Raw genomic sequence first — 1,016,290 nt, forward strand, 5'->3', positions numbered from 1 at the left:
TCCCTGGAGGAACACACAATTAGCAAAAGTGGAGCCCAGGAATAGACGTTACCAGGCATAAGTGATTTTTCCAGACACTGGGAACTTGTGTTTTGAAACACCAAAGTATTTTTAGGAAGCAGAAAAGTTAGCTCTTTCATTGAACTGCTATGTGGTTTTGAAGAAAATGTCCTAATATCCATAAAACTCAAAGCTTTAATCTGCAAGAAGGAAAAAATGTCATGTGCCTCCTACTAAGTTTTTTTTTTCTAAGTAAGTTTTTTGTGTGTGTGTATGTATGAAATAATATATGTGAAAATTTTTTTTTGAGACAGAGTCTCGCTGTGTCACCTAGGCTGGAGTGCAGTGGCACAATCTTGGCTGTCTGCAGCCTCTGCCTCCCAGTCTCAAGCAATTCTCTGCCTCAGCCTCCCGAGTATCCAGGATTACAGGCACCTGCCACCATGCCTGGCTAATTTTTTTTTTGTATTTTTAGTAGAGACGGGGTTTCACCATCTTGGCCAGGCTGGTCTTGAACTCCTGACCTCGTGATCCACCTGCCTCAGTCTTCCAAGTGCTGGCATTACAGGCGTGAGCCACTGTGCCTGGCTGAAAATATTTTTAAAACTATAAAGCAACTATACAATTACACAGCATAAATGATTTTCATTTTTCTTTTTTTTTGAGAAGGAGTTTCACTCTTATTGCCCAGGCTGGAGTGCAGTGGCATGATCTCGGCTCACCACCACCTCCGCCTCCCGGGTTCAAGTGATTCTCCTGCCTCAGCCTCCCGAGTACCTGGGATTACAGGCATGTGCCACCACGCCTGGCTAATTTTTGTTTGTTTGTTTGTTTTGTTTTGTTTTGTTTAGTAGAGACGGGGTTTCTCCATGTTGGTCAGGCTGGTCTCCAACTCCCAACCTTAGGTGATCTGCCCGCCTCGGCCTCCCAAAGTGCTGGGATTACAGGTGTAAGCCACCGTGCCCAGCCCAGCATAAGTAATTTTCCTTGCACAAATCTTTCTAGTATTTTTTCTGGCTTCTTAGGGTGCAGTGAACATAATTTGATCTTTTTTGAGGACTTGGTATCATTATTATGAGCATTTATCATAATACTTTCTATTGCTATTGCATTATCACTCTATTTCCAATGCCAGTGAGGTGTGGAGCTTTGTTTGCCCCTGTCCTAAATGGCTTCAGACTGCTCTGCTTGTATGTATTTTTATATAATTTTTCTGTCCCTTCCTATGCAGTTCACTTGTCATTCTGGGTAGGTCTAAATTCCAGCAATCCTCTCCCTCTAATGCTTTACTTCTTGTGGTCTAGGGACTGAAGAACAAGATACTCCAACAGTACCAGTGAGAGCCCCTTCAATTGCTCTATGAGTTGGGGCATATTCACAAGTGCATGGATGGATTCTCAATTAGAGATTGCAGGCTGAACACATGAATTAACCTTAGTTCCTCTCCAAAACCTGCACTAAAATGACAGTGGGGAAAAAAATTAAGCATATATTCACAAGGTTGAAGAAAGCAAGAAAGGAGAAAATAGCAAAAAAAAACTTGGAAGATGGAAGGTACATAAACAAGTGCTAATAATTTAGAAGACAAAAAAACAAACAAACAAACAAAAAAAACAAACACTGAATCTGAAACCAGCAGTGACGAAAGAAACCTCGGATACCTGTGAAAGTGAGGCTGAAGGTAAGTCCAAAGCAGGAGAAATGGAGGAATGGCTGGAAAGCCTTTTTAACAAAAACCTAGAGCCACAGACATTCCTCCCACTCCCTCTTCAGCAGAGCAGTGAAGATTTGTTTTCAGGGAAAGGTAAAACAGAGTTTCTGGCCTAGTTAAGGATGGGGTTATCATACTAAAAATGAAGACTTTTTTTAAATTTTGCATATTGAACACTGAGTCTTCCAAGCCTTTCTCCCCTATTAGTCTCCCAAACATCAGCAACTTATATCCACAGTCAAGAAGAGGGAAAAGCCTTCTCTAGGGCTTTATCCAGCCTCACTGGAAAGACCTAATGATATTTAAAGGGATGTACCAGGTCACGATCTAGTAAAACTCATGGCAACATAGCTTCCTCCCTCCCTGCCCTTCCCACATACAAAGAGCTTATAACATCCTTTTAGTACCCTACTCTTAAATATAAGTAGACAGCCAAGAGTTACTACCTTTGAGAAATACTATTTTATGACAGAGAAAGAGCATCTCAGAAGAAAAAGAATAAGAGGGAGAAGAAAACTTTATCTAAGATTATTAGCCTTAGAGATATAAAAGATGTTATGCCCACAAAACAACAACAGGATTCTATAGAAAAGGAATAGGCAAAGAATGAAAAAGATGCTCTGGGGCCAGGCGCGGTGGCTCACACCTGTAATCCCAGCACTTTGGGAGGCTGAGGCGGGTGGATCACAGGGTCAGGAGATCAAGACCATCCTGGCTAACACGGTGAAACCCCGTCTCTACTAAAAACACAAAAAATTAGCCAGGCGTGGTGGCGGGCGCCTGTAGTCCCAGCTACCTGGGAGGCTGAGGCAGGAGAATGGCATGAACCCGGGAGGTGGAGCTTGCAGTGAGCTGAGATTATGCCACTGCACTCCAGCCTGGGCGACAGAGCGAGACTCTGTCTCAAAAAAAAAGAATGAAAAAGATGTTCTGGAAACAACAATAAGAGACTAAAAACGAAAAACAACAAAAGAGTTGAATGGTGGCTGGGCGCAGTGGCTCACACCTGTAATCCCAGCACTTGGGGAGGCCGAGGCAGGCTGATCAACTGGGGTAGGGAGTTCGAGGCCAGGCTGACCAACGTGGAGAAACCCCGTCTCTACTAAAAATACAAAAATTAGCCAGGCGTGGTGGCGCATACCTGTAATCCCAGCTACTTGGGAGGCTGAGGCAGGAGAATCGCTTGAACCCGGGAGGTGGAGGTTGTAGTGAGCCGAGATCATGCCATTGCACTTCAGCCTGGGCAACAAGCGTGAAACTCCATCTCAAAAAAAAAAAAAGGGTAGCCGGGCGCCGTGGCTCACGCCTGTAATCCCAACACTTTGGGAGGCCAAAGCGGGCAGATGACCTGAGGTCGGCAGTTTGAGATAGGCCTGGCCAATATGGTGACACCCCGTCTCTACCAAAAGTACAAAAATTAGCCGGGCGTGGTGGCTCGTGCCTGTAGTCTCAGCTACTCGGGAGACTGAGGCAGAAGAATCGCTTGAACCCAGGAGGTAGAGGTTGCAGTGAGCCAAGATGGTGCCACTGCACTCTAGCCTGGGTGACAGAGCAAGACTCTGTCTCAAAAAAAAAAGAGTTCAATGACACAGGTAAGGATATCTCCCAGAAAGTAGAGTGAAAGAACAAAGAAAATAAAATGAAAGGAAAAGATTTTTTAAAAGGATGAACAGTTCAAGAAATCCAATATATGAACACTCTGGCTAGTGTGGTGGCTCACACCTGTAATCCCAGTACTTTGGGAGGCCAAGGCGGGTGGACCACCTGAGGTCACAAGTTTGAGACCAGCCTGGCCAACATGGTGAAACCCTGTATCTACTAAAAATACAAAAATTAGCCAGGCATGGTGGCCCACACCTGTACTCCCAGCTACTCAGGAGGCTGAGAAGGAGAATCGTTGGAACCCGGGAGGCAGGAGGTTGCAGTGAGCTGAGATCGTGCCACTGCACTCCAGCCTGGGCAACAGAGTGAGACTCCATCTCAAAAAAAAAAAAGCGCTGGACGCAGTGGCTTACGCCTGTAATCCCAACACTTTGGGAGGCCAAAGTGGGCGGATCACAAGGTCAGGAGCTTGAGAGCAGCCTGGCCAATATGGTGATACCCTGTCTCTACTAAAAATACAAAAATTAGCTAAGTGTGGTGGTAGCTGGCCTGTAGTCCCAGCTACTCGAGAGGCTGAGGCAGGAGAATCATTTGAACCCGGGAGATGGAGGTCATAGTGAGCCGAGATCGCCCACTGCACTCCAGCCTGGGCGACAAAGCGAGACTCCTGTTTCAAAAAAAAAAGAAAAGAAAAGAAAAGAAAGAAAGAAAATTCCATGTTCCAGAAAGAGAAGACAGACTGGAGAAAATCATCAAATAAATGATTCAGGCCGGGCGCAGTGGCTTACGCGTGTAATCCCAGCACTTTGGGAGGCCAAGGTGGGTGGATCACATGAGGTCGGCAGTTTGAGAGCAGCCTGACCAACATGGAGAAACCTCATCTCTACTAAAAATACAAAATCAGCCAGGCATGGTGGTACATGCCTGTAATCCCACCTACTTCAGGAAGCTGAGGCAGGAGAACTGCTTGAACCTGGGAGGCGGAGGTTGCAGGGTGAGCTGAGATCGCGCCATTGTACTCCAGCCTGGGCAACAAGAGCAAAATTCTGTCTCAAAAAAAAAAAAAGAAAAGTCATTCAAAATAAGATGGTAAACCCGGAAAAAGGAATTTAGGGATCCAGGAAACAGAGGATCCCAGCTACTTGGGTGGCAGAGGCAGGAGGATCTCTGAGCCCAGGAGTTTGAGACCAGCCTAGGCAACAGAGTGAGAAACCATCTTAGGGCCAGGCGTGGTGGCTCACGCCTGTAATCCCAGCACTTTGGGAGGCCGAGGTGGGGGGATCACGAGGTCAGTACATTGAGACCATCCTGGCTAACATGGTGAAACCCCATCTCTACTGAAAATACCAAAAATTAGCTGAGCGTAGTGGCGGGCGCCTGTAGTCCCAGCTACTTGGGAGGCTGAGGCAGGAGAATGGTGTGAACCCGGGAGGCGGAGCTTGCAGTGAGCCAAGATCATGCCACTGCACTCCAGCCTGGGTGACAGAGCGAGACTCCGTCTCAGAAGAAAAAAAAAAAAAAGCCATCTTAGAAATAAATCAATAAATATAAATCAGGCTGGGTGCAGTGGCTCACGCCTGTAATCCCAGCACTTTGGGAGGCCAAAGTGGGCGGATCACCCGAGGTCAGAAGTTCGAGACCAGCCTGGCAAACATGGTGAAACCCCATCTCTACTAAAAATACAAAAAATTAGCCAAGCGTGGTGGTGTACACCTGCGGTCCCAGCTACTCGGGAGGCTGAGGCACGAGAATCACTTGAACCCGGGAGGCAGAGGTTGTAGTGAGCCAAGATCGTGCCACTGCACTCCAGCCTGGGCAACAGTGAGACTCTGTCTCAAAAAAAAAAAAAATTAAAGAAATAAATATAAATCAAAAGAAAAGGCAAAGGAAATTCCCAGATTGGTGATAAAGGAAGATCTGAAGTCCAGAGCTGTCCACCAGACCTAAGAACAATTGGTCCTTGATCAGCTGGAGATGGTAAAAACCCTCAGGAAGAAAAGTTTTTCAAGATGAAATTGGCATAATACCTAAGGTGTTTGATTGTATTCATTATTCATAAGAGTTTCACATAACCAAGGGAGAGTTTGAATAAATGAAGAAGACATAGAAAACAAAGTAAAAGAAAAAATATGACAACTGTTAATTCTATGAAATACAGAGAATTGTGCAGGAAAGCAGAAGTTATCCTTAACTCAGTGGTGTCTACACAGGCACATGAAGATAACCAATGAATATAGAGCTCACAAAATTATGACAAATAGACTGGGATGATAGAGAGTCAGAAAATGTGTTTGTGCTGGTCGGGGTAGGAAGAGGATCTTCATTTCTACAGTTGGAAGCCAGCAGATAATGCCTAAAATGGAAAAAAAATCAAGAATAGCAATATAAAGTTACTGATGATACGGAGGGAGATTGAGTTGAAAGATTCAACTCAAGAACTTGAAAATCACTGCCTCTAAGAAGCTAACAATGTTTGGTATTGGGGTCGACCCTTGGGAACCTGACTCTTTAAACCATGGACGTGAGTGCACAGCCCCAGTTAGGGGCCTTCTTCCTGCTTTTTGGCTGATAAGGAGCAGAATGGAGAAATGAACGGTGTTATACACAAACCACAGATGCTACACCCGAGCAGAACCCAACAGACCATCACTAACCCAGGAGGGGAGAACTCCTGACTTCATGACTCTAAGGGGCAAACTGAAAAGTAAGACTGAGGCCTGCAGCAACTTGTGACTCTTGAAGCTATTTGCTCCCTGTCCAGCTTCCCCATTCGATTGCAACACTCGTTAAATATTTGCTCAAAAGTTGCTCACAGTTAGTGGGCACTTACTATGTGCTGGGCACTGGACTAAAGGTCGTGGTCTACGCCATCTCATGCGGTCCTCAGGACAATTCTGTGAGGTAGGTGATCTGCCCATTTTACAGATGCAGAAGTCCAGGACCCACTAAGTAAAATATTGGAACTGGGGAGGCAGTCTTGGGGCCATGCTGCCCATGGCTCTGTTCCAGTCTTCCTTGTTGCTTCTCCCTGCTGAATTCCCAGAAACTGCCCAATAAATATTTGTTTTGATTGTCCTTTTTTTGGGAATGCAAATGCTCAAACATATACTCAGTGAGAGAGGAGCTGGTGAGTTTGTCTCTGTCCTCATATTGTGACAGTGAATAGGCCAACACTGAGATCTCAAACTCAACTTGGCCCATATTGACTTTTCCATTTTCCCTCCCCACAAAAGCTGTTCTTCTTCCAACTTTCCCCTTCCCAGTGAGTGGCACCTCCATCCACCCAGTTGTTTCTGCCAGAAACCTGATTTCCACTCTAGAAAATGAGGAGGAGTTAGCGGATATCTTCCACATCTCCCACCCCAAATCTCCACCAGGCCCCCATGTTTACCCTTCAACCTGCCCACTCCTTCCATCTCCACAGTTGCAACCCAATGCAAGGCCCCATCATCCCTCAGCTGCTCACTTCAGCAGCTTCTACTTTTGTCCCCTTTCCATTAATTTTCCACTCTGCAGATCTAAAAACACAAATTTCAGCATGCCCCTCATGTTCCTTCCTGCTGAAAACCTTTCAAAGTCTACCCACTACACAGTGAGCAAAATGCAAGCTCTTTTTCTTGGCCTGCTGGGCCAGCCTTATCTGGCCTGGAGACCATGTCTCCACCCTCTCCCCCAGCTCCCGACCTGCTGGCCAGCCTTCCTGTGGCCTCTCAAGTGAGGGGGCCCTTCACTTCCAAGGCGCTGCTGTGCAATCCCCTTTACGGGGGAGCTCCTTCCCCTCCTTGACTAGTGCAGCTCCCACCCATCCTTGAGATCCCGATGGAAATGTGTCTTCCTGGGGAGGGCTTCAGGGAACACCCCTATAGGAAGTTAGCCCCGGTTCCACTCTTCACAATACCCTTTTATCTTCTTCCACAACATGTATCACAGCTTGTGATTTTGTATTCATAGATTTCTATGACTGTTCGTTTCATATATATTCGCATAGCAGATGGAAAGCTGTTGTTTACCTTGGGGTCTTCATAGTGCCAGGCTCAGAGGAAGGACCCAAACGTCTGCTGCGGGAAGGCACGCATGATTGAAAGTATGGAGGAAAAGAGCGGGTGTTTGGGTGTATGAGTGTTTGTTAGACATTTAGGTCTCCTCAACCTGGTGTAACACAGAAGAGGCAAATGACACCAGGGTGCCTTGCAAGGAGTGGCCAATCAGCCCAGCCATTCGCTGTGTGGCTTCTTGTGTGCCATTGGCCAAAACTTGTCATAAATAGATGAGCCTACAATGCCAGCAGTGTACACAGTGCCTCCTGGAATCGGGCAGCACTCTACTTGTGCAATCATACCACAATCTTAGAGATCATGATAAATGCCAACAGCAAATGGATAAGCCTGGGCAAGTTCTTCTTGTTTGTTTGCATTTAGCTCTTCATTTTCTTTTTTTTCTTTTCTTTTCTTTTTTTTTTTTTTGAGACAAAGTTTCACTCTTGTTGCCCAGGCTGGAGTGTAATGGCACGATCTCAGCTCACTGCAACCTCCGTCTCCTGGGTTCAAAGCAATTCTCCTGCCTCGGCCTCCCGCGTAGCTGGTATTATAGCCATGCGCCACCACGCCTGGCTAATTTTGCATTTTCAGTAGAGATGGGGTTTCTCCATGTTGGTCAGGCTGGTCTCGAACTCCCGACCTCAGGTGATCTGCCCGCCTCGGCCTCCCAAAGTGCTGGGATTATAGGCATGAGTCACCGCACCCGGCTTTTTAAATTTTTTTATTTTTTACTTTTATTTTTTAGATGGAGTCTCACTCTGTCGCCCAGGCTGGAGTGCAATGGCGCAATCTCGGCTCACTGCAACCTCTGCCTTCCGGGTTCAAGCAATTCTCTGACTCAGCCTCCCAAGTAGCTGGGATTATAGGCACCCACCACCACACCGGGCTAATTTTTCTATTTTTTAGTAGAGATGGGGTTTCATCATCTTGGCCAGGCTGGTCTTGAACTCCTGACCTTGTGATCCACCCACCTTGGCCTCCCAAAGTGCTGGGATTACAGGCATGAGCCACCGCGCCCGGCCTAGCTCCTCATTTTCAGTGCAACACTGAAACATCCCGAGGGATCAAGCCCAAGCCACTTGCCTCCCATCTTTCTGTTTCTCATCTCCCACACACTCTTTTTTTGTTTTTTTTGAGACGGGAATCTCGCTCTGTCACCCAGGCTGGAGTGCAGTGGTGCCACCTCCATTCACCACAACCTCCACCTCCCGGGTTCAAGTGGTTCTCATGCCTCAGCCTCCTGAGTAGCTGAGATTACAGGCACCCGCCACTAATTTAAAAATTAAATATAAAAATTAGCCTGCTGGCTAATTTTTGTATTTTTAGTAGAGAGGAGGTTTCACCATGTTGACCAGGCTGGTCTCGAACGTCTGATCTCAACTGATCCGCCCGCCTCAGCCTCTGAAAGTGCTGGGATTACAGGCGTGAGCCACCACGCCCAGACTCCCATACTTTGTAAGCACCGACATTTATCTTTACAACTCTCCGTAGTTTTCTTTCTTCCATTCCTATTTTTCATTTTCTTTTCTGCGGGGAAAAGGGAGTGGCTTTTTCTTTATCACTGCTGTCATGCCTGGTGAGACTGTCTGTATTTTGGTCCTTTCCTTTGGCTGCCCCAGGAATCATCATCAATTATGCCAACATCTGTGACTTGCCACCTTCAAAGTGGGCTCTGAATCCAAAGACAAAAGATGGCCCTCTGGGCCAGACGTGGTGGCTCACACCTGTAATCCCAGCACTTTGGGAGGCTGAAGCAGAAGAATTGCTTGAGCGCAGAAGTTTGAGGCTGCAGTGAGCCATAATCACACCACTGCACTCCAGTCCAGGCGACAGAGCAAGACCATATCTCTAAAAAATAATAATAATAAAAACTTAAAAAAAAAAAGTAGGAAAAAAAAGGCCTCTCGTGTGATTGTGCATGTTTTGGCCAGCCTTTTCTATACGTCAGACGTGGGGTCCGTGGCCTTGTTGGGGTGAAGGACTTTTATTTCCACCTGTTGACAGGACAGCAGGAGGACTGCCTGCCCTTCCTGGTCTGACGGTTGCTGTGTTGTTCTCAAGAGCCTTCCTCCAGCAGCAGGGAGGGGAGGACTGGCTGTCTCAGAATCTTTTAAAAGCCCTGCTGTCTGAGGACCTGCATCACCCAGGATTCCGTTTCATTTCTCCAGCCACAATCCCTGCCAGTGTTCTCTGCACTCTGGATGAGAGACCTTAGGAAAGCAAATCAGATCGTATCACTTCCCTTCTGAAAATTCCAAAAGCTCCCCCCGCCCCCGCCGCACCGGCCTCTCTTTATTGGCCCCCTGCACAGCCTCCAGCTCCTCGTACTGACCTCTTTGCAGTTCTCCAAACCGGCCAGGCTCGTGCTTTGCAGAGGCCTTTGCACAGGTGCACACACCCGCTGGGCCTGGAAGACCTTTCCCTTCCCGCTTCACGAAGGCCAGGTGGCCTCCCTGGGCTGAGCCCCTGTCTCAGCATGTGGCGCACTGTGTTGAAATGCTCCAGGACTTGAGTGCGTCTATCACTGGGATACACCTCCCAATGGCAGAGGCAGTCTCGTCACCAAATACTGTGGGTGCCGCTCTCTATATAACTGCTCGGTCAATGTTTGCCCAGTGGTTGAATGAATGGATGCGAGAAGCTGCTTAGTTCCCTTCTCTCCCTGGGGCTCCAGTCCTGCCACGGAGGGAGCATTAGGAACAAGCACTCACAACTGTTCTTTGACAGGTCTTTGTGACTGATTAAGCAGGTCCTTTATCTCTAATGTGCATTTCCTTATCGCTGTTCTACATCTCCTGGCCTCCTCTTTAAACCAAAAGCTCCATCCAGAGCCTCCAAATGGATGACTATTCAGCAGGACCGCAAGAGGAGCGCTGTTGAGGGGAAAGAGTAGTGGGGGGGATGGCGCTGAGACAGAGGGAGGAAGGGCAGAGGAACCCAACTTCTCAGCTGCCTCTTTTGTGCTCTGTCCTTTCCCTTCTAACTCCCTCCCCACTCTGTGCACCACCTATTACTGTCCCTATTGTAGAAGATGTGGAAACGCGGGCCTCACGGGTTCAATAGCCAACAGACACTCAGTTCCGCAGCCATCAAGAGGAAGACCAGGTAAAAACAACAGCCACAGCTGAGCTCCACAGATGACCTGGTGTAAGCCTCAGTCGCCTTATGAGGTGGGCAAGCACTTTCCCCCCATTCAACAGATGAAAAACCTGACTTCAGAGAAGCTAATACCCTGGATCCAGGTTCCAGCAAGTGGCTGAGCCAGGCCCATGACACTAAACCTGTCCTTCGCTTACAGCCTCCTAGGGGAGGAGAGAGAAAACAGAAGCGGGAAAAGGCCAATTGAGAGGGAGAAAGTTCTGGAGCAGGACTGCAAGGCGACCTTGGCTTCCTGGCCCCTGATGGCTGTATTTGCAGGTGCATCACACACCCTTCTCAGCCTCTGCTCCCTGCACTGAACATGCTGGAACTCCAACCACACCTCACCTGCCACCTTCCTACCAGACACTTCTATTTGCCCTTCTCCCACTTTTGCCCAGGGGCCAGTTTCAGCTGCTCACTTTCCAAAGGATCACTTGAGCAGCACCTCCATCTACACAGACTGCAGAAGGCCCAACTGAATGCAGGCTGGATGCAGCCTGGGCTGCACCTTAGAATCACCTGGGAAACTTTTACAAGCCACAGGTGTCTAGGCCCCGCCCCAGGCCCATTAAGTCACATTCCTTGGACTTGGGCTCTGGTATATTTAGGGGTGCAGGGGAGTGGTCTGGTATATTTTAAAAGCTTCCCTAGTGATTATTCTGCACAGAGGACTCAAAGCCACCCCATTTCCGGAGACAGGTTCACATGAAAAAGTTGAATAGCAACATTCGGCATCATCTACACACATTAAGATTCAGATTCCTCGAGAGTCACACCTGGGCGCTGGCGACTCCCTCCTGAAGGCCACCCCGAGGGAGTCCAGGAGAAAGAGGAAGGAGACTCCAGAGGAGGAGAGGATGGGAAGGATGGAGAGCAGCCCCTCCCACCTCTTCCCAGTGGCTCCACCCCTCTTCCTCAAAGAGCATGGGTGTTCCCTGCCCGCCTCCAAGAAGCTCCTGCTTTCACCACCGCGAGAAATCCCTCCGTCTAGCGCATCCAACTGGGAACTGCACTCCGGAGGACAATGCTTGGCTCCCCTTGGCACGGGTATTGTGCCTGTACCCCTGGGCCGGCCTTGATGCACAGTGAACCTCTGTCTTGGGAGACCCACGCTCTCTTTCCTCCCCTCTCCTTGTGATGATGAAAGTGTGCCTTCAGGCCAATGGTGGCTCGAGCCTGTAATCCCAGCACTTTGAGAGGTAGAGGCAAGAGGATCGCTTGAGCCCCGGAGTCCAAGACCAGCGCGGCCAACATAGCGAGACCCCATCTCTACAAAAAAATTAAAAGTGTGCCTTTACCTCCTCCCATGTGAAGAGCAGGTAAGGGGTAGACTTTTGGCCCCGTTTTATAGAGAGAAACTGAGGCTCACAAGGAAAAACAATCTGTGGACAGGGATACACCAGGAAGTTCCAAGCTGAGGGTAAATTACCCTAGAGATCTGCAAAAGTTCAACTGATGGCTGCCATGGAGGAAGTGGGTCCAGATGGGGAACAGGGCCATCTCCGCCTTCAAAACAACCCCAAACAGGGCTTGGAATAAGATCGACCATAGGCCAGGCTCGGTGGCTCACACCTGTAATCCTAGCACTTTGGAAGTCCGAGGCAGGCAAATCACAAGGTCAGGAGTTCGAGACCAGCTTGGCCAACATGGTGAAACCCTGTCTCTAAAAAAAAAAAAAAAAAAAAAAAATCGACCAAAGACCCCCCCTGATATTTCCCCAGCTTCTTGGCCAAGCAGGGGATGAGGTCAGGGTCTGTCTCTGTGGGACGAAGATTAAGGACTGGGGTCTGTGCATGCCTGTGCGTATGGCCCTTGCCACCCCCATTCAACCAAGAACATCAATTTGCATCTGAAACTGTTCTATAGGTATGCCAGAGCAGCCTCCTAGGCGGCATCTCTTCACCCCCAGCGCAAATGGTGAGATTTGGGTGACTCCATCCCCCAAACACAGAACCTGGCGAGGTCTGTGTTAAAATGTAAATTCAGGAGTCATAAATATTTTTAAAGTTGTAATACAAGAAACAGATTGTCCGGGGGCCAAAAGGATGACCTTTTACATGCAAATGAAAATAATGGATCTTTAAACGCAGTTATTGTCAGGATGATGAGCTGACTAAGACTGGAGGAAAAGAGGCCTCCTGGGTGGGCGCCAGCGTGGGATAAAGAAAAGACAACCAGAGCAGAGATGAAAAAGACCGAAAGGGGATGCAAGCACCCAGGAGAGTGGACTGAGAAGTTCTAGGGGCAAGCCGGCGTGCAGAAAGAGGACCAGATTCCTGGGGTCAGTAACTAAGGATGACAATGGAGGACCCCAAGGGGCCCTCTGGGACAAAAATAGGACTGGGATGCACTATCTCAGAAACTGGATGCAGGAGCTCAAGGAAAACACCTTAGCACCGGGGTTTCCATGTCCCCAGCACTTCTCACGCTCAGTGTTTTAACTCTCATTTCCAGACAATGTAATAACATAGCGGGTACTGGGGGTGTGGTCCCTGTCCTCATGACGTTTACAAACAGAACATGAATAAATGATGGATTAAATAAATTACATGGAAATACATTTAGGATATGGAAGGAAAGGAACAACACAGGAGGGAGACCCAACCCAGGGCAGGGGGTGCAGGATTGTTTCCCACCAGAAATGACATTCACAAAGGATGGATAGGAGTTGGCCAGCAGGAGAAGCAGACTTTCAGGCCCAGGGAGAAAGTGTGTTCAAAGGTCCTGAGGTGAAAAGCTTAAGAAACTGAAAGAGGGATGGGGGGATAGCAAAGAAAAGTGGTGTGCTGGGCATGGTAGCTCACACCTACAACCCCAGCACTTTGGGAGGCCCAGGCAGGAGGATCACGTGAGGACTGGAGTTTAAGACCAGGCTGGGCACCACAGGGAGACCACATCTCTACAAACAAATTAAAAAATTAGCCAGGCATGGTGGCACGCATCTATAGTCCCAGGTACTCCCAGCTACTCAGGAGGCTGAGGTGGGAGGATCCCTTGAGCCCAGGAGTTCAAGGCTGTGGGGAGCCATGATCGCACACTGCACTACAGCCTGGGTGACAGAGTGAGACCCCATCTCAAAAAAAAAAAAAAAAAAGGAAAGTGAGTAAAGAATATGCGATGCCAAGTGAGAAGTGACAGCTCATATTAACCCCCATCTGGAAGCTCTGCTCCATCTGATGCAGAGAGAATAGAAAGAAATCCGTCCCAGTGGATTGAAACAGCTCCTTTTTTTTTTTTTTTTTGAGAGGGAGTTTCACTCATTGCCCAGGCTGGAGTGCGATGGCGTGATCTTAGCTCACCGCAACCTCCGCCTCCCAGCTTTAAGCGATTCTCCTGCCTCAGCCTCCTAAGTAGCTGGGATTACAGGCATGCTCCACCACATCCAGCTAATTTTGTATTTTTAGTAGAGACGGGGTTTCTCCATGTTGGTCAGGCTGGTCTCAAACTCCCGACCTCAGGCGATCCGCCCCCCTTTGGCCTCCCAAAGTGCTGGAATTTCAGGTGTGAGCCACCACGCCCGGCCAGAAATAGCTCTTAAATCTATTTTATTGTTTATTAAAGCCATGGTTTGTGCTTTCCTGGTCTTCCCAGAGTTCTAGGCCCTGCCTTGGCTTCTCAGTTTGCTTCTCCCCAGCCCCTGAACCCAGCCTGGGGGACAGCCCTGGTTCTCTGGATGGATGGATGTCTGTCTGCTGATGAATGTGCAGTCACTGCCCACTGTGAGTTTTTTGCAGTGGTGATAGAAGGCTTGGAGGGGTGGGTACTTATCCCCAGTCAGTCATCAGAGAGCCCTTCAGGAGACGTCACTCATTTCTGTCTCATAATGAAACTGAAAGTTGAGACCTCTACGGAATAAAATAGGAAGGACAGAAAACTTCTGGTCCTGGGGCTGAGGTTGGGTGGTGGGGAGGGGGCAGGAAATTGGCTGCAGCCAAGACCCTTATTGTGCATGCCTTGAGAGGCCAAGCCCTGCAGTCAGCTGAGCTTGCTATTTTAGGTGAGGAGATCAGCCTTCAGAATCAGCTTATGAATCTTCAGACACCTGACGACAACCCAGAAAACAGGAGAGGAGGAGGGACTGGCCAGGGAGCCGGAGGCCTCCAAAGGGCCAAAGGAAAGGGCCCTTGTGGGCAAGAGCATAAACACCACCCAGAAGATGAGCGGGGATGACAGTTCAGGCCCCGCAAGAGGAATGTCCTCTGGTCAGAGTGTCAAGGCCGGTGGGTGCAGGGGCTTGGGGCCGAGTGGCAGCTTGCCCATCTGGTGGCTGCACCTGACAGGCACCGTTCACATGGACTGGGTTGGTGTGCACTGGGGCTGACCAGTGTCCTACAGAAAAGCTGAGAATGCTTTGGCAGCACTGAGACAACATTTAGGTTCGGCAATGACACAGATTCACAGATTTAAGCAAAAGCCTCCATTTTGTGGGCCATCAAACTGCCCATGGACAAGTTGTGTACCCACAAGAGACTGTTACCACCCCAACTTGCCTCTAGCCTTAGAGATGTTAGAGTAAAAAACAAAAATCAGTGGTCACATGTAAGCAATGTGTGTGTATGAAGTTAGCACAGGTGGCTACAGAGTGTATGGCAGAATATCAGGAATAGACCAATAGTCTGTGAATAAGAGGCCGGTTAAGTAAATTACGGTACCCATGTACCGAGTCCTATGTTTTATAAAGATAGATGAAGAACTTTTTCTATGCACTATAAAAAAACCTTCGCCGGGCACGGTGGCTCACACCTGTAATCCCAGCACTTTGGGAGGCCAAGGCGGGTGGATCACGAGGTCAGGAGTTCGAGACCAGCCTGGCCAACAGTGAAACCTCGTCTCTACTAAAAATATAAAAATTAGCCGGGCATGGTGACAGGCGCCTGTAGTCCCAGCTACTACTGGGGAGGCTGAGGCAAGAGAATTGCTTGAACCCAGGAGGCAGAGATTGCAGTGAGCTGAAATTGTGCCCCTGCACTCCAGCCTGGGCCACAGAGCAAGACTCTGTCTCCAAAAAAAAAAAAAAAAAAAAAAAGGCGGCCGGGCGCGGTGGCTCGTGCCTGTAATCCCAGCACTTTGGGAGGCCGAGGCGGGTGGATCACCTGAGGTCTGGAGTGCGAGACCAGCCTGAGCAACATGGTAAAACCCCATCTCTACTAAAAATACAAAAAAATAGCCAGGCGTGGTGGCAGACGCCTGTAACCCCAGCTACTTGGGAGGCTGAGGCAGGAGAATCACTTGAACCCTGGGGGGGCGGAGGTTACGGTGAGCCGAGATTGCGCCATTGCACTCCAGCCTGGGCAACAAGAGTGAAACTCCATCTCAAAAAAAAAAAAAAAAAAATAGTAGACACCGGGTTTCACCATGTTGGCCAGGCTGGTCTCCAACCCCTGACTTCAGGTAATCCACTCGCCTCAGCCTCCCAAAGTGCTGAATTACAGGTGTAAGCCACCGCGCCTGGCCTTAATTTTATTTATTCATTTATGTATTGTTTTTGTAGAGGTGGGATTTCACCATGTTACTGGTCTCGAACTCCTGGGCTCAAGCGATCCGCCTGCCTCTGCCTCCCAAACTGCTGGGATTACAGGCATGAGCCACCGCATCTAGGCTATTCATGGCTATGTTTTCAAAAAAGAAACTCTGGAAGGATACACAAGAGACTAATACAAGTGGCAAGCTGTTCAGATGGGTGAAGAATCAGGCAGAAAGGACAGGGAGTTGGAATAAGACTTCACTGTCATCACTTAGATGGTATTCTCATTTTTTTTTCAACCGTGTTACCTATTTGTGACAGGCAGAATATCTTCCTAAAGATCTCCGTGCCCTAATCCTGAAAATATGTTGTATTATATACAGCACAGAGAACTTTGTAGATCTAATTAAGGTCATGGACCTTTAAATGAGGAGATTAGCCGGAATTATCCAGGTGAACCCAATCTAATCCCATGATCCCTTAAAAGCACAGAGCTGTATATGGCTGGAGCCTGAGAGATTCAACATAAAAAGCCAGAGATTTGAAGGGTGGGAGGGACTCACGGCTGACAGAAAGCATGTCAGGGAGAGCAGGCACCCTCCAGGAGCAGAGACTTTTCCCCAGCTGACAGCCAGCAAGGAAAGAGGGGTCCCAGTCCCACAACCTCCAGGAGCTGACGTTAGCCCACAACCTGCATGAGTGTAGGAGAAGACTCCTCCAGAGCCTCCGGTCAGGAATGCAGCCCTGCCAGCACCTTGATCTCAGCCTGCAAGATCTTAAACAGAGAACTCAGCTGAGCCTCCCTGGACTTCTTATTTTTTAATTTAGAGACAGGGCCTTGCTCTGCCCCACCAGGCTGGAGTGCAATGGTGCAAACATTCATAGCTCACTGGAGCCTGGACCTCTCAGGCTGAAGGGATCCCCTCACCTCAGTCTCCCTCCTGAGCAGCTGGGACCACAGGCACGTGCCACCATGCCTGGCTAATTTTTGAAAAAATTTTTTGTAGAAATGAGGTCTCGCTATGTTGCCTAGGCTGATCTTGAACTCCTGGGCTCAAGCGATCCTCCTGCCTTGGCCTCCCAAAGTGCTGGGATTGCCGGCATGAGCCACTGCACCTGCTTTATTGTGATTTATTCTCTACAGTATTTTGTTAGAGTTTGGCTGGGTGTGGTGGCTAACACCTCTAATCCCAGCACTTTGGGAGGCGGGAGGATCACTTGAGCCCAGGAGGTCAACGCTACAGTGAGCTATGATTGTGCCACTGCACTCCAGCCTGGGCAACAGAGCAAGCCCTTGTCTCAAAGAAAGAATAAATCACACTGGATTAAAAAAAAATTTTCAAACATGAGTCAAGAAGCAGCCTGTGAAATATCAGGCTCAGCCCCAACTACATTTCAGGGCTAACTAGGCCCAGAGACCCACTGTTGGTGCTATTTCGTCAGCTCTTATCCAGGACCCTGATCCAGGCTCTCCTCAACATTCGCAAGAGAGTGTTTGAGAAAGAATGGTTAAAAGCAAGTGTTCAGTCGCACACACTCAGAGAGATGGCACAGTTTGTAATCCTAGCTCTGTGGGTCTCAGAGTATGGCCCCTGGCCAGACTCAGCAGCCTCACCTTCCCAGACCTCCCGACTCAGAAACTCCAGGGCGGGGACTCAGGAATCTGCTTTAACCACCCCTCCAGTGATCCTCGTGCATGGTCAAGTTTGAGAAGCATTGTATATCCTAGCTGAATCTTTCTTTAGGATGGATATCTTCCTTGAGGATGGATAATGCCATCTTTCTAGGATGAGTGATGGAGCTGCAGAGGCATTTCAGAAGGTCGGTCACTAGGTTTCAAGGGCTTAAGGTGACACAGAAACTGCAGTGTTGTAGAAGCAAACCAAGGACAACAGTGCACCCAGCTAGGTTAGATCAAAGTGGCGGGTAGCGAAGGGGAGTGGCAGCCTCCCTTTCACAGAAGGTTTGCTATCACACCCCACCCGCAGACAAAGCCCCCTGGGTATCACACTGAGGGGCCATGCACGGAAGGTGGGCACCATGCAATGAGGCAATCCACACCAGCCTCAAAGGTGCTACTCTCTGCTAGTCAAAGTCTACCTAGAAGACACTTCCAGACAAAGGCCAGCCTCAGTAACCAAGACGTGCCTGCAATGATTAACTGAACAGTTTTTTAAAACCTGGAAGGTGTTTGTGTGCTCAGATCACATCCTACGTGGTTGGGCAAAAGCTGGCAAAGTGTGACACATAGCTGACACTGGAAAACGGGAATCCAGGTGAAAAACAGTTTTCTAGGTGCAGGTAGGAGAAAGGGGGCAAACAAAATCTGACAGATACACGAGAGAGAACTCCAGGGTGTTGGCCAGGCGCAGTGGCTCACGCCTGTAATCCCAGCACTTTGGGAGGCTGAGGCGGGCAAATCATGAGGTCAGGAATTTGAGACCAGCCTGGCCTACATGGTGAAACTCTGTCTCTACTAAAAATACAAAAAAATTAGCTGGACATGGTGGCGGGCGCCTGTAATCCCAGCTACTTCAGAGGCTGAGGCAGGAGTATCGCTTGAACCTGGGAGGTGGAGGTTGCAGTGAACTGAGATCATGCCACCACACTCCAGCCCGGGCAACAGAGTGAGACTCTGTCTCAAAAGAAAAAAAAAAAAGAACTCCAGGGCATAAACTGCATGGGAGTCCCCTACCCTCTGCCCCTTGGGCCCAGGTCTCTCAATTCCATACACTCAGAGTTGGATCTCTTAAACAAACAGGCAATTGCCCAGATGGCCCGACCAGGCCTCCACTCATTGGTTTCTTTCTGGTCCTCTGACTGTTGTGCCTCGCCTGTCTTTCTCCCAGACGTTGTTGGAATTCCCACCTCCACATGCCCACCCCTAGATCCAGCTTCCTGGCTGGTGCCTGGGAGCGTGGCTTCTGCCCGCCCACTGGCCTGGCCTCAGAGGTCTGCCCTACCCTGACGCTAGCAACTGCTCAGACTAGGCAGCCCGTGGATGGAACTGCCTGATGCTGTCCTCCCATGCAAAGAGAATGGAGCCCTGGAAGAAGGCTCTCTGGAGTCACCCCAACAAAACACCATGTGAGCCTTGCACTTCCTTGCAGTGTGGCAGGGCACATCTCACATGGGTGCTTGCAGGGATGTGGAGGTGGGAATGTGAGAGGGTGGGGAGGGGTGTGGAGTGGCCAGGATCCAGGGGAGAATGCCCCACGGAGACAGAGACCCTTGGCTTGGTATGAAGGGAGCACAAGAAGGAGTAAATCCAGGACACGGCTAGACTGTGGCACCCCTGTGGGAGTGCCCGCACTTAGGGACACATGACCTTGGGGGAATTCTGGACAGCTTAGAGGCTTACTCCATGACAGAAGATACTTCCCTTCTGGAGACCTCAACTTCTCTCTGTGTTAGTTGGCTGAGGCTGCCATCACACAATATCACAATCTTGGTGACTCAAAAAACAGAAACTTATTTCCTCACAGTTCCCTGGGCTGGAAGTCCAAGATCAAAGTGTTGACAAGCTTGGTTTCTTCTGAGGCCTCAGTGTGCCAACAAGGACCCTTGCTGTCTCTTCCCACTCCGAATTTCCTGTTCCTATAAGGACGCCAGTCAGATTAGATTAGGCCCACCCTAAGGGCCTCCTTTTAATTTAATCACCTCTTTAAAGGTCCTATCTCCAAGTACAGTCACCTTTTGAGGTACTGAGCATTAAGGCTTCAACACACGAGTTTTGGGCCAGGAGTGGTGGCTCACAACTATAACCCCAACACATTGGGAGGCTGAGATGGGAGGATCCCTTGAGCCCAGGAGGTCGAGGCTCAGTGAGCTATGATCGTGTCACTGCACTCCAGCCTGGGCAACAGAGCAAGACTCTGTCTCAAAACAAAACAAAACAAAACAAAACAAACCCATGAATTTTGGGGGAGACACCACTCAGCCAGCAACACTGTAAGTATGGAATACTAATACCAACCTATTTCACTAGTTGAGGGAAGTGATTTCAGAAGAGGGGGCTGAGATTTGTCATAATCAGCAGACCAAGTTTAGATGTAAGTACCTCCTGCAAAATTTCAGAAAGATCTGTCTTGTCCTTTGTCAACAGAAAAAATCACTCCTTCATGCAAGCATTTATTGAGTGCCTCTCTGTGCCAAGTTGGCTCACTGCAATGCAGATATTATCTGATCTAATCAAGGGGTATTTATTGAGTGGCGTTGGAGGTTAAAGGAGTATCAAACAAACTTGATCCCAGTCCTGAAGGAGCTTGTAATTCTTGCTGGAAAGGCAAGACCAACTCATAGGAAACAACAGGAACAGCAGCAGGTGATATACAACTGAGTTCTAAATTGTGTGGTGCAGACTTCAATTGCTGCTGGAATTGGGAATGAGGAAGATCAATGAGGGAGCGGGTCAGCACCAGCTAAATCACTTAGACTGAGGCATTCATCAGCCTGAGCCATTGTTCACGCTGCAGACTTTCTGTTCAAAATGGTAAAAGCCAGTCCGAGGCTGGGCACGGTGGCTCACGCCTGTAATCCCAACATTTTGGGAGGCCGAGGCGGGCGGATCACATGAGGTTGGGAGTTCGAGACCAGCCTGACCAACATGGAGAAACCCTGTCTCTACTAAAAATACAAAATTAGCCGGGCGTGGTGACGCGTGCCTGTAATCCCAGCTACTCAGGAAGGCTGAGGAAGGAAAATCTCTTGAACCCAGGAGGCAGAGGTTGCAATGAGCTGAGATCACGCCATTGCACTCTAGCATGGTCAACAAGAGCTAAACTCCGTCTCAAAAAAAAAAAAAAAAAAAAGCCAGTCCAAAAGCCTCAGTCACAGGGATGACTCAGGACCTTGAGTTTCATTTCATGTTTCTAATGTCATGAGACAACCGTGGGCCTCGCCCTGCTCAGCAGAGTCCTACCCCCCACTTTCTCCACACAGCTTCCCCTACTCAGGGTACATGAAAAAGGGGTTCCCCACCACAACTCTATGGCCACACCCCAGGGGGCAAGTTCAACCAACAGGCCAGGCGAATGAGCCCCATCTGTGCCCCATTCCCACCTGATCGGACCCCACAGCCCTTTGGGAGCACTCAGATACTGGTGAGAATGCCCCTGTTTGCTTGGGGGGCCCGTGGCTACTTATTGACGGCACAGGGCATCTGTTGAGAAGATGCAGGCAGGGGAGGGAAGGAGAGAAAGACAAGAGGAGCCTATGCAATTGGCGAGAGACACAGAGGACAGAGAACATGGGGAACTGAGGACTAGAACGGATTTCTGGCCTGACCCGTTCTGGGGGACTCCTTTTAGACCAGGGGTCTGTGTTGGCCCGTGAGTGCAGCTGGGCTCTCTCCACCTCTTTTCAGCCTCCTCTGCCACTCTGAAAGGCCCCAGGTTTTATTCCCGGTTCACATTGCCGCACCCATAACCCAGGGAATGTGGCAGCCCCTGCTGGGGTTTCACAGGCGTGCAGAGGGTGCCTCTGGGTAGGGCTTCATTCCTCTATGGGCAGGAGTCCCTGGGCACTGACCACGCCCTAGTGACAGCCAGAGTGCCTTCATTCCAAGTGCTATATTAGCAGTATCTTAAAAACCTGTCTGAGCCGGGCGCGGTGGCTCACACCTGTAATCCCAGCACTTTGGGAGGCTGAGGTGGGCGGATCACGAGGTCAGGAGATCGAGACCATCCTGGCTAACACGGTGAAACCCCATCTCTACTAAAAGTGCAAAAAATTAGCTGGGCGTGGTGGCAGGCGCCTGTAGTCCCAGCTACTTGGGAGGCTGAGGCAGGAGAATGGCGTGAACCCGGGAGGCGGAGCTTGCAGTGAGCCGAGATCGCGCCACTTCACTCCAGCCTGGGCAACAGAGCAAGACTCCGTCTCAACAAAAAAAAAAACCTGTCTGAAACAAGTACGTGAGAATTCACTTCTTCTTCTTTTTTTTTTTTTTGAGATGGAGTTTCGCTCTTGTTGCCCAGGCTGGAGTGCAATGGCACGATCTCAGCTCAACACAACCTCTGACACCCAGGTTCAAGTGATTCTCCTGCCTCAGCCTCCTGACTAGCTGGGATTATAGGTATGCATCACCATGCTGGGCTAATTTTGTACTTTTAGTAGAGACGGGGTTTCTCCATGTTAGTCAGGCTGTTCTTGAACTCCCACCTTCAGATGATCCACCCGCCTTGGCCTCCCAAAGTGCTGGGATTACAGGCGTGGCTACCTCGCCCAGCCGAGAATTCACTTTTGCTGAGAAAGTAATGGAGGTCCCACGGCCATTTTAGGAGCAACATTTGTTGGGGTGGAGTGGAGATCGGTAGTGCAAAATTGACCCTCCTAGATTACCCAAGAAAAATGAGCCCAAATCTGAACTTCTGAAGACACAACTTGAATTCACCACCTTTTTAAAATCTTTTTTTTTTTTGAGACAGAGTCTAGCTCTGTCGCCCAGACTGGAGTGCAGTGGCGCGACCTCGGCTCACTGCAAGCTCCACCTCATTTAGTTCAGGTACTAAACGGGTCACTGGGCTTAGTGGCAAGAGTTCCTAATGAGAAATACTACTTGAGGACTTACATTGTGCCAGATGCTTTACATGTGTGGCATCATTTAATCTTCCAGATATTATAACCATTGTCATTGTAGAGATGAGAAAACTGAGTCCTGAAAAGCTGACTAGTCTGGGGACATCACTTGTTCAAGGTCACATGGCTAGTCGTTGAGGAAAGCAGAATTGAACTCAGGTGACTCCATGGCCCATGTATGAACCACTGGGCCACACTCCCTCACTTATAAGCTGATGTTGTCAGTTCTCACTATCAGCAGGGTTGGTGCCTCTACAAAACCACAATCAGGAAGGGAGAAAGGCCTTAGGAATAATATTCTAGGCCTTCGACTACAAACTACAGCCTGCAGGACAAATTTTTTTCAACTTTATTGAGGCATTTTTTTTTTTTTTTGAGATGGAGTCTCGCTCTGTCGCCCAGGCTGGAGTGCAGTGGCGCGATCTTGGCTCACTGCAACCTCCGCCTCCCAGGTTCAAGCAATTCTCCTGCCTCAGCCTCCCGAGTAGCTGGGACTACAGGCACGCACCACCACACCCGGCTAATTTTTGTATTTTTAGTAGAGATGGGGTTTCACCATTTTGGTCAGGCTGGTCTCGAACTCCTGACCTTGTGATCCGCCTGCCTCGGCCTCCCAAAGTGCTGGGATTATAGGCATGAGCCACCGCGCCTGGCTGAGGCATATTTTATATATATAATTCATCCCTTTCAAGTGTACAATTCAATAATTTTAGTCAATTTACCAAACTGCACAGCCATTACCTTAATACATTTTAGAACATTACCAGTAAGACCATACTTTCAGGGATATCACTTCTAGAGTTTATTATAGAACACTGTCAGTATCCCAAAAGGATCCCTCATGCACACCTACCTGGAGGTCAAAATAGAACCTTCAGATGTTGTGCTTGGTCCACCATATTTAGAATATTCTTTTGATGGCTGGGAGGAGTGGCTCAAATCTGTAATCCCAGCACTTTGGGAGGCCGAAGCAGGCGGATCACATGAGGTCGGGAGTTCGAGACCAGCCTGACCAACGTGGTGAAACCCCATCTCTACTAAAAATACAAAAATTAGCCAGGTGTGGTGGCACATGTCTGTAATCCCAGCTACTCTGGAGGCTGAGGCAGGAGAATCACTTGAACCCGGGAGGCTGAGATTACAGTGAGCCGAGATCACGCCACTGCACTCCAGCCTGGGTGACACAGCAAAACCCCGTCTCAAAATAAAATAAAATATTATTTTGAATTTTTTGCTAGCTTTAAAAAAAGGAGACAACATCACATAGTATTAAAATTTTTAAATTCTCCTAGAAAAAAAAATCAGAATATTGGGCAAAAGGGGACTCTTCTTCATACAAGGCAAAACCAGTAGCTGCCCCCTTTAGACAGAGCTGGTGCTCTCGGGTCCACTCCATAAAATCAGTAAGAGGGTGCAAGTGGGGTCCCCAGAACCATGGCCTTCTAGCCTCCAGCCCAGACCCTTGGTTCCACAGCTCTTGGCAGATGGCAGAGCAGTCACGGCACTTTGTTATTAGAAAAAGCAAGTGCTGCCGGGTGCCGTGGCTCACGCCTGTAATCCCACCACTTTGGGAGGCCGAGGCGGGTGGATCACAAGGTCAGGAGATCAAGACCATCTTGGCTAACACGGTGAAACCCCGTCTCTACTAAAAATACAGAAAAATTAGCCGGGAGTGGTGGCAGGTGCCTGTAGTCCCAGCTACTTGGGAGGCTAAGGAAGAAGAATGGCGTGAACCCTGGAGGCGGAGCTTATAGTGAGCCGAGATGGCGCCACTGCACTCCGGCCTGGGTGACAGAGCTAGACTCTGTCTCAAAAAAAAAAAAAAAGAAAAAGAAAAGAAAAAAAAGAAAAAGAAAAAGCAAAAGCAAGTGCTAGGCCAGGCACAGTGGCTCACGCCTATAATCCTAGCACATTGGGAGGCTGAGGCGGGCGGATCATCTGAAGTCAGAAGTTCGAGACCAGCCTGACCAATATGGTGAAACCCCGTCTCCACTAAAAATACAAAAGTTAGCCAGGCATGGCGGCGTGCACCTGTAGTCCCAGCTACTCAGGAGGCTGAGACAGGAGAATTGCTTGAACCCGGGCGGCAGAGGTTGCGGTGAGCCGAGATCCCGCCATTGCACTCCAGCATGGACGACAGAGGGAGACTCCGTCTAAAAAAAAAAAAGCAAGTGCTTCATCCTCACCAAAAAGGAGCTATTCTTTTTACTTGGGCAACCTTCTCTGAAAGCAAAGTCACCTGTCTTGTAATGAAGCTTCGCAATTAGGGTTTACACACGATGTGGCAAAGGAACGCTCACAGTTTGCTGTCTCTTTGGCATCAACTTCTCCCTGCACATAAAGCGGGCATTTCTCGAGCCTGGCTTTTTGGCTTTCCTTTGCTAGGCTCCATGTAGACACACTGCCCTTTGGGGAGCTGTTGACAGGGTTGATTAGAGAATGACTATCTTCGGTTACTATGGGAGACACTGCTGGTTGTCCACCCAGTTCCTCCTTTGTTCCTTACTATTTTGTTCACAGTGGCAATATTTTCAGGGAAGGTGAACCCAGCCCTAAGGAGTGAACTATGATTGGATAGCTCACTCTGCGGATTCCAGGTTTCCTTGTGATTGGATAGAACGCTGCGGATTCCAGGCTTCGTTGTGATTGGATAGAACTTAGCGGATTCCAGGCTTCCTTGTGATTGGCTAGAACTCTGCGGATTCCAGGCTTCCTTGTGATTGGATAGCTCACTCTGTGGATTCCAGGCTTCCTTGACAGTAACTGGCTTAGGAGTAGGCATATGACCCATTCTACTCAAAGAGGCATAAGCGGACACTGACGTTTGCTGGCAGGGGATGAGGAGCTTGGAAAAGATCCTCCTCCCGTTTTGCCATCTTTGTTTCTTGCCACAATAGGATGTAACCATTGGCGCTGCAGCAGCCACCCTGCGACCATGAATGGAGAGCCAAGAGAATGGCAGAGGGTAAAACACAGCTTTCCCATTGTTTTGTTTTCTTTTGTTTTGTTTTGTTTTTTGTTTTGTGACAGTCTCAAACCGTGAGACGAATAAAACCTCTTTTTTTTTTTTTTTTTTTTTTTTTTTTGAGATGGGGTCTCGCTCTGTCACCCAGGCTGGAGTGCAGTGGCATGGTCTCGGCTCACTGCAAGCTCTGCCTCCCGGGTTCACGCCATTCTCCTGCCTCAGCCTCCCGGGTAGCTGGGACTACAGGCGCCCGCCACCACGCCCGGCTAATTTTTGTATTTTTAGTAGAGACGAGGTTTCACCATGTTAGGCAGGATGGTCTCGATCTCTTGACCTCGTGATCTGCCCACCCCGGCCTCCCAAAGTGCTGGGATTACAGGCGTGAGCCACCGCGCCCAGCCAGAACCTCTTTTCTTTATAAATTACCCAGGTATTCCACTATAGCAGTGCAAACACATTGCTCGCCACTAACACAACCCTGTGCCTTTCTTTTTCCTTTTGAGACGGAGTCTTGCTCTGTCACCCAGGCTGGAGTGCAGTGGCACAATCTCGGCTCACTGCAACTTCTGCCTCCCGAGTTCAAGTAATTCTCATGCCTCAGCCTCCCAAGTAGCCGGGACTACAGTTGTGTGCCACCAGGACTGGCTAATTTTTGTATTTTTAGTAGAGACAGGGTTTCACCATGTTGCTCAGGCTGGTCTTGAACTCCTGACCTCAAGTGATCCGCCTGCCTCGGCCTCCCAAAGGGCTGGGATTACAAGTGTAAACCACCACACCCAGCCAAGCCTGTGCCATTTTAAAGGTAGGGAAACCAAGGCTCAGGATCTTAAGTGACTTGTCCAAGATCAAAAAGCCGAAAAATTGGCTGGATGTGGTAGCTCACCCCTATAATCCAGTACTTTGGGAGTCTGAGGTGGGAGGATCACTTGAGACCAGGAGTTCCAGACCAGCCTGGACAACATAAGGAGACTTCATCTCCATAAAAATTTTTTAAAAATTAAGCTGAACATGATGGCAAATCCCTGCAGTCCCAGCTACTAAGGAGGCTGAGGCAGGAGGATGGCTTGAGCCCAGCAGTTTGAGGCTGCAGTGATTCATGATTGCATAACTGCACTCCAGCCTGGGAAAAAGAGCAAGACCCTGTTTCTAAATAGATAAATACTGAATAAATAAAATGAAATGTTTTAAAAGCTGAAAAATTAGGCTGGGCACAGTGGCTCACGCCTGTAATCCCAGCACTTTGGGAGGCCAAGGCAAGTGGATCACTTGAGGCTAGGAGTTCAAGACCAGCCTGGCCAACATGGTGAAATCCCATCTCTACTAAAAATACAAAAATTAGCCAGGCATGGTGGCGTGTGCCTGTAGTCTCAGCTACTTGGGAGGTTGAGGCAGGAGAATCGCTTGAACCCGGGAGGTAGAGGTTGCAGTGAGCCGAGATGGCACCACTGCACTCCAGCCTGGGGGACAGTGTGAGACTCCGTCTCAAAAAATATTGAGACTCTGTCTCAATAAAAAATAAAAATATTGGCCGGGTGGCTCACGCTTGTAATCCCAGCACTTTGGGAGGCTGAGGCAAGTGGATCACCTAAGGTCAGGAGTTCAAGACCAGCCTGGCCAATATGGTGAAATCCCATCTCTATTAAAAATACAAAAATTAGCCGGGCATGGTGGTGCGTGCCTGTAGTCTCAGCTACTTGGGAGGCTGAGGCAGGAGAATCACTTGAACCTGGAAGGTAGAGGTTGCAGTGAGCCGAGATGGCACCACTGCACTCCAGCCTGGGCAACAGTGCGACACTCCGTCTCAAAAAATAAAATAAAATAAAATAAAATAAAATAAAATAAAATAAAATAAAATAAAGCTGAGGCCAAGTGTGGTGGCTCACGCCTGTAATCCCAACATTTTGTGGATTACCTGAGGTCAGGAGTTTGAGACCAGCCTGACCAACATAGCGAAACCCCATCCCTACTAAAAATACTAAAAATACAAAAAATTAGCTGGGCATGGTGGCAGATGCCTGTAATTCCAGCTACTTGGGAGGCTGAGGCAGGAGAATCGCTTGAACCCAGGAGGTGGAGGTTGCAATGAGCTGAGATCGCATCACTGCACTCCAGCCTGGGTGACAGAATGAGACTCTTTCTCAAATAAAATTAAAATAAAATAAAAATAAAATAAAATAAAATAAAATGATAAAATAAAATAAAATATAAAATAAAATAAAATAAAAAATAAATAAAATAAATAAAATAAATAAATAAAATAAAATAAAATAAATAAAATAAAATAAAATAAAATAAATAAAATAAATAAATAAAAAGCTGAAAAACTGCAGAGCTTAGTCTGTGTCCAAAGTCTGTTGTTTCCTTATGTGATGCCACATCACCGCTACTCAGTTCCAGGACAAGGAGACCAGAGCTGTTGTCAAGCTCCTGGTAGGTCCTTCAGCTGCAGCCCATGCTCTCTGGGTGACTGATTTCTGGCTGTGGGTTCTTGCCCCAGAATCTGAGCCTGAGCCGGCCTCCTGAGCATGGTGGGGAAGTGGGACTCCCTGCTTTGGTGCACATCCAGAGATTAGTTATAGGAGCTTGCCGAGGGAAGTCTCCAGGCTCCACCTACTGCCACTTCTGTCTCTCTTTTGCCTTTTCTCCACCTAGGAGTGGAAGCCTGACCCAAGCCTCCACCCTGGAAATGGCCTGCCAGTGACAGCCTCCAGTGGAACGGCAGAACCACAGGCAACATCCAGGATGTGTTCTTGCCAAAAATGTTTTATCAGCATCAAATCAAGCATCTTAGATCTAAATTTCAGTTTGCAGGAAATATGCAGATAAAGAAACAAGTTAAATAACATGGCAGGGAAATAATTAGACAAATTCACAATGTGGATCATTAAAACAGCTCTTTCTTCAAAAGTCTATAGGTGAAGGGATTGTTCTAGATTAAAATAGATTTAAGAAAAATAACAATAAAATGCAACGTGTGATCCTTGATTAGGTCCTGGCTTAAGTAAACCAGCTACAAGAGATATTTAGGGGTAAACGGGGAAACTTGAATATGGCCTTGTTATTCGATTTAATTAAATAATTATTTTGGGCCCAGCCACGCCTGTAATCCCAACACTTTGGGAGGCTGAGGAAGGTGGATCACTGGAGCCCAAGAGTTTGAGAAGAGCCTGGGCAACATGGCAAAACCCTATCTCTACAAAAAAAAAAAAATCAAAAATTAGTGGGTTGTGGTGGCGCATGCACCGGCCTGAGCAACATAGCAAGACCCGATCTCTAAAAATATAAAAATTAAAATATAGGCCAGGCATGGTGGCTCACGCTTGTAATCCCAGCACTTTGGGAGGCCAAGGCAGATGGATCAAGAGATCAGGAGTTTGAGACCAGTCTGACCAACATGGTGAAACCCTGTCTTTGCTAAAAATACAAAAATTAGCCAGGCGTGGTGGCATGCACCTGTAATCCCAGCTACTCAGGAGGCTGAGGCAGAAGAATCACTTGAACCCAGGAGGTAAAGGTTGCTGTGAGTAGAGATCGGGCCACTGCACTCCAGCTTGGGTGACAGAGCGAGATTCTGTCTCAAAAAAAAAAAAAAAAAGAAAAGAAAAGAAAAAAAGAAAAAATTAAAATATAAAAATAAAAAAATTAGCCAGGTGTGGTGGCACACACCCATAGTTCTAGGTATTTGGGAGGCTGAGGCGGAAGGATCTCTTTAACTTAGGAGTTCAAAGCTGCAGTGAGCTATGATCACACCACTGCACTCTATCCTGGGCAACAGAACAAGACTCTATCTCTAAAAAATATTTAAAAATAGGCCAGGCACGGTGGCTCACACCTGTAATCCCAGCACTTTGGGAGGCTGACGTGGGTGGATCACCTGAGGCTGGGAGTTTGAGACTGGCCTGACCAACATGGAGAAATTCCGTCTCTACTAAAAATACAAAATTAGCCAGGCATGGTGGTGTGTACCTGTGATCCCAGCTACTCGGGAGGTTGAGGCAGGAGAATCGCTTGAACCTGGGAGGCAGAGGCAAAGGTTGTGGTGAGCCTGGGCAACAAGAGTGAAACTCCGTCTCAAAAAAAAAAAAAAGAAAGAAAACAAAAATTAAAAAATAAATAAAATAAAATAAAATGGCTAATATGGTCAATTTAAAAAATAAATATTTTGGCCAGGCGCGGTGGCTAACGCCTGTAGTCCCATCACTTTGGGAAGCCGAGGCAGGCGGATCACATAAGGTCAGGAGTTCAAGACCACCCTGGCCAACCTGGTGAAACCCAGTCTCTACTAACAATTCAAAAATTAGCCGGACATGGTAGCACGCCTCTATAGTCCCAACTACTCAGGAGGCTGAGGCAGGAGAATTGCTTGAACCCGGGAGATGGAGGTTGCAGTGAGCCAAAATCCCGCCACTGCACTCCAGCCTGGATGCCAGAGCGAGACTCTTTCAAAAAATAAAATAAAATAAAATAACAGAGAGAAAGAGAGAGGCCAAATAGGCAAATATTGTAAAAAGTTTATCTTTGTTGAATCTAGGTGGTCAATTATGTGCATATTCTTTCTAACTTTCTCTATGTTTGAAATTTGCCGTAATAATAAGTTTGAAAACTAGATGGAGATGTAAAGACAGGGCCTCTCAGCTGATGGTGTTTGCCTACCTGGTTCCCTCTCTTGGTCTTCTGCCCAGATATTGGCCCCACTGCTATTCCAGCCTGGATCCCCTGAGGCTTGAATGAGTTTAGGGACTTGCTGGGCCCCTAGAATCAGACCAGGAAACACTCGATCTGGGGCTGGACAACTAAGGCAGGATTCTTAATTGGTATATTAGAGATGAAGACAAACATGTCTCCCATAAGGGCAGCCTTTGGGAGACACAGCCCCTACACAGAAAAGCGAGAGTCCCTCCTGGGCATTTCTCCCAGTGTGAAGAGGAACACAGTAAAAGGATTAGCAGCAAGGATGGACCCAGAATTTAGAGCCATTTACAAGGGTACAAAATCATTCCTGGCTACAAAGGGTAAAAATGAGAAAAGAGGGTAAAATGAGAAATGAACACGGTGGCTCACGCCTGTAATCCCAACACTTTGGAAGACCAAGGCGGGCGGATCTCTTGAGGTCAGGAGTTCAAGACCAGCCTGGCCAACATGGTGAAACCCCTGTCTCTACTAAAAATACAAAAATTAGCTGGGCGTGGTGGCACGCGCCTATAATCCCAGCTACCAGGGAGGCTGAAGCAGGAAAATCACTTGAACAAAGGAGGCAGAGGTTGCAATAAGCCGAGATTGTGCCACTGCACTCCAGCCTGGGTGACAGAGTGAGACTGTCTCAAAAAAAAAAAAAAAAAGAGAGAGAGAGAAAGAGAGATAAAAGAATAAAAGTTTAGGACGGGCGCAGTGGTTCACGCCTGTAATACTAGCACTTTGGGAGGCCAAGGCAGGCAGATCACCAGGTCAGGAGATCGAGACCATCCTGGCTAACATGGTAAAACCCCATCTTTACTAAAAATAAAAAATAAAAAAAATTAGCTGGGCGTGGTGGCGGGCGCCTGTAGTCCCAGCTACTTGGGAGGCTGAGGCAGGAGAATGGTGTGAACCTGGGAGGCAGAGCTTGCAGTGAGCTGAGATCGCGTCACTGCACTCAAGCCTGGAGAACAGAGCGAGACTCCGTCTCAAAAAAAAAAAAGAATAAAAGGTTAGCCGGGTGTGGTGGTTCACGTCTGTAATCCCAGCACTTTGGGAGCCCAACACGGGCTGATCACCTGAGGTCTGGAGTTCCAGACCAGCCTGACCAACGTGGCAAAACGCCATCTCTACTAAAAATACAAAAATTAGCCAGGCATGGTGGTGGGCGCCTGTAATCCCAATTACTTGGGAGGCTGAGGCAGGAGAATCGCTTGAACCTGGGAGTCGGAGGTTGCAGTGAGCTAAGATCGTGACATTGCACTCCAGCATGGGTAACGGAGTGAGACCCTGTTCCAAAAAAAACCAAAAAAAGTGGCAAAAATAGACTTAAAGAATTTTTTTTTTCCTTGAGATGGAGTCTCTCTCAGGCGTGATCTCGGCTCACTGCAACCTCCGCCTCCCGGGTTCACACCATTCTCCTGCCTCAGCCTCCCGAGTAGCTGGGATTACAGGTGGCCGCCACCATGCCCGGCTAATTTTTGTATTTTTTAGTAGAGACAGGGTTTCACCATATTGGCCAGGCTGATCTCGAACTCCTGACCTTGTGATCCACCCACCTCAGCCTCCCAAAGTGCTGGAATTACAGGCATGAGCCACCGTGCCCAGCCAAGAATATTTTTTGAGGATTGTAAGCTCCTTTAGGAGGAGAACCACGCCTGGCTTGCTATCTCCCCACCAGAACCCCCATCTCTATCACAGGGTCTTACACAAAACAGGTACTCCAAAAAAAAAAACTTTAAAAATTCATCAGTTCTTGATTCTCTCATCTAACCTGGTGTAAATGGCTGAAGTAGAGATGGGTGGGATCTAGGCCTTTGGACATTTGACTGCATCACAGATGCTGAGGCAAAACCCACCCGCCAGGAGACTGCTTGAATTTTCACTAGAATGCCAGTCCTAGCCTTGGAGTTATGGCTTGAGCCTAGGAGTTCAAGCCTAGCCTGGGCAACATAGGGAGACCCCGTCTCTAGAAAAAATTTAAAAAATTAATTGGGTGTAGTGGTGCATATCTGTAGTCCCAGGCAGCCAGGAGGCTTGCCTAAGCCCAGGGGTTTAAGACTGCAATGAGCTATGATTGTGCTATTGCACTCCAGCCTGGGAAAAAGAGCCAGATCCTGTCTTAAAAAAAAAAAAATGGTTAGGGCCAAGTGGGGTGGCTCACGCCTGTAATCCCAGCACTTTGGGAGGCTAAGGCAGGTGGATTGCCTGAGGTCAGGAGTTCAAGACCAGCCTGGCCAACATGGTGAAACCCCGTCTCTACCCAAAATACAAAAATTAGCCAGGCATGCTGGCGCGCGCCTGTAGTCCCAGCTACTTGGGAGGCTGAGGCAGGAGAATCGCTTGAACTCAGGAGGCGGAGGTTGCAGTGAGCTGAGCATCACGCCACTGCACTCCAGCCTGGGCAACAGAGTAAGACTGTCTCAAAAAAAAAAAAAAACAGGTTAAAACATAATAAAAATGGAGATTTTAATAGCGCCTCCCTCACTAAATAATCCCATAGGATAAAGGATGTAAAACTTCTGCCACAATGCATGATACATATATAGCAGGCACTCAAGAAAGAATAGCTGGTATTATTCTTGTTATTATTGCAACTATAGTCGATAAAGCCTTTGTAAGTACAATCTACCAGAATACATTTCTTAAGGCTAAGTTTCTTAAATGTAACAAATAAATTCCACTATCACCTTTGAAATCCATTTATCAGTCCGCTTGGTTTATTTTCCCATGTTCTTTAGGTTGAAGGGAGAAATGGGAGATGTTTGACAGAATTTTTTTTTTTTTGATGGAGTCTCGCACTGTAGCCAGGCTGGAGTGCAGTGGCACGATCTCAGCTCACTGCAACCTCTACCTCCCAGGTTCAAGCGATTCTCCTGCCTCAGCCTCTCAAGTAGCTGGGACTACAGGCACGCACCACCACGCCCAGCTAATTTTTGTATTTTTAGTAGAGACGGGGTTTCATCATATTGGCCAGGATGGTCTCAATCTCCTGACCTCGTGATCCATCCGCCTCAGCCTCCCAAAGTGCTGGGATTATAGGCACGAGCCACCGTGCCCAACCTTGACAGAATTGTTTTCGGAGAGTTCCATTAAATTTGGCCTCACCAATAGGTGGGTCCACTCTATTCGGATAAGGACTAAGTCAACCGTTATCTCTGTATTCCTTTGGGTCCAGCAATGTCAGTCACAGAGTAAGTGCTCAAAGAAACGTTTGATAAATGAAATGGAATCCATCTGAAGCCCAAGAGCACTTACCTTATATAAAGCAGAGCTCAGGGAGCCTCCCTGGGAGGTAGAAGGTGCAGGAGCCATTAATCCCATAGAAATCTGAACCGGAAATGCTCAAGAAGATGGTATGCTGGAGCTTCTGCCCTTTGGAACCCCTGACCTGCAAGAGGCAACTCCCAGAGCTTCCCTAAGATAAAAGTTTTAACTGGTGCCTCAGCCAGGGAATCTGGGTTTGGGAAAAAGACAGCAATTCAAGCTGGCTGTCTGACCAACCAACCACCATTAAGGGGTAATTTTTCGTTGTTGTTGTTTTTGTTTTATACAGAGTCTCGCTCTGTCGTCCAGGCTGGAGTGCAGTGGCATGATCTCAGCTCATTGCAACCTCTGCCTCCCAGGTTCAAGTAATTCTCCTGTCTCAGCCTCCCAAGTAGCTGGGACTACAGGCACCTACCACCACGCCCTGCTAATTTTTCTATTTTTAGTAGACATGGGGCTTCAACTTGTTGGTCAGGCTGGTCTCAAACTGCTGACCTCAGGTGATCCACCTGCCTCAGCCTTCCAAAGTGCTGGGATTACAGGCTACAGGTGTGAGCCAACACACCCCACCTAAGGGGCGATTTTATTGGGTTATCCTGTCTCTGGAGAAGGAAACAGGCCACAGTCAATGAAATTAGCATTCTAAAAGCAAGAGAATCTGTAAAGTAGAAAAGGACCTTGAGATGGGAGCATGCGTTTTACACAGGAAGGCCCAGATTTGGCCCAGTCTGCCCCAAGACCACCTAACTTGTCAGTAGCAAAGCTGGGATGAATAAAAGCTCAGCTTCCTGACTCCCTGTCCCCAGTTCTTTCCACCACTCCAGCTGGCCACTCCCAATCCCCCTGCTAAGCCAACCCACCTACAGTGTCACTGTCCCTCATTCCCAAATCCCTTACTCAATCCCCCACAGCCTTTTCCATCCTTCCTGCCTTCCTAGCGCTATAGGGTTGGCGGGGCAGAGTGCTCAGAGACCAGCAAGCTGGGATGTGGGGTCTTCCCGAGGTGGTGCAGGATGTTTTGGCTGCTTAGAGGAGGAGCAGGGCAGGCATCTGCAAAAGGCATCTGCATTTCTTACACACTCCCTAACTGCCAGGCCCAGTGCCAGATCGCAGACCCTTTGTCAACAGAGATGCCCTGGCTTTGTAAACCAAGAGGGAGGCAGAAAAAGTCCTCTAGCAACACAGACTGGCCTCTGGGGGAGGCGGGAGAGGGAATTGTCTACGAAAGTTCTCATTTAAACAAACAAACAACAAGATGAAAATAATAAGCTAGGCAAAGAGCCAAGGGGGAACAGCAAGCAAACTCCTGAAATTGCACTGTAATTAAAGCATAGCTGCCTTCCAGATTCTCAAGTGCTGAGATGGGCTGGAGGGATGTTTACTAACCTGGTCAAAAGACATCAGGGCAAATTAAGCTCATCCCAGCCTTGCCTCCAAACACTTTAGAATGCAAATGAGACATGCCAAATTTGCATCTGGGGCATGAAGGGGACCAATAAGTAACCTGTACAGGTCTTGAGCGTTTGGTGAGAAGAATCCAAACTGGCCACTGTGAAGGGAGGCACTGGGGAATGCTGAGCAGGGGGTGGGGTGGCTATCCTGTTTCACCAGAGATGATTTTTTTTTTGGTTTGGTCCAGGCCGATCTCGAGGCTAGGAGCTAGCTGACTAGCCCTCCAGGACCATGCCAATTCACATATGAGAGTACACCAGACTTAGGCCCAGGAAGATTTACATGAGTTTGTGCCAGTATTAACCCCCGGAGATGCCTACCCAATCAGAGCCATTGCGCCAAGGCAAGGAAGGCATTGCCAGGGCGTTTGCATGACAGAAACTAGCATATGGGCTCAAGAGAAACCTTTCTGGGCAGGGGGAGGGAGGGCCATACCCACATGAATCACTCTCTGGTGGTTTTGCTTTGGTTTCAGAACCTGTGGCTAAGGCAGAAGGACCAGTAGGGCCCCTGGCCGCGTTGATTTTTCTCCTCCCAGCTGCTTCTGTCTCTCTCTCAGGCTCCTGGAAACAAAACAGCTGAGCAGATAAACAAGTCACCACCTGCACCCTCCTCCCCCGTGACACCGCCCCTGTCCCCAAGTCCCACCCCTTCTTCTTGCACTCTCTCCCTCCATTCCTCCCTGAAGCCAAACTTCCGGCAGCAGCTGCAGCTGCTCTCTCCCCTCCCATGCCTGCCTCCCCAGCACAGTCCCCTGCCGCAGCCCCTGCCCCACCAATGGCAAATGAGGAACATGTGTATAGAGCCCTGGGCTCTCCCTCCTCCTGAGGCCATTTCCAACAAAACACTTGTGCTTTCTGAAAGTAAGATGTGGAGCTCTGGAGTCCCCAAGGAAAACGGGTTTATGGCATCCGCCAGCCCTGGAGCCAGTGAGTGTCTGGCCCCTTGGCCCAGAGCCCCACTGCCAGGCACAGGCAAACTGGGAGGAAGGGGTTAATCTGAGCAGAGGAGGCCAGGAGGGGCCCAGTTCCATTCCCGACTGCAGGGGATGCTCATCCCCGGGATGGAGGTCAGCAGGAAGCAGCTCAAAGAGGCCAGGAGGCCAAGGCCCAGTTTAAACACTGAATGAAGGCCACCTTTTCAGTAGCATGCACATGTGTGCATGCACACACACGTACACACTCATACACACATGTTACCATGCACATAGTATCCTCTTATTAACAACGTTAAGGTTGTCACGACAGACTCTGGGTTTGGTGTCGGAAGCCCTGCATCAGGGCTGTTTAATAAGTCCCCAGCGCCAATGGTAGGCACTATGGAGGCCCAAACTGTTGGGGAGGGGAACCTCAGAGTGCCTTCTCCCAGGGAGGGGTGTGTGTGCCAGGAGCTGGGTGATGGAGCTCCTCCAGAGCTTTTCTTGGAAGTTCAGAGTTTAACTCTGGGTTAGTAGGGCTCACCTTAGTTCTGAGGCATGTAGGTGAAGACACTGCAATTAGGAAGGTGATGGGGCAGGGGACTAGCCTGTCTTCACCCCCAGGCTTATGTCTGTCTTTCTTCCTTTCTTCCTTTTCTTTCCTTCCTTCTTCCTTCCTTTCTTCCTTTCCTTCTTTCCTTCTTCTTTCTTTTTTTTTTTTGAGATGGAGTCTAGCTCTGTCACCCAGGCTGGAGTGCAATGGTGCGATCTCAGCCCACTGCAACCTCCGCCTCCCGGGTTCAAGTGATTCCCCTGCCTCAGCCTCCCAAGTAGCTGGGATTACAGACACCCACCACCACGCCCAGCTAATTTTTGTATTTTTAATAGAGACGGGGTTTCACCATGTTGGCCAGGCTGGTCTTGAACTCCTGACCTCAAGTGATCCACCTGCCTTGGCCTCTCAAAGTGTTGGGATTACAGGCGTGAGCCACCGTGGCTGGCCCTTTTCTTTTTTCTTTTTTTTTTTTAAGAAGCAGAGTCGGCCGGGCGCAGTGGCTCACACCTATAATCCCAGCACTCTGGGAGGCCCAGGTGGGTGGGTCACGAGGTCAGGAGTTCAAGACTAGTCTGGCCAACATAGTGAAACCCTGTCTCTACTAAAATACAAAAAATTAGCCAGGCATGGTGGCGTGTGCCTGTAGTCCCAGCTACTCAGGAGGCTGAGGCAGGAGAATCGCTTGAACCCAGGAGGCGGAGGCTGCAGTGAGCCAAGATCGCACCACTGCACTCCAGCCTGGGCGACAGACAGAGTGAGACTCCATTTCAAACAAACAAACAAAAAGAAAAAAAGAAAGAAAGAAAGAAAAAGTAAGAGTCTCGCTCTGTCTCCCAGGCTGGAGTGCAGTGGGGTGACCTTTCCTCACTGCAGCATTGAACTCCTGGGCTCAAGGAATCCTCCCGCTTTAGCCTCCTGAGTCTATAGGTGCACACCACCACACCCAGCTAATTTTTAAGTGTTTTGTAGAGACAGGGTCTCCCTATGTTGCCCAAGCTGGTCTCAAACTCCTGGCCTGAAGCGATCCTCCTGACTTGGCCTCTCAAAGTGCTGAGATTACAGTTGTGAGCCACCATGCCCAGACCACATTTCCCCAGAACTCTATCTTTCCTGCTTGTGGACAAGGCAGGGGATGGATTTGGCGTCTGAGAAAGACAAACACAACCTTTAATTTGCTGACTGTCTCATACCTGTCTGCACAGCCTGCTGCTGTTTCGTGTGGAAAGTAACAGTAGCCTGGATAGCTCACAGCTGGGTTTGAAACAGTTAATGGCTGAGTGACCTTGAACAAATTACTTGACCTCCCTGAGCCTGTCTTCTCATTGGTAAAATGTTAACAATATCTGGCTCTGACTCAGAGTTAAATTACTCTTTTGTTTTTCAGGTGGAATTAAGTGACAAGGCAAAGCTAATGTAAGATACATAAAACACCAAAAACACCAAGCATTCTGCCGTGAACCCATTTGGTGCTCAATAAAATCATTGCCCTTTTTTTGGTGTTTTGTTGGAGACAAAACGGAAACACCAAATGGCTGGTGGAAGTGGTAGGAAAAAAGGAGACCAAAAACCCAGTGGCTCTGAAGAGGTACCTGCAGACCCACTGGGCAGGGTAGAGAGGAGCCCAGTGGGAACTTTTCTGCCAGGAGGAATCAGCGGGCAGAGCTCTTCTTCCCATTTGTCCAGCAGGGCTTCTCATCCTCAGCACTGCTGACATTTGCGCCAGATATTTCTTTGTTTTGGAGGCTGTCCTGTGCACTGTCGGATGTTTAGCAGCATCGTCAGCCTCTACTCTCCAGGTGAAGTAGCAAGTTGTCTGCCTCCCGCAGTTATGACAATCAGAATGTCCTGGTGGAGGGGGGCAGAATCACCCTGTGAGCTCCGCTATAGAGCTCAGAGCCCCACCTCCTTTAGGAGTCTGAGCCAAGGCTGCGTCCACAGGAGGGAGTCACTGACGGTTGGAGGACTGATATTCACCAATACCTTTCCCACAAACAAGAGATGCCTGAGAAAGACCTGGTCATGCAGGAGGTGGTGAGTGGCTACTGGAAGAAATATGGTGGCTGGGGGAGGGGCAAGGGAGAAGTCTGCCTGCGGTTGAGCAGGCTGGCTGGAGAGCCAAGGCCAGTGCCCACTAGTGACTCTCCCGAGGGGTGTTGCCTTGGTGGGCTTCCCCGCTCTGGCCTTTTGTCACCTTGTTTGCTGAATCCAGGTAAAATTTTTGACCAAATTGGAAAGCAATTCCGGGGAGTTGGAGTCAGATCTGTCCCTACCCTTGCTGTTGCTAATGAGCTGTATGACCTTAGTTGAGCCATTTGATCTCTCTGCAACTGTTTCTTGGGCTGTGAAACATGGGGGTTGGAGTCTCTGATTTCTAAGGTCCTTTTCAGCTGTAAGTTCTAAGGCCTGTGAATACCACAGTGTGATGAAGCCAACTGGGTGGTGGTGAGGGCCTTGTAAGTTTCAGTCTTACTGCAAGCCGGCGATAGAATTCTCCCCATGTCTTTGTTAAGAACTCTTGGCCGGGCACAGTGGCTCATGCCTGTAATCCCAGCATTTTGGGAGGCCGAGGCAGGTGGATCACCTGAGGTCAGGAGTTTGAGACCAGCCTAGCCAAGATGGTGAAACCCCGTCTCTACTAAAAATACAAAAACTAGCTGGGCGTGGTGGCTAGCGCCTGTAATCCCAGCTACTCGGGAGGCTGAGGCAGGAGAATCATTTGAACCCAGGAGACGGAGGTTGCAGTGAGCCGAGATTGCGCCACTACACTCTAACCTGGGCGACAAGAGCAAGACTTCGTCTAAAAAAAAAAAAGAACTCTTGTTGCTGAGAAATACTTCAGGAGTTCCTACTGTGTGCGAAGCAACGTGCTCTCTGCTGTGCATGTGGGGAGGTCTTTCCCCCTTTCCTCTGAGGGCTCATAATCTAATAACAGATAAAAATAATTCCAATAAAAGGCCATAAATGCAAAATGTCTCATCCTTTCCACCGGCTTCAAAGTCAGGAAGATCTGAGTTTGAGGCTAGGTCCACCATTAGGAGTCCTTGGGTTACTCGGCTCATTTAATCTCAGTTTCTTTACCTGTAAAATGGTCATAATAACAACTGTGTCACAGGGTTATTTTAAGAGTTAAATGAGATTATATATGGGCTGGGTGCGGTGGCTCACGCCTGTAATCCCAGCACTTTGGGAGGCCAAGGCGGGTGGATCACGAGGTCAGGAGTTCGAGACCAGCCTGGCCAACATGGTGAAACCCCATCTCTACTAAAAATACAAAAATTAGCCAGGCGTGGTGGTGCACGCCTGTAATCCCAGCTACTCAGAGTACTGCTTGAACTTGGGAGGCGGAGATTTCAGTGAGCCAAGATTGCGCCACTGCGCTCCAGCCTGGGCGACAGAGCAAGACTCCATCTCAGGGGAAAAAGAAAAAAGAGTTAAATGGGCCTGGTGCAATGGTTCACACCTGTAATCCCAGTACTTTGGGAGGCCAAGGCGGGCAGATCACTTGAGGTCAGGAGTTGGAGACCAGCCTGGCCAACGCAGCGAAACTCAGTCTCTATCAAAAATACAAAAAGTAACAGGGCTTGGTGGTGCACACCTGTAATCCCAGCTACTTGGGAGGCTGAGGCAAGAGAGTTGCTTGAACCCAGGAGGAAGAGGTTGCAGTGAGCTCTGGCCTGGGCAATAGAGTGAGACCCTGCCACAAGGAAAAAAGAAAAGATAATATTTGTAAGACAATTACCATGGTGGTTGTCACATCATTAAGTGCAAAATAATTGTTAGTGGCAAGTATTTATTGGCTATAGTGCAGCAGGCACTGTGCTAGGCCCTGAGATAGTGGAGATGAGGGACAGGACTCCTGGTCTGCAGCAACTCACCAGCAGGTAGGGAAAGAAGCAGGGAGCAATGACAGTACCCTGAGAGGGCCGTGACAGAGCCAGGTGGGAGAGGCATCGACACGGGGAGGGCAGCAGGCGCTGACTGCGGGCTCAGGCAGGCATGTGAAGTAGTGACCGCACTGCCTGTTGAAGCAGGGCCAGTGGTGTTCACCGGAGTTAAGCAGACAGAGCAGTGGGGAGGTGGGAGAAGCTCAGGTGCCAATGAGCCCGACCCTCAGTGCTTCTGCAGAAGTGAATGCAGTCAAGCAAGGTGGAGTGTGCATGGGATGATGGTAAGAAATGAGCCTGAAGGTTGGCGTCAGAAAGAAGGGACGTACACAAGAAATGTTTCCTTTATATTAGACACACTATTTCCCTTTTTGACCTAACCACCAGGCAGCTCGGAACCAACTTTTAGGTTCAAATGTTGCAGCACTTCCTTGAATCCTACTTTTCTGATGGGCTTATTCCTTAGCCCCAGCTTTCTCTAGACCCTGGATCTCAACCTTTAATCTGGTTTTGGGGTTTCTGGCACTTGTGCCATTAATGATAAACTGCCTTGAATCTTTTTGGATACACTGAACATATGTGGTGTGTAAATAAACAAATGAACTATAAAATACAAACATGCACAGATAAGAGTGAAGTCAGAGCCTTTAGAGTGCGCTACGCCAGGGCGGCAGCATCCCTGGTGCCCGGTCAGCGCCTGGCACATCATAGGAGCGCAATCAACAGCGGGTGACACAGAATGGCGGCAGAGAACATTTCACCTAAAAGAAGGCTTCTCCACAGAGCACACCAGGACGGACCCCCAGAACCACTGGCTGGCTGTATCCCACCTTCAGGTTCTTGATTGGAGACTCCTTCATGTATCGTTCACTGATCCTTGTGGCTGAAAGTCTTGTTGCTCCAGCCAGATGGCAAACTACACCTCAAGGACAGACACTTGTCATACATGCCTGTGTCCCCCAGAGCTGCACCCAGCACAGAGCTGGTCACAAAGTGGCCTCCCCAAATTTCTGTGGCTTTAGCCTAACAAACACCTGCAATTCCTTATAGCTGAACAAAGATGAATGACCCTAACCCGTTCAAGTCAGGCTGGACTCCTTCCACTCTGATCATACATTTGGTTTTACAAAGCGCTGAGCGACAGGAAGAAAGAATGGCTCTTACTGGCCGAGTTGAAGGGCTTCGAGCACATTTTTCTCAACAGCACAATCTGGCTCCCTGACACAAAAGGCAGGGAAAGGAAGGGGCAGCGGCTCCCAATGAACAGAGACGGATGGCGGCCGGGCCTCTGCCGCCACTGCTGTGCCCACTGGGCAGACCAGCCACATCTCCTGGCTCAGGCCAAAGACTAGGGCAGATGACACATGGGGTACTCACAGGAGAGCTGTGCTCAGGGCTTCCTGCTGGCCCCGGAACCTTCCAGAATGGCCTCTCACACACTCCCCGCCCTCCCTCCTTCTCTCTGTCTCTCCCGGAACCTTCCAGAGTGGGCTCTCACACACTCCCCTCCCTCCCTCCTTCTCTGTCTCTCTCTCTCTCTCAGTGAAAGGACTTCCTTGGCAAGAGTGTCAGGTTTCAGTTGTCTGTGTCCTGGGAAATTACAAGATCTTTCCCCTTTCTCTTTTTAGCTAGGATTACACATGCAGAGCCATTTGGCTCCCCTGGCCTGCGCAGCTGCTGCCGGCCGGGCCGGGGGATCATGCCAGGCAGCCCAGCCAGAGGTGAGCTGGGTCACAGGGGTGAGCTGCCAGGCCTGCTCACCCCTCTTCTTGGTGTGATCCCCTCAAGTCCAATCCCCAGGGACCTTCCCCAGGAATGCTGAGAGCACCAGCTGTCCCGGCCATGTCAGGCATCTGGCCACCAGGTCTCCTTCCACTCCAGGGGCAACCACCGCCAGAGGGAAAAACGGAAACACCAGGTTATTTGTGATCTGCATACTCACTCCTCGTTTAGAGAGACAAGCAGGAGGCCAGGGGAATAGATGGGACTGTGGGAACAGCCAAGGGCAGAGGGTGAAGGGCGGCGATCAGAAGGAAAGACGGAATGCCCACACATTCCCTGCCGCTCCCGGCTCCAGCCGTGGAGGAAGCGGGGCTCGGAGGACATTGCACCAGACAGGTCTTGTTTAGAAAATTGGAAAAGAACAAATATTGATTACAAGAGTGCAGGAGAATGGGCCCTTCCATCATCAAAAACAGGTATTCAGCCAGGCGAAGTGACTCACGCTTGTAATCCCAGCACTTTGGGAGGCAAAGGCAGGAGGATCGCTTGGGCCCAAGAGTTTGAGACCAGCCTGGGCAGCATGGTGAAACCCAGTCTCTACAAAAAATACCAAAAATTAGCTGGGTGTGGTGACGTGTCTGTGGTCCCAGCCATTCGGGTGGCTGAGGTGGGAGGATTGCTTGGGCCCGGGAGGTCGAACCATGTTCACACCATGGCATTCCAGCCTGGATGACAGAATGAGACCCTGTTTCTAATAATAACAGTAATAATAATAATAAAATACATACTCACTAGCTATGACTCTGCTTTACAGGATAATTGGGGCAAAAATGTTCTTGGGTGAAACTGGGTAACCTAATTTGAAAGGTCTGGGAAACATGGCCCAATTTCAGCCTCGCTCGCCACTCACAGGCCAAGTGGAGGTTGCGGTTCATAACATACTGGACACTAGACATCACTAATGCCTTCATTCTACAAATGGGAAAACCATGGCTGAGAGGTCACCTGATCTCCCAAGTTCACTCAGAGACGTGGGGATGGGCCGAGCTCCAGAGCCTGGGCCTTGCCCTGCTCCACCCCATACAGCACGAAGTTCCCTGGCCAACTAAGGAAGGAGTGCAAGGTGACTGAAGAAAACAAAAACAAACAGAACTGACACAAAAAACAAACAAACAAAACTGAGTGCCAAAGAAGGAGAATTTGGGGGCTGAGGCTGTGGCTGCAGAGTGGGAGTGGGGATAATCAACGCTGGGCTCCTGAGTGTCTCTGGAAGGGCGGGCCCTGGTGTCCAGAGCGCCTGGTGCCCACCTTCCCCTTTCCCCCAGGGCCCCTGTCTGAGAGCTCTTCTACCCACTCCTGGCTGCTGGGGCACCTGATATTTTCCAAAACACAATTTTCACACCCTTAATAGTGGGCTGCGGAGGAGTCAGGATCAGAGCCTCTAGCTCAGATTTCCTTCCCTGAAAGGATACGGTCTTAGAAACTGCATGCTGTGCAGAGTCCTATCATTCAGAAGAAACACAAAACCCAAGCCCTGGGGAGTCACGTGGCCACCACGGATGCCCCGGCCTCGGACTAAGCTAAGGGCATTAGCCCGGGTGGCCTGTAGCTGCTCTGCAGCTCTGATCAGTCCTACAGACACATGGCACCCCCCACCTGTCACCTTTAGGACCCTCCAGTCAGGCCCCCTTAAGATGCAGTGTTCCCCATGCTCACCTTTGAGGCTTACTCTGCTGCTAAGGAAACAGCATGCAACTTCCCAGGGTTATGAGAAATAATTTTCCTAGGAATGTCACCAGCTGCAGACGCCCCTGTCATAAACTGTCCCAGCTCTAAGCCGCCTAGGGCTTTTATCCCCTCCTCTTAGCTACTCATTACCCAGCTTAATTAGGCCAGGAAATGCTGGCGCTGAAGACACTCTCGGCAGGAGGCAGGGCTGGAGGAGAGATTCTCAGCAGCGCCACTTCCTGAGGCTTGATCTGGGGGCTGGGGAAGGCTGTGGAGGAGGTCGGCTGGGGATGGCAGGCTGCGTCCTCCAGTGAACAGCTGCTGGGAACGAAGCAGGGATGCACGCATTTGCTCCCCAGGCCCTCCAGGGAGCTGAGGGTTGCACTTGTTTACGGTAACAGCACCGGATCTGAAGGCCTTGGAAGGCTCTGCCTGCCCCCACCCCAACCCTCCCATCTCAATTAACCAGCTTCACCACCCCACCCCCACTCTTTCCTAGGGAAGAGGTTGAAACCTCAGTTACCACTCACAATATTTCAGCCCCAACCCTGACATAATCACAGTCAAAGACCCAGCCTGAGATGCCTTCCATTTTCAGCCAGCCCCTGACCTTCACCCTGAACCACCTTGGTCATGCACAACCTCCTGGTTCTTCACTAGGTGGAACACAGGAATGGGGTTGCCTGCTATAGAGCTGTATGTGCTTCACCCAGTTTTGGAGCTTTCTGCTCCAGTGGCGTTGGAAGGGGAGTAGCAATGTTGAGGGTTCATAGAATGGGGTTTATATCAGACAGATGGGGGTCTAGACTGTAGCTCTGCCCCAGGTCATTCTGTGACCTTGAATATGCTATTTCATTTTTCTGCACCTAAGTTTCTTTAGCTGCAAAAATGGGGGTGCTAATATCGGCTTCTTGGGAGGTTGAGATGATCTTATATCCTTATAGTAGACACAGGCAAATGTTCAGTAAGAAGTGGCCGGTATCTCCGATGTGGGGCACTAGTTCAGAGGCCTGCAGTTACCAACTTTTCTTTGCTGGGAGGTATGGAAAGGGGAAAACTAGTATTAATGAGATCCCGCTATCTGTGGAAGGTATTCATACTTACACGATTTTCCTTTCATTTCCCAATTATCTGTGGAGGCTTTGAGATTTAAATGAGTAAACTGAGGCTCGGAGAGGGTAGGAGGGTGAGTCATGCCTCATGAGTGGCAGAGCAGATCATACAACAGGGCTACGGCAGATGCCCAGGGCTGCTGAGTCTGGGACTGCTTCGTGGCCTGGAAATGTCAGAATGACACCAGTCTAGGCCAGGCGCAGTGGCTCAGGTCTGTAGTCCCAGGACTTGGGGAGGCCGAGGTGGGCGGATCACTTGAGGTCAGGAGTTCGAAACCAGCCTGGCCAATATGGTGAAACCCGTCTCTACTAAAAATTCAAAAATTAGCCAGTTGTGTTGTTGGGCGCCTATAGTCCCAGTACTCAGGAGCCTGAGGCACAAGAATCGCTTGGACCCGGAAGGCAGAGGCTGCAGTGAGCTGAGATCAAACCATTGCATTCCAGCCTGGGCGTCAGAGCGAGACTTATCTCAAACAAACAAACAAACAAAAGAATCACACCAGCCTAGAGCGAGTAGGATGACTAGAATCTCAGCAGCCACAGCACCAGGTGGATCATCGCCCTGGAGAGGGGAATATGAGGGCTGAGTCACAGTGTCATCCAAAAAGGACTTGTCAGCCTCTGCAGAGGCTGCCTCTCACCTGCGGAACACGTACCCACTGTGCTGTAAGTCCTGGAGCAATTTGCTTCAGCCTTCTCAGGTGTATGGTTTTATGCCTTGGCTTTTCCATTGTGTCCACATTTTCTCAGAAAATGCAAACTTCTTGAGAAGTGACCTCATTTCCCTCACCTGCAGCAAGACAAACGTAATTCTTGGCACTCAGATATGCAATAGTGCTGTGATTTTAACTTTTCTATGTAACTGTAACTTTGAAAAGTACTCTCCCATTCCACCAAGCAAAAAAAGAAAAAAAAAAAAAAGCCCCAGGGCAGGGGTGGAGGGATTGGGGCGTAAGGGGAACCTCCAATTCCATCCAGAGGAGGGCACTAGTCCATCTGCTCAGGCCCTCCACACATCGAGGTGCTCCTAGGTCCCCAAGAAAATCTCTTGATCCACCCAAAGAATCCCAAACTACTGACCATTGGTTTCCAAGGTCCATGAGTCATGACACTCTTAGACTTACTTAGCTGGTAAGATGCTTCTCATTTGAAAAACACAAAATCAAGAAAGCTCCTGGCTGAGCAGCTAGAGGCATAAGAAACCTTGGAATCCTAAACCATCAGGGTCTCTGGCTTTGTCAGTCTCTGTTGGGATCCTAGATAAGTGAAGTCAGGGGTAAAGAAAATAAATCGGCAGCTTCCCAGGGTGCTGGAAAGGCTGTCAGGCAGAACTTCCTTCCATGTGGCTCCAGGGAGCAGAACTTGGGTAAAGCTTCAGAAAGGCCGCTGTGGGCTTCACATGCAGCTGTTCCTAACCCCTGGGGCTGTCAGGAATTCTGTCTTGCTAAGGAAGGAAGGCCAGGCAGTGCAGGTGCAGGTGGGGGTTCTGGGGAGGTGGGTGCTGGGGGACTGTGCACCGAGGAAGATGTGGGGCCCTCAGGGTCACACCTCCCACCCCCAGAATTCTACAGACAAAGATGCTGTGATGTATAACTAGGAAAGGTGAAGGTGGGGGGACAGCCACTGAAACAGAGCCAGGATGTTGAGCTCTAACCCAGGGATTTTCCTCTCAACACCATCTGGGGCACGCTTTTAGAGCATCTCCCCTCCCCATTCACTCTACACCTCCTTTCCACCCACCGGGAGGCTCCATCTTCCTCAGTTGACTCCCACACAGAGGCAGAAGAAGGAGAAGCTGCCTCCACCCTGAGGAGCTTGGGGGCAAACATCTGCTCCCTACCATTGTTTCCCCTTATTTAGTGGGTGGGAAGGACCTGGCAGAGCTCTTCAGCCAAATCACACACCCAGGTGGCAGTTTGGTGAACCCTCCTCCAGGGTAACTGGGGAAAGCTGAAAATGCCTGTTGGCCTGACAGGGGTTTTCAGAGTGTCACTCCCATGCTGAGTGGGTGGGGCGGAGAGGTGACATTCACCCTCCTCGGCAGCACCCCTTATGTCCCTCGTGTGTTCTCCGGCTGCAGAGCCCAGTGAGGCTATGCAGTGACAGATAGTCACTTGTGCCTCTCTCTCCCTTCTGCTCCCCCCCGCCCCTGCCACTTCTACCCACCCAGGCTTGCAGCAGAGGGCCTGGAGTCTTGGGTGTGGGCAGGTGTTTATCTCATCAGACAACTAAAGTTTTGCCAGGGCTGGGCTGCGGGTTCACGCATTCACCTGCTGACCTGCTTAGGAAACACAGGGCAGGGTTTTGTTCCAGTGCCTTCCTGGCAGCCACACCCACTTAACACCAAATTCCCAATGCCAGGTCTGAGACAGAGGGGATCGCAGTGGAGACTGCACTCGCTTCAGCAGTTACCAGCTCTGGTAATATCTGTTGAGCAACTGCTCCATGGCAGGGCTGGGGAGGTGGCCCGTGAACAAATTGGCCAGGGCAGGTCCCTGCTCCGACCTGTGGTGCTTGCAGTCACCGTCTGGGGAGGGACTGCAAAACCACACAGACAGTACGACAGACGGTGCACCATGAGGAGAAGGTCTGGCTTCCATGAACATGTGCCACAGCGGGAGCAAAGTAAATGAGATTGGAGGGGGCCAGGAGGAAATGACATTGAAGCTCAGAGGAAGAGAATTTAACCAGGACTGGACTGTCTTCCGGGGGCGATCAGAGCAAAGGCGCTAAGATGACAGGAGCCACTATGCGTCTGAAGAAGCCAGGTGGGTGCTGACTCACAGTTCTTATTCTGGTCTTTCTCATGACTTACCTGTGGCCTGACCCACAGCCCTTCATTTCTCCCTGGACAACGTGGCTGTCCAGAGGAGAGGAGACTGGGCGTCCAAAGTACTGCCAGCCCCTGCGTTGTTATTATCGATTACAACGTGTTATTTCCAGCTTCTACCCTCTCCACAAAAAAAAGAGCCTTCTGGGAGAGGACACCTGCCCAGACATAGCCTGGACTCCGCAGGGGTTCCCACAAGCACATCCAGGCTCTGTCATTCCCTCCTTGTAGATGATCTGGCAAATTTGGAGTTTGACTCCTAATTCTGCTGCCTCAATCCCTGCCCCTCCCCTCACATGAGCACTGTGGACGGTCGCATGTGCGCTTCCCCTGTTGAACTCAGACACGCATGCATGCCAAAGGGAATCATACATTTCTTCTAGAATTTATTTTTCTTTTCTTTTTTTTTTTTTTTGAGACAGAGTCTCGCTCTGTCGCCAGGCTGGAGTGCAGTGGCTCAATCTCAGTTCACTGCAGCCTCCGCCTCCTGGGTTCAAGCAATTCTCTGCCTCAGCCTCCCAAGTAGCTGGGATTACAGACACCCACCACCATGCCCGGCTAATTTTTGTATTTTTAGTAGAGACAGGGTTTCACCATCTTGGCCAGGCTGGTCTTGAACTCCTGACCTCGTGATCCACCCACCTCAGCCTCCCAAAGTGCTGGGATTGCAGGCATGAGCTACTGCACCTGGCCTAGAATTTCTTTTAACTGAATAATTTATCTTCCATTAATACATGTGCTTCTATCCTTGTTTGTTTTTCGTTTTTGTTTTTTTGTTTTTTTGAGACAGAATCTCGCTCTGTCGCCTAGCCTGGAGTGCAGTGGCGCCATCTCGGCTCACTGCAAGCTCCGCCTCCCGGGTTTACACCATTCTCCTGCCTCAGCCTCCTGAGTAGCTGGGACTACAGGTGCCCGCCACCACGCCCGGCTAATTTTTTGTATTTTTTTTAGTAGAGACAGGGTTTCACTGTGTTAGCCAGGATGGTCTCAATCTCCTGACCTCGTGATCCACCCCTCTCGGCCTCCGAAAGTGCTGGGATTACAGGCGTGAGCCACTGCGCCCGGCCCTCTCTTTGTTTTTATTTTTATTATTTTTATTTATTTATTTATTTTTGAGACAGAGTTTCGTTCTTGTCGCCCAAGCTGGAGCGCAATGGCGCTCTCTCAGCCCACTGCAACCTCTGCCTCCCTCATTCAAGCTATTCTCCTGCCTCAGCCTCCAGAGCAGCTGGGATTACAGGCATGCACGACCATGCCTGGCTAATTTTGCAGTTTTAGTAGAGATGGGGTTTCTCCATGTTGGTGAGGCTGGTCTCGAACTCCCAATCTCAGGTGATCCGCCCGCCTCTGCCTCCCAAAGTGTTGGGGTTACAGGCGTGAGCCACCGTGCCTGGCCTCTCTCTTTGTTTTTAACTGCTTCATTGTTTTACTTAGTCTGGATGTCATAATTTATTTACTTGTTTGTTTGTTTATGTTTTTAGAGTCAGGGTCTTGCTCTGTTGTCCAAGCTGGAGTGCAGTGGTGTGATCATGGCTCACTGCAGCCTCGACCTCCCAGGCTCAAGAGATCCTCCTGCCTCAGCCTCCTAAGTGGCTGGGACTACAGGCATGCACCACCATGCCACCAAATTTTATATTTTTGGTAGAGAGGGCCTTGCTGCTTTGCCCAGGCTGGTCTCAAACCCTCAACCTCAAGCTATTCTCCCACCTTGGCCTCCCAAAGTTGCAATTACAGTTCTTATCCACCAGGATGTGATGATTTATTTAATGATTTCCTTATTGATAGATATTTTGGGTCCCCCTTACCTTTTATTTATTTCTCTCTTTTTTTTGTGTGCTATTTTACCTAGGGTTACTTTTTAATAAGGTGAACTTAAGGTGGGTTGGAGTTCAGATTTTTTTTTTTTTTTAGAAAACTTACAACAGATAAAGATGAGGAACCCACCACTAACGATGTTGAATTTGTTTTTGTTTTTCTTGTAATAAGTCCTATTTGGAACCTTGGCCCATTTGCTACTGGGCCAGCCCCCTCCTGCTAGGATGACCTTAGCCCCCTGGGCCAGCCCTGCTTCCCCAGTCCCTACCCCCTGGTGCAGTGGTGATGAGACACCTCCCTCTGCTTCCTCTGAGCCCTCCTTCGACACTGATAGGCCGGGCTCACCCTTGCAGGGCTGGAATTTGCCAAGCTTGCCTCCCTCCCTCTGGGAATGAGCACTCCCCACCCCTCCCCCTTCATTTTCTCTGGAGCCTTTGGGACAAACAACTCTCTAGGACGGAGCTACCTCCTAAGGGAGGCCCCTCTGGCCTCTTCCCTGGCATCTGTGACCACCTGCGTCTGCCACAGCTTCTCTGGTCCAGCCTGACCTGATGAGTCTATTTGTACTTCCTCACTGTCTTCTTTGAACCTTGATTTCTGAGGAAGTTTCCAATCCCACCCCCAGCCAGAGTCCTTCCTGTTCTCTCATGATGTTTCTCCCCAGCTCAGGGCCTTTTGTTTTCCACCCCAACCCTCCCTGCAAGTTTGTCCCCCTTTGCCAGGAGCTCTCCAGCCCAGCAGCCTCTCTTCTTACTAATCTCTTTTCCAAACGCTGTCTTCTGTAGCCAGGTCTACCCAACAGAAAGTGAAGAAGGTTGGCAATTATCTAATGAGTCCACACAATGTAGACAGCCAATTAAAATATCCTTGACACAACCAATCCCCTCCGCTTTGTTGAAAGCTGAACTCCAGTGAGGCCTGCCCCTGACAAAATCTGTCACACAATCTAGATGATTGGGGTGACAAGAACCGATGTTTATCTAACTAGCAAGTGAGAATTTCAGCTTTCTCTAGGTCTGGCTGCCATCTCTCCAAATAAAGGATAGTCCAATGTACCCACAAACAAATAAACGAAACAAAAGAGAAAACACACACCACAAAAACTGCTTTCTTAGAGTTGGTGTCTAATTGTGAACTGAAGTCCACCCTCAAAATAGGAATTTCTGTGGAAGGTACTGTTTTTGTGGTGACTCGAATCCCAGCGTTCTATCTGTAGGTGCACCCTGGTGCAAAACACAGTGCACAGTGGAGTGCTGTAGCTTTCGCGTCTCCAGGGACTTTGACGTCCCTCCCTCTTGCCTTGTTGAAAAATTCAAACTAGAAGAATCCTATGAAATAAAATGCAATTAATAAGCACTCTTTAGGTGTTTAGGGTTGGTTAAAGACAGAAGCCAGGGCCGGACGCGGTGGCTCACACCTGTAATCCCAGCATTTTGGGAGACCAAGGCAGGCAGATCACCTGAGGTCAGGAGTTCGAGACCAGCCTGATCAACATGGAGAAACCCTGTCTCTACTAAAAGCAGAAAATTAGCTGGGCGTGGTGGTGCATGCCTGTAATTCCAGCAACTTGGGAGGCTGAGGCAAGAGAATCACTTGAACCTGGGAGGCGGAGGTTGCGGTGAGCCAAGATCACACCATTGCACTCCAGCCTGGGAAAGACAAGAACAAAACTCTGTCTCGAAAAAAAAAATAGCTGGGCGTGGTGGCGGGAGCCTGCAGTCCCAGCTACTTGGGAGGCTGAGGCAGGAGAATGGTGTGAACCCGGGAGGCAGAGCTTGCAATGAGCTGAGGTTGCGCCACTGTACTCCAGCCTGGGTGACAATGCGAGACTCCGTCTCAAAAAAAAAAAAAAAAAAAAGAAAGAAGCTACTTCTCTGACTGCACAGTTATCTTCTATTTGACAATTTGAGTCAGAACATTTAATCTTCCACTTCAATTATTTACAAAACACTTAAATTATTTTAGTTATTTTCTTTCTTTCTTTTTTTTTTTTTTTTTAGTAGAGACAGGGTTTCACCGTGTTAACCAGGATGGTCTCGATCTCCTGACCAAGGATGGTCTCCATCTCCTGACCTCGTGATCCGCCCACCTCAGCCTCCCAAAGTGCTGGGATTACAGGCATGAGTCACCGCGCCCGGCCTATTTTAGTTATTTTATTAAACTGACACTAGATGTATTATTATTATTATTTTTTTTTCAGATGGAGTTTCACTCTTGCCCAGGCTGGAGTGCAATGGCCCGATCTCAGCTCACTGCAACCTTCGTCTCCCGGGTTCAAGTGATTCTCCTGCCTCAACCTCCCAAGTAGCTGGGATTACAAGCACCCGCCACCATGGCTGGCTAATTTTTGTATTTTTAGTAGAGACCATGTTTCGCCATGCTGGCCAGGCTGGTCTCGAACTCCTGACCTCAGGTGATCTGCCCGCCTCGGCCTCCCAAAGTGCTGGGATTACAGGCATGAGCCACCGTGCCTGACCTCATTATTATTATTATTTCCTTTTATTATTATTATTATTTTTTTATTGAGACAGAGTATTGCCCAGGGTGGAGTGCAGTGGCACAACCTCAGCTCACTGCAACCTTCATCTCCCAGGTTCAAGTGATTCTCCTGCCTCAGCCTCCCCAGTAGCAGGGATTACAGGCATGTGCCACCACACCAAGGTAATTTTTGTATTTTTAGTAGAGACGGGGTTTCACCATATTGGCCAGACTGATCTCGAACTCCTGCCTCAAGTGATCCATCGGCCTTGGCCTCTCAAAGTGCTGGGATTACAGGAGTGAGCCACCGCGCCAGCTATTTTTTTTTTTTTTTTTTTTTGAGACGGAGTCTAGCTCTGTCGCCCAGGCTGGAGTGCAGTAGCACCATCTCAGCTCACTGCAACCTCTGCCTCCTGGGCTCAAGGGATTCTCCTGCCTCAGCCTCCAGAGTAGCTGGGATTACAGGCCAGCACCACCACGCCCAACTAATTTTTGTATTTTTAGTAGAGACGGGGTTTCACTATGTTGGCCAGGATGGTCTCCATCTCTTGACCTCATGATCCACCTGCCTCAGCCTCCCAAAGTGCTGGGATTACAGGCGTGAGCCACTCTGCCCAGCCTTTCTTCCTTTTTTTTTTTTTTTTTTTTCAAGACGGAGTCTCGCTCTGTCGCCCAGGCTGGAGTGCAGTGGTGCGATCTCAGCTCACTGCAACCTCCGCCCCCACGCCGCCCTCCCCGCCCCGCCCCGCCCCGCCCAGGTTAAAGCGCTTCTCCCGCCTCGGCCTCCTGAGTAGCTCGGATTACAGGCACCTGCCATCATGCCTAGCTAATTTTTTTTTTTTTTTTGTATTTTTGTAGCGGCGGGGTTTCACCATGTTGGCCAGGCTGGTCTCTAGCTCCTGACCTCAGGTAATCCGCCCGCCTCGGCCACCCAAAGTGCTGGGACTACAGGACTGAGTCACCGCGCCCGGCCTTATTTTGTCTTGTTTTAGAAAATAAACCAATAGGCCAGGCGCGGTGGCTCATGCCTGTAATCCCAGCACTTTGGGAGGCCGAGGCGGGTGGATCACGAGGTCAGGAGCTCGAGACCAGCCTGACCAACATGGTGAAACCCCATATCTGCTAAAACTACAAAAATTAGCTGGGCATGGTGACACATGCCTGTAATCCCAGCTACTCAGGAGGTTGAGGCAGGAGAATTGCTTGAACCCGGGAGGCAGATGTTGCAGTGAGCCGAGATCATGCCACTGTACTCCAGCCTGGGTGACAAAGCGAGACTCCGTCTCAAAAAAAAAAAAAAAAAAAAAAAAAAAAAGAAAGGAAGAAAGAAAGAAGATAAACCAATACAATAATACAATAGCTGGGTGCAGTGGCGCATGCCTGTAATCCCAGGACTTTGGGAGGCCGAGATGGGTGGATCACTTGAGGTCAGGAGTTCGAGACCGGCCTGGCCAAATTGGTGAAACCCGGTCTCTACTAAAAACACAAAAATTGGCTGGGCATGGTGGCACGCGTATGTAGTCCTAGCTACTCTGGAGGCTGAGACAGGAGAATCACTTGAACCCCAGAGGAGGAGATTGCAGTGAGCCGAGACATGCAACTGCTCTCTAGCCTGGATGACAGAGCGAATTCCGTCTCAAAAAAGAAAAGAGAAGAGGGGAGGGGAGGGGAGGAGAAGGGAGGGGAGAAAAGAAGAGAAGAGAAAAGAAAAGAAACCAGTAGTCTACCAGGCACAGCAGCTCATGCTTGTAATCCCAGCACTTTGGGAGGCTGAGGCGGGAAGATCACGAGGTCAGGAGTTTGAGACCAGCCTGGCCAACATGGTGAAACCTCATGTCTACTAAAAATACAAAAATTAGGCAGGCATGGTGGCATGCACCTGTAATTCCCACTACTCAGGAGGCTGAGGCAGGAGAATAGCTTGAACCTAGGAGGTGGAGGTTGAAGTGAGCCGAGATGGTGCCACTGCACTCCAGTCTGGGACAGAGTGAGACTCTGTCTCAAAGAAAAAAAAGAAAAGAAAAGAAAAGAAACCGATAGTCAAAACCTTCTGATAATTTTTAAAGATTTGACCATTAATTTTTTTTTTTTTTTTTTGAGACAGAGTCTCACTCCGTTGCCCAGCCTGGAGTGCAGTGCCATGATCTTGGCTCACTGCAACCTCCACCTCCTGGGTTCAAGCGATTCTCCTGCCTTAGCCTCCAGAGTAGCTGGGATTACAGGTATGCACCATCACGCTTGGCTAATTTTTTCTTTTTCTTTTTTTTTTTTTTGAGACAGAATCTCTCTGTGTCACCAGGCTGGAGTGCAGTGGCTCAATCTCGGCTCACTGCAACCTCTGCTTCCTGATTCAAGCAATTCTCCTGCCTCCGCCTCCCCAGTAGCTGGGACTACAGGCACATGCCACCACGCCCAGTTAATTTTTGTATTTTTAGTAGAGACAGGATTTCACCATATTGGCCAGGCTTATCTCAAACTCCCGACCTCAGGTGATCTGCCCGCTTTGGCCTCCCAAAGTGTTGGGATTACAGGCATGAGCCACCGCGCCCGGCCGCTCAGCTAATTTTTGTAGTTTTAGTAGAGACCGGCTTTCACCATGTTGGCGGGGCTGGTCTCAAACTCCTGACCTCTGGTGATCCACCCGCCTCAGCCTCCCAAAATGCTGGGATGATAGGCATGAGCCACCTTGCCTGATCTTGACCGTTAATATTGAACTGGATTTAAAATACCTTTTGTGGCCAGGTACTCATGCCTGTCATCCCAGCACTTTGGGAGGCCAAGGAAGGAGGATTGCTTGAGCCTAGGAGTTCAAGACCACTCTGGACAATAGAGTGAGAACTTGCCTCTACAAAGAAAAAAGAAAAGGCTAGTGTGGTGGAGCAAGCCCATTGTCCCAGCTACTCAGGAGGCTGAAGTGTGAGGATCACCTGAGCCTGGGAGGTTGAGACTGCAGTAAGCCATGATCACCACTGCCTTCCGGCCTAGGCAACAGAGAGAGACCCTGTGTCTAATATATATAGGGGGCTTAGGGAGAAAGAAAGTATTTGCTTTGCTTTCAGGATGTTTGTGTTATATCCCATTCCCAGGCCGAGCACCATCAGGGGAGGGGAGGGACTGGAAGAAAGAAGGCACTGTTTAGAGAATGCTTTTCAGAGAAACCCCAAATGTATTTTTATTTGTTTTAATTATTCAAAACAAGAGTGCACTGTGGGCTGGGCGCGGTGGCTTACGCCTGTAATCCCAGCAATTTGGGAGGCTGAAGCAGGTGGATCACCTGAGGCCAGGAGTTCGAGACCAGCCTGGCCAACATGGTGATTTTATATATATATGTATATATACATATCCTTTGGGAAAATATTAATTTAAAAACCACAATGCACTCTTTTTTTTTTTTTCTTGAGACGGAGTCTCACTCTGTCGCCCAGGCTGGAGTGCAATGGCGTGATCTCAGCTCACTGCAATCTCTGCCTCTTGGGTTCAAGTGATTCTCCTGCCTCAGCCTCCCAAGTAGCTGGAAGTACAGGTGCCCACCACCATGCCAGGCTGATTTTTTTTTTTTTAATTTTTAGTAGAGACAAGGTTTCACTATGTTGGCCAGGCAGGTCTGGAACTCCTAACCTCATGATCGGCCTGCTTGGCTTCCCAAAGTGCTGGGATTACAGGCGTGAGCCACTGCACCCGGCCCGGCCCTTTTTTGTTTTTTTGAGACAGAGTCTCGCTCTGTCACCAAGGCTGGAGTGCAGTGGCGCAATCTTGGCTCACTGTAGCTTCCACCTTCTGGGTTCAAACAATTCTTCTGCCTCAGTAGGAGGCAGGAGATCCTGAGTAGCTGGGATTATAGGCATGTGCCACCACACCCGGCTGATTTCTGTATTTTTAATGGAAATGGGTTTCACCTTGTTGGCCAGGTTGTTCTCAAACCCGTGACCTCAGGTGACCCGCCCGCCTCGGCCTTCCAAAGGGGTGGGATTGCAGGCTTCAGCCACCAAGCCCAGTCTTACTCTGCTTTCTTTCTTTCTTTTTTTTTTTTTTGAGATGGAGTTTTGCTCTCGTTGCCCAGGCTGGAGTGCAATGGCACGATCTTGGCTCACTGCAACCTCCACCTCCTGGGTTCAAGCAATTCTTCTGCCTCAGCCTCCTGAGTAGCTGGGATTACAGGCACGCGCCACCACGCCCGGCTAATTTTGTATTTTTAGTAGAGACAGGAGTTTCTCCATGTTGGTCACGCTGGTCTCGAACTTGCAACCTCAGGTGATCCGCCTGCCTCAGCCTCCTAAAGTGCTGGGATTACAGACGTGACCCACTGCGCCTGGCTTACTCTGCTTTCTTTAGCTCCTTTCCCTTCCCTTGCTCTTTGCACTGGTCCTGAGGAAATTTTCCGGAATGGAGGCTGCTTACGCTGTAGCATTTTTCCTAACTGACCTCCTTTATGGCTTCCCTAGGCCGTCAGTTAAATCATCACTCCATCAGAAGCCAGTTTTCCCAAACAGCTTCTTTTTCTACTGACACTTCTCTTTGAGAACCCTTCTTTTTCTCCTTTTTTCCTTCCTGCAACTCCAGGCCTCTCCCTTTGCCTTCCCTGTCCCTTGTTCTCTCCATCATCCTCCCTGAGGACATCAGCTCTGGGAACCTTCCCTTTCTCTCCATCATCCTCCCTGAGGACATCAGCTCTGGGAACCTTCCCACAAGCGTAGTATTTGTAGTATTCCTGTTTCTAACACTCACTTTACATTCCATGATTCGTTTCTGAGCACATGAAAGTAGCAATCCAAGGCAGTACAGTCTCATTTTAAAGGAAAGATGGGGATGGATTTCTCCAGCAGTCCTTGTCCTCATGGTTGCAAAAAGAATCAGCATTGTTTGGAAAAGAGCAGATTGCCAACCCCCCCACTCCTCCTCTCATACCATCAGGCCACTTCTGGCCGGGCACGGTGGCTCACATCTGTCACATCTGTAATCCTAGCACTTTTGGAAGCTGAAGTGGGAGGACCAATTGAGGCCAGGAGTTTGAGACCAGCCCTGGCAACATGGTGAAACCTTGTCTCTACTAAAAATACAAAAATCAGCTGGTCATGGTGGCGTTTGTCTGTGATCCCAGCTACCAGGGAGGCCGAGGTGGGAGGATAGCTTGAGCCTGGGAGGTTGAGGCTGCAGTGAGCCATAATTGTACTCCACCCTGGGTGACAGAGTGAGACCCTGTATCAAAACAAACAAACAAACAAAAACCCCCACTTCCTTTTTTTTTTTTTTTTTTGAGACAGTCTCGCTCTGTCTCCCAGGCTGGAGTGCAGTGGCATGGAGAAGGACCCAGGAAATGGAAGAAAGAAAAAAAGAAAACTCTTCTTTGTCCGGGTGCAGTGGCTCACGCCTGTAATCCTAGCACTTTGGGAGGCCGAGGCGGGTGGATCACCTGAGGTCAGGAGTTCGAGACCAGCCTGGCCAACATGATGAAACCCTGTCTCTACTAAAAAATACAAAAAATTAGCTGGGCATGGTGGTGGGCACCTGTAATTCCACTTACTCGGGAGGTTGAGGCAGGAGACTCACTTGAACCTGGGAGGCAGAGGTTGCAGTGAGCTGAGATCATGCCACTGCACTCCAGCCTAGGGGACAAAAGGGAAACTCCGTTTCAAAAAAAAAAAAAAATCTTCTTCAATGGAATTTTTTTTTTAAGAAACTTGGTTTCATTTTCCATTAAGGTGAAAGCTAACATCTGGGTTCAATTCAGTTCTTAACCTACACATTCTTGCTTTCTTTCTGTCTTGCCTGCTGTTTTGAGGTGTTTTAGACATTGATGAGTTTAAGTGCAAGGTGCAATGTAGACACATGTTGGCTAAGTTTGGGTTGCTTATTACTAAAAAGATTTTCTTTTCATGTCTTAAAAGTTTTGCTTCTTCTCTACCCTCACTGTTATTTTTACAGCATGTATTCTAGCTCCTAAGCAATCAAAACATGTAGTGCTTCAGAAAGGAGGGAAAGTCATGTGTGGTCTGAATCGTAACACCAGAAGGAGAATTGGCATTTGTGCATCCTTCCCCATGGTGCCAGTCAGAGATGTTGGCTGAAAGCAATACCATCAACTGTGGGTAACTCGAGCAGAGAAGGAATTGACAAAAAGGTAATTTCCAGGAAGCCTGGAGAACCAGGCTTGGACAGAACCAGGCTTGGACAACAGGCTAAACACCAAGGCTGTCCAGGCACACAGGACACCAGCCAGGACCAGTGTCAGGAACAGCCTGGCTGATAAGCCCCTATGGGTACTGCCTCTAGGGACCCTTGCCTGTGTTTCTGTGCATCAGCTTTAACCATCTTTACCTTTGTGGGTCTCCCTCCAGAACTGAAGGCTTGGGAGGAGTTTCCAATGGGTAAACTGGGCTATTTGTCCATGCCCATACTACCTGGGGGAAGAGGGAATGCGTTCAGCCTTTCGTGAAGATGCAGCCCTTCCCCACACCCGGGCGTCCTCACTGAGGAAGACTCACAAATAGGATGAGGGGTTGGGGAGAGGGCAACCAAAGCAATGGCCCAAGTCCACTCTAGCCCACTTTTTCATTCCCAGTACCCACGTGCAACCCTCTTCCAGGAGGAGCTCCCAGAAGCCATGCACCTCCCTGTCCATATTGCCTGTCAGAACTTTTGGTAATTGGGATCAGTTAATCACCCGAGCCAACACTTCAGCTCTCCTCTTTCTGTTTGCCTGATGGCACAAGGAGACAACATACCAGGTGTCTCTATTCACTTCCCTTCACCATGACTCCTTGCGCAAGCACTTCCCGCTTCGGTACTGAAGCCTCAAAACCAGCTGAGAACAGATTCGTGAAGACAGGAAGCAAAAAACTCGAATGGATCATTCAGTATAACTTTATCCACTTCCACCTCCCGCTTCTTAGCTCTGTGTATTCTGGCTATGGGAGGGGCCAAACCTTGTGTTCTTTACTGATTCAGAGCATACACTACATCCTGCCACCTAGCACGCCAATCTCTGAAAGTGTTATCATTGTGTCTTTGGAAACTCATGCCATGTCACTGTTCTATGACTTCTGGATAATGGGGTATGTGACGAGATGATTGAAACCCATGACAGTAAGTCCATTGCCTGCTTCTTCTTTTCTTTTTTTTCTTTTTTTTTTTTTTTTTGATACAGAGTCTCGAAGGCTCTGTTGCCCAGACTGGAGTGCAGTGGTGCGATCTCAACTCATTGCAACCTCCAGCTCCCGGGGTTCACGCCATTCTCCTGCCTCAGCCTTCTGAGTAGCTGAGACTACAGGCACGTGCCACCACGCCCAGCTAATTTTTGTATTTTTAGTAGAGACAGGGTTTTGCCATGTTGGCCAAGCTGGTCTTGAACTCCTGACCTCAGGTGACCTGCCCGCCTTGGCCTCCCAAAGTGCTAGGATTACAGGTGTGAGCCACTGCGCCCGGCCATTGCCTGCTTTTTTCACTGTAAAATAATGTTTGTAAGACACCTTGGTGATCTTTAAGGCACTCTTTTTTTTTTGGTGGGGGGGGACGGGGTCTGCTCTGTCACCCAGAGTAGAGTGCGGTGGCACAATCACGGCTCAATGCAGCCTCCAACTCCTGAACTCAGGTGATCCTTCCACCTCAGCCTCTTGAGTAGCTGGAACTACAAGCACACACCACAGTGCCTGGCTAATTTTCTTTTTTTTTTTTTTTTGTATTTTTTTTTAGTAGAGATGGGGTTTCACCATGTTAGCCAGGATGGTCTTGATCTCCTGACCTCGTGATCCCCCCGCTTCGGCCTCCCAAAGTGCTGGGATTACAGGCGTGAGCCACCACGCCCAGCCCCTAATTTTCAAATTTTTAATAAAGACAGGATCTCACTATGTTGTCCAGGCTGGTCTTGAATTCCTGGCCTGAAGCAATCCTCCTGCCTTGGCTTCCCATAGTGGTGGGATTACAGGTGCAGTTTTGTTTGTTTGTTTTTGAGACAGAGTTTCACCCAGGCTGGAGTGCAGTGGCGCGGATCTCAACTCACTGCAACATCCGCCTCCCAGGTTCAAGCAATTCTCCTGCCTCACCCTCCTGAGTAGCTGGGATTACAGGTGCCCACCACCATGCCTGGCTAATTTTTTTATTTTTAGTAGAGACGGGGTTTCACCATGTTGGCCAGGATGGTCTCAAACTCCTGACCTCGGGTGATCCACCCACCTCGGCCTCCCAAAGTGCTGGGAATACAGGTGTGGGCCAACATGCCCAGCACAGGTGTGGGTTTTTTTTGTTGTTGTTTTGTTGTTTTTGTTTTTGTTTTTTGAGACAGAGTCTCACTCTGGAGCCCAGGCTGGAGTGTAGTGGCACAATCTCGGCTCACTGCAACCTCTGCCTCCTGGGTCCAAGCGATTCTCCTGTCTCAGCCTCCCAAATAGCTGGGATTACAGGCACCCGCCACCATGCCTGGCTAATTTTTTGTATTTTTAGTAGAGTTGAAGTTTCACCATGTTGGCCAGACTGGTCTCAAACTCCTGACCTCAGGTGATCCACCCGCCTTGGCCTCCCAAAATGCTGGGATTACAGGCGTGAGCCACCACACGCAGCCACAGGTGTGTTTTTAGTAGAGACGGTGTTTCGCCATGTTGACCAGACTGGTCTGGAATTCCTGACCTCAAGTGATCCACCTGCCTTGACCTCCCAAAGTGCTGGGATTACATGAGCCACTGCGCCCAGCCCAAGGCATTCATTAATTTCACATTTCATGTGTAGCAGAATCAAAGAAAGCAAACACAAATCCAGGTTAAGTGTCTATTCCAGTGAAGACACAGAGGCATCCCTTTCCTGGTGGGAGGGGTCTAATGTTTAATCTAAGGTGTAATGTAATAAACCTGCCACCAGGTAGCTGGCTAGTCTCCTCAATGACTAGAACCATAACAGAGACTGAGAGCCCGCATGCTGTGAATTAGGCTCACAACAGTGGCGGTCGTCAGGTCCACTTTGATAAGAGAAGGTTTGTGTTGTTGACAAAGCACAAGATCTCTATTCCTGCCACTATGACCTTTTGCACAAGGCCTGGGGTGTTGGAGAAGGAGGCCCCTGACATCCGCAGGGCAGGTCATCTCACCCACTCACCTTTTATGAAGTGGAGGTCTTTTGATAAGAATTCATATGGGACACAAACATACGACCCAGAAACGTCTACCTCCCGTGGTTATTGAGAAGCATCAGTGAGCCAATATATCGGACATGTATGCCACACAATTTGTTTTCAATAACTGACAGTTACTTTTTTTTCTCTGAGAGGGACTCTCGCTCTGTTGCCCAGGCTGGAGTGCAGTGGTGTGATCACGGCTCACTGCAAGCTCCGCCTCCCAGGTTCACACCATTCTCCTGCTTCAGCCTCCCCAGCAGCTGGGACTATAGGCACCTGCCACCACACCTGGCTACTTTTTTTGTATTTTTAGTAAAGACAGGGTTTGACCGTGTTAGCCAGGATGGTCTCGATCTCCCGACCTAGTGATCCACCTGCCTCAGCCTCCCAAAGTGCTGGGATTACAGGCGTGAGCCACCGCGCCCGGCCGACAGTTACTAAATAACACAGTATGTGCAATGTAAAAATATAACCTAAAATCACATTGAAAAAAACACAATAAAGAGAAAATATAAAGTATACCATTTGTACAGTGCATAAAGCAACACTGAAAACAGGCCCTGGCACCCAAAGAAACCGTGTTTATTTTCTAAGAAAGACTTTATTGACTTTGGTCAAATTCAATACTAGTTACTCTAATCAGGAAAAAAAAAGATGGTATTTTTATTTAAAATCAAAGTTACAATGTCAGGTTCAGTTGCTGTAGTTGCCTAGAACTTTATGGATACCTGGTATTTATGGGTCTGCGTACCTTGGATTGAAGTGGATTCATGTGACACAGAAAACCACAGAAGGGAAAGTATTTACAGTTTTTTTTGTAAAGGGAAGTGTTTTGTAAGTTAATGCTTTACTTTTATGTGACTTTCTCCCCCTAATGATCTAAAACTGCATGGTAGGCAACTGTGGTCACCACTTCGCAAAATGGGCCATAAATTTCATTAATAATCCAATTGATATTATGTGGGTCCAGGGTAGGAAAAAAGATTGCTCCAGGTTTTGTGGAGCTACCATCCCATGTGGATGAAACAGCGTATTGCTGACAGAGGCACACGTACGGAGCCACAGGGTAAAACACAGAGCTGCAAGACGCCCATGTTACATGATGGGTGAGCATCTGTAGTTTCCTTCCTCTTAGTCCCTGTGGAAACAGCCTCGATCCAGAAGGAGAAGGACTGCTCTTGGTGCATGGGTGGGTGAAGGCTGAACTCTGAGGAAGCAGCTGAGGCTTGAAGGAGAGGCTCTGCGGCCAGGGCGCACGCAGGAAATGAAGGGACTCAGATAGGATGAAGGGTTTCAGGTGACTTTTCATGTTGAGCACAGAGCTGGTCAAGAAAACTACAAATCAACACTCCTAGTCTCCTAACATTACTGGGAGACCCGCCTCCTTGATATCTCATGAATCGCAGAATTTCCCAGATAAAGTAGCTCATTTAATTATCCTCTTTGCTGCTATCACTAAACCAGTTCATTTTCCCACAGTTTCCTAGTCTTATCACAGATAGTAGAGATGGAAAACCTAAATTACACTCTAATGGATGAAATGTCAGTTCGAAAATCCCATGATTTGCAGCACTTTTCTCTAGCATTACAGAATTTCCCCTACAAAGCTTCACAGCCATCAGACTTTCATCTTAACTCTGGCTTGACACTTCCCTGCAGTTCCCGTTCTACCATTTCGTGTGTGTGTGTGTGTGTGTGTGTGTGTGTGTGCACGCTATTGCAAATGCCTTGGTTGTCCAAGATTTGTATGTTTCACCGCCCCCCCACCATGTATGTTATTATGGTAGCAGTCACATAATTGGCTCCCAATAAACATTTACTTGCAATTTGAGAAAAATTTATGGGTGAAGATATTCAAGTGCTATTCGTTTGTTCTCTGCTTCTGGGTGACCTGCAGGGACATCCCTTGCTCTCAATGTTAATGTTCCCAGTACTTTCTGTTCAGTGTGAAAAGGATCCATGAATTGTCTCCCACACAAACCAGCCATGCAGGGCAAGATTTACTTCTAAGTGTTTCTTGTCGCCTTTGAAGTGTGATTGGAGGAGCTAGGCTTTTGTCTCCCTCCGCTGATGCCTAAACTTTAACCACTGGACATTCATTCACCTGTACTGAGTATGTCATTTTGCCTATGCCCTTTTAAAATGGCCTTTCCATGAGCAGTAAAGAATCCTAAGTGAAGAACCCAGATGACTATGTTGCCCAGGCTGGTCTTGAACTCCTGGGCACAAGCAATCCTCCTGTCTCAGCCTCCCAAAATGCTGAGATTACAGATATGAGCCACTGCGCCCAGCCTAGATTTGCTATATGTATATATATATATATTTTTTTTTTTTTTGAAAGGGAGTCTTGCTCTTGTCTCCAAGGCTGGAGTGCAGTGGTGCAATCCCAGCTCACCGCAACCTCTGCCTCCCAGGTGATTCTCTTGCCTCAGCCTCCCGAGTAGCTGGGATTACAGGTGCCTGCCACCACGCCTGGCTAATTTTTGTATTTTTTTAGTAGAGACTGAAAAATACAACATCACATTGTATTTCATCGCATTGGCCAGGCTGGTCTCAAACTCCTGACTTGAGGTGATCCGCCTGACTTGGCCTCTCAAAATGCTGGGATACAGGCGTGAGCCACCGTGTCCGGCCTAGATTTGCATTTTTGAAAGAGCTCCGTGGTGGCTGCATGGAAGATTCACCATCAAACCGGGGAGTGACTGCGCTGAGCCAGACCCTGTCTGAAGGTGGGTGGGAGCACACTGGAAAAGTCAGAGCTGTGATTAGCGCCAATGTGAAAGGATATAGAGCTGTGAGAAATCACAGAGGCAGAGACTTTGAGGACGGGAATGACCTGGGGAAAGGGCATGATGGATTCACAGGCTCCTGTGCTCACACTGTATCTGCTATGTGTTCTGGGTGCCTGAAGAGCAGATCGCAGGTGGTGGGTAGTGCATGCTCATGGAAGGAGTTGTCTGGGGTTGGTAAAGACTTGGGCGTACTTCACTGCCAAAAAGGGAGCACCGGTGGAGAGAATCTGAACATGGTTTTGAATAATGCACAGGAGCCAGGGAGGCAGAGGAGAGGAAGTGATCCCAGTGAAACAAGTATTAACAAAGTCTTTGGGACTAAAACTCTTTGGAACAAATTTATGCCTGGGTAGGGAAGTTCTGGACTCAGGCTGGCTTCATGGCACAGTCTCTGTGGAGCAGGTACTTGCAAAGTCTCAGGTATGGCCTTCTCAGCAAGTGGCAAGCTGGACACCTAGGTCCTACAAAGCCCTATCTACTTTTAGCCACATTTTACTTTTGCTCACTAGATCCAAAAGAGGCAAGGATGCCCTGTCCCAGGCTTGGGGGACAAAGCTGGCATCCCATGGAAGGAAAGGAGATGAGGAGATGAGAGCTGTGGCTCTCAGTGGGAAACCTCCTCCTGGAAGAGTCCTGGTAGCTCTGACCCCCATGGCCATTTGTTCTCACCTGTCTTCTAGCACCTGTCACACTGCAGTGTCATCCTTTATTTACTTAACAAATAATAATCTGCCTTCCTCAGTGCAGAAGTAGAGCTCGTCATCTCAGCTCCCTCCAGGGCTATGGCCGTGCTCAAGAAAATTGACCAAGATTGGAAATGAATGAGTGCGTGCTGCTTCCCCATCTCCAGACGCCACAGTCTGTCACCTAGCTCAAGGCGCTAACTAATAACTGGGAGCCCACCTGGACTCTTACCTCCCTCCCTGCTGTTTGCCACACTGGGGAGAGACCAGAGCCACCTTTCTAATGCGCAAATCCTTTCACGTCTCTCCCTGCCCCAAACCCTTCAAATGCTCACCATTGTGACTTCCAAATGACTTCCAAACTCTTTATTTATTCTTTATATTCTTTATTTTATTTTATTTCTTGAGACAGGGTCTCACTCTGTTGTTTAGGCTAGAGTGCAGTGGTGTGATCGTGACTTACCGCAGCCTCAACCTCCCAGGCTCAAGCCTCCCAACTAGCTGGGACTGCAGGCATGCGCCACCACAAATTTTTTGTTTTTATTATTTTATTTATTTATTTATCTATTTATTTTGAGACAGGGTCTTGCTCTGTCACCCAAGCTGGAGTCCAGTGGTACGATCACAGCTCACTGCAGCCTCAACCTCCTGGGTTCAAGCCATCCTCTTGCCTGAGCCTCCTGAGTAGGGGAAACTACAGGTGTGTGCCACCACCACACCCAACTAATTTTAAAATTATTTGTAGAGAGAGGGCTTCCCTGTGTTGCTCAGGCTGGTCTCAAACTCCTGGACTCAAGTGATCCTTCTGCCTTGACCTACCAAAGTGCTGGGATAAGAGGCCCCAGATGCTTTAAACTGACAGGTAAGGTCATTTGTGGTCTGGCCAACTCATGCCTGCTCCCCACCTGCAGCTCCAAACTCTGGTCCTCACAAGTGCCTTTAGCTCACCCAATGTTTCCTGCTGTCTTGATTGCCTTTAGTCCTTCACACAACGAGGCAATGTCCTTAGTTTCTCTGATCCCCATTTCACCTAGGTCATTCCTTCAGGTCTCAGCTGACTGTCTTCATCTTGCCGTCGCCAACCTCCCCAGAGAAGGCTGGATGCCCCTGTGCTGGCCCCTGCCTAGGTCATTGCGACGCGCTTTGAGCCCAGCACAACACACAGCACTCAGTGCACTGGTGAACACAGGGGTCCAGAAGAGATGAAAGGACCTAACAGCAGCCAGCAGAAAAGCAGAGGAAGGAGGAGAGAGAAAGCCTGAGAGTCAGAGAGGGGTGAAAGGGTGTGATCCTGAGTAGATGACAGGGCACAGATGGGAGCTATGAGCTGTGTGTGACACACGCTGGGTCCCTGTGGCAGATGCAAGTGATCCATCTGTAGCTTATTCTTAGGAAGTGTGAAATCAGTGTCAGGAGAGAAGGGAGCTGAAGCTAGCAACTGAAGAGTCAGCCTGGGAGAGGACGGAGAGAGAACATGCAGAGGAGAGGGAGCAAGCAGGAGGGGTTACAGGACCAGGACAAGGGCAGCAGTTTTGAGGGCAAGGAGGTCTTGAGCATCCGATAGGGCCATGGACAAGCCATGGATAGACAGAGGGAAACATCAGGGACAGGAGGGAACTCCTGGAGCAAGGCCCCAGATGGGTGGCCCCAGAGGGGCTGGGCGACCGGCACAGGTGGCAAGATTAGCTCTGGAAAGGGGTAAGGACACCCCTTCTTCCTCTGAGATAGCAGGAAGAAAGAACAAAGACACATATCATGGATGTCCCATGGAGGAAAGCTGAGGGAGTTGATACCTGACAGCCTCTACTCTGCGTGAAGTTGAAGTTTAAAGATTCAGGGAGTCTAGTTCCAGCCCTACCAGTAACTGCGTGGCCTCAGGCTATTCATGGAATCAATCTCCCCAGGCCTCAGAGTGCTCTGAAAACAACCTCATCTATCCTGGTAATTCAACAATCTGGTTTATAGACACTTCTTCGTTTCCATAAAAGCACTTAATTTGACACACAACACACATTTCAGCTAAGCTTGCTAAACCTTGAAAGGACTGCCTTCTTGTTGAAGCAGAGTGAGTTTAGGGGACAATAAAAAAAGGCCACCAAAGAAAAGAGGAGGGCACAGCAGTTTGCCAGCTTTGCCATTTGTGTCCTGGTCTTGATATTTCGAGAAGGGTTTATTCCTTGTACATGCTGGGGTTACAGGTTTGCTCTTCGTACATAAACATGTGGCATGTGTATATTGCATGCCTATGCTACATGCAGCATAAACGTTGCTTTGAATAAATGTGGTCATTTATTAATTTGCCCACAAAAATTTATTGAGCACCTGCTCTGTGCAAGGCACTGACAAGTGTTCAGGGGAGACAAAATGGATAAAAAACAGACCTGCACTCTGAAGCAACACTAGGGTATTAGAGTGCAGCTCTTCAGGAGACGTAGAATGTGAACCACACAAGTAATTTTTAAAAAATCAAGTTGTTTGTTAGAGACGGAGTCTCGCTCTGTCGTCCAGGCTGGAGTGCAGTAGCGCAATCATAGCTCACAGCAGCCTCAGACTCCTGGACTCTGTGATCCTCCCCACTCAGACTTCCTAGTAGCTGGGATGCCAGGTCTGCACCACCACACTCAGCTAATTTAAAATTTTGTTTTGTAGAGGCAGAGTCTTGCTATGTTGCCTCGTCTGGTCTCGAACTTCTGGGCTCAAGTGATCCTCCTGCCTCTGTCTCCAAAAGTGCTGACATTACAGCTATGAGCCACCACGCTCAGCTGATTTTTAAAAATTATTAAGATATGTTATGTGTGTTTATTTTTCTCCAGTAAGCCTTCAAAATCCTATGTGCATTTCATACCTACAGCACATCTCAGTTTGGACTAGCCACATTGCAAGTGGCTTGTGACTTCTGTATTGGACAACACAATTTTAAAGTGTGCCTCTAAGCGTCAAGGTTAATGTCAAAGGGACTTCTGGGCAACCTCCACCCCACTGCCTCCCTTGGCTCCAGTCAGAGGCTGGTTGAAGCAGGGCTATGCCCAGGAGGCCAGCGTTTGTTCTGAGCTGCTCGTGACCCAGGAAGGCTGGCCATTCCCCATTCCCCTGATCCTGTGCCCAGCCAGAGGCTGCTGCAACCTCTAGCTGTGCAGCCTCAACAAACGCCCAATCAAACTTCCTCCCCAGGGGAAAGAAGCAAAAAGAGCCATTGCCTTTCTTCTTGGGTCCTGCAAGCTCACACAAAGTGGTAAGGCTGTTTGTTTCTTACCTTGGAAGTTCAGTTACAAATGACTTGCAGCTGTGAGTTGTTTTCAGGCTTTCTCTGGTGCCGTTGCCCCCGACACCCTCCACCCTCACTGTTGCTGTGTTTACTCACAGTAGTGGGCATCTGAGCCTTTTTTTTTTCTTTGTCCGGCATCCTTTCTTTTGGGAAATAGCCCCATCCCATAGACCACATTTCATGTAATTCTGGCGGGGGTGTCAGTCTTAGGGGCCAGCCCCACTCCTACCATGAAGGCGGACACTTGACCCATCCCACACCAATCAGAAGGGCTTTCCCTGGAATTTAAATATGGAGCAGGAGGTCAGGAGTGATGGCTCACACCTGTAGTCCTAGCACTTTGGGAGACCAAGGCGGGAGGAGCACTTGAGCCCAGGAGTTCGAGACCAGCTCTGGGCAACATAGTGAGACCCCGTCTCTACAAAAATACAAAAATTAGCTGGATGTGGTGGCACTCGCCTGCAGTCCCAGCTGTTTGGGAGGCCGAAGTGGGAGGATTGCCTGAGCTCAGGAGGTCAAGGCTGCAGTGAGCCAAAGTCACACCACTGTACTCCAGCCTGTGTGACAAGGGGAGACCCTGTCTCTCAAAAAAAAAAAAACCTTAAAAATGAAAATAAACAAATAAATAAAGATTGAGCAGAAACAGAGGGGCTGAAGACAATGTGGGGCCAGAGCCCAAGATCCATCTAAGTTGAGGCCTGTCCTTTTAAAGCCTGGTCGCTGAACTCTGCCTTTGATTCTACGAGCCCTCCTTCCTGTGCTCCCTCCTTTGCCCTCCTCCTTCCCAGTCAAGTTAGCCAGAATCCATTCCGGTTGCTTATAATAGAAGAATCCTGATAACAAATTTTTTTTTTTTTTGAGACTGACTTTCACTCCTGTTGCCCAGGCTAGAGTGCAATGGCACAATCTCGGCTCACTGCAACCTCCACCTCCCAGGTTCAAGTGATTCTCCTGCCTCAGCCTCCCCAGTAGCTGGGATTACAGGTGTGCACCACCACACCCAGCTACTTTTTGTATTTTTATTAGAGATGGGGTTTCACCATGTTGGCCAGGCTGGTCTCGATCTCCTGACCTCAGATGATCTGCCCGCCTTGGCGTGTCAAAGTGCTGGGATTATAGGTGAGAGCTACCACTACCCGGACCTGGTAACAAAATTTTAATCTCAGTTTTACCAAAGAGAAAAAAGATACAGCAGTTAAATATATATATGAATATGGATATTACATTTATAATTTCTCTCTTTTTTTTAATTTCTCTCTCTCTTTTTTTTTTTTAGACAAGAGTCTCGCTCTGTCGCCCAGGCTGGAATGCAATGGCACGATCTTGGCTCACTACAACCTCCGCCTCCCGGGTTCAAGCAATTCTCCTGCCTCAGCCTCCTGAGTAGCTGGGACTACAGGCGAGCGCCACCACACCCAACTAATTTTTGTACTTTTAGTAGAGACCGGGTTTCACCATGTTGGCCAGAATGGTCTCCATCTCTTGACCTCATGATCCACCCGCCTCGGCCTCCCAAAATGCTGGGATTACAGGCATGAGCCACCGCACCCGCCCTAGTTTTTTTTTTTTTTTTTTGAGACGGAGTCTCACTCTGTCGCCCAGGCTGGAGTGCAGTGGCGCGATCTCGGCTCACTTCAAGCTCCACCTCCCGGGTTCACACCATTCTCCTGCCTCAGCCTCCGAGTAGCTGGGACTACAGGCATTCGCCACCACGCCCAACTAATTTTTTGTAGTTTTAGTAGAGACGGGGTTTCACCGTGTTAGCCAGGATGTCTCAATCTCCTGACCTGGTGATCCACCTGCCTCGGCCTCCCAAAATGCTGGGATTACAGGCATGAGCCACTGCACCTGGCCTTTTTTTTTTTTTTTTTTTTTTTTTTTTAATAAACAAGGAGCATTAGAAGTTTCCTATGCCTTACCATACTCTGAAGTCAGTATGTGTCCAGGTAAGATCACATCACCCGCCACCTCTGGCTCAGCAGCCAAGTGGCCAGCAGGATCCAGGAAAGAAGCAGGCAAACTTTTCTCTTGGCTGCTAAAGGAGAGGCTGCCCCTCGGGTAACTTCTTATGAGGCCAGCAGTGAGTTGCCCTTTTCCTCCTATTGAGGGACTGGATTTTGAATACTTCAGCACGGTGGCTCATGCTTATAATCCCAGCACTTTGGGAGGCCAAGGCAGGTGGATCGCTTGAGTCCAGGAATGGGAGGCCAGCCTGGGCAATGTGGCAAAACATTGTCTCTGCAATGGGCATGGTGGCCCACACATCTGTAGTCCCACCTACCTGGGTGGCTGAGGCAGGAGGATCGCTTGAGTCAGGGGGGTTGAGGCTGCAGTGAGCCATGATCACACCATTGCACTCCAGCCTGGGAGACAGAGCGAGATCCCATCTCAAAAAAAAAAAAATTGGTCTGTGATATTTTGATCAACTATGTAAAAACCAAAAAATAAGAGAATATTCTTCTGAAGTGTGATAATACATGACATCACAGCAGCTAACAATATAGGGGACAAGATCACTTGGCTTACAATGATTTTCACACAGAAAACCAGAAAGTAGTTTGAATCTTAAGGAAGAGAGCTGCATTTTAAAGTTTAACAGCAAGTTGGGGGTCAGGAGACCTGATTTTTTCCCCAGTTTGTGTGCTGCCACTTTACCAGTAGCGAGTCCTTGGGGATGCTACTAAAACTTTTTTTTTTTAATTATACTTTAAGTTCTAGGATACATGTGCACAACGTGCAGGTTTGTTACATATGTATACATGTGACATGTTGGTTTGATGCACCCATTAACTCGTCATTTACATTACCTATTTCTCCTAATGCTAACCCTCCCCCCAACCCCCCACCCCACAACAGGCCCTGGTGTGTGATGTTCCCCGCCCTGTGTCCAAGTGTTCTCATTGTTCAATTCCCACCTATGAGTGAGAACATGCGGTGTGTGGTTTTCTGTTCTTGTGACAGTTTGCTGAGAATGATGGTTTCCAGCTTTATCCATGTCCCTACAAAGGATATTAACTCATCTTTTTTTACGGCTGCATAGTATTCCGTGGTGTATATGTGCCACATTTTCTTAATCCAGTCTATCATTGGTGGACATTTGGGTTGGTTCCAAGTCTTTGCTATTGTGAATAGTGCCGCAATAAACATACGTGTGCATGTGTCTTTATAGCAGCATGATTTATAATCCTTTGGGTATATACCCAGTAATGGGATGGCTGGATCAAATGGTATTTCTAGTTCTAGATCCTTGAGGAATCGCCACACTGTCTTCCACAATGGTTGAACTAGTTTACAGTCCCACCAACAGTGTAAAAGTGTTCCTATTTCTCCACATCCTCTCCAGCACCTGTTGTTTCCTGACTTTTTAATGATCATCATTCTAACTGGTGTGAGATGGTATCTCACTGTAGTTTTGATTTGCATTTCTCTGATGACCAGTGATGATGAACATTTTTTCATGTGTCTTTTGGCTGCATAAATGTCTTCTTTTGAGAAGTGTCTGTTCATATCCTTCGCCCACTCTTTGATGGGGTTGTTTGATTTTTTTCTTGTAAATTTGTTTAAGTTCTTTGTAGATTCTGGATATTAGCCCTTTGTCAGATGGGTAGATTGTAAAAATTTTCTCCCATTCTGTAAGTTGCCCGTTCACTCTGATGGTAGTTTCTTTTGCTGTGCAGAAGCTCTTTAGTTTAATTAGATCCCATTTGTCTATTTTGGCTTTTGTTGCCATTGCCTTTGGTGTTTTAGTCATGAAGTCCTTGCCCATGCCTGTGTCTTGAATGGTATTGCCTAGGTTTTCTTCTAGGGTTTTTACGGTTTTAGGTCTAACATTAAGTCTTTAATCCATCTTGAATTAATTTTTGTATAAGGTATAAAGAAGGGATCCAGTTTCAGCTTTCTACATGTGGCTGGCCAGTTTTCCCAGCACCATTTGTTAAATAGGGAATCCTTTCCCTATTTCTTTTTTTTGTCAGGTTTGTCAAAGGTCAGATGGTTGTAGATGTGTGGTGTTATTTCTGAGGGATCTTTTCTGTTCCATTGGTCTACATCTCTGTTTTGGTACCAGTACCATGCTGTTTTGGTTACTGTAGCCTTGCAGTATAGTTTGAAGTCAGGTAGCGTGATGCCTCCAGCTTTGTTCTTTTGGCTTAGGATTGTCTTGGCAATGCGGGCTATTTTTTGGTTCCATATGAACTTTAAAGTAGTTTTTTTTCCAGTTCTGTGAAGAAAGTCATTGGTAGCTTGATGGGGATGGCATTGAATGTATAAATTACCTTGGGCAGTATGGCCACTTTCACAATATTGATTCTTCCTATCCATGAGCATGGGATGTTCTTCCATTTGTGTGTGTCCTCTTTTATTTCGTTGAGCAGTGGTTTGTAGTTCTCCTTGAAGAGGTCCTTCACATCCCTTGTAAGTTGGGTTCCTAGGTATTTTAATCTCTTTGTAGCAATTGTGAATGGGAGTTCACTCATGATTTGGCTCTCTGTCTGTTATTGGTGTATAGGAATCCTTGTGATTTTTGCACATTGATTTTGTATCCTGAGACTTTGCTGAAGTTGCTTATCAGCTTAAGGAGATTTGGGGCTGAGACGATGGGGTTTTCTAAATATACAATCATGTCATCTGCAAACAGGGACAATTTGACTTCTTCATTTCCTAATTGAATACCCTTTATTTCTTTCTCTTGCCTGATTGCCTTGGCCATAACTTCCAACACTATGTTGAATAGGAGTGGTGAGAGAGGGCATCCCTGTCTTGTGCCAGTTTTCAAAGGGAATGCTTCCAGTTTTTGCCCATTCAGCATGATATTGGCTGTGGGTTTTTCATAAATAGCTCTTACTATTTTGAGATATGTTCCATCAATACCTAGTTTATTGAGAGTTTTTAGGATGAAGGGCTGTTGAATTTTTTCAAAGGCCTTTTCTGCGTCTATTGAGATAATCATGTGGTTTTTGTCATTGGTTCTGTTTATGTGATGGATTACGTTTATTGATTTGCATATATTGAACCAGCCTTGCATCCCAGGGATGAAGCCGACTTGATCTTGGTGGATAAGCTTTTTGATGTGCTGCTGGATTTGGTTTGCCAATATTTTATTGAGGATTTTCGCATTGATGTTCATCAGGGATATTGGTCTAAAATTCTCTTTCTTTGTTGTGTCTCTGCCAGGTTTTGGTATCAGGATGATGCTGGCCTCATAAAATGAGTTAGGGAGGATTCCCTCTTTTTCTATTGATTGTAATAGTTTCAGAAGGAATGGTACCAGCTCTTCTTTGTACCTCTGGTAGAATTTGGCTGTGAATCCATCTGGTCCTGGACTTTATTTTGGTTGGTAGGCTATGAATTATTGCCTCAATTTCAGAGCCTGTTATTCGTCTATTCAGGGATTCAACCTCTTCCTGGTTTAGTCTTGGGTGGGTATATGTGTCCAGGAATTTATCCATTTCTTCTAAATTTTCTAGTTTATTTGCATAGAGGTGTTTATAGTATTCTCTGATGGTAATTTGTATTCCTGCGGGATTGGTGGTGATATCCCCTTTATCGTTTTTTATTGTGTCTATTTGATTCTTCTCTCTTTTCTTCTTTATTAGTCTTGCTAGTGGTATATCAATTTTGTTGATCTTTTGAAAAAACCAGCTCCTGGATTCATTGATTTTTTTGAAGGGTTTTTTGTGTCTCTATCTCCTTCAGTTCTGCTCTGATCTTAGTTATTTCTTGCCTTCTGCTAGCTTTTGAATTTGTTTGCTCTTGCTTCTCTAGTTCTTTTAATTGTGATGTTAAGGTGTCGATTTTAGATCTTTCCTGCTTTCTCTTGTGGGCACTTAGTGCTATAAATTTCCCTCTACACACTGCTTTAAATGTGTCCCAGAGATTCTGGTACGTTGTGTCTTTGTTCTCATTGGTTTCAAAGAACATCTTTTCTTTTTTTTTTTTTTGAGACAGATTCTTGCTCTGTTGCCCAGGCTGGAGTGCAATGCTGTGATCTTGGCTCACTGAAACCTCCGCCTCCCAAGTTCAAGTGATTCTCCTGCCTCAGCCTCCCGAGTAGCTGGGATTACAGGCACCCACCACTATGCCCGGCTAATTTTTTTTGTATTTTTAGTAGAGACGGGGGTCTCACCATGTTGGCCAGGCTGGTCTTGAACTCCTGACCTCAGGTGATCTGCCCGTCTTAGCCTCCCAAAGTGCTGGGATTACAGGCATGAGCCACCACCCCCAGCCTCAAAGAACATCTTTATTTCTGCCTTCATTTCGTTATTTACCCAGTAGTCATTCAGGAGCAGGTTGTTCAGTTTCCATGTAGTTGTGCAGTTTTGAGTGATTTTCTTAATCCTGAGTTCTAATTTGATTGCACTGTAGTCTGAGAGACAGGTTGTTGTGATTTCTGTCCTTTTACATTTGCTGAGGAGTGCTTTACTTCCAATTATGTGGTCAGTTTTAGAATAAGTGCAATGTGGTGCTGAGAAGAATGTATATTCTGTTGATGTGGAGAGTTCTGTAGATGTCTGTTAGGTCTGCTTGGTGCAGAGCTGAATTCAAGTCCTGGATATCCTTGTTAACCTTCTGTCTTGTTGATCTGTCTAATATTGACAGTGGGGTGTTAAAGTCTCCCATTATTATTGTGTGGGATTCTAAGTCTCTTTGTAGGTCTCTAAGGACTTGCTTTATGAATCTGGGTGCTCCTGTATTAGGTGCATATATATTTAGGATAGTTAGCTCTTCTCATTGAATTGATCCCTTTACCATTGTGTAATGGCCTTCTTTGTCTCTTTTGATCTTTGTTGGTTTAAATTCTGTTTTATCAAAGACTGGGATTGCAACCCCTGCTTTTTTATGTTTTCCATTTGCTTGGTAGATCTTCCTCCATCCCTTTATTTTGGGCCTATGTGTGTCTCTGCGTGTGAGATGGGTCTCCTGAATACAGCATACTGATGAGTTTTGACTCTTTGTCCAATTTGCCAGTCTGTGTCTTTTAATTGGGGCATTTAGCTCATTTACATTTAAGGTTAATATTGTTGTGTGTGAATTTGATCCTGTCATTATGATGTCAGCTGGTTATTTTTCCTGTTAGTTGATACAGTTTCTTCCTAGCATCGATGATCTTTACAATTTGGCATCTTTTTGCAGTGGCTGGTACCAGTCATTCCTTTCCATGTTTAGTGCTTCCTTCAGGAGCTGTTGTAAGGCAGGTCTGGTGGTGACAAATATCAGCATTTGCTTGTCTGTAAAGGATTTTATTTCTCCTTCACTTATGAAGCTTAGTTTGGCTGGATATGAAATTCTGGGTTGAAAATTCTTTTCATTAAGAATGTTGAATATTGGCCCCCACCCTCTTCTGGCTTGTAGAGTTTCTGCTGAGACATCCGCCGTTAGTCTGATGGGCTTCCCTTTGTGGGTAACCTGGCCTTTCTCTCTGGCTGCCTTTAACACTTTTTCCTTCATTTCAACCTTGGTGAATCTGACAATTATGGGTCTTGTGGTTGCTCTTCTCGCGGAGTATCTTTGTGGCATTCTCTGTATTTCCTGAATTTGAATGTTGGCCTGCCTTGCTAGGTTGGCGAAGTTCTCCTGGATAATATCCTGAAGAGCTTTTTCCAACTTGGTTCCATTCTCCCCGTCACTTTCAGGTACACCAATCAAACATAGATTTGGTCTTTTCACGTAGTCCCATATTTCTTGGAGGCTTTGTTCTTTCCTTTTTATTCTTTTTTCTCTAAACTTCTCTTCTCACTTTATTTCATTAATTTGATCTTCAGTCACTGATCCCCTTTCTTCCAGTTGATCGAATCAGCTACTGAAGCTTGTGCATGTGTCACGTAGTACTCGTGCCATGGTTTTCAGCTCCATCATGTCATTTAAGGTCTTCTCTATACTGTTTATTCTAGTTAGCCATTCATCTAATCTTTTTCCAAGGTTTTTAGCTTCCTTGTGATGGGTTCAAACATCCTCCTTTAGCCTGGAGAATTTTATTACCGACCTTCTGAAGCCTACTTCTCTCAACTCATCAAAGTCATTCTCCATCCAGCTTTGTTCCATTGCTGACTAGGAGCTGCGATCCTTTGGAGGAGAAGAGGCGCTCTGGTTTTTAGAATTTTCAGCTTTTCTGCTCTGGTTTCTCCCCATCTTTGTGGTTTTATCTACCTTTGGTCTTTGATGATGGTGACCTAGAGATGAGGTTTCGGTGCGGATGTCCTTTTTGTTGATTTTGATGCTATTCCTTTCTGTTTGTGAGTTTTCCTTCTAACAGTCAGGTCCCTCAGCTGCAGGTCTGTTGGAGTTTTCTGGAGGTGCACTCCAGACCATGTTTGCCAGGGTATTACCAGTGGAGGCTGCAGAACAGCAAATATTGCAGAACAGCAAATATTGCTGCCTGATCCTTCCTCTGTAAGCTTTGTCCCAGAGGGGCACCCGGCTGTATGAGGTGTCAGTTGGCCCCTACTGGGAGGTGTCTCCCAGTTAGGCTACATGAGGGTCAGGGACCCACTTGAAGAGGAAGTCTGTCTGTTCTCAGAGCTCAAACACTGTGCTGGGAGAACCACTACTCTCTTCAGAGCTGTCAGACAGGGATGTTTAAGTCTACAGAGGTTTCTGCTGCTGGCTTTTGTTCAGCTGTGCCCTGCCCCCAGAGGTGGAGTCTACAGAGGCAGGCAGGCCTTGTTGAGCTATGGTGCGCTCCATCCAGTTCGAGCTTCCCCTCTGCTTTGTTTACCTACTCAAGCCTCTGCAAGGGCAGACGCCCTTCCCCCAGCCAGGCTGCCGCCTCCCAGTTTGATCTCAGACTGCTGCGCTAGCAGTGAGCAAAGCTCTGTGGGTGTGGGACCCACTGAGCCAGGCGTAGGATATAATCTCCTGGTGTGCTGTTTGCTAAGACCCTTGGAAAAGGGCAGTGTTAGGGTGGGAGTGTCCCGATTTTCCAGGTACAGTCTGTCATGGCTTCCCTTGGCTAGGAAAGGGAAATCCCCTGATCCCTTGCACTTCCTGGGTGAGGCGATGCCCCACCCTGCTTTGGCTCACCCTCCATGGGCTGCACCCACTGTCCAACCAGTCCCAATGAGATGAATAGGTACCTCAGTTGGAAATGCAGAAATCACCTGTCTTCTGTGTCAATCACGCTGGGAGCTGCAGACTGGAGCTGTTCCTATTCGGCCATCTTGGATCCGGACCATCACCACAAAAACTTTTTTAAGTCCATCAAGGAAACAGAAGTGATCTGTTGTTCCAGATTTGGGATAATAAAAGAACACGGGCTCTGACTTGGATCATGCTGTCCTCCTGTCCCGGCTCTGCTCCCCGCTTGCCTGTCACCCTCCTGGACCTCAGTGTCTTCAGCTGTCAGACAGCAGTAATGTCTCTTAGCATTATAGGCATTATTAGATAAAGGCAACATAAGTAAGACACCTAGCATGGTGTTCATGCTTAACAAATGCTTCTTGCTCTTGTCACCCCACACCTTTTGTTGGTTAAAACATGAAATCCACATATTTTACTTTACCCAACTTGATTTAAAGGTATAAAAGACAAAATGAATGTCGAAAATGAAATCAGGCTGGGTATGGTGGCTCGCACCTGTAATCCCAGCATGTTGGGAGGCCTTGGCGGGAGGATGGCTTGAGGCCAGGAGTTTGAGACCAGCCAGGGCAACAAAGTGAGACCTCATCTTTACAAAAAATAAAAATAAAAATAGCTGGGCATGATGATGCACACCTGTAGTCCCAGCTACTTGAGAGGCTGAGGTGGGAGGGTCGCATGAGCCCAGGAAATTGAGGTTGCACTGAGCCAAGATCGCACCACTGCACTGCAGCCTAGGTGACAGAGCAAGACCCTGTCTGAAACAAAGTGTAGCATTTGACCCTTGCTGTTTTACTAGAGGGACTGTTTGATAATAAAATATTGCTGGGGTGTGGAGTTCCTATGTGATATGGGAAGTTTCTATGTGATATGAGAAGACCCTCCCTAAATCTGGGCAGCCCTGTAAAACCCCTTGTACTCTATAGCTTCATACCAAACACATTTGCATTACAGAGTTCTCTAGCATTTCTACAATAGAAATTTGGAACAGGAATGGTGGAAATAGAAACATAATTAATGGAGGCAGAAAATCCATAAACAATTATGTCTCTGCAATAAACACCAATAGCGAGAAGCAACCAGACCAGTATGGGCTGTGGCTGTATCAAAACGACTGTACTGGGCCAGAGACCTAGCCCTAGTCATCCCTGGTTAAGGTAATTAATCTTCCAGTGAGAAGATAACATTATCTCTACATTGTGTTTATGACTTTATATTATTTTCAATTCGGTTTATTTTCCCAAAACAGTGACTTTGGTTAATTTCATTTAGGGATTCAAGGTATTCTTCTGTTTGCTTTCTAAAGTTCTGAATTAAAAGAACCCTACCAAAATAGTTAAGGAGGGAACTGTGTTTCTCAACAAGACTGAAAGCTCTTGTTTGTTGTAGCGTCAGAGGCCAGGGCTATGCCTGAAGGTAAGCACTCTCTTTGCTGGGAACGATTGATTGGCTTGAAAGAGATGGACCCAGACAGAGGTGTGGCAATGACCTTGTGCCCAGAGCAAGCAGACATGTGACCTGCCCCCTATAGGATAGTGCCTGAGAGGATCTTTCCTTGTTTGGTTGGTTGATTGGTTGTTTTTTTTTTTTGAGAGACAGGGTCTCACTCTGTTGCCCAGGCTGGAGTGCAGTGGTGCAATGACAGCTCACTGCAGCCTCAAACTCCTTGGCTCAAGCCATCTTCCCACCTCAGCCTCCTGAGTAGCTGGGACCACTGGCATTCACCACCTCCCCCAGCTAAGTTATATATTTTTTGTAGAGTTGAGGGCTCTCTATGTTGCCCAGGCTGGCCTGAAACTCCTGGCCTCAAGCGATCATTCTGCCCCATCCTTCCCAAGCACTGTGGTTACAAGCATGAACCACCGTGCCTGGACGTCCCTGTTTGGGGTACTGCTCCTTACAGCAGGAGCTAGCCAGAGCAGGGAAGAAGGGTAGAGAAAAAAACTGGAGAAGAATGAGAAAAGAATATCCAATAGTCCCGTTCCTGGCCCAGCCTAGCCTACCAGATTGTTGCCCAAACAACTCCTCCTCTAAACGCCCCTCCTCCTGGCTCATTCCTGTTCTGCCACCTCTACACCCCAATAAACCTTTCTCTTCCCAGGGTTCTGCTCTTTGTGTAGCAATTTGCTAAACAAGTATTTTGCTAATGGGCAAACAGGAGAATGCTAGACTGGATACTCTTGGGCTCTTGGTAACAATTTCATATTTAGTAGTGGTTTCTGGGTAGACAATGGCTTTGCTCATCAGAATTGTAAAAGGCCTGGAAACCTAGGAATGATCTTTTTTTTTTTTTTTTTGAGATGGAGTCTCATTCTGTCACCCAGGCTGGAGTGCAGTGGCTCAATCTCAGTTCACCGCAAACTTTGCCACCTGGGTTCAAGCAATTCTCCTGCCCCACCCTCCCGAGTAGCTGGGATTACAGGCATGCACCACCGCATCTGGCTAATTTTTATAGTTTTAGTAGAGACAGAGTTTCACCATCTGGGCCGGCTGATCTTGAACTGCTGACCTTGTGATCCACCCACCTTGGGCTCCCAAAGTGCTGGGATTACAGGCATGAGCCACCGCACGTGGCCAGAATGATCATCTTTATCATGAAAATGAGTTATCTGCAGTTCTGCCCAAAGATGACCAGGGTGGTCTTATAGACTGAAGTGGGCTTCTCCAGCCCACAAATTCAAATGTTGAAGCCCTGGCCCTCAATGTGACTGCATTTGGAGAAGGGACTTTTAAGGAGATGATTAAAATGAAACGAAGTCAGCCGGGCGAGGTGGCTCACGCCTATAATCCCAGCACTTTGGGAGGCTGAGGTGGGTGGATCACCTGAGGTCAGGAATTTGAGACCAGCGTGGCCAACATGGGGAAACCCCGTCTCTACTAAAAATACAAAAATTAGCCAGGCATGGTGGTGGGTGCCTGTAATCATAACTACTCGGGAGGCTGAGGCAGAAGAATCACTTGAATCTGGGAGGTGGGAGCTGCAGTGAGCCAAGATCATGTCATTGTACTCCAGCCTAGGGACAAGAGCAAAACTCCATCTCCAAAAAAAAAAAAAAAAAAAAAAAGGATTAAATGAGGTTCTAAGGATGGAGCCCTAATCTAATACAATGGGTGTCTTTGTAAGAAGAAGAGAAGAGACAGCAGGAGTGCACACAAAGAGGAAAGGCCATGTGAGGACACAGCCAGAGGCGGCCTTCTGCACACCAAGGAGAGAGGCCTCAGGAGAAACCAACCTTGCCAACATCTTGATCTTGGACTTCCAGCCTCCAGAACTTTGAGCAAATACATTTCTGTTGTTTAAGCCCCCAGGTCTGTGGTATTTTATGATAGCAGCCCCAGTTGATTAGTACCGATAGTCAATGGCTACAGGGGACGATTCTGTCAGTACACTAAGCTGTGGGCAATGGTGCCACAGAACACATGGGGGCACCTTTAGAGAGCTTCAAATTCATGCCAAGATTTGCAGGGAACATTGTTTTCATGTTGGGACAAATACAGATAATTTATGGGATACAATGCACAATTCACTTGACTTTTTTTTTTTTTTGAGATGGAATTTCCCTCTTATTGCCCAGGCTGGAGTGCAATGGCATGATCTTGGCTCACCACAACCTCTGCCTCCCAGGTTCAAGTGATTCTCCTGCCTCAGCCTCCTGAGTAGCTGTGATTACAGGCATGCGCCACAACGCCCGGCTAATTTTGTATTTTTAGTAGAGATGGGGTTTCTCCATGTTGGTCAGGCTGGTCTTGAACTCCCGGCCTCAGGTGATCCACCCGCCTTGGCCTCCCAAAGTGCTGGGATTAGAGGCGTGAGCCACCACACGCGGCCCGCTTGACTTTTTAAGCAAAGAATAATATGACAAAGACACGCCTCCCGCAGCAGTATTCTCCATCGTATCAGTTTGTGTTCAGCCAGGAAAATCGGCACTCCAGTGCAGCAAGCTGGTTCCACAGGTGCTGAGGGACTTACAGCGCAGGAAGCCGTTGCTACTCCTAGGGTTAGGAAGACACAGTAGGAGATGACGTTGCCGGGCTCCTGAAGACAGGGTTCCGTGTTAGTGGGTGGAGGTGATGAGGGAAGCTGGGACCAGGAAGGGAGATGATGTCCAACTAGAGATGGAACTGTGCAGGAGACACTGCCTTTGCACGACATGGGGCCCTTGCAGGAGGAGGAACACCCTGCCTTCCTCCTGGCTCCCACACTCCAGTCTTCTGCAGTGCCCCCAACAGCCAGAAAGCATGGGAGATGGGGAAATGTGGTTCCCGACCAAACAGGCTGGAGCAGAGCATGGGGTAGTGAGGACAAGTGGGCCCGCAGGCTGCAGGTGGGTACATTGTGGTGAGAATGGAACCACAGGAAGCATCGGCGTAAGGGACTTTCCTAGTGCTGACGCCTACGTTAGGGGTGAAGGGTATTTCATCATGAGTAGATGAGGTTTCTTCTTCAGCCTCTTTCCCTTCGACATGGAGAAACTGTGATCTCTCTGTGTGCTTGGCTCTGACTTCATGATCATGGGAGAGCCTGGCTGCTCTGGCTGTGGCCATTTCCAGCTCCCATCCCCCCTTGTCCCAGCAGGACAGGAGGGTTCTTCGTTACCCAGGAACGGCCGTGATGGTCACCTGTCCTAATCGTCCTCTCGTCCCCAGGCCGCTGCTGACTCCTGGAGGCTCCCGGGCTTCTCTGGCACTCTGTGCCTTTGTGGCTGTTCCCCAGCGGATCCCCCAGCCACTCCTGCCTGCCTACATCCTACTTATGCTTCCAAGCCTGGTAGTGGACATGGCCCTTCCTTCCTCCAGGCTGCTTCGGTGTGCTGTTTTACCCTGTGCTTGGCACTGACTGACATTCATCCTCTTGCTATTGGACTGCGTCACTGACAAGGCTGTTTAATCCACTGACCTGAAAGCCCTGGAGGCAAGGGCTGTGCCTGTCTTTATCCCAGTAGCCTCCACCAGGCCAAGGAGTGCCCTGCACTAGCACACAACCCGAGTCTATCAAAACGAAACTGGGGGCATTTTGTATGATTTTTCAGAGAGTGGGTCATTTTCGCAAATCTTTGTGCCAAGCCAGAAAGACCCAAGTGTAGAATGTACCACGGTTGTAGGTAGTAGCTGCAGCTGTCACAGTATCTTGAACCTAAATACCTTGCCTTTCTTTTTTTTTTTTTTTTTTGAGGTGGGGTGAACAGAGTCTGGCTCTGTCGCCCAGGCTGGAGTGCAGTGCTGCAATCTCGGCTCACTGCAGCCTCTGCCTCCCGGGTTCAAGCGATTCTCATGCCTCAGCCTCCTGGGAAGCTGGGATTACAGGCACGCACCACCACGCCTGGCTAATTTTTGTATTTTTAGTAGAGACAGGTTTCACCATGTCAGTCAGGCTGGTCTCAAGTGATCCACCTGCCTCGGCCTCCCGAAGTGCTGGGATTACAGGTGTGAGCCACCACACCTGACAGCTTAATATTTTTATAATAATTGCATTACTTTTTAAGATTGTTGAGCTCAATTCTAAGGAAAATGCTTACTGAACTACCTGAGAGGCACAGTGCATCATGGTCCCCTGGAGGCCTCTCCAGTCCCCACTGCGGAGCCCAGTGCTCAAGTGCACAGCTCTCAGGCCCTCCCAGCACCACCCTGCCAAGGCAAGCTGGCATGCTACTTTCGGAGAACAGGAGAAGCTAGGGAGAATGAGGCAGCCAGGGAGGCTCCCCTTTTCTCTGACTTAAGTTTCTTCTACCCTGTCAGGTTGATCTCTTCCCTGCTCCTAGCATTTGATCATCCCCTTGGAACCACGTTAATTGTTTTTGGGGCTTTTTGCTTGTTCAGATAACAGTCTGGTATCATCTTCAAAGGCCAAATGTCTGGAAGAGAAACAAGATGACTTCTAATAATTTACCAGCCTCTGCCTCTGATTAAGAATTCTGGACACTTTAACTTATGGGGCCTATTATTAGGAAGCTCAAAGTTTTAATTAGAAAGGGTGAGGAGATTTGTGCATTAAGAAGGGTTTAGCAGTTACTCTTAGTTTTCTCGGGGAACACTCTAGTATGTAAGAAAAGAAAAAATATATAAAAGGGGCTGAGAAGTGTCTGACCCAATGGGTATTTTATTTGTTTGTTTGCATTTTAAGTTGTTGTTGTTGTTGAGACAGAGTCTCACTCTGTCACCCAGGCTGGAGTGTAGTGGCACAGTCTTGGCTCACTGCAACCTCTGACTCCCGGGTTCAAGTGATTCTCGTGCCTCAGCCTCCCAAGGAGCTGGGACTACAGGTGCCCGCCATCACACCCAGCTATTTTTTTTTTTTTTTTGTATTTTTTGGTAGAGATGGAGTTTCGCCATGTTGGCCAGACTGGTCTCAAACTCCTGACCTCAAGTGATCCTCCTGACTAGGCCTCCAAAAGTGCTGGGATTACAGGTGTGAGCCACCGTGCCCAGACCTGAAGTTTTTGTTTGTTGTTTGTTTGTTTTCTAACTTTGAAGTGAAAGAGCAGTTTCTGGGTGACAGTCTCATTACTCTTCATTTTTGTTGTTGTTGTTGTTTTTGAGACAGAGTCTCACTTTGTCGCCCAGGCTGGAGTACAGTGGCGTGATCTCAGCTCACTGCAACCTCTGCCTCCCAGGTTCAAGCGATTCTCCTGCCTCAGCCTCCCGAGTAGCTGGGATTACAGGTGCGTGCCACCATGCCCAGCTAATTTTTGTATTTTTAGTAGCGATGGGGTTTCACCATGCTGGCCAGGCTGATCTCGAACTCCTGACCTCAAGTGATCCACCTGCCTCGGCCTCCCAAAGTGCTGGGATTACAGGCGTGAGCCACTGCACCCGGACCCCATTACTCCCTTTTAAGAGTTCCCTTATCAGCAAAGAAACACCAAACTCACCAAGATAGTGTAGGAAGCTGGTTCGAGATCAATTGTCTTTGTGTGTTGATCTGGAAAATATATCAGAAAACTTAGCTGGAGAATGAAGGTAGTATTTTCTACTGTTTTCTCTGGGATGTTCTAGACACTGGCACTGGAAATAGCTCTGGTGGCCTGAAGAGCCTTGCACAGTAGGGAGCCCTAATGTTTGCTGATAAACAAATCCCACTGTGATTTGTTGGGGGTATATTTCCTGTCTTCTTTACTCTGCAATCAGCCAAAAGTATGCCGGTGATGGTTGTTGACTAGCAGTAGCTAACAGTGCCTAAGACTTTTTCTCTGGAATCAGACTGCCTGGTTTGAATCCTGGGTCCACCAATGAGGAGCTGCAGGACCTGGGGCAAGTTGCTCTTGACGCTTATTTCCTCTCCTGTGTGTTCTAATATTTTGAATAGAGAGTACTAACTAACAGGAAGAGAGCACATCAGACCTTCCCCACCATGGCCCAAGAATGTGGAATCACATTCTTGTCAATATTGTCAGCTCACAGAGTATTATCAGTTATCTATTGCTGTGTAATAGATGATTAGAAATTGAGCTGCAAGGCCAGGCGCAGTGGCTCACTCCTGTAATCCCAACACTTTGGGAGGCCAAGGCCGGCAGAGCACCTGAGGTCGGGAGTTTGAGACCAGCCTGGCCTACATGGTGAAACCCCGTCCCTATTAAAAATACAAAAATTAGCCAAGCGTGGTGGTGGATGCCTGTAATCCCAGCTACTAGCGAGGCTGAGGCAGGAGAATCGCTTGAACCCGGGAGGCGGGGTTTCAGTGAGCCGAGATTGTGCCATTGCACACCAGCCTGGGCGACGAAGCGAGGCTCCGTCTCAAAAAAGAAAGAAAGAAAGAAAGAGAGAGAGAGAGAGGGAGGGAGAGGGAGAGAGAGAGAGAGAAAGAAAGAAAGAAAGAAAGAAAGAAAGAAAGAGAGCTGCTTAAAACAATAATTATTCATTTTTTCTCTGTTTCTAAGGGTCAGGAATCCAGGCATGGCTTAGGTGGCCTCTCCTTAGGTTGCAGTCAAGATGTGAGCTAGAGTTTTAGTCCAGTCTGGGAAGTGAAATCCCATCACTTTCGCCCCTCTCGTCAGTGAGGCGTTTGAGTCCCAGAAAGATGAGGTAATTCGCCTAATCACCGCCATCTTCTCCTTGCAAAGCTGACCTGACCATTTTCTGAAGACTGTTCTGTAGGGTAGGGATAAGGTTTCAGGTGCCTGGGGTGCAGCAGAAGGAAGAAGGCAAGGGGAATGTCGTTTTGCAACTGAGCTGTGGCCCAGAGCTGGGCGAGACAGCGAGCTCTGTCTCAAAAAAAAGAAAACACAGGTATCTTACAGGGGCCGGGGCAGGCAGGTAATATAAATGTTTGAGGGCTGGCTGGGAACTCTCATGAACCAGAGCCCATGTCCCATCCAGTGCAATGGCCGACCACAGCTGCATGTGGGGAAAGGACAGCTACAATGCTGCCAGATTTCTCAATTTTCTCAGAGAGGCAAAAAATCGGGATATTGTGTAAAGTACTCTAATTTTTAAAGTTCAGTAATGGATCAGAAGAACTTTAGCAATAAGTGAGAAGTAGGAAATTAGGGTTCAAATCCTGTCTCTTTTTTTTTTTAATTTTTTATTTTTTTGAGTCAGGGTTTTGGCTGTGTTGCCCAAGCTAGAGAGCAGTGGAGATTGTAGCTCACTGCAGCCTCCAATTCCTGGGCTCAAACAGGAGCCCCACTATATATATAGATATATCTATCTATCTATCTATATCTATCTATCTATCTAGATCTATCTATCTATCTATATATAGATTTTTTTTTCTTTTTGTAGAGACAGGTCTCACCATGTTGCCCAGGTTGGTTTTGAACTCCTAGGCTCAAATGATCTTCCTGCCTTGGCCTCCCAAAATGCTGGGATTACAGGCATGAGTCACCACGCCTGGTCCAAATCCTGGCTCTTATTAGCTGTGTCCTTGGGCAAATTACTTAACTTCTCTGTGCCTAAATTTTCTCATCAGTAAAAGAAGCTATTAATAGTGCCTACTTTATGATGCTATTATGAGGATTAAATGAATTCATAGTAAATGCTACATGTGTTTGTTAAATAAATAATATTTAAAAATTTAAATACAGGCCGAGCACTGTGGCTTACGCCTGTAATCACAGCATTTTGGGAGGCCGAGGTGGGTGGATCACTTGAGGTCATGACTTTGAGACCAGCCTGGCCAACATGGTGAAACTCTATCTCTACTAAAAATACAACAATTAGCTGGGTGTGGTGGCTCATGCCTGTAGTCCCAGCTACTCAAGAGGCTGAGACATGAGAATCGTTTGGACCCGGGAGGTGGAGGTTGCAGTGAGCCGAAATCAAGCCACTGCACTCCAGCCTGGGTGACAGGACAAGATTCTGTCTCAAAAAGGAAAAAAAAAATTTAATGTAGACCAAAGAAAACACATCTGGGCCAATATCCAGCTCTTAGGGCACCAGTGTGCAATCTCTGGCTTAAATACATGTGTATGTATGCATGTATACATGTGCCTGCATGCATGTATATGTATACATGTGTATGTATCCATATGTATGTACATGTGTGTATGCACGCACACATGCACATATATGTACACGTGTATGGACGTGTATGCATATGCGCACACATACATATGTATATGCATGTGTGTGTACTTATTTATGCATGCACATGTATGCATATGTACACACTGGCCTTACTCTTGAACACAAGCCCAAGTTTCAGCTCTTTACAGTCTAAAGTGCAGGCCCTCTCCTGACAAGGCTGTCTGCACTCAGGCATTCCCACGCTCTTCTCCCCTTCACTCTTACTCCTACCTCACCCCTACCTCGTGCCTGCCTCCTACAAAGCCCCACAATACCCATGGCCAGGACAATTGGCTGGACCCCTGCTCAGAGAACCTCACACACCAGTCTCCGTGAACATGAAAAGCTGGTTGGAAAAGGGACAGACTTGGGGACATGTTCTTCTGTTGGACCACGCTTCAAGGATGTGATGGAGCTTGAGGAGACACCTGTGCAGTCACGTTGTCTCAAACCAACAGCTTTGCGGAAACTCAGTAATGACAACCAGACAGTGTGGCAGAGTGGCAGGAGCAGGCAGTTTGGATTCAAGCATGTGTGGGCTCAACTCCAGGCTCTAGTACCTACTGTCTGTGTGGCCTTAGTCACCTCATCCATAAACAGGGGACAACAGAATCTACCTTACTGTGCAGATAATATTTTCATGAAGTGCCTCTAACCTAGAATGGCATCAGTAATCGTGGCAGGGACTATGACAGACCCACTTCTACCATTTCTTCGTCTGAAATCTCTCTTGGATTTTTCCTTCTCATTACTCCCAGGCCTGGCCTCACCTGCGGGTGCCTGAGTCTCTGACCCTGTCTTCTGGCAGCTCTCGTGCCAGAAGTGGGCTCTGCCCCACTCAACACCACTTTCCCCTGTCTTTCAGCTCTGTCCGTGTGCAGCCAGACCAACCTTCCTTGGTCGCCTCTCTATTTCGCCAAGCCACTTTCCGGTTGTCATGCTGCCTCCCAGTTGCCTGTGGCACTGGGCACAATGCCTCTGTGCAGAGCCTCTCACAGCCTTAGCCTCCTCCTCAGCATCCCTGGCTCACACATTCCCATCTGGACAACCTACCTCTTCTCTGCCCTCCAGTTCCTGGGCTCCTGTCTTTTTTTTTTGAGACGGAGTCTCGCTCTGTCCCAGACTAGAATGCAGTGGCACGATCTCGGCTCACTGCAATCTCTGCCTCCCGGGTTCAAGCGATTCTTGTGCCTCAGCCTCTGGAGTAGCTGGGATTACAGGCACCAGCCACCATGCTCAGCTAATTTTTTTGTATTTTTAGTAGAGACGGGGTTTCACTATGTTGGCCAGGATGGTCTCAATCTCTTGACCTCGTGATCCGCGCGCCTCGGCCTCCTAAATGCTGGGATTACAGGTGAGAGCCACCGCCCCCAGCGGCTCCTGCTTATTATCCCTGCTGGCTGCGATGTGGTGCTCCACCCTCCTTGATGGAAATCACATCGCCTGTTAAGGCCGGGGCTGGATCCCACCCACAAAGCCTTCTTTTACCACTGTAGCTCAACTCAGTGCAACCTATGTTTACTGAGCAACTGTTATGTTCAAGGAACTGTGATCAGGAAGGTCATAAAGTGGGACAGCTGGGGGTGGTGGCTCACGCTTGTAATCCCAGCACTTTGGGAGGCTAAGGCAGGTGGATCACCTGAGGTCAGAAGTTCAAGACCAGCCTGGTCAACATGGTAAAACCCTGTCTCTACTAAATATACAAAAATTAGCTGGGTGTGGTGGCGGGCACCTGTAATCCCAGCTACTTGGGAGGCTGAGGCAGGAGAATCGCTTGAACCCGGGAGGCAGAGATTGCAGTGAGCCGAGATCGTGCCATTGTGCTCCAGCCTGGGCAACAAGAGCGAAACTTCGTTCCAAAAAATAAATAAATAAATAAAGTGGGACAGAATACAACTTTTTGTCTTCCTAAGGAAGGAAAAAGATATTTTTAAAGTGGCACTTGAGCTGGGATTAGAAGGAGGGTCAGGATCGGCTGGGCACAGTGGCTCACGGCTGTAATCCCAGCACTTTGGGAGGCCGAGGAGGGCGGATCACCTGAGGTCAGGAGTTTGAGACCAGCCTGACCAACATGGAGAAACCCCGTCTCTACTAAAAATACAAAATTATCTGGGCGTGGTGGTGTATGCCTGTAATCCCAGATACTTCAGGAGGCTGAGGCAGGAGAATCGCTTGAACCCGGGGGCCAGAGGTTGCAGTGAGCCGAGATCGCGCCATTGCACTCCAGCCTGGGCAACATGAGCGAAACTCTGTCTCAAAAAGAAAAAAAAAAGAAAGAGGGTCAGGATTTTTCTAGGGTGAGGTGGGAAAGGTAGAATGAACGCAGTGGGCCTGTTTGGTTGGATTAATCTTCAGCTGCCTTTTACAAGAAATGCACCCCTCCACGTGCCCCTGTGCACAGGGAAGGGCTGCAACCGCCATGTCTGTGCTAAAACTCCGTCCTCCCTGGCCGTAAGTGACACCAGGCACAAGCTGCTACTCAGATCTTCTTACTTGTGAACTTGGAATTGGGGTTCATGGGTGCTGGTTACTCTCTACAACTGAAGATTTAAACTTGGGGATCTAGGACGGGAGCCTCCACCATGTGCCAAGCATGCGGGAGAGGGAGAACGGAACCCAGGCTCACAGTAGAGAAGAGCAGGCCATCGCCCCATGGAGACTGTGAGCGTTTCTCGGGTTCCGATTTGTTCCTTGTGAAGCCTGACCAGATGTTCCACCATTGGTTTTATGAGATTTACTCATATCCTTATAATGAGCTTTCCCCTTTTTTTGTTTTATCCGTGTGTGTTTCAGTTACTAAAAACCAAAAGTGTTTGACCAAGACCCAGAGCCCTAAACATCGGAATTTATGAAAAGAGGGGGCTCTGAGACACCCCTTTAACCACAGTACAGTGTGGGAAGTACCTGGACATCAGGCTGGAAGGGCAGGTTGTAGACACGTTGTGGAGGCCCTTAAATGCCTTCTGTTCAAAGTGGGATAGTATTGCTCACTGTGAACTAAGAACTATGGAGGTTTTGTGCAGATGAGTAATTCACAGCTTCAGAGGTGGGCTGCAGAGAGCGAAGTCTGGATGGGGGGCCTCAGAGCTTGGATTCGAAACCCATCTGGTAAATGGCAGCATTTTCCAGCTACGTTTCTAGACCTTGGTCAAATTACCTAACCTCTTTACCTTAAGTTTCTGCATTTATAAAATGAGAATATTAATGCTTAGCTCATAAGATTTGAGGGGAAATTATATGAAATAATAAGTTGGCAAATACTAAGCACTCAAATGTTAACTATTATTATTTTTATTTCTCTAAATTCCTGTGACACTTACTGCCAACACCTACACATTAGCCTTACTTATTTTTGAATAATTTCAAGTATGCTGATCTTGTCTCACAATCAGACCAAAAGCCTCTATGCAAGGATAATGTCTTAAAGTCCTTTCTATCTCTCCTAATTCCTATATGAGCTTCTGGGCGCAGAGATGAAGAACTCAATATCATTGATTGGTTGTTGGGGAGCAGCAAAACCACTCTGTCTAAGACAGTAGTTAGTGGCTGGTAAACATTTCCACATGTTGTCTCCTCATGAACTGATGGTCTAGGTTTGGGGCTTAGCAGGAAAATGACCACATTACTGAAGCCACTTCCCAAATTACAAGATTTAATGAGCCAAGGAAATTAAATTATTCTCTAAAGTGTACTTTCTGGTTTAGATTATGACTTGATTGCCACATTTGTTACCACCAAATCTTTAGGGAAAATTCCACACAGATACAAATAGACGTGGGCTGAAAACACTATCATTTTATTTATTCATTCACATTTATTAAGAATTTGCTATATGAAAGGTAAGTCTGATGCAAAGATGTACACAGACTATGATCCTTGCCCATAAATAGTTTGCTATCTATCAGGAAAGCAAAACTGCAGAAACAAATAATTACAATACAAGGCAGTATGTGATATGTATAATTAGAATGGCAGAATGTCTAAATGAACTAAAAGGAGTGAGAAGTCAGAAAAGGCCTCCTGAAAGAAGTATGTACACGGGGCTTTGAAGGATGAGCAGGATTCTCGTCTCTAGAGCTGGGTGAAGAGCTGTTTAAACTGGATGATATATGCAAAGACAGAGCTCACAGAAGTCCAGGTGGTTAGAACACGAGGTGTGCAGAGGGGTGCAGGAGGAGGAGACAGTTGAAAACCAGAGCCAGGAAAGCCTTCGACGCTAAGTTATGAGCTTGAATTTTGTATGTTAGACAAGTGGGGGATCTTAAGGTTTCAGAGTAAAAGAACGATGTGGCCTTTACTGTGTGATTTGTGATTAGTCGGTGGTTAAGTGTGGGTAGGAGACGCTAGAAGTCATGGGAATAGCCCAGCCGTGAAGTAAGGAGGCTGAAATTAGGCAGTAGCGTTAGAAATGGAAAGGGTATAGGTAAGCAAAGGATTCATTAACTATTTGGTCATGGAAGCCTGGCGAAGCATTAAATAATGCGTTTTCCTGAGGTGATGCGTTGGGATGTAGCTGTGTTGATTTGGTGCTGTCAGGACCACCCAGTAAACATCTGGCAGGCGCTCAAAATATGGCTGGAGCTCTGAAGGAAAGTCAGAACCAGCAGAGTCCTTCCCGTACAAGCCCTTCCCCTGTGCGCCAGCTGAGTGAGCTGGGGGAGGGTCACGTACCAAAAGAAAGAAAACACCTAGGCCAGGTGCAGTGGCTCACGCCTGTAATCCTAGCACTTTGGGAGGCCGAGGCGGGCAGATCACGACGTCGGGAGTTCAAGACCAGCCTGACCAACATGATGAAACCCTGTCTCTACCAAAAATGCAAAAAATTAGCCTGGCGTAGTGGTGTGCGCCTGTAATCCCAGCTACTCAGGAGGCTGAAGCAGGAGAATCACTTGAACCCAGGTTGCTGGAGGTTGCAGTGAGCTGAGATCGCACCATCGCACTCCAGCTTGGGCAGCAAGAGTGAAACTCTGTCTCAAAAAAAAGAAAAGAAAAGAAAAGAAAAGAAAACACCTAGAGGAAAGAAGATAAGAGGCAAATCTGGGGTCATAGTCAGGGAACTGGAAAACGAGCCAGAGAGAGAATTCAAAGACAAAATAATTATTACTTATGTTGGTGAGTGTTTATGACCCCAGCACTATCCTCCTAAGTGCTGTCCATGCATTCATGCACTTGATCCTCACCACATAATGAGGAAAGTACCATTACCTGAAGAAAGTGAGAGCCAGAGAGCTTAAGCCTCTTGCCCAAGCTCGCGCGGCAAGGCTCAGAGCCCGGAGTCCTACACAGGCAGCATGAGTCCAGCCCATTCTGCCTCTAAAGTCAGGGTAGAGGGCTGAGCCACTGAAATCAAGGGATAAAAAAGTTCAGGGGAGGTTGAAATTGTCAGTGCTGATGACCGGTTACCACGAACTGAGACCTGGAAGGGATATTCTAAAATGAGCCTCTGCTGTCACAAGCGTGTGTGTGTGCACAAGCGCATACTTGGCACTGGACTTCACACCTGCCCGGCTCCCTCTAACAAGGCTGGTCAAGCATGACAAGAAGGTTTTCACTCAAATTATTGTCCTGGAAACAAGATGGCTAAATGCATTCAGCACCAGCCTTCCCTCTCATCATCTTAGATCCATTAAACCCATTCAACCTGCCAGTCAGGTGGTTCGAAAAGAACGTAATCCAAACCCCAACTGTCCGCAGAGCGATCCTTTAATGAAAGGTCAGAGTAATCTAATGAAAGCTTCAGGCTCCTCTTTAGCTGAGGCCAAAGAAAGGTAGGGAAAGGGATATTACAATCAAGGGAATTTAAACAGGGCTTAAGCAGCACTGAGAGTTCTACTTCCCATTTATTAGGATAACAGAACATTATCCTCCAAGAACATTTGAGGGCTATTGAGTTTTAAGGTAAATTTATATCAGGGGCACTGGTATTCAACTGCCTTGGCTTGAATTGTTGATCCTACTCAGTGACCTGAGTACAGAATCAAGGTGTACATTCTTTCTGTTGGGCAGACCCATCTGGCCCTCTAGGAGCTGTTTAAGGATTCTTCCTGGACAATGTGAAGCCCACGGGAGACCTCAGATCTCGATGTCATTGTGACAGTTTTCTGGCCTTCCCATCTCAAGTTCATGCGTGTGATCACGGCTTCTTCAAGTCTGCATGTCTTCATCTCATTTGACCGTGTGTTTTGTTTACACCATCCCCTACAGTCTGGAATGCCGCAGCCTCTCCGTTCTTTTGCACTTCTTCATTTATTCACTTGACAAACATGTACTGAGAGCCCACTATGGGGCAGGTGCTGTTCTAGTGGGAGAGGAGGCACATTAATCAAGTAAATGTGTCATCTGTCAGATAGTGAGGAGGGACATAAAGAGAAATGAATGAGCGTAAGGGGACGGAGAGAGGGCAGAAAGGGGATCCATTTTAGAGAGGGTATCAGTGTATGAGGAGACGTCTGAGCAAAGGCTTATTAAGCCAAGTGAAGGGTTGAGGCATGGGGGCACATGCTCTGAGTAGAGCAGAGAGCTGTCTTGTTCATTTCAGTGTCTCAAAGAATCTGCTGCTGCGTCCTCGAGTAACTTCCCAGTAAACACTGGGGGAATGTGGAGAGGAATGGCTACTTGAAGGTATAATTGATAAAGAAGAAAGGAGCAACTTACTGACCATTACATCAGACTAGCCAAGACACTTGTTGCACAGAGACTTTCTTAGAGCGAACTTTATTACAACCAAATAAATTCAGTATTTTCACATGGGACATGAATGTGCATGGGTTTGGAAAAGGTTTTATTATATTTTAATATGTACTCTTCTTTGTAGTAATAATTATTGTAATGAAATTCTATCTGCTGACTTAACTATTAGTTAGAATTTTGTATACTTTATTATATGTAAATTCCATTACAATGTTCTGCCTTTCTTATAAAAAAATTACTTCAAATAGGCAATACATTTGTAAGATTTAAAAATCAGATTGTATTGGCTGTGTGCAGTGGCCCACTCCTGTAATTCTAGCACTTTAGGAAGCAGAGGTGGGAGGATTGCTTGAGCCCAGAAGTTCAAGACCAGCCTGGACAACATAGTGAGACACTGTCTGAATAAAATTTAAAAATTTAAAAAAAAAGAAGGTATACACAGATGCATGGTGAAAAGTCTTCCTCCCACCCTTTGTCCTTTTGTTGCCCAGATGGCATCTGGAGCCTCAGCACACTTGCACACACAAAACTGCTATTATTAGTACCTTAGATATCCCCCCTGAGTTTCTTCATGCATATACAAACAAGTTGTATTAGGCCATTCTCACACTGCTGTACAGAAATACCTGAGACTGGGTAATTCATAAAGAAAGAGGTTTGACTGGGCGCAGTGGCTCACCCTTCTAAACCCAGCACTTTGGGAAGCCGGGGTGGGTGGATCATTTGAGGTCAGGAGTTCGAGACCAGCCTGGCCAACATGGTGAAACCTCATCTTTACTAAAAATACAAAAATTAGCTGGGCGTGGTGGCTCACGCCTGTAATCCCAGCTACTCGGGAGGCTGAGGCAGGAAAATCGCTTGAGCCTGGGAGATGGAGGTCGCGGTGAGCTGAGATCGCGCCATTGCATTCCAGCCTGGGTGACAGAGTGAGACCCTGTCTCCAAAACTTAAAAAAAAAAAAAAAAAGGTTTAATTGCCTCACGGTTCGGCAGGCTGTGAAGCATGGCAGCCTCCTCTTCTGGGGAGGCCTCAAGGAGCTTTTACTCATGGCGGAAGGCTAAGCGGGGGCAGGCATCTTACATGGCAGGAGCAGGAGCAAGAGAGATGGGGAAGATGCTACACATGTTTAGACAACCAGATCTCAGCTCTCACGAGAACTCACTCACTATCAGGAGAACAGCACCAAGGGGAAATCTGTCCCCACAGACCCAATCACCTCTCACAGGCCCCACCTCCAACATTGGGGATTACAATTCCACATGAGATTTGGGCAGGGACGCAGATCCAAATCATATTAAGTATAAATATACCACCAGGTGCAGTGGCTCACACCTGTAATCTCAGCACTTTGGAAGGCCAAGGCAGGCAGACTGTCTGTGCTCAGGAGTTCGAGACCAGCCTGGGCAACATGGCAAAACCCCTCTCTACTAAAAATACAAAAACTAGCCGGGCATGGTGGCGGGCACCTGTAGTCCCAGATACTTGGGAGGCTGAGGCAGGAGACTCACTTGAACCTGGGAGTCAGAGGTTGCAGTGAGCCCTGTGATTGCACCACTGCACTCCAGCCTGGGCAACAGAGGGAGGCTCTATCTCAAAAAAAAAGTATAAATATATATTCTTATCTTGTCCCCTCTCATACAAATGGTAGCATACTCTTTACAACATTTTGCATTTTGCTTTTAAAATTTTCTTGGGGCCAGATGTGATGGCTCATGCCTGTAATCCCAGCACTTTGGGAGGCTGAGGCAGGCGGATCACCTGAGGTCAGGAGTTCGAGACCAGCCTAGCCAACATGGTGAAACCCCGTCTCTATTAAAAATTAGCTGGGCATGGCGGCACATGCCTGTAATCCCAGCTACTCAGGAGGCTGAGGCAGGAGAATTGCTTGAACTCCGGAGGCGAAGGTTGCGGTAAGCCGAGATTGCACCATTGCACTCCAGCCTGGGCGACAAGAGCAAAACTCTGTCTCAAAAAAAAAAATTTTTTTTTTCTTGGAGGTTTCCTTATCAGAAATAGAGGGTTTCTCATTCCATTTTATGGTTGCATAGCATTCTACTGTATGAAAGACCATGATTTGTTTAAAGTCCCCCTCTGGGCAGAGGTTGCAGTGAGCTGAGATCACGCCACTGCACTCCAGCCTGGGTGACAGAGCAAGCCTCTGTCTCAAAAAAGAAAAAAAGTCTCCTTCTGATGGACTAGTAGGCTTCCAGATTTTTGTTATTCAAACAACACTTTAATAAATAACTTGGGGCCGGGCACGGTGCCTCATGTCTGTAATCCCAGCACTTCGGGAGGCCAAGCTGGGTAGATCACGAGGTCAGGAGTTCGAGCCCACCCTGGCTAACACGGTGAAACTCCGTCTCTACTAAAAATACAAAAAATTAGCCAGGCACGGTGGCGAGCGCCTGTAGTCCCAGCTACTCGGGAGGCTGAGGCAGGAGAATGGCGTGAACCCGGGAGGCAGAGCTTGTAGTGAGCCAAGATGGCGCCACTGCACTCCAGACTGGGCGACAGAGCGAGACTCCGTCTCAAGATAAAATAAAATAGTAAAATAAATAACTTGGAACATTTATCATTTTGCCTGTGTATGAGTCTAGCTGTAGAATAAACTCCTAGAAGAAGAATTGGTAGATCAAAGGGTGTACTCATTAGTGATTTTTTTAGATATCACTAAACAGCCTTCCCTAGAGGTGGTACCATTGAACTGTATTTCTTCTCTCTTTCTCTCATGACATACAATTTATTGAATGTCTAGTGCCTGTTAGGCGCCATGAGAAGTACTGGGGATGTGAATCAAATAAGATTTGGTTTCTGTCTCATTGGAACTCACAGTCTGGTGCAGTGGTTTTCAACTGGGATGATTTTACTCTCCAGGGACATTTGGCAATGTCTACAGACATGTTTTGGAGGGAGGTTGCTAATGGCATACTGGCACGTAGTAGGTAGAAGCCAGGGATCCTGCTAAACATCCTGCAATGCACAGGGAAGTCCTCACTACAAGGAAGTTTAAGCCCAAAATGTCAATAGTGCTGGGTTGACAAGCCCTGGGCTCATGGGAGAGAGAGACGGACACTCAAATGTGCTACGGAAAAGGTGTGTTCTTGAAACTTAGAGGAGTGGCTTCCAAAGGGCTTTTTCAGAAGGTGCAAGTGGATTCTGGAGGGAGGAGGGGGTGCGAGGAGAAAGGGAACAGTAAGTGCAGTGGTGTGGAGGTGTGAACAGCTTGACCCAGGAGGAAGGACAAGTGGTTTTGAATGGCTGGACTACTAAAAGCTATGTGAGTGTGGAGCAAGGCCAGACAGACAGGCATGGATGGTGCTGACTGACAAGGGTCCTAGCTGCTAAGCTAATGAGGGGAGTCAATGAAGGGTTTTAAGCATGGGAGTGAGTTACTTAGATGTGCATTTTAAAGAAACTCACATTGGGTGTGGGAAGGAGGGCAGCCTGGATGGGATCAGATTGGCCACAGGCAGAAGAATTAAGAGGCTGCAGCAATAATCCAGGTTGGATGTGACAAGAGCCATCACCAAGTGAGAGTGGGAACAGAGGGGAGAGGACAGGCTCAGGAGATATAAAAGAAGGTAGATTCAGAAGGTCATGGAGCTAGGAAGGAGATCTATAGGATAATTCCTAGGTTTTGATATGTAAGCAATAGGGTGGACAGAGAGGTCGTTCTGTAAAATAGAGAACACAGGAGAGCAGATGGGGGCAGGGGAGAAATGCAAACAGACATGTTGTGTCTGAGCGCCGTGGGGCCCGTCAGTGAACAGGGGAATGTTCAGACCCCTGGTCAGCAGAAAGCCCAGGGCCAGCATGCACATTCAAGAGGCATCAGCCAGGAGCTGTCCTTTGAGGCCCTGGGTGTGGATAAATAAGCTCATCCAGGCGGAATGAAGAAAGAGGAGTGGGTGGAGAGCCCAGCCCTGAGGAGCAGCTGTTGATTGGCCTCTGTGGAAATTGCAGGAGGAGCTGCTCAGGTCTTTTATGAATTTCTGTTGTCATTTCTTCTAGCTTTGCCAACTGTGGGGCTCTCTATTTTCTTCTGTGCAAACGTCCTAATTCTTGGCAATTTAAAGGGCTATGCCAATCTAACTTATTGTTACTAATACTGTTATTGTTATTATCCCAACTGTTCATCTGGTACCCAAAAGCCTTCCTCAGCTTACAATTTGCCACCTCCTACAATCATCCTTGGTTTTCTGCTTGCTTCATAAGGAACTCTGTGCAAACACCTACCATGGAAATGAAAAGCTCCATTGTAATGGTCTGTTGTTTGATTCCCCAGCTATACTAAAAGCTCCTTAGAGCAAGAATTACAGTTTATTTGTCTTAGAGTCTCCAGCACCTGTAACAGTGCTTAGCACTTAGGTATTTGAAAAATGGCTGTTAATGAATGATTTTGGTTGAGTTCTAAGAGGTTTATTGACAGGCCCACCATCGATCCCAGGGCAGGCTGGTTTATACCTGTTGTCCTGGCAGAGTTATAAACAATATTAATAATAACCCCTTTCAGCTGGGCGTGGTGGCTCATGCCTGCACTTTGGGAGGCTGAGGTGGATGGATCACTTGAGGTCAGGAGTTCAAGACCAACCTGGTCAACATGGTGAAACTTCATCTCTACTAAAAATACAAAAATTAGCCGGGCATGGTGGCACATGCCTGTAATCCCAGCTACCCAGGAGGCTGAGACAGGAGAGTCACTTGAATCCAGGAGGCGGAGGTTGCAGTGAGCCACTGAACTCCAGCTGGGTGACAGAGCAAGACTCTCTCTCAAAATAATAATAATAACAACGTCTTTCAATCACAAATCTGCCCTAGTTTAACGGATAAAGTATATGGTGACCCTATTTGCAGAACACTAAACTGTCATAGCCGGTCCTAACATTAGGTAGGTTTCTCTGTTTACAAAACATTCCTGCCAGAGAAACGGGTGGACACAGCAGGGTGGGTTACCAGCTCAAGTCAACATTAAAAAAGGGAGCCATTCTTCTGAGATAAGATAACAGAGTTATGGGGAAAAGGGAATTCAGGCAGATCCTCACATTAATAAAACTTGTTTTAAAACCAGCAAGCTATCAAATCAGTATAAAAAATAATTGGCACAAATAGAGTGGTTGAGTATTAAGAACCAAGAATCATGGGATTTTTTTTTTTTTTTTGTGAGGTCTTGGATAGGAGAATCAAGAAATTTTTAATTTTTTTTTTTTTTTTTTTTTTTGAGATGGAGTTTCACTCTTGTTTCCCAGGCTGGAGTGCAATGGCACAATCTCGGCTCACTGCAACCTCTACCTCCTGGGTTCAAGCAATTCTCCTGCCTCGGCCTACTGAGTAGCTGGGATTACAGGCACCCACCACAACACCTGGCTAATTTCTGTATTTTTAGTAGAGATGGGGTTTCTCCATGTTGGCCAGGCTGGTCTCGAACTCCTGATCTCAGAGGATCTGCCCGCCTCGGCCTCCCAAAGTGCTGGAAGCCACCACGCCCAGCCGAGAGTCACAGAATTTTATAGGTATAATAATTCATTGTGTGAGTGGGGAAAGTGAGGCATAGAGAAGTTATGTTGAGCTGGCCAATATATAACTTGTGTAAAAATTGGGCCTAGACATAAGAGTAATCAGATCAATGAAAGATAACAGAGAACTAAGAAAGAGACCCACACTGCAATCATTTGATTTTCAACAAACGTAACAAGAAATCTAGTGGGGAAAGGAAAGTTTTTTCAACCAATGGTGCTGGAACAACTAAATACCCATATCGGGGAAAAGACCAGGCATGGAGATGCCTGTAATCCCAGCACTTTAGGAGTCTGAGGCAAGAAGATCACTTGAACCTAGGAGTTCGAGACCAGTCTGGGCAACATAGTGAGACCCTGTCTCTACAAAAATAAAAATAAAAATTAGTTAAGTGTGGTGACGTGTGCCTGTGGTCCCAGATACTCCAGAGGCTGAGGCAGGAGGATCACCTGAGCTCAGGGAGGTCGAAGCTGAAGTGAGCTGTGATTGTGTCACTGCACTTCAATGTAGGCAACAGAATAAGACCTTGTCTCAAAAAAAAAAAAAAAATCAAACTAACATATGGGGAAAAAGTGAACTTTGACCACTTACCCCACACCATTCACAAAGATTAATTTGAGATGGATTAGAGACCTAAAACTATTCAGTTTTAGTACTATGACAGTAAAACATCTGGAGAAAACCATAAGAAAATGTCTTTGTGATTTAAGGGTACGCAAATATATCTTACAGAAGACAGGGAAAGCAATAATTACCAAAAAAAAAAAAAAAAACTTGTCAATTTAGACTTCCACAAAATAAAAAACTTCCACTCATCAAAAGATACTGTTAAGAAAAGAATAAGTGGCCTGGGCGAGGTGGCTCACGCCTGTAACCCCAGCACTTTGGGAGGCCAAAGCAGGTGGATTACCTGAGGTCAGGAGTTTGAGACCAGCCTGACCAACATCGTGAAACCCCATCTCTACCGAAAATACAAAAATTAGCCGGACGTGGTGGTGGGCACCTGTAAATCCCAGCTACTTGGAAGACTGAGGGAGAAGAATTGCTAGAACCCAGCAGGCGGAGGTTTCAGTGAGCCAAGATCGCACCACTGCACTCCAGCCTGAGGGACAGAGTGAGACTCCATCTCAAAAAAAAAAAAAAAAAAAAGAAAAAGAAAAGAAAAAATAAGCAAGCCACAGACTGAAAAAAATTTGCAAAACATATGTCTAATAGATGCCTATTAGTTAGAAAGAGAAAAATAGGAACTTCACAGTGGAGAAATCTGGCAGATTCCACTTTTAACCGTGTGACCTAAATTAACATCACCGGTAATGAGACCAATGGACATCACATACATCATGACAGGCTGCACTGAGAAAGACCCAATCTCCCTTCTGTGGTATTCCGGCAAAAAAAAAAAAAAAAAAAAAAAAAAAAATGCATATCATCAATCTAATCCTGCAGAAAGATCAGACAAACACAAAACGAGGGAAATTCTGCAAAACAGCTGGCCTATTCCCTTCAAAAATATCAAGGTTGTAAAGGACAAAGAAATATGAAAAACTGTTCCAGATTACAGGAGACTAAAGAGACATAATAACTGAATGCAGCATGTGATCCCAGATAGTACCACAGAACACCGATGAGACAGCTGGTGAAATATGAAGAAGGTCAAAGTTTAGATAAATACTATTATATTAATGTTAGTTTCCTGATGTGCATAATTGTATCGCTGTTATGAAGAGAATGTACTTTTTAATTATTTAAAAAATTGTTATTTTATTTCATTTTTTTAGAGACAGGGTCTTGCTATATTGCCCAGGCTGGACTCCTCTACTGAAGCCATCCTCCTGCCTCAGCCCCCTGAGTAGCTGGGGCTACAGATGTACACCACTATGCCCAGCTAGGATACATATTTTAAAAAGGAAATACACTCTGAAGAATTTAGAGGTAAAAGGGCATCCTGTCTGCAATTTACTCTCAAACATATTAAAAAATATGTTTGTATATATGTGCACATATATAAGTATGTACATATTTATAGACAGAATAAATGATAAAGCAAATAGGATAAAACATTAACATTTGGGGAATATGGGTAAAGGGACTATGGGAATTCCTACTACCATTTTGCAATATTTTGGAAGTCTAAAATTACTTCAAAATAAAAAATGTGTAGAGATAGATATCTGACAAAGGACTTGTATTCAGAATATATAAAGAATGCCATACCTATAATTCTATAAAAACAAACAACCCAATTAAAACCTGGATCCTAGCACTTTGGAAGGCTGAGGTGGGAGGATTGCTTGTGCACAGGACTTCAAGACTAGCCTGGGCAACATAGCGAGACCCCTGCCTCTACAAAATATTAAAAAAGTAGTCAGGTGTGGTGGCATGCACCTGTGATCCTGGCTCCTTGGGAGGCTGAGACAGGAGGATCGCTTAAGCCCAGGAGTTCGAGGCTACAGTGAGCTATAATCGTGCCACTGCACTCCAGCCTGGGTGACAGAGCGAGACCCTGTCTCTAAATTAATTAATTAATTTAATTTAATTAAAACAGCTTCTTAAAAAACTGGACAAAATATTTGAAGGGACACTTCACAAAGAAACATACATGAAAGGGAAATAAATACATGAAAAGATGCTAAAAATTAGAAACCATTATTGAAATGCCAATTAAAACCACAATGCAATACCATCAAATGAAAAAGATTGACAGCACTAAATATTAGCAAAGATATGGAGCAACTGGAACTTTCATATATTGTTGGTGGGAGTGTTAACTGCAAAGAAGTTTTTTTTCTTTTTTTTTTTGGCTTTTTTTGAGACAAGATCTGGCTCTCTCATCCAGGTTGGAGTGCAGTGGTGCAGTCTCGGCTCACTGCAACCTCCACCTCTTGGGTTCAAGTGACCTCTCACTTCAGCCTCCCAAGCAGCGGGGACTACAGGTGCGCACCACCATGTCTGGCTAATTTTTGTATTTTTGTAGAGATGGAGTTTTGCCATGTTGCCCAGTCTGGTCTTGAACTCCTGGCCTCATGTGATCTGCCCACTTCAGCCTCCCAAAATGCTAGGATTACAGGTGTGAGCCACTGTGCCCAGCCTGCCAACACAATATTGAAGGAGAAGGAGAAAGTCAGAGGATTGACACTACCCAATTTAGAGACTCACTATAAGGCAGTGTGATATCGCTAAAAGAACAGAAAAACAAGTGTGGTATTGCTAAGAGAACAGAAAAACAGATAGCTGGAACAGAATAGACAGCCCAGACAGACAAGCATAGATACAGTTAATGGATCTTTTTCAAAGGAGCAAAGGCAATACAATGGAGAGAGTTCTTTTCTTTTCTTTTCTTTTTTTTTTTTTTTTGAGACAGAGTCTCACTCTGTCATCCAGGCTGCAGTCTAGTGGCACAGTCACGACTCACTGCAGCCTCAATCTCCTGGGCTCAAGCGATTCTCTCACCTTAGTCTCCCAAGTAGCTGGGACCAGAGGTGCACACCACCAAGCCTGGGTAATTTTTAAAATTTTTTGTAGAGATGGGGTCTCACAAATTGCCCAGGCTGGCCTTGAACCCAGGATGGCTCAAGTGATCCTCCTGCCACATCCTCCCAAAGTTTTGGGATTACAGGCATGAGCCACTGTGCCCGGCAGTGTTTTCAATAAATGGTTCTGGAACAACTGGACATCCACATGCAAAAAAAATGAATCTAGACACAGACCTTACATCCTATACAAAAAATAAACTCAAAATGGATCGCAGACCTAACTATGCAGAACTATAAAACATAGACGACAACAGACCAGGTGCAGTCGCTCATACCTGTAATCCCAGCACTTTGGGAGGCCGAGGCAGGTGGACATGAGGTCAGGAGTTCGACACTAGCCTGACCAACATGGTGAAACCCTGTCTCTACTAAAAATACAAAAAAATTAGCTGGGCATGATGGCGCACACCTGAAATCCCAGCTACTCAGGAGGCGGAGGCAGGAGAATTGCTTGAACCCAGGAGGCAGAGGTTGCAGTGAGCCGAGATCGCGCCACTGCACTCCAGCCTGGGCAACAGAGCAAGACCCCATTTCAAAACAACAACAAAAAAGAAGAATATAACATAGGAGAAAATCTAGATGACCTTGGGTTTGACAATGACTTTTTAGTCATTGACACCAAAGTCATGGTTCATGAAAGACATAATTGATCATTATGAAGATTTAAAAACTTCATGAAAATTAGAAACTTCTGCTCTGAGAAAGATACCATCAAAAGAATGAGAAGACAAGCCACAGACTGAAAAAAAAAATTTACAAAAGACATGTCTGATAAAGGACTGTTATTCAAAATATGCAAGGAGCTCTTAAAACTCAATGATTAGTAAACAAACAGCCCAATTTAAAAATGGACCAAAGACCGTAACAAATACCTCACCAAAGAAGGTATACAGATGGCTAATTATCATATGACTAGATGCGCTACATCAAATGTCATTAGGGAAATGCAAATTAAACAACAAGAAGATACCACTACACACCTTTTAGGGTGGCCAGAGTCCACTGACAACACCAAATGCTGACAGAATGTGGAGCAGCAAGAACTACTGCTGCTGCGGATACAAAATGGCACCACCATGTTGGAAAACAGTCCGGCAGTCTCCTACAAAAGGAAACATATCTTACCATTTGGGCTGGGCGCGGTGGCTCACGCCTGTAATTCTAACACTTTGGGAGACCGAGGTGGGTTGATTGCGTGAGCTCAGGAGTTCAAGACCACCCTGGGCAACACAGTGAAACCCCATCTTTACTCAAAATACAAAAATGTAGCTGGGTGTGGTGGCGGGTGCCTGTAATCCCAGCTACTCGGGAGGCTGAGGCAGGAGAATCTTTTGAACCCAGGAGGCGGAGGTTGCAGTGAGCTGAGGTCACGCCACTGCACTCCAGCCTGGGCAACAGAGCAAGACTCCATTTGAAAAAAAAAAAGAAATATTATCTTATTATTTGATCCTGTGATCCACCTCCATTGTATTTACCCAAAGGAGCTGAAAACTTCTGTCCATGCAAAAACCTGCACAGGGATGTTTATAGTAGCTTTGCTCATAAATGCCAAAACTTGGAAGCAACCAAGATGTCCTTCAGTAGGGGAATGGAAAAATAAACTGTGGTACATCCACACAACAGAATATTACTCAGTTCTAAAAAGAAAGGAGCTATCAAACCATGAAAAGAAATGGAGGAAATTTAAATATCATTTCAATGGCAAAAACCGCAATAACCTTTGCATCAACCTAATAAGTGAAAAGAACCCAATCTATAAAGACTCCAAACTGTGTGCTTCTGACCATATGATGTACTACAAAAAAGAAAAACTGGGGCTGGGTGCGGCGGCTCATGCCTGTAATCCCAGCACTTTGAGAGGCCAAGGCAGGTGGATCACAAGTTCAGGAGATCGAGACCATCCTGGCTAACATGGTGAAACTCCGTCTCTGCTAAAAATACAAAAAAATAAGCTGAGTGTGGTGGCGGGCGCCTGTACTCCCAGCTACTCGGGAGGCGGAGGCAGGAGAATCACTTGAACCTGGGAGGCAGAGGTTGCAGTGAGCCAAGTCATGCCATTGCACTCCAGCCTGGGTGACAGAACGAGATTCTGTCTCAAAAAAAAAAAAGAAAGAAAGAAAGAAATAAAAACTAAGGCTGGGTGTGGTGGCTCACACCTGTAATCCCAGCACTTTGGGAGGCTGAGGCCAGCGGGTTGCTTGAGCTCAGGAGTTGAAGACCAGCCTGGGCAACATAGTGAGACCCCCATCTCTATAAAAAAAAAAATACAAAAACTAGCCAGGCGTGGTGGCATGCACTGTAGTCCCAGCTAGTCAGGAGGCTGAGGTGGGAGGATCTTGAGCCCAGGAGGCAGAGGCTGCAGTGGGCTGAGATCGCACCACTGCACTCCAGCCTGGGCAGCAGAGTGAGGCCCTGTCACAAAAAATTAAAAATAAAATAAAAATTTTGAGAAAGTGAAACTACTTAATATGATATTATAATGGTGTATAGATGTTATTATACATTTTTCCAAACCCATAGAATGTACGTCAAGAATGAACCCTAACGGAGGCCAGGCATGGTAGCTCACACCTGTAATCCCAGCACTTTGGGAGGCCAAGGTGAGCAGATCACTTGAGGTCAGGAGTTCGAGACCAGCCTGGCCAACATGGTGAAACCCCGTCTCTATTAAAAATAAAAAAATGGGCCCGGTGCAGTGGCCCATGCCTGTAATCCCAGCACTTTGGGAGGCAGAGGCAGGCAGATCACAAGGTCAGGAGTTTGAGACCAGCCTGGCCAATATGGTGAAACCCCGTCTCTACTAAAAATACAAAAATTAGCTGGGCATGGTGGCACGCGCCTGCAGTCCCAGCTACTCGGGAGGCTAAGGCAGAAGAATCGCTTGAACCCGGGAGGTGGAGGTTGCAATGAGCCAAGATCACAGCACTGCACTCCAGCCTGGGCAACAGAGCAAGACTCTGTCTCAAACAAACAAACAAACAAACATATATATACACACACACACACACACACACACACAGACACACACACAAATTAGCCAGGTGTGGTGGCATGTGCTTGTAATCCCATCTACTCACGAGGCTGAGGCAGGAAAATTGCTTGAACCCTGGGTGGCAGAGGTTACAGTGACCTGAGATCATGCCACTGCACTACAGCCTGGGAGACAGAGCGAGACTCTGTCCCCAAAAAAACCAACAAAAAAAGAGTGAACCTTAATGGAAACCATGGACTCTGTGTGGTAGAGATGTGTCAATGCCAGTTAATTGATGGTAACAAATGCACCCCTCTGGTGGAAGAAGTTGATGACATGGGAGGCTACAGATACGCATGCAGGGGATGAGGGTATATAGGAAATCACTGTAGCTTCTGCTCGACTTTGCTGTGAACTTAAAACTGTTTTTAAAAAATAAAGTCTGAAAAATAACTGCTCCAAAAAAATAAAGTCTATTTTAAAAAAATGTAGGAGACATGACAAGATATGCCAGGAAAAATCCATAAAGCCAAGGACAATCGTGAGCAAGCAATACAGATTTGAAAAACAGTCCCTGAACTTAATTAGGGCCCAGGCATACACCAAAGACCTAGGTAGAAAACAGTCTGAGGAAGGACCAGGTTGTCTTTGGGGGAGCTGGCAGAGATACAGTATGCATGGTGTCAACATAGCTGACATATAATTTCAGACTATGTTAAAGATCCATAGAGCCCAGATAAGGGTTTTCTGTTTTGTTTTGCTTTGTTTTGTTTGCTTGTGTTTGTTTTTGTTTTTCTGAGACAGAGTCTCACCCTGTTGCCCAGGCTGGAGTGAAGTGGCGGGATCTCGGCTCACTGCAACCTCCACCTCCTGGGTTCAAGTGATTCTCCTGCCTCAGTCTCCCGAGTAGCTGGGATTACAGGCACAGACCACCACGCCTGGCTAATTTTTGCATTTTTAGTAGAGATGAGGTTTCACCGTTTTGGCCAGGGTGGTCTCAAACTCCTGACCTTGTGATCCACCTGCCTTGGCCTCCCAAAGTGCTGGGATTACAGGCGTGAGCCACCTCGCCCAGCCCAGATAAGGTTTTATGTTTTTATGACTTCTGCCTTCCCTGGACCTCATATCTAATTTCTCTAACAGCTTCATCAACTTCATTCCTGAGTCATACTTACTTAATAAACAAGACAAGATCAACAACAAGAAAGGTGGAAGAACACAGCTGGTTTACCTGCACAGGAGCTAAATACTTTGCAATTCCATTGGCTGAGCGCAACACCAAGAGGCTGACTAAGAGGAGCACACATGCACAACTGCTGCGTGGGAAACAGGATGGCAGCGAGTGGGTTGTCCCTAGAAGCTCAGCTTCAAGCAATGTTCTGTACCACTGAGTAACAGCAGCCGCTGACAAACCTGCTCAGCCTGTTGACACACTTCAGGGTAGCTCTGTCCAGTGCAGGGCAGATGGCTGTGTACAAATAACTAGCAACGTGATGCAAGCTTCCCATGGTGAAATCAAAACACCAAAGGGTAGCCAGTCTTGACTTGTTCCTACCCTTCAAAAAATGGTCAAGCTTCTGGGTGGTACTTAGTGACTCTGAATATGCAGGACACACAGAGATAACCAGAGAGATGCTCACCTAGCAGAGGAGACACCATGATCACCTAATCAGGGAGTACACAGGGACAGCTAATAGACGCAAAACCCTTCCTTCATGTTTGAAATTCAAATTTATAGAAGGCTTAAATATAATACATGCTTATATATAAAAATTTAAAAAGTAGCTGGGCACAGTGGCTCACACCTGTAATCCCAGCCCTTTGGGAGGCCAAGGCGGATGGATCACCTGAGGTCAGGAGTTCGAGACCAGCCTGGCCAACATGGTGAAGCCCCTTCTCTACTAAAAATACAAAAATTAGCCGGGCGTGATGGTAGGCGCCTGTAATCCCAGCTACTCAGGAGGCTGAAGCAGGATAATCTCTTGAACCCGGGAGGCGGAGGTTGCAGTGAGCCAAGATCATGCCATCGCACTCCAGCCTGAGGGACAAGAGGGAGACTTCGTCTCAAAAAGAAAAAAAAAAGAAAAGAAAAGTAGAAAATTGAAAAATAATAAAAGGAGTTGTTATTTTAATTAAGTTTAAAATAATATTTCCCTGTTGTAAAAGTTATTCATGCTTATTGTGAATAATTTGGAAAATAAAAAGTGTAACTCAGGAAGCTAAGGCAGGAGAATCGCTTGCACCAGGGAGGTGGAGGTTGCAGTGAGCCAAGATCGCACCACAGCACTCCAGCCTGGGCGACAGAGTGAGATTCTGTCTCAAAAAAATAAAAAGAAAATAAAAAGTGTAAATACAATACATTTTCAGTGCTGATTATTCTCATCAAAACAATTTATTGCAGTACTTCTTTACATGTTAGCATCTGCTTTTCTCAAATGTTTAAATTCATACAATGATTTAACTCGTACAATTCTTTCAAACTTCTTTTTTTGTATGTATGTAAGGTACCTTAAACAAAAAGACCAGGCATGGTGGCTCATACCTGTAATCCCAGCACAGTTTGAGGCTGGAGAATTGCTTGAGCCCAGGAGTTTGAGACCAGCCTGGGCAGAAGAAAAAGAAAATAAAAAGTGTAAATTGGGAGGCCGAGGCAGGCAGATCACGAGGCCAGGAGATCGAGACCATCCTGGCTAACACGGTGAAACCCCGTCTCTACTAAAAATACAAAAAAATTAGCCGGGCATGGTGGCGGCACCTGTAGTCCCAGCTACTCGGGAGGCTGAGGCAGGAGAATGGCGTGAACCCGGGAGGCGGAGCTTGCAGTGAACGGAGATCCCACCACTGCACTCCAGCCTGGGCGACAGAGCAAGACTCTGTCTCAAAAAAAAAAAAAAAAAAAGTGTAAGTACAATACATTTTCAGTGGTGATTCTTCTCATCAAAACAATTCATTGCAGCACTTCTTTACATGTTAACATCTGTTTTACATAGCAAAACCACCATCTGTATTTATATATATTTTTTAAAATTAGCCAGGCGTGGTGGCTCACGCCTGTAATCCCAGCACTTTGAGATGCTGAGTGGGGAGGATCCCTTGAGCTCAGGAGTTTAAGACCAGCCTGAGCAACATAGTGAGACTCTGTCTCTACAAAAAATAATAATAATAATTTAAAAATTAACCGGGTGTGCTGGCACATGCCTGTAGTCCCAGCTACTCAGGAGCCTGAAGCTGGAGGATCACTGGAGCCCATGAGGTTGAGGTTGGCGTTGTGCCACCACTGCACTCCAGCCTGGGCAACAGAGCAAGATTCTGTTCAAAAAAATAATAATAATAGGCCAGGCACGGTGGCTGACGCCTGTAAGCTCAGCGCTTTTTTTTTTAAATAATGTTTTTCTTTACTTTATTATTTATTTTATTTATTTTTGAGACAGAGTCTCGCTCTGTTGCCCAGGCTGGAGTGCAGTGGTGCGATCTCCGCTCAGTGCAACCTCCGCCTCCAGAAGCCCAGCACTTTGGGAGACCAAGGTGAGTGGATCACTTGAGGTCAAGAGTTCGAGACCAGCCTGGCCAACAGAGTGAAACCCTGTCTCTACTAAAAATACAAAAATTAGCCGGGTGTGGTGGTGCACACCTGTAATCCCAGTTACTCAGGAGGCTGAGGCAAAGAATCACTTGAACTGGGGAGGTGGAAGTTGTAGTGAGTCGAGATTGTGCCACTGCACTCCAGCCTGAGATTGTGCCACTACACTCCAGCCTGGGCAACAGAGTGAGATTCTGTCTCAAAAAAAAAAAAAAAAAATGAAAATAATGAAAACAAAAAAGAGGCAAATTATAAATTAAATAAACTACTAAATAGGCCAGGCGCGGTGGCTCATGCCCGTAATTCCAGCACTTTGGGAGGCCAAGGGGGGCGGATCACCTGAGGTCAGGAGTTGGAGACCTGCCTGGCCAACATGATGAAACCCAGTCTCTACTAAAAATACGAAAATTAGACAGGCGTGGCGGTGCCAGTGAACAGAGATTGCGCCACTGCACTCCAACCTGGGCAACAGAGACTGTCTCAAAAAACAAAAGCAAAATAAACAAACAAACAAAAAGTCAGGAATAGTATATAAAGTGCCAGTATTGTTAGTTTTGGCTTAAACATAATACTAACTTCCAAATTCTCTCTCCTTGGCCAAATAAATCGAATAAAACTGGGCTAAAGGAATGAATTTGCCAATGCAACAAAGATGACTGCCATTCTGCCCTGCCTCCGGAATCATGAAAGGGGTGGTCTTCTGACGTCCTCCCTTTTCACAGGGGCCTGCAGAGGGAGGCAGCCGCTGTTGGGAGGTCACAGAGCGTCTGCAGCTGACTGGGAAGCCCTCCTAACTGGCGCACCTGAGGGGCTGGGTGCCCGTCTGCTGCTTCTGGCTGCCCTGGCCCGCAGTAGTAGTAAGTCTCCTCCTCACCTCCCTCTGGCCCAAGCATGGAAAACACCAAGTCTTCCTGTCTCCTGAACACAGTTGGGACTAGTGGGAATGTACCAAAGGAACTTTCCTAAAAGTTAAGGAAAGCCAAAAAGAAAATAAACAAGAGAAATAAAAATCACAGAGGCGACAGGCGGTGTCCAGGTTTCTGAGCTTACAATAGCTCACTCGCGAGCCACTCCATTTCTAGTTTGCTGGGCCCCTCCCAGGAAACCCTCCTTTACAACGCAGGGCTGTTCCCCACAGAGGCGGGACTGGGTGAGGCCCACTCTCCTGGCTATTCTTAAGAAAGCCATGAGCCACAAAAGGCTGATGGCTCACAGACTTCATCTCCTGAGGCCCCTAAGCATCTTCTTTAACCGCCCATCTCTAGGATGGAGGACGATTTTTCTGCGTAGTGTCTCCTGGAGAGGGTTCCCATGCTCCAATCTCTGTGAGAGGGACAGGAATGAAAAGCGCCCAGGCCTGGCCCTAGTCTGAATCCAGGCTTTGATGCCTCCTGGCTGGGGACTTTTTCTTATTCAACCACTTTATTTTATTTTATTATTTTTGAGACAGGATCTTGCTCTGTCGCCCAGGCTAGAGTGCAGTGGCGCAATCTCAACTCACTGCAAACTCCATCTCCCCAGTTCAAGCGATTCTCCTGCTTCAGCCTCCTGATTAGCTGGGATTACAGGCGCCCGCCACCATGCCCAGCTGTTTTTTGTATTTTTAGTAGAGACAGGGTTTCACCATGTTGGCCAGGCTGGTCTCAAACTCCTGACCTCAAGTGATCTGCCCGCCTCAGCCTCCCAATAAACCACTTTATTATTCACAAACCATATAATTCACCCATATAAAGTATAAAATTACATGGTTTTTAGTATATTCAGAGTTGTGCGACCATCACCACAATCCATTTTATAACATTTTCCTCTTCCCTAGAAAAGAATCCCATACCTGTTAATGTCACTCCCGCTTTCCCCAAACCTCCCCAACTAGTTCCCTCAGCCCCCACCCTAGGGGCTTTTGTCGCTATAGACTTGCCAATGCTGCTGGCTACGTATGCTTGAAAAACCTCTTTGGTTCTCAATTTCTTCCTATGTAAAAAGGAGCTAGCCTTTTTACATAGCCCCTCCCCACATATGCAGCCCATGGGAGACAGTCTATAGAAATTAGTTCTCCGGCCCGGCGCGGTGGCTCACGCCTGTAATCCCAGCACTTTGGGAGCCCGAGACGGGTGGATGACAAGGTCAGGAGTTCGAGACCAGCCTGGCCAAGGTGGTGAAACCCTGTCTCTACTAAAAATACAAAAATTAGCCAGGCATGGTGGCACGCGCCTGTAGTCCCAGCTATTCGGGAGGCTGGGGCGGGAGAATCGCTTGAACCCAGGAGGTGGAGGTTGCAGTGAGCTGAGATCGCACCTTGCACTCCAGCCTCGTCAACAGAGCAAAACTCCATCTAAAAAACAACAAAAAAAAATTAGTTCTCATTATATACCACGTGCTATATACCCACAAAAATTAAAAATTTAAAATGAGTTAAATGAGTTCTCTCCTTCCCTTTCTTCAGGGCCTTAGCACATTGAAGTTTGTTTGTTTTGGTTTTATGTTGTTTTGCCTTAATTACACCTGTGCTGAAGCAGAGGCCTTATCGCCTGTATTTTATAAGAATAGGGCTCATGTCACTGAGGTAAAGACCACCCATTTTCCTCCTCTGGGCCCAGGGTATGAGCAAGCTTCTCAGCACCAAGCGCACCAGCAATAACAATAATCCCTGTCCTTTGTTGAGAGCTCACTGTGTGCTAAGCATTGCTCCAGGTGTTGTGTATGTAATAATTAATAATCCTCACCAACCCCATGAGACAAGTTGCTGCTGCTATTCCTGTTCTATAGATGAGGAACTGGAAGTGTTCAGGATGAAGTAATCGGCCTCAGTTACACAGCTAGCAGGAGCGCTGGAGCCAAGCTACAACCCAGGCAGGCTGCTCAGAGCCTGCACGAATGACTGGGCCACCTGTGCCTCTCCAGTGCAAACCCCCCGTTTGTCATCAACAACAGGAGGGACTGACTGGAGGTCCGCTGCAGCTCAGAGAGTTTGTCCATTTCTGGGCTATTATTGATTAACCTGTTTATATTCCACCGTATCAGAGCCTGGATCACCTGGAAGGCATTCCTTTCTAGACGCAGCAATGCAGGAGAGTCGGCGACTTCAGGGACTGAGGCTGGAGGTCTGCAAAAGCAGATCAGGAGGTGTGGAGGCATTTGTTTCTATATCATATCACCAACCGCAATACCACTCTAGGATGGAAAGACTCTGTATTTCCAAACAGTGTGCAACTGGGCCGAGCTGGTGGCAAAATCTTACCTTAGTGAAATGTCTATGTTACTTATCAAGCTCATTTCCTGGGATCACATCATGCCCTCCACTTACCTTAATATTGAGAACGCTTAATCGTTCATTTCAATTATTTATGTCTCCCCCCGATTCTCTAGGCTATATGGGGACAATGTCTTACCAGATACATCTCTAGATTACTTAAGTTAATACTGGTAGGCCAGATGCTGTGGCTCACACCTGTAATCCCAGCACTTTGGGAGGCCGAGGCGGGCGAATTGCTTGAGCTCAGAAGTTCCAGACCAGCCTGGGGAACATGTGGAAATCCTGTCTCTACTAATATATATATATATATTAGCTGGATGTGGTGGCACACGCCTGTAATCCCAGCTACTTGGAAGGCTGAGGCAGGAGAGTCGCTTGAACCCAGGTCAGGGAGTGGTGGGGGGTGCGGCATCGAGGTTGCAGTGAGCTGAGATCATGCCACTGCACTTCAGCCTGGGTGACAGAGCGAGGCTCTGTCTCAAAAGCAAACAAACAAACAAAAAAGAAAGTTTGCTCCAGGTCAGCTCTGGGTATAAACAGGAGGAACCCAGTTTGAATAGGAAATAATATCTAACAGATACTCTTACTAACTTCTATTCTCTTATTAGTCAACTAATTTTTTTTTTTTTTTGAGACAGGGTCTGATTCTGTCGCCCAGCTTGGAGTGCAGTCGTGCAATCTCGGTTCACTGCAATCTCCTGGGCTTAGCCAGTGATCCTCCCACCTCAGCTTCCTGAGTAGCTGGAACTACAGGCGTCCACCACTGCACCTGGCCAGATGGTCAACTCATTTTTAAGAAGGACTGCTTGTTGGCTGGGCACGGTGGCTCACGCCTGTAATCCCAGCACTTTGGGACGGTGAGGCAGGTGGATAACCTGAGGTCAGGAGTTTGAGACCAGCCTGGTCAACATGGTAAAACCCCGTCTCTACTAAAAAATACAAAAATTAGCTGGGCGTGGCAGGCGACTTAATCCTAGCTACTTGGGAGGCAGAGGCAGGAGAATCGTTTGAACCCGGGAGGCAGAGGTTTCAGTGAACCAAGATTGAGCAATTGCACTCAAACCTGGGGGACAAGAGCGAGACTTCTCTTAAAAAAAAAAAAAAAAAGAAGGACTGCTTGTTAAACTATCAATGTAGTGTCTACATTTTTACTTCATTCTGAAAAATTCAGTATAATTTTCAAATTTTTCCACTAGAAATATTTTGAGAACACATACATACAATTTTTTTTTCATTTGGGTGTGTATACATTCCCAAAATATTATAATTGGAATGTTTCTAGACTTTTTGAGGACCTTTCAGAGCAGCAAAGAACCAAAAAAAAAAAAAAAAAAACTAAACCTGTATCATTTAAATTGATTATATTAACACGGCAACTCAAGGTTTTTCACCTTGAACTGACTATAATCTTATTATTTTACAGCGTCTGTGAATCTTGGTATTAGCATAGAGAAAACATTTTTTTTTGGCAAACACAGAAAGGGGAACCTTTAAAGAGACAGACTTGCTCATTTTACAGATGAGGAAATCGAGATGCAGAAAGTGAACTGATTTGCTTAAGGTCCCTTGCTTAGTAAATAACAAACGGGGAACTAGAACTCAGCATTTCTGATTCCTGATTCTTCAACTTTCCCATAATACCTATTGCCTTGTCAACGGAAAAATGATTTTCCATTTGTATTAAGTAATCTTCTAGTATTTATTTATTTATTTATTTATTTAATTTTTGAGACAGAGTCTCTCTCTGTCACCCAGGCTGGAGTGCAGTGGCACGATGTCAGCTCACTACAACCTCCGCCTCCTGGGTTCAAGTGATTCTCCTGCCTCAGCCTCCTGAGTAGCTGGGATTACAGGCACGTGCCGCCACGCCCAGCTAATTTTTGTATTTTTAGTAGAGACCGGGTTTCACCATGCTGGTTGGGCTGGTCTTGAACTCCTGACCTCAAGCAATCCACCCTCCTCGATCTCCCAAAGTGCTGGGGTTACAGGCATGAGACACGGCACTTGGCCTTTGTTTATTTATTTACTTTTTTTTTTTTTTTAGACAAGGTCTCGCTCTGTTGCTCAGGCTGGAGTGCAGTGGCGTGATCATAGCTCACTGCAGCCTCAATCCCCTGGGCTCAAGCAATTCTCCCACCTTAGCCTCCCTAGTACTGAGGACCACAGGCGTGCATCACTATGCCCAGCTATTTAAAAGAGAAGTTTTGCAGAAACACTGTCCTGCTATGTTGCCCAGAGTGGTTTCAAACTCCTGGGCTCAAACAATCCTCCTGCCTCGGCCTCCCAAAGTGCTGAGATTACAGGTGTGAGCCACTGCGCCTGGTTCTAGTTTACTTTAAATGGTTAACCATCTGAGGCAAGGCATCTGTTTGGAATCACTCCACCTTTACCCCTTCCTTTGGCAGAAATTGTGAATTATCTTCCAACATCCATCCTCTCCTTCTTCCCTCAGAATAGAAGCCCTGATTTTCAACTGGGCATGAAACTGCTCCTTCTCCTTCCTGCTAATGGGACACAAGGGCTGATGGCATCGGGAGGTAGAAACTGTGTGTTGAGGACAGTAGAGCAGTAGGGCTCTTAGAAGGAGCCTGGCCTCTCCCTACTGTAGAGCTCCACACCTGTCTTCCTTGGTGACAACACATTTTATATTGTTTAAGTAACTTCTGCTGTTGTTGTTACCTGTAGCCAAGTTAATCCTGAACCTGGCAAGTGCTCCATCCCTCCACCCTTGTGTCTGTCTCTGCTCACAAAAGCGGTTTCCAGAGCTGTGCCTAGGTCCCATCTCTAGCAGCCTGGTCCCTCTCTGGCAGGGTCTTCTGACTTTCTGTCCTCTCTGCCTTTGTCATAGAATAGTACATTGTTGAGCTGGTTATTCTCTGGCCCTTGCCATCCTTTCTCTGCCTCTTCTCCATCGCAACAGACTGATCCCTGCGGACCTATCACTCGGGCTCCCTTGCCAGTTGGCTGGGTGCTAAGTGGCTGGGCCACTTGGAGGGACCACTGAGGGCTCAGAAGGCAGGAGGAGAGAGGGATGGGATGTTTCCTGCTCTGCTGTGTTCCTGGTATTTAGCTCTGGCACTGACTACATTTCTCCATGACTCTCGCACTGGCAGGGCAGTCCCTTCTCCTATCTCTCTCTAGGGTGCCATTCACACTGTCCGCACCCGTGCCCCTTCAGGCCTGGCGGTGACAGTGGCTCCGTGTCTTTTCTGGTTCCTGAGTGCCTCAACATCCCACATCGGTTCCTTTAACCTTGCTCCCCCGCTGTAAAAAGTCCTTCGTTTCCTTCTCCTCTGAATTCCATCGGAGTGTGCCTCTGTATCTTGCTGGACCGTGACTAATAAAATTACAGCATAGTTGTTCGCTTACTTCTGTCTCCCTTCCTGGAGTATAAGTTTCCTGAAGGTAACAAACATTGCCTTTTTTCTTGTTTGTTTTTTGCAGCTTATAGCATCATAGCATAATTTTTGACCCAGGAGTATTTGTTGAAGAATGAATACATGTAAATTAATAAATGTAATAAACCAACAAGGTATTTCTTTTAGCCAGGTGTGGTGACATGCACCTGTAGTCCCAGCTACTCAGGAGGCTGAGGAGGAAGGATTGCTTGAGCCTGTGAGTTCAAGACCAGCCTGAGCAGCATAGCGGGATCTGATCTCAGAAAAAACAAAAAGATATTTCTCTTCAGTATGCTTTCATAGTTTAGATTTTTATTTTAAGTATTCTATATTCTATTGGGAATCAGTAATACATCTTCCTTTCACCTCTAGCCAATAGCAACCCAGATCACCTTCCTGAAGCAAACACGCCAGCAATGTTATTTTAACAAAATCCATCCATATAAAACCAATGTTTGTCTTCCTCGGATCTTTACATTTGGATATTACTAATTTAATACACCTTTTAATTTCTAAAGAGACTAGAGGAAATCATATGAGTTCCTTGATTAAGTTAAATTTGAAACTTTCAAAATATATTACAAGCTCAGAGAATTTTAAAGTACACTAGAAAATCTTATTAAAAAATAAAAAATGAGTTGGGCACTGTGGCACACACCTGTAGCCCCAGCTACTCAGCAGGCTGACATGAGAGGAACTCTTGAGGGGAGGAGTTCAAGTCTGCAGTGAGCTATGATCACTCCTGTGAATAGCCACTGCTGTCCAACCTGGGCGACATAGAGAGACCCTGTGTCTAAAAACAAAAACTAAATTAACATAGTCTCTAAAAGGTTTTTTGCAGGAGTCCTCGGGAGTGTGGCGTATGGAAGAGCTTCAGTAGTCTTCACTCCTACTGCTGGGGAATCCCATTCTGTCTCCTGGAGGCAAGGGAACCTGGGTCAGAACCTGATCTGTGCACTTTCTCTGGTCTAAAACTTAAGAGGTGTTTTTGACTAATTTCCTCTCCTGCAGCCTGTATGGCCAAGCCAGGTTCCTGATGCTATCTTTGCAGCTTCTCATCACCCATTGCTCTGACTTCCCACTGGTGCAAAGCTAATCTTTGCCCTCGTTACCTCATTCCTGGCTTTTGCAAGTATCCTAAAATAGCTTCACTGCTTTCAATATGTCTCTCTTAAGTCCTTCCTGGCCCTAGGCAACCTACCCGAGCTGTTTCCCAATCTTCTCTAACAAACATTCTCCACTGAAGATAGCCTTGTTTAGTCCACCCCACAAGCACGCCTGCCCAATCCTGTCTCTGCCTGTCCCTTTGTTGATGTTGTTCCCCATATCTGAAATGCCTTTCCGCCTCCTCTCCTGGCTATCCGGACCTCACCTCTAGTTTAAGTTCAGCTCAGATTTCACCTTCACCATGAGCTTTCCTCCAGCAACTCTAAGCCACGGTCATTGCTCCCTTTCGGTATCCCATAGCACTTACTTATAGAATCAAAGAGCTGAGAGGAATCTCAGTAGGCAATAAAATCAAAACATTGATTTTACCAAATGAGATTAAGCGATCTCTCCAAGGTTACCTTGTTCGGGTAGCAAGTGATAAGCAGGAACCAAGCCTCCCAGCTCCTGGTCCAGTGTTCTGTCACAGACATTATGCCATCTCTCCTCCACTTGCCTTTACATTTCACAGGAATTTGCTTGTATTATTTACATTCATTCCATGGAACAAAGTTGTATCTCCCTATACAATAGATTGAAAGCCTCTCTTGAGATTAAAAACCATGCCTTTTACTTCTTTAATATTCTCACAGCAAATATTACACACTCAAAAAATCTTTGTTGTATTAATTTTTTAAAAAATTTTGGAGGCCGGGCACAGTGGTTCACATCTGTAGTCCCAGCACTTTGGGAGTCTGAGGTGGGAGGGTTGCTTGAGCCCAGGAGTTCAAACCCACCCTGGGCAACATAGTGAGATCCCATCTCTAAAATAAATAAATAAATAAACAAAATTAGCTAGGTGTGATGGCACACACCTCTAGTCCCAGCTACTCAGGAGGTAGAAGTGGGAGAATCACTTGAGCCCAAGAGGTTACGGCTTCAGTGAGCTGTGATTGTGCCACTGCACTCCAGCCTGGGCAACAGAGTGAGAGGTTGTCTCAAAAAAAAAAAAAAAAAAAAAAAAAAAGGCCGGGCCTGGTGGCTCACGCCTGTGATCCCAGCACTTTGGGAGGCTGAGGCGGGTGGATCATGAGGTCAGGAGTTCGAGACCAGCCTGACCAACATAGTGAAACCCCGTCTCTACTAAAAATACAAAAATTAGCTGGGCATGGTGGCACGCACCTGTAATCCCAGCTACTCAGGAGGCTGAGGCAGGAGAATCGCTTGAACCTGGGAGGCGGAGGTTGCAGTGAGCTGAGATTGCACCACTGCACTCCAGCCTGGGCTACAGAGCTAGACTCCGTCTCAAAAAAAAAAAAAAAAAGAAAGAAAAAAAGAACAAAAAAGAAAAAAATAAATGAATAAAAATTTTAAAAAATATGTTGAGGCTGGGCACAGCGGCTCATCCTGCATGTGGGAAGATTACTTGAGGCCAGGAGTTCAAAACCAAGCAACATGGTGAGACCTCACCTCTACAAAAGAATGTTAAGACCGGGTGCAGTGGCTCATACCTATAATCCCAGGTCTCTGAGAGGCTGGGAGTCAGGAGGATCTCTTGAGCCCAGGAGTTCAAGACCAGCCTGGGCAACATGGCAAAACCCCATTTCTACATACCAAAAAAATACAAAAATTAGTTTCAGCTACTTAGGGGGCTGAGGTGGGAGAATCACTTGAGCCCAGGAGGTGGAGGCTGCAGTAAGCGGTGTTCATGCCACTGTACTCCAGCCTGGTCAACAAAGTGAGACCTGATTTTTTTTTTTTTTATGGAGTTTTGTTCTTGTCACCCAGGCTGGAGTGCAATGGCACAATCTTGGCTCACTGCAACCTCTGCCTCCCGGATTCAAGCGATTCTTCTGCCTCAGCCCCTGAGTAGCTGGGATTAAAGGTGCCCACCACCAAGCCCGGCTAATTTTTGTGTTTTTAATGGAGACAGGGTTTCACCTGTTGGCCAGCCTGGTCTTGAACACCTGACCTCAGGTGATCTGCCCGCCTCAGCCTCCCAAAGTGCTGGGATTTCAGGCATGAGTCACTGCACCTGGCTGAGAGACCCAGTCTGAAAGAAAGAAAGAAAGAAAGAAAGAAAGAAAGAAAGAAAGAAAGAAAGAAAGAAAGAAAGAAAGAAAGGAAGGAAGGAAGGAAGGAAGGAAGGAAGGAAGGAAGGAAGGAAGGAAGGATTTTAAAAATTATCCACGTGTGGTGATGACCGCCAGTAGTCCCAGCTAATTGGGAGGCTGAAACACAAGGATCCCTTAAGCTCAGGAATTAGAAGCTACAGTAAGCCACTGCACTCCACCCTGGACAATGTGACAGAGCAAGGCCCTATCTCTAAAATAAGTTTAATTTAATATTTAATTTAATTTGAAAATTAAAAAGTGTTGAGTCTTTTGACAGTTCTACAGTCTTGCACATGCTGAGCACATGGTAAATACTTCAGAAATGCTAGTTGCTTGATTAGCTGAGTGAAAGACAAACATACAGATGTTCCTTTCTGCATTCAGCTAAAGGCTATCATGCATCAGGCACCATTTAGGTGCGAGAAGTGCACAGATTATTACATGAGATTGCGCTCTGGTAGGAGGTGACACACAAAGTTTTAGGGAAGGTGAATATGCACACAGCACTGCCATGCAATAAAATAACTCTTCCAGAGGAGTACTGGGAGGGTGGCCCAAAGAGGTCTCCTTTGAGATGAATCTTTTTTTTTTTTTTGAGGTGGAGTCTTGCTCTGTCGCCAGGCTGGAGTTCAGTGGCTGGATCTCGGCTCACTGCAAACTTCGCCTCCTGGGTTCAAGCAATTCCCCTGCCTCAGCCTCCCCAGTAGCTGGGACTACAGGTGCGTGCCACCATGCCCAGCTAATTTTTTGTATTTTTACTAGAGACGGGGTTTCACCATGTTGGCCAGGATGGTCTCGATCTCCTGACCTCGTGATCCACCCACCTCAGCCTCCCAAAGTGCTGGGATTACAGGCGTGAGCCACCGGGCCCAGCCTGAGATGCATCTTGAAGGACAAGTACAATTTCCTCAAGTATGTGTAGGAAAAGAACTTCCGGAATCAGGGTCAGCAGACACACGGAGGTGGGAAAGTGTGTATTGTTCAGAGGAGAGTAGGGGCCTGGCCTATGTTTGTGTTGGAGAAGTTGAGGTGGAGGCAGGTAGGTGGGATCGAGTGCAGAGAATCTTGCATGCAGAGCTAAGGAGTTTGGAACTTATCCTGTAAGCAATGCAGAGACAGGAAATGTTTTCAAGCAGAGAAGTGACAGGATCAGATACTTGGAAACAGTGTGCAGGGTGGCCTGGAAAGAAGAGCCTGCAGGCAAGGACACCAGTCAGGACACAATTCCAGGCTTCCACCGAGGGAGGACAAGCAGCAGGCAGGGGCCAGGAGGGGCGGAGCAGAGACCATGGAGTGTAGATTTTTGTCTTCCAAATATAAAAGTTATACATGAGAGACATGTATAACGACGTACAACAGTGTTAATAGTAAGTACAACAATGTTAATGGTAACATATGTACGTAATGGTATTACATGCAGTTTTTCTTGTTTTGAATTTTTTATGTTTTTTTTTTTTTTTTTTTAGTTGTTGAGACAGGGTCTCCCTCTCTGTCTCTCAGGCTGGGGTGCAGTGGCTCAATCACAGCTCACTGCAATCTCAACTTCTTAGGCTCAAGTGATCCTCCTGCCTCAGCCTCCCGAGTCTCTAGGACCACAGGTGTTTGCCACTACACCCAGCTAATTTTTGTATGTTATGTAGTGATGGGGTTTCGCCATTTTGCCCAGGCTGGTCTCAAATTCCTGGCCTCATGTGATGCTCCCACATCGGCCTCCCAAAGTGCTGGGATTACAGGGATGAACCACTGTACCCGCTATGGCCTTAAAATCCGTTTTTTTTTTTTTTGAGACGGAGTCTCACTCTGTCACCACATAGGCTGGAGTGCTGTGGCACAATCTTGGCTCACAGCAAACTCTGCCGCCCAGGTTCAAATGATTCTCCTGCCGCAGCCTCCCTAGTAGCTGGGATTACAGGTGCTTAATTATTGTACTTTTAGTAGAGATGGGGTTTCACCGTCTTGGCCAGGCTGGTCTTGAACTCCTGATCTTGTGATCCACCCGCCTTGGCCTCCCAAAGTGCTGGGATTACAGGCGTGAGCCACCACGCCCGGCATTTTTTTTTTTTTTTTGAGACAGAGTCTAGCTCTGTTGCCCAGGCTGGAGTGCAGTGTTGAGATCTCAGCTCACTACAACTTCCACCTCCCAGGTTCAAGTGATTCTTCTGCCTCAGCCTCCCAAGTAGCTGGGATTACAGGTGCATTCAACCATGCCTAGCTAATTTTTGTATTTTTAGTAGAGACAGAGTTTCACCATGTTGGCCAGGCTGGTCTCAAACTCCTGACCTCAAGTGATCCACCCACCTTGGTCTCCCAAAGCGTTGAGATTCCAGGCGTGAGCCACCATGCCTGGCCATGGCCTTAAAATTATTTTGTAGAGGTGAGGTCTCCCTGTGATACCTGGTTTTGACCTCCTGGCCTCAAGCAATTCTCCCACCTTGGCCCTTGGCCTCCCCAAGTGCTGGGTATTACAGGCATGAGCCATTGTGCCCAGCCTCAACAATTTTTTTTATTCATTTCTTTTTTTATTTTTATTTTTCTTACTTCCTTTTTTTTTTTTTTTTGAGACAGCGCCTCACTTCACTGCCCAGGCTGGAGTGCAGTGGTGCAACTGCAGCTCACTGGAGCTTCGACCTCTTGGGCTCAAGCAATTTTCCCACCTTCACCTCCTGAGTAGCTGGGACTACAGGTGCACACCACCACACCTAGCTAATTTTTATTTTATTTTATTTTTTCAGACAGAGTCTCACTCTGTCACCAGGGCTGGAGTGCAGAGGTGCAATCTTGGGTCACTGCAACCACTGCCTTCTGGGTTCAAGCGATTTTTCCACATCAATCCCCTAAGTATGTGGGACTGCAGGCTCGCGCCACCACGCCTATCTAATTTTTGTATTTTTTGTAGAGACAGGGTTTCACCATGTTGGCCAGGGTGGTCTCAAACTCCTGGGCTCAAGCAGTGCACCCCCTCAGCCTCTCAAAGTGTTGGATTTACAGGCATGAACCCCTGAGCCCGGCTACTTTTTCTTTATGTGATGTGGATTTTTCTGTAGTTTTGTTTTACACATTGAGCATGTATTATATATTATTCTACTATATTATTCATTATATGACATACATTACTATGATTAGTAAAAGTGAATACTATTTTTAAAATAACACGTGGTCATTATGAGAGACTTCAGAAATACAGAAATGTATGAACAAGAAAAATTTTGAAATCACCCATAAAAATGCTCATGTCATTACATTAAGGGGAAAAGGATACAAAATTATATATATAATTTCATTTTCATTAAAAAATATTTATGTGGCCGGGCTGCGGTGGCTCAAGCCTGTAATCCCAGCACTTTGGGAGGCTGAGGCGGGCAGATTGCCTGAGGTCAGGAGTTCGAGACCAGCCTGGCTAACATGGTGAAACCCCATCTCTACTAAAAATACAAAAATTAGTCCAGGCGCGGTGGCTCACACCTGTAATCCTAACACTTTGGGAGGCCGAAGCAGGTGGGTCACCTGAGGTCAGGAGTTCGAGACCAGCCTGACTAACATGGAGAAACCCAGTCTCTACTAAAAATACGATATTAGCTGGGCGTAGTGGCGCATGCCTGTAATCCCAGCTACTCAGAAGGCTGAGGCAGGAGAATCGCTTGAACCCAGGAGGCGGAGGTGAGCTGAGATGGCGCCATTGCACTCCAGCCTGGGTAACAAGAGTGAAACTCCGTCTCAAAAAAGAAAAAAAATTCAAAAATTAGCCGGGCATAGTGGCACACACTTGTAGTCCTAGCTACTCAGGAGGCTGAGACAGGAGAATTGCTTCAACCTAGGAGGTGGAGGTTGCAGTAGCAGAGATCACGCCCCACTGCACCCTAGCATGGGTGACAGAGCAAGACTCCATCTCTAAAAAAAAAATTTATGTAAGGCAGGGCACGTTGGCTCACGCCTGTAATCCCAGCACTTCGGGAGGCCGAGGTGGGTGGATCACCTGAGGTCAGGAGTTCCAGACCAGCCTGACCAACATAGTGAAATGCCATCTCTACTAAAATTACAAAACTTAGCCGGGCATAGTGGCATGTGCCTGTAATCCCAGCTACTCACGAGGCAGAGACAGGAGAATCGCTTGAACCCAGGAGGTGGAGGTTGCAATGAGTCAAGATCGCGCCACTGCACTCCAGCCTGGGGGACAGAGCAAGACTCCGTCTCAAACAAACAAACAAACAAAATATATATATATCCTGACCCCAAGTGATCCACCCACCTTGGCCGCCCAAAGTGCTGGGATTACAGGCGTGAGCCACTGTGCCCAGCTGGCAATTTTGTTTTCTACAATACTGTGTTTTAGTTTATTTCTATATCTCTACAATTAGTATGTATTGTTTTTCCATTAAAATTTATCTTTTTCCATATAAAGGTAACACATAATCGTAATAGAATATTTGAGAAATGCACAAAAATAGAAAGAAGGTTGAGGAGGTGGCCATCGTTGTCATATAGCCCAAAGACAAACAATATTTTTACTATATTTCCTTAATAATAGTTACTTAAAAAAATTTACTGTGTGCCAGGAATACTTTGCTTATTTAATCCTCACAACACTATGAAGAAGTATTATTTTACCTATTTTAAAGATTAGTGCTCTGCCTTGCATAATTTTTTTTTTTTGGAGATGGAGTCTTGCTCCATCGCCCAAGCTAGGATGCAGTAGCGTGGTCTCTGCTACTGCAATTTCCACCTCCCAGGTTCAAGCAATTCTCCTGCCTCAGCCTCCTGAGTTGCTGGGACTAGAGGAGTGTGCCACTACGCCTGGCTAATTTTTGTATGTTTAGTAGAGACGGGGTTTCACCATGTTAGCCAGGCTGGTCTCGAACTCCTGACTGCAATCTGCCCACCTCAGCCTCCCAAAGTGCTGGGATTACAGGCTTGAGCCACCGTGCCCGGCCACACAAATATTTTTTAATAAAAATAAAATTATATATATAATTTTGTATTCTTTTCCCCTTAATGTAATGACATGAGCATTTTTATGGGTGATTTCAAAATTTTTCTTGTTTATACATTTCTGTATTTCTAAAGTCTCTCATATGAGACTGAAAAATCATAATTGTTTTTGGCAGAGCCAATTAGCACATTTAACATGACTTTTCTCCAGCGACAACAATGCAGCATCATCTCATCAGCCTCTTCCTGTAGGTGCTATTTTCCAGTGCTTTTCTGAAGCTTCTTTACATTCTCTACATGATACTGGCATGTGGCACCTTTATTCTGACAGCAGTGAAGGCCTGTTTAATGCAGGCTGAAAGGGTCATCTTCTAGTAGGCAAATATAAAATTGTGTAATCAAATCCCAAAAACCAATTACAGAAAAGTAGTTGAAGGAGATCTTGGCCTGACCATTTATTTATTTATTTATTTATTTATCTGAGTCAGAGTCTTGATCTATTGCCAAGGCTGACGTGCAATGGCACGATCTCAGCTCACTGCAACCTCCGCCTCCCCAGTTCAAGCAATTCTCCAGCTTCAGCGTCCTCAGTAGCTGGGATTACAGGTGCCCACCACCATGCCTGGCTAATTTTTGTATTCTTAGTAGAGTTTCACCATGTTGGCCAGGCTGGTCTTGACCTCCTGACCTCAAGTGATCCATTCGCCTCTGCCTCCCAAAGTGCTGGTTTGATTACAGGTGTGAGCTACCATGCCCAGCCAGCCTGACTGTTTATTTTTAAATTGGGGGGTTTCTGTTGTCTCTGGACTCAATATGAACCAATGGTGTGATGAGCTGCCAAAACCCTAATGCTAGCTTGGTTGTCTTAAGATAAACATGCTTATCAGCTCAAGGGAAGGAAGCAACACTGTCATACTGGGCGTTGGTGAAATAACTTTTGCTTTGTTTTGTTAGGTACAATCCCAAGAAGAACCTTGAGAAGGCTCAACAGGACTTTAAGAAGTCTTGGAATCGCGCCACTGCACTCCAGCCTGGTGGCAGAACAAGACTCCATCTCAAAAAAAAAAAAAAAAAAAAAAAAGAAGTCTTGGGCCAGGCTCCGTGGCTCATGCGTGTAATCCCAGCACTTTGGAAGGCTGAGGCAGGCGGATCACCTGAGGTCAGGAGTTTGAGACCAGCCTGGCCAACATAGTGAAACCCTGTCTCTACTAAAAATACAGAAATTAGTCGTGCGTGGTGGAACGCTCCTGTAGTCCCAGCTACTTGGGAGGCTGAGGCAGGAGAATCACTTGAACCTGGGAGGCGGAGGTTGCAGTGAGCCGAGATTGCGCCACTGCACTCCAGCCTGGGGGACAGAGCGAGACTCTGTCTCAACAACAACAACAACAACAACAAAAGTCTTGAATCCACGCTATGCGAGGAAGGAACGAGGGAAGGACCACAGCTCTGTCCTTAGTTCTTGGCCCCCCTCCCTTCCCATGTCCTCCCTGGGGAGCCTCCCGAAGGGCTTGCTACACCCTGCTGGCTCCCGCACCACGTCCACTGGGACCTCCCTGCTGGTCCTGTGCATCCGGCTGGTCATCAGCTCATCGTGCCTCAGGGTTACAACGTGTATACCTGCTTGCTTCAACTTTCTCTGAAGAGCCATAGTCTGGATTTCAGGCAGTGAGGTCATCCCTCGCCCAGTCACGCGAGTGTGGGATATGATGAGGTTTCTCTTCAAATAGCCCTATCAATCCTTTATTCTTTAATTCATATACCCTTAAACCCCTTTTTCCTTTCTCTCTTTTTTTCCTTTCTGCCTTTGTTACATGCCCAGACACGCCACAGTACCAGGCTTATCAGTACCAGCTCACATTCTTTCCTTATTTAAAAAAAAAGATGACCGGGCGCGGTGGCTCACGACTGTAATCCCAGCACTTTGGGAGGCCGAGGCGGGCGGATCACGAGGTCAGGAGATCGAGACTATCCTGGCTAAAACGGTGAAACCCCGTCTATACTAAAAATACAAAAAAATTAGCCGGGCGTGGTGGCGGGCGCCTGTAGTCCCGGCTACTCGGGAGGCTGAGGCAGGAGAATGGCGTGAACCCGGGAGGCGGAGCTTGCAGTGAGCCGAGATCGCGCCGCTGCTCTCCAGCCTGGGCGACAGAGCGAGACTCCGTCTCAAAAAATAAAAAAATAAAAAAATAAAAAAGACTAGCTCGCTAACTCATTACAGATACCCTTTCCCCTTTTCCCCTCTCTCCCTTACGTGTCCACCTTATCTAAAAAGAGTTCAAATGTCTAGCCAACCGGGATTAGTTCAGTTTGTGCGACCCGACCCTGGCCAATGGGGAAAGGGTACAGGGGCAGGACTTGGCATCAGGAATAAAGGCTCTCGTGCGCCTTTGTTCAGGTGTGCTCTCATGGTGACCGGCCAAGGAAAAGCACCCCTCTGCGCAAAAGTAAAATTGCTTTGCTAAGAATCCTTTGTTTGAGTGTTCAATCTCCTTAAGATTTTAAGTGTTATTCCCAACACAAGTAATCTAGGACACGTATTTCTCAAGCAGAACACACATCAGTCACCAAAGCCTGTAGGTTCTAGCTGCACAATATTGTCCTGACTCCTCCTTTTCTTCATGCCCTCTGCTGTTGCCTTCGGTTAGGACCTCACTGCTTCCTGCCTGAATTACTGACTTCAGCCTTTGTGACTTCAGTCTATTTTCTAACTCGTCTTTCTGACTACAACCTATTTGTTCCCTTTGCTTCTTCAAGCCATTCTCCATCATTGTGCCAATGTTCTAAACGTAAACAGTTTCTATCATTTTCTTGCTTAAACTCTTTCAGTGGCTTCTCCAAATGTGTCAGCATGAAGCTTTAACTGTGAGCTGAGCACAAAAGGACTTTCCTCACCTGAATCCTGTTTACATCTGTAGCCTCATTCTTCTTCCACAACCAACAAACATGCTTTGCCCCAGACACTCCGAGTGACGCGACTATTTTATGCCACTGCGCCTCTTAGCTTCCCCCTTGTCCACCCAAAGGACACATGTCCTTCAAGCTGCACTGAAGCATCTCCGTGTCCAGGAAGCGTCCTCTGGTGTCCTAGCTTAGTGTGGATGTTCTTTGTCCGTGCTCCCCATAACATATTGTGCCTACATGCAGATCTCTAATCTCTGATTTATTTGTTTGCCTTCCTCTCTAGACTTTAATTGCTGAACTGCATGGACCCTGGTTTACTGAACTTCGTAAATCTAAATCTACAGTTGGATACCGTGCGTGGCACAGAAAAGACCTTCAATAAATGATTTCTGGTTTCGTTTTGGTTTTGTTTTATTTACTGCTTACTACAACCAAGTACTGCTCTAGTTGCTGGATATGCAATAATGAACAATTCACACCTGGGTCCTGCTCTGAATAAATGAACAAATAAATATTAAATAAATGAAGTGGGAGTATTTACTTGCAGAAGAGAGAAATCTTAGAGTGGCACTGACTAGCGTCTTCAAGGGGCTATTATTACGTGGAAGAGAAAGTAATACTTTTTTTTTTTTTTGAGATGGAGTCTCATTCTGTCACCCAGGATGGAGTGCAGTGGCATGATTTCAGCTCACTGCAACCTCCACCTCCCAGGTTCAAGCAATTCTCCTGCTTCAGCCTCCCAAGTAGCTGGGATTATAGGTACCTGCCACCAAGCCTGGCTAATTTTTTTTTTTTTTTGAGATGGAATTTCACTCTTGTTGCCCAGGCTGGAGTGCAATGGCACAATCTTGGCTCACTGCAACCTCCCCCTCCCAAGTTCAAGCTATTCTCTTGCCTCAGCCTCCCAAGTAGCTGGTATTACAGGCACCCACCACCATACCTGGCTAATTTTTTGTATTTTCAGTAGAGAACGGGGTTTCACCATGTTGCCCAGACTGGTCTCGAACTCCTGACCTCAGGTGATTCACCCACATTGGCTTCCCAAAGTGTTGGGATTACAGGCGTGAGCCACTGCATCCGGCCAAGTAATACATTTTAATCTTGCTCTTCAATCATCAAGTTAAATTTACAGAAAGGCAGATTTCACTTCACTGTAAAAGAAGATTCTTTGAATAGTTAGAATTGACCAAAACTAGAGTCGTCTGCCTCCCGATGCAGTGACTCCCAATGCTGTAAATGGAAAGTGATCAAATGCAGGCTGACGTGTCCTCAGAGATGTCAGGAGGCATTCCTCAGTGGGTGGGAGGTTGACCCACATGCCCCTTAAGGCATCTCTGGACCATGAAATCACAATGCACTTTTGACTTTCATTCTTCTCAGGCTCCATCTTGCTAAACACCCTTTGCACAATGGGAGTCTTTATCTCACTAACACCTTAATTTCAAAGAGTTAATGCATATCATTTTTTTTCCTTTCCACTTAATTTTCCTTCATAACCTATCCCTATTATGCACCAGCATATCTGGAAACTCGTTTATCCTCTTTGCACCCCTATGCAGCCTCTCTGATGCTGTTCCCCTTGGCTCATCACTACCAATCCAAGCAGAGTCTTTCTCTCAGATGAAGACGATGAAAGAGCTGAAAAAACACAGCTGGATGTTTCACATCCTGGTTGGATTGACAGGGGTGCCAGCAGCTGGGAGTCACCCTTTCACGTCAACGGAGTCAATTAGATTGGGAAGCCAATGAGGAAGAAATTAATCTAGTATCCCACAGTATCATTTTTATAGTTACCATAGTTACCTTAAGACAGAGCAACCCAGAACAGCTACCCGCTTAATGCTTAAGTGACTACAACCTGCAGGTACAGGCTAGTTTATGCCAATGCTCCAGATACCAGTGCAGTGTCAAGCAGTCAACCAGCATAAGTTTGCTTTTTATTTGCTGGAGTTAATGAACTCTTGTATATCAAGAAAAAAAACAATAGGATGGGAGACCTGGAAATACCAAGTCCTTGCTTTTCCACACAAGAGGGCAAGAAACGCTTAGCGGTTGTACAGACCTTTTCCACTCACCCAGGCAATGAGCAAGTCCTAAGTCAGAGTAATAAAATAACACTTTTTCATTTATATACACTCTTTCTTTCTTTCTTTCTTTCTTTTTTTTTTTTGAGACAGCATCTCACTCTGTTGCCCAGGCTGGAATGCCCTCACCGCAACCTCCGCTTCCCACGCTCAAGCGATTCTCCTGCCCCAGCCTCCCCAGTAGCTGAGATTACAGGCACGTGCAAGTACTGCCCGGCTAATTCTTGTATTTCTAGTAGAGATGTGGTTTCACCACATTGGCCAGGCTGGTCTTGAACTCCTGACCTCAAATGATCCACCCGCCTTGGCCTCCCAAAGTGCTGGGATTCAGGTGTGAGCCACCGCACCCGGCCCCTTTTTTTTTTTTTTTTTTTTGAGATGGAGTCTTGCTCTGTCACCCAGGCTAGAGTGCAGTGGCATGATCTCGGCTCACTGCAACCTCCACCTCCCGGGTTCAAGCAATTCTCCTGCCTCAGCCTCCTGAGTAGCTGGGACTACAGGCACACGCCACTAAGCCCGGCTAATATATATATATATATTTTTTTTTTTTTTGAGATGGAGTCTCACTCTGTAGCCCAAGCTGGAGTGCAGTGGTGTGATCTCAGGTCACTGCAACCTCCACCTCCAGGGCTCACATGATTCTCATGCCTCAGCCTCCCGAGTAGCTGGGATTACAGCGCATGCCACCGTGCCCAGCTAATTTTTTGTATTTCTAGTAGAGACGTGGTTTCACCACGTTGGCCAGGCTGGTCTTGAACTCCTGACCTCAAATGATCCACCCACCTCGACCTCCCAAAGTGCTGGGATCATAGGCGTGAGCCACTGCCTGGCCTATATACAATCTTTCATTCTTCAACCACTGTTGACCAATCACTGACCATCCCCCCAGAACTCCCCCCACTTTGATGGTTCTGTCATCTCCATTTTGGCCTCAGTCCCAACCGCCAACAAGAAATGCTACTCTGGGCCGGACTTGGTGGCTTACACCTGTAATCCCAACACTTTGGGAGGCCGAGGCGGGTGGATCACGAGGTCAGGAGTTTGAGACCAGTCTGACTAACATGGTGAAACCCTGTCTCTACTGAAAATACAAAAATTAGCCAGGCATGGTGGTGTGCGCCTGTAATCCCAGCTACTCAGGAGGCTGAGAATGAGAGTCGCTTGAACCCAGGGGCAGAGGTTGCAGTGAGGCGAGATCACGCCACTGCACTCCAGTCTGGGTGACAAAGTGAGACTCCGTCTCAAAAAAAAAAAAAAAAGAAATGCTACTCTGTGCCATTTGTTATGAATTTTAAGGTGAAGACACTATTTTTTACACTTCACCATCCAGCCTTTAGCCAGGAAATTTGATTGCAGTTGAGTTTCAAATGGGCACATGAGATGCGCTCACAAGGCCAGGGGACTAATTTGGGGCCTGTAACTATTAGAGACATTTCCACAGTTCCCAACCTTTGCAATAGATTGTTTCTGGAGATTTGTCTTTTCTACCATTAATTAAGAAGCTTGCTAACTCCTGTTATTTAGTCTGGCAGGGATGGGCCATTAGATCAGAGTGTTTTTATTTTTATTTATTTATTTACTACTTTTTAGAGATGAGGTCTTGCTATGTTGCCCAGGCAGAGTGCAGTGGCTATTCACAGGCAGAATGCCATTGCTGATCAGCATAGGACCTTTGACTCTTCTGTTTCTGACCTGAACCCATTCACCCCTCGTTGGGCAACCTCCTGGTTCTCTGCTCCCAGGAGGTCACCATACTGATGTTGAACCTAGTGTGAATACCCAGTTGGCATAGTGAACTATAGCCCAGAACTCCCAAGCTAAACTGATCCTCCCGCCTCAGCCCCCCATGTAGCTGAGGCCGCAGGCATGTACTATCACACCTGGCTATGTTTTTTTTTTCCGTAGAGACAGGGTCTCACTATTTTGCTCAGGCTGTTCTTGAAACCCTGGGCTCAATCAATCCTCCTGCCTCGGCCTCCCAAAGTGCTGAGATTATAGACATGAGCCACTGCAGCCAGAATATTTTTGTTGTTGTTGTCGTTTTGTTTTGTTTTTTGATTTTTTTAATTATACTTTTAAGTTCCAGGGTACAAGCGCACAACGTGCAGGTTTGTTACATATGTATACGTGTTCCATGTTGGTGTGTGCAGCCAGAATTTTTTTTTTTTTTTGAGATGGAGTCTCGCTCTGTCACCCAGGCTAGAGTGCAGTGGCGCGATCTCGGCTCACTGCCAGCTCTGCCTCCCGGGTTCATGCCATTCTCCTGCCTCAGCCTCCCGAGTAGCTGGGATTACAGGCGTCTGCCACCACACCCGGCTAAATTTTTGTATTTTTAGTAGAGATGGGGTTTCACCGTGTTAGCCAGGATGGTCCCGATCTCCTGACCTCGTGATCTGCCCACCTCGGCCTCCCAAAGTGCTGGGATTACAGGCGTGAGCCACCGCGCCCAGCGCAGCCAGAATGTTTTTAGAGGTCATCACACATTAGCTAATGTTTCTGTGGTTTAGGAGGGCACGTCAGAAGCTGTCTTCTGGACTGACTGCGATTTACCAGGAATGCCATGTTTTTTAGCATGATTAAACCTAACAGCATAATCATATCCATCTCTATGCAAGAATAACCACAGTTGTCACAGGGTGCCCCCCATCCTTTTCCTTTTTCACCAACAGGTCTCTTCCTACTAAATGTCCAAAAACCTTTTAGTTTTTCAGCCACGCAAAGACAAGAATCTCACAGACTCTGCTTCAGTTGTCGTTAATGAAGATAGAAGGTGATAGGGAAACCTGATTAACTTTAAAAATAATGAAAGTATACACATAATAGATTTGAAGTTCATAGGAATTTCTAGGTCTTCAACTCTTACAACAATGCTTAAAACATAGTAACTGTTTAGTAAATATTTATGGGGGAATAATATGAAAATTATTATTCATATTATTATTCCCCAAAATATGGGGAAAAATATGATTGGGGAAATCAAATTGGAAAACAATGTCAATCCCACAGTTGTATTCATAAAAAGGAAAATTTTTTTCTTTCCTTCTTTTTTTTTATTTTTATTTTTTGTGAGACAGAGTCTCACTCTCTCACCCCCATTGGAGTGCAGTTGTGTGATCTCACTGCAACCTCTGCCTCCTGGGTTCAATGATTCTCCTGCTTCAACCTCCTGAGTAGCTGGGATTACAGGTGCACGCCACCATGCCGGCTACTTTTTGTATTTTTAGTAGAGACAGGATTTCACCATGTTGGCCAGGCTGGTCTCAAACTCCTGGCCTCAAGTGATCTGCCCACCTCAGCCTCCCAAAGTGCTGAGATTACAGGCGTGAGCCACCGGGCCTGACCAAATTTTTTCTTTTTGGGGTAAAATAATGAGTATAGCTTATACAGACTAGGACTTTGTGTATTGTAATAAATAAGACAAATAGTTTTTACTGTAATTGGTGCAGGTAGCTTTAGGCTATATAATTATTTACTCCTCATCTTAAGTTAAAAGCAAGGGAAGTTAATTTCCATGTTCCTCTTTTTATTTTTTTTTTTTTTGAGACGGAGTCTCACTCTCTAAGCCCAGGTTAGAGTGCAGTGGCACCACTCAGTGCAACCTCTGCCTCCTGGGTTCAAGTAATTCTCCACTAAAAACACAAAAATAAGCCGAATTAGCCGGCCGTGTGGTAGGCGCCTATAATCCCAGCTACTCAGGAGGCTGAGGCAGGAGAATTGCTTGAACCCGGGAGGCGGAGGATGCAGTGAGCGGAAATCATGCCATTGCACTCCAGCCTGGGTGACAGAGTGAGACTCCATCTCAAAAAAAAATTAAAAAGATAGGCGGGACGCAGTGGCTCATGCCTGTAGTCTCAGGACTTTGGGAGGCCAAGGAGTGGATCACCTGAGGTCAGGAGTTTGAGACCAGCCTGGTCAAGACGGTGAAATCCCGTCTCTACTAATAATACAAAAATTAGCCTAGTGTGGTGGTGCATGCCTGTAATTCCAGCTACTCGGGAGGCTGAGGCAGGAGAATCAATTGAACCTGGGAGGCAGAGGTTGCAGTGAGCCGAGACTGCATTGCTCTCCAGCAACAAGAGTGAAACTCTGTCTCCAAAAATAAACATAAAAAATAAAAAAAGGGCCGGGCGCGGTGGCTCACGCCTGTAATCCCAGCACTTTGGGAGGCCGAGGCGGGTGGATCATGAGGTCAGGAGATCGAGACCATCCTGGCTAACAAGGTGAAACCCCGTCTCTACTAAAAATACAAAAAATTAGCCAGGCGCGGTGGCGGGCGCCTGTAGTCCCAGCTACTCGGGAGGCTGAGGCAGGAGAATGGCGTGAACCTGGGAAGCGGAGCTTGCAGTGAGCCGAGATTGCGCCACTGCAGTCCACAGTCCCGCCTGGGCAACAGAGCGAGACTCCGTCTCAAAAATAAATAAATAAATAAATAAAAATAAAAAAAGTGGCCAGGCGTGGTGGCTCACGCCTGTAATCCCATCACTTTGGGAGGCCGAGGCGGGTGGATCATGAGGTCAGGAGTTCATGACAATCCTGGCCAAGATGATGAAACCCCATCTCTACTAAAAATACAAAAATTAGCCGGGTGTGGTGGCAGGTGCCTGTAATCCCAGCTACTTGGGAGGCTGAGGCAGGAGAACCGCTTGAACACGGGAGGCGGAGGTGGCAGTGAGCCAAAATCGCACCACTACACTCCAGCCTGGGCAACAGAGCAAGACTCCATCTCAAAATAAAATAAAATAAAATAAAATAAAATAAAATAAAATAAAATAAAAAAAGTAAAGATAGAGATGGGGTCGCTGGGGTCTCGCTATGTTGACCAGGCTGGTCTCAAACTCCTGGCCTCAAGCGATCCTCCCATCTTGGCCTCCTAAAGTGTTGAGATTACAGGTGACAGCCACTGTGCCCGGCCCGCAGATTTTTCGTTTGTTTTTTGAGACAGACTCTCGCTCTGTTGATCAGGCTAGAGGAGTGCAGTGGCATGATCTTGGTTCACTGCAACCTCCACCTCCTGGGTTCAAATGATTCTCATGCCTCACCTTCCGGAGTAGCTGGGACTACAGACACGTGCCACCATGCCCAGTTAATTTTTTTGTACTTTTAGTAGAGACGGGGTTTTGCCATGTTGGACAGGCTGGTCTTGAACTCCTGACCCCAAGTGATCCTTTCACCTTGGTCTCCCAAAGTGCTGGGATTACAGGCATGAGCCACCACAGCGAGCCTAGAATGCCAGATCTTTTGAATGAATCCTACAAGACTGCTCTTGCCTTTTCACTATATTGCCTTCTCTACTACATATCACTTCATTATTTTTATTATTTTTCTGAGATGGAGTCTCGCTCTGTTGCTCAGGCTGGAGTGCAGTGGCACAGTCTTGGCTCACTGCAACCTCCACCTTCCGGGTTCAAGCAATTCTCCTGCCTCAGCCTCCCACGTAGCTGGGATTACAAGCACATGCCACCATGCCCAGCTAATTTTTGTATTTTTAGTAGAGACAGGGTTTCACCATATTGACCAGGCTGGTCTCAAACTTCAGACCTCAAGTAATCTGCCCTCTTCAGCCTCCCAAAGTTCTGGGATTACAGGCGTGAGCCACTGCACCCAGCCTAAATATCACTTTAAGTTTAAAAATTATTTCTAAACTAATTGCTTTTGAATTTAATAAAATCTTTATTTATTTATTTATTTATTTTTGAGATGGAGTCTCGCCCTGTGGCCCAGGCTAGAGTGCAATGGTGTGATCTGTGCTCACTGCAACCTCTGCCTCTTGGGTTCAAACGATTCTCCTGCCTCAGCCTCCCGAGTAGCTGGGACTACAGGCACCCAACACCACACCCAGCTACTTTTCGTATTTTTAGTAGAGACAGGATTTCACCATATTGGCCAGGGTGGTCTCGAACTCCTGACCTCGTGATCCGCCCGCCTCGGCCTCCCAAAGTGCTGGGATTATAGGCGTGAGCCACTGCACTGCACTCAGCCTACAATTTTATTGAAGTTTTTATATCCTGGATAAAGATAGCTAACTGTGTTTCTCACCAATTCAAGCCCCGTCTTCCTCATGAAGCATTTCCCAAACATTCTAGCTCACACTAAAAATTTTCTTCTTTGAGTTCCTTCCTCTAAAAGGAGCAATTGACTAGATTATTTCTAACACTTTATAACTTTAACACTATGTAGTATACTTATAGTCTATACTACACAGACAATCTTACTATTTTACCAATTGCATTAAAAACTCCCTGAGACCAGAGACTCAATTTTCTACCCAAATGTGTATTTCCATGTTGAATGAAATGAACTGAAGAAATAACTCAGGCCCAGCTAAAGAGTTTGAGTCCAGATGTGTACAACCCTGGGCACTTTGTCCACCAAAATAATGCGACCTTTAAACTGAGTAGGGATGGTTGGAGGCCAAAGGAATGACACAAGGACCTAAAATAATTAAAAAGAAAGAGAAATTTGGATTGTAGCCCTTTTGAAAAGAGATTAAGGAAGAACGCATTAAGATTCACCACCTTCTGAATGGCACTGAGAATTGAGATGCTACAAAGCTGTTTGACCTGGTGTCAAGCACAAGGGAAGATGCCACAATGAGATAGGCCAGAGCTGGACACTCCAGGAATTCAAAGAGGAATTCTGGAACAGAGCAGCATGAACAGGGACTAAGCAACCCAGGAGCAGCAAGAGAGCTGATTCTTAGAGTTTTTAGACTAGAATTGAACAAAAGCCCTTCAGCAGGACATAAAATCTGGTGAGGACTTTGGTCCTGAATCAAAGTGGATGCCCACGGTAGAAAGGACTCCCTCAGCCCCATTTTATTCCCACCACTGGGTACTGAGTGAACTAACATTTGTACTAATTTCCTCCATGGCTGCGTGTAGTGTGAGAACATATTTGTTTTTTGTTTTTGTTTTTTAGTTTTTTGTTTTTTGGTTTTTTTTTTGAGACAGGTTTTCACTCTTGTTCCCCATGCTGGAGTGCAATGGCGTGATCTCGGCTCACCACAACCTCCGCCTCCTGGGTTCAAGCGATTCTCCTGCCTCAGACTCCGGAGTAGCTGGGATTACAGGCATGCACCACCACGCCCAGCTAATTTTGTATTTTTAGCAGAGACAGGTTTTCTCCATGTTGGTCAGGCTGGTCTCCAACTCCCGACCTCAGGTGATCCGCTGTTCCCGGCCTCCCAAAGTGCTGAGATTACAGGCATGAGCCACTGCGCCCGGCTGTGAAAACATATTTGTTAGGATACAGCCCCCAGCTCTGATGCAGGCTGGCTTGAGCCAGAGCACAGAAGCAATACTCCAGAAAGCAGCAGCCTCCTTTCTCCGGGCTGAACTTCTTTCTCAACCAGGGTCAGGAGGCTTTCAAGCTTGACACTTGGGTTTCACGGCAATAACAAATTACCAATCTTAAGGGCCAAAATAAAGAGAGCTGCTCACGTAGGCTTGGTCTCAGGCAGCCTTGCAGCTGTTACTAAAGCACCAGGGAAGGACGTTGAGGCTTGCAAGCCCCACAAATCCACAGTAATGAAAGTCTCTGTTCTAAGGAGTGCTGAGAGTGCTGTGGCCAGGTAGAAAGAAGAGCCACAGTACGTTAGGCATGTTTCCACTTCAACCTGGGCTTTAGGAAAGGTAATTAACTGGAAAAATGCTTATAGAAATTTCTAGAAATGGGAGGACATTGATACAGAGCACAGTGTGATTAGCCAAATAATTTCTGACAGATTCTCTATTCGCAGTGAATGATCTTTTCTTTTTTCTTTTTGTTTTTCCTTCTTTCTTTTCTTTTTTTTTTTTTTTTAGATGGGGTCTCCCCATGTTGGCCAGGCTGGTCATGACCTCCTGAGCCCAAGGGATCTACCTGCCTAGGCCTCCCAAAGTGTGTGCTAGGATTACAGGTGGGAGCCATCTTTTTTTTTCTTTTCTTTTTTTTTTTTTTAGATAGGGTCTGGCTCTGTCCCCAGGCTAGAGTGCAGCGCGGTAATCATGGCTCACTGTAGCCTTGGCCTCCTGGGCTCAGGTGATCCTCCCACCTCAGCCTCCTGCACAGCTGGGATTACAGGCACGCAGCACCATGCCCGGCAAATTTTCGTATTTTTAGCAGAGACTGGGTTTCACCATGTTGGCCAGGCTGGTCTTGAACTCCTGGACTCAAGGGATCCACCTGCCTCGGCCTCCCAAAGTGCTGGGATTACAGGCGTGAGCCACCACGTCCCATCCATGGTGAATTCTTATAGTGACTGGCTACTTTTCCCAACATGCTTTTTTAAAAAAAACAAAAAACAAAAAACTTTCTGCCATTTTCTCTCTCCAGTAGTCTCTGTTATCTTCTTTCCCAGCTGGTGGCCTGTCAATCTTTTTGGAACCTCCCCGCAGTGAATCACTTTTCAAACTTGCTTCACAGAACATTCAACGCTGACAAACCTCCCATGGAAGGGGAAGTAATAGAGTGTAAGAACCACAGGGTCCATGGCAGCTTGGAGGGAGAGCAGGACAGAAGCTGGGAGGCTGTGCAACAGGAAGGAGACCTGAAGATGAGCTCAGATAGCATCTGTGACACGATAAAGGAAAATTTTGTTGAATTCCTTATGACTTACCCTTTGTTCCTTTACAGCCCATGTTTGCCCTAGATGCCAGGGCAGTGCTGTTGGCCTTAAAGGAAAAAGGATGAACAAATGCCTGTGTGGTTTCACTTATATAGTACTCAGCTTGACGCCATGTGAAATGAAGAGGTATGTGGAACTTGGTGATATGAAAATAGAAACCAAAAGCCTGATAACAATACAAGGGAAAAATCAGGATCAGGAAACAATCCCAAAAAGGATTATGGAAATCACTGAAAAGTGGAGAAACTAAGTGGAAATAGAAAATCAAGTATACATGAAAGGCTTAAACATAATCTTAAAATGCGGTGATTAGTTACGCAGAGCTGGGTGCAGTGGCACGTCTGCAGTCCCATCTACTTGGGATGCTGTTACCGGAGGATCCCTTGTGCCCGAGGAATTCAAGGACACAGCAAGCTATGATTGCTTCTCTGAATAACCACTGTACTCCAGCTTGTACAACATCGTGAGACACCATTTGAAAAACAAACAAAACAAAACACTAGGCCGGGTGAAGTGGCTCACGCCTATAATCCCAGCACTTTGAGAGGCCGAGGCCGGCAGATCAGTTCAGGTCAGGAGTTCGAGACCAGCCTGACCAATATGGTGAAACCCCGTATCTACTAAAAATACAAAAATTTAGCCAAGCATGGTGGCTCGTAATCCCAGCTACTCAGGAGGCTAAGACAGGAGAATCACTTTAACCTGGAAGGCAGAGGTTGCAGTGAACCAAGATTGTGCCATTGCACTCCAGCCTGGGCAACAAAGCTAGACTCCATCTCGGAAAAAAAAAAAAAAAATTAGTCCAAGCATGGTGACATGTGCCTGTAATCCCAGCTATGAGGGAGGCTGAGGCAGAAGAATCACTTGAACCCAGGAGGTGGAGGTTGCCATGAGCCAAGATCTGCCATTGCACTCCAGCCTGGGCAATAAAGTGAGACCCTGTCTCAAACAAACAAACAAACAAACAAACAAAAAACCCACTAGGCTAGGTACAGTGGCTCATGCCTATAATCCCAGCACTTTGGGAGGCTGAGGCGGGTAGATTGCTTTAGCCCAGGAATTCAAGATGAGTCTGGGCAACATGGTGAAACCCCATCTCTACAAAAAATAAAAAAATTAGCCAGGCATCGTGGTGTGTGCATGTGGTCCCAGCTACTTGGCAGGCTGAGGTGAGAGGATCACTTGAGCCCACGAGGTGGAGGTTGCAGTGAGCTGAGATTGTGCCCCTGCTCTCCAGCCTCGGTGCCAGAGGGAGACCCTGTCTCAAACAAAGCAAAACAAAACAAAGCAAAACAAAACAAAAGAACAGGCCAGGTGCAGTGGCTCACGTCTATAATCCCAGCATTTTGGGAGGCCGAGGTGGGCATATCATTGAGGTCAGGAGTTTGAGACCAGCCTGGCCAACATGGCAAAACCCCATCTCTGCTAAAAATACAAAAATTAGCCGGGCTGGTGGCGGACACCTGTAATCTCAGCTACTCAGGAGGCTGAGGCAGGAGAACTGTTTGAACCCTGGAGGCGGACGTTGCAGTGCACCATTGCACTCCAGCCTGGACGACAGAGTGAGAGTCCATCTCAAACAAAACAAAAAACAAACAACACCCCCCACCCAAAAAAAAAACAACCTAGGTTACATAGTAATAGCAAGGGTGTTGACACTTTACAAAGTATAATCTGCTAAAAATATAAAAATTAGCCGGGCATGGTGGCGGGCACCCATAATTCTAGCTACTCGGGAGGCTGAGGCAGGAGAATCACTTGAACCCGGGGGCTGGGGGGAGGTTGCAGTGAGCCGAGATTGAGCCACTTCACTCCAGCCTGGGCAAAAGAGCAAGACTCTATCTCAAATTAAAAAAAAAAAAAAGAGAGAGAGAGTGACTGGTGTTTTCTGTGAATGCTAAAGATTAGTAATGTACTACACATCTATTCCACAAGCATTTATTATGATCAATTATTTGTAGACTGCTCTAAGGGGGCAGGGAGAAAACAGAAGCATAGCAGCCCTATAGGCTCTTCTCAGTGGAAGAGCTGTGATTTAGTTAGAGAAAGAGGTGGAAGGGGTGAGTTGGGAGACACTGCAGTAGGCCATAGTGGTTAGGGAATCCTCGCCTGGAGTCTTTAAAAGCCAATAACTGATCATTTATTTTATTTATTTATTTTTTAGTGACAGAGTCCCTCTCTGTCGCCCAGGCTGGAGTGCAGTGGCACAATCTCAGCTCACTGCAACCTCTGTCTCCAGAGTTCAAGCAATTATCGTGCCTCAGCCTCCCAAGTAGCTGGGATTACAGGCACACCGCCACCACACCTGGCTAATTTTTGTATTTTCAGTAAAGATGAGGTTTCACCATGTTGGCCAGGCTGGTCTCAAACTCCCCACCTCAGGTGATCCACCTGCCTCGGCCTCCGAAAGTGCTAGGATTACAGGCATGAGCCACCATGTCCAGCCCCAAGAATCAATAATTTAGAGGGGCCAAGTGAGTACTGATTATTTAGGTTACTATAGACCAGCACTGCCCAATACAGTAGCCACTAACCACAGTGGTGAATTGAACTGCAAAATGTAACTAGTCCCAACCGAGATGTCCTGTAAATATACAATATAGTATACACCAGATTTCAAAGACTTGGCATGAAAAAATAATTTTTTAGTTCATTTTTTTTGTGTGTGTTGATTACATGTTGAAATAATAATATTTTAGATAGATTGGATTTAAGAATATATCTGGCTGGGCTCGGTGGCTCACGCCTGTAATCCCAGTACTTTGGGAGGCCAACAGGGGTGGATCATGAGTTCAGGAGTTCAAGACCAGCCTGGCCAAGATGGTGAAACCCTGTCTCTATGAAAAATACAAAAATTAGCTGGGCACAGCAGTGGGTGCCTGTAATCCCAGCTACTCGGGAGGCTGAGGCAGGAAAATTGCTTGAACCTGGGAGGCAGAGGTTGCAGTGAGCCGAGATTGTGCCACTGAACTCTAGCCTGGGCGACAGAGCGAAACTCCGTCTCAAAAAAAAAAAAAAAAAAAAAGAATACGTCCAAGAATTGTTGTTTCTTCCTTTAGGTGCCTCTTACCTTCCATTTCCTTTTGATAACCCTGGTCTCCATCCTGTGTCACGTCCTTTGCATCCCACTATTTTAGCCATTTCCTTCTTCTTTTTTTTTTTGTTTTTTTGAGACAGAGTCTTGCTCTGTTGCCTAGGCTAGAGTGCAGCGGCACCATCTTAGCTCACTGCAACCTCTGCCTCCAGGGTTCAAGCGATTCTTCTGCCTTGACTTACCGAGTAGCTGGGACTACAGGCGCACCCTACCACACCTGGCTAATTTTTTTTTTTTTGAGTTGGGGTCTCGCTTTCGCCAGGCTGGAGTGCAGTGGCGCGATCACAGCTCACTGCAACCTCCGCCTCCTGGGTTCAAGCAATTCTGCCTCAGCCTCCTGAGTAGCTAGGACTACAGGTGCCCACCACCATGCCCAGCTAATTTTTTTGTATTTTTAGTAGACACGGACATTCACCATATCGAGACCAGGCTGGTCTCGAACTCCTGACCTTATGATCCGCCTGCCTTGGCCTCCCAAAGTGGTGGAATTACAGGCGTGAGCCACCGTGCCAGGCCAATTTTTGTATTTTAAGCAAAGACAGGGTTTCACTATGTTGGCCAGGCTGGGCTCGAACTCCTGACCTCAGGTGATCTGCCTGCCTTGGCCTCCCAAAATGCTGGAATTACAGGCATGAGCCACCATACCTGGCCTATTTATTTTTGAGGCAGGGTCTTACTCTGTTGCTCAGGCTGGAGTGCAGTAGCATGATCTCAGCTCCCTCCAACCTTCACCTCTTGGGTTCAAGCAATCCTCCCACCTCAGCATCTGGAGTAACTGGGACTACAGTGTGTACCAACATGCCTGGCTAAATTTTGTATTTTTTGAAAAGATGAAGTTTTGCCATGTTGCTCAGACTGGTCTTGAACTCCTGGGTTCAAGTGATCCACCCACTGCAGCCTCTCAAAGTGTTGGGATTACAGGTGTGAACCACTATGCCCAGCCTAATTTCTAAAAATTTTAAATTAGCTTGGTGTATAGCCCTCTTTGGGAATAGGGAGTTATGGAATGCAGCTCCTTAATGAGAAAAGCTGAGCTGTTCATGAAGGGTTGTCAAGAATTTGTGCCATACTCCCGGGCGCGGTGGCTCATACCTGTAATCCCAGCACTTTGGGAGGCCGAGGCGGGCAGATCACGAGGTCAGAAGATCTAGACCATCCTGGCTAACACGGTGAAACCCCGTCTCTACTAAAAATACAAAAAATTAGCTGGGTGTGGTGGCAGGCGCCTGTAGTCCCAGCTACTCCGGAGGCTGAGGCAGGAGAATGGCGTGAACCTGGGAGGCGGAGCTTGCAGTGAGCTGAGATCACGCCACTGCTCTCTAGCCTGGACGACAGAGCAAGACTCTGTCTCAAAAAAAAAAAAAAAAAAAAGAATTTGTGCCATACTTGGGCTTAGTTATACACAGTTGACTAAAGTGCTAACATAATGTTTATACTACACTCTCCTGGTCCAATTTGATTCTGGCACTGAAACAAGAAGTATCCAGGTCAGGTTGGCAAACAAAGGTAGAGAAAGGGCAATTTAAATAGAAGAGAGAGGCAGCGCACAGTGGCTCACGCCTTGTAACCCTGCTCACTTTGGGATTACAAAGTGCTGTGATCCCAGCACTTTGGGAGGCCGAGGTGGGTGGATCACAAGGTTCGGAGTTCCAGACCAGCCTGGCCAATATGGTGAAACGCCATCTCTACTAAAAATACAAAAATTAGCTGGGAGTGGTGCCACGCACCTATAGGCTGAGACAGGAGAACCGCCTGAACGCAGAAGGCAGAGGTTGCAGTGAGCTGAGATCACACCACTGCACTCCAGCCTCGGCAACAGAGGGAGATTCCGTCTCAAAAAACAAAAAACAAAACAAACAAACAAAAAAACAAAAAATAAGAAGAAGAAGAAGAGAGAAGTAGCATGATTCCAAAGAGAGAAAACTGGCTGAACAGTTAGATTTGGATGCTTGGCTGGGCGCAGTGGCTCACGCCTATAATCCCAGCACTCTGGGAGGCTGAGGCAGGTGGATCACCTGAGGTCGGGAGTTTGAGACCAACCTGACCAACATGAAGAAACCCTATCTCTACTAAAAATACAAAACTAGCCAGGCGTGGTGGTGCGTGCCTGTAAACCTAGCTACTCGGGAGGCTGAGGCAGGAGAATTGCTTGAACCCAGGAGGCAGAGGTTGCAGTGAGCCAAGATCATGCCACTGCACTCCAGCCTGGGCAACAAGAGTGAAACTCTGTCTAAAAAAAAGGAAAAAGAAAAAGATTTGGATGCTTGTCCTGGTTAACGACGGTTATGAAGAAGCCACACTTTCCTTTGTTCATCTCTTCCAAGGTTCAGTAATAATAAAGCAGAGCACACATTTTTAAATTAATCCTTTGGAAATAACAGTGTATTTCCCAAAGAAACAATGTCATAAAAAAGGTGGTTAGGCCAGACTCAGTGGCTCACGCCTGTAATCCTAGTACTTTGGGAGGCCAAGGTGGGCGGATCACGAGGTCAGGAGATCGAGACCAGCCTGGCTAACACGGTGAAACCCCGTCTCTACTAAAAATACAAAAAAAATCAGCCAGGCGTGGTGGTGGGTGCCTGTACACCCAGCTACTCGGGAGGCTGAGGCAGGAAAATGGTGTGAACCGGGGAGGCGGAGCTTGCAGTGAGCCAAGATGGCACCACTGCACTCCAGCCTGGGTGACAGATCAAGACTGTCTCGGAAAAACAAACAAACAAACAAAAACAAACAAAAAAATGTGGTTAGCCTGGCCTGTAGTGCCAGCTATCTGGGAGGCTGAGGCAGGAGGATTGCTCAGTAAGGTGGCAGTGAGCTATGACTGCACCACTCCACTGCAGCCTGGACAACAAAGGGAGACCCCCTATGTAAAAAAAAAAAAAGGGTGGTTCATTTCCCAGATTATCCTCCAGGAACCTATATAAATCCCAACATAGCTAACATTACTTCATATTTTGCAATGGGAAACATAAATATTTTTGCAATATTAATGAATAAGCAAAACAGAAAAACCAAACGAATTATTGTGGGATTTTTAAATAGAAAACATTTGATTCAAAGGGGATTATGGAACTCAGGGTCAGAGAATATGAAAGAATTACTTCTTGCTACTTTTAATACTATCTGAAGTTAATGGCACTGGCTCACAAACAGAAAACAGCACGAATGAGAAGGGGAAAGAAAATATGAGCTGTGTTTTTTCTTTTTTCTTTTTTTGAGATTGAGTCTCACTCTGTCGCTAGGCTGGAGTACAGTGGCACGATCTCCGCTCACTGCAACCTCTGCCTCCCGGGTTCAACCAATCATCCTGCCTCAGCCTCCGAGTAGCTGGGAGTACAGGGGCGTGCCACCACGCCCAGCTAATTTTTTGTATTTTTAGCAGAGACGGAGTTTCACCATGTTGGCTAGGATGGTCTCGATCTCTTTACCTCGTGATCCGCCTGCCTGGGCCTCCCAAAGTGCTGAGATTACAGGCGTCACCTACCGCCCCGGCAAACTGTGTGTTTTTAAGGAAGATGATTCAACTAGTGTTTCGAGGGTGAAAGAATGGGCCAGGCTGGAGAAGTACAATAGCACTCCGAATCAAAGGGAGAAGGGAAGAAGGGTGAGTGGCCAGCCTATTGGTAGGGGGTCATTAATCTAGATTCTAGGAGGTTAGGCTGGAAGTTAGTCCAGAAAATAGATCCGAGGCAGTTAAGTCCAAGGGGAGGCGTGGCACAGATGTTCAAAGCAGGGTCAAAGATTCAGGGTATCAATCCTAACAGGGCCAGAGAAGGTCCAAATGGAAAAGCTCTGGTTGGAGCCCAAACTCGGGGAACTCAAGATTGAGATTTACTGTTGATTCCAAGACACTTGAGACCCCTCAGCTCCTGGGGCCAGGATCCGTTCCAGAGGGTAGTTGAGGCCAGAGTAGCAGGGTAGGTGGAGGAACTAGGGAAAAAACTGTAGAGACAAACAGAGTTAGAGAATGGTGGGAGGAAATGGGTCTAAAGTTGGTGTGCTGGGCCACAGAACAGAGAAGACCCTCAGAAGGAAAGGGCAGCAGAAGGGAGGAGGAGCCCTGAGAGACAGGGCGGATCTCCGAGCAGCACCAGGGGGCGCGTGCCGTTCCCGGACAGTCTTGTTGATTTCCGGGGCTTGGCAGTAGGCGGAGGAGGCAGGAAGACAATGGCTCAGCCTTTAAATTGGGGCTGGGGTGGTGTTTGTAAACGACATTAAACACACTACCGTACTAAAAGGTAGCCAAATCATCTCATCCCTCTGCTTGCTGGTGTCATTAATATCCTAGGCACTAATATTACTAGGCTGGCTAGTGGTGACAACTGAGAGGCGAGGGAAGAAGCTTAAACGATGACAAAAGATAAAGGCAGGGAAACGCAGTAACACTTTTTTTTTTTAATTTTTATTTTTTGAGACGGAGTCTCACTCTTACTGCTCAGGCTGGAGTGCAATGGCGAGATCTCGGCTCATTGCAATCTCTGCCTCCCGAGTTCAGGCGATTCTCCTGCCTCAGTCTCCCGAGTAGCTGGGACTACGGGCGCCTGCCACCACACCCATCTAATTTTATGTATTTTTAGTAGAGACGAGGTTTCACAATGTTGGCCAGGCTGGTCTCGAACTCCTGACCTAAGGTGAACCACCCGCCTCGGCCTCCCAAAGTGCTGGGATTACAGGCGTAAGCCACCGCGCCCGGCCAACTCACACAGAGGAAAAAGTGTGCAAAGTCAAACTGTGAGGAAATAAAAGACGGAGAAGCAAGTCCAGAAAGCACCTCGTTCAGGTTACGTGACAATTCCGGGGTGGCCTGTGTCCCTCTCCCATCTCCCTTGCTAATGCAATACTCACGGGGTAGCTGTGCTTCACCAACACACACAAACGTAGGCTTGGCTTTTTGGGAGCAGTCACATGTGAGCTCATTTTTGCCAAACATTAAATAAAAAGCATGGTAGAATTTGAGGATGCACTTTAAATCATCAAATAGTTCCAGGGAATGAAAGAGCAGAACTTTGGGTTGTTTTTCTGTGCCAGGAGAGAGTGGTGGGGGGCGGAGGAGACCCTTGTTAGAAGATGATGTATTTTGAGATTACTAGATTCACAGAAGATGCACGTGAATATACTCTAACCATTTAAAATTATGTTTCTGAATGCTGCCTTAAAAAATACAACAAGTTATTATCATAATAAAGTGAGGGAGAGTGGAGGGGTAATTATCCAGACAGCCCATTCCAAAATCTATCATATAAATTATCTCCAGATTGTACACTACTTAAAGGTAGAAGAGGATCTTTGAGTTTAACCCTTGTACACTTTGTGATTGTGCCTGTCACTCAATAAATAGTTGATTAATTTGGGGGACGCACCAGGAGCAGTGTTTCCTATCTGAAAGGTGGACCACCGAACTCAGAGGCGGCCCTCTGAGACCAGCAGGATGCAAGTGCGACGACCAATACAAATATCTGAGCATTCAATGGAGTTTTTCCAAACTTCTAGCCTGTTTCTGGGGTGATTTTTTTTCTTAGGATTTAGCAGTACTCCACCGCGCTACAGCAGTTAGCATTTCTAAAGCACACACTCCAACACCCTTCGGCCGTAGCACATTCAATCCCTCCGCCGGGGCGTGGGGGTCTCCTCCCCTCCGAGCACAGTCCCCGGCTTCCCGATCTCCTCTGCCCCATCCCCCCGCCTTCCAAGCACATTGTGCTCACTCTTCCAGGCAGCTCTTTCAGCGGCCGGGCAGTAGCAGGGTTCCGAGCCCGTCTTCTCCGGGGCGGTCACACGTGTCCATTCCCTGGGGTTGGGGATCGCTCTTCCCGCTTGGCTGCTGATTGGTGCCTCCCCCTACCCCACCCTTCCCGCCGCTCTCCAGCCTCCATCCTACTTCGTTCCAGCTCAATCAGCCCCACCGCCTTCTTCCCTCGGAGAAAAAAGCCACTTCAGAGCTCCTTGGGCGCCGTTCTCGGCTGGAATAAAAGCGTTAAGAAACAGGTGGAAAGCACTTCACTTCTCTAGGCTTCATATTTCTAGGGTGGACAGCCCGCTCCTGCTCCGGCTCTGCCCTCGGCATCAATAATAACTGAACTCCCACACGTGCACGTTTCTGTCTCTAGCCCGACCGAAAGGACCACCCCGCGGGCCCTTTAAAAGGACGCGACCACTCAGGCCAAGTGGGGGTGGGAGAGCTCCTGGCCGTCCTCCCTTGGGAAAGTGCTTCAACTCCCCAGTCCCAAAGTCCTGGAGGGCGGAGGGCGCCTCGTGAGAGTTCTCGGGGGTGCGGCCCGCGCCCCCTGGGTCCTGCGGATCTGGGCCCGGGGGCGCGCGCCCCGCCCCTCCCCCTCCCTGGCGGTGCAGCTGTCCGGGCGGGGGTGGGGCGGGGGCGGGGGTTGTTGTTGTGGCGCGGGCAGCCCCGCCCCCTCCTCGTGGGCGGCCCCTCCCCCAGGCCCCGCGTCCGGCCCCTCCGCCCCTAGCCCCATCTGTTTCTCCGGCGGGGACTCGATTATATTGTAGGGGACTGGGGGCGGCCGCCGCCGCAGCCGCGGGATGGGGCGAGCGCGCGGACCCCGCGGGCAGCCGCAGCCGCAGCCGCCTCAGTAGTTCGGGCCCCCGCGCCGCCGCCCCCCGCCCGGCGCCCGCCCTCGGCTCCTGCACTCGCCGAGCGGCGGCAGCAGCGGGAGGAGCGCCCCGCCGCCCCCGCCGAGGACCGCGCGGAGGCTGCGGCGCTGCCGCGGCGGGAGTCCCAGGTCGGCGGGCAGAGCGCGGGCAGCGAGGGGCCGCCGCCTGTGCCGCAGCGGGGAGATGTGCCCAGAGGAGGGCGGCGCGGCCGGGCTGGGCGAGCTCCGCTCCTGGTGGGAGGTCCCGGCCATCGCGCACTTCTGCTCGCTCTTTCGCACCGCGTTCCGCCTGCCCGACTTCGAGATCGAGGTGAGTGGCCGCGCGGGCGGGAGGCGGCGCGCTGCGCCCCCTGCTCCCCCTGCCCCGCGCGGGGTGTCCCGGGCCGTCGCGCAGAGGGGCCGGGGCCCGAGGGACTTCGGCCGGGAGTCGGGGGCCAGGAGGAGGGCGCAAAAGGGCAGGAGGGCGGGCGGGGGCCGCCGGGCTGTGCCCGGGTGCCGAGGGGCGTCGGGCCGGGGACGCCGGATCCTGGGGTGGAGGAGCAGGCACCGCGAGGGCGGGGCGGGCCCGTGCTTTTGTGGGAGAGGGAGCGGGAGCGGGACCCGGCGACCCTCCCGGGACTTCTCCGGTGGGCTGGGGCTGGGTGTGGGCGCGAGGGCTGCGCGCGCTCGCCGCCCGGTGCCATTGAGGCGCGAGCCAGCTGCTCCGGCGGGGCCGGGCGCGGGGGGGGGGCCCGCGCGGGATTAACTCGGACCGGGGCGGGAGTCGGCCGCGGCCGGCGGGGAGGGCTAGCCCCGCTCTGGCGGGCGGGCGCGTGGCAGGGGCTCCCGGAGGCCCCAAGCTCCCGGGAGGCGCTCCGGCCAACTTCGGGCCGGTGGGGACCGGGCCTGGGCGCGGGGCTCTGGAGGTGTGGAAGGAAAGTTTGGGACTCCGTTATTCTTCCACAGCGTCCTTCCTCCCGTAATATCCAGCCTCTTTATCGCGGGGCTCGGGAGCCCTTGGAGTTGATCTCGCCACCATTATCCCCCCGGGCGAGCGCGGAGGACGGGCTGGCCATTCTGGCCAGGCCGGAGGTGTTTTCCAGCCCGGGGCTTTGTGATAACTGGGCCGAAACCCGAGGGTCCTGGAGCGCGGCGGGTGGCGGGAGCTTGCGGAGCGCGGCGCACTCGGCGGCCAGGCATCGGCCAGCCCAGCGGCAGCCCCCTTTCTCCTATTTTTATTTTTATTTTTGGAAGGAGCTGAGAATTAGTCGATTGGTTGGCAGGTTGAATTGCCTTCTCTTCTATGGCAATATGTGTCGTGACTTTTCACCTTTTGCCTTTGGACAAAGGTGAATGGCAACTGCGTTGGTCAGTTTTTGTTTTCTGTTCTGCGGATGGGTTCGCCGACGCAGTAATCAAAATTAGAGCCACTCTTTTGGAAGAGCAAATCGTTGTTGTTGCCTCCCCAGCCCCACGGATCTTACTTTGTGCCATTTTCGGGTTGATTTTAACTCGTTTATTTCAGAGCTCTTTGCCTCACCTTTATTTTTAGATTTAGTCGTGTTTGCTGAAATATCAGTTGCTTCTTCTGTGAATGAAGTGTGGGAACTTGCTCTCGTCGCAGTTAATGAAATCAGGAAAATAAAAAGATCAAAAGGGTTGGGGATGGGAGAATGAAGAGGAATGTAGACAGATAGTCTAGGGCCACTCACTGGCTTTTGGCGATTCTTAGTTCCTTAAGCTGATTAAAACAATGTGAGGAAATGTGGGCTTCTCCACTTTTTAGGAAGAGGTAATAACGGGCATTTTACGTGGCGCCACAGCGTTTGTTTTCAAAGTTTGAACGTGAATGTAGCAAGCATAATTTTATTAATGAAAATATTCTTTAGACAACTGTTAATATTGACGAAAGAAGAGAAACAGAGACACGGAAGCTAAAGAGTTGGGAATCCTAAAGGTCAAAGGATGTTTCTCAGTTACTCTGATGTCCTGTGTTTTCTTTCAGTTGGTACAAAATCGTGAGTAGTTTAATTATATCCTGCAGTCAAAATGGTGGCTGTGGTGGGAGGTGCCGCCTGTGACAGGGCCATCTTGGGTGCTGGTAAACTTGCACCTAGTCCCTTTTCTTCCTTGCGAGATAAAGTTGAGGTGGTGCTGGGATTATGAGTTCAGAGTTTAAAGACCCATCCTAAAAATATTGTTGGAAAAACTTTATGTCTCAAAATCCATGTATTCCCATTTTGTTGATGAAAAGCTAGAGGTAACTCATTTTGCCTTAAGTACTCGCAGCATATTTAGAGTAACCTGTAAATAACTTGTCTTCTGTTATAAGCAATAAACTTGTGGTTTCTGAGAATTAGCTGGTTTAATTCCTAAAGGAAATGTAAACTGATTAAAGAGGTCAAATTTATATGTATAACATGAAAAATCACTGTAGTTTACATGGTGAATAATCAAGGCTATTTGATATGACTGTCCTCTCTTTTGACTCCAGTGTTTCTTGGAAATGACACTTTTTTGGGGCTAAAATACATGCTGTTTGAAATACATGCAACAGAAATGAATATTTGGCTTCAAACATGCAGGTTTTAAGAACTATCCACACTCGTTTTTATTTGGAGATGTTCAGTCAGTGGATAACAAAGTGACTTTTCTCACCTGCAGTTTTTGTCTAATCCATCTCAGGTATGTTTTGATATGGCTAATGGAAATTTTAACTTACGCTTTTTAGTAGTTATCAAAAATTAGAATTTTATTGGGAATGATTATATGTGAGATTTAAAAATTAAGATTTAAGAATGTATTTTCTCGACTCGGTGGCTCACCCCTGTAATCCCAGCACTTTGGGAGGCCGAGGTGGGTCGATCACCTGAAGTCAGGAGTTCGAGACGAGACTGGCTAACATGATGAAACCCCGTTTCTACTAAAAATATAAAAAGTTAGCCAGGCATGGTGGCGCGCTCCTGTAATCCCAGTTACATCCGTAGGCTGAGGCAGGATGATCGCTTGAACCCGGTAGGCGGAGGTGGCAGCGAGCCGAGATCGTGCCATTGCACTGCAGCCTGGGCGACAGGGCGAGACTCTGTCTCAAAATAAATATATTAATTAATTAAAAGATAAAAAATTCAAATGCCGAGCCGTACCTGTTAGGCCATGTGGAAGGGCCCTACAGTCTTAATTTTCTGCAACTTTAAAAGGTAAAAATGATAAATAATAGCAAGTAGTAGAAGTTGGGTATCAGTTATTTCAGGAAACCAGTTTTCAGCTGTGGGAAAGATCTCACCAGGCTGAACTCATGGATTTATAGAAAATTGAGGAAGCAGAGTCTTCAAGGACTCGGCTTCCATTTATCTAAAGTGAAGCAATCTCTAAGACAGGTGAAGGGCTGGCAGGATTCATGCCCCACTTCTCCAAGAGATTAAGACCTTCCACTTAGAAAACTGTCCCCAAAACGTGGATATTTTTATTTTTGTGTGTATTAAATAAATTTTTTGTTTTTTCTGAGACGGAGTCTCACTCTGTTGCCCAGGCTGGAGTACAGTGGCGCGACCTCGGCTCACTGCAACCTCCACTTCCCAGGTTCAGGTGATTCTCCCGCCTCAGCCTCCGGAGTAGCTGGGACTACAGGCATGTACCAGCACACCCGGCTAATTTTTGTATTATAAAAAAACTTTTTACTCTATTAATCAACCTTGAATATACAGGATTGCTTTAGAAGAGTCAACGAATACTTGGTTCTTAGTTTTAGATAAGAAACCTGCCAAGTATATAATAGTAATGCCTTATCTCAGTTCAAAATTCCTAGTTGTAAAAATACTAAAAAAAAATTATATAAACGTGAAAATTATCATAAAATACAGGTAAAAATTAAAACCACCCATGGTCACCAATCAGGGATAAAAGTTAACTGTTAACATTGTATCCTTCCACTCAGGGATAAAAGTGATTCACTGTTAACATACTTAGAAATTCCTAAATATGCCCGCAGTGTAATTGTTCTGTAGGTTAGATGTTTTTGCTTTTCAGATGAGATTGAGGTATAGCTGGAAAACAGATGAATGACACTGAATTCAGTAGTTGATATAAACAGATGAATGACACTGAATTCAGTAGTTGATATAAACAGATGAATGACACTGAATTCAGTAGTTGATATCATTAAGCCCCTACTTTGTGCTTAACATGGAACTTGGAAATTTACCAAAGAAGCTCTTACCTGGCCTCCTTTGCCTCAGAAGATTATCTGTTAATATTTCAGAACCAGCAATTTTATACCACTTCAGTTAAATCAAGTATTTTATAATTGTTTAACATTCTAGTGGCTTAGGTTGGCTAAGTTTTGTCCTGATTCAAGAAAAGAAGAAAGGCTAATTGACCTCTCCAAGATTTACTACTGTTTTCCCCCTAGCCAAATGCGCTGTACAGTAAATACAGTGTCTCACTTGAGTAAGGTAAGGGAGGACAGAATGATTTTCAGTAATCATGATGGATGTGGGGCTGCATTGGTGTCTGTAGGTGGCCGTTGCAAAATGGTCGTGTAGAATTATTTGAATGGTTTGTATAGTAGCAGCATGATGAAAATAATCTGTCCTGTCTACCTTTTTTCCTGAGTGTCCTGCCTTTGAGTACTTAATCCTTTGCCTTCCTTGTGTCTCCTTCCTGGTTGTGTTTGTACGTGGGTAAGATCTCTTACCTAATCAGCATGAGATCTAGGGGCAATATTCAGATTCTTGAATTCCACCCTTGGTGCATCCTTGAAGAATCCAGCCCCTTAATCAAGTGCTGAATGCATGGATTGTTAAACATTAAGTAATAGAAATAGCTAAAAGAAACTTGTAAGTACATCCATCATATCAGTGGTTCCTAAACCTGGCACCAGGGTAGGAGACTTTGTTTTGGTGTACGTGTGTGCACTTTGCTGGAGGAGAGGGCCTATTGCTCTCATCACATTCTGGAAGCAGCCCCCAACCCATACGAGGTTAAGAAGCCCTGAACTAGTTGAAAGAGTAAGTTGGCCCCAATTAGGGGTTCAGAAGCCTACTTTTGTGACACAAGATGTGCCGCACTAGGAGTTAGGAAACTTGTATTCTGATTGTGCTGCTGTAACTGACTGTGATTTTGGGCAGGTCAAAATAACGTGATGATAAATGACACTGCGTAGTACTTGGTACATTTTCAAAATGTTATCCCATTTTCTCCTTAGCCGGCCTTAACCATCACCATGAGGCAGGGGTATTCTCATTTCACAGATGTGGAAGTTGAAAGTCTACAGAGGCTAATGCTTGCACAGGGACTCTCACCTGGATCTCAGGTTCTTTGAGGCCAAATTCTGCCTGTTTCTACCACATCGCACTGCTTCTGCAGGTCTTATTATCTTTAAAATGACGGGCCAGACCCATATGGAATGGCCAGATTCCACAGTGCACCTCTAGAGTTCTTTGGCTCTTAATAGTGTGGGGTACAGAAGATCTTTTTAAAAAACTTCTGAACTAAGTGCAAAGGGACAAATTCAAGTATTCATTCATTTATTTCAGCAAATATATATATATTTTTGAGTCAGAGTCTCACTCTGTCGCCCAGGCTAGAGTGCAGTGGTGTGATCTCGGCTCACTGCAACCTCCACCTCCTGGGTTCAAGCGATTCTCCTGCCTCAGCCTCCCAAGTAGCTGGGATTACAGGCATGCACCACCATGCCTGGCTAATTTTTGTGTTTTTAGTACAGACGGGGGTTTCTCGATGTTGGTCAGGCTGGCCTCGAACTCCCGACCTCAGGTGATCCACCTGCCTCAGCCTCCCAAAGTGCTGGGATTACAGGCATGAGCCACTACACCCAGCCAGCAAATGTTTATTAAGCATCTACTACATTAGGCAGTGTACTAGGTGCCGATATGGTTGTGAACATAATAGAGAAATACCTGCTTGCTTTTTAGTGCAATGAGACAGACAATGTATATAATGTCAAAAGGCCCCAAGTAGAGTGGGGTGGAGGCTTGCACAGGGCCATGGTGAGGTGTAGATTGTTGCTGTTTAAAACAGGGTGATTAGTAGGGCCTGCCTGAGGAGGTGAGTGATTTAAAGTGATTTTTAAAATAGTGCTTTGTCGCTGGTGGCTCACGCCTGTAATCCCAGCACTTTTGGGAGGCCGAGGCGGGCGGATCATGAGGTCAGGAGTTCAGGACCAGCCTGACCAATATGATGAAACCCCGTCTCTACTAAAAGTACAAAAATTAGCCAGGTATGGTGGTGCATGCCTGTAATCCCAGCTACTTGGGAGGCTGAGGCAGGAGAATTCATTGGAGCCGGGAGACGGAGGTTGCGGTGAGCTGAGATCGCGCCATTGCACTCCAGCCTGGGCAACAGAGCGAGAGGGAGACTCTTATCTAAAAAAAAAAAAAAATAGTCCTTTGTCACACTAATCTATTTAATGTAACATACTAGAGGATAAAATGCCTTCTAAAGATTCAGGATCTGCACCCTCACCAAGGAGGAAAGCCAAAGAACAGGATGTGAATTACAGAAGGACAGATCTGTGCAGGCTAAGATCCTGAAAGGGGAGAATGTGCTATCATAATGTAACTCTTTAAAAGTGAATACCAGGTCCCCTTTCTATTTATACCCACGCTTTGAAAGGAAAGGCTTGCTGCTTTGGTGTGTGTGTGTGTGCCCACCATGTGAAGCTTCAAAGGCTTCACAGTTGGGATCTTCTGCAGTTTAGAAGGGGCAGCGCCTTCTCATCTCTGAAGGGCGGCCTGCGTTAGCACATGGCTCGCTTTGCAACGGAAGTTAAGTTGCTTAATGTTCTGGAATACACTTAGGAAAGCCTAAAATACACCTTGGCAGCATTCAGTACTACCGATCATCTGCCCCTTTGATCAAGGGAGCTCAGTGTGGGATTCCATGGTGTGCTGGGGCTCGCACAATGCAGTGCGCTTGGCAGAGTGCGGAAAACTGCAGTGCAAAGGTGGTTTAGGTAAAAATGTGGTGTGTGGACAGAGCCAAAGGGGAGCTTCTAAGTACATGGTCTTAGATGTAGTTGATGTGACTAAACACATTTTCTTTTTTTTTGTTTTTTTTTTTTGAGATGGAGTCTTGCTTTGTCGCCCAGGCTGGAGTGCAGTGGCGTGATCTCAGCTCACTGCAACCTCTGCCTCCTGGGTTCAGGTGATTCTCCTGCCTCAGCCTCCCGAGTAGCTGGGATTTCAGACATGTGCCATCTGCCTGGCTAATTTTTGTATTTTTAGGAGAGATGGGGTTTCGCTGTGTTGGCCAGGCTGGTCTCAAACTCCTGACCTCGTGATCCACCCTCCTCGGCCTCCCAAAGTACTGGGATTAAAGGCATGAGCCACCGCTCCCAGCCCCTAAACACATTTTCAAAAGGCAGCAATCAGAAAGCTGGATTGTGGGCCCACCTGTCTTTAAGTTGTGTTCTTAGGCAGATGACTGTGGGTTTCAGGTGCCCCATCTATAGACTCAGTGATTCCTAGGTGTTCCTATGTCTAAAGTTCTGTGATTCTAGAAATGTTTCTCAGCATGCATAACACTCTTAACTAATCTAGAAAATTGCTGACTCACCAGTTAGGGTCAAGGTTAGGATCCACATCTTACAAATTAATTACGTACCAAGTGAAAACTGCAAATCCATACTTGGTGTGTTTGCAAATTATAGGAATTTTTTCTTTCTCTTTCTCTGGCATCTTGTCTGCAAATAAGCTACTTTGAAAGTAGCTTTTGAGACTTGAAGATTGACATGTTCACTATCTCTAGTGTTCTTAAAGTGACCTAAGATTTTGTGCTTTGAGATTTTGAGGAATTCTGGAGGCTGAAGGCATTGAATTATGTGATTCTTACTTCATTTTTTTTTTTTTTTAAAGACAGTATCTCACTATGTTACCCAGGCTGGATTTGAACCCCTGAGCTCAAGTGATCCTCCTGCCTCAGCCTCCCCAGTAGCTGGGACTCCAGGCACATGCCACTGCCTTTGGCTTCCTTTCACTTAGTCTGTTTCTTATATCTCATGTCATCAATAGCTAGAACTCTGAATAAGATCCACTTACAGCTTCTGGCTTGTGGTTTGCCTTTCATTTGCTATTATAACCTTTTCAGATGGCTGCTACCCTTCCTCCATATTTGCATATTTCATGGGATGCTATCCCTTGGATGCTTTTATTATATCTTTATATTAGCCTCTAACAAATATCAGTCAATTTATATTGGAAAACTTGGGGACAGTCATTTTTCAGCAGCTCTTAGGATTGAGAAAGGAATGAATGATTGGAAAGTAAGAGTGAGCTCCAGATTGTGTTCCTTTAATCCTCTGGGTTTCTCAGCCTCAGCACTATTGATAGTTTGATCTGAAAATCTGTTGTGGGAAGCTGTTATATGAGGAATGTTATATGCGTTTTGTTTTGTTTTGTTTTGTTTTTGAGACGGAGGCTTGCTCTGTTGCCCAGGCTGGAGTGCAGTGGCGCTATCTTGGCTCACTGCAACCTCCGCCCCCCGGGTTCACGCCATTCTCCTGCCTCAGCCTCCTGAGTAGCTGGGACTACAGGTGCCCACCACCACGCCCGGCTAATTTTTTGTGTTTTTAGTAGAGACGGGGTTTCACCGTGTTAGCCAGGATGGTCTGGATCTCCTAACCTTGTGATCCGCCCGCCTTGGCCTCCCAAAGTGCTGGGATTACAGGTGTGAGCCACCGCGCTGGGCTGTTTTTTTGTTTTTTTGTTTTTTTGTTTTTGGGAGACGGAGTTTTGCTCTGTTGTCCAGGCTGGAGTGCAGTGGCACGATCTCGGCTCACTGCAACCTCTGCCTCCCGGGTTCACACCATTCTCCTGCTTCAGCCTCCTGAGTAGCTGGGACTACAGGTGCCCACCACCACGCCTGGCTAATTTTTTGTATTTTTAGTAGAGACGGGGTTTCACCGTGTTAGCCAGGATGGTCGCAATCTCCTGACCCCCTCCTCGGCCTCCCAAAGTGTTGGGATTACAGGTGTGAGCCGGCCCACCTGGCCCTCGTTTTAAGATGTTTAGCAGTATTGTTGGCCTCTATGCTCCAGGTGCCAATAGCACCCCCAGTCATGACAAATATAAATGTCTCCAGACATTGCCAAATATGTCCGGCGGGGTGAAATTGTCCTGCTTTTGAGAATCATTACTTTAGTGTGTGAGGTAGAGATGACTTTTCAGTGTTGGTCATTGTATAGAAGGTACACCCTATGTGAGATAGATGAGTTTTTCCTTGTGATGGGCATTTTTTCCCCTAAATGCAAACCTTTAGTATTTTTGTTTATGGAAATTTAAGGAAGTTAAAGTTGCTCCCAGATGTGAATGTCATCAGCAATTGTACATGTCACAAACCTGGGAAACAGATGTTTTGTTAATTTTTTTCTTTCTTTGAGACAGAGTTTTGCTTTTGTGGCCCACCCAGGCTGGAGTGCAGTGGTGCGATCTCGGCTCACTGCAATGTCTGCTTCCCAGGTTCAAGCAATTCTCCTGCCTCAGCCTCTCAAGAAGCTGGTATTACAGGCGTGTGCCACCACACCCGGCTAATTTTTGTATTTTTAGTAGAGACAGGGTTTCACCATCTTGGTCAGGCTGGTTTCGAACTCCTGACCTCCAGTGATCAGCCCACCTCAGCCTCCCAAAGTGCTGGGATTACAGGCCTGAGCCCCCCGCGCCTGGCATTGTTAATTTTTTTCTCTTTCCTAGAACGTCATTTAAGGAAAGAAGAGAGTTTGGGGCTAGTAGGGAGGGAACTGTGAAGCTAACTGAGGCTGATAAAGAAAGGCCTTCCCCTACAAAAGGCCTCCCTGAAGCAGGGCCTGGCTGCCTAGTGCCGCAGGGAGGAGGGGTGAGGGGTGTTTGTGCTGCAGCCTGGGGCTGGAGCGGCTGCCATTGCCTGTCAGGGCACAAGGCTCTTGACAGATCTCTTGAGCATTGAGCAGTGGTGTACTGGGGAGGGCGTTATCCATGACCAGGTCAAAAGTTCAGTGGGACCTACGTTGAAGGTGTGTGTGTGTGTGTGTGTGTGTGTGTGTGTGTGTGTGTGTGTTTGCGATATATGCATATGTAAAGTTCATTATTCCGTCAGAATTTTCAGTGTAGAACACAGCGACCACATGAGCTTGAAGCTGCTCTAAATGTTTTTTAATGATTTTTCATGTTTAATTTTGCTCTCAGCAAGCATGGTGAAATATTTTATGGATTCAAATAGATTTTTATTTTGGTTTGGGGAGCAAACGGTATTGTGAGTGTGACTCAAGCAGTCTAGTGCACTGTGAAGGGCTTTGAGCTTCTTGGAAGAAAGATACCATAGAACTTCAAGGAAATGAGATCACATTATCTGTGGCTTTTGAAGATGTTTTTCATTGAATGTCCATCTCCAAGTCCTTCTTTTCCATCTTGGGGTATTCAATCCCCACAGAGACCCTGTGTCTTGTTTTTTATTCTTTATCTCTTTGGCTGGGAACTAAGGTCTGACCATTGTTTTTTTTTGTTTTCTCTTCTACTCCCTTGTGCTCTACTCATGCCCTAGGGTTTGTTCTGGGCATCAGTGGAGGAGGGGTAGAATTTCTGGCTTGCAGCAAGGTGTTAAATCCGAGAATTTGTGTAAATAAGTTGGTGTGAAGTCAATCAGTTCTACAGCCAAAAGCAGTTTTCTCCTCTTTAGAGGGCAGATGACCCCTCTGAATAATTCTCTCATGTGTTCTTTTTTGTACTTCGTTAGCCATACACTCATTTAAACTGTAATATGGTTTATGCAAAAATATATAGAAGATAGTATTTCATTCTCCTTTTTAAAGTCCCTGACCTCATGTGGCCTTTACAAAAGACATTGGCCGGTTTAAATGATGTCATATGCGTATAAGTTTCACACTGGAATGGTCAGCTTTTAGCTTTGGTTCTACAGCCCAGACTCTTTATGAGCTAAATCAGGTCTACTTTTTCCCTAGGGTGGGTTTGCTGGAGTGACGTGTGACTTGGCATTGTGTCACTGAGGCATGTGGCCACCTGAATTGAATGTGTGAGTGGCTGTCAGAACAGACTGTGTGTACCCTCCCTTGCTCCTCCCCACCCATCACCTCCAAAAGTAAGTGATGAAAATAGAGGAAGCCGTGGGGCCACAATTAAGCTCACTGCTTCACGTTTTCAATGTTGAACTTTAAATCACACCCAATTAATAATTCCTGAGAATGGATAAGTTCTTAGAATTGAAAAATGCTGTTCAGCAGTCTTGTTGACTGCAAGAGTGTTTTCTTCTCCTGGCCGGTTCCTTTTAATGAACAGCCCTACCCTGAGTGTTCATTGTCTCAGCAACAATGGCACTGAGGACAGTTGATTTGCTTGACAGAAAATGTGTTAAATTAACAGATCTACTTCTTTAGCAAATCCTTTCTCTTCTCCATTCCCCATTATGTCTCTCTGTCTTCCTGAAAGGTTGTTTGTGAATTCTTTTAGGTGTGGGGACAATTTTTATAGCAGAGGCCTGGAGTTCTTTGTTCAGGGAACATTGTTGTACACGGGGGTGGGCGGGGGGGAAGGTGCTTTAAAGAAAAAATTTCACCTGTTGTCATAATAAAGGAATTTAATTTTGGATTATTTTCCACTCTTACACTGGCATTGATTTGGGTTAGTATCCACACGAATGTACTGATGCTTTTCACATTGGTTCTGAAAGACTTTCCCCCCATTTTCCTTTGTGGTGTTAAAGCAGCCCCCCAGCCCTCCTTACAGGAATGTTGAAGATTGGGAGGGGGATGCTTGGTTGAGGATGCTTGTGACACGTAACTCTAGACTTTTTTTTTAACACGGAACACTTCACGACTCTGCGTGTCATCTTGCATAGGCCAGTTTTAGTGCAAGTGCTGCTGGAGTGAGTGCATAACCCTGGATTTTCATCGCTTTCAGCAATGGAACCCATCTTCCTTACCCCTGACTCCGCTTGGATTTCTGTAACATGCACATTTTTAAGGTTAAAGTGAAATGTTTTTAAAAAAGGGAAAATCTCAAAACCCAATCAGCCTTCCCTGTGTTATTGTCATCATTATTAATACTGAGGTTGCAGAGGTATGTGGCAGAGTCCCTGTTGTGCTGCTGCCCTGGGGGAATTTGTCTGTCGAAAAGGGGCAGGGCAGCAGTGGTATTGTGAAACCTATGTTGTTTGCCCAGTGAGCGATAGGGAATATAATTGCTGTAAGAGTTCAGAGGAAGGCAGAGATGGCGAGTGAAACGCTTCCTGGAGGAAGCATCATGCTTCTGGGGGTCATGCTGAGTAAGTCAGTGTAGTTAGCTAGGTCAGAGAGCCCCCACATTTTTTTTTTTTGTTTTTTTTGAGACGGAGTCTCACTCTGTCACCCAGGCTGGAGTGCAGTGGCACAATCTTGGCTCACTGCGAGCTCCGCCTCCTGGGTTCACCCCATTCTCCTGCCTCAGTCTCCCTAGTAGCTGGGACTACAGGCGCCTGCCACCACGCCCTGCTAATTTTTTTTTTTTTTTTTAGTAGGGACGAGGTTTCGCCGTGTTAGCCAGGATGGTCTTGATCTCCTGACCTTGTGATCCGCCCGCCTTGGCCTCCCAAAGTGCTGGGATTACAGGCGTGAGCCACTGTGCCCGGCCAGAGAGCCCCTTCCTCATAGAGACTAATAGAAAAAGAGGTTGAGAGAGAGAGATCATAGAGGCAACATTGCAACAAGCCTTGAAGACTGGCCTCACTGGTGATCATTTTTCTTCAGGCAGTGGAGAAACCAAGTTTTAGAGTAAGAAGTCCTGTATACTAAGTGTTTTAGGTTAAATCTGGTTTTGGTAGCTGGAATAGAACAGACTGGAAGAAGAAAGACTAGTTTTAGCTACAGGCACACCTCAGAGATATTTTGGGGTCAGTTCCAGACTATTGCCATAAGGTGAATATTGCAGTAAAGTGAGTCACATGAAATTTTTGGTTTCACAGGGCATATAAAAGTTATGTTCACAGTATACTATAGCCTGTTAAGTGTGCAGTAGCATTATGTCTTAAAAAATAATGTATATACCTTAATTAAAAAATATTTTAGGCTGGGCACAGTGGCTCACGCCTGTAATCCCAACACTTTGGGAGGCTGAGGCTGGCGAATGGCTTGAGCCCAGGAGTTTGAGACCAGCCTGGCCAACATGGTGAAACGCTTTCTCTACTAAAAATACAAAAATCAGTTGGGTGTGGTGGTGTGCACCTGTTGTCCCAGCTATATGGGAGGCTGAGATGGGAGGATCGCTTGAGTCCAGGAGGCGGAGGTTGCAAGTCAAGTTTGCAACACTGCACTCCCCCCTGGGCAGCAGTGAGACCTTGTCTCAAAACAAACACAACAAAACAACTATTACTTAAAAATCCTAGTGATTGGCCAGGCGCGGTGGCTCACGCCTGTAATCCCACCACTTTGGGAGGCCGAGGCGGGTGGATCATGAGGTCAGGAGTTCGAGACCGCCTGGCCAAGGTGGTGAAACCCCATCTCTACTAAAAAATACAAAAATTAGCCGGGCACGGTGGCGGGCACCTGTAATCCCAGCTGCTCAGAGGCTGAGGCAGGAGAATCTCTTGAACCCGGGAGGCGGAGTTTGCAGTGAGCCAAGATCATGTCACTGCACTCTAGCCTGGGAAACAGAGCAAGACTCCGTCTCCAAAAAAATAAAAAAAATCCTAATGATCATCTGAGCCTTCAACGAGTCATAGTCTTTTTGCCAGTGCAGGGTCATGTCTGAATATTCCTTTCATGAAAGATTTCTCCATAGCATGCCATGCCATTTGATAGCATTTAACCCACAGTAAAACTTCTTTCAAAATTGAAGTTGGTCCTCTCAAACCCTGCCACTGCTTTATCAGCTTGGTTTAGAATATTCTAAATCTTTTGTTGTCATTTGAACAATGTTGACAGCATCTTCACCAGGAATAATACATTGTGCCTCAACAAACTACTTTTTTTGTTCATCCATAAGAACCAACTCCTTTTAATCTAGTGTTCAGACCAGGTTAAAAAAGAAAAGAAAAGAAAAAACTCCTCCATTCCAGTTTCATCATGAGGTTGCAGTAATTTAGTCACATCTTCAGGTCCACTTTTTTTTTTTTTTTTTTTTTTGAAGTGGAGTCTTGCTCTATTGCCCAGGCTGGAGCGCAGTGGCAGTACGCTCTCAGCTCACTGCAAACTCCGCTTCCTGGGTTCAAGCAATTCTCCTCCCTCAGCCTCCCGAGTAGCTGGGATTACAGACATGCACCACCACGTCTGGCTAATTTTCTTTTTTTTGGATTTTTACTATAGACAGGGTTTCACTATGTTGGCCAGGCTGGTCTCAGACTCCTGACCTCAGGTGATCCACCTACCTCGGCCTCCCAAAGTGCTGGGATTACAGGTGTGAGCTACTGTGCCTGGCCCAGGTCCACTTCTAATTCTATTTCTTTTGCTGTATCTATCGCATCTGTATTTCTTTCCTCCACTGAAGTCTTGAACCCCTCAAAGTCATCCACGAAGGTTGGAATCAGCTTCTTCCAAACTCCTGTTAATATGGATATTTGGACCTCCTCCCATGAATTATGAATGTTCTTAATGGCATCTAGAATCATGAATCCTTTCTGAGAGGTTCTAAATTTGCTTTGCCCAGATTCATCAGAAGAATCACTATCTATGGCAGCTATTGCCTTACAAAATGTATTTATTTTATTTTTTGTAGAGATGGGGTCTCGCTGTGTTGCCCAGACTGGTCTTGACTTCCTGGCCTCACGCAGTTCTCCCATCTTGGCCTCCTAAAGTGTTAGGATTACAGGTGTGAGCCACTGCTCCCAGCCACAAAATGTATTTCTTAAATAATAAGACTTGAAAGTTGAAATTACTTCTTGATCCATGGGCTTGCAGAATGGATGTTGTGTCAGCAGACATGAAAACCACATTAATCTCCTTGTATATCTCCATCAGAGCTCTTGGGTGACAAAGTATATTGTCAGTTAGCAGTAATATTTTGAAAGTAGTGACTTTTTTCTGAGCAGTAGGTCTCAAAAGTAGGCTTAAAATACTGACTAAACCATGCTGTAAACAGATGTGCTGTTATCCAGGTTTTGTTTTCCCATTTAGAGAGCACAGGCAGAATACATTAGCACAGTTTTCAAGGGCCGTAGGATTTTCAGAATGGTGAGTGAGCACTGGCTTCCAGTAAGTCACCAGCCCCTAAGAGAATCAGCCTGTCCTTTGAAGCTTTGAAGTGGGGCATTGACTTCTCCTCTCTAGCTATTAAAGTCCTAGGTGGCATTTTCTTTCAATAAAAGGCTGTTTCACCTACAGTGAAAATCTGTTGTGTATTCATCCTCGTTAATGATCTTAGCTAGATCTTCTGGATAACTTGCTGCAGCTTCTGTATCCACACTTGAGGCCTTGTCTTGCATGTTTACGTTACATTTCCTAAAGCTTCACGAACCAACCTCTGCTAGCCTCCAACTTTTCTTCTGCAGTTTCCTCACCTTTCTAAGCCTTCGTAGAATTGAAGCGTAAGGGCCTTGCTCTGGATTAGGCTTTGGCTTCAGGGAATGTTGTGGCTGCTTTGATCTGTTCTCCAGGCCACTCAGACTTTCTCCTTATCAGTAATAAGGCTGTTTTGCCTTCTCATTACTGTGTTCACTGGAGCAGTGCTTTTTATTTCCTTCAATAACTTTTCCTTTGCATTCACAACTTGGCTAACTGGCTCAAGAGGCCTAGCTTTTGGCCTGTTTCAGCTTTCAGCACGCCTTCTTCATGAAGCTTAATCATTTCTAGCTTTTGATTTAAAGTGAGAGACATGGTGCTCTTCCTTACACTTGAACACTTAAAGGCCATTGTAGGATTATTAATTGGCCTGGTTTAAATGTGCTTCTGGGAATAGGGAAGCCCAAGGAGAGGGAGACAGGGAACTGGCCAGTCTGTGGAGCAGACAGAACACACGCATTTATCAATTGAGTTTGCTGTTTTATGTGGGCACAATCCTTGGTGCCCCAAAACATTTACAGTTGTAATATCCAAGATCACTAGTCACAGATCAACATAACAGATTTAATAATAATCATGAAAATGTTTGAAATATTGTGAGAATTACCAAAATGCAACACAGAGACATGAAGTGAGCACATACTGTTGGAAAAATGGCCCTGATAGACTTGCTACTCGCAGGGTCGGCACGAAATCTTCAGTTTGTAAGAAATGCAATATCTGCACGTTCAGTAAAGGGAAACACAGTACAACGAGGTGGGCCTGTATTAGAGCGGAAGGGGCATGAACCGCTGATGGTAGTGGTAACAGGAAAGGACATTTCTCACTGGTGCTATTGAAGAAAGAGTAGGTGGGACTGGATGACCCCCAGGGTGGGAGCATGTGATGAAGGTTGCGTCGCTTAGGATATTTTTGGCTGCGAATGATGGAATAACAGTGCCTTCAGCACTGCGGATTACCCTACATCATGTAAGCCGGAGGAATGGGGCTCCTGGCAGGCCAGGCAGCCCCATGGTAGGTGTCATTGAGCCCTCATACGGTGGTACCACTCATGGTCACAGGACAGACTCCGCAGCGACAAGGTCTGCATTGCTGAATGATGCAGAGAAGTATTAGGAAAATGACAACGGAAAAGAGCCTTTGAGTTGGTGATTTGAAGGGGTCAAAGATGACTTCGGAGAAGGGATTTGAGTTACTCTGACCGGAGAGGGAGAGGCTGAGACTTAAAAAAACTTCATTCTGCTGGAAGGAGAGAGGATAAGACCTGTCAAACAGAGAAGCTTAAGAGCATGGTGAGAAAGGAAGGGCGTTTTAAAAAAAAACTTTTTTCACAAAGAATATATAGCGATTGTAACAAGAAGAAGTTAAATTAATCTCAGTTCCTTCATTTGGTGTTGTATTGAAGAGGTCAGTTGTAGGGCCCCCTTTCTCAGCCTGTTTCCAAACTCTGCGCCATGTTTTATACCAGTAATCAATCCCCTTCTTTGTGCCACCGCTCTCTAATTGTTGGGATGTGGTTATGTCACCCTAGGACTGTCAGTTGCTCAGTATTTTAGCTTTCTGTTGAGTAAAATGGAAATGAAAATCCAGCCACAGAAATGTGCCTTTTTTTTTTTTTTTGAGACGGAGTTTCACTCTTGTCCAGGCTCGAGTGCAATGGCGGGATCTCAGCTCACTGCAACCTCCACCTCCTGGGTTCAAGCCATTGCCCTGTCTCAGCCTCCCAAGTAGCTGGGATTACAGGCGCATGCCACCACGCCCAGCTAATTTTTGTAATTGTAGTAGAGACAGGGTTTCATCATATTGGTCAGGCTGGTCTCGAACTCCTGAACTCAGGTGATCCACCCGCCTCAGCCTCCTACAGTGCTGGGATTACAGGTGTGAGCCACTGTACCTGGTCAGAGATGTGCCTTTCTTTCATTAGAATTTTAGATTTATTCTTGTTTGACTGTTGATTGTTTGGAATACTTCAGTTTTTAGTTTCTCTCTGTTACATGTTTAATGTTTTGTAGGACTACTAAATGTTACTTTGTGATCCTTTTGTAATGATAATTTGTATACAAATAAGCTATTCAGGTATTTATGTTCTGTGTTATGTTTAATAACAGGTTCCCCATGCCAGAGGGAGTTACAGCTCAACAGAAAGCCTTCTTTTGTCTCATTTCTCCACTGGTTCTACAGAAATTTTCAGAGGTTATCTGGCAGCTGTACCTGCCCCTCCTTGCCCTTGTCAAGCAAATCTATATCTTGGCCAGTAATCTATAACACATCTCGCAAGAAAAGATGAACTGGGCCAATGAAATTTCCATTCTTGGGAGCGTAACCTAGGAAATACAAGGATTATCGAGTTAGCGTGGAAAAGAAGCTGAAAGGTCATGGTGAGCAGCCACGACACAGCCAGAATCTTACAGATGAGGAAGCAAGCCTGGGAGAGACCCAGCCATAGAGGAATTAACGAGAAGGCCCCGGCTCCAGCCTGCTGGCGTGTGTCCAGCAGGAGCCACCACACCTGAGGGAGTCTTCCATGCCCTGCCCCTCAAAGAGCCTAACACTTCCTCACTTTTGTCTGTGTGCACATAACATGTTAAGTATCTTGTAAACACAAGATCGTACTTTTCTATATGCTTCTGAATCCTGTTCTATTCTGTTGACAGTGTTATATAACAGAATGCCCTTTCAATCACAGCACGCCATGATTTCCAGTAGCTGCAGAATACTCATCGGGTAGAGGGACTCTCATTTAGCCAAGGGGCGTTTGGGTTATCTGTAGTTGTTTACTATCATGACAACCAAGAACCAGAACAATTTTTTTTTCTAAGATAGGATTAGTGTTTTTAATCATTAGACTTCTGTTAGTATTACATTCTATATTTGAGGTTTTAAGTTTTGAGTTTTTTTTTTGTTTGTTTTTTGTTTTGTCCCGAGAGGGAGTCTGTCTCTGTCGCCCAGGCTGGAGTGCAGTGGTGCCATCTGGGCTCGCTGTAACCTCTGCCTCCCAGGTTCAAGTAATTCTCCTGCTTCAGCCTCCCAAGTAGCTGGAACTACAGGCACGCTCCACCATGCCTGGCTGATGTTTATATTTTTAGTAGAGACGGGTTTCACCAAGTTGGCCAGGCTGGTCTCAAACTCCTGACCTCAGGTGATCCGCCCGCCTCAGCCTCCCAACGTGCTGGGATTACAGGCATGAGCCACCGCGCCTGGCCAAGTTTTCTTCATAGTTACTTTTTGTTTTATATTTTATCATAAAAGTTACATGAATTTTGGTGCCATGCACTGTCTCAAGTGTTTCTCATGCCCGAACTGACCCATCTGTTTAATTCCCCCATGAGGCAGGCATCACCATGACAGCACTGTAGGAAACAGGCTCAGAGTGAAGCGATTTACCCAAGGCCGCATGCCCAGCGGGTGGCAGAACCCATACCGGCAGACTTCAGGAAAATGCGGAGGCATTTTTTGGTAAATGAATTGAACAGTACTGCTAGTGAGACAGGAAAACTGACATCCAGTGCGGGTTCTTGAGAGTATATGGGAAGGTGGGTGAGATTAAATTTTAGCTAGTGTCGTGGTATTAGAAAGGAATCTTTTACGCAATTTACGGAGAACACTGAGTCAGGAGACATTTTAGAAGTGAAAGCAATTCAGTTTTTTCTTCACTTGCTTAAATTACTTACAAAATATGTTAATAACTGTTAAGAGCTCCTTTTATCATTTTTCCACTCTACTGTAACTCTGGGTTGGGTTTTTTAAAAACTTTGTTTATTTTATTTTAGTATTTTTTTTTGAGGTGGAGTCTCACTCTGTCGCCCAGGCTGGAGTGCAGTGGCACGATCTCAGCTCACTGCAGCCTCAGCCTCCGGGTTCAAGCAGTTCTCCTGCTTCAGCCTCTCGAGTAGCTGGAACTACAGGCACACTCCACCATGCCCGGATAACTTTTGTATTTTTAGTAGAGACGGGGTTTCACCATGTTGGCCAGGCTGGTCTCGAACTCCCTGAATTCAAGTGATCCACCCTCCTTGGCCTCCCAAAGTGCTGGGATTACAGGTGTGAGCCACTGCGCCCGGCCTTAAAAACTTTATTTTTAAGTAATGTCAGACTTAACGGAAACTTAGAAGGCTGGTACACAGAATTCCTAAGCTCCCTACCCAGATTCCCCACGTGTTCAGTTTTACACCATGTGCTTTACTGCCATCTCCCTCTTTCTCCCCACCAAGCTATCTTCATAGTTACTTTTTGTTTTATATTTTATCATAAAAGTTACATGAATTTTGGTACCATTCTCTTCTGTCTCCCAACTGCCTGCCTGCCTGTCCGGCTAGCTAGCTAGGCATCTCTAGCTGTGTAATTACTGTTTTTCTACACTGAGAATAAGTTGAAGACGTGATACCTTTCACTCCTTGACATTTTAGTGTTTTTATGACTTAAAAACATTGTTTTTTTCTTTTGAGGTGGGGTCTCACGCTGTGTTGCCCAGGTTGGTCTTGAACTCCTGGGCTCAAGCAATCCTTCTGACTCAGCCTCCCAAGTAGCTAGGACTACAAGCATGAGCCGCCACGCCCAGCTCGGGGATATTCTTTTTTATTTATTTATTTATTTTTGAGATGGAGTCTCACTCTGTTGCCCAGGCTGGAGTTCAGTGGCACGATCTTGGCTCACTGCAACCTCCGCCTCCTGGGTTAGAGCAGTTCTCCTGCCTCAGCCTCCCAAGTAGCTGGGACTACAGGCATGCGCCACAACGCCCGGCTAATTTTTGTGTTTTTAGTAGAGACGGGGTTTTGCCATGTTAGCCAGGCTGGTCTTGAACTCCTGACCTCAGATGATCCGCCCACCTCGGCGTCCCAAAATGCTGGGATTACAGGCATGAGCCACTGTGCCTGGCCGGAATATTCTCTTATACATATAAGTACAATTATTAAAATCAGGAACTTAATACTGAGTAAGATCTGTAGATAATAGTATATCAAATGTTGCCAATTGAGCCAATAATATATATAATTTGTACATTATTTTTATGAATTTTAAATATATTATTATTTTAGAAATTGTTTCTGGTTCAGGTTTTCAGTCTAGGATCAGGCATTCCATTAGTTGTTGAGTCTCTTTAGTCTCCTTTAAAATAGAGCCGTTTTTCAGTGTTTGTCTTTCTTGAGCTTGACCTTTTTGGAAGACTAAAAGCCATTCATTCTATTGACGGTCCCTCCACTTGGGCTTGTTGGAAGTCCTCTCAGGATAACTTGGGTCATGTGTTTTTGGCGGGAGTGCTGAAGAGGGCCGTGCCCTTGGTGCATAGTATCAGCAGTTACATCACTTTCATTGTGCCCTTTATTGGTGGTGGTTACTAACTTTGATCACTTGGTTAGGGTGATGTCTGCTTTCCACTGCAAAGTTACTGTTTTTCTCTTATAATTAACAAGTACGTTGTGGGGAGATACTTTGCAAACATCCTGTTTCTTCTCCAAATTAACCCGTTAGGAATTGCCTGAATCAGTGATTACATCACAGTTGCCAGATTCCTTTTTACAAGTTGGCGTGCAGTTTTCATCCATAAAGTTTAAGCGTTTGATTCTAAACCAGGTGTTTTTATTTTGTTTTGTTTTGTTTTGTTTTTTGAGACAGGTCTTGGTCTGTTGCCGAAAGTGGAGTGCAGTGGCACCATCATAGCTCAGCAGCCTCAACCTCGCCGGTCCCAAAGTGCTTGAATGACAGGCGTGAGCCACCACTCCTGACCCAAAACCATTTGTTTTTAATATCTGATAAAAATATAATTTATAAAAAGACTTTGATTTTTTTAACTTTGAAAATTAATCTAAAGGAGATGAACACTGATAAACAATGTTCAGAAAGTGAAATTACTTTTTAAAGCTTCAGCTTTTTAAAGCTTTTCCTATTTTATTTTGAGAATTTTCAGATGTTCGGTGAAGTTCAAAGATAAGTGAACCCCTGCGTACCCTTTACTCTAGATGTACCAATTGTTAACACTTTTGCCACATTGGCTGAACCATTTGAAAGTAAGTCGACTGTGTCATGAGAGTCTACCCCTTCATAGTTTCACATGTACATGTACTTCCTATGAATAAGGACTTTCTCTTGTATGACCACAATGTTATACTCACATTTAGGAAAATTAACAGTAATTCTGTAATAACATCCAGTAAACAGTTCACACTGAAATATCCTCAGTTGTCCCCACAGTGTCTTTTATAGATGTACCACACCTCCATCCTGGTTTACACACTGGTTGGTTGGTAGGGGAATTGTTTTTAGGCAGGCTGAAGCCAACCCAGTTATCCTAGATGTAGGGAAACCGGGAAACATTGGTAAAATGATTTAAATTTCAAGCTGCAGGGCTACTAGTGAAGTAATTACAACAGAGAGTTGATTGGAATCACTCTGGCTCCGGTCCAGGCTTTGCCCAAGGTCTGGACCTGTCACTTAGCCCTGTTGAGCCTCAGCTTGTTCATCTGCATCTTGGTTGTCTCGTGTTCCATAGGGCTGTGGTGAGGTTCGAATGAGCCAAGCATGTGAGGGCCTGGCCCAAATAGATCTCAGCAACTGGTAATTATTGTTACATTTTCTTTCATTTTAGATTTTGATTATGGTAATAATATGGAAATTATAATCATTTGGGAGAAAGGAATTAACTGACAAATAAATTGAATGATCACATATTATTTTGAAATCAAAGTATAATGAAATAAAATTGTAAAAATATACCAATATAGTGTGCTTATGTGGATTAAAGTGATTGTTGAATACAGATGCTTTTGTTTGTTTGAGACGGAGTCTCACACTCTTACAGGCGGGAGTACAGTGGCGCAATCTCCGCTCACTGTAACTTCCGTCTCCCAGGTTCAAGCAATTCCCCCGTCTCAGCTTCCCGAGTAACTGGGATTACAGGCATGCGCCACCACACCCAGCTAATTTTTGTATTTTTAGTAGAGACGGGGTTTCACCATGTTAGCCAGGCTGGTCTCGAACTCTCGAACTCCCAAACTCAGGTGATCCACCTGCTTCGGCCTCCCAAAGTGCTCGGATTACAAGTGTGAGCCACCGCGTCTGGCCGAATACAAATGTTTTTTGTTTAAAAAAATAAGCGTGGCTTGGTAGCTCATGCCTGTAATCCCAGTCCTTTGGGAGGCTGAGATGGGAGGATTGCTTGAGGTTAGGACTTGGAGACCAGCCTGGGAACATAGTAAGACCGTGTCTCAACAACAAAAAAAATTTTTAATTGGCCAGGCGCAGTGGCCAGCCTGGCCAACATGGCGAAACCCTGTCTCTACTAAAAATACAAAATTACAGGCATGGTGGTGCATGCCTGTAATCCCAGCTACTCAGGAGGCTGAGGCAGGAGAATCGCTTGAACCTGGGAGGCGGAGGTTGCAGTGAGCCAAGATCGTGCCATTGCACTCCAGCCTGGGCGACAGTGAGACTCCGTCTCAAAAATAGAATAATAAAATAAAACAAAACCAGGCATGGTGTTGCATACCTGTAGTCTCAGCTACTTGGGAAGCTGGGCTGGGAAGATTGCTTGAGCCAGGGAGGTGGAAGTTGTTGAGTCAGGGAGATGGAGGTTGCAGTGAGCCGAAATTATACCACTGCACTCCAGCCTGAGTGACAGAGCAAGACCTTGTCTCAAAGAAAAAAAAAAACAGCTTTATTGAGATATTATTTACATACTATACAACTCATTCATTTAAAGTGTTCAACAAGTAGGCCGGGCACGGTGGCTCACACCTGTAGTCCCAGCACTTTGGGAGGCCGAGGTGGGCAGATCACAAGGTCAGGAGTTCAAGACCAGCCTGGCCAACATGGTGAAACCCCGTCTCTACTAAAAATACAAAAATTAGCCAGGTGTGGTGACACCCGCCTGTAATTCCAGCTACTCGTGAGGCTGAGGCAGGAGAATGGCTTGAGCCCAGAAGGTGGAGGTTGCAGTCAGTTGAGATCACGCCACTGCACTGCAGCCTGGGTGACAGAGTGAGACTCTGTCTCAGAAAATAGTGTTCCAGTTAGTGGGTTTTAGTATATTTACAAATAGTTACAACTGTTGCCACCGTAACCATACCTTTATAAGGTTTTCATCACCTCAAAAAGAAACCCTGTACCCTTGAGCTCCCTGCCTCCCCAGCTCTCCCTACCTCTTGTTTCCCCAGCCTAAGCAAATTACTCTCTGCTTTTATAGATTTTCCTTTTTGGGCCTTCATAATGAGTAGAATCATGTAGTATGTGCCCCTTTGTGATTGGATTTTTCATTTAGCATAATGTTTTTAGGTTTCATCCAAGTTGTAGAAAGTATCAGTATATAATTCCTTTTTATAGCTATATTTAAAGCTATACATTGTATATAATAATTTTTATTTTATTTACCCATTGGTGGACATTTAGGTTATTTCCCCCTTTTGGCTATTATAAATAATGCTGCTCTAAACATTTGTGTGCAGGTTTTTGTGAGGACATGTGTTTTCAGTTCTGTTAGGTATGTACTAAGAAGTGGAATTGGTGGGTCATACAGTAACGAGGCTTCACCTGTGAACTGCCTGGTTATAGAGTGGCAGCACTATTTTATGTGCCCATCAGCAGTATATGAGTGTTCCAGTTTCTCCACATCCTTGCCAACACTTATTATCTGACTGGTTCTAGCCATCCTAGTTGGTGTGAAGTGGTTTCTCCACCTGGTCTTGATTTGTACTTCCCTCATGCTTAATGATGTTGAGCACCTTTTCATGTGTTGCCATTTGTTATATATTGTGTGGAGAAATGTCTGTTCACATCCTTTGCCAGTTTTAAAAAATGGGCTGTTTGTATTTTCATTATTGAGGTGTAAGAGTTCTTTTTTATTCATTTTTTTTTTTTTTTTGAGACGGAGTTTTGCTCTTGTTGCCCAGGCTGGAGTGCAATGGCGCGATCTCAGCTCACTGCAACCTCTGCCTCCCGGGTTCAAGCAATTCTCCTGCCTCAGCCTCCCGAGTAGCTGGGATTACAGGCATGCAGCACCAGGCCTGGCTAATTTTGTATTTTTAGCAGAGACAGGGTTTCACCATGTTGGTCAGGCTGGTCTTGAACTCCCGACCTCAGGTGATCCACCTGCCTCAGCCTCCCAAAGTGCTGGGATTACAGGCGTGAGCCACCGCGCCCAGCTGCTGCCGCTGCTTTTTTTTTTTTTTTTTTTTTTTTTTAAGACGGTTTCTGGTTCTGTCGTCCAGGCCAAAGCAGTGGCATGACCATAGCTCACTGCAGCCTTAAACCCTGGGCTCAAACAGTCTTCCCACCTCAGCCTCCTGAGTGGGTGGGAGTACAGATGTGTGCCACCATGCCCAGCTAAGTTTTTTTCTATTTTTTTTTGTAGAGACAGGGTCTTACTATGCTATCCAGGCTGGCCTTGAACTCTTGGCCTTAAGTGATGCTCCTGCGTAGGTTTTCTAAAGCTTTGAGCGTGAACCACCACACCCAGCCTAGGTTCTTAGTTCTGTTCCATTGATCTATATATCTGTCCCTGTGCCAGTACCACTATGTCTTGATTAATGCTGTCTTGTGAGTTTTGAAATTGGGAAGTGTGAGTCCTCCTCCTTTTTCAGGATTATTTTGGCTGTTTGGGGTCCCTTTGGAATCAGTTTTGTCAATTTCTGCAAAGACATCCACTGGGATTTTGATAGGGATTACATTGACTCTGTAGTTGAGTTTGGACAGTGTTACCAATTTATCAATGCTAAGTGTTCCAATCCATGAGCATGAGATGTTTTTCCATTTATTTAGATCTTTGATTTCTTTCAACAATGTTTTATACTTCTCCAAGTATAGGTTTTTTTGCTGTTTTTGTTAAATTTATTATTTTGATCTTGTTGTGAATAGAATTGTCTTATTTCATTTTCAGATTGTTCATTGAAAATTGTTTTTTAAAAATCAATTTTATTGAGCTATAATTTAAATACATCAAATGCATTCCTTTTAAGTATGTAGTGTGAGTTTTGGAAAATGCATGGATCCTTGTACCTACCATCAATCAAGATACAGAGCATTTGTATCTAACCCCAGTGTTGCCTTGTGTCCCTTGGCGGTTGACCCCATCCCTACTCTGGTCTCAGGCAATCACTTATGTACTTTTTGTCACTGTAGATTAGTTTACCTTTTCTAGAATTTGCTATCCATAGAATCTCTTTTTTGGCAGAGACGAGGTCTCACTCTATTTCCCAGGCTGGTTTCAAACTCCTGAGCTCAAGGAATCCACCCACCTCTGCCTCCCAAAGTGCTAGAATTACAGGTGTGAGCCTCCGCACCCGGCTCGAATAGAATCTTACATATTCTCTCTTTTTTTTTTGAGATGGAGTCTCGCTCTGTCGCCCAGGCTGGAGTGCAGTGGCACAATCTCAGCTCACTGCAACCTCCACCTCTTGAGTTCAAGTGGTTCTCATGCCTTAGCCTCTCAAGTAGCCGCGATTACAGGCACACGCCACCATGCTGGGCTAATTTTTGTATTTTTAGTAGAGACAAGGTTTCACCATCTTGGCCAGGCTGGTTTCTAACTCCTGATCTCAAGTGATATGCCCGCCTCAGCCCTCCCAAAGTGCTGGGATTACAGGGGTGAGCCACCGTGCCCAGCTGACATTTGACTCTTAAATACTTAAGCACGCATTGAGTAGGAATATTATCCTGTACGACCACTTAACATTCATATTTCTACAGAAAAAAAATTTTGTAATATTGTCTAATGCAAGTCCAATTCCAGATTTTTTTCCCTTATCACAAAAAGTTCATCATGGTTTTTATTTTGTTGTAAAAGGGTAATAAGTTGTTTATTTTTATATTATTGATTAGAAATAATTTATTTGCATTAATAAAAGTATCATGAATATTCTTTCTCATTCCTGGGTTCTTTCACTTTCTAAAAACATTTTTAATTAAAAATATTTTGAGACCAGGCGTTTTGGCTCATGCCTGTAATCCCAGCACTTTGGGAGGCTGAAGTAGGTGGATCACTTGAGTTTAGGAGTTGGAGACCAGTCGGGGCAATATATCGAGACCTCGTCTCTACGAAAATAAAAAAAAAAACAACTGGCTGTGGTGGTGCGTTACTGCAGTGCCAGCTACTTGAGAGGGTGAGGTGGGAGGATTGCTTGAGCCCAGGAGGTTGAGGCTGTAGTAAGCCATGATCATACCACTGCACTCTAGCCTGGGCGACAAGAGTGAGACCCTTTCTCAAAAAAAAAAAAAAAAACAAGGCCAGGCGCTGTGGCTCACGCCTGTAATCCCAGCACTTTGGGAGGCCAAGGCGGGTGGATCACCTGAGTTCAGGAGTTTGAGACCAGCCTGGCCAATGTGGCAAAACCCCGTCTCTACTACGAAATACAAAAATTAGCTGGGTGTGGTGGTGGGTGCCTGTAATCCCAGCTACTTGGGAGGCTGAGGCAGGGAGAATCGCTTGAACCCGGGAGGCGGAGGTTGCGGTGAGCCGGGATTGCACCATTGCACTCCAGCCTGGCGACAGAGCGAGACTCTTGTCTCAAAAAACAAACAAACTGTGCATCACTTTGTTAAAAGGAAATTTTATGTAGAAACTGAACATATAAAATGGGTAAGAGTGAAGCACTGTTTGAAAATTGCTGTGGTAATGGCAGTTAAAGTTTAAGCAGGGCTGAGTGATGTGGTTGAGTGTTTAGAACATTCCTGGTATATAACCTGTGTGCAATAAATATTTGCTGAGTGAATGGAGAAGTAATCTCTGCAGAGTAGAAAGATCACTTCACTGTTAGTATAGAATGAACAGCCCAGAACCAGAAGGACAAGTTATGAGGGTAGGTGAGAGATGACAGGACGTGAAGTAGAAAGGATAACACATCTAATGAGAGCATGGATTTGAGAGTAGGAGACAGAATTAACTGCATGTGGTTGGACAATGGCTTGTGAGAGAGGAAAAGCCTAGCACAGTGCATCTTCAGGGCAGTGTCATCCCGAGGCAGTGTTGTGGGAATCTGTGGCAGTTAGTGGGTGGGACCTGCATGCTAGGTGTTATACAGTGTTACATACAATGCATGGGACATTCTCCACAGTGAAGAATTTGCTCCCTCCTAAAGAGCTTTTTTTTTTTATTTATTTTATTTATTTATTTTTGTGAGACAGATTCTGGCTCTGTCGCCCAGGCTGGGTTGCAGTGGCGTGATCTCAGCTCACTGCAACCTCCACCTCCCAGGTTCAAGCGATGATTCTCCTGCCTCAGCCTCTCGAGTAGCTAGGATTACAGGCACACACCACCACACCTGGCTAATTTTTTGTATTTTAGTAGAGGCGTGGTTTCAGCCAGGCTGGTCTCGAACTCCTGACCTTAGGTGATCCACCCGCCTTCGCCTCCCAAAGGGCTGGGATTACAGGCATGAGCCACTGCATCCAGCCTTGAGCTTTTATATAGGTTAAAAATTTGTATTTGAATCTAAATCCAAACCCTACGTATAAACACAAATTATTATTATTTTTTTTAAGACGGAGTCTCACTCTTTTGCCCAGGTCAGACTGCAGTGGCGCTATCTCTGCTCACTGCCATCTCCGCCTCCCGGGTTCACCCCATTCTCCTGCCTCAGCCTCCCGAGTAGCTGGAACTACAGGCGCCCGCCACCACGCTCGGCTAATTTTTTGTACTTTTAGTAGAAACGGGGTTTCACTGTGTTAGCCAGGATGGTCTCGATCTCCTGACCTCGTGATCCGCCCGCCTCGGCCTCCCAAAGTGCTGGGATTACAGGTGTGAGTCACCGTGCCCGGCTAACACAAATTAATTTCTGTGGTGTTTTAAAATAAATGGAAACTTTTAGTAATGCAGCTGTGGTGTGCATGTAGGAAAGATGATGCTTAGTATTGTTTGGAACATTAGCACGAGTTTCCACCGTTTTGGGAAATTCTGTACCATGTCATCATCTTTGTCAGTGGTCCTGTTGGATTGTTCATGCAACACTGTGTCTGTCGGCCTCTGTACTCTTAGCTTGCATGGGGAGGAACAAGCCCCTCTTTCATCTTCTGCTGAGGTCATGCTTAAGCATTTTCATTTTGACATTTATTTTATTATATATTTCATGGTATGTCTGCTTCTGATTACAGTTGAGGAATACATTGATTATATTTATGAATGTAGGAATTTGTATCATCTGTTAATTGCATTTTGGTATAACAAAGTGGGGGGGGGTATTATAAAATATAAAATACGTGTTATAAAGAGGGAGCGTTGGGCCCAAGAAAGCTGGACTGCCGGCCTGGTATGACTCGTCCGATCTGGCTCAGTGACTGCTCAGATGTTGCTTACTCTTCACTGAGATGGGAAAATTAAATGAGGGTTGAGTCTGGGGTGATGAGTATGTGAGGTCGTAAGTGTGGGACATGTTGAATTTGAGGTCTGTGTGAAACATTTAATTTGAGTTATGCAGTAGACAGTTGAGTGGAGATGTGGCCTTCAGAAGGGAGTTTTTGTCTGGGAGAAAATAACAGGAAACATTTATTGAGAGAAGTGGTGGTGAAGAATGCAGATTCTGGAGCCAGACGGGGTCTGTTTCCTGGTGCCATCCACAGTGCTTCTGTGACACTGGACAATTTACTTAACAGCCCTTACACTCAGTTTTCTCATCTTTAGAAATGGGAATAAACAGTACTGCTTGTGGAGTTAACGTGAGAATTAAATACCTTCAAGTTTGTAAAATACCCAAATTGTGCCAACTTATAAATTGTGCTCAAATTAGCTGTTACTATTCACTAAACATTCAGTATGTGCCAAGGATGGTTAATACAGAATTATCTCATTTGGTAGTTACATTACAAAACAATATTTTTATGAGATAATTGAGGCTCAGGGAGGCTTAGTATAGACTTGGGAGTCATAAGTAGTAAAGTAATGCTAAATTGGACAGGTTGAATCAGGTGATATTGGGCTCCCTCTGAGGTCCTCAGACCAGCATGGTGAGCACCTCCTGGGAATGTGTTAGAAATGCAGAATCTCAGGCCTTACCCTGGATCTGTCTACTCAATCAGATTCAGCATTTGAGCAAGGTTCCCAGGTGATTATTATGCACATTAAAGTGTGAGAAGCACTGGCTCAGAGATCTGAGTTGGTCAAGTTCAGCAGGGACAGAAAACTTGAAGGCCTCATTAATGGTATAGTAAAAGGCTCAGGAGGTGGGACGCCAGATGCCCATCCTGGCTTTAGCTCCAAGTTTTAGCTTTTGGACCTTGCAGTCTTTTTCTTTCTGTAGACCTCAGTTTTCTCATATTTTGGTGAGGCAAGTTCTCTTTTAGCTCTCACATTTTATGGTTCTCAGTCCAAAGTCTTCTCCTGGGAAGATGCTTCTTTTGAAGGGTGCTTAGGGTTTGGATTAGTGGAGGAGTTGAAGTAATGGTGATTTTTTTTTTTTTTTTTTTGGAGATGGAGTCTCCTTCTGTCTCCAGGCTGGAGTGCCGTGGCGTGATCTCGGCTCACTGCAACCTCTGCCTCCTGGGTTCAAGCGATTCTCCTGCCTCAGCCTCCTGAGTAGCTGGGATTACAGGCACGCGCCACCATGCCCAGCTAATTTTTGTATTTTTAGTAGAGACGGGGTTTCACTGTGTTGGTCAGGATGGTCTTGATCTCATGATCTGCCTGCCTTGGCCTCCCAAAGTGCTGGGATTACAGGCGTGAGCCACCGCACCCAACCTGTAATGGTGATTTTTATATGGGAGGATGAGCACAAGTACACTCAGATGCGACTATACCATGAGTGTAAAATTGTGGATTTTACTACAGTAAAAATTTTAGTGTAATTTCATCATTTCCCAACTTTCAGTATTTGAATTTAAGGGAAAATTTGTCTAGAAATCTTGAAATTTAAGAAATACATTCTTTTGGCATCTCTTTGAATTTTGGACCTCACATTTAATGATGACATGCTAATGCTCACATGATATGGTTTTTCATTATTATGCTTATTGTAATTCTGCAGTTAGCATTTTATTTATATATCATAGTTGGATGTATTTTATAATATATTAAGTTCTAAAGCACCATTACTTTTTAAAAAATCTGAAGTGCAGATTTGGCTTCCCCATTAGTCTTAGTTTCCTCATTTTCCTTCCTTTTGCCTGCAGGGACAATGTCCAAAGTACACATTAGTGTGACTTAGGAATTGGGTAATATGTTTTATATATAAGTGTTTTATTTACATTATATTTCCTGTAGTTTCAAAGTAATCTTTAGGATTACCCTCAACTGTTATATGCCAAAATCAGATGAAGTGACTGAAGAAGAGGAGTTTGTATTTTAAAAACAAAGCTGTCTGGGAAGGGCAGAACTTAGTGGCAGCCAGTCACTGAGGTGTGTGGAGTAGATGAGGAGGTCTGGAATGGATAGCAGGGTACAAAGTCACTCAGTGAAGATGCTTGCTGGGTGTTGAATAAGGTTAGAGAAGCTAGGCACACCTGCCAACTCTCTTTATCCTTAGGAGGCTCTTGAGAAATGTCCTTTTTCTCGTGAGTGATTTCATTTCTGAAGTCTTTGTTTTATGGCGGAGCTGCATTCTGACTCCCAGGCTGGCTGACATCTTCATTTCTCCCAGGCTTAAGAGCGAAGGGAAAGACAGAAAGTCTGAGAAGGGCAGAGAAGAGGGAGGTCAGAGGGTTTGTTCTGTAAATACCTTGCTGCTTATCCAGGTAATTGGGATCTCACTTGCCTGTGTATAGTTTGTTGGCAGGATCCCAGGAGAGTCTTTTTTGTTTGTTTTGAGACAGGGTCTCCCTCTGTTGCAGGCTGGAGTGCAGTGGCATAATCTCTTGCTCACTGCAGCCTCAACCTCATGGGCTCAAGCAGTCCTCTGGCCTCAGCCTCCTTAGTAGCTGGGACTACAGGCGCATGCCACCGTGGCTGGCTAATTTTTTGACTTTTGTTGTTGTTGTTGTTTGGTAGAGATGAGATCTCACTATGTTGCTCAGACTGGTCTTGAACTCCTGGGCTCAGGAGATTCTCCTGCCTTGGCCTTCCAAAGTGCTGGGATTACAGGTGTGAGCCACCGCGACCAGTCCCCAGGGGAGTCTTATTCTTGCAGGATTTTCTAAAGACTTCTTCTAGAACAAGTGTGACTACAATTCAGAATCTTCATCTCCCCTAAAGAAAGAGTGTTCCAGAGGTGAGGAGGGACGGGTGACAGAAACTGGTAGCTGAAGAGGTTTGTTGATGGATTAGTCTATTTATTCATAATGCTTGATATCAGAAGACCAGAAGAATATTTTTGCAACTTATTTTAAAAAACAGCTTTACTGAGGTATAACTGACATAATCTACTGCAAATATTTATGTGTACAATTTGGCAAGTTTTGACATATATATACACACTAGTGAAACCATTACCACGTCAAGACGAACATGTCCGCCAACGCCACGCGAGGGTGTGATATCCTTGTGTCCCTTTGTAATCTCTTTGCCCCCGTCTCACCCCAACCTGTGTTTCTCTCAGGGTGACCCCCCCAATCTGCTTTCTGTTACTGTATGTTAGTTTACATTTCCTAGACTTTTACATGAGATATACGCTCTTTTGATGTTGTTCCTGTTCGTTCTACTCAGTGTAAATGGAGATTCATTCATTCTGTAGCATGCGTCAGTAGTTGATTCCTTTTTATTGTTGAGTACTATGCCAGTTGAGGGATAGATAGTACTATAGTTTGTTTATTGAGTGCACCTATTGGCAAAAATTTGTGTACCATTCTTTAGACACATGCCTCCGTTTCTCTTGGGTAAGTACCTGTAAGTAGAATGACTGGGTCATATGGTAGGTGAATATTTAACACCCCCCCCCGCCCCCGCTGCCTTTTTTTTAACAGATGGGGTCTCACTGTGTTGCCCAGTCTGGTCTTGAACTCCTGGATACAACAAGCACTCCTCCCACTTCAGCCTGCTGAGTAGCTGGGGCTACAGGTGCTCAATACCATACCCAGCTCAACATTTTAACTTTTTTTATTGGAGACAGAGTCTCGCTCTTTTGCCCAGGCTAGAGTGCAGTAGCGCAGTCTCAGCTCACTGCAAGCTCCGCCTCCCAGATTCAAGTGATTCTCTTGCCTCAGCCTCCCGAGTAGCTGGGATTACAGGTGCCCACCACCATGCCCAGCTAATTTCTTGTATTTTTAGTAGAGACGGGATTTCACCATGTTGCCCAGGCTGGTTTCGAACTCCCGAGCTCAGGCAGTTCACCTGCCTCGGCCTCCCAAAGTGCTGGGATGACAGGCGTGAGCCACTGTGCCTGGCCAACATTTTAACTTTTTAAAAAAATAAATTTACTTTAGAATCATTTTAGATTTATAGAATAGTTACAATGACAGCACAGAGAAAGACTTCATGTATATCAGGGCTCAGCAAACTTTTCCTGTCAAGAGCCAGATAATAAATATTTTACACCAAATGGTCTTTCTTAAGACTACTGTGCTGATGTAGGGCAGAGGCTGCCATAAGACAGTGAGTAAATGAATGGATGTGTTCCAGTCAAACATTATTTATAAAAACAGGTGGTAGGCTAGATTTGGCCCTTGGATTGTAGTTTGCTGATCTCTTCTATAAACCCTCCACCCAGCTTCCTCTCATGTTTAATCTCTTATAATCATGGTAAATTTGTTAAAACTAAGACATTCACATTGGTGCAGTACTATGAACTAAACTTCAGACTGTTTAGATTCCAACAGTTTCCCAATCTTTTCTTTTCTTTCTTTCTTTCTTTTCTTCTTTTTTTTTTTTTTTTTTTGGAGACGTAGTTTCACTCTTGTTGCCCAGGCTGGAGTGCAGTGGCGCAATCTCGGCTCACTGCAACCTCCGCCTCCCGGGTTCAAGCAGTTCTCCTGCCTCAGCCTCCTGAGTGGCTGGGATTACAGGCATGTGCCACCACGCCCAGCTAATTTTGTATTTTTAGTAGAGACGGGGTTTCTCCATGTTGAGGCTGGTCTCGAACTCCTGACCTCAGGCGATCCACCCGCCTCGGCCTCCCTAAGTGCTGGGATTACAGGCGTGAGCCAGCGCACCCGGCAGTTTCCCCATCTTTTCATTTCAAGATTTGTTCCTGCATTCCACCTGACATCGCATGTCTCCTTAAGTCTGTTGTCATCAGCGTGGACTCATTGATACTTATCCTTTGGGTTTGAATCTAATACTGTTTACTTAGCTGCTCAAATTATTTCAAGCTTTGGCCATTGGAAATTCTTTCAGGTTGACTCCTTTCTCCTTTAGACATGTCCTCATTTTTTTCTTTTGGTACTGCCATTGTTTGGCTATACCCACTTTTTATCCATTCACCAGATGATGTATTGTTTTTGCTTTTGGATTGTTTTTGTTTGGGGCTATTATAGATAATAGCTGCACGTATTTGCTTGTAAGTGTGTGCTTTCTTTTTTTCTTGGACAAATACTTAGTAGTAGAATTGGAGTTATGTTTTAACTTCTAAAGAAACTGGCAAACTTGTTTTCCAAAGTAAACACACCAGTTTGTTTTCAACAGTAGTGAATAAGGGGCTCTAGTTTTTTCACATCATCAATACTTGTTATTTCCTGTCCTTTTGCTTATCACTATTCAGTAGTGGGGGGCGAAGGGCTATTTTAATGTGGTTTTGATCTGCATCTCCCTTATCATTAATAATGTTCACCTTTTTCTGTGTTAGCTATTTATATCTTTGGTGATCTTCTAGTTAAGGTATTCTGCTCATTTTAAAATTGGACTCTTTGTCTATTGAGCTGTTATATATTCTGGTTTTGCTTTTTCCTAATCTAAGGTCACAAAGGTTTGTTTCTTACATTTTCTTCTAGAAGTTTTATTGTTTTAGATTTACCATTTAAGTCTGTGCTTCATTTTGAATTGATAATTTGCATATGATATAAAGTACTGATCGAAGTTGGTGGGGTTTTTTTTGAGTGGGGAGGGGGCATGTGTTTAGTAGCATTTGTAGATAAGACCACCCTGGCCGGGCACAGTGGCTCACACCTGCAATCCTAGCACTTTGGGAGATGGAGTCAGGAGGATCACGAGGTCAGGAGTTTGAGACTAGTCCAGCCAATGTGGTGAAACCCCGTCTCTGCTAAAAATAACAAAAATTAGCCGGGCGTCATGTTGCACGTCTGTACTCCCAGCTACTTGGGAGGCCGAGGCAGAAGAATCTCTTGAACCCAGGAGGTGGAGGTTGCAGTGAGCCGAGATCGTGCCACTGCACTCCGGCCTGGATGACAGTGCGAGACTCTGTCCCCATCCCCCCGACCCCCCTGCCAAAAAAAAAAAAAAAAAGACTATCCTTTATTAGTTGCCCAAGTCAGTTTTCCATATACATGTGGGTTCATTTCTGGACCCTGTTCTTTCTTTTTTTTTTTTTTTTTTTTTTTGAGACGGAGTCTCGCTCTGTCGCCCAGGCTGGAGTGCAGTGGCGGGATCTCGGCTCACTGCAAGCTCCGCCTCTCGGGTTCACGCCATTCTCCTGCCTCAGCCTCCCCAGTAGCTGGGACTACAGGCGCCCGCCACTACGCCCGGCTAATTTTTTGTATTTTTAGTAGAGACGGGGTTTCACCGTTTTAGCCGGGATGGTCTCGATCTCCTGACCTCGTGATCCACCCGCCTCGGCCTCCCAAAGTGCTGGGATTACAGGCGTGAACCACCGCGCCTGGCCCTGGACCCTGTTCTATGTCATTGTTCACTCTGTTCTGTTTTCAAGACAATATCACAGTATCTTAATTAGTGCAGCTTTTAATAAGTAGTGAAATCAAATAATGTTAGTCCTCTCACTTTGTTCATTTTCAAAGTTGCTTTGGCTATTTTATATTTTTTATATTTCCATATGAATTTTAGAATTAGCTTATCAGTTTCTACAAAAAAAGCCTGCTAGCATTTAGATTGGAGTTGTATTGAATATCTAGGTCAATTTGTAGAAAATGGGCCTCTTAACACTATTGAGTCTTCTGACCCATGATGATGGTACCTCTCTCTCTCTAGGTTTTCTTTGATTTCTGACAGAAAAGTTTTATATTCAAATTCTCAACTCTTTAGGTATCTCCCATCTTTTGTCAGATTTATCCCAAAGTATTTCATTCTTTTTGATGCTATTATACATTTTTGAAAGTTTTAGGCCAGGCATGGTGACTCACACCTGTAATCCCAGCACTTTGGGAAGCTGAGGCAGGCGGATCACCTGAGGTCAGGAGTTCAAGACCAGCCTGGCCAACATAGTGAAACCTTGTCTCTACTAAAAAATACAAACAATTAGCTGGGCATGGTGGTGGACGCCTGTAATCCCAGCTACTCAGGAGGCTGAGGCAGGAGAACCGCTTGAACCTGGGAGGTGGAGGTTGCAGTGAGCCGAGATTGCGCCATGGCACTCCAGCATGGGCAACGAGAGCGAAACTCCGTCTCAAATAAAATAAGATAAGATAAGATAAAATAAGATAAAATAAAAAATATAAAATAAAATAAAATATAAAATAAAATAAATTAGACGGGTGTGGTGGCTGCCGCCTGTGATCCCAGCTACTCCAGAGGCTGAGGCAGGAGAATCGCTTGAACCTAGGAGGCAGAGGTTGCAGTGAGCCGAGATCGTGCCACTGCATTCCAGCCTGGGCAAAAGAGTGAGACTCCATCTCAAAAAAAAAAAAAAAAAAAAAAAAAAATTTTCAATTGTTTGCTAGTATTAGAAATAGCGTTGAGTTATATTACTCTTGTATCTGTAACCTTCCTAAACTCCCCCCTTTTAGCAACCTGTTTGTAGATTCCATTGGATTTTCTGCATAGATGATCATGTTGTCTGTAAATAAAAATAGTTTTGCATCTTTTTGCAATGTGGAAGCCACTACTTCTTTTTCTTACCTTAGTGCACTGTCTAGAGCCAACCATAAAATGTAGAGGCCAGAGTAGACATCCTGGTCTTGTTCCTCATCTTAGAGAAAAAGCATTCAGGTCTTCCCCTTTTCCCTTTCTATTTCTTCCTGCAGCCATGGGTTATTTAGAAATACGAATATATTAGAAGTGTATTAGTTATTAGAAGTGTGAAGAATATTAGTTTTCAAATATTTGGGAATTTTCCAGAGAGCTTTCTATTAATGATATCTAATTTAACCCACTTTAGTCAGACAAGACATTTTGTATGACTTGCATCCTTTTAAATGTATTGAGACTTGTTTTATGGCCCAGAATATGGTGTCTTTTGGTAAATGTTTCATTTTCACTTGAAAAGAATGTGTAGGACCGGGCATGGTGGCTCACGCCTGTAATCCCAGCACTTTGGGAGGCCAAGGCGGGAGGACCACCTGAAGTCAGGAGTTCGAGACCAGCCTGGCCAACATGACGAAACCCCGTCTCTACTAAAAAAATGCAAAAATTAGCCAGGCGTGGTGGCACACGCCTGTAATCCCAGCTACTGAGGAGGCTGAAGCATGAGAATCACTTGAACCCAGGAGGCGGAGGTTGCAGTGAGTCGAGATTATACCACTGCACTCCACCCTGGGGGGTGACAGAACAGGATTCTGTTCCTCCCCCCACCCCTCCCTCCAAAAAAAAGAAAAGAATGTGTATTCTGCTGTTCTTGGCTAGAGTATCTTATAAATGTCAATTCAGAGACTTCTTTATCTTTTAATACAATAGGGGTGAAATATGAAATGATTCATTTCCCTTCCCCAGATTCTTAGCATGAGTCTGGAAATCCTGCCAGCTCTTTCTTCTAGCTGAAGAGCTGTCTCCTGATTGCAGTGACAGCTTTGAACTGGAAGACATTATTTCATTAGTGCACTAATCAACCACAGAGATTACCTGATTGGCTGCTTAATAATTACATGAAGTTGCTTGTAATTCTTTGAGCATACACAGAACTAATTAAATTAACCCTTTACTGCCTGGCATGCCTGGGGTATTCTCGTGCGAAAATGGAGGAACCTAAAATCCTTCTTGAACACTGGTGAGGTAAACAAGCAGATGTGTCAGTGAGTTTCAAAGGGAAGCACCTTGTATAAGAAGCATTTAAGTACAAATCAAAAAATGCAGATTCAGAAACTACCAGTCCTTTGATAACTTGAGTATTAGCTTATTAGCCGTGTTCTTGAAGTTTAATGGGAAGCTTTTATACCAATACTTTCTTTGGATAGAAACTTAAGATAAACTCTTTTCATAGCCACTTACTGACTTTGAGGAGTTTGTTGTTGTTTTAAGGATCATTCAGTGTAAAATCATTTCCTTAGTTATTTCAGTATAAGCTTGCATCATCCTAGTGAGATATAGAGCAAGGCTGGTGAATGAGAATACCGTACTGGGCTATAATTGAAAGAGGCCGGGTGCGGTGGCTCACGCCTGTAATCCCAGCACTTTGGGAGGCCAAGGCGGGTGGATCACCTGAGGTCAGGAGTTCGAGACCACCCTGGCCAACATAGTGAAACCCCATCTCTACTGAAAACACAAAATTCGCCAGGCACGGTGGCGGGCGCGTGTAATCCCAGCTACTGGGGAGGCTGAGGCATGAGAATCGCTTGAACCTGGGAGGCGGAGATTGCAGTGAGCTGAGATCGCATCACTGCACACCAGCCTGGGCAATAGAGTGAGACTCTGTCTCAAAAAAAAAAAAGCCATGAATTAGAGGGCCTTATTTTAGCCTCAGGTTTTAGGTGGATGATTAAGGAAATTAAGATAGGAGAAGTTAGGCACCCTGTCTAACAGTGGTTCTCAACGGGGTGATTTGCCCTCTTAGAGGACTTTGGCGGTGTCTGGAGACAGTTTTGGTTGCCACAACTCAGGGGAAGAGGGGTGTGGGTAGAGGTCAGGAATATTGTCAAATAGCCTACAGTGCGTAAGACAGCTCTTGAGAACAACAGCAAACATCATCTAGTCCAAAATGTCAGTACTGCTGAGATTGAGAAACGCTGGTCTGAAGCCAGCTTATCTTGAGTTTTCATTAGAACATGGGTGTCCGAAACTGTACCTTTGGTGACTAATAATCTTGTCATCAGTTGTTGGTGATCCCCTCTAAATTATTATTTTTATTTTTTCAAGTTCATTTGTTAAACTGAAGCAAAATTTACATAACGTAAAATTAACTATTAACCATTTTAAAGTGTATGATTCAGTCACATTTAGTGAATTCAATATGTTGTGCAGCTGTCGTTTCTATCTAGTTCCAAGACGTTTTTATCACCTCAAAAGGAGAGACCCTGTACCCCCCTCAGCCCCCTCACCCCCCAGCCCCTGGCAATCACTCGTCTGCTTTCTGTCTGTGGATTCTAAATTATTTTTATATTTGCTTTTTTGTGGTGCTCTGGAAAGAACCCTGGTCAGGAAGTCAGGAGAGTGGACTTCACATCCCAACGTCTCCATTCTTCCTCTTGCTAGCTGTGTGATTTGGGCAAGTCATTCATCTGTTGTATGCCTCAGTTTCCTTTTCATTTATGTGGCAGCTGTCATGGTAGCCAGAATGCCATTTTTTTCTAAGTAAGATCTTTAAAGTCTGAAATTCTAGCCCACATGTTGTTTGCTCAGCATTTTTGTTGGACATCCGTAACAACATTTTTAATCCTACACTGATTGCTTTCTCACCCAAGATGTTTCCGAAACACCATTCCAGGTCCTGCATTAGTGTCCTGGGATTGGTGTGCTTGGAATGAGAAGTTAATGCTACTATCAGTTCACATAAAAGGTTAGCGAGGTAAAGATGCCACCAACATGTTAGTTCATCCCATAGCTAAACATGAATATATTTTGGGTTACCTGATTTAGCACCTACCTTGTATTACCTTGTATTCATGAAACAAAAGCAAGCATAGTATCTTTCTCTCTTCCCATTGTTGCATAAAGCCCTCCAGTGGCTTTCTCTTGCATTTAGAATAGTCTAAGTCCCTTACCATTGCTTAGTGGGGCCCACGAAACTTTCTGCATCTTCTACCTTCCTTACCTCGTACCATTCTCTCCTAGCTTTAGCTGTATCAGCTTTCTTTTCTTTTCATAAAGGCTCTGAACTCCATAGGGCCTTTGCACCTGCTCATGGTTTCCAGCTTTCAGCTCAGATTCATCTCAATGAATGAAACATGCCCTGATCAGCCTATCTATAGCTTGTTCTGTTTTATTAATTTTAAATGTTGTTGTTTTCTTGTTTTTTTTTGTTTGTTTGTTTGTTTTTGAGACGGAGTCTCACTCTGTCACCAGGCTGGAGTGCAGTGGCATGATCTTGGCTCACTGCAACCTCCACCTCGCGGGTTCAAGCGATTCGCGTGCCTCAGCCTTCTGAGTAACTGGGATTACAGGCGCCCGCCACCACACCCAGCTAATTTTTGTATTTTTAATAGAGACGGGGTTTCACCATGTTGGCCAGGATGGTCTCAGTCTCTTGACCTCGTGATCTGCCTGCCTCCCACCACACCCAGCTAATTTTTGTATTTTTAGTAGAGATGGGGTTTCACCATGTTGGCCAGGATGGTCTCAATCTCTTGACCTCGTGATCCGCCTGCCTCGGCCTCCCAAAGTGCTGGGATTACAGGCATGAGCCACTGTGCCTGGCCTAATTTTAAGTAAGTTTTATAAAGAGAGTAACACAATGAATTCCTGTCAGTGTCAGTGATTATTAATATTTTGTGTTCATGATCACCCAGTGAAAAGTATATCCTCGCCTCTCTTCCCAACCCAGTCAATCTCTGTCATATAACTCTTTTCTGTTTTCTTCTTCTGGGGTGACCTTTTTGGTTTACTTTAGTCTGTTTTCTCCCTAAGAATGTGAGTTATATCAGAGCAGGGATCTTCTCTATCCTATGCATTCTTGTATTTACAGTACCTAGAATTGTCCTATACATAGTAGATGTACTCAATAAATATTTACTGAGTGAGTGAATGAATGAAATAAAATTTCCAAAAGCAGGGACTGTGTTTTATCCATATTTGTGTTCTGAACTGTGTCTAGTAAAGGGCTTCACACATATTCAATCAAGTGTTTGCTGTCTATTTATTTATTTATTTATTTATTTATTTATTTTTGAGACAGAGTCTCACTCTGTCACCCAGGCTGGAGTGCAGTGGCAGTATCTCGGCTCACTGCAATCTCCACCTCCTGGGTTCAAGCGATTCTCCTGCCTCAGCCTCCCGAGTAGCTGAGATTACAGGCACGCACCACCACACCCAGCTAGTTTTTGTATTTTTAGTAAAGATGGGTTTTCACCATGTTGGCCAGGGTCTTGCACTCCTGACCTCAAGTGATCTGCCCACCTCGGCCTCCCAGAGTGCTGGGATTACAGACGTGAGCCACCGCGCCCGGCCCTGTCAACTATTTTTTTTGTTGTCACTGCCCCACTCTACTGACAGTAGATTTGTTTATATAGCGTAAGCCTTGTCAGGATTTTTCTAATGGGAGGAGAATGGTATAGTTTTCTTTCATTTACTTTCTGATCCCCCTGTTTGTATAATAAAAACAAGCGTTTTTTTGTTTTGTTTTGTTTTTTGTTTTTTGAGACAGTCTCTCTCTGTCGCCCAGGCTGGAGTGCAGTGGTGCAGTCTCGGCTCACTGCAACCTCCACCTCCTGAATTCAAACGATTCTCCTGCCTCAGCCTCCTGAGTAGCTGGGACTACAGGCGCACGCCACCACACCCAACTAATTTTTGTATTTTTAGCAGAGATGGGGTTTCACTATGTTGGCCAGGCTGGTCTCGAACTCCTGACCTTGTGACCTGCCTCAGCCTCCCAAACTGCTGGGTAATATTACAGGCATGAGTCACCACGCCTGGCCAAAACAAGCTTTAATTGAATAGAAATGTTTTTCCTTGCCAGATTCACTTGGTGGTTGTCTCTGCCTAGGTAATTTATAACACATTCTAGAAGCCCACATTTGTCTTTCTTTTCTCTGATTCATTGTTTCTAGAGCTACAGAAGGTAAAAGCTGGAAAGGATGTTAGAGATAATTTAGGTTTAACTCATAGTTTTACAGATGAGGATGTTGCCCAAGGTCATATAATAGGTAGTGAGTTGAATTGGGATTAGAACCGGTAGAGCCAAGCCTAGCAGTTAATAGGAAGCCCAAGACTTAATCATTTTCTCATTGTTTCATATTTACGAGTTCTGTTTTATCAGTTGGATTCTAAAGTTCTTTGTCATGACTGGCCGTGTATTATATTATGCTCTTTTAGTACTTTGCATGGCCTTTAGCGTTAGGCACAGGGTAATGTTTTTGGATTGAGAGAGTCATGTGAAGGCATTGCTTTAGTTGAAAATAATTTAATTTCATATATTTCTACCTGCCTTATGGGAAGAGACACCTGGAGGGCAAATCTTGATTACTTGTACAATGGGTATGTAAAAAGAATTGGGAATGGGACAGATGAGATGGAGAAAATTAACAGAAGGCTGCAGATGGTGGCTTAGCACTTTGGAACGAGTCCATCAGTTCCTGCTGTCCAATCCAGTGTGAAAGATCCATCTGGGCCTCCCTTGAGTGCAAGAATGTGATGTAATGGGCCTGGGATGTGCAAGCTGGGTTTCACTGAAAGTAATTATCGGGCTGGGTCGGATAGATTTGGCAATGTTAGATATAAGATACAAGATGGGAAGAACTCAAGACTTGGGTTAGGCAGATCCTTAATATAGGACCTATCTTCCCATTTATCTGGTAAAATCCAGACCCTTGGCACCTTGGTCCTTGTTTTTGTTTTTTATTAAAATATCTTACATAAATCTCAGAATTTAAAACAGCACCTTTCTCTTTCAAAAAAATTATTGTAAACATTTTAGGAAATTGAGAGAAGCAAAAAGAAAATAATTATAATTACTTCGAGCCTATATAGGTCTACCTATGTATATATACAGATACATGTAAAATGTATCATATGATATATATTTTTATGGCTTTTTAAAGGTAATATATAATAAATGTTTTTCATGTTAATATGTAGATCTGATGTCACTGTAATTCAGATATGGCCATGCTGTCACTTATGCCCTGTTGTCGGACGTCAAGGTTTTTTCCAATCTTAAATGGACTAACAGTGCTAAGATGACATCTCTGTGTAAGTGTATACATGACTCTTTCCTTAGGATGTAACTTTATAGTGGAGTGTGTAATCTCAAAGTCACGTACTGGTAAATTTCTAAAATATTCTAATGGCGAGTATTCTCTAATATCATGGCTAATATTCTCAAAACTTGCCTTATTTCTTCTGCATGTCAAATAAACAATGATCCTTAGCTGTGGCTGCAGTTCTGTTTACTATAACTAGAAAAGACTGGGGAAGGGTCATTTCTATTTGTTGAGTCTGGTTCGCAAAATACAGTAATAGAAGTTGTCACCATTGATAATGTGATTCAGTCCAGTTGGTAAAGTCATTCTGCTGCTTACAGTTGCGCGTCATTTTCAGTTTCTAGCTCTTCTTTCCTTGTTCATTCCCCGCCCCACCCCCACACTCTTCACTACTTTGTGTGCCCAAAGCATGCCTGGATTTGGCTTGGCTCCCATTCTTAGGGCTAAAGAGGCCTTTGGCTCCCAGCTCCTAATTCGATAGCATTTGCTGATTTTCACATTCTGGGGAGACATAAGGGCTGTCTCCGCCCTCCTACCTTCACCAGAGGTAAGTGATGGAAGGGTATTGCTATGGGATCAGAGACAAGGTGGAGAACCCTCTTTCCAGAGGCTCTTGCTAAAGGAAAATTAGGACTTCGGAGGCTGAGGAAACTGTCCCTCAGCCTGCCTGGAAAGCTCTTTGAAGCCATTCTTGAGTCTCCATCCGCCTTGTATTGTGTCTTTGTGTGGAGACAGGTGGCGGGCGGCCTTCTGGGTGAGGGGGATGGAACCATGACCACCTTTGGCAGGCATCGTGCAGAGCCGCCCCTTTCCTTTCTCGTGGCAGTGCGGGTGCGGCCAGTCTGTGTATCTGTGCCTCCACATTCTGTTCTTTGAAGACGATGCTGCTTTTTTTGCGGCTAGGCTGCAGTCGGACTTCTGATTAGACGTTGTTAAGTTTTCCTCAGGAGATGCCTGACATCCTCTTTAAAACTGGTCTGAGGTTGAGAGTGCCTGGCCCTGTCCTCCACCCTCTCTTGGGGCGCACATGCCTTTCTTTGGCCTTGTTGGGAATACTCCTTTTGCAGAGCCTTTTGTCTTCCTGGAGTCAGTGGTGAGGCTGGTGATGGATGAGGGTTATCTGATGGGGAATGGACCTCCCATAAGGGAAGTAGTATCAGAAAAGTATTCTTGTGAGGAAAACACAGAGGAGAACAAAGAGAGCAGGTTGATGGTTCTAACCTTGGAGAGTGTGGAGGAAAACAGGGCACTGACAGCAGCAGAGGGCATGACATACTCCTTTGCAGGATTTCTTCGTTTCCAAGCAAATACCCTGTAAGATCTGCAGTCTGTTTTGGTTGCTTTTAATTGTTTTGAGGCACGTTCTTAATGTATTGCTGTGTCTTGGCCGTGATTACCTCACTTCCTTAAGCTCACTATTCTGCAGCTGCCTGGCTTGTGGACTCCATTAACATTGTTCAGACCTGGGGATCTTAGCAGCAGGGAAAATAGGTAGAGTCCTTCACTGCAGGACTCTACCTGTAGTCTTTCATTTAGTATTCAGTATGACATTTTGGGCCTGCTCGCCAAACTATTCTGTAAGCTAGATGTGTGGTCTAAAGATAGTCCAAATTTCATGTGCATTTGGAAGGAGGATTATTATTATTATTATTATTATTATTTTTTGAGATGGAGTCTTGCTCTGTCGCCCAGGCTGGAGTACAGTGGCGCGATCTCAGCTCACTGCAAGCTCCGCCTCCCATGTTCACGCCATTCTCCTGCCTCAGCTTCCCGAGTAGCTGGGACTACAAGTGCCTGCCACCACGGCCGGCTAATTTTTTTTTTTTTTTAGTAGAGACAGGGTTTCACCATGGTAGCCAGGATGGTCTCGATCACCTGACCTTGTGATCCGCCCACCTCGGCCTCCCAAAGTGCTGGGATTACAGGCGTGAACCACCGCGCCCGGCCTATTATTATTTTTTGAGACGGAGTCTTGCTCTGTCACCCAGGCTGGAGTGTGGTGGTGCAATCTCCGCTCACTGCAAGCTCCGCCTCCCAGGTTCACGCCATTCTCCTGCCTCAGCCTTCTGAGTAGCTGGGACTACAGGTGCCTGCCACCACGCCTGGCTAATTTTTTGTATTTTTAGTAGAGATGGGATTTCACTGTGTTAGCCAGGATGGTCTCGATCGCCTGACCTCGTGATCCGCCCGCCTTGGCCTCCCAAAGTGCTGGGATTACAGGCGTGAGCCACTGCGCCCGGCGGAAGGAGGATTATTAATCACTCTAGATCCCTAGGAGACAGATTCTCAGTGTTGACAGAGTTTTGAAGTGTATTGCAGGTACTTTATTACTGATTGTGAATTCCCTAAGTTGGCAAATTATATACCTAAAAAGTTAGAGTAGATTTAAAGTTATTTTTGTAATTTTCTCACTCAGTTTCTTTTTTCTTTTTTTTTTTTTTAGAACGAAACCCATTTATTATATCAGTTTTCTTTTTTTTTTCCTGATTTTTTTTTATTATTATACTTTAAGTTCTAGGGTACATGTGCACAACGTGCAGGTTTGTTACATATGTATACGTGTGCCATGTTGGTGTGCTGCACCCATTAACTTGTCATTTACATTAGGTATGTCTCCTAATGGTATCCCTCCCCCTCCCCCCACCCCACGACTGGCCCTGGTGTGTGATGTTCCCTTTCCTGTGTCCAAGTGTTCTCATTGTTCATTTCCCACCTGTGCTCACTCACATTTTCACATGCTCTCTAGGACGGGAGAAAAATGGTTGGGGTGAGGCGTTAGGGGCAGTGGGAGTGGATTATAGCTAGTACCCCCCAGAGCCTGTGTGTGATTTATCTTGAGCCTTTCTTAGTGGTGTACCTGTTTGGGGGCATGCTTACATGTTTAAGGCATCTGTTGGTCTCCAGTGATTAATTTCTGAGGTGTGGTTTTTAAAGTGAGAATCAATTTTAGACAGTGTAAAATATATGATATACATGTTTACTAAATTGTCTCTTACTTGGGGCATAGGAGTATGTGTAAGATGAATGGTTAATTCACTTAGAAGCCATTCGTGTTGGTGCCTTCAGTGCCTAGCGGTGGGCACTATAAAGTCATTACATGAGTGAATATGAACCTTACCTGTTAACAGACATATGGCTTGTAGTCTCAGTTATTGACTTTTCTTTATTTTTTCAGCTGAAATGAAGCTTCTCTTCTTCTCCTTCTTTGTTCTTCTTTTTTTCTTCTTCTTGAGACAGGGTCTCTGTCGCCCAGGCTGGAATGCAGTGGCACAATCTCAGCTCACTGCAACCTCCACCTCCCAGGCTCAAGCCATCCTTCCACCTTAGCCTCCCAAGTAGCTGGGATCACAGACAGGGGCGCGCCACCGTGCCTGGCTAATTTTTGTATTTTTTGTAGAGATGAAGTTTCGCCATATTGCCCAGACTGGTCTCAAACTCCTGGGCTCAAGCGATCTTCCTGCCTTGGCCTCCCAAAGTGCTGGGATTACAGGCGTGAGCCACGATGTCTGGCCTACTGTTTTTTAATGGTTCATTTAAATTACTGTGCCTTCTACAGTTGGTATTTACACCATGCATTGGATAAAATGGGGAGATGTCTTAAAGTAGTGTAGGGAAGCCTCCGACAGGAAAACCTGGGCCTGGGTGGATCAGGACTTATACTTACTTTTGCCTTAGGCTATCTTCGTGAAATGGAAGGTTTGTGTTTTTAAGTGGGTCAGAAATTGGAACTTTAAAATGTTGGTTTCAGCAATTTTGGTTTATCTGTTCTTTACTTTCATCTACAAATAATTTGAAACTTTTATCTCTCTGTTGTTTGTTCATCATCCCATCAATCCGTCGGTCCATTGTGTAGCATCCACTGCAACACACCTTTCTCTTAGATTTAATTTTTTGTTCACTGGAGATTTGAGGGCTCATCACCAAATCCAGAGGTCCAGGTTTCCCAGTACACTCACGATTTCTGGGAAGAAACTGTTTTTAGGATTGCCATTAATGTTTCCAGGCCCTTCCCATTTTTGTGTTGGATTAAAATGGTGACAACATGAAGCCTGCAGTCAATGTGAAGGGAGTTGGGTGCCTTTCTTAGTGAGATACCTTAAAGGGAACCTTTGAATATGGCTCTCTAAATAGTGACAGATCTCTTATAAAATATGTTCGCATATATAGAGTTCAAAGGTAAGCTAGAGACATGAAGAAAGGAGCAGTGATTTATATTTATCACTTCCTTAAAATGATTACTAATATGGAATTTGGAATTTCTTTTTGCTTTGTGAGTCAAGAAGATGGAATATATATATGTTTAGTTTTTTTCTATACCTTTATTGTCACTGACCTTTTTTTGTATTTGTTTCCTTTGCCCTCAGATATTGACAAATTGCATCCTCCTCATTAATGCTCTGAATGATAAAATGGGCAAAACCAAATAGGGTATGTTGGTTAGGATTTTGGTCCCACAATCTAGGCTATAGGAGTTCAAATCTTGATCATACTGTTATTATTATATTGTTATTTTGAGACAGAGTCTTGCTCTGGTCGCCCAGACTGGAGTACAGTGGCACTGTCTTGGGTTCAAGCAATTCCCATGCCTCAGCCTCCCTAGTAGCCGGGATTACAGGCACGTGCCATCATGCCCAGCTAATTTTTGTATTTTTAGTAGAGACACGGTTTCATGATGTTGGCCGAGCTGGTCTGGAACTGCTGGCCTCAAGTGATCTGCCTGCCTCAGTCTCCCAAAGTGCTGGGATTACAGGTGCGACCCACCACGCCTGGCATTGATCATACTATTATAGATGGATCATGGTTCTTCCAATTTGGAACCTTAGATTGTGTCAGTAGCTTTACTTTTTCTCTTTCTAAATAAATAAAGCACCATTGGATACCAAATGTGCACATTTATGATTATTTCCATATAGTAACTCCTTAAAAGTGTCACAGTATGAATCTTTTTAAAGTCTCTTGATACGTATATCACATCAACATTGTCAGATTCTTTTTTTTTTTTTTTTACGACAAAGGGACTTTAAAAAAAATCTAAGAATTTAACTTTATCACATACAGTGGTAGATGTTTTACCCTCGTTAATTCTTGAAGAAACTTATTTTTTGATTGCCTTTACTCCATGCGTTTCAGAAGTTTCTGTTGTAGGCATTTGAATAGAAATGGCATTTAGATAAATTTAAATGTAGGCCTACCAACAACCATTGAGTGGCACTATCTTTATAACAACTTAAAAAGCTGTACTTAGTGAAACTAATATTAATCACTGTCAAGTTTTGACAAGTCTTGTAAAAAGGGAGAAAAAATAATTAGGTTAAAGGTGTTATTGCTACGATTTCTGCTTAGGATGAAAAGTAAAATTGTGGCTCTCTGGAATTTACTTGGAAGCAGATCTTCTGGATAGCTGAGATTTCCATATAATGGAGTTTACTACAGTTTACTACTTGTGGCCTGAAAAAAAATTTTTTTTAAATTGATACAGGATCTCGCTATGTTGCCTCAGGCTGCCCTCCAACTCATAGCCTCAAGCCATTCACACGAGCAGCTGGGACTATAGGCAGCATTCCACAACACCCAGTCTGGCCTCTTATTTTATTTTAGTATTTTTTTGAGACAGACCCTTGTTTTTTCAGCCAGGCTGGAGTGCAGTAGCGTGATCTTGGCTCACTGCAACCTCTGCCTCCCGGGTTCAAGGGATTCTCATGCCTCAGCCTCCCTAGTAGCTGGGACTATAGACACGTGCCACCATGCCCGGCTAATTTTTTTGTATTTTTAGTAGAGACAGGATTTCACCATGTTGGTCAGGCTGGTCCTGAACTCCTGACCTCAAGTGATCCACCTGCCTTGGCCTCCCAAAGTGCTGATACTACAGGTGTGAGTCACTGTGCCCGGCCCTCAATTTTAAATTTTCCGCTTTTGAGAAGAATCTTGATAGAACGTATTATACTTCTTAGCCTTAAAAAAAAACATAAAAACCAATCATCTTTGAGGTATAATTTGTATACAATTAATTACACAGATTGTAAGTATACAGTTGAGTTTTGACAGCTGTATACAAGTGTATAACCACCACCCCCCAAAAAATATAAATCATTTTCATTCCCCAAGAAAGTTCTCTCATGCTGCGTGCAGTCAAATCTGCCCCACCACACATACCCTGCCCCAGGCAATGGCTGATCTGATTTCTCTCACTACAGATAAATTTGTCTGTCCTGGAAAATAAGTGCAATCATAACATATGCCGTTTTACTTGTCCTTCCCAGGCTAATGTATGGGATATACTTTTATCTAGTCCCAGTAATTGTGCATCCTCAAGCCTATGTGTTACTGCACTGCGCTGTAGCTTAGTGGTTCATTTTCGTTCTGTTGAGCTGTGTCTGTCTTTGCCCGGAACTGTAGTAGCCCCACAGGTACTGGGAGAGGGAGGTTTCTATTGCACCTCTTGTCAGAAACCAACTCCCTTTTACTTGTATCCGTTCACATACTTTCCTAATAGTTTTCTGTTTCTGTTATAATTAGCTGTGAGCTGTGCAATCATGTAACTAACTTTGTTTAAGTATTGTTTAGTCTTTCTGGTCTCCAGATGAGCTATATAAAAATGAGGTTAGGTCAGTCTCGCTGTGTGCCAGACACTCGCGAGGGGCAGCTCCTCTAGTGCCCGGCGTCAGACATGGCGGAGGCGATGGATTTGGGCAAAGACCCCAATGGACCCATCCATTCCTCGACTCTGTTGGAGAGAGGGAGGACGGGAGAGGGAGGACAGCAGCTCTGTGTTCTTCCACGTGGGGCCCAGCCCGGCCGAGCTCATCCTGCAGGGTGACCGCACTGTCAGGTCCAGGAGCCCGGGAGGCGCGGGCCGAAGCCCTGGGCCACTTCATTTCCACAGGTACATCCTGGACTGGTGGAGCCAGCGAGAGGCTGGAGCTGGAGCCTATCGGCTGGGCCCCGCCTCGCCTCAGGGGACACTGCTCGGAGACAAAGCCCGGGGCCCTGGCCAAGGGCACCGCGGAGGCGCCTTCCCAGACGCGGATGACGTGGCTGTCCTGACTGACGGGAAGGAAAATGGCTGCTCGCCCAGCTCCATCACCAGCAGCGGCTTGTGGACAACTCGCCCACGCATCCCTGGTGGCGGTCCCTGAAGCCCCCGCGGGGTCAGGAGCACGAGCACTTGCCAGGGGACGCCTGGGGCGCCCCTCCTCCCAGAAGCTCCCGCGGAAGACTGGAGCAGGCCACCTGGCTGCGGATAATGGGAACCACAGAGTGAGAGAACTCCACATCGGCCTGAAGGAAGAGCATGTGAAGGTAGAAATCCAGGAGAGTGAAGAAGCACTGTAAAAGATGCTTGCAGAAGCCACCTGGGGATTGGAGGAGGTTGTGGTGGATGAGAGCCCTGATTTGGAAATACATTTAACAATGTGTGATGAGGATCCCCCACGCCTGAGGAAGACTCAGAAACAGAGCCTCATCAGGAAGAGGAAGAGGAGGAAGAAGAAGAAGAAGAAGAGGAAGAGGAAGAGGAAGAGGAGGAGGAGGAGGAGGAAGAAAAGAAGAAGAAGAAGAAACAGTTTCTCCACTGGAGGTGGGAGCTGCCATTATGATGATTCCGCAGTTAATGGAGAAGTTTAACTTGGATCTATCAACAGTTACACAGGCCTTCCTAAAAAATAGTGGCGAGCTGGAGCTAGAGAGCTGATGGATAAATTTGGTCCCAACAAGATGACATAGGTTTGTAAAAAGATGATGGGGATAACAGAGAGGCATTGGTCAAAAAATTTGGTGCTCAGAATATAGCTCAGAGGATTAGAGGATTGAGTTTCGAAAGAAATAATTGGCAAGATAATGAGAAAAGAAAAAAGTCATGGCAGATGAGGTGGTTAAAAAAAATTGTGACCATTTAACTTTAGAGAGTTCTTGCATTGGAACTGGCACTTATCTTCTGACCATTGCTGCTGTTGCTCTGTGAGTCCTAGATTTTGTAGCCAAGCAGAGTTGTAGAGGGGAGGATAAAAAGAAAACAAATTGGATGTATTTACAGCTGTCCTTGAACAAGTTTCAATACTTACGAAAGGAAGATTTAAACCAGAGGGGGGTTGGTCTACATAGTAGTAATCCTTTGTTGGAATGGAACCCTTGCTATATTAGTGACAAAGTCAAAGGAAATTTAGGAGGCATAGGCCATTTCAGGCAGCATAAGTAATCTCCTATCCTTTGGCAGAAGCTCCTTTAGATTGCGATGGATTCCAAATAAAGAATTTAGAAATATGGGAAGATTTAATTATGAGGCCTTGAACACGGATTATCCCCAGACCCTTGTCATTTCTCTCAGTGAGCTCTGAGTTCTAGACTGCTTTGAAAATGCCATATTCATTTTGCTAACTTAGTATTTGGGGACCCTGTTCCTTGGCTGTTCTTTTCTTGGAACCCTTCTCAGTCAAGCCTGTAGGGTATCTTTCTTTACCCACCACTCATTCAATTTTGTTTAAAACATGCACGCAACCCTAAGGAGTCTCAAGAATAAGCTTACTTGGTTAGTGTGTTATTTATTGAGCATAGCTTGTCCCAACCACTGTGTTAGATTATAAAAATTAGTGGATTGAGTCCACTTTGTTGTGTTGTTTTCATTATTGAAAATAAATATAACTTTGTATTTGAAAAAAAAATGAGGTTGTGTTATGGCATGATAAAACAGTAAAGTTGTACCTCAGCATTTTGATGTAGGGATTTTCTGCTTATCTTATTTATACTTTTATCACTTTAATGTTTATCCGTATGCATTTATCACTTATTATCTTAAATAAACTCTTAATTTCTCGAAAAGTTTTAGATTTGCAGCAAAAGTGGAGAGGAAGGTACAGAGATTACATAACTTATATCACCCCTGTCCCTCACCCACATTGAGAGGTATTATGAGGACCTCGTAATAACTATAGTCCTAATTCTTCCTCCCATCCCTGTATCGTTGCTGTCCGTCATTTTACTTAGAGACATGTATAAGTACACATCAATGTATATAATAGAATACATTGTTGCCATTCCTATTTTGAACACACCCATTAGCTAAGAATTTTTTTTTTAAGTTTTTATTTTAGCCTCATTCATTCTCCAGTGCTGTTTCTTTATGTGGATCGGAGTTTTTGACCTGTATCATTTCCATTCTCTCAAGATTTTTTCTTGGCTGGGCACGGTGGCTCACACCTGTGATCCCAGCACGTTGGGAGGCCGAGGTGGCGGATCACAATTCGGACCAGCCTGGCCAACATAGTGAAACCCCGTCTCTACTAAAAATACAAAAAAATTAGCCAGGCAAGGCCGGGCGCGGTGGCTCATGCCTGTAATCCCAGCACTTTGGGAGGCCGAGGCGGGCGGATCACGAGGTCAGGAGATCGAGACCATCCCGGCTAAAATGGTGAAACCCCGTCTCTACTAAAAATACAAAAAATTAGTCGGGTGTAGTGGCGGGCGCCTGTAGTCCCAGCTACTTGGGAGGCTGAGGCAGGAGAATGGCGTGAACCCGGGAGGCGGAGCTTGCAGTGAGCCGAGATCCCGCCACTGCACTCCAGCCTGGGCGACAGAGCGAGACTCCGTCTCAAAAAAAAAAAAAAAAAAAAAAAAAAAAATTAGCCAGGCATGGTGGCAGGCGCCTGTTATCCCAGCTACTCAGGAGGCTGAGGCAGAAGAATTGCTTGAACCCGGGAGGCAGAGGTTGCAGTGAGCCGAGATCCCACCATTACACTCCAGCCTGGGTGACAGAGCGAGACTCCGTCTTGCACTGGGTGTTCCCTTCCCTTGGGTCAGTTAGGCTCTGATAAAACCGCATCTCTACTAAAAAAAAAAACAAAAAAAACTTTTTTTTTTTTTTAAATTTCTTACAAGGCAGGTCTACACATCTCCTCAATTGTTGTTGCAGAAAGTCTTTATTCTCCTTCACTACACAAGGATTCTTTGTCAGGGTACAGAATTCTAGGTTGGTGGGTTTTTTCTCATCACTTTATTTCACTCCCCTCGTCTTGCTTGTCTGGTTTCTGAGAAGTCAGATATATTGTAATTCTTATCGTCTATAGAGAAGGTGTTTTTTTTTCCCCCCTCTGGCCTCTTGCAGGATGTTTTCTTTCTTTTCTTTATGTGTATTTTTCTGTAGTTTGAATGTGACATGCTTAGAGTAGTTTTGTTTTGTTTTTGTTTTTGTTTTGAGACGGAGTCTCACTCTGTGGCCTAGGCTGGAGTGCAGTGGCGCGATCTCGGCTCACTGCAACCTCCACCTCCTGGGTTCAAGCAGTTCTTCTGCCTCAGTCCCCCGAGTAGCTGGGATTACAGGCGCGCGCCACCAGGCCCAGCTAATTTTTTGTACTTGTAGTAGAGATGGGGTTTCACTATGTTGGCCAGGCTGATCTCGAACTCCTGACCTCACTCAGGTGATCCGCCTGCCTCAGCCTCCCAAAGTGCTGGGATCCCATGCCTGGCCTTAGAGTAGTTTTTTGAGCATTTATTGTGCTTGGTGTTCTCTGAACTTCCTTAGATCTGTGGTTTGGTGTCTGACATTAATTTGGATAAATTTTCAGTCATTGTTGTTTTAAATATTTCTTCTCTTCCTTTCTTCTCCTCTTGGTACTTTCATGTGTTTATATTACACCTTTTGTACCTGTCCCAGAGTTCTTGGGTATTATCTTCTGTTTTTTTGGTCTTTTTTTTTTCCCTTTGGTTTTCAGTTTGTATTGATACATCCTTAAGCTCAGAGATTATTCTTTTTTTCAGCGGTGTCCACTCTCCTAATGAGCCCATCAGTGGCATTCTTCATTTCTGTCACCATGCTTTGCTCTCTGGCACTTCTTTTCATTTTTTCTTAGAATTCCTATCTCCCTGCTCATGCTGCCCACCTGTTCCTGCAAGCTGCCTACTTTCTCCATTAGAGTCCTTCACATTAATCAGAGTTGGTTTCAATTTCCTGCCTCATAATTCCACTTCCCTGCCCTCTCTCAGTCTGCTTCCGATGAGTCTGGTCTGATGCTTGTTCTGCCTCTTCACACTACTTTTTGCCTTTTAGTGTGCCTTGCAGTTTTTCTTGGTAGTTGGACAGGATATACTGGGTGAAGTAGGCCTTTAGCAATGTGGTGGTGAGGGGTGGGAAAGCAGGAAGCGTTCTTTAGTCTTAGGATTAGGTCTCAGCCTTTTAGTGAGCACCTGCCTCTGGATGGCGAACTTCACACATGCTTCTCTGTTATCCCCCCACCCTTCATGGGACAAGATGGCTAGACTGGACTGGAGTTGGGTGTTCCCTTCCCCTGCGTCAGTTAGGCTCTGATAAAACCCTCTCTCTACTAAAAATACAAAAAATTAGTTGTGTGTGGTGGCACACGCCTATAGTCCCAGCTACTCAGGAGGCTGAGGCAGGAGAATCGCTTGAACCCAGGAGGTGGAAGCTGCAGTGAGCCAAGATCGCGCCACTGCACTCCAGCCTGGGCGACTGAGCGAGACTCTGTCTCAAAAAAAAAAAAAAGAAGAAGAATTAAGTGCTCTGGCCTGTTTCAGAATGGCTCCTTTCCAGAGTGGTCTCCTGCTTCTGGCAAGAGAGGATTTTTCTGATACTCACCATGATAACCTGGTAGAACTCCAGAGGTAAATCTTAGAAGAATTGCCCCCTATACACCATGAGTGGGTTCCCCTGGAGTTTTTAGCTCTCAGATTTGTTCACCCTGAGGCACTGGTTCCCTTGTAGGTTTCTTCTCTGGTCAGTTGTGATGCTTGGTATTCCCGGCTGTCTCCAGTTTGGGGCACTGTGATTTGCCTTGTGACGTCATCTCTTTGAGGAATCTGAGAAGACTTGTTTCGTCTTCAGTGTGTTTACCTTTTTACTTGTTAAGTCGGACTTCCAAACTCCTCACATGCTGAACCGGAATCCCATTTAGCATCGTTTTAAAGCCTCAATATGCATAAATAATAATTTGCCTTTTCCACCTTAATATTTTCCATTCTTTTTGTTTTTTGTCACTCTGCATCTTCTATTCAGAGCCTATAGCTCTTGAGATTCTGTCATTGTAAGCACATCTTAAAATATTTTTATATTATGTTATCAGAATATGCTAAGGAATTAAATGAACTTTGAGAAGATAATTGTTACCTACCAGGCTAGTCTTGAACTCCTGGGTTCAAGCAATCCTCCTGCCTCAGCCTCCCCAAGTGCTGGGCTTACAGGTGTGAGCCACCACACCCGGCCATGGTTACTTTTTTTTTTTAAGTTTGGTAAAGTTTTAATGACCAAGTCTAAGGGTTGGAGTGAGTAGGGATTACTCTGTTAGCAGGCTCTGGGAATCTCATGGTCATGTAGAAAAAGGGATTCCTCCACAATGGGGAGTGTGGTCATCTCCCTCAATTGCAGACACACCTTGAGTTCAGGGAGACATCTCTCCACACTTGGACCATCTTCACAGACCCTGGCAGCAGTCGATGGGCAAAGCTGTGTAACAGTGATGGCCGTTTACCATTGCCTGGTATTCATTGTCCAGCACGATGATGTGGAGCTCAAATACTCTGCCATCCTCAGCGGGCATATTGTTGGATCTCTCCTCACACTTCCAGGCCCACACTCATGGCTGTTCATGATCACCCAATGGCCAAAGTACACTCAGAAATGGAAGGCGATGTCTGAGTGCTCATCGTCCCCCTGTGGAAATGCACCTGCAGCTGTGGGTTGTTGATGAAAGGGAGGATTGGTGTCCCTCTCTCATGCAAGAACCAGTAGACAAAGACACAGGCCATGTGTGGGGCATGGGCAACAGTGATACTGTTGTCTCCCTCTGGGCAGCTCCTATGAATTGTGACCAGTCTTCTCCATGGTTACTTCTAAAGCCATGTTTTTGCCCTAGACATTAATGTAAGAAATATTGATTGCTTGCTTTTTACTAGGTGTTTTGCCAGACAACAGAGAGGTCGAAGACAAGGCGGAGTCCTTGTGTTTCAGAATGATATAATCTAATATCTAAAATTAAGGCTTCTTTCTTTACAGTGTCTATTCTTGAAGCTTGGCTTTTACGTTAACTATGCATTTACTTGCCTTTTGAAAAATGCTAAGAAAGTGTCTTGTGCTTGTTCTCACTACTTTTGGTTTGTTATTTTGTTTAGTAAATTTGTTTGGAAAGATGAATGTGGTTGCTTCTCCTTTTAGCGTCCAAGTGTAGTGTGGTATGGTCTTCAGAGGTTATAAATTGCATCTAGTATCTGAGGAAGAGGATCTTAATCTCATGTATGTGAACACAGGTGAATATGTATGTAGCAGCACCCTGGAATGATTTTTGGTGTGAGAACAACTGTGCTTAGAGCCGTCAAACTGCCTTCTGTTCTGGACCTATTTGGTCCTGGTTTTTCTTGTGCTTTGTAATTCTTACTTTCAATACATATTTATTGAGGGCCTATAACATGTCAGGTTTTAGGTGCTGAGTATAGGAAGTCAAATAAGTTAAAGATAACTAAACTACTATATGGGCTCTGATAGGAATAGGACTATGCAAAAGGATACCTTGGGCACACTGAGCAAATACATCTAAATGAGACTTGGGATTGAGAACAGCTTCCCAGGACAGCAGAGCTTGAGTTAAATGTTGAAGAAGCAAGTGTAGGAATTAGCTTGGGCAGAGTTGATGGGTCTTAGAGGAGAAGCAGCATTCTAGACAGTGGAAACTATTTTGACTCTTGGTTTCTAGTCTAGGCGGATAGACCAAGGGTCTAATCTAGAGATAAACCAGATAGGAGGTTAACACTTAATTAAATGAGAGATGATGATGACTCTGAACTAGACTGATGGTGGTGAGAATAAAGAATAGGGGCCATAAAAGCGATGTTAAAGAGAAAGGAAAGGAGATAAGATCTACAGAAATTGGTGAATAGTTCAAAATGGGACTGTGGGAAAGGCGTCTGTGCTCCTTCCCAGAATTCTGCTTTGGGTGGCTGAGATACAGAGGAATTTCCTTTTTAACCATATATCAAGCTAAGAGATTAGGAAATAAACCCTCAGGTACCCATCATATGTATAGCTTCAGCAGTTACCAACTGAAGGACAGTCTTGTTTTATCTGTTTCCCCCCACCCAGATTATTTGAAGCAAATCCCAGACATCATATCATTTCATCCATGAATGTATCCATTTGTCCATCCAAAAGACACTGGTCTTTAAAAAAACAAAAACCCACAATACATTATCACACAAAAAAAGATTAAAAAGAATTCCTTAATGTTGTCAAATTTCAGATTTCCATAGTAGGAAAAAATCCTACTTTTTACAATTTGTTTAAAGTCACATTCAAATAAAGTCCATATGTTGTAAATGGTTCTATTCTTTTAATTTTTTTTTTTCTTCCCTGAGACGAGTCTCTCTCTGTCTCCCAGGCTGGAGTGCAGTGGCGCGATTTCAGCTCACTGCAACCTCCGCCTCCCAAGTTCAAGGGATTCTCCTGCTTCAGCCTCCCAAGTAGCTGCGACTGCAGGCATGCACCACCACGCCCAGCTAATTTTTGTATTTTTGGTAGAGACGGGGTTTTGCCATATTGGCCAGGCTGGTCTCAAACTCCTGACCTCAGGTGATCCGCCCGCCTCAGCCTCCCAAAGTGTTGGGATTACAGGCGTGAGCCACTATGCCCGGCCTAAATATTTTTTTATTCTATAGCTTTCCCCTTTTTCTTGCAGTTTATGTTTTGGAGAAACCAGGTTTCTCTTTTTCTGTAGATTTTCCCAGTTTGGAAGTTGCTGATTTTATCTCCATTGAATCATTTAACATGTCTTCGGTTCTCTCTGTGTCCTATAAATTGGTGGTTAAATTTGATCAAATTCAGATTTATGTTGGGGGAACACAAATTTTTTTTTTAAATTATACTTTAAGTTCTAGGGCACATGTGCACAACATGCAGGTTTGTTATATAGGTATACATGTGCCATGTTGGTTTGCTGCACCCATCATCATTTACATTAGGTATTTCTCCTAATGCTATTCCTCCCCCAGCCCCCCACCCCACGACAGGCCCTGGTGTGTGATGTTCCCCACCCTGTGTCCAAGTGTTCTCATTGTTCAATTCCAACCTAAGAGTGAGAATATGCAGTGTTTGGTTTTCTGTCCTTGTGATAGTTTGATGAGAATGATGGTTTCCAGCTTCATCCATGTCCCTGCAAAGGACATGAACTCACCCTTTTTTTAATGGCTGCATATTATTCCATAGTGTATATGTGCCACATTTTCTTTATGCAGTCTACCATTGATAGACATTTGGGTTGATTCCAAGTCTTTGCTATTGTGAATAGTGCCACAATAAACATATGTGTGCCTGTGTCTTTATAGTATCATGATTTATAATCCTTTGGGTATATACCCAGTAATGGGATCACTGAGTCAAATGGTATTGTGTTCAGAATTGATTCCTTCTGGTGGGTTCTTGGTCTCGCTGACTTCAAGAACGAAGCCGTGGACCTCATGGTGAGTGTTACAGCTCTTAAAGGTGGCGCGTCCAGGGTTTGTTCCTTCCGGTGGGTTTGTGGTCTCGCTGACTTTAGGAGTGAAGCCGCAGACCCTTGCAGTGAGTGTTACAGCTTTTAAAGGTGGTGTGGACCAAAAGAGTGAGCAGCAGCAAGATTTATTATGAAGAGCAAAAGAACAAAGCTTCCACAGTGTGGAAGGGGACCAGGGCAGGTTGCGGCTGCTGGCTTGGATGGCCAGCTTTTATTCCCTTATTTGGCCCTGCCCATGTCATGCTGATTGGTCCATTTTTACAGAATGCTGATTGGTGCATTTACAATCCTCTAGCTAGACAGAAGTTTTCCAAGTCCCCACCTGACCCAGAAGCCCAGCTGGCTTCATCTCTCAGTATTTCTCGTTCTAGATCCTTGAGAAATCGCCACACTGTCTTCCAAAATGGTCAGACTAATTTACACTCCCACCAATGGTGTAAAAGCTTTCCTATTTCTCCACATCCTCTCCAGCAGTTGTTGTTTCCTGACTTTTTAATGATCGCCATTCTAACTGGCGTGAGATGGTATCTCATTGTGGTTTTGATTTGCATTTCTCTGATGACCAGTGATGAAGAGCATGTTTTCATGTGTCTGTAGGCTGCATAAATGTCTTCTTTTGCGACGTGTCTGTTCATATCCCTTGCCCACTTTTTGATGGGGTTGTTTTTTTCTTGTAAATTTAAGTTGTTTGTAGATTCTGGATATTAGCCCTTTGTCAGATGGTTAGATTGCAAAAGTGGGGGAACACAAATTGTTAATGGATGGTGATGGGAGTAGTCACATAATGTCTGCTGTCTCTGAGATGTGAGCAGACATTGATTGTTACTGCCTAGATCCTAGATCCATTATTTTTTAGGGCTTGTACAGTGGCGATTTTTTTCTTTTTAGCGTTAGTACCTTCAGAGTGCACAGTACTTACACAATGGCGGTAATTTAATTTTTGGTCATTCATTCTTCAAAGATAACTGGAATATCTTCATAAAGAGAAACTTATCAAACATTTGGTTATCCTGGATACAGTTCAAACAGGTAAGATAAAAGCATGATTATTTCCCCCCATATTTCACAATAAAAGTTTTCAAAATATTGAGTTTATTCCTAGTGAAAAATACTGTTTCTTTTTCTTTCTTTTTTAAATTTAAATTAAATAGAGACATGGTCTCCCTATGTTGCCTGGGCTGGTCTCGAACTCCTGGGCTCGAATGATCCTCTTGACTCAGCCTCTGAAAGTGCTGGGATTACAGGTGTGAGCTACTGCACCCAGATGAGAAAAATAATGTTTTTATTTGTGTGTGTGTGTGTGTGTGTGTGTGTGTATATAAAGGCAGCAGAGTCATCTGGGAATGCTCAGGGAATAGGCGTGGTGGGGTAATGTGCTCAAGAGAGACAAATGTTTGGAGTGGCCTCTAGGAGAACAGGAGAGGGGTTGTGGAGCTTGGTTGATGATGGAGATAGCTTATAGTGGTACCAGTGTACATGTGTGAGTCTATTGTTTTTCATTTTTCCAGTGCTCAGATAACTGCCTAGGAGAACATGTAAATGCAATCATTGTTCATCAGGGTTGGGATTTTGCATGGAGGCGTAAAAGAAGGATTGGTGGGATAGGGGAGAGTCTGGAATCATGGGGAGAATGACTGAAGTGACTGATCATGGTGGTGGGGGGATGGTCTAGGGTGGATATGGAGAGAAATGCACAGTGATTGGTACAAAGAAGGTCCTCAGTAAATATGTGGTAGAATTAATAGATGAAGGGAACTAATAGATTGGAAGAAAATATAGTATTACAAGGACTAGAGATTCCAATGTAGTCAGAATAGGTATTTTGGATATGAATGACATGTGACATAGTAAGATAAAAGACAGGAGGTGAGGATTTGAGAGCAGGGCATATGAAGATCTCACAAGGGAGACCGGGCGCGGTGGCTCACACCTGTAATCCCAGCACTTTGGGAAGCCGAGGTAGTCGGATCGCTTGAGCCCAGGAGTTCAAGACCAGCCTGGCCAGTAGGGCACAACCCCATCTCTACCAAAAACAAAAACAAAAACAAAGAAAAGAAAAGAAAAAAGAGATCTCACAGGACAGCATCTCTGGATTAGCTTATACAGAGTAAGTTATATCAATGGGGGTTGACTTATGGAAGATAAAAAGGAACTATACAGCGTTGGATGAGTTCTAAGTAAGGATTTCACAACCATTTAGGTTGATGGTGGGAGGGACAGAAGGAGATTACAGCTTATTATAAGGAAATGGGTAGGTTAGTGAATAACAGGGAGAAGCAGAGAACTAGAGCTTGATTGCATGAGCCTCAAAAGATGTTTTCATTCATGGTCAGAGTGGCAGTAAGAAGTCCTATATGGCTGGTGGAAGACTAAGCCACCATTAGTGCAGTCTCTAGGGAAGGACTTTCTCCTTAGGAGAAAAAATAGTTTAGTTACGACAAAGAGGAGAATATTGCCAAATTGCTATGCATAGAGGTTAAACCAGTTTAGACCCCCCACCAACAGTGTATGAGAGTATTCGTTTCCTATATGGGGCATTCTTTATTTACCACAGGGTTGATGATAGTTTTCCTTTTTATTAGATTTATAATTGGTACATTGGAACTTGATTCACATCATCCTGTATTCAGTGATGTCTGGCTTCTGAAATGCTGCTGTTATCATTTTATCTGCATTACTTCTTTCATAGGTCAGGCCTCTTACAGTTGTCAAACTTCAGTACAGTTCTATATGAAAAATGCACATAACCTATACCCGCATTTGTTTAGCAAAATGGTGTGCACGGGTTCCTGATGAACATTGCAAATGTGTATCTATAGAAAGGGCCCTACCTTTCTGCACCCTCCCTCTCTTCCCACATGTCCTTTGGCCATCCTTCCATCTGGCACACTTATTCTACCCCCTAATTCTTCAAGATGCTCTATCAGCCAATTTATTCTCCATCAGCCCTTGTAGTTCATCACACTCAATTATCTCTAACCCTCTCCCACCTCCACTCCCACCACACACCCCAGTGCTCCTGCCTCTCAGGATGTGATTGATTTTCCTTCTCCTTCTGCCAGCTTTCTCTCTGGGTTAGACTGCCCTGTCAGATTGTAGTGCTGAGGAAAGAAGGGTTCATCCTAAGCCTGACTTGTACTCTGTACAGCTGGAGTTGTTTCTCAGCATCCAGCCAAGGCTTCTTTGAAAACACTCACTGGGGAAAAGAACAAGGTTGCATCATCCCTTTGGGTCATGGCTGCAGTGTCTCTTGGTGGTTTTAAAAACAGCTCACTCCTTGGCTCTCAAATGACCCTGGAAAACAATTGCATTGGCTACGTAAGTCATAATAGTTATAGTCAAATCATTGCCTACTATTTATATATATATAATTATTTACCATGATTATGCTAATGCACATCATTAAACCAGATTAACTCTGTTAGTTTTATTTGATCACAACAGTGCCTCGTCTGTGAGTGCCCTGTCTCTATAGTTCTTGTGCATGCTGCATGGTCGAGTGCTCACAACTTAAAGGGAATCTTGGTGAACCTGACAGTGTTGATGTTTGAGTATTGATCATAACCCTGTTCATCCATACACATTTTGCTAGCTTCTGAATGCTGTATCTGTTTTTGCTAAAGCTGGGGTAAAAAAGAAAACTCTGAAATTTGAGTGCCCATTTAATCAGGCATTTAATATATCTTATTTCATTTAGCTCTTACAACTCTGATGTATGTAGGATTGCTGTTTCTTTTACAGGTCAAGAAACTGAAACTTACAGTAATTAATTGAACTGGTCTTGAGGATATTTGGTTTTGAGCTATTTCAAATGAAGACAATACTACTCACCTCACAAGGTTGATGGGAGGATTATAGTGTCTGTGCAAAACATGAGTCATAGTGCCTGACACAGAAGTTATTGTACATACATGTTTCCTGTTCTCAGTAAATTTATGGTCTAGAACACTCTTCAAAACATATATTTTGTTTGAACTTCATCGGCTCTAAAAGTGATCCATTCCATCTGGAGCTATGGCATAAAATTATTTGCATGTAGATCTTGAATAACTACCAGCAGTTCCTTGCTTTTATATACTACTGTTTCACCTGAATTCAATAAATTAAAATAGGAGCAAAGAAAACTATATTTATATTTTGAATTTATATTTTGAACAGTATCATTGGAGCATGACTTAAAATGGAAAAAAAAAGACTAAAGTGGTAATTCTTATTGATGCGTGTTGTAACATCAAACACGTTTTCTAGTATCCCTCGTATTTTTTTTTTGGGAGGGGCGCGGCTTATTGAGATATTCACAAACCGTACAATTAACTCATTTGAAGTATACAGTTCAGTGGTTTTAGTATATTTAGAGTGCGCAGCCATGACCACAGTCAATTTTAGAACATTTTCAACACCCCAAACCTTTCAGCAGGCACACTCCACTCACGTTTTTCCCCATCCTCTGGAAACCACTGAGCTTTGTGCCTGTATGGATTTTGCCCACTCTTGACATTTCCTGTAAGTGGAATCACACAGCCCCACTTTGTGCCTGTATGGATTTGCCCACTCTGGACATTTCCTGTAAGTGGAATCACACAGCCCCACTTTGTGCCTGTATGGATTTGCCCACTCTGGACATTTCCTGTAAGTGGAATCACACAGCCCCACTTTGTGCCTGTATGGATTTGCCCACTCTGGACATTTCCTGTAAGTGGAATCACACAGCCCTACTGTGGCCCTTTGTGCCTGGCTTTTTCACTTAGCAGAATGTTTTTATGGTTTATTTATGTTGTGGCAGGCATTAGTACTTCATTCCTTTATTGCCAGATACCATTCCACTGTGTGGGTAATACCACATTTGGTTCATCTGTTCATCAGTTGTTGGACATTTGGGTTGTTTCTACTTTTTGGTTATTATCCATAATACTGCTATGAATATTCCTGTAAAAGTTCTTTGTGTGCTCCTAGGTTTTTATTTCTCTTGGGTCTATAGCTAGTTGAATTTCTGGGTCATATGATTACTGTGTTTAACCTTTTGAAGAACTGCCAGACTTTTCCAAAGTCACTGCATTACTTTACATTCTCACCAGCAGTGTATGAGGATTCCAGTGTTTCCACATCCTCGCCAACACTTGTTTTTTATTTTTATTTTTTTAAGAGACAGAGTTTTGCTCTGTTGCACAGGCTAGAATGTCATGACATGATCAAAGGTCACTGCAGCCTCAAACTCCTGAGCTCAAGCAACCCTCCTACCTCAGCCTCCTGAGTACCTAGGACTGTAGGCGCCACCATGCCCTGCTAATTTTTATTTTTGTATAGGCAGGGTCTCACTGTGATCCTCCCACCTCACCCTGTGATTACAGGTGTGAGCCAGCTCACCCAGCTCTATCTGTCTGAGTGTGGCTTTAACAGAGACTTGTTCATGTCAGTATTGATGACAGTCAGATGCTTTATTGTTACCCATAAATATAACACATTCTGTATGGTGTTTTTCCTGGTACATTTCTAAGCATGCACTCTTATCACCGAGCTACATCCCCACCTCGTGTGTTACATTTCTGGTTGCCTAAGTACTGCACTGATTTTTGGGTGGAATCCTTTATCGCTTATATCGTTGGCAAACTGGAGAGTTAATTCTTTGAACTGATACGAACAATATCACTTTCTGGTTAAAGTCAGTATGTGTGTGAAGGCCTCATATTGCTGTATTTAAAAAATCTTTAGAAACACTTTTCACATGTAGTCTGTCTCAATAATAGTGTGTAGATTTTAAAGGAATGCTGTTAATATAATACCCAGTTTGGGGAAAGTTTATGTGTAGAACTGATAAAGGTATTTTAAAGGTTGTCAGTAACACATGTCAACTCAAACCATGTGTTGATTTGCTCAAAGAAGTTAAAATTAACATTTTAGAGTTACATTCTCCCCTGTCATCACATTGTTTTTGTCTTCCTTATTGTTGTTCTTTAAACAGACTCTGGCTCTGTTGCCCAGGCTGGAGTACAGTGCCTCGATCACTGCTCACTGCAGCCTTGACCTCCTGGGCTCAAGTAGTCCTCCCACCTCAGCCTCCCAAGTAGGTGGGACTACAGGTGCGCACTGCCATGCCCGGCTAATTTTTGTGTTCTTTGTAGAGACAGGGTTTTTCTGTGTTCCCCAGGGGTGGTCTTGAACTTTGGAACTCAAGCGATCCACCCACCTCGCCCTCCCAAAGTACTGGAATTACAGGCATGAGTCACTGTACGTGGCCTCCTATCTTCACAGTGTTACTGTGAATATCCAAATACAGTTGAATGCATTATCAAGGAGGAGCTATTGCTGAAAATTGGTTCTTTTAGGGGGAGGTGATGAAGAAAGCTTAGCTATTATGATGGTTTTTGCAATACACAACCTGTTTCTGTCATACTAAAATTTCATGGTTTGGGGACAATGGGGAGCGAATCTAAAAAGATTCCTTAAAAGGGCGGTAATGAAAAATAGGTTAAGAAATAGTTCCCTGGGCATAAAACAGTTGCTAGAATATAACTAAGGTCACTAGAGATCATTTAGTCAGACCTTTTCCCCCAGTGTTTTAAAGTAAGGCACAGAGTGAAATAACGTATTTCACTTACTTACTCTGTGTCAGGCCACTTTTTCTGTCCATGAGGGTAAAAAAAAATGAAGAGGCCTTTTGCTTCTCTTGGGAGAATGAACAGTTAAAGCATGGTGTGACTATTGTTCTGTCAAGGTGAGTGGGAACACAGAGGAAAGGCCACTCACGTTAAGTCAGCTTGAACGAAGGCGAGGAAGGATCCAGGAGAGGTCATGCTCTGAGTCCAGACCCATCCTTCTAGGCAGCTGTAGTGGAATTTAGTTGTTTTCCAAACTTGAGTGTTTGAGAACCTTGGATTGTTTAATTTGAAATGCAGCTTCTGAGGCCGGATTCTGGAGACTCTGATGCAGGCAGTGCAAGAATCTTGCTTTAGGATTCACCGCTTTACATGGTGGCAGTACAGTAGGCCTTCTTCACGGGCAACTTAAGTTAGTAGTCTAACTTTTCTTTTTGGACACTAACCCTTTAGGCTGCTGCCTTAATCACTTTCCGAGCAGTCTAGAAATAAGTTCACCCCCACCATGGATTAGAACCCCCCACTCTTTTTATGCCCGCACCCCCCCTGCTGCTCCCCGTAGCTAAGCTGTCACTCCTGTCTTGTTTTATGTTCTGTTTGTGTGTATTTTCTTGAGCACTTTCTTTTGTGGTCATTTTGGGTGTGGGATACCTTTACCTACTGCTGTTCAGAATAAAGGCAGTGAGTCTCATCTTTTTACCTAGTCAGAGAGTATTTTGTTGAATCCTGGGTGTTACAGTGAAAGGATAGTGTCAAGTCAAGGGGGACTTGAGAGCAGCCAGCATTATCTGGCACTGATGGAAAGAAAGGAAGGAACACACATGGGGTATTGTTGAAGTACGAGCTAACCTGCTCCTCATTGATGTAGGGCTAATGTCGAAACTCAGAAGCCTGCAGGGCCAGACAGGTAACTTAATGGAGGGGATGGGGCCGGATGTGCAGTTAATGAGTTGGAGGATCCATGTCCAGTCTAAGAGGCAGCCCCCTGTTAGTGCCAGCTGAGTCATGAAGAACTGTGAATCAGTCAGACTTGATTTTTCAAGCAAAGGGAGATACCCAGATTTTTGTGTAAGCTCCTCCAAAGTTTTTTCTTTCTTTCTTTCTTTTTTTTTAATGTTGGACAACCAGTGAAAAGCAAAACAAAACTACAGACCAAAACAAACGTTGCTGCCTGCTACCAGTTTGCAATTTCTTATGCATTCCATGAAACTGACTAGTTGACAGTCTTTTCAGATTGACAGTCCATGAACAGGAATTTGCTAATATTTCTAAGACTCAGACCTTGGCAGAAAGATCGGAAAGCAAGGTAGAATTTGGAGACCGGGTTTTATAATTGTAAGATCTCACTTTTGTGAATTGCTGATTAGAATTCACAAAAGTTAGATCCATGGTGCAGTGCCTCTTCTCTCATCTCTAAGTTTAGGAAGCCCTCAGCACCTTTTGAACTGTGTAACCTGACAAGAAAGATGTCTGGGGAATTAGCAAGTTCTATTTTTGTTTGGTCCAGTGAAAATTCTGGACAGGCCACAAACACATTCTAGGGAGTCTAGAATAGACTCCCTTGAGCTCTTTTAATTCTTAAAAAAAAAAAAAAAAAAAAAAAAAACAGGAGCAGGACCATCCAACTTAATCCAGTGAAACGGTGATTTTTTCTCATAGTCATCCCATCCCTTATACAGTGTCTCTCTGGCCAAATTAATTAATACATCAGATGTTCTGAAACACACTGTACTAAATTAGATTTGGGGTCATAGCTATGAATTATCAGTCATCCTCCAAGGGTGCTGGGCAAAGCAAAGGTAAATTTTTTGAAACTTTAGTTTCTTTCTTTTCTTTTCTTTACCTTCTTTCTTTCCCTTCCTCCCTCCCTCCCTCTGTCTGTCTCGCTCTGTCACCCAGGCTGGAGTGCAGTGGCACCATCTCAGCTCACTGCAACCTCCGCCTCCTGAGTTCAAGAGATTCTCCTGCCTCAGCCTCCTGGGTGGCTGGGACTACAGGTGCGTGTCACCACGCTCAGTTAATTTTTTATATTTTTAGTAGAGACGGGGTTTCACGGTGTTAGCCAGGATGGTCTTGATCTCCTGATCTCGTGATCTGCCCGCCTCGGCTTCCCAAAGTGCTGGGATTGCAGGTGTGAGCCACTGCACCCGGCCTTTAGTTTCTTGATGTACCATTTGCTGTTAGCTTAAATTATGCCAACTACAGCCCAAGCTTAATTCAACATTTAAATAAAGTTCTATGCACAATAATACAACACAGCACTTCTATTATAGCAACAACATTAGCTGTCTCTAGTTCCTAAAATAAGAAACTGGAGTGACGGAAGAAAGACTTGGGTTGCTTGTTCCCACCTTTGACTTGTAAACTTCCTTAATGGTCTTTCATCAGATGCTTAAGCTGCCAGAGTATCCCTTATGAATTAACCAGCTACTCTGTGGGAAACTGCTTTTGTACTACTTCCAATTCTGACAACCTTTTTCTCAAGTTGAGCTGCCTCTGTTCCTACTTCTGAAATGCCTGTGCAATGCTGACTGAGTTTGTCACCAGTAAGTTCTCCCCAGACAGGGAAGTCCTGCGGGACCAGTATCAGTCCTCAGTCAGGAAGAGGTTGTATAAATAGCGGGTGCTCACACTCTAGAAAAAGGGGCGGAGGAGAAGGTAAGTGTTGAGCCCCAGATGTGAACTCCTATTTTTGTTTCAGGGTAATTAATGTTTCCTTAAGTGAGCTAAGCCTTGGGCTCTTGCGCCTCTGGCTTTCAGGCCTGAATCAGCAATCTTTAGGCAGGAACTGGGGGTGGGGAAAAGGATTTTGTATTTCATGTCATCCCCAAATGAATGAAGTAATATGAGAGCAGCACTTTCTGAAGCTTGGCCTTGAGGCTGGAGAATGGGTTGTGGAAGGTGAAAACTTTCCTTTTAAAATCCTAGTGACTTGGGGAGAACTGGCCTCTGACAAGTCTCTTGCTGCAGTCTGATGACTGCAGCTCTCAGAGATGCTGTTGGGTTGTCTGGTGTTTGTTTCTAGTTCTCTGCTCGAGTGTTAGTGCCATTAGATGGTCTTGCCCCTGTCTGCGGTTCTGCCTTCCATGTCTTCCCCTTCCCCCTTGGCCTCCTAAATTAGATACATTCCCCCTCTGCTCCCAGACGTCTCCATCTCCTCATCCCCTGACAGAGCAATCATTTATCAAGTTGTTTCACGCGTTGTCGGGAGGGGGGCCCTGGGGACTCAGTTTGTTTCGTCCCTTTGTTGAAGCTCCACAGGATCGGCCAGCTTAGTCTCCAGCCAACTGCTGAGAGTTGCTGGACTCCAGGAGCAAATGTTAAAGGGGCCGCCTTTCATCTACTTGCTGTGACTTCAACCTTTCTATTTAAATTCCAGCTTATTGGAACTCACATACGTACACTTCCTCGACATGTTTTTGATCATATGATATTTCTTTTTCATTATGTACCTCCCCATCCATACCATCACTGAGGACCTGAAATAGATTTTTCATAGTATATTACTGTAGACATACTTTGTAAGTAGGAGTTCCTGCTTTTTTATGACTTCTTTTTATGTATGCTTTGACTTATCAAGGTGTCACACTGTTGACCATAGAAATTTCTAAATAGTATAGGGATTAAAAAAAATTTTAAAGTTTGTCAGACTTTAAAATGCAAGGTGAGCATCACTGCTTCTTAGCAGGAGTGATGAAGGTTTTCCATAGTGTCTACAAAGATAAAAGGAAAAATTTCCTTCGACTTCAAGGATGTATAGTGTGAATGTTAACCAATGTTGACCATGAATTTGAAAGATGGATGTTACTCACTGTAACTTAATAGTTTAAAAGGACAAAGTTTCTTTTGTGGAGTAATAGAAATGAGACTTTAATGTTAATGAAAATTTTTTTCTGTGATCTAGGAATATTTCCTCCCAGTATTTTATTATGAAAACTTCCAAATGAACAGAAAAGTTGAAAGAATTGTACATTATATTTGGGGTTTTAAAAATGCATTTCTTTAGCAAGCTGAATATTACATGCAGTAGTATCATAATGCATTGTAAAGTTATGCTTGGAAGCAAAGTAACAACAAAAATGCCCCAGATGACATGCGTTACAAACAGAACATTTCAAAAATGAGTCCCTTTCAACCTGAACAGGGCTTATCTTGTGTTTATTGTAGACAAGCTGAGCCCAGAACCTAAAGTTGTATAGTATTGAGAAGTTTAGTGGGGAAAATGTTTTCCTTTCTCATCACATGTTTTGGGTTGAAAATATTTAATCACTTTGATGAGACTTGTCGACTGACAAGTAGTTTATAATGAGAGTAAATTGTCCTTAGTACCGTGATTTGGTTCCTGTATATGGAGTCTCTTAAAACAACTTACTCAATTTAACATCAAAATGAGCCCAAAATGTTTTCCCATAAGGCAAGCTTGTCCAACCCACCTGCCCGCAGGCCGCCTGCAGCCCAGGACGGCTTTGAATGAGGCCAACACAAATTCGTAAACTTTCTTAAAACATTATGAGATTTTTTTTTTTTGCAATTTTTTTTAAAGCTCATCAGGTATCATTAGTGTTAGCATATTTTATGTGTGGCCCAAAACAATTCTTCTTCAAGTGTGGGCCAGGGAAGCCAAAAGATTGAACAACCCTGTCATAAGGTATGTCATTATTGGGATGATTTCCAGCTGAAAAACTTCAGTGTGTTATTTCTTATTGATTTTTCACAGTGAAACTTAATAAAATTGTAATCGCTAAGAAAAAAAAGTTGTTTTCTTTTTTTCTTATATTAATACTGTTTGGCTGGACATGGTGGCTCATGCATGGAATTCCACACTTTGGGGGAGGTCAAGTTGGGAGGATCACTTGAGGCCAGGACTTAGAGACCAGCCTGGGCAACAGAGTGAGACCTCATCTCTACACATTTTTTTTAAAGTATGTATATATAAAAGCAAGAAGACCTAGCATTAATTCTGAAAATTAATGTGTACTACTTGCTAGATATTTTTTCTAGCAGTGAATAAGACACATAAAAATCCTTTTGGAACATGAATTCTATGGGAGAAGAAACACTCCCTTTTTTTTTTTTTTGGATGTTCCGTATAGCTAGTATTGGCAATTTTTTTTCTGTAAAGGGTCAGATATTAAATATTTTAGGCTCTGAGTGCCAGATAATTTCTGTTCCAGTTACCAAATTTACTACAAAAATGAATGGGCAAGGAAGGCTGTGTTTCAGTAAAGCTTTATTTATACTAATGGGTGGTAGACCATAGCTTACTAACCTCCTGTTCTAAGGCATAAAAAAACATGGACAAGCAACAGATTTAAGAAAAAAGTATTTGCAAAGCAGATGACAGACGGTTAATATTATAATATACAAACAGCCCAGTGGAACAATGGACAAAGGATATGAGTAGGTTTCAAGTCACAAAAGAATAAATCTTAATGACAAAAAAAAATATCTGAAAAGATCTGACTGGCAAAAATTATTAAGTAATATCTGTATTGGAAAGGAAAAGGAATACTCATACTTTACTAACAAAAAAATTAGACTGATCAGCCTTTTTGAAAAACAATCTGGTAGTACCTATTAAAATTTAAAATACATAAATATATGTACTCTCATTGCTCCAGTAATGCCAGTCCTGGAATTTTAATCAATGGGTACAAAACAACTGCCGTGCAATGGACAAGGAATGTCATTGCAGCGTGGTTCTGTGTGGCCTAAAATGGAGAACAGAGTGAAAGCCCGTCATTAGCGGGGTGGCTGAATAGGATGTTACCTGCGTACCGTGGAGTATTAGCCCACCTTTTAATAGAATGAAATGGACCTACACTATACCACTTGACTTGGAGAGATTTGCACAAGATAGAAAATGTGCAGGCAAGCATGGGTAGTATCAGTCTATTAGAAAAGGCCTACGCCCATACATTGATGCATGTGTCTGCATGTATGTATATATGAATATGATTACATTGAAAAAAAAAACAAAAAAAGTATACTTGTTTGTATATGAGGGGAGTTACTGAAGTAGGGAGTAAAAAAAGGAAAGAAAATTGTATACAAACAACCCCCAGAATGAATAGTATGATTGTTTTTTGAATTTATATAAAACTGTGTGTGTGTGTGTTGTGGGGGGTATCTGTATTTATTCACATCATTTTTTAAAAGGAAAAACTAAAATAGTCATTAGTCATTCAGGCTCCATCAGCTTAAAGATTTGTCAGAGGGCTTCCTAGCTCCCACTCGATGTTGTAAAATAGGCTCACCTTTATTACATTCCCAATTACTTGGCCTCTTTTTTGCCTTGTTGATTGAAAAATGGAACTCTTTCTCTGTCTGTTATGGCATAAAAACTTTATGGAAAAGACAAAGTGCCTCAGAGAAATGACTCTCTGTAGGTCTCACTAGTAACTAAGGAACTAAAATTTGAGTGGAATTCAGGTCTGTCCTTACACTTATTATGATATCCCACACTGTCTATTCCCTGTCTCTTGAAGTGAAGCTGGGACTTTTATTGATTTATTGATCTGATATCTGACTTGAAGTAATGAGAGGGAAGGTTGTATAGCATTATATAGCAAAGTGATGTAAGAAAACAAGAAAAACTTGATTTCAAGTCTCCGAACAGATTTATTAGAAACAGAAATTTGACTACCACCCTCTGATCCCTACCCCTCCACTCCTTTCTCAACATGATGATTATACAATCATTACAGACATCCCCTGTGTTTTCTGGGACTTTTTTTTAGTAACCAAATGTTCAAGAAAGTGTAGTGCCTTGTATCTGTTGATGATTATATTTCTAATTTCATGGGTATTCAGCTGACTGTCAGGTCTTATTAACACTGTTTTTGGGGGGGAGGGGCAGGGGGCAGGGGGCGGGATGGAGTCTCACTCTGTCACCCAGACTGGAGTGCAGTGGAGTGATCTCAGCTTACCACAACCCGGGTTCAAGTGATTGTCCTGCCACAGCCTCCAGAGTAGTTGGGATTACAGGTGCATGCCACCACGCCCGGCTAATTTTTATATTTTTAATAGAGATGGGGTTTCACCATGTTGGCCAGGCTGGTCTCGAACTCCTGACCTCAGGTGATCCGCCTGCCTTGGCTTCTCAAAAGTGCTGGGATTACAGGCGTGAGCCACCATGCCTGGCCTATTAACACATTAAAATGATGCGTGTTGAGGGAGCAAGTATACTGGTTGTTGTTGGGAATCTGGGATGGCCCTAGATAGATCTTTCCTGCTGCCAGATATAGGAGGAATATGATGGAACGCACAGCTGTGATACTGTACTAGGCTGATAATCTTAACACAGAGCCCTTCAATTTTATTTTAGTTTAGCAAATAATATTTGTATTGTAGTATGGTAATTTTAAATCACTCACCATGATTTGTATAGAATAGTGCGTCATTTATTCTAACGTGATGAAAGCTTTCTTTTAAAAAGTAGCCGGGGGAGATTGACTAGGGGTTAAATGCTTTCCCTGTGTCTTACTCTGTGGACCCCACCCCCCGTTACTTGAATGAATGAATGAATCCTTCTTTTTTGAGGATATTGCCAGAGGATAATAAGTTATCTAGATGTCTCAGTCCTGGATCTATGAATAGATTGTTTTTCCAGTCTTGATAGATTATTTCTGGTTTGAAGAATTTTACATGGAAACAAGATTAAGAAAGATGATAAATAATTGTTTGGCTAAAGTCCTTTATGAAACAGAATTTACAGAAATGTGATTAAGATGTATAACTCACCTTGTAAGAATTTCATGGAACATGTTGAAGTATAAAATAAAGTTCCATAGGGAGGTGATATCACACACCATACTCTGTCTTACAATTTTTGTCTCTCACAAGGAAAGGATTTGGATGTTCTGAACATATTTCTCTGCAGGAAGCGGGTGGCAGACCTGTTGACTTCATTTTCATTGACCATCTTCTACTAGAATCAAACTCTGGTCTCTTTGAAATTATACAAAGTTGGGAAGCTGTTTACATTATCAACAGCTTTACCTATTTTGAATTCAGAAGAAGATTCAAGGTGGGAAAGACAGAAAAAACCGCAAAACAAGAGCATGTCATACTAGAAGAGTTCCGTGTGAAATTCAGAATTTGGTCCCCTTAACACTATTCACTTTGGAGCTCATGGGAATCCATGGTGAGGGAAGCTTATTAAAAAATGCAGATCAGGCCAGGTGTGGTGGCTCACACCTATAATCCCAGAACTTCAGGAGGCCAAGATGGGAGAGGATAGCTTGAGGCTAGGAGTTCTGGAGCAGCCTGAGCAACATAGCGAGACCCCCATTTCTACAAATACATATATATTTTTAAATTAGTTGGGCGTAGTTGATGCACATCTTGTAGTCCTAGCTACTAGGGAGGCCGAGGCAGGAGGATCACTGGAGCCCAGGAGTTCAAGGCTTGCAGTGAGCTTTGATCACACCACAGGTTTTTTTGTTTGTTTTGTGTTTTTTGAGATGGAATCTCACTCTGTCGCCCAGGCTGGAGTGCAGTGGTGCGGTCTCAGCTCACTGCAGCCTCCACCTCCCGGATTCAAGCAGTTCTCTGCCTCAGCCTCCCGAGTAGCTGGGATTACAGGCGCCCGCCACCACCGCCTGGCTAATTTTTGTATTTTTAGTAGAGACGGGGTTTCACCATCTTGGCCAGGCTGGTCTTGAACTCCTGACCTCATGATCCACCCTCCTCGGCCTCCCAAAGTGCTGGGATTACAGGAGTGAGCCACCGCGCCTGGCCAATCACTAGATGATAGTAGTAATTCACAGGCTTCCCTAGAATCATTCACATTTTTGCTTCATGACTGAATGAGTCATAGGTGTTAATGGCATTTTGCATTTGCAGTTGTTTTATTTTTTAAACTTTATCTTGGAAGAAAACCCTTTCTTCTATTGGAATAGTGGAACCTTTTTCTATTCTTTCATCAGGCTCCATTTACTTGCTGTCCAGTCTGCCAGTGGTATGTCCTGGTGTGTTTCTTTGTACTGTTTGCTTCTGAGCGTCTCTTCCTGCCCTCTAGCTCGTTTTCTTAAAGGACAAACGAAACTTCTCAGCAGCCATTCTACAAATCCTTAAATCCATAATGCCCAGGAAAGCAAGGCAGGTAGAATGTTGGGCATCCAGTTAGAGCTGATGTGCTTTAAAGGTAAGTTTCCCGTTTTTAGTTTTAACAGTCAATAATGTTGCTCTGGGCGATTTCTCTATTAAAATTCTGTTTGGCTGTAACTTGTTGGTAATTGTAATAATATTTTACATAGTTTTATTATCTGTGGAATTAATCTTAGAATATTCAGAAAGGAAAAAAGGGCAGAATCCCTTTAAGCAGCAGGAGTCTTAGAGACTCCCTGGGAGCCAAGGGCAGATGGTGGAAAGGCACCAGCAGGGAGGAGACAAGATCATATTCAGTCCCAGGAGTTTACTCATCTCTAATTCTGACCCAGAAGAAGAGATGGAAAAAAAGTTACTGCTTAAAATTGACTCCGGCTTAGCAGCTTCAGTTGTCTGAAGTAGGCAGCGAGGACGGGCCTTTCTCTGCCGCAGCACCCCGCACCTTCACATCGCCTGTTCTGTGCACCACTGTTGTCTTTAGAGCGACTTCCGGGTGACTCCCCACTCCTCGTAATCTGCTTCCTGGTTTAGCCTACTTTATCTTTTTAGGTTACTTACCAGATTCCAGGAGGCATTGAGGGGTGTCAGCTCTTAAGATCAGCCTGACAAGCTGAGGGGAGACATAAAAGTTGATAGAGGCACGGAGATTCAGACTGGGAAAACATTTTGAAATGTAGGACGGAAGAGAACAAAAGTAATTTAGCCGTACCGTAAACAAGCAGAATGAGATGACTAAAGGCAAGGTTGTTTAGATAGTTCACCACCTTTTTTGGTCCACTAAAACATTAATTAAACTCTCTAGGCTTCACCCTTCCTCCCAGGTATTTGCATGTGCAGGCACACATACGCACTTGGCTGGTCGGACTGGCAGTGCACCCGGCCTCTGGTTAGTCGGTCTGTGGTCTCCCCTGGAGCTTAGTACAGCTCAGTCATCTTGTCACCCTCTCTTTCAGGCCCTGGTGGTTTCTTTTCACAGTATACTTCCATAGTTGATTGCAGACAGTGAAGCGTTTGCTGGCTAATACAGTTCGTGTTAATTCCTCAGCTGGCATCTGAAGCACCAGGTGACATATGAATAAGCAACTCTTTTAGGTTGTCAGGCTGGTAAGGAGTAATTAAAAATAGCCTTGGCCAGGTGCAGTGGCTCATGCCTGTAATCCCAGCACTTTGGGAGACCAAGACGGGCAGATCAGTTAAGGTCAGGAGTCCGAGACCAGCCTGGCTAACATGGCAAAACCCCATTTCTACTAAAGATACACAATATTAGGCGACGTGGTGGTGCACACCTGTAGTCCCAGCTACTCGGGAGACTGAGGCACGAGAATCGCTTGAACCCGGGAGGAGGTTGCAGTGAGATCATGCCACTGCACTCTAGCCTGGGCGACAAAGTGAGACTCCACCTAAAAAAAAAAAACTTGAACTACCACCATCAAGATTTCTCATGGGAGAAGTCATACAAAATGAGAAATTGCAATAGCGTCCTTTTCACACCAAACTGAACCCAGCCTAGAACTAATCCTGAAAGAACTAGTCAGGGCAAGCTAAGGCTTAAACAGAAGTAAATATTTTTCTTCTACTCAAAATCAAAGGGTTAGTAAAAGCTTTCAGTAGGAGCACCGTTGGGTTTACTGTGTTAATTACATCAGGATAGTAGCAGTACTTTTCCAGGAAGGTGATACAGATAATAATCTGATCGCTAAACCAAAAAGAATATTCCACAAAAAAACCAAGTATCCTTACTATGAAAAATAATGTGCTGATTTCTCTTTGAAGAACTGATTTGATCTTTGACTTCTCAAACAGCTATAATTTTATTTTTCTCTTTATTTTGCTACTTTTATATCCTTAAATGCTTTTGAATACTATAGTACATATTCACAATTTGGATTTGTTAGACTATTCATATACCTCATATTAAGTTATAAGTCTAATTGTTGTATGTAAGGGAAGCATTATACTTTATGACCTAAGATCTATAGGTTTTCATTTCCTTGAGAAGAATTTGATGCAGCCAGGTGTGGTAGCTCATTGCGTGTAACCTCAGCACTTTGGGAGGCTGAGGTCAGAGGATTGCTTGAGGCCAGGAGACCAGTCTAGGTGACAGAGCGAGACCCTGCCTCTAGAAAATAATAAATGAACTCATGAATTGGATGCCATAACAGTTTAATTGGTTCAAGAGCCTTGCTGTTCAAAGTGCAGTCATCTCTAAGTTTCCATGGGGGATTGATTTCAGGACCCCTGTGGATACCAAAATTCGTGGATGCTCAATTTCCTTATATAAAATGGTATAGTATTTACATATAACCTATGCACATTCTGCTCTATACTTTATTATTATTATTATTATTATTATTATTATTATTATTATTATTATTATTTGAGGCAGAGGCTCACCCTGTCGCCCAGGCTGGAGTGCAGTGGTGCAATCTTGGCTGACTGCAATCTTGGCTGACTGCAACCTCTGCCTCCCAGGTTCGGGCAGTTCTCCTGTCTCAGCCTCCTGAGTAGCTAGGATTACAGGCGGGCACCACCATGCCTGGCTAATTTTTGTATTTTTAGTAGAGATGGGGTTTTGCCATGTTGGCCAGGCTGGTCTCGAACTCCTGACCTCAAGTGATCCTCCTGCCTCAGCCTCCCAAAGTGCTGGGACCCTGCACCTGGCCACTGCTGTATACTTTAAACCATCTCTAGATTACACAATGTAAATGCTATAATGCTATATGCATAGCTGTTACACCATGTTGGTTTTTTATTTGTATTATTCCCGAATGTTTTCTGTTCATGGTTGGTTGAATCTGCCAGCATGGGCCCTGTGGATGTGGAGGGTGAACTGCACAGTCCTTGGATCAATGGTGCCAGCATCACCTAGGAGCTTGTTTACAGATACCTCACTCCAGACCTAGATGAATCAAAATAGCCATTAAAAAAAACTCAGGAGGTGCTTTCTGTGCACACTGAAAAACACTGTTCTGGAGCAGTAGTTGTTTTATTTTAGCTACACTTAAAAATCCCAAGTCAGGTGTTGCGGCACATGCCTATAGTCCCAGCTGTTCAGGAGGCTGGGGCAGGAGGATTGAGTGAGCCTAGGAGCTATGATTAGCTATGATTGTGCTGTGTCCAGAGTTGGTTCCTTCCGGTGGGTTCTTGGTCTCACTGACATCAAGAACGAAGCCACGGAACTTAGCGGTGAGTGTTACAGCTCTTAAAGGTGGTGTGGACCCCCAGGGCGCGGTGGCTCTTGCCTGTAATCCCAGCACTTTGGGAGGCCGAGGCGGGCGGATCACGAGGTCAGGGGATCGAGACCATCCTGGCTAACACGGTGAAACCCCGTCTCTACTAAAAATACAAAAAATTAGCCGGGTGTGGTGGCGGGCGCCTGTAGTCCCAGCTACTCAGGAGGTTAGGAAGGAGAATGATGTGAACCTGGGAGGTGGAGCTTACAGTGAGCTGAGATCCTGCCACTGCACTCCAGCCTGGGTGACAGAGCGAGACTTTGTCTCAAAAACAAAACAAAACAAAAAGGTGGTGCAGACACAAAAGAGTGAGCAGCAGCAAGATTTATTATGAAGACCGAAAGAACAAAGCTTCCACAAAGGGGATGCGAGCAGGTTGCCGCTGTGAGGTGGCCAGCTTTATTCCCTTATTTGGCCCCGCCCACATCCTGCTGATTGGTCCATTTTACAGAGCGCTGATTGGTCCATTTTACAGAACACTGGTGCATTTTTACACAGTGCTGATTGGTGTGTTTACAGTTCTTTAGCTAGACACAGTGCCGATTGGTGCATTTTTACAGAGTGCTGAGTGGTGCGTTTACAATCTTTTTTTTTTTTTTTTTTTGAGACAGAGTCTCGCTGTCTTGCCCAGGCTGGAGTGCAGTGACGGGATCTCTGCTCACTGTAAGCTCCGCCTCCCGGGTTCACGCCATTCTCCTGCCTCAGCCTCCCGAGTAGCTGGGACTACAGGTGCTGGCCACCATGCCCGGCTAATTTTTTGTGTTTTTTAGTAGACGGGACTGCAAGCTCCGCCTCCTGGGTTCTCGCCATTCTCCTGCCTCAGCCTCCCGAGTAGCTGGGACTACAGGCACCTGCCACCACGCCCAGCTAATTTTTTGTATTTTTTAGTAGACACGGGGTTTCATCGTGTTATCCAGGATGGTCTCGATATCCTGACCTCGTGATCCACCCACCTCGGCCTCCCAAAGTGCTGGGATTACAGGCGTGAGCCACCGTGCCCGGCTGTTTACAATCCTTTAGCTAGACACAGAGTGCTGATTGGTGCGTTTACAGTACCACTGCACTCCAGCCTGGGCAACAGAGCAAGAACTTGTCATTCATTCATTAGTTCATTCATAAATAGTAATTAATAAAATAAAATCACATAGGAGTAATAAATAAAATAAAATCACATATTATGCCTGAGTCCCATGCCCAGAGACTTAAAAAAAAAAAAGAAAAGCCGGGGGTCGGGGGCGGTGGGGGGCTTTAGTTTACTCATTAGGATCTAAAAAGTTCTCCGTGGCAGTTTTAGTGTGCAGCCAGGATTGAGAACAATTGTTCAGAGCCCTGTTGTCCAATGTATTAGCCACTGGCAGCTGTGTAAGTTTACCTTAAATAAAATGTAAAGATTAGTTCTCTAGCCATGGTAGCCACATTTCAAGTGTTTTTTTTTTGTTTGTTTGTTTTTGTTTTTAAGTGGCTATGTGGCTCGTGGCTGCTGTGTTGGACAGTGCAAATAGAGAACAGGTACAGGTCCATTAGAGCAATTTCCATCTTAATACTTTGAGATAATGTTGGGTAACAATTTTTTAGAGAGTTTTAAGGAATGGATTTACACTATTTTTAAATAGTTTTCCGGAGAAAATACAAATAGATATTTAGGTACTGGGAGATGAATAGACTGCCGGTAACGTCTGTATTTTAAATTCCTTTTCATGTCAGATAATAATCACTATACTTTTACCACATGTAATTAGCTCAAACGAGAAGGATGTGAGATGTGTGTACTACACATCCATGACTAAAAACTGGTTGGATATGACTACTTTCAGCAAATTAAACAGGTGGGCTAGTAGGAACAATCAGGGCAGATTAGTTGATATAAATAGTCTAGTTTCAACTTTGTTGTGTTATAATTCTTTTATCATTAAGTTTTTGTAAATATAATTAATATAATTTATCGTATATGATGCATGGAAAGAAGTAATGTAATGGAAGATAACTTTGACATCAACTAGCAGTAGTTGCCTCCATTTGTTATGTGACCTTTGGTTTTTCCTGATGAATTCCCATTTTTGCATTTATCTCATAGTATTGCTGAGGATTAATGAAATTGTTTACATAAAGCCCTAAGTCACTGCTTTCTACACGGTTGATTTTCCATAAGAGACAGCCCACATTATCAGCAGTGTATTTATACTTTGGGACCTAAATAGTGATCCTCTGGCCCCATCCGTTGCTGTTTTCCTTTGTCCAGCTTAAGTCTACGGTCTTTTGTGTTGATTCCTTATTGCCAAATCAGTCACCTTTCATCTTGAACTCTGTAGCACTTAAATGTAATAGTGGATCCTTCCCTCCATCCTGGATTCCCAGATGCCGTCCTCCTAATACTGTCAGGCCTTCTGTTCTTCTTTCTCCTTTTCAGATTCCTCTTTTTTATTTATTTATTATTTATTTATTTTTTTTGGAGATGGAGTCTCGCTCTGTCGCCCAGGCTGAGGTACCGTGGCACGGTCTGGCTCACTGCAGCCTCTGCCTCCTGGATTCAAGTGATTCTTTTGCCTCAGCCTCCCGAGTAGCTGGGACCACAGGCGGCAACTACCATGCCCGGCTAATTTTTGTATTTTTAGTAGAGATGGGGTTTCACCATGTTGGCCAAGCTGATCCTGAACTACTGACCTCAAGGGATCTGCCTGCCTCTGCCTCCCAAAGTGCTGGAATTACAGGTGTGAACCACCACGTCCCACCTCTTTTATCCCCCATTTAAATGATAATGTTCTTTTTTCGGCCCAGAGTGGTAAAACCTCTGAAACTGTAGCAGAGGACCGTGGCTTGAATACAAACTCTGCCTCCCGTGCTTTATACTTCTTACTGGATGCTGTCACCTGTTTGTCTGTTTCTCGGACACTTAGGGAAAACCCAGACTCACACACCAGCTGTTCCACCTGTCTGTACTGTCTTGGTAATTGGCACCACTATTCACCTAACTAAGACAGGGTCTCAGGAGTTCTCCCATTTTTTTCAGCTCCGCACATCTAATTGGTAACCAGTTCTTTTTTTTTTTTTTTTTTTTTTTTGAGACAGAGTCTTGCTCTGTCGCCCAGGCTGGAGTGCAGTGGCATGATGTTGGCTCACTGCAAGCTCTGCCTCCCAGGTTCACGCCATTCTCCTGCCTCAGCTTCCCGAGTAGCTGGGACTACAGGCGCCCGCCACCACGCCCGGCTAATTTTTTGTATTTTTAGTGGCGACGGGGTTTCACTGTGTTAGTCAGGATGGTCTCGATCTCCTGACCTCGTGATCTGCCCGCCTCGGCCTCCCAAAGTGCTGGGATTACAGGCGTGAGCCACCACGCCCAGCCCAACCAATTCTTATTTCTTAACATTTTTGACCTGTTCTGTACTTCAGTGTCTGGACACTTGCAATGGTCTGATAAGTTTTTCCCCCGGAAATGTCAGTCACTCCAGTCTAGGCCCACAGGGCACTGAGTGATGCTTCCTTTCACACATGTAGCCACAATCCTATCAGGTGTGGTTCCTTGAGGACAAGGATCTTGTCCAGGCTGCAGCATGCCAGCTAAATGAATGAGTAAACTGATGGTATCCCCAAACGCAGCAGTTTGGTAATAAACAGATTATTCTGGGTTTAAGGAATGAGAACAGTAAATAGCAAGTGGGAGTAGTTGAACTTGCCCTTTTAGCCTTCTGAATGTCCTCTCCTTTTCTAACAGGGAATCTGAACAGTCTTAAGTTTTGAATATATATGGAAATAGTTTAGATTCATTTGAGGAAAAGTAATTTGTTGTCATTTAAAATTAGGTTTTAATGGGAAAAAGTAATATATTAACTTTTTGTTGTTGTTTTAGATGGAGTCTCACTCTGTCGCCAGGCTGGAGTGCAGTGGCGCAACATCGGCTCACTGCAACCTCTGCCTCCCGTGTTCAAGCGATTCTCCTGCCTCAGCCTCCTGAGTAGCTGGGGCTATAGGTGCATGCCACCATGCCCGGCTAATTTTTGTATTTTTAGTAGAAACAGGTTTTTGCTATATTGGCCAGGCTGGTTTCAAATTCCTGACCTCGTGATTCTCCTGCCTCGGCCTCCCAAAGTGCTGGGATTACAGGCGTGAGCCCACCTCACTTAAAACATTGAAACAGTATAAAACCTATGCAGTGAAAAGATCTCCTGGTTAACCTATCTTTCCACAAATAATGTGTGCGTATACAACCATTATCTGTGTGGATGTACTTCCTTCTATTTAATAATAGTACATTACTCCATCAGTCTGGTTTCCCCAACCTCTAATCCAGTTTTATCCATTATCATAAATGGCATCTTTCAACTGAAATTTTGCCCACACAAAAACCTTAGTCTTCCTAGCTTTCTGCTTTTCTTTCACCTTGCTCCTTACCACTTACTGTTGATTTTGCTGTCAGCACAGATCTTGTATCTCATCCCTGCTGCTACTCTAGTCCAGACCATCCTCATCTCATACCTGGATTATTACAGTTCTCTACTCACTGGTCCCTCTGCTTTTCGTTGCACCTTCTATTCCATGCACTAGCAGCAGCTAGAGTAATGAACGTGTCAGAGCCTGACCTGCTTATAAGCGTTCCCACTCCGTGTCAAAGAGGACAGACTTGGTGCCATGGTTTACACATCCACCTCTGTGATTTGCCCCCTGCCAGCTTCATCTACCTGAAAGAAAGAAGCTGAGACAAAATTGATTTAAGTAGAGAGTTCAGGTGGGCCAGGCTTGAGGCTGGCAGCCTAGGGGCATAGACTCAAGTTGCCTTGAATCTTCACTTCAATTGGCAGCCATTACAGGTAGATTTTTAAAGGTGAAAAGGGAGACAGGGAGTGGGACTGATACAAAGTGGTTTGTCAGGAATTCTTTTTGGCTTACAAAAATAACTGATTAGGGATTGGTTGTACATTGTGTGGTGAAGGTAGCATTACTAGGTTAATTTATATGAATACCTACTTGTGGCTATGGCAAGCAGTTTCGAGATGAATGCATAGCTCAAGGGGAAGCTAGGACGAGATTGCAATCTCATTTTAGTGCCTCTCTGGGCCTGAAAATTTAGAAGGACTCACATTCCTCAGATAAGAGTTCTTTTCTTTTCTCAGTTCCATGGGGCTTGCTCCATTCCAACCTCACAGGATTCTTCCGTTCCTCCGAGCACCAGAGCCCAGGGCTTTTCAACGGTGGTTTCCTTTGCCTGGAAAGTTCTTTCCAGTGTATGGCTGGCTGCTTCACATCCTGAAGGTCTCAAATTAAATATCATTGCAGCAAAGCATCCTTCACCAGTTACAACTCAAATTACCCAAATTATTTGCATTAAAATCCATTAGGGATATAGCAGTGAGCCAGAGTTCCTACCTTTGGTGTATATGAACTCCATGGCATTCCATAGCTATTTTTTACTTCAAAGAAAAAGAGTAAGATAAATCATACAACTGTCTCAAAATAATGGGAGTTTTAGCTTGACAAAACAAACGTGAAGGACTTGAGGCCTGTTAGTGGACTGACAGGAAGTTCAGTGGGCCTGATGTAAGTCAAGGGAAATAGTAGGAATTAGTACCCTAAGTTGTGGGACGTCAGATCGCTTAGGACCTTCCAAGCTATGATAGAAGTTTGAATGTTATTTTTATTTATTTATTTTTGAGACAGGGTCTGGCTCTTTCGCCCAGCCTGGAGTGCAGTGGCACAATCTCTGCTCACTGCAACCTCCACCTCCTGGGTTCAAGTGATTCTCCTGTCTCAGCCTCTGGAATAGCTGGGATTACACGTGTGAGCCACCACGCCAGACTAATTTTTGTATTTTTCGTAGAGACAGGGTTTCACCATGTTCTTCAGGGCTGGTCTCGAGCTCCTGGCCTCAAGTGATCCACCCGCCTTGGCCTCCCAAAGTGCTGGGATTACAGGCGTGAGCTGCCACTCCAGGCTGAATTTTATTCTGAGTAGTGGCAGTCTTTTTTAAAAGGATCCCTCTGGTATGTGTGGAGAGAATAGACCATCAAGTATAAGAGGGAGAATAGGGGAAAAAATGTGGTAGTGGAGGTAGAGGTAGTGAAAATCAGTCTCTTGAAGGTGGATTTGCTGGACTGGGATATGGCGTGAGAGAGAAGAGTTAAGGTGATACCAAAGCTTTTGAGCTGAGTAGCTGAAAGAATGGAGGTGCAGGTACCATTGACCGAGATGGGGAAGACTAAGGGAGGAATACTTGTGGAGTGAGTGATATCTGTATTCGGGTTTTGGAAATAGTAAATTTTATATTTTTATTAGGCATTGGTCATTGAGTAGGAAGCTGGGTATATACAGTCTAGAGTTCTAAGCAGGGAAGGTAATTTTTGGAGCCTTCAGAGTATAGCTGGTTCTTCAAGCGCTGAAGAAGGGTGAGATCACTAGGGAGGGAGGAAGGAGCTATAAAAGAAAGAGGTCACTCATCACATCTTACACACTTTTTAAAACCTTGGTTTTTTAATGTCCGTGTTCCTCATTAGCAGTAAGCCCTGTGGAAGCAGGAGTCTTTCTCATTGACCACCATGACAAGACCCTATTTATGAAACATAATAGACACACAAATGTTTATCGGATATTTATTGAAATATAGGAATTTTTCCCCTCACACCTCATGACCACATTCTGGTACATTGTATGAATGAATATACCATAATTTTACCTATGGCTGTATATTTAGGTCTTTTCGTGCAGGCTATAAAAATATGTATGGGCCGGTCACAGTGACTTACGCCCGTAGTCCCAGAACTTTGGGAGGCCGAGGCGGGTGGATCACCTGAGGTCGGGAGTTCAAAACCAGCCTGACCAACATGGAGAAACCCCGTCTCTGCTAAAAATACAAAAATTAACTGGACACGGTGGCGTATGCCTGTAATCCCAGCTACTCGGGAAGCTGAGGCAGGAGAACTGCTTGAACCCAGGAGGCGGAGGTTGTGGTGAGTCGAGATTGCGCCATTGCACTCCAGCCTGGGCAACAAGAGCGAAATTCCATCTCAAAAAAAAGAAAAAAGTATGACTGTATTTAGAGTAGTATGTGGATTTGAAAAATTAATAAGTGTTGCCAACTTACCTTAGGGTTTATACCATTTATGAGGGTGTCGGTTTCCTTAAAATTTGGCCAGTACATGATGATCTAATTTACATCTAGAATAGTTTATTACTGTATATAAAAAGGATACATCAACCCTAAATTCTCCTTCCCATTAATGATACCAACATGACTGGCACAAGAATTATATTTTGGTTTTAGAAACTTTTCCTTGATAGGAATTTTATACTTTGATAAGTTTTGTCTGAAATTTCACATTCCTGAAAACTTTAAATGAGTGAAGGTCATGTAAGAGTTGTGTCTGGGCTTCATGGCAGAACTGCTGACGAGCGTACCCTTTCTGCAGAAAGTATAAAAATGGCCTTGCTGAGGAAATTAAATTTATGTTCAAGTGCTATTTCTTTATGGCACCGGGAAACAAGCATTTCAAACAGCTGGAAATGGTCAGAGTGGTCATAAAGAGTTTGTGTTAAGAATGGTTACTTAGGTGCCAGGTGTCAGCCTGTCCAAGTGCTGGCTTTGCCACTTACCAGCACTGTACACTCAGAAGTGCACCTCTGTCTTTTTTTACCTTATTTGTAAAATGGACCAGTGCATGTAAAGAGTTTAGCACAGTGTGTAGCACATAAGAGCTCAATACAAATTAGTTAGTATTAGCCAGGTGTGGTGGCCCATGACTGCAGTCCCAGCTACTCAGGAGGCTGAAGTGGGAGGATTTCTTGAGTCCAGGATTTTGAGGCTGCAATGAGCCATGATCGCACCACTGCACCCCAGCCTGGATGACAGAGTGAGACCCTGTCACAAAAACCTGCAGCTGGCCAGGCGTGGTGGCTCATACCTGTAATCTCAGCAGGTATGAGGGATTTGGGAGGCTGAGGCGGGTGGATCCACGAGGTCAGGAGATCAAGACCATCCTGGCTAACACAGTGAAACCCCATCTCTACCAAAAATACAAAAAATTAGCCAGGTGTGGTGGCGGGCACCTGTAGTCCCAGCTACTCGGAAAGCTGAGGCAGGAGAATGGCATGAACCTGGGAGGCGGAGCTTGCAGTGAGCTGAGATCGCACCACTGCACTCCAGCCTGGGCGACACAGCGAGACTCCGTCTCAAAAAAAAAAAAAAAACCCTGCAGCTGGGCAGGTCTGAGTCAGCAGGGAGAAAACAGGTCTGTTGCCCTTGATGAGCCTGTACAAATACATATTAGTATCTTATGAATGTGACACAAAGAGAAAAAGCCTAGGCCTTGTTATTTACAAACTGCAGATTCCACAAAGTTTTAATTTTAAGCATACCAATCTGACCATTTCCAGCTGTTTGAAATGCTTGTTTCCTGGTGCCATAAAGAAATAGCACTTGAACATAAATTTAATTTCCTCAGCAAGGCCATTTTTATACTTTCTGCAGAAAGGGTACACTCACCAGCAGTTGTGCCATGAGAGTACACCGAACAAAGGAGACAGGGTCATTTATAACCTGACACGTCCACCCTACTGCTGTGTCCGGTTTCCATTGGCTGGAACAGGACCTCACATTCTGTATTTGTCCCGATTGGCTAGCAACTTAGAACTTTTAAAAAGAGGCAAAGGCAGAGGAGAACAAAGGAAGGAGGAAGTAACTTGTGGAATGCTGAGAAAGGTAAAAACACCTTCAAATAAGGAAGAGGAACAGGCTATGACCTAATGCTTGCTTGGACCAGTATAAGCATGCCAGGGCAAATAATTAGGCTAAGTTGTGGGAGCTAAGAACATAAAGTACATTGATTTCTTTATTACGGCTAGCAGATATTTAAGAATGTTAGCACAAGTGTTTGAATAAATTTTGCTTCTAAGAGAAGTTACTATTTATTCCTCCTAATTAGATGGGGAGGAAAGTCTTTGAAGAGGAACCTCTACTTTACTTTTTAAACACAGCTCATCCTAGAACCTTGTCTCTGGCAATCTTCATCTTCCCAGGATTTACACATATTGATCGTTCATCTTTTCTCCTCCCTACTCTCCTGACCCACTTTATAGTTCATGGTCTATCATTATAATGTCTTTCTTGCATATGGCTTGTATTAGGTATCCATTGATGTGTATGGTGTACGCAACTTGGCAGCTTAAAACAGCACACTGTTTTTTGTTTTGTTTTGTTTGTAAGACAGAGTCCCCTCTGTTGCCCATGCAGGAGTGCAGTGGCGCAATCTCGGCTCACTGCAACCTCCATCTCCTGGGTTCAAGCAATTCTCCTGCCTCGCTTTCCCCTCGGGAAACTACAGGCGCACACCAGCACGCCCGGCTAATTTTTGTATTTTTAGTAGAGACGGGGTTTCACCATGTTAGTCAGGCTGGTCTCGAACTTCTGACCTCAGGTGATCCGCCTGGGATTATAGGTGTGAGCCACGGTGCCCAGCCCCAAACAGCACACATTTATGACCTCACACTTTCTGTGGCTCAGCTGCAGTGAAGGTATTAGCTGAGGCTGTGGTCTCATATCAGGGCTCAACTGAGGAGGGATCAGCAGATCCAAAATCATGTGGGTTGTGATACCCACATTTTCTTCTAGTTTTCACCATTGTATTTTAAATATTTAACTATTTAATCCCTGTGATGCATGGTAGAATCAAAACCTCACCCCTACATGTTTAGTCAATTATTATTATTATTATTATTGCAACACACTGAATAGTCTACTGTTGTACCATTGATAAAAATACTATATTCTAAAATGTTATGTATAGTTGAGTTTGCTTTTGGATTTTCCATTCTCTTCCATTTTATTTAATCCCAACATCATAGTTTTAAATCACACTTTTATTATATTTTATAATATGCCGTATTTTCTGGCCATCTTGGTTCCTCTTAGTTTGCAAATTCCTCACAGCCATTCTTCTAAGAGGTGAAAAGGCAATATAGAACATTAAATTTGTTGGAATCAATTTTGTTTTTCTCAAAGTGATCTACTTTTCAGTGCCCTAATAATTTTGTCATTTGTAATTTGAAACAATTTACATTTTTATCTGCAAAAAGCCCTTCAAGTTGGTCACAGTAGTAACTGTTTATTCCACAATTAAAACTGTAATTTTTTTATGGTTTCAGAAAATATGGTAGATATTGTACATCACAAAGTATAATTGAGAAATTCCTGTTTTCCTCAGAAAATTTTCAGAAACATCCCTTTTTTAAAAAAAGAGTAACAACCTTCCTCAAGCACTGGTTTTATATAAGGACAACCAGCTTGTTCTGTCTTGGCCTTGGGGTAAAAGTGCCTTCATTTATTACAGCATCACGATATGGAGATGGACTAAAATAAATTCAGATCTTAGAATAAACAGGTAACAAAAATGTCATTGTGTTGTAGATATATTGTTACTCTTCTACATCTGGGGCCTCATGTGCACTCTTCCATATTAAAAAGAAAGATGAGCAAAAATGTTTTCACACATTTAGAATAAGGGTAGAGTTTCATGTAGTACATGTTTATGTCTCTAATCCTTGTTAATCTCATTTGCTCCCTATCTGGTCAGGTTATTTAATTGGAATTTATATTTACTAGTTTGTTTGTTTGAGACAGAATTTCTCGCTCTTGTTGCCCAGGCTGGAGTGCAGTGGCACTATCTCTGTTCATCACAACCTCCGCCCCCGCGGGTTCAAGCGATTCTCCTGTCTCAACCTCCTGAGTAGCTGGAATTACAGACATACGCCACCACGCCTGGCTAATTTTGTATTTTTACTAGAGACGGGGTTTCTCCACGTTGGTCAGGCTGGTCTGGAACTGCTGACCTCAGGTGATCCACCCGCCTCGGCCTCCCAAAGTACTGGGATTACAGGCGTGAGCCACTGCGCCTGGCCTATATTTACTAGTTTTGTCTTGCTCTCTGTCTAGGCCTTTCTGAACTAATAGGGTCTTGGAATCTAGCTCAATTCTATTTTCTTGTGTGTGATATTTTTGCAATTCATTCATAATACCTTTCGTTAATAAAATTCTATCATTTTGTAAAATTTTTTGAGCTATAGCCTATTTCTTGTCAGGAACTCTTCACTGAGGCATAAGCTCCCCAAGGGCAGGGAGCTTTCTCCATTTTGTCCACTGTATCCCCAACAGCTAGACGGTTGCCTTGCACATGAGTGCTCAGTAAACATTTGTTAAGTATAAACATCCATTTACCATATGACCCAGCGGTTACACTTTTGGGGCATTTATGCCAAAGGAAAAACCTGTAGATGAATACACATAGCGATTTTATTTGCTGTACCTCTCAAGTTGCAAAAACCCAGATGTCCTTCAGTTGGTGAATGCTTAACAAAAGCATGGTACAGCCATTCCATAGACTACTCCTCAGCAATAAAAAGAGATGAAGTATTGATTCATGCAAAAACTGGGAGACATTTCAAGGAAATTGTGCTGAGTGAAAGAAAGCTAATCTTAAAAGCTTATATATGATATTATTTCATTTACATATAACATCATTGAAATAATAACATTATAGAGACAGAGAACAGATTAGTGGTTGCCAAGGATTAGAGATAAGGTGAGAGGAGAGTGGACATAGCTATAAAGAAGTAACACAAGGGAGCCCTGTGGTGATAGCACTGTTCTTCATCTTAATTGTGGGGGTGGCTGCATGACTCAATACATATGATAAAACTGCGTAGAACTGGCCGGGTGCAGTGGCTTACACCTGTAATCCCAGCACTTGGGGAGGCTGAGGCGGGTGGATCACGAGATCAGGAGTTCCAGACCAGCCTGGCCAAGATGGTGAAACCCCATCTCTACTAAAAATACAAAAATTAGCCAGGTGTGGTGGCGGGCGCCTGTAATCCCACCTGCTTGAGAGGCTAAGGCAGAGAATTGCTTGAACCCAAGAGTTGGAGGTTGCAGTGAGCTGAGATTGCACCAATGCACTACAACCTGGGCGACAGAGCAAGTCTCTGTCTCCAAAAAAAAAAAAAAAGCATAGAACCACATAACACACACATGACTGCATGTAAAACTGGTGCAGTTTTAATACGGTGGGTAAAATGGTGCCATTGTGAGTTTTTTTTTTCTTTTTAATATTATAGTTATGTAAGATGTTACCATTGGGGAAATTCTGATGAAGATCACATGGGATTTCCGTATACAGTGTTTATATAACCTATAATTATTTCCAAGTAAAAAGTGTTATTTTTTAAAACAGAATGAATAGTAAAATCTAACAGAAAACACTTAGGTACATATGGATCATGCAAGGAAGAATTAAAGCTACAGGGTTATTATTACCAAATATTCTTGGAAAGCACTGATTTAAAAACAGAGAGTACTTTGCTGACTTTTTTTGTTATGAAGGAGCAGGTTTCTTGAGTTTACTGTTTGTATTACTCTGTGTGTCTAACCTAAGTCTAGGTACTTAGTTTTAAAATACCTTTAAAAGGAGCAAAAAAATCTCACTTCAGGAGCTTTAAAAATTGTGAAGTTAGCACATTTAAATAATAGTGACCTATAGCTTTGTGAAAATGAGTCATTATGAATTACTGTCTACATCAGTTTGAGAAGAAAGCAACTTATACTTGGAAAAAGTAAAAGCGAATCATCCCTTCTTACCCTAAGCACTTCTCTCCCTTCTGATTATTGAGTTACACAAAAGTATTTCAAGGACAGACCAAGGAAGCCTAGATTCCAAAGGATTGATTTTAGTTGTCCGTTGCATATTCCAGTTACAGTAAGAACCTGCAGGGTGATATACTCAGGGCCTAAGGACCCCCAGGGTCATTCTAGGGCTTATATTTTAGAAAAAAGATCCAGAGCAAAGATGCAGTTTCTTTCTTTCTTCCTCTTTTCCTTTGCCCTGCCCGGCCCTGCATCCCAGCCCTGTGTCCCAGCCTAGAGCATAGTGGCATGACCACAGCTCACTGCCTCTGCAACTTCCCGGGTTCAAGCTATCCTCCCATCTCAGCCACCCGAGTAGCTGGGACTACGGTTGAGCGCCACAACGCCCAGCCAATTTTTTGTGTGTGTTTTTTTTTGTTTTTGGTTTTTGTAAAGACAGAGTTTCACCACATTGCCCAGGCTGGTCTTGAACTCCTGAGTTCAAGGGACTCCCCCGGCGTCGGCCTCACAAAGTGTTGGGATTACAGGTGTGAGCCACAGCACCTGCCCAAAGATGCAATTTCATACTACCAAAAATACAGAGAAATAGAAAAAGAGAACAATGAAAGCCACATGCCAAAATTATTATAGTTGCTTCTTTGTAGCCACTTTGCAAACTCCTGAACTTCTTTGTGATGGAAGTCTGTTGTGCATCCTTCACTCTTTGAAAATCTTCAACACAGGAAACCTGGCTTTTCACATGGGTTTTCCAAATATGCAACCTAAAGCAACTGTCTTGAAACAAATTCTTCAGAAGCCTCTTATCCTTTTAACTCCTTAAGCTGAGCATGTAACTTTGTAAGCTGGGTTTATGAAGGGCCACATGTATTTATACCAGTAGCAGCTTAGTATGTGCTGTGCGGGTGTTTCTCAGGGTATTTATTCTACTCCATTGATCTATTTCTTCTCTTCCTCTTCCTTTCTCCAGCTTTCTGAGTAGTTGGGACTACATATTCGTGTAACCATGCCTGGACTTCTTTATTTTTATAACTTCCTCTTCCAGCCCAGAAGGCAGTTTGGTGTCTTTGATAGCCCCTCACCTATGACACCTCTCTGTATACACTTGCAACTTTGAAGTCTTCTCTGAGGTTTCTTCTTTGGAAAAAATTTAGATTTAATTTTCTGAGACAGAGTTTTGCTCTGTCACCCAGAATGGAGGACAATGGCATGATCTTGGTTCACTACAACCTCTGTCTCCTGGGTTCAAGCAATTCTCCCGCCTCAGCCTCCCGACTAGCTGGGATTACAGGTGCGTGCCACCATGCCCGGCTAAGTTTTCTATTTTCAGTAGAGACAGGATTTCGCCATGTTGGCCAGGCTGGTCACTAACTCCTGACCTCAGGTGATCCGCCCGTCTCGGCCTCCCAAAGTGCAGGGATTGCAGGCGTGAGCCACCGCGCCCAGCCTCGATTTGGATTCTTTAGAGGGATTGAAGGTTATTCACATGTGATTCCTGTACTCCCCAGTGACCCAGGTGTCTTGATTCTGGGGCTTCAGTTTCTTGCCCCATCAGTTTTCTCTTCCCCTCTCATTTTAGTTCAGACCTTCAGGTTGACAAGTCTTAGATTGTATGGAGAGTCTCTGCCTCTAGCCAGTGCCTGTCATCCCCGGTATCCTTATGTCCCAGTCGTTGAATCACATTAATAAACACTATCTACACAGCTGCAGCCTATCTTTTCACATCACAGCTTTCTCTCCCACAAAGTGAAACTTCATTTTTGGGGTGTAGGGGAAGGAAATCTCTTATGTTTATATCAAATCTTTATTTTCTTGCCTAGGACTTCATCCTTTCTAGGTCTCTTCTGGGGTTAGCAGCAGTGTTTCATCCCCACAAAAACTAACCAAGTTTGGCTTAGTCTTAGCTGGCCTTTAGTTCCATCCTGGAGACCTGTTTGGGGGTGCTGTGTGTCTCTTTGTAGACCTGTCAATCCTGTGGTTGCTTCCCTAATTCGCAGCATCAGGGAATCACCCATTACCGCGATGGGTTTCCCCGGTCGTGCTGCTCTGCCAGCAGCTGTAGCAGCTCTTATTTGTAGAAATGGGACGTTCTGTTTATTGTAGGTCCTAGTCAATCTGATATGAGGAAAGCTTCTCTTCTCTTTCTCTGTTGGTTCAGAGTTTATTCTTTTTTATCCAAAGCAACTGCTGATACACAACTTACTGATATTAAGTTTGATTCCCACCAGTCTCCTAAAACAATGGTGATTTTTTTTAAGAAAGTTATTTCCTTTATCCTCTTTTAAATATTCTGTTTGTGAGACAGTATTTTTCAAGTCCCATTCTCTTTCAAGTATTCAAAGATGGTGGATGCCTCAGGCAGAAAAATAGATACAACAAACTCCCTATATTTCCCACCCCATCTGTACTTCCTGTTGGGGTTAGGACTCATTTAGAATTTACCATCATTTGCTAGGCACTTTCTCCTGAAACTCCTGGCGAGGAGTTTGATGGCTTTCGTTATCAGTAGACCAATTTATCCAGGTAAAAGCAATTAGCATTCTCCAGTGAGCCCAAGTGTGTGAGCCCTTCTCATGGGCAAGCCTTTGTGCACCAGAATACACAGAAGTCAGTCTTCGTTCCAGATGTTTCCCATGTTTTTCCTCTGCGATGGGATTGGGTGGGAGTGAAGAAACCATGCCTATGACAACAGAAGAAACAACATGAGTCAAGACTGGGAAGTACCCGTTACTTTTTTTTTTTTTTTTTTGAAATGGAGTCTCGCTCTGTCGCCCAGGCTGGAGTGCAATGGCACAACCTTGGCTCACTGCAACCTCCGTCTCCAGGGTTCAAGTGATTCTCCTCCCTCAGACTCCTCAGCAGCTGGGACTACAGGTGCGCACCACCAAACCCGGCTAATTTTTTTATTTTTAGTAGAGACAGGGTTTCACCATGTTGGTCAGGCTGATCTCGAACTCCTGACCTCGTGGTCCACCCGCCTTGGCCTCCCAAAGTGCTGGGACTACAGGCATGAGCCACCATGCTCGGCAGTACCTGTTACTTTTTTAAAGATAAAGATCTTGACCGGGCGCGGTGGCTCACACCTGTAATCCCAGCATTTTGGGAGGCCGAGGCAGGCGGATCACGAGGTCAGGAGATCGAGACCATCCTGGCTAATACGGTGAAACCCTGTCTCTACTAAAAATACAGAAAATTAGCTGGGCATGGTGGCGGGCGCCTGTAGTCCCAGGCAGAGCTTGCAGTGAGCAAAGATCGTGCCACTGCACTCCAGGCTGGGCAACTGAGCGAGACTCCATCTGAAATAATAATAAAAAAAAAAGATAAAGATCTTAAGATAATACTGAGAAGGTGTAGGTTGAGGTCATTTGGGGAGGCTTTGAATGTTAAGTTCAGGATACAGACTTAATCTGATGAATTGCGAGGAGTCTTTGGAGGCTTCTACACGAAAGCAATATTGTCAGAATTGAATTTAAGCAAATTTAATTGGGCAGAGGTTTAGTCTGTATTGGATATGGGGAACCAGTTTGGAAGTCCCGGTGAGAAGTTTAGGTCATCAAAACCTGCCTGTCCTAGGCCAGCTGCAGTGGCTCACGCCTGTAATCCCAGCACTTTGGGAGGCCGAGGCGGGTGGATCACGAGGTCAGGAGTTCAAGACCAGCCTGGCCAAGATGGTGAAACCCCATCTCTACTAAAAATCAAAAATCAGCTGGGTGTGGTGGCGAGCACCTGTAATCCCATCTACTCAGAAGGCCGAGGCAGAGAATTGCTTGAACCTGGGAGGTGGAGGTTGCAGTGAGCCAAGATCGTGTCACTGCCCTCCAGCCTGGGCAACAGATCGAGACTCCGTCTCAAAAAAATTTATTAAATACTCACTGTGGGCAAATACAATTTTGGGGAAACAGCCACAAACCCAAAGCAGACAAAGCTCCTCAAGGGGTTTGCTTAATAATGGTGGAAGACAGAAAATAAATGCATATAATCAATAGCTGGTAGGTTAGTTAGAAAAATAAAGCAGAGTAGAGGGACGAGACAGTGACTGGACCTATAGAAAGTGAGGGAGAGGCTATTCCAGGCAGAACCTAGTGCAGATGCCCCAGCCGGGAGTGCTGAGTGTATCTGAGGAGCAGGTAAGAGGCCAGTATGAGTTAGGGAGGTGATCAAGGATGAGAGTAGTGAGAAGCGATGTTAGCGTGTCAGCAGGAGGCTGACAGGTGAGGTCTTAGAGGTCATATAAACTTTGGATTTAGTTCTAAAGGAGACATTGGTACAAAGGGGTGGAATGCTCTGACTCACGTTTCGAAGGCTCACTAGCTGTTGATATGAGGAGCAGACAGAGAGAAGCAGGGAGTTTGGTGAGGAAGCTTTTAAATGGATGAAGCTCAGACAAATGGGCCATGGAGATGGTGTGAGAAGAGAGGGGTTTCTGAATCTCTTTTGAATATAGTCATCAGGATTTGTTAATTGACTAGATGTGAAAAGAGAGAAAAAGGGAAGAGTCAAGGATGCCTCAATTTTTTGCTGGAGAAATATGCCATTTACTGAGACTGGGGAGTTAGAGGGAATCAGGTTTGAAGAGGTGAGATCCAAAGCTCGGTTTGGTTCTGTTAAGTTTGCGCTGCCTGTTTGACATTCATTGCTGACGTCGGGGACGGGCACTGGGATAAGGGGACTCCGGAGTTGAGGAGAGGTGGGGGGGTGTAATGAGAGCCAGCCTAATCGATGGGATTTTGAGCCATGATGCTGAAAGAGCTATCAAGAGTCAGTGGGTGTAGAGCAGAAAGGGAAGCAAGAGCAGGGAAAAGAAGAGGTCCAAGGGGTGGTTCTCCAGCAGTAGAGTTGGAGGGCTAGGGTGAGGAAAACAGCAAAGATGGAAAAGAAATAGCAGTGCGGTGGTGGGTGGGTGTGTCCTGAAAGCCAGAGAAGAAATTATTTTAAGATAGAATCAACTTAAATGCTGCTTTTAAACTTAGTATGATGGAGGCTGAGAACCATTTGTTAAATTTGGCTTGGTTGCAGTACAATGGTGGGAATGAAAATTTGTTTGCATCACTAATACTGGCATTAAGATTTTGTATAGAAGTTTTTGTTACCATCTCTGAGGCTTCAGTCATTTTAATGAAGTTTCACTAGTGAACTGCTTCATCAGTTGAGACAGGTAATTGCTTAGGCAGGAATTTCTTCTCTTTAGGCCAACTGATGAAATTTCTTACTAGTATCAAGTTTAAAAAGGTGTCCACATAATTAAAAGAAAACTCCTAGTTCTTAAATTGTCAAAGAAGTGGCCATATTCTCCCTGCTGCTTATCTCTGACGAGTAGGGGTTTGACAGAGGGCATCTTTGCTCTGCCACCCCTCACTGTCTTGGCCCAATTCAGTTAATATTGGCAGCTACCAACATTTGTTATGCTTATTACATTTTTAAGGAATAAAAGTCTTTTTTTTCTTTTGAGGCAAGGTCTCTCTCTTCTCTGCTTGGTCGTTCAGACTGGAGTACAGCGGCATGCTCATAGCTCACTGCAGCCACAAACTCCTGGGCTCCAGCAGTCCTCCCTCTGCAGCCTCCTGAATAGCTTGGACTGCAGGCACGCACCACCATACCTAGCTAATTAAAAAAATTTCTTTGTAGAGATGAGATCTCACAAAGTTGCCAGGCTGGTCTTAAACTCCTCGACTCAAGCAGTCCTCCCACTTCAGTCCCCCAAAGCACTAGGATTACATCCATGAGCCATTGTGCCCAGTCCAGAACTTCCTTTTGAAGGAAAGTATTGATGTGCAGTTTTCGAGAGCACGTCAGCCTCTCTATTAAGTTTTTCAATGTACTTCTGATAGTATTTTCTGAAAATTTTTCTAAGTCACAATTTCTAATTCACTTGACAGTTGGGTATTTGACCTATAGGTAGGTGCACATTCATGATCATTAAAACATCAATATTTAAATTTTTTTTTTTTTTTTTGAGACGAAGTCTCGCTTTGTCGCCCAGGCTGGAGTGCAGTGGCGCGATCTCAGCTCACTGCAAGCCCCGCCTCCTGGGTTCACGCCATTCTCCTGCCTCAGCCTCCCGAGCAGCTGGGACTACAGGCGCCCACCACCACGCCCGGCTAAGTTTTTGTATTTTTAGTAAAGACGGGGTTTCACCGTGTTAGCCAGGATGGTCTTGATCTCCTGACCTCGTGATCCGCCCGCCTCGGCCTCCCAAAGTGCCGGGATTACAGGTGTGAGCCACTGCACCTGGCCAAATATTTCTATTTAAACTGTTTTTGTGTTTTATTTTGTTTTTTGTTTTTTTGAGACCTAGTCTCACTCTGTCTCCCAGGCTGGAGTACAGTGGCACAGTCTTGGCTTGCTGCAATCTCCACCTCCTGAGTTCAAGTGATTCTCATGCCTCAGCCTCCCTAGTAGCTGGGATTACAGGCATTCACCACCTGTTTTTTTCCTTTTTTTGAGACAGAGTCTTGCTCTGTCACCCAGGCTGGAATGCAGTAGTGCATTCTTGGCTCACTGCAACTTCCACCTCCTGGGTTCAAACGATTCTCCTGGCTCAACCTCCTGAGTAGCTGGGATTACAGGTGCGTGCCACCATGCCTGGCTAATTTTTGTATTTTTAGTAGAGACGGGGTTTCACCGTCTTGGCCAGGCTGGTCATGAACTCCTGACCTCGTGATCCCCCCGCCTCAGCCTCCCAAAGTGCCAGGATTACAGGCGTGAGCCATCACGCCCAGCCTAATTTTTGTATTCTTAGTAGAGACAGGGTTTTGCCATGTTGGTCAGGCAGGTCTTGAACTCCTGTCCTCAAGCAATCCACCTACCTCGTCCTCCCAAATTGCTGGGATTACAGGCATGAGCCACTGCACCCTGCCTAAAGTGATTTTAATAATGAGAATACAACACGTGTTATTGAATCCTCAGAGCATTTATTGAACATGGTAAAGTAACTACCCCCCGCTCCTTTATTTATTTATTTATTTATATTATTATTTTGAGACAGAGTCTTGCGCCATCACGCAGGCTGGAGCGCAGTGGTATGATCTCGTCGGCTCACTGCAACCTCCGCCTCCAGGGTTTAAATTTTTAGTAGAGACAGGGTTTCGCTATGTTGGCCAGGCTGGTCTTGAACTCCTGGTCTCCCAAAGTGGGAATACAGACATGAGCCAGAGCGCCTGGCCTTCCGCTCCTTTTAAAATGGATTCAATCAAGTGACCTCTGTAAAAATCCATAACCTGTATTGATTGAGGTTGGTTTCAGGCTATTTATTGTCGTTTCCCTCATTTCTTTAAGCAAATTTCTGTTACTCAAAATTAAAACAATTGAATGAGCATCTTAGAAGAAACTTTCTAAGCATTTGGATTCAAGGTAACTCTATTTTGTGAGAGAGAATTACACTGAAAACCCTTTATGTCAGCCCATAGTTTAGTTATCTGTAAAATGATGCCATTAATACCTACTTTGAAGAGTTTTGTGCAGAGTAAATAAGCCAAAGAATGGAAACCTGGTATCTGTCCCCAAGATGGTAACCACTATTGTTACTTAAAACCTTGCCTTTTTTTTTTTTTTGAGAAGGAGTCTTGCTCTGTTGCTCAGGCTGGAGTGCAGTGGCACTATCTCAGCTCACTTCAGCCTGCACCTCCCGGGTTCAAGCAATTCTCCTGCCTCAGCCTCCTGAGTAGATGGGATTACAGGCGCGTGCCACCATGCCTGGCTAATTTTTGTATTTTTAGTAGAGACAGGGTTTCACATGTTGGTCAGGCTGGTCTCGAACTCCTGACCTTGTGATCCTCCCGCCCCGGCCTTCCAAAGTGCAGGAATTACAGGCGTGAGCCACTGCACTTGGCCAAAACCTTTCATTTTTTTCCTTTACATTCAGTGTTTCTCTCTTCCTCGTTCCCGTATGTGCTTTTGCATGGCTATGCTGCAGTAACAAGCAGTCCTAGAAGCTCAGTACTTAGCAGCCACAGAAACATCGGGGGAGTGTTCATAAAGTTTTTCCAGATCAGCTGTTGACTCTGCGCTTTCTGTCTTCCTTCCGCTGTCTAGATTAAAGGAGCAGTTCCTATTTGGGATAAGGGGAAAATAGCTATACTTGAACAGTGTGATAATCTTTTAAGCTTCTGCTCAGAGGTGGCATATGTCACTTCACTCATATTTCATTGACCAGAACATTTTCATAAGCAAGCCATAGGAACAAGTCTGATGTCAGTGATGATGGGCAGCATAATCCTCTTATGAGAAGCCAGTGAACAATCGGAACACGTGTGAGATCTCTCTCAGCTGGGTGACTCGCTTTGAGGAACGTATCTGTAGATGCCATGAAACCCTTAGGACAGGACTTGGGTGAGCATCACAGTGATAACAAAGGGGAGGGACTGAGATCCAGTGCTTACTTCCCGAGCAGATTCCTCAATCTGGCTGATAATCAGATTCACCTGGGGCACTTTTTAAAAGGTCCCGGGTGCGGTGGCTCACACCTGTAATCCCAGCACTTTGGGAGGCCGAGGCTGGCAGATCACAAGGTCAGGAGTTCAAGACCAGCCTGGCCAACATGGTGAAACCCCGTCTCTACTAAAAATACAAAAATTAGTCGGGCATGGTGGCAGGTACCTGTAATCCCAGCTACTTGGGAGGCTGAGGCAGGAGAATCATTTGAACCTGGGAGGCGGAGGTTGCAGTGAGCTGAGATCATGCCATTGCACTCCAGCCTGCACAACAAAAGCAAAACTCAGTCTCAAAAAAAAGAAAGAAAGAGAGAGAGAGTGGAGACTAAACCAGTCCAAGGGAGCTGGCTTCTGCTTTCTCTTCTACACTACCCCATGGGTCATCAGAAAGAGAACTGCTGAGAATTCACACGATCTTTTGAGACCATGAGCTGATGTGAAATGTGTTCTGTTTTTGCATATATGGTCTGTATACTGTCCCAGAAACAGTTTCCTAGAAGACAGTCATTAGTTAGGTCCTTCTTGGTAGAAGGAGAGGGCAGTCGTCTTTTGTAGCCCCTTAAACGGGGCTTGTCTTTTGTTTTTGCTATGGAGGTACTTAAAATACAAAAGGTTTGTGGAAGATAACAGCAGGTGCCTGTGTTAAGAAAAAGGGATTTGTGGAAGAAAGGGGAGTATGCCCTTTGTTGTTGTTTAAGCATCTTACTGAAAATAAGTAATATGTGGGCTCATGTTTTGGGCTCTTTCAAGGTGTCTAAAAGGAAATGGGGATACTAGGGAATAAAAGAAAGTTGTTTCAGTCCCTGCCCCCTCATTTCTGTGTAATCTGTGTCTTGCTCTGTTGTGATTGTGTTCAAGTCACCAAGTCTGGCCCTCACCTTTGTAGGTTTAAGATGTTAACTATATTGCCCAGGTGTGGTGGCTCACGCCTGTAATCCCAGCACTTTGGGAGGCTGAGGCAGGAGGATTGTTTGAGGCCAGGAGTTGAAGACCAGCCTGAGCAACATAGTGAGATCCTGTCTCTACAAAAGATTTTTTTTTAATTAGCAGAGTTTGTTGGTGCATGCCTGTAGTCCCAGCTACTCAGAGGTTGATGTGGATCACTTGAACCTGGGAGGTCTAGGCTGCAATGAGATCATACCACTGCATTTCAGCCTGAGCGACAGAGCAAGAACCCTGTCTCTCCAAAAAACCAGCAACCCCCCGCCCCATGATGACCATAGGTCCCAAGTCTCAGAATTATATTTCATGTATTTAAAATTGGATATGTAACCGTCTTAGTCCATACTGTTTTGCCGTAACAAAATATCACAGACTGAGTAATTTATAAAGAAATGTATTTCTCGTAGTTCTTCAGACTGGGAAATTCAGTATCAGAGTGCCAGCATCTGGTGAGGGCTGTTGTGTGGCACCTTGTCATCCCATGGCGGGAGGCAGGAGGACAAGAGAAGGTGAGAGAAGTGGGCAAGATGGCAAAACTCACTTTCATAAGGAAATCACTTTCTTGATAACTACCCCACTCCCCAGATGGCATTAATCCATTCAGAGCCCTCCTGACCCAATCACCTCTTGTTAGTGATTATACAGAAAATTTTATGTACAATTTCAGTGTGTGTGTGTGTCTGTGAGTGTGGTAGGTTCCTGTGATTGAATCAATTCAATCAGCTCAGCATCTTATGGACCTGTGATAGTGGGAAGCTACACAAGCAGAAAGGCAGCTGTGGCATCTGAAGGCATACCATGTGCCAGGCTCTGTGTTATGTGCTGACCTCACCTCCCTACACTGTTGCATTGGGGATTAGTTTTCTAGTATTTGAATTTTGGGGGACACACTGAGACCAGCAGTACTTTTCATGGTCCTCACGTTTACCTGCCATTCAACACACACCACCCTTCTAATACTAGGAGTTGAGAATTAGAAGGGGAAGAATTAGTTTCGACGGGGTCATTTCTCCCAGGGCTGATAAAGTATTCTTGGCCCGCGACAGCGCGTCATCACTGTCTCTCCCCAAGCAGGGGGGATGATTACTGCCAGTTTTTATCTTGGGACCTCTTTCCCATGATGGACAGCATACAGCGCATCCTCTTTTGATGATAACATTGTTTTTTTTTTTTTTTTCCAGTAAGAATCCAGTTCTCTTTTCTTCATTATAATCCTACCCAGGCTGTTCCTAATTGTCCTACCTTTCCAGATTTCTTCTTGATTGGATTTCAAGCATATCTGGAAATCTTCATTCACACGTTCACCTTAGCATTTCTTCCTTGGCGGTGACCTGCATGTTGCTGGAGTCCTGTGCTGTTGCCCTCTTCTCTTGCATGCCTGCTGGCATTTCAGCTGGCCTTTCAGCTATTGCTGTCCTCATAGCAGCATGCCTCTGCCGTGGCGTCCATCACATTGCATGGAAAAGGTTACTGGTTTTTTGCCTGTCCTCCCTCCTAGATCTTTGCTATTTGAGGGCAGGGTCCTCTTTTTCTTCTTTGTGTCCCCAGCACATAACAGAGCCTGGCACATAGTATGCCTTCAGATGCCACAGCTGCCTTTCTGCTCGTGTGGCTTCCCACTATCACAGGTCCTAAGATGCTGAGCTGATTGAATTGATTCAATCACAGGAACCTACCACACTCAAAGACACACACACTGAAATTATATATAAAATTTTCTGTGGGCCAGGCATGGTGGCTCACGCATGTAATCCCAACACTTTGGGAGGCTGAGGCAGGCAGATCATTTGAGGTCAGGAGTTTGAAACCAGCCTGACCAACATGGTGAAACCCCATCTCTACTAAAAATAAAAAAAATAGCTGGGCATGGTGGTGCACGACTGTAGTCCCAGCTACTCGGGTGGCTGAAGCTGGAGAATTGCTTGAACTTAAGAGGTGGAGGTTGCAGAGACTCCGTCTCAAAAAAAAAAAAAAAAGAAAAAAAAATTCTGTCTATGCACATTTTCATTATTCTTACACAGGAGACCAGGACACAATCATGTAAGAGCAACCAGACCTAGAACATCGAAAGATGAAGTCCCACGTTAAACTTCTAGGACCTTATCTCTGGCATCACTCACCATCCCCCTACCTTTTATCTCCCCTATTTCTGTTTATCCGTTAAAGATACTATAATCTTTTCTTTTCCTGGACAGGATTAAAACTTAACTAAAATTTTCCTTGTCCGTTTTTCTCCACCTGCAGTTAGTTGCAAAACCCTTACTGACTGTGTGTCTGAAACTGTTCTTTCATAATTTCTTTCCATTTCCACTGTCATTTCTAGCACTGGCCCCGTCACCTCTTCCCAGACTAGACCAGGGTTCTTCTCACCCTCCAGTCTCTCTCCCTAACTAACAGTGTGTTCTGCAGACCACATCCAAATTAACCTTCCAAGTTTGATTATTCTTTCTTTTCTTTGTTCAAAAGTCTTTGGTGACTCCCCAGTACTTAACACAATTTCCAACTAATTCAGCAGTGATCTCCTAGTAGCAAGAGAATGATGACTCCAAACCTCAGAGGCCTGGAGCTGTATTCCAAAGCAGCTCTGAACATAAATTCTCTAATGACATCTCCCATTTTATCTGTAAGAGTCATGCAAGTATTTAAGGTAAAAATATCATCCCAAACAACAAGCAACAGCAATACAAAGTCAAAGTAAAACTCTAGGAACCTGTGCCATTTTTACCCTGTGGCTTTTTATATTCCAGCCACACACCGTGGAACCCAGGGAACACTCACATCCTAATTGGAAAATTGGGTCTAAGCGATGAAGTCCAGATGATTCCATCTGGTATCTGAGGCTGTCTGTGGTCAGCTGCGAACCTGCTTTTCCAGATTTTGTCTCTGGCCATGCTTGTCCAGTATACTAGTCACCTAGTATAATTGTTCTAGTCACCTAGGAAATTGTGTTAGGTACTGGAAGACACCAAAGACTTTTGAACAAAGAAAGGATAATCAAAATGGATTAAACAAACCTAGAGCATGTTGCATAGTTTCCAACTTTCGCAGTGCTCAGGAATTGTTAATATGAGTGTGGGGTTTTTTATTGTTGTTGTTGTTTGTTTGTTTGTTTGATTGTTTCTGAGACACTCTGGCTCTGTCGCCCAGGTTAGAATGCAGTGGGTGTGATCTCGGCTCACTGCAACCTCTGCCTCCCGGGTTCAGGCGATTCTCCTGCCTCAGCCTCCCCGGTAGTTGGGATTACAGGCACCCGCCACCACTCCTGGCTAATATTTGCATTTTAGTAGAGACAGGGTTTCACCATGTTGGCCAGGTGGGTCTCGAACTCCTGACCTCAGGTGATCCACCTGCCTCAGCCTCCCAAAGTGCTGGGATTACAGGTGTGAGCCACCACGCCTGGCCATATGGACATTTTTTATGGGAGAAGACTCATGGAACTTCTTCTTAGCCTTTTTTAACTTCTGGAGACAGTTTTAGTAATTCACACATTTTCAGAAAACCCTATTCTAGATTTACACATATATTGGTATAATTAGTATTTTCCAGTTAACCTAATATTTAGAGTTGTAGTCATATTTGAGGGGAGGAGCTATTTTGGTTTCCTTTCTGTGTTACTCAGCATCGAGCCAGTGACACAGCTGTTTGATGCAAGGCTGAGAGGAATGACATGGTTCCAGCAAAGCAGCAACACGGACCTGGCCAGCCTTTGGGGACTCCTGGGATCCATCTCTTGGCCAACTGAAAGTGTTATGTAGCTGGTTTCAGGTCCCTCACCATTATACCCACTTGAGCTGATTTATACTTTACAGTGTAAATTGGCATGGGGCATGCCTTTGGGATTAAATTAATTTATACCAAGTTAGAAAGCATCAGCTGTCAAAGTCAGGGGAGCCTTCTGGAGGCCAGTGTGCTTTTTTTCTTTCTGTATTCTGAGCCCACACTCCAGGCATTCTCTCTTGGATAGCAGCTGGGACAGTCCTTCAAGAGGCCTGCTTTGCATCTCCTTTGTGTCCTTGCGGTTCCGGGTCCTATACAGAAGATCTCTGTCCTTTGACAGAGATACTACGTAGTAGTTGGTCCCCGTGCAAATTAGGAAGATTTGTAACCCTCTTACATAAAATACAACAAACACGATTTTTTTTTCTTTAAACATTTTCCCCCTCCTTAAATACACTCAAAGGAATTACAGTGACCGAATGGCAGTAGTACAGATCTGTGATCTCGATCCTTAATCAGAAGTTGAAGAAAAGAGTTTCTCTTTACTACCTCTTTAGCAAAAGATTAATGAAAATTTATACAGGGATTAGAAACACATCAAACAAGAAAAGGTACCTGTAATGTTATTTAAGAAAAGTTGTGTTAAATGGGTTGGTAGGGTTACAATAAAGGCATTTAGCAATATCCTGCATATGTCACTTGACTGTCTCCAGTCTGGAAATTATCTTCGTGTATTAGGCAGGCAGGACTTGCCGAAGTGCAGAATGGTAAACTGCTTTTCTTAAGAGGTATGTAAAGGCCCTGTTTCTTCTGCTTGTTCCCGCTGCTGTGAGAGGTTGGGGCTAGTCCCCTTGCTCACTTCTGAGTTGTTTTCCCAGCAGCCACTGCACGGCTCGAAGGATTTGTCGTTGAGGGTGGAGAAGGTGGAAGGATGTTGAACAGACTTTTCCCTAATGAGCTGTGATGCCAGCTGCAAAGGCGGCAAATCCTGTTACTCCCTTCAGCTACTCTCTGAAGCTGCAGAGGGGCAGTGGTAACTGGTCTCCCTGCCCTATGCTGATTAGCTGCCTTTTCTGCTGTTTTTCCCCCCTTCCTCTTCTGTCCCAGAGCATCTTGGCAAAGTTCAGATTTCTGTGCTCACAGCTCAATGCTCACAGTGAAAAGGAAATACAAAAGAGGAGGAGAGAAAGTGAGAAGAAAAGAGAGAAAAGGTTGGGGTGGAGGTTTTTAGTAGAGTCCCTTATTGCCTTAGTCTAAGACTTAAGCTCTGGGTTGAAACCTTAAGTGGTAAAGCTTTGTAAGTAGTAACCTGGATTTCCAAATAGTTCTTGCAGATAGTTTTATTGGCACATGAACACAGCAGGCCATATATTAAAAGCATTTGAATTTCTATCGTTTAGAAACCTCCGAATTTTGAAAAGGACACTTCGCAGTTTTTCCACAAACTATCATTGTGAGGAAGATGAAATAATTGTAAGATAAATGTTTTCATGTGGCATTTACTGTGTGCCACTGCTTCATTTAATCATTACAACCCTTGAAAATAGACACTTTTAATGTGAAAAATAATTTATTGTAGTAAACACATTTTAAAGTGGTCAGTTCAGTAATATTAAGTAGATTCACATTGTTGTCAAAGAGATATCCAAAACTGTTTCGTCTTCCAAATGCCAGCCGCATATCTGAAACACCATACCCATTAAAATAATGGGGAAACATTTTAACTGATCAGCCAGCATTTTAACTGTTTGGCCATTTCTTTTGTTCTGCAGGATTAAAAATAGCTCTCCTGTTTCTTTCCTTGGCTGTTTTGATAGAACATTCTTCCTCTGTATTTCATCACAGGATGGTGAGACCAGGGCTTGTATTTACTGTGCCTTGGTTTATCCATTTGGTACTAACTGGGGGGGGTTTATAGTTACTAAAGGGAAAGAGAAAAGGCTTTACTCTCCAGGGGTTCGTCACCTATTCTTGGTTCTCATCTTTACTGATTCTGCATTTTAAGTTCTGCTGAGCTCCAGGGGTAAGTTCAGCAATGTCTTCATCACCTCACAAGTTAGCTTGGACCTGCAAATTTTTGGGTGGGTTTTCTGGGTGGCTTCTGACACAGTAAACATAATATCATAGAATTATATTTAAAAAGCAATTTTACATGTTGAACCCTGTTTTTAATGACTTCATGAGTTAGTTACTATATTCCAGGGATGGTGAAATGGGGAATATGGTAGGTAAGGGAGAAGAGTTGGAATATTTAATAAGTGACGCAGAGTTCCTCTCCCTATGTGTGTCCTTTGAGGGACCATTTAAGCCTATTCGATTCTCCTTGGAAGAGCTAGTCCAGCATCCCTGATATTCTACTTTCTATTGTGTTAGAAGAAAAGGCACTCCTGACATTATTGCTACAATGTAGAAAACTTGTCTTGCCTCCTTGGAGGATAGTATTCTAGCTAGAACCTAGGCAGCGCTGGTGAAAATGGCCATGATAAAGGCGGAAGCCAGAAGAGGATGTCTGTGTGCCGAAGGCGGAGATGGAGAAAAAGGTAATTAAATTTCTTGGAAACCACATAGTAAAAGTGATCCTCTAAGGAGATGCCACATGAACCATACGGCAAACTTTATGCAGTCACCTCCTTGAAAACACCCTCCCAGTTCTTAGCTTATCTTCTCAAATGTGGCCTTTGTTATTTATTTATTTCTGTAGAGATGGGGTCTCGCTATGTTCCTCAGGCTGGTCTTGAACTCCTGGCTTTAAGCAATCCTCCCATCTCAGCCTCCAGTGTTGCCTTTATTATTTAATTTGGTACTTCCATGCTTAAAAAAATCTTAGGAGAAATTAGTTAGTACAGACTGTAGCACCTTTAATCACGATCCGATTGTGCTCTTAGTTTATGATGGCAGGGAAGGGAACAGAACAGGACGTGTAGAAACCTGGGGATGCATGGACGCCACAGTGACAGTGAGCACTGGTGGGAGCAGCGTGGGGGAGCTTGGCTGGGAAGACTTTGCAGATAAAGTTTCTCCCGTAAAGAACTGCAGTACAGTTCAGCAGAGGGACGGGATTTCCACCTAGGGAGAATGGTACATGTGAGGGCTCTTAGAGAAAAGACACAGTGGTTGGGGCGGTCACTGTAATTGTAGAAACCATCAGGCCTTTCTAGAATGGAGAACATTGGCCGGGGGGAGCAGCTTGGTTTTGGGAAGAACACTGTACTCGGTGACCTGGGTTTCCACTCAGCTCTGTCACTGATTTGCTTAGTGCCCTTGGAGAAGCCAGTTAACCTTTCTGGACCTAGTTTATCTTGCTGTTGTTGTTTTTTCTCCCTTAAAAGAGACAGGGTCTTGCTGTGTGGCCCAGGCTGGTCTCAAACTCCTGGGCTCAGTGATCCTCCTACCTCAGCCTCCCAAGTGTCTGGGACTGTAGGCATGCACCACCACACCCGGCTAGTTTCTACATCTTTAAATTGAGAGAATGGAAATACGTGATCTGTAGTTTCATTTCCGGCTCTAGCTGATTCTGACTTACCTATCAAATGAGATTGGCCTGGGAGTTTTGGCTTTGAAGATTTTGCTTCTGTTGTAAGTCACTGGGAGGCTTGCCCAGTGCCCAGCTTAAAACATGAGCCATTCAAGTCTTCCCTCGCCTCGGCTGGCCTTTACTTGTGGCAGATCTTGAATTCCTATTTCTCCGTTCTCTCATTTAGTAAGTCCTTTAGAACCTTCCTCTTGTGCTGTTGCTTGGGCTAACATCTCCCCTCCCACCCTCTACCACTAGAATTCCTTGTATATACACAGCAGCTAGATTAGTCTCACTTTGCCTCTCTATAGAAATAAACTGAGGTAGATCTCCATTGTCTCCCGAAGAAAGGCCAAACTCATTAGCTGGGTATTCAGGATCGCCTGTCAATCTCAGCTCACATTACTCCCCTTCACATAATCTAAAGAATAGTTAAACTGAACCTAATATCCTCCTGCACCTGGTCATGCCCTGCCTCTCTCCATTGTCACTCGGTCACAATTACCATCTCACGAAATCTCCCAGGCTTCCACAGCAGAAGTAACCCTTTTCTTCTCAGCTCCCATAGCGTGTTTTCTGTACCTGCTAGTACTGATTGATTTGTGTTTTTTGTTTGTTTGAGACAGTGTCTCACTCTGTCGCCCAGGCTGGAGTACGCTGGCACGATCTCATTTCACTGCAATCTCTGCCTCCTGGTTTCAAGCGATTCTTGTGTCTCAGCCTTAGTAGCTGGGATCACAGGTGCGTGCCACCATGCCTGGCTAATTTTTGTATTTGTAGTAGAGACAGGGTATGACCATGTTGGCTAGACTGGTCTCAATCTCTTGACCTCAAGTGAGCCACCATGCCTGGCCAGAGCCGTATTATTTCTATATAAGAAGGAAACCCCACCCCGTTTTGTGTCTGCTATCATGTAATTGCTGTTAAGATCACAACTTGCATCTTATGCACATCTCGTACTTTTCAGAACCGTTAATAAGATTGTCAGAAGTTTGGTTTTTCTGGGGATTACTGATCTGGTTATGAGCAAGTCAAACCATAGGGAGCAGACTCTTGGGAAATGGTTTGCATGCAGAAGATTGCATCCTGGTTGAAAGAATGTGGGCAAACTTTTCTAGTAGGAGACTTGATGGCCTAGAAAACATTCTGTCATCTAAGAAAATACCTGCTTATTTTGGGGGTGTTGGGAAGGGAAATAGGATCTCCTAAAGTTCCCCACCACCACTTTTTGTCCAGTGGTCCCTTTCCAAACAATTGCTTGTTGGAATACCGTGTCGAGGCAAGCTGAACCCCAAGGAAAGCAAAGACATTCACAGAGACGTTACCTCATTCTGTTTAGATGATGTAAGATTAGCCTTGGATCTCGCAATCACCTTTCATCAGCCATGTAGGTGTGGCATCCCAAAATAAAAATTGTCATTATCACTTACTAACAAATGCCATTCAAAATACAGTGGTTCTTTAAAGCTGTTGCAGATGGTTTATCTCTTGAGAAGGTTGAGTAAATGACAAATGTTTCATAAACAATTACATGAGCACTCCTTTCCTCTCTTTTGCGATTAAAATAGCAGTACAGCACATTTGTATTTATACTCGATTATATATAATCAAAGAGTTAAGCTCTTTAATTATGCAGCTAGCATTGATTTATCAAAAAGAGTTATGTGTGTTTCTTCTCATGTGCCGGTAAGAGGAATGGGGTTGGGGAGGGAGTAGTGAGAGAAATAAAACCCTGGGAAAAAGAAAACGCGGAATCCGGTTGCTCTTCTCACAGTAGCCAGAAGGAAGGGCAGAGCTGATCTCTGGCAAGTCCTTCCGCTGCTGGGACCATTCAGTTCTTGGGGCTTGTGCTGGCGGTAGGAAGGGGTGTGTATTTTAAGAAATCTCTGTTTGATTTCTCAACTTCCCTCTCTCCCTCCCTCAGGAGTTAGAAGCCGCTCTTCACAGAGATGACGTGGAGTTTATCAGTGACCTGATTGCCTGCCTGCTTCAGGGCTGCTATCAACGAAGAGATATCACGTGAGTAATTCTGATCTTTCTAAGCATTTCTTGCGCCAAGAACTAATTAACCAACCATAGTGATGTTTCCTGTCTCCTGTGACAAACCAGAACCGATCATTAGGCATCACGGGACACTGTAGATGGAGGACGTACACGTAAATTTCCAGGCTGTGTTTGGCTTATTCTGCAGTTGGGTTTTTATTCCATCATAATCTTTGAGTTTATTTCATTCTCACAAATCCATATCACTTACTCTTGGATACCCCAGCTAACATATTTTAGTGTAGAATTTCTTCTTATATTTGCCATTTTCTGATTTTGCAGTATTGGTAAAGTATTGCCTAAGAAATCAAAACTAGTTTTTATTACCTTTCTGTCATTTGAGTATCTTCTGTTGTTTACATAGCCAGCAGCACTGATGTAATAAAAAAAAAAGAGAGATGTGTAGAGACATTGAGCAAAATGTGATGTATGGAGACAAATAAAGGAGAGTCCTGATAGGACCTCTTGTTTTGATCTTTACTTAATACACGTTTCTTTGCTATGTGTCTATATAGGACAGAACTACAGGGCAAACTCACAAAAAGGTGAGATGCAATGGGTTTCCTGGTCTCTTGCCTTCTGATGCCATGTAGGGGGTTTGAGTTGTTATGGTTTGCCTTTCTCAGATAGGTAAAATGGTATCAAATTTTTTTTTTTTTTTTTTTTTGAGACGGAGTCTCACTCTGTCGCCCAGGCTGGAGTGCAGTGGCGCAATCCCGGCTCACTGCAAGCTTCACCTCCCAGGTTCACGCCATTCTCCTGCCTCAGCCTCTCGAGTAGCTGGGACTACAGGCACTCGCCACCACGCCCGGCTAATTTTTTGTATTTTTAGTGGAAATGGGGTTTCACCGTGTTAGCCAGGATGGTCTCGATCTCCCGACCTCGTGATCTGCCCGCCTCGACCTCACAAAGTGCTGGGATTACAGGCGTGAGCCACCGCGCCTGGCCAAGTATCAGATATTTTTGTTCTAACGAATTCAGTCTGTTAGGGCTGGGAAACGATGCTTGTTGTTAATGTGCAATAAAGTTGTAGACAAGGTAAGAAGGAGATGTAAATGCTGTTTTTCTCAGGGTGGAAGTCTGCATTCTCTAGGGGAGAGTTATTGCTCGTGCACTAAGTATAATGACTTTTCCCCCTAGAATACCCAGGTTGTATTTGTAAATAAAAATAAACATAAAATATACCTTAGAATATTTTCTTCCGTTCTCTATTTAGGATGTAGACTTGGGAGTTTGTAATTTTTAAGCACTGTTGTATTCGTACCTTGTGTTTAATTCCACATTTTCATAACCTGGAATTTTTTTTCATTATAGCAATCAGTTTTCTTATAACCACATTTTCTAAATGTCATTGTCAAATAATCCAGTCTGGTAGCTGACAAGTTATGTCTAGCTTTTAGCTGTTATAAACATATATAATGCATAGCTTTGTACAAAATTCACCAGGTTCCTGGAAGTACATCACTCAGTCAAAAGATATGCCCATTTAAGATCTTCATTTTAAGCAAGGCTTAAAGGCTTTTGCCAGGTTTCCCGTCACAGAGGTGGTTGTATTTTAGCCTTAAATGATCAGTGCGTGAGAGTGTCTGCTTGGATGATCCTTGTGAGCCCTCTGTACACAGACTAGTAGGTACTGGCAGCACAAACACTCACCAGATCTCTTAGAGTTCACAGTTGTGACAGGGAGGTCCATGAATCATTACAGTAATGATTATATAGTTGCCAGTTATGTAATTACAACAGTAAGTGCTTAGAAATAAAAATACAACATATTAACAGAGCATACAACCTGGGGTAAGAAAGTGACTTGTGAACTGAGCCTTCACATATGGGCTGTTTTCTCTCATAGGATATTCCTCCGTGGCTGAGTTCATCCTCTAATTTGTCCTTCTGTTTAAAATTGATCTTAACTAATTCTGCTTGTTTGTTCTTCCAGATAGTGGTTACAAAGTTATGTCCTGTTCTTTAAGAACTCCCCTTATCTAATCATTCTAACTAGAATCAAATAAACCTATGAAGAAATGTGGGCAAAATTGACATCCCTACAATGTGGTCTTTCTTTTTTTTTTTTTTTTTTTTGGGACAGGGTCTTGCTGTTTCACCCAGGCTGGAGTGCAGTGGCAGGATCCTGTCTCACTGTAGCCTCAACCTGGGCTCTAGCAGTCTTCCCACCTCAGCCTCCTGAGTAGCTCAGGACAGGACTGTGCCACCATCCCCAGCTGATTTTTAACAATTTTTTGTAGAGACAAGGTCTGTGTTCCCTGGCTGGTCTTGAACTCCTGGTCTCAAGCGATCCTGCTGCCTTGGCCTCTCAAAGTGCTGGGATTACAGGTGTGAGCCACTGTGCCTTGCCCCTACAAGTATTTATTAAATAATAGAATACCGTATCCCTGTATCTGTCTTTAATTTGCAGAGTTTATTGGCCTTGATTTTTTTCTTGAGTTAGTATTCTTTTGACTCTCTAGGATTATTATCTATCTCTTTTTTCAGTGTTAATACTGATGTCTGCTTCAAGCTGTATTATCCATTGTTAAGTAACAAATTACCCTAAAACTTAGCAACTTAAAACCACAAAAAGTGTAATCTTACAGTTTCTGTGGGTCAGGAACCTGGACAAACCACTACTGGTGTGTTTAGCTCGAGTTAGCTTACAGGTCTGTGATCAAGGTACCAGTGACAGCAGTCATCTTGAAACTTACTACTCATGTATAATACACACACACACACACACACACACACACACACACACACACAGAGAAAAGTGCTCATTTCCTAATTCTAAAGCTCAATGAATTTTCACAAACTGAACACACCTGTGTAACAGAGAACCTGGACAAGAAAGAACACTACAATCTACTTTACTTTTTTCCCTGAAGGGAATTGCCTAAAATGATGGTTCCACATGCGGTTACTGTGAATGTACACTCGTTCTTGTCTGAAGTTCTACTTTGATCTCATTCTAAAGAAAGAGAAATTTGGATAAGTAAATGTTTACCTGTTATGCCTCCAAGACTAAACTGTTCTATGCAGCTTAAAAAGTTACTTAATTTCGGCCGGGCGCAGTGGCTCATGCCTATAATCTCAGCACTTTGGGAGGCCGAGACGGGCAGATCACTTGAGGTCGGGAGTTCAAGAGCAGTCTGGCCAATGTGATGAAACCCGGTCTCTACTAAAAATACAAAAATTAGCCAGGCGTGGTGGTGCACGCCTGTAGTCCCAGCTACTCAGGAGGCTGAGATGGGAGAATTGCTTCAACCCGGGAGGCGGAGGTTGCAGTGAGCCAAGATCGCACCATTGCACTCCAGCGTGGGCGAAAGAGTGAGACTCCATCTCTTTTTTTTTTAAAAAAAAAAAAGGCCGGGCACGGTGCCTCACGCCTGTAATCCCAGCACTTTGGGAGGTGGAGGCGGGCAGATCACGAGGTCAGGAAATCAAGACCATCCTGGCTAACACGGTGAAACCCCGTCTCTACTAAAAATACAAAAAATTAGCCGGGCGTGGTGGTGGGCGCCTGTAGTCCCAGCTACTTGGGAGGCTGAGGCATGAGAATGGCGTGAACCCGGGAGGTGGAGGTTGCAGTGAGCCAAGATCGTGTCATTGCACTCCAGCCTGGGTGACAGAGCGAGACTCTGTCTCAAAAAAAAAAAAAAAAAAAAAGTAACTTCATTTAGTTGTGCATAATTCGCCTCATCTATAAAATGGAATTAGTGACAATATTCAGTAAAGTTATTATGAGGATTAAACGAAATGATGAGTGAGAGTAATCATCATGAAACACTATGCCTAGTTCCTCCAAAGGCTCAGCAGAAAACAGATTTTGACTCAACCAAGTGTCTGTATCCTTTTCCGTTGTGGTTTGCATGTTTTAGAACAGGGGCCAGCAAATGTTTTTTGTAAAGGGCCAGATAGTCAATACAGGCATGCATCACATACTGTCATTTTGTTCAGTGGCAGACCTCATGTACGACAGTGGTCACACGAGGTTGTGATAGACACAAAAATTTTTATCCCCTAGAGATATTATTGCCCTTGTAACATGCTTGCACATGCATTACTCATGTGGTTATGGTGATGCTGGTGTAAACAAACCTAGTGCGCTACCAGTCATATAAAGACCTAGCACTTACAGGCCAGGCGTGGTGGCTCACGCCTGTAATCCTAGCACTTTGGGAGGCCGAGGCGGGCGGATCACCAGGTCAGGAGATCAAGACCATCCTGGCTAACACAGTGAAACCCCATCTCTACTAAAGATACAAAAAAGTAGCCGGGCGTGGTGGCGGCACCTGTAGTCCCAGCTACTCGGGAGACTGAGGCAGGAGAATGGCATGAACCTGGGAGGCGGAGCTTGCAGGAAGCCGAGATCACGCCACTGCTCTCCAGCCTGGGTGACAGATCGAGACTCTGTCTCCAAAAAAAAAAAAAAAAAAAAAAAAAAGGGCGTGGCATGGTGACTCACGCCTGCAATCCCAGCACTTTGGGAGGCTGAGGCAGGTGGATCACAAGGTCAGAAGATCGAGACCATCCTGGCTAACATGGTGAAACCCCGTCTCTACTAAAAATACAAAAAATTAGCCGGGCGTGGTGGCAGGTGCCTGTAGTCCCAGCTACTCGGGAGGCTGAGGCAGGAGAATGGCGTGAACCCAGGAGGCAGAGCTTGCAGTGAGCCAAGATCATGCCACCGTACTCCAGCCTGGGCGACAGAGCGAGACAAGACATAGCATATACCGTCATGTACACTACATAATAGTTGATAGTAAACAACTCTTACTGGTTTCTGTATTTACTGTGCCGTACTTTAAATCATTATTTTAGAGTGTATTCCTTCTAGTTTTGTTTAGTTTTTTTGACACGGGGTCTCACTCTGGCACCCAGGCTGGAGTGCAGTGGTGCAGTCTTGGCTCCCTGCAATCTCCACCTCCTGGTCTCAAACGATCTTCCCACTTCAGCCTCCCAAGTAGCTGGGACTCCAGGCGTGCACCACCAGGCCCATCTAATTTCTTTATTTTGGGGTAGAGGTAGGGTTTCATCATGTTGGCCATGATGGTTTTGAACTCCTTTTTTTTTTTTTTTTTTGAGACGGTGTCCTGCCTCAGCCTCCCCAGCAGCTGGGACTACAGGTGCCCACCACCACACCTTGCTACTTTTTTTGTATTTTTAGTAGAGACGGAGTTTCACCGCATTAGCCAGGATGGTCTCGATCTCCTGACCTCGTGATCCTCCCACCTTGGCCTCCCAAAGTGCTGGGATTACAGGCGTGAGCCACCGCGCCCAGCCTAGTTATTTTTAAAAAGTTAACTATAATATACAACAGCCTCAGGCGGTCCTTCAGAAGAGATTCCAGAAGAAGGCATTGTTACAGGAGATGACAGCACCGTGCATGTTACTGCCTTGAAGACGTTCCAGTGGGACAAGATGTCGAGGTGGAAGACAGTAATATTGATGATCCTGACCCTGTGTCGGCCTAGGCCGATGTGTGTGTTTTTGTCTTCCTTTTGAACAAAACAGATCAAATGTAAAAAACAAAAAATTTCAACAATAGAAAACAGCTTATAGAATAAGGATATAAAGAAGGCCGCCACACAGTGGCTCATGCCTGTAATCCCAGCACTCTGGGAGGATGAGGTGAGAGGACGGTTTGAGGCCAGGAGTTCGAGACCAGCCTGGGCAACATAGCAAGACTCCGTCTCTACTAAAAAATAAAAATAAATGAATTAGCTGGGCAATATAGCAAGACCCCTGTCTCTACTAAAAAAATTAAAATAATTATCTGGACATGGTGGTGCATGCATGTAGTCTAAGCTACTAGGGAGGTTGAGGTGGGAGGATCAGGAGTTGGAGGCTGCAGTGAGCTACGGTCCCTACTGCACTCTAGCTGTGGCTACAGAGCAGAAAAAAAAAGAAAAAAATATTTTTGTATAGCTCTAAAAAGTGTTTTAGGCTGTTATTACAAAAGAATCAAAAAGTTAAAAGTTTGTGAATTTTTAAATGTCATAGTAAGCTAAATTTATTATTGAAGGAAAGGTTTTTTTTAAAATAAACATAGTATAGCCTAAGTTTACAGCATTTAGAAAGTTTACAGTGATGTACAGTCATGTGCCAAGCCTTCACATTCATTTACTACTCAGTTACTGATTCACCCAGAGCAACTTTAGTTCTGCAAGCTGCACTCATGACAAGTGCTTTATACAGATACACCATTTTAAAAATCTTTTGTACCATGTCCTTACTATACCTTTTCTATGTTTAGATGTGTCTGGATCCACAAATCCTTAACATTCCATTACAGTGGCTTACAGTATTCAGTACAGTCAGGTGCAGTATAGGTTTGTAGCCTAGGAGCAGTGGGCTATGCCATATAGTCTAGGTGTGTAGTAGGCTCTACCATCTAGGTTTATGTAAATACACTATGATGTTTCCACAGCAACAGAATCACCTAACCATGCCTTTCTTAGAACATATCCTTTATGTTAAGCAATGCGTGGCTATTTTAGGCCCTCACTTGCAACAGAGTCTCACTCTGTTCCCCAGGCTGGAGTGCATTCGACCAATCCTAACCCATTGCAGCCTCAAACTTCTAGATTCAAGCAATCTTCCTGCCTCAGCCTCCTGATCCTGAGGAACTAGTGTTACAGGTGCACACCCACCTTGTATTTTAGGCTCTGTGTTGCAGGTAATCAGCTCTGTCACTATGAAAGCAGCCATAGGCAATACAGAAAAACCAATAGTGACTGTGTCTTATTAGAACTTTCTAATCACTGAGGTTTGACTTTTGTATCATTTTCACCTGCCAGGAAAGACTGTTTTTCTGTTGTTGTTTTTTTTAATTTTTTTTCCCCACCATTAAAAAATATAAAAACCATTATTATAGACTGTTTTTTGTTTGTTTGTTTGTTTTGTTTTGTTTTTAAAGGAGGTCTGGCGCAACGTCTCAAGCCTGTAATCCCAGCACTTTGGGAGGCCAAGGTGGGCGGATCACTTGAGGTCAGGAGTTCGAGACCACGTCTCTACTAAAAATTCAAAAATTAGCCGGGTGTATTGGCACACGCCTGTAGTCCCAGCTACTCTGTAGGCTGAGGCATGAGAATTGCTTGAACCTGGAAGGCAGAGGTTGCAGTGAGCCGAGATCATGCCACAGCACTCCAGCCTCTGCGACAGAGCGAAAGTGTGTCTCAACAAAAAAGGACATCAGGCCAGATTTGGCCCTCGGGCTATAATTTTCCGACTCCTGTATTTAGGAAGCTAGTTAACTATTCCAGTTCCACTGACTCAATCTAATCTTTAAAATTGAAATATAGAAGCCACATTTCCTTTCAACCGTACTCTCCAACCTGAGGTTTTTGCACTTACAGGACAGCATAACACTGTCTACTCATGGAAATGATACTGGCCAGCATGTCCTATGTCCTGGACGCTGCCAACTGCTTCTCAAGAACACTCATTTAATCCTTCCGACAGCCCTCTAATAGAAAGTCCTCTCCCATCCTTCCATCAGGGATGAGGAATTTGAGGCACAGAGAAGTTAAATAAATTGCCCAAGGTTACACAGCTGGTAATTGAGACAGTACAGATCTGTTTCCTAGACCTCCGACTCCTAACTGCAGCCCCGTGCTGTCAATGAGAAGTACAGGAGAAAAGTGTTAAGTAAAACAGTTTTCCTTGAAAACAGGATTTTTAACTCTTTGACATACTAAGGAAGCCTGTGAACCCCATCTAAAAATAATGTTTTGAAATCATAAGATTACACCCGAACCCAATTATACTGAAAAGTAGTGAAGTATTGGCCGGGCGTGGTGGCTCACGCCTGTAATCTCAACACTCTTGGGAGGCCGAGGCAGGCCGCTCACATGAACTCAGGAGTTCGAGACCAGCCTGGGCAACATGGTGAAACCCCGGCTCTACAAAAAGTATTATACAAAAATTAGTGGGGTACAGTGGCGCACACCTGTAGTCCCAGGTACTCGGGAGGCTGAGGCAGGAGAATCAGTGGAGCCCAGGAGGCGGAGGTTGCAGTGGAGATGGTGCCACTGCACTCCAGCCTGGGTAGCAGAGTGAGACCCTGTCTCCAAAAAAGAAAAGAAAGTAAAGTATTGAAGAATGAAATTTTTGATATAGTTAGTGTTGTATTCATCTAACAGCAGAGCTAATTTCCCAAAATTACTGTCTTCAGATCTCAGTGAGCATAAGTGCTATTTGGAAATATCTGCAGTATCTATATGATTTCAGTAGAAATCAGTTATTTCTGTGGACCTCTGCTTTAAAACGTGGGTTTTGTTTGTTCTGTTTTTGTTTTGAAGACGAGATCTCACTCTTCAGCGCAGTCTTGAGTGCTGTGGCGCAGTCATAGCTGACTGCAGCCTCCAACTCCTGGGCTCAAGCCATCTTCTCACCTCAGCCTCCTAAGTAGCTGAGATGACAGGCAGGCACCACCGTGCCCATCTAAAAGGGTTTTTAAATCCTAGATTGATCTGCAGTTCATAGTCAACAACTTAGACGTAAAAGGAACCTCATCATCAAGTACAGTTTATTTTTTTACCTGAGGAAGCGAAGGCAAAACAAAACTGGTATAAGCCTGAGAGACATCGAGAATAAAGTCTCAATTCAAATGATTTTTTCAGGAATTTGTTCATTTTGTTGCCAAAATAAAGTGGTATAAAGTGGTATTTTCCTGGGTGTAAGGCGTGGGGCTGGACTCCGAGGAGGCCCCCGTGATGCTGTGGAACCCTGTGTGCCTGTATGTGACACGCCACTGGGGGCGTGTCAGTCACATGCTAGTGTTCACTGTCACACTCTGGGGACGCCCCTTGCGGCTTGGATGAAGCGTCAGCCACTGGGAAAGCCCACATGGCTGGGAACGCGGGTGGCCTTGAGGAGCTGAGGGCAAGCCTTACTACAGCTGTGCATTCTCCCCAGGAAAAACTAGGCCATTAGAAAGAATGTTAGGCAAATAATGCAAGTCACAGAAGCATACACACCAGTGACTTATTAAGTGTAAGGCAAGGAGAACCAAATAAGGATACATATATATGGAAAACTTACGAAGAAGATCAAGTGAAAGCTTATCGCAATTCAGGAAAGTTATCATACCTGGTGAGCAGGGAGAAGACAGAAGGTATGAATAAGCGCGAGTGGTGATTCTCCAGCCTTACCACACAATCACCTAAGGGTGGTTACAACACAAATCGCTGGGCCTCACCAGCGTTTCATTCCGTAGGCTTGGGCTGGGGCCTGGGAACCTGCATGCTGTGCAAGTTCTGGGTGGTGCTGATGCTGCACGCTGCTGGTCCAGGACTTCGCTGGAAGGTCACTAATCTAAGGCATTGCTCACTTTCTGTTTTTCAGCTCGATGGTGAAATGTGGATTCTTCATTTTTGACAATTCTTTGCCTTTCTCTTTCAATATAAAACTTAAGCAGAGTTTTGATTTGATGCTAACACGTTCTTTGCAACACTACATACTTTTTCTTCTATATTCTCCCTGGAATTGCAAATCTGGTCAGTGGGTTTTATGGTCCTGTATCAATAAAAATACTTTAGGAATTTAACTAGTGGCTCTTTCAGCACTTTTGTTTTCCACTGGGAAGTAACCTGGCAAATTGAGCACTGGGTGGAAAATAGGAACTTCTGATTTGCTCTTCACTGTCAAAGTAAAGCTACGATTGAATCAAACTGTGTTTTGAGCTACGGTTTAAGCAGCGTAAAAATATTTTTCATTGGTTGGGCGCGGTGGCTCATGCCTGTAATCCCAGCACTTTGGGAGGCCGAGGCGGGTGGATCACTAGGTCAGGAGATAGAGACCATCCTGGCTAACGCGGTGAAACCCCGTCTGTACTTAAAAAATATAAAAAATCAGCCGGGTTTGGTAGCGAGCGCCTGTAGTCCCAGCTACTGAGGCAGGAGAGTGGTGTGAACCCGGGAGGCAGAGCTTGCAGTGAGCCGAGATCGCGCCATGCACAAGCCTGGGTGTCTCAAAAAAATTTTTTTCATTAAATACTCATGATGATAATACTTACTGCTAAAATGTTTTTCCTTTTGTCCGTACATCTTTAGTAGAGTGCTCTTTATAGAACGCAGACTGATTTGTGCTTCAGTATGGTCTTCACCCACTGTCCTGTGGCTTACACTCTTAAACGGTAATTCATCAACATTGTATATTCAATTTTTCATGTATTTATTTATTTATTTATTTATTTATTTTGAGAGAAGTCTCGCTCTTGTCCCCCAGGTTTGAGTGCAATGGCCTGATCTCGACTCACTGCAACCTCCACCTCCTGGGTTCAAATGATTCTTCTGCCTCTGCCTCCCAAGTAGCTGGGATTAAGGCACCCACCATCATGCCCGGCTAATTTTTGTATTTTTAGTAGAGACAGCGTTTCACCATGTTGACCAGGCTGGTCTCAAACTCCTGACCTCAGGTGATCTGCCCCCCCTTGGCCTCCCAAAGTGCTGGGATTACAGGCGTGAGCCACCGCACCCGGCCTCATTTAATTTTTAATTATGGATCTAGCATTGCGTAATAGATTCCCTAATTTAGATCCCTTATAAACAAACATTTAGTGTTTTGGGTTCTCTTTACAGAAATATCTGTCATCTTTTTGGAAATGACAATACTTCTGTTAAGTACGTTCATCGTGTCTTTTTTAACATAGGCCAGTGTTTTGTAACAAATGAGGGCACCACATAGTCACTATCCTACTGAAGAAAATAGACATTTCTGTCTTCCCAGAAAGTTTCCTTTGTAGTCAGTCTTCCCCATACCTACATTGTACACCTGGCAACCACTGACGACATTTTTATCACTATAGTTGGAGCCTAACCTGTTCTAGAACTGTATGAATGGGATCACACAGTGTGAAATGAACTCACATCAGCTTCTTTCATTCACATAGTGCCTGTATGATATTCACCCATGCCATTGTTTGTATCAGTGGTTTATTCCTTTGAGGGGGGTGGGGGACTAAATTGTATCTAGTGAAAAATATATCACAATTTATTGAATCTGTTCTTGGGATGAGCACTTAGGTTGCTTCCAGTTGGAGCCTATTATGAATGAAGCTGCTGTGAACATTTGCATACAAATGCTTGTGTGCACTTAATTTCATTTCTCTTGGGAATTGCTGGCGGGTCACATGGTAAAAGTATGTTTGACTTAAACTGTGAAATTATTTTCCAAACACTTGCAACATTTACGTTTCCACCAGCAATATCTGAACAGTCCAGTTGCTTCATATCTTTTTAAATTTTTATTTACTTATTTATTTGTTTGAGACAAGAGTTTTGCTCTTTTTGCCCAGGCTGGAGTGCAATGGTGCTATCTCTGCTCACTGCAACCTCCACCTCAAGTGATTCTCCTGCCTCAGCCTCCCAAGTAGCTGGGATTACAGGCATGCGCCAGCTAATTTTTTGTATTTAGTAGAGACGGGGTTTCACCATGTTAATCAAGCTGGTCTTGAACTCCTGACCTCAGGTGATCACCCGCCTCGGCCTCCCAAAGTACTGGGATTACAGGCATGAGCCACCTCGCCCGGCCTAGTTACTTCCTATCTTTGCCAACATCTGCTGTTTTTAATTTTACTAATCCTATTGTGTTGAAAGTGGCAGCTCATTGTGGGTTTAATTTGCATTTCCCCGATGACTAGTAATGTGGAGTGGTTATTCATGTGCTTACCATAAATTTGTATATGTCTTTTTTGGTGAAATATTTGGCCAAGTGTTTTACTTATTTCTTTTAAATTAGGGATGCTTATTTAATTTATTTATTGACTTTTTTGAGACAGGGTTCCCACTCTGTTACCCAGGCTGGAGTGCAGTGCTGTGATCATAGCCCACTGCAGCCTCGACCTCCTGGGCTCAAACAGTCCTCCGGCTTCAGCCTCCTGAGTAGCTGGGACTATAGGTATGCTCCATCACACCCTGCTTATTTAAAGCATATTTGTTGTAGAGACAGGTCTTGATATATTGCCCAGGCTGGTCTTGAACTCATGGCCTCAAGTTGTCCTCCAGCCTCAGCCTCCCAAAGTGCTGGAATTACAGGCGTGAGCAGCCATTCCAGGCCTTATCAACTTTTTAAATGTTTACTAAGGAACTGTTTTATATTATTAATTTTCTTTACTCTTTGCTTTTTTATTTTATTGATTTCTCTTTTTTATTTCCTCTGTTTACTTTGGCTTTAGCTTGCTCTTTTTTTTTTTTTGCTTCTTTGGAGTACTGTTTTTGAGCCTTTTTTCAAAAAACAGGCATTTAAAGCTATAAATTTTCCCTAAAAAACTTGTAAATTTCCTTCTAACCCATAGTTGGCTGCATCCTGCGAATTTTGATGTTTATATTATTGTTTAAAACATGCTCTCCTTTATTTCTTCTGTGACCCAAAAGTGTATTATTTAAATTCGTGATTTAGTATGTTAGTGGTAATACTGTTGAGATCTGTTCCTTACTGTTTTTTTTTTGTGTGTGTGTGTGTGTGTGTTTGGTCTATTAATGAGAAGCCAGTATTAAAATCTCTCTGATTGTGGATCTATTTCTCCCATTAGTTGTGCCCATTTTGTCTCATGGGTTGTGGTGTCCTGTTATTGGATGTGTAGCGGTAGCTTTGTTATATAGTCCTGGGAAGTTGTTCCATTTCTTCTTATGTGACACTCTGTCTCCACATCTGCTTTGTCTCATATTAATCCTCAGCTTTCTCATGCTTACTGTGCCTGGTAGATCATTTTCTATCCTTTTAATCTTTGTATTTTTATTTATTTATTTTTTGAGATGGCGTCTTGCTCTGTCACCCAGGCTGGAGTGCAGTGGTGTGATCTCAGCTCACTGCAACCTCCGCCTCCTGAGTGCAAGCAATTCTCCTGCATCAGCCTCCCGAGTAGCTGGGATTACAGGTGCATGCCACCACGCCCGGCTAATTTTTTTTTTATTTTTATTTTTTATTTTTAGTAGAGACAGGGTTTCACCATATTGGCCAGGCTGGTCTCAAACTCCTGACTTCATGATCTGTCCACCTCAGCCTCCCAAAGTGCTAGGATTACAGGCATGAGCCACCATGCCAGGCCTCCTTGTGTTTTTTTAAAGTGTACAATTCATTGGTTTTTATGTATTAACAAAATTGTGCAACCATCACCACTATCTAATTGCAGAATACTTCTATTACCCTACAGAAGACACTTTGTACCATTAGCAATCATTCCCTGTTTCCTCCCACCCACTTCCCAGCGTCACTATTCTTACTGTCTCCACAGGTTTGAGTGTTGTAGGCCCATCTTATAACTGGAGCCATATGGGAAGTGTCCTTTTGTATCTGGCTTTTTTCACTTAGAGTTATTTTTCAAGTTTTAACCATGTTGTAGCATGAATCAGTACTTCATTCATTTTTATGGTAAAATAATACTTCATTGTGTGGATACACACTTAATCCTTCAGTTCATGGGTATGTACGCAGATTTTAGCTTTTGGCTGTTAGGAATTCTGCCGCTTTGAACATTTGTGCGCAAGTCTTTGTGTGGATGTGTTTTCCTTTTCTCTGGGGTGTACACCTAGGAGTTGGAGTGGCTGGGTTGGTAGTTCAGTGCAACTTGGCGAAACTTCCACAGCAGCTGCACACTTAGCCTTCCCACCGGCCGTGTGTGAGGATTCCGTGTCTCTGCATCCTGGTCAGCACTTGTTACTGTGTGTTTTTTGACGTCCTCCATTATAGTGGACATGAGGTGGTACCTCATTATGGTTTTGACTTGCATTTCCCAAGTGGCTAAGGTTGAGAAACTTCTCTGCTGCCTTCTGCTTTTTGTTCCTTTGTTGGTCCTTTAATGCTTTCTTTTAGGCACATGAATTTGTTTTAAGTGTATCACTTTATTTCCACTATTGGCTTCTTATTCTGTGTGTGTGTGTGTGGGGGGGTGGGTGTTTAGCAGTCGTAGGGCAAACAATATATATCCTTAAATTTTATCCAGAGCTATTCAGAATTTTTATTGTACCTCTTCATGCCTTATACATGATACTTGAGACTTCTCACTTCATCTGTACAGTATTTAGGTTCCATTAAAAAAATAGCCTTTATCATTTTAAAGATACATTTGGGGTTTATTCACTTTCTTGGTTACCCAACATAAACATTCATAAACACATGTAAAAATCTGTATTATGTACATGTTTCTCTAGGCAAAGATGTTTTGCAGATTCTGCCTTAACCATATTTTCCTTTAATTTGAAATAACCATGATTTTAACTTATCTTGGCTGTCATGTTGATTTTAGTATGTGGGATATAGTAGCTATTCTACAGCCCTAGAGAAGAAGAACTGTTATTTTAATTATTTTGGCCTGGTCTTTTTATAAGCTTCGAGAATAAATGCTTTATCAAGTATTCATACAGAATCTTTTACTTGTTGCTTTACTACTAGAACCAGAATATTTATCTCAATTCAGTACTTATGTTAAACGTGGCCTGTGTGTACATGTATTTCATTTGCTTCACAAATTGTTGTAGCAAATGGGAGAATGCAATTTGATTTTTCATCTTATCTCCATTCTGGGAAGCCTGGTGCCAAACCTTTATTGCTCCCCTGTAGAGAGACCATGGCTGCCCTTTCATGTCCCTAACACATGCCTCAAAGAACTTAAGAGTCTTCTTCTTGTGATCTCCCCAAACAGGGTGCAGATATTAACAATGTGTTGTCCTACACAGTGAAGAATTCTGCCAGTTCCAGCCGGCAGAGGCTTGTGCTGGAACACTTGAATCAGGTCGTGCCGTCCTTGGTCTCAGCAGTAGAAGCATGTTCTGTCTGGAGCAAGCTGAGAAATTCTCTGCTGGGCCTCTAAGAAATGGCTAACTTTAAGAGTTTGGAAAGGTTGTTGACTCATTCTTATTTTCACTCTTTCTTGCTCTTTCACTCATAGAGGGAAAAAAAGAGGTAATTAAGAGCCAGTCTCTTACTGCTGTTTTGTAGGATGGAAAATGAATGCGAAAATGGGTCATTTAAGAGTATTTGGAACTTTTCCTAGACAAGAAATAAAATAGACCTTGTTGTTCTGAGAAATTCCGTTTGGTTTGATCTTTGCATTACTATTTTTAAATGAAATGTTTTATTATAGTTCAAGATAATTTCAGAATGATGAGAATTACTAAGTCATTAAGAGGGAATTGCAAGGAGATGAATGGATGAGTAAGTGAATGAATGTTCCAGGTAATCTAAACTTGAGAAGCTTAAAAATATGTACACATTAGTTTTTAGCAGCACAGTGCCACTGTTCTTTTTCCTTTATTTTATTTTACTTTATATTTTATTTTATTTTATTTTTGAGACAGAGTCTGGCTCTGTCGCCCAGGCTGGAGTGCAGTGGTGCAATCTCAGCTCACTGCAACCTCCTCCTCCTGAGTTCAAGTGATTCTCCTGCCTCAGCCTCCCGAGTGGCTGGGATTACAGGCACGTACCACCATGCCTGGCTAATTTCTGTATTTTTAGTAGAGACAGGCTTTCTCTGTGTTGGCCAGGCTGGTCTCAAACTCCTGTCCTCAAGTGATCTGCCCATCTCGGCCTCCCAAAGTGCTGGGATTACCGGCGTGAGCTACTGCGCCCGGCCTCTTTTTCCTTTAAATAGTAAAACCTGAAAGTACATGCAAAATTGTGTGCTCATTTTTCTGGGGGAGAAAGTATGTAGTCTTTATCAAATTATTAAGTGTTTTCTGTCCTATAGAAGATGAAGAACCAGTAAGTCAAAAGAATTAGCCTGATTTTTAGCTTCCTGAAGCCTTTTTATTTCAAATCACCCTTAGCCAGTGCCTTTGCCCTCAAGAGATTTTTCCCCATTCACTCTCTGATGTTTAAAAGGAGATGTAGATTTCTAGGAGAAGGTTGATCTACATACAAGGAAATGGAATTGTCTTGGATTGTAGGCCCTCAGGTGTCTCCTAGTTAAGGTGGCATGGAGATAGATGCCTTAAGAAAGCTTTTAGCAAAAGTGATGTAATTTAAACTGAGTAGGACAATAGGCCTGTTGGGAAGGAATCTGAAACATGGAATTGTTTGAGACAAGTAAGGGCTTCCAGACAGACTGTTGTCTAAAGGAGCAGCACTGCGGATGCACACGCAGTGTTTGTGGGCTGGTATGCCTGTACTTTCTCAACCTCACATTGGAATAAGAAAGGTCTCGCTCCCTGGCCCAGCATCTTCTGCACATCCTCCAGTGAAGCTGCTATTCTGGTGAAATGATACAGATTTCACTGATTCCATGTTTTATTTTATTGCAGGAAAAAACAGACTTTAGTGTTTGTGGAACTTGGTGTACATTAGAAATTCTCGAAAGCATGCGGTAGATAAAGAGATTTATTGCCAAAGGATGATTGTCTTCTACACACTTCTGGCTACTAAAAAAGCAGTTTTTAAAAAAACACTTTTTCATTTTCTTTCTTTCTTTCTTTCTTTTTGGAGACGGCGTTTCTTCTTGCCCAGGCTGGAGCGCAATGGCGCGATCTTGGCTCACCACAACCTCTGCCTCCCGGGTTCAAGCGATTCTCCTGCTTCAGCCTTCCAGAGTAGCTGGGATTACAGGCATATGCCACCACAACCGGCTAATTTTGTATTTACTTTAGTAGAGACGGGGTTTCTCCATGTCGGCCTCCCAAAGTGCTGGGATTACAGGCGTGAGCCACCATGCCTGGCCAAACTTTTTCATTTTCAAATTCACCGTTACGACACTGTCTGCATTTTAATGTGAGTTTGAACTACTCTTTGCCCGGCTCCTCACTCTGGAAGGGTTGGTAGCAACTTCACAGACAATGGAGAGGCAGCCAGTCCAAACCCTGCAAGGTTCAAGCACTCAGTAATGGCCGGTGCTCGTGTGCTGAATGTGAATGCTGTAGTCCAGTGAGATTTGTGAGAGCCCTGATTGTTAGAACTGTTACGCTGCATTTTGATAAAGCTGCCATACTCATGTTTTCCCCAGTGAGATAGTAAGAGTAGGGGAAAGATGTTTCTTCTCTCTTTGAAAAAGCAAACTGTTTAAGTGTTTTTTTGTTTTTTTTGAGACAGCATCTCACTCTGTTGCCCAGGCTACAGTGCAGGGGCACAATCTCGGCTCACGGCAAACTCTGCCTCCCAGGTTCAAGCAATTCTCCTGCCTCAGCCTCCTGAGTAGCTGGGACTACAGGCACACGCCACCACGCCCGGCTAATTTTTGTATTTATAGTAGAGATGGGATTTCACCATATTGGCCAGGCTGGTCTCAAACTCCTGACCTCGTGATCCGCCCACCTCGGCCTCCCACAGTGCTGGGATTACAGGCGTGAGCCACCGCGCCCGGCAAACTGTTTAATTTCTTATTTGCCTAAGCCTTCTTAATTTTTTCCACAAATATTTCCTTTCACTTTGCTGCAAATATAACTACCATAGATTATAAGTCAACATAGTAGTTGCCTAATTTTAAAATGATACCAATAACTTCTTTAGGCCTCTTTGCTTATTAATAAGAAAAAACTTTTCACATCAAGCATGAGGTAAATTAGATCTTGATTCTTAATAGTTGAGATGTAAAATAACCATCTAACAAACAGCACATTATTACATGGAAGGCATATTTAGGTACTAATCAAAATACGTGGCTGGGCACAGTGGCTCACATCTGTAATCCCAGCACTCTGGGAGGCTAAGGCAAGCGGATCACCTGAGGTCAGGAGTTCAAGACTAGCCTGGCCAACGTGGTGAAACCCTGTCTTTACTAAAAATACAAAAATTAGCCGGTCATGGTGGTGGGCATCTGTAATCCTAGCTACTCAGGAGACTGAGGCAGGAGAATCACTTGCACCCAGGAGGCAGAGGTTGCAGTGAGCCAAGATCACGCCATTGTACTCCAGCCTGGGCTACAAGAGCAAAACTCCATTAAAAAAAAAAAAAAAACGGGTGTGGTGGCTCACGCCTGTAATCCCAGCACTTCGGGAGGCCGAGGCGGGTGGATCATGAGGTCAGGAAATCGAGACCATCCTGGCTAACACAGTGAAACCCTGTCTCTACTAAAAATACAAAAAATTAGCTGGGCGTGGTGGCAGGCGCCTGTAGTCCCAGCTACTCGGGAGGCTGAGGCAGGAGAATGGCGTGAACCTGGGAGGCGGAGCTTGCAGTGAGCCAAGATCGCACCACTGCACTCCAGCCTGGGTGACAGAGCAAGACTCTGTCTCAAAAAAAAAAAAAAAAAAAAAAAAGGTATTTACACCTGGATGTGGTAAGACGCACTTATAGTCCAGATGCTCTGGAGACCAAGGTGGGAGGATTGCTTGAGCTCAGGAGTTTGAGTCCAGCCTGGACAATATAGTGAGACCCCATATGGGAAAAAATATATTTAACACAATTATAGGGTTTCCAGACTGTACTGAAGAAAAAATTTAAATTGCCATCTAGGTGTCTTAAATGTTCTCTGCAGAAAAACTATCTTCAAATTTTAATATACAGACATGGGAGGATTGCTTGAGCCCTGGAGTTCAAGACCAGCCTGGGCAACATGCTGAGACCCCATCTCTGAAAAATCAAAGAAAGGACGGGCACGGTGGCTCACGCCTGTAATCCCAGCACTTTGTGAGGACGAGGCGGGTGGATCACGAGGTCAGGAGATCGAGACCATCCTGGTTAACACAGTGAAACCCGGTCTCTACTAAAATTACAAAAAGAAATTAGCCGGGCATGGTGGTGGGCGCCTCTAGTCCCAGCTACTCGGGAGGCTGAGGCAGGAGAATGGCATGAACCCGGGAGGTGGAGCTTGCAGTGAGCTGACATCGAGCCACTGCACTCCAGCCTGGGTGACAGAGCGAGACTCTGTCTCAAAAAAAAAAAGAAAGAAAGAAAAATCAAAGAAAAAAAATTTAGAATGCAGTGTTCATGCCTTAAAGTTCATGTATAATAGAATATGAAATTATAGTTGCATATCAGTGTAGCCATTTGTATTCTGGAGGACTTTCTGCCTTTGTATCTTAACCTGAAATATAAATTAGGTTAGGCCAACTATGCGTTTCTTTTTTCCTTTTTTCTCGCCACCTAAGTCATGAACCCAACTTTGTACTGTCTGAACCGCAGGGTGTCTTCAGTTGTACGCGTAGCGGGTGAGACTTTTGCCTCAGCTTCATAACCTACACATTTGATTATGCTTTTACCCATTCCACCAGAATGTGCTATTCGGGCTTTAAAGTCAACCTATTCTGTGAAAAACCCTCTTTATATATTTATCTTCCTTGATAGTTGACAAAACACAATATCCATGTAAGTAGGCTGAAACTTCATGAGGGACTTCCTGTTACTGTTTTTCATTTCTGCTTTCTGTGTAAAATTTGTCAACTGGGCCAAGCGTGTTACCTCACCCCTGTAATCCCAGCACTTTGGGAAGCCAAGGCGGGCGGATCGTGTGAGCCTGGGAGCTTGAGAACAGCCTGGGCAACATAGGGAGACCCCTGTCTCTACAAAAAATACAAAGATTAGCTGGGTGTGGTGGTGCATGCCTGTGGTCCCAGGTACCTGGGAGGTTGAGGTGGGAAAATCTTTTGAGCCCAGGAGAGCTGCAGTGAGCTGAGATCTTGCCACTGTGCTCTAGCCTGGATGACAGAGCGAGACCCTGTCTGTATAAAAACAAAAATCTGTTAGCTGTCAGATCATGAGTTCTCTCTCTCTCTCCTTCTCCCAACCAACCTATATTTTATATTAATGTATTTTTGTGTTTGGGGCCCTGGTCTAGGCCTCAGACATTCCACAGCTACCTAGAGGACATCATCAACTACCGCTGGGAGCTCGAAGAAGGGAAGCCCAACCCTCTGAGGGAAGCCAGTTTCCAGGACCTGCCTCTTCGCACACGGGTGGAGATCCTGCACCGACTCTGTGATTACCGGCTGGATGCAGACGATGTCTTCGATCTTCTAAAGGTATGCTTAACTGGCGAACCTTTCCCTGTAGCTGTGAAAAGCCAGCAATCAGAAATGTAGTCAGAACGTAAAACCCAAAGATACTAAGCCAGAGTTTGGCTTGTGGTACTAGTCTTGGTACTATTCATTGCCAATAACACTGTATGGAAAACCATGACTGCTGTAGCCACGGAGATGCAAGATGTACATCCCTATGGAAGTACGTTATTTTGGTCTAATTTCTAGTCTGGTTTCATCTTCCTTTACGTGCACTGAGTCCTATCTGCAATAGGTACAACCAGAGGACCCTGTTTGTTCTGTCATCAGCCAAACCTGCAACTAAATCCGCCACTGAGTTTTATTTTTCAGGGTGTAAATTTGATTGAAATATTTACTGAAATCTCCAAGAACTTGAAACCGTATATGTTAGTGAAGGTCATCCTCTACACACATCCACGTTACAAAAAATGTGTTGAAGGAAGCTGTGGCCATCTCTCTGTCCCCCTTGGTGTGGTTATCTGTTTAGAAGTATATCCTAGAGGGGGCCGGGTGCTGTGGCTCACGCCTGTAATCCCAGCACTTTGGGAGGCCAAGGCAGGCAGATCACGAAGTCAGGAGATCGAGACCATCCTGGCTAACACGGTGAAATCCCGTCTCCACTAAAAGTAAAAAAAAATTAGCCGGGCGTGGTGGCAGGCGCCTGTAGTCCCAGCTACTCGGGAGGCTGAGGCAGGAGAATGGCATGAACCCGGGAGGCGGAGCTTGCAGTGAGCCGAGATTGCGCCACTGCACTCCAGCCTGGGTGACAGAGCGAGACTCCGTCTTTAAAAAAAAAAAAAAGTATATCCTCAAGGGAGAGTGTGGGTTATTGCTTTCACTCATAGGGAAGTCAGTTTCTAATCCTGTTCCATCATCAGTGATTAAATGTGGTGATGACTTCTCAGTTGAGCTCTGGTTATGGGCACATTATAAAAAAATCATTGTGTAATTTAGCACGGTCTTTGCTGAGGACTCAAGGACTTCAGTAGCAGTGAGAAGGCCAGTACAGGTCAGCCCCCGAGGTAAATTGGGAGCCCTGTCACTGGAACTCAGCTGGAGTGAGAGGTCACAGGAGGTTATGCCGGAACTGCCACAGAGGATCCCATGGGGCAAAGCTTGCCCCGTGCCTGATCCACCCGGTTGTACTTGTCTTTCTTTTCGTGTGTGCTCACATAAAACAACCGCTCCCAGCCAAATCTGTAAACTGTTCATCAGGATTGCTGTTGGATTCTCTCTTTTTTGAAAAGGGAACAATGGTGGGGATAGGGAGCATTGTAATATTTCCATCTCTTGTTCCTCAAAGTAGGTACCACCTTCCCATTATATCCGTGTTTCTTATGCTGATTGAAAATTACATAAGATACTTGGACATTTTTATTTATTTATTTATTTATTTATTGTTTGAGACAGAGTCTCTCTCTGTCGCCCAGGCTGGAGTGCAGTGGCATGATCTTGGCTCACTGCGACCTCCACCTCCCAGGTTCAAGCGATTCTCCTGCCTCAGCCTCCCGAGTAGCTGGGATTACAGGCGCGCGCCACCACGCCCAGCTGATTTTTTGTATTTTTAGTAGAGGTGGGGTTTCACCATGTTGGCCAGGCTGGTCTTGAACTCCTGACCCCATGATTTGCCCGCCTCAGCCTCCCAAAGTGCTGGGATTACAGGCGTGAGCCACCACGCCCAGCGATACTTGGGCATTTTTAGATTTGAGTTATGCTTACGTGTAAATTTGGAATCCTCGTTCTGGTTTTTTCCTGGTGCGTTTTGTTCCCCATTTCCCCAAACCCCTTTTCCGTGCTCTGTGTAGGGCCTGGATGCAGACAGTCTCCGTGTGGAGCCATTGGGTGAAGACAATTCTGGGGCACTATATTGGTATTTCTATGGAACACGAATGTACAAAGAGGACCCGGTGCAAGGAAAATCCAATGGAGAACTCTCTTTGAGCAGGTATGTTCTTCAGTGTTAGGGCATGATAGCTACTGTATTAAAATGTCATTAAGATTAAATGCATCAGAATTCTACAGCACAATTTTTTTTTCCTAATGAAGGAATTCTCTAAGCATGCCTGCAAAGAGATGGTAAGGAGATACTTCATGCAAAAACAAAAAGGAATTAATTCTCTGCTACCAGAGGGGTTAAATATACTTTTTTAATCTGAAGTTCTTGATAGGAGGTTTCTGAGAAATGCCACTCCTCTTGCCACAGGCTATTTTAATATAGCAGGTTTCTTCTCAGCAGCACAATCATTTCACTGCAGTAACAATTTCATCTTGCATCATCAGTCCTTGAGATCTCCTTATTTCGACTAGAATTAATGATGTAGTTTATGCCAGGCGCAGTGGCTCATGCCTGTAATCCCAGCACTCTGGGAGGCCGAGGCGGGCGGATCACGAGGTCAGGAGATCGAGACCATCCTGGCTAATACGGTGAAACCCTGTCTCTACTAAAAATACAAAAAATTAGCCAGGCGTGGTGGCGGGCACCTGTAGTCCCAGCTACTCGGGAGGCTGAGGCAGGAGAATGGTGTGAACCCGGGAGGCTGATCTTGCAGTGAGCCGAGATCGCACCACTGCACTCCAGCCTGGGCGACAGAGCGAGACTCCATCAAAAAAAAAAAAAAAAAAAGAATTTAATGATGTAGTTTATGAACGTTAGTATCCATCAGTTTAAGAACAGAAGGAATTTAAATGATGCCTGAAACATAAGCTTTACTAAGTAAGGAAGAGGCCGCATTTCCATAGCATCCCAAAACAATGCTAACCTCTTATTTAGGCTTTCTTACTGCTAGGAGAATGCTTACTCTTCGGAAGGTGTTAGTTAGATCTTAAGCACATTTTAGTATTGCAAAATGTTAGTTTTCCTCAGATCCACAGTCTAATAATGAAGACTGGAAGTTGCTGTTCCCTTTTCCTTTCACTGCTACATTTAATCCTTTTTGGTAATCTCATGGCCAGAAATACTGTTTTAAAATCATATGTAGCAATGCCAATCCTGTGCCAGAACATTTCTATTTAATATTATTTATTAGGGAAAGTGAAGGACAAAAAAATGTCTCAAGTATTCCTGGAAAAACGGGAAAAAGAAGAGGAAGACCCCCAAAACGGAAGAAACTGCAGGAGGAGATTCTGTTGAGGTAAGAAAATCTTGTTAGTTGTGGTCATAGACCATGGCAGAAGGGACCTTAATTCATTTATTCCTTTTTCTTTATTTTGCCTGTGCCATGGGAAGCACATTATTATAGCAACCTGAAACTGAGTCCTTATGAAATTACCACATGTGCAGTACAGTCAGGAAGCCCTTAGTGTGTGACATCTGGCAAGTCACCTCCCCTCTCTAAGCGAGTCCTCTTACTAGACGATGGATGTGCACTTAATGAGGATTATATTGAACAAGACAGTTTTTTTCATTCTTCAATTTTATATTTAATTTTAGCAAAGAAAGATACTTGGGGGATTTTCTTTTATATGTCATTATCTTCTAGGAAATTTCACCATGTGAATCTTGCTATAGGACTTTTCAAAATCTGACCTATGCTGTGTAAATACACTTTTTACTTAAGGATCAGCTCTATCACTAAGCCTATTGAAGTGAGGCTGTATTCTTAAAAATTCTGATAACTCAGGACAAGTGGCTTCTTCCCTTCCTACTTAATCTAAATGCTTGAGTTAGGCTGAATTTCACCCTGTCACTTTTTAACCACTAAGAAATATTTCTGGGAAATCAGATTAAGAATATAGATCACTCAGGAGATCGAGACCATCCTGGCTAACACGGTGAAACCCCGTCTCTACTAAAAATACAAAAAATTAGCCAGTCGTGGTGGCGGGTGCCTGTAGTCCCAGCTACTCGGGAGGCTGAGGCAGGAGAATGACGTGAACCTGGGAGGCAGAGCTTGCAGTGAGCCGAGATTATGCCACTGCACTCCAGCCTGGGCGACACAGCGATACTCCATCTCAAAAAAAAAAAGAATGTAGATCACTCAGATCCTGATTTTAACTCAATCAGCATCCACTTAACTTTACAGAAGTTCAGCTTCAGATTGCAGCTGCCTATTTCTTGCTTATCCGTTTCTGTGACAAATGTCCTGTAATTACTTAACGTTTTATGTATCAACACCTGTTTCCGGGTTTGTTAGGATTTCACACGTCCTTCGATATTCAGAAAGCTGCATGATACCTGTCTCCGTTTCCCCATAAGTATCAAGAATCACAGTAGCTTAGGGTTGGGACTGTAGAATCATTTTAACAAGCATCCATGGACTTGTGCTACCCTCTACTGGTGACTTTTTTCCTTTAGAGCTGTGTGTGTAAGCCAGTATTTAAATATTTTTTCATTAAATTTAAAATTCAGTTTCTGGTTCACGCTGGCCACGTTTCAGATGCTCAGCAGCCACATGGTTTATTGGATAATGCCAATATAGAACATTTTCATTCTCATAGAAACTTTAATCGAAAACAAGCGAAAAGTCCACAGAGTGTCCTTTCTGTTTCAGGGATACAAGTGAAAATGATACTTCATCCTAATGCGTTATACACTTTGCATTTTGTCATTTAATCTCCAACGTCCCTGTGAGGTAGGCACTATTAATAGCTCCATTTTGGGGGAAAGTTAATTAACTTTCCTGAGGTCACATTGTAAGTGGCACAGCTTGAATAGAGGCATTCCCCCTTCGGAGCCCATGCTCTTAACCCTCTGCCTTAGGTAAGGATCAATTATAATAAATACACCTGTCTTCAGTGCGGCCCTGAATCAGGGAGGAGGACATTGGAATCCCTACAGTTCTTTTTTCTTGGCATTTAATTATTAACAGTTGCATCTCTCTCTTGACTGGAGCAGTGATAAAAAACAAGAACAAACAAACAAAAAAAACAGTGCATCTGTTTGATTTCCAAAAAAAGCTTTAAAAGTTACTGTTTTCTGGCTGGGCACGGTGGCTCACGCCTGTAATCCCAACACTTTGGGAGGCCAAGGCAGGCAGATCATGAGGTCAGGAGTTCAAGACCAGCCTGGCCAACATGGTGAAATCCCGTCTCTACTAAAAAATACAAAAATTAGCTGCACCTGGTGGCGGGTGCCTATAGTCCCAGCTACTCAGGAGGCTGAGGCAGGAGAATCATTTGAACCTGGGAGGCGGAGGTTGCAGTGAGCTGAAATCGCGCCATTGCACTCCAGCCTAAGTGACAGGGCAAGACTCCGTCTCAAAAAAATAAAAATAAAAAATAAAAGTTACTGTTTTCTTATGCATTGATACTGTTGCCATAACATAGGGTAGCTGTATGTCAGTACTTCCCTCCTAGACCAGCATGCCTGCATCTTAGTGTTCATTTATTCAGCGTTCCGCCTCCAAGCCTTGTCCCCTTAACACACACACATACACTCTCTTTGTGTTAAATTAATGGGTTCTACCATCCTGGGGTGGCACAGAACAATTTTGGACCTGTCTTTGTTTTAATTGGCACCTCTTTTTCCTGTGTTTCAGTGAAAAGCAGGAAGAAAATTCCTTGGCATCCGAGCCACAGACAAGACATGGTAATGTTCTTTACTGGCATTTAGAAAGAATTAAATAAATATGATTCATTTATGCTAGGGTGTTGACTCTTTTTCTAGAGTCATACAAAGTAAAGGTTATTGCAATAGCCTTTTACCTACCCCCTGTACTCTTCTTCAGTTCTCCTCCTCACACCTTATCCTGTGCCCAGCTCATCATCTGACTAAGGATTAAGATCAGAACTAGATCTTTTCACTAGTGCCCTGTTTACTGGGGACAGTGTAATAGACACCTTAACGTTGGAGTGAATAACCAGCTTCTCAAAGAGAGGTCTTTTTAATGTCAGTGCTTCATGACACAATGGTTTCCTTATAGGTTTACTACATACTGGTTTCCTACCTAGATTTTAATTTTGTAATCCAAATAACATAAAAATGGGAGGCACATACCAGTTTGCACAGTGTAGTTGAGGCAGGGTAGACTCAGCAAAGACTCAAAATCAAAACCATTTCTGTCAATATATTTAATCATTTCTAGACTGTGAATATCTATCTTGTTAAATTCACAGTAGTTATATTTGTATTGCCTTTAGACATTACATTTTTTTTTAGTTGTTAACAATGACTTTAACAGGAAAACCAGAAGTATACATTGTCAACTTTAAAGTCAAAAAGAGGCCATTGTGGCGGCTCATGCCTGTAATCCCAGCACTTTGGGAGGTCGAGGTGGATGGATCACTTGAGGTCGGGAGTTCGAGACCAGCCTGGCCAACATTGTGAAACCCCATCTCTACTAAAAATACAAAAATTACCTGGGCGTGGTGGCAGGCACCTGTAATCCCAACTACTCGGGAGGCTGAGGCAGGAGAATCACTTGAATCCAGGAGGCGGAGGCTGCAGTGAGCTGAGATGGTGCCCCTGAACTCCGGCCTGGACAACAGAGCAGGACTCTGCCTCTAAATAAATAAATAAATAAATAAATAAATAAAATTTAAAAGTAGGCCAGGTGCAGTGGCTCACACCTGTAATCCCAGCACTTTGGGAGTTCGAAGCAGGCAGATCACTTGAGCTCAGGAATTAGAGCCCAGCCTGGACAACATGGCAAAACCCTGTCTCTACGAAAAATACAAAAGTTTAGCTGGATGTGCTGGTACACACCTGTAGTCCCAGCTACTTGGGGGGTGCTGAGATGGGAAGATGGCTTGAGCCCAGGAGGTGTAGGTTACAGTGAGCTGAGATGGCACCACTGCACTCCAGCCTGGACAATAGAGCCAGACGTTGTCTCAAAAAAAATAAAATTAAGTAATAGGTCTCTTTTTTGAGTTCCTTATTTTATTTTTTTTATTTTTATTTATTTATTTATTTGAGACGGAGTCTCACTCTGTCGCCCAGGCTGGAGTGCAGTGGCGTGATCTCGGCTCACTGCAAGCTCCGCCTCCCGGGTTCACGCCATTCTCCTGCCTCAGCCTCCCGAGTAGCTAGGATCACAGGCGCCCGCCACCGCGCCCGGCTAATTTTTTTTTTTCTATTTTTAGTAGAGACGGGGTTTCACCGTGTTAGCCAGGATGGTCTCGATCTCCTGACCTCGTGATCCGCCCGCCTCGGCCTCCCAAAGTGCTGGGATTACAGGCTTGAGCCACCGCGCCCGGCCGAGTTCCTTATTTTAGTCATGACCCACAGTAGAAACAAAATTGAGAATAAATAAGGAAAGGTCCTCATGGGATCTCCTGTAGTGAATCCGTTCCTTTATTTTCTAGGGTCCCAAGGGCCAGGCCAAGGTACTTGGTGGCTCCTGTGCCAGACAGAAGAGGAATGGAGACAGGTCACCGAGAGTTTTCGCGAGAGGACCTCCCTTCGAGAACGGCAGCTCTACAAGCTCCTCAGTGAGGACTTCCTGCCTGAGATCTGCAACATGATCGCCCAGAAGGTGCGCCACACTCTCTGCTCTGTCCTCCTCAGTGTTAGGCCTGATGCTGCATTATTTAAGGATTATTCATGAGACCTTCCCCATACACCCCACTGTCCTGGAAATAGTGCAGTCTTCCATCCTGTCTGAACTCCAGTGTTAGAATGGGACCTCATGCCACCCCCTCTCCTTCACTGTGGGTCCTATCATGTTCTCCTTCCCCCAGAAAGTCCTCAGTGTCTACCACCCACCAATAGTGACGGTGGCTTTTCACAGCCTGGAACCAACTTTCCTTCTCCCATACACTCCTCAGGAAACATTCCTTGAGTCCCTGTGTAATGCTTTAAAAAAAAAAAAAATCTTGTGGGTTTGTCTTTGTCCTTGTAGCTCCATTGCCAGCCCTTTGCCTGGCTCTACCTGATTGTGTCCTCTTCACCAAATTCAGGGCAAGCTATAGTCTCATAAACCATATGCCCCATATTATCATGCATGTACACCCTACTTCATGCATTTTCAAACATCCTTCATCCTCTTTTTCCTTTTTTTTTTTTTTTTTTTTTTTGAGTCTCTCTCTGTCTCCCAGGCTGCAGTGCAGCGGTGCAATCTGAGTTCACTGCAACCTCTGCCTTCCAAGTTCAAGCGATTCTCCTGCCTCAGCCTCCTGAGTAGCTGGGATTATAGGCTCACACCACCACCACGCCCAGCTAATTTTTTGTGTTTTTAGTAGAGACAGGGTTTCACCATTTTGACCAGGCTGGTCTAGAACTCCTGACCTCAAGTGATATACCGCCTCAGCCTCCCAAAGTGCTGGGATTACAGGTGTGAGCCACTGCACCCGGCTTTTTTTTTTTTTTTTTTTTTTTTAAGGACAAGCTCTCTCACTTTGTCGCCCAGACTGGAATGCAGTAGTGTGGTCACAGCTCACTGTAGCCTCGATTTGCCAGGCTCATGTGATCCTCTCATCTCAACCTCCCAAGTAGCTGGGGACACAGGCTCGTGCCACCACACCCAGCTAATTATTTTTTATTTTTTGTAGAGACGAGGTCTTGCTCTGCTGCCTAGGCTTGTCCCAAACTCCTAGCCTCAATCTATCCTTCTGTCTTGGCTTCCCAAAGTGCTGGGATTATAGGCATGAGCCACTGTGCCCAGCTTTTATTGCTTTAAGACAGGGTCTTGCTCTATTTCCCAAGCTGGAGTACAGTGGTGCAGTCATAGCTCACTGCAGCCTCAATCTCCCAGGCCGAAGTGATCCTCTCGAGTAGCTGGGCCTGCAGGCACATGCCACCACGCCTGGCTAATCTTTTAATTTTATCTGTGCGTAGGGTTTCCCTATGTTGCCTGGGCTGGTCCTGAACTCCTGGGCTGAAGCACTCTTCCTGTCTTGGCCTCCCAAAGTGCTGGGATTACAGGTGTGAGCCACCACACCTGGCCCCCTCTCTACTTCCTTACCCATTTAAATACTACTCTCTCAAAAGCCTTACTTAAATGTCACTACGTCCATGAACTGTCCTTGTTTCCCCCAGCCTTTTGTCGCTTAACATGTTTCTTTATGCTTATTTTATATCTTTGTGAGTTCAGGCTTCTTCATCTCAAGGACCATGTCTTATCTTTTTAACAGCCACGACACTTAATGTCATTTCTTTTCATGTTTTTTTGTTTGTTTGTTTGTTTGTTTTGAGACAGAGACTCGCTCTGTCACTCAGGGTGGAGTGCAGTGGCACAATCTTGGCCCCCCGCAGCCTCCACCTCCTGGGTTCAAGCGATTCTCATGCCTCAGCCTCCCAAGTAGCTGGGACTATAGGCGTGCGCCACCATGCCTGGCTAATGTTTTTATATTTTTAGTAGAGATGGGGTTTCGCTGTGTTGGCCAGGCTGGTCTTGACTCCTGGCCACAAGTGATCCACCCACCTTGGCCTCCCAAGTGTTATGATTACAGGCGTGAGCTACCACGTTTAGCCTGCCTTGCCTTTTCTATGGTGGTTGGTTGATAATTATTCAGTTTGCTTATTTCATATCGATAATAATATTTCTGATTATTGATACATGTTAATAGAGGACCAGAAATATTTGACCACTTGCCAGTGAAATATGAAGAGAAAGTATTTGTAAATCATCACTGCAGTACCTACAGGGAGGCAAACATGTCAAATGTATTATTTAATTTATTGTAGATCTGGTGCTGTGTCTAACCCTTAAGCAGGTTGATGCTTTAGGGAAAGTCCTAGAAATTACCTTTCTCTAATAACGGGAACTTACAAACAGTGCTTCAAGACTTCCGCCGTCCTGGATGATCCAGAAAACCTCCGTTTCACCATCGGTGTACTTAAGTTCATGTACGATAATTGCATTCTGTTTTTGTGATCAGCAATTCACTGCAACAATTTTTCTAGGAATTAAAATATATAATCTAATTTTCTTAAAGTAACAATGATGTAAAGAGATAGTTTTTATGACTTTGTGTAACCTTGCATATGACTTTATTGATATCATCAGTCATGGCACATTAAATTATCTGGAAATATACCCAGTCACCTTAAGCCTTCTTTTATCATTTCTGCTTTTTTACTGCTATATTCAGCCTAACATTTTGGGGGATAGAAGAATTAAGGGGAAAAAAAACTTAAAGCATAAAACTGATGATTTTGATTAAAAATTTCAAGCATTGATTCTTTTCAAAAGGAGAAAAATTCAAATAAGGTAACCCTTAAATAGGGTAATCTTTAAATACAATTTTCAAGAACCATGGAGTTGCAGACCAGAAAGAAATAATGGATTTGATATTTTCAAAGAAATAGATAGTGCTTTTAAGTTCAAAAACCTCAATGAAGTCCTATTAACCAGAAGAATAGTATAGTAAGAAAAATCTAAATTGGGAAGTAGAAAATCTTAGCAGACTAATAATTAGGGAGTTCTCACAGAAGGATCGATTTATTCACAGGTAAAGTTTTCTAAACCTTCAAGGAAAAGATAACTTCCAAACATTTCCAAAATGAAAGAAATAACTGGAAGCTACTCTGTTCGTTCTGATATAGATATCTTTGAACGCCATACCTGATAAAATTAAACATACTCTCCTCATTCCATAGTATATACAATAATGCCCCAAGTAACCATGTTTTGGTCAATGACAAACCATTTATACCACTGTGGTCCCATAAGATTATAATTGAGCTGAAAATTTCCTATCGTCATAGCCTTTATGACACTGTAGCACAATTCCATTTCTTTTTATAAATTGAGTGCAGCCTGAATGCATTGTGTTTACAAGGTCTACAGCAGTGTACTGTAATGTCCTAACCTTCACATTCACACCACTCAGTCACGGACTCAGCAGAGCAACTGCCAGTCCTGCAAGCTCCATTCATGATAAGTGCCCTATCTCGGTGTGTCAGTTCTTAAATCTTTTATACTGTATTTTTACTGCACCTTTTCTATTTATGTATGTTTAGATACACAAATACTTTACCATTGTGTGTCTGGGATTGTAAGTAGTAGGCTACACCACCTAGGAGCAATAGGCTATATATCCTGTAGTCTGGGTGTGTAGTCGGCCCTACCATCTAGGGTTGTATATAGTAGACTACACCATCTAGGAGTAATAGGCTATACCCCATAACCTAGGTGTGTAGCACACTACATCGTCTAGGGTTGTAGTAGGCTATACCATCTAGGACCCTCAGGCTGTACCCCATAGCCTAGCTGTGTAGTAGGCTATGCCATCTAGTCCCTGAATTCTATATTGTTGAAAACATAACAAAATCACCTAAGAATGTGGTTTCTCAAAATATATCCTCATTGTTAAGTATAACACATGACTGCGTGTCAGATTGTTAATAGCGAGAAGTAAAAGCTGTCTTGTTACCAAAAGAGTAATGTTTGAGACTATCTTACTGGTAATACTGTTTTGCAGTCTTATCCAGTGTAACACAATAAAGAATAGTAAGATGCAACATTTAAAAATGTTGACCTGGGGCCAGGGACGTGGTGGCTCATGCCTGTAATCCCAGCACTTTGGGAGGCCGAGGCGGGTGGATCACCTGAGGTCTAGAGTTCAAGACCAGCCTGGCCAACATGGCAAAACCCCATCTCTACTAAAAATGCACAAATTAGTCAGGCATGGTGATGGGTGCCTGTAATTCCAGCCACTCAGGAAGCTGAGGCAGAAGCATTGCTTGAACTCAGGAGGCAGAGGTTGCAGTGAGATGAGATCGCACCACTGCACTCCAGCCTGGGCGACAGATGGAGAAAAAAAAAGAAAAGAAAATGCAGTGTGTAATGGAGGCACAAGAAACGGGGCAGTGGAAGAGGGGTTAATGTGGTATGTGGAAGAGTCAGGAGCTTTTCTTTCAAACCTGCTTAAATTATGACACTCCCCTGTCCTGTCCCTTGGATAAGTTTCTTGATACCATTCCATTTCACCTTGTTTCTTTTCTTTTTTTTTTTTTTAAACAGAGACAGGGACCTTACTCTGTTACCCAGGCTGGAGTGCAGTAGCGTGATCATAGCTCATTGTAACCTTGAATTCCTGGGCTCAAACGATTCTCCTCCCTCAGCCTCCTGAGTACCTGGACTATAGGCACACACCACCACGCCCAGTTAATTTTTTAATTTTTTGTAGAAGTGGGGTCCATTTCAGTTTTCTTATTAGTAAAATGAAATGCTATCACTTGACAGAAGTTTTTGTTTAATTACAAAGAACCCATGTCAATGTACAGAGCATAGTATTTGGCAATCAAAAGACACTACTCGGTCCTCTCCCATTGTTTATGGTAGTGGATAATTGATGAGAAACCTTGATAGAAAACTAAACCCACATTTTATAGTAACATAAAGGCAATAATGGATGACGTTAATCCTTCTCTGTCCGCCATCAGAAGATTTGATACATCTTTGTTGAGGTATTATATGATCGTCCTCTAAACTTTGAAATAATTAACAGAAGGTAAGTCCTGCTGTGATGGCCATATAAAAGTTTACTTAAACCTTTTTTTTGTTTGTTTAAATAAAAGGCGATGTAGATACTGGTAGAGCTTGTTGCTCATGTTACAGAATATACAGCTTTATAAACTTTAATTTCTCAACAAATAAATTGACTAAGGGTATAGATGGTTTACAGATGCGGCGATGGGAAAGTGCGTAGGGAAACATTCACGTTCTGTATCAAGAATAGCATTTTTCTCATTCGTAGCTTTTATCTGATTTGGCAGGGTTGAAGTGAAGCTGGCATTGTCATTTTTGCAACTATCATGGTAAACTGGCATAATCCCTTTGGAAGGCAGTTCCCTGATAAGTTTTTACTGTACTTAAAGTTGAAGAGATCTTGTTAGAGTCTTGAGGCTTATAAAATAATCGCTATCTCAGTGCTTTGGGAGTCCAAGGTGGTACGATTGTTTGAGGCCAGTAGTTTGAGGCTGCAGTGAGTTATGATTGCACCACTGCACTCCATCCTCGGCGACAGAACAAGAACCTATGAAAAAAAAAAAGAGCTTATAGGTATATTTCAGGAAACTGCTGGGCTAGGTTTTTCGGGACAAGTACTTAAAGAAGGTCATGACAGCGTTTGATAATTGGGCTTGCATTTGCATTAGGCACTAGTCATTCTCTTTTTCTTTCTTTCTTTTTTTGAGATGGAGTCTCGCTCTGTCGCCCAGGCTGGAGTGCAGTGGCATGATGTCGGCTCACTGCAAGCTCCGCCTGCCAGGTTCAAGCAATTCTCCTGTCTCAGCCTCCTGAGTAGCTGGGACTACAGGCACGCACCACCATGCCTGGCTAATTTTTTGTGTGTGTGTTTAGTAGAGATGGGGTTTCACCATGTTGGTCAGGATGGTCTTGATCTCCTGACTTCGTGATCCGCTCACCTCGGCCTCCCAAAGTGCTGGGATTACAGGCGTGAGCCACCCCACCCAGCCCGAAACAGAAAAGCTTTCTAAAGTTGCTGACTCACTAAATGTACCCCCGTGGCTTTGCGGTATGTTTAAGTTGTATAAACCACCCCTTCTTGTCATTTTCTATCCTATAATTCCTTACCTAATGGATTAAGTGGTGCCAGAACTGACCCTGGAGAATGCAGATTTTTGATGCGGAAGTCACGGAAGTTATGTTATCTTAAGGGAAGGCCTTTGCTTGTTACCTTTTAGTAGTAGGTTACAGTTGGTGATGCCATGGGGCTCATTCCTCACAAATTGCAAAACTTACATGTGCTAATAAACCTTGGCCTTCAAAAGTAGTAACCTAGATACAAGTAGTTCTCCATGCTCTTTCTTTGAAATTTCCTATAAGGACTGCTTTCCAGCCTGGTGCATTTCCTTGGCACTCACCGCATTCTGCTCGCTGAGCCCTTTTCCCACCCCTGCTCTCTCCCTGGCTTCCCCTCCTGGGCAACTGCTCTCACTTCTCACTGCTGCCACTGTGCTGCCTTTGCCCGGCGGCCCACCTCCGGCTGCTCCTGATGCCCCCTCCCAGAGCCGCCCCTTCAGCTGAAGGTGATAAAGCATGGCTTTCCCTTTGTAATTTGGGAAGATAATTTTTTTTTTTTTTTTACTGTTTAAACTGTTAAGGGAGTTTTTTGCCAGTGATACATATTATAAAAGACACTTGTTTGTCTCCAAGTTTTTGTTTTTATTTTTTCAAGAGAATAAACTGGCTTCTGTCCCTACACAGCTGAGCAGTGGTTCCTGATTGTCCTAAGGAAGCCTTTGGCCCTAACCTGTGTGCCTCATTGGCCACTTTTTTACTGGCGGCAGCAGCAGCAGCAGCATCAGTAGTTGAGAACACCCTAATCTATCTTTTCCTTTCTCTTCTTCACTTCTAACTATAGGGAAAACGTCCACAGCGCACAAAGGCAGAGTTGCATCCTAGGTGGATGTCTGACCACCTGTCCATCAAACCCGTCAAGCAAGAGGTGAGTGTGGGTGAGAGTAGCGAGGAGGAGCTTTCCTGATGAAAGAGACGGATCCTTTTCATGTACTTCCATTCCTGCCTTTTTATTTTCCTTCATTTTTTTTCCTAAACCCCAAATGTTTATTTAGCAATCTTATGCTTAAGATACATTTCTAGAAAGAGAAAGAATTAGAAGACGTGAGGCCACACTCTGGTTCTGACAATCTCCTGGGATGGTAGGCATGTCCACATTTAATAAGAATACGTACTGCAATAGGTGCATGTATAGGAGCAGTTCACAAATGCAAAGATGGGAGGATGTAGAGCTGGGCAACGGAAGGAGAATTTGAGTAGGCAGAGCCATATTTGACCTGAATCCTGAGATGGCTGGGATTGATGGAAGGGGAGCAAAGAGGGTGGGAGAGGTGGGGCAGAAGGCATCCCACACTACAGGAGTAGTAGAAACAAAAGCACAGAGACAGGAAATTATATAAATTTATATAAAATGATATAAATATATATGGTCAAAAAACAGTATATATTAGAGCCAAGCACAGGTAGCTCATGCCTGTAATCCGAGCACTTTAAGAGGCCAAGGCAGGTGGATTTCTTGTACTCACGAGTTCAAGACCAGCCTGGCCAACATGGCAAAACCCCATCTCTACTAAAAATACAAAAATTAGCTGGGTGTGGTGGCGGGCACCTGTAATCCCAGCTACTCGGGAGGCTGAAGCAGGAGAATTGCTTGAACCCAGAAGGCGGAGGTTGCAGTGAGCTACGATCGCACCACTGCACTCCAGCCTGGGCAACTTCAGAGTTTCACTCTGTCTCAGAAAAAAAAAAAAAAAAAGAAAGAAAGAAAAGAAAACCTGAGAGTTTGTGGCAAGTTTGTTGTTTTGTTTCTAATTGGAGATGTAGCATGGACCTGAAAAGGGTCCAGGAATGAGAGAGCGTGGATCTGGCTGATCTGTGGGGAGATGAAATTCTTAGGTGTCAAGACCTCGCCATGGAGGGTAGATAATCACATTTCTTCTAAGACACAAAGCAAAACAACATAAATGGGAGGGCAGGGAAATGTTTAGGTCACATGAAAGAGAGAGGGCATCATGTGGGAGTTTGAGATATAATGTTAGGTGAAGAAAGAATATTTGGTGCAACCACTAATTAAAAGAGTTGTCCAAGGAGCATTCTGGAGCTGACTGTGTTTCGGCATTTTCATTCTGTAGTGTAGCTCAGGAGCCTGAAGCAGGAGATTTACTTGAGCCTAGGAGTTTGAGACCAGCCTGGGCAACATAGCAAGACCCCACCTCTGAAAAAAAATAGTTAAATTACTTTATCACATCACATCACACTGTAGGAAGGGACAACACTTTTTAACCGTTTATCCTTTGGGCACTCTTTCATCGAATATTTAAACAGTTCAGTGATCGTAGAGAGTTTTGAGTTAAGGGACAGTAGTTTTACTCTGGACCATGTCTTTGAATTGTTACGTTACGGAGCCTTCCTTTTGCCTTTCAGTAACATTTTCATGGATCTTAAATTTGAGTGACGACACGATGTTCTATTACAGAGATCTTGTCAGTAACTAAACACATTCTACCTTGAGCCCTGAAAAGGGAAAGCTAATTTATAAATTTGTATTTACTTCAGTATATTTTGATTTCACATCTGTCTCTTTTTAACTCAGAGATGTGTCTTGCCCGATGTTTAATTACCTGGGGGTTGACAATTCTATTCATGATTGACCTCCCTTCTCCAGTATCCTCTTCCTCCTAGCAGTCACTAATTTCAGAGTGGCCTTTGGTCCCTGGTATTCAGCCATGTTCTCAAATGGTTTTCTAGCCTGGCCTTGTTGGGCTCTCTCTGCTGTCTTTATTACCTTGACAGTTCACACCTCCTTGCAAGCTCCCTTTTCTGTTTACTGTTCACTGCTCTGAGTATTCCTAGATGCCATAACTTAACACTTCAGACTGCATAGCAGGCTGAATAGACTGAAACGTCCTTCATTGCTCCAAGCAAAACTTTGGCATCAAACACTAAAATTTCTTCTTTTATTCTTGGCAGTGTTTGAGCTTTCTTTTATTCTACTCTTCAGTTCGAACAAAAAGAAACCACAGTATTACAGAGACTGTAAACTATCTGTTGTGGTCCCCGATATCCTGGAGAAACCCTTAGTGGTGACATGACTTTTTAAGCATGGAGGCAGGGTTTCTGGCCTCTATTGGTCACTCAGCAGTCCAAACTTATTGCCTGATAAAAGACTTTGAGTTGTGACTTCTTGGGGAAAATATCAGTGAGGGGAGACTGTCTCGCTGAACTCAGGGATTCGGGATGCAGTGGTTATTTTTGTCCGGACACTTTGGTCATTGCTGTTGCTAGGGAGCTGTTTGTTGGGTGTTCGTCTCAAATGTGCTGCTAACGGGAGCAAGGGTGCCAGCAAGTCTGATACCTGCCCTCAGAGAGGGGAGCGTGTAAGGGCACAGCATGTTGGGCATTGCTTAAACCAGGGGTTCTGTTGAATCGTCCTTGACTGGATTTTAAAGTGTTGTTTCTCATTAGCTTCTCATTAAAAACCCCCTTGATTCTAGCAGGACTCTTATCTGTAAAGCATTCCTACACCAACATCTCTACCATTTGCAACTGACCCCACCTTTTAAAGAAAAAAATTGCAGCCTAAGACAGTATCACATTTTTGTAACTGTGCAGGTTTATTTTTGCTTGGCCAGTTGTCATTCATTTGGTTGTACTGGTTCTTTAATAGTTAAAACACTACAAAAAGTGAGTCCTGTTTTTTAGTGGTGTTTTCATCAAGACTTGCTTTACCTTGCATCAGCCTAGTGCTGAAAATCAGCAGAGGAATTTTAAAACAGACTTGTGGGCCAGGCGCGGTGGCTCACGCCTGTAATCCCAGCACTTTGGGAGGCCGAGTTGGGCAGATCACAAGGTCAGGAGATCGAGACCATCCTGGCTAACACGATGAAACCCCGTCTCTACTAAAAATACAAAAAATTAGCTGGGCGTGGTGGTGGGCGCCTGTAGTCCCAGCTACTTGGGAGGAGAATGGCGTGAACCCGGGAGGCAGAGTTTGCAGTGAGCCAAGATCGCACCACTGCACTCCAGCCTGGGCGACAGAGCAAGACTCCGTCTCAAAAAAAAAAAAAAAGAAAAGCAGATTTGTTGTTCACAACATAGATTTTTTTTTTCTCATATGTGTGTAATGTCATTTAGGTAAAATTGTAATTGTTGAGAATTCACATCAGATGGGAAACTGCTAAAATGGTAAAATGGTAACCCATGCTGATGAAAGAAAAAAGGCCCAGAGAAATGTGAGGCAGACATATTCAGCTAAGCAGGAGGTGTTTACAAGTGCAGGGCCGTGCTGGAGGAGGGGGCAGATTGTGGAGAAAGTGGTCTGAGACAGGTGGAGCAATAACTAGGGGGACAGATGGCATCCGCAAGGGCAGGAGCCACAGCTGGGCGTGGCCGGTGCAGGCTCCCACCTGCCCACCATGTCTTTATAGAAAATGTGGAGACTACATGTAGAAAACTGTAAAAGACCTGGTAATCCCACAACTCAGGAATCATTACTATTTACGTTTTTACGTATTTGCTTCAGGCTTTTCCTCTATGCATTTATTGCATATTGAGCATTATATTTAAGATACTTTGTGATCAGTATATTGAGACATTCATACATTTCAAGAATTGTTTAAATTCTGATACCCAGATTTAAGCGTGTGAACATGTGATGAGATTTTTAAGCATACAATAAAAGCTGTTTATAATTTGCTGCACTACCAACCTTTTTTTTTTTTTTTTGAGACGGAGTCTCGCTCTGTCACCCAGGCTGGAGTGCAGTGGCACAATCTGGGCTCACTGCAAGCTCCACCTCCCAGGTTCAAGCCATTCTCCTGCCTCAGCCTCCCAAGTAGCTGGGACTACAGGCGCCCGCCACCACGCCCGGCTAATTCTCTGTATTTTTAGTAGAAATGGGGTTTCACCGTGTTAGCCAGGATGGTCTCGATCTCCTGACCTCGTGATCCACCCGCCTTAGCCTCCCAAAGTGCTGGGATTACAGGCGTGAGCCACCACGCCCGGCCAGTACCAGCCTTAAATTAGTTACTTTGGGGGGCGTAAGTCAAATGGTTTAAACTGTGAGCCTGTTGAACATACCTAAGGAATACCTTCCTATATTATATATGTATGTGACTTCTTCGTGTAAAGGTTTTTTCACTTGAATTTCTATGTTACCTGGCTCTGGAAGTCACTACTCAGGAGCTTATGGTCCAAAGAGGAGAGGGACAGATAACCAGGATTGATCAAAATATAGAGATATATATATATGGATATATATCCATACACACACACATATTTACAGTTATGTACATACATATACACATTTATTATATTATATGTGTATACATTTTATATGTATATATACATATATACATGTATGTACATGCACCTGTGTGTACACATGGATGGCACAGCAGAAGGGAACACAAATCTCGAAGTGCAAGCCCTCAAGAAGCAGCATATTACGATAAATCCCTTCTTTAGAAAAGTATTGATATGGTTTGGCTCTGTGTCCCCACCCAGAGCTCATCTCAAATTGCAATCCCCACATGTCAGGAGAGGGGCCTGGTAGGAGGTGATGAATCATGGGATGGACTTCCCCCTTGCTGTTCTTGTGATGGTGTGTGAGTTCTCAGGAGATCTGGCTGGTGTTTTGTTTTGTTTTGTTTTGAGACGGAGTTTTGCCCAGACTGGAGTGCAATGGCACCATCTCGGCTCACTGCAACCTCCGTGTCCTGGGTTCAAGCTATTCCCCTGCCTCAGCCTCACGAGTAGCTGGGATTACATGCACCTGCCACCACGCCTGGCTAATTTTGTATTTTTAGTAGAGATGGGGTTTCTCCATGTTGGTCAGGCTGGTCTTGAACACCCGACCTCAGGTGAAATGCCCGCCTCGTCCTCCCAAAGTGCTGGGATTACAGGTGTGAGCCACTGCGCCCAGCTGATCTGGTTGTTTATTGTTTTTTCGGGGTTTTTTTGAGACGGAGTCTCACTCTGTCGCCCAGGCTGGAGTGCAGTGGCGTGATCTCAGCTCACTGCAACCTCTGCCTCCCGAGTAGCTGGGATTATAGGCGCCTGCCACCACGCCTGGCTAATTTTTGTATTTTTAGTGGAGTCGGGGTTTCACCATCTTGGCCAGGCTGGTCTCGAACTCCTGACCTCGTGATCCACCCTCCTCAGCCTCCCAAAGTGCTGGGATTACAGGCGTGAGCCACCGCGCCTGGCCAAGATCTGGGTGTTTTAAAGTGTGTGGCACATCCCCCATCGCACATGCGCACTTGCGCTTTCTGGCTCTATCTCTCTTGCTTCGCTGTGCTAAGACGTGCTTCCTTTCCCCTCACCTTCCGCCACGATTATAAGTTTCCTGAGGCCTCCCAGTCATCCTTTCTATACAGCCTGTGGAATTGTGAGTCAATTAAGCCTCTTTGCTTCATATATCCCAGTCTCATGTAGTTCTTTATAGCAGTGTGAGAACGGAGGAATACCGGTATCATTTCTACCACTGATACCACAGGTTAAGTTATATATTATGCCATCTTCGAGTAACACTTGAAGCCACACAATAAATGCAAAGGCATTACAATGAATCCCACTTAATACAAATAACTATATAGACCAACACTGCTCTACAAATTTAGCTTGGGTCTTTTTCTAATGGCCGGTTAAATACAGTTTTAATTTCGTAGGTTAATGGTGAAGGTTCATACACTGAAGCCAGTACGTATACCTAGCATTGCTTTTCAGCCTAAACTTATCCACGTACACAACTCAGTTACAAGGCTTGGCCTTAAAATGCTAGGAGAGCTTCTTAAAGTAGTTTTTACAGGTATTAAATTTCGTCTTGCACACCGAAGTCATCGTACATAACAGGGCAAAGTCAGAGTTTTTATCATTGCGTTTATTCTTCATTTACCTTTAAAACACTTCTCTAGCTGAATATTTAAAACAATAGGAAGCAGTGAGCATATTATGGTTACAGGCCTTCACTCAGTCACTGTTGCAGATAAAATGCCAGCAGTGAGTGTTACTCACTGGCCCAGTTAAGGGCTTTGACACTGACCACCTCTTCTGGGGAGATGGTGTTCCTTGCCCTCATATGCTTCTCCATTGTAATGCTGCCATCTTTGCTGATTTGCCTCAGAGCCCACCAGTTCTTTTTGATCATCCCATCAGTCTCTTCTACTTCCTTTCTACCAGGTAGAAGTTTTTCCAGCAAAGAGAGTTTATTAGGAGAGAGAGCCATTCTGAGGAGCGTTTACATAAATTAAGTGATTAGGCGACGCTTTGCATACGGTGTGCAGTAAATTGGCATTCCTTCATTTAGCACACACTTGATGTCCCCGTGCTTGACATTCTGACCTGGACCATGGTTCAGTCTTGAAAGCAGATGTTAGCGTTTGGGAGTCACACAGTGTTTCAGCCAGCTGTGTGTCTGTACACAGGAAAAGGTCTTCTCCCTGTCAAGTAAAAACAGCATGGTCTTTCTGTTCTACCCCAGTGGTAATGTTTCCTGGCTCCAGTTCTGGTCTTGGTATCCTTCACCACGGAATGTTATCTTCTGGCCATCTTTCATGCCTTTGTCAATATGGACTTCTAGAATCTCCTTCTCTGCAACTGTCTTCCTTCCATTGCAGCTGTCACGTCTATCTTTAGGACGGATGGTTTCCCCATGGGCTTGGCACTCCATGCACACAGATTGAATTTGCTGAACCATTCCAGGTCTTATTGATGAATTACTGTTTGCATTCAAGCACCTCAGCAGTTGGCACAGCAGGATCCTGCTCCCTTCTTAACACCTCTGCCTTCACATTTGTCACAAATCATATTCTTTTGCAGAGCCAGTTTTCTTTTTTCACCATTGGATAGATCTCCTAAGGCTACTGAGAGCTGATGTAGGAGTTTTTACCTCTCCTTTCTCTTAGTATCCTTCCTTCTCCCCCAAAAAAACTTAGCAGAGATGTCCATGGGGGAATGAGAACTGCCACCAGCCCCACCCTCTTTAATTGCCTGTCCTCCTTTGTCATAGAATTCCCTATTCTCTGCATCAGAGAGAACTTCTCAAGATTGAGAAATCCATTTAACTTCTCTCCTTCATTTAGATTCTTACCAGGGTATTACTTCAAAGCCATTTTTAAGCCTTTGTCAGTTCTTCGTGGGTAGCATTAGGTTTGACCCCCAAGATGTCATAGTAAGTGGTTTCTTTCACAATTTTCTGTAGCCAGTGAGTGGGCTGAGGCTGGTGGTGGGGAGTGGGGAGGGGCCTGTAGCTCTGTGCAGTCCGTGCAGCCACTGCTCCTCCACCTCACACCAAGCATCTGGAAAGTTCCCTCAGGTGTTTTGTGTTTTTTTTTTTTTTTTTGAGACGGAGTCTCATTCTGTCACCCAGGCTGGAGTGCAGTGGCACAATCTCAGCTTACTGCAACCTCTGCCTCCCGAGTAGCTGGGACTACAGGCGCCCGCCACCATGCCCAGCTAATTTTTTGTATTGTTAGTAGAGACAGGGTTCACCACATTAGCCAGGAAGGTCTTGATCTCCTGACCTCGTGAACCACCCACCTCGGCCTCCCACAGTGCTGGGATTACAGGCATGGGCCACCATGCCCGGCCCCTCGTGTGCTTTATATATTGTTTGTGAGTTTTGTGTTCGTGTTCCATTTGTTTGAGGGGAGCACTGTTAACTGATTGTGAGATATTACATATTAAGAATAATAAGTCATACTCATTACAGAAAAAGAATTATATATTAGTAAGATTTAGGTTATTGGCTTTTGGGTTTTTTCTCTTTCTCCCTCTCCACTGACTTAACACATGAACACTTCCTATGTTGGTTTAGATTATCAAGTCTTTTTTTTTTTTTTTGAGACATAATCTCACTCTGTTGCCAGGCTGGAGTGCAGTGGCACAATCTTGGTTCACTGCAACCTCCGCCTCCCAGGTTCAAGCGATTTTCCTGCCTCAGCCCCCCAAGTAGCTGGGACTACAGGCACACACCACCGTGCCCAGCTAATTTTTGTATTTTTAGTAAAGACAGAGTTTCACCATGTTTACCAGGATGGTCTCAATCTCTTAACCTCATGATCCACCCACCTTGGCCTCCCAAGGTGCTGAGATTACAGGCGTGAGCCACCGTGCCTGGCCAGATTATCAAGTCTTGAGTGACTTAACATTACAATTTCATGAGTAATTGGCTTGCATTTGCTCAGTCCTTATTAAAATGTTAGATTCTATTTAATGTACCCTGTACTGATGAAAGAAGAATATTTCACAGGTTTACACCTATTGTCTTTTGTTGTGGGGGAGAGTGGCCAGAATACACATAGGTAATTCTGTAAATAACTTTCATGTTTGATATATAGATATACCTGTTTTCCTCTCATTTTGGGGTCTGACATACATAAAGCATCACAATTCTCTTTCAATGAAATCTTCCCTTTGACAAGGCTCAGGTTTTTTTTTTATTGTAAGTAGGATTTTTAAATTATTATTATACTTTAAGTTCTAGAGTACATGTGCAGAATGTGCAGGTTTGTTACATAGGTATACATACATGTGCCATGTTGGTTTGCTGCACCCATCAACTCATCATTTACATTAGGTATTTCTCCTAATGCTATCCCTCCCCCAGTCCCCCACCCTCTGACAGACCCCGGTGTGTGATGTTCCCCGCCCTGTGCCCAAGTGTTCTCATTGTTCAGTTCCCACCTATGAGTGAGAACATGCGGTGTTTGGTTTTCTGTCTTGTGATAGTTTGCTGAGAATGATGGTTTCCAGCTTCATTCATGTCCCTGCAAAGGACATGAACTCGTCTTTTTGGGTTTTTTGGGCTGCATAGTATTCCATGGTGTATATGTGCCTCATTTTCTTATTCCAGTCTATCATTGATGTCCATTGATGGACAATTTGGGTTGGTTCCAAGTCTTTGCTATTGTGAATAGCGCCGCAATAAACATACGTGTGCATGTGTCTTTATAGTAGCATGATTTACAATCCTTTGGGTATATACCCAGTAATGGGATCACTGGGTCAAATGGTATTTCTAGTTCTAGATCCTTGAGGAATTGTCACACTGTCTTCCCCAATGGTTGAACCAGTTTACACTCCCACCAACAGCGTAAAAGCGTTCCTATTTCTCCACATCCTCTCCAGCATCTGTTGTTTCCTGACTTTTTAATGATCGCCATTCTAACTGGCGTGAGATGGTATCTCATTGTGGTTTTGATTTGCATTTCTCTGATGACCAGTGATGATGAGCATTTTTTCATGTGTCTTTTGGCTGCATAAATGTCTTCTTTTGAGAAGCATCTGTTCGGCCGGGCGCAGTGGCTCACGCCTGTAATCCCAGCACTTTGGGAGGCCAAGGCAGGAGGATCACGAGGTCAGGAGATCGAGACCATCCTGGCTAACACAGTGATACCCCGTCTCTACTAAAAATACAAAAAATTAGCCAGGCGTGGTGGCGGGCGCCTGTAGTCCCAGCTACTCAGGAGGCTGACGCAGGAGAATGGTGGAGCTTGCAGTGAGCCGAGATGGCGCCACTGCACTCCAGCCTGGGTGACAGAGCGAGACTCCATCTCAAAAAAAAAAAAAAGAGAGAGAGAGAGAAGTGTCTGTTCATATCCTTTGCCCACTTTTTCATGGGGTTGTTTGATTTTTTTTGTTGTTGTTAATTTCTTTAAGTTCTTTGTACATTCTGGATATCAGCCCTTTGTCAGATGAGTAGATTGTAAAAATTTTCTCCCATTCTGTAGGTTGCCTGTTCACTCTGATGGTAGTTTCTTTTGCTGTGCAGAAGCTCTTTAGTTTAATTAGATCCCATTTGTCTGTTTTGGCTTTTGTTGCCATTGCTTTTGGTGTTTTAGTCATGAAGTCCTTGCCCATGCCTATGTCCTGAATGGTAATGCCTAGGTTTTCTTCTAGGGTTTTTATGGTTTTAGGTTTTACATTTAAGTCTTTAATGCATCTTGAATTAATTTTTGTATAAGGTATAAGGAAGGGATCCAGTTTCAGCTTTCTACATATGGCTAGCCAGTTTTCCCAGCACCATTTATTAAATACGGAATCCTTTCCCTGTTACTGGTTTTTGTCAGGTTTGTCAAAGATCATATGGTTGTAGATGTGTGGTGTTATTTCTGAGGCCTCTGTTCTGTTCCATTGGTCTATATCTCTGTTTTGGTACCAGTACCATGCTGTTTTGGTTACTGTAGTGACAAGGCTCAGTATTATCTCCTCTCTTTCCCCTGCCCATGTGAGTCAACTGATACCTTATGGTGTTTTTTTGGCATCAGTATACATCTGAAAAGAGCAAAGGCAAATAGTTTTGTTTTACTTTGCTTTGTTAACTGCAGTTTCATCATATCTCAGCTGGGTAAAGATGTTGCTGGAACAATTAAGAACCTTGGAAGTGGGGTGGAAGTGAGAGCAGGGATTATGGCAAAATTTAGGGAAGGTGCTTGACAGACATTTATTCGGGAAGCAGTGGCCAGAGTTGCAGTCTTCGGGACAGTCGTCCTTGCCAAGTGTCCATAGCATCCCCTTTTCAGAATCAACATCCACCATATTGAAACTGGCCTGCTCTGGCTATAGGATAAAGATTTTATGGTTGTTATTTAATTCTGTTTGTTACACTGAGACACCTTATGGGTACAGTGTTAACGTATGCAGTTTTTATTTTTGTCCCTCCTGTTCATTCCAGATTTTTACCTGTAAACTCTTCTAAAGTCAGGCTCATAGATTTTTGAATGGTGAAAATGACATTGAGAAGTCAACTAACTGGGCCACGCGCCATGGCTCACGCCTGTAATCCCAGCACTTTGGGAGGCTGAGGTGGGCGGATCACCTGAGGTCAGGAGTTCTAGTCCAGCCTGGTCAACATGGTGAAATCCCATCTCTACTAAAAATACAAAAATTAGCTAGGCGTGGTGGTACACACCTGTAATCTCAGCTACTCGAGAGGCTAAGGCAGGAGAATCACTTGAACCCAGGAGGCAGTGTCTGCAGTAAGCCAAAATCGTGCCACTGCACTCCAGCCTTGGTGACAAAGCAAGACTCCATCTCGGGGGGAAAAAAAAAAGCCTGCTATCTAGGCAAGATCGTCTCTAAATTTGGAGTCAAATGAGAATCTAAACCAGTTTGTTTTGTTTTGTTTTGTGTTTTTGAGATAGGGTCTATCTCCCAGGTTGGAGTATTACGCCTGTAATCTCAGCACTTTGGGAGGCTGAGGTCAGAAGTTCGAGACCAGCCTGGCCAACATGGCGAAACCCCATCTCTATTAAAAATACAAAAATTAGCTGGGCGTGGTCGCAGGTACCCTGTAACTCCAGTTACTTGGGAGGCTGAGGCGAGAGAATCACTTGAACTGGGAGGCAGAGGTTGTAGTGAGCCAAGATCATACCATTGCACTCCAGTCTCACAGAGTGAGATTCCATCTCAAAAAAAAAAAAGGAACTGTGTTCTGTTGAGTGACTGTCTTTCATCCTAGTATACTTTTTAAAACTTCCTAGCGCTTTTTAAAACTTACCTTTATCGGCTGGGCACGGTGGCTCACACCTATAATCCCTCCACTTTGGGAGGCTGAGGCAGGTGGATCACGTGGTCAGGAGATCAAGACCATCCTGGCTAACATGGTGAAACCCCATCTCAAGTGAAAATACAAAAAATTAGCCGGGCGTGGTGGCAGGCGCCTGTAGTTCCAGTTACTTGGGAGTCGGAGGCAGGAGAATGGCGTGAACCCGGGAGGCAGAGCTTGCAGTGAGCCAAGATCGCACCACTGCACTCCAGCCTAGGCGACAGAGCGAGACTCTATCTCAAAAAAAAAAAAAAAAAAAAGAAAAAAAAGCTTCCCTTTATCAGATGTTAACTCTAAAGAAACACATCTCTGAACTGCCCCAGTTTCTCTTCTCTCCAGTAAATTATCCATAAGATTGTCTCCTAAATACCACAAATTATATAAATTGTTGGACACAAAAGTTTTACCATTTTGAATCTCCCTTATGTTTTAACATTTATGTATATCCATGTGTATTTTACAGATAACAAAATCAGCTTTTCGTGATATAAAGTCCCTAGCTAATATTATTTGTTGAAAATACTGAATTCAATGAACTGAGAGCAAAGAGCTTATCTTGCATGATTGTGTACTGACCGGATGTGCTCATTGGCTCCTCACAGGAGACTCCTGTGCTGACCAGAATAGAAAAACAAAAGCGCAAAGAGGAGGAAGAAGAGCGTCAGATTCTTCTAGCAGTGCAGAAGAAGGAGCAGGAGCAGATGCTAAAGGAAGAGAGGAAACGCGAGTTGGAGGAGAAGGTCAAGGCAGTGGAAGGTATGTGCAGTGTCCGCGTGGTCTGGAGAGGTGCATGTCTGTCGACCAGCCGTCCTGTAGCCAGAGCCAACTCAAGCTAAGTCCTGCCATGCATCCAAGTTGTTTCCGGCAATTTCTTTTTTTTTTTTTTTTTTTTTTTGAGACGGAGTCTCGCTGTGTCGCCCAGGCTGGAGTGCAGTGGCGTGATCTCAGCTCACTGCAAGCTTCACCTCCCGGGTTCATGCCATTCTCCTGCCTCAGCCTCCCAAGTAGCTGGGACTACAGGTGCCCACCACCACGCCCGGCTAATTTTTTGTATTTTTAGTTGAGACGGGGTTTCACTGTGTTAGCCAGGATGGTCTCGATATCTTGACCTCGTAATCTGCCCGCCTTGGCCTCCCAAAGTGCTGGGATTACAGGCATGAGCCACCATGCCTGGCCCTTTTTTTTTTTTTTTTTTTTTTTTGATACATAGTCTCACTCTGTGGCCCACCTGGAGTGCAGTGGCACAATCTTCACTTACTGCAACCTCTGCCTCAGCCTCCCGAGTAGCTAGGACTATAGGCGTGCCACCACACCCAGCTAATGTTTGTATTTTTAGAGATGGGGTTTTACCATGTTGGGCAGGTTGGTCTCAAACTGCTGACCTCAAATGATCTTGCCGCCTCGGCCTCCCAAAGTGCTGGGATTACAGGCGTGAGCCACTGTGCCTGCCCACATTAAGGATTTTAGAATTAATAAAGAAATGAGGGGTCAGGCACAGTGACTCATGCCTGTAATCCCAGCACTTTGGGAGGCCAAGGGGGGCGGATCACATGAGGTTGGGTTTTCGAGACCAGCCTGACCAACATGGAGAAACCCCATCTCTACTAAAAATACAAAAAATTAGCTGGGCGTGGTGGGGCATGCCTGTAATGCCAGCTACTCAGGAGGCTGAGGCAGGAGAATCGCTTGAACCCAGGAAGTGGAGGTTGCGGTGAGCCAAGATCGTGCCATTGTACTCCAGCCTGGGCAACAAGAGTGAAACTCCATCTCCAAAAAAAAAAAAAAAAAAAAAAAAAAAAAGAAAGGAAGGGAGGGAGGGAAAAGAAAAGAAAGAAAGAAATGATGGCTGGGCACAGTGGCTCACGCCTGTAATCCCAGCACTTTGGGAAGCCAAAGTGGCCGAATCACTTGAGGTCAGGAGTTTGAGACAGCCTGGCCAACATGGCCAAACGTGGTAGCTCACGCCTGTAATCCCAGCTACTCAGGAGGATGAGGTGGGAGAATTGCTTGAACCCCGGAGGTGGAAGTTGCAGTGAGCCGAGATCGTGCTACTGCACTCCAGCCTGGGCGACAGAGCAAGACTCTGTCTCAATAAAAAAAACAACCCTTAGTGCATATAATCTACAGGTTTAGCCTGTGTCATACTATGTAGTATATCTCACTTGTAAGATCTTCCATAATTGGCTATGTCCAGTGCCACATTTAAATTCCTCAGGACATAATAACTGGCTTTTATTTGTTTATATTTTTTAGTGGAATTGTGTTTTTTTATTTAATAGGGTCCTTATTGGGTACACCTGTCATTTTAATTTATATAGGCAGGTCCAAAACTCATTTTTATGGCTCAGTTTCTGTAATGTAAGATTAATAATGCCTGTATTGTAGTCCCATCTACAGAAGTCACAAATAAAATTAAATCCTAGGAATTAACCAAAGAAGTGAAAGAGCTCTATAATGAAAACTATAAAACATGGAGGAAACAAATTGAAAAGAACACCCAAAAACTGGAAAGCTTTCTACGTTCATGGATAACAAGAATCAGTATTCTTAAAATGTCCATAGTACTCAAAGTAATCTACAGATTCAATGCAATGTCTACCAGAATACCAATGACATTCTTCACAAAAATAGAAAAAAAAATCCTTTAATTTATATGGACCCACAAAAGACCCAGAATAGGCAAAGCTATCCTAAGCAAAAATAACAAACCTGGAGGAATTACCTGACTTCAAATTGTATTTCAGACCTGTGGGGACCAAAACAATATGGGGATCTGGCATAAAAACCAACACACAGACAAATGGAACAGAATAGAGAATCCAGAAACAAGTCCACACACGTACAGCGAACTCATTTTCAACACACGTGCTAAGAACATACACTGGGGAAAAGAGTCTCTTCTACAAGTGGTGCTGGGGAAACTGGATATCCATAAGCAGAAGAATGAAACTAGACCCCTATCTCCTGCCACATACAAAAATAAAATCAAAGTGGATTAAATAATTATATCTAAGGCCGGGCGTGACGACTTATGCCTGTAATCCCAGCACTTTGGGAGGCCAAGGCGGGTGAATTACAAGGTCAAGAGTTCAAGGCCAGCCTGGCCAAGGTGTTGAAACCCCGTCTCTACTAAAAATACAAAAATTAGCCGGGCACGGTGGCAGGCACCGGTAATCCCAGCTACTCAGGAGGCTGAGGCAAGAAAATCGCTTGAACCTGGGCAGCAGAGGTTGCAGTGAGCTAAGATTGCATCACTGCACTCCAACCTGTGTGACAGAGTAAGACTCCATCTCAAAAAAAAAAAAAAAAAAAAAAGAATTATATCTAAGACCTCAAATTATGAAACTCTACAAGAAAAAACGTTGGAGAAACCCTCTAGGACATTGATTTCAAGCACAGGCACCCAAAGCAAAAATGGACAAATGGGATCACATCAAGTTAAAAAGCTTCTGCACAGCAAAGGAAACAACCAGCAAAGTGAAGAGACAACCCACAGAATGGGAGAAAACATTTGCAAACTGCCCAGTTGACAAAGGATGAATAACCAGAATGTAGAAGGAGCTGAAATAACTCTTAGGAAAAAGTCTAATAATCGGATATTAAAATGGGCAAAATATTTGAATAGAGATTTCTCAAAAGAAGTCATACAAATGCAGACGAGGCCAGGCATGTTGAGTCATGCTTGTAAGCTCAGCACTTTGGGAGGCCAAGGCTGGCAGATTGTTTTAGCACAGGAGTTCAAGACCAGCCTCGGCAACACGGTAAAACCCCATCTCTACAAAAAATACAAAAATTAACCGAGCATGGTTGTTCATACCTGTAGTGCCAGCTACTTGGGAAGCTGAGATGGGCAGATAGCTTGAGCCTGGGAGGTCCAGGCTCCAGTGAGCTGAGATCATGCCACTGCACTCCATCCTGGGCAATAGAGCGAGACCCTGTCTCAAAAAAATAAAAATAAATTAAAAAACAAGCCAGGTGTGGTGGCTCATGCTTGTAATCCCAGCACTTTGGGAGGCCGAGGCGGGCAGATGACTTGAGATCAGGAGTTCAAGACCAACCTGGCCAACATGGCAAAACCCTGCCTCTACTAAAAATACTAAAATTAGCTAGGCATGGTGGCACACGCCTGTAATCCCAGCTACTCAGGAGGCTGAGGCAGGAGAATTGCTTGAACCTGGGAGACAGAGGTGGCAGTGAGCAGAGATCAAGCCAAGACTTCATTCCAGCCTGGGCAATACAGCAAGATTCTGTCTCAAAAAAAAAAAAAAAAAGCAAACAAGCTTATGAAAAAAGTGCTCAGTATCATTGATCATCAGAGAAATGGAAATCCAAAACTATTATGAGATATCATCTTACACAGTTAAAATGGTTTATACCCAAAGGACAGGCAATAACAAATACTGGTGAGAATGAGAAGAGGAAATCCTCATATACTGTTGGTAGGAACATAAATTAGTCCCCCGCTATGGAGAACAGCTTAGATGTTCCTTAGAAAACTAAAAAGAGAGCTACCATAAAATCTATTAATCCCACTGCTGGGTATACACCCAAAAGAAAGGAAATCAATATATTGAAGAGATAACTACACTCCCATATTTTTTGCAGCTCTGTTCACAATAGCCAAGATTTGGAAGCAACCTAAGTGTCCGTCAGCAAATGAATGGATAAAGAAAATGTGGTACTGATACACAAGGGAGTACTATTCAGCCATAAAAACAGAAAGATGCAGTCGTTTGCAACAACATGGATAGAACTGGAGGTTATTATTTTAAATGAAATAAGACAGGCACAGAAAGACAAACATTGGATATTCTCACTTACTTGTGGGATCTAAAAATCAAAATAATTGAACCCGTGGAGATAGAGGGGAAAAGGATGGTTACCAGAGGCTGGGAACGATAGTGGAGGGTTGGGGAGAGGTAGGATGGTTAATGGGTACAAAAAAAATAGTTATTATGAATGAATATGATCTGGCATTTGATAGCACAGCAGAGAAGTATGGCTTTTTTTTTCTTTTCTTTTCTTTTTTGTTATTTTTGAGACAGAGTCTCACTCTTTTGCCCAGGCTAGAGTGCAGTGGCATGATCTGGTCTCACTGCAACCTCCACTTCTCAGGTTCAAGTGATTACCATGCCTCAGCCTCCCAAGTAGCTGTGATTACAGGTGTACACTACCACACCCGGCTAATTTTTGTATTTTTAGTAGAGATGGGGTTTTGCCGTGTTGGCCAGGCTGGTCTTGAACTCCTGGCCTCAAGTGATCCATCTGCCTCAGCCTCCCAAAGTGCTGGGAATACAAGCGTGAGCACACACCCAGCCAGAAGTACTATTTTCATTCCAGTGGTGAGAAGGTGGAGAGTAGACAAATATTGTGGGATAATAGTGGTGAGTGATCTGAAGTAAAATTAGGCAGGTTTACAGGTAAAGAGTGACATGGCTGGGCGTGGTGGCTCCATCTGTGGTCCCAGCTACTTGGGAGGCTGTGGCAGGAGGACCCCTTGAGCGCAGGAGATCGAGGCTGCAGTGAGCGCTGATTTCCCCTGCTGAACACAGCCTGGGTGATAGAGCAAAACCCTGTCTCAGACAAAAAAGAAAGCCCTCTCTGAAGATTTGACATTTAAATAAAGTGAATGAGGTTGACCCGTGAGTGCCTGAAGCGGAAGGCGCAGTGCAGACAAGAGCAGAGGCACGGAGGCAGGGATATGCAGCAGGAAGTCCAGGGCGAGGCTGCAGCGGAGGGGAGCAAAGCAAGCACAGGAAGGCTGGCTGGAAGTCCCGGCGCGGCTGGAGCGGAGCAGAGCAGAGCAAGCACAGGAAGGCTGGCTGGGCATGAATTGAGTCCTACCAGGTAGCCCAGGGTCGCATTGGGATGGGCTGTGCAGACCTTGTTAGAAGGGTTAAATGGGCTGGGCGCCGTGGCTCACGGTTGTAATCCCAGCACTTTGGAAGGCCGAAGTGGGCGAATCACGAGGTCAGGAGATCAAGACCATCGTGACTAACACGGTGAAACCCCGTCTCTACTAAAAATACAAAAAATTAGCCAGGCGTGGTGGCACATGCCTGTAGTCCCAGCTACTCGGGAGGCTGAGGCGGGAGAATGGCGTGAACCCGGGAGGCGGAGCTTCCAGTGAGCCGAGATCGCCCCACCGCACTCCAGCCTGGGCGACAGAGCAAGATTCCGTCTCAAAAAAAAAAAAAAAGGAAGGATTAAATGAAAACAGGACAGTCTCTGACACACATTTAAAGTCACAAATGATAGTTTTCTTTGTTTGAGACAAAGTCTCGCTCTGCCTCCCATGATAGTTCTTATGGAAGGAATTTTTGTAAGCCATAAGATACTTACAATAACCTTTTCCAGACTTTTTAGTAGCTTCCAACTACAAAAAAAGAGAAATAATCAATTATGTACTAATCAGACACTTTTAAAAATTACAACAGTTTATTCAGAGAAACAAGCTTTGTGTGACATTCTAAGCGGATTTTATTCTGCAGGTCCTTTTAACATAATGAGTAATATTTGTGTTGGGAATGACTGAGAAGAAATTTCATAATGATGTGAAGATCTACCTGTAAATAGTTCCTCTGTCGTATGCTGGTATTTATATTCTAGCATCTCAACAGTGCTGATGGTCACTCATCTTGGAGTTCCCTGAATTTTTTTTTTTTTTCAAAACTCCTGTAATGTTACATTACCCATACTTTTGTTGTTGCTGCTGTTGTTGTTGTTTTGAGACGGAGTGTCGCTCTGTCGCCCAGGCTGGAGTGCAGTGGTGCCGCGCCCGGCACATGACTGCATACTTTCAAGGAGAGGACTCAGAGCTTTTATTTATTTAAAGAAACTTGAAAGGAGGAAAGTGGATTAAGAAAAAAAAAATAAGGCCAGGCGCGGTGGCTCACGCCTGTAATCCCAGCACTTTGGGAGGCTGAGGCAGGCAGATCACGAGGTCAGGAGATTGACACCATCCTGGCCAACATGGTGAAACCCCGTCTCTACTAAAAATACAAAAAAAAAATTAGCCGGGCATGGTGGCGTGCACCTGTAGTCCCAACTACTCGGGAGGCTGAGACAGGAGAATTGCTTGAATTCGGGAGGCAGAGGCTGCAGTGAGCTGAGATCATGCCACTGCATTCCAGCCTGGGCAACAGAGCGAGACTCTGTCCCCCTCAAAAAAGAAAAAAAAAAACAACAGAAGGCAAAAAGTGAAACAGCCAAGTGTCCACCAGTGGATAAAAGGAGAACCTGAATGCAGTATACACTTAGAATGGGGTGTTATTCAGCCTTAAGAGGGAAGGAAATTCTGAAACATGCTACAACATGGATGAACCTTGAAGGTATTACACGAAGTGATATCAGCAGGACACACGTGGACAAATGTTTTGTACTAGAGGCTGAGGTGAGAGGGAAATGGGGAGTCAGTGTTTAACGTTACAGACTGGAGTGATGAAAAGATACTAGAAATGGATACCGGTGATGGCGCCACAACATTACTTACACACTTAATGCTACTGAATTGTATGCTCATTTGGGTGATATGTCTGGGTAACTAGAATGAGATGAAGCCGGCCATGACGAAAGAAGTAACTTGTAGTTAATCAGTTGGGGTCCAGCCTTGAAAACCAAAACTACACTAGCTACTTCAGCAGGGAAAACATCACATGACTCTTTGGTAAAATGGGAGTTAGAAAACAAAAAAAAAGGTTAAAGGGATCCCCGTGGTGACACAGACGGAGGAATCGGGATTGTCAGAGGTGGGGGGCTGCAGCCCCACTGCTAGCACTATGAAGGCAGGCAAACTCCCGCTGCCAAGTGCGGCTTCGCAGATGCAGGACCATCCATCCTAGGATGAGTTGAACGGCATCAGCAAGCAAATGGAAGGAAATCGCTGTCTTCCTCAGCGTGCCTCCCGTGGTCCCTCTGATGCTCCCTTTGGTAGAATATAAAACCAGCAGAGAAGGGAGTTGTATGTGCAGGATCCCAGCCCCATTATCACAAAGCAGAACATGAAAATTGGATTTGCAACCATCAGAAAAGGCTTCATAACAGATGCAGGTGGCAGAAAACATGAAAGGTCCTGTATGTGTTCACTGTAAGTTCTAGAAGGAAAGAATCAGTATAGTAAGGCCAAGAGAATGTTCAGAAACAATGATTGAGTAGTTTTTTGGTTTGATGAAAAACCCTGATCCTCAGATACAGAAAGCAAGAAGAGATATAAACTGGATATAAATTATATGTGGGCATATGGAACTGAATTATAGAACATTCTGTTCCCTAAAACAACCAATGTGGAAAAGGTGGATTACCCTGAGAGGATGTTCTTAATAGTGATAGCAGATAGGAGCAACAGCAGACCTCAGGGGACGATGGGATTGATGGCCAGGTGCAGTGGCTCATGCCTGTAATCCCAGCAGTTTGGGAAGCCAAGGCAGGAGAATTACTTGAGTCCTGGAGTTCAAGACCAGCCTGGGCAACATAATGAGGCCCCATCTCTACAGAAAATCTTAAAAATTAGCCAGACATGGTGGTGCATGCCTGTAGTCCCAGCTACTCGGGAGGCTGAGGTAGGAGGATCACTTGAGCCCAGGAGGTCAAGGCTGCAGTGAGCCGTGGTTGTGCACAGCACTCCAGCCTGGGCAACAGCAAGACCCTGTCTCAAAAAAAGGAAGGGGTGGGTAGTGGGTTGCATTTTGAATTTTTTTATTAGTTCCTTAGGGCTACCATAACAACCTACATTAACCAGGTGGCATAAAATAGCAGAAATTTATTCTCTCATAGTCCTGGAAGTTAGAAATCCAAAATCTAGTTATTGACAGGGTTTCACTCTCTAAAGACTGTAGGTGAGAGTCTGTGGCCTTTCCAGCTTCTAGTAGTTTCAGGCCTTCCTGGGGTTTTCTGCAAACTTAGAATAATAGAATGAAACTTCCTCAGCCAATATCTTAATAATCTAGGCAGACCTTCTACTTGATGGGGAAACATTAGAAGTGTTCCCTTTAAAGTCAGGATAAACACAAGGATTTCCTCTATTGTTTCCATTTAATATTGTATTGTAAGGATTTAGTGTCTACAACGAAAAATACATAGGTATGTATACATATTTGAGGTGGTGTATGACTTGAAACTCCAAGAAAATCACCCAGGAAACTATTATAGCTAAGAAATTCACCAAGTAGGTATATTCATTATTATTCTTTTTTTTTTTTTTTTTTTTTTTTTTTTTTTTTTTGAGATGGAGTCTCACTCTATTACTCAGGCTGGAGTGCAGTGGTGCGATCTCGGCTCACTGCAACTTCCGCCTCCCGGGTTCAAATAATTCTCCTGCCTCAGCCTCCAAAGTAGCTGGGATTACAGGCATGTGCCACCACGCCTGGCAATTTTTTTTGTTATTTTTAGTAGAGATGGAGTCTCACCATGTTGGTCAGGCTGTTCTTGAACTCCTGACCTCAGGTGATCCACTGCGCCTAGCCGCTCATTATTATTCTATAAATGTCAACATGAACAATTTTATTAAAAGATAGCATGACCCGGCCAGGCGCGGTGGCTCACACCTGTAATCCCAGCACTTTGGGAGGCCGAGGCGGGCAGATCACGAGGTCAGAAGATCAAGACCATCCTGGCCAACTTGGTGAAACCCCGTCTCTACTAAAAATAGAAAAATTAGCTGGACATGTTGGTGCACTTCTGTAATCCCAGCTAGCTACTTGAGAGGCTGAGGCATGAGAATCGCTTGTACCCAGGAGGCAGAGGTTGCAGTGTGTTAACATAGCGCCACCGCAGCACTCCAGCCTGAGCAACAGAGTGAGACTCTATCTCCAAAAAAAAAAAAAAAAATTATGATAGCTGGGCACAGTGGCTCACACCTACAATCCCAGCACCGTGGGAGGCCGAGGTGGACGGATCACTTGAGCTAAGGAGTTGAAGATCAGCCTAGCTAACATGATGAAACCCCGTCTCTACTAAAAATACAATAATTACCCAGGCATAGTGGCATATACCTGTAATCCCAGCTACCCGGGAGGCTGAGGCACGAGAATTGCTTGAACCTGAGAGGCAGAGGCTACAGTGACCTGAAATCACACCATTGCACTCCAGCCTGGGTGATAGAGTGAGGCTCTGTCTCCTAAAAAAAAAGAATCTGTGGATCTCAACACACTGTTCCTAAAATTCATATAAAAGAGCAAAGGGCCTTTTTTTGTTTGTTTGTTTGTTTGTTTGTTTGTTTTTGAGATGACGTTTCACCCTTGTTGCCCAGGCTGGAGTGCAATGGTGTGATCTCGGCTCACCGCAACCTCCGCCTCTGGGGTTCAAGCAATTCTCCTGCCTCAGCCTCCCAAGTAGCTGGGATTACAGGCATGCACCACCACGCCTGGCTAATTTTGTATTTTTAGTAGACAGGGTTTCTCCATGTTGGTCAGGCTGGTCTCGAACTCCCGACCTCTGATGATCTGCCTGCCTCCGCCTCCCAAAGTGCTAGGATTACAGATGTGAGCCACCATGCCCGGCCGAGCAAAGGGCATGAAAACTTGCAAAAACAATACGATAGGGTCAATCATTATGCCACATAATGAGATCAAATCTGCAGTGATTGAGAGAGAATGGTATTGGCATAGAGATAGACAATGAGACCAGAAACAGACCTTGAGAGAAAACATGGGTTTTTCAGAAACAGTGCCAGGCGTGGTGGTGTGTGCCTGTAGTCCCAGCCACTCAGGAGTCTGATGTGGGAGGATCCGTTATGCACAGGAGTTCAAGGTTGCAGTGACCTATGATCCCAACAGAGCGAGACCCCTGTCTCTTGGGAGAGAACAGTGGTACCAGGACACTTGTTCATTTATAGGGAAAAAATTTACATCCCTGCTCCTTATATAAGTTCCAGATACACTAAAGGCCAGAACCTTTCTGAAGAAGTTGTAGATGGGATAGAAAAGAATTTTTAAGTACAAAAAGCAAAAACCATAAGGAAAGAGAGAGAACTGACATATTTGATTACTTTATTTATTTATTTATTTATTTTTTGAGACGGAGTCTCACTCTGTCGCCCAGGCTGGAGTGCAGTGGCACAATCTCAGCTCACTGCAAGCCCCGCCTCCCGGGTTCACACCATTCTCTTGCCTCAGCCTCCCGAGTAGCTGGGACTACAGGCACCTGCCACCACGCCTGGCTAATTTTTTTTTCTTTTTTTTTTCTTTTTTTTTGTATTTTTAGTAGAGACAGGGTTTCACTGTGTTAGCCAGGTGGGTCTCCATCTCCTGACCTCGTGATCCACCTGCCTCAGCCTCCCAAAGTGCGGGGAGCTGAGATCATGCCATTGCACTCCAGCCTGGGCAACAAGAGTGAAACTCTGTCTCAAAAAAAAAAATGCCAGGTGCGGTGGCTCATGTCTGTAATCCCAGCACTTTGGGAGGTCGAGGCAGGTGGATCACAAGGTCAGGAGATCAAGACCATCCTGGCTAACACAGTGAAACCCCGTCTCTACTAAAAAATACAAAAAGTTAGCCAGGCGTGGTGGCGGGTGCCTGTAGTCCCAGCTATTCGGGAGGCTGAGGCAGGAGAATGACGTGAACCCAGGAGGCGGAGCTCGCAGTGAGGCGAGATCGCACCACTGCACTCCAGCCTGAGCGACAGAGTGAGACTCCATCTCAAAACAAAACAAAAAAAATTAGCCAGGCGTGGTGACAGACCCCTGTAGTCCCAACTACTCAGGAGGCTGAGGCAGGAGAATCGCTTGAACCTGGGAGGCGGAGGTTGCAGTGAGCTGAGATCGCACCACTACACTTTAGCCTGGGCAACAGAGTGAGACTCCATCTCAAAAAAAAAAAAATTCTGTAACCTCTTTGGAAATGATGGACACCCCTTTGACAGTGCCTGATGAAGTTTACATATATACTTTTTACTCCTATCTGGTCATTCTGCTGCTGGGTTCACATCTTAGAGAATCCTTACACACATGCTTGAGAAGACATGTTTTAAAATAACTTTGTTGATACTATTGTTTACAAACTTCTAAAACTGGAATCAAGGAGAATAATGGATTGTTAAGCTGTGGAATAATCATACCATGAAATACTATATTAACATTAATAAGACAAAATGTTTAAAGTTTGACAGGTTGGGTGATACATGCGTATTCATTAATTTACAGTTTTCTTTATGGTTGAAATTTTTCTTTTTTTTCCAGAAAAAAAAAAAATAGTTGGTTTAGAGAACTTTCTTAGAAGTCGAAAAAAAAAATAATTTTTAAAAATTTAAAATTTTTCTTAAAATTTGGTGATAGCAAACTTCTTTTCATTGATTAAAGGAGATATAGATTAGCATCACAAATGAAAATAATTTAGGAACAAAAACTCAAGTCAAATGCAACCCAACAGGGATCGTGTCTTGCTCACAGCAGTAGTCAGGCAAAGATCCTATCCCTTGTGGAACAGAAGCTAGAATTGGGGAAGAAAGTAGAGGCTCAGGCCAGGCACCATGGCTCACTCCTGTAATCCCAGCACTTTGGGAGGCTGAGGTGGGCAGTTCACCTGAGGTCACGAGTTCGAGACCAGCCTGACCAACATGGAGAAACCCCATCCCTACTAAAAATACAAAATTAGCTGGGCGTGGTGGTGCATGCCTGTAATCCCAGCTACTCGGGAGGCTGAGGCAGGGGAATCGCTTGAACCCAGGGGGCAGAGGTTGTGGTGAGCCGAGGTGGCGCCATTACACTCCAGCCTGGGCAACAAGAGCAAAACTCCGTCTCAAAAATAAAAATAAAAAAGAAAAGAAAATAGAGGCTCTTGCTGGCTTCTCCTCCCTTCCATCTTTGTGCCTTGCTGTCTGGCAGTCTCATTTTTCTCCTTGCCTCTTTTCTTTGGCCCCTACCTCCTTGTTCCCTGCAAGTGGTAAGTGCCCCATCAGGCTGGGAATGGAATGCCAAGTGTGCTTCTCATGGCTGTGGCTGGGAGCCAGGAAGAAAATCATCATCCCTGCCTTCCAGCTCCTTGCCAATCCCAGCTGGCATCTTTCCCCTCTTCCCAGCCAAAATCCCACTGGCGGCAGGGCCTGCTGCCTGATCTGGGGGTGGGGTGGGGAGCAGACCATTGCTTGCATGGATGCCTTCATAAACGCAGAACGGCAAGAGCTGGGACGTGCGTTTAAAATCCTGTGTGTGTATGGACTGAGAGTCTGGTCCTAAAAAAGGATTTGCGGATGTTGCTTTTTTTAAGTAAAAGATCAGAATGGCCTCAAGTAATCCGAGAAGATAGTCCTCATTCAACCTTGTACTTTTTCCTTTTTCTTCGACTGCCATTCTTCTGTTTTCTTCTGCCTTACTCCCTCCCCTCCTGCCCACCCTGTGCCTGCCCTGCCACCTTCATCTCCCACCTTGAGCTCAGTGTGAGTGAGGAAACAGGTTCAATTAGTTTACCCTTGTCTTAAAGCATTCCATCTGTAGAAACATCCTAATTACCAAAAAGAGGGTGGCACAGGGAGCAGAAGTTGCTTCATAATCCTGCTTTGGTGGCCTGGTTCTTCCTTCTCTCACAGTGATGAAGGAACACGCCATGTCAGTGTCTGGAGTGTGCTTAGCTCACTCAGCCTTTGTGTTCATTGTAGATCGAGCGAAGAGGAGAAAGCTCAGGGAAGAAAGGGCATGGCTGCTGGCTCAAGGAAAGGAGCTCCCTCCAGAACTTTCCCATCTGGACCCCAATTCCCCCATGAGAGAGGAAAAAAAGACTAAAGACCTGTGAGTATTTAGTAACAACAACAACAGCAGTAGCAACTGGTAGCATTTATGAAGCATTCAGGCACTTGCCCCATGTCATCCTTAGAACAGCCCTGTTGGGTAACATGGTCACCATGTGTGAGTGAACAGGGCGGGCCCTGCACACACAGACACGCCTAGCTACCCTGGCCTCTGACACTCTTGCTGCCACACTCTGTGATACTTAACACTAAGCTCTTCTTTCTTCATCCCCTCAATTTAATGAAATCAGAATCTGATTATTATGTAAATTAGCTCCTTGGAAATGTGAATAGAAGTTTATTCTTTTTAAAGTAATTACTTCCCGTGACAGTACTAGGTACCATTTGTCTTGACTCCTTACTAAACTCAAGAGGCAGATACACATTCAGTGTTCCTGAGCTCATTTATCATATGATTTTTTGGATTATTCTTTAGATCACAAAAATATTCATAACTAAAATAAACCCTAGTTGAAAATGTGCTATAGGCCGGGCTCACGCCTGTAATCCCAGCACTTTGGGAGGCTGAGGTGGGCAGATCACCTGAGGTCAGGAGTTCGAGACCAGCCTGGCCAATATGGTGAAACCCCCGTCTCTAATAAAAATTTTAAAAAAAATTAGGTGAGGTGGCACATGCCTGTAGTCCCAGCTACTCGGGAGGCTGAGGCAGGAGAATCACTTGAACTCAGGAGGTGGGGGTTGCAGTGAGCTGAGATCGTGCCACTGCACTCCAGCCTGGGTGACAGAGTGAGACTCCGTCCAAAAAAAAAAAAAAAAGATTGTGCTATAAAGCCTGGGCAACATGGTGAAACCTCACCTCTACCCAAAATACAAAAACTCGCCAGGCATGGTAGCACACACCCGTAGTCCCAACTATTCAGGAGGCTAAGGTGACAGGATTGCTGGAGCCCAGGAAATGGAGGCTGCAGTGAGCTGTGATCACACCACTTCACTCCAGCCTAGGCAACAGAGCAAGATCCTGTCTCAAAATAAGTAAATAAAGAATGTGCAATTAAATAACTAACATTCTAGAACCATAAAGTTCTGGATCATCCAGGCCAACCCCACATTTTATAGATGAGGAAAGTGACATTCCCAGTTTTGCTAAGGTCCACTGTCCCTCATTGTATTTCCAGGGAGTGTTATCAGTGTCACAGGCTCATCTAAACCACACTATTAGGACTATTCCAAATCTTAGTTCAGTCAGGTGTGTCTGCGATAGACCTGAGAGAGCTCAGGAGAGAAGGTGGTCAGAGTTACTATTAATTTCTTATTTTGTGATTTACAGCTTTGAGTTGGATGATGATTTCACTGCTATGTATAAAGGTTAGTTCCCATTCTCCACTGTTCTGTTTGTGATAGAAGTTTTCCTCTGTGAGTGTGTTAAGATCTCTTCTCTGGCTTTCAGTTCTAGACGTGGTAAAGGCTCACAAGGATTCCTGGCCCTTCTTGGAACCTGTGGATGAATCTTATGCCCCTAACTATTATCAGATTATTAAGGTAGAAGTTGTCTTTGCAGTAATGCCTACTATAGTGTGTATATCTTTCTTGGGTTTTGTTGTTTGTTTGTTGTTAAATATATATATATTTTGATACGTTTTTCTTTTCAACTGTCAAAAGTTCATGTGATGTTTCTCGTTTTATCTGTTATTCATTACAGATCAGCATTGCTGAATTCTCATTATCTCTCTGTCTCTCTCTCTCTATGGAATGTTTGCTCTCAGCATATTTTAACTATAAAGAGTTATGTGTCTCGTTTAGGCCCCCATGGATATTTCCAGCATGGAGAAGAAACTGAATGGAGGTTTATACTGTACCAAGGAGGAATTTGTAAATGACATGAAGACCATGTTCAGGAATTGTCGAAAGTATAATGGGGAAAGTAGTGGTAAGCAGGGAAGGAGTTTGTGCTAGATACATATCTGTAATCAAGAATAAAATGCCTTCTCTTTTACAAATACACATCCTAGTGCCTTTTCTGTAGGACAGTGAACAGAATGTGTATGAAAAGTCATGGGATTGACCATTCCAGCCACTTATACAGTGTCTGCCAGGGATTCTCTCCTGCCCCACAGGACAATAGAGTGCAGCTGGCAGCTAACTGGCTCATCCTGGAGACCAGTCTGGGTCTGGATTATACTGTGTGTGCCTCTTTAACCACCGAGGGGACTGACCCTACATAGAGCTGACTCTTCAACCATCTGGGGAAGCTGGCGTAGTAGATCTGCAATATCAAAGTAGAAATGGCTCTTTCTGAACATCACACTCCGGGGCCTGTTGTGAGGTGGGGGAAGAGGGGAGGGATAGCATTAGGAGATACATATACCTAATGTAAATGACGAGTTAATGGGTGCAGCACACCAGCATGGCACATGTATACATATGTAACAAACCTGCACGTTGTGCACATGTACCCTAGAACTTAAAGTATAATAAAAATATATATCTATATATATAAAAAAAAGGAAATGGCTCTTTCTACTTTGGGTCATTTATGCATTAACTAAAAATGCCCTGCTTAAAAACAGCAGATTCAGCCATTTTTTATTTAGTATTTCTGCAGTTTAGCCTTAAAGAATTAAATTTTTACTGGCATTTTTTTTCTTTATTTACTAACCTCGAGGCAGGATTTCACTCTGTCACCCAAGCAGGAGTGCAGTAGGGCAAACATGGCTCACTGCAACCTCAAATTCTTGGGCTCAAGGGATCCTCCTCCCTCAGTCCCAAGTAGCTGGGACTATCGGCATGTGCGACCATACCTGGCTAATGTTTTCTTTTTGGTAGGGACGGGTGTCTCACTTTCTTGCCCAGTCCAGTCTTGGAACTCCTGGGCTCAAGTGATCCTCCTGCCTTGGCCTCCCAAAGTGCTGGGATCACAGGCATAAGTTACTGTGCTCAGCCTGGTTTGACTTAATAGTCCTAGAGGCCCTGTCCCAACCATACAACCTTGGGCATCTTACAGATAGAAACCACGTCTTCTTCATCTTGCATCCATAGCTCTACAATATAATGTGCCCTAAAGGTGAATTAAACTCATAGATTACCCAGGTTGCATCTTCTATTTATTAGAATTGTCTTTTGTGACCTATAGTTCTGTTTCTATAGTTTCTATAAACTATAGTTTCTATAAACAATTTCTGTAAACTATACCTAGAAGTCAATCCTCCTGTCTTCCTATAGAGTATACCAAGATGTCTGATAATTTAGAGAGGTGTTTCCATCGGGCAATGATGAAACATTTTCCTGGAGAAGATGGAGACACAGATGAAGAATTTTGGATTCGAGAGGATGAAAAGCGGGAGAAAAGACGGAGTCGGGCTGGGCGAAGTGGTGGGAGCCATGTTTGGACCCGCTCCAGGGACCCAGAAGGGTCCAGCAGGAAACAGCAGCCCATGGAGAATGGAGGAAAGTCGTTGCCCCCCACACGCCGAGCGCCCTCTTCTGGGGACGATCAGAGCAGCAGCTCCACACAGCCCCCGCGGGAGGTGGGCACTTCCAATGGCCGAGGTTTTTCTCATCCCCTGCATTGTGGTGGGACACCCAGCCAGGCACCCTTTTTAAACCAGATGGTAAGGAATAGAGTGGAGACTGTTGCGGTTTCTCCTAGTTTGTGAGTTCATAGTAATGTAGAGGCCATTCAGTTAGTACTTCCTGCAAAATACTTACGTGTATGTATGGAATCTTTTTCCCTGTGAGTCCTTTGTTCATGTGATTTTATTTTGTTTACTTTTTAGTAGAGACACAGTGTTGCTATGTTGCCTAGGCTGGTCTCAAACTCTTGGCCTCAAACAGTCCTTCTGCCTCAGCCTCCCAAAGTGCTGGGATTATAGGCATGAGCCACTGTGTCTAGCCATTCCTTTATTCTAAATCCTCCTTTTTCTCAATCACTTGAATTAGGTATTCTCAATGTGGGCAAAAATTGGGATTAAAAAATATGTAATCTGGCTGGGCGCAGTGGCCCACTCTTGCAATCCCAGCACTTTGGGAGGCTGAGGTGGGCGATCACGAGGTCAGGAGTTCAAGACCAGCCTAGCTAACATGGTGAAACCCTGTCTCTACTAAAAATACAAAAATTAGTCAGGTGTGGTGGCGCTACTCAGCTACTCAGGAGGCTGAGGCAAAAGAATTGCTTGAACCCAGGAGGCAGAGTTTGCAGTGAGCTGAGATCGTGCCACTGCACCTTAGCCTGGGCAACACTGTGAGACTCCGTCTCAAAAAAAGAAAAAAAAATGTAATCTTTATTGTATAAAGCACAGGTATACATGTAGTACATGAATGTACAGTATATCTGCAACATTATAAGATTTCATGGTAGCAGGCAACTGGGGAGAAACGGCTAAAATGGATCCTTGGGAGGAGGAGTAATAAAAAAGAGATTGAGAAACACTGATTTAATCTTGTATCTCCTGGAGAGGGAAGTTGCTTCAGGCTCATAGGCAAGCCCTGATGCGGGTGAGCACGTGTGTTCACAGTCTCCCTGTCTCCAGCCGAGGTTTAGTCGTCTGTTTTATTTTAGTAGAACGTTCATCTTCAGGAAAACCCTTGTTGTCAACCTAAAGTCTGTGCCTTTCCTTTTTCCTCTTCTTGCTTTGTTCAATGTGCTGCAGAGGCCAGCAGTACCAGGAACATTTGGCCCTCTGCGAGGATCAGATCCTGCCACCTTGTATGGCTCCTCTGGAGTCCCGGAGCCACACCCCGGGGAGCCTGTGCAGCAGCGTCAGCCTTTCACCATGCAGGTAAGCAGCCTACTCTGGAGGTGCAGGTGCAGGGGGTCCCACAGGTACGTTTCAGAGAAAAAGTCTCTTTCCAGGTTAAATGTTGTTCATTGCGTCCTTTCCCAAAGAGTCTGTTCCCATAGAGAAGCATGGCACAAAGTGTGCCTTATTCTGTGAGTCTGTAACTGTGCTGCCTTTTCTCGTTGCCAGCCTCCAGTTGGAATTAACAGCCTCCGAGGACCCAGGCTAGGCACACCAGAGGAGAAGCAAATGTGCGGGGGGCTGACACACCTTTCTAACATGGGCCCACACCCTGGATCCTTGCAGCTTGGGCAGATAAGTGGCCCAAGTCAGGATGGAAGCATGTATGCTCCAGCTCAGTTCCAGCCAGGATTCATTCCTCCCCGGCATGGGGGGGCTCCAGCCCGGCCACCAGACTTTCCTGAAAGCTCAGAAATTCCTCCCAGCCATATGTATCGATCGTACAAGTACCTGAATCGAGTACACTCTGCCGTCTGGAATGGGAACCATGGTGCTACGAACCAAGGACCCTTGGGCCCAGATGAGAAGCCCCACCTGGGGCCAGGACCCTCTCACCAGCCTCGCACTCTCGGTCACGTGATGGATTCCCGAGTCATGAGACCACCTGTCCCCCCCAACCAGTGGACTGAACAATCAGGCTTCCTACCTCATGGAGTTCCTTCCTCAGGGTACATGCGACCGCCCTGCAAGTCTGCCGGACATCGGTTACAGCCACCTCCAGTGCCAGCACCCAGTTCTTTGTTTGGAGCACCTGCCCAGGCTCTTCGGGGGGTGCAGGGAGGGGACTCCATGATGGACAGCCCAGAGATGATTGCGATGCAGCAGCTCTCCTCCCGCGTCTGCCCCCCAGGTGTGCCTTACCACCCCCACCAGCCTGCACACCCCCGTTTACCTGGCCCTTTTCCGCAGGTAGCTCACCCAATGTCAGTCACTGTGTCAGCCCCCAAGCCTGCCCTGGGCAACCCTGGGAGGGCACCGGAGAACAGTGAAGCACAAGAGCCTGAGAATGACCAAGGTAATTTACACTGTCACTTTGGGCTCTTTAAGCTCTTGTTTCATGAGTAATCTTTTTACACAGCATATCAAACCAAGTGTAATCTGGTTCCCAGCCTCTCTTTCTTTGTTTATTTTTTGGTTTTGTTTTGTTCTGTTTTGTTTTTTTGAGACAGAGTCTTGCTCTGTCGCCCAGGCTGGAGTGCAGTGGTGTGATTTCGGCTCACTGCAAGTTCCACCTCCCGGGTTCATGCCATTCTTCGGCCTCAGCCTCCCGAGTGTCTGGGACTACAGGCACCCGCCACCACGCCCGGCTAATTTTTTTGGTATTTTTAGTAGCAACGGGGTTTCACCGTGTTAGCCAGGATGGTCTCAATCTCGTGACCTTGTGACCTGCCCCCGTCGGCCTCCCAAAGTACTGGGATTACAGGCCCACCGCGCCCGGCCTTCCCAGCTTCTCTTTCTTGAACTTCTCAGATTTGGGCCAATCACAGTCCTTCTCTTGGTCCGTCGATCCCATTTCTGGTCATAATTTTGACTCTGCGCAGGTGGGCGCTTGCTGTGCCAGGCACTCCTCCTGAGACTTTTTTTTTTTTTTGAGACAGAGTCCCACTCTTGCCCAGGCTGGAGTGGAGTGGCACAATCTCGGTTGACTGCAACTTCTGCCTCCCAGGTTCAAGCAATTCTCCTGCCTCAGCCTCCTGAGTAGCTGGGATTACAGATGCATGCCACCACACCCGGCTAATTTTTATATTTTTAGTACAGACAAGGTTTCACCGTGTTGGCCAGGATGGTCTTGAACGTCTGACCTCAGGTGATCGCCTGCCTTGGCCTCCCAAAGTGCTAGGATTACAGGCATGAGCCTTCCAGAGACTTTTATACATTAATTCATTTATTCTCAGAACAAGCCTTCGAGATAGCTACTGTTACTATCCTTGTTTTTACAGATGAAAAATCCAAGGCATGGAAATGTTAGATTATTTGCTCTCAGCCAGCTAGTAAGTAGCAGAGCTGAGATTTGGGCCCAGACAGACTAGATCCAGCATCTGTGCTTTACCCACTGCATCATCATAGTTCCTCTAAAAAAGTACTGTCAGCCGGGCAGTAGTTTTGGTGGCTCATGCCTGCAGTCCCAGAATTTTGGGAGGCCAAGGCCAATGGATCAGTTGAGCCCAGGAGTTCGAGACCAGCCTGGGCAAGAGAGTAAGACTGTCTCTACTAAAACATTAAAAAATGGCCAGGCGCGGTGGCTGACGCCTGTAATCCCAGCACTTTGGGAGGCCAAGGCAGGCAGATTACAAGGTCAGGAGATTGAGACCATCCTGGCCAACATGGTGAAACCCCATCTCTACTAAAAATACAAAAAATTAGCCGAGCGTGGTGGCAGGCGCCTGTAGTCCCAGCTACTCCGGAGGCTGAGGCAGGAGAATGGTGTGAACCTGGGAGGGAGAGGTTGCAGTGAGCCGAGATTGTGCCACTGCACTCCGGCCTGGGCGACAGAGCGAGACTCCATCTCAAAAAAAAAAAAAAAAAAAAGTTAAAAAATTAGCCAGGCGTGGTGGCTCATGCCTGTAATTCCAGCACTTTAGGAGGCCAAGGCAGGCAGATCACCTGAGGTCAGGAGTTCAAGACCAGCCTGCCCAACATGGCAAAACCCCATTCTACTTAAAATACAAAAATTAGCCAAGCATAGTGGCAGGTGCCTGTAGTCCCAGCTACTCAGGGAGCTGAGGCGGGAGAATCACTTGAACCCGGGAGGCGGAGGTTGCAGTGAACCAAGATTACACCACTGCACTCCAGCCTGGGCCACAAAGTGAGACTCTGTCTCAAAAAAAAAAAAAAAAAAAAAAAAAAAGGTTCATGCCTATAGTCCCAGCTACTTGGGAGGCTGAGGTGGGAGGATCACCTGAACCCAGGGAGGTCAAGGCTACAATGAGCTATGATTGCACCACTGTACTCCATCCTGGGCAACAGAGCAAAACCATGTCTCAATACCATCTTGAAAGTTATCAAGTGAATTTCTGTTCCTTGGATACATACCTGGATTTATTAAGAATGGCCAATAGTGAGATCTAGCAAATCTTGAAGCAGTTTCTTAGAAATACCATTTAGGCCAGGCGCAGTGGCTCACATCTGTAATACCAGCACTTTGGGAGGCTGACGCGGGTGGATCACCTGAGGTTGGGAGTTTGAGACCAGCCTGGCCAACATGGTGAAATCTTTTCCCTACTAAAAATACAAAAATTAGCCGGACGTGATGGTAGAGGCCTGTAAGTTCAGCTACTTGGGAGGCTGGGTCATGAGAATCACTTGAACCCGGGAGGCGGAGCTTGCAGTGAGCCGAGATCACGCCACTGCACTCCAGCCTGGGCGAAACAGCGAGACTCCGTCTCAAAAAAAAAAAAAAAAAAAAAAAGAAATGCCGTTTAAGAGGAATAAACATTAAACTAGGGGAGAAAATGGAAAAAAAAATACTTTCCAATTAATGCTTATTTCTAGGATAAATATCTAGCATGCATGTAATTTTCTTCAGTACCTGGCAGGAGAATGGACACACTTGGACTTAAGATAATAGATTCCTGGCTGAGCACGGTGGCTCACATCTGTAATTGCAGCACTTTGGGAGGCCACAGTGGGTGGATCATGAGGTTAGGAGTTCAAAACTAGCCTGGCCAACATGGTGAAACTCTGTCTCTACTAAAAATACAAAAATCAGCCGGGAACAGTGGTGGGTGCCTGTAATCCCAGCTCCTCGGGAGGCTGAGGCAGGAGAATCGCTTGAACCCGGGAGGCTGAGGTTGCAGTGAGCCGAGATCACATCACTGCACTCCAGCCTGGGCAACAGAGCAAGACTCCGTCTCAAAAAAAAAAAAAAAAAGATAATAGATTCCACATTAAATTGATGGTAGGGTTAGAACTCATTTAAATTTTTGTGTTTCTCATACCTGTAATCGCAACTACTTGGGAGTCTGAAGTGGAAGGATTGCTTGAACCCTGGAGTTCGAGGTTTCAGTGAGACACAATCACACCACTACACTCCAGCCTGGGCGACAGAGTTGAAACTCCGACTCTTTTAAAAAAAGAAAAAAAATGGTTAGGGGAAAAAAACCTTTTAGTATTTCTTTTGTGGAAAGTCCTACTTTGTTAACACCACCTCTAGCAGAATTTTCTAATATTGATTTCAAGTGAGTTCTGGAATTCAGAGCTTTACAAGAATCCTGTTTAGGCCGGCGCGATGGCTCACGCCTGTAATCCCAGCACTTTGGGAGGCCGAGGCGGGTGGATCACGAGGTCAGGAAATCGAGATCATCCTGGCTAACACGGTGAAACCCCATCTGTACTAAAAATACAAAAAATTAGCCAGCATGGTGTCGGGCGCCTGTAGTCCCAGCTACTCCGGAGGCTGAGGTGGGAGAATGGCGTGAACCCGGGAGGCGGAGCTTGCAGTGAGCCGAGATCGCGCCACTGCACTCCAACCTGGGCGACAGAGCGAGACTCTGTCTCAAAAAAAAAAAAAAAAAAAAAATCCTGTTTAGTTAAGTCTAGTTGCTAAGTTTAATGTTGGCTGAATAATGAAAAGTACGGTTTTTCACTTTCATTGTGTAATTTGTACCATTGACCTTTAGGGCCAGCTTCAAGTAGCCTGAGCTATGTTAATAGCTCTTTAAAAGTTGTTAAGAATCTCTAACCTTGTGCTTCAGATCTGTTACCAGGATGGTAATTTCATCACACCTGGACAACTGTCCTCCTAGAAAGATAATAAAAAGATTATTTTGGCTGGGCGCGGTGGCTCACACCTGTAATCCCAGCACTTTGGGAGGCTGAGGCGGGTGGATCACCTGAGGTCGGGAGTTTGAGACCAGCCTGGCCAACATGGTGAAATCTTGTCTCTACTAAAAATACAAAAATTAGCCGGGCATGGTGGTGCAGGCCTGTAAGTTCAGCCACTTGGGAGTCTGGGTCATGAGAGTCACTTGAACCCAGGAGGCGGAGGTTGCAGTGAGCCAAGATCACGCCACTGCACTCCAGCCTGGGCATCAGAGTGAGACTCTGCCTCAAAAAAAAAAAAAAAAAAAAAGATTATTTTATATAGATATATACACACACTTACACACTATTGTATATTGTAGTCTTAGTTAAGACCTTATTTTTAGGTCGAATAGTAAGTTAAAGAATTCTGAGAATGTAAACAAGCATAGGAGTCTAATTAATTTGATTGGGCTTAGTAAATTTCCATAATATGTTAAAAATGCCTCTTTTTTTTTTGAGATGGAGTCTCACTCTGTCGCCCAGGCTGGAGTACAGTGGCACAATCTTGGCTCACTACAATCTCCGCCTCCTGGGTTCACGCCATTCTCCTGCCTCAGCCTCCCGAATAGCTGGGACTGCAGGTGCCGGCCACCACACCCAGCTAATTTTTTATATTTTTTAGTAGAGACGGGGTTTCACCGTGTTAGCCAGGATGGTCTCAATCTCCTGACCTCGTGATCTGCCCGCCTCGGCCTCCCAAAATGCTGGGATTACAGGCGTGAGCCACCGTGCCCGGCCCCTAAAGATGCCTTTTGAGTTTCATGTTGTAGGCGTCTTGTCTTCAAGACATGCAGACAAAATGAATGTATTCATTCAACAAAGTGATTGAGTCTGTGTGCATGAACTGAGAGGACAGTGAGACGGAGAAGTCCCTCCTGTGGAGCTTTTATTCTCGTGGAGCAGAAACCAGGCATTTGGCCTTCCTGAGCGCCCGTCATGCCCTGTTCTTTCTGGTTGCATCCCATTTTAGAGCTTCCCAGCATGGCCAGTGATTCTGATGACAACCATCCCCTCCCAGTGTGTTTCACGTGCATCTGCCTAGAGTCCGTGAGCCACAAGCCGTCTCTCAGCCTCTTACGAATCGGGCAACCCACGGTTAAGGACATTTCCATTCTCCGGCCCACTGTAAGAGTGAATGTAGAGGTGCTAGGTTTTACCTTTGTGTCCGTGAAAGGGGTGAAAGGAAGTGTACAGGGACCCCAATGTCCTGCCCTCTTTCAGGGACTCAAACAATTTCCAGGTGGGGCTTGAATCACCACACATCCACCTTAATCTGACTCAGGCATGTTCTTCACATTAATACTGTCATTTCAGCTACTGAGTTATTTTTTCTCCTCTTTTTTTTTTTTTTTGCAGCAGAGCCGTTGCCTGGCCTTGAAGAGAAACCACCAGGTGTTGGTACTTCAGAGGGGGTCTACCTCACACAACTACCTCACCCCACACCTCCCCTGCAGACTGACTGCACCAGGCAGAGCTCACCACAAGAAAGGGAAACAGTGGGCCCGGAGCTCAAAAGCAGCTCCTCCGAATCTGCGGACAACTGTAAAGCAATGAAGGGCAAGAATCCCTGGCCCTCGGATAGCAGCTACCCCGGCCCAGCCGCCCAAGGGTGCGTGAGAGACCTCTCCACGGTGGCAGACAGGGGCGCTCTATCCGAGAACGGAGTCATTGGGGAAGCATCTCCTTGTGGATCGGAGGGGAAGGGCCTTGGTAGCAGTGGTTCCGAAAAGCTGCTCTGCCCCAGAGGCAGAACGTTGCAGGAAACCATGCCATGCACGGGACAGAACGCAGCGACACCGCCCAGCACAGACCCCGGTTTGACGGGAGGCACTGTGAGCCAGTTTCCCCCGCTGTATATGCCTGGCCTAGAGTACCCGAATTCAGCTGCCCATTACCACATCAGTCCAGGCCTGCAGGGTGTGGGCCCTGTGATGGGAGGGAAGTCCCCAGCATCCCATCCCCAGCATTTTCCCCCAAGGGGCTTTCAGTCTAACCACCCACATTCTGGAGGCTTTCCCCGGTATCGCCCCCCACAAGGAATGAGGTATTCCTACCACCCACCGCCACAGCCTTCCTACCACCACTATCAGCGAACTCCTTACTATGCCTGTCCACAGAGCTTTTCTGACTGGCAGAGACCTCTCCATCCCCAGGGAAGCCCAAGCGGACCCCCAGCCAGTCAGCCTCCCCCACCAAGGTCCCTCTTCTCAGATAAGAATGCCATGGCCAGTCTGCAAGGCTGTGAGACACTGAATGCTGCCTTAACTTCTCCAACCCGTATGGATGCAGTGGCTGCTAAAGTCCCAAATGACGGGCAGAATCCTGGTCCAGAGGAAGAGAAGCTGGATGAATCTATGGAGAGGCCAGAGAGTCCCAAAGAATTTTTAGACCTGGACAACCATAACGCAGCTACCAAGCGGCAGAGCTCGTTGTCAGCCAGCGAGTATCTCTATGGAACTCCTCCGCCTCTGAGTTCAGGAATGGGATTTGGTTCATCTGCATTTCCACCCCACAGTGTGATGCTGCAGACGGGGCCTCCCTATACCCCTCAGCGGCCGGCCAGTCACTTTCAGCCCAGGGCTTACTCTTCCCCTGTGGCTGCCCTCCCACCTCACCACCCAGGGGCCACCCAGCCCAACGGCCTCTCTCAGGAGGGTCCCATCTATCGCTGCCAGGAAGAAGGCCTGGGTCACTTTCAAGCTGTGATGATGGAACAAATTGGCACTAGAAGTGGAATAAGAGGACCTTTCCAGGAAATGTACAGACCATCAGGGTAAGATTGCATTCAGGCTTTTCCCCCTAAAGAGAGAACAGATGTTTATTTTATGTATTTATTTTTGAGACAGAGTCTCACTTTGTCACCCAGGCTGGAGTGCAGTGGTGTGATCATGGCTCACGGCGGCATCGACCTCCCAGGCTCAAGGATCCTCCTGCATCAGCTGTTTAAGTAACTGGGACTACACACATGCCACCACACCCAGCTAACTTTTTGGTTTTTTTTTTTTTTTTTTTTTGGTGGAGGTAGGGTTTCACCGTGTTGCCCAGGCTGGTCCTAGTCTCCTGAGCGCAAGTCATCCTCCTGCCTCAGCCTGTCAAAGTGCTGAGATTACAGGCATGAGCCAGCACACCTGGCCTGGATGTTCATTTTAAACAGAAAAATGGCCTTAGAGATGAAGATAACAGTTCATGGTCTAGGAACAAAAAAAATATGTGAATTATTGATGTTGTACACTCTGTAGGAAGGTATTAAACTTAGAGCCCAACTTTATCTTTGAAATTTTTTCCACTCATGAAAATGAACTGGCATTTAAATGACTGACTTAGATTTTGATATTGTAAACTTTATTTATTTATTTATTTATTTATTTATTTTTGAGATTAAGTCTCACTCTGTGGCCCAGGGTGGAGTGCAGTGGTACGATCTCTGCTCACTGCAATCTCTGCCTCCCAGGTTCAAGCGATTCTCCTGCCTCATCCTCCCAAGTAGCTGGGATTACAGGTGCCCGCCACCACACCTGGCTGAGTTTTGTATGATACTATAAACTTAATAACCACAGTTTGAGAGCTGTAAGCAAGCCTGTGTCAACATTGCTGCCATGTGGAGACACTCTGACCAAGGTAAAAAAAAAAAAAAAAATAGGCCTACCCAGGAGTAGAAGAGGAGATCATGTAGTATTGAAGTTTTACTACATACCTCTCATTTCTTACCCTATCATTGAATGAGAAAACCAGGTTTATCCAGAATGCAAACAAGTCCCCATGAGACTTCTTTCACACATGCTTGTGTAGTGTTGTTCTCCAGATCCAGTTAGGTGATCTGCCATCCAGGAAGTTTTCAAATCGATAGATACAAATGAAAGTTATGAAGCGGCCAGGCGCGGTGGCTCACACCTGTAATCCCAGCACTTCGGGAGGCCGAGGCGGGCAGATCACGAGGTCAGGAGATTGAGACCATCCTGGCTAACACGGTGAAACCCCGTCTCTACTAAAAATACAAAAAATTAGCCGGGCGTGGTGGTGGGCACCTGTAGTCCCAGCTACTCGGGAGGCTGAGGCAGGAGAATGGCGTGAACCTGGGAGGCGGAGCTTGCAGTGAGCCAAGATCATGCCACTGCACTCCAGCCTGGGCAACAGAGCAAGACTCTGTCTCAAAAAAAAAAAGTTATGAAGCATAGTCTTGAAACCAGTACCATTCAGCATAAAAACCAGTGTTCCCCTCCTCAGTGCCATCCTGTCATCTTATTGCTAGACCCTCTCTACTATTTAACATTTTGTCGTGTTTGCTTTATATGTCTCTAAATACCTGTTTTCTTTGCTTTGCTTTTTTTCCTAAGCTGTTGGAAAGTAAATTGTAGACATCATGGCCCTTAACCCCTCAATACTTGAGCATGCATCTCCTAAGAATGGACATGCCTTGGAGCACCATTTCAAAACGATTACCACACTCAAGGCAAATAACAGTATCTAATAGAGTTTTTGTTTCTGTTTCCTCAGTTGTCCCCAGAGTGTCTTTTAGAGTCGTTTCTTTGTGTTCTATTTTTATTGTTTTTTTCTGATAAAGGATCCAATGAAGGCTCATGGATTTGCATTTGGCTGCCGTGTCTGTTTAGTCTCTTAATTTATAGCAGTTGTCATATCTTTGTTTTGTTTTCCAAAGAGTCCAGGCCAGTTATCATGGAGAGTGTTCCAGATTCCAGATTCATCACACAGTCTCCTTGTGTGTAGATGAAACTCTTGTGCCAGGTGCAGTGGTTCATACCTATAATCCCAGCACTTTCGGGGGCTGAGGCAGGAGGATTGCTTAAGCTCAGGAGTTCGAGACCAGCCTCGGCAACATAGTGAGATCCTGTCTCTAGTGAAAATAAAGAACTTAGCCAGGCATGGTAGCACACACTACTCAGGAGGGTGAGGCAGGAGGAGCACTTGAGCCCAGAAGATTGAGGCTGCAGTAAACCATGATCCTGCCACTACATTCTAACAGGGTGACAGAGCAAGACCCTGTCTCTAAAAGAAAAAAAAAAATAGATTAAACACTTTTGTCAGGAGTGCAGTAGGTGGTGCGTGTGCGTGCCACTTACTGCCCCAGGGGGCACAGAATGTCGAGTTGTCCCAGTATGGATGATTCCAGGCCTGATCACCGGGGTGATGAAGGCAGTACCCTCGTGACTACAGTGTCTTGTTTCTTCTGTCGTTAACACGTCTTCATTAATTCTTCATTGCTTCTTTCTCGTGGCTGTAGAATGCAGATGCACCCGGTCCAGTCGCAGGCCTCGTTCCCAAAGACCCCCACAGCAGCAACATCACAGGAGGAGGTGCCGCCTCATAAGCCTCCAACACTTCCCCTGGATCAGGTAAGGATCACTAAAAATTAGAGCTGTTCTTCTTCCTCCAGGTGGTAGGAAGTAAGTATATGACAACCTTGCTGTTCTGAAAAAATGTTTTAAGGTATCCTGTGGATACAGGAACTTTGCCTGTATCGTGCTTCCTTGGCACTTGGAAAAAGAGCAAGAGGCCTCGGAAGTCACCTCTCACATGTCTCTTTTTCTTATTGTGATATGGAATGCATACCTATTTGGTGAGTATTTAAACCTCATTTTTTCCAAGCCATCTGCAAACATTTTTTCTGCCATGATCCCTTGTCTGTTTTATGCTTCCCACCTTTCTCATTGGAGAGAGACTAGTTGGTGGGTTTTAAAGTAGTAATAGCTGCCTCTGAGTGCTGCTTCTCTCCCATGCGTTGTCTCGTGCAGTGCTTCTCTCCCATGCAGTCTTTCCCTTGACCCCCACAAAGTAGTTCTCATTGGCTGCATCATCATCATTTCCCAGTGTGCAAGTCCTACTACTGTTAAGCACTGGGACTGGGATCTGAATTGAGAAGTCCAGGACTCTAGAACCTACCCTCTGGAAGTAAACTGTAACTGATGAAACAGAATCAAGCCATTTTCACACATGAGGAGCTTGGACATTCTTTGGCTTACTTAAGTTTTTTTTTTTTTAACAACCCAATTTTTATTTTTGTTTAAAATGTCTTTGTTTCTTTCAGAGCTAGTCCAAGGAGGAAATGAGCCCCAAGCAATGGAAAGCTGCACACGAAGACTGGAATGTGGAGAACTGGGGAGTGCCCTGTCAGCTCTATTCCCATCACCTGCTCCACCCCTTCACGGCGACCCACTCGTGCCATACTTGAGCTGGAGCCAGTCACGGGCCCTAAAAGGACACTCCTTAGATGACTGACACACAGATTGCAAAGGTCCTCGGCCAGGGATCTCTTGCACAGCTGATGTAGACAGTCAGGCAAAACTAATGAACGTGGAGTTAATGATGACTTTTCCAAATCCTGAGACACTTTTCAGGGAAAATCACTTTAAACTTGGGGGAGGGGGTATACTCAAGAATGGAGTGGTGCTTTTAAACTTTGATGAGCAGCTAAACTCAGGTATATATTTGGGGAAGGGACTACTCTTAGTATTAATGGTTTTGGAGCTGGGTCCAGTTTACAGAATTTTCATGTTGCCTTTTAAAATAATTTTTGTTGGTGGTGAATGTATTGTACATAAAGTGGGAAGGGTGGGTGGGGATGCGGAAGAAATGGGGGTCCTAACTGGTGGGCACACAGCACTGGAGTGATTTTTATCTGTTTACAATCATGTCACACTGAATACTTATGGGAGCCGGAGATGAGGGTAGGAAAGGTTTGATCTTGTAATATGTCACTGTGTTTCCTTAGTGGCCAGCCAGCCTTCAGAATAGCTAAAGGCCTTCCTTCCTTCCAGTCAGCCTGAGAGAGAACACCTGTCCCCTAAGCACCTGGTGTCTCCATTGGAGGCAGACTGCTCTCAGGAGACTACTAGAAGCTTCAGCCCGGAAGACAGGCTGCTCTCTCATGCTGGTGGCCCAAATTGAGAAAGTGGTGTCCCTTCCTGATTTTGCCACCAGCCCTACCGAATAGTTGTAAACCAGTATCAGGAATTGGGATCGCTAGAGTGTTTCACGTATTAGAAGATGAATCGTCCTCATCACAGACCTCCCTGTCAGGACTGTGATCTAGAAGGCATCACACACAGCTTTCTGGCACGAATCACATTTTGTGGAAGTGACTACTCAGGTTTGTATATTTTAGTATCAATAAAGAATTGCACAGGTTTGAATAGGAAAAATGTATTCTATAGATTTACAGTTTGAATTTAGGAATATTTCAGTATATATAGTTTTTATTCGTTTTAAGTGAATCATAGTAAAATCAGTCATGGTGATTTAAAATAGCTATCAAGAACAAGTTCTTGGAATTATCTGTTGTATCTGTGATAGGAAACCATTTTACAGTATTAAATTACTTTATTACAGTTGTAGAGTTGAATTACACTGGATTCTCCCTCGTTAGCATTCTGTATTTGATTTTAGCTGAAAGGTCACCAAAGTTAGGACCCATGTTTTAAACTTTTGAATATTCCACAAAAGAAAAAACTAAGGAAAATACTGAAATTACAGGTCTTTGTAAAGAATAGCATATTTTTAAGCATGCTTTTGGGATAGTAGAAGAGTCTCTATGAAATATTAATCTGCCCTAGTTTCTTATAAATTCAGCTGTGGGAGGGGCCAGTAGAGTGTTTCCCTCCAATTCCAGGATTCCTAGTGAAGCATGGAACTGTCGTGTTTACAGTTTGCTAAACATATGCTGTCCGTGGAAAAGGAAGCTAATCGGAAGCATCCATGATACAGAGAAATGAAAGCCAAGACACCAGTTCCAGGATGATGGAAGTTCATATCCGTACGCAAATGCTGAACCTGGTGCTGCTGCCTAGGGCTCAGGCAGATTTGAGAGTTGAGTAGGGAACACAGGTGCCTCTAAGGTATAATGCACAAAAATACAGATTTTCTCTCAGAGAGGTTTTAATTTTAAATTTGATGTATTTGCAAGTGGATTGAGTTTTGAGCCTGTGTTCTCACTGGATCCTAATTCTTGTTAGAAACCTATCACTGGCATAACCTGGTTTAGAAGAGTGAAGAGGACAGAAGGATTGTGGATGGGTCTGCCCTTTAGCTAGTATCCGCTAACATGGGGCATTACTACTTCAGTTTCTGTGTTTGTGCAGAAGCAGGGAGGAGGTAAAAAGCTAGTTTGGAGCTGGTTAGACCTGGTCTAGGCCCAGAGAATTTGGCCACTGACAGCCTTTCTCTTTTCCTGGTAATGCTGGTTTGAATCAGAGGCCTCTCACTTCTCCTTAACAGGAGCACTGACACTGTGGGCCTCTCCCCATGACTACCCCAGGGGCCTGGGTGGGAGTGGCTGTAAGCAGCAGTTGGGCCATTGCCCCCTTTCCTTCTGCCCTCGTGGTCCTTGAGCAGTTGTGTGCACACTCTTCCAGGTAATCCTGTCTCCTCTCTCTCCCAGTGACCGCCCCAATCAGCTGTTGCTAGAGCGATGCTGTGAACGATACAGGAAAAGTCAGTAAATCCCTTTATCCTTAATCTCCCTTCTTGGTTTTCGACAGAAAATATTAAGGAAGAGCAATAGGAAATAGAACTACTGTATTATAACACTGTGAACAAGAACATCAGCAGCAGCAGAATTGTCAGCCTTCCTGCGTCCTGTGTGGGAATGTGTCCATGCCTTATAGGTACTAGTGCTTCGTCCATTGTCCAGGGAGTGTCCTGAGCTTTCACTGGTCTTTGAAGTGCAGATCTGCTATAAGCTGTCTGGAGCTGCAAGGTTGCAGGAATCCACAGGAGCGTGAGCTGCTGTGAACCCCTAGCCCACCCATCCCCAAGCAGGATCTTCTTCTCACCTTTTCTTCCTCCTCTAGCACTTCTCTTTCCAAGTGTCTTAAGCAGATGCAATGTCTTAAAGCAGATGCAAATGCATTTGCCATCTTCTCCATTAGGAAAATGATGGTTATGTGATATGTTATATTTAGGAAGTAGTGTGTAAGGTATCCTGAAAAGGTTTGCTCTCAAGCTAGAAGGACATTTCACCCTGTGGGTCACTGTCACCTTGTCAGCGTGCCGGCTCTCAGTGGTCCCCAGGAGGATGGGGATAGCTGAGATCGTGGAGAATGGGAAATACCATTGCATCTCTTTGATTTAACACTCATGGCTCACCTTTAGTAGAGTTGTTAATAAGTTAGAAACTTGTGTCCCTAAGGCCCAAGAGAAAAGATGAGCTTCTTGGGAGGATTCTGGGTTTGTTTTCCCCTCAGAATTAAAAAATAGTTTTTAATTCAGCTACTTTTTCCCCTCAGTTAAAAGGTAGCAGGAGCTATTGGCTGAAATTTGTTACAGTGAATGAATGTGGAGAATAAATAAGAACAAACCCTGTAGGATTCTTGTTGACGTAACTTTCCATCCCACCTCTCCGCCTCTCCTTCATCACCAGCCTTCATCAGGTTGGTTTAGTTTACCTGGCCGTACACACGAGCTGCTCATCAACAGTTCGTATCTTCTCACTGAGCCCGGGCCAGATGCTCTCAGAAGGCCTTCTCATGCTCCTCTTCGTTAGGCTTAGTGAAAACCTTAAGACCTGCAGTTTGTGCCCCTCAGTTCAGTCAGACCTCAGCTTTAAATGTCGATTTACTCTGTCTTGTTCCCTGAAAGTGTTTCTTGTGACTAAGCATTTGGTGTCATTATCCCATGCCATTTATCTGCTGTATAGTTACTATATTATTTTTGCTGATTCCTACTGCTGGCAGATGCCATCCCAGGCCCACAAAATCCCAGTGTTGCAGTCACCACAGCTGTCAGAAACAAGTTTGCAATCCATACTTCTTGGTTCAATTTTTTTTTTTAATGGACATTCAAATCTGTAAATACTACACTGCTCTTAAGACCTGATTTGAAATTTCACAGGAAGGCCTAATCCTATAGTCACAAGGTAAGGACAGTTGAGTAGTGTAAGAACCCCAACCTGCTTGCAGAGAACCTTGGTTTTCATAGAAAGGAAAGGCTGAAGGTTTTCTAGCATTGTTGCCCTTCTTTGTCTGTCAGTCAGTTCACCCTCTGTGATTCTCCATGGACCCGCATTGCAGAAAATCAGTCCCATATATTAGTGAGCCATGTACTGCCCAATCCGGGGGCTCCTGGGGTGTGGTGTGTCCACCAGTGACTCTCCGGACACTAGCTTCAGTAAGGATACTTCTTATTTCGGTTGAGAATGCAGAGGCTTTTATTCGTGGACTCACATCACTGCATAGCACAAAGAATGTGATTGCCATTTGCTGCGTGAGAAAAAGCTGGGCTCCCTATTTCTTTTTTGGGTTGGACTCTGCCGTGCAGCCATAGGACACCAAGCCTCACGCACTTTCCCCTTGGGACAGTAGTGTTTGGGTGAATGTTACTGCATCCCGTTTTTTTTCTTTTCTTTTTTTTTTTTTTTTTTTTGAGACGAAATCTTGCTCTTGTCCCCCAGACTGGAGTGCAATGGCACGATCTCGGCTCACTGCAACCTCCACCTCCCAGGTTCAAGGGATTCGTCTGCCTCGGCCTCCCAAGTAGCTGGGACTACAAGCGCGCACCACCACTCCCAGCTAATTTTTGTATTTTTAGTAGAGGCGGGGTTTCACCATGTTGGCCAGGCTGGTCTCAAACTCCTGACCTCAGGTGATCCACCCGCCTTGGCCTCCCAACATGCTGGGATTACAGGCGTGAGCCAACACACCGGACCTTCATTTTTTAAATTAAGCTGGGACACAAGTTTTGCCTCCAGGCTGGATGTTGATCCTGCTCTGTGCTAGACAGATGTGCGGAGGGACTGTTCCGGGCTCGGCTTGACCTTTTCCTACCTAGTTTCTCCCTCTTGTCCTGCACAAGAGGACTAACTGAACTCTAACGTCAGAACGGCTGACGAGCAGTTGATTGTCCTTGCTTGTGTTGTTGACAGGGGTGGGTGGGGTGGGAGCAGGGGTATGGATATTGCATAAGTTATTGAAATGCTGACCCCCGTTCAGGAAACCATGCAGCCCCTTCCCTTCCCTTCCCTTCCCTTCCTTTCCCTTCCCTAGCCAGGGCTCAGGTACCTCACTCTCCTGCCTTGTGCGTAGCTCCTGGGGCCCCGGTCAGTCCCCAGCAGCCTTGGCACACAGTGTCTGGAGCCTCTGCTCCTGCTGCAAAAGCAGAAACCATGTGAACCTTCTGGCCAGTACTGGAAAGGGGAATGCTATTTATTTTTATATTGTGTATATTTTGTCGTGGTCTGCTGATTCCCTGTTTCACTGAGAGCGACACTTACCTCAATAGTTAGTTCAATATTGTGTGTTGGATAATTTTTTAAAAGAACTTTTTAAAAAGCTTTTTGATCCTTGGAGGTCTGTAGATTTATTTCCATATGAACTGGTTATTTTGTATAAAGTACATGCTTAAAATAGCAAGGCTCCTCTGTGTGTGTGGTGTGTCTGTCCATGTGTCATTTCCATATCAGGGCAAACCCAGACTTCCATCAGGACGAAGGCGTGAACTAGGCCACAAGGCCACCAGCTGAAATGCCACCCCTCGTCCATTCTCATGCATCCAGAATCCACGGAGGCGGGGCACGGGTCCTGTGCATGAGACAGAGGAATATGGTTCCAGAGAACTTCAAAACAGTCATGTACTGACTGGCAGTTCTAAACCATGTCAGGGATAAAACGCTCCTCACAGCCGATCCTTGCGAAGCTGGCCCGGCCGTCAGCATCTCACTGGTAAAGGCGTCCGCCTTCAGAAGGTTACTACACCTGAGGTGCACGACTTCTCTCCTTGCAGGCTTTAGGGTGCCTGGGATGGGAAAGGAGTATAACAGTGGGGCAGCGGGGCAGCTCCAGCCTGGAGCCCGCTGTGCACACACATGGCCAGAAGTGGGAGCTCCAGCCTAAGCAAGCGGGCAATCTTATACCTGCCAAGGTCATTTATGTTTTATTTCCAGTTACTGGGAGAACAGTTTGAAAGTAGCTTCATTCAGCCAGGCGCGGTGGTTCACGTCTGTAATCCCAGCACTTTGGGAGGCTGAGGCGGGCGGATCACGAGGTCAGGAGATCGAGACCATCCTGGCTAACACGGTGAAACCCCGTCTCTACTAAAAATACAAAAAATTAGCCGCGCGTGGCGGCACACACCTGTAGCCCCAGCTACTCGGGAGGCTGAGGCGGGAGAATGGCGTGAACCCGGGAGGCGGAGCTTGCAGTGAGCCGAGATCGCACCACTGCATTCCAGCCTGGGTGACAGAGTGAGACTGTGTCCCAAAAAAAGAAAGTAGCTACATTCTTAGAAATCAGCTACAGTCTTAAGACACCAGAACTCCTGTTTTGTCCTTAAATGCAGACTGTCCCAGTTTAATGATCATTCAACTTAGGAGTTTTTGAAAATGAGACACATTCTGCAGAAACTGTACTTGAAGTCCTCGTGCAACAATTCTCTTTCACCTTCTGTACGGTATTCAATAAACTCCATGACATATTCAACACTGTGTGATAAAGGAGGCTCAGCCAGGTGTGCTGGCTCACACCTGTAATCCCAGCACTCTGGGAGGCCAAGGCAAGTAGATCATATGAGCTCAGGAGTTCGAGACCAGCCTGGCCAACATGGCAAAAGCCTGCCTCTACTAAAAACACAAAAATTAGCGGGGCGTGGTGGCGGGTGCCTGTAATCCTGGCTACTTGGGAGGCTGAGGCAGGACAATCGCTGGAAGCTGGGATGCGGAGGTTGCAGTGAGCCAAGATCGCGCCACTGCATTCCAGCCTGAGCGACAGGAAGACTCCGTCTCAAAAATAAAAATAAAAAAGGAGGCTCAACTGTGGGCTAGCATAAGTTTGCTGAGCATGCTTGAGGCAGGCTAAGCTGTGATATTTGGTGGGTTAGGTGGATTCAGTGCATTTCCAGCTGACAATATTTTCAACTCATGATGGGTTTATCCGGAGGTGACCCCACTGGAAGCTGAGGAGCATCTGTAATTGGCTGTGGAAGTAATCCTCATTCCATAAAAATTTCACCACAATTAGTACCCGTTTCCAAACCCATGCTTGGGGCTGTCCCTTTCTAGGCAGTGATCTGTTCACTCTCCTTTTAACCTCCAGTTGTTTGGTGTCTGATTGTCCCCACTGATACTCTGTTGTTACTGGCTAACAAATTTTTGAGCCTTTTATCCTGGTATTATTTTAAAACTGTTCAGTTATTCTCCCATGAAAAGTGTTTCTATGATAAAACATTTTATGCCAACCGTACTTTCTTGTTTAGTAGTTGCATTTCAGTGTAATTTCTGAAACAAAACAAAAATCAACTTTAAAGTGAAAAATCAGGCTGGGCACGGTGGCTCACTTGATGTCAGGAGTTTGAGATCAGCCTGGCCAGCATGGTGAAACCGTCTCTACCAAAAATACAAAAATTAGCCGGGCATGGTGGCACACGCTTGTGATCTCAGCTACTTAGGAAGCTGAAGCAGGAGAATTGCTTAAACCCTGCAGGCAGAGGTTGCAGTGAGCAGAGATCGCACCACTGCACTCCAGCCTGGGCAAGAGTGTGAGATCCTGTCTTAAAAAATCACTAGTAAACCCCAGATCAGACATGATGCTACTCAAATTGTGCATCTCGATGGATTCTCCCAGTGGGTGGGGGGAGCACCACTCTGGCCTGGCTTCCTTCACTGTTCTGTCAGCTTTCCTAGAGCCCAGTCCAGCTGCATCAGTGGCTGGGATGGCGTTAGCAAACCCACTCCCTGTGCATATCAGCAGCACACCCTTAAAATGCATGCAAACTTTGATTCCTAACTTTCAGATTTCCTCCTACCGTGACATGAATTCTCACCAAACAAAGGCCAGAATGTTTTTTGACATATTTAGCTATTGATAGGCTTTAGCTCTCCCTCTCCCTCTCCCTCTCCCTCTCCTCACGGTCTCCCTCTCTTTCCACGGTCTCCCTCTCATGCGGAGCCGAAGCTGGACTGTACTGCTGCCATCTCGGCTCACTGCAACCTCCCTGCCTGATTCTCCTGCCTCAGCCTGCCGAGTGCCTGCGATTGCAGGCACGCGCCGCCACGCCTGACTGGTTTTGGTGGAGACGGGGTTTCGCTGTGTTGGCCGGGCTGGTCTCCAGCTCCTAACCGCGAGTGATCCGCCAGCCTCGGCCTCCCGAAGTGCCGGGATTGCAGACGGAGTCTCGTTCACTCAGTGCTCAATGGTGCCCAGGCTGGAGTGCAGTGGCGTGATCTCGGCTCGCTACAACCTCCACCTCCCAGCCGCTTGCCTTGGCCTCCCAAAGTGCTGAGATTGCAGCCTCTGCCCGGCTGCCACCCCGTCTGGGAAGTGAGGAGCGTCTCTGCCTGGCCGCCCATCGTCTGGGATGTGAGGAGCCCCTCTGCCTGGCTGCCCAGTCTGGAAAGTGAGGAGCGTCTCCGCCCGGCCGCCATCCCATCTAGGAAGTGAGGAGCGTCTCTGCCCGGCCGCCCATCGTCTGAGATGTGGGGAGCGCCTCTGCCCCGCCGCCCCGTCTGGGATGTGAGGAGCGCCTCTGCCCGGCCGCGACCCCGTCTGGGAGGTGAGGAGCGTCTCTGCCCAGCCGGCCCGTCTGAGAAGTGAGGAGACCCTCTGCCTGGCAACCACCCCGTCTGAGAAGTGAGGAGCCCCTCCGCCCGGCAGCCACCCCGTCCGGGAGGGAGGTGGGGGGTCAGCCCCCCGCCCGGCCAGCCACCCCGTCCGGGAGGTGAGGGGCGCCTCTGCCCGGCCGCCCCTACTGGGAAGTGAGGAGCCCCTCTGCCCGGCCACCACCCCGTCTGGGAGGTGTGCCCAACAGCTCATTGAGAACGGGCCATGATGACAGTGGCAGTTTTGTGGAATAGAAAGGCGGGAAAGGTGGGGAAAAGATTGAGAAATCGGATGGTTGCCGTGTCTGTGTAGAAAGAAGTAGACATGGGAGACTTTTCATTTTGTTCTGCACTAAGAAAAATTCTTCTGCCTTGGGATCCTGTTGATCGGTGACCTTACCCCCAACCCTGTGCTCTCTGAAACATGTGCTGTGTCCACTCAGGGTTAAATGGATTAAGGGCGGTGCAAGATGTGCTTTGTTAAACAGACGCTTGAAGGCAGCATGCTCGTTAAGTGTCATCACCACTCCCTAATCTCAAGTACCCAGGGACACAAACACTGCGGAAGGCCGCAGGGTCCTCTGCCTAGGAAAACCAGAGACCTTTGTTCACTTGTTTATCTGCTGACCTTCCCTCCACTATTGTCCCATGACCCTGCCAAATCCCCCTCTGTGAGAAACACCCAAGAATTATCAATAAAAAAATAAATTAAAAAAAAAAAAAGAATAACAAGAAACATCTATTCTCTGTTTTCCATACCCTAAGCTTGGTTCTAAGCACCTTATGTTCATTGACTTATTAAATTCTCACAACATGAAAAAAAAAAAAAAAGATAGGCTTTAATTTTTCTTGAGACAGGGTTTCACTCTGTTGCCCAGGCTAGGTACAGTGGCATGGTCTCAGCTCACTGCAGCCTCAATCTCCCGGGCTCAAGCAGTCCTCTCACCACAGCCTCCCAAGCAGCTGGGACTACAGGGGCACCCCACCACACCCAGCTAATTTTTTGTCTCACGATGTTGCCCAGGCTGGTCTAGAACTGAGCTCAAGTGATCTGTCTGCCTCAGCCTCCCGAAGTGCTAGGAATTACAGGCGTGAGCCACTGTGCCCGGCCTTTATTTTTTATAAGGAACTTAGCCATTTAGAGTGCTTCCAGATTTATCTTCTTCGGGCCAAAACCAGCAACAAATATATGTACCAAAAGTTAGCATCTTCCACTGGTTAACTGTTTCAAAACAGTGCAGTAGGCAGTGTAAATGTGGCTCTATTTTTGGAACTGTTACTGTTTAACGCTTGTTAAGCATCCTGGGTAAATATATCTTACACAGATAATCCTACACAGTGAGCTTCTTAAAATAAGAGCATAAAAGCTACTCGGGCAAGATTTAGGGAGACAGGAAGCTATACATTGTTACTGTAGATTAGTCTCAAAAGTTCTGATCAACTTTCTATTTTGACATTTGGAGACATCCATAGGTGCTTCTCTTGTTAAAGATTAATGTCTCTTGTCTCTAAACCAATTCGTGTTACTGGAAGGAAAGGCAACGCAAGTTTTATAAATCAGCCCCTTTGTGGGCTCCATTTTGCTATACTCTATGTTCTCTGAGAGTGCTACCAACGGAATTGAGAAAATAACCATCCAGACGGGCTATTTGGGGGCTGATCTTTACCCTGGAATCTTCCTGGAAGGTGAACGGCCTATGTCATGCAGTTGTTATGCAAGAGGTATCATGGGACCTTTCCTTCTGGGCGCTCATGGAGCCGCGGCAGAGCCCTGGGTGACCCAGCAGCAGCTGCCTGCTGTGTGGCTGCCTTCACTGTCCTCCCCCACAACTGCTGTTGATTTCTCTGCATTGACCCTGCAGATGTTTCCCTGGCCTCGTGGTGTTCCTTTGGACTTTTAAGGGACCTCTGTGCATCTATTTTAGTCCCCTTTCTGCTAGCAATGCTCACTCCCCTAGTTTCCTTAAGCAGTTTTATAAAAAACCTTCAGTGAAAAATACTAGCCAAGAAGGCGAAGGCATCTGGAAAATCCCCAGATTTGGCTATTGTGTGCTGCAATGCCAGCCCCCTTCTACAGCCATGACATGCATATCAATGCAGGTGCCCTTGAGACTCCTGCAGGTTCGAGAAAGCATGACATGCTCCCAGAATCCTGGATTTGGACTTCATTCTGGACAGCATATGACAAGGACGAGGACCCCTATTCTAGCCAGTTAAAGCTGGACAGAATTTTTAAAAGCAATGAAGCCAGTTCCTTGGATATATCCACGGGCTTTGCTTTGAGAAGGAACTGAGTAGGCAGTGAGAAGAGTCGAGTGAAGCCTGGCCCGTGAGTGCCTCAACAACTGAGATGAACGTCGACTCGCTTGCAGGCAAGTTGTCAGTAAGTATTTATTAAATACCCACCGTGAGCCTTGTACTTTGCCTAGTTACTAAGAAACCAAAAGGGGGAAAAATAGCCTCATCTGCTCAGAGTTCATAATAAACCTGTATTGTGAATACAGAATACAGAAAAACTGGACTCTAGTGAGGTGCTAGAAAGAGTGTACTGCTTAGCTGAGATAGCAGATGAAGGAAAAATATTTTTGGTTCCTCCCTGCCATGCAATCGTACCGGGAGGGTGGAGTGTTGGTGTTCTCAGCCCATTTAATTTGGATGGAGCTGCGGGCTCATCAGTTTGGGGACTGGCTTCATCGCTTGTTCTGTCCAGCAGTCGCGTCTTCTCGGACTCCTTGTTCCAGCTTGAATTCCTCTTTTGCCCTGGCTCCACTCTAAGACGAAGACTGTGTAATTCAGAAAATGCAGCGCAAGTAATTATGTCCAGTGTGATGCTAAACATTTCCCAAAGGCAGCGTAGATCTGCAGAAACTGCAGCTTGGGAGAAGTGATGGTGTTCCTCTCCCCACCACCTCAGCCTGCCCTGATCATTCTCACTCACATGATCTATTGTGATGTTCTCACAATGTAGCCTGGCCATCATCTGGGAACTTGCTGGAAATGCAGATTTTGGCATCCCGCCTAAGACCTTAAACTGAAGAAGGGCCTAGCTCTCTCTTGTAACTAGCAACAGATGCAACCTGCATGGTTCTGATGCAAACTGACCTGGAAGAATGGCCCTGGCATTTACATTTTGGTCCTTAGATGCAGGTAATCTGAGCTGAACATCTTCAAACCTGAGGCATAGCATAGAAAAAAGAATACAAACAGTTTATATAAAGTAAAAAAAATTTTTAGAAAGGACTTAAGTTGGCTGGGGCGCGGTGGCTCACACCTGTAATCCCAGCACTTTGGGAGGCCAAGGCGGGCGGATCACGAGGTCAAGAGATGGAGACCATCCTGGCTAACGTGAAACCCCATCTATACTAAAAATACAAAAAATTAGCCAGGCGTGGTAGCAGGTGTGGTAGTCCCAGCTACTCGGGAGGCTGAGGCAGGAAACTCACTTGAACCTGGGAGATGGACGTTGTAGTGAGCCAAGATTGAGCCAGTGCACTCCAGCCTGGGGGACAGAGCAAGACTCTGTCTCCAAAAAAAAAAAATCAGGCCCAGGCAACATAATGAGGCCCCACCTCTACAAAAAAATAATTGTTTTAATTAGCCAGGTTGATGGTGTGCACCTGTGATCCCAGCTACTCAGGAGGGTGAGGTGGGTGGATCGCTTGAGCCCAGGAGCCCTCCCTCGGGATGCTCTTATTTCTGCCTGCAGCCTCATTTGTCACTCTGTGCAGACTCATTCTGTTTTTGTTTTGTTTTGTTTTGTTTTGTTTTTGAGACAGTCTTGCTCTGTCACCCAGGCTGGAGTACAGTGGCACAATCTCGGTTCACTGTAAACTCCGCCCCCCCGGGTTCACGCCATTCTCCTGCCTCAGCCTCCCGAGTAGCTGGGACTACAGGTGCCTGCCACTATACCCAGCTAATTTTTTGTATTTTTTAGTAGAGACGGGGTTTTGCCATGTTGGCCAGGATGGTCTCGATCTCCTGACCTCGTGATCCACCCACCTCGGGCTCCCAAAGTGCTGGGATTACAGGCGTGAGCCACCACGCCCTGCCAAATTTTCTATTTTTTAATAGAGATAGGGTCTTGCCAAGTTGAAGTGCAGTGGTATGATCATAGCTCACTGCAGCCTCCAACCCCAGGGCTCAAATGATCCTCCTTCCTCGACCTCCCAAGTAGCTAGAACTACAGACACACACCGCAGCGCCTGGCTAATTTTTTGTTTGGGGTTTTTTTGAGTAATTTTTTAAAAAAATTTTTGGACAGGTGTGTTGGCTCACGCCTGTAATACCAGCACTTTGGGAGGCCGAGGCAGGCAGATCACCTGAGGTGGGGAGTTCAAGACCAGCCTGACAAACATGGAGAAACCCCGTCTCTACTAAAAACACAAAATTAGCCGGGCATGATGGGGCATGCCTGTAATCCCAGCTTCTCCGGAGGCTGAGGCAGGAGAATCACTTGAACCCAGGAGGTAGAGGTTTCAGTGAGCCGAGATCGTGCCATTGCACTCCAGCCTGGGCAACAAGAGTGAAGCTCCGTCTCAAAAAATAAAGAGATGGGGTCTTGGATGTTTCCCAGGCTGGTCTCAAACTCCCAGGCTCTAGTGATCCTCCCACCTCAGCCTCCCAAAGCACAAGGATTACAGGCGTGAGCCACCGCACCTGGCCTCTGTGTTTACTTTTTTGAGGACCTGCCATACTGTCTTCCACCATGGCTGCCGTGTTTTACATTCTCACCAGCAAGGGTTCCAATTCTCTACATCCGCACCAATGCCGATCTCTATTTTTTTGAACCATGCTTGTGGGTGTGACACGGCACTGCACCGCTGTTTCTGGTGCCTGCTGTCACCCCCTCATCTGCAACTGCTACTTTAAGCTCATGTCAGCTGCCAAACTTCTCTTCCCTCCCCGTCTCCTTACCTACCCCCTGCTTCTAACACTCTCAGTGGGGGGATAATGTATCTTCCTCCTGCTGATGCGTGTTTCAAATCTGATACCTGCCTCTGGCGTGTTTAATCACCCACCAAGCCCTGTATAATCTTCACAGAAACCATTCACATCTCTTCCCTCCTGTGAGCAGGCTGTCATTTTCTTTTTTTTTTTTCCAACTGGAGCCTCGCTCTTGTTGCCCAAGCTGGAGTGCAATGGCGCAATCTCGGCTCACTACAACCTCCGCCTCACGGGTTCAAGCGGTTCTCCCGCTTAAGCCTTCCAAATAGCTGGGATTACAGGCATGTGCCACCATGCCCAGTTAATTTTGTATTTTTAGTAGAGACGGGGTTTCTCCACGTTGGTCAGGCTGGTCTCGAACTCCCAACCTCAGGTGATCCGCCCACCTCAGCCTCCCAAAGTGCTGGGATTACAGGCCCGAGCCACCGTGCCTGGCCCAGCCTGTCATTTTCTCTTTTGCCTAGCTTACTGTGTAATCTCCCTGACTTGTCCAAACCACTTGGCACTGCCAGAGACCTGAACTGTCCCGTCGGGTCCCTACTCCATAGCATCCTCTATCAGCTTTCCATTGCCCACCAGAAAAGGTGGGAAGAAAATTAGCATGGGCCGGCCGTGATGGCTCACACCTGTAATCTCAGCACTTTGATAGGCTGAGGCAGGCAGATGGCTTGAGGTCAGGAGTTGTACACCTGCCTAGGGCAACATGGCAAAACCGCGTCTCTACAAAGAAATAACAAAAATTAGCCAGGCATAGTGGCATGCCTGTAATCGCAGCTACTTGGGAGGCTGAGGTGAGAGGATGGCTTGAGCTCAGAAGGTCAAGGCTGCAGTGAGCCATGATCACGACACTGCGCTCCAGCCTGGGCGACAGAGCAAGACACTGTCTCAAAAATAATGTATATTTTACAAAGAATTAGCATGTGAATACCTTTTATGTGCCAGGCACTGTACTAAGTGCACTACATCTAGATATGAGTCCCATCTCATAGATGAACAGGCAACACAGACAACTTAAGTAACTTGTTTAAGGTCACACAGCTAGTAAGCAGTAAACTAAGATTCAAACTGTTTCAAAAGCAATCCTATTTTCAAGTCCACTCTACAGCCTCATTTCAGATTAATTACAATCCTGTTACATGGATGTCCCATTCCCCTTTTATGAAAAAAGCACTAAAGTAGCTTCCCTAAAGTGTATTACTTCATAATTTAGGAGCTGGAATCTGAACGTGCATCTGACTTCAAAGTATCCAGTGCTGATTCTTCACCTCTCCCAGATCCTTCGCCTGGCAGCAGGGCCCTGTTTCATCTAGACCCAACGTGGTTTAACAGCCTTTTGCCCCAAATTAGACAATTTGCCAGTGGATCTCCATTTTACCTCTCTATCCTTGCTTTTATAATTCCATCAACATCTTTGCCTTTCCTCCAACCCAAAATCAATTGCCACTTTCTTCCTGAAACCTTTCCATGTCTCCAAAACTCCAAGAAACCTTCCTTAACTCAAGCAGCATTGAGTTCACAACTCACTTGTAGGAATGCTTGTTCCTTGGTGCCGTAAAGAAATAGCACTTGAATATAAATTTAATTTTTTTAGTAAGGCCATTTTTATACTTTCTGCAGAAAGGGTACACTTGCTAGCAGTTTTGTCACGAGAGTATACTGAACAAAGGAGACAGGGTCGTTTATAACCTGATGGGTCTACTTTATTGCTGTCTGGTTTTTTTGGCTGGAATGGGACTTTATATTTTGTATTTGTTTTGATTGGCTAGTAACTTACAACTTTTTAAAAGAGGCAAAGGCAGAGGAGAATAGGCCAGGTGCGATGGCTCACACCTATAATCCCAGCACTTTGGGAGGCTGAGGCGGGCGGATCACGAGGTCAGGAGATCAAGACCATCCTGGCTAACATGGTGAAACCCCGTCTCTACTAAAAAAATACAAAAAAGTTAGCCGGGTGTGGTGGTGGGCACCTGTAGTCCCAGCTACTCGGGAGGCTGAGGCAGGAGAATGGCGTGAACGTGGGAGGCTGAGCTTGCAGTGAGCCGAGATGGCACCACTGCCCTCCAGCCTGGGTGACAGAGCAAGACTCCATCTCAAAAAAAAAAAAAAAGGCAGATGAGAATAAAGGAAGGAGGAAGGAACTTGTGGAATATCGAGAAAGGTAAAAACACCTTTAAATAAGGAAGAGGAACAGGCTATGACCTAATGTTTGTTTGGACCAGTATAAGTATGGCAGGGCAAATATTGAGGCTAAACTGTGGGAGCCGAGAATATAAAGTACATCTTTTTTTTTTTTTTTTTTTTTTTTTTGAGACAGTCTCACTCTGTCACCCAGGCTGGAGTGCAGTGGTGCGATCTCGGCTCACTGCAAGCTCTGCGTCCCGGATTCACGCCATTCTCCTGCCTCAGCCTCCCGAGTAGCTGGGACTACACGCGCCTGCCACCACGCCTGACTAATTTTTTGTATTTTTAGTAGAAACAGGGTTTCACCGTGTTAGCCAGGATGGTCTCAGTCTCCTGACCTTGTGATCCACCTGCTTCGGCCTCCCAAAGTTCTGGGATTACAGGCGTGAGCAACCGTGCCCGGCCTGTATAAAGTACATTGATTTTTTTTATTATGGCTGGTAGATATTTAAGAATGTTAGCACAGGTCTTTGAATAAATTTTGCTTTTAAGAGAAATTACTACTTATTTTTAATTAGATGGGGAGGAAAGTCTTTTAAGAGGAACCTCTTCTTTACTTTTTTTTTTTTTGAGATGGAGTCGCCCAGCCTGTAGCCAGGCTGGAGGGCAGTGGCGCGATCCCAGGTCACTGCAAGCTCCGCCTCCTGGGTTCACGCCATTCTCCTGCCTCCGCATCCCGAGTAGCTGGGACTACAGGCGCCCGCCACCACGCCCAGCTAATTTTTTGTATTTTTAGTAGACACGGGGTTTTACCATGTTAGCCAGGATGGTCTCCATCTCCCGACCTCGTGATCCGCCCGCCTCGGCCTCCCAAAGTGCTGGGATTACAGGCGTGAGCCACCGCGCCCAGCCCTCTTCTTTGCTTTTTACACTTGTAACATTCTTAAGCATTGAGAATGTGCCAAAACTACATTGCAGCCCTCCTGCAGCTGAGCACGTGATAGCCCCCAACAAATACATGCAAAGTGAAAGGAAAATGTGTTCCTGCAGGGAGGATGCCTCCCAGGATCATTGAAATAGCCGGTTATCAGCAGTAAGAAAAGTGCATGAGACTGAGAAGCAGAGATTTGCTTCTGGCACCAAATGTCTTGCAAAAGTGTTTGCGTTGCATTGATTTTCAGTGTTTGTCCTCCTCCCTGGCTTCCAGGTCTCTGAGTGGGCGGTGAATCTCCCCTCACCCCCAAGCTGCCTTGTTAAAATCTTTTCCCAGCCTGGACTTTTTGTCCGAGTCATACTAGCCACCAAGTAAACAGCAACCTACTTGCCACCTGGGGAGGTGCAGCGTGGCTTGACTGGATAGTAGCCTCTTTGGGTTTTGCTTCAAACCCAACCTATTTGAAGGTGCAGTGTGCGGTGAGAGTCTGGAACCCTGCAGTGGTGATGAGGGGGAGGCAGAGGGAGGGAAACTGACCACAGAAGGGAAAACCAGTCCAAGCTGGCTGACACTGAAAGCCACCTCTCCCTGCAGCTCAGCAGCGATCTGAACTATATCCTGGGTTCCAGAAAAGGCAGAGGTTCTTACCGAAAGCAGGTAAGTGTCTTGTCTGTCTGCATCAAGCTCAGAGTTGGTAGGAAAAGACTCTTCTAGCAAATAAACCATTGGGGGAAAGGGGAAGAGCAGCCAGTGGGACAGGGACACTCATCCCATTTGTTGGATAGAGTCAGAAGGGGTGGGCACGAGGAAGTGGCCGCCCCTGACCATGGGGTATCCCAGGCAACATCCAAGCCAGGAAGCAAGTGATTTTCTTGGCAATAAGTCAAGAACTGGCTCCTGGCTACTAGTGTGAGGGGCTCATTCCTGGGAACACTCACCCTTGCTCTGCTAATAAGAGGAAGTAGGCGGGGACGTGGTCATCACCCTGAGGCCCCCAACCCAGCTCCTCACAGTGGGAATAAATGAGCACAGCTCTACAGTGGAGCCAGCAGTCTCGTGACAAGTCTGACAGCAAAGTCAGATGGGGAGTCATTGTGGCTTCTTGATTTGAGGATGCTTACTGGATGCCTCTGCGCCGTGGCCAGGATACTGCCCCAAGACTTTTTGTTGTTGTTGAGACAGTTTTACTCTGTCGCCCAGGCTGGAGTGCTGTGGCATGATGGCGGCTCACCGCAACCTCCGCCTCCTGGGTTCAAGCAATTCTCCTGCCTCAGCCTCCCGAGTAGCTGGGACTACAGGTGCATGCCACTATGCCTGGCTAATTTTTTTTTCTATTAGTAGAGATGGGGCTTCAGCATGTTGGCCAGGCTGGTCTCGAACTCCTAACCTCAGGTGATCTGCCCGCCTTGGCCTCCCAAAGTGCTAGGATTACAGGCGTGAGCCACCGTGCCCAGCCTCAAGACCGTCTTAACTCACAAATAACTGGTAATTTTCATGGGGAAGCAAGTCAGTGTCAATGTAATGCAGTAAGTGCTGCAACTGAATATTCAATGGGTTAACAGGAGAGGGCTCCTAGCCAAGAATGGGGTGACTCCAGAAAGGCATGTGGGAGGAGGTGACGTCTGAGCTGAAGCCCAAAGAACAGTTTGTAAATCACTGGGTTTGGATGCGGAAAGAGTGTCCTGGGTGAAGGGGACAGTATGTGCAAGACTCGGAAGCAAGACTGACGTGTTCCGAAAGCAAAAGTTGAAAGCAGGGGGTGAGGGAGAGGAAAACCAGGGCAGGTTGTGCGGGAGTGGGAGCCTGTCCCGAGAGCCGTGGGAAGGCAGCCCCCGCGCCCTTTCACCCACTTGGCCGTTTGGAAGGTGGATTTGAAGGCAACAAGGCTGAAGGCAAGGAGCTGAGTTAGGAGCCCTCAGGCATCCGGAGGGACAATCTGTGGTGATCTAGCAGTGGCTGCACAGAAGGGGAAGCCAGAGGAGTCAAGCCAAGGGAATGGGACGTTTTTAAACAGGAAGAACGAAAAGCTATGTGATCTGAGGAGCTTGGAAAACTCCAGCACGCTCCTCCCTGCAGCTCAGCAGCTAGTATCATTTCTCTAAATAGTGTGTCTTGTTCACAATATGACCCTCAGTTACAATGTATTAAGAATCACTTCTCCAGCCGGGGCGCAGTGGCTCAGGCCTGTAATTCCAGCACTTTGGGGAGCTGATGTGGGCAGATCACTTGAGGCTGACGAGTTCAAGACCAGCCTGGACAACAGGGTAAAAATGCACAAATTAGCCGGGCGTGATGGAGCACGCCTGTAATCCTAGCTACTTGGGAGGCTGAGGCAGAACTGTTTGAACCCAGAAGGCAGAGGTTGCAGTGAGCCAAGGTCACACCACCGCACTCCAGCCTGGGCAATGCAGTGAGACTGTCTCAAAAAGAAAAAAAAAAAAAAAAGTCTGGGCCCAAGGCAGACGGATCAGTTGAGGTGAGGAGTTTGAGACCACCCTGGCCAACATGGTGAAACCCCGTATTTACTAAAATACAAAAATTAGCCGGGCATGGTGGCTCGTGCCTGTAATCGCAGCTACTGGGAGGCTGAGGCAGGAGAATCGCTTGAACCTAGGAGGCGGAGGTTGCAGTGAACCGAGATCATGCCCCTGCACTCTAGCCTGGGCAACAGAGCAAGACTCCCGTCTCAGAAAAAAAAAACAAAAAACTTTGCCAGGTGTGGTGGTGCGTGCCTGTAATCCCAGCTACTCAGGAAGCTGAGGCAGGAGAATCACTGGAACCTGGGAGGCAGGGGTTGCAGCGAGCCGAGATCACGCCACTGCACTCCAGCCTGGGCAACAGAGTGAGACTCCATCTCAAAAAAAGGAGAATCGGCTGGGCACAGTGGCTCACCCCTGTAATCCCAGCACTTTGGGAGGCCAAGGTGGGCGGATCACCTGAGATCGGGAGTTCAAGACCAGCCTGACCAACATGGAGAAACCACATCTCTACTAAAAATACAGAAATATAGGTGGGCATGCTGGCGCATGCCTGTAATCTCAGCTACTCAGGAGGCTGAGGCAGGAGAATTGCTTGAACTCTGGAGGTGAAGGTTGCAGTGAGCCGAGATCGTGCCATTGCACTCCAGCCTGGGCAACAAGAGCAAAACTCCATCTCAAAAAAAAAAAAAAGAATCACTTTTCCACTGGGTGTGGTGTCTCACGCCTGTAATCCCAGCACTTTGAGTGGTTGAGGTGGGATTACTGTTTGAGCCCAGGCATTCATGACCAGCCTTAGCAACATGGCGAGACCCCATCTCTACAAATAAATTTTTTTTTTTTTTTTTTTTTTGAGACGGAGTCTCGCTTTGTCGCCCAGGCTGGAGTGCAGTGGCGCGATCTCGGCTCACTGCAAGCTCCGCCTCCCGGGTTCACACCATTCTCCTGCCTCAGCCTCCCGAGTAGCTGGGACTACAGGCGCCCGCCACCACGCCCGGCTAATTTTTTGTATTTTTAGTAGAGACGGGGTTTCACCGTGTTAGCCAGGATGGTCTCAATCTCCTGACCTCGTGATCCGCCCGCCTCGGCCTCCCGAAGTGCTGGGATTACAGGCATGAGCCATGGCGCCCAGCCCTCTACAAATAATTTTTTAAAAATTAACCGGGCGTGATGGTGCACACCTGTAGTCTCAACAACCCAGGAGGCTGAGGCGGGAGGATCCCTTGAGTCAAGGAAGTTGAGGCTGCAGTGAGCCAAGATCACGCCACTGCACTCTAGCCTGGGCAACAGAGTGAGACCTTTTACAGTTTTCTGTACCTTCTGGATTTTCTACTATTTTTTCTATTACTTTAAGCACTTTAAGAAAGGGAGCAGATGTTCATTAGTAACAAAAAGTCATGGATCATTCCTGTTAGCTCATTATTTTCTAGCAAAACAGACAGGGTGGGCCACAGGTTAGTTCTGGTGGTGGGATTCAGGCAGGGGTGGCCGGAGTAGCCTCTGAATGCTGCTGAGTGGTGAGATCAGTTGACAGTGCTGCACCTCCTCTCTGACTTCCTCCCCACTTCCCCCCAAAACCTGTCTGCTTCTGACTCTACACCAGAACCATCCTTAGCCACCTCCACGTTTGAAAAATAGAGTCTGGAGTGGTGAGGAGGTAGGACTCAGTATCTGGAAATACTCCTGGAAATGGGGCACCTGGGGGCTGGAGGACTAGCCCAAGGCCAGCCACGGCAGCATGGTGTCTACAGCTGAGGTGTTCTTTCTGTCAAGCCGGTGTGCCTGCTGGCTGACTTCCTTCCCACAGTGCTGAGGAGAGAGTTCCCGAAGCCCCACTGACCCCATCTCTCTCCTTCCCTGCAGGCAGCTTCGGTTCCTAACTTGCATCCTTCATTCCTCACCTCAGAGCTGAGACAGCTCCATGGTTCTCTGCGGTTCAGCCCTGGACAGTCACCAAGGCTCTCTACAAAGTTCTCTCCCAGTAACCCTTGTTCTCTACCCCTTCTCCCTAATCCCTCCCTCTCCACTTCATTGTTTTACTCTGAAGGGTCTCCTAATTGGCCTCTCACTGACTCCCCTCAACCCATTCTTCCAGAATAACTGTCCTCATACTACATTCAATGTGGTATTTTCCCCCTTAAAAGCATTCAGTGTGGCTCACGCCTGTAATCCCGACACTTCGGGAGGTGGAGGTGTGCGGATCAGCTGAGCTCAGGAGTTCAAGACCAGTCTGGGCAACATGGCAAAACCCATCTCTACAAAAATTTTTTTTAAAAAAATAGCCTGACATGGTGTCATACACCTATGGTCCCAACTCCTTGGGAGGCTGAGGTGGGAGGATCGCTTGAGCCTGGGAAGCAGAGGTTGCAGTGAGCTGAGATTGCGCCACGGCGCTCCACCCTGGGCAACAGAGCCAGATCTTGTCCCCTGAAAAAAAGAAGTATTCAGTGTTTTGTTACTGCCTACAGGATCACATTTAAAAATTCACTTTTCATGTTGTGAAAATGCCAATCAAAAAGAAAACAAAAAAATTCCCTTTTAGGAGGGCACATGCTGTCTCTAGCCACCCAGGCTCCCCACGTGTGGCCTAACCTGCCTTTGCAGCCTCCTTCCCACAGTTCTGTTCCCTGAACCCTCTGCTCACACCAAGCCCACATCCAGGGTCTGCACGCCCCACCTTCTGCTTTTAAATGCTTCCTTATTCTTTTTTTTTTTTATTTTTTTTTTTGAGATGGAGTCTTGCTCTGTCGCCCAGGCTAGAGTGCAATGGCGTCGTTTCGGCTCACTGCAATCACCACCTCCCGGGTTCAAGCGATTCTCCTGCGTCAGCCTCCCGAGCAGTTGGGATTACAGGCACGTGCCATCACGTCTCGCCTGACTGATTTTTGTGTTTTTAGTAGAGACGGAGTTTCACTATGTTGGCCAGGCTGGTCTCGAACTCCTGACCTCCTGATCCACCCACCCTCGGCCTCCCAGAATGCTGGTATCACAGGCGTGAGCCACTGTGCCTGGCCAATGTTCCCTTTATTATTATTATTATTATTATTTATATATGTATTTTTTGAGATGGAGTCTCGCTCTGTCGCCCAGGCTAGAGTGCAGTGGTGCGATCTCAACTCACTGCAACCTCCGCCTCCCAGGTTCAAGCGATTCTCCTGCCTCAGCCTTCTGAGTACCTGGGATTACAGACATGCATCACCACGCCCAGCTAATTGTTACATTTTTAGTAGAGACCGGGTTTCACCACATTGGCCAGGCTAGTCTCAAACTCGTGACCTCAGGTGATCCACCTGCCTCGGCCTCCCACAGTGCTGGGATTACAGGTGTGAGCCACTGTGCCCCGTGCTCTCTTATTCTTTAAGTCCCACTTCTCCAAGCCAGCCCTTAGTGACTCTGCACACCTCTGAGCCTTTCAGCACGCACTGTCTAAGCCGCTCAGTTGCCATTAAATGGAATGTGAGGGTTTTAAAAATGTATTTATTAAGCACTCTTTGGTTACCAAGTTACAGAACTCTACTATCTTAAGACAATAAGTCACCTCATTAGAAGCATAGTGGGAGACCCTTTTTGTGGTCAAGGTCAGGAATAAAGTGGATCGCTGTGCAGTAATAAGGCAGAAGTCTCTCCCGCCTTGCATCATCTCTGCGGGTCTGCTTTATTTATCTCTGTTTCCTCAATCATGTGACAAGTTTGCTGATGGGCCCCAAGTTTTATCTGTTACAGGTAAAATGCCCCTAAAAGAGGCTGCATACACTTTAAAAATTCCTATGGAAGGGGTTGAATCATTCAGCTTAAGTCAGGTCTCCATCCTTACACAGTGAACAGTAGCCAGGGGATGGAGTTCCAGGGACGTGGCAGTTCCCAGTGCAACTAACCCGGAATAGCAAGGGGGAAAGGGCAAGTCCTAGAATGGGGTATGCTCACCCACTGCATTCCACCTTTTGACACTAAGAACATGCAAACATGCTATTTCCCGTGTATCAAATTTCTTCTTCTCAATATGATTCAGTTATCACATGTAAATTGTGAATGCACTTGTCTTCCCAGTGCACAGTGACACAATGTCATGGCCAGATGCTGCATCCCAAGGCGGTGACAGGGAGCCTCTGTCTTCCAGCTGGCTGCTTTTCTAGTCCTTTCCCACTTTGTTTCCAAAGAGTTCCAGATGTGTTTTCTCATTGTTCTGCATCCCAGCACTTAGATGATCTTTTCTACCCCAATACCCCCTACACCCTCTAAATTCCTTCAGAAAAGAAGGTAGAGGAGGCCGGGCATGGTGGCTCATGCCTGTAATCCCAGCACTTTGGGAGGCTGAGGCGGGCAGATCAGGAGGTGAGGAGATGGAGACCATCTTGGCCAACATGGTGAAACCCCATCTCTACTAAAAATACAAAAATTAGCCATTCGTGGTGGTGTGAGCCTGTAGTCCCAGCTACTCAGGAGGCTGAGGCAGGAGAATAGCTTGAACCCAGGAGGCGGAGGTTACACAGTGAGCCAAGATCGCACCACTGCACTCCAGCCTGGACGACAGAGTGAGACTCCGTCTCAAAAAAAAAAAGAAAAAAAAAAGAAGTCTATTCCCATCAGTGCCGGAACCAGTAGGAATTCAATTCTGTGGAGGGCAAGGCCTTGCTTTGTTCCCCAGCTGTGTCCCTGCTGCTTAGAACTGCAAATGGCATACAGTAATCACTCAACAAATATCTGTAGCGTGACTAACACTTAGGCTTGTGGGTTGCCTTGGGGGGCAGTTATCGGCCCTGGTGCCAGGTTTGGGGTTTTCATGGTGCTATGACTCCTTTCATACCTTGCCTGGCTAATGGTTTCGCCTTTGTTGCCTGTTACTAATGCATTTACTGCTGCCAGGAATCTTGTCAAGTCATAGGCTTTGATTAGCATAGGCCTGCGAAAGGGAACTTCCGGGGCTGGAACTGCAGCAGCTTGGTACAGCCTCAGGGTAGGGAGGCTCACCCTCCAGCCAAGTGCTCTCCGTGGGTGGAAACATTATCACATCTGTTAGCTATGCTATGGAGTGGCCCTGGGATTAGGGTGTCCCTAATTTCTCTGGCATCTGTTAAATACCCCTATTCCAGTAGCCCAGGCTGGAGTGCAGTGGCGTGATCTTGGCTCACTGCAACCTCCGCCTCCTGGGTTCAAGCGATTCTCCTGCCTCAGCCTCCCAGGTAGCTGGGATTATAGGTGCCCATCACCGCACCTGGCTAATTTTTTTGGGGTGGGGGACAGAGTCTCACTGTGTCACCCAGGCTGGAGTGCAGTGGCACCATCTCGGCTCACTGCAAGCTCCGCCTCCCGGGTTCACGCCATTCTCCTACCTCAGACTCCCAAGTAGCTGGGACGACAGGCGCCCACCACCACACCCGGCCAATTTTTTGTATTTTTAGTAGAGACGGGGTTTCACCATGTTAGCCAGGATGGTCTCGATCTCCTGGCCCTGTGATCCGCCCGCCTCAGCCTCCCAAAGTGCTGGGATTATAGGCGTGAGCCTCCAAGCCCAGCTAATTTTTTGTATTTTTAGTAGAGATGGGGTTTCTCCATGTTGGTCAGGCTGTTCTCAAACTCCTGACGTCAGGTGATCCGCCCGCCTCAGCCTCCCAAAGTGCTGAGATTATAGGTGTGAGCCACCGCACCCGGCCCACAGTTTCTAAAGTAGTAATTTAGTTCTAGAAACAGCAGGGAATATGATTATAAGAGCAGTCACAATGTTCTCAATTATTGGACTCCCTGGCTTCAGACAGAAACAGTTGTGTCCTGTCTATTTTTTTTTTTTTTTTTTTGAGATGGAGGCTCGCTGTGTCACCCAGGCTGGAGTGCAGTGGTGCGATCTCGGCTCCCTGCAAGTTCTGCCTCCCAGGTTCATGCCATTCTCCTGCCTCAGCCTCCTGAGTAGCTGGGACTACATGCGCACACCACCATTCCCCGCTAATTTTTGTGTTTTTAGTAGAGATGGAGTTTCACTATGTTGGCCAGGCTGGTCTCGAACTCCTGACCTTGTGATCCTCCCGCCACCATGCCCAGCCAATTTTTATATTTTTAGTAGAGACGGGGTTTCACCATGTTGCCCAGACTGGTCTCGAACTCCTGACCTCAGGTGATCTGCCGTCCTCAGCCTTCCAAAGTGTTGGGATTACAGGCATGAGCCACTGCGCCCTGCTTCTTTTTTTTTTTTTCTTCTTTGGGGGGCATAGGGTTTCGCTCTGTTGCCCAGGCTGGAGTGTAGTGGTGTGATCTTGACTCACTGCAACCTCCACCTCCTGGCCTCAAATAATCCTCCCATCTCAGCCTCCTGAGTAGCTGGGCCACCATGGCCAGCTAATTTTTTGTATTTTTGTAAAGACGGGGTTTCACTATGTTGCCCAGGCTGGTCTTGAACTCCTGGGCTCAGGCGATCCACCCGCCTCAGCCTCCCAAAGTGTTGGAATTACAGGCGTGAGCCACTGTTCCCGGCCAAACTTAAGTCCTTGAGAACTAGAATGTGTATTTTGTTCACTACTATGTCACCAGACCTGGAGCAGTGCCCAGCACTCAGCAAATGTCTTCCTGAATGGATTAGTGTAGCACCAAGAGAAAGACTAATGTCTCCCCCACCCCTCCTCTCTTTTCTTACCCAAAACAAAATAGCTGGAGACAGCAAAGAATTGCTGGCAACCAGTCTCTCAATTGCTGGAGAGCAGTGAGGAGTGCAGGAGAGCTGGGGACCCTAAAGCAGCTTCAGGGCACCGGAGAGAAGAGGCTCCTCAGAGCCTGGGCCAGCCTGTGCCCAAGCAGAGAGCGTCCGGAGAGCTGCTCCTGACACCACTCCTCTGGGGTTAAAGCAGCCTCACTCTGGCCAGGCATGGTGGCTCACACCTGTAATCCCAGCACTTTGGGAGCCTGAGGCGAGTGGATCACCTGAGGTCGGAAAAAATACAAAAATAAAAATACAAAAATTCGCCCGGTGTGGTGGCACATGCCTGTAATCCTAGCTACTCCAGAGGCTAAGGCAGGAGACTGGTGTGAACCTGGGAGGCAGAGGTTGCAGTGAGCTGAGATCGTGCCATTGCACTCCAGCCTGGGCAACAAGAGCGAAACTCCATCTCAAAAAAATAGCAGGCCCCCTCCTCAGAAGCTGTCATAATTGTTGTAGCTTCCACTTGTCAATTAGGAATATAATGTAGTTTGGTTTCTCAACAAGATCACATGAATTTCAGAAAACACAGTTTAATAGCCAAAAAGTAACTATGGAGCATCTTAAGTGGGTTTTTTGTTTGTTTGTTTGTTTGTTTGTTTGTTTGTTTGTTTGTTTTTGAGACAGTCTTGATCTGTCGCCCAGGCTGGAGTGCAGTGGTGTGATCTCGGCTCCACCACAACCTCTGTCTCCTGGATTCAAGCAATCTCCTACCTCAGCCCCCCAGGTAGCTGGGATTACTAGCCCACCACCACACCCAGCTAATTTTTGCATTTTTAGTAGAGATGGAGTTTCACCACGTTGCCCAGGCTGGTCTCGAACTCCTGAGCTCAGGCAATCCGCCCGCCTCGGCCTCCCAAAGTGTTAGGATTACAGGCATGAGCCACCACGCCCGGCCATCTTAAGTATTTTATTGTAGTCCTTGGACACCAAGAGAGGGATTCCTAGTTCATAGCAACTCCTCTTAAAATCCTTTCCATCCCTTCTGCTTCCTCCAGTGCCACTCCCATGCCTCTGTCCAAAATGCCCCAGACATCCTTTCCTCCAGCCTCAGCAGGCTGCTGTATCCTTCTCTCTCATTCCCCTTCCTTCTTATCTGATCCCCAGAGTCCAAAAGTTCGAGGATTCTGATTTGAATCCCAAAGTCCAAAAGGTTTAGGAAGGGAAAAAAGTGGAGCAAGCGGGCCGCATGAATCCACTAGTGACGTGCGTCCTCGCCCATCTGTGAGGTGAGTGTTTCTCTGACTACTTTGCAGGGGAGGAAGCCGCAGCCCAAGGAGGTCGTCACTTGCCGGGAAGGTGGCTCGGGCCAGGCTGCACTCAAAACCCGTGCTCTGTCCACACTGCTACGGGGCCAGAGCCAAGGAAGCTTCCACTTCTTCCCCCAGACAGCCCCAACAGCGGCTACCCCAAGGAGCCAGCAGCCTTGTGTCCTGGGATCCCCAGCCCCTGCAGAATGACCCACCAGGATCTGAGGTGAGCTCGGCTGGGGCAGCCTGAGGCCCTGGGCCCTGGGCCTGGCGGAGAGTCGCTGTGGTGATAGCACATCCAGGTTTCTGAAGAACAAGCTGAGTCCTAGGGAAGAGCAAGACCCCTGTCCCCCATATAACATATACACTACATCTACTGTGGCAAATACGTACACACAAGCATCTGTGCACATATATGTTATTGTTCAACATAGTTTAATTGTTTGGGTTCATCTTCTCTAACTACAAAATTAAGTTTACAGTTCTCTTTATCGTCCCAAGTTTCTTCCTTTGTGAAAGGCCCACTATCATCTACTCTTACCACTTCCAGGTAAATCCATCTCCAAATATTTTGTTCACAGTCTGCCTCCCGCCTGAAAGATAAGAAAAGTTGAGTGGGTTCCAAGGAGTCTGAGAAAGCTTTGTTTTCTATTTCCCGTCTTCCAAAGCTCCTATACCCAGCAGGGTGGGGGGCCATGTTATCTAAACTGTGGCTTTACTTTTGGCTGGAACTAGGTCACCTCAAGGGCTGACCGACTTGAAGCCTTCACTGTGGGAAGTGCCTGCTCTCTTATTATGAACAATAGCTGGCATTCCCCCCCAGGCACGGTTTCCATAGTCCTCAGCAACCCTGGAGTGAGTTCGACGGGAATGCAGGCCCAGAGAGGAGAGGTCACAGTCAGGATGCAAACTCAGTTCTGCCTGACCTTCAGTCCGTTTGTGTGAGAACTGCACACGTGGCTCCAGGCCTGCGGAGGAGCCAGAGGACGGGCCGGGGAAGCTTGGGGCAGAGCGGTGCCCTGGTGGCGGCCCATGGGGGCAGAGCTGGGCTCCTCCCAGAAGCCCCTGCAGGTCCCAGCTCCAGGGACTTCCCGGGTTGCAGCAAGATGCCTCACCCGGGTGAGTGCGGCTGTCCTGTCTGGACCAGACCTGGGCCAGGGAGGCTGAAGAGGGTCTCTGGACACCTGTGGGGCTGGGGTTCCCCACTGTCTGTGCCCCTGCCCATTCCTGGCTGCATCCGCTCCCTAACCTGCCCCTCCCTCTGCCTCTCTCCTCCCCCTGTCCTCCCCCTGTCCTAGCATCACAGCCAAACTCATCAATGGAGGTGTAGCAGGGCTCGTGGGGGTGACCTGCGTGTTCCCCATCGACTTGGCCAAGACTCGCCTGCAGAACCAGCATGGGAAAGCCATGTACAAAGGAATGTAGGTGCTGGCAGGCGAGCGTGGAGGGCAGAGGCGCCCGGGGGAGGGATGGGGCCCCCTTCCCTCCAGTCTCCAGGCAGCGCGCGTGAGCCTGGGGGCTGGGGATCTGATCAGCTGGGATGTGCCCGCGGGAGCAGGGCATGGAGGCGGCTGGGAGGCCCGCTGCACACTTACTCCTACTCTGGCCTCTGCTTCCAGGATCGACTGCCTGATGAAGACGGCTCGGGCGGAGGGCTTCTTCGGCATGTACCGAGGTGGGCTTCTCAGGTCCCCTGGGAGGCTGGGCAGCAGGTGTGAGCGTATGGGACATGGGGAACTGGTGTTCCTTCCGTTGCTGCGGGGATGGGGCCAGGGCTGCCAGGGGGTCCTTCCTGATGAGCCTCTGTGCTCTTGGGTGGAGACAGAGGCAGCTCTGGGTCCTGGTAAGGCTTCCGGAGACCCACAGAGCACACCCCCCGCCACCGCCTCAGTAAGAGCAGGCGAGCCCTCCCTACCTGCCTGCCTCTCTCTGCCTGGCTAGAAGCGAAGAGAGAGAGGCTGAAAGGGACTGAGGGACGGGGCCTGAGCTCCTGGCAAGGAGTTCTGGGTGGCTCCTCCCCAGCTCGGTCCAGCGTTGCTGCGGTCCCTGCGGGGTCCCCAGCCAGGAGGTACCTTGGACAATGGATCCCAAGCTGGAGTTGAGCCGGAGCTCGTATGCTTGTGCCGCCGAGAAGCAAAACACAAACCCTAGACAGCCCCGAGCTAGCAGCCAATGGGACTGGCTTGTGCGGCACAGAGGAGCGGAACCCCAGTCCCTGCGCCTGGCGCCTGTCACTGGAACTGCTGTTTTATCATCAGCGACCCCACCAGCAGCAACAAAAATAAAATGGCTTCCTGATAACCAAACTGAGGAGTCCGTAAGAAAAAAATACGTAAAAAGGGGAGAATGTGGGGCCGGGCGCGGTGGCTCACGCCTGTAATCCCAGCACTTTGGGAGGCCGAGGCGGGCGGATCACGAGGTCAGGAGATCGAGACCATCCTGGCTAACACGGTGAAACCCCGTCTCTACTAAAAAATACAAAAAAAATTTAGCCGGGCGTGGTGGCGGGCGCCTGTAGTCCCAGCTACTAGGGAGGCCGAGGCAGGAGAATGGCGCGAACCCGGGAGGCGGAGCTTTCAGTGCGCCGAGATCGCGCCACTGCACTCCAGCCTGGGCGACAGAGCGAGACTCCATCTAAAAAAAAAGGAGAATGTGGTAGGGAGTGGGAATGGAAAGTTATTTCAGTGAATTAGGCTCAGGAGCCCCACCTGGCCCCAAAAATGCCCTTCACTCAGGGACTGGCCTGGCTAGGGCTGAAGGGCAGACCTGGGGCACTGTTATTTCTGGGATGGCCTTGACTCCCCATCTTGTCCTTCACTTCCAGGGGCTGCAGTGAACCTCACTCTGGTCACTCCAGAGAAGGCCATCAAGCTGGCGGCCAACGACTTTTTCCGGCGGCTGCTCATGGAAGATGGGTATGGCCAGGTGGGGTGGGGTTGGATCCTTCACTGTGTGTTTTTTGGGAGAGATGGCAGGAAGAAGATTTCAAATGTGCCTCAGTATACCTGCCTGCATGCATATAAATATGTGCACACATGGCTGAGGGCTGGTGTGTGTTTGGGCTGCTGGAGAGTGAAGGGAGAGAATGAGCTGGTATACTTTGGAAGTGTGACAGATAATATAGAGAACATATAGCATATACAGACAAATCCATCAACTAGCCAATAAATTTTTAAAAATCAGCCACCAAGCTGGCTGCAGTGGCTCATGCCTGTAATCCCAGCACTTTAGGAGGTTGAGGAAGGAGGATCGCTTGGGCCCAGGCGGTCGAGGTTGCAGTGAGCCATGTTGGCTCCACTGCACTTCGGCGTGGGTCACAGAGCGAGACCTCGTCTCAGGAAAAACAAATCAGCCCCCAAACACTTTCTAGCTCTCTCTGTGCCTCACATTGCCCAGTGATGTTCCTGAAGGGATCAAGGACAACGCCTGGTCTGGGTAGTTTTCTCTGTCACTGTTTTCAGCTTCCATGCGGTGCTACCTCCCTAGCAGGCTTTGTTTTAAACTTAGTCCCCTGTCCGTACAGAGACCACACCTAAGGGCTAGCTGATGACTTGACCAGCTGGGTGAGTGGCAGCCACGGGTGCCATCCAGGGAAAGTCCCCCTCTCACAAGAGGGCAGCTGCACCAGGGCAGGCCTGTGGCCTGCGGCTGAAGGAGCCTGACGCCTGTTCCCATAGGATGCAGCGGAACCTGAAGATGGAGATGCTTGCCGGGTGTGGGGCTGGGATGTGCCAGGTCGTGGTGACCTGTCCCATGGAAATGCTCAAGATTCAGCTGCAGGATGCTGGACGCCTGGGTGAGGCCTGTCCCCACCTCCTATGGGAACAGTAAAGGGCTGGGATTGGAACCAGGCACATCCCACATCCCAACCTCATTTGCTAGGCTGTGTGACCAGTCAACTTTCCAAGCAGGTAGAAGTTTTTGGCCAGGCATGGTGGCTCATGCCTGTAATCCCAGCACTTTGGGAGGCCGAGGCAGGTGGATCATTTGAGGTCAGGAGTTCGAGACCAGCCTGCCCAACATGGTAAAACCCCATCTCTTCTAAAGATACAAAAATTAGCCGGGCGTGGTGGTGCATGCCTATAATCCCAGCTACTCGGGAGGCTGAGGCAGGAGAATCACTTGAGCCTGGGAGGCAGAGGTTGCTGTGAGCTGAGATTGCACCACTGCACTCCAGCCTGGGCAACAGAGTGAGACTCTGTCTCAAAAAAAAAAAAGTCTTCATTTATGGTTACCCATTTCATCAATGCTGCCAGCTCTAGAACAAATAGCAGAAATGAGAATGTTGATTCAGAGGGTCAGAAAATACTTAAGGCTTCTGTCACATTTTCTTCACAATTAGACTTGATCTCCTAAAGATTTTAAGAAATGCCAGCTGGGTGCCGTGGCTCACGCCTGTAATCCCAGCACTTTGGGAGGCCGAGGCGGGCGGATTATGAGGTCAGAAGATTGAGACCATCCTGGCTAACACGGTGAAACCCCATCTTTACTAAAAATACAAAAAATTAGCTGGGCGTGGTGGCGGGCACCTGTAGTCTCAGCTATCCGGGAGGCTGAGGCAGGAGAATGGCGTGAACCTGGAAGGCAGAGCTTGCAGTGAGTGGAGCTTGCGCCACTGCACTCCAGCCTGGGAGACAGAGCAAGACTCCATCTCAAAAAGAAAAGAAAGAAAGAAAGAAAGAAAGAAGGAAGGAAGGAAGGAAGGAAGGAGAGAGAGAGAGAGAGAGAGAGAGAAAGAAAGAAAGAAAGAAAGAAATGCCGCCCAGCGTGGTGGCTCACGCCTGTAATCCCAGCACTTTGGGAGGCCGAGGCAGGCGGATCACCTGAGGTCAGGGGTTCAAGACCAGCCTGGCCAACACAGTGAAACCCCGTCTCTACTAAAAATACAAAAATTAGCCAGGCGTGGTGGTGTGTGCCTATAATCTCAGCTACTCGGGAGGCTGAGGCAGGAGAATCGCTTGAACACAGGAGGCAGAGGTTGCAGTGAGCTGAGATCACGCCATTTGCACTCCAGCCTGGAGGACAAAAGCGAGAATTCATCTCAAAAAAAAAAAAAAAAAAAAAAAAAAAGAAATGCCAATGACTGGCTCACTGAAACCTCCAGTCAGTATTTTATGCTATAGAAGCTGGCTTTTGGTAGAAAGGCATAAAAAGGGAGAAGAGAATCATTCCCATTCTTTTGTTTTTTTCTTGGAAGAGAAATTTGGCCCTTTCCTAAATCCTGGTCCTCTCAGAATGATGGAGTGGTGTTGGTTCAGCGTGGTACACTCCTGTAATCTCAGCTACTCAGGAGGCTGAGGCAGGAGGATCCAGAGTTTGAGCCCAGCCTGGGCAACATAGCAAGAACTAGTCTCCAGTAAAAAAAAAAGCAGCTGGGCGTAGTGGCTCATGCCTGTAATCCCAGCACTTTGGGAGGCTGAGGCAGGCAGATTACCTGAGGTCAGTAGTTCGAAACCAGCCTGGCAAACATGGCGAAACCCCATCTCTACTAAAAATACAAAATTAGCCGGGCGTGGTGGTACATGCCTGTAATCTCAGCTACTCGGGAGGCTGAGGCAGGAGAATCACTTGAACCCGGGAGGCAGAGGTTGCAGCGAGCGGAGATCGCACCATTGCACTCCAGCCTAGGTGACAGAGCGAGACTCCATCTCGAGAAAAAAAAAACAGAAAGAAAATGTGCGGATAACTAGATTCCTAGTATGAAATATTTTCCTGCTGGATACCAATCAAATCTGGGACATGACATTGGGAATAGCTTCCTTTTGGCAAGGACTTATAATCTAAGCAAAGCTTCTCAGACACTGAGATTTAGGAAAAGAAATACAGAATTTCAGTGTCACAAATCCCATGGTTATTAATGGGGCTCACAACATTTTATTTTATTATTATTTATTTTATTATTATTATTATTATTTTTTTTTTTTTTTTGAGGCAGAGTTTCACTCTGTTGCCCAGGCTGGAGTCCAATGGCACTGTCTTGGCTCACTACAACCTCTGCCTCCCAGGTTCAAGTGATTCTCCTGCCTCAGCCTCCTGAGTAGCTGGGATTACAAGCATGCACTACCACGTCCAGCTAATTTTTTTTTGTATTTTTAGTAGAGACAAGGTTTCTCCATGTTGGTCAGGCTGGTCTTGAACTCCCGACCTCAGGTGATACGCCTGCCTTGGCCTCCCTAAGTACTGGGATTACAGGTGTGAGCCACCGTGCCCGGCCACCTCACAACATTTTAAATGTGGTATAACTCCATTCTAATGAGTAATATTGAACTTATCAAATGATAGGCTCTGAATGATTTAAAGAATCAAATTCTACCAAATAGGGAAGAGTGGGAAGGACCTGCTCACCTTATCTTGGAGGACGAGCAGGAGGAGGTGACCTGGAAGCCTGAGGGAGACCATTCCATCCTATTAGCATTTTAGGACACGGGAATTTCATGTATGTTCTGCCTAATGGTGGAAAGCCACAAATTCTTTTTGTGTCTAGAAATCACCTAGGCTGGGTGCGGTGGCTCACGCCTGTAATCCCAGCACTTTGGGAGGCAGGTGGATCACCTGAGGTCAGGAGTTTGAGACCAGCCTGACCAACATGGTAAGACACCTTCTCTACTAAAAATACAAAAATCAGCCAGGTATGGTGGCACATGCCTGTAATCCCAGCACTTTGGGAGGCCAAGGCAGGTGGATCACCTGAGGTCAGGAGTTTGAGACCAGCCTGACCAACATGGTAAGACACCTTCTCTACTAAAAATACAAAAATCAGCCAGGTATGGTGGCACATGCCTGTAATCCCAGCACTTTGGGAGGCCAAGGCAGGTGGATCACCTGAGGTCAGGAGTTTTGAGACCAGCCTGACCAACATGGTGAAACACCATCTCTACTAAAAATACAAAAATCAGCCAGGTGTGGTGCATGTGCCTATAACCCCAGCTACTAGGGAGGCTGAGGCAGGAGAATCACTTGAACCCAGGAGGCAGAGGTTGCAGTGAGCCGAGATCGCACCACTGCAAAAAAATAAATAAAATAACTAAAAATAAAAATGACCTACATAGGCTGAGAAATGGTTTAGAAATGGAAGCCAGATCAAAACCAGTTTTAATGGGAGGGTAAGGAATGGAGCCCTAAGGAACGTGGCGGAGAAGCAAGCGGGCCAGGCTGTGGCTGTGCTCTTGGGAAGTGTTCTCAGCATTGGGATAGCTCCTGAGATACTGTAGACCTTAGGAAGACGTCCTCAGAGCCAAAAATTAACATTCTAAAATTAGGACATTCTTCTGGATGCCAGCTGAGGTGTCAGCCTGGCCTCTGAACTGTCCCAGGGGCAGGGATTGAGAGCCACACTCAGGAGTGTTTCGTAGCATCTGTTGGGGACCAGGTACTGATGTCTGTCCTTTCCCTTCCAGCCGTCCATCATCAGGGCTCGGCCTCAGCACCCTCCACCTCCAGGTCCTACACAACTGGTTCGGCTTCCACCCACAGGCGCCCCTCTGCCACCCTCATTGCCTGGGAGCTGCTCCGCACTCAGGGCCTGGCTGGGCTCTACAGGGGCCTGGGTGCCACTCTCCTCAGGTGAGCCTTTCTTCCGGTTCCCTAGGACAAGTGCACGGGGGAGGGCACGAGGGCCAGAGAGCTGGTTGTCCCTATCTGCCTCTGTGTCCTTCCCAGAATATCCAAACCCAGGTGAGCAAACGATTTCCATGCTTCCTGTTTTGTCTGGAACTGGCCAGGGTGGCACAGAATGGGTACCTAGAAGACTAAAGTTTTAGGCCGCTTGCATAGTGATGACCAGGCCCACAGGAAGGCTGGGTGTTTTGTGGCCCAAAGGCACCTAAGAAAGCCCTGTCTACAGAGGACCGCAGAGTTCATAGTAATGAGTGGCCAGGCCCCTCATCTTCCCTTAGCCTGCCTGCCCCTGTACAGAACGCATTTCCCGCCTCGGACTTGCCTCTGGCAGTCAAGAGGCTGCAGGTGCTGCAGGGCAGAGGAAGGAGCTGGGACGGCGGAACAGATGGCAACAGCTCTTTTGTCCCCTGCTGTCCCTCACCCACGCTCACGGGGCACAAAAGAAGGGATGAGTCCCCGTGGCTCCTCTCACTGTAAGCCCCACAGCTCACAGCAAAGCTCATTGTCTCACCTTGGGTGGCAGCCCCAGGGCAGCTCGGAGCTCAGTGTTTCTCCTTCCTCTTCTGCAGAGACATTCCTTTCTCCATCATCTACTTCCCACTGTTTGCCAACCTTAACAACCTGGGGTTCAACGAGCTCGCCGGTAAGGCGTCCTTTGCACATTCCTTCGTGTCAGGCTGTGTGGCAGGTTCCATAGCTGCGGTCGCAGTGACGCCTCTAGATGGTAAGGAGTTGGGAGACGTGTCCTTTCTATGGGATAAACAGTAATTTTGCACTTATAGATAAAACAGCCTGACCCTGGAAGCCATACTGGGTTGCAATCTGGCTGCTGGCGGAGGCTCACTAGAGGCCCTCATGGAGAAAGTGGGTCCCAAGAGACCTTCCTTCTGTTTCTCATCCCTGACACATCCCTCGCCTTCAAGATGCTGATTGCTTTAGCTTTTCATCCCCTCAGAAGAGTTGTGAGCCCCAGCTATAAATTATTGCTGATGTGTTAAAATTTGGGGCTGGCTGGGTGTGGTGGCTCACGCTTGCAATCCCAGCACTTTGGGAGCCCAGCACTTTTGGATCACCTGAGGTCAGGAGTTTCAGACCATCCTGGCCAACATGGTGAAACCCCGTCTCTACTAAAAATGCAAAAAAAATTAGCAGAGTGTGGTGGCGGATGCCTGTAGTCCCAGCTACTTGGGAGGCTGAGGTAGGAGAATCATTTGAACCCAGGAGGTGGAGGTTGCAGTGAGCCAAGACCACACCACTGCACTCCAGCCTGGGCGACAGCACAAGACTTCATCTCAAAAAGTAAATAAATACATAAAATTTGCGGCTAATGGTGGGAGCTAAACCTGGCATGAGAAGACAATGCTTCCCTCCGTGTTAGGGCTGCCTCCAGCTCCCTAAACTTGCGGGTAGACTTCCTATACCAACAGTAACCTGGCCAGGTGCGGCGGCTCACGCCTGTAATCCCGAAACTTTGGGAGACCGAGACAGGAGCCCAGGAATTTGAGACCAGCCTGGGCAACAAAGTGAGACCCTGTCTCTAAAAAAAAAAAATGAAAACATTAGCTGGGTGTGGTGGTGCGTGCCTGTAGTCCCAGCTACTCGGGAGGCTGAGGTGGCAAGATCACTTGAGCCCAGATGGTTGAGGCTGCAGTGAGCTGATTGTGCCACTGCACTCCAGCCTGGGCAACAGAGCGAGACCCTGTCTCAACAAAACCAAACAAAGCCACAGTAACATGACTCATTTATTTTATAGCTGAGGCCCAAAGAAGAAGACCTCCACTTACAGATCACACAATGGCAGAACTGGCCTCATGACCGTTTTTTTTTTTCTTTTTTTGTTTTTGAGATGGAGTCTTGCTCTGTTGCCCAGGCTGGAGTGCAGTGGTACAATCTCGGCTCACTGCAAGCTCCACCTCCCTGGTTCAAGCGATTCTCCTGCCCCAGCCTCATGAGTAGCTGGGACTACAGGAACGCGCCACGCCCGGCTCATTTTTGTATTTTTAGTAGAGATGGGGTTTCACTATGTTGGCCAGGCTGGTCTCAAACTCCTGACCTTGTGATCTGCCCACCTCAGCCTCCCAAAGTGCTGGGATTACAGGCGTGAGCCACTGCGCCCGGCCTATGAGTCAGTTTTATATGTGGTGGCTCTACAGGAGGGCCCAGCCCCTTAGTGTTGAGGGGAGGACACCGAAAGTAAGCTGTTCACTACTTACTTTAACTTTTACTTGATTTAGTTCTGAAAACTCGAATCCAAACCCTCAAGAAAGGCCTGGGCGAGGACATGTACAGTGGGATCACCGACTGTGCCAGGTGAGAGCCAGTGTCCCCTCAAATGGTGGCTGGGACAGGTTCCTCTGCGTGGGTGTCTGCCTAGACCAGATTTAGAGACCAACTTGAATTGCTGGGCTCTGGGTTTCTTTGAAGTCTGTCTTTCCCTCACCTCTCAAAGAAAACAGAATGTACTGGGAGCCTTTTTCTTCTTCCTGGCATCCCTACAGCATCTCTCACCAAAGATTCTAGCCACATCAAGCCTGTTTCCAAGGCCTTGACCCAACTGCATAAGTAACCAACCTGCATGCACCTAGCGGGCGAGGCACAGCTCCCACACCGTTGGCCTCTTGCTCTTGTTGTGGAAGGCACTATTCTAAAATGAGAGGTGCACAAATGGAGAGGCTGCCACTGAGGGCTGCTTGCAGAATGCCCCTGCCCATCAGCTCACTGGCTCTTCTTTCTCCCCAGGAAACTCTGGATTCAGGAGGGACCATCTGCCTTCATGAAAGGCGCTGGCTGCCGGGCACTGGTCATAGCACCTCTCTTTGGGATTGCTCAAGGGGTCTATTTTATTGGGATTGGAGAGCGCATCTTAAAGTGTTTTGACTAGACAGAGCTGGAGGTCAAGTCCCTGCGCTTGCCGCCCTCTCTCTAGCTGTTTCACTTAGCCTAGAGGGGGCAAGGGCAGGTGGGGCCACTCTGGCCTGCCTGGTCCTCTGCGTTGTAGTGCTACCTCAATCTCGGGAGAAACAGCCCTATATTCTAACAAGTTGAGCACAGCCTTCTTCCCCTTCGTGTCTACACTCGTTTTCCTTTGTGGGCACAGCTACCAGGGGCTTTTGGAAGCCCCTAACCACCTACTTTTCAACAAAAATGGTACTTTCGTTGTATTAATTGCAGGACCTTAACAGGTAGTCACAATAGAAGGGTTGTTTCTGTATTTTAACATTTCTATTTCACAGTCAAACTCGGCATTCTTCAGTCAGCTTGAGGATTTAGCATTGTTAATCTTGGACTCCATAACTTATGAGTCCTAGCACTGATTTTGAGGAAAAGGAGGATCAGAAGTTCAAGGGACCGTGAAAGCCCTCAGAGTCAGCACCTAGTTTGAGACCAAGCACCCTTTCGAATCCCTGGATGGCTGAGGGGGCTGAGGCCGGCTCTGACTGGGCAGCTCAGCCCCTCCCCCAGAGCCCAGGGTCTTGCACACCCCTCCCTGTAACCAAGGAACACTCTGAAATAAAGGTGAATGGCTAAAATCTCATCTGTTCATCAGTGGGTACAGCAGATAGGCTGCAGTGAATGCTATCACCATCTACTTTTCTACGTCCATTTCAAAACCAAACATTAAAAAGGGCATAGAAGCAGACCCCCGTCACTCTTCAAACTGTTACTTGTGGGGGTGGAGGAACACAGCCATAGGGAAATATCTGCTTGTTAGTGACACTGGGTTTTAAGCCTTGATTCTATCCCTTCATAAGTGAATCGTCTTGAGGAGCTGAGTTTGCTGTGAGAGCCCTCCTCACGCACCTCGATTCCTCCCCCAAAGGCTGCTACAGGAGAGATAATGTCACAGCAGCAGGGCCAAGTCCTAAGAAAATCAGCACCTGCTGCAGGAGCTGGTGTTTACAATAGTCCCATCTACTGTGAAACCTGGGCTAACAAGGAAGAGGATGGTGCTAACATGGTCAGCCCTGGGGGCCTCACTCTCTGTTATGAGAACTGCATTTGAGTATGGGCCCTGGAGACAGACCTCAGTTCAAGTCCCAGCTCCACCATGTACTAGCTGCAAGGCCCTGGGCAGCTCTTAGTCGTCACCTACGGAAAAATAAAACATGGGACAGGGAAGGAAGAACAGGGCCTCTGTGAAAGGATCTGGTTCCAGCACACAGTGACCTGCTCCAAAATAACTCGGTTTTTTGGGTCTGGCGCCGTGGCTTACGCCTGTAATCCCAGCACTTTGGGAGGCCGAGGCAGGCGGATCCGAGGTCAGGAGATCGAGACCATCCTGGCTAACACGGTGAAACCCCGTCTCTACCAAAAAATACAAAAAATTAGCCAGGCGTGGTGGCGGGCGCCTGTAGTCCCGGCTACTCCGGAAGCTGAGGCAGGAGAATGGCACGAACCCGGGAGGCGGAGCTTGCAGTGAGCCGAGATGGCACCACTGCACCCCAGCCTGGGCAACAGAGCGAGACTCCGTCTCAAAAAAAAAAGAAAAAGAAAAAACAAACAACTTGGTTTTTCTCATTCGGGCAACACTAATAAAACTATTTCCTCAATAAAGTTGTGCACGTCACGCTGAAGAGCCATGTGGGGTGTGTGGAAGATTGCAAGGGTGGAAAGAATGCTCCTGGTGATGGGCTGGGAACAACGGGCAACAGCCCAGGGGACCCCCAGAGGGTTAACGGGTCCAGGTGCTGACAGCTGTCACCATCAAGTGCCACGGGGATTGGGAAAATACTTCTTTTCTAGGTGCCTCAGTAAGAATTTGACTCTGTCAAAACCTAAATTTGTAGTGCCTTACACTAGAAATCACATTAAATCCGCATAACTCTTTTAATAAATAAAGCATATTCATGGCTTAGATTTTAAATCACATTTACAGATGAGGGAAAACTTCTAGGCCTAAACAGGTAACAGTAAAGCGACTACTGCTGGAAGGAGTGGTGTGCCACATGCGCCTTAAGCCTCAAGAGTGGGGACTGCAGGGCCAAACACCAAATACATCACCTTTAGGCCAGACGGAGAGTGGAGACCCAGGAAGCCCATGCAACCACCATCTGCCCCCTCCCCTAGTGCTGCAGAACCGGCTGGACACTGTCACACTTTCAGAAGAACTGGAGGTGGGTCCTGATCATATTACATGAAGCTTTCCACCATTGTGAACAATTAGGCAAGGCATGAGTGACAGAGGGGCATCGCTGATAAATACAGAGCAATACTGGGGCAGTGAAGAGGAAGCTACAGAGACATTCGTGTTTCTTCAAATATCAGAAGCTTCCACATCACAGCAGGAGAGCTGACGACGAGCTCCACCTCCTGAAGGCTTAGTCCAAAAACTTCCTGTTGGCATTTGCACCAAACAAGGCTCCCCGGACTTCTGGCATCATCTGTGGAGAGAAAGTGTAATAAATACGCAATGTCAGCTGAAGAAGTTGTAGAGCGCTGCACATCTTTTTTTTTTTTTTTTTTTTGAGACGGAGTCTCGCTCTGTCGCCCAGGCTGGAGTGCAGTGGCGCATCTCCGCTCATTGCAAGCTCACGCCATTCTCCTGCCTCAGCCTCCCAAGTAGATGGGACTACAGGTGCTTGCCACCATGCCTGGCTAATTTTTTTGTATTTTTAGTAGAGACGGGGTTTCACCATGTTAGCCGGGATGGTCTCGATCTCCTGACCTCGTGATCCACCCGCCTCGGCCTCCCACAGTGCTGGGATTACAGGCGTGAGCCACCAAGCCTGGCCAGAGTGCTGCACATCTTAACCACAGGTGGAAAGCCATGAACCTCTATGTGGCTGGGAAGGACTCACAAAGCCACGCACATCAAAGCCACCCTCTCCTTCCCTGAAGCAAGTAACACATTCCTTGGTGAGAAACTTAACTCATCCCAAATCTGGGGTTCAGACTGCTTACAAAAGGGACACATTAAAAAAAAACAAAACAAAAAAAAACCTAAAGTCACTACTATCTCAGACTTAACTCATCATAATCATCTCACCACAATATGCTGGGTCACCTACACTCTTTCTTCAACAAACATTTACTGAGTGCCTACTATGGCCACAGCAGCTGCAAAGAACACTTCCAATGCCAGCTTAGGCTGGAAGCACTTGCTACAGCCACTGATGAATCCTTAGGAGAACTTAACCCTGGACTTCCAAGGCTCGGCTGTCCAACAGGGCAGTCCTAGCTACAGATGGTTATTGTGTGCTGAGAAACTGAATTTTTCGGTTTAATTAAATATCCGTAAGTGAGTAGTGGCTATGATACTGGATGGGACAGTGGCTACTAGGAAACAATGTTCTGAGGTTTAAGTTACCAGAATATGAAAAAATCAAGGTGAAAGTGCTTTAGTTATAAGACAAGTATCTGCATAAACAGTAAACTGCATATCTAGGTCAGGGAATAACTAGGTTGGCAGCCACAGCAATAGACTCCCACTAGAAGTCTAGAAGATGCCCAGCATTTTAGAACAAATGGAATTTTCCTGGCTTGTTTCCTAGAGTTCCTGTGTACAAATCTGGAAACATCTGAAAAGCCAGCAGCTTTATGATAATTCCTTTAAATAAGTATTTGTGTCTGAGCACGGTGGCTCACACCTGTAATCCCAGCACTTTGGGAGGCCAAGGCGGGTGGATCACCTGAGGTCAGGAATTTGATAACAGCCTGGCCAACATGGTGAAACCCCGTCTCTACTAAAAATACAAAATTAGCCGGGTGTGGTGGCAGGTGCCTGTAATCCCAGCTACTCGGGAGGCTGAAGCAGGAGAATCGCTTGAACCTGGGAGGTGGAAGTTGCAGTGAGCCAAGACTGCACTCCAGCCTGCGCAAAAAAGAGTGAAACTCCATCTCAAAAAAGCAAAACAAAACAAAAAAACACAAGTATTTGCTTTAGTTCCCATCACTCCTGTTAGAGAAAGAACTTGTCAGCACCTTACATGTAGTAAAATGTACATATTCGAATCCTAGGTCAACAAAACACTTGTTCTGACCCCAAATTCACCCTCATGTAAATGTTACCACCTCAGCAAATGCTACTACATGCCCAATTCTCATTCTTTTTGAGAAAATGTCCAAAACTGGAAAGACAGCAACAAATCCCAAATACCAGTGAATGGACACGTGTTCTCTGTCCCACTTCAAAGTAACAGCAGACCAACTACCAAGAAGTACCCCCACACTCACCTGCTGGGCTATGAGATCCAGCCGGCTTTCCAGGGTGTTGGAAACCTTTATTTTACGATCTCCATTATAGATCTCAACTCCACCAGCTCTGCAAAAAAAAAAGCACAGGAAATAATCATTTTCAAAGACTTGAGAAAGATACATGGTACCCTTTACTCCCGCAGAGGAATGCCCTTGTCTTGGTGTGTAGACTGCGCAACCTAAGCAACAGGCTTGAAAGGAACTGAAAAAGCTTCTGAAGATGTAACGCACAGTTGGTTTCAGGAAACCCCAGTCCCCGCCTAGATGTCCATTATATGAAACAGCGTAGTATTTGCATACAACCATCACACATCCTCCCCTATATTGCAAATCATGTCTACAGCACTTAAAATAGCTAATACGATGTAAATGGTTGTTATACCGTAGTGTTTAGGGAGTGAAAAGAAAAAGTTGGTTGAATTCACAGGTGTGGACCCCAAAGATACAGAGAACTGACTGTATTCATCTCAATAACTGTCATTTACCAAGTGACACTATGTGTCAATTTGTTTTGTTTTTTTTGAGACTCGCTCTGTTGCCCAGGCAGGAGTGCAATGGTGCGATCTTGGCTCACTGCAACCTCTGCCTCCCGAGTTCAAGCAATTCTCCTGCGTCAGCCTCCCCAGTAGCTGGGATTACAGGCACCTGCCATCACGCCTGGCTAATTTTTGTATTGTTGTAGAGACGGGGTTTCACCATGTTGGCCAGGCTGGTCTTGAACTCCTGACCTCAGGTGATCCGCCCACCTCTGCCTCCACAAGTGTTGGGATTACAGGAGTGAGTCACCGCGCCCAGCCTGTGTCAATTTGATTTTATGTTACAAAACCTGTTTTAATTATCACAGCCAGCCCTCCCCAACAAAATGAAAAAGAGAGGATTTCATCTCAGTTTGCAAATCACTCAATCCTCATCTGAATGTTTTCTTAAGCCCAATCCTGCTCATTACTGATGAGGCCCTATCACGACTGCATGTGTGTCTGATAAAAGATGCCACTGCTGGCCGGGCGTGGTAGCTCACCCCTGTAATCCCAGCACTTTGGGAGGCCGAGGTGCTCCCAAACTCAAGTTTGAGGCCAGCCTGGCCAACATGGCGAAAGCCTGTCTCCACTAAAAATACAAAAATTAGCTGGGCATGGTGGGGCGTGCCTGTAGTCCCAGCTACTTGAGAGACTGAGGCAGGAGAATTGCTTGAACCCAGGAGGCAGAGGTTGCAGCAAGCCGAGATCACACCACTGCACTCCAGCTTGGGTGACAGAAAGAGACCCTTACTCAAAATACAACAACAACAACAAAAAAAGAGGCTGGGTGCGGTGGCTCACGCCTGTAATCCCAGCTCTTTGAGAGGCCGAGGTGGGCAGATCACGACATCAGGAGATTGAGACAATCCTGGCTAACAAGGTGAAACCCCGTCTCTACTAAAAATACAAAAAAAATTAGCGAGGCATGGTGGCGGGTGCCTGTAGTCCCAGCTAATCGGGAGGCTAAGGCAGGAGAATGGTGTGAACCTGGGAGGTGGAGCTTGCAGTGAGCCGAGGTCGTGCCACTGCACTCCAGCCTGGGTGAGAGTGAGACTCTGTCTCAAAAAATAAATAAATAAATAAATAAGATAAAAAATGCTATGAGGTTAGTGCTAATACGTCAATTTACAGATAAGGGAATCAGGGCTCACTACTATGGTTTGAGTCTGTTCCCTCAGAAACTAATGGTGAAATTTGATTCTCAATGTGGCAGTGTTGGGAGGTGGAGCATAGTAGGAGGTGTTCAGGGCTCAAGGGCAGATCCCGAGGCAATGAACTGTGGCGAGGGCCTGGATTCTAGCTCCGGCAGGACTCGACTGTGAGCAGAGGGTGGGCTGGTATGATAGGGAGTCTGGTTCCCTAGGCTCTCTGGCCTCCTCTCTCGCCATGTGGTCTCTATGCACACACCCACTCCCCTTCCACCTTCTGCCATGAGTGGAAGCAGCCTGAGGCCCTCACCAGATGCAGCTGTCCAATCTTGAACTTTCCAGCCATGAGAATCATGAACCAAATAAACCTCTTTTCTCCATGAATTACCCAGCCTCGGGTATTCTGTTATAGCAACACTAAATGGACGACACCACTCAATGAAACTGAATAAACGAGTCCAAGATTACCCAGGTAGTAAGTGGCAGAATCAGGAATCTAACCCAACTCTGACAGCATATCTTATGAGTTTATATACTTTTTCCATTTACAGAGCATTTTCACATGTACTATCTCATCTTTTTTTCTTCACTGCATGAAACAAAAAAGCAAAAAGCAATGATCCTATTTTACATATGATGAATTCAGTCTCCAGGTCCCATAGTAGCAAAAGGCCAAGATAGGACTCAAATCTAGGTCTTACATTCCTAAGTGTGATAATCAGCTAACTTCAAAATGTGTCCAAGGCACCAGGCATGGTGGCTCACGCCTGTAATCCCAGCACTTTGGGAGGCCGAGCGGGCAGATCACGAGGTCAGGAGATCGAGACCATCCTGGCTAACACAGTGAAACCCCATCTCTACTAAAAATACAAAAAAATTAGCTGGGCGTGGTGGCAGGCGCCTGTAGTCCCAGCTACTCAGGAGGCTAAGGCAGGAAAATCGCTTGAACCTGGGAGGCAGAGGTTGCAGTGAGCCAAGATCATGCCACTGTACTCCAGCCTGGGTGACAGAGTGAGACTGCCTGTCTTAAAAAAAAAAAAAAAGTGTCCAAGGTACTTTCTTCAATGTTAGTCAGTAGTGTGGCTAGGTGGCCTCAGACAGGCCAGTGAAATCGAGAAAATGACACTGGCTCTCCCCTTGTCAGGAGTTTCTACTGCCTACCCCAGCTACACAAAGCTTGTTAGGAACACTGATCCCAGAAATGTTCTGTCATTTCCTCACAGTCATAAAAATACCACTCATACTTGCAATTCTATCTCTAAGGAACCTAACTACCAGGCATACACAATTCTTGTTTTGATAACTATTACTTAGAAGAAGGGAGTATCTACCTCAGCATCCAATACAGAGATCTGGTCCTAGCTTTCATTCTGGGGGCCACCTCCCCGCAGAAGGAAAGCAGTGACCATAAACCAGACTTTTTTTTTTCTGAGATGCAGTCTTGCTCTGTCGCCATACTGGAGTCCAGTGAGTGGCGTGTTCTTGGCTCGCTACAACCTCCACCTCCTGGATTCAAGCAATTCTCCTGCCTCAGCCTCCTGGGTAGCTGGGACTACAGGCGTGCGCCACCACGCTCAGCTAATTTTTGTATTTTTAGTAGAGACAGGACTGGACTATGAGCAGAGGGTGGACTGGTATGATAGGGAGTCTAGCTCCCTAGGCCATGTTGGTAAGGATGGTCTCGATCTCTTGACCTTGTGATCCACCTGCCTCAGCCTCCCAAAGTGTTGGGATTACAGGCGTGAGCCACCGCACCTGGCCAAACTAGACTTTTAGAGTATATTTAGCCAGCCAACAAGGGAGAGCAAGAGAGCACTGCGAGAACAACAGGAACGGCTGCAAGTAGAATACACCACAGCTCTAGCCTTGTGTCTAAGAGTGCGTTTAAATGGTGAAAATACCATTTAAAAAAGGCCTGGTATAAAGGCCACTCTCCCAGGGAGAGAAGGTAGCTGTTAGCAGCAGGAATACTCCTTACATGTCTTCAGGCAGGTAGGACTCCTGGTCAATTTGGACATCAACATCGTTTTTGGTGGCAATTTTGTACATAGGAATTGCCTTCTGCACTGCAGCCTGGAAGTATAGAACACAATGAGAGGTGTCACTAGGAACTATGAAGCAAGTATCCAAAAACTCAACAGACTATACAAGCAAGGATACCTCCATTTATCCCAGGTAAAAGAACAGAGGCACCGCTGGTGGGAATGTAAAACGGCACGGCCACTGAGGAGAAATGACAGTCTGCACACAGGAGGGAAGAGATGCGAATGGTTTCTGTCAAGATTTAACAGGGCTTGGCAGGTGATTAAACACACCAGAGGCAGTTATTACATTTGAAACATGGATCAGCAGGAGGAAGATACATTATTCCCCCAGCTGAGAGTGTTAGAAGCTGGGGGTAGGTAAGGAGAGAAGGGAGGGAAGAGAAGTTTGGCTGCTGGCATGAGCTTCAACTGGCAGTTGCAGATGAGGGGGAGACAGCAGGCACCAGAAACAGCAGTGCCATGCCATACCCATAAGGATGGTTCTTATCAAAGTAACAGTATAATAGGTCCTCAAAAAATGAAGTACACAATTACCACATGATCCAGCAATTCTACTTCTGGGTATACAGACAAACGGATAGAAAGCAGGACAGATATCCGTATACCCATGTTTGCAGCAGCATTATTCACAACAGCCAAAAGGTGGGAGTAACCCAAGTGTCCAGTGACAGATGAACGGATAAACACAACGTGGGGCATCCATACCGTGGAATATTATTCAGCCTTACAAAGGAAGGCCATTCTGACCCACCCTACAGGGACCTTGAAGGCATTATGCTAAGTGAAATGAAACAGTCACAAAAAGACAAATACTGAATGTTTCCACTTATATGAGGTGAATGGGGGAGAAGAGAAGAGAAGAGAAATAATGGAGAGTTAGTGTTTAATGAGCACAAAGTTTCAGTACGGGAAAATGGAAAAGTTCTGAAGATGGATGGTGGTGATGGCTGCACAATATTGTAAATGTACTTAATGGCACAATGTATGGTTAAAATGGTATGTGTATTTTACCACCATTAAAAAAAAAAAAGAAAGGCAGGGCACGGTGGCTCGCACCTGTAATCCCAACACTTTGGGAGGCTGAGACAGGCAGGTCACAAGGTCAGGAGTTTGAGACCAGCCTGGCCAACACGGTGAAACCCTGTCTCTACTAAAGATACAAAAAATTAGCCAGGCATGGTGGTGCATGCCTGTAATCCCAGCTACTTGGGAGGCTGAGGCAGGAGAATTGCTTGAACCCGGGGGGGCAGAGGTTGCAGTGAGCCGAGATCGCACCATTGCACTCCAGCCTGGGAAATGAGAGCGAAACTCCATCTCAAAAAAAAAAAAAAAAAGGAAACTAGATCCCTGGAATAAAAGATAGAAGTGGGTTTTTACGGCCAGGCGCGGTGGCTCATGCCTGTAATCCCAGCACTTTGGGAGGACGAGGCGGGTGGATCACCTGAGGTCAGGAGTTCGAGACCAGCCTGGCCAACATGGTGAAACCCTCCCTCTACTAAAAATACAAAAATTAGTCAGGCATGGTGGCACACGCTTGTAATTCCAGCTAGTCTACTCGGGAGGCTGAGGCAGGAGAATCGCTTGAACCCGGCAGGCAGAGGTTACAGGTGAGTGGAGATCCCGCCATTGCACTCCATCCTGGACAACAGAGTGAGACTCCACCAAAAAAAAAAGAAAAGGAAGGAAGGAAGGAAAAGAAAGAGAGAGGGGAAGGAAGAAAGGGAGGGGGGAGGGAGGGAGGGAAAAAATTATCCTAAGTTCTTTACCTTTACCAGAGGGAAATCTTGTTTCCTGCAACGAACAATCATTCGGGGCTCCAGCAACTGGTACAAACCCTGGAAGAAATAGTAGATACAGTCAGTAGAAAATGCAAACTATAAAATAAAGAAACAGGTCGGGCACAGTGGCTCAGGTCTGTAATCCTAACACTTTGGAAGGCCAAGGCGGGCGGATTGCCTGAGCTCAGAAGTTCGAGACCAGCCTAGGCAACAAGGCAAAACCCCATCTCTACTAAAAATACAAAAAATTAGCCTGGAATGATGGTATGTGCCTATAATCCCAGATTACTCAGGAGGCTGAGGCAAGAGAATGGCTTGAACCCAGGAGACGGAGGTTGAAGTAAACAGAGATGATGTCAATGCACTCCTGCCTGGCTGACAGAGTGAGACTCTGTCTCCAAAAATAAAAATAAAATAAAATAAAGCAACAGTAAAATAAGATGCTTCTACAGTTCTTTCATTTAGGTTGGAAAAATTTCCCCTGGTAAGTTCCACTAACAGATGGCATATATCACATAAGACCATGGAAAGATCTATCTATCCCAAACCAGATAAATGAACCCAAACCTTTGGTGATAGAAACAAAATTCATGCAGACATCTTATATTACATCAACCAAGCTGAGGACAAATATTATTGTAATTAACATAAGTAAAATAAGGATTCACAGCTCAGCAGTAAACAATTAAAACATATACAGTGTTTGGTCTGAATCCTAAATCTAAAGCAAGTATTTTAGTGGCAAAATCAAATTAAGGGAATTTAAAGCTAGCCATTGCAAGCAAATTTGACCCTTAAGTCATGTAAGACTACATAATTGAGTAGTAGGCCTGGAAGTCTTATCCAAGCAGACAGATTTACTATTTTCCTATGCAGCACACATTTTAGATATGGTCAAGAGTGAAAGTAAAAAAGCTAAAAGAAAAAAAAAGGGTGAAAGGAAAAAAACTAGAGAAATGAGAAAGCAGGAAAAAATAGAGCTGGTCTCTAATAGGCATTCTAAATTTTCTCAGAACTGTGGCTATCAACAGTAGATCTGGTCTATGAGGGTACCTGGAGAACCAGTCCATCCAGCAGCACTTGGTACCTGGTTGTATCTTTTACCACCTTGCTGAGTCTCTGTTTTGCTTCATTTAGTAGGTCCTACAAAGATTAGAAAAGATAAAAGTTATCTACACATCTGGGCAGTCGGCTCAGAACCCACTGTGAGGCTGATCCTGGCTCATGCCCAGCTGCCTCACATTTTATTGCTGGATTTTCATTCAACACACATTCCCTGAGATCTGAGATAAAGCAGGGGCTGTGCTGGGTACAAGGAAGCATGTAACACCGTCTCTGCTCCCAGGGAGTCCACGGCCTAGCAGAGAATAGCTCAGGTAACCATCAGTTCAGAAACCGACACAAGTGACTGACATGGAAAGATGCGCGCGATGTAACTTTGAAAAGCAAGCTATTAAACGGTTATACAAGATTACCCCATTTTTTTTAAGGAAAAAAACCAGATGTCTGGCTATGGATCGAAATACGAACAGTCTACCTTTGGAAGGCCAGATTACGAATAATTTCAATTTTGTTTGTTTGTTTTTGAGATGGAGTTTCACTCTTCTAACCCAGGCTGGAGTGCAATGGTGCAATCTCGGCTCACTGCAACCTCCACCCATGGGTTCAAGCAATTCTCCTGCCTCAGCCTCCTGAGTAGATGAGACTACAGGCGCCCACCACCACGCCCAGCTAATTCTTGTATTTTTAGTAGAGACAAGGTTTCACCATGTTGGCCAGGCTCGTCTCTAACTCCTGACCTCAGGTGATCCGCCTGCCTTGGCCTCCCAAAGTGCTGGGATTACAGGCATGAGCCACCGCCCTCAGCCCTCTTTGTTTGTTTTTGAGACAGGGTCTTGCTCTGTTGCCCAGGCTGCAGTGCAGTGATACAATCATGGCTCTCTACAGCCTTGACCATCCAGGCTCAAGTGATCTTCCCGCTTCAACCTCCTCAATATCTGGGACCACAGGCGTGTACCACTATACCCAGCTCATATTATTTTATTTTTTATAGAGATGGAGTCTTGCTATATTACCCAGGCTGCTCTTGAACTCCTGGCCTCAAGCAATCTTCCCACCTCGATCTCCCAAAGTGCTGGGATTACAGGAGTGTGCCAACATATCCAGCCTCAATTTTCTTGGTTAGTTTGTATTTTCTAATCTGTCTCCAATAAACACTGGCTTCTATAATAAAAATAACTAAAATAGGAATACTATCAGGAAACAAATCTCATATGGCTGAGAACACACTGGATATCATTTGTTAAGTAATAAGGCTTAAGGGCTAAAAGAAAACTCAAGGCTTTTTTTTTTCTTTGAGACAGTCTCGCTCTGTTGCCCAGGCTGGAGTGCAGTGGCACGATCTCAGCTCACTGTAACCTCTGCCTCCCGGGTTCAAGCAATTCTTCTGCCTCAGCCTCCCAAGTGGCTGGGACTACAGGCGCACGCCACCACACCCAGTTAATTTTTTTGTATTTTTAGTAGAGATGGGGTTGCACCGTGTTAGCCAGGATGGTCTCAATCTCCTAACCTCGTGATCCGCCTGCCTCAGCCTCCCAAAGTGCTGGGATTACAGGCGTGAGCCACCACGCCTGGCCATTTGACTTTCTTAAGCTCCAAATGCAAAGATTCCAAATACCAAGTGATAAATATAGTTTCTGTCTTTAGAAACTTTTAACACTTAAACATTATTTATTTATTCTAAGATTTTGGTTTATAATACATACTCTGTCCCTAAAACAAACAAGATTTAATGCCATTCATTGGTCAATGAATCATACTTTCACTCATTTATAATTGTAAATAAAGTTAAACAGAGCACACCACTTGTTAAATGGAGAAAAAGTAATCATACTGTATGATAGTTATTTTAAAGAAACATTATTATTATTATTTTGAAGACGGAGTCTCGCTCTGTTGCCCAGGCTGGAGTGCAGTGGCCTGATCTTAACTCACTGCAACCTCCACCTCCCGGGTTCAAGCGATTCTCCCACCTCAGCCTCCTGAGTGTTACAGGCGTGCGCCACCTCACCCAGCTAATTTTTGTATTTTTAGTAGAGACGGAGTTTCACCATGTTGGCCGGGCTGGTCTTGAACTCCTGACCTCAAGTGATCTGCCTGCCTCGGCCTCCCAAAGTGCTGGGATTACAGGTGTGAGCCACCATGCCCAGACTTAAAGAAACTTTAAAATGCAGTCTTTAATGGGAGGCATAGGTGGCAGGACTGCTTGAGCCCAGCAGTTTGAGACCAGCCGGGGCAACAGAGTGAGACCTCGTCTCTGTAAAATTAAAAAAAAAAATCAGGTGGTGAGCACCTGTAGTCCCAGGTACTAGGGAGGCTGAGGTGCAAGAATCCCTTGAGTCCAGGAGTTTGAGGCTGTCGTGAATGATAATCATACCACTGCACTCCAACCTGGGAAACTGTGTTTTTAAGGCTCAAGAGAAAGCACAGCCTCAGCCATGTGCAGTGGCTCACACCTCTGATCCCAGCACTTTGAGAGACCAAGGCGGGCTGATTACTTAAACCCAGAGTTTGAGGCCAGCCTGGGCAACAGAGTGAAACTCCATCTCTACTAAAAATGAATTTCGTATTTAGGCTTGGGTCCCATCTCCAAAATATCTTATTATGTGTAGGCAAATATTCCAAAATCCAAAAAATCTGAAATCCAAAAAACTTCTGGTCCCAAACATTTCAGATAAGGGATACACACCCTGTCTATAAGACATCTGGCTGAAAGAACTCTTAGCTCCTCCCCACCAAAAGAGCCCTCTAACATTTTTCCTCTCTGTGCTGGAATCACCCTATCCACACTGGTCACACAGACAGGGATAGACAGCCTGAGTATGGAGACGAGGCTACTCCAGTAAATTAAGTAATGTCAACTTGTGGAGCGTGCTACTAGCCATTTGCATAAGGAATCTACTATGGAAAACAGGGAAACGGTAATTAAGGAGTTTTAAAAGGCCAATTCGTTGAGTCTAAATAAACTAAACTCTAGCTAAGCAGGCTAGAACCTAATTGACATAAACTGTGTTATCCCTTGTCTGAAGCATGCCTGTCCACTATGTCACCACGGGAGAGAAAGGTAAATTATGATCAATAATTACCATCCGTGTGATAAGCTCCTAACATCCCAGTGACACCCTCTGGTGTGACTCTAACTTCAATTAACTTTCTGGTTATAATCTGGCTCCTCATGTAGCTTTTCCACAGCAACATGTGTCTCTCACTGTAAACTACTGCAGTTCACATGTGGGCTTATTTGTATTTTATGAGTTTGGAAGGGAAAATCTGCCCAACTGAACCTAACTGCCCTGAGGATTCTGAAAATATTTCCTGCTCCTCAAAAGCAGGAAACCAAAACCTGATTATGATGTCAACATCAAAACCATATCTCCCTGGCCCTGCCTAGTCTGAAGAGTCAGTGGGCATTTATTTCTTTGTTTTCTCTTTTTTTTTTTGAGACGGAGTCTCGCTTTGTCGCCCAGGCTGGAGTGCAGTGGTACGATCTCGGCTCACTGCAACCTCCGCCCCCTGGGTTCAAGCGATTCTCCTGCCTCAGCCTCCTGAGTAGCTGAGATTACAGGTGCACACCACCATGCCTGCTAATTTTTTTATTTTTAGTAGAGACAGGGCTTCACCATGTTGATCAGGCTGGTCTCGAACCCCGGACCTCATGATCCGCCCTCCTCGGCCTCCCAAAGTGTTGGGATTACAAGCATGAGCCACCAAACCCGGCCAAAGACATTTATTTCTATTTCATCTCTAACCACAGCAATAGAAATCTCCACTTCAGTACCAATGTCTCAGAATTTAAATGTTAATGCTTATTTATTCTCGTTTAAAAAAGAAAACTTGGCTGGGTGCGGTTGCTCACGCCTGTAATCTCAGCACTTTGGGAGGCTGAAGCAGGTGCATCACCTGAGGTCAGGAGTTTGAGACCGGCTTGGCCAACATGGTGAAACCCTGTCTCTACCTAAAATACAAAAAATTAGTAGGGCATGGTGAATCCCAGCTACTGGGGAGGCTGAGGCAGGAGAATCGCTTGAACCCGGGTGGCGGAGGCTGCAGTGAGTTGAGATCACGCCATTGCACTCCAGCCTGGGGGACAAGAGTGAGACTTCATCTCAAAAAAAAAAAAAAAAAAGAAAAGAAAAGAAAAGAAAACTTATGGCTAGGCATGGTGGCTCACGCCTGTAATCCCAGCACTTTGGCAGGCCGAGGCAGGCAGATCACCTGAGGTCGGGAGTTTGAGACCGGCCTGGCCAACATGGAAAAACCCCATCTCTTCTAAAAATACAAAATTAGCCTGGCATGGTGGCACATGCCTGTAATCCCAGCTACTCGGGAGGCTGAGGCAGGAGAATCACTTGAACCCAGGAGGCGGGGGGTGCAGTGAGCCGAGATTGCACCATTGCACTCCAGGCTGGGCAACAAGAGCGAAACTCCGTCTCAAAAAGAAAAAGAAAAAAGAAAACTTGTAAGTTTTGCGGTTTGGGGAAATGATAATAAAGAACTATCATTCACTCAACACTCATTTTGTTTTAGGCATTATACTAGTCACTCTACCTAGGTGATCTAATTTTTTTCTAAATAAGCTTTAGGTAGATGTTTCTCTTTTTTTTTTTTTTTTTTTTTTGAGACAGGGCATTGCTCTGTCATCCAGGCTGAAGTACAGTGGCACAATCATAGCTCAATCCTCCTGCCTCTGCCTCCAGAGTAGCTGGGACACCACCACGCCTGGCTACATTTTTTTAATTTTTAGTAGAGACAAGGTCTTACTGTGTTGCCTGGGCTGGTCTTGAATGCCTGGGCTCAAGCTATCCTCCTGCCTCAGCCTCCCAAAGTGTGGGGATTATAGGCATGGGGGATGGTGCCTGGCCTTCTCCTACTTTTTATAAGAAATGAAGGGTTCAAAGGAGTAAAGTGGGGTTTAAAAATCTGCCTACTGAGCAGCTGGGAATGGTAAAAACGGAACTTAAACCTCAAAGGAATTCCAAAGCCTGCACTCTTAATCCTGGAAAACACCTGGGCAGGCAAGGAAAAAGGATCAACACAGACAAATATCTATAAAGGATTATGCAACTTAGACCAAAGCACCACACAACTTGCCTATTTTCTTTTAATTTTTACCCCAGTTCTGTATTTTTCCCCTTCCTTCCATCTTTTGTCAATATCCTTTTCTAACTGCATGACAACTTCCTTTCCTTTCACAGCTTCTTATTCTATGGATAAAACTAGAAGTAAAAAGTTTAGAAATAGCAAAATCCACTCAAAGCATGTATGTGTGCTTTTATGCAGATTGAATCCTGTTTGATCGGTATCATTTCACAGTCTGTTTCCTCAACTCTCCACATCTCTTATTTACAGGGTTCAATGACGGCAAGAAGTTAAGACTGTAAGCGGTTAAAAAAGAAACAAGTATCTTTAGAATAACTGAAATTACATAAATGTTTATCTTCTCAAAATTCTCATTATAAGTCAGAGAAATAATATAAAAGCTCAAGCTATATACTGAATTCAAGTTGCATGCAACAGTATACTTGGATTTGTTCCAAAAGAGATTAAAACACACAGCCCAGCTTGTGAACAGGCCACGCACGCTGCCTTCAGCTCCTCACCTCACACGCACTTCTCCCTTCTCATGCCATAACAATCTGGCTTTCTGCCTTCATCAGTCCAATGAAACTGCTCTGGCAAATGTGAAAAACGACATCTTGACTGCCAAATCCAAAGACCACCATGCTCTTCCCACTGTCATTCTCTCAAACATTGAACACTGTATTAGAGACCATTTTGAGTTTGCCGTTCCCTTGGCTTCTCTGTATTCTCCAACATAACTGCTTTCCCCCACATTTCCTTAGCAATTTATTTTCTATTAAATCTGATGCTTCTCAGTTTTTTTGGCCCGCTTCTCTTCTAATTCTCCATCCAAAACCACAGCTCCAGCAGGGACTTCTGTGTTGTCTCCACATAAGCTCCTCTTCTCTCCTAACAGACTCATAGAGCTTCACCTGGAATCCTAAGGCAATTCAAACACAATGATTTTTTTCACCATTCTTTACCTGTTCTTCCTATATTTCTTTTTTTTTTTATTTTTGACATGAAGTCTCACTCTGTCGCCAGGCTGGAGTGCAGTGGCGTGATCCTGGCTCACTGCAACATCTGACTCCCTGGTTCAAGCAATTCTCCTGCCTCAGCCTCCCAAGTAGCTGGGATTACAGGCACCCCCCACCAGGCCCAGCTAATTTTTGTATTTTTAGTAGAGATGGGGTTTCACCATGTTTGCCAGGATGATCTCGATCTCCTGACCTCACGATCTGCCTGCCTCGGCCTCCCAAAGTGCTGGGATTATCTTCCCATATTTCTAATCTTCATTCCATCTACCAGTTGCCTAGACTACAAACTCTTATGTCATTCTTGACTCCTTTGCATTCACTCATCACAACTGTAAGTCACCAAGTCCTACAGATTCCTACCTTTTTAGGATCTCTGGAATAGGCCTGTCTTCTCTTTCTGCTGCCACCATTCTACTTCTCGACCTGGAAGGTAAGCCATACCCTCCTTGTTTCTACTCCACATGGTCACCAGTGGGGTTCCTCTAACACAAATGTAACCATTAAACACTATTTCTCAAAGTGTGGTTCTCAGACTACCTGCACCAAGATTACCCTGAGCTGCTGGTTTAAATGCTGACTCCTGACTAGAATATAAAAGTCTCTGGAAATGGGAATGAACATCTGCATTTTAACAAGGTCCCCCAGGTGATTTTTATGCCCATTAAAGTTAGAGAATTAGCCAAAAGGATGAAGTCCATATTCTTCAGCAGACACTCAAGGCCCTTCTAATTAGACCCTAATATGTGGCCTGTTCTCTGCCCACTCCCCACTCTGCCAGACTACCTCTGTTTCCCGCACATGTCAAATTCAGGTCTCGGTTTTTCACTCACACTGCTCTCTCCATTCTGTATCCTATCCCATGACTAATACTTCAAGTCATGCTCAAACAGCTGTAGTGGAGATGTATTATCTTGTCCAGGTCCTATTAGACTGCAGACTCCTAGAGGGGCCAGCACGATACAGGACACATGGGATAAATGTACTGTTAAATTCAAACAGCTTAGTGCCTCAAGGGAACCCAACTGAGTTATGACATGAAAACAGAAGAGTGACAACTGAGGGATAACATGAGTACCAAAACCAGAATTTTGTTTGCAACAATTTTAAAGTCAGCAGACAAACTCAGAGTGACTAAATCCGGGAAAGACATGTGGTATGAACTGAATGACTGCTTTGTCTTTCAAGGTCATAAAAAGAATTATTTTTCTCTAGCCCATTTCTTTTTGTTTCTATTATTTATTATTTTTAGAGACAGGGTCTCCCTGTGTCATTTATGCTGGAATGCAGTGGCATAATCACAGCTCACTGGAGCCTCAAACTCTTGGGCTCAAGTGATTCTCCCATCTCAGCCTCCAGAGTAGCTGGGACCACAGGCATGCGCTACCACACCTTGCTAATTTTTAAAAATTTTTTGTACAGACAGGGTCTCCCTATATTTATCAGACTGGTCTCAAACTCTTGGCCTCAAGCCACACTCCCACCTTGGCCTCATAAAGTGCTGTGACCACAGGCATGAGCCATGGCACCTGGCTAGCCCATCTCTGAAAGAATATGATGGATTACTGTATTTTGGAAAACTATCCTAAGTTGAAATTAAAACACATTCATTGGCCGGGAGCAGTGGCTCACGCCTGTAATCCCAGCACTTTGGGAGGCCGAGGCGGGCAGATCACGAGGTCAGGAAATCGAGACCATCCTGGCTAACACGGTGAAACCCTGTCTGTACTAAAAATACAAAAAATTAGCCGGGCGCAGTGGCGGGCGTCTGTAGTCCCAGCTACTCAAGGAGGCTGAGGCAGGAGACTGGCGTGAACCCGGGAGGCAGAGTCTGCAGTGAGCTGATATCGCGCCACTGCCACTGCACTCCAGCCTGGGCGATAGAGCGAGACTCCGTCTCAAAAAACAAAACAAAACAAAACAAACAAACAAACAAACAAACAAAAATTCATTCCATACAACTGCACTTCCTTTTTTTTCCTTTTTTGAGCGGAGTCTCACTCTGTCGCCCAGGCTGGAGTGCAATGACGGGATCTCAGCTCATTGCAACCTCCGCCTCCCGGGTTCAAGCAATTCTCCTGCCTCAGCCTCTCGAGTAGCTGGGACTATAGGCGCCCGCCACCACACCCAGCTAATTTTTTTGTATTTTTAGTAGAGACAGGGCACCACATTGGCCGGGCTGGTCTCAAACTCCTGACCTCAAGTGATCCATCCGCCTCATCCTCCCAAAGTGCTGGGATTACAGGCGTGAGCCACCATGCCCATCCTGCTCTTTTTTTTTTTTTTTTTTTTTTGAGACGGAGTCTGGCTCTGTCACCCAGGCTGGAGTGCAGTGGTGCGATCTCAGCTCACTGCAAGCTCGGCCTCCTGGGTTCACGCCTTTCTCCTGCCTCAGCCTCCCGAGTAGCTGGGACTACAGGCGCCCACCACCACGCCCGGCTAATTTTTTGTATTTTTAGTGGAGACGTGGTTTCACCGTTGTTAGCCAGGATGGTCTCAATCTCCTGACCTCGTGATCCGCCCGCCTCGGCCTCCCAAAGTGCTGGGATTACAGGTCTGAGCCACCACGCCCAGCCCCACACTTTCTTTTAATATCCTCCACCTCAAAATTTGAAAACCACTGTGTGTCATGAGAGATGTTACTAAAATGTAAAATAACTGTATGAATATTCCAGAGAGAAGGGAAAAAAGTTGAGAAGCACCGATATTGAAGTATTTGATAAATGAATGAATGATCTGAATTTTAGGTGTCAAGTTTTCTTATCTATGCCACTTCAAATTTTCCCTCTGAGGCCAGGCATGGTGGCTCTTGCCTGTTATCCCAGCTACATAGGAGGCTGAGGTGGGAAGGACTGCTTGAGCCCAGGAGTTTGTGAGCTATGACTGCACCATTGCATTCCAGCCTGGGCAACATAGCCAGACCATGCCTCTTAAAAAAAAATTCCTTCTAAAAGCCAACTAGTAATTATTTATATATTCTAATAGATTTAAGGCAGCTTACAGAAGTATATCTAATGAAAACGTTAATTACGTTTTTTAAAAAGCAAATTAGAAAAAATAACTAATAAAATATAAACAAGTGGATTAAAAAATTAAAGCAAAGAGAAAATAAGGGCAATAAATAACAAGTTAAAATTACAAGTCAAGTCAAATCCACTAGACCTATGGGTTGTTTACATCCAGTTATGAAAGGTCGGTATACCATCTAAGGCAGGACAGCATCAGAGAATGTATCATCAAAACCATTTCTATAATATGTTAGATGATCTTTCTCAGAATCTTTTCCACTCTTAATATTATTAACCTTCAAAAAGGTGGCATAAAAAACAAACCAAATAAAAAACCTAATTATAAAGCCTATTAACTAGCTAAGACTATAATCTTTTGCTATAACCTTGTGTGTTATAGCCCTTGCTACTTATATTTAGGAATGCTGCCAAGACATTAACATTACATGCCTCTAAACTTTTTTGAATTGTACAAATAATAATATCTATGCAGTAGATGTCACAGTTGTCATTTTTTACTTTGGGCATAAATAATGAAAAGACTATAGTCAAGAGGCTTTCTGGGCATTAGCACCCAATAAGCTAAGAATATTTTATCTACACAGGCCTATTATTAGAAGGAAGGGTTATCACTGGTGGAGACGGAGATGGGGTTGGAGAAAGGGAACTAACATTTTTTAAACACGATATGACAAATGTTACATGCCAGAGGACTTAAATGTGTTCTCTCATTCGATTCTCATAAGCACTCTGAACCAAACATCATAATGAATATACATAACATAGATAATGAATACAAGAGAAAACCGAGGGTCAGAAACAGTAATTTAGACAAACGAATATGGCAGAGTTGACATTTAAACTCATAGCTGACTGACTCTTAAGCCCCAAGCCCTTCTACAACAAACTACCTTCCCTAAGACATTATTATTGTAAAAGCCTGTTATAAATTAATTCAGTCAATCCAAGTTGCTAAAGGAATTTGAATCCCCTGGAAGGAAATCAACTCCTGATTATTGACACTTTAGTGAAGACGCAAAATAACAGTTGTCCTGAGCTAGTAACATTTTGCAGGCAACATTTCCCCAGGAAACTCTTGACTCTTTCTTTTGTATTTTAAAGGGGATGAACTAATCCCATGTGGCAAGATAAACTGGCAACAGATTTTGTATTTTCCCACATTCCTGGAGTTTCAAAGCAGATAAAGCACTTAAATTTGGGGCAACTTTTATTATTTGAAGTAATATAGGAGTTATATTAGTAAATCATCTCTATGGTGTCCTAAATATCAGTCCTTTACACTTAACATCCTCACTGACACTTACATCTGGAGGTTTCTTGGTCCCTCAAACATGTCCAAAAGTCCAGCCCACCCAGGGATGCCAAAACAAACAAACAGAAAAAAGAACTAGTTATTTTTCTTAACGAAACATTTCAGCATCTTGACTTCCCATTTTTGTTAATGGATCCACCATTCTCCTAGTCTATCCACACCTGATACTCAGAATTTAGTGATGGACTTGGAAGAAAAGGCAGAGTCAATGAATGTCTGGAAAGTCTTCCTGTAAAATCCATCAACACTAACACTGCTACTCAGTTCTCACTGCCACCATCGATTAATAAGAACTGACAACTTGGAATACTGGTTTGTGTTTCTTTCTCATCTAAGAAAACAGTATGTCTTCCATTTTTTCAAGTTCTATATTTTTAGTTTTATAGCTGTTTTCATATAGGACTTACTCCTAGTAATTTAATAATTTTAGTAGCTATTATAGAGAGATCTACTTTTTATTTTACTTGCAAACTGGTTATTGTTGGCATACAGGAAAACTATTCATTTCCTATTGTGTTTGTAGCCAGTCACATTGCTGGATTAGTTATAGGATCTTATGTTTTTTGAACCTTATATTTTCTGCTTGAATAACCGTATCTGCAAAGATGGTAATTTCGTTTCTTCTATCCCAATATTTATGTAACTCTCATTTCTCCAACTCATAAGGAATCTAGGGCCTCCACAGTCACAATGAGTAACAGTGGAAACAGCAGGCATCCCTGTTTGGCTTATGAATATAATCCAAATAGCTCTACACTTTCTCAATGAAGTGGTATGCTTCTGAAGGTTTCTGCCCTCTTCCTTAGAGGACTATAATACTTTCCATATGGTTTTCTTTTTTCCAGCCTCTTCCCTGTTAAATTTAGCCTGCACGCTTATATCATGAGCCTTATTTATGATATTCTCCACAAAATAATACAAAAGTTTCCACAGCTTTCTGTTGAAAACAGGTGAAGCTCTTCAGCCTCACACTCATGGCCTCTGTATTAACCATCCTATGGTTCTGGTCTCACTGGTCCCTGTACCCTCATGTACTACTGTGCGGTCCACCCATAGTGTGTGCTATAATCCAGGAGAGTCTTACATGCTCTTTAGATCAGAAGGTCCTTCAATACAGGCCTTGGCTCTTATTCACTTTTGTATTTATTATAATAATTGGAATGTTTTCTCTCTAAAGATTATTCAATCAACTCCTTAATTAATGTTAACTAGTAATTTACAACAGGGAAATGAATAAACATGTAATAATTTTATAACTAATAGGGGCTAATTACTCACTGTGATAAGGTCATCTCTTGCTCTGAGGACTTTGAGTCTCGCTTGATTCATCAAATTGGACATCTGACTGCAAAACGGTATTGAAAAATAGCATTAGTAACAACTTAAAACTGTAGAGAAAGAATTCGAACTCCTGGGCTCAAGCAATCCTCCTCCCTTGGCCTCCCCAAAGCACCAGGATTACAAGCGTGAGCCACCTTGCCCAGCCTGCAGTTTAATCTTTGAATAATCCTGTCAGGCTTTAATTTTCACAAATGAAGAAAGAGAAGTTAAACAATTTGTCAGATTAGTAGTAGGTGGTCGAGTTAAGACCTGAATTTATATATGCCTGACTCCAAAGCGCCTGCTCATGACTTCAGAAAACTTCTTAGCTTAATACTGCAACCAGGATCTACTTACATTTTCTTCTGCTGCTCAATCTGTTTCTCTTTCTTCTCATAATATTCCATAATCTTTAGTCTTTGGGTTTGCACAAGCCGACCTTTCTCTATGTTGAACTCTTCTTCTGCCTAGAGGGAAATTAGTCAATATTAATTCATTACATCAAGTTTTGATTAACAGTTTTAAACAGCTGGTGACCTGCGTTACTTGCTTATGAACACTAATTTCATATATAAAACAGAAAATTTATTGTGATTCATTTTCAAGGATTCTAATTTATTCAAAAGGAAAGATCAGCAATTTTCATTATAAATGACGTACTAGGAAACTAAAAATTTCGTCAAGGGTAACAGTAACCGACAAGTTACTAAAGGATATAATTGGGTAGAATATTCTGCTCATGAAAAAAATTACCACACGTTCGAAACTTAATCCATTAGCTTACTGGTGGGCCAATAAATATGACACAGAACTTGAAAGTTTAGAAGATCCTGGCCGGGTGCGGTGGCTCACGCCTATAATCCCAATACTTTGGGAGGCCGAGGCGGGTGGATCACGAGGTCAGGAGATCGAGATCATCCTGGCTAACACGGTGAAACCCTGTCTCTACTAAAAATACAAAAAATTAGCCAGGCGCGGTGGCAGGCGCCTGTAGTCCCAGCTACTCAGGAGGCTGAGGCAGGACAATGGCGTGAACCCGGGAGGCAGAGCTTGCAGCGAGTGGAGATCGTGCCACTGCACTCTAGCCTGGGCGACAGAGCAGAACTCTGTCTCAAAAAAAAACAAAGATCCAGATTACTGCCCATAAAATGTGGTCGAGTAACCTCAGGCTTAGTGTCCTCTCTTGTAAAATGAACTTAAAAAAATTAAAAAGTTGGCTGGGCGCAGTGGCTCACGCCTGTAATCCCAGCACTTTGGGAGGCCAAGGCAGACAGATCACCTAAGGTCAGGAGTTTGAGATCGGCCTGATCAACATAGAGAAACCTCGTCTCTACTAAAAATATAAAACTGGCCAGGCGTGGCGGCGCATGCCTGTAATCCCAGCTAGTCGGAAGGCTGAGGGAGGAGAATCGCTTGAACCTGGGAGGCGGAGGTTGCAGTGAGCCGAGATCGTGCCACTGCACTCTAGCTTAGGGAAGAAGAGGGAAACTCCATCTAAAAAAATAAAAATAAAAAATAAAGGCTAGGCATGGTGGCCTAACGCCTGCCATCCCAGCACTTTGGGGGGCTGAGGCGGGCAGATCACCTGAGGTCGGGAGTTCGAGACCAGCCTGACCAACATGGAGAAATCCCATCTCTACTAAAAATACACACACACACACACAAAAATTAGCCGCGCATGGTGGGCACATGCCTGTAATCCCAGATACTCAAGAGGGAGAGGTAGGAGAAATGCTTGAACCCAGGAGGTGGAGGTTGCAGTGAGCTGAGATCACGCCATTGCACTCCAGCCTGGGCAACAAAAGCGAACTCTTAAAAAAAAAAAAAAAAGTTGCCTGGGCACGGTGGCTCACACCTGTAATCCCAGCACTTTGGGAGGCAGAGGCAGGCGGATCATGAGGTCAGGAGATCGAGACCATCCTGGCTAACATGGTGAAACCCCGTCTCTACTAAAAAATACAAAAAATTAGGCGGGCGTGGTGGCAGTCGCCTGTAGTCCCAGCTACTCGGGAGGCTGAGGCAGGAGAATGGCATGAACCCGGGAGGCGGAACTTGCAGTGAACCGAGATCGCGCCTGGGCAGCAGAGCGAGACACCGTTTCAAAAAAAAAAAAAATTTTTTTTCCCTCATGGGTAAGTGTCGCATATATTTAAAAATATAAATTATGGGCTGGGCGCCATGGCTCACGCCTATAATCTCAGCAGTTTCGGAGGCTGAGGCAGGCGGATCACAAGGTCGGGAGTTCAAGACCAGCCTGGCCAACATAGTGAAACCCCATCTCTACTAAAAATACAAAAATTAGCCAGGCGTGGTGGCGGGCGCCTGTAGTTCAAGATACTTGGGAGGCTGAGGCAGGAGAATTGCTTGAAGCCAGGAGGCAGAGATTACAGTGAGCCGAGATCATGCCACTGCACTCTAGCCTGGGTGACAGAGCAAGACTCCATCCAAAAAAAATATTAATTTTTTTATACATAAATTTTATTATACATTATTTTATTATACGTAAACAGGCCAGGTAGAGTGGCTCAGGCCTATAATCCCAGCACTTTGGGAGGCCGAGGTAGGCGGATCACTTGAGGTCAGGAGTTCCAAGACGAGCCTGGCCAACATGGTGAAAGCCCGTCTCTACTAAAAACACAAAAATTACCTGGGCCTGGGTAGGCGCCTGTAATCCCAGCTACCCAGAAGCTAAGGCAGGAGAATCGCTTGAACCCAGGAGGCAGAGGTTAGAGTGAGCAGAGATTACACTGCTGCACTCCAGCCTGGGCGATAGAGGTGGCTCACGCCTGCAATCCCAGCACTTTGAAAGGCCAAGGCGGGTGGATCATGAGGTCAAGAGTTCGAGACCAGTCTGGCCAACATGGTGAAACCCCATCTCTACTAAGAATACAAAAATTGGCCTGGCGCGGTAGCTAACGCCTGTAATCCCAACACTTTGGGAGGCTGAGGTGGGCAGATCGTGAGGTCAGGAGATCAAGATCACCCTGGCTAACACGGTGAAACCCCATCTCTACTAAAAATACAAAAAATTAGCTGGGCGTGGTGGCAGGTGCCTGTAGTCCCAGGTACTCAGGAGGCTGAGGCAGGAGAATCACTTGAACCTGGGAGGCAGAGGTTGCGGTGTGCTGAGATCGTGCCATTGCACTCCAGCCCGGGCGACAGTGCAAGACTCCATCTCAAAAAACAAACAAACAAACAAACAAACAAACAAAAGCCGGGCGTGGTGGCTCACGCCTGTAATCCCAGCACTTTGGGAGGCTGAAGCTGGAGGATCATGAGGTCAGGAGTTCCACAGCAGCCTGGCCAATATGGTGAAACCCCATCGCTATTAAAAATATAAAAAATTTAGCTGGGCATGGTGGCAGGGACCTGTAATCCCAGCTACTCAGGAGGCTAAAGCAAGAGAATTGCTTGAACCCAGGAGGTGGGGGTTGTGGTGAGCCGACATTGCACCACTGCACTCCAGCCTGGGCAATAGAGGGAGACTCCGTCTCAAAACTAAATAAAATAAATAAATATTTGAGACAGAAATGCATTTACTGAGGCCAGGCGTGGTGGCTCACGCCAGTAATCCTAGCACTTTGGGAGGCCAAGGCAGGTGGACTGCCTGAGTTCAGGAGTTCAAGACCAGCCTGGGCAACACAGTAAAACCCCATCTCTACTAAAATACAAAAAATTAGCTGGGCGTGATGGCATGCGCCTGTAGTCCCAGCTACTTGGGAGGCTGAGGCAGGAGAATCGCTTGAACTCGGGAGGCGGAGGTTGTGGTGAGCTGAGATCGCGCCACTGCACTCCAGTCTGGGCAACAAGAATGAAACTCCGGCTCAAAAAAAAAAAAAAAAAAGAAATGCATTTCCTGAAATAATAGCTGAAATAGGACTTCTGTATTTGATCCAGAAAGAGTCATACAAGAGGCCAGGCGCGGTGGCTCAAGCCTGTAATCCCAGCACTTTGGGAGGCCGAGGCGGGCGGATCACGAGGTCAGGAGATCGAGACCATCCCGGCTAAAACGGTGAAACCCCGTCTCTACTAAAAATACAAAAAATTAGCCGGGTGTAGTGGCGGGCGCCTGTAGTCCCAGCTACTTGGGAGGCTGAGGCAGGAGAATGGCGTGAACCCGGGAGGCGGAGCTTGCAGTGAGCCGAGATCCCGCCACTGCACTCCAGCCTGGGCGACAGAGCGAGACTCCGTCTCAAAAAAAAAAAAAAAAGAGTCATACAAGAAACTATCACCATCAAAACAATATTAAGCAATATCCTATCAGCTGTTATGTATTAGTGAGAGGGAAAATAGTCTTTTCTTCTTCAAATGATAAACTAGTCAAATAGCCCAAGGTTTCAGAGAGTTTTATTTCTAGAGTACCAGGCACATAAAAATTTAAGGCTGTACTAAAAGGACAATGAAAATATTAAACAATATATCTTGGTCATATTTTATTTACTGATTTTTTTCTTGAGACAGAGTCTTACTCTGTCACCCAGGCTAGATGGAGTGCAGTGGTGCGATCTCAGCTCACTGCAACCTCCACCTCCCGGGTTCAAGTGATTCTCCTGCCTCAGCCTCCTGAGTAGCTGAGACTGCAGGCGTGCACCACCACACCCAACCAATTTTTGTATTTTTTGTAGAGATGGGGTTTCAACATGTTGGCCAGGCTGGTCTTGAACTCCTGACCTCAGGTGATCCACTTGTGTCGGCCTCCCAAAGTGCTGGGATTACAGGTGTGAGCCACCGCCCCGGCCATATTTTGGTAATATTTTTAAGGCAAGCTTTAAAAAATGCGTGTTATGATTATACCTTGGGAAAAGAACATTTTGACATACTGTTAAGGAATATAAATTGGCATAAGCAATGTACAACTGGAAATATATATAAAACTTCTAAATGCTGATGGAAGGTCACCTTTGTAATGGGTGGGGTTTTCATTTTATACCCTATATACTTCCAAACTTTTTATTTTTTATTTTTTAATTTTTTGAGACAAGGTCTCACTCTGTCGTCCAGGCTGGAGTGCAGTGGCACGATCTCTGCTGACTGCAACCTCTGCATTCTGGGATCAAGCGATTCTCCCGCCTCAGCCTCCCGAGGAGCTGGGATGACAGGCACACACCACCATGCCCAGCTAATTTTTGTATTTTTAGTAGACACGGGGTTTCACCATGTTGGCCAGGCTGGTCTTGAACTCCTGACCTCAGGTGATCCGCCTGCCTTGGCCTCCCAAAGTGCTGGGATTACAGGCGTGAGCCACCAATCCCAGCCCAAACTTTACTTTTTTGCAATGAGCACAGATTAACAAAAAAGCTAAACAATGAAACACTACAACCTTCTCTAGTCACCTATCACAGTTCGCCACGGTTGTTAAATATCTGAATTTTGGTTTCCATGAGAAAATGAATCATACATTACTTTTCTACCCTCTAACATAAAATTTCAGGACACTTATTGGCATCACAACCATTAGAAAGGAAAATTTATTTTTTAATGTTAAAGATACAGACATTTCCAATGAGGAATTTATTAAGGTAAAATTTAAATTAAAAAGTAAATAAAGGCCGGGTGTGGTGGCTCATGCCTGTAATCCCAGCACTTTGGGAGGCCGAGGCAGGCAGATCACGAGGTCAGGAGATCGAGACCATCCTGGCTAATGTGGTGAAACCTTGTCTCTACTAAAAATACAAAAAATTAGCCAGGCGTGGTGGCGGGTGTCTGTAATCCCAGCTACTCGGGAGGCTCAGGCAAGAGAACGGTGTGAACCTGGGAGGTGGAGCTTGCAGTGAGCCAAGATCTGGCCACTGCACTCCAGCCTGGGCGACAGAGCGAGACTCCATCTCAAAAAAAAAAAAAAAAAAAAAAAAGTAAATAAATAGGGCTGGGCACGGTGTTTCACACCTGTAATCCCAGCACTTTGGGAGGCCCAAGCGGGTGGATCATCTGAGGTCAGGAGTTCAAGACCAGCCTGGCCAACATGGTGAAACCCTGTCTCTACTAAAAATACAAAAATTAGACAGGTGTGACGGTGCCTGCCTGTAGTCCCAGCTACTTGGGAGGCTGAGGCAGGAGAATCACTTGAACCCGGGAGGCAGAGGTTGCAGTGAGCTGAGATCAGGCCACTGCACTGCAGTCCCAGTGACGAAGCGAGACTGTCTCAAAATGAAAGAAGGGGCCAGGCACTGTGGCTCATACCTGTAATCCCAGCACTTGGGGAGGACGAGGTAGGCGGATCACAAGGTCAAGAGATTGAGACCATCCTGGCCAACACGGTGAAACCCCGTCTCTACTAAAAATACAAATATTAGCTGGGTTTGGTGGCACATGCCTGTAATCTCAGCTACTCGGGAGGCTGAGGTAGGAGAATCACTTGAACCTGGGAGGCGGAGTTTGCAGTGAGCCGAGATCGCGCCATTGCACTTCAGCCTGGGCGACAAGAGTGAAACTCGGTCTCCAAAAAAAAAAAAATGAAGGAAGGAAGGAGGGGAAGGAGGGAAGGAAGAGACATTTTTATCAGTCCGATGCAATCTGTTGTTAAGCAGTTTTACTAACAATATTATTTAGCAAAGCAAAACAATATGGAAACCTTGATAACTTCTTAAAACTAGAAAATGAATCTCACCTTTGCATCTATTTCTTCTGCTTTCTCATTGGCTTCTTGTTCAATGAAAGCCATCATATGCTTTATCTATAAGGAAAAAAAGTTTTATTTTTTAGTTCAAAAATATGGAAATATCTTTTCTGATTCATTGAACAAGTAATCATAGGTAGGTGCAGTGGCTCACGCCCGTAATCCTACCACTCTGGGGGGCCAAGGAGGGAGGATTGCTTTAGGCCAGGAGGTGGAGACTAGTCTGGACAACACAGATACCCCGTCTCTACTAAAAATTTAAAAAAGTCAATCACTTACTGAATGCATATTGTGCTAGGCTCTGAGTACAAGGATAAGTGAGATCATTCCTATTCTCAGGAAACTTAGGATCTAAAATTTGTTCAAGAAAATAGACCAGATACAATACTCAATAACACAGATAAATAGGACCTTCATCCTCCTCTCAAGGAACTTGGAATACAAGTTAGCCAGCACCCTCCCTTTCTCTTCTCCACCTGTAAGAAAGTATGCTGAAGAGCTATCTATACTTACTCTTTCAACTTTACTACCTTTCTCTCAACACTGCAGTCTCACTTGCACCCTTCTCTGTACTCCACTGACAGTTCTCTCATAAAGTGACCATCTCCTCGCCCCTTGATCTTGGCCTTTTCTTACTTGATCTTTCAGCATCAGTTGATGTGTTCAGCAACCTTCCCTTTGTTTTTTTTTTTTTTTGAGACAGAGTCTCGCTCTGCCACCCAGGCTGGAGTGCAGTGGCATGATCTCGGCTCACTGCAAGCTCTGCCTCCCAGGTTCAGGCCATTCTCCTGCCTCAGCCTCCCGAGTAGCTGGGACTACAGGCGCCCGCCACCATGCCTGGCTAATTTTTTGTATTTTTAGTAGAGACGGGGTTTCACCATCTTAGCCAGGATGGTCTCGATCTCCTGGCCCTGTGATCCGCCCGCCTCAGCCTCCCAAAGTACTGGGATTACAGACGTGAGCCACCGCGCACGGCGAGCAACCTTCCCTTCTTTAACAATCTTCCCTTTGCGTCCGTGACTTCCTCCTGTTCTCCTTTCCAGTCTCCTTTGGGGCCATACTCTTCCACTCTTTTGGGGCCATACTCTTCCACTCTGCCTCCTAGACAGCTCTTTTTGAACATCCTACTCATAGTAATTTAAATTCAACACATTCAATACTGAACTGCTCACCACTCCTCTCCCCACTTCTCACTTTGAGCTCTCTCTCAGGGATTAGCACCAACACCCAACTGTGACTATTCCTCCTACCTCAGTCCTTATATCCAAGCAATCACCAAGTTCTATTAATTCTCTCTTAATAGTTCTTTACCGGCCGGGCATGGTGGCTCACGCCTGTAATCCCAGAACTTTGGGAGGCCGAGGCGGGCGGATCACGAGGTCAGGAGATCCAGACCATCCTGGCTAACAGGGTGAAACCCCATCTCTACTAAAAATACAAAAAATTAGCCGGCGTGGTGGCGGGCGCCTGTAGTTCCAGCTACTTGGGAGGCTGAGGCAGGAGAATGGCGTGAACCCGGGAGGCGAAGCTTGCAGTGAGCCGAGATCGCGCCACTGCACACCAGCCTGGGCGACAGAGCGAGACTCTGTCTCAAAAAAAAAAATAGTTCTTTACCTTGCCCACCTCGCTCCATCATCGGAGGGACTACCATAGTCCTTGCCATCATCTCCTCTCAGCTAAACTACTACAACAGCTTCCAAATTTGTCTTCCTGCCGCTATTCTTGTTGTTTCTAATCGACTCTACATTGCCACCAGAGAGATGCTTTCAAAATGCCTATCTTATCATGTAACACTCTACCCCCGCTTAAGATAAAGATTTTAGAAGGTACAGGATCTTATCACTGCTTATCTGTCTTTTTTTGAGACAGGGTCTCTGTCTCCCAGGCTAGAGTGCAATGGCACAATCCCGCCTCATTTTGACCTCCGCCTTCTACAGCTCAAGCGATCCCCCCGTAGCTGGGACCATAGGTGCGTGTCACCACGTCCAGCTTAATTTTGTATTTTTTGTAGAGAGGGGTTTTGCCATGTTGCCCAGGCTGGTCTTGAACTACTGGGCTCAAGCGATCCTCCTGCCTTGGCTTCCCGAAGTGCTGGGATTTCAGGTGTGAGTCACCGTACTCAGCCCACTGCTTACCTTTCAAGCATCATATGAAACAACAAACCCTTCACTACTCACCATCTTCAGACTCTTAGTTCCTACCATACTAAACTTATTTCAGTTCCTTGAGCTCACCATTCTTTCTCATCTCCAAGATTTCAAACATGCTGTTCCTTCCATTTGGAACATTCTTCCTTCTAACTTTTTGGGCCTCAGCTTGTATAACTATCACCTCCTTAGGGAAATCTTTCCTGTACCTAGAGTACTTTGTACTTCCTCTATCACGGCACCTAAACTTGTAATTGTTGCTTATTTGTCCCTATCCTCAACTGAACTATGAGGCTAGGAACTTGTTAAAGGTTCCTAGATCACCGGCTACAATTGGAGAATAAAGTCCAATGAAGGCTTCCGAATGGGGCTTGGGGAATAATCCAACTTAGACTCATAAATGAAGTATCATCTCTTGTGGCAGATATAAAATATACCCAAGTAAAAATCCAACCGACACAGCTCATCAAACTCACTGGTTGTGGGATGCAATGGTAGCTTCATTTCCTAAGGGAGTGATGAAATCCAAAAAGGAAAAAAAAGCTAAAAATTGACGTAGGATCTTTAGGTCATTAATTCATTTTGTTTATTAATTATCCCACTAAAAGGTAAGCACCACTGAGTACAGGGATCTTGTCTTTTATGCCAGTGTGAACCCAGAACATGGAACAACCACCACCATAGGAGATGCTCAAAAAAATTTGTGAATGAATGCAAATCTGTTGGGAGTTTCAAGACTTCTAAGGAATACAAGGTATCCCAGGTACTTTTTAGGGTTTAACAATCTGTAAACAATCCCCATAGCAGCTTCTCCATATAACACAAGATATCATAAATCTTAAGTATACATAGGTGTACCAAAACGAATTAAGAAAGCACTACTGGGTGGGGAGCTAGGGGAGGGATAGCATTAGGAGAAATACCTAATGTAGATGATGGGTTGATGGGTGCAGCAAACCACCATGGCACGCGTATCACTATGTAACAAACCTGTGCACATTCTGCACATGTATCTCAGAACTTAAAGTATAATGAAACAAAAAAAAGAAAGAAAAGAAAACACTACTGCCTGGGTATGGTGGCTCATGCCTGTAATCCCAAGACCCTGGGAGGCCAAGGTGGGTAGATCTCCTGAGGTTGGGAGTTTGAGACCAGCCTGGCCAAGATGGAGAAACCCCATCTCTACTAAAAATACAAAAAATTAGCCAGGCGTGGTGGTGCATGCCTGTAATCCCAGTTACTCAGGAGGCTGAGGCAGGAGAATCACTTGAACCTGGAGGCGGAGGTTGTGGTAGGCATAGATTGTGCCACTGCACTCCAGCCTGGGCAAGAAGAGCGAAACTCCGTCTCAAAAAAAACAAAACAAAATGAAACAAAAAACATATAGGAGGATTTTAGAAGGGACAGTTTTTTTGTTTTATCAAAAATCTTGGAGCCACCCTACTTTTCTTTTTTTTCTTATTTTGGCAGGTGAGTTGTTACACACTCAGTGGATTCCAACTTCTGTGGCCACCATCGTGTTTCCAATCCTACTTTTAAGGAGACAAAAAGTTATGATGATCAAACCTATGTTATAGATAACATGGTACTTACAATATCTTGAGCCTTGAAATACTTGGGGTACCTAATCCAGACCTAGATGTGTGGGAAATCACTGACCTTGCTTAAAAGATCAGCTCCACAAATTTGGGAGTATGGAGAGGGGTCATGGTAATGGTGTCTACAAGTTTAGTTTGAAGTCTCACTGAACTTATTCTATCTGGAATTTTAAGTCATTTAACTAGCCGGGCTCACGCCTGTAATCCCAGCACTTTGGGAGGCCAATCCGGGTGGATCACGAGGTCAGGAGTTCAAGACCAGCCTGACCAACATGGTGAAACCTGGTCTCTACTAAAAATACAAAAATTAGCCAGGCGTGGTGGCGGGTGCCTGCAATCCTAGCTACTCAGGAGGCTGATGGAGGAGAATCACTTGAACCTGGGAGGTGGAGGTTGCAGCAAGCCAAGATCACGCCTGGGTGACAGAGCAAGACTCTGTCTCAAAAAAAAAAAAAAAGTCATTTAACTAAATACAGTAATCAAAACCGGTGTTTATAAATGCTACAAGTTTGGCCTCTAAAGGTGAACCCTGATTCGGACCTGGATTATCTGCCTTTAGCACTCTGCTGCACCCTTGGCTACCAGATTTGACCAGACCAGCACAGCCTAGAGCAAACTGCGCTAATTCTAACCCAGGTCAGAAGCCTATTTACAGTTAACATGATCATATTCTTTTAAGAGTTCCAAGAAGAGATATAGTCAACCCTTTAAGGACATTTAACTCCACCCCTAAGGCAGAAAATTTGACCTTTAAAAAAACAGTTTCTTCTTCCTGCTCAGTAATTAAGGTTTTTAGAGTCAGGTTTCTTTGTAAATTTGATGAAATAAATTACCATACTCCCCAGGAAAAAAGCAAATATACACAAATATTTTCATGCAATGGAGAAGTCAGAAAATTCAGGATTTATTAAGCATCTACTATGGGCTTGGTGCTTCATCTATTTACTTATGAGAATACAGTAAACAACACACACTGTCCTCATCGAGCTTTCATGTAGCATGAAGGATTATAGGAAATAGACAAGATTCCTTCTTTCAATTTTACATAAATAAAAAATAGGCCGGGTGCAGTGGCTGACACCTGTAATCCCAATACTTTGGGAGGCTGAGGCGGGCAGATCACGAGGTCAGGAGTTCGAGACCAGCCTGGCCAACATGGTGAAACCCCATCTCTACTAAAAATACAAAAATTAGCTGGGTGTGGTGGCGGGCACCAGTAATCCCAGGTACTCAGGAGGCTGATGCAGGAGGATCGCTTGAACCCGGGAGGCAGAGGCTGCAGTGAGCTGAGATCACGCCATGGCACTCCAGCCTGGGCAAGAGAGCGAGACTGTCTCAAAAAAAAGAAAAAATAACTCATGCGCAGTGGCTCACGCCTATAATCCCACCACTTCGGAGGTTCAAGACCAGCCTGGCCAACGTGGCGAATTCCCATGTGTACTAAAAATACAAAAAAATTATCCGGGTGTGGTGACATACGCCTGTAGTCCCAGCTACTGGAGAGGCTGAGACAGGAGAATCGCTTGAACCCAGGAGGCAGAGGTTGCAGCAAGCTGAGATCGCGCCACTGCACTCCAGCCTAGGCGACAAAGCAAGACTCCATCTCAAAAAAAAAAAATCATTTTGATCTAGATTCCAAGGAACTATAGCTTTATCTTTATACTAGCTTTTCCTATGGAAGCCTTAGTCTTCAATATATTATGACAAGGAGGGAAGAAAGGGAACAAGAGGGAGAGAATTAGCACTGTGGCCACTAAGAGTATATGGAGGGCATTTTACTTTTCCACTGCATCAAGCTTTTCCTATATTGAAAGAAGCAGAAGAAGCAGTGAACAGAAGAAGCAGTGAAAAAGGTTTAAAAAAACCCTTTGGTTCTGTAAGAATATTGTATGATTTCTTAAACTTCTCCATAGATACTAATTTTGTCATCTCTATTTACCCTTTGGCATTAGCAGAACCACAAAATGAAGAAGAAATACCCACTCGTCTTAGTGCATATTAGGTTAAGAATAAAATGAAAAGACACTTTCAAGGAAATGGAAACATCCAACGAAAAACTTTTTTTTTTGAGACCGAGTTTCACTCTTGTTGCCCAGGCTGGAGTACAATGGCATGATCTCGGCTTGCTGCAACCTCTGGGTTCAAGCGATTCTCCTGTCTCAGGCTCCCAAGTTGCTGAGATTACAGGCATGCACCACCTCGCCCGGCTAATTTTGAATTTTAGTAGAGACAGGGTTTCTCCATGTTGGTCAGGCTGGTCTCAAACTCCCAACCTCAGGTGATCTCAAACTCCCAACCTCAGGTGATCTGCCCGCCTCGGCCTCCCAAAGTGCTGGGATTACAGGCGTGAGCCGGCCAGGAAAAAATTTTATTGCTCATCTCAGAAGATTCATAAGACAGTGAGTGTGCTTTAGTAAGAGAATTTTCCTAGCACAGTACTTCAGAAAAAAAAGGACTTAGTTCTCTAAACTATGTGCAAATTAAAACTGCAGCCTTAAACTTCCTTCTCTGAAAAATCTATCGGCAATATGATTACTAAATGCAAGGATTCTGATTTGTTAGTTATAGGCTTATAAACTGCTACTATATTCCCCTGAGAGTCTTTTGCATGACAAAATTCTTAATACCTACAGACTTGAAGGTATGGCACTTAAAAAAAAAAAAAAAGTTTCCCAGGACTGATTACACTTTGAAAACTGATGTGGGTTCACGACTTCCACAACAATTTTTTCCCATAAACTCTGATACATCTACTTGGTGCCAAACACCGTTAGGCATTGAGGCTCCTAAATGTAAGCAAAAGGGGTCCTGGCCAGGCGCGGTAGCTCATGCCTGTAATCCCAGCACTTTGGGAGGCCGAGGTGGGCAGATTACGAGGTCAGGAGATCAAGACCATCCTGGCTAATACAGTGAAACCCCATCTCTAATAAAAAATAGAAAAAATTAGCCAGGCGTGGTGGCGGGCGCCTGTAAGTCCCAGCTTCTCGGGAGGCTGGGGCAGGAGAATGGCATGAACCCAGGAGGTGGAGCTTGCAGTGAGCGGAGACCATGCCACTGCACTCCAGCCTGGGCAACAGAGCGAGACTTCGTCTCAAAAAAAAAAAAAAAAAAAAAGAAAGAAAAGAAAAAGCGGTCTTCCATTTGACACAATTTTGTTTATTTATTTAATATTTTTAGAGACAGGGTCTTTTGCTCTCTCACCCAGGATGGAGCACAGTGGCATGATCATAGCTCACTGCAGCCTCGACCCCTTGGGCTCAAATGATTCTCCCACATCAGCCTCCCTAAGTAGCTAGGAGCACATGTGTGCCCCACCACACCTGGCAATTTTTTTTTTTTTTTGAGACAGTCTCGCTCTGTTGCCCAGGCAGCAATGGTGTGATCTCGCCTCACCATAACCTCCACCTCCCGGGTTCAAGAAATTCTCCTGCCTCAGCCTCCTAGTAGTTGGGATTACAGGCATATGCCAGCACGCCCCACTAATTTTGTATTTTTAGTAGAGACAGGGTTTTGCCACGTTGGCCAGGCTGGTCTGGAACTCCTGACCGCAGGTGATATGCCCACCTCGGCCTTCCAAAGTGCTGGGATTACAGGCATGAGCAACCATGCCCAGACAGCCTGGCTTATTTTTTAAGAAAAAATTTTTTAGAGATAAGGTCTATGTTGCCCAGGCTGGTCTTGAACTCCTGGGATCAAGCGATCCTCCCACCTCAGCCTCCCAAAGTGCTGGGGGCTACAGGTGTGAGCCACCACACCTGGCGTGTATTTGTGTTTATTAATATTAAAATTTTTTGAGATGGAGTCTCACTCTGTCACCCAGGCTGGAGTGCAGTGGCACAATCTTGGCTCACTGCAACCTCCGCCTGCCGGGTTCAAGCGATTCTCCTGCCTCTGCCTCCTGAGTAGCTGGGACTACAGGCGCACCCCACTAGGCCCAGACAATCTTTTTTTTTTTATTTTTTTGAGAGGGAGTCTCGCTCTGCCGCCCAGGGTCGCTCGGCCTCCCGGGTTCACGCCATTCTCCTGCCTCAGCCTCCCGAGTAGCTGGGACTACAGGCGCCCGCCACCATGCCCGGCTAATTTTTTGTATTTTTAATAGAGATGGGGTTTCACCATGCTGGCCAGGCTCGTCTCGAACTCCTGACCTCAGGTGATCCGCCCTCCTCAGCCTCCCAAAGTGCTGGTATTACAGACGTGAGCCACCATGCCCGGCCCCAGCCTGTATCTCACAAATGTTAACACACACATTAGTGGGAGACCAATCATTACAATCCATTATGATAGAGGGGACTTCCCCAAAATGAAGATTAACAGTACATACAGGCCTGGCGCGTTGGCTCATGCCTGTAATCCCAGCACTTTGGGAGGCCCAGGTGGGAAGATCACCTGAGGTCAGGAGTTCAAGACCAGCCAGGCCAATATGGTGAGACCCTGCCTCTACTAAAAAAAATACAAAAATTAGCCGGGCTTGGGGCGCGAGTCTGTAATCCCAGCTTCTAGGGAGGCTGAGGCAGGAGAATCACTTGAACCCGGGGCGGAGGTTGCAGTGAGCCGAGATCGCGCCCTTGCACTCCAGCCTGGGCGACAGAGTGAGACTCCGTCTCAAAAAAAAAAAAAAGAAAAAAAGAAAAAAACACAGTTCATAAAGTGAACGACCTTGTCAAAACACTGGTTGGAAGCAGGTCTCTTCCCTCCGCACTGTTTCCTATCATATAGCCTTAAGCATTTCCCTCAGGGTTAAAAAAAAAAAAAGTGACAAGGCTGGTTTGTTTTTTTTTTTTCTTTTTCCAGAGGGAGTCTCGCCCTGTCGCCCATGCTGGAGTGCAAAGGCGCGATCTCGGCTAACTGCAACCTCCGCCTCCGGGTTCAGCTTCCCGAGTAGCTGGGATTACAGGCGCGCGCCACCACGTCCGGCTAATTTTCTATTTTTAGTAGAGACCGGGGTTTCACCATTTTGGCCAGGCTAGTCTCGGACTCCTGACCTCAGGTGATCCGGCCGCCTCGGCCTCCCAAAATACTGGGATTACAGGCGTGAGCCACTGCCCCTGGCCACAAGGCTGTTTTCAATCCTTGCACAGATCTCTGTCCGACTAGGCACAGTGAATACCCTTGGAAAACAGGGAATGCTGAGGTGGGAGGCAAAGAGCCAGGGCGTTCAAGAAGGCAGCGCGCAGGCAAGCGGGCAGTGCCCAAGACCCGAGCAAAAGTCACATGAGCTGCGGGGCAAATCTCCGTCCTCAGGCCGACCTCTTGGATCTGGTGACTTGGAGCAAGGGACCTTCCTGCGGCATCTGGGCGGCTCAAGGCCCGCGGCCTTCCCTAGGCGGGCTCCAGCCCACTCCCCGGGACTGCCGCCGCGGCTTCGTAAGACCCAACCAAGCCCCTCACCTGCTTTTGCACGTCAGCATCGCTGAGAGCCATGGCGAGAGCAATGCTAGGCCGGTGAACAGTAGGCTCGAGTTTAGGTTTGAAAGGTGAGGTGAGAGAAATCGGCAAAGGGAACCCCTGCGCAGATCTCGGGTTCCTTTACTTTATAACCGCGGGTTCCGGTTCCTGCCAGGTGACTGCACAGTTCATCCTCATGACCCTTCTCAGCCAATGGGAAGAGAGCGACGCCCAGGAAGTCCCGCCCTGTCCCGGCCTGTGGGCGCGTCCTCGGGTCCTTCTACGTCGCTGACTCGTGACCTGACCGGTATTTTTTTCCTAAACTGGGATCTTGGGTAGGAGGAAGAAAAGATAAGGAGTTCCTCTATCTGAAATTAGTCGGGCTGTTTTGAGGAGTACTGGTTAGGTATATTGGAGAATGTGCCTTTATTGGAATTTTTCGCATAATTACACAGGGTTATGGGCTTAGGGGTACATGATTGTTGGCCGGGCGTGGTGGCTCACGCCTGCAATCCGGAGACTTTGGGAGACCAAGGCGGGTGTATCGCTTGACCTCAAGTTCGAGACCAGGCTGGACAACATAGAGGAACCCCGTCTCTACCAAAAGAAAAAAAAAAGGGGGATACATGATTTCTGACTATTCATGTCAACCTTGATTACCTGAATAAAGTGTAGGGTTTGTAGGTTTCTCCACTCTGAAGTTACCTTTTTTAACCCCCTTTCCATACTGTAGTCTTAGGAAGGAAGCCACTATACAAAGCCCACACCTAGGGAGTGGGAAGCTATGCTCAACTTCCTTATTAGGGTGGAGCAGCTACATAATTTATTTGGAACTTTTCTGAGATAGCCTATATATTTTTCAAAAGCCTTCCCAGGTCCCATTTAGAGGAATATTAGGACAGAAATCCCCCCAGGCTCATTTGTTTTTATTTGGATTTACCTCAAGCCCGTTTTTTTCCCCAAAATCCCAAAGGCAAAAACTTTTGAAAATTCCTTTATCTTTAGGATAGACTGACTCCTAATAGTAGAATAAGAGGTCAAATGGTACACCCACTTTTTTCTTTTTACTGTGCTATGGTTACCCACCATTTTTATTAGCTTTTTATCTTGAAGAAATTTGAGATATAGTAACTTGTAAGAATACTGCATTGACCTCCCTTCACCTAGATTCAACAATTGTTAACATTTTGCTACATGTACATTAACACTTTATTTTCATACACACACACACACACACACACACACACACTTCCTATTTTAGTGTGTCATAAGAACGAGGATGTAGCAAATTCAGGAAATTTAGTTTACTAGGCTGAACATTAATTTCCTTTGTCCCGGGCCAGGCGCGGTGTCTCACGCCTGTAATCCCACCACTTTGGGAGGCTGAGGTGGGCAGATCACCTGAGGTCGGGATTTCGAGACCAGCCTGACCAACATGGAGAAACCCCAGTCTCTACTAAAAATACAAAATTAACAGGCGTGGTGGTGTGTGCCTGTAATCCCAGCCACTGGAGAGGCTGAGGCAGGAGAATTGCTTCAACCCAGGAGCAGAGGTTGCGGTGAGCCAAGATCGTGCCACTGCACTCCAGCCTGGGCAATAAGAGTGAGACTCCGTCTCAAAAAAACAAAAAAAAAAAAAACAAATTCCTTTGTCCCATCAATCCATCAATGTACTTTATAACCCTTTCTTTTTTTTTTGAGACAGAGTCTCACTCTGTCGCCCAGGCTGCAGTGCAACGGCATGGTGTCAGCTCACTACAACCTCTGCCTCCCGGGATCAAGTGATTCTCCTCCCTCAGCCTCCCAAGCAGCTGGGATTACAGGTGCCTGCCACCATGCATGGCTAATTTTTGTATTTTTAGTAGAGATGAGGTTTCACTGTGTTGGCCAGGCTGGTCTTGAACTGCTGACCTCGTGATCCACCTGCCTCGGCCTCCGAGAGTGCTGGGATTACAGGTGTGAGCCACTGCACCCGGCCTTCTTTTTCTTTTCTTTTTTTTTTTTTTTTTGAGATGGAGTCTCGCTCTGTTGCCCAGGCTAGAGTGCAGTGGCAGAATCTCGGCTCACCACAACCTCCGCCTCCCGGGTTCAATTGATTCTCCTGCCTCAGCCTCCCCAGTAGCTGAGATTACAGGCATCTGCCACCACGCCCAGCTAATTTTTGCATTTTTAGTAGAGATGGGGTTTCAACACATTGGCCAGGGTGGTCTTGAACTCCCGACCTCAGGTGATCTGCCTGCCTCCACCTCCCAAAGTGCTGGGATTACAGACGTGAGCCACCGCGCCCAGCCATAACCTTTTTTTAATAACCTTACTTTTTAACCTTTTATAACCTTCTTATAACCTTACTTTATAACCTTTATAACCTGGATTGGATCCAGGGTCACTTACTGCATTAGTGATCATGTCTTTTTAGTCTCCTTTAATATGGAAGAGTTTCCTCAGACTTATCTTTCTTGATAGTGACATTTTGAAGAATATAGGCCAGTTGTAGAAAATCACTCAATTTTTTTTTTTTTTGAGACAGAAGAGTGTCGCTCATGCTGGAGTGCAGTGGTGCAAACTCGGCTCACTGCAACCTCCACCTCCTGGGTTCAAGAGATTTTCCTGCCTCAGCCTCTCCAGTAGCTGGGATTACAAGCGCCCGCCACCACGCCCCGCTAATTTTTTCTTTTTGGTAGAAACAGGGTTTTGCCACATTGGCCAGGCTGTTCTTGGAACTCCTGAGCTCAGATGATCTGCCTGCCTTGGCATCCCAAAGTGCTGGGATGACAGGTGTGAGCCACCACGCCCAGCCTCAATTGGGTTTTGACAGTTTCCTCATAATTAGATTCAGGTTACGCATTATAGCAGGAGTACTACATGTGTGATATTGTGTCCTCTTTGCAACACATCAGAAAGTACATGATGTCCGTTTGTCCCTTTTTTTCAATTTTATTTTTAAAATTGAGACAGAGTCCTACAGTGTTTGTCAGGCTAGTCTCGAACTCCTGGGCTCAGGGGATCCTCCCACCTCAGCTCTTTGTCCTTTTAGTAGGAATGGTACGTGTGTGTATGTATGTGTGTGTGTGTATATATATATATATATATATATATATATATATATATTTTTTTTTTTTTTTTTTTTTTTTTTTTTTTTGAGATGGAGTTTCGCTATTGTTGCCCAGGCTGGAGTGCAGTGGCGCAGTCTCAGCTCACTGCAACTTCCACCTCCCGGGTTCAAGTGATTCTTCTGCCTCAGCCTCCTGTGTAGCTGGGACTATAGGCGCGTGCCACCACACTCAGCTAATTTTTGTATTTTTAGTAGAGATGGGGTTTCACCATATTGGCCAGGCTGATCTCGAACTCCTGACCTCGTGATCTGCCCGCCTTGGCATCCCAAAGTCTTGGGATTACAGGCGTGAGCCACGGCGCCTGGCCGGTACACATATTTTGAAGGCTGTTAATACATGCTGCCATTTTTTCCCCATTTGTACTAGTGTACAATGTTCCTTGTACTGTATGACAGATTGGTATACATATTTGGTATACATATTTGAGAATACTGATAATGCTGGATAAAGGAAAGATTTACCCACAGGACAATAAACGTTGCCATTTATTAATATATTTATTAATACATGCTGCCATTTTTTCCATTTGTACTAGTGCACAGTGTTCCTTGTAGGACAGATTGGTGTACATATTGGTATATATATTTGAGAGTACTGATAATGCTGGATAAAGGAAGGATTTAGTCACAGAACAATAACACAGGGCAAGAGAAACTGATGCAATTGACCTTAACTTGATCACTATTGAGCTAAACTAGATTGGATTATTTGTCTAATTTTGTTCATCTTTTGCATTAATAGCCTCATTCTTCATTGTCCTAAAAAACAGATTGCAGGAGTATGGAATATGCTAGAGGACTATTCTACCCTCTAGCATCCCTAGGTCAGGTTGAGGTGGAATTAACACATTTTGATTACAATCTCTCCTGTATTTTTACAGTGTTCTGCAAATGACAGGATTTGGGGAGTAGAAACAGCAGTCTAATTCTACATGTCAAATTGTTTCTGAAATTAATATCTGGAATGGATGTAGCACTGTCTAGATCAACCGTGCTTTTGTTTTTTGGAAAACAGTGTGATAATCTTTATGATTCTTCTTCTTTTTTTTTTTTTTTTTTGGAGATGGGAGTCTTGCTCTGTCACCAGGCTGGAGTGCAGTGGTGCAATCTTGGCTCACTGCAACCTCTGCCTCCCGGGTTCAAGCAATTCTCCTGCCTCAGCCTCCCGAGTAGCTGAGACTACAGGCATGTGCCACCATGCCCAGCTAATTTTTGTATTTTTAGTAGAGACAAGGTTTCACCATGTTGGCCAGGTTGGTCTCGAACTCCTGGCCTCAGGTGATCCACCCGCCTCAGCCTCCCAGAGTGCTAGGATTACAGGCATGAGCCACTGCGCCTGACCACGATTTACTTATTTTTATTTTGAGACATTAGAAAATACAAAAAAGTACAAAGAATAATTTATTCCCATACCATGCACCACTACCCAAAATTAACAATTAACATTTGTCACATTTACTTCAAGACTTCACTTGAAAAACAAATCGTAGGTATAGTTACTATCCCCTTTTGCAGCACCCACTTCTCCCCCATGTTAGTTTCTCTTTAAAACTCAATTTTCTTCAGTTTTGCTGATTCACCAAGGAACAGGCCAGGTCCTGTCTGAAAAGAATGTAAGCTTTACAGAGATAACCTCTGAAGGGAAAAAGTTGTTATGAATACATGCAAAGATGAGCCAGTTGGTAGTTTTCCAAATGTAATTTTCTCCTACATTCTTAGGCCTTGTGGAGACACTTTAAAACATATTTTCAGACAAGTTTCAAAAAACTCCCTCCTAGATAAGCCTATTTGTGGCTTCACCAAAGTCACTGGCCTAGATTCCTGTCAGGTTAGTCAGAAAGGGACGGTTCATGTGCTCTCACCTACTCCCAGGCAGGTTTACTAGATACTGAATCAGCAGGATAAATAAGCTAACTCTGGAGTTTGCTCAGGAGGACAAAGCGCGAAAGACTAGAAGTAAATGTAAATCATCTGTCTTTAAATGTTGAGCAAATAATTTGAAAAGGAAAAAACAAAGTGTAGCCAAAAAATAGTAACTCTAACTTAGGTGTCTGCACTTTTTGCCTCTTTCCAGCCAAATTTCTATGCTACAGTGATTTAAAACCTAGATGGCAGATGGCATCAAGTCACTCCCCAATTTACAACTCTGTCATGGCTTCTGCTTGCTCCTGAAGCCTTCCGCTGGCTCTAGTAGATGAGACCACTGGATCTGGCCCTGTATGCTTGCCTGCCCTCATTACCCCTCCTCCCTTTGCACACCACCTCAAAGCTTTACTGGTTGCCTTTCAGTTTTTTTGAAAACATCTATTTTTCTGCTTGAGAAGTTATTTTCCTCCACTTACCACTTAACTTGTTTTTCATCCTTTAGGTCTCAAAATCTCTTTGAGGAGAGCTTATCCTGGTCACTCTCTCACCTTCTTCTCTATTCCAGTCCCTTGTCTGTTTCAGGACATGCCACCACCTTTTTTTTGTTTGTCTTGTTTTGTTTTTTTGAGACGGAGTCTCACTCTGTTGCCCAGGCTGGAGTGCAGTGGAGTGATCTCGGCTCAACACAACCTCCACCTCCCAGGTTCAAGCCATTCACCTGCCTCAGTCTCCCGAGTAGCTGGGACCACAGGCATGAGCCACCATGCCCGGCTAATTTTTTGTATTTTTAGTAGAGACGAGGTTTCACTATGTTAGCCAGGCTGGTCTGGAACTTCTGACCTTATGATCCACCTGCCTCAGGCTCCCAAAGTGTTGGGACTACAGGCGTGAGCCATCGCACCCAGCCCATGCCATCATCTTAAATTATTTTTACTTTTTTCTGTTTCAATGTTTTTCTTTTCTGGTTTTCCAACTAAGATGTTAGCTTCACAAGAGGGACCGCGTCTGATGTACTCATCATTGCTTTTGCTAGCACCCAGCACCCTGCCTGGTTAATGGCAGGGATTCAATAAACAATTGATTGGCCAGGCGTGGTGGCTGGCACCTGTAATCCTAGCACTTTGGGAGGCTGAGGCAGGCGGATCACTTGAGCCCAGGAGTTTGAGACCAGCCTGGGCAACATAGTGGGACACCTGCCTCTACAAAAAAAAATTAAATAAATTAGCCAGGCTTTCTGGTGCATGCCTGTAGTCCTTGCTACTTGGGAGGATGAGGCCAGAGGATTGCTTGAGCCTGGGAAGTCAAGGCTAGAGTAAGTCATGATCACATCACTGTACTCTAGCCTGGGTAACAGAGTGGAAGTGGAGACTCTGTCTCAAAAGGAAAAAAAAAAAAAAAGCAACAAACAACTGATGAATGCAAATGAATAAAATGAGTAGAGTCTAGTTTAGAGTCGATAACCACATTAGCCTGTAGGCTAGAGATCTGTAGCGCCTATTAAAATCTGTCCAAAACTCCCCCGAAAACTGACCAGGTGCAGTGGCTCATGCCTATAATCCCAGCACTTCAGGAGGCCAAGGCAGGTGGATCACTTGAGGCCACAAGTTCAAGACCAGCCTGGACAACACAGCAAGACGCTATCTCTACAAAAAAAAAACTAAAAAATTAAATAAAAAAGGGCCGGGTGTGGTAGCTCACACCTGTAATCCCAGCACTTTGGGAGACTCAGGCGGGCGGATCACAAGGTCAGGAGTTTGAGACCAGCCTAGCCAACATGGTGAAACCCCATCTCTACTAAAACAAAAGCAAATTAAATAAAAAAACTCCAAATACCATAAACTGCTGTGATTAAAGTCAAATGATTTCTATAAAAGGGCTATATTATTTTATGCAATTTGCTGAAAAGACAATCTCTTTCCTCATTGAAATGCCTTAGCACTTCTGTTGAAAATTAGTTAACAATTCTAGGTTTTCTGTTCTGTTCCATTGACCTGTATGTCTAGTCTCAAAATATATATTCAAAAAATAAAATTAAAAAGGGAAGGCCAGGAACTTTAGGAGGCCAAGATGGGAGAATTGCTTGAGGCTAGGAGTTTCTGAGCAGCCTGGGGAACATACCCATTTCCACAAAAACAATCTTTTTTTTTTTTTAGACAGAGTCTCACTCTGTCGCCCAGGCTGGAGTGCAGTGGTGCGATCTCGGCTCACTGCAACCTCCGCCTCCCGGGTTCAAGTGATTCTTCTGCCTCAGCCTCCCCAGTAGCTGGGACTGAAGGTGCGCGCCACCATGCCCAGCTAATTTTTTGTATTTTTAGTAGAGACGGGGTTTCACTGTGTTGGCCAGGATGGTCTCCATCTCCTGACCTCGTGATCCGTCCCCCTTGGCCTCCCAAAGTGCTGGGATTATAGGCGTGAACCACCACGCCCGGCCTACAAAAACATCTTTTAAAAAGTAGCCATGTGTGGCCTGGGGCGGTGGCTCACGCCTGTAATCCCACCACTTTGGGAGTCTGAGGTGGGTGGATCACTTGGGGTCAGGAGTTCGAGAGCAGCCTGGCCAACACACTGAAACCCCGTCTCTACTAAAAATACAAAATGTAGCCAGGCATAGTGGTGCACACCTGTAGTCCCAGCTACTTTGGAGGCTGAGGCAGGAGAATCACTTGAGCCCAGGAGGCTGAGGTTGCAGTGAGCCAAGATCTGCCACTGCACTCCAGCCCAGGCAACAGAGGGAGACTCCGTCTCAAAAAAAAGAAAAAAAAAAAAAAAAGCTACATGTGGTGGCACAAGCCTGTGGTCCTTGATACTTGGGAGGCTGAGGTGGAACAATTGTGAGCCCAGGAGGTCCATGATGCAGTGAGGTATGATTGTACCACTGCACTCCAGGCTGGGTAACAGAAGCGACACCTTGTCTCTAAAAAAATAAATAAGACCAGGCATGGTGGCTCACGACTGTAATCCCAGCACTTTGGGAGGCCGAGAGGGGTGATCACCCAAGGCCAAGAGTTGGAGACCAGCCTGGCCAACATGGCGAAACCCTATCTCTACTAAGAATACAAAAAAAAAATATTAGCCAGGTGTGGTGGTGGGTGCCTGTAATCCCAGCTACTCAGGAGGCTGAAGCAGGAGAATCGCTTGAACCCAGGAGGTGAGGTTCAGTGAGCTGAGATCGCGCCATTGCACTACAGCCTGGGTGACAGAGCAAGACTCTGTCTCGAGAAAATAATAATAAAAAATAAATAAATAAATAAAGGAAAAGACTGAGAGCAATGTGAAAGAAATGAACTTAAGTATGTACCAAATTGGTAACATAAGTACCTCCCAAAATAAATTATTGCATGTTACATTTTTGAAAGTTTTTTTAGGTAAAGTGTACATACAGTGAACTGCACAGACCTTAAAAGTAAAATTAGGGCCGGGCGCGGTGGCGCACCCCTGTAATCCCAGCACTTTGGGAGGCTGAGGCAGGCGGATCTCTTGAGGTCAGGAGTAGGAGACTAGCCTGGCCAACATGGTGAGACCCCGTCTCTATTAAAAATTTTTAAAAAGCCAGGCACGGTGGCTCACGTCTGTAATCCCAGCACTTTGGGAGGCCAAGGCGAGTGGATCACCTGAAGTCAGGAGTTCAAGACCAGCCTAACCAACGTGGAGAAACTCTGCCTCTACTAAAAATACAAAAATTAGCTGGGCATGGTGGTGGGTGCCTGTAATCCCAGCTACTTGGGAGGCTGAGGCAGGAGAATCGCTTGAACCCGAAAGGCAGAGGTTGCAGTGAGCTGAGATCGCGCCCCTGCACTCCAGCCTGGGCGACAGAGTGAGACTCTGCCTCAAAAAAAAAAAAAAAAAGTCTTCATTTTTGGTTACCCATTTCACTGCAACCTTTGCCTCCCAGGCTCAAGCGATTCTCCTGCATCGGCCTCCCAAGTAGCTGGGATTACAGGCGCGTGACACCATACCTGGCTAATTTTTTGTGTTTTTAGTACAGATGGGGAGTTTCACCATGTTGGCCAGGCAGGTCTGAAACTCCTGACCTCAAGTGATCCGCCCACCTTGGCTTCTCAAAGTGCTGGGATTACAGGAGTGATCCACCACACCCGGCCTGTACTATTAGTTTTCCAAGGTCACTAAGCCTTTCCTTTGCAAAACTTTATGTCCCTATTAATGGCACCATCCTTTCCTCAGTCACTCGGGCTTAAAAAGCATCCTGTGGCACCAGCCCCACAATAGCAGTTCAACTCTTTTATCACTTCCTTTAGAATAGCCTTGTTGAGATATAGATCTCATAACATAGAATTCACCTATAGTGTACAATTCAGTAGTTTTCAGTATTTCAAAGAGTCGTGCCACCATCACCCCAAAAAGAAACTCTGTATCCACTGGCAGTCACTCCCCATCAGGATTTTATCACTTCTGATCTGGCTCAGTCTTCTAACTCCTTATTGTCAATGCCCTCCTTGTTCCAATTCAGTACACACACCACGGGCAATTTGATCTCCCTAAAACACACTGTATCCTCTCTCCTAGATACCTTCCGATACTCCTCCAAAGAACTCTCGGATTCAAGTAAACAAACATCCATTAATACAAGTTAAGTATGTTCCAGGCGCTGTGTGTTCCAGGTACTGTTAACAAAAGCGGGTTACTAGTTAAGACTTCCTTCATGCCCTGGCGCCTCTGCTCAGCCAGTTCCCTTCGCCTAGGAGGACCTCTCTACACCACCCCGCTATATTCCCTCCCCGGAATTCCTTCCCAACCTTCAAGGACCATCTGCCCCAACTAGTGGCGAACATCGAGGCTGTCGTGACTGTGTAGATACTTATTTGACCTGCTCCCTTGGCAAACACTTGAAACGCAATACATGTTTGTGGAACTGAACATAGCCTGTGCATGCAGCAAGGCTTCTTTCCCTGGAATCGCCTGCCCTTCCTCCAACACAGCGACCAGCCGGTCAGAATCCCAACCCCTCGACTCCGGAAATGATCTGAGAGACGGAACTTCCGAACGTCGCAATCAGATTTGGGCGGGCTAGGAGGGTTTGGGTCTTCAGGTCACATCTGGACGGAGAGACCTCCGGGGCCTCCGTTGGTCGGTCCTTCCGCTCCGGATACCGTTCCGGATGTCAGGTAGTTCAGGTCCCGCCCCGACGCCGGCCGTGACGAAGGCACGCCGGGGTGACCTCACCCTCCAACATGGCGGCGGCGGTAGATTAGGGCCGCGGGTCGGAGCACTCACCGCCGCTGGGGGACCCTGTCGGAAGCAACTGCCGCCGCCGCCTCTTTCATCTCTTCTGGGGCAGGGGCCAGGGCCAGGTGAGGGGAGTGGGGTTCCGGGAAGGCTGAGCTGGGTGAGGAGGTGGTTTTCACCTGGGTAGGAAAGTGCCCAGAGACCGTATCGAGCCACCGACTCCCCAGTGGTTCCGACGACGCGTGAGTTTGAGTGTGTGTGTCTACACCGGCGCTCCTTCGCCCGAAGGTGCTCGGAGCTTAGGGGTCCGCTTCACCGTGACCGGACCTGGCCGCGCGGCCCCGCCGCTGAGCAGGCTTCTTCCGGCGTGGGGTGCCGGAGGCGGAGGAGCTCGGCCCTGGCTCCACGCCGCTGTCCTTCCCCACAGACAGCTTCACGTGGAAAACCCGGGTCCATTTTTAGGGCTAAACTGGGGAACGGCGACTTCTTTTTGGTTGAGGGAAAGGTTTTCCTGCGATTCACTTAGAACACTGGAAGATTAGCTTTGCCAGTCTTAGTCGTTTCTTCTCAGAGATTGTTAGAAGTCTTGTTTCTTAACCTTAATTCACTGCTGTTCTGACACCTATTTTTTCAGAAAAAAACTGCCTTCTTGCCCTTGGAGGCAGTACAGTTCACACGGAGTCATTTTCCCCCTTTGATTTATCCTCCCAACATTCTGTAAAGATCCTATTTCTTGCCTTCATAACCGACTTTCTGAGTGGAGGCTCTAACCTAGCGTTGAAAATCGGACGGATCTGGCCAGTTGTTCACATGCTGTTGACTGCTGGCTTTGGTTAGCTCTTAGCCACTCCCTGCACAAGTGTTTGTTTATTCAAAATAGCTATCTCACTGTCTCTGTTTAGAAGTTTGAACTAAGCTGAGAGCCCTCCCTCCTTACTTTTATTTTTTTGTTGTTGTTGCGTAAAACAAAACAAAAACTTCTTTGGCGAAATTATAAGATTTCCTCTGGAGGTTTAGTATAAAGCAGAATGTTGCTCTCTGCCCTGACTAGTGTGACCTTGGATGAGTTGCCACACCCTTCAGATACCTTCTTTCTTTTTTTTTTTTTTTGAGACAGAGTTTCCCTCTTGTTGCCTAGGCTGGAGTGCAATGGCGCGATCTCAGCTTACCGCAACCTCCGCCTCCTGGGTTCAAGCCATTCTCCTGCCTCAGCCTCCCGAGTAGCTGGGATTACAGGCATGCGCCACCACGCGGGGCTAATTTTGTATTTTTAGTAGAGACGGGGTTTCATCATGTTGGTCAGGATGGTCTCGAACTCCCAATCTCTGGTCATCCCCCCGCCTCAGCCTCCCAAAGTGTTGGGATTACAGGCGTGAGCCACCGCGCACGGTGATACCTTTTTTTCAACCACCCCCGCGCCACCGCATGAAGTATTATTTTCATTTTTAACACCCTCTCTCCCCCAAGTGAAGTATTCTTCATTTGGTAATAGGCAGTTAAGGGTATTGAAAATCTTTTTACTAGGAATGGTCAGGTACTGTTCTGTATTTTTTTTCCAATGGCTCATTTTTTATGTGGAAGAGTATATTCAGTAGTTGGATTCACTTTTTATTTTATTTTTAGTTGTCTCCTACAGCAAGGACCAGTAGTTGAATTCAATTGAAAGATGCCTAAGGCTATATCTAACCAGTCTTGTAAAAAAACAGACTTGTGTTTACTAGCACATAATCTAATCAACATGTATTAAATATCACACACATTAAGCTTTTAGGACAAGTGGTTTGCAACAGTAATAATCATTAACAACATTTCATTTGGCTGTTTGCGATGGCTCACTGTAATCCCAGCACTTTGGGAGGCTCAGGCAGGAGCATTGCTTGAGCCCGGGAGTTCGAGACCAGCCTGGGCAACATAAGGAGACCTTGTCTTCACAAAAAATTAAAAAAAAAAAAAATTAGCCAGGCATAGGTCCCAGCTACTTGGAAGACTGAGGCGAGAGGGAGGACTGCTTGAGCCCGGGAGATCAAGGCTGCTGTGAGCTGTGATTGCTCCACTGTACTTCAGTCTGGATGACAGAGACCCTGACTCAAAAAATATATATATGTTTGTTTATTAATTTTTTATATATATATATATATTTTTTTTTTGAGGCGGAGTGTCGCTCTGTCGCCCAGGCTGGAGTGCAATGACACGATCTCGGCTCACTGCAAGCTCTGCCTCCTGAGTTCACACCATTCTCCTGCCTCAGCCTCCCGAGTAGCTGGGACTACAGGTGCCCGCCACCGCGACAGGCTAATTTTTTGTATTTTTAGTAGAGACGGGGTTTCACCGTGTTAGCCAGGATGGTCTCGATCTCCTGACCTCGCGATCTGCCCGCCTCGGCCTCCCAAAGTGCTGGGATTACAGGCATGAGCCACTGCGCCCGGCCTAAATAGATATGTATTTTATTGTGAAATACTTCAGGCATACAAAACACAAGTGTTAAACATTCACTTAGTTCCAGTCTGCATTTATCATTTTTTAGACAGGATTTTGATTTGTATCTTATTCCAAATAAATGTTCACCAAGAGTTCTTGTTTAATATATATACAAAGTGGGGGTGGGTGGTATTTTCAGATTGGTTTATTTTTTTTTCTTGTTCTTCCTCAGACGGTAATGTGCCAATAAGCCCATGAGGCAACATGATTTGAGGGAGGCACATGTCATGCATTAGCATGAAACCCAGTCATCTTGGTTCTTTATGAACCGCAAAAGGATTGGAGTAGCTGATTTTTTTTAACAACTTTATTGACATATAATTAACGTACCATACAACTCACCATTGTACAATTCAGTACTTTTTAGTATATTCACAGAGTTGTGCACCCACCACCACAATCATTTTCATCACCTCAAAAAGAGACTCCCATACCCATTAGCAGTCATTCTTTATTACTGGTCCTCCTACCCCCACCCTTGGGCAACCACTGATCTACTTTCTGTCTATGGATTTGCCTATTCTGGAGATTTCACAAAAATGGGATCACATAATATGTGTTTTTTTTTTTTTTTTTTTGAGAATGAGTCTCACTCTGTCGCCCAGGCTGGAGTGCAGTGGTGCCATCTCGACTCACTGCAAGCTCCGCCTCCCGGGTTGACGCCATTCTCTTGCCTCAGCCTCCTGAGTAGCTGGGACTACAGGCGCCCGCCACCACGCCCGGCTGATTTTTTGTATTTTTAGTAAAGACGGGGTTTCACTGTGTTAGCCAGGATGGTCTCCATCTCCTGACCTTATTATCTGCCCATGTCGGCCTCCCAAAGTGCTGGGATTACAGGTGTGTGCCACCGCGCCTGACCAATATGTGGTCTTTTGTGTCTGGCTTCTCTCTTTTTTTTTTTTTTTTTTTTTGAGACGGAGTCTCACTGTCGCCAGGCTGGAGTGCAGTGGCATGATCCCACTGCAACCTCGGACTCCCAGGTTGAACCTAACTCAGTCCCAAAGTAGACTGAGACTGTAACTCAGTCTCAGTAACTGTAACTCAGAGTAGCTGGGATTACAGGTGCGTGCCACCACACCCAGCTAATTTTTGTATTTTTAGTAGAGACGGGGTTTTGCCATGTTGGCTAGGCTGGTCTCCAGCTCCTGATCTCAGGTGATCCACCTACCTTGGCCTCCCAAAGTGCTGGGATTACTGGCGTGAGCCACCACGCCCGGCCTGTCTGGCTTCTTTCACTTAGCATAATGTTTTCAGAGTTTATCCAAGATGTAGTGTGTATCAGTACTTTATTCCTTTTTATTGCTGCATTCTATTCCATTGTGTGGACATACCACATTTTAAAAATAAGTTGATGGGCATTTTTTTTTTTTTGAGATGGCATTTCACTCTTGTTGCCCAGGCTGGAGTGCAATAGTGCCATCTCAGCTCACCTCAACCTCTGCCTCCTGGGTTTAAGCGATTCTCCTGCCTCAGCCTTCCAAGTAGCTGGGATTATGGGCACACACCACCATACCCAGCTAATTTTTTTTGTATTTTTTGTAGAGATGGGGTTTTTCCATGTTGCTGAGGCTGGTCTCAAATTCTTTGACTCAAGTGATCCTCTTGCCTCTGCCTCCCAAAGTGCTGGGATTATAGGCATGAACCACCACACCTGGTCTGTAATGCTGCTTTGAGCATTCATGTGCAAATTTTTGTGCAGATGCGTTTTCATTTTTCTCTGGTATATATCTGGAAGTGGAACAGAGTAACTGAATTTTATGTCCTCCATTTACACAAGCCATATACAGGAAGCCTAATTATTGTGAAAGTCAGATTATCTAGGACGGGATGAAAGTAAGGCAGTTCTCTGAATTATCTGCAAATGCCAACTGCTGAGTGAAAATATTTTTGGGTAGCTCTAACACAAGATTGAACAATTAGGCCTGTTTTAATTGGAAAGGGGGTAGTGTCTACACTAGAGTTTTAGTGTCTGCTGAGTTTTAAAAATGATACTTGTCCAGTTGCATTTTTCAGATGGGTGGGGTGAATTTTTTACCATTTGATAATTTTTTTTTTTGAGATGCAGTTTCACTCTTGTGAGGTCTTCACTCCCGACCTCAGGTGATCCGCCCGCCTTAGCCTCCCAAAGTGCTGGGATTACAGGTGTGAGCCACCGCGCCCGGCCATTTCATAATTTTTATTAGAATTATTTTACTCTCTTTCAGAGAAAGTCTTACAATTCAATAGGAGCTGGCAAAGCATGGATTAGAAAATAGCTTTGGACTCCATGTTAACTTGTGGAACTTAAAAAAAATTCCCTGTTCAAGCCACCAGTGAGTCATGAGACTAAAGAGCTGATAGCCAAGAAACTTAATGTTTTGTTGTTGTTGTTTGCTTTTTTATTTTTATTTTATTTATTTATTTTTTGAGATGGAGTCTCACTCTGTCGCCCAGACTGGAGTGCAGTGGTGCGATCTCGGCTCACTGCACGCCCCGCCTCCTGGGTTCATGCCAGGAGGTGTGTAGCTGGGACTACAGGCACTCGCCACCATGCCCGGCTAATTTTTTGTATTTTTAGTAGAGATGGGGTTTCACCGTGTTAGCCAGGATGGTCTCGATCTCCTGATCTTGTGATCCGCCCTCCTTGGCTTCCCAAAGTGCTGGGATTACAGGCGTGAGCCACGGCGCCCGGCCAACTTTTTTATTTTGAGACAGAATCTCACTCTGTTGTCCAGGCTGGAGTGCAGTGGTGCAATCTCGGCTCACTGCAAACTCCGCTTCCTGGGCTCAAGCCTGATTCTCCTGGCTCAGCCTCCTGAGTAGCTGGGAATACAGATGCACACCGCCACACCCAGCTAATTTTTGTATTTTTGGTAGAGATGGGATTTCACCATGTTGGCCAGGCTGGTCTCGAACTCCCGACCTTAGGTGATCTGCCCATCTGGTCTCCCAAAGTGCTAGGATTACAGGCATGAGCAACTTTGCCTGGTCTTTTAATGTTTAAAATTACAGCTTTTTGATTTGTGATGGATTTATCTGTGAATTTTTATTTTTCTCTTTATAAACTGGGATTATAGTTGTGTTCAACTCTGTATTACTGGAGCATTTAATAATTCTTTTTTTTTTTTTTTGAGACAGATTCTTGCTCTGTCACAAGGCTGAAGTGCAGTGGCACTATCTCGGCTCACTGCAATCTTTGCCTCCTGGGTTCACGCCATTCTCCTCTCTCAGCCCCCTGAAGTAACTGGGACTACAAGTGCGTGCCACCACGCCCAGCTAATTTTTGTATTTTTAGTAGAGACAGGGTTTCACCACGTTGGCCAGGATGGTCTCAATCTCTTGACCTCGTGATCCGCCTGCCTTGGCCTTCCAAAGTGCTGGGATTATAGGTATGAGCCACCACGCCCGACTGCATTTAATAATCTTATAATATTTTAGTGGAAGGAAATTTAGAAACAGGTTTTTGAAATAATTTATTAAAATGTGTTAAACTATAGGGTGTTTTGGTTTTCGTTCTGTGAGGTTAGAGAATACAGTATAAGTGTGATACTCTAAATTAGTATATCTAATGTGAGTGCTAGGAATTTCTTTTTTTTTTTTTTTTCTTTTTGAGACGGAGTCTTGCTCTGTCATCAGGCTGGAGTGCAGTGGCACAATCTCAGCTCACTGCAACCTCTGACTCCCTGGTTCAAGGGATTCTCCCACCTCAGCCTCCTGAGTAGCTGGGATTATAGGCACACGCCACCATGCCTGGCTAATTTTTTGTATTTTTAGTAGAGACGAGGTTTCACCATGTTGGCCAGGATGGTCTCGATCTCCTAACCTCGTGATCCACCCACCTCGGCTTCCCAAAGTGCTGGGATTACAGGCATGAGTCACCACACCCAGCCTAGGAATTTCTTTTTAAATAGGCATCCAAAGTAATTTGATGGGACAAGTTTGGGAAACAAATACAAAAGACTGTCATGTTGCTGCATATTTGCTTTACATAAGAACTAATAGTAGGATTTTTTTTTTTTTTTTTTTTTGGAGGCAGAGTCTCACTCTGTCACACAGGCTGGAGTGCAATCTAGGCTCACCGCAACCTCTGCTTTCTCGGTTCAAGCGATTCTCATGCCTCAGCCTCCTGAGTAGCTGGGATTACAGGCACACACCATCACGCCTGGCTAATTTTTTTATTTTTAGTAGAGACAGGGTTTCACCATGTTGGCCAGGCTGGTCTCTAACTCCTGGCCTCAAGTAATCCACCCACCTTGGCTTCCCAAAGTGCTGGGAAGTATAGGCGTGAGCCACCATGCCTGGTTTATAGTAGGATTTAATAGCTGCTGTGTACCTTCTGATTATGTTTCATAAAATGTGTCTAATTCCTACAATATAATCAGCACTGGTAGCATTCTGGAACTTGGACTGGTACTTGTAATAGAAATCTGGTTTAGAAAAGAAAATGAACCATATATTGTAGAATTGTGGATATACATTTGTTGTTAAAGGTTCATGGATGTTTTATTTGTGGCTGGTTTTGGAGATGACACCAAATGAATACATAAACACAGCATGAAGTTAGTCTAGGTTTCCTTAGGCTGTTTGGCTAGCAACCACAGTTGGCCCTCTTTATCCAGTTTCCATATCTCTGCAGATTCCACCAGTCTTGATTGGAGAATATTTAGGGAAAAAAACACAAATAACAATAAAAACAATACAAATGATACCAATACAGTATAACAGCTATTTAATGGCATTTACATTGTCTTAGGTATTATAAGTAATCTAGAAATGACTTAAAAGTATATGAGAGGGAGGAAGTGAGTAGGTTATATACAAATACCACACCATTTTGTATAAGGAACTTGAGCATCTGAGGATTTTGGTATCCACAGGTATCCTGGAACCAATCCCACATGGGTACCAAGGGACAATTCTACTTGAAACTTAATAGAGGAACAAAGTAAAAAGATTAAGGCACAGAAAGAAACAGGTGGGTTACATATTATGTTTAATAGTTTGAATCGTACAAATTATAGCAGGTTTTTTGTTTGTTTGTTTGAGACAGAGTTTCTCGCTCTTGTTGCCCAGGCTGGAGTGCAATGGCACGATCTCAGCTCACTGCAACCTCCACCTCCTGGGTTCAGGCGATTCACCTGTCTCAGCCTCCTGAGTAGCTGGGATTACAGGTGTGCATGCCACCACGCCAGGCTAATTTTTGTATTTTTAGTAGTGACGGTGTTTCATCATATTGGTCAAGCTGGTCTCAAACTCCTGACCTCAGGTGATCCGCCCACCGCACCCTCCCAAAGTGCTGGGATTACAGGCATGAGCCACTGCGCCTGGCCAAGATAGCAATTTTTATAGTTAAGATCATCTATGTATTTACTCACTTCTGGATACCAAGAACACTTGTACTAACTTGAATTTTAAGAGGTCCTATTAGATAAAATTCAATGAGTAAAGGTAACTATATGTCCCTCTCATCATTTGAAAAGAATCTTGAAATATCTGTCTTTTTTTTTTTTTTTTTTTTTGAGATAGAGTCTAGCTCTGTCGCCTAGGCTGGAGTGCAGTTGTGCAATCTCAGCTCACTGCAGCCTCTGCCTCCCAGGTTCAAGTGATTCTCCTGCCTCAGCCTCCAGAGTAGATGGGATTACAGGTGCCTGCCACCACGCCCAGCTAATTTGTGTGTGTGTGTGTGTGTGTGTGTGTGTGTGTGTATAAACTACATATATATATATATATATATATATTTTTTTTTTTTTTTTTTTTTTTTCTTTTTCTTTTTGGGATGGAGTCTTGCTCTGTCACCCAGGCTGGAATGCAGTGGCACAATCTTGGCTAACTGCAAGCTCCGCCTCCCGGGTTCACACCATTCTCCTGTCTCAGCCTCCCAAGTAGCTGGGACTACAGGCACCTGCCACCACGCCTGGCTAATTTTTTTGTATTTCTAGTAGAGACGGGGTTTCACCGTGTTAGCCAGGCTGGTTTCGATCTCCTGACCTTGTGATCCGCTCGCCTTGGCCTCCCAAAGTTCTGGGGTTACAGGCATGAGCCACTGCACCTGGCCTAATTTTTGTATTTTTAGTGGAGACGGGGTTTCACTGTGTTGGCCAGACTGGTCTCGAACTCCTGACCTCGTGATCCGCCTGCCTTGGCCTCCCAAAGTGCTTCTACAAAAGCTTTAGGTGATGGTCCCGCGTCATAATTACCTTTCATCCAATCTAGCTTTTTTTTCCCCCCGTCCATTCTCAAAACTGACAAATTTGCTTCTTTCAGTACTCTGGATCTGTGATACTACAAAAACCACCTTGTTTTGCTACCGTATCCTTCCGTATTACTAGTGTTAGTGTTTTCACCTCTGCATTCCTCTCACCTAGTACATTACCTGGCATATAGTAAATATGTGTTGAATAAATACAGTTAAGGTCTAAGAGGAAGTGAAGACGGTGTACCCAATTAAGTGGTTGTGCTGTTACCTAGCTGTATGATTTTAGGCAAATAAATTGTTCTTGTTTCTCCATCTATAAAATTTTCATTCAAGTATAGAGGATTACTGTGACAACACATAGAAAAATGCTTTAGAAACAGATGTCACGAAGATGTAATTTATATATGATGTTTATTAGAAATGCCAAAGTCCCTCCGGGCGCAGTGGCTCACGCCTGTAATCCTAGCACTTTGGGAGGCCAAGGTGGGCGGATCGGGAGATAAGGAGATCGAGACCATCCTGGCTAACACGGTGAAACCCCCGTCTCTACTAAAAAATACAAAAAATTATCCGGGCTTGGTGGCACACCCCTGTAGTCCGAGCTGCTTGGGAGGCTGAGGTAGGAGAATCGCTTGAACCCAGGAGGCGAAGGTTGCAGTGAGCCGAGGTCATGCCACTGCACTCCTGGCGACAGAGACTCTGTCTCAAAAAAAAAAAAAGAAATGCAAAAGTTCATTGTGCAATATACTTATTAGACACTGCAGAATGTTGCAAAGGAAGTGGGTGTCCTCTCCCATTTTGTGCTTAGAGACATAACCCTGTAGTAGTGCTGTGGAGTTTACACTTGGCCTGTTATCAATACCTTTGTCCTATAATTTAATATAAATGTGCTAGTTACATAATAGTGTTCTTGGGATCTGACTTTTCCCCATTTAACCATAGTCCTGAAGGAGCTGCTGCATTGCTACACAACTGGAAGCTCAAGCTAAATTAGAAGTTGGGGCCAGATATGGTGGCTCACGCTTGTAATCCCAGCAATTTGGGACGCCAAGGTTGGAGGATCACTTGGGGCCTGGAGTTTGACACCAGCTGGGGCAACATAGTGAGACTCCATCGCTACAAAAAATTTAAAAATTAAAAAAAAAAGTTGCATGGCTGTTTTATACTGTAGGTCTGTTATGTTTATAACCAGAATAACAAATATGCATTTAAAGTCTGAAAACTGTATACTAGATTTAAATGAATAAATATAATCCTTCACCAAATATATAGATATATGGGCTTTAGCATATATACTAGAGTTAAAGGTGGAAGATGATGAAATTCATGATTAAGATTGCATTTATAATTACACAATCAGGTTTTATAAGAAAATTTGAGGAACATTAGGCTAAAAATCAAATTTGGAAACTTAGTGATTTGTAGTTTGTCTCTGGCTTTTGGGTTGGCAAACGACTTCAGTGATGTGGATTCTTGATAAATACAACAAATTTGAATACAACAAATTAGAGAATATCAATTTTTTTTTCTTTTAATTAGAGGCAGGGTGTTACCCTGTCGCTCAGGCTGGAGTGCAGTGGTATTATCACAGGCTCACTGCAGCCTCAATCTCCTGGGGTCAAGCTTGCTTCCTGCCTCAGCCCCCCACATTGTTGGGATTATGGGCATGAACTTGTGCCCGGCTCAATTTTTTTTTTTTTTGGGAGACGGAGTCTAGCTCTGTCACGCAGGCTGGAGTGCAGGTATGATTTCGGCTCACTGCAACTTCTGCCTCCCAGGCTCAATCAATTCTCTTGCCTCAGCCTCCGGAGTGGCTGGTATTATAGGCGCACGCCACCATGCCTGGCTAATTTTTGTATTTTAGTAGGGACGGGGTTTCACCAGGTTGCCCAGGCTGGTCTGGAACTCCTGACCTCAGGTGATCCGCCTGCCTCGGCCTCCCAAAGTGTTGGGATTACAGGCGTGAGCCATCACGCCGGGCCAATTTTTTAATTTAAAGCATTTATTCAAAATGTAAATACTTTCTTCTTCCTGCTACCAAAGAAATACTGAGACTTTTTTATTTTCTAGCAAAAGAGGGTTGTTGCTAAAGAGACTTTTTTTTTTGAGACGAAGTCTTGCTCTGTCGCCCAGGCTGTAGGGCAGTGGCACGATCTTGGCTCACTGCAACCTCTGCCTCCCGGGTTCAAGTGATTCTCCTGCCTCAGCCTCCTGAGTAGCTGGGATTACAGGCACCTGCCACCATGTCTGGCTAATTTTTGTATTTTTAGTAGAGACCGGGTTTCACCATGTTGGCCAGGCTGGTCTTAAACTCCTGACCTTAGGTGATGCACCCGCCTCGGCCTCCCAAAGTGCTGGGATTACAGGCGTGAGCCACTGTGCCTGGCCGCTGAAGAGACTTCCAAAAGCTTAGATTGTTATTAATTTTATCTATTCTCCCCTCTTTTTTTTCTTTTCTTTTTTTTTTTTTTTTTTGAGATGGAGCTTTGCTCTGTCGTCCAAGTTGGAGTGCAATGCGTAATCTTGGCCCACTGCAGCCTCCGCCTCCCTGCTCTGAGCGATTCTCCTGCCTCAGCCTCCTGAGTAGCTGGGATTACAGGCGCCTGCCATCATGCCCAGCTAATTTTCATAGTTTTGAAGAGATGGGGTTTCACCATGTTGGCCAGGCTGGTCTCGAACTCCTGACCTCAGGTGATCTGCCCGTCTCAGCCTCCCAAAGTGCTGGGATTACAGGCATGAGCCACTGCGCCCGGCTGACTCTTCTTATTTTCATTCTTCTTGACATGTTACTACGTTTGACACAGTTGTTCACTGCCTTCTTATTGAAGTGCCTCCCTGACTTCTGTGATTACAGTCTTTCCTGGTTTTCTTTCTACCTTTCTGTTTCAATCTGGACTGAAAGGGTTCCTCTTCCAGCTTCTCATCTTTTGACTACCCCTTAAATGTTAGTGGATTCTAATGTGTTCTTTTTAAGATTATACCAGTATTTTTGAACATGTTTTGTAGCCTATGTCTCCTTTATTAAAAATAAGGTAAATAAAAATTTCTGTGGCTCCTATTCTGGTGGCATTGGCGGTGGGAGGCACGTTATTTTTCCTTCTTGTCCCAGCACTGAGAATCACTGCTGCAAAGAAGACTGAAAATTTACTGAGCCTTACCTTCTATAGTCTGTAGTCTAAAAATAATAGGTGATTTTCCTTTTCCAAGTCTGAAAGTATATTGAATATTCTTTTACAAACTATAGTCCCTCTGACATTTTGACACACCCCTCCCATTGAAAATCACTGTTCATTCACATTGGTTTTTTTTAAAAGATAGGATCTTGCTCTGTCACCCAGGCTGGAGTGCAGTGGTGCAGTCCAGGCTCACTGCAGCCTCAACTTCCTGGGCTCAAGCTATCCTCCCATCTCGGCCTCCCAAGTAACTGGGACTACAGGCATGTGCCACCATGCCCAGTTAATTTTATTTTCTTTCAGGCTATCTTGAACCCCTGGCCTCAAGCAGTCCTCTTGCCTCTGCTTCCCAAAGTGTTGGGATTACAGGTGTGAGCCACCGCACCTCGTCGTCCATTCACTCCTTTTTTTTTTTTTTTTTTTTGAGACGGAGTCTTGCTCTGTAACTCAGGCTGGAGTGCAGTGGCGCGATCTCGGCTCACTGCAACCTCTGCCTCCCAAGTCCCGGTTCAAGCAATTCTCCTGCCTCAGTCTTCCGAGTAGCTGGGATTACAGGCATGCGCTACCATGCCCAGCTAATTTTTGTATTTTTAGTAGAGACAGGGTTTCACCATGTTGGCCAGGATGGTCTTGAACTCCTGACCTCGTGATCTACCCGCCTTGGCCTCCCAAAGTGCTAGGATTATAGGCGTGAGCCATGGCGCTGGGCCATTCAGTCTTCTTAGGTAATTTGATTGACTTATACAGAATACTTAGAATTTTGTATCTCCAGCCTAGACCTATTTATTTATTTATTTATTTATTTATTTATTTGAGACGGAGTCTTACTCTGTTGCCCAGGCTGGAGTGCAATGACCGATCTCAGCTTACTGCAAGCTCCGCCTCCCAGGTTCAATTGATTTTCCTGCCTCCGCCTCCCGAGTAGCTGGGATTACAGGTGCCTGCCACTGTGCCCGGCTAATTTTTGTATTTTTAGTAGAGACGGGTTTTCACCATGTTGGCCAGGCTGGTCTCGAACTCCTGACCTCATATGATCTACCTGCCTCAGGCTCCCCAAAGTGCTGGGATTACAGGCGTGAGCCACTGCGTCCAGCCTAGACCTTTCTTAAAGACTTTTTTTTGAGACGGAGTCTCACTCTGTCGCCCAGGCTGGAGTGCAGTGGCGCGATCTCGGCTCACTGCAAGCTCCGCCTCCCGGGTTCAAGTGATTCTCCTGCCTCAGCCTCCTGAGCAGCTGGGACTACAGGCGCCTGCCACCACGCCCGGCTAATTTTTTCTGTTTTTAGTAGAGACAGGGCTTCACTGTGCTAGCCAGGATGGTCTGGATTTCCTGATTGCGTGATCCACCTGCCTTGGCCTCCCAAAATGCTGGGATTACAGGTGTGAGCCACCACCCCTGACTTCTTAAAGACCTTTATATCCAACTGCTTGTTCTGTATCACTACCTGGATGACCTGTAGGTACTTGAAAATTCAGTGCAGATGCTCCTCAACTTATGGTGGGGTTACATTCTGAGAAACTCATCATAGGTGGAAAATATCATATGTTGAAAATGCATTTAATACACCTACCAAACATAGCTTAGCCTGTGCTTAAAACACATTAAGCAAAAAATTTTTTTTAAATTTTTTGTAGAAATGGGATTTCGCCATGTTGCCCAGGCTTGTCTCAAACTCCTAAGCTCAAGTGATCCCTCTGCCTTGACCTCCCAAAGTGCTAGGATTACAGATGTGAACCACTGTTCCCAGCCACACATTAAGCACATTTAAGTGTGCTTAAAACACATTAGCCTGCAGTTGTGTAAAATCATGAAATATAACAACTATTTTATGTAAAGTGTTGACTATCTTATCAAATTTCTTTTTTTTGAGACTGAGTCTTGTTCTTGTTGCCCAAGCTGGAGTGCAGTGGTGTGATCTCGGCTCATTTCAACCTCTTCCTCCTGGGTTCAAGCAATTCTCCTGTCTCAGCCTCCCAAGTAGCTGGGACTACAGGTGCATGTCACCATGACTGGCTAATTTTTGTATTTTTAGTAGAGATGGGGTTTTGCCATGTTGGCCAGGCTGATCTTGAACTCCTGGCCTCAGGTAATCCACCCGCCTCAGCCTCCAAAAGTGTGGAGTTACAGACATGAGCCATCGTGCCCGGCCATCAGATTTCTTGAATACCATATTGAAAGTGAAAAAACAGAGTGAGGCCAGGCGCGGTGGCTCAAGCCTGTAATCCCAGCACTTTGGGAGGCCGAGGTGGGTGAATCACGAGGTCAGGAGATCGAGACCATCCTGGCTAACACGGTGAAACCCTGTCTCTACTAAAAAATACAAAAAATTAGCCGGGCGTGGTGGCGGGCACCTGTAGTCCCAGCTACTCGGGAGGCTGAGGCAGGAGAATGGCGTGAACCCAGGAGGCGGAGCTTGCAGTGAGCCGAGATCGCGCCACTGCACTCCAGCCTGGGGGACAGAGTGAGACTCAGTCTCAAAAAAAAGAGAAAAAACAGAGTGGTCGTATGGATACTTGAAGTTCAGTTTCTACTGAATGCATATTCTGTTTGCACTGCCATCATAAAGTGAAAAAATTGTAAGCCAAACTGTCGTTAAGTCGGGGACTGTCTGTATACCCTAAAGTGATTTCCTTATCCTTCCCAAAACCGACTCTTCCTATATTATCTGATTTAAGAAATAGGAGTAATACCACTTACCTTACAGCTTCCTGGGTCACTCTCTCATTGAGTTAACCAATAGATCTTTGAATTCCTAACCTTTTTCCTATCCATCCTTCCCTTTTCAGTGTTCTGTTCCTATGCTAGTTCATGCCTTCTTACATCTCTTGCTGAGGTTTTTCCATATTCTCGTAACTTGTCTCCTTGCGTCTACTCTTCAGTCTGTCTTCCTTACCACCTCCAGTATGATTTTTTTTTTTTTTTTTTTTTTGAGACAGGGTCTTGCTTTGTCACTCAGGCTGCAGTGCATTGGTATGTGATCATAGCTCCTTGTAACCTCAAGCTCCTGGGCTCAAGTGATCCTCCTGCCTTATCAGCCTCCCAAGTAACTAGGACTACAGGCGCATGCCACCACACCCAGGGCTAATTTCATTTTTTGTAGAGACAGGGTCTCACTGTGTTGTCCAGTCTGGTCTTGAATTCCTGGTGTCAAGTGATCCTCCTCCCTTGTCCTTCCAAAGTGTTGGAATTATAAGCATGAGCCACTGTGCCAACCACTTATATCTATAGCCATTTTATTTTGTATATTTGAAATTCTTTTTCTATTTTTAAAAATTGTTTATCATTCTAGGATATTTATCTTAGTTTGCTTATCACAGATGTTAAATTTTGCCGACATTGCCTCTTTTTCCAGTCTGTATTTTTGTTATAAGTATTTTTGGTTTCCTATGAAAACTCCTGAGGTCTGGTGATTTATCATGTTTGTCTTCATGTCTAATGCCTATAGAGTACCTTGCAGCTTAATAAATGTGTGTTGAATGAACACAAAAAAATTATCAGAAAACTTTATCTTCTATTTCTTTTTGTTTTTGTTATTGAGACAGGGTCTTGCTCTGTCACCCAGGCTGGAGTGCAGTGGCGTGATCATGGCTCACTGCAGCCTCTACCTCCTGGGCTCAAGCAGTTATCCCATCTCAGCTTCTGAGTAGCTGGCATTATAGGTGTGCACCAGATGCCTGGCTAATTTTTAACATTTATTTAGAGACAAGGTTTTACCATGTTACCATGTTGTCAGGCCGGTTTCAAGCAATCAACCTGCCTCTGCCTCCGCCTCCCAAAGTGCTGGGATTATGGGTATGAGCCAGCACACCTAGCTTTTTGTCTTCTCTCTTTTTTTTTCTTCTGTTTTTTTTTGAGATGGAGTCTCGCTCTGTCGCCCAGGCTGGAGTGCAGTGGCGTGATCTCGGCTCATTGTAAACTCCGCCTTCCGGGTTTATGCCATTCTCCTGCCTCAGCCTCCCGAGTAGCTGGGACTACAGGTGCCCGCCATCACGCCCGGCTAATTTTTTTTGTATTTTTAGTAGAGACGGGGTTTCACTCTGTTAGCCAGGATGGTCTCGATCTCCTGACCTCGTGATCCGCCCGCCTCGGCCTCCCAAAGTGCTAGGATTACAGGTGTGAGCCACCGCACCTGGCCTGTCTTCTCTTTTTTTAAGACAGGGTCTTGCCCTGTTTCCCAGGCTGGTGTGCAGTGGTGCAATTATAACTCACTGCAGTCTTGACCTCCTGGGCTCAAGCAATCCTCCCGCCTCAGCTTCCTGAGTAACTGGGACCATAGGCAGGCCCTACCACGCCCAGCTAATGTTTTAAATTTTTTTGTAGAGATGGAGTCTTGCTATATTGCCCAGGCTGGTCTTGAACTGCTGGACTCAAGCAGTCCTCCCACCTCGGCCTTCTAAAGTTCTGGGATTACATGCGTGAGCCACCATGCATTGCCTGTATCCTTATTTTATAAGCTTTTTTCTGTTTTTAAATTTTCTTTTTTTTTTCCTTTTCCTTTTAAACTGTTTTCCTAAAAACTAAGACACAAACAGACTCATTAGCCCAGGCCTACACAGAGTCAGGATTATTAATATCACTGTCTTCTACCTCCACATCTTGTCCCACTGGACAGTCTTCAGAGGCAGTAACACCCATGGAGTTGACATTTCCAGTAACAATGCCTTCTGGAATCCCTCCTGGAGGACCACCTGCCCTGAGGCTTTACAGTTCACTTTTTTTTTTTTTTTAAATAAGCAGGAGTATACTCTAACAATAAAAAGTGTAGTAAATACATAAACCAGTAAGTCATCTAGTATTATCAAGTATTATGTACTGCATGTAATTGTATGTGCAGTACTTTTTTTTTTTTTTCTTTGAGAGGGAGTCTTGCTCTGTCGCCAGGCTGGAGTGCAGTGGCTTGAACCCAGGAGGCAGAGGTTGTGGTGAGCTGAGATTGCGCCACTGCACTCCTGCCTGAGCGACAAGAGCAAGACTCTACCTCAAAAGAGTTGCACAAGACATTTTGGTGTGAAACAACTGTTAAAGTGGCATGTAATAAACTTTAAACTGAAAAAATTACTTTTTTGTTCTTAGGTTTTACACATCCATAAGTAGACCTTTTTGGAGCCTCACCAGCCAATTCAATGGCGTCCTCTTCTACTGTGCCTCTGGGATTTCACTATGAAACAAAGTATGTTGTTCTCAGCTACTTGGGACTCCTCTCTCAAGAGAAGCTGCAAGAGCAACATCTTTCCTCACCCCAAGGTATTATCTTTGGCTTATGGTGGTTATAGTAAATTGTAATAAGGACTTTATATATAAAAGTATATGTATCTAATTTATATGTGTGGTTATCAAATAGTACTAATAAGCCTGTAAGAATAACCTGTTAGGGCTGGGCGCGGTGGCTCACACCTGTTATGCCAGCACTTTGGGAGGCTGATGTGAGCAGATCACGAAGTCAGGAGTTCGAGACTAGCCTGGCCAACATGGTGAAACCCTGCCTCTACTAATAATACAAAAATTATTTGGGCATGGTGGCATGCGCCTGTAGTCCAGCTACTCAGGAGGCTGAGGCAGGAGAATCGCTTGAACCCGGGAGGCAGAGGTTGCAGTGAGCTGAGATCGCACCACTGCGCTCCAGCTTGGGCAATAGAGTGAGACTCCATCTCAAAAAAAAAAAAATATACACAAAAAAGAATAACCCGTTATGCCATTCTTTCCATTTCCAGAAGCAAAAAACAAAAGTATTTTTTTTCATTTTATTCTTTTTTTTTTTTTTTTTTTTTTTTTTTTTTTTTGGGACAGAGTCTCACTCTCTCTCTAAGGCTGGAGTGCAGTGGCATGATCTTGGCTCACTGCAACCTCCACCTTCCCGGTTCAAGCGATTCTGCCTCAGCCTCCCGAGTAGCTGGGATTACAGGTGCACACCACCATGCCCGGCTAATTTTTGTATTTTTAGTAGAGATGAGGTTTTGCCGTGTTGGCCAGGCTGGTCTCAAACTCTGGACCTCAGGTGATCGCCCGCCTCGGCCTCCCAAAGTGCTGGGATTATGGGTGTGAGCCACGGCGCCCAACTCATTTTATTCTATTTGAAAGATATTTCCAAAGCACCTGCAGCCCTCTATTGGCAGTTACATTTTTTCGATACTTCACAAATATTAGTCTATTGTGTTATACTTTCACTTACAATTGTTGAGCAGTCTGTTGTCATTCTACTAAGTGTTCCATCATAATGATACAGTTTATTTTGGCTGCCTTATTTTTTTGAGATGGAGTCTCACTCTGTTGCCCAGGCTGGAGTGTAATGGCATGATTTTGGCTCACTGTAACCTCTGCCTCCCGGGTTCAAGCAATTCTCCTGCCTCAGCCTCTCAAGGAGCTGGGACTATAGGCGCACGCTGCCACGCCCGGCTAGTTTTTTGTATTTTAGTAGAGACGGGGTTTCACCCTGTTTCCCAGGCTGATCTCAAACTCCTGAGCTCAGGCAATCTGCCCGCCTTGGCCTCTCAAAGTGCTGGGATTACAGGCGTGAGCCCCAGGCCGGCTTGGCTGCTTTTTAGAGATTCTCCGTCTTTGGTGGTGTTTCAAACTTAAACACATCTTAGTGAAACAGCCACCAAGCCAGAGAAATTCTAAAAAGCAGCCAAAATAAGTGTTTTGCACATCCAAAACAAATAAAATTTATGTTTTACACATCCACAATGGGGATTGTTTGGCTTCCTGAATTTAATAATTCATTTGTTTACTCTGGAAAAATTATTTAATATTTTATCTTTGAATACTCTCCTCATCTTCTCTACTTAACTCTACTTTGTGCTACAATCAATTGCACATTATGCTGTTTATAGAAGACGTACATGATCCTGTCTGTTCCTCCATATCTCACTATCATTTTCCTAGTTTATCTCCATTTATCTGTCTGTGAAGCCCTCTGTGACATTTCTTTTTTTCTTTTTTTTTTTTGAGACGGAGTCTCGCTCTGTCCAGGCTAGAGTGCAGCGGCACGATCTCGGCTACTGCAACCTCCGCCTCCTGGGTTCAAGCGATTCTTCTGTCTCAGCCTTCCGAGTAGCTGGGACTAGAGGCACGTGCCACCATGCCTGGCTAACTTTTTTTTTCGTATTTTTAGTAGAGATGGGGTTTCACTCTGTTAGCCAGGATGGTCTTGATCATCTGACCTCATGATCCGCCTGCCTCGGCCTCCCAAAGTGCTAGGATTACAGGCGTGAGCCACCACACCTGGTTGACATTTCTTTTTTTTTTTTTTTTTTTTTGAGATGAGTCTTGTTCTGTCACCAGGCTGGAGTTCAATGGCGATCTTGGCTCACTGCAACCTCCGACTGCCGGGTTCAAGCAATTCTTCTGCTTCAGCCTCCCGAGTAGCTGGGATTACAGGCGCATGCCACCAGCCCGGCTAATTTTTGAAATTTTAGTAGAGACAGGGTTTCACCATGTTGGCCAGGATGGTCTCGATCTCCTGACCTCGTGATCCGCCCTCCTCAGCCTCCCAAAGTGCTGGGATTACGGGCATGAGCCACCACGCCCGGCCGACATTTCTTTATCGTCCAATTCACCCTTTCTTCATCTCTCTTTAAGCTGCTAAATAAACTTTTCACCAGATAGCAAATTTTAATTCATTTTTTATCTGTGTATATTCTGTTTTTTAATTTTCAACAACTGGCAAATGTGAAAGAATACATGAATATGTATGTATGTATTATATACACATAGACATTAACAAAAGCCTTCAGTGTATTTCATATTTGTATTGGTAATGGTCGTTTTCTTAGAGGTCTATAATTACCAGAGGTTTTTCTTAGCTTTAAGATTTAATATTCCTGGCTGGGTGGGGTGCCTCATGCCTGTAATCCCAGCACTTTGGGAAGCCAAGGCGGGCGGATCGCCTGAGGTCAGGAGTTGGAGACCATTCTGGCCAACATGATGAAACCCTGTCTCTGCTAAAAAATACAAAAATTAGCCGGGCATGGTGGCACACGCCTGTAATCCCAGCTACTTGGGAGACTGAGGCAGGAGCATTGCTTGAACCCAGGAGGCGGAGGTTGCAGTGAGCAGAGATTCCACCATTTGCACTCCAGCTCTGGGCAACAGAGCAAGACTCTGTCACCAAAAAAAAAAAAAAAAAATATTTTCTATTCTTAATTTATAATAAAGATAACTATAATGCTTGTATAAAAAACATTAATTGGGCCAGGCACGGTGGCTCACACCTGTAATCCCAGCACTTTGGGAGGCTGAGGCAGTTCACTCACAAGGTCAGAAGTTCAAGACCAGCCTGGCCAAGATGGTGAAACCCCATCTCTACTAAAAATACAAAAAAATTAGTTGGGCATGGTGGCAGGCACCTGTAATCCCAGCTACTTGGGAGGCTGAGGCAGAGAATTGCTTGAACCCAGGAGGCGGAGGTTGCAGTGAGCTGGGATCGCCCCGCTGCACTCCAGCCTGGACGACAGAGCAAGACTCCATCTAAAAAAAAAAAAAAAAAAAAAAAAAAAGGCCAGGCACGGTGGCTCACGCCTGTAATCCCAGCACTTTGGAAGGCCAAGGTGGGTGGATCATGAGGTCAGGAGTTCAAGATCAGCCTGACCAATATGGTGAAACCCTGGTTCTACTAAAAATACAAAAATTAGCTAGGTATGTTGGCGGATGCCTGTAGTCCCAGCTACTCTGGAGGCTGAGGTGGCAGAATTGCTTGAACCTGGGAAGCAGAGGTTGCAGTGAGCCGAGATTGTGCCATTGCACTTCAGCCTGGGTGACAGAGCGAGACTTCGTCTCAAAAAACAAACAAACTGGCTGGGTTGGGTGGCTCACGTCTGTAATCCCAGCATTTCGGGAGGCTGAGGCGGGTGGATCACGAGGTCAGGAGATCGAGCCCATCCTGGCTAACATGGTGAAACCCCATCTCTGCTAAAAATACAAAATATTAGCTGGGTGTGGTGGCGGGTGCCTGTAGTCCCAGCTACTTAGGAGGCTGAGGCAGGGGAATGGCGTGAACTCAGGAGGTGGAGCTTGCAGTGAACCGAGATCATGCCACTGCACTCCAGCCTGGGCGACAGAACGAGACTCCGTCAAAAAACAAAACAAAACAAAACAAAAAAACAAGAAACAAACCTGAAATGATGACAAGCAACAACAAAGTGGATTTCCAGTCTAGTTCTGAGAAGAGGTGAGCATGATAATAATGATACTCCACTACAGCTTTATATGAAAATTAAAATCCCTTAGATATCTTCATTTATACAAACATTTAATTTATTTATTCTTATTTTTATTTATTTATTTTTGAGACAAGAATCTTGCTGTGTCACCCAGGCTGGAGTGTAGTGGTCCCATTTTGGCTCACTGCATCCTCCACCTCCTGGGTTCAAGCATTTCTTGAGTCTCAGCCTCCCGAGTAGCTGGGACTACAGGCACGCGCCACTGCGCCGAGCTCATTTTTATACTTTTAGTGGAGATGGGTTTTCACCATGTTGGCCAGGCTGGTCTCGAACTCTTGTTCTCAGGTGATCCACCCCACCTTGGCCTCCCAAAGTGCTGGGATTACAGGCACGAGCCATGGCGCCTGGCCTATATATAAACATTTTAAAGGAACTGTTAAGTGAAGATCCACTAGTTGTGGGATGGAAAATACTGTTTTTTTAACAGTGGTTTATTTCCGGATTTTTTTCCCCAAAGAAATGTGCAGTTATGCATTTTCAAGAATGTTCGAAGAAACAAGAATTGATTTTTTGATAAACTGACTAAAGACAATCCATTGTACCAGTTGAGGAACTTATTTTTGGAATGTATTTTTATAAATTGATCAGATTGGTTTATTTCTACACTTACTGATTGATTGATTGATTGATTGAGGCAGAGCCTTGCTCTTCTGCCCAGGCTGGAGTGTAGTGATATGATCTTGGCTCACTGCAACCTTCACCTTCTGGGCTCAGTCGATTCTCCTGCCTCAGCCTCCGAGGAGCTGGAAGTACTCGAACAGGCCCGCGCCACCATACCTGGCTAATTTTTTTATTTTTCGTAGAGATCAGGATTTGCCACATTGGCCAGGCTGGTCTTGAACTCCGGACCTCAAGTGATCCGCTCACCTTGGCCTCCCAAAGTGTTGGGATTACAGGTGTGAGCCACCACACCCAGTCTACACCTCATTTATTTAATTTAACTATTTCAACTTTTGTAATGTTTTTTATTATTCCATTTCTTTATTTGTTTGCTTTTCTTTGAGACAGTCTCGCTCTCGTCAGGTGGGAGTGCAGTGGCACCATCTTGGCTCATTGCAACCTCCACCTCCTGGGTTCAAGCAATTCTCCTGCCTCAGCCTCCCAAGTAGCTGGGACTACAGACGCATGCCACCACACCCAGCTAATTTTTTTAGTAGAGACGGGGCTTCACCATGTTGCCCAGGCTGGTCTTGAACTCCTGAGCTCAGGCAATCTGCCTGCTTTGGCCTCCCAAGTGCTAAGATTACAGGCATGAGCTTCTGCACCTGGCTCCATTTCTTTTTTCTTAACTTCTCTGGAGATAATGCTGGACATTTCATTTTGTCACCCAGGTTAGAGTGCAGTGGCACGTTCTCAGCTCACTGCAACCTCTGCCTCCCGGGTTCAAGCAATTCTCCTGCCTCAGCCTCCCAAGTAGCTGGGATTACAGGCGCCCGCCACTGCCCCTGGCTAATTTTTGTATTTTTAGTAGAGACAGGGTTTCACTGTCTTGGCCAGGCTGGTCTCGAACTCCTAACCTCGTGTTCCACCTGCCTCAGCCTCCCAAAGTGCTGGGATTACAGGTGTGAGCCACCGTGCCTGGCCAACATTTTATTTTTTAAGTGGTACTTTTTAAAAAACTTTAAGCTAGTGTTGTAAACTTTTCTTTTTATAATAAAATTTCTCTAGGTGAAGGATAAAGGTTGAACCTCTGTCCCGGAGGTTCTTGAAGTGGCTGACAGTCAAAGGGCTGAACTTTTCCCATCAGAAGCAATTGCTTTTAATGCTTTTTGAGAGCTTGCTATTTTAAATGATTGCCATTAGTACAAGTAAAAATGTACTGTGTACACGTAAATAAATAGAAATCCATCTGTCCTTAGAGATTTCACACTTACTATGACATGATTAGAATTGCATAATTATGTGCCGGGTGTGGTGGCTCACACCTGTGATCCCAGCACTTTGGGAGGCCAAGGCAGCCAGACCACCTGAGGTCGGGAGTTAGAGACCAGCTTGACCCACATGGAGAAACCCTGTCTCTACTAAAAATACAAAATTAGGTGGGTGTGGTGGCGCACACCTGTAATCCCAGCTACTGGGGAGGCTGAGGCAGGAGAATCTCTTGAACCCGGGAGGTGGAGGTTGTGGTGAGCCAAAATTGCACCATTGCACTCCAGCCTGGGCAACGAGAGTGAAACTCCATCTCAAAAAAAAAAAAAAATTGCATAATTATTTTAAAATTTACAGTATAATTGTTACTTTAATTGACATTTTTTCAGGGATATTAGATTTACACAATGAATTTATATTTCTGATAGAGTTTTTAGCACAATTCTTTGTATTGTGAAGTTGTATATTTCCTTTAAACAAATAATTTGCTTCCTAAATCATGCTTAAAACAGTTACTGAGGGGCTGCGCGTGGTGGCTCACGCCTGTAATCCCAGCATTTTGGGAGGCCAAGGCGGGCGGATCACGAGGTCAGGAGATCGAGACCATCCTGGCTAACACAGTGAAACCTCGTCTCTACTGAAAAAAACAAAAATTAGCCAGGCATGGTGGCAGGTGCCTGTAGTCCCAGCTACTTGAGAGGCTGAGGCAGGAGAATGGCGTGAACCCGGGAGGCAGAGGTTGCAGTGAGCTGAGATCGTGCCACTGCACTCCAGCCTAGGCGACAGAGTGAGACTCCATCTCAAAAAACAAACAAAAAATTTACTGAAACCTGAATTAGTCTTCTTCATTAAAATATAACGTCAGGCTGGGTGTCATGGCTCACACCTGTAATCCCAACACTTTAGGAGGCCGAGGTGGGCCAATCACTTGAGCCCAGGAATTCGAGACCAGCCTACATGGCGAAACCCCGCCTCTACAAAAAATAAAAATAAATTAGCTGGGTATGGTAGTGCGCACCCATAATCCCAGCTACTCAGGAGGCTGAGGTGGAAGGATTACTTGAGCCCAGTCTGCTGAGGCTGCAGTGAACTGAGATCATGCCACTGTACTCCTAGGCGACAGAGCGAGACTTTCAAAAAAAATAAAAATAAAAATAAAATAAATAAAATGTAATATCACCTTGTTAAATATTCTTTTCATTTGTTTTTGTTTTTTGACACAGAGTCTCTCTCTTGCCCAGGCTGGTGTGCAGTGTTGAGAACACAGCTCCCTACAGCCTCTACCTGTTGGGCTCAAGCAATTCTCCCATCTCAGCTTCCTGAGTAGCTGGACCACAGGTGCGCACCACCATGCCCAGCTAATTTTTAAACTTTTTGTAAAGACAGGGTCTTGCAGTGTTGCCCAGGCTGGTCTCAAACTCGTGGGCTCAAGTGATCTTCCTGCCTTGGCCTTTCAAAGTGCTGGGATTACAGGCGTGAGGTATTGCATCTGTCCTTCTTAAATGTTCTTATCCATAAATTTCTACCACAGCAATGGAGGTATCTATTATTTGTCTGCTGCCATTCTAGCTTAAGAGTGAGTAGTAGTAAGAATTCAGAAATGATGGAATTCAGTAGTATGGATTACAGATGGTGTCCTAAGAAAGCTAGTGTAAATAATTAAATGTAACTAGTTGGTGTGTCCTACTTTTGAAAATTGAATCATATTTTAATGCCCTGACATAGGTGGCTATCTAAACAAAATTATATCAAAATGACTAAAAGGTCATAAAACATCATGCGATACCAAATATTTATAATCTCATCAAACTCCCAGAGGAACTGTTTTTCTTTTATTGTTTTCTAATCTTTATCAGTATATACAGTTTTATGTAGTTGTAATCAATTGTGATTTTTACTTTTCATTCAATTTTAATTTGGAACATTTCATATTTACATGTTCTATATTTCATCTTCCTTATTGTGTGTTTGAATGATTTCCTTTTATTATTATCTTTTACATTTTTCCTTTTTTTTTTTTTTTTTTGAGATGGAGTCTCGCTCTGTTGCCCAGGCTGGAGTGGTGCAGTGGTGCGATCTTGGCTCACTGCAACCTCCACCCGCCTAGTTCAAGCGATTCTCCTGCCTCAGCCTCCTGAGTAGCTGGGATTACAGATGCTTGCCACCACGCCTGGCTAATTTTTTTTTTTTTGAGATGGAGTCTCGCTCTGTTGCCCAGGCTGGAGTGCAGTGGCACGATCTTGGCTCACTGCAACCTCCGCCTCCCGGGTCCAAGTGATCCTCCTGGCTCAGCTCCTTTAGTAGGTGGGATTACAGGCACGCGCCACCATGCCTGGCTAATTTTTGTATTTTTAGTAGAGACAGGGTTTTGCCATGTTGGCCAGCCTGGTCTTGGACTCCTGACCTCAGGTGACCCACCTGTCTCAGCCTCCTGAAGTGCTGGGATTACAGGTGTGAGCCACCGCGCCCAGCCATTTTTTTGTGTTTTTAGTAGAGTTGGGGGTTTCACCATCTTGGCCGGCTGGTCTCGAACTCCTGACCTCAGGTGATCCAGCTGCCTCGGCCTCCCAAAGTGCTGGGATTACAGGTGTGAGCCACCGTGCCCAGCTGGCAGTCAAATCTTAAAGCTCCAAAATGACCTTTGACTCCATGTCTCACATCCAGGTTGTGCTGATGCAAGAGGTGGGTTCCCATGGCCTTGGAGAGCTCCACCTGTGTGGCTTTGCAGCATATATAGCCACCCCCCCCCGGCTCCTTTCACAGACTGGCATTGAGTGTCTGTGGCTCTTCCCGGTGCACAGTGCAAGCTGTCAGTGGATCTACCATTCTGGGGTCTGGCGAACAGTGGCCTTCTTCTCACAGCTCCACTAGGCAGTGCCTCAGTGGGGACTCTGTGTGTGGGTTCCCACCCCACATTTCCCTTCTGCACTGCCCTAGCAGAGGTTTTCCATGAGGGCTCCACCCCTATAGCACACCTCTGCCTGGACATCCAGGCATTTCCATACATCTTCTGAAATCTAGGCAGAGGTTCCCAAACCTCGGTTCTTGACTTGTGTGCACCTGCAGGCCCAACACCATGTGGAAGCTGCCAAGGCTTAGGACTTTCACCCCCTGAAGCCATTTCCCGAGCTGTACCTTGGCCCCTTTAGCCACGACTGGAGTGGCTGGGATGCAGGGCACCAAGTCCAGAGGCTGCACACAGCAGGAGGGGGCCCTGGCCCTGGTCCAGGAAACTATGTTTCCCTCCTAGGACTGTGATGGGAGGAGCTGCTTGGAAGGTTTCTGACATGCTTTGGAGACATTTTCTCCATTGTTTTGGCAATTAGCATTTGGCTTCTTGTTACTGGTGCAAATTTCTGTATCAGGCTTGAATTTCTCCCTAGAAAATGGAGTTTTCTTTTCTACTGCATCATCAGACTGCACATTTTTCAAACTTTTATGCTTTGCTTCCTCTTGAAGCTTTGTTGCTCAGAGATTTCTTCTGCCAGATACCCTAAATCATCTGTCTCAGGTTTAAAGTTCCACAGATCTCTAGGGCAGGGGCAAAACGCCACCAGTCTCTTTGCTAAAACATAGCAAGAGTCACCTTTGTTCCAGTTCCCAATAAGTTCCTTATCTCCATCTGAGACCACCTCAACTTGGACTTTATCGCCCATATCACTGTCAGCATTTTGGTCAAAACCATTCAATAAGTCTCTAGGAAGTTCCAGACTCTCCCACATTTTTCCTGTTGTTTCCTGAGCCTTCCACACTGTTCCAACTTCTGCCTGTTTGTTACCCATTTCCAAAGTTGCTTCACATTTTCGGGTATGTTTAAGCAGTGCCCCACTCCCAGTACCAATTTTCTGTATGAGAACAGTATGGGGGAAATCACCCCCATGATTTGTTTCCACCTGGCCCCGCCCTTGACACATGGGGATTATTACAATTCAAGGTGAGATTTGGGTTGGGACACAGCCAAACCATATTTGCACAATGTTTTCAAGATTCATCTATGTTATAGCATAAATAATCTTCCTATCACCAGTGTACAGAGGTTCTGATTTCTCCATATTCTTACCAACATTTGTTTTCTGTTTTTTTAATATTAACCATCCTAAAGGTTGTGAAGTGGTGCCTTATTGTGGTAGCTTATTTCTTTTTATTGTTGAATAATATGCCGTTGTATGAATATACCATAGTTTGTTTATCGAGTCACCTTTCAAGAACATCTCAGTTCCTTCCAAATTTTGGCAATTATGAATAAACGTTTGTGTGTAGGTTTTTGTGTGTATGTAAGTTTTTAACTCATTTGGGTTAATACCAGGGAGCACAGCTGCTGGGTCGTATGGTGAAAAGAATATATTTTGTTTTATAAGGAATTGCTAAACTGTCTTATGAAGTGATTATGTCATTTTGCTTCCTGCCAACAATATGTAAGAGTTTCTCCATCTCTTTGCCAACATAGCTATTCTAGGGGATGTGCTGTAATCTCATTGAGTGTATCTCATTGTGGTTTTATTTTTAATTTTAATTTTTAAATGTATTTTTATTTTTTATTTTTTTAAATTTTTTGAGTACATAGTAGGTGTATATATATATTTATGGGGTACATAAGATGTTTTAATACAGGCATGCAATGACAAATAAACACATCATAGGGAATGGGGTATCCGTCCCCTCAACATTTATCCTTTGAATTACAAACAATTCAGTTACTCTTTAAGTTATTTTAAAATGTACAATTAATGGGCTGTTGAATAGTAGGTCTTAGTCATTATTTATTTATTTATTTATTTTAACCCATTAACCATCCCCACCTCCTGCTGTCCCCAGACCCCCATTACCCTTCTTAGTTCTGGTAACCATCCTTATATTCTCTGTGTCCATGAGTTCAGTTGTTTCTTTACATCTCAGAAATAAGTGAGAATATGCAATGTTTGTCTTTCTGTGCCTGGCTTATTTAACTTAACACAATGACTTCCAGTTCTATCCATGTTGTTGCAAATGACAGGACCTCATTCTTTTTTTTTTTTTTTTTTTTTAAGACAGGGTCTTGCTTTGTAGCACAGGCTGGAGTGCAGTGGCATGACCTCAGCTCACTGAAACCTTTGCCTCCCGGGTCCCGGTTCAAACAATTCTCCTGCCTCAGCCTCCTGAGTAGCTGGGTTTACAGGCATGCGCCACCATGCCCAGCTAATTTTTGTATATTTAGTAGAGACGGGGTTTCACCAGTTGGCCAGGCTGGTCTTGAACTCCTGACCTAGTGATCCTCCTGCCTCAGCCTCCCAAAGTGCTGGGATTACAGGTGATCTCATTGTTTTTATGCCTGAATAGTACTCCGTTGTCTATATGTACCACATTTTCTTTATCCATTCATCTGTTCATGGACACTTAGGTTGCTTCCAAACCTTGGCTGTTGTAAACAGTGTGCAGCAAACATAGGAGTGCAGATAGCTCTTTGATATACTGATTCCTTTTTTTGGGTATATACCTAGCAGTGGGATTGCTGGATCATATGGTAGCTCAATTTTTAGTTAGTTTCCCCCCCAACCCCACCAGGGTGGAGTGCAATGGCACAGTCTTGGCTCACTGCAACCTACGCCTCCTGGGTTCAAGCGATTCTCCTGCCTAAGCCTCCTGAGTAGTTGGGATTACAGGTGCCCACCACTACGCCTGGCTAATTTTTGTATTTTTAGTACAGATGGGTTTCGCCATGTTGGTCAGGCTAGTCTCGAACTCCTGACCTCATGTGATCTGCCCGCCTTGGCCTCCCAAAGTGCTGGAATTACAGGCGTGAGCCACCGCACTTGGCCTACTTGAGTTTTTTTAAATTGAGTTGTAAGAAGTCTTTGTTGTTATTGTTGTTTTTGAGACAGAGTCTATCTCTGTTGCCCAGGCTGGAATATAGTGGTGTGGTCTCAGCTCACTGCAACCTCAGCCTCCCAGGTTCAAGCGATTCTCCTGCCCCCACCTCCTGAGTAGCCGGGATTATGGGTGTCTGCCACCATACCTGGCTAATTTTTGTATTTTTAGTAGAGACGGAGTTTTACCATGTTGGCGAGGCTGGTCTGGAACTCCTGACCTCTAGTGATCTGCCCGCCTTGGCCTCCCAAAGTGTTGGGATTACAGGCGTGAGCCACCGCGGGCAGTTGTAAGAATTCTTTATATGTTTTGGTCACCAGATTCTTATCAGATACATGATTGCTAGATATTTTCATTCATGCTATAGTTTGTCTTTTTACTTACTTTCTTGGCAGTATCCTTTGACATACAAACATTTTTAATTTTGGTGAATTCCAGTTTGTCTTTTTTTTTTTTTTTTTTTTTGAGAGCATGAGGAAGGGCTTGTAGTTGCCTATTCTTTTTTTTTTTTGAGACAGTCTCGCTCTGTCGCCCAGGCTGGAGTGCAGTGGCACTATCTTGGCTCATTGTAACCTCCGTCTCCCAGCTTCAAGCAATTCTTCCACCTCACCCTCCCAAGTAGCTGGGATTACAGGCGCACACCACGATGCCAGGCTAATTTTTTGTGTTTTTAGTAGAGATGGGGGTCTCACCATGTTGGCCAGACTGGTCTTGAACTCCTGACCTCAGATGATTTGCCCACCTCAGCCTCCCAAAGTGCTGGGATTACAGGCGTGAGCCACCGTGCCCTACCTGTCTTAACGTTTTTTTATTATGCTTTGAGTGTCTTATCTAAGAAACCATTGGCTAATACAAGGTCATGTACATTTTCACCTGTGTTTCCTTCTGAGAATTTTATAGTTTTAGCTTTTAAATTTAGGTCTTTGATCTGTGTTTTTTTTTTTTTCTCCTGAGATGGAGTCTCGCTCTGTCGCCCAGGCTGGAGTGCAGTGGTGCTGTCTCAGCTCACTGCAACCTCCACCTTCCTGGGTTCAAGCAATTCTCCTGCCTCAGCCTCCCAAGTAGCTGGGATTACAGGCATGCACCACAGGCGTGCACCACGATGCCTGGCTAATTTTTGTATTTTTAGTAGAGATGGGGTTTCACCATGTTGGCCAGGCTGGTCTCGAACTCCTGACCTCGTGATCCACCTGCCTTGGCCTCCCAAAGTGCTGGGATTACAGACGTGAGCCACTGCGCTTGGCCTGATCTGTTTTGAGTTAATTTTTACATATGGTTTGAAGTAGGGATTCAGATAAGTTCTTCTGCATAGTACTGTGGTTTCAGTGTCCCCTCAAATTCATATTGTAACTTAGCTCCCAATGTGGCAGTATTAGGAGATGAGGGCTTTTAGAGGTAATTGCATCTTGAGCACGTTGTCCTTGTCTTAGTTCATTTATATTGCTATAAAGGTACACCCGAGGCTGGGTAATTTATAAAGAAAAGAAGTTTATTTGGCTCCTGTTTCTTTCTTTTTTTTTTTTTTTTTTTTGAGACGGAGTCTCGCTCTGTCGCCCAGGCTGGAGTGCAGTGGTGCGATCTCAGCTCACTGCAAGCTCCGCCTCCCAGGTTCACGCCTTTCTCCTGCCTCAGCCTCCTGAGTAGCTGGGACTACAGGTGCTTGCCACCACACCCGGCTAGTTTTTTGTATTTTTAGTAGAGACGGGGTTTCACCATGTTAGCCAGGATGGTCTCAATCTCCTGACCTCGTGATCTGCCCGCCTCGGCCTCCCACAGTGCTGGGATTACAGGCGTGAGCCACCGCACCTGGCCTGGCTCTTGGTTCTTCAGGCTGTTTAAGAAGCATGGCACTGGCGTCTGCATCTGGTGAGGGCCTCAAACTGCTTCCACTCATGGTGAAAAGGGGAAGCTCATGTGTGCAGAGATCACATGACAAGAACAGAGGCCAGTGAGAATAGGAAGGGAGGTGCCATGCTCTTTTTAACAACTAGTTCTGGCAGAAAGGAACTGAGCAAGAACTCACTGAGAACCTTGAAGATGGTACCAGGTCATCCATGAGGGATGCACTCCCGTGACCCAAACACCTCCCATTAATCCCCACTTCCAGCATTTGGGATCAACTCTCAACATGAGATTTGGAGGGTTTAAACAAAGCAAAATATAGTAGCCGTTACAAATGGATTAATCCATTCGTGGGTTAATGGATTAATGAGTTATGTGAGTGGAACCAGTGGCTTTATTAGAAGAGGAAGAGAGACCTGGAGCTCACACATTAGCATGCTCAGCCCCCTCGCCATGTAATACTCTGTGCTGCCTCGGGACTCTGTTTGAGGTCAAAGGCAGCCCCTCAACCTTGGACTTCTCAGCCTCCAGAACTGTGAGAAATAAATTCCTTTTCTTTATAAACTATCCAGTTTCAGGTATTCTTTCATAAACAAAAGAAAATGGACTAATACACATGGGGATCTCTTGTTGTTGTCTCAGCACCATTTGTTGAAAAGTTATTCTTTCTCCCATTGGTTGACCTTGGTACCTTTCTCAAAAATCAATTGACCATATATGTATGGATTTATTTTTCCCTTCTCAATTCAATTCCATTGGTCTGTATACCTGTTGTTATACCATACTATTTTTATTGCTGTAGCTTTGTAGTAAATTTTGAAATTATGAAGTGTGAGCCCTTCAACTTTGTTCTTCCTTTTCCAAGATTGCTTTGACTATTCTGTGTCTCTTGCATTTCCATATTAATTTTAGGATTGGCTTGTCTATTTCTGGAAAAAACAGAGTTGGAATTTTGATGGGGATTACATTAATGTGTAGATCAATTTGGGGAGTCCTGCTATCTCAAATCAGCTTTTTTTTTTTTTTTTTTAAGACAGAGTTTCGCTCTTGTTGCCCAGGTTGGAGTGCAATGGCGTGATCTTGGCTCACCGCAACCTCTGCCTCCCAGGTTCAAGTGATTCTCCTGCCTCAGCCTCCCAAGTAGCTGGGATTACAGGCATGCGCCATCATGCCTGGCTTATTTTGTGTTCTTAGTAGAGATGGGGTTTCTCCATGTTGGTCAGGCTGGTCTCAAGCCCCCGACCTCGGCTGCTTCGGCCTCCCAAAGTGCTGGGATTACAGGCATGAGCCACTGCGCCCGGCTTACATCAGCTTTTCAAGGCAGATTTGTATAACCCAATTTGAAATTGAGCCATAATATATTATTTCCAGAGATGTGTACTGTTTCATTCTTATCTTAGCTTTTCTATCAGGAACAGAAGATGGTTGATCTCGACCACTGTGAAGCCAGACCTTGGGTGGTGCATGGTGGAATTCTGCATTCTTTTCCCTCAGATCTGTCCTCCATCAGTCTGTCTCCCAATCTGCAAGATGCTTAGGGGGTATGATAACGCTAGAACCTGAAAACTGCAATCATGATTGGCTGTCTGGAATTTGGTTGTTTAAAACAAAACAAAAGACTGGGCATAGTGGCTCACACCTGTAATGCCAGCACTTTGGGAGGCCGAGGTGGGCAGATCATGAGGTCAAGAGATCGAGACCATCCTGGCTAACATGGTGAAACCCTGTCTCTATTAAAAATACAAAAAATTGGCCGGGCACGGTGGTTCACACCTGTAATGCCAACACTTTGGGAGGCCGAGGTGGGTAGATCATGAGGTCAAGAGATCGAGACCATCCTGGCTAAGACGGTGAAACCCCTTCTCTACTAAAAATACAAAAAATTAGGTGGGTGTGATGGTGGGTGCCTGTAGTCCCAGCTACTGGGAAGGCCGAGGCAGGAGAATGGCGTGTACCCGGGAGACAGAGCTTGCAGTGAGCCAAGATCACGCCACTGCACTCCAGCCTGGGTGACAGAGCGAGACTCCATCTCAAAAAAAAAAAAAAAAAAAAAAAATTAGCCAGGAGTTGTGGCGGGCGCCTGTAGTCCCAGCTACTCAGGAGGCTGAGGCAGGGGAATCGCTTGAACCTGGGCAGCAGAGGTTGAAGTGAGTTGAGATCGCGCCATGCACTCCATTCTGGGCAACAGAGTGAGGCTACATCTCAAAAAAAAAAAAAAATCTTGCTCCTTTATTTATTTATTTTTTTTGTAGAGACATTTGTTTCGCCATGTTCCTCAGGCTGGTCTCAAACTTCTGAGCTCAGGCGATCTTTATGCCTTAGCCTCCCAAAGTGCCACTCTGCCCCAAACATCTGTTTTCTTTTTCAGACAGAGTCTCACACTCTTTCCCAGGCTGGAGTGGAGTGCAGTGGTGCAATCTCTGCTCACTGCAACCTCTGCCTTCTGGGTTCAAGCAATTCTCATGCCTCAGCCTCCTGAGTAGCTGGGATTAAAGGAGCGCGCCATCACGCCCAGCCAATTTTTGTATTTTTAGTAGAGATGTCATTTCACCATGTTGGCCAGGCTGGTGTCAAACTCCTGACCTCAGGTGATCCGCTCGCCTTGGCCTCCCAGAATGCTGGGATTACAGGCATGAGCCACTGTGCCCGGCCAACATCTGGTTTCTTAATTGCTGGTCCAGTAAGGTATATTTTGAGGTATTTGTTTTTGCTATTTAATGAACAATTGAACCATTCTGTCTATATGTTCAATGGACCTTTTTGATTTGATTGTAATTATTTGGACTGCCTAGAGTGTTATCGCAAGGCTAATTGCCTGAATACTTGCTAAAACAAAGATCATGGAGCTCTACCCTAGACCTACAGGACCAGATACTGCATGCTAGGACTTGGGAATCTATAATTTAATGTGTTTTATAGGTAATTTAAATGTGTTTCCAGTTTGGGGAACCATAGATTTCGAAAGTATTTTGCTCTGGGAGCTCTAGTCCATTCAACTTGGCTAAACTTGTTAATCTTCTATTCACTTTGATAGCTCTGAATGAATTTTAGGGCTGGAATATAATGATTACTGACTCACTTGACTTCATTTGAAACAAGTGGGTGGGACTTAGTGTGCTAAAGTCTGTTTATCTTTGAAATATTTGTATCTTGGTTTATAGTCCAGAATTTATGCAGCATTGGCCCCACTGCGTAGCTCTGTGCTTTAGAAAAACTAGGTGGAGAGGATTAATTAAATGCAAATCACTGAATCTCTCTGTGTCACTGGTCAGCTAAATAAATAGCCTTTGTGTCCTAACAGCAGCAGACATTTTCTGGTTTAGGTTTTCCACATGGTTTATTATGAAGTATGACAACTTGTCATGTGTAATCAGCATCACATTAGTCTCAAGAGAATAAGCTCTCCTTTAATCAGCTGCTTTTCTTTAATCTGGTGGGGTGAGGCATATGGTAACCATGACATTTTTGTCATTTGCTTTGTGGGATGGTGGTGGTATTGATGGTGGTGTGATTGGATGTGTGTGGGTGTATGTATGTTTTGGGTATGTAGATTTTCCAAAAAGGGGCAGATGACAGATGGCAGATAAAGCATTCATGTATTCCTTGTCACTGTGCGTCAAAAATTATAGTCGTATGTCCTGGGAGTCAATAATAATTCTATTTACCAGAATATGTAGTTTCTAATGTTATTTCTCTGTTATTTATTAGAACTTGGGCTAGTCATTAAATTCTCTGAAGTCTCATATTCTTTATGTAATGAGGATAGACTTGACAGCCTTTACAGACTATAAACCTGTAAAGTTCTATGATTCAGTCACTGATTAAACTCTCATAAGTATGCAAGTAATAGTGGAGGTCTTATTCTTTCCATTCCTAGTTCTCAGTATCTCCATCGTGACTCATCGCCATAAATAAATGCTCTATTTATCTTCCTATCTATGCAGTTGGTCTGTTGTCATATTTGCCTGATGCAATATGACTTCTCATTTTCTTTTCTTTCTTTTTTTTTTTTTTTTTTGAGACAGAGCCTCACTCCGTCACTGTCACCCAGGCTGGAGTGCAGTGGTGCGATCTCGGCTCACTGCAAGCTCTGCCTCCCAGATTCATGCCATTCACCTGCCTCAGGCTCCTGAGTAGCTGGAACTACAGTCGCCCACTACCATGCCTGGCAATTTTTTTTTTTTTTTTTGTATTTTTAGTAGAGATGGGGTTTCACTGTGTTAGCCAGACTGGTCTCGATCTCCTGACCTCGTGATCCGCCTGCCTCGGCCTCCCAAAGTGCTGGGATTACAGGCATGAGCCACTGCGCCCGGCCTTATTTCTTTTACCTTTTGTCATTTGAGCTGTCCTCAAAATATACTGATAACTTTGTATTTTTTATTTATTTGTATTTTTAAGCTACACCTGCTGGAATGGGAACTTTGTATTTTTTTAATTCCTTTGAATTTATTTATAATTCTTATTTTATTGTGTTTTTTTAAGTGTCTCCTCTCCCTAGCGAGGTTGCCATGTATACATAGAGAATACAGTGAGCTTTTCATCTGTACATATAAATCTTTACGTTGTAACTCTAAGTTTTTATCATAGTAGATAGTGGTAGCTGTCAAGTATTTGAATATTTTTTTAGTCCATATTTCACACAAGTCTAGGACAAAGGAAGTATATCCCAAAGTGTTTGTAATCTGTTTAGAATGATGATAATAAAGTACAAAATCATCAAACAGCATAGGATAGTGTATTTTTAAGTGTTAAACTTTGTGACACAGACTAAATGTATAAATGTTTAAGGTCAGTGATAGACCTGTAAACATAATAGTCAGTGAAGACATTTTGAAGTAGAGAGTTACATTGGTTTTTCAAGGATAGACAGAATTTGAATTATCAGGAAACAGAAGGACAGTTTATGTTGAGCAAAAATGTAGAATAATATGTTTGAGGTTTTTGTTTGTTTTGTTTTTTAGAGATAGGTTCTTGCTGGCGGGGCACAGTGGCTTACGCACTTTGGGAGGCTGAGGCGGGCGGATCACAAGGTCAGGAGTTCAAGACCAGCCTGGCCAACATAGTGAAACCCTGTCTCTACTAAAAATATAGGAAATTAGCCAGGCATGGTTCCGGGCGCCTGTAATCCCAGCTACTAGGGAGGCTGAGGTGGGAAAATCATTTGAACCCAGGAGGCGGAGGTTGCAGTGAGTAGAGATCGTGCCACTGCACTCCAGCCTGGGCAACCGTGTGAGACTCTGTCTCAAAAAAAAAAAAAAAAAGAAAGAAAGAAATGAGTTCTTGCTATGTTGCCCAGGCTGGAGTGCAGTGGCTACTCACAGGCATGATTATAGCACACTATGGCCTCAAACTCCTGAGCTCAAGGGGTCTTCCTGCCTAGGCCTCCCAAGTAGCTGGGACTGTAACATGCTACTGCATCTGGCTTGTTTTGTTAGATAGTGAGAAATTGGCAGTGAGTTCATACTGGATGCAAATAGTAATACTTTTTTAAAAAATTCCTTACCACATATAATTTAATGTGGCTTATGATGCATAATGGAAAAATCCAAATAGTAAATAAAAAAATCAGGAGTAGGAAAATTGTACATGTCTATAGTAGGAATAACAGATCATAGATAGGTAAGTAGTCTGTGAGATCCTCTACAATTATACTAGTGCTGAGCTGTGAATTTGGTTCTTGGGAAAGCCAAATACATACATACATACATATGTATACACACACACACACACATATATATACTATAAAACAGAGGGTATATTTAGTTCCAGGAATCTTTTACCCCTATAATTTAGAAGCTATACTAGTTCCTTTTGGTTGGAAAATAGTTTTTTAAAAGATTTCTTTTTTCCCACTAAGAGCTTTATAACATAGGACACAGAAATGCAGTAGAAAATGTTGTCAATATCGGCCAGACGCGGTGGCTCACTCCTGTAATCCCAGCACTTTGGGAGACCAGGGTGGGCAAATCATGAGGTCTACAATTCAAACCTTGTAGAAAAATGGATCCAATAGGTTATATTATCTGCAAGAAGTCTAAAACGTGTAGGTGTTCTGAGTTTCTGATTAAGGGGAGGTCAAGAGTAGAATGATAGATATTAAGTTAGAAATGTTTTTGTGGAATAGAGGGCTAACTTTTTTCAGCCTGGTTGTTATTTCTGTTTCTGTCATTGAAGTATGTTTGAAGGAGTGTTAGTAGCTACAAGAAGGATTGATTTCTCTTAAAAGCACGTTCATTCACTGTAGCTTATGACAGTGATTGATCAAAATTCTTACATTGTTGAGTATGACAGAGATTACCTTAGCCTGGAAAAAAATTGAAGGCAAGTCCATTAGAGGCAAGCCACCCTTGGAAACAGGTTGCAGAACATCTGGTATTCAGGAATACAGCTTTTTAGTAAAACTTCCCCAATCAATTTGTTGTGCAATGTCCAACAAATTTAAGCAACACATATTAAGCCATTCTCTCTAGCAGCAATTGAAGAGCAAGAATAACTGCCTGTCAAGATTTCTCCTAGTTTGTGTTAAAACAGCCTTATTTTATATTACATGGCATTATCTAAACTGACAGAGGTTGTCCTGCTATTCCTACCTTTCACAGTGTGGAAAGCAGGTTCTGTATAAGCATCTTTGATTAAAAATCTGTGATGAGCTAATTTCTGTTCACAGAGATAAGGGGCCAGGAAAGATAATTATCTAATAATACAATTTTAGAGCATGAAAAGAATTGGTGAGTGGGAGCACCTGTCGATTGGGCATTTATCTCATTACTCTTCACAACTACCCTTTGTGGTGGGTATTATTTTCCCATTTTATATAAGAGGAGAGACGGTGGCTCACGCCTGTAATCCCAGCACTTCGGGAGGCTGAGGCAGGCGGATCACTTCAGGTCAGGAGTTCGAGACCAGCCTGGCCAACATGGCAGAACCCTATCTCTACTAAAAACAAAAAAAAATAGGCAGGTGTGGTGGCACACGCCTGTACTCCCAGCTACTTGGGAGGCTGAGGTGGGAGAATTGCTTGAACCCAGGAGGTGGAGGTTGCAGTGAGCCGAGACTGCACCACTGCACTCCAGCCTGGGTGACAGAGCGAGACTCTGTCTCAATTAAAAAAATAATCATAAAGAGGAGAGGGTCAAGAAGATTATTTTCCTTGCCCAAGTGAAGAGTTAGAAGGCCTGACTCCAAAGCTTATCAACCACTTTACGGCTGTTTTCCAGGAAGCTGGAAGGGAAAGAGAGAATTTTATTGCAAGAAATAGCATGGGCCGTGAATTAATTTCTGAGCTTGTGTTTGATTTCACTTAATAATGTCATGATGTATTCTGGAGATCACTGTATCTTGTGCAGTTATATTAATCAGTGCTGTTGCAGAGCCATCTAACACTACAAATTACTTCTAAAGGGAAAACCTGTTATAATTATAAACAGTAATGGAGATTTAGTAGAAGCTTATCTGTAAAGGTAGACTTTTATGCTTTATGAGAATTTATAAAGATTAGGATAAATTGGCATAGGATCTTTCTAGGATAAATTGGCCTCAAATTTTTGCATAATAGATTGTTTTATGTAACATTTTCAAGTTTTTATGAATGTAGTTTATCAAAGTTATTTACTTAGGCAGAAGTAAGTGAAATGTCATTAAGCAAAGTATATGCTATTGGTGACATTGAGGAGATCCTTTGTGTTACATTTCAACTTTTAAGGATTCTGGCACTTAGGGAGGCAGAGGCAGGAGGATGGCTTGAGCCCAGGAGTTTGAGACCTGCCTAGGCAATATAGTGAGACCCTATTCTCAAAAAATAAAAAAATAAAAAAATAAAAGGATTTGAATTTTATTTTGGTTAGTCTCATCTCATAAGGAAAGTGTTTTATGTCGCTTAAAGCCATGTTATTTTTGTCAGCTTTAAAAGTAGAAAATGAATCAGAATCTGTGATACGTAAAAATGTTTAACCTTTTGTTTTTTAAAGGTATTTTAAATACCTGTGGATGATAGAATAATCAAGTTTCTTGACCTTAATAGAATTAATTAATTCAAAGCCCATCTGAGAATTTGGGATTCTTTAATTTGGTTGCAAAAAATGAAAACATAGGCAGAGCCTGGTGGCTCATGCCTGTAATCCCAGCGTGAGGGAGGCCAAGGTGGGCGGCCTGCTTGAGCCCAGGAATTTGAGACCAGCCTGGCCAACAAGGCAAAACTTTGTCTCTACCAAAAAAAAGAAAAACCCCACACAGCTGGGCGCGGTGGCTCACACCTGTAATCCCAGCACTTTGGGAGTCTGAGGCAGGTGGATCATGAGGTCAGGAGATCGAGACCATCCTGGCCAACATGGTGAAACCCTGTCTCTACCAAAAATACAAAAATTAGCTGGGTGTGGTGGTGTGCACCTGTAGTTCTAGCTACTCAGGAGGCTGAGGCAGGAGAATCACTTGAACCCAGGAGGCAGAGGTTGCAGTGAGGCGAGATCGCGCCATTGCATGATCTGGCGACAGAGCGAGACTCTGTCTCAAAAAAAAAACAAAAAAACCCCACAAAAATTAGCTGGGCATGGTGGTGTGTACCTGTAGTGCCAGCTACTTGAGAGGCTGAGGTGGGAAGATCGCTTGAGCCTAAGAGGTTGAGGCTCTTGTGAGCCATGATAGTGCCACTGCACTCCAGCCTGGGCAACAGGGTGAGACCCTGTCTAGAAACATAAAATATATAGAAGTGCTGAAGTGCAGTGGTGCAGTCATGGCTCACAGCAGCCTCGACCTCCCAGGCTCAAGTGATCTTCACACATCAGGCTCCCGAGTATCTTGGACGATGGGAACATGCCACTGTGCTCAGCTAGTTTTTTTTATTTTTCGTAGAAACAAGGTCTAGCTATGTTGCGCAGGCTGTTCTTGAACTCCTAAACTTAAACAATCCTTCTGCCTCGGCCTCCCAAAGTGCTGAGATTACAGGCATGAGCACCACACCCAACTGAAGTGAAGATTAAATAAGGGGACATGAAAGTCCCTGTCAGAAGACAGTATCACCGATATAGACAGCCTTTCTGCTCTCTGTTAACTATTTAATCATGTCAGAAATGTTTCTGAGATCTTTCATTCCTAGCCACCCAACCAGAAGATGACGAGAGCACAGCCTGGATTAACGATTTTGTAGTCAGACTCACCAGAGTTCCAATTATAACTTCTTTATGGTAGTGGTAGAACCTATCCAAGCTTCAGTTTCCTCATCTTCAAATGGAACTATTATTTCATCCCTCATAAGGTTGACTTGGAAATTAAATGAAATAACACATAGGAAATGTTTACTACCGTGCCTGTTAAGTAACAGGTACTTTGTAAATGCTTGCTGTTGTCCTGCCCTTCCTGAACTTCCCCAGTCTATATAAATAGTTTCATGTGCTGGACAAATCTTACTCATTTTTGTGCTGCGTAGATGCTTCAGGACATACCTGATAAATAGCAGGTAGTCAATGTTTCTTCAGTGGATAAATGAATAGTAGGTAGACCTGCAACTTAGTGGCCCAGTTCATGCTGCTTTTTGTTAGCTTGTTTGGTTTTTCTGCTGAAATTCTTGCATGGTGGAGTATAGTTGATTGCAGGGCCCTTCCCCCACACCCAGGTAGGGGCTTCATTGTCCCCACAAGTTACTTATCTCAAGTCTTTAGGGAAATGAAAAACCACTCTCCTCTAACAGAAGGTTAGTTGCTAAGTATACAATTCAGCATCCTCTGGGTGTTCAGGTAAGTCTGAATTTAAGTTCCAGAAATGAGTGAGATTCCTAGGATGACTCTGAATTATCTTGACTTCCCTGAATGCTTCTGGCTAAAAACCAAGCTGGGATTATTGATGTGATTGTGAATCTGGCCCATGTCCTGGGAATGTGGATTCTGCTGCATATGTCAATTGGTTTGGCTCTTTTTTTTTTTTTTTTTTTTTTTTGAGACAGTTTCACCCTTGTGGCCCAGGCTGGAGTGCAATGGTGCGATCTCTGCTCACCACAGCCTCCAACTCCTGGGTTCAAGTGATTCTCCCACCTCAGCCTACCGAGTAGCTGTGATTACAGGCGCCTGCCACCATGCCTAGCAAATTTTTGTATTTTTAGTAGAGACGGGATTTCACCATGTTGGCCAGGCTGGTCTTGAACTCCTGACCTCAGGTGATCCGCCCGCCTTGGCCTCCTGAAGTGCTGGGATTACAGGCGTGAGCCACTGTGCCTGGCTGGTTTGGCTCTTTTTATCCTAAATTTTTTGTTTAAATGTTCTGTAGTACTGAAATCACCTGAAAGTAGAAGAAAAAAAAATTATTCAAGAAAGAATATTTTTGCAATGTAGGGAGAGCTTGAGCTTTTTATATAAGCTTTTAAAGCTTTAAAAGGAACTGTGCTGTTTTACCCCCAAATTTGCCCACTTTGAATTCAGGAGAAACGTTTTGGTCTCCTTTATGTTCTAGTCTCTGGATACAAATGTTTTCTTTGTTCGTTTTTTCCCCTTATTACCAACCACAGGTTCTTAGGCTCCTGTGTAATAGAAATTGACACAAGGCCAAGCAAGTTTCCCAGACAAGGCTATATTAAGACTTATGGGCCAGGCACGGTGGCTCACGCCTGTAATCCCAGCACTTTGGGAGGCTGGGGCGGGCGGATTACCTGAGGTCAGGAGTTCGAGATCAGCCTGGCCAACATGATGAAGCACCATCTCTACTAAAAATACAAAAAATTAGCCGGGCGTGTTGGCAGGCACTTGTAATTCCAGCTACTCGGGAGGGTGAGGCAGGAGAATTGCTTGAACCCCGGGGGGCGGAGGTTGCAGTCAGCCGAGATTGTGCTATTGCACTCCAGCCTGGGCAGCAAGGGCGTAACTCTCTCTCAAAAAAAAAAAAAAGCTGGGCACGGTGGCTCACGCCTGTAATCCCAACACTTTGGGAGGCCGAGGTGGGCGCATCACGAGGTCAGGAGATCAAGACCATCCTGGCTAACACGGTGAAACCCCATCTCTACTAAAAATACAAAAAATTAGCGGGGAATGGTGTCGGGCGCCTTAGTCCCAGCTACTCGGGAGGTTGAGGCAGGAGAATGGCATGAACCTGGGAGGTGGAGCTTGCAGTGAGCCGAGATCAAGCCACTGCACTGCACTCCAGCCTGGGAGAGAGCGAGACTCTGTCTCAAAAAAAAAAAAAAAAAAAAAAAAAAAAAAGAAAAAAAGACTCATACCTAGAAAGGTTGGACATAAGGGAGACAGCACAGGAGGAAGGGTTCTCCAGCTGGCTCTCCGAGGGGAGTGCATTGCGGTGTCTTAAGGAGGGTGGCATGCATGATTCACGAGGTAAGTGAGCATCACTACGTGTGTGGGGTGGAGTGCAGACACGGTAAGGAATCGTGCTAACACATGATCAGAAAGTGGCAGATAAGCGTCTTTCTGGGTGGTGATTTTAGTATTATAATGAGGCTGGTGATTAGGATTGGTCATTGTCCTTGAGCTCGTGTGAGTGGTAGAGCTCACTCCCTTGAGTAAGATTTATGGCAGGCTGCTGCCTATAGTTTCTTCATACCATACCTGCGAGGTCTGGTCAGCAGGTATGGTGCCAGTTGGGATGGCGCTGTAGGGTGTGGCGGTCACTGAGAACGTATGGAAAAACACATTAGTGGGGTGGGGCCAAGTCCCATTTCCTACTCTGTCGCACCTCCATGCCCCGCGATTACTCGTCTTGATCTGTCTCCTGGAGCCTTTTAGTGGTTGGTGATCATTGGCCCTGCTCATTAAGTCAGGTTACCCAATAGTACAAAACTGTAGTACATTAGCCAAATGAAAGAGGACTATATTATGCAGTGGGTGTGAGTATGTGAATTCAGGGACGGGGAAAGAAGGAGAATTAGATGGGCTGGGCGCAGTGGCTCACACCTGTAATCCCAGCACTTTGGGAGGCCGAGGCAGGTGGATCACGGGGCCAGGAGATCGAGACCATCCTGGCTAACACGCTGAAACCCTGTCTCTACTAAAAATACAAAAAATTAGGCGGGTGTGGTGGCGGGCGCCTGTAGTCCCAGCTACTTGGGAGCAGGAGAATGGCGTGAACCTGGGAGGCGGAGCTTACAGTGAGCAGAGCTTGCGCCACTGTACTCCAGCCTGGGGGACAGAGCGAGACTCCGTCTGAAAAAAAAAAAAAGGAAAATTAGATGGTAATTAGTAAAGAGTTTAAACCAAGGCTTATAGAGGTCCTGAGAGGGTCCATGAATGCCCTAAAATTGCTTGCCAAACATTGTGGGAGGAGGGGCCATTATTTTATTGACATTCTCTTAAGAGCCTGAAATCTCAAAAAGCCCAAGAACAAGAACTGCTGTGCTGTGATCACTGTCATAGAGGCAGGCTTGGACTTTGGGGTGTTTGATTTAATATAGTCCATGCTTGCAAGAATGGCGAGAGGCGACATTGTGCAGGGGTTAGGGCCCAGACCCTGAAAGTTGACTGCCTGGGTTTGTATCTGAGCTCTGCTGTTGGTGCACCCTTGGTCACATTTCTTCCCTGTGTCTTGGTTTTTCACCTGCAAACTGAGGATAATAGTAATACCTATCTCAAAGGGTTGTTATGAGCATTTTATGAGCATATGTGTATATACACATACATACATACGTACGTACATGTACATACAAAGTGCTTAGTATAGTGCCCCCAGCACTTGATATTAGCCATTATTGTGTATTGTTATCACTAAAACTAACTTGGGTGAAATTGGACTGTCAAATGACAGAGGTACTGCTTTCAGGCTTCAGCAGTATCTTTTTTTGTACCTTAGTACTTGCAAAGATATATAATTATCTTGCTGTATTTAGAAAACTTAGTAGCAAAATAGAATTAACCAGTAATAAGCATGAGAGACTGGTGATGAGCATAACTCATAAATCTAATGTGATTGGTACAAAGAAATCGTTATGCCCACAGTGGTGGAATTTTAGCCTCAGTTGTGTGCTTTGTGGACTTAAGCAGCAGTCAACTAACTGTTGTGGGCAGGGTTGGGGGAAGAAAAGAAAGAAAATTACAAAGCATGTATAAAATGCTAGAAGTATATCATCTAAAAATGTGTCCAAAAGTGAGATACAATTAGGGATCTATATAATTTGAAGTGGGGGGAATGGACATCTCCCACCACCACTGAAATATTAATAGCATGAATTCTTTTTGTTTTTATCATATTCCATCTTCATACTTTTTAAAAAGGATACATTGTCTACAAAAAGAGAGGACTGGCCCGACTTATTGATACATCTTTCCCAACCTCCTCTTGAGTTAATGTGTTTCTGAAGATTCAGCTCAATTTCCCTGTTTCTGGCAGAAACATCTGGAAAGGTGGAGACTTACTCACTCTCAATCCATAGGCCCAAATATTTCTACTAAAGGTTGTTTTTGATTTTTGTTTTTTAATTATTGCAAAAAGGATTTCCTCCCGTCCCTAATTTTGATAATGAATTTTGATTTTGCATTTTTTGGCTTAACAAATTGCTATTGTAGGGCTGGGTGCAGTGGCTTACGCCTGAAATCCCAGCACTTTGGGAGGCCGAGGCAGGCGGATCACAAGGTCAGGAGTTCGAGACCAGCCTGGCCAACATAGTGAAACCTGTCTCTACTAAAAATACAAAAAAATTAGCCAGGCGTGGTGGCAGGCGCCTATAATCCCAGTTACTTGGGAGGCTGAGGCAGGAGAATCGCTTGAACCTAGGAGGCAGAGGTTGCAGTGAGCGGAGATCATGCCATTGCACTCCAGCCCCAGTGACAGTGCGAGACTCCGTCTCAAAAAAAAAAAAAAAAGTGCTATTATATTCTAATGGTTTCTCTCTCCCTCTTTCAATAATAACCTTTTTTGTTGCTTTCAGGGGTTCAACTAGATATAGCTTCACAATCTCTGGATCAAGAAATTTTATTAAAAGTTAAAACTGAAATTGAAGAAGAGCTAAAATCTCTGGACAAAGAAATTTCTGAAGGTCTGTTTATTCTTATTTTTCTAGTTAATAAGCAGATTGTGTTTGTTATGGTTTACTGTTGGTTTAATTTGATTTTTACAGTGGGGTATTCTCAACAGTTAACAACTTACACCAATTATACATTGGTAGAAGTTTATAAGGGTAAAACTAGAAGGTAGCCTTTTTTCTTTCCTGGAGGATATGTTGATGGAAGTTCCCCAACTATACCTAACAGGTTAGATGTAGCAGTTTCTCATGTTAAGTATCGGATAAATGATCATGTTAAGGTTCTTTCCATTCACTATGGTTTGATTTGTATTTAGTATTACCTTTATAAGTAATAACGACATAAAAAGGAAAAAGTAAGCATACGCTTTTATTTTTGCATACATATATACTATAGATAACTGTAATTATAATGTACATTCAACTTTATAGCCATTTTATTTTGCACTTAACATTACAACATAAACTTTAAAAATAGTTACTCTACTAACTGCGTGAAATTTCATTCACTGAATAAATGTTTTTACTCAGTCATTCCATTATTATTATTATTATTATTATTATTATTATTATTATTACTATTTCAGAGACAGGGTCTTGCTCTGTTGCCCAGGCTGGAGTGCAGTAGTGAGCACTGGGATTACAGGTGTAAGCCACCATGCCTGGCCTGTTCCCTTGTTATTGAGGGGAGCATTTGGATTATTATTCCTTTTTTCACTGGACGACGACTACACAGCATTTGCATTATTTCCGGTTTTGTCTTCCATAGGTAATGCTGCACTGAACATCTTACCCAATGATATAAATATATTTTTACAGCTTTATTGAGATATATTTTACATACCATAAAATTCACCCATTTAAAAGGTCCAGTTCAGTCTGGGCACAGGGACTCATGCCTGTAATTCTAGCACTGTGGGAGGCCAAGGCCTCAGGAGGGTTGCTTGAGCCCCTGAGTTCAAAACCACACTGGGCAACATAGGGAGACCATGTCTCTATTTATTAAATAAATAATAATAATAATAAAGTACAATTCAGTGGTTGTAGTGTATTCACAGAATTTATCACCATGATCTAAATTTAGAACACTTTCGGTTCTCCTTAAAGAAACACAATACACATTAGCAGCCACTTCCCATTCCCACTAGCCCCAGGCCCCAACCCCACCCCACACCAGGCACCCACTGATCTCCATTCTGTTTTTATTGATTTGCCTATTCTGGAAATATACATAAATAGAATAGTTCACTATGTGGTGGTGGTGGTGGTGTTTTGAGATGCAGTTTCGCTCTCATTGCCCAGGCTGGAGTGCAGTGGCACCATCTCGGCCCACCACAACCTCCATCTCCCAGGTTCAAATGATTCTCCTGTCTCAGCCTCCTGAGTAGCCAGGATTACAGGTATGTGCCACCAAACCTGGCTAATTTTTTGTATTTTTTTTTTTTTTGACAGAGTCTGGCTCTTTGCCCAGGCTGGAGTGCGGTGGCGGGATCTTGGCTCACTGCAAGCTCCGCCTCCTGGGTTCAGGCCATTCTCCTGCCTCAGCCTCCCGAGTAGCTGGGACTACAGGCGCCTGCCACCACACCCGACTAATTTTTTGTATTTTTAGTAGAGACGGGGTTTCAGCGTGTTAGCCAGGATGGTCTCGTTGATCTCCTGACCTTGTTTTCTGCCCGCCTTGGCCTCCCAAAGTGCTGGGATTACAGGCATGAGCCACCACGCCCGGCCTGTAATTTTTTGTACGTTTAATAGAGACAAGGTTTCTCCATGTTGCTCAGGCTGGTCTTGAACTCCTGACCTCAGGTGATCCGCCCACCTCGGTCTCCCAAAGTGCTGGGATTAAAGGCGTGATCCACTGCGCCTGGCCACTATGTGGTCTTTTGTGACTGGCATTTTTTACTTAGCATAATGTATTTTTGTTGTTGTTGCTGTTTTTTAAGACATCGCCTTGCTCTGTTGCACAGGCTGGCATGCAGTGGCATGATCTGGGCTCACTGCAACCTCCGACTTTAAGGTTCAAGCAATTCTCCAGCCTCAGCCTCTTGAATAGCTGGGATTACAGGTACCCACCACCACGCCCAGCTAATTTTTGTTTTTAGTAGAGACGGGGTTTCACCATATTGGCCAGGCTGGTCTCCAACTCCTGACCTCAAATGATCCACCTGTCTCGGCCTCCCAGAGTGCTGGGATTACAGGCGTGAACAACTGCACCTGGCCGACTTAGCATAATGTTTTCAAGGGTCATCCATGTTGTAGCATGTATCAGTACTTCATTACTTTTTACAGTCAAATAATATTCCACTGTGTGGATGTGTCATATTTTGTTTATTCATTCATTAGTTAATGGAAATTTAGGTTGTTTCTACTTGTTTACTATTATGTATAATGCTGCTGTGAATATTCTTGTGCAAGTTTTTGTGTGGACATATATTGCCCAATAATTTTTTCTTTTTCTTTTTTTTTTTTTTTTTTTTTTTTTTTTTGAGACAAAGTCTCGCTCTGTTGCCCAGGCTGGAGTGCAGTGGCGGGATCTCGACTCACTGCAAGCTCCGCCTCCCAGCTTCACGCCATTCTCCTGCCTCAGCCTCCTGAGTAGCTGGAGCTACAGTGCCCACCACCACACCCAGCTACTCTTTTGGTAATTTTTAGTAGAGACGGGGTTTCACCGTGTTAGCCAGGATGTTCTTGATCTCCTGACCTCATGACCCGCCCACCTCAGCCTCCCAAAGTGCTGGGATTACAGGCGTGAGCCACCGTACCCAGCCTGCCCAATAATTTTTAATGATCAAAATTATAAATTATGTTCATAACTCATGTTCCTCGTTAGTAGAGAAAAAACACAGATAGAAATGTACAAATAATCCCGAGACCAGGTGCGGTGCCTGTAGTCCCAGCACTTTGGGAGGCTGAAGTGGGTGGATCACTTGAGGCCAGGAGTTTGAGATGACCCCAGCCAACATGGTGAAACCCTGCCTCTATAAAAATACAAAAAAATTAGCCAGGCATGGTGGTGCACACCTGTAATTCCAGCTACCTCGGAGGCTAAGGCATGAGAATCTCTTGAACCCAGGAAGCATAGGTTGTAGTGAGCCAAGATCATGCCACTGTACTCCAGGCTGGGTGACAGAGTGAGACCATTTAAAAAAAATGAAATGTACAAATAATCCTGAAACCTAATGTTAGTCTTGTCTTTTATATTTCTTTTTTTTTCTTTTTTTTTTTGAGACAGAGTCTCGCTCTGTCACCCAGGCTGGAGTGCAGTGGTGCGATCTCAGTTCACTGCAACCTCCGCCTCCCGAGTTTAAGTGATTCTCCTGCCTCAGCCTCCTGAGTAGCTGGGATTATAGGCGCCCGCCACCATGCCTGGCTAATTTTTGTATTTTTAGTAGAGGTGGGGTTTCACCACGTTGGTCAGGCTGGTCTCGATCTCCTGACCTTGTGATCTACCCGCCTCGGCCTCCCAAAGTGCTGGGATTACCGGTGTGAAACACTGTGCCCGACCATTATATTTCTTTATCAACATTTTGAAATGATTAAATTTCTGATTCTCTTCATGTATATTCTGGTAACAGCACTGCTGCATAGTAAAATGGGCAAAAGGTAGAAAGAAGAAGAGAGTAACAAAAGGTTTAAAATACGTTCACTTATTGAACCCCATATTATCTAAGTTAGACCATTAAAATGGATGCTCTCCAGCTTGCTCAAACAACAAAGTATTTGTGAACTTTGCAGCCATTTGCATCTTTCTCGGAGGCAAGCACTTTATAAAGAAACACATACTTTATAGTAAAATTTGCAGCCTTATAGGAGTAAGCGTTAGATTAATGCAATAAATACTTAATGCAGATGACGGCTAAATCTTGGGAGTGGGTGCAAGCGGCCTGCTTTCCTGGTAGCTGATGCCTTGCATCGCATTTGTACTCTGGAACAAGTTACTCTGCTTGCTCTTCCTGCAGTTAGGGAATGGTTAAGTGTCTACAACAAGTTATGACTGCTTTTTCTGGATTCAAGTTTTATTTTATTTTTATTTAATTAATTTGGTTATTTTTTGGGGAGACAGAGTCTCACTTTGTTGCCCAGGTTGGAGTGTAGTGTCATGATCAGGGCTCACTGCAGTCTTGACTTCCTGGACTCAAGTGATCCTCCTACTTCAGCCCCCCAGTAGCTGGGACTATAGGCGTGTGCCACAGCACCCAGCTATTATTATTATTATTATTTTCTTTTTTTTGAGCCAGAGTCTCGCTCTGTCACCCAGGCTGGAGTGCAGTGTCGCAGTCTCGGCCTACTGCAAGTTCTGCCTCCTGGGTTCACACCATTCTCCTGCCTCAGCCTCTCAAGTAGCTGGGATTACAGGCGCCCGCCACCAGGCCCAGCTAATTTTTTTGTATTTTTAGTAGAGACGGGGTTTCACCGTGTTAGCCAGGATGGTCTCGATCTCCTGACCTCGTGATCTGCCCGCTTCAGCCTCCCAAAGTGCTGGGATTACAGGCGTGAGCCACCGCACCCGGCCCCTTTTTTTTTTTTTTTTGAGAAGGAGTTTCACTCTTGTTGCCCAGGCTAGAGTGCAATGGCACAATCTTGGCTCGCTGCAACCTCTATCTCCCAGGTTCAAGCGATTCTCCTGCCTCAGGCTCCTGAGTAGCTGGGGTTACAGGCATGCACCATCACGCCCGGCTAATTTTTGTATTTTTAGTAGAGACGGGGTTTCCCCATGTTGGTCAAGCTGGTCTCGAACTCCTGACCTCAGGTGATCTGCCCAGCCTTGGCCTCCCAAAGTGCTGGGATTACAGGCATGCGCCACCGCGCCCGGCCTTAATATTTTGTATTTTTAGTAGAGATGTGGTTTTGCCATGATGCCCAGGCTGGTCTCGAACTCCTGGACTCAAACCATCTGCACACCTCAGCCTCCCAAAATGCTGGGATTACAGGCATGAGTCACTGTGCTCGGCTTCTGGTTCAACTTTTATACTTGTTTGTATAATCTTCATATAATAGTTTGAAAATTTATCCATGTGTAGTAATATTAAGGTTGAAAGTTCATTTTAATAAGGAAATGAAAGCAATGGACTCATCCTCTGAGGATGATTAGAATCTGATATAAGTGCCAGTTTTATAAATGTAAAACAAAATCTTAAAAACAGAATTTTAAGAGAAGGATAATAGAGCCAGGAATTGCTTCTCATTTATCATTATTATACTTGTTGGTCAGTAATCATAAACTAAATTGATTAGCTTATTATAACATGTCAGTTTAGTTGTTTCTTTTCTCTTAAATCTAAGCTTTTTCATTAAAACCTAAAAGAACCTCTAAATTTATGACCTATCAATGTTTACGTGCCAACAAAGATTAATGTCCACAATGATTATCTGACCTTTTTAAGTGGCTTGTAATGATTAGCTTGTTCCTAATAGTGGGTGTCTTAATCCTGTGGCCTTTTATAGCGCAACTTTTGATATTGTTGTTTTTTTTTTTTTTTTGAGACGGAGTTTCCCTCTTGTTGCCCAGGCTGGAGTGCAGTGGCGTGATCTTGGCTCACCACAACCTCTGCCTCCTGGGTTCAAGTGATTCTCCTGCCTCAGCCTCCTGAGTAGCTGGGATTACAGGCATGTGCCACCACACCCAGCTAATTTTATAGATATTGTTTATTATATTAGGTTTTTCTTTTGTCCTATCTTCAGCCTTCACCAGCACAGGCTTTGACCGTCACACTTCTCCAGTGTTCAGCCCTGCCAATCCAGAAAGCTCAATGGAAGACTGCTTGGCCCATCTTGGAGAAAAAGTGTCCCAGGAACTGAAAGAGCCTCTCCATAAAGCATTGCAAATGCTCCTGAGCCAGTGAGTTACACTGCTGAGTGGGATGTGCTTCTTTAAGTAGTCTCTGGATCTCTCATGCAGCACTGGATTGGTTAGGGCTGTGTTTTAGGTGAACAGTGTCACTTCTTTTCTCACTTTTCTTTACATTTTCTTCATTTTCTTTCCCAAAGCATCTCTGTGTTTTGAATGACAGCTTTGCTTTAAAGGAGTGATTTAGCTATTCCAACATAGATTTGTTAATTTGTATTTATATGTTGAGCTGTCAGGTTTCACCGAATGCTTTTACCAAGTAGTAAATACAAGCTATTTCACTTCCCCAGACCACTTTTTACTGCCATTTCCTCTAGTCGTGACATGAATATAATGGCTAGCGTTTTGTGCGTTGTAATGTGGGATTAACATTATATCTGTATTTTAGAATTCTGTATTTAACATTTTATTGACCGGGCGCGGTGGCTCACGCCTGTAATCCCAGCACTTTGGGAGGCCGAGGTGGGCGGATTATGAGGTCAGGAGTTCAAGACCAGCCTGGCCAATATGGTGAAACCTCGTCTCTACTAAAAATATAAAACTTAGCCGGGCATGGTGGCGCATGCCTCTAGTCCCAGCTACTCGAGAGACTGAGGGAGGACAATCACTTGAACCCGGGAGGCAGAGGTTGCAGTGAGCCGAGATCCTGCCACTGCACTGCAGCCTGGGTGACAGAGCGAGACTCCATCTCAAAAAAAAAAAAAAAAAACCCAAAAAACCGTTATATCTGTATCCCAGAAGTTGCTCAACTTTAGGGTTGCACATCTGCCAATGGAACTGCTTCTACATTCTTATAGAAGGAACTTCTCTCCTAGCTATGGTTCTGACCATATTAAAGCTAAAGGCAAGAAGCTAGTAATAAGGAAAGTATTAAAATAGAACCAAATCATTTATTATAAATATTAAAAATCAGCCTGTAATCCCAGCACTTTGGGAGGACGAGGTGGAGGTATCACTGGAAGTCAGGAGTTGGAGACCAGCCTGGCCAACATGGTGAAACCCCATCTCTAGTAAAAATACAAAAATTAGCTGAGCATGGTGGCAGGTGCCTATAATCCCAGCTACTCGGGAGGCTGAGGCAGGAGTATCGCTTGAACCCAGGAGGCGGAGGTTGCAGTGAGCTGAGATCATGCCATTGCACTCCAGCCTGCATGACAGAGGGAGACTCCATCTGAAAGAAAAAAATTTTTTTTTTATTTTCCTGTAAGCAAAGTATATATCGATTACCGTTTGTTAGAAGAAAGTAATTTGGGTTTTAGGAGAATTTGATTTTTTGTTGCGTAGTATTGTGAAATGAGCAAATGTAAAAATACTAATTATGCTTAAACAGTGAAATGAAATCGTATTTGGTAATCTCAGTACTTTGGGAGGTCCAGGCGGGAGGATTGCTTGAGGCCAGGAGTTAAAGACCAGCCTGGGCAATATAGCCAGACCCTGTCTCTACAAAAAAAATGTTTAGAAAATTAGCCAGTGTGATGGCATGTTCCTGTAGTCCCAGCCACTTGGGAGGCTGAGGTGGGAGGATCACTTGAGCCCAATAGTTTGAGGCTGCAGTAAGCTATGATCACACCACTGTGGCACTCCAACCTGGGCAACAGAGCAAGACCTTGTCTCTAAAAATAAAAATTAAAAAAGTCGTATTTGGATTTTCTTAACCTAATATATAGTAAAATTTAAATATAAATATGGAGAGAAGTATATGGGTGTTGGGAAATAAAACTTACACAGGAAATTTGGATTTACAGCAGTTGTTTTCAAAAAGTGTTCTATGGAGCCTTAGGCATAGAGGTGCTGCAGGGGTCCTGAAGAAGTGAGGGATAGTAAGTGGGTTAAGCTCATTAGGGCCTCTCCACTCTTCTTTCTTTTTTATTTATTTATTTATTTTAAATTTTTTGTAGAGACAGGGTCTCACTATGTTACCCAGACTAGTCTTATAACTCCTGGCCTCAAGCAACTCTCCCACCTCAGCCTCCCCAAAGTGCTAAGATTACAGGTGTGAGCCATTGTACCTAGCCTTATTTATTTATTTTCCCACTTTTCTTAACCAGAGCACGTGTACTTTCATATATTTTATATTCTGAGGTTACATCTAAGACTTGAAGAAAGAAATTTGCTGCTTCACTCCTCTCTCCACAAAAATGTAAAAGTTATCTGGACCAGGAGTAAAATAATGAAGTGAAAGGTGCAGACTTTTAAAATAATCTTTTTGTCCTGGCTGGGCGCGGTGGCTCACGCCTGTAATCCCAGCACTTGGGGAGGCCGAGGCGGGCGTATCACGAGGTCAGGAGATTGAGACCATCCTGGCTAACACAGTGAAACCCCGTCTCTACTAAAAATACAAAAAATTAGCCCAGCATGGTGGTGGGTGCCTGTAGTCCCAGCCACTCAGGAGGCTGAGGCAGGAGAATGGTGTGAACCTGGGAGGCGGAGCTTGCAGTGAGCCGAGATTGCACCACTGCACTCCAGCCTGGGTGACAGAGCAAGACTCTGTCTCAAAAACAAAAAAAAAAGAATCTTTTTCCAAATTTGATACAGACTTTGGCTTGGAGCAAACCATGTCACCCTTAATATTTCAGTTCTCCATGTGTTAATTTTAACTTTATGGTGTAGTATAAGCTCTTCAAAAAACAGTGTTATGTAAGTTTTTAAAAGTATTGTTTCTGAAGTCCTTTTTATGATCTACAGGAAAAATTGATGTCTTCTCACAGCAAATTCTATTTAAAGGAGAATTGGCTTGGACAAATGTTTATTTTTTTCCCAAATCTTGATAGAATTATTTTTGAAATTGGTTATGTATCAAAGTCAGGTCTCTTTCTTTTTTCAGAAATCTGTTTTTAGAAGTTTTAAGCTCTGTTACTAGTACTTTGAAAATAACTAATGGATGATAAACTACATAAACTAGAAGTATTATAAACGTTGAAGGCAGTATCGTAAGGTAGAAAATACCACTGATTCCTCCAAAAGGTTTTGTTAATGTAGGAAGTTATTGCTGAACCCTTCTTACAGAAGAACAACAGCTGTTTCAAAAAGGTATCCTGCCCCGCTCTTTTCTTCTTTGCTCTATTCTAATAGCTCACTAGGTAGGATTGGTTATTTAGCTACTTACTTTTCTATGTATTTGATTTCCTTTGAATGTTTTAATCTGCTGCATTTTTTGTGCATGTATGTCTGTGTATATGATGTTTCAAATCATGTTTCATTCAGAACGATGCTAAAATACTTTAGCCTGGTAGACAAACAACCAGTAAGGACTACTGTGACCCCCAGCAGCACCAAACAGTTCAGGAAAGGAAGTGAGGGGACTGATATATGCAAGTAAAGCTTCAGGGAAACTATAGGTAGGTAGACTGTGTAGTATCTGCTGAAGTTCAAGGTTTACACGAATCTGCTACTTAGCCCAAGGCATCTGAAAAGTACTAGGCTCACTTTAATGGGAAGGTGATGCCAGGAAGATAGCATATGCTGTATACATTTCATCATTACAGAGGCCATCTCTGGTATCTCATTTCCTTTCAGCATCACTGTAGTATTGATTTGATACAGACTTAGGTGAAAGAATGATGCCTGTGTCATCAGGATTCTTTTCTGAAATATCTAGACCAGTGCGATTCAATGCAAGTCACATATAATGTGGTTTTAAAATGTAATTAAAAACTAGCAGCCAAGTAAAAAATAAAATGAAATGTAAAATTTTTAATATTTTATTTAGCCCAGTACATCTAAAATATTTCAACATGTATTCAGTACAAAAAATTATCGAGCTATTTTGGATTGTTTTTTCTTCCTCATTGAAATCTAGTGTGTATATTATACTTTCAGCACACTGGCCACGTTTCTAATGCTCATTAGCCACATGTGACATCGAGACATTGTCATGGCATGTGTCAGAATCTTAACTTGAAATGGGAGTAGTATAATGGCCTTTGATACCAGATCTGAGTGTGAATTCCTGCCTTGCTGCTTTCCGGCTATGTGGGTTTGGGATAATTTCTTAGCTTTTCTGAGCTTTGGTTTCCAAATATGTGATATAATAATATGTAATATAAAATATAAATATATGAAATATTAAAACCTAACATAATAAGCTACCAGTAAGTGGTAGCTATTATCAATCTTAAATATTCTTAAACTAAGGAAGTCATAGGTCACAGTGGACAGAGCAGAAAAATGCCTTTGGGGTAGTTTATTTATTTATTTATTTATTTATTTATTTAGTGTTTGTTTTTTTTTTTTTTTTTTTTTTTTGGAGACGGAGTCTCGCTCTGTCACCCAGGCTGGAGTGCAGTGGTGCAATCTCGGCTCACTACAACTTCCGCCTCCCGGGTTCAAGCAATTCTCCAGCCTCAGTCTCCTGAGTAGCTGGGATTACAGGCATGCGCCAACACGCGCAGCTAATTTTTGTATTTTTAGTAGAGACATGGTTTCACCAGGTTGGCCAGGCTGGTCTTGAACTCCTGACCTCAGGTGATCCACCCACCTCAGCCTCCCAAAGTGCTGGGATTACAGGCGTGAGCCACAGCACCTGGCTGGGGTGGGATTTTAAAACTCTGCAAAAGCAAGACTCCTTCTCTTCTTTCTTTCCTTTTTCTTTTTTTTTAATTTGAGATGGAGTTTCGCTCTTGTTGCCCAGACTGAAGTGCAGTGGCGCAGTCTCGGCTCAACTGCAACCTCCACCTCCTGGGTTCAAGCCATTCTCCTGCCTCAGCCTCCTGAGCAGCTGGGATTAGAGGCGAGTGCCACCACACCAGGCTAATTTTTGTATTTTTTTTTCTAATTTTTGTATTTTTAGTAGAGACGGGTTTCACCATGTTGGTCAGGCTGATCTTGAATTCCTGACTTCAAGCGATCCACCTGCCTTGGCCTCCCAAAGTGTTGGGATTACAGGCGTGAGCCACTGCACCCAGCCCATTCTTTCTTAACATGTTTGTTAATACTTTGCCCAAAAGGAGGGAAGGTAAATTTTTAATCTATTAATTTTTAATTAATAGATTTTTTTAATTTTAAATCTGTTATCTGAACAATTGATGCCTTCATATGTTACTTGGTCCCCAAGTCTTTTGTTTTTAAAATTTATGCATGAAACCGTGCTTTAAATAAAGTACTTGAAGTCACTCAACAAATGAGTGAGTGTTGTTAATGATTCGAGTTTTTGGTATGACTAGGACTTACATAGAAATAATCAGAAAGGCTTATCTCTCTACCCTTGTATCATAACACTCCAAGTTAAAAATAGGACTCCAGCTAGGGGTGGTGGGACAGGCCTGTAATCCCAGCTAGCACTGAGGCTGAGGTAGGAGGCATCAGTTGGGCCCAAGGAGTTTGAGACCATCCTGGGCAACATAGGTGACTCCATTTAAAAAAAAAAATTTTTTTTTAATTTTTAGTCTTGCACTGTCTTGCACTGTCACCAGTGCAAATATTTCAACATGTATTCAGTACAAAAAATTATTGAGCTATTTTAGATTGTTTTTTCTTCCTCATTGAAATCTAGTGTGTATATTATACTTTCAGCACACTGGCTACGTTTCTAATGCTCATTAGCTACATGTGACATCGAGACATTGTCATGGCATGTGTCAGAATCTTAACATCCAACAGGCCAACAACTGTGGTGAGGTGCCATTGATTATCAGATGAAACCTGATTTCAAAATGTTAAAATGCAGGTGGTGGGGAAAATGTGTGTCCCTGAATCTACAACCGTCTTCCCTGATTCTGTTTTCAGTCTGTGGTCAGAGAGATCTGAGTTCAAATCCCAGCCACACCACTTCCCAGCTGTAGGATGTATTAATTGAGGTAGGCTGAGATTTGCTGCAATCCCTCAATCTCAGTGACTTCACGAGAGAAAAGTTCCTTTGGCGTCATGCAAATCTGCTACAGGTGTGGCCACGTAGCAATGCGAGGAACCACTTGGAACTTATGGTTCCAGGACCTCAACACAGCCTCGTCTACCACCATCAGGGCAAGAAAGAGAAAGAGACTGGATAATTACAGAAAGTCTCTTCCTGCTTCAGCCAGGAAGTGGCACCCATCACTTCCACCCACATTTCATTGGCTGGGCTAACCACATGGCCCTGCTTAACTGCAAGGGGCTGGAAAATATACTTTCCTGGATACTCAGGAAGAAGGAAAGACCAAAATATTCATGCCAATAGTTAAATCTAGCATGGTAACGTTCAGCCTTCCCTGAGCCTTCGTTTCTTGTAAACTCCCAACACTGGAGTTCAGTGGTGCGATCTCGGCTCACTGCAATCTCCGCCTCCCTGGTTCAAGCGATTCCCCTGCCTTAGCCTCCCGAGTTGCTGGGACTACAGGCACACACCATCATGCCTGGCTAATTTTTTGTATTTTAGTAGAGACGGGGTTTCACCATGTTGGCCAGGATAGTCTTGATCTCCTGACTTCGTGATCCACCTGCCTCGGCCTCTCAAAGTGCTGGGATTACAGGCATGAGCCACCATGCCCAGCCAAAAAAAATTTTTTTAATTAAAAATTTAAAAAGTGGACTCAATTTATTGCGATATTTATTTCAACTCTTGTCTCCTCAATATGAAAAGTCTTCCAGTGACATGTCTCTTTAGTTTTAAAATATTTTAGATTTTTTACCTTTAAAAAAAGTTAAAATTCTGGTTTTCATTGTGCTAATGAGATCATTTTTGTTATTATTTTATCCTGTATTAATAATTCAGGTATTTCTTTGCAGCATAAAAATCCTATCCTGTAAGTTCCAAGCAGTTACAAAAAAATTACTAGAATATACATTTATCTTGCTATGTTATTAACTATTTCCCAGGCATGCATCACAGCTTATAGAATGCTTGAAAAAAGTGCATACTAGTGTGAAAAGCCACGTCTTGTACAAAACAGTATGTTGAATAATCTTTGTCAGTTTAGCAAAAAGTTCAACAGAGTAGTGACTGTATATGTATTCATCTGGAAATACAGAATTTTCCTTCTTTGTGACACAGACTTTTAAAAAAATCTCTACAGGCCAGTGACATATCAGGCATTTCGGGAATGTACACTGGAGACCACAGTTCATGCCAGCGGCTGGAATAAGGTATCATCACAATGATCTTTTCTCTTAAAAGATTTTAGTGTGTTAATGATAAGACGTAGGAGGAATTGCTAGCATCATCAGCAGAAAACTGTTAGAGCTCATTCTTTAATGCACAAATCTATGTTAAGGGGATATTTTTGGTTAAACTGGTTTTTCGATTAATGCTGCAAGGTCCTGCTTGGCTCAAAATTATGTGTCCTATAGTATGGCCCCTTCCTTTCTGTCCCAATTTTCCCATCATTTCTTCATTTCTCTGTGTTAGACATAACATTTATCTCCAGATGGTTATATATTTATTAACATGTGAGTGTGTCTTGGGGAAAAAGAATACAGACTTTACTTGGGAGGTAGCCTCTTCCTGTTCTCTTAGATGAATAATACCATTTATGTTTTATAACTTACACAGTGTCTCGTGTCACATACCATTTGAGCATCCCAACCATCCTTTGCAGAAGACAGAATGGATTTTATTAGGTCTTCTTTATTACTTAGCTAGTTAGGTAGGTAATCAGAAAGAAAAGTTAAATGACTTGCCTAGAATCCCTTGACCAGTCAATATTGGAACCAACACTAGAGCTAAGATCTGATTCTAGCGTCTGTTTTTTCCACTGTACATGTTGCTTATCTATTATCTTAGACTGTATTATTTACTTAGCACCTTGAGAAGGCAGGGTATAGGGGGATGCAGTATAGGGTGGCTTAGTGCAGTGTGAGAAAGAAGGGCAGCCCTGAGGGATACAGTGCTAGAGATGAGAAAATTCAGGACAGTTACTTTTATAGACACCTACCTCTATTTGGAATTGTTTGTCATGAGTCAGACATGTGACCTTATGTACCTAATTGATGTATATTAGGTACATAACCAAACTTGTTTCAGATTTTAGCTTTGCCATGGACTGGATATATGTCTGTGGGCAGGTTCTCTTTAAAAAAAAAAAAAAATTTCGGCCGGGTGCAGTGGCTCATGCCTGTAATCCCATCACTTTGGGAGGCCGAGGTGGGCGGATCACCTGAGGTTGAGAGTTTGCAACCAGCCTGACCAACGTGGAGAATCGCCGTCTCTACTAAAAATACAAAATTAGCTGGGCATGGTGGCGCATGCCTGTAGTCTCAGCTACTCAGGAGGCTGAGGCAGGAGAATTGCTTAAACCCGGGAGTTGGAGGTTGTGGTGAGCCAAGATTGCGCCATTGCATTCCAGCCTAGGCAACAAAAGTGAAACTCCGTCTCAAAAAAAAATAAAATTTCAACTTTTATTTTAGATTCGGGGGACATGTATGTGCAGGTTTGTTATAGGAAGCTCTCTGAGTCTTAGTTTTCTCATTTGTGAAATGGGAAACAATAATACTAGTCTCATAAGTTTTATTAGAATTAAATGAGATAATACATGTTCAGTACTTATTAAGCATATTATCAGGCACCATAGTAAAGCTCAGTAAACAGCAGCTATTATATTAGCTTTAACACATGGGACCTTATTCTCAAATAGTCACTATTAACAGAGTATTAGTATGTTACCTATCGGTACATAATTTGTTAAGATATCTATTTGCCTCGTTTGTTTTTTTGGAATAAGAGAAAATATTCTCTCTGATATAGACATTTGAAATAGACTTATTTTATTTATTTATTTATTTTGAGACAGAGTCTAACTCTGTCGCCCAGGCCAGAGTGCAGTGGCTTGATCTTGGCTCACTGCAACCTCCGCCTCCCAGGTTCAAGCGATTCTCCCAAATAGCTGGAATTATAGGCACCTGCCACCTTGCCCAGCTAATTTTTGTATTCTTAGTAGAGATGGGGTTTCACTGTGTTGGCCAGGCTGGTCTCCAACCCTGACCTCATGATCCGCTGCTCACCTCAATCTCCCAAATTGCTGGGATTACAAGTGTGAGCCACTGTGCCTGGCCTTTTTTTTTTTCAAGTTGGAGTCTCGCTTTGTTGTCCAGGCCTGGAGTGCATTGGTGCAATCTCGGCTCACTCACTGCAGCCTTTCCCTTCCGGGTTCAAGCAATTCTCCTGCCTCAACCTCCCAAGTAGCTGGGCTTGCAGGTGCCCACCACTATGCCCAGCTAATTTTTGTACTTTTAGTAGAGACAGGGTCTTGCCATGTTGGCCAGGCTGGTCTCAAACTCCTGACCTCAGGTGATCTGCCTCTGTTGGCCTCCCAAAGTGATGGGATTACAGGCATGAGCCACCCTACCTGGCCTGAAATAGATTTTATAAAGGGCTGGATGCAGTACAGTAGCTCACACCTGTAATCCCAGCACTTTAGAAGGCCAAGGCGGGAGGATCACTTACGCCCAGGAGTTTGAGACCAGGCTGGGCAACATAGCAAGACCCTGTCTCTTAAAAAAAAAAAAAAAAAAAAAGCCATACATGGTGGTGTGCACCTGTATTCTGAGCCGAGCTATTTGGGAGGCTGAGGTGAGAGGATGGCTTGAGCCTGGGAGGTGGAGGTTGCAGTGAGCCGAGATCATGCCACTGTATTCCAGCCTGGGCAACAGAGCCAGACTGTCTCAGAAAAAAAAGAAAAGAAAGCCCATACCTATTAGTAGTCACTCCACCTGTTAGTAGTTACTCCCCATTTTCTTTCCTGCTCCTCCCAGCCCCCGACAACAATGACTACTTTCTGTCTTAATGAATTTGTCTTTTCTGGACATTTCAAATAAATGGAGTAATATAATATGTGATTGAAGTCTCTTTTAATATGTAGACTTATCCTCCCTCTTTTTTCCTCTCTTTAATTCAGTTACAAGTTATTTTTCCTGTAAAATGTTCTCATTTCTGGGTTTTATTGACTATATCACTGAGATGTCACTTAACATGTTCTTCTGTGTCTGTATTTCCTTCCTGATCAGATTCAGGTTCAATCTTTTTGGCAAGAATACCTAATGAGTGGTTTTATCTATTTCCTATTGCATCACACTGGGTGACATATAATATCTGGTTGTCTCTTACATTGTATTTTGAAGCACACAAATCAAAGACAAACCTAATCAATGAATTCAGTACAGATAAAATTTGTAGAATATGATTTTTATTAGGACTGTTAAGTCACAGAAGGGTTAAATAGATTGGTAGAGCAAAATATGTCACTGTTATCATAAATATTCATTGTAATGAAAGGGACTCTCAGAACTATAAATTAGTACGCTTCATTTCTACACCAAGCAAGCTCATATATTATTTAATAAAAGGATAATGTCCCTAAATTTAAGTAGGTCTAACCTGTTAAACAAAGAGACCACATAGTGTACGAAGAGATGTCAGGAGATTAAATAAGTGTGTGGATAAAGGTAAGCCAGTGGAGGTAATCTGTTTTGATGGTCAAAAATACTTTAGCATTTCATTGCAAAAACAATTGAAGAAAAAAAATTATATATGATGTGGGGATTACTGTTATCCAGTAAGGAAATGACTTTTGAGAAAGAATCAAAGATAAAACTATTTGCTGACTTTTTAGACCTAGACATGTGAATCGTGGGTTCTTCTAGGAGTGGATGCCTGGGGATCTAGTTTTGTTTTAACATTTAAAAAAAGTAATGTGGGAGATGAGAGTCCAAAAAAAATCAGTTGTGCAGATTATGTAAAATTCTTGTGGATAGTAAAATGTCAAGTTGATGGAGGTCAGTTGTAGAATTAACTCATGGAGCTTTGTGTGTAGGATTATGTGTAAATCCTCTTAGGATTTAGCTGCTTAAAGACAATCTAAACGGTACAGTGGCCTTGGACGTCATCATACAGGTCCCTGAAGATAGCATGCCAAATAGGTAAGCCTGGTATATGGTAGTCATTTAATAACTGTATGAGGAATGAAGGGAAAAAAACGAATCATCTGACATAGCATGTACCACCAAGAAGCGTATTACCAACCGCATAGAAAATGTCCGTCCTGAAAAATGACATTTCTGCTCTGTGGTTACTGCGTTTCAAGAAAGATACTGGAATAGGGAAGATCCAGAAAAGGGAACTTAAGTGATCAAATGGATCACTTTGCATTGCAATGGAGCAATGGCCATATGAAAAACAGAATAAGAGAATAGTGGATTTCAGACTGGAAGTCTAGTGAATGAGGCTTTTCACTCCTCTTCCAGGAGTGAAAGAGAATTGCAGATTTATCACTAGATTCTTACATAGTAAAACTAGGGTGTCTGCTTTTCGATATATGAAAGAGTTAAATTTGGAACAAATAAAACTAAGTGGTATTTTATATAACAAGCATAAAATATTTACAACTCATTTCCCCAAGAGGTAATAGAGCTTAAACATGAATAACTTTAAAATGTTACATTATTGTGGATTATTATGGGAAATTAGAATGTTTTGAAGTCCAGAACATCCCGGGCCTTTAAGTTGATACACAGGTTAGCACCACTGGTTCATAAGCCACTCCTTACCTGCTTCTACCCGAGGCAAAATATAAACAGTTTTTTGTTTGTTTGTTTAATAGTGTAAGTTTTCTTATTGAGGAAATGCCTAATGGATTCTTCTTTATAGCCCTATACTACTCCATCATTGTTAAGAAGGAGTTTTCAATATATTTTGGGCTGGAGTGCCTTTAGAATGTCAAGAAGTAAAGATATTATGTGTTCATTGCATGCTTCCTTTCAGATTTTGATAGAGATTCCCCCAGGGCTGCTTTCTCTTCGTTTCTTTAGAAGCCAAGGAATATTAGTTTGAAATATAAACTCATTGTTTTTTGTTTGTCCTCCTGCAGAAGTATTTTGTCGTCCCTCAGTTATTTCCTTGGCAGTCTACTAACAAGCAAATGGAATTGGTTTCATTTCCTTTTGCATTCCTTTTGCAGGCATATGGACCTCTTGATGTTTTAAACAAAAGAGATTGCATGCAGATGGCTACCTGAATACTTAGTTTTTTTCAATATGCATTTTTTTTTAAGGGAAGACAGGGACTCTAGTTAGTTTCTGTTGTAATTTTTGACGACTTTTAAGTATTGAGCCACATGGTTATTAGGTATAGATTGTAATGGCATCTTTTATGTTTGACTTTTGATGAGTTTTACAAGATAGCTCTTAGTTTTTAAAAGTTCTTATTTTCAAATAATAAAAGCACATGGTACAAAATGCAAAAAAGTACAGAAAGATATGCTTTGAAAAATAAAAGTTTTCTCTCATCCTTGTTGCCAGTCACCTAGTTCCCTTCCTTTTAGGCAACCACTATTACCAATTTCTTGCGTATTTTTCTGGAGACCCTGTAGGATTATATAGACATATATATATGTGTATATGTTTTTATTACACAAATGGTACTGTATGTATTCTTCTATAACTTGCCTTTTTTCACTTAAAGTAAATTGTGGTGATTGGGTAGTAAGCAATTTAACAACTATATATTTTACTGGATGACAATAATTTATTTAACTAGTCCCTGTTGGGTTGTTTTTCTAGTTTTCTGCTGTTATAAATAATGCTTCAGGCTGGGCGTGGTGGCACACGCCTATAATCCCAGCACTTTGGGAGACTGAGGTGGGCAGATCACTTGAGGCCAGGAGTTTGAGACCAGCCTGGCCAACATGGTGAAACCCCGTCTCTACTAAAAATACAAAAATTAGCCAGGCGTCATGGCGTACACTTGTAATCCCAGCTACTCAGGAGGCTGAGCAGAGAATCGCTTGAACCTGGGAGGCGGAGGCTGCAGTGAGCCAAGACTGTGCCACTGCCTGGATGAAAGAGCGAGACTCCATCTCAAAAAAAAAAAAAAAAAAGGAAAAAGAAATTAATTAATTAATAATGCATCAGTGAATTTCCTTCTATATATGTTATTTCTGTCACACACATACATGCACACACATGCCTAATTATTTTCAATAACTATTTCTACCTGCCTATTGTATAAAACCTACATGCAGTATTCAGAAAAATCCTAATAGAAGTTACTGTTTTATTTCCTTTATATAATGAAAATAAAAATACCTTAATGATGCATTTAAATATAATTTTCTAGTAGTTGAACATATAAAACACATTATAAGAATTTCAGTGTGGTTTTTTATTCTCTCATCTTTGCATTGAAGATTTTGGTGCCTCTGGTTTTGCTACGACAAATGCTTTTGGAATTGACAAGACGTGGTCAAGAACCTTTGAGCGCACTGCTGCAGTTTGGCGTGACATACCTGGAGGACTATTCGGCAGAGTACATCATTCAGCAAGGTGGCTGGGTATGAGCTGTTATATATTAAAAATATTTTCTTGAAAAAAAATTAGGTTTGTTGTTTTTCTTAAGAGATGGGTTCTTGCTGTGTTACCCGGGCTGGAGTGCAGTGTCTAATTGCTGGCACTATCATGGCAGGCTTCGGTCTCAAACTCCTGGGCTCAAGTGATCCTGCCTCAGGTCCTGAATAGCCAAGAGCACAGGCTGGGACTATAGGTGCCCACCACTGTGCCGTGCTCTATCCCGTACTTTTTGATATGTAATTATTATTATTATTCAGTTGGTTCAGTTGTTTATAAATTTTCCTTATATGTTCTTTGACCCTTGAATTACTTAGAAATGTATTTTTTAATTTCTAAATACTTACAGGTTTAAAAATTTTGTTTTCAATTACTAATTTAATTCTGTTTCATCAGAAAGCACGACCATCGTGGCATTGAAACTTGAGTTATAGCCTACTATCATGATCAATTTAAAAAATATATATATAGGGCTGGGTGCAGTGGTGCACATCTGTAATCCCAGTGCTTTGGGAGGCTGAGGTGGGTGAATCACCTGAGGTCAGGAGTTCAAGACCAGCCTGGTCAACATGACAAAACCCCATCTGTACAAAAAAATACAAAAAATTAACTGGGCTTGGTGGCATGTGCCTGTAATCCCAGCTACTCAGGAGGCCAAGGCAGGAGAATCACTTGAACCCGGGAGGCAGAGGTTGCAGTGAGCCAAGATGGCACCACTGCATTCCAGCCTGGGCAACAGAGCAACAACAACAACAACAACAAAATATATATATACACACACACACACACATATGTATATGTATATACACACATGTATATTTTTATGTATGTTTCAGAACATGTATTCTCTAATGGTTGGTGCAGAAGTCTGTACGTGTCCATTTACATTTAATCAGTCTTAATAATACGTATTTTAAATCTTTCAGTCATTTCCAATTATTTTGTCTAATTATTTACTAAGAGAGACATGTTCTATTTGCTACTATGGTGGTAGATTTTCCATTTTCCCTTTAGTTCTGTCAATTGTAGGTGACTAAAAGTTGTAATTATTGACCCCTGGACATTTATGCGGACTCTCTTTCTTTCTTTGGGCCTAGAAATGGTTTTTAAGTTTATTTGTTGTAATTTGCCCAACAGTCAGTGATTCTGTAGAGAGAGTACTTTTCATAAAGTATACTACTCATTATTGTTTTTTAGCCACTATGCATCTGAGGGTTTGAGTTAATTTTTAAAATATGTAAATTTAATTACTATGGATACTAATATCGAACATCCTAGGTTTACGTGCTTGGTAAATGCTTACTGAATAAAATCCTGAACATTTGTCTTAGGAAAATAAAAATATTTTTTGAGCTGTTCTTAAAAATAAGAATTGCGACAATTTATTGTTATTGTTGTCTTCCTACTTAAGTACTTTTTAAAACCTTTGGCTATTGTAGTGTATGGTTTGTATGATAGCCAGGAGACATCCCAGGTTAACTGCCATTTATCCCATATGGTGCTTTACAACAAGGGAAGAAAAATGCAGGGAATATTATGCACTCCCTTCTCAACTTTCAGTTTTATGATGATGTAGTACATCAAGGTTTGTTTGGTGATTGTAATTGGTTACAGAGAAAGTAAGTATATTACTCAACTCCAGTATCTGTGCCAAAAGAAAAGATCTACTGCATGGATAACTAGTTCATTAATACTTCTTTTTTTTTTGAAACAGTCTTGCTCTGTCATCCTGGCTTGAGTGCAGTGCGCAATTGCAGCCCACTGCAGCCTCCGCCTCCCAGGTTCAAGCTATTCTTGTGCCTCAGCCTCCTGAGTAGCAGAGATTACAGGTGTGTGCCACCATGACCAGCTACTTTTTGTATTTTTAGTAGAGATAGGGCTTCGCCATGTTGGCAGGCTGGTCTCAAACTCCTGGCCTCAAGTGATCCACCCACTTAGGCCTCCCAAAGTGCTGGGATTACAGGCATGAGCCACTGCACCTGGCCTTCATTAATATTTCAAATGTGTTTTATCTCTAAATTTGAATGTCCAATCTGTATTTCACATTGTTCGGTCTAAGCTCTCCATTTGCTTGTGTTTAAAACTAAGATATTAGGCCGGGTGCAGTGGCTTATGCCTATAATCCCAGCACTTTGGGAGGCCAAGGCAGGCGGATCACCTGAGGTCAGGAGTTTGAGACCATCCTGGCCAACATGGTGAGACCTCATCTCTACTAAAAATACAAAAATCATCTGGGTGTGGCTGAAGATGATGTGGAATGAGAAACAAATGTCAACATAATAAAATCTCAGTTAAAGTATTTTAAAAATTCTTAGTTGAGCAGCTCTGGGGGAATAAGGGCAAATATGCTTGTTATGAACTGCACTGAAATCTACCAAAGTTAATGTTTACTTTGTGTAGATCCATTTGTCTATTTTATTTATTTTTCCCAGTGAAAAGTGTGTTTTGATAGAGAACTTTTCATTCTATAAATACACTGTGAGTTACTAAAATATCATGAATTTTGTTTATTCCTGAAACATAGTTAAACTGTACATATGACATGGCTTATGTTAAAAATACCCAGTGCTCAGTTTTGAAAGATAGGCAAAAAAAAAAAAAAGTATAGGAGAAACTGAAGAATGTACACTTTTTTAGGGGGCACATTTTGCTGTAAATCTGGAAATTTGATAGACTTGATTGTGAAAACTGAGCATTAAAGGTTTTGATTGATTAAAAAAAAAATTATCTGGGTGTGGTGGCAGGCACCTGTAACACCAGCTACTTGGGAGGCTAAGGCAGGAGAATTGCTTAAACCAGGGAGGCAGAAGTTTCAGTGAGCTGAGATCGTGCCATTGCACTCCAGCCTGGGCAACAAGAGCGAAACTCTGTATCAAACAAACAAAAACCCAAGATACTGCATTTTTTTTTTTTTTTCAGATGTAGTCTCCCTGTGTCGCCCAGGCTGGAATGCAGTGGCACTATCTTGGCTCACTGCAAGCTCCGCCTCCCAGGTTCACGCCATTCTCCTGCCTCAGCCTCCCAAGTAGCTGGGACTACAGATGGCTGCCACCACACCCGGCTAATTTTTTGTATTTTTAGTAGAGATGGGTTTTCACTGTGTTAGCCAGGATGGTCTCGATCTCCTGACCTCGTGATCCACCCGCCTCAGCCTCCCAAAGTGCTGGGATTGCAGGCGTGAGCCACCGCGCCCGGCCGATATTGCTTTTTTTTTAATGCCAGTTGGTGAAAATGTATCCTGTGACATAAGCTGTCAACATGAATCTCCTTAAGATACTGTGTGCTGAACATTACATTGACAGCTCTTAAAACCCTTCCAGAAGAGAATCATTTGACCACATGATATCGCATGTCTGTTATATAAAGCCTGTGGTATGATTTCCACGGGGAATGTATTTGTCATTAGTCACTTGAACACAACATCAAGTGAAACAAACTGCCTACCTCTCAAGGTGCAGCTACTTTTGAAAACCTGCAGCAGAGGAGGTGGTGCCAGCAGCCATAATCTGTTGGATGAATGGAGTGATATAGCACATAGTCAGTTAGGAACAGGCAGGCTTTGGACATATAGATTTGAAGGAGAAAAATAATATTTTGTTTTCTGAATTATTAACAGAAATGGCTAGGACTTAGAAACAGGGTCTTGCTTTGTTGCCCTGGCTGGAGTACAGTGGCATGATCATGGCTCATTTGCAGCCTCAACTTCCTGGGCTCAAGTGATCCTCCCACCTCAGCCTCCCTAGTAGCTGGGACCACAGGTGTGCATGCACTACCACACTTGGCTTATTTTTTGCAGAGAGAGGTTTCACTATGTTGCCCAAGCTGGTCTCAAACTCCTGGCCTCAAGCAATCCTCCCCGCTTGGCCTCCCAAAGTGCTGGGATTACAGGCATGCGCCACCTTGCCCAGCCTGTTTTCTCTTTCTACCTTGTTTTTTTTTTTTTTTCACTCTGCCTTTTTACCCGGCGAATGATGAACTGAGAAAAGGATTAGAAATCACAAGATTTGTTTCTTGCCCCAGCTCTGCCAAATACTAGCCCTGTGTTTTGGAAGGATTCATTTAACTTCTCTGAACCTCAGTTTCAACTACAAAAAGGGAAGAATAGCTTCTCTGTCTCACAAAAATAATGATGTGAAAGTGTTTTGTGAAAATGTCACACTTTTACAAATGCCAGGTTTTCACATGCGTCTCTGAAGAGTGTGGTTTTTTTCCCTCTCCTTAAGTCTGATCACCATTTCCTCTTAGTTTCAGTTTTGACTTTTATTTGCCCTGCAGCCCGGTGAGGGCACAGACTGGTTCATGTGCTGTGATTCTCCCTGAGTCATCCTTGCTCCCTCCCTCCTCATTCTCTTTTCATTTCCTGGGCTTGTGTTGCTACGTTAGAAGTCTGTCTGTCTCCTGGAAAGGGCAGAGCAAGTCCACTGTGGTAAGGCTTGTATTTTACTTTCTCCGTCGTCACATGATAAATACTTCTTGTGAAAGATTTACTTTTAGATTCCATAAAAGATTACTGGAGGGAATGTCATCTGTCTATTGTAATATTTAAGTATTTTGAATAAAATTAATCTTTGTCATTTTCTCTTGACATGAAGCTTCTGATTTTAGAATAGGTTTTTGTTTGTTTAATCTAGGATATTTAAAGACTATCTCTTGGAAGCTTTTAGGTTAATAATTTGTTAGAATAGTTTTCATATTGTGGGAGGTGACACACAGGGATGATCTGAAATTAATGAAGTGGGTTGCAGCTAAAATCAATTTAGTAAGAGTAAGTACTGTTTTGGGAAAATCTGCCTGCTGTATATGTGGGTGTGGATGTTTACTGTGTTGTACTCTGAAATGTGTTTTTTGTGGATCTTCCTCATCAAGTTGGGTGGAAAATTACTTCTCTGTAATTTCTTCAGCACTCTCCATTTTCTTATTTTAGGTTAATAATGATCTGAGAGGCGCATTTGGTTATAAGGGTCCAAAGCAGTGATCTGTTTCCATTTTGCGACTTCGAGGCCTCAGAAATATAAAACTAGCTGGTTGATCCCGGCTAGTTTTATATTTTTGAGCCCTCAAAGTTACAAAATGTCAGTGGAGCCTTTGTGTGTTTTGTGTCAGTGGAGCCAAAGAGATGGATACTCCCAACAATACAAATATTTTATATGAAGAATGATTTAGATTGTCAGAATCGTTCTAAGACTACTTGTAGATGTTATTCTAATGTAAGTTGTAACTAACGTATTATCCAAAACAGCTCTTTTTCTTGACAGATATATATATAAAGTCTGAGAAGTAATGATAGAGGTTTGTTGGCATAAATCTTAAGGGAAATGAGTCCTTAGAAAATTTACCAACGTAGATGGGCTTTGGAATTTTGCCAAAGCTTCTTCAGATGGAAAAGTTAAGTTCATAGGAGCTCAGCTCAGCAGCAGCTGTGTCTCAGAAGGTAAAATATTGCTTGAGGGGGCAGAATAATTTGTAACTGATGTGACCCCCTGCCCCCACCAAAAAAAAAGTGAAACAAAAAAATACAATCAATATAGACATCATGATGCAGCCAATTTTTGTAATAGGTCTCTGAGCAATTGTCAACCTGATTTTTACTTAGGTCTACCACCAAAGTAAAGTTATGTTTGTATTTTATTTTACATTTATTTTGATACGTTCCTTTACTTAGTTTTTTACTTAGTTCCTACCACCAAAGCAAAGTTATATTTGTATTTTATTTTACATTTATTTTGTTATATTCCTTTTATCTACTTAGGTTTCTTCTCTACTTCCCTTTTTAATTGAAGAGTTTAATGCATGTATCTGTGTGTTTGCTTGAAAAAAAACACCAAGTATAACATGTTCTATCTATGAATACTTCTGGCCATTAACTCAAAAGGTACTATATTACAGACAGAAAAGCACCAGAAAGCAATCAGGGACTTCATCTAAGAGGTAGGACAGCATAGTTGGTAAAAATACAGACCCTGGAGGCAAACTGCCTGGGCTTGAATCCCAGCTTTATTACTTTGGGAAAACTACTTATCTTCTTTACTTGTTTTGGTATCCATGTCTGTGAAATGGAAGTAATAATAATCCTCTCATAGCATTGTTGTGAGGTTTCAATAGATGAAGTGAAGACTTTAGAAGGGCACATGATAAGAATTATATAAGGGTTACCTATTATTGCTATCCAATTTGTCATAGCAAGCTAAGGGACCTTGGGCAAGTTACTCAAACCCTTTGGCTTCATTTATTTAAAAACAAAAACAAAAAAGACGCAGTTCTCTGCTTCTTTGTGCATATTTAAACTCATGGTTTATCCCATGAGTTTTATATTTTTGAGCCCTCGAAATTACTCCTTTGCATTTTATGTCAGTGAAGCCAAAGAGACAGATACTCTCAACAACACAAATATTTTGTATTAAAAACTATTTAGATTGTTAGAATGGTTCCGAGGCTACTTGTAGATATTATTCTTCTAATATGATAAGTTGTAAGTAATATATTATCCAAAACAGCTCTTTTTCTTTTAGTGAAAGCCTGCTCTTCATTATGACATTAATTATTAAGAGAGGCTCGGCCGAGCATGGTGGCTAACGCCTGTAATACCAGCACTTTGGGAGGCCGAGGTGGGTGACTCACAAGGTCAGGAGATCGAGACCATCCTGACTAACACGGTGAAACCCCGTCTCTACTAAAAAATACAAAAAATTAGCTGGGCGTGGTGGCAGGCACCTGTAGTCCCAGCTACTCGGGAGGCTGAGGCAGGAGAATGGCGTGAACCCAGGAGGCAGAGGTTGCAGTGAGCCAAGACTGCGCCACTGCACTCCAGCCTGGGCGACAGAGTGAGACTCCATCTCAAAAACAAAACAAAACAAAAAAAAGAGGCTCCAGCCCGGTGACATGGCAAAACCCTGTCTCAAAAATATAAAACTGAGGCTGGACGTGGTGGCTCACGCCTGTAATCCCAACACTTTGGGAGGCCAAGGTGGGCAGATCACCTGAAGTCCGGAGTTCGAGACCAGCCTGGCCAACGTGGTGAAACCCCATCTCTATGAAAAATACAAAAATTAGCCAGGCATGGTCGTGCATGCCTGTAGTCCCAGCAACTCGGGAGGCTGAGGCAGGAGAATTGCTTGAACCCAGGAGGCGGAGGTTGCAGTGAACCAGGATTGTGCCTCTGCGCTCCAACCTGGGTGAACAGAGAGAGACTCTGTCTCAGGAAAGATAAATAAATAAATGAAATAAAAAATAGAAAGATTAGCCAGGCATGGTGGTGGGTTCCTGTAATCCCAACTACTCAGGTGGCTGAGGCAGGAGAATCTCTTGAACCCAGGTTGCAGAACCCAGGAGCTGAGATTGTGCTGCTGCACTCCAGCCTAGGCAACAGAGTGCTATTAAAACAAAAGAAAACATTGACCGGGTGCAGTGGCTCACTCCTGTAATCCCAGCACTTTGGGAGGCCGAGGCAGGCAGATTGCCCAAGTCCAGGAGCTCAAGACCAGCCTGGGCAACATGGTGAGTGAGAGCCCATCTCTACAAAAAATATAAAAATTAACTGGAAGTAATCTGTGGTCCCATTTACTCAGGAGGCTGAGGCAGGAGGATCACTTGAGCCTGGGAGGTCAAGGCTGCAGTAAGCCAAGATTGCGCCACTGACCTCCAGCCTGGGTAACAGTAAGACCTTGTCTTAAAAAAAAAAAAAAAAAAAAAAAAAGAGGCTGCTATTTTTATATTTTTGTTTTATGTGAATTGGTCCCCAGGAGTAAAAGCTTAGTAATCTGTTCTTTCTTGTAAGACTTCTTACATAACAGCACAGAATGTTCAGTGAATCTTCATTAAAATGTCACGTCCTAAATACAGAAATACATTGTAAGGTAGGGAGGCCATGACAGCAAGACATAAAGCTATTTAATCTGAATTGGCCGGGTGCAGTGGCTCACACCTGTAATCCCAGCACTTCGGGAGGCCGAGGCAGGCAGATCATTTGAGGTCAGGACTTTGAGACCAGCAACATGGTGAATCCCTGTCTCTACTAAAAATTAAAAAAAAAAATTCTCCGGGCATGGTGGCGCACACCTGTAATCTTAGCTGCTCCGGAGGCTGAGGCAGGGGAATCGCTTGAACTTGGGAGGCGGAGGTTGCGGTGAGCTGAGATCACGCCACTGCACTCCAGCCTGGGTGACAGAGCAAGACTCTGTCTCAAAAAAAAGTAAATAAAAATAAAAAATAAATAAATGCCTGTAATCCCAGCACTTTGGGAGGCCGAGGTGGGCAGATCACGAGGTCAGGAGATCGAGACCATCCTGGCTAACACGGTGAAACCCCGTCTCTACTAAAAATACAAAAAAATTAGCCGGGCGTGGTGGTGGGCACCCATAGTTCCAGCTACTCGGGAGGCTGAGGCAGGAGAATGGTATGAATCCAAGAGGCGGAGCTTGCAGTGAGTCAAGATCGAGCCACTGCACTCTAGGCTGGGCGACAGAGCGAGACTCCGTCTCAAAAAAAATAAAAATAAAAAAAAATAAATAAATAAATCTGAATTGGCTTTTAAACAATATATTACGCCAAAGTTGTGATCAGACAAACTTGATCTAATGTCTTAGATGAGATGAAAAGATCCTCTAGATGTGGAACAAAGAACGTTCTTCAATCTTTTGTTAACTTTGAGCTGTTAAAAATAAGGGGAAAAGCCAGGCGTGGTGGTGCGGTGGCTCATGCCTGTAATCCCAGCAACTCAAGAGGCTGAGGTGGGAGGATCTATTGAGCCCAGGATTTTCAGGCTGTAGTGAGTTACGATTATGCCACTGCACTGTAGCCCCTGGGTGACAGAGTGAGACCCTCATTAAAAAATAATCATAAGAGGAAGAGACATTTTACTTTTAATTTTCAGTTTGTTGACTTTTCCCTTATTTCTTCATGATGGGCCTTTTTTTTTTTGAGACAGGGTTTCACTCTGTTGGCCAGGCTGGAGCGCAGTGGCACAATCTCGGCTCACTGCATCCTTTACCTCCTGGGCTCAAACGATCCTCCCACCTCAGCCTCTTGAGTAGCTGGGACCACAGGCATGCACCACCACACTCAACTAATTTTTGTATGTTTTTGTAGAGGTGCAATTTTGCCATGCTGCCCAGGCTGGTCACAAAATCCTGGGCTCAAGTGATTGCCTGCCTCTGCCTCCCAGAGTGCTAAGGTTACAGGCGTGAGCCACCACACCCAGCCATGATGGTACTTTTGAAATTTCCATTTTACTTACTTGGCTTAGAGCCCTAAAGGTCTGTTTACTGAGAACTAAAATTCTTAGTGTTTTCGTTATGACTCTTGTTTTTGTTTTTGCTTATTTAATCAGTTACTGCTATTAGAGGCTCTGTTTTTAGAAGTGCAGGTAAGTAACCTGTTGAGAATTCCTATCAGTTGTCACTTGAGACCTCTCTGATCACTGGATGACCCTTCTGTTTGAAGAACTGTGTAATTGTAAGGCACATCTTTTGACATGGCATGAAAACAGATTACAAAACTTGTATAGTATGAATAGAAAGTGAGAGCAGAGGTGACTCCAAGATTAAGAATAAAGAACATAAGAAATTATGTTCCTTGTCTCCAGGTAACTCAAGTTTGGAGGTGGGAGTTTAATAACGTTTTTTGAAGGTTTTTTTTTTTTGGTGTAAATTTTTAATGTAAGTGAAAGACTAGGAAGAGTACACTGTTTTAAGCCACTTGTAGTGAAGTAACTGATGTTCTTTGACTATTTTTCGTAACTCTGAAATGCAAATTATTTGATAAAATTGGATGATCTTCTCATGGTGAGACTGTGACAGATTTACTCAGTATTGTATATTAACTTTCCCAACTTGTTCTTCATTTAACAAAAAGACTTAGCCTAGTTTTAAAATGTTGATAGTTTCAATAATGAAAAAAGTTTAATCCTCCACAATGCCTCATCACTTTCCTGTTAGTGACATTACATTACAGAGATTTGAGGATGGAGGATTACAAAGCTGCTAAGCCATAGTATTAGTTTCTCATTTGGAAATTTTGAAAGAGCAAATAAATAACATAAGTGTACTACAGTTAATAAGGGACAAATGGGAACTTTGTGCTACCTTATACTACCATTTTCTTCTTCCTTGTAAAATTACTCTGTACCTGAGCCTTTCTTTCTGATCTTCACAAAATGGAGGTTTTTGAAGACATGACTTAATAAACAGATAAGCCTTTGGGTATATAAATTATGTGACACAGTAATTCCTTAGTAACAGATGTTAGAGGATCTGCATGACTCATTCGGATTATGTTCTGGCAAAAAGATAGGTAAATACAACTTTACAGGAAAATTTAGCTTAACTGTTGATATGGCTTTGGTGAGTGGGTTCTCCTCCGTCTTGGACCTCCAGTCTTTCAGGAAGATTACAGAAATGTTTCCCTAAGTAAACAGTAGCTATTTTAATTCATGTTGCCTACTGTCATTCTTTGTTATGGTGACTTACCAAGAATCAGCAAAGTTTGGGATATTACTGAAGTGATTGTAAATATTCAGTGGATGAAGCGATTTACCTTACAGTTAATGAAATGTCTAAATCATCTTACCTATGCCTGTTCATTGTGCCAGAGTATGTATGGGCTTCGGGTATGGGAGAGATCAAGAATAAGGTTAAATCGATTACAGCAGAATTATACCCTTTTACATTTAACCAGATATAATGCCTGGGTCCTACCTTTATTAAGGATTCTAATTTAATTGTTATGGGTTGTAATGTGCTTCTAGGTAGCAAAGTTTGAGGACCTCCATGTTACATAATCTCCCCAACTGCATAACAGACTCTTGAAACAGAGATTATAATAATCTTACATTTCTCTCTTCAACATAAGAATGTGACTATGAATTGATTAGATGCTGATTCTGTACGTACTAGTTAAACACACCCTAAACATAAAAGAGCCAATTATTTAGTTGCTCAAACTAAACAAATATCAAGAAAGCCATGGTAAAGTACAGTTCTTTAGTAGGTATTGTAGAATATAGAGCCCATCAATTTATGATGGGGCACATTCCAATAAATAAACCCATCATAAGTTGAAAATGCATTTTTTTTTTTTTTTTTTGGAGATGGAGTCTCGCTCTGTCGCCCAGGCAGGAGTGCTGTGGTACGATCTCAGCTCACTGCAACCTCCGCCTCCTGGGTTCAAGTGATTCTCCTGCCTCAGCCTCCCGAGTAGCTGGGACTACAGGCATGCACCACCACACCCAGCTAATTTTTGTATTTTTAGTAGAGATGGGGTTTCACCATGTTGGCCAGGATGGTCTCCATCTCTTGACCTCGTGATCCACCCACCTCAGCCTCCCAAAGTGCTGGGATTACAGGCATGAGCCACTGCGCCCAGCCAAAAATGCATTTAATGCTCTGATAAACCCATGGTAAAGTCAAAATATTATAAGTGGAACCATCATAAGTTGGGGACTGTCTATACAAAGAAAAAAAATGGGCCAGGCACAGTGGCTCATGCTTGTAATCCCAACAGTTTGGGAGGCCGAGGCGGGCGAATCACTTGAGGTCAGGAGTTCGAGACCAGCCTGGCCAACACCATGGTGATACCCTATTTCTACCAAAAGTATTTTAAAAAAATTAGCCAGGTGTGGCTGGGCGCGGAGGCTCACACCTGTAATCCCAGCACTTTGGGAGGCCGAGGCAGGTGGATCACGAGGTCAGGAGATCGAGACCATCCTGGCTAACATGGTGAAACCCCGTCTCTACTAAAAATACAAAAAGTTAGCCGGGCGTGGTGGCGGGCACCTGTAGTCCCAGCTACTCGGGAGGCTGAGGCAGGAGAAAGGCGTGAACCCGGGAGGTGGAGCTTGGAGTGAGCAGAGATTGCGCCACTGCACTCCAGCCTGGGCAACAGAGTGAGACTCCGTCTCAAAAAAAAAATTAGCCAGGTGTGATGGCGCACACCTGTAATCCCAGCTACTTGGGAGGCTGAGGCAGGAGAATCGCTTGAACTCGGGAGGCGGAGGTTGCAGCGAGCCAAGATGGTGCAACTGCACTCCAGCCTGGGTGACAGAGTGAGACTCCATCTCAAAAAAAAAAATGGTAGTTGTGAAGTAAAGTAGGACTTAATCAGGAAAGGCTTCTGTAAAGAAGTATGGTCACATTTTGAAGTAAGTAAAGGACTTTTGTTGAAAAGCAGCAAGGATTCGTTAGATCAGCTTAGGTAGCTTGGGGGGACCATGACTCAACAGTAACAAAAGACCTCTACTAGAACGTAGAAAGGTGTTTATTATGTTTTGAATCTTGTATATTTGAACCGTTTATGATATATCCTAAACTGAGCTTTGGTTATGATCTGAGATTATTCAGTCTTGTTTAGACCTCCACTGAGTGTCTTTCTTCTTTGTTTATAGTAGAAGTTGGAAAACGTATATTTCCTCTTCAGAGAGACTTGCAGGTCTAGAATGGCAGGTTATGGTACACGTTATGTTGCACATAAAGAGTGTTCTGGCCGGGCATGGTGGCTCATGCCTATAATCCCAGCACTTTGAGAGGATCACTGAAGCCCAGAAATTTGAGACCAGCCTGGGCAACATAGCAAGACCTCGTCTCTACTAAAAATCATAAGGAAAAGAAAAGAATGTTTCATCAATGTGGGCAAAGATGCAGAAAGAGAAGTGACAGCTATTCAGTGGAAAAGACCCCAGGTCCAAGAACTGGGCCAGCCTTATTAAGTTTCCAAAGACTTCAGTGTTAATTTTATATATATATATATATATATATATATATATATATATATATATATATATTTTTTTTTTTTTTTTTTTTTTTTTTTTTTTTTGAGGTAGGGTCTCGGTTACCCAGGCTGGAGTACAGTGGTGCAGACTTGGCTCACTACAACCTCCACTTCCCAGGCTCTAGGAATCCTCCTACCTCAGCCTCCTGAGTAGCTGGGACTACAGGCATGCGCAACCACTCCCGGCCAATTTTGGTATTTTTTGTAGAGATAGGATCTCACTGTGTCACCCAGGGTAGTCTCGAACTCCTGGGCTCAAACAATCCACCCACCTCGGCCTCCCAAAGTGCTGGGATTACAGGCGTCAGCCACTGCACCCAGCCTATATTAATGTAACTATACATAACATTATATTAATATAATAAAATATGTATTGAATCCTGTGAGGCACATGGGAAGAGTCTGGCTGAGAAAAGTGAAACCAGTGCAACAAAAATATAAAAATATATCCTTAGTCTCCAGGAGCTTAGAGTTATAAGGCAGATCCACACTATTTCCTGTATGTTTTATAGCAAGGAGTAACAGATAAATCCTATGAGTTTAGAAGTAACAAGAAGGATTCAGATGGGCAGAATTGGGAGAGCATTCTGGACTTTCTGGATTGATGGGACAGTGTGACTTCAGTCATTCTGTTTGGGGGTTGGAATTGTTTTTAGCACCAGTGCTGTGTGACCTTGGACAACAAAGACACAGGTACAGTTCAGAGGTATGGAAATACAGAGATGAATAAAGAGCTGTACCTAACAGTACTTGATGTTTAGAGCTTTTATATCAAAGATGGGACCAACTTTCTCATCATCCAAGCATTTATTGAGCATTACTGTTTGCTCAGCATATGTTAGGCATTACCTGGGGGATAACAAAGAAGTTTAAAGCATGTTTTCTCCCTTGAAGCATTTATAATGTCATTGAGAAGATGACTAATACATGTGAAAAAATTAGTGAGAAGTATGGTACAAAATAGATATTTTGATAGTTTGTGTGGTCCAGACTCAGTGCCGTCTAGGAGTTCAGGAGGAATAAGAGAGGAAGATTAAGTACAGTGGAACTTAAGCCAGACCCTGCTGGAGCCGGATCAGGGTCTTAAACTGGGGTCCATAGATGTGCTTCAGGGAGTCTAAAATTCCCTCTAAAATGGTATGCTGCTTTGTGTGAAAGCACAGTTTTAAGGCAGAGAGGTCTTAATACCTTTCATCATATTTGCAAAACCTTTTCTGCTCCCCTAAAATGTTAATACCAGTATCTATGTGAATAAGGAGACAGCGCTTGGGAATTTAGTATGGCATTTGTAGGGCACAATGAGTAACCTGCCAGGAGAAGCCTCCCCTCCCATAGGAAACACCTAGCACACAATTACAGAGAGATTTGGGTGAAATGATGGCCCTAGCGATAGAGAAGAAAGATTGACTTTACCTCCTCTAATGCCCTTCACTGTGCTGTAGCCTTTCAAAAATTTATGTTTGGTTTCCTAGGAAAACATTAATGTGCTCAAGAAGGGATAATGTATCATTCTAAATATTGTATGAGTTTGCCGGCTTGCTTTTTAACTGAGTCAGAAAATTATAAATAGACTTCAAATGTAGAACTACTTTATTTTGTAACATTCAAACTGAGCCTTTATGTAATGGCCGGATGGTACCTTAGATTCATCTTTTCTCCTCTAAGTAATTGATGGTGTGTAAGAGGTGCCATATTGTGGGACAGGGTCTTGAATTCATGTCTCAGCAAGACTGAGGGGGAAACATGCACCTTTTATGAGATAGAGGCTGATAGAGGCAATGTTTTATATCAAGAAAGGTACTGATATTTTACTTCTCGTTCATTGGCCTAATCTTTCCTCCTCCAGCTCCAGCTTTGCCTTTCTTCACCCCCTGTCCTATGCTTTGGCATACAGAAGAGCCAGTAGTCTGCATATATGATGATACTTTTCAGCACCATGTTTTTGTTTATGCTTTTCCTTCTGCCTGGAATATCTTGCTCATCTTTGATCTGCTGGTTTTCTCTTTCATTCTTTAAGATCCAACTTTGGCCAGGCACAGTGGCTCACACCTATAATCCCAGCTCTTTGGGAGGCTGAGGTGGGTGGATCACTTGAGGTCAGGAGTTCAAAACCAGTGTGGCTGACGTGGTGAAAACCCATCTTCAGTGAAAATACAAAAATTAGAAGAGTTAGCCAGGTGTGGTGGCAGGCAGCCTGGGGCAACAGAGTGAGACTCTGTCTCAAAAAAGATCCAATGTTGTTGTTCCCTCTTCCGTGAATCTCTCATGTTCCCAGAGTACCCTGTTTGTCTCCAATGCTATTTCTTTTTTTTGTAGAGATGGGGTCTTACCATCTTACCCAGGTGGTCTCTAATTCCTGGGCTCAAGCTTATCCTCCTGCCTGGGCGTCCAAAAGTGCTGGGATTTAAGGTGTGAGACAACAATGCCCGGCCTCTGTTACTGTATTTTAAACTCTTTGAAGGTAGAGATTGTTTTATTACCAGCACCTAAAGAGCACAGTTCCTGATAAGAAGAAGCCAGGAATTGGAGAAACCCAATATGATTCCCAGATTTTTGGCTTAACTTACTGTTTTTTTTATATCATCCAAGTTGGATTGCAGGCTTTTAGGAGTCTTTGCATTGCTTCTTATGAAAGACAACGATTGAGGCCAGGCGTGGTGGCTCACACTTGTAATCCTAACACTTTGGTAGGCCAAAGCAGGCAGATTGCTTAAGATCAGGAATTTGAGACCAGCCTGGGCAACATGGCAAAACACTGTCTCTACAAAAAATGTAAAAATTAGCCAGTCATGATGGTGCATGCCTGTGGTCCTAGCTACTCTGAAGGCTGAAGTAGGAGGGTTGCTTGAGCCCTGGGGGCAGAGGTTGCAGTGAGCTGTGTTCTCGCCACAGCACTCTAGCCTGGGCAACAGAGAGAGACCCTGGCTCGAAAAGAAGAGAAGAGAAAAGAAAAGAACAGGAGGGGAGGGAAGGGGAAGATTGCTTATATTAGAGTAATACAGGGAGGGAGGGAGGGAAAAGAAGATTGCTTACATTAGAGTAATACCAGAAAATGTTGATGGAAGGGAAGAGATGTATTTAGATATTAGAAGATATATTTAGGAATAAATACATTGAGATATATTTAGTACTTAATGATTAAATAAAAGGAGGGGAAAATGATGAGATAGATGCTAGCCAAAATATTAGGTATGGGGTAAGACAGAAGTGATGTAGAGTTAGTACTTGTAGTTTATAGTCTTCAGTACGACAAGCATTCTCTTCTGGCTGGCTGTATTGCGTGAGTTCTGCAGTTGATGGATATATAGACTTTATGTACTGCATTTGGTTGTGAGGTACTCTTTGTTAGCATTCATTATTGATGATGGTCCCAGAAATGTGTAATGGTTTTACATTATGCCTATACTAATGAAAATGTAATGAGAGTTTGAAAGAGATGAAATCCCGTAAGATTATAGCAGTGACAGTCTGTTTTAGCCATGTGGGGTTTGAAGTCTGGGAAAGGAATCCATATGAGGAATGGCACTAATGGCAGAGATCTTTTTGAAGATTTTTAAAAATTATTAATTAGCATAGACTACTAGTTCCTCTCATAGACCTAGTTTTTAGGACACCTTGTTTATCTCCCTGTTTCCTTTAGTCTCAACCCAATTACAAGCACCTTGCAATTATATCAGTATCTAATTTTGTAGCAGTCTTATTTAAGAATTAAAAACGCGGTCAGGTGTGGTGGCTCATGCCTGTAATCCCAGCACTTTGGGAGGCTGAGGTGGGTGGATTACTTGAGATCAGGAGTTCAAGACTAGCCTGGGCAACATGGTGAAACCCCGTATCTACAAAAATACAACAGCCAGGCACAGTGGTGCATGCCTGTAATCCCAGCTACTTGGGAGGCTGAGGCAGAAGAATTGCCTGAACCCAGGAGGCCAAGGTTGCAGTGAGGCGAGATGGCACCACTACACTCCAGCCTGGGAGACAAAGCAAGGCTCTGTCTCAAAAAAAAAAAAAAAAAAAAAAAAGAATAAAAAATTCTCACAATCCAACATAAAAACACAACTCTATTTAAAAATGGGCAAAAGATTTGAATTACACGTCATTCTAAAGAAAATGTACAAATGGCCAATTAGCACATGAAAAGATGTTCAACATCATTATTTTCAGAAATGTTTTGGAATTCCAAAAATATTTGGAAATATTTTTCTAAATTTTTTGGAGAATAATTTGACGTAAAATTACCATATGATCTGGCAGTTTTACTCCTGCTGTATTCAAAATAATAAAAACATTCAAACAAAAACTAGTACATGGACATTTATAACAACACTATTCTAAAGAGTAGAATCAACCCAAATGTTCACCAGCTAATTAATAAGTAAAATGTCGTGCCTACCTACAATGAAATATTATTCTCAGCCATAAAGAAGAATGAAGTACGGCCGAGGCAGGTGGATCATGAGGTCAAGAGATCGAGACCATCCTGGCCAACTTGGTGAAACCCCATCTCTACTAAAAATACAAAAATTAGCTGGGCGTGGTGGTGGGCGCCTGTAATCCCAGCTACTCAGGAGGCTGAGGCAGGATAATCGCTGGAATCCGGGAGGCGGAGGTTGCAGTGAGCCGAGATCACGCCACTGCACTCCAGCCTGGCGAAAGAGTGAGACTCCATCTCAAAAAAAAAAAAAAAAAAAAAAAGAATGAAGTATGGATACATGCTACAACATGGGTGGGCCTTGAAAACATTATGCTAAGTGGAAGCAGCCAGATACAGAAGGCTATATTGCATGACTCCATTTCTACTTCTCAGAATAGGCAATCCGTAGAGATAGAACGTAGATTAGTGATTGCCAGGGGATGAAAAGGGGGAGAATGGAGAGTGACTACCAAAGGGTGTCTTTTTGGGATGATGGAAATTTTCTGGCAATTGTAATGTGGTTGCACAACACTATGAATATACTAAAAACCACTGAATGGTACACCTAGAAATGGTGGGTTTCATTTTCTTTCTTTCTTTCTTTCTTTCTTTCGTTAGAGACAGGGTCTCGTTCTGTCATTCAGGCTGCAGTGCAGTGGCACGATCATGGCTCACTGTAGCCTTGACCTCCCAGGCTCAAGTGATTCTCCCACCTCAGCCTCCTGAGTAGCTGAGTAGCTGGGACTACAGGTGTACATCACCAAGACCAGCTAATTTTTTAAATTTTTTAATTTTTCTTTTTTTGAGATGGAGTTTCACTCTTGTTGTCCAGGCCGGAGTGCACTGGCGCGATCTCGGCTCACCACAACCTCCACCTCCCAGGTTCAAGTGATTCTCCTGCCTCAGCCTTCCAAGTAGCTGGGATTACAGGCATGTGCCACCATGCCTGGCTAATTTTTTTGTATTTTTACATGTAGTAGAGATGGGGTTTCTCCATGTTGATCAGGCTGGTCTCGAACTCCTGACCTCAGGCGATCAGCCTGCCTCCGCCTCCCAAAGTGCTGGGATTACAGGCGTGAGCCACCGTGCCCGGCCTTAATTTTTTTTTTTTTTTTAGAGGCGGGATCTCACTGTGTTGCCCAGGTTGGTTTCAAATTCCTGGGCTGAAGTGATCCTCTCTCCTTTGCCTTCCAAAATGTTGGGATTATAGGTGTGAGCCACTGTGCCTGGCTATGAATTTTTATGTTATGTGAATTTTATGAATATGAATCTCAATACTAAAAGAATAAAAAGTTTTTAAAAATTGATAATAACAGGCCGGGCGCGGTGGCTCACGCCTGTATTCCCAGAACTTTAGGAGGCCGAGGCGGGTGGATCACGAGGTCAGGAGATCGAGACCATCCTGGCTAACATAGTAGAAACCCTGTCTCTACTAAAAATACAAAAAATTAGCCAGGCATGGTGGCGGGCGCCTGTAGTCCCAGCTACTCGGGGGGAGGCTGAGGCAGGAGAATGGCATGAACCCGGGAGGTGGAGCTTACAGTGAGCCGAGATCGTGCCACTGTACTCCAGCCTGGGGGACAGGGCGAGACTCCGTCTCAAAAAAAAAAAATATATATATATTTCCACGTGCCCCACGCCGCATTTCAGATGTGCGAAATTCAGACATTCAGGAGCCTCTTCACCTGATTCAAATTGTTCCACAGTTCCTGTGGGGATTGTTGAGTATCTACTAATCTCATGTTCCCAGGAAGTAGCAGAGCCCTGTTCATATTTACATTCTTTTAGTTTTTAAATTTTTGTTATTTTTTAATTTAAAAAATTTTGTTATGCTGCAAAAAGCTTTATTCCATTTAGTCCAGGGCTTGGGAGAGGGCTTCAGCGTGGTTAAAAAAATACATTCTTTTAAATAAATGGAAATAGTTTTTTTTTTTAAGTCATGACACTTATAAGAAATTTTTTTTTTTTTTTTTTGAGACGTAAGTCTTAATGCCACCCAGGCTGGAGTGCAGTGGTGCGATCTCAGCTTACTGCAACCTCTGCTCCCTGGGTTCAAGCAATTCTCCTGCCTCAGCCTCCCAAGGAGCTGGGATTACAGGCATGTGCCACCACGCCTGGCTAATTTTTGTATTTTTTAGTAGAGGCAGGGTTTTGCCATGTTGGCCAGGCTGGTTTCAAACTCCTGACCTCAGGTGATCCACCCACCTTAGCCTCCCAAAGTGCTGGGATTACAGGCGTGAGCCACCACACCCGGCTAATTTTTTATGTTTTTAGTAGAGACGGGGTTTCACCGTGTTAGCCAGGATGGTCTCGATCTCCTGACCTCGTGATCTGCCCTGCTCGGCCTCCCAAAGTGCTGGGATTACAGGCATGAGCCACCGCGCCCGGCCAAGAAATTTTTATGATGCACACTTTTCTTGTTACCTTGCCCCTTAGAAATAACTCATAATGGTTTGGTGTACGTTTTTCTAAACATGTGTTTTGCTTATATAAACATTTTATTATGTATAAATATATGCAAATAAGTAGATATGTATATATGTGCATTTAGTAAATAGGATCATACCATCCATTTTCCCACAGAGTTATCTTTGCCACAAATCATGTGACCTTATATATCTAGTTCTGGATTCTATTTTATTTAATTGGTCTAATTGCCTCTGTTTTTTTTGGAATTGAGACAAGATCTTGCTCTGTCATCCAGGCTGGACTACAGTGGCACGATCATAGCTCAGTGCAGACTCAAACTCCTGGGCTCAAGGGATCATCCCATTTCAGCCTCCTGAGTTGAGTAGATGAGACTACAGGGGTGTGTGTGTGTGTGTGTGTGTGTGTGTGTGTGTGTGTGTGTATGTAGAGATGATGTCTTACTATGTTGCTCAAGCTTGTCTTGAACTCCTGGCCTCAAATGATCCTCCTGCCTCAGCTTCCCAAAGTGCTGGGATTACAGGTATGAACCACTGTGCCCAGCCAGGTCTAATTGCCTATTTTTAAGCTCTTACCATGCTTATACAATCAGTGTGCCTTTGTAATGGGTTGAGTAGATACCTGGTAGTGTCAGCTCTCAAACTGTTGTTTTTCAAGATCAGCTTAAATTCCTTGGCCTTTTTAAATTGCTATATAGATTTTAGAATTAATTAGTTGTCAATTTCCATAAGAAAAAACCTGGTAGGATTTTATATTGGAGATTGTATTGAACCAAAGGGTTAATCTGGGAATAGCTGACATCTTTACAATAGTTTTCCAATCTATGAGCATGATATATATATCCCTTTAGGATATCTTTAATTTCTTTCAATAATACTTTGTAGTTTTTTATGTAGAGTTATTGTACAATATGGGCTTCCTTCCACATTGGACTTAAAAATGTACTTCTTTTTTAATAGTAGTTAAATAGTTTGGATGAACCATATATATTTTTAAACTTTCCTGAGGGTATTGAAGACTGTTTGAAATCCTTCTGTATTAAAAATGATGCTAATGAAAATCCTTGCAAAATGTGTAAGCTTGAGACCTGATTACAGCTTCCGGTTAGGATCTCCATGTCTTTGCTTACTTAGCTGAACCAAACCCTCCCTGTGTCTCTCTCTATCTGTCCCTCTCCCTCTCTCCCTCTCTCTTTCTCCCTCTCCTGAATGCATCCTCTTCTGGACCATTCCAGTGGTCCTTACCCTGAGGCTGGGGCAAGCTGTCATCCTCAAAAGCTGGGAGGCCTAGAAGCCCTCTCTTCCAAGCCAATGGGCCCTCCAATTTTCCTAATTGTATACTGCAGTACTGTAATTTTTAAAGACAGATTTTACTTTACAGTTTTGTGTTATCTCTGCTTAGAAGAGATGGAGGAGGAAGGAAAAGTTTGTAAATTACCTTCTTTAGCCAAGGGAGGGTATTGTTTCCATTTGTTTTCACTTCCTTATTGTCCCATCCAGTTGGTATTTTAGAATAGCTCTTTGTCCTACCACCATACCACCAAAAACAACAATTAAAATGACAACACAAACAATAGCAAGTTATGAAATAGCATAACTTACTGATTACTTCCTATGTACAAAGTACTAATCTAAGCACTATAAATACTATACCTCGGGCCGGGCGCGGTGTCTCACGCCTGTAATCCCAGCACTTTGGGAGGCCGAGGTAGGTGGATCACGAGGTCAAGAGATTGAGACCATCCTGGCCAACATGGTGAAACCCCGTCTCTACTAAAAATACAAGTATTAGCTGGGCATGGTGGCGTGCACCTGTAGTTCCAGCTACTCGGGAGGCTGAGGCAGGAGAATCACTTGAACCTGGGAGACGGAGGTTGCAGTGAGCCAAGATTGCACCACTGCACTCCAGCCTGATGACAGAGTGAGACTCCGTCTCAAAAAAAAAACAAAAAAAAACAAAAAACAAACTATACCTCATTTTAAAAATGAACTCAAGTCCAGGTGTGGTGGCTCACACCTATAATCTCAGCACTTTGGGACACTGAGGTGGGAGAATTGCTTGAAGCCAGGAGTTTGAGACCAGCCTGGGCAACATAGAGAGACCCGTCTCTACAAAAAATAAAAAAACTTAGCTGAGTGCAGTGGCCCATGCTGTTATTCCCAGCTACTCAGGAGGCTGAGGCTAGAGGATCCCTTGGGACCAGAAGGTTGAGGCTGCAGTGAGCTGTGATCCTGCCACTGCACTTCAGCCTGTGTGACAGAGCGAGACCCCAACTCTAAAAATACAACAAAAACAATCTTATCTAGTCAGTCATCCCCATTTTATTTGTGAAGAAATTGAAGTCTAAAAGTTTAAGCAAGGTATCCAGATTCGCACAGCTGGTACACAGTTGGAGCTGGGATACAAGCCAGTTGTTTTTGACTGTGAATTTTGTGGTCATACTGTATTATTTTAACCCCCTGATTATTCCATACTCATAGAACATCCTTGATGCTTACCAGGGCCTCTGAAGTGGCTGGAGCAAGGGTCGAGGTAGAAAGTGGTGCAGTATGATGCCGACATCATGGTCGTGTGATTTATTTGTATTTCTTATTTCCTTTTTTATGGGGCTGATAGACTTTTGATTTATGTTAGATCCTTGATGTATGTAGAAAGTTTTTGGTTTTGGTTGAAGAATGAAATTATCCTACTTCAGTTGAATAGCAACCATAATCATAAAATGAAGTAGAAATTAATTTGCTTTACATATTCCATTCAGATTCCCTGTAGCTTTTACGAGTGTTGTCTAGCCTTTGTATGACAATTTCTGTACATCTCTGTGACATTCCATTCCATTGGTTCTCTTCCTGTCCTTTTATTGCGCCTTACCCTCTGGGTTGGCCTAGCCCCTTGTGCATACACCTGTCATAAAGCTTTCTGTATCATATTGAAGTTAGTTATTCATATGTCAGGCTTCACAGCTGCCTAGTAAATTCTGTAAGAATAGACCCATTCTTTCTCGTAGCCCTTGTGCCTGACACAACCCTGATAAGCAGTAGGCACACGGTGGCCTGTTATTAATAGACATGGACACAAGGCCTGTGCTGTAGGGCTTTATTGCTTTCACTCAGACTTCCTGACAAAAGAAGCAAGAGTCTCCGTGTCTGCAGCATTTCTCCATTCTGTCTCTGCCATCAGAGGAATTTTAAAGCAAAGCTCTGATTATAATTTTGTACCTCAGAGATGTCAGTGACAAACCATCGCCTGTTGGATAAAGTCCATATTTCTTAGCTGTCATTCAGGTTCCTCCATGGTCCTGTCCTCACTGACCTTCTATTCTTCATGGGCACTCTGCATTAATTAAACAGGGCTCTGTCCTTATCTTCTTTTTTTTCTGTCTCTGTGCTTTTGCCTGCATTGTGTCTTCTGTGTACCCTTCGCCTGCCAAAATCTTACCCATTCTTCAGATGTCTGATAGAAATGCTAGTCCCTCCGTGAGGCTTTCTGTGATCTCCCTGCTTTCTCTGACCTCTACCCAAAGAGGTCTTTTTCCCATCTGAACTTTTTTTCTTCTTCTTCTAAGGAAAGCAACACTGCCATATGAACTCTTAATGGCACTTGGACTATGACATAGCATTATTTGTATACCCTACTAAGTGATAAATTCCTTGAGCACAAGGTCTTGCCTTTGTTTTCTCTGCTGTTTTGCATTAATTACTGCATTGAACATACAGGGTGAGTATCCCTTATCCAAAGTGCTTGGGATCAGAAGTGTTTTGGATTTTAATTTTTTTTTTTTTGATTTTGGAATGTTTGTGTGTATGTGATGAGATGTCTTGGGGATGGGAAAGCCCAAACATGACATTTACTTCTTTTTGTATGCACCTTATACATATAGCGTGAAGGTAATTTTATATAATATTAATATATTAATTTACAAATATACAATATTTATAACATAAATATATATAATATTTTGTGTGCATGAAGCAGATTTTTGACTGTGTTTTGCCTGCAACCCACCACATGAGGTCAAGTGTGGAATTTTCCACTTGTGATGTCATTTCAGCACTCAAAAAGTTTCGGATTTTGGGCCGGGCACAGTGGCTCACGCCTGTAATCCCAGCACTTTTGGGAGGCCAAGGCGGGTGGATCACTGAAGGTCAGGAGTTCCAGACCAGCCTGGCCAACATGGTGAAACCCCATCTCTACTAACAATACAAAAGTTAACTGGGCGTGGTGGCAGGTGCCTATAATTGCAGCTACTGGGAAGGCCGAAGCAGGAGAATCGCTTGAACCTGGGACGCGGAGGTTGCAGTGAGCTGAGATTGTGCCACTGCACTCTAGCCTGGGAGACAGAGCAAGACTCCATCTTAAAAAAAAAAAAAAAAAAACCTCAGATTTTGGATCATTTCAGATTTCAGGTTTTCAGATTAGGATGCTCTCAGCCTGTGTGTGAATTACACTGAATGTATATTAACTTAGGATTTTTTAGTTTCAAGGAGACTGCTCAGAAGACTGTCAAAAATTCTTTCTCTGCATTGGCCTACAAATACATGCATTCCATTCGGAAACTATGTAGGTTTAAACAGTGTTTCATTCCTAGAACTTCAGTTTAGGAAAGAATTTGCTTTCCAGATTGATGTTTATGTTTTAAATAGTTACCATTCTTTATTATTGACGCTTGTCCTTCGTTTCTAGGGCACTGTGTTTAGTCTTGAGTCAGAGGAGGAGGAATACCCTGGAATCACTGCAGAAGATAGCAATGACATTTACATCCTGCCCAGCGACAACTCTGGACAAGTCAGTCCCCCAGAGTCTCCAACTGTGACCACTTCCTGGCAGTCTGAGAGCTTACCTGTGTCACTGTCAGCTAGCCAGAGTTGGCACACAGAAAGCCTGCCAGTGTCACTAGGCCCTGAGTCCTGGCAGCAGATTGCAATGGATCCTGAAGAAGTGAAAAGCTTAGACAGCAACGGAGCTGGAGAGAAGAGTGAGAACAACTCCTCTAATTCTGACATTGTGCACGTGGAGAAAGAAGAGGTGCCCGAGGGCATGGAAGAGGCTGCTGTGGCTTCTGTGGTCTTGCCAGCGCGGGAGCTGCAAGAGGCACTTCCTGAAGCCCCAGCTCCCTTGCTTCCACATATCACTGCCACCTCCCTGCTGGGGACAAGGGAACCTGACACAGAAGTGATCACAGTTGAGAAATCCAGCCCTGCTACATCTCTGTTTGTAGAACTTGATGAAGAAGAGGTGAAAGCAGCAACAACTGAACCTACTGAAGTGGAGGAGGTGGTCCCCGCACTGGAACCCACAGAAACGCTGCTGAGTGAGAAGGAGATAAACGCAAGGGAAGAGAGCCTTGTGGAAGAGCTGTCCCCTGCCAGCGAGAAGAAGCCCGTGCCGCCGTCTGAGGGCAAGTCTAGACTGTCCCCCGCCGGTGAGATGAAGCCCATGCCGCTGTCTGAGGGCAAGTCTATACTGCTGTTTGGAGGGGCTGCTGCTGTTGCCATCCTGGCAGTGGCCATCGGGGTAGCCCTGGCTCTGAGAAAGAAATAGGAGGCTTTTCAGAAGAGAAAGACAGAAGGATGTAAGGTTGGAGTTGTATTGGCTGGAATTTGAACCTCCAGCAGCTGTCTGGACATTTGTGGAACACTCTGGGATAATTGGGGACTTCTGCTCAACATGGCAGTGGCATGTTAGGCATGTTAGGGCTTGAGGTGGGGCATTCACATTCATCTGACTGTAAATCCCAAGGGCCTCCGCTCATGCTAAATTGAGAATCTTAGGGGTAAAGCACCCCCTCCAGGACCGGGTTTCTCAGCCTTGGCACTAGTGCTGTTCTGACCATTCTCTGTGTTGGGGCTGTCCTGTGTGTGGTGGGCTCCACCCACTAGATGCCAGTGGCACCCCCTCCCAGAGATGACAAACGAAAATGTCTCTAGACATTGCCAAATGTCCCGTGTGAACATCCCCTATTGAGACCCACTGCTTTAGCGAGAGAGGGTTTACTTAGGAAGAATTGGGATAGAAATTCCCAGCTGAGAGAACTTAGCTGTGGGCTCCTCAGCTACTGACTTCTTAGCTCTTAATCCCCTTAGAATTTCATCTTTCTCGATGAGCAGGCTCTGCACCCACTCTTTTTTTGCCCCCCGCCCTCATCCTGGAGTGTGAGGGTGCTCGCCCGTACTCTCAGCTGCCTCTCAGGGACTGCACTGTTCCTCTTCACCCCCAGGTTCCTGCTAAGATCCCACGGGCGAGGGCTTGCTCTGGACTCAGTCTGTCAAGTCCCCGAAGCTTCCTGCAGCTCCACCTTGTAAAAATGCTGCCTTTGGGAATCTTCGAAATATGTACACAGAGAAAATCACATGAAGGAGACCTGGGGTCCCCACTTGTGAGTGCAACTGCAAGTAACTCTGGCTAGAGAGACACATGTGTCTTGTGTCAAGGCAGGAGGATAACCTGGATGACCTTCTGAGGTCTCTTCAGCCCTTTTCGCTAGTGGTCACCCACCACCATGGTTACTTGCCAGCAACATCTCTATTGCTGGATGGTCCCTGTCTATAACCTTGGGCTAGTATATTTTTTCCAATATGGGACCTTAGTCTTACTACTGATGAGTTCTATGGGTCTCTTGCTAGGGGGTAAGGATTTTTATTCTTGGGCTTATAGAGCCAGTTAGATCATAATTCTTATGAAATAGAGAGTGTCCTAAATATCACTGAAATAAAAAGTAGGAAAAAGAAGCTTGAATTTTAAGACTGAGGCTGCTCTGCAGATTCTAGTTTGGCTTTCAGAGTTCAAGAGTGGTGGCATCTTCACCTGAATTCTTCAATGCCAGGGTAATAAACCAAAATAGTCCTAATCAGTATATGCTAGTTGAGCATCGGCATAATTTTCTTTCCTCTGGCTGATCCCAGCCCTAAAGGAAGGGTAGACCCGTGTCTTTCCAGCCCTAAAGGAAGGGTAGACCCGTGTCTTTCCAGCCCTAAAGGAAGGGCAGACCCGTGTCTTTCCATGCCCGAGGGCCACGACGTCACTATGCAGGGCACACGTGGCTTGGTTTAAAAAGGTCATCTTAGATTTATCTTAGTAAATGTAATAAATTATTTTTTAGATCTTGAAATTTATAATAAAAATACTTTACCTACCCTGATCACCAAAACCTGATGTTTTAAATGTGCTTTCTTTTTGAAATTTATGTTTTCAAATAAAATCTCCCTAAAGCAATATTTAAAAATTGGTCAAAACAAGGTCTGGGAGTATGTTTGTGTGTCTTTCCAGCTTTATCCTGTAGCGTGTCTTTGTTCTGTGTTTTAGTGTCCCATTTAGGGAGTGATGTTTTAAGGGTTTTTGTGTACTTGGATTAAGTAATTAGAGGTGAGTGGGGGGAATGGGATTATTGAGGCAATGATTTTTTTCTTCATGGGCTCTGATAGTTGCATTGATTGTTCTGTATTCTAATTGCTATATTTGTGTTTGCATAGGTGAAGAGCAAACTGGTGCGTTATCTTGATTTTTAAAAAGTAATAAATCCTATGAGTTCCAGTATTAACACTTGCCAGTTCTGGATCCTCACACCCATTGGCTGAGCGCATTCAAGCACCAATCGAAGCCAGGTTCATCTCTGAGCTGCTGAAAGGAGGTGTGAGGCTTAGGAAATTGGAGCCTGTGTTGCCCACGAAAGGAAAGAATAAGGAAGAAATGTGGTATGGAAGCGGCTACTTGCTGCTTTATTTTCCCACCTGTTAGACATTCCTCCACAGTGATTTGGCCAGTTGTATTTCACGGTAATGGAACTAGATAGTGTTTTCCATTGGCTTTCTCTGGTAGCTCTTGGTCAGCTCCTGAGTTAACAGGATGTGGCAGCATCCCTGTTCTTCCTTCACGTCCTCACCCTCTGCCTCCAGCAGTGGAAGGGAACAGCCCTCATGAGGACTGCTTCCTACTGCAGCTCCTGCTTTTTGCTCATACATTTAAAAAACTATTTCTCAAGCTTCCCCTCCTTTTGGGGGGAGGAGCTGATAGTAGGAGGCCATTCCTTCCACCTCCAACTTATACCCTCTAAGTCTAAGGTGAAGGAAAGATTCAGAATAAATCCAACTTGTTTATAGAAAAGTTCTTGTTAGTCCTTAGACCTCATCTCAACTGCTCTGTTGAAGGTAATGATTTATTGGGGGGAAAAAACAACGCCAATTTATCCTCTCTGTATTAAAGTGATAATTCTGGGCCCACAGAAATCAGTCAGTACCTGCGGTGTGCCTTAAGGGGACTCTCATGATCATCATTCCCTTCTAGAGAACATTCTAGATGAAGAAATGCAACTGTTGACCTTCTGGTTCACCCATCTCCCCCTCGAGGCATTCTTGATACCCCTTCTCACCTGCATTTCTGTCCCAGGGATACCAGATGCAGCCACTACCTAACTAGGCTTGTCCTGGGGGAGTGAGCCGTGAACCTGGAGACATGGCTTTGACCCACAGCTACTGTTCATTTCCTCAGGCTTTGCGCTGATTCCCTCAATAATATGACAGTAAGGCAAGTAGTCTCCTTGCCTTTCTCCTGAAAGGTATGAGATGTGGACATTTCAGTGTTTGAATTATTTTAAGAGATGTTTTATAGAAATAAAACGTTTTGTAGCTAAGAATTTTCCCTTTCTCTTAATTTCTTACATCTTTCCACACAAACTTATCTTTCCAAGAATTTGAGGTGGTGATCATACCCATCAAGACGGCCTTGTAGGCTATCTGATTGCTAACAGACACGACCTAGAGCTTCTGCCCAAATTCCCACACAAGCATTATCTCGTTTAACATCTCAGCGACATACTGGATACCAGAATAATGTTTCCTCTTCTCTGGTGCACCAAAACCTGCCCTTAGTGATAATCTCTCAATTATGACATTCATTTGAGTTTAGGGTGTATAATTTTTCCTAAAAAAAATTCATGTCGATAATTATATTTTAGCAAATACTAGTTGAGCATTTATAACATGCCAGAGACGGTTCTAGTGCTCTCACATACCTTATTTCACCTTCACAGTTCTAATAGCTGTTTGTATTCCTTTTATTCCCATATTACAGAATGAAGAACCTAATCAGAGTTTGTTAGTTTTTCTTTTTCCTTTTTTTTTTTTTTTTTTTTTTTTGAGACAGAGCCTTGCTCTGTCGCCCAGGCTGGAGTGCAGTGGCACAATCTCGGCTCACTGCAAGCTCCGCTTCCCGGGCTCACGCCATTCTCCTGCCTCAGCCTCCCAAGTAGCTGGGACTACAGGCGCCCGCCACCATACCCGGCTGCTTTTTTTGTATTTTTAGTAGAGACAGGGTCTCTACTATGTTAGCCAGGATGGGCTCGATCTCCTGACCTCGTGATCCACCCGCCTTGGCCTCCCAAAGTGCTGGGATTACAGGCGTGAGCCACCGTGCCCGGCCCAGAGTTAGTTTTTCTAACGTCCTCAAGCATAGGCGAGGCAAGGCAATGATTTTGCCGGTTTTTATCATTTTCCTGGCACTGCAAAGCAGTATTGGCAGGTCCCCTGCAAACAGTTGCGCCAGTTGTTTACTGCATAAGGACTGACTGGGGACAAATTCCGACGTGCAGCCTGTGCTCTGCTCACCATGCTGTGGGCTCTGGGAGAAGCGAAGTATTTTTCTAATTTGTACAAAGGCACCATATAGGCTCACTTAAACATTAAGCATGTTCTACTACAAAAAAACAAGAGTGAGGGTTAGGTCCAGGACTGGTCTCAGCTTCCAATTATGTAGCTGTTTTCCCTGTAGACATTGAGTGAGATGCTTTGTGGTTACAGAATTCACAGTCATTGCCGATGAGCTTTCATTAGCTTTCTTGATTAAATATTTTTGCTTGTAGACAAGGTTAGGCAATCTGTCCCAGCAGTTATCACAAAGTGCTAAATGAGGGGGGTGAAGACAGCACCACGATGCATTTCTTGGTCTTTTTCTGTTTGTTCGAGTTCGTCCCTTCTCCCCTGTGTATGCCATCATAAGGGTGGGGCTGTGGAGTGAAGTAGGGGAATACCTGGAAGCATTGCTTGGCCTCTGGACAGACAAAGAGGTTGGGGACTTAGGAGGGTTGACCAGGTATGGCCACAAGTACGTCAGCTCCTGGAGGATCTTCCCAGTGAAAAGCCTCCTACTACATTCCACAGCACTTCATGGTAATTATAACCTTGGCTAGATAATACCTGCTGTATGGTACAGAATAGTGACATTCAATTACCTCATATATAAAGAGAGCTCCATGGAGAGCTGGAAAGTGCATGCCACTACAATATTAACACATCCCATCTTCCCTTTCTTTTTGCAAGGCTGTTGAATTTCAGCCCGGCATCCCCACACACTAACACCATCAGGTCTTCCACATTTGATGGTTACACCACAGGAGCCCACACCAGACTGCTGCTTCCCTGTGAGCTCAGAGTGAAATTGTTCTCAGGGGTATTTGCAAGGCCTTGTCATCAGTTAAAGACTAGCAGCTGACTCCAGGTGATTCTACCCCGCTGTCACCTCTCCAAAGGGGAAATTGAATAGTGGTATTGCTCACTGTGGTGAGTGTTCTTTGCACCACCAGAAGAAACTGGTTAATGAATGTACTATTTAGAAGAAAAGTTTTGACATTTAAAGATTACTAGTTGTTCCCTTTCCCCAGGAAAAGAAGGTCAAAGTACAGTCTTCCCTGTTGCAGAGTTTGGAATAACTCTGTTTGCCCTGATGCTTTCCAGCAGGAGAACTGTATTATGTAGAGGGGTCCTTGGCCAGCATCAAAGGAAAAAAATTATTTTTTTCCTAGACCTGTATTTTTCCTATTACAGTCTTCCATTTATTTCTTCCTCCAGATTAAAAGTGCCTCTTCCTACCTCATTCCTTAATTAAGGTCAATTTAGTGTTGGCTCAAATGCTTTCATCTCAAAAATACCGGAATTGAATGGTAATTTGGATAATTAAGTTATCGTGCATTTTAAGCAGCATGTGTTTCCTTTTTCCGTGTGAGTTCCATGAGCCTCTGCACTGCCGCTCTGCACTGCTGAACTGATCACTGTGGGTCATTCTGGCTCCTCTTCCTTCCTGTCATCTACCTTTTGGCCAATCTACTCTTCATCAGGGGAAAGGAACAAACTTCAAATCTGTGAGTTATTCTTTCTGTCAGAAGCAACGTGCTAGAGAGAATACATGGGATTTGAAGATAATCAGTGGACTCATCTTTCTATCCACATGGTAACTATGCCCTTGACAGGTGGTATCATTTCACATCATCAATTGTCTTTGTTAAGTCCATACTTAATTGGTTTGACTCCAGGTTTTGAAAACAAGATCGTAACATTCAAAGGACTCTATATTCCAATTCTCAGCTAGCACAACTAATAAAGTTGCTGGACAGTAAAACTAGGCGCCAGTGCTGTGATCCTTTAAGGAAGCCTTGAGTATCGCAGCAGTTAATGCTGGGTCCTAAGAGGAGAGGTCAGGAATGATTTGACCTTCTGAATGCACCAAATGTCCCACGTGACTTTCAGATACACCAAGCATCTTTTCAAGGAGAAAGCTTTTGATGTTTAACAAAAGAATTTCCATCACTTAATTCAAATATTTTTAAAACAGAAAGGAAAACACATTCTCTGAATTAAAGTCACCTTTGAATCATATCCACAAGGATTGTGTTACAGGGCAAAATCCACCAACTGCCAGGATATGCCCGAGTCACCATGGCTGGGAAGTGCTCAAGACTGGAACATTTGTGTTTGAGACAATGGAATCTTTTTATAATGTTGGCTTTGGGAGAAGGGGTGACGGTCTTGCTTTACAACCAAGACTATCTCAGACTTGGTCTGGAAGAATTTACACTAAGACCTGTTATAAAATGGTGGCCTACTGTATGAATTCAAGTGAAACAGAAGCAGGTGAAGATGCTGTGGAAGAGTCAGTGTGTGAGAGAGGTGGTCCAGAGTCACTTGCTGCTTAAGAACACTTTCCCATTAGTTCCGGGTGATGACTGCATACAGCTCCTTTGGGAAGAAAATGCCTCCCCCAGTGAGAATCTGATTATAATGGCTGACGTATGGATGGATGTGTAGGCGCAGTGTGGTTCAACCTGTTTCCATTGTGGTTGGAAAACTTTTTTAAAAGTCCACTCCAAAACATGAAAAGTCGTAGTGTTAGGAAGATTTATTTCCAAACAGTGGCCTCCACACTGCGCGGCAGCACTTCTTTTTAGTATTTGTAAGCTTTTGCCCACTTTCAATTGAGCCAGCCCTAGCGTGGTATGTATTGCATGCTGAACAATATAGAGTTTGTTTTTCCTTTCTGATGATTTTAAACTCTTAAAGAACAGGAAAGCATCTGGTAAGAAGAAATCATGAGTCCGTCAGTGCCCTTACTCATATGCGTCTCCAGTGGCCTCATGTTGTGGTCACAGGAGTTTCCTGTTCACAGCAATGTGTGTGATATGGACCCAGCATCCACTGTCGTGCTTTTAAACTGATTCCTGGGACATAGCTTACCACTGGAACAGCAGACCAGTGTTGCACTGTTTCTAAAGCTAAGCTTTTCCTTATTTATTTTGGTACTACCTAAGTGACTTGGTTTTGACTGTCCCTAAGAGAGGGAACCACTTTGCTGAATTTTTAAAAAGTCCAACTGCTCTTTCATCTTTTATGCTTAGAAACCTGTTCTCTCCAGATGCACTTCTGAGGCATGGATGAGCTGAGCGTATGGCTAGAAATTGGAAGTTTACAGCTATTACCAGGGGGCTAACTCCCGGGGCATCGCAGTAGCTTCTGGCACCCGTGGCTTCATGTCTTTAGCAAAGTCTTGATGTCATGGAAAGAGAAAAAGTGTATGCAGTTAGTTACCTGATTTTGTAAACAAACAGTGGCTGACCTGGGCCCTTAAATCACCTTCACACCTTTTAGAACCACAAGTGGTTCTTTTTGACTCCAACAAAGGAAACGAAGTTGAAAAAGTCAAGCCCCTGTGTACTGGGGCCGGACTTCCCATCATTTGAGTGCAGCACTTTAGTTCAGAATCTCTGTGCCATGTGGTTTTTTAAACAGGAAGATTGTTGGTTCCTTAGTATTAAGATAGATAGTCCCTATTTTGAGTGGAATTTTTCATTTGTAAGGGGTATGTTCCTTCTCTGATTCTTGCTTTCCTCAAACAGGATACTGCCTGCTGTAAGACCATCCTCTATGGTTGTACTTTAATAAACAGTAATTTTTTTTTACCAAAAAAATTGTATTTTGTTTCTACTTCCTTGAAACCTGCTTTCCAATTTAATTTTTAAGTGGGAACCTGCACAGTGGAAATAAAGGCACCGTGTGTAGATTTACAGATGTGCAGATTCATGTGTGGATGATATGAAGGCCATTCAAATACGTGTAAATGGACATTTTCATTCAAGTATATTAATGTAGATATTTTAAAGTGGGTTATAAGTTTAACATTGTCTTTAAAATAGAAGTCACAGCTATCTTCCAGCCTGTCTTCTCTAGGAACGCTGTTGACATGCCAGGGCTCCGTCTACACTGGAAGCAGCTATACAGCTGTGACCACATCGAGCTTTAGCCAGTCACACTTCTGGAACTGTCCGTTCAGTCCATCCCCTAGAGCAAGAAAGGAGAAAAAGCCAGAATCAGCTAGGCTCATTCACAAACCAGGCTCCAGAGCTCTGTGCCACAGTAGAGCAAAGCTGGGGTTTATGCAAAAACATGTTCTCCAGACCCCTGAAGTCCTATCCGTGCATCCTACTTTTTGCTACATGGGGGCAACTGCAAAAACAGGCCGTTCAGGCGGTGAGGTGGGTATTCACATCTCCAAGGCACTGACGGTGTCAGGAGGCCCCTGCTGGGTCAGAGGAATCACGATTCTGCCTCAGCCCTCAGTCTCTGGTAAGCTGTCCATACAGACTGCTGCACACGTCTTGCCCACCCTTTCCCCCTTTACATGGGTGTTGGTAAAAGCTGTCCAGGAATGGTCTCAGGCTTACCTCCTTCCAACAATTCAGCTGGGTTTAATGCCTGATTTAAGATTTATATTCATTCTCCTGTTTTTAAAATGCTTGTATAACTGAAGACCACAGCATATAAGGAATGTTTTCTTATGAGTTCTCAGTAGAGGATTAGATGCTATTTTACTTAAAAACCAAAGCCTGAAGTAATGCTTCTGACATGTCATAAAATCCCAAACATTAGGCCGGGCGCAGTGGCTCACGCCTGTAATCCCAGCACTTTGGGAGGCCGAGGTGGGCGGATCACCTGAGGTTGGGAGTTCGAGACCAGCCTAACATGGGAGAAACCTCATCTCTACTAAAAATACAAAATTAGCCGGTCATGGTGGTGTGTGCCTGTAATCCCAGCTTCTTGGGGGGCTGAGGCAGGAGAATCGCTTGAACCTGGGAGGCAGAGGTTGTGGTGAGCTGAGATCGTGCCATTGCACTCCAGCCTGGGCAACAAGAGCAAAATTCTGTCTCAAAAAAAAAAAAAAAAAAAATTCCCAAACATTCGCTAATATTTTTAAATTTACAAATAAGACACATCCACTTAATTTCCATTTGGGTCTATGAAACAGAAGCACCAGATTTTGCTACATGGGGGCAGCTGCAAAAACTGGCCCTTCTTGGGCAGCATTGTGAACACTGTATGTTTGTTTTTAGAGACAGGTCTTGTTTTTGTTCAGGCTGGAGTGCAGTGGCACAATCAGCTCACTGCAGCCTTGAACTCCTGGGCTCAAGCAAAGAGATCCTTCTGCCCCAGCCTCCTGAGGAGCTGCCTCAACCTCCATGACGGCGTGAACTACAGGCGTACGCCACCATGCTCAGCTAATTTTTTTTTTTTTTGAGACAGTCTTACCCCATCATCCAGGCTGGAGTGCAGTGGCGTGATTGCGGCTCACTGCAACCTCTGCCACCAGGGTTCAAGCGATTCTCCTGCCTTAGCCTCCTGAGTAGCTGGGATTACAGGCGCCCGCCACCACACCCAGCTAATTTTTTTTGTATTTTTAGTAGAAACGGGGTTTCACCATCTTGGCCAGGCTGGTCTTGAACTCCTGACTTCATGATCCGCCTGCCTTGGCCTCCCAAAGTGCTGGGATTACAGGCGTGAGCCACCGCGCCTGGCCCTCAGCTAATTATTTTTATAAATTTTTTAGAGACAGGGTCTCGCCATGTTGCTCAGTTTTGTCTCAAACTCCTGGCCTCAAGCAATCCCACTGCTTCTGCTTCCCAAATCGCTGGGATTACAGGCTTGAGCCACCATGCCCAGCCTTTAGACTGTGACTTGTAATACCTGGTTATGGGACAGATGTGCTCTGGAAAAGATTTCAGACAGTTCCCCCCCTTTTTTGACTACTCGTTTTGGTTCACATTACACCTTTTTTTTGAGATGGAGTCTTGCTCTGTCGCCCAGGCTAAAGTGCAGTGGTGCGATCTCAGTTCACTGCAACCTCTGCCTCCAGGGTTCAAGCAGTTCTCCTGCCTCAGCCTCCTGAGTAGCTGGGACTACAGGTGTGCGCCACCATGCCCGGCTAATTTTTGTATTTTAGTAGAGACGGGCTTTCACCCTGTTGGCCAGGGTGGTCTGGAACTCCTGACCTCAGGTGATCCACCTGCCTTGGCCTCCCAGAGCAGTGGGATCACAGGCATGAGCCACCGCACTGGCCACATTACACTTATTTTTTATGGCAAGGTGAGAGGTCTGAAAAGCTCATTGTGAGCCCTCCAGCCCCTTCCTTCCACTCTGTACCTGCTTGTGCCTTGAGGACCCCACCAGGAGTGTGACGTGAGCCTTTGCCACCCCTCTGAATGGAGCATGTCTCCAATAGTAAGCTGCTAAAGCTCCAAAGGACTCTGGGTGCTCTTCGTCACCTTTACACACAGCTTTCTAGCTCACAACAGCAAAACCAAACCCGAGCAGGACAGCCTGTAACCCTTGTGCTGGCATCAGAGGCAGGGGCCCCGCTGGGCTTCTCAACCTTCCAGAGAAAAGGGCATGGGCGGCAGGCAGGGAAGGAGCTGACCTCAAGGGTTCTTACATTTCTGGCTAAGCTCCTCACGTAGGTGCGTAGGTTCTGGTTAATAAAATTCACTGTTGTGTGAAAGACATCACGGAGCAAGGACGGCGTGTGACTGGCCACCTTCTTGGCCAGCAGCAGGGCCAGCACCAGCATGGTCTTCTCCTTCTCCATGTCTCTAGGGTAGGCCTGCAGCAGCTGCTCCAGGGCAGTGGCCAGGTCCCTGTTCCGGTCCTGCACAGAGGGGCACACAGAACCTGGTTTACTAATACTCTTCCCTCTCAAAGGAAAGACAGTCCCCAGTATGAAGAAGCACTTCAAAGTACTTATTAAGTATCCAGGGCTGCTGGGCGGAAAGAATGAGAAACAGTTGAGTTCTGAGAGGCAATGGAAAGGGAAGACTGCAATCACTCCCTGCAGGGGGCTCGGTAAGCAAACGCATGTGTGGTGAGCCCATGTGCCCACTGTTAGACGGTGATGGGATACAAGAAGCCTGGGTCATCCCTGCGCCCAAGGCACTTCGAGTCCAGAACTAGTGACCACCTGCGACGCCTTAGGCCCATTTTATTGGTGCAGACCTAGCTGAATGGACAGGAGGAAGGGGGTTCCTGGGGGACACTAGACAGACTACAAGGCTGGCAAGGACCGTCAGGCGGTCGGCGCACATGCAGAGTTACATGGGAGTGCGCCAGCCACTCCTGCGTTCTAGGCAGCTGCTGGGACATCACAGGCTGGCCCCACTGAACAGAAGCATGATTGGATTTCTAGGAGGTGAGGACGCCTGCATTTTCAGCTGGTAGAGTCGAAAAAGTGGAACTTTCTCTCCTCTCAGCTCCTACCGCTACAGGCCTGCATTTGGCAGTTGGGAGGATGTAGTTCTTTCCGCTAAGTGTTCTGGGGACACAGTGCCCCGGACCAATCTTGTATCCCCAACAGTGCCAAGCAGATGGTAGAGCTCAGAAAGTTGTGTGGATTCCAACCAAGGAGCTCAGCAGAGCAGCAGGCACCACTCCCAGGGCTTACGGTTCTCACTGGCACCATTATTAAACTCCCTACAACCAAAGGAAGCGTCTGTTTCTTCTGTTGGCCAAACATGCTTCGTTCATCTTTTAGAGGCTTTTACCCCTAAACTCTTTACTCTGATTTAAGGTTCAGGTTTCCTCGATGTCAACCAGCTGAAATCTTCTGCAAGGCAATGAACCATACCCTACGTCCAGTTACTTCGTCAGAGTTCTGGACCTGACAGTCACGAGTTGAGTGGCCTCACGGGACAGTGGGCTGCCTGGTGAGAGGCAGGGGACAGGCCCCCTTGGCTCACTTGCCCGCCCACGCGGTCCTCAGGCCCTCACTCACCTCCTCCGACCGGCTGGTGTTCCTGAGCTGCAGGGCCAGGCCGTTCACCAGGCCCGGAGGGATGCTACGGTCCATGCTGTCCCCGACCTGGGCGAGGTGCCTGGCAATATTCCGGATGATGTCTTCTTGACTTTCAGAATCTGTGTTCAGGCAGGGGCGGCAGAGACAGAGCAGACTCAGAAAATGTCCCTGATACCCTCTCCCACACCACCCTGCCCCGGGAAAGGACAGGTCCGCGATGGGACAAGGCCAGCCCCCACTGGGCACGTGCTCCACTCCACCAGGGCCACAGCGGGCGGGCTGAGTACCAGCGCTGAGCTGGGTTCTGGGCAGTGCCGGAGCTCAGGGCCTCGGCTGAGGCCCAGGCTCCCGCACACAGGCACCACGTCCCCACAGGCAGGGCCGGTGAAGCTGGGGCATCACGACCACGCCTGAGGTACAAGCCTGGCAGCGGCTTCATGGCTCACACCACACAACCCAACAGGGTTGGCCTTGGCCTGGGCAGCCGTTGGGGAAGGGGCTCTGTGGGCAGACGGCATCCCAGACCCACTTTTGCCCTCTCAAGCCTGAGAGCCCCCATTCCTCGCAGTCCCGTCTCAGGAAAACCCCAGTTGTCACTGGCACCGGCAAGGCCCTGGAGAATCTCCCCTGCCTTTCCAACCAGAGCTCTCCCCCTTGCCCCTCAGTCCTCCTCCTCTGGCGCACAGCCTCCGTGCTGCCCCTGCCCGAGTACCACTGTCGCAGCTCCATGAAGGCCACGCTCAACTGCCACGCTCCCTGCCGCCTCCGTTTCTTCCTCAGCACTTGCTGTGTTATTGTCTGACGCCCCTGCCAGAAGGTAAGCTCCCTAAGGGCTGTGATTTTTTTAATCTGTTTTGTCCACTGACAAATACCCAGCACTTAATACATGGCACTCAGTAGGTGCTCAATAAACAATGGCAGGGACCAGGTGTGGTCATGCATGCCTGTAATCCCAGTGCTTTGGGAGGCTGAGGACAGAAGATTGCTTAAGGCCAGGAGTTAGAGGATGCAGTGAGCCGTGATTGCACCAGCAACAAAGCAAGGCCCTGCCTCTACAAGAAACTTTTTTTTTTTTTTTGAGACGGAGTCTTGCTCTGTCACCCAGGCTGGAGTGCAGTGGCGCGATCTCGGCTCACTGCAACCTTCGCCTCCTGGGTTCAAGCAAGTCTCATGCTTCAGCCTCCTGAGTAGCTGGGATTACAGGCGCCCGCCACCACACCCGGCTAATTTTTGTATTTTAAGTAGAGACGGGTTTCACCATGTTGGTCAGGCTGGTCTCGAACTCCTGACCTTGTGATCCTCCTGCCTTGGCCTCCCAAAGTGCTGGGATTACAGGTGTGAGCCACTGTGCCCTGCCTCTACAAAAAACTTTTAAAGGGAGCCAGGTGTACCGCACGTACCTATAATCCCAGCTACACAGGAGGCTGAGGTGGGAGGACTCCTTGAGGCCAGGAATTCAAGGCTGCAGTGAGCTGTGATCATACCACTACACTCCAGCCTGGGCAACAGAGCAAGACCCCGTTTCTTAAAAAAAGTTTTAATTGCATGAATGAATGAATGGGCCCTGTACCTAGCTCCCAGTAAGTGTTCAATAGATGCCAGCTATTGTTATTTCTCCCATTAAATCTTCTATTTTTTCTGTGCTTGCAACTTCCCTCTGGCTTTTTTGGTTTTGGCTGCTGCTCCCACCCTCGGTCAGCTGTCAAATCTCACCTTATGTTGCAAATACAAGCGTTTTGCCTACCCTCTGCCATTGCCGCCACCCTGGTGGGGGTCCCCTTAGCTCTCATCTGATGATGACAGCCCCACTCCCTGCCGTCCAGTCTACTCGGCCACCTTCACAGCACAGACCTCAGAGCAGGGCAGGGTTGGGAGAAGTGACGTGCTAAGGAGTGGGCACGTTCTTAGAAGCTGTGCTCTGGGGGTTTCACGGCCTCCCTGGAGTCTGTCCATGGAACATGCAGTAAGGCTGCCACATCACTTCTCTTCAAAACCTCTCAAGTGCTCATCTCTGCTTAAGTGACAAGTCATGACCCAGCCTGAAAGTACGTCTGACTTAACTTCCACGCTTCCTAGGCAAACTCAACTACTCACTGTAGCTTTTTTTTTTCTTTTTTTTTTCAAGACATAGTCTCACTCTGTTCCCCAAGCTGGAGTGCAGTGGTACAATCTCAGCTCACTGCAACCTCCGCTTCCCGGGTTCAAACAATTCTCTACCTCAGCCTCCCAAGTAGCTGGGATTACAGGCACCCGCCACCCCGCCTGGCTAATTTTTATATATTTTTTTTAGTAGAGACGGGGTTTCACCATCTTGGCTAGGGTGGTCTTGAACTCCTGACCTCATGATCCACCTGCCTTGGCCTCCCAAAGTGCTGGGATTACAGGCGTGAACCACTGCACCCAGCCTCACTGTAGCATTTATAGCCGCTGGGCTTTTGCTTAAAAGATGGCCATTCCCTCTTCCCAGTTTCCAAGGAACCAAACATACCCAACCCCCAAGGCCCAGCTCAATTGGAGCTGCAGCCCCAAAGTTTTCCTGATTCCCTGCAGAGCAGAGCACCCAGCTCCTCCAGCACCTCATCACTCCCCCAGCACCGAATCTGTGCCTCGCTCGTTCCCGAAGCTTATCCACCTTGCTTCAGTTACGGACACGTCCTCTCTCCCTCTGGCCACCAGCCGAGTAGCAACAGGAATCTTTCCTGATCCGTCTGTGTCCAGCCGAGTGAACGGACTCACCAAAGAAACCCCGGCAGCCAGAGCCTCTACCTTGCCCCTCTTTCCAGGCTCGCCAGGGACTAGATTCACAGTCCCTGTCACCTGCAGGCTAAGTGAACTGCCATGATCACTTTTGCAGGTGCCACTTGAGTCAACCCCGGTTTCTCAGTCTAGAGGCAAAGGCCGGCATGGAGAAGAGCGAGAGAAAAACACCAGGGCAGACTGGGGCTACAGTCACCCCCACAGCAGTGCTGACAGCAGAGCTGTGCCTGTCCACTCCTGCCCTTCCTGGACCTTCCCAAAGGGATCTGGGGTTTCTCCTCAGTTCAGGGCGAGCCAGAAGATATGCTGGCTGGATTAGAAGGCAGAGACATTCTCAGACACCTCCCCCCACCCCCCACCCCCACCCCCACCCCGGTCTAGTGGGGAACTCCAGCCACGTCCTCAAGCACCTGATCTAAGACAGGCGGGAGGCAGAAGGCTGGGTCAGCTGTTGGTCTCCCCCACAGCCACCAGAGGGCAGTGCAACCCTTGAGCTTGGAAGGCCTGGACCAGGGTCCGGGGATCCCTGCAGGCTTTCAGGGCAGGGATTCTACCTGCGTCAGAATCCTCTGGGCAGTCTCCCGCCCTAAAACAGCCTGATGCAGGCAGCTGGAGTAGGGCCCAAGGCCTGCATTTGGAAAAGGTTTCTCGTGTAATTCCAATGTGCACACTACTGAAAGCCAGCGTCGCAGGGCTGGATCTGGAAGTGGGTGAGCCTCCACTCGCCCCCAGCCTCCACTCGGGACAGCCCCTGTCCATAGAAGCAGCCCCTTGGCAAAGGGGAGTGGAGCTGGAGGCTGGAGGAGAGTGCAGGGATCAGCAACAGGAAAGGTGAACAGTCTGGAAACCATGGTGACCTGGAGTCAGTGCCCTACAGTGGGAGGGCGGCTGAGGCCCACCTCAAGAAGGGGCCTGGCCCCATGTCCCAGTGGTAACATGGCCACAAGCTGTGTGATCTGGAGCTAGTCATTTACCCTTTGCTGGACCTGGGTTTCCTCACCTGGAAATGAGGTTCCAAATACTTCTGTGTTCTTGTATAGGTAATCACGGAGCATAATGTATGAAAGGAAATATGTCAGGTATAGACAGTGCAAAAGTCACTGTGAAACCAGTGGGCCTCAATCAATGGGACAGTCAGCCAGGCCTGCTTGGGGAGGCAGGGGCCGCACCGGTAGTGCCACCTGGGGGCTTTGCCCAGACCCAGCAATGCCCAGACCAACCAATCAGAATCTCTGGAGGTGAGATGCAGGCACCAGCATTTAAAGCTCCAGGTCCTTGAAATGATACAAGGCCAAGTGTGAGAACCCCTTGGGTTATATAATCCAGACAAGTGGTCTGCAATCTTTGTATCAGAATCACATTTGGAAAATTGGATAAAAACACCATTCTATGTTGGTCCAGACAAGGGACTCAAGACCAGTACATGAGATTCTGTCTCAACAGAAAGGAAGAACTTTCTAACAGAGTCACCCAAAAATGGTAGGCAGTGAGTTCAGCAGCACTGGAGGGAATCAAGTAGAGACCAGTCAAGTGATTAAGTGATACCAGCGTACGTGGCAGCTGAAACTGCAGAGGCAGAGTGATCCCGGGGGTCCCTTCCAGCCCTGAGGCTCCCTGAATGTTACTGGCGACAGAGAAGCCCAGCTTTGGGGAAGGAGGTGGGGCCGGCCGCCTACCTGCCTCTATTCTTCCCAAGCGGGAGTGGCTGCTGCGGTTGCCATCAGTCTGCAGCTCATCGTAGCCCTCCCACTGGGGAGCCAGCACTGGCAGCTCGTGGCCCAGTGCGTCCAGCTCTCTGCGGAAGCTGTTGTCAGAACAGCTTTGGAGGAAGCCAAACACCAGTAGGTTTGTGATGCACTCATCCCTGAGGCTGGAACCGTTGTTGACCTGAGGGGAAAGGGGAGTCAGGAAGCCGGGACTTCAGCCAGGCCAGAGGCCCCTCCTGCAAAGAGCTCCAGTTGCAGCTGGCCCAAAGAGCCTCACAGGTCCCAGAGAGCTGAGGGACCCTGTGGGCTGGAGGGCCCTGCAGGAGGTCTCAACAGGCAGAGGCAAGGTCTGCAGCCACAGCTTTAAGCAGCACTGCCCGTAGATGGCAGGGAGCGAGCCCCGACTCTGCAGAAAGGGATTCCTCTGCAGAGGAATCTGCTGGACCTCCTGAAACACGCGGCTGGGGAGCTTCCCACTAGGTGAGAAGGCCACAGGCTGTTCCGGGGAGGCGAGCGAGTGTCATGCGGGCATCATCCGCCATCCTGTGCTGGCACGCTTTCTTCAAGTTCCCCTGCAGGCTTCAGCAATCTGAGCCCACCTTTCCTGGCTGTGCTTCCAACAGGCGGAGCCTCTTTCCGCTCATCTCCTTCACGGGCTCAGGAGGGTATTGGGCAGATGGAAGATTTTCAGTAACTACTGCGGAGTGGTGACCACAGCTGGGCACCTGCCTTTGGCCAAGCTTGGTTTACTTTGGGTGGGTGTGTCCTTAATCCGAATCCCACAGGGAGTGGTGGCACTGGCTCCTGCTCTACCCAGAGGGGCTGGGCTCTTGGCCGGCAGCTCTCCAGCTCCCTGGGCAGCACTGGCAGCTGCAGCTTGGCCAGCATCTGTGCCGCCAGAGATGGCAGGGACTGTTCTTGGGGTACTGACTGTGTTTGGGGGCTGTATTCTTACAGGCAAAGGTGAGCCCTGCAGCTGGGTGTGCCCAGACCAGAGAAAGACCTAAGGTGGAAGAGAGAACAAAACACAAAGAAGGGCAGGGACGCTGAGATCTGCGCAGATTCACACAAAAAGACCTCCTGGGCTGCCAGAGAAGGGTGGGAGGGAAGATGGAAGTGTAGGCAGAAATTTATTTCTATTCTCTAAGTCCATAATATTTTTCATTAGAAAAACCAAAAACTTTTAGAGGACAGTTCTTACAGGGCAAATTGTTTTTTTGTTTTTGTTTTTGTTTTGAGATGGAGTCTCGCTCTGTCACCCAGGCTGGAGTGCAGTGGTGTGATCTCGGCTCACTACAACCTCCGCTTCCTGGGTTCAAATGATTCTCCCGCCTCAGCTTCCTGAGTAGCTGGGATTACAGGTGTGCATCACCACGCCCGGCTAATTTTTGTATTTTTAGTAGAGACGAGGTTTCACCATGTTGGTCAGGCTGGTCTCGAACTCCTGACCTCGTGATCCGCCCGCCCCCCAACTCCCCCCAACTCCTTGGCCTCTCAAAGTGCTGGGATTACAGGTGTGACCTACTGCACCCAGCAGCAAATTGTTTTAATGCTTTGCTAGGTGATGCCTGTAATCCCGGCACTCTGGGAGGCAGAGGCAGGAGGATCGTTTGAGCCCAGGAATTTGAGACCAGCCTGGCAACAAGATCCCCATCTCTACAAAAAATAAAAATTAGCCAAGGTGGCATGCACCTGCAGTCCCAGCTACTCATGAGACTGAGGCGGGAAGGTCACTTGAGCCCAGAAGTTTGAGGCTGCAATGAGCCATGATCACACCACTGCACTCCAACCTGGGTGACAAAGTGAAACCCTGTCTCAAAAAAGAAAAAAAAAATGCTTAAAATAAGGAGCTTGGCCGGGCGCGGTGGCTCACGCCTGTAATCCCAGCACTTTGGGAGGCCGAGGCGGGCGGATCACGAAGTCAGGAGTTTGAGACCAGCCTGGCCAACATGATGAAACCTTGTCTCTACTAAAAATACAAAAATTAGCCGGGCCTGGTGGCGGGCGTCTGTAGTCCCAGCTACTTGGGAGGCTGAGGCAGGAGAATCGCTTGAACCCGGGAGGTGGAGGTTGCAATGAGCCGAGATCGCGCCATTGCACTCCAGCCTGGGGGACGAGAGCCAGACTCCGTCTCAAAACAAACAAACAAACAACAAAAATAAATAAATAAATAAATAAAAATAAGGAGCTTGTGTATTGCTGCAGCCATAAAAAAGAATAAAATCATGTCCTCTGCAGCAACACGGATGGAGCTAGAGGCCATTACCCTAAGTGAACTAACTCAGAAACAGAAAATCAAATACTGACTGTTCTCACTTATAAGTGGGAGCTAAACAATGGGTGCCCATGGACACGAAGATGGAGAGAGCAGGCACCGGGCACTTTACAGTAGGGAGGCGGGGGCGGGGGAGCGCAGAAAGAGTCCCTCTCCATGCGATACCGGAAGCCCAGTCCCCACCAGTGCACAATATTCCCATGTGACAAACATGTACACGTGCCCCTGAATCTAAAATAAAATAAAATAAGGTGCTTGTGTATTGCTATTCAGCCTTTACTTCTCCAAAGTTGTTTCTGAAGAGAGGAAAAACTGTATGCAAAATTCCACTGCATCAATTCCTAACAATTCTTGTACGGAGCAGCCGCATGGCACAAGACAGCTTACAAACAGGATGTGCTTCATTCCTGCCTCAAGCGACAGTCCTGGTGACACAGTTAGTGCTGGGCTAAGCTGTGTCACCCAAAAAGAAAAGCGCAAGTCCTAACCCCAAGTACCTGTCAATGTGACCTTATTTGAAAATAAGGTTTTTACAGATGTAATCAAGTTAAGATGAGGTCATATTGGATTAGGGTGGGCCCTAAATCCAATGACTGGTGTCTTTGTAAGAGAAAGGAGAGGGAGATTTAAGCAGAGACACACAGAGAGGACGCCATGTGAAGACAGAGGCAGCCACAGGAGCCAGGAGAGCGCCCCAGAAGGAAGCAGCCGGGCAACATGGGATTCCAGCCTTTGGGCCTCTAGAACCGGGAGGGGATCCGCATCTGTTGTTTAAAGCCACTCTCCTGCTTGGAACCGCCTACAGCAGCCCCAAGAAGCTAACGCAGGCAGCCGCTGCCCAAGGACTTCTTTTTGACCTGCGCTTGGTAAATTGGCATCCAGAATCTGGACACAGAGCGGTGCTGCCACCACAGCAGGTCAGGTTATCAAACTCAAGATCCCACAGAAAATAAAGACTCGAGGCGGCAGGGAGGGAGAGGAAAGAATGGCACCTGCCAGAGGAGGTCTAGGTGCCGCAAGTGACCGTGAAGCCAAGCACTGGGCCCACTGAGTGGACAGCTGTGTGGACAGGCTCCTGTCTGGACCAGTGCCTCAGGGACAGGCTGGGCCGGCCCTGCAGGACAGGAGTGGGCTCGGAAGATGGATGCCATTTAATTCCAAGAATAGGGCTTGTGCTGTGCCAATATGGAATCATGCCCTTTTTTGATCTTCTAGATCCACTTTGTTTTTGGAGACAGAGTCTCATTCTGTTGCCCAGGCTGGAGTACAATGGTGCCATCTCAGCTCACTGCAACCTCTGCCTCCCAGGTTCAATGGATTCTCCTGCCTCAGCCTCCCAAGTAGCTGGGGTTACAGGCACGTGCCACCACGCCTGGCTAATTTTTGTATTTTTAGTAAAGATGGGGCTTCACCATGTTGGCCAGGCTGGTCTGGAGCTCTTGACCTCAGGTGATCTGCCCACCTTGGCCTCCCAAAGTGCTGGGATTACTGGCGTGAGCCACCATGCCCAGCCTCTAGATCCACTTTTGATAAAAGAATTGATAGTTTTTTATCTTTTTAGATCACAGGAAAAAAATATGTTAAGAGAAACGATCAAGACAGTAAATCCTGCAAGACATGTTACAAAAATGATCTAATGGAGGCAAAAATAATAAGATCAGTTCCAGTGGAAAGGAAAAGATGGTGCTGGCCGGGCGCGGTGGCTCACGCCTGTAATCCCAGCACTTTGGGAAGCCGAGGCGGGCGGATCATGAGGTCAAGAGGTCGAGAACATCCTGGGCAACATGGTGAAACCCCATCTCTACTAAAAATACAAAAATTAGCCAGGTGCGGTGGCTCACGCCTGCAATCCCAGCACTATGGGAGGCCGAGGCGGGCAGATCGCGAGGTCAGGAGATCGAGACCATCCTGGCTAACACGGTGAAACCCCGTCTTTACTAAAATATAAAAAATTAGCCGGGCGTGGTGGTGGGCGCCTGTAGTCCCAGCTACTCGAGAGGCTGAGGCAGGAGAATGGCATGAACTTGGGAGGCGGAGCTGGCAGTGAGCGGAGATCACATCACTGCACTCCAGCCTGGGCGACAGAGCAAAACTGCGTCTCAAAAAAATAATAATAATAAGGCCGGGCACGGTGGCTCACGCCTGTAATCCCAGCACTTTGGGAGGCCCAGACGGGCGGATCACGAGGTCAGGAGATCGAGACCATCCTGGCTAACACGGTGAAACCCCGTCTTTACTAAGATACAAAAAATGAGCCGGGCGTGGTGGCGGGCGCCTGTAGTCCCAGCTACTCGGGAGGCTGAGGCAGGAGAATGGCCTGAACCCGGGAGGCGGAGCCTGCAGTGAGCGGAGATCGTGCCACTGCACTCCAGCCTGGGCGACACAGAGACTCAATCTCAAAAAAAAAAATAAAAATAAAAAATAGAAGTATCTACACAGAATTAAAGTTATGATGGGAAAAAAGGCTGAACCCTATAATTGAAAAGAAAGTTTCGGAGTGTTTCGCTGTGACCCCAGCTCTGTGGCCCTGGGCGGGCTGCCGTACTGCTGCCTCCGCTTCCTCACTCCGAAGGCAAGAAAGGGGAGTGGCGACGTCCACCCTCCCTCACTGAGGGGGCCGGGGAGAGGCGGGCGGGAGGGCAGGCGCCTCCTCCGGCGAGTCAGGGCGCTGCGCGGGTGACGGTGGTGTTCTACCTGCGGAGGCCGCCAGAGCGCGAAGCCGGAACAGCAGCGGCAGGTGGGAAGGGACAGTGGCACCCAGAGTGGTCTTTTGGACACTGACAACAAGCCTGGATCAGGGCCGGGGGAGCTCCTGCAATCTCCTCTGTTTATGTAACTAACATCAAACTCGAGCCACTGCCTCAGCCCTCCAGCCACCACGCTGAAATCCACACCGTCCCCACCTTTGGAAAGGACCCCCAGTAGGGGCAGCTTGAGAACCTCCTGGGTGCCGGGTGCTCTCCATGCTCAGGAACTGCGACACAGTCACTAAGTGCCAAGGCATTAGACTTCGCAGATGCCTTCCCAGAGGCTGCCAGGACAGCGTGAGGCGCCCAGAGGCTGCAGAATTCGGCAGGAGGGAGGGGAGGAGGATGTGATGCAGCGGGTGGGAGAGAGCACCCGTGTGCTGTGATTTTTCTCTCCCCAGACCATTTAAAGGGAAGGAGAGACAAGGAAGCATCCAGGGAGCGTCCTGCTGAAGGCGGGGGCTCCGGGCTCCCCTCCCAGAACTCCACCGCTTTTATCTTTATAAAGACGGGGTCTTACTATGTTGCCCAGGTTTGTCTCAATCAAACTCCTGGCTTCAAGCAATCCTCTCGCTTCTGCCTCCCAAGTCACTGGGATTATGTGCCTAAGCCACCTCGCCCAGCTATGAAGGGAAATTTAAATCCAGTGGGTTAAAAAATTTTTGAAACACCTTACAGTTTACAGTACTTTTATTTGACCTTTATTGATTTATTTGCTCCTCATAGCAATGGCATTGGTTAGACAAGGTAAGTATTGTCTTGCTTTTACAGTTGAGAGAATTATATGAAGTGCTTATCTAATGCCCCCTTTCTTCTTCTTAAATCTCTTTCGTGTTTGTTTGGACAGGGCTGCAGTGCAGTGGCACAATCACAGCTCACTGTAGCCTCGACCTCCTGGCCTCAAGGAATCCTCCTGCCTTGGCCTCCCAAAGTGCTGGGACCCACAGCCTATGGCTGTTAAATGGTCTTAAACCCAAAGCCCCCTCGCCCTTGCAGTTAGCCCCAGGCGCGGTGTGGAGGGGCTGCACCACAAGCGGAGTGCGAGGAAGGCGCAGGACAGGGAAAGGTAGGACTTCCCGGCTCCCGCCTGCTTCAGTGAAGGGGCTGGGCGGGGTTCGTCTGTGCCGAGCTGTGGTAAGGGCCAGGCGGGCTCAGCCTCAGCCCTCAGGGATGCGTGGTGGGGGACACGCAGGCCCTTACCCCTCGACCCCGCCCCCCACAAGGCACCCGCAGGGGATCTGGCCTCTGACCTCACAGTCCATGGCCTGGGCAGCGCGGCAGCTCCGACTCACTCCTGGTTCACAGTGTCCCAGTGGCGACCTGGAAAGGGACACACAGAGTGGGCGGCCGCTCCTGGGAAGCCCTGGTCAGGACCCCTCGGGAGGACGACGAAGCTGGCCTGTGCTCCAGAAATGGCGGCTGAGCCGAGGTCCTGGCCTGAGCCCCGCATCCTGAGTTTCTTTCTCCTTGGCGGGAGCCAAGCTTTGTTTTCCTCATTCCAGATACTCACCCAGGCGCTCAGTGCCCTGGGGCCGACCCCGCACCTGAATTCAGCCCTCCCATGCCGCCCCAGGAAGACCTCAGGCATCAGGGAAACGGGGCCGTGGGCTCACAAATTATTTTATTATCATAAAATGTAAAATGTTTATAGAGAGAGAGAATGGATTTGACAATTAAAAAATTAAATCTTCCGGCTGGACGCAGTAGCTCATGCCTGTAATCCCAGCACTTTGGGAGGCCGAGGCGGGTGGATCATGAGGTCAGGAGATCGAGACCACCCTGGCTAATGCGGTGAAACCCTGTCTCTACTAAAAATACAAAAAATTAGCCGGGCGTGGTGGCGGGCGCCTGTAGTCCCAGCTACTCGGGAGGCTGAGGCAGGAGAATGGCATGAACTTGGGAGGGAGAGGTTGCAGTAAGCCGAGATCACGCCACTGCACTCCAGCCTGGGCGACAGAGCGAGACTCCATCTCAAAAAGAATGACCAGTCTGGCCAACATGGTGAAACCCCATCTCTACAAAAATACAAAATTAGCCAGGTGTGGTGATGCAAGCCCTGTGGGCCCAGCTACTTGGGGGGCTGAAGCAGGAGGATCACTTACACCCAGGAGGTGGAGGCTGCAGTGAGCGGAGATTGCACCACTGCACTCCAGCCTGGGCGAGAGTGAAACCCTGTCTCGAAAAAAAAAAAAGATCTGTGCGGCATCAGTACAGTAAGCTGTCTTAAAAAGACTGAGGCCGGGCGCGGTGGCTCACGCCTGTAATCCCAGCACTTTGGGAGGCCGAGGCGGGTGGATCATGAGGTCAGGAGATCGAGACCATCCTGGCTAACAAGGTGAAACCCCGTCTCTACTAAAAATACAAAAAATTAGCCGGGCGCGGTGGCGGGCGCCTGTAGTCCCAGCTACTCGGGAGGCTGAGGCAGGAGAATGGCGTGAACCCGGGAAGCGGAGCTTGCAGTGAGCCGAGATTGCGCCACTGCAGTCCGCAGTCCGACCTGGGCGACAGAGCGAGACTCCGTCTCAAAAAAAAAAAAAAAGACTGAACACAAATTTCTACAGAACACTGTGAATAGAATAATCCTGTTTTAAAAAGTATTTGCCTGTGTGTGTGTGTGTGTGCGTGTGTGTGTGTAGACACAATATCAGGTTGAACCAAATGAAATGGCCATTTTGTAGGACAAAACCAAGCATTGGCAATTTCACATGGTTCCTGAATACATAGGAAATAAAAAGCAAACAGAGGAGAAAGCCTGTGCCCAGGCAGAGAGGAGGTGGCAGGAGGTAGCACTGACATGCGCATCACCCACCTCCCCACCTGGGGGCTCACACAGGCCTGGGGACCCTGCACTGTTGCAGGCTGCACCCTACTCTCCCTCTGGGGAGCCCAGGAGAAACCCTGGCTGTGTGTGGCCGTGCATTTCATAGGAAGGGACCAAGAGCAAATGACTGAGCTGCATGTGGACAGGGAGGCACCAGGATCTGGCTCCGGGGCCATCTGCCGGCTCCACAGCAGAGGAAGGGGAGTCTGCACCCACAAGAGACAAAGCGCAAGACAGACCCCACCCCAGGAAACAGGCCACAGAGGCCACGGCACCTCCCAGGGCCACTGCCCAGTCCACAGAACAGTGGACCAGACCCTAGCTTCTGCCTCAAGGTCTGGAATCCCCGCCCCTCACCACTTTGTTCTCCAAGGAACAACTTCAGGGGTCTCTGTGGGGAAAGTGCCCACTGTCACCTCTGAGCTCGGGAGGCAGCTCACAAAAACCAGCTTCCTTCACACTCAGATACACGCCCATGTCACAAGCAAACTGCAGCCACCTTGGCACTGTGGTGAGTCTCCCACCAGACCCTAACGCCGTGTCTCATGCAGTGTTTCTCTGCCAGGGCGACTTGGATACCCAGGAAATATCTGGAGCTGTCTGGAGACATTTATGGGGGGTGTGCTCCTGGCACGTAGCGGGTAGCAGTGGGGGCACGGCTCATCAGCTCAAACCCACAACTCATCCAGCTCAAAGTGTCACTAGTGCTCAGGGCCGAAGTCCCATACCAGTGTGTTCAAATACATAGCAAATACCACTAACCCATACCAGTGTCATATGCATGGCAGAATACCCACTAATCCAAACTGGTGTGTCACATACACAGCAGAATACCACTGACCCATACCGATGTTGTCACATCATGGAGGAATACCACTAACCCATGCTGGTGTGTCACATACACAGTGAATACCACTAACCCCAGTGTTGGGCATGTGAATAGCTTAGCATTGTCACCACTAAAGACAGGGCTGTGATGAGTACCCCAATGGGACATTTTTTTTTTTTGAGACGGAGTCTCACTGTGTCGCCCAGGCTGGAGTGCAGTGGCATGATCTTGGCTCACTGCATGCTCCACTTCCCGGGTTCCAGGGATTCTTCTGCCTCAGCCTCCCGAGTAGCTGGGACTACAGGTGCCCGCCACCACGCCCAGCTAACTTTTTGTATTTTTCGTACAGACGGGGTTTCACCGTGTTAGCCAGGATGGTCTGGATCTCCTGACCTCGTGATCCGCCCGTCTTGGCCTCCCGAAGTGCTGGGATTACAGGCATGAGCCACCGCGCCCAGTCTTTTTTTTTTTTTTTTTTTTGAGATGGAGTCTCGCTCTGTCACCCAGGCTGGAGTGCAGTGGCGCAATCTCGGCTCACTGCAAGCTCCGCCTCCCGGGTTCACGCCATTCTCCTGCCTCAGCCTCCTGAGTAGCTAGGACTACAGGCGCCCACCACCACGCCTGGCTAATTTTTTGTATTTTTAGTAGAGACGGGGTTTCACCGTGTTAGCCAGGATGGTCTTGATCTCCTGACCTCATGATCCGCCCGCCTCAGCCTCCCAAAGTGCTAGGATTACAGGCGTGAACCACCGCGCCCAGCCCCCCAATGGGACATTTTCTATCAAATCCATGATCATATGGGATAACAGAGGGGCAAGGTGTTGTGGCAGTCTCGGGAGAGGACAGAGTGAGGGCAGCTCCCCTGAGCTGTGCCTTGAGGCCACACGGCCCAGACCCTGGGGGCCCCATCCCTTGGGACATGAGGCCGCCTCCCCTAGGCAACGGTCTTGGAGGGCTTTAGGAGCAGGGAGTGGCATTCCTAGGCCTGGCTGGTCAACTTTAGGTGGAGCACCAGCCCTGCATCGGGTAACCTCTGGCTTCATTTGTCACTTAAGAAGAAATCCAATGAGTCAACTGCAGCTGTGAGTGGGCCTAGGAGGGCGTGGATGCAGACGCCCTGGAAACCACAGAGGCTCCCCCGTCAATAGCGGCCCTACGCCCATCCCAACTCCTAAACAAAGTTGCTAGTAAGAAGGAAACTCACGCAGCCAGGAGTTCATGCCCTCTCTCTTCCAAGGGCCAGTGGGAAGACGGCCAGGCAGATGGGAAACGGGAAATACCCTGCCTCACCTCAGTGAGGCTGCCCTCATGCCAGGACACTCACAGCCAGGTTCCCCAAGGCCCTCGCAGTGAGCAGGGTGAGGTGCCGAGCCCTGCATGTGCCATTCCCCCAGTCTCCAGGACTCTGCCAGATGGGGGTGACATTCCCCTAGTCTCCAGGACTCTGCAGGACTGGGGTGACATTCCCCCAGTCTCCAGGACTCTGCCGGACAGGGGTGACATTCCCCCAGTCTCCAGGACTCTGCCGGACGGGGGTGACATTCCCCCAGTCTCCAGGACTCTGCAGGACAGGGGTGACATTCCCCCATTCTCCAGGACTCTGCCAGATGGGGGTGACATTCCCCCAGTCTCCAGGACTCTGCCGGATGGGGGTGACATTCCCCCAGTCTCCAGGACTCTGCCGGGCGGGGGTGACATTCCCCCAGTCTCCAGGACTCTGCCGGATGGGGGTGACATTCCCCCAGTCTCCAGGACTTTGCCAGACGGGGGTGACAAATACCATCTCTGACAACAAGGACCCCAGCAGGCACCGCCAGGCCCCTCCGCAGGCCTCCCCTCCAATCCTCACCACGGCCTCGCCAGGAAGGCGCTTCTGCCCTGGTTTCGGAGACACGACTGAGGCTCCAGGGTGCCCAGGGAGGGCAGGGGGCAGCTTCGCTGCTGCTGAGCCAGGGGGCGCCAGGCCCTCACGAGTATGCTCAGATGCCAGCTTTGCTTCTGAGGCCTATGTGCCTCCCATGCACTCTGGAAGCCAAATGTCCTGGAACTCATTGAAAACACCATGCAGTTGGTCAGATAGAGGCATGGGTCACACGGGGACAAGCACAGCACACAGGTGCTCCCAGAAGAAGATTTTTAAGGGCCAGATATCTGCAGGGCAGTCCTCTCCTTGGTCAACATCATCCCTGTCTTCCTAGTCCCACTCACAGGAAACAGCTGACTCACTGAATTTCTTTTCCAGTTTTTTTGTTTTTGTTTTTGTTTGTGTTTTTTTTGGAGACAGAGTCTCACCTGTGTAACCCAGGCTGGAGTACAATGGCATGGTCTTGGCTCACTGCAACCTCCGCCTCCCAGATTCTAGCGATTCTCCTGCCTTAGCCTCCTGAGTAACTGGGACTACAGGTGTGTGCCACCACACCCGGCTAATTTTTGTATTTTTAGTAGAGACGGACTTTCACTATGTTGGGCAGGCTGGTCTTGAACTCCTGACTTCATGATCGCCCACCTTGGCCTCCCAAAATGCTGGGATTACAGGCGTGAGCCACCGTGCCTGGCCTGAATTTCTTTTTTTCTTTTCTTTTTTTTTTTTTTTTTTTTGAGTCGGAGTCTTGCTCTGTCGCCCAGGCTGGAGTGCGGTGGCACGATCTCAGCTCACTGCAAGCTCCGCCTCCCAGGTTCACGCCATTCTCCTGCCTCAGCCTCCCGAGTAGATGGGACTACAGGTGCCCAGCACCATGCCCGCTAATTTAGGAACATCGTGCTGCTCTAGGAACGTCGATCCACCCACCAAACTTCACAGCATGCTCCGTGCAGTGCCAAGGAAAGCTCCAACCCGGAAATGTGAACACACATGGACCATGGCCTAGATTGGTGACCCAGAGAAGGGGCAGTGCCATTTGGGTCAGGGCTGAAGAATGCCCAAGAATTAATCAGAAAAGGAGAGGGGTAGGGAAAGGAATTCCTGACACTTCACTTTTTTGTGCCTTGGTGTCTTCAGAAAAATAAAGGGTTTGGAGGCCGGGCGTGGTGGCTCATGCCTGTAATCCCAGCACTTTGGGAGGCTGAGGCGGGTGGATCACGAGGTCAAGAGACTGAGACCATCCTGGTCAACATGGTGAAACCTTGTCTCTGCTAAAAATACAAAAATTAGCCGGGTGTGGTGGCGCGTACCTGTAATCCAGCTACTCAGGAGGCTAAGGCAGAAGAATCACTTGAACCTGGGAGGCGGGGGTTGCAGTCAGCAGAGATCGCACTACTGCACTACAGCCTGGGCGACAAGAGCAAACTCCGTCTCAAAAAAAAAAAAAAAAGAAAAGAAAAATAAAGGGTTTGGAGAAGGTGATTTCCTTTTTGGTTTTTTGTTTGTTTGTTTGTTTTTCTGAGACGGAGTCTCACTCTGTCGCCCAGGCAGGAGTACAATGGCACGATCTCGGCTCACTGCAACCTCTGCCTTCTGGGTTCAAGCAAGTCTCCTGCCTCAGCCTCCTGAGTAGCTAGGATTACAGGCACACACCACCACACCTGACTAATTTTTGTATTTTTAGCAGAGATGGGGTTTCACTATGTTAGCCAGGCTGGTCTGGAACTCCTGACCTCATGATCCACCCTCCTTCGGCCTCCCAAAGTGCTGGGATTACAGGCGTGAGCCACTGCAGCCGGCCTGTTGTTGTTCTTACGTGAACACATGTGAAAGGTTTTATTAACTCATTTTTTAACAGGGGAAACAGCGATGTTAAAACCATTCAAAGGAGTCCAAGAACTGTGTGCGCAGGCAACGGGGAAACTGGAAATGCGTTGACAAACTGACGCAAAACTGGGCCCAACAGCCACAAGGCACTGGTCGTTTTCCACTGGGCAAAGTTCAGTCGCATTTCTTTCTGTTCTCTTTCTTTCTTTTCTTTTTTCTCTTTCTTTCTTTCTTTCTTTCTTCTTTCTTTCTTTCTTTCTTTCTTTCTTTCTTTCTTTCTTTCTTTTCTTTCTTTCTTTCTTTCTCTCTCTCTTTCTGTCTGTCTCTCTCTTTCTTTCCTTCTTTCCTTCCTTCCTTCTTTCTTTCCTTCCTTTCCTTTCTTTCTTTTTTTTTTCTTTTTTGAGATGGAGTCTCGCTCTGTTACCCAGGCCGGAGTGCAATGGCACAATCTCGGCTCACTGCAACCTCCACCTCCTGGGTTCAAGTGATTCTCCTGCTTCAGCCCCCCAAGCAGATGGGGCTATAGGCATGCACCATCATGCCCAGCTAATTTTTGTATTTTTAGCAGAGATGGGGTTTCACTATGTTGGCCAGGCGGGTCTCAAACTCCTGACCTTGCGATCCGCCCCCCTCAGCCTCTCAAAGTGCTGGGATTACAGGCGTGAGCCACTATGCCGGCCGCAAAGGATTCTTTAACACAAAAGGGCAGGACTCATGAGACTGACCTGACCATTACATGGTGCAGTGAGAGTTCAATTTAACTAAGCCTCCTTATGCTTCTTTGACTAATTTAGGGCCATGCAGTGTCAAACAGCAATGAGGGCACAAAAGCAGCTTCTCCCTGGCTATCTTCAGAAGGAATCTTAGATTGCCCTTGAACACCATCAACAATCTGCTATTTGGAGGGCTGGAAACTAAGCCTAAGAAACCACCAGGCTTCGGCCGGGCACGCTGGCTCATGCCTGTAATCCCAGCACTTTGGGAGGCCAGGGCAGGCTGATCACCTGAGCCCAGGAGTTCAAGACCAGCCTAGGCAATCTGGTGAAACCCAGTCTCTATAATATATACAAAAACTAGCCAGGCATGGTGGCGTGTGCCTGTAGTCCCAGCTACTGGGGAAGGATTGCTTGAGCCCGGGAGGTGGAGGTTACAGCGAGCTGAGATCACGCCACTGCACTCCAGCCTGGGCAACAGAGCCTGACCCTGTCCCAAAAAAAAAAAAAAAAAAAAAAAATGCCAGGCGCAGTCGCTCATGCCTGTAATCTCAGCACTTTGGGAGGCCGAGGCGGGCGGATCACAAGGTCAGGAGATCCAGACCATCCTGGCTAACACGGTGAAACCCCGTCTCTACTAAAAATACAAAAAAATTAGCCGGGCGTGGTGGCGGGCGCCTGTAATCCCAGCTACTCGGGAGGCTGAGGCAGGAGAATGGAGTGAACCCGGGAGGCGGAGCTTGCAGTGAGCCAAGATAGCGCCACTGTACTCCAGCCTGCGCGACAGAGCGAGACTCCGTCTCAAAAAAAAAAAAAAAAGAAAAAAAGAAAGCAATTCCAGCAGGTTTCTCCTGTAGTGCCTGTGCGAGTGAAGCCCACCCAAAGGTGAGGCGAGGGTGTGTTCTCAGAGCTCCCAACAGCAAGGGACTCGGCCGCTGTCACTCGCGTTTGCCTGGGAGAGGCTCCAAGGAAAGCTACCCATCGATCCGTTACGTGCACCTATGGGTTCTCTACTTGGTCTCAAGTTGGATGGAAGCAGAGACAAAACTTCAGGAAGCTGCCAGTCAATCAAGCCCTGGCCATGTGGGGCTGACAGCATAGACTCTAGTTACTGCATGGCTTCCCGGATGGTTGCTAGTGACAGCACCCGGCTCCACAAGCTGGCCTGTGGCCTCCTGGGGGGTCCTTGAAGGTAACGGGGTCCAGTCATGTCTGTTTGTACATTCAGTCTCATATCTCTTTTATTCAGGTCCCTCAAAGAGCTTAAGTTCCCCAGCTGCTGGCAAGTGACCTTCCTGCCACGCTGTGAGCTGGGGCCGAGCTACTCTTCCCAGGAGGCCGAGACCTCGCAGGCACTGACTCCACGGTCGCCTCAGTTCCTCTAGAAGTGGCTGGTCAGCATCCTTCACAAATACGGCATTCCAGGGAAGGCCCTGGCCGCACTAGGAACTTATCCAGTTATATTTTAGTTTGAGAAAAGGCACAGACGCCAGTCCCTCAAAAAATTAAACCTAGAACTACCATTTGACCTAGAATTCAGCTTTTGGGTATTACGCTGAAGAACTGAAAAGTAGAGCCTGGAACACACATTTGCACACCCATGCTAACAGCAAACAAAAGGCCAAAATAGTCCAGATGTCTAACAGATGAGTGGAAAAATAAAACATGGGGTGACATACAATTGACACACGCTACAACACAGATGAACTTGAAGACACTACGCTGGGCGAACTAGGCCAGTCATGAAAGGACAAATACATGTGGTTCTATCTCCAAGGGGTGCCCAGAGTAGTCAACTTCACAAGGATCAGAAAGTACAAAGGCACCTGCCAAGGGCTGGGGGTGGCAAGTTAGCGTTTAATGGTACCATTTCTGTTTTGAAAGGTGAAAAAGTTCTGGAGATGGTTGGTGGTAATGGTTGCACGACAATGAGACTGTACTGAATGCCACTGAACTGTACGCTTAAAAATGCTTAAAATGGGAAATCTTATGCTATATCTATTTTACCACGATAAAAAAATATACACTTAAAAAAGAGCCAGGTGGGCCAGGTGTGGTGGCTCATGCCTGTAATCGCAGCACTTTGGGAGGACGAGGTGGGCGGATCACAAGGTCAAGAGATCGAGACCATCCTGGCCAACATGGTGAAACCCCGTCTCTACTAAAAATACAAAAATTAGCTGGGCGTGGTGGCGCACACCTGTAGTCCCAGCTACTCAGGAGGTTGAGGCAGGAGAATCACTTGAACCCGGGAGGCAGAGGTTGCAGTGAGCCGAGATCACGCCACTACACTCCAGCCTGGCGACAGAAAAAGACTCCGTCTCAAAACAAAAAACAAAACAAAAAAAAAAAAACAAAAGAACCAGGTGTGGGCTGGGTGCGGTGGCTCACACCTGTAATCCTAGCATTTTGGGAGGCCAAAGCAGGTGGATCACTTGAGGTCAGGTGTTCAAGACCAGCCTGGCCAACATGGAGAAAACCCCATCTCTACTAAAAATACAAAAATTAGCCGGGCGTGCACCTGTAATCCCAGCTACTCGGGAGGCTGAGGCAGGAGAATCGCTTAAACCCAGGAGGCGGAGGTTGCAGTGAGCCGAGATCATGCCACTGCACTCCAGCCTGGGTGACAGAGTGAGACCCCGTCTCAAAACAAACAAACAAAAAACAGAGCCAGGTGTAGTGGTGTGCACCTGTAATCTCAGCTCCTCAGAAGGCTGCAGTGGGAGGACTGCTTGAAAGCCCAGGAGCTCAAGGCCAGCCTGGGCAACATAGTGAGGCCCCAACTCTAAAAATTATTATTATTATTAAAGTTTAAAATTTTTTAAATTTCAAATTTCAATTTTAAAAAGGACAGATTCTTACTGAACCTATGCAAATAACTATATCACCACAAAAAATAAGGAGACAGTGAGAATGGGGGTTCACTGAGAAAGCAATATCATTTAAAAATGTTTCGGCCGGGCGAGGTGGCTCACGCCTGTAATCCCAGCACTTTGGGAGGCCGAAGCGGGTGGATCACGATGTCAGGAGATCGAGACCATCCTGGCTAACCCTAAGTCTCTACTAAAAATACAAAAAATTAGCCGGGCGTGGTGGTGGGCACCTGTAGTCCCAGCTACTCAGGAGGCTGAGGCAGGAGAATGGCGTGAACTCGGGAGGCAGAGCTTGCAGTGAGCCGAGATTGCGCCACTGCACTCCAGCCTGGGCGACAGAGTGAGACTCCATCTCAAAAAAAAAAAAAAAAAAAGTTTCATATCTGGCCGGGCACAATGACTCATGCCTATACTCCCAGCACTTTGGGAGGCTGATGAGGGCAGATCACTTGAGGTCAAGCGTTCAAGACCAGCCTGGCCAACATCTCTACTCTACATCCCAGCTCTACTAAAAATACAAAAACTTAGCCAGGTGAGGTGATGGGCAACTGTAGTCCCAGCTACTCGAGAGGCTGAGGCAGAAGAATCGCTTGAACCCAGGAGGCGGGGGTTGCAGTGAGGTGAGATCGCGCCACTGCACTCCAGCCTGGGTAACAGAGCAAGACTCTGTCTCAAAAAAAAAAAAAAAAAAAAAAAAAAGTTTCATATCCATCTACCAGAGCAGAGCCTACTAAATCATCACGGATTACAGACACTAAGAATGAGAAAGCATTTCCTCTTACATCTAGAAAACAGAAATGAACACATCAGCTATATTCCAAGCAAACCACCACAATTCAGTTCCCTCAGCAGCCCGTCGCACTCTGCAGGACTCGGAGCCAGCTTCCAGCCTCACGAAGCCCTGGCCCGGCGCGCTGGGGTGGTCTGAGAGCCATTGAGGTAATGTCCATGCAGAAGCCTGGGCCCAGAGGCTCTATTAGTCACTGGTGAAAGCACCAGGCAATCCTTTCCCACATGGGGAACATCAGCATGGGAAGACTCAAAGTCTCTTTTCATAACGATTTTCTAATGCATCTGGCCAGATGCGTTATTCAGATATTTCTGAATATTTCATTCAGATATTTTCTGAATGAAAATATCCTACACAGAGCAAGGGAGGGCACTGACAAGCACGGGGCCTCCCGCCAAGCCCAGAACTTCTGAATTATTTCCATGAATAACATTTACACATACACACCGAACCAAGGAGCTGTGGCCAGCGTCTCTTGTGATTTGACAACCACTCTTCCCGTGCAGGTCTTACAAGATAACGCTTAAAACAAACCTCATTATGTCTATGGTATTTTTCTTTTTATAAGGTGAATGATCAAATCTTTGTGATTTTCCAGGGGCACTCAGAGTCTCAGGGACAGTTTTAGAGGCAATCTGGACAGTTGTTTAAGGCAGGCTCGCGGGTGTCTGAGAGAGACTTGATTATCCATTAACAAAACAAACCTGATGTTTCACAAGTGATGAACCTTTGTTCTTTGTTTTTTCCCCTTAAATAAGCACAAACATAATAAAGTCAACATAAAGCATCAAAAATGATTCTGCTATACAGAACCTCTGCCATCCAGGTGCATTACACAGAAAGGAAAGAATAATCTTTCACTTTTTTTTTTTTTTTTTTTTGAGATGAAGTCTCGCTCTGTCGCCCAGGCTGGAGTGCAGTGGCGTGATCTTGGCTCACTGCAAGCTCTGCCTCCTGGGTTCACGCCATTCTCCTGCCTCAGCCTCCCGAGTAGCTGGGACTACAGGCGCCCGCCACCACGCCCGGCTAATTTTTTGTATTTTTAGTGGAGACGGGGTTTCACCGTGTTAGCCAGGATGGTCTCGATCTCCTGACATCGTCGTGATCCACCCGCCTCGGCCTCCCAAAGTGCTGGGATTACAGGCATAAGCCACCGCACCCGGCCATAATCTTTCACTTTGAAGGCAAAGGCATTAATGAGTAAACAAAGAAGGCAAGACCATCAAGGCCAGCAAACTTTGCTAAAATTGTGACATAATTCATTGCTGCTTTTCAGACTCAGGTACCATGATGATAAAAGGCACATACCTAGTTTTGCCCTTCACTATGTTTTTTGTCATTTTTACCATATTCTGGAAAACACTGGTAAATCGCTTTAGGAGAGAGTGTGGACCAGGATATCCTAGGGTGCCTGAGGCCCTTTTCAGAGAATCTGTGAGGTTGAAAAGCTTCCATAACACAGTTTCTTCTGTCATTCTCTCATGAGGGTACAGTGGACTTTCCCAGGGGCTGAGCGAAAGAGATACTGCAACAACCGAGAATCCAGGTATCCTCTATTCAGTCAGACACCCAGGAGATCTGCAGAAACACTGACGCAATGCTGTTCTTCTCAATAGAAATGTTTTGTTTTATAAAATAGTTACGTTGGCCAGGCGAGGTGGCTCACGCTCGTAATCCCAGAACTTTGGGAGGCCGAGGCGGGTGGATCACCTGAGGTCAGGAGTTTGAGACCAGCCTGACCAATATGGTGAAATCCCGTCTCTACTAAAAATACAAAAATTAGCCGGGCATGATGGCGTGCACCTGTAACCCAGCTACTCGGGAGGCTGAGGCAGAAGAATTGCTTGAACCCAGAAGGCAGAGGTTGCAGTGAGCCAAGATCAGGCCACTGCACTCCAGCCTGGTCAACAGAGCAAGACTCTGTCTCAAAATTAATTAATTAATTAATTTAATTAAACAATTTCACAAATTTCAAATGAATGAACACTTTTTTTTTTTTGGAGACAGGGTCTCACTCTGTCAAGCAGGCTAGAGTGCAGTAGCACGATCATGGCCCACTACAGCCTCAAACTCCTGGGCTCAAGTGATCCTCCTGCCTCAGCTTCCCAAAGTGCTGGGATTACAGGTAAGGACCACTGTGACTGGCCTATTTTTAAAATTTCTCAGTTTTAATTCTAACACAGAATATAGGGATAAAAGCCTACTTAATCAAACGCTTTTTGGTTCCTCAATAATTTTTATATATAAAGGGATCTAGAGACCAAAAAGTTTGAGAAGTGCTGCTTTGAGGAAAAAAAACAAAACCTGTTTGTTTGTTTGTTTTTTTAAGACGGAGTCTCACTCTGTCACCCAGGCTGGAGTGCAATGGCGTGATCTTGCCTCATTACATCCTCCGCCTCCCAGGCTCAAGCGATTCTCCTGCCTCAGCCTCCCGAGTAGCTGGGACTACAGGCATGCACCACCTCATCCGGCTAATTTTTGTATTTTTAGTAGAGATGAGGTTTCACCATGTTAGCCTGGCTGGTCTCAAACTCCTGACCTTAGGCGATCCACCCGCCTCAGCCTCCCAAAGTGCTGGCATTACAGGCGTGAGAAACTTCGCCTGGCCACCTGTATTTTTTCTTTGAAAAATAAAAGCATTTACATAGCTGTTTGTCTCCATCATGTGTATTAATTATAACTTTTTTTTTTTTGAGACATAGTCTGGCTCTGTCATCCAGGCTGGAGTGCAGTGGCACAATCTTGGCTCACTGCAACCTTCGTCTCCTGGGTTCAAGTGATTCTCCTGCCTCAGCCTCCCAAGTAGCTGGGATTACAGGTGACCGCCACCACACCTGGCTAATTTTTGTATTTTTAGTAGAGACCGGGTTCCTCCGTGCTGGTCAAGCTGGTCTCGAACTTCTGACCTCAGGTGATCCGCCCGCCTTGGTCTCCCAAAGTGCTGGGATTACAGGCGTGAACCACCGTGCCTGGCCTTATTATAACTTTTAACAAAGTAACTGACTTCCATTTTACAGAGAACCGCAGGCTGACAGTTGAGAGCTGTCTCCAGACACATGTTTAGCAGACGCCTGTGGGCACACACACCATAGCCTTCACAGCCACTCGCGCCCTTCTATGCTTCCTCAACATGAAAACATACTTTTTTTTTTTTTTTGAAAAGCAACCATTTATTAGAACCAATACAAGAGTATGAAAAGAGGGAAAAGAGGAGGGTAGAAGAGGGGGAGAGAATGAGGTCTGTATCAGATGTCAGTTATGGAAACACATAAATGCTTACTCTTTTTAAACACTGACATTTACAAGGTGAACATATATATAGACCACTTATAATTTAAAAAAAAAAAAAATCAAAAGCAGACATGTTTGGCTGAAATAAAACCAGGAAACACAACCAAAACTCCCCCATAAACCTAAAAGTCCATGGAGAATTCAATTTCTCATTTCCATTCAGAAATCTGGCTACAGAGTGATTTGTTTGCTACTTGGGACAGTACAGCGTGCTGAAAGAAACCCAGCTACTGAGTCTCTTAGATCCCATCCTGTAGGAAGTGGTGGGAAAGCCAGCGGACCATGGGCAAGTCAACTCCTGGCTACTTGGCAGGGCGTCAGACTGTGCTCTCTCCATTCCCCAGGACTCCACAGAACCGTCTGGTACTGCTAGTGCTGGGTGAACAGTGAGAGCACAGTCCACAAAACACAGAGAACCAGAATGTGACTGCAAGCAGCCAGGACCTTGTGCTTTTTCATGGATTACAAATCTAGGGCCAAGGAGAGGGAAAGGAGAAAGAGCCCTATTGGGAAGAGGCGTTGGCTGTGCCCCTACACTGAGATGGAAAGAGTAAGGCTCTTGAGCCCACACCTGGGCAAGTAGAAATAGTGTCCAAACTTTTCTCAAACCAGAGGGAAAAAAGGTCAAGGTTAGGTTAAGACTGCAGACACTAAGAGATCACAGATGCTGAATACAGTGAATCGGATGAAGCTTTAAGGATCAATGCCCAATTCTGAGTGTTACACACATTTCTAGGAAAAATAATTCCAATGTAGCTTTTTGTTGGGGGGTGGAAATAAGGTGGTCACATTTATTGAATCAGCTGTCCCTATGAGGAAGGAGAGGCCCGGGTACAGATACCACAAAGGGGTACAGTGACCCAGCTGTCCTGGGATCGGTTGGGGAGTGGTAAGCAATGACATAAATCAAAACCATTGAGGGTTGCTTTGATCCTGAGACAGTCTGAGTCTGCTTCAAACCCATGGGGAATGGAACTTTCATCCCCAACCTGCAGAGAGAAATAAGCGGTAGCATCTCTGCCTCACGATTCCCTAATCCAATGCTCCTGCATCTGAAATGACCTCCCTCTGTGAATGCAAGACACAGAAAATCCCAAGTGCCTTCCCCAACAACATCCTAAGTAAGTCTGGACTAGTAAGATTCCAACATTCATGAAAACACTGTCAACATCTGAACTAGCAGATCTGATGAGGGGTGGGGGTAGAGAATTTGCCGAGTCAGTAAGTAGTTCCAGTCTTGGAGACAGCTCAGTGAGGACCAAAGCCTGTGTGTCCGGCTCAAGACATCCTCCACAGAGGACCCAAGACATCCTCCACAGAGGACCCAAGACATCCTCCACAGAGGACCCTGCGGTATTCTATTAACTTTGACTTACAATGCCTCACAACAACGCCCCTGTGAGGTAGGTCAGTATGATCACCCCCATTTGACAGATGGGGAACTGAGGCATTGAAAGAAGTGACTTGCCAAGGTCATGACTGCAGGCCAAGATACGGCCTCTTTTTAGAGCTGAAAAAAACCCAGGTATACCTAGTAACCAATGTTTTACTATTCTGTCTTACCGAGTAAGTATGTCGATATCCAAAGAATACCTACTCAACTCCATTTAGTATCAGTCCAAGGTTTTAAGTTACCTAAGCTTTATTTTGGTACAGTACACTTTCAGAATAATGAACACATTTATTTGAACACAAACTTATATTTTTCATAATCTTAAACATTATGTAACAGTAATATTAGCTGATTTGATAAGTAAACCCGTAGAAGTTTAGGGGAGGAAGCCAAGTAGAACAAAAGGTACACCTGTATTATAGCTAATGCTGATAAACTGAAGAAAAGGGGGGAAGGATAGCATTAGGAGATATACCTAATGACGAGTTAATGGGTGCAGCACACCAACATGGCACATGTATATATATGTAACAAACCTGCACGTTGTGCACATGTACCCTAAAACTTAAAGTATAATAATAAAAAGAAACTGAAGAAAAGACATAGCTTTTTAAAACCCAAATTATTAGTCTCATTTGCCAAAGATTTACATCAATTACGTGAACTTAGATGATTATTGTTATTATTATTATTGGAGACAGGGTCTGGCTCTGTTCCGCAGGCCGGACTGCAGTGGTGCAGTCACAGCTCACTACAGCCTCAACCTCCCGGGCTCAGGCGATCCTCCCCCCTCAGCCTCCAGAGCCGGGACTACAGGCACAACCACCATGCCCGGCTAATCTTTTATTTTTTGTAGAGTCAAGGTCTTGCCATGTTGCCCAGGCTGGTATCGAGCTCCTGGACTCAAGACATCCTCCTGCCTCAGCCTCCCAAATTGCTAGGATTACAGGTGTGAGCCACTGCACCTGGCCTGAACTTAAGATTCTTAAAATATTCCAGTTTGTTTCTGTAAGAAGAATTTCTTTCTTTCTTTTTTTTTTTTTTTTTGAGATGGAGTCTCACTTTGTCGCCCAGGCTGGAGTGCAGTGGCGCGATCTCAGCTCACTGCAAGCTCCGCCTCCCAAGCTCAAGCGATTCTCCTGCCTCAGCCTCCCGAGTAGCTGGAATTACAGGCATGCACCACTATGCCGGGCTAATTTTGTATTTTTAGTAGAGAGGGGGTTTCTCCATGTTGGCCTGGCTGGTCTCAAACTCCCGACCTCAGGTGATCGACCCGCCTCGGCCTCCCAAAGTGCTGGGATTACAGGCGTGAGCCACTTCGCGCCCAGCCTTTTTTGTTTGTCTGTTTGTTTTTTGAGACAGAGTCTCACTCTGTTGCCCAGGCTGGAGTGCAATGGTGTGATCTCTGCTCACTGCAACCTCCGCAGCCTGGGTTCACGCCATTCTCCTGCCTCAGCCTCCCAAGTAGTTGGGAGTATAGGCGTCTGCCACCACGCCCGGCTAATTGTTTGTATTTTTTAGTGGACACGGGGTTTCACTGTGTTAACCAGGATGGTCTGGATCTCCTGACCTCGTGATCTGCCTGCCTCAGCCTCCCAAAGTGCTGGGATTACAGGCCTGAGCCACCATGCCCGGCCAAGAATTTCTTTTTAAATTTAAAGTCTAGTGCATTAAAATTATTAGAAGTACAGCCAGGCGTGGTGGCTCACGCCTGTAATCCCAGCACTCTGGGAGGCCAAGGCAGGAGGATCACCTGAGATCAGGAGTTCGAGACCAGCCTGGCCAACATGGTGAAACCCCATCTCTACTAAAAATACAAAAATTAGCTGGGCATGGTGGCACACACCTGTAATCCCAGCTACTTGGGAGGCTGAGGCAGGAGAATCTCTTGAACCCAGGAGGCAGAGGTTGCAGTGAGCCGAGATCGCGCCACTGCACTCTAGCCTGTGTGACAGAGTGAGATTCCATCTCAAAAAAAAAAAATTATAATAAATAAAGAAATAAATTATTAGAAGTACGATTTTCCTACGTTCTGGAAATCTTAGAAATATTTACTTACATAAGCTAATCACGAACCAATCAGAATAGAGTTCCTCCAATTCAAGACACTTCATGACCTTACCCAATGACTCAAAAAAAGTTTTCCACATTCACTTAGTGAGAGGCAAAGGCCTTTCTGAATTACAACTTCAGCCCCAGGGCAAGAGTAAACACAGAAACTGGAAAAGTCCCTGGACCAGGTGTCAAAGAGGTATCCTTCCCGGTGGACACAAAATTCTGAATTGAATTGAGCTCAAAAGAGGCTAAGGACACAGAGAACGAAGTCTGATCATCCAGATTCTCCGTATCTGACCACAGAGAACTGATCTCTGTCATCCGCCTACAAAGATGAGCAAAACAATATGACCACAAACCAATGCTCAATCACTGATGCCACCAAGCCATGGGTAAGCCCGAAACCAACAGAACACAGAGTCAGGGGCAGGGGAAACAGAGACACGGAGAGAAAACGGAGAAACAGCGTCCGCGAAGTGAAAAGTTCCATTGCTGCTTGAATTTGCCTCTGGTAGCCAAGAAAAGGCCAGCACTGTGGGAGGCCAAGGCAGGAGGATCACTTGAGCCCAGGAGTTTGAGGCAAACCTGGGCAACACAGTGAGACCCTGTCTCTACAAAAAATACAAAATAAAAAATGAAGGAAACATTGACACCTACTGTAACATGAGTTACAGCAGTTAACATGAGTTGAAAATATGCTACATGAAAGAAGTCAGTCACAAAAGACCACGTAGTGTGTGATTCCATTAGTATGAAATGTCCTAAATGTGCAACTCCATAGACAGAAAGATTAGGGCTGCCAGGGCTGCGGAGCAGCCACCAGTGTGTCTGGAGCTTCTCTTTGGGTTACTGAAATGTTCTGCCTGTAGGCGGTGGTGACGGTCGCACACCGTGTATATACTAAGCCACTGAACTGTGCCCTTTGATGGGTGAATTTTATGGCATGTGCAGTATGTCTCAATCAAACGGTTTTTGAAAAGGCAGCCAGCAGGAGGAGACATGAGGAGGCAAGAGCCTCTTCAGGTGACTGGGGCCCCCTCCCAGAGGTCGGAGGCTCCACCACAGGCCCCAGAAGTCAGTGGACCCCTATGCTCCAGGTCTTTGTGACCCGGGAGTCCTGCCTCCCTCCCCTGCCCAGGCCCTGGGCTTCTGGGTGGGGCATGGTGGATGGCAGGGGAAGGCAGGTGTCCCTCAGCTACTCCAGAATCCCTGGTGAGCCTCTGGTGAGCCTCCTGGTCCGCCCCTCCCTGAACTCTCTGTAGACTCTGTCATAAAGAACAAGGCTGGGCCGCAAGGTGGCTCACGCCTGTAATCCCAGCACTTTGGGAGGCCGAGGCGGGTGGATCACGAGGTCAGGAGATCGAGACCATCCTGGCTAACACGGTGAAACCCCTTCTCTACTAAAAATAGAAAAAATTAGCCGGCATGGTGGTGGGCACCTGTAGTCCCAGCTACTCGGGAAGCTGAGGCAGGAGAATGGCGTGAAACTCGGGAGGCAGAGCTTGCAGTGAGCCGAGATCGCGCCACTGCACTCTAGCCTGGGCGACAGAGCGAGACTCCGTCTCAAAAAAAAAAAAAAAAAAAATTAGCCGGGCGTGGTGGTGGGCGCCTGTAGTCCCAGCTACTCAGGAGGCTGAGACAGGAGAATGGCGTGAACCTGGGAGGCGGAGCTTGCAGGGAGCAGAGATCGTGCCACTGCACTCCAGCCTGGGCGACAGAGTGAGACTCGTCTCAAAAATAAATAAATAAATAAATAAATAAATAAATAATAACTAAATAAATAAAGAACAAGGCTTTCACCACATCCCAGGCAGAGTCCAAGTCAGGGCAGAGCCTCACAGAGCACAGCAGGGCCTGTGCCGTGCCAACGCCATGCCCCTGCCTGGCAGAAATGCCACCCAGCCCCTGGCAGAAACGCCTCCCCTCTCCTATGGAGGGGCTGATGACCCAGGAGCGGCTGGCTGCTGGTGTGAGTACACGGGTGACCCTTCCACAAAGGCCCCTAGCTGGGCTCCCTGCTCAGTTGGCCGGGTTTGGGGCTGGATGTCTGCAGGGGTCCTCAGGGATACCCAGAGGGAGAAACAAGGCTTTTGGGGAAATGGTGACACCTGGGGCCAGGTTTCTCACAGCCAGGCCCCATCTCTCCCTGCCTGGATTTCAGGGGAAGTGGGGCTTGGGTAAACAGGAACGGACGTGGCCATCAGGCCGGAAGGGTGTGTGGGCCACAGAGAAGCACCCTGAGGCTGTGCTGTCATCCAGAGTGCCACCCCGCTTTTCCAGGGCACAGCAAGGAAGTGCCTGCTGGAAGGATCCTGGGGACAGTTGTTAAGGCAATTTTATCTTCTCATAGCATGCCTGCCTCAGTTCCGCAGCCAGGACGGTGCCTTACTGACTCCACACACAGAGGCAGCTGGGTCCAGGAGGCAGCCATCCCAAACGCAGTGACCTCCAGCACCCAAAGCTCAGAGTTCCCAGCTGAACCCAGGAGGCACCCACCTTCCTGTCTCTAGGCAGATGCCAGCTGGTGCAGGAGCCACTCCCAGTCCCAATACCAGGCCTGGTCACGTGGTGCCCCGCCAGGCTTGGGGGTGTGCACTTGCCCGCTGGCCTCCGGTGCCCTCAGGCCTAGCCTCATTGTCACAGGAACGGAGCTCCTCGGGGATGGCCACCTTCCTGGACTTACCCCCAGGAGGGACACGCTGCTGCCTCCCAGGGCCCTTCGTGCCACTGGCCCCTTTCTTTCCACCCCCATATGCTACCCCTGCCTACTCCCTTCCCTGGCCCTGGGTTGCCACTCCTGTCCTGTTCTCCTGCTGTCCCCACCCCAGCCCTGACCCCAGATGGCTCTCCCTACAAAAACACCAGAACCCCAGAGAAGCTCAATCCCCCAAGTCCATCTGCATTTTAAGAAGCCCTCACGCACTCCCAGCCCAGAGAGGGAAGCTGTAAAGGTGGACAGGTCATGTCGGGCTTTGAACCTGCAATGTGATCTCACCTTCCCCGTCTGTAAAAGGGGACACTCCCTGCCTTGTGGGATCACATGCAGTATCAGAAAAAGCACCTGACATGTGACATCCACTTACAAAGGGTTTTCCCTTCTCTTTGGTTTTGGGGGAGAATGGGAGAGGCCCAAGCAGAAGCTCCTGGAACACCGCCCATCCCGGACCCAGGGTTGTAGTCACCTGAACACTCACCCAGACAAGGGAAACTTCACAGAATGAATGTGAGGAATAAAATGAGACATTCAGTTACACAAATTAAACCAAACCCAGATGCAGAGGTGCCCCATAACAGAAATAGAGCAACTACTGCCAGCCTTGGATGAAAGCTCTTGGCCAAGGGCCGTGACGGCGGCGGGGAGGTTCAGCAGCTGTCCCCAAGCACACAGGACATTTGGCACCTCCAAGCCCAGCCTGTCCCACCAGGCCACGGCACACTTTCCTTCCTCTGAAGAAAGGGGGTTTGTTAAGCCAACGAGGAGGGAAGCCAAGGACTGCCCCCGGCGCCAGCATGGCTATGAGCATAGAAGCGGGCTGAGCCACAGGCTGGGGGATCCCATGCAGACCAGGCAAAGCCCAGGCAGGATGCTCTGCAGAAAGTTCCCTGGTGATCCGGACCCGGAGCCAGACTGAGCCGCAGCCCCAGAAGACAGGTATCTCCTCCCCTGGGGCCACAGCAGCCACAGAGGCCACCCACGGCTTCCACTAGGACAGTGTGTCTTTCCAGTTACTCTACGTACCTAAAAGTGACCAGCCCCCTTTCAGGTCTGGTCTATGATCCAGATGGTGATCTTTCCCCCACTTTTTTTTTGAGACGGAGTCTCGCTCTGTCCCCCAGGCTGGAGTGCAGTGGCGCGATCTCGGCTCACTGCAAGCTCCACCTCCCGGGTTCACACCATTCTCCTGCCTCAGCCTCCCAGGTAGCTGGGACTATGGGCGCCCCCCACCACGCACAGCTAATTTTCTGTATTTTTAGTAGAGACGGGGTTTCAACGTCTTAGTCAGGACGGTCTTGATCTCCTGACCTCATGATCCGCCCAACTCGGCCTCCCAAAGTGCTGGGATTACAGGCGTGAGCCACCGCGCCCGGCTGGTCTTTCCCCTTTAAGACCCCACTTCCCACCCCCACCCTGGCCAAGCTGATAGGATTCAAGGAGTGCGGCGGTGCAATCACAGCTCACTATAGCCTTGACCTCCCGGGCTCGAGCAATCCTCCCGTCTCAGCCTCCCAAAGCCACTTCCTCCTTTTCTTAGTTGTTGGCTTCTTCTACAGAAAAGGATCCTGAAAACAAACACCTAAAATGCCAACCAAGAATTCAATCTGCAAGGCAGCAGCACCTCCAGAAATAGCTGCTTTGTGGCCTGTTTGCCATTTATGTGAAACTTCCCCATTTTGGACCAACGCAGGCAGAAAGAGAAAAGGAGGAAGAGGAAGGAAAAGAGGCAGGCTGTGTTGGGGCTGGATGGGGCTGTAGGAACCTGCCAGCAGTGGCTCTTGGGGAAAACCCCACTGCGAGGTTTCTGAACCCCTGCCCCGGAAGCTTCCCCTTTCCCACACACGTCACTCGCTGCCTTGGAATCTGGGCTGCCTCCCTCCCAGGGGCTCACAGGGGAGCGAGGCCACAGAAAGGCTCCTTACCCCCAGTGGCCTAACAGGTGTGACATGTGGAGGGGGAATCTGGGCAGTGTGCCTGATGCTCAGAGCTGAGACCCTGAAGTCCAACTCCCTCGGGTGTGACCTTGGACAAGTTACTTAGCCTCTCCTTGCCTCAGTTACACCATCTGGAGAATGGGGATGCTACCCTCGTCTGACCACCGTGATGTGAGCCAGTCAGCACACATCAAGTGCTCCGTGAGCGTCCGGCACACAGGTGCTTGTCTCTGTCCTGTGCTTCAGCTCCATCAGTGTCTTCTTCAGACCTGTCATTGGCTTGGGGCAAGGATATATGTGGCCGCTGAGGGCGGTCCGCCAGGTATGGCAGCCATGGAGCTGCTAATTAGGCCCTGTGAGTGGGAGGCCCTGTGGGGTGGGCAGGGGCAGACGCCCAGCTGCTCTCGGGGACACTCCAGGCCTGTGCTGCCCTCCACAGCCCCAGCTGGAGAATGGTGACCAGATGTCAACGACAGGAAGCATTTCCAGAGGCCACAGCTCTGCAGGGAGGTCTCTCATGGGCTGACAGCCAGAGCCAGCGCTCCGGGTCCCCTGAAAAAACGGGCACAGTCCTCGGTCACGTCGAGGACCTGCTCAGCCCCTCCACTTGGCACCGGAGAGAGGATGACTCACGGCCCTTCTGCCTGGAAGGCAGGCTCCAGTGTCAAATGTCCATCCGCCTCCATCACCCTCATCCATCCTTGTCAGTCCAGGGGCCTGGGCACTGCTGGGGCTCCTGGGCAGACAGTTCCCCCTTGCAAATGAGTGGGACCCTCAGCTCCTTCGATCAGCATCCTCACGTCAGCCGAGCCTGTGAGCACCCCTAAGCAAGGCCTCTGAGCTGGGCATGCGACACCCCTTCCCACCCAGGCACCCTCCCCCTAGAATCCCCCATACCACCCTGGGGCCATGCCCCGCTTCCCTCTCTGGCAAGCTCCTGCACAACCTTGAGACCACCTGACAGCCACCGTCTATCCTGCCCAACCTCCTCAGAAGCACTAACAGCACCTCGCCCCAGCCACGGCAGGTCTCTGCACCCCTCGTCTCAGTCACCACTCTCACATCTCATGAACAGAGACACGAGCTGCTTCCTCATGCTCCCTGTGCCCGTCCTGGGAGATCCCTGCCTTTAAACCCCAGCCACGAACTGCTGACCCCGCATTTCCTCTTCCCTCCCTGGGCAAGAGGGGCAGAAGGGGCAGGGACGCACACCCTGGGCCGCAGGCAGAGGCTTGGCCAGGGTCGTCCTCCCGGCAGTGCCTCCCTGGAGCTCTGTCTACCTCAACTCCTGATGCCAGAGGATCCCTCTGCGCTCCCCACACCCTTAAGACCCCAGCTCAGGGAATCTGGTCTCGGTCATCACTCCCAGGGGACTGCAGGGCCCCAGGACGGCACACATTCAGGCCCAGGAGAGCTCCCCCCATCTCAAAGCCTCCTGTGGGTGGAGATGGAATGTGGAAAAACCGCATCCTCTGCAGCTCCCCCACAGTGAGAGCGAGGACTGAGGGTGTGGATAAGGCTCCAGGAAGGGGGTGCAAGCCTGAGAAGGTGGAAGAGCTCTGGGTGGGTCCATCTGCTCCTCACCTGCCCCAACCCTGCCTGCAGGTGAAGGCCGGTCCAGCCGCAGAAGGCCCAGCCCCCAGCCCACTTACAGAATCCGCACTGTGCTCCTCCAGCCGGCCCGGCCCCTCGCTGCCCACCGAGCCATCATGACCCCAGCACCGCTGCACATTCGTATTTGTTGAATGAATGAATGAACCCTTGCCAGCCCAGCCACTTGGTGGCTGAGGGCTTCAGAGCTCTCCCAGGGTCCCCTGGGGTCATTCAGCCACTCAACAGTTTCCCAGCAGCAGCAGCGAGGATCCGCACATCATTGCCAGTGCTCTAAGGAGCGGGCGAGCCCCAGTAAGCGGCCGCTCTGACCGCGCTTTGTCAGCCCTGAGCTCCGCTCGGGAGGAGCCGGCAGGTGTCTGCGGTGCTGGAAAGACCACGGTGTGGGCGGGGATTCCGATCCGCCGGCAAGGGTGGCCTGCACCCGGCCAGGCCCGCGGGTTTTCTCCTCTCCGGGGCTGGCCTCGGCCCCTCCCCCTCCCCGCGCCCCGCACCCCTCCCCTGAATCCCCAGGCCACGTGGAGAGGACACAACAAAGCCTTCCCCGCCTCCGAGGCGGACCCGACCCTCAGCACCGACCTGCCGGCCGCGCCGAGGAGGGCGCCCGGGCGGAGGGGAGGCGGGAGAGACCCGGCCCTCAGGTCGCTGCTGAGGCCTGGGGCTCTGACCCCCCGCCTCCCCTCCTCTGGCTCCCACCGCGGTCGGGCCCAGGGCGGGCGGCGGGCCCTGAGCTCCACGCCGGGGCAGGCGGCAGGCAGGGGTCACGGGCTGGGGCTCGGCGCGTACCCCGGGAGGGGCGCGGGTGCACTCACCACCCTCCAGCCGCGGGGGCGCGGGCGCGTCCGGGCCGAGGCAGCGTCTCCCAGGCGCGCGGACACGGTCGACTACCCGCTTCCTCCTTATGGCGCCCCGCGCGCTTCCTCCTTCGGCCCCCCACGCCCGGGCCCGCCCCGGCCCGCCCCGGCCCGCCCCCGGCGGCTTGCGGGGACCCGGGGAGCCCGCGCCGGCGCGGGGCTGTGGAGCGGGGCGGGGAGCCGGCAGCGCAGTGAGAACCAGGCTTTCCACCCTTACCCCTTACGCGACTGTTTCAGACAGTGTCGTCCAACTTTAAGTTGGCCACTTACTCCAGCGCCGCTGGGATAATTCCTAATGATTCTCTGGGAAACATTCAGAATCCCCAGGCTGTTTCTGGAACAGTCTGGGGTGGTCATTCTAGGTCCTCACGGAACCAGGGGTTTGGAAAGTGGGTGAAGCCATGTGGGTTGCAGAGAATCTGGCCCAGCCCCTCACCAGTCCCTGTGCTTGTTGTTTATTCTTTAATTATTTGGATATCAACTCTGATTTAAAACATCAGTTTAACATATAGATAATGCTGGGACTACAGGCGCACACCACACCCAACTAATTTCTTTTTCAGTTTTTAGTGGAGGTGGTGGGGGGGGGGTCTCCACCTCTGGAGGTCTCAGGCTGGTCTCGAACTCCTGGGCTCCAGCGATGCTTCCCACCTCGGCCTCCCAAGGTGCTGGAATGACAGGCCAGTCCATGCATCCCCGGATGCAGCTCTCACCGGCAGTGCTGCTGCAGAGCCCTTTGTGGGCGTCTTCACTTCTCTTGAGTGTGATACCTAGGAGTGGAAATGCGAATCATAGGGCTGGACGAGCTTCATGGTATTAAAAACTGCCTGCTTTCCAAGGTGATGCACACCGTTCGGCACTTCCACCAGCCCTGTTGGAGCGTCCAGTTGCTCTGCGCCCTCGCGTGGGCTCACTCCCTGAGCCCACTGTGGCTCCTCCAGACGCCCTCACTTCTACCCGGGCTCCCTAGACTCTTGCCTCTTTTATAAAAGGTCAGAGGATGTCACTCACGCTTTAACATCCTCTGAATAAAAGCCAAGTTCCTTTCAGTGGCCCGCAGAGTCCCACGCGACCTGCCCTGCTCTAAGCAAATCCTACCCTGTCCCTGTTCCTCCTCGGCAGCCCCATGGCCTCTGGCTTTCACCAGGCCTCACTTCATTTTCCTCCACAGCCAGCATCGCAGCATGACATACCACGGAGTCGTTTGTGTGTGTGTTGCCTACCTCCCCTCTCGGAATGTAGCCTCCACGAGGACAGGGGCTTGTTTCCTGCATGCTCTTCACTCGGGCTGGGCACTCTGGGGGGCTAACAAATGGAAGATCCTGTGAGCAGGGAAACCGTCAGATGGCATTAGGGGCCGGTGCCCTGCAGAAGACGAAAGGGAAACTTCATGGACTGAGGCCAGGTCATCTGCAGGGTGGTGTTCAAATTCATGGTACAATGTCAGCAGGCGCCCAGATGGGAAAAGAGAGGGACGTGCACCTGGGCACAAGAAGCTGCAGGGGCCCCTCCCAGGGCAGGCGAGAGCTTGGACAGTGGGGCACAGTGGGCAAGAGGCCAGTGGGGTGGCCTGAAGGCAGGAGGCTCCAGCAGCCTGGATGAGCAGTTGGATTTTATCCTCAGCACTGTGGGGGCCACTGGCCCTGTCATGCAGGGCAGGACCTGTACCAATTGGCCCCCACAGTCTCTGCCTCTCCTGTTGGCTTTTTGCAGGTCTCTCAAGTGCTTCTTACAGTCAGGGTAGAGCCTCCCCGCCTCAATCCTCCCTGTCCTGATCTGCTGCCTCTATGATGCTTTGGGCTTCAAAATCTGTCTGCAGTATTTGTAAAATGAGAGAGGGTGATGTTTCCTGCAAAACAACCACTTCAAAAAGAAAGGGGGGCGGGGTGCCAGAAAACAATTCAGGGGGTGACGGACTGGGGGGCTATGGAAGGGTCCAGGGAAATTCCGGGGATGATGGGATTCTTCTATACAGGGATTGTGGTGGATGCCACACAATTGTACACTTTTGTGAGAACTCTGCACGAAGAATGGTGAGTTTTACTGTATGTAAAATTATACCTTAATTAACAAATGAAACAATATACACATACATGAGAGAATGATGACTTTATTTTTTTTTTTGAAACAGGATCTAGCTCTGTCACCCATGCTGGAGTGCAGTGGTGTGATCACAGCTCACTGCAGCCTTGACCTCCCAGGCTCGAGTGATCCTCCTGCCTCAGCCTCCCAAGTATCTGGGACTGCAGGCATGCACCGCCACGCCTGGCTAATTTTTTAAAAATTTTTTTTAGACGGAGTCTGGCTGTGTCACCCATGCTGGAGTGCAATGGTGTGATTTCCGCTCACTGCAACTTCTGCCTCCCGGGTTCAAGTGATTCTCCAGCCTCAGCCTCCCAAGTAGCTGGGATTACAGGCACCCACCACCATGATTGGCTGGCTAATTTTTGTATTTTTAGTAGAGACGGGGTTTCACCATATTGGCCAGGCTGTTCTCGAACTCCTGACCTCAGGTGATCTGCCCGCCTCAGACTCCCAGAGTGCTGGGATTACAGGCGTGTGCCACCACACCTGGCCTTTTTTTTTTTTTTTTTTTTTTTTTTTTGGGACAGGGTCTTGCTATGTTCCCCAGGCTGGTCTTGAACTCCTGGGCTCAAGTAATCCTCCCACCTCGGCCTCCCAAAGTGCTGGGGTTACAGGCATGAACCACTGCACCCGACCTGAATGATGTTTTTGGCAATGAAAATGAAACACAAAATCCAGCAAGGTTTGACGGGGAAGGCGAGCTGGCGACCACATAGTCACAGTCGGCCTTTGCTTCCGCTTTATGCTGCAGTTTCTCACTGTCACTTCCTGCCACCGGGCTCGTCTTCCTGTGAAAATTCAGCCCCTCTTCCTCAGTTACCCCTTTGCAACAGAACGAGGCCGGCATTTTCTAAAGCGTCCTTGAGGAGTCCAGTTCCTAAAAGATTATTTCAGAGTCCACTGTTGTGGGCTGACTTGAATGCTCTCAAAATTCGTAAGTTGAAGCCCTGACCCCCAGGACCTCAGAACGTGACTGTGCTTGGACACAGGGACTTTCCAGAGGTGATTAAGGTGAAGTGAGGTCACTGGATGGCCCTCCTCCTATCTGACTGGTGTCCTGATGGGGACGCGGACACCCACACAGGAACGGACCCGGGGAGAACAACACATCGTCTCTGCGCCAGGGAGAGAGGCGTCCGGGGAACCCAGCCGTGCCCACGCATTTATCTCCGCCTTCCGGCTCAGAATTGTGAGGAAACCCGCTTCTGTTGTGCAAGTCCCGGGTCTGTGGTGCTCGGCCATGGCGCCCCCAGAACTGCATCCCCACCTTCTGCTCTGAGCCACCCATCCCCTCTGGAAGGGCTGAGCTTCTCTCCCTTTCCACCTTCTGTTCTGAGCCACCCGTCCCCTCCAGAAGGGCTGAGCTTCTCTCTCTTTCACTGCCTATGCTCTGGGAAACTTTCAGAATCCCCAGGCTGTTTCTGGAATAGTCTGGGATGGTCATTTTCGGTCCTCACAGAACCGGGGGTTTGGAAAGTAGGTGAAGCCATATGGGTTGCAGAGAATCTGGCCCAGCCCCTCACTAGTCCCTGTGCTTGTTAGTTATTCTTTAATTACTTGGATATCAACTCTGATTTAAAACATCAATTTAACATACAGATAATGCTGGGACTGCAGCTTCGCCAGGTGGCCTTCCTCTCCCGGTCTCGGGAGGCGTCACCCCCATCTTGTCCCCCCAAGATCAAGCGAAAAGGGCAAAGTTATCTTTTTTTTTTGCAAAATTCAAACCTTTCCCTCCTTCCCAGGTCTGGGTCACTTGCGACCCTCCTCTCAGGCTGCTTCTGACAGGCCCAAGTCACAGCCAACTTCAGGGGAGCTGTGTTGGATCCCTCCAAACTCCGGGAATGATGTGACCTCCCCGGCGCTCACCCTGGGCCTCTAGGTTAGACTCAGCCCAGACCCTGGCTCACAGGGAAGCAGAGCCCATGGCTGGCCTCCACCCGCTCAGACGCCCGCACACAGGCCAGGGGAGGGCTTGGGGGCAGCTCTGGGAGGGTCCCTGTTTGCGCTGTGGGTGTCCAAGGCTGGGTGTGCAGAGCTGAGGTTGCCACACACCTGAGGGACTCTCGCATAAGGATGGCGCAGGGCTGGAAGCTGGACTGAGACAGTGAATGAGACAGCGCTGCCGGCTCTCTCCGCGCCGTGGACTGGCTCCTAGGCAGTCTCACGAGCAAGTGTGCTGTTGCTCGTGCACGTGTGTTTTAACTGAGATGTGAGCTGGCGCGTTTTCTCCACCCGGCTCCATCTGCTGGGTCCCTCCACATTGCTGCGCGTGTGCCTCCAGTGCCATGGGGTCCCCACTGTGGGCAGCCCTGCATTTTGCCCAACTGCCTCCCAAACCATGGAACCCCAGTGACCTCCAACTTGCCGCCATGACGAGCCACTCTCATTCATATCCTCAAACACGGTGCTCTGAGCCCGAATGAGGGTTTCTTTAGAGAGATATCTGGGGACCAAACTGTAGGGACAGAGCTCCCGTCTAAGGTGGGCCTGTGGTGAGGTCTCCCCAGTGGTACACTTTAATCCCACAGCAGGGCTTGCAGGCCGCCCTGCTCCATCCCCACCAACACTGGGCAGGATCTAGCCTCCAAACCTTTGCCAGTCTAATAGTATAAAATGATAGCTCGGTGCTATTTTGGTTTTGCATTTCCATGGTGAACAATGAGTTTGAGAGTTTTTGTTCAAAAGTCCTTTGGGAGTTCGAGACCAGACTGGGCCACCAGGAGTTCAAGACCAGCCCGGGCAATTCAGTGAGATGTTCATCTCTACAAAAAATAAGAAAGATAAAAAATTAGCCAGGCATGTTTGTGTGTGCCTGTGGTCCCAGCTCCTCAGGAGGCTGAGGTGGGAGGATGGCTTGACCCCGGGAGGTGGAGGCTGCAGTGAGTTGTGATCGTGTCAGTGCACGGCTAGCCTGGGCAACAGAGTGAGACCCCGTTTCTAAAATAAAAATAAAAAACAAAAGAGAAAAGTCCTTTGGGTTTCGTCTTGGTATTACTCAGCAGAGGACAGAGGTGTCAGTTTCCATCCTCCGGCAAGCAGATGCTGAGACAAAGCTCGGTGGGAGGTGACACCCAAGAGGAAGGGGCGGGATTGGACAGGGACAGCCTTCAGATCACAATGGGGATCGGACCCCTGGGAGGGGAGAGAGGGAGGAAGAGAACTGGTCGGCTGTGAAGCAGATCTGATAGGGCCCTGCTGCGACACCAACAGCAGCTCAGGGCCAAGGATGCTGTTGCAGGAACAAGGGACAGACCCCCCATACCACTGGCTCAGTGCCTGGAGCACGTGGCCTCTGTGGCTGCAGCCCGAGGCTGTCGGCTGAGGCACTCCACACACCTGGAGAGCACGTTCTCTGTGGAAGGAGACTGCAGCATTCCCACGGCTCCAGAGCAGTAGTGGCGGCACCTGGAGAAAGAAGTCCACCACCTTCCTGATGGCGGACTCTTTCTGCAGGCTCGCTGCAGTAACAGACTGGGAGCTCCGGACCTGGCGTATTGCTAGCTCAGTCTGACGGGGTCCCGGCTTTCCTCTGAGGTTCTCCTCCCAAGAGTGCCGAGATTGATGCTGTCCCATCCAGCGTCTCCGCGGTCACCAGCTCTTCACATCCCTGGGTGAAGATGGGGAGACAGTGCGCGTAGCTTACTCCCGAGTGACTTGGGATAGAAGCCACGGCACAGAACTCTACAAGGGACACTGGTGCACTGAAGAGCAGGGTGCGGTTCTGACCAGAAGCATCTGTGCATCTGGAGGGCAGAGGGTGCGTGGGCACGGGGGTCTGGGCAGGCCTCCCAGGGCAGAGGTCAAGAGGAGGGCGGGAGGCCTCTAGCTTGGTGGTTAAGAGCTCAGCCTTCAGAGTTTGTTTTCTCAGCTCTATCCTTGACGAGCTTCGTGAGCTGTAACTGGCCAGGGGCTGCCCCCAGAAAAGCTGGCCTCCAGCTCCCCGCATCCTGAGGCCCCAGATCAAGTTTCTTGGGCCCCAATTTCCTGTCATCAAAGAGATGATAGTACATTCCTCAGAGGCGGGCTGTGAATACATGAAACGCAAGGTCTTAGGCACCCAGCATGCGCTCAGGAAGCGTGGCTTGTGATTACCCGGCAGTGCGGTGGGAGGCTCCTAGCAGCTGTGTGTGCTGTGAGTGGGGTGGCTGGGGTCCCTGTGGGAGGTGCTTCAGAGTGGGGGCTGGATGGCGGCTCCCGAGGGGCATGGGGAGAAAGACAGGAGCAGAGGGGCTGCCACGCACTGCCCTTTTCCCCTTCCACCCCAGTCCCCTTCTCAGTGCACCCTTGGAACTTCACCCCCTCCCTGCCAGCTGCCCCCACCGCCTTCCCCTGTCCTGAAGCCCCTGTCCCTACCATCCGCCCCAGACACTTCCATGCTCTTCTTGAGGGTGGGCTGTCTCCAGGTGCCGCTCATTCCCCGGCCGGGCTGCTGTGCTCTCACTGAAGCTCAGGTGCTCTCAGAAGCAGAAGGAATGAGGGGTGGAGGGGCCAGTGTCCTCCTGGCCTGAGGACAGGGCTGGGGAGGCAGGGGCAGAGGTGGCCTGTCCCCTGCTGGCCAGGGCTGACACGCGGTAATGGCTATTACCAAGTGGGCCATTTCTCCCTCCTGCCCCTCCAGGCATCTCATCCCCCCACACTGCAGGAGGTGAGGTCTGCACAAGGCCTCTGCTCCCCTGGGAATAAGCCCATGCGTTCCATGGTGCCTCCTAAGCCCCTGAACTGGAGCCCACCCCAGTACTGGCGGGGGCCTGATTGCTGGAGTGAAGGCTTCCTCCTTCCTGGCCACCCCATTCCCCTCATCTCTGGGACAGAAACCGACAATAAACGCCTGCCCGAGACCTGGGTTGGAAAAACAGAGTGAACACACACCATCACATGGCAGGAGGCCAGGTGCACAGAGCCCTCCCTGCAGTTAGTTCCCCAGGAACTGGGGCTGCAGGGATGGCCCAGAGCTCTCAGCCAACATCAAAGGGCCACAGCACCGGGGCTGGTGGCTCCTGGCCAAGTCAGCACCGACCACAGAGCTCCCCTCTCTGCCTAGACCCAGGGCTCTGCCCTGACAGCCTAGAGAAGGGCCTGGCTGGTGGTGCCTGGCTGGGTGGCTCCCTGCCTAGGAGGTGCTTTCCCCAAGCGCTGGGCCTTGAAGGGCCGGTGGGTTGTGAGGGCAAGAGTCTTGCTAGAGGAGAGGGGAGAGATGGCGAGATGCAGGACCAGAGCCTGGGGGGGTGAAAATCATGTTCACCCCCATGGTGAAATCACGGCCATGGTGAAGACCAGTCCCACCCACTGAGCGGAGGCAAGTAGACCCCAGGAATTCCCCAGCCCCGCTGCTGGGTGGGTGTGACCCTGCAGAAGCTCTGGGAGGCTGGCATGACTCAGCTGTTGCAGAAAGACCAGTCTGGGGTTTCCCATATTGCTTCAAGCAGCCTTTTCCCTGGGACTGCTCTATCTAATGCCAACAACCCTCAGCTGCTAGTGAGCCCTCGCCACCAACTTTCAGAGGGCTAACTCCTAAGGCCCAAGGGCTGGAAAACTCCAAGCACAGCCCTCCCAGAGTCTGGCTGTGGCTCAGAATGGGTGCTGGGGCAGGGCGAGCAGGATTTCCCAGAGGGAGCTGGGCCCTCTGGCGTCCGCCCCAGGGCTGGCCCAGCCCAGGGACCCCCATGATATCCTTCCTCTCACCCTGCCCTTTCTGAAGTGAACTCTTTGGATATTGGCCAAATCACACCCAGCAGAGGGAAGGGAGTGGAGGTCCCGGTGTGGGGGTCCCGGCGTGGGGTGGCTGTGCCCAGCTGGAATGTTTTGCATGGTGATTTGTTAGAGGGATATTGAGCAGAGGGCAAACCACCACTGTGTCTAGCATTCTGCTCAAAGGTGCAGAAACCAAGACTGCCACGTGCAGAGTGAACGGCCCAGGCTGTGGCCCCCCGGGGAGGGGCTGAGTCTCAGCACTGCAGCCTTATGCTGTGCGCAGTTCAGACCTGCGATAGGCGAGAGGCCAGCAGACACACGCCTCGCCTTACGTGACGTTTCTGCCATCTTCATTCCTGTGTTCGCTTCTGTACCAAATCTCCCCCACACACGATCTGACCCCGTGGCATCCTTCCTTTCCTACAAACTGCACTGAGACCCAGGTGTCATCGTGAAGTTCATGCCAGCCAGAGGAGCCACTGTGGCGTTTCCGGCCATAGGCCTGGGCAGGAGCCGCTCCCAGGCGTGCCGTGGGCAGGGCCGGGTCAGCCTTCAGGGAAGAGATGCCTGTATGGGACCAACTCAGGCAGCCACAGAGGGATGGCCCAGCACCCCACAAAACCCAAAGTGCTCAGCGTCTAGGATCTGTTTACGGGGCAGAGAAGTGGATGTTCTTTTCCTGGTTCAAAGGTAGAAACAGGCTTGGAGAGCCGCACCCGGCATCAGCCAGCCAGGCAGACGCCTGGTCTAGCGCTTGGTTCTCACAGGCATGTGGCCTCCAGTAAAAGATCTTCCTGGAGAGAGGGATGAAGGCTCTTGGGATCATCTTTAGAGGTGCTGATGGAGAAGCGGGGGGGGGGGGCCTTCAGGTGGGTGTGTATCCCTTTATCTAGAATGCTTGGGACCAGAGGTGTTTCAATTTTTCAGATTTTGGAATCTTTGCCGACATGATGCTCAAAGGAAATCCTGCATTAGGGAGTCTTAGCCTGTATCTCCGCTGGCGTGGAGGAAAAGGACAGGAAAGTTTTGAATGGCGGATCCACCCAGGGGACTTCCCTGGATGGGGCGCTGCCACCCCTGGGCCCTGTGTGGGAAAGCTTCAGTACTACACGGTGCCACCGGCTCCCAGCCCCAGCTGAGCTCACCGTCCAGCTCTCAAAGCCAAGGGCAATTCTTTGGCACCTGAAAATGCATCTAAAACTATGACGTTTATAGCTGCCTTAGCCCTACTTAATCTCTATTTCTCTACACCAAATCTCTCTACTGCATGTGCTTACGCCTACGTGCTCTGCTGCCATGGTGCCTTGCCAAGAGCGTGGCTGTGCTTTAGTTCTCCCCGGGGCCTTGGAGGACTCTCCAGGGAGGAGGAAAGGATGGTGCTAGGGGGAGGAGGCTGGGGGTGGACCTTGTTCTGATGCCCCTTGTCTCATGCACGAAGTTCTTCACCCTCCTCCAAACCTTGACCTGGTGGGAGCAGAGACTACCCCCTCCCTGGGGCCAGGGATAGGATGCTCATGCCTGGGAAGGCCAGCAAGCCTTCCCCGCTTACTCAAGGCTCTGCAGGGTTCTGGGGGCCGGTGCTGTCTTTGGTGCCATCCGATTGCTTCTGCTTGTGGGCCTCACCCTAGGGCTGTTCACCAAAGTCCTTCTTATCACAATCCTGGCTTGAAATAAGTGGGTTTCCAATTTTTTATCCCTGATCTTGCCTGGATCTTGATTCTGAGACTCCTCCCATCCCACCCTCTCCAACAGCAGAGACCCCTCCCATTAGCTGCACGCGATTGCTCCGAGATAACAAAGCATTGGCAGATGCTGGTGGAGCAGGCCTGCCCTTGACGTGGGCAAGAAGCTTGGGGAAAAAGACAATTTCCTGCTTGTCTTTTCTTGTCAAAATACATGGCCACACCAGGGGAAGGACAGGAAGAATTCTCTTACCAGCCAGCAGCGGCAACTTAGCAGCTACAGACACAGAGCGCAGGGGACGGGCGGGAATGACTGGCCATGGAGGAGCCGAGAGAGTCGGGACCTGCAGGAGCTGCCTGCTGAGGCGGTCTGGCTGGGCAGGTGGTCCCTGTGCTGGGGCCTCCGGGTGGAAGGCATCCCAGCCCCCCGAGGGAACAAGTTTGGTCCGAGATACATTTTTGAAAGGTATTTAATTCTCTAAAAACATTTTTAAAAGAAGTGAGACCCACTGGGGAAAGGGAGCTGCTGGCTGCCAGGTGCCTCTCTCTCCTTTTCTCCCGAGAAAGACCTGGCAGCCACTCTGCCGGGGAGACAACCGGGGGCTAGAGGGGCAGGCCCTGGGCCGGGCGCAGTGGCTCACGCCTGTAATCCCAGCACTCTGGGAGGCTGAGGTGGGCGGATCACCTGAGGTCGGGAGTTCGAGATCAGCCTGACCAACATGGAGAAACCGCATCTCTACTAAAAATACAAAATTAGCCGGGCATGGTGGCGTGTGCCTGTAATCCCAGCTACTCAGGAGGCTGAGGCAGGAGAATCACTTGAACTTGGGAGGCGGAGGTTGTGGTGAGCCGAGATCGCGCCATTGCACTCCAGCCTGGGCAACAAGAGCAAAACTCTGTCTCAAAAAAAAAAAAAAGAAAAAAGAAAAAAGAAAAGAAAGGCAGGCCCTGGACACTCATGGGGGCTGACCACTGAGAGGCTCCTCTCGCCTGCTGGGCCGGGTGCCTGTGGGTTGAGCAGCCCCTCAACGCTGACACTCCAGCACCCATCTGGACAAATCCCTCATCCTTGACGATGGCCTTGTGAAGACCCAGGGACCCGTGGCCTGTCCCTGGAGCTGCTGCTGGGACACCAGCTCTGACCTGCTGCCTGGGTGGAGGGGTGGCTGGGGCAATGGGGCCGGCTGAACCCTCTGGGAACACGGACTCCACGGGGGCCCAGCAAGTTCGTGAAACAGGGAGGCTGGCCTCGAGCTGCAGGGGGCTGCCTCCCGAGTCCTCCTAGGGTTCTCCCATCAGGAGGCATCTGTGCATCTACACGGGGCCCGACTCCGGAACCTCCAGCCTTCCCACGTGCTCCCCCATCCTAAGTTGGTCAGCAGTCCCAAGTCGGTGGGAGGAATGCGAGGCGCCGGCCGGGTGAGTGCTGTGACCAGGCTGACGTCGGGGGAAGAGACAGGAACACATCCCGCCAGGACACCGAGCTGGTGCTCACCTAACTTGTGCTCCCTGCCGCCCTCTTGTGGGTGGGCAGACACCAGCAGCTTCAGTCAGTCTCGTGTCACACAGCTGCGCGAGGTAGCTCCACACGCACCTACGCGTCTGGAGGATGCTATCCCTGGCTACTTTGGGGACCACTCAATACTGGCAGCCTCACCACGGTTCAGGTGTTGACTGTCCAGGGAGGCCCTCAGCCCCATCCACCTAGTCCTGAGCCACCCCACCCTGGCCCCACCCTGGGCCCCACGGCTGGAAACAGCCTGCTCCAGTACTGGATGTGCACTCTGTGGCTCGGACGCCGCGGGGGCATGAAAAGGGGCTGTGTGTGCAGCACAGGGACTGTCTTCCTCCTCCGTCCTGGCAGTAGGTGGCTTCTCTGGCAGTGTGGCTGTGGCACATGTGGCCTACCCACAGCAACTGGACTCCTCTGCCTTCCCCGGCAAAGCCCCCGCTGCAGGAAGACCTTGGGGCAGGGGGCACACGAAGAGGCTGCTGAAAAAGCTCCTGGTGAAGCTGAGCAGCCACAGGCTGTTGGGAGGGCCACGGGCCTGGTCTCATAGGCTCCTGTGCTGTGTGCGGCAGGAGGCTCCGGCCCCCGGCCAGTGTTTGGGTGGTATGGCCTCACCCTCCTCACTGGGCATCACTGGGGAGGTCATCCGAGCAGGGGACACGAAGAGGGGAGGGTCTAGCACGTGGGCCAGTGTGGCCAGCTTATAAAATGGAATAAAATGGCATGTCTTGTCCCTTCATTTTTGGCTGATTCTTAAGATGGGACTATGTGAGGATTCAGGGTTCAGGAGGGACTTTGGAGCTGTTAAAGATGTGGTGGTTCATGAAAGAAGAGCTTCTTGTTTTTTGTTTTAAAATAGTTTTTAAAATTTAAAAATGATAGAGCCTATACTTTTTTTTTTTTTTTTTTGACAGAGTCTCACTGTCACCCAGGGTGCAGTGGCACAATCTTGGCTCACTGCAACCTCCACCTCCCAGGTTCAAGCAATTCTCTTGCCTCAGGCTCTCCAGTGTGCCACCACACCCAGCTAATTTTTGTATTTTTAGTAGAGACGTGGTTTCGCCATATTGGCCAGGCTGGTCTTGAACTCCTGACCTCAGGTGACCCTCATGCCTCGGTCTCCAGAAGTGCTGGGATTACAGGCGTGCGCCACGGCGTGTGGCCTTTTTGTGTGCTTCTGACAGTGGCTCTGGCCTGGCCCAGCAGCCTTCCTTTCTGGTGTCCTCCCTAAAGCAATACTTATCATTTCCTGCCACCTGAGGTGGCTGTGAACTGCAGCCCAAGGCTGCCTGGTGCAGCTCTGACAAGCAAGCCCTTCTGAGGAACAAGAGCCTGGGGGTCAGGTGACTACCAAGCCCCATTTCCTTTCCCAACAGGCAAGTGACCCAGCTCTCCTTGTACGGGATGTCCTCTAGGGCCACAGGATATGCACTTTGAGCTGCTCATCCATTTTTGTCCTCTGTTCTACCTGACACGCCCACATTTGTCCCAGCCAGGCCTTTCTTTGTTCTGGAATAGCTGGGAACGCAGCTGGAAGGACTGGGAGCCAGCTTCCACTGAGTGGCTTCTAGCTGCCTGTAGGCGGTGTGGCTCACGTGCACAGAGCTGCTGCGGTCTTTCCCTCCCTGCATGGCGCCCCTGGATGGTCACAGGGTCAGCCGTGCTCCCAACAATGCAACACACCGAGGGAGGGGTTAGAGAGACAGCTGGGGCGTGCCTCGGAGGCTTCTTAGAACAAAGAAAGAGGAGCTGGCCAGGACTGTTCCCTGTAATCTCCTGGGGACAATTTTCAGGCTAACGAGCAGTGACCCTACGCACTGAATGACCTCGAGATCGTTGAAACATCTGAAAGGTTTAGGCGTGGGTGCTGCAGACCCCATGCCATGGACTCCCGGGTCAGCTGTGCTGCAGGACAGAGCCAGGCAGGGCTGGAAGGAGGGCTGCCAGGACCACAGCATCACCCTGACTCAGAGTATCTCCAATTCAAAGAGCACACTTCCCTTCCAGAAGCTACTGGGGCTTCGTCTGAAGAGTGGCTGCTTCTCAAACTTGGCTGCCTAAGACATTTACTCAAGTGACAGCAGTTGTGGCTGAGCCAGGATATTATGGAGGACTAAAAAAAAGCACGAACTTAAAAAAAACCATGTATTCTTTAAACCGTCTTGCACGCACCCAGGCACGAGCTAGATGCGTCATACCTTGCACCTACACCATCCACCTGAAAAATACAGTAAAATGACTTAAGAAACACACTATTTATTTGAAAAACTTTTATTTTGCATAAAACAGACCCATTCCCTTTGTGGGTCAGATGTTACCACCTTTAAAAAAATGTTTTTTAACTCTCCTTTCTGTCCCACTGAAAAATTTATTTTGAAAGGGTTAAGAAGAGTCTATCATTGCTGGTCAAAATCGGCCTGAGGATGGCCGCCAGGGACAGAGGCCTGAAGGCATCATCTGGGCAGGCCTGGAAGCCCACGGGGTGCAGCATCCTCAAGCCCAGGGGCGGGAGCGCCTCCGGCCTGCCCTCCAGGGAAGCTGCATGTGGACCTCCACGGTATTCAGCCTCCAGTTTAGTCAGCCTTGAGTCTGGGCTGCTCCCGCACCTGGTGTTTTATGCGTGTGATATATGTGTATCCATCCTGCTTCCCTGCCTTCAAGGGAAGACTTAACTCTCCGAGAGAAAACCTGCCTGGAGCTGCGCACATTCTCACAGCTTGAGAACGCTTGACGCAGGAAGTCACCAGAGTACTCAAGTCAACCGCAAACTAGTGGTTACAAAATGGGAGCTTTAAAAAAAGTGCTCTACTAGAACTGGGTGTCCTCACAGTCGGGAGCAGAAGGCTGGGGCGCAGGCCTGCGGCTCTGCGGCGCCTCTCTGCAAAGGCTCGGGTCCACCTTCCAGACTGCAGGCTGCCGTGTGTGCTGTGGAGGATGCCACAGTGTTAAGGCTGACCAGGACCAGAAGGTGACACTGGGCTCTCCTGCTACGTCTGGCCACTTACAGCAGATCCCTAGGCCACACTCCTTCCAAGCCACTTTGCAAACTGTTTCCCTGTTGTGGGGCCAGCAGGAGCTACAAGGGCCGAAGGCGGCTCTGCCGGGGCTGGACCGGTTTTGTGGCATTCGAGGAGAGGTCTGGGAAAGGCCACGCAGGCAGTGAAGGTCTTTTCCCACGTCCAATTTTATGGGACGACTGGGGTTTGAAGATGGAATCTAGAAACCCTCCTCTCCCCTTTTTTAAGTAAAGAGAAAAGAAAAGGAGACCTTTGCCTCACGTGAGAACAGGTGGAGAATCAGCGCTGTGGCGGCCACTAGCGGCGTTATCTCCCGGATGTGCATGGGAGAGAGATGGCAGCTTCTGGACAGACAAGGATGACACAGGTTCTTTGCTCCTTTGCAGCTGGGATGAATGTTCAAGTTGAAGCACAGTGTGGTTCCCATGGAAAGCCCAAGGTCAGCACAGCCACTCAGCCTGCTCCACTGCGGGACGCCTTGGAGGGGCCAGGCCTCTGCTCCCAGCTGGCCCCAGCCCACGGAGGCGGCAGGCGGCTGGAGCGCCCCTGGCAGGCGGGTCTGGTCCGGATGGCTCCTCGCTGGGCTATGTGCTGACTGCTTTGATGGACAAGCACCCCACCCCGATTAGCTCAGTGGCTTGATGAGCTGTACACAGCCAGGCTGGTGCGGAACCGTGAGAAAGGAACAGTTTGGCTATAGGAGCTAGTGATTCGGGGCTCGCCCTTTATGTCCCCATGAAGATCCGGCACAAGGCAGGTGCCCGTCGCCTTCGGAAGGAAGGGCGGGAGTCGCTGATCTGCTTGAGAGGCACCAGCCTGCATCCCAGCATCCACTGCAGCACTCGCGTTTCCGTCTGGGTGAATCTTAGGCTGGGAGGAGGGAATTCTCACCAGCCACATGATTCCAGGGTCCCACCTTGCACCCTCTTGGCCTGTGTGGATGAGGGCCCATCCTGAAACCTTCTTTAACATATGTGCGGAGGAAGGTGATGCCCTGGCCCCCAAACTGAGACAAGGGCGAGTTCTGCAGAGCCGGAATTCTCACTGGGAGGGTGAGAGTGGCAGCTCTGCTGTTGGCCTGGCCCAAAACAGAACGGAAATGCACCCTCATCACATGAGTGGTCCAGATGGTCTAGCGCCAGGGTGAGGCAGGCACCGGGTGGAGGAGGGGACAGAAAGCTGTGAGGAGGACCCACACAGGGGTTCTGGGCAGCTCCCTGATGCCAGCCAGGCCAGTGATACGAAGAGAAAGGCTAATAAATAGATGCACGTGAGGAGCACCGGGCAGCCCCGGACCAGGTCGCGTAGGACGCACCAGATGCCGCTGTGGCTCCCGCACCCGGGCGCAGGTGATCAGTTCCTCTAGTAAAGATACACAAACGAAGTTACTTCTTTTCAAGTATTAAAAAATAAGTTAATTGACAAAAAGGGTTTGAAGCGGCTGAGCGTCTTGCCAGGTTGTCAGCTTCATTTCAACGTGCAAACACAGGAAAAACACGGAGGAAAAGGTCATCTCCTGTCCCGACATAAATGTGGAACAGGGACAATGCCTGTCTGCCAACTGGGGGCTTAGAATGTAGGGCCTCATCCTGTCCCCCAAAGTCAGCATTTTCCAGTGTCAAAATGGTTGTGAACTACAAGCAAAATGCAGCAACCCACAAGCCTCAGGCCACAGCCAGCAAGCGGCCCAGGCATTTGGCCACTTAGGGTCCAGTGTGTGGTGTTCGGCTGGAGGGCAGACCCCTCCTGCGTCCTCCTAATTTGCATAATAATTCAGGAGCCTGCCCGCACCTCCATGTCTCCTGTGATGCTGGGGTGGGCATGACTGGACGCCCCCATCCTGGGTCTCGATCGCACCCTGACCCCTGACCCTGCTTTCGTGGGGTATTGTTTACGTTTCTTTGGTGGTGCTCCAGGGAGCATGAAGAAGACAGTGCCCCTCGCACGGCGCACTGTGGTTCTGACGGGGAGCAGCTTCCCTCTCTTACCAAATGTGCCAGTGGAAAAAAGGGGCACAGCCAGCACATCCTCAGGGAGCGCGCGGGGTGGTCCCCTGCGTCATGCCATACACGCCGTGCTGCTCCTCTGAGTGGGAGGTCCAGGTGGGCCTCCTCCCAGGAGGTGGAGCCGTCTCAGATAACCACTGTCACCTGGGGCTCCCCACTGCACGCGGGACTCGACCACTTTCCAAGCAGCACACGGGCATCTGAGCGTAAACTCCAAGGAGGTGCCAGGCCTCCTCAGATCGCGGCTCCGGGTGGTTTGGATGCCACTGCCTGGCCAGGCGGATGCCAACAGAAAATGGAGCGTTGGGTGGGAGCTCAGGACCAGTTAAGGCTGAAGCCCTTGGACAGCATGGCAGCCTCCAGGTCCTTGTCCTCCTCTCTCTCCCGGAGCCGCTGCTCCTCCAGCAGCGCCACCAGTGAGTCTCTCTGCTCCACCACCTCCAGCATCTCATTGAGAATCTGCTTCTCTTCTGACAGCTCCTCCTCAGTCTTAAGGTGATCTTGAAGGAGAAGAAGGCATGAGGTGAGGGGCCTGGAGGTGGCACCCACCCTGGCCTCCATGGGTGCCTTACCCCACTCACCTTCCACTGCCATGCGTTCCCGGAGCTCCTGCTGCAGTCGACTCTGCCGGTCTTCCAGCTCCAGCTCCCGGGCACTGAGGAGGCAGGGCAGGAGGGAGACAAGCCACAGTGACTGGGGACCACCCCTCACCCCCAAATCTGGAAGGACCTCCATGCCGGCTGTGACAAGCATAGCGCTGACGCCCCCTACCCAAGGCCACTCACAAGATCATCAGCTCCGACTCGTAGCGCACCATGGCGTTCTTCTCCTGCACTAGCTTGAACCACTCCTGCATCAGCTTGGGGTCGTCCTTCTTGCCCATGCCTGCCGAGAGAACGCTTGTGTCGGGTGCAGGGAGTGCCGCGCCCACCCTGGCCCGCAGGAATCACACGGGGCAAATGTGCAAAGAGGGCCGAGCAAGATGCTGCCGGAACTTCCACTCCCAAGCCAGGCCCAAGGTTTGCCTGCAGCCATGGGGCCCTGGCGTCCCCCTTCCTGGGGCCTGCGCTTTCCCGTGTCCTGCCATCCCTGTTCACCCCGTCAGCGACCTCGCCAGCAGGGACCTTGCCCTCCCCGGGGCTGGTTTCTACCCCTCCTGCTCTGTGTGCTCTCTTAGGATGACTTACATTGCTTTCCCTCTTTTTTGCCACTCAATGTTTATTTGGCACTTGCTATGTACTAGGTCTCCTTGGAGGAAACCCGTCTTGTTAAACGAGACAAATGTGAATTTGTAAACTGCACCCTGCCCTCAGGTCATGCTCATTTAACTCAGCTCTTTCTTGGGCTACTGCCCCTCTCCAGGGGCCACCAGAATAGATGCCTTGTCCATTTGTTTACCTCCTGACCAGGAAGAGAAGATACCACCCCTTAACTTGTGGCCTATCAAGCTTCCGGATGCTCTCCCGCTGGATCCCGCATGGTCGATGCAGGGCATCTCAGGATGGCCGCAGGGTTTCTCACCAAGAGCAGAGAAACACTAGCAGCCCCTGGGGATGGAAGGAGGTGGCCACGCCCTGCCCTGGTCCAATCCAACAGAATGCCTGTGTCTGGTGGCTGCCTGCTAGCTCAGGCTGCCTGAACCAACAGGTGCCGATACCAAACCTCCCCCAGGGACGGCCTGACCACTGGGCTTCACTGTGGCAGGAGGACAGAAGGAAGAAGTCTCCAAGGGACCAAGCCACCCAACGAGAGAACAAGGTCCTTTTCCTTGGAGCACAGAAGTTCATGGCAAAAGTGTGGTCCTGCCTAAAATACATGCTGTGTCAGTGGCTCTTCAATATTTTTGGATTACAAACCACTTTGAGAATCTCATAAAAGCTAGGGACTCTCTTCCTAGAAAAATGCTTATGTGTGCAGAGCAAACCATTTGATGCAGAGTTCCAAGCTGCTCCTGGGCTTCCTGGGGTCCATCCATGGGCCTCAGGTTAAGGGGCACTAGACGGGGACATCTTTCAGAGGCCCTTGCACTCTCTGCGTCCCTTGGCAGGGGGCGTTCTAGGCCAGTTAAGACAAGCCCAGGAGTGTGAGGAACACAGCCTCAGAAGGGCCAGCCACAGCCCGAGTCCTCCCTCACTGCTAGCTGCCTTTCTCCACCTGCCTTTCTGGCACACGGTACACAGACACACCTCTTATCTGCAGTGGTGTCTGCTAGACAGTTAGTCTCTACCCAGTGGCCACACCAAGGAGGCAGAAATGCACCATGTTCAACAAGCAGGGGTTAGTGTCTGTACTGTGCCCTAGTGCACATGCGGTTCTGCTCCCAAGGGGGTTCCTGCCCCTGAGCCTCCTCTGAAGGACGGAAACCCCCCAGCCTGTCCAGCCTGCAACTGTGGAGTGTGTGCCTGAGGGTCAGGGGACCAGCGCTCTCCTCACCCAATCCAATAGGCTTGGGTTTTGGCCTTTAAGCCAGCCCCCACTCAGTTCCATGCATTGCTTTCGGAGCGTCTCTGCACAATGTGCCCACATGGCCGTGGAGGAGGGGCCCGAGGCATGCAAGCTGTCCAGTGCGCCCGGCCACGGCGGCACCAGGGAGTCTCTCCCGCTGCCCACCTCCCCACGAAGATACAGAAAATGCCACCGGAGACGTGCGGACAGCGCTCACTAGCTATGGAGAGCTCGCCCACGGCCGCCAGGCAGGGGCTGTGGTGTGTGAGCGAGAGTCGGGTGAGCGCTGTGGACGGCAGGTAAGAGTTAGCAGGGTTAGTCACGGCCACACCCCCCACATGCCTTTCAACGACAATCTTATCACCACAACAGACTTCAAATCAGACAAACTTAAAACACGCACACTCAGCAAGACACGAGGTAGAGAGGTTTGCTTTCAGTGGTTGTTTGGAAAGGGGCCCGAGGGCACTGGTGTAGATCAGTCTTTGTAAGGACAGTATTCCTTGACTCTCCCATCCAAATCGCTGCACGCAGGCGGGAGGCTCCTCACCTGCATGCCTGCCCCTCTATCTGATGGATCTGAGACTTAAAGCCCCAGCCACGAAGGGCCAGCCAATGCTGCAGCCCTGAAGGACCCAGACCTGGAGGCTCTCTGGCTTTACTCTGCACCCTGGTCCTCCCCATAGACAGTCAAAGGGATACTGTACCTTTAGAAACTGCCACAGACTCATGACATTTTGTAACAGGACTATTGAGGGTCAGAGAGAAAGAAAGAGAGAGAGGTAGGTGGGTTCTGGCTCTGTGTTTGACTAGTGTTGCTACACCCCCTCCGAGGCAGTGGGGATGGGGTTGGCGAGGTTACGTTACCTTCCTGGACACAGCAAGGGCAGAAGGAGAGAGGTCTACGTCGTGGAGTCCCGCCACTGGGCTCAACTTCAAAAGGGACCAAGCAAGGAAGAGGAGGAGACGGAGAAAGACAAAAAAGGAAGAGGAGGAGAGGAGCAGGAATTTGGAAGTGGAGAGGGACAGGGAGAAGGTGGAATAAAAACAAGCAGAGGACAAAAAGCATAAAAAGTGAGAAAGGAACAACAGGAGGAAAAGAAAATAATACAAGAAATGGAGAAGCAGAAACAAGGGAAACAAAGTCTACAAATGAATTAAGTCCTTTTTTCAGCACGGAACTGAACGAGAGCAGATCCAGCTCTGGCAGCATCACAGAGGGGGCGGGGGGCCAGAGCCACAGTGTGGATTCCTCCAAGAGGGATGATGTGTTCCCTACACAATGATGGCAGCACTCGGGCCACAGGGCCCTCCTGCCTCTACTCCTTATCAGGAGGGCAGTGGCATCTGGGTTGTCATACCGGGGCCTTTGGGGCCTTGGGCCCCCTCCTCAAAGCCCCTGGATAGGTCTGCCTGGCTCTGAGACAGACTGCATTCAATAAGTGGCCAACATGGCTTCCAGGCTTGCAGGTGACAACCTGGGGTCACCTCCCAGACCCACGTGGAATCCTCTAAGATGTCACCACAGGTATGTGCCTGAGGCAAAGCTGGCCTTGACAAGTGCAGGGCAAGGAGGGGCCTCTGAGTCTGTGGGGGCAGCACGCCATCCGGTGACGGGCCTCCAGGACGCTCACACCTGCGCTCCTTCAAATTCTGAGCCAGGACAATTTTGGGGAAATGTACAAACACAGAGGTGACTTCCACCCGTCCGTGTCACTGTCCCCTCTCTCCCCCAGGAACAGGGAGAGCCAACCACCCCCTTTCCTTCTGGCCCTTCTATGGCTGTGCAGGGACCCCATGCTGCAGCTGGGGGCTGTCACACTCTGGATTGTGAGACCAAAGGGGTGAGCTGACAGGACACGCCAAAACTTACAGGAACGATGCTGGGAGGAGTGCTGACGGGGCATCGAGAGACAGTGTGCAGAGAGACATCTCTAGATCTGGGGTCTGATGGCTACTCAAGGACGAGGGAGAGGAGTTTGGCAAGGGACCATCACAGAACCACAGAGCACACACAGGGACAACAGAGCCCAGGAAGACACGGGGCCTCGGCCCGCGGGGAGGGCAGTGTGTGGTTTACAGAGAGAACAGGGTTGAAGAAATGGCCTTGTTTTACTCAACAGAAGGCCAACAAGACAAAGAGCTGGCTGAGAGGCCGCTCAGCGGTGCAGCTGCATGAATACAGGTGTTTTCTGTCTTTGAACCCTTCCAGCGTGGCGTACCTTGGGCACACTGAATCTGCTATTGGGTACAACTTCAAAACCAAAGCCAGGGACAGTGTGCATGCGTGTGAAATGCTGAGTGTACCCAATGTGCTAAGCACACACGGCACAGCCGGCCGAATGCATGGGTACGAGGGAGGATTTCTTTCCTCAACAATACACTCTGCCTTACAGCCGACCTACAGTCAACCTCGGCTTCAAAGTGTAGTCTGTCTTCAGGCTTGGAACACCTGGATGAATCCCATCAAATACGTCAGTGAACAGTCCCTGCCACCTCCTGGGACTGGTGTCACAGGTGAATAGGCCATGCTGTGGAGCGGAACAGCGCCCATGTGATACACAACCAAACACATCCAAAAGGAAGAGGCAGGCGCCTGCACGGGTAATAATTACAACACGTGTTTCTGCTTTCTGGACAGCACAAAATACAGCTTTCAGCTGTTTTTATGTAGGCCACATCCTCATACGCCCTTCCCAACACAGAGAACAATATAACAGAATACTGGGAACAGAATTAGGAAATGAAATTAGAAAAAGGGAGCATCAGGTAAAGCAAGCATTTAAAGAAGCCAAAAAGGCTTTCTCCTAGCAAGAGGCAGAAGCGCGTGTGAGCGGCCGGCGAGTCCGAGCTGCGCTGCGGGGCCGCTACCTTCGGACTTCCCTGTACGCTCCACACTTCCACAACGGGCGAGGCTACTTTTATAATCAGAAAAAATGCCCAATCAATACAATTTTCAAAAGAAGAAGTGGAAGGGAAAAACCAATCCAACAAGGGGAGTTCCACCTGACTGGAACCTGACTGAGCATGCATGGGGCGGGGGTGGGGGGTTTATAGTAAATGCTTTGCCTTTTAGGGGGATGTAAGAAATAGAAGACTTGGTTCACTGGTTCTAAGAACAAAGATGCTGTCAAGCTTCTGGCAAATGGAAGTTTTTTGGTTTTTCTCAACATCAGGGTAACGGGTTTCCATCTGTTGCTAACAGGTGCTATAATTTACCACTTCTCAAAGCACTCCTGCGTGCCCTGGGCGCTGGCCACCCCTCCTGAGCTCCCGAGCAGTGAGCGGGTCCTGGTCAGAGGACCCCTCCTCCCTGGAGCACTCTGCTGCGTCTCCAACACTCGGGGGCACATCTGCTCCATCTTTCCCTCTGAAGCAGCACTTCCTTTGGACGTGTGACCCAGGGGTGGCTCTTTAGTGCCACTCGCTTGACACCTGGCGGGCAGGCAGTGCCTGTCACCAAATTTCAAAAAGCAACAGTACACCACCAGGGAGTGAGGCCTGTCCAGAGCAGCGCATGAGATGGGCACGGATGGCACTCTCCGGCTTCAGGGCGCCCTCGCATGCACCACCCACGTGATCCTCACACCGGCCAGGTGTGGCTGCCAGGATGGGCAAATTCAAATGAGGGTTCTGAGGCTCAACGGAGTTAAGTGTGGCAGAGCCTGGAAAAGAAGCCAAATCTTCTTGCCCACTCTGAACTCAGAGCTTTCCCTCTTCAACACAGGCTCCAGGCAAATGTAACAAATGCTGGCGTCTCAGGCAGCTCAAGGAAGAGCAGTCCCACAGACCCTGATCAGAATGTCACACCTGGAAGGGAGGCCCGATGTCCCTTCCTGCCTCGTCTTCTGAAGAGGCCCTGAGAGGGTAAGTAGAGTCTGTTTTGTCTGTGCCTGGGGAGACAGTGAAGGCAGGACCTGAATCCAGGCCTGGCCTTCCTAAGTCGGGGTACCCCCTACACTACCACCTGGCCCTTGGCGCACCCGAGCACCTCACTCCAGGCCCTGCCTCTCATGGGCCCAAGACCCAGTGTGGGGTAGAATGGCCAACAGTGTGGGGGAAAGAGTGGCCAGCTGTAGGGCAGGTCCCCTTCTCTGTACTTGTACTTCTATATTCCCACCTTCTCTCCAACCAAGACTCTTCACCTTGGCACACTGCATCAAGAAGACACCCGGGCAGCTGGAAAAACAAGCAAGCAGATGAGCCCACACACTGAACCTAGATGGTCATCTGGAAGGCAGGCAGGGCCTACCTTAGTCCTTCTGGTACTCGAAATCCAAGAGCCATAGCCCTGAGACTGGGGAGCAGAGGCTTGAGTGCCTTGCTCACAAGGATTAGTGAGGATGCGGTCAGAAAGCTCGGAGGTACGGGGGCTCACACCTGTGATCCCAGCACTTTGGGAGGTGAGGGTGAGATGACTGCTGAACCCAGGAGTTCGAGACCAGCCTGGGCAATGCAGTGAGACCCCGTCTCTACAACAATTAGCTGGGTGTGGTAGTGTGAGTATCTATAGTCCCAGCTACTCAGGAGGCTACGGTGGGAGGGCTGCTTGAGCCCGGGAGGTCAAGGCTGCAGAGAGCCGTGACTGCACCACTGCACTCCAGCCTGGGTGAGTGAGACCCTATCTCTAAAAAATAAATAAATAAGTAATAATAGCCCAGAGGGGCCAAGACAAAGGCCCAACTCTGTTCATAGCCCGACAACCACCAGTGACAATCTGTGTGGCGGTGGGTGCTGGCTTGATGCTCTGCATTTCCGACTCAATCATTCAATTCTGCCTGGTTCTATTTGACCCACTGGCTTCTACATGGATGCTGATATCAAAAACAGCAATATCATACATGAATCATGGCCTGTGGTAAGGATGATGCGGGAGACTACTAATTTATGCCAGAAATGTTTACTGAGCACCCCAAACGCACCGGCCACCAACGCTAACCACGTGGCAGCCAGCAGAGGACGCAGAGGTGGGCACAGCCACAGCGGGCAGGCACGTCGGCGGGCCGTCCTCCAGGCCTGCTGGACAACTGGCCCCGGGGACCTGCCTCATCTTGGTATCCACCTCTGCCCACTAGACAGGCTCCCAGCTCCCCCTGGTTGGACAAAGGCACCATCACCACAGAGCTGGGGAGGTCCCTAAAGCAGTGTCCAGCAGACCAAAAGAGGGCCAATGAGGGAGACTTCTAGAGCCCAGAGGCCCCAGCCTGGAATGCTGCATTTCCCCAGGGAACACGGGTTAGGTCCTGGAGTGTCACCAGACTAGTACCACACACAGAGGTGTAATGAGGAAAATGGGCTTTTTATGAGCCGAGCCACCATTTACAACTCTATTTCCACGTGAAAATACAGAATCCCAAATAATCAGCTTGCAAGCGTTTTAGAATACCAGACTTTCAAGAGGTGGAGGCTGGCCCCACACCCTCCCTTCTGATATGCTGTTGTGTGTTTCACGCACACAGAAACTCTGTAGAGCCCCAAGGTTAACGTCTTCCCCTTTCAGCCACACTTTTGGAACATCCTGCGTAGATAGAGATCATTTTTGGTTTTCAGTTCCCTTTGGTCTCTGAGGATCACGCTCCAAGGCGTCAGGGACAGGAAAGAGGCTCGCTTATTCTCAGGCATATTTTGAGGCTCCACTTTCCTGCCTCTCTGGGCAGCCACGTGCAGCCCTTAGCTTACCAGGGTGGACTCTCTGGACTCTCATTTCTCACACTTGTTTTGGCGGTGATGCCACTATATTTACTGCTAACTATAGTACCACTATAAATAATAACATAAATATTATAATGATAAATAGTGTTGGAGCAATGCCTTTTTTTTTTTTTTTTTTGAGACAGAGTCTCCCTCTGTCACCCAGGCTGGAGTGCAGTGGCGCGATCTCGGCTCACTGCAAGCTCCGCCTCCCGGGTTCACGTCATTCTCCTGCCTCAGCCTCCTGAGTAGCTGGGACTACAGGCGCCCGCCACCACACCCGGCTAATTTTTTGTATTTTTAGTAGAGATGGGGTTTCACCATGTTAGCCAGGATGGTCTCGATCTCCTGACCTTGTGATCTGCCCGCCTCGGCCTCCCAAAGTGCTGGGATTACAGGTGGGAGCCACCGTGCCCGGCCAGAGCAATGCCTTTTTATTGAACTCCTGTCGGAGACACCAAAGAGCTTTTGTCACCTTTTCCTGGGAAACACAAGGGGAATTACCTGTCATGGCTATGCCCAACTGACTGGATTAAACTTTCAGAAAGCAGCCAAGTGCGGTGGCTCACACCTGTAATCCTAGCATTTGGGATGCCGAGACAGGTGGATCACTTGAGGTCTGGAGTTCAAGACCAGGCTGGCCAACATGGTGAAACCCCGTCTCTACTAAAAACACAAAATTAGCTGGGTGTGGTGGCGCACGCCTGTAGTCCCAGCTACTCAGGAGGCTGAGGCAGGAGAATTGCTTGAACCCGGGAGGTGGGGGTTGCAGTGAGTGGAGATGGCGCCACTGGGTGGGTTCCAGCCCGGGTGACAGAGCCAGACCCTGTCTCAAAAACTTTCACAAAGCAAAGTGCTCAGGGCTGGAATTCCTTGGCGGCTCAGGTTTACGGAGTGGGGCCACCGTAGATTTTCCACTCTGCCTTGCTCAGGTTATGCAGCCTGGGAAGTGTGAGGGAAGACTGACCAAATGTGTTGCTGACTAAGAAGGCACTCGGCTATTCTGAGTCCCCAACCCAGGAAGCCTATTTGGTGGGCACCACCAATGCCATGCTCCTGGCCTGGGGCAGCCTTGGCACTGCAAGGCTGAGGTCCAGTCTAAAACCTCGGGCGATGACAAACACCATGGCCCTGACAGGGGTCCCAGCTGGCTGGTGTGCAATACTGCAGACATGCAAGCAGCTGTCATGACAGGGTGAGGCTGGTCCGGCAGGCCCAGTCTAGCATACACATAGTGGGGCTGGGAGACACCTGGTGCTACACAGACTTAATGCAGAGATAAAGCTCCAGGTTGGGAGGAAAAGTGAAGGCAAAAAACCAAACAAATGCATGTAAGAATTACAATCTAAAACACACAAACACACACACACACGCGCGCTGGGAAACCTCACTCTAAAACACACACACACACACACACACACACACACACACGCGTTGGGAAACCTCGCAGGTTCCAAAGTTCCTAAGCAAAGCAGAACCAAGCTGATGGTGGACTGGTCAGGCAAACCAAGAACCTATCAACATGAAACTCAGAGAAGCAGAGAGAACAGGAAGACGGCTGCTCAGAAGGGCAGGGGCTGGCGTCCCTGCACCTCCATCTCACAACAGCAAGAGGCCACCTCCAGTCCTTCATGTTACATTTCTAAACCTTTTGTGTTCTTTAAATTTCCTTTGAGACATATAAATCAAGAGATGAGGTCCCCGAAAACTAGAAATTATGTGTGTGTATTTTCAATCAGTTTTAGAAGAAATGTGGTTTTCTTCTAGATTTCCAGTCATCTGTCTGTTCTAGTGCAATAAAGCAGGCTGGGCCGGCCTGTTCAGGGTCCCAGGGCAGAAGAAAGAAGGGGAGTGGCCACCTGGGGACCCTTCCTCTCTGGTCCAAGGGTTGTTTTGAGTCTTTTTAATGATTTCTTTGGAAATCACAAAGTCCAGCTATGTGAGGAAGGGAAATCTTCATTCTTTATACTCTGTGGCTGAAAAAAGGAACTTTCAGAGCCTTTAGGTAGTTCACTGAGAGCCACTGAAAGAGCCTGGAGCGTGACACACAGAGCACAGGGCAGGGGTAGGAGTCGGCCCCTCTGGACAGGAGGTGGCATTCCCAATGCTCCGAGGGCTGCTTGGAGCTTTGCTCTGCCCATGGGAGAAATGAGACGGGTGCTATGGCACAGAAATGGGGCTTCGGGGTGGCCTTTTGGGGATGCAGGCACAGAGGGGCAAGGGCAACCAGGTTTTACATATGAGGCTCCAGATCTCAAAAGGGTGATTTTCCCTCCAATTAACGAATATTACTAAGTGCTCTAAGAATGACACAAGAGCAGAAACAGAAAAGAAACCTAATTCTGGCATTGCCGTCGTCCTCACGGGCGTGGCGAGAACAGGGCCTAAAGTCCACAAGAGACTCCCTGCAGTGGGGAACGTCCCCTTCAAGCAGCAGCCCCCACGTGGTGGGCAGAACCCGAGAAGTCTTGAATTTACGCAGCATAATGGTCTGGGAAAGGGGAAGTGATGAGCTGATGAGCCCACCTTCAAAGGGTTATGAGTGTCAGTGGTGGGGCACTGTGTGATTCACAAGGCATCCTGAGTTTCCTTTTTCTTTTTTTTTTTTTTTTTTTTTTGAGACGGAGTCTCGCTCTGTCGCCCAGGCTGGAGTGCAGTGGCGGGATCTCGGCTCACTGCAAGCTCCGCCTCCCGGGTTCACGCCATTCTCCTGCCTCAGCCTCCCAAGTAGCCGGGACTACAGGCGCCCGCCACTACGCCCGGCTAATTTTTTTGTATTTTTAGTAGAGACGGGGTTTCACCGTTTTAGCCGGGATGGTCTCGATCTCCTGACCTCGTGATCCGCCCGCCTCGGCCTCCCAAAGTGCTGGGATTACAGGCGTGAGCCACCGCGCCCGGCCTCCTGAGTTTCCTTTTTCTATTTATTTCATTTCCCCCTGGAACTTGCTGGAATTCTAAATCCAAAAAGCTAGTAGCTGCAGTCCGGGAACCCAGAGGAGAAAGCAGCTCACTACCTCTTCTCACTCGAGCAAGGGCGGGTAAAGAAAGCAGGAGATGCGGGCTGGGCGCGGTGGCTCAGGCCTGTAATCCCAGCACTTTGGGAGGCTGAGGCGGGCGGATCACCTGAAGTCAGGAGTTGGAGACCAGCCTGGCCAACATGGTGAAACCCCGTCTCTACTAAAAACACAAAAATTAGCTGGGTGGGGTGGTGGGTACCCGTAATCCCAGCTACTCGGGAGGCTGAGGCAGGAGAATCGCTTGAACCCGGGAGGCGGAGCTTGCAGTGAGCCAAAATCGCGCCACTGCATTCCAGCCTGGGCGACAGAGCGAGACTCCATCTCAAAAAAAACAAACAAACAACAACAACAACAACAAAAAACCCAAAAAACAAAGAAAGCAGGAGATGCGATGGTGTGTTACCGGCATCTTGAACTGGGAGGGAAGTGTGGATACAATCCTAAAGAAACGCGTTCTGACGGCCCCTTCCAGGAGATTCTGAATGTAAACAATTTTTTTTTTTTTTTTTAAGAGACAGGGTTTTGCTTTGTTGCCCAGACTGGAGTGCAGTGCTGCGATCACAGCTCACTGCAGCCTCAAACTCCTGGGCTCATGTGATCCTCCCACCTTAGCCTCCCTAGTAGATGGAACTACAGGCACGTGCCACTATGCCCAGCTAATTTTTAAAATTTCTTTATAGAGACGGGGTTTCACCATCTTGCCCAGGCTAGTTTCAAACTCCTGGGCTCAAATGATACACCTGCCTTGGCCTCCCAAATTGCTGGGATAACAGGTGTGAATTTTTTCACACAGTGAAATTCACTTAGAATAGACATAAACACTCCCGAGGTGGTGTTAGGAGAAGGCAAGAGGCATTAGATGGGAAAAGCGTCTGTTAATTGGAATGTAAGCACCGGCCCTTCTGCAGCACCAGTGGTCGTTGAGTGTGGAGGTCTCTGAACACACCAGAAGCCCTGGGACACTGAGGGAGTCTCCAAGGGCGTGGGTCCGTGGGAGCGTGGGACTGGAGAACACAGGAAGCACAGACAGCAACAGTCTCTCTTCCCAGGGAGGTGAGAGCCCCGCCTTGGACGTGGCACTGTCTGATAGGTGGAATCACAGAACTATGACATTGGTTTTTAAATGAATGGGCCAAGAAGTGACCCTCTTAAAGGAATGGGGTCAGGGTAAAACACGAGACAATTATCTTTGCCATTCTTCTGTTTGAAGACCACCTCTAGGCATGGAGCCTCCACGGGGAGATGAAGGGGGTAGACTGCCAGATCAAGGACACACGGACAGGGAGGAGGAGCCACAGTCCCCAGGATTCCCCTCAACAGAATGACAGCTGCCCAGGAGAAAAGCTGCCTGAAGCTTAGAAATGAGACATGGGGGTCAGCCATTCCTCTGAACTAACACAAATGGCAAGATGCCAAACATACTGCAACCTCTAAGCTAGTGGTTCTCCTGCTCTAGAGGGCATCAGAACCCACTGGAAGGTCTGTTACAGCAGATAACCAGGCCTCACCCCAGAGTTTCTGATTCTGCAGGTCTGGGGCAGGGCCTGAGGCTGTGCCTTCCTAACAGGCTCCTAGGTGATGTTGCTGCTGGTCCAGGGACCACACTTTGAGAACCACGGCCTGGAGCTTTTCCTGTCTTCACTGAAAAGAAGTACAAAGTGAGCCCCAGGACAGAGCAAGGAGGGAGGGACGTTGTTATGGGCACCCGTCAACCTGGCTTTGAGTTTGGTGACTCCGGGCAGAAATCACTACAGAGAAGCCTTTCCCTCGCACTCAGCTCTTCTGGGAGAAACGAGACCACGACCCAGTGAAAATGGTCGGGCTGAGATCTTGGCATGTTTGCTTCTTTGCGTAAGTGTGGCAGGCAGTGAGCTCCCTAGCAGATATGATTCCTACAAGCAGTGAGGGATGAGATTCAGGGCAAAAGCTGTGTTGGAGTGTGTGTATTTAGGGGACCAGGACGCAGATGCAAGGCTGGTGGAGTCGGGTGGGCAAAGTTTTATTATAAAAAATTAAAAACGACCCCAGGCAGCAAAAGCAAGCTCAGATCTTCCTCTGGAGCACATGTGGGCAGCGGGGAGATCAGCACGCTGCTCTGTTTTGAGCTGGAAAAGGGTCTGTGCTTTTGCCATTTGGTTATTGGGTTGATTTCTCCTTGTTTTTGTGAGCAGGGACTGGGAAGCGTGGGTGGAGAAAGGGCGTCAGCGGGGTTAGTGTCAGCACAGGCGCTGCCATACATACCACCCAGATGCAAGTCGATGAGGTCACTGTAATAAGACTCTCCCCAATAGTCTACAACAAGGAATCGGTGAAGAGAGAGTTATTCCATCAGGTAGTCCTCCTGTCCCCCCATACCCAATCAATGATATGATATGGAGCAATCAATGATATGGAGCGCAAGAAACACAGACACAGCGAGGCGGCAGAGGAACGGCTGGAAGGCATGCGTGCCTAAGTGCATCACATACTGCATGTCCACACATGCCGTATCTGCATACTGCGTGGCTGCGGGAGGAGGGCGGTAACTAAAACTCACTGTGGGGAGTCAATGGTCACTATCAACATGATCCCACGTACACCAGGGATCAGCCAGGACAGAGGCTTTGGCTTTGCTGGGAACTCCTGCCCCTGGGACTGAACCTTCTCTAACTAAGAGTTAATAGAGCGGGGCTGCCTGCGTGTCAGTTGCTGATACTGGAAGCCCCAGGCTGAGGGCCTGGAGGCAGGAGGCAAACGTCCTACAGAAGCTCTGAAATCCTTAGGTTTCGTGCAGTCAGTGCTCTCCCAGGAATTCCCACGACCCCACTGCTGACTCTATCAAATGCCTTGCAGACCCACTTTTGCCGAATGGGTTTGAGAGAAAGGGGATCCTGTTTCGAGGCTTAGGCCTCCAAATTCAGTCGGCCTTCTTAACAACAGGAAACGAGCAGAGACTCATGCAGAGTTCTTCCCCCAGGCACTCGGCCGAAGGCTCCTGGAGGTGTGCTGGCCTGGGGCACTCCTAGCCTGGTAGTTCCACAGCTGTCTGGCCAAGAGCGCTATGTAATTTCCACGCCTGAGATGCAGACTGGGCACTGCCGAGAGGCTGGGCTTGAGCAGGCGGTCCTCATCTCCCCAGAATCATAAAGACACACAGAGCACAGCACTCGGCCGCCATGGTGTTGCCCTCTCTCCAAACCCCGCATTCTGAATGCAGATCCTCACAGCCTCCGGTCCCACCTGAGGGCCTCCCCTTGAGAGTGACACAGCAGACACAGTGGTAGAATGCGGTCCTGCCCCAGTTTTTCAATGCATGCTCAAGGCTGAGTCAGTGTTTTTGTAACAAAAAGGCTTCCCAGGTGCCCCAGGACTGGAAATTACCTAAGTTGTGGCCTGGCCCTAGGATCAAAGGTGCTGAAGCTAATCCTTGCAGCCTGGCCATACGTCGTCATACCTTAGACAAACGGAGAACGGGATGGCAGGTCCATGCTAGAGCGCTTCTCTGGAAAGGCAGCTTGGCTAACAAAGTCTGACGCCCTCAGACGGTGATGGAAGCTGGAGACCCCCAAGTGAGATGATGGCAGGTTCCAGCCAGTTTACTACAGTCCCCAGGGAAGGGCAGACTGCCATGATGAGAAGACTCCAGATTATTATCATGCCCAGCTGCCACTGCCTTCTTCAGGGCTCAGCCAGGTGCCACAAGACTAAGAAGAGGAACGGGACGCAGAAGCAGGAGAGAAAGCAGCAGCAGCACGCACACCTGGGCTTCAGAGACGGCATCGGCCAAGGAGGGGCAGGGCCACGGGGAACTGTGATGGGAGACCAGCTTGGAAGGGATGTATTCACGTAAGAGAAGGAACATATTTGGAAATTCTTATATTCTTATGGTAGGAACCATAATTCCTGAAAATTCCAGAGAGTTTCTCAAATGCATCACAACGAAATATCCCAACAGAGCTACTAAGGCCCATCTTGAAAAACAGAACAGAAACATCTTTGGATAGAGATATCTGCTGAAGACTCATCTAAAGGAAGGAGTTTGCACTACGACAGTGGTTTTCAAGCCTCTGTGGAACCCTAAGGTTCTTCCAAAGGCATTCCAAGGGGTCTCCCAAATACCTGATGTACAAATACTTGTAGCTCTTTCAAGAGCCCTTATTAAAATAAGACACACCACCTTCAAATGTTTTTGTTTTTGAGACAGAGTTTCGCTCTTGTTGCCCAGGTTGGACTGCAATGGCGTGATCTCGGCTCACCGCAACCTCCACCTCCCAGGTTCAAGCGATTCTCCTGCCTCAGCCTCCCGAGTAGCTGGGATTACAGGCATGTACCACCATGCCAGGCTAATTTTTTGTATTTTTAGTAGAGACAGGGTTTCTCCATGTTGGTCAGGCTGGTCTCAAACTCCCGGCCTCAGGTGATCCGCCCACCTCGGCCTCCCAAAGTGTTGGGATTACAGGCGTGAGCCACCGCGCCCGGCCCAAATGTTTTATATGCCAACTTTTCACCCACTGGAGACCATCAACCCAATAATTTGTGCTGCCAGGTGAGCTTGATTTTGTGGAGCCCTCAGGATCAAGTTTCCGCCTCTCTCTGTGTGTAAGTGGCTGAACTCCCTGTAAATGTGTTAGTGAAGAGGACATTTTATTCATTTGTTTATTTAAATTCTGGCCTGCAGCATAGTGCTCACCTGCCACCGTTCAGGGTCTGTCCGGGAGAGCTACAGCTCACTGACAGCACGCACGCCTGTCAGCGAGTCCCTTTATGTAGGTGGGTAACACGTTTTGCTGCGGTATTACAGCATGGCTGGGTTTTTGTTTACTTTGTTTGGGAGCCTCTTGTTTGAGACTTGCTTGTCATGAGGAATAGGAACTGCTGTTAGATTTGCTGTGATCCAACTGTGGAAAAAAAAAAAAAAAAGCTCTTGCCTCATTTTAAACTTCTAGTGTCTACATCATTTAAACTGCAGAAATCCTGAGATTTCCAAGTAAGCTGTTAAAAAAACCAAAAACCAACCAAATAAAAAAAACCATGTTGTCACTTATAGCAACTACAGTTCTTGTGTGTACTGGCTGGATGCCGGGGCTTGGTCATGTCCACCACTCTCTGCTATAACCTGTGTTTTCAAATCTGTGTTAATTATTAACATTTGAGAGTAATTCTTTTTGATTTTAAACTTGAACTTATCATCTTGTGAAAAGAGGTCTGCTGCTAGTTTTTTGAAAACCACTGACTTAGACGGCATTTGGGTTGTGTATGTTTGAGGAAATGTGATTATCTAATGACTAGAAGAAATAATTCTGGCAAAACCCTAACGCCAATCTTCAGTGGTATATTATTTTCCGGCCCTTTGGCAGAAGCTTGAATAACAGGGCCCGTGACAGGGGCGTCGAAGCACTGTTTTACACTCAGACTTCACGGAGGCCACAGGCGCTCAAGTGCTTTACGGAAACCACCAACCTTGATGGCACCACCACCTCAACCTCATGAGTAAGGAGGGCAGGGAGCTGTCTTCTTCCTGAAGGGCTTAAACCATGAAATGCGGTTATTCTGTCTGTGTGTTGAGATCTAATCCACTGCTTTCCATCTTGGCAGAAGTGATTTGTGGAGAAGGGCAAGAAGGAATGAAGATGAGCCTAGGCTCTCTCCTGATATCTTCTGCAAGAAGAGAAATGGCACGAGGGCAGGGCCCCATAGGCCCGGACGCAGTCGGGCACAGGTGGGCTGGGGCCAACTCCATCTGGGCTCAGGCTTAACTGAGGAGGCCAAATCAGAGTGCGCAGAGCAGGGCAGGGGGGCAGGGGCACCGCAGGTTCGCTGGGAAACCTCAGACCTTCTTAGGTGAACCCAAATCTCCTTGCTGTGCTTGTCTCACAGTAACACATCCCAGTCGTCTCAGCCTATCGGATGCTAAGTGCTTCAAGTTTTTGCATTTCCTTTGGTAGCCTGGACTTCATGCATTAACAGCATCAGGTGAGCCCAAACCAAGAACATCCACATCCTCACCTTTCTCCCCATCCCATCTCTTTGACTGAAGGTCATCACTGAGTAGCCCTATAAGCTGCAATTTCCAGGCCTTAAAGGGCCTGGGAAAGGAGACCTACTTCCATTCTGGACTCCCTCACTCCCCACCACACAAACTTCAGTCCTACAGGCCACAGGAATTCATCTTGACACCAGGCACTTCCCATGAGCCCATGGGTCAGTCTTTGAGCAAGATCAGATGGCAGCAGCTGGCCCTGCTCCTGGCCGCCTCCTCCCAGTTCGTCCATTTCACAGAGAGCCTGCCTGTCAGCAGAGGCACCCTGCTCCCCTCTGCCACACTAGAGTGAGGAAGTAAGAGGATACTCCTTTTCTTCATCCCCAGCTCACAATTTAAACGCTGAACCTGCAGGCTATAAAGAGACGGAAGTTCCCCCATCCAGAGACTAGACGAAGATTTGTGGATGTTTGAGAAGGCAGAGTGGCCACTGCACCCCCGGGGCTGGTCCTGCAGCTTCAAGGTCCTGAACCAATAGGACTTCCTGGGCCGTGGGGCCAGAGATGCCTCAGGCACTCCCTTGCATTCTCTGTGCCCAACTATGCTGAGCGCAGCCGCGCAGGTTCCCTGGATGGAATGGCAGGAATGAGCGCACCACATTCTCCAGGGCTTCCCTGCCAGGAGCAGCAGTCACGAGCACAGGGCCCTGCCAGCCACTCCCCGGAGTCTGCTCCACGTCGGCTGGTCACATACCCTGAGCCTCTCCAGCCCTGCCCTAAGTGACCAGCCTTCAGCAGACACAGGGCCTGGGTGCCCTCTGGAAATCTGTGTGTGCCGAGGGTGGCCACATGCTCCCCGACCAGCGGTGTTGAGGGCTCTGTGGGCAGGAGGGTCCCAGGGAACTAACGACATGAGGGGGTCTGGGGGTGCAGGCTGGGGACCTGCTCAGTGCAATTCTGTGATGGTTCCTTGCGGTTCAATCTCCCTCACTCCCAGTTATTCCCTCCTAGAGTAAATGGTGGGGTGGGAAGGAGGGGGAAGAGCCAGCGCTCGCCATCAGCATGCCGGGGACTGAGTTTCACTCTATGGGAAATGGCAGCCCAGAGGGGCTGTGGAGCAGGATGGGCCTGGGGCTGTCTCAGACAGGTATTTTCTTTTGCTTAACAGGAAGCCCCAAATCTCAGAGATGAAGGGCCCCAGAAAATCCTGCTGGAAAAGGAGCTGAATTCCAGGTGAGGTGAAGCAAAACTAGCCTACCACGGCGGGAGGGAGGGCTTCCTCCAGGAGCAGAGCTTAGGAGGGAGCCCGGCAGTACCTGCTTCGCCCCGGAGCGCCTTCTCCACAGCCACGCCCCTTTCCTCCAGCCGCCGCTGCCTCTCCTCCACCTGCTGCAGCTGCCGCTGGATGATCTATGACAGACAGCACAGACTGAGCACCCGGCTCTCCAGCCCTGCTTCAGGAGGACACACAACTCCACACCCACACGAGGGGAAACACAGGAGTTGCCGCTCTGGAAAGGGCTCTAGTCTGTGGGCGGTGCGCTCAGGGTGTGGCGTGGAGACCACCTGCACCAGAACCACCTAGCTTGTGTAGACGCCAGGCTCCGGGCCTTGCTAGTTAGCATCAAAGCGCGTGGACGTGACTCAAGTAGTGACCACCCTCCCAGGAGTGTTGCAGAGACAGGAAGTGGATGTAATCTGTGGCAGGAGGGGCCTGAGTACCAGAACCTCAGACTGTTCTCACGGCAAGACTGCTAGAGTGCTGGAGGGGGTTCCTGAAGAGTGCAGTGGAAATCCCATCTTTACGATAAAAATTTAAAACAGAAGGCCAGGCACGGTGGCTCATCCGTGTAATCCCAACACTTTGGGAGGCTGAGGTGGGCGGATCACAAGGTCAAGAGATCAAGACCCTCCTCGCTAGCATGGTGAAACCCTGTCTCTACTAAAAATACAAAAATTAGCTGGATGTGGTGGCACAGGCCTGTAATCCCAGCTACTCGGGAGGCTGAGGCAGGAGAATCGCTTGAACCAGGGAGGCAGAGGTTGCAGTGAGCTCAGCGCCACTGCGCGTCCAGCCTGGCCACGGAGTGAGACTCCGTCTCAAACAAAACAAAACAAAACAAAACAATAGAAATCTACAGTGGTCTAGATTCAGGGTCTGTGCAGCCTGAAAACAAGCTGGAGAATGGGAGGAGAGCTCTGACCTCTGACCTCTTCCCACAAAAATCCCAGGCCTATCAGAGGCTGAGGGGCCACAAATGGACTCCTGGTGACAGTCCTCACAATTGAATGAGGTGACTTACAATGATTATTCTACAACAAGGGATTCGGGAAACTCAATGCAGGGTTCTTCCTTTTTTTTTTTATTTTTATTTTTATGAGATGGAGGCTCGCCCTCTCACCCAGGCTGGAGTGCAATGGTGCAATCTAGGCTCACTGAAATCTCCACCTCCTGGGTTCAAGCGATTCTCGTGCCTCAGCCTCCCAAATAGCTGGGATTACAGGGGCCCGCCACTATGCCTGGCTATTTTTTTTTTTTTTTTTTTTTTTTTTGAGACAGAGTCTCTCTGTGTCGCCTAGGCTGGGGTGCAGTGGCACAATCTCGGCTCACTGCAAGCTCCACTTGCTGGGTTCATGCCATTCTCCTGCCTCAGCCACCCGAGTAGCTGGGACTACAGGCACTTGCCACCACGCCTGGCTAATTTTTTGTATTTTTAGTAGAGACGGGGGTTTCACCGTGTTAGCCAGGATGGTCTCAATCTCCTGACCTTGTGATCCGCCCGCCTTGGCCTCCCAAAGTGCTGAGATTATAGGCATGAGCCACCGCACCCAGCCAATTTTTGTTTTTTTAGTAGAGACGGGGTTTTGCCATGTTGGCCAGGCTGGTCTCGAACTCCTGACCTGAAGTGATCCGCCTGCCTCAGCCTCCCAAAGTGCTGGGATTACAGGCATTGAGCCACCACGCCCAGCCTGCTCTTCCCTTTTGACTGACAGCTCCACCAAGGCAGGGCCTCTGTGGCTGCACCAGCCAAAGGTGACCTGGGTGGCAGGGAGGCCCGTCTACCTCTGCTCTGCTCTGCACTGTGCTTGTGTGGCAGGGAGCAGCTGGGTGGATAGGGAGATGCTGCCCAACCCTCCCATGCATGTGCCCTGGTCCCATCCTCCATGGTTTTACCTGGGCTCGATGCAGCCGCTTAAGCTCCTCCTGCTTGGCCTGTCTCCGAGCTGCCTTTTGCACACGCCGGGTCAGCTTGGCATTCAGTTCCTCCTCCGTGTAGGTTCTTGGCTGGAGAGAACAAGAGAAACTTCCTCAGTCAGGTGCACGGAGGCCTGGGACAGGGGTGGGCAGCAGGCCAACAGGGGCCTGGAGAGGTCTGTCCCCCATGTCGGAGCTGGTACCCGGGCAGATAGGACAAGCTGTCCTCTGTAGAGTAGAGTGCTAGCAGGACGGGGGTGCTGATAGGCAGAAGGCATGAGGTCTGCAGAGTCCCCAGCCTGCAGCAGCCCTCAGTGCCACGGGCACACCTAAGATCCACAGAGTGAGACATTTCCCCACCTCTGCACAGGGACAGGAGGCTGAGTGGGGACCGACTGTTAGGCAGTTAAAACAATAAAGGGACACACGCTCCTTTATCACTGAGATCACCTGCTTCCCAAATAAGGATGTCTGGTCATTTTAAAACTTTGTGGGAGTAAAAACATTGGTAGGCTGTTTCACCAAGCCTCCTGCTTCTAGGAGGCTTACAGGGGAAGCAAAGAGAAATCGGGATCCTTTTATTTTCCTGTTTGGTATCAAAGGTCACTTTCTTCAGAAGAGCAGTATCCATGAGAGTCTTCCAAGAAATGACACCCAAGTAGAGAGAACAAGGATGTTTCTCTTTTAAGTCAAGTACAGTCTGAAGAAGGAATTGTGGAGGTGAACCTGGACTGACTCTGGGGTCTGCAGAGGCAGCCGCTGGCCGCTAGGAAGAAGAGAGGTTGTGGCCTGGCCAGGGCTGTTGCGCCTAGCGCCATCGAGAACAGAAGAGGCAATGGCCCAATCCAGTGCAAGTCCACGGACTGGACAGCCACAGCCCCCTGCCTACGTGGGTGCCAAGGGCTCAAGGGAGCATCAGATGCTTTGAACAAACCATGGGCAACAAGAGGGGCAAAGATTGGGGATTTGCCTTTATTCATAAGACCCTCTTTATTGCCTCTAAGAAAATGAAACAAGGAGACTATATAAAAGTTCTTTTTTGAGAGAGGGTCTCATTGTCACCCAGGCTGGGGGGCAGTGATACGATCATGGCTCACTGCAGCTTCAAACTCCTGGACTCACGTGATCCTCCCGCCTCAGCCTCCCGAGTAGTCAGGACTATAGGCGTGTGCCACCTCGCCCGGACAATTAAAACAATTTTTTTTTGCAGAGACGGGATCTCGTTATATTGCCCAAGCTGGTCTTAATCTCCTGGGCTTAAGTGATTCTCCCACTTCAGCCTCCCAAAATGCTGGGATTACAGGTGTGAGCCACCATACCTGGCCAACAAGAAAACTTTTATAGACTTCAAAGAAGACAAACATGACTTGGGGTCTATACTCATAATCTTCACTCGAAGAGCTCAAATGACAGAGGGTCCCCTGAACAGTCAGTCCCTAAGGGTCATCAGTGGTGTTTCAGCGCTGCACCTTGCTGATCAGAGCTGAGGGCTGCTGAACTGCCCCTCTCTGGGGTGCCCAGCCCCACAGCGGCAGCTGTGTCCCGACCCGAGGAACCTGGAACAAAATGACCACATGCACTCCAGCCGGTGAGGAGCAGGTGTCTCATCCTCCTTCCCACTCATGACGTGGCTAACGGAAGTACTGCTGCCAGTGTGTGCCACAGCCCCATGCACGCACAAACACAGTTAGTGAGGATGTGGCTGGAGGGCCGGGGCCGGCGCCGGGTGGTTAATCACAGACATGCATGCAACGGTGACCAGCTGACAGGAACGAGACACTACCTTTGATGCACATGATCTCCTGAATGCCAAGGCGTGTGGTACATAAATTGACTTTTAAGCGGATGGCATCAGAAAACAAAACAGAATAGTAATAATAATAATGATTAACAAATTAAAAATTAAGAACACAGAAATGGAGCAAAATAAGTTAGAAGTTGAAAACAAACACACAAGACTTAAAACACGAGATTATTTTTCACGAAGTCACACAGGACTGCCTAGGTAGGAATCTGGGTGTGAAGATCCTAGCGGCGGCGTCTGAGTGGACCTGGTTTTGAATACGGCCGGGGTTCACTCTTTTATTGGGAAGAAACAGCTTCTTCCTCACCACCCCCAAAACTCGCCTCATCTCACTGTCCCTTGTGTAAAGTTAAAGCCGTTAAAATATGTGATTCTAGATGCTTTTCTCCTTGAGTGACCATGTGCTTGTGGAAATTCAGCCCACTTCTTCCTGCTGAATGCTCCGGGGGAGTAGAAGTGGGGTGCGGGAGGAAAGGGGGTCCTGCTCTCAGAGACAGACGCAGCAAAACTGGGAGGGAAACCACCCATCTCTCCCAAAAGGCCCTCCGCTGGCAGTGTTCCTGTGTGCCACCCAGCTGCCATTTCTTGATTGTGCCCAGTAAAGGGAATTGAACTACCATCAGTAAGTGCTGTTCACCAAAAGCACGTCAGGCAGCAGCAGGAGCCTCTTCTCATTCCATCACACCTTGTGCAGAGCCGCTCTGAGGGTCAAGGTGAGTCACATCTGCTCTTGTGGTCTCACCAGCCATATTAAACGGCTGAAAGGCATTAGGGAAACCAGGGTGTGTGGTGGCGCACAAGACAGGGAAGTCCTGAGAATTCCAGGCAGGCTGCAACCACAGCCGCGCTCCCTGTTGCTCCATCCATCCCATCTGTGGGGCGGCCTTGTGCGGAGCTGTGCTTCCCAAGCCTACAGGCGAGGGAAGAATAAATTTGCCTCCTTCAACTTTGAGCACTTGTGTCCCGCCTGCCTCAGGTGGACCCACCTCTCCCACAAATCAGAGCAAGAGAATGTTGTTATGAGAACAAGCCGGTTCAGAAAAAGAGACAGATGATTTCCCGAAGCGGCTGCAAAAAGCCCACAGGAACTATGGACCACACCCTAAGGAACAGCACTAACATCTTCACCTATGGCTGATGTCAATAGCAATGGGGGGCAGTGGCTGCCTTCCCACAATCTACCCATTTTCTGGGCTGGGAGGGGTGAAGTCACCACCCGTCCCTGTGTGCCTGAGGTGGTGGTCAGCCACAGGAGCTGACATTCTGCTGTGAATCTGGATGCGGGGTGGCAGGGTACCCAGGCCACACCCTGGTGGGCTGCAGGGCTCAAGAGGCAGCTGCGTTGCTTGTATTTAAAGTCAAATGGGAGCAATTAGAAAAGAGGTAAACGCAAGTTCTCTCTTGTAGGTCGGGCTACAGGTGACTTTTTAAAAGTCTGAATTATCCTAAATTTTCTATAATAAACATTTTAAATAAAAAATAAGTATTTTGACTGGTTTAAAAGTTTATAACAAAACAAAACCCAGGCTCTTGTTTCACAGATGCTGTGAGGCGGGAGGAGGCGTCTGCTGCTGGAGTGGCCCCAGGATCCTGGCCTGGCAGAAGGGGCTTCCTTCTTCCGAGGCAGGTCAAACCCCATCCTCACTTTAGAGCCCCTGTTCCCCACACTTACTTTGAAAGATTTAAACCCACAGGAAAGTTGAAAGAGGAAGACAATGAACACCCACATGCCTCTCACCTGTGTCTGCCAAAGGTTACCATTTTGCCACACGCTTCATCTATATGTCATCTTTTATATGACCTTTTGTAATGAATCATTGGTAGATACCACGACCCTTCGTCCCTAAACGTTTTAGGATGGACTTTCTAACAACTCAGACATTTTCCTATATAACTTTCCTACATAAAAGTACATTAACAGTGCCTTTATCACTTGCAAGGAACTTAACAATTTGATAATATTACACATTTATACTATCATCCAGTCCTCAGTTGAATTTAATTGTTCCCAAAATGTCCTTTATGGCTGTTTTTGTTTGGTTTGTTTTCCTCTTTAGCATCCATGTCTTGAATAGGCACAGCACCCAGCCCTCGCTCAGGCTGACTCCATACCATGCGGAAGTCAGGTCAGCTGCCCGTGGCTCGGTTGTCTCCCATGTCATCTGTCTCCTAGGTTGGCCTTCCCCTAGGTCATTCATCCCCTAGCCTGGCCGTCCCGTAGGTCATCCATCCCCTAGCTTGGCCATCCCATAGGTCATCCATCCCCTAGCTCGACTGTCCCGTAGGTCATCCATCCCCTAGCCGGGCCGTCCCGTAGGTCATCCATCCCCTAGCTCGACTGTCCCCTAGGTCATCCATCCCCTAGCTTGGCCGTCCCGTAGGTCATCCATCCCCTAGCTCGACTGTCCCCTAGGTCATCCATCCCCTAGCCTGGCCGTCCCGTAGGTCATCCATCCCCTAGCTCGACCGTCTCCTCGATCCTCAGCCGTCCTCTAGGTCGGCCATCCGCTAGCCTGTCTGTCCCCCAGGCTTGGCTTTGGCTTTAGTATTCCGTATGTGACGTCTAGCAAACGGCTTTGCCTCTGTGGGTGCCCCTAGAGCGTGAGGCCTTAGAGGCCGCCCTCTGGCTCTAGGGTTCCATGACTGGTGTCCATGGCTTGTTCCTGGGGTCCTGTTCCTGTTTCTCCCTTGCTCCTTGTATCTGCTGGGCCCTGGGGAGGCTCACCAAGTACCAGCCTTGGCACAGCCAACCCAGGCAGTAGGTGCTTCATGGATGGAGAAGCAGTGGGCATACTACCCACCACAGCAACGTGAGGGAGGTGGGTGGCCAAGCTGACACAATAGGTTGAATGTCCACACTGTCACCACTGAGGCAGTGAGCTTGGGACCACATTCTCCATTCTTTGCTGACCCCCTAAAGCAGCACCCATCACCAGTATTGGGATGTGTTTAGGGACCCACATAGAAACCCAGGGGAATTCTCAGCTCAGCCCCAGTGCAACTGGGAAAGCTCGACTGGAAGCCTTGATGAAGGCACACTCTCCCTGTCCCTGAGAAGGCGCAGATCCCAACCCTAACTCAGTTGCTGGCCTGGCTGGGGCACCAGGAAGCCTGGCTCTGTAGAGGGTGGAGCAGGAGGAGAGGCCTGGCTCTCTAGAGTCTTCTAGGAGAGGGGCCAAAGAGCCGGAAAGGCCAAGGGAGACGAATGCACCAAGGAGGGGATGCGAAATAAAGCGTCTGGTTTGCTGAGTTATTTAAAGAGGAACTGGATCAGGCTGCAGGAGCCATCTTCACCAAATGGGCACGTGACGGGCTCAGGCGCACCAAGGCCCGCCCTGACTGGGCTATTGGACGGCAGGAGAGGGCAGACTCAAGTCCAAGCCCTAGAAGCCTTGCAATGAAGGCATGCTACATTCTCGGGAAGCTTTTGACGCAAAAGGGAGGCAGGAAGCAGGAGACAGCCGGGTTGCCCCCAGCCAGGAGGAGGAGCACAGGCCCCAGGGCTGGACAGTGGAGGTGGGGTGACATGATACTCCGCAGAGCTCCGCCCACCCTGTATGCTGACAGGTGCCTGTTAGAGTGTGCTCTGATTCCTCTCCCTCCACCTTCACTGGATCCACCCAAAGTCCTGGGCTCTGGAAAGTGAGGGGCTGAGTCAGACCTAGCAGCCCTGCAGGTCAGTTCCTGGACCAGTCCTTTAAGACGACAAACCCTCCCTAACTATCAAACCCACCAAACGGGCAGGACCAGGCACAATGCTCTGTGCCTAAGGTCCCAGCTCCGCCAGCAGCCCTGGACTGCGCAGTGTTCTCCAGGCCCTGGGGCTGGTGGGCTGCTCCCCGCGGGATCACCTATGAAGAAAGACAATGCCAGGCTGCCTCCTCCAGAGAAGGGGAGTGTGACACAGGAATGGCTCCAGTCTTTTCTTCTTCACAAGAAATCAGAAGCCCTTGCTGTGGATGCCAACGGCCCTAGCTCCCATGTAGAAAGCCCAGCGTGACCGCCTCAGTGCATAGGGCTGGGTCAGCAGTCAGCTGGCTATGCGCCACTAGCTGTCCATCCCTGGCTTGCGGTTTGCTCTCCCTCTCCTCTACCCCACCAAAGCCCAACAATGAACAGACAGGGCCCCAGGCCCTGTGAAGCCCCCTGCCTGACTACCCACCTCTCGCCGGGACTTCTGTGAGGACTTCTCAAGGACATCGTCGCTGGAGAGGTCTGAGTCCTCGGAGAAGCTCAGCTGGCGCCGGAGCTGCAGCTCTGTGGAGAGAGGGAGGCCACGTGAGGACAGCGCCAGACAGCAGGCGCAGCCCTCTCCTGCTCCTATGCTCCCATGTGCAGCCAAGGAGGCCGGGTGGGGGGCTGGATTCATTTTAGTTTAAGGGATCCATCCCCCATCCTGGGGAGCCAGGAGCTGGGACACCAACCTTTGCCTGGGCAGGGCAGAGCTGACGCCAAGCGGGTGGCACCTAGGCCTGCCCAGCCCCTCCTGGTAGCACTGCCCTCTGCCCTGTGCACGAGTGGGCCCCTCTGGGGTCGTCTGACTTTAGGAAGGGCACAAACCTCCACAGTCTTCCTGGTCCGGTTTCAAGCTGGCTTTGAGAATTCTGTTACTAAGCTGGCTATGCCCTGTGAACCCATGGTTCAGTCCCTTCTCCAGGTCAGCACGGCTCCTGAGAACCCTCGGCGGGGAGCGTGTGAGTGTGGATCCTGAGAGCCCCAGTGACCCCAGCCCCTCCCGCACCCCTCCCGCTCTGCCTGCACGCGGACCCGGCTGCTGACGCACCTGCCCTTACGACGGGAAGCACCCTGTGCTTTCCAGAGTCCACCGTGGCCCCGCTGGAGGGGGTGCTGGGGCAGGACTTGTCGTCGGCCTTCTTCTTCTTGTCCTTCTTGTACCCGGAGAAGACGGACTTCCACAGGGACTTGGGTTTGGCGGCGGCTTCTTCTAGGAGGTTGGAGCTGGGCTTCTCCGGGGGCCGGCCCTCGCCTTTGGACTTCTTCTCCTTCTTGTTTCTGCGGGGGGAGAAGAGTGACGACCTCTTCTTGCTCTTCCCACTGGAGCCCTCGGATGAAGTGAAAGAGCCATCTGGGCCCCCTGAGTCCGACGGCGGGGAGAGGACCTCCTCGCTGGTGGCTTCATGCTTCAGGGTGGGCTCCTCGGAGCCCCTGAGAGTGGGGCGTGTGGGGGAGTCAGGCCGGCGCTCCTTGCCCTGGGAGGGTGCTGAGGACGCCTTGCGGGGCCTGGGGGCGCCTGAGGCCAGCTCCATCTGCTGCATCCTGCTCAGCTGCCTGGCCATGGCGTCCCGCAGCGCCTGGCTCTTCACGGACTTCTCCCTGGCTCGCATGCGCTCCTCGGCCAACTCCTTGGCTTCCGCGGACACCAAGGGCAGCCCCCTCTTCTGTGGCTGCAGCGTCCCCTCCAGAGCAGGCAGCCTCCCGTTCTCCTTGGCCAGGGGCGGGTGGCGAGGCTTCTCGGGGCGCGGCCAGCAGGACGGGGGCGTGAAGAATTTCTCCTGCAGGCTTGAGTCCTCAGTCTTGTCGTCATAGGTGTCCTCCACATCATCAGCAAAGGGAATCTCCTCCACGCTCTCCACAAACGACTTCCGCACCTCCTCTCTGGGGGGCTGAGCAGGCTCCCGGGGGGGCCGCATCCAGGTGGCGGGCAAGGGCGGCGGGACCACCGAGGCATTGGGCTCGGCCTCCCTGAGCTTCCTCCGCAAGGTGGCGGGCTCCTCGCCCGGGGGTGGCGGTGGGGGCGGGCTGGAGGGGGGCGTGAGCATGGCGGAGTCCGAGGTGTTGAAGCTCTGGCTGCCCAGTGTCTTCATGTTGGAGGAGCTCCCGTGCAGGCCCAGGCCAGAGCTGCTGGACAGCTCCCTGCGCTCCTCCTGGGCGCTGCGTAGCTCTCTGTCGGACGGGGACCGGGGGGTTGGCAGGGACAACGGCTCGCCTTCCGGCTTTGGCAGGCCCAGCCTTTTGGGGATGGACAGAGGCTTGAGAAGGTGGAGTCCCTCATCCTGGGGGGACTTTTCAACGGAATAGGATTTGAGGGACACTGGCCTGAAGGCAGGCGTGGGGAAGCTGGGCTCGGGCCCCTTGCTGCGGTCCACAGGTGTGAGCCCGAGGCTGCGGCGGATCTCCGCACTCTTCATCCAGAACTCCTCCACCAGGTCGCTCCGTCTGAGGGCCTCATCCACAGCAAGGGGGCTGCCCAGTCTGTCCTTGGTGTCACTTTGGCTTTGGACAGGGAGAGGGGCCAGTGGGGTGGATGTTTTGGCCGGGGCAGGCTGGAAGCGTATGGGGGACTGGGTAGGGGATGGGACAGTGGCCTCGGTGGAAGGCTGGGGCTGGGAGCAGATGGGGAGTGGGCTGGGTGGGGGCGTGGAGGCCGCCACGGGTGGCTGGGGCTGCGGGCTCCCTGGTGAGACAGGAGTCCTAGCTTCTGGCAGGGTCACTGGCTGTGATCGGATGGGAGAGTGCACAGCTTTCAGATCCGAGGGGGCATCAGCTTTGGGCTTCTCTTTGGGGAGCAAAGGCTCAGGGAAAAGGCGCTCCTCAGGTGATTTCTCCTGGGTGGCGGCAGGGACAGGTGGGAGTTGGGGCCCCTACAGGGAAGGAAGACAGAAGCCGCTGAGAAGGTGTGGGCTTTCACGACCAGCAGCATCCTCGGGGAGCCTTCTCACTCAAAGTGCCTGCACCTGTGCCTGCTGCAGGACTTCCCCGTCCTTCCAGCTGTTATTAGAACAGCTCCAGGAAAACCCTTTCCACTTTCTGCTCCAGGTGTTCAGTGTTTAGAACCTTAGAACCACTCTGCTTAGTTTAGACAAACTGGGTTTTCAGGATTTGGTTCATCTCAAATACATCCTATATTCTTTGTCCACTCACAGGAACACTGGCCAAAAGGACATAGAGGAATGCAGTTCTCACCCTCCAGGAGGCCCCAGAGCGCCAAGATCCCTGACGTACGTACAGAGGGGCCAGGACTGTAAGAAGACTTACCACAGCTATTTATCACGGTGCATTATGATCAAATTGTCCTCCCTAGGAAGCTCAAAGATGTGCAGAGATTCCTGCACCAGCCCTTATATCACCCCATCCAAGAGCCTCAAACAAAGCCTCCCCATTTCACAGACGGCTGAGCGCAGTGGCTCACACCTGTAATCCCAGCACTTTGGGAGGACGAAGTGGGCAGATCACGAGGTCAGGAGATCGAGACCATCCTGGCTAACATGGTGAAATCCCGTCTCTACTAAAAATACAAAAACAAAATTAGGCAGGTGTGGTGGTGGGTGCCTACAGTCCCAGCTACTCGGGAGGCTGAGGCAGAAGAATGGCGTGAACCCGGGAGGTGGAGCTTGCAGTGAGCCAAGATCGCGCCACTGCATCCTAGCCTGGGTGACAGTGAGAGACTCCATCTCAAAAAAAAAAAAAAAAAAAAAAAAAAAATCCAATCAGTGAACAGGCTAGGTACAGTGGCTCATGCTGTAATCCCAGCACTTTGGGAGGCTGAGGCAGGAGGATTGCTTGAGCCGAGGAGTTGGGAGGCTGCAGTGAGCCATGATCATGCCACTGCACTATTGCCCATGCCAGTCTGGGCAAGAGACTGAGACCCTGTCTCAAAAAAAAAAAAAAAAATCACTGAATAGTTCCATGCTTCCTAGAATCCCAAAGACTAAATCAAGCAGATGCAGGCCTTATATTCCAGCTTTCTCCCTGATCTGACCTGCAGACAGTATTTCCCAAACCATGTTCCACAGGACCTGCTGTCACAGTTGGCTTTGCAGCATTCTCCATGTGGTTCACACACCACAGGCTGTCTGCATGGACGCTGTAAATTTCTTTTTTTTTGAGACGGAGTCTCGCTCTGTCGCCCAGGCTGGAGTGCAGTGGTGCCATCTCGGCTCACTGCAAGCTCCGCCTTCCGGGTTCATGCCATTCTCCTGCCTCAGCCTCCTGAGTAGCTGGGACTACAGGCGCCCGCCACCACGCCCGGCTAATTTTTTGTATTGTTAGTAGAGACAGGCTATCACTGTGTTAACCAGGATGGTCTCGATCTCCTGACCTCGTGATCTGCCTGCCTTGGCCTCCCAAAGTGCTGGGATTACAGGCGTGAGCCACCGCGCCTGGCCAGATGTTGTAAATTTCAATGGTTATACATTTATTTTAACATAATGTTAAAAATGCATTTGTCATATCAAACCAACCATCCCATCGATATTATTGCTTTAATTTAAACAAATTTATTTTTAATAAAATATCAAATGTTTTATACCATTTATCATAAAAATTATATTATTTTTAATATATTATAAATTTATAAAAAATAAATTTGTTCTAATAAATTTTAATAAATTTATATTTATAAACATAAATTTTAATAAATTTATATTTATAAACATAAATTTTAATAAATTTATGTTTATAAACATAAATTTTAATAAATTTATATTTATAAACATAAATTTTAATAAATTTATATTTATAAACAATTTTAATACACCTATGTTTATTATACATTTATTAAATATAATAAATTATTTATTTTTAATAAATTTGTTTAAATTAAACATATGGTGTGTGGTATGTGGACCTAACACAGTGACACGGGGTAGAGGACTCAGGTTTGGGATCAGAGTGGGGCAGAGGTAGTAGGTGCCACCCAGACGGCCTCATCCCCAAGAGTACTGAGCTGGAACTCCAAGGCCACTCCTGTCATCAACAGCTCCACTTAGTACAAGGAGGATGATAGTTTTCAGTCTTCCTCAGAATGAGGAGGCCAGCAGGCTATGTTAGCCCCAGTCTTGGTGGGACCCACACCATGGGCCCTGAAACAGAGAAGTTAATATGTGTCCTTGGGGTCCCATTAGTTCTCTGTACCCCACAGCGAGCCCCAAACCCTTACCTCTGTTGAGGGGCTGTGGACTGGAATGAACAGAAGAGCTGATTCCTGGGGAGACCGGATGGGGCTGGTGGCTTGGGAGGGACCTGAAAAGAATGAACACAGGGACTTACAAGAGGAAGCCCCCCCATGTGCCAGGAAGGCACCCCTATCAGCCAGCCCCAGAGGGTGGAGGGGAGGGTAGAGGGCGAGTCGCTGAGTCGGCTCCCAGTTCTCCTGGAAAGCACAGGTTCTCTCAGAGGCCAGGGTCCTGGAACCGTCTTCCCGGGGCTGCCCGGCACTCTCTGCAGGTGCTCCTGTCAACACCAGGTCAGGCCGTGGGCTTCCTCCATGTGCAGACTCTGCACACAGAGCTTCAGGACAAACCTTCTACCTTCTCCCAGACCCAAACTATGCAAGGAAAGGGCCTTTGGCCAAAGCAACTGCAGCAGCCTGTGGCACAGGGAGGGTGGACAGAGGAGGAAAAGGCAAGGAGCTGCCCACACCTCGGAGGCTGGTGTGCACCATGGCTCTGCTCTGAAGCGCCTGGCCCCTGAGCCACTCTTGTGTGCATATGGCCCTCGTAGGAATTCTGAAAGTTGTTTCTCCCATCAAAGACAGGCTCACCTCTCTCTTGGTGCTTCGGTGAGGCGGGCAGCTTCTCCTCATCTTCCGACACCCTCAGCTCCAGCTCTGCTTCCCCCTCAGCTGGGCACGGCAAACGCAGCTCTCTGTCAGCATCCGACGGGCTGTCAGACCAGTGCTGATCTGGCAGAGGGAAGGGGCAGAAGTGGGTGCACACCCTAAGTGAGGCCAACTCCTTTTCCACCTGAGAGCAGCCGCGCCACTTGCTCATTTGCAACACAGCTGCTCAGGTGCAGGCCTGGAGGCCCTTCTTACGCAGGGACAGACCTGCCTACCAGACCACCCCCGCTCCTGAGGGGCCCGGCCAAGAGCACCCTCCTGCCTTTGCAACGCGGGGCCGCATCAAAGCCTGTGGGGCTCTGTTTCTTTTAAAATACAGCAACAGTCACACATGATGGGCTGCGACAGACAAAGACAGGGTGTGCCTGTGGAGGGCAGGCCTGGCCTCACGGGCCCACTTCTATGCACCTCCTCCTCTCAGTAGCCCTGACTGCCACCCCAACTCCACAGCTGAGGCCTGCGCCCCCTCGCAAGCTTGGGTTCTTCTCATTCTTCCCAGCCTCGTCCCTGACCCCCTCAGCCCCCCACAACCAGACTGCGATGCAGAACCCATCTCCAGGTATGTAGCTTTGGGAGCCAGTCAGCAGAATTAAAGGCCTTGTATAAAGCCACAGGTTGGCTCAGGCACCCAGCTGCAGCTGGATGACTGCAGGCCAAGTCGCCTGGTGCTCGTGGGTAGGTGGTGGTTGGGTGGAATGAGATGCATTCCAGCCATGGTGGAGCCAAGAAGGAACCAGGAGGCCCAACGGCGGCCTCACTGAGCTTGATTTTGCTGGAAAGCATATTGCCTTCATCTTCCCTGAGCTCCCACCACAGGGGCGGGGAGGGCGGACCCCTACCATCATCCAGCTCAGCACCAGTGTCCCCTGGGTCCCCATCCTCTGCTGCCTCCCCTTCTATCTCGGCTGGTTCTGAGTCCACATCTTCCTCTAGGTCATTCTCATCCAATGGGGCTGCAAAGCAGAAAGGTTCAAAGGAAGGAAGAAAAGGAGGACAGACAGACAGGCTGCATCTTCACGGGGGCGAGAGGTACTGCCTTTCTCAGGGCGCTGCCATGCAGGCCCCAGGAGAGGGGAGATGCTGCCAGGCCCAGGGGGCTCTCCACACGTAGCATGGGTGCTGGGGGGGGCCCGGGGCCCCCAAACACAGGAGGTGGGCATTTCTCAATGCTAGGGGCCAAGTGGGAAGAGAAGAGCGGCTGAAGGTGGGGGCATTGTTCCTCTTCCCCCAAAGGTTGCTGTAGGAACCTCAGTTGGAGGAGGGTGGAAAGGGAAATGCTGTTTCTCTGGGCCTTGGCCCAGCAGCATCTGCCAAAGCCTGGCTGTGTGCTGACCGCCTCACACACCATGGGTCATTCAGCCCTCATAATGCAGGCTGAGCATCCTGAATCTGAAAATCCAAGATCCAAAATGCTCCAAAATCTGAAATTTTCTGAGCACTGACAAGAGGCCAAGTGGAAAATTCCACAGCAGACCTCGTGGTGACAGTCACACCTAAAATTGTTTCATGCATAAAATTATTAAAAATATTATATAAAATTATCTTTAGGCTACGTGTACAAGGTATATATGACACATAAATACATTTCGTGTTTAGACTTGTGTCCCATCCCCAAGATCTCTCCTTATGTATATGCAGAGATTACAACATCCGAAAAAAATTCGAAATCCAAAACACTTCTGGTCTCAAACATTTCAGGTAAGAAACACTCAGCCTGCAACATAATTAGAGGGACCGTTTCTTTAGCGAGAAGTCTGAGGTCCAGCCAGCTGAGGGGGTTGTCCACAGCGCTGTGTGCAGGGGCACCAGATGAGCTTCCCTTGCAATAATTTAGAGAAATACTAATACTTTGGGAGAGCATTGGGGGCTGAAGGTACGTAAAGTTCATCCTCTGGACTCCAAGTGGCCCTTCAGGGCTGCAAAATGAGGCAAAACCCTCGACAACTTCCCCTCCCCAGGAGCCGGCCCCTAAGCACGCACACACCGTCCCCACCTCCCACACTCCGAACTTGCACCAGCAGGAAGAGGGCGGCACGCTCTGCTCTGAGGACACTGTGAGACCCGCACCACCTGAGACCCACAGGACCACTGGCCGGGGGCCTGCGGGCTCTCCTAGGGTTCAAGCCCAGCCACCCTCAAATTACCCCTAAGGGTTTTAATTTCAGGAGAAAGGAGTTATGCTCTGATGTCCATATACAAGAGTCCGCACGGATCAAAGCCCCAGGCTGGGGAGCAGGGAACTGATGGCGCCCGGTTAGGTGGATTTCTTAAAAAGCCATGTGGAAATGGGAGGGCGCAGCCTCGGAAGTAGCATCTTCTCTCCACAGGCCAGGCACTTAGAAGATGCTGGCAACGTTTTATCCCTTGAACAGGGTGGCAGTTATATGATTTTCTGTTTCTTTAATAATTCCTTAAGCTTATTTTTATCTTTTATGCACAGTTTGTAAGATGACGGTTCAAATCTAGTGTTTGAAGAACTGTATGAAACAGGTTTGGAAGGGAACAGACGGCCCACGTCACAGGGAGAGATAGGCGGGTTCCCAGACTAGCTGACAGTTAGGGCCATGTGCCTCCCTGAGATACCAGAGTGGCCCACGTTGCTGGCCGTGCCAAATGCTATCCTACAGCATCGGCACCTGCTGGGGGAAGCAGGGGGGAAATGCCTCAAGTATTTCTATTGGTTAAAACCTCGGTGTGAGAACACTGCTTTTGGCCACTCAAGGAAGACAGTTCATCAAACACCAGGGAGTGGGACTTCTGGAGCAAAGATAAAAGAATTCATGGCTGCACTACACCGATTCTGAAAAGGAGGAACAAACGCCCCGTTTGGAACAGAATCTGGCCCATCCCATGGAGAGGGCCACTGTGCCTGACAGATTTGTTGGGGTGAATCTGGGTGCCCAGGGATCAATATGGCAACTCTACACTCTTGCTGGCGAGGGAACTGGAGGCCAGCACCAAGGAGACCCAAACAGGCCTCCCAGCCAGGCACAGCCCAGGGCACCCTGGGTTAGCCTGATCCCGCCCTGGTGCCTGGGTCCTTCACGCGGCTCTCCTGTAGACTTTCTATTAAGAAATGCCTGTGGTAGAGTCAGGCGGGTGAGAAGTCTACACTCCTTGGCAGTACCTTGAAAGGAAAAATCGTCACAGATAAAAAAAAATAAACAGGTGAGAAATATCAACGCAGCAGCAGCAGTGTTGAAAGGGACACAGCTTGAGGGGTGGATCTGGGGGTGAAATTCAGGTTAAGACGGAGTGCAGGGTGCTAGAAGCTGCCACGCAGGTTGATGAGCCACGTGCTATGAAAGCCAGGAGCCACTGACCCGCTCAGCTCTTGGTTTCCTTCAGCCGCCAGCTGGGAGGCTCTTGCCCCACCGCCCTAGGGACCCAAGCTATCTAGAAGAGGAGCCAGCCGTCTCTGCGCAAAGAGCAGTGGCCCTTCCCTGCGGCTGTGTGTGCCTGTTTCTCCCACTGCCGGGAGGACACAGGGACAGGCTGCTGAAGCCCCACGAGCTCCCATGTCCGCATCCCAGAAGTGACCGCTAGGACAGTGGTGCTGTTGGCGATAACACTGCCCTTCCTCCAGCAGTGTCTGACAACTCGTGGAGGGATTTTTGGTGTCTTCATAGGTGGTGGAGGCTGCACGGACACTCCAAGGGCCGAGGCCAAGAATGTTAAACCTTCTGCAAGGGAAAGAGCTGTCCTGCCCCAAATGCCAGTAGCCCCTCGGTGAGAAACACACACTTCCAGAAACATGTAGGAAGGACAACTCAGGCTGCTCAACGATCTCTTGTACTTGAAGAGACGCCTGCAGCTCGGGCTGGATTTGACTGGTGTCACCCCTGGTCACACCCAGCCTGTCCCCACTTTCTGCTGAATAGCACCCGCCCATCCTCTGCTCTTCCCTCTCCACCATCATCCTCCCATAAACCCCCTGGTTTTGACAGCCTCCTTCTCTGATAGCTTGGTAGGCTTGTGGAATATCTTCTGATTCCTCCCCTTTCACACTCAATCGGTAACCACCTCATTCTCAACACATTTTAAAACTCTCAGTGCCAAAAACGTTCCTTTGGCTTTGGCCTTTTTATCCGACTCTTATCAATAAAAACCTGCCTGTGTCTGTCCTGCCTGCCCTCACGTTTCCCTCTGAGCTGCCCTGAAGGGGGGGTGTGCGTCTGATCCATGCAAGGGCGGGCTGTCTGGCAAGGCATGCAGGTACCCCCACCCGCCTCTGCCGCCCTGGCATGCACTTGCAACAGGCCCAGGAGTCTAGTGTTAAGGTACCAGCAGAGCCGCCTAGAGAGAGGTTACGGTGAGTGGGGAGAGAGTGAACATCACCAGACTACCTCCGGAGACCGTCTCCAGCCAGGCCTGCACCGCCGCGTGGCGTATGGAGGGAAGGTCGGGCACTGAATTTAAAACAGACGACAAATACAAAGTTACACAGCAATATGCGTTCCCAACGAGGAGAGCCAAGGTCATCCTTAAAATCCCAAAGAGAAAGAAAGTGAGAAGGCATTCAGGACAGACGCCTGTCTGGCACCAACAAGGGGTGCGAGCCCTGATGTTAGCCTGTGTGATGGAGAATCAGGATGAGAAGAGAAGAGGGAAAACCCAAGGTAGGGCCACCGCCGGCCCAGGGCTGCAGAGCGCTCCCCAGCTCACAGGCCAGCCCAGTGATGCGGGTGCTCATGGTGCCACCACAAGCCGGAAACGGAGGTTGGTCTTGCCTACAAGTGAAGATTTGGGGCCAGGGAGGAACAAACGTCTTATTAATGCTGTTTTATGATGGCAGGAAATGCCCCTTTTGTATGCTCAGAGCCTGGCAGGGGGTGTGGCCCGTGACCGGCGCTGAATGAAAATGTGCACGCACAGAAGTGACAGCAGAGGTGACTCCGAGGGTGGGTATTTGGAAGACAGCATGCCAGGAAAGATGGCACAGCGGCCACCACGTCCCTCAGCAGTCTCCACGGTCCTTCTCTTATTGCTATTCCTTTATTTAAAAAAGCCAGAATAAGGTTCATCTTCATCCTACTGTGTGACACAGACCGTCACACCTAAAGCCTGGGGCTGGAGACGATGCTACTGTGGAGGCCTCCTGGACAGAAATCTCTTCCCAAGACTTCATTTCACTTCCAAACATGCCCCTCCCGCCCCCTTCCTGCCAACACACATTCACGTCCAGACACACTCTAAGAAAAGTACCAGAACGTTTTACGAAGTGAGGAAAGAGCAGCGGTGACCAGAAACATGAGAGAAAGACAGAAAATTCTTGGTTTACCCAAGATCAGGTTCATTTTACCATTTTGCATCAATGGAGAAAGAGTCCACAACCTCTTAATCCACAGAGAACTTCACATATCCTCAGATGAAAAGTACAGGTGTCACAACTGACAGCAGCAAAGCGGGATGCGCCTGGCTCCCGTGTGTGACCTCATGGGTGGCTCTGCCCTGACAGAAAGGCCCCCTGTGGCGACAGAGGCAGCAGGCGGGTGGTGCTCGGGGCACACTGCGGCCTGGGGCTGGGAGTGTTTACCTCCGGAAGCAGAGGACTCAGAGGCCGGCGCCATCCTCTCTTCCTCCTCTCTCTCACGGATATGAGTCCAGTGCACGTCAGCCTGGATCTCCAGAGGATCCGCCGCGTGCATGACCTGCTGGAGCCTCTGGTTCCCGGCTAGTGTCCCAGGGTCAAGGGGTGGAGAAATGAGGTGGGGAAGGAGGGGATGAAATAGCATGGGAAAGGAAACAGAAAGAGAAGTTACAGCATTGGCCAGGGTCAGTATGAATCAGAAAGAAGTAAAAATTAAGAACATGTATGCACATGTATACACACACACACACACACAGACGCATGGACACACAGACACACACGCACAGTCCTTCTGCTCATTCAGTGTGACCTGGTCATTTCCAGCCGTATATGTACCATTCAATTCAGTGAAGAGAATCACACATTCCTTTCTGAGGCTCCTTTCATCCTGAGCTGCATTCAGGGGGCCCATGCACCAAGATGGAAAAAGAGCAGATTCCAGCCTGCTTCTGCAGGCCCAGCCCCAAGGGGTCACAAGGACCTGCTTTGTCCCTAGCACAGTGTGAGACCCCAGGATGCACTATCCTGCCCCTCTGCTGGTCACACAGCAAGGTGCCCACCACCACTCGCCCAGCTGATGGCCAGGTGACGAGAGAGGTGGGAAGAGATTGTGTCATTCTGCCGCCAGCCGGCCAGCTCACACAGGACAGAGATAGACTTTGCTGGCACTTCGGTTTGCATCTTCTGCAGCTGGAGCTGCTGCTGGAGAGAAAAAGTCCCCGTCCCTTAGTGGGCCTCATGCTGCATGCTGGGTCTGAGGCAAGGACACGGATCCCAGTGGAGGGTAGAGTCAGGGGAGGTGATGGCTGGGAGGGAAGCAGAGCTCTTTCATGTACGTTTCCAAACCCTTGGAATTTCACAGGCGAGAATGAGACCAACAGCTCTCTGAGGTCAAAGCCCTCACCTGAGAACTCCATGTGGTGCCCTGCTTATCACCTCTGGAAACAAGGCCTGGTTTCTCAGCTACATGGAAACTCACCAGTGGCCCCTCTGGATCCCTGCCCTGTGGGATCCCTGTACTTAGTGCTTGGACCGTGCCACACAGTTGGGTTAAGATAAAGGGACAGCTAGCAACTGGGAAGGGAAGGTGGCTGTTCAGCAGGTGCCACCTGATCTGAAGGATTCGTGTTCCTGCCAGGAGCCAGCTTCCATCTGGGAATGGGTGACATGCCTCCTCTGAGTCTAACCAGACAATCTGGCCTTGGCTTCAGTCACTATGACAGCCTCTTCAAGCAACAGGGAATGTGAAATGGGCAGAAAGGACCAGCAAGACCACCCAGTGTGATGCTGGCCCTGTGCTCTGCCGTATGTGGGGTATCAGCCCATTGTTGGAGCTGCTAGTCTCTATAGATTTGTTGCTGGCCCTGCAAGCCGTATGTGGAGTATTAGCCCCTTGTTGGAGTTGCTGGTCTCTATAGATGTTGCTGGTCTCTATAGATTTGTGGACTTTTTCTGAGGTGAATTTGCCTTTTTTTTTTTTTTTTTTGAGACGAAGTGTCGCTCTTGTTGCCCAGGCTAGAGTGCAATGGCACGATCTCAGCTCACCGCAACCTCCGCCTCCCAGGTTCAAGCAATTCTCCTGCCTCAGCCTCCCAAGTAGCTGGGATTACAGGCATGTGCCACCATGCCCGACTAATTTTTTATATTTTTTAGTAGAGACAGGGTTTCTCCATGTTGGTCAGACTGGTCTCAAACTCCCGATCTCAGGTGATCCACACGCCTCGGCCTCCCAAAGTGCTGGGATTACAGGCATGAGCCACTGCACCCGGCCGTCAATTTGCCTTTCTTTATGGTGCTGGGTGGGACTAAGTCACAGCAGAGTCACCTAACAGCCTGGATGCACAGGACTGAGGAAGGTAAGTCAAAGAGTGCAGGGCCTTTCTCTACCTTCTCAGCAACAAAGAGAAGAGACACATTCTTCTCTCAGAGTCCTGCTGTGCTTCCTGCTAATACATGCAGCCTTGGGGACTTATCGACAGCACAAGCCAGCATTTCCTCCTTTCTCAGAGAAACATTAAAGGCACCTGCACTGGCGATAGGTTTCCTGCATCAGAGAAGGAGCCAAGTCTTGGCTGGAGATGAGCTTGCAGTAAAACATATGCGGCATAGATGGGGCCGCATTCCATGAGGCCACTTCTGGAGCCTTCTCCAACTTCCTCCAGAACCTCTTCTGACTCACATGTTACTTTGCGCCTGACTGTCTGGGCAGGCTGGGACCAGGGAGAGTAGCCCAGTGAGATGTGTGCAGAGCCCGTCAGCACAGTTCCATAAAACACAGACCTTTGTCTGTGAGACATGCTCTTGGAGGCAAATTTTGGATGGCTGCCAGGGAGCTGGGGTAGAAGGTGGGCACGGGGTAAAGTGGGTACCTTTAAATGTCCTCAAATCTTCTTCCTGTGGGAGGTACCTGGCGCCACTGGCCTTGCAGTTCTGTGTCCCAGGGGCAGTACTCCCCTTCTACAGCAGGGGGAGCCAGAGACCCACACAGCATCAGGAATCCCACAGCGCGATCAAGCAGGGAGGGAAGAGAAGGGAGTAGTGGTGTCCAGCCACTGCCTGCACAGGCACCGTCGGCTGCCCGACAGACACACCTGCGCTAGGGACACAGGCTCCGGTCTGGGACTCTCGGAGTTTGGCTGAATCTGTCAGTATGTGTTTGTGTAGTTAAAGCTCTTTTCCTACAGGTTTGGTCTTGACGTTAGCACTAAGTCCAGGAAATTAAGTCTGCGTGAAGGAAAGCTCGGCTCAACTCTCCTGAAAAGGGAACGTGCTTCGACCCGAAGCTGTGCCAGGGCTCAAAGCTGCCGAGTGATCATCATCAGATGGAGATGACGATGTCTGGAACAGTGCAAACAAAACACCGTGCCCTGGACCAGCTGTGCATGCTCACTCTGCTGGCTAGCAGAGGCCACGCCGGCACCTGGCTCCGCAGACACGGCAGCATGGAGGGAGAGCCCAGATTCACAGACCCCATTTCTCCTAAGGCAGACAGGGTGTGGAGTGCGGGTCACTAAGGGCTGCCTGTGGGTCCTGCCCAGCCTCTGCCTCAGAGGGAAGAGTAGAGAACTGGGAGAGCAGGTCCTTAGGGAGCCCGAGGAAGTCCCTGACGCCAGCTGTTCTCGCGGACGCCCAACGGTGCGGTTCCTTCTGCTAACCCACCTCACTGGGGCCAACATCCTGGAGCTGCACAGCTCCCAGGGGACTGGATCAGGAACATGAGCCCTGTCAGGCAAGGGCTCAGCCCTGTGTGCCAGAGAAAACAGACCCCCGGATGGGACTGGGCAGCAAGCACACAGGTGCCAGGAGAAGCAGAGATGAGCACAGTGCCAGCTCTGCAGGGCCTGGGGTCACTGAGAACTCAACCGATCCTCTGACCGCTGCAGGGAGTCACTGGTGCTCAGAAATTAAAGGTCATGTCCTTCCTGCTCACTCCACATCTATCTTTTGGGGACTCAGATCTCCACCTGCCCTGGCTCCGTCTTCACCACCCCCCAGACTTCTGCGCTGCTGGAGCAGAGAAAGAATGGCCTTCTCTCCTGCACAGGCCCAGCAAGTCCCTCCTCATCACTTGAGGCCACACACACCCAGAGATGGGGCAGAATTGAAAAATCTCAAGTCCAAGGCAAGAGACTATTTCAGAACCAGCCAGAGTGGCTGGCCCCTGGGCCTGAGTATCCCTTCAGGACACTGTCCCCAAAACGCTGCCCTGCGTGCCATCAACTGAGCCCCATCCAGTGGGCACTAAGCTCATAGCCACCTCCGAAACCCTAGACTAGGATCAGGGAATCCTCTAGAAAGCTAAATTCCCTTTCCTTATTAATTTTTTCAACTGAAACTACAGGGCAAAAAGAGAAAACGAGGTGGAGACAAGTAGGAGTGGCCTAACTTGGATGAGTACTTGGACTGGCTCTCTGCCTTCCACTTCCAGTTTCTAAACCAATGTGCACAAGGGACATTACTTCCACTGCCAACCGCCTGCTCAACGCTACGGTGTCCTCCCCTCTGCCCCCCATGTCTTATGTCAGGAGGGGTGGTCCCTGGGCTGTGCAGGAGGCACGTCCGTGTGACGTCAGCCCCAGAAACCTCTTACACTCACGCATGAAACAGATCACTTTGGGGGGCAGGGCAGAGTTCGGAGCAGAGATTTTGTTCTGACCTTCACTGGACTCTTCCTCCTCCTCGTCATAGTCCTCCTCCTCCTCCTCTTCATATTCTTCCTCCTCCTCCTCCTCCTCTTCATTCCCAGGCCCAAAGCTCTTTGAGGCCTCTAGCTCCTCTTCACTTTTCCCTTTCAGAAGGGCATGGATCCGCACGGCCTCCTTCCACGGAACACCACCCAGGTCAGATGGGGGCAGGCGAGGCTCCTCCTCCTCCTCCTCTCCCTCCTCCTCCATCTCAGACTCGGAACTACTGTGAGGAAATAACCACATAGCCAGAGTGAGGGAATGAAGAAAAACTGAGAAGGGGAAGGGGAAGGGCCACCATCAGAAACAATGCATGTCAGGCAAAGCAGCTGCTGAGCAGGCGGAGAGAGACAGGAGGGAGGAGAGAGCGGCATCAGCAGGACAGGGTACCTGGGCATGAGAAGCCACCTACCCAAGCCCGACTAAGGGGACAAAGGGAAGAATGCCTCCTGCTCACAGACCTCACGCACTTCTCCTCAGGTGGATGGGGTAGGGAGGGGACCACCGAAGGCTGCCTGTGGGTCTGGCCCAGCCTCTGCCTGTGGAGGGGAGTGTGCAGAACTGGGAGAGCAGCTCCTCACGGAGCCCATGGAAGTTCCTGACTGCAGCCGCTCAAACTCAAGCCACAGCCCCATCCCTCAGGGTGCTTCAAGCAGCAAACACTGAGATCGCTGGTTTACGTTTCATAGACGGCCTCGAGGGCACAAGCAGGGCAGTGGACTCATTCTGATATAAACCCATGACCCTGGGAATTGAGAATGGAAAGTCTTCTCTCATCCTGGCCCACTGTCTAGTTAGAGGAACTCAATTCTGTGTGACTGCGGCCTGTCAGAAGCCTCTCAGGAGAGCTGTGGGTGTGGTGGGGGGAGGGGGGACCCAGAAAGGCCTGGACTTAACTGGCTGATGATCAAGGTCTGTGTGCTGGGGTGGGGCGACAGATTCCATTTCCTGGCACTCCTTAGAACCCTACCACGTGCCAATCCCTGAGCAGGACACTGTGGGGACACACAGGGAAATGACGGCAAAGGCACCGCTCACTGCAAAGCCACAGGACAGAGACGATGGGGAAAGGGTGGAGACAAACCTCCAACCCCAGGGCCATCGCTCCTGCCAGCTGCTGCACTGCCAAGCACTCCCCTCACAGCTGCAGGCAAGCGTGGCCGACATAGGAAGCCGCACACCTGTAAGAATGCACATGCCACAACGGACACTACCCAAACCGTAGCTCCTCGCTCTGGCCACCCTCCTGCTGCAGTGTACCCCACTCCTGCCCTGTGGAGGGAGGCAGGACAGGAACAAAACCGGGTTCCTTGCAACCTGTGGGGCTCCAATACACGCAAAACCCCAACATTGCTGCACAAATGGAGATGTTTCTGAGTGTTTCGTGGTCTGATAATTCCCAAAGCATCTTTTTCAGGAGAGGCCTTGCCTGCAGTGAGAGGCCGGGGGAAATCAGCTTTCACGTTAAAGCCATGGCCCGACCTCTGGCCCAACAAAATCCAAGAAGCATCAGGCACGAGAGGGCATCTGCCCTGACCTCCTGCGAGGGTGTGTCCTCTCTCTGCCCAGGCAGGCTCTCCCCTAGCCTGCTTGTGTGTGAGAGGGCGAACCAGTAAATACACCACGATGAGCACTGAGGGGCACTGCCAGGGCGATCACTGCCAGGTGAAGAATCTCGCCTTGTCCAAAGAGAGGACTCCAGCCCTTGTCCTTGGCTCCACGAAAGTAACCTAGACACGCCTGGGGTGCCCTGCCTATGGGGCTGTCACTGTTTGCCGGAGACCCCGGTTCATGTTGCATAGTCTAGTAATGTGATTAGGGTGAGGCTTTGGGTAGCACGGTATCCAGTGACCCGGAGACTGAGATCAACCATGTGGATAATCAATCAATCATTGCCTATGTAATAAAAACTCCAAACACAGGGTCTTAGTATTGCTCAGGTGAGCAATACTCCTGGCGTATCGTCACACATCGAGACCAAGAGAGTACAGCTGTCCTGGCCCCACAGTGAGCACAATGGAAGCTGAGTCTGGTTCCTTCCTGGACTCACCCTATGTACTTCTTCCCTTGGCTCACTGACATCTGTACCCTTTCCCTGTAACGAACCATAACCATGAGTACAACAGCTTTCAGTGAGTTCTGCGAGCTCTAGCAAACTATCAAACCTGTGGGTGATTCTGGGAGACTCCGGAATTCGCCACTGGGGTCAGAAGTGGGGCAGTCTTGTGGGCTGTATTCCCTCTTTTCAGCTGGCCATTTCCTCACTGTGCCACACCAGCTCTGCTACTGGCTGGCTGTGTGACTGTGAGTTGATTATTTGTGCTCTCTGAGTTTGCTCAATGACACATTCATTCATTCACTCGGTGAACATTTCTGAGCACCTACAGCTCAGCCAGTGGACAAAAGAATATACTGCAAGGAGCTCAGGGTAGTGAATCAGCTTCACTTGTTCATTTACCTGGATAAAATTTATTCAATTATCTTCCCCTCACAACGCACTTGCTAGACACTGTAGGGAACACAAAGGTGACACAGAAAAGACTCTTATGCTCAGCTGGGCCCAGTAGCTCACATCTGTGATCCCAGCACTGTGGGAGGCTGAGGTGGGTGGATCATTTGAGCCCAGGAGTTTGAGACCATCCTGGGCAACCATGGGGAGACCCAGTCTCTACAAAAAATAAAGATAAAAATAAATTAAAAATAACAAAAGCTCCTTATTCTCAAGGGGAGGAAAGGTGTACGCACATCATGCTAAAGCGCAGCAGAACACAAGCACGGTGGGCGGAGGGCCAGGAGGAGAGGTCGAAAGTGGGCAAACCTAAGAATCTGGGCCACGGAAAACTTGGCATCTGGATTTTGGTTATTTTTCAGCATTACCTTTATTGGTATTCTTTCTGCCTTACGCTTGTGTTTTCATTAATTTACTTTCTTATTAATGAACAACAATACATAACCTAGTGCATGTCATTTAACACTGTTTGAACATAAAATAAGGCTAAGGATGCATCTATGCTCATCTTAAATCTTCGCTGGGCCAAGGGAAGGCCCCCTGGTTCCTCTTTCCCAGCTGAGCAGCCGGGGCCTGTGCAAGGCTGCCCAGCAGTTGGCAGCAGGGCAGGGCCGCACTGCAGTTCACTGGGAGGGGGCCTCAGCACAGGCCTGTCCTCACCCTGCGCCATGTCGTGAGGATAGCTGCACAGGCACAATGTGGGCACTGAATAGATGCCCCGAGATGAGGCCAGCGAGGCCAGCCCACAGCCGTGTCGCACCAGCTGGTTTCACAACAGCTCAAGGACCACGGGAGCACAGAAGACAGCAGAAAGCAACCCTCACCTCCGTGCATCAGCTGGTTTCACAACAGCTCAAGGACCACGGGAGCACAGAAGACAGCAGAAAGCAACCCTCACCTCCGTGCATCAGCTGCAAACCCAGCCCACCTCCCAGACACCTTGGCGCTTGCTTCTGCAGCTCCCAGACAGGCCACCCTCTCTTCATGAAGGACACAGAGGAACCCGGCAGGAGTTTCCAACTCCTTTCCAGTCCATGATTTTCAAAGGACTAGGGCAGTCTCTGGGTTGGCCCAGGTCCTGTGCGTCACACACAAGATTCACAGTGTGAATTCAGTACCTCGAGGCTCCCAGCACCTGCATCTCTGGAGGAAAGGTGCAGAGGAGGGAGGAAGCTGCAGTGTGGCCGACCCTTTGGACCTTAGCCTGGAAACTTCTTAAGCACAGAGGATCACTATACCAGAAACAGATGCAACACAGACAACTTCTCCCTCCCTCTGGGGAGGCTGACTTTTCAGAACTGCCTCCCAGGAGGGACGGGGTCAGATCTAGTCATCAGGATCACCTTGCCCTCCTCACAGGATCTGTTTTGGCACTGGTGACAACGCACTGTCCTGTGAGATTGCTTGATTGGGGTCTGCCTCCCCCAGGGTCACACTCTCTCCAAGGGCAGGTGCCGGGTCACCACTGTGCTCCTCACAGGGCCAAGTGTGGCCAGGACAGCAGGAATGTGCCAGGGGCTGCGGTGAAAGCCAGGGCAGGCTTACGCTACTTTCAGAGATGTCAGAGGTTGCACCCCGACTGTCCCCCGGTAAAGCCTCCATCAGAAGGTGCTGGCTATTCCAGTTAGAAGAGCGTCCAGCAAAATCCCTCCTTGTCTCAGTTTATACCCAGCTACTCAACTCAAAGCACCTGCTCTGAATTTCCCCCCAGCTGTCTTCTCACTGAGACACTGGCAGACCTAGCATGGGAAAGAAATCCAACAGGCACATGCACTTGATTCTAAACAGACAAGGTTTGCTCCACTTCACGTGCTCTGCAGTCCTCTGCTGTGTCAAGAGGGGCGGATCCGAGGATGACAGTGATTGACGGAGGGCAGCCCTGACCGCGTGCCCGCAGCACAAAGTGCTTCCCATGGGTAGCTCATTTAATCGCACAAATGCTCTAGGTCACGGGGCTGCGCTGCTTTTATAAATGACAAGACCGAAGCCTAAGGAAGTTGGGTCATTTGCATAAGGAGAAGTCGGGATTCCCACCAGGGTCCACACGGAGTCATGCTGTGCCTTCCTGGGTGCTTCTCCCAGAACCCAAGAGTTCCCAGCCAGTAGCCTCTGTCAGGGTGGCTACTGTCAGGAAGAAGGTCTTGATCAAGCTCCTGCCTGCCTGGATGCAACCTGAGAAGTGCAGACCAGGAATTCAAGCAGACCCTACCATGAAAGAGCAGGCTGCTGCCAGGAACCACTTGAAGTTCCTGGGTGGTTTTTTTTTTTTTTTGAGATGGAGTCTTGCTCTGTCACCCAGGCTGGAGTGCAGTGGCGCGATCTAGGCTCACTGCAAGCTCCGCCTCCCAGGTTCACGCCATTCTCCTGCCTCAGCCTCTCGAGCAGCTGGGACTACTCGGCCCGCCACCACGCCTGGCTAATTTTTTGTACTTTTTTAGTAGAGACGGGGTTTCACCATGTTAGCCAGGATGGTCTCCATCTCCTGACCTTGTGATCTGCCTGCCTCGGCCTCCAAAAGTGCTGGGAATTACAGGCATGAGCCACTGTGCCCGGCCCCTGGGTGGTTTTTAAAGGGCAATGGGTAACCATGGTTTTCACTTTTAAATTAACCTGCTCATAATCAGAGGGACTCAAATCCTCTGTCCCGTTGGGCCATGCCCCTAGGTTCCCTTCCCTGACAACTGTGCAAACCCTCTCCTGCTGAGGAGGCGGCTGGAGAAGATGCACATCATGCAGCAGGCTTTACACGGTGGAAATGTAATCCATGCTAAAACTAGCATCCTGCTCGGCAATGGCTCAGGAGCTGCCTCTGCAGGAAAAGGGAGTGAGGCGGGAGGGAGAGAACAGGCAGAAATCCCCATTTATTCATGGCCAGCCCTGAGGGAGCGGCCTTCTCCCACTCGTGGTGTTATTCTGAAAGAGCGGCCTTCTCTCACTTTCGTGTTATTCTGACAGACAGCAACGCCTGCCATCCACTTTTCTGTGACCTCGCCTGTGCCATCAGAAAACATACCTGTGTGTGCTAGCCCTCCTGACTTCTCTCTAGAGCCAAGAATGTGGAAATGCTAAAGAACTTCAGCACGTGGGCACTGCACCAGCTGCCTTTGCTGCCCGGGGCACATTCTTCCAGAAAGGAAGGCAGTCAGGGAAAACAACACAAACATCACAAAGCCAGCCCTCCCTTGGTTTTGGCCCACTGGCCTTTCCAGTGAAAACAAAGCTGCTATTTCCAGGGTCTCCTCCAGGAGACAGGCCCCACCTTGCCTGCAAGGTAGAGGCATGAAGCTGATTAGGCCTGGGCCAAGGGTCTGTGACAAGGCTTGGGATTTATAGGCGCTTGTGTGACTAAACCATGAATTGATTATGAGACTCACCTGGGGGGTCTGTTGGACACTGACATTCCTGGCCTCCACCCCAAACCCACTGAATTAGATACTCCAGGGTGCGCCTAGAAGTTACATTTGTTTTGTTTTGTTTTTGAGCCAGGGTCTCACTCTGTCACCCAGGCAGTGAACTCCTGGGCACAAGCGATCCTCTTGCTTCAGCCTCCTGAGGAGCTGGGACCACAGGAGCGTACCACCACGCTGGCTAATTTGTAGAGACTGGATCTTGCTCTGTTGCAGAGTCTGATCTTGAACTCCTAGACACAAGCAATCCTCCTGCCTTGGCCTCCCACAGTGCTGGGATTACGGGTGTGAGCCACCATGCCTGGCTGCAATTATATTTTTAGCCAAGCATCCCAGGTGATGTTTATTATCAGAGAAATTTAGAAACATTAAAGTGGTGTTTCTCAAATTGTGGTCTTTGGACCACAGCATCACCTGGGAACTTTTGAGAACTAAAAATTCTGGGGCTTTACCCCAGAGGCGCTGAATCAGAAACTCAGCCCAACGTGTTGTGCTTTCATCACAAGCCCTGGGTGACTCTGGCATGGGAAAGCTTGGTTACCAACATTCTCGGACAGGGTGAGCTTGAGCCAAACCCAAGTCCCGGCATCAACCCCGTTTAAGGAAACCAATACAAGGCTGCCTGGCCCTGCCCCTGGCCCTGTGGTGAGGGAGACCTGTGCTGTACCAGGAGAGTAACAGGAGCAGTAACTCCGGGCATCAAGGCTTCGTCCGTGCTTTATACGACTTAATCCTCAAAACAAACCTATGAAGTGCAGCACCTTTGCAGATGAGGAAACTGAAGCAGGGAGAGGTTAAGTAAATTGCCAACAGCTAGCAGGTGGCAGAACTGGGCTTCAAATCCAGGCTTTGTTTGACTCCAAAGTCAGGTTCTGAAACATCACGCTGCTGTCCCCTGCAGCAGAGGCCAAAGTTAAGAGTTCACTGAACTTGTGAAATGAGAGTTCCTTGGCTGGAACGGTTAATGCCTTAAAATGATGCCATTTCTCATCTTCCAGTCTAACATCTCAGCAAGGAAGGACCGACGGCTGGAAAGGCACCCAATTCTGTGCTTGGTGCTGTAGGGAAGACAGAGAAAAACACCACGCACTTCCCGTCCTGTGTCCTACGGCCACCCAGGGAAGTAAGACAACATTTATAGCTCCTTCCCCTAGATGCTTTTTTTTTTTTTTTTTTTTTTTTGAGACAGGGTCTTGCTCTGTCTCACAGGCTGGATTGCAATGGCATGATCCTGGCTCACTGTAACTTCTGCCTCCCTGGTTCAAGTGGTTCTCCTGCCTCAGCCTCCTGAGTAGTTGGGATTACAGGCAGGTCCGGATAATTTTCATATTTTTTGTAGAGACGGGGTTTCATCATGTTACTGCTGCTCTCAAACTCCTGGGCTCAGGTGATCTGCCTGCTTTGGCCTCCCGGAGTACTGGGATTACAGGCATGAGCTACCGCACCAGGCCGGGCTCTTCATTTTTTTTTTTTTTTTTGAGACGAAGTCTCCCTCTGTTGCCCAGGCTGGAGTGCAGTGGCACAATCTGGCTGACGGCAACCTCTGCCTCCTGGGTTCAAGCGATTCTCCTGCCTCAGCCTCCTGAGTAGCTGGGATTACAGGTGCGTGCCACCACACCTGGCAAGTTTTTGTATTTTTAGTAGAGACAGGGTTTCACCATGTTGGCCAGGCTGGTCTTGAACTCCTGACTTCAAGTGATCTGCCTACCCCAGCCTCCCAAAGTGCTGGGATTACAGGCATGAGCCACCACACCTAGCTGGGCTCTTCCCTTTTTTTTTTTTTTTTAAGATGCAGTTTCGCTCTTGTTGCCTAGGCTGGAGTTTGATGGCACGATCTTGGCTCACTGCAACCTCTGCCTTCTGGGTTCCAGTGATTCTCCTGCCTCAGCCTCCCGAGTAACTGGGATTACAGGCGACCGCCACCATGCCCGGCTAATTTTTTGTATTTTTAGTAAAGATGGGGTTTCACCATGTTGGCCAGGCTGGTCTCGAACTTTTGGCCTCAAGTGATCCGCCCACCTCAGCCTCCCAAAGCGTTGGGATTACAGGCGTGAGCCACCGCACCCGGCTCTTCACTTTTAAGAGACTGTTTTTCATTCTGTATAGCACTGAATGCTACTTTTAATTATCTTTTTTTTTTTTTTTTTTTTTTTGAGACGGAGTCTCACCATCTCCCAGGCTGGAGTGTACTGGTGTGATCTCAGATCACTGCAACCTCCGCCTCCCAGGTTCAAGTGATTCTCCTGTGTGAGCCACCGTGCCTGGCCTTTATTTTATTTTTTGATTTTAATTTTAATTTTTTTTGAGATGGAGTCTCATTCTGTCACACAGGCTGGAGTGCAGTGGTGCAGTGGCATGATCTCGGCTCGCTGCAACCTCCGCCTCCCAGGTTCAAGCAATTCTCATGCCTTACCCTCCCAAGTAGCTGGGATTACAGGTGTGCACCACCATGCCCAGCTAATTTTTGTATTTTTAGTAGAGACAGGGTTTCATTATGTTGGCCAGGCTGGTCTTGAACTCCTGACCTTAAGTGATGTGCCCACCTTGGCCTCCCAAAGTGCTGGGATTACAGGCATGAGCCACTGCGCCCAGCATGAATGCTAGTTTTAAAATCTTTTTTTAACTTCAATCTGAGTAAGATGAGGCATGTATTGCATTGCATAGATGCTGACTGATTTCATGTTTTCTGTGCTGCCCTCCTGTCATACCTGCCATAAATGCCAGGGGTTAGCCTTCCTGGAATGTCCTTGCTACATTACATGAACTTGCTGCCCCACTGCCTCTCACAATTTATAAATTACAGTGGAGAAAATGGTGCTGACCCACACTCAGCCCAAGGTCAAGCCAGTAGCTCTGCTCAAGGGTTTATAAATGTGTTTTGACACACAGCATCTCTCACCCTCACTGCAGGGTCAGTGGAGAGAGAGAGTGGGCTCCCCCTCATCTGGGCACAGTGGGGAGAGTGGGGCCTCCATGGGTGCTCTGGATAGGGAAGCAGAGTTCTGGATGAGGATGCACCATCAGTGACAGCTTTGGAACTGCAGACACCAAGGCAGAGGCTGCCCCCGGCATGCACGGAGGAGCGGTCTGTGAGGCAGCCCAAGAATGAATCTAGGCAGAGGGTGTCTGACATGAGGGCTGAGGTGGCGGGTGCAGCTGAAAGCAGCTCGGCCCAGCAAACACCTTCTGGAAAGCGTTCTTGGACCTTAAAAAAACTGCTCTGCTCTCCTTATCCCCACATGTTCCCTTCATCATGGCTAAATCAAGGTGTGTGATTCAAATGCTCTCCAAGGCCACTTGAGGCCTCTGCCCCTCGGGTTTGCAGCCTGTGTTTCTGTCCTGAAGCCCCACAGGACACCGGACCCCCTTTTGATTCTTGGCTCTCTTGATCATCTGTAATCGGCTGAACACTTTGAAGCCTTCGCTGATACTGGAAGCCCTGGGGTGCAGGGCAGTGGATATAGGGAGTCCTAGGGTTATAGCATGCACATCCCCAAAGGTGTCACCCAGCTGGATGTGATTACAGCTCTGGAACTGCCTAAGCATGCATCCACTGGTGCTGCATGCGGCCCCTGGGGCACACATTTTCAGTCCCTTTCTTTACCTACAGGAGAAAAAAAGATGCCTGGGGGACGGACTAGGCCTCCCTCAAGACGGCCCGGTGCACTGGTGGCTGAATCACCCAGAGTCCCTCCCCGTGTGCCCGTCCTTCCCTCTGCTGAATCTGTGAATAACCCGGGGGCAGAGCCTGCCACTTTCCTTCCCAATGACAGACTTGGAGCTGGGGACATGTCAGGTCCTCAAGGAATAAATACTTCCTGAATCTCTGAATTGAGTCTGATGGAGGAGTCCTCACTGACTAGAAGATGAGGCTAAGAACCTAAAAGGGACTGGGGAGAATGGACTGCGGGCAGCAGGAAAGACAGGAGGCCTCCCTTCACTGAGAAGAAACCGAGACACACAGAGGTGAGGAGGCTCTTAGGGCCGTGTGGCGGGTGGGCGCCCTGCAGCCCTGCGTGCTGACCTGCTGGCGACGTCCTCCTCGGCGCCCGTGTCCAGCACGCTGCTCAGGTTGTGCTCGGCCTGAGTCTCCTCCGGTACCTCCTGCAGTGCCTCAGCCTGCCTCAGGGACAGGCGGTAGTTCTCCAGCTCGATCCGCTCTGGGGTGCCCCTCAGTCGCTTGGCGATGCTGGGCTCCTCCAGGCCGTTCACGCCTGAACCTGCGGGACAAGCACAGAAGCACTGCACTGAGGTCCAACCACAGACGGGGCGTGGGGGTGGGGGCTGACACCCAGGCTGCAGGCCCTCCTGCCAGAATGTGGGGCAGGACAAAGGTCAGAGCATTTGCAGAGTTGCCAGAGGCCAGAGAAGGACCCTGGCATGTGAGAGGGAATTTCACTCTGCAGGAGAAAGGAAGGTGGCCCTGTCTGCCCTCCAGGTCAGAGCGTTCTCTCTCCTTCATCACCCTGAACCCGGCCCCCAGAGGGGAGACGCAGTCTCCCCACAAGAGTGACTGGTGGTGAGGGGTGTGGGCCAGACCGCAGGCAGCCAGGAGCCAGGTGCCCCTGAAGCAGCCTTGCCTGAGAAGGGCATCCCCGGTGCAGTCTGCCCCAGGGATCCAGGCCCCCACCAGGTGCCTCCCCCAATGCCTGCCCCGGGATCCAAGTCCCCACCAGGCACGTGCCCCACCACTGAGGGGGCCTGGCCAGCTGCCTGAAGAACGTCTCATGCTGCGGATCTGTCTCCTCACAGTTAGATAAGGCACTTTCGGTTTCATAAGGCCACGTGGGCGATGCTGCCCCTACCGCAGCACCGCTGCTCAGAGGAAGGACACCAGGCCCGACCGCTCACAGAGGTGGCACCCAGGCCTCTCTGCGATGCACAGGCACACTTCCCCATCAGTCCTCCGTGGGCTTCTGAAGCCACGGGGTGCCCTGCCTGCGTCCTTTCACCCTGTGGTTTCAGCATCGTCGGCGATCTTGGCCGGAGTCCTTTGTGTGCACAGGGCGTCACACCAGGTGATTTTAAAATCCCATCACTCTGGCTGGGTGCGGTGGCTCACGCCTGTAATCCCAGCACTTGGGGAGGCCGATGCAGGTGGATCACGAGGTCAGCAGATCAAGGCCATCCTGGCTAACACAGTGAGACCCCATCTCTACTAAAAATACAAAAAATTAACCAGGCACGGTGGCGGGCGCCTGTAGTCCCAGCTACTCGGGAGGCTGAAGCAGGAGAATGGTGTGAACCTGGGAGGCGGAGCTTGCAGTGAACCGAGATTGCGCCACTGCACTCCAGCCTGGGTGACAAAGCGAGACTTCATCTCAAAAAAAAAAAAAAAAAAAAAAATCCCATCACTCCTCCTCCACTACCATTCTTTGGTAAAGAAGCACTTTTCCCATTTTTAACTTTATACTTTCAAGTACTGCTATGGACTCGGATTTTTGAAAATGTGTTTTACAACTGTGCTTTGGTCTCCTTTAACATGGAACAGTTCTGCTGCCTCCCTTATCATCACCACTATTCTCTGTTGACGTCCCTTGTCCTCCTGATCCTGGTCAGAGGAGGCTGTCATGAGTCCTCTGGTGTGTCCCCTGTAATGTGAGTAGCACCGGGTCCAGGTGGAGGCGGGCAACCCCAGGTCAGATTTCCTCATCTTCCAGATGCCTGGCTCCACCAGTAGTTGGCTGAAGGGTCTTAGAAAATTTACAGAACTCCTCAGAGCTCGTTTCCTGATAGATAAATGATGGCACCACCCACCTCCCAGAGCCGTCATGGACACCGAGTGACACGATGCACACATACTCATGTGGGGGTGCGTGTTGACCCTGCACCCCACACACACGGTCACCTTCCTCTTCCACTTAACGCCTGCCACCTGGGGAGTGCCCAGGAAACATGAGTGAAGCAGCAAGTCTGGTGTCCAGTAATATTTCCCCACCACTGTGTGCATACTCCTGGAAAGCTGCATCCACAGGCTCTGGAGAGCGAACAGTCGTTACTGAGAAACAGGGCTGAGGCACAGTGCCATGTGGTAGCAGCCTGGTGTTACCAGACATTTTTTTTTTTTGAGACGGAGTCTCGCTCTGTCGCCCAGGCTGGAGTGCAGTGGCACGATCTCTGCTCACTGCAACCTCCGCCTCCCAGGTTCACGCCATTCTCCTGCCTCAGCCTCCCGAGTAGCTGGGACTACGGGCGCCTGCCACAGCACCCGGCTAGTTTTTTTGTATTTTTAGTAGAGACGGGTTTCACCATGTTAGCCAGGATGGTCTCAATCTCCTGACCTCGTGATCCGCCCGCCTCGGCCTCCCAAAGTGCTGGGATTACAAGCGGGAGCCACCATGCCCGGCTGTGTTACCAGACCTTCAAGGAGGCAGAGAAGGGGCAGAGGTGCTGGAGGGAGCAGGTCATGACTGGGCTGGCATCCTGGCTGGGCAGGTCACCGATTCCTGCAACATTCTAAGCTCTAGGAGACAACGCTGGGTTTTGGCATGCCACATCATACAAGCCAGTGTTGAGAGACAGGTGGTCCATCAGGCAAAACCTGGCTAAAGGAAAGCGGCAGGTGATTCAGCAATTTTTGTAGCACGACAGGTTGTGCACAAAGTGTTTTCTGAAGGCCTGCACTTCTGTTGTGTGCAGTGTTTGAACGTCTTTGTGGCAGCCTCAGACAGAGCTTTTAATGAACCCTGGTAGTCACAGGATAAGGTCTTGGCACATCTGTTGGAATTACTGGCATCCTCCACCAAATAGCATCTTTCGAATTCACTAGAGAATCTTTACTAACAAAGCAAGATCCAGTGGCGTATTCACATACAAATTCAGGTAATGGTGTGATGAAGGGGCAAAACACGAATACTTGAGTTCACTTGTGCCCTGTACACGTGCCCACTTGTTTTAGCCTTTGCATCCTTGCTGGGGGACCTTTTTAAACATCATGCTCCATTCTTCAACACCGAGCTCAGGGCACAAAAAGAATATGCTATGATGCTGGGCTAGGGCATCTTGAAGATGAGGAAATGTGGACTAGAGGTAATGGCAGAAAAGAGGCAGAGGGCAATCCTGATAGATCCGGCCTCAAGTTTCTCCAAACCTGCCCTCCCAGGCCTGGGACAGCAAAGGCCCTAACTGCACTAGCTCATCATTCCCAAATACCAGTCTTCCCATCCCTTCCTTCTCCTCATCAAAATCCATGGCGGCCACCCCATAATGAACAGGGGAGGGCTGAGGATACACTGTCTGTGGCGCCATTTGATTCTTTCCATCATTTATTTTTGACAACTGCCATTCAATGGAAAGCAGATGAGAAAGGGAGATAAAGTCAAGCAACTACCCAAGAATCAGCTTTCTGGGAATTCCATAAATACGGAACAAAAAGTGGTATTTCTTTTAGATGGGAGAAGAAAAACAGGATAAGAACTATCACTTCAGGGAAACAAACAACTAACAGCCATCAATTCAGAGGGAAGTGATTTTACAGTAGAGTGAACGAAACTTGGGAAGGAAAACATCCAAGAGGCGTCTGTTTGACGTGGGTAACGTGGGGAACGCATACTGTCTGGCAAGAATTCTACTAGGACCACGGGAAACAAAGCAGATTAAAACACTCTCTACTCTAAAAGAGCTTCAGTAGCACCTGGGAGAGGGCCCTGCAGGAATCCTTTCGGTACGACGTGTCAAGTACCATGAGCCACGTATGCACTCATGGGAGAACATAGAGAGAGTGAGTCAGCACACCTGGCAGAGTCAAGAAAGGTGTTCTGGAGGCATATGGAGTTAGCCGGCTGCAAAAAAAAAACATTCTGTGAGGTAGGCACTATCATTTGCAAATGAAGTAACTGAAGTTCAGGTCACACAGCTAGTGAGCCCTGGAGCCAAGATCTGAACATGAGGAGGAAAGGCATCACTCAGGAGATCACCATGCTGTCCCAAGACTTACAACAAGAAGAAAAACCAGGCACATGTTCGCAACAGCCCTATCTGCCTTCCCCTTTGGGCATCTTCACCATTGTCTCCTCCCCACTGTAATTTTCTAGGTGAGGGACACAGCACTTCATGAAAGCTTCTTGGAGCAGAGAATCTGGCATCTGGAATGACAGACACTCAGTCTTCCCACTGTTATTGCCCTGGAGATTCTGCAAATCCCGCAGACTAATGGGTTGTCAGGCAACAGAACTTGGCAGTCCAAGCCCAGGGCCAGAGCTCTGGAAGGGGAAATGCTGATTTAATTTTGGGCTTGGCTACAACCAACAAAAAAGAAACCAGAAGCACTGGGAACTGTTCAGATCCTTCACACGCCAGTCCCTGGAGAAAGCCTGCAGAAATGCTGTGCTGGGGACGGTGGAAAAGGGGAGCTGGGAGGCAGCAGTTGCCTCTCCTGTGCCAGACCCACCAGGCCATTGAGCCAGGTCCACACAGAGCTCCAGCTCACCCTGTGGAGAGACAAGGACACGGAAGCACACTGGCAGGCCATTGCCGGGGGTTCAGTGTTTCCAAAGGGAAGGTGGTACTCAGAGGACACTGGGCAAGGACCCCAAACTCACCAACTGCCAAAATATGCTCCACATTCCCAGCCCTTCACCTCAAAATACCATGGGAAATTAAAAAAAAAACCACACGCACAAACACATCGGAACAATCAGCATCCTTGATTCTCTGTCCTGAGCAAGGGGCTTTCTGTCAGATGAATCAGGCGGTGATGAGAAACCAAGATAGTGAGAGCGGTAACAGCAGGGGCCTGGGCAGCGAAGACAGCCCTGTGACCTCCTCCCTCATCAACTAATGGCAGAACCCAGGAGGAGAGAGCAGGAGTGCAGATGTAAACAAGCGCTTTGCAAGGTGCTGGATTGCCAAGCCGAAGTGCACCCCGCCTGTCGGGCTAGCTGGCCCTACCTCCCGCCCTCTACTCCACATGCCTTAGTGCAACAACAGCCCAACAGGGACTTTCCAGCTTAAAGCGGGATGAAAGATCTGCAATAATTTCCAAGGCCAAGTCTTCACTAAGTCAGGGCAGGCAGCTCTCAGGTCACAGGGAGGCCAATTACAGCCCCACACATACCACAAGGAAACAGCTCCCAGGATCTGGGCCATATCCTAAATAGGAAAGAGGCTCTGGGCCGCACCTCAGGTTCTGCTTTGGAAGAGTCACTGCCTGCATGAGCTCCACACATCATTCTGGAAGAAACGTTTCTCCTAACAGGACAACCTGCTCTCGGCTGCTGGGCAAGAGCTGGCAGGGGGCTTTATTTGCTTCCACCTGACTCCTGGAGAGGCATCGGCGGGTGCAGAGGATACTAAGAGGCAGGGTCTTCCCAGGGCCTCAGCAGGCAGCTCCTCTTCCTCCTCCCTGCAGTGGTGGCAAAGCCCCCCTGTACTCGGCACAGCAGCTGCTGAAGACACTTCAGGGCTCCGCGCCGCTGAGAAGGGTGTCGCGTAGGAAATCAGGATGTCAAGGGCCTCTTCTGCCTCTTTCTGGCCTGTCCTCCCACTTCTTTTTCCTTTCCTTCTTTATGAGCTTGGGAAAGTTTGAATGGAATCCGAGTCTGACAAGGACTGAAAGAAAGGTGCTGTGTACACAGACTGATTCCCATCCTGTTTCCCATGTCTGTAAGTAGGATGGCTGCAGGGGTTCATTCATCCAATCACTGATTCAACAAATGTTTCTTCACCACCTGCTTCCAGCCAGACACCCTGCAGGCGCTCAGGCACACCAGTGACACAGCAGACAAGATCTGTGCCCTGGGGCAGCCCACATTCTGATAGCCTATGGGTGTCACCCATCTGCTAAGAGAGGCTGATGACCTCAGGGAGATAAAAGGGGCCGACCGTGACCACCTTCCGGCGTCACCTTCCCGCAAGAATGGCGCTGATTGAAATGACTCATCCATTTGAGAAGTGTGCTCCTGCCATTTTGGAATTCAGAGATTCTCCTTAAGTAGTCCCTCTCATTCCTACTGTTTTTACCAGGCGGTACTGGGTATTTTCGCTGTGACTCTGAAGAAAGATCAACTAACATCATTTTAGCTTGGTTATTTCTCTTATTTACGTTTTTGTAGGAATAGGGTCTCGCTATGTTGCCCAGGCTGGTCTTGAACTCCTGGGCTCAAACGATCCTCCCAGCTCGGCCTCCCAAGTAGCTGAGATTATAGGCGTGAGCCACCACACCCAGCCCAGCTAACGTCATTTCAGCTACCTTCCCCATATGTCCTCCCAAAGCCTTCCCTGCCCCGATCTTCTTGAACTAAAGGAAGCACCAAGCCATGAACCCATTCTGAACCGCAACGTCTCAGGGGAGATGTAAGGAAGAGAAATGTGAAGAAACGGCCAGGTTGGCAGCATGAGCCTAAGTTTCCAGATCTGCAGCAAAATCGGTCACAGTGACGTTCGTGCTGCCTGATCCACAGTTCTCAGAAACTCACAAAATCACCCTGGGAAACTGGGGTGCCCTCTTTGCACAGAGTCCAGATCATGGACAGGGCTGTAAGCGGGATCCATGCCTCCATCTGTTTGATCCCGTTCAAGTTGGAAACAGTACAGTCCCTATGTTCTCCCACACGTCCTCACATACTGGGAAACGGGGATGACACCACGTGAAGTGTGGCTGTTCCGAAACATTCGGAACCATGTCTGGCCCAGACATTTTCCAGTTTAGGGCCAGGCCTATGGAATGTATGAAGCTGCAGAGGGACCCCACTGCCTTGATCTGGGCTGGTCAAAATACAGTGAAGAATCAGCTTGGATACTGGTTCACTCCTATCTTGCTTTGAGCTAAAGTTCCCACAGGAGATCCCATTGGCAACATGGCTACCATCCTGACTTAGAAACCTAAAGTAGTGGGATGGGTCACTACCTGCCTCGGGGACTTCACCACTCCTCTGGTCAAGCTGCACATCAACTGGTATCTGCGGGAGAAGGGCTCTAGCCTATTTTTAGGAGAAGTCACCCCTGGGTAGGAAAGATTCAGAGGGCTTATTAAAGGGCCCTACAGTGTACAAAAGGTCTTCCTGCACTTATTCTCAGGCACCTGGTGCCATCAACTTGGGCTTTTCTCCTCTGCTGCCCCATTCACTAGCCTTAGAGGCTGCTTGATGGGGCTCACATTTTTATACCGTTGACAGCTATGTTCTCATTCCAGGAGGGCAAGCCCCAGAGCCATGTGTGGAAAGGAAGTTTCTAAGCCACTGCTATGTCAGGGTGGTTTCTATCCCCACACGCTGCCCTCCAACAAACTTCTTCTGTGGCTTCCTACTGGCAGGGAGAGTGTGTTCACAAGAGTTTTCCAAGATCACATGATATGAGGTATTTCTTGCTTGTGAAGCAGGCGATGAGGGATAAGCAGCAGTGTTTGTTGAGCGACTACCTGTGCCGGGCACGACGACAGGCAGGCTCTACACACGGCCTTAAACATCACAAATCCCACAAGTCCCTGTGATTACATTGAGGGCTCTGAGTCAGTGATGTTGAATAACATGTCCAAAGACTCACATGAGCCAGAGCTAAGGATAACCCTAGTCTCTAAGAGTCCTTCCAATCAATCATGCAGGAAAGAATTTGTTTTTGACACAGGGTCTCACTCTATTGTCCCAGCTACAGTGCACCGGTGCAATCATGGCTCAATGCAGACTCAAAATCTTGGGCTCAGGTGGTCCTCCCGTCTCAGCCTCCTGAGTAGCTGAGACTACAGGTGTGCGCCATCACGCCTGGCTAATTTTTGAATTTTTTTTAGAAACGGGGTCTTGCTATGTTGCCCAGGCTGGTCTCAAACTCCTGGCCTCAAGTGATCCTCCTGCCCTGACTTCCCAAAGTGTTGGGATTATAGGCATCAGCCACTGTGCCTGGCCCAGAATGGAATGTGTGTGTGTGTGTGTGTGTGTGTGTGTGTGTGTGTGTGTGTATTTTTTTTTTTTTTTTTTTTTTTTGAGATGGAGTCTCACCCTGTCACCCAAGCTGGAGTGCAGTGGTGCAACCTCGGCTCACTGCAACCTCCATCTACCAGGTACAAGCAATTCTCCTTCCTCAGCCACCCAAGTAGCTGGGATTACAGGTGTGCGCCATCAGGCTGGATAATTTTTATATTTTTAGTACAGACGGGTTTCACTATGTTGGCCAGGCTGGTCTCGAACTCCTGACCTCGTGATCCGCCCGCCTTAGCCTCCCAAAGTGCTGGGATTACAGATGTGAGCCACCGCGCCCAGTCCCAGGATGGAATTTTTAACTGCCTGCTACACATGAACTATTCTTCATTTGGGGTAACTTTACTTGTATGTCGGGGCACTGAGAATAGTGGGAAAGCAGGTGACATGGGCTCACTGGGAAATTCAGTTGCTTTGAAGATACTTATCAGAAGAATTGGGAAATTCTGAGTTAAATACAATATGCTAGAGAGGCCAAAGAGGAAAAAACCCAATAGGGAACAAACCAGTTCTGTACCAGGGAAAACCACCCAAATGGGAGGGGGGCCACCCCTCAGACCCAAACACTGTTTCCCAAGCATGCCGAGGACACCCCTGCAGTGAGGACACCGCTAGGGGGGACAAGAGCTCCCCATCACCGCAGTCCTTTGCTCTCACTCTGTGTGACCCTGTGGAACTTTTGCTTTTGAATTAGTTTTTTTTTTTTTTTTTTTTTTTTTTTTGAGATGGAGTCTCACTCTGTTACCCAGGCTGGAGTGCAGTGGTGCGATCTTGGCTCACTGCAAACCTCTGCCTCCTGGATTCAAGTGATTCTCCTGCCTCAGCCTCCTGAGTAGCTGGGATTACAGGCGCCTGCCATCATGCCCGGCTAATTTTTGTATTTTTAGTAGAGATGAGGTTTTACCATGTTGGTCAGGATGGTCTCGATCTCCTGACCTCAGGTGATCTATCTGCCTTGGCCTCTCAAAGTGCAGGGATTACAGGTATGAGCCACCGTGCCTGGCCGAGTTAGTTTTTTACTGTCAGGTTATTTTTACTGTTATGATTACATCATCTCCCAAGGTGCCTTTTTGGCAAATGGAAATCCTGGTACACATCAATGTATCTGGTCAAGGCAAAGAGGTTTCTTTTAAGCTACAAGCCCGACTCTCCAGTAACATACAACTCACCAGTGTGTCATGCGGCTCTCCTGAAAACGTATTTTTCACGTGTTATACCATCTCACAGGTAAACCTTGACTTGATTTGTATCAACTGGCCAGGCCATCCTTCCTGATGGCTGCTTCTTGGCGTTGGGAGGCTGTGGACATGTCTAAAGCACTGGAATTCAGCTGGGTCTCCTCTTAAATTGCACGAGTGCTGCGCTCTAGCTGTCTACCTTCATTACCTGCCCACCTGGATGTAGCTGGGTAAGATCTCAGAAAGGGTAGCGGTTATGCGCTGGGATTTGAAATATTTTAACTCTTTGGTTCAAATACGTGGCTCGTGAACCGGGAGGTTCCATACAGTTACATAACAAGTAATCTGTCAAGTCAATAGTTGCAGGGCTGATCTCTCAAATCCTAAGGGGCAGGTGAAGACAGGAAGGATGGCTTCCCCCCTACTTCTGCCGTCGTTACCCGATCCTGCTTCCGGCTCCACTTGACACCCTTGAAGGGCTTTTATACACGTCTTTATTAGGGCATCTCTCCCCTTCTGTTCAGGTCTGAATGGACTTTAAAACCAGAGGCTCTGCTGGGGAGAGGGATTATTCTCATCATCTTTGTGTTCCTGAAGCCATCAGTGCATCAGGGTAGGCAGTCAATAAAGTGTTTTGAATAAATGATCAGGATAAAGAGTTCTAATCCTCTGTCTGAGCTTCGCTCCACTATAATGTTGAGCATATTCTGGCCTTGGTTTCCTGATCTTAACACAGAGACTTCATGACCACCATGCCTGTCAGGTAGCTTGGTGCTACGCAGTTCCCCAAGAACAAATGGGAACGGCCGCCTCATGAAAAGGGCAAGTCTACCAAGACGGCAAGAGTTCTCACAGCACTCAGGAGAGAAATTCTGACGAAGACGCCAATGGCACAGAGGACATCAAAGTTCTGAAAAGAGACTACCTCGAATGGCTCGATGTCCTGACACAAGCACTTCACTTCACGGTAGAGAGGAGTTTGGTTCCGGGAAGCAGCTTGCTCACCAGAAAGGGGCCCAGTGTTGACACGTGGCGGGTGAAGGGCAGAGGAGGACATGGGTCAGCACGAGCAAGTCCAGGCTGACGTGCTTTCCCCAAGACTCCAGGCTCTATTCCAACCCTCCTGTCCTCCAGAGCAGAGTGCCCCTGACACTCTCAGTCCGGAATGCATCCAAAGCCAGCTCTGATGTGACCCTCCTGTGAGCAGCCACACAGCCTCAGGCAGGCTCGGTCTACATCGCAGGATCCACAGAGACAAACCCACGTTCCAACAAAAGGCTTCTCTTAAATAGGTTCAGATGCCTTTCTTTTAAAGACACAAAATCACATATACATACTCCCTTGGCTAGCTGCAGATGTGTTTTTGGAAAGAAACTAAAGTTGCCTGCCGCAGTGCCCATGACTACCCTGTAAAACGTCAATCACAGTCACACTTCTGTTTTCACCTGTCAGAGGGCCACTGAGGCTGGCCTGGAAGAGAAACATCGATCACAGTCACACTTCTGTTTTCACCTGTCAGAGGGCCACTGAGGCTGGCCTGGAAGAGAATCATTAGTGTCTCGGAATGGAGAGGCTCTAAACAAGCAGACAGACACTAAGAACAAAGGCTGATGGTGCAGGAGCGCACAGCCCAGGCTCGGGGCACCCTTTCTACAGCATCAGCAGCAGCTGAGCAGCTGCGGGTCTATCATCACCCATAAAACACCCATTGGTGCACTGATTCCAAGAGGAAATCAGGTACCCTCCTTTCCTCCAAAGGGGCCACCTGAGGCTCCTGGGTCTAACCAGCAACCCCAGACAGGCCCTGGGACCACGCATAAACCCTTGCTCTGCCTAAGAGAAAGCTACCTGGCTCCTACTCACATTTCCGACTTTCAGGTTAGGAGTTGAAAATTTAGCTTAATGAAGGCCGGGGCTTGGTGGCTCATGCCTGTCATCCCAGCACTTTGGGAGGCTGAGGCGGGAGGATCACCTGAGGTCAGGAGTTCAAGACCAGCCTAGCTGACATGGTGAAACCCAGTTTCTACTAAAAATATAAAAATTAGCCGGGCGTGGTGGTATGTGACTGTAATCCCAGCTACTCAGGAGACTGGGGCAGGAGAATCGCTTGAACCTGGGAGATGGAGGCTGCAGTGAGCCAAGATCGCACTGCTGCACTCCACCCTAGGTGACAGAGCGAGACTCCATCTCAAAAAAAAAAAAAAAGGAATATTTAGCTTAATGTAAATCCTGTGTAGGACTGTTTGTGCTTTTGTTACTATAGTGAAGAGCCCCTAGGGTGTCATAGAATCAGTAGGTGACTTCACATCCCATTCACGCAGGCTGAGGGAAAAAGCAATGCCAAATTTAGCCAAGCAGCCATGGAGATTTAACCGTGCTTCACAACAGCTGGCACGCAACGAAGGTCCACTCCCCCAGCCCACTCTGCTGCAGCCTGGAGACAGCCAAGCTCTCACCTCTTCTGCTTCCCCCAGCTTCTGTTGGCTGAAGATATATCTCAACGGGCCACCTTGTCCTAACCCCACAGCAGGCACAGGCCAGAGAGGGAGGCCCGTACACAGCCAGTAGAAATGATTCTAATTCACCCTCACTCTAATTCTTCCAGAATTTCCTGGAATCCTTGCCAATGACAATCACATTTGATATTCTTGTAATGCTTTTAAATAAACAAGTTTCATACATCTTAACTTATGCGCTCTTCACAACAACTTTAGCAGACAGAGGAGCAGGTAGCATTTTTCTTCATTTAAAAATTTTACACATGGTGAAACTGAGGCTCACAGAGGTTATGACAGCAAGCATGACAGGTGGCAGAACTGAAACTCAAATTCACATCTTCTGTTTCAAGATCTGTGCTGGTTCCATTGAGACCCAGCTCCACTCTCTGAGGCTGGGGCCACCACCAAAGGGTGTGCACATCCACTGGGGTACAGAAACAACACAGGATCTCTGCTTTTATTTTGCAGGTCTGCCTTCTAAAATGATCTGCACCCGCCCGTCCTATGGCATGCAGTCTTCGTACAGGGTCCCGACGTGTGAGAAAGCACAGCCACTAGGAAGTGTGTTCACGGTTTTGTGGGGGCTGACAGGTCTGGAGGCCTGGGCTGGGAGCTGGCAACACTGTTCAGGATCACTTTTCTGATTCTCACCATCCTCTATCCTGATGGCCTCCTCTACCCCACGCCCACTTCTCCCACAATATAACTGAGGCTGACAGCATGTCAATGTCATGTCCTTTCTTCTAACCTTAGTCTAGATCCGTGATTCTCAACTGGGGTGATTTTTCCCCTGGGTCACTTGGCAATGTCTGGAGACATTTTCTGTTGACACAGCTTGGGGAGGGGGGTGCTACTGATGTCTGATGGGGAGAGGCCAGGGACACACCCGACACACCACAAGGCACAGGAAGCCCTCACAGCAAAGCAGGATCCAGCCCAAAACGTCCACAGTGCTGGGCTGGAGAAGCCCTGGCTTAGAAGTTATATCAAGTTATTTCTAATCTCTTACCAAACAGGCCGACCAACCAACTCTCCACAAGGTCTGACGTGGTAAGCTCACGACCCTTCACCGTGGCTGCCAAGGTGCAATGCCTGACCAGCAGGAGTGCAGTACATGGAGGACCAACCGAGAACTGCCTGGTGAACAGGTAGCTCTGGGCTTGCCGTCCACAGACAGGAAATCCATGAGAGAGGTGCATGCTGTGACAAACTTGGTCACTGCCACTCGCTGAGCACCTGCACCCCAAGTAGCTGCATGAGCCGCCTGAACTTTCCCTTGTCTCATGACGCGACTCTACTGATGGAAGGTGATTCTGCTCCTCCTGGCAATGCCCCTGGAGGGCACCTGCACATCCCCTACCCCTCCGTCCATGTTTGTCATGTGCATGAGGCCGCAGGAATTAAAGGAGACCACCAGAGATGAATCTGATGGGCTTCTCGCCTTTCACTCACTTTCTCCTGGCTGGATGCTAGAAGCCTCTGACAGACGGGACGTTCCACTTGGATATTACAGCAGGACGTCTCACTAAACCCAGGAAGAAAACTGACGGGAGAACATGGCATGGAAAAACACACCTACCTTTGTGCTGTGTTCTCAACTCCTCTTTTTCCCCATTTTCCAGAAACCTCCAACCTGAGAGCTCTGAGTGCCCCTGCCACAGTGTGCCTTGCCGAGGTCAGGCCAGGCCGTGCCACACATGCCCAGGAGGCTTCCTGAAAACCTCTCTATGCCGAACCATGTTGCAGCTGGCAGGCACAACCAGGACTTCCCATGCACACTTAGCCCAAAGACTTACGAGTCAATCACTTTACGTGTGAGTTCAGTACAGAGTGGCCCAAGCCTGAGTAGATCAGAATGTCCATATTCAGCACAAAAAGAGGTACAAAATCATCCCTTCCTTCCCCTATCCCTAACCCTACAGAGGCCCAGGGCAGGCAATGTCTTAAGAGGACTGTGAATGGCAGCTGTGAAGCTGTAACACAATGGAAGTGTCAGCTCCACCTTCACTCAGGCCTTTGAAACGTATCAGAAAATGAGGTGGTAGAGGAAAAGCCAACAGATTTATAAGCTAGAAGCAGTTACACCAGAACTCAAAGAAAAAACATCCCCCAAGCATGTTCCCCAATCCTCCACATCACTGGCAGGGCGGACGGATGGAGGAAGGGCTTACTCTTCATAACAAAACCTCAGGCTGGATTCGAGAGGACCAAAACGAAGGATGATATAGAGAAAATGAAGAGAAAGTCCATTTCATATTATTTACAGTCAATTCGGATGGTTGTCATTCTCTTCCTCCATTTCTTTAATGACTTCCCCCATTGCACCTCAGTGATGAAATCCTTTGCCTTTATTTAATGTGCTGTCTTTCCAGAGGCACATTCCCAACTCTGGGATGGTTGTCAAATTGGGAGACCTGTATTTTCCAGGAATAATGAAATGGAAACTCACTGGCTTCTCCAGGGCATCTACACATAGGGTTCTTGCCTCTCGCCCACGCTGCCGAGCCCAGGCTGCAGAGAATGATGAAGGGCAGCTCCTGTGTCCTCTGCACAGCCTCTGCCCAACTCTGAGTTTATTGGTTACGTGGCCTTGGCCAAGCCTGCCTAACTCCTATGTGCCTGTTTCCCCATGTGCAACATGGGGCCTGCCTCCCTTATGGCTGCTGTGAGGATCCAAGGTCAGCTACACAAAGCATCTGCTCAGGGCCTGTGCACAGTGCGTGCTACATGTTAGCGACCGCTGCTGCCGCTACTGTGTGTCTCCCAGCATCGTCTTCTGTGAGTGAGTATGGCAAGGGCCCCCAGGGCTAACTGATCAACATCAGTCACATGTGGGGAAAACAGCAGGAGTGACGGCACTGCAAGCTTTACTGTCAATTTTTATTTGGGGAAAGTATTTTGGCAGAGAAGAGGGCTTTCTTGGTTGCAAACACAGACAAGCCCTAAGCATGGTCTTTTGAGCAGCATGAAGGATTGCTGCTGGCTCTCGGCAACACAGCAAGCCAGTGCGGACTCTTACCTCCCTGGCCCTTCATTCTCCTCTCTAAGCACCCAGTGCTTCCTGTTTCTCTGAGATCGCAGAGCCCTCTTCCCTGCACCCTCCACCCCAGCGTTCCCGTGCCTCTACCAACGCCAATGCCCCAAGAAGGCTGAACTGGCCAAAAGGAAGGCAGCAGCTGGTTCAGAGTAATTCACGTTAGATGAAACTCTAGAAGAAAATGTTTACTTTTTTTTTTTTTTTTTTTTTTTTGAGACGGAGTCTCGCTCTGTCGCCCAGGCCGGACTGCGGACTGCAGTGGCGCAATCTCGGCTCACTGCAAGCTCCGCTTCCCAGGTTCACGCCATTCTCCTGCCTCAGCCTCCCGAGTAGCTGGGACTACAGGCGCCCGCCACCGCGCCCAGCTAATTTTTTGTATTTTTAGTAGAGACGGGGTTTCACCTTGTTAGCCAGGATGGTCTCGATCTCCTGAACTCATGATCCACCCGCCTCGGCCTCCCAAAGTGCTGGGATTACAGGCGTGAGCCACCGCGCCCGGCCGAAAATGTTTACTTTTAAAAGAACCTACTGACCTAGTCTCTCGGTAGTAAAATGATAGGAAAGAAATTTTATAGCTGGTCTCACTGTAACCTGGTCTTTTTAGAGTCTTAGTTCTGGGGAACAGGGCAACAATAAATAAATTGCTGCCATAATCCTGTTAATCGATACCAGCTCTTCCTTGGTCACCAGGTTGTACTTTGTCCATGAAAACTACTCTGGCAGGAGTCCCCACCCCCTGCGCTGTGGCCCGGGCTGGGTCATAGACCCACCGCCTGTCAGGAACCAGGCCGCATAGCAGGAGGGGAGTGGCTGGCTAGTGAGTGTCACAGCCTGAGCTCCGCCTCCTGTCAGATCAGCGGTGGCGGCACGAGATTCTCCCAGGAGCGGGAACCTATTGTGAAGTGAGCATGTGAGGGACCCACGCCGCATGCTCCTTATGAGAATCCAACTAAGGCCTGATGATCTGAGGTGGAAGAGTTTCATCCCAAAACCACTGCCCACCCCAGTCTGTGAAAAAACTGTCTTCCACGAAACCAGACCCTGGTGCCAGCAAGGTTGGGGAACACGGCCTGCGGCGTGGCTCTTCTCCCGCAGGTGCAGGAGAGTTGATCACAGAACACAGAATAAGGAAATCAGTCACTTAACAGTCACACCTGGGCAGTCTCATGTGATTAATGTAGAAGCACAAAGAGCTGGGTAAGTACAGAAAGAAATAGAGATAAAGAAAACACAAGAGGCCAAGAGAAGTTCTGTAAGGATTTTTCTAGTAGCTGTCCCAGCATGGCCCCAAGAGTCTGCAGCAAGGCGGAGCTGGGGCCCTAGATTCCCTGTCTGTGGAAGGGTGTTCCAAAACTTCCTTTCATGCCAGCAAGGGCCTTCTGAGGGGCGTGTGCCTTCTTCCCGTTTTAGGCACATTCTGCCTATGCACGGCATACTTCTTATTGCTGGGAGGAAAAGCACATCAGTGACAAGGTTGGGCTTAGCTAGCCTGAGTTAGGGTGAAGATGCTGGCAGTGATTCAACCTCTTGCCCACTGTCCTTCTTGGAGACCCATTAAAGGGCCCCCAAAATATTCAGAAAGTGTTCATAAACTGCTTTTGCAAAGTGATGTGGAAGTTGGCCCACAGGAAGTAAAATGGAGCTGGTGTTCACGTGGCTGGTAGAACCCGGAAGTAATTGATGGAGAGTCCCATCCACCTGGAGGCCCGCATCCCCTCCCGGGCAATGAAACGTGTTTCTGCGTACAAGCCTACCACCCCCTCCCGCCAAGGTAAGCGGTGAGGAGACAAGGAGCAATTATAAAGAAAGAGGTGTTGGCAGCCAACAGGGTGCTGAGAATTCCGGGCGGTGGTGAGAGGAGCCCACAGTGCCATGACCTGACCTGGGCAGGAGTGCCAATGGGCCTCACCACCCCTTGTTTCATTATGACTAATCTACTTGCTGGCACTTGTGAGGCGCTTGGCTGGGTGAGCTGCAAGGTAAGGGCTGGTTTTTGAGTCTAAAGGAGGTTTCAGGGCTTCGTGAAAGGGGCTGGAATTCGGAAAGACTTCTCCTGAAATCTCTGCCTGGCTGCTGCCGTTCAGAGCTCCACATGGGTGTTTTTATCTCGGGGAGCACTTGTGGGACCGGGTCCTATACGGCATCATCCTGCCCTATTTTTTAGCATGAAAATAAGAGTGGCCCATTTTCACAGCCGCTCTCCTTCCATGTGTGTGCCACGGCCTCCCTCTTAGGCAGTGTGTTAATTAGGGAAACTGACAGGGAATTTATGAGAAAAAAGAACAGATTTCAAGAAGTTTCAGAAGGAAACTGAGATCCAAAAGGGATTTTCTGGGGTGTTCCCAATGGGCAGCACAGAATCACGTTGGGTGTCCCCACCTTCCTGCTGGAAGCCTCAGGCATCGCTGTGAACAGCAGTGGTCCCCTCCCCTTTATTACTGGGGGATGGGCAGGCAACAGCAGCCAGGGGCTGAGATTTGAAAATTATGCACACGTATGTATCCATCCTTATTACTGACGCTTAGTTAATTTGTCACTTATTGCGCCCCCCACATCCCAATTCCTTCTCTCCCTTCTGCAGGCACTAGGATACTGACTGACTTATTTCAGAGAAAGGGGAGCCAGAGGCTACAGACCTGGGGGGCTGAGGGGAGGAAGGACATGAGCAGGCCAGGAGACACCGCCCAGACTCTCAGAACCATCGAGGCTCTGAGGAAAATGACGGTGTCACAGCAGAGCTGTGAGCTACTGGGGGGTGAGGCCCTCCCTAACCTGGACTGTGGTTGTCGAGAATGCCAAGCAGACCCCAGGGACCTGCTGCTCTGATCTATGGGGAAGCCAAGACCTCTTCACGTTCCAAGAGAGCTGCTTCAGGGGGACGGAGGCCAGAGAGGGCTCTTTCATGTGAGAACACCCAAGTGCCTAGGGCCCGGCAGGTGCAGACTCGGGGCTGAGTGCTTTGCCCACTACAGCACAGTGCCCTCTCTTGGGCCAATTCAGCATGAGGCTAGGCCTGTGCCCACTGCAGCTGACAAAATGCGGGAACAGTGCCACGGCTGCTAATGCCAGCAGCGGTGTGTGTGAGAAGGGAATAGTCTGTTTTTAATGCAGGCTAGTCCCTCCAGGCTGGAGAAGGGCCAAAAAGAATCAGATATCCCAGCTTAGCGTCCAGGTCACACCAAAGACAGCATGAGAGAGAAATCAGCTCAGGAAGAAAGAGCAAGAACTTTCAACCTTACCAGGAGCAAGGCTGTTGTGCCTGCGGGCACGCCTGGCAGAGCCTCCAGGCGGAAGACAGACACGCCCCTGGCCCCAGCTCCCTGCCACAGTTGGAGGGAGGAAGAAGGTGCCTGGCTCTATGTCCCTATGGTTGACCAGGCTCTGTGTGGCATTTCTACCCCTCCATCCGCCCAGCCTGCGGGCCCTCCTGCTGGTGGACTGCACCTGAGGCCCATGGGCACAGGTGGCATCCTTCTTGCTTTTCTCCACTTGCAGCTGCTGCAAAGCAAAACTTCGCACCACTCCAGCCCCTACACAGGAGTCCTCTGTTAACGGGAAGCTATGTCAGGTATAAAAACCTATTTCCCCCACTTTGCACCTCTGCTGTCTTGCTGACCCCCCGGAGTGGGAGTCCTGAGCCACAGTGGCCTCAAGCTCACTCCCAAGACCTGCCTGAGCCTCCCCCTTTCCCACCCTCTGGTCAAGAGAAAGGGAAGGAAAAGAAAAACTCAGAAATCCGAAGATTGTTTGGAATTTATTCTCTTAAATAAGAATGTAACATTTGTTAAAAAAAAAATTAAAAGCACGACAACTTGGTTTCACAGTCAACGGCAAAAACAAAGTTACACAATTAAATAAAAACTCACAAAGAAACACACCAAGAACTCACAAGAGCACAAGTTAAAAACAAAGGCAAAAATGGAAGTGGAGAGAAGGCGGGCAGTAGACAGGCAGCAGTGGCGTGTTCCTTGGCACAGCTAATCCTCTCCTGTTGGGCTCTCGTACCGCCGCCGGGAAGCCGGCTGGCTGTCCGCCCCTCCCGCAGGCACCCCAAGCTGAATGGCTCGGGAGAAAAGTGAACCCCTTGGTGCCCTGCTCGGACCTTAAAGGCTATGGTGGAACTCCTTTTGGGACAGCCTAGGAATGTTCCAGTGTCTTGCAGAAAAGAGCTGAAGATGCACTAACCACCAAAAGATAGGAGTGGGCTCAAACGGCTAACTCAGTGGAGCCAGACAGGAGACATGTGAGGCGGGTGCCCGGCTCTCCGTGGTGTCCTGGCAGCAGCAGCCCCCTGCGTTCCTAGTCTGCTCTTGGGGCCCTTTCTTGGGGGTGTGCTGCCCATTTTCTGAGACACCCACCCACTCACCTCCTTACAGGCGTGCTGCCCGTACGCTGCTGTGCATCCCCAAAGCCCTGACCTGGAGTACGGCTCCCCAGTGTGAGGCTCCCGTGGTTCTCAGAACCAGGAACAAGCAGCTTTAGAAACAGCTTCACAATTATTATAATTACTATAATTTAGGGTGCAACATATAAATAAATATCTACCCATATATGTGCAATTAGATCTATATACATACAAACGTGTACCTATATATAAACATTCACACATCACCGTCAGCTATGGCTCTTGGGGTAAGGTGGGAGGTAAGCTGGATTGTAGAATTCTCTTGCTCCACTAAAAAGCTTTCCATAAATGCCTAGAAGGGAAGGGGACGTGGGAAGCAGTAAGACTTCCGAACTTCCCTCTGTCAGGTGGGAACCCTAGGGTTGAATGAAATTCTACTGCCTGGCTACCCTTCTAGCTGGTGTGGGAAAGGCCTGCATTTCCTAAAGGCCCATTCAGGATCCGAACTATGGAACCTCATGGTTATCGGGCAAGGAATGTCTGGGGACAGGGGTCAGGCAACTGCCACTTGTGACCTTCATTTTTTAACTTCAGATCATCTTTTCCATAAGATGACAGGAAACTAACGTGCTTCTCCCCGTCCATCTCTGGCCGGTAATGAACCCGGTGATGAGCACTCGGGGAAAAAGCTCTTCTGTTCCTTTCCGGCTATGCCTTCGGCTTCCCTACTTCATTTTTGGTCATCAACCGTATCAGATAAAAAGAGGATTCCTCTGGACAAAAACGAATTCAAGAAACCTGTAACTAAACTTCTCATGTCCAAGGGGAAAATAATCCCTTTTGGGGATTTCCTTTCTCTGCCTATTGTTCAAGCTTTTTCTAAAGTCATGGTGGACAGTACAAGGCCAGGGTAAGAAAATCTGTGCCAGGACCACTAACACGCAGTAGTAAGTATAAGCTTGGAAACACAGCATTCATAGATTTAAGAACAAAAAAGAGGATTTCTATATTAAAAGCACATTACAAACAGAAATACTGTAAACAATGCCCCCAAACACTAAATTAGGCAGCAGGTACAGATTTGGTTACCAGAGAAAGACAATACTTTAAAGCCGACCTAGAGTGGTTCTTTGAACTGCAGGTTGTAATTGGGTGTGGGTGTGTTTTTTTGTTTTTGTTTTGGCAACAGCAAGAATTTTGGCATAAAAAGAAAAAGAACATAAAGGAGAAGAGAGAAATGCCACAATATAAAGAGGAGGCACAGAGTAAAAGCACAGCTGGGTCAAACACTGCCCAGTCATAGCTTTACCAGCCCTGCCTCCTGGGACGTGGGTCTAGGGAGGATGGCTGAGTTACACACAAGAGAATCAAGTGCCGTCATCATCGCCTCTACTGGTCGAGTGCACAGTAGAGGCGGTTACCATGGGCCTGAGCTAATGACTGTTCTCTACAACATACATTCTGGGACCCTGAAACACCTGAGCTTTCCCTTTTCTTCTTTTTTTTTTTTAGATGGAGTCTTGCTCTGTCATCAGGCTGGAGTGCAGTGGTGTGATCTCGACTTACTGCAACCTCTGCCTCCTGGGTTCACGCCATTCTCCTGCCTCAGCCTCCCGAGTAGCTGGGACTACAGGCATCCGCCACCACACCACACCCGGCTAATTTTTTTGTATTTTTAGTAGAGACGGGGTTTCACTGTGTTAGCCAGGATGGTCTCGATCTCCTGACCTCGTGATCTGCCCGCCTCGGCCTCCCAAAGTGCTGGGATTACAGGCATGAGCCATCGTGCCTGGCCACACCTGAGCTTTTCTGAAACTTTTCAAAAGGAAGTCTAGTTAAGTCCTCAAAGCTTCAGTTTCATATTTAAAGAAGGAAATCTCTATCAAAGGAGAAAAGGGTATCTATTTCATGCCAGCCATAAAATACTGCCCATAATCCTGTTCCTTTTCTACCAAGGCTAGCAGCAGAGTGAGCTCACCGGGAGGCAAGGTGCCCTGATTCTGAGCTGCCGGACTAAGATGTTCTGGACTCTGAGCTGCCGGAGGGTAAGCCCCTCAGCCCTGAGCTCACTGGCCTTTGCCACCCAAGCTGGGGGACAGTGCCTGTCATTAACTGTAAAGGTCCACACTGTGATTCCTTTGGGACACCACATTTTGAACTCCCGTGCTATACCAAGTCACCTTCTGGCTCAGAATCAAGAACCACGCGGACAGAGACGTCCTCAGGGCTCTGACTCTTTCTTGGTGGTTTTGCTCTTTAACCACACTGCCAACCCTCATCCTCTCTCCCCACTATGTAGAACATTCTTCCTCTTATTCTCTATGGAAAGCGTAATTCTTTAGAACTCCTAAAAACCTGAAACCCATTATACTTTCAATTAGATGGCAAGAATGGCAACCTCGACCAGATGGGAAAGTCAGCAAACCTGGCGTCATTCAGGAATAACCTAAACTTCACTGTGTTTAATTCTTTTTAAAAAATGTTCTGTACTCCAAACCGAAATGGAAAGTTTAGTTTCTTTTGAGTTGTTCTACTGAGTAGTCAGGTTCCTCAGAAAATCCATCTCTGATGAAATAGGGCCCAGACTAATAAGGTGGTGCTCTCTCCAACTGAATGTACATTCTATAGCATAAAGCCAAAGTCTCTGTCTAGACCCCTTTGGTTATTTTTCTCTACCAGTGATTCTGCCCATGCTCTGAGAGTGTCAGCTGCAAAGGCCTGTGGGTACTTCACGAGAAAGATGGATTATAAAGATCTTCAAGATTGTAGAAGGTTTAAAAGTCATTAATGGTTGAAACATGGCTATAAAATGTTGGTCCCACCTGCAGGGTACTTAAAAAACTTGCTCAGATGATAATAAGGGCACGTGCAGTAGCAGAAGCTGCGTTCACCTGGCTTGGCTGGGTTCTCATGGCTCCCAGGGCACACCGCCTAGCCTCTGGGCGCATCTTCCCTCTCCCAGAATGAGCACCACAAGGCCTACATGAACCAGCTGTTAGGGAAGGGAAAGGATGCAACTCTGGGAACCTCTCGTTGAAGGCCAAATGGGTAATTCTCTTGTCCCACCATGGAAATTCTATGACCAACTCCTCCTCCACATTTCCTGGCACTGGCTGACCATCTTTAATTTTTATGAGTTTTGTATATAGCTGCTTGAGATACATGTGTTTTGAACAAGAGGAAAGTGTGACAGACAGAAACACAGCCCTGCTGGCCCCCTCTTGCCACAGTGACCCTGGGCCGTGAACCACCTGGAGCTGTATGTGGGACATTCAGAACACCCAGCAGTTTGTGGAGCTCTGGACGCATCTCACAGGCAAGTTTTACAAGTTGCTGAGAGAGGCCATTTTAAGGAAAATCTACATAATTCTTCCCAACAGGCCTGGTACCCACAAACCCTGCGAGTCCTGTCATGCTATGACAAGAATAAATGTGTTTGTAGAGGTAGAGATGGTACTGTTCACCTCCCAACACAAGGAAGTGGTCATGAAAGTGGGACAGGTGAGGGCTTGGACCTCATGACAAGCCCAGTGGCCAAGGGGTCAGGACAGGGCATGTCCCATCACGGTGCAGGGCAGACAGGAGAGCAGCCACAGCTCATCCACACACAGTGACAGGGAACAGGACGCAGAATCTTAAGTGAAGGTGAACCCAAAACAAGACCACGGGGCTTAATCAACACAGCTCCAGGCCGTCAGAGGAGCTTGGAAGCAAACTGCATGAAGGCCGAGTGGCCTTGGCCTCACCAGGGCGGGTGATGGGAGCAGTGTCTGAGCGCCTGCGAGCTCCTGTCTACCTACACAGGACCTGGGCCGCCCTCAGGTGTGATGGTGCGGGACGGGGCTGAGGGACAGCACTTCACGGCTCTGCCGCCCACCGGACGGCCCCATCACTGGGCCACAGCCTGCCAGTGGAACTCCCCTCTGATTTGCACCAGCACCTCCGACAGGCCATAGAGAAAGGGGACTCCGAACGCAAGCAGCTGGCACATGAAAAAGGAGTCCAGAGGGTTTTGGGCCACTTGTTGCCCGAATGAAGAAATGTTGCTTTGGAGGTGCTGGCTCATGCCCTTGGCCTTGTCACAGAGGCCGAGGGAGTGACGCGCCACCCAGCCAAACAAGGAAGTGAGGCTACCTGGGGTTCTCTCAGTGGAGCTGGCCACGGCGTTGGCCCGTCCGTTTGCATCTGTGGTGGCGCCATCCTGCAGGGGTCCTTTGGCCTCCTAGGAAAGTTCATGAGAAAAAGAAGAGTGACTCTGACTGATGCACTCAAATCCTCAAATCCCTAGAGGCACTGACAATCTGACACGCTGGTTTTAAATTTTATTTATTTATTTATTTATTTATTTATTTATTTATTTATTTAAGAGACAGGGCCTTGCTGGCACCCAGGCTGGAGTGCAGCGGCATCATCATAGCTCACTGCAGCCCCGACCTCCTGGGCTCAAGCAATCCTCCCACCTCAGCCTCCTGAGTCACCCGGAGTCAAAGTCTAGATCCACCTAGGTGCACCTCTTCCTGCCAGTCCCTCTGCAGGCAACAGAAGCCCTCAAGGGGGACTGACAGGCAGGCGTGCTGACAAGGTGGCAACCATGCTGAAGAGACTGCTGGGTTCACCGCGACAAAGACAGGTGGAGAAGCCACCCTCATTAAAAAGAGGATAAGGAAGGAAAAAATTCACAGACAAATAACTCACAGAACTAGTGAAAGGCCCCGCAGGCAGGGCGCCCTTTGGGTGTGGGGAGTGAGGGTGGGGCCACCGAGGGATCCTCCCAACAGTCTCCTCTCCCACCCTGCCCTTCTGGAGGAGGCTCTAATCATGTGGAACATGAGGCGGCATCACCCCAGTGGCAGGGTGTCCTCTCAGAAAGATGTGTGTTGACGAAGGCAGATGTCTACGCAGCTGAGATGGAGAGCTGCATCATCTCCTGGGTCCGACTCAGGGGGCAGGTGGAGCCTTTACCTTAGCGAGGCAACCTCAGATCATCCATGAAAAGATGGTTCCCTCTCCACCCCGGACTGCCACTGCATTTCGGGCCCTCCCCGTTCCCAGGAGAGGCAAGGACGCAGGGGCATTTGCAGGTTGGCCGCCCCCGGCCCATAGCCACACTGCTGCAACACCCACTGCTTCTCCCCCACTTACAGGAGAGTCACCATTACCTTTCCAGACAGGGGAGCCACTGCCGGTCTCTTCCTTTGTGCGTAGCCAGAGAGTCGATAGCAGTAGTGTGGCTTACAGTAGAATTTACCTGCAGACAGCAAGAGGCAGGGACAGAGGCGATGAGCCAGGCACGGATCCTGAACGTGCCTCCCTGGTCTCAGCCACTCCTTTCCATCTCCTCCAGCCTCACAAGGCCATCAAGCCACCCAGCCTTCCCTGGGCCCAGCTTTCTTGTCCAGAGAAGCCAGTTCCTCCGGGTAAACTTTGATTCTAGCTCTCCTCTCCCTTGGCCTGAAGGGGGTCTTTTCCTTTGGGAATGTGAAGGCCATTGAGCCATCACCCAATCAGTGCCCAGAGCAAAGATGTGAGGCCTGTGTGGCAGGGCCAGCAAACAAAGTGGCAGTGTGTGAGGAACAAAGATGTGGTCACATGAAACGCTGGGAGTAGCATTGCTGGGGAAACCAAGAATGAATACAAGTGCAGGGTGGAGGCGTGGAGGCTGCAGGGGTGGGGCATCGCCTGGCATTGGCTCTGACAGGCCCATCTCTGCTGCTCCCCCTCCCGCACCCTATCTCTCACCCCCTCCCAGTCCCCTCAGAGGGTCAGGATCAGCAGGAAAGGACATTAGAAGACAAAAAATACTGCAATGGACTATGAGTAGGATGGAAGGGAACAGCATAGAACAGAACAGAATAGAATAGAATAGAATAGAATAGAATAGAATAGAATAGAATAGAATAGAATATAGAATAGAATAGAATAGAATCCAGAGTGTACTGTGGCATGATGAGAATAAAACGTTATTTCTTGGAACTTGCAGCTGTGTCTGGGTCTCAATGTAACGTGCATCCCCGTGGGGGGTGTCGTCAGAAAAATCTGAACACCACTGAACTTGGCTTTTCCCATGACTCTGGTAATGGAATTAACCCACGCAGTCATTTTTTTCTGACTCTTTTTTACTCTCACTTAAAGAGCGACTGACGACTTTTGAATCTCAAGTGATAAACCCTACTATAGAAACTGTTGAAACAGAAGTAATCCCATTTCATTTTCCTCATTTGTAGAGAGTGCTTCTTAGACAAATGAGCTTTCCTGATCTCAAAGCTACAATAAGAGGACCTAAAAGTCAAAGAAAATAAAGGTAAGATGGCATTCTTCCCTTTCCCTTTCCCTGATGATCTGATTATATCTTTCTTCTTTTCCTTCAGAGAAACTGACTTGTTTTACCTGCACTCCCTATCCAATGCTGAATAAATCTATTAGAAAGACACAGATTTTAAATAATTTTCATAATGCCTAGTATACTTTCTCAGACAGAATGTTTCACTGGCCACTGGCACTTGGCCAGGATGCAGAGACTCTACAGTGGCAACACCTGACAGCCAAAAGTCCGCCAGTCTTACCGCCTGTTTCTCCACCAGGGGAGTGGAGCCACGGGTTGTTGCCTGGAGCCTGGCCACAACTTCCTTTTCCCATCTGAATAAGCCACTCAGCTTTTGTAAATGTTGGCCACCAATAATTAGGATAAGGTAAGATGTATGAGTGCTTGGATCATGCGCTACTTGTTTTGGTCTGTTTTGTATCTCATTCTTTAAGAAATACCCCTCCTTCCTCCATGAGACTGACAGGGGCTGGCAACCACGTGGCCTGACCTTCCACCACCAGTAACACATGACCCAGGCCGCTCGGCAACTCACTCCCTCCACCCCACCCAGGACAGGGTGCTCTGGGGACTGGCATGTGGCCAAAGGCAGGCTCGCTGGAGACGTTATGGGGATGGTGAGGGAGGTGAGGGAAGGGGCAGCCCTTCCCTGGGGACTGCTCTCTGGATGGAAGCTATAAAGTTAAGGCTTCAACTGTCATCTGCATTGGGTTTCTATTACTTGTAACCAAGAGCCTTGCTTATTACAGTAACAGAAAACTAAAATGTTATCATGGCTTTCATTTCTTCCTTCTATTTTTTTCCTACATTAATTTGCTTGTTTTTGCAAAAGTGGAAACCCAGATCTTAAAGTATAACTCAATTGAACTCAACTGAATCCTCCTTGAACTCTGCTTTGGTATCCTAAACTAATAAAGAAAAGAGGTTTACATTTCAGAAACAAGTCCTCCAAGCCTAATCAAAAAGTTCCAGAAAACTGTTTTCTCTAGGAAGGCAGTATAGATGATGCGAGCAATGTGAGCGCTAAGTGTGATCTCCGTTCCAACACTGTCTCAACTGCTCAGTAGCCGTGTGAACTCATCTGTCTTTTGGAAAATATCTCCTCCCATGGAGAAGAACACAGTACCCACCTCATAGGTGGAGATATTCAATGAGGTGGCACAAGTCACGTGTACGCATCTCCCCATATCCTTTCCCAAACTCAACACGATGGCACTTTTTGCTTTTTAAATTAAAAAAAAAAAAAGCTAATTTTAATGTTAACATTTACCAAGTGCCAGACACTATTTTAACTGCTTTCCATCTATCAACTCATTTAATCCCCAAACAAGCTGGTGAGGCAGGTGCCATTAGTACCCACCTCTTTCTCAGCGAGGAACAGGAGGCCGAGTGACCTGCCCAGCGTGTCCCACAGTCAGTGAACCGCAGAGGCGGATGTGGTCCAGGATGCTGGTGCCAGAGCCTGCACTACCATGACACTACTATGCTTGCCTCAGTGGTAAACCCAGCCTTGCTATGTTTTTAATTAGCTATGAATTGTGGGTGATTCAGTCAAGTGACTGATTCTCAATGGTCCAAATTAAGGAATCCTGATAACTGAATATGGGAGTAACTGGAAAAGGGAAATGGAGAAAACAGGTGGCCACAGGGCAAACCCAAGGTCAAGTGGGCCGTTCATTCATTCATTCACCCAGGCCCGAGTGCCACTGTATGACAGCTACCAATCTGAACACCGAGAGCCCCCAGGCAAGCAGACAGACTGGTTCTCCACTGAGTGCCCCCAGGCAAGCAGACAGAATGGTTCTCCACAGACGCATGGATGAGACAGTGCGAGCCCTGCATGGAGAACCACACAGGCGCACCGGTGCCTGGGCAGCTGCCTTCTATCAAAAGAGCCAGACCCCTCTCTGAGGAGCGCCACATGGAGATGTGAAACACAGGCGTCTCACCCTGTGGAGACCAGGGGGTGTGCTCCAGGAGAGGACACAGCAGAGCCACGTCCTAAGGGAGCAGTGGCTTCATCATGCTTATGGGATGGAAAGACACTGGAGCAAAGAGTGCAGCATGCTGGGGGCAGCTGACGGCAGAGGCTGGGGTGGACACGCAATGCTCTCTCCACCTGGGACAAGGTTGTGGGCTCTGTCTGCACGGCAGCGGCTAGGACACTGGTGAGATCCAAGTCACACCTTTTAAAATCCCTCCGGTTGCTCTGTGGAAACAGACTGGGGTGTAACAGAGGCAAGGAGACCAGTGGTCCAAGTGGAAGATGCATGGCTGGCTTGGAGGCTGCTGCAGGGATGGAGACAGTCTCAGGCTCATCACTGACGAGGGCCACCCTGCACACACCACCTGTGGAGGTAGCGTATGTCTCTTCTCAAGATGACAGGGAAGGGCCTGACACTAATTTTGAGTCCTTGTCTTAAGAGCTGGCAGCGATCACAAATGAGCTAATGCTTTGCAAAAAAAGAAACAGCAGCTCTGTGTTTGAGCAGACGGCATCCTCCAGAAAGAGCTGAAGACAGAACAAATAGCACCACAAGTAAAATATGGGGACATCTTCAAATATGATTCTTAATTTACTAGTATGGAGTTGGCAGCAGGCCTGGAGTCACAATCCCTGAATCTCTGACCTGGAATGAATCTCAGGTGTCATCTGGTGCAAGTGAGCTATTACTAGTTGTGTCAATTTGGACAAACAACATACAAGTTCTCTGAACTCAGCTTCCTGACTTCTAATTACAGTAATAAAAAGTTACTTAATGGGGTTGTTGTGAGGACAAAGGGCGTGATGTGTTGGGGCGCAGCACAAGGCCTCGGTTACTTCCTCCTGCCACAACCTCCCCAGCTTATTCTTTGTTCTCTGAGCCTCTTCAGTTAGACTTCTGAGACACTTGGCAACTTGGATAAAAAACAGGCTAAAACTTCGGTGCCCCTAAAGTTCCTTCCTGGCTCTAGTCCATCTGTCCTCTGACAGATGAGGGGAAGGACTGTGGAGGGGCTAAGCTGATGAAAATTTTATCTGGGTTAAAATTTGGGGAGCTGGTTTAGAACGGCTGTCTTCTCTGCTCCAGTGTTAACAATACTGCACTCAACCAGGCTGGCCTCATCCTGTCTCGGCCTCTCACTGCCACCCGATCTCCCACCAGGTGCGCACCTCTGCCCTCTACTCAGTCACCATACCCTTCTCTCTCAAAGTCTAGCCAAGGGTCAGGGAGGTCATCCCAAGATGCTCTTGAACTTCACAGATTTCCTCCTCCCCTGTGCTTCTACAAAGCGACAACCTAGGCTGTGTAACCGAGCCTTTCGCTGCACACACTCGTGTCGCCTGCTACTCTTCATGGGTCTCATCCCCATAGGACAGTGAGCTCCTGGAGGCACACATTACACTTCTGCATCTTTCACAGAATGCAGCAAAGATGCACACACACACCCATGGGCAAAAGTACCTGTAGATCAATTAGCTGCACCTTGCGACATCTTCTTTCCGGGCAGACTCCACGGTGAGAGGCTAACTAGAACACCCTGAGCATCAGGGACAGCTCAGCGAGGTTGGGTGGCTCCCTCTGCCAGGCCCCATCCTTGAGATCAAATGAGCTATCCAGAGAGCAGGTGTGTGTGAGAGGTGGAACAGAAGACTTGACAGCAAACAATCTGCCTGCCTTATCTAAACAGCGTCCTAATTCTTTCATTCTTCCCCGACTCGGGAGTGCTTTTTACCAACATAGCAGAAGGGCCAGGCACCATGACAGGAGTCAGCCTTTCTCGGCTCACCTCTCTGGGCTCCTTCCTTGCTCCTTCTAACAGAGGTGACTGTTTGTTCACCCTCAGGACAGCTGAAGTGACTAGGTCCTAACGGCATGGCATCCCTCTCCTATATGACCTCACTTTATAATCTCACAGTCACGCAATCTTCTATCAATGTCAAGGTCTTTATGCCACCTTATAAAGATTACTGCCTCTCCTATTAATCTAGGCCCCCTCATTACTCTGGAATCTATAAGACTGCCTCCCACGAAGTCCCTCCAGCATCCTATAGGAATGGGGCTGGGGGTCCTCAATGCAGGGTCCTCAGATGGCGGCCAGCCTGCCTCTGCCCATCACGATGGCTCTATCGTCTGTGTGCAGAATTCTCTACTGTTACCTTATCAAGGTCTTTTCACTGTAAAAACTGGCAGCACATGTTGCCAAAGACCAGGCCTTGAACACCACAGTAAATCAGATTCAGGCCCTGTGCAATGGTTCGCAATCCACCAGAGAGAGATCAGACAGATGCCAGAGAGGTGTTAACACGGGCCACCTTGCAGACATCTCCAAGAGCAAAGGTCTGAGAACCCAGGGGCCTGAGACCCAGCTCCAACTTGCTGTCATCATCAACCTTAGGCAAAATATGTGACTTCTATGGATGTGCAAGTCCCCTTCCGTAAAGACAAAAAACCTTATTTTTATTGTGTTCCTTTTATCTCAAGTTCCCACCCCGAGGTCAGAAAGCAAGTAAGTGTCCCTGAAGTCAGGGAAATGACTTAGGTAAATGCATGCCATTCTCATCAGCCTGGTGACGCTGGGAAATACTGATAAGTAAGAGTCTTAGAGAAAGAGTGATGGAGGGAGAGGGGCAAGAAAGGCTGGGAGAGGCATGATGGAAAAGACGCACATGGAATAAGGCAGGAAGGGGCCCAAAGGCGCCCAGCTCAGATGGAAACACTGTCCAAGCACAGTTTCTCAGTGGGGCCGGAGGCGCAGGGTGTCTCACCATCCTCGATGTCGTAGGCGTAGGCCGAGAGGCGCAGGGTGGTGGCGCAGTACTCGCACTTGAAGCAGCTCCGGTGGAAGAACTTGCCCTCGGCACTCAGCCTCTCCATCACGTAGACCCGCTTCTGGCAGAAGTAGCATGTGTCGCTGCCTCCCAGGTTCTGCGGGAACTCCTTCTTCATGGAGCCCTGCAGGAGGTGGCGGTCGGGAGGAAGGGGAGCACCTCAGGGAGTGCCACACAGGCCCTCCTAGAGGCACAGCCTTGCGAGAGCAAAGCCAACCCTCACTAAGGGGTCTGCTTTGAGACAGACTTCTAACTGGCTACGGTCAACTGTGCTCTTGGCTCTGCCACAGAGTGACGGCACCGCCACAGTCACTGCCTCCACGCACTGACAGAGAACACTTGGCACAACCGCGAAAGCCTGGGCCAGCCTGCTGCTGACGAGGGAGCCAGCATCACAGTGCTTCACACCAGACTTGAGTAATGCTATGATACAGCCTGGCGACGCCGGGAAATATCGACAAGAAAGAGTCTTAGAGAAAGAGCAATGGAGGGAGAGGGGCGAGAAGGGATGGGAGGGGCATGATGGAAAACACACACATGGAAGAAGGCAGGAAGGGGCCCGAGGGTCCCCAGCTCAAATGGAAATGCTAGCAGAGTTCTGTTCTGAGGGTAGCTGTATCTGTATCTATTCCGTGTTGACATAGTTCACATGAATATATGTGGGTCCCTGGACTCACACAACAACTACTGCAGTCTTAGGAATTTGGTTATCAAAACCCAGACAACCTCAAAAGCAATTACCGCATAGCATACACGGGCTATGCAAGCTATAAGTGACTCAGCACACAGGTGTGTTTCCCATGGCTGTGCTGGGTCTAGCTACACAGTGCCTGGAGGCGTCTCTTACCAGTTCCTTCTTGTCTAGAAGGGCTTTGGGTTGTTCTTTCCTTTGAAGCTGATTGGCTATCTGCTCAGCCAATGAGCTCACTCCGCCCGTGTACATCTTTATATACTTCTATCGGTTGAAGATTACAAAATGACCAGAATGAAGGGAAATGAGAAGGAAAAAAATACATAAATTAAGAAGACACGGGGAAAAAAAGAAATCTTTGGGAAGTGCAATTTGAATACAAGGTGCAGCAGCAAACCATGCCAACACAGTGCTCACAGGCAGGGAAACCGGGTGGAAGAAAAACATCGCGTCAGTGTCCACGCAGGGGTACCGGCACAGGCAGGACGGCTGCAGGGGAAGTGTCTTCCTTGGGAAGAACTGGGTCTCTCCCATCTCTGTGGAATGCACAGTTCCAGGGAATGGTGGTAGAAGGCAGGGCGAACGCGCACAGAGACAGGCAGGCAGGGCCTGGGTCCTGCAGAGCTGGGCTGCATTCACAGAACTCGAGGGGCACCCCCATGCACGCAGCAGTGCCCAGGCTGAGCCTGCCTTTCACGGTCCAGGAGGCCATCTCCTCACTCAGAAGGAACCATGTTCACTCCTGCACAGGCCGCCTCTGTGTGGGTAGCGCACGTCGCCAGCTCTTCCTGCTTCCTGACGCTTGACCCCACAATGCCTGCCACAGGCAGCGAACGCTCCCAGGCTGTTTTGGAAGAAGCCTTCTCAGCCCTTTCTCCCTGCTGATGTTATTGGGGGTCTGAGGGCAGCATGATGAGGCCCGTGTGGCCCATCCAGGTGCTGAGGCCAGAGCCTTCTAGACTGGGCTGGGCATGTTGGCCACGAGGTGTGGCCATGCAGCCAAGCTGCTCCACCAGCCCAGGAAGGTGGGAATGTGTTCTAGGCCAGGAGGGCTTATTTTAGAGGTTGAAGAAAGGTAAGAGAAAAAAACCCAACCAACTCAAGCCTCTTTCTGGCAACACTGAAACCACAGGAGAAACTTCCACGTCTCCATCATGAGCCGCCCTGCTCACACCTAAGCTGGGTGCCCAGGCAGCCCCGCCTTGACCTGTCCCGAGAGGAAGTCCTCTAGAGACTCCCACGATCAAATCACCCTTCCATGTGGAGATGGCCACACCACCATGTGGGTGATGCTCCTCTCATGAACTTCATGGAGTAAGGGGGCTCCCTGCCCCCTGGGGGAACCTGACCCTAATTCTGACTCAGCAACTCACCATGAGCCATTATCCCGGGGATGCCAACAGCCCCCTTAGGACATGGCCTGAATGGACAGACACATAAGGCCTCGTGTGAGGAAGAAACACAGAAGCACCGGGCAGGGGGAAGCAGGCGCTCGAGGGGCTCACAGATGCACACACGACGAAGCCGTTCTTGTGGCTCAGCTCAAGGCTCAGCTGAACTGAAGAAGCAATTATAGCTTTTAATTCAAAAATAAGATTCCCAAGGATTGGTGCCATTTGCCCATTAACTTCACAGATTATACCTATTAGTGGTCAAGACAAACACGTGGCTCTCAGATCTAAACCTTCTTTAGGGACACTAAAGAAACTGAGGCTTGGGACAGACAGACACCAGGCAGAGCTGAGCAGGTAACTTAACAGCTGACACTGAGGGAGCAGAAAATGGCATTTCTCTCATTCTGCAGCAGACACGGGGCAGTGTGGGCCAGATGCCAAGTATGAGGCCAGGACACCAAGCCAGCCCTGGGCCCTCACTGCTCAGCCAGGACCCTTTTCTCCTGAACTAAACCATCTGGGTTTAGTTGAACTAAACCTGGGGCTGCCCGTGCAAAGGCATCTGCCACATTCAGTTCTCAGCAAGTTGGCAACACTGACAAGCATCCCTGCAAGAGAGGTGAAGACTCAAGTTCTATTTGTTTCTGGCATGAAAAGCGATGGTTTCCTTCTCATCACTCATAAAAAATAGCAGAAATGTGGCAATTGCGGGATCGATCCCACCGCACACCATACGTGTGCATATGCTACCATGCACATAGGCCTCAACCCAGGCATGGGAAATACCAGTAGGAGCGGCAAAGAGACCTTCCAATCTCTCTAGAAACTCCCTACAACTGAACCAGTGCTACTTCAGATCCCGCCGCACACCATACGCGTGCATATGCTACCATGCACATAGGACGTGAGGTCTGGCGTCAACTCAGGCATGGGAAATACCAGTAGGAGTGGCAAAGAGACCTTCCAATCTCTCTAGAAACTCCCTACAACTGGACCAGCGCTACTTCAGGTGACAGCCGCGTACATTCCTCAAATGATGACAACAGGCAGCCAGAATACCGCATCATCACCCCTCCATTGAGGTGATTTAATTACATTGTGGTTCCTACTTTTTAACACATATTATTTTGGAAGACATGTGAAGTTAAAAAAGCCAATGGCTGCAAAACATTTATCATTATTTGATATAGTTGAAATAGGATCAAAGCGGGTTCACATCAACAGACCTGGATGTGTCAGATACAGTTGGATGAAAGCCAGCAGCCACTTTAGCTGAGGAGTGTGCCACAGACCTCACACACGAGACCGACACAGGCAAACAGCAACACATGCAGCTGGCTCCCTACAGGAGACGGGCCCAAGTGAGGAACACTGCAGCCTCCTGGGGTACATGACACTTGCGAAAGTGACGTGAGTGGAGGCTGCGGAGGGCAGAGTTTTAGTGAGTCCTAGGCCATGCTACCTGTCGGAGGGAGTCGGAGGAGGGAGAGGCGGGGCGGGCAGAGGAGCGGAGACTAAGAGAAAGCTCCCACTGGTCGACAAAAAATCGACGAGGAGGTTCAGGCTCTGGCTATAAAATACAAGATGGAGAAAAACAAAAGTAAAGGAAATGTTAAATTAAGTCACACACTGACCTCTGAACATAAGATGGTTGTAGAGCCTTTTACTCTAGACCTTTATCTAAATACCATGTATAGTAAAAAAAAAAAAAAAAAAAAAGTAGCTCCAGAAGCATAAGCGGCCCATGCAAGGCTTCCGTTTTGCTTTTAACTGTCCTTCCCTCATGCTTGCAGCAGAGCACACCCTGGAACGCGGTCCCGCAGCTGTGGGCCGCCCGGCACAGCCTCGGCCTCCCTCTGAATGGGTAAGGCAGCCTGCAGGAAGGGCAGGGGGATGGCTTGTCGACTCACATGCTCTGTGCTCTGCCAAGCAACCCCCGGCCTGAGCTGGGATTTCTCCAGGGCAAAAAGATTCTCCCGCCACCCTATCACTCCATTGGCCTTAGAAGTAGCAGGCAGCGGAGACAGCAAATCTAGAGTGAAGCTCGCTCCTTCTACAGAAGGGCCAGGAATGCAGCATCTCTTCCTTCCACTTAGTGCTCAGAGAGGCTCTGCTTGCCAAAGAGCCAGCTGAATCCCAAGCAAAGATGAGGAGAAAAGACTTGAGCCCAAATCCTCTGCAGACTGCACATAGCACACGTAACAAAACTGGGCAAGGGTCTCCCTTAGCCGTGGGCCCATGCAGCTAGGAACCCAGTCCCCAGAGATTGAGGCAGTGACCGAAAGCTTTGGCAACCAATAACTGCTTCATTTCCCACCAGGTTCAGAATGAACTATTTACAGGTGGGAAGGACAGCATTAAGTCATGATGCTAGAAAGCCCTCTGCTCCTCCAGCTCCAAGCCAGATTGGTCACACTCCCTACCTCAGCCACGTGCACTTCATAGCTCCGTGGGGTGGCGACATAGACTGGCAGTTACCTGGTACTTCAACACCCTCTGCTTGAGACACTCAGCCAGCTCCTTGGCCCTGGGCTCAGCAACACAGGCCCCAGAGGGAGCTGGAGAGGATGGCTGTAAGCACCGCCCCTCAGAAGGAAGCAAGAGGGAGACTCAGTAGCCCCCTGGGGGGCAGAGCAGTCAGAGCCAAGGGGAGGAGTGGGGGACTGGGTAGGACTGGGTAGAGGTGGGGCAGAGAGGGCAAGTACACATGCAGGGTTATGGAGGTTAGGGAGGTTATGGAGGTTAGGGAGCTTATGGAGGTTAGGGAGGTTAAGGAGGTTAGGGAAGTTATGGAGGTTAGGGAGGTTAGGGAAGTTATGGAGGTTAGGGAGGTTAGGGAGGTTATGGAGGTTAGGGAGGTTAGGGAGGTTATGGAGGTTAGGGAGGTTAGGGAGGTTAGGGAGGTTATGGAGGTTAGGGAGGTTAGGGAGGTTATGGAGGTTAGGGAGGTTAGGGAGGTTATGGAGGTTATGGAGGTTAGGGAGGTTATGGAGGTTAGGGAGGTTAGGGAGGTGAGGGAGGTTATGGAGGTTATGGAGGTTATGGAGGTTAGGGAGGTTATGGAGGTTAGGGAGGTTATGGAGGTTAGGGAAGTTATGGAGGTTATGGAGGTTAGGGAGGTTATGGAGGTTAGGGAGGTTATGGAGGTTAGGGAGGTTATGGAGGTTAGGGAGGTTATGGAGGTTAGGGAGGTTAGGGAAGTTATGGAGGTTAGGGAGGTTATGGAGGTTATGGAGGTTAGGGAGGTTATGGAGGTTAGGGAGGTTAGGGAGGTTAGGGAAGTTATGGAGGTTAGGGAGGTTATGGAGGTTAGGGAGGTTATGGAGGTTAGGGAGGTTAGGGAGGTTATGGAGGTTAGGGAGGTTAGGGAGGTTATGGAGGTTAGGGAGGTGAGGGAGGTTATGGAGGTTAGGGAGGTTAGGGAAGTTATGGAGGTTAGGGAGATTATGGAGGTGAGGGAGGTTATGGAGGTTAGGGAGATTATGGAGGTTAGGGAGGTTATGGAGGTTAGGGAGGTTATGGAGGTTAGGGAGGTTAGGGAGGTGAGGGAGGTTATGGAGGTGAGGGAGGTTATGGAGGTTAGGGAGGTTAGGGAAGTTATGGAGGTTAGGGAGGTTATGGAGGATGGCAGCAGAGTCCAAGAAAAGAACTTAAGTAGTGTCCTCAAAAGTATCCAGCCTGGAGCCCTGCACTGAGGAGTGCAGAAACCAGTTCAGAGGGAAAAAGAGAGAAACATCTCTGCAAGCCTTATTGCCTCCTGAGCTCAAAAACCCTAACTCATCCCCTCTCTGCACCACAGCCCTAAACTTCAAATTGTTTCTCACTGCCAATCTCTCCTATTCAACATGCTCCCCTCCCTTCTTCTTTTTTTTGAGACCGAGTCTGATTCTGTCGCCCTGGCTCTGTCGCCCAGGCTGGAGTGCAGTGGCGCGATCTTGGCTCACTGCAAGCTCTGCCTCCTGGGTTGATGCCATTCTCCTGCCTCAGCCTCCCCAGTGGCGGAGACTACAGGCACCCGCCACCATGCCTGGCTAATTTTTTTGTATTTTCAGTAGAGACAGGTTTTCACTGTGTTAGCCAGGATGGTCTCGATCTCCTGACCTCGTGATCTGCCTGCCTCGGCCTCCCAAAGTGCTGGGATTACAGGCCTGAGCCACCGCACCCGGCCTTCCCCTCCCTTCTTCTTTTAGGCGCTGTTTCATTAAACATTATCAGCATCTCATTAAATACACAATCTGCAAAATGGAGGGCACTGCCCTGCTCAGTGAAAAGGGCTGCTTTCCTTTTTGAGGGGACACAGCCTGGGAAGAAGAGAGAAAGAGGCTGGGCACACAGCGCCGTGGGAGAGCAGCCCCAGAAAGGGTGAGCACCGTGGGGCGAGGCCATGGAAAGGGGGTGGGAAAGACCCCCACCTCCAGCCCAGTCTCCACTCTCCGACCCAGCACCAGGTTCAGGCAGCACACACATTGCCCGCTGCTAGCCTGGTGAGAGGGCGCAGGAAGATGGCACTATGATTAGCTCCTATCGGGTCCGAGGGGTAACCTAATTTACTGCTTGGCCATAACTGCATTTCTCAGAGAGCAAAGGCAGAAGGGAGTTAGAAACCAAAATGGCTTTTGTGAGATTAACAACTAGAGATGATTCTTCCCGCTAGCTGCAGAGCTGTACCCACTTGGAGATCTTTAAGGGTAGGAATAACAAGAACAAAAGTTTCATAAAGTAAGCCGGCTTCTTTAACTGGGCATCTCGGCTATCCCTCACATTGTACGATGGCCAGCTGCAATCAGTAATTTCTCCCCTCAGTGTTTCAGAAAAGACTAAAGCTTTCCACGGGTACAGCCCCATTTTGCCATCACCTACCTTTCTCCCCCTCATTCTCATCCCACTGGAAAAATCCTCACGCTGGTAAGAGCTTTGGCTCTCTTAGGATTTCCACTTCAAGATCCGTGACTGCTGAATGCCACTTGAATACTGATTTAGACCCTCTCCCTAAGAAGTTGTATCTGACAGTCCAATGCTACTACTCTACCACTGGCACATAGTTTGGGGGTAGAAATAGTATGGTCTTGGAAGGGGAACAGTGGGCAGAAATGGGAAGTCATTAAGGCCCTTTACAATACGCACATTTAGGATCAGCATCCCATCTGAATGCCAGATGGGTGACTGCTTTACAGTGAATGCTATTTGCATTGGTCAACACTGCTAGCAAAAAGAATTCTGGCTCTTGGCTGGGTGACAAGAGCGTGCAAAAAGCAAGGGGAGGGGGCCGTCCCCCATATCCCTTCCCGCTGCCCCACCACCACAGCGTGCCCCGTGTGCTTGGCTCTCAGCATCCCATGCCACGGGTTCATGCTCTTTTACCCTCTCATGGTGGGGGCTCTGCTTGCCACGGTTGTCAGCATCAAGATCCCTGTATGTCTGTTGGCAACAAAGTAGAAACTTAAGCTCCATGCATATCGCTCTATTTGGACCTACTAAACGACAGTGGGAAATTCAGGGGCAGAAATGCAGAGTTCAACACATATCGCCTTCCCCTACTAACCCCATCCCCAGGTAACCATAATCCCATCTGTATCAAATCCCATGACACAAGGCCGACTTTCTGCACAGCCATTCCACCCCCCACTGGCCTCCGACGAGGCCAGCTACACGGATCAATGAAGAACTATGGTTAGTACAAAGGTGGAACAAGCATATTTCTTTCACACAGTGGCATAAGATCAGAGGCATCAAATGGAAGGTTTAGAAGGAGAGGCAGGTTAAAAGGGTGACACATTCCACAACAAGACATTTTAGAAAGCAAAGGTGGGGAGGTGGGAATTGGCTAGAATAAATGACTAAGACAGCAGTCCAGAGGAAACTCCAGAGTGGGAAGTGGTTCCTGAATAGGAGCATCGGGCCAAAGCATAATTTACTAAAGGGAGAAGTGAATGTGTTTTTGGCGAATGGACGGGAAGGTATATGTGAAAGGGTAAAGACCTGCAGGTAGGGACATGGCCTTGCTCATCCGAGGAGCCAGAAGCGGCAATCACAGGACCAGGGAAGGCTCCTCGCATTACTCTCTGGCTGGCTAAGGGTTCACCTTACAGCCACGTGCGGGTGGAAAAACAGCCCCAAGGCCTCTGACGTGGCTGCTCCTATCTAGCACCCGTGAGCATAATGTCTCTGTGGGCAGAGGGAGGCCAGAGCGTAGCCCCGGTCCCACAAGCCAGATTCGAGTCTGGCTGCATTGCTTACTATGCGGCTCAGACACGTGACATGGCCTCTCCACTCTATACTTCAGTCTCCTCCCTGGTAAAACGGAGCCAGTAACAGCACCTGCCTCACAGGGTTACTGTGAGAACTGACGGAGACACAGCTTGAGAAGAACTGAGCGTGCTTTCCAGGCGACAGCGGACGCTGAGGACGGCTAGCTCTTGTGTAGATGAAGGCACCCAGCAGCTGCTCAACCTGCAACGGCTCAGTTCTGAGAACCATGGACACAGGTGGGGCCTTTAAAATCAGTCACGTTAATACGGTCACACTTTAAACAGGCCACCCTAGGTGGGAAAATGTCTTTCCATAGATCCTGCTCTTGAAACTCACATTTTATAGAAACATACCATGAAGGTCAACAATGCCATCCTACAAACATGCCGCAGACACACGCCTGCTGTCCTCACTGGCCTGCTGTCCTCACTGGCCACAGCTGTGGCTGGCTATGGGGCTGCTCCTGAATGCTGTGCCTGGCGTGCAAGTGCAGTGGGGAGGAGTGTTTGTTGGAAGATGCTGAATGGGCAAGAGGCAGAGCTCCCAGAATCAGAAGGAACGAAACTCACGTGGAGAAGCCCTGCGGCAGTGCCCGAAGGCCTTACTCCACCTCACTGTGCAGCGAGAGAAAAGGGCTGCCTTCAGTGGGGTTTTAGAAAAACAGGCTGCTCTCAGGGCTCCTGGGCCTCGGATGCACGACAAACATCAATTACAGTTGAACTTCTAGTTCGTGGTGGGACAGTCGTGTTTCCATGATGTGGGTGGGACTGACTAGGGTCAGGTGTGAATGTAGGATGCACCATCCTGAGGGCCATAAAAGTTGCTTCCACCACAAACGGTTTCTACGCATAGCCTTTCTTCTTGATAGTTATTGCTGGTAAGAGGGAAAGTGACTTGGTCTCTACACTAGCCACCTACACAGACAGGCAGGCAGACAGAGACAGGAACATGGAGCATGCAGAGAGGATCACCTGCTGGCCGCCATGTGCCCGACAGGGAGGTGGAGTAGGGGGAGGAGACAGGGTGATCACTTTTTTGGGGCAGGTCCGAGAACACTCCTTTTCCCGTTGCTTTTACACCAACAGACACAAACAGAGAGAACATCATTCAAACAGTGGCCATGTGGAAGCTGGTTCTGGGAGGACTGAAGGGTGTTTGTCAGAAGCACCCCAGGGAGGCCTTTCCTTGCCCCTCCATCCTCAGAGGGCAGCCCAGTGGTCTCCCGTGGGCCCCCAGGTGGGACGTGCACCTTCTGATAGGCACAGCCACAGGGGTGATCTGCGGGACTGGGGAGAACCAGCGGTGCAGCACTTTCCAGGTGCCAGGGAGCAACAGTTTTCTCAGGGAAGTTGGGGATACAAGAAATAGGCTTGCTGATGAGTAGAGAGGGCAAACAGGCCAACCACTAAGAGGGGACACAGAGACCCCCTCTCAAGGGCTTGGTCACGTGCATCCAATGAAGCGAAGCAGCAGCCCCTTCAGGGAGCAGCTGTGATAGTGGCTGGCACTGCTGCCCTCCTCTCAGTCCCTGCACTCATGGAGGCTCAAAGGGCTCCAGGAAACTAACAAGGAAATGCAACAAAGGCAGGAGCATGATGTCAAAATTAAATGTGTCTCACTAACATTTGAATGCCATATACATGTCCCTGGCTTTTCCCTCATTTCTGCCCCCTCCACCGTATTCCCTTCGAGAGTCTGTCTACAATTTACAAAGCCGCTGGTATTTGAGAAACAATCACACATTCCCAGGCCTCTCTGATACCTTCCAAGGAAGTCTCATCTCCCTGTGCCCAGGTGACCCATGGGGCAGCATGCAGGGAGCCGGGGAGCAGGGAAGCCACGAGGTCTGGGGAAACAGCCCCGTACTCGCTCAGAGCTCCCATGACAATCTACTTCCAAACTAGGGCTGGTTAATGCACAGAGCTTGCCTTTGGGATGTGTTTCTGAGATCAAAAGGCAAAAGGGTGGGGAAGGGAAGAGCCACAGTGTTTACAAAGTAAGGAAATAAAGAGAAGCCACTGGCAGGCTGAGCTGCTATTATTTTCCCTCTTCCATATGATGACCTAGGCTGAGGCGGGCCCTTCTGTCAACTCAGCTATCACTGTCCTACCAGGCAATGCCCTCCTGCCTCTGAACCACCTCCAGAGAAGCACCATGAGTCACAATGGGATGCTGCCAGTCAGCCCTGCTTCTTGAAGGGAGATGCGGAGGGCCAGCCATGGGAGGCATCAGACACAGGGCCTGGGTACCACTGGAGTTCCTCTGTCCCAGGCTTCTGCAAGTATCTGGCACTGCAACTCCAACTCTCTTTCAGGAGATAAATTTAGAAGGCCCAAATGCATGATTTAGAGCTGAGAAAGTTCTATGTGAATACTATACATTTCACATGGACTTAAGAACTGTGAGTTCCGGTTCACAGTGCTATCTCCCTGCCACCTGGTAAATTCGCAAATCCCTATTGGATATCCCCTGTACCAAAGAACCTAACGGGGTTCTCACCGCTAACGATTTCTCACCAATCAAGTCTCATTTATACATCTGCCCAGCTACTGTCTCCAACTGTAATCTCCAGTGCCCATCCCACAGAACCTGCGTTTGACTTTCATGGTTCTATTCCACTGCCCACACAGCCTGCCAGTCTCCTACTCCACCATGACCATACCGACTCAGGTGACAAGCTGCGCTGGCAGGGACTACCAACATTCTCCAGGGAGAGTGCTTCTGGCGGCCCCTCAGTGCCATTCCAGCCACAACCACCTGTTCCCCCACTCGCCTATGTCACTCCTGACCTCCCTCTCCCTCTGCTCCTCCCACCTCAGGCACCCGTTATGAATACTGTAAGAGGTTTTGGAATCCAATTTGGAGTTCACCTTCCCCTGCAACAGATCCTCAACTAAGCATCATCTTTCAAATCATATCTTCCACCTAGACATCAAGGCAAAGGTTAAGAAAATAAAATGCAAGTAAACTTCCAATTACATTTTTCAGAAGACCTCCCTCATGCACAGAGAAAGAATGAATTCGCCTTCTGTCGTGAGTTTGGACACTGCTCCCAAAATTCCATCTCAGCCTTTTGGGCCCTGCCTTTAATGTGCTATATTATCAAAGAATGGTTAGAAAGGAACATTTTTGCCTGAATGTAAGTAATTTAAATAAAACCCAACTCACCACTCCTCAGTATCTCCTAACAATAAACTCACTTTACAGCACAGGAGGCTGGGGAGACCGACTACGGAAGGCACTGACGGCATCCAGGGCCCACTCATGGCCCTCTCAGCATCTCAGCAGACCTAAATGATATCGGACAACGAGGTAGCCAACCCTGGCTCCACTCGAGAGCAGGGACTTGCTCAGCTGTGACACGGAGGAAACGCAGCTGGGGGTCCCAATTCCTCTGCTGGGTTTTCTCTTAGAAAGCGCATGCCATCACCTGCCCTATTCTGTACTACTTAGGATAAGCAGTTTTCCAGGAGATCCTGCCAAGGTTTTAGTGAAAATTTCCAAAAACATTAATTTAAATGTAGAGAAAACACCAAGAAAATGTCCAGGAATACCTTCATCCAGGATTTAAAACAAACACAAACTCATAGTTCCAGACTATTTTCCTGGATAACATTCTCCTATTTAATGTAAAAGGCTCTACACCCCAACTCTCAGGCCTGACATACTCAGAATTCTCTCTCCCAAGGTCACGAGGAAACATGCTAGAAAAAAGTCAACTTGAGACAAATGTGACAACAGCAAACCCAAGAGCGCGGGTACCCTTGGGTGAGCCACCTACCACACAGCTTCAGCGAGTTTCAAACCAAATCAACAGTCTCCCTTTTAACTTTCTCAAATCCCCAGGAGTTACATAAATCATGCAATCAATCAGCACTGCCTGTTCAATGTTTTCCCAGAGCTACTACTCGAATGAGCAGAGATTTCCTGCCCTCATGAGCTAGGATTCCAGAGCACAGGCCTGAACCCTGGCTGGCTCAGGAGGAGGGGTAGGAAGGCCTGGAGAGACAGCACCCATCCTGGCCCTGGCAGTTCCTTTACCTGTTTCCACCGGGGGGTGGGGGCAGGGCGAACCTGCCCAGGCAGGCAGCAGGACGGCTGGCTGGCCCCACGCTCTTGTGTCAGCTGGGACACACAGGCCAAGTGTGGGTGGGGACAGGACATGGAGACAAAACAAAATAAAAATACATTAAGGTGGGAGAAGAACAGAAAGAACTCACAGGCGACAGCCCCATATCTGTGAACTGTGGGGAAGAGGGGGACTCATTCTTAGAAAGTTACACTTCTAAAGCAAAGCTAACAGCCTCCCCCAAACCAAAAGCAAATGCAAAAGAACAGAAAAAGGAAAACAGAAGCTGTAATACGCATCATCTCTTTTCCAAGCTAAATGTTCTCTGAGTCTAAGCCACTAATTCTGATTTGGAAAACTAATATTCCCATCCAAAATGAGGAAAGCAACCTTCTCTTAGAGGCAACCTTCCTCTAACGGACAGCATTCCAGCCTTCCCAAGGTAGGGGCACCTGGGGCTGCCAGAGCCTCCAGACAACCACAACCGTTTATCAATGAATATCATCACCTTTTCTGTGAGCCATAGCATGAAAAGACTGGCGTGCAAAGACTAGATGTGGGAGGTAGTTAATTATGGCCAGACTCCAAGCAAAGCTGCTCCCACCCATCTGGTCCATAGGAAGAATGGCTGATGGGCATGGAAAAGACGGAGAGAGAGAAGAGAAATTCAGAGAAGCAGCCCTGCCCTCCAGCTGCTCTCTCCAGTTATCATTGAGATTTATGAGACACTTCCAGTGCGAATCTTCAAAATCCCAGCCCCGCCTCTTGTAAGAAGTCAGAGTGACTTTTAGACAATCAAGGGGAGAGACACGCCCTAACCAAGACACCCCAAGCCACAAGCTGCTGCCATGCACTCGCATGCATGGCATGTGGGAGTGCTGCTTAGCACTCAATGCTCATATTCCTAGGAAAATATCCCGGGAAACAGCTGCAACACACAAAAGAAGCTTTATCATAAGAACGCTTATCCAAAGATGAGAAACAACTCGAACATCCAACACTAGAGCAACAGCTAAGAGAAGCCTGATGCCCACACATTCCAAAAGGTGCTTGTAAAGAGTCAGGAACAACATGGGAACGCCTACGGTTAAATGAAAAAAGGAGAATCGAAAAGTATATGTTAAGAATGACCTCATCTACAAAAACAAGAATACACTGAAAAAAACACCAGAAAGAAGGGCAGGAAAATATTAATTAATAGAATTACAGGTGGCTTAATTACCTTTACTGTACTTTTCAGCATTTTCCTCAGTAAGTGTGTACTTCTCTAGAATTTAAATATGTCTGCAAACATGTACAGATGTACAGGTATATGAATACAGATTTTTTTTAGATCCCTCTGCTGATTCTTGTCAGTGGACACCTCAGGCCTGAACACTGAGGACGGAGCAACCCTCAGAGCCTGAAGCAAGCATATACAGGGCTCTTCTTTGCTGCAGTCAGGCGAGGGAAAGCCAGATGCCAGCCCACGAACGCTGGGGTCTGTGACACAGCCCATCTCAATGGATGGAAAAGATCCCCCCTTCTTGTGTGATCTGACCAAATCGGTGTGGGCAGGGCACGGGTTGGGTTTACCTGTCTCCGTATGCCGATGGACTGTGCGGGCGCATTCTCTTCAAATTTGGCCAGCAGCTGGGTCGCCATGTACTTCACTTTGTTCTGGTTCCCAACGGCAACGTCCATCCTCCTGTCTGTCAGAGTGCTCACCAGGGTCGGTCTTTCTCCTCTGTGGCCCCGAGGAGCTTCCTCCTGGTCAATGCCAACCCCAAAGAACCCGGCGCTGTGACAGGAGGCTCCCCCCATGCCCCTCCCTCACAGAAGTGCACTCAGGACCTGGCATGGGGGCTGGTGGACTGGCTCAGCTCTCAAGGTTCCCGTGTCCACACAGAGACAGCAAGCCTGGAGGTAGGGCCGTATAAAGAGTACTGGGACCTGTGCTGGTACTGCCACATTCCAGGAAGCCACTGCCCTCGAACACATGTATGAACCAAAGAGACAAGGAGGCCCTGGTGCACGTGTGTGCATCCCTGGTGTGCTCTGGAAAATTAAACAAAGGCAAACATCCACAGAAAAAACCAGAGAGGCCAGGCATGGTGGCTCACACCTGTAATCCCAGGACTTTGGGAGGCCAAGATGGGTGGATCACTTGAGGCCAGGAGTTTGAGACCAGCCTGGACAACACGGTAAAACCCCATCTCTACTAAAAAATTAGAACAATTTGGCCGGGTGTGGTGGCTCATGCCTATAATCCCAGCACTTTGGGAGGCCAAGGTGGGCGGATCACTTGAGGTCAGGAGTTCGAGACCAGCCTGGCCAGCATGGTGAAAATCCGTCTCTACTAAAAATACAAAAATTAGCAGGACATGGTGATGCACACCTGTAATCCCAGCTACTTGGGAGGCTGAGGCATGAGAATCGCTTGAACCCTGGAGGTGCAGGTTGCAGTGAGCCGAGATTGCACTACTGCACTCCAGCCTGGGTAAGAGAGCCAGACTCTGTCTCAAAAAAAAAAAAAAAAAAATTACAAAAATTAGCTGGGTGTGGTGGCACATGCCTGCAATCCCAGCTACTTGGGAGGCTGAGGCAGGAGAATTGCTTGAACCCAAATCCAGGAAGTGGAGGTTGCAGTGAGCCCAGATCGTGCCACTATACTCCAGCCTGGGCAATGGAGAAAGACTCTTGTCTCAAAAAAAAAAAAAAAAAAAAAAAAAAAAGAAAATAAAAAAAAGAAAAGAAAAAGCCCAACAGAAATTCTCATAAAGGATGAATATGAAAAGACCTAGCAATACCAATGTGGAAATGAAGAATTTTAACCAAAAGGGGCTATTCCACATGACCATTCTAGCAATTCCCCAAGTGAATCTCACCTCCTCTGATTGACTGGTCTTTCTCCTCTTCCCAGCACCATCCAAGTCCTTTTCCTTTTTATCCTGTACCAAGGGAGGAGGGAAACTGCATTATTCTAGCCATACATACCTTGCCATTAGCTTTGCAGCCCATCAAGAGACTCCTCCACATACCTTGGGAGAACGCTTCCGAGAGATGGTCTGGCCAAGTTTGCTTAGGAAGGAGATAGGGGATCTGGTGCTGGCTATCAGGACTGCTTTCTCCTCGGCATTTAGGTCCAAGGTGTCTGGGAATAGAAACCAGTGATGTTCAAGCACAGCCCTTGAGGGCGCCGCAAAATCCTGACCAAAACTACTCTCCCTCGTGGATGGTTCGCAGAGCCTCAGAAGGCTCTAAAGGTTCACCAGCTCCAGGACAAGCATGTGGTCTCAGTAGGAAACGCCACGGAGGAAATGCATACTTGGGTATGGACATTGAACCTTCTTTTGTTCATCCACATAAACAAAAATGACTCTTCTTCCCAATCTACTACAGTTACCAAAACCCGCACTTTTGCTTTTCAAAAGTTGGAAGCTGGCTGTGATTGTTAGTTACAGCAGAGTGCTGAAGGCTCGTTTTTGTGACAAAAATTTCAGGACAGAGAGAGAGGGAGGGAGAGAGAAAAGCAGAGAGGCGATGAACTCAGGGTTCCTGGTTTTAGTGTATGCAGATGCCACACTCTGAGCTGCACACAGATGGGGGTGGCACTGAATGGGTACGTCGATGTTAGAGCTGTGGCTTTCTGTTGTAAGAACGTCATGGCTAACCAGGAAAAGCCACAGATCCTTACAAGAATATATGGGCTGGAAAGCACTGGAGGGTGGTAACACAAGCTTTTTGGATTTCAATGTTTCATTAGTAACAACAGCAATTTTTAAAATAGTCATTAATTCATAGTAAATCACTAACATTTATTAAGTACTTCCACTGGCCAAACATCCTTCTTGGCACATCACAATGTAATTATACATATTATCCCCATTTTACACCCGTTACCCCATTTTACAAGATAGGTTGACGGAAAGTGAGACACAGGAAAATTGAGTAACTTGCCTAAGGCCAAGTGGAAGCCTGGGATACTGTAAATCCAGGTCAGACCCCACAGCCAACACTCTAGCCTCAACCTACACTTACTCTAAGGGACAATTAATGACAACAGGAATATTTTTTGTAGCACTATGAGAGCCTGAGACAGCAAGCTGAGAGACAAGCAAAGATTTTTGGGAAGTGCTAACAAGTAGGAGTAGAAAGAAGCCAAGAGAATGCACAGTGACAGGAGAAAGAAGGGCAACAAGAGTGGTTCAGGATCACAGACACAGAGGAGACAAGATAATTCCACGAAAAGGGACATCGTTCTCCGGTGCTCAACAATGCAGAAAAGCAAGTGCATGAGAGATGGGAACTGAGAAAAGAGTAGGAGGTGGGAATCCTCCTCACTGGGGAACAGCTGCAGTAGCGCGGTATGAAGAGAAGCCGGATTATAACCCGTTACAAAGTTTGGGCCGTGCAGAAGCAGAGGCCACAAGCACAAGCCACTTCTTCAAAAAGGCTGGCTCTGAGAGCACGAGCACTAGAAGGTGGTGGTCACGGAAAAAGACGGCACAGGAACGATTTCTGCATTTTTATAAATGCAGTGAGAAAGAAAGGAGGGGTTGAGAACACACTACTAGAGAAGGGAGAAACAATGAAGCAAAGCTCCAGAGATTTCCCTGACAGCTAACTGGTAAAAACACAGAGTAACTTTGTGTTTGGTGGCACTGCTGCGGGACAGTCGGAAGGAAGGAAGAACAGCCGGGCCACAGCACAGCAGCAGGGGGCCGCAAAGCAGCTCCTTCCAGGCCTTACCGCTAGAGGGGAGGGAGTCCTTAAACATCTCGTAGAACTGAGTCAGGTACATCACCATGGACAGCTTATCAGGCTCCCCCACGGAGGCCATTTCTTTGCCTGTCATGATGGGAGAAATGCCCAATTCCTTCTCAGCAATGTCAAAGGCCAGTTGGTTATTCTTCTCCACATTTTGCTCATCCAAAGAATCAAAATCTCTGAGAAACAGGACAAGGAAAACATATCAAGATAGGTTGACAGTCCTTAAACAGAAACGCAGTATCCTGGAGTCATCGTCCTTTCTCTGTTTTCAGCTAAAATCCAGGGTGCTGTGCATCGCTGACATTTGAGAGCAAACCTGTCTTATCTCACCTCTTGTTCTTTTTCTTTTTACTGAGGAAAAGCAAAGCAACCTCAGGAAGTGATGAAAGGTCTACCCACCAAAGAAAAAAAGGGAGAAAGTCAAAAAACGACTCTCATTTTTCTAGTAACACAAATTTACTACTAAAATGTGAGCTCGAGAATAGGGACTGGCTGGGCACAGTGGTTCACACCTGTGATCCCAACACTTTGGAAGGGTGAGGCAGGAGAATTGCTTGAGCCCAGGAGTTCAATTTAAATTAAAAATTTAATTCAAATTAAAAATTAGCTAGGCATGGCGGCATATGCCTACAGTCCTAGCTACTTGGGAGGCTGAGGCAGGAGAATCACTTGAGCCCGCAAGTTCAAGGTTGCAATGAGCTATGACTGTGCCACTGCCCTCTATCCTGGGAAATAGGGCGGGACCTGTCTCTAAAAATAAAAATAAAAAATAATAGGAACTATCTTTAATATATCTTGATCCTTGTGTATGGCCCATCCACATTAAACTAATGTCAAAACATGATACATCTCCCATTTGGATCAGATTGCTCCTACAGGCCTGGGACTATCACCCACCATGGCCCTTAGACCTGACAAGCTGTTAAGGTACTAAATCAGCTCTGATCAATCTTAGCCTTCTCCTGGAGGGGAAATTCCAAAATCCTCCTCAAAAAATTTTTCCATTGCTAAGTTTCCTATTTAGATTAATGGCCATTTCCTACTGGGTTTAAGCCTCTTGCTTTTCAGAAGACTGATCGCATTCTTCTTTACATGACTTCAGGTTAACCCAGCAGCCCTTAATTCTGTGTTAATCTAGGATCCCACAGCATTTTCCATTTTCTCAAACTCCTCCTCACCATAGGTTCAGCCTCTGAAACTATGACCTCACTGCTGCTGAACAGTGCCGCGCTGTCCCTGTGCTGCTTTGCCTTCCTAGAAGACGGTCCCCTAACCTTCTCCAGGCGCCCCTCCACCCCCACCTGCTAGGCTCCCTCAACCACTTCTGCCTGTTCCCTTTGGAACAGAGCTGACTCACCTGCCCATCCTCTGCCACTGATCACAATCTTTCCCAAGCTGCTCTTCCTTGCCCTACCCCCTTTCTTTGGCAGGAGTGAATAAGCCCTATTTTTACTTACTTGCTATCAACTTCTGGGTGAGCTAAGTGACAGGAGCACCAGAGGTCACTTACCTCCATCCAAGCACACCAGAAATCCCCATTTGTAATCCACACTGCACAAGGCTATTTTTACCAGCTCTTGCCTTGTCAGTTTATAACCATCATATAAATAGCAACTATATCTTGTAGGATTCCTTAAGCAATCATTAAACAAAACAAACAGAAATTGGCCCCTTAAGTGGACCTAATGATGAAAAGGACAGGAAACCAAAATAATGCAACATGCTCTGCTTCTGAATCCTTCGGTTTGGCTTCCGTGGTAACAAATGCCGATGGGGGAACCTGGGTGTGCTGGTCCCCGCAGCTGACCTGGGGTCACCCTAGAACTCTGATTCTGTAGACAGGTGAGTGGAGAATGGCCAAAGGAGATGTCACTGGGATAGGTGGGTAGGACAACAGAGTATGTCTGTAAAAAACGCAGTCTTTAACACAGAGAAAATACCAATGAACCATCATAAATTGGTCAACTGTTCATGATGTTTTGCTTTGTTAGTAGTGACACATTTGCCTTGAGCTGGCCAAATGTTCTAGCCAGGTTTCCCTTGTGACCCATAGAATTTGAGAGACAGCTGGCCGAAATGAAGAGTTCAACCGGGGCCAATAAACAGTTTTCCTTTGTGGGAAGCTAACAGGCCCAGGTGGGTGTCAAAACCAGTTTTTGACTTATGAGTGTTGTGATTTTTAAAACTCAGCTATAGGAGCACAAAAAAAAAAATTGGAAAAAAACAAAAATAAAAATCATTCCTGGGTTGAGCTATATAATACATGACATACAGAGTTTCAAATATAGTGAAATCAAAATCACTGCCTTCTAGAGAAAGTATCTTACTATGTACCTCATTCTAGGAAAAAGGACAAAATGTTACTTGATAGCAGAGTGGTCTGAGATCCTTGAGGAGTATAAAAAAACACAAAGTTTGATCACAACTTACATCAGGTCAGGGCGGTATCTATGGATAATTGCACAAAGGGCCAAGCCACTTTTCCAGGACATGGTGAGATCTGTCACGTTTACCCCTGCATAGCCATCTGTCTGCCTCTGGCACCAACCCAGCAGTTTGCTTGAACGAGCTACAGACTCTAAAACAACAAAACACAGTATTATTGGAGGTGTGGTCACCTGGTAATGCTGACAGAGAATCCTCTTTGTAGGACACATGTCCCCTTTGAAAAATTACTGAGGGTAGGGACGAAACAGTCAACACTAGTTTCCATGCAAAGAAAACAGTGAGGAACAAGGTTATGCAAATGGTATCATGACAGCGAATTCTAAGAAAAGAAACTACTAGTTTATCCAGACTCTAAGGTCAACGTCCACCCCCCAGTACCCTGAGGGACCACAGCCTGACAGCCACAACCTGCTGTCCCCACGGCACTGAGGTGGAGGAGCGCCACCTACTGTGTGGCCAGCCTGGCTTACAGCAGCTCTGAGTTCCCGGACAGTCGCTGGCACCTAGCTGAGGAAGCCTACCCCCTCCAAAGTAACACTGGGAAGAGGAGAGGAGAAAAGGCTCCATTCTATAGGGTGGCACGTTCAACCCAAAGCACCCAGGCCTCGCCCTTGCACTTCCAAGGCACTGTATAACTTGCCAAGAGAAGAAGCCCTGCAGGGCTCCGCTGACAACCCTGGGGCCCCAGACCAGACAGTCCCCGAACAGAGCTTGGCACCTTGTACTATGAATTCTCAACCCTGAGAAACTGAATAGGCAAACACATGTGCTGGGATGCTTTTTACAGTTCATTGAAACGTCTTCTAAAACCCGAACAGCCTCTTTAAAAATCCTATTATTAATCACATCAGAAGAGCTCTGATATCGGCCATTCAAAAGAATCTATGAACTATTTATATCCAAGAAAGTCTGTTCCCTTACCGAGGGCAACTGAAGTTTGTACTAAGTCATTTAGTAATTTGTGAACATAAGCTAAAAACCAAGTATCATGAAAATCCTGTTTCATTTAGGTTTTTCGCCATGAAAATGTATTCTGCGATAACACATAAAACCACCTTCTGGTGCCATCTCTTGGCTCAGAAATGAGCTTTTACTCAGATCTGTCTCCTATGTGTATATCCAACCATCCAATATGTAACAGGCAACTTCAATATTCCATGCTCTAAAATAAAAACAGTGAATAAAGATACACTCTCTGCTTTCAAAGAGAAGACGCTCCAGTGGAGAAAAATGCAAATGTTTCCAACTGCCTGCTGGTCCTCACATCCACCCTGGCATCCCAATGGCACGTCAAATTCACAATGTCCAAATGACTCAAACCTCTCAACCCTCTCAGCCCTCCCTCTGCCTTGCCTACGCTGATGTAGCACCATCTACAAACACCTACCTCTTGCCCCACAAGGTGATCAATTGCCCCTGCCCATCGACTTCACCTCCTTACCATTCTCTCTCACATAACCAACAATGGCAATGACCATCCACCACAGGCCCGGCACTCATGATCACAATGTGAGGTAGACACTGCTGCCCCCACTTCACAGACAAGGAAATCGAAGTTCAGAGCTATTCAATCACCTCTTCGAGGCCGCACAATTCACCAGCAGCAAAGCTTGGCCTGGGACCCAGTTGCACCTGGCCCAAAGTCTGAGGTCTCCTCCACTGCCTCCTCCCTTCTTCATCCCCAGCATCAGGCCCAGATCTGGGCCTCCACCACCTTCAGCCTGACTATGGCGAGGTCTTTCTACCTGGTCTCCCTGCCTCTGGTACTTCCCTCCTCCAACCCCTCTCACGTGTGGCTGACCAGGTGTACTCATGTCATTCTCTTTCAAAAAAGTATTCAGGGCCTTCAATACATACAAAATCTGGAGTGGTCCTCACCTGTCACTGAATCCTGGCTATGTTGCAGGACCCAGCCAAAGACTTTTTCCACAAAGTCTTCTCCCGAAACCTTAGCTCTCACACTCTCTCCCTCTCTCCCCTCTGCCCCGCGTCTGTACCTGGTTTCTCTCTGTGCTCTCGTAACACCTCAGGCCAAGGTAATTCCGTGTGGTGGAGGCCTGTCTCGTGCACTGCGGGATGTTCAGCAGCATCCCTGGCTCCTGCCCACCCCCAATCATGACCATCAAAAATGTCCCCAGACAACTACCAAGTATCCCCTGGAGGGCAAAATCACCCTGGGTTGAGAGCCACTGTCTCAGACAGTACTTCGGCCACTGCCTCGGACCGCACCTTGTGGCTCAGGGAATGAGTATAGACTTCTCTGAAGGGGCTGCCTGCATTTTAAAAAGCCACCACCAGAACTCACCATTGCGAGTCAATTTGGGGGTGGTTCGGGAATTCACCAGGCTCTCCATTTCCAGGTGAATATCTTTTGTTTCGCCAGTATCATATAAATGGCGCACCTGGCAGAAATTTACAAAGTCAAACAGAAAGAAAATCAAATATCAAGTAACAAATTCCTACCTAAGAGCAGAATGGCTGAAAGGAAAGTCTGGGATAGAAGGCTGGGTAAAGTTCAGACAGAAGTTAGGATGATGACCTTTAAATCTTTTATGAAATAAGGTGGGGTTTGAGAAAAACAAACACATTTTAACTGTGGGACTTTGTGCTAGAAATCAGCTACACAGGGCCGGGTGCGGTGGCTCACACCTATAATCCCTATAGTTGGGGAGGCCGAGGCCAGCAGATGGCTTAAGGCTAGGAGTTTGAGACCAGTCTGGGAAACACAGGGAGGCCTCGTCTCTACAAAAAATTTAAAAATTAGCTGTAGTCCCAGCTACTTGGGAGGCTGAAGTGGGAGGATCCCTTGAGACCAGGAAGTCAAAGCTTCAGTGAGCTGAGATAGTGCCACCACACCCCAGAGAGCCTGGGCAACAAAGCAAGACTCTGTCTCAAAAAAAAAAAAAAAGAAAAAAGAAAAGAGAGAAAAAATTAGTTACTCGGTCATGGAGGTCCCTCTAAGAGTCTCGGTTGGACTACTAATAATGCTGCCTCTTAACAGAAGGCCTAAAGGTATAAACTTCAAGTAGAAGGTGAACAGAAAATTACACTAGGGGCCAGGCACGGTGGGCAGATCACAAGGTCAGGAGTTCAAGACCAGCCTGACCAACACAGTGAAACCCCATCTCTACTAAAAATACAAAAATTAGCCAGGCGTGGAGGTGGGTGCCTGTAATCCCAGCTACTCGGGAGGCTGAGGCAGGAGAATCACTTGAACCCAGGAAGTGGAGGCTGCAGTGAGCCAAGATCGTGCCACCACACTCCAGCCTGGGTGACAGAGCGAGATTCCATCTCAAAAAAAAAAAAAAAAAAATTACACTAGAACAAATTCTTTCAAGTGAACAATCTCTTTTGTCCTCACAATAATCCTGTGAGTAGTCAGGGATTATTATTCCCATTTTTCAGGTAAAGAAATTGAGGTTCAGACAATGTAAGTCACACGTGACCGGCAGCAACAACACAGGTGGAAGTTACCTCTCCTCACTAAGGGGCAAGTGCTCTTCCGTAAAGTAAGAATTTGAATTAGAAGACGTGGCATAAAGGCCTGGATTCCTATCATGTTTGATTTTCTCTAAGTCATTTAACAACTCTATGCCTTAGCTCTCAATCTGTTGATGGAAAATGCTATCTACTTCTACCAATTCAGAGAGACATCTACCTGGATGACTAAAAAAGTATCCTTGTATGTGTGGTATTAATAGGTGCACGCATCTCAACAGATCAGAATTCTCATTGGTCCTGCAGATGGGCCCAGATGTAAATACTGACAAGAAGGTCTTACCTGGCTTGGCCGGAGGAAGTTGACGTTGATATTGGGATACCGAGTGACAGGGTCGATACTGTACTGGCTGAAGTTCTTACTCACATTCTCAGGGGTGGTCTGAGGCAGCAACCTGTAAATACTTTCCCTGCAATAACACAACAATATACTCAGAATCGGGACCAGCACCATGAACATCTCCCTCTCGTTTCATGATTGTTCTGACAGCGCAGCAAGTCACCTGACATGCCTGACAAATCCTCATCCTTGACCAGTCTTCTTGAGTCCTACGTCAGCCCCTGCTCCCCACACCCACCTGCAGTGATCCCACAGGAACCGACCGGGTAAGAGCCGAGGAGAGAGAGCAGGCACAAAACCGTGAGCGCCCACAGATGCTGCCTCCAACTCAAAAGGTCACACATTTACTCTTTTATTTTTTCAAGCATCCCAATATTTACTTCAATTTTAAAGAAAATCAACACAAAAAAGAATTATCACTATATTTAGTCAGAATACCTTAAATAAGAGACAAAATAAGATGATATCAACTCCCAATTTCATCTGGGAAATCTTGTCTCTCTAATTCTTCTGGTTAAGGCATTAGTTCTTTATCAGAAAGCAAATCACAGGATTTTTATTGCATTTGCAAAAATCTGCTTCAAAATATCCCATTTAGGGGTTTGAGAAACACTTATAAGCAGTTTGGTGTTTTCCTATGAATTCAAAGCTACTTTTAATTTCTTCTCTGTCAGTAAGAAATTTATCTTGGAAAGGAGTAAGAGAAGACTTAGTCTAGGAGACTCATCTTTAGGTTTCTATGATTTTATGAAATCCTATCTTGCCTTTCCTCTTTTCCACATGAAAACATCTTTAATTAAGAAGGCAGAGAAAGAAGAAGGAAGAACTTGCACTCTGCCTGAAGAGTAAACCACTCCTTCTTCCCAGTTTTCTCATGAAAGGAACCCCGGGTTACTTCCCATTACCTCTCTGCCAGCACTTCCAAAGGGCTCGTTCCTAGAGACCAACTTCGGACCATCCAGGCAGAGTCCATAGCAGCTAGAAAGCCCCGGGCTATTCCTGTTCCCATTGGCCAGAAAGGCTGTAGATAAGACATAAAACAAATAATTAAAATATAACACACCTTTCAAAATGGGAAAAATAAACTAAGGAACAAAGAGTTTGCTGTCGACAGTAGTGTTTGGCAACTGTTTCAATAACAAATTGCTCTCCTTCCCAGATTGGCAAGGAGTAAGTCAAAAAGGGGCAGAATTTCCACTCATACTTAATAGGCCTGGGCTCCCAGTGGCCTGTAGCCCTCCTCTACTTCCTGGTGTGACTCCTGCAGGGAGTTTACCTGTGCTGTACAACACTGCAGACGCTCATTCCAAGACCCAGGATGCCCAGATTCACTCCTAATTATTCCTGCCCCTACCACAGAGTGCTGCCATGCTTAGCACTCACCTCTAGGAGGCTGTCCCCGACCAGAGCCACTAGTAACTGGTGTCCGTTCTGCTCCCGCACCAAGGCGGCGTTCTCGGAGGCATACATACAAGTGAAGTCAAACATGGCCACATCGGGCTGCCCATAGTGATTGATGGCAAAATCCAGAGACGGCAGCTGCTGCTGGGTAGAGAAGTCTGCCGCCTCCCTGGCATAGCTGAGCAGAGCCTCCTGGTCCACGTTTTCTCGGGAAAGCAGGAGCTCTGTGTCGGCGTAGTCCTGTCTCCAGAGAAAGAGGAGGGTAGGGATGGAGAAGCTCTGGCACTCAGCCAGAACCATGTTACACAACCCAGGGCCACAGCTTCTTCTTCCCCCTAAAGTGACTCCACGTTCCAAAACCAAAACTTTTATACCATTAAAATGGGCGGGGGGAAAGGCAGCCAGGCACAATGGCCCACACCTGTAATCCCAGCACTTTGGGAGGCTGAGGCGGGCAGATCACTTGAGGACGTGACTTCGAGACCAGCCTGGTCAACATGATGAAACCCCATCTGTACTAAAAATACAAAAATCAGCCAGGCATGGTGGTGTGTGCCGGTAACCCCAGCTACTTGGGAAGCTGAGGCAGGAGAACTGCTTGAGCCCAGGAAGCGGAGGTTGCAGTGAGCTGAGACAGCACCACTGCACTCCAGCCTAGGTGACAGAGTGAGACTCCAACTCAAAAAAAAAAAAAAAAAAAAAAAGAGGGGTTTGGGGGGTGGATTATTCCCGAGAGAACATAGACCTTGCTGCCTAAACACACAGTCATGGCTTTTCCATTTGCTTGGAACAATGACTACTTCTTTGATCTTATCCAATCTGCCTCAGGGTTGTTCTGAGTATCACATACCTGACAGTACTTTGTGAACTGAAAGGGCATTTCATTATCTTCTGGGTAGTAAATGGCTTTTGTCAAATGGGACCACGTGAAACACTCAGCCTTGCATAACTCATGACACCCAAAGGAAGAACTCAAAAAAGCTTGAGTGCCAAAAAGACATGGAGGTGGGAGCAATGGTAGTCCAGGAGGCTGGGAAGGAATATGTTGAAAATGGAGCAGAGGTTTTCAAAATAGTAAGTAAGACTTGAAAGCCTCCACAGAAACCCACAAAGAAGAACAAAGGACTGAAAAACTCCTTTTCTGTTTTGGAGGTTCCTGGCACACTGAGCCAAGTCTTTATTCTCTGAAAGTGGGGCCTACGGTTTCTAAGTGGCCATGATGGTCCTTTCAGCCACCACTACAAGATGTTAAAGCCAAAACACAAACACTCAGGTTGGTCCTAGAAAGACTGTTTGCTCAATACTAAGTAGCCACATGGGTTTACTATTTAACAGCATACACCAAAGGCATGGCCCCTGCCCTCTTAAAAAAAAAAAAACATGAAGGCAAAGTAAACCAGGTCTCTTGGCATTCTAGACTGCTCCTATCAAATTGTGACTGACAACCACAGTTCTGCCTGCGTGGCAGATTTAAATCTTCACCTTGTCCCAAGGCGTACGAACTGCTTCACTGGCTATTTCTTACTGACAGCAATGTAACCCTGATGTAGTCCCAGATAATTAGCAAGGCAATTTTAGAAAGCATCTAACCAGATACGTCTTGCTTATGCTTTTGGGAAAGTGGGCTGTATAAACAGCTTTGTCCTGGTTCTCCCTGAAAGCACACAGGGTGGCTGTGCTGAGAAACACACGCAAGGTTCCTGGGTAGAAAGAGGGGGCTCTCTGCCACCGGCACATGCTCGTCAGCTCACTCCCCGCTCTGCTGTCATATAAGGTAGTACTGTAGCTCAGACTAAAGTGACTGCATTCACATCACCCTGCAAAGACAAAGGACTCCCTGAAATTCAGCTGTGAGTCTCTTGTGGGAACTGCACAGGCCTGAATCAGCACAACTGGTGTCTCTGCTTCTGTTTTTCTCATCGCATGGGGACAGTGATTCTCACGTTGAGACCAGTGAGACCAGGAAAGACTTAAAAAACTCTCCTTCAGGGACCATCCACGCGGTGGTCTTCTGACTTCATATTTCAGGCCATCATCTCAGGGCACACCATGCAGTCACCTAGAAACAGGCTGAGCTGGACCTGGCTATGATGGAGCTCAGACCTGTTCTGTGGTCATAAAGAGGCCTAAGTGTAGCCTGATCCTGTCAGTGCTGCCTGGACCTCTGAAAACTGTATCGGCAGTGACACCAGAATCCTCATCAGGCTCCCATAAACACCAATTATTGCTTCTTGGTCAAACTCCTTTCCCTCTGTTGCTCCCCCTCCCAAAAGATAACTCTTCAACCAACCAATCATCAGTCAGATATGGAAATCACAATAACCACAAACCAAATCACCTAAAATTAAACTGAGTATTTATGCATGAAATGCTGTCTGAAACCTGCTTTGCAAGAATCCAGTGGTGAAGAAGGAGTGCACAGAAATATTACTGACAGAACACTGGCCACGTGTTGAGAACTGTGAAAGCTGGACGGTAGGTACGTGAGGGTTCATTACACTATTCTCCCCCCGTTTTTATTTACATTTGAAATTAGCCATAGTTAAGAGTTGTTCACGCTAAACTGGAAAACATCAGGGGTTACCAGAAGATGCATTCAGTGCTCATTTTCATTCCCTTGCAGGAAAAACCCATCAGACAATTCTTTCTCTTGGTGATATTAACCACTTCAATAAGAAAGAGTTTTGAAGGAAATCCGTGGCTCACATGTAGTATCACTCCTTTGTCCAGCAAACTCTGCTTTTTGGCTGTCATAACGAAATAGTGTGTGTCATCTTTGTAGTAAACGATGTTCTCCAAGTCAATACCTGGGGCCAGAAGACAAACGTGTGCATGTAAGTTTGCTGAGATGAAGGTGCATCAGGGCAGGCTGAAAGGTTACACACAGGCCTACAGAGACAAGGGCCTGAGGCTCCAGGCAGGGAAAGGTGTCTAAGCCCAGATTCTCACGTCCTGTATCATCAGTTCATGGAAATACAGGGAGTTTTGTTTCTCTGTATTCACTCAACACCCCAAACAATCCTAAAAACTATGACTGACAGTAAACAGAACTGTTTTTACGGGAATAAAAACGAAACAAGCAAAAAAAAAAGAGGCTAACCTCTAAAGAGGGCTTGGATTAGTTATCGGGTTAAGCCTCTTGGGACAGTCATCAAGGAAGCTGGAGGAATCTCCTAGATTCTTAAGAACAGGATAGACAACTTGACGCCTGGAAGCAGAGAGTGAACTACTGACTTTTTAATTAATCTAAAAAATAGATGTAATGAAAAGAAATCAAGTTCTAGAAAACAAGAGAATGAAGGCACATTTAGCAAAATATCTAAGTTGATCTATTCAAAACCTATCATACAACAATCTCATCGCTATCTGACACACGGTTTGCCTTCAAGCCTGAGCTGGAACTCAGGAAGAAGACTACATACTTAAAAGGCCTAAAGTCAGCTTCCCAAGCAAACCAGGGAGCCACCGGCCAGCAGCTACACCAAGCAGCATGCCTCAGCATCACAGCACAGGGCAGGCATTGGGAAGAACTAGTGGAGGCAGAACGAATGCTTTACAACAAATAAACGAACAAACAAAACCTCAGGCTGGGTGTGGTGGCTCACGCTTGTAATCCTAGCACTTTGGGAGGCTGAGGCAGGTGGAGCCCAGGAGTTTGGGAGCAGCCCGGGCAACATGGCGAAACTCCGTCTCTACAAGTAATACGAAAAATTAGCCAGGCATGGTGGAGCTTGCCTGTAGTCCCAGCTACTCAGGAGGCTGAGATGGGAGGATCACTTGAGCCCAGGAGTTCGAGGCTGCAGTGAGCCGAGATCACGCCACTGAACTCCAGCCTGGGCAACAGAGCGAGACCTTGTCTCAAACAAAAAACAAAACCCAGAGCCGCCCAGTCACTGTGAGGAGGTTAAGAATACAAGAGGAGGAGACAAGTTCTGCAGGAAGCAATGCGCTAGGAAGAAGGAACAGGAGTGAAAAGAGCAGGAGGGGCAGACAGTGCAGGAGGGACACCGACGGCCACTCACCCCACCAATCCCCCAAGAAAAAGCCACCAGGGACTATTTAAGTTTCTATCCTAGGGCTCCGGAGACATCAACACCAACCTGTGGCTTCCCTCAGTTCCTGGAAAAATTTTTGGTTGAATATAAAAGCCACACCACTGATCTCTTCCACTTTAGCTTCTGCTGTTGTATTTCGGTTGATAAAATTTGCCGTGATGGCGATGGCCAGTTTGCCACGGAATTCTTTCCGACGAAACCCTGGAGGGAAATAAATTTTCAGAGGTGATAATCATTGGCTAGAGAAGGAAGATCACTTCAGATAAAGTGGGGGTGCTGATAAAGACAACAGGGAAAGTCAGGGATGAGAACTGATGGGAAAGTTAGGGCAGCTCTTCTGCAGATGAAAATAAGGCATTTACCTACCCAAGAATATGAAAATTCAGGGAAGAAGTCAAAGTCTCCATTAACAAACAATTTGAAATCTGACTGGCCAGAATATTACTCAGTACTAGGGATTCCTCTTTAAAAAAGGGATGCGTGGGGGGAGCACCTGCTTATTAATATGTAGATTAAGTCCTACAGGTGCCAGCCACTCAAGGTATGGTTGGTCTCCTAGTGCCTCAGCAAGAGTGCCCTGTAAGCAGCAGCCTGGGCCAGGTGAGGTGGTTCACGCCTGTAATCCCAACACCTTGGGAAAGGCGAGCAGAGTGCTTGAGCCAAGGAGTTTGAGACCAGCCCATGCAACATGGCGAAAACCCAATCTCTACAAAAAATACAAAAATTAGCTGGGTATGGTGGCACGCGCCTGTAGTCCCAGCTACTCAGGAGGCTGAGATGGGAGACTCGCTTGAGACCAGGGAGATCGAGGCTGCAGTGAGCGTGATCATGATACTGCACTCCAGCCTGGGCAAAAGAACGAGACCCTGTCTCAAAAATAAAATAATTAAATAAAATAAAAGCAGCAGCCTGACTGCCAGCTGGCTAGAGGATGGTGGGGCCTGCCATTCCATCAGGGCAGGAAGCACACATTCAGGCTCTCAAAAGGGTGGACGCTGGTCACGCACAGTCTCGCCCCAGAGGTAGGATAGCATCAGCTTTCCCTCTGCTATGAGCCAGGCAGAGGAGCACAGACCAATACCTTCCAAGGTGTTCCTCCGACCATCCCCACCGATGATCACTTCAAATTCATACTCTGACACAGGATGAGTCTTGGGGTGCACCAGTGCCCGCCAGCCTATCCCTGTGAACCAAAACCAAATAAATGGGGGTCACCACCCAGACCACATTCACAGCCAGGACCATCTCTAGATACCCAGTCATGTGAACTGCACAAAACCCTGGGCCAAAAACACTATGTGTAGAAGCAGTGGAGACAGAGGCTGTGCACGGTGGCTCGTGCCTCTAATCCCAGCACTATGCGAGGCAGAGGCTGGCAGACTACTTGAGGCCAGGAGTTCGAGACCACCCTGGCCAGCATGGTGAAACCCTGTCTCTACTAAAATACAAAAATTAGCCAGGCATGGTGACACATGCCTGTAATCCCAGCTACTCTGGAGACCTACGCAGGAGAATTGCTCAGAGGTCACAGTGAGCCAAGATTGAGCTACCGCACTCCAGGCTAGGCGACAGAGTGAGACTCTCATCTAACAAAGAAAAAGCAGTGGGGACAAACCACAGAAGGAAAGAAGCCTTGCAGAGGGCTCACGGGGCCCTTCCCACCACATGTGCGCCTGCGACATCTAAGGCTGCATCCAGGCCAAGTCCCCAAAGGCACAGGCTTTGGCTAGCTCTGGAAGCAGCCCTCAGGAGCCTTTGGTTTGCTCCCTCAATCTCATCTTCCTCACCCATCAACACCCTCTCACGCCTTCTTCACTCCTCCAGTATAACTTACGTTCATTCTCTTGGTCCTCAGGAGGCTGTATAAGTCCTTGGAATTCCACATTGACGTGGATTTCAATGCCTAGGATCAAGGCTACTTTCAAAAGTATTAGTTGGAGCTGACGGATACCTGGGAGAATACAGAGATGACGTTGATGGGAACACATGGAGAAGGGGGTACCCATCCGTGTCGCAGCTCAGGCTCCCACCCCGCCACCTACGCCCCCTTCATTCAGATTCCCAAAGCCTGCTGTAGCAGGAGACCTTCCAAAGCCACGCTCTGTAACTTCTTCCTTTCTTAAAGGCAAATATAACCCAGTGGAAGAGCTGTTCTAGAGCAACACACAGGACACTCCCACGTCTCGGGTTCAGTGTTTTAAACAATCAAAAGCTCGGAGACAACATGGGACTGTGGCCTACAGGAGGTTCCTTTCCATCTTCCCAATTTGGGGCTGCCATATTGGCAGCATCTCCAATCCTGCTAGGAGGCAGATGTGCACCCACAGGGTGCAGCCCACGGTCAGATGCAGAGCTGCTGCATGACCTCCCCGCCCACAGGCGTCTTTCAGCCCATTCCCTGGTTGATCATCACACATTCTTATAAGGCAAGGAAGGGAAATCGCAATCCAACTAGATCCTCCTACCATTCCCCCTCCCATTCCTGGTCTATAGCTGTGGAAACTGAGGCCAGAATGACTGACAATCTTGCTTATTTTCATAGTGAGACTGATTGATTTATTCGACGTCCATGAGCACCTGCAGGCACCAGGCATGGCAGCGACTTAAGGTGCAGAGATAAAGATCTAGGCCCTGGTAGAAGACCCTCTCAACCCTAAGATGAATCTTGCCACAATTAAGGCAGACAAATCCACTGCGTTAATGACCCTTGGTTCTCTCTTAAGACCAAACTTAACTGGAGCCTGTGACTAATGTGCCAGGAGCAATGCAAATCCTCCTCACGTCATCTTGGTTGTTCTCCCCAGTTTACCACAGCCACCACCCTTCTGAGTCCCATTCCCAAATACTTGTTAAGCTCTGCGCTAGCACAGTATTTTCGCAGAGAACTGTGGGTCCCAAGATGCTTTACAAACTATAGCCAGCAGATGGGCAGAGGGCTTCCTCTGCCAGTGGAATGTGGTCACTGCCAGCCAGCGTCTGATAAATTGGCACAGCTGCTGCAAACAGCAAAAGGTTCCATGACTGACTGTGTTTACAGGACACATCTGGAGAAGCTCAGAACAAAGGCTCCTTGATAAAGCTTTCCTGAAAGCATTAATGATAATCAATAAAAAGCTTTCAGTTTCATAACGCACACTGTCTGTTCTGAATTGCTTTGCTGGCCACTTACAGTCAAACACCGCTGATTGCATTAACTTGTATTCATACCCTGTAGGATCTCAGAAAAGCAAAGGCCCGGGCTGAGCTTAGAGGTGACAAAAGAACAGCAAGAGCTTGCAGACCGCACAAGAACCACCTGACCAGAGGAATGCCATTATCCCCTTGCCATTAACGGCCAGGCCAGGGCTCTGCGCCTCCTGCAAGTGTGGCTCCCCCCAGGACTGTGTCCCCACAGCACTTTGTTCTTACATTAGTAGAGAATGTATCAGCTCACAGCACAGACAGCTGCATGCTTGTGTACTTCTGCCACTGCAAGAAGGACCACCAGAGGGTCTGGGCCCAAACTGGTCATCGTTTCCCCAGTGCCTGCCCCAGTGCCCATCCCACAAACTGCAAGAGCTCAGGAAGAGTCCACGACCTAACAGAAATCCTCAAGCCAAACCCCACATTTCACAGGTTATCGATACACTCACATTTAAGAGTCCTAAATTATAGAACCACCACATAGCAGGTGTTTTTACTTCAAGATGAGTGCACTTACTATAAGAAAGACAGTAATGAGATTAGAAGAAATTGGGTGGCATATGAATTCCTCAGCTAATCTGCCTGTCTCTTTCTACTGAACAAGCGTGCAAGGGGTAGGGTGGAATCTTACAGGAAAGCTAGTTTTACTTACTGATATGGTCGATGGCTCCAGCACAGAACTTGCCATAGAACTTCTTGGCACCCAGACCTCGTAGATCATGTATGGTGAATGGCCAGAGATGCAAGACGTTGTTGCGGGAGAAGGCATCTCGTTTCTCAATAACAACCACCTTGGCCCCCAGTAAGGATAAGTCGATGGCTGTACGGAGACCACAGGGGCCAGCCCCAATGATGAGACACTGAAAAACACAGCTGCTTTCAGGGCAGGCGGCACTTCCAACAAACAATTCTCAAGAAGTCTCATGATTGTAAGATCATCACTCCCTAAAGCCCCGAAATAGGGCTATTCTCCCCACTGCCAAGAAACCTTCACACCTACGTGGGTCACAGCAGAGCACCTGCCATGGCTTAAGAGAAGAGCTAGTGATCACCACCATGAATGGAGAAGACAGAACCATCAGTGCTAGACACAAGCTCGGCACCTGTTCACCTTGGACAGCCTGGAAGGCCCTTGATCTGCAGCATATTTAAGTGGCCATCATCTCAACAAACGATATGACAATCAAATACAATCTTACATCAACAGGAGAGGACCATTTCGAAGGTTTCTAGGTCAGGCAGATTTCTGTCCAAAGAGATACAGAGTACTACATACACACTCCAGGCAATCTCAAGCCTCCTGGAATGAGTCTACCACACACATGATTCCCGGGAAGCAATTTTCAAGAGCCAAAGTTTTGTGTGCTAATAAGAGTTCCAAAATCCCCATTTCTAGACTGAACGTCCAGGAACATGATCTCGAAAATCCACACTCCAGAGAAGTACTGAGCAGGAGACTGGACACATATCTTAAGTAGTTTGCTCTGTGTGTGCGGAAGGAAAACGTGCAATGCTTTTGGCTTTGTTTTTGTTTTGTTCTTAGTGGAGTCCAGTACTCACTCATGAAAGTCATGCCTTTACAGTTCTTGAATTTTGCTGATGAATATCTACCCAAATGCAAATCCACTGGGGGTGGGGCTCTAGGTATCCCCTATTGCACAAATTAAAGCTCGTGAAAGAACATAACGTAGCCATGAAGTCATCTGCAAATTTGTGTCCCTGCTAGCTTGTTCCAAACTTCTCACACTAGGTGTTCTTCTAAGGAGGGAAGCAGGAAATGTACCTCTCCATATCCGCTTCCTCGCACCTACCCCGACAAAGGCAAGTGCATAACTCAGGTCTTTGCTTGGGCCTACCTGCTTCGTGGAAACCCCATTTCTCCACATGGTGAAGAAAGCAACAGAAATACTTTGGTTCACAAAGTCCTTGCTTATGAATCAAAACAGACTTTTGGAACATGGATGGGAAGAGGTTGGAAGCTTGTGGCAAATGCCAAGTTCGCAAACAGTATACCTTACCAGCTACTGAGTATGGAACTTTGGAAAGAGGACATGCCAAGAACCCCAAAGCCGTGTTCAGACAGGATACCAGCAGGGCTTGGCTATGTCCCTGCTAAGTGACCTGCATCCTCCGAACCACGTGAGGTTCAAAAGAGAGCTTCAGCAAAATAAAAGGTTCCCATGCCACTTGACTTTGGTTGTTCTTAAATACTTGAAACTTTGAACGCTCAATATGTAAATACATGAAACATGCTTAAAACAGGGTCTGGGTCATGCAAGTCAAACAAAAAGAGGTTAGACATCCACAAAATTTCAACAGGGTTGAAGCCTGATTTCTTATGCTAGGTTGTGGCTAGACTTTGCCTGGTTCTCACTCAGCCTACCTCTAACTCAATCCTCCTCTTTGGCACCTGGATATGGTCGATGGCTCTGGCACAGAACTTGCCATAGAACTTCTTGGCACCCAGACCTTGTAGATCATATATGGTGAATGGCCAGAGATGCAAGACGTTGTTGAGGGAGAAGGCATCTCGTCAGTGACCCCAGGGCCCAACAGGAGCAAAGCTTACCTTGGTGTTAGTGCACGCTTTTCCCTTTTTGTAGTCTTTGTGACTGCCCCGTTTGTCCAATTTTGCCCAGAGGGCTTTGGCTTTCCAGTAGTTAAGCTTGGACTTGAGCTTGTGATAGAAGGAGCGGTAGTCCTTTGGCTTTAGTTCCAGGTGGTCACAGAGCTCCTGGAAAGCCTTGAGGGTTCCCTTGCAGGTGGTGGCCTGGACAAACCGGTCAAAGAGGACATGAGCTGGGTTCATGGTCTCATGCTTCCTCTCCTCCATGCTGCCTCACTCTCAGCACTCCCCAGAGGGGGAGGTGGGATGGCTGTGGGTCCACCTGACACTGTCACGTTAATCTGACAAAAAGAAAGAAAAACGTGGTTAGCATTTCTCTGTCTACAAACATTCTCCAGGAGACATATTCCTCTTCAAAGCAGAGTTCTAAAGTGTCGCAGTCATCCATCCATAAGTGTGGACTGCACACCTGCAATACTCCAGGCACTACGAAACACTGGGGCTGGAAAGGTGAGCAGGATGGTTCTTGCTCTCAAGGATCTGACAGTCTAGGAGACGAGGCAGACACAGACACAGAATGTCTCAATGGACTGTACCAAGTGCCACTAGAGAGGGAGACACAAGGCCATCTCGGAAACAGAGAAAGAGGATCTAAGTCACTATTGGTGGTGAAGGGGGGGGGTCCCCACTGAAGGCGAGCCTCTGAGAGGTGACAGCTGAGTCTCTCAGCATAAATGTTAGCCAGGCAGGGAAGAGGTGTAGGACATGGGAAAGTGACAAAGACAGGCCTGAGTGACTCGTACAGATCAAAGAGGCAAGGATAACTCCCAGGTTTCCAGCTTAGGCCCCGGATTAAACGGAGACATCAGGCCAATGGATTAAAAACAGAAGCACTCCTTGGTGCCAGTGGAGCAGTGAGCCCCTTCCTCACCTGCACACGTGAGCTCCAAGTGGAGGTGCTTACCGGGAAGTCGGTACAAATGTGAAGTTCAGGGAGTGGCTGGGGACGCAGATCCAGATTTGGGAGTCGCTGGCACACGGGCAGTAGCTAAGCATACAAAAGCAGGAAGATCACGAAAGGAGAGTGCACAGGGCAGAAGAGCCGCAGACTCTGGAAGAGATCCAGGAGGCCCCACCTTCAAGAGGCTGGGAGAGAAAGATGAGCCCTCTTAAAAGATGAGGAACAGTAGGGAGAGGTCTGAAGAGAACCAACCAGCAGCATCACAGAAGTCTAAGGAGCAGAAAGTTCGAGAGTGTCAAAGTTGGCAGGGATTAAAAGAACTGAAGAAGTCCTGCTATTGCGTAAGGTACAGGGTTGGGAGACTTCACAGTCATTCCATTTTCACCCTGAATCGAATTGAACAGCAGTAAATGACGATATCTATGCCTTCCACCTATGGAAATGTCCGCACACCTACGTCCAGTGAGTCTGCTGGACAGAGGCTGGGAGGTGGGAGATGGCACCGCGTGTACTCCTGCACCCACCGGCTCCTGTGAGTCTGCAGAATCGTTTTTGCGTCACATCTGATGAAACCTCACCACTGGAACTGTATTGGAAGGTGGGAGGCAAAAGGACAAAGGACAAAACTAGTGAGTAGAGAGTGGGTCAGGGTGACAAGACGAGTGTGACCACAGGGCTGAGCCCACACAGCCAGACCCCAGCTGCACGACCCCGCTGCACAACTCTGGGTAAGCACTGTTGCACGAACCCTCAGTTTCCTTGTGTGTAAGACAAGGAGGTTAGACAGCGCCCCTAAGACTTTCTTTTTTTCTTTTTTTTGAGATGGAGTCTCGCTTTGTTGCCCAGGCTGGAATACAGTGGTGCGATCTCTGCTCACTGCAAGCTCCACCTCCTGGGTTCACTCCGTTCTCCTGCCTCAGCCTCCCAAGTAGCTGGGACTACAGGCACCCGCCACCACGCCCGGCTAATTTTTTGTATTTTTAGTAGAGACGGGGTTTCATCGTGTTAGCCAGGATGGTCTCAATCTCCTGACCTCGTGATCTGCCCGCCTCGGCCTCCCAAAGTGCTGGGATTACAGGTGTGAGCCTGGCCAAGACTTTCACTTCTGAAGTTCTCCAAGGCTACTGCTGAGAAATCCACATGCCCACAGCACTTGCTCCTGGTGCTCTCATCACAATGGCCCAGCACAGGCACATCACCAATTCACCACGAGAGTGACCAACACAACTGGACTGGACTTTGCTTTAAAGATGTACCCTTGGGGTTGGGTGCAGACAGAGGAAGGGAGTGGTTGATGCACTACGTTCAGCAGGCATGTAGAAGCAAGAGACTGCCCACTATTCAGCTGCAGGTGCTGCTGAAACCAACTCTTGGAAGACAGGCACCATGTTCCAGAATGATACAGAAGAGGCCCTGAAGCTCTTACTTTGGGTAAGCACACTGAGCAGCAGTGTGAAGTAGAAATGACATGCCACTTCTCTCCGCACCTCACCATGGTATCACAGGATTAAACCAAACCAAATGAGATGCATCTTAAGTTTCATGAGAGAAAGTTGTAACTAAATACAAGGAACTGCCCTCTCCACCTTATATTTTCTATGTCAACAGACACAACACTCGTCACATAATGTGGAGGATACATTGCAGATGGAACACACTGGCTGGGCTTTTCGCCTCAAATATATCACGTACTCAACAAACCCTCCTGGCTCTAGATATTAAAAACTATACTGCTGGCCCAGTGTGGTGGCTCATGCCTGTAATCCCAGCACTTTGGGAGGCCGAGGTGGGTGAATCACTTGAGGTCAGGAGTTCAAGACCAGCCTGGCCAACATGATGAAACCCTATCTCTACCAAAAAATACAAAAATTAGCCAGGTGTGGTGGCACACGCCTGTAATCCCAGCTATTCAGGAGGCTGAGGCATGACAATTGCTTGAATTCGGGAGGCGGAGCTTGCAGTGAACTGAGATTGTGCCACTGCACTCCAGCCTCAGCGACAGAGTGAGACCCTGTCTCAAAACAAAACAAAACAAAAACAATACACTGTTAACACACATAGCTTCTCTCAATAGCCACATGGCCAAGAGGCCAGCAAGAAATGGAGTTAACTGGAATTAACATTCAGTTTCCCCAAAAAAGAAAGGTTTTATTCTAGGTAGCAGCAAGAGAAATACTTTACAGTTCCTAAAAAGGGCCCATTATTTATCTTACAAGCCAAGGCTTATCTTAGAAATGTTAGAAAGTCAAAAGATGGCTTGTAGGGCAGGAAAGAGCAGATGTGCTTATGTGAAGGCAGGAGAAATGGTGACAGCTGACAACCCATGACTAGAAACAAAGGTCCCACACCATTTTCTACATCAGGGACCCTCTTTGCCTCCTGACCTCTTTGTGGGACTTCTGAGGCTTCACTTGCTCTTTGACAAGCACACAGCATGGCACAATCCTGACCCTGTGTGCCCTGCCTGCATTCACAGTCAACCTGAACTCCACCAGAGTCACAGTGTTTGGTAAGCTTTGCATACACTGGGTCTGATCCACCGCTACCTCATGTCAAAGAAGAAAATGACTTTTCTTTGTTTCTAAACAGTAGCCACTTTCAACTCCTTGCCAGGATTCAGAGCACTCAGAACCATGACATTCTTGCTGAAGCCAATACATTAAAGGTCCTGCAACCCATAACTCCAAAATCCTTCCCGTCATAGCGCCTGCCTTGGCTTACACCTACCCTGAAAGAGGGTCTTGGGCACTTATTTCCCAAGAAGAGTTCTTACGTGTGAGCTAACAACCCCATGGCTGGTTGTCACCCACTCGGTTTGAAATAATTCACTTCCAAAGAGCTGCTAACCGCCACAAAGAATTTCCAAATCAAACCCCACTACAGAGGAACGGCTTCACTAATAACTGTCCCCAATCCTTCTGCTAGTGAAAACACTTTTAAATTAACAGATGTCAGCCACAGCTCCCAGAGAGCTGCAGAGCCAACCAGCAGGCAAGTTTTAATTCCCCGGCCGAAGAGATTTCGACCTGCAGGGCACTGGTGACAATGGATGAACAGAGGCAGGATGGCTCCTGGAACAATGCGACCGGCACCCAAGGTAAGACGACACAAGATGAATTCCCTTGGGCTGCCTCACTTTTCCTGCTTTGCAGCTGAATGATGACTGCAGCGCAAAGACTCCTCCAGAGTGTGACAGCATTGCTCTGTGGCTCTGCTGGGCTGGGCCTGTCTCACTCTGCAAGGGGCTTACCCGGCATTCTCCTTGGCTCTGACAACAGCCGGGAAGCACAGCAGAGCAGGGCTATTTCTGTTACCGCCCCCATTTCCCTCATTCCTTAAGGTCAAAGCCAGATCATGCTCCTCCTGGCCTGTCCTGCACCACCCTGTGTACAGTTCATAATCACAGGAACCTGGAGACCAGGAAACCTGGCAGGAAGGTGCCAGAAATCCCAGAAACTGAAAAGCCAAGGTGTGCAAGGAAGGGGTAGAGGAAGTGAGGAGCCGGGTTGGGGGCTGGGGGAGGAAGAGGAGGTGATGCCAGGTTTCCAGGCATCTGTGAGTCTCTGCCAGCTGACTCCAGCCTGCATGTTTTGTCCGCAGCAGCTGACTGCTGACTCAGAAGCCCCGCATGGGCCTTGGCTGTGGAGGATGGCACTGCAGAGACGGCCTCTGAAGCACACGCAGGACATGGTTATGTTTCTATTTATAACAATAGTTGAAGGTTGTCACTGACTTCTGGCTGGCTATGAGAACACTCAATCTCTAGCTCTTAGAAGAGGTAGCTGGATGTTTGTGGGGGAGTAGAAAGGAGAATCATGTTTAAAAATAGAAAAAAAAAAAGAAACAAAACAACAAAAAAGAATGACACTTCAAGAGTATGGCATCAGAGTGAAGCTTAGTTTTCTCCCTAGCCAATGCACCATGAACACACCAGCGAACGTGCAAATTTCTGAATCTTACACAGCAATCTGTGAACTGCGCCTTCCCCTAGCCCATTCAGTCAGAGGTATGTCTCATCTAAACAGATCTTGAAAGCGGGTGGAAGGCCAGGTGAGGTGGCTCATGCCTGTAATCCCAGCACTTTAGGAGGCCAAGGTAGGAAGATCACTTGAGCCCAGGAGTTCAAGACCAGCCTGGGCAAGACGGTGAGATCCTGTCTCTTCAAAAACAAAAAAATTAGCTGGGTGTGGTGGCATTCGCCTGTGGTCCCATCTACATGCGAGGCTGAGGTGGGAGGATTGCTTGAGCCCAGGAGGTCGAAGCTGCAGTGAGCCATGATCATGCCACTGCACTCCAGCCTGGGAAACAGAGCAAGATCCTGTCTCAAAAACCAAAAAAAGAAAAAAGTAGGTGGAGAGGAACACTTGATCATATTTTCCCTCAGAAACCAGGACCCAAATCGCCAACATGCCTCGGGCTCCTGATCTGTCTTCCTTCAACATAGGCAACTTAGCATCATTATTTGAAAAGCCTGTCCTTTCCGTACTGAGTAGTCCTGGTATCCTTGTCAAAAATAATTTGACCGTAAGTGAGGTGCATGAGGCTGAAGCAGGAGGATTATTTGATCCTCCCAGGAGCTAGACTCCAGCCTGGGCAACATAGCAAGACCCCATCTCTTAACAAAACATAGTTTGACCATATATGTTAGGGTATGTTTCTGGGCCCTCTATTGTATTCCATTGGTTTATATGTCTGCCTTTATGTCAGTACCACACTGTTTTGATTAGTATAGCTTTATAGTAAGTTTTGAAATCAGGAGGCATGAGTCCTCCAGCTTTGGTCTCCTTTAGAAGGGCTGTTTTGGCTATTCAGGGTCCCTTGAGATTCCATGTAAATTTTAGGATGGGTTTTTCTATTTCTGTAAAAAAAAAAAAAAAATCATTGGGATTTTGATAGGGATTACACTGAATGTGTATTGTTTGGGTAATTGTGACATCTTAACAATAGTAAGTCTTCCAACCCATAAGCGTGAATTTGTTCTCATTTATCTTTTAATTTATTCCAGTGATGTTTTTTAGTTTTCACTGTACAAGGCTTTCACCTCCTTGGCTAATTCCTAAGTGTTTTATTATTTTTGATGCTACTGTAGACAATTATTTTCATCATTTCCTTTTCAGACTGTTCACTATTAGTATATAAAAATGTAACTGATTTTTGTGTATTAACTTTGTATCCTGCTACTTTGTTGGATTTATGTACTAGCCTTGAACAGGTTTTTCTGGTGGAATCTGTAGGATTTTCTACACATAAGATCATATCATCTACAAATGGAGATAACTGTCTTCCTTTCCAATTTGGATGCCTTTTAATTTCTTTTTCTGGCCTAACTGCTCTGGATAGAACTTCAGGATTATGTTGGATAGAAGAGGCAAAAGTGGGCATCTTTGTCTTGTTCCTGATCATACGAGGAAAAGCTTTCTGTCTCTCACTGTTGAACATAACACGTACCATGGTTTTTCGCATATGGCTTTTACTAGGTGAAGGTAATTTTCTTCTATTCCTAGTCTGGTGAGTATTTCTATCATGAGAAGGTATTGAATCCACATGTATTGCATCCTGGGATCTATCCTGACTCTCCATCCTATTTATCATCAAGCTGACACTCAGCAGGATGGAGAGGAAACATGAAGCCAGCTCCTCCCCCCACCACTGTGCCCTTCCCCTCTCCTGCCTGTCACCCGGCTGCACTCCTCATCTGCTCCTGCCACTCTGCAAGGACATTATTTAAATGTCTCTCTCCTCCATTGTGAACTTCCTTAGGGCAGGGACTGGGTCTCTGCGCTATAACCCGACCTGGAGTAGAAATAAGTCGTGTTTCTGTGGAGGTGACGAGGGTAGGATGGAGCCCAGCAGCTCTGTACTTGAAGGACCGGTCCTGGGGAAAGCACTAGCCTGGCCTGCGTGGCTGCGGAAGGTGAAGGAGACCTGGACACATGTTAGAGAAAGACTTCCAATGTGCTACCAAAACGTGGTATCCAGGAATGCAACAGTCAGCCTGGGCGGGCAGTGACAGTCTAACAGGAACACTGCAAGAGTGTGGCATTTTTCTCATGACCAGCACTCTGCTTGGCTGGGTGTGGATGACCCCTCTCTAGAGGCATCTGAGAAGAGCCAGACCCAGATAGCCTCTGGGTTCTCTTCCAAGTCCCTAATCCTGCAGGACTGTAGTACAGTCCTAACACTTATGTTGTATCTTTTCTAATTTTCATTTCTATTCTTTGCTAACAACCTATTTCTTCATGAAAACCAAGTTAAGAACATCCACGCAGCTGAGAAATGAAGTAAGTCAGAAGTGACCTGACCTCTGCCTTGCAGTTCTGTCACCCCAAACACATTAAAATGTCTGAATCATAGCGAGGCACCCAATAAACACAATCACTGATGATGACGTCAACTCACGTTCAAAGTAACCCCCAAAACAAGCAATCAAGAAGAATGCCTGAGGCTCACCATCCTACAGTCTCCTCATCTGTAAAATGAAAATCACAGGGTTTTGTAGGAAGTAAGGTAACGAATGTAAAATGTTTATCAGTGCCAGGAACAGAGCAAGGACCAACCCACAGTAGCGCTGTTATCATCCAGCAGTTTATCAATAAACTCCAGCAATGAAAGCGCATACTCAGTCTAAATAAAAACGGAACAACAGGGTTCAGATGGTTTTGTTTTTTGAAGGAAAGAAAAATGGTTTGGAACTTTCTCTGCTCCATTATCACTCTTCCCCTCTCCACTCCATCTGTTCTAGAAAGCGTGAGAATGGCATTGGGTGGAGGGGGGTGCTAAAGGAGTAAGATCTGTGTAAGTCCTGCTAAACTGTAGTGTTAAACAAGACAGATAGAAGATACTGAGTCGTTACTACTCGGTGCCACATCCACGCCTATGGCATCTTCACCACCATCCCGCGAGGCAGGATGTATGACCTCCATTTTGCAGATGGGGAAAGGCATGTTTTGGGTCCAGACTTGTCCAATTGAGAGCCTAAGTCCTTAGCCATCATGAAAAACCACCTGAGAATACAGCTTGAGAAATGAAAGCTCATGAGAATGCATGCCTCCAGTCCCTAACCACCCGAGAGCAGGAACTTGCCTGCCAGGAAGATAGCTGCCCAGCTAGCAATGGATATGCAGTTTCAAGTAAATTTAGCAAGGACACACAATACAGGATTCTTTTTCTCCTCATGATTTATCACTGCATCTGCTCCTTTGAAATGGAGCCCTTTCCAAATGGCAGTGAGAGCAGTCTGGTTTCACAGTAATTCTTCTTACTGGCTGCCAAAAGGCTAAGCAACTAAAACAGTGCTAACACAGTATGTATCAGTTGGCATTCTGCGGCAGGCTCTTGCACCCCAGCCATCAGCAACGCCTATGAGGAGTCAATGACAAAACATTTTCCAATCACCTAATACTACTCCATCCATTGTAGGAGCTTGGGGAAGGACAGAAGGTGGACCTCAACCTGCCCACTGTCAACAGTACAGACCAAAAGACCCACACCTTCCTGACCCACTAATCTAAGAGCCCTGCCCTCAGGGGTGATGAAAGGCCTCTGGGTGGGGAGAAAGCCTCATTGAGGATGTGGGAAAACACAACCAAAGGAGAATCCCAAAAAAAAGCTGTTCTCCTCAAGGGCCGGAATCCAATCTATAACGTCGGTGCAGAAGTCAGTGCAGTTACTTTTGCCGTTACTTTTAATAGCAAAAACCGCACTGACTTTTGCACCAACCCAACACTCTGCTTAGCACCATGTACTCAGTTCCAGGCACACAGCAGGTGCTCAATAAGGTTCTGCTGATTAAAGGGCTACCCGGTCACCTACACTTGGGCAGACCCAGGAAGCTGGCTGGTTGGTAGGCCGTACAGGGCAACCTCCAGGCCACTGCACACAGGGACTCAGAGAATGCCAAGCCTCCAGCAGTCCGAAGGGAGAGAAATACCTCACGAGATGACCGGAGAACTTGTGGGAAACATGCAAGGTCCTACCAAGGCACTCGGGTCAGGTCGCTTCCTCCCTCTTGCAGGGGCAGAGCCTGCAGCTAAGGCTTTCCGACGCTGGCCCAAAACACAGCTGGCAGGAGACTAACCTGGAACAGAATATGGGGTTTCTCAGGTGTCTCGCCTGCCTGTCGTCACTGCCACAGAACCACAAAATACACTGCAGTCAAGGCTCAGCACCATCTGAAAGGTCATCTAGGCCCACCAGCCACCCCACACCTGCCTATCGATGACATGTCAACGGCACCAAGCTGAGCAGCTTGCAATCAATGTTCATTTCTCAAGGATTCGATTTCTGTGTAGAAGACCAAAATAGGCTGGGTGTGGCGACTGATGACTGTAAACCCAGCCCCTTGGGAGGCTGAAGCAGGAGGATTGCTTCAGAAGGAGTTCAAAACCAGACTGGGCAATATAGCAAGACCCTCATCTCTACAAAAAATTAAAAAATTAGCCAGGCATAGATGCACACCTGTCGTCCCAGCTACCCAGGAGGTCGAGGCTGCAGTGAACCATGGTTGCACCACTGCATTCCAGCCTGGGGATGGAGCGAGATCCAGTCTCAAAAAAAAAAAAAAAAAAAAAAAAACCCAAAAAGCAACAAAAAACAAAAACCAAAAAACGAAAACACAATTTCTCTTCTGCCATGGTTCTCAGTTTCTCCACCTTCTCGGCATTCTTCCGCAAGTTTCTATCGGTAATCAATGTCTATGCCCATATCATCTGCCTTCCCTCCAATGATAGCGAGCGACATCTGCCGCATGTCTCGCTGAAGCCAGCCTCTGCCTGTGCTTCTGATCCTGTCCCCGTTCTTACTCAAGCATGCTGCCTCCCACACTGGTCCCTTCCCTGCAGTGATCCTCCCTCACCCCACTGAACTGTCTTCAGCAAGGACACGTCTTTCAACACCCAGTCCTGACCCCACCCGCTCCAACTAACTTACTCTGCTCCCCTTGACAGCAAAACTCGCTGAAAGAATTGTCAATGCTTTGTTCACAACTTTCTCTTCTCCCACTATCTTTGAACCTCCAACAAGTAGACCTTGTCCTCAGCCCTCCACAGAAATGCCTCATCAAGGTCATGAATGACTTCCATGCTGTCCAATCCAATGATCAATTCTCAAACCTTGTTTTCCTCAACCTGTCTGCAGCACAAGTCACAGCTCACTACCGTCTGCCCCCCCACAACCCCACCGGCCTCCAGGACAAGGGGACACTACTCTCTGGGTCCTGCTGTGACCTCATAGCCCCTCTCTGCGTCCTTTGCTGGTCCCAGACCCATCCCAAGCCTCTGCACGTTGAAATGGCCCCGGAATCAACTCAGTCTCTGATCTCTTTTGAAACTACATCTCCTTCTACATCAGTGGCTTTTAAACTGTGATCTGCAGTTTAAAAAAAGAAGTTTCATACTGTGATCTAGGACACAGCTCTCTTTTCACATAAATTTAATTTTTAAAAAATGTTTCATAGGGCAAAATTCCCCTATCAGTTGGCATAAAAGGAAACATTTTACAACAGCCCTTACTACCGAGATATTGTTTTCAATTCTATTTCGTTTTTTGAAAATTGCTGGTGCCCACTGTATTGACTTCATGACCCACGGAGACACAAGCCACTGTGAAAGCTGTGCCCTGGAGGATCCTCCCTCCCGTAGATTTATCTACACAGTATCAATAACCAATGGTGCCTTAATATTTATTTCCTCTCTCCTGAACTTGTGCGACCAATCACTTGTGTGACTTTTCTACCTGGATGTTTGACAGGCATCTCTAGCTTAAAGCACTGGAGGCAACACTCTGATGCCGCTCGCCAGAGCCTGTTCCTTCCCTAGTGTTCTGCATCTTGGTAAACAACACCGCCAGCTACCCGGACACTCAACCCAAAACCTTGCCCCCGTCTGCATTTCTGTCACATCCCACGGTCCGTTCTTCAGAAAATTCTGTGTTCTACCTTCAAATACAGCCAAATCCAACCACTTCTCACCATGTCTTCTCTATCATCCTCATTGAGACACCACCAGCTCTCACTTGCTCATTGCATGAGCCTCCCCTACTTCTGCTCCTCCAAACCCACCCTCCAGAATATTCCACAAAGCAGCCAGAGCATCCATTTAAAACACCCATCAGACACGTTGACTGCCACATCCCAGCCCCAGGTCAGATCCTGCCACCCTCCCCAACACCCTTAGGCCCAGCCACATGGCCTCTCTCCTGCTCACCAAGGCCTCCCTGGGCGGGGCTGCCCTGGCCAGCCATGCAGAGTGCCCCTCGCTCTTCAGGTCTTGGCTCACCTTATCAGAGAGAGCTCTGCTGACCACACCCAGGGAAGAAGGCCCCGCCCCTGCCCCGTCACTCTCGACCCACATCCTGTGGACACTGTGTACAAAGCATGTCCCTTCCCTCTATCTCCCCTGGCAGAGGTAAGCCCAGCTATGAGAAGGGAGTAGAGCATGAGCACACAGTGACTCCAGAGCCTTCTCCTGCTGAGGTGCCCATCCACAGCATGCCGCCCACCCGGATACACCTGCTTTGTCCTCAAGGACAATCAGGAATTGGTAAACTGTCTTCACTAAATTTCCTCAGCTGATTCAGCCATGACTTCCCATCTCAGCCAGCATAAAAGCAAATATAAAATAATGGCCTACAAGGCCCTATAAACGTGTCGTAAACATTTTGGTCTCAGGACTCCTTTATACACTTCAAAGCTAAGGAGGACCAGAGTTCGAGGCTGCAGTGAGCTACGATCATGCCACTGCACTCTGGCCTGGCGGACAGAACGAGACTGTCTCTTAAAAAAAAAACATTGAGGACCCAAAGAGCTATCAATATTTACTATATGTAAAATTAAGACTGAGACAAAATTTCAACATTAATTCACTTTAAAATAACAATTAACATATCTTAAGAAAAAAAAATTACTTTCCAAGACAGAAATTCAGTGAGAAGAGTGACAGTTTTCCACATTTCTGCAAATCTCTTTAATGTGTGGCAGCCAGATTCTCCTGCCTGCTCTGTCTGCAGCAGCAGCACATATCACGTAGCCTCTAGAAAAGGCCACTGTACACACCTGGGCAAACGAGGGTGGGAAAAGCACATAATAGCACTCAGTATTATTACAAAAACAGTTCTGACCTCATGGAGCGCCCCCCAGACCTGCACCCATACACACGCCTTCCCTCTGTTGCCTCCTTTCCTGCCGCCAGCCTCTCCATCCCTGCTGGCCGCAATGGCCTCCCCATGTTCCCCACCTACCAGACACCCTCTCACCTCAGCCTCCGCATCTGCAGCTCCTTTTGTCTAAAAATGCTCTTCCCTCCGATCCGTTCACTCAAAAGATACTAGTGAGCATCTATTATGGGCCGAGGACTCTTCTACGCTCCAGAAATAACAGCAGTGAACAGAGAAAACAAGCTCTGACTTCCAGGGCACGAGCCTTCTAATGCAGCTGACACATATATTCAAATGCCAGCTTCTCAGTGTGGACTTCCCTGGTCACATCGTTTAAACCTGCTCATCCTCTTTCCCTGGTTTTCTCCAAAGCACTTACCACAACTTGACATACTCCAAATGTTTTTGGTTTTTGTGGGTTTTTTTTTTTTTTGAGACAGGCTCACTCTGTCACCCAGCCTGGAGTGCAGTGGCATAATCATAGCTCAGTGCAGCTTCCTCAGCTCAGGCGATTCTCCTGCCTCAGGCTCCTGAGTAGCTGGGACCACAGGTGCACACCACCAAGCATAGCTAATTGTTTTTTACTTGTAGAGATAGGGCCTATGTTGCCCAGGCTAGTCTTGAACTCCTGGGCTTCAAGCAATCCTCTTGCCTTGGCCTCCCACTGGGATTACAGGTGTGAGCCACCACACTCAGCCTCTAAATGTTATTTACTTACAATCCATCTTTCTGCTACAATGTAAGTTCTGGAAGGGTGAGGATTTTTGCCATTTTATTCACTGTTGCGTCCTTGCACCTGGAACAGTCCCTGGACCACAACAGGTGGTGCACAGTGAGGACCACTTGATGAACAAACGGCTGTGTATATGAACTTCTCCAGGCAGAACTGAGTTAGGATATGAGACAGAAGTCGTATCAAATGAAAATGAACTGTGTGCTTTCAGGCAGTGGCACCAGGCTGGGAGTCACAGAGAATGGGACCCCTACAAGGAGAGTCCAGATGGCTTCTGCCCAGCGGGGGAGGTGCTCCCCTGGAGACCTGCCCTTTTTCCATGACCACGACCAGCCCTGGACCTGGCTCACACAGGCTCTGCCCAGCAGGCCCCACACCCAGCTCAGGACCTGTTCTTGCCATCAGAAGAGAGCCTGTCAGGAGCCAGGACCTGGAGGCAGCTTTGTTTCAATAGCCAAATAGCTTCAGTGTAACTGTTCCCTATAAAAAGAAACTGGTTTCTAAAGAACTGCGGTATCAGTGTCAGCAAATGCTATGCAACAGCCCCAGCCCACTACCCCAGAGACGAGTGAAGGACCCATAACACTTCTGATTCCAAGTTACCTGTATGGCTAACATCTGCATGAGAAAGCCACGAAGCTGCCACAAGCCCAGGTGTCAGACAAGGCAACATTTCTTCATTTGAGGCAGGAGGACACAGGACTCAAAGGGTTACTGCGCATTTCATACTTGCTGGGCGGTGACGGAGGAGGCAAGTGAGAGGGAAAGCTGCACGCGTGAAACGCCAGCCTTGGGAGTGGAATGGGGGTGGGACAAAAGCATATTTTCTGCAAGTCCCCGCAGTGAGGACTGATGTGGCTGTACCTGCCCCGTCATCTCCACCCATAGGTGGGGCCCCAATACTGCCTTCTACAATACCCCACTGGTTCCTCCAGCCTGACGCTGTGTCTTGGGGCCCCCAGCCCGTCCCCACCCTCCTAATGACCCTCTTCCGGTCATCTTTTCACTCCCTCTCCAATCTGGCCTCTGTCTCCAACACTCCACTGAGGGTGACGGTGGCTTTCAAGTGAGACAGGCTCAGACGCGTTCCGGTCTTATCTGGCTAGCTCCCTGGCTGCAGCGCTTCCTGGAACCCGCCCTCCCCTGGCTGTGCTCTGTCTCCTGCTTCTGCCCACTCTCCACACCGGCCTCCAGTCTCTCAGCTGCAATTCTTTCATCTGCCGCTCTCAAAAAATTGGATGGCCCTTGATTTTTATCATTCTGACCTTCCTCCAGAGATCCAAAGCTACTAAACATTTCCATTTAGCCATCCACAGGTGCCTCCCACCAAGGAAGTCTACCCCACACGGAGTCAAACCCACCACCCACCAAATGGAAATCTGGGGTCATCTCAGACCCTTCTCTGTTCTCCACTCCTCAACCCAATCTGCTGATTCTAACTTTAGAATGTTCATCTGCCTACCACAATCCTGGTGGAAGCCCCGAGATTCCCAGTGTGAAAGGAAAATAAATCTTGGGGCCCCAAACTCACTAAGCCAAAGGGAAAAGCCAAGCTGGGAAAGGGATCATGCAAACCCACCTTCCATTCTGGTTCCTAAATAAGATGACTACAAAGATGACTCCCTCGCATTTTGCCCACAAGGAAATTCCTTGTGGGCCCCAAGATCTTTACCCTAAAGCATTTCTGTTAAAATTCACCATGGCAATGTAAGTTGACAGCTTATCTTCACAGGTACGGGGACATAAGACAGAACTCAAAGTCATCTCTCTGCCCACCTGTGACAAAGGCATATCTGATTGTTTCCTCTGCTCTATTGTCTATGTTATCTCATGTAAAAAGGCAGATTCAGAGTCAAAGGCATGAATGACTATTTTTCCCTTCCCTCAACATGAAAACTGTGTATTTCACAATATCCCACTCTTTCTCCCTTAAATACTGAAGCTCTCAAAATCATCTTCGGAGAAAGGCATAGAACTGTCTCCCGGGTATGCAACCTTAACTTTGGCAAATGTATCTCTTAAAATGACTAAGACTTGAGACTGGCCTTGGTCATTTCCCTTGACTGACACTAGCTTGGACTAGCACAGCTGCCTCTTAATCTTTTCTTTTGTGTGTGTGATGGAGTCTTGCTCTGTTGCCCAGGCTGGAGTGCAGTGGTGCGATCTCAGCTCACTGCAACCTCCATCTTCAGGGTTCAAGTGATTCTCCTGCCTCAGCCTCCCTAGTAGCTGGGATTACAGGCATGTGCGACCACACCTGGATAATTTTCATATTTTTAGTAGAGACGGGATTTCACCATGTTGGCCAGGCTAGTCTCGAACTCTTGGCCTCAAGTGATCCACCCACCTCGGCTTCCCAAAGTGCTGGGATTACAGGTATGAGCCACCGCGCCCGGCTAGCTGTCCCTTAATCTAAACTCGCTCCAATACATCCTCCACGAGTGCCAGAGGGGTCTTTTGTAAGGGCCAATGTGACCCGTTTCAGCCTCTGCTGACACTAGGAAACAATCCAAACCCTCAGCAAGGCCCAAAAAGCTGACTTCTCTCACTACTATTAATAGATGCAACCCATCCTCTCAGGTTCCCAGCATGCACCACACTTTTACGTGTTCCTCACCTCTGCCGCCTCCTCACCTTTGCCTACAACGCCCCTCCTGCACTTGAGACTGCAGCTCAGCATTCCGGACCTCACTAAAGCGACCCCGCCCACCCCAGCCCCAAGCAGCCAATCACCTTTTCCCCTGTGTTCCCTCCCACCTGGGTGCGTGCCTCCCCTTCAACACTCCTCACTTGCTCTGGAATTAAGTCCAGGTCTGCCTACCCGTTTGTGTTTGGGTCTGGCTAGGTAGAGGAATTCACGTTCATGTTTGCACGTAGTACAGATGCGGGCAGATGCCAAGAAAGAAGGAAAAAGATAAACAGAAGTCTCGCCTGGGCCATAACATCTAATGTCACAGAACTACACAAAAGGAGAAAGGGCATTTGCATGATGATTAACTTGTTACTAACTTGTTGGACAATTTAGGGGGTGTAAGAAGGACCAGGAAGCAGCCACAGTTGAGTTCCCTAAGGCATATTAGGAGTCTGAATGGCTCCTAATTATGAAAACAACAGGACTGTTGTTTTCTGTTCACATTCCAGGATGATCCTCACCTTTTTCAGACACTAAGTCACTGGTATTATGATGTTGAAGCTCCCAAGAGTTAGAATGGCTGAAGGGAAGACTCATGCCCACAGGCTTCTTAGAGATGCAAATGGCTCGGGACGAAAGAAAACCAGGTTCAAGTGTATGCACCAGGGCACAGGCTTGGTGAGCACAGCCTTGTTCCAGGAGGGTCCTTATTCTCCAATAAGGTAGCTGTGCATGCTCAAACCCAAGCAGTGTGTCTTGGTTCCAAGCCACAGAAAGGAATGGGGAATGAGGGCTAGCTAGCTCCAAGGCCATGGTTTTCTTCAACTATTTTCATGGAGAAAATCTCAGTTGTTCTCTCCAAAGCAGAAATAAATCTAGACAACTGACCCTAAACCAGCTCAGTGGAATGTATTTTCCCTTGAAATTAGCTTAAAAGAGTATGGGACTTAGGCATGATTCATCAGTGGATCAAATGCTTCTCCAAGCCAAACCTCTCCCTCTGCTGATTCCCGCTGACCCCTGAGATCACTCCCCCAGCTACACCCCTCACCACACCACTTCCATGGGAAGGAGGATCCATTTGGTTGGAAATGAAACATTCAGAGAAAGTGAGTAACAAGCTTGCTTTCTTCTGCTCAAGGAATACTGCAAATTCCCCAAGCTACACTCAGGCAGGGTCTTGAAAGTCCACAGCCCACAACTTCTCCCCACTTATGCACCCCTTGCCCTAGGGGTGACCCTACCCTGTCCGGAGCATATTGAACTATAGCCAAAACTGTGGTTTCTTTTCTCCCAAAGACCAGTTGCCAAAAACCAACTGCCATGACCTCTCTGGGCTCCAAAATTCCAACTGCTCTGGGCTCCAAGCCAGCAACCTACCACATTTTTTTTCTACAGAAGACTTATTAATCTTTACTCAATTCAGCACCAATAAGATTAGCCAGTGTAGAGCCAGAGGGGCTACCAGCTCCATTCCACATCTACCCTGGACTAAGATGCCAGCACCTGATGGCCAAAAGGCCCAGGCCACCTTCTGGTACCTGCTGGGGCCCAGTGGCAGTCTCAGGTCCTGAGCTGGGCTTTGCCCACCCCTTGGTTTTCTAAAGCACTTGTCTAGTTTGCTACAGGCACAGGACTACTGTTCATTGGCCTGCTGGCTCTGGGATACACATTCTTTGGCTTGCTCCAAGGACTGAAACCTAAAATCTGGGCAAACCCCAGTGTTCCCTAAGGGATATTAGAAAGTGTTACTGCTGTGACCCTCTTGCCAACTGTGGCTTACACAAGTCTAACTCCAGGGAAGCCATCTGTGTTAGTCCATTCTCATGCTGCTAATAAAGACATATCTGAGACTGGGTAATTTATAAAGGAAAGAGGTTTAATTGACTCACAGTTCAGCACGGCTGGGGAGGACTCAAGGAACTTATGATCATAGTGGAAGGGGAAGCAAACACATCCTTCTTCACATGGCAGCAACAAGGAGAAGTGCAGCACGAAGAGGGAGAGAAGCCCCTTATAAAAGCATCAGATCTCAAGAGAACTCACTATCACAAGAAAAGCATGGAGGTAACCGCCTCCATGATTCAATTACCTCCCACCAGGTCCCTCCCACGACACGTGGGGAATATGGGAGCTACAATTCAGTATGAGATTTGGGTGGGTACACAGCCAAACCATATCACCATCCTTATGGGAAGGCCACCAAAGGACACCGTCAGTCCTCTCACAAATCCTGGAGAGCTCTGTGTCTGCAGTCAAGCTCCACAGACTCCAACTCACCAGGGCACAGCCAGCGGATCAGGCACATCTCACCCCTCGGACCAGTTCAGGTACAGATTAAATATACCGCCTTGAGAAATACCACTCACTGGGGCAAGGAAAAGCCAATGTACTCTGTTCAACTTAAATAAATATTTGATATAGATACAGGTTGGGCATCTCAAATCTGTAAATCCAAAACTGGAAATATTCCAAAATCTCAATGTTTTTGAGCATCAACAGGACACTCAAAGGAAACACTCAATGGAGCATTTCTGATGGCAGATTTTCCAATTAGGGATGCTCAACTGGTAGGTATAGTGCAAATATTCTAAAACCTGAAAAAAATATGAAATCCAAAACACATCTGATCCCAAGCATTTCAGAAGAGATATTCAACCTGTGCTAAACACCATGGACGTACTTTGTTAAAGGACCTTAATTAAGCAACCCTGTATTTCAGAAGACCTGCAACCAGAAGCCCCAGAGCATCTCAAGCCACAGTGTGAGAACAGCAGGTATTTCATAAACATTGCTGCAGGATGACATAGTAACATGCCCACAATAGCTCCAGTGCTCTGACCTTCCTTCCTCAGGGCAACTCAACCCACTGTTCACAGTAAGCTTCCATCCCTGCTGGCAACAGGTATTTCTTTATAACAACACAACAATGGCCTAACACACCCTGCAAACTGGGTGCCAACAGAACAATGAAATTGACCAAATAGCAACGGGGGGAAAGAGTCCTGGGATCCGAATAAGCCACAAACTGGATATTGGGCTCTGGATCCTGGAGAGCTACCCTCTGGCCAGAAACCAAAATGGGCTTGGCTCATTCCTGGTAAATATTCCAACCACACTAGGTGCCGAGCACCTGAGAGAGCAAGGGGAAGGGAGCCAGGTGAGAGCCACAAGCTGTACCAAGTTCCTGACATCAGGACCTCTGAAGGGCTCGGCCAGGAAACCAAAGGACTCAGAGCAGGGCTTCTGGCTCCCCAAAAACCACCACCAGGCCAGAAAAACATACTGTTCTCAGGACTGGAGGGCATGTTTTTCTATACCACTTGATTGCAGTATAACTTACAGACAATAAGAGTCACCCGTTTTCAGTGTACAATCAGTGATTTTTAGTAAATCTGCCAACTTGTGCAACCATCACCCTGGAGGGGATATTTAATATCTCCCAAACCTGAAGACGATTATGGTTCAGTCAGTTTTACGAGGAATGTGAAAAAAGAAGTTGATATCTACTTGTTGCTGCCAATTCAGCAACACGAAGGGAGCTCAGAGCAGGCAGAAAGCTGAGGAGGTCACAGCTATCTTGCCTCTGCCTGAAAAGCATTCATCTGGGCTTGGCTGGAGGACCTGGAAACTTAAACAATTTTTTTTTAAGTAACTCTTGTTGAGAATAGTGCTTCTCAAACTAAAATGAAGAACCCGTTCATCTGTCCATGTTTTCCCGGCACCCCTCCTTCCACAGTGTCGGAAGGGTACTACTGCACAAATCTCTCTTCACCATGACAGATCTTAGCACCACAGCCAAGGCATCAAACACGTTTCAGTTAAATCCTCAAACAGGCATTGTCCCTTCCTCCTGACAGCTGGGTGCTTTCAAAAATACTGTACAAAATGACAGGCTGTGAGTCCCAAACCCAAACATTTTCTAAATCACTGATCAAAGAAATAAAATAAAATTTATGAAAAAAAATGTTTTGACTTGGAAAACATAAACGCACAGGCATTTTAAGTGATGGTATCCATGGGACTGTAAGGTCTTACTGATGTCTTTCATCTTGACCTTGATGCTGGTCAAAGCTCTCAATTTTTCTTCATCAGTAGAACATGAGCAAAGATGCAATGAAAGGACAGTGGAATCAACAAAGCAGAACTGGTTAGAAGACTAAAGGTCTACAACTTCCCGATATACAATCCAACTTCCCTGAGTCCATTTCACCATCCTCAACCTTGGCATTCCAGGACGTCTGTGCCCTCCCAACAACAGCCTGGCTTGGAAAAGGAATATCCCAGGGGAGAAGCGTGAATCTGTAGAGTAACCGAAAAGCAAACCTGGTGGAGAACAAAGGATTATATAGCTGAACTCTCCTGCCCTGGTTTCTCTGTGCATGCTCCTCCGGCTTTTTATGCCACTTTCTAAGTAAAGAGGATGCTCAGGGCTCTGTCCTTGGCCCTCTTTCTATTTTGTTCTAGCACCATCTTTGTAACTGTCCCCTGGACATCTCCATCAGAATATGCCAGGGCATACATATTCTGCTCCAACTCAGGTTACTCAAAATAGAACCCCATCTTCCTTCCCAAACTTATGTCTCTCCCTGAATCTCAATTCTAGTAAAACTGCCATCTACCTAAGTCAGAACTCCAGGTGTTGGCCTCCACACCGCTCCTACTTCCCACTGCAAAAGGCCGGAGGCGTGGGCGTGCAGGCAACTGTACCATGCTAAGCATGGTGGGGAGGCAGCACAGTGCAGGGTATATTCGCATTTGCTCTTCCTAAATTCCTCGCCCATTTATTCCTTCCTTTCTAACGTCACTGCATTGGACTTCATTATCTCTACCTGGACCCTTGCAATAGTCTCTTAAATGTAGACCCTTCTTCAAGGTAATTTTGGTTTATTTTCTTATTGTGTTAAGATATATATAACATAAAAGTTGTTTTTAACCATTTTTAATTGTACAATTCAGTGGTATTAAATCCATTCACAATGTTGCACAACCATCGCCACTGTCTATCTCCAGAACTTTTTTGTCATCCGCAACAGAAACTCTGTACCCATTAAACACTGGCTCCCCATTTCCCCTTCCTCAGCCCATGGTTGTCACCATTCTACTCTGGCTCTATGAATCTGTCTATTCCAGGTACCTCATATAAGTAGAATCATGTATTTGTCTCTCTGTGTCTGGCTTATTTCACTTAGTATAAGGGCTTCAAGGTTCATCCACATTGTAACATATACCATGACCTCATTCATTTTTATGGCTGAATAATAATTCCATTGTAGTCCACATTGCATTTAGTTTCTCCATTCACCCATCAATGGACAACTGGGCTGTTTCTACCTTCTGACTACTGTGCACAATGCTGCCATAAACATGGGGACACAAATACACCCTGCTCAAGTGTGCAATTCCCATACTATGTTTCTTCCAAAGTGATCTTTCTAAACAAATCTACTTAAGCCACCCCCTTGCTTACACTTTGAAAGACACCATTTCTCTACCAGGCTAACCTTGGGGCTGCAGGTCCTGCTTCACCTCCACCCTCATCACCTTAACCTCCCAACACCCCTGTACTCAGCCCCCGACATCTGCCTGCTGCTCCAGGAACACCCATGTTCTTTCCAGCACAGTTTCTTTTCACAGCCTAGAACACACTTTCCCCACCCGTGCACACACTTCTCTGAACCTCTGCTTGTCCTCTGAGCTGCTTCAGTCTTCTCTGAACTAAGGCAGATGACAAATATGAACCTCCTCATCCATCGGGGCTTTAGGGCCACATCTCCAAGCCCTTCTCAGAACAACTTTGCCCTTCCCTTCTTCCTACACCCAGATCTTACCTCTGTTCTCCAAGCACCTCCCACCAGGTGCTGGGCTCCTACAAGACAGCAAGTGGCTCTGCGTCTGGTTTCTATTCCCAGCATTTAGCAGCGCCAGAACCACAACACACACTCAGATCTTTGGGGAGTGAATTAAAGGTTTGGCTTCTGACTGTATACTCTGAGCACTCGAGATAAATTGGGTTTTATTTACATGTGTCTTGCCATACTTTACTATATGCAGCATAGCGTGGTGGACACATTCACCCACTGCAGGAACGCTACCTGATGCGAGGAATAGTACTGTTAGAAACACCTGTCCGTGGGCCGGGCGCGGTGGCTCATGCCTGTAATCCCAGCACTTTGGGAGGCCGAGGCGGGCGCATCACGAGGTCAGGAGATCGAGACCATCCTGGCTAACACGGTGAAACCCCGCCTCTACTAAAAATACAAAAAATTAGCGGGGCGTGGTGGCGGGCATCTGTAGTCCCAGCTACTCAGGAGGCTGAGGCAGGAGAATGGCGTGAACCCGGGAGGCGGAGCTTGCAGTGAGCCAAGATTGCACCACTGCACACCAGCCTGGGCGAAACAGCAAGACTCCGTCTCAAAAAAAAAGAAAGAAAGAAAGAAAGAAAGAAACACCTGTCTGCATGCGTCTTCATGTAGTGTATGAGATATATCTAGTGTGGTGAACACATTCACTCACTGAGATAAGACTACTGTGATTCACATGTGCAAGGAGCACTTAAGAAACATAAAGCCAACTTTACGTAATGCAGTACATGCACCACGCTTTGGTGGACACATTCACTCCTTGAAATAACACTGCCCTGATACGATGAACAACCAGAACACTTAGATGTTTCATACCGTGGCTTTATATATTGTGTTACATGCCCCATAGGGGGGTGACCATAATCACTGTAATGACACAACCCTGATGTGACAAATGACTGGCACCCTTAGAACTTTTTTTTCTTAAGACGGAGTCTCACTCTGTCACCCAGGCTGGAGTGCAGTGTCGTGATCTCCGCTCACTGCAAGCTCCACCTCCCGGGTTCACGCCTTTCTCCTGCCTCAGCCTCCCAAGTAGCTGGGACTACAGGCGCCCGCCACCACGCCTGGCTAATTTTTGTATTTTTAGTAGAGATGGGGTTTCACTGTGTTAGCCAGGATGGTCTCGAACTCCTGACCTTGTGATCTGCCCGCCTCGGCCTCCCAAAGTGCTGGGATTACAAGCATGAGCCACGGTGCCCGGCCCTTTTTTTTTTTTTTCCTTTTTTAAAGAAAGAGTCTCCCTCTGTCTGCCAGGCTGGAGTGTAGTGATGCCATCATAGCTCACCGTAACCTCAAACTCCTGGGTCAAACAATTCCCCCTACCTCAGCCTCCCAAGTAGATGGAACTACAGATGTGCACCACCACGCCTGGCTAATTTTTTTTTTTTTTTTTTTTAGAGGCAAAGTCTAGTTCTGTTGCACAGGCTAATCTCAAACTCCTGGCTTCAAGCAATCCTCCTGTCCTGGTCTCTCCAAGTGCTAGGATTAAGAGGCATGAGCCACCATGCCCAGCCTCCAATATTTTGTTTTTAAAACCATGTGTAAGTTGGGTTATTTAACTTCCAATTCCTGAAAAAAGACCGATAAGTAACAACATTTTTTCCAAAGGCTCCCCTCTGTAAACAGGCCTGAAACCCATCTGTGCTCTATTTCATTTTTCTTTCTTTCCTTTTCTTTTCTTTTTTTTTTTTTTTTTTTGACAGGGTCTTGCTCTGTTGCCCAGGTTGGAGTGCAGTGGCGCTATCTCGGCTCACTGCTACCTCCGCCTCCCGGGTTCATGCCATTCTCCTGCCTCAGCCTCTTGAGTAGCTGGGACTACAGATGCCCGCCACCACGCCTGGCTAATTTTTTGTATTTTTAGTAGAGACAGGGTTTCACCTGATGCCCAGGCTGGTCTCGAACTCCTGACCTCAGGTGATCCACCCGCCTTGGCCTCCCAAAGTGCTGGGATTACAGGCGTGAGCCACTGCGCCCGGCCTCTATGCTCCATTTCAGAAGGAATAAACCTCTTTAAAGCAAAAGGGCTATGTGTAACCAAGAAAACTCTCATATCTGGAATGTAGAAAAATTCTGTATAAACCAATACGGAAAAAAACAGACACCAAAGGAAAAACGGGCAGAAGATTTGATCAGGCATATCACAAAAGAGGACACTCAAATCACCAAGGCATGTGAACAGGTGTTTAACATATTAGTCACAGGAAGTCCATCAAAACCATAATGAGATCCTATCACCCATCAGAATAACTAAAATTAAAGACTGACAATGCCACGAGTAGGCAACGATAGGGAACAACTGGAACTCTCAGACAATGCGCGTGGTGAACTCGTACAACCACTATGGAAAATTGTTCAGCAGTGGTTCTTGAAGCTACATACACATCTACCCTAAAACTCAGCAATTCCATTCTTGGGGATACATCCAACAGAGATGAATGTCTTATGTTAGCCAAAAGACAAGTAAAAGAATGCTCATTGCAGCTTTATTCATAATACTCAAAAATTGGAAACATTCAAATGACCAACAGCAGCAAAATGATAAGCTGCAGTTACAGTCACACAATGGAATACCACACAGCAGGAAAGAGGAATGAACTACTGCAACATCCAGCCACACCGATGAAACTCACAGATTAGTGCTGGGCAAGAGAGGGCAGACACAGGACAGAAAATACTGCACGACTCCATGTACACAAAGACAAGAACAAAGTTTATGTCTATGGTGCAGAAGTCGGCTCAGACAGTGGCTACCTGGGCAGGGCTGGGACTTGGGACCCTGATCTGGACAGTGGTGCTGTGTCAACTTGGTTAAGCTGGGAACTGTCTCCCAGGGCCCCCAGTTAGAGTCTGAGTTAGAATTGGCCACGCCAGGAAGTTCCGTAAAGCTTGGAAGGTGAACTGAAGCAGTGGCCATGAGGTGAAGGGCAGAGACACGGGCACCTGGAGGTTCCAGCCTGCCCCACTCTCCACACTGCGGCCAGCTCCTCTTCCTCACGCTGGCCCTGCTGGCCAATCACAGGCCCCAGGCCTGCCACCGGTCACTGGGCCGGGGACCCAACTGGACAGCAGCTTCCCAGAGGCAGCGCCTCCCAACGCCCCCTCCTCCGGTGGCTCCACCTCCGCAACAGACCGGGTTCCGGGCATCCCTGTGAGCTCGGGCCTGTCCAACCACACCAGTGCTTCAGGCGACCAGTGAGTGACCCCTCTCTGACATCCCCACCATCTGGACCCCCACACCCCCTGGTCCCCCAACTTGTGGAGAGTCTAATTCTTGCAATAAGTCCCTTATCCCTAACTCCCCTGACTAAACCCTGCTGGGTACACACAGATGTTCACATATATAAAAATTCAAGTTGCACACTCAAGCTTTGTGCACTTTATAAAATGTATGTTATACCACCATTTGGAAAAAAACTAAAAACAAAAGCCCCACAAGGGTATCGCATAAGTGGTCTGAGAAAACAGTGATCTGAGGGACCCAGCAGCCTGTGAATGGAATCTGCACCAGGCTTCACATACTAAGGAAGAACCACACACCACTGCTTGGCATCAGATCTGGCAGACAGCTGGGAGCCCAACGGGGTGTGGCTTCTGACCAGGACCAGGGTTGTGTGCTATATAAATAGCCAACAGGACACATGCTCCCTCCCTGGCAAACTACCAGCAAGCTACCAACTCCGTGGAACCAGGTCCAGAGTGACTTGTCCCTTCTGAAGGGACAGACTGACAGAATTCAATGTGCACCCTGAATGCAAGCTGAGTCTGGCATCCCCAAATGGGCAGAAAGGGACATGTGGAGGAAGGGCAGGGATGAGTCACAGATCCAGCCTGTGGCATTTAGAACCTGCACCAGCAGTGTTCTCAGATACCCTTCTCAGATGTGCACGCAGCTTTGCATGAGAAGATACCAATGAGGTGTGCACCTGAGCATCCCCACAGCAGCTGTGTGTCAGGCAGAGACCCATGTGTCTTGCCACCTTTCACTTCATTTGGCACATTATTTATTGAGTGCACAGTATATGTCAAGATCCGTGCTTGCAATTAAACTTACAGTGGTGAATGGAAACACAGTGCCTGCCCTTGGGGAGCTTACCGTCTAGTGGAAAATACAGACAATAAACAAGTAAGCAAGGAAGCACATAATTACAACCTATGGGTGCTAGAAAGGATATGCACAGGTGATGGTGACTTAGAATAGTAGGAGAGGCCCAACATTCAAATTCAGAAAATACAGAGAACACCACAAAGATACTCCTTGAGAAGAGCAACCCCAAGACACATAATTGGCAGATTCACCAAGGTTGAAATGAAGGAAAAAGTGTTAAGGGCAGCCAGAGAGAAAGGTCGAGTTACCCACAAAGGGAAGGCCATCAGACTAACGCGGATCTCTGGGCAGAAACCCTACAAGCCAGAAGAGAGTAGGGGCCAATATTCAACATTCTTAAAGAAAAGAATTTTCAACCCAGAATTTCATATCTAGCCAAACTAAGCTTCATAAGTGAAGGAGAAATAAAATCCTTTACAGACGAGCAAATGCTGAGAGATTTTGTTACCACCAGGCCTGCCTTACAAGAGCTCCTGAAGGAAGCACTAAACATGGAAAGAAATGATCAGTACCAACCAATGCAAAAACATGCCAAATTGTAAAGACTATCAATGCTATGAAGAAACTGCTTCAATTAATGGGCAAAATAACCAGCGAACATCATAATGACAGGATCGAATTCACACATAACAATATTAACCTTAAATGTAAATGGGCTAAATGCTCCAATTAAAAGACACAGACTGGCAAATTGAATAGAGTCAAGACCCATCAGTGTGCTGTATTCAGGAGACTCATGTACAAAGATGCACATAGGCTGAAGATAAAGGGATGGAGGAAGATCTACCAAGCAAATGGAAAACAAAAAAAAGCAGAGGTTGCAATCCTAGTCTCTGATAAAACAGACTTTAAACCAACAAAGATCAAAAGAGACAAAGAAGGCCATTACATAATGGTAAAGGGATCAATTCAACAAGAAGAGTTAACTATCCTAAATATACATGCACCCAATACAGGAGCACCCAGATTCATAAAGCAAGTCCCTAGAGACCTACAAAGAGACTTAGAATCCCACACAATAATAATGGGAGACTTTAACACCCCACTGTCAATATTAGACAGATCAACGAGACAGAAGGTTAACCAGGATATCCAGGACCTGAACTCGGCTCTGCACCAAGCAGACCTAATAGACATCTACAGAACTCTCCACCCCAAATCAACAGAATATACATTCTTGTCAGCACCACATCGCACTTATTCTAAAACTGACCACATAATTGGAAGTAAAGCACTCCTCAGCAAATGTAAAAGAACAGAAATCACAACAAACTGTCTCTCAGACAACAGTGCAATCAAATTATAACTCAGGATTAAGAAACTCACTCAAAACCACACAACTACATGGAAACTGAACAACCTGCTCTTGAATGACTACTGGCTACATAACAAAATGAAAGCAGAAATAAAGATGTTCTTTGAAACCAATGAGAACAAAGACACAAGGTACCAGAATCTCTGGGACACATTTAAAGCAGAGTGTAGAGGGAAATTTATAGCACTAAATGCCCACAAGAGAAAGCAGGAAAGATCTAAAATCGACACCCTAACATCACAATTAAAAGAACTAGAGAAGCAAGAGCAAACACATTCAAAAGCTAGCAGAAGGCAAGAAATAACTAAGATCAGGGCAGAACTGAAAGAGATTACAGACACAAAGAAACCCTTCAAAAAAATCAATGAATCCAAGAACTGGTTTTTTGAAACGATCAACAAAATTGATAGAGCACTAGCAAGATTAATAAAGAAGAAAAGAGAGAAGAATCAAACAGACACAATAAAAAATGATAAAGGGAATATCACCACCGATCCCACGGAAATACAAACTATCATCAGAGAATACTATAAACACTTCTATGCATAAACTAGAAAATCTAGAAGAAATGGATAAATTCCTGGACACATACACTCTCTCAAGACTAAACCAGGAAGAAGTTGAATCTCTGAATAGACCAATAACAGTCTCTGAAATTCAGGCAGTAATTAACAGCCTAGCAACCAAAAAAAGTCCAGGACCAGATGGATTCACAGCCGAATTCTACCAGAGGTACAAAGAGGAACTGGTACCATTCCTTCTGAAACTATTCCAATCAACAGAAAAAGAGGGAATCCTCCCTAACTCATCCTGATACCAAAGCCTGGCAGAGACACAACAACAACAAAAAAGAATTTTAGACCAATATCCCTGATGAACATCAATGCGAAAATCCTCAATAAAATACTGGCAAACCAAATCCAGCAGCACATCAAAAAGTTTATCCACCATGATCAAGTCAGCTTCATTCCTAGGATGCAAGGCTGGTTCAACATATGCAAATCAATAAACGTAATCCATCACATAAACAGAACCAAAGACAAAAACCACAGGATTATCTCAATAGGTGCAGAAAAATCCTTTGACAAAATGCAACAGCCCTTCATGCTAAAAACTCTCAATAAACTAGGTATTGATGGAACTTATCTGAAAATAATAAGAGTTATTTATGACAAACCCACAGCCAATATCATACTGAATGGGCAAAAACTGGAAGCATTCCCTTTGAAAACCAGCACAAGACAAGGATGCCCTCTCTCACCACTCCTATTCAACACAGTGTTGGAAGTTCTGGACAGGGCAATCAGGCAAGAGAAAGAAATAAAGGGTATTCAATTAGGAAAAGAGGAAGTCAAATTGTCCCCGTTTGCAGATGACATGATTGTATATTTAGAAAACCCCACTGTTTCAGCCCCAAATCTCCTTAAGCTGATAAGCAACTTCAGCAAAGTCTCAGGATACAAAATCAATGTGCAAAAATCACAAGCATTCTTATACACCAATAATAGACAAACCGAGAGCCAAATCATGAGTGAATTCCCATTCACAATTGCTACAAAGAGATTAAAATACCTAGGAATCCAACTTACAAGGGATGTGAAGGACCTCTTCAAGGAGAACTACAAACCACTGCTCAATGAAATAAAAGAGGACACAAACAAATGGAAGAATATTCCATGCTCATGGATAGGAAGAATCAATATCATGAAAATTAATGCCATCCCCATCAAGCTACGAATGACTTTCTTCACAGAATTGGAAAAAACTACTTTAAAGTTCATATGGAACCAAAAAAGAGCCCGCATTGCCAAGACAATCCTAAGCAAAAAAAACAAAGCTGGAGGGATCACGCTATCTGACTTCAAACTATACTACAAGGCTACAGTAACCAAAACAACATGATACTGGTACCAAAACAGAGATATAGACCAATGGAACAGAAAAGAGGCCTCAGAAATAATGCCACACATCTACAACCATCTGATCTTTGACAAACCTGACAAAAACAAGAAATGGGGAAAGGATTCCCTATTTAATAAATGGTGCTGGGAAAACTGGCTAGCCATATGCAGAAAGCTGAAACTAGATCCCTTCCTTACACCTTATACAAAAATTAATTCAAGATGGATTACAGACTTAAATGTTAGACCTAAAATCATAAAAATCCTAGAAGAAAACCTAGGCAATATCATTCAGGACACAGGCATGGGCAAGGACTTAATGAGTAAAACACCAAAAGCAATGGCAACAAAAGCCAAAATAGACAAATGGAATCTAATTAAACTAAAGAGCTTCTGCACAGGAAAAGAAACTACCATCAGAGTGAACAGGCAACCTACAGAATGGGAGAAAATTTTTGCAATCTACCCATCTGACAAAGGGCTAATATCCAGAATTTACAAAGAACTCAAACAAATTTACAAGAAAAAAATAACCTCATCAAAAAGTGGGCAAAGAATATGAACAGACACTTCTCAAAAGAAAACATCTATGCAGCCAACAGACACATGAAAAAATGCTCATCGTCACTGGTCATCAGAGAAATGCAAATCAAAACCACAATAAGATACCATCTCATGCCAGTTAGAATGGCAATCATTAAAAAGTCAGGAAACAATAGATGCTGGAGAGGATGTGGAGAAATAGGAACGCTTTTACACTGTTGGTGGGAGTGTAAATTGATTCAACCATTGTGGAAGACAGTGTGGCAATTCCTCAAGGATCTAGAGCTAGAATTACCATTTGACCCAGCAATCCCATTACTGGGTATATACCCAAAAGATTATAAATCATGCTACTATAAAGACACATGCACACGCATGTTTATTGCGGCACTATTCACAATAGCAAAGACTTGGAACCAACCCAAATGTCCATCAATTATAGACTGGATTAAGAAAATGTGGCACACATACACCACGGAATACTATGCAGCCATAAAAAGGATGAATTCATGTCCTTTGCAGGGACATGGATGAAGCTGGAAACCATCATTCTCAGCAAACTATCACAAGTACAGAAAACCAAACACTGCACGTTCTCACTCATAGGTGGGAACTGAACAATGAGACCACTTGGACACAGGGCGGGGAACACCACACACCAGGGCCTGTCGTGGGGTAGGGGACTAGGGGAGGGATAGCATTAGGAGAAACACCTAATGTAAATGATGAGTTGATGGGTGCAGCAAACCAACATGGCACGTGTATACCTACGTATCAAACCTGCATGTTGTGCACATGTACCCTAGAACTTAAAGTATAATTAAAAAAAAAAAAAAGAAACTTTCTGAGATAACAGAAAGAGTTTATATCTTGATTATGGAGATTATGTGAATATATATTCATCTGTCAATGCCCACCTAAAGGCTTAAAAATATCTGTGGATTATTTTGCATGAAAATTATACCTCAATTAAAAAATTCTCTAGAATTGAAAGTCATTATTGTAAAAAGAAATTACCATTAAACCAATAAATTAACAAAAACAAACAAACAAAAAATAGTAGGAGAGGCCCTAAGTCAGAGAAGCTTTTCTGAGTAACTTAAAGCAGAGGTGTGCAGGACAAGAGGGAACAGCACGTGCTTGGTCTTGACTCCTTTGGTAGGTCTCCTCTCTGATGCCACCTTCCTCTGCAAGAGCACAGTGATGACTACGCACGTGTCCCCAACCCCACTACGTATGTAGGTAGCACTTCATGCTTCTCCAAGTACTTCCATGCAGATTATCCCACTTACAACTCGTAGTTCCATGAGTCTGGAAGGCTGATGCTGATGTCTCTTCTTGACAGATACAGAAACAGAAGTCAAGAGAGATGAAATAACATCCTGAGTCGCACAGCAAGCTACCAATGGCACTTGCTTAAATGGTAAATTACCTGCTTTATCTCTTTTGGCTTCTTTCCATCATTACTACTTTTAAGTATGCCAAAGAAATACTCCCTAACTGTTCTACCACAGGTCCTTCTGAGGACCCATCAATTCTCCAAGGATGTTATTTTAAATTGGACAAGGCCAAAGTCTAGCTTTCCCCCCGATCTACTTCAGTCCCATACTTATTTAACAAAAAAGATGGGCCGGGCGTGGTGGCTCACACCTGTAATCCCGGCACTTTGGGAGGCCAAGGTGGGCAGATCACCTGAGGTCAGGAGTTCAAGACCAGCCTGACCAACATGGAGAAACGCCGTCTCTACTAAAAATACAAAATTAGCCAGGCGTGGTGGCGCATCCCCGTAATCCTAGCTACTCAGGAGGCTGAGGCAGACGAATCGCTGGAACCCAGGAGGCAGAGGTTGCGGTGAGCCAAGATCACGCCATTGTACTCCAGCCTGGGAAAGAAGAGTGAAACTCCGTCTCAAAATAATAATTAACAATAATAAAAAAGATGGATTGCTATCAAAAACAGATTGCTAACTTCACCATACCTCAAACTAACCTCTATCATGACACCTGGAAAGTTTAATTATTCTCTCATAACCAGTTTACGTGATTGTCTCCCCAGATTCATGAGTTCCTGGGAGTGAGGACCATGTCTCATCTTTTCAGCATTAAAGCAGTCAAGATATGAATGAAGCCAACAAATTACTTGCAAGAGTGCACATATTCTCTTCACCTTCTGGCAAACAGTTATATTTCAAGGTCAGATGTCAAGCTCAGTACAAGACTTTACAAACATCCCTTTCTTGCAAGGAGGAGGCATGAGAGGTCTGTCGGCCGTGTCTTGCTGATTATAGTATCTATCTTTATTTATTAAATTTTTTTAAAGTGTCAAGCATGGTACTGGGCACTTCACAGAAATATTTTCACTTCATCTTCACAACAATCCAGTAAGAACTCATGATTCTCACTGCACAGATGAGAAAACTCAGGATAACAGGGTAATTAAGTTGGCCAGCTAATAAGCAGAGGATGACAACATTCAAACTCAAGAGCGCCTCACTTTAAAGCCGTAATTATTCCACTTCCCCACAAAGAACTCACAGGTGTCAAGAATGAAATACAAACTAATACCTCCATAGGGGGACCAGAGCAACCAACCGGGAGGGAAGTAGGTTTGAATTCAGATCACTCAATAGCTGGACATACGGCCAAGCTCAGCAGGGTTCAGCCATGAACACAGCTCCACAGGTAATACAGATTTGGTAGGGGTGGGCTGCCTTTTCCCTACGCTGCTGTGTTACCAATGCTCCTCCTTACGAACGGAGGAGGCTGTATTAGGCCGCTGGGATTCTGTGCATTCCTGAGCTTAAACTTGGCAGACCACTGTGCTGCACTTTGATACCAAGCACAATTCTGGACAACAGATTTGGGTGTTGAAATGAATGAGGAGTGCCTTGGTCTAAGCTGATGCTTTGATACCCAGAGTCTTAAAGGACTAAACGGAAGCGTGGCAGAGGGTGAGGCCACTGCTCACTTGTGAAAGTCAGCCCACCCTCCTCCACACCAGTGCTCCTGGCTCAAGCTGACATCTCAAGGTCATTCAGCACGTGCAGCAAAAACCATCTGGGTAACACGTGGTGAAGGTGAAGCACACATCTACACAGGCATTACAGCTCATGATCTGCGTGAGTCTCAGGCTCTTGCTCCCACCCCTGGCTACCATGTACAGTATACAAACTCCCAGTAAAGGGGTGTTGTGGTTGGAATGTTTGTTCCTTTTGAAATTCATGTAGAAATTTCATCTCCAATGTGGCAGTATGGAGAGGTGGAGCCTTCAGGAAGTCATTGGGATTAATGACTAATCCATTCATGGATTAATGAGTTAGTGGATTAATGGGTTATCATGGGAGTGGGACTGGTGTCTTCAGAAGAGGAGAAAGTGACTTAAGTTGGCACATTCAGCTCCCTTGCCATGTGATCAGCCCTGCACGGCCTGCAGAGTCCCCACCAGCAAAAAGGCCCTCCCCTGACACCGCCCCTCAACCTTGGACTTCCCAGCCTCCATAACTGTTAAGAACAAATTTCACTTCTTTATAAATCACTCAGTTTCAGGCATTCTGTTACAAGCAACAGAAAACAGACCAAGACAAAGTGGGTCAGGGAACAGGGCCTGAGATTCAGCCGGCACCCAACTCAGCAAGTCACACACCAGCTGAGGACCAGTGCCACAAAGAAGAAGGGCTGCACCTCCTGCCCTCTCACAAAGGTGCTGCAGGGGCAAGTAGCAGCCACGTATCCCTGCCATCCCCCTAGGAGGCCAAACTCCAGAGGCAGGGCGGGAAGCCTGGGAGACTGGGCTGAATTCTGGATAGTGAATTTGGCCACATGAAGGGCTCTGACTCAACCCTCTATACCTTATGAAGAACAGACCTGCCTCTCTCTGCAATTCTGTTAAGATGGCATCAATGATTTCCAAAGGAGCTAGACAAACACTTTTTTCCACATGTAGAAATGAAAAGCCCTCCCTAGCTGGAGAGTGACTGGGAAACCAGGCTCCTATCTTCCTATCTTTACATTAAATTAGAGCAACTGCCCTCCTCTACAGCAAATAGTCTCAGTCACTTCTGCCTACCTAACGCCAAAAAGAGCTACTCTACGCAAGACACCATGGAAACTTGGATAACCAATTTAAAAGACATCGGGACCAGCAACACTACTGCACACTAATGACCTGAGCCCTTTTCCGCAGGCACAGAAGTATGTACATACTGTATTTACTGAAGATACTAATAATCCCCTAGAGTCAAAGCACCACAGCCGGCAGTCCTGTACCACTCCTAGGCCAGCCAGAACATGCCTTCAGATCACCAGAGAAGGCCCCTGGACTTCATCCCTCTGAAGTTAAGGACAAAAGCTGAGGCAAGGAAATGCCACCATCTGATTATTTTCAATGTATCAATCAATTGTCATTTTACTATCTGCCCTTTCAGGGCCAGTTGGATACAACTTCCAAAATAAGACTTCTTATGGTGAAAAGTATTTGTGAGTCAGCCTATAAAGAGAACTGATCCTGCCAGGTGCGGTGGCATGCACCTGTAGCCCCAGCTACTCAGGGGGCTGAGGTGGGAGGATTGCTTGAGCCCAGGGGATCAATGCTGCAGTGAGCTATGATCGCACCATTGCACTCCAGCCTGGGTGACATAGTGTGACTCTGTCTGAAGAAGGAAGGAAGGAGGAGGAGGAAGAAGGAAAAAGAAGGAATAAGAAAACTGATTCTGATGAAGGCTGTTAAACCCATACATCACAACTTTATCAAACCAAACCCAAAGATGAAAGGGAACAGTGAAGGACTAGTTCCATGAAATAGTCTAGTGGCAGAATACAGGGAAGAATATGACAACTTTGACAGTAAAAGAATAAAAAATAAGCTCATTACAAGGAAAGAGGCAAAGGTAGGGTAAATCCAAGAATATATCATAAAAACAAAAGCAATGGCAGCCAGAGAGAGGATCAGAAAGGGAAACCAGGCAGAAGAGGCAGTCAAAATCAGGCAGAGAATACTCAAGCAGTTAAAGAACCTTTTCCAGATCTGTGGACTAATTTCTCAAAGGAAAGGCTATAAGCCCTACCTCACAGGACAGGCCAGCATCAAATAGCTCAAGAGGTATTTAATCAGGGTAGGATGATTTACACAAAACAAGCCAAATGCCATGTAAACTCCTGTGATATCAGAGCCCTGGGTAGAATTATAAGCCCATCCACTCCTCCCCAACCTACCCACTAAAGAAAGCACCAGACACCCAGTTATGCCTAGGCCACGGGATGAACCCACTAAAGAAAGCATGAGATGCTCAGTTATGCCTAGGCCACGGGATGAATGGGCCAAGCAGAGTACTGCTTCCACTCCGTCTCAAACACAGCAGGTGCTTCATCCACACCAGCTGGACCCCACCGTTCACCTGCTCTCTTCGTCTCATAACAAGTCTTCACTCAGAACTGCTCCACATCATTTTTCTCAGCCTGCATTTGCCCTAAGAGACTCAAAAGACCCCTGCCCAAAGAGATTCCATCATTAGAGAAGTGAACTATGTCAACACCGGCACCGATGTCAGCCAAGTTGAAAACTAGTCATTATGGGGTGGAGATGATGGCTGTCAATCAGTGGATAATGATGATGGCAGGTGTGATCTTGAGCACATCCCCATTCTCAGCTTCTCTGGAAGAAAAGTGTCTGGGGCTTGGAGAGAGGCCAATGGATTATGAGGACTTGCAGGAGACCCTGCCACTGGGTTCTTCCCAGGAGACAAGGGGTCCCCTGCAAAGACGGAAGTCAAAAGACGGAAAGTAGAAACAGGTTGAGCTTCAAATGCTACACCAGAGCAACAGCTGTCATTGTTCATAAAATTCAGGCAGTTCTCAATTTGAGAAGTAACTGCCACATGCTTTCCATATGCCACTCTTGGGATACAGGAACTGAGAAGCGAAGAAGAAAAATGTATTTTTACTATACTGTGAGGTTAGCTGTTTGGTTGACCTTCACAGGGTATACATAAAGCTCATTAGAATCACTGACGAACTTTAAAACTACACCAATGTTCAGGCCCCATCCAGACCCATCCAATCAGAATCTGTGATGGCCTGGGGCAGGCGTGGTCAATCGCTCCCTCCCACCCCCATTCTAAAGTGCCTCCAGGGCCCAGGAGGGGGAAAGCAGAAGGAAGGCCTGGGGCTGCAGCACAGGCAGCGGAACAGGCAGAGGTTCACCCACCTTCAAGCGGGCCTTCTCCCTTACCTGCACGTCAACCACCTGTGTGGCAAATTCCTCCGACCCCTAGCCTTAAGACAACAACAAGGAGAGGCGCCCAGCCACAGCACTCAAGGAAACGACTTGCCTAATCTCGGAGCGTGTCTGTTTTGTTCAGGAAAATGTGAACCAGCTGTAACATTCTGTCTCTCCAGAGGTGCAGCCACACCGCAACATGGCTAAAGATAGCCCGGTGATTGTATGCTTGCAGGGAGGCACAGAATTAAGCACAGCCAAGTGGGCGAAGGCAGTCCATGCACCAAGTGACCGTGGCTGTCCAGCCAGCTGTAGAGTTTCCTCTCACCCAACAAATCAAAGCCCAGGGTGCTCCAGAAGGTAAATGGAGCCCAGCCCCACCAAGAACAGCTCTGTGGGTTGGGAGGGAGGCTTATCCAGTCCTCTGCCTGGTACCACCTCCTGTCAGACATGCCTCACCTCCTCCACTTAGCGGAGTGGTGTGGCTTTAACAGCCAAGCTTTCTAGAAACAGCTGTGAAGGTCTGTGCAGATCCATGGGCATGAAGTGGCAATGATCATATGTAAAATCTAAGGAGAGTGGCTTTCAGACGCTCAGAGACCTCACCGAGTCTGAAGACAGTCGCCAGCAGATCCCTGATGAAAAGGGAGCTTCCTGTAGGGGACTGCTGTAGGGCCACTGCGGAAGCCCTCTGAGGGAGCCTGGCCTCACACTAGGCTTCCAGAGTGTCTGAACAGCTATAGATGACAAGCACCTAGAGATGCCCGTGACGCTGCTGGGCAGCACCAGGTGAGCCAGGCCCGCAGTTCAACCAGGGCAGTCCCAGAGGGCTCCAGCTTGATGGGTGCTGCCCTAAGAGACTTGGGCCAGGCCTGCTCTGCCGAATTCCCAGCTGCACGACCGTCCTCTCTACAGCACAGCAGACCCAGCAAGGTCCAAGGTGAAAGCAGATCTCATTGAGTAGCTTCTGCCCTCAGGCCCTTCAGAACACAGGCGATGCTGAACTCACACAACACAGCCACTGCTACAGAACTACAGTTCACCTCTATGATGGACACATGCTGACAGCAGGAAGAATTCCCAAGCTCTGCAAAGGAACCGAGTGACATTCTTCTGATTATTTTTTATTTCCCTGAAATCAACTCCTCTTCCTACTCTTTCTTGGGCCAGAAGAAATTTCTTTGAAATTGTATCTATCCTTCTTTTTTTTCTTTAAAATGGAGTCTCGCTCTGTCACCCGGGCTTGAGTGCAATGGCGCGATTTCAGCTCACTGCAACCTCTGCCTCCAGGGTTCAAGCAATTCTCCTGACTCCGCCTCCCGAGTAGCTGGGATTACAGGCAACTGCCATCATGCCTGCCTAATTTGTTATATTTTTAGTAGAGACGGGGTTTCACCATGTTGGCCAGGCTGGCCTCGAACTCCTGACCTCAGGTGATCCACCCACCTCAGCCTCCCAAAGTGCTGGGATTACAGGCATGAGCCACCGCACCCTGAGCTGCATCTATCCTTCTCTTAACAGAGAAGATTAAAGCAGACAGGCAAAATATCTCCAGTGAAAAAAGTATTGTTGCTCTCGTGAAAAACAAAGGCTTTTTCCTGATGTGAGAAGCCCTCCTTACTCAAGGTGCCCAAGGCTGCGCTTTATGAATAGATCAGGCGATGTGCAGCCATGGCTCTGCTCCCACCTTTCCCATCTTGTTTGATAGCGTAAACTGGAGGAAACAAAAGAGCAATAATAGCTTTGCTGTCTGCTGTTTTGGGACCTGTCCCATAGAGAAAACAATCAGTTTGAGCTTTATGCCATGACATCATCAGCCACCAATCAGCACAGAGAAGGTGGAGCAGGTTTTGTCTGTGAAACCAACCACTGCAATTGTTAAATTGGAAAAGGCAGTGCAGGTGAGAGATGGAGTTTTTCTTTTACCTTTTTCTACATCAAACTATAGAAGAGAGTGAGAAGCAGAGGACAAAAACCTTTCTATGGAAAAAAACAGGCACCCCAGGGATGCACCTGCACTCCTGCCCCTCTCCACCTCCCACCCCTGCCAACACTGACAGTGGAAGCCTCTGTCCCATCTGCCCAGTGCTCCCCGCCAAGGACAGAGTCAGGGCCTTAGGAAAGCTGTTTTTGGTACCTGAGTGCATGTGTGTGTGTGTTTTCAAACAGGGTTCCACTCCAGTGGAGAGAGAGAAAAAGACTTTGGTTGACATGGACATCAGTTAAAACCTCTATCCAGAAACTAACTAACCAGTGTTTACTTGTGCGTCATAGCTAGAGGTTCTCGGGACTTCATTATTTTCAGCCACTTTCCTCCCAGAAAACACTGGCCATCTCATGAATGAAGCTGTTTAGCCAAGGTTAGAATATGCAAGGAGAGAGGGGGTGGCAGTAGGAGAGGGCGCAGGGTTCCAGGAGAGCAGGGGGTGAAGGAGAATGCTCACAGAGCAAATATTGTTTACAACTGCAGAGCCAAGCTAATGTGATCTCCCGCCTGTTCAAGCATATTATTACATTAAGTCCCGAACAATGAAGTCGGAGGCAGGGAGAGCAGAGCCGACCCAGCCTCCGCTTTGCTAATGGCACAAGGGCAACATTCCATGCAAAGTTTCGGTGTGCAGGCCTCCTGAGAACCCAGCAGTGCCAGGCAGCAGTGAGCACACGCACCCACTGACGATAGGACTGTGGGGACAGGCAGGTGTCAAGAGAAGGGCACTACACCCTTTCACGTGCCGCTCCAGGGGAAAGCAGGTGGGAGAAACCGCATTTTTAACTGAAAATAGGGTACAACTGGACATGTTAAGAGAAGCACAGGCTGCTGGGTCCTCCAACAGCTATCTGAGGGTGGAGCAGGCCACGGCAGCAGATGGGAGAAGAGGCTGAGGCGGAGCAGGGTTCTCCCCACAGTTCCTGGGGACCGCTGTACTATTCACTTCCAGGAACATCACTGCACACCTCTGAGATCATCAAACTTACTAGAAATAATAAATATACTATCAAATGCCACTAAATATGAAGTTCGCACTCAGGCACTGGGGGACCTTTTTTTTTTTTTTTTTCAACAGTATGACCAGGTGTAAAATTAAGATCAAGCCAATAAATATAGGGTCTAATACCTCAGGCTGGACTCAGTCTATACCTATTAGGGCTGAGTGCTGTCAACTCCAACTCTCCCTGACCCCCAGGAAAAAAGCCTCAAGTCCTCTCTCACACACCATTTCAGCCTTTACCTTTCTCCATAAGGAAGCCCCCAATCCCCATATTTCTTTCCCCATTTCAGCCTAGCCGGTGGTGGTGTAAAACGACTGCCAGCCGAGGGCCTGCGTCTCCTTCACCCTCGTCCACTAATGCACATGAAAATCTAAATTAATAGGGCACCTTGGGCGCTGGCCCAGAGAGAAAGCAGGGTCCTTGGCCAGCTCCCTGCACACGCGCTGCCAACATCCGCTGTGGGCTCTGAGCACCCCTGCACAGGCCCTGTGGGAGTAGGAGAGGCACCTCAAAGAAAAACAACCCGAAACAAAGGCACCAGCCAGGAAGACCTTCACCCATTCACATTCCCGGGTGTCCCCAAGTAAAACAGCAGGATTCACATGAGGACCTGGGTTCTTCTCCCTGAGATGTGGAGAGCAAGGGGTAACACGCGCCCTACTGCCCAGGGAGGGGAGGGGCTCAGTAAAGGCAGCGGGCCCCTCTCCACACAGCCCCCATACGCCCCAATTCCACCAGGCACCTCCCTCCCCCACCCAGAATGCCTTCCAGTCTAGCCTCCCACATCAAAGACTACAGCCAAAGCTTCTCTTCTGCCCAGAGAGCAGAGAAAGAAGGGATGAGGGAGAGAAGAGGCTGTATTTAGCAGGAAGACTGAGACAAAAGGGATGAGGTGGGTCACACAGGCCAAGCCCCACAGGAGCATGTTCACTCGGTGGCGGAAGGGCCATAGAAACTGAAGGGCCCAGCTGCTCTCTCAGCTTACAGGGAGGGGCAGACACAGGCCCAGAGGGATCCGAAAGCAATCACCTTATCAAGTTATTCAAAATCCAGATTGAAAGTCAGGACCGGAAATCCTCGCTAGTAACAACAGGGTATTAAGTGGAGGAGAGTGTGGCAAGCAGGTACAGATGACAAAGCAGGCAGCATCTCAAGTCCTTGGCTGGGTATTCCTGGGAGTCCCCTGTGGCTGTCTCAGGGAACAGAGACAGGATGCTCTTGACAGTTTTAACCGGAGCAGCTCTACCTGACCAGGAGGCCAGAGAAGACTGCACTTTCCCTGGCTTCGGGGGTGGGCAGGCACCCCTACTTCCGAAAAGAACAAAAAGAGAACAAAAGCTGCCTCATACCTTGTGGACCATATCAGAGCAGCCAGCACAGCTTGCATTCTCACACTCTGCCTGCAACCAGGACACCGCCTGTGTGAAACAACGACCCACATGTGTATTCACTGCACACACACGGCCCCGGAGAGTTCTTTCATTTAGTGTAGGGAACTAACTTATAAATGGGACACATCTTTGTATGTGCAAAAGATCCCTCAGGCGAGCCTCTGTGAGAACACCCACCTGCAGCCCCGGAATGTCTCAGCACATGCGACACTGAGTCATCTTAGCGCCACACACATGCAGACAGAGGCACTGCACACACATGTGGACACATCCCCAAAGTACCAGGGGACACAAATCCAAAACCACCAGGTGATTGGGGAAAGTTCCTCTTATGTGGAAGATAGAGGAAAAGCCAATGGCTAATGTGATGTTTAAGTGAGGGCTGATCTATTTTCCCCTTCTCTGCTCCAAAGCCATTCTACTCCAAGTGTGCACATCACAGGAGGACCTGAGGGAGTGGTGGGCAAGTTCCTACAAGCTGCCTATTTTTAACCTCTGGTCTTTCCTGCCCTCTTCCCTGGGGAACACCCCTCCCTCTGCTCTCCAGCAAAGGGCCCAGCTGAACCACATGATACCCCTTCCAAGCCGGAAGATGGGTGGGGAGGGCCCTGCTATCGCCTCTCCATACTTCAGATTTCAAAGAGTATGGACTGAGGAATTTGGACAAAAAGTGGGAGGGAAGAAATTGTTTAAATCACAAAGAAAGGAGGAGTGAGACTTCAGAAGAGAAACGCAGCACATCAAATATCTGCTGTCCATCTAAGATCAGAGCCGGGCTGCAAGGCCACATGGCTGGATTGGCCCCCTCTCCCCACTTCGTTCTCCCAGGCCAGCCTACAGCCGCTGCACGCGTTCATCTTGCAGCCTGGGCCCTGCCAGCAAGACTGTGCCCGCCAAGACAGCCTCTACACACCCAGAGGACAGTGGGCCCCCCAGCATGGCCAAACTGCCAATGAGACAATGTTTTCCCTTCATGAAGAGGTAACTGGGACAAGGAAATCCCTTAAGGAAAGAGGAAAAGACCTCGGTGTCTGCCTTGCTCCAAACTCCAATTTGCAGTCCAGCTTTCTCTCACCTTCACCGTGTTCTGTGCGCACCACTGAGATAGAATTACCAACATGAACTGAACAGTGAATTCTGCTCATTCTGGTTTTGCATCAACCTATCATTGTAAAATCAAAGTATGAAAGAAAAGATGCCTCAATCCCCTCAAGATCAAATTTTTATCTTATTTTTATTTGCTCTGTTGTCCAGGCTGGAGTGCAGTGGTGCCATCATAGCTCACTGTTAACCTCCAACTTCTGAGCTCAAGTGATCCTCCCACGTCAGCCTCCCGAGTAGCTGGGACCACAGGCGATGGTGTGCACCACCACACCCGGCTGATATTTTCTTAAATTTTTTGTAGAGATGGCATCTTGCTATGTCACCCAGGTGAAACTTCCTGGGCTCAAGTGATTCTCCCACTTCAGCCTCCCAATGTGCTGGGATTAAAGGTAATGAGCTACTGTATCTGGCCTAACTTAACAATGCTCATCTTCAAACCGCTTCAAATACAGTTATGAATTCATCCACACATACCGTGTCTCCTACCAGACAGACATTATGTGTTTAATAGCAAAAGTTTAAAAAAAAAAAACCCACAAAACTGCCAGTACAGATCCAGGATACCAACTCTAAGGTACTGGGTTCTCAAGCCTCTGCTCCTGTAAAGCAAGGCACGAGAGCTTGAAAGCTCCAGAGCTGATCTACCAGATGCCTGTGTCATCCACCTCCCTCCCATCCCTGCCACTGGAAAAGAAATCACACTGCAGTCTGGCAAGTCCCCACTCCCACTGCCTGCCCTGCTCCGGCGTGGCCTTACTCCCTCCACAGCAATCTGCAAGTGCCCCCGCAGGAGGATGCGCAAGAGCTGGGGAGGATGTTTCCACAGTGCCGCCACAATCTTGCTGGCTCTCCAGCTGGAATCCCAAGAGCTCCCAGAACGGTCACTTTGGTGGACTCCACCTCTTGGTAGCTTGTTTTGTGCAGCATGGATACCGGGGGGCCATGATGGTGTCCCGAGGCGGGGTGTGCCAAGGTGGCAGTGCTCTCCCTGCCCAGCTCCTGCTCCTCCCCTCCCCAGTCCTCACATACCAGCTGCAGAGCATTTGACACCAGGCATCCACAAGACACAGACCCTGCTCCTCAGAATCTTGGGCTCATCGTGGAAATCAAGGAACAATACAGGGGAAGACAGAATATGAGTCTCAGAAAGTTGTCTATTTTGTCCCTTTTAAAAACAAGATTTCTCATACCTGCAGTCCTAGTACTTTGGGAGGCTGAGGCTGGTGGATCTCAGAGCCCAGGAGTTCCAGATACCAGCCTGGGCAACATGGTGAGTGAGACCCCGTCTTCACAAAAAAATACAAAAATGAGCTGTGCCCACATGGTGGCATGTGCCTGTAGTCCCAGCTACTTGGGAGGCTGAGGTGGGAGGATAGCTTGAGCCCAGGAGGTGGCAGTTGTAGTGAGCCAAGATCGTGCCACTGCACTCCAGCCTGGGTGACAAAGTGAGATGCTGCCTCAAAAAAAAAAAAAATTGGCCAGCACGGTGGGTCGTGCCTGTAATCCCAGCCCTTTGGGAGGCCAAGGCGGATGGATCACTTGAGGTCTGAAGTTCGAGACCAACCTGCCCAACATGGTGAAACCCCATCTCTGCTAAAAATACAAAAATTAGCCATACATGGTGGCATGTGCCTGTAGTCTCAGCTACTCAGGAGGCTGAGGTGGGAGGATGGCTTGAGCCCAGGAGGTGGCGGTTGTAGTGAGCCAAGATCGTGCCACTGCACTCAAGCCTGGGTGACAGAGTGAGAAATTATCTCGAAAATAAATAAATAAATATAACAAGATTTCTCAAAGATTAACAAGAATCCAACTAACGTAACTGAACACTTAGCTCTGGCTAAGTACATACACCCAGCTACCACTCATGGCCAAACACTGTGACATGATTCACCTGCATTATCTCATTTTATCTTCCGAGCAACATTATGAGTATAATGTTACCTCACTGTAGAAATCAGGCAACTAAATTAAGGTTCAGGAAGTTCACACACAGTGAGCGACAAAGCAGGGAGAACTGCTTTGCTAAGGGTGGGCTGCTTCCAACACCTGTGCCCCTCCCCAAACGGTGCCTTACCTGGTGGATTCAAATGTATTAACTATGCCCTCTCTTACTTTTTCTTGCCCTCTGTCATAAACTTTTATAAGCGTGCATGCCACATCTCTCCTGCAATTCCCTATATGATCCGACAAGTTTTCAAATAAATGGGGACTGTCAGTCAATCTCAAATACCGTAGTGCCTGCTCAATGCCAAGGATGCGTCAGGTGCTACAAAGGGGTCCAAACAAAAGACGGATCTGTAAAGCAGAGGACGAAACAGCCAGGTAGTGACCCCTAATAAAACATGATAAGGACAACACACGATGCAGGGGCAGATACTCCCTGTGTGCACACAAAGCAACTGGGGAGCCTGGCACAATGCGAATCTGGGTCCAGCAGGCCTGGGTAGGGCCAGAGATGCTGTGCTTCTAACAAGCTCCTGGGCCAAGCCCATGCTGCTGACCAACAGGAGCTAAAGTGCTTCCAGAGACTCCCTGGGGTGGTCTAGAAAGGGAGAGATGTGATCAGAAACAGCCTGTAGAGGACTAAGTAGAATCTGGAGAAGTGTGGGCAGTGTGTCATCAGGAAGAGAGGAAACAGTGTTTCAGAAGGAGGGAAAAACTCAGGCAAGGAAGAAGCACAAATGCACAGGTCATTCACAGGGTACAGCTGTCTATTTTTTTTTTTGGAGACAAGAGTCTCGCTCTGTTACCCAGGCTGGAATGCAGTGGCGCTATCTTGGCTCACTGCAACCTCCACCTCCTAGGTTCAGGCGATTCTTGTACCTTGGCCTCTCAAGCAGCTGGGATTACAGGCGCCTGCCACCACATCTGGCGTTTTGTTTTTGTTTTTTTTTTTTTTTTTTTTTTTGAGACGAAGTTTCACTCTTGTTGCCCAGGCTGGAGCGCAATTGATCCTGGTTCACTGCAACCTCCGCCTCCTGGGTTCAAGCAATTCTCCAGCCTCAGCCTCCCAAGTAGCTGGGACTACAGGTGCCCACCACCACACCCAGCTAATTTTATTTTTCGTAGAGACAGGGTTTCACTATGTTTGCCAGGCTGGTCTTGAACTCCTGACCTCAAGTGATCCTCCCGCCTCGACCTCCCAAAGTGCTGGGATTACAGGCGTGAGCCACTGCGCCCGGCCAGCTGTCCATTTTAAAACACATAACAGCACTCCTAAACTGCACCACTCGGTTGCCAGGACTTACAGGACAACTCCCTTTGAAGAGAGTCTTACTGACTGGCTTGAGAATGAGTTCGGGGGAGGGAACGACTGCTGTTGCTGATCTGAAGAAGAGTCACACTCACGACAGATGTCTTGCGGAGGGCAGACCCACCAACGCCACTACTTGGAAAGACTCAGAGGCTAAAGCCATGAACTCTGGCACACCACAGCCTCTCGCCAAAGAATGCTTCATGAGACATTTTTAAATACCCACCATCCCATAAAGAACAGGAAAGGAAATCCCACTGTCAGCCCCACCCTGATCCCACTGTCAGCCCCACCCTGGGCCAGTCTCCTACCACGGGTCTTCCGGGAGAAGGGCCAAAGCACTGCTCTCTCCAACTGGGCATCTGGTGATGTGGCCTGGCTTCCTGGCTGGGCCACTTCCTCCACTGTCTCAAAGTGGCACTGCCCTTACTCAACAAGTTCCTCCACAGCCAGAAATGAATGCCCAGACTGTAAGGAAAGGTCACCCGCAACCCTGCAGTGTGCCCACTGTGAATAGGCAGGGTGGTACAGCCGGGAGCACTGGATTAGGATCAGGAGACAGGGATCTGGACCCGGGGTCCGTCATTCAGTGAGCCACACAACCTCTCCACGTCCATCTTCATGCTTACAAAATGCAAACTATGACCCAAGCTCCATCTACCTTACTATTGTCGGTGAAATTCAGCAATGGAAAGTACTTCACACACTGGCAAGTATCATAAAGGGTCTGAGAGATAAGAGCCCCTGTGTGACGCATGACACACTCTGCTGCTGTTCGGATCTAGTATTCATTATCCCTGCTTCGCCAAAGGAAAAACTCAGGGCACAGAGAACAAACATGACCTTGTTCAGGTCAAACACCAAATCCATGACTGCTGAGGAATAAAATGACTGCTCAGGGTTGCCATGAAATCAAACAGTCTTCCATTATGGAATAACTAGAGAATTATCTATTAACTACTTGCCTCTAGAAAACCAGTGTTTAAAATTTCTTTCTTTTTTTTTTTTTGAGACAGGGTCTCGCTCAGGCATCCAAGCTTGAGTGCAGTGGCGCGATCTTGGCTCACTGTAACTTCTGCCTCCCAGGCTCAAGGGATTCTCCTGCCTTGGCCCCCTGAGTAGCTGGGATTACAGGCGCCCGCCACCACACCCGGTTAATTTTTGTATTTTCAGTAGAGACAGGGTTTCCCCATGTTGGCCAGGCTGGTCTCGAACTCCTGGCCTCAAGTGATCCGCCCGCCTCGGCCTCCCAAAGTGCTGGGATTACAGGCGTGAGCGACTGTGCCGGGCGTAAAATTTCTTAAAAGTGCCCCACAAGAGCCAAATCACTTAGAACTCAAGGGCTGCTATGTGATGCATGAACACCCAGGGTGGAATGAACTGCAAGGATGGGAACGGGACTGCAGCACTGGCTCCATGCTTACTGGACCACCCATCCTGGGAAAGGATTTGGTTTCCTTTTCTGTACAAAGACAGGACTGGACTAAGTGATTCAACCCTTTGTTAGCAGCCTATCCCTAACACCTAGAACAAGTAAGCACTGTTCTAAGTAGGGGCAGGTGCCCCCAACCTCCCCATCACCCCACTCTCCTCGCCAGACCCCTCCAACACAACCTTGTGTTTTCATTTCCTTGAGAAACCTCCAAGGAAATCCGCAGCATCCAGCCCACGGGCCTGTGTGTGGCATCTCAGTAGCCTGGCTCCACCCCACCCTGCTCTCCCAGCCTCACCCTCGCTACAGGCCTGGAGTTGAGGAGGCCGAACTAAGTCAACCTGGGTCCACCATGTGGGGAGAAGTGGAAACAGAAAGAGAGAAGAGGCTCAGGAAGCAGCCAATCACACACTATAAAACACAAAGCAGCCAACCAAAAGCTATAAAACAAACACCAAGCAGCCAATCACGCGCTATAAAATACCAAGCAGCTAATCATAAGCCATCTGAGCTCCCAAGGCCTGCTGCCAAGGCAGGGGGTGGAGAGGTCCACACAGGCGGGGCGTCAGAGAGGCCACTGAGTGCAACCCAGGTGCCAGTTCTGCAGGATCTGCCTGATGAGGAAAAGGCTGGTCTATGCATGAGGTACTGGAAAGAACACTGGGACTTGGAGCCTCGGTTCGATCCCAGCTCTGTCCATGTGGCTCTGGGGGAGTTCTTAACCTCTCTGTTTCCTTTTCGGGCAAAAGAAGACAACACCCACCTCAGAGCACGGTTGTAACATATGTAAAATGCCTTTTACCGCGCCTGACTCGGAGCAGCTATCCAACAAAGGCTGGAGACGACCACAACAGCAACTCTGCCTCCCATCCCTGACATCGGGAAAGTGACGGCAACTTCAACCAAAATCCTCTGCCCAGCAGGGCTCAGGAGCATAAGGTGTGCACAGCCACTCCAGCCCTGCACACGCAGTTTGCAGCGGGAAGCACTCCCATATCTTTCCTCGATCAGAGTGAGGCATCTCTCTCTAGGTCCCTGAATCTGATCTGAAAGCAGACAGTAACATTCAGCCAAGCTTTCTTTACCTGTAGGGCCTGAACCAGACTCCATAGGAAAAATAATAAATTACCCCACTAAAATAAATTGAACACAAGAACCTCTCTGAAACCAGTCCTAAGGTCAGCTCCCAGCTAATGGATGATCGCACGCCCTTTACTCCTTCCCACCTCTGAAACAACTTCCGGGCAGTGGGGGTGGGCAATGCAATTTGATGTGAGCCAGGAGAACCCTTCCCTGGGAAGATGGGACACGATCTGTACAGAAAGGTCATGTTAAGGCCTGGGGGAATGTCCAAGCCCCCTAGAAGGTACTCTACCTTGGCTGTCCTGCTGTCTGGACATGATCTCTCTGGGACATGGGGGCTATAGGGGACATCAGGGCGGGGGACATCAATACCCCAAGGTCCAACAGACAAGAAACTCCTTGCTCTAGTGTTTGAGAAAAGGAAGACTGGCCGGGTGTGGTGGCTCACGCCTGTAATCCCAGCATTTTGGGAGGCCTAGGTGGGCAGATCACCTGAGGTCAGGAGTTTGAGACCAGCCTGACCAACAAGGTGAAACCCCGTCTTTACTAAAAATACAAAAATTAGCTGAACGCAGTGGTGCGTACCTGTAATCCTAGCTATTTGAGAGGCTGAGGCAGGAGAACTGCCTGGACCTAGGAGGGGGAGGTTGCAGTGAGCCGAGATCACACCACTGCATTCCAGCCCAGGTGACAGAGTAAGACTCCATCTCAAAAAAAAAAAAAAAAAAAAAAAAAAAAAAAAAAAAAGAAAAGAAAAAGAAAAAGAAAAGGAAGAGTTTATTTCAAGAAAAGAAACGGCATTCTGGGGAAGCAGTGTGACATTTATATGAAATATATGAGGTGAGAGAGATGTAATACGGGAAACTATGAAAGAAGGTGGGAAACTCCCCCTGCTAGAATAGAGGTTCCACGAGTATAGAAACTTTTATTGTCTGGCTTACTGTTATCATCCTTAGCGCCTAGAACCTGTTAAAGAAAAAATTATTTGGTGCTACTTACGAGAATACAGTAAGGAAGCACCACTATGATAGGTGCAGGGACCATCGCATTGGGGACCTGTAGTGGGGGACAGAGATCAGGTTCAACTCCTAACACTGCATGGACAAGTGGGAATTCAGAGCCAAGGAGCAGGTGGGGTCAGTGCATGAAAAATCACCAAGAGGAACATCAGGGGGAAGGAGATTCTGGCTCAGCCAACCTAACAGGATTCTTGCTGAAGACGGGCCAGGGTGATCAGACATCACCTGGGGCATGGGGAGGGTAGGGAATGGATCAGATATAGAAAATGAGGGTTTCTGGCTAAACCAACTCAGCAATGTTCTTTGCTAAAACTGGATTTTCCAAGGAAGTACATAGATGGGCCTAGCAAAAGATTCAAAAGGCTGGCTAATGTTTAGCCAGGCAAACGTTAAACCATGCCTGGAACACCATGGACACTCCAACACTTGATGAACAAACAGAGCAGCAGAATCTCAGTGTGGTTAAGGGCAGAGGCAAGTGAGTCAAACAAACTGGATTCAAGTCTTTTCCTTTTTTTTTTTTTTGAGACGGAATCTCGCTCTGTCGCCCAGGCTGGAGTGTAGTGGTGCGATCTCAGCTCACAGCAACCTCGCCCTCCCGGGTTCAAGCAATTTCTGGGATTACAGGCGGACACCACCACGCCCAGCTAATTTTTGTATTTTTAGTAGAGACGCTGTTTCACCATGTTGGCTAGGCTGGTCTCAAACTCCTGACCTCAAGTGATCCTCCCACCTCGGCCTCGCAAAATGCTGGGATTACAGGCGTGAGCCACTGCACCCAGCTTCAAGTCTTTTTTTAACTACTTACTAGCTGTGTGACTTTAATCAAGTTATTCAGCCTCTCTGATACTTAATACCCATATAGCAGGATTCTTGTTAAGGATTAAATGACAATGCATTTAGCCACTGAGAATGTCCAGCACACAGCAAGCTCTCAGTAAATGGTGGCTATTCACTGTGATCACCTCCTTTCTCCTGCTTCACTCCTTCAAAATCTCCCTGGTTTAGGGTAGAAGAGGAAAGCAGGCACCATAAAGAATGCAAGGATCTGTCCAGGAGAGACACTGCAGCCTGTTCCATCCTAACCCTCCACAACAGGTGTGTGTCTGCCCTGCCCCAACACCCGCTCTTACCCATCTGTTCCAGTAAAATCCATGCTCCTCCATCCCACTCTCCACAGGGAACCTTCCTCATGTCCTCCCCCTCAGGAGGGGATGTAGCTATCAGTAGGCTGAGGAATGGGCCGTACTTAGCCAAGGCCTTGGAGGAAGCTGTGTGTGGCAGGGGAAGCAGACTGCATCCAGAGAGAGCCCTGGCTGAGAACCACTGAAAAGCCAAGAGATGCCTACACTCACTCACACACTTATTCCCACCTTCCAACATCCCATAATATCCTCATTTAATTCTTACAAATTAACACTTTCTCAAGCCGATCCTTGGAGCAGCATTTTCTAAGATGAACCCCACATTTCTTCTACCAGCTGCATTTGCTATGCACCTCAATATGTCAGTGACAATTTCCTGGACAACTTCCAGCCTAGAGTGGGAGGTGGAAATAGATCTCATGCCTGAGAAGCCCCAGCCAGCATCACAGAACTGCTGAGGATTGGACCGGGAAAAGATCTGAGAGATCTCCGACTCCCCACTCAGCTGCATGTTTGCTCCAGCTTTCCTAAGGACTTGAATCCACAGAGATTTTAGGAATTTCAGATTTTTAGTCATAAACCAAAATCTTCGACCATTAAACGGTGTTTATGAATGTTTATGAGCACAAGGGAAGAAAATGTCCAGGAAGAGGGGCTCCTGAGAGAGTGTCCTCTGAAATTCCTGGTCTTATAGGAGAGGCAGCTGCAGAAGGGAGCTGCAGAGGGCACACACATGCCTGTGTCAGCGTCTCATGCCGACATCCACACTGGCTGAATCCAACATGTTCAAGGGTGCTGCATGCTCATCCAGAGCCCACTCCTCCGGGGCCCCACAGTGCTAAGCCATGGGGCTAGAAGGGCCACATGTCAAGATCACAACTTCCAAACAGACAGTTGCAGAAAGGGGATGGGGAGAAGAGCCCAGAAACACAGAGGCAGCAACCTCCCAGGTATGCCAAGCTTTGCACTGACACTGCTATGGTACCTACAGAAATCCATGCACTACCGGCCGGGCATGGTGGCTCACGGCTATAATCCCCGCACTTTGGGAGGCCGAGGCGGGCCTCCTGAGGTCAGGAGTTCGAGATCAGCCTGACAAACATGGAGAAACCCCGTCTCTACTAAAAATACAAAATTAGCCAGGTGTGGTGGTGCATGCCTGTAGTCCCAGCTACTTGGGAGGCTGAGGCAGGAGAATTGCTTGAACCTGGGAGGCAGAGGTTGCCGTGAGCCAAGATCACGCCATTGCACTCCAGCCTGGGCACAGCCGACTCCTGCACTGCGACTACGACTTAGCTCCGAGAAAAGAAGAGCAAAGGAGAGCTGCGAGGACAGCCAGCCTGTGTCTGGAGGGAGGACTGCTTACGTGCATACAGGGCAGGAAGAAGTGGACTCACATGAAGCAGAAGGTGCTCACGTGAGAGACACTACAGAGACGAAGTCAGACACCAACTGGAGAAAGATTTCCTTCTTAGTAACAGTACCCCAATCTTACTAGAGCCAGTGATGCACTCACTTACAAAACCGCATTTCTCAAACTTCCTTGAAGCTAGCTGTGACCATGTTTTCCAGGTTCTGGTTAATGAGATATAAGCAGAAGTGTGTGGGTCTTCCTGAAAGACTCCTTTAAAGGAGTCTCTCACATAGAAAAACATTTTGCCTTTCTTTACATTTCCTCCCTTTGGTGTTCTACCCAGAAAGAAAAGAAAGATGGCTGGAGCTCCGGCAGCCATGCTTTGTTATGAGGTAACCTTAAGGATGAGAAAGCTACGTGCCAGGGTAGTGGAGTTAGGTCAAATTGAACTCTCACCTGTCAATCCATAGAGTGGGCCACACAATCACCAGGCTTTAGCTGGCAAGTCCAGGTAGAAGGAACGAGACAAAATCCTGATGGCCATGCAGCTGGCTACACTGGCTCTGGGCTTCCCATCTCTAGGGTCCTTTTACATAAAAAGAAAATCTTCTTTCATGCTAAGCCACATTTTGCAATTTCCGACTGAAACTAATCTCATCTGATACAAAAATGTGAATAGAAAGCCTTCTTTACTGAGAGCCTGGGCTCGATGGCTCACGCCTATAATCCCAGCACTTTGGGAGGGAGGATCACTTGAGGCCAGGAATTCTAGACCAGTCTGGGCAACATGGCAAAATCCCATCTCTACTAAAAATACAAAACATTAGCTGGGCATGGTCGCGTGCGCCTGTAATCCCAGCTACTCAGGAGGCTGAGGCAGGAGAATCGCTTGAACCAGGAAGCAGAGGTTGCAGTGAGCTGAGATCAAGCCACTGCACTCCAACCTGGGCGACAAGAGTGAAACTATGTCAAAAAAAAAAAAAAAAAAAGAGAGAGAAAGAAAACGAGAGAGAGAGAGAGAGAGAATGAAAGAACGAAAGAAAGAAACTTTCTTTCTTTACTAAGAGAAGCTCTGAAGAAGATGAAATGGTACAGTCACAGGGAGCCTGGAGAGATCCCACCACGGCAGCCTGTCAAATGGTGCCTGCATATGGAAGACAGCTGTGGTGGCTGGAGTTTCTTAAGCGGCAAGCCCTGCTACTGAGAAAAGAGCAGAGCTTTCCTCGTGGAGTTAGACCAAGGAAGATTCATCCCAAAAAACCTAAAAATTCCACATTACCCATAACTGAAATCTTAGGAAAAACTGACCCAATGAGTTGGCATAACACGATCTCTTTAGTGGACCCCAGATGATATAAACCTGTAGATTTTTCTCAACAATTAAAATAACGTGGACCCCATTACAATTAACCTATGACACTTTTTGGATAGCTTATCTTCTACTACCTCCTGCAGAAAAATCCTCCCTATACAGAACTCAACAAATCTCCAATTCCTCTGTCCATTACCTCATTGGCCAATACTCACCCTTGCTAGGGCCACTTTGGGTCCTCAGGCCACGTTGTTATTTGTGTTCTGTTCCCTAAAAACCGTCAGAGAGACTGAGTTGAACGCACTCCACACACTGATGATGATGGCAGATGGCCAGAGGCAGTTACGGAAGAAAGAAAAGACAGTGGGGTCACAGCTCAGCTCTGCCTTCCTGCTAAGGTGTCTCCTGCATCGGCCTTGGGCCTCAGCTGCACCCCATCCTCACCCTCATCCCCCGTTAAAGCTAGAAAACTGGCTCCCCTACCCCAAAAACCAGAGGGAGCCCTCGACAGGGCAAGCTGAATCATCCGCCCATGGAGTGGACCATAGCACCAACACACAGTAGCCAGCAGGGCCAGAACTGACCACAAGAAGTGGGCTGAAGCAGGGCAGCCTGGTCTCAGGGCCTGTTGTTTTTGAGTTGTTGGGTTTTTTTATTTTTTTTTTCTTTTGAGACAGAGTTTCGCTCTTGTTGCCCAGGCCAGAGTGCAATGGCGTGATCTCAGCTCACTGCAACCTCCACCTCCCGGGTTCAGGTGATTCACCTGCCTCAGCCTCCTGAGTAGCTGAGATTAGAGGCGTCCGCCACCACACCCAGCTAATTTTTTTGTATTTTTAGTAAAGACAGGGTTTCATCATGTTGGCCAAGCTGGTCTTGAAGTCCTGACCTCAGGTGATCTGCTCGCCTCGGCCTCGCAAAGTGCTGGGATTACAGGCATAAGCCACTGCGCCGGGCCTGGGGTTTTTTTTTTTTTTTTTTTTTTTGAGATGGAGTCTCGCTCTGTTGCCCAGGCTGAAGTGCAGTGGCGCAATCTCGGCTCACTACAAGCTCCGCCTCCCGGGTTCACGCCATTCTCCTGCCTCAGCCTCCCGAGTAGCTGAGACTGCAGGCGCCCACCACCACGCCCGGCTAATTTTTTGCATTTTTAGTAGAGATGGGGTTTCACTGTGTTAGCCAGGATGGTCTCGATCTCCTGACCTTGTGATCCACCCACCTCAGGCTCCCAAAGTGCTGGGATTACAGGTGTGAGCCACCGTGCCCAGCCATCGGCCTGGGTTTTTTTGAAACAGAGTCTCGCTCTGTCACCCAGGCTGGAGTGCAGTGGCGCAATCTTGGTTCACTGCAACCTCTGACCCACAGGTTCAAGCGATTCTCCTGCCTCAGCCTCCCGAGTAGCTGGGATTACAGGCACCTGCCACCAGGCCCGGCTAATTTTTGTATTTTTAGTAGAGACACGGTTTCACCATGTTGGCCAGGCTGGTCTCAAACTCCTGACCTCAGGTGATCTGCCTGCCTTAGCCTCCCAAAGTGCTGGGATTACAGGCATGAGCCACCACACCTCAGGGCCTGTTTTATATGGAGTATGTTCTAAACGCAGCCAGCACCAGTGGAGGTTTACAAAGATGACTGCCTACGTGTGGAAAATGGTGGGGTTGAGTGGGTCAGGACTGTTTTTGTTAGTAAAGAATTAAGTAGGTTAGGGAAATAGATAGCTCTCCCTGCCCATAAGAACAGAATCCTTCTGGGACAGAAAAATAAAGGCAAATAAAGGGGGGAAAAACATGGAAAGGGTACAGAAAAAAAAAATTAACTGGATGGAAGACAGACCTTATAAGGCAAGGCTGAAGGAACTGAACTCATTTGACATGGACGAAAAGCTCATGATACCTTCCCTACCTTCAAGACTCAATGGCATCCCAATGCCTAGGAGTGCACTCTGTAAGCAAAGAGCACTTAACGTCTGTGGATAAACTGATGAGCAAAAGGAGGCTTCTCTCTCAGCCTCATGGGGACACAGGAAGAGAAGGTGTGCACAGAAAGCAGCACCACAGTTCCCGGAAGGCATCTTCCCTCCAGGCTGAGCGCGGCTGTGGCTCCCTGCCCCAGCATGGCTAGCTCACTCCCATTCCTACAGTAGCTTCCGCATCTCTTCATGGGTGCTGTTCTCACTACACTGTTGCTACGGGCTCCGTGCTAGGCAGTGAGCTCACTGGGGGTCAGCGATTCATGTCCTCTTCCCCTGTGTGTATGTAGGCCTCTGTGTACATGCGTGTGCATGTGTCCTGAAGCCTGGTCCTAGGACATAATGGATGCAGAATAAATGAAGTCAGCAAATATTTACTGTTCACTCTATGTGCCAGGCACTGAAGGCAGAAGAGTGAACAAAACAAAAATTCCTGTCCTCATGGAGCTTCGTTCTAGTGAGGGGACAGGTACCACACATGCGAACCCAGCATATGGGAAGGAAACATGCACCCTGGAACACCCCGCCCAGGAGTGTGTGTGGGAAGGAGACTCCAGGAGCTCTGCGAACTGTTCTGGAACTGGACCTGTTCAGGATTGGCAAGGGGCTCCGGGAACAGATCCTGTGGGTGTGAGACTGTGTCCCCGTCCGCTTAGGGAAGGACCATGGGGGTGAGAGGGTGGGGGGAAGGAGGCAGATTTGGAAACAGACACCCGCCCCGGGGTCAGATTTGACCCAGGGGGGCCCGCAAAGTGGGGAAGGAGGAGAGGAAGCACTAAGCTGTGCCAGGGAGATTCTGAGGCGAGCAGGAGCAGAGCAAGGACCGAAGGAGCCAGCACGGGGTCACTGGGAGTCCTCCAGGCATGGAAAGAGCACGAGCTCAGCAGGAGGTGCTGGGTCATGAGGTGAGCAGGGCAACGAGACGGTGCGGGACCTGGTAGGCCACCTGGCAGCTTTGGCATTGACTGGGGTGCGAGGGGAACCACTGCAGGAGTCTGAGCAGGGAAGAATGACATCGCTACCGTGTGTTACCAGGGGCTCCTGGTTGCCAGCTGCCAGCACACCTAGGGACACCAGGGTGGGCATAGGGAAGCCAATCTGGAAGTGCCTGCAAAAATCCAGAGGATGGCTGGCGGTGGCCTGGCCTAGGAGTCAGTGTAGGTTGTAATGAGAAGCCAAACATGAAGGCAGGGCTCACAGGACCTGCTAATGGCTAAAACATGAGGTGTGAGAACCAGAAAGAAATGCAAAGATTTCTGGTCTGAGAACTGAAGAGATAATGAAAAAGAAGCTAACAAAAGCACAAACATAAATCTCCTTCCCGCTGGGTCCTACTAGAGGCAGCAGAAAGGATTGAATAACCCGCGGCCATTCTCACTGGGGGAGCGTCAGCCCCGGGCAACAGACACCTAGTGGAGGCCCCTTCCCCCTCAGATCTGACCAGGAGGGCATCAGTCTCCAAATCTGCCTCCTTCCCCCCACCCTCTCACCCCCATGGTCCTTCCCTAAGCGAAGGGGCACATAGTCTCACACCCATGGGATCTGCTCCCAGAGCCCCTTGCCAAGCCTGAACAGGTCCAGAACAGCTTTGCAGAGCTCCTGGAGTCCCCTTCCCACACACACTCCTGGGTGCCACTTCAGGAAGCAATCATATCTCCAACATGGCAGGAGGTGGCCCAGACTTGGGGTGTGGGTGGGAGAACAAGGCCTGCACCCCTAACCGACTCTGGGGCTGGGCCTGCCCTTAGCCATTCTAGAGTTAGCGCCCCTTCCAAGGCAGGCCCACCCCACCCCAACCCTGCTGCTGCCACCAGTGCCACGGCCTGCCTGCCTCCAGTTGCTCCTCTTCACCACCACCTCACCTTCCAATGGGCAAGTGGCGGGGCTGTGCAGTATCACAAGATCAGCCTTTGAAAATATCTGTTTGGGGTTTCCTTTCCTAGGCAAATCCATACAACCTATTCCCTAAACATTCAAACTAAGACAGACTATAGGACTTACAGAAAAATGGGTTCAAAATGAGGCAAAGATAGGAAAGTGCTTCTTACAGATAATTTTCAAGGCCAGTGACTGGAGAGAGGGGTAGGTCTGTCAATCGAGTGCTTGCTGACTGCACATATCACATGGCGTGTGACGACTGCTGGGAGAGGAAAGCGAGACATCATTCCAACCCTCCAGAAGCTAAAGATCCTGGAACTCAAGGGGAAAACTAACGTAAGTGCGAAAGCGAACAAGCAAACATGTCCTCAACTGGGCAGGCAGGCTGTCGGGGTACAGAGCTGGGATCTGGGAAGGAACAGAGAGGGCCGCTCAGGGAGAGGAAGCACAGTGCCACCGGAGGCACGCACTCAGCAGGCACTCGCAGGCTGGGCAGAGGTAGAGAAGCAGCGCTGCACAGGCAGGCAGCTGACCCAGGGCTCTTAGAGCCGGGCAGGAGAGCTGGTGTGGGACCTGGGAGGAGGACAGGAGCCTTCAAAGCAGCACCGCCTGATTGCAGCCAGGAGGGTAGCATCAAGGAAGATGGAACTGCGGCCAGGCCACATCCAGGGGTGCTCGAGCACAAGAAAAAAGGGGATGGGTTAGAACTGCAGCAGTGGGAACCAGAATTTAAAAAGGGAAAATTATTCGACAAATTTGGAGCACTAACTATGGCAGGTGTAGTTTTAGGTGCTAGGAATAAGCAATTTCCAAGGACCCTTTGAACAGAAATGAAGCAAATGAGCTACACAGGGCGGCATAAAAACCAGCTGCTGGTGTTACTCCCTTCTTATCTGTATCCTGTGAAAGGGCAGGAAGGTGACAAACACTTGTTTTTCTGTAGGTGCCCAGGTTGGTTTTGAACTCCTGGCCTCAAGGGATCCTCCTGCCTTAGCCTCAGGAGCACACCACCATGCCCAGCTAAATTTTTTTTTAAAAAATTTTAGAGACAGGGTCTCACTATGTTGCCCAGGCAGTCACGAACTCCTACCTTCAAGCAATCTTCCTGCCTCAGCCTCCCAAAGTGCTGAGATTAGAGGTGTGAGCCACCACACCTAGCCAGCGAGAAACACTTCTATTCCAATCAATAATTTAACTTCAGCTACAACCTTCCTAGACACAGATTTACTTACTTATTTTTGAAACGGGTCTCACTCTGTCGCCCAGACTGTAGTGCAGTGGGGTGATCTCAGCTCGCTGCACCCGCCGCCTCCCAGGCTCAAGTGGTCCTCCCACCTCAGCCTCCCAAGTAGCTGGGACTACAGGCATGTGTCATCACGCCTGGCTAATTTCTGTATTTTTGTAGAGACAGGGTTTCAACATGTTGCCCAAGCTGGACACAGGATGTTTAAAGGAAGACTGTTAGGGACACCCATGGCGTGAGATGAAATGACAGCCATCTCCATTCTTTAATGACAATGATTTTGCTCCCCTTGCCTTCACATAAATGCGGGCTAAGGACCTGACAGTCCCTATCTCCCAAGCACTGACGCAGGAGAGCTGTGAACACGTGATGGGCCTCCGTCGCCGGTTCCTTACCCTGCCACGGCCAAGCGCCATCCTGCCTCCATGCAACCCCAAGGAGAGGAGGGCAGTGAGCATCTCTGACACCCCTTGGCACTGAGGTGAGACTCTTCCTGTGAGCCCGCACCCCATCAACGTGCTCCATAAGCCATAGGAGTCACCACAAACTTCGCAAGTGGATAATAGTCAGGCCTCACTGAAGACACAGCTACCCATGCTGATCCAGCCAGGAGGGTCGCTTCTGTGTCTCCTCCTACTCCACACCCACATGAATCCCACAGGCCGATCATTGCCTTGCAAGGTAAGATGCCCTGGTGCAGACAAGGAGCCGCTTTACCCATCAGGCTACCAGCTGAGGGTCAAATAGGCACAAGGTCGTGGGGACATATTTTAAGGACGTGGTCCCTACTCTTGCTGCATTTATAATACACAGTACAATCTGAGACCCTCGCAAATTTTGTAACACAATGGCAATAACAACCATTATTGGTTACCAACTAATTGGTACCATTAAGGTAATAACAGAGAGACTTCCTTCTGGGCCTTCCCCAAAGGCAGACAAAGGTTGGTTTGCTTCCTAATCTCAGTCTCCAGGACATTACAAACAAAGGATTCAAAATGGTGTTACTACTGGAGCTGGAATTCCGTGTTCTAACAAGAATGAAGAAAAGAGCCAATCAAGACCCAAAAAATCTGCCTCTCCTCAGCTCAAGAGGAAGAAGGCCAGCCTGCTGTTGCCCTCTGTCCCTGCATTCCACAGCACCAGGCTCTTCCCTCACATCCCTCTCCTCACATTCTTACCTTATATGATTGAGGCCAAATATGCAAAGCCCCGTCTCCCAGCCATGTACACAGTAGCTGCTGGCTGAGGACACTGCTGCCAACGCCACAGGCCCCAGCGAACAGCCCTGACTCTTATGTGATGATCTGCTTTTGGGTCCTGTCACTATCTGCGCACACAGCACACGTCCACATGTATCACTGACCAACCCTAACAGGGCAAGGGTGGGGATGTCAGAGATTAGCTCCACAGGACTTGGACCCTACGTGAAGATTAAAAATTTAAAATCAAACTCGGGCATTTCTGCCATCTGTAACCCACCTCCACACTAGAACCCTCTGACAGAAAGTTTCTGTGAGTAGGGAAATCTGGTCCACAAATAAGCTGTCCCTTTAAAGATCTGCAGCAACTTAAAACCAGCTGGTTTCTGGTACAAGCCAGTCCTCAGAAAGTAACTCTCACTTCAACTACAGAGGATAAGGTCCAATGATTTTGAGTTTTGTTTTAAAAAACAAAGCAAAACAAAAACCCCGAATTGCTCAGCTGGGACACTGGCTGGTTCAGGAGGGCTGGGGGTTTTCAGAAGCAGCAGCCGCATGGCACTGCTGACCGTAAGCGCACTGCTAAACTGAAGCGCGGTGGAGGTCTGGGAAAAGGGGAAAGCAAACACTCCAAAACAGAAACGCCATCGCTGAAAGGGCACAGAGCAGGTGCGGGCCTGCCCCCAGGTGTCTCCCACTCCCTGCGGTAGGAAGTCCTCTGACAGAGGGAGGAAACTGGGCCAAAGGAAATCCATGCATCCGCTGCTCTCCTTTCCCTCCTTCCCCTTCTATTTAAAAAGAAGAGAGTTTGAGACCAGCCTGGGCAACACAGTGAGACCCCGTCTCCAAAAAAAAAAAAAAAAAAAAGGAAGGGAACTATTTCTGTGCCTGAGAATGGCTGTGCTTGCGAGAGTCCTTCTGTATCAGAAAGCAATGACTTTTTACAGGATTGCAATAATACCCGGAACCCCTAAAAGACCCTGGAACTGGCACAAGGGTGCCTATAATTTCAATGCTTAAGAGAGGTCCTGAAGGCATGTCACTAACACAATGATTAGAGACCATTTCTTACCACACATCAGAGAGTCTTCATGCTTTGGTCTCCTACCTTAGAGAAAGCACTGACTCCATTCATCCCAAGGACTGAAATAATGGTGCTGATGAAGATGAGGCCCCCAGGAATAACTGCAGCTATAGTGTATTCATCACTTACTACTGATATACTGATTGTCACTGTGAGTTAAGTATTTAATACAGCGATCAGCCTCATGTGATAGACAAGAAAAAGGAGACAGAGAGGCTACGTAACTTGCCCCAAGTCACACAGTAAGAGCTGACACCTGATCCCAGGAAGCCTGGAACCGTGAACACTAAGTAGCCTCTCTACTGATATCTGCTATCATCTTAATCCAGAAACCACCCTGTAAGTAGTTATAATTATCTGCAAGTTACAGATAAGGGGGAAAATAGAATTAAGAAAGGTCAGATCACTTGTCCAACTAGTAAGCTATAAAGCCAGGAGTCAAAAATCCAGGTCTCCAACCTCCACATTCTATGCCTTTTCACTACACTGCACTCGAGGGTGGTCTGACCAACCACCACGGGACCAACCACCGTGGGACTTCCATGTAGACAGCTGTTCCCAGGACCAGAAGAAATAATACTGGGCCACAGGGCACACAGGCAATGAAGAGTCAACACACATGAACTAGAGAGGAGTCGGAGGTAACTCCATGCCATGCAGGATCTGCCATCTGCTGCCAGCTTCATCATTCTCAGACAGAACCCTCATCCTGCCACATCCTGCTTGACAACCACACACGTTTCCTTATCATCCACTGCTTCATGCCTCCCATCGAATTTCCAGTCCCTGACTCTGGCCACCCAGCTTCATCCCACTTTCCCTGAGATAACTGCCCTCCAAAGTGGCCCCACAGCCTGTGGGCACATTCCACTCCCTCGGGCCTGGGTGTGGTTCCCCACACCTGAGCGCTCCTCCTCCCCTCTCCAGCCTTATTCCAGAACCCCGCAGAAGACCTGCCTTCTTCACAAAGCCTCCATCTCTTCTCGTCCTTTCTGAGCCCCTCCACCTCCTCACTCCTCTGCAGTTCCAAACAATTCAATCCTTATTCATATCCAGACAGTACTGTTTGCATTGTTTCTGTTTCTCCAATGGAAAATTCCTCAGGGGAAGAACCATGACCAATCCTCAGGAGATGAGGGTAGCAGAGGGCTTCAGAGCACAGGCTTGGGAGTTGGACTGAGATTAATCCTGACTCTGCCACACACTTGGCTGTCCAATTCCTAGTTAACTCCCCTGCCAATGGTGATAAAGACAGTACCAACTGTCTAGGGTATTTCTAGGAAGTAAACGACAGAATGCATTTCTAAAGCATCTTCCATGATACCTGGCAAAAATGGTCCATGAGTAATTATTTCAATGATTATGTATCTGCCCCCAGTGTAGCCTGAGCCTTGCTAAATGTGCAGCTGGAACTCAGGAAGCAGCTGCAATTAATTGACAGAAAATTATTGGAGGTTAGGGTTATCTGTAAGAACTAGACAAAGGAAGAAAAGTAAGAGGGAATTCAAGAAAGTGAAATAGCAGATGGGAATGGGTAGTGGAACAGGGGAAATAGGATCCAAGGACTAAGTCAAATCTGTAAGTACTTCCTGGGCACCCATGTGTGCACACACTCCATGGGACTGATCAAGGGTAGGTGAGACAGAGGTTCCATGGACAAGGGCCACCATCCAGCTAAGCAGTCAACCAACACGTGCTGAAAGAACAGAACACCTGTGGCACAGATGCAAATGAACAGGATGGCCAGCATCCCTGGTCTATCCTGGCATAACTACTCGTTTTCACCATCAGTGATTTTGTTATCTTTATGTGATAGAGGCTATTCCATACAACCTATTGGCTGAAAATAATGCCTAACAATAAAAAAGCTACTAAGAATTCAACATTTTCCCATGCATTTGTATTCTGTTCATCACAACGGCATCTACATACCCTGCAAAAAAAAGTAGAACACATATATTTAAGGCATTTACTCAAGCGACAATATTTGATGAATCTGCCCTATGGATTCACAGTCTTGGCCACTGGGCAGTGTACATGCAAACACACACACACACACACACACACACACACCCACACACACCCACTCATGCCTACAGCATGGGGATCCCACTGACAACAGCTCAGAAGAGAGGTAAAGGTTAAGGACAGGCTTCTAACAAATTCAGTTCAATACATTTAAGTACATATTATAATAAAAATGAGGACCAGGTGTGGTGGCTCACGCCTGTAATCCCAGCACTTTGGGAGGCCAAGATGGGAAGATCACTTGAGACCAGGAATTTGAGACCAGCCTGGGCAACACAGCGAAACCCCTTCTCTATTGTAAAAATGACTAAAAATTGGCTGGGCGTGGTGGCTCACGCCTGTAATCCCAGCACTTTGGGAGGCCGAGGTGGGCAGATCACTAGGTCAGGAGTTCGAGACCAGCCTGACCAACATGGTGAAACCCTGTCTACTAAAAATACAAAAATTAGCCAGGCGTGGTCACGCACACCTGTAATCCCAGCTACTCAGAAGCCTGAGGCAGGAGAATCGCTTGAACCTGGGAGGCGGAGGTTGCAGTGAGCCAAGGTTGCACCCTGTACTTCAGCCTGGATGACAGAGTGAGACTCCGTCTCAAAAAAAAAAAAGAGTAAAATTTAAAAATTAAATAAAAATAATTATTAAATGATGCTTGTAAAAGTAGGTAAATAGATGCAAGTTTCACGGAAGAAAGGGTGGATCTGAGGAGATCCTGAAGGATGAGACCAAGTCCAGCAGAGTGAAGAGGAAAGAGAGGAAATGGCGAGAATTCACATGAGCAAAGGGGGAATCAGATAGCGTGCCCAGTGCCGAGCCCTGCCTCTGTGGAAGCGTTGGGGGAGGGAGAAAAGCCTAGCAACCTTGCCAGAGCTCAGACCCGCCCTACTGAGGGGACACTCACAGGTGAGCAGGTGTTCACAGGTGAGGACACTCCACGGGGGAGCAGCACAGGAGCCGGGAGCTGCTCTGGGAAGAGCTGAGGCGCCAGAGCTCCACAGTCGCAGACTCAAACCGGAGACCTCACCAGACCCTGGCTCGGGCAAGCTTCCTCAGGCTACATTTCCCCACCACAAAACAAAGATATATTAGTATGTGCCTCTTATGGATGTAATGATTTTGAGGTGAGGTTCAAATAAACAACCAACCTGAAATGCCTGGGAGAGTGTCCAACTGAGAGCCGATACTCAAAGAGTGATATAATAATTACCACAACCACTAATGCCCCAACGAGCCGCTGAAAGAAAGGCCGGTTCCACACTTTAGCTCACCTTCCTCAAACAGATGTGGCCACCAAACAGTTTGACGTAGGATATATGGAAAGCATACTAAAGGAGCTCGAGGGGAGTTAGGCGCTTTTAGATTAGCATGGGGCGACAAACTTCAAACATGCCTTGTGACCAAAAACTATGAATTCAACATTTTAAATAGATTTGTATTTTATTAACTACAAATAAATGGTCTCATGGGTAAATTAACCAATGCAAAAAATGGTCAGTTTTTAAAGACTTTATAAACAAAATTATCCCCCAACACACAAAGTCAAAAATATGTAAAATTCAATGACTTATTAAGAACATTCTTTAACTTTCTCCAGAAGACTTTTTTTTTTCTTTTTGACATGGAGTCTCACTCTGTCACCCAGGCTGGAGTGCAGTAGCAGGATCTCAGCTCACTGCAACCTCCACCTCCCGGGTTCAAGCAATTCTGCCTCAGCCTCCCGAGTAGCTGGGATTACAGGCGTCCGCCACCACACCCAGCTAATTTTCTGTATTTTTAGTAGAGACAGGGTTTCACTATATTGGCCAGGCTGGTCTTGAACTCCTGACCTCGTGATCCACCTGCCTCGGCCTCCCAAAGTGCTGGGATTACAGGCATGAGCCACTGCACCCGGCCAAATGAGGACTCTTGTAGAAATACATGTGCTTTTCTCTAAGGGACGAGAAAGAAATGTAAAATGAGCAGTTTGTCCGCAGATCGTGCTTCTTGGGTTGGTCTGGAGCCGACAGGCGTTGTGGAATGACAGTGTCCATCTGGAGATTAAAATGAGAACTCCTTTGTTCTAGGCAAGACACATGCTTTTTTTTCTCTTCCTTCCTTCTTCCTTCTTCCCTGCCACCTTTATTCCTTTTTTGGTTTATCTTAGAAATGATTTAAGGCAACATGGGCCCTTGATCTGTGAGGAGGTGAGGCAGGACTGTTACTCTGTTCTGTGGAATTCTAGAAACTTATTTTGGGACTTTGGAGGTATTCGCTTTTTCCTAAGCTCTCAGAATCATTTTTGAGAAGCAGCCGATGCTGCTAGCCAGAACAGCTGTGAGAAGCGCAGCGTCTAGGATGGCCTCTTTGCCGACACCCTGGGATGGGTGCATGCTTCCTCATGTTTTAGAGAGAACTGAGGCTCTCAGCTCTCCCTGTGTGCTGGGATGCCGTCTGTGACTTGCCTGAGAAAATACCTATGGAATGAGTGTGAGGGCCTCATGAGGTCACGTCCACGAAAGCACTGGGAGCTCGTCAGAGGAGAAGGGCACTCTGAGGCCACATAGTCGGTAATCAGACTTCCCTTTGGTCCACATCTCTGCCCTGGCTGCCAGGATTCACAGTGTGCAGAGGGACTGGGCCGTTGCTCCAGCCGCTCCAGCAGGTTAGCAGGCTCTGTGCCACTGTCCCCAGAGAAGTCTCCCTGAGTGGGGTCTGTGGGCTCTTCTCTCGGTCCCACCTTCAACACCCACTTTTCTCAGCCTGGTGAGAAGGGAGGACAGATGGCTTCCCCTCCACTGTCCCCCGCCCATGTTGTTGAATGGGATTTGAGAATGGACGCCAGGTTCTAAATCTGCCATTCCGTCTGTCCTTGAGTGAGCGGCTGACCAGCTGCTGGCCCATGCTTAGAGGATGTTCGTGGTCTGCCCCAGGGCCCACTGGTCCTTGAGTGAGCGGCTGACCAGCTGCAGGGCCATGATCAGAGGATCTTCGTGATCTGCCGCAGGGCCCACTGGTTGGAGGCCCCTTTGGGAGTCAGATAACAGAACTCTGCAGTCACGGCTGTGACCGACTCACTATGTGGCAGATGGGCTTCTGTGCTTTTTAGTTCTCACTTCCTGAGAAGTGTCAGGTTTCAGCACTAATATCATGTATACATTTTAAAAAATCCAAAATCAGAAGCAGAATTTAGTAATTCCCCACCACTTCCTATGTTCCCTCCTCTAACACCTGTAATATTCCTGGCACACAGTAGGTGCCTTAAACAGGTCCTTGAATTGGGGTTGGTGAGAAAAGGTGCTAAGTCTGTCTTTCCAAGCCATTTAATTGAGCAGCATTTTTTTTTAATGTGGAAAATTTTTTTATCTGTTACGTCTTTCCTATTATATTTATCTTGTCCTTGATTTCAGCACCCCACCCGATTTGCAGGCAGTGCTTTCTAAACTGTGCCCTGTGAGCTGTTAAAAAGTCTTCTGGAGGCCGGGCATAGTGGCACACACCTGTGATCCCAGCATTTTGGGAGGTCGAAGTGGGCAGATTGCTTGAGCTCAGGAGTTCGAGACCAGCCTGGGAAACACGGCAAAACCCCGCCTCTGCCAAAAAAATTAGCTGGGCACAGTGACATATGCCTGTAAGTCCCAGCTACTCAGGTGGCTGAGGTGGGAAGACCACTTGAGCCCCAGAGGCGGAGGTCGCAGTGAGCTGAGATTGCACCACTGCACTCCAGCTTGGGCAACAGAGCAAGACCCCGTGTCAGAAAAAAAGGGGGGGGCTGGGCGCTCATGCCTTCAATCCCAGCACTTTGGGAGACTGAGGCAGGCAGATCACTTGAGGTCAGGAGTTTGAGACCAGCCTGGCCAACATGGTGAAACCCCATCTCTACTAAAATACAAAAAATTAGCTGGGCATGGTGTTGTGTGTCTGTAATCCCAGCTACTTGGGAGGCTGAGGCCTCCTCAGCCTCAGCAGGAGAATCGCTTGAACCCGGGAGGCGGAGGTTGCAGTGAGCTATCGCACCATTGCACTCCAGCCTGGGCGACAGTGCAAGACTCCATGTCAAAACAAACAAACAAAAAACCTCATCATTCATCTAGCATTGACTGCATTCATCTAGCATTCATCTAGCATTCATCTAGCATACATCTAGCATTCATCTAGCATACACAGGCACCAGACACTGTGTTGGGGCTAAGCACAGAATGTGAACAGAACTCCTATGTCTCCTGTGCCCCAGAGATGGAAGGACAGTGGTGGACACAGCCATCGGTGTAAAAACGTCAATATATAGATACATCCATACTTACACACTGTGAGAAAAAGAACAGCAGAACCTAAGACAGAACATCGGAAGGGGCCCCCTGGCCCTTCAGGTGGTAATGAAGAGGTATCCAGCCCGACCCGGGAGGGAGGATGCCCAGGGAAAGGAGGAGCTTGCTCCAGGGGCAGAAGCAGCACACGTGCACCGGCACAGGCGACAATGCACATGGCCTTCCAGGACCACCGGCCAGTGGGCTCAGGGCTCAGTGAGAGAGGAAGAGGAGGATGGCAAGGCAGGCAGGCCACTCCACACAAGGCCAGGCAAGGCCTCTTAACGAATCTGGATGCAAGGACCTTGCTTTTTCCTACATCTTTCATTGTTCCCAAGCCCAGTGCGCTCCTCAAGGCAAACACTAAGAACACATGCTCAGTTCAGCAAATCAGTTACAAACCAGTGGCTATTTAATAAGCAAGGTACTGTTAAAATCTTGGCCCTCAAATTTTATAATTTGGTTTGTAGAAAAAAGGAACCAGACCATCCCATCTCAAACAAAAAACAAAAAAATCTTGAGACAAGAAAATATATATCCTGAGGCAGTATCTGATTAAACACCAGATGAAATGTTCAAGTCACATGGTCCACTGGAAGGGGAAATAATTCCCAGGTAAGGTGGTGACAACGGGTTTCCCAAAGAGGGTGGGACTCCAAGTAGAAACTGAAATCTGGAGCGAACCAGGCTAAGCTACCTGGGAGGGTGGACCAGGCACACGCAACAGGTGAACGGACGTACGGGAGTAGGGACAGCAAGGCACATCGGGGAGGGGTAAGCACACAGAAAGGTTGAGCCCGCCTACAACACACAACAGCCCATCCCGGGCAGCTCACCCCCATCTTCAGGGCCTTGGAGGCAGAAGGAAGATTCCCACAGGTCAGGGTCCGGGGCTGGTCTCCTGGCAGGCACACTTTGGGGCAGCAGGAGAAGGAAGGTGAGTAAGACTGTCTGCCCCAGGAAAAAGGGCAAGGGCAGAGAGCTATGGATCTCATTCACTGGGATAAAAAATTAAGTGCCAAGGAGGGAGAGGAAAGGGAGGAAAAATAATCCAAATTGTTGTAGTATTGTGCAACTGAAATTCCATGCATAAGCCAGGAAATTCAAAGGTCACAGTTCCCACAGCAACTGTAACCTGACCCGTCAGCTTAAGTAGCCTTTGGCACTGCCAGCCCCCAAGCGCCTGCAGCCCCTACAATGCCCACCCAGACCTGCCCTCAGGCCCCTGCACGTCAGGCATGTTGCGCCTTGCCCAGCCGGGCCCACGTGGGCTGCCCACCTCTGGCTACAAGGGGCCCTCAGCCATGCCCAATAGTTCTCAGTTCTTTAAGGAGCATCCTGTGACTCCGAGCCTACTTGCTGTGGGTCTTTACTTCTGACTCTTCTGTGGGGTGAGTAAGCCTCCTTCACCACCCAGATGGGGGGAAAAGGGAGAAGAGAGGTGTGTGCATGCAGACAGAGGCGCTGCTACCACCCTCTTCACTCATGCCCTGTGGCATCAACACTTGCCAAGCCTCACCATGGGGAAAACAAAGGTGGGGGGAGCCTGGGGAGGGAATGTTGTAGTTCAAAGGACATCAGAAAAGACGGCTTACCAAATGGGAGAAACTTTCTACCAGTCTGAAATCTGATAAGAGACTTACTTCTGTAGGGTATGTAACTGAGCATATGATCCTTCCCAACAGGGCCTGGGACACCGGCTTGATCATCATGAGGCCCAGGACGGAGCCACACATAGGTCATGATAGTGGAAGCAGCACAGGGTGTGAAGCTGATGGCCACAACCGACCCCTTCCAGCCCCACTGTGGAACCGGGGTGGCAGTTCAGAGTTTGGGTGTCTGCTGTGTGCAGAAGGGAGACCAATCAGAGCCAGGCTTAGACGCAGGCAAATCATGGGCCCTTTCGAAAAGACAGGCTGGCCAAGTGCGATGGCTCACACCTGAAATCCCTGCACTTTGGAAGGTCGAGGCAGGAAGATGAGTTGAGCCCGGGAGTTTGACACCAGCCTGGGCAACACGGTGAGACGCCGTCTCTACAAAAAATTAGCCAGGCATGGTGGCACGCACTTGTGGTCCCAGCTACTGGGGAGGCTGAGGTGGGAGGATCATTTGCACCTGGGAGGTCGAGGCTGCAGTAAGCTGTGGTCGCACCACTGCACTCCAGCAACACAGTGAGATGCTGTCTCAAAAGAGATTAAATTTAAAAATGTTTAAGATACATAAATAAAAAACAAGTCCCCTGAGCTCCTCCTCCTATTTATCACAACAGAAAAGACTGAAGACTCACCCAAAAATGGTTTATATCCTGGAAATCATACTTCCCTCTGGGCCATGGTTTATGTGAGCTGCCAAAATTCCAGGCTCAGGGCAAAGAATGACTTTCCTGTTACTCTGGCTCCCAGGGTGAACACAGGTAAGGAAAGTGACGAGGCAGTCAAGAGCAAAGCCCAGCTCCCTAGGGCTTTGTGAGGAAGACCAGCTCCACCACCCTGCTGTCTGCCCTGGGCCTGGCCCTCAACAGTGCTGATAAAACAGGCTTCAGGGGACTGCTGTGAGAAGTAAGTGATGGTATGTACAGCAGAGCCTATGCTGCATGGCCTGGCACACAGAAGTTGCTCAATAAACGGGAATTACTAGTACTGCTGCTATTTCCACATTTCATGTTTTACTCAAACCTGATACATTTATAAGAGCTGTGTGAGGCCAGGTGTGGTGGCTCACGCCTATAATCCCAACACTTTGGGAGGCCAAAGGAGGAGAATTGCTTGAACCTGGGAGGTGGAGGTTGGCGTTCCAGACCAGCCTGGCCAACATGGCAAAACCTTGTCTCTACTAAAAATAAAAAATTAGCTGGGCATGGTGGCACGCACCTGTAATTCCAGCTACTTGGGAGGCTGAGGCAGGAGAATCGCTTGAACCTGGTAGACAGAGGTTGTAGTGAGCCGAGATGGCACCACTGCACTCCAGCCTGGATAACAGAGCAAGACTCCGTCTTAAAAAAAAAAAAAAAAAAAAAAAGCTGTGTGCCACTGAGTCCTGGTTATTTCACAGCACAGTGGTAGCACGTAATATGTGCTTACTGTGTGATGAGCACTACTGTGCATGCTGTTCTCTTGAACTTTACACACTAGAGTTCTTCAGTCCTCACAATAACCTCATGAGGTAGATTCTGTGGATGAAGAAACAGAAATTGAGTCATTTATCAAGGCTGTATGGTTTCTATGTGGTAGAAGACAGAGCTGGGCCCAGGCAGCTGGACTCTGGAGCCCCAGCATGGACCACATCACACCCATCCTCAAAGCATGGAAACATTCCCAGGAATAAAGCAGGCAAAGGCCAGCGTGGCACAGATTCCAAAAACAGCTCAAGACTGACTTCTTTGAAAGAACTGTCAGTCTCAGGTCAGCCTTGTGATCACAAACCCACAAGAAAATGGTTCTAAGTTCTGCAGAAGGGAAAGGCCAGAACAATGCAAGAAGCCGCAGTCAAGCTGCAGTCACCACAATCATCGTGTGATGGGAAGTGGCTCTACTCAGAATGGGAACAGGACCACGCTTCAGTTCAAAATTACACTTGCTAGAAAGTCACCCAAGGATCTTGGTGGCTCACGGCTGACAGTGAATGAAAAGCCCGCAAATTTAAAAAAAAATCTCATACCCTACTTGACTGACTTCCTAACAAATTCCCACAACTTTCTGGTATTTCTGAGAACTTCTTACACTCTGCACTCTTCCTTACCCAGCTTTCCCTTGCCTTCCATATTTTTCCGCTCCCATGCCCCACACCCAGCCCCCCAGCTACAGGACTTATACTCACTTGTTCAGATTATGCACAAAGAAAAAAATTCAACGAATTCATTTACCCCAATTTAGAAATGGAAATACCTGATAAAGAGAGCTAAAAGGGATACAGAACAAACCAGGTATGAAATAGCACATTTTCAAGTCACCCCAAGTGTGTCCCCAAAAAACAGAACCCAGCACTGTCCCAAGAGTGAGTTACACAGACTCTCCTGAACACCCTCCTGGCATATGTCCTCATGTTTGGGACACAGGATTTGCTATTAAAGAGTGCTGCACTTTGGGAGGCTGAGGTGGGCAGATCACGAGGTCAGAAGTTTGAGGCCAGCCTGATCAACATGATGAAACCCCATCTCTACTAAAAATACAAAAATTAGCCGGGCGTGGCAGTACATACCTGTAATCCCACTACTCAGGAGGCTGAGGCAGGAGAATCGCTAGAACCGGGAGGCAGAGGTTGCAGTGAGCCGAGATAACACCATTGCACTCCAGCCTGGGCGACAGAGCCAGACTGGGTCTCAAAAAAAAAAAGAGTGCTACATGGCTCAAAGCCGGAGCAAATAAGACGGCCAACAGAACATCAGTATGTAAGTTAAATGTTTTATTTCTTTCTAATCTTATCTGAACAATATAGGCAGAGATGGACTGCCAAAATATGTTGTGGGGATCAGGGTAGAAGACAGTTTAAGTTTTTCATTCTGGTAACTTGTCCACATAACCCAAATTCATTTCTTGCTGTTAAATTCCGTGTCTTATACTAGAGTAAATAAAGCTGAAAATCTCATTAGATAACACGAGGGAGTTAAGGTTACACTGGGAAACAGCACTGCCCGATTTTCTTGGCTTTTGCTTAAATGTAACCTCAGTACACTTGTATCCAACCTCCAGCTATTCCCAGAAGCCTGGAACCAATCACTGTGTTCAGCAGTCATCAGTTTATGGCTGGTTTTTTATTTTAAATCAGTGGCATGATGAATAAAATATACATGTATATATGTGTATATATATGTGTGTGTGTGTGTGTGTGTGTGTGTATATATATATATATATATATATATATATTTTTTTTTTTTTTTTTTGAGACAGAGTCTCACTCTGTCGCCCAGGCTGGAGTACACTGGCGCGATCTCGGCTCACTACAAGCTTTAAAGAGCTTTTGTGACTTAGTTTCTGCTTTCAAAGGATTTTAAGTTTGCAAAAGCTATAACAGTCACCAAACATAAGTTCTGAGTATTAAAGGTTATGGGACTGTTACAGACTACTTAGTTCTAGAGACTTCTTCTTTTTTTTTTTTTTTAGATGGAGTCTTGCTCTGTCGCCCAGGCTGGAGTGCAGTGGCGTGATCTCGGCTCACTGCAAGCTCCGCCTCCCAGGTTCACGCCATTCTCCTGCCTCAGCCTCCCAAGAAGCTGGGACTACAGGCGCCCGCCACCATGCCCGGCTAATTTTTTGTATTTTTAGTAGAGACGGGGTTTCACCGTGTTAGCCAGGATGATCTCGATCTGACCTTGTGATCCGCCCACCTCCGCCTCCCAAAGTGCTGGGATTACGGCGTGAGCCACCACGCCCGGCAGAGACTTAACTACAATAGAAACATCTGAAAGCACAGAAAACTGATGTGCAAATCCAGGTTTACTCAAGAATCGAGAGTAAATTTGACATCACCAAAATTAAAAACGTGTATGCTTCAAAGCATAAAAGACACCATCCAGAAAGTGAAAACACACCTACAGAATAGGGAAAAATATCTGCAAATCAGGTAACGGATAGGGAACTTGTATCCAGAAGACATAAAGAACTCTTACAACTCAATAATAAAAAGGTAACCCAACTTTTTAAACAGCCAAAGGATTTGGACAGATATTTATCTAAGGAAGACCCAGAAGCACAAGAAAAGAAAGACGCCAATAAGCACATGAAAGGATGCTCAACATCGGCAACCATTAGGGAAATGCAAATCAAACCCTCAAATGAGGTATCACTTCATACCCACTAGGAAGACTATAATAAAAAAAAAAAAAGACAGACAATAACAAGTGTTGACAAGGATGTGGGGAAACTGGAACCCTCCTATGTTGCTGGTGGGAAAGTAAAATAGTGCTGCAACTTTGGAAAAGTTTGACAGCTCCTCAAAAAGTTAAACATAGAGTTACCATATGACCCAGCAATTTCACTCTTAGGTATATACTCAAGAGAAATAAAAATATACACCTGGCCAGGCACAGTGGCTCACACCTGTAATCCCAGCACTTTGGGAGGCCGAGGCAGGAGGATCACCTGAGGTCGGGAGTTTGAGACCAGCCTGACCAACATGGAAAAACCCTGTCTCTATAAAAATACAAAATTAGCCAGGCATGGTGGTGCATGCCTGTAACCCCAGCTACTCGGGAGGCTGAGGCAGGAGAATCACTTGAACCTGGGAGGCGGAGGTTGTGGTGAGCAGAGATCACAGCACTGCACTCCAGCCTGCGCAACAAGAGTGAAACTCTGTCTCATAAAAAATAAATAAATAATAAAATAAAATAAAATAAAAAAATATACACCTACACAAAAACTTGCACATGACTATTCATAGCAATATTCCAAATAGTCAAAAAGTGGAAATAACTCAAATGCCTATCAACTACTGAATGGATAAAGAAAATGTGGTGCATACATAAAATGGAATATTATTCTGCCATGAAAAGGAATGAAATTCTGACACATGCTACAACATGAATGAATCTTGAAAACACCATGCTAAGTGAAAGCAGCCAGTTACAAAAGGGCAAATATTGTATGACTACATTTACATGAAATGTTCAGAATAGCAAATCAGAAAGAAAGTAGATGAGTAGTTGGCCATGGCTCAGGAGAGGGGCTGGAGAAGGTAACAGTAACTCCTATGGGTACAAGGCTTCTTTTGGGGATGATAAAAATGTTCTATAATTGAATGATTGTAGTGATGGTTGCAAAACTCTGCATATAATAAAACCATTGAACTGTACACTTTTTTTTTTTTTTGAGACAGAGTCTCCCTCTGTCACCCAGGCTGAAGTGCAGTGGCACAATCTCAGCTCACTGTTACCTCCGTCTCCCAGGTTCAAACAATTCTCCTACTTCAGGCTCCTGAGTAGAGTAGCTGGGATTACAGGCAGCTACCACCACACCCAGCTAATTTTTGTAGTTTTAGTAGAGACGGGGTTTCACCACGTTGGCTAGGCTGGTCTCAAGCTCCTGACCTCAGGTGATCTGCCCGCCTCGGCCTCCCAAAGTGCTGGGATTACAGGTGTGAGCCACCGTGCCTGGCCTGAGCGGTACACTTAAAATGAATGAATGGTATGTGAATTATATAATAAAGCTGTTTAAAAGAAAAAAAAAAACTGGCTGGGCACAGTGGCTCACGCCTATAAATCCCAGCACTTTGGGAGGCCAAGGCGGGAGGACTGCATGAGCCCAGGAGTTCGAGACCAGCCTGGGAAACATGGCAAAACCCCATCTCTACAAAAAATACAAAACTTAGCTGGGTGTGGTGGTACACTTGTGGTCCCAGCTACTTGGGAGGCTGAGGCAGGAGGATCACTAGAGCCCAGGAGGTTGTGGCTGCAGTAAGCTGTGATCATGCCGCTGCATTCCAGCCTGGGCACAGGAATGAGACCCTGTCTAAAAAAACCCTGAGGGGAGTAACCATGTCTTATGAGTCACCATATTCTCGAAAGGGCCTGCCATATAGTAGGTATAAACATATGTAAACGGCCCAGGTACAGTGGCTCACGCCTGTAATCCCAGCACTTTGGGAGGCCGAGGCGAGCGGATCACCTGAGGTCAGGAGTTCGAGACCAGCCTGGCCAACGTGGCGAAACCCCGTCTCTACTAAAAATACAAAAATTAGCTGGGAGTGGTGCTGGGCGCCTGTAATCCCAGCTACTCGGGAGTGTGAGGCAGGAGAATCACTTGAACCCAGGAGGTGAGGGTTGCAGTGAGCCAAGATCGAGCCACTGTACTCCAGCCTAGACAACAAGGTGAAACTCCATCTCAAAAACAGTATGTAAACGTTGGTAAAAAGAATAGAGATGTTGAGTCTTTTTACCAAAGATTTCATTAGAGGAATTCCCCACGGCATCCAGCGCCTTCTACAACAGTCCCAGCCTAGAGGAAACAGATCCCTCCAGCACCTTCTCCCAGCCCAGCACACCACCAATCAGGCTGATCTCTGTCTAAAGTCTCTTCTCAACTGGAGTGCTGCTATGAGGCTTTACTGGTGGATTTAAAAAAACAAAAAAAAACAAAAAAAAAACCCACAGGTTTTTTTGTTGTTGTTTTTGGTTTTTTATAATTTTTGACACAGGGTCTCACTTTGTCACCTAGGCCGGAGTACAGCACAATCATGGTTCACTACAGCCTTGACCTCCTGGGCTCAAGCAATCCTCCTGGCCTCAGCCTCCTGAGGAGCTGGGACTGTTGGCACATGCCACCACACCTAACTAATATTTTAATTTTGTATAGAAAAGGGGTCTCATTATATTGTCCAGACTGGTCTGGAACTGCTGGGCTCAAGTGATCCTCCCACCTTGGCCTCCCAAAGTGCTAGGATTACAGGGGTGAACCACCGCACCTGGCCCCCAGCAAGTCTTTCTGAAAGTGGGTAATATGAGCTCTTGAGGAACAGGAGGAAGCATGGGATGTAGCCCTCTCTAGCAGTCTGGCTAGAGGCCGAATTAGCATTCGTGAAACAGCAGCAGCTCAGGGCAGGGGAATGGAGATAAACTGGGAAATAAAGACGGAAAGGGCCTTTGGTGGAAGGAGGGATATTCTTCTGGGCTTCCAAAAGGAAATTGCTGCAAACTACTTTCCTGCCTTCCCCATTCCGCAATCAGAATTAACGGCCTCCTCCACAGCATTTTGTTCAAATCCGCCTGCTATCACAGCTGACTGCACACACATCTGGCTCCCTACCATGGAATACCCTCCTAGTGGGCAAGGACAACTTTCAGCTCCTGGAAAACCATCAGCAGAGTCTTGAACACAGGAATTGGACAGTCTGTATTTGCTGAACTTAAGTATTTACTTCACAACAATTACTACTTTAACACCTCTTTTCTGAAGCCTATAAGTATTTGTGGCAACGGAGAAAAGGAGGCAGAATCCTCAGGCTGTCAACATGCCCTTCATGCAACCTACAACGAGCAGCTGTGCACTCCAGCCACACCCACTTTCTCCAGAGTGCCACAGTTTCCGTCTTATCATTCCGCCCGTCTTATCATTCCGCGGCAGCAAACCAGCTGCCCGTCTGCTCCTCTGCCTCAGCCTCGCCCAGATGCGGCTGTGCTGGCCCGTCACCCTCAGTTCCTGCTCAACTGCACCCTCACTTCCGACTAAGTGCCAGGTCCTGCACTTTCGCTGGGCCTGCCCCGGCCCCCACCAGTGCCCTGCACACTTGGAGGTGTCTGTGATCATCTGTCTATTGGTCCCCTCCAGACACTGTGGACTGCAGGAGGGCAGTATTTACTTCACCCACTGCAGTACTGTGCTGGCAAATGCTTAACAGACTGGTCTCCAAAAACATGTGCATGTATTTATATGGACACATTTATTTTCAATTTTACTGATATAAAAGATATGCAGCACACAATGGTAATAACATATACAATACAGTAATAAATATATATCATAAAATACACAATTATACACTTAATAAAGCACATAGGAATAAAATCTGTAATACTCTTCATTGTAAATTCCACTGAGCCACCTGATTCTCCCAGAATGCTTTCCTAGATTTTTTTTTTTTTTTAATTTGGTCCAACTCTTACATCTGTGACTATTGACTCTAAGGAATAAAACAAAAGTGAAAGAAAGAAGATAAAGATCAATCATGATATAAGCAACTTCTCTGCTGAACTGGACACTAGTTTCAAATACCAGAAGAATATTTACTCAATTTTCTTGTACTATTCACAATATAATGGTTACAGACACAAAATACTAAGTTTAAACTGCAATGTTAAATTTTTTTTCATCACTTTCTCAATGAACAAAACAATAAACCCAGCCCTAATGTGTTGTGTTTGCGAGTGTCCATGGTGTAAATGCTCCCACCAAGGCTAATGTCCAGCCCCCAACATGACATGTGAGCGCAGACACAGTTGGGAACAGATGCGCATGCACAGCACTACCTGGTGTCTCCACCACAGACACAGCAGGTGTGATGGCACAGGCGATGCTAAGGTCAACAGGAAGTGATGAGTTTTGAGTATTTATTACCTTTGCCTTTATTATAATTCATTTAATTATAATGGCGGCAGTTAACAACCAACTTGCAAAATTCCTTAAGAGATGGGTGAGGTAGCCCACACCTGCTGAGGTACAAGGATCGCTTGAGCCCAGGAGTTGGAGACCAGCCTTGGTAACATAGTGAGACCTTGCCTCTACAAAAAAATTAACGAAATTAGCAGGGAGTAGTGGTGCTTGCCTGTAGCCCCAGCTACTTAGGAGGCTGAGGTGAGAGAATCGCCTGAGCCTGGGAAGTCGAGGTTACAGTGAGCCGAGACTGCACCACTGCACTCCAGCCTGGGCAACAGAGCAAGACCTTGTCTCAAAAAATAAAAAAAAAAAAATTAATAAGAGGCTAAGAGCTGGCTCTGGTAGGCCACGGCTCACTACTGAATTCCCAGCATTCAGTACACGAAAGGTGGTGACGGCACTTGTGGAAACACAGCACAGCCCCGCAGTGGCTTCACTCCTGAAGTCTGTGCTCCAAAGGGAATGCAGGCTTTCCCACAGCCGGGCACTGGAGAAACTGCACGTGCAACACGTTATCTTTTCAAAAACGGGGGAAAATGCCATTTTAAAAACTCAGCATACGCTGAAATATAAAATGTTTTCTTGGCCAGGCACGGTGGCTCATGCCTGTAATCCCAGCACTTTGGGAGAGGTGGGTGGATCACGAGGAAAGGAGTTCAAGACCAGCCTGGCCAAGATGGTGAAACGCCATCTCTACTAAAAATACAAAAATTAGGCAGGCGCAGTGTCAGGCACCTGTAATCCCAGCTACTTGGGAAGCTGAGGCAGGAGAATCGCTTGAACCAAGGAGGCAGAAATTGCAGTGAGCCAAGATTGTACCACTGTACTCCAGCCTGGGCGACAGAGTAAGACTTCATCTCAAAAAAATTCATAACATAACATAACATAACATAACATAACATAACAAACATAACATAACATAAAAATAAAATAAAATAAAATAAAAAAGTAAAATAAAGTAAAATAAAATAAAATAAAATAAAATAAAAAAGTTTTAATACATTCTCCCTGAGGTACTTCTTCCACAGAAACACTTAGGTAGCAGGGAAGCGCATTTTAAATCCTTCAACAGTCTGACTGGGTTTAGCACCCTGGGTGGCGTTAGTCACAGGGTATTCCTTAAAGCTTGTGAGCTCGGCTCCTCATCTGGAAAGGACAGAGTCCAAAAAGTACCTCAGAAACGAAGGACCTTGGGCTGAGGCCACAGCCTGGGAATGCCTCTGGGCCCCATGGGTCTCTTCTAGCTCAGCAGGTCTCTCTCATTCTGTCTACTGTTTTTTCTTTTTTTAGAGAAGGGGTCTCACTTTGTTGCCCAGGTTGGTCTCTCCCGCCTCGGCCTCCCAAAGCGCTGGGATTACAGCTGTGACCCACCGCGCGTGGCCAAATCTGTCTCTTCTCACACTGCTGCACCACCTTCCCTTCAACCTCCTTGGGTCTTCACCCCTCCCCATTTCCCTGGGACCCTCCCTGCACCCCCCTAGGCTGGCTTTGGCCCTTGGCTTCCCAGCATCCTTCCCACTCTTTTAACAACCAAGGGTCTTAATTTCACCTGCTGCTGTCACTAGTAACTCCTAAGTCCACACAGGACTATGGGCACACTCATCTCTACCTATTATCCTCATGACAGAACCCTGTGCGCCCCAAGGATGGAGACCATCTCTACCTATTATCCTCATGACAGAACCCTGTGCGCCCCAAGGATGGAGACCGGCAGTGTCCTTCAGACTCAGCTGCACCTCCAAACTCTGACTCTGTACTCCCAAGTACAAGGCTGAAGCTAAATCTGCCTCCTCAGAGTCTCCACATGGCTTACCTCCCTAGAAGGCAGTGCTGCTTGTCCCACACCAGGTCTTCTGGTCCACGCCTCTTCTCCGTCCCCAGTTAGTACCCTGTCCTCACCACCCCACCCTCCAGTGGACACCATTCCACACTGCCCGCCACACCTTCATCCTCTCTGGACACCTTCACACCATGCCACTTCCTATGGAAGAACCCTATGCTAAAGGTGCCCTATCAGACTCCGAGAGAATATTCTTGTTCCCAGGAAACAGACACTGAAGGATTCAGGAGTCAAGGGAGACACTTTCACTAATTTACAAATTGTTCTGGGAAAAAAATTCAAAGAGAAGAAAAAAATATGAAAAAGTAAATGGGGCAAAACGCAAATCATCGTGACTCTAGGTGAAGGGTAAATAGGAACTCGTGTACTATTCTCAAACTTTTCTGAAATTATACCAAAATAAAGCTATCCCCAAAAAATCCAAACCCTCACCTTATCGTCAAAGTTCAACAATCAACAGCTCTTCTTAGAAGCCACTCCTGCCAGGCAAGTTCCATCTATCTGACATCTTGTTTCTGCCCCACTCTCAACACCTAGACTCAGGATTTCCCTGGTCCCTCCCTGCCAACCCACTTCCTCCACTGCCCTGAGAGCCAGTTCCTGACTCACTTCTTCCAGGGGTGCTGAGGAAGGAAAGGAACTAACATTCCCCAACCACCTGCTGCCAGCCAGGCCAACACTGCGCTCGACACATACCATACAGTGTTTCACCTAATCCTGCGAACGCCTCTGCGAGGAAGGCCTCCCTGGAGACTCGGAGAGATAAAGACACTGGTCCAAGATTACGCAGACACCGATGCAGAGCTGGAACAGGGACCCAGTGGCCTGTGCCACCCACAGCATTGACCCACACCTCACTGCTCCCTGACGCCTTCCCAGACCTCCCCCCCACCCCCCACGCCCCACCCAGTCACTTGGTCAGTGAACACAGATGGGCTGCTTTGCCCCAGGTCCTGCTCTAAATGCTTAGGGATCTGTCAGAGAACAAAACAAACAGGGTTTCTGACTTCATGAAGCTTCCATTTTTGTGGGAGGAGATGGACAATAAAAGCTGTATTTATTAAACGCTTATAGCACTGACTCCATGGCAGGTGTTATGCTATGCATTTTATAAATATAAATTCATTTGATCCTCACAAAAATTCTGAGTTAGGTATTGTTCATACAAATGAGGAAACCAAGGCAAAGGGGTTAAATAATCCACCCAAAGCCACACGAGTAGCAAGTGGTGAAGCCACAACTCAACCCCAGGCAGCCTGGCTCCAGAGCCCAGGCCCTCCACCTCTCAGTAAGCATGAGTGAGCAACACAGCATGCTAGAGGGTGAGTGCCCCGGAAAAATGGAGAGTAAAGCAGAGTAAAGGGAATCCGGAGCACGGAGGGAAGGAGACACACTGACATTTTAAACTGGGAGGCATGAGGATTCCCAGAGGAGCTGACATCTGAGCAAAGCCACGCAAGAGTTGAGGGAGTCTGCATGCAATATTGCAGGAAAGAGTGTTTCAGGGAGGGGGAGTCTGTCCCACAGTCCTGAGGCAGGGTGTGCCTGGAGCACGGGAGGAAGGTCCGGCCAGGGAGGGGACAGCCCCTGCCTTTTGTGCAGCAGAATGCCCGAGCGTGCTGCGTGCCCGATTCCCTGCCTCCCTGGTGGGCCGTGCTGCTCTTTCAGTATTCACCTTGACTTCCAACATGAACCGTGAACTCTGAGAACAGAGCCCGTAACCTCTACTCCCTCTGCTTGTCCCTGGTACTTTCAAGCTGATGTTTGCTGGATCTGTCTGCCTTGCCTTGCAGATTCCACAAAACTACAAGGTCCGGGAGGATGAGCAGGTCCTGCCAGGGAAGCTTCTGACACCTCTGTCACTGGTCCTCCTACACTAGTGGTGAGCAGTAGCCTCTGCCTGGGGCGGGGAAGCAGAAGTAAATGGCGCTTGTATTCTGTATTTTCAAAGCATGCCTGCCCAATTCTATATTCAAATTTTATTCCCAGTAGGCCCCTTTAAACTGGTAGGCAGCCAATTCCACCCTACTTGACAAATGGCAAAATCATCAGGTAACTCACCTGAACTCACTGTGCAGCAGCAGAATCGAGGCTTTCTCATCTAGACTGGGAGATCAGAGTCTGCAGAGGCCACTCGCATCTTCACCCTCCTTTAGGACCCACCCACCTTCTCTCAGGCCCAGCCCCAGGCCCTGCAGAACTCATGACTCTTGAATTTCAGATGTGCTGGGACACAAGAATCACTCTTGTTTTTTGTTTTGTTTTGTTTTGTTTTTGAGACAGTCTCACTCTGTCGCCCAGGGTGGAGTGCAGTGGCAGCAATCTCGGCTCACTGAAACCTCCGCCTCCTGGGTTCAAGCAATTCTCTACCTCAGCCTCCCAGGTAGCTAGGATTACAGGCACCCGCCACCATGCCCAGCTAATTTTTGTATTTTTAGTAGAGATAGGGTTTCACCATCTTGGCCAGTCTGATCTTGAACTCCTGACCTTGTGATCCACACACCTCGGCCTCCCAAAGTGATGGGATTACAGGCGTGAGCCACCTCGCCCGGCCACAAGAATGACTCTTAAGAGGTCCGTAATGACTGGTCCGGGCACAGTGGCTTATGCGTGTAATCCCAGCACTCTGGGAGGCCAAGATGGGCGGATCACCTGAGGTCAGGAGTTCGAGACCAGCCTGCCAACATGGTGAAACCCTGTCTCTATTAAAAATACAAAAATTAGCCAGGTGTGGTAACACACGCCTGTAGTCCCAGCTACTTGGGAGGCTAAGGCAGAAGAATCGCTTAAACCCGGGAGGCAGAGGCTGCAGTGAGCCAAGATGGTGCCACTGCACTCCAGCCTGGGCAACAGAGCGAGAATCTGTCTCAAAAAAAAAAAGAGGTAAGTAATGACCGAACAGTACAGGGTCCCGATCCCATCTAAGTAGGCTGAAGGCAAAGACTGAGCATTTAGTTAAGTCACAGAGAATTTAGCTAAACGCAGTGAGTCACCCACTTCACACAGAGAAAAATGCATCCCTCTACTCCTGTCTCATCACGCACAGAATGCCCAGATTTCTTTCCCATAGTTCCCCTTGAACTATGCAGGCTACTCATAAGGAATTAAGGAATATGCATCAGACACTTCCCTATTTCTAGTTTCAGTCTTTTAAGTAGCCAAAAGAAAATGCCTTTTTGTCCTACATCAGAAATGGTAGGATACCTCTTTTCTCCCATTTATTTCCAAAGTAGATTACACCAATTTAATTCCATTTTATTTTCTAGAGTAAGCATACAAAAAAATCCATCCTGGAAGAATCATTTTCGACTGGCGTGGTGGCTCACATCTGTAATTCCAACGCTTTGGGAGGCTGAGGCAGGAGAATCATTGAGACTAGGAGTTCGAGGCCAGCCTGGGCAACACAGCGAGACCCCATCTCCACTAAAAATAAAAAAAAAATTGTCCAGGCATAGGGGTGCATGCCTGTAGTCCCAGCTACTCAGGAGACTGAAGAAGGAGGATTGCTTGAGCCCAGGAGTTCCAGGCTGCAGTGAGCTATGATCATGCCACCGCACTCCAGCCTGGGTGACAGAGCAAGACCCTAACTCGAAAAAAGAAAAAGAAACAAGAATAATCATTTTCCACAGACTGACAGGCAATGGAGGAGAGGAAAGCTGAAAGAGAAGGTGTTTGGAACTGTAACTGAGCGGCTGTTCTGTTCAGGAGATGGCCTTCCTCCTGGAGGCAGCAGGGACTGGCAGGAGCTTTGTGAAGGAAAGTACGGTCCCCGCCCTCTGCAGCTTAGATGCTCAAGACAAGTGATCGGTGAGCCCTAGGCCTGCTCTCCCTCTAGGCCACTGCTGGGCCTTCTGCCCCCTGGGCAGCCTAGCATGCGTGCTGGGGAACCGCTGCAGGTGTGTGGGTGCAGAGACGGGCAGGTACCTACCCACCTGTATGGAACAGCTGCCACGTCACTATTTACCTATGGCAGGTACTCCGAGCAAGAGCAATTGGAGAGATGCTAGCTTCAAAGACAGAAACAGCACTGTCACTGGGAACTTTCTCGATCACTGTCCTGTGGTGTGGACAAGAACATCCTTATTCTTCATAAACCCACACTGAATTATTTAGGGTAAAGGGGCACAATGTCTTCAATTTTCAAATTGGTCTGAAAAAAATGCATCTACACACTGGAAGAATGATAAAGCAAATGGGGTCAAACGATCAAATCTAATAAATCCAGGTAATAGATGGGGAGTGCCTGCACTCCTCCTGCAACTTCTCTGTAAACAGGAAATTATATCAAAATAGAGTTGCCCTAAAGGTGGCTACCTGTGGCTCCACAAACAGGCGGGCAGGCTGCCCCAGTCACAGCAGGGGGCACCTGCTGCCCAGAACACCCGAAGCCAAGGCAGCAGAGAAACCGGCACAGCACTGCCCCCAGGGAGACATGGGGACAGCTAACAATGCTGATGGAAGTCTGCGAGCATCCGATATCTCTTGGGTTTTTCTTCAGAACCAAGTCATACTCCTGGCACTTGGAAAACAAGGCCAGCTTTACCAACAGGGGGCTGGAAAGGCACCTACCCAGCATTATCCGGGGCGCTGCCCTCTCCTTATCCTTTCTATCTTATCAGTGTCCTCTTCTCAAAATGTATCTGGCATCAGGTCCCTTCCACTCCACATCCACTGCCAACATCCTGTTCCAGTTCCTTGTCATGTCACACCTGAATCATCCCCATCTGCCAGGGGTGGGCACACCACCACCCACACGCCAGATCCAGCCTGCAGGCCAAAGAATGGTGTTTACATTTCTGGGTTTTTTTTGGTTTTGTTTCCTGAGACGGAGTCTCACTCTGTCGCCCAGGCTGGAGTGCAGTGACGCGATCTTGGCTCACTGCAACCTCCACCCTCCGAGTTCAAGTGGTTCTCCTGCCTCAGCCTCCCAAATAGCTGGGACTACAGGCGCCTGCAACCGCGCCCGGCTAATTTTTTTGTATTTTTAGTAGAGACGGGGGTTTCACCATCTTGGCCAGGCTGGTCTTGAACTCCTGACCTCGTAATCCACCCGCCTCAGCCTCCCCAAGTGCTGGGATTACAGGCATGAGCCACCGCGCCTGGCCTGGTGTTTACATTTCTAAAGGGCTGGGGAAAAAAATTAAAAGGAAGCTATTTTGTGACATGTAAAAATGACATAAAATTTAAGTTTCAGAGGCCACAAATAAAAGCATTACTGGAATCCAGCCACAGCTATCCACTTCTGTGCTCTCTGTGGCTGCCTTCACACAACAGCAGAGGGGAGCAGCCGCGGAGTCCAACCAGCTCATGGAACCTAAAACATTTACCTTCCGGCCTTTTACAGAAACAAATTTGCTGACTCCTCCCCGGCTGATCTTGCTTGACTCAGTTCTCCCGCCTCCACAAGATTAACTGACCTAAAACTCGACTTCCGCCGTCGCTCTGTGTTCAAACCCCCGGCAGGTTCCCCGATGCCCATAAAGCCCACACTGTACCCTGACATCCATTTGACCAGGAGAATAAACAAGAAAGCCCTCAACGCCATGCCTTTGCTCATGCTGTTCTCTGCCTTTCAGGAAGCCCTTCCTGCCTTCCACCGCTAAGCCTGCCGCTACCTTACCTTGCCCTTGCAGTCAGGGCAAGGCTCTGGGAATGCTCCCAGCTCCCTGTGCTCTGCTCCCACAGCTCCCTATACTTACCCTCATCATAGCTCTTACCACACAGCGCTGAAATCAACTATTTGTGTGTCTGTCTTGCCAGCTGCAGCAAGATCCCAGAGGGCAAGGAATACATCTTATTTATCTCCCACCACCCAGACAGAACCCGGTACAGCAGCTCATCAATGCTGAAGGCAACCCCAGCCTGGCCAGGCTGGCCTCCTCGCTGCCCCTGAATGCATGCTGCTCACGCTCAACCCTGAGCCTGCGCTCACCCCAGCACCCCCACATCTCACTTAAGACAATCCTACCATGGCCTGAGCACAGTTCAAATTGCATCTCCTCCGTAGGCCCACAGAAGTCAACATGGTCACAGGTTCAAACCCCCAACTCCTCTCACCCATGTGCCAAGTGCCCTTGCACAAGATGCTTCTGTCTCTGGGTCCTCATCTGTAAAGAGGGAATGACTCAGTATCCCCTAACTTGCAGGGCTGACAACGCATATAAAGCTTCTGAACCAGTGCTTGGCATATAATAGATTTTCAAGAAGTAATAGTTAGCATGCTTGTTTTCCCGAATCACACCATCTATGCCTATTTCATCCCTTTTCTTCCCCATAACTGTTGTGTATATTACCCTGGCTCTCCTGAGGCAGGTTTGTCATGAGCAGAGACAAGGTCGTAGTACACTTTCATGAAGCCGCCCCTGCCCTAAAACCCAGGGCAACACAACACGTGGAAAAAGGGACCAACGGATACAACTTTAATAAATAAGTTATTTCAGGAGGCTTAAAGAATTGCTAATAAAAAAAAAATGCAAAGCCCCAGGGGATCAGGAGTGAGCTAGAGAGCAGGCTTTTGCAGATGCTTTCATATTGATGAGAAAGGCAGTTAGAGAGCGGGAGCAAGCGGGATGAGGAGGGGACCAGCAAGATAGGAAAGAACTCCCCCTTGGAGGGCACTGTTCATTCTCACCCATCCAAACACCGCAAAGAAACCTGTGCTGACTCACTGGATAGTCTGGACCCAGCATGCTCCCCTGAAGACTGTCTCTGGATGACAGGAAGCCCCAAGCCTCAGAATTCCATTCCAAGTTTCATGAGCACCAGTCAGTGACAGTACCAGCTGATGCGTGGGGTGCTCACTGGGTGCTTACCACGTGCTGGGAGGATTCTAAATGCTTGTGACCATACAAGGTGAGTAGGACTGTTACGCCCTTCATTGCACAGATGAGGAAACTGAGTCTCGGGAGGATAAGGAACACACTCCCGGTCACACACTCTAGTAACCGGTATAGTACAGCACAGTCGGGTTCCAGAGTCCAAACTCTTAACCACAACACAGTTTGAGTGTCTTACTCTGATTTAGCTCCACCATTTACCGGGTGAGAGATCTCAGGCAAGTCATCTAACCTCACTGCGCCTCATCTTTCAAGTGGGCCTCATACGGGTAACTCTGTAAGATTGTCATGAGGATTGAAGGCGATCATGCCATGACACATATTATGAAGCGGACTCCTGAGAAATCAGTTCTCTCCCACTTTTCCCATATCCCAATATAAGTGAGGTTTTTAGCCAAACCCCTTGACCTCTTTTACTACTGGGAATGATCTATATGCCCTGCTGGATTTTCTTGCCTGCCTGTGCCTAAGCATTTGGACCTCATAAAAGCTTACAAAAATGGCCTGGAGACAAGCATTAAAGGAAAGCAACTGCACACGGAGCTGAGTGGGGCAGCGCAGCAGAGATGGTCCACACGGCTCCTGGCGTGCAGATGAATACTGCATGAGCAGAGGCTGGGCCAGCCAGGCCCTGCCAGGACGTGCCACAACTGACAGCCCGTGACAGCACCTAGATCCATGTGCCGCACCAACAGGCCCAGATGACAGGCCTGGGAGGCTGCAGGCAGAGCCAGGAGCACCTGTGCCTCTGAGCCTGCGTGTGTGTAAGTGCTGTAGGGGGACAAAGAGGGGCAGGCAGGTGAAAGTGACAGGCAGTCATTCCCACCAATGGTGGGATATCAGACTGCCTAAAATATTGTCTATAGCAAGGTAAATTTTTAAATTCCTACAGAAGGAATTGTTGCAAAATTCTTTTACTGTGAAGAATTTAATTTCAAGTCAAGACGTACAGATACACACTAGTTTATTTTGAAGATAAATCCACGTTTCCATACATCAATTTTGCCTGAAGGGTAAGAGACACCTTAAAGCCATGAACCCTTCCCCTGGGCTGGTGGTCATGCACAGAAGGAACTTGTCATAAGCAGCATGTAAAAGTGTCCTTCATGTTAGCCAGTCAGCTATATTAATACAGCAGGAAGCAGAGATCAGGTGTTTAACTCATTTATAGAAGACATAAGTAATTTCTATTTGAATGGACCTGATCAAATGGAACCAAAGGTCTTAGAAAATAAAAGGTTAAAACCCAAGCAAAACGGTATCTCACTCATCATATCCAGTAGTAAGAAGTCCTATTAGGCCTTTTCCCACAACACGTCAGCTTCCAAATACAGCACATGACAAAGAAATACTTCAGGGAGATGGAGGAATGGGGGGCTCGCTACTGTGCTGGCTAATGACATTATTACAAGGCTCCAACCAGCTTCGAGGCCGTGGTAGACACAGCACCGTGGTCCTAGGGTTAGAAAGGAGCCGTAGAAGCAGCATGAACAATCTAATGCCCAGAGCATGGATGAGGCGCCTCCATGCCCAGGACTGCTCCCACCCACCGTTGCTAGAGCACCTAGGAAAGGGCACAGACTGCAAAACCCTCCTCTAGGAAGGGCTGCCCAGTCCACTTGGGGCACCTATATCTCTCGATGAGTAGCTGGGCAAGGACAAGCACATTGAGAGCACCAGCTCCAAAGTGGTGACGGGCCCAAGGGCAGCCTGCAGGCAAGGGAAATGGTCCCAGCCTTTCCTGCAGCCAAAGTGCAGGGCTGGTCCTCAGGAAGGAGTTGCAAAATGATCCTGTTTGCAAAACACAAACATTCCACAAACAGCAGACACAGGGGGTAGGCAAATTCTAGAAATTCTCAATCTTATGTGCAAGAAATAAAACCAAATCAAGAATATTTTACTAGTTGGCATAAATTTGCTTAGCACTCTACGTCCAGGGCTTCCTGGCCAGTTAAATCCAGGTTACTGCACTTGCATGGCTGACAATGCATCCAACCCCTTAGAAATATCAACCTCTTGCAGACACAGGCTGTCTTACCACGTGGCACTTACATACAACAGATGCTCAATAAATGTGCTGAAAAAAGTCAGTGTGTAAAGGATTCCTGAAGTAGGAATCCCCCCTGCTCCCTGGCTCCCTGAGGGTGGTTGAGGCCCAGGGGCTTGTTTGTATCCCCACCCCTCACTAGGGCCTAGCACGGTGCTCACTAAACCCGGAGGCCGCCAATTCAAGCTACCACCTGTGAATTTCTTCCCTGCCTCATACTGTCTTTTTCTGCCCCATTCCTCTTCCTTTTGCTCCCTGAACATTTATCTCACGGGATTTGGAGTCATTAGCTATGCAAATTATTGGGTTTATGGCCCTTTACCTCACTGGAACAGCTTCCCTGCTGTAAAATGGGGTGAAAGGACTCTACCTGAAGACTAGAAATGATGTGTGCGCAGTCTGGCCACGGTAAGGCGAAGCGATCACTGTTATGACTTTCTTATATAATTGTCCACAGGCCCCACTGTCTAAAGGTACTTAGAATACCAAAAGCAGAAAGTTTATTTGTTTTTCCTACCCATGCAAGGGTGGTTTTGAGAAAGCCTATCTGTTTTGGAAAGAAACTGACCCAAGCCCATGTCACTAGTTAAAATATTTCCTTTTTCCTTTTTCACAGGGAAATGAATGACTCTGACTACTCATGGCCAAACTGGGTAAAAGGTTCTGTTCCATAAGTTCATGTGCCAATTATACACAGTGATTAGGATTCCCAGATGGCTTTTTTTTTTTAATTTTACTTTAAGTTCCGGGATACATGTGCAGAACGTGCAGGTTTGTTACATAGGTATACATGTGCCATGGTGGTTTGCTGCACCTGTCAACCTGTCATCTAGGTTTGAAGCCCCGCATGCATTAGGTATTTGTCCTAATGCTCTCCCTCCACTTGCCTTCCTCCACCCCTGGCCCAGCTCATTCTCTTAAAAGAATCATCACAAAGGAGTTTAGCTGGGGCAATAATGGATCTGCTTGGGTTCCACAACTTGGGAATCAGAAGGAAGAGAAGGGCTTCTTCATCTTTTCCAGGAGCAGGGCAGCCCTCAGCACTCTCTGGATTCCCAAGGCACAGCCCCCAGGTTCCTGAACACACAGTGTCTTAAGTGCCCCCCGGGAAGCCCCCCTGCGCCCACACTCTCCTCCCAGTGCTTCAGAATTACCTCCTGACTCTGCCCCCTGAGAAGCAGGCCAGGAATATTTCAAGGAATATGCCAACTAACCTCAATGCACCTCTCCTGGCACTTCAGAGAGAGAACTCAAGAGTGAAGAGAGGGAAATATGGAGGAGGGGTCTGAAGACAGGAAGCGGTGACCCCCCAGGACGGAGGTAACCCCGTGGAATATGCCCAAGTCAGTTGCCCTCAACTGGTCTGTGACACCACAAGTCCAAAACCCAATGCCTTCATCTAAATCCTGACGCCACCACTTGTTTTAGCCCTCTGTGCCCCACTTCCTAGTGTGAAAAGCAGGGATCATAACAGCACCCCGTCTGTCCGCTGTGGTGAGGACTGAGCGCGTTAAGACACGTGGGCACTCAGGACAGTGTGGCATGGCCAACAGTCTCTAAGCATCTCTGATGCTGCCATCGCTGCTGTGCTCATCAGCGCCAGGTGCTGCTCTCCCACCCCTGTCCCTGTCCCATCACAGCCTGACAATTCTCAGCCACAACAAGGAGCTTTGTTGGTGGAGGAGGGAGGAATATGGCTAGAACCTCTGTAAGCTGACTTTCTGTGGGCTGGGGACAGTCCACGCTAAAGGGTAGCTGCCATTCCCCTGGGGGCTCCAGGTGCCAGGAGTGAGCACTCTGCATCTTCCCCCTGACCAAGCTGCTCCTCCTCTCTTGGCTTCCAACACTGGCACTGGCCTCCCGGGACCCATGCTACCTCCAGACTTCAACTGGCAACAGAAAAGAGACAGAGGGCTGGGTGCAGTGGGGTGCCTGTAATCCCAGCACTTTGCAGGGATCACCTGAGCCCAGCAGTTCAAGACCAGACTGGGCAACACAGAGAGAGCTTGTCTCTCCACAAAATTTAAAAATTAGTCGGGTGTGGTGGTGTGGGCCTGTAGTCCCAGCTACTCAGGAGGCTGAGGTTGGGGGATGGCCTGGCCCAGGAGGTCAAGGCTGCAGTGAGCCGAGATCATGCCACTCCAGCTGGGGCCACTCCAGCCGGGGCCACAGAGTAAGACTCTGTCTCAAAAAAAAAAAAGAAAAAAAAAGAAGCATGGGCAGGAGAGAAGAGAAGCCTGGGACCCACTAAGGTTTATTTCGCCTTTACACAGGAAAAGTCAATAAAAGCCACTAGTTAACCACAAGGCTGTGCTGTCCATCCCTCTCCTGCCAGAGTTAACCAGACCGAATCTCCTGCCAGAGTTAACCAGACTGAATCCTTCAACAGATATACAATTCAACAGACACCTGCAGACGTGCCTAATGCAGGAAGACTCCTCACTAGATTCCCTCACACATAACACACATGCACTCTGAGCTGGGCGCTAGAGAGACACGGCCTAACAGAACACGAAAAAGATACTGTTGTCCTTGCCAAGGTCCTCACTACTTAGCAGAAGCTCTTGCCCTTCCGCTTCCACCTTTCATCAAGGTATAAGCCAACAGTCTCACTTCTTCTCTCTTCTTTAATCTGATTTCTGTCCTCCCTTTTTCTTTTAAGAGACAGGGTCTCACTCTGTCACCCAGACTGGAATGCAGTGGTGTGATTATAGCTCACTGCAGCCTCAAACTCCTGGCCTCAAGTGATCCTCCCACCTCAGCCTTCTGAGCAGCTGCGACTATAGGTGTACACCACCATGCCCGGCTAATTTTTAAAATTTTTGTAGAGACAGGGTCTCACTATGTTGCGCAGGCTGGTCTCAAACTCCTGGCCTCAAGCAATACTCCTACCTTGGCCCAGCCTCTCAAAGTGCTGGGATTACAGACGTGAGACATTGCACCCAGCCTTTTCTTTAATTTTTTTTTTTTTTTTTTTTTTTTTTTTTGGGACAGTAGGGTCTTGCTCTATCACCAAGGCTGGAATGCAGTGGTGCGATCTCCGCTCACTGCAGCCTTGGCCTCCCAGGCTCAAATGATCCACCTACCTCATCCTCCTGAGTAGCTGGGAATACAAGTGTGCAACACCCACACCTGGCTATTTTTTGTATTTTTTTTGTAGAGACAGAGTTTCACCATGTTGGCCAGGCTGGTCTGGAACTCCTCACCTCAGGTGATCTGCCCACCTCGGCCTCTCAAAGGGCTGGGATTACAGGCATGACCCACCACACCTGGCCTCTTTTCTTTTTTAAAACTGCGGCAATCATCTCTCCTCTGTTGAACTCACCAATGAGAAAAAGTCAATGGGGCCAGGCATGGTGGCTCACACCTGTAATCCCAGCACTTTGAGAGGCTGAGGCAGGCAAATTGTTCGAGCCCAGGAGCTCTAGACCAGCCTGGACAATGTGGCAAAACCCCATCTCTACAAAAAATTTTAAAAATTAGCCAGGCTTGGTGGTGCACGCCTGTAGTCTCAACTACTCAGGCAGTCAAGGTTGCAGTGAACCATGATCGCACCACTGCACTCCAGCCTAGGTGGCAGAGTGAGATGCTGTCTCAATTTAAAAAAAAAAAAAAAAAAAAAAAGGCTGGGCACAGTGGCTCACACCTGTAATCCCAACACTTTGGGAGGCCGAGGCCAGTGGATCACAAGGTCAGGAGATCGAGACCATCCTGGCTAACACGGTGAAACCTTGTCTCTACTAAAAAAAAAATACAGAAAATTAGCCGGGCATGGTGGCAGGTGCCTGTAGTCCCAGCTACTCGGGAGGCTGAGGCAGGAGAATGGTGTGAACCCGGGAGGCGGAGCTTGCAGTGAGCCGAGGTCGTGCCACTGCACTCCAGCCTGGCCCACAGAGCAAGACTCCATCTCAGAAAAAAAAAAAAAAATGCAATCAACTGCAAGGCTTGGGGTGACAGTTTCCTGGTCATTCTTCCCAGTTTTTTTGTGTCTTTATAGCTAGAGATGACTAAAGCCCACCTCCAAGAAAACAGCAAGTCACGTACAACTGAAGCCCATGGGGGCAGGATGCTGTTCTCTCCACCGGGGCAATCCAAGCACCTGAGTGTCTGACACCACCCATCACCCAGGGGATCCGAGCTGAATTCTAAAGACTGGAACCAAAGATGACAGAGTGCGTGGCTGGAGAGAGGGGGAAGTCCACAGAGTTTAGGTAAATTTCTGAACCACATCCCCACCACGCCCACAATGTACTGCATTGAAGTACACCGGAAGCTAAAGACCAAAAAGGAATCAGATTTTCAGCTCTGCCACCTAAAGCAGAAACTGAGGGCCTTATTCACCGCACAGACTTTAGCCCAAGTGCCATGCCTCCAGTTTCACAGTTTCACCAGCAGCTCAAGCAAAATGGCCTGGACACTAAAGATGGCCTCTGGGTCAGAGTATCACTCATTTCCTCTGTCCACAAACCACTTTGATTCTCTTTGATTCTCTCTGTCCCTCATCTCCCCATCTAGTCTTTTTTTTTTTTTTTTTTTTTTTGAGACAGAGTCTTGCTCTGTCACCCAGGCTGGAGTGCTGGAGTGCAGTGGTGTGATCTCAGCTCACTGCAACCTCGGCCTCCTGAGCGCAGGCAATCCTCCCACCTCAGCCTCCAGAGTAGCTGGGACCACAGGTACACACCACCACGCCCAGCTAATTTTTGTACTTTTTGTAGAGATGGGGTTTAGCTATGTTGCCCAGTCTGCTCTCAAACTACTGGGCTCAAGCAATCTGCCCACCTCAACCTCCCAAAGTGTTGGTATTACAGGCATGAGCCACTGCGCCCGGCCCATCTGGTCTTATTAAATACTTCATTCTCTGCAAATGCAGACGTTTTCTCAGCTCTGATTATTTTTTCTAAAGTAATGACCCCCCACCTGGCTAGATGAATGCTTCTAGCAAAGGAAAAGACCAGAATGTGAAAATTGTACTGCAATAGAACATAAAGCCCGTCCAACCCCACCTCCCATCAGACCTGGGGTGGTGGCAGCAGCAGGCGTCAGGGCTCTCAGGCCTGCCCATTAGTCATCCCTAAGGCCCGTTAGCACACGGGTTAGGAGGAGCACACACTCTGGAATCAGAAAGCCCAGGATTGAACCCAGCCCTGCTTTCAGTCAAGGCTTTGTCACTCACTATCACTCCCTTGACCTAGGACCTCACAAAACCTTGTCATCCGTAAAACTGGGGATGATAAGTTCTACCTTGAATGTTGTTGTGAGGAATAAATGAGGTAATGTCTATGCAGCACCTAGCACAGATTCCTGCAGATAAACACTCAATAAATGTTAACTATCATCCACTACCTAGTCATCAGAAAAGCACAATGATCTGGTATCTTTAAGTCCTTCCGCTTCCAAAAAAAAAAAAGAAAAGAAAAAAGAAAAAGATGTGTGGATTTTTTCCCCCTAAAGGTCTCAGTGAAGTGAAACTTAAGAAGGAAAACCTGGGCCGGGTGTGGTGGCTTACGCCTGTAATCTCAGCACTTTGGAAGGCCAAGGAGGGTGAATCACCTGAGGTCAGGAGTTCGAGACCAGCCTGACCAACACGGTGAAACCCTGTCTCTACTAAAAAATACAAAAAATTAGCAGGGCGTGGTGGCAGGTGCCTGTAGTCCCAGCTACTTGAGAGGCTGAGGCAGAAGAATCGCTCGAACCCAGGAGGCAGAGTGCATGAGCCAAGACTGCGCCATTGCACTCCAGACTGGGCGCGACAGAGCAAGAGACTCCGTCTCAAAAAAAGAAGAAGAAGAAGAACCCAATTCAAATCCCAGTTCAGGGACCAACTCATTTGCAACTTAAAGCAAATCATGTTACCTCCATTTCTTTGCCTATAAAATGGGAATAATAGACTCTATTAAACTTTAACGACTTCAGAGACAATTAAGAATCAATGAGATAACAGGTCATGAAAAAGCTTTCACTTCCTCAAGTAAAAAGCAACTAAGTAGTAAATCCAGAGCATAATAATAATAATAATTATTATTATTATTATTTTTTTTTTGAGATGAAGTCTCGCTCTGTATCCCAGGCTGGAGAGCAGTGGCGTGATCTTGGCTCACTGCAACCTCCACCTCCCAATTCCCGGTTAAGCAATTCTCCTGCCTCAGCCTCCCCAGTAGCTGGGATTACAGGCGCGCACCACCACGCCCAGCTGGTATTTTTAGTACAAACAGGGTTTCACCACGTTGGCCAGGCTGGTCTTGAACTCCTGACCTCGTGATCCGCCCGCCTGGCCTCCCAAAGTGCTGGGATTACAGGTGTGAGCCACCGCGCCGGGCCCAGAGCATAATTATTATTAAAATGCCAGGCCCCATAATATTATGGAACATAAATAAGCCAATGATGGCTCTTATTTTTTCTAGAACATTAGATTTGATGCCCTTTTCGTCTGTTCACATGGAACCTGCTACAAGACGGAGAAGGCAAATGGCTGCTCCTAGCAGATCCCAGTTCAGAGGCACGGCCCAGCAAAGCTAGCACTCTGCCAATGGTCAGGCTTCGACCATCTGGGCCACTTCCCAGAAGCCAGTGCCAGGAGAAATTAGGTAATTCATCTGGTTCCACCTGGACATGTGAAACCAACGACAACCAAAATCCTCACCTGCAGGACTACTCGACAGATGCAGGAAAGGGTCCCCTTTGACCCTCTGCTCTTCTGTACTGAATGGTGTACCACTCTTCCAGGGCATGTGCCATCCTTCCTTTAAAGGGCAACACATGATCCAGGAAGAAGAGCTCAATTTTTCCTTATTTTTACTTCTAGGACCAAGACGTGAGTTTCATTTTTAATCTACCACAGAAATGTCTGGAGAGCTGGAAGTTTGAGTGGGAGGAGGAATGGGGGGGACCTCATTACCCTAATTTAAAAACGGAGCATGCAACCAAAACTGCATCCAATATCATCATCCCCAGGTCTCTCAAACCCAAGGAAGAGAGGAAAAATTTACTTTTATGTTTATTGAACATCTGCTACGTGCCAAGGACTGTGCTAAGTTCTTCACGTACATTATTTCCAAAGCCCATTTTCTCTTCCACACCTAGTAACACCATGGAATAACCACCACGGAACAGGATCATCCCAGGTGGGGGTTTGGGGGGAGGAATTACAATATGCAGTCAAGTTTAAGACGTTTCAAATGTTAGCGCTGTAAACACAAATAAACAGCCTTGACTGAGGAACCAGGTCTGAGTTCTAAAGTATCCTTTACAGGAGGAACACACAAACCATGTCTTTCCTATAATTATGAAATTAACTCAAGCTGTTGAATACACTATAAAAGAGATTTAAAACTTCTAAACCTGGAGCACAAGAAAAACTCACTATAAGACTTGAACAATCTGGGGCTGGATTTCTGACCTGAGAAGTACATCTGGCAATCAAATATGGAATGAACGGCATCCTCTGAGAGGGCTGCAGAGATGTGCTCACGGGAGAAGGTAACCACAATGAACTGGCCTGTGTGCGGCCAGGTAACCAGAAGGCGGGGCTTTCCCGCAGGCGGCAGCGACTGTAGGAAGATGTCTTTCTCAGCTTAAAACCCAGTTCATCCTCATCCCTGGAGTACAACGACTGTCTATGGAGCAAAGTGTCAGATGGGACCAAATACACATTGGTGGCCTGATATTCAAATGTCATCCTCTCCATGCACATCCCACTAAAAACAAGCTTAGGGGGAAAAAAAAAAAAAAAGCTGTCCACCTGTCCACAGTTGACCTTCATTCCTCTACATCAACCCGTTTCACATAAATCACAATTAACATCTGCATTAAACACCATTAAAAGAACACAAATGTGGTTTGAACTCTTGGACATACTTTCTCTGCATTCAGAGTCAGGAAGACCAGCCAAGATACGGGGCTGGTCCCCGCCCCTTAACGGGATGCGGCACAGAGGCCTTGCCTGAGGGGCCTGCCAGACCCCTTCGTCCCGGCTACCTACTGAGCAAGCGGGGTGGCGGCTCACCAGTGCCGCATGCCAGGCGGAGGGTCTCGCTGCGGCTGGCTTTCTGCTAGGCCAGGCAAGCCCGGTTCCGTGTAGGGCTCCTCAAGATGGTTTCTTAGCTGGGAATTTCCCATGTGCCCCGGAGACCTCCAAAAGCGCGGTCCCCTCGGAAGGCAGCCAGGGAAGGGGCATCACTGAGACTAGAGGCGAAGGCGGCTGCGATCGCCCGGCCGCGCCCACCGCCCCCACAAACGGAAAGGCGCGCCGGGGTCCTCTCGGCCACCTACCTGCCAGGGTCGCAGGAGCCCACGCTTGGCGCACGCTAGCTCCAGGCCGGGGCAGCGGGACGGGGAGGCCCCGAGGGCCAGGCCGCGGAGGCAGGACCCGGCGGAGCCTCGGCCCGGAGCCTGCGGACTCCGGTAAAGACAGAGACCTCCCCCGCCCCAAAAAGCACCCCCCGACCCCGCACCCAGAGCCGGGCTAAGCCCCCACCCTCCGCCTCCCGCCTGAAGCGGGCAGCCTCCCCGCGCTTCCCCGCGCCTGCTGCCCCGGAACTCAGGACCAGCCGGCGCACCTGGCCACGCATCCTCCGGCGGGAGGTGACCACACGGGAACGCGAGGCGGGGGCTTCCTCGCGCCCCGCCGGCCGGACGCAGGGTTATAAGCGCAGCCGGAAGGAGGCGCCCGCGCCGCGGCGGCTCCCGGCTTCGGCACTGCCCGGGCGGGAGGCTCGGCGCGCGTCCGCTCGCGGGGCCACCCGCTCCAGAACCGCCCGCCGGAACCAGCCCGGTGCCCGAGACCCCGAGCTCGGGCGCGAGCAGGATGCGGCTCCCCGGGGACGGTTGGCGCGGGTCGGAGTCCCGAAGCCCCGTTCTTACCTCTGCCTCATACTGCGGTGTCCCTCGGCGCCGGCGTCGCTGTGGCGGGCCAGTGCCGCCCTGTTCCGCAGCCCGAGCGTCCGGCGCGGTAGGTAGCAGCCGGAGAAGCGGCGCAGCCGGGGGATGGGCGGGCACATGGAAGGGCGGGGGTTGTGGCCCTCGGGCCGGACCACGGGACCCCAGCCTCGGGGGCGAGATATCTCAGTACACCTCGAAAACTGGCAAGCGGCCCCCGTCCTCAGGGACTCCATTGCTACTTGCACGCTCAGTCTTGCCAGAATCTCACGGGATATGTGCAAAAGGCAAAGAAATAAGCTGTCGCCACGCCCTTCGTCCTCTCCGTCCCCCTGCAGGATCCATATGGTACATTCCTCAAAGCCCAACGGGAGACGGGAAAGAACTGATTGGTTGGGAATCTTGGAAGGGGCGAGAAGCCACATGAAGTGGCCAATGGAGAAACCCGGTGGGCATATCAAAGCCTGCCCCCGGAGAGAAGAGAGGATGTATTTAAAGGGGACTTGTTGGCCGGGCGCGGTGGCTAACGCCTGTAATCCCAACACTTTGGGGAGCCGAGGCATGCGGATCACTTGAGGTCAAGAGTTCAAGACCAGCCGGGCCAACATGATGAAACCCTGACTCTACTGAAAATACAAAAATTAGCCGGGCGTGGTTGCACGGGCCTGTAGTCCCAGCTACTCTGGAGGCTGAGGCAGGAGAATCACTTGAACCCGGGAGGCGGAAGTTGCAGTGAGCCGAGATGGTGCCACTGCACTACAGCCTGGGCAACAGAGCGAGACTCCATCTAAAGAAAGAAAAAATAATAATAAAGGAGACTTGTTTGTTGCTCTTAGTTGCCGCAAAATGAAACTAGGATTTTCATTCTAGTTGGGAAGCAAAGAGGTTAGGGGGAATTTCAAATTTTTGGAGGAGGGCGCTAAGAGAAAATATAGAGCAGAGGGCGGGCGCGGTGGCACACGCCTGTAATCCCAGCACTTTGGGAGGGAGGCCGAGGCGAGCAGATCACAAGGTCAGGAGCTCGAGGCCGGCCTTACCAACATGGTGAAACCCCGTCTCTACTAAAAATACAAAAAATAGCCAGGCATGGTGGCGCGCGTCTGTAATCTCAGCTACTTAGGAGGCTGAGGCAGGAGAATCGCTTGAACCCAGGAGGCGGAGGTTGAACTGAGCCCAGATCGTGCCATTGCACTCCAGCCTGGACAACAGAGTGAGCCTCTGTCTAAAAAAAAGAAAACGAAAATATAGAGCGAATTGAACCAAATATATCTTGTATGACCTTGAGCAGGTAAGTACAACCCTCGGCCTCAGTTTCATCATCTGGTCCAATGAGGATACTGGAATGCACTTGGTGTCTGATGGCCTTCACACACTTCATGTGTGATCCTATCATCCTTTGCACAGGAATAGCAATACCTGCAAATATTCTTCAACTTTGAGCATTATCCACTATCTTAAAGAACTTTAGGCTGGGCGCGGTGGCTCACGCCTATAATCCCAGCACTTTGGGAGGCCAAGGCAGGCAGATCACGAGGTCAGGAGATCCAGACCATCCTGGATAACACGGTGAAACCCCATCTCTACTAAAGATACAAAAACAAAATTAGCTGGGCGTGGTGGTGGGCGCCTGTAGTCCCAGCTACTCAGGAGGCTGAGGCAGGATAATGGTGTGAACTCGGGAGGCGGAGCTTTCAGTGAGCCAAGATTGCACCACTGCACTCCAGCCTGGGCAACAGAGCAAGACTCCATCTCAAAAAAAAAAAAAAAAGAACTTTAGTTGAAAGTCGATAGACTTTCTGACACCTACTTTCAGCGACAGTATCAACCCCACCTTTGGTAAAGATGAATCCTGTCTTCTTTCTGGGTCCCTCATCTCTTAGAGAAGAATATTCTTCTTATGTGTGGGGCCCTCCACCTCCAAGTAGTTCATAATTTCTACTTCTCCAGGAAGCACCCCTTTCTCTTCCTTCTCCCTTCCTTCTCATAATCAGACAAAACTTCGATTAATAATTCATTCACCCAATGAGCTGTCCACAATTCCTGCCTTCAGCAACAAACCCCACTGCTCACCCCTCCCTAGAGCTGCGAAAGTGCTCGTCCCTAACTCAATCTGTGACAACCATTCAACCACACATGGCCAATTGTGCTTTCATCCACACTACAAGCCAAATTTCAGACTTTCTAACCACTCCTTGGGGTCTGCTCTGTTTTAGAGCTTTACACCAGCCTGCTAGGCTTACAATTTGGCTACCAAGCTTCAGCTCCATCTTCTTTAGTTCAGAACTTTTCAACCTCCCAACAGCTGGTCACCCCACTGCCACTCAACCAGCTTCCAATCACGCAGGGAGTCTGGGATACCCTTTCTTTATTTTTTTTTTTTTAAGATGGAGTCTCGCTGTGTTGCAAGTCTGGAGTGCGGTGGTGCCATCTCAGCTCACTGCAACCTCCGCCTCCCGGGTTCAACTGATTCTCCTGCCTCAGCCTCCCAAGTAGCTGGGACCACAGATACCTGCCACCACACCTGGCTAATTTTTGTATTTTTAGTAGAGACAGGGTTTCGCCATGTTGGCCAGGATGGTCTCGATCTCCTGACCCTGTGATGTGCCTGCCTCGGCCTCCCAGAGTGCTGGGATTACAGGCATGAGCCACTGCGCCTGGCCCCTGGGATAGCCTTTCTAATACCTCCAGATAACTCATCTTCCAACTATAATCCAAAGAGCTCTGGAAAGTGCATCCCTCCATGAAGCCTTCCAGATTGATTGCCAGAAGCTGCTAGCTTACAGAGCTTCCATTTCTACTCTGTGCCTTGCCATAACCCAACTGTCCATGCTCTCTGCCCCAATATACATTTCTTTTTTTTTTTTTTCTTTTTCTTTTGAGACTGAGTTTCGTTCTTGTTGCCCAGGCTGGAGTGCATGATCTCGGCTCACCACAAACTCCGCCTCCTGGGTTCAAGCGATTCTCCTGCCTCAGCCTCCCGAGTAGCTGGGATTACAGGCATGCGCCAACACGCCCAGCTAATTTTGTATTTTTAGTAGGGACGGGGTTTCTCCATGTTGGTCAGGCTGGTCTTGAAATCCCAACCTCAGGTGATCCACCCGCCTCGGCCTCCCAAAGTGCTGGGATTATAGGCATGAGCCGCCGTGCCCGGCCAATATACATTTCTTATTGACATATTTCCCTATCTCCCTGATGGCCACAGCAGCAGCAGCCACAGCTTACATTTATTAAGTGCTCACTATGTGCTAGGTACTGTTGGGAAGTGCTTTGCCCGCATTATTTAACTTCACCCTCATATCAATTCTGTGATGTTCCTTATTATTCGCCTTAGTACCGTTTTGCCTTCCTGAGGAAAACACAAGAGCTTAGTGAAACTGATCTGCCCGAGTGCACACAGAGGTCTGACATCTAGTGCCCCCACCATAACTCCACAACGCAATACTGTCTTGAGTTTCTTAAGAATCTACTGCATGCCAGATGAAAGATAATCTCATATATTTACTTATTTATTTTTATTTTTATTTTGTTTTTTTTTATTTTTTTTGAGGCAGAGTCACACTCTGTCACCCAGGCTGGAGTACAGTGGCGCAATCTCGGCTCACTGCAACCTCTGCCTCCTGATTTCAAGCGATTCTCATGCCTCAGCCTCCCAAGTAGCTGAGATTACAGGCTCGTGCCACCACGCTTGGCTAATTTTTATATTTTTAGTAGAGATGGGGGTTTCGCTATCTTGGCCAGGCTGGTCTCGAACTCCTGACCTCAGGTGATCCACCTGCCTCGACTTCCTAAAGTGCTGGGGTTACAGGCGTGAGCCACTACGCCAGGCCTCATACATTTATATTATGTTTACATTTATTTCTATACCTATAATATCATTTCAGTCTCAAAACAGTCATGTGAGGAGAGTTGGTAGAAGTCTATTCACAGATGAGGAAGGAAACTACAGCTCAGAGAGCATGACCGTTTGGCTAAGGTAGCAAGGCTGGTAAGTAACTGAGCCTGGCTTTCCACACTGCATTCTTTCCATTGCAATTCCTGCCCCCTGCGTGAACACAACCTTTTTACATGTAACAACCAGAGAAGGAGGAAACAAATACAAAATAGCAAAACCTAAGCCACAGGGTTTAGGGAGTGTGGTACAAGGAGTGCTTACAGGGGGCCAGAAAACAAGTCAAAGAAGACTTCTATGAAGGGTGAGATCACTGTGGACTTCTTTATACTGGTTTGTTGTTTATATTCTGCCCATGAGAGTGTGTCTTGGACACATCTGGCAGATTCAATAGCAAAAGGCCACAAAACTGCCCCGTACCGCTGGAGTGCTGGTGGCTAGAATTAGCCCCATGTCAATGAAGAAGGGACTTCTGTGTGCAATGCTGCTGCCGACCAGTTTGGGAAAGTTCTCAACTGGCTGTTTAGCAAACTATCCTGCTCCACCGGCAGTTTTAACACTCCCCTGCAAATACAGGCTGGGCTCATTATTTCTTCTTTTTCAACTGTTGACATCCTCACAGGGTTGGAGAGCCTAGCAAAATTGTGTGGGAGCAGCAAACTTTTAATATTGATTAAGCAGCCTGAACAAGGTGATTGTGAGGCCAATACTTCTGAGTTGTTCTTTGCCAGGTCCAGCCATAGTCAATCAAGTTAATTCTCACTCCCATAGCTCTCTCTTTTCTCATCCCCAGAGAGCTCTAAAATGTCTCTGCTTATCTGAGTGCTTTCTTTATGCATTCAAACATTTATTGGGCACCCACTACAAGCAAAGAACTGGCAGCTTGTGTGGGGTTATCCTGATGGATCCGCACATGAAGTGTGTACTTAGTGCATGGGGTGATTAAATATCAGACCCCCTTCCGTAAGGAAGGAATCTGCCTGAGAACCTCAGAGAGTGCAAGTGGATCCCATCTACGGCGAAATGTAGGTGCTCACGTTGGGAAGTCTGCCCCCCTAGTAGGAGAAGGAGCACTAGGTTGAGAAATGGCCCTGGGTTGGGGAGATGGGCAGTGTCCTGCGGAGGTGGAGAGTGCCCAGAAATAACTGGACACTTAGTAAACAATAGGGAGAATCATCTAATTCAATCCGCAATGGAGCCGGTAGAAGATTTGTGGAATATGCTATCTTATTTTCAATTTAAAAAATATTTTCTGGGCTGGTGACGGTGGCTCATGCCTCTAATCTCAGCAGTTTGGGAGGTCGAGAAGGGCAGATCACCTGAGGTCAGGAGTTTGAGACCAGCCTGACCAACATGGAGAAACCCCGTCTCTACTAAAAATACAAAATTAGCCAGGCGTGGTGGTGTATGCCTATAATCCCAGCTACTGGGGAGGCTGAGGCAGGAGAATCGCTTGAACCTGGGAGGTGGAGGTTGTGATGAGCCGTGATTGTGCCATTGCACTCCAGCGTGGGCAACAAGAGCGAAACTCTGTCACACACACACACACAAAAAAATTCTGATTTCTTTTTTTGTTTTGAGACGGAGTCCCTCTCAGCCACCCGGACTGGAGTGCAGTGGTGCAATCTCTGCTCACAGCAACCATCATCTTCTGGGTTCAAGCGATTCTCTCGTCTCAGCCAACTGAGTAGCTGAGATTACAGGCACCCGCCATCATGCCCGGCTAATTTTTGTATTTTAGTAAAGACAGGGTTTCACCATGTTGGCCAGGCTGGTCTTGAACTCCTGACCTCAGGTGAACTGCCCTCCTCAGCCTCCCAAAGTGCTAGGATTACAGGCGTGAGCCACCGCGCCCGGCCAATTTTCTGATTTCAAAAGTAATACATGTTCATTGTAAAAGAATTTTTTAAATAAAGTACAAAAAATAAAAATACCCATTACGTTCACCAGCATATCATTGTTACCATTTTGATGTATGTGTTTTCTTGTATTTTTCTGTGTACATGTGTCATATATCTTCTTTTTCTGTATTATCTTTTTAACAAAATTTGATCAAACTGCTTTGCAATCTACTTTTCTACTTAATAGGCTAGGAATTTTCCTATGCTATTCTACATTACTTAAAACATGATGGTTTTTTTTTTCTTTTTTAGAGTCAGGGTCTTGTTCTATTTTCCAGGCTGGAGTGCAGTGGCACAGTCATAGTTCACTGCAGCCTTGCACTCCTGGGCTCAAGTGATCCTCCCACATCAGCCTCCCAAAGTGCTAGGATTCCAGGCCTGAGCCACTATGCTCAGTTTTGTTTTTGTTTTTGACTTAAACCAGTTTTGATCAGCTATCTACCACTGGCTAGCAAAGTAAAAAATGCATGATGGGGCCGGGTGCTGTGGCTCACGCCTGTAATCCCAGCACTTTGGGAGGCCGAGGCGGGTGGATCATGAGGTCAGGTGATCGGGACCATCCTGGCTAACAAAAAATTAGCCGGGCATGGTGGCGGGTGCCTGTAGTCACAGCTACTCGGGAGGCTGAGGCAGGAGAATGGCGTGAACCCGGGGGGTGGAGCTTGCAGTGAGCCGAGATCGCACCACTGCACTCCAGCCTGGACGACAGAGCGAGACTCCATCTCAAAAAAAAAAAAAAAAAAAAAAAAAAATGCATGATGGGCTGGGTACGGTGGTTCCCGCCTGTAATCTCAGCACTTCGGGAGGCTGAAGCAGGTGGATCACTTGAGGTCAGGAGTTCGAGACCAGCCTGGCCAACATGGTGAAATACTAAAATACTAAAAATACAAAATTAGCCTGGCATGGTGGCAGCCTGCCTGTGATCCCAGCTACTCAGGAGGCTGAGGCAGGAGAATCGCTTGAACCCAGGAGGTGGAGATTGCAGTAGCAGAGATCGTGCCATTGCACTCCAGCCTGGGTAAAAAGAGCGAAACTCCACCTCAGAAAAAAAAAGCATGGTGCAATAGGAGCTCAGTCCATCCCTTCCAAGCATTCCAAATAGCACACCCGTGACTGCCACCAGTTCAGTTTATCATGAACCCCAAGGGCATTCAGCTTTAAGCAATCTCCAGGGAAATCCCAAGCCATGTGTAGTCTAATGGCCCCCAGGATGCCTGGACTGGCTCAAAAGCCCATCCCATCCTATCCATTGGATGAGAGAGTCAAGAAGGAAGAACAGAGTGGTTTAGAACAAATTGATTCCTGGGCTGCATTCATAGTCCTGTGGACCTACTGAAGACATGAAAGGCTCCATGTTCTTGCCCCTCTTCTACACGAAGGGACTGGTTTGGAACCAACTTAATCTTCTGTAGAAAAGCTAAGAAGATCCATGGATTGGGATGTCTTAGAGCTCGAAGACATCATTCTAGGTTCTGGGGTTTATTTCTAGGCTAATATCTCATAGTGAGGTTTAAGAAAATTACATATCTTTTACTTTTTAACTAATTCCAGACTGATTTGCATGTTTTCACCCTGCCAGGAAGAAGGAAATTAAGATTGGGTGTGGTGGCTCCACCCGTAGTCCCGGCACTTTGGGAGGCCAAGGTGGGAGGATCACTTGAGCTGAGGAGTTTGAGGCTGAGCACCACTACACTCCAGCCTGGGCGACACAGCGAGAGGCTGTCTCTTCAAAAAAGGGAAATTAAAACGCAACTTGACAAAGTTGCAAATCTACTTCTGCATTAGTTTCTCACAATATAATGGTTCAAAATTGGGTGATTTTTCCCCTAACTGATTGGCATGTGTATGTTCAGCAGTAGCCAGAAATTCTATGCAGTGGAAACAGACAAAACCAAGATGGGACTATGCAGAAGAAATCTCTAGTTACCAAGGCACTGCAAAATAAAGTCTACAATTGCACATCACAATCATCACCAAAACAGAGATTTCTAGAGTCCTTCTGTAACTCGCAGAAGACTCCTTCCCTAAGCCAATTTGGCCTGGATTCTTGAAAGTCTCTGGGAAACACGGCAAATTTTATAAACAGGGTTTTTCTGGACTTATATTCTCATATTCACTACATCTAAGAAAAATTTATAAAATATATATTATATATAAAGATATATTAAAATACACACACACACACATTCTGTAGGACTTGATTCTTTGAACACAGACCTTAGAGCTCTGTGCTCTGCACTAGACAGGAGTAAATGCTATACCTCTGCAGAACTAAAACAAGTAAACTTGCCCTTGTCATTGGTTCCTTTTGCAGTGAGGAGGGGAAGTCTTTCTAGTCCTACCTTCCTCCACTGCTCAGACATGTTGCTATTAAAGATAAAAGCAGTAGGCTAGGCATAGTGGCTCACGCCTGTAATCCCAGAATTTTGGGAGGCCGAGGCAGGAGGATCAGCTAAAGCCAGGAGTTTCAGACCAGCCTGGGCAACAAAGCAAGAGCCTGTTTCTATAAAAAACACAAAACTTAGCTGGGCCTGGTGGTGCATGCCTGTAGTCCCAGATACTCAGGAGGCTGAGGCAGGAGGATTGCCTGAGCCCAGGAGGTGGAGGCTGCTGCGAGCTATGATGAGGCCAACTGCACTCTTGTCTGGGTAACAGAGTGGGACCCTGTCTTTAAAAAAACTAATAATAAAAAAAAAAAACACTGGCTTCAAAATTACATGTGGTCAAATTCAGCCCAATTGGGTTCTATCTGAATATGACTTATTTTACACAGCTCTGTTTTCAACTGTGAAACAGAAAATGACAGAGGGAAAGGACTGAGGGAAGGGAAGGGAGGGGAGGGAGGGAAGCAGGGAGAAAGCATATGATACTTCCCATTTAGGAAGTGGAATAGCGGTAGAAGAGGCCCTGATAAAGCCTCAGAATGGAACTAATGAACTTGAAACCGCCAGCATGCACATCGGCATTTTCAGATTTCAGAGAAGATGCACCTGAGGGGAGGAGCCTCTTGTAGGGAAGGGAAAGATGTCAAGCCTTCCTTTGTCCTGTGCACAGGACAGACTCCAAATCCTTCTCTTCGCTCCCATTTGAGATCATGTGAACTTCTGTTTGATTTAAGCATCTGAGTCTTTTTCTTTCATTCATCCCTTGGTGTCTGTGATGGGCAAGGCACTTGTCTGGTTGCTGAGAGCTGTGCAGAGGACAATTAGACATGGTGTCTGACCTTAAGGAGCTAACAATAGTGCAGGGAAAGTGAGACTTGGATAGAGAGAGTCTTTGTCAGGTGGAAAGTGCTGTCTCAGACTGAGAAGCCTTCCATCTAAGAGAGCAGGGAACGTTCTATAGAGGAGGGGGTATTTGAGAGGTCCCTCAAAAGAATGGTAGGATTTCATGGGGAGATGAAAAAGGTATTCTAAGAAGTGAGCTTCCCCTTTTCTTTTCTTAGCTCCCACTGGCAGAAAAGGAGCAGAGTTCCTTCCACCTTGAGCCAGAGATTTTCAGGCAAAGCACCTCACTGCCGGGAGGTGGAGACCTGGAGGGTTAGAAAGAAGGAGAATTGAGAAGGATAAATACTAACATGTTCATAGCCAGGTGAATAGAGGGATGGGTGGGGAGTTGGGTGTTTCAAAATTATATTCATTTTGCTTATTTGTACTTTTTCATTTGGGAAGAGAATGGGGTATGCCTTTCCCCATACTTTTGTAATGGGGAAAAAATAAACACAATTGTAAAATAGCAGCCCTTCCCTGGCAACAAAAAGAAAAAACAAACAGGAAGAAAAGAAAAGCGATTGAGAAGAACCTGCATATCTCTTTGAGACTGAATGTCTCCTCTGTGCTCTGGCAGCCTCAGCGATCACAGGCCTGCAGTGCTGCTTTTGGCCCTGCTTGGAAACCCCCATGTGAGCACCAGCAATTGCAGCTCGGCCTCCAGGGACTGTATCACACCACAATCATTGATTTTCATAATCAATGCCATCATTGACAAGTAGGCAGAGAGATAAATGCTCTAAAATCATCTAGGCCCCTTGGGCCAGATGTTCCCAGCCTTATCAAGAAGAGAAGCTGGCTGGGCGCAGTGGCTCATGCCTGTAATCCCAGCACTTTGGGAGGCCTAGGAAGGCGGATCACCTGAGGTCGGAGTTCGAGACCAGCCTGATCAACGTGGTGAAACCCCATCTCTACTAAAAAATACAAAACTAGCCAGGCATGGTGGCACACGCCTGTAATCCCAGCTACTCGGGAGGCTGAGGCAGGAGAATGGCTTGAACCTCCCAGGAGGCGGAGGTTGCGGTGAGCCGAGATCACTTGCAGTGAGCCGAGATCACGCCATTGCACTCCAGCCTGGGCAACAAGAGTGAGACTCCGTCTAAAAATATATATATAAATAAAGGCCAGGCGCGGTGGCTCACACCTGTAATCCCAGCACTTTGGGAGGCCAAGGCAGGCAGATCACGAGGTCAGGAGATCGAGACCATCCTGGCTAACACGGTAAAAATATTACTATATTATAGTAAATATACTAATTAAATATACAAAAAAAAAATTAGCTGGGTGTGGTGGTGGGTGCCTCTAGTCCCAGCTACTTGGGAGGCTGAGGCAGGAGAATGGCGTGAACCTGGGAGGTGGAGCTTGCAGTGAGCCGAGATCGCACCACTGCACTCCAGCCTGGGCGACGGAGCGAGACTCTGTCTCAAAAAATAATAATAATAATAAAATAAATAAATAATAAAAAATTTTTTAAAAAAGAACTTAGAGCAGGGTCTGGTGGCTCACACCTGTAATCCTAGCACTTTGAAAGGCCAAGGTGGGCAGATCACCTGAGGTCAGGAGTTCAAGACCAGCCTGGGCAACAGGGTGAAACCCCGTCTCTACTAAAAATAGAAAAATTAGCCAGGTATGGTGGCGGGAGCCTATAATCCCAGCTTCTCAGGAGGCTGAGGCAGAAGAATCACTTGAACTTGGGAGACGAAGTTTGCAGTGAGCAGAGATTGTGCCACTGCACTCAATCCTGGGCGACAAAGCAAGGCTCTGACTCAAAAAAAATTAATAAATAAGAAGAGAAGTTACTTTTTGTTTCCTGAAAAGCTTCACTTCCTGACAATGAAGGCCCTGAGGAGCGAGTGGACAGCTGGCAGCTGGCAGTCATCAGTGGGGAAAGGCAGAGGTACCACTGTTGACTCTACTGGGCCTCAGGCCTCGGCCCTCATGGGGAGGGACCCTCTTTCAAACTTTTGGAGGGGTAAGGGAGGGCCAGACAGTGCTGAGACCAAGGCGATAGTGGTGGGCGGGGGGCCTGAAGTTCCATCATCTAATTGGGCTTCTTCACGGGTGCATTGCCCATAAGTGCCATATTGATTCCCTCAGCTCCCAGGGCTGCCAGATAGGGCCGGGGCGGCCAGAGCCTCCCAGCCAGTCTCCTCCTGCAGGAGCACCTTGTCAGTTTACCTCAGATATTTGCTGCTCAAATACCATCTTCTGTGTGTATCACAACATGACACGCCTACGAAGAATGCTGAGCTAGGATTTCTAGATGTACTGTTACATGGTGATTTACTGGTCTGGAATTGCTGCCTTGCAGGAGGTCAGGTGAAAACACTACCAGCAAAACCAAGCATTTATGGAGCCACTCCCTTGTACCAGGTCCTGGGCTGGGATGTCTGACTGCATCAGCTCCACGGTGGTAACTGTGGCTTTAGCCTGCCCAGCATTCAGACCCCCTTGCTTGGTAACAGTGCCTACATCTTAGCTTCTATTGTGGAAACTACCTTTCCCCCACTGCATGCAGGTCTGGTGGGCATGGGGATGGAGGCACCTTGCTCTCCATCCATGAGGAAGGCAGCACATGGTCCAGCCTCATCTAGTCTGACCTCTCTTCCTGGAAGTTGAGTGTCAAGCAGGGAGCCGCAGAACTGAAAACAACCGGAGCTGCTTCATGCAGTCAAGAATCCCCTGAAGAAAGAAGGCAGTTACCTCCCTATTCTTGAGATCTCTTCAGCTGGCCTGGCTCTCATCCTTTCCAAGACCTGGCTGTTTGCTTTGCATTCAGTTATATGAGCTAATTCATATCCTTCTAATAAATGTCTTCCATCCTTCTCCAAAGTTAGCCCTAGAGCATATTGCTGTTGTTTACAATCAGAAAGCCCTAGAGGTGTACTCTCTAATTCTCTTAATAACCTCATTTTTCTGTCATTACTCCTGTTTTAGTACAGGTAGCTGAGCTTCAGAGAAGTTAAAAGATGTGCCCAAGGTGGCACAGCTAATGAGTGTCACAGTCAGAATCTGAACCCAAGTCTGTCTGATGTGGGGTCATGACAAGAGCATGGGTTTTCTTGGGAGAGAAAAATGACTTCAAATCCCCACTTCCCACATAAAAATGCACAATGGGTGTAGCAATGCCGAAGCCACAGAGCTGTTGAGGGTGGATGGAGGTGACGCATAGGAAAGCACATGGCCTAGGGTATGTGCTTAGTAAACAGAAATGCCTGTCCCTAAGAATGAAAATTATTTTATCTGCATAGTAAATTAAAGCAATTGGCACTTTTAGTCCAAAGATTACTGCTTCTGAGTTGATCCAAATACAATCTCTCTATCTCCCTCCCCCTCTATTTTTTTAAAAAGAGAAACAAGGTCTTGCTATGTTGCCCAGGCTGGCATGCAGTGGTACAATAACAGCTCACTGTACCCTTGAACTCCTGGGCTCAAGCAATCTTCTCACCTCAGCCTCCCCAGTAGCTGGAACTATAGGTGTGTGCCACCACACCTAATTTTTAAAGTTTTTGTAGAAACGGGGTCTTACCATGTTGCCCAGGCTGGTATCAAACTCCTGGCCTCAAGGAGTCCACCCACCTCAGCCTCCCAAAGTTCTGGGATTATAGTCATGAGCCATCATGCCCGACCTCTCTCTCTCCCTCTCTTAGACACACACACACACACACACACACACATTTCTTGGTTTCCTGTCTGTGGAAGTCCTACCAGAAAATTCAGATGCCCTTAGGAAAAAGAGCACAGGGTGCGCATAATACAATCGAATTCTCCCATCCAACATGCCTTGGGAGAAGGAATAGAGTAAGAATTTTCATTCCTGTGAAGGATGATGAAAATGAGGCACTAAGACACTAAATATTTATCTCGAGGTTATGTAGCAAACCAAAGGTTCAGGAGAACCCAGGAACTGTATATTAGGCCATTCGATCTGAAAATACCAGAGCCTGGAAGGAAGAGAACAGCTTTTCCAAGTTGTTGGATTTGTTCCTTCTCTTACCTTCTTCCCCTTCCCTGTTTCCCACTTCAAAAGAAAAAGCTCCATCACTTAAACATCTACATTAGGCACATTTCTAAAAAAGCTTCCCCAGAGCTCTGTTCATTACATACCCTTCTTTCCCCTAGGAGTTGTGACCTACTTAAAATATTCTTACAATTCTCTTAATGGGGGAAAAAGTCCCCAAAGATATGTTCCCTATGCTGGAAAAATTAAAGTCCTAAAAATAAGCAGTTAAAGAGAAAGTGTTAGGCCAGGTGCAGTGGCTCATGCCTGTAATCCCAGCAATTTGGGAGGCTGAGGCAGGTGGAGCACGAGGTCAGGAGATCGAGACCATCCTAGCTAACACGGTGAAACCCCATCTCTACTAAAAATACAAAAAATTAGCCAGGCGTGGTGGCGGGTGCCTGTAGCCCCAGCTACTCGGGAGGCTGAGGCAGGAGAATGGCATGAACCCAGAAGCTTGCAGTGAGCCGACATTGCGCTACTGCACTCCAGCCTGGGCGACAGAGTGAGACTCCATCTCAAAAAAAAAAAAGAGAAAGTGTTGCTTGTACTAAGATTTCTGATGCTTTTTCAGAGATAAATTCAAGTTTTCCCAGGCCTGTGATTGTGAAAAGTACAACTAAAAGATGGCCTTGGCATTTATTCAGCAGTCAGTAGATATTCACAAACTACCTGCCGTAAGCAAGGACTTCACCAAAGTTAAATGACAGCAAGAGGAAAGAAAACCCACACAGCTTGGATTTATTCAACATAATTGTGACTCTTGGGATTCTTCTGGTTTCTGGGGCTAATAAAAAACATTCTACTTTGTAATATATCATAATTTCTGAGATTTCTCTTTTCTTCTACATTCATTTCTTCCAATCTCGAAGGTTTTATTTGAGGGTGCTTTGTTATTGAAAAGGCAGTATAATAACAGCAAGAGAATTTTACAAATTTAAGATTTAAGACTCATCTTTTTTTTTTTTTTTTTTTTGAGATGGAGTCTCACTCTGGAGTGCAGTGGTGTGATCTTGGCTCACTGCAACCTCTGCCTTGTGGGTTCAAGTGATTCTCCTGCCTCTGCCTCCCAAGTAGCTGGGATTACAGGTGACTGCCAGCACACTCGGCTAATTTTTGTATTTTTAGTAGAGACGGGGTTTCACCATGCTAGCCAGCTGATCTCGAACTCCTGACCTCAGGTGATCTGCCTGTCATGGCCTCCGACCACGCGCGACCCTAAGACTCATCTCTAATCCATCACTTCAGCACAGCTATGGCACAGGCACACAGATTATTACAGTTATGAACATGATGTGCTTGCTATGTTCTATTCGCTATTGTTCCTTTTATCAAAAGTATTTTCCATGTTTCTTTCTACATGCCTCTTGATTTAGGCTTTGGTTGTGAATGCAAGATATTCCATTGTATAATGTACCAACAAAATTTTAAACTGTCCCTATAATATTAGACATTTCAGTGATTTCTACTTATTTCTATTATAACCAACACAACAGAGGGTATTTTTTATGCATCTGAAATTTAAAAAACCTTTGTTAACTAACTTTATTGGGATAAATTCCTGGGTCTGGTAATTATATGGCTTTTCCTATATAGTGGTAGTAATTTTATGGCTTTTCCCATATATTATCATGTTGCATTCCCCACAAATGTTATCAATTTATAATGCAACCCACAATAAATATGGAATTTTACTGTAACCTCAATAGCATTATGTTGCGGTTTTGAAAAATTATTAACCATTAGCAAGAAGCATAACAGTATAATGGTGTTGTAATTTGCACTTTTGATTGCTATCAACAGTGAACACATATCAATGTTTTGTTCATTGCATTGCCTCATGTAGATGAATTTCTTTTTATGAACTGTGAATTTATCCCTGGAGAGTTGTTTTTTGTCCTCCAGTCAGGTTTATTCAGGTATAATTCACATATCAAAAAGTTATTCTTTTTCGTGTGCAGTTCTATGACTTTTAACAACTATAGACAGGTCACTGAATGGTTCTATGATCCTGAAAAGTCTCCCTCTGTGCCTTTGTAGTCACATTCTCCCTCCAAACAGCCCTTGGCAATCACTCTTCTATTTTCTTTCCCTGTAGTTTCAACTTTTCCAGAGTGTTATATAATTGGAATCATATAGTAGACAGTTATGCACAGAATTGTAATGTTTTAAAACTCTTTAAAATGTTTCTAGGCCGGGTGCGGTGGCTCACGCCTGTAATCCCAGCACTTTGAGAGGCCGAGGCAGGCGGATCACGAGGTCAGGAGATCAAGACCATCCTGGCTAACACAGTGAAACCCCGTCTCTACTAAAAATACAAAAACTTAGCCGGGGGTGGTGGTGGGCGCCTGTAGACCCAGCTACTCGGGAGGCTGAGGCAGGAGAATGGCGTGAACCCGGGAGGCGGAGCTCGCAGTGAACCAAGATTGCTTCACTGCACTCCGGCCTGGGTGACAGAGCCAGACTCTGTCTCAAAAAAAAAAAAAAGTTTCTTTTCTTTCTGCAGTATTCAAAATGCTTTATTAAAGGTTTGGTTCAACATCAAAAGAGCAGTATGTAGTGGGGGGAACAGAAATTGTAACTAATTTACCACTAACTTTCTTGCACCACCACACTCAGGAAAAAAGCCGTATAGAACCTGGCCTTCCAAAGGCCCAAGTCAGTCCTTGAGTCTCTGCCTCTCCCTTGTCCACAATCCCATGCCCATTCTCCTTTTTTGAAATGAATTATTGGTTTAACAGAGGTTAACTTTTTTTTTTTTTTTGAGACGGAGTCTCGCTCTTCTTGCCTAGGCTGGCGTGCAATGGCGCAATCTCGGCTCACTGCAACCTCTACTTCCCAGGTTCAAGTGATTCTCCTGCCTCAGCCTCCTGAGTAGCTGGGATTACAGGTGCCTGATACCATGCCTGGCTAATTTTTTTTATTTTTTTAGTGGAGATGCGGTTTCACAATGTTGGCCAGGCTGGTCTTGAACTCATGACCTTGTGATCCACCCACCTCCGCCTCCCAAAGTGCTGGGATTACAGGCATGAGCCACCGTGCCTGGCCTAACAGAGGTTAACTTTTAATTTGTAATATATAATGCAAATATTTCCCCCACTCTGTTCCTTTTTCATTTGATAGAATTTTTTTTTCTTGAGACAGAGTGTCACTCTGTCACCTGGGCTGGAGTACAGTGGTGTGATCTCAGCTCACTGCAACCTCTGCCTCCCGGGTTCAAGTGATTCTCCTGCCTCTGCCTCCCGAGTAGCTGGGATTACAGGTACCCGCCACCACACCCGGCTAATTTTTTTTTTTTTTTTGAGATGGAGTCTTGCTCTGTCACCCAGGCTGGAGTGCAGTGGCTCGATCTCCGCTCACTGCAAGCTCCGCCTCCCAGGTTCACGCCATTCTCCTGCCTCGGCCTCCCGAGTAGCTGGTACTACAGGTGCCCGCCACCACGCCCGGCTCATTTTTTGTATTTTTAGTAGAGATGAGGTTTCACCATGTTAGCCAGGATGGTCTCGATCTCCTGACCTCGTGATCCACCTGCCTCGGCCTCCCACAGTGCTGGGATTACAGGCATGCCACCGCGCCCGGCCGTATTTTTAATAGAGAAGGGGTTTCACCATGTTGGCCAGGCTGGTCTTGAACTCCTGACCTCGTGATCCGCCTGCCTCGGCCTCCCAAATTGCTGGGATTACAAGCGTGAGCCACTGCGCCCAGCCGATAGAAATTTTAAATTTAAATGAACACAGTTTTCCCCCATGGATTCTTTTAACTTGAAAATTATCCATAGATCTAAAATATATTGAATTCTATTTTTTTGCTAGCTCTTGAAGAATTTGACCTTTTAATATTTCATTTTGATTCAACTCCAATTTCTGTCGGTATTTGCTCAAGGTAACGACTTTAAAAGTTTCTTGACCATGATTCATAATAAGAAATATATTTTGCATCACGATTCAGTGTACACAACAAAAATATACATATACAGGCTGGACATGGTGGCTCACACCTGTAATCCCAGCACTTTGGGAGGCCAAGGCAGGTGGATCACCCGAGGTCAGGAGTTTGAGACCAGCCTGGCCAACATGGTAACCCCATGTCTACTAAAAATACAAAAATTAGCAGGGTATGGTGGTGGGCACCTGTGGTCCCAGCTACTTGGGAGGCTGAGGCAGGAGAATCACTTGAACCTGGGAGGCGGAGGTTGTAGTGAGTCAAGATTGTACCACTGCACTCCAGCCTGGGTGACAAAGACTCTGTCTCAAGAAAAAAATAAAAATAAAAAATATCTATCTATCTATCTATCTATCTATCTACACACACACACACATACACACATACACACACACACACAGTATACAAAACTGAAACACAAATCTCAGGACACAAATCTTCCCTTCACTACACGTATACACTCTGGTATTTTCTATTCTTTCTTTTTAAAATGGCCCACCTGGCCAGGCACAGTGGCTCACGCCTATAATACCAGTACTTTGGGAGGCCGAGGAGGGTGGATCACTTGAGCCCAGGAGTTGGAGGCCAGCCTGGAGAACATGGCGAAACCCTGTCTGTACAAAAAAATACAAAAATTAGCTAGGCATGGTGATGCATGCCTGTAGTTCCAGCTACTCAGGAGGATGAGGTGGGAGCATCGCTTGAGTTGGGAGTTCAAGGCTGCAGTGAGCTGAGATCACAACACTACTGCACTCCAGCTTGGGTGACAGAGGGAGACCCTGTCTCAAAAAAAAAAGGACCCACCCAAGATCAATATTCCATTATTCCCCAGACAAACTCCATAGACATTAATGGTTGTATTATTGTGTATTCTGCCACATCAATGAAAAGTTCTGAAGTGATTACAGTTATCCATGGCAAATCATTGGATATGGTGGGGAAAGTGGAAATATCTATTATGTCGGTTGGAAATAAGAAAGACCTGCATATGAAAAGGGTGATCAGATCGAGCGCAGTGTCTCACGCCGGTAATCCCGGCACTTTGGGAGGCCAAGGCAGGCAGATCACCTGAGGTCAGGAGGTCGAGACCAGCCTGGCCAACGTGGCGAAACCCTGTCTCTACTAAAAATACAAAAATTAGCTGGGCATGGTGGCACACGCCTGTAATCCCAGCTACTCAGGAGGTTGAGGCAGGAGAATTGCCTGAGCCTGGGAGGCGGAGGTTGCAGTGAGCTGAGATCGCGCCATTGCACTCCAGCCTGGATGACAGAGCAAGACTCTGTCTCAAAAATTAAAAAAAAAGAAAAAGAAAAAAAGGGTGATCAGGGAAGCTTTGGCAGAATCTTGGAATGCGGCTTTTTTGGAATTTTCTACTAGAGAAAATGAGAATGCTGCTGATTTTTTTTTTTTTTTTTTTTTTTTTGAGATGGAGTCTTGCTGTCGCCCAGGCTGGAGTGCAGTGGCGCGATCTCGGCTCACTGCAGGCTCCGCCCCCCGGGGTTCACGCCATTCTCCTGCCTCAGCCTCCCGAGTAGGTGGGACTACAGGTGCCCGCCACCTCGCCCAGCTAATTTTTTTGTATTTTTAGTAAAGACGGGGTTTCACTGTGTCAGCCAGGATGGTCTCGATCTCCTGACCTCGTGATCTGCCCGTCTAGGCCTCCCAAAGTGCTGGGATTACAGGTGTGAGCCACCGCGCCCGGCCAGCTGCTGATGTTTTTAAGAGGACAATTTTAGAGGCAGATAAAATTGACAGGGCAGCTTCCCAATGAAAATCTTCGTGCTCAGTGATATGATTCTACTGCAAAACCTGAGGACACTGGGAATATCTTCCACCTGAAGAAACAAACTCCCATCATCCTTTAAGATAAACTACACTTCTTTTTCCTTCTCTTAACCTGAAAGATATATTTTGGGTCAGAGATCCTCTCCCTTCAGATTATGTTAAATTCTGACTGTCCAAACGAGTGCACTTCCATTTTCAAATTTTAAGCAATCATATTTTCAATTTATATATGGTATTTCTTAATATTATGACCAAGAGTTTTATCGGCATTAATTTTTCAGTGTAGTTTGTTGTTTAAAATAATGTAATCATCAAAATATATTGTTACACTACTATTAACCAGGCTTCAATATATCAGTGTTTATTTCATGGTGCTAAATGTATACTTTCAAATAAAATGGCTGTAAACCTTTAAAAAGTAAAAAAAAAAAAAAAAAAATAGGCTGGGTGCAGTGGCTCACACCTGTAATCCCAGCACTTTGGGAGGCTGAGGCAGGCAGATCACTTGAGGCAGGAGTTCGACACCAGCCTGGCCAACATGGTAACCCCATCTCTATTAAAAATACAAAAATTAGCCGGGTATGGTGGTGGGCACCTGTGGTCCCAGCTACTTGGGAGGCTGAGGCACAAGAATCACTTGAACCTGGGAAGCGGAGGCTGCAGTGAGCCAAGATCTCATCACTGAACTCCAGCCTGGGTGACAGGGTGAGACCCTGTCTCAAATAAATAAATAAATAAATAAATAAATAAATAAATAAATAAATAAATAAATAAAATGGCCCACCAAGTTGATTTCATGACTCACTGATGAGTCACAATCCACAGTTTAAAAAAGTGTGAAAAGGGAATTTATTAAAGCCACACAATGTCTCCACTAGTCCCACTCTGAGTTTAGGTAGCACCCTAAAGATGAACTGATATACATGGGTTAAGCTGGATCAACTGGACATTTTCCCCCAGTGGCCTGTGCCATAAATTGCCCTTTTCAGAGAATAGATATTGGTGGTCGTGGCAGGGAGGGGTAATAGAAATGAGATATGGTTTTGGTATTCCTGGATTAGCCATCTACTGGGCTGGCAGCCCTCACATGGCTGGCCTGCCCTGTCTCGTGAGATGGATCAGCCTTGAGGTGACCTGTCAGGAAAGGACATTTGGGCTGGAAGTAGCAGAAGCCTCTGTGAGCCATCCTTCATGCAGAACTAGTCAGGAGCAGCTCCCGCTCAGCCAAGAGAGTGAAGCATGCCCATCGCCCAGCTCAGCCAGGTAAGTACTAGGGAAACCTGTGGGAGGCCCAGGTGAAATGAAGGCATTGTCTCAAGAGGTCAGGCTGACTCCAGGAAGGAACAAAATGATGCATGCATGGCTATGCACAGACTAGAAAAGCAAAGACTAAAGGGAAGGATGGAAGTTGTTCTAACTGTTTTGGGTTGCTTGGAGGGAGTGGGGCATGGGAGAGGGAGGGAGTGTGTAGTCAGTGCGTGGGAATGCAGAAAGGAGCATGCAGAGACAAGCAATCTGGTAGGCCATGTGGGAGACTGTGGCCATTCTATGGTAGGGAGACCCTTCCTGGCCACTCCCTCAGTGGCCCTGGCACATTAAGCTTTGTTGTCCACATTGGGTGGGTTGTGTATGCTTTAAACAACATCTTAATCCCCTTGCCTATTTATGAGGTGTATGACTGAGCCGTGCCCAAGAGTTTCAGAAGATATGGTACCATCATTTATACCTATCTCGCAGGAGATCTTAACCCCTTCTCTACTTAACCCAAATGAAAGCGAGGTCATTAGGAAGCTGTGCCTGGTGAAGTTCTGGCACCAGGTGGGTAGATCACATTTTCTAGTTTATGTAAAATTTTAACATTTCAGACCCCCAGTTTTAAGACCTTATCTAATTTCCTTGAGCCCCTTAGTCATTGTGAACTCGCTGTGGAGTGTCTGCCTCCACCTGCCTTGGTGTTTATGAACATTCATGGTAACTTTAGAAGGCAAGGGTTAGAGGAAACTTTTTGCCGCCCACCCCCAGTCTGCAACAGTACCTGTGGGGAAGATTTTACCCTGGGACTCCAATTTTCAGGGAGAGGAAGTTTCTAGGATTTCCCATAGGCTTACGAGGGACTCGCCATGTGGAAGGATTTTAGGCCTGAGAAGGATAATAACACTTTATAATTTCTAGGTGATCTTATTTGTTGCCTCTTCCTTCTCCAGAGTGACTACTGCATTCCGACCTGCACCCCCACCCTTTTTTTTTTCTTTTGAGACAGAGTCTTACTCTGTCACCCAGGCTGGAGTGCAGTGGTGTGATCTTGGCTCACTGCAACCTCCACCTCCCTGGCTCAAGCTATTCTCATGCCTCAGCCTCCCGAGTAGCTGGGACTACAGGCATGCACCACCACACCTGGTTAATTTTTGTATTTTTAGTAGAGACTGAGTTTCACTATGTTGGCCAGGCTGGTCTCCAACTCCTGGCCCCAAGTGATCTGCCTACCTCGGGCTCCCAAAGTGCTGGGATTACAGGCCTGAGCCTCTGCGCCCAGCCCCCTCTTCTGCTTTCTAAGTGTCCATTCTCCTTGTAGTGAGTGGGTGGTGGGGGGATATACACATGTGACTCTGGTTAGTACATAGGCAGCCATGAAGTCCACAAATGTACAGGGAGCCACAGCTTTCATGCTACAGACTTGCAAAGGTATGCATCTGCTTTCCCCTTGCCCTGGAATATAGATCAGAACACTTCATTTAGTGAAGGGACCTGTTCCGAGAGTGATGATCCCTCCCTCGTTTGAGACACTGCCTTCATCCTGAGCTTCTTGGAGCAGCCCAAGGCCCTGCCAGCTCTCTTTGCCTGTAGCTTGTAGGCATTTATGACAGTTGCATACCCTGCCCTCCAACGGCAGCCTGAGAGACTGAACTATTACCAAGTTCACCTGGAAAAATGTCACCCTGATTGATTAGAATGGTGGGTGGCCATCTTAGCTCATTAGAATCACCTGGGAAGTTAAAAAAAAAAAATCCAGTATGCACTCCAAATTTTCCCACCACCACTCCTCCCCACAAAAAGAAAATTTAAAAAATCCCAGTGTTTGGGCCATATCCCAGACCAATTAAGTCAGAATCTCCAGGGATTGGACCCAGGTAGCAGGATTTCTAAAAATCTCCCCAGCAGCCAGGCCTGAGAGCTAATGAATAGCACCACAGGGCCCAGCCTTTCAGCCTACAGCTTGTCTCGGTTTCACCCTTTTTTCATTTCTTTACAATGAAAATTCTAAATAGTTGATCACAGTGCCAGACCAATAAGAAAGCATTTTAGGGAGGAGAGAGGAGGGAAGGGGTTGGCAGGCACGGAGAGGACTTGACACACAGAAAGCATTTTGCTATGGAGTCATAACCATTTGATTCTAAGACACATGCAGCCTCCAGAAGTCATGCGGCCCCGCCCTCTGCTTCCAGGAGGGAATGAACTTGGCCGTCCTTTTGTTGCACACGCCCGGGAGCTGCGCCGGCGCAGCGCGCCCTGCAGCCTGGGAGCGCAAGCGTGTGCGCCACTGGTCCTGGGCCACCACCGCGCGCCGCGGGCGGGTGCAGGGCCCCTCTGCCGCAGGGAAACCGGCGTTCCCCGCGCAAAGCAGCCGCTGCTCCTAATGAGCTCATGGGTTCACCGCGCTGAGCTAGCCAGAGCGGACCCGGCTTCGCCAAGGGCCTGCTGGCTGTCCTGACACCTGGCCTACCTCGGGGGTGCCTGGGTACGCTCTTCCTTTGCCTGCGGGATAGAAGCACAATGAAAATGGGGTGGACGTGGCTGGGAGACAGCCCTGCTCTCTGGCAGGCTCTGGGGAGTGTGTGGTACGTGGCATCCGCACTGGTGGGTGTCGTGCGATGATCGAGACACGGATACTGGGTGTCTTTCCCACTAGGGGAGAGAGGGCTGCGTTTAGAGGGAAACGAAATAGATCCGAGAAACACAAAGATGTCACAAAGGAAACGCTTCCCCACCATAAGCAATCTAAATAAATGATTCTTAGAAGACATCCAGCAAAACACATAACCTTGTCATTTAGATTCGCTCGCCCACAGGGGGACTGGAGGGTACTCACCGACTAGGGCTTCACAGCCGCATCACCGCCGGCGGTGGGCGCCTGCCTCGGCAGGGGCAGGGTGGGTGCCCGCAGGGCACAGGTGCCGCCGTGGCTGCTCGCACAACCCCTGCAGCTGCGATCCCGCCCAGTTAGCCTCGGGGGCTGCACAGCCCAGCCCCCTCGCCCAGGGCCCAGGGGTTCTCAGGCCGCGCGGCGAGGACGGAGGGCTGCCCCGGGTGCCTGCCTACGCGGGCGCTCCCCGCCGGGACTCCGCCGGGGCTGCAGGAGCGCGCGCTGCTGGCTGGGCGGGCTGCGGCTCCGCGCGAGCGCCGTGGCAACGCGAGCGGGCGCCCCCAGGAGGCCGCGGAGCTGCGGCGTGGGACGCTTGGGTGAGGCTCAAGCCAAAACCAAACCCAAACCATTTCTCCTCCTCCCCATCTTTTCATTTTCTCCCCTTCTTTTCATTTTCTCCCCTTCTCCAACCCCTTCCTCGACACACGTTACTAGCACCTCGAAGGTTGGAAATTCCAGCACTCTCCTGAGGCCTCTTCCCCAGCGAATCCTGCTAACCACGCAGTCGGTGTTCGCTGTGTGTTCGAGCACACACCTCCTTGCAGTGGCTTCAGCACCCAGGTCTCCGGGAGCCAGTGAAGGAACCAAGTGTTGGATACTGAGCAAGTCGCGTAACATCTGAGTAGTCGTGAAATTGAAATTTCAACGGTATAAAGGACACGACGTTGTCTTACAGATTGAAAAATGCTATAAAATGAAGTTCTTACTGTTACTATGATGATGACCCTGGAGATCAGCGCAGAGCCCTGGGGGAGGGCTACAGTTGCAAGCGCTCCAAGGATCAGATCGCGCACTCCTCCCCACCGGAGAAAACCTCTTGATGCCGGAGCCCGGGCAGCCTCTTCCACACTTCCAGCCAGCCCCTTCCACACTTCCAGCCAGCCCCGGCATTGCCACAGCCCGTGGAGCTGGACAGAAATCCACCAGGCACTAAAATAAGTTAGATGGAAGACGGGATGGATTTGACCAAATTCCTATCAGCATCTGCTCAGTATAATTGCAACATTATAATCAGAGCAGAAAGAAGCCCAGAGATTATTTTGTCTTCAAGGATCATTGGCCTCAGTATTATCTCCATCTGAAGCTGTGTTGTCCAAAGCAGATTGACTCCAGCCGGCCAGCTCAGAAGAGGGCCGACTCTGGGCTGGCGACTCCTTGAGAAGGGCTCTCTCTGGTCCCAGGTGGTATTTACTTAACCGTATCATCATCTGCTTCATTCGTGTTCCCTTCATGTCCATCATGTGAGGACGGGAACTGACAGGGCCAGGGTGTCGGCTCAGAGGCAATCTCTGCTCATCCTCTAGAGCCCCACTTCATCACCCAGCCACTCTGTCCACTGTCTCCCCACCTACAAACCTGCAGGTGTTCTGCCCCAGTACTAGAATAAGGGAACACATTTTTACTGAGCTCTGACAATGTGACTGGGCTTTTCAGGAGCTATTTCATTTAATTTTTAATGTAAAACATTGTTTTACATATTAAGAACCTAAAAGCACAAACAGTAAGTAACTTGCTTGTGGAAGCTTATGCAGCGAGATAAGTGGTAAAGCTGCAATTCCCAGTTTTGTTTGATGCCACAGCTGAAGGTGCAAGGCCATCTGGGCACGGCCTGAGTGGATATTAGGGAAAAATGCCCTAAAAGGTCCAGAATCTCTAATAATTTCTCCTACTTCTCATTTTATTTTATTTTTGACGCTGGAGTTTTTTTTTTTTTTTTGAGTCAGGATCTTGCTCTATTGCCCAGGCTGGAGGGCAGTGGTGCAATTTCAGCTCACTGCAACCTCTGCCTCCCAAGTTCAAGCGATTCTCCTGCCTCAGCCTCCTGCATAGCTGGGACTACAGGCATGCACCACCATACCCAGCTAATTTTTGTGGAGATGGGGTTTTGCCACATGGCCCAGGCTGGTCTCAAACTCCTGAGCTCAAGCGATCTGCCCTCATCAGCCTCCCAAAGTGCTGGGATAACAGGCATGAGCCACTGCACTAGGCGAAAACGTTTATTTTAGAAAAACTGAAAAATATAGAAACATAAAGGAAGAAAAGCATTCATAATCTCATCACCTAGAGAAAGCCATTAGTAATATTCATATTTCTTTCCAGTCTTTTTTCTAGCTTTCTAGCTTTAAACTAAGTTGAGATAAAACCACACACACACACACACAGACACACAAGTGCATCCTGCTTTTTGTTAAAAATAACTTTGTGGGAAATTCTTCCTCCTTTGAGGATTTTTAAAAAACATTAATTTAAATGTCATACAATATTTTTATCATATGAATATCTCATAATTTCCCTTTTATTGAATATTTCCAACTTTTATTGATTGTAAATAATGGCAATAAAATTTTTTCTTCATAAATCTTGCTCCTATGTGTGAATAATTTCCTTCCAGGTGAGTCCCAGAAGTGGAATATTGAGTCCAAGGGTATTAACATTTTAAAGACTTTCCAATCCTCTCCAATGGGGATATCCAACTCACCCAGCCCCGTTCCCCACAGGACCTGCACGGTCCCACTCCACTGCCCTCCACACATCTGTTGTGCCCTCACCTGGTATATAGCATTTAAATTATTTAGCTCACAAACTCTTTGGGAAACTAGGGTTAGTTCTTTGTAGCTTTTTGGTTGATTATTTTGATTTACTCAGAAAAACGCAGTATCTCCTTTACTATTTTAAAATCCTCAATAAGTAAGAATAGGGAGAGAAAATAAGAGAAAGGGGTGAGCTTTCCAAGGCCCTGGGTTAAGCCAGGGATGCCGGAGCTTGGAGCTCACTTGATACTGACCCTGCTGATGGCCTCAGCCTCAGTCCTGCTATAGAAAAGCTGCCCTGTCCCTCTGATCCTCACGTTTTAATCTCAGCATTTACTGCTGATGGGATGATTGGGTAAATTGAAAAACTTGTCAGAGAGGGTTAGGCTTTGATGGGTGGGGTAGGGGAGACCTCTCAGGAAAAGCAACTAGAGTAATAGAACTGTCAAAGGTTGGCAATAAGGCTGTGTGATCTCGCTGATGGTTCTCCAAGATGAAATGAAACCTAATGCTGCTTTCTTCTTCCTTGAGAGAAGATAGCAAAGAGGGCAGAAGGTGAGGGCTGGGGGCTCAATGTCAACTCTAGAATCTCTTTAAACCTTTTCAGCGTTTGTTTTTTTCCCCACTGAGAAAGTTAAGTGTGATGGGAGGGAATCTAGTCCTTTTGACTATTTTAAAATGTACCTTCTAAAATCAGATCAGGCCAAAAGGTTTTTTACTCTTGAATAAATTTAGGGCTAAAGGCTGTTGGAAAATTAATAGGAGTGGATTCAACGTGGCAATAGATCTTTTATAAATTCTCTTATTGAGTGAATTTCTGAATACTGAAAACAGTGTTTAGCACCTATTGCATTAAAGTGAGTATAAGACTAATACTTTGTATTAGTGACTTTGGCTGGGTGCGGTGGCTCATGCCTGTAATCCTAGCACTTTGGGAGGCCGAGGCGGGTGGATCACGAGGTCAAGAGATCAAGACCATCCTGGCCAACATGGTGAAACCCCATCTCTACTAAAAATACAAAAATTAGCCAGGTGCGGTGGCGTGTGCCTGTAGTTCCAGCTACCCGGGAGGCTGAGACAGGAGAATTGCTTGAACCTGGGAGGAGGAGGCTGCAGTGAGCTGAGATCACACCACTGCATCCCAGCCTAGGCGACACAGTGAGACTCTGTCTCAGAAAAAAAAAAAAGACTAATATTTCATCAAGCAGTTTTAGATAACGTACTGAATTTAGGAACAAATTTACTGCAATTAAATTGACAAAATACCTGTAAATTTTGCAGCTTTTCTCCCCCACAGACTAGCACTATGCAAAAATTGAATGTTTAATTATGAATGAAGGTATCTACCATGTTGTTCACAGAGTTTAATTACCTGAAGACAATGCCTGAGGTTTAAAGTTAAAATACATATATTTGAACATAGAACATTTACTTGACCACTTTATACCATGAGTGAAAGGGGTCAGTCTATGCTTTTTTCCCCTTCCCTGTCTTTTACCAGCTGGCCATTTTATTTGCATAAGGTACACTGAAATTCCTAGAGACCTACGAGGTCATTCTCTGCTCCCTTGCTTTCCTCAGATGAGGAAACAGAGCTCTACAGAGGTTAACTGTCTAGTTCAAGGTCACTCTGCATCTCATTAGTAATCTTGAAGTCTGAAGGCAGGCTGCCTACATTTGTAAATGACAGAAAGCTACCATAGCTAGCTAATCAAAAATAGATGAAAATTTAGTTATAATCTATAGTTGACAGGATAAACATTAAGAATGAGCTTGTAATCCCAGCTACTCCGGAGGCTGAGGCAGAAGGATCCCTTAAGATTAGCAGTTTGATCAGCCTGGGTGACATAGCGAGAACCTGTTATTTTATTTTACTTTTTTAAAGAGTCAGGGTCTCATTCTGTCATCCAGGCTGGAGTGGAGTGCAGTGGTGCAATCATAGCTCTGCAGCCTTGAACTCCTGGCTCAAGGGATCCTCTCACCTCAGCCTCCCGAGTAGCTAGGATTACAGGTGTGCACTAGGACTCCCAGCTCAAGACCCTGTCTCTAGGAAAAAAAAATAGAAATTAGCCAGGTGTGGTGGTGCACAAGAGTGGACCCCTTAAGCCTAGGAGTTTGAGGCTACATTGAGCTATGATTGCATCACTGCACTCCAGCCTGGGCAATGGAGTGGGAGCCTGTCTCTAAAAGAGAAAGAAAGGTCTTCCTAGAGTTTTTGATAGACTAAAACCACTAAGTTCAGATTTAGCATGAATAAATATAATGGCCTGCACTTTTGGTTGAAAATATATATTGCACAGTAGAGGCCTGACTTGTGCATGTGAAACAGAAGATAGGGAGTTAAGTCAACCAACAGGTTCAGTAAGAGCCCCACGTGGGAAGCAGCTGGTGAAACAGCTAATGAAACCTCAGAGCTATATTAGTAGACAGAGAGTAACCTGATGTTTCACGGAGTAACTGGCCCAGGAATCTTGGTGCTGGCCAGGTCATATTTATACCACTCTGTAGCACAAGGTTCCAGGAGGGACCTTGATAAACTAGAGTTCATCCACCAGAGGAGGAGGCTGCAGGCCTTGGGCACTGCTCAGCAGGATGAGGGGCCACTGCAGTTGAGCATGTCTAGCCTGGAGTCTTCTGAAGAACATGATTATTGACTTTATGTATAGGAATGGCTGCCAATGAAGAAGAGGTACGTGGCTTGTTCTATGTCACTCCGCAGGGCAGAAGGAGGATCATTAGGGATAAGGATGAATGGGAGATAGATTTCTGTTCAAAGAATTTTCCAAAATTGCGGACTCACCACAGAATGGTCTGGAAGTCTGCTTAGGGAAATGCTGGGATCCAAGCATCTGAGAGCTTATAGGATATCTACTTTGGGACAGGAGTTGACTCCATGACTTCCAAGTTCCCTTTAACTCAAAGATTCTGTGAGTCTTCATCATGGATCTTTCTTTCTTTATTCCTTCCTTCCTTTCTTTTTCTTTTCTTTCTTTCTTTTTTCTTTCTTCTTTCTTTTTCTTTCTTTCTTCTTTCTCTCTTCTTTCTTCTTTCTTTTTTCTTCTTTTTTTCTCATTTTTCTTCTGTCTCTTTTCTTTCTTTTTTCTTTCTCTCTTCTTTCTCTCTTTCTTTCTTTCACAAAGTCTCACTCTGTTGCCCAGACTGGAGTGCAGTGGTATAATCACAGCTCATTGCAGCCTAGAGCTCTCACCTCAGCTCCCTGGGTAGCTGGGACTACAGGCACATGACGCCACACCTGGCTAATGTGTGGTGTGTGTGTGTGTGTGTGTGTGTGTGTATTTTGTAGAGACAGAGTCTCACAATATTGCCCAGGCTGCTCTCGAACTCCTGGGCTCAAGCAAACCACCCACCTTGGCCTCCCAAAGTGCTGGGATTCCAGGTGTGAGCCACCATGCCCAGTCAGGTTATTTTTCTTGTACTGCTAGTTCATGCCAGTAGAAAAGGTTTTAGTGCTTTTGACCTTCTGATTCCCAAAACGATTCAAATGATTTGTCATTAGAATATGTATCTTAAAAAAGAAACAAATAAAACTCGTAATAAAAAATTGAATCCAGGCCAGACACAGTGGCTCACACCTGTAATCCCAGCACTTTGTGAGGCCGAGGCAGATAGATTGCTTGAGCCCAGGAGTTCAAGACCAATCTGGCAACATGGCAAAACCCCGTCTCTACCAAAAAATTAGCCAGTCTCATAACCAGATCTCAAAAGTAAATAAATAATTGAATCCAGAAGGACTCCTGAGAAAAAGTGAGTTGCTTCAGAATTTGGGCACTGAATTTAAATATAAGCTTTGCTCAAAGTCTGGGCAAAGAGAGAAATGTGTGAAGTTATAGATTCTTACTGTTCAAGAAGAAGAAGATTATACTTTCATCTGTATCAGTATTGACCTTGTCTTCCCAAAGGGATTATAAGATCCTTAACAGCAGGGAACAAATCTTTTACTTCATTTTAACTCCTATCATCATTAGACTATTTTATGCAGATAGGTGCTCAGTGTGTCTTGAATAATTTGACTTTCTTAAAGATGAAATAGGAAAATATTTTTGCTTTATTTTTTTCCTGGAGTCTGATAGAAAGATTAATGGGAGATGGATTTCTTCCAGCCTGCTGAAGCCGGAAGTCACAGTTCTGAAACTACATTATATTATTCCAATGAGGTAGCCTAAACTTGGCCTATAGAAAGCCCCAGGCTGCCATAATTGCATCTACTGGTACCTCTTCCTCTTTGCAGAACAGGTTTCTGTCTTAAATGCATTTGTGTTGCATTTTTTTTTTTTTTGAGATGGAGTTTGGCTCTTGCAGCCAGGCTGGAGTGCAATGGCGCCATCTTGGCTCACTGCAACCTCTGCCTCCCAGGTTCCATTGATTCTTCTGCCTCAGCCTCCCAAGTAGCTGGAACTAGAGGTGGGTGCCACCACGCCCAGCTAATTTTTGTATTTTTAGTAGAGACGGGGTTTCACCATGTTGGCCAGGCTGGTCTCAAACTCCCGACCTCAGGTGATCCACCCACCTCGGCCTCCCAAAGTGCTGGAATTATAGGCATGAGCCACGGCACCCAGCTGTGTTGCATATTATTGCCACTCTAGCACCCTGACTTTCCACTGCAGCTCTTCATTGTACTCAGTAGTAGCAATAACCAACATTAGTATTTTACTTAGAACATTAAGCACTGTTCTAGGTGATTTATATATATTTACTCATTTCATCCTACCAACTCCAGAGTTTATGGTCCTCACCCACTACCCCCTCTGTCTCTCAGTAAGCTGTCTACCTTCAATGTGTAGTTAATCAAGTCACCAACGGACCAAAATCTGAAGTGAATTCCATCTTCCTAGTAGCAAGACACCAGGTGGTAATGGGTTTCCTCTGCCTCTCCTCTTTCCATCACCCGCTCTGTTCCCTGGATACCAGCTAAAAACTACCCTGCTGTATTTCCTGCCCCCAGCGTGGCTTCCTGGGCTTGGCCACCCTCCAGCTCTGCTACCAGGTCTGCTTGGCTCAGGGGTTTGGAATGAAAGACACAAGACTGAGCTCCTCCGAGTGACTCACATCTATCTGGAGTGGTAATAGCCTGTTTTTGTGCCACTTAGCAATTCATCCTCCCCAAACCCATCCCTTCTTCATTTTCCTAAAAATGCCAGATGGTATATGTTTATTTTTAAATCGGTGTGAAGTTTGATACATTTAGCATTGAGAATGTATCAACAACACTTCCTGTCCCTTTACCCCACCCCAGGGATACTTAGAACTACCACCACGATATTGCAAAACCAGGGGGCCTGAGTTGCTGCTGGAGGGCATGGTGTTGCAGAAATCACTGCTGTCCTGCGAGCTGCAGGTAGATGCCCAATAGGAGTTTTCTGATGATGACATCTCACCTTGGGTGGAGATAGGGCTAAGACCAAACCCTGCCTATGGCTTTGTCCAGGCCGTAGAACGGGGACAGGTCTGTGCTTGGCATCCCTTGCTGCTGTTTCTGTTAGACACAGCTAAGCCCAAGGGTAGGAAGAAGCAGAGGATGTGCCCACGGGAACCTCGTCCTCTTTTCTGTGGTTTCCACACAGCCAGGAGTCAGTCCCTTTCCTTCATTCTAACCAGCAGAGTCACTGGCACCAAAGACATTGTCTCAGTGGCATAAATCCCTATACCAGTGAGGGTTCTTTACTGTAGGAGGCCCCTTGGGGCTGAAGAATTGGGAGAGGCTCCTTGGCTTGAAGCCGAGTAAGTAACTGAGTAAGTGAGTAAGAAAGTGAGTAAGTCATTACTCTCCTCCACCTGGACATAATGAGCCCGCATGCCTGGAAACAGCCAGCGCTCCTCCCTGGACTTAGCCCAATCTGCCGAGACAAAAGCCAGATGGAGGCCACACTTAGATCACACAGAGAGCATTCAGATCATTCACTTCTGATCTGGCCCTGGTACAGGATGGCAGGAAGAGTAAGGATAAGTGAACACCAGAGGTATTTCAAAAATGTCTTTAGACCTAGAAGAAGAAGGCCTGCATTTCATTTCCAGCAGTATCATTTATTAATTGCATGACGTTGAGCAAATTAATAGACTTCTCTAAAGCACATATTTCCTTATCTGTCAAATGGGAATAGTAATATCCGTTTTCCCCCATTTTATGGGGGCATGTGTGAGGATTACATGGCAATGCATATGACAACACTCTGTAAACTCTTGATCATACTATGAGAATGTAAAGGATTATTAGAAATTTCTATTTATTTTAGTAAAAAAAAAAGAATAGTTTCATCAGTTTGTTCCTCTACTCAATTTTTGACCAGAACAGTTTGTAAATAGTAAGACGGAGAGCTTTGATTTTTTTTTTCTCACCTTCCATCTCACGTTCTGTCCCAGGCAGGCAGGGGGCTGTGGTTGGGAGGTGCAGTGCAAATTTGCAGGTAATGTGTGTGAGGTATGGAAGAGGCAAGCACCTGCACGCTCATCACAATCAAGGAACAGAACCAGACAGAATTTAAGGCTGGCTGAAGGAGACCAATGTGGTCACCATAGTGGATGGCCCCAGGCAGAGCTGACCAGCAGGCAATCGAGTCAGCTTGAAGCAAAAGGTGATCTCAAGCAAAGCTGGAGGCCGAGACAGATCTAACAGATGCCAAGGATGCTAGGCTTTGACAGGGTCCCCCTAGAGACTGGGCTTCCTATCCTGGGCTGCTCAGAAATTTCTAGTGACCCCCAATCTAGCCTTGGACTGGCTGGAGGAACTGAAAGTTTCCAGGAGGGAGGATTCCTGCTTGTCCACCCCACAGCCTTCAGTATCACTGTCCACATGGAAAGCTATGTCCCGTGGCAGACTTGGGAATCGCTCCAGTCTCCACATCCCCCAAGGACTTTCTGATTCAGATTCCCAAGCAGACAATTTTGGCTTACAGAGGGAAAGACTACATTTGGGTATCAGAAACTTCATACTTGGTGAATGCTGTCTGCTTACTGAGTCTGGGACAAGAATTCCAGCAGTGAGCATGCTGCTGTTACCCAAGCCAACCTCTAGAGAGATGTTTCAGGGAAAAAAACAAAACAAAACAGGGAGCTCAAAAGAGAACAGTGCAGACAGTTCAAATCATTCCCAAACTGGCCAGTCAATCCTTGTAGTTCAGCATAATGGGTAGCTAAGGTCAGAGCTTAGGGTCTTGGGTCCTAGATTAATATTCACCCACTCCTAGAGGTAATTTTGTAGGCCAAGAAAAGCAAAAACCAAACCAAACCAGCAAAAATGGGCCCCTGAAATGATTTTCCAGAGTGGATTATCAAGAAGGCTTAGTGCTTGGAGTAAAGAACTCAATAAATAAAGACTTCCAGTCATCCTGAGATACCCAAATAAGAACACAAACTCTTAATTGGTTACTATTTGGTTTAAGGCAGGGGTTGCACATTGACCATGTGCTGTGTGCGGTTAGTAACGGTGTTTTGTTTGATCATCTCATTATGTCTGTGCCATGTTTGAAGGGCAATGTCACAGAAACTGGGGGTGACGGGTTAGAACACTCTGGACACTTAAAAGGCCTTAAAAGAAGGCTGGAGAGGGGCCTCTGGTCAGGCACACCAGAGTATCTGATGAGAACACCAAGTCTGTAATCTCATGCCCACAGAAAGCTAACCCTAAATGCCAGTACCAGATGGCCAACCTAAGAGAGGGTTCTGCGCAGGGAGAGCACACTCAGTTGGGTGGTCAGGGAAGGCTTCTTGTAGGTAGTGTTTGGAAGTGGCGGGAGGCGGGTGGAGGGGGGGTAGTGGGGGGCGTTGTTGGGGCGGGTGGTGGAACACCTGGTGGAGAGGCACATTCCAGGGTAGAAGACGACGGAGCAGGCAAAGCCCTGGGGGGGCAGGAAATCTCCAGCTATATTCAGGAAACCATGAGCAGGCTAATTTGGCTGAAGCAGAGAATTTGAGTTAGACAGAATGGAAGTGGGCAAAGAATGTGTGGAGTGAAGAAGAGCAGGAATCATGTCTCAAATCTACTGAGTCAAATATCTACTGATGGAAAGGAGAAGCTTGTGGGGTGAGAGTGAAGGGTGCCCCCGTGGCGGGGCTCCCCTGGTAGCCCTTTCTCCTGCAGACCTATCTGTGGGGTGCTCCCAGCCTGGCTCCCTCTTCGGGAGGCAGACACCTGCTCAGCCTTGCTAATCAGGCAGCAGTTAATGGGGTTCACTTCCTGCATCAGCAGGTGAGGGCCTTGGGGAAGGCTGAAGAATGGCAAGGTTACAGCTGGCGTCCTCAGGCAGTTGGAGGCCCGCAGCAGGAGAGCATGTTCACGGCCGGGCGCAGTGGCTCACACCTGTAATCCCAGCACTTTGGGAGGCCAAGGAGGGTGGATCACGAGGCCAGGAGATCGGGACCATCCTGGATAACACGGTGAAACCCCGTCTCTACTAAAAATACAAAAAAAAAATTAGCCGGGCATGGTGGCGGGCACCTGTAGTCCCAGCTACTCGGGAGGCTGAGGCAGGAGAATGGCATGAACCTGGGAGGCGGAGCTTGCAGTGAGCCGAGATCGCACCACTGCACTCCAGCCTGGGCGACAGAGTGAGACTCCATCTCAAAATAAATAAATAAATAAATAAATAAATAAGAGAGCGTGTTCACTGCACTCGGCTCGATCCTTGCCCAGAAACACAAGCAAGGGGCACCTGGGACCAGGCTCAGCTCAAAGCCCCTCCCTCTATATATCTGGGCACATGCACACAGCCTCCTCAGATGGATATTCCTGTGTGTGTATCAATCACAACATACACATCCATGGGTACATTTCCTGAGCAAGCAGATCTCTGCTATACATATACATATGTAAAAGCATATAGATGTACAGGCTTTCCTGTATATGTGTATACACATATGTTTGCTGGGTTGTTTTTCAGAATATTGAAAGTCAGAAGCATGCTATCACATAACTCTGCATTTCATCGGGCCGAGAAAGCACAGGTTTTCAGGACCACAGTTCCCATTTCTCCTGTTCTGCAGTCCTCGTCTGATTGGCCAACACTATGGGCACTCCCTGCTCTGGTGGCCACTGGCAGTGGGCCAGGGTGAGGGCAGCTCACAGCCCGTCTCCTCTCTGTTACCTTGGGACGTCACTCAGCAGTTGCATCACCGGCTGCTCTCTCCCTCTGAAACATGAAGCCCTTCCTTTCTTATTCCACCTTAGGGAAGCCTGGGCCTGCGACAGACCAGAAGACCTCACATTCCACAGAGAAGACCTCGGTTTCCCCCCAAGCTCTGTCCAGTATGGAGTGACAAATCGCTGTACTTATGAGACAAAGGCATGAAGTCCAGGTCAAGGCATGACTTTTCGGCAGCAACTTTTCTAGATGTGAGGTATCAGTAAACATTTATGGTGCTTCTGTTATGGATACAATACAAGGATGTAAAAGAAAATAAGTATGAGGCTCATCCTCCTGGGAACTCACATTTTCACTGGGGCTACAAGACCCCCGGAGCAAATGCCAGGCACAAGATCGGGGATAAAAGCCTAACTTTGAGAAGCTTGCTTTGGCTAAAACCGAAATCAATTATGAAGCAAAGGAAGTGGATTAGAGGGAGATCTTATGAAATCCCATCAGATTTGGATCATGCTACTGAGTTTTTTTCTTCCTGGCTGTATTTTAGGTTTTCTCTCCCACTGAAACTGATTAATCGTTGTCAAAATTCCTCCCTTGTACCCTTCTCTCTATGGGAGGGCTGTCCCTTGGCTGGCCTGGGATGCAGGAATAGCTTTTGTGCACCCTTTGGTGTCCACTTCTGTGTGTCTCTCTTGGTGGCACTGCTTCCCTATCTCTGCTTGCTCTGACCACCTTCAGGCTCCTAGGACCCTACCCTCTCAAATTTCCTCCTCCCCTGCGTCCCCCTTTCCCATTCAAAGCCCACAGCACATCTCAGTTAGTGCTATGGAAAAAACTAGCCTCAGAAACGAATATTCACTGACATGTCAAGGTCTAGTAGTTTGTAGAGCCATTTTATTGGAAGGGACTTCAGAAAGGAATTAGTTTACCTACTCATCAGGTGAGGAGACCCACAGAGGGGAAGTCACCTGCCTGACTCCCAGAGACAGAAACAGTGCTGGGACTAAAACCCAAGAAGGGTCCTGACTCCCAAGTCCCAGGAACTTAATTTTCCCCCAGGGAATGGCCCACCACCCACCCAGATGTAAAAACTAGAGACTCTGGGCAGCATTCTATCTCTATGCCAGCCTCCAGTCTCCTGTCTATTTTGCCTCCAAGATACATCTCTAATTTGCCCACTTTTCTTGAACTTCACATCACCGATCTGGTACAAGCCATCATCATCTCCTTGCTTGGGCCTACCAAGACACTAATCACTGTTCTTTTTGTTTTGTTTTGTTTGTTTTTGAGACAGAGTCTCATTCTTATCACCCAGGCTGGAGTACAGTGGCATGATCTCAGCTCACTGCAACCTCTGCCTCCCATGTTCAAGCGATTCTCCTGCCTCAGCCTCCCAAGAAGCTGGGATTATTGGCATGCGCCACCACACCAGGCTAACTTCATATTTTTAGTAGAGATGGGGTTTCACCCTGTTGGCCAGGCTGGTCTTGAACTCCTGACCTCAGGTGATCCACCTGCCTCGGCCTCCCGAAGTGCTGGCATTACAGGCATGAACCACCATGGCAGGCTGACTTTCATTCTTTCTCTAGTATTATTAGAATATTCCCAAATAATATTCCATTGTGTATATATTCCACATTTTGCTCATTGGTTTCTCATGGTCCGATCTGAGCTTTGGGTAGATCTGGCTATAGGCAGATAATCCCTGAGACATACTGCTAAATGGGAACAGCAGATGCAGAACAGTGTGTATGATACGCTACCACTTCTGCTGGAAAACGTCAAACAGGCACGTGTGCATACATATGTACGTGGACTTGGAAAGGCATAGACCGTCTTTGAGAATACTCAAGAAGTGGTTATCTTGGGTAGGAGAGCTGGTGGCGGGGGACAGAAATGGAAAGGAGACTTATTTTTCACTGGATATGCTTTTGTACATTTTATGGCTTATTAATAATGATTTTATAATTATATTACCATGATCAAATAAAACCCTTGGTGAATCTTCAATATTCAATAAAAGGCTTGGTTCTTTTAAGCACATATAAACTTTTTTTTTTTTTGAGACAGGGTCTTGCTCTGTCACCCAGGCTGGGGTGCAGTAGCACAATCTCTGGCTCACTGCAGCCTCTACTTCCCAGGCTCAAGTGATCCTCCCGCTTCAGCCTCCTGAGTAGCTGGGACCTAGTAGGCTGAGGTAGCAGGTGTGTGCCACCACAGGCTAATTTTTAAATTTTTTATAGAGATGAGGTCTTGCTATGTTGGCCAGGCTGGTCTCAAATTCCTAGGCTCAAGTGATCCTCCCACCTTGGCCTCCCAAAGTGCTGAGATTACAGGCGTGAGCCACTGTGCCTGGCCTAGCACATATCAACTTAGAAAGAGTTAAGAAAAGTGGGCTGGGTGAGGTGGCTCATGCCAGTAATCCCAGCACTTTGGGAGGCTGAGGCAGGTGGATCACGAGGTCAAGAGATTGAGACCATCCTGGCCAACATGGTGAAACCCTGTCTCTATTAAAAATACAAAAATTAGCTGGGTGTGGTGGTGCGTGCCTATAGTCCCAGCTATTCAGGAGGCTGAGGCAGGAGAATCGCTTGAAATGGGGAGGTGAAGATTGCAGTGAGCTGAGATTGCACCACTGCATTCCAGCCTGGTGACAGAGCAAGACTCCATCTAAAAAAAAAAAAAAAAAAAAATGACAGAGACTAAGGCCAAGCCACACATTTTCTGTGTGTGTGTGTGTGTGTGTGTGTGTGTGTGTGTGTGTGTGTGTTGTAGACAGGGTCTCACTCTGTTGCCCAGGCTGGAGTGCAGTGGTGCAATGTTGGCTCACTGCAGCCTCTACCTCCTGGGCTCAAGCGATCAATCCTCCCACCTCAGCCTCCCATGTACCTGTGACTACAGGCACCTGCCAACACCAATAACCAAATTAATTTTTTTTTTTTGAGACAGAGTCTCGCTCTGTTGCCCAGGCTGGAGTGCAGTGGCGTGATCTCGGCTCACTGCAAGCTCTACCTCCTGGGTTCACATCTCATTCTCCTGCGTCAGCCTCCCAAGTAGCTGGGACTATAGGCGCCCGCCACCATGCCCGGCTAATTTTTTGTATTTTTAGTAGAGATGGGGTTTCACCGTGTTAACCAGGATGGTCTTGATCTCCTGACCTTGTGATCCGCCTGACTCAGCCTCCCAAAGTGCTGGGATTACAGGTGTGAGCCCCCGCTCCCGGCTTAGCTAGATAATTCTTTTTTTTGTAGAGATGAGGTCTCGCTATGTTGCCCAGGCTGGTCTTGGACTCCTGGGCTCAGGCAATTCTCCTGACTTGGCCTCCCAAAGTGTTGGAATTACAGGCATGAGCCAGTGCACCCAGCCCACACGTTTGTTTGATGTTCTTGTTAACAGCTTTGTGTTTTTTTGGTACCTGGTCCCTGGAACATTAATATGTACTGTTGAATAGAATTATGTCACCGTTCATGTAATTACATAATTATTGGCACAAAGAAACTAAAGAAAAAATGGCCCAAGCACAAAAGTTAATAAAACAAAAAGAGCACAGGATTAGACGCAAGACAACTAGGAAAGAGGTTGCTGTGACTCTCCAGCCTTCATGATGCCAAGGTATTAGGGAAGAGGAGACGTGGGAAAAAAGGAAACCTGTTGAAAGAGGGAGCAAGAGGCTGGGCATGGTGGCCCACGCCTTTAATCCCAGTACTTTGGGAGGCCGAGGCAGACAGATCACCTGAGGTCAGGAGTTCAAGACCAGAATGGCCAATGTGGCGAAACGCCGTCTCTACTAAAAATACAAAAATTAGCCAGGTGTGGTGGCGGGCGCCTGTAATCCCAGCTACTTGGGAGGCTGAGGCAGGAGAATCTCTTGAACCTGGGAGGTGAAGGTTGCAGTGAATTGAGATCGTGCCACTGCACTCCAGCCTGGGCAACAGAGCAAGACTCCATCTCAAACAACAACAACAAAATAGTGGCCGGGTAGAGTGGCTCACACCTGTAATCCCAGCACTTTAGGAGGCCGAAGCGGGCAGATCACCTGAAGTCAGGAGTTTGAGATCAGCCTGGCCAACATGGTGAAACCCCATCTCTACTAAAAATACAAAAATTAGCCAGGCGTGGTGGCTACCAGCCTGGGAGTTCCAGCTACCTGGGAGGCTGAGGCAGGAGAATCGCTTGAACCTGGGAGGTGGAGGTTGCAGTGAGCCAAGATCATGCCACTGCACTCCAGCCTGGGTGACAGAGCGAGACCCTGTCCCCACCAAAAAACAAACAAACAAGAAAAATAGTGCTTGAAAAAATAACTCTTACATTTATGAGAAACTAGTATGCAGCATATATTGAAAAGGATACGGAAAGGCCACTTGTTCCTAGGGCAGAGATTGCCAGTTGCCTAACCTTTATCTACTTTCTCCTCTTGCCTCACTAACAGAACCCTGGCATTATCTGGGTGGCAATGTTCTCAGCCATAAAACTACATATCTCAGCCTCTTTTGCAAGTGAAGGTGGCCAATTAGATGTAAGAAGAAATATTTGGGTAGAACTTCCGGGGAAGCTGTTTAATGGGAGTTAGTTAAGCTGGCACTCTTTTATCCTAACCTCTTCTACTTTCTTTTTTCTTTTTCTTTCTTTTTTTTTTTTTGAGTCGGAGTCTCGCTCTGTTGCCCTGACTGGGGTGCAGTGGTGTGGTCTTGGCTCACTGCAAGCTCCGCCTCCCGGGTTCATGCCATTCTCCTGCCTCAGCCTCCCGTGTAGCTGGGACTACAGGTGCCTGCCACCACACCCGAATAATTTTTTGTATTTTTAGTAGAGACGGGGTTTCACCGTGTTAGCCAGGATGGTCTCGATCTCCTGACCTTGTGATCCGCCCACCTTGGCCTCCCAAAGTGCTGGGATTACGGGCGTGAGCCACTGTGCCCGGCCACCTCTTCTACTTTCTTTATTTTATTTTATTTTATTTTATTTATTATTTTTATTGATCATTCTTGGGTGTTTCTCGCAGAGGGGGATTTGGCAGGGTCATAGGACAATAGTGGAGGGAAGGTCAGCAGATAAACAAGTGAACAAAGGTCTCTGGTTTTCCCAGGCAGAGGACCCTGCGGCCTTCCGCAGTGTTTGTGTCCCTCGGTACTTTGAGATTAGGGAGTGGTGATGACACTTAACGAGCATGCTGCCTTCAAGCATCTGTTTAACAAAGCACACCTTGCACCGCCCTTAATCCATTTAACCCTGAGTGGACACAGCACATGTTTCAGAGAGCACAGGGTTGGGGGTAAGGTCACAGATCAACAGGATCCCAAGGCAGAAGAATTTTTCTTAGTACAGAACAAAATGAAAAGTCTCCCATGTCTACTTCTTTCTACACAGACACGGCAACCATCCGATTTCTCAATCTTTTCCCCACCTTTCCCCCCTTTCTATTCCACAAAACCGCCATTGTCATCATGGCCCGTTCTCAATGAGCTCTTGGGTACACCTCCCAGACGTGGTGGTGGCCGGGCAGAGGGGCTCCTCACTTCCCAGTAGGGGCGGCCGGGCAGAGGCGCCCCTCACCTCCCGGACGGGGCGGCTGGCCAGGCAGGGGGCTGACCGCCCCCCCCACCTCCCTCCCGGACGGGGCGGCTGGCCGGGCGGGGGGCTGAGCCCCCCACCTCCCTCCCGGATGGGGTGGCTGCCGGGCGGGGGGCTGAGCCCCCCACCTCCCTCCCGGACGGGGTGGCTGCCGGGCGGAGACGCTCCTCACTTCCCAGACGGGGTGGCTGCCGGGCAGAGGGGCTCCTCACTTCTCAGACGGGGCAGTTGCCGGGCGGAGGGTCTCCTCACTTCTCAGACGGGGCGGCCGGGCAGAGGCGCTCCTCACATCCCAGACAGGGCGGCGGGGCAGAGGCGCTCCCCACATTTCAGACGATGGGCAGCCGGGCAGAGACGCTCCTCACTTCCTAGATGGGATGGCGGCCGGGCAGAGATGCTCCTCACTTTCCAGACTGGGCAGCCAGGCAGAGGGGCTCCTCACATCCCAGACGGGGTGGCGGCCGGGCAGAGGCTGCACTCTAGGCACTTTGGGAGGCCAAGGCAGGCGGCTGGGAGGTGGAGGTTGTAGCGAGCCGAGATCACGCCATTGCACTCCAGCCTGGGTACCATTGAGCACTGAGTGAACCAGACTCCGTCTGCAATCCCGGCACCTCGGGAGGCCGAGGCTGGCGGATCACTCGCGGTTAGGAGCTGGAGACCAGCCCGGCCAACACAGCGAAACCCTGTCTCCACCAAAAAAATACGAAAACCAGTCAGGCGTGGCGGCGCTGAGGCAGGAGAATCAGGCAGGGAGGTTGCAGTGAGCCGAGATGGCAGCAGTACAGTCCAGCTTCGGCTCGGCATCAGAGCGAGACCGTGGAAAGAGAGGGAGAGGGAGACCGTGGAAAGAGAGGGAGAGGGAGACCGTGGGGAGAGGGAGAGGGAGAGGGAGAGGGAGAGGACCTCTTCCACTTTCTATTACTGGGAACACCATGTGATGACTAGGGTTCCAGCACCGATTATGTGACTGTGAGGCGATCTTAAAGATGGAAGCCATGCAGTAAGTATGGCAGAGGAGAAAGGCAGAAGAAGCTTCAGCCCCGATGACCACAGGGTTACTGTATCAGTTCCATCTGCTTATCTCCAGACTTCTTTTATGTAAAATAAAAATTATTCTCTACCTTGTTTAAGCCATTGTTATTTAAGGGTTCCGTTTCTAGTAAACCACACTTCTTCCTAAAAGATTCGTATCTTTTCCCAAAGATATCCAAGGATTGAAAAGTAACACCTAGAGCACGGGTCAGTAAACGTTTCTGGTAACAGACGAGACAGCACGTTTTCAGTTTTTCAAGCCACATAGTGTCTGTCGCAATGACTTGACCTTTTGTTGCAGTGTGTGAGGAGCCACAGAGAATGTCACTAAATATGCATGGCTGTGCTCCAATAAAACTATTTATAAGCACTGTAGTTTGGATTCCATGTAATTTTCATGTATCATGAAATCTTATTCTGCTTTAGATTTTTTGACTCATCTAAAAAATATCAAAACCATTCTTAACTTGCATTGCAGGTCACACAAAAACAGGATTTGGCCCCAGGCTGCAGTTTGCCAACCCCTACTCTACAGGATGCAATTCCTACAAACAAACCAAGGTATAAGCAATGTAGGCTTTTATATTATATTTGTTGGTTATCTTTATGTTTCAAAACTTCTTAGATGTAGCAGAACTGGGCCTATAAAATAATAATACATGCCTGTAATCCCAGCACTTTGGGAGGCCGAGGCAGGCAGATCACCTGAGGTCAGGAGTTTGAGACCAGCCTGACCAACATGGAGAAACCCCGTCTCTACTAAAAATACAAAAATATAGCTGGGCATGGTGGTGCACAGCTGTAATCCCAGCTACTTGGGAGGCTGAGGCAGGAGAACCGCTTGAACCTGGAGGCGGAGGTTGCAGTGAGCCAAGATGGTGCCATTGCACTCCAGCCTGGGCGAGACAGTGAGACTTCGTCTCGGAAAAAAAAAAAAGATACTAGCTTGGGAACAATATATCAAAAATTTCACATGTAGGCCAGGCATGTTGACTCATGCATGTAATCCCAGCACTTTGGGAGGCTGAGGCAGGCAGCTCACTTGAGCCCAGGAGTTTGAGACCAGCCTGGGCAACATGGTGAAACCCCATCTCTACAAAACAATTTTAAAAAATAAGCTGGTCATGATGGCACACAGCTGTACTCCCAGCTACTTGGGAGGCTGAGGCAGGAGGATAGCTTGAGCCCAGGAGATTGTGAGGCTGCAGTGAGCCGTGTTGGCACCCCAGCCTGGGCAATACAGCAAGACCCTGTTGCCAAAAAAAAAAAAAAATTCTCATCTAAGTGAACACTGCCTTCCCATTGATGACCTTGAGAGGTTAGAGACCAATGGCAGTGACGGTGATCACATTATTATTTGAAGCCTTATTTGAATATTTAAGACTTAGTATGTTTGTTTAAAAAAATAATCATGTTGCATCATAACCATACTTTGTAAGACCAGATTACCGGTGACCGCTCGTGATGTTAAGCTAGTGAAGACAATGCAAGGTGGCCTGAAGCAGCATGAGGCAGACCATGGTCCCGACCTGCATTGGCTGGTGCTGGCTGCAGCTGCTGATGGAGGCTACAAACAGTGATAGAAGCATGCAGAAGCTACACAGCACAGGCCAAGGTGCTGTGGGAGAGGCGGAGGAGGAACACTGACCACTGGCGGCCTGGGGACACGGGAGGGCTGGCTTCTGAAACTCCATGGTGTGAGAATTCTGATCGCAGTAGGTAACTTTTCTGATGGGAAAGGTGCAGCATTGGTGGAAAAACAGGAGATGGCACTCAAGAATTTATACTGGAGAGAGACCAAGGACAGAGATTCTAAAAGCTTAAAGAAGGATAAACACCCGTGGCATGGGCATTCGTGTGTGTGTGTGTGTGTGTGTGTGTGTGTGTGTGTGTGTGAATTGCCAGAGCAAACTCTTATCCACCATGTTGTGCAAAAGTTATTAGGTTGATTAAGTTGTTGGCTTTTCTTTCCACGGGTTTGATAGAAAGTACGCACACACATCTTTTGTGTGGTATGACAGTGTGTGTGTACTCAGGGGAGGGTGCACGGGAGGTCAGTGGAAGCTTGTGTGTGGAGGGCAGGGGAGGATTTGGGTGTGAAAAGCCCAGAAATAGGGTGAGAGGCAATGTGTTCCATAGCCAAGGGTGAGAGTCAGGCAGAGATTTGCTTTCTTGGGCTTTGAGTCATGCCGATACTCATCGCTTAGCCTCATATATGGTAAGAATGGAGCGGGTGCTCTCTGTCTCAGTCTCTCCCTCACTCTCTCTTTTTCCCCCAGCAGCTGTGCAAAGCTTAAACCATGTGACCCTGAAAGCACAACACTGAAAGCCTCTGGCTGTGCCAAGAGGAGAGTGTAGGGAGACAAAGGCCAAGGCCAGGGCCAGGGCCAGCTGCCAGGAACTCCCATCCCCAGCAGGGATACAGAGAAATAACAGCAAGACGCCATTCGCCGACGCTCTCCTCATCAGGCCAACTCTCTAACTTGGAGATGAGGCCCTCCCGACTTTCTTTCCCGGCTCCCACCCTCCTGTCCACCCACCTCCTCAGAGTGAAACCCCAGGGCCCAGGAGCCAAATGCTGTCCTCTCTCTCTCTGGAGGGCCTGGGGGGCACCTGTACAGGCCAGATGGAGTCCTGAAGAGCTCAGGGTTTTGGAGTATAGGAGAGGGAGGAGACCCTCTGGAGGGTGGAGTCTGGAAGTTCAATAAGGTCTGTAGGATTTGAATAGCAGGATCAGCTCGGTATAACTGAGACACAGTCTTTGCACAAGGCTAAGACATCTCTTCCAGTCACATTCCAGTTTATGCAATGCACCTGCTGTTGGCTGATGGCCTCTGCTAGGAGGCCTTCAGGAGGAAGTAGAACCAATTTGGTGCCCTCATCCTTCCTCTCTCTTTCTTTACTTCTCCAGGCCCACCGCAACCTCATCAATCCTTACCTGAAGTCTTAGTTCTACCACAGGCCCGAGACCTAGATATTCTGGTTGGACTTCTTACCAGATCCACAAGGCGCTGCATATATCCTCTTAAAATAGCCATTTGTACTTCCCTGGGTCTTGCTCTGTTACCCATGCTGGAGTGTAGTGGTGCGATCACAGCTCACTGCAGCCTTGACTTCCCGGGCTTAAGCGATCCTCCCACCTCCCACCTCTGCTTCCTGAGTAGCTGGGACCATTGGCGTGCAACACCACACCCTGCTAATTCTTATAGAGACAGGGTCTCACTATATTGTCCAGACTGGTCTCAAACTCCTGGGCTCAAGTGAGCTACCTGCTTCGACCTCCCAAAGCGCTGGGATTACAGGCGTGAGCCACTGTGCCTGGCCCTGATTTTTAAAATACTCACTTCTACATACCCTTTCTCTCAAAAAATAAAATGAGATTAATTAGTAATTAAAATATACTCAAAAAAGCTAATAATATGAAAGTATTATTACGTAATTATTACATAAAGTGACACATCACACATCCTGCTGATGTGTGTGAAAAGGACAATTGTTAACTATGAAAACATTGGCAGTATTTTAATGGGTACATTTAGTACACCCAATGGGTTATTTTTTGAGGTGTCAGATTCAGGTTTTGTCTTCTCACAAGGCATCCATTTGACAAGTAGCCTCTGCCTAATGTTTTTATTGGGTAACAGTGATATCAATGTAGCCTTTGCTACTTGTCAAATGTCACTGACACCCAATGAAAACATCAGACTTTTAACATTGGCTGCCATTTTCATTCAAGACAATGAATGAAACCCACATCAAAATTATTATTATTATTATTATTATTATTTTTGAGATGGAGTTTCACTCTTGTTGCTCAGGCTGGAGTGCAATGGCACGATCTTGGCTCACCGCAACCTCCGCCTCCCAGGTTCATGTGATTCTCCTGCCTCAGCCTCCCGAGTAGCTGGGATTACAGGCATGCACCACCATGCCCAGCTATATTTTTGTATTTTTAGTAGAGACAGGGTTTCTCCATGTTGGTCAAGCTGGTCTCAAACTCCTGACCTCAGGTGATCCACCCACCCGGGCCTCCCAAAGTGCTGGGGTTACAGGCGTGAGCCACGGTGCCCAGCCTATTATTATTTTCTTGAGATAGAGTTTTGCTCTTGTTGCCCAGGCTGGCGTGCAATGTTGTGGTCTCGACTCACTGCAACCTCTGCCTCCTAGGTTCAAGCGATTCTCCTGCCTCAGCCTCCCGAGTAGCTGGGATTATAGGCACCCACCACCATGTCTGGCTAATTTTTGTATTTTTAGTAGAGATGGAGTTTCACCATGTTGGCCAGGCTGGTCTTGAACTCCTGACCTCAGGTGATCTGCCTGCCATGGCCTCCCAGAGTGCTGGAATTACAGGTGTGAGCCACTGAGCCTGGCCATCAAAATTATTTTATGCGCTTTTCTACTGTGTGAAATTTGGTTACAATCATTCAATTTTATTCTTTATTATTTTTATTGTTTTGAGACAGGGTCTCACTTTGTCTTCCAGGCTGGAGTGCGATCTCAGCTCACTACAACCTCAATCTCCTGGGCTTCAGCAATCCTCCCACCTCAGTTCCCTGAGTAGCTGAGAGTACAGCCACATGCCACCATGCCCGGCTAAATTTTTTTTTTTTTTTTTTGAGACAGAGTCTTGCTCTGTTGCCCAGGCTGGAGTACAGTGGTGCCATCTCGGCTCACTGCAAACTCCGCCTCCAGGGTTCACGCCATTCTCCTGCCTCAGCCTCCCAAGTAGCTGGGACTACAGGCACCCACCACCACGCCCAGCTAGTTTTTGTATTTTTAGTAGAGACGGGGTTTCACCGTGTTAGTCAGGATGGTCTCGATCTCCTGACCTCGTGATCCGCCCGCCTAGGCCTCCCAAAGTGCTGGGATTACAGGCGTGAGCCACCGGGCACGCCCTACTACTGACTGGGTCTTTCTGAAGATGAATACAGAACCCCACCATTGAAAACGGCGCTGACTGCAGTTTGGCTTCAAGATAGGAACTTGAACGAATTGAACTTCAGGTGTATCTAGATAGCATTTGGGAGGGCATCCAGTTGGGTCAAAACCAGATCATCATTCATAGAAGGAAAAAGAAGCAGACAGGTCAACCCAAAGGGCCACATGACTGAGTTAAAACAGAGAACTTTCTTCAGAAGTTTAGTTATTATGCAGATCTCGCCACACACAACGATGATGCTTAGAAGAACCTAGGGCCCCTCGGCGGGGAACAACATGTCTTTATTAGCCTTGACAATACTTTCCAACAAACTACATTGACTTTTTAAATAACGATTTTATTTCTTAGAGACAGGGTTTTCTTGCTACTGTTGGCTGGGCACAGTGGCTCATGCCTGTAATCTCAACACTTTGAGAAGCCAAGGATGGGAGACTGCTTGGAGCCAAGAGTTTAAGGCTAGCCTGGGCAACATGGCGAGACCCTATCTCTACAAAAAAAAAAAAAAAAAAAAAAAAAAAAAATTAGCCGGGCATGGTGGTAAGCCCTTGTAGTCCCAGCTACTCAGGAGGCTGACGTGGGAGGATCCCTTGAGAATGTGAGTTGGAGGCTGTAGATGAGCCTGATCGTGCCAGTGTACTCCAGCCTGGGTGACAGAGCCAGACCCTGTCTTAAACAAAAACAGAAAGAAAGCAGTGCTAATGGCACGTACATGATCCCAAATAGCCTCCTGGAATCTCACCCCACATCGTCCGGTGCTCCGGACGTTCTCTGTGTATGGAGTCACACCTCACGTTTTGTTAGGCAGAAGGTGCGGGTGTTATGAAACATAAGTAAGCTAATGAGAATAAACAAGAATCTTTTTCTCTAGGGCCTGAGAATATTTAAGGAACATAGCTCTAAAGTCCCCCCCTCATCTGCCAGTGCATTTAAGATTCCAGAAAGCAGAAGACCGATTCCGGACCACACAGGAAGCCCGACGCCCGACGAGAACGGGCACGGAGGCGCTGCCTGCGCGCAGCTGGTTTACATTCCCTTGCTGCCGCAGAATCACGCGGTGCCTCGAGCAACTCCTTTGACCCTCTTAGAACCCATTCCTTTTCCAAGGGGATTAGTTCCTTCCGTGCAAAGGCAGACAGAAACGCGTTCTGCCCCTGTCCATTTAGGGAGCTCGGCAAACACCACGTGCCGCTCGCTGCTGTGACGAGCGCCTTCCACCCAGTTATCTCTCCGCCCTCCGCGTTTTATCTGCCTCACAGTGCCTTTAACGGATTTCCTTTCCTGTTCCCCTCCTATTCCAAGTGCTTCAGGTGTTCAAGTAATCATAGCGATTTTAAAAGCCTCTCCTGTTTCTTGCCTGGGAAGTCAGATGGACCCACAGGAAGAATTCACCTCAAGGCTCAGGTGAAGACTGCGAGAAAGGTGGCACCTAGAGCAGAGAAGGATGGCAAATTGTGATTTTGACACGTGGCCTGAGCCACGGTTCTGATTCCTGGCGTGAAAACCCAAGGAGGCCTGAGGGGGCCTCAGCACTGGCTGTGCTTCCCTCATCTTTCCTTCTGTTTAATGAATCTACTCTGCAGAGAGCAGAGCAAAGGAGACCCATGGTCCTCGATGAGCCCATCTTTTTATTTATTTATTTATTTATTTTCCGGGACTGAGTCTCGCTCTGTTGCCCAGGCTGGAGTGCAGTGGCATGGTCTCAGCTCACTGCAACCTCCACTTCCCGGGTTCAAGCAATTCTCCTGCCTCAGCCTCCTGAGTAGCTGGGATTACAGGTGCCTGCCACCACACCCAGCTAATTTTTGTATTTTTAGTAGACACAGGGTTTCACCATGTTGTCCAGGCTGGTCTTGAACTCCTGACCTCAGGTGATCCGCCCACCTCAGCCTCCCAAAGTGCTGGGATTACAGGCTTGAGCCACTGCTCCCGGCTGAACCCATCTTTTAATTTTTTGAAATAGGGTCTCGCTGTGTCGCCTAGGCTGGAGTGCCATGGCGCAATCACAGCTCACTGCAGTCTCGATCTCCTGGGCTCAAGCAATCCTCCCACCTGTCTCCTGAATATCTGGGACTACAGGCGAGCGCAACCTTGCCTGGCTAATTTATTTTTTTTTTTGTATTTTTAGTAGAGACAGGGTTTCACCGTGTTAGCCAGGATGGTCTCAATCTCCTAACCTCATGATCCGCCCGCCTCGGCCTCCCAAAGTGCTGGGATTACAGGCGTGAGCCACCGCGCCCCGGCTTTTTTTGTTTTTTGTTTTTTTTTTAAGACAGAATCTCCCTCTGTCGCCCAGGCTGGAGTGCTGTGGTGCGATCTCGGCTCACTGCAACCTCCACCTCCCGGGTTCAAGTGATTCTCCTGCCTCAGCCTCCCAAGTAGCTGGGACTACAGGCACCCGCCACCATGCCTGGCTTTTTTTTTTTTTGTATTTCTAGTAGAGACAGGGTTTCACCATGTTGGCCAGGCTGGTCTTGAACTCCTGACCTCAAGTAATCCGCCTACCTCAGCCTCCCAAAGTGCTGGGATTACAGGCGAGAGCCACCGCGCCGTTTTTGCTTTTCTAGAGCATTATTAGAGAAGTTTTCCAAATGTTCATTGTTATCCTGAGTGGGCTGAGGGTAGCTGAGAGGGCAGTTAAGGGGTTGAGATGGGGGAGAATGGACTAGAAGAACCCTGTGCCCTAGAGAATCTAGAGAAGTGTCTGCACAATGGCAGGGAGCCATGGCTCCAGGGAAAGGCAGGCCGAGGACAGGACTTGAGTTGCCTTTTAGGGAAGCAGCCTTACCAGCAATTCCAGTTTGAAAAATTACTTTGCCAGCACAGATCAAGACTTGGCTCCTTCTGTCTGGAACAGTATGAGGACGACGTCTTTGGGGTTCTACCCTGCGTCTCCCCAGTCACTCCCTAGCCCATCATTTAAGGGAGGCAGTGGAGATTCTAGGACCCGTTTGCTGGGGTAGGTCCCAGAGGCCTCAGAGGAAGCCTGGCCTCACAGTTGGATAAGGCTGGTAAATATTAGCAACAAAACGGATTACTATGCTGTGCAAGGAACAGGAAGTCTATGCACCCGATTTTTAGGGGAGAGAGAGGTCAGGCTGGGTTTTGGTGCAAACTTTCTGGTTATCTTTCTGCCAGAATCTTCCCCAATGAGCTCTTCCCCACATGCACCGCGTGTGGCAATCCTGGGCAGAGGTAAAGCGATAAAGATGGTGGGAAACCTGCTGCTGCTTCAGGGAATCAGGCCCCCAGAGAAACAAACCGACAGGAGGCTTCTGTGCTAAAGCAGGTGAGGCTGCCCTGCTTGAGCACTGGGGTGGTCCTGGGCAGGAGTCATGGTGGAGATGGACAGGACACCCTGGGGACTGTAGGCTGCCTTGTTTCAGCAGCAGAAGGGTCTCTGTCCCTCTCTGAGGCCAAGTTTCTATGGGGACTCTTGGAACCATCTCTTCTCTGCTTACGTGGCTTCTCCCTTTTCTCTCCCAAAGTTTTAACCCCCAATCCTCTCTCTTGTTATTTGTAATTAAAAAGAAAAGATTGGCCAGGTGCAGTGGCTCACACCTGTAATCCCAGCGCTTTGGGAGGCCGAGGTGGGTGGATCACCTGAGGTCAGGAGTTCGAGACCAGCCTGGCCAACATGGCGAAACCCGTCTCTACTAAAAATACAAAAAAATTAGCTGGGTGTGGTGGCACACGCCTGTAATCCCAGCTACTCAGAGGCTGAGGGAGGAGAATTGCTTGAACCCTGGAGACGGAGGTTGCAGTGAGCTGATTGCACCACTGCATTCCAGCCTGGGTGACAAAGTGAGACGCCGGAAAAGAAAAGGAGAGGGGAGGGGAAGGGAGGGGAGGGGAGATTCCCTTAACGTTAATATTAATACCAGGCAGATGCGGCGGCTCATGCCTGTAACCCCAGCACTTTGGGAGGCCAAGGCAGGCAGACTGCTTGAGCTCAGGAGTTCGAGATCAGCTTGAACAATGCGGTGAAACCCCTCTACTAAAAAAACAGAAACAACAAAAACCAAAAAACCCCCAAAACCTGAGGTGGGAGGATCACCTGTACCTGGGGAGGTGGAGGCTGCAGTGAGCCACAATCATGCCACTGCATTCTAGGCTTGGCAAAAAAGCAAGACCCTGTCTCAAAAAAATTAAAAAAAATTAATATGAATAGCACTTACATTGTGCTGTGCAAGGAACTGTTTTAACCGCTTCACACATACTCATTTAATCTTCACATAACTCCTCTAAGGGAGTAGATGCTATGATATATTTTAAAGAAGAAGAAGCCTGGACATGGTGGCTCACACCTGTAATCTCAGCACTTTGGGAGGCCAAGACAGGCGGATCACTGGAGGTCAGGAGTTCAAGACCAGCCTAGCCAACATGGTGAAACCTCGTTTCTACTAAAAATGCAAAAAAAAAAAAAATTAGCTGGGCATGGTGGCGGGTGCCTGTAATCCCAGCTACTCGGGAGGCTGAGGCAGGACAATCGCTTGAACCCGGGAGGTGGAGGTTGCAGTGTGCTGAAATCGAACCACTGTACTCTAGCCTGGGTGAGAGAGGCTCTGTCTCAAAAAAGAAAAAAAGGGCCGGGCGCGGTGGTTCACTCCTGTAATCCCCAGCACTTTAGAAGGCAGAGGCGGGCGGATCCCGAGGTCAAGAGATCGAGACCATCCTGGTTAACACGGTGAAACCCCATCTCTACTAAAAATACAAAAAGTTAGCTGGGTGTGGTGGTGGGCGCCTGTAGTCCCAGCCATTCAGGAGGCTGAGGCAGAAGAATGACGTGAACCCGGGAAGCAGAGCTTGCAGTGAGCCGAGATCGTGCCACTGCACTCCAGCCTGAGCAACAGAGCGAGACTCCATCTCCAAAAAAAACCAAAAAACACACACACAAAAAAGGCAGCAGCAGCAGAGGCACCGGGGTTTCAGTGAGTTGCCCCAGGTCATGTTGTGTCCGGAATTGGTGGGTTCTTGGTTTCACTGACTTCAAGAGTGAAGCCACGGACCCTCGCGGTGAGTGTTACAGCTCTTAAAGTGGCGCGTCTGGAGTTTGTTCCTTCTGATGTTCGGACGTGTTCAGTTTCTTTCTCCCCGTGGGTTCGTTGTCTCGCTGGCTTCAGGAGTGATGCTGCAGATCTTCGTGGTGAGTGTTACAGCTCATAAAGGCAGTATGGACCCAAAGAGTGCGCAGCAGCATGATTTATTGCAAAGAGCAAAAGAACAAAGCTATCACACTAAGGAAGGAGGCCAGAGCGAGTTGCCTCTGCCGGCTCGGGCAGCCTGCTTTTATTCTCTTATCTGGCCCCACCCACATCCTGCTGATTGGTAGAGCTGAGTGGTCTGTTTTGACAGGGCGCTGATTGGTGCGTTTACAATCCCTGAGCTAGACACAAAGGTTCTCCACGTCCCCACCAGATTAGGTAGATAGGGAGTGTGGACACAAAGGTTCTCCAAGGCCCCACCAGAGTAGCTAGATACAGTGTCGATTGGTGCATTCACAAACCCTGAGCTAGACACAGGGTGCTGATTGGTGTGTTTACAAACCTTGAGCTAGATACAGAGTGCTGATTGGTGTATTTACAATCCCCGAGCTAGACATAAAGGTTCTCCAAGGCCCCACCAGAGTAGCTAGATACAGAGTGTCAATTAGTGCATTCACAAACCCTGAGCTAGAAACAGGGTGCTGATTGGTGTGTTTACAAACCTTGAGCTAGATACAGAGTGCCAATTGGTGTATTTACAATCCCTGAGCTAGACATAAAGGTTCTCCACGTCCCCACCAGACTCAGGAGCTCAGCTTGGCTTCACCCAGTGGATCCCGCACAGGGGCTGCAGGTGGAGCTGCCTGCCAGTCCCGCACTCCTCAGCCCTTGGGTGGTCGATGGGACTGGGCGCCATCGAGCAGGGGGCGGCGCTCGTCGGGGAGGCTTGGGCCGCACAGGAGCCCACGGAGGGGGTGGGAGGCTCAGGCATGGCGGGCTGCAGGTCCCGAGCCCTGCCCCGCGGGAAGGCAGCTAAGGCCCGGCGAGAAATCGAGCGCAGCGCTGGTGGGCCGGCACTGCTGAGGGACCCAGTACACCCTCCGCAGCCGCTGGCCCGGGGGCTAAGCCCTTCATTGCCCGGGGCCGGCAGGGCCGGCCGGCTGCTCCGAGTGCGGGGCCCGCCAAGCCCACGCCCACCCGGAACTCCAGCTGGCCCGCAAGCGGCGCGCGCAGCCCCGGTTCCCGCTCGCGCCTCTCCCTCCACACCTCCTTGCAAGCTAAGGGAGCCGGCTCCGGCCTTGGCCAGCCCAGAAAGGGGCTCCCACAGTGCAGTGGTGGGCTGAAGGGCTCCTCAAGTGCTGCCAAAATGGGAGCCCAGGCAGAGGAGGCACGGAGAGCGAGCGAGGGCTGTGAAGACTGCCAGCACGCTGTCACCTCTCAATGTGGCTGATAAGGTAGACTTGGGTGGGGTAGGGGCAGCCCAACAACCCGTTCAAAGAGCTTGAGGCACGTTCCTCTTCTGCTCTCACCGCTTTTCCTTCTCCCTGGTGCTGCAGAGCATCCCACAGTTTGTGTGCACTGCCTCCCCACACTCCCTCCTCATCTCACTCTGCCTGGCTCATGTCTCCACCATCCCCTCTTGTGGCTCCTCAGGAGGCTGCCCCTGACCTCCATCTTCCCCAGGGCAGTAGGGAATCACCCCATGTCGCCTCCCCTGGCCTCTTGCATGTCTTGACACAGAGCAGCACCCTCTCTCAAAGCGCTTCTTCTCCAGGCCTTCCAGGCCCACAGCCGACCCATAAGCTCCTCTCTCAATGGCTACAGCCTCCGCCTCCTGTACTGCCTCCTCCTCCTGTTCTCTAATTGTCCTGGGTCTTTCCACCACTTCTGTCTCCACATTGTGGTCCTAGGCTCCTCCACCCCAGGGCTTTAAGAACCACACACATGCTAATGACTCTCACCTTTGACCTTCTGCTGATCTTCCAGCTGAGCTTCAGACTCATATGCACTCCTAGGCTACGTGCTCTCTTGGTGCCCAACAGGTCTCAAACTTGACATGTCTAAAACAGAAGACTTGCCTGTAGTTCCAGCTACTCGGGAGGCTGGGGCAGGAGAGTCGCTTGAACCCAGGAGGTGGAAGTTGCAGTGAGCCGAGATCATGCCACTGTACTGCACCCTGGGTGACAGAGTGAGACTCGGTCTCAAAATAAATAAATAAATACATAAATAAATAAAACAGAAGACTTGCTTCCCTACCACTCCAAACCCATTTATTCCCTAGTCTCCTCCGTCATACTAAGTGAAACCACTCTACCCTGTTGCTCAGGACGAAAACCTCACCCTGAACTCTTTGCTTTGCTTTTCTCTAACATCTCACAATGAATCCATTAGTAAGTCCTCTTCTTTTTTTTTTTTTTTCAAGACAGAGTCTTGCTCTGTCACCCAGGCTGGAGTGCAGTGGCACAATCACGGCTCGCTGCAAGCTCCGCCTTCCGGGTTCACGCCATTCTCCCACCTCAGCCTCCCGAGTAGCTGGGACTACAGGCGCCCGCCACCATGCCCAGCTAATTTTTTGTATTTTTAGTAGAGACAGGGTTTCACCATATTAGCCAGGATGGTCTCAATCTCCTGCCCTTGTGATCTGCCCACCTCGGCCTCCCAAAGTGTTGGGATTACAGGCGTGAGCCACCGCGCCCGGCCAGTCTGCTCCATTTTTTTTACATTCAAAATGCATTTCCCACTGCTAACTACCTCCACTTCCTCCCCCCAGATCTAGGCCACCCTCCTCTCTTCCATGTACCAAAACCCCTACCTATTCTTCCTATCGCCGTTCTTGGCCCCCTCTAGCCCATCCTGTACAAAGCAGCCCAAGAATGGCCTTTCTAAAGTAGATGCCACATCACAGGACTCTTCCCCTTAAAAAACCCAACAGAATCCAAACCCTTTCTGGTGGCCTGCAGTGACAGAGCTGACCCTGCCGGCGTTTGCCGCTCTTTTCCCTCCTCTCCGTTGGTCGCCGTGGCACTGTCCTATGGGCCTTCTTTTTGTCCCCTGAACACACCAAGCTCTTTTCTGACTCTGAGCCCTTCCACTCAATGGTCCATGCTACCTAGCAGCCCCCTCACCTTTCAGGCTGCAACTTTGACACCTGCTCAGACAGGCCTGCCCTAACCTTGTGGGCTAAAGGAGCCCCACATCACTCTCTAGCTGCAGTTTCATTTTGTTTTGTTTTTGAGACAGGGTCTCACTCTATCACCCAGGCTAGAGTGCAGTGGTGTGATCATAGCTCACTGCAAGCTCCGCCTCCTTCCATGATAGCCTCAAACTCCAGGCCTCAATGGATCCTCCCTCCTCGGCCTCTCAAAGGTCTGGGATTACAGGCATGAGCCACTATGCCCGGCCTCTATCTGCATTTTGTGTTCAGTGTACACTTATCAGTACATAAATTATCTTGGCTAGTCGTCATTTCTGTTGTCTATCTCCAACCACCCCCGAAGCCTTTCATCTCTAGCTCCCAGAGCTGGGGACTTGTCTTGTTTACTGCCGTATTCCCAATGCCTAGAGCTCATGTGGCATGCAGCAGGCACTGGCTATGGGTGGAGGTCTCCAGCTCTGCTCCAGCTCCTGTCCCACACGGTGAGTAGCCTTCAGAAAAGGAAGTCCTTGAAAAGTGGAGGCTGGGGCTTTGTTCGGCCTTTCCCTGCCCCTAGGCTTGCGTTCAGCCCGTGGCTGTGTGTCCCTTCCTGGCTTTGCCCCTGATTTGCTCAGTGTGGGTGAGCCATAGCCAGTCTGGTGCTGAGGAAGGGGGTGGATGGGAAGGGCGGGGCCCATATGTCAGTGAGACACAGGCCACAGTTCAGATGGATGGTATCAAGTCTTCATGACTTCAGCTGCACTTAGTTAAACATGGACCAGCCCATTGGAACCTTGTGGGCAGTAGTCTGATTTCTGCTGTCATTTCTGCTCTCTTCCAAGCTTCAATTAAGGGAGCAACAAAAGATCTCTATCATGAGCCATGTGTGGTGATCTCATCTGCTGAGACAAATATTTTTTTTTCTGGTTATATTTATAGAACACTCTCTTGTTTCCTTGAACAACCCTAGCTGGCATTATCTTGTTTACTTTCTCTTCATCTAGATTTGCATTTGCAGGGGGGCAGCTTTTATCTGTTGCTCTTAGCTGTGTGGGATTTCAAATTCCTCTGTTTTTCTTCTTTTAGCTTTCATCTGTGAGCTCTTTTAAAATCAAGCAGTTTGTAACTTATAGTTACCAAGGCAGTAATTAATATTATAAGAAAATAGACAACACCGGCTCCAGCTAAGCACTCTGTGATAATTTTTCTTAGCAGTGTCTTGTGGCCTTGCAGAGGAAAATGGAACTTGGTATTCCTTTCCCCTTTGTGCCAGTCATGTGCTTCCTGATGCCAGGCCTCCCTCCAGCCCTCCCATCACAGGGAAACTAGTACAGACCACCCCCACAGACCTGTGGACTGACACCTGACTACCTTTGGGGGCATCTGACCTTGCCTGCGGTCCCACGGTGACTCACAGTGAAACTAAGATGCACAGCTCGGGTAGGAACCTGCTGGCCCAGCAAGAGAATCTCTTCTTCGGGGACCCATTAAGCTAGGCTCTGTCAGGTGAGGAGAATGGGGACCCTGCAGGCAAGGAGAGACCGTGGGTGGGCTGAAATCTGTTCCTGCAGTCGGGGAAAGGCTGTGGGCTCAAGGAGGCATAAAGAGGCGACACCCAAGCAAAGGCAGCACTGTGCCGACTGTGTCTTTGGTGCCCCTCAACTTCTTCTTTTTTTTTTTTTTTTTTTGAGACAGGGTCTCGCTTTGTCACCCAGGCAGTGTCATGATAATAGCTCACTGCGGCCCTGAATTCCCAGGCTCAAGTGATTCTCCCACCTTAGCCTCCTGAGGAGCTGGGGCTACAGGTGTGGGTCATCATGCCTGGTTACTTTAAAAAAATTTTTTATAGAGACAGGGTCTTGCTTTGTTGCCCAGGCTGGTCTTGAACTCCTGGCCTCAAGTGATCCTCCTGCCTTGGCCTTTCAAAGTGCTGGGATTACAAGCACGAACCACCTCTCCCAGCCTAGGTTCACTTTTGCAAAAGGTGGTTATGGGTGCTTAACGGATCCAGATAGAGACCAAAGTGACTATGGGGTGCATATGTGGAGAAAGAGGAAGAGCTTTTTGTAGTCTAGATGCTCTTTCTGTACTTCCCCCTGGGCAGAAGCAGCAGCCCTGAGCCCCCACAGTGCTCGCCTTGTTCTGGGGACACACAGTGTAGTTGCATATGCCTGAGACACACTCAAATGAGCATCATGAGCAAGGCTCAAGGCCCATGACGTCATCCTCTCACTGTTCTTGGCTTTAACTAGAAACTTACTGGTGACTCATGTCCAGTTTTGGCTTTAAAGGTAAAAGAGACTGGGAACAATTGGATACAGTCCATATAAGAACAAATAAAATGAATACTTGGAAAATAGGTCCTATGCGAATACAATTAGGACTACTTAAATTAGACTACAGCAGGCAGATGGAAGAGGTTATTTATATGAGGAATAGTGATAAACTCTTCTCTTTTATGCCTTTTTGGATGTAGATGGGATAGAAATGATATTCCTGCTTTATTTATTTCTCTCTACTGAAAACCAAATAAAAGAAATTGGGCTTGATTTGCAACTGCAGAGATGTAGGGTGGATATAAGGCATTATTTCCATATGTTGTTAGACACTGATCTTTCGGGGTACTTGTTTTTGTTTCTTTTTCTAAAAAATGTGAAAAAGCAAGGCACATCAATGATAGCTTTGCTGCAGTGGAGCTAGTTAATATTTTCTAAGTACCTGAGAACTAGGACCTTGGTAGAACCCCACAGAAGCCAGAAAATATATATTCCCTGTTTTCTGAAAGGTTCTGATATTAGGATTAGCTATTCTGATTGTTTTTATTCCTAAAAGTTAAATGCAGTGGGGTAGAGGGTAGAGCAAGTGGAAGGAAGATGTTGAGCATGTGTCCTGGCTCTGACATTCACTAACTCTCTGACCTTGGGTGAACATAGGGGCCTCATTTACAATGTGGTAATGATGATAGCTTTCCTTCTTAACTCACAGGTCATTAAGTGTGTTAAACAGCATCACAAATATGACAGCGGGCCATAAACTGTTGAGTGCTATACAAAGACAGAAACTATTCTTAATTTGGATAAACCATCCTTGATCAAATGTGTTTCCAGCTAAAAATTCTTGATGGAACTTGATTCCCAGGTTTGAATTTCAAAACCTGTGTAGTCCACGCATTCGAACAACCTCCTGTCCACCCACCCACTTGCCTCTCAGAGAATGTCTACTCTGTGGTAGGCACTGTAACAGGCATGGCGATGCCACGATGAATCTCACACAGTGCCTGGCTATGTGGGAAGGCAGATGACAGTCTGGTCAGGGTGGAGAGAGAAGGAAACAGGTCATTACAGTGCAGAGCGGTGAGCCCTCTGATCTGGCCAGGCATAGGTGCTGCAGGACCTCACCTGGGGGCCCCAGATCCAGCCTGGTGAGGACAGAAGGAAACTTCTTAGAAGTGCTCGCCAACCCAGGCTTGAGTGATAGAAGTTAGCCAAATGAAGAAGGAATGGGTTGGGGAGGACCCTAGCACCCAGAAGCAAAGTGAAAGCTCAGTACACTGCAAGACCTGCTGGTAAAGTTAAAGGTTACACGTTGCCCATGCAGGAGGACAGGGGAGAAGGGAGGCATGTCAACCAGAAGCCACCCCACGCCCAGCTTGTCTGCCTTGTTAGGGAGTTTGGACTTTATCTTGAGGTCAATAGAGAGCCTCTGAGAGGTTTTAAATAGGGAGTGTTAAGATCGGATTGAAATGTCAGAGATGTCACTCCTAATGCGATGTTGAGGATGAACTGGAGTGGGCAGGACGCTGGTCAGGAAGACCAGCAAGACTGTTGCAGCAATTTTGGGAGGAATGGAGGTGGCCTGACTAGGAGACGGTAGATTGGTCAAGAGTTTCAATGATGCAAGCAGATAGGACCATTGTTACAGAAGGAAGAAAAGGAGTGAGAAAGTTGGAAAGATAGGATGTTGAGATCAGAGAGTGGAAGATAAAATAGTTTCTGATGATGGCTGGGACCAGGGTGTAGCCTTCAGAATGGAGCTGAAAAATGAGTGGAGATGAAGGTCATGTGACATGAGGTCAAGGATGTGGGAGGTTTCTCCTAGGGCTTTAAAAAAATGTGGTAGAATATATGTAACACAAAATTAACCATCTTAACCTTTTTTTTTTTTTTGGAGATAGAGTCTTGCTCTGTCACCCAGGCTGGAGCGCAGTGGTGTGATGTTGGCTCACTGCAAGCTCCGTCTCCCAGGTTCACACCATTCTCCTGCCTCAGCCTCCCGTGTAGCTGGGACTACAGGCACCCGCCACCAAGCCTGGCTAATTTTTTGTATTTTTAGGAGAGACGGGGTTTTACTGTGTTAGCCAGGATGGTCTTGATCTCCTGACTTCGTGATCTGCCCGCCTCAGCCTCCCAAAGTGTTGGGATTACAGGCATGAGCCACCGTGACTGGCCCCCCATCTTAACTATTTTTAAGTGTATTAAGTACATTGTATGAAGAACATTAAGTGTGTTAAGTGGCATTAAGTACATTCACATGGTTGTACCACCATCACCACCACCCAGCCACAGAACTCTTTCCATCTTGCAAAACAGAAACTCTGTACTCATTAAACAACTCCCCATCCCTCCCCCTCTACCTTGGCCAGCCCATGGCAACCACCATTCTCCGGATTTCTGGCAACCACCATTCTCCAGACTTCTGTCTCTATCAATTTGACCATTCTAAGTACCTCATAAAAGTAGAACCATACAATATTCGTCCTTTTGTGACTTGCTTATTTCACTTAGCACAAATGTCCCCAAGGTTCAACTGTTTTGTAGCATGTATCAGAATTTCCTTCCTTTGTAAGGCTGAATAACATTCCATTGTATATACTCCTTTCTCTTTTAGACTTTTGATTATGGCCCACAACAAGAAAAGTAGTTTACACCATGACCTATTACACATGAAGGTATTATGTCATGGAAATAACCTATTATTGGCATATGTTTTATATTATACATATAATTAAAATAAATATTTTACCCCCAAACCACCTTTCTTACATGTGAAGTACTCTAATATTTTCTTTCTACTCTGTTTCTTTAAAAAAAGATTGCTGGCCACAGTCCTCGAAATCAATTTCGTGACACATTAATGGGTTGTGATTCTGAGTTTGTAAATAGTTGGTCTGTTTGGACATTGAAGTTACCCACGATGATGGCAAGACTTGGAATGAAGTGGTGCCAAAGTCTTCAATGAATATGGAGGGGCAGAGGCACAGCTCCATGCATTTGTCCTCGTGAATGGCCTGTGATTTCAGCACAATCTATTAGGTAAAGGTCCAAACTATCAGTTTACTTCTGGTGTAAACAGGATAATTCACAGATTTGCTGTTTTTCCCCAATGGTCTCCAGCTGGCATGGGTCTTTAATTTATTCACTGCCAGTGACCATTCCCCTCCCTTTTTCCATCCTAGGGAAGAACTAAGTAAACTGCCCTTCTTCACGTGCCCCAGCTCCGTAGTCTGATCTGGAAAAGGGGCAGGGGCACGGGAACCTCAGCAGCAGGTGACTGTGGCCTCCAGACTCTGCCATGCTTCCAAAAGCTCCAGCCATCTCATGGTTGCAAGAATCTCCCAGAGGGAGAGGCCATGTCCAAGGCGACGGTGGGTGGGGTTCAGCCTCCCAGGCTAAGGCTGGGAACGTGCCTTGCCCAGAGGAGAGGGCAGGGTGGGAGGCACTGAGGGCAAGGGTCAGGGCTCCCACAGAGCCAGTGTGTGTGGGAGGAGAACGGGGGTAACTTGTTGTCCTGCCAGTCTAAGAAAGTCAAAGGGTTTCTCGTTGTCTCCCTGAGTCATTACACCCCCAGCTATTTTTGTTAAACATTAACACAAAGTGTCAGGAGAGCTTCACCATTTTTAATGAGCTAATCTCTGTGGCATCCCCATAGAATGAGGTCAGAACAATCACCATCTCAGTAGCAAGGAAAAAATAGGCAGAGGTGGGAAGGGAAATCGAAGGGAAATTCACATTTCATCAAGCAATTACTGACACCCATTCTGCACTGCACTGATATTGCAATATATGATGCAAACAAGACAGTCTCTGCTTTTTTTTTTTTTTTCTTTTTTTTGAGACAGGGTCTCACTCTGTTGCCCAGACTGGAGTAGTGTGCAGTAGTTCAATAATAGGTACAGCCTCCATCTCCTGGGCTCAAGTGATCCTCCCACCTCAGTCTCTTGAGTAGCTGGGACTACAGGTGCCTGCTACCAGGCCCAGCTAATTTTTGTATTCTTTTTGGTAGAGACAGAGTTCTGCCATGTTTCCCAGGCTGGTCTTGAACTCCTGGGCTCAAGTGTCCCACCTGCCTTGGCCTCTGAAAGTGCTGGGATTACAGGCGTGAGCCACCATGCCTGCTGGTCTCTGCTTTTTGAATGCTGACATGCTGACCTTAGATGTGGGGTAGGGATGATCAGACCAAGTATTCTGAATTATGGACTTGGAATTTGCAAAGTCCAGTGATGAGAAAGAACTTGACTTGTTTTATTTATTTATTTATTTAGAGACAGAGTTTCACTCTTGTCGCCCAGGCTGGAGTGCAATGGCGTGATCTCGGCTGACTGCAACCTCCACCTCCCAAGTTCAAGCGATTCTCCTGCCTCAGCCTCCCAAGTAGCTGGGATTACAGACGTCTACCACCACGTCCGGATAATTGTTGTATTTTCAGTAGAGACGGGTTTCACCATATTGGCCAGGCTGGTCTCAAACTCCTGACCTCAGGTGATCCACCCGCCTTGGCCTCCCAAAGTGTTGGGATTACGGGCGTGAGCCACCGTGCCTGGCCAACTTGTTTAGAAAAGTGGGACTGAGGTTAATATCAGGAGTCTAGAGTTCAAGAGTGGACAGCCAGGCAGGACTGATCTTGTCAAGATTTTGATGTGGTTGGATGATATGATCAACAGATCACAGAGAACCCTAGGGCATTGCAATGCTTAGGCTGGGCCATTTGAGCGCCAGCACCTCGCTATGAAACACACTGAGCTGGAGAGTCAATGATACAAGAGCTTAAGGATTTTATAAAACATGACTACATACAGCACTTCATATTAGTCAATGTTCTTTCACAGTAATGATTGCATTTTATCCTTATAACCCAGCAAGGTCAGTATAGTGGGCATTTCCTTATGCTAATACCTCTGTTCTTCACCACCCCACACCCTTTTCCTTGATAAAGATTCTGGGGATTGGAGAGGAAGTAACTTGTTCTGCACTAACCGGAAAAAGAACCTAGACATTCTGACCCAGCCTAGGGCTCTCTCCACTACTTCAGACGCCTCTTTAGCTCGACTCTCCCCTCCAACCCTGCTTTTTCTGCACAGCCCAGTGAGTTCTTGCTTGCTGAAAGAACCTGGCCCAGCCAGGAAAAAGGACACCGGGAGCTTCACATATGTTTGTCTTCAGAGGCAGCGCTCGTGTGCCACCAACATAAATCTGATAGGCACTGAGATCTCGGTCTTCCCTTTTATTCTGGGGAGGGAATTGTGGAGCTTAGGCTAGACCATCCCTGCCACCGGCCAACTCACTGAATCGGTTCCTCTGGGAGGAGCACTGGGAGTTGGGGTGATGTGGTATAGCCGAATTGATGTCCCATTTCTGGGTTAGGATCTGGCCCTGCCATTTACTAGCTTGTAGTGTCAGGCAAATTTCTTAACTTTTCTGAGCTTCAGTCTAATGGCAATAGCCAGGATTATTGTTAAGATTAAGCCTGCACCATAAGCTTCATTCCTTGAATAGCTAGTGTTACAAATGGTGAGCTGTTAGCCCCAGGGAGTTCGGAAGTCTCTGCGGTTTTATCCGGGGGTCCTGGTATTGCCCGCTCTGAGGATGGGTCAGGCTCTGTGGAGATTCCCCACTTAACCTACCGCATCCTGAACACTGGAGGCTGTTGTTCTGGGATCCAAAGCTGCTCCACTGTTGCCCCAGGGCATCCTGACCTAGTGAATTGCCTCCTTTAGAAGCACTACTTTCCCATCCTCCCAGACTAGCTAATTTACTGCTGATGAAAATAGCTTTAACGGAACTTGGGTCCCAGGAAGGCCACCGCTGGCCTAGAGCATAGAATTCCAGGGCAGAAAGGGATTCCAGGGGTCTCACACTCACTCCCAACTCTGATTCCAAGGAGACAATCCCCACAGTGGAAATCTGTTAAAACACTGAGTAAATCAAGATGGTTCCTGCTAATATCTGACTAACGTTTTCTTCCAGCTGTACGTTCCCAACCTGCCTGAACGAGGCCTCTAGGACGGCAGCGTCCAATCACATCTCCCCTCTGCTTTCCTAACTGAATGTTGATATTCTCAGCCTATTTTGCTTGTACAAGTCCCGTCTGTCTGCCTGCCTGCCTGCCTGCCTGCCTGCCTTCCTTCCTTCCTTCCTTCCTTCCTTCCTTCCTTCCTTCCTTCCTTCCTTCTTCCTTCCTTCCTTCCTTCTTTCCTTCCCTCCCTCCCTCCCTCCCTCTCTCTTTCTTTTTTTCTTTCGACAGAGTCTCGCTCTGTTGCCCAGGCTGGAGTGCAGTGGCGCAATCTCGGCTCATTGCAAGCTCCGCCTCCTGGGTTCACGCCATTCTCCTGCCTCAGCCTCCTGAGTAGCCTACAGGCGCCCGCCACCACGCCCAGCTAAATTTTTGTATTTTTAGTAGAGACGGGGTTTCACCATGTTAGCCAGGATGGTCTCAATCTCCTGACCTAACGATCCGCCTGCCTCGGCCTCCCACAGTGCTGGGATTACAGGTGTGAGCCACCGCACCCAGCCAAGTCCCGTTTTTCAAACTCAATTTGCTTCTTGCCTCCAGACCCTCTCTGAGGTTTTGTGTTTCCTCTCCCATTCAGGTGGGGGCTGGGGTGGGAGGCGGGCAGAGGCTGATCCAGCAGTTGGAAAGGGTGCAGCCCAGGTTCTCCTAACTCAGGAAGAGAAGGGGGGAAAGGAAGGCCTTATCCAAGGATATAGCACGTTCTCTTTGGTAAACCAGAGAGACACTTTTGTTTTCTTAGCCACAGAGTGCCCAAGGGGAGCCTCAGGGTACAGGGTGGCAGAGGTGGGAATAAGGACTGGGTGGGGGAGGCCAAGGGAGGGCCTAGAGTGCGGGTGCAGGAGTCAACACTCCAGGACGCAGATGTGCTTGATAAGACAGGTGACTGGCCTGGAAGGTTGAGATCACAGCCTTACTTCTTTATTTTACCTCGCTAGTGGAGACCTGGTTACTCACGAGGCCAAGGGATCCTGATCATTCATTCAAGAAATATTCACTGCCTAGCTAGGTAAGGAGTTAGAAATAAAATGCGCAGCAAAGCCCTGCAGGAGTTAATAGTTTGGTGTGGGATTTGCTTCCGTAAGCAGACGGTGAGCAGGCTGCAATGCAGGTAAGTACAGGGTGCCACAGGAAGATAGACAAGTAGCTCGTCACCCACCTGACAGAGGCAAGGAGAGATTTAGGAAAATCTTCCCAGAAGGGGTGATAATTGAGCTAAACTCTGGAGGGTTAAAAGGGGTCAGCCTGTCCAGGAAGCAGAGAGGGGCTTCCAAGAAGAAGGAGTCATTTGCTTAAAGTCCCAGGTTGAGAGAGGGCAGAGTGGGCCAGGACAGTGGCAGGGTGGGCTTTATGACTGCAGCTGTGGGTATGAGGAGGAGACTAGGAGTGAGAAATGAGGCCAGGAAGGCAGGCAGGGGCTGGGTCCTGAGGGACATGGGCAAGCTGCTTCCAGGAGATGGATGAAATGAGCGTGTGCTCCTTGAAGGAGTCTTCCTGGCTGTGCCCACCAACGGGCAGGCAGTGGCGGCCCCCGTCGGTCAAAGCTGTGTCATCGCTCAGAGGCTTGCTAAGCTGCAAGTCATGCAGGTGCAGGCAGAGGCGGGGGCAGGAGGGCAGAGGTTCTTAGCCAGCATGATGGGGCACAGCTATGTAATTCTCGGGTGGTTTGGGGATAGGAGGATTCTTTCCACACACTCTGACGCTGTCACTCCAAAGTCAGGCATTTCTTCACTTGACAATGGGCACCTGTAGGATGGATGGGGCATGGCAGCCATATCTGCAGCTGTATGCCAGTTGCATTTGGTGCAGAGAGCAGAGGGCAACACTGCTCTAAATTCAATGGCTCTGGAAAGGAGGTGGGGTGAGAGGCAGGAGAGGTGATGACATTGGCATGTGGGTCCTGGCTCCTAAATACCGTGGCTCGCTTTACAATCTGCCGGGTCTTGCATGTCCAAGGAAGTACGCAACCTCGATGTGATGGTCTAAGAGAATATTTTATTGCTACTTGCTATTATTGAGAATTGAAAATGGATCTGACTGGGCAGAGAACACACCAATCCCATCACATCATCCCTGCCACCCATACAGCAGTCTGCTGCTCCCTCTTCATACAAAGTCCTTTATCTGTTTGGCTGCTGGGGTTTGAGAGAAGCAGCAGCATGGCAGGGATTGTCATTTGCTTTGAATTTATTCAGCTCTGATCTATTGGGGTGGTACCATGGTCTCCCCAAATTCAGACAGAAAGGGAGTAGTGAGGATAAGACCCCTTGGTGGGGAGCTTAATGTGGACTAGCGGCTCATCCTGCATGTCCAGGAACTGGATGGCTCCAAGCCAACTGTCTTCCTCAGGGGCAGGGTCTTCTTTAGATCCCCAACACTGCAGTCTCGGCACCTTGCTACTGCCCTGATTTCCACAGACTGGCAGGACGTGATGCATGCCACATTGCACCAGAGTGATCACAGCTGTGGACAATTCTACTAAAACTACTTGCAACTCAGCCACCTGCGCAATCATTTTCTCCCTTTTTGCTACCCTTCTTCTCAATCTTTCACTTCCCTCTCACATTTTGCTAGGCAAAAGAATGACCTAAATTAAGTGCTCCTTCCCTTACCTACTCCTTTAACCCCTCTTTTCCGTTCTCCCTTTCAGCTCTCTCTCACCCGGTTCTTCTCATCCCCCTTCCTCTTCCTGTTCTGCAGCCAGCTGTGCTGGGTCGAGGGGTCAAGGGAGTGACTAAAGTGCCGTGTGTCCTTGTTGGTGGGTTTGACACTTTATCCTCCAAATGCTAAACGGTGCCTCTGCCATCGCACAGTGCCACCAGGTGCCTTGCCCTGTGGTTTACGTTATGCACTGGGGGCACCTTTCACATACAATACAAAGTCCACGGGGCCACTGGAGTTGTGCAGCTCAGCCACCTTGGTTTCAATGTGGCACTCAGAAGCCTCCAAAGCAACAAATCTCTTAGGGGAAAATGGTGGCCTCTTGGTGGAGACCAGGTTCTCAGATGGACGTCTAAGTCTGTGAAAAATGCCTCTATGTACCCAAGTCTCCCTGTTACTGTTAACCTGAGGCTCAGAGCCTTCTGACTCAAAAATCTTCCTACTTAGGCTGGGTGCAGTGGCTTACACCTGTATCCCCAGAACTTAGGGAGGCCAAGGCAGGTGGATCACTTGAGCCCAGGAGTTTGAGACCAGCCTGGCCACCATGGTGAAACTGCTTCAGAGGCTGAGGCACAAGAATCGCTTGAACCTGGGAGGTGGAGGTTGTAGTGAGCCTAGGTGGTGCCACTGCACTCCAGCCTGGGTAATAGAGTGAGACCTTGTCTCAAAAAACAAACAAACAAACAAACAAACAAACAAACACCTTCCTGATCCCCCCTCTCCAGCCTCGCCATCCACTGCTTCCCATGTGACCATGTCTCTGGACAGATGGATGGTCTGGACAGGCCATGTGCTGGCCTGGCTCCACACCCAGCTTCTGAAGGTCTTCTTGATGGCAGCACCTTCTCTCTAGATCGGAATCCATCCTCCTGTCCATCCCTGCTCAGCAACACCCTTGCACCATTCTCCAGACTCTTTTAGAGTCTGCTCCCCTCATTGGGGACAGTTCACTGGTTTCCACTACAGTTAGAAAGAAATCCCTCCTCCTGATCCTTATGAGGCCCTGTGTGCTTTGACCCCAGCCTGGCTCTCCCACCTCCTGCTCCTGCCCTTGTCCACTCTCCTCCCACCACATTGGCCTTCTGCTCGCATGCTCACCACCCTCACACCCCTCTCAAGGCCCCGCACTTGCTGCTGTGACTTCTGCTTGAAGAACTCTTCCCCCAGATATCAGGGGCTGCCAGGAAGTGAGATCTGTAAGGGCAGAAGCCTTTTCTTTTGGCAGAGTCACAATTGCATTCCAAGTGGCTTAGAACAGTGCCCGCCTGGCACATGGTGGGCGACGGGTAAATAAACACTGAATGAAAGGTGTAAGCACACGCTGCCCTATGTTGTCTGTCTCTTTCTTCCTTGCTCCATCTTTCCTTTTCCATCCTCCCCCGAGGGGAAGCCTCCTGAGGGCAGAGATCTGCTCTGTGTCAGACATCCCCCTCAGCATCCAGCCTAGTGCCTCCAGCAAAGGTGCTTCTGTCAACATTTGTTGACAGAATGGAGACCAAGCTAGTGGGAACAGTTCTTTCACGCCTTTCCCACCAGGCGGGCTCAGCAGCCTCCCAGGCAGACAAAGAGTAACCCTTGTCCTCCCAGGCCGCTGGTCCTTTGGTTCGGCAAGCCTGCCAGCAGCACAGCCTCGGGGACGTCTGCTCCTTTTGCAGCAGAGCAGATCTTCACCTGGGTTTCCTTCCCACCATCACTTTCTGAGCTGCTCAGCGTCAGAAAAAGGGTATCTGGCCTCCTGGAACTACAACTGTCCCATCATCACACACCTAATCCTAGGAGAAAGCAGTGTTCTGCTGAAGTAACTGCTGGATTTAAAAAGTGAGATCTTCTAGAAAGATGTATTAAAAGATCATGACTTTGGCTGCTGTATTTCAAAGACCAGGCAGGCATTTAGGTGACAGAGTTAAATATTCCAAACTTACCTCATCCTCTCTCTCTCTGTCTCTCAAGGGTAAACATTCCATTCCTCTTCCAAAACCCAGTGCTTCTCCATATTTGGGAATCTGGAATGGGTACTAGGGGCACAGCCCTGTCTCCTCTCGGTGTCTGCTGGGAGCTGTAGTCACCAGAGAATGTCGGCTGCTTTTCTCTGGCCAGCAAGCAGGCTCTCCTTTCTCAGGAGGACATCTGAAAGCAGGAAAGCTGTACACAGTGAGATGCGAGGGTGCTATTAGGAGGCTTGCCTTCTATTTTCAGCTCTCCATGAGCTAGTTTTGAGCAAGGCCTCACTCTTTTCATGGCTCAGTCTCCCAAACTGTAAAATGGGCATAATTCTCTCTCTCTTTTCCTGGCTGCCTGATTGTTTGTTGGGTGGAGTAATTAGGCAGCACCCATTCAGTGCTTTGAGTTCATTCTAGAAAAGAGTGCTTTATAAATAACACTTGTTATCTCTAAAGGGGAAAATATTAATGGCCTAGATACCTCCATAAACTGACACTTTGCCTATAAGTCAAAAAAGATGCCGTGGAATTCCTTGTATGTGCCTTCCACTCACCCTGGGTTTAAATGGTTTCCCTGCATCTCCTTCTATTTTGTATCATCTCTAGTTTCATATCCTCAAGAATAAACAGTCTCCCTCCTTCCTCTCTGAAAAAAATAAAAAAAGAGTAAGACAGACCAACTCTGCCCTATGCCAAACACACAAGAACATTGTGAAGAAGAAACCACCTAGATCAGACTGGAGCTCCGAGAACTTTATCTCCTTCTTCCCAACTAGTGCATGAGAACTCAGTCTCCACGCAAGAGGCTGACCTTTGTTCCCATAGAAAAAGGCACACAGATTTCATTGCAGCAGGAAGGATTTTTGAAAGATCTTAATAAGGACTCCCCTTTCTGGAGACTTGAGAGAAGAGTTTTGACACCCAGCACCTTCTCTTTGAGGAGAGAGTCTGGTACAGTGCAGTGGAAACAGCAGCAGAGGTGGAATCAAACTGGTTAGGATCCCAGCTCTGAGACTCAGGCAAACATGTAACCTCTCCGGCCTTAGTTTCTTCAGCTATAAAATTGAGACAATAATATAATCTAGAGGTTTTTTTATAAAGTACTGCACAAAGATCAGTCGTTATAAGAGGCAGTATGATGCAGTGGTTAATAACAAGGAATTTTCAAGTCAGAGATACCTGGATTAGAATTCCACCTGGATTAGCTGTGGAAATGTGATCAAACTACTCAGCCTCTCTAAGCCATAGTTCTATGATGTTTAACATGGGGATAATGAGCATTAAATGAAGCAATGCATCAATGCATGTAATGGACCTAGCATGGAGCCTGGCACACACTAATTTCTCGATAAATATCGTTATGACTATTATCATTGTCACTGCAATCATTTTTACGTATCTTATGCTTGATCATCTCACTTCATGATAATCAAATCAAATAATGTGAAAGTGCTTTTTAAGTTGTAAAGTACCACACAAATGTGAAGGATGAGGAGAATGAAGCATACAAAGGAGGGAGCTGGGCACCCCAGAGTTCTCCTTGCAGCTTCAGGACTATATGGGATCAAGGACGTATACTTGCTTTTTAGCTACAGAGAACTGTAAACAGCTAAGTCATTATTAGTAACAGCGGGATTGTTTGATTTCTTGTTTTAGGTAGTAATTCCAATATCCAATTGAAGAATAGAAAGGACTCCCCTGACGCACCATGGGTAAGTCAGGGTGCAGAGTGGCATAACTCTGTGTAGCTACGCATGCTCATTGTGTGTGCTTGTGGAGGGATATGCAGCACAGTGCTAAAAGTTCTTATTAGGAGTGGTAGGATTTCAGATGATTCTCATTCTCTTTGTACTTTTGTGTCTTTGAATTATTTTTACTTTAGGTATGTATCATTTAAGCAAAAACAAAAGACAAAAGACAGTGGATACTGAACAACCAGATTCCCGTTTGTAAAACCTTGGATCCATAGTTTCCTCTAATCCCACAGAAGGTTTTCTCAGGTATGGAAAATGGAGTTTCTGAAAACCAGGAGCAGCTGGCGAAAATCATAATGACAAATGCCTGTGACAGGAAGTCAGAGGGGAAGGAGTCCCTTCAAGATGGCCCTGGGAAGGGAAGAAGAGAGATGCCTTTTCATCTCTGTTTATTTCATAGGCTATAATAACATGGTGGTTTCAATCATAGGCTGTGTACACATGAGTTTCCTTGTTTGCTATGGTAACATGTCATTCCTGTTTTTCCATCTCTGTTTTTCTGATCCCTTAGACTCTGGCTGTCAGAGAGGAGAACTATGAACTCACCTACTCATTCATGCTGCCCAGGTAATCACCTCTGTCATGAGCGATTAGGGGAAGGGTGTGTGGAGTCTACCTGTAATATATTTCCACTGTCCCGCTACATTTCAGAACCAGATGCACAAAGAACAAACAAGTTTCCCAGCAGGACTCAAAATAGAAGGGATGGTGACTGCATGCCTTACCATTCGGGATCCTCTTCTTCCCGGAGAACTCCGCGCAGGCAGGTCTGTACCTGCTTAGAGGCAGCCTGTCTGTTGAGCAGCCCATCCTCAGTGAGGGACGATAAGAGACTGGGGCTGGGGGGATGGGCAGAATCTTTGCTGTTGCCACAAACTGGGAGTGTCCGCAGAAAACTGAATGTGTCTGGACTTCGCCATCAAAACCCATGTTAGTGTGGCGCAGGAACAAGGTAGGCTGCCACATCCGGCCTGGCACACTGTAAAACTGCACACCTCCAGGGGGCGCCACCCCCACCCACACGATGTGCGATATGATTAACACCTCCAAGAGTTGTGCCCTGTGAATCCCAGGAAGGGTCATTCTTTTTTCTTTCTTTCTTTCTTTCTTTTTTTTTTCTGAAACAGAGTCTTGCTCTGCTGCGCAGGCTGGAGTGCAATGGTGCAATCTCAGCTCACTGCAACCTCCGCCTCCTGGGTTCAAGTGATTCTCCTGCCTCAGTCTTCCGAGTAGCTGGGATTGTAGGCACCCACCAACATGCCCAGCTAACTTTTATATTTTTAGTAGAGACAGGGTTTCACCAGGTTGGCCAGGCTTTTCTCGAACTCCTGACCTCAGGTGATCCACCCACCTCAGCCTCCCAAAGTGCTGGGATTATAGGGATGAGCCACCACACCTAGCTGGAAGGGTCATTTTTCCTGAACATCCTAACTTGCAGAGAAAGGTCTTTACAAAACCAAGTAGACTGGAGCTTGGCTGAGTAGCCCTTAACTTTTGAAGTGAACTGAAATGTCATTGATTAAAAATATACACAGACACCTGTTTTCCTCACTTCACCGACTTTTAAGTGTTGCATCTGGTGTCCTTCTTACTCTACTCCGGAAACAGATGCCGAGTGGGGCCTCAGTTTCTCCTTGACTGTAGTATAAAGCTCCTTCCAACTCTAAAATTCTGTGGCTCAGAGTGACTGAGTTTATTAGATTATTTCTAGGAAATAAGGAAAAGAACTCTAGTTGCAAATTGCTCATAGACAAGAAGTCAGGCTGGGCAGATCAATATCTGGAAACACCTGCCAGTGTCTGTCTTTTTGCAGGCCTGGGCCAGGGCACGGACCTTCTCAGCTTCCAACCTTTTCACACAGTGCTTACCAGCAAGGGTGCCTGAAAGTCAAGGCCATATGACACTGAAGAGCACAAGGGAGGTGGGGTCCCTCTGCAGCATTACATGCTATTATTTCACACCAAGCTAGATGGCACCAGGATCCCAGAATGAGTGGGACCCTGTCCCTGCCCACAGGAGAACACAGTACAGTAGGGGAATGACACAAATAACTATAAGGAACTGTGGAAACTTGGAAGGACCCACAGGTGAGGCATCAAGAAAGCAAAGCACAATTGGGAAAGAGTGATTTGCCTGAATCAGGTAGGATCAGGAAAGACTCTGGGAGGAGAGAGCATCTTTATACCCTTCCACAATAGAGCCAGGGCTGAATTATCCCCAGTGCACACCCATTACTGGTTTCGTTTTTCAGGCTTGGAGAGGGAATGAATTGATCTGGCATCGTGAAGATTTGTTCAGCCTTCCCTGAGTGCATCTTCTGACTCCTGGGGTAGGTAAGAAATGGAGGGGCTCCTGGAGTCACCTTCAAGGCAGATGAAGAGGAGCTATGGAGGCCCTTTGAAGCATGGCCCCTGGGCATGGGATCTGGTGAGAAACCTCCTTCCCAGCTTTGCCACTGAAACCATGGATTTTAAACTTCGGCAGAGTTTCCAAGCTTTCATTTCCCATCTATCAATAGGGATAATAATAATAATATACCTGTATGACCTTGTTCACAGGTTTGCTGTCAAGGTCAAATAAGACAAGCAAAAGTACCTTGTAGATCCAGTATTATACTAGTTAAGAAGAAAGACTGGAGCCCAGTGGTCCGGATTAAGTCCGCACACCTCCCCCAGCTCCACTATGCACTTGTTGGGTGACCTTGGACAAGTTATTTAACCTCCCTATAACTCAGTTTCTTCCTTTACAAAATAAGAATGAGACTAGGACTTTCATCATATGGTTATGAGGATTCAAATGAGTTAAATGTAAAGCACTCAGGCCAGGCGTGGTGGCTCACACCTGTAATCCCAGCACTTTGGGAGGCTGAGGCAGCAAGATTGCTTGAGCCCAGGAGTTCAAGACAAGCTGGTCAACATAGTGAGACCCCATCTCTACAAAAAATTTAAAAATTATCCAGGCGTGGTGGCATGTGCCTGTAGTCCCAGCTACTTAGAGGCTGAGTTACAAGGATTGCTTGAGCCCGGGAGGTTGAGGCTGCAGTGAGCTGTGATGGCACCAGTGCACTCCAGCCTGAGCAACACAGAGAGACCCTGTCTTAAATAAATAAATAAATAAATAAACAAATAAATAAAGCACTCAGAAAAGCACCTAGTGCATAGTTAATATCATACCATATAAATTGAGCCATCACTATTATTGTTGTAAAGTACTATACAGGATGATTATGATGGTCACTTCTTAGATACAGAAGCAGAGTTCTGCTGTGTCTACAAGGAGAGGAACACTATAGGAAGCATTGAGTTCTGCCCTGAACTCCTAGTCCAGGCTTTAAAAAAGAGCCATAAAAATGCCATCCCACTGATGAGCCTCTGGAGCAAGGGAGGTGTGCCTTGACCATCCTGGAAAAACATCATCTCCACCCTACCTATACTTATCTCCTTGGCTCGCTTCTGGCCAAAGGTCCACACTTGGTCTGAACCTATTGCATGCAGAGCTTTGCCACAGATGTCCCTGTACTGAGGGGCTCTGGCTGGTTGGGATGTTCGAAGGGACAGCTGTGGATGCTGTTTATTGGCCTGAAATGTGGAACCAGTGTGGAGAAGGCAAGACAGGCTAGGTTGACGTCAGATGTAGGCTTTTCATTTTTATTTTTTGAGAAAGGGTCTTGCTCTGTCACCCAGGCTTGAAGGATTGAGTGCAGTGGCGCATCATAGTTTACTGCAGCCTTGAACTCCTGGGCTCAAGCGATCCTCCTGCCTTAGCCTCTCAAGTAGCTGGGACTATAGGCACGTGCCACCATGACCAGCTAATTAGAAAACATTTTTCAATAGAGATGGGGTCTTGCTATGCTGCCCAGGCTGGTCTCAAAGTCCTAGGCTCAAGTGATCCTCCTGCCTTGGCCTCCCAAAGTGCTAGGATTACAGGCATGAGTCACTGTGCCCAGCCAGATGTGGGCATTTTTGATTTTTGCATGGAAGAGTCAATAATTGGATTCCAGGGCTGGGCACGGTGGCTCACACCTGTAGTCCCAGCACTTTGGGAGGCTGAGGCAGGTGGATGGCTTGAGGTCAGGAGTTTGAGACCAGCCTGGAGAACATGGAGAAATCCTGTCTCTACTAAGAATACAAAAATGAGCTGGGCATGGTGGCATGCAACTGTAATCCCAGCTACTCGGGTGGCTGAGGCAGGAGAATCACTTGAGCCCGGGAGGCAGAGGCTGTGAGTGAGCCGAGATCGCACCACTGCACTCCAGCCTAGGCGACAAAGCGAGACCCTGTCTCAAAAAAAAAAAAAAAAAAAGAATTGGATTCTAGGTCAGAAAGTAATATTACAGAACTTCGGAGTGCTATGAGATTCTTTCTTCTTCTTTTTTTTAAATTGAGGCAGAGTCTTGGTCTGTTGCCCAGGGTGGAGTGCAGTGGCCCAATCTTGGCTCACTGCAACTGCGGAGGCCTCCCAGATTCAAGACATTCTCATGCCTCAGCCTCCTGAACAGCTGGGACTACAGGTGGACACCACCATGCCTGCCTAACTTTTGTACTTTTAGTATAGATGGTTTTTCACCATGTTGGCCAAGCTAGTCTTGAACTCCTGGCCTCAAGTGATCTGCCCACCTCGGCCCCCTAAAGTGCTGGAATTACAGGCATGAGCCACCGCGCTGGGCTGAGATTCTTTCTTCTTTCTTGCCTTACATCAGCCTGAACGAGTCCAGTGATTGACAAGTGTTCAATGGGCTGTCACATGGTTTCTTCTGCTCTTCACAGCCACCCTATGCAGCAGGTGTTAGTATTAGTGTCCTCAGATGAGACAACTGAGGCACAAAGAAGTATGGTGACTTTCTAGAGGTCACCTGGCTTTGTCACTGAAGGAACCAGGATTCTTTTTTATTTTTTAAAAATTTTTATTTATTTTATTTGAGGCAAGGTCTCACTCTGTCGCCCAGGCTGGAGTGTAGTGGTGTATCTCAGCTTACTGCAGCCTCGACCTCCTGGGCTCAACCCATCCTCTCACCTCAGCCTTCTGCGCAGCTGAGACTATAGGCGTGCTCCACCACGCCTGGCTAATTTTTGTAGAGACAGGGTTTCACCATGTTGCCCAGGCTGGTCTTGAATGCCTGAGCTCAAGCAATCCTCCTGCCTTGGCCTCCCAAAGTGCTGGGATTACAGGCATGAACCACTGTGCCCCACCTGAAGGAACCAGGATTCTAGCCATGCCTCTCATCTCCAGTCCAGTGTGCTTTCTGCTACAAAAACAACAACTCATCCCCTGCTACAGCAGGCTGAGCAAATCTGCCTCCTCAGGCAAGGAGCCACACTGAGCCCTCTGCCAAATGGAAGGAACAACCCCAAGTTCCAGAGCCTAGGTAGGGCTAGGGAAGGGGTTGTAACGAGGATACTGGCATCTCAGGTGCTCTGCCAGTTTTCCCAAAATAAAACTATTCAAACAATACAAATATTAATATGGGCCTGGCCTTATACATCTGAAAGGACTGTCCTTATTTCCACTGTGTTTTTTGTCTCAAAGATGAGGAAATGACAGAAGAGATGATTTCAAAGGCTGTCCCATGAGCTCCAACTTAGAGACAGAAGTTTGGCTAAGTAAAGACAATACGCATTTATGTTCCCCCAGAGGGAATGAATTCGCTTCTGTTTAGGATTTCTGTGTCTTCGCTTGAGAAAGTCTAAGTACTTGTAGACATAGAGGAGATGATGTGTCCCACTGGATGTGTGTTGAGGAATCCATTTGTGGGCATAATAGTGCTAAACAGTGGTTACATACGGACTGATATGAAGCCCGGGAATAGTTGAAAATTGGGTGAATCAGAAATGGAATACAATCATATTTTTATATGGTTTCTAGCTCTCCTCTCTCCTGCCTTAAATATCTTGACCTCATTCTGGCTGTCTCACTACTAAATAGGCAAATTTACTTTTAGCAAGGCTGCTTCTGTTAAGACTGTGCCTCCATCTCCTGGACAAATTTGGAATAGCAAGAAATTTGTTAGGAAAGGGACTTTTCCAGGCAGCAGCCGCTTAGAGCTGGCCGCTTCTGAGCATGTTCGTCTTCCCAGGCCTGGCTCACATTTTCAGTGCTTAATGCGCATGGCGCTTTATGCGCAATATTACTTAATTCTTCCCTCAGCCATTGGGAGCTAAGGACAAACTGTTATCCCAATTTTACAGGTGAGGAAATCAGAGCTTATTTAAATAAATTGCCGAGGTCACACAACTAGTAAGCGACAAAATCTCAGTCAAACCGAGGCTCTTTTGGTTCAAAGATGTGTATTGAGCTCTACTCTGCTCTGCAGGGACAGAACTAAGTATGTTTGCTATTCAGGGGATACACAGTCATTCCATGAGCAAGTTACACAATGTAAAATAAGGACATTGTGAAAAACAAAACCATACCGTACATAATGCACTTTATAGTAAAGTACTGGGAACAGAGTATTTGGTAAATTGTAACTATAATAATAATTTTAAACAGATCCACAAATCACACTTATTATTATATTCTGTTTCACCCGGGCTTTGCCAAGCTTCCCACATTTGTACTAGATCCTCTTGGCTTTAGTTTCTCCCCAGTTCTCTACCCTTTGAATTCACTCCAAAGCTTCCCTAGAATCTTTGCTCTCCTAGAAATTAGATTAAACAGGCACCTGCTCACATCATACATCCCCTGCCCTTGTCACCAGACATGCACACATCCATCTTCTGGGATTTCCGTTCTCTTGCAGAAAAGTCTGCATGGGAAGCTGAGGCAGAACCAAGTCCACCAGACTCCGAGGAAAGAGAAGTCTGGACCCTGTAACCAGATAAAAGTGAAACCAGGACTTCATTTATTCCACAAATACTTTTTGACTACCTATAGATGACAGGCACTGTTCAAGGCATTGAGGTTCCCACAGTGAACAAAAGAGACAAAAACGTCTGCCTTTGTGAGTTTATATCATAGTGGAAGGAAATAGACAATAAAAATAAGTAAAATATAGACATTGGTATGTAGATGGTGATAAATGATAAGGAGAAATATAAAGACAGATCGGAAGTGACAACAGTGGGGAAGTGGAATTGGTATCTGCATTTAACGTTGTTTTTTAACAGCAAATTCAGGATGGGGCAGAGAGCAGTGAGAAAAATGAGGCCCTTATGCTCAGCGCCCCCAACCCCGCCTCGGTGGGGTCACTATTCATTTTGGAACATTGCCCTTGGGACCAACATATTCTCAGTGGTCCTTGTGAAGGTTTCCACCCTAAGTCCCTCATCCTCACCAGGCAATATTCATTACCCTACAGCAAACTCCGGAGGCAACGCGGAGAAAGTGTGAATCAATTCAAGACTAAGGTTGCCAAAATGTTTGATCAGCTCTGCGTCAGCCTTGACATTACATTACATTACAGATCCCCTGATCGCCACCGTCGCAGAAGCTCTGAATTAAAAGCGTGCATGTAGCTGCACATCCATTGCTGGCACTTCTTCCGTTAGCCTCCGCTGGAACTGGTTAGTGAGGACCCCTCCATTTCACAAGACAGCTTCGGTTTTGCTTCGTTTTGACTTCCGCACCCCGAAGCTGTAGCACCAGTTTGTTTTCTCACGGCACAGGGGCGGCTTCCGGGGCGCGGCGTGCTGGGGGTTGTAGTCCGCGCTCTGCCTCCTACTTCCATTACAGAAGGCGATGGGCCGAGAGCTGAGGAACTACAACTCCTAGAGTACTCCGCGCCGCCGGGACGCCGCGCGGCTGCGGGGCTGGGCGAGCGCAAAGATGTCCGCGCCCGCTGCCGGGAGGCGAGGTGAGTCTTTGATCGTAACCAGGAGCCCGGAGCTGAGGCAGTTCCTGCACGTGTCGCGGGGCCGGAGAAGCTAGGGCCAGGTATTCCAGGGATGCAAGAATCCTGCAAATCTGACGTGTAAACTGCTTCCCCAGCCTCCAGGCGAGCCCAGCTTTTGCCTCAGATAGGCCCCTTCCTTTTCCTTCTCGGGGAATCGACCTCGGGAAGGGGTGTGGGCAAAGAGATGAGGACTCTCCCTCTTCGCCCAGGCCAACTCGGGATATCCCGGAGCCTCTGGGGAGGCGGTCACTCCGACGTCTGAGGACCTGGGCCTTGGACCCGGACTCGTTATGAAGAGCGATTCTTCGACCTCTGCAGCCCCCCTCAGGGGGCTCGGGGGACCCCTGCGCAGCAGCGAGCCGGTGCGCGCGGTCCCGGCCCGGGCGCCGGCCGTGGACCTTCTGGAGGAGGCGGCCGACCTCCTGGTGGTGCACCTGGACTTCCGGGCGGCGCTGGAGACCTGCGAGCGGGCCTGGCAGAGTCTGGCCAACCACGCCGTGGCAGAGGAACCCGCGGGCACGTACGTGCTGGGCTCGGAAATGAACCGATTTCCGGGCGCTCTTGTGGTGGGGCTCAAGGTCTCAGGAGTTCTGTCCTTCCCAGATTGCCCACAAGGAGCTTTACACCTCGCTTTCATCAGTGGTTTGTCTCCGAGAGGGTGGTCGCTCATCGTGTGCCCATTCTACAGAGAAGGGAAGTCGTGTAACAAAAACTTAGTGGGGATCCCACAGCCAATTATTTGCTCCTTGTTCCAAGGTACAATGACATGATGGGAAGGCTGAATGTGTATTAAGTGCTAAGTTCTGTCAGTAAGCAGGTGGTAAAAGTCCTCTCCCAGGTACCTCCGCCCTCCCCGCCCCGCCCAAGGTTGTTTATTCCTGACCTTGGCTGATGATGGGGAATGGGGGTCATGGCAGGAGCAGCGTTCTGGTCCAATTAGAGGACTGGATTAAAGAATTAATTCAGGGCCGGGAGCTGGGGCTTACGCCTGTAATCCCAGCACTTTGGGAGGCCGAGGCAGGAGGATTGCTTGAGCCCAGGAGTTCGAGACCAGCCTGGGTAACATAATGAGCCCTCTTCTCTACCAAAAAGAAGAAAAAGAAAAGAATCCGGAGAAAAAAACCTTGGGCTTGCATTGCTCTTTCTAATGCCACCAGCCTCGTCTGGCAGGTGAGGGAGTCATTTCTTTGCATTGTAAACTTGGGTTAGGCCACGCTAGGGAGGTGGTAGGTAGAATAGCTAAAGTTGACCACAAAGAAGGATGATCTGGAGAGCCCTGGCTGTGTTTTAGGGGACTGGGTGGGAGCTCATTTCAGTGAATGCAGAAGGCTTTGCTTCTGGGTGTCTGGAGGAACCTTACTAGGTGGTGCCTTTTAGCCAGCTATGGAGTCTATACCTCCACTCAGCCAGAAACCTTGCTCCAAGCCCATTTGTTCACAGAGCAAACTCTTAGTTCCAGCTCTCTTTTCAGCCACACACCGGTGCTGTGTGTTATTTCCCCCTCAGGATTACCCTTCCTCTTCATTTAAATCTGATTTCACCTGGATACAAAGATGAACGTTGAGCAACAGCTGACTTGCCTCTTGAAAGAGGGTTACAGGAACTTTTAGTTCCTGGGGGAAAGGGCAGCCCATGAGACCAATTGTGAAGCCCATCTAAATACTAACAGGGATGAGAGAGATGATGGCTGCTGAGTTGGGAGCTGGAGAGGAACAGTCCCAAGGTGGAGGTGGGAATGGAAATGGAGGGGAACCACTTCTAACTGAAATTGGTTTTTCTGCTGACAGCTCATTGGAGGTGAAGTGCTCCCTGTGTGTTGTGGGGATCCAGGCCCTGGCAGAAATGGATCGGTGGCAAGAAGTCCTCTCCTGGGTCCTTCAGTATTACCAGGTCCCTGAAAAGCTACCCCCCAAAGTCCTGGAGCTGTGGTAAGTCTTCTTTGCTGACTCATCAGATCGGTTCAGAAACGAGAGGATTTTCATCTCCTCTCCTAAATACCTACTCTTTTCCCCTTCCCTACTATTGCCCTCCAGATCGGATTCTTTCCCTTCACTTTTTTTTCCCCAGACTTCCATACATAGCAATAAAGAATAAGGGGGAGGAATTTAGGAGTAGAATAGATATAAAGAAGGGAGGAAACAGGGAATAGGAGCGACGTGGGATGACAGAGTGGACAGAGCTGAAAGAGCAGCTTGCTACGTCCTAGGAATTCCTAATTCTTAAAAAAAAATTTTGTTTTGTTTTGTTTTGTTTTGTTTTTTGAGACGGAGTCTCGCCCTGTCGCCCAGGTTGGAGTGCAGTGGCACAGTCTCTGCTCACTGCAAGCTCCACCTCCCGGGTTCACACCATTCTCCTGCCTCAGCCTCCCGAGTAGCTGGGACTACAGGCGCCTGCCACCACGCCCGGCTAATTTTTTTGTGTTTTAAGTAGAGACAGGGTTTTACCGTGTTAGCCAGGATGGTCTCAATCTCCTGACCTCGTGATCCACCTGCCTCGGCATCCCAAAGTGCTGGGATTACAGATGTGAGCCATCGCCCCTGGCCAAAAAATAACAAAGTTTTTAAAATTGACACTTGTACATATTTATGGGGTAAATTAGACATTTCAATATATGCTGTGTATATGTTGTATAATGATCAAATCAGGGTAGTTAGCATATCCATCACCTCATGCATTTATCATTTGTTTGTGACAGGAACATTCAAAAGCCTCTCTTCCGGCTATTTTATATATACAATACCTTACTGTTAACCATAACCACCCTACCGTGCAATAGAACACCACAACTTATTCCTCCTATCCCACCGTAACTTTGTACCCATTGACGAACCTCTTCCCGTCTTCCTTTTCTTCCTTCCTTTCCCAGTCTCTGGTAACCACCGTTCTACCGTCTGCTTCTATGATATCAACTTTTTTTTTTTTTTAAAGATTCACATGAGTGAAATCATGTAGTATTTATCTTTCTGTGCCTGGCTTATTTCACTTAACATGATGTCCCCCAGGTCCACCTGTGTTGTCATGAATGACAAGATTTCATTCTTTTTTATGGCTATATAGTATTCCATTATATATATATATATATATATATATGCGTGTGTGTATATATATACACATATATAAACACATATATACACATAATATACATATATGTACACATATACACACACACACACACACACACACACACACACACATTATCCATTCATCTGTTGTTGGACACTTAGGTTGATTCCATATCTTGGCTGTTGTGAATAGTGCTGCATTAAACAGGGGAGATAATGGATTGCTAGATCATGTGGTAGTTCTATTTTTATTTTTTTCACCTGGCCATTCTTAAGTTTATTTTGATGACACCCGGTGACAGTTCCCTGTACCTAGAAGAAGGTGTTGGGACTCTTGATGTTGGAGTGTGGCTTGTGCTGAAGACACAGGACCTGGTAGGGCAGCAGGAACTTGATCTTGGAATTGTGGAACTGCTTGACTGTCGGCCGGTGGCAGTACCAGAAGCGGGACTTGGCACAACTTGCTTAGGTGCAGAGATTTGCTGGCAGTAGAGGGGCAGCATGTGGCATTTGGGGGTGGGCAGGCAGCAAATACTCTCTCAGTGTGCCCCAGGCCTTCATGGCATTCTCTCAGCACTTGCCACCACTTACAAAAAGGAAGTGCCGTCTTTCCTATTTTGAATTTTTTAAAGGAACCTGCATTCTGTTTTCCATAATGGCTGTACTAATTTACAGTCCCACCAACAGTGTGTAAGTGCTGCCTTTCTCCACATCCTCACCCGCACCAACACTCGTTTTCTTTTGTCTTTTTGATAAGAGCTGTTCTAACTGGAGCGAGGTAGTGTCTCATTGTGGTTTTGATTGGCATTTCCCTGATGATTAGTAGTGTTGAGCATTTTTTCATATACCTGTTGGCCATGGTACGTCGTCTTCTGAGAAATGTCTGTTGAGGTCTTTTTCCCTTTTGAATCAGGTTTTTTTTTTTTTTTTCTGCTGTTAAGTTCCTGATATATTCTGGATATTAACGCTTTGTCAGATGGATAGTTTGCAAATATTTTCTCCCATTCTGTAGGTTGTTTCTTCACTCTTAATTGCTTCCTTTGCTGTGCAGAAGTTTTTAGTTTGATGTCATTTCATTTGTCCATTTTTGCTTTTGTTACCAGTGCTTTTAAGGTCTTACTGAAAAAAACACTTGCTCAGCCCAGTGTTGTGAGGCATTTCTCCTGTGCTTTCTTCTAGTAGTTTCATGGTTTTGGATTTTACATTTAAGTCTTGAATCCATTTTGAGTTAATTTTTGTATGTGGGGAAAGGTAGGGGTCTGGTCTCCTGCATATGGATATCCGATTTTCCCAGCACCATTTATTAAAGAGACTGTCTTTTCCCCTGTGTGTGTTCTTGGCACCTTTGTTGAAAATCAGTTGGCTGTAGGTGCATGAATTTATTTCTGGGCTCTCTGTTCTGTTCTATTTTGTCTGTTTTTATGCCATAACATGCTGTTATGGTTACTGTTATAGCTTTGTGTAGTATGGTTTGAAGTCAGGTAATATGATACCTCCAGCTTTGTTCTTTTTGCTCACAACTGCTTTAGCCATTTGGGGTCTTTTGTGGTTCCATACGAATTTCAGGATTGTTTTTTCTGTTTCTGAAGAATGCCATTGGTGTTTTGATAGGGATTGCATTAAATCTGTAAATTGCTTTGGGTATTTTAATAATATTCTTCCAATTTGTGAATGAACACGGGATATCTTTCCATTTTTTGTGTGTCCCCTTCAACTTCTTTCATCAATGTTTTATAGTTTTCAGTGTAGAGATCTTTTGCCAGCTTGGTTTAATTTATTCCTAGGTATCTTATTTTTTTGGTAGCTATTGTAAATCGAATTGTTTTCTTGATCTCTTTTCCAATGGTTCACTGTCACGTATAGAAACGCTGTTTTTTGTACATTGATTTTTGTATCCCACAACTTTACTGAATCCGTTTATTAGTTCTGTCTGCAAACAGGGATAACTTGACTTCCTCCTTTCCAATTTGGATACCTTTTATTTCTTTCTGTTGCCCGATTGCTCTGGCTATGACCTCCAGTACTATGTTGAATAAAAACGGTCAAAGTAGGCATCTTTGTCTTGCTCCTGATCTTAGAGGAAAGGCTTTCAGCTTTTCCCATTGATTATGCTGTTAGTGATGGGTGTGTCGTGGGGAATTCCCATGAGCATCATCATTTCATCGGAAAGGGCTCGAGGACACAGTGAGGAGGGGCTGGATAGGAGAAGCATAGTGGTCATGGGAAATGAACCAATCATTGAGCACTGACTCTTCTTTTGTTGGGATTGGGTTTTTTGGGGACTGCAGCATTCTTTTATACAGCAAAATGCAAGAGCCTGGAGCTGTGCTGGATGTGGTGGGTGCCTGGCTCCAAGACCCAGCCAATCAAAACCTTCCAGAATATGGAGCCTTGGCAGAATTTCACGTGCAGCGGGTGCTGCTGCCTCTGGGCTGCTTATCGGAGGCTGAGGAGCTAGTGGTGGGCTCTGCAGCCTTTGGTGAGGAGCGGCGACTGGATGTACTTCAGGCCATTCACACAGCGAGGCAGCAGCAGAAACAGGAACACTCAGGCTCTGAGGAGGCCCAGAAGCCAAACCTGGAAGGTAGGACATTATCCCTCTGCGACCTCTGTAAAGTGGACTTGCGGGCTTGCACTGTACCTCGGGGTCTGTCGTGAAACTCCTGCGAGCTTAGAAGCAGTTCTTTGTATGAATAACTCTTGAGTCACAGAATAGGAGGCCTGTTGATTTGCTTCACAAAGTGAAGGCCAGACCCTCTGAAGTTGGCAGTGGAAGGAGAATCTCCACATGGGAAGGTGTTGCTGGGTCTTGGGACCTTGACTTGTCTTTTGAAAGTCATTTTCCCATTGGAGTCCTCTGATGAGGTCTCTTGCTTCCACCATACTGGTCTGGGTGGGATGTCCTTCCTCCTTTAAATGCTGGCCCCAATACAGACACAGCTGAGATCTGCTGGGATAGCCAAAGGAATATCAGAAACTAATTTGCAGACCCTTTCCCTGGTCGCTGAATCTTTTCCGCCCTTTTCCTTGAGTGATGATCTAGTCTAGTTGTGAATACTTCAAGGACAGAAAGTCACCATCTCTCTCTCTTTTTTTTTTTTTTTTTTTTTGTTTGAGACGGAGTCTCGCTCTGTCGCCCAAGCGGGAATGCAGTGATGCGATCTCCGCTCACTGCAAGCTGCACCTCTCAGGTTCACGCCATTCTCCTGCCTCAGCCTCCTGAGTAGCTGGGACTACAGGTGCCCGCCACCACACCTGGCTAATTTTTGTATTTTTAGTAGAGACGGGGTTTCACCGTGTTAGCCAGGATGGTCTCAATCTCCTGACCTCGTGATCTGGCTGCCTTGGCCTCCCAAAGTGCTGGGATTACTGGCATGAGCCACTGCGCCTGGCCTGAAAGGTTCTGAAAGGTTTTAAAAAACTTTTACAAAGATGCATTCAATATAGTAAATAATATATAGTCAAAATAAGTAATAAACACGAGGAAAACAATTTATATTCATGAGATTTGCAAGAGTATGTGCAGTTAAGGAATGAAGGCTTTAGCCAATACCTAATACCCTTTTACTAAACTCTTTTTTTTTTTTTTTTGAGACGGAGTTTTGCTCTTGTTGCCCAAGCTGGAGTGCAATGGCACGATCTTGGCTCACTGCAGCCTCCACCTCCCAGATTCAAGTGATTCTCGTGCCTCAGGCTCCCAAGTAGCTGGGACTACAGGCGCACACCACCACGCCTGGCTAATTTTTGTATTTTTAGTAGAGACGGGGTTTCACCATGTTAGCCAGGATGGTCTCGATCTCCTGACCTTGTGATCCACCTGCCTCAGCCTCCCAAAGTGCTGGGATTACAGGCATGAGCCACTGCGCCTGGCCTGCTCAGGTCTTAGAAGCAAGCACAGAGGTCGGGGTCAGGGAAGCTGATTCCCATGACATCCCTGAAGCTGTGCTCTGTCTCCCTGGCCAGGCTCTGTCTCCCACAAGTTCCTGTCACTACCGATGTTGGTTCGCCAGCTTTGGGACTCTGCGGTGAGCCACTTCTTTTCTCTGCCCTTCAAAAAGAGTCTCCTGGCTGCCTTGATCCTCTGTCTCCTGGTGGTGAGATTTGATCCAGGTAAGAGGTGGAGACTCTCCCCTGTCCTTCCTGGGAAGGGGTTGTTGCCAGGGCTGGGCCTGTGGGAGTGGGTGTTTGTCAGAGTCCTACTGGGGAGGGGAGTCTCTCCTATGACATTTCCCCTGAGTCTGTTCCACAAGGAGGAATTGCTAGACTGGGCATGAGCCAGCCCCACCCATAAGGAGAGGCCAGTCCTGGAGTCTATGAGAGCAGCCAGGAGAAAGTCCACTTGGCCCTGCTGACTCCTGAACATGGACTGAGTCATAGTCCTCCACTTTTTCTAGGGCTGAACTCTGACTAGAACCTCAGAATTTAAAAAAACTTCCTCTTGGCCAGGCACGGTGGCTCACGCCTGTAATCCCAGCACTTTGGGAGGCCAAGGCAGGCAGATCACAAGGTCAGGAAATCGAGACCAGCCTGGCCAACATGGTAAAGCCCCATCTCTACTAAAGATACAAAAAAAATTAGCCAGGTGTAGTGGCACATGCCTGTAGTCCCAGCTACTTGGGAGGTTGAGGCAGGAGAATAGCTTGAACCCGGGAGGCGGAGGTTGCAGTGAGCCAAGATCGCACTGCTGCACTCCAGCCTGGGCAATAGAGCGAGACTCTGTCTCAAAACAAAAAACAAAAAACAAAAAAACTTCCGCTCATCAGAATATCTACAAAAGTGTTAATTCAAGTATTAATGTCTCATGAAGTGTTAATTCAAAGCAAGTTGTAAATGAAAAACTCATACATTTTAGAAAATGTGGAAAATAGGCCGGACATGGTGGCTCACACCTGTAATCCCAGCACTATGGGAGGCCAAGGAGGGTGGATCACCTGAGGTCAGGAGTTCGAGAACAGCCTGGCCAATATGGTGAAACCCCGTCTCTACTAAAAATACAAAAATTAGCCAGGTGTGGTGGTGCGTGCCTGTAATCCCAGCAACTGGGGAGGGTGAGGCAGGGAGCATTGCTTGAACCCAGGAGGCGGAGGTTGCAGTGAGCCAAGATTGCACTGTTGCCCTCTGGCCTGGGCTACAAGAGCGAAACTCTGTCTCAAAAAAGAAAAAAAAATGTGGAAAATAGAGAAAAGTATAAAGAAGGGCATAGAAATCTGCTACTCTGCTGTGCTTTCAGTCTTTTTCTATGGATATAGAGATTGTAGGCAGTTACATGTCACACATATGCTTTCAAGCATGGCCTTAAATCGCTAACTATTCCAGTTCACAGGAATGCCCCTAAGTAATTTAACAACCCCTATTATTGAACATTTGGGTGATTATTCTGTTTTCTGCCTCGCTGTGAAGAAGGAATGAGCTCCCTAAGTGATATTTGGGAACAACCCCAGTTATTTCCTGAGGATTGACCCCTCAGGTGCATGAAGCCAAACTTGGCACTCGCTCTTTTAGATTTTTTTGTGTTACTCAGTGTGAGTTATGTTCTAATCTCTACTCTTCTCATGAATTTAGACTTAGAATATGATTAAATAAGTTTCAAAATTTAAGAGGAAATCAGAAACCCTTATACTGGTCCCTTCAAATGGTTTGTCTATTTTGAGAAGTGCCATTTGTTAACTTAGTCTTTAGATTCTCCCTGTTTCCCCATTTCTCTTTCTCTTATTCAGTGAGCTTTTTTAAAATATTTATTTATTTATTTTTATTTTTATTTTATTTTATTTATTTAGTTTTTGATACTGGGTCTTTCTCTGTTGCCCAGGCTGGAGTGCACCGGCGTGATCTTGGCTCACTGCAACCTCTGCCTCCTAGGCTCAAGCGATCTTCTCTCCTCAGCCTCCCAAGTAACTGGGACTACAGGCATGTGCCTCCATGCCCGGCTAATTTTTTATTTTTATTTTTGAGACAGAGTCTTGCTCTGTTGCCCAGGTTGCAGTGGCGTGATCTCGGCTTACTGCAACCTCCGCCTCCTGGGTTCAAGCGATTCTCCTGCCTCAGTATCCCAAGTAGCTGGGATTACAGGCACACACCACCATGCCAGGCTACATTTTGTATTTTTAGTAGAGACGGGGTTTCGCCATGTTTGCCAGGCTGGTCTCCAACTTCTGGCCTTAAGTGATCCTCTCACCTCAGCCTCCCACAGTGCTGGGATTATAGGCACAAGCCATCATGCCTGGCCAGCGAGGTTTCCGTCACATAGCTCAGAGTTGTCCTTCTAACCCGTCTGCTGAATGCTGAGCAGGGATCCCCTGTGGACGACTCTGTTTGCTTTACAAAGAAGTCACGAGTTAGCGCTCGGAATGCTCAGTATCATCAGCGTTCATCCCTGGCCACCTCCTGACTGATACAGATTTAGAAACTCTTTATGATTCTTTATGGTTCCCGTAAGCCCTTTAGTCTCGTAAACCCTGGTCTCCTAGTGGGGATGGCATGAGGACATTTGAGCCTGCTCTTTCCAAGGCTGCTTCAGAAGGGCCTGGCCCAGTGGCCCTGACCCTCAGCAGCAGGCCCGACTCATTGGAGTGATGATGGTGGGGGAGGAGAACCTGCACCTGCAGGCTGAGGATCGCATGAGCCCCAGAGATTGAGGCTGCAGTGAGCTGAACACAGACTGCACTGTACTCTAGCCTAGGTGACAGAGCGAGACCCTGTCTCTAAAAAAAACAAAACAAAACCAACTATGTGTAATTGGTAGTGGAGTCTCCCAGGGTGGGAGATGGCAGAGTGACAGGTGAGAGGGGTGGGACGTTCACTGTAGTCTCCCTCTGCCCTGCAGCTTCCCCTTCCTCCCTGCACTTCCTCTACAAGCTGGCCCAGCTCTTCCGCTGGATCCGGAAGGCTGCATTTTCTCGCCTCTACCAGCTCCGCATCCGTGACTGAGGGTCCCTGCGCACCACAGCCTCTCTGCTCCTCACGTCCGTGGCCACAGAAGCAGAGCGACAGAGCGACACATCCACAGGCGCCCCTGGGGAAATGGGACCAGCCTAATCTCGCGGAGTGCACTGTGTCTTGCTGCCTGGGTGCCCTCTCCTTTGCACCCTACTTCGGCTGGTCGCGGTAGATGATGTGGAAACAAAGCAGGACCAGCAGGCACAGCACCTCCAGAACAGTGCCCCGGATGACCAGAGGCCCCTTGAAAAGGAGGGGTTTGGGGACAGGGACTGTGTCCATGAAACATTCCATCTTCTTGGTGAAGGCAAGGGGTTGGTTCTTCAGGTCAGGATGTTAATGGAGCTGGAAGTTCAGAAAAAGCCTGGTGAAGTGACCCTTGGCCTTTCACTTCTTGAGAAACATACTTCTTTGCTGGGCATGGTGACTCACGCCTGTAATCCCAGCACTTTGGAAGGGTGAGGTGGGTGGATCACTTGTGGCCAGGAGTTCAAAACCTGCCTGGCCAACATGGTGAAACCCCATCTCTACTAAAAATACAAAAATTAGCTAGATGTGGTGCACGCCTATAGTCCTAGCTACTTGGGAGGCTGAGGCAGGAGAATCACTTGAGCCAGGGAGGCAAAAGTTGCAGTGAGCTGAGATTGTGCTACCGCACTCTCTCAAAACAAACAAAAAAACATGCCCCACAGGACAGTACCTTAATTAGCTAGAGTAGATCTGAGAGGGCCTCTTCTTGCCTGCACTGTGCTCCCCAGAGCTGATCTAATTCTGTATCAATAGGCTGTTCCCATGGTCTTGCCATGCGCTTGAAGCTGCAGGAGCCTTCTCACTGTTCAGGCTGGGGTGTGGTTTTCAGAACCACCGGGTTGACTACTGAAAACCAAGTGAGCCTTACAGCTCTTATCGCTGGGTAAAGTGATCTTGCCTGGTGCCTCTTGGTCTTCAGCTCAATTTTCCAGGTTGTCCTGGCCAAGTCTTGCTCTGTTACGCTCAGTGCCTCTGCCCACTCTTTCCCCGCCAGCCCTTCCCTCCCGCCCTGCAAACTTGTCCCTTGGCTGTTTCACCAGGTTCTGCCTGTATCCTTGCCTCCTTGGTACACACCATTTCAGGTTCTTCCCTTTCTGTGTCCCATTGTCCTAGTTATGTTCTGTTGTTTGTGTAATGCCCAAATTTTTCTGCTCGTGTGGCCTTGAAAAGTAGGCCAGCCTCAGAGGCTGCTGAGCTGAAAATGGAACTGAGTAATCAGGTGAGCTGGAAGGGATGTGGGGGGCGGGGCAGACGGGAGACATGGGTTTTGAAGGCAGTGAACAATAAAACCTTAGGGAGGTGGCACCGAGGCCTTAGCATTTGAGGAGCTGAAATGTTTCAGTGTTGTTTTCTCACCAGCCACAAGCATCTTATGAGTTTCTGTGCAAGGAAGCGTAGAGCACTGCTGTGCTGTCAGGATGAAGAAGGGCTTTCTGCAGGGGCTGGCCTTTCTCTACCCAGAGGCCAAGCAGGCTGCCCTGCACTGTGTCCTTGGTGTTGATGCCCAAAATAGAGAAGGTGCTTGCTAGCTTTTCCTTGGTACATTTTCGGGGGTTGCAAGGCAACAAGTTTTCTTTTGTTTTGTTTGTTTGTTTGTTTGTTTGTTTTTGAGATGGAGTCTCTGTCACCCAGGCTGGAGTGCAGTGGCGTGATCTCAGCTCACTGCAAGCTCCGCCTCCCGGGTTCATGCCATTCTCCTGCCTCAGCCTCCCGAGTAGCTGGGACTACAGGTGCCCACCACCTCGCCTGGCTAATATTTTTGTATTTTTAGTAGAGTCTGGGTTTCACTGTGTTAGCCGGGATGGTCTCGATCTCCTGAACTTGTGATCCACCCACCTAGGCCTCCCAAAGTGCTGGGATTACAGGTGTGAGCCATCGCGCCCGGCCAACTTTTCTTTAGAAAAATGAGTAAAGTAGGTAAACTTCACAGGCCCCTTAGAATTAAATCCTTAGGGCATGGTTCAAGTCTGTAGGAAGCAAATCTATACTTTTTTATATGGGCTTTTAAGTAAAGCTTAGAACCCTGGGGGGAGAAAAGCAGTCAGGTGAGGTTTGAGATTCCTTCTATAGAATGATTTCTTAAAATGAAAATCTGGGCCCACTTAACTACCCTAGATAAAACGCTTCAATGGCTTCCCATGGCTCACTGGATAACATCTAAATTCTTCATGGAATTGAAGGCCCCTATGTGCTGGTTTTGGCTAAGATCTCCCCTTTGATGTGGGTCCCCTGTTGATTATATGTGCGGCCTTCCAGCTGCCCACCATCACAGCTACAGCTCGCTCCCCTTGGCCTCTGTGCCTTGGCTCGCACTGTTCCTACTGAAGGCCTAGCACCTGCTCTTGGCCTGGTGAGCCCCTCCACCTTCCAGGCTTACTCAAAGAATTCTTTCTGCCCCTCCCTGTGTCCCGGGACCTGTTTCATATCGCTTCTGTGGTCGTGACCCCATGGTCTTGTAATTGTGAACTTCTTTGCTGCCCCTTCGAAGCTGGGGAGTGCTTGTTGCAGATGCATCCAAGAGGGGTAATTGCGTATCAACAGTGGATTTGCTGGTTGTTTCTACAGGGTTCTGAAGCATGCAACATAGAACAGATACCTTTAAATTTAGGGGCGCTAAGGAAAGCAGGAACCAGTAATCCTCTTCTGTGGTGGGATGGGAGGGTGGGGGAGAGGGGTGGAATGGAGAGGAAACAGGCTATTGTTGGCCAGCCCTGGGTGGAGGTGGGTGCAAGCAGGACAGATAGTGCCTGGGGGTGGGGGCGGAGGGTTCGCCTCTAGGAAGGGGCTAGAAGGGATGAGGAAATAGTTCATAGCTTCGTGCAGGTGATCCCTATTCTGCGTGTATGTGTTTGCACATGAGTGTTTGTAGACCATAGACCATTAAAAAATACGGAATTCAAAAGTTACAAAAAGGGTATTCTTGGAAAAGAAAGTTGTTTTTTTTTAGTCTTGCTGTGTTGCCCAGGCTGGACCTGAACTCCTGGGCTTGAGCAAGTCTTCCCCTCAGCCTCTGGAGTAGCTGGGCCTACAGTGTGTGCTGCCACACCCAGCTAATACAGTCTTTCTACTCCCGCTCTCTATTCCCCAGTTTCTTGCCCAGAGGCAACCCTTGCCAGTCTGTTTATCCCTCCAGATACAGTCTCTGATAGTAAACTTTTCTTTCTCTTACACAAATGATAGTAGTCACATACACTACACACACTGTGCCACGTTTAAAAAGAAAAAAAACAATTCTCGGCTGGGCGCGGTGGCGCATGCCTGTAATCCCAGCACTTTGGGAGGCCAAGGTGGGTGAATCACCTGAAGTCAGGAGTTCGAGATCAGCATGGCCAACATGGTGAAACCCCATCTCTACTAAAAATACAAAAAAAAAATGAGCCGGGCATGGTGGTGGGTACCTGTAATCCCAGCTACTCAGGAGGCTGAGGCAGGAGAATCACTTGAACCCGGGAGGCAAGGGTTGCAGTGAGCTGAGATCGCGCCATTGCACTCCCACCTGGGCAACAAAGAGTGAAACTTGGTCTCAGAAACGAAACAAAACACAAAAACCTTTCTCAGTCCCAGCATATGTGGAGCAGCCTCATTCTTCATAGCTGTGTGTCATTCCGTTGCGTGATGGGGTCACAGAGCACAGACCTGGTGCCCTTTTCCTTTTTAATATGTGGAAACCCCTCCATGCTTTCCAAAGCCTACAAGTACAGCAGCCCCAAGTTTAGGGTGAGCAGCAGTGGTCAGAGCTCTTTACTATTACTTTTGGGCAAACGCAAGCCAGGCTGGCAACCACCACTGCCGCCGAGGGGAGATACAAGCAGGCCAGTTCACACTCTGGACGTTCAGTTTCTTTCTACATCTAGAAGGTGGCCTCTGCTATCCACTTAAAGCAGCCCAAGGAACTGTCAGAAAGCGAAAGTGATGACATGAACCGCGAGTAGGGCACCTCCCTGTGCCGTCGTCTGCTTTCCTTCCTCCCTCCCAGCCTCCCTGTGCCGTCCTCTGCTTTCCTCCCTCCCAGCACGGAAAAGCCGTGGGGCCGATGGACTTTGGCCTCACATCCACAGATGGGGCCTGTGGGAATTCTACTGATTTACTCTCTGGCCTAGTCAAGCAACCCACCCACGGCCTGGCCAAGGTCGGCCTCACCGCCCTGGCCTAGCACCTTTGGAAACTGAATACATGGAGTGTTAACCAGAAAAATGTCTGGCCCTTTTGCCTCGCTGCCTCTGGAAACCTCAGTGTTTCGGGCTGGTAGGAAGCTACAGGACAGACAGTGGGCACGGTGCCTAGCAGCCTGTCGCGCCCCCGCCCGCCTCTGCATTCCTCCAGCGGTGGTGTACGGATCCAGACATTGTTTGCCACCTCTAGGCCTCTTGATAAAACAGCAAGTATTTTTCTTGTCTTAAAGCAATGCATGTATATTTTAGAAAATATTAATTGCATAGAAGGAAATACAGGACTCGTGATCCCACCACTCAGAAATAATTACTATTAATACGGTTGATTTTCTTTCAGCTTTTTTCCCCCTAATTAATTAACTAATTCTTTTTTTTCCTGCAACTCCTGCTTCACAGACTTTTTTTTTTTTTTTAACTTGGCATGGTGGCTCACACCTATAATCCCAGCACTTTGGGAGGCCAGAGTGGGAGGATTGCTTGAGCCTAGGAGTTCAAAGCTAGCCTGGGCAACCTAGTGGGACCCCATTTCTTTTTTTTGGGGGGGGGGTGGGTTATAAAAGCCCTTTTATAAAGCCAATTTTAAACAAGAAAAAAACAAAAAGTTTACAAAAGAAAAAAAGATACAGAAAAAGAATAACTTGCTTCATATGTCCCAAAAAGAGAAAAAAATAAACGGGACAATGCCAACATGCTCAACAATAAAGGGTTCTTTTTCTTACTTTTTTAATACAAAATACAAGCAAAGGATACACATACTTAAAACAGAGCTCAGGAGCAGACACGCAGTCCTGGGAACCCTTCAATAAGAGCAAAGCAGGAGTTTGTTTTTTCTTTGTGCAGATACATACAGAGACTGGGATATGTAAAAATTAAGTATCACAAAAGACCATCACACGATTCTACCAATGCATGTTGCATCTATAATTCACGAACATGGTCAACAAGATCATGTTCACTTCAACCCCATTTCATTTAAATTAAAGAAAAAAACCTGGCCGGGCGCGGTGGCTCACGCCTGTAATCCCAGCACCTTGGGAAGCCGAGGCAGGTGGATCACGAGGTCAGGAGATCGAGACCATCCTGGCTAACACGGTGAAATCCCATCTCTACTAAAAAAATACAAAAAATTAGCCGGGCGTGGTGGCGGGTGCCTGTAGCCCCAGCTACTCGGGAGGCTGAGGCAGAAGAATGGCGTGAACCCAGGAGGCGGAGCTTGCAGTGAGCCTAGATGGCGCCACTGCACTCCAGCCTGGGGGACAGAGCAAGACTCCGTCTTAAAAAAAAAAAAAACAAAAATAAACCTTTTAAATAAAGTGGTTACATTCTAACTTTAACTTCCTTAGTACCATGCTGCAGGTTTCAGCACTGTTAAGGTATTGCAAGAATGCCCAACCCTCTGGTGTCTGATTGTGTATCTAGCAACATTGCAGTATGAAGAAAAGAGATGCCCCGGGTACGACCCCATTTCTATTAAAAATAAATGTAAACACCCAACCCTCTTGGCAGCCCATGCACTTGAGAACCTGTAGAAAATGGCAGTGTGCAACCAGCATGGCTGCGAGCTCAGCGTCTTCACTAGAGAGAGTGGAGGTGGTTAGGAAAGGGCAGGCGGGAAGGGGCCATGTTGGCCGGACAACTGCAGGTGAAGATGGGATTGTGAAGTACAGTCCAAGGCCCACTCACCAAGGGCTGGATCCAAATATGTGGGGTTGGGATTCTGTGACCTACTTCCAATTTTAATATTGACCTGAGCTCATATTTAGCTCTACATGTTTCCCAGCTCGTATTTTCCAACAGCCCCTTTAAAACTTTTAGCATCCTCTTGTCACTTTTGTACTATCCAAGGTGGGACGGACAGGTGTCAGATAATAGCAGAGACTTGGTGAAGAAATGAAAGCACTTTTGTAGAAGAGTGTCATTTCAGAAAAAAGCCTTTTTTTTTTGAGATGGAGTCTCGCTCTGTCACCCAGGCTGGAATGCAGTGGCGTGATCTCAGCTCACTGCAAGCTCCGCCTCCTGGGTTCACACCATTCTCCTGCCTCAGCCTCCCGAGTGGCTGGGACTATAGGCGCCCGCCACCACGCCTGGCTAATTTTTTGGTATTTTTAGTAGAGACTGGGTTTCACCGTGTTAGCCAGGATGGTCTCGATCTCCTGACCTCGTGATCCGCCTCCCACAGTGCTGGGATTACAGGCGTGAGCCACGGCACCTGGAGAGAAAAAAGCTTCTTTAATGACGACCTCAACATAATTTACATGGAGAAGTTTCTTAGGTGGAAAACCGATTTGTATGGTCCTCAGAATGTAACCTACAGGTTCTTGCCCTCAGAAAAATGCATGCATACTTTTATGTTACAGGCTTATTTTCCAAATGCGGTAGAGGGCCATCCCTTCTTTGGCTTCTTGCCTTGTCTCTGACCCCACTGACTGCCCCTTTTCTGCCTCCATAGCTAGTTTCTTATTTTCCTTTGGCTTTTTTTTTCTTTTCTTTTCTTTTCTTCTTTTTTTTTTTGAGATGGAATCTTGCTCTTGTCACCTAGGCTGGAGTGCAGTGGTGCGATCTCGGCTCACTGCACCCTCCTCTTGGGTTCAAGCCAGCGAGGTAGATATTATCATTTTAGAGACAGCAAAACAGACTCAGAGGGGCTAATGTGCCCAGTGCCCCACCGCTTTTAAATGGTAGAGCTGGGATTTGAATCTAGGCATACAGGTACCAGGATTTCTGTTCTTATCTCCCCCATAGCACCTGGAATGAGGCCATCCATGTAAGAGGCCAAGTAATAAAGATTTGTTGAATGAACTTGGATTTTGGCCTTAGGAATTAGGGAAGGAAGAAATAGAAGCAGCAAGAGTTGGTGAGCAATAAGACCCGCACCAGGGCTGAAGGGTGGAGGTGGGGCAGGGGAGGGCTCTGTGCTTTGGCATCTGTTTAGTAGTATCGTCGCCCAGCTCCCTCCAGAGAAAGAGCAGGAGGTGTTCTTCTCAGATGTACCAGCAATGACAAAGCCTGGCGGGTGTCCTCCTGGGTAGGTATAAATACAAGCTGGTAGTTTCATTGGATGACTCACACAGATAAGCCATGCTCTTGGTTACCAGTGGACTTAGCTGGGTCTCAAAGAATGGGCTGCTTTCTCTGGAAAGCTGGGGAGCTGGTAAAATTTTTTGGTCGCCCCACCAGAGACATCCTACCCATTCCCAGTCCCTCTGTGGGCTCTGACATCTCTGTCCGGCGGGCACCCCCTGCTCTGGAACATTCTGGGAATGCTTCCCACTCCCCTTTTAGTACTTGTTTGTGTTCTGTCCTGTTCCTGGATTTCATGGTCTCCATGGTGACAAGTGCTTGTTTTCAGAGGTGCTAAAGACAATGGCTAAAAGATGTGCTCTATTAATCCTCCCAGGAAACATATTTTGCAAAAGCCTTTTTTTTTTTTTTTTTGAGAAACAAGGCCTAACCCCAATGGAGTAATTTGCTGCGTAAATGAGAGACATCATGGGATTGTGGTTAAGAGTGTGGGTCCCAGACCCATAATGCCCAAGTTTGTATCTTTTTTTTTTGAGACAGAGTCTCACTCTGTCGTCCAAGCTGGAGGGCAGTGGCATGATCTCGACACACTGCAACATCCACTTCCTAGGTTCAAGCGATTCTCTTGCCTCAGCCTTCCGAGTAGCTGGAACTACAGGCACACACTACCACGCCTGGCTAATTTTTGAATTTTTAGTAGAGACGGGGTTTTACCATGTTGGCCAGGCTGGTCTTGAACTCTTGACCTCAAGTGATCTGCATGCCTCACCTCCCAAAGTGTTGGGAATACAGGCATGAGCCACCACACCCGGCCTGAGTTTGTATCTTGACTCACCTGCTTTGACCTTCAAATAATCTTTCCTGTGCCTCAGTTACTTCATAGGTTTGTTGTGAGGATTAACTGGTGCTAATCCATGTAAAACACTGAAAAGGTGCATAGCATGTAGTGAGCAGGTGCTAGTTATTATTACTGTTGCTCTTAATTAAGTGAGGTAAGGAGGGGAGAGTTGGAGTGGTAGAACCCAGCATCTTGTGAACATCAGACCACAGAAAAGGCAGCACTTCTGATTCCTGTTCTTAGCCTAGGAACTAGGCTTTGCAAATGGCTCTGAATTTTTTTTTTTTTTTTGAGATGGAGTCTCGCTCTGTCGCCCAGGCTGGAGTGCAGTGGCACGATCTCAGCTCACTGCAAGCTCTGCCTCCCAGGTTCATGCCATTCTTCTGCCTCAGCCTCCCGAATAGCTGGGACTACAGGCGCCCGCCACCACACCCGGCTAATTTTTTGTATTTTTAGTAGAGATGGGGTTTCACCGTGTTAGCCAGGATGGTCTCGATCTCCTGACCTTGTGATCTGCCCACCTCGGCCTCCCAAAGTGCTGGGATTACAGGCGTGAGCCACCACGCCCGGCCGGCTCTGATTTCTTAAAGTGCTAAGCCTTTTTATATATTCATTTCAGACCATGTTTAATTTTCTAAATATGCAATACATTCATAGGGTTTTTGAAAAGGCTTGAAAAAGTCTAGTGTGAAAGCAGTCTGTATTAGTCCATTTTCACACTGCTTTAGAGAAGTATCAGAGACTGGGTAATTGTTGAAGAAAAGAGGTTTAACTGACTCACAGTTCTGCATGGCTGTGAGGCCTCAGGAAACAAGCAGTCATAGTGGAAGGCAAAGGGGAAGCAAGGCACATCTTACATGGCAGCAGCAGAGAGAATGAGGGGGGATGCCACACTTTAAAACCATCAGAACTCGTGAGAACTGACTCACTATCACAAGAACAACAGGGGAGAAACTGTTCCTGTGATCCAGTCACCTCCCACCAGGTCCCTCCTCCGACGTGGGGATTACAGTTTGAGATGAGATTTGAGTGGGGACACAGAGCCAAACCATATCACCTCCCATCTCTTCATTTAGCAAGTTCACCTACCCCAATGGCAGCTATGGCCGTTAGTTTTTTTTTTTTTTCTTTTTTTTGAGACAGAGCCTCACTCTGTCGCCCAGGCTGGAGTGCAGGGGTGTGATCTCGGCTCACTGCAAGCTCCGCCTTCCGGGTTCACGCCATTCTCCTGCCTCAGCCTCCCAAGTGGCTGGGACTACAGGCTCCTGCCACCGCGCCCGGCTAATTTTTTGTATTTTTAGTAGAGACGGGGTCTCACCGTGTTAGCCAGGATGGTCTTGATCTCCTGACCTCGTGATCCACTTGCCTCGGTCTCCCAAAGTGCTGGGATTACAGGCATGAGCCACCGTGCCTGGCCACAGCCATTAGTTTTAAATTTACTCTTCCAGAGGTAAATTTAATACACCAATACAAAACCAGTATGGATATAGATCCTAGTTTCTTCTCCTTTTTATAAAAAAAACCTGTAGTATATTATGTACTCTGTTTTATTCCTTCCTTTTTTTTTCTTATAAAAAATACAGAGATGGGGTCTTACTACACTGACCAGGCTGGTGTTGAACTTGCCTCAAGTGATCCTCCCATCTTGACCTCCCAAAGTGCTGGGATTATAGGCATAAGCCACCACACCCAGATGATTTTTTTATTTTTCAAAGAAGTGGCATGATTTTGATGACAATAAAGGACAATATGTAATTAATGGTAATTATAATACAGCCTTCTAGAGGCCAGGTGCAGTGGCCCATGCCCGTAATCCCACCACTTTGGGTGGCCAAGGCAGGTGGATCATGAGGCCAGGAGTTTGAGACCAGCCTGGCCAACATGATGAAACCCCATCTCTTCAAAAAATCTAAAAATTAGCTGGGTGTGGTGGCGTGCACCTGTAATCTCAGCTACTTGGGAGGCTGAGGCACAAGAATCACTTGAACCCAGGAGGCGGAGGTTGCAGTGGGCCGAGATCGAGCCACTGCACTCCAGCCTGGGCAACAGAGCGAGACTCTGTCTCACACATACACACACAAAAAAAGTATAAATATATAGCTTTCTAGATATAGGATTGGACTGGTTTTGGTTCTGGCTCTGTTACTAATTTGCCCTATAACTTTGCATAAGTCATTTAATCTCGGGTCCAATTTTTCTCACCTCCAAGATGGGGACAAAAATTATCTTCCTTGGCTGGGTGCGGTGGCTCATGCCTGCAATCCCAGCACTTCGGGAGGCCAAGACCAGCCTGGCCAACATGATGAAACCCCACCTCTACTAAAAATACAAAAATTAGCTGGGTGTGATGGTGCACACCTTTAATCCCAGCTACTCAGGAGGAGGCTGAGGCAGGAGAATCTCTGGAACCTGGGAGGCAGAGGTTGCAGTGAGCTGAGATCCTGCCACTGCACTCCAGTCTGGGCGACAGAGTGAGATTCTGTCTCAAAAAAAAGAAAAAAGAAAAAAAAATTACCTCCCTCATTTTCTTTATAATATTATTGTGTAAAATGAGTAAAAGTCTATAAGAAAAACTTTGAAAAGTATTAAGTAATACACATGTGTATGTGTGCGTGTGTAGACATATATATATAATATATATACACATATGCAATGGAGTAATGAAAATACTATATAATAAATATAAAATGGATTAAAACTATATAAAATAGATGCATGAAATGGCTACATAGATATGGATGTTTGCATATAGGCACATTTAGCTGGATTAAGTTAGATTTAAATGGTCCAATAGAGAACTGTGCATACAATTACATAGGCAACCACAAATCAACCCTTTCTCTGGGCTATCTAAAATAATCAGGTACTAGACCAAAAAATGACATGCTGTCTGCCTTACCTTTTAGTGATGATTTGTAGGAAGAGGAAGGTAGGGGCTGGTGAGTGGAAAAGTAGTAGAGTTTGTGAGGGAATGTTCTGTATGTCTGAAGACAAAGTCTGGAGATTGGTGGGCCAGAAGGTGTGAATCTACTCTGAAGGACAGGCAAGAGTCCAGCCCAGGGAAAAAGGTGCAGATGGGTAGGATTTGGGTGGGTACTTGAATTAAAAAAATGAATTTGTGAGGCAATATTGCTGGAGTCAAAACCAAAAAATCAAATTGACCAGGGCAAAAAATAGCCTGGGGCCTAGCATGGCTCTGCTGCCACGTAGGATGACTGGACCTCTTTCCAGGTTCGTGTTAACAGTCCATACTACTTATGGTATACGTGAAATGCTTTCTATTCATTCAAGCAACCTTACTAAAAACACCCCATGAAAATAAAAGTCTATATCTTCCCTTCAATATACATTCATATGTGCTTATTTTAAGCATATATCTACCAATTTGAGTTTGGCATTCTTTTTCATTTAATATTATTACCTATTCAGCTTCCAACATTATCACTTCCTTACTACACACATTTGTTTCCTAGGACTGCTGTTAACAAATTGCCACAAATGTATGGCTTAAAACAACAGAAATTTATTATCTCACAGCTCTGAAGGCCAGAAGTCAGCCAAAGCCTCTGCCTCTGAAGGCTGTAGGCAAGATTCCTTCCTTGTTTCTTCCAGCTTCTGCTGGCTCTAAGTGTTCCCTGGCCTGCGACAGCATCACTCCAATCCCTGCCTCAGTCTTCGCTTGACCTTCTTCGTACCTCTGTATCTTCTCTGCCAAGGATGCATGTCACTGAATTTAAGAGCCACCCTAATCCAGGATGATCTCATCTTGAGGTCCTCAATTACATCAAGATCCTTATTCCAAATAATGTCACATTCTGAGATTTTAGGCAAACATATCTTTGGGGGGCCAAAATTCAATCCCCTAATCCATGTTAGTAACCATGCAGTGTTCCTTCTTATTTCTATGTTGACCTTTTCAGCTCTTTCTATTTATTGTTATTATTTTTGAGATAGAGTTTCAATCTTGTTGCCCAGGCTGGAGTGCAATGGTGCAATCTTGGCTCACGGCAACCTCCGCCTCCCAGGTTCAAGCAATTCTCCTGCCTCAGCCTCCTGAGTAGCTGGTATGACAGGCATGCACCACCATGCCCAGCTAATTTTATATTTTTAGTAGAGGCAGGGTTTCGCTGTGTTGGCCAGACTGGTCTCAAACTCCTGATCTTGGGTGATCTGCCCTCCTCAGCCTCCCAAAGTGCTGGGATTAGAGGCGTGAGCCACCATGCCTGGCCAGCTCTTTCTAACTAAAAAATAATAATAATAATAATAAAAAATAAAAGATGATACTTGCAAAATACCTCAAGTGTACCTCATTTACCTCAAATATACCTCATGGTCCGAAAGTATTTAGTCAGCAATGTACCATTATAGAAAAACACATAGCTTGTGGCTCCAACTTTAAAACCAGAATAACCAAGTGAAAAGTCAGTACAGATTCTCACTTCTACTTAAAAAATCAAAGGTACACATTGGGAATTGAACAGCTATGTTTTTTCTTCTTTCTAGAGATGTGACATACATATTTTCTGGTCAGTAATATTCTACCAATGGTATTAATTCAAAGCAGGTAGATGACCAGCGATGCTGTTTACTACATCCTACGCATGCTGAGATAGATGAGTGGGACACCATCTCGGTAGGAAAGAGTTTGACAGGAAGAAGAAATTGCAGAGTCCCTGCCTGTCCCAGAGAACCTAACAAACTGATCTATATGGAAAGGATTTTCAGCAAACATGCACAAACACAGTTAATATGCTGGAAGAAGAGGATAGCTTTTAGTCTATTTCCAGCACACGGCCTACACTCACTGGTACCCCATACAACAGGAATGAATGCCGACTTAGCATTTTTGCCTTCACAGCGCTGGCAACTAAAAGGCTCACAGATACTCTGATCTTTAAGCAGATAATCATGGAATTCTCAACATCATATCCACTAGGTTAGGCTGAGGGTTCATCTATAAAAGTATTTTTCCAAAAATAATGCTTAAAAGAGACTTCTAGAAACAGTGGGACTGTATCAGGATCAACAGAAGACTTCTTGACCCAAAGATTCAAATATAGAACTAGGAATTGATTTTCACATGTAGTTTTTAGGTAAAGGACATCTCTTTCAGTTGATTCCTACAGCCAAGACTAGCTTTGATCCTGGGAGATTCAGAAACCTCAAGATGGGTAGCTGGCTTGAGTAACATCCTAGATAATAGTCCCAGTCAAAAACCCCATTGAGGTTGAAGGACTGGAAACTGACCTGTGTGAAAAAGAGCTATCAGTGCAGGAAAAGACTCATGCTGATTTTGACCTTCCTCTGACCCTTTTCCCTCAACTGCTTGGTGGGGAGTAGCGAGGAGAAGGAGCATGTGGCACCCTCATTGGAGGCTGGAGCACTGCTGCAGAAAGTGATCTCTTACTCATACTTCAAGACACAGCCTAAGTATGACCACCTGTATGGACCCTTCCCTAATGCCCAGGATCAAGAAAAGAATGTGGCCACCTTCCAAGGCTCAGAGTAGCTGTGCAATGACTTGTGTCAAAACCCGATCCAGAGCAGCAGTGATGAAATCACCCTCTCCTTTAAGACCTGGCATTACAATGGCCTCATCCTGCATGTGGGCAAGTCAGCTCTCTGATGGATGGTGCAATTTCCTTGGTCATTAACCTGAGGTCTGGGGCCTTTAAAGCTATTGAGGAGCCAGTGAATGGAGAATTCGACAACGCCTGGCATGATTGAGGGTGACACATCACGGCAGATGATGGCTGAGGAGACATTGCCCAGAAGTCTCATCTTAGGTGGTTGAGTAGGAAGTTTGTGAAGCAGGTGGTGGGTGAGATGGAGTGGGTAGAGATTCAGGTATGGAGATGTCAGTGTCTAACTTTCTTCTAGTCTTTGCAATTTCACAAGGAAAATCACTAAAATGTGCGTCTCTTCATTTAAAAGAAAAAAAAGTTCATGCCAAAGCTGCTGGGACAAAGAGGACTCATGATAGTGGGTTATTCCACACTGTTGACACACTGAATGTATGCTGGCAGAAGGGCCTCAGGTGGAATGCTGGGCATGGGTTTGCCCCACAGCAGTCTGATTCAAAAGCACCTGAGAGATGGGAGGAGTACTAGGGTTACTAAACACAAGAAGGTGTTTCAGGAGAAACACATCAAGCCATTTGTTTTTGACCCTTAATACTTAACATGAATGATGAGTTGCAGAACAGTCAGTCTTTCCAAGATGTATTGTTCTATCCTCAATAGCTGCAGCCTCTCCAAGCCAGTGGGCTGGTGACATCCAGGATGATCCTCTTCCTTGCCTGGAGGTGGGATCTAGTGCCACAGCTTGTTCGGGGAAGCTGGCATAGAAGATGATTTGCTCAACAAAGTCACCGCTAAACTATCGCTTAGGTCTAGTCCCCGGCCTATGGCACCAAGTACTCCTGGTAGTACTTGTACACAGAATTTCTCTATAATAACCAGAACATGTCATCCATGGTAATGTCTGCTACATATCCAACCACAGCATCAAATTCTGTCTGATGAAGGGCACCAGCCCCTTCATCTTTATCATGCCTAATATTGTGAAGGCCATGTGCTAAATCCAGCAATCCGCTCCAGTAGGTGTCCTTCAGGATACTTTTCTGTCAAGTAAATACATTTATTAAAAATAGGCATGTAGCCGGGCGCAGTGGCTCACACCTGTAATCGCAGTACTTTAGGAGGCTGAGGCGGGCGAATCACGAGGTCAGGAGTTCGAGACCAGCCTGGCCAACACGGTGAAACCCCATCTCTACTAAAAATACAAAAAATTAGCTGGGCATGGTGGCGTGTGCCTGTAATCCCAGATACTCAGGAGGCTGAGGCAGGAGAATTGCTTGAACCCAGGAGGCAGAGGTGGCAGTGAGCCGAGATCGTGCGATCGTGCTATTGCACTCCAGCCTGGGCGACAGTGTGCGACTGCATCTCAAAAAAAAAAAAAAAAAAAAGGCATGTAAAAGTTAATCTCATGGAGGTAGAGAGTAGAATGACAATTACTAGAGGCTGGGCAGGGTGTGTATGTGGGATGAAGAGGTGGCTTGATGGACACAAACATAGATAGAAGGAGTGAGTTCTAATGCTTGATAGCAGAATAGGGTGACCATTGTTAACACTGTATTGGGTGTTTCAAAATAGACGGAATAAAGGATTTGAAATGTTCTCAACACATAGAAATGAGAAATACTCAAGGTCATGGGTATCCTGGATACCCTGAGTTGATCACTACACATTCTATGCATGTAATGAAATGTCACATCTACTTCAATAATATGTACAAATATTATTTATCAAAAAGCAGGCATGTAGGTGAGTTGATTTTCTTCCATGTCTTCAAACTCCTGGTAATACTTGTCCACAAAATTTCTCTATAATAACCGGAACATGTCATCCATGATAATGTGTACTATATATCCAACCACAACATCAAATTCTGTATCAGAGGCAGAAGAGAAGGACAGCATGAAGCTCGATTCCTCCAACTGTCCTTTGGCTGGTGGCCCTCCACCCTGCCCACAGCCCGGCCAGCTCAGCCCCGTCTCTGTCCCATACAGAGCCACAGCCACAGTGAGAGCCTGGCAGCCTGCCCGGAGGAGGCTTCTTGGCCCAGCCCGGTCAACACCCACATGCACCACCACCAACTTTTTGCTATTGTGAATAACATAGCTGTAAACAGATTGCATATGAAAGTGCTGTGAAATCACCAAGGGCTGAGTAGAACAGTTAAGACGATAGTAGTTGTTTTCTTTCTGGGTTTTTCTCTTGGGCTGGTTTTTGAAAGTGGATCTACAACATTGATAGAGATCAGTTTTTCTGCTCTTCCAACATACTGCCAGGACGTGGTCCAGAAAGATTGGGTACTTTGCAATACTCATAGCAATATGTGAAGTGATTGGAAAAAATGAGACTATTCAACCAGTTGTTTCAGTGTTGGTTAGGAGGAAAATGCCCAGAAAGGGGAACAGTTAATCATCTACACAATACCAAGAGCAGGAGGGGATGACCGACGGCTTCATCTTTCCTAGTCTATCCCACACAGACCTTTAGGTGCTCTTTTTTTTCTTTTTTTCGCTCTGTCGCCCATGCTGGAGTGCAATGGCGCGATCTCGGCTCACCACAACTTCCACCTCCCAGGTTCAAGCGATTCTCCTGCCTTAGCCTCCTGAGTAGCTGGGATTACAGGCATGCACCACCACGCCTGGCTAATTTTTGTATTTTTAGTAGAGACGGGGTTTCTCCATGTTGGTCTGGCTGGTCTCGAACTCCCAACCTCAGGTGGTCCACCTGCCTCAGCCTTCCAAAGCGTTGGGATTACAGGCATGAGCCATCGCACCCGCCTCTTTAGGTGTTCTTTTAGGAGCTGGTAGCGGAGGAAGGTGGTTACCCATCTGTGACAGAGCCTTGGATGTCACGAGGCCACAGGCTGGCCTTTCCTCCTGTTTACAGGAGGTGAGTTTTCCTGAGTTCCCAGCCTCAGTGTTCTCTGCACAGTCTGTCACTGACTCCCGCTCCCAGTGCTCACTGCCTCTTGTTCTCACTGCCTCCTGTTCTCACTGCCTCCTGTTTCTGCTGAGTTCTTTGCATCTGCCTGATGTTGGTTTAAAGCTCCACCCCTCCCAGGGGAATTTGTCCCATGATTCACCTCCTCTTTGGTGATCTCTTGATTGCGGCTGCTGCAGCCATGTAAACCTTAAAGGCGAGCCAATTTGTTTGTGATCCAGTGGCCAAAATGGTTCACCCTCAACTTCCCTTAATCCCCTGCAGCATCTGAGACACATGGGTGAATGTATGTAAGGTACTTGGGGCTAACCAAAGTTAAATACATATGACAAGTACCTGAATCTAGATAATCTAATGGTAAGATATCGTTTGCTCTCTGGACTTCATGGGCTCACCCCAGCAATGGGGTGCCTGGAAATGAAGAGATCTTTCTTGTGTCTCATCCTCTGGGCTCCCAGCCTCCCTCAACATCATGACCTCCATCTGTAACACCCACCATCCTGGAGCAGCATCCTGGATATTGGAACTCTGAAGTCTAACCTAAGAGAACAAGGACAAGCCTCTCTATGAAAGGTTTGCCCTTCCAGATCCAGTTGAGCTCTGCTCTGGAGCCAGACTCTCTGAAGCATAGCCCAGCTCTAGCTCTTACCAGTTATGTGATCAGGAATGAGAGTTAATGTTTCTATGTTTCTGATTCTTCATTTGTAAAATGAGGATAATAAAAATTTAACTTCAGAGGTTTGTTGTGAGGAATAAAAGCCATTAGCACAGTGTTTGGCATATAGAAAGTGCTCAGTGTTGGGGAATATTGAACAGATAATGAATATCGCCAAGAGTCTTTTCCTGGGTGATTGATAGAAATTATCTTACCTCCTGCTCTAATGAATGTGGCTCAACTATTTAGGCCATAACTGTAATTATATTTGGTTATATGGCCCCACAGCATTAAAATTCATACAAGAAGAACTTCACTCACACATAGTAACTGGAATGCAGTAGATGTGGATAATTTCTTTAAAAAGCCTAAATCATATGGGTGGTTGTTTTTTCATAAACAGCCTAGGCTTAACTTCAGTTTCTCATCTACAAAAAGGGGACTGTACTAGGGTTCTCCAGAGAAACAGAACCAATAGGTGGTATCTTGAGAGTTATAAGGAATTGGCTCATGCAATTATAGGGGCTGGGAAACCCAGGACCTGCAGTGGTTATGCTGGAGACCCAGAAGAGCTGAAGATGTGGTTCCAGTCTGTCTGAAGCCTGAGACCCAGGAGAGCTGAAGACATAGTTCCAGTCTGAGTCTGAAGCCTGGGACCCATGAGAGCTGAAGACGTGGTCCCAGTCTGAGTCTGAAGCCTGAGACCCAGGAGAGCTGAAGACGTGGTTCCAGTCTGAGTCTGAAGCCTGAGATCCAGGAGAGCTAAGGACATGGTTCTAGTCTGAGTCTGAAGCCTGAGACCCAGGAGAGCTGATGGTGTGGTTCCAGTCTGAGTCTGAAGCCTGAGACCCAGGAGAGCTGAATACGTAGTTCCAGTCTGAGTCTGAAGCCTGAGTTCCAGGAGAGCTGAGGACATGGTTCCAGTCTGAATCTGAAGCCTGAGACCCAGGAGAGCTGATGGTGTGGTTCCAGTCTGAGTCTGAAGCCTGAGACCCACGAGAGCTGAAGACGTGGTTCCAGTCTGAGTCTGAAGCCTGAGACCCACGAGAGCTGAAGACGTGGTTCCAGTCTGAGTCTGAAGCCTGAGACCCACGAGAGCTGAAGACGTGGTTCCAGTCTGAGTCTGAAGCCTGAGACCCACGAGAGCTGAAGACGTGGTTCCAGTCTGAGTCTGAAGCCTGAGACCCAGGAGAGCTGAAGATGTGGTTTCAGTCTGTCTGAAGCCTGAGACCCAGCAGAGCTGAAGACGTAGTTCCAGTCTGAGTCTGAAGCCTGAGACCCAGGAGAGCTGAAGATGTGGTTTCAGTCTGTCTGAAGCCTGAGACCCAGGAGAGCTGATGGTGTGGTTCCAGTCTGAGTCTGAAGTCTGAGACCCAGGAGAGCTGAAGATGTGGTTCCAGTCTGAGTCTGAAGCCTGAGACCCAGCAGAGCTGAAGACATGGTTCCAGTCTGAGTCTGAAGCCTGAGACCCAGGAGAGCTGAAGATGTGGTTTCAGTCTGTCTGAAGCCTGAGACCCGGGAGAGCTGAAGACGTAGTTCCAGTCTGAGTCTGAAGCCTGAGACCCAGGAGAGCTGAAGATGTGGTTTCAGTCTGTCTGAAGGCTGAGACCCAGGAGAGCTGATGGTGTGGTTCCAGTCTGAGTCTGAAGCCTGAGACCCAGGAGAGCTGAAGATGTGGTTTCAGTCTGTCTGAAGCTTGAGACCCAGGGGAGCTGAAGATGTAGTTCCAGTCTGAGTCTGAAGCCTGAGACCCAGGAGAGGTGAAGACGTGGTTTCAGTCTGAGTCAAGGCCTGAGAACCAGGAGAGCTGCTGGTGAAAGTTCTAGTGCAAGGGCAGAAGACCAATGTCCTACCTAGCTCAACAGTCAGGCAGGCAGAAGTTCCCTGTTTCTCAGCCTTTTTGTTCTATTCTGTTCTTCAGTTGGTTGGATGAGGCCCCTGCACATTAAGGAGGGCCATCTGCTTTTCATGGTCTACTGATTCATGTGTTTATCTCCCAGAAACACCCTCACAAACACACCCAGAATAATGTTCGACCAATGAATGTTGGGTACTTTGTGGCCAAGTCAAGTTGACACATAAAATTAAACATCACAGGGACTTAAAAACATGTCCTTTCCCCTTTCCAAACTTATACCCAGGGAGGAAAGCATACAGCAGGGTGAGATGGGGGATCCAGGATGCCACAAATCAAATAATTTTAAGAAGGAGGACAAAAACCAAAAAGAAGTAGATTTTTTTTTGAGACAGTTTCACTCTTGTTGTCCAGGCTGGAGTGCAATGGTGCTATCTCGGCTCACTGCAACCTCCACCTCCTGGGTTCAAGCGATTCTCCTGCCTCAGCCTCTCAAGTAGCTGGAATTACAGGTATGCGCCAGCATGCCCAGCTAATTTTGTATTTTTAGTCGAGATAGGGTTTCACCATGTTAGTCAGGCTGGTCTCAAACTCCCAACCTCAGCTGATCCGCCCGCCTCAGCCTCCCAAAGTGTTGGGATTATAGGCGTGAGCCACTGCACCCAGCCAATTGTTTTTTCTCTAAAGACTCCAAGACCACTGTTTTAGTCTGCTTACAACTGCCATCACTAAATACCACAGACTGGGTGGCTTAAACAGCAGAAATAAATTTTCTCACAATTCTGGAGGCTGGAAGTCCAATGTCAAGATGTTGGCAGAGTTGGTTTCTCCTGATGCCTCTCTCCTTGGCATGCAGATGGCCGCCTTCTCGGTGTGTCGTCACGTGGCCTTTTCTCCGTGTCTGCACCCTCCTCGTGTCTCTTCCTCTTCAACACCAGTCTTTCTGGATTAGGGTCATATCCTTGGGACCTCATTTAATCATAATCACCTCCTTAAAGACCCTATTTCTGACTACAGTCACACTGGGGATTAGGCTTTAACACATGAATTTTGGGGAAACACAGTTCAGTCCATAACAGCCAACCTATTTTATCTCCCTGGAACCCAGAGATGCTATAGTTAGCATTTATGGTGTAGTCATAGCTCCCTCCAGCCCAAATTTTCATAAAGGGGAAAGATGAGGTGGTTCAAGAGCCTTGTCATAATGAAAGGCAATTCAGGGCCACCGTCATTACTAGTATCATCATCATCACCATCATCATCATCTTTATCCCAACACCTTAAGAACCCGTTCATGATTTATGTGGTGGTTCACAAAGAGAACTCGAAAAGTGAATTTATTCAGCTATGTTTACTGAGCTCACCTGATGCACTCAACTAGCTATTTTTGGTAGGGAGGGCACTAAGATGAATAACACAACCCCTTCCTTTAAGGTGTTGCTGTTTTGTAGAGTGTTTAGACACACACACACACACACACACACACACACACACACACCCCTATACTCCAAACTAGAAAGTGATAAATACGGCTGGGCACGGTGACTCACGCCTGTAATTCCAGCACTTTGGGAGGCCGAGGCAGGTGGATCACGAGGTCAGGAGTTCGAGACCAGCCTGAACAACATGGTGAAACCCTGTCTCTACTAAAGATACATATTAGCCGGGCATGGTGGCGCCTGCCTGTAATCCCAGCTACTCAGGAGGCTGAGGCAGGAGAATCGCTTGAACCCAGGAGGCGAGGTTGCAGTGAGCTCAGATCGCACCACTGCACTCCAGCCTGGGCAACAGAGCGAGACTTTGTCTCAAAAAAAAAAAAAAAAGAAAAAGAAAGTGATAAATACTATGGGGCTGGGCGCGATGGCTCACGCCTGTAATCCCAGCACTTTGGGAGGCCAAGATGGGTGGATCACAAGGTCAGGAGATTGAGACCATCCTGGGTAACACGGTGAAACCCCGTCTCTACTAAAAATACAAAAAATTAGCCGAGCGTGGTGGCACGCGCCTGTAGTCCCAGCTACTCGGGAGGCTGAGGCAGGAGAATCACTTGAACCCGGGAGGCGGAGGTTGCAGTGAGCCTAGATCACACCACCGCACTCCAGCCTGGGCGACAGAGCAAGACTCCATCAAAAAAAATAAAAAATAAAAGAAATGCTATGGAAGAAGTAATAGAATATGCTATGGGAGAGTTTGGAAGAGAAATACACATAGAGTTATACTAATAACCAAAATCCTTTATTGACCATTTATCATGTGCTTGGCACAATTAGCTTAATCCTGAGTCTTAATTGTCAGGATCTTACATTATAAGATAGACAAAAATTCAACGCATGCTTTACTAAGTACCGTTTGTATCAGTGGGTAAAGCACTGTGTTTGGTACTCTCTCAAATGCAAAGATGATTACGACACATGTACTATCGTTTATGAATGGGTGGCCAACAGAACAGATTGCCGCATAGGTAAGCAGAAATCTGCTCTCATTCTCTATTGGCCACAAGCAGGCATGTCTTAGGAGCAGAAGGGTAGGAAGATCTCTAACTGTGCTTGGAAACTTGGGGAGTTACCACGTCTGGCTAAAGTGGTATTGTCTTAAGGAAAACCTATGAATTTGCCTGCGTTGGCTTGGTGCTGAGGAAAGTGGAAGAGAGAGGCTGGGGTACACCTTTCAACATGAATGGAACTGACCACTGGAGGGAAAGAACAAGAAACAGCAGTGAGAACAAGGAACAAAGACCATCCAGCCCCTCACCCACCTGGGGGGAAGTGAGGGGAGATGGGCAGGGTGACAACGTGGCCAACATCTAAAGTGTGAAGAGGGGCTTTTACCAAGTGCCCACCCCTTCCCGAGCAGGGGGCAACCAACAGCATCTGGCGGGTCTTACTACTGGGCAGAGGCAGGGGAACCCTGGTATGAGTTCTGGATTACATAGGAGATGTGACTTGGACACGTTTGGGGCTTAAAAGTAGGAAGGGATCAAGGGGGGAGATTTGAAAATCCCGGTGGAGGTGCGAGGTATCCGGGGAGAGGGTAAAAACGGGAACAGTCTTCAGCACCTGCCTGTACCAGGAGCTCTGTGTATGCCATCTCATTTCCGTCTCCAGCAACCAGGCGGGCCTTGGCGGCAGGAGGCACAGGCTTTGGGAGCAGAGGCCCTGCAGCTTGCCAAGCACACACGGCCCTAGGGCGCCCAGCTGAGACGGCACCTTGGCACCCGGGCCCGCTGCAGCCCGCTCCGGTCAGCTGCACCCCAGTCAGGAGCCTTTCCAGCGGGTCGGAGGAGAACGGAAGTTTGGGGAGACCCGCGCGATTCGCCTGGCTGCATTTTACATTTCTTTCTCCGGCAGCTGGGGTCACGAAGGCTGCTCTCGCCGGCGGTGTTGGAACGTGGACACGTGCGCTTTGGTAATAGGGCAGCCTCCCCCGCGGGCGCAGTCCCCGCTGCGAGCGCCCCCGGCTGCTGAGGCGGGACCGAGGACCCGGAGATTTGAGCCGCGGGTGGGCGGGGAGGGGCCTTTGTGACCTGCCCGCCCCTCCCCGGCACTGTGATGCCGGGGGGCAGCTGCGGGCCCGGCGCGCCTGTCCCCGGCGTCCCCCCCTCCCGGTGTGTCACAACGGCGGAGGCGGCTGTATCTGGAGCAGTCGGGGCGGGCAGGCCCAGCTGAGAGGTGCGCGGGCGAGGACAGCGGCAGCGATGGTGAGGCTTCCCGGGGCCAGGCGGGCTGCGGGCGCGCGGCAGGCGTAGGACCGAGAGCCGAGTCTACGCGGAGGCGCACGGACCCGTCTTCCTGGAGCCGCAGGGCTCAAGGCCTTCTGGGGGTGGCAGTTCAGGGTCGAGGAGTCCGCACCCTCGGGCGGGAACACCCGGTGCCCTTTATCGTATGGGGGAAATAGAGACCAGGGGCCAGTTGTTCCTTAAAGGGACCTAAGGGAGCTTTGCGTGCAGACGAGGGGGAGGGAGGCCCTGGGGAGCCCGACGGAGAAGGGGGCGAGATTCTGGGGTCCCCAGATGGGCAGCCTGTGGACAGAGTGGAGAGAAGGGCGAGTCCGGGGATTCTGGATGGGTGGTCTGGGCCGGGGCGACTGGGGGGCCAGATGCAGTCACGTCTCCGAACCCAGCCTAATGTGACAGGGCCCGGAATGTGACAGAGGACCTAGGGCGCCACGGTCCCCCCACGCGTGGAGGTCTTTCTCGCAAGCCTGGCCAGCGGCTTGGGTTTGCTGCACGCACAGCCCCAGCGCGGCGGGGTCCTCCGGGCGCACTCAGCAGCTCCCAAGTCTTTCCAGCGGTCAGAGTCGAAGGACTTTGGGAGTAAGAAGTCTCTGCTTCCAAAGGCCAGGGGACCTTCGACCTGTTTCCTACCCTGGCTTAGGGGGATCGCGGCTGCTCCCTTCCCTGCCCCCGCCCCTGGATCTTACTGAGGGGCGGCTGCAAACACTCAGTTCCTCTTTCTAGGGTCCCCCTCTCCGCCCCCAGTGCCCCTGGTGGTTAACATTTGCCCCCAGTCCACTTTCCCAAAGCCCAGAATCCCAGGAATCCCTCCTGGACCCCTGATCTTTCAGCAGTAGGGAGATGGGCTGGAAAGATTGGGGGCAGAGTGAGGGCAGAATAAGCCTATGTCATGGCCAAGGTCGGGTTCCCTGGGCAGGCTTGCTCCAGGTGTCAGTGATCCAGAAAGCAGGCGAGAACCCCCTCCGCCCCGCCCTGTTACGTTTGGCCCGTGCCCAGGGCCTCCTGGCTCCCCCGGAGCTCTAGCCTTCCAGCTTCAGTTTTGTCAGCACCCTCCCTCCTCCTAGCGGGCTCCCAGACACCCCTGGGAACTGAAAGAACTTGGGAATATTAGGGAGGGTGGCCACAGGAACCTATTTCTGCCTGAGGACCCTGGTATGAGGCCACACAAAGGGCCCGGAGCTGCCAGTTCAGAATTTTGACTCCTGGCTCTGCAGCTAGCTGTGTGACTTCAGGAAGGTCACTTAACCTCTCTGGATGTGTTTGTTTTACCTGCGAAATGAAGAGGGTTATAATTCAAATTTCCAAGACTCCACTTAGATTTCATTATTTTTAAACTTTTTATGGTAGGGAATTTCAAACATATGCAAACGGAGAGCAAATGGTATAATTAGCGATTATATACATCATCTAAGTTCAATAATTACCAACTTCTGACCTGTCTCACTTCATTTATTCCCTCCCTCCATAATTTTGAAGCAAATGCTAGGCTGCATACTCTAGAATTGATATTTAATATTTATAATATCTAGCAGGTAGCTAGTGTTTTAGGATTTTCCAAGTGCTTCCCTTGCATGCTTTAATTTGGATCTGAATGCCATTGTGGTACAGAGTGGAGCCCAGAGGATGTTTACAGGGGCGTGTCGAGGATCTTAACCCAGCCCTGTGCACAAGCTTGAATGTGTGATCCACAGACGTGTTTCTGACAATGCCTGGTAAATCAACAATTCAAACAGCAAAACTTTATTTTGAACGTGCTTAAGAATTTGGGTGTTTAGCTGAAAACCTATGGTTAAATATTTTGAAATGCGACCACCTTTCATTTATTTTGAAACACTCAATTTTGTCTAGTAGGTTCTATCTAGAACATTTAACTTGTGTGCGTTGCACTGTCTTGATGGCTAATATTTTTTGTTGAACATTTTACACTCACAGAAACTTTTAAAATATCATTTGGCTCATTTGTAAAAGGCTAAAATGACACATCTATAAACCTAGACCCCTAGAATCTCACCCTTACAAAAATGACTGTATTTCTTCTAAGGATTAAGTTTCAGGCTGCTGTCCTGTCCCCTTCACTTCCCTCCCTGGTGGGGGTTTGGGGGAGGTGACCTTGGTGTTAAGGAGAATTCGATTTGGAATTTCTGTAGGCTCTGGGCAAGAAAAGTGTAACTAATCCTTAAGTGTATTTTTAAATGCATTTCTCTAGCTGCTAGGCAGATGAGCATTTTTCCTCTGTGAACTTACCCCCAACCCCTTCTCCCCAGCTACCCACTGCACGGTACCACCAATACCCTTTAGCATTTCTGTCCTGGAGCCTAAAGTGACACAGCTGGTAAGAAGCTGCGTAGGGGCTGGAGTTTACATCTGCTGGGCACCAGAGCCTCTGTCCTGAGCCACCTGCCCGTGCTGGGACCGGCAGGCTACTCCCACAGCAGACCATTCCCATCCATTCCCAGTGTTCTAGCACGCAGCTCTCTGGGAACTCAGACTATGACACCTTTTTTGGGAAGTGGTATGGAGAATCCTGGCCAGGTGCCCTAAGCCAAGCCCATGCCAATGATACCAGGGCACAGAGAAGTTTTCTGTGGTTTATGGGGAGGTGGGAACATCTGCAACACGGCTTCTTTAACTCCATTCCGTTAGGACTGGAGAGCACGAAGGAGCCCGTCTCCCTGCAAAAATGGGCAGTTAGAGGGTTCTGGGGGCCAAATGGACACCCTTCTGCCTGCAGCCTTCTGCAGTCTCCCCATGTAGACAGGCATGGCCAAGCTCTGTGGAGTTGATAGGTGTATTCTGACCTCAGAGCACTGTGTGGGCTCCCAGGGGCTGCAGGTCACTGCTGCCTCCTCCTCCCCTCCCATCACAAAAGGCAGGTTTCCCGAGAAGCACTGGGCGCATGCCTCCGAGTGAGGGGCCTTGGCTCACAGGGCAGCGGCTGGGGCAGAGCTGCTGGATTGGTGAGTCCATTGGGAGCCCCCAGCCTTGGGTCAGGCCCATACAGAGCTTGGGGTGGGGGTTAATGCCACTGTTGAATGTGCTTTCTCCTAGTGACCTTCAAAGGGAGATGAAAGTTAAAAATAATTTTGGTGGGGGAAATAGCTGGTGGATAGCGGGCCAGTGATGGGGGTGGGCAGGAGGATGTGGCACTGTCGGGGGGAGGAAGCAGACCAAATGCTCCTTTTCCCTCAAGCCGCAAGGGACGGACAGCACTATCTGTGGCCTTTGTGGTTGGCATTTCCCCTGCAGTGTCTTCCTGTTAGGAGTTCTCTCAGATAATAAGCTGCAGAAGAGAGCAGGAGATGGAGCAGGCACTGTGTGCATCGGATTGAAACTCCTAAGTGTCTCTTGCACCTGCCCCAGTGCCAGCCACAGCCCAGGCCTTCAACGCCCTCCGGCCTCTTATGCTGGAAGTCTCCTTAGCAGATGGCCTCATGGCCAGAGCTGGCCTCCTGTGAGCTCTGTTGCTGCCCTAACTGCAGTGCCTATCATCTGAGCCCCTCTCGCGAGCCACCTTCACTCGCTAAAGTGAATTTAGGCCGACTTTGTTTTTGCTGTGTCTGGCTTGCTATCTATTCTTTGTTATGAGTGATCTCAAATATGCCCTATGATCGAAGAGTTCTGAGCAGAGAGAATTCAGCAGCCCTTCAGGAGCCACATCTGTCCTTACTTTAATTACCCCTCTGTGACACTGTGGGCCTGCTTTTCACTTGCCATCCCTGACCTAGGTCCTAAGATATATGTGATCTATTTTATCCCAGCCTGACAACTAGAGATAATTCGGTGTAATCACATGCTTCCTGACAGCAACTGGGGCATGAGAGCACAGGTGGTCAGGGAGTGTGGGTGGTGCCAGGCTTTCACAGGGCACACACTGTGGTCCACGTCGGCCCCTCTCCCAGATGATATGCCACTTTTACTGTCTTGTGATACTTGGAAATAGTATCACAAGACAGCCTTTTTAAGGCTTCAAAGTCTCCTTTTGCCAAGGATGGTGATTAGCTTATCTTAGTCCTCTGAGAACAAAGCAAAAGGAAATGACTACTATTAAAATAGAATATAAGAATGATGTAAAAAAAAAAGGGCTTCTTGCAGCAAAATTATAAAAGGGCTGCAAAGTTCTAGAATTTCTTTTATTGATGCTCTGCAAAACACAGGCACTGGGCTCATGCCTCCCAGCGAGGGGCCTTGGCTCACAGGGCAGTGGCTCCCCAGGCGGAGTGTTCACAGGTGGCCCAGATGTCTCATTGGCCCTGCCCTTCCTCAGCCTGCGCTCCGGACAGACTGGGCAGTGTGCGGGAACCACCCTGCGTTTTACTGCCTCTTGTTCACACTGCTCCTGCATCCACCTGAACTGCCCCAGATCATCTTGGCCGGCTGCCTTCTTCAGGGTCCCTGCGAATATTCCTCCTTTAGGAAACCAAGCTAGAAGATGTCTCCTTCTCCTTGGAACTCCCTCTGCACTTGACCCGTACACTTCTTAGGCCCTGGCCGCTGTCCTTGTTGGATGGACTGCAGCCCCTCAGGGAAGGTTTTCATTCCAGTCCTCCCTGTGTTAATTGAGCACCTGCTACATTCAAGCACCGGGCTCGGTACTGGGGATTCCTTGAGTGAAACAAAGGTTCCTTGCCCTCACAGAGCTTACGTTCTCTACTAGAAAGGTGCGAAAATGAACAGGCAGCTATAATACGGTGTGATGATTACAATGACAGGAATGAAGGGGATGGGGGAGCACATGGCAGGGCCCTATGCTGGCTTGGGGTTTTGCAGACTTTCCTTAGGAAGTGACAATTAACTGGATACCTGAAGGATGAATGAGAGTTAGCCCAGTAACCTCACAATGCTGTCTCGAATGCAACCACACAAAAAGATTTGCTGTAGAAATGAGTAGGTGCCTTTTGTAGCTATCCCAGCGTGAGGTCTGTGTGAGAAGTGGCATGCTTTTCATGAGGAAGGGACCTCCTTGGTCCCTCCACCTCCCTCCTCTTCACCCCCCAGAAGAAGTTGGGTGGGACAGGCTTCTGCAGCAAACAAGGGACCCCCTCCCCTCACAGGGACCAAGGAGGACAGAACTTGTCTGAGCTCTACAAGCCCAGATTGAAAATAGAACTGAGAGAGACAGGAGCAGTGTGAGTGACAGGCATGTGCTCTGATTGGCTAGACAGAGGAATCTGAAATATGAGTTTGGAGCGGGCACATGACTTAAATATCCTCTGCTGGGTCAGCTTCCCCTTGCCCCCAACCCCAGCTGCACACGTGGGCCCTGAGAAGCGGACTTCTGGTTCTGTCAGAGAAAGATGACCCATTTTCAAAGAGGCCGCCCCATGAGCCATTCGCCATTTCGCTCTGCACAAGAGACATTTCCTGTTTGGAGTTCTGCTATCCGAACTTGGTCTTGCATTGGCGCAGATGTGGGCACACCCCAGGGCCCTGGGAGTTCAGAGCTGCAAGTGAGGCAGGAGGCCATGTGGCCTAAAAGAAAGAAGTCAGGCCCGGGTCAGCAGCCCTGGATTCTGGTCCAGGCTCTTTTGCTGCTGCAGTGCTGTGACATACTGAATTTGTCCCTTTTCCTCTCTGAGCTCAGCAGTTTCATCTGTAAAATAATGGAGAGGGAATCATATTAGGTGATCCATGAGGCTGGCCCAGCTCTGGTATCGTAAATGTTTGTAGCCAATACAACATCCCTGGTTATGATAGAAGGATGCCCTTGACTGGCCCAGCTCTGGTATCCTAAATGTTCGGAGCCGATATAACATCCCTGGTTATGATAGAAGGATGCCTTTTCTTAGACGTGAGGATGCGTCCCACGGGCTTCAGCACTGGGTCTGCTCTGTGGAACTTCCAGGCCGAAGGCTGGGGAGGGTAATGGGGCAGCATGGCTGCAGGAGTCGAGCTCAGTGCCTGAGCCGGGAGCTCGATGCGGGAGCTGTGGGCTGCTCCTCCTCCCTGCTAGGAGCAGGTGCAAGAGGCCTGCAGAGTGCTGGGGCTGGGCACGGACCTCACAGTGCCATGAAGCCTCGTGCAGCTTTGAATTTCACTTGTGATTTCTTCATGGAACTTCAAAGCCCTAGCAATGTAGGCGCGTAGTCAATTATTATTTGAGTAAGTGACTGCGTGCAATGGCCCAGGATAAGGGGGTTCTGGAGAGGGCAGTCCGTGCTCCTATTCTTTCTCTGTCTTCTTTATTATGATTTTTGCTTTTTACTATGAAAAATTTTAAGCCTTCAGAAAAGTAGAGTGATATGCCACCCATATACCTATTATCTAGATTTAAGAAGAAGAATGATTTTTCCATCTGTTATTTGCTGTGTTTGGGAAGGATTTTAAAGTACAGACGTCATGACATTTTACCTCTAAATGCTTCGGATGCAACTCTAAAAAATAAGGATGTTTTCATACTTAACCACATTTTTATGAATACGCTGAACAAAGCAAATCAGTTTATTTGTCCCCCAAATATTTTGATTTGTTCAAACAAGAATTCAGTCAGAGTCCCCATGATGCGTGTGGTGGTGCTTGGTGGTGCCTTAGTTCCTTTGACATGGGACAGCCCCTCCCAGCTCTTCATTTCTCATGAGTTGAAAAGGCTGGGCCAGGCCCGATGGCTCACGCCTGTAATCCCAGCACTTTGGGAGGCTGAGGCAGGTGGATCACGAGGTCAGGAGATCGAGACCATCCTGGCTAACATGGTGAAACCCTGTCTGTACTAAAAGAATACAAAAAATTAGCCGGGTGTGGTGGCGAGCGCCCGTAGTCCCAGCTACCTGGGAGGCTGAGGCAGGAGAATGGTGTGAACCCGGCAGGCGGAGCTTGCAGTGAGCCGAGATCGCACCACTGCACTCCAGTCTGGGCGTCAGAGTGAGACTCCGTCTCAAAAAAAAAAAAAAAAAAAGAAAGTAAATAAAAAAAATTAAGAAAAAAAAAGGCTGGACCAGCTGCCCTGTAGGATGTCTCACCTTCTGGATTGATTTTGTTTTCTCTGATATCACTGAACTTAATTAACCCTCTGATCCCTGTGTTTCCTGTGAAGTGGAAACTGAATCTACAGGGCTCAGTGATGAGGGCTGAGTATTTTTGAGAAGAAGTCCTCACTGGTGGTGTGTGTGTCACATTGCGTCCCATCAGGAGGTCCTCGATGTCGGGTTGGCCCACAGTTAGCGATGCTGAGATTGATCGCGGCCTTAGGCTGGCGACCCTGGTAGTTACGTCCCCCCTTGTGACTATAACAGTGGTTCTTTGGCTCTCGGCGAAGATCCAGTTCCCCATCAGTCTTTCACCTAATGGTGTTGGCGTTCTTGTCCAAATCAATCACGTAATTAGAAGATGGAATAGGGCAATATTTGATAATCTATTATTCGGTCCACATTGCTTAGCAGACATTCTTCAATTAAAGAAAAAAGAGCCTTCTCTAACTAACGGGGCTGTCTGGATAGGGACAAATGAGTTTTTCTCTGGGGGTTTTCTTTGAGGACTTGTGGGTTTTCATCTTGCATCCTGCTTCACTCAAATGCTGCCATCAGTACTTGTGAGGCTCAGGTTGTCTCATCTTAGGCAGCAGGAGCCTCTTCAGGTGCTTGGGCAGCCCCTTGGTTAGCCTCCGTGCCTCCAGGCGCTATGCGACATTCCAGGCTCATCTAGCACACTCCCCACCCTGGACCTGGACGCCTCCGTCTCTCCAAGGAGCCCAGTTCCTGTTAGCAGGGATCTTCCTTCTCTCTTGATTGGTGTAGCTACTTTTCACTTTTGAGAGCACCTATGAATCTGTCAGTCATTTCTGAGTCTATTTTATGCCTCCAATTATTCTTATGAGCTAGTTCAATAGGAAAAATAGCTCTTTCTAAGGGGTGTGTGTGTTTGCACGACGGGGGCGGGGGAGAGAGAAAGAGACAGACATTTTGTAAAAGACTGGCATATGTATTAGTGTGAGATTAATGAGGGCATTAAAAGAGGCTAAAGACGTTGTCACCATGCTAGTGGTTTTCAGGTCCCCCAAATCCTTGACTCTTCCTCCCATGATCTTCGATTTTCCCAAAATATCCCTGCGTCCTCCCTGGAAAGCCCCAGAATGTTCCAGAAGTGAGAGCAGGCTGGGGGCCGGGCAGCACTGTAGGCAGGACTAGAGGGTGGTCGGGATGCGGTGGTGGTGAGGGGGCGACAGACCCAGAAGGCTGAGGGTTAGGACCACAGAGGACACTGTCACTTAGAAGGAAAATACATAGGATCAGGCCCCCCTCGGGCCTCTCCAGTGTCCCCTCAGCTTCCACACCTCCCTGGGAAGTCACAGCCACATGCTGAATGTGACGCCGTGGTCTGGGTGGATAACTCGCTGGTTGTGGGTGGTTTCTGGATGCAGATGCTGCTTTCCTTAGGCCTGAATTGAGCCCTCAGATGGAGGCAGAGAATAGACCCCACAATAAAGGAGAGAGGAGCAGGGACCTGAGAGCTCCCTCTACGTGTGCTACTTCCCGGTGCAGAAAAATGCTACCAGGTAGTACCGTAATGAAAATGATAATGGCAAGACAGCATCAACAACTGTGGCTAACTTACACTTTTCAGATGAGGAGAGGCTCAGTAACTCAGCCCAGGCCACACAGCACAGCAAGTAAATTGAGAAGGCAACATGGGAACCTGGGGCCGTGGGCAGCTCTGTGGGTGAATCCCCTCCCTAGCCACCAGGCTCACGGAGATCCAGCGGGTTGCGACCCCCGTCGGGCTGCCCCACGCTCACCCCTGTGCTCATCCTCCCTCAAGGCAAGGACCAGGTGTCGCTCAGCTGTAGCACAGAGACAGGACTAGAGTGGGGGCACAGTTGTAAAATTGAACTAGGGGGCAATGGTCCTGATGCTCTGACCCCGCAAGATGCTACTCAGGGCAGCTGCCCTGCTCTCCATGCCCAGAATTTCTTCCACGTCTCCAGGAGCCCCACACTTTGACGTGGACTCTACTGGCTTCTGTGCCCAGCCGTGCCCTCTGGAGGCTCTGCCCCTGGCTTGGGTTACCCGGAGCTGGAAAATGCCAGGGCAGGTCATGGGTAAAAATAGAAACCCACAGACCTGGCACATGCTTCCTGCTGGGCTCAGGCGGCTGCCCCAGGCACAGTGTCGCCTTGTGTGGGCCACTGCTTCCCCAGGGCAGGGTGTGGGTGGGAGGATGAGTCTATCACGCCTACGTGTGCACGTGCACACACACACACACACACTGTCTCTCTCCCCACCCCCCTTTTTCTTTAATAATTTCAACTTTTATTTTAGATTCAGGGAGTACATATGCAGATTTCTTACATGGGTATATATTGTGATGCCAAGGTTTGGGGTACGATTAATCCTGTCACCCAGGTAATGAGCATAGTACCCAATAGTTAGTTTTCCAATCTTTGCCCGCTTCTTCCCTCCCCGCTCCAGTAGTGCCCAGTGTCTACTCTTGCCATTTTTCTGTCCATGAGTACCCATGTTTAGCTCCCACTTATAAGAACATGTGGTATTTGGTTTTCTATTCCTGCATTAATTTGCTTAGGATAATGACCTCCAGCTGCATCCATGTTGCTGCAAAGGATATGGGTTCATTCTTTTTTGGGGGCTGCGTAGTATTCCATGGTGTATATGAATGACATTTTCTGTATCCAGTCTACCATTGCTGGGCACCTGGTTGATTCCGTGTCTTTGCTGTTGTGAATAGTGCTGTGATGAACGTGTGAGTGCAGGTGTCTTTTTGGTAGGATGATTTTCTTTTGGATATATACCCAGTAACAGGATTGCTGAGTGAAATGGTAGTTCTGAGTTCTTTGAGAAATCTCCAAACTGCTTTCCACAGTGGCTGAACCAATTTACATTCCCATCAGTGCACTCCCCATCTTAAGCTGTTAGTACGAATACCAATCAGGCAATTGTGGCTTCACATCAGCTTTACTTAACACTTGGCCTGGCATAGGCAAGGGGCAGGCTATGGGGCTGCAAAGATTTTCCAATTGTTCAGCGTGCAGGAAGGGCCTAATTTATACCCTCCCCATCCTCTCTTGGGGTAATAAATAATCCTTTATTTCTACATTGGTAACCATGATACTACTGACAGCCATGGCGCATACTTCCAGAGCATGTTCCTTTCATGAGTGCTCATTTGCTCTGTGATATCCTGAGACTGTGTGTGTGCATGTGTGCACAATGTCAGAAAGTCAGGGTCAGGAGCAGCTGTGAATGCTGCCTTGTGTGGGCGTAGGCTGAAGGAGAGTTTCTGCCATGATCGCCAGTTCTTCCTTGGGCCTTCTTCACCAGTGCAGGAATCTTGTGGTTTGGAATTAGCCCCTTGCTTCATCTTTGCAACCACCCTCCTTTTTTCTTTCCTGGTATAAAAGGTCAACCCTGGGAAGCAACCTTTAGAGCAAAGCACAAAACAGCTGTGTCTTCTTTGGATCTAAGTCCTGGTCCAGCTGCTATAGAGCTGGGGCACCTGCAGCCTCAACGCCAACTGGCAATGGGGGGCTGGGGCCTGGCTGGCCTGCAAGGTGAATGTTATGGGGATGTAGGGCAAAGGCATGCTGGGGGCCCAGACTCTCTGACCTCGTTGCTTCCCTCTCCCCACAGCGGGAATGCATATCAGTCCACGTGGGCCAAGCGGGAGTTCAGATTGGCAATGCCTGCTGGGAGCTCTTCTGCCTGGAACACGGCATCCAGGCAGACGGCACTTTTGATGCTCAAGCTAGCAAGATCAACGATGATGACTCCTTCACCACCTTTTTCAGCGAGACTGGCAATGGGAAGCATGTGCCCCGGGCCGTCATGATAGATCTGGAGCCTACTGTAGTGGGTGAGTGGGGGCGGAGTTCCCCTCCACAGAGAACATCTCGAAACTGCAGAGGCATTGGCCCACAGTAGCTAAGGAAGCAGCGTCTCTAGCTGGAAGGTGGGGATGGTGCAACCGCAGCCTCCCACCCCACGTGACATCTGTCAGCTCCTTGGGGTCCCCACAGTCTCGGGGAATCTCATGACAGTGATCAAGACTCTATGCAGAACAAAATGCCTCCCACTTCAACCCCAAAACCTGCGGCACCAGGTCAAAATGGTCACATCGCTACTAAATACTAAGGATAAGAAAATCCAAATAATTTTAGAAATTATAAGACACCCCTAAGTGAGCAATTTCCCTAAGTATAGGTTTCTGAGTCTGCCCTCGGGGTGGGTATAACCTCACAGCATCTTACACACAAAGGGGCCTATCACAGCAGGCACATTGCTTCACAGCCAGGGGCCGCTGGAGTTCTGGAATGAGGTTCATTCAGGTTTAGGAAACACAGGAATTCTGCCTTGTGTCTAGGCAGATCTCCCCTTCCCACACTATCCCCCAGTAGTGCCACTTCCCCTGTTTCTGACCCCTGGGTCAACTCTCAGTTGAATATCAGGATTTCCCCAGCTCCAAGCCTGGCTCCTCAAGCCAGAGATGGACAGTTCTGCAAAGAGGACTGGGCACGAAGTATATGCCTGGACACCAATGTCTAGGGGCAACAGAGGGCAGATGCTCCACCCCCTGGATGCTTTGCACCAATGCACAAAGTGCAGGTTACCTCCTGGGCCACTGCACAGATGATTTTTCTGCAGGGAGTAGAGGAACCCCGAAGAGAAGAGGTGACATAGTTGGGGCCTGATGTGTCTTGATCTGCTCTGTATCCGCTTTGTGTGGACCCTTGGAAGTGAGCAGAGACCCCTTAAAGGCCTCTCTAGGGCTCTTGCTCCTCTATGACTTGGAACATAGCTTTGCTTCCCATTATTCTAAAATATGTCTAATGCCTGACATATATTATTGCCACCATGAGGTGGAGTTGAGGGGTGGGACAACTCTTGGGGGTCTAGGTTCTGGGCAGATCATCCTGAATCTTTCTCCATGTCCCTAGAATATTTTAATGCAAAAGGACTTAAGTTAAATTGTTGGTACACCTTGGCCCGGCGCGGTGGCTCACACCTGTAACCCCAGCACTTTGGGAGGCCGAGGCGGGTGGATCACGAGGTCAGAAGATCGAGACCATCCTGGCTAACACAGTGAAACCCCGTCTCTACTAAAATTACAAAAAATTAGCCAGGCGTGGTGGTGGGCGCCTGTAGTCCCAGCTACTCGGGAGGCTGAGGCAGGAGAATGGCGTGAACCCGGGAGGCGGAGCTTGCAGTGAGCCGAGATCGCGCCACTGCACTCCAGCCTGGGCGACAGAGCGAGACCCCGTCTCCAAAAAAAAAAAAAAAAAAAAAAAAAAAATTGTTGGTACACCTTGCAGCATGAAAGAAAAAACAAAAGGGAAACCTGGAGGAGTCAAGGTGGAAGGGAGGAGAGGCAATTGGCGTTGGTGTTCGATGAGCTTTTTTTTTGTTTTTTTGTTTGTTTGTTTTTTTGAGACGGAGTCTCGCTCGGTCGCCCAGGCTGGAGTGCAGTGGCGTAATCTCGGCTCACTGCAAGCTCCGCCTCCCGGGTTCAAGCCATTCTCCTGCCTCAGCCTCCCGAGTAGCTGGGACTACAGGTGCCGGCCACCACGCCTGCCTAATTTTTTTGTATTTTCAGTAGAGACATGGTTTCACCATGTTAGCCAAGATGGTCTCGATCTCCTGACCTCGTGATCTGCCTGCCTTGGCCTCCCAAAATCCTGGGATTACAGGCGTGAGTCACTGCACCCGGCCGGCCCAAGTTTTGTTGCTGTTGTGTTTTTTTTGGAGATGGAGCCTCGCTCTGTCTTGTTGCCCAGGCTGGAGTGCAGTGGCAAGATCTCAGCTCACCTCAGCCTCTGCCTCCCAGGTTGAAGAGATTCTCCTGCCTCAGGCCTCCGAGTAGCTGGGACTACAGGCGCACGCTGCCACACCTGGCTAACTTTTTGTATTTTAGTAGAGATGGGGTTTCACCGTGTTGCCCAGGCTGGTCTTGAACTCCTAAGCTCAGGCAATCTGCCCGCCTCGGCCTCCCAAAGTGTTAGGATTACAGGCGTGAGCCACTGGGCCCGGCGATGTTCGATGAGCTTTGTAAAGCTAAGTCTTTTTAGGGTTCTAGCCAGCAGGGCAGCCTGCTTCTCACCGCCCACATGAGCCACAGGCCTTGGCTCTGTTAGTCCCTGAGCTACCCGGGAATTCTCTTAGCCTTTTGCAGATTCATTACGAGGTGGTCTGGCTTCAAACCTCCATGGAGTTTTATAGGTAGGGGAGAACGGAAGGGGTCCTGCGGTAGTGTGGTAGGGAGGGAGGCTTCTCCCCTGGGCAGTAGGACCTAATGGTCTTCCTCTCTTGGAAGATGAGGTTCGGGCAGGAACCTACCGCCAGCTCTTCCATCCAGAGCAGCTGATCACAGGAAAGGAGGATGCAGCCAACAACTATGCCCGGGGCCACTACACGGTGGGCAAGGAGAGCATTGACCTGGTGCTGGACCGCATACGGAAGCTGGTAAGATCAGGAGGGCAGGGGACGGGTGGGTCAGGCTGGAGTGGACAGGCTTGGCCCCATGCCTCTTTGATCAGGCTAGGGAGAGGCATCTGACCCCTGGCTATAGGATGGAGCTCCTAAGGTTTGGGAATTTCTGCTTAAATTCTGTAAGAAGCATGCACAGGGGTGATGCCCCTTCCTCTGTGTTGGCATCATAGACTGTGTTCCAGGCTGAGGCCCTACTCATACTCATTGATACTCTCTGTTAGTATCTGGGGAAGGTTCCGGGTATAAGGCAGGATGAGGTCTCTGCTGGTCGGAAACACAGGTTAACAAAGCATTTAACTTGGAAGAGGAGAGGAAGAGATTGTTGATACATTTGGGCACTTACAAGTGCCATTACAGATGTTAAGCACATTCCTTCATTTAATCCTTAATAATTAGACTTAGGAGGTGTCCTTCCTGTGCTTTACAGATGAAGAAATTGAGGGCCAGGGTGGTTCAATATCTTAGCCTGGGTCACACAGCTAAAAAGTGGCAGAGCTGGGGTTTGAACTCAGTTGGACTACAAAGCTCTTGAGTTGTAGGTTGTGTCACTTTATTTATTTAAGCTTCCATTTGCTTATCTGTATAATGGAAAAGCTTGGACCTGATCACATGTTCTTTCCCTGGGAGGTAAGGGTGCCAAACTTTTGCATATATTCACTTTTTCTGTTTAGAGGAGGGCTTGTCAGGGTCATTGGCCTCAAAGCTGTCTGTGGTCCCCAAAAGTTCAAATCACACCCAGTGGGAAAATCCTGTGATTCTATGAATTCTCTGGTGAGAGCTGACATCCGTGCTTACAACGTATCAGGCCCTTGCTCAGCATGTTATGCTATTTTATTTAATTGTCACAATAACCTTATGAGGATTTTCTATTGTCCCCATTTTCACTAAGAAGGAACAGAAGTGGCCAGGCATGGTGGCGCATGCCTGTAATCCCAGCACTTTGGGAGGCTGAGGGGGGTGGATCACGGGGTCAAGAGATTGAGATCATCCTGGCCAACATGTTAAAACCCCATCTTTACTAAAAATACAAAAAATTAGCTGGGCATGGTAGCATGCGCCTGTAGTCCCAGCTACTCAGGAGGCTGTGGCAGGAGAATTGCTTGAACCCAGAAGGCGGAGTTTGCAGTGAACCAAGATTGCACCACTGCACTCCAGCCTGGCGACAGAGCGAGACTCTGTCTCAAAAAAAAAAAAAAAAAAAAAGGAACAGAAGTTTGGAGAGGTTCAGTAACTTGCTCAAGTTCTTACAACCAAGAAATGGCAAAGTTGATATTAGAACTCAGGCTTTCTGGCTCCATGTACCTTTCTGAAATTGGTGCCCTGAGTCACCTTCCAAGGTTGGGTTGAAGTGTGTCGGCAGCAGTTCCCACAAAATCAAATGACAAGAGCAGGGAAAGTGGGCAAGGAGTTGGGGCCCTCAAAGGGCAAAGTCACCATCCACTGTGGTTCTGAAACTCTCATTCCCTGTTCAACCAAGTTACTGGGCTGAAACCTTCATGTACCTAGAGGCGTGTGCCCCTGCAGCTTGTCATCCTATTAAAAAAAATAGAGACAGAGACTTGCTCTGTCATCCAAGCCAGAGTGCAGTGGTGTGATCATAGATTTCTGCAGCCATGAGCTCCTGGGCTCAAGTGATCCTCCCACCTCAGCATCCCAAGTAACTGGGACTACAGGTGTGCATCACCACGCCCAGTTAACTTTTAAAATTTTTTGTAGATGCGAGGTCTCACTATGTTGCCCATGCTGGTTGTGAACTCCTGGCCTCAATGGATCCTCCTGCCTCAGCTTCCCAAACTGCTGGGATTACAGGCATTGAGTCACTGTGCCTGGCCCCATCCCATATTTTAGCCACTCCTCCAAAGATCAATACAACTCCTTTTGTTTCCTTACTTCTTCAAAGCTGTTTTGATTTCATCCACAAAAAAATATGAGGCAGACAGAGTGGGCGGTCTGGCTTTTTTACTGTGGGGTGTTCTCGGAAACTTGTCTTCATGATTTCTTCTCATGTCCTGCTCTCCCTAGACAGATGCTTGCTCTGGCCTGCAGGGCTTCCTGATTTTCCACAGTTTTGGTGGGGGCACTGGCTCCGGCTTCACTTCTCTGCTGATGGAACGCCTCTCCCTGGATTATGGCAAGAAATCCAAGCTGGAGTTTGCCATCTACCCAGCCCCCCAGGTCTCTACTGCAGTGGTGGAGCCCTACAACTCCATCCTGACCACCCACACCACACTGGAACATTCAGATTGTGCTTTCATGGTGGACAACGAAGCCATCTATGACATCTGCCGCAGGAACCTTGACATTGAGCGCCCTACCTATACCAACCTCAACCGCCTCATCAGTCAGATTGTGTCCTCAATCACTGCTTCTCTCCGCTTTGACGGGGCCCTCAATGTGGACCTCACTGAGTTCCAGACCAACCTGGTGCCCTACCCCCGCATCCACTTCCCGCTGGTCACCTACGCGCCCATCATCTCTGCCGAGAAAGCCTATCACGAACAGCTCTCTGTGGCCGAGATAACCAGCTCCTGCTTTGAGCCCAACAGCCAGATGGTGAAGTGCGACCCGAGACATGGCAAGTACATGGCCTGCTGCATGCTCTACCGGGGCGACGTGGTGCCCAAGGATGTGAATGTCGCTATTGCTGCCATCAAGACCAAGAGGACCATCCAGTTTGTAGACTGGTGTCCCACAGGCTTCAAGGTGAGAGCTGATGACTTAGGAAGGGGAGAGAGGACTAGAGAAGCAGAGGGAGGTGACCAAGGATATGCAATTCCATGGGCGCTTCAGGCTTTATGTGATGATAAGGGGAGGGGGACTTCAACCAAATGTAACATGAATGGAATTCAGCTTTGGTTGAGACACAAGTGCTGTCAAAGTTTTGTCTGTTTAGGCCATTTTAGAAAAGTTTGGTGCTATTTTAAATTGATTAATTGGTTAATCACCTTTGGTTTTGTTTACTGAGCAACAAGTAATGATTTGGTATTGGCCCAAATCTACTCACCTGAAGTACAGTGCTTTTGGTGTTCATGATTTGGTTCAATTTGCCTAACGTTAGTTTTGTTTTTTTTTTTTTTTTTGAGACGGAGTCTCACTCTGTCACCCAGGCTGGAGTGCAGTGGCACCATCTGGGCTCACTGCAAGCTCCACCTCTCAGGTTCACGCCATTCTCCTGCCTCAGCCTCCCAAGTAGCTGGGACTACAGGCGCCCGCCGCCACGCCCAGCTAATTTTTTGTATGTTTAGTAGAGATGGGGTTTCACCGTGTTAGCCAGGATGGTCTCGATCTCCTGACCTCGTGATCCGCCCGCCTTGGCCTCCCAAAGTGCTGGGATTACAGGCGTGAGCCACTGTGCCCGGACTTTTTTTTTTTTTTTTTTTTTGTGAAACGGAGTGTCGCTCTGTCACCAAGGCTGGAGTGCAGTGGCGCGATCTAGGCTCACTGCAAGCTCCACCTCCTGGGTTCACGCCATTCTCCTGCCTCAGCCTCCCGAGTAACTGGGACTACAGGCGCCTGCTACCACACCCGGCTAATTTTTTGTATTTTTAGTAGAGACGGGGTTTCACCGTGTTAGCCAGGATGGTCTTGATCTCCTAACCTTGTGATCTGCCCGTCTCGGCTGGGATTACAGGCAGGAGCCACCGCGCCTGGCCTCCAACCTAAAGTTAGTTTTAATGGATATTTTACACTTCTTTGTACAGCATGATTTTGTGGCCATTTTAATTTTAGAGTTAACCAAATTATTCCAGTTGCCAGAGGAGTATGATGCCTCTCTCTAACAAAAAGCTGTGTTCTCCCAATTTATTTTGAAAACTTAAAATATCTATCCTGCACATCTTAATCAATTTGGAGTAATAAGATACTTTTATAGTTGTTCTATGATTGCTATTTTCCATTGCCATTAACCAGGAGTAAGCAAAAACCAGCAAGCCGTGTGGCTGGTGGTAACCAAGTGCCCGCAGTCTGGAAAATGCCAGGCTCAGAGAGTCAGTGGGGAGATACAAAATAGCGAGGGTAGACCCTGGGGCCCCAGGACCAGGAATGCTGAATGGTAGAAGTCACCCCTCTGAGCTGGACCGGCAGGCAAGCAGCCTGGCTGTGCACATGAACAGCTCAGCCACTCCACCCATGGTCTTTTGTCAGATTCTGCCATCATAACAGCTACCACATTCACATTAACTACTGCCCTGTAGTCAGGATTTCTTTTTTTATTTTTTATTGTATTTTTCCCCTGAGATGGAGTCTTGCTCTGTTGCCCGGGCTGGAGTGCAGTGGTGCAATCTTGGCTCACTGCAAACTTTGCCTCCCGGGTTCAAGTGATTCTCCTGCCTTAGCCTCCCAGGTAGCTGGGATTACAGGCATGCACCACCACGCCTGGCTAATTTTTGTATTTTTAGTAGAGATGGGGTTTCACCATGTTGGCCAGGCTGGTCTCGAACTCCTGACCTCAGGTGATCCACCTGCCTCAGCCTCTCAAAGCATTGGGATTACAGGCGTGAGCCACCAAGCCTGGCCCCTAGTCATGCTTTCAATCATTCAGAGGTTTTACTGGTACCTATTGTGTGTCAGGGTTTGTCTCAGTTGCTGGAGGTGAAGAGATGAGCATGCCTCAGTTTTCTTGGCGGGAGTTACAAGTGTGAGGCACCAGCTGCGTGCTGGCCTCATAGCTGCCCTGCATGGGTCTGAGGCTTTGACCTGGCTGTTCTGCTGAGTGAGGAGTGTAGCATTCCTTTTCACTGCTATCCTTCTAGCTACATATATAATTTCCCCCCAAGACTATGCCTATTTTTTATGTGACAGTTCTAATCATCCTGGCAAAACCAGTCAAGGTCTTCCAAAAAATGAAATTCTTTTTTCTTTTTCAAATGGAAACAAACAACCAGCTAGTAGGAGAATGAATGGGGAAAAAAGAGAATGAATGAGAGACATGGTGGGTGATGGGGAAATTAACAAAGCGGAAATGTCCCCTCATTCTCTCTCCTTAAAGCAGAAGCTCTGGAGTTATGTCCTGAAGGATCATTATGGTAGCATTAGCATAAGCTAAGAAAAGTATGTTCCCTGGAGAGGATGCTGCTAAACTTCATCTTCTTGCATTCTCTCCAACAGTACTTGTCCCCACTTGACTCAGGTCAAGAGATGTTAGCACTTAGAGGAGAACAGGTTGGCCCAGGCACAAGGTTTATGGCAGTCGGCTCAGTTCTAGCAATGTATGTGATGTGGCCAAATTCATATACATTGCCTTTCCCTTCCCCACTTTGCCCCTCTCCCAGTATCACCTCCACCTCCAAGATGCCACCTGTGCCTAAGAGGAATGACGGCTGCTGTGGGTCCAGTGGCTGCCTGGCTACCCATGTTGCCACACAGCTGGCTGCCATTCCCACACCAGCCCCTCAGGAGGATGTGCATTTTAAAGCTATGGATTTAAGAGACTGGCGATTAAAATGTGGTGGTCTCAGTGGGAGAGGTGGCTGAGGACATCACTATAGTTCTCATAAGTAATGTCACGGTTTGCCACATTAGACTTGTCCCAGTTTCCCATGGTTCCTGGGGTTGGCTTTGGTTTGGGACGTGTGTTGGGAAGAAGAGAGATTTCCAGGATAGCAGCACCACTGTAAGACGGGTCTGGGCTGAGCCTGGGAGACCTGCCATGCTGCCAGAACTTGGCAAGACCTTCAACAACCTTCTTGGATTGGAGACCCTGCTTTTCTTCTAAGAAGCCCCAATTCCCAAAAACCTAGAGCCTGGTTAACGCCAACACCATCCCGGGGCCTTTCGGCTCTCTTTATTTATTGCTCTGGAATATCCCTGTGACCTCTTCCAACAGTTTTCACTCTTGGCAGGGAAACTTCCTTAAATTTACTCGCAACACAACTAAGAGGAACTTCAGATGACCACTTGGGAGAGAGTACACTTTTGAACAGCTTTGAATCTAGAATGCGTTTCCCTGTTACACATACACATGTACCAGACACCTCCCACCCGCTCCTAATGTCGCTCGTGACTCTCATTTGCCTACTTGCTGAGCCCCCTATACCAGCCCTGTCCTCCTTCTCTAGCCTTTGATTGCCCAGCCCTTCCCCATCTACTTTTTTTTTTGTTTTGCTTTTAAGAGACAGGGTCTTGCTGTGTCCCTGCCACTGGAGTGCAGTGGAACCACTGTAGCTCACTGCAGCCTTGACCTCATGGGCTCAAGTGATCCTTCCACCTCAGCCTCCCTGAGTAGCTGGGACTAGTAGGCATAGCCACCGGGCCTGGCTAATTTTTTTTTTTTTTTTGGTAGAGATGGGTTTTTGCTCTGTTGCCCTGCCTGCTTCCACTTTCTCTTCAGCTTCTCCCTTGCCACCTGCTGGCTTCCCCAGTCCCATCCCGCCTGTTGCATCCCATAGCCCCACTCCCACGCCCCTGACCATGACTTGAAGCCATGCCAAGTGACCAAGATGTCCCATCCTGAGTTATCCTCTGGCTGACTTGTATCTTCTTCTGTGGCTCCTCCTCTTTCTGTGTCCCTCAGGTGGGCATCAACTACCAGCCCCCGACCGTGGTCCCCGGGGGAGACCTGGCCAAGGTGCAGCGGGCCGTCTGCATGCTCAGCAACACCACGGCCATTGCGGAGGCCTGGGCCCGCCTCGACCACAAGTTCGACCTCATGTACGCCAAGCGGGCCTTTGTGCATTGGTATGTGGGAGAGGGGATGGAAGAAGGAGAATTTTCTGAGGCCAGGGAAGACTTAGCTGCCCTGGAGAAGGATTATGAAGAAGTGGGGACTGATTCGTTTGAAGAAGAAAATGAAGGGGAGGAATTTTAAATATATACCTTCCCCTTGGCTGTGTCTCTTTATTTATGCTGTGCCATTCAAAGCACATGTTCAAGAGAACAGAACACTCTCCCCGCCCCAGCCTGATTCCTGCCTTACCCAGGAGGAGGGTGCCTGGCCCCAGTACCCAGGGTGGCACGACTGGGCTAAGTGGACACTGAGCTTCATCAGGCCCTCCCTGGGTAGGAGCAGCTTTGTGTCACTAAAGAAAGTGAGGGCCACTGTCTCCGGCGGGTGAGGCTGCAGCCCAGTTTCACATGCGAGGAGGCCTAATCAGGAGTTTCAATTCCAGATCGGGCTGGGTCCAGCCCCAAAACATGGCCTGCTGGCTGGGGAGTGGGAACACTCAGAGAAAGGGGAGATCTGGGCCTGGGAAGATTCCGGGGCAGGGGTGAGCGGACGTTCACATGAGTGGGTCTATAGCCCGCTCCGGGCATCATCTAGACTTAGCATGCATTCACTCCCCCATCACATATTCCAATACACACCCTGTCCTAGGCACTGAGAGCTGGAGAGTTGGTGATAAGCGAGACGAACACATTTCCTGCCCTCATACACACATAAATAAAGTGAATGAGATCATGTCAGCTGGTGTCAAGTGAGAGAAAGTAAAAAGCAGTGGTGAGAGAGTGTCTGGGCGTGCTCCTGTGGACTGCGTGGTCAAGACAGCCTCATGGAGGCCTGGGCCGTGCAAAAGGATGCTAGGTGCAGGGAGAAGCAAGTGCAAAAGCTAGGAACAAGCTTGGAGCGTCTGCAGAGCAGAAAGGAGATTGTTTCCTGGAGGATGGTGAGAGGGGAAGAGTCAGAGAGACAAGACCCAGGAGCCAGGCAGGGCCAGAGAGCATCCAGCCTTACAGGCCATGGAGAGGAGTTTAGAATTTTTTTCTAAGTGAAACAGAAGGATTTGGAAGGTTTCAAGCAGGATATGTATACCTTATTTCTATATTCATACTGACCTTATATCCAATCCTCCCAACAGTCTCAAAATGGATATTCTGCTCATTGTGTAGATGAACAGACTGGGATGTTTTAGGTGTTGGAGACAGTAGGAGGTAGAGCTGAGATGCAGGGCCTGCCTTTCCTCCTGTCCTGTCCACCCTAACTACAATGTTTCCGTGTTTGTTTGTTTGTTTGTTTGAGATGGAGTCTCGCTCTGTTGCCCAGGCTGGAGTGCAGTGGTGCGATCTCCGCTCACTGCAAGCTCCGCCTCCCGGGTTCACGCCATTCTCCTGCCTCAGCCTCCCAAGTAGCTGGGACTACAGGCTCCCGCCACCATGCCCGGCTAATTTTTGTATTTTTAGTAGAGACGGGGTTTCACCGTGTTAGCCAGGATGGTCTCAATCTCTTGACCTCGTGATTGGCCTGCCTCGGCCTCCCAAAGTGCTGGGATTACAGGCGTGAGCCACTGTGCCTGGCCTACCCTACGCCATTTCTAACACTGTGTGTTCGTGCCAGGTTCCAGCTACTGCCTGATAAAATGCTGGATGGAGAGAGGCACAATCTGTATCATTTGCAAAGGAGGGGGTGGTTACCTGCTCCTCTTCCCTGAAGTGGGCAACTCTGGCGGAATCTAAGGAGTAATCAAAAGGCCATGAACCAGCTAGGAAGATACCTGGGGCTGGGCCCATGGTAGGTCCCTGGGCATTAAGTGCACACTTCTTTACGTGTGGATGTTTCTGTCCTGTATTCCTTGGAAGCTCTAAGAGAAACAGAGTAAAATGTCCCACGGAAAGGAAGATTAGACATGAGGTGATGCCAGTTACTTCTAGAGGCCCAGATCTGTTGTCCACTGTGACCGCTCTTGCCAGAGGTCGTGCCTGCACCAGGTTCCATGGGAACTGGCCTGGACACACTTAGCCGTGGTAGAGAATCAGGGTCAGGAGCTGTCAGTCCCCCTTCAGGAGGATGCATCCTTCTCTCTCCATAAAGATGAGACCTACTCAGATAACCTTGAAAGGACTTCCTGCATATGTGAGTATGCCCTGTTAGGGGGAGTATAGCACACCTGCTAGGCAGGGCTTAGGGAGGGGGCAAAGCTTGTGTGATATGTTCCTTTCCTCTAGATTAACACAAATTAGGTTAAAAATTAGGTTGAATGGCAAAGTCACAAAAGTGCTAAGAGGCATGAATACAGGGAGATGGGTCAGCAGGGAAGTTTGGGATGATACACAAGGGCCTTGGATGTATCCCTGCTCCTCCCAACTGCTTCTCCTCTCCCACTTCTCCTCCTTTGCTTGAGTCCCTGTCTAACCATGGGGACTGCCAGCCCTGTCAGCTTCAGTGGTTCTGCTGATGAAGCAGGAGACTGAGTTTTAGAACTGGGGACAAGGGATCCTAGAAAGAGGGTGAGAATGAAAGTGGGTGGCTCTCTACGATTCCCCAAAATAAGTAGTTTTGTAAGTCTTTCCCCAGCATGGGATTGCCTAGAGACTTAAACTTGTAAAGCAAATTTGGTGAACACTAGGGAAGAGATGGGAATCAGAAAAGAGAATTGCACAATGGCCTTTGGCAGGGAGCTTGGTTTCTCTACTGGGCTGAACAACTAGATAACCCGGTCCTGGAATCCCAGTGCAGCTCTCTTGGGACACTCTAAGTCATATTTACTTACCATGAAAAATTAATTTCATTGTTAAATATTTTACCCCAGGCATAGAAGAATCCATAGTTAACATAATGTCTAGTGAATCCTCTTTCACACTCCACCCCGATTTCTCAAATGCGTTTCTTGGCTCTCTCTCGTTTGAGAGTGTGGGTATCCACACGCACCCCCTGCTCCAGTTCCAAATTCTCAGCAAGAGCGACACACCTCCAGTCTTCTGACAGAAATCAACTTAGGTTCCAGAAATGAAGCTACCGAGGAAGAAGACAGTATGTTTATTTTCTGTGAACTTGCAGACTCTATCAGCAATTTTATCTGGCTCCAGTACTCCAAGTTTTTAAGGATCACCGGGCTGGGGCTGGGCATGGTGGCTCGCACCTGTAATTCCAGCACTTTGGGAGGCCAAGGCAAATGGATCACTTTAGTTCAGGAGTTTGGGATCAGCCTGGGTAACATGGTGAAATCTTGTCTCTATTTAAAGAAAAATAAAGTAAAAGCAGACCCCAGGGGCACTGCCTTTTCTATTAGAATGCAAATATGCTAAAGAGATTGAAAACTTCCCTTTTTGTGAGTGAGTCCAAACTAGCCACAATTTTTTTTTTTTTTTTTGAGATGGAGTGTCGCTCTGTCACCCAGGCTGGAGTGCAGTGGCGTGATCTCGGCTCACTGCAACCTCTGCCTTCCAGGTTCAAGCGAGTCTCCTGCCTCAGCCTCCCCAGTAGCTGTGATTACAGGCGTGCACCACCACAACCGGCTAATTTTTGTATTTTTAGTAGAGACAGGGTTTCACCATGTTGGCCAGGCTGGTCTCGAACCTGGCCAGACTTCAGGTGATCTGCCCACCTTGGCCTCCCAAAGAGCTGGGATTACAGGCGTGAGCCACTGTGCCCGGCCCACAATTTTTTTTAAAGTACCGTAATTAACTTTTTAAAAGGTTTTGTGGCAAATTTATGTTGTCCACTTTAGGGATGAGGAGAGTGAGAGGGTGAGTGGGGCAAAAGGAGAGGATATTGATACTGAGAGAAATGAAATTTCATAGTGTGTAGGGCAGCCTTCTTCCCTCATGCATTGGAATCCTCAAGAGTAAAGGTGAGTCCTCACATAGCCTTATCTTTTTTCATGAATATGCAGTATGGAACCTCTCATGGGACCTTCTATACACTGCATTTGGAGCTTAGAAACTAAAGCCTCAGGTGTGAGACTGCTTGTTAAGCTCATGGTCAATGAGTCAGAAGATGGTGTTACCAAGCATGCTCCATGGTCTTGCAGTGGGGGGGAAATAAAAATACAGAAAATGATTTTCCTTATAAATTGCAACACAAAAATCACTGGTAAAATGTTAATAAACAGAATCCGTACCATACTGAAAAAATATAGCACAAGCCTGGGTGACATAATGAGATCCTGTCTCTAAAAATACCAAAACCAATCAACTTAGCTGGGCGTGGTGGCACGCACCTGTGGTCCCAGCTGCTTGGGAAGCTGAGGCAGGTGGATTGCTTGAGCCCAGGAGTTTGAGGCCAGCCAGGGCAACATAGTGAGACCACAATTCTAAAAGAAAATACTACGGCACAACTAAGAAGGGTTTATTCTAGGAATTCAACCATGGTTCAATATTAGAAACTTCATCTGTTTCTCCAGATGTCTTAGCATCTTGGAGAAACACTAGAGACACTGAATAAGGTCAAGAATAAGGCGAGGATGAAGGATGCATAGTACTGCTGCTACTGTTTCAATTGCACTGGAAATATAAGCTAATGCAATTAGAGAAGGAAAAATAATTAAAAGAATAATAATTAGAAAGGGAGATGAAAAATTATCTCTATATGTAGATGATATGATGGAACATGGAAAATCCTGCAGAATTAATGGTAAGACTAATTTAAACAAAATGTAGCTTTCAGGCTGGGCGCAGCGGCTCATGCCTGTAATCCCAGCACTTTGGGAGGCTGAGGCAGGCGGATCACTTGAGGTCAGGAGTTCGACACCAGCCTGGCCGACATGGTGAAACCCCGTCTCTATCAAAAAGATAAAAAATTAGCTGGGCGTGGTGGCATATACCTGTAATCCCAGCTACTCGGGAGGCTGAGGCAGCAGAATGACTTGAACCCTGGAGGCAGAGGTTGCAGTGAGCTGAGATCGCGCCACTGCACTCCAGCCTGGGCGACAGAGCAAGATTCCATATCAAAAAAAAAAAAAAAAAAAAAGGTAGCCTTCATCTTATAAACATATAACCAGTCCAGATAGGATATAGTGGAAGAGAAAAAGAGAAAACCTCTATTAACAATAACAATGAAATAGTTAGATACTTAACAATAACAATTTAGGAAATGTTAGAAGCCTTTATGAGAAAAATTTTAAACTCAAAGACAAAGTAGATGAGCAAATTTAATGACATTCCTAGGAAATTTTTTTTTTTTTTTGTCAAGGTCTCACTCTCTCGCCCAGCCTGGAGTGCAGTGGCACAATCAGATCACTGAAGCCTTGAGCTCCTGGCCTCAAGCAATCCTCCTGCCTCATTTTCCTAAGTAGCTGGGGCTACAGGTGTCTGCCACCACACCTGGCTAAATTAAAAAAAAAAATTGGCCAGGTGCGGTGGCTCACCCCTGTAATCCCAGCACTTTGGGAGGCCGAGGCGGGCAGATCACGAGGTCAGGAGATCGAGACAATCCGGGCTAACACGGTGAAACCCCGTCTCTACTAAAAAATACAAAAAATTAGCCGGGCGTGGTGGCGGGCGCCTGTAGTCCCAGCTACTCGGGAGGCTGAGGCAGGAGAATGGCGTGAACCCGGGAGGCGGAGCTTGCAGTGAGCGGAGATCGCGCCACTGCACTCTAGCCTGGGCGACAGAGCGAGACTTGTCTCAAAAAACAAAAACAAAAACAAAAACAAAACAAAACAAAAAAAAAGAGTCACACGAACACATGTTCTGATCCACCTGAGGCAAAAGGCGCCCCTGTGGAGCCCAGCACGTCTGTGTGGGAGGAACCGCCTGGAGGAGCAGAGAGCAAAGCAAAGGGGCTTGGGGCGGAACACGACGGGAGTGGCAGGAGCAGCCAGCGGGAAGCCAGGGAGAGGGTTTGGAGATCAGCCAGTCGCGGGCAGGGGTAGGCAAAACCTGTAGGTTCCTGTGGACGCCCTGGAATTGTGCAGTTACTTCTGAGTGAGGCATGAAACCAGTGAGTTCTGAGGAGACAACTAACGCTGCAATTTAATTTCCAGTTAACCTGTGGAGCTTCAGAAGCTCTCACTCACAACTGGGATATTAACAAGGTCGGATCCGGAGGGAAGTCCCTCAGCACATAGAGCATGAAGTGTGCACCCCCCCGTGCAGCAAGTCCACGCTCGCTCAGAGATGGAGGGAAATAGGTAGGAGGAAGTCCTCACTGGGAACATTGTATGGGCTGCAACCTGGCTGCTCAAAACAAGGTTTATAACTGAAGTGTAGTTTACACAATGCTGACCTGTTGGAAGTAATGGAAGAGGTTCATATGCACACATGGATAAAATTAAATGTTTAAGTCTGAGTTTAAATCTTACAAAAAATAAAAAATAAACCAGATGAGGCCTAAAGAGGAAAAATTATTTACTTAAAAAATGCAGGCCGGGCACGGTGGCTCAAGCCTGTAATCCCAGCACTTTGGGAGGCCGAGGTGGGCAGATCACGAGGTCAGGAGATCGAGACCATCCTGGCTAACACAGTGAAACCCCGTCTCTACTAAAAATACAAAAAATTAGCCGGGCATGGTGGCGGGCGCCTGTAGTCCCAGCTACTCGGGAGGCTGAGGCAGGAGAAAGGCGTGAACCCAGGAGGCGGAGCTTGCAGTGAGCCGGGATGGTGCCACTGCACTCCAGCCTGGGCGACAGAGCGAGACTCCGTCTCAAAAAAAAAAAAAAAAAAAAAAAAAAAAAAAATGTGTAGGGACCAAGTCTTGCTAAGGGAGGAGACCACCCCTCATATTGTCTTATGCCCAATTTCTGCCTCCAAAGAAAGAAAAAGTAAAAACTAAAAGGCAGAAATGAAATCCACAAGCAGACAGCCCGGCATCACACCCTGGGCCTGGTAGTTAAAGATCGACCCCTGACCTAATCGGTTATATTATCTATAGATTACAGACATTGTATAGAAAAGCAGTGTGGAAATCCCTATCCTGTTTTGTTCCCATCTAATTACCGGTGCATGCAGCCCCCAGTCACGTACCCCCTGCTTGCTCAATCGATCAAGACCCTCTCACGCGCACCCCCGTAGAGTTGTGAGCGCTTAAAAGGTACAGGAATTGCTCACTCGGAGAGCTCTGCTCTTGAGACAGGAGTCTTGCCAATGCCCCCCGCCGAATAAACCCCTTCCTTATTTAACTCGGTGTCTGAGTTTTGTCTGCGGCTCGTCCTGCTACATTGCTATGGTTGCCCAAGTTGGTCTCCAACTCCTGGGCTCCCTCCTACCTCAGCGTCCAGTGTGAGCCACTATGCTTGCTGTTGGTTCTATTTTTTAAAAAAACAAACAGAAACAAACAAACAAAAAACACCTACTCTGCCAATCTGTCTTTTTATTATTTTATTTCTATTTGATTTCAAAATTTTTATGGATGTGGCAAATTTGTTTGCCTCAGTATCATTAAATTGTAAAAACTAGATTTACAAAAAGATATATATATTAAAAAAACCAGTGTAGTGGCTATTTTAGACTGTGGAATTATAAGTAATTTCCCCCTTTACATGTTTTATATTTTTCAGTTTTTCTACAGCGAATATATACTGCTTTATATTAAGGAAATGTTTACGTTAAGAATACTCAGTAGGCTACAGTTTCAAGATGAATTTTGTGGCCTGAAAGCTGGGGCTGTTGCTAATATTGTAAGGCCTTTGGCTTCCATTTGCTGTGAGATGTGGTACCAGTGGAAGGTTGTGAGCAGAGAAGTGACATTATCTGGCCTATGTTTATAAATACCTGCTGATTTATTTATTTAGAGATGGAGTCTCACTCTGTCACCCAGGCTGGAGTGCAGTGGAGCAATCTCAGCTCACTACAACCTTCACCTCCTGGGTTCAAGTGATTCTCCTGCCTCAGCCTCCTGAGTAGCTGGGATTACAGCCACCTGCCACGATGCCCAGCTAATTTTTGTATTTTTAGTAGAGATGGGGTTTCACCATGTTGGCCCACCTGGTCTTGAACTCTGGACCTCAAGTGATCTACACACCTCAGCCTCCCAAAGTGCTGGGATTACAGGCGTGAGCCACTGAGCCCGGCCGTATGCAGTTTTGTTATATGCATAGATTACATAGTGGTCAAGTCAGGGCTTTTAGGGTATCCATTACCCAAATAATGCGCATTGTACCCAATTAGGAATTACCTATCATATGACCCCCTCATACTCCTTCACCCTTCCAAGTCTTCATTGTCTGTCACCCCAATCTCTGTCTTCATGTGTACACATTTTTTAGCACCCACTTATGAGTGAAAACAGGTGATATTTGACTTTGTGTGCCTGGCTTGTTTCACTCACTAATCTATCTTTTTATTAGTGTATTTAGACTGTTTATATTTAATGTAATTACCTGTATATTAAGTCTTAGGTCTTCCATAGAATTTTTTTGTTATCTTTGTTTCCTCTGTTCTTGGTTTCTCTGTTTTCTTTTTCGTACTTTCCTTTGGGTTACTAGCACCTTTTTAGAATTCCATTTTGATATGTCTAGTGATTTAGTGTGTATCTCTTTGTGTAAATTATTTAATAGCTGCTCTACATATTACATTATATTGATATCTCAGTCTACTAGTGTTGACATTTTACCAGTTTGACTGAAGCATAGAAACCTTACAATTCTTTTAAGTCATTTTACCCTCTCTCACTTACAATTATCTTAATGATTCTTCTACATACTTCAATAACCATGTTAGACAATGTTAAAATTTTTGCTTGGACAAAGATACTCTCGAAAACTCAGCAGAAGAAATGTCTAGTGTATTTATCTATATTTTTACTCTTTCTGTTGTTCTGTGTTCCTCCCTGATGTTCTAAGACTTATCATTTCCTTTCTATTTCAAGAATTTCCTTTAGCCATTTTTTTAATGGTAGGTCTGCTGGTGACAAATTCTTAGTAGTTCTTCATCTGAGATTGCCCTGATATCCCTTCCATTTTTGAAGGCTGTTTTCACTGGATAATAGAATTCTCGATTGACACTGCTTTTCTTTCAGCACTTGGAAAATACTGTGTCACTTCCTTCTGGTCTCTGTGATTTCGGAGGAGAAATATGCCGTCATTTAAAAATTGCTTTTCCTGGCAGGGCGCGGTGGCTCACGCCTGTAATCCCAGCACTTTGGGAGGCCGAGGTGGGCGGATCATGAGATCAAGAGATTGAGACCATCCTGGCCAACGCAGTGAAACCCTGTCTCTACTAAAAATACAAAAATTAGCTGGGCATGGTGGTGCGCGCCTGTAGTCCCAGCTACTCTGGAGGCTGAGGGAGGAGAATCGCTTGAACTCGGGAGGCAGAGGTGGCAGTGAGCCGAGATTGCACCACTGCACTCCAGCCTGACAAAAGAGCGAGACTCCATCTCAAAAAAAAAAAAAATTGCTTTTCCCTTATAAATATGGTAGAATTTCTGTCTTGCTGTTTTTAATACTTTTTTCTTTGCCTTTAGTTTTCAGGCGTTTGATTATGATATATATATTGATATAGATTGCCTCAGACTTGTTAGGAGTTTATTCGGTTTAGGCTATGTCTTTTGCAATTTTTGGAAAATCTTGAGCCATCATATCTTTGAATATTTTTCAGCTTCATGCTTTTTTCTCTTTTTTGGGGGGACTTTGATGACATGATGTTAAATCTTTCATCACAGTCCCACAGGTTACTGAGGCTCTGCTAATTTTTTTCAGTCTATTTTCTCTCTGCAGTTAATATTGAGTAATTTCTATTATTTAATTTCAAGTCTCATGACTCTCTTCTCTGTTATCGCCACTCTTTGACCCTACCCTGTGATTTTTTTTCCTCTTTAACCTTTAGCCTGACCTGACAATGTTTTTCTTTTTTAATAAGTTTCTTTTAGTGCTATTTTTTTTTTTTTGAGACGGAGTCTTGCTCTGTCGCCCAGGCTGGAGAGCAGTGGTACTGAGAGGCAAAGCCAGCTGGGCTTCTGGGTCGGGTGGGGACTTGGAGAACTTTTCTGTCTAGCTAAAAAGGATTGTAAATGCACCAATCAGCGCTCTGTGACTAGCTAAAGGTTTGTAAACACACCAATCAGCACTCTGTAAAAACGCACCAATCGGCGCTCTGTGTCTAGCTAATCAGGTGGGGACCTGGAGAACTTTTCTGTCTAGCTAAAGGATTGTAAATGCACCAATCAGTGCTCTGTGTCTAGCTAAAGGTTTGTAAACACACCAATCAGCACTCTGTAAAAACACACCAATCAGCACTCTGTGTTAGCTAAAGGTTTGTAAAGGCACCAATCAGCACTCTGTAAAAATGGACCAATCAGCGCTCTGTAAAATGGACCAATCAGCAGGATGTGGGTGGGGCCAAATAAGGGAATAAAAGCTGGCCACCTGCGCCAGCGGGGGCAACCCGCTGGGGTACTCTTACATGCTGTGGAGGCTTTGTTCTTTTGCTCTTTGCAGTAAATCTTGCTGTTGCTCATTTTTTGGGTCTGTACTACCTTTATGAGCTGTAACACTCAGCGTGAAGGTCTGCAGCTTCACTCCTCAAGTCAGCAATACCACGAACCCCCCGGAGGAACAAACAACTCCCAACGTGCCACCTTTAAGAGCTGTAACACTCACTGCGAAGGTCTGCGACTTTACTCCTGAAGTCAGTGAGACCACGAACCCACCAGAAGGAAGAAACTCCAGGTACCTGTGAACATCTGAAGGAACAAACGCCAGACACACCAGCTTTAAGAACTGCAACACTCACTGCGAGGGTCCCAGCTTCATTCTTGAAGTCAGCGAGACCAGGAACCCACCAGAAGGAACCAATTCCAGACACAGTACAATCTCAGCTTACTGCAACCTCTGCCTCCTGGGTTCAAGCGATTCTCTTGCCTCAGCTTCCCAAGTGGCTAGGATTACAGGCATTCACCACTGTGCCCAGCTAATTTTTTTTTTTTTTGTATTTTTAGTAGAGATGGGATTTCACCATGTTGGCCAGGTTGATCTTGAACTCCTGACCTCAGGTGCTCCACCCGCCTTGGCCTCCCAAAGTGCCGGGATTATGGGCATGGGCCACTGTGCCTGCCCTGGAATCTGATTCTTGCAGAGCAGTTGTTGATTTCACTACACTTGTCAGAAATCTTCTAAGCTGGGAAGGGGGAGGGGAAAAAAAAGAATCGTCTACGCTTCTTTACAGCAAAGGAAATAACAGGGAAGGGACAACCTACAGAATGGGAAAATATTTGCGAACTTGCATCTGACAAAGGATTAGTTACCTATATATAAACTGTATAAGAACCTCAAATAACTCAATAGTAAGGAAACAATCTGATTAAAAATGGGCAAATGGGCCGGGTGTGGTGGCTCAGGCATGTAATCCCAGCACTCTGGGAGGCTGAGGCGGGCGGATCACGAGGTCAGGAGATCGATACCATCCTAGCTAACACGGTGAAACCCCATCTCTACTAAAAATACAAAAAATTAGCCGGGTGTGGTGGTGGTCGCCTGTAGTTGCAGCTACTCGGGAGGCTGAGGCAGGAGAATGGCGTGAACCAGGAGGCAGAGGTTGCAGTGAGCCGAGACGTCCCACTGCACTCCAGCCTGGGTGACAGAGCAAGACTCCATCTCAAAAACAAAACAAAACAAAAATAGGGCAAATAATCTGAAAAAGATTTTCATTTTCTCAAAAGAAGACATACTAATGGCCATCAGGTATATAAGTAAATGCTCAACATCACTAAGCATCAGAGAAATGCAACTGAAACCACATTAATAGGTATCATCTCACCTCAGTTAAAATGGCTATTATCAAAAGACAGAAAATAACAAATTTTGGGGAGGATGTGGAGAAAAGGAAACCCTCGTACACTGTTGGTGGAAATGAAAATTCGTACAACCATTGTGGAAAACAGTATGGAGGTTTCTCAAAAAATTGAAACTAGAACTACCATATGATCTAGCAATCCCACTGCTGGGTATACACCCAAAAGAAAGCAAATCAGTATATTGAAGAGATATCTGCACTCCCATGTTTACTGCAGGACTAGTCACAATAGCCAAGATATGGAATCAATCCAAGTGTCCATCAACAGATGAATGGATAAAAAACATGCTAGATAAGGCCGGGCGCGGTGGCTCACGCCTGTAATCCCAGCACTTTGGGAGGCCGAGGCAGGCGAATCATGAGGTCAGGAGATCGAGACCATCCTGGCTAACACGGTGAAAACCTGTCTCTACTAAAAATACAAAAAATTAGCCGGGCGTGGTGGCGGGTGCCTGTAGTCCCAGCTACTCGGGAGGCTGAGGCAGGAGAATGGCGTGAACCCGGGAGGCGGAGCTTGCAGTGAGCCAAGATCACGCTACTGCACTCCAGCCTGGGTGACAGAGCGAGACTTTGTCTCAAAAAAAAAAAAATGTACTACATATACACAGTGGAATACTATTTAGTCATAAAAAGAATGAAATCCCGTCGGTTGTAGCAACATGGATGAAACCAGAGGACATTACGTTAAGTGAAATAAGCTAGGCACAGAAAGATACATATCCCACCTTCTCACTCCTATGTGGGAGCTAAAAACGTTGATTTCAGGGAGGTGGAGAGTAGAATGATGACTACCAGAGGCTGGCAAGCAATAGGAGGGAGGGAAGGATGAAAAGTGTTGGTTATGGGTACAAAGATAGTTAGATAGAGGGAATGATAGTACTGTACAGTGATAATAGTTAACAATAATTTATTGTATATTTCAAAATAGCTAGAAGAGAAGATTTGGAATGTTCCCAGTACAAAGAAATAATAAACGTTTGAGGTGATGAATACCTTCATTACCCTGATTTGATCATTGCACATTGTATGCATGTATCAAAGTATCACATGTAACACATAAATATGTACAATTACTATGTATCTATAAAAATAAGAAACAAAGGAAAACAGTTGCTGTATAAACAATACTGGGATAACTGTCAAAATTTAAATATTGAATATATTATATATGGGAAAATTGTACGGATATGAAATTATCTGAATTTGGTAATAATTGCACTGGGGTTATGTATGAAAACATCTTTGATCCTATGAGGTTCATATTGAATTATTTAGAGCTGAAGAATGTCAATCTCTTCAATTTACTCTCAAGTAGTCCAGCAAAAGAAAAAAAGTGATTGTGTAAATATATACACATATATACTGTGTACTCACACATACACATAGATGTGTGTGTATGAGAGAGAAAATTAGTGAAGGAAGGCTCACTAGGTTGTTATAATATTTGTATAACTTTTCTTTATGTTTAACATTTCTTTTCTAATATAAAATATTTAATTTTGAATGGTTCTCCATTAAGGCAACAAATTGCCAGAGGATAGGGAGTGCCTGGGAAAGGTGACAGATGCCAAGTCACATTCTGTTTGAGTTGCACCCTGAAACCCATGCCAGGAAAATGAAATGTGGAGTTCTGTTTGACTGCTTCCACTCAACAGCTCCCTCTCCTCAGGAGAATGCATGTTCCCAAAACAATACTGAGAGGGAGGTTCAATGTTTAATTCATCTTAAAAATTATTTTTTATATTTGGAAGCATGCAAAACACAGTAAAATTTACAATAAAAAGCATCCTGACAAAATGCAGAGAAGAAAATAGGCAGGAGAAAGTTGTGGAAAGGGACTGAGCAGAGGTCACATGAAACCACGCGTTTGTAGAGAATGTGTTTTGTAAAGGAGTACTACTTTTTCAGACATCGGTTCTGTTTTCTTTTTTTAAAAAAAATCACTTGCTTTTTTTTTTTTGAGACAGACTCTTGCTCTGTCGCCAGACTGGAGAGCAGTGGAGCGATCTCGGTTCACTGCAACCTCCGCCTCCCAGGTTCAAGCGATTCTCCTGCCTCAGCCTCCCGAGTAGCTGGTTCTACAGGTGCACACACCACCATATCTAGCTAATTTTTGTATTTTTAGTAGAGACGAGGTTTCACTATGTTGGCCAGGATGGTCTCGATCTCTTGACCTCACGATCCACCTGCCTCGGCCTCCCAAAGTGCTGGGATTACAGGCGTGAGCCATCATGCCCGGCCACATCACTTCCCCTTATCCCATGCAACAAACCCTGTCCTTTCCCCAGGACAAAAATTCTTGTCAGTTTCTATAAATTGTTCCTCACGTTGGGCAAATAGCTTTTTTCTAAATAGCTTTCCATTTTGAGGGGAACTAGATTATCGCATTAAAGTTAGCCAACATCTTCCTCTGTGACCAGGTTTTTAGACAGAATTTTAAAGTGAGGTAGGTAGGTGTGGCCTTTTGCCTCATACTTCTTTATTTTATTTTTTTTTAAAGGGAAAAAGAGTAAGAAATTCAGATGATGAGAATTCCAGGGACACTGAAAGTATCCCAAATTGGCAGAAATACTGTGTAAACTACAGAAAATGCTTCTCAGGGCCCACACTTTCTTTTGAAACAAATATTACACAATTTCATTATAAACTCTTTCGCGCATGATTTTGAGAAATCTTTCCACCAATGCTTTCAAAAAGCACAATCTGTCTTAATAAAAAACTACTACCTGGTACTATTATTTTACATTTTAAAATTGTGAAACAGTATTAAGCCTACAGAAAAGTTGCAAGTATAGTCCAAAGAACTTCCTTCTTGAACTATTTGAGAGTCAGTTTTCCACGTGACATTGCATTTCTCCCAAATCCCCGCCTGTGAAGTTACTACCACCTAATCCTCAGACCCCATTCAAGCTTCACCCGTTGTGCCAATATTGTCCTTTACAGCCAAAGGATCCAGTTGGGGATCTCCTGTTCATCTATGACCTCTTTGGTCTCTGCCAGTCTGGAGCCGTTCCTCAAAGCTGTCTTTGATTTTCATGAATCGTTTGAAGATGGCAGACCAGCTGATCTGCAGAATGCCCCTCGATTTGGGTTGGCCAGGACCCGCGTCCTGGCGAAGGGGTTCCGGTTACTGACCTTCGATGGGAACAGCACAGAAGTGATACCGCGCTGGCTCCACTCTGTCCTCTGGTGGCACGCAATTCCAGTGTTCCCCGCACTGATGACTTTCTTGTACCGAATATTTACATTAATTACATTCTTTATAGTTATAATGTAATATTACATATGAGACCATGGGGTTCATCTGATTAGGTCTGCCCAATTTAGCCTGCCCTGCTTGCTTTGGGTCACTTGCTTTTGTTATTTTTTTTCTGTGAAGCTGAAGGCCGCGCCACTGAGCGCTGTAACTTAACCTTGCCGGCTTCCTTACAGATAACATGTATGTCACTACTGTCATGATCGTTCAAATTGTTTTTCAGGAACTTGGGGCAGCTCCTGCCTAGTTCAAACCAGTTGAGACCGTGAGCTTTCAAGTAGGCTTGTGCAAACAAAAGAAGTGGCCTTTTGACATCAGAGGCCCCAAGCGACACCCTCAGATCACGCTAAGGCTGTCATTTTTTGAACATGTGCCCTGTGAAGTGCCACGAACCCTGACTATGCTTGCAGTGGTCACCGACTGCCTCATTTTCCCCCACTGCCAATCACCTTTGCCCATACCTTACACCACCCTGCTTCTCTCACCGGTAAATATCCCTAAGACTTATCTTTGGGGAGGAAGATTTGAGAGCTGTTCTCCTGCCTCCTCACTGGGCTGCCTTGCGAATAAATCTTTTCTCTTTTACAAAACCTGTCACAGTGATGGATTTATGGCATGCGGGCAGAATGAACCTGTATCACATGTATGTAATAATGGTAATTAATAATATGTATTTTGTGGGAGAGTACTTTGAAACTGTGTAAATATCCTGTTTCTCATCAAACTTTTAATTTATTCAGTATCTACTTTTATTGGTATGAAGTGTGGCTTCCCATTTTATTTAACAGGTCGAAATGTTACTATCATCATTTCAGGCCAGGCGCGGTGGCTCATGCCTGTAATCCCAGCACTTTGGGAGGCCGAGGCAGGAGGATCACAAGGTCAGGAGATCGAGACCATCCTGGCTAACACGGTGAAACCCCGTCTCTACTAAAAATACAAAAAATTAGCTGGGCGTGGTGGCGGGTGCCTGTAGTCCCAGCTACTCGGGAGGCTGAGGCAGGAGAATGGTGTGAACCCAGGAGGCGGAGCTTGCAGTGAGCCAAGATAGTGCCACTGCACTCCAGCCTGGGCAACAGAGCGAGACTCCGTCTCAAAAACAAAAACAAAACAAAACAAATCATCATTTCTTTTAATGCTCAAGTTGTTCCAAATTTGGCCAGTGGGAGCATGGTCTTGGAGCTGGCTTCTGCATCGTTTTGAAACATCCCCATCATTCTTGGAGCATTCCCTTACTTGCTGGCAGAACAAGATGTCCTAGGCTCATCTTGTACTTTCTCTGCCTTAACCCCAGAAACAGCCATTTCTCCAAGCAACATTGGTTCCTTTTACTAGAGAATGGGAATTAGAAACCAAGATCTGGGTGCAAGATGTACTGTTGGGGTGTCACTGTTCCCAGGCCCCCTACAGACCAAGTCAGGGGATGTATGCATGTATACACATGTTTACCTCCACATGTACTTCTTTTTTTTTTTTTTTTTTTTTTTTTTTTTGGATAGGGGATCTCGCTGTGTCGCCAGGCTGGAGTGCAATGATGCAATCTTGGCTCACTGCAACCTCTGCCTCCCGGGTTCAAATGATTATCCTGCCTCAGCCTTCCGAGTAGCTGGGACTACAGGCGTGTGCCACCACACCCAGCTAATTTTTTGTATTTTTAGTAAAGACGGGGTTTCACCGTGTTAGCCACGGTGGTCTCAATCTCCTGACCTCGTGATCCACCCGCCTTGTACTTCTTTATCTATCTGTGTATACATACTGAAAATCATGGATCCACACTGCTAAGTCCAATTCCAGTTCAACACTAGTGGGCTCATTCTCCCTTTCCTTATTTGTAACTCCTATCTCTGAGAGTTTCAACTCTGGCTCCAATTATCCTTAATACATTCAGTTACCTGGTCATCCCCCTGTATGTAACTAATCTGTCATCTCCACCAGCACCCTGCCCTCCCTGGACACCACACACTGGGCCACTCCAATACCGGGATGTGCCACATCTTCAAATTGCTTGGGCTGTGACCCTGGGCCGGGCTGCACCAGCACCCATTTGTGTCTGACATTGTGCTGGGCAGCCCCACTGTGCTGCCACCCTCCTCAACCTGCTCCAGTCCAGCACCCTGCTTGGGCCACTGTGGAACATACTACACAAACGCCCACTTTGCTTGACACACCTGATGGCCTTAGCACGGAATTGTTCAGGAGGGTACCATGAAGGACGGAAGGAAGAGCCCCATAGAAGTGTAATGGATCCTTACATTATATAGTCCAGCCTCCAACCCAAGGTTCACCCTTGTCCATTCTGCACTGGGGCAGCAACACCAATTACTTTGCTCCACCGACCTACCAAGATTCAGATAGAATCATTGGATTGACTATTAATAGTTTTCTGCTGATAGTTGCTGCAAGCAACTGCAGCTTGCTCCTTAGCCTTCTACTGACTTGCTGTATTTAGCATATTTTATCAAATTTTGCAACCTCCTCTCCTCATTGCCCTCACTTGAGTTTTTGAGGTTCCTGTTTGTGGACAAGACTTACCAGATGTATGAAGCTGGTTATATAACTGATTGGTCAGCAAATATAATGAGGACGGACCCTGCGCCCACCACCGTGTACCTGTGTAAACACCATACTGCGCAAAGTCCACCAGCCTTCCAGGGAGAACATGCTGCACTGTGGGCGACACTGCCTCCGTTCCAGCAGCAATGTAAGCGGAGTCTGGGCTGACGATGGACGTGTGGATAGCCTGTATGTGTATATCTGTGCTCATGCTTCTAACACACATCCACCCTATTATGGACACGTTTATACATCTTCATGCCATGGTATTTTGTACCTTACTGCAGACCCTACCAACGCTTCAGTGAGGTTCTGGCAGCTTTGGGTTTTTGGAGGCTATTTGTCTGTTGCTGCGGGGACGGCTTTCAGAAAGAATGATCGCTTTGGGGGAATTGTACCCTGCTTTCCTGCGCAAATTCCAGCGGCTGGAGTTTGAGGCCCCTAGCAGATAACCCTTCTGCCCCTACCCCCATGAGTCTACATACAAGAAATACATCTCTAAAGAGGTAATAAGCCTTTCCGGTGTGCATGTTACAGATCTCTTAACCTTATATATACACAGATGGTCCATCACTTACCGTGGTTTCACTTACGATGTTTCGACTTCATGATGGGTTCACTGGGACTTGACCCCATTTTTTTTTTTTTTTTTTAGACGGAGTCTTGCTCTTGTCGATCTCTGCTCACTGCAACCTCCGCTTCTTGGGTTCAAGTTATTCTCCTGCCTCAGCCTCTTAAGTAGCTGGGATTAAGCGCCACCACGCCGAGCTAATTTTTGTACTTTTAGTAGAGATGGGGTTTCACTATGTTGGTCAGGCTGGTCTCGAACTCCTGACCTCAGGTGATCCGCCTGCCTCAGCATCCCAAAGTGCTGGGATTACAGGTGTGAGCCACCGCGCCCCCTGACCCCTTCTTAAGTGGAGAAATATCTGTATCTGCATGCCCACAGGGGAGCTCCTAATTACACCATGTGCCGCATCCAAGCCACAGGCCGGTGATGTGAAGACACCCGATCCAAGAAATACAATAGCATTAAGAAAGAAAAAATGCTGCCATGGATACTACCAAACGCCAAATGACTCTAACACGTAGGCTAATTGCAAGGACCTTAAAATCGCAAATAAAAAGGCGCCTGTAGGTCGGGCGCGGTGGCCCACACCTGTAATCCCAGCACTTTAGGAGGCGGGCGGATCACCTGAGACCAGCCTGGCCAGCATGGCGGAACCCCATCGCTACTAAAATACAAAAATTAGCCAGGAGTGGTGGCGCATGCCTGTAATCCCAGCTACTCCGGAGCCTGAGGCAGGAGAATCGCTTGAACCCAGGAGGCGGAGTTTGCAGTGAACCGAGACAGCGCAACCGCACTCCAGCCTGGACGACAGAATGAGACTCCGTCTCAAAAAAAAAAAAAAAAAAAAAAAGCGAGGGCTGGAAGTCTGGAGCAGGTGCGCGGCTGCAACGGCAGCCGCGGGAAGCTCGGGCCGGCAGGGTTTCCCCGCACGCTGGCGCCCAGCTCCCGGCGCGGAGGCCGCTGTAAGTTTCGCTTTCCATTCAGTGGAAAACGAAAGCTGGGCGGGGTGCCACGAGCGCGGGGCCAGACCAAGGCGGGCCCGGAGCGGAACTTCGGTCCCAGCTCGGTCCCCGGCTCAGTCCCGACGTGGAACTCAGCAGCGGAGGCTGGACGCTTGCATGGCGCTTGAGGCAAGTTCGGGGCTCATTTTGGAAGTTTTCTTTCTAGCACAGACATCCAACTCTGCTCCTATGCCAGTCAGATAATTAAGGAATTAAGTAATAATTGTGCTCTGCAAATTATGATAGTGATCTGTATTTACTACGTGCATATATTTTGGGCCAGTGAATTTTTTTCTAAGCTAATATAGTTATTTGGACTTTTGACATGACTTTGTGTTTAATTAAAACAAAAAAAGAAATTGCAGAAGTGTTGTAAGCTTGTAAAAAAATTCAAACAATGCAGACAAATGTGTCTCGCAGTCTTCCACTCAGTATCATTTTTGTTTGTACCTTATCAGAAATGTTTCTATGTACAAGTCTTTAAAATCATTTCGAACTTGCTTTGTCCACTGAGTATATTATGGACATCTTTTCATGGCAGGACATATAGATGTGTTAATGGCATTAAAAATAAAACAAAAAACTGATTCGGCCGGGTACGGTGGCTCACGCCTGTAATCCCAGCACTTTGGGAGATCGAGGAGGGAGGATCACCTGAGGTCAGGAGTTACAGACATGGAGAAACCCCGTCTCTACTAAAAATACAAAATTAGCCTGGCGTGGTGGCGCATGCCTGTAATCCCAGCTACTCGGGAGGCTGAGGCAGGAGAATCGCTTGAACCCGGGAGCGGAGGTTGCGGTGAGCCGAGATCGCACCGTTGCACTCCAGCCTGGGCGACAGAGCGAAACTGTCTCAAACAAACAAACAAAAAAACCTGATACATGGTATGGGAAGTACATTGTTTAAACAATGCATGGAGATTTAGGTTGTTTCCAGTTTTTACTGGCACAGATACGGCAATGAATATAATTTTATGTATACATTCATACAAATATATCGGTGGAAAATTCCTAGAAGTGGAATGGCTGGGTCAGTGGGCATTCATATTGAGAAATTGGAAGGATGTTGTCAAACTCTGCAAATCAGAGTATTTTAGTCTTAACCTCTCTTCTTCACACCCTTTTCCTTGGAAGAAAGCTAAATTTAGACTTTTAAACACAAAACTCCATTTTGAGACCCCTGAAAATCTGGGTTCAAAGTGTTTGAAAATTAAAGCAGAGGCTTTAATTTGTACTTATTTAGGTATAATTTGTACTTTAAAGTTGTTCCAGAAAACAAGGCAAATACTGAAAAGCATTTCATCTGAAGTTTCTTTCTGGTATTGAACAGAGTTGGATGGAGAGTGAATGCAGGTTACCGATGTGTTCGCAGGAACAAAACGGGAGGGAGAGTAACACAGGTGCACGGCTTCATATTGATTTATCAAAGAACTTGCTTTTGGACTGTTAAAAAATGTGTTGCACAGTTCTGACACTTTTACACAATGATGAGCTTACAAAGGGGAAAATGCTTAACATAAACATAGTTTCAAAGAAGGTAAGTCCTAGTTTTTCCACGAGCTGTTTTTTTTTTTGAGAGAGAGTAGTCCCAAAATTTCCCTATTATGTGGTTTTTCATCCAAAGTGTTGTAATCCGTGTGTTCTAACCCGCATATTACGATTACTCAAGAAATGCAAAATAGGCCGGGCGCGGTGGCTCACGCCTGTAATCCCAGCAATTTGGGAGGCCGAGGCAGGTGGATCACGAGGTCAGGAGATCAAGACCATCCTAGCTAACACGGTGCAAACCCATCTACTAAAAATAAAAAATATTAGCTGGGCGTGGCGGCAGGCGCCTGTAGTCCCAACTACTCGGGAGGCTGAGGCAGGAGAATGGCGTGAACCTGGGAGGCGGAGCTTGCAGTGAGCCAAGATCCGGCCACTGCACTCCAGCCTGGGCGACAGAGGGAGACTCCGTCTCAAAAATAAAAATAAAAATAAAAAAAGAAAAAAGAAATGCAAAATAATGTGAACACGTCATCGAGACTGCGGTCTACAATTGTGGTTGCCATGATGGGGTGGGTCGGAAGACACCGAGGCTGCTTGAATCATGTTCCTGGCAGGTTAATTTTGTTCCTTTTAGGGCATCTAAATGTTGGAGTTGGCTTTCCTGGCAGAGAGTCCAGTTGTGAGTGGAGTATTGGGTGGAGGCCCCACCCTCCCCAGGTTTTCTGCAGCTTGTTCCTGGCTCTTCTGGGGCTTCTCTGAGGACCCCGATTGGTCCTGGGGCTTCTTTAGTGGTGGGCCTGGGCCAGTTCCTTCCGTTGCTCACCTCTCCCCGAAGCTTAAGGATAACATTTCGGGAAGATCATGAGAGAACGTGAACCAAAAAAAAAAAAAAAAATTCAGGTAGGGTGGGAGCTAAGTTAGTTTAGTATTTGGGATTTTTGTTTTGTTTTGTTTGAGACAGAGTCTCAAACAAAGACCCCGCGCCTGGCCTGGGGGTCTTTTTTTGAGTCAGCAGTTGAGTTTGAAAATCCCCTTCCTTGGAATCCGCCCAGGCTGTTTTCTCTGGTGGATGCTTATTGCCCCTGCTAACTTCAGCTGCGGTCTCTCTGCTCGCCTTGCCCTCCCCATCCTCCTTAGACCTTTTAAGCTTCACTTTCCTTTCCTTGCTGCCCCGCCTCCCTGTCTCCCCAGTGTGATCTACCCTGAAAGGCTGCTGTATTTTGTTTCCCTTTGGGACCGAGCCTGCTCAAATGATCTGCTCCATGAGGTTTTACTGCTATATCCTACTGAAGTATCTGGGAGGTCTTGGCGGAGAAGAGGACAACATCTTGGAAAATGCAGCCTGGAACCTCTCTGCTCTCTTTCATCAGCTTTCCCTCAATGATGAGCTCAAAATCCTCTTTCTTGCTGATGGAATTGTCTGCTGTCATCATTTCAGTTGAGTCCTCCTAGGCTGGGCCTTGTAAGAAGAACAACTGTTTATAACTATTGAAAGTCAATATTTACTAAGAAAAAGAGGTTGTTGTTATCTGAGCCATCCAACATGAATTTAAGAATATATTCCAGGCTGGGCGCGGTGGCTCATGCCTGTAATCCCAGCACTTTGGGAGGCCGAGATGGGTGGATCACCTGAGGTCAGGAGTTCAAGACCAGCCTGGCCAACATGGTGAAACCCCGTCTCTACTAAAAATACAAAAATTAGCCATGCGTGGTGGCACATGCCTGTAGTTCCAACTATTTGGGACACTAAGGCAGGGGAAGTGCTTGAACTCGGGAGGCAGAGGTTGCAGTGAGCTGAGATTGTACCACTGCACTCCAGCCTGGGTAAAAAGAGTGAAATTCCATCTCAAAAAAAAAAAAGGAGACAGGGTCTTGCCCTGTTGCCCAGGCTGGAGTGCCGTGGCACGATCATAACTCACTGTGGCCTCAAATTCCTGGGCTCAACTGATTCTCCTGCCTCAGTCTCCCAAGTAGCTGGGACCACAAGTACATGCCACCATGCTAGGCTAATTTTATTTTTATTTTTAGAAAATAAAATATTTTTTATTTTATTTAGGCAACATGCTATGTTGCCTAGACTGGTCTTGAACTCCTGGCTTCAAGCTATCCTCTTGCCTCAGCCAACCAAAGTGCTGGGATTGCAGGTGTGAACTGCCATGCCTGGCTTTCTATTCTCTATTTCTAGGAGATAAGCTTTTTGAGCTTTCACATATGAGTGTGAACATGTGGTATTTATCTTTCTGTGCCTAGGTTATTCCACTTAACGTAATGTACTCCAGGCTCATCCATGTTGATGGGAATTACAGGATTTCATTCTCTTGTAATGGCTGAATAACATCCCATTTTGTGTATATAGTCCACATGTTCTTTATCCATTCCTCTTTTGATAGACACTTAGGTTGATTCCGTATCTCGGGTATTATGAGCAGTGCTGCAGTAAACATGAGAGTGCAAATATCTCTTCAACATACTGATTCCCTTTCCTTTGGATATATATTCAGCAGTGGCATTACTAGATCATGTGGTATATCTATTTTTAGGTTTTTAAGGAATCTCCATACTGTTTTCCATAATGGCTCTACTAATTTACATTCCCACCAATGATTTGGTTGAGTTTATTCCTCACTCTGAGCAGCATGTTAGCTGGACTTAAACCCCGTCCAGCTTGTCTACATCTGGCCCATCACTTGCCAGTGGGAAAGGCACTTACTTCTTTGTATCTCAGTTTTCTCATCTGTCAAATGGAAATATAACAGTAATTAATTCACATGGCTGTGTAAGGATAAATAAGACAGTACATATAAAAGGCTTTCACCTTTTATAAGAAATAGTGCTTCGATGTTACCCATTATTATTATTTTATTTCATCTTATTTATTTATTTAGATACAAGGTCTCATTTGTTGCCCAGGCTGGAGTGTAGTGGCACAATCATAGTTCAGTGCAGCCTCAAACTCCTGGCCTCAAGTGATCCTCCTCCTTCACCCTTCTCAGTATTTGGGGCCACAGGCGTGCACCACTATGACCATCTAAATTTTTTTTTAGAGATGGGGTCTCAGTATGTTGCCCGGGCTAGTCTTGAACTCCTGGGCTCAAGTGATCCTCCCACCTCAGCCTCCCAAACTGCTGGGATTACAGGCCTGAGCCACCATGCCAGGCCTCATCTCTATATCTTTAGGGTTAGTCACTGGCACCTTAATTTGTTCATTTGGTGATGTCATGTTTCTCTGATTGACCTTGATCCTTATGGCTGTGTGTCAATGTCTGTGCATTGACATAGGTACCTAAGCCAGTCTTCATTGCCTGGCTTTGTTTGGGCTCGTCTTTCATCAGGAAACCCATAGGAGATTAGGGAGAGGCTGATTGGTCAGGACCCTAAGCCCATGACTGCTTCAGCTGTTGTAGTGCTGGGGGGTGCTCTAAGCCCAGCATCACTGTGGTTGGAATTCTTTGGCCACTGAGGCTGACACAGCCCTGGGTTATGCCTGAAGGCCATAGCTGCCGAGACTGGCACAGCACTGGGGCACGCCCAAGACCCACAGCTGTGATGGCGTGCTTGCTGCTGCTGAAGTTATTCAGGGCCCAGGGCCACTGTAGTTGTCAGGTAGTGATGTGGGCCAGATCGCCAGTCCCTGTTACTGGGGCTGTGGGTTCTCATCTGGCACTAGGGTGGGGTGAGATCTGCCTGTGGGTACTGGTCTAGTATCAGGGTGATGAGGCTCTGCCCAGTACTGGGTTTTACTGTAGTGAGCCTAGTCCTGGTGACAGGTGACAGCGTGCTGGCAGCCATCACAGCCCTCGCTCGCTCTCGGTGCCTCCTCGGCCTTGGCGCCCACTCTGGCCACGCTTGAGGAGCCCTTCAGCCCACCGCTGCACTGTGGGAGCCCCTTCCTGGGCTGGCCGAGGCTGGAGTGGGCTCCCTTAGCTTGCGGGGAGGTGTGGAGGGAGAGGCAGGGGCGGGAACTGGGGCTGCACGCGGTGCTTGTGGGCCAGCGCGAGTTCCGAGTGGGCGTGGGCTCGGCGGGCCCGCACTCGGAGCGGCCAGCCGGCCGGCCTGCAAGCCCCAGGCAGTAAGGGGCTTAGCACTTGGGCCAGCAGCTGCTGTGCTCGATTTCTCGCCGGGCCTTAGCTGCCTCCTGGCAGGGCAGGGCTCGGGACCTGTAGCCCGCCATGCCTGAGCCTCCCCACCCCGCAGCCATGGGCTCCTGTGCGGACCAAGCCTCCCCGACCAGCGCCGCTCCCGGCTCCACGCCGCCGAGTCCCACCGACCACCCAAGGGCTGAGGAGTGCGGGCGCACGGCGCGGGACTGGCAGGCAGCTCCACCTGCGGCCCAGGTGTGGGATCCACTGGGTGAAGCCAGCTGGGCTCCTGAGTCTGGTGGGGACTTGGAGAATCTTTATGTCTAGCTAAGGGATTGTAAATATACCAATCGGCACTCTGTATCTAGCTCAAGGTTTGTAAACACACCAATCAGCACCCTGTGTCTAGCTCAGGGTTTGTGAATGCACCAGTCGACCCTCTGAATCTAGCTACTCTGGTGGGGACTTGGAGAACCTTTGTGTCCACACTCTGTATCTAGCTAATCTAGTGGGGACGTGGAGACGTTTTGTGTCTAGCTCAGGGATTGTAAACACACCCATCAGCACCCTGTCAAAACGGACCAATCAGCTCTCTGTAAAACAGACCAATTGGCTGTCTATAAAATGGACCAATCAGCAGGATGTGGGTGGGGCCAGATAAGAGAATAAAAGCAGGCTGCCCGAGCCAGCAGTGGCAACCTGGTCAGGTTTCCTTCCATGCTGTGGAAGCTTTGTTGTTTCATTCTTTGCAGTAAGTCTTGCTACTGCTCACTCTTTGGGTCCACACTGCCTTTATGAACTGTAACACTCACCGCGAAGGTCTGTAGCTTCACTCCTGAAGCCAGCAAGACCACAAACCAACCAGGAGGGACTAACAACTCCAGACGCGCTGCCTTAAGAGCTGTAACACTCACCGTGAAGGTCCGCAGCTTCGCTCCTGAAGCCAGCGACACCACGAACCCACCGGGAGGAACGGACATCTCCAGATGCGCCGTATTAGGAGCTGTAACACTCACCGCGAAGGTCTGCAGCTTCACTCCTGAGCTAGCGAGACCACAAACCCACCAGAAGGAAGAAACTCCGAACACATCCGAACATCAGAAGGAATAAACTGCGGACATGCCCCCTTTAAGAACTGTAACACTCACTGCGAGGGTCCACGGCTTCATTCTTGAAGTCAGTGAGACCAAGCACCCACCAATTCCGGACACACTGGGTTCCAAGGCGAAGTACTCCACTTACCTCTTCTTCCCCCAAGCAAACAGTGTCTCTCTTCACACAGCTGTGCTGGGTTGGGGGAGGGTACACGGGTACCCCTATGGCCACTGAGGCTGAGACAATATTGAGTCACACCCCCAGAATTCATGCCATGAGACCAGCCCAGCACCAGGATGTGCCTAAGGCCGACAGGTAGCTACAGCCTGCCTGCAGCTAAGGTTTATCTGACTGCTGCAGCTGGCCGGCAGTGTTGCGGGCCAGAACACGAGGCTGTTCTGCCAGGGCCGCAGGTCCCCTTGGGTGTTGGGCGGGTTGAGAGGCTTCCCCTGTATGCCAGCCTGGCATCAGGGGCTGAGAGTTCTTGCTTAGTGCTGGCTTTTTACTGAAGTGGGCCTGGTCCTGGGTTGTAAAGCAAAGTCCTATGCGCGCTTCCCTGTCCTTTCCCAAGAGGGCGCTCCCGGTTAGGATTTGGCAGTCGGCTCTGAGGATGAATGGAAACGCCTGGGACCCAGGTTAGGGGATGTGTAGCCTAGCTGTCATTTCCAGCCTAGAGCTCTATGAGTCAGTCTCCCCAAACATTTATCTCCCTCTAAGACCTGCTCTTTGGCATCAGAACGGATTACATGAATACACATTCCTCCTTCTCTAATTCTTGCCTACCCGCATTGTATTTTCACAGAGATTCCATCGTGCCTGGCTCACATAAGCGCTTCCTGGAAGTGAAGTCGTGCTGTCCTGAACGCGGGCCAGGCAGCTGCGGCCTGGGGGTTTTGGAGTGATCACGAATGAGCAAGGCGTTTGGGCTCCTGAGGCAAATCTGTCAGTCCATCCTGGCTGAGTCCTCGCAGTCCCCGGCAGATCTTGAAGAAAAGAAGGAAGAAGACAGCAACATGAAGAGAGAGCAGCCCAGAGAGCGTCCCAGGGCCTGGGACTACCCTCATGGTCATTAGACCCCTCCCGTTTTCCTCTTCTTGACTGCATGTAAATGTTCGGCTCACCCCCTCCGCTCTGAAGCCGCAGAGCTTTGTATTCGACGGCTCATGCTTTCCTGTGCCTGAGTTTCTGCATCTTTTAGATGGGGATACAGCCTGGGCCATAGTGAAACCCTATCTGTAAAAAACAAAAACAAGGTCGGGCGCGGTGGCTCATGCCTGTAATCCCAGCAGTTTGGGAGGCCGTGGCAAGTGGATCATGAGGTCGGGAGTTTAAGACCAGCCTGGCCAAAATGGTGAAACCCCGTCTCTACTAAAAATACAAAAATTAGCTGGGCGCAGTGGCAGGTGCCTGTAATCCCAGCTACTTAGGTGGCTGAGGCAGGAGAATTGCTTGAACCTGGGCGGCAGAGGTTGCAGTGAGCTGAGATCACGCCACTGCACTCCAGCCTGGGTGACAGAGTGAGACTCTGTCTCAAACAAACAAACAAACAAATGGGGGTAATAATAGTACCAAGCACATAGGGTTGTTGGGAGGATTAAATGGGGTCATCTGTGGAAACTGCTTTAAGCCAGTGCTGGGATTCTAGAGGCACTTAGCATTAGTTCCCATCTTTACTGCTACCTTTGTATGGGTCTGTCTGGAAGCAATGTGCTCCTGATAGTCTGGGAGTAGAAATCTGTGCTCACCTGTGACCCCAGGTTGTTACTTTCTTACTGTCCTATCTTGTAAGCCAAAGCCCTTTCCCCAAGAATCCTGAGATTAGTGGTACTTCCCTTGTGGGGTCTGCTGAGCCTAAGGTTGGGTTGGAAAAGAGGAGGTTGGTTGCTAGGGGTCAGACAAATGTTATCTTTTGTTTTTCTCGTATTCTTATAAGTTCCTTCTGCCTTTCAGCCTCTCAGGGTGACACTGGATTAGGTGAATCTTCCCCAAAGTAACCTTCTGATTTATTTCCTGCCTCCCTGTAGTGGGAACTGGGCAGAGACCTCTCCGCTGGACTCCAACATAGACATACTGGGGAGTCCCTCTTATCCCTGAGCCCCACAGATGCACATTTGGACTTAGCTCCGTGGAGAACGATTTGAATGAAAGGAAGCCATATTCTCAGTTATGCTTTCTCTAATGTTTTTTTTTCTCTCCCAACAATTGCTCATACTACTCATTTGGCAGTGAGTAATATATACTTTTGGTGACATCTCACTTTTCCTAATGGACTATATTAAAACTTTTCTTGTTATCGAACTTTTTGTGTGTGTGTGTGTGAGATGGAGTTTTGCTTTGTCGCCTAGGCTGGAGTGCAGTGGCACGATCTTGGCTCACTGCAACATCTGCCTGCCAGGTTCAAGCAGTTCTCCTTCCTCAGCCTCCCGAGTAGCTGGGATTACAGGCATGCACCACCACACCCGGCTAATTTTTGTATTTTTAGTAAATATGAGGTTTTACCATGTAGGCCAGGCTGGTATTGAACTCCTGACCTCAGGTGGTCTTCCCGCCTCGGCCTCCCAAAGTGCTGGGATTACAGGTGTGAGCCACTGTGCTTGGCCCTTGTGATAGAGCTTTTTAAAGATTCATGTTTGATATCTTCTCTCCGATTTGTTTGCAAGCTGAATGAACACTTCGTACTTGAGAGACTTTACAGGACTTCATGTCCTTAGTAGCTTTAAGAAAAACATTAGATTTTTGTCAACTTTTTTTTTTTTTTTGAGACAGAATTCCACTCTTGTTGCCCAGGCTGGAGTGCAGTGGCATGATCTTGGCTCACTGCAACCTCTGCCTCCTGGGTTCAAGCAATTCTCCTGCCTCAGCCTCCCAAGGAGCTGGGACTACAGGCACCTGTCATGACACCTGGCTGATTTTTGGATTTTTTTTTTTTTTTTTTTTTGAGATGGAGTCTCGCTCTGTTGCCCAGGCTGGAGTGCAGTGGCGTGATCTTGGCTCACTGCAAGCTCCGCCTCCTGGGTTCACACCATTCTCCTGCCTCAGCCTCCTGAGTAGCTGGGACTACAGGCGCCCACCACCACGCCCGGCTAATTTTTTTTGCATTTTTAGTAGAGACGGGGTTTCACCGTGTTAGCCAGGATGGTCTCGATCTCCTGACCTCGTGATCTGCCCGCCTCGGCCTCCCAAAGTACTGGGATTACAGGCGTGAGCCACCGCACCCGGCTGATTTTTGGATTTTTTTTGTAGAGACATGGTTTTACCATGTTGGCCAGGCTGGTCTCGAACTCCCGACCTCAGGTGATCCGCCCACCTCGGCCTCCCAAAGTACTGGAATTACAGGCATGAGCCACCATGCCCAGCCTTGTCAACTTCTTTACCCTAGGCCTTGCCCTCAGCATTTTTTTCTCTTCCCCTTATAGGCCTGGTTGGTTTACACAACATTGGACAGACCTGCTGCCTTAACTCCTTGATTCAGGTGTTCGTAATGAATGTGGACTTCACCAGGATATTGAAGAGGTAAGACTGTTCTTCAGGCTGATGAGCATTTGTATTATTTCTTTTTCCTTTTTTTGAGATGGAGTCTTGCTCTGTTGCCCAGGCTGGAGTGCAGTGGCATGATCTTGGCTCACTGCAAGTTCTGCCTCCCGGGTTCAAGCGATTCTCCTGCTTCAGTCTCCCGAGTAGCTGGGACTAGCCCGCCACCATGCCTGGCTAATTTTTTTTGTATTTTTAGTAGAGACGGGGTTTCACCGTGTTAGCCAGGAAGGTCTCGATCTCCTGACCTCGTGATCCACCCACCTCAGCTTCCCAAAGTGCTGGAATTATAGGCGTAAGCCACTGCACCTGGCCTGTATTATTTCATTTTTAATATATTCAGTTATTCACAGTGACTTGGACTTTTTGAGATCTTCTCTCAAAAGCTGGCAGAGGAAAGATTGGCTTCTGCATATTCTGGCCTACACATTATTTCTAAAACTTCTTAGGTTGGTCTGGGGTGCGACCCAAGTATTGGTACTTTTTTTTTTTTTTTTTTTTTGAGATGAAGCCTCACTCTGTCCCCAGGCTGGAGTGCGACGGTGCAATCTCGGCTCACTGGAACCTCCGCCTCCCGGGTTCAAGGGATTCTCCTGCCTCAGCCTCTCAAGTAGCTGGGATTACAGGCGCCCGCCACCACACCTGGCTAATTTTTGTATGTTTAGTAGATATGAGTTTTCACCATGTTGGCCAGGCTGGTCTCAATTTCCTGACCTCAGGTGATTTGCCCACCTCAGCTTCCCAAAGTTCTGGGATTACAGGCATGAGCCACTGCGCCCGGCCAGGTATTGGTACTTTTTTAAAGCCCTCTTTGGGTGATTTTAAATGCGGCCAGGATTGACAGCCACTGACTTGGTTAAAAGACAGAGTTGGGACTAGACCAAAGTCGGAGAAGGAGTAAGTCAGTGGGGAGTACACACCCCTCCTTCCACCAACACTCACACAATGCACTCTCTCCCTCTGTCTCTCTCTATCACTCCTTTTCTGCCCTGTGCTCTCTCCTTTTTCCCATCCGAAAAATGCCTGTGATTAAATGAATCATTGCCAAACCACACGGACAGCCTTTCATGTTGCCTTTCTTCCCAGGACCTAACCCAGCATGTGCCTCTGCAGTCTGGAGAGCTTTAGGCTGGACATTTTGCTGCTTGCCCGAGATGTGGAGCCAGGACCTCGTGCATCTGCCGTCTGCTCTAGCACGATTGCTGGGCAGGGTGCAGAGGGGCCAAGGCAGCAGTCATGCTGATCCCCCTCTCTAGAGGGTCCCCTGTAGAGCAGATTCACTCACATGGTGCTTCTCAACCTTGACCACACATTGAAATAATCTGAGGAACTGAAAAATTCTGATAACTGCCCGCGCCCCGCCCCCCGGACCCAGAATTCTGGTTTAATTTGTATGGGAGTGGCCTGGATATGAAGATTTAAAATTTCTCCCAGGTGATTCCAGTGTGCACCTAGCTTTGAGAACTACATGTAAGGAGGTTTCTGGCTGTTCTTGTGTGGCAGGATCACGGTGCCCAGGGGAGCTGACGAGCAGAGGAGAAGCGTCCCTTTCCAGATGCTTCTGCTGCTGGAGAAGATGCAGGACAGCCGGCAGAAAGCAGTGCGGCCCCTGGAGCTGGCCTACTGCCTGCAGAAGTGCAACGTGCCCTGTAAGATACCCTCCCACTGGGCTCCTGGCTGCTGATCCAAAGGGGATGGGAAGCTTAGAGAGTGAAGAGAGGAACTAACGGGCAGTGAAGCAACAAGAAGCAAGTTAGGTAGCCTGGACCCCTCAGATTATAGAGACATTTGTGTAAGAGGCACACATCTTTGGAGGTGCAGAATTGATATTATTTATGGACATTTTACTTCCATACCTAACCTTTCTCTGCCTCTCAGTAGAGTAAGTGAAGGCATCTCCTCCAAGCTTATTCCACCACAGTCAGGGAACTGCAGGAAAACAGAATAAAGGAATAAAAAAGAGAAAACATGTTCTACAAAATAATTCACAAATAGGTTAGGTTTTTTTTTTTTTTTTTAGATAGCTATATTGGGTTGTGCATCACATACTGTAAAATTCATCCATTTAAAAACATACAATTCAAAGGTTTGTAGTGTATTCACAGAGTTGTGCCTCCATCATCACAATCTAATTTCATAACATTTTCATCACCCCCAGAAGAAATCCTACACTTACGGGTTTTCCCTTGTGTATAATACATTGCTTTTCTCTTGCTGCTTTCAGAATTCTTTGTCTTTAACTTTTGAAATTGATTATGATGTGTCTTGATGTGGGTTGCTTTAGATCAGTCTTATTGGTGTCCTTTGGGCTTCCTGGATGTGGATTTGTATTTCCTTCCCTGGGTTGGGAAGTTTTCAGTCATTATAGGTATGCGTTGCTTACCAACAGGGATACGTTCTGAAAATGCATCAGAAGGTGAATTTGTCATTGTGTGGACATCATGGAGTGCACTTACACAAATTTAGATGGGACAGCCTACTACACAGCTAGGCTGCATGCTATGGCCACTGTGCTCATGTGGTCTGCCATTGACTGAAATGTTGATCTGCAACTCGTGACTGTTATTTCTTTGGATAAGCTTTCCATCTCTTCTCACTCTCCTCCTTCTGGGACTCTGATAATGCCTATTTTGGTCGGCTTGATGTCCCCTAACTCTCTTAAGATATCTTCACTCTTTTTCATTCTTTTTCATTTTTGCTCCTCTGAATGATTTCCAGTGACCTATCTTCTAGTTTGCTAATCCTTTCTTCTGCTTGATTTAGTCTGTTGAGCTTCTCTTTTGAGCTCTTATTGCAGTTATTGTATTCTTCAGCTCTGTTATTTCTTTTGAACTTTTTTCTGTCTCTTTGCTGAAATTCTTACTTTGTTCATGCATTGCTGTCCTAGACATGGTAAGCATCTTCATGATCATTATTCTGAATTGTCTGTAAGGTAAGTCACTTATCTTCATTTCACCAGGGGCATTTTCTGGAGATTTATCTTGTTCTTTTGCTTGGAACATATTTCTCTGTTTCTTCATTGTTCTTGATTCTCTGTTATTTTCTGTACTTTAGTTAAGAAAAATACCTCTCCCAGGCTGGGCGCGGTGGCTCACGCCTGTAATCCCAGCACTTTGGGAGGCCGAGGTGGGCAGATCATGAGGTCAGGCGATGGAGACCATCCTGGCTAACACGGTGAAACCCTGTCTCTACTAAAAATACAAAAAATTAGCTGGGCGTGGTGGCGGGCGCCTGTAGTCCCAGCTACTCGGGAGGCTGAGGAAGGAGAATGGCGTGAACCCGGGAGGCGGAGCTTGCAGTGAGCCGAGATTGCGCCACTGCACTCCAGCCTGGGCCACAGAGCAAGACTCTGTCTCAGAAAAAAAGAAAAAAAAAAAGAAAAAAGAAAAAAAGAAAAATACCTCTCCCAGTCTTGTCCCACGGGCCTTGTATAAGAGACGAACTTACCAATTAGCCCTGCCGGACACTCGGAGCACCTGTTGACCCTTTGTGTTGTCCAGACTGTCATCTATGTTGTTAGCGGCCCTCAGGAGATTAGAATGTGTCAAGTCCTGTCAGTGCCCTAGACAGGGGAGATAGAAACCAGCCCCTTGAGGTGCAGGTGGAGACGTTGGGGCATTAAATGTGTGTTCCAGTTTATTCTATCCTCAGGGAAAAGCTGGGAGCATGAGTTAATCCGCCACTTGCTCTGCAAAACGCTGGACAGAGGATCTGTGGCAAGTGCCTGCACTCATATTGAAACTGCACACTCCTTCACGCATTGTTTTACTCTTTGTCACCCCCAGGGGCCTAGCGAATGCTGGCTGCTCTCTGCTTAGAGACGGACAGGTTAGTTGGAAGCTTGACGCTATCTGTTGAGCAAACCAGTGGGAGCAGCTGTGGAGGTGCTCACCTGCCTGTTCAGGGTCTCAGAGGAGCACTGGTTTCCTGCTCTGTCAGCTCCCAGATGCATAGAAACCCCAGGGCAGCAGCTGCACTGTGCAGACAAACTCCTTCTAGGGAGAAAGTAGGAGCCGGGCCTTTTTGCCTGTTCACGCTGCACTGGGCCTGGGGGGATGTTCTTTGGTCTCTGTGCCCCTGTGGGACTTACAAATACAGAGCCTTGTCAGCTCCCAAAGCTCGGTGGTCGAGGAGCTAGACCTTCATTTGAGAGGGGTAAATGTGTACTCAATGTGTGAAGTTAGAGACCTGATTTTACCATACAGCAGGGGGTGGGAGAAGGCATGGGACTTGCCCACAGGCCTGTCCAGACTCCTGGAAATCTATTGTTTACCTGCCTCATTGGCTCCAGGTGCAGGCCAGTTATTAATAGAAGCCCATCCCTCGGGCAACAGCTAGGAGAGCCCGCAGACATATCCTTCCAGGGAGAAACTGGAAGCCTGGCATTTCTGCCTGTTTGCTCTGTGCTGAGCACAGCTGCTGGAAGTGCTCACGTGCCCGTTTAAAACTGCCTCTTTGCCCTCTGTGGTCGCAGAGGATTCATAACTGCTGACCCATGTCTGCTCCCAGAGCTAGGTGACCCAGCAGCCAAGCCCTTGAGTGGGAACTGCAAAAGCTGGGGCTGCCTATGTGTGGTCCAAACCCTCCCCTCTCCAGGAGAAAGCTGGGAGTAGGGATTCCTTCCTCACAGTAAGGTACTGTGTCTGGGGTGGGGCTTGTGGTGCGAGTGTGTCTCAGCTTTTCCAACCGGTTGCGATGTGGGTGTTCTCCCCATTGCCCCCTGTGCAGGCCTCTCTCAGCTGGTTTCTGGGTTTCTTTCAGAGGGAGTTGATCTGTGTGTAGATGAGAGTTTTACCGTGTGTCCATGGGAGAAGGGGAGCACCAGGAGCCTCCTTCTCTACCATCTCGCTTGTGTCACCCTCTGTGATTCTTTTTATACATAGTTGAATTTGATTCACTAATATTTTGTTGAGGAATTTTGCATTTATGTTCACGGGAGATACTGGTTTTTAGGTTTTTTTCTTACAATGTCTGTCTGGTTTTGGTGTTAGGATAATGCTGGCCTCAGAGAATGAGTTAGGAAGTGTTCTCTCTGCTTTTGTCCTCTGGAAGAGGTTGTAGGGAATTGGTATAATTTTTCCCATAAATGTTTGGTAGAACCCATCGTTCACTAGTGAACCCATCTGGGTGTAACTGAGTACTCCCATTTTCTAAGAGATAGTTATATTAGTTTTCTTATTACTTTCTTTTCACTTCTCCTCTTCCCATCCCTCACCCCTCACCGCGGCCGTGTTTCCTGTTTCCTGTTAGCCCTTTAGAAATGCAAATATCACCTTTCGCCTACCCCTCTCCAGACATTCCCTGCTGGGCAAAAGGAAGAATCTGTAAATGGAGGTAGGCTGATGGAGGTTTGATTGAGAACGGGCAAGTTCTTCCAGCTGATCTTTCCTGAGACTTGGCAGTAGATTTGCAGCCCAAAGCATACCCACCAGGGAACTCTCCCTGCCAGGGGGTGGCTTCGAAACTTCCACCCTCTAGGGGTTTGTCTTTCACCCACTAGGAAGGCATGGAGAAAGCATGCCCACTCGGCCACTTTTCTGCCCGGAAAGGCGCCAACTCAGCTGCTGGGAACTTGATAACTGCCCGGTAGAAAACCGCCATTGCTCACTCCCCCCACCCCCACAACACACCTTATGAAAATGCCCCTCTCTCCTCCAAAGGAGAAATGGCACATTAAAAGGCAGGATGTGTCTTGCTCCTTGCCCCAGGCTGGCTTCAGAATAAATTCACATTTGTGTATAAAACCTTTTGTATCACATTTTTTTTTGTATCAGAGTTAGTTGAGCTCTACACGCAGTGAGCAGCTCCTCAGCTTTTCGCTGCATAGGTACTGTGTTCAGCTTTCCTTCCGTCCTCAGTCTGGAGAACCTCAATCAACCTAGCTCCAGGTTTATGGATTCTTTCTTTTGCCAGCTCTAATCTGCTATTGACCTCCTCTAGTACATTTTTCATTTCAGTTATGGTTCTCCTCAACTCAAGATTTCTGCTTGGTTCTTCTTTTATAGTTTTTTCTTTATTGATACTTTTTATTTGGTGAGGCAGCATTTTCACACTTTCTTTTACATCTTTTGACATGGTTTTCTTTAGTTCTTTGAACATATTATAACGGCTAAAGTCTTTGTTTAGTAACGCCAACATCTAGGGCTTCTCAGTGAAAGGTTCTACGATTGCTGTTTTCCTGGGTGGCCATGCTTTTCTGTTTCATTGTAGGTCTTGTCTCTTTTGTTGGAAAATGAACATTTTAGATAATGTAAGGTGGCAACACTGGACATCAGAGATCCCCACAGCAGGGTTTGTTGTTGTTGCTGTTTTATCGTTTCTGGGCAGTTCATGATTCTGTATTCGCCTTCATTGCTTTCTTGCATGTGGCCTTGTTGTCAGCCAGAGGGGAGGGATCTGAGCCCTCTCAGGTCTTACTTGGGCATGCGCCTGGCCTTCTAGATCCTCAGGAATGTATCAGTGCTTTTCAAAGTCCCTGTGGACATCTCATTCCCCAGGCTGAGTGCAGTGGTGACATCACAGCTCACTGTAGCCTCAACATCCTGGGCTCCAGTGATCCTCCTGCTTCAGCCTCCCAAGTAGCTCTGACTACAGGCGTGCACCGCTACTCTCAAGTACTTTTTTAAATTTTTTATCGAGACGGAGTCTTGCTATGTTGCCCAGGCTGGTCTCAAACTCCTGAGTTCAAGCGATCCTCCCACCTTGGCCTCCCGAAGTGTTAAGATTATAGGCATGAGCCACTACATCTGGCACTGGAGCTTAAGTTTTAAGAGGCGTTCTCAAAAATCAATACCAAACTTACTGTTCATTTATTGATCACTTCTTCTGTCGTGCCAACTTAGCCTTGCAGTGGGGTGGAGGGCTAGGAAGAGACAAAGTGATGAGTGTTCATGTGTGTCTAAGTACCAGGGCATGAGAAGCGACTCTGAAGACCTCACTAATTGGCTGTTCCTTTTCTCTGTGGCCAGTGTTTGTCCAACATGATGCTGCCCAACTGTACCTCAAACTCTGGAACCTGATTAAGGACCAGATCACTGATGTGCACTTGGTAAGAACCTAGAACCAGAGCACTCGGAAGCTTAAGATGCTGCTCATTTCACTCATTCAGCTGTTGTTCCCGTAGTGTGTAGAGGAATAAAAGAGTTAATCCCCTGTAATCCCAGCACTTTGGGAGGCTGAGGCAGGCGGATCACGAGGTCAGGAGATCGAGACCATCCTGGCTAACACAGTGAAACCCTGTCTCTACTAAAAATACCAAAAAATTAGCTGGGCGTGGTGGCGGGAGCCTGTAGTCCCAGCTACTCGGGAGGCTGAGGCGGGAGAATGGCGTGAACCCGGGAAGCGGAGCTTGCAGTGAGCCGAGATCGCGCCACTGCACTCCAGCCTGGGTGACAGAGCGAGACTCTGTCTCAAAAAAAAAAAAAAAAAAAAGAAAAAAGAGTTAATCCACATAAAACACTTATCACAGTTTCATAATATTGTTACTGGTATTATTTTGCACCTTTGTGAGGAGCTTCTGTCTCTTGGCTCCACCTTCTGGCAGTTGGCCTGACCTGGCTTATGGTGGTGTTCCCATCTCACCTCTCCGCTCTCCCTCTTGCAGGTGGAGAGACTGCAGGCCCTGTATACGATCCGGGTGAAGGACTCCTTGATTTGCGTTGACTGTGCCATGGAGAGTAGCAGAAACAGCAGCATGCTCACCCTCCCACTTTCTCTTTTTGATGTGGACTCAAAGCCCCTGAAGACACTGGTAAGGGGATTCTCTTGGTATTTGCTGCCCCTGTATGTGTTAGTCCATTTTCTGTTGTTATAACTCAATATCTGAGACTAGGTAATTTATTTCTTACAGTTCTGGAGGCTGGGAAGTCAAGGTTGAGGGGCTGCACCTGGTGAGGGCCTGCTTGCTGGTGGGAACTCTCAGAGTCCTGAGGCGAGGCAGTGCAGGGCATCACATGGCGAGGGGGCTGAGCATGCTAATGTGCCAGCTCAAATCTCTCTTCCTCTTCGTATGAAGCCACCAGTCCCACTCCCAGGATAACCGATTAACCCATTAATCCATGAGTGGATTAATTCATTTATGAGGGCTGTGCCCTCATGATGCAATAACCTCCCCCCCCCCTTTTTTTTGGAGACAGAGTCTTCCTCTGTTGCCCAGACTGAAGTGCAGTGGCACAATCTCAGCTCACTGCAACCTCCGCCTCTGGTGTTAAGTGATTCTCCTGCCTCAGCCTCCCAAGTAGCTGGGATTACAGGTGCCCACCACCATGCCCAGCTAATTTCTGTATTTTTAGTAGAGATGGGGTTTCACCATGTTGGCCAGGCTGGTCTGAAACTCCTGACTTCATGATCCACCTGCCTCAGCCTCCCTGGGATTACAGGCATGAGCCACCTTGCCCTCCCCAATTATCTCTCAAAGTCCCCACCTTTCCATACAGCCACACTGGGGATTCAGTTTCAACCTGGGTTTTGGGGAGGACAAACCCTCAAACCATTACACCACACAGCACAGTGTGGCCAATTCCCCCTTGCCTCTTTGATCTATCTCTGGCTTCTGGAAAGTCACTTATTTCATTTTCATGGCACTGGCCAATTTCTCCTTTGTTTGGCAAAAATGTTTTTCCCTCCTACCTCCACTTCCCTCATACTGCTCCCTTAATAGGAGCCCCCTCCTGTTTTGTTCCTCCAGTCAGTAGGTGCCCTTTGAGATCCTGCCAAGTGGACCACACCAGGCCAGGCATTAAGGGGGATATGAGGAGAACCAGAAGAAAAGCTGAAACCCTCAGCTGCAAAGTGTGGGGAGGCTGTAACTGATACAGTTTGGGACTGTGTCCCTGCCCAAAAATCTCCTGTTCAATTGTAATCCCCAGTGTTGGAGGTAAAGCCTGGTGGAAGGACATTGGATCATGGGGGAGGGTTTCTCGTGAATGGTTTGGCACCATCCCCCGTGGTGCTGTCTTTGTGACAGTGAGCTCTCATGAGATCTGGTTGTTTAAAAGTGTGGAGCCAGGCTGGGTGTGGTAACTCACGCCCATAATCCCAGCACTTTGGGAGGCTGAGGTGGGTGGATCACCTGAGGTCAGGAGTTTGAGACCAGCCTGGCCAACATGGTAAAACCCTGTCTCTACTAAAAACATAAAAAAATTAGCTGGGCGTGGTGGCGCAGCCTGTAGTCCCAGCTACTTAGGAGGCTGAGGCAGGAGAATCGCTTGAACCCGGGAGGCGGAGATTGCGGTGAACTGAGATCGCGCCCCTGCACTCCAGCTCCCCACTTGGTCTCTTGCACCTGCTCCTCCCAGGTAAGACACCTGCTCCTCCCAGGTAAGACACCTGCTCCTGCTTGGCCTTCCGCCATGATTGGGAGCTTCCTGCGGCCTCCCTAGAAGCAGATGCTGCCATGCTTCCGGTTGGCCTGCAGAACCATGGGCCAATCAAACTTCTTTTCTTATAAATTACCCAGTCTCAGCTATTGTCTCACAGCAGTGTGAGAACAGATGAATATAGTATTCTAGGTGGGAAATACCAACGCTGCTTTTTCCCTGTTCTCTTGGGTGGGACAGGAGGACGCCCTGCACTGCTTCTTCCAGCCCAGGGAGTTATCAAGCAAAAGCAAGTGCTTCTGTGAGAACTGTGGGAAGAAGACCCGTGGGAAACAGGTACTCATTCCCTAAATCAGACTCAGCTGTCCCTCGGTGCATATGGGGGATTTGTTCCAGGACCCCTGCTTTTACCAAAATCCACACACACTCAAGTCACACCCAGTCGGCCCTGTGGAACCCACGTATAGGAAAAGTCAGTCCCTCATCTATGCGGTTGTGCATCTGGGATACTTTATTTTTGATGAGCATTTGGTTGCAGATGTGGAACTCGTGCCTATGGGGGAGGGCAGACTGTATTTATTTACAACAATTTGTGTATAAGCGGACCCATACAGTCCAAACCCGTGCTGTTCAGGGGTCATCTGTCCTTCACTAGTCTGGGGTTGCCCCCCGTGGATTTCCTGATAGAATCATCAGAGGCCCCGAGGACACCCCATGGTGGGTGAGAAAGGGAATCTGGGTCTGGCTAGTATCTGGGACGCTGTGGTTCTGATATCTGGAGCCGTGGATGTGGCTTCTCATGTCGCATCACTGAGAGGGACTGCAGGAGGGCGCCTGAGAGCAGCCGGCAGGGCGTTTCCCTCCAGGCGAGACCAGCTCCCTGGAGCAGACGCGGTGGCTCCCTGGGTCCTGGTACCTGTGCAGAGCCCTGTGCCCTTGTGCCTCTTGTGGGGGGCCACATGGTGGTAGAATAGCCAAGTTTTGCATTATTCTCAGAGGAGCTCAGCAGATTCGGCGAACAGGAGCCTTGAACTCCGTGATGTCGCCCCGCTCCCCTCTTTTTGGGAAGAACGCGTTGCTAGCCCTGACATTTCTCTGACTCTCTCATTCCAAGTAGACTTCATCTCCAGAGTGATTTTGATTTTTCAGGTCTTGAAGCTGACCCATTTGCCCCAGACCCTGACAATCCACCTCATGCGATTCTCCATCAGGAATTCACAGACGAGAAAGATCTGCCACTCCCTGTACTTCCCCCAGAGCTTGGATTTCAGCCAGATCCTTCCAATGAAGCGAGAGTCTTGTGATGCTGAGGAGCAGGTGGGATGATCCCGACCTCCTTGCCATCCTGCCTCTCCCCAGATGCCATGTCCTTTCTGTTTTCCCTTCCTTCACCCCCAGTCTGCTAGGAGCCACCTGTTCCTCAGAGACTGTCCCCAGCCTCAAAAGCCTTTCTTCTTTCTAAATATTGGATTTGTGTTCATATGCCTCACAGCACTGAGGGACAGAATCCAGAATTCAGTAGGCTTCTTTGGAAATAATGTGGAATACATAGAAATGCATAGGCAAACATGTCATTGTGGGTTCATAGTACCAACCAAACTTTCTTCCTCAGATGGCCTGTGCCCACTTTGAGGATAATCATAAAGTAGCCAGTTGACTGGACCACATTTAATCAGAGTAAAGTTTAATTCACTTGTCCTGAGATAATAACTTATCAAGAGATTCTGAGAAAAAAAGAGACACAAGGCCAGGTGATGTGGCTCATGCCTGTGATCCCACACCTCAAAAGGCTGAGGCAGGAGGATTGCTTGAGCCCAGGAGTTCGAGACCAGCTTCAGCAACATAATGAGACCCCCGTCTCTCAAAAAAAAAAAAAAAAATTAGCTGGGTGTGGTAGCACAAACCTTTAGTCCCAGCTACTTGGGAGGCTGAGTTGGAGGATCACTTGAGCCCAGGAGTTTGAGGCTGCAGTGAGCTATGATCTATCATTGTACTCCAGCCTGGGCAACAGCGCAAGACCCCGTCTCTAAAAACAAAACAAGAAAAACTAAAAAAAAAAGACACAAATATCTTTTTTTCCATAGATTTGAAATGCTACATAACAAATTTTGTATTCCTGTATGTACGGGTCTATTTTTGGAGTGTCTCTTCTGTTTTATTGGTCTGTTTGGCTATTTATGCTCTAGAACCATGACATTTAGAAAATTAAGACCTGATAATATGTTACAATAGCTCCTATTATAACATGATTTCTTTACCTACTTAGGCCGTATACATTTCATAGGATTCTCTTTTTCTTTCCTTCTAGTTCTTTTTATTTCTACCTGCAGATTCTGCCCAATGAAGTGTATTTAAAATTGTTTTTCACTTAAAAAAGACTTTTTTGACTGGATGCAGTGGGTCACGCCTGTAATCTCAGCTCTTTGGGAGGCCAAGAGGATTGCTGGAGTCCAGGAGTCGAGCCCAGCTGGACAACAAAGCAAGACTCCATCTTTGCAACAACAACAAAAAAGACTTTGTTATGGAACATTACAAATAGATACCAAAGTGTGTAGTGAAGGAAGAGTTAGACAGTGAATCCTTGGCTGTAACAGTTACCAAAACTCATGGCAGGTCTTGCTTTTCCTATAACCCACCCTCTTGTTTCACCCAACCCTGTACTGGATTTTTTTGAAGCAAATCCCAGACATCATACTATTTCATTTATAAACACTTCATTATGTATCCCTAAAGAATAAGCACTCAAAAGATAATCATCTCCATCTTGCAATTCCTTAATAGCATCAAATATCTGGTCAACGTTCAGACTTCCTGACTGTTGTGTAATCTATGTGGTTTGTTTGACTCTAGATCCAAACAACGCCTACACTTGCATTTGGTTAAGTTTCTTTCTTTTCTTGAGTTCCTTTTAGATTTCCGCTCCTTTTCTTTTCCTTGCAGTTGATTTGGTTGAATATTTTTTTCATATGCCAGCACTGGCTGGTTGATATCTTTTAACATGTTCCTGTAACCCTTTTATTTCTTGTAAACTAATATTTAGATACAGATATTGCCCTGCATTTTGTAAAGTTCTGCACAAAGTCTGCAAATGGAAATAGGGATAATTTCAGCCTCCACTGTGGGTGACTCAGCTTTGCGTCTGCCGCCCTTGCCCTCTGTCTCCCCTCCCCCTACAAAAGACTTTTTTGGCTGGGTACGGTGGCTCAGGTTAGGGTCATTCCTGGGCTTGTGGAGAAACAGAACTGTGTTCTGATGATCCCCACCCCTCCCAGGGGAAAGTTCTAATCTTGCCTTGGCTTTGGGGGCCTCTCTCATGACCTGCCTTCCATCTCTTGCGTGCTCTGCCCTGCCAAGCTGCTGAGCCTTCGCAGTTCAGGATCCACACTCGGGAAAGCCCCTCCTGGAGGGTGCCCACTGGCTGTGGGTCGGGACTGTTTTCTAATATTCTAAAGTCCCAGAGTCGGGCCTAGTGTGGGCAGGTATAAATGTGTGAGGCAGTCGTGTTTGTGGTGGTGGGTGAACTGTCTCGTGCCTGTCTCTTTCCAGTCTGGAGGGCAGTATGAGCTTTTTGCTGTGATTGCGCACGTGGGAATGGCAGACTCCGGTCATTACTGTGTCTACATCCGGAATGCTGTGGATGGAAAATGGTTCTGCTTCAATGACTCCAATATTTGCTTGGTAAGAAACATCATCCACAATTGCCTCCTGCCCTGGATTGGCCACCTCTAGCAAATGCTGGGCTCAGGGCTGCGTGGGTCTCTGAGATCAAGACACACTGTGATCCTGCTGTCTGGGTGTGGGGCCTTTGATGAGGGTTCAAGCCTTTTTCGGTCTGAAGTCCCCATGTGGTTTGCACCTCTGTAAGGGTTCAATTCACTTCACTTCTAAGTTTTTGGTGCTCTAGGCTCATGCTCTGCAGCTTCCTGCTTTGTGGGAAATGTCTAGAGAGCAACGAGTGTTAGAAATATGTAAGTTAGGCCTCTGGGATAAGCATGACCAAGTTTAAACACAGGGACAAGGGCACTAAACATACTTCATTGCACAAGACATCCTGCTGCTGTTGCTCCAGGCTCTTGGGAGTTGCTAGGGGTGGGCTTGTCTGGAGGATGAGGGGCACATTATAGCATCCTGTCCTCTGTGGGTGCTTGTGTCAGCTGGCTGCTTGACCCCATTTGTTTCTGGCTTCCAGGTGTCCTGGGAAGACATCCAGTGTACCTACGGAAATCCTAACTACCACTGGTAAGAAACAGATTTGGGTAATTGGAGTCTGATGAGCTCACATAGGGTCCTTGGAGCTGCATGAAACGCCCATGGATTCCCCTGTTACTAACATGCTGATGGCTCACTGTCCGCCTCATCTCCAGCACTCACCCCACCACCCCATGTTTGCCTCACACGTCACACTCCAGGAATATTAAAGTACAGGTAGCTGCCAATCAGCCGTGCCCTCCATCTCCCGTCTGCTGTGCACATGCACTTCCTGGCCGTATTGTCCTCTCCTCGTTTACCATCTAGGCCAACTCCCCACTCATGTTTTCATACTCATGGCCTTTTCCTATCCTGTGAAGCCTTTGCTGATTCACCCAGATTCGTAGGGGCTTCTTGTATGGTTTTCTTTTCTTTTCTTTTCTTTTTTTTTTTTTGACGGAGTCTCGCTCTGTTGCCGGGCTGGAGTGTAGTGGCACAATCTTGGCTACTACACTTGGCTCCTCCTCCCAGGTTCAAGCGATTCTCCTGCCTCAGCCTCCTGAGTAGCTGGGACTACAGGTGTGTGCCACCACGCCCAGCTGATTGTTTTTTGTATTTTTAGTAGAGACGGTGTTTCACCATGTTGGCCAGGATGGTCTCAGTCTCTTGACCTCATGATCCACCTGCCTCAGCCTCCCAAAGTGCTGGGATTACAGGCATGAGCCACCACACCTGGCCTTCTTATATGCTTTTATTGCATTTGAGCATACCTCTTTTACAGCGAAGATCTTTTTTTTAATTTAATTTTATTTTTAGAGATGGAGTCTTGCTTTGTTGCCCAGGCTGGAGCACTGTGGTGTGATCATAGCTCACTGCAGCCTTGAACTCCTGGGCACAGGTGATCCTCCCACCTCAGCCTCCTGAATAGCTGGGACTACAGGCATACAGTCTGTACACCATGCTTGGCATATTTTAAAAAAATGTTTGTAGAGATGAGGTCTCGCTATGTTGCCAGGCTTGTCTCAAACTGCTGGGCTCAAGCCATCCATCCATTTCAGCCTGCCAAAGTGCTTGGATTATAGGCATGAACACTGCGCCTGGCCATCACACTGTTTTTTTGTTTGTTTGTTTGTTTGTTTTGAGATGGAGTCTTGCTCTGTCACCCAGGCTGGAGTGCAGTAGCAGGATCTCAGCTCATTGCAAGCTCTGCCTCGTGGGTTCATGCCATTCTCCTGCCTCAGCCTCCTGAGTAGCTGGGATTACAGGCGCCCGCCACCACGCCTGGCTAATTTTTTGTATTTTTAGTAGAGATGGGGTTTCACCGTGTTAGCCAGGATGGTCTCGATCTCCTGACCTCGTGATCCGCCCACCTCGGCCTCTCAAAGTGCTGGGATTACAGGCATGAGCCAATAAATATTTTTATAATCATTAACTACCGAGGAGAAGCTGGAGAGAAAAAAGGTGGATGAAGTTAAGGCAGAGAGACTTTGTAAGTTTCTTAGCTGAGCTTTTGGAGACTGTATATCAGAGATCCTATTTGAGGTGATTTTCAGCTACAGAGATAGGCCTGGTCATTTGAAAAATAATGGATTAGGTGAAGCTTGCGTTTGAAATCCTCCTTCTACTTTTCATCTTTCTCTCTTGTTTATTCTGAACATCCATCTTAGACACCCAATCTTTGTCACTTTGTGGTTGTCATTGATTTCCCTGTTATTGAGATCAGAGGTTGGCAGACTTTCTCTGTAAAGGGCTGGAGAGAAAGTACTTCAGACTTTGTGGTCTGTGCGGTGTCTGTTGCAACCACTTAACTCTGCCCTGTAGAGCAAAAGCAGCCGTAGACAGTACATGGGCAGATGAGCATGGCTGGGGTCCAGTTACATTTACTTGCAAAAAGAGGGTTGGAGACTGGGTGCGATCTCCCACCTTTAATCCCGGCAATTTGGGAGGCCGAGGCAGGAGGATCACTTCAAGCCAGGAGTTCAAGACCAGCCTGGGCAACAAAGCAAGACTCCATCTCTACAAAAAAATAAAAATTATTATAGCTAGGCATGGTGGTACACATCCATAGTCCTAGCTACTCAGGAAGCTAAAACTGAGGCAGGAGGGTCAGTTGAGCCCAGGAGCACGAGGCTGTGGTGAGCTATTATTGTGCCAGTGCACTCCAGCCTGGTGACAGAGCAAGAACGGTCTCGTCAAAAAATAAACAAAAGGCTGGGCACGGTGGCTCACGCCTGTAATCCCTGCACTTTGGGAGACTGAGGTGGGCAGATCATGAGGTCAGGAGATTGAGACCATCCTGGCTAACACGGTGAAACCCTGTCTCTACTAAAAATACAAAAAGTTAGCCGGGCGTGGTGGCGGGCGCCTGTAGTCCCAGCCACTCGGGAGGCTGAGGAGGGAGAATCGTTTGAACCTGGGAGGCGGAGGTTGCAGTGAGCCAAGATTGTGCCACTGCACTCTAGCCTGGGCTACAGGGCAAGACTCCATTAAAAAAAAAAAAAAAAAAACCAGCAAAAACCAAACAAAACATAATGCATGTTCTCTCTTATAAATGGGAGCTAAACATGGGGACTCATTGACTTAAAGATGGCAACAACTGGGAACTGCTGGATGGGGAGGGAGGGGAGGGGTGAAAGGCCAACTGTTGGGGAGTATGCTCATATCCACGTGACAAACCTGCACATGTGCCCGCTGAATCTAAAATAAAAGTTGAAAGTAGATTTAAAAAACCCCAAGAGGGCTGGGTTTGGCTTGTGTGTCCATAGCTTGTTAACCTCCGCTTTAGATATTAACTAATAGAAACATAGTGCTTATCTTCCCAGGCCACCTATTTTGTTCCTCTCCAAGGTGATGGATAGATGAAGGCCTAATCCAGCCGCCTGGAAGTTTGCTGACGCTTGTCCTGTCACGGATTAATGAAGCATTGTTTTCTGATGAAGGTTTCATGCCGCTGTGCTGATGTGTCTTCTCTTCTCTCTAGGCAGGAAACTGCATATCTTCTGGTTTACATGAAGATGGAGTGCTAATGGAAATGCCCAAAACCTTCAGAGATTGACACGCTGTCATTTTCCATTTCCGTTCCTGGATCTACGGAGTCTTCTAAGAGATTTTGCAATGAGGAGAAGCATTGTTTTCAAACTATATAACTGAGCCTTATTTATAATTAGGGATATTATCAAAATATGTAACCATGAGGCCCCTCAGGTCCTGATCAGTCAGAATGGATGCTTTCACCAGCAGACCCGGCCATGTGGCTGCTCGGTCCTGGGTGCTCGCTGCTGTGCAAGACATTAGCCCTTTAGTTATGAGCCTGTGGGAACTTCAGGGGTTCCCAGTGGGGAGAGCAGTGGCAGTGGGAGGCATCTGGGGGCCAAAGGTCAGTGGCAGGGGGTATTTCAGTATTATACAACTGCTGTGACCAGACTTGTATACTGGCTGAATATCAGTGCTGTTTGTAATTTTTCACTTTGAGAACCAACATTAATTCCATATGAATCAAGTGTTTTGTAACTGCTATTCATTTATTCAGCAAATATTTATTGATCATCTCTTCTCCATAAGATAGTGTGATAAACACAGTCATGAATAAAGTTATTTTCCACAAAAGGACTTTGCAGTTTTAACGGGGGGCAGTAGGGATTGTGCTATAGAAATTCAAAGGCAAGGGAAGTCACTTCTGTTGTGGGGCCCTGGGAGGAGCCTCCAGGCTGGAAAGGGTTAAGGTGGAGGTCTCCGATAGGGGCAGCGTACACAGTGGACTGGCTGCAAAAGGCCGTGCTCAGCATTCAGACAGCATCACACACTCCGCTTTTCTCTACCAGGGAGGCAGGTGGGGAAGGATAGCGATGGGAAGGCAGGCGGAGCTCAGAATGTGGAAGGGGATCCAGTAAGACTTGGAAGTTTGCACCTGATCTGGTGGGTGGTGAGGGGCCCTTGAAGGGGCAAGGAGGCGAGGAGCACTCAGCTGTGTTCTTACACTGATCTGCCACTGGGGTTAGAGACAAACGTGGTGGGAATGGAAAGCCACGCACAGTCACTAGCGCCTCTAGGGGGAGAATGGATGTGGCTGGTGAGAGAACAGGGGGGCCCAGGGAGAGTCCGGCACCAACCTGGGTGGGGGAGCCCAGTGGGTGTGAGCACCCCCACTTTAGAGATGAAGTGATGGAGACATTCAGATGTTTAACCCCTTGTTCAAGATTCCATACTTGATAAATGGCAGATCAAACTCCCAACATAAAATGTGGGTCATTTCTTTATTATTTTATTTGTATTGGTTAACAATGATCAGCCATGCAAGAATAAATGATTATTGTAAAATCTGCAAACAATGTAGATATGTAGAGAGTCCCTTCCTTGGAGCTTGACCTTGTCAGACAGGTATAGATGAGTGTTCCGGGGCAGCCGTAAAAACTGCCAGAGACTGGGCTGCTTATAACAGAAACGCATGGTCTCCCAGAAGCCCACATTCAAGGTGTCCAAAGGCCTGGCTCCTGGAGGCTCTGGAGGAGAGCCTGTTCCCTGTCTCTCAGCTTCTGCCGGTTGCCAGCAAGTGTTGCCGTTCATTCACTCCAGCCACTGCCTCCATCTGCACACAGCAAAACAGCGTATCCTGAAGTGCTCAACCTTATAGCCATTATTTTAAAATATCCGGAACACACAGGACCGTGGGAGTGGCTGTTGGAGAAATTTTCATGAAGGAAGAAAGATTACAACTAAGTTTTAAAATGCTAATTTTGTTTGTTTTGTCTTGGAGAGGAGGTCAAAGTGGGAGTAAAAATAGGGAGTTTGGTGTAAGGTGGGAAAAGCAAAGGAACCCCGCATGGATGGGCTGAAGGGTGTGATGGGAGAACAGTGAGAAGTACGTTTGGGGAAGCAATTGGAAATAGTAGCTAAGCTTAATCACAATCTATCAAAAGGGACTTGTTGAAGAATTAATGTGTGACTAGGAACAGGGAGGTTATGGGCTTGTCAGCTCGACAGTGGGCACTCAGTTCCACTAACGAATGATGCCCGTGTGGACAGACAGAATGATGGACAGGCAGATGAATGCGTGGGCTTTATGTGAAAAAGGTCCTCTTGGTTGTTGACAAGATACTGTTTTAAAGTTCCATTTTGCCATACTTCGAACAGCTTGTCATTAGCTCAATTTAGCCACATGTGAAATCACTAAGGCGGACGGACTTCCAGAGTTCCCACATGAAAATCAAATGTAAACCAGCAGTGACCTGCTTCAACACCATCATCGGAAGTCAGAAGTTGAACTCTTTTTTGATGTTTAAAGCCTGCATAATATTCGCTGTATTATTATTCAGCATATTACTATTTCCTTCGTGATGGAAATTTGGTTTATCCCAATTTTCTGTTCTATCAAAACACCGCTACATAGAAAATCCCCATGCACATATTTCTCCTAATTGTGGAAATATTTTACATAAAAGACTCTTGACATGGGATGAAATTCCCAGGTTATTGGAATTTTAATATAGATAGGTACTTCCAAATTGACCTCTTACAAATTATATGAATTCGTAAGCTTCCAACTGTTATGGAGTTACCCATTTTGAGAAATCTGTGCTAAAAGGACCCAAACAATGCTGATGACAATGATCAGGATAATAAGTACGCTGGGAAGACAACAAAATGATTTAGATCTTAGACAAGTCATTCTAGGTGTCTCCACTGTTTCAGTTCTTGCGTTCGTTCATTCTTGTGCTTTTTCATTTTACCAAATAAAATAGCTCCTTGATGTCATATGAATCCACGCTATGCTTAATGAGTATTGGTTAGTAAAATGCCTATAACTAGTAATCTTCATCTATGCAATTAAATATTCATTCATAAAACACTTCAAATGTAAACAATAATTAGTAAAAGAAAAGTACATAATACCTCAATTAGAAAAAAATCACTCCATTAAAAAGACATTATTTGTGTGATAAAAGAGATTGCCATTTTTGTATTTTTCTACAAGGTTAAAGAAAACTAAGTCAACTTATACAAGTGAATTTTAAAAGACTTTAGGGCAGGCGTGGTGGCTCACACCTGTAATCCCAGCACTTTAAGAGGCCGAGGAGGGCAGATCACCTGAGGTCAGGAGTTCGAAACCAGCCTGACCAACATGGTGAAATCTCATTTCTACTAAAAATACAAAAAAATTAGCCCAGTGTGGTGGCATGTGCCTATAATCTCAGCTACTTGGGAGGCTGAGACAGGAGAATAGTTTGAACCTGGGAGGCGGAGGTTGCAATGAACCAGGATCGCACCATTGCACTCCAGCTTGGGCAACAAGAGTGAAACTCCATCTCAAAAATAAATAAATAAATAAATAAAATAAATAAAAGCCTTTAACCCAGAATGCTGAGTAAATTGGCCAAAAATGCTAACCTATGCATTTCAATATTATAGGAGTTGCATGGGTAGAAATAACCAGATGAAATACTTCTGGTATTTCACCTTCCCAACCCACACGAGCCAGTGTTTTTCTGTGAATAACAAAAACAGCAGAATTTACTTGCCTCTCCATAAGAGGTTACCACTTCTGTGTGTTCCCCCGAAACAGGTGGTGGCTGGGTGAGAAGGTGGACAGCACTAGGGCAGGAGATGGGGGCTCCAGTATCGTGGGTGAGCTTCCTAAACCTCTGCAACTTTCAGCCCCTAAATGGGATGAGCCATCAGAATTTTTAGCACAATGCCCAGAACAAAGTAAGGATTTGACAAATGACGCCTCTCTCCACATTGTTCTGTCATCAGCCACCGCATCCTGTACCTCCAAGCCCACTGGGCTCCGGCTGTTTCCATCACATGGAGAATGACTCAGAGCCTGGCCTCCAGCCACCCTCCTGGCCTTTCTTCTTCTCACTCTGCCACTGGCTCCTCATGGACCACCAGCCTGGGTGTCCTCAGACATACCACACACTTCACTGTGGGAGTCACGCAGCCCTCACTGCTCCTTCGCCAGGGAGCCACGGGGCTTTCCTCCTCAGGAGGACTCTGCAAGCAGCTGGATGAAGGGCCCTCCCGTCTCTCATCCTTCCTTAATTTTTGTCACAGTTCTCCTTCCTTCCACTCAGTGCAGCGCACACTGATTGATCCTCCATCTTCCCCAAAAGACAGGAACAGCATGAGCAGTGGAGAGTAGATTCCAATGATAGAAAAAATAGTCAGTGATTTCTCATTTCCATTGATCATCAATGAAGAAAATGTATCCTGAAGGTCATGTACCTCCTATGGGACTGCTGCATCCTCAGCCTCCTGAATTTCAGCCCAGCACCTTCCTCCCCAGCACAGCAACAGGTCAGCCCTTACCAGCATCCCTCTCTTATTGCCTTTGTGCAGAGCCAGCACCAGGGCCAGGGGAGGCCTTGGGATTGTCCCTCCCCAACAATCTGTGAAACAATCCTTTATGTCACCAACAAAGCACAGCCTTCTGCACTGGTGGTCAGTCCCTCTCAACACCTCTGTCACTGTAAAGCTGGCAGGCAACCCTCCAAGGTTGGCCTTCCCAAGCACTGCACCTCTAGGTGACAGAGCACGTCCTTACCTTGAAGCCTGGGCGCCCAGTCTATCCTGTCCAATGAGCGAGCTGTGGAGAAGGGGGGATTCCGGGTTAAGGGGAGACTAGCAGGGCTCCTGCTTTTATGTTGCCCTGTTGGGAAGGCTATTAAAGAAACACAAAGTGCTAAGCAGTGAGGATAGAACATGTTTTCATTATTTCAACCAATACATTCCACAGATGGAATAATAAGAAATGCTACAACCAAGCTAACTGAATCCAACAGCATATCAAAAAGATAATCCACCATGATTCAAGTGGGTTTCATACTAGGGATGCAGGGATGGTTTAACATACGCAAGTCAATAAATGTGATACATCACATCAATAAAACTAAAAACAAAAATCACATGATAATCTGAATAGATGCAGAAAAAGCCTTTGACAAAATCCAGCATTTCTTTATGATTAAAACCGTTCGTCAAAATCAGCATAGAACGGACATACCTTAAGGTAATAAAAGCTATCTATGACAAACCCACAGCCAACATTTTCCTGAATGGGGGAGAGTTGAAAGCATTCCCCCTGAGGAAGGGAACAAGACAAAGATGCCCACGTTCACCGCTTCTCAACACAGTGCTGTTCACTACAGCATTGGTTATAAGAGCAAGACTGGAAACAGAACAAACGGATACCCATAGCGGGGTGCTTAAGTAATTTTGGGAATAGTCATGGGGTGCAGTACTTTATAGCTCTGAAACAATACAATGGATTTACATTTGAAATGTGGAATGATAACTAAGGTGCATTGCCCAGTGATATATGCAGAGGTGCAGAGGACTTTGTGTAAACACGATCACACATCAGCCTGCATTCCAGGTGCATGCTTCTATTTGCACATAGATTGCAGGGATGATATGCAAACAAAAATGTTGACTTGGTGTTTGGAAGTTCAGAGTGGAAGGGAAACTTCCTTGCTAACCTTTTATGATATTTAGAGTTTCTAAATGTGAATACGTAATACATTTAGAAATCTTAGTTAATAAGAAAAGCCTCTGTTCCTGGCCTCTTGCTGGCACATGTCAGGTGGAAATGGGGCTGTCATGCTAATGTGTGCAAACTGAGAAAAATCCAAGAATGGGAGTCTGCTTTTTTCATCATACAAATAATTGTTAATAGAAACAGTATGATAATTGCTCATTGATATACCATGCATATTCTATTAGATAATAATAAATTTCTGAAATTTGAACTATACTTACACATGGAAATTGAAATATATGGATGAAACATTGTGGCTTATATAGGCAATTGTTTTATTGGCATTTTACAAACTGATCATCATTCCTCATGGCACGGGTCCATGTGATATTAAGTAGCTTGTTATGCTTGGGAAAGGCAGTGATGACCACAAGAATGACTTCAACTACTAAAGTACAATGGAGATTTCAACAATGTTTTGTTTAATATTTAAATATTTCATTGTGCTCCCAGGCTTTTTCTCACCCTAATAGCTCTCATCCATATCATGTGGGTCCCATTAATACAGATACTTCCGAATGCACCACTCTTCCATTATATCCAGTCAATTGCTGGTTACCTTGGGCCTACCAACTGGGGGAGGGCAGGGGCTGCTGGCCACCTCCTCATCTACAGTAAGAGTCAATGAGCAGTTAAATGGATACTGAAAACCATTTATCCTGCTGGAGTGAGAAATAAATGGTTTCTTTCAATAGCGTAGTAAAATGCATCTTTTCCAAACTATTTATATGACTCAAGGCCCATCTCAATTTCAGATGTGGTTAGCCTCAATTCCTGATTCTCACCAAGGTGTGTAATGTCATCCACGGCCCAGTGCAGAGGAACACAGGTGCTGCCGTCAGACTGCCAGGGTCCGATCCCGCCTCCTCACTCACCCCGGGAGATCCCTTTAAGCCAGGAGTCAACAGTGAGGATGGAAACATGAGTGCTTTTTAAAGTCCTGAAAGTTCAGAGGCAGACTGTCAATTTCTCCTCCACCCCTGGGCACACACCAGGAGAACTCTGTCTCCAGGTTGAAGGAAGTGCCTGTGAGAGAGTTGTGTCCCTCAGATTCTGTTCACCACAGGTGACACTCGATGCAACCCCAAACCTCTTCTGCACAATCCCAAGGGGTGCTGACTAATCCAACCCAAAGGCTGTGATGTTTGGCAGAGGCAGAAAAGAAAAGGCCAGGTGTTCTGGGAAAGACCACCTTTAAATATCACAGCACCCTCATAGCCCAGAGAGACAGTTCTAACTATTATGCCAATAAACCCGGAAAAGACCAAATCCAATATGACACATATTTCCTGTTTCCTTTTGATTTCATGCCCCCTCCCTTAACCTCCCAAGCAGCATGGATACCCCGAAGGCCCCTGGGAACTCTCTCCAATTGGATCTTACGTGGAAAGTAGTTACCTACCTACAAATCCCCATCATCAGATATGCTCTCCACAATCAAATCTTTAGAAACACAAACACCAGGATAAGTCATTAGAGAGAGGCCCACCCACTCCTCCCACCCTAGCTGAAGCCATGGTGCTTCGCACAGGATCCCCTGGTGTTTCCTCTGGGCTCACAGATATCCCTACAGCCTCTCTGGACATTGTTTTATACTTGCAAAATCATTTGCTCTCACCAGACTCCAAATCCTCCTTCCCAAAAGGAGCCCAGAATCAGGTTTCTGTACCCTAGAGATGGCGTTTTTTCCTCAGGAAGTGAGTTATTTCAGGGTAGGTATCATTCTCCAGTGTCAATGGCTCCTGCAATTATAGAAAAGAAAACATTAGGAGGGTGAAATGATGCCATACACGTCACACAGATCTGATAGTCTCTCGACAACTTGAGAGAGAAAATAAGAAGGGGTATAGTGATTGAGTCAAAGGTCAAAGTCCCCCAAAACTGGCACGGAAGACACCTGTGGAAAAGACAAGACCTTTTCCCACAGAATTTATCTTTAAAGTGTATCTAGATTGGCAGTTTCACAACTCTTAATCCATGGGGGAAAACTGCTGTGGAGGGAAACACCTCTGCATTGCAGTGGATCGTGGATGCTGCCATCTACCACACCCCAGTGTGCCTGGCATGGGTTGGTGAGAGGCTGCCAATCAATAGCACCACACCAAGGGAATTGCAGATGTCATAAATAGTCCACATTGGCAGATGTTCATGTCTACATTTGATTAAACTGCAGATGACATCGATAATGCACACTGGCAGATGTTCATGTCTACATCTGATTGGAAAGAAGCCAGGAAAGTAACATTTCTGTTCAAGACAAAGAAAAGTGTCTTACATTGGCAGCATCTTCTTTTTTACAGATGTCTTGTACAGTGTCCTCATTAGCAATGTCATATACAGCGTCCTTATTAGCGAATTCGTATACAGCATCCTCATTAGCGATGCCATATACAGCGTCCTCATTAGCGATGTTGTATACAGCGTCCTCATTAGTGATGTCGTATAGAGCGTCCTCATTAGCGATGTCATATACAATGTCCTCATTAGCGATGTCATATACAGCAACCTCATTCGCTATGTCTTGTAAAGCATCCTCATTAGCGATGTCATATACAACGTCCTCATTAGCGATGTCGTATACAGCGTCCTCGTTAGTGATGTCTTGTACGGTGTCCTTATAAGCAATGTCGTCTACAGCGTCCTTGTTAGCATGCCTTGTGGGTGTCATTAGCGATGTCATATAGAGCATCCTCATTGGTGATGTCTTATATGGTGTCCTCATTAGCGATGTTGTGTACAGCGTCCTCGTTAGCAATGCCTTGTACAGTGTCCTCGTTAGCAATGTCATATACAGTGTCCTCATTAGCGATGGCTTGTACACTGTCCTCATTAGCGATGTTGTGTACAGCATCCTTGTTAGCGTGCCTTGTACGGTGTCATTAGCGATGTCGTATACAGCGTCATAATTAGCGATGTCTTATAAGGTGTCATCATTAGTGATGTTGTGTACAGCGTCATCGTTAGCGATGCCTTGTATGGTGTCCTCATTAGCGATGTCGTATACAGCGTGCTCACTAGCGATGTCTTTTTTTTATATATATACTTTAAGTTTTAGGGTACATGTGCACATTGTGCAGGTTAGTTACATATGTATACATGTGCCACGCTGGTGCGCTGCACCCACTAACTCATCATCTAGCATTAGGTATATCTCCCGATGCTATCCCTCCCCCCTCCCCCCACCCCACAACAGTCCCCAGAATGTGATATTCCCCTTCCTGTGTCCATGTGATCTCATTGTTCAATTCCCACCTATGAGTGAGAATATGCGGTGTTTGGTTTTTTGTTCTTGCGATAGTTACTAGCGATGTCTTATACGCTGTCCTCATTAGCAATGTCGTGTACAGCGTCCACGTTAGCGTGCCTTGTCGGTATCATTAGCAATGTCGTATAAAGCGCCCTCATTGGTGATGTCTTGTACGGTGCCGTCATTAGCGATGTTGTGTACAGTGTCCTTGTTAGCGACGGCTTGTATGGTGTCCTCGTTAGCGATGTCGTATACAGCGTCCTCATTACCGATGCCTTGTATGGTGTCCTCATTAGCGATGTCGTGTACAGCGTCCTCGTTAGCGTGCCTTGTACGGTGTCATTAGCGATGTCATATACGGCACCCTCATTAGCGATGTCGTATACGGAGTCCTCATTAGCGATGCCGTGCACGGCATCCTCGTTAGCAATGCCGTGGGCAGCGTCCTCGTTGGCGATGCCATGGGTGGCGTCCTCGTTGGCGATGCCGTGGACGGCGTCCTCGTTGGCGATGCCCTGGGCGGCGTCCTCCTTGGCGATCCCGTGGGCGGCGTCCTCCTTGGCGATGCCCTGGGCGGCGTCCTCGTTGGCGATGCCCTGGGCGGCGTCCTCGTTGGCGATGCCCTGGGCGGCGACCTCGTTGGCGATGCCCTGGGCGGCATCCTCGCTGGCGATTCCGTGGGCGGCGTCCTCGTTGGCGATGCCCTGGGCGGCGTCCTCGTTGGCGATGCCCTTGTCGGCGGCCTCGTTAGCGATGCCGTGGACAGTATCCTCGTTAGCGATGTCGTGTGTGGCGTCCTGGTTAGTGATGTCATGTACGGTGTCCTCATGGGGAGCTAGAAAAACACAGAGTTAAGGTCAGTGCCCTGGTGGTGGAGACTGTGAATCACCCAGGGGCTTGCTTGGTGTGATGCATGGAGGTGGCTGATCACAGCATGGGTCAAGCTGATGCTGGGACATCCTCCCAGGTGGACCTGCACTAGTGAAGCTAAGGGATGTGGCTCAGAACACTTTCTGCAGTGGGAATCAGTTTCCAGGTTCAGGTATGCATTATCTGGTGAAGTGGGGAAATATAAAAAATAAAAATTGACAAATTCATGAAAAGCCTTCCATGAGTGCAAGTGTGAGTTTTTTATCCACTTTACATTCAGTATGCATTCACACATACAAAATATTTTTACAAGAAATCAGAAATTTTAATTTTTGTCAGTTATGTGAAATCTAACTTAGCTGCCAGCATAAAGATTCTATCTCATTTACTTGGTCTCGAGAAAATCTAGCACATAGTAAGTAGACCAAAATGTTTATTAAATGAAAACACAGAGCAGAGATAGGGGGGCTGCTAGGCAGACTGGGTTGCACCTGATTACCTGGATGATAATAAACTGCACAAAACCTCGGTCAAATTAATATTGAAACTGCCTTTTGCTTGGGCTCATTTCCCTTGCGGAAGAAGGATGACCAAGAAGATGAACAGGAAAGAAATGAGAAACAGAGGCCTTTGCTTAGTAGCTAAAGGCCACCTTCTGTAACATGAAATAGTCTACAAGTGGCCTTGAACTCTGCCGTGATTTAGTGACAGAGTTCCCTCATGTCTTCTACCCAGGTTGAAGTCCAGCAAAATTGCGACTGTCCTCTTTACAACTTGCGAGACCACACTGCTTCTGCATTTGCCTGTTGTATGTATGAGATTTACACTTGTTTTAGAGCAACATTTTGTTTCAGTTGGGCTGGTGGCCATACCCGGCACTAGCCGGTCAATAGTGAGATGGCTCCTCATGGAGGAGGCTTGGCTTGAGGCTGAGGGTCTTTAACCCACATATACAAGAGAGTTGCCACTAAGGGATGGAAGCCAGGCTAATAACCAAGTGCCACACAGAGTTCCTATCTGTCCCTCCTCACCATTTTTGGCTGGCAGGATTTGAGCATTTTAGGGCTTGGGAAGATAGTATTACTAAATCTACTAAAGTACATCACCCATCCTTATAGACTTTGGCCAGTTGCTGAGCAAATTAACTTCACAACTGAAGTGGGCCACACTGGCCTTTGTGGTCCCCCACTCCTCTTAGAATTTGTGAGCGTGGGGCCTACTGGAGGGTGGGAGGTGGGAGGAGGGGGTGGATCAGGAAAAATAACTGATATTAGGCTCAATATATGGGTGATGCAATAATCTGTACAACAAACTCTCATGACACACATTTATATATGTAGCAAACCTGCACATCCTGCACATGTACCCCTGAACTGAAAAGTTAAATAAAAAAAAGGGATCTGTGAGCTGAGCCAAACACCTGGGGATCTTTGTGCTTTTGACACACTGATGACTATGCCGGTCCGTGGGGAGATGAGCCTATAACTGCCCTGGGTTGTGTGACCACGGAGGCCACTTTATGATGATGGGCAGTGTCTGGGGCCTCTTGGGCTCGTTGCTTTAGGGCTTATACATGAATGCTGGACTCCCTGTGTGGTGGTGAACACCCCATGACTAAGTGCATGTCAGCGTCAGCACTGGCCCACACTCCTGGGTTCGTGTTTTCACTGTTTCATTCAGGAACTCGGGAGCTGGGGCCACTCCCTTGGCCCTTCAGGTTCTCCACCTGAGCAGTGGGGATAATAAGGCAGACCCGGGGATGGCTCTGGTGAGGGTGGAGGAGTCACTGTACAGAGAGAGTAGAGCGGGGGTGGATTTTATTGTTAGAAGTGGACACTGGTGATTGGGTTGTATAAGTGGGAAATCTCTCCTGAGAAAACACACAGCCTCACCTGTACAGAAACACACACATTCACACCACACGATGCAGCCTCACACAAGACACCACCAATCCTCAAGCACCCAACTCAGCACCACCCAAAAGGGAGCACAGCTGCTTCCTCAAAATTTGGCCATAATTTTTCCCTGGGGAATTCAGGTTTTAAAAAAACACTTCCCCTATACTTATTCCTATCACAATCCCAGGATCAGGGAGGCTCTTCACATTGAAACCAGGCAAGGATGCCACACCTTTCTTGGCATCCAGATTGTTTTCTTGGCAAGTGATTCCAGAATACTTACTAGATTCAAGCCTCAGAGGGGCCACCTGCACCACCTGCAATACAGAAACAAAGCTTTTTGAGGGGTATGTCATGTTGTGGATTGTTTGCACAAGGCTCTGTTTCTCTCAATGAATACTGAAAACTTGATCAGAAAGTGTAGTCAACTTCAAGGCCTCCAAAACAAGAGTAGGATACACACTGGAAAAGACATCAGCTTCTGGATGGTGGATCTCTCAGGTCCACGTAGGTTGGCAAGTGCAAAATACTGAATCCAAGGAGAAGACATTGCTTCCAAGGACAAGGACCCCAAGGATACAGTCTACAACCTGAAGCCGTCATAGCTAAATGCCATTTTGGATTACATATCAGTTGCTAAGAGTCACTTCTTCCTCCCCCTCAGAAAACTGCATTTAATACCTGTCATGGACATTGTCATTTTTTCACATGTAAAGTCAGTTGAAAAAGAAAGACACCAAGAAAGGAACATTTCTATTTCAGAGAAAGCAAGGCAACCTTACCCTCGCGTTGACTGGCCTCTCTCCATCTCCTCTGTCCTTGTGAACTAGAGACTCCTCAGAGGCTAGGAGGACACAGAGCAACAGTTAGTCATAGATGCTTTTGTTCATGAGTTATTCAGGGAGCTCTGCTTAATGTGGACAACAGGACAGTGTGTGTGGATGTGTTTCATTAAAAGCACAGCTTGAGCTCCTGCTAGAAAATCTTCCCTCGTGGAAAGACAGGCAAGAACGAGGAGCTAAGGAGCGAGAAATAGAGTCCCTGGCATTTTGCTGATGGCAACTTAAGAAAATGGGAATGAGTCAGTCTACAAATGGTACTGAAGCACATGCTATAGTTTGATGAGAGTCCCACTGCTCACACTGTGAGGTTTGAAACCCAGCTAAATGGTTTTCTAAACCTGTAAAAACAATATTAGCTTGCAGGATTTATGTCCCAAGACTACTTTTACCTCTGAGGATCCACAGTGGCTGTCACTGCAGTTATGTGTTTTAGCATTTTGCACTTGAATAAAAGCAAAGTTTAATAGATAGATTGGATTCAATTCTAGGCAAAACAGTCTATGGTATTTATTCACTAATCCTTTGTTATAACTGCTGATGGGAGAATTAGAAGTACTGAAATTATATCCTTTAAAATTAATTAAAGCATAATTATTAATCACACAATATTTTTTCATCCAGGCCTCCTTTTCTTTGTCATGCATGCATATTAATTGAGGATGGAGAATATCTACGCTTGTTCAGGCCAGCCAACATACGACAGTTTACTTCAAGAGAGGAGACATGGGTTGAATGCTGGTGTGTTTTAACTCTGCAGTGCAAACAGCTGCAACAAGTGTGGTGAACTAAACACCAGATGGCCCTTTGCTGCCTTATTTGTCATTGTGCCTTACATGTAGCTTGCAGGATTTGATTACGCTTATGTTTTGTGGTGATCATACTTTCAACTATTCCTAAAATACTGCTTCAGTCTTATCTGTTTGGGGTCAACTGCCGAGGATTTCATACAAATTAATGAAGTTTGTGAATCTAAAGTTCTACACAAAGGTGGAAATATTTGCAAATCATTTATCTTGTAAGAGACTAAAATTTAGAATATATTTTAAATATATTTAAGATATATTCAAAAATCTACAGCAACAAACTAACTAAATAAAAATCAGACAACTCTTTAAAAATGGGCAAAAGACTTCAACATATATTTCCCTAAAGAAGATACAGCCACAGATAGTAGCACAGGAAAAGCTGCTCAGGATCATTAGTCATTAGGGAAATGCAAATGAAAAACACAAGCAGCCACCAATATACACCTACTAGGATGATTTAAAGGAAAATAAGTGTGAAGAAGGACGTAAAGAAATTGTAACCCTGATACATTGATGGTAGAAATGGATAAAGTTGCAGCCACTGTGAAAAACAGTCTGCAGTGGCTCAGAAGGTTAAATATAGAACCCCTGTTGGACCCAGGAACTCTATTCTTAGGCACCCCAAAGAATAGAGAACAGAAATCAAACAGATGTTTGTATACTAATGTTTGCAGCATCACTTTTCACAGGAGCCAAAAGGTGGAAATAATCCAACCATCAGTGAACAAATGAATGTAACAAAAGCAAGGTGGTCTGCATGCAATGCTACATCATCCATCTGTAAAAAACGAACATCATTTTGATAGATGATACAACATGGGTGGACATTGAGAACATTATGCTTAGTGAAATAAGCCAGACACAAAAGGAATATATTGTATAATTGTAATTACATGAAGTGCCTAGAATAGTCAAATTCATACAAGAGAAAGTGGGATAGGAATCACCATGGGCTGGAAATAGGGGGAAGGTGCTATATTGCTTATTGTGGACAAGGTTTTGTAAGAAATCATCAAAATTGTGGGTGTAGATAGTGGTGTTGGTTATGCAACCCTGTGAATATATTGAATGCCATGGAGTGCACACTTTGGTTAAAAGGTTCAAATGATAAATATTGTGTTATATATATTTCCCCACGATAGAAAACACGCACAGCCAAGCCCAGATGCCAGTCTTGTTAGCTGCCTTCCTTTACCTTCAAGAGTGGGCTGAAGCTTGTCCAATCTTTCAAGATTGCTGAAGACTGTATGATGGAAGTCATCTGCATTGGGAAAGAAATTAATGGAGAGAGGAGAAAATTTGAGAATCCACAGTACTCACCCTGCAGGGCCAAGAACTCTGTCTCCCATGCTTTGCTGTCCTGTCTCAGTATTTCCTGTGACCACCTCCTTTTTCAACTGAAGACTTTGCACCTGAAGGGGTTCCCAGGTTTTTCACCTCGGCCCTTGTCAGGACTGATCCTCTCAACTACTGACCATTTCACCTCCATTCATGTCCATGCCACATCAGGCTGTGTTGTCTAGATGGAATGAATCCACCCCAAATGTCCCTTTCTGGAGGAAGCCACCATTATGCTGTACCTCCAAGCATAATGGTACGTCCACACACACCAAGGCACCTCGCTCATGCAAGGTGTGTGTCCTCTAACAAAGTTTCACGCTCTAAACCCAGATAACTTTTGAAACCCAAGTTCTGTTGATTCCCCTACTTTGGGTGCTCCATAGATGCTCATTTGTCTACTAAACACTGCCCCAGGCAATTAAATATTCCAAAGTGACCAGCAGAATTTTTATGTTAATTCTGACATTGCGTTGTTAGTACAAGTGTTTTTCCCCCTTCAAATTTATGTCTTTGTTACTGATAAATGTAACTGATAATGCGTTTTTCAGCTATGTTGCCAAGCATATTTATATAAAAATATACTCAGATTGTTTTCAGAATTTGACAAAGATGATAGCAACAATGATAATCTTATTTGTTTTATACCAATCTTTATGTGTTACTTTCATCATTTCTTACATATTGGGGCCTACCATACATTGTACGGTGAAATTAGTGCTATGCATCATGGTAGAAATATAAATTGGCAAAAGTAATTTAGAAAATAGTTCCCTTCTTTCTTAAAAAAATTAGGCTGGGTGTGGTGGCTCATGCCTATAATCCCAGCACTTTGGGAGGCAGAGATGGGTGGATCACCTGAGGCTAGGAGTTTGAGACTAGCCTGACCAACACAGCAAAATCCTGTCTCTCCTGAAAATACAAAAATTATCCAGGCATGGTGGCGTGTGCCAGTTGTCCCAGCTACTCGGGAGGTTGAGGCACGAGAATTGCTTAAACCTGGGAGGTGGAGGTTCCAGTGAGCCGAGATTGTGCCACTGCACTCCAGCCTGGGTCTCAGAAAAAAAAAAATTTTTTTGACCAAAATGTCATTATGCATTACATGACTGTATATGAATGCTCAAAGCTACATTACTCATCAAAGAAAATAACAAAACAATTAAATGTCCATTAACTGATAAATGAATAAACACTATCTGTATGAGTAAACACAGCAGACTATGAAGGAAAACACATGACCAGCACGTGCTAACACGTCAATTAACTTCAAACATAGTATGCTAAATGAAGGAAGTCAGATTCCAAATATATATATATGTCCATTTCTATTAAGCAAATGGGAAATTTATGGAGATGGAATGTCACAGCAGTATTGCTTAGGGCTGGAGATGGGAGTGGGGATTAACTGCCAGTGCGCAAGAGAGAACTTGGGTGAGGGAAACATATTTAAATTAGATCGTGGTGATGGGTGCACACAGTATCAATTTAATAAAGCATCAAATTGTAGACCTTTTCAGTGGGCAAACTTTATGGTGGGTTCACACCCAATATAGGTGTTAAAAATAAATTAATGTTACGGAAATTCTTGTCGGGTTTTTAACAAGCCAAGAGATATGCTGTGAAAGCAGCATTAATTCAAATGGTTGTCACAGGTCACTTAAAGTTAGATAGTTGTCCTACAAATATAGGGTGAATGTTATTCATGAATTTCCTGAATCTATTGCAATAATCACATTTTTTTCCATTAAACTCTTGAGGTAGCTAATTTTATTTATTGCATTTTCAATGTTAATCTACTATTTCATATATTGAGATTAACTCACATTAGTCAGAATTTACAGTATTTTAAAATATCACAGAATTTAATTTACCTTATCTGGTTTTGGTTTCAAGACTATACTAGCCATTTCATTTAATTGTACATGTAGGGTATTCTAATTTATGGAAAACTATTACATCTTCCTTGATTTTTTTTTTTTTTTAGAAATTACTTCTAGGGATCTATATGGTAGAGTCCATGGAGAATTGTTTTAATTCTTCATTCATGTCTTCAGTGGGTATAGGATTGGTCATATTGGTCATAGTTTTCTGCTCGGATTTCAATAAGAAACTTGTGGAAGAACCTGAAGGGTGGGATCTTTGAGGGAGCCTAAGACAGAGCAAGACAAGCTAAGAAGGAGGGCAGTGCCACAGCAGAACTGCCATTGATGCCCCCTCGCCTAGATTGCGGAAGAGACATCCAGCTGTAGACACTGAGGTGCAGGAAAACAATGGAGCACCATCAGAGAAAGCAGTGCCCAGGAACAAGGAGGCACTGATGGTGGCAAGGGGCAAAGACAGCTGCCACGAGGCTGTTCACATGAGGGTCTCAGGCTGCATAGACACCCACACCAGCTGAGGGGTCCTGGTTTTCATAAAGTGTGTGGCTCAGCCAGGCCACCAACAAGCAGTTCACAAACAGTAGTAATACGACACTTTCCAAAGACCTTACTTGAGTAACACGGTGATCCTCACAAATTTCCAATCAGGATGGTCGCACAGTTCCTCCTGCTTTAGGACTCAGAGCCTGCCCGTGGTCACAGTGGGTAGGTGCAGACTCTGAAGATGCACTTTGGTCAGAGACCCTGCTGAACTCTGTCTAATGAGGACCTCTGTCCTGTCTGCTGACCACCGGTCAGAGGTGCAGGCTGCAGTGGGGAGTAAGAATGCCACCTTCTCAATGTTGGGAAAACTCCCTGCCAGAACTGAGAATGGCCCTTTCTAAGCAGAAGGCAAGCTCAGACTAAAGAAGGAGGCCGAACACATCAGGTTGGCAGATTGCCAAAGATTCACTCAGGGAGAGCCCACATCCTGGGCCATCTTGGGTGGTGGCAAGATGAGGTAGACGACTGCTTTTGCAACACACACCTGACAACAAAAAATCAACAACTGTAAAAGAGCCACAAAATCCCCAAATATTTGCAAATTAGCAATGCACTTTTAAATAACTGTTGGGTTAAAGAAGAAGTCTCAATAGAAAATTAAAAGTACTTTTAACTACATTAAAAGAAAATGTGACTTGGCAAGATTTCTGGATGTAGCAAAAGCAGTCCTTAGAGGGAAATCTATAGCATTGGATGCAATATACTAAAAATCACAAGACCTAAAATCAGTAATATCATGTTTCAATTAGGGAACTATAGAAAATAGAGGAATGCAATGGAAAGCAAGTAAAAGTAATAAACAACATCACAGAAATCAATAAAATTAAAACACTGAAATCATCAGAAAATCAATAAAACCAAAAGCTGGTTCTTTGATATGCTCATTACAATGAATGAATTGATATGCAGGCTAACCAAGAAAAAGAAGATAACACAAATGACCAATTTCAGAAATAAAAGAGGAGCCATCTCTACTGAACTGTTAGGCATTAAAAGGAATATCATGAACAGTTCTATGAGCGCAGTTTGATAACCTCAGTGAAATGTATCAATTCCTTGAAAGGCAATCTTCCCAAGGTCATGCTAGGATCCTAATTTGAATAAACTTATGTCTATTAAATAAGTTGAATTCACATTAAGAGCATTCCGAAAAAGAAAGCACCAGGCCCAGATGGTTTCTCTCATGAAATCTACCGAATTCTTCAACAGGTGAATAAAAAGACAAAAATTCATTTAATGCAATATTATTTGGTGATTTAATGTGCCATTTTTTGCCATTAAGGCATAAAAAAGACATGAAAGCAGCTAAAGCGTACATCAATTTAGTGCAATAAATTCATCTGAAAAAACTACATAATATATGATTCCAACTATATGACATTCTGGAAAAGGCAAAGCTGAAGCGATAGTAAAAATATTAATAGTTGCCAAGGTTTCTGGAGAAAGAGGACAGAGATTAATGAGAAGAGAGGATTTTTAGGGAAGTGAACATTTTCTTTATGAGACCATAAGGGTGAACATAATGTTTTAAATATTTCAAAATTCATATATATGTATAACAGAAAGAATGAACATTATGCAAATGCAGACTTCAGATAATAATGTGTCAATATTTTCTCATTATTCTAGCAAATGTACCACAGTAATGTAAGATGTTACTAATAGGTGAAATTAGGAAGTGAGGGTGAGGAGACAGAATAATATGGGAACTTCGTGTATTATATACTCAATTTTTATTTATTTATTTATTTATTTATTTATTTATTTATTTTGAGATGGAGTTTCACTCTTGTCACCCAGGCTGGAGTGCAATGGCATGATCTTGGCTCACTGCAACCTCTGCCTCCCGGGTTCAAGCGATTCTCCTGCCTCAGCCTCCTGAGTAGCTGGGATTACAGGCGCCTGCCACCACACCCGGCTAATTTTTTTGGATTTTTAGTAGAGATGGGGTTTCACCATGTTGGCCAGGCTGGTCTCCAACTCCTGACCTCAGATGATCCGCCTGCCTTGGCCTCCTAAAGTGCTGGGATTATAAGTGTGAGCCACCACACACGGCCATATGCTCAGTTTTTATGTCAATTTAAAACTCTCTAAAGAAATATATTAATTGAAAAATAATAATATAGCACCACTCTTTCAGGGAGATCTATGCTTATGTTTAACAACCAGGTAAGTTCTAGACATTAGCTTGAAACATTGTCTATCATTAAACATGAACCAAAATTGACTTTTAAGTAGATATTTACTTTTGTGGTGGTAGCAATATTTACTGACCAGGCAAATTAGAATCCTGACACATTAAAAAATATGGCTTAGTCTCTTCATAGTTTCCTCTTACATATGGGACACTGAATACTCCCCGCAACTGCAATTCTTGAATCAACTTAATTAATGAACTTCCACAGTACCTTCTTGTGGGTACCTCTTCTTCTTTACCCGGGAGCCATGAGGTCTCCTACACTGGTTGGTGTGCACAGCATATCTTCTTATATTCTCTATCAGAGAAGATGCTGGTTAATGCATTTACAATAGATAGGGCTGTTGACATCTTGCTGACAGAGGACCAGAGGGAAAATAGTGATAATCTGTTCTAAGTTTAAACTTATGATCCTTTTCTTTACAGGCTTCCAAGCAGAGCCCACTGAATCAAAGTTGGGTTTCAGGAAGATCACGGAGTTCAGTGAGCACTCAACACCTCTATCAGACAGACTGCGTGGGCAGTGCCTTCCTGGAGAGGAGAATACAGCAGGATGACTGTGAGTGCAGGGCTGGTGCAGAGTAGGGGCCCGGATTCAAATTCCACTAAGCCATGTGGACCTGGCAAGCTCATGTCCTCCCTCTGCCCTCAGTTCTCTGCACTGTCATAATGTAATTTTAGCAATACTTTTTAGGCCCTATTTAGGCCCTACTTCTTAGTATCACAGTACAGGGCTAAAAAATCACTAAATACAGGAAAACCTTAGAGAGGACTGGTACTTCAGTAATGTTCTCTAAGTGTTTACTACAGGCCAGGAGGAATAAGCTGGACACTCAGCAGTGGCGGAATATGGAGGGGGAACTTGGATGGCTCCGGGGCAGTGGAGCATGCTTTCCTGTTCGGCTTTTCCGTGGGCATGATGCCTTATGGTTTATGGAGAACATCAGCCCTGCAGGGGGTGCAGAGGAGGGGCTGTGGCTGAGATTTTACACTTGAGGGTGCTGACATTCAGAGATGATAAGTGACGAGCAGAACCTCAACCCCGCTGAGTGAAGGACCTGAGATGGGAAATGTATTTGGTTCCCTAGAGAGAGAGATTCCTGAAAAACTGCCACCTCTTCATCACGCCCTGTGCCAGAGACCCAAGAGACCCCTCACTGTTTTTCTCCAGTCCTCCTAGCCCAAGGTGTGTGGGTGGACAAAGGTGATGCTCTGGAGGAAATGCCTGAGATAAGGACAGGTCCTTAATGATAAAGAATTCTCCTTCCTCTTTCAGATCCTTGACCTCCCAGTATGACAGCTTAAAGGCTGTCATCTCTGTGGCCTGCCTCCCCTTTCCCTTCACCCTGCCAGCTGCCTCTCAGTGACTGTCTCCTCCAGTGACTACACTGAGGGACCAGGGACTGCTTGCCTCCCGAGGCTGCTCAGACCTTCCGACACTGCAAAATGATTGTCAAAAGATGGGTCTGCAAAGAGTAACTTCCCTTCCACTGATCAAACCTGAATATGCAAGCTACTGTGAATTAACTGGAAAAGTGGCCGTGTGGGCTGGTGCTTTGGTGATTTAATGAATTAAGTCTGCAACCCCCACTGCCTCCTTGACTATTGATCAGAGCTGCCTGCAATAAGGTCTGGCTAAGAATGGGCAGTGGCTGCACCAGCTCTGGGTAAAATTTGACCTAAAATGACCAGTCTCATTCACTAACCTCACCATAGTCTTATGGGTTCAATGGACCTGTCCAATCCTTTGCTCTGTTCTCTCCATCACCTTCCTGTGTAATTTTCCTCCACCACGCACATAAGAGAAACATGGCACAGGGGAGCTAATCGCCTCTTTTATCCCCCACTTCAGGCTCACACGTAAGTTTATAGTAAAAGCCTTTTCAAATGACTGCTTTAACTGCTGCTACAGCATGTGTCATCAGTTGAATGGAATCTGTCACGTGACTTTAAGCAACCCTTTGCTGAGAGACAAGATTCAATACTAGGGACAGTATTCTAGTGTACTACATCATTGATTTTATGTTATGAAGATCATCATTTATTGAAAATGTATAAATAATGAAGCCCAGCCTTACTCTTCAACGCTGTGTGTGTAAATCCACTGAGTGTGCTGACCCCCACGCTTGTACCCACCTGCTAACACAGAAAGGGTCCACTCAGAAGGCAGGCACAGCTCCAGCACTGAGGCTGTCCACACCAGCTTCACAAGAGGGTTGCCACAAGGACGACGGATACCCGGATAACAACCAAATGGTAATTTGAGTACTTAATGGTCATGATCCCTAAAGTGTGTAGCTCAGAGGGCTTGTGGTGATAACTCCATCAAGACTCTAAAGCATCTCCCCAATTCTTACTGGACTTGATCCATGTCTTGAGGAGACCCAGCTATGACACGCAGGCACCACGTTGTCCTACTTAGTGCCTCCCTTAGTGTTTCAGAACCTGTGATTTGATCAGAAACATGGGCTTTCTATGTTGGTTTCACACTAAGGACTATGTGACACCTGCAGGAAGATGTCTACATAGCTACCTGGATTATGAGATCATGAGGCTGTCTTATGTGAGGGATGGCGTTTGGGATCTCTGCAGGCGTGGGTAATTCCAGGCATAGAGGGTGCTGGAACTCCCTTGCATGGTGAATAGTGATCTCTTCACTGGCTGATAAATAGTGGTTGTAGTTCAGGCCTTCAACATTAGCACCGTATGAGGAAACATTTTGACTCTTCACTATGCAGCAAGTGAACCAGGGCACATTTATTTATGTGGCTTAGTTTCTCCATCTGGCATGTGGGCTCAATAAACAAGCTCACAACATATGGGCATGATGATGATGAGGTGTGAACTAATGTAAGTAAAGTATGTGGTCTGATTTGTTAAATTAAGAAACATGGCACTGAGAGTTGTGCTGGGTAAACACAACATTTTTTTCCTAGGGGAAACACACATAGACACACATTCACAAGCAAATCATGCAGACTTGCACACAGACCACCTCACCCCACCCCCGCCCTAATACACACATACCCACACACAACCTAATGTGAACATGTTCCCAGAAACTATACATAGATAAAAAGAGTATGTCACCAGGAAAACCAGTTTCTTTTACTATACCCTACATCCTCATTCCCACCAGATGTCTTGGATCATGGAGGCTCTCCAGACAAAAGCCAGCAGTTAAGCTCCAGATTTCCTGTAGAATCCTTTTCTAACAACCAGTGAGTGATTCCAGAATACGTACCATTGAATGTGCTCCCTGAAGTCACCTGTAATTAGAGAAGGAAAACACTCTGAGAATCAGGCTATGCTATGGATGGCTCACACAGGTCTTTTGTTCACTTGGAAACTCTGGGTAACCAAGACTGGAAATAAGGTTCAAGTCAAAAGCCCCAACTCTAGAGTAGAGTTGCCTTAGGAAAGCACAGGAGCTTTTGTTGAAGAATGTTTCTGTCTAGGTAATTTTTGAGTAGCAATTGCAGAATTCTTATCTAAAGTGGAAAGCTTGTTCCTGAAGAAAACATCCCTTAACACCCAGTGTACTATCTGACACTGCCAATTTTGCACGTCCTCTGGAATCAGGTGTCAGTTGGTAAAATACACCTCCTCCATCCCCAAGGAAATATTATCTAACACCTATAATGTAGTGGAGAATTTTCCCATAGCTGATATCAACTGAAAAATAAAGGATCCAAGAAAACAACATTTACATCTTAGGCAAAGACAGGCTACTTTACCTTGGTAGTAGAGTAGGGCTTCCTTTTCACACGCTTTTTGGAAGGCTTCTTCGAGTCACCTAGGGGATGTGGAGGGACACAGCATGGCTGTCAGTTCATTGGCAGTGCTACTCATGAATGACTCAGGGACTGGAACTTAGGGGCGTGCCTGGTTAACAAGCATGGAATGAGCTTCTCCTGGACCATCTTCTTCACGGACCAAGGAAGGCAAAGAAAGAGCAGCAAGGAAATGAGAGTAGAGCCCTTGGCTTTCCAGGTAATGGCAAATGAAAGCAACGTGAAATAATCAACTCCAAATGAACAAATGCTAAAACACATGCTACGATTCAACCACAGCATCCTGTCACTTCTTCAGACCCTTTAAAAGCCCAGCAGGACTGCCACTACCTTCTTGACATCGACCAAGTCCCTTTCAACCTCCACAGACCCACATACACTGCTACTGCATTTATCATGGAGGGTATAGGGTTCTGCCCTGTTTATGTGTGAATTTTTTAAAAACTAGATTTAATACCATGCACCAGCATTAATTGTATTTATTTCTTTTCTTGGTTATGAAAATAATCAGTCAGGCATAGTGGCTCACACCTGTAATCCCAGCAGTTTGGAAGGTGGAGGTGGGTGGATCATTTGAGGTCAGGAGTTCGAGACCAGCCTGACCAACATGGTAAAACCCCATCATTGAAGATAAATGTTTTATATCCATGGTTAACAGATGAGATGACCATGAAATGAACACCAGTGTACTGGGTGGAGCAGCTTATCTATTCAGTCTTCGGCACTAAAACCTGTGAAACAATATCATCTTGCCTTATTTACTAACAAATACAAGTGCCTCTAAACTTAGACAGTTTCCAAGTCATGGAACTGATGAGCACTTAGCTCCTGCAGAGAGCTCTGGATGATGGGTCGGGAGAACAAAGACACAATACATCAAAACAGCATTCACAAGTAAACAGGTTTTCAAAGCCCTCTACATGCAAATTTACACAATTATCCTTTTAATTTTTATCTTCATATATATGTACATAATCTACTTGCTTCTGAGTATAAATCAAACTGTATGTTCTTAGTTAATAGTCTCTATAAATTCACTCTATTTATCTTTCTGAGTTGAAATACTGCATCTCATTGGATAACAAAAAAAAAAATTTGACTAAGATTACACTGGAAAGGTGAGTAGGTTGGGTGATTGACTGTGATTGACAATTCCATGATTCTGGATAACTTCCAAAGCATAAAAATAAATGTGTGTTTTCTTTCACACGTAGACAATACACATGCTTATTACTTTAAAAAATTAATATGTGCATGGAAGTGACTTACTACAAATATATTAAAGTAAATACACATTTCACAAAAAAAGAAGAGAGGAAGGGAAAAACATGTTAAAAACAAAGAGAGTTACATTTTATTGTGTGAAAAGCCTCCAACGGATCCTTACTACTGTGGCTTTGTTCCAAAGTTTTGGAAAGTAATGATTTCATAGGTTCTTAATTGGGTTAAAAACAGCATTAAAATAGACTTCGCCATATTCTCCCCAGGGGAATAACTTAATCTGTGGGGTGGGGGATGGAACGTTGAAGGATGCAGGTTGAAGGATGCAGGATGTAAAAGGAAATTATATATATATTATGACATATATTATATTATATATATTATGACATATATTATATTATGACATATATTATATATGACATATATATAATATATGATAATTATATTATGTATATAATATATATTATTTATATATATTATATATATTATATATATGATATATAATTATTTATTATATATTATATATTATATAATATATAATATATAATTATATATCATATATATTATATATATAATATATATTATTTATTATATATTATATAATATATAATATATATAATATATAATTATATATTATATATTATATATTATATATTATATATAATATATAAATAATATATATTATATACATAATATATAATATATAATATATATAATATATATAATATATAATATTATACATATTATATATAATATATATTATATATACTATATATATTATATATAATATATATTATATATCCTATATATATTATATATAGTATATATATTTTATATATAATATAAAATATATATAATATATTACATATAATGTATATATTATATATAATATATATGTTATATATATTATATATTATATAAAATATATATAATATATTATATATTATATATATTATATATATATATATAAAATTTGGGAATTTGGGAATAAACGGACTCCCAATTCACACTGGGACTACACCAGCTGCCACCATGCCTGGCTAATTGATTGTATTTGTAGTAGAGACAGGGTTTCACTGTATTCGCCAGGATGGTCTTGATCTCCTCACCTTGTGATCCTCTTGCCTTGGCCTCCCAAAGTGCTGGGATTACAGGCCTGAGTCAAGATACATATTTTTTAAATGAAGAAAAATTTCAAAGATACTCTGCTTGGTACAGTAATCAAATATATAAATTGAGGAATAAAACATAATCATGAAACATATTTATAACTGCATATGGAAAATACAGAGGCTAATTTTTTAAATAACATATTTTGAAAGCATTAACTAGTAATTTGAAAAGATCGCATTTGACAGGCCAGTATGAACATACCTTGAATGCAGCCACACAGGTTCCCCATAAGAAAAATCAAAATCAGGGAAAATGAAACCACAATGGTTCAATCTGCTCTGACCTTTGAAAAACTCAGCACAGATAGTGGCACGTAGGACCAAGGGCAGGAGATCCCTAATCCCATCACCATGGTGATAGGGCATAAACATTCCAGGGTGAAGGCACAATCCACACTGTGAGGTCCAACTGCTGCCATGCAGACAGGTGGGCTTTTACAACTACAGGAAGGTCATCAAAGGCTCAGTGTTTTGTTTCAAAAACTGAATCCCAAGCCCACACATTATTATGCTGGCTTCTTAAAATAAGTTATGAGATGGGAAATAGGGCACCCAAAAATATATATATATATAATTATATATAATATAATATATAGTATATATATAATATATTTAATATATTTTTTATATATATATATATAAAATTTGGGAATTTGGGAATAAACTGAATCCCAATTCACACTGGGACTACACCAGCTGCCACCATGCCTGGCTAATTTTTTCTATTTGTAGTAGAGACAGGGTTTCACTGTATTGGCCAGGATGGTCTTGATCTCCTCACCTTGTGATCCTCTTGCCTTGGGCTCCCAAAGTGCTGGGATTACAGGCCTGAGTCAAGACACATATTTTTTAAATGAAGAAAAATTTCAAAGATACTCTGCTTGGTACAATAATCAAATATATAAATTGAGGAATAAAACATAATCATGAAACATATTTATAACTGCATATGGAAAATACAGAGGCTAATTTTTTAAATAATATATTTTGAAAGTATTAACTAGTAATTTGAAAAGATCGCATTTGACAGGCCAGTAAGAACATACCTTGAATGCAGCCACACAGGTTCCCCATAAGAAAAATCAAAATCAGGGAAAATGAAACCACAATGGTTCAATCTGCTCTGACGTTTGAAAAACTCAGCACAGATAGTGGCACTTAGGACCAAGGGCAGGAGATCCCTAATCCCATCACCATGGCGATAGGGCATAAACATTCCAGGGTGAAGGCACAATCCACACTGTGAGGTCCAACTGCTGCCATGCAGACAGGTGAGGGCTTTTACAACTACAGGAAGGTCATCAAAGGCTCAGTGTTTTGTTTCAAAAACTGAATCCCAAGCCCACACATTATTATGCTGGCTTCTTAAAATAAGTTATGAGATGGGAAATAGGGCACCCAAAAAAATATATATATATAATTATATATGACATAATATATATAATATATATAACATATATATAATTTCCTTTTACATCCTGCATCCTTATATTATATATAATATTATGTATAATATAATAGGTATTATTATATATAATATAATATATATGAATATATATAGCAATATAATATAATATATGTAATTATATATAATGATATATAATATATAATTATCTATATTATATATAATATAATATATATAATATAATATAATATATAATATATTATATTATATAGTAATATATATTATAATATATTCTATATTGTATTATATAATAATATAATATAATATATATTATATATAATATATATTATATATAATATAATATAATATATAATATAATATATAATATAATATAATATATAATATAATATAATATATAATATAATATATAACATAATATATAATATAATATATAAAATAATAATTAATATTTAAATTAATTATTATTAATTAATATTAACTAATATTAAAAATAATATAAAATACAATTAATATATCTAATATAACCTATAATTATTATATATAATATAATATACAATTATACATAATATATATAATAAAATATATATAATTATGTGTATTTATTACATATAATATAATACATAAATTATATATAATTATTACATATAATATAATATATACTTATATATAATTATTACATATAATATAATATATAATTATATATAATTATTACCTATAATATAATATATATAATTATATAATTATATATAATTATATATACAAGATAATAATACATAATATATATAATATATTATACAATATAATATATTGTATAATATATTATATAAGATATTATATATAATATGTTGTATAAAATATATATATTATATATAATATAATATTATGTATAATATAATATATAATATATATTATATTATAACATATTATACAATAATATATTATAATATAATGTATATTATAATCTAATATATTATATATTATAATCTAATATTATATATTATAATCTAATATAATATTATATATTATAATCTAATATAATATTATATTATATATAACATTATATAGTATTATATATTTTATAATAATATAATATATAATATATTATGATATATTATATATAATATTATATAATATATTATGACATATTATATATAATATATAAAATGATATATTATATATATTACATAATATATTATGATATATATTATATATTATATAATATATTATGATATATATAATATAATATAATATAATTATATGTAATATAACATTATATATCATATATTATATATTATATATCATATATTATATATCATATATTATATATTATATACCATATATTATATATTATATATCATATATTACATATAATATATGTCACATATTGTATGTAATATATGTCACATATTATATGTAATATATATCATATATTATATGTAATATATATCATATATTATATGTAATATATATCATATATTATATGTAATATATATCATATATTATATGTAATATATATCATATATTATATGTAATATATATCATATATTATATATGTCTTTTATTATGTAATATGTATCATAGATATTACATAACGTGACATATAATATATATTATTTATATATAATGTATATTATATTTTATATATATTATATATATTATATATTATATGTTTTATGTAATATATAGTACATATAATATACATTATATATATATAATTTTTTTTAGACAGATTCTTGTTCTGTTGCACAGGCTGGAATGCAATGGTGCCATCTTGGCTCACTGCAACCTCTGCCTCACGGGTGGAAGCGATTGTCCTGCTTCAGCCTCCCAGGTAGCTGGGGCTACACCACACTGGGACTACACCAGCTGCCACCATGCCTGGCTAATTTTTTGTATTTTTAGTAGAGATAGGGTTTCGCCACATTGGCCAGGATGGTCTTCATCTCCTCACCTTGTGATCCTCTTGCCTTGGCCTCCCAAAGTGCTGGGATTACAGGCTTGAGCCAAGATACATATTTTTTAAATGAAGAAAAATTTCAAAGGTACTCTGCTTGGTACAATAATCAAATATATAAATTGAGGAATAAAACCTAACCATGAAACATATTTATAACTGCATATGGAAAATACAGAGGCTAATTTTTTAAATAACATATTTTGAAAGCATTAACTAGTAATTTGAAAAGATCGCATTTGACAGGCCAGTATGAACATACCTTGAATGCAGCCACACAGGTTCCCCATAAGAAAAATCAAAATCAGGGAAAATGAAACCACAAAGGTTCAATCTGCTCTGACCTTTGAAAAACTCAGCACAGATAGTGGCACTTAGGACCAAGGGCAGCAGATCCCTAATCCCATCACCATGGCGATAGGGCATAAACATTCCAGGGTGAAGGCACAATCCACACTGTGAGGTCCAACTGCTGCCATGCAGACAGGTGTGCTTTCACATGTACAGGAAGGTCATCGAAGGCTCAGTGTTTCATTTCAAAAACTGAATCCCAAGTCCACACATTATTATGCTGTGCTTCTTAAAATAAGTTATGAGATAGGAAATAGGGCACCCCCAAATATATATATATATTATGTATAATATAATATATATAATATATAACATATATATAATTTCCTTTTACATCCTGCATCCTTATATATAATATCATATTTAATATAATATATAATATTATGTATAATATATATTGTTATACATAACATTATATATAATATAATATATATAATTATGTATAATTATATAATTATATATGAAATATAATAATGTATAATTATATATGTAATATAATAAAGTATAATAGATAATATATATTATATATTATACAAAATATTATATAATGTAACATGTAATATATAGTATATCATAATATAATATATTTTATAATATAATATATTATATATTATATATGATTACATTATATGATATTATATTATATATTATATAAATAATTATATATAATATAATATATAATATATAATATAATATAATTATATATAATATAATATATATAATATAATATAATATAATATAATTATATATCATATAATATAAAATATATAATATATAATATAATATAATATAATTATATATAATATATCAGATATAATATATAATATATATCAGATAAAATATATAATATATAATATATATCAGATATAATATATAATATATATCATATATTTTACATAATATATATCATTTATTATGTAATATATATCTTTTATTATATATAATATATATCATTTATTATATAATATATGATATATCATATATGATATATATCATCTATATCATATATTATTTATCATCTATATCAGGTATGATATATCATCTATGTCATATATACGATATATCATCTATATCATATATGCGATATATCGTATATATCATATATGATATACCATGTATATCATATATATGATATATCATGTATATCATATGTAGTATATAATCTATATCATATATATTGTATATAATCTATATCATATATATTGTATATAATCTATATCATATATATTGTATATAATCTATATCATATATATTGTATATAATCTATCATATATGTTGTATATAATCTGTATCATATATATTGTATATAATCTGTATCATATATATTGTATTTAATCTGTATCATATATATTGTATATAATCTCTATCATATATATTGTATATAATCTATATCATATAGTATATAATATATATCATATATTGTATATAATATATATCATACATATTGTATATAATATATATCATACTTATTGTATGTAATATATATCATACATATTGTGTATAATATATATCATACATATTATGTATGATATATATCGTATATATTATATATGATATATATCATATGTAATATATACGATATATATCATATATATTATATATGATATATATCATATTAAGTTAAGTTTGGGGATAGCCCAGAATTATATATGGATTTTCAACTGCACAGGAGCTGGTCCCCTAACCCTTGCACTGTTCAAGGATCAACAGTATGTATAATACTACAGATTTTATTCATATTTTAGAGTGTAGTACTACTACTCATTAAAAAAAATTAACTATGAAACAGCTTCAGGAAGGTCTTCCACGAGTTCTTCCAGAAGAAAGCCTTGTTATCATAGAGAATGACAGCTGCATGTATGTTATTGCCACTGAAGACCCTGAAGACCTTTCACTTGGACAAGATTTCGAGATGGAAGACAGTGATATTGATTATCCTGACCCTTACAGGACTAAGCTAGTGTGTGTGTTTGTATCTTAGTTTTTAACAAAAATGTTTAAAACATAAAAAATCAAAATAAATGAAGCTTATCAAATAAGGATATAAAGTATTTCTGTACAGCTGTTCAATGTGTTTTTGTTTTAAGATGTGTTATTATCAAAGAATCAAAAAATTAAAAAAATTAAAAGTTTATAAAGTTATGATAAGCTAAGATGAACTTGTTAAAGAAAGAAAAAATTTAAATACATTTAGTGTAGCCTAAGTGTACAGTGCATATAAAGTCTATAGTTATGTACAGTAATATCCTAGGCCTTCGCATTCACTCACCAGGTACTCACTGACTCATCAGAGCATCTGCCAGTCCTGCAACCTCTGTTCATGCTAAATGTCCTTTACTGGTGTACCACTCTCTTTAAATTTTGTAATATATATATATTTTTTTCTTTGTTTTTTTTGAGAAGGAGTTTTATTTTGTTGCCCAGGCTGGAGTTCAATGATACGATCTTGGCTCACTGCAACCTCTGCCTCCGGGGTTCAAGTGATTCTCCTGCCTCAGCCTCACGAGTAGCAGGGATTACAGCCCCACGCCAGCACGCCCAGCTAATTTTGTATTTTTAGTACAGACGGAGTTTCTCCATGTTGGTCAGGCTGGTCTCGAACTTCTAACCTCAGGTGATCCGCCCCCCTCGGTCTCCCAATGTACTGTGTTTTTACTGTATCTTTTCCATGTTTAGATATTACTACTGTGATATAACTGCCTACAGCAGTGGGCCCCAAAGTTTTGACACCAGGGACTGGTTTTGTGAAAGATAATTTTTCCACGGAGTGGGGATGGCTTTGGGCTGAAACTCTTCCACCTCAGATCATCAGGCATTAGTTAGATTCTTTTTTTCTTTTTTTTTCTTTTTTAGACTGAGTCTCCCACTGTTGCCAGGCTGGAGTGCAGTGGCACAATCTCGGCTCACTGCAACCTCTGCCTCCCGGGTTCAAGTGATTCTCCTGTCTCAGTCCCCCGAGTAGCTGGGACTACAGGCATGCGCCACCACACCCAGCTAATTTTTGTATTTTTAGTAGAGACGGGGTTTCCATGTTGGCCAGGATTGTCTTGACCTTGTGATCCACCTGCCTCGACCTCCCAGAGTGTTGGGATTACAGGCGTGAGCCACAGCACCCAGCCTAGTTAGATTCTCATAAGGAGAACATAACCTAGATCCCTTCTATGGGCAGTTCACAATAGGGTTTGTGCTCCTGTGAAGGTCTAATGCTGCTGCTGATCTGACAGGAGGCGGAGCTCAGGCAGTAATGTTCGGCTGGCCAGCCACTCATCTCCTGCTTTGTGCCCAATTCCTAACAGGACACGAACCGGTGCTGGTCCATGGCTTGGGTGTTGGGGACCATTGGCCTACTGTATTCAGCACAGTGACATGCTGCACAGGTGTGTAGCCCAGGAGCAATAGGCTGTACGATATAGCCTAGGTATGTAGTAGGCTACGCTGTCTAGGTTTGTATAAAGTACACTCTTTGGTGTCTGCACAGCCACAGAATCACCTAATGATGCATTTCTTGGAATATATTACCATTAAATGAGATTTACCTGTATTAGTGTCATCTCAGGTTTATTGTCTAGTAATTTTAAAAGTATTTGTATATTCTTTCCCAGACACATCATCATACTCTGGTGCATATCTCTATTTTATTCCCTAGACCCACTCTTAATTTTTCTGCATTCTGCTTTGTTCCTTAGGAGGCTCACCTGAATTGGATACTTCAGAGATCTCCCTTACCCTCATGCTTTTATTGGGGTTCAGCTAATGGAGGGGGTGGCAGAAGATAGGTGAGAGAAGAGTGTGTTTATCCCCCACCTCTGCCCCTGCAGGGTCAGCACAGGCAGACTGTGTCCCTTTGCTGAAGATCACAGCTTCTGTCTGGTGCCTTCTTGGCAAGCTGGCACTGTCTCTAGTCAGGTGACTGCTTGGCCCCTTACTACTTACACTCTTCTGTCTGGTTTCTTTGTGACTTTCCTGCTGTGCTGTAAGTAGTCCCTTTATTAGAATCCATCCACATTACCCAGTTATATAAAGACAAATAGTTGGTCACTGATGTAGTTCACTCCCTGAGAATCAGCCTTCATCAAAGATCCCTAACAGTCACATATTCTGTTGGCCGCTCCATTCCTGCTCCCCATTATTCTAGTTGTGTCTTCCTTGTCTCTAGTGCAGTCACAAAGCATAAGCGCCTCCACTGTCACTTGTTCTTTGCAACTCTAGGATCACATCATTCCCCTTGAAATCAGAGAATCTGCAATCTCCCCAAGCCCACAAAATTCAGCCATCACAGTACTTTTCAAGCATGCCAGCAGCCCTCCCCAACAAACGAATCCTTAATTTCTTAGAGAAACATCTTCTGGGCTTCCTGTGGGACACAGTGCGGGTCGGCTTGGCATGTGGATCACACCTGATATTTTTACCCCCACCTCCTACTATTCCTATTCCTTTGTATGCACCTCTCTTTATTATGCTAGGAAAGCTCTGGCAACACAACCTCAAAATAAGCAGGCCAGTGTGGATTCACAGTTTCTGTCAGACAAACAAACTTGAGCACCCCTTCTAACTTCTTGGGCTAAGACTTTAACTTCAGAATCTCTATGTATCTATGTTGATAAACTTAGCCTATGTCAAGATTATATTCTGCATGCCTTAGTCAAACACCATGTAAATCTATACCTCATATATTCTCTAGGCTTTAGCTGATAGGGATTAGCAAAGTAGTGTGGTTGTTTTGGTCTTTAAACAATGTCCATTTTCTACCAGCTTTCCATTGCACTCTTTTTTTTTTTTTTTTTTTTTTTGAGATGGAGTCTTGCTCTGTCGCCCAGGCTGGAGTGCAGTGGCGCGATCTCGGCTCACTGCAAGCTCTGCCTCCCGGGTTCACGCCATTCTCCTGCCTCAGCCTCCCGAGTAGCTGGGACTACAGGCGTGTGCCGCCACACATGGCTAATTTTTTGTATTTTTAGTAGAGATGGGGTCTCACTGTGTTAGCCAAGATGGTCTCGATCTCCTGACCTCGTGATCGGCCCACCTTGGCCTCCCAAAGTATTGGGATTACAGGCGTGAGCCACCACACCGGGCCGAATCCATTGCACTCTTACAGACCATGTTGACAAAATTATAACTGCAACAGTCAACTACAATAGCAATTTTACCTCTCATGTACCACTTTAAAAAACACATCATTCCCAATAACCACATTTGATGATTTAAGTAATCATGATACCACCGTACACTACAGATGATCAGGTTTCTGTCTCCTCCCGACAACAAGGTCAGGAATTCATTCAGACTGAAACAGGTCAGCAAACCACTTCCAGATTCTCATCTATAAAGATCTATTTCTAGAACCATTTCTAGTACCTATACAATATTAGAATCAAGTCAGGAAGCAGAAAACATTCTAGATATTTTAAACAGAAAACAATTCATGGAGAGATCAATTACAAGAGTATGTGTAGCAAAAGATGAAAGGGTCAGGTAACTTGATAAATCTCTGCTTCTTTTGTGTTGGGTGATAAAAATGTTGACCAGAGATCAGTGGCAGATGATCCAAGGCGTCAGCTGTCCAAGCTCAGCATCTGGAGCCGGTGCTGAGGAAATGTGCATTTCTAGGTCTGGGCGCCATTGGACCATCACTACTGTCCTTGAAGCTGCCACCGTGAGAACTCACATCTCAGCTGCTATAGCCACAGCTGATATTGTCATTGCTTCCAGAATTATTTCCCTTGCTCCATCGTGGGGATCCCGCAATACTGCTGCTGCTGAAATCACTGTTGTTGCTCCTTCCAGAACTGTCGGCACCGCAGCATTATTATCACTGCAGCTACCACTGGAGATGGCTACAGACACCAGAAACGGAAGAGCACCTCTCCCCTCCTCCGGCAGTGTGACTTTCAGTCGGCTCCTCTCGTAGCCAGATGGTATAGAAATGACACACCAATGTCCTTCAGAACATACATGCAAAATAGTTTAAATATACTAGAAATTCTATTCCCCTTAGAAAACTAAGTCCACCTACATATTTTTCAAAAATCCATCAGCAATACAGAATAAAGGCATTGGTTCTATACAGCGTTGCAAGAATATTTTAACAATAGAAGGTATTTTAATGTCATTCACCACATTAGGAGATTGAAAAAGGGAAAACACAGGATTACCTTAGCAGATGTAGGAAAAAAAATAAGATGGTAAAATACAACATTCATTTATATTAAAATCTTTATACCAAACTAGGAAAAGCAGACAAATTTCTTAACCTGATAAGCTTATCTATAACAAAACCATCGACACCACCATATGTAATGTTGAAGCATAATCGTTATTTTTTATAAAAGCTAGGAAAGGGAATGAGATGTCTGTTGACACTGCTCGTATTTATCATTGTCCTGGGGTTTCTGGCCAGTTCAGTTAAGATAGGACAAAGAAATATTATAGAAAGAGGAAGAAAAAAAGAAAACACATACGTTGTCATTGTGTGGAGTTTCTGTTTGTTTGTTTATGTGTTTTTGTGAGATGGTGTCTCACTCTGTCGCCCAGGCTGGAGTACAGTGGTGTGATCTTGGCTCACTGCAACCTCATTGTGTGGAGATTTGTAATTACCCATAGAAAATCCAAGAAAATTTGTGGATGCACTAATCAAATCAGCAAGGTTTTCAGATATGAAGGCAAAGTAAAGAGAAAATGAAATTCTTATAAACAGTAGCAACCAATTAAAAATATTATATTATAATATCACATTCATGGTAACATAAAACATTAACGTATCTAAGAATTAATTCAGAAAACACATGATCTTTCATTTAATTTTATTAAAGTTATTTCAATAAATATACCACCAGTATTTTTTTAGAACTTGATTGGAAAAGTCATATTAAAATAATCAATGGAAAGGAAGAACCAAAGTTATTCTGAACAATAATAGCCTATCAATATTTAAATGTGTTTTAATTATAATAATTAAAATGGTTTGCTTTGGCTCAGTGATACACCGTTAAACAATGGGAAAAAATGGAAGCACCAAGAAATAGATCCATAGATATGCTGAATACATTGGACTTGTAATAAAAGATATGATACTAAAAGTCAGTAGAAAAATTATACTATTCAATAAATGATGTCAGAAAAAACATATAAATTTTTATCCATATATAAATAAAAATCTGTATATTACAGCATATCACAAAATCCTGTATCTATTTAGGTTAAAGACTCAAATCTTAAACTACTTGTGAAATTACTTATGAATATTACATGTTTAAGATATTTAAAAGTATATACAGAGAACTAATGACGTTGGGCAACAAATGGCTTATTAATCAAATGCCAGAATGCATGAAGAAGAAAAGAAAAGAAAAATAAATTAGACTGTATTAAAATGAAAAATCCTAGGCATCCTAAATAAAGGTTAAATGCAAGCCAGAAAATTGGGTAAAATATTTACAAAATATATAATTGAAAAGTATAATATCCATTATATAAAGAGGATTTCTACAAATTCATGATATAAAATAAATAATATAGTAGAAAAAATGATTAAGAACTACTACACAATATTCACAACAGATGATAAATAGTGAATTATTGTGAAAAGACAATTGAAAAGAGCAAGGTACAATTCAACAGCAATAAGACTTTATGCCCTTTTCTATAAAAACACAAAACTATGCCAAGGGCTTTAGGAACCGTGAATTTATACACGGCGAAGGGGAGTTTAAATCTGCCACTTTGAAGAGTTTTTTGGAAATATATAGTAAAGTTGAAAATATATACATATGTGTATATATATATACCCACACACATACACATACACACTAGAAATTCCACAGGGTAAACCTTCTCCAAGAGAATACACACACATTTGCAGAAGAGATGTCCAAAGGTGTTTGTTGAAACATTATTGGTAATAGCTAAAAATTGGAAATAATCTTAAAGCTCATTACTAGGAAAATGGAAAAGTGAATCGTGGTATGTGCATATAATGTAAAACTATACATCAGTTAAAATTAATTGTCTGAATTTATATGGATCAATTTTTATATATTGAAACATCGTTGCATTCCAGGAATAAATCCCACTTGGTCATGGTGTATAATCCTTTTAATATGATGCTGAATTCAGTATGATAGTTTTTTTTTAGACAAAGTTTTGCTCTTGTTGCCTAGGCTGAAGTACAATGGCATGATCTCGGCTCACCACAACCTCCACCTCCCGGGTTGAAGCGATTCTCTTGTCTCAGCCTCCCGAGTAGCTGAGGTTACAGGCATGCACCACCACACATGGCTAATTTTGTATTTTTAGTAGAGACAAGAGTTTCTCTATGTTGGTCAGGCTGGTCTTGAACTCCTGACCTCAGGTGATCCACCCACCTCAGCCTCCCAAAGTGCTGGGATTACAGGCATGAGCCACCGTGCCCCACCCAGTATACTAGCATTTTTAGAGTTTTTGCATCAATGATCAGAGGCATATTGATCTGTTGTTTTATTTTCTTACAGTGTTTTTGGCTTTGGTATCAGGGTAATGCTGGCCTCATAGAAAGAGTTAAGAGGTATTCACTCCTCTTCCACTCTTTGGAAATGCTTGAAAAGAATCAGTGTTAGTTCTTCTTTAAACGTTTGGCAGAACTCACCAGTAAAGCTATCAGGTCCAGGACTTTTCTTTGTCATGAGATTGTCTTATTACTGACTCAATTCCCTTACTAGGTTAGGTCTATTCTGACTTTCTGTTTCTTTATAATTGAGTCTTGGTAGGTTTTGTGTGTCTAGGAATTCATCTATTTCATCTGGGTTATCCAATTTATGAGCACACAATTATTTATAGTAATCTTTTATAATCCTTTCTAGGCTGGGAATGGTGGGTCATGCCTGTAATCCAACAATTTGGGAGGCCGAGGTGGGAAAATTCCTTGAGGCCAGGAGTTCAAGATCAGCCTGGATAACATGGCAAGATCCTGTCTCTTAAAAAAAAAAAAAAAAAAAAGAGCTGGCATAGTGGCGAGCCCAGGAATTCAAGGCTGCAGTGAGCCGATTGTGCCACTGATTCTGGTTGCATCTGATTGTTGCCAGGGCAATAGAGCTAGACCTTGTCTCTAAAACATAGACAGGCAGACAGACAGACAGACAGACAGAAATATATAAAGATATTCTCAAATACATTTCTGTTTTAAGTAATTTAGATTGTTTCCCTTTTCCTTAGTCTTGTCAGTTTTATTAATCTTTTTGAAGAACCAACTTTTGGTTTTGTTTTTTATTGTTTTTCTATTCTCTTTTCCATTTATCTCTGCCCTGATCTCTATTGTTTCCTTCCTTCTGCTAACTTTGGGTTTAGTTTTATTCTTCTTTTTCTAGTTTCTTAATGTGTAAACTTATGTTGTTGAATTGAGGTGTTTCTTTTTTTAATGTGTTTATAGCTATAAATTTCCTCCTTAGCACTCCTTTCACCACAACTCATAAGTTGTGTTTTTTTGTTGTTTCTTTGTTTTTTGAGACAGAGTCTCATTCTGTCACCCAGGCTGGAGTGCAGTGGTGTTAGCTCAGTGGTGCAACCTCTGCCTCCTGGGTTCAAGAAATTTTCATGCCTCAGCCTCCTGGGTAGCTGGGACTACAGGCACGTACCACCACTCCCAGCTAATTTTTGTGTTTTTAGTAGAGACAGGGTTTCACCATGTTGGCCTGGCTGAAATTGAACTCCTGACCTCTAGCTATCCACCTCCCTCAGTCTCCCAAAGTGCTGGGATTACAGGTGTGAGCCACCACAACTGGCCACAGCCCATAAGTTTGGATATAGTGTGCTTTCATTTTCATTTGTCTTTAAGAATTTTATAATTTCTTTGTGATTTCTTTGATCCATTGGTTGTTTGAGAGTGTGTTGTTTAAATTCTACTAATTTGTGAACTTTTTTAAATCTTCTGTTATTGATTTCTAACTTTATCCTGTTGTGGTCAGAGAAGACACTTTGTATGATGTCTATCGTTTTAAATCTACTGAGCTTTTTTCCTTTTTTGGGACAGGGTCTCGTTCTGTCAGTGGTACAATGGTACATTTTCTTTGTCATGAAGTACAGGCTGGAGTACAGTGGTACAATCTCTGCTCACTGCAGCTTCAACCTCCTGGGCTCCTAAGCAATTCTCACGCTTCAGCCTCCCAAGAAGCTGGGATCACAGGCACGCACCACCACGCCCAGCTAATTTTTGTATTTTTAGTAGAGATGGGGTTTCACCATGTTGGCCAGGCTGATGTCAAGCTCCTGGCTTCAAGCAATCCACCCGCCTCAGCCTCCCAAATTACTCTGGGATTACAGATGTGAGCCACTGCACCCAGCCCCTATTGAGAATTAATTTGTGATGTGTTATATGGTCTATCCTGAAAATGTCCCATGTATACTTGAGAAGTATGTGTATTATGTTGTTGGGTAGAATATCCTGTGTATGTCTGTTAGGTCTAGTTGTTTTTTCAGGTGTTGTTCAAGTGCTGTATTTCCTTACTTATGTCTGGTCTGGTTGTTTTATTCATTTGTGAAATGAAGACAAGGGACAAAATCCTAAGACATCCCCCTTAAAAGGGAAGGACCACCCACAGAAAAGGACTGAGAGACCCCCAGAATCTATAGCTTAGCTAATTGATGGTCTTTCTCTCCTGAAGTTAGTAAAGAGTGGAAAAGATGACTCCTTCTTCAAACATGAAGAAAGCAATCTAAGTCTTCAAAGAACAGGAAGCATGAGAAAATATGACACCACCAAAGAAACAAAATGAAACTCCAGTGGCTGACTCCAAAGACATGAAGATCTACAAATTGCCTGACAAAGAATTCAAATAATCATCTTAGGGTGACATCAGCAAGATGGCAGAACAGGAGGCCCTCCACTCACCTCTCCCCACACAAACAATGATCTGGCAGCCATTCATGGACAAAACTGCCTTTGCAAGAGTTTTAATATCCAGGCAGGAGGTGGCAAAACTCTAGCAAAGCCCAAAACCAAGGAGAGCTGCTTTGAGAAGGCAGGTCCACACACCAGTGACAGGTTACCAGTTGCAGACTGAAAGCAGCTTTGTCCTCCTATGGACTTGGGTCCAGCTCCACTAGATCATGGTCTTGCAACTAGCCCCATCCACTAAGCACCTAGGAGGAACCATGACCATTTATGCCCCCAGTAACAGGCCTTCTAACCATGGTCCTGACTGCAGAAACTAAAGCAGCCCTGACCTGGCTTCAGCCCCACTCTACCACAGTCAGTCATGCCTGCCCAGGAATTCAGTGATGCCTTTACATACCCTTGGTAACAGGCCTGCTGATCTCAGTCTCAGCTATGGACACTAAAGTAGCCCTGTGACTCCATTCCAGTCTTGCTTTGCCACAGTCTGGGCACAGTCCAGCCCATCCTGGGACCTGGTGAAAGACATACCATCCATTCTCCTAATAAGAGGACCACCAATCTTGAACTCAAATGTGGTCACCAAAGCTGTCCTGTGACTTGGCTCTAGCCCTGCTCTACTGTGGTCTGGAGGCAGTCCTGTCTTCCCATGGACCTACCTAGTAAACCAGCAGGAGCTCAATCTGGGACCCACAGGGAGCTATACCAGTCCATGCCCTTGGTAATAGGCCTGATATCTGAAGACTTGACTGTAGAACTAGAAGTGGCCCCATGACCTGGCTCCAGTCCTGTTCAATCAGGGTATCAGAGGCAGTCCAGTTCTCCTGAGGATCCAGCAGAAACTGCATCACCAACCTATGCCTTGATAGCGGCCTGCCAATCAGAGATTCAGCTGCAGACCAGGCAGCAGCCATGTAATATGGCTCCAGGCCCACTTGACTGTGATCCAGTCAAGGGATCCAGCAGGAAAAGGTTTGTACCTGCTGAAACCAATCTATAAAGACAGAAAGAGATTGGGCATGGTGGCTCACACCTGTAATCCCAGCACTTTGGGAGGCCAAGGCGGGCAGACCACTTGAGGCCAGGAGTTTGAGACCAGCCTGGACAACACGGTGAAACTCTGTCTCTACAAAAAATACAAAAAAATTAGCCAGGCGTGGTGGCACATGCCTGTGATCCCAGCTGCTTGGGAGGCTGAGGCAGGAGAATCATTTGAACCTGGGAGGTGGAGGTTACAGTGAGCTGAGATCACACCACTGCACTCCAGCTGGGTGACAGAGCAAGACTCTGTCTCAAAAAAAAAAAAAAAAAAAAAAAAAGAAGAGGTATTTGCTTCTTCATAGACATTAATGAAAGTCTGTAGATCATGAAGAATCAGCAAATATGACACTACCAAAATAAACTCATAAATCTCCAGTAATCAACCCCCCAAAAATAGAGATCTACAAATTGCCTGACAATTCAAAATAATTAAGATAGCTCAGTGAAATTTACTAGAATGTATATATCAACTCAATAATATCAAGAAAATAGTAGATGAGCAAAGCTAAAAGTTCAATAAAGATACAGAAATAATAAGAACCAAACAGAAATTCTAGAACTGAAGAATACAATGAATAAAATGAAAATGCAAGCTGGGTGCCGTGGCGGACGCCTGTAATCCCAGCACTTTGGGAGGCCGAGGCAGGCGGATCACTTGAGGTCAAGAGTTCAAGACCAGCCTGGCCAACATGCCAAAACCCCATCTGTATTAAAAATACAAAAATTAGCCAGGCATGGTGGCATATGCCTGTAATCCTAGCTACTAGGGAGGCTGAGGCAGGAGAATCGCTTGAACCGGGAGGTGGAAGTTGGAGTAAGCCAAGATGGCACCACTGCATTCAAGCCTGGGTGACACAGACTCTGTCTCAAAAATATATAAAAATAAATAAATGAATGAAATGAAAATGCAATAGAGAATTTCAATTGCAGACTTGATCAAACAGAAGAAAGAATCTGTGAAATTAAAGACAGGACATTTGAAATATCCCGTCAGAAGACCAGAAAGAAAAAAAAGTTTATAAGTAAAAACCTTTGGGATTTATAGGACACCACCATGAAGTGGGTCAAACATATTATGGACTTCCTAGAAGTAAAAAAGATAGAAAAGGCCTGAAAGTATATTTGAAGACATAATGGGTAAAAACTTTCCAAATTCTTAGAGGCAAGTGGGCTTCCAGACACATGAAGTTCAGAGGCCCCAAAAAAGGCCAGCCCAAAGACCATAATACCAAGATGTATTATAATTAAAATATCAAAAGTCAAAGACAGAGACTTTCAAAAGCAGCAAGAAGAAAGGAATTCATCACATACAAGGAAACTTCAATAAGGCTATCAGTGGATTTCTCAGCAGAAACCTTATAAGCCAGGAGAGAATAGGATGCTATATTCAATGTATTGGAAGAAAAAAACTGCCAATCAGGAAGACCACAACTTGTAAAGCTGTCCTTCAGAAATGAAAAAGAGATGATAAGGTCTTTCCCAGACTCCCACCAAAAAAATTCTAAGGGAGTTCATCACCACTGCACCTGCCTTATAAGGCAGTTTTTCAAGTTGAAATAAAAGGATTCTGATTAGCAACATTAAAACATTAAGATATTAAGTTCACAGGTAGGCCGGGCGCAGTGGCTCACGCCTGTAATCCCAGCACTTTGGGAGGCCAAGGCGGGTGGATCACAAGGTCAGAAGAGGGGGATCATGCTGGCTAACACGGTGAAACCCCGTCTCTACTAAAAATACAAAAAATTAGCCAGGCGTGGTGGCGGGTGCCTGTAGTCCCAGCTACTCGGGAGGCCGAGGCAGGAGAATGACTTGAACCCGGGAGGCAGAGCTTGCAGTGAGCCGAGATCATGGACACTGCCCTCCAGCCTGGGCGACAGAGCGAGACTCTGTCTCAAAAAAAAAAGTTCACAGGGAAAGGTAAGTATATAGTCACATTCATAACACTGTAATATTGCAGTGGTGGTGTGTAAATCACTTTTCACTGTAGTATAAAAGTTAAAATGTAAAAGTATTAGGCGGCCCGGGCGCGGGGCAGCTGCTGCGGGGAGGCGGGGAGGCGGGGGGCCTGGCCGGACACCCCTGCGCCCCCTCCCCGCACCCGGGCGGAGGGCGGCCTCTTCCCCCTCCCCCTCCCCCACCACCCCCGGCAGCCGCCTCCCCCAGGACGCAGGAGGCGGGCGGAGGCCGGGTCCGCCCAGCTGGCGACTTGCGGCATGGGCCGGGTCGAGGTGGGGGGGCGGTTTCGGGGGCTGGGAAGCTGGGGTGCCGGGGACAGGAGGGTGGGGGAGCTGGGGAAAGGAGGGCTGGGGGGCCGGGGACAGGAGGGCCATGCAGGCAGTGGCAAGCGGGCGGCGAGGGCTCCGTGGGGCAGGTGGACGGGGATCAGCGCCTGGGGCTGCTCCGTTCCCCAGGCGGGTGTCGTGGCTCTGGCCTCCATGCAACTCCAGGTCTGCGCGCCCCGCGCTGCTGGAGCCCCAGTCAAAAGTCTATTTAAAAAGCAGAGAGAGGATGCTTCCCTCTGAGTGGAGCGATGAAGACCTGATCCCTGGGCCATTTGGGAACACTAGCTGCCTTTCATCACAGTCAACCTGGACTCAGAGAATGTCAAGAGCTTGTTGGTTGGGTCAAGAATGAATCTAGGCATGACGTCATAGTTTATAGTCATCCTTTTAAACCTGCAAAGAAGCATTTGCAGGTTTAAAGTTATTTCACGGGTACTGCTTGCCAATCTTTGGAGGATGTGAAGCCTGCAGAGAAATAAAGTGTCGCCCCTCTGCGCGTCGCTCCCCATCTGCTAGAATGTTTCTCATGAATGCTCCTCCAGTGGTTGCTCTCCAGCCCAAATGGGAGGCCTCTGTCCCACCAGGGAGCTTTAGGTTCCCCGGGTGCTTCTCGGAGGCTGACAAGGGCGTGGAGAGCATGTCGGTGAGCACCCGGGTGCAGATGCTCATCAGCACGCTGCAGAGCGACAGGGCTGCTAGGGGCACCAGCGATGAGCGCACTGCGCAGAGGGGGCAGAGGGATGCCACGACGCCAGGCCTGCTGCCAAGCCCACCATGCACAAGGAGCTGCCTGCGTTGGCTGCCTGTGGTCTTGTTGCTGACTTTGACCCCGTGGGGGAGGAGGAAACTGCAGACTTTGGCCCATTGGTGCTAGATTCAGACAGTGACGATTCCGTGGACCGGGACATTGAGGAGGCCATCCAGGAGTACCTGAAGGTAAAGAGTGGAGCCGCACAGCCCGGGGCCAGCGGGGCCCAGCCATGCACAGCCTTCCAGGGCTGCGGGCGGAGGCAGTAGATGTAAGCGGGAACTGGCTCACAGCAGTGCCCAACTGCCCTGTGTTCCCCAAAACTTGTACCTGGCTCAGGTGGTGTGGCCCTGGCAGCCAGGTGGGATCCAGCAAGGACCAGGGCTCTGCCTCCCCAGTCAGCATGAGCAGAGCAGACTCCTTTGAGCAGAGCATCAGGGCAGAAATAGAACAGTTTCTGAATGAGAAAAGACAGCATGAGACCCAAAAATGTGATGGGTCAGTGGAGAAGAAACCAGACACACATGAAAATTCGGCGAAGTCACTCTCGAAATCCCACCAAGAGCCGGCTACAAAGGTGGTGCACCGGCAGGGCCTGATGGGCGTCCAGAAGGAGTTCGCCTTCTGCAGACCTCCCCCGGTTAGCAAAGACAAACGTGCAGCCCAGAAGCCTCAGGTCCAAGGTCACGACCACGACCACGCAGGAGAAGGAGGGCAGCACAAAGCCAGCAACCCCCACCGCCCTTCAGAAGCAGTACAGAATAAAAGTGGGATTAAAAGGAGCGCCAGCACCGCAAGGAGGGGAAAGCGAGTCACGAGCGCCGTACAGGCTCCCGAGGCGTCCGACTCCAGCAGCGACGACGGCATTGAGGAGGCCATCCAGCTGTACCAGGTGCAGAAAACACACAAGGAGGCCGACGGGGACCCGCCCCAGAGGGTCCAGCTCCAAGAGGAAAGAGCACCTGCCCCTCCCGCACACAGCACAAGCAGCGCCACAAAAAGTGCCTTGCCAGAGACCCACAGGAAAACACCCAGCAAGAAGAAGCCAGTGCCCACCAAGACCACGGACCCTGGTCCAGGGGATCTGGACGCTGACCATTCCCCCAAGATCCCAAAGGAAACCAAAGCTCCACCTCCAACGAGCCCGGCTTCCAGGAGCAAGTTTGTGGAATGGTCCTCTTGCCAGGCAGACACCTCCGCTGAGCTGATGTGTGTAGAAGCAGTCCTGGACATTTTCAAGACGATCCTGCCGGCCCTATGGAGGGCAGCGATGGGTCCCTGTCCGCAAGCCCACTCTTCTACTCCCCCAACGTGCCTTCCCGCTCTGATGGTGACAGTAGCTCCGTGGACAGCGACGACAGCATTGAGCAGGAAATCTGGACGTTTTTGGCCCTCAAGGTGCAGTCTAGAAGTTTGCTGGCCAGAGGTGAGAGCTGCCCTCAGGCTGCCCAGGGCCCACTTTCACCACCTGGCCTCAGCAGCCAGACCGGCAGCCCCAAGGCCCCTCTCTCTAAAACACTGGACCCACTCCTGGCTGCAAAAGGAAGCATAGAGGCGGCTGCCAAGTGAGGCCATCCACTCCCAAGAACATGCGGGTGGTGGGGAAAGAGGGTGGCCAGGATGCCGACCGCAGCCAGGGGAGAGCCGGGCCCGGCCATGAGGGGCGGGACCTTTCCATCCAGGGCACAGCCAGCGAGGCCCCGGGAGGAGAGGGCGCCGCTAGGGTGCCCGGTGACACTCGCACGTCACAGGGCCAGGGTAAGACAGACGAGGCAAGGCACCTAGACAAGAAGAAGAGCTCCGAAGACAAAAGCAGTTCCCTGGACAGTGACAAGGACCTGGACACAGCCATCAAGGACTTGTTAAGGTCCAAGTGAAAGCTCAAGAAGAGGTCCAGGGAGCCCAGGGCTGTGTGCAGGAAGAAGGTCAGGTTCAGCACCTCCCAGACGCACTTCCAGGAGCAGCTGGGCAGGCTCCTGAGAGAGTGGAAAAACAGGCACCTGCAGGTGCTGAAGAGCTGCCTAAGTCCAAGAGAGACAGCTGCGAGGGCTCCAGGAAGAAACCCCCCAGTGTCTTTGGCAGCAGGGCCGAGAGGACGAAGCCTCGGCCTTCCTGGTGAGGAGACCCGCTTCTGCCTCCGCCTCCGAAGAGAATCTATTCCCCAGAGAGTCCCAGGGCCCAGCTCCCAGCCCTGGCTCCTTGTCTGACAACAGCAGTTCAGTGGACAGCGACGATAGCATCGAACTGGAGATTAGGAAGTTTTTGGTGGAAAAGGCCAAGGAGTCGGTGAGCAGTTCAGAAGTTCAGGCAGAGGGCCCCACCGCTCTCGGGACAGGGGGCCCAGCCAGGCCAGAGGTACCTTGCAGGAAGGAGCCGGCCCCACTGCCTGGCATGTGCACACGGAGCCAGAGGGCCGGGGGGTCCCACATTTGGCTAAAGGGCATCGAGGCGCAGGGAGCGCAGGAGCACAGGGCGCAGCGTGCCTGCTCAGCCAGGGTGGGAAGGGGCTCCCCACTGATCCGGCGGAGGGGATCATGCGCCACCCAGGAGGACCAGCGGCAGTGTCTCCGCCAAGGTCTCTCAGTGAGCAAGAGAAATGTTTACATTTACAAAGACCAGAGCCCACGAGGGGCTGAGCCTGCTGCCAAAAGTGCTTTTGGTCAGCGGCCCAGCTGTGCCACAGCGGGCACCGAGGCAGGAGGAGCCAGGGGGACCTTTCACGTGGACTGCAGGAACCGGAGCTTCCTGACCCCCAGCCCGGGAGCTGAGAGGGATGCTGGGGCCCAGGCCAACCGCGCCCCGCCCTGGAGTGACTTTGCCCACCACAGTCGGCTGCCCAGCCCATGGGCACTGCGCTCCAAAGGTAGAGATGCGGCGTGGAGGGGGCGGCATTGGGAGAGAGAGACAAGGGGTCCGAGGGCCCCGCCCGGGGCCTGCCCAGCCTGCCCCTTGCGGGCTTCTCCCCGCTGCTGTCCACCCAGCTCTTCCACTTTGGAAAGGGTGTCTCCTGGGGGGGCAGGGAGACCGGCCTCTTCAGCCCCTACCTGGGGCTGCCTCTGCAGGGCCTGTCCTTCTCGGCCTTCAGGGAGTCCCAGGCCAGGCCCAGCCCTGTCTTTGGAAGCCCACACTTGCTGGCGAAGAAGGACTGCGATCACCGGCCAAGCAGGAAGGTACAGACGGGGCTGAGTTTGCACAACAGGAAGAGCTCTGGCTCGGAGGAAAGGATTTTAGACCTGAGGTATCCACGAAGGGTCAATCAGTAGAGTTGACCAGGACCAGGACACCTTGGGCAGGGACACCAGTGATTTCAGCAACACCTCCGCAGAGGTGTTGCTGCTGCAGTGGTGGCAGCTCAGTAGTGAAGGTATAAGACCTCGAGCTGTGGGTTCGCGTCCTGGGTTCCATGCATTCGTGGAAAGCGGCATAGCCGACGTGTATCTGTGCCTGTGTGTGATGGTTCTGTGGTTGCAGGGAGGGGAAACAGTCTGTTATACATAGTCTTGTATATATGTATACCAACACGAAACAATGCTTTTATTTAACAGATGTGTCCTGGTAAATATGATTTTTGTAGATTTTGTACATTATTTAAAGTGATGAAAAATGTTTTTGGAAAATACTGTTGGTCAATTTTGTAGGGTGTTCCTTAACTGCAGTTTTCTGTGTTCTGCATACAAGTCTTAGATTAGAAAACATTTGGTTTTTATCATCACAACCAGGTTTACAGGGACTCTGATGTTTTTTGGTTGGTTGCTGGTGAGAATGGCCAGCGCTGGCTGCAGGGGTAGCCTTAGGAAGGCCGAGGTGCCCTCCCCAGGAATCGCTCACATGCCCCAAAGTGTCCGTCAGGAAGTTCCTGGGACAGCACTTTTTATACAGAGGACACCCCCCCACCACCGCCTGGCTTCATGGTCCTTGGAGGCCAGAGCACATCTGAAAACTACAGGAACGGAAAACCAAACTCCGCATGTTCTCACTCATAAGTGGGAGTTGAACAATGAGAACACTTGGACACAGGGCAGGGAATATCACACACTGAGGCCTGTTGGGGGATGGGGGCAAGGGGAGAGATAGTATTAGGAGAAGTACCTAATGTAAATGATGGGTTGATGGGTGCAGCAAACCACCATGGCACATGTATACCTAAGTAATAAACCTGCACTTTCTGCACGGCTACCCCAGAACTTAAAGTATAATTAAAAAAAAAAAAAACAGAAAAAATAAGTAGAGATTAAACCAGTAATGAAAAATCTCCCAACAAAGAAAATCCCAGGACCAAATGGTTTTACTGGTCAATTTCAACAAACATTTAAAGAATTAATAACAATCCTTCTCAAACTCTTCCAAAAAAATTGAAGAAAAGGGAACACGTTGAAACTCATTCTAAGAGGCCAGCATTATCCTGATATCAATGCCAGATAAGAACACTACAAAATAAGAAAACTATAGGTCAATATCCCTGGTTAACATAGATGCAAAAATCCTCAATGAAATACTAGTAAACCAAATTCAACAGTGCATTAAAAGAATTATTCACCATGAATCCAGTCTCTACCAAAAATCCAAAAAAAAAAAAAATTAGCTGAGCATGCTGGCGGGTGCCTGTGGTCCCAGCTACTAGGGAGGCTGAGGCAGGAGAATGGCGTGAACTTGGGAGGCGGAGCTTGTAGTGAGCCGAGATCGCGCCACTGCACTCAGGCCTGGATGACAGAGCGAGACTCCATCTCAAAAAAATAAATAAATAATAAATAAATAAAAAACAAAAAAAGAATTATTTACCAGGATCAAGTGGGATTTATCTCTGGCATGCAAGGATGCTTTAACATACAAGAGTCACTAAATGTGATACACCACATCAACACAATAAACGATAAAAATCCTTTATTTTTATTATTAAAAAGCACTTGATAAAATTCAACATCCTTTCATGATTAAAAAAAACAACAAACTGAGCAAATTAGGCGCAGAAGGAATGTACCTCAACATAATGAAGACCACATGTAACATACTCAACAGTGAAAGACTGAACGTTTTTCCTCGAAGATGAAGAACAAGACAAGAATTCCTACTCTCACCATTTCTCCTCAAAATAGGACTGGAAGTCCTAGCCAGAACAATTAAGCAAGTAAAGAAATAAGAATGGAAGTAAAATGGTCTCCATAGATGACATATTTTTATGTATAGAAAACTGTAAAGACTTCACTAAAAGACTGTTAGAAGTAATAAATTCAATAAAGTAGCAAGATACAGAGTCAACATCCAAAAATCAGTTGCATTTCTATGCATAGATGGACTGGAGGACATTATGTTAAGTAAAATAAGCCAGACACAGAAAGTGAAATATTGTACAATCTCACTTATGTGTGGAACCTAAAGACGTCAAACTCAGAAGAAGAGAACAGAATGGTGGTTGCTGGGAGCTGGGGAAGAGAAGGAAATGGGAAGTTGATGGTTAAAGTGTACAAATTTCAGTTATGCAAGATAAGTAAGTTCTGGAGAGCTATACAGCATAGTACCCACAGAAAATGATACTATATTCTTAAATTGTTTAATTAAAAACTTTTATTATTATTATTTTTTTTTAGACAGAGTTTCACTCTTGTTGCTAAGGCTGGAGTGCAATGGTGCTGTCTCGGCTCACTGCAACCTCCGCCTCCCAGGTTCAAGAGATTCTCCCACCTCAGCCTCCCAGTACTTTGCTCAGATTATAGGTACCCGCCACCACGCCCAGCTAATTTTTGTATTTATAGTAGAGATGGGGTTTTGCCATCTTAGCCAGGCTGCTCTCCAACTCCTGATCTCAGGTGATCTGCCTGCCTCAGCCTCCCAAAGTGCTGGGATTACAGGCGTGAGCCACCGCACCTGGCCATTAAAAACATTTTTTTATACAATAATAATAATAAAGAGGCAGAAGGAAATTTTAAAAGGTGATGGATATGTTTATAGGCTTGATGATAATGGTTTTATGGTGTAAATTTATCAAGATGTGTACGTTAAATATGTACAGTTTTTATGTAAATCATTCCTCAACAAAATGGTTTAAAAAGTAATAAAGTAATTACTGATAAGGGGGGACTTACTTCTGGCATTTTGCTATACATTTTCTATATGCCTTACAGCATTTTTGTCCATTTCCTGCATGATCTCATTTGTATTTAGTTGATTTTTTGTAGCGAAGTGTTTTAATTCCCTTCTCATTTACTTTTTTATGTTATATAATGTTTTATTTGTGGTTACCATAGGGATTACACTTAACATTCTAAAGTTATAGCACTCTAACTTGAATTCATACCAGCTATATTTCAATAATATGCAAAAACTCTCCTCACAGTTTTGCCACTCCTCTTTCAGTTATCAATGTCACAAAATTACATTTTTGTACATTGTGTGTCCATAAACATAAACTAATAATTGTTTTTAATGCATTTGTCTATTAAATTATGTAGAAAGCAAAACATGGAGTTTTAAACCAAAGTTACGATAATACTAGATTTAATATTTTCCCATATATTTACTTTTACTGGCATCTTTATTTCTTCATATGGCTTTGAGTTACTATCTAGTGTTCTTTCTTTTCAACCTGCATGATTCTCTTTAAGATTTCTTGCAGGGCAGGTCTAATGGTAGCAAACTTCTCAACTTTGGTTTATTTGGGGATTTCCCAATTTCTTCCTCACTTTTGAAGGACAGTTTTGCTGGATATAGGATTCTTGGTTGAGAGGTAGTGGTTGTTTTTCTTTTAGCCCTTTACATATGTCATCCCATTGTCTTCTGTTCTCCAAAGTGTCTGATGAGAAATCTACTTATAATCCTATTATATATTCCTAGCATGTGACTAGTTGCTTCTCTCTTGGTGCTTTCAAGAGGCCCTACTGGCTAATTATAATGTCTCAGTATGAGTCTTTTTTTTTTCATCCTACTTGGAGTCCATTGAGTTTTCTGGATATTTATTTTCATGTCTTTCATCAAATTTGGGAAGTGTTCAGCTTTTTTTTTTTCTTTTTTGAGACAGAGTCTCGCTCTGTTGCCCAGGCTAGAGTACAGTGGTGTGATCTTGGCTCACTGCAACCTCTGCCTCCTGGATTCAAGCGATTCTTCTGCCTCAGCCTCCTGAGTAGCTGGGACTACAGGTACGTGCCACCACGCCCAGCTAATTTTTTTTTTTTTAAACGGAGTTTCACTCTTGTTGCCCAGGCTGGAGGGCAATGGCACAATCTCGGCTCACTGCAACATCTGCCTCCTGGGTTCAAGCGATTCTCTTGCCTCATCCTCCCAAGTAGCTGGGATTACAGGCATGCACCACCACACCTGGCTAATTTTGTGTTTTTAGTAGAGACGGGGTTTCACCATATTGGCCAGGCTGGTCTCGAACTCCTAACCTTGTGATCCACCCACCTTGGCCTCCCAAAGTGCTGGGATTACAGGTGTGAGTCACCGTGTTCAGCCTCAGCCATTATTTCTTCAAATGATCTCTCTGCCCCTTTCCCTCTCTTCTTTTGGGACTTCCACAATGTCTGCTTGCTATTCAACAATCGTCTTTATTTCTGTTCCTCTGACTTGATCATTTCAAGTGTCCCATCTTCAAATTCACTGAATCTTTCTTCTGTTGCTCAAATCTGCTTTTGAATCCCTCTGGTGAACTTTTATTTCAATCACTACACTTTTAGTTCCAGAATTTATTTATTTTTTTTCTTTTTAGGTTTTCTATCTCTTTATTGATATTCCCATTTTGTTTACACATAATTTTACTGACTTTCTCCACATCTTCCTTCAGTTCTTTGACCATCTTTAAGAAAGTTGTTTTAAAGTATTTGTGTAGTAGGTTACCATCTGGTCTTTCTCTGGAACAGTTTCTGTTGTTGTTTTTCCTTTGAAATACCATATTTTCTTGTTTTTTGTATGCCTTGTGTTTTGTATTGAAAACTGGACACTTGAATATAATAATGCAGTAACTCTGGAGATGAGACTCTCCTCTTCCTCAAGGTTTGCTGTTTTGGGGTTTTGTTATGTTTTACATTGTTGTAGGTTGTCTCCATGCTGAGGATCAACCTGAGTTGTAAGCTTGAGGTCTTCTCAGGTCTGAAGCTGCTCCTTTCCCTGGGCACACACTCCTCTCTCCAAGGATGTGTGGTAACTTTAATTTCCTCTGGGTATGCCATTGCTTTTGAGTGTCCTAGTCTTTAATGTTTGGCTCCCAAAAAAGGAAAAGAGAACAATGAAGGGGAAGGGAAATGGGGTTCTGGCCTTTTCTATCTCCTAGAAGTTGCTTCAGTCTGGTAAGGGCTTGCAGCAGTGGAGTGGGGAGTTGTGAGCAATAATGGCTGCCGGCCTCTGTGTTTGCCCTTCCATAATCAAAAGTAGCAATCAACAACCAGAACGCAGATGCTAACACTTGGAGGACAGAGTGCTTATTGCCCATGATTGTTCCCACAAGCTTGGTACAAGCTGCTTCAGGAACACATGCAAAGCTTCTTGCCGTGAAGCTGGGGCATGGGGATTGGGTAGCCACTGCTGAGCTAAGAGCTGAAATTGACCAAAATTAAGTAAAAATTATAGTTTAAGCCTTCATTTGGAGGTTACAAGCCTCCTTTGATAGAGTCTAGAGTTCCAAAATAGTTATATCAGGCAGATTCTGCCAGTGTGATTATTTTCTAGGTGGGGAGATGAATTCCCAGTGCTTCCTACTCCACTTTCTTCCCAGAACCCTCTCTTGTAATAGTTTTTTACTTAAAATCTATTTTGTCTATACTTTTTTTTCCATATATTTACTTTTTATTGAATTTGTTAACGTTACAGAGTTCTTGCACTGCCAAACCATGCCTGAGAATTCAAACAAATGGTACAATGGACAGCCTCATCCACCCATCATACAGTATATTAAAACTTGATTCATCTATATTTTGATATTTTCACAATCTTTTAAAAAGTTATAATAAGAGCTGGAATTTAAATCTGCTGCAGGTCTTCAGATTTTGAGTACAGTATGCCTTTACATAACACCTCCACTTACTCATCTCTGTTCATTCTTCAGTAACATAAACCCCAACAACTTGTACAGCCATAACTTGTACAGCCATTCCTGATCTGTTTTGGTTACTTTTTGCACGGAATATTCTCCATTCTCTCATTTTTCAACCCATTTGTATTGGATTTCAAATGAGTCTCTTGTAGACACCATATATAGTTGAATCCCGTTTTTTTAAATCCAATCAGCCGATTTATGTCTTTTTATTGGGAGTTTAACCTATGTACATTTAATGAAATTATTGATTAGGAAGGACTTACTACCACCATTTTGGTCATTGTTTTCTGTATGTTTAGAGCCTTTTTGTCCTTCTTTCCTCCCTTATTGTCTTCCTTTGTGTTATAGTTGATTTTTTGTAGTGCTATGCTCTGATTTCCTTCTCATTTCCTTTTGCATATATTCTGTAGGTATTTTCCTTGTGGTTACTATGGGAATTACATGGAACATCTTAAAGTTATCTTATTATTTTAAACAGATAACTTCAATCACATGCAAAACCTCTACTCTTTACATCTTTGCCCCACTATTAAGTTACTGATGTCACAAATTAAACTTTATATACTTTGTATCCATTAACATAGATTTATAATTATTATGCTTTTGTCCTTTAAATTCCATTAAAGTATTAAAAATTGAGTTATAAGCAAAAATTACAATAATACAGGTTTTAATCTTTATGTATTTACCTTTATATTTTCATCAGGCTGAGCAACTGTCTAGTATCCCTTCATATCAACTTGAAGGACTCCCTTTATTGTTTCTTTTTTTTTTTTTGAGATGAAGTCTCGCTCCGTTGCCCAGACTGGAGTGCAGTGGTGTGATCTCAGCTCACTGCAACCTCTACCTCCCGGGTACAAGTGATTCTCCTGCCTCAGCCTCCTGAGTAGCTAGGATTACAGGTGCGTGCCACCACACCCAGCTAATTTTTGTATTTTTATTAGAGATGGGGTTTCGCCATGTTGGTCAAGCTGGTCTTGAACACCTGACCTCAGGTGATCCACCTGCCTCGGCTCCCGAAAGTGCTGGGATTACAGACATGAGCCACTGTGCCCGGCCCCTTTATTATTTCTTATTGGTCAGGTCTAGTGGTAATAAACTCCTTCAGCTTTTATTTATCTGGGAATGTCTTAATTTCTCCTTCACTTTTGAAGGACAATTTTGTCAAATATAGTATTCTCAGTTGGCAGGCTTTACTCTTTCAGTACTTTCAATGTATCATCCCACCACCTTCTGGCCTGCAGGGTTTCTGCTGAAATATCCACTGATAATCTTCTAGAGGCTCCCTTGCACATGAGAAGTCACTTTTCTCTTGCTGCTTTTAAGATTCTCTCTATACTTACTACCACTAAATTCTACACTTAAAAATGGTATAATCTGTTATGTATATTTTGCCACAATAAAAACATTGGAAAGAGGTACCATAGAAGAGTATATTACATGCACCATAGGCTGGAAAACATTTTCAGAGATTAGGCTATTCTCAGTAACTCACATATCTAGTTCTGGTAAACACTGATTGATTTAAACAAATATCAATGAACAAAGTATTACATGCACCGCGTGCAGCTAAACAGTGTTTCGCTGACATAACACTAGTACCTAGATCTGATAAACTATCTAAACAGGCATCACTGAAACTATGCTACAGAAAACACAGAATGCTAACCACAGTATTTCCAAGAGTCTACGCTACACCTAGGCAATCTTGCACCTATCTCTGTTAAACACAGGGTTTGAACTTGGAACAACAAAGAATGTAGTACCTGCACCACACACTTCTTAAAACAGGGTTTTGGCCGGGTGTGGTGGCTCACGCCTGTAATTCCAGCACTTTGGGAGGCTGAGGCAGGAGGATCACCTGAGGTCAGGAGCTCGAGACCAGCCTGGCCAACATGGTGAAACCCCGTCTCTACTAAAAATACAAAAATTAGCTGGGTGTGGTGGCAGATGCCCGTAATCCCAGCTACTCAGGAGGCTGAGGCAGGACAATCGCTTGAACCTGGGAGGCAGAGGTTGCAGTGATCCGAGACCACACCATTGCACTCCAGCCTGGGTTGCAAGAGCAAAACTCCATCTCAAAATAAATAAATAAATAAATAAACAGGGTTTCATAGGGAAAACACTATGCTAAGTCATTCACAAACCTATTTCTAATAAACACAGATAGTGAACATGCATTAAAGAAGGCTATCTTAGATGAGCCACACCCTGCTAAACACATCGATTCTCAAAGATAATGCAAGGCTCATTCACTCATGGTAGACCTAACTGTTAAACTTAACATTTAAATATGTATCACAGAAGATGGTAGTACCTGAACCTCATGCTTCTAAATGGAATGCTTCACCAATGTAGCATTATTCTCAATCACTCATGCATCTGCCTCACTTCAGTACGGAGCAAATATGTATCAGTGAACAATGTGCCACGTGCGCTATACACGGCCAAACACAGTGGCTCATACAGTTAACACAAGGTGTGGTCAATCACTGACAGAATGGGAATGAGGAATGTGTCCCACTCTCTCAGCTGTTGTATTATATCATACAAGGTGCAGTGACTAAGTTCATTCATGAACCCAGCTCTCTTAAACACAGAAATTAAACACATATATGGGATACAGCACACAGTGTGATTTGTGTCTGCACCTCCCTCGTGCATGTTGTATATTTCATATAATGTAGGTACAAAATGTAACTTTGGTCTTCACCCGCATCAGCTATCATCTATCACAGGTTACATAGCGACATAATACAACTCAGTTCTGCATCACCCTCTGCTATCATATGGTATCATGTGTGACAATGTGACCCGAGGTGAATAATGACTATCCCCTCTCACCTGCTGTATGGTGTCATAAGTGACATTTGTGACTCACATACACTGTGAATCAGGCCCACAACCCTTCTGTCAGTTGTTGCATGATACTGTATGTGCCATAGTGACATAATGCAACTGAGGTCTGGGCTCCTTGATGTCATATAATATCATAAGTGACATGGTGTGAACAAGGCTGCCTCCCCCTCTTGGGTTATCATTGGCTATCATATAGGACATAGTGATACAAAGTGACAAGTGTGTGTCCCCCTCAAGTGTTATATATCACATGTGACATAGAGTAAGGTGAGCCTGAGTCCTTCTCTTGGTTGTCCTAGATTATTTTATTTTATTTTTTTGAGTTACAGTCTCACTCTGTCCCCAAGGCTGGAGTGCAGTGGTGTAATCTCAGCTCACTGCAACCTCTGCCTCCTGGGTTCAAGCAATTCTCCTGCCTCAGGCGCCTGAGCAGTGGGGACCACAGGCGTGCACCACCTCACCCAGCTAATTTTGTATTTTTAGTTACACAGTAACAAATGTGACTGAGGTCTACCTGCGCTCTCAGCTGATGCTGGCACCTTTATTGCCTAGGTGTTTAATGCTTCTCAGGTCTGCATCCTATCTCCCGTCACACACTCTCATATGCTATGTAGGATGAGGACACAGCTGACACACTTAGTCACTGCACCTTGTATGATATAATACAACAGCTGAGAGAGTGGGACACATTCTTCATTCCCATTCTGTCAGTGTAACATAGCATATAGCAGCTGAGAACGGGGTACATCCCTGACTCACATGATGTCACAATGTCACATATGATATCATAAGTCATCCAGTGGGCTAGGCACGGTGGCTGACACCTATAATCCCCACACTTTGAGCCTGCCAAAGTGCCTTTTAAGTGCCTTTCACATAAAGACTATGACACAGCTAAGCTATTCATGTACTAATAAATACCTGCCCTGAGCTGTGTGACCACGGACACCACCCTATAATGTGGCCAGTGTGTAGGAACTCTGCAGGCTCAGATCATTCCAGACATACATGCAGATGTTGGAACTCCCTTGCACAGTGACTCATGATCCCAAGGCTGAGTGCTGAGGGCAGGTCAGTAGTTCAGAGCCTCAGCATTGGGGCCGTATGCTTGGGTTCCCATCTTGGCTCCCACACTTTGGGAGCCCGAGGTGGGTAGATCGCTTGAGCTCAGGCATTCGAGACCAGCCTGGGCAACATGGTGAAACCCTGTTTCTACTAAAAATACAAAAATTTGCCAGGCGTGGTGGTGTGTGTCTGCATTCCCAGCTACTCAGGAGGCTGAGGTGGGAGGATGGCTTGAGCTGAGGAAGCAGAGGCTGCAGTGAACTGCCCTGCTGAGAGTGGAGCTCCTGCTCAGCTCCTAGGAAGGCAAGAGCCAGCAAGGCCACTGCCCAGGCCCCCGAGGGTTCTAGGGGGTCCCATCCCTGGGAAGGTGGAATCTGGGAGGTGAGGGGGACCTAGGACCCCATTGTGTGCACAGCTTGGGCTAAGGCATGAGATAAGACCAGGGTGACAGTACAGGAGTATCCAAGAACTGACTTCACCTAACTTCTGCATTTGACTTCCCATCCCCAATGTGGGTAGGGCCCTGCCCTCTGGCGATTGGAAAGAGGCGCAGGGTGCAAAGAAGTCCCCTCCTCTGACCTCCTGCAGGGCTCCATCTTGGCCTGGATCAGCAGGGGGGCCTGGGCAGGAGGGAGGCTGTGGTCTTGGGATGGGGTGGCAGTTCCAGGCCCACAGCGGGGCAAGAGACATCCTACACCTTCCTCCCATCCTTGCCCCGAAAGTCATGGGCGCTGGGGTTCAAGGTGCCCTCACTATTTGACCTTTCTTGCTGGTGGCTTTGGTGTGTCATTCTGGTCCCCAGCCTCTGTTTCCTGGACTGTAAGTGGGGATAATAATAGGTCACCCCTCCCCTGCAGGATTAACCTCAGCGATTGTTGCTGGCATCAGTGCAGCCCTGGGACCAGAGCACACCTGGGTGAGTTTGGAGCGCTCGCGCTCTTCCTGGTGGCCCTGCCTGGGCACCGACCCCTCCCATCCTCTCCTCAATAGCCACGCCCCTAGCCCAGCTAGCTAATGAATAAATATGTAGTAGCCAGGCCAGCATCCTGGCTCCGAGGTCTAGCCACTTTCTAGTCCTTCCTAGCTGCGGCTGCCACTGAGCCACGCACGCCCCTGGCATCATGCTCGCCTTGCAGTGCAGCTGGTGTGGTGCAGACTCTGAGAGTGAGCACCAGGACTCTTCCCGTCTGGTCTCCAATCTACCCTCTTGCCATGCTCCACCACCCCTTAGGTCTTGCCACTGGGAGTGGGGAGGGACTGGGGAGAGAAAATACTGGGGTAGGGGTGACAGGAGAGAAGGTTCTTCACTGGCCTCCCCTGGCCTAAGCCCCTGGCCTACTTCATTCTTGGACCCCAGTTGATGGGATGGGGCTTGGAGAGGACCCAGATAACTGGTCTCTCAGCTCAGCCTCCTGCCCACTGTCTCTATAGGTGCCTGGTGCTACGACTCCCAGGACCCCAAGTGTGGTGAGGACAGAGTGTCATGTGAGGCTGAGTGACATCAGTCTGTGTCCTGGGACCACCAGACACCATAATACATATTATGTAATATGTATGATACATATTACATAATAAATGACATATATAATATATGATATATATTACATATAATATATGACATATATTACATATATGTGACATATATTACATATAATATGTGACATACATTATATGTAATATATGATATATAATATATAGTATATGATATAAAATATATAATATATGATATATAAGATATATATTATATTACATATAATTATATTATATTATATATATTATATATATCATAATATATTATATAATATATAATGTATATCACAATATATTATATATTATATATAATATATATCATAATATATTATATATTATATATAATATGTCATAATATATTATATATTATATATAATATATAATAATATATTATATATTATATTATTATTATAAAATATATAATACTATATAATGTTATATATAATATAATATTATATAATAATATATAATATAATATTATATAATAATATATAATATATTAGATTATAATATATATTATACTATAACATATTGTATAACATATGATAATATAATATATATTATATATTATATTGTATAAAATATTATATTATATATAATATATAATATTTTATATAAAATAATATATAATATATAGTATAATATATTATATAAAATATTATGTAATATATATTATATATTATATATTATTATCTTGTATATATAATTATATAATTATATATAATTATATATATTATATTATATGTAATAATTATATATAAATATATATTATATCATATGTAATAATTATATATAATTATATATTATATTATATGTAATAATTATATATAATTTATGTATTATATTATATGTAATAAATACACATAAGTATATATATTTTATTATATATAATATTATATATAATTGTATATTATATTATATATAATAATTATAGATTATATTATATGTAATAATTATGTTTTATATTATTTTTAATATTAATTAATATTAATTAATAATAATTAATTTAAAGTATTAATTATTATTTTATATATTATATTATATATTATATTATTTTATATTATATATTATATTATACATAATATTATATATTATATTATATTATATATTATATTATATTATATTATAATATATAATATATTATAATATATTATTATATTATATTACATATTATATTATATATACGTATATATAATATATTATATTATATATACGTATATATAATATATTATATTATATATATTTATATATAATATAATATATTATATATGTTTATATATAATATATTATATTATATAGAATTATATAGAATTACATATTATATTATATAATTATATATATTCATATATATTATATTATATATAATAATACATATTATATTATACATAATATTATATATAATATAAGGATGCAGGATGTAAAAGGAAATTATGTATATGTTATATATATTATATATATTATATTGTATATAATTATATATATATATACTTGTGGGTGCCCTATTTCCCATCTCATAACTTATTTTAAGAAGCCAGCATAATAATGTGTGGGCTTGGGATTCAGTTTTTGAAAGAAAACACTGAGCCTTTGATGACCTTCCTGTACTTGTAAAAGCCCTCCTGTCTGCATGGCAGCAGTTGGACCTCACAGTGTGGATTGTGCCTTCACCCTGGAATGTTTATGCCCTATCGCCATGGTGATGGGATTAGGGATCTCCTGCCCTTGGTCCTAAGTGCCAGTATCTGTGCTGAGTTTTACAAAGGTCAGAGCAGATTGAACCATTGTGGTTTCATTTTCCCTGATTTTGATTTTTCTTATGGGGAACCTGTGTGGCTGCATTCAAGGTATGTTCATACTGGCCTGTCAAATGCGATCTTTTCAAATTACTAGTTAATGCTTTCAAAATGTGTTATTTAAAAAATTAGCCTCTGTATTTTCCATATGCAGTTATAAATATGTTTCATGATTATGTTTTATTCCTCAATTTATATATTTGATTATTGTACCAAGCAGAGTATCTTTGAAATTTTTCTTCATTTAAAAAATATGTATCTTGACTCAGGCCTGTAATCCCAGCACTTTGGGAGGCCAAGGCAAGAGGATCACAAGGAGAGGAGATCAAGACCATCCTGGCCAATACAGTGAAACCCTGTCTCTACTACAAATACAAAAAATTAGCCAGGCATGGTGGCAGCTGGTGTAGTCCCAGTGTGAATTGGGATTCAGTTTATTCCCAAATTCCCAAATTATATATATATATAAATATATATTTTATATAATATATATATATTATATTAAATATATTATATATATACTATATATTATATTATATATAATTATATATATATATTTGTGGGTGCCCTATTTCCCATCTCATAACTTATTTTAAGAAGCCAGCATAATAATGTGTGGGCTTGGGATTCACTTTTTGAAACAAAACACTGAGCCTTTGATGACCTTCCTGTACTTGTAAAAGCCCACCTGTCTGCATGGCAGCAGTTGGACCTCACAGTGTGGATTGTGCCTTCACCCTGGAATGTTTATGCCCTATCGCCATGGTGATGGGATTAGGGATCTCCTGCCCTTGGTCCTAAGTGCCACTATCTGTGCTGAGTTTTTCAAAGGTCAGAGCAGATTGAACCATTGAGGTTTCATTTTCCCTGATTTTGATTTTTCTTATGGGGAACCTGTGTGGCTGCATTCAAGGTATGTTCATACTGGCCTGTCAAATGCGATCTTTTCAAATTACTAGTTAATGCTTTCAAAATATGTTATTTAAAAAATTAGCCTCTGTATTTTCCATATGCAGTTATAAATATGTTTCATGATTATGTTTTATTCCTCAATTTATATATTTGATTATTGTACCAAGCAGAGTATCTTTCAAAATTTTCTTCATTTAAAAAATATGTATCTTGACTCAGGCCTATAATCCCAGCACTTTGGGAGGCCAAGGCAAGAGGATCACAAGGTGAGGAGATCAAGACCATCCTGGCCAATACAGTGAAACCCTGTCTCTACTACAAATACAAAAAATTAGCCAGGCATGGTGGCAGCTGGTGTAGTCCCAGTGTGAATTGGGATTCAGTTTATTCCCAAATTCCCAAATTATATATATATATTATATATATATATATAAAATATATATATATATAAAATATATATATAATGTATTTAATATATATATAATATATTAAATATATTATATATAATATATTGAATATATGATATATATGATATATATAATATATTATATATATTATATACAATATATATTATACATTATATAATTATATATTATGTATATTATATATAATATATAATATATAATTATATATTATATAATTATATATTATGTACATTATATATTATTTATATATATTATATATAATATATAATATATATAATAAATAATATATATATTATATATATCATATAATATATAATATATATAATATATATATAATTTCCTTTTACATCCTGCATCCTTCAACGTTCCATCCCCCACCCCACAGATTAAGTTATTCCCCAGGGGAGAATATGGCAGAGTCTATTTTAATGCAGTTTTTAACCCAATTAAGAACCTACGAAATCATTACTTTCCAAAACTTTGGAACAAAGCCGCAGTAGTATGGATCCGTTGGAGGCTTTTCACACAATAAAATGTACCTCTCTTTGTTTTTAACATGTTTCTCCCTTCCTCTCTTCTTTTTTTGTGAAATGTGTATTTACTTTATTTGTAGTAAGTCACTTCCATGCACATATTAATTTTTTAAAGTAATAAGTATGTGTATTGTCTACGTGTGAAATAAAACACACATTTATTTTTATGCTTTGGAAGTTATCCAGAATCATGGAATT

At 46.8% G+C, this 1,016,290-nt stretch overlaps 9 protein-coding genes, 11 long non-coding RNA genes, 2 other non-coding genes and 8 pseudogenes across 77 annotated transcripts, besides 134 other annotated features; 14 read left to right on the plus strand and 16 right to left on the minus strand.

Annotated features, from left to right (window-relative positions):
- Positions 11,564–12,491: an enhancer, noted in NCBI's record as "OCT4-NANOG-H3K27ac hESC enhancer chr22:17715293-17716220 (GRCh37/hg19 assembly coordinates)". NCBI's record gives its function as "activates a minimal SCP1, AML or CMV promoter by ChIP-STARR-seq in naive and primed H9 embryonic stem cells {active_cell/tissue: H9 hESC(naive and primed)}" and the evidence as "EXISTENCE:reporter gene assay evidence [ECO:0000049][PMID:30033119]".
- Positions 12,492–13,417: an enhancer, noted in NCBI's record as "OCT4-NANOG-H3K27ac hESC enhancer chr22:17716221-17717146 (GRCh37/hg19 assembly coordinates)". NCBI's record gives its function as "activates a minimal SCP1, AML or CMV promoter by ChIP-STARR-seq in naive and primed H9 embryonic stem cells {active_cell/tissue: H9 hESC(naive and primed)}" and the evidence as "EXISTENCE:reporter gene assay evidence [ECO:0000049][PMID:30033119]".
- Positions 14,545–14,594: an enhancer, noted in NCBI's record as "active region_18614". NCBI's record gives its function as "activates an Ori minimal core promoter by ATAC-STARR-seq in GM12878 lymphoblastoid cells {active_cell/tissue: GM12878}" and the evidence as "EXISTENCE:reporter gene assay evidence [ECO:0000049][PMID:35858748]".
- Positions 14,665–14,754: an enhancer, noted in NCBI's record as "active region_18615". NCBI's record gives its function as "activates an Ori minimal core promoter by ATAC-STARR-seq in GM12878 lymphoblastoid cells {active_cell/tissue: GM12878}" and the evidence as "EXISTENCE:reporter gene assay evidence [ECO:0000049][PMID:35858748]".
- Positions 20,650–20,709: an enhancer, noted in NCBI's record as "active region_18616". NCBI's record gives its function as "activates an Ori minimal core promoter by ATAC-STARR-seq in GM12878 lymphoblastoid cells {active_cell/tissue: GM12878}" and the evidence as "EXISTENCE:reporter gene assay evidence [ECO:0000049][PMID:35858748]".
- Positions 20,730–20,989: an enhancer, noted in NCBI's record as "active region_18617". NCBI's record gives its function as "activates an Ori minimal core promoter by ATAC-STARR-seq in GM12878 lymphoblastoid cells {active_cell/tissue: GM12878}" and the evidence as "EXISTENCE:reporter gene assay evidence [ECO:0000049][PMID:35858748]".
- Positions 34,020–43,894, minus strand: CECR3 (cat eye syndrome chromosome region, candidate 3). Its single transcript, NR_038398.2, has 3 exons — positions 43,684–43,894; positions 37,951–38,206; positions 34,020–35,467 (listed from the first exon to the last, which is right to left on the minus strand). It is a non-coding gene; the product is annotated as a cat eye syndrome chromosome region, candidate 3 (long non-coding RNA).
- Positions 37,966–38,551: an enhancer, noted in NCBI's record as "H3K27ac-H3K4me1 hESC enhancer chr22:17741695-17742280 (GRCh37/hg19 assembly coordinates)". NCBI's record gives its function as "activates a minimal SCP1, AML or CMV promoter by ChIP-STARR-seq in primed H9 embryonic stem cells {active_cell/tissue: H9 hESC(primed)}" and the evidence as "EXISTENCE:reporter gene assay evidence [ECO:0000049][PMID:30033119]".
- Positions 40,690–41,516: an enhancer, noted in NCBI's record as "H3K27ac-H3K4me1 hESC enhancer chr22:17744419-17745245 (GRCh37/hg19 assembly coordinates)". NCBI's record gives its function as "activates a minimal SCP1, AML or CMV promoter by ChIP-STARR-seq in primed H9 embryonic stem cells {active_cell/tissue: H9 hESC(primed)}" and the evidence as "EXISTENCE:reporter gene assay evidence [ECO:0000049][PMID:30033119]".
- Positions 41,517–42,343: an enhancer, noted in NCBI's record as "H3K27ac-H3K4me1 hESC enhancer chr22:17745246-17746072 (GRCh37/hg19 assembly coordinates)". NCBI's record gives its function as "activates a minimal SCP1, AML or CMV promoter by ChIP-STARR-seq in naive and primed H9 embryonic stem cells {active_cell/tissue: H9 hESC(naive and primed)}" and the evidence as "EXISTENCE:reporter gene assay evidence [ECO:0000049][PMID:30033119]".
- Positions 46,664–47,652: an enhancer, noted in NCBI's record as "H3K27ac-H3K4me1 hESC enhancer chr22:17750393-17751381 (GRCh37/hg19 assembly coordinates)". NCBI's record gives its function as "activates a minimal SCP1, AML or CMV promoter by ChIP-STARR-seq in primed H9 embryonic stem cells {active_cell/tissue: H9 hESC(primed)}" and the evidence as "EXISTENCE:reporter gene assay evidence [ECO:0000049][PMID:30033119]".
- Positions 57,455–57,554: an enhancer, noted in NCBI's record as "active region_18618". NCBI's record gives its function as "activates an Ori minimal core promoter by ATAC-STARR-seq in GM12878 lymphoblastoid cells {active_cell/tissue: GM12878}" and the evidence as "EXISTENCE:reporter gene assay evidence [ECO:0000049][PMID:35858748]".
- Positions 57,775–57,834: an enhancer, noted in NCBI's record as "active region_18619". NCBI's record gives its function as "activates an Ori minimal core promoter by ATAC-STARR-seq in GM12878 lymphoblastoid cells {active_cell/tissue: GM12878}" and the evidence as "EXISTENCE:reporter gene assay evidence [ECO:0000049][PMID:35858748]".
- Positions 58,883–58,942: a silencer, noted in NCBI's record as "silent region_13436". NCBI's record gives its function as "represses an Ori minimal core promoter by ATAC-STARR-seq in GM12878 lymphoblastoid cells {active_cell/tissue: GM12878}" and the evidence as "EXISTENCE:reporter gene assay evidence [ECO:0000049][PMID:35858748]".
- Positions 60,625–61,126: an enhancer, noted in NCBI's record as "NANOG hESC enhancer chr22:17764354-17764855 (GRCh37/hg19 assembly coordinates)". NCBI's record gives its function as "activates a minimal SCP1, AML or CMV promoter by ChIP-STARR-seq in naive H9 embryonic stem cells {active_cell/tissue: H9 hESC(naive)}" and the evidence as "EXISTENCE:reporter gene assay evidence [ECO:0000049][PMID:30033119]".
- Positions 65,123–65,623: an enhancer, noted in NCBI's record as "H3K4me1 hESC enhancer chr22:17768852-17769352 (GRCh37/hg19 assembly coordinates)". NCBI's record gives its function as "activates a minimal SCP1, AML or CMV promoter by ChIP-STARR-seq in naive H9 embryonic stem cells {active_cell/tissue: H9 hESC(naive)}" and the evidence as "EXISTENCE:reporter gene assay evidence [ECO:0000049][PMID:30033119]".
- Positions 80,927–81,046: an enhancer, noted in NCBI's record as "active region_18620". NCBI's record gives its function as "activates an Ori minimal core promoter by ATAC-STARR-seq in GM12878 lymphoblastoid cells {active_cell/tissue: GM12878}" and the evidence as "EXISTENCE:reporter gene assay evidence [ECO:0000049][PMID:35858748]".
- Positions 81,117–81,386: an enhancer, noted in NCBI's record as "active region_18621". NCBI's record gives its function as "activates an Ori minimal core promoter by ATAC-STARR-seq in GM12878 lymphoblastoid cells {active_cell/tissue: GM12878}" and the evidence as "EXISTENCE:reporter gene assay evidence [ECO:0000049][PMID:35858748]".
- Positions 84,081–84,819: an enhancer, noted in NCBI's record as "H3K27ac-H3K4me1 hESC enhancer chr22:17787810-17788548 (GRCh37/hg19 assembly coordinates)". NCBI's record gives its function as "activates a minimal SCP1, AML or CMV promoter by ChIP-STARR-seq in naive H9 embryonic stem cells {active_cell/tissue: H9 hESC(naive)}" and the evidence as "EXISTENCE:reporter gene assay evidence [ECO:0000049][PMID:30033119]".
- Positions 84,820–85,558: an enhancer, noted in NCBI's record as "H3K27ac-H3K4me1 hESC enhancer chr22:17788549-17789287 (GRCh37/hg19 assembly coordinates)". NCBI's record gives its function as "activates a minimal SCP1, AML or CMV promoter by ChIP-STARR-seq in naive H9 embryonic stem cells {active_cell/tissue: H9 hESC(naive)}" and the evidence as "EXISTENCE:reporter gene assay evidence [ECO:0000049][PMID:30033119]".
- Positions 103,134–103,303: an enhancer, noted in NCBI's record as "experimental_62410 CRE fragment used in MPRA reporter constructs". NCBI's record gives its function as "activates a minimal promoter by MPRAs in K562 erythroleukemia cells, with activity observed for the non-introgressed 22:17806948 variant allele {active_cell/tissue: K562}" and the evidence as "EXISTENCE:reporter gene assay evidence [ECO:0000049][PMID:34662402]".
- Positions 107,684–107,861: a silencer, noted in NCBI's record as "fragment chr22:17811413-17811590 (GRCh37/hg19 assembly coordinates)". NCBI's record gives its function as "represses an EF-1alpha promoter that drives an FKBP-Casp9 reporter gene in an ReSE screen in K562 erythroleukemia cells {active_cell/tissue: K562}" and the evidence as "EXISTENCE:reporter gene assay evidence [ECO:0000049][PMID:32094911]".
- Positions 108,901–109,401: an enhancer, noted in NCBI's record as "H3K4me1 hESC enhancer chr22:17812630-17813130 (GRCh37/hg19 assembly coordinates)". NCBI's record gives its function as "activates a minimal SCP1, AML or CMV promoter by ChIP-STARR-seq in naive H9 embryonic stem cells {active_cell/tissue: H9 hESC(naive)}" and the evidence as "EXISTENCE:reporter gene assay evidence [ECO:0000049][PMID:30033119]".
- Positions 109,402–109,902: an enhancer, noted in NCBI's record as "H3K4me1 hESC enhancer chr22:17813131-17813631 (GRCh37/hg19 assembly coordinates)". NCBI's record gives its function as "activates a minimal SCP1, AML or CMV promoter by ChIP-STARR-seq in naive H9 embryonic stem cells {active_cell/tissue: H9 hESC(naive)}" and the evidence as "EXISTENCE:reporter gene assay evidence [ECO:0000049][PMID:30033119]".
- Positions 115,534–115,703: an enhancer, noted in NCBI's record as "experimental_62420 CRE fragment used in MPRA reporter constructs". NCBI's record gives its function as "activates a minimal promoter by MPRAs in K562 erythroleukemia cells, with activity observed for both the introgressed and non-introgressed 22:17819348 variant alleles {active_cell/tissue: K562}" and the evidence as "EXISTENCE:reporter gene assay evidence [ECO:0000049][PMID:34662402]".
- Positions 118,291–118,535: a silencer, noted in NCBI's record as "fragment chr22:17822020-17822264 (GRCh37/hg19 assembly coordinates)". NCBI's record gives its function as "represses an EF-1alpha promoter that drives an FKBP-Casp9 reporter gene in an ReSE screen in HepG2 liver carcinoma cells and K562 erythroleukemia cells {active_cell/tissue: HepG2 | K562}" and the evidence as "EXISTENCE:reporter gene assay evidence [ECO:0000049][PMID:32094911]".
- Positions 124,220–124,514: an enhancer, noted in NCBI's record as "tiled region #13223; K562 Activating DNase matched - State 9:DNaseU". NCBI's record gives its function as "activates a minimal TATA promoter and a strong SV40 promoter by Sharpr-MPRA in K562 cells {active_cell/tissue: K562}" and the evidence as "EXISTENCE:reporter gene assay evidence [ECO:0000049][PMID:27701403]".
- On the minus strand, positions 130,042–130,338 carry RN7SL843P (RNA, 7SL, cytoplasmic 843, pseudogene; annotated as a pseudogene).
- CECR2 (CECR2 histone acetyl-lysine reader) lies at positions 137,110–335,312 on the plus strand. Of its 13 annotated transcripts, none has more exons than NM_001290046.2 (19): positions 137,110–137,184; positions 254,749–254,843; positions 274,564–274,747; positions 276,571–276,710; positions 277,792–277,896; positions 280,243–280,292; positions 282,008–282,177; positions 288,974–289,057; positions 301,279–301,432; positions 314,264–314,393; positions 315,681–315,718; positions 315,801–315,892; positions 316,154–316,280; positions 317,573–317,961; positions 319,000–319,128; positions 319,318–320,164; positions 325,312–326,725; positions 329,192–329,303; positions 329,996–335,312. In NM_001290046.2, the coding sequence occupies exons 4-19, from the start codon at positions 276,655–276,657 to the stop codon at positions 329,999–330,001; spliced, it is 3,903 nt and encodes a 1,300-aa protein (NP_001276975.1). In that variant the 5' UTR covers positions 137,110–137,184; positions 254,749–254,843; positions 274,564–274,747; positions 276,571–276,654; the 3' UTR covers positions 330,002–335,312. The 13 variants fall into 13 exon arrangements, with proteins under 13 accessions (NP_001276975.1, NP_001276976.1, XP_016884274.1 ...); NM_001290047.2 differs by lacking the exon at positions 137,110–137,184 and adding an exon at positions 146,621–147,070 and having other exon boundaries at positions 325,309–326,725; XM_017028785.2 differs by lacking the exon at positions 137,110–137,184 and adding an exon at positions 146,621–147,070.
- Positions 146,879–146,948: a silencer, noted in NCBI's record as "silent region_13437". NCBI's record gives its function as "represses an Ori minimal core promoter by ATAC-STARR-seq in GM12878 lymphoblastoid cells {active_cell/tissue: GM12878}" and the evidence as "EXISTENCE:reporter gene assay evidence [ECO:0000049][PMID:35858748]".
- Positions 146,959–147,058: a silencer, noted in NCBI's record as "silent region_13438". NCBI's record gives its function as "represses an Ori minimal core promoter by ATAC-STARR-seq in GM12878 lymphoblastoid cells {active_cell/tissue: GM12878}" and the evidence as "EXISTENCE:reporter gene assay evidence [ECO:0000049][PMID:35858748]".
- Positions 152,636–153,586: an enhancer, noted in NCBI's record as "H3K27ac-H3K4me1 hESC enhancer chr22:17855418-17856368 (GRCh37/hg19 assembly coordinates)". NCBI's record gives its function as "activates a minimal SCP1, AML or CMV promoter by ChIP-STARR-seq in naive H9 embryonic stem cells {active_cell/tissue: H9 hESC(naive)}" and the evidence as "EXISTENCE:reporter gene assay evidence [ECO:0000049][PMID:30033119]".
- Positions 153,587–154,534: an enhancer, noted in NCBI's record as "H3K27ac-H3K4me1 hESC enhancer chr22:17856369-17857317 (GRCh37/hg19 assembly coordinates)". NCBI's record gives its function as "activates a minimal SCP1, AML or CMV promoter by ChIP-STARR-seq in naive H9 embryonic stem cells {active_cell/tissue: H9 hESC(naive)}" and the evidence as "EXISTENCE:reporter gene assay evidence [ECO:0000049][PMID:30033119]".
- Positions 156,313–156,990: an enhancer, noted in NCBI's record as "H3K27ac-H3K4me1 hESC enhancer chr22:17859097-17859774 (GRCh37/hg19 assembly coordinates)". NCBI's record gives its function as "activates a minimal SCP1, AML or CMV promoter by ChIP-STARR-seq in naive H9 embryonic stem cells {active_cell/tissue: H9 hESC(naive)}" and the evidence as "EXISTENCE:reporter gene assay evidence [ECO:0000049][PMID:30033119]".
- Positions 156,987–157,156: an enhancer, noted in NCBI's record as "experimental_62431 CRE fragment used in MPRA reporter constructs". NCBI's record gives its function as "activates a minimal promoter by MPRAs in K562 erythroleukemia cells, with activity observed for both the introgressed and non-introgressed 22:17859856 variant alleles {active_cell/tissue: K562}" and the evidence as "EXISTENCE:reporter gene assay evidence [ECO:0000049][PMID:34662402]".
- Positions 157,759–158,319: an enhancer, noted in NCBI's record as "NANOG hESC enhancer chr22:17860543-17861103 (GRCh37/hg19 assembly coordinates)". NCBI's record gives its function as "activates a minimal SCP1, AML or CMV promoter by ChIP-STARR-seq in naive H9 embryonic stem cells {active_cell/tissue: H9 hESC(naive)}" and the evidence as "EXISTENCE:reporter gene assay evidence [ECO:0000049][PMID:30033119]".
- TERF2IPP1 (TERF2 interacting protein pseudogene 1) lies at positions 196,102–197,839 on the plus strand (annotated as a pseudogene).
- On the minus strand, positions 201,405–202,012 carry CLCP1 (Charcot-Leyden crystal protein pseudogene 1; annotated as a pseudogene).
- Positions 210,031–210,231: a silencer, noted in NCBI's record as "peak4447 fragment used in MPRA reporter construct". NCBI's record gives its function as "represses an SCP1 promoter by STARR-seq MPRAs in K562 erythroleukemia cells {active_cell/tissue: K562}" and the evidence as "EXISTENCE:reporter gene assay evidence [ECO:0000049][PMID:32103011]".
- Positions 212,727–213,287: an enhancer, noted in NCBI's record as "H3K4me1 hESC enhancer chr22:17914611-17915170 (GRCh37/hg19 assembly coordinates)". NCBI's record gives its function as "activates a minimal SCP1, AML or CMV promoter by ChIP-STARR-seq in primed H9 embryonic stem cells {active_cell/tissue: H9 hESC(primed)}" and the evidence as "EXISTENCE:reporter gene assay evidence [ECO:0000049][PMID:30033119]".
- Positions 237,149–237,349: a silencer, noted in NCBI's record as "peak4449 fragment used in MPRA reporter construct". NCBI's record gives its function as "represses an SCP1 promoter by STARR-seq MPRAs in K562 erythroleukemia cells {active_cell/tissue: K562}" and the evidence as "EXISTENCE:reporter gene assay evidence [ECO:0000049][PMID:32103011]".
- Positions 242,528–243,286: an enhancer, noted in NCBI's record as "H3K4me1 hESC enhancer chr22:17944405-17945163 (GRCh37/hg19 assembly coordinates)". NCBI's record gives its function as "activates a minimal SCP1, AML or CMV promoter by ChIP-STARR-seq in naive H9 embryonic stem cells {active_cell/tissue: H9 hESC(naive)}" and the evidence as "EXISTENCE:reporter gene assay evidence [ECO:0000049][PMID:30033119]".
- Positions 252,829–253,382: an enhancer, noted in NCBI's record as "H3K27ac hESC enhancer chr22:17954710-17955263 (GRCh37/hg19 assembly coordinates)". NCBI's record gives its function as "activates a minimal SCP1, AML or CMV promoter by ChIP-STARR-seq in naive H9 embryonic stem cells {active_cell/tissue: H9 hESC(naive)}" and the evidence as "EXISTENCE:reporter gene assay evidence [ECO:0000049][PMID:30033119]".
- Positions 271,451–272,067: an enhancer, noted in NCBI's record as "H3K27ac-H3K4me1 hESC enhancer chr22:17973322-17973938 (GRCh37/hg19 assembly coordinates)". NCBI's record gives its function as "activates a minimal SCP1, AML or CMV promoter by ChIP-STARR-seq in naive H9 embryonic stem cells {active_cell/tissue: H9 hESC(naive)}" and the evidence as "EXISTENCE:reporter gene assay evidence [ECO:0000049][PMID:30033119]".
- Positions 294,796–296,438, minus strand: DNAJA1P6 (DnaJ heat shock protein family (Hsp40) member A1 pseudogene 6; annotated as a pseudogene).
- Positions 340,430–340,724: a silencer, noted in NCBI's record as "tiled region #614; K562 Repressive non-DNase unmatched - State 20:ReprD". NCBI's record gives its function as "represses a minimal TATA promoter and a strong SV40 promoter by Sharpr-MPRA in K562 cells {active_cell/tissue: K562}" and the evidence as "EXISTENCE:reporter gene assay evidence [ECO:0000049][PMID:27701403]".
- SLC25A18 (solute carrier family 25 member 18) lies at positions 340,659–368,156 on the plus strand. 2 transcript variants are annotated; one of them, NM_031481.3, is made up of 11 exons: positions 340,659–340,874; positions 347,085–347,147; positions 356,906–357,125; positions 358,198–358,320; positions 358,519–358,574; positions 359,724–359,814; positions 360,577–360,695; positions 364,297–364,462; positions 365,086–365,240; positions 366,751–366,826; positions 367,256–368,156. In NM_031481.3, the coding sequence occupies exons 3-11, from the start codon at positions 357,106–357,108 to the stop codon at positions 367,395–367,397; spliced, it is 948 nt and encodes a 315-aa protein (NP_113669.1). In that variant the 5' UTR covers positions 340,659–340,874; positions 347,085–347,147; positions 356,906–357,105; the 3' UTR covers positions 367,398–368,156. The 2 variants fall into 2 exon arrangements, with proteins under 2 accessions (NP_113669.1, NP_001290413.1); NM_001303484.2 differs by lacking the exon at positions 347,085–347,147.
- On the minus strand, positions 340,858–347,239 carry LOC105372850 (uncharacterized). Its single transcript, XR_001755420.2, has 3 exons — positions 347,139–347,239; positions 341,430–341,664; positions 340,858–341,274 (listed from the first exon to the last, which is right to left on the minus strand). It is a non-coding gene; the product is annotated as an uncharacterized LOC105372850 (long non-coding RNA).
- Positions 345,830–346,581: an enhancer, noted in NCBI's record as "H3K27ac-H3K4me1 hESC enhancer chr22:18048734-18049485 (GRCh37/hg19 assembly coordinates)". NCBI's record gives its function as "activates a minimal SCP1, AML or CMV promoter by ChIP-STARR-seq in primed H9 embryonic stem cells {active_cell/tissue: H9 hESC(primed)}" and the evidence as "EXISTENCE:reporter gene assay evidence [ECO:0000049][PMID:30033119]".
- Positions 346,582–347,332: an enhancer, noted in NCBI's record as "H3K27ac-H3K4me1 hESC enhancer chr22:18049486-18050236 (GRCh37/hg19 assembly coordinates)". NCBI's record gives its function as "activates a minimal SCP1, AML or CMV promoter by ChIP-STARR-seq in primed H9 embryonic stem cells {active_cell/tissue: H9 hESC(primed)}" and the evidence as "EXISTENCE:reporter gene assay evidence [ECO:0000049][PMID:30033119]".
- On the minus strand, positions 357,316–366,353 carry LOC101929372 (uncharacterized). Its single transcript, NR_171783.1, has 4 exons — positions 365,028–366,353; positions 362,426–362,547; positions 358,495–358,709; positions 357,316–357,492 (listed from the first exon to the last, which is right to left on the minus strand). It is a non-coding gene; the product is annotated as an uncharacterized LOC101929372 (long non-coding RNA).
- ATP6V1E1 (ATPase H+ transporting V1 subunit E1) lies at positions 369,297–405,983 on the minus strand. 3 transcript variants are annotated; one of them, NM_001696.4, is made up of 9 exons: positions 405,764–405,910; positions 396,622–396,687; positions 390,372–390,481; positions 389,973–390,039; positions 378,253–378,342; positions 377,188–377,256; positions 375,355–375,449; positions 371,690–371,777; positions 369,297–369,897 (listed from the first exon to the last, which is right to left on the minus strand). In NM_001696.4, the coding sequence occupies exons 1-9, from the start codon at positions 405,794–405,796 to the stop codon at positions 369,835–369,837; spliced, it is 681 nt and encodes a 226-aa protein (NP_001687.1). In that variant the 5' UTR covers positions 405,797–405,910; the 3' UTR covers positions 369,297–369,834. The 3 variants fall into 3 exon arrangements, with proteins under 3 accessions (NP_001687.1, NP_001034455.1, NP_001034456.1); NM_001039366.1 differs by lacking the exon at positions 396,622–396,687 and having other exon boundaries at positions 405,764–405,983; NM_001039367.1 differs by lacking the exon at positions 378,253–378,342 and having other exon boundaries at positions 405,764–405,983.
- Positions 405,605–405,754: an enhancer, noted in NCBI's record as "active region_18622". NCBI's record gives its function as "activates an Ori minimal core promoter by ATAC-STARR-seq in GM12878 lymphoblastoid cells {active_cell/tissue: GM12878}" and the evidence as "EXISTENCE:reporter gene assay evidence [ECO:0000049][PMID:35858748]".
- Positions 405,835–405,924: an enhancer, noted in NCBI's record as "active region_18623". NCBI's record gives its function as "activates an Ori minimal core promoter by ATAC-STARR-seq in GM12878 lymphoblastoid cells {active_cell/tissue: GM12878}" and the evidence as "EXISTENCE:reporter gene assay evidence [ECO:0000049][PMID:35858748]".
- Positions 405,835–406,035: a biological region, named in NCBI's record as "ATAC-STARR-seq lymphoblastoid active region 18623".
- Positions 405,866–406,035: an enhancer, noted in NCBI's record as "experimental_62453 CRE fragment used in MPRA reporter constructs". NCBI's record gives its function as "activates a minimal promoter by MPRAs in K562 erythroleukemia cells, with activity observed for both the introgressed and non-introgressed 22:18111556 variant alleles {active_cell/tissue: K562}" and the evidence as "EXISTENCE:reporter gene assay evidence [ECO:0000049][PMID:34662402]".
- BCL2L13 (BCL2 like 13) lies at positions 406,038–508,016 on the plus strand. 26 transcript variants are annotated; one of them, XM_047441286.1, is made up of 7 exons: positions 406,038–406,166; positions 415,263–416,047; positions 460,375–460,482; positions 466,147–466,303; positions 473,302–473,371; positions 479,404–479,547; positions 503,838–508,016. In XM_047441286.1, exons 2-7 carry the CDS (start codon positions 415,855–415,857, stop codon positions 504,693–504,695), a joined length of 1,530 nt encoding a protein of 509 aa, XP_047297242.1. In that variant the 5' UTR covers positions 406,038–406,166; positions 415,263–415,854; the 3' UTR covers positions 504,696–508,016. The 26 variants fall into 26 exon arrangements, 24 of the variants coding, with proteins under 24 accessions (XP_047297242.1, XP_011544422.1, XP_011544421.1 ...); XM_011546120.2 differs by having other exon boundaries at positions 406,038–406,095; XM_011546119.2 differs by having other exon boundaries at positions 406,038–406,067.
- Positions 411,935–412,166: a silencer, noted in NCBI's record as "fragment chr22:18117540-18117771 (GRCh37/hg19 assembly coordinates)". NCBI's record gives its function as "represses an EF-1alpha promoter that drives an FKBP-Casp9 reporter gene in an ReSE screen in K562 erythroleukemia cells {active_cell/tissue: K562}" and the evidence as "EXISTENCE:reporter gene assay evidence [ECO:0000049][PMID:32094911]".
- Positions 414,183–415,055: an enhancer, noted in NCBI's record as "H3K27ac hESC enhancer chr22:18119788-18120660 (GRCh37/hg19 assembly coordinates)". NCBI's record gives its function as "activates a minimal SCP1, AML or CMV promoter by ChIP-STARR-seq in naive H9 embryonic stem cells {active_cell/tissue: H9 hESC(naive)}" and the evidence as "EXISTENCE:reporter gene assay evidence [ECO:0000049][PMID:30033119]".
- Positions 415,056–415,927: an enhancer, noted in NCBI's record as "NANOG-H3K27ac-H3K4me1 hESC enhancer chr22:18120661-18121532 (GRCh37/hg19 assembly coordinates)". NCBI's record gives its function as "activates a minimal SCP1, AML or CMV promoter by ChIP-STARR-seq in primed H9 embryonic stem cells {active_cell/tissue: H9 hESC(primed)}" and the evidence as "EXISTENCE:reporter gene assay evidence [ECO:0000049][PMID:30033119]".
- Positions 415,480–415,529: an enhancer, noted in NCBI's record as "active region_18624". NCBI's record gives its function as "activates an Ori minimal core promoter by ATAC-STARR-seq in GM12878 lymphoblastoid cells {active_cell/tissue: GM12878}" and the evidence as "EXISTENCE:reporter gene assay evidence [ECO:0000049][PMID:35858748]".
- Positions 415,580–415,759: an enhancer, noted in NCBI's record as "active region_18625". NCBI's record gives its function as "activates an Ori minimal core promoter by ATAC-STARR-seq in GM12878 lymphoblastoid cells {active_cell/tissue: GM12878}" and the evidence as "EXISTENCE:reporter gene assay evidence [ECO:0000049][PMID:35858748]".
- Positions 415,880–416,159: an enhancer, noted in NCBI's record as "active region_18626". NCBI's record gives its function as "activates an Ori minimal core promoter by ATAC-STARR-seq in GM12878 lymphoblastoid cells {active_cell/tissue: GM12878}" and the evidence as "EXISTENCE:reporter gene assay evidence [ECO:0000049][PMID:35858748]".
- Positions 415,880–416,800: a biological region, named in NCBI's record as "NANOG-H3K27ac-H3K4me1 hESC enhancer GRCh37_chr22:18121533-18122405".
- Positions 415,928–416,800: an enhancer, noted in NCBI's record as "NANOG-H3K27ac-H3K4me1 hESC enhancer chr22:18121533-18122405 (GRCh37/hg19 assembly coordinates)". NCBI's record gives its function as "activates a minimal SCP1, AML or CMV promoter by ChIP-STARR-seq in primed H9 embryonic stem cells {active_cell/tissue: H9 hESC(primed)}" and the evidence as "EXISTENCE:reporter gene assay evidence [ECO:0000049][PMID:30033119]".
- LOC124905160 (uncharacterized) lies at positions 418,567–418,680 on the minus strand (annotated as a pseudogene).
- Positions 483,474–483,523: an enhancer, noted in NCBI's record as "active region_18627". NCBI's record gives its function as "activates an Ori minimal core promoter by ATAC-STARR-seq in GM12878 lymphoblastoid cells {active_cell/tissue: GM12878}" and the evidence as "EXISTENCE:reporter gene assay evidence [ECO:0000049][PMID:35858748]".
- Positions 483,544–483,593: an enhancer, noted in NCBI's record as "active region_18628". NCBI's record gives its function as "activates an Ori minimal core promoter by ATAC-STARR-seq in GM12878 lymphoblastoid cells {active_cell/tissue: GM12878}" and the evidence as "EXISTENCE:reporter gene assay evidence [ECO:0000049][PMID:35858748]".
- Positions 508,017–511,298: 3,282 nt separating the features above from the next.
- BID (BH3 interacting domain death agonist) lies at positions 511,299–551,826 on the minus strand. 7 transcript variants are annotated; one of them, NM_001196.4, is made up of 6 exons: positions 551,542–551,630; positions 527,266–527,335; positions 520,964–521,174; positions 516,510–516,649; positions 515,178–515,390; positions 511,299–512,752 (listed from the first exon to the last, which is right to left on the minus strand). In NM_001196.4, exons 2-6 carry the CDS (start codon positions 527,275–527,277, stop codon positions 512,741–512,743), a joined length of 588 nt encoding a protein of 195 aa, NP_001187.1. In that variant the 5' UTR covers positions 527,278–527,335; positions 551,542–551,630; the 3' UTR covers positions 511,299–512,740. The 7 variants fall into 7 exon arrangements, with proteins under 7 accessions (NP_001187.1, NP_932070.1, NP_001231496.1 ...); NM_197966.3 differs by lacking the exon at positions 551,542–551,630 and adding an exon at positions 550,771–551,144; NM_001244567.1 differs by lacking the exon at positions 551,542–551,630 and adding an exon at positions 551,801–551,826 and having other exon boundaries at positions 511,301–512,752.
- Positions 519,584–519,878: a silencer, noted in NCBI's record as "tiled region #7571; K562 Repressive DNase unmatched - State 25:Art". NCBI's record gives its function as "represses a minimal TATA promoter and a strong SV40 promoter by Sharpr-MPRA in K562 cells {active_cell/tissue: K562}" and the evidence as "EXISTENCE:reporter gene assay evidence [ECO:0000049][PMID:27701403]".
- Positions 521,456–522,076: an enhancer, noted in NCBI's record as "H3K27ac-H3K4me1 hESC enhancer chr22:18227061-18227681 (GRCh37/hg19 assembly coordinates)". NCBI's record gives its function as "activates a minimal SCP1, AML or CMV promoter by ChIP-STARR-seq in naive H9 embryonic stem cells {active_cell/tissue: H9 hESC(naive)}" and the evidence as "EXISTENCE:reporter gene assay evidence [ECO:0000049][PMID:30033119]".
- Positions 527,336–527,880: an enhancer, noted in NCBI's record as "H3K4me1 hESC enhancer chr22:18232941-18233485 (GRCh37/hg19 assembly coordinates)". NCBI's record gives its function as "activates a minimal SCP1, AML or CMV promoter by ChIP-STARR-seq in naive H9 embryonic stem cells {active_cell/tissue: H9 hESC(naive)}" and the evidence as "EXISTENCE:reporter gene assay evidence [ECO:0000049][PMID:30033119]".
- Positions 530,452–530,951: an enhancer, noted in NCBI's record as "H3K27ac hESC enhancer chr22:18236057-18236556 (GRCh37/hg19 assembly coordinates)". NCBI's record gives its function as "activates a minimal SCP1, AML or CMV promoter by ChIP-STARR-seq in naive H9 embryonic stem cells {active_cell/tissue: H9 hESC(naive)}" and the evidence as "EXISTENCE:reporter gene assay evidence [ECO:0000049][PMID:30033119]".
- MIR3198-1 (microRNA 3198-1) lies at positions 541,341–541,420 on the minus strand. Its single transcript, NR_036168.1, has one exon. It is a non-coding gene; the product is annotated as a microRNA 3198-1 (primary transcript).
- Positions 545,485–545,534: an enhancer, noted in NCBI's record as "active region_18629". NCBI's record gives its function as "activates an Ori minimal core promoter by ATAC-STARR-seq in GM12878 lymphoblastoid cells {active_cell/tissue: GM12878}" and the evidence as "EXISTENCE:reporter gene assay evidence [ECO:0000049][PMID:35858748]".
- Positions 545,555–545,604: an enhancer, noted in NCBI's record as "active region_18630". NCBI's record gives its function as "activates an Ori minimal core promoter by ATAC-STARR-seq in GM12878 lymphoblastoid cells {active_cell/tissue: GM12878}" and the evidence as "EXISTENCE:reporter gene assay evidence [ECO:0000049][PMID:35858748]".
- Positions 545,675–545,734: an enhancer, noted in NCBI's record as "active region_18631". NCBI's record gives its function as "activates an Ori minimal core promoter by ATAC-STARR-seq in GM12878 lymphoblastoid cells {active_cell/tissue: GM12878}" and the evidence as "EXISTENCE:reporter gene assay evidence [ECO:0000049][PMID:35858748]".
- Positions 548,959–549,098: an enhancer, noted in NCBI's record as "active region_18632". NCBI's record gives its function as "activates an Ori minimal core promoter by ATAC-STARR-seq in GM12878 lymphoblastoid cells {active_cell/tissue: GM12878}" and the evidence as "EXISTENCE:reporter gene assay evidence [ECO:0000049][PMID:35858748]".
- Positions 551,139–551,468: a silencer, noted in NCBI's record as "silent region_13439". NCBI's record gives its function as "represses an Ori minimal core promoter by ATAC-STARR-seq in GM12878 lymphoblastoid cells {active_cell/tissue: GM12878}" and the evidence as "EXISTENCE:reporter gene assay evidence [ECO:0000049][PMID:35858748]".
- Positions 551,499–551,568: a silencer, noted in NCBI's record as "silent region_13440". NCBI's record gives its function as "represses an Ori minimal core promoter by ATAC-STARR-seq in GM12878 lymphoblastoid cells {active_cell/tissue: GM12878}" and the evidence as "EXISTENCE:reporter gene assay evidence [ECO:0000049][PMID:35858748]".
- Positions 551,589–551,638: a silencer, noted in NCBI's record as "silent region_13441". NCBI's record gives its function as "represses an Ori minimal core promoter by ATAC-STARR-seq in GM12878 lymphoblastoid cells {active_cell/tissue: GM12878}" and the evidence as "EXISTENCE:reporter gene assay evidence [ECO:0000049][PMID:35858748]".
- Positions 551,659–551,758: a silencer, noted in NCBI's record as "silent region_13442". NCBI's record gives its function as "represses an Ori minimal core promoter by ATAC-STARR-seq in GM12878 lymphoblastoid cells {active_cell/tissue: GM12878}" and the evidence as "EXISTENCE:reporter gene assay evidence [ECO:0000049][PMID:35858748]".
- LINC00528 (long intergenic non-protein coding RNA 528) lies at positions 554,451–556,642 on the plus strand. The gene has a single exon (NR_103718.1). It is a non-coding gene; the product is annotated as a long intergenic non-protein coding RNA 528 (long non-coding RNA).
- Positions 554,486–554,965: an enhancer, noted in NCBI's record as "active region_18633". NCBI's record gives its function as "activates an Ori minimal core promoter by ATAC-STARR-seq in GM12878 lymphoblastoid cells {active_cell/tissue: GM12878}" and the evidence as "EXISTENCE:reporter gene assay evidence [ECO:0000049][PMID:35858748]".
- Positions 556,446–556,495: an enhancer, noted in NCBI's record as "active region_18634". NCBI's record gives its function as "activates an Ori minimal core promoter by ATAC-STARR-seq in GM12878 lymphoblastoid cells {active_cell/tissue: GM12878}" and the evidence as "EXISTENCE:reporter gene assay evidence [ECO:0000049][PMID:35858748]".
- Positions 556,763–557,670: an enhancer, noted in NCBI's record as "H3K4me1 hESC enhancer chr22:18262368-18263275 (GRCh37/hg19 assembly coordinates)". NCBI's record gives its function as "activates a minimal SCP1, AML or CMV promoter by ChIP-STARR-seq in naive H9 embryonic stem cells {active_cell/tissue: H9 hESC(naive)}" and the evidence as "EXISTENCE:reporter gene assay evidence [ECO:0000049][PMID:30033119]".
- Positions 558,341–559,354: an enhancer, noted in NCBI's record as "nonconserved acetylation island sequence 74". NCBI's record gives its function as "activates a minimal heat-shock promoter by reporter assays in Jurkat T cells {active_cell/tissue: Jurkat}" and the evidence as "EXISTENCE:reporter gene assay evidence [ECO:0000049][PMID:17135569]".
- Positions 558,716–559,165: an enhancer, noted in NCBI's record as "active region_18635". NCBI's record gives its function as "activates an Ori minimal core promoter by ATAC-STARR-seq in GM12878 lymphoblastoid cells {active_cell/tissue: GM12878}" and the evidence as "EXISTENCE:reporter gene assay evidence [ECO:0000049][PMID:35858748]".
- Positions 562,072–565,253: an enhancer, noted in NCBI's record as "VISTA enhancer hs2543". NCBI's record gives its function as "enhancer in: neural tube[4/6] | midbrain (mesencephalon)[4/6] | dorsal root ganglion[3/6] | forebrain[4/6]" and the evidence as "EXISTENCE:transgenic organism evidence [ECO:0001131][PMID:17130149]".
- Positions 562,414–562,523: an enhancer, noted in NCBI's record as "active region_18636". NCBI's record gives its function as "activates an Ori minimal core promoter by ATAC-STARR-seq in GM12878 lymphoblastoid cells {active_cell/tissue: GM12878}" and the evidence as "EXISTENCE:reporter gene assay evidence [ECO:0000049][PMID:35858748]".
- Positions 563,774–563,823: an enhancer, noted in NCBI's record as "active region_18637". NCBI's record gives its function as "activates an Ori minimal core promoter by ATAC-STARR-seq in GM12878 lymphoblastoid cells {active_cell/tissue: GM12878}" and the evidence as "EXISTENCE:reporter gene assay evidence [ECO:0000049][PMID:35858748]".
- On the minus strand, positions 564,810–801,722 carry MICAL3 (microtubule associated monooxygenase, calponin and LIM domain containing 3). Of its 3 annotated transcripts, NM_015241.3 has the most exons (32): positions 801,442–801,722; positions 683,710–684,047; positions 681,793–682,000; positions 679,792–679,908; positions 679,039–679,140; positions 678,003–678,158; positions 676,609–676,709; positions 673,885–674,142; positions 673,407–673,522; positions 672,445–672,571; positions 670,969–671,065; positions 668,646–668,793; positions 666,195–666,391; positions 664,484–664,596; positions 664,331–664,393; positions 663,039–663,212; positions 648,998–649,184; positions 643,085–643,173; positions 642,060–642,147; positions 618,983–619,178; positions 609,015–609,268; positions 604,805–604,942; positions 600,108–600,221; positions 599,191–599,331; positions 598,588–598,670; positions 594,472–596,290; positions 593,851–593,945; positions 587,864–587,974; positions 586,005–586,098; positions 568,363–568,462; positions 568,159–568,232; positions 564,810–568,077 (listed from the first exon to the last, which is right to left on the minus strand). In NM_015241.3, exons 2-32 carry the CDS (start codon positions 683,971–683,973, stop codon positions 567,893–567,895), a joined length of 6,009 nt encoding a protein of 2,002 aa, NP_056056.2. In that variant the 5' UTR covers positions 683,974–684,047; positions 801,442–801,722; the 3' UTR covers positions 564,810–567,892. The 3 variants fall into 3 exon arrangements, with proteins under 3 accessions (NP_056056.2, NP_001116203.1, NP_001129476.1); NM_001136004.3 differs by lacking the exons at positions 564,810–568,077; positions 568,159–568,232; positions 568,363–568,462; ... (9 more) ...; positions 618,983–619,178; positions 801,442–801,722 and adding exons at positions 649,908–650,015; positions 652,608–652,715; positions 656,507–656,563; positions 658,366–658,464 and having other exon boundaries at positions 637,316–642,147; NM_001122731.2 differs by lacking the exons at positions 564,810–568,077; positions 568,159–568,232; positions 568,363–568,462; ... (8 more) ...; positions 609,015–609,268; positions 801,442–801,722 and adding an exon at positions 611,496–611,710.
- Positions 565,682–565,894: a silencer, noted in NCBI's record as "fragment chr22:18271287-18271499 (GRCh37/hg19 assembly coordinates)". NCBI's record gives its function as "represses an EF-1alpha promoter that drives an FKBP-Casp9 reporter gene in an ReSE screen in K562 erythroleukemia cells {active_cell/tissue: K562}" and the evidence as "EXISTENCE:reporter gene assay evidence [ECO:0000049][PMID:32094911]".
- Positions 571,626–572,125: an enhancer, noted in NCBI's record as "H3K4me1 hESC enhancer chr22:18277231-18277730 (GRCh37/hg19 assembly coordinates)". NCBI's record gives its function as "activates a minimal SCP1, AML or CMV promoter by ChIP-STARR-seq in naive H9 embryonic stem cells {active_cell/tissue: H9 hESC(naive)}" and the evidence as "EXISTENCE:reporter gene assay evidence [ECO:0000049][PMID:30033119]".
- Positions 572,743–572,852: an enhancer, noted in NCBI's record as "active region_18638". NCBI's record gives its function as "activates an Ori minimal core promoter by ATAC-STARR-seq in GM12878 lymphoblastoid cells {active_cell/tissue: GM12878}" and the evidence as "EXISTENCE:reporter gene assay evidence [ECO:0000049][PMID:35858748]".
- Positions 572,973–573,042: an enhancer, noted in NCBI's record as "active region_18639". NCBI's record gives its function as "activates an Ori minimal core promoter by ATAC-STARR-seq in GM12878 lymphoblastoid cells {active_cell/tissue: GM12878}" and the evidence as "EXISTENCE:reporter gene assay evidence [ECO:0000049][PMID:35858748]".
- Positions 575,333–575,382: an enhancer, noted in NCBI's record as "active region_18640". NCBI's record gives its function as "activates an Ori minimal core promoter by ATAC-STARR-seq in GM12878 lymphoblastoid cells {active_cell/tissue: GM12878}" and the evidence as "EXISTENCE:reporter gene assay evidence [ECO:0000049][PMID:35858748]".
- Positions 577,524–577,793: an enhancer, noted in NCBI's record as "active region_18641". NCBI's record gives its function as "activates an Ori minimal core promoter by ATAC-STARR-seq in GM12878 lymphoblastoid cells {active_cell/tissue: GM12878}" and the evidence as "EXISTENCE:reporter gene assay evidence [ECO:0000049][PMID:35858748]".
- Positions 580,939–582,138: an enhancer, noted in NCBI's record as "MED14-independent group 3 enhancer chr22:18286544-18287743 (GRCh37/hg19 assembly coordinates)". NCBI's record gives its function as "activates an origin of replication core promoter dependent on BRD2, BRD4, P300/CBP and CDK7 cofactors, and independent of MED14, by STARR-seq in HCT116 cells {active_cell/tissue: HCT116}" and the evidence as "EXISTENCE:reporter gene assay evidence [ECO:0000049][PMID:35650434]".
- Positions 580,939–582,812: a biological region, named in NCBI's record as "MED14-independent group 3 enhancer GRCh37_chr22:18286544-18287743".
- Positions 581,133–581,973: an enhancer, noted in NCBI's record as "H3K27ac-H3K4me1 hESC enhancer chr22:18286738-18287578 (GRCh37/hg19 assembly coordinates)". NCBI's record gives its function as "activates a minimal SCP1, AML or CMV promoter by ChIP-STARR-seq in naive H9 embryonic stem cells {active_cell/tissue: H9 hESC(naive)}" and the evidence as "EXISTENCE:reporter gene assay evidence [ECO:0000049][PMID:30033119]".
- Positions 581,974–582,812: an enhancer, noted in NCBI's record as "H3K27ac-H3K4me1 hESC enhancer chr22:18287579-18288417 (GRCh37/hg19 assembly coordinates)". NCBI's record gives its function as "activates a minimal SCP1, AML or CMV promoter by ChIP-STARR-seq in primed H9 embryonic stem cells {active_cell/tissue: H9 hESC(primed)}" and the evidence as "EXISTENCE:reporter gene assay evidence [ECO:0000049][PMID:30033119]".
- Positions 585,834–586,630: an enhancer, noted in NCBI's record as "H3K4me1 hESC enhancer chr22:18291439-18292235 (GRCh37/hg19 assembly coordinates)". NCBI's record gives its function as "activates a minimal SCP1, AML or CMV promoter by ChIP-STARR-seq in naive H9 embryonic stem cells {active_cell/tissue: H9 hESC(naive)}" and the evidence as "EXISTENCE:reporter gene assay evidence [ECO:0000049][PMID:30033119]".
- Positions 592,576–593,355: an enhancer, noted in NCBI's record as "H3K4me1 hESC enhancer chr22:18298181-18298960 (GRCh37/hg19 assembly coordinates)". NCBI's record gives its function as "activates a minimal SCP1, AML or CMV promoter by ChIP-STARR-seq in primed H9 embryonic stem cells {active_cell/tissue: H9 hESC(primed)}" and the evidence as "EXISTENCE:reporter gene assay evidence [ECO:0000049][PMID:30033119]".
- Positions 633,152–634,035: an enhancer, noted in NCBI's record as "H3K4me1 hESC enhancer chr22:18338757-18339640 (GRCh37/hg19 assembly coordinates)". NCBI's record gives its function as "activates a minimal SCP1, AML or CMV promoter by ChIP-STARR-seq in naive H9 embryonic stem cells {active_cell/tissue: H9 hESC(naive)}" and the evidence as "EXISTENCE:reporter gene assay evidence [ECO:0000049][PMID:30033119]".
- Positions 636,380–636,881: an enhancer, noted in NCBI's record as "H3K4me1 hESC enhancer chr22:18341985-18342486 (GRCh37/hg19 assembly coordinates)". NCBI's record gives its function as "activates a minimal SCP1, AML or CMV promoter by ChIP-STARR-seq in naive H9 embryonic stem cells {active_cell/tissue: H9 hESC(naive)}" and the evidence as "EXISTENCE:reporter gene assay evidence [ECO:0000049][PMID:30033119]".
- LOC124905075 (uncharacterized) lies at positions 643,912–644,478 on the plus strand. The gene is made up of 3 exons (XR_007067998.1): positions 643,912–643,998; positions 644,150–644,226; positions 644,399–644,478. It is a non-coding gene; the product is annotated as an uncharacterized LOC124905075 (long non-coding RNA).
- Positions 662,665–663,165: an enhancer, noted in NCBI's record as "H3K4me1 hESC enhancer chr22:18368270-18368770 (GRCh37/hg19 assembly coordinates)". NCBI's record gives its function as "activates a minimal SCP1, AML or CMV promoter by ChIP-STARR-seq in primed H9 embryonic stem cells {active_cell/tissue: H9 hESC(primed)}" and the evidence as "EXISTENCE:reporter gene assay evidence [ECO:0000049][PMID:30033119]".
- Positions 687,684–687,978: a silencer, noted in NCBI's record as "tiled region #8921; K562 Repressive non-DNase unmatched - State 14:Gen5'". NCBI's record gives its function as "represses a minimal TATA promoter and a strong SV40 promoter by Sharpr-MPRA in K562 cells {active_cell/tissue: K562}" and the evidence as "EXISTENCE:reporter gene assay evidence [ECO:0000049][PMID:27701403]".
- Positions 688,175–688,224: an enhancer, noted in NCBI's record as "active region_18642". NCBI's record gives its function as "activates an Ori minimal core promoter by ATAC-STARR-seq in GM12878 lymphoblastoid cells {active_cell/tissue: GM12878}" and the evidence as "EXISTENCE:reporter gene assay evidence [ECO:0000049][PMID:35858748]".
- Positions 688,235–688,504: an enhancer, noted in NCBI's record as "active region_18643". NCBI's record gives its function as "activates an Ori minimal core promoter by ATAC-STARR-seq in GM12878 lymphoblastoid cells {active_cell/tissue: GM12878}" and the evidence as "EXISTENCE:reporter gene assay evidence [ECO:0000049][PMID:35858748]".
- Positions 718,920–719,695: an enhancer, noted in NCBI's record as "H3K27ac-H3K4me1 hESC enhancer chr22:18424525-18425300 (GRCh37/hg19 assembly coordinates)". NCBI's record gives its function as "activates a minimal SCP1, AML or CMV promoter by ChIP-STARR-seq in primed H9 embryonic stem cells {active_cell/tissue: H9 hESC(primed)}" and the evidence as "EXISTENCE:reporter gene assay evidence [ECO:0000049][PMID:30033119]".
- Positions 730,140–730,746: an enhancer, noted in NCBI's record as "H3K4me1 hESC enhancer chr22:18435745-18436351 (GRCh37/hg19 assembly coordinates)". NCBI's record gives its function as "activates a minimal SCP1, AML or CMV promoter by ChIP-STARR-seq in naive H9 embryonic stem cells {active_cell/tissue: H9 hESC(naive)}" and the evidence as "EXISTENCE:reporter gene assay evidence [ECO:0000049][PMID:30033119]".
- Positions 733,042–733,543: an enhancer, noted in NCBI's record as "H3K4me1 hESC enhancer chr22:18438647-18439148 (GRCh37/hg19 assembly coordinates)". NCBI's record gives its function as "activates a minimal SCP1, AML or CMV promoter by ChIP-STARR-seq in primed H9 embryonic stem cells {active_cell/tissue: H9 hESC(primed)}" and the evidence as "EXISTENCE:reporter gene assay evidence [ECO:0000049][PMID:30033119]".
- Positions 733,544–734,043: an enhancer, noted in NCBI's record as "H3K4me1 hESC enhancer chr22:18439149-18439648 (GRCh37/hg19 assembly coordinates)". NCBI's record gives its function as "activates a minimal SCP1, AML or CMV promoter by ChIP-STARR-seq in primed H9 embryonic stem cells {active_cell/tissue: H9 hESC(primed)}" and the evidence as "EXISTENCE:reporter gene assay evidence [ECO:0000049][PMID:30033119]".
- Positions 737,900–738,616: an enhancer, noted in NCBI's record as "NANOG-H3K27ac-H3K4me1 hESC enhancer chr22:18443505-18444221 (GRCh37/hg19 assembly coordinates)". NCBI's record gives its function as "activates a minimal SCP1, AML or CMV promoter by ChIP-STARR-seq in naive H9 embryonic stem cells {active_cell/tissue: H9 hESC(naive)}" and the evidence as "EXISTENCE:reporter gene assay evidence [ECO:0000049][PMID:30033119]".
- Positions 747,004–747,298: a silencer, noted in NCBI's record as "tiled region #15525; K562 Repressive non-DNase unmatched - State 14:Gen5'". NCBI's record gives its function as "represses a minimal TATA promoter and a strong SV40 promoter by Sharpr-MPRA in K562 cells {active_cell/tissue: K562}" and the evidence as "EXISTENCE:reporter gene assay evidence [ECO:0000049][PMID:27701403]".
- Positions 750,756–751,308: an enhancer, noted in NCBI's record as "H3K4me1 hESC enhancer chr22:18456361-18456913 (GRCh37/hg19 assembly coordinates)". NCBI's record gives its function as "activates a minimal SCP1, AML or CMV promoter by ChIP-STARR-seq in naive H9 embryonic stem cells {active_cell/tissue: H9 hESC(naive)}" and the evidence as "EXISTENCE:reporter gene assay evidence [ECO:0000049][PMID:30033119]".
- Positions 756,600–756,978: a silencer, noted in NCBI's record as "fragment chr22:18462205-18462583 (GRCh37/hg19 assembly coordinates)". NCBI's record gives its function as "represses an EF-1alpha promoter that drives an FKBP-Casp9 reporter gene in an ReSE screen in K562 erythroleukemia cells {active_cell/tissue: K562}" and the evidence as "EXISTENCE:reporter gene assay evidence [ECO:0000049][PMID:32094911]".
- On the minus strand, positions 758,029–758,122 carry MIR648 (microRNA 648). The gene has a single exon (NR_030378.1). It is a non-coding gene; the product is annotated as a microRNA 648 (primary transcript).
- Positions 768,799–769,303: an enhancer, noted in NCBI's record as "H3K4me1 hESC enhancer chr22:18474404-18474908 (GRCh37/hg19 assembly coordinates)". NCBI's record gives its function as "activates a minimal SCP1, AML or CMV promoter by ChIP-STARR-seq in naive H9 embryonic stem cells {active_cell/tissue: H9 hESC(naive)}" and the evidence as "EXISTENCE:reporter gene assay evidence [ECO:0000049][PMID:30033119]".
- Positions 769,304–769,808: an enhancer, noted in NCBI's record as "H3K4me1 hESC enhancer chr22:18474909-18475413 (GRCh37/hg19 assembly coordinates)". NCBI's record gives its function as "activates a minimal SCP1, AML or CMV promoter by ChIP-STARR-seq in naive H9 embryonic stem cells {active_cell/tissue: H9 hESC(naive)}" and the evidence as "EXISTENCE:reporter gene assay evidence [ECO:0000049][PMID:30033119]".
- Positions 771,009–771,509: an enhancer, noted in NCBI's record as "H3K4me1 hESC enhancer chr22:18476614-18477114 (GRCh37/hg19 assembly coordinates)". NCBI's record gives its function as "activates a minimal SCP1, AML or CMV promoter by ChIP-STARR-seq in primed H9 embryonic stem cells {active_cell/tissue: H9 hESC(primed)}" and the evidence as "EXISTENCE:reporter gene assay evidence [ECO:0000049][PMID:30033119]".
- Positions 771,510–772,010: an enhancer, noted in NCBI's record as "H3K4me1 hESC enhancer chr22:18477115-18477615 (GRCh37/hg19 assembly coordinates)". NCBI's record gives its function as "activates a minimal SCP1, AML or CMV promoter by ChIP-STARR-seq in primed H9 embryonic stem cells {active_cell/tissue: H9 hESC(primed)}" and the evidence as "EXISTENCE:reporter gene assay evidence [ECO:0000049][PMID:30033119]".
- Positions 773,602–773,801: an enhancer, noted in NCBI's record as "active region_18644". NCBI's record gives its function as "activates an Ori minimal core promoter by ATAC-STARR-seq in GM12878 lymphoblastoid cells {active_cell/tissue: GM12878}" and the evidence as "EXISTENCE:reporter gene assay evidence [ECO:0000049][PMID:35858748]".
- Positions 777,897–778,006: a silencer, noted in NCBI's record as "silent region_13443". NCBI's record gives its function as "represses an Ori minimal core promoter by ATAC-STARR-seq in GM12878 lymphoblastoid cells {active_cell/tissue: GM12878}" and the evidence as "EXISTENCE:reporter gene assay evidence [ECO:0000049][PMID:35858748]".
- Positions 778,137–778,326: a silencer, noted in NCBI's record as "silent region_13444". NCBI's record gives its function as "represses an Ori minimal core promoter by ATAC-STARR-seq in GM12878 lymphoblastoid cells {active_cell/tissue: GM12878}" and the evidence as "EXISTENCE:reporter gene assay evidence [ECO:0000049][PMID:35858748]".
- Positions 778,337–778,716: a silencer, noted in NCBI's record as "silent region_13445". NCBI's record gives its function as "represses an Ori minimal core promoter by ATAC-STARR-seq in GM12878 lymphoblastoid cells {active_cell/tissue: GM12878}" and the evidence as "EXISTENCE:reporter gene assay evidence [ECO:0000049][PMID:35858748]".
- Positions 778,337–779,348: a biological region, named in NCBI's record as "H3K27ac hESC enhancer GRCh37_chr22:18484257-18484953".
- Positions 778,652–779,348: an enhancer, noted in NCBI's record as "H3K27ac hESC enhancer chr22:18484257-18484953 (GRCh37/hg19 assembly coordinates)". NCBI's record gives its function as "activates a minimal SCP1, AML or CMV promoter by ChIP-STARR-seq in naive and primed H9 embryonic stem cells {active_cell/tissue: H9 hESC(naive and primed)}" and the evidence as "EXISTENCE:reporter gene assay evidence [ECO:0000049][PMID:30033119]".
- Positions 796,367–797,765, minus strand: RHEBP3 (RHEB pseudogene 3; annotated as a pseudogene).
- Positions 801,450–801,859: a silencer, noted in NCBI's record as "silent region_13446". NCBI's record gives its function as "represses an Ori minimal core promoter by ATAC-STARR-seq in GM12878 lymphoblastoid cells {active_cell/tissue: GM12878}" and the evidence as "EXISTENCE:reporter gene assay evidence [ECO:0000049][PMID:35858748]".
- Positions 806,526–806,595: an enhancer, noted in NCBI's record as "active region_18645". NCBI's record gives its function as "activates an Ori minimal core promoter by ATAC-STARR-seq in GM12878 lymphoblastoid cells {active_cell/tissue: GM12878}" and the evidence as "EXISTENCE:reporter gene assay evidence [ECO:0000049][PMID:35858748]".
- On the plus strand, positions 806,546–815,129 carry LINC01634 (long intergenic non-protein coding RNA 1634). The gene is made up of 2 exons (NR_024417.1): positions 806,546–806,715; positions 812,921–815,129. It is a non-coding gene; the product is annotated as a long intergenic non-protein coding RNA 1634 (long non-coding RNA).
- Positions 806,636–806,735: an enhancer, noted in NCBI's record as "active region_18646". NCBI's record gives its function as "activates an Ori minimal core promoter by ATAC-STARR-seq in GM12878 lymphoblastoid cells {active_cell/tissue: GM12878}" and the evidence as "EXISTENCE:reporter gene assay evidence [ECO:0000049][PMID:35858748]".
- A 17,990-nt stretch (positions 815,130–833,119) lies between the features above and the next one.
- On the plus strand, positions 833,120–855,057 carry LOC105372853 (uncharacterized). Of its 4 annotated transcripts, XR_951226.3 has the most exons (8): positions 834,189–834,281; positions 837,867–838,087; positions 847,319–847,374; positions 847,545–847,662; positions 847,928–847,983; positions 848,068–848,183; positions 849,668–849,749; positions 854,819–855,057. It is a non-coding gene; the product is annotated as an uncharacterized LOC105372853 (long non-coding RNA). The 4 variants fall into 4 exon arrangements; XR_001755423.2 differs by lacking the exons at positions 834,189–834,281; positions 837,867–838,087 and adding an exon at positions 833,120–833,278; XR_001755422.2 differs by lacking the exon at positions 837,867–838,087.
- Positions 838,398–838,898: an enhancer, noted in NCBI's record as "H3K4me1 hESC enhancer chr22:18544003-18544503 (GRCh37/hg19 assembly coordinates)". NCBI's record gives its function as "activates a minimal SCP1, AML or CMV promoter by ChIP-STARR-seq in naive and primed H9 embryonic stem cells {active_cell/tissue: H9 hESC(naive and primed)}" and the evidence as "EXISTENCE:reporter gene assay evidence [ECO:0000049][PMID:30033119]".
- Positions 842,596–842,685: a silencer, noted in NCBI's record as "silent region_13447". NCBI's record gives its function as "represses an Ori minimal core promoter by ATAC-STARR-seq in GM12878 lymphoblastoid cells {active_cell/tissue: GM12878}" and the evidence as "EXISTENCE:reporter gene assay evidence [ECO:0000049][PMID:35858748]".
- Positions 847,268–848,467: an enhancer, noted in NCBI's record as "BRD4-independent group 4 enhancer chr22:18552873-18554072 (GRCh37/hg19 assembly coordinates)". NCBI's record gives its function as "activates an origin of replication core promoter dependent on BRD2, P300/CBP, MED14 and CDK7 cofactors, and independent of BRD4, by STARR-seq in HCT116 cells {active_cell/tissue: HCT116}" and the evidence as "EXISTENCE:reporter gene assay evidence [ECO:0000049][PMID:35650434]".
- Positions 854,825–854,884: an enhancer, noted in NCBI's record as "active region_18647". NCBI's record gives its function as "activates an Ori minimal core promoter by ATAC-STARR-seq in GM12878 lymphoblastoid cells {active_cell/tissue: GM12878}" and the evidence as "EXISTENCE:reporter gene assay evidence [ECO:0000049][PMID:35858748]".
- Positions 855,151–882,557, plus strand: PEX26 (peroxisomal biogenesis factor 26). 3 transcript variants are annotated; one of them, NM_017929.6, is made up of 6 exons: positions 855,151–855,208; positions 855,457–855,767; positions 857,035–857,175; positions 860,598–860,893; positions 862,273–862,419; positions 865,133–882,557. In NM_017929.6, exons 2-6 carry the CDS (start codon positions 855,538–855,540, stop codon positions 865,234–865,236), a joined length of 918 nt encoding a protein of 305 aa, NP_060399.1. In that variant the 5' UTR covers positions 855,151–855,208; positions 855,457–855,537; the 3' UTR covers positions 865,237–882,557. The 3 variants fall into 3 exon arrangements, with proteins under 3 accessions (NP_060399.1, NP_001121121.1, NP_001186248.1); NM_001127649.3 differs by having other exon boundaries at positions 855,151–855,767; NM_001199319.2 differs by lacking the exon at positions 862,273–862,419.
- Positions 855,215–855,444: an enhancer, noted in NCBI's record as "active region_18648". NCBI's record gives its function as "activates an Ori minimal core promoter by ATAC-STARR-seq in GM12878 lymphoblastoid cells {active_cell/tissue: GM12878}" and the evidence as "EXISTENCE:reporter gene assay evidence [ECO:0000049][PMID:35858748]".
- Positions 855,515–855,564: a silencer, noted in NCBI's record as "silent region_13448". NCBI's record gives its function as "represses an Ori minimal core promoter by ATAC-STARR-seq in GM12878 lymphoblastoid cells {active_cell/tissue: GM12878}" and the evidence as "EXISTENCE:reporter gene assay evidence [ECO:0000049][PMID:35858748]".
- Positions 855,925–855,974: an enhancer, noted in NCBI's record as "active region_18649". NCBI's record gives its function as "activates an Ori minimal core promoter by ATAC-STARR-seq in GM12878 lymphoblastoid cells {active_cell/tissue: GM12878}" and the evidence as "EXISTENCE:reporter gene assay evidence [ECO:0000049][PMID:35858748]".
- Positions 858,530–858,735: a silencer, noted in NCBI's record as "fragment chr22:18564135-18564340 (GRCh37/hg19 assembly coordinates)". NCBI's record gives its function as "represses an EF-1alpha promoter that drives an FKBP-Casp9 reporter gene in an ReSE screen in phorbol 12-myristate 13-acetate-treated (for megakaryocytic differentiation) K562 erythroleukemia cells {active_cell/tissue: K562(+PMA)}" and the evidence as "EXISTENCE:reporter gene assay evidence [ECO:0000049][PMID:32094911]".
- Positions 868,854–868,913: an enhancer, noted in NCBI's record as "active region_18650". NCBI's record gives its function as "activates an Ori minimal core promoter by ATAC-STARR-seq in GM12878 lymphoblastoid cells {active_cell/tissue: GM12878}" and the evidence as "EXISTENCE:reporter gene assay evidence [ECO:0000049][PMID:35858748]".
- Positions 868,934–869,143: an enhancer, noted in NCBI's record as "active region_18651". NCBI's record gives its function as "activates an Ori minimal core promoter by ATAC-STARR-seq in GM12878 lymphoblastoid cells {active_cell/tissue: GM12878}" and the evidence as "EXISTENCE:reporter gene assay evidence [ECO:0000049][PMID:35858748]".
- Positions 879,618–880,810, minus strand: ARL2BPP10 (ARF like GTPase 2 binding protein pseudogene 10; annotated as a pseudogene).
- Positions 883,080–883,581: an enhancer, noted in NCBI's record as "H3K27ac hESC enhancer chr22:18588685-18589186 (GRCh37/hg19 assembly coordinates)". NCBI's record gives its function as "activates a minimal SCP1, AML or CMV promoter by ChIP-STARR-seq in primed H9 embryonic stem cells {active_cell/tissue: H9 hESC(primed)}" and the evidence as "EXISTENCE:reporter gene assay evidence [ECO:0000049][PMID:30033119]".
- Positions 887,467–887,666: an enhancer, noted in NCBI's record as "active region_18652". NCBI's record gives its function as "activates an Ori minimal core promoter by ATAC-STARR-seq in GM12878 lymphoblastoid cells {active_cell/tissue: GM12878}" and the evidence as "EXISTENCE:reporter gene assay evidence [ECO:0000049][PMID:35858748]".
- Positions 887,747–888,136: a silencer, noted in NCBI's record as "silent region_13449". NCBI's record gives its function as "represses an Ori minimal core promoter by ATAC-STARR-seq in GM12878 lymphoblastoid cells {active_cell/tissue: GM12878}" and the evidence as "EXISTENCE:reporter gene assay evidence [ECO:0000049][PMID:35858748]".
- TUBA8 (tubulin alpha 8) lies at positions 887,970–908,893 on the plus strand. Of its 2 annotated transcripts, none has more exons than NM_018943.3 (5): positions 887,970–888,029; positions 898,640–898,862; positions 901,317–901,465; positions 903,515–904,195; positions 908,004–908,893. In NM_018943.3, the coding sequence occupies exons 1-5, from the start codon at positions 888,027–888,029 to the stop codon at positions 908,295–908,297; spliced, it is 1,350 nt and encodes a 449-aa protein (NP_061816.1). In that variant the 5' UTR covers positions 887,970–888,026; the 3' UTR covers positions 908,298–908,893. The 2 variants fall into 2 exon arrangements, with proteins under 2 accessions (NP_061816.1, NP_001180343.1); NM_001193414.2 differs by having other exon boundaries at positions 887,970–888,000.
- LOC124905076 (uncharacterized) lies at positions 920,764–926,375 on the minus strand. Its single transcript, XR_007067999.1, has 2 exons — positions 926,261–926,375; positions 920,764–923,101 (listed from the first exon to the last, which is right to left on the minus strand). It is a non-coding gene; the product is annotated as an uncharacterized LOC124905076 (long non-coding RNA).
- Positions 927,072–927,391: an enhancer, noted in NCBI's record as "active region_18653". NCBI's record gives its function as "activates an Ori minimal core promoter by ATAC-STARR-seq in GM12878 lymphoblastoid cells {active_cell/tissue: GM12878}" and the evidence as "EXISTENCE:reporter gene assay evidence [ECO:0000049][PMID:35858748]".
- Positions 927,331–954,558, plus strand: USP18 (ubiquitin specific peptidase 18). 2 transcript variants are annotated; one of them, NM_017414.4, is made up of 11 exons: positions 927,331–927,383; positions 934,719–934,981; positions 937,333–937,429; positions 938,951–939,096; positions 944,416–944,495; positions 945,051–945,197; positions 947,005–947,100; positions 947,914–948,081; positions 950,311–950,442; positions 950,954–951,003; positions 953,933–954,558. In NM_017414.4, the coding sequence occupies exons 2-11, from the start codon at positions 934,825–934,827 to the stop codon at positions 953,976–953,978; spliced, it is 1,119 nt and encodes a 372-aa protein (NP_059110.2). In that variant the 5' UTR covers positions 927,331–927,383; positions 934,719–934,824; the 3' UTR covers positions 953,979–954,558. The 2 variants fall into 2 exon arrangements, with proteins under 2 accessions (NP_059110.2, XP_006724137.1); XM_006724074.4 differs by lacking the exon at positions 927,331–927,383 and having other exon boundaries at positions 934,934–935,020.
- Positions 929,751–930,000: an enhancer, noted in NCBI's record as "active region_18654". NCBI's record gives its function as "activates an Ori minimal core promoter by ATAC-STARR-seq in GM12878 lymphoblastoid cells {active_cell/tissue: GM12878}" and the evidence as "EXISTENCE:reporter gene assay evidence [ECO:0000049][PMID:35858748]".
- Positions 932,483–932,984: an enhancer, noted in NCBI's record as "H3K27ac-H3K4me1 hESC enhancer chr22:18638089-18638590 (GRCh37/hg19 assembly coordinates)". NCBI's record gives its function as "activates a minimal SCP1, AML or CMV promoter by ChIP-STARR-seq in primed H9 embryonic stem cells {active_cell/tissue: H9 hESC(primed)}" and the evidence as "EXISTENCE:reporter gene assay evidence [ECO:0000049][PMID:30033119]".
- Positions 942,169–942,858: an enhancer, noted in NCBI's record as "OCT4-NANOG-H3K27ac-H3K4me1 hESC enhancer chr22:18647775-18648464 (GRCh37/hg19 assembly coordinates)". NCBI's record gives its function as "activates a minimal SCP1, AML or CMV promoter by ChIP-STARR-seq in naive H9 embryonic stem cells {active_cell/tissue: H9 hESC(naive)}" and the evidence as "EXISTENCE:reporter gene assay evidence [ECO:0000049][PMID:30033119]".
- Positions 942,859–943,547: an enhancer, noted in NCBI's record as "OCT4-NANOG-H3K27ac hESC enhancer chr22:18648465-18649153 (GRCh37/hg19 assembly coordinates)". NCBI's record gives its function as "activates a minimal SCP1, AML or CMV promoter by ChIP-STARR-seq in naive H9 embryonic stem cells {active_cell/tissue: H9 hESC(naive)}" and the evidence as "EXISTENCE:reporter gene assay evidence [ECO:0000049][PMID:30033119]".
- A 628-nt stretch (positions 954,559–955,186) lies between the features above and the next one.
- Positions 955,187–983,070, minus strand: FAM230D (family with sequence similarity 230 member D). The gene is made up of 12 exons (NR_136570.2): positions 982,936–983,070; positions 976,844–976,902; positions 976,351–976,375; positions 973,318–973,404; positions 968,344–968,409; positions 966,283–966,344; positions 965,784–965,817; positions 961,761–963,567; positions 961,155–961,227; positions 960,888–960,928; positions 960,271–960,425; positions 955,187–955,626 (listed from the first exon to the last, which is right to left on the minus strand). It is a non-coding gene; the product is annotated as a family with sequence similarity 230 member D (long non-coding RNA).
- Positions 980,321–980,822: an enhancer, noted in NCBI's record as "OCT4 hESC enhancer chr22:18685927-18686428 (GRCh37/hg19 assembly coordinates)". NCBI's record gives its function as "activates a minimal SCP1, AML or CMV promoter by ChIP-STARR-seq in primed H9 embryonic stem cells {active_cell/tissue: H9 hESC(primed)}" and the evidence as "EXISTENCE:reporter gene assay evidence [ECO:0000049][PMID:30033119]".
- Positions 983,071–986,315: 3,245 nt separating the features above from the next.
- LOC105372858 (uncharacterized) lies at positions 986,316–989,085 on the plus strand. Its single transcript, XR_001755425.1, has 2 exons — positions 986,316–986,401; positions 988,806–989,085. It is a non-coding gene; the product is annotated as an uncharacterized LOC105372858 (long non-coding RNA).
- Positions 989,086–997,722: 8,637 nt separating this feature from the next.
- Positions 997,723–1,001,323, plus strand: LOC101060852 (protein phosphatase 1 regulatory subunit 26-like; annotated as a pseudogene).
- An 8,986-nt stretch (positions 1,001,324–1,010,309) lies between these two features.
- LOC105379518 (uncharacterized) lies at positions 1,010,310–1,012,389 on the plus strand. Its single transcript, XR_951228.1, has 3 exons — positions 1,010,310–1,010,905; positions 1,011,757–1,011,815; positions 1,012,331–1,012,389. It is a non-coding gene; the product is annotated as an uncharacterized LOC105379518 (long non-coding RNA).
- Positions 1,012,390–1,016,290: the final 3,901 nt, after the last annotated feature.

The sequence above is a fragment of the Homo sapiens genome, chromosome 22 (assembly GCF_000001405.40).
Source record: "Homo sapiens chromosome 22, GRCh38.p14 Primary Assembly".
NCBI lineage: Eukaryota > Metazoa > Chordata > Mammalia > Primates > Hominidae > Homo > Homo sapiens.

What these genes read in the sequence shown, in the direction of transcription:
- BID (NM_197966.3), bottom strand. Translation starts at nt 550,850, where the DNA reads ATGTGCAGCGGTGCTGGGGTCATGATGGCTCGGTGGGCAGCGAGGGGC. An exon ending in AGGAGCACAGTGCGGATTCT is followed by an intron (nt 527,336 to 550,770) that starts GTAAGTGGGCTG and finishes GTCCCTTTCCAG; the next exon opens with GTCGCCACTGGGACACTGTG. An exon ending in ACACCAGCCGGTCGGAGGAG is followed by an intron (nt 515,391 to 516,509) that starts GTGAGTGAGGGC and finishes CCCTCTGTGCAG; the next exon opens with GACCGGAACAGGGACCTGGC.
- SLC25A18 (NM_031481.3), top strand. Translation starts at nt 357,106, where the DNA reads ATGACCCACCAGGATCTGAG. An exon ending in AAAGCCATGTACAAAGGAAT is followed by an intron (nt 358,321 to 358,518) that starts GTAGGTGCTGGC and finishes CTCTGCTTCCAG; the next exon opens with GATCGACTGCCTGATGAAGA. An exon ending in CGGCTGCTCATGGAAGATGG is followed by an intron (nt 359,815 to 360,576) that starts GTATGGCCAGGT and finishes CTGTTCCCATAG; the next exon opens with GATGCAGCGGAACCTGAAGA.
- USP18 (NM_017414.4), top strand. Translation starts at nt 934,825, where the DNA reads ATGAGCAAGGCGTTTGGGCTCCTGAGGCAAATCTGTCAGTCCATCCTG. An exon ending in GGCCTGGGACTACCCTCATG is followed by an intron (nt 934,982 to 937,332) that starts GTCATTAGACCC and finishes TTCCCCTTATAG; the next exon opens with GCCTGGTTGGTTTACACAAC. An exon ending in AGATCACTGATGTGCACTTG is followed by an intron (nt 944,496 to 945,050) that starts GTAAGAACCTAG and finishes TCCCTCTTGCAG; the next exon opens with GTGGAGAGACTGCAGGCCCT.
- PEX26 (NM_001127649.3), top strand. Translation starts at nt 855,538, where the DNA reads ATGAAGAGCGATTCTTCGACCTCTGCAGCCCCCCTCAGGGGGCTCGGG. An exon ending in CCAGAAGCCAAACCTGGAAG is followed by an intron (nt 860,894 to 862,272) that starts GTAGGACATTAT and finishes CTCCCTGGCCAG; the next exon opens with GCTCTGTCTCCCACAAGTTC. An exon ending in GGTGGTGAGATTTGATCCAG is followed by an intron (nt 862,420 to 865,132) that starts GTAAGAGGTGGA and finishes TCTGCCCTGCAG; the next exon opens with CTTCCCCTTCCTCCCTGCAC.
- ATP6V1E1 (NM_001696.4), bottom strand. Translation starts at nt 405,796, where the DNA reads ATGGCTCTCAGCGATGCTGACGTGCAAAAGCAG. An exon ending in TGGATGGACTGGTTCTCCAG is followed by an intron (nt 377,257 to 378,252) that starts GTACCCTCATAG and finishes TATTTCTTCCAG; the next exon opens with GGTTTGTACCAGTTGCTGGA. An exon ending in TGGATCTCATAGCCCAGCAG is followed by an intron (nt 369,898 to 371,689) that starts GTGAGTGTGGGG and finishes TTCTCTCCACAG; the next exon opens with ATGATGCCAGAAGTCCGGGG.
- BCL2L13 (XM_047441286.1), top strand. Translation starts at nt 415,855, where the DNA reads ATGTCAGGTAGTTCAGGTCCCGCCCCGACGCCGGCCGTGACGAAGGCA. An exon ending in GGGGCAGGGGCCAGGGCCAG is followed by an intron (nt 416,048 to 460,374) that starts GTGAGGGGAGTG and finishes TGTTGCTTTCAG; the next exon opens with GGGTTCAACTAGATATAGCT. An exon ending in TTGCAAATGCTCCTGAGCCA is followed by an intron (nt 466,304 to 473,301) that starts GTGAGTTACACT and finishes AAATCTCTACAG; the next exon opens with GCCAGTGACATATCAGGCAT.
- CECR2 (NM_001290047.2), top strand. Translation starts at nt 146,945, where the DNA reads ATGTGCCCAGAGGAGGGCGGCGCGGCCGGGCTGGGCGAGCTCCGCTCC. An exon ending in GCAACATGATCGCCCAGAAG is followed by an intron (nt 282,178 to 288,973) that starts GTGCGCCACACT and finishes TTCTAACTATAG; the next exon opens with GGAAAACGTCCACAGCGCAC. An exon ending in GTATAATGGGGAAAGTAGTG is followed by an intron (nt 316,281 to 317,572) that starts GTAAGCAGGGAA and finishes GTCTTCCTATAG; the next exon opens with AGTATACCAAGATGTCTGAT.
- TUBA8 (NM_018943.3), top strand. An exon ending in TGGACCGCATACGGAAGCTG is followed by an intron (nt 901,466 to 903,514) that starts GTAAGATCAGGA and finishes TGCTCTCCCTAG; the next exon opens with ACAGATGCTTGCTCTGGCCT. An exon ending in GGTGTCCCACAGGCTTCAAG is followed by an intron (nt 904,196 to 908,003) that starts GTGAGAGCTGAT and finishes TGTGTCCCTCAG; the next exon opens with GTGGGCATCAACTACCAGCC.
- MICAL3 (NM_015241.3), bottom strand. Translation starts at nt 683,973, where the DNA reads ATGGAGGAGAGGAAGCATGAGACCATGAACCCAGCTCATGTCCTCTTT. An exon ending in CCATCGGCATACGGAGACAG is followed by an intron (nt 649,185 to 663,038) that starts GTAAACCCAACC and finishes CACCTCCTGCAG; the next exon opens with GGCTCCATGAAGAAGGAGTT. An exon ending in AGCGGCTGCATCGAGCCCAG is followed by an intron (nt 586,099 to 587,863) that starts GTAAAACCATGG and finishes TGTCTGTCATAG; the next exon opens with ATCATCCAGCGGCAGCTGCA.